The sequence below is a fragment of the Paroedura picta genome, chromosome 2 (assembly GCF_049243985.1).
Source record: "Paroedura picta isolate Pp20150507F chromosome 2, Ppicta_v3.0, whole genome shotgun sequence".
NCBI lineage: Eukaryota > Metazoa > Chordata > Lepidosauria > Squamata > Gekkonidae > Paroedura > Paroedura picta.
In genome coordinates, this window is record NC_135370.1 from 21422711 (window position 1) to 22570702 (window position 1147992).

Here is a 1147992-nt window from a genome sequence, read left to right on the forward strand (position 1 = left end):
TCGATAAGTATTAAATATATAATTTATATATATAATATATAATTTTAGTTTAACACTGCACACATCTAACTTCATTGAAGTCAATAGGCTTAAAAAGATGTAGCTTTTGTGAGATTGCACTGCATGTATATAGAGAGAGCATTCACAAGATCAAATTAATGTTAAGTTGGTTTTCATTATCTACAGGGAGACTAGTTGAAGTTTTCCCTTAAAATTCTGGCACTTTCAGCTAGAGATGACACAATTAAAATAATAATAACAAAATTGTATTTTTAACCTGCCTTTCCATTTTGCTCAGGACAAGAAACATTACTATAAAATATCATACAAAAATAAAAGCATTGTTAACTAACTAACTAACTAACTAACTAACTAACTAACTAACTAACTAACTAACTAACTAACTAACTAACTAACTAACTAACTAACGCTCCTGTGTGTCAGGAGCAGGTCTTTCCATGACACAGTGAGGCCAGGATTTAATGGTGAATGTTATTTTGAGCCCAGACAATAAGCTTGGTGGAATAGTTCCGTCTCACAGGGCCTGTGGAACTGATTAAATTCCCACAGGGCCCTGATCACCCTTTGAAGCACATTCTACCAGGCTGAGGCCAGGAGCAAAAAGGCCCTGGCCCTTTTCAAGGCCAGCTTTACCTCTCTTGGGCCAGGAATCCTGAGCAGATATTGATCAGATGATATTGATGCTCTTGGGGGAATATAAGGAAAAAGTCCCACAGATATACCAGTCCGAGACCATTTAGGGCTTTAAAAGTTAGTACCAATACCTTAAAGATGATTTGGTCTCCAATCTGGAGCCAGTGCAGCTGGGTGAGCACTGGTGTTATAGTGTCTGCCATTGAGTCCCTGTCAGGATTTAAGCTTTCGCATTCTGGACCAATTGGTGCTTCCAGAGCAGTATCAAGGGCAGCCCTGTGTAGTGTGAGTTGCAGAAGTCTAGTCTAGAAGTGACATGCCTCATCTTGGGCCCCTCCTATGTCATCTTGGGCCCCTCCTATAAGATCACTCTGGCTAAGCCCAGTTTTGAGAGATAAGATGCAAAATTCCATCCCTGGTGGAAAAATGTCAGGTGGGCTGTCCTTGTGATTTGGGCCTAGCAAGCCTCTTGCTGCGGGGGGGGGGGGGGAGGCAGGCACGGCCACCGCCAGCCCAGTACTGAGGCCTTCGCGGCCCTCGAGTTAGATGAAAACATCATGGAGTTGGTTGCAAAGTATAGTTATTTACTTTTATTAATTCAGTAAGATGATGCAGTTTTGGGTTTGTTTAATGCTTATATACTACTTTAAACTGTTGTGAGCAGATACGGGCCAGCAATGTCAGGAGTGGAAGGATAAAAATCTGAATGAATGAATGAATGAAACTAACAAAAACCATTTCCAGATGGGAAATTACTACACATTTGTGGGTGAACCCTGGAGAGGGCAGGAACCCCTGCAGGGTGTAAGGCCATAGAGCCCATCCTCTAAAGCAGGGGCAGTCAACCTGTGGCCCTCCAGATGTTCATGAACTACAATTCCCATGAGCCCCTGCCAGCGTTTGCTGGTAGGGGCTCATGAGAATTGTAGTCCATGAACATCTGGAGGGCCACAGGTTGACTACCCCTGCTCTAAAGCAGCCATTTTCTCTAGGAGAGAACTGATCTGGAGATAATTTATAATTCTGGAATACCAGGCTGCACCTTAAGAGGTTTGCAAACCTAGCAATAATTAATCAAAACCAGAAAGCCTAACAATCAGACTTGTGCTCAAAGATGGGCTATTTGTTTTTATGTGCTCTTGAAAACACATCCCCTTTGTAATGACAAAGCAGGCATAGTAGCCTTCACTCATCTCAAACTGCTATTTTTGATGTTGCTGGTGAGACACATGAGGTAAAGTGGTCCTTTTTATATAACCTAGAAGTCTGTTTTTCTTTTCCCATAGGATGACAAAAGCCTGGCTATCAGTGTGGTGGCTTACAGGGGTCTTCCTGACCATTTTTCTGGCTTCTCTGTTAATTTGCCTCCTCATTCTCAATTTTGGCATCTCAAATGAAACTGTGACAGAGCTGTACCACCAACCTATGAAGTTCATGGGCTATACCATTAGGCCATATATGCAGCTTGACTTTGACAGTGCCTTACCACTATGAATGTCTCAAAGAAGAGAGAGCTGCCATTATTATGTACCAGACAATGTGAATAAAGGCCATGTACTACCTGTTAAGGATGTCCAGTATTTAATGATTCAGTCCACAATTTGCTAGAGGCCTCACCAACATTTGAATGGTTAAAATATTGGGACAGAATGAAGGAGACTTGTGTTCAAATCCCCTGCTTCCATACTGGGCCAGGCATTCACTATCGGGCTTCAGTCAAAACTTTAAGCAAAAATGTTTTATTGAAGAAGTCAGCATTCAGAGTCCACCTCAATGAACAACGGTTACAGGTAAGTGCAACCCAGTTTTTTTATGGTCAGTCCAAACCTGGAAGGGTTCCTTGGCCCCCTCCAGCAGATGCCTCCAAGTGGTGAGGGCGATTTTTACAGCCTCTGCCTCCTTTTCCCAGATTGCCCAATTTTTCTCCGCTGGGGAGAATTTGTGTGACAAGTAAATGCAAGGCTTGAGTCACCCATTTTCCCATTAGCTTTAAGGAGGTCCGTCAGTGGAAGAGCCACCTGCAAACAGGGGGGTAAGAAGTCACAATAGAAACTGCTGAATCCTAAGAATAACTGCAGCTGGCGGCATGTGCGGGGAACCTCCCAGGCCAGCAGGTATTTTACTTTGGCAGGGTCTATTTGATTGCCCTGCTCCGAGACATGATACTCCAGATAGTCAATTTGGCTTTTTTGGAGCTCGCATTTAGACATCTTGGCAAACAGCTTATTGACACAGAGGTGCTTTAGGACCTCGCGGACAAGCGTCAAATGTTCCTTCTCATTTTAACTGTATAACAAAATGTCAACAAGTTAAACCACCACCACCACCCCAATACAACAGATCATGTAATATGTTATTAACTAGCAAGAAAGCCCATTGCAACCAGGAATGCAATGGGCGCTAGGACCCAGGGGACACCAGGAGGTGCTTTTTTTTTCCTGCTGCGTGGAGCTGTGAAAGGCTCCTACAGGGTTTTTTTTTTCTGCTGCTTGGAGCTGGGAAAGGCTCCTACAGGGTTTTGTTTTCTGCTGCTTGGATCTGCGAAAGGCTCCTACAGGGTTTTTTTTTCTGCTGCTTGGAGCTGTGAAAGGCTCCTGCAGGGTTTTTTTTTTTCTGCTAGCTCTCGTGGGCGTGCCGGCTTGGAGCTCCTACAGGGGTTTTTTTTCCTGCTGCTTGGAGCTGGGAAAGGCTCCTGCAGGGTTTTGTTTTCTGCTGCTTGGATCTGCGAAAGGCTCCTACAGGGTTTTTTTTTCTGCTGCTTGGAGCTGTGAAAGGCTCCTGCAGGGTTTTTTTTCCTGCTAGCTCTCGTGGGCGTGCCGGCTTGGAGCTCCTACAGGGGTTTTTTTTCCTGCTGCTTGGAGCTGGGAAAGGCTCCTTCAGGGTTTTGTTTTCTGCTGCTTGGATCTGCGAAAGGCTCCTACAGGGTTTTTTTTCCTGCTGCTTGGATCTGCGAAAGGCTCCTACAGGGTTTTGTTTTCTGCTGCTTGGATCTGCGAAAGGCTCCTACAGGGGTTTTTTTTTCTGCTGCTTGGATCTGCGAAAGGCTCCTACAGGGTTTTTTTTTCTGCTGCTTGGATCTGCGAAAGGCTCCTACAGGGGTTTTTTTTTCTGCTGCTTGGATCTGCGAAAGGCTCCTACAGGGTTTTTTTTTTTCTGCTGCCTCTCGTCGGCGCGGCGGCTTGGAGCTCCTACAGGGGTTTTTTTTTCTGCTGCCTCTCGTCGCGCTAGCGGCGAAAGGCTCCTCCGGGGGTGTTTCTTTTTTTTCTGCAGCTTCTCGGCGGCTGGAGTCTTGTGTTGTGTTTGCGGCGGGGGCTTCCTTGGGGCCGGCCTGACGCGGTGAGAGACGCTTCGCGCCTCTCACCACGTCAGGCCGGGAGCAACTGCGAGCCGCGCTGAGCGCGGCTCGCAGTTGCTGGGGCTGGGAATCGGAGGGACCAATCGGCAGGCGCTTCGCGCCTGCCGTTTGGTCCCTCCGGTTGTCTGTCATGAGGAAGGGTCCAATCCGGACCCTTCCTCATCCCGGACACATCCCGCCCCAGAACCCCTTACTGTTTTATTTAGTCCGTGGCGCCCGCGGCGCCACGGGCGGTGTACAGATTAGATTCATGAATATTCCCGGCGAGCCGGCCAACCCAAACAGCATAACAAGGTATTCAAATTGGCCCATCTTGAACACCATCTTCCACTATTCTTCCACCGTCTTCCACTCGTCCCCCTTCACAATTCACACCCTTTAATCAAGCTTGGTAAAAAAATTTCCCCTCTCCCAAACATCCTATCAGGTCCTTGATCAAGGGGAGAGGGTAATTGTTTACTCGGGAGACAGCGTTGATTGCTCTGTAATCAGTACAGAGCCTGAGGGTCCCATCCTTGTTCTTTGTGAAAACCACTCGGGCTGCCATTGGGGAGGTGGCCAGGCGGATGAAACCCCTCTGCAAATTCTTCTCAATGAACTGACAGAGTTCCTCTAACTCTGTGGGGCTCATGTAAGAAAGTTTTGCTGATGGCACAGTCCATGGGTCGGTATGGAGGGAGTTGATTGCACTCTTCCTCTGAAAAAGCGAGGATCAGATCCTTGTAGCAATACAGAAATTTCCCCCCTCCCCTGAGTGCAGACCCATTGCCTGCAACCACGGATTGCATACAAAAGATTTTCCCAGCCGACTACAGTTCCGGCCACTGGTTAAAGTCCAGCATCTGCTCATCTCAGTCAACTTGCGGCCTATGGGTGTCTAGCCAGTCCATGCCTAGTAGAGTAGCAGACCCTATATTCATGACTAAAAGGCTTCAGTGATCTCCTTTCCTCCCACCGGGGCTCCATCCTACTTGTGCATGAGCTTGTCCGAGGGGACTCTCTCCACCCCCAGCCCCATCACCAATTCTGACTTTATTAAGGAAGTGGAACACCCAGAGTCCACGCACACTTGTACTTTTATATGGGACCCATCCTCCTCATTCAGGAACTTTACAGGGAGGAGGATGGGCGGGAGGATCCGGCATGGAGGGGCCCGGATGCCTTTTAGTTAGACCCACTGTAGGGCACCGGGCAGGGTAGGCCGTCATTATTTCCTGTAGCTAGCCGAGACGGGCAGTTCGTCATCGTTGTCCAGTGCAGTCCCACATGGGAACTGCACAGGCACACAGGCCAGCTGCCAGAAATTTTTTTTCTAGCATAGAGACAGCCTGGAACGTCTCCTCCAATCAGCATCGAGTATACATTCCTAGCTGGGAGGAGCCAGCCCCCTCGTTCCCTCAGTTCTCTCTTTGCCACCACTTGAGAGGACCTTTTAGAGACTAGATTATTGGCTTTCTGGTGTTAAAACGAAAATAGCCGGAGACAGCATAGCTCTTTTCAAGGTGTGCTACTTGTGTGGTGAAGATGACCAAGACAGATGAACAGTTCCTTCAGGCTCCATTCCAACCATTGGCTGCAGATTGTCCACTCTCTCAGGGCTCATGGACTCAGACCATCCGTTTGGTTCCGAGGAAGAGGAAGTGGCTTCTATGGCCGGTTCTGAGGACCTGTTGGAACTTTTCTCAAACAATGCTGTGGGGGATAAGCAACCCATATCCCCCAATGAGGACTCACACCTGCTTTCTGAGCAGATGATCAGAATGGCGAAGGAATTAGAGATTCATTTTCAGTCTTGCTGTGCAGCCCCACATTGGGACTGCACAGGCACGCAGGCCAGTCATGGAAGTCTTTCCTAACTCTAGCCTACAGGGGGCACTACCATTCCGACACGGTATAGATGCGTCCCTTCTTCCCTAGGTTCCTTTTTTGCCACTGCAAAGAAGTCACTCTCTAGCTCAGGGGTCCTCAAACTATGGTCCGCGGGGCAAATCCGGCCCCCTGAGGACATTTATCTGGAATGTGAGCCACTCTCTCTGACTCACCTCCTTCTTCCTGTATCTTGACTCCTCCTCTCAGTCTCTGATGTGATTGGAGGTTTGCCTGTCTGTGCAAAGCCTGCTGCCGCCTGAGGGTCAAGGTAAGAACAAGTTAGGATTTTTTTAAAGTTAGGAGAGCCTTATTTTCTAAGTTAGGAGAGCCTTTTTTAAAGTTGGTCAGTTGGTTGGGGGTGGTTTCTAGGGGGGTTGCATCACAATGATAATGCAAATAGTAAGCGCCCAATGCTAATGCAAATTGTCTCAGAAGAAATGCAAATACTCAGTGCTCATGTTATTGTTATTGCATGGGGGCTTCAAGGCCCCCTGGAAATTAATCCGGCTCTGCAGACAGCCCAGGAGGAGGAAACCCAATTTAATTGACAAAAAAAGAAGAGTTGGTTCTTATATGCTGCTTTTCTCTACTCGAAGGAGTCTCAACGCAGCTTACAATCACCTTCCCTTTCCTCTCCCCACAATAGACACCCTGTGAGGGAGGTGAGGCTGAGAGAGCCCAGGTATTACTGAAGAAGAGTTGGTTCTTATATGCCACTTTTCTCTACGTGAAGGAGTCTCAGTGGCTTACATTGACCTTCCTCTCCCCACTACTGACAATCTGTGATTGAGGTGAGGCTGAGAGAGCCCTGAAATTACTGAAGAGTTGGTTTTTATATGCCACTTTTCTGAACCCGAAGGAGTCTCTACCCGACATTCGCCTTCCCTTTCCTCTCCCCACAATACGCACCTGTGAGGAAGGTGAGGGTCAGAGGGCCCTGAGATTACTGAAGAACAGTGGTTCATCTTCATGGGTTCTGTGCAGTCCCACATGGGTTCTGCGAAGATTACAGGCCTGCTTCTGAGAAATAACTCGCCAACTTAACGCTCAAAAACACTCCCAAGAGTGCTAGCCCCTCCCCTCACAGAGTGAATTTCCCGCCCAAAGTCACGTGATGTGGGAGGAGCCAGCAATCTCCCCTCAGTCCTTTTCTTGCCGCTGGTGGAGAAGGATGCTAGCCGACTAGTTCTAGATTTTACCTCAGGTATTTTTGTGAGGATTTCTGTCTTGTGAGAAAAAATTTCTAGTGGCTCTTTTAAAGAAGTGTGACCAGTGGTGGGGCCAAAATGGCTCAGTCTGATCTCCACACTTTGTGTCTCCTTTGTCTGGGCAAGAGGCATTCTACAAATAACTGTCCCTCATGCAGGAGACTGACGCCTAAGACCCGCGATGAAAGGGCCAGGCGTCTTAAGGCAGCCTTGTGGGAAAAATCCTTGAGGGCTCCTGAAGCTCCAGGGTCTTCAACCTCCACAGCTCCCACTCAGCAAACTGCTGCTGTGGTAGAGAAACAGCCTCAGATCAACCGAGGAGAAAGAAGAGGGCTGCCCCCCCTAACCCTAACCCGCTTTCCCTTGTCTTCAGGGGGAGCTAAAAAATCCAGGAGACTTGCGTCTCCCTCACTCCAGACTATCTTTTTTCTCTCGCGTTCAATCGTTTATAAAGTTTTTCCTACCAACAAACGATAGCTTCTAAGGCAATCTTTAAGAAGTGTAGTCAGTGTGCAGTGAAAATGACAGTTACTGATGAGCACGATTGCTGTTTGAACTGTCTCGGTGAGTCTCACGTTGTGGCTTCCCGTCCCGTTTGCCAGAAGTTCACCCCTAAGGCCAGATCGGACAGAGCCGCCAGATTGAAAGCGGCGTTTTGGGAGAGGGCGCTTTCTTCTGATCCCCCTCTGAGAACCCAGTCGGAATCAACTCCTTCCAGGTCGGTGTCCAAATTATCATCCGTCTCTGGATCTGGTCCCCCGTTGGTTGGGAATGCACCAAAACCTTCGTCCAAGCCTCCTAAGAGACCCGTCCTGGTGTCTGAGGCTGATAAAACTATGACAAAGCCTGCTCCAGTTACATCGGAGAGGAACGCTGCAATGGATCCACCGTTGAAGAAGACGAAAAAGTCCAAACACAAGGACAAGTCCGATGGCTTCTGAACCTCGCCCTACTGGAATGGTTCAACCTATAGCCACACACCCCTTCTGTGAACCTCTTACTCAGCTATATGGCCTGGACATTCCGGAGGACCCACCTTCGGTGGCCCCTCCTCGGTCTCGTTCAGCCCCCCCCCGGTAGCATGGAGGCCTCCGTGTACTGCTATGATGGGGGAGTCCCCAGCCTATGTCGGGCAATGGGACCGCCCTTTGGAGGAAGAAGAGGAAGATCCCTCACTTGATTTTCCTGACAGCACTTCTATTATGGTCTCAGCTGGACTGTCTACAGTTCCAGAACCTGTCCATGGGCAGGGAGGCTCTGATACGGCATTGGAACCTTCGCCCGATGACTTCATTTCGGACCCGACTGCAGCTTCTCCTACAGAAGATTACAAAATGTATGGAGAACAACTCCTCAGAATGGCCAAAGCTCTTGAGCTAGACGTCTCTACCTCTGATGTCAGACCCAAGGATAAAATTCTGAGTCATCTCTATTCCAGTACACCCTCAGTCATTGCCTTACCCATCATCCAGGGTTTCAAAGATCTAACGGTTTCGATCTGGGACAAACCAGCATCAGTCCAACCAGCTCCTAGATGCATTGAGTCTTTATACAGGGTCAAGCCTGACTCCTCGGAGTACCTCTCGGTTCACCCGTCTGCTTCTTCCTCCATCATTGAAGATATGCAGCTGAAGAGAAAGCTAGGTCAACATTATGCACCTGTTGACAGAGAGTAGACACTTGGATACTATAGGACACAAGGTTTACTCTTCCTCGGCCTTGAGTTTCCATATTGCCAATGCTCAGGCTATTATTGGTGCCTACCAATTGTGCCTATGGGAGAGTTTTTTGAAGTACATCGAGCTACTACCTGAAGATCAGAGAGGGCTGGCTCGTATGATCCAGAACGAGGCCATCAGGACCTCAAAACAGGGCATTAACTCTGGGAAGCATGCTGCCAATATCGCAGCCAGGTCTATGGCTTCTGCAGTAGTTCTCCGTCGTCACTCCTGGTGGAGGAATACGTCTTTACCTCTTGATGCAAGAATCAAGGTGGAGGACATGCCTTTTGAAAAATCTTTATTTGCTAATTCCACCGATGACTTCCTTTCTTCCTTGAAGAAGACTCATCAATCTGCGAGTTCCTTCCCCCCTCTGCCAGCCCAACATTTCCAATTCCAACGCCCTCAGCGACAAGTCCCATTTTCAACACCATATTACTCACAGAGGTCTGCTGCTGCTCAACCTCAGTATCCTCCCCCTCCGGGTCCTCCGTCGTTCCAAGAGAAGAAGCAGGGGCAATGACAGCGCCCTTTCAATCAGCATTTTAATCGTTACCTTCCTTCTCAGAAATTGACTATACCCTTCGGAGGTTCCGTCAGTTCCTCTTTTCAGGGACTATTTGTCCCATTTTTATGAGTCTTGGGTCCATATTACTCAGGACTCTTGGGTTTTGTCCATTGTTGTGGAAGGCTACCGCTTAGAATTCCAGTCATCTCCACCTTGCACTCCTGGTTCTCTTGCACCTGATAACCCCTTCCCTGAGCTTACGGTTCAGCTGGGTGAATTGTTAAAGAAAGGAGCTGTGGAGTTAGTTCCCACAGGTTTATCTGAGTTCGGTTTCTTTTCACGTTTTTTCTCATGGATAAGAAGGACGGAGGTGTCCGTCCCATCCTTGATCTGAGGGAATTGAAGAAATACCTGTATGTCCAAGTTTCACATGGTATCTTTGCCTCCCTTAACTGAGTCATTGAATAAGGGTTCATGGTCAGCAGTCTTGGACCTCAAGGTTGCCTATTTCCACATAGGGATTCATGAGTCCTACAGGAAGTTTCTACGGTTCCGTCAAGGTTCCAAGATCTATCAATACACAGTCCTCCCCTTTGGTCTCACCACGGCACCCCAGGTTTTTACAAAGTGTATGGCTATTGTAGTCGCCTTTTTCAGAATGAAGGGGTTAACAATTTCCCCATACTTAGATGATTGATTATTAGTTGGGACTTCAGCTACAGAGCTAGCTGGCCATATAGACTACATCCTTTTCCTATGTAACCAGCTTGATCTGGTTGTGAATAAAGAAAAATCCCGCTTAGTTCCTACACATCAGGTTGAATTTATTGGGGCTTTGCTGGATTATATCCAGGCTTGAGCCTGTTTACCGGTATCTAGGGTTTCATTTTCCGTCTTGTAGTGCAGACCCACATTGGGACTGCGCACGCGCAGGCCTGCCGCTTGGAACTTCGCTAGCAAAAAGTCTCCAAAGAGGGCGCTCCGCACCGCTACCACGCATGTGCTGGGTTTCCCGCACACCGATCACGAGGACACGGGGCGGAGCGCCCACCCTCCTCAGTTCTCTTTTCGCCGCCGCGGTTAGTGGATGTCTTTTGCTAGTCTCCTCATCTTTTTCTTACTGCGTCAGCAATTTTTCTTCAGAATGGCTTCTAAGGCTATTTTTAAGTGCAGCCAGTGTGCTGTGAAGATGCCGGTGATGAACGAGCATGACCGTTGCCTTATTTGTCTGGGTGGGGGCCACTCCGTACCTTCGTGTACAATTTGTCAGAAGTTTACTCAGAAGGCCCGCTCTGACAGAGCTGCGAGGCTCAAGGTGGCGCTTTGGGAGAAGGCCCTTTCGGCAGACCCTCCTGTACGGACCCAGTCTGAGCCGACTCCATCTCGGGCACCATCGAAGGTGCCATCCGTCCTTGGATCCAGACCTTCCTCAGTCTGTTCTGCCATGGAGCTGTCAAGAGGCTCCCCAAAACCTCCTAAGAGACCCCCAGTGGCATCTGAGGTTCCTAACCTAGCTTCGGCACCGGCTTTACTGCCTTTGGAATGGGGCACCTCGGCCGATCCCCCTGTTAAAAAGGCAAAAAAGTCTAAGCATAAGGACAAGCCTTCGGTTCCGAAACACGGATCCATGGGTTCCATTCGTCGGTCCTCTACGCCTCCGTTGCGAGAGCCTTTAACACAATCCTATTCCTTGGATGTGCAGGACGATGGATCCTCGGTTGCGTTGCCTCGATCAGTTTCTGCTCCCCTGGCTCAATGGAGACCCAGGTCCCTGTGGGGCATTCATCGGTATATGTCGGCCAATGGGACCGGCCTATGGCCGAGGAGGAGGATCCTGCTTTGGACTTCCCTGACAGTGCTTCGGCCATGATGTCGGCTGTTCCGTCGGGTTCGTTTGGGCCCCAGTCCGTTCCGATTCCCACCAGCCCAGAGTCCGCGTCGGATCCGTCCCCCGATGAAGCCTTGGCAGACCCTACCTCAGCTTCGCCTACTGAGGACTACAGAATGTATGGAGAGAAGCTCCTAAGAATGGCCAAGGCCCTTGACCTGGACGTTTCGACGTTGGATGCAAGGCCCAAGGACAAGATCCTGAGCAGACTCTATTCTAATACCCCGTCAAATATTGCCCTGCCTATTATCCAGGGTTTCGAAGATCTGACGGTCCCTATCTGGGACAAACCTGCTTCGGTACAACCGGCACCGAAGAAAATTGAATCCTTGTACAGGGTGAAGCCCAACTCTTCGGAATATCTTTCCATCCATCTGTCTGCCACGTCTTCCATTATAGACAATATGCAGTTGAAACGCAAACCTGGCCAGCATTCCTCCCCGGTAGATAAAGAGATCAGGTGCTTGGATACTTTGGGACGGAAGGTCTACTCTTCCTCGGCGCTCAGTTTTCGTATAGCCAATTACCAGGCCATCATAGGCGCCTATCAGCTTTGCCTGTGGGAGAGTTTCTCGAAGTATATCGAGCTGATTCCAGAAGACCAACGAAGCCTTGCCCGCATGATCCAAGCCGAGGCGATCAAAACTTCCAAACAGGGGAGAGGGCGGAGCCATGGCACTTGGATAGCTCGAATACTTCGAGCTCCTGTTCCACTGAGGGTCAATCACTGCTGTGATTGACAGAATCGGGTTTTGGGTACGCAAACCCACTTACCATCTTCTCAGGAATTCCTTGTGAATCTCTGGGGCCTTTCTGTTCCGCAGGGAATTTAATACTCCCTGGAACATAAGCTCAGTGTGCACAGGGTCCAGCAAGTGCCGTTCGCCATTTTAAAACTTCTGTCTTTTCTTACAACTCTGCAATCTACACAGCTTTTACTTTAATCTTCAAAGCTAATTGGATTCTTCCTTGCAAGACTTCTGACTCATCACAACTCCGGAGTGAAAACAACTGGCAGATATCGGATCGAGCCTACAAACAGTGAGTGGGGGTTTCCCCCGGCACCTTCTCCCTTTGGAACAAACTCTCGGCGTGAAGAGCTGCTCTCCTTAATTTAAGCAGCTAGAGTGACAAGGAGATAAGTGGGAGAAGGTAGAGAAAGGGGCTAAGACAGCCAGAACACCCCCTCACCATTGTTTATAAACCGGAGATTGAAAAAGCAGATATAAGGACTTTGCGAGAGTTCTGCGAGAGTTCTGCGCCAGAACGAGATTTCAGGCTTGGAAAAGCTTCAACAGGTCATCAAAGCGACGGACGACAGCTGGTGAAGAAAATAGTTTCGGTTTCCCATTGGCAACTACAGGGACTAGTGTGTGCAAAGAGACAAAATTTTATCTGGAGTGCTATTTTTGGTCTTGTCTTTCTGTGTTGCTCTACAATCGCTCCTTGTTTTTTAACTGTCTTTTGGCTGATTTCCCAGGACTCTGAGTTTTATAAGGAGGGACCTCTACTGGTTATTTGCAAAATTGCAAATATATTTTGGAAACAACATATGCATAATTGAAGTCTAACAAAACTCCAAACCTGGAACATGTTTTCGTTTAAAAAATTTGCATATCTTCTAGAGAAACAAACACAAGACCTGAAAGAATCTATAAATGGCTCACTTAAAAATATGCTCATGGAGTTTAAAGGTATTAAGGAAGAAGTCTCCAACAGGAATGATGAACCAATAGTAGTGGCTGATGATAGCTCTAAACAAGGTGGAAAATTATCAGCAGAAGAGGAATCTGAAATTATGGAGATGGAAAAAGGGATGTCAGAGTCTTGCAGCTCAGATAAGGACACCCTACCTGAGAAGATATATAGCCACTCCAAAGCAACAATACACAAGAATCAATTAAAAGACATATGGATCTGCGGTGAAAGCAATCGATTGAAAGGAGCTTCATGGAAAAACATCGGTACTGATATTGGAGTCCAGGAGTTACAACTGCTTCAAGATTTATCGATGTGTACTCTGAGGGAAAGACTACAACTGTACTTTCCCAGCGAAAGACCAATAGGACAGAACATTAGTCAACGGGAGCCACAAGACGTAATAAGCCTCGATATGAGACCCCCTTAAGAAGCTTGGGGAATGGAAATGTAACACAGTGGTTGAAATTCTTTTCCTCTTTTCCCTCCTTTATGTAGCCATATAGGCAATATAACTAGTTAGGAAGTTAATCTGGGGTCTAAGATCTTTTAAGTAAGCTGAATTTGTATTATTAAACCTAATTTCGCAGTGTCTACCAGCCCAAAATCAAAGCATAACTAAAAGAAGACACCTAATGGAATGGGCTTATATTATAGTGTGGGGTTTTAGATTTCCTATGATAGCTGAATTTGAACTATCTAACTTATCTCTGTAGTGACTTTCAGCCTAAATTTAAAGCATAACTAAAAGGAGGTTTCTAACTGAGGAGGTGTAAATATAACTAACGAAAAATCTATTCTACTAATTAATGAAGACTCCATTTTATTATTTCTGGTATTAACAATGTACACTTATATATATTTGTTTCTCTTCTTTCCGTACAACTAAGCAGGCTTATTTTTTTTTCCTTTTTCCCTTTCTCTAGTGGAACTGTGGAGGGCTCTAGGAATACGTTAAGTATAAACTGTTTATGATTGTTAAAACTATCAGAAACTATTCAAACAAATGTTGAAATGATGGTAACAAGGTAGACTTCTCTTCTTAAATGTGGTGCAAACGTGAAAGTCTATAAGCTTTGGGTAAAAGTCCATAATATTGTAGCCAGTCTTATAATCTTAAATGGAGAGAAGAGGGTTTTTAAGATTGAAACGGAGAACCAAAATGTTTTTCCACAGTGCTTCCTAACCCACATGCAGAGCTTCTTCTTCTATGCGACGACGGCAGCAAAACTAGAATTGGCCAAGAAATGGAAAACACAAGAACTACCCTCGACAGAAGACTGGCTGAATAAACTAGCTGATTTTGCCAAGATAGCCAAACTGACACTAATAGTTAACGGAAGAATAGAAGAGGCCTTTCAAGAACAATGGGGCCCTTACCTGAACTATTTACAAAAGGGATTAAAATGGGGAACCAAGTGTATCAAATGAAGAGCATAGCTCTCCTTTTCTGTATAAACAATGTATAAACAATGTAGATTGCATGTATCTCACTGTCTTCAACTTTGGAAAAATAAAATAAAAACTTTCTATATTAAAAAAAAAAAAAAACTTCCAAACAGGGTATCAACTCAGGCAAGCATGCGGCAGATATCGCGGCCCGATCCATGGCCTCTGCTATTGTCCTTCGTCGCCATTGCTGGCTCCGAAATACATCTCTTCCTCGAAAAAACCAGAATCAAGGTTGTTTGCTAAGACAACGGATGATTTTCTATTCTACTTGAGGAAGACCCGGCAGTCTGCAAGATACTTAAATTCTTTCCCTCCTCTGCCTTCTCAAAATTTTTACCAGCAGCGTTTCCAACATCAGGCCTCGTTTTCCACGCCCTACTACCCTCAACGTTCCTCAGGTCCTCCATCCCAGTATCCGCCCCGCTCCGGTCCGCCCCAGTTTCAAGCCCATAAACATCCTCAGCGTCAACGCCCTTCGAACCAATCTTTCGGTCAAAGCCATCCCCACCCCCAACAAAAGTTCTGACTATGCCAGCAGCCCGATCCCGTAGTGCGGTTTTTTGGAGATCGTTTGGCCAAATTCCGTGAGGCCTGGTTCAGTATTACCCAGGACACCAGGGTTTTATCTATCATTGTTGAGGGTTATCGCTTGGAGTTTCAGTCCTCACCAGTCTGTGTCTTGGGTTCCTCTACCCCAGACAACCTCTCGTTACCTTCCATTATTGAATCCCTACAACGTAATGCTTGGTTTGCAGTCTTGGACCTCAAGGACGCATACTTCCATATTGGTATTCATATGTCCTACAGGAAATACCTTCGGTTCCGACACGGATCCGATATCTATCAGTACACCGTTTTACCTTTTGGATTAGCTACTGCTCCGCGGGTTTTCACAAAGTGTATGGCAGTAGTAATAGCTTTTCTCAGGCTGAGAGGCATTACAGTATTTCCATACCTAGATGATTGGCTTTTAGTAGGTCCTGACACTTCGAAGCTCACGGACCAGGTCCGATTTACCTTATTGGTCTGTGCCCGACTGGGTTTGGCAGTGAACATAGAGAAGTCCCGCCTTGTTCCGCCGCAGGAGGTAGAGTTCATAGGAGCATTCCTAAATTCGTCTACTGCTACCGCCTCCTTGCCAGTCCATAGAATATGGCCCTTGTCTTCCGTTCTGGGTTCCCTTGGATGGAACCGATGGCAACCTGCATACAGATTTCAACAGGCTCTCGGCCTTATGGCCTCAGTGACAGCTGTGGTCCCCTATGCCAGATGGCACATGAGGGGTCTTCAATCCTGGTTTCTCAGGCGTTTTAACCCATTAAGACACTCACAGTTCCAACACTTTTCGGTTCCGAGGTCAGTTGTCCGATCCCTTCACTGGTGGAACTCGGAAAATAATCTGTTGAGGGGTGTACCCTTTGGCTCCTGGATGCATGACTTAGTTCTTACTACTGATGCATCTTTAGAGGATTGGGGGGCATACTGCAGCGAGTTGTCAACTCAGGGTTGTTGGTCCCCTTGGGAATGTATGTTACATATTAACTTACTGGAAATTCGAGCTGTGGTTTTGGCCTTGACTGTTTTTTCAGATTTATGCCTAGCAAGTGGATTCTCCTTTGCATGGACAATACTGCGACCCTATTCTACATCAACAAACAAGGGGGCACCGGGTCCTTAGCCCTATGTGCCGAGGCCCTGAGAGTGTGGCAGATTCTTTTCGACATTCAGGCAGACATGAGGGCAATACACATAGCAGGTTTCATGAATACCAGGGCAGACAGATTGAGCAGGGTGTTTTCTCAGGAATACGACTGGACACTAGACGACCTGGTCCTAAGCCGTTTATTTTCCCTATGGAGAATCCCCCAGATCGACCTTTTTGTCAGGGCACATTTTGCGAAGGCCCACGAGTTTTGCTCCCCAGAGGGGATAGACCCGCAGTCTCTGGGGGATGCGTTCCAGATCACATGGACAGGGGTTCTGCATTACGTGTTTTCCCTGCTGCCTCTTATCCCAAGGGTGTTGGCAAAGAAGTCGGCGGACAATACGGATGCGATATTGATTGCCCCTTTTTGACCCCGTCAGCCATAGTTTACCAAGCTGAATTTGATGGCCAACAGCATTTGGATCCGACTCCCATTGGACCCTGCCCTCCTGACTTCCAGTTCCCAACCATGCCCAGATTTATCCAGGCTTCACCTCACGGCATGGGGTGAGGTGGATTACACCACTAAGGAACCGCTCCCACCTAGCGTGAGGGAGGTGTTGTTGCAGTCCCGGAAAAGCTGTACTAGGCGTAGTTACATGAATAAGTGGGCTAGATTGGAACATTGGTGTCTATCACGACATCTTTGCCCATTTACTTGTCCCTTACCACAGGCCCTGTTGTACTTATGGGAATTAGCAAACTCTGGTCTGGCAGTTACCTCGGTCAGGACTCACTTGGCGGCGTTGGCTTCTTACCACGCCGAAGTGCAAGGCACTTTATTATTTGCCCACAAATTATCCAAACGTTTTCTCCGGGGTCTTACGAATTTGTTCCCCCCCCGTCAACCACCAATCCCGCAATGGTCTTTGGAAGTGGTCCTTCAGGCCTTGATGAGTCCTCCCTTTGAACCCATGGGGTCCATTTCATTGGCTTTGCTATCCATGAAGGTAGCTTTTTTAGTCGGGATTACCTCTGCGAGAAGAGTCAGTGAACTAACCTCGCTTAGGATAGTTTCCCCCTTCCTGAAGGTGTTCCCCTCCAGGGTTGTCCTCCATCCAGATTGGCAGTTTCTACCCAAGGTAGTCTCACAGTTTCATCTTTCACAAGAGATTTCCCTTCCGGTTTTTTTCCCGAACAGACAGAAAATGAAAATAGAGTTGCTTACCGTTTACAGTAACTGTTGTTCATTGACGTCTTGTGTGCAGGCACACATTCCCTCCCGCCTGCCCCACTGAGTCCTAGAGTTTATCGGATTCGTCCCGAAGAGCAGCGGCAGAGAACTGAGCAGGGTGGGCGCTCCGCCCTGTGTCCTCGTGATCGGTGCACGGGAAACCCGGCGCATGCGTGGTAGCGGAGCGGAGCGCCCTCTTTGGAGACTTTTAGCTAGGGAAGTTCTGAGCGGCAGGCCTGCGCGTGCGCAGTCCCAATGTGTGCTTGCACACAAGACGTCAATGAACAACAGTTATCGTAAACGGTAAGCAACTCTGTTGACTTCCTTTTTATCGGTGATAGGTTCCATAGTTCGGAACCGATGGCAGTCAGCCCGTACTTTTCAAAGGGCCCTTGGACTGATGGCTTCTGCCACGGCTGTCGTTCCCCATGCTAGATGGCACATGAGATGCCTTCAAGTCTGGTTTATACGGAGATTTAACCCCCTGAGGCACAAACCCTTCCAACACTTCACAGTCCCCAGATCAGTTGCCCGTTCCCTCGATTGATGTATGTCTACAGGGAACTTACTACGTGGAGTCCCCTTTGGTCTATGGACCCCTGAGGTAACCCTTACCACGGATGCTTCACTTGAGGGTTGGGGTGCATACTACAGGGAATTTTCAACCCAGGGACAGTGGTCTGTTGCCGAATGTGGTCTCCATATAAATTTGTTGGAAATTCGAGCAGTACATTTAGCCTTAACCTCCTTTTCAGATCTGCTACATCACAAGAAGATCCTCCTCAAAACGGACAATACATCTGCAATGTTCTATATCAACAAGCAGGGGGACACAGGCTTGCTGGCCTATGTACAGAAGCCCTTAGCGTGTGGGAAGTCCTATTAAAGATTCCTGCGGACCTGAGGGCTATTCATATAACAGGAGCTTTGGATATCAGAGCAGACAGACTCAGCAGAGTCTTTACCCAGGAGTACGATTGGTCCCTCAACTACCAAATCGCTTCCAAGCTCTTTACCCTTTGGGGGACCCCATGGATAGATCTATTTGCGAAACCTTGGTCTGCGAAGGCACGAGAGTTTTGTTCCCCGGGGGGGATTGATCCCGAGTCGCTGGGGGATGCGTTTCAAATCAACTGGGGGACTGTGCCGTTACGCTTTTCCCCCACTGCCATTAATTCCCCGAGTGCTAGCCAAGATGTGTTTGGACAAGACAGACGCGATTCTCATTGCGCCTTTTTGGCCACACCAACCTTGGTTCACCAGGCTAACGTCCATAGCAACCGGGGGGTGGATTCGACTCCCTTCGGTTTCATCCACCCTATCAGTTCCGGGATGTCGCCAGACATGGACCGGCTCCACCTAACCGCTTGGATAATTCTTCTGAGGTTGGATCCCTCCCCAATGCTGTGAGACGTGCCTTGTTGCATTCCCGTAAGGATTCCACGAGACGTAATTACCACTATAAGTGGGTTAGATTTGAGAGGTGGTGTGCATCTCGCTCCCTTTCCCCCTTCTCCTGTCCATTACCCCAGCTTTTATTATATTTATGGGAATTGGCACAGTCCGGTTTGACTGTACGGTCTGTTAAAACTCATTTGGCCACCCTAGCGTCTTACCATGTTGAGGTAGAGGGCACTTCTGTATTCACTCACAAGTTATCTAAATGTTTTTTGTGGGGCCTTAATATATTCCCTCCCCATCGCCCTCCAGTCCCTCAATGGTCTTTGGACGTTGTCCTCCAGGCCGTGATGAACTCTGTGTTCGAGCCATTGGGTTCTATACCTCTATCATTTTTGTCAATGAAGATCGTTTTCCTAGTAGGTATCACCTCCGCCAGGAGAGTCAGTGAACTGGCTTCTTTCAGGATAGATTATCCATTCCTGAAGTTTTTTCCTTCCAGGGTGGTGCTTCACCCAGATTGGCATTTTCTGCCCAAGGTGGTATCTGCGTTCCACCTTTCCCAGGAAGTGTCCCTTCCCTTGTTCTTTCCTAACCCCGAGTCCCCGGGGGAAATAAAGTTACACACGTAGATGTTAGAAGAGCCATTCTTTATTATTTAGACAGGACCAGGGAATTTAGGAGATCCCAGTCTGTTTGTTTGTTATTGGGGAGCTTAGAAGGGGACTAGGGCGTCTTCACAGTCCCTCTCTAGGTGGATGGTGTCTGCAATTCGGACTGCATATAGGTCGGCTTCCCTTCCATGCCCATTGCTCTTAAAGGCACATTCAATGAGGGCTCAGGCTTCTTCGGCTGCATTCCTGCGACATCTTCTGCTCCAAGACATCTGCAAAGCAGCGACATGGTCGAATGAGAGCACATTTATCAAACATTATGCTATCGATTTATCAGCAAGAGCTGACGCTCGTTTCAAAACAGCTGTCCTGCATTCCCTTTTTCCGTAATGGACTGTCCCCCCACCAAAGGTATTTAAGCTCGTGAATGTCCCAATGTGGGACTGCATGACAAGATGGATGATGAAAATCTTCACTATTTGAAAAACAAATGCATACCTTAGATGCCAGAAGGTCACTGATTTTTTATTTGGACAGAACAAAACAGTTCAGGAAGGATAGATCGCTTTTTGTATGTTTTCATGGTGCTAATAAGGAGAATAAAACCTTTTCTCAGACTATAAGCGCTGGATTGTTCAGGCTATTCGACACACTTATACTGTTGAAACTGTATTGTCCTTTGAAGGTCACCGCTCATTCCACCAGAGCACAAGTGACATCAGCTGCCTTCGCTGGAGTACTTCCGATGGCTGACTTCTGCAGAGCAGCCGCTTGGTCAATGCCAGGGACGTTCATAAGACATTACTCCCGGGATGTTGACGCCATGAGATGCATCTGTGGGGAAAACAGTACTGCAATCAATACTGCGCTCATAGCCCACCCCATCTTGCTAATCTCGAAAGTGATCTTGCTAATCTCGAAAGAAAGAAAGAAAGAAAGAAAGAAAGAAAGAAAGAAAGAAAGAAAGAAAGAAAGAAAGAAAGAAAGAAAGAAAGAAAGGCTTATTATGCACGGCTGCCGTAACAGCAGCCAGCGGTTGCATGGAAAATGCAGAGAAGCGAGGCAAACAGCAAATGCATGGGACGGAACACCACGGTGGCACAACCCGGAGCAGCCATCAGCTGTGGCATATGGGCTTGCGATGCGGAGCAAACAGGAAGGGAGGCGAGTGCGGTGCTCACCGATGCTTGTTCATCAAGCATGTTGCTGTGATGGAAGTGGCTGCCAGGCAGGCTGGCCATAGCGCGCAGATGCGCAGGCCCTGCTGGCAGGAACGATAGTTGTGGACGGACTGAAGATCATGGAAGGGGAGAGATCAAGCCCAAGGGAGCCCGCAATGGGCCACCGTAGCCATGGTCCATAGATCTGCAGGATGGAGAGGTGGCAACGGCACAGATAGGCGCAGCCATTGGCGTCCTAGTCAGTGGCGTCCAGGCCTTAATGGGGGACAGTTCCATGGCAGTCCGGTATATGCGGTCCCTCATGTACACTGGGCCCTGACCGCGTATGGCCTTGAAGGTAATAACCAGAACCTTTAGTCTGATCCGGAATTCAACTGGTAACCATTGCAGCTGGTGGAGAATAGGCCGGATATGAGACCTCCATGGTGTTGCTGTGAGGATCCTGGCTGCTGCATTTTGAACCAGTTGTAGTTTCCGGGTCAGGGCTGAGGGCAGGCCTGCGTAGAGCGAGTTACAAAAGTCCAGTCTAGAGGTGACCGTCGCATGGATCACTGTGGCTAGGTGTTCCGGGGCCAGGTAGGGCGCTAGTAGTTTGGCTTGGCGGAGATGGTAGAATGCCAGCCGCGCTACCTTTGTGATCTGGGCCTCCATTGTGAGGGAGGCGTCCAGAATCACGCCTAGGTTCCTGGCGGAGTGAGCCGTAGAGAGCTGCATGCCATCCAGGGTGGGCAGGCGCGCTTCCTCGCATGGGCCCTTCCTACCTAGCTACAGGACCTCCGTCTTTGAAGGATTGAGCTTCAGATGACTCTGCTTGAGCCATCTCGTCACTGCTTCCAGGCAGCTGGCTAATGCTTCTGGGGGAGAGTCAGGGCGGCCATCCATCAGGAGGAATGCAATGGCATGCATCGATAGTGATGGAAGCGATATGATATGCAGGATGTATTTTCATTGTTACAAACTCAATATAAAGCATGGTGATTAATCACAAAAACAATATGTAATTATATATTGTAAAATATTTATTTAGTTCTAATATTTCTCCAGGCTCTGGGAGCAGAAGTCCCCAAAGCTGTCTAGTGCACCCCTCTAACAGCACTTTCCCTAGCCTGTACTGTGGGCCACACCCTTGCCAAAAGCCAGTTAAAGTGGCAAACAAGGATCTGGGAAATCCAGGTTTGGATCCCCACACAGGGTTGTCTTATCAAAATTGATAACTAGGGAATTCAAATCACAGAAGGAGATAAATTTACGTAAAGAACGTTTAAGACCAATTTTTGTGACTGAGAGAACCACTGCATCATCAGCATATAATAATATAGGAACCTCAGCTGATTTTAATTTGGGGGGATGTCCATCCACTGCAGCCAAATACAGAGATAGATCGACAAGGAACAAATTGAACAGGCTTGGGGCTAGTACACAACCCTGCTTTACACCTTTTCATACAGGAATTTTATGGGATAAAGTACCTGAGCCATCTAATCTAATTTGGCAAAAATTAGAGGAGTGTAATTGTAAAAAAAAAAAGGGAGAGGAGAATGCTGTAAGCTGCTTTGGGTCACCACCCAGTGGGCAGAAAGGCAAGATATAAAGAAAGTAAGCAAAGCCAGTGCCACCTTGGCAATTAAGCCAAGATGCCAAGAGTACAGCTATTGCTCAAGGTGCTCTCCAGAAGAAGAGGGGAAATGCCTGTGTCAGGTTCAAAGTAGCCAGCAACTCATTGCTTTGAAACTTTAAACATGTGAGGACACACTCCCTTAAGCAATGTGGCGCATGTGATTCATCCACTAATGCCCCCACCCCCAGGTGACACCATGAAGTTCTGCCCTCCACTTTGGGCAGCGATAACCCCCTCTCAAGGTGCTTGCGAACTGGAAATTAACACTGGCAGGCTATTTGCACTTCAAAGGGATGTCACCAACTCACCCTTGCCTACAGCCCGAGCAGAGGCAACCAAAGAGGGAGGGGGTTGCTTGTGCAGTGGCCGACTTCAGGCTTCTCACTCTGCCATACTGGGACAAACTCCAGAAGAGAGACGGGGCGAGTGCAGAGAGAAAGGGAAAACAATGGGCAACCCAAGCTGACGTTCGGCTCACTTCCCAGAAAGCGCAATCAGGATTGCAACCTTCTGCTTGCAAAGTTCCTTGCATAGTCGGGTGCCTTTTTGTTGTTCTTTGCTGAGGATCGCAGCGGCCAACTGGGGGACAAGCCCACCCACCTGAGCATGGAGAAAGAACCTTTCCTATCTGACCGAACTGAGCAGTGACAAATATGGAACCAGACATTGACCATCTCATTAGCCAAAAGTAAGCCCATAGTTCCCATGGAAATACTGGCAAGTTTGTTGATTTAACTTTACTTGTTCTTCATTTTAAATATGGTTTTGTTCCCGTTTTGTTTTGTTTTTTTGCTTCAAAATAAGATATGTGCAGTGTGCATAGAAGTTTGTTCATAGTTGTTTTTTTTTTTAAACTATAGTCCGGCCCTCCAACGGTCTGAGGGACAGTGAACTGGCCCCCTGTTTAAAAAGTTTGAGGACCCCTGCTCTATCTGCTTCTGATTCTTACCATGGCCTCAAAGGCACTCTTCGAAAAATGTTCCCATAGTGGGTGAAAATTCTGCACTCGGATGACCATGATCTCTGCCTTGGTGAGGCACACAACGTGACAGCCTGTCAAATCTGTCAGCATTTTACTATGAAGGCAAGATTGGATCGCTCAGTCAGGCTGAAGGCAGCGCTGTGGGGAAAAGCCCTGCAGGGTCCTAATTCCCAACCGCCTTCCAAACTGGCTTCTGAGCCCTCTTCCACTCCCACCCCTGTTCCCAACTCGGCATCGATCCACTGTACCAGGTCCGTTCCGACTGTTGTTTTGACTCAAGTGGAAAAACGTAAGACGGTTCCATCCTATCCATCCCTGGCTTCTGTCGCAACTGGGGCCATTACATTACCAGCCACTGCAGCTCAGTCTTCAGAGCCTCATTCTGCAAAGGTGAGAAAGACAAAACACAAGTCCCGATCCTCCCATTCCGACTATGGGACGGCTTCGCAGTCCACAGCTCCTGCCTCCATATCGATTGATCACCTCTATAAGGTGCAAGAAGAAGGTTGCACTTATTTATTTAAGCACCCAAAGCCGACATCCGTTTTATCTGTGACTAGTTCTGGACCTGTTGTGCCATTGCACTGTTGTGCTGTTATATTGTATTGTGTGCTGTCACAACTTTATTTGTTGTATTATTTGTTACAAACACTGTTGTTAATATTATTGTTTGATTATTAATGCAGATTATTTCATGTATGGTTCATAAGTTCAATGTAAACCGCCCTGAGCCTCCAGAGAGGGCGGTATATAAATATAAATAAATAGTTTCAAAGCCCATTAAAAAAAATGGGCTTTGAAAGGGGAGTAGGGTGAAGGGAGACACTCGGACGCACCCCCCACCTCCCATCTCTCGGAGCCAGCCCCCTGAAACAGGATGCCACGGGCACGGAAAAGAAGGCGAGGCGGAACTGGCGAGCCACTCACCGGCGTCGGTGTCCTCGTCGTTGGAGACAATGCGGCCATGGGGCTGTGGGTGGCAGAAGGGCGGGAGAGGCTGGAAAAGCGGCCAAGTTGGGACTTCGTGTGTTGTCCTCTCCCCGCGCATAGGCAGGGGGGTCGGAATCGTGGAGGTAGTGTGCCTGCGGGGAAGCAGCGCGACTGTGGGGGGGGGCGGGGGGGGCGACGGGGAGGTGAAGAATGCATGTGCAGGAGGCCGTGCATGTGTGGTGGAGGGATGGGCCGGGGCAGCGCTGGAAGGGCAACCAGGGATGCACGGAGGTCTGCGCATGTCTGGTTCAGTCTAGTGCTGTAGCGTTGGCCACACAGGACGCATGGCCTAGCCGCGGCGCTAGAGGAAGGGCAGAAAAGGGCCTTGGATATGGAGGATGGGAGAAAGGTAAGGAGGCGTGAGGGGAGCATCGGTCGGGGTGGGAAGGGCAGGGATGTCGGCAGGACGGTGGGCATCATGGGGTGGCAGCAGCATGGGAAGTGGGCTGGGGGGCGAGGGGGGTTATCTTGCGCTGGGTGGGTGCATGAATGTGTGTGCATGGGTGCGTGTGTCATGGCGGCAGCGGTGAGAGGGGTCTGGAGGGTGAGGGGGGTATGTAGCGGTGGGTGGGTGCGAGAATGTGTGTGTGCGTGTGTTTTGTTGGGATCGTCGTCGTGGGAAGGGGCTTGAGGGGGAGGGGTAGTTGGCGGTGGGTGGGAGCATTGGGGGGCAGGAAAGGAGCAGGGATGCCGATCTCCTGTCCTGAGGGCGAGGGGAAGGTGCTGGGAGGACTAACGGTGTTGGAAGGCTACTTGTCCTTCTGCGCGGCGAGTCCCCTTGCAGGTGAGGCCGGGCCAAGCAGCCAATGTGGAGGTGGAGCACTCAGAGGGGCCCCCAACTTTGTGAGGATTGGAAGAGACTTTTCCTGCCTTAAAGGGACATGATGTGGGAGGGGTCAGCACTACTCCCTCAGTTCTTTTCTTTCTGCCATCAGGAAAAGTTACTAGTAAATTGTCTGTACCTCAGGTTCATCTACATGGGTTCTGTGCAGTCCCACATGGAATCCGTGAAGTCATAAGCCTGCCTCGGAGAAAAAACTACCCAGCTTAAAGCTTAAAAGTCTCCCAAGAGTCTAGCCCAGTGATTCCCAAAGTGGGCACTGCCGCCCCCTGTTGGGGGCTGCAGCGATCCAGGGGGGCGGTGATGGGCTACAGGTGCATTTGGGGGCAATGAATAACTGTAAGGGGGCGGTGAAAGCATAAAAGAAAGAAGAGAAGATTTAGAAAAATTGATTTATGTATTCCACTCATAACGCTTAATTTTTCTTTGAACAACTTACTGGACGTTAGCTCGGTTTCAGCATACTCCCTCACTTGCATTGAGATATGTGCAATCGTGCACTGCTATTGTTCATGCAGTGCCACTGAATTGCCACGTGAGTACTACGAGCATTGCTGCGGGCAGCTGCCACTCGTGCGATTGGTCAATCCCAAGACCAAAGTCCGGAACGGCAGCAGCAGTACTACCAACAGATTTTGGAGCACGCTATGAATCAGGAGATTTCCCGTAATTATTAGGGTAAAATTACAGTGTAATATAACTCTAGGTTAGATTGTTGTGATATTGTACAAGTTAAAGTTAACTAATAGTGCGACTATAATTGGTGAGTATTATTTATTTATATTGTAATAATTATATGCGCTTTACAAACCTTTTCGCTCCGAAGAACAAGACAGTATCGCTCCGCACTTTCGATTCTCTCCGTCGAAGAGCGAGACTGTCTCGCTCTGAATTTTCGAATCATTTTTTTCCGAACTCGTAAACATACCAATAAATATAAAACGTCATCCTTTATTTGTATTATGTTTTTAGTCTAAAACCAAAATTTCTTACTTATTTATCGGTAATTTATTTATAACCGTTTTCTGATCCCTACTTAAGCCTTTTTACTGGGCCTGAAAACTATCGATTCTCCAGTAAAGTATTTGCAGAGAAACAGACCGGTTCTCTGGTCCCCACCAGCTGCAGCTATAAATAGGTCAGACGTATACTTGGAATAGGTCCATTATTTGTTTTGCGAATCGCTGGTCGCCGTCTCTAGCTAGCGCCGATCGCGTGATGCCGACGCCGTTCGACGCGGCTACTCGGTAACTGGACACCAAGCAGCACATGCCGGTATCACCCTGGTGCCAAATTATAACAATCAAAACAATCGTGTTTGTTTTGATTGTTATAATTTGAGTTCTATTATAGCTAGAACTATCGGGTTTGTTTTGTTTGACTAAGAATGACCTCTATTTTCAAAATTCGTCATAAAATTTATAGGCATCACGCAAAAAAAATTATTTAAATTTAAATTATTTATTTATTAATAAATAATTAATAATTATTTAAATTATTTAATTTTTTTTAATTTCGATATAAAAAATAATTATAGTACCAGGAAAAAAATTAACACGGATGTATTAGAGAGACATATATTATACGCTAAAAATAAAAAAACAGAATTAAATTATCTATAATATTAAGCAAGATAACGCAATTTTAGTGTTTATAGAAAACAATTCTGGCCCACAGGATCGAACGGGTTAATTAAAAATATTCCGGAGCGAAAATAATATCATATTTATTTCATTAGTATTTATTTTAGTTTTTTACAAAAATATTTCAAAAAAATTACAAAAAAAATATTAATTAAAAATACCTCCATAAAAATTTTATTTTTTTCTACAGATAATAATGGCTCAACCAAAGAAAAAATGTATGCAATATCGAATATTTGAAATATGGCTTTATTGAATCGCCTGTAAACAATACATTACCAATGTGCCTGATTTGCCAGAAAGTTTTATCAAATGAAGCTATGAAGCCTTCCAGACTACAAGAACATTTGACTAAAATTCATGGTGATAAAAAAGATAAGAAATTATCTTATTTTCAAACACTAAAAGAAAAATTTATCAAACAACCAACATTGGCAAAATTCTTTTCAACTGCAACCACACAAGATTGCTTGCTTCTTACAATATTTCGTTAATGATTGCCAAATCGGGAAAACCACATACTATTGGTGAGAAACTAATTATACCGGCCATATGTGAAGTAATACGTACTGTGCTACACAAGCCAGCATCTGATATTATCAAGAAAATTTTATTGAGCAATAATACAGTGCAAAGAAGAATTGATGAAATGGCTCAAGATGTTGAAGATTCATTGTGTGGCTATTTAAAAACATCTCGGTTTTCTATTCAATTGGATGAATCAACTTTGCCGGGAAATGAAGCTTTACTTTTAGCATACAAAAATGAAGAACAAATTTGCCAAGATTTATTATTTACTAAATATTTGCAAACTTATACTAAAGGAGAATCAATATTTCATGCATTGAATGAATTTTTTAAAGAAAAATAAATACCTCTGAGTAATATCTTATCAGTAGCCACAGATCGTGCTCCAGCGATGGTAGGGCGCTACAGGGGTTTTCTTGCATATTTAAAAAAGGAGGTGCCGAATGCATTAACAGTACACTGTATTATCCATCGTCAACATCTAGTTGCCAAAAATGTAAGTGCACGCCTACATAATTCATTACACAGCTATGTATTGAAAACGATGAAGAATTTAATAGTTTGCTGCTTCATACAGAAGTTCGTTGGTTGTCAAAGGGTGCCTGTTTAAAGGGTCAAAGGGTGCCTGTGCCGGAGTTCTTGAAAGATAAAAATGATGCTTTACGATCCAATTTAATTCAATCCAAAAGTGATATTGCTTACATGACCGACTTGTTTCAAAAATTTAATGAAAGCAATCTTCAGCTTCAAGGTGATGAACTGAATTTAATAAAAACAAAATCTGTTATTTCTGCATTTGTGACAAAACGTCTACTGTACAAACGAAATTTTGGACGAGGGGAATTCAGCCAGTTCCCAAATTTATCAGGAGCAGAAAAAAAAGATGAAGATATACTTTCTTATTGTGAGCACTTGGATGCTCTCCATTCAGATTTTAATCAATGATTTGATGATATTTTGAAAATGAACATACCTGATTGGATTTTGGATCCTTTTTCAAGTACAAACACAGAAGAATCTCCACAGTTGCAAGAAGGACTGATGGAAGTAAGTACAAATGAGGAATTGAAATTGAAATTCAAAACCGGCTACCAACAATTCTGGCTGTAAAAGGAGATCCCTATGGCTTATCCTGAAATATGGGCTGTAATTCAAAAGTTCTTAATTGGATTTCCTTCATCATATTTAGTGGACCGTGGATTCAGTGCGGTAACCAATTTATTAAAAAAAAGAAACCGATTGCAAATAGTCAATCGCGGTGAACCCACACGGGAGAGCATTTGGCCCAGTGCACCTCATCTGCCCCCTATTTGTGTTCCTGCACGAGAGCTGGGGCAGTGCCCAGTGCATAAACGGGCTTTGTTAAAAAAATTGGGGGGGGGGGTAATCAATTATTTACAGATACCAAGGATCATTGTAAACGGTGATCTAACCAAACAATGTGAGATACAAAAAGGAACTAGATAAAATTATTTGTTGTCCCCTTTTTTGTTGGTCTTTGCTTCAGAAATTTTGAACAGAAGCAGAAGATGAGGATTTGGTCTTTATACCCCACTTTTCACTATCCGAAGGATTCCCAAAGACGCTTATAATCTCTTTCTTTTCCTCTCCCCACAACAGACAACCTGTGAGGTAAGTGGAGCTGAGAAACCTCTGAAAGGAATGCGGGGGGAGGATAGCACTCAGGACCCTGATGAACCCAAGGAAACCCACTGGCTGCAAGTGGAGAGGCAAGAAATAAAACCCTGCTTGCCTGATTAGAAGCCACTGCTCTTAACCACTACACCAAGCTGAGAGGATTTGAGGTATAAAACCGGAAAAGAAACTTTTAACTTGACAGCTTTTACAGATGATTTGGTTCTGACCTTGAACAACACTTTGAAAAGAATAAAGATTAAGCTGAAATGATTTGGTTTAGTTGCAGGGGTTAAAATAATAATAATAATAAAAAAAGATGTTAACTAAATCTATAAACCCACAAGACCAAACAGAACTGATGAAAATAAAAAGCACCCAGGACTTACCCGGGCTGCTATTGACACAGCAGCAAGTTGGGGAAGGGAAGATGCGGGAAGAAGAGAGCAGGTGGAAGAAGAGAGCAGGTGCATTCAGAGCACGTGCTGTGTGGCAGCGTGTGTGTGTGTGGGGGGGGGGGAGAGGGCTCTTGGGTAGATAAGCACCTGCGGCTTGAAGCCTGCTTTTCTCCCAGCAGCTGAGCAACAAGCTCCTCAGCTGCTGTGCTGCCACACAGGTGGTCGGCTGCGGAGCACGAGGGAGGCCACCTACCTCCCTTTGAGGTTTGGAGGCCATATTGCCTCAGCTCTGACTAAAGCTTGCACTGAGGAGCTCAGCGGTAGTGGGAGGAGCTTTCACTCATGAGCATCAGCGGGGTGAGCTAACAATAGCCCCAGCGAGTGAGGAATCATGCGCGAGCCCAGGGGAGAAGTGGGAGCAGCAGGACCTGCCCCAGCCCAGGAGTGGAAAGTAAGCAGAAAGTAAGCGCCCAAAAAGCAAGGGTCACTTGGGCATTGGCATTACCAGCCAGCTCCAGGCCGTGGGCAGGGCGGATGGATCTACCACCAGGCAGGTCAGGAGCAGTGAGGGGGCCTACAGGGGGCCTTAGGCCCCAGGATATTGGCAATAGCTGGACCATAGTGGGCGGAGCAAGCTCCAAGACGTAGGCAGCACACATGTGGTCGGGAGGGCGCAGTCTCCACTGGGGTCTCCACTCCACCAGTCAAGGGGTAGGCCACAAGGCAGGGCTGAGCCCAATGGCAGGTCACATAACTGGCTCACATTGGGAAGTGGGCAACACCTGATGATGCCGGTCAGCCTAGTGTGCCTAGGGGCGTTGCACAGCAGCAATGCTCCCCATCCCCACAAGTTAGCTCAGATGATGGCAGCACCAGCCACTCTGGTGGGCAAGTCTGAGGCCTTCTGGTGCAGATTCAACAGCAGTGGAGATCTAGTCAATCGGCATCACTTCAAGTCACACGGCTCATATACATCTGGAGAGTCTTCCTTAAGTGAGGATGGAGAGGAAGCGCATGACTTCAGACGACTCACACTGACTGAAGTGGACAGGATACTAGAAACAGCGAGGCCAACCACATGCCCACTAGACCCTTGAACATCCTGGCTCTTAAGAACAGCTGACATAAGGATAAAGGGCCCCCTCTGGGAGATAATCAATCTATCTCTCACAACGGGAGAATTCCCAGAGGGACTGAAAGAGGCTGTGGTACGCCCACTGCTGAAAAAAACATCCTTAGACCCGCGAGAGCCCAACAATTATCGACCCGTCTCGCATTTAGCGTTTCTGGGGAAGATGATAGTTGTCAAGCGTTGAAAGAACTCACAACTAGCTTCTTAATAATAAGAAAGCTTTATTGAGAAGTACTACAAACATCAAGACTGGCGAAGTCAAATCTGACTTGAATACAGATTTGCTTCTCTTTATCAATACGATTCTCCCGCCCAAAACTTGAAAGTTCCCAAGGGAGGGGAGAAGGAGAGAAGAGACACATGCAATTAAAAACAGTGATACATTCTCATGACCTTGACTGGTTGATAGCAAAAACCTGGCCCAGCTGAGAGGCCTCAACAAGTGATAAGAGTTACAACTTTTTTACAATATTTTTTTTACTATATTTTACTTTTACTAGTTAGCATGATTACAGGACCTGAAGCAGCCAGGCGCCAAGCAATAAAACTGTCATGGAAGAACTCAGGCTAATTTATGGCAGAGATTCTAGCAATCCTGACATCCTTCCACCCTAAAAAGGACCCTCCCCCACTAGCCCGCATCCACCGGTCGAGGGCATTCAGGGAAAGCACGGTGGAAAGCTCGAAGGAGGCGGGGGGCTTTCACATTCTCCGCCTCCACCCACTCCCTCTCCCCCGAAGGGAAATCTTTCCAATCCACCAAATATTGGAGGCGACCCTTGTGCACACGAGAGTCCAAGATCTGGTTGACCTCGTAGTGGGTGTCTTTATCAATATAGACAGGCACTGGTGTTGAAAGCGGAGGGTGCCACACATCCGGCGCCGGGGCTCGCCGCAGCAGGCTGGAATGAAAAACCGGATGCACATTCCTATAAGTTTTAGGCAAACGCAATTCCACAGTCACAGCATTGATCAGTTTCACAATGGGAAAGGGCCCCACGAATTTGGGACCCAGTTTCTTAGATTGTTGCTGACAGCGTAGGTTTTTTGTAGACAGGTAGGCAAGATCACCTACTTTCCAGGCTGGTGCAGGTGCGCGTTTTTTTGTCTGCCTGAGACTTATATGCTTGTTTAGCCTCCTCAAGGCTAGACACGATGTCAGGCCAACCTGCACTAATAGATGTCGCCCATTTGGTGACTTCAGGGGCTTCAACAGAAACTAACTCCCAGGTGGGTGCAGCAACTAGGTCTGTCCCGTAGACCAACTTAAAGGGAGACACTCCAGTGGAGGCATGCACCCCGTTGTTATAGGCAAACTCAGCAAGAGGCAAGATGGCAACCCAATCATTTTGTTGGTGATTAATAAAAAAGTGCAGGTACTGTTCAAGAATTTGGTTCACCCTTTCAGTCTGCCCGTTGGACTCAGGGTGGTAGCCCGATGTCAGGGCTTGCTCTATCCCCAGCAACTTCAAAAGCTCCCGCCAGAACTTGGCAACGAACTGAGGGCCCCGATCCGTGAGCATCCTCCTCGGAATTCCATGTAGGCGGATTATGTGAGTCACGAACATAGAAGCCAGTTTGGCTGCTGAGGGCAAGCCCGCACAAGGAATAAAATGGGCTTGCTTTGAGAAGGCATCCACCACCACCCAAACTACAGTCTTGCCCTGGCTGGGAGGCAGGTCCGTAATAAAGTCCATGGTGACATCGGACCAGGGACGGGCAGGAGTGGGCAGAGGCTGCAGTAGCCCTCGTTTCTTTCCTCCTGGGGGCTTGGAAACCAGGCAGGTAGGGCAGCCCTGCACATACTTCTCTACATCGCTCCTTAACGTTGGCCACCAATAATGTCTCCTGACCAGGTGCAGAGTCTTCACGAAACCAAAATGTCCTGTGGTTTTCGCATCGTGACAAAGTTTTAAAACGTTTCCTCGCGCCGCCGCTGGGACGTACAGGCGCTCCCCCTTAAAAAACAGGCCCCCCTTGTCGACTAGGGCAGGGCGGAGGGAAGCAAACTCAGAGTCCTGTAACACCTCCTTCTGAACCCACCCACCGGGAATTAGGTTTCCTTTCTTTGTTTGACTGCGCGTCACTGCTGCCATCCCCAATTGGGCGGGGGTGAAAACGGTATCCACCAATGGGTCGCGCTTACTGTTGTACTGGGGCAAGCGAGAAAGAGCATCCGCCAAAAAGTTCATTTTGCCTGGCAGATGCTTAAGTGTAAAGTTAAAACGAGAGAAAAACTCCGCCCACCGCATTTGCTTGGCAGAGAGTGAGCGGGGCTGCTTGAGTGCTTGGAGATTTTTATGGTCTGTCCAAACTACGAACGGGACGGCGGACCCCTCCAACCAATGCCTCCAAGTGGCAAGTGCTAATTTCACTGCTGCTGCCTCTTTTTCCCAAATCGCCCAGTTACGTTCTGTCCCGGAAAACGTCTTTGACAGATAAGCTAAGGGGTGCAACTTCCCATCCTCCCCCTCTTGCAGGATCACGGCCCCCATTGCTACATCCGAGGAATCTACTTGCACGGTAAATTGCTTAGTGGAGTCAGCATGGGCCAACACCGGTTCAGATGTAAAAAGGAGCTTCAGATTCTCAAAGGCTTTCTGACACAGGGGGGTCCACTGGAGTGGGGCGCCCGGTCGATTTGCCGCCTTTCCCCCCTCCTTTGTTTTCAACAAGTCAGTGAGCGGCAGTGCCACCTTGGCAAAGCTGGGAATGAACGTTCTATAAAAGTTCGCAAAGCCTAAGAAACTCTGGAGCTGCCTCCTCGTCCTGGGGGGTTCCCAGGCTAACAGGTCACGCACTTTGCCCGGATCCATTTCAATTCCCTCTTTGGAAACCCGGAACCCCAGAAACTCCACCGCATCCCGGTGGAATTCGCATTTTGAAAGCACGAACGGCATGACGGTGTATTCAAATTGACCCAAGGGGGTGTTAAAAGCGGTCAGGTACTCATGCCCCTTCTTTATGCGGACCCTGTAATAGGCTTCTCTCAAGTCCAGTTTTGTAAAAATCCGGGCCCTCCCCAAATGTCCCAACAAGTCCTTAATCAAAGGCAAGGGGTAAGCATTGCAGGTGGAAACAGCATTCAGCCCTCTGTAGTCCGTACAGAGGCGTAGGGACCCATCCTTCTTTTTCACAAAGAGGACTGGGGCAGCCAGGGGAGAAGTGGCCGGTCTGATAAATCCCCTGGCAAGATTCTTGTCCAAGAACTCCCTAAGCTCCTTCATTTCCCTAGGGCTCATGGAATACAGTTTGGCTTTGGGAAGAGGCTCCCCCTTCTTTAGCTCAATTGCACAGTCTGTTTTGCGGTGGGGAGGTAGTTGGTCGCATTCGGTCTCTGCAAATACATCCTCAAACTCTCGATACTCCCGTGGGAGGGCAGGCGCCCTAGCCGCCCCCACTGCGGCCACGGTTTGACAGTCCCGAGCGGGTTGGGACCGCACATGCTGCTTGCAACTAGGTGACGAAAACTTCACTGTCCCTTTCTTCCACTTCACCGTGGGATCGTGTTCACGCAACCAGTCCAGCCCCAACACACACGGAAATGCGGAGTGGGGCGCTACCAAGGGTTGGATCTGCTCCCAATGTTTTTCAATGTCCAAGTCCATCGGGAGCGTTTTCACCGTGGCCTCCCCCCCTGGGGCACATTTCCCATCCAGTTGAGTAATGGGTAGGGGCTCCCCCAGAGGCACCTTCCCCACCCCCAAAGTCTCGGCTAGCGCTGGGCTAACTAGGGTTTTGGTACACCCAGAGTCCACTATGCAACGCACCCCCAATTTTTCCCCAGAGTTGGGCTCTGTGAGAGTTGCGGGCAAGAGGATCAGGGGAGAGTCACTCACCGCGCGTTTGCCCCTGCCGGAGACCTGCTGGCAGGGCGCCTTCACAGCAGGCCATCTTCGTTTCCCGACTGCTCCTCTGATTGTATTTCTTCATCTTGGCTGCTGCCTTCTGATTCCTCCACCACAGTCGCGGCCCCAGCCGGAGCAAGCAGGGACTTGGCGGATTTCTTCGGGGCCACTTTCTTGGTTGTAGAAGCTTTGGCTGGGGTTCCCCCCGCTGGCTTGGCACTGGGCGAGGTCTTGGTTGGGCATTGGGCGAGAAAATGGCCAGCCTGGCCACAACCCAGACACAATCCCTTCTCCATGCGCCGAGAGTGCTCGCTTGGTTCCAGTTTAGCCTTGGGCTGGGCTTTCTTAGGGGTAGAGGTCTTTCTACCCGTCTTGTCAGCAATTCCTTTATATTCGGCCGCCCGCTCCAGACGGCTTTCCATCTCTCCTGCCAGCTGCACCCACCCCAACACGGTCAGTGGGTCTTCCAAAAGGAGGCACTTGCTGGACAAGTCTCCGGAGAGTCCCCCCACGAAAGCATGCACTCTCTGGGGCTCAGTCCAATCCGGCACAGCTGATGAGTTCCTTGAATTCCCTGGCATACTCCGCCACCGTCATTTTCCCTTGCTTCAGGGCCTTGAGTTTCTTCTCCGCCGTCTCCTTCTCGAAAGGCTCCACGTACATCAGGCGCATGGTTCTCAGGAAGTGATTGTAGTTACGGACGGCTCTCGGATTGTAACGATAGAGGTCCATGAACCACTTTGCTGCCTTTCCTTCTAAGCACTCCCCCACGAAACGAATACGCTCGGCATCGTCATTGAAGGTGAACCCCATGTCCATCATGTAGGCTTGAAGATGCACCAGGAACGACGGGAAAGTTGACGGGTCACCCGAGAACGTGGCTTTGAACTTGTAGGTGCTCCGCATCTCCACTCCCCTGAGATGGGGAGGCAGACGTCCCGGGCCCCAATCCATTGGAGCCTGCGCTCCACGACCGACACCTCGACCAACTCCTACCGCGGCTCTCGCCGCGGCCGCTGCTCTCGCCGCGGCCGCTGCTCTCGCCGCAGCCGCTGCTCTCGCCGCTGCACCAGCCGCTGCTGCTCCGTCCGCTGCCCCAGCTCCATCAGCAGCCGCCGCTGCAATTTGTAATCCACCGGCTCCCGCAGCCAGTTCTTGGGCCACGACTTGACCCAAACCCAGGAGTCCCGCTCCTCTCCCAGCATCGGCCCCACCAAGGCCGTCGTCTTCTTCCTCCTCCTGCAGCTGTGCTGCCGCTCTCGCCGCCGCCTCGCGCTCCCTCAGGGTGGGAAGATCCCCCAGCCTTTGGCCGCCAGGCTCACGGAAGTCTACTTGCAACTCGCGCAGCGTCTCGCCTCACGCTGCTCTTCCGGATCCAACTGTCCCGATACACCCTGCAGCCATCTGGTCACCTTGTCCAGTTTCTGCTGCAACTCCTGTACCTCGAGGGTGGACGCCATCCCTTGGCTGGGCACCCCCATGGGCAGTTGATCAGGCTACTGCTCATCACCCGTCAGGCGGTCGTACTTCGATAGACGCCTGCGTTCGGTGATGTGCTTTTCCAGGAAATCTGCGTGGCCCGGGGTCGCATCACCCAAGGCTCTGACCATGCCCGAACTAAACGAGCCCACGCCGGCCACTTTGCCCTGAGAGAAGTCCCACTCCAGGCCCTCTTCCTGCTCAGTATAGATATTGCCTTCGTCCTGCATGTTGGCAGGCGAAAGGTGTTGTGAGATTTGACTTAATGTCAAGCGTTGAAAGAACTCACAACTAGCTTCTTAATAATAAGAAAGCTTTATTGAGAAGTACTACAAACATCAAGACTGGCGAAGTCAAATCTGACTTGAATACAGATTTGCTTCTCTTTATCAATACGATTCTCCCGCCCAAAACTTGAAAGTTCCCAAGGGAGGGGAGAAGGAGAGAAGAGACACATGCAATTAAAAACAGTGATACATTCTCATGACCTTGACTGGTTGATAGCAAAAACCTGGCCCAGCCGAGAGGCCTCAACAAGTGATAAGAGTTACAACAACATATATTTTACTTTTACTAGTTAGCATGATTACAGGACCTGAAGCAGCCAGGCGCCAAGCAATAAAACTGTCATGGAAGAACTCAGGCTAATTTATGGCAGAGATTCTAGCAATCCTGACAATAGTAAGGGCTGTCGCAAACTAACTAACAGAGTACCTGGAAGAAGCTTCGGTCCCAGACCCATCCGTCAGGCCTCCGGCCTGGCCATGGGGTAGAGACAGCGCTAGTCGCCCTGACGGACGACCTCTGTCGCCAGTTGGACAGAGGCGGGTCGGCACTGATATTACTAGACCTCTCAGCAGCGTTCGACACAGTCGATCACGAGCTTCTAGCTCGCCGCCTCATCGATGCCGGAATACGAGAGACAGCCCTCCAATGGCTGATCTCCTTCCTCCGGGATCAGAGGGTTGCAATAGGAGAGAAAACATCAGACCGCCGACAACTTACTTGTGGAGTCCCACAAGGAGCAGTCCTCTCTCCTATCCTATCCAACATCTTTATGCGCCCTCTTGCACAACTGGTACGGAGGTTTGGGCTGGGTTGTCATCAATATGCCGATGACACCCAGCTCTTCCTCCTGATGGCCGCCCTGACTCCCCCCCAAAAGCATTAGCCAGCTGCCTAGAAGCAGTGACGAGAAGGCTGAAGCAGAGTCGCCTGAATCTCAATCCTTCAAAGACGGAGGTCCTGTGGCTGGGTAGGAAGGGACCATGCGAGGAAGCGCGCCTGCCTGCCCTGGATGGTGTACAGCTCCGCCAGGAACCTAGGCGTGATTCTGGATGCTTCCCTTACAATGGAAGCCCAGATCACAAAGGTAGCGCGGCTGGCTTTCTACCATCTCTGCCAAGCCAAACTACTAGCACCCTACCTGGCCCCGGAACACCTAGCCACGGTGATCCATGCGACAGTCACCTCTAGACTGGACTTCTGTAACTCACTCTACGTAGGCCTGCCCTTAGACTTGACCCAGAAACTACAGCTGGTTCGAAACACAGCGGCCAGGATCCTCACAGCAACACTGTGGAGGTCCCACATCCAGCCCATTCTCTACCAACTGCAGTGGCTGCCAGTTGAATTCCGGATTAGACTAAAGGTCCTGGTAATTACCTTCAAGGCCATTCGCGGTCAGGGCCCAGTGTACCTGAGGGACCGCCTCCCTGCCTATGCCCCCAAAAGAGCTCTGCGCTCCTCCGCCACCAACTGGCTAATGGTCCCTGGCCCTAAAGAAGTCCGCCTGGTCTCCCACCTGGGGGGAATGAGCTTCCAGAAGAGATCAGGGCCCTGACGGAGCTTAAACAGTTCTACACGGCCTGCAAAAAGGAGCTCTTCCGCCAGGCATTTGGTTGAGACCAGGCACAACCAACAACGAATGAAGGGCCCCCGCTCCCCCCTTCCTCCCAGAACTCCACCAGAGTGCTCTGGACCTGTTGTGCCATTTGCACGGTTGCATTGTTATACTGTTATATTATTATTATACTGTTCACTATACTGTTTTCTGTTACAACCACTGTAATTATTATTATTATTATGAGTATTAATGAAGACTGTTCCATGTATTGTTTATATGTTTAATGTAAACCGCCCTGAGCCTCCGGGGAGGGCGGTATAGAAATATAATAAATAAATATAAATAAAATGATAGGAGGTACTGGCTGGAGGGGGCTTTCATCTTGGGCCTGGCTGCGTAAGTGGCAGGCAGATGCCAAGTGGCTACTGGACGAAAGTGAAGTAGCTGGCACCACTCAGGCGCCACCCGCAAAATATGCAGACAATGAAGCCCCACCTGGCATTCACTTACCCAAGATATTGAGGGTTGGGCCCTCGAGGGGAACTATGTTGACCTATATTAATTCATCTGAACTGGGCCTAAGGGAGGTGACAGCGGGAAAAGAAGGGACAAAATGAAATGTGAGGTGCCCCGGTGCAAGCAGAATTTCATCAATTGGCTGCAGGGTTTTACAGAGTACCAGGCGCTCATATTGGCAGCTTACCCGGAAAGAGGCTGGCACCTGTCTAGGTATCTGTCTCATGTGTTGGTGGCAAGGGAGTATGCAGGGGAAGAGGCAGCCTTGGATTATGACCAGGACTTTAGGGAGCTGGCTTCTTACAACCCATTAGCACGTTGGGATTTAAAGAACCATGACTCATGGCTAGTCAAGGTGGGGCCCAGTGTGAGACGGCTGAGGGACAGGGAACGCAGGGCATCATTTCCAAGAAAGGGCAGGGCCTGTCATGCTGGGATTTTAACAGGAAAACGTGTAAGTGGCTACAGTGCCATTACAATCATGTTTGTGAAGTGTGTGAAGGTGGATACGCTGGGCAATCGTGCAGCAGAATGCCTGGGTCACAGCAGCCCTTTTAAGACAGTGGTCCCCAACCCGCGGGCCGCGGCTCCCTCTCCCCGCCCCCCCCCCACAGTAAAAAACTTCCCAGGCCTCAAGCTTGCAGCATGCACGGGCGGGCAGTTGCCCTGCTGGTCCCCAGCCTCAAAAAGGTTGGGGACCACTGTATTAAGACACCTGATCCTCGATCAGGAAGGAAGGGGGATCAGGTTCTGGAGGATCTTCCATTGCTGCCAAAGTTGACTGAAACACCACTAGATGAGCTGCTGGGCTTAGCCCTGATGCTGGTATAGGTGAGTGCCTTATATCCATTATTGAGAGGGTACCCTGCCAAGGCGGCTGCTGCCTACCTGTTAGCAGATTTCTCTGAATGTTTTCATATACCACACAGAGGGCAGCAGGGAGTGACTGACTGCAGTAGCCAGGGACATGCCAGACTTCACGCTAGGTAAAATCCTGAAGGAAGCAGGGGGAGTGGCTAGCCCCTTCCTGGCCCCGTCACTCAGGAAATCTCCCCTGCATGTGGTCCCTAAGAAGCCCCCTGGCCAGTTCAGGTTAATTCACCACTTGTCTTACCCAGCCGGGTCATCAGTGAATGACTCGATTCCTCCAGAGCTCTGCTCAGTATGGTAGACATCATTTGACCAAGCAGTTGCCAGGGTAAGGTCACGTGGCCTAGATGTGCTCATGGCGAAATGCTATATTCAATCAACATGCGGCCCTCTCCCAGTGCATCCCGACGACTTTTGTCGCTCGGATTTAAGTTCTAGGAACGGGGGTATGTGGATAAGGCCATGTCAATGAGCTGCACAGTAGGATGTGCGGCCTTTGAAACATTTAGCACCTTCCTGGAGTGGGCAGTGAAGAAAATGGGTAGTTTCAAGAAATCACTCATTATTTAGATGATTTCCTGTTTGCTGGGCGAAAAGGGTCACGTGACTGCACGCTCCAATTGGGGACATTCCAGATCATGTCCACAAACTTTGGGGTCCCCCTGGCACAGGAAAAGACAGAGGGTTCAGCCAGTTGGCTCATGTTTTGGGGTAACACGTTGGACACGCAACCCACCCAAACAGCAAGCACACAGGAGGAGCCATCAACATCGGCAGTGGGCAGAGGTGAGTTAGAACCAGGTCTGACTCATTCCAAGTCATTCCACCAAGCTTACGATATGGCTCGTTGGACATAGCTACGTCTATTGGGCAGGACAGTATGCGTTGCAAACTCATTGGGAATTGGATCTGGGGACTGGGGGCCCAGTGGTGATCACCTGGTTCGGATGTTGAGGCATGAGATGATCAATGTTTTTGAGCACGATCGGCCAGGCGGTTCATCGGCACAAGGCTCTGGCTGCATTGTTAATTCATGCTGGCATAAACGATCTCCCCATAATGAAGAGTGTGGAATTGAAACAAGCATGATGGCAGACTTGTCGACTTTACAGCAACAGATGCGAGGAACTTGTATAATGTGGTCCAACATGGTTGAGTGCAGAGTTTGGCAGGGGGCTAGCTTGCCAGCAATAATGAACCAGTTGATCCGAAAGCTGAATGCGGCAGCAGCTCAATGGGCCTCAGCGTTTGGGGGTTGAATTATTTCCCATAGTTCTATTAATAAGAATGAACACAAGCATTACAGGACAGATGGGGTCCACTTATCAGGCTGGGGACTGGACTTGTGGCTTCCTGGGGTGCGGGCCACTTTGGTGGATTGGTTACAAGAGTGTTGGCAGGACCATGACCAGATGGCACCGTTCTGATGGTGGAATGGGGCATGGGAAGGAACCTGCTTCAAAGGAGAAAGTCAGAACAGGGTTTCCTGACTAAAACTTACAGGAGCCTCTTTGGCTGTGGACAGGGCCAACCCTGGCTGGAGAAAGGAATGATGTTCGCAGGGCCAGGTGGCCTGGGGTGAGCTTAGGGAGGTATACACCTCCTGAAGCACCCAGGTGAGACATCTCCCTGGGTGGAGAACCCAACAGCAAGGGGACCTGTGGGCTTGGCAGGTGGGCGGAACGGGCTTCCTAGGGTGCCATTAGGGTTGGGGTTCTTGAGTGGTCAGCTGACTACGATCGGCAGGCTCTCACCCCATGCCAGGACGACACTTGTTGTGCAATACGTTAATAATTATTAACATTATTAATAATACAGCACATGCACCACACCACACACCCCTGTACTGGGCAGCCCTGAGATCCCAAAACAAGCCATCGGGGTCACCCCTCCAGATCCAAACAGACCTCACACAACAATTCACATCCTACATGCAACACAGAATTGTATAAAGTTGTAACTGGACAGCCCTGATACACCATAAACAGCGATCGGGGCTAACCTTCCACAAACACACAAAACCTCCACACACAAATTAGAAATCAAACAATCAAGAAATACAGAACCAGGGTTGGTAGATAACCCTAGCAAAAATACTGAAAATTAAGAACTAAGCCAACAGTATCCAGAGTAAACAGGTCAATAAATACACCACCAAATATGGAGCAGGAGAAAAGAACTGAGTGGGAGGAGGAAAAGGTCAAGAAGCCCAATAATAAGGGGCAGAGGCAGCAGATGGTAGAAATGCACTGGAACAAGGGGCCTGAAAAATCAACCATACTCGGGCCCCTTCTAAACTCCGCCCCATCCCTCGCGACACTAGGGTGGAGGCAAAGGTAAACGACCCGCCTCTAACACTGGTGTTGTGCAATGCCAGGTCAATAAAGAACAAAACCTCCACCCTGCAAAATTACTTTGAAGAACAAAGAGCAGATCTGGCATGTGTGATAGGGACCTGGACCAGGGAGGGCAAAACTATTACCTTTAAAGCCCTAGCCCCTGCCAGGTTCTCTGTCCTCCACCAGTCTTGGACAGCGGGGCGGGGAGGAGGGGTGGCAAGTTTGACCTGATAGGCTTTCTCCTTCAGGACCCTTCCTCTATGTCAATATCAGGCATTGAATATGTTGGCATTGGATGAGGATCAATCTAGAGCATGGCCATCTTGTTAGCCCAATTCACCGCCAGATGCCCTGCCAGCCCTGCTGGAGGCGGTGGTGACTTGGAGGCTATAGTTCCCCAGACTATTAGTCCTGGGGTGATCCAGAACTGGGCAGGAATTGATGTCAACCATGGCGACACTAGGGCTCTCGCAGTTTGTTGTTGGCCTCACCCATCAAGCAGGCCACACCCTGGATCTCATTTTTGGTGCAAATCTGAATGTGGATCTGGTCACGGCAAGTGCCGTGCCATGGTCAGACCACTGCACCCTGAAGGCTCGACTAAGTCTATCACCCCCTCCTTAGTTGGGCACGGAGCAAATTTTAGCTTGCCTATGGAGACTTATGGATCCGATTGGATTCCTGAATAGGGATGGGCGATTCAGGTTCGGAAACACCCGAATCGGGGCCGATTCGGACGTTTCCAAGCCAGAAACGGTCCGAATCAGCCCTTTAGCGGTCCAACTCGCCTAGATTCAGCAATTCGAACGGCCGGATTGATTCGGCTGAGTCGGAGGCTTCAGGCAGCCCTTGCCTGAAGCCTCTGGCTGCCCTTTTATTCTTCTTCTTGATTTTTCCCTGCCTAAAATGGCGGCAGGGGAGGGGGGAGTGAGTGGCCAACCAGAATGCCTGTAGCTTTTCAGCTCAGGCATTCTGGCCACTCACAGAAGGCTTTTTATTTTTTAAATCCCCTTGCTTTGTAGCCTGCCCAGGAGGAGGCTACTTAAAGCAAGGGGCTGCTTGCTGGAGCTCACTTTGAGCTCTGGCTGGCTGGCTGTGCTGCTCCTAAGCTCCTGCTTGGTAGAGCGGCCTGCCTGCCTGCCTCCTGGACTCCTGGTGGACCTCTCTGGACCTGGCCTGTGGACTGCGCTGGAGAAGACATCAATAGTTTGTTTTAGGTTTTTTTTCTTCTCCTTTTCTATTTTTCTCTTTTCCCCCCTCCCTCTTCTCCCTCTCTCTCCCTCCTCTTTTCAAAAGTTTAATGTGCTTTTGGGTTTCTGGGGGTGGGGGCCTGGAGGTGGGGCGTTGGGGAATTGTATTTGCTTTTTAGTGTGTTTATTTTAAAGTATTTTGGGGGTGGGGGTTTGAAGTTCTGTTTTTGGTTGTTTTTTGGGGGGTGGTTTGATTGTTTTGTTTTCTTTTTAGCAGGTTTCCTCAGTTGCCACCTTTGGGCTTTGTGCCCTGGGTGGCAGCTGGTTGTTTGATATTTGTAGGTGTTTTTTGGTGGGGGGCTAGTTTCAGTTTAGGGGGGGTTGTGTTTGTTCTTCGGTTGGTTTAGCTTAAGGCCTTGCAGGGCCAGTTTTTGCCAGCCACCTTTGGGGGAGTGCCCTGGGTGGCTGCTGCTTGTTTGTTGAGGCTGTTTTTTTGGTTAGCCTAGGTAGAGTTAGCTTGTTTGGTTAGGGCCCTGCGGGGCAAGTCTTTCTTGGTAGCCACCTTTGGGGGAGTGCCCTGGGTGGCTGCTGGTTGTTTGTTTGCAGAAGCTGTTTGGTTGGCCTAGGCTAGGTTTGATTTGGCAGTTTGGGCCTTGCAGGGCCACTTTTGCTTGGTTGCCACCTTTGGGAGAGTGCCCTGGGTGGCTGACAGCTGGTTGGTGTTTTAGAGATTGTTTGTTTCCTTCCTGGGGGGAATTGCTGCGTTCTTCTTGGGGTGCCCAATTACTGAGCCTTTAAATAGGCAGTAAAATCCATAGTGTTAGGAGAAATTATAAAGTGCAAATAATTTTTTAGAATAGTTTCTTTCCTAAGTAGCCAGATAGGATTTTTATAAGAGAACAGTGATTTGGGTTTTAGGTTAAAATAGTATTTTCTTAATAGTTAAAAAAAATTTAAACCAGCAGGGGCTGTGCCTTATTGAAGGCCAGCTTTCCTGGTAGAGACAGGAATTGATTTAGAGGCCAACAGGTTTAGGGGTTCTTCTTAGCAGATCAGGTGGGGGCTTGGTGCACAAATCTGCTCCAGCCTTCCTTCTAGCTAGTAACACTCAGGTAGTTTAAAACACTTTAAAAGTCTAAAAAGGTTTTTTTTTCTAATTTTTCCCTGCTGTAGGTTAGGTAGGGCCAGTTAAACTTAGCTAGGTAGGACCAGACAGGTTCCTTTAGTTTAACAAAAAAAGAGAGAGAGAGAACAGGAAAACTCCATAGAAATTAGGTCAGCTTAGGGTCTAAAAAAACTAAACAGGTAGCTGGTGGGAGGGTTTTATAAGTTTCAAGGTTTCCTTAGAAACAGGTGTTAGGGAAGTTAGTGATAGGGCCTCAAATTTCCCAGTCTCTTAGATTAGAAACAGTTTGTCCAAGGGAACACAGACATGAGTGGCAAGAAGGAGGATCAGGCTACGGGCCCTGGGGGAAAGGCCCAACAGAAAACTAGAGGGGTGGAGGGGAGTGAGAGGGGGAAGGAAGCGTCCTTCCCCCCACCTGAGAAGAGGCCTGTCTTGGGTCGACCTTCCACCACTCCGACGTCTGGCCGGAGTGGTGCAATAAAGAGTGTCCGCAAGGGTCTCTTTATTGAGGCGGCTGCCGGGGCGCCCCCTTCTAAGGTGCGTCAGGCAGGGGTTTTTGCTGGCACTTCTGCGGGGCCTGCTGATCAGGCAGCCCCTCGTGTCGCTCCTTTTGCTAGCGAGGCATGGGGGCGTCAGGAGGAATTGCCTCATCTCTCCCTCGGGGTGAGCCTTGGGGACATTAGTGGCTTGTCTTTCATGTCCCCAGGCATCACCTCGGGGGTGCAGAGAGCCCTGGAGGAGATGGGTGAGGGACTGGCCCGCCAGTCTACTCCCCTTTCTCCTCCAGGATCCAGCAGGCTTCAGTTGGGGGGGGGGACAGGAACAGATGGTAGAGGTGGTGCAAGAGGGAGAGATGGAGGAGGCACCCGCTGCCCCGCCATCTCGACGCCTTCCCCCTCTCTCACCTCCTTCTGTCCCCACCTCAGGACACGGTGTGTCCAGCCCGAGCTCCTCACAGGAGGCAGCTCAGAGGACTTCGGAGGCTGCAAGCCAGCCTGCGTCGTCCAAAGGCTCCAAAGTCTAGAATTACTTCCAGACAGTGGAGAGAACCCACCTAGCAGAGTGCCAGCTCTGTAGGCAGAGGGTTAGTCGTGGAAGGCAAGAGCGTCACTACACGACTAACGGCCTCATGAACCACCTGAAGAGGCACCACCAGGCTGTCCTGCTTCAGGGGGAGAGACAGGCTGGCAGTGGGGTGCCTGCGCAGGCACAACCTACCAGCACGGGGCTGGAGAGTCTACCTGGGACCTCCACCTCGAGAGCTCTCCCTAAGAGTTCTTCTCAGTGGGCGGGTGGAGTTAGAGGGAGGCAAGCGACCATGGTGGAGATGCTTGCACGGGCTGGCAGTGGCATGCCAAAAGGGGGGGTTGAGGCAGGGTGTAGGGCCGCGAACCATAACCTAGCTGCGCTCATGGCCGTGGGTGGGTACCCCTGTCGTCTGGCCAACGACATGTACTTCCACCAACTATGCCGTCGCATATCCACCTGGTACACGCCTCCAAGTCGTACCACGATTAGCAGGACAGCGTTGCCTTCTCTTTATAGGGCAGCCGGGTGCCGCATGGAGGTAGAGATGTCCCGAGCTTCAGGGACCGTACACTTCACGTCGGACATATGGACATCATGTCATGCGCAGGATGCGTACATCTCGCTGACTGCGCATTGGTGGGACGTAGGGGAGGTGCTGGGTGGGGTTGTGAGGGCTGCCGGGCAGGCTATCGCCATGCCTTGCTGCACATCGAGCCCTTCGATGTGCGGCACACGGCAGACAACATCGAGGGCACCATTAGTAGAATGGTAGATGGGTGGGTAGGCAGTGGGACGGGGGTCACCAAGGGCTTCTTGGTGACAGATGGTGCCCTCAACATGACCAAGGTGGTCAAGGGCATGGGCCTGAAGCACATCTCCAGTGCAGCCCACCTTCTCCACCTCGTGGTTAAGGATGCCCTTGGGATCGGCTCCAAGGGAACCGGTTCATCCGCCAAAGCCACTGACTTCCGGCATCTCATCGAGAAGTACCGGAAGATCGTGGCACATTTCTCTCACAGCTCGTACGACGTCTCGAGGCTGGAGAGAAAGCAGGTCCTGATGGGCGTGCCGCAGCACTGCCTTATCAGAGACGTCAGCACGCGCTGGAACTCCACCCGCGCCATGCTTGAGCGCTTGGTGGAGCAGAGGAGAGCCTTAGACGCCGTTGTCCAGGAGACGAGGATGTTTATGCCTGGGGAATGGCTCACCCGCCAAGAGTGGGAGATCATTTCTCAGACCGTGGAAGTGCTTGGGCCCTTCAAGACTTTCACAGAGATGCTCTCGTCTGACACGGCGAGTTTGGGTCTGGTCGTGCCCATGGTCCACAAGGCCCGTGTGGTGCTGGCCCCCTTCCTGGACCCAGCTCGAGGACGTGCAGACACTGTTCCAGCCGTGCGCCCGCTTGCGAGGAGGCTTCTGAGAGGGCTTGAGAGCCGCTTTGAACCCCTCTGCAAGTCTGTGACATACAGGTTCACCGCCAGAGGGAGAGGAGCCTTCCTGAATGGTGCGAGCTGCTCATTCAGAGGCTTGCTTGGTGGATGTCCAAGGAGGCTGAGGTGCCAGGCCAGGCAAGGGAGGAAGGAGCCAGCACGCCCACTGCTCCCTCCCCCAGCCTCTGCTGGCACATCAGCCACTGCGGGCCACCCCAGCGAGAAGGCTGAGCAGGGCAACTTCTTGCTGGGGTTCCTCCAGCCCACTCCTTCTCTTGAGGGCAGCGGGTGCCCGAGGGAGGACAGTGCATATGGGATGGTGAGGGCTTACCTCGGTGAGCCCCAGGAGTCCGAGAACGCCTGTCCCTTGAGATACTGGGCCAGCATGGAGGCGGTCTGGCCGGCCCTCTCCCGCCTGGCCCGTGTCTACCTTTCGTGCCCGCCAACGAGCGTCCAGAGCGAGCGGGCATTTTCTCATGTGAGCAGCACTGTCTGCGAGTATTGCTCCCGCCTGGTGCCCGAAAGCGTCCAGCAATTGGTCTTCCTCAAGGTCAACTTGCCGGCTCGTGACCATCCAGAACTATTCTTGGAGGAGGACTGAGGCGAGCACAGAATTGCTGTAACTGCATCCCCTCTGAGTCTGTTCTGGGTGGCGGGGATGAAAAACGCTCGCCCAAGGTAAAAATTCAAACGGTCCAAATCAGGGCCTCCCTGCACAACCCTAATCCTGAACGCTCTGCAGGAACCAATGCCTTCCAGCACTTCTCTCAATGGACTGGCACAACAGATTGCTGATTACCATTGATGACATACCCCCCGACGCCCTCTCCGGCCCCATCTTAAGCGGGCCCCCTGATACACCGAGGGGCTTCGCAATAAGAAACGAGAACTGAGACGGCTAGAGCGAATTTGGGGGAAGACTCACAATGAAGCCTCAAGAACATCTTATAGAAGGCAGATGAAGGCCTATTAGATGGCGGTGAAGTCAGTAAAATGCAATTTTTACTCGGCTCTCATCGCATCTGCAGACTCACGCCCGGGTCAATTATTTAGGATAGTTCGATCCCTCACTGCTCTGGAAGAAGGGCAACCAAATAATAGCCAATTGGATATCAGCTGTGAGGCATTTGCGAGTCACTTTGCAGACTCGACACTCCGCTGCGACCTCCCTCCAACCTTAGATACAGAAAATGGACTGGAGGCCATTTGGCCATCTTAGTGTTACTTAGAAAACACTAAGTAACTTCAGATGACTCATGCTGACCGAACAGCAGCGAGGCCAACCACATGCCCACTAGACCCTTGCCCATTGTGGCTTCCAAAAACAACTGACACAAGGATAAAGGGTCCCCTCCGGGAGATAATCAACTTATCTCTCATAACAGGAGAATTTCCAGAGGGATTGAAAGAGGCTGTGGTATGGCTGTGTAAAGGGTATGGTCTTCCCACCTTGTCAGGATGCCAACCCTTCTTTTCTTTTTCTCCCCACAGGTAGTCCGAGCTCCGAAGAACACGCCACTGCAAGATTCTTCTCTCGGTAAGTCAGCATTTATTCAGCTCTTCCCCAGTAACGTGCACACCACACTACTCTCAGTCAACCAACCCCCAACTCCCTTCCTTTGCCTCCTTTTATCTTCCCCTGGATCCCGCCCCCTCACTATTTATGCCCCGCCCTTAATTACATACCCTCTGTGCTTGGGGTGTTTCCCATTTCCTCCTGCTTGCCCTTGCCGTTCCCCCTTGTTCCTTCAGTGCTGCCCTTCCGTTGCCGCACCTGCGGTCTAGCCCGCCCACGTGGGGCCAGTCCCATTCCCTAGATTGTGATTCCCGACAATGTCTTGTCGCTTGCCATGCCCTCTCCCCAGCTACCCAGTTTCTGCCGCTGCTGAAGTCCAGGCGACCCAACGCTCTCGGTAACCGGCTTCTCAGGCCTGTTCCCGCGCTTGTCACTCAACTGTCTCTGTCTGTCTTCTTTCTTCCAGCAGTGACCCTCAACGCCGTTCTTGTTGCGTCCGTCCAGCGTTCCTCTCGCTGTCGCTCTCAAGACCCGCACCTTCCCCACGCTGCCCCGGAGCTGCAACTGGCCGTGCACCCGGTAATTTTTCCCCCCTTGTCTCTCTTACAGGCCTTTCATTCTCCAGCTCAAGCTCGCCCAGACAGCCCGTTGTTGAAAAAAATATCTTTAGACCCATGAGAGACTGATAACTACCAACCCTTCTCACACTTAGCATTTCTGGAAAAGATGGTTTGAAAGGGCTGTCGCAAACCAACTAACGGCATTCCTGGAAGAAGCTTCTATCCTAGACCCATCCCAGTCAGGCTTCCAGCCTGGCCATGGGATAGAGACTGTGCTACTTGCCCTGACGGACAACCTCTGTCGCTAGTTACACCAAGATGGGTCGGCGCTGCTGATACTACTAGACCTCTCAGCAGCGTTCGACACAACTCGACCATGAGCAACTAGCTTGCTGCCTCATCAATGCCGGAATACGAGGGACAGCCCTTCAATGGCTGATCTCCTTCCCCTGGGGTCATGGACAAAGGGTTGCACTAGGAGAAGACTTCAAAATGCCAACTACTTACTTGTGAAGTCCCACAAGGGACAGTCCCTCTCTCCTATCCTACTCAACATTTTCATGCACCCTCTTGTACAACTGGTGTGGAAGTTTGGGCTGGGTTGTCATCAATACACAGATGACACTCAGCTCTTCCTCCTGATGGATGGCCGCCCTGACTCTCCTCCAGAAACATTAGCCAACTGCCTGGAAGCAGTGACGAGATGGCTCAAGCAGAATCGTCTGAAGCTCAGTCCTTCAAAGATGGAGGTCTTGTGGCTAGGTAAGAAGAGTCCATGTGATGAAGCGTGCCTACCTACCCTGGATGGTGTAGAGCTTTCTATGTCCCACTCTGCCAGGAACCTGGGCGTGATCCTGGATGCTTCCCTCACAATGGAACCCCAGGTCACGAAGGTAGCGTGGCTAGCATTCTAACATCTCCGCCAAGCCAAGCTACTAGCACCCTACCTGGCCCCGGAACACCTAGCCACAGTGATCCATGCGACGGTCACCTCCAGACTGGATTTCTGTAACTCGTTCTATGCAGGCCTGCCCTTAGCCTTGATCTGGAAACTACAGCTGGTCCAAAATGCAGTGGCCAGGATCCTCATAGAAACACTGTAGCGATCCCACATCTGGCCCATCCTCTATCAACTGCAATAGTTACCAGTTGAATTCTGGATCAGGCTAAAGGTTCTGGTAATTACCTTAAAGGCCATACGCAGTCAGGGCCCAGTGTACCTGAGGGACTGCCTTTCTGCCTATGCCCCCAAAAGAACTTTATGCTCCGCCGCCACCAACAGGCTAGTGGTCCCTGGCCCTAAAGAAGTCCGCCTGGGCTCAACCGGGGATAGAGCCTTCTCTGTCCTGGCCCCAACCTGGTGGAATGAGCTCCCAGAGGAGATCAGGGCCCTGACGGACTGAAAGCAGTTCCGCAGGGCCTGCAAAAGGGAATTCTTCCGCCAGGCATGTGGCTTAGGCCAGGCACAATCAACAATATCTGTAGGGCCCCTGACCCCTCCCCCAGAAGTCCATCAAGACTCTGGACCTGTTTATATTATTATTGTTTAATGTTATATTGTTACCCTGTTATTAATGTTATATATAATACTAATGCTATAGTTATTTATATGTATGGTTTCTTGTATAGTTCTCAGTTTTATCTAAACCACCCTGAGCCTTCGGGGAGGGTGGTATCTAAATGCAATAAATGAATGAATGAATGAATGAATGAATGAATGAATGAATGAATGAATAAGCAAGCTGTGGCCTGTTTCAATGCCAAAGTAAATGTATGCATCCTTCTTGAGCCAACAATGCCCAGTCATTTGGTTTTAAGATTGAAAAGAAGGTGAAATATTTGGGATATTAATATTAACAAATATGAATTATATGTTATTTGAAAACAATTACAAACAAATTTGGAATGAAGCTTTAAAAGCCTTGTTATAATGAGATCAACTGAATTTTTATCTCTAAAATTAATATATTAGCTGGAATGTTATTTCTTCCTTAGGCAACAGCTGTACTGATTTCAGATGTATCATTTAAAATAATGGCAAAAATATATATCAAAATTTATTTTGCAAAGGAAAAGCCTTGTATTAAGTATTAGGTATTGTAAGATGCTAGAGTTGGGCTTACTCAATTTGAAAATGTACTTTGCTACATGTTGTCTTCTGTTGTTGAAAGAATGATTATTATCAAAAAAAAATAAAAGATAAGTGGCTAACTCATGGAAATATTCTGGATTTCTCCCAAGGGGATAGTAAAATAAAATCAAAAGAAATATAATAAAATAAGAATTTAATCGTTAATGGTCTTACCATGCATAATTACTAGAAAGATCTGAAGTAAATAAAAAAGGTATGGCTTTGAAGATTCTAAAACTGTATATGAAATGGAATTATGCACCATATATGGTGGACTTGTGGCAAAGTAAAGCAATTTTGGATATAAATGCATGCAAAAGAATTTGAAGATTAATCAAATTGCACTCCCCGGACCCTGGGAAGGCTTCTTCCCTGGGGACGGCTTCACCCTGGGGGGGGGGAGTTCGGGGGGACGGGCTTAATTTCTATTCTATAAATAAGACCAGAAGTTTTAATTTAGGGACTTTATTTTAATATAAATAATAGCATCAAGCCTAATATAGTCTCAGAATTGGAAAACTATGAGAATACCTACAGTTGAGGATTGGCTGTTGAAGATTTTAGAATTTGCAGAGATAGCTAAACATTCATCTTTGATAAGAAAAATACAATTTCCTTTATGACTAATTAGAAATCCCTTATAGTTTTCTTGCATGAAAGAGGAAAAAATGATTTGTTTTAAGGTCTAAAGAAATTAATTTTGAAATGATTTTAATCTTAATATATAAGTAATTTTGTTATCAATTGATAAATTTGAATTATTTGTAATTTCTTACGTCTTGGTTAACTGGAAACTCAAAAAAACATTTTGTTATCAATTTATCTTGTCTATTCTGGGGGGGTGCCATTTTTTCCTTCTCATGTGTGTTATTTGGATTTTGTATCTTTTTGTATTAAAAACTTTTAATAAAAACTTTTGTTATACTGAAAAGTTGTAGTAAGTAATATGCTTTACAATACAAATATCAGGTATGAAAAATATCAGCCATAAAGATAATTGATAAGAAATATTTAAAAGTAAATTTAAGTTCTTTATAAATGTATCATTTACTATAGTATATTTGTTTTATGTTCACATTATGTAAGTTGAAATTAAAATTAAAAAATGTAAAAAATAAAGGTGAGTTTGGTATGACCAACACAAAAATCCTGAGGCACCTGTGCTCTGGGACTATGCTTTTCACCACAGCAGCACCATGAAGCATTGGACACATGATTTTTGTGGTGCAGTCTCTGGCCATAGATACATGTGATTTGATGGCACTCTTTTATCATCCCGAACACTTTATTTGTTTCAGGTTGCTGTAATCCTAATGATGCTGCATTGCTCCTTAGAGGTAGTGTCCAATTGGCCGCATTGATTCAGTATGGTTGCCAACTCTGGGTTTGGGAGATTTTAGGGGTAAAAGCCTAGCGAAGGCAGCGTTTGGGGAAAGAAGGAACTTCAGCATGTCATTATAGTTATTTTCTCCAGGAGTAACTCATCTATGTCATCTGGAGATCAGGTGTCATTCCAGCTCTCCAGAGGTTGGCAACACTATACATAAGCCTTTAGTCTCAATTAAGAAAAGCAGGTTGTAAATAATGTTTTTTAAAAGCAAATAAAATAGAGGCATCTTATACCGGGACTGGTAAGAATTTTAAATTTCTGAATAATTTGTTTTTTATCTGTATTTTATTTTAATTATCCAAAGAGTGGATTGTCCATCAATGTTTCTGTATGCATTCCCATTGACTGAGACTATCTGTGAACATTCATTTTCTTTTTTATCTATTATGTTGATGATTGGTGAAGATTGCAAAAAATATTTGAAGAATATGAAGAAGTGTTGGTTCTTATATGCCGCTTTTCCCTACCCGAAGGAGGCTCAAAGCGGCTTACAGTCGCCTTCCCTTTCCAGATTGAACACCTGGAAGGGCTGAAAAGCACTTTTAAGAGGCACCTGCTGATCCACTTTGGATTCATTGTGTTTAAGTGCCTTTGAGCATGGTTAAAGAGCAGCGTCCTCTAACCTGGAGAACCCAGTTGGATTTCCTACTCCTCCCCATGCAGCCAACTGGGTACCCTTGGGCTAGTTAGTACTCGTAGACTTGCTCATATACAGTTCTTCCAGAACTCTCTCATCCCCACCTACTTCACAGCATGCCTGTAGGGGGGAGAGGAAGGCAAAGGTATTTGTAGGCCATTTTGGGTAGTGAAAGGTGAGCCATGAAGCACCAGCTATTCTCCTCTCTTACAAAGTGTACTCAAACTGGCCTAATCCTTTTAGACTAACCCAGCCAGGGCAGGCCCAGCTTCTTCCAGATAACTTCTGTGAAAGCTCAACTGCACACCCTGCCCAGGGCTTTCCCTAAGAATCTATCTGAGCCAAAAAGCTAATTGGAATCTGTGGCTTGGAGAATTTCTCAATTATTATTAGTCTCTCTCCAGACTCGGGGCAGGTTGCATCAAAGCACAGCATACAACAAAAAGTATAAAAAGTGCAAATATATTGTCTAGAATAAATAACTCTTAAACACTACGAGGCTAATTACTTAAATAAACAAAACAAAACAAAACAACTGCGTTTCTGGGCTTCATTTCCCGCCTCCCCTCCTCGCTGCTCAACGGAATAAATAGCAAAAGCGAGGCTGGGCCCCCAACGCGCATGCTCGAAAGCGGAGGTCTGCAAGACGCCGCCTAAAGCAGGCGGAGGGCGGGGCTTTGAGCCCGACTGACTTGAGCGCGGCCTCACTCAGGCTCGCCCCCGTCCGCAGCTCTTAAAGGGACAGCGCCTTCCCCCCAGCTTGGAAGACGTGGACGCCCCTCTTTTTAAAGTTTTGAGTCGGTTGGGCGGTGGATGCTAGGGTGCCAGCCTCCAGGTGGGGCCGGGAGTCCCAGTTCGACTCCAGGCTACAGAAATAATTTCCCCTGGAGAAGAGGGGACGCTTTGGAGGGCGAGTGCTGTGGCATTGTGCCCCACTTAGGTCCGTGTCCTCCCGAGGCCTCACCTCCAAATCTCCAGGAGTTTCCCGACCTGGATCTGGCAACTGACCCACCCCCATTTCCCACTGGTGCGGGGGGGGGCGGGATTTCCTACTAGGGGAAGAGGGCAGGCACAGGTGGAGTCTTGGCCATGTGCTGGTTGACTGAAAGGTCCAGATGCCATCCTCCAGGTGGGACTTGGGGATCCCCCAGCATTCCAGCTCATCTCCAGACAACAGAGATCAGCCCAGGAGGAAAGAGACGCTTTGGAAGGGGCTATGTGGTATTGGGCCCCACTGAGGTCCCTGTCCTCCCAGGGTCCACCCCTAAATCTCCAGGAGTTCCCCAGGGACGCCGTACAGCTCCCCCCATCCCCTGCTGGCGGCCAGGGAGGACTTGGCAACCCTACTCTAGGGTGTTCTGCAAGCATGACCAACACATTGCTTTCTCTGCCTGCCATTTTTTCTGGGTGCATGCATGTGTGTGTGTGCATGCACGTACAATCTCTTCCTCATTTCAGCACACTTCAGAATTAGATTTCCCTATTTTGCACAGGGAAACCCGGCTGCAAAAGCACATTTGCGACGTGTGAATGCTCTTCTTCCATCTCTCCTGCCTCCCTTTGCTCTCCTGGGTCTCCAGTTGGGACTAAGACACAGCAGCCACGAAGCTTCTGCACTCCCAACTCCCCCCCTTCATTCACTTGACATGCAAGAGAAACCTGCAAGTTAAAATAAAAACATTTTGTATAAAAAGAGGCCAACACTATAGTCTCTCAACAAAAATGGAGTCCAGTAGCACTTTTAAGACCAACAGATTCATTCAAGGAGTGAGCTTTCGAGTGCAGGCCCTCTTGCTCAGAAAGAACTCCCTACATGACAGTGGAATGTAGGGAGTCTGAGGAAGAGGGCTTGCACTTGAAAGCTCCCGCCTTGAAAGAATATTTGTTGATCTTAAAGGTGCTACTGGACTCCATTTTTGTTGTGCTGCTTCAGCCCAACATGGCTACCCACGTGAACAGAGTCTCTGACACTGGAGGTTCCAGAACACCCTTTGGAGAGACCACCCTCTTTTGATGCTCCAAGCTCTCTTGGGGTGTGGTGGGGTTGCCAACTTCAAGCTCGGAAATGCCTGGAGATTTGGGGGTTGGATACCTGTGAGGGACCTCTGTGAGGTACGGTGCTAGACCCAACCCTCCAAAGCAGCTGCTCCTCCATGGCAAAGGATTTTAGGCCTAACAACCTTGGCGAGCCAAATGGGACTTCTGCAGTGATTTGGACCACTCCCAGACCCTATGATTGACTAACTCGGAACCGCTGCCCCAGAGAGGCCTCTTGGCCTTCTCTGCTCCACTCCTAGGTGTCTGACTGTGGCTTTCTGAGAGCTCTGGAAGGTCCCTTTCGTCTGAGAGAGCTTAGATCAAGCAAAAACTGAGGGGCACCCTGCAATCCAGCTTGTCTGTTTTATGGATATGTTTTAATGTTTTAAAAAAATGTACAAGTTGCAAAACGGTTGTAGAAGAAGGTTGGTTTTTATATGCCGCTTTTCTCTACCTGAAGTCTCAAAGAGGCTTACAGTCGTCTTCCCTTTCCTCTCCCCACAACAGACACCCTGTGGGGTGGGTGAGGCTGAGAGAACGCAAGCCCAAGGTCACCCAGCTGGCTGCATGTGGGGGAGTGCAGAATTAGAAATCCGGCGTGTCACATTAGAACTACTACACGCCCCCACCCCCACCTCAAAGGCTGGAAATCAGTTGCCATGCCAGGTCCCACCCAGAGGTTGGCAACCCAGGCGTTTCACTGTAAGGCAGTCCTTCCCTTTAGCAGGGGTAGTCAACCAGTGGTCCTCCAGGTGTCCATGGACAACAATTCCCATGAGCCCCTGCCAGCAAACGCTGGCAGGGGCTCATGGGAACTGTAGTCCATGGACATCTGGAGGACCACAGGTTGACTACCCCTGCCCTTTAGGATCGCTTTGCAAAATGCTCCAGCAGAAGCCTGGATCACCCGCCCCCACCTCCTCCTCGAAAAAACGACTGCGCTGCGGCCGCCAGAGGTCGCCCTGTCCTTGGCCTCCCCGGCCCGGGGAAGCGGCTCCGAGCGAGGGCTCCCGCGGGCGACAGGGGGCGCCACTGTGTGCGCCCCTCTCTCCTTCCGCGTTCCCGGCACCATCGGCATGGCTGCTGGGCGGCTGCTGGCGAGACGCGCTCTCTGCGGGGCGGCCGGGCTCCGAGGCGAGAGGTAGGGCGAGACGGAGGGACGCGTGCAAAAGGCGCCCCTCGTTGCCGAAGCGGGCGGGCGACTGCAGAGCTCCCAAAGCGGCCAGGGGGACCCGGGATTGGGGGTTTCCTAGCAGACGATCGCAGAGTTTGGAGCCAGTTTGGGGCAGGGGCTGCGATCTCCTTCCGGCTGAAAGGCCGGGGGAAATGGCCGAGCCAAGGAAACTTTCCAGGCTGGCCTGGAGGCGAGTCGCGCCCGCCTTGTTGCTTCCCCGGGATCGTTGCTCACGGGCGGACCTGTCATTGTTCAGCCGGACTTCGGTCGGGGGTGGGAGCGCAAGGCGATGCCAACCTCCAGGTGGCAGGTCGGAGCCGCAAGCCAAACGCGCCGCAGGAGAAGAGAGCACTCTTGAAGTGCGCAAAAAGTGGAGACTCCTGTTCAAAACCCAGGGCGTGTATCAATGAATGTATTATCATCATCATTATTATTTATTATTAAATTTATTTATTAAATCGGTATACTGCCCTCCAAGGTCGATGAGTCCACAGGCACAAAAAAGGACTCTTATCTTTTGGAACGTTTGTCTCAGCGGACGCCGTTTGGGATGCCGCGGAAATCTCCGCCAGGCGAGAAAAGCTAACCAAGAAAGGAAGTATTTTTGTGCAGTGTGTGGAGGAATGACTTTGGGGGTTATTACTGACGGCTTTTAATGCCATGTATTCATTCGCCGTCATCCAAAACACACAGCAATGTATGAATTCATTAGTCCGTTGTCATCCTAAACACACAGCAATATATGAATTCCTTAATACAGGGGTAGTCAAACTGCGGCCCTCCAGATGTCCATGGACTACAATTCCCAGAAGCCCCTGCCAGCATTTGCTGGCAGGGGCTTCTGGGAATTGTAGTCCATGGACATCTGGAGGGCCGCAGTTTGACTACCCCTGCCTTAATACATGCTGTGTGTTTTGGACTAGGGTCTCTGCTTTTTGTATACAGTGTTTTATACCTTTCTGGAGCGTAGCCTCCAGGTGGGGACTGAAGATTTCACGGCTCTCCGGACTGCAGAGTTTGTCTGTCCTGGAGAAATTGGCTGTTGTGGGGTGTGGGGTCTGTGTAGGGCTGCTGAGTCGACACAACCATATGTGTCACCCGATATCACCCGATAAATGTTGAACAATTTTTTTAAATGTATAAAAAGTTAATCCACTCCCATTCCTTCAGGAAACCCATCTAGGGCTGTCAGGAAACGTGCAGCTTTTGGAGGTGGACTCTGGCATTATAGCCCAGTTCCAGCCCACCAAATCACCAGGTATTTCCCAACGAGAAGTTGGCTGTTTCATCACAGATGGTCAACTTTGCCCTAGTTCCAGCGTGGGCAAGCCCTTTGCTCTGACGTGACCAAACTTGTACGGAAGCCATCCTCAGCAAAACATTTATCAGGCTGAAACTGGGCAAAGGTCTTCAGAGTTACCTGGCCTTCAGGTGCAGGGCCACCTGGGATAAGGACTCCGGAAGGGCAGGTAGCCGCATGGGGTCTGCTGCTCCAAGATTCTATCGGGACCACTGGCATCGTAAAGACTAATACAAAATATTCTGGCATAATCTTTGGCGAAGCCAGAGGTCTCCCCGGAGCTTCTGACAGCGGTAAAAAAGGCAAATGTCATTTTGGGCTGTATCAACAGTGGCATCACATCAAAATCACAAGATGTCATAGTCCCATTGTATACGGCACTGGTCAGACCACACCTGGAGTGCTGTGTGCAGTTCTGGAGGCCTCACTTCAAGAAGAGCGTAGATAAAATTGAAAGGGTACAGAGGAGAGCGACGAAGATGATCTGGGGCCAAGGGACCAAGCCCTATGAAGATAGGTTGAGGGACTTGGGAATGTTCAGCCTGGAGAAAAGGAGGTTGAGAGGGGACATGATAGCCCTCTTTAAGTATTTGAAAGGTTGTCACTTGGAGGAGGGCAGGATGCTGTTTCCATTGGCTGCAGAGGAAAGGACACACAGTAATGGGTTTAAACCAGTGGTCCCCAACCTGCGGGCCGCGGCCCGGTGCCGGGCCGCAAAGGCTATGGCGCCGGGCCTCGGCTCCGTCTCCCCGCCCCCCCCCTGCAGTAAAAAACTTCCCAGGCCGCAAGCTTGCGGCCCGGGAAGCTTCTTACTGCGGGAGGGCGGGGAGAGGGAATCGGGGCCAGGCCGCGCCCATGCAGGCACAGCCCGATGCGCGGGCGCGGGTCGCGGGCACGGCCCGATGCGTGGGGGTGGGCCGCGCCCCAATGCCCTGCCGGTCCCCAACCTCAGAAAGGTTGGGGACCACTGGTTTAAACTTCAAGTACAATGATATAGGCTAGATATCAGGAAAAAATTTTTTTACAGTCAGACCAGTTCAGCAGTGGAATAGGCTGCCTAAGGAGGTGGTGAGCTCCCCCTCACTGGCAGTCTTCAAGCAATCGTTGGATACACACTTTTCCTGGATGCTTAGAGCTGATCCTGCGTAGAGCAGGGGGTTGGACTAGATGGCCTGTTTGGCCCCTTCCACCTCTATGATTCTATGATTCTATAACAAACTGAAGTCTGGCTTACTGGTTAGTTATTGTTAGTTTTTAAGGTGCTCCTAGAGTTCTGCTTATGCAGTGGTAAAATGTGGATTTACTTATTCTGCACCACTGCATCTCTACTCGGGATGCCAGTCTCCTGGTGGGACCTGGGGAGCCCCCAGAATTACAGCTCGTCTTGAGACTAAATAAATCGATTCCCCTGGGGAAAATGGGAGGGTAGACTCTGTAGCATTGAGCCCCACTGAGGTCACTGTCCTCCCCAGGCTCCATCCCCAACACTCTGGGAGTTTATCAATTAGGGATGCCATCCTCCAGGTGGGCCCTGGGGAGCCCCCGGAATTACAACTCATCTGACTACAGAGATCAGTTACTCTGGAGAAAATGGGTACATTGTAGGGTGGAACCCTACATTGCACCCCATCAAGTCTGCAGCCCCAAATATCTAGTGGCCAAACAAAAGATTCGCTTTCTAAAAACATTTGGTCCACATTGGGACCCCTCCTCTCCAGGTCCCCACCATTTTCAGCCACAGGTATGTGTCTCCTATAATGCCCATTTTACTTATGGATGTGGGAACACATCTACTAGCGCACCCCATGGGACAGAAATGGGCATAGACGTGACATCCGTTGTCCAACCTTGGGGAATGTGCCAGTAGACACGGTGGCAGAAGAAGTGGCGACAGAAGCGTCAGCATAGCAGCTGGAGCTCAGTGCCCTTTCTTGCTAGCCATCTCTGTGCCCATTTCTCCTGTGTCTGCAACTGAGGACCCCAGTCACCTCCTGGCTTCATGCCAGAACAACGGAGCCAGGGATGGGCCTGGCTTTGGAAGACAGACCATGGAGACTTCACCAGGGCAGGAATCAGGTTGTGGCATATTATGTGTTCCCACATAATCTGTGACAATCTAATTTTCAGAAATTTTATCTTTTTTTTAAGTATCCTGAGAACCTAATGGAAGCTATATGGGATCAGACCAATGGCCTGCACAGTACAACACTCTGTGATACACAGTGGCCAAAACCCAGGTGTCATCAGGCGGTCCATCAATGGGGTCAGAACTCTGGAAGCCCGCCCATTGTGGTCCACCCAGAATACCCAGCCTCACTCCCCCAGATGCAATGTTCCCTTTATTTATACCTTGTGGCTAATGGCCACTAAGGGACCTCTGCTCCATAGGTTTACCCCCCCCCTTGAAGCTGTCTGTGCTTGTAGCCACCACCTCTTCCTGTGGCTGTGAATTCCATGTGTTTAATACTTTTTCATAAAATATGTTCAAGGCAGCTAGCAATGATATAAAACAGAAATACAAGTCTCTTACCTCATTGTACAAGGGAAATCGTCATTTTATTTGCTACATCGACTATGTTTAACTGCCACCTTTCTCTCCGAGGCTTGACACAGCTTTTTAAAACTACCTCCGAAAGAACCCTATGATAAAACAAGAAGATCCCATAAAATAAAGTAAAATAAGGAGCCAATCTCTCAGAGACCTGATGCAGCTTTTGCTTTGTTGTACTGGATCTTAACGTACAGTGTGGCTAAACTAATCAGTTTAGCAATTTCATTAGCAGCAGGAGTCCACCAAACATTTCCTCCAGATCAGGGGTAGTCAACCTGTGGTCCTACAGAGGTCTGTGGACTACAATTCCCATGAGCCCCAGCCAGCATTTGCAAGGGTTCCCAAACTTTATGAGCCTGTGGGCATTTGTGGAATACTGATATGGCATGATTACAAAATGGCCACTGCAAAATGGCTTCCACAGGAGGTGGAGCCAAATACAAAATGGCTGCCACTGCTTACCACTGATCAGGAGATCACAGTAGCTTACCATCAATTGGAATCCTATCATATTTTTAAAAAAGGTATGGGGGATTTTTCCCAATGAATGCAGCATTTCCTTTTATTTCCCAAGGCACCTTCACACTGGAAACCATGAGACAGCACGCTTGGAAACCTCCTCCGCTAAAACTGTAATGGACATTGGAACTCGGAGGATCTTCTCTTCCGACCATGACATCTTCCGGCAAAGCGTCAGGAAGTTCTTCCAGGAGGCTGTGGTTCCATATCATGCAGAGTATGTGTACTTGGAGTGTCTCACTATATTGATGTTACAAAGAATATCCTGCAGGGGGCAACAAAGAGGCGTACTTAGCAAAGTTAGATTGGGAACTTCCTGATTTTTTTTCAAATAGTTTCCTTCTATGTCCTGATTGGCTCATTTGGAGGCTTCCTAGTTTTTGAGCAGACTTCCTCCCTGTTTGCCTACAGAAACAGCAGTTGAACAGAATGAATGTACAGATCAGTTAATGCTTTCTCTTGCCTTTCTTGCCTTTCTTGCCTTTCTTGCCTGTCTGTCTGTCTGTCTATCTATCTATATCTATTTCTGTGTATTTGTTAGATTTATTCCCTGCTGATCTTAGCAAGCCGGCTTGCGGAAGGTTTCATAAAAAATAACAACCCCCCCACATAAAAAGTTAAAGCCGTCCATATACAAAGTTGTTTCTTCTTAATAAAATTGTTTTATACTTTAAGCAGGCTGGTGCTGCACTCCCTCTGCATATTGAAACTCTGGCAACAATCAAAATGCTTCTTTGCTTCTGAAAAAAGTTCTGAAATGGGCAGGACATTCCTTTGAGTAGCCCCCATTGCTGCTGCAATTCAAGAGTGGAAACACAGCATCCACACAGCCGTTTATGCCCACATTTTCCTGGTCACCGTTTTCTCCTCTTCTTCCTCCTACGGCGGCTTTGTAACACCATCTAATGGAACAGTCTGTTGGTCCCATTTTCATTTTTCTTAAAGAATCTGTAGCCCTTTCCATAGGGTGGGAAATGCCAGCTGCGGAGCACTTCTGCCCATTGACCTACAGTTGCCGGCTTCCAGGTGGTGCTAGGAGATGTCCCAAAATTACAACCGATCGCCCAGACCACAACCTGAGGAAAATAGCTGCTTTGGCTGGTGCACCCCCCAAATCTTCTTCTCGGAGCTTGACAACCTTGGGCTGTGTAGTCTTGTATTTCAAACTATTAAACTTGTGTTCTTACTCAGTTATCAAACAGACTAGAAAAAAATGGCATCACCTTTTCATGCTGTGTTTTATCTGCAGATGGGAGAAGGCGGGGCAGGTCAGCAGGGAACTCTGGGAAAAAGCCGGCCAGCAGGGGCTGCTCGGAGTCAACATATCGGAAGACGCTGGTGGTATTGGAGGAGATCTCTTCTCTGCAGCTGTCGTCTGGGAAGAACAGTATGTAGCCATTGCAGCTTTGGAGAACTTTCCTTTTGTGTCCAGAAGTTTGCCCACTTCTGAGTTCCTTAAAAGACATTCAGTCAGTCAGTCACAGCTTGGAGTAGTGGTTAGGAGCAGCGACTTCTGATCTGGTGATCCGGGTTGGATTCTCTGCTCCTCTCTCCCACATGCAGCCAGCTAGGTGACCTTGGGCTTGCCATCGAACTGAGAAAGTCGTTCTGACGGAGCAGGAATATCAGGGCTCTCTCAGCCCACCTACCTCACAGGGTGTCTGTTGTGGGGAGAGGAAAGGGAAGGCGATTGTAAGCTGCTTTGAGACTCCTGGTAGAAAAAAGCGGCATATAAGAACCAACTTTTCTTCTTCAGTAATCTCAGGGCTCTCTCAGCCTCACCTCCCTTACAGGGTGTCTGTTGTGGGGAGAGGAAAGGGAAGGCAATTGTAAGCCGCTTTGAGACTCCTGGTAGAAAAAAGCGGCATATAAGAACCAACTCCTCTTTTTCTAAACATTAAGATTTTAAAACATGTTGGGGTGATGGTCCTCATAAAAAAAGAAAACATTAAAGGTGTTTTGTTTCCTCCTGGTGGGCTTGAATTGCGTAGGCACAAAATTTCATTGTTTGTACAGAGACTTGAGGTTTGTCACCCATGAGAAGGTCTTTGGTCCAATCCGCTTCTGTTTGATGTAACCTCCCTTCCAAAAGGAGGTGGATAACCTTCATATGAGCTGAGGTATAAAGGGGGCAACGAAAGAAGATGTGTTCCATAGATTTAAGAGAAAGAAAATCCCTTAAATATCTGACAATAAGAAAGATCAGGAATAAAATCGTTCAAATTCCAGTACTTTCTACATTTGTATTCCAAGTTTATTCTCATTCAAATTTAACAAAATACTGCATTCACTGTATATTTATATACCATTTTAAAATGACTTCACATTCTAAATTTATCTCCTGCTTTCATAATAAACTTCCCAGGTCTAGAAGAATGGAATAATAAATGGGCTGAGCATGCAGCAATGGCGAAATCAATGCCATATTTGAAAAGCAGATCAGTTTCCTGTGTGTCTCTTTCTGTTGGCGAGGCGATGCACAGCCCTTCCTGAACGGTCTCCCACCTCTTTTCCAGAATGTATGTGAACTGCACAGGCCCCGGATTCAGCCTGCACTCCGACATTGTCATGCCCTACATCGCCAATTATGGTTCCCGAGAGCAGATAGAAAGATTCATTCCAGAAATGGCAGCAGGGAAATGCATCGGTGCAATAGCCATGACCGAACCAGGGGCCGGAAGGTGAGCAGAGAAGGGCATGGACCAGAAACATTCTGAAGGCTGCCATCGTCTGCATAGTTTCTTGGACTCACGTTCTCATCAGTGTCTCAGTGTGCAGAGGCAACATAATCTTATAAATACCTTTGCGTGTTAGGGATGCCAACCTCCAGGAAGGACCTGGGGATTCCCCCAGAACTGCAACTCATCTCCCGTTCCCCTGGGGAAAATGGATGCTTTGGAGGGTGGACTCCATGGCATTATATCCCGCTGAGGTCCCTTGTCTGCCCAAATCCCACCATTCCCCAGGCTCTACCCCCAAATCTCCAGGAGTTTCCCAACCTGGATCTGGCAACATTGCCTCACAGGGATCATGCTTTCTGTGTGTTTGTGCATTTGTATGCATGCGTGTATGTGTAGAAGGGCTCTGTTTGTTCTGAAAGGAATGCATCTGGGTTTCATGGGGTCAGTGAAGGGAAAAGAGGAACTTTCGTGAGTCCCTGCTCACTTCTTCAGTAGGATAGAGCCAGAGCCCAGGAACACTTGAAAGACACAATTTGTGGCAGTGGAGGAGCTTGTGTAGTCACGGCTCACTTCTTCAGATGTCAGTCTGAGTAGGACTGACCCTGATCTTATCTGTTCCACTTACCACTTTTGGTGTGGCCTTGGAGGAGGAACGTGTCTCATAGCTTAAGTGCCACTCAGTGCTTAACACCTACTGAGGGCGGCTGTCCCACCCCTGAGTGCTTCCTCCTCCAACCGGCTTGCCTGTCTGTCCAGTGGCCAGCCTTCCATCCCCCAACCCTGACCACCCCCTCCTCCTTCCACGTCCCCCTGAGGCTCGGAGGCTGCAGATCCCTGCTGCGTGAGAGCTGCCCCTGCCCGTGAGTTCCCTGCCCAGGGGCCTCCAGCCTTTCCAGGTCCTGTGGGGAGGGAGAGGCCGTCTACAGAGTTCTTCCACCCACCCACCCCTATTCTAGCGCCTGTTGTATTCCTGAATGCAACAGGCTTGGCCCCCTAGTTCAATATAAGGCATCTTCATTTTTTTGTTCTCTCTCCCCTCTCCCCCTGTTTGTAAATATCTTGTGTTTTTGTTGAGCTCTCAAGTTCTGTTTTCCCTTAGCGATTTGCAGGGCGTGCGAACGTTTGCCAAAAAGGACGGGAACGATTGGATTCTGAATGGCAGTAAGGTATGGAAGCGGATCTGTGCCGAATCTGTCGTTCAGTTGTTTGGTTCAGTTGAGCTCTGCGAGTTAGCAACCGGGGCTTCGTGTGTGACAGTCCCGCAGTGATTTAGGGCCAAGCCCTTTGTTCAGGCTCCCCAAATCACCTAGCGACTCCGGCTGGCGACTTGGAATGCGGGCGGCTTAGAAGGGGGGCTTTTCCGCCCGGCTTTTGTCCGGGAAGGACCTAAAGAGCACCAGAAGGACTGGCTCCTTTCACGTCGGTAATCAAGGACTCAGCGATGGCGGGTGGGAAAAAGCAGGCAGTAGAATCGCCTGCCTGGTAGGAAATTGCCCAGTGGAGCCGGGGAGACGGACAAAGACGGTCAAGCCATCAATCCAAAACAACCCACAAAAAAGTTTAATTTCCCACTGAATGTCCTGATGGGACAAAGGGGAAAATGTCACAGGGGAATGCGAAGAGCAAAGAGTCTCGTTGCTTGGTAGTCGTTCTTGGAGGTGCTTTAATAAAACGTGCTTCTTAGGAGGGAGGGGGTGGGTGAGGCTCACTCTCGTCATGGTTGTGAGGAGAAAATTGATCTCCCCAGCTCTGCACCGGAAAAGCAGGGCACCAAAACAGTCTACCTACGTTCTGGCTTTGCGTTGCCCAGGGCGTTCCACTCCTGGAGTGCCCTGACAGAGCTGCCTTGCCAAGAGAAGGGAGGGAATGAAAACGGGCCACGCCTTCTTTCTGCCCCCATTTGCAGGTCTTCATCACCAACGGTTGGCTGAGCGACCTGGTGATCGTCGTGGCCGTGACCAATCGTGAGGCTCGCTCACCCGCTCACGGCATCAGCCTTTTCCTGGTGGAAAACGGCATGAAAGGCTTCGTCAAAGGGCGGAAGCTGGAGAAAATCGGCTTGAAGGCACAGGTGAGGTACTGGGGAGTCTCAAAGCATTCTAACCCCATAGTTAGAATGTTAGAGCAAGTTTGGTATTTCAAATTTTACATCCCGCTTTTCATTGTCAGCCTCAAAGCGGCTGACAATTGCCTTCCCTTCCTCTCCCCACAGCAGGCTCCCTGTGAGGTAGGTGGGACTGAGGGAGCTCTGAGAGAACTCCTCTGCGAGAACAGTCCTAGGAACTGTGACTAGTCCAAGGTCACCCAGCTGGCTGCATGTGGAGGAGCGAGGAATCCACTCTTAGCCACAGCACCAAGTTAGCTTATAGGCAGGGACGCTGCTTGTTTAGTTTTCCGTGGTTTTCCGCCTCTAGCCCAGCTTGCTCACCTTTCAGTTTGGGCAATCTCTCCTCAACCCCTGTAAGGTTACCCATTATTCCTGCCAAATTCCCCCTCACAGGCCTTTGATCAGGGCAGAAGTCAAACATGACCATATCTTCCCCCCACCCTACGTATTGTTGAATCTTAGGACACTGCAGAGCTCTTCTTTGAAGATGTCCGCCTTCCCGCAAGTGCGCTCCTTGGGCAGGAGAACAAAGGATTCTATTACCTCATGGCTGAACTGCCTCAGGTAGGCCGGACATGAAGCCTCACCACGCTCAGAGAGATGCCACAAAGGCGTGATTTGTCCGAGTTGAAAAGGAGGGATTTTTTGGTGGGGTGGGGGAAGTGTTCTTTGCAGTGAATGCCGCAGAGCCAAATTTTTAAAGCAAAGTACGCTGATCATTGTCGAGCATAGAAATGAGTAACACAATTCTGGCCCATATCCATCTGTGAAGGGTGTTGGGATTAATGGCAACGGTGCCCAGGTGTATCAATCACAATATTCTAGATGTAGGAAAGTTATAAGACAGAGGTTTTCTGGTTTCTTGATCAGCACAACTCAGTGTGTCTCCCCCCCCCTATCATAAGAGCATCGGAAGAGCCCCGTTGGACCAAGCCAGTGAGGGTCCATCTAGCTCAGCCTCCCACCTCACACAATGGCCAACTAATCTCTCTGGTTGGCCAACAACAGGCTACAGAGGCTGAGGCTTTCCTATGAATATGAGAAGAGCCCTGCTGGATCTAGGCCAGCATCCTGTCTCACGCAGTAGCCAAGAACAGGCCATAGAGGCTGAGGTCCTCCCCTGATGTTGTCTCCTGGCTCTGGGATGCAGAGGTTCAGTGCCTCTGAATGTGGAGGTTCCCCTCAGTCACCATGGCTCATAGCCTGATAGATGAAGAAGAAGAAGAAGAAGAAGAGTTGGTTCTTATATGCTGCTTTTCCCTACCCGAAGGAGGCTCAAAGCGGCTTTCAGTCGTCTTCCCTTTCCTCTCCCCACAACAGACACCCTGTGAGGGAGGTGAGGCTGAGAGAGCCCTGATAATACTGCTCAGTCAGAACAGCTTTCTCAGTGCTGTGGCGAGCCCAAGGTCACCCAGCTGGCTGCATGTGGGGGAGTGCAGAATCGAACCGGGCATATTCTTCATGAATCTACCGAATCCCCTTTGAAAGCTGTTTACACCTGCGGCCATTGCTACGTCCACTGTCAGCAAATTCCACAATGTAATCGGCAACAACAACACCTTCTCTGTCACATCATAAAAGAGAAAACAACTATTATAGGTAGCTTATGGGGATGAAGGATGGACCAATATTAGATTTGCTGGATGAGCTGTTACAACCTCAAGCCAAATTGTAAAAAAATTGCTACCTTCTCAATCAAGGCAGGATCCTGGTTATCCATTGAAAACAATATCTTCTTCTGGTCAGATGATCTGGCTTTCCTGGATAAAAATGAAGATATTTCCCCCACCCTGAATATCCCCATAAAATAGGCAACACATGTAAAATAGAGTCTATAAAGTTTTGCCAACAGAGGCAGATTCTGTTTAAATTCATTCATTCATTCATTCATTCATTCATTCATTCATTCACCGCCTGGCCTAAGGCTCAGGGTGGTTTACATAAAACAGAACAATACAGATAACTCAGTACTTGTAACAATAATAATACACTGGAATAGTATGTTATCTCCCAGTTAGCAATGCTGAAGGTAGAACATCTAACCTCGCTAACATAAAAGCTCTTCTCTTTTGAGGATCAATTAGATGATAAAACTATGGGGCTATGAGGTCCGAACGAGGCAAGATTCATGTACAAAGTGGACAACATGTTTTACTAGATGTGCAGATTAAATCTTGAAATTCAGTATCTAAAATTCTAGGCATAATTATTTCAAAAGGCAGATTTCAAGAATGGCAAGTCCAAAAGATTTGATTTTCTGCTCAGCAGTTCTTAACCCTTTGCATTGGTTCTCTATAAGCATTAAATATGCAAGGCCCGTTGAATCCGGACTAAAAAGGAAGCAAAGCCAGAATTTGATTGTAATCTGCCATGCTTTAGTTGCCAGTCGCTTGGGGTTAAGTTTCAGGCGTAGAGCCACAAATGGTACACCATTTAGAATTCCTAATATCTGTCGCAGAAAAACGGATTGAAAACTTTCAAGATCCTGGGTCAGTGTACTAATCTACAACGGAGTTCCATGTAACAAATGAGAACAAGGCTTGGCATTAAAAACCTGCACATACTGGTTGCCTTTTGTATTAAATTTTTTTAAAGTACTTTTATATGCAGATGGTGTTTTCTTGTTCACGAATTGGTTTGGAACATTTGCTTTCTCAGTGTTTAGAAGATCATTGTAAGGATAAGAAGCTTTTGCTGAACTCTGAGAAATCTTAGGCAGTGGTCCCCAACCTTTTTTCGGCTGGGGACCGGCAGGGCGATGGCCACGCCCGCGCATCGTGCATGCGTGGCTGCGCCCGCGCATCACGCATGAACGGCCGAAATAGGGCATGCGCGGCACTTTTGCACATGCGCGATTTCAGCAGCACGCATGTGCGCATGCCCGGCCGCGCATGCGCGATGCGCGGCGCGGCCCTTATTCCCTCTCGCACCCCTCCCGCAGTAAGAAGCTTCCCGGGCCGCAAGCTTGTGGCCTGGGAAGTTTTTTACTGCGGGGGGGGGCGGGGAGAGGGAACTGCGGCCCGGCGCCCTGGCCTTCGTGGCCCAGCATCGGGCCGCGAACTGCAGATTGGGGACCACTGATCTAAGGTATTAGTCTTCTCAGGCCTGGAGACCCCATAGTTAGAATGTTAGAGCAAGTTTGGTATTTCAAATATCTTGGGTTCTGTTTCCACATTTTAATAGCTCTTCATGTTTCTTAAGGAAAGGCTGCTGATAGCTGATATGGCAATTGCCAGCTGTGAATTCATGTTTGAAGAGACAAGGAACTACGTTAAGCAAAGGAAAGCTTTCGGAAAAACGATCGCCCATCTGCAGGTGAATATTTTCAGCATCCTTGCTTGCCCTGTCGAGTTGTGTTCTTATGTTTGTCTGTATCCCACAAACTTTTCTTCTGGGCCTGCTTCCTGTTATATGTAGGGGTCATCTGTAGGGATCGTATTTACAATCCTGGAAATCTCAGTGTTTGTTTTAGGGTTTTGTCCAGCCCTTTGATTTAGCCAAGCAGAACTTTCTTGTTTAGGGGCATGCCTTTGATGACAGTAATCGTCCTCATCCCTTGCATGAGGGGGTCCTCCTGGGGTCCTATAATACCCTAGTCAGGTGCTGGTATCAGGTTGTACCAACCCACTTGGTTTGTTCAAACAATCAAAACCAACGAAGGTAACTAGATACAAAGTCATTCACAGGCCCACGTTCAGGGTTTCCAGAGGTCAGGCGAGCACAATAGTCTGGTCTAAGAAATCAAGGTTTTCAAGCCAAGAGATGTCAGCATATAGCTTACAGTGCATCCACACACCCCCAATTACGTTTGAGAGGCTTTATAGTTAAACATCAGCTGTTTAGACTCAATCCTGCAACAATTCATCATCATTCTTAGCGGATAACTGACATCTAGCCATTTGGTGAGTACTTCTCCTTTTAGTCTGCAGCTCTGCTCTAAGCCTCTGGCTCCTCCTGTCTAATGGTGCCGGTGATCCTTGATTCTTATATTTAATCAGACTTTATCCATCATGGTCAGTATTGTCTACTCAGACTGGTAGCAGCTCTTCACAGTCTCGGGCTGAGGCCTACAGCTTGGATCTTTTTAAACTGGTGATGCTGGGAATTGAACCTGGGATCTTTTGCATGTCAAGCAGATGCTCTACCACTGAGCCATGATTCATCCCCTAGATTGGATAGCCATGTTGATTTACAGTAGAACAATTAGATTTGAGTCTACTAGCACCTTAGAGACCAAGAAGAATGAACTTTTAGAAGCTTATACTATAAAAATCTCGTTAGTCTCTAAGGCAGGAGTGGCCAAACTGTGGTTCTCCAGGTGTCCTTGGACTACAATTCCCATGATCCCCTGCCATCTGGAGAACCATAGTTTGGCTATCCCTGCTCTAAGGTGATACTGGACTCAAATTTCATTCTTCTCTTGGCTAGCCCTTTTAAATGAGCCTTCCACTTCTGAGCCCAGACATTTTGAACCCACACTATTATTTGTCACAAGATTTGGTGCTTTAGGGCAGGGGTAGTCAACCTGTGGTCCTCCAGATGTTCATGGAGTACAATTCCCATGAGCCCCCGCCAGCGTTTGCTGGCAGGGGCTCATGGGAATTGTAGTCCATGAACATCTGGAGGGCCACAGGTTGACTACCCCTGCTTTAGGGCAGTTGATGCGCTTCCTGGATGCTTGAGGCTGATTCTGTATTGAGCAGGGGGTTGGGCTAGATGGCCCACATGGCCCTTCCCAACCCTGTGAATCTGTGAGAAGTCCTTGCACATGTGCACAGTAAGAGATCTGGGTACATTTCAATAGGAATGGAAATGATTATGGAAGAGGAAACAAAACGATTTCGTGATATTATTATCCACTTCCATCTGGATGGTTATTTTATTTATCTCAAAAGCAACAGAAAAGGAGAACATGAAAGGGAAAACCTCAAACTCCAGCAACTAATTTGAAAAGAGAAAGGGAAAACAAACTATAGGTAACATAGAAGCAAAAATATAACAAGAGTCCAATGGCCAATCAAAAGCCAAACCTGGCCCCACCCACTTTCTGGAAATACTTCAGAGGTACCAGGAAGGGTGTTGGTGGGCACCCTGGTGCCCAGGGGCACCACATTGGGGATCCCTGTTACAGAGAGAGTCCCCACCCCTGTCCCCAAATGTATTAAAGTCTTTATAGAAACCTCCCTTTTTTCATTAAACCCTTCTCTTTTTTCCCCGTTTGCATATTGAAAGACGGTCCAACACAAACTGGCGGAACTGAAAACACAGATTTGCGTAGGCCGGGCATTTTTGGACAGCTGTCTCCAGCTGCATGCGGCAAAACGCCTGGACTCTGCCACTGCTTCGATGGCCAAATACTGGTACGCCGGGGGGAGGGGGGGAACAGTAGGTGGGTTTCTGGAGTTCTGGCCCCACTGGTGGACCTCCCAATGGCCCCTGGGTTTTGGCCATTGGGTGCCACAGAGTGTCGGACTGGAAGGGCCACTGGCCTGATTCAACATGGTTTCTCTTGTTTCTTAAATGTGGGGCAGTGATTCAACATGGCTTCTCTTATGTGCTTATGTCTGGGGCAGGACTGTTCTGTATTATTGGTGCTTTTATTGGAGGGGGGCACAGTGGGAGGGCTTCTGGAGTTCTGGCCCTTCTGGTAGACCTCCTGATGGCACCAGGGTTTGGGTCACTGTGTGACACGGAGTGTTGGACAGGCCTGATCCAACGTGGTTTCTCTTGTTTCTTACCTGTGGGGCAGTGGTGCTCTGTATTCTTGGTGCTTTGGGGGAGGAGGGCAACAGCGGGAGGGCTTTTGGAGTTCTGGCCCTTCTGGTAGACCTCATGATGGTTTCCTAACTGGGTCTGACTTCAGGGTGGAAATGTTCATAGAATAATAGAGTTGGAAGGGGCCTCCTGGGTCATCAAGTCCAACCCCCCCTGCACTATGCAGGACACTCACAGCCCTAGCGCTCATCCACTGTAACCTGCCACCCCCTTGAGGCTTCACAGGATCAGCCTCTCCATCAGATGGCTCTCCAGCCTCTGCTTAAAAATCTCCAAGGATGGAGAACCCACCACCTCCCGAGGTGTTGCCCATTGACTTTCTGTAGCAAGTCCTGACCGGAGCTGCTGCTTCTTATAGTTCTGTTTTTCATTAGCCAGAAAATGCCCTGGGCTGCTGTTGCTGTTACACATTAACTCACCTTTCACCAGGCAGAATTAGACAAGTAACAGCCACAAAGGTAGTACTTTGTACTGATGCCCGACTAAATTAAGCACATGGGTGAAAGAAACCAGATGGGAGATCAGGAAAAGGCAGGAAACAATTTTTTTAAACACATGTACGCATAAGAAACTTTTATAAAATGGAAGAAACTTATAAAATAGGATATACCAGTGACAGATAGTTGCCTGCAGGAATGTTTCCAGAACAAGCATATACCTTGGGTCACAGTCAGCTAAAATTCTGTAAGTCTTCCTTAAGCTTCAGTACATAAATAAATAATAATAAATATTTTTATTGATTGATTGATTGATTGTATTTCTATTCCGCCCTCTCCTGTGGCTCAGGGCAGTTTACATGGAACGGCAAGAACAGTACAGTATAATTAGGTAGCAACAATGGTAACAAGAGAACCGAGTTTAACAACATCAACATTTTTACAGTTTGAACATCAGCATTTTAACAATCCCATTTTTATACCCCACCCTTCCTTTGGAGCTCAGTGCAGGTAACAATACAGGTAGTAGAACCCTAAAAACAGTTCTCAGTTCCCCCTGAGCAGATTTATAGTGAAATGGGGATTTTTCAGAGTCTTCAGAACAGGTCTTCTATAATTCACAACAGCAGAGTCAGCATTTCTTGGTGGTCTCTTTGGGCCCCAACCGTGGAACAGCTCTGGCTTACAGGCCCTGCGGAACTGGTTATGGTCCCATGGGGTCCTGGTCTCTTTAGGCAGAGCGTTCCACCAGAATGGGGCCAAGGCCAAAAAGGCCCCGCCCCGGTTGAGGCCAGTTTCACCCCCTTTGAGCCGAGGATCCCAAGCAGATTTTGGTCTGTTGATCTTAACGCATCTGTCTAACTTTGGAATTTCAGTTGGACAAATCCATATAATTATTTCTAATATAGTTATGACGTCGTGTCCTTTTATCAGCAATAAGAAAGGGAGGGAGGGAGATTGCTTCCTTGCGTGGCTCTTCTGCAGAGTTTAGAATTTCCTTTTTGTTTTGTTCGTTTTTATTGCTCATTGAAAACCTAACTAGTCCCAAGAGAAGTGTCCTAGTATTGAAGCGCTATAGAATTATTTGCCCTGAGATTCAGAGTTCAGTCAAGAAGAATCCTTTGGATAGCACTCTGGAAATAGCTAATCTAATGTAATAATAAAATAAAAAAATAGCTAATCTAATGTAATCTAATGTAATAAAATACTTCTCACAGCATGCTGAAGGTCCCAAAAACTCCTTTTGGTGGAATCTCGCCTCCCCTGGGGCCAATTGCTTAGGCTTCCGTGCCCCCCCCCCTTTTTCAGGCCTGCTATGAAGGAACCTCTAGCGGCCCCTGACCGAGGGGAGGGAACCTCTAGCAGCCCCTGACTGAGGGGAGGGAACCTCTAGCGGCTCCTGACTGAGGGGAGGGAGGGAGAGAGCGACGCAGGGGAGTCTGAGGGCATGGGCATGCTTTCCTTTTGATGGGGGAAAGCTTTCCCCTTCTGCCTAATGGCTGGCTGACAGAGAGGCCGCAGAAAAGCCCCTTCTCATATAAAATACTGCTGTGGCCAGCCTCACTGCTCAAGGGCAGATGCAGCCAAGCCAGGCATGTCTCTTCTCCACCAGTCTCTGATGATTTGAGGCCTACTGTGCAGGGTTGTTGTTCAGTTGAAACTGGATGCTGTTGCGGAGGTTCTTTTACCTCCTCTGTCATCTGCACAACAACCCTGTGCAGTAGGCCTCAAGTGCTTCATCTCCACAACATCCTGTGCGGGAGGCCTTACATGCTACTTCTGCACAACAGCCCTGTCCACCCTCCAAAGCAGCCGCTGAAACATCCGTGGTCCCTTTTAAAAGAAAATTGCTTCCCTATAAAGAACAATTGGAAATGAAGAAGAAAAGTTTTCATACAATTGGAACTGAAGAAGAGTAGGTTTTTATATCCCAGTGGCTGACAACCCCCTTCCCTTCCTCTCCCCACCACAGGCACTCTGAAAGGCAGGTGGGGCTGAGAGAGTCCTGAAAGAATGGGGACTGGTCCAAGGTCCCCCAGCAGGTCTACTGTGTCACAAAGGGGCTTAAAATCTTCCCTTCCTCTCCCTACACTGGGCAGCTTGTGAGGCAGGTGGAGCTGAGCGACTGAGAGAACTGGGGCTTGTCCAAGGTCCCCCAGCTGGCTTCATTGGGAGGAGTGGGAAATCAAACTCGGTTCTCCAGATTAGAATCTGCCTTAACAGCTATACCAAACTGGCTCCTGGTACATAAAGACTCAGTAGCTTTTGCCGACATTCTGGACTTTTTCCTTTCTAGGGCTTCTGATCTCCAGAACAGTGTGGCTACCCAGTGTGTCCAGCTCCATGGAGGATGGGGGTATATGTGGGAATACCCAATTGCCAAGTAAGTGTGGTTGCTCTTTAGTCTGAGTTCTTTCTGCCACCTTGTTTGACAAACCGATCATCCTTACAGATAAAATATTTCCACAGGAAGAGCCTTGTGCTTCCCCAGAAGTTAAACAATTTTGCTATTCTGCTCTTCAATAGTTTACTTTATGTAATTCGAACATTTAGTAGCTGCCTTTGGGGCTTGTGGAACCCAAGGTGGTTTACAATCTAAATAAAACCACAATTATGAAACCAAACCATATCAGACCACAATTAAAATCTCCAGTTAGGACTGCCAGTAAGTAAGCAGAGGTACACCTTCCTAAATCAACTGTATTCAGTTAGTGCTAAAGGGTGTGACTCTATTGAGGACTGCCATGTAAATTAGTCTAAATAAAATTAGCTTACATAAAAATGTCTTCAACTGCCTCCTGAAAATCAAAAGTCTAAGGCTCAGATACCCTAGTCCCAAACCATTGCTTGCCACACATTTTGTGGCAGGGCATCAGCTTTTGTGGGTCAGTGCGCATTTCTGATATCTGGGGAAGAGAGCAGTGACTCATGAAAGCTCCTCCCCTGCCACTAATCGTGTTAGTCTTGCAAGTGCTCCTGGATTCTTGCCCTTTTCTACTGAAGATGTGAGCAGTGACCCATGAAAGTTGCTGCCCTGCCACAAATCTTGTTAGTCTTTCAGGTGCTCCTGAATTGTTGCCCTTTTCTAATGAAGAAGTGAGCAATGACTCATGCAAGCTCCTCCCCTGCCATGAATCTTGTTAGTCTTTCAGGTGCTCCTGAACACTTGCCCTTTTCTACTGAAGAAGTGAGCAATGACTCATGAAAGCTCCTCCCCTATCATGAATCTTGTTAGTCTTTAATGTGCTCCTGAACTCTGGCTCTTTTCTGCTGCTACAGACAGACTTACACGGCTACTCATCTTGATCCATCTCCCTAGAAATTTTGTTACACAATCTTGGGGCTCCTGCTGAAAAATCCCACTCTCCTGTGCCTACCAAGCAAGCCTCTGATTGAAGGGTCCATTGGGTTGCCTTTCCCTGTGATCTTGTTTCCTGGGCAGGAAGATAAGGGAGAAGACTGTCCTTCAGGCACCCTAGTCCCAAGCCATTGCTTGAACATGTCTCTTAAGTTCGCTTACACTAGCAGGCAGCACATTTTGATGCAATCCTGTAACATATGCAAAATATTGGCTGAAAACAAACTAAAAACCTCAGATGCTGGAGCTTTTAAAATATACAGGCTGTATCTCAGAAGTTCCAGATCCTGGGATTTGTAGATTTTCCTGGAAAAACTTTCTTTCAAGTACATTATGATCCTTCTCTTCTGCTTGGGGCAACAGAGGTGGGTCTCACAACGATCATGCGAGGTAGGCTAGAATGAAAAACTATAATGGTTTTTAGAAGTAGATTTAGATGGGTAACTGTGTTGGCCTGAAGTGGCAGAACAAAGTTTGAGTCCAATGGCACCTTTGAGAACAACAAGATTTTTTTTAAGGTACTAGGGGCCAAGCATTCAGGGCACTAGATTAGGCGGGTGGGGTGGAAGAACTCTGTGGATGGCCTCTCCCTCCCCCCAGGACCTGGAAAGGCTGCAGGCTGGAGGCCCCCAGGCAGGAAACTCACCGGCAGGGGCAGCTCTCATACAGCAGGGATCTGCAGCCTCCAAGCCTCAGAGGGAAGTGGAAGGAGGAGGGGGTGGTCTGGGGTGGGGGACAGAAGGCGATTGGCTGGCCACTGGACAGGCAGGCAAGCTGGTTGGAGAAGGAGACACTCGGGTGGGAAAGCCGCCCTGAGTGGGTGTTAAGTAGTGGTACTTAAGCCATGAGACACACTCCTTCTCCTCCAAGGTCTTACCAGAAATATATTAAGTGGAACAGATAAGCTTTTATGTGTAGGCCCACTTCTTGTTTTCAGAAGCAGTGCTTTTATGTCTTCCAGTCCACTCACTCCCTCACTTCTTTTTCCCCAGATGTTTTGTAGACTCCCGTGTTCAGCCCATCTACGGTGGTACCAATGAAATCATGAAAGAGCTTATTGCCAGAGACATTGTGAGTGATAAATAAGTCTGCAGCTCTCCTGCTTCCCAAATCCAGTTACTGTTGACCTGGGATTCAATTATACACGGCAATGACTTTGGAGGAAGGAACTCTCTTCTAGCTCAAGAAGAGGAAACGCTGTTATTAAAAAAAATACTGCAAAACTTCCAAAGCGTGCCACCTTTGTTTCTTCTTTTGATCGGCTGCCATTCTGCAGATGTGGGATTCCAAAAGACAACAACCCCCCCCCCCCATTTGATGGTATGAACAGGCAAAAACAAACTAAATTCTAGGGATTCATCTGAACTTGACGTCTTTTATTCTAATGGAACTCAGCCTTGCCCTGAGCATTCAAATTAAACACACAGTGGTGGGAAGAATTATGAGGGTTGTTGAAAGGAGGAAGCAGCTGGGGGCTGGAAAGATGCAGTCATGGAAAATCTTTGGAAATGGTGAGAGGCAGACCCGTCCCTGACACACCCTAATAAAAAATGTGTAGCTCTTCTAATGGCCTTTACATAGCCGTCTAAACAGAGAAAGCATTTGTCGGAGTTGAGAAATGAGCTGAGAAATAATTGCACGGGAGTATTAATAATAAAGTTTTCATGAAACCAAAGTAACCTTATGCCAACTTGCGTCTATGTCCTATGGAATTATAAATGAGAGTTATTATTCACAGTTTGTTTTGTATTTGGTGATCAATTGTGTATATAGACATTCTTGCTGGCCATTGACTGTTTTAATAAACTACTACTACTGCTACTTATAAAGAGATAACAGAGAGTCTTAAATTTTGATTAAGCCACTGGACAGATTCTTTTTTCCTTTGTTGTGTTTTTGGGATCGCCCACTTTCTTCTTGTGGGGCTTGAGACCTCAGCAGGTTCGAATGCAGGGCTCAAATTGTGGCTCTCCAGATGTCCATGGACTACGATTCCCATGAGCCCCTGAATTGTAGTGCATGGACATCCAAAGAGCCACAGTTTGGCCACCCCTATAATGCCATCAGGGACACTGATGTTGGTAACCCACTGATCAGCTGGTAGTAGTGGGATGTCTCCAGGTGCTACCTGGGGGTTGGCAACTTGGATGCATTAGTGTCCCAAAATACAAGTTGGACGTAAAAACCAATGCCTTCTGACCATATTTGTAGTCTGTGCATAAGTCTATAAAGTGTTCTTGGAGGAGGAGCCCTAGGTGGGCATGTATACAGCTATGCTTCCCAGCCATATTTTGCCCGATAAACTTTTGTGTGCAGCCACACTTCCTCAGATACAATGAAATAGGAATTACCAGCCCACATGTCCGAAGAAGAGTTGGTTTTTACTAACCGAAAGTCTCAAATCAGTAACCAACACCTTTCCCTTCCTCTCCTCACAGCAAACACCCTGTGAGGTAGGTGGGGCTGAGAGAGCTCTACGAGATCAGATCTATCAGGACTGTGACTAGCCCAAGGTCACCCAGCTGGCTGCATGTGGAAGAGTGGGGTATCAAACCTGGCTCTCCAGATCAGAGGCCTCCACTCTTAACCATGACACCAAGCTGGCTCTTGGCACACGGCATATTTTACAGCTAATTTACTACCTACCCTCTGCCTATGTGTGTGGACTGGTAAGTCCCATTCCACTGTTCCTGAAGAAGCGTGCCTGCACATGAAAGTTTAGGCGCTGAATAGAACTCGATTGGATGTAAAGTAGCCACTGGACTCCAACTTTGGCCTGCTGCTAAACCAACATGATCTGTCTCTTGCTTTGAAAATCCTACAGGATCACCTTAAATGGGTTGTGACTTGACAAGTATGTGTTTAGGAAATGCAGCGAGGCACAGCTGCAGATTCCTAGAAGGAAGAGTTTCCTAGCCTAGGAGTGTTTCTCAATTTAGCCCTTGAACAGAATGCTCAGGGTAGCATTCATCACGCTAGGTGGTGAAAACAAACCAAAGAAGGCCAAACGATGGGGACAGAATTAAAGCCCCCAAACTATTTGAGGCTGAAAATAATTGTTGAGTTTAATATATATATATATTTCTCAAATGGAAACCTCAGGGTTTTTTTTTAATGAGAAACAGTGTCAGAGTCAAGCTTACTAGACTTTATCAACCTTGGAGAATGCACTCCTAAAGAAAATATGTTCAAAAAGAAAATGATAAACAGTCTCAAAATTTTAATAGACTCTGGTACAGCTGGAATATGAGTCTCCCTGTCCTAATGTCTTGGAGAGTGGAATGGTTTCAGATGCCAAATGACAACAGCATGCCTGATGAGGTTAGGTGTGCTTTGCAAAGGGGTCAATTCAGGTGGCGAGCCACCTTGGTCTGAAGCAACAGAACGAAGTTTGAGTCCTGTGGCACCATTCGTAGAGGTGTTGCCAGACACCAATGCAGAGAGCTAGTGACATAAAGAAATAATCACACAGGAAGCCAAGGTCTCTGTTTAGTCCAGGAGGATGCCTTACAGGCCTGTAGCATTGTCCCACCCCAAACATGCCCTGCCCCACCTCTTGCTCTAGGAGGAGCCTAAACCCACCCTCTTTTAACATGGGGAGTTTCCTCTCTACTGCAGCGCATTGGATTGCAGGACAAGGCCTTTCCCCCACAGCGGAGTCTCCCTTGTGCAGTGCTCCAGGCTAGAAAGCTCCGCTCCCTTGGAGAAGAGTTGTTTTTTTTCTATTTGCCACTTTTCTCTACCAGGAGGAGTCTCAAAGCAGCTTCCGATCCCCTTCTCTCCCCACGACAGGCACCCTGTGAGGTAAAGTGGGACTGAGAGCTCCGCAAGAACAGCCCTATCAGGACTGTGACGGGCCCAAGGTCACCCAGCTGGCAGCCTGTGAAGGAGAGAGGGATTCAACCCAGTTTTCCAGATTCCAGCCCTGCCTTTCGCGAAGCCAGCCCTTCCGCACGGAGGCAGCTCCGCCTGGGCAGGGAAGAGGGGGGGAGATCGGACCGGCGGGCAGTCCCCACGAGGCGGCCAAAAGCCCCGCCAGAATCCTCCGCCTCATTTGCATAGCCCCGCCCCCCGCGCCGCGCGATTGGCCGAGGGAGGCCGCCGGCGGCCCCGCCCGCCCCGCTTCAGCCTTGGCAGCTGAGGTGGCTGTTTGGGCGGCCGAGCGACTGTTGACGGAGCGACGGAGGGAGCGGGGGAAGGAGCGCGACGCCGCCGGCACCGGGCAGGAGGGGGGCGACCGCAGCGGGGGCAGCAGGCGAGTGGGGCGCTTGGCGGGGCGGTTTCTCCCCTCAGAAAATGTGGGGAGTGGGGCTGGGGGGGGGGGAGGTGGGGAGCGGGGAAGCCAACTGCCTCCCCTCCCCCGCTCCGCCTTCGGGTTTCAACGGCGGCGAGAGGGCGCCGAGGGAGGCGGGGCGCCCGGAGGGGGCGTGGCCGTGGGAGGCGGGGAGGGAGAGATCGCCTGCCTCCTCCCGCGCTCCCCTGATTGGTTGGCCGGGGAGGGGCGGGGCGTGACGTGGGGGAGGAAAAAAAAAAGAAGCGGGCGGGTCGGGACAAAAAAGTTGTTTGCGGGCGGGGGCGGTTCGTGACACGTGTCGCGTGGGCACCGCTTTGGCGCGCCACTTGCGGACATCCTGGTCTCGGACTTTTCACGGTTGCTTGCTGTGGAGTGTGAACTTCCAGGAGATTTGGGAGGGGGGAGGCGAGAGATCTCAGTGGGACCGAATGCCATGGAGTCCGCCTTGCAAAAGCGCCGGTTTTCTCCTCTCATCTGGAAATCAGCAGTGATTTGGGGAGATCTCCAGGTCCCACCTGGAGGTTGGCAACTGTAGCTACCCCTCTTGTGTGACAGGGATCCAGTTTTTGTCTTCTGTCTGCAGAATGGAGGTTTTTGGCTGGCAGATGGACTCGCATTCCCAAATGGGTCGCTCTGTTGGTCTGAAGTAGTACAACAAAATGTGAGTCCTATGGCACCTTTTAGACCAAGAAGGATTTACTCGAGGCGTGAGCTTTGGAGTGCATGCACACATTTTAACTGCATCTGAGCTGCGACTTGCAGAAGCGCCTCCTCTGCCACAAATTAAGGCACTACTGAGTTCTTGCCGTTTTCTATGGAAGAAACGAGCAGCGATGTACAGAAGCTCCTCTCCTGCCATAAATTATATTAATCTTTGAGGTGTTCATGGACTCTTGCTTTTTTCTGCTACTGCAAACACACAGCTACCCATCTTGTCTGCTCTCTGAGCGTGCATGTATGAACTTGTAGGGATCAGAGTTTGTTTTGTACGCACTAGAATTGACTTTTGTGGCTCTAAATTTCTTCCCGGTTGCCTTTTGAGTGGCTTCCAAATTCCCTGAAGGGTTAGTTGTGGTTAGACCTGGAAGATACAGATTCTCCACTCTGCCATGGAAGCTAGCTGGGTGGCCTTGGGCCAGCAACACAAACTTAACCTAACCTTCCTTGCCGGTTATGAGGATAAAAAAGAAAACAGGAGAAAGAGGAATTGCTTGGATTCCCATTGGGGAGAATGAAGTCAATCAATCTTTTTAAAAAGCAAACTTTTAAAATATCAGCATGATAATAAAATAATGACAATTAGTTTCATGTGAGTCTTGTTAGGACTCTAAATATGTGTGTGTGTGTGTGAGGGGGGTTGTATAAAATCTTGGATTGCACAGCTATATGGGGAACCACTATGGAATTCACAGAGGGTCTCAGCAGATTATGTGGCAGTTCTGTTCAGGTCCTTCTTAGGGCTTTCATAGTGCAGCTAAGTACAAGGTTTACTCAGGAGTTTCTAGCTTTCAATGTGTGAGGATAACTTTATCAGTAAGTACCAGGATCTGTGCTGGTCTGTGGCTTAGCTCGACAGGCCTGCATTTGATAATACACTCCATAGAGACTAGTGCTGTGCAGTGGCTGTGTCAGACTAGTGTCTGGAAGACCTAGGCTCGAATCCCCACTAGTAGCAGAAGAAGGGTGGAGTCCAGGGGCATCTTTAAGACCAACACAGTTTGATTCAAAGTGTAAGGTTTCATGTGCATGCATGCTTCCTCAGTATTTAACAGATTCAGAGACCAAACAGGCACCCATGGGCACTTTGTCGGGGACCCCTGTCTTATACTGTCAGGACACTGGCTTCCCAGCCCAGTACTGTCTGCTAAATGGCAAGAATTGTCTAAGGCATCAGATGACACTATTTCCAATTAGTGCTTCTCACAACCCATTAAACAGACGTTCCAAAGCCCATAACTGGACATAACTCTGTATAAGCAGAGCTATCATTTTCCCACAAATTTGCAAAATGCTTGCAAAAAATTTTCCCTGATAGTGCCATACATAGAAGTTTGGAGGGAGAAGTAGCAGCTTCAGCTTAGCAGACCTCTATGCTTTGTTGACTGCTTTTCATCCTGGGGCTTAACCACATGTTAAATTTGGTGTTGTTATAATATAACTGAATTTCCATGTGTTTCTGCCATCTATAAGAGCTGATTGGGAGTCCACACCCAGCTATTATACTCTGTGTCTTTTATTTGGCATCGTTTAATATTTTAAAAAATGGGTGTTGGATTTGAGAAATATGAGCTATGGAAAAGGGTGATGGCAATTTCTTTATTTCAATCAAAAACAGCCCAAACAAGTTCCTAGGAAATTTAACTGGTTTTCGTAAACAGAAATATATACAATATATGTAGCCCCTCTAATCAAATGTTCAATAAATATCTAAATACAAAAATTATATCTGTGGATATATATTTCTCTGATATGTGGTGGTCTATTTTTCTTGTCTGCAACAATATAAAGTCATAAATCTCATGTTTTCATCCACAGAAAATTTCAATTTTATCAAAACTATTTTTCTATTATAAATTAAGGTAAAGGTAAAAGGTATCCCCTGTGCAAGCACCGAGTCATGTCTGACCCTTGGGATGACGCCCTCCAGCGTTTTCATGGCAGACTCAATACGGGGTGGTTTGCCAGGACCTTTCCCAGTCATTACCGTTTTACCCCCCAGCAAGCTGGGTACTCGTTTTACTGACCTCGGAAGGATGGAAGGCTGAGTCAACCTTGAGCCAGCTGCTGGGATTGAACTCTCATGGACAGACAGCTTCAGACAGCATTTCTGCCGCTTACCACTCTGCGCCACAAGAGGCTCATTTCACAGGGGATCCTATGTTATTGAATGTGAAAAACCTTAGGTTGAAATTGACATTATTAGTTAAGTGTAATGTACGATACGAGCCTCTTGTGGCGCAGAGTGGTAAGGCAGCCGTCTGAAAGCTTTGCCCATGAGGCTGGGAGTTCAATCCCAGCAGCCGGTCCAAGGTGGACTCAGCCTTCCATCCTTCCGAGGTCGGTAAAATGAGTACCCAGCTTGCTGGGGGGTAAACGGTAATGACTGGGGAAGGCACTGGCAAACCACCCCATATTGAGTCTGCCAAGAAAACGCTAGAGGGCGTCACCCCAAGGGTCAGACATGACTCGGTGCTTGCACAGGGGATACCTTTAATGTATGATAGAAAAATAGGATAAAATTGAAATCTTCTATGGATGGAAATATGAGATGTTTTAAAACAATACCACAGATCACGCCGGCCGAACAGCAGCCTTACATGCCCTGATGTTATCTACACTAGCGATCCCCAACCTGTGGGCTGCGGACCACATGTGGTCCATCAACTAATTGGAGGTGGGCCGTGAAGGACGCATTCTCCCCCCCCCCCCCGGCCCTTTACTTCATCAACGATCTGATCTGGCAGGCGCACATGTGCGTGCCTGCACTCACTGGCATGCCAACGGCTGTGCCTCCCTCCCCCGTCCCAGCCACCCTGCCTGCCTGAGCAGAAGCGCCGCCTCGGCTGCCCCCCCCCCCGAGTCTCAGCGCTTAGGAGCACTCACTTGATTGCAGACGGCTGAAGGAATGTTTAAACATTACCATAGTGACCTGAGTCAGAGAGCGCTAGGGCAGTGGTTGAGAGTAGAGGAGTAAACTACCCCCCCCCCAGCGGGCCTCAGTAAAATTGTCAAGCGTTGTGTGGTCCCCGGTGATAAAAAGGTTGGGGACCACTGATCTACACCAGGGGTAGTCAACCTGTGGTCCTCCAGATGTCCATGAACTACAATTCCCATGATCCCCTGCCAGTGTTTGCTGGCAGGGGCTCATGGGAATTGTAGTCCATGAACATCTGGAGGACCACAGGTTGAGTGCCCCTGATCTACACCTTAAAATGGCCTAGCTCACATTGCCCTTCTGAAATTCTAATTCCATAACTGCTCAGGCATGCAGTGGCAGTTAAAAGCTGAGGAGTTCTGTTAGATCCAGTTCTCCTGCTGGAGATCTAGATCAACCCAGAAGCAAAGGATATCTTTTCCCACTTAAAATGCCATGGAAACAGCCCACAGGCACGCTCACATGTCATACGGTAACCTCAGAACTGGACTGCTGTGTCTATGTCAGCTCCAAATGGTGTCGAATTCCGTCTGTTGGTAGGGGTTCGAATTTAAATCACCACATTGGCTGCCAATTTGAATTTTTTTGTGACCTATTCATAATTCTGACGTTAGCCTTTAAAGCTCTTCGTGGCCTGTGACTTCCGTATCTGTTGGACCACCTCCCATATGTCTCTTCAGGCTGCTAGGGATCCCTTGGAATTGCAGCTCAGCTCCAGTGTATAGAAATCAGTTCCCCTGGAGAAAATGGATGCTTTGGCGCTGGATCCCACTGAGGCCCCTGTGCTCCCCAAGCTCTGTTCCCAAATCTCCTGGAGTTTCCCAACCTGCACCTGGCCACTCAATGCCTCTGGCCCCCACTGGAGTCCTGAAAGCTCTAATGTGTCCCCAATGCAGCTTTGAGGAGAGATTGATGGTCGTTCCTCCACTCAGAACTGCCATTGCCTGGGCTTGAGCTTTCTCAGTGGGTACTAGGGATGCCAGTTTCCAGATGGGACCTGGGGACCCTCCCCTGGTGAAAATGGAGGCTTTGGATGGTAGACTCCATAGCATTTGTACCCCACTGAGGTTCTGTCCTCCCTAGGCTCCACCTGCAAATCTCCAGGAGTTTCCCAACATGGAGCTGGCAACCCTGCCAGTTGCCAGGAGGGACCTGGAAAGCCTACTTGGCTGCCCATGAGGTATGCCCAGGGGCAACATGTGAAATCCCAAGAACAGTAAGAAAGACTCAGATGTTACAATCTCTGTAAAGGGGAGCTTTATTCTGATGAGCACCTGTTGGCCTGTGAGTGGCAGTTGTGGACCGATTCCTTTTCTTGTTGACAATAGATTATTTTTGTTTCTGAATTTGATGTAAGCCGTGTTAAATGTGTAGGGTTCTCAAAGTCTGCTTGGGGGAGGAGCATATGGCTTTAACAGAGGCCAGCTGCAGAGGTAGGGCACAAACATACCCCAATGCACAGGAAGAGGAGCTTGCCCTCTGGACCGTATTGGTTAACCGAAGCCTTCTGAATAACAATGGTTTTTGCAGGGATATCTAAGGTTATATCCAACATTTATGGCACCTTAGGAATGGGATCAGAATATGACAGTCTAAGTTCCTATTTGTTTTGTTTGTTTTTCTTACAGATTTAGCGTATACCACTCAGAGCAGCTATGACACCTGCCCTCCGAGAGAAAGTAATGAAAAGTCATGGCATCTGTTTAGCCTCGTCGTTGTCTTCAAAAGTTACAGAGTCCAATGAAACGCTGGAGGTGGGAAACGCCAAAACTATCAAAGGGAAGATAAAGGAGGATTCCGTGGCACAGATCACGTACTCGGTGCTGGGGTTCCCCGCCCCGCAATCCAGTCTCCAAAGGGATCTCTTTGATTTAAAGTGCTTTGGCTCCCAGCCTTCTAAACATTATCCCCTATTAAAGAACTCCAATTCTTCTCCCAGTATATACAATAAGCATTGTATGCAGAGGAGCTTGGAAGAGCAAAACTGTTCCAGGATGAGAAATCCTTTATGTAACAGCACAAATACACACTTCAGTCAGATTATTAATCCTGAGTCTAGAGAAGGGGAAAGTTTATTAGTGGCAGCCATGCAGAACTCTTCAGAGGCGGGGAAGCTTTTGGAGCCACGCATAGCTGCGTCTGGTCACGTGGAAGAAAGGCAGGTTCCTAACTGCAAGTGGCACTGGAATCATGGCTTTTTCGGGAAGCCTTTCTCTGGAAACACCGAAATGAAAGAAGGAAAAGTCTTCCCTCACCACGAAGCCCAGGAAACCGAAATGGACAGCAGTTCCAGCAGTAAAGAGCAGGAGTTGAATTCCCGCTTGCTCCAATGCGTAAATAAGCAACAAGCTTTGCTAAGCCGGGCCAAAAGAACTCAGAAGCACTTGCAGATCCTCTTGGCAAAACATGTCGTCAAGCTCTGTGACCAGCAAATGAAATGCTTTGTGAGACATCAGCTACAGAGGATGAAAGCTTTTCATCATCCCAACAGAACGTTGGATGGCAGTAGTCACCGATATGCTGAAATTACAACAGAAGGCAATAATCTCGAGGCGATTGCGAATAAACACCTACAGCGGGATTTCACTGTCGCCCCCGGTGACATCCAGGTGTTTGCTCGCTCCACAACTGGCCTCCTGTCTCAAGTGGAAAAGAGTGTGGATTCTGATGCCACTTGTAGCAGCTCCAGCGAAGATGAGGATGATCAGGTTTCCAGAAGAGTTGTGGCAGTGTAAGTGTCAAAGAATTTCAGCATTCCTACATAGCAATCCTGCAGAAAGTTACATGTGCTCAGGTTCCCAATAAGTGGAATATGTACATCTTCAAAAAAAAGGAAGCTCTTGCTGTATAAATGAAATACAAGGCCAGAATCTGCCAGCCTTTTATTATTTAATAACTCACATTTGCTAGGCTGATAGAATCACTGAGGTCTGTTGTTTGCGAATACTTGGGCAGGATTGAAGTTGTTTGATAATATTCGGGCAGGATTTAAGGTATTTCTTGATTTATTTAGCTATTTATTTATATATTTTTGTACTTATATACCACTGCACTCGATTCGGACTTATGGCGGTTTACAATAAAACAAAAACTAGTCCAGTCCTCTAAAACGCCTTGAAAGTATACAATGAACATTGACATTAACATTAAAAGATGGTGATACGGAGTTCTAAACCCCTCCCCTCCCCCAACCTCTCCCACTGTCCAACTGGGGCCAATAACTCTCTTTCATTGGGAGCGAGGGTCTTGATCTAACTGATGTTAAGGCATCCACTGATGGTAACTCCGGGATCCTACCATGGCCTCAACCATATGCCTGGCGGAAGAGCTCCATCTTGCAGGCCTTGTGGCATGCTGAAATCTTCTGCAGGGCCCATAGCTCTTCAGGGAGCTCATTCCACTTTCTCGTTATCGCTGAATGATCGGCCGCAAAGAGAGTGTCTGATGATTTTGTGCATCTTGTAAATGTTCTGTTCTGTTAATAAGTGATCTATCAGTACAGTATTTCCAGATTGTTCGTGGACTGGAATTCACAGATTATTTGGAGGCCACAGTAAGAAGCCCAGGAGAGGGCATGTTGCAGCCTATGACGTAAAGATTCTTTTGTTTACCTATTAAACGCTCTAACCTCCCCTGTGGCCATAATTGTCTGCATATTTTTCCGATGTGTCACCTTAGCCCCCCCCCCCCCCCCGGGAGTTTGTCGAAGTTAATGGAAGCTTGCACCTTCAGGAATGTGTGAGTTAAAGTGCATTCTAGGCTAGAGACCACGCTTCTTAAATTTGAAGGAACTGTTTCCCAAGTAGATTTTTGGAGTTCTCTGCTTGAGGCCCCTGTGTTTGCTTAATGAACTGCTGTTTTATGAAGCTTTTTGTTGCTAATGTTTGTTTGCGGTCACATTGTGTTTCTCAAGATGAATTGTTTTTCCATTTATAAAAATACAGAGGTTAGTTAGAGACCCAAATGTTTCGAAAGCAATATTCATTTCCAAGTAATAATGACACATCATGGTCTTATCTTCATAGCATTTGATGTTCACATAGGAATGTTTCCATGGATATGGCATAGCTAACTGATGGATATGTAATTATTATATCCAATTCTAAACAAGGTTCTAGATTGTGAAAGTCGGGGGGAAATCCATACAGGACAGAGGGGGAAATTTTCTATAAATCCGTAGGAGGGTCAAAGTTTACAAATCTAAACACTTACATACAATGGGGTTAAACAGCTTCCCTCCCCCAGAATAGGTGCAGCCTCTGTAGCATTTAGAGATGATTACCCACTGCTGTTTCATGGGGCTACAGTTCTGAGATCTCCGTGGCCGTTTTGTAGTGTTGCTAAGCAACTGTACCAATAAATCCAAGCTGTGTAAGCATTAATTTCTGTCAGTCATAGGCTGGGAAAGGGGGAGAGACTGGAAAAGATAGAAGAGAAGGGAGGAAACAAAAGTAGGAGAGAAGCAGAAGAAGCTGAAGGGGGGGGCTGGAAAAGGAAGGTACATGGGAGGAAAAGTGAAGGGGTTCTAGAGGAAGAGAAGGAAGGAAGACTGAAGGGAAAGAGAAAGGCAAGTAAATGGGTGAGTGGAAAGAAGAGATGGAAACAAAAAGTGGCTCCCAAGAGCAGAGAAAGAGTAAATAGTGTGGGGAGTAGAAATCTTACAATGCCCCCATGAGCATCTCACAGTTCACTTGCTGGTCATTTTCTGTTTTTAAACATGCTCCAGTTTTCACTAATGCTTCTGATTTTATTTTCAGTTCTCTGAAGTAAAAAATGGAGCTGGTTATAACTGGAGGAAAGTGCTGATTATATTGGGGGTGGGTGGGGTACATGCTGCTTAGAGCTGAGGTTCTGACAAATTACCTGTCTGCCATGCTAGATTTCCTTGGATACAGGTTGGCAGCTAGGACATTGAAGTTGCCTTTGTGAAGCTGGGTGTCATCCTTTCGTTCTGTGTTCTTCCCAGTAAATATAGATCTGACTGGCAATGGCTGGTGGACAGAGCTAAAATTGGCTGCCGCTGGACATGGCTTCAAGCTCAGATTTCGGAAATAGAGTTCAAAATCCAACAACTCACTGACCTCCACAGGCAGATCCGTGCCGCCAAGGTATTGTCATCCAGTAAGGGGGGGGAAAGTTCTTCAAATAATCAATTTATTGTTTGATCAGTCCGTTTCATCCAGCCAACTTTTTCACTCAGTCTCACTTGGTTTCCATCCTCACTATAGCTCTCGTGCCATTTGACTTCCCACCTGCAACTCCTGTGGTCAGAGGGGACAGACTCCTCCTGTTTTCAACAATGGAAAGTCCAACCCCAAATTTTGCCTTTTTCCCACGGTTTCTAAACAGAATTTATTATGTAACATTTATGAAAGTGAATATGATACTAGTCCAAAATGAATTCACTTCTAAAACCCGATTATTATTATTATTATTATTATTATTATTTATTATTATTATTATTATTATTATTATTATTATTATTCCCTGCCACTCTTGGAGCTGGCTCATGGCGGGTTACAGACATCCAATAAAACCCATTAAAACCCCCATTAAAAGGACACAAAAACCCAAAACATAAAATTACAATAGAAAAAAGAACATGACAGAATATCACCCCACCCATCCTTACCTCTAAAAGGGGGAGGAAGGAGGGTTGAGATGACTTGTTGTTGCTTAACACCGGAGTGGGGGGGGGCTCGATCTTCCTCACCGCCCCCAGCCTCAACCATAGACCTGGCGGACTATCAGCAGGGCGGGAGGCTGAATTAGGAAATAAGTTCTAAAGCAGGACTCCTGAATTTGGAATTCAGACCCAAAATGGTGGGCAACAAAACAACAACAAAATGACTGCTACAGAATGGTCATAGAAGACAGAACAGGCCAAAAATGATTGCCACTGTAACTCAGTGTAGATCCATTTGCTGTGATGGCAGCTGCTGCCAAAGCAGCATTAAAAAAAAAATCCGCACAGCCGATTAAGTCTCCAGTAGTCAATCAGAAGCCTTGCTGAGCAAATACCTTACCTGGTCTCGCCCACTTCCTAAAAACAGTCAGCAGGTGGCCAAAAGGGAGTCAGCAGGCACCATGGTGCCATTTTGGGCACCCCCTTTTAAGGAATATTGCTGAACTTCTGTGCTTGCTGGGCTGTGATGGGCAGATAGTTATTTCCCCTGGAATAACTTGTGTCGCTCCTTGGGAGAAAGGTGGAACCGGTGATTTCCCAAGCAGTACTTTCTGAGAATTACAGCTGACAGTTCGTTGTTACAGACTGTCTTCAATTGCTTTCATCTAGGGAACGGTGATCTTAGAAGAACTCCCGACTCCAAGGGATGTCTTGAAGAAGCACGCACAATTGACGGACAAAGAAGCTTTGTTACACACCACAGGGAATTCTCAAGCCCATCCTGAAAAGCAGGATGCATGGCCGGAAAATGACTTTGAAATGTCGCCAAGCAGTCCGACTCTGCTGCTCCGAAACATAGAGAAACAGGTATTCAAAGGGGAATGGGATTAGAACTGGAATTTGGTAACGGTTTCCATTCGATTTTATACCAAATGTGCCAATGTATTAATTCCATAAAGATAATTTTCATTACCGGGAGCCCGATCAACCTAAACCATAGCAGAGAGAACCTGTGACGCTTTGGTTCCTTCTCAAAGCAGTAAATATTGGCATGTCTTTCCCAAGTAATTGTCATGGTGTCACTATTGTGTAGGACTTTGCCAGGGAAAACCCTGTTCAGATATGTGCTTGACGCATTCTTAAATTTGATTTCAAAATGGAATGAAAAACATTCACAGCAGGACTTTCCTGGGAAAATGGGCAGGTCAAATAATTTTTGAATAACGGGGGCAAAGTTGAATCTTTCAAAAGGGAGGGTCCAAGGCTGCAATGTATAAACCTTCCCTTTTCCTTTGAAACTGTTCCAGAGTGCTCAGCTGAGTGAAATAATCAGCAGCCTGATGGCTCCCTTCAGTCTTTCTCCCACATCCTCTCCTCTCTCGTCAAAGCCCTGTAAACCGAAAGACATGGTCAACGGTGTCTCTCTAAGGTAGGTGACACACTGGTGTACTGCAGGATAACTTAGCAGCTTTAGGATATGAAGGATGTAATTTTAAAAAACACAGTACCACTGTGCCCTTAACCTTTTCTTAAGCTTTGCTTCTCCGTGTCCGAGCTCTAATATTTTCAACATTCAAATCGTTTTAATTTTTATTTATTATTTGGCTTATCTGCTGCTCTTCTCTGCTAGTGAACTCAGGACGGATTGCAGCAGTAGAGGAAAATCTTTAACCCTCCCCCGCTCCGGAGGAGCGGGAGGAATAAAGGAGTAAGGGCAAGTGGGGAGGAGTTAGGGCGGGCCACTCGAGTCACTCGAGGGCCAAGCAGCCAATGGGGAGCCGCCCAAAGCGCGGCTCCCCATTAGCTGGTTGGCCCAGCCTCGCCTGGGCCGGCCGGGGAGTTCCCGCTCAGAGGAAGAAGCCTTCCCCAGCGGTAAGTCCTCCGGCCGGCTTCCCCTCGCCCAGGGAGCCTTCTGCCGGGCCCAGGGGCAGGCTTGCCTGCCCTTGGGCCCGCCAGAAGGCCACAAAGCCCACTCCCGAAGTCCCGAGCCTTCTGCCAGGCCCTGGAGCAGGCTCGGCTGCTCCTAGGCCTTGTAGTAGGCCGCGGAGCCCAACGCCCCCGTCCCGAGCCTTCTGCCAGGCCCTGGAGCAGGCTCGGCTGCTCCTAGGCCTTGTAGTAGGCCGCGGAGCCCAACGCCCCCGTCCCGAGCCTTCTGCCGGGCCCTGGGGCAGCCGAGACTGCTCCTCGGCCCGGCAGTAGGCCTCAAAGCCTGCCGCCGCCTTCCCGAGCCTTCTGCCGGGCCCTGGAGCAGCCGAGCCTGCCCCTGGGCCCAGCAGAAGGTCCCAAGGCCACCTACCTTCCTCTGTTCCTCCCTTCCTCCCAGCATTCCCTTTGCCCTTTCCTTCCTCCCAGCATTCCCTTTGCCCTTTCCTTCCCTTCCTCCCAGCATTCACTTTGTTTTTCCCTTTCTCCCTTCCTCCCTCTCTTCCATCTGCCTCTTTCTGGCTACCTGTTTCTCTCCCTCTTCTTCTGTCTCTATCTTCCTTTCTTTCTGTCTTTCTGTCTCTCTCCTTTTCCTCCTTCCTTCGCCCCATCCCTCCACCCACCCATCATGCTAGGGCCTGCTGTATTTTGCCCACAGCGGGCTTAATATCTAGTAATTTATAAAACAATTATATACTATAAAAACTTATAAAGCTCCCAACCCCTCAATCATCTCCAGTCTGGCTAGCAGAATTGACGGGAGCAAGGTAAAATTGAAAGGGGAGGGGAACTTGAGAGGAGAGGAGAGAGACCCACATGAGACCCCTGCAGAACTGAGATAGGCCCTGCCCTGATATCTTTCGGTGACTCATTCCACCATGCTGAAAAAGCTCGGCTCTGGCTGAGGTCAGGCAGATGACTTTGAGTCCTGGGATTATCAACCGATCGGGCCTTGAAGAACAAAATGAAGAACAAAATGTTCTTCAAGGAACATATCAGGAGAGACAATGCCTCAAGTACATAGGGCCCAGACTGCAAAGGGCCTTAAAGACTTTGAACCTGATCTGGAACTTGACCAGCAACCAGTGCTGCTGCTGGAGGGCAGGTCAAATGTGTGCCCTCCATGGAGTCCTCATGAGAACCCAAGAAGCTTCATTTTGCATCAGCTGCAGTTTCTGGGACAAGGTTAGCCCATGTAGAGCAAGGTACAGAAATCCAATCTGGAGGTGACCATTGTATGGATAACTGTAGTGAGGTCTTCCAGGAACAGGTAGGGTGCTAGTACAATCGCCTAGCGTAGATTGTAAGCTACCCTTGTGATCTGAAGCTCCATAGAAAGGGAGGCATCGAAGATTGCCCCTAAAATTCCATATAGGCAGGGGAGATGCACTTCCTCTCCTGGTCCCTTCTTTCCTAGCCACAGGACCTCCATCTTCCAAGGATTAAGCTTCAGAGCCACTCAGTCACAGCCTCCAGACACCTGGCCCATGAAACTGGGGATGTATCCATTCAGCGGCCCATTAGCAGATAGAGCTGGGTGTCATCATTGTACTCACGACACCCCAGCCCAAACTCTCAGACTAGCTGTGTAAAAGGGGCTCCCTCACAGCAAGAGTCTCATTGGGCATGCAGATTAAAATGACAGTTCTCAGCAGTAGCTACAACCGCAGCTGGATTTTAAAATTTTTATTCTCCTCTTTCCTGGTGTATTCCCCTAGAATTTCTCCTCTTGTCTACTGCAGTTAGGTTCCCTCCCTCTGCTTTCCTCCAGTGGTAGCCATTTTGTGGTTACACCCACTATCCCATGTCAGAAATCCAAAGGTGCCCACTGGGCTGATTTAGGCTTGTTATGTGCGAAGTCGTGTCCGACCCATCGCAATCCCATGGACAATGATCCTCCAGGCCTTCCTGTCCTGATTTAGGCTACAAGTCTCAATAGGCGAAGTGCTATTTTTTTCAGCGTTCTTGACTTCCTGCGATAATTTTTATTATTTGGTGCATTTCAGAGGCACAGAAATTAGTGAGGAAATTCCCTCCTCCAGCAGTTGGCTGGTTGACCAGCAGCACCTGAAGAGAAGAAGGAAAGACAAGACGAGGCTCAAAGCGTCATCTGTTTTGGTGGTGAGCACATCTGCTCGCACCAGGCCGGTTCAAAGTTTCCAAAGGAGGAAGCTGTACAAAATGAAAACCGATTTCAATTGGAATCAGCAGGTGAAAACATGTTCCTCTTATTTCTTAAAGAGACTGTAGCCACTACGCTTGCCTACTCCTGCTCTGTGTGATCCTAAATGGGGCACAGTAGTCTGAATAGAAGAGCCTCTTGTGGCGCAGAGTGGTAAGGCAGCCGTCTGAAAGCTTTGCCCATAAGGCTGGGAGTTCAATCCCAGCAGCCGGCTCAAGGTTGACTCAGCCTTCCATCCTTCCGAGGTCGGTAAAATGAGTACCCAGCTTGCTGGGGGGTAAACGGTCATGACTGGGGAAGGCACTGGCAAACCACCCCGTATTGAGTCTGCCATGAAAACGCTGGAGGGCGTGACCCCAAGGGTCAGACATGACTCGGTGCTTGCACAGGGGATACCTTTACCTTTACCTTTAGTCTGAATAAATAGGTCCTCTGTGCCAACCTGATGAGGTCTTGCTGACTATTGCTACTAGGATTGTCAGCTCTACCTAGGGGAATACCTGGAGATTTTGGGAGTGGAGCCTGAGGAGGGTGGGGTTTTGGCAGGGGAGGGAAGGACTTCAGTGGGCTATAATGTCACAGAGTCCACCTTCCAAGGCAGCCATCTTCTACAGGTGAACTGATTTCTGCCACCTGGAGATCAGTTGAAAGCCAGCCTAGCTACAACCTGAAGGTATGCAAGTCTAATTACTACCTTCAGTTTTGGAATGACTTCTCTGTGTGCCATTGTTTTTGTCTAAGACATTATTGTTTGGGTCTGCCCCTTTGACTGAGAAGAGGGAATTAGGAGAATGGGTTACTTATTACAGTCAGATCCACTAATGCATCTTTTTACGTGATCAGAAACAAAAACATCTTTTGGCCTTGTCGCAATGCTTTCCTCCATGGTTTTGTTTTGTTTTTGTTTTACCTTTTAAGGGATTTATTAGATTCATGGAAGATAAGTCTGTCAGTGGCTATTAGCCTTCGTGGCTGAGGGAAACCTACACAGTCAAAGGCACTAATCCTCTGAATCCCAGAGCCAGGAGGCCTTGACCTCTATGACTTGTTGTTGTCCATCTAGAGGACCTGGTGGGCCACTGCGTGTAACGGGGTCCTGGACTAGATGGATGACTGGTCTGATCCAGCAGGACTCTTCTGATGTTCTCAGGAAAGCCTCGGCCTCTACTCCCTGTAGGTGGCCTTCCAGAGGAACTGTGTGGGCCACTGTGTACAACAGGATGCTGGATTAGATGAACCAGTGGTCTGATCTAGCTCTTCTTATGTTCTTAAATATATGTGCCCTCTGTTGCAGGCACTTTTACCTGAATGTTGGGCTGAAATTTTGTGGCAGGCTTCATACAAGTTCTTGGAGCAAGAATATCTCATTTAACTTGAAGAGTTGGTTTTTATACCTTGCTTTTCAGTATCCGAAGGAGTCTCAGAGTAGCTTAAAATCGCCTTCCCTTCCTGTCCGCACAACAGACACCCTGTGAGGTAGGCGGGACTGAGGGTGAGAATAGCTGTAACAGGCCTGTGACTGGCCCAAGGTCACTCAGGTGACTGCATGTGGGGGAGCGGGGAATCAAGCCTGGCTCTCCAGATCAGAAGCTACTACACCAAGCAGACAACACTAGATTTTATGTGCTAGTCCTTAGATTGGGGGGAGAGGGGGAGGAGAAAAAATTAGATGAAACTTTGAAATGAATGGGTTTGTTTTGCGTTTATGAACATTTAGGCGTTTTCTATGTTGCTTTGGAATAACAGCTTAGCACCCTCAGACTAGCACAGGGATGCAGGATCCCTGAGCTCTGGGACGACACTGTAAACAAGCAAAAAGTGGAAAGGCTGGTGGAAATAAAGCACAGTTTAAGAATCAAATGATGTCACTGCTTTTGCATTCCTTCGTGAAGTCATGATATTGGCATGCTAGAGGGCCAATGAAATGGTCAGGTTTTCCTATAGTTTCTGGTCTACTGTCTGTATCAAGGTTTTAATTAGGACTCAAACCCACAGTGGAAAATGTTCCCTTACATCATCAAGGTTTTGAAACAGATTTGGATGCCGATTCCTGTCTCTTAAATTTTGTAATTAATATCCTGGTCTGGGTCCTGTCACTCCACTAAGCAAATTTGGGAACAATCCCTCCACCCTAAAGGGGCTTCCCTCCAATCCCAGAGAGAACATCACAGCTGTCTTGGAACTACAGAAGAGAAGGGAGGTATGGTGCAACCCCAAACACTGACCAGGGCTATGTGGAGCCCTGAGAAGCTTGTGCCCCCTTCGTGTCTTACATGCCAGGGATTTGCTGAATAGCTTCTATGGATTCTAGTTATTTGGAAGGTAATATTATAGACTATTAAGGGCATTCTAATTCTTCATTCTTGTCATCTTTTTAAAAAAGTAAAATTCTGATTCTCCCCCAGAGTTGGAAGGCGTCTTTGGGTGTTTTTGACTCCAAGATGCCTTCCTATACCTCTGGGGAGAAGGACCCCTCACTGGTAAGCCACTGGTCAGGGTGTGTGTGATGTTGGAAGAGAGTTTTATGGATCTTGCGGGTTGCCAAAAAGACAAATAAGTGGGTTCTGGAAGCTAAAACAGCCACACGGAGGCTATTGGACTTTGGTCACCTTACGAGAAGACCAGGCTCACTGGAAAAAGACAATAATGCTAGGAAAATTCCAAGGCAGCAGGAGAAGCGGAGGACTCAATATGAGATGGGTTCACTCTGTCAAGGGAGCCAGGGCCCCAAGACCTGAGCAAGACTGTAAAAGATAGGGTCATTAATTCATAAGAATTCATTCATAAGAATTACCGCCATGTTGGCTCCAGCATGTCCGTGGTTTTGTTGTCCTGTTTATTGGGGTTTTTATTGGGCGGTTTATCGGACACTTGTAACCCGTCACGAGCCGGTCTTGGGAGAGGTGAGAAATAAATGTGATGATGACGATGATGATGATGATGATGATGATGATGATGATGATGATGATGATGGGAGAAGGTTTGTCAGTGAGACAACAAAACCAAAAAAAACCCCGTAGGCTCATCTGTCTGCAATCCTTTCTCAACCCATCCAACAGGAATCAGAAAAATCCATCCCCTTCCCCCTCCCATGGCATCCTAACTCAGGTTCTGGGAGTGAGAAAAGGCCCAAAGATGCTGGGAATACCATTTTGTGTGTGTTTGTGTGTGTGTGTTTGTATGCAGCTTTTTCACACACATGCAGGAGTGGCCCTAGGGATTTCCTCATGACTAACACAGCTGAAGAGGACAGCTTCCATCCAGTATTTGTGCAGGAAATCAGGATGGGAGCAACATTTGACCCTTTAGCGGTGTGAGGACATCAAAGAGCAAGGCCTCCCTCCTCCAATTTTTTTCTTAAAACATCAAGATTGCTTTTTTTCTTGCTCTGGAAGAGCAACTTATTAGCACTTGTGAATATTAGCACTTATCTGCACTTGTGAATATTTGGTCTTTGAGGGAACGTCGTGTGTTTATTTCATTCATTGAATTTAACATATACAGCTCAGCTATTTCCTTTGGTGAAGAGTCAAAAACCCCAAACGTAAGTAGTGCTGAAATCTTACTTACCCAATTAACATTCTTGTTCCTTGTTTTAGCTTCAGCCTGTAGTTTAGGAAAGGAGATGGGAATGCAGAAGGTTTTTAGAACACTTGTTTCGGGGGGAACGTGGTATCACGTGGTGTCTGTTTTTTAGTCTTAATATTTGTTTAGCTGGAAGAGCTTACACAGCTGGCAATGCTTCATTTGAGAGAAATTGAAATAGTATACGGTGATCCTTTTCCTCATTTTTGCTTTTCCAGACTAGTTTAGCTTCTTTGAAGCTTCTAGCTTCTTCTTTGAAGAGTTCAATATGTCTTTGATACGTCTCAAATTAAAATTCCTCCCAAAATAAATAACTGTGTATTACCTGAACTGAATTAAATATTTATTTTTTCCCTTGCAGCTCAGGGAACGTGAATTGTGTAACGGTACAATATAAATTCAATAACTGTACATTAACAATGAAGTCTCGTCAACAAAGACAATAACTCCAAGATTTGCAACAGTAAACATTTTCCAACAGTTAACATTTTATGCCTGCAACCTTGCAGAGAGGGCCTGTCTAAAATGGGAGGAGGTTCTAGAGCCCCATAGATGTTGTTGCTGACTTCTACCAAATGCCTGGTGGATGAGCTCCATTTTACAGGCCCTGCGGAACTGTATTAGTTCTGACAGGGCCTGGATCTCTTCTGGGAGCTCATTCCACCAGATGGGGGCCAGGACAGAAAACAACCTGGCCCTGGTTGAGGCCAGACAGGCTTCCTTGGGGCCAGGGATCAGTAGACAGTTGCCATTGGCTGAGGCCTTCCCCCACCCCCAATGTTGCCTCCTGGCTCTGGGATTCTGAATATGAAGTTTCCTTTCATTCACCATGGCTAGTAGCCCTTGATAGACTTATTCTCCATGAATCTATCAAGTCTGCTTTGAAAGATGTTTATTCCTGTGGCCATCACAACATCCTCTGGCAGCGAAGTCCACATTTGAATCACTGTCTGTGGTACGTGGTGGGGACAGGAGCCTCTCCAGCCTCAGTGATTGGGCAGGATCATGTGGAATTCCCTGCTCCCCTGGAGTCTTGTGGGCCCACCTCTTGTTCTTTCCCTGAATTTCTCCCCACGCTTCTTAGAGCCAGTGGCCGTTAGTATATCACTACTGGTTTAAAATAAGCTATTGGCTAGAGATCCGTTGTATTTGAAAATTGACTAATTGGAGGACTTCCCACTGAGGAAAGTTGATTTCTATTGAAAACGGACATTACCAGTTTGGTGTAGTGTTTAGGAGCGCGGACTTCTAATCTGGCATGCCAGGTTCGATTCTGCGCTCCCCCACATGCAGCCAGCTTGGTGACCTTGGGCTCGCCACGGCACTGATAAAGCTGTTCTGACCGAGCAGCGATATCAGGGCTCTCTCAGCCTCACCCACCTCACAGGATGTCTGTTGTGGGGAGAGGAATGGGAAGGTGAATGTAAGCCGCTTTGAGCCTCCTTCGGGTAGGGAAAAGCGGCATATAAGAACCAACTCTTCTTCTTCTTCTACCAGGTTGCCATTCTGGTAGAAGTCCCGACAGAGAAAAGAAAGAACGTATTAAGGAGATACTATTCTTGTTTTTGATAGTATTAAGTTTATTGTATTGCCTTTGGATAGGCTTCTTTTTCTGAGATTGTATTCACTTTGAAGCCGTCCTATTTATCTTGTTATTTCTTTCCCTGAATTTAGCAGGGTTGGACATATGTGACAGGGAAGATCTGTCGTTTTAAGTCAAATTTCACTGCCAGCAGCCATAATACAAACGGCTTTTTTTCACCCTGAAATTGCAGTCAGATCTCCATTCTGCATATCACACCATAAAATATCAGCTAGAATTGCAAGGGAGAGATCACCAATCTGGTTTCTTTTTTTTTTTTTTCCAATGCAATGGTAACATCTCTCTAGGAACGTGGTTTAAATAAAAATGTTTGACTGGAAAAAGGGCCTCTGAATTTGGTTTGGCTGCTTTCCTGGATCTGGTACTCTTTCAGATCATGATGTCTGGCAATAAAAAAACTAAAAAACAAAACCAGTCTGTAGTTATCAGCGCGTGAGGTGAATGGAGTTCGACTGTCTGGGATTTTATGCCACAAAAACAAACAAATGGAGAGGCTGACTTTTTGTTTTTTGTTTTCTTAAACAGCAACTGGGCTTTCCTTTGTCAAATTTCGAAATAAACATTCTTTGGCAATTCAAAACCTTTACCCCTCTTTCCAACTGTTTCTACTGGTTCCAAACAATGGTTTGCATTCCTTTGTTGTTTTTCAGGAACCATGCAATTTCACAGCTTGCAAAAGCTTAAAATAATTACAGTTTCTAGAAATGGTAGAGGTGGTTTATTTGAATAGCATCCATACTTTTTCTTTCTCCTTCTGCATTTAAACTGATCTTCCCCCCCCTCCCCCCCAACTTAAAAGACCTGAGTGGAATTCTGGGTAGACCTGCTTAAGATTCCGATTCAGAGTAAGTAACAGAATCAGAATAAGATAGCCAAGGAAGGTGCCATGCAAGCATTTAAAGGTTGCTGTTTTTTTTCCCTTTCTAATGGCTTGTAAGATTTCTGGACCTGTTGTGCTGGAAATGAACTCAAAAACCATGTAGCTCCTGAGGGGCCTCTTGCTGTACAGCATGTTTTCTCAAGCTTATTTTCAAGCTATCCAGATTGTCTGCAAACATTAAAGACTAATGTCCGATTGCAATATATTTGACTTCAGAATAGAAGCGTGTCTCAGAGATGCATAAGAGTCTTGTCCCAGCTTCCTCCCCGCCCCCCTGCTGATTTCTGTTCAAGTCTGCTGTTTTTATATATCTCATTGTCACAATAGCTTTTTAGTATTCCTGGCCCCAGGGAAGCGCGCCTGGCCTCGACCAGGGCCAGGGCCTTTTCGGTCCTGGCCCCGACCTGCTGGAATGAGCTCCCGAAGGAGCTGCGGGCCCTGCAGGAGCTTTCAACATTCCGCAGGGACTGCAAAATAGAGCTCTTCCACCAGGTCTATGGTTGAGGCTGGGCAGCCAGGGAGATCAGGGCCCCTCCTATAGAAGCAGCGGTGGCGAATTCCATCTGCGCCCTCTTCCTCCCTCCACCTCTAAGATGATATTGGGGTATTGCTAGAGCTGGGACGGGTTTGCTACTGTGTCTTGTGAGTTTTATATAAATAATCTGATTTTATGTCTGTTTTTAAGGAGATCTTATTGGGGGTTTTATTAGATGACGCCACTCCCTGAAGGCTCGCGGCGGGTAATACATTGAAAATGGATGGATGGATGGATGGATGGATGGATGGATGGATGGATGGATGGATGGATGGATGGATGGATGGATGGATGGATGGATGGATGGATGGATGGATAGATGGATGGATGGATAGATAGATAGATAGATAGATAGATAGATAGATAGATAGATAGATAGATAGATAGATAGATAGATAGATAGATAGATAGATAGATAGATAGATAGATAGATAGATAGATAGATAGATAGATAGATAGATAGATAGATGTGGAAAAGCTGGGATTGTGAGGAATGCAATTGAATTTTTGCAGAATTTTTGTTTCAAACAAATGTCAATGCTGCCCATTCTGCTTTATCTCTGTGAGGAAGAGCCCCCCCCCAAAAAAAACAAGTCAATCACACTTGACTGTGATGTTCCTTGGTTACTGCTGAGGATGCTGTGGCAGAGCTCCTGCGCTGTGCGGCTGGAAGTAATCAAAAGTTGAGGCCAAATTTGAAAGCTGAAATCTTAGAACCTTCTTGACGCATCGGTCAAAGTCATGGGAGCCACTGAAGAACAGTGGTGTTGATTCCCGTGGCCTTAACTAGTTTCATTTGGAAATTACTACACATTGATGTCCATTGAGGCCAGGTAATTAAGCTTCAGGGGTAAGCGCGTAAACGCTAGATTTAGTTTCTCACGTCGGTTTGTATACATTCTCTTGATAATTTATATGCCATAAATTAAAATGTTGGGCTCTGGTTGCAGAGAAGACTCAGAGAGTTGTCAAGAACCGTAGTAAGAATGCTTGCTTTCTGTAGATGTTTCTGCAGCACATGGGTTGTGAGAGTCCTGCATAGTACAGGGGGTTGGACTAGATGACCCAGGAGGTCCCTTGCAACTCTATTATTCTGTGATTCTATGGTTCTGCATGAGGTGAGACTTCTCTACACTAAAAATTCTCTATACTATACATTAGAAAGCTAAAGAATCACCATAATCAGCTCCTTATTGTGGCCTAAGCAGCCATATTGTTTTTTTTCTTCAGATGGTTTGGTAAATGTTTCTCTCCATTCTGTGGTAAATTGTTTAAATTTTATCCCACAGAACTTTCTATAGAGAGCCTGCTTGGTGAAGTGGGTAAGAGCGGTGGCCTCTAATCTGGAGAGCTGGGTTTGCTTCCCCGCTCCTTGAAATGCTGCCAGCTGGGTGACCTTGGGCCAGTCACAGTCGTGTTCACAGAGCAGTTCTGTCCAAGCTCTCTCAGCCCCATCTACCTCACAGGAAAGGAAGGGAAATTGAAAGGCATGAAATTGGGGTCACTGGGGGTGGGCAGGTAGTTGTGAATTTCCTGCATTCTAGATGACCCTGGAGATCCTGTCCAACTCTATGATTCTATGGAAGGCGATTGTAAGCTGCTTTGAGAGTCCTTCAGGTCGTGAAAAGCGGGATATAAAAACCAACTCTTCTTCATCTTCTTCATTCTAGAACCCAAAAAAAGAGGTTGTGATGAAAGCTGAGACTTGTTCCCTTGACCCAGATCTTACCATGAAAATAAACTACATATTTTCCTCCAGTTGAGCTTCAAATAAAACCTGGCCTGGTTTTAAATGAAATCTGTGTGTCTCCTTTCAGGCTATGCCACTGAGAGATGCTTTGCTCCATTCTGCCACAGAGAAGGTGGATCCAGACGGCACTTGGCATACTTACGAGCACCGCAGCAAGCAGATGATGCTAGGACTCGACTCCTCATTCCACCCCATCTTATCGTTTCCATCAGGTAAAATGGGCCCTTGCTATATTCAGGGTCTGTTCTTAACAGGAAGTTGTGGCACTGATAACATATTGAAACAAATCATCATCATCATCATCATCTTCATTATTATTGTTGTTGTTATTATTGTTGTTGTTGTTATTGTTGTTGTTATTATTATTATTATTCCCAGCTGTGCTGGGAATAGTGGAATATAAATGCGATAATAAGATTTAAATATAAATTAAATAACATTGCTACTATTATTAATATTACTTGCTTAATGCCGCTCTCGGCCAGCTGACTCGTAGCCGTTTACAACAATAAAAATCACAATACAGTACAAACAATCTAACAACCTTCCCAGTACATCCATAACCCAAGTCAACGGGCTCCCATTCCAGAAAGCCTGATGCCTTGGGGAGTGCGCAGAGAAGGGGCCCAGTAGATCAGTGGTCCGCAACCTTTCTTAGGCTGCGGACCACTGCACCGGGGTGCAGGGATAGGGCGACCCGGGGCCCCACGCGTGCGCGGCAGCCCCGGCGCAAACGTGCATGCGCGGACTTGCCGTGCGTGCGTGTTTGCGCCCCCGGACGCAAACGTGCACACATGGCAAGTCTGTGCGTGCGCGTTTGCGCCGCCGGCATGCCGGCAGCCGCGGCTCCCTCTCCCCACCCCTCCAGGCCGCAAGGAAATCGGATGCCAAAGCGGCCGATTAGTTTGTGGCCCGGCAAGCTTCTCTTCCCACCCCCTCCCAAAGCAAGAAGCTTGCCGGGCTGCAAGCTGATCGGCCACTTCGGTGGCCGATTTGCTCGCAGCCTGGCGAGCTTCTCGTTGTGGGGGGGGGGCGGGAAGAGGGACCCGCGGCCCAGCGCGGAGGCCTTTGCGGCCCGGCACCGGGCTACGGACCGGGGGTTGGGGACCACTGCAGTAGATCTTCCCCGCCTGGTCCTCAACCAAATGCCTGGTGGAAGAGCTCCATCTTGCAGGCCCTGTAGAACTGAGACACTTCCGTCAGGTCCCTCACCTCTTCTGGAAACTCATTCCACCAGTTACGGGCCAAGACCCATTAAATCCCAGGTAGGCATCCCAGGACCCACCAAGTAGGGGCAAGGCCAACAAAATCTTTCTGTACAGTAAAAGCAATTTTGGAGAAAGCTTCAGAAGAATAGCATTTTTCTGTGCCAAAGTTTTGTGGAGTACAATCCACATTCCACTGAACTTCCATTGTTGGATATATTTTAAACACATTGAGTCTCTCTCTCTTTCTCTCTCTCAGGTCCCTCCCCAAACCCTGCCTTTCTTGGGTTCCCCCCCCCCCCCAAAAAAAATATCCAGCCCAATTCAGAGCTGACAGCCCTACCAATATGACACACTTCCTCTAAGGATTAGGTAGATTTGCTGAACTCTCTTTTGGGGTGGAGCCTAAGAAAGGCAGGACATCGTTCACAGTTGCTTGCTATAGTATGTCCTCTCCTTCAATGGCAACACAAGAACTGAGGGAAGAGTGCTTGCCCCTCCTCCATCACATGACCCTTTGGACAGGAAAAGCTTTGCTGAAGTGGGGGAGGGGAAGCACTCTTTTGCTCTAGAACTGTATAAAGTATGCTAGCTCCTCTCTGTGGCTGGCCTGAGAAAGCCCAGTCCCCATGTGGGACTGCACAAAAGACCACTCTACCACTATCACGTTACTGTTTCTTAACTCTCTGAATAGCTTCAAACACCCATGTATTCTTTCCCCAGCTAGAGTCACCAGTGTCTGTGTTTTCTCTGTTCTCTATGAGAAAACCTGTGTTAACGTGTGTATGAAATAAAATGTTATTTATTATATTTTGTTGAAAACAGTTGTATCCCACCTTATCTCCTTTGGCCTCTAGGTGGTGCATAGTGTAGTAGCCAAATTGCAAAGATATAAATTAACCACATCAGAACAGATTAACATACACAAGTTACTAATTTTAAAAGCATTCAGATTTAGCACACCAGGATTTAAAACACACAGGACCAACAAGCTCATGGGCTGGGCTGATTTTGCACTTACTTTGTTTATTCCGTTGTGGATCCTGCTTGATTTGAACTCGGGTCTTCCTCTACCCCCCCCCCCCCCATTGAAATAGAAAAGTGTTCTGCATGTGATTAGGGAAGCTCAGAAGGGCAGGGGGGGGGGGAAGCCAAGCACAGCAGGAGCTGCTTTCTTTCTTTTCTTGAATGGGGGGTGGAGGCAGGAGAGGATTGGGGACAGCAGAGGAAGGAAAATAAATCCAAGAGGAAAATCTCTGCTGAGAGAAGTTAGGGCTTCCCCTTTAAGGGAAGCCTTGCAACCTGGGAACAAGGAAGCCTTTGAACTGACACCCTGGCCAATCAGGGCTTTTCTGCAGTGTTGGAGGCTTGAGGCAGCAAGTTAGTTCGGGGAAAGCAGACTTACTCATACTGATTTTTCAAATATCGAGGGTTATATCCACTCCAGGATATTGTGGGGAAAATGTAGGGTCACTCCGGATCAATCCTGCTTATTGCAGAGGGAAAATTTAAATTGCCCAAAATCAAAATGGAAATCGTATTCAGTGTAGACAGCAGGGACTGAATCGACCTGGAATTGGAATAAAATCTCCGTGCACATTCAGCCCTGGTCTGCTGAAGAAGTTCCCCTGGCACCCAATTCTTTCTTGGAAGAGGACTGCATAGCAGCCTCCCTAAATGTAGCTGAGGTAGGATCCCCTCATGCATTCTTCTGTCAGGCCAAAATCTGATGAGATCGGGCTAGCTAGGGCCATCCAGGTCAGGACACACAGTGAATTAGTACTGGGGACGAGCCATGGAATACACAGAACACATGCAAGTTGCTATAGATATACTTTGGTATGAGGTTTTATTTCCTTTCATGTAACACAGCTCTGTCTTTTTCAGATATTCCTCTTCACGTACATTTGAAAGCATTGCTTCAGAAATGCGACATCAAAGGTGACCCTTTTGAAACTGCCACCCTTGGCTTGGAGTTTGAAATGTCTCCATCTAATGGTATGCAATACCGTCCCCTTCATTCCCTATCCCATACTGTTTTTCTCCCATGTATGTAGAAGAAGAAAAGTTGGATTCTTATATGCCGCTTTTCTCTACCCAAAGGAGGCTCAAAGTGGTTTCTATTCTCCTTCCCTTTCCTCTCCCCACAACAGACACCCTGTGAGGTGGGTGAGGCTGAGAGAGTCCTGATATTACTGAAGAAGAAGAAGAGTTGGTTCTTATATGCCACTTTTCTCTACCCGAAGGAGTCTCAGAATGGTTTCCAATCGCCTTCCCTTTCCTCTCCCCACAACAGACACCCTGTGAGGGAGGGGAGGCTGAGAGAGCCCTGATATTCCTGCTCAGTCAGAACAGCTTTATCAGTGCCGTGGTGAGCCCAAGGTCACCCAGCTGGCTGCATGTGGGGGAGTGCAGAATTGAACCCAGTCCTCCATATTAGAAGTCCACACTCCTAACCACTACACCACACTGGCTCTCCCCACTGAATATTGACAATCGATGAAAGTTCATGAGGCATAGAATTTCGGGTGCTGCGCTCTTTGCATTCTTCAAAGTAAGGGCTCTGCAGCTGAAACAAATATCTAAAGTATATTCCTCACCTCCCATCCCACTTAGTTTTGCAGAATATCAAGGTTTTCAAGGACTGACCATCTTATAGGGGGAAAGCTGTATTTTAAAAAATTAAAACATTTTAATCCCATTTCCCCCCATTTAGCCTCCTTGTGTATTTATTTTTTAAGAAGGAAGACCCAGCAATAAAAGAATGCTTATTCTCTCGTAGAATGCTGTCAGTACAAAGCTTCTCAGCAGTGGGGCTGTGGACACCAGCCCAGTTCCAACCGTCACCCGTTGTCCGAAACAACCATGCAGCTCCCTGAAGGAAGGAAGAAAAGACATTTAAGTGAGAGAGAAATTGGTGAGCATTTTCTCATTGTGGAATGAAATAGATGGAGAGGTATGTGAACACACAACATTGTTCATTTGGGGATGAGCCAACCTGCCTTTATCTGCCCCATGAGTCATAACTGCCTTGATTTGCCTTGATTTATTTATTTAGATTTCTAGACCGCCCATTTCTTTGCAGCTCTGGGCGGTTTACACTGAACATTATAACTTACATGAAACATTATGCAGACTATAACATCAAAACAACTTTCAATAAAGCATCAAATTTTGATTATGAAACCACATTTATAATATAAATAACAATTAACAGTAACATTGGGAGAGATGGGTGAGCATCTGGGGGGACCAGCGGGTGTTCTGAGTCCGTTGGCCTCAAGCGAATACCTGGCGGAAGAGCTCCCTCTTTCCTCATCCCCCTCCTTGGCAAAACCCTGCACAGCTTCCAGGCATGGCCCAGTTGCCCAGTGGGAAACCCTCAAGGACTTGTGGGAGGGTGCTTCACTTTCCCCTATATCTCACTCCTCACACGATTCCTTCTCCTGGCAGTTCCCATATCCTACTTTTTCCCTGCTTCCTTTTCTCCTTCCCACCCACCACTATCTGGAATAGTACTTAGGGGCAGGGGGGATAGAACTTTGCGCCCCTAATCTTCTAAGTTCCCAAGGAGATCCTGCTTGCTGTCCCCATCACTGACTGCAAGCCCATTACTGCCTTTGTGCCTGGCAAAGTAACTTGGAATCAGAACAGCTTTATCAGTGCTGTGAATGGCCCAAGGTCACCCAGCTGGCTGCATGTGGAGGAGGAGTGTGGAATCAAACCCGGCTTGCCAGATTAGAAGTTGGCACTCCTAACCACTACACCACGCTGGCTTTCACCAGCTTCCCATATCACCAGAGATGTCCTGGGCATTAATTTATATATTTCCATTGCAGCCCATAAAGGAATCTTACTTTTTCTTTTAGTGGTGGGAGATAGCAACTACAACCACAGATTGGAAGCATTTCCCTTCCAGCAAGAAGAGCAGGAATCCCATAATAACCATTTCACAGGAACAACCAATGGCGATATTTCTCGATCCGTTGATGGCGTATCATCACAGGTAGGCTAAGTAATAAACCAGGGGATTAACAGCTTCCTTGAGTGATGTGGCACAAAGTGTGGTCTCAAGGCCTATGGCTTAGCCAGTCTGCTAACCTTGGCACATGGGAGGGGGGTAGAACATTCTGCCCCTGGGCGAGGGCCCCTTCAACGATGCTAAGAATATTTTCTTATTGAATAGGCCAGTAGGATTCTAAGTGCAAATCTGTTTAGAACTGTGCTGCAAGGTGGGTGCCCTGAGTCTCCAACCTGCCTTTTACCAGTAGTTATTTATTTATTAAAACATTTATACCCTGCTTTTCTTAATAGTTCAAGGCGACTTACAATAATAGTTAAAACAAAAAATAGAATAGCAAACCCCAGACCTCTTCCCCCTACCCCCTTAAAGATGCCTGCAATTCAGTCCTCTCAACATTCCCAACAAACTAACAAGCCTTTCAGAGCCTCTTGAAGATCTCCAGGGATACCTCCCCACAAAGTCCATTCCACAGGGATGAAACCAAGATGGGAGAGTCCCAGGCTCTGATAGATGCCAAACTGGTCACTATAAGTGGTGAGATAGCCATCTGATGGTTCAACTGATGACCATTGTCAGAGCACAGGGACATACGAAAATTCTTCAGACATTGTGTTGTAGCGTTTTCAGTGTTGCCAGAAGTATCTAGAACATAAGAGAGACCATGTTGGATCAGGCCAACACTCAGTGTCCCACAGTGGCCAAAACCCAGGTGCCATCAGGAGGTCCACTAGTGGGGCCAGAAGCCCTCCCACTGCTGCCCTACAAGCACCAAGAATACAGCGCATCACTGCCCCAAACATAAGAGAAGCCATGTTGGATCAGGCCAGTGGCCCATCCCATCCAACACTCTGTGTCACACAGTGGCCAAAACTCAGGTGCCATCAGAAGGTCCACCAGTGGGGCCAGAATTCCAGAAGTTCTCCCAAACATACTATTTAGGAGCATAAACTTTGCCTCCTAGTAACTATAACTGACTCCTCTGTGTGCCCTACCAAGTAGTGAGGAGGGGAGAGTGTTTCTCTCTTCCTTACTTTCTCCGCCACTCCCTCCCGCTCTTTCTCTCTCCCTTCTTTTCTCCCTCCCTCCTTCCCCTTCTTCCTTCCTTTTCTCTCTCCGTCTTCCCTCGTTTCCCTTCCTCCTTTTTCTTTCTTCTTATCTCCCTTCTCTTTTCCTCTTCCTTCCTTCCTTCTTCCTCTCTCTCATTGTCTTTCCCCCTTCCTTCCTTCCTTTTTTCTCTCTCCCCCTCCCTCCCTTCCTCCCTCCCTCCCTTCCTTTTTCTTTCTTCCTCCTTCCTTCTCCCTCTTTTTGTCTTTTTCTTTTCTTCTTTCCTTCCTCCTCCTTCATTCCAGCTGTTTTCTCCCAATGAACTGGGGCATAGAGATCAGCTGTTATTCCTGAAGATCTCCAGGCCCCAACTGAAGGTTGGTAACCAAGCTGCCTGCATATTCTCTTTAACCACTTCACTGTGCTGGATCTCAAGTTGGAGCAGGGATGGGGGGGCAGCACCCAGGAAGGACACAGTGTATGCCTGCATTCTAGTGCCCGTTGCATTCCTGGGTGTAACGGGCTTTGTCCCTAGTATGTGAATAATTGCTAAAAGAGAGATGTATTGTACAATGTTTTGTTTACACAGCATACTGATCTATTCTACCTTCAGAAAGCTACTTCTTTCACTAGTTCTGTGCCATCAAAATATCCTTTTAACTCCTTTACACACTGTAAGCTCAGAAAATCTCCAATTCTTTTTAAACAGCTAAATTCAAGGCGGAGACTGAGGAGCGAGAGCTCCTACGATATTGATAACATAGTTATCCCGATGTCTCTGGTTGCACCGTCTAAACTGGAGAAGCTGCAGTATAAAGAGATTCTCACTCCAAGGTACTTTGTTGTTAAGTTTTCGCTGGAATTTCACACCCAGGATCAGTCCTCAGAGTTTGAGGGCTAATTGTCCTCTCCTACAGTTGGTTCACAGTCTGCTTTGGGGTCCCCAGGTATTGATCTCCTGAGATCTCTGGAGGGAGAGACATTCCATTATCGATTTATGGGCTCTGTAGCCTTAACCAGTCTATGGTTCTGGTTATTTATGGTCCCATTGTCTGTCCGCAGCCATTACTGCAGCCAAACCAAGTTAGGACTCGCGAGAACTGGGGTCAAATTCCGATCAAGCATGATGTTCACAGGATGACCTTGAGGAAGTCACCTGGGCTGATTCTGCACTTACTTTGTTTATTCCATTGTGGATCCTGCTGAATTGATTCTGCACATACTTTGTTTATTCCATTGTGGATCCTGCTGAATTTGATCGATTTGAACTCGGGTCTTCTCTATCCTTCCCCCCCCCATGTTGAAACAGAAAAGTGTTCTGCACGTGATTAGGGAAGCTCAGAATGGGGGGAGGGAGCCAAATGCAGCAGGAGCCTCTTTCTTTTCTTGAAGGGGAGGAGGGAGAGAGGATTGAAGACAGCAGAAAAGGGGGAATAAATCTGAGAGGAAAATCTCTGCAGAGAGAAGTTAGGTTTCCCCTTTAAGGGAAGCCTTGCAACCTGTGAACGAGGAAGCCTTTGAACTGATGCCCTGGCCAATCAGGGCTTTTCTACAGTGTTGGAGGCTTGAGGCAGCAAGTTAGTTCAGGACAAGGAGAGAGCTGTACCTTTACTCAGGCCGATTTTTAAAATATCGAGGGTTATAGCCACTTCTGGATATCGCGGGGGAAACATAGGGTCACTCCGGATAAATCCTGCTTGATGCAGAGTAAAAATTTAAATTGATCAAAATCAAAATGGAAATCGCATTCAATGTAGACGGCAGGTACTGAATCGACCCGGGATTGGAATAAAATCTGCATGCAGATTCAGCCCTTTTCTCAGCCCAGCATATTTTACAGGATTGTCGTGAGGATAAAACAAGGAAGAGCAGTTTTTCGGGGCTCTGTAGCCCAGTCCATGTTTATTTTATTCATGCATATATTTGTACCCCATCTTTCCTCCTGTTGGGGGCCCAAAGTGGTTTCATGGTTCTCCATTTTATCCTCACACAACAGCCCTGTTAGGCAAGGTGAGGGTCTGAGAGCGTGATTGGTTTAAGGTCACCCAGTGAGCTTCCATGGCACTTGTGGGGATTTGAACCTGGGTATCCCAGATACTATTTATTAATTTGTTTGTTTGATTATGTTAATAGTTTGTATACCACCCCTCCCTATGGACAGGTTCAGGGAGGTTCACAACAGAAAACCAACAGCAATAAAACATCATTATCATTCATTCAAGGCCATTCACGGTCTATCTCCTAAAGCCTCCTGCAGAGGTTCTAACAAGTTGGTGATCCCCGGCCTGTGTGAAGTTTGTCTGGCCTCAACTAGGGCCAGAGCCTTTTCAATCCTGACCCCTCCCTGGCAGAATGCGCTCCCAGAAGAGCTAAGGGTCCTATTGGAGCTGTCACGGTTGTGCAGGGGAACTCCTCCACCAAGTGTTTGGTTAAGGCCAGGGCAAGAAAAATCCCTGGGTCCCTCCTCCAGACACCTCCAGGCATCTTTTGCCAACCTTAACATCTACTTCGAGGCATGGAGTCAGGTGGGAGGGGGTTCCTTGAGTTGGGTACTGATTTTGGTGGTGGGGGGGTTAATTGTTATAGGATTTTGCCACCTTTGGTTGTAACTTAATTGTATTTTAAAGTTTAATTGTCTGTAAGCCTCCACGAGCCAGCTAGCCCGAGAGCAGCGGTTAATAAATCTAATCTAATAAATAATAAATAAAAACCATCACAAAAGCAGCAGTAATTATCCCCCTTCCACACCCCTACTCATCTCTCTCCACCATCAGGCTGGTGGTTCATTGGTGGGTTCCCAAGGAGGGGGAAAGACCACTGTATAGAAACTTAGGGGGAGGGAAAGGAAAAAGGAAAGGAGGAAGGGAAGGCTCAACTGGCTTTTAGGCTGCCATGGTCTCAAAAATATGCCCTGCAGAACTTTGTTAGCTTTGTCCGGGCCTGGGTCTTATCTGACAGCTCTAACCACTACACCCCTTAGGCTCTCTCCTATGCCGGTGTAGCAGTAGATCAGAGGCAGACCTGCCTTCTTTCCCTGCTGCCTGTATGTGCTGGCCTGAAGGAACTGTGCTTTCTCACCCCTTCCCTTTGGGACACGCACCGACATCCGTCATGCTACCAAACCATCCAACTAAATCACAGGCACGCCCCCTAGCAAAATGCTCCCTCGCTCGGGGCCAGAGACAAGTTCACGTTCCCCTGCCTCCCATGGCTCTGAATTAACACAAACCTTTGCTACTGAAGTGAGTGTAATTAATTTGTTTGCTGAATAAGGGCCTTTGTTGAGAGAAGTCATTTTTTCACAGTGTGATAAGAAAATGGGTTTAGATTTCCTGAGCTAAGGATGCTTTTCTCACCAACAGCTGGAGAACTGCTTGCCTGGTGCCTTTGACAAGTCTTCGTGAAGATCAAGAAAAGGTAGACAGTATCCCCCCCCCGCCCGCCCATCAGACAATCTGTAACTTTGCTTCTCTTCCCTAGTCAGCAATCGCAGCATGACATCAAGTCTCAACCGACTCCTGGCTATCTCAGGACCATGGGCTTTCCAAGGCTAGAGATGAGCTATGCCTTCTCCTGCAGTCCTCCTGGGACTGATAAAATATCAGGCTCCCATCCGAGGACTAACCAGGGCTGAGCTTGTTTAGCTTGCTAGCTCTGACAAAGTCAAGCTACTCAGGGCTATTCAGGCTCCTAATAAGTCCCTTTGCTTGAAAGATTTGATTCCTTAGAGCAGCGGTCCCCAAACATTTGAAGGTTGAGGACCGCCTCTGGGGGTGAGAAAGAGCCGGTGGCCTGGGTGCCACGCATGCGCATTAGCGCCCCCTGGTGGTGAATACGCGCATGCGCGGCAGCTCCACACGTGCGCGTTTGTGTCCGCCAGCGTGCCGGCGGCCACGGCTGCCTCTCACCCTCCCTCTAGCAGCAAGAAGCTGGCCGGGCCACGAGCGAAGCAAGCTGCATAAACCTCTGGCCCAGAAACTCCTTTCTCTGTGGCTTTTTTAATCCCCCCCCCCCTTAGTGCATTTGGCAGTGATTGCTTAACTCTGTACCTTGTTTCATTACTTGTATCTCTAAGCATCTCTGACCGTTTTGTTGCCTCATTTCTTTTCTTGTTTGCACTGTGAAGATTTAAGCCGCATTATGTGCCGACCTCACAGACTTAGTTTTTTTATGGGTTCGTTCCTGTTCTCCTGGCACTTCCAAGTAAAATTGGGGTCAGCAGGCAGCCAGTTCCGCTTTCATGTTATTAAAAAACAACAACAACAGATGCACGTTTCTCTTTCATGCCTCAATATACCAGGGAGCATTTAACGTGTCTCAGAAATGAATGGATTCAATCTGTGTGTCTCTCATGCATCTGTATTGCAGTGATAACCTTTCAGTGACCTTTGTTTCAGCTGCTTTTTCCACTCCTCATAACATTTGCCGCTTGGGCTCTTAATACGCAGGCCGAAGATCTGTCCGACGAAGCGTATTCTTCACGGCACGCAAACTATGAAGAGAAGGAGAGAGCCCGGTGGTCACTCTGGGAGCAATGCCAGTGGCCCAAGCGCAACAGGCAGGTGGCATTTCATGGCTGCATAACCCTTCTTGTTCACCAGGGTTAGCCTTTACTGTGCCTTGACCCAGATAGCCTGCTCTCAGCAGATCCTGGAAGCTGGTGGCGGCCAGCTGTTGTACTCTCTCATCGCCCCTGCCGGTAGTCGTTCCGTTATAGGGGAGGGCTTATTGTTACCGCCATGTTGTATTACTGTATTTTTGTATTAGTGTTAATTTTAGTTGGGCTTTTATTGGGAATTTTTATGCATGTGGGTTTTTACCACGTAACCCACCACGAGCCAGCTTGCTGGGAGTGGCAGGAAACAAGCCTGCCTATGAATGAATTAATGAACAAATTATTATTATTATTAGATTTATTACCTACCACTCCCGAGAGGCTCATGGCGGGTTACAGAATGAATGAATGAATGAATGAATGAATGAATGAATGAATGAATGAATGAATGAATGAATGAATGAATGAAAATAGAATAGAATAGAATAGAATAAAATTAAAAAGCAAGGTTGGCCTCAGTTAGTATTTGTACGAGACTACCAAGGAAGTCCAGGGTCGCTACGGAAAGGCAGGCAATGGCAAACCACCCCTGCTGATCTCTTGCCTTGAAAACCACATGAGGTGTGGTCATAAATGAGCTGTGACTTGAGAGCGGGGGGCAAAAAGGTCTTAATTATGGCTTTACAAACAGAGATATGTGGGCTCAATCCTTGGGGCTACTTCTGGTGCTCCCCTTGCTACAGAGAAGACAGCAATTCCAAACCAAAGTGCCCCATCACCTTCCCCTGCCTGCAGCTCCAGCTTGGCCTCATCTCTTACCCCCAAGCGTCCCACTGCGAAGTCCTGAAGCACAGCACTAGAGATGTGCACACATAAAACAAATCTTTTTTTTATTGGGTCAACTTGGTATATAATAGGGCCCAAATCCTATTATTTTTGCTTCTGCCTGGACAATAATAGAAGCAGAAAAATATGTCCCAAGCTGGCGATGGCAAACAGAACTGTTTATTCCAATTTACATGTCCTCCATGTTTCACTGGTTGGACAATAATAGAAGGCAGATGTTTATTCCTGAAATATTCTCAGAGAAGCCAGGAACCAGAGATCAACTCTAAGAGAATGCTCATTCAGTTTACTTTTACAGGGGGGAGACCTTTGGAATCTAACCATTATCACAGTGGGCAGTTGGTGGGGACTCCGAGCCTCTTGCTAGCAGGAGCTCCTGGGTGGCTATGGTGCAGCTGGTAGGAATGACCCTTGCCAGAAGTCCCTCCTCTTGGTAGGGTTGCCAGCCTCCAGGTGGGGTCTGCAGGTCTCCAGGGATTACATCTGATCCCCACACGACCTACATCACTTATTTATTATTTTATCTAAAATAATTCTTAAACGACTCCTGGAGAAAACGGCTGCTTGGGAAATCCTCATTTATCCACTCAAAACAGGGAAAGGATCTGACTTGCCATCATCCATCTGGTTCGAAAGAAACTGGAGCTCTGTTTTGTTTCATTCTAGAACATACAGCCGAAACTCAGAGGGATACGATCCAGCGCTGAAACCCGACAACTCTGATCTCGCCTACCAGTTTGGTGAAGCTGCTGCTGAGATTTCAGAAACGGACAGTGCTCTCTGCTCGAGCATCCCGCGGTCATTAGAAAGGAACCAAGAAGTAAGGCTCAGAAGTCTAGCTTGTGATAGTGGGCTTTAAGTGGGTGGCTGAGGGTTCCTCTTGGAATTAGCAAAATAAATATGAATTATTTAAATGCTCGTCCCGCTCTTTTCCATTGCGGCTTGGTTTGAGCTCCCCAGTTTGGGGTTGTACAAAATATTCTTAATACATTCATGTTAAGTGTTAAGCTTGACTGGTTACTGTTTATTAAGATCTGACATTTCAGCAAGGAGGGAAGCTCATCAAATACAGTGGCTGTTTTGGCCCCTGAAAAAGGTTGGAGACCACTGTTGTAAATGACTTTAAAATATCAGTGGCAGCCACGAGGATGACAACATGCCTGGTTTGGCCCTAAACTGTGAATTGTGCTTGAGAGCCAATGTGGCGTAGTGGTTAAGAGCAGTGGACTCTCATCTGGAGAACCGGGTTTGATTCTCCACATGCAGCCAGCTGGATGACCTCGGGCTAGTCACAGTCGTCTTAGAGCCCTCAGTTTCACCTACCTCACAGGGTGTCTGTTGTGGGGAGAGCGAGGGAGAGGTGTTTGTAATCCATTTTGGTACTCCTCTGGATAGAGAAAGGCAGGGCATAAAAAAAAATTCTGCCGTCCGAGTGCTACATCAATTTCCACCTATCTTCAACCTTTTCTATAACATACTTGGAATGGATGGTTTCAGAACCAGCAGTTGATGAGCTAGAGATGGTGACTGTTGAAACAGGACTGGGAGAGATCCAAGAACACAAGAGAAGCCACGTTGGGTCAGGCCAATGGTCCATCCAGTCCAACACTCTATATCAGAGGGGCTGAAAGTCAGGGGCCATCAGATGTTCCACCAGCGAGGCCTGAATTTCAGGAACCCTCCCACTTTTGCTCCCCCTCTCCCAAGTTCGAACACCCACTCTGCCTTGAACCTCAGTGGGTGACCTTTAGCTTTCTCCTTCTCTCAGCCTAACTTCACAAGGTCTTTATGAGGATACAGTAGAGAAGGGGAGAAAGAACCATGTGGCTTTTCAGAGAACGAGACTGTTAGATGATGTGCTACAGCTAAGACTGAGTGGAAAGCTTGTTCTCTGCCCAGTGACATTTGAGAACCTTTGTTTTTTTTTGTTAGGAATGGAATAACCATTTTCTGCCTTGTAAACAGATTCAGGGTCTCTCTTTTGTTCCTTTCAGTCTCTTTTGTGGGAAAATCGAACTTTTCCACTCAAGGAGAAAGAAGCCGAAGCCTTAATGGGCCAAGAGCAGGTGCCCATTCAACAAGAAAGTTCAGCTATGCCCGCCTGCAGTGACTCTGACTGTGCTTCATACGCTGCCTTCTGTTTGCCAAAACACCACGAACTGCACAAGAAAAGGTCTGCTGATGAGTTGGCAGATGGCCACCAGGTTGTCTTGGGAACCGGCGGTGCGAGAAGACAGAGGTGACGGAAGAGAAAGTGGCCGGTTAAGAAAGCCAGTCTGGGTGGAAGACGTGCAAGGTGAAATATTTTCCCCGCTCACACAAGCAGTAGCATTTGACTCACAACATGGGTACTTACCACTTTTTGTCTTTATCGTTTACAGGCAGAATGAGATCACGAGGGCAATTTCTTTTCTTCCGAATCCCAAGGGAAAATCCTTCCAATCTGGAAATCTAACACCCCATGCGTCAAAAACGGATGATACTAAGCTATGACCCTCACTTACTGCACCGTCTTAAACTGGTCTTCTCAGATGTTCAAGCGTATGTACAGCATAGAAGGATATGCTTTTTTCCTTTTTTTAAAAAAACTTAGCAAAGTAACAATTTCAACTGACCGCAGAAAAGTTACCTGGCAAATGCACCAGGGGTATTTGTCAGCTCTTGTGGCATAAAAATATTGTCCCCTTTTAAGGACAGCTTTTTACCCAGTGAGCAGGCAGCCTTTGCAAATCGGCCATGGGCTATACAATTACTGAGTTCTCTTACTAAGGAAAGCCTAAACATTTTACACAAAGAAACAGACCATCAATTTAAACCATTTATTTAGTTTTTTTGCAATGGAGAGGACGGAGAGATCCGAATCCTACTGCGGTTTGAAAATATATATTAAATTTAAAACATTTTTAACGCTCACCTCCTTCTACAAGTCGCCAAGAGCGCCGCGACTGATTTAAAATCTTTTCCCAAGCCCTCTACTAACGTAAAACCGTAGTCCTCGGTTACAGTTGAGCAGCCCAAGTGTCTCTTCCATAGCTGGCCGTGCACAATAGAGAGTAGAACCTTTAAAAGGCCAGTGAAGCAATTCTGGATACATAAGGAAACCCAAACCTATACCCAATTCCTGTATTTGGAATCTTAATTGCACCTTCTGGCGAGGCTTATAGGCGATGGGTGTCGAAAATGTCGCAGAGGCTTCCAAGTCCACATCGAGAGACGCCCACTAAAAATGGCCACCCACCACTGTGAAGGGAGTAGCTCTTCTGCGGGGCACAGTTGAAGGCATTATTTTTTTAAAGCATCGCTGCTTTTCAACAGCGTGGTGTCCAGAACGAACCTCTCTTTGGGCAGAAGGCCCAATTTTAGTGTCTCCCCACCCGGTAGGGAGAGGGAACACAATGGAAGTGTTGACGAAACGTTCTGTTGCATTTCAGCACTACAGCCTATGTTAGATTGTAGGTTACTGCAAATGTTGATTTTTAACTTTTGTAAAAAAAAAAAAAAAAAAAAAGGAAAAAAAAACCCAAAAAAGCAAAACGAACACTTAATTGTCGAGTGAATGACACTTGCATCTTGCCTATATCTAGTGCAGCAATTTTCAATGCCAAGGTTTTACAATTAAAAATTTATTACTTTATACTCGAAGCGGGTGGCGTGAGGTTTCTAACCAGGAGTCAAACCGTGTCGCATGGTGCTTGTTAGGAGCACAAACTGTGTATCTGAGTTCCAGAAATCTGGGCAACAGTCGGCTCAACACGGGTACATAATGTGCCATGGGAATGGAAATCGGTCAGTCTGCGACCGATTTAAAACAGGAAGGGAAAAGGAATGCGAAACAAGCTAAGAACCAAAAAAGGCTGAGAAATCTAAAAATTATTATTATATAAATATATTAAACATACATTTTACTGCAGAATGCTAAACAAGGTCAGTTAAAACAATACGTTAAAATGGAAAACGGGCAGAACCCCTTAGAGCAGGGGTTCTCAACCTGGGGGACGGGACCCCTTTTGGGGGTCGAACCACCCTTTCACAGGGGTCGCGGCAGGGAAAGCAGCTTGGCTGGGGGGGGCATCCACACAACAGCCCTGCGGGGTGGATCGAGATAGAGCGTTTGTCTGTCTGGAGCAGCACAAGAGAGCGAGATCAGCATGGTGGGACAAGAGGCAGAACTGAACTGAGAAACCCTGGAAAAAAACAATTTATATACAGTCATGTTTCTTCATGTCATTGGTCAGTTTTGGTTTAATTTCTGTGAAAGAACACTTGCATAATTTTATGGTTGGGAGTCACCATAACATGAGGAATTATATTAAAGGGTCGCGGCATGAGGAAGGTTGAGAACCACTGCCTTAGAGCAACACATACAGTGCCCTAAAACATGTCAGATACCAAAACATCTTGACATGTTTCAATGCAATTATCAACCCACACATACATAAATAGAATATCGATATACAAAATCCTTTTGTACAGTCAGGGAGATTCAACATAGATCTGCACTAGAATGAGGTGCCAGTAAATATCCTGGGCACACACACACTTGATATCACTTCAGTTCAAAAGTTTACACAGATTGGTGTCTTTCTGAAAAATCAACCTGGTGATCATGAATTCTTTTCATCCACACTATAGACCCAGGATATTTATTAGCACCTCATTATAATACAGACCTATGTTGAATCTCCCAGGCCGTAAAAAGGGTGTTTTTTTTAAATGTGGCTATTCTACTTCTGGTAACGGTGGCATGTTTTTTGACACTGTGTGCATTGCTCAATTTGCATATTTTTACTGCAATTTTAAGGTATTGTTTTTAAGTGACCTTGTTTAGCACTCTGCAATAAAACATGTATTTAATATATTTTTATAATAAGATATAAGAACAAGGTTGAGATTTCTCAGCCTATTTGATTCCTAGTCTGGTAGCTATTCTTGGAAGCTTTTTAAGGCCTGTCACTTCTGGCGGGACTAGGCAACCATGGCCCTTTTCCGGTTTTTCTCGCAGAACCGCATTCATCATTTGAGTGGCGCAAGAGCACAGTAGGGGACAAGAGCTCTAAACAGGTCCACCCTGTGTGGGGGGTGGGGGGGTGGAATTAAAAAATAAACAAGTGACTAATTTATCATCTGGGTTTCCTCCTACACAGTTGCTGCTTTACACAGCTCAGACAGTTTGGTGATGCCCACTGGGGAGGGGTTGTAGCACAGCCTCTGCTTGGCCTACAGACAGTTCCAGGTTCAATCCCTGGCACCTCCAGTTAAGGAAAACTAGGTAGCAGTAGATGTGAAAGACCTCACCCTGGAAGCCTGGAGAGCCACTACTGAGTACACACCTTGATGGAACACTGCTCTGATTCAGCATACAACAGCTTCACGTGGGTGTTCAAATGGTTTTGCGAGACAACGCAGAAAGTAGCTGGTGGCTTACCAGCAGTCTTTGTCCCCGCTTCATGTTTCATGTGCCTCCAGTAATCTACACCCTTTTCTTCCACAAATTGGAGTTCATTGCATTAGTTGGGGGGGGGGGGGGGTGGTTTATAAATCATTTGAAAGGCACGCTGCAGGTGGTTCACCTCTCCCAGAAGATTACTTTATACTGCACAAGGCTGAAGTTATGGCGGTGACTCACCCGTTCATGCCGTTGTGCTTATAACTGAGATGGCCACTGCTCCAGTGACTTCTGCAGTTGTTCAAGACTTTGTGTTAGGTCTTGTTTGGGCTACTTCTGTATCCGGCCTCCTAAGTCCCCCTGCAGGGCATCTCTCTCCTCACTCTCCAACCCTATGAAGTGAGGTGTTCCCCTCTTTAAAGTTGAGGTGGGGCAAAGGGGACAACAGGAGGAAGCATGGCTCTTGTCCTCGACCATCAATATCTCCTGCACCAGCGGTCCCCAACCTTTCTCAGGTCAGGGACCGCCACCAGGGTGAGGGGAGAGCCGACAGCCCGGGTGCTGCGCAAACGCACACGTGCAGTTGCCATGCATGCGAGTTTTTGCCACCAGGTGGCGCTAACACACATGCACGCAGTTGCCGTGCATGCGTGTTTCTGCCACCAGGGGGCGCTAACGCACATGTGCATTTGTGTTGCCGGCATGCCGGCGGCTGCGCCTGCCTCTTCCCTTCCTTCTTGCTGTGGGCGGTGGGAGGCAGGCGTGGCTGCCCGGTACCGTGGCCTTCGCGGCCCGGCACCAGGCCACGGACCGGGGGTTGATGACCCCCGTCCTTCACAACCCAGTTGTCAGTAAAAGTGAAGCCCTCCCATTATCAGACCCCCTAAGCATGAGGCTGTGGGCTGTATTTAGCTCTGAGTGGAAGAAGGAAGAGTTGGTTCTTGTTATGCTGCTTTTCTCTACCTGAAGGAGTCTCAAAGTGGTTCACAATCGTCTTCCTTTCCTCTCCCTGCAACAGACACCGTGGACTGTCTGTGCCATGGACTGTCCGTTTGTGAGGCTGAGAGAGCCCTAATATTACTGCTCGGTCAGAACAGCTTTATCAGGTCCGTGACTACCCAAGGTAACCCACCTGGATGCATGTGGGAGAATCAAATCCGGCTCACCAGATTAGAAGTCCACGCTCCTAACCATTACAGCAAGCTGGCTCTTGGGCTCCGTTTTCTATTCAAAAAGCACCCGATTCGTATCGCTCACTGATAATACTCCTCCAAGGACAAGCAGCATGGCAGCTGTTGTTTTGAAATAACAGATTTTATGAGGCTTCACACATTAATATGCAAGTCGTACCACGCATATCTACCTGCCCCTAAATTCTGCTGACAGATTCACACAACTGAAATAATTCTACCCAAAGGGCTTTCCGCCCTTAAGAAACTGAAGATGAATTGACTTTGATCTAAAATGTTAGGGCTTCCCAATGATCCCATGACTTTGGACCTCATTACCATCTATCATGTCCACTTTCCATTATCCATTTTCTTGACATGAAAAGCCGTCTTCACACTTCCTTCCATTTAGAGATTCAAATGAGCAGCCGTGTTGGTCTGAAGTAGCACAATAAAATCAGAGTCCAGTAGCACCTTTAAGACCAACCAAGATTTATTCGGGGCGTGAGCTTTCGAGTGCAAGCACTCTTCATCAGACGATGATCTTCTTACATGACAGGGAATATATAGAAAAAATCAATTCTGTTACTTGGTTGTGACACAGTCTACTGGTGTAACAGAATTGATTTTGCTATATATTCCCTGTCATGTAAGAAGATCTGACGAAGAGTGCTTGCACTCGAAAGCTCACGCCCCGAATAAATCTTGGTTGGTCTTAAACAGTGGTCCCCAACCCCGAGCCGCGGCTCCCTCTCCCCGCCTCCCCGCAGTAAAAAACTTCCGAGGCCGCAAGCTTGCGGCCCGGGAAGCTTCTTACTGCGGGAGAGGGGGGAGGGAATCAGGGCCGCGCCCGTGCATGCGCAGCCAAAATTGTGCATGTGCGGCACTTTTGCGCATGCACGAAAGTGCCGCAAAGGCGCGGTTTTGGCCGTGCATGCGCGAAAGTGCGCATACGCAGCACGGGCACGCATGTGCCCTGCCGGTCCCCAGCCTCAAAAAGGTTGGGGACCGCTGGTCTTAAAGATGCCTTCCCTTTATAGTTGTCAGAAGAACCAGACCTAGAAAAGTTCTCAAGTTCAATCAACGTGCTGCTCATTCAAGCATTTATTTTCACACATTAAACAAGTTGTTTTGAAAGAGAAAGGAATGCACAGAATTAATTGCTGCATATGGAACAAGTGTTTGAGGTTCCCCATAAAATGCTGGTACGTACCACGTACGTGTGACAACGTCTGCCTTTGGCAGTCAAGCGACCGTCCGGAGCCAGAGTTCTCCCTCGCTGCGAGAACAAGCTTAGTGTCCCGCAAGGGTCTTGTCTGCAGTGGATGAATGGCTCTTTAGTGCCAGGGTCTCATCCGAGTAGCACTGCGATTCGATGACAGATACCCGCACACACACGTACAGAAGATAAAGCATTTGGCCACAGTTCTGGTGCGCCGGTTTCACCGGTCAAGGGAGCGCTTCTGCGCGGCTTCACAACACACGTTCCTGAGGAGGTTAATCACAGCTCTGGGATCATCGCTCTTCATGATGGCGCTGCCGGACACGATCATATTGGCCCCCGCCTGAAAGCAGGAGAGAACTTTGTATTTCATGTCCATCCTAAATGTGGCCTCAAAGGATAACGTCAGAAGAGCACTGCTGGATCAGACCGACGGTCCCATCTAGTCCAGCCTCGTGACCCACAGTTTCTTGAGAGAGCAGGGGAGAGTAGCCAAGGCCTTCCTAAACACATCAGGAGAGCCATGCTGGGTTGAACCAGTGGCCCACCTAGTCCAGCATCCTGCCTCACACAGTGGCCAACCAGTTCCTCTGGCGGACCAACAACAGGGCAGAGAGGCCAAGGCATTTCCCTGATGTTGCCTCCTGCCTCTGGGATTCCTGGCACTGACTGCCTTTCAACAAGAACGTTCCTTTTAGTCACCCTGGCTAGTAGCTACTGCTAGACATCTCCATGAAGCAAATTCCACATTGTAATCACTCTCTGTGTAAATAAGTATTTCCTTTTGTCCATCCTGAATCTACTAAGCATGATTGCTTGCTACCAGTTTTAACCGGAAATGCACTTCTGTTTGGCCAGTAGAACAACTATTTACAGAGGAAACCAAAACTTCTCTTTTCAATGCCGAAGTAAGGATTTCAGCACTTAACAATGCACGCAGGTTGCCCTGCAATATCACTGTCTGAAAGTAAAAAGGTAAAGGTATCCCCTGTGCAAGCACCGAGTCATGTCTGACCCTTGGGGTGACGCCCTCTAGCGTTTTCTTGGCAGACTCAATACGGGGTGGTTTGCCAGTGCCTTCCCCAGTCATTACCGTTTACCCCCCAGCAAGCTGGGTACTCATTTTACCGACCTCGGAAGGATGGAAGGCTGAGTCAACCTTGAGCCGGCTGCTTTCAGACTGCATGTCTGCTGCCTTGTCACTGCGCCACAAGAGGCTTTTTGTATGAAAGTAGTCAGTGAAAAAAAAACAACTATGAATTATATAGTTCTTCTGCCCTCCTTTTCCTCCAGTTCCTCCACTCTTTCAACATCTAATTGGCTGCAAATTATTATTGTTGTTATTGTTGATGTGACAATGGGAACTGCGGTTTTACATAGTTTTCATAGGTTTTAATTACCTCAACATTGTATATAAACGGACTAGTGTTTGCTTATGAAATTATTGCGTGTAAACCGCCCCGAGACAGTTTACTGGGAGGGTTGCCAAATACAAGTTGCCAAATAAATAAAAGAAACAAGCATTTGAGCCTTTACAACCTGATCCACCAGGCCAGAGAGAGACAACTCCTAGACTCCTAAACTACAAAACTATTGTTTCAAAATTGAAAGAGAATGAACGGACTCTTGTAGTGCTGCTAAAGGCTAACACATGCAGGAAAAGGATTTGCGAATCAAAACTTCCCAGATGGAAGTGTTTCACTTCGTGAACCCTTCTGCAGAGGCATGCCAAGATGGAATCAGCAGGTGTACACAAACGGACAGCCCACGACACAGAAAACCTAGGAGTCCTGAGGATTTCACAAGATTCCAAGTCTGTTTGGGGCAACAGACTAACATGGCTATGCACCTCGAATGTCGCTTTTTACCTCTGCACATTTATGAATGGAGTCTGGCCCGACACCGCCATCCACTTCAATATCCAAGGAAGGGAACTGCGTTCTTAGCCAGTTAACCTAGTTAGCAGCACAAAAAGAAAGGACAAGGACCATTGTGGGTGTTGTCCTGCAAGGTGTGGAACAGTAGAATCGACATTCCAAAATAAAGATTCAATGACAATTCTCATTGCCTTATCAACACCCCTCCTCCTCCCCTGGCTCTATATGATCAAAAGCCATCCCACCTACCTTTGGCATCATCTCTTCCATGAACTTCTGTCCCCCAAAGCCAGGCTCCACTGTCATGACTAAAGCCATGTCTATCTGATTGGCCCACGGTGCTAAATATTCTACTGTTGTTCCCGGTTTGATAGCCAAGCCAACCTATGAGAGAGGAAGAAACAAAATGACCACCTGTCCGGAATCTGCATCTTCTTAAGCATCTTGAGGTGAACAAAAGCACATGGCCCTTCAAATGTTTTCAGCTAATTAAAACGGGTTAAAAGGGGGGGGGATTACCAACATAGCAAAGATGGCTCAATAATCTGCAAACAGGGCTGTTTCCTGGCACAAGGGCTTCTGGATAACGCTAGGTCATGATGATGATGATGTCATCCGTTGTGTCCGACCCTCAGCGATTCTATAAGAAAGTGTCACCGTGCGCCCCTCTCTCTGACCGCTTCTTTTAATTGGTTCATGGTCATCCCTGTATCGGCTTTGATCGTGTTGAGCCAGCGGATCCTTTGGCGACCATGTTTCCTTTTGCCACTGACCATGCCGAGCATTAATGATTTTTCTAGCGAGTTGGATCGCATGATGTGTCCAAAGGAAGTGAGCTTTAACTGTAATATCTTCCCTTCTGATGACACAGTTGGTTTGATCCTCTCTAAAACTATCTTGTTGGTAACTTTGGCTGTCCGTGGTATTCGCAACATTTGTCATGCTTTAACCCATATCCTCTGTGTTCTTCCCACAGGATGCCTAGTTTCCATGCACCTCCATCAGAGAGCGCAATACTTCTGGCTGACACTGCGCTCCTCTTTGCACAGCCAGAAGAATGTTTGAGCAGAAAGGCAACTGTCTTTGTGTCACATGCATTCCTACCAGTTGATCTGATCCAACTGCAATCCTCAGTCTTTCAAATGGTACACAGCAGGAATTTCTAAGTGCCCCCTCAAGGAAAACAAAACCAAAGACCCCTACAGATCTGAGCTTCTTCTCCATCTGGGCCACAACTGCTGCTCTGGCCTGCTTCCGTTGCTTTCCACTAGAAACAAACCATCACCATGGGCTAAGGTGAAGAATAAGATCTAAAAGCATTAATATTTACATGCCGGTCAGCTTTCCAGCGTGTTCACTTCCATATGGAAACACTGTCGTTCTCTTATCCCTCAGCCATACATGATTCAAATAACTTAATACATTTCTGCTACAGACACAATTGTATTTAGCCAAGTGTTCCAAGTTGTGAATTCAACCATGGCCAGATTTTCCTTTGTTTGCTGGTAACAATACCTTGGCCATGGTTAGCAATATCCAAAATATATTGGTTTGGAAAGATACCTTTCAAAACTCCCCAAAGGGATGTAATGCAAGTCTCCTTAGGTCTCCTTGGTCTCCTCTCACCAAACATTAAATACTATTCCAAGACTATATCTCCGACAAAGATCACTAATATTGGAGTATATTTCGCTTCATAGAAATAACGTAGCATCTTTAAGTGATTTCTTTTACATTGATATAATGAAAACGCCCCCCCCCCCCCGCCCCACAGCAATAATGCCTGATTTCACGTTAGTAACCCTGGATGAGCTGAATAATCCCTCCCCTTGCCCTTTGTTGGTTCCATTTACAGCCAGCAATTAAACAGTTCAGTTAAAGTTCTTGCAATCTGACTGCATTTGGAAAATAGTAGCTCCAGCCAGCAGCTGCTTAACGACAGGATCCAGAATGCTTTCCAGACATTTCTCACCTTCATTCCATTTTCCCTGATATCTTTAATCAGCGCTCCTGCGTTTTCCGTAGCTTCTATGTGGAAAGTGTATTGGTTTGCACCTGCCACAGCCATAGGCTTCACCCACTGTTCTGGCTTGGCAACCATCATGTGCATATCTGGAAAGAACCAAGCGGAAAACCAAAGCAGACATTACTTTCCCCCTCACTCCTCCAGGCAGGTATTCATGTCATGGAACATCTTAGGATCCAAACTGAAGCATCAGGCAGCCGATAGAGAGAAATTCCCTCCGAGGCCTCTGTCCAATCACAAAGCAGTGGGAGGTTCCACAAAAAGGTAGGCGGAGCCAAGTCCCCTCCAACGATGGAGATGACAGCTTCAGGCACATACTCTGCTGACTCCTCCTGGGCTCTCCTGGAGAACCTCCTACTGCAACAAAGCCAGGATTGGCTCTTTTGAGGAAGAACCAACAGGCCATCAAGAAACACAGCAATGGGCACCATGGCAAGGATCGACCTCCAAATGATTCCCTGATAGGAAATGGCTACCGCTCTGCTGTATCTTGGGATCACTTTTGACTGTACTTAAGTTCATCCCATGCCATCTGTACCACCTCAGGAGCTTCAAATAGAGCTTATGAAGGAGGGGAGGGGGGAGATCAAAAATTATTTGGTTAGGATATTTCTATGCAGTCTCTTCAGTCCTGCCCAAGGTAGCTTATCATTAAAACAGGATCACAATATCAGAACAAGCCACTGGATGTAAGCAGCATTAAATAAAAAACTATTCATATAATGGGAGCAAGAGCGTTGATAAGGTCCTTCCCCTAATGAAAAGCCTGGGTAAAATAGGTTTTGGGCCTGGTAAGGTACTAAGCAAGCCTTAAGGGGGAGGGGGATATTCCAAAGGTGAGGTGCCACCATAGAAAAAGACCTTGTCACCCATTCATAATTGGAGGGCTGGACAGTATGGGAGGACTTTCTGTTCTTCCCACATTTGTGATAGCAGCAATTTAGCTCTTGAGGAAAATATGTGTTCTTCCAGATACTGATTGCCTAGGCAGGCAAATTCACATCTTTAACAGGATACACATTCTTAATCCATTGTCAACAGCTTACCAAAAAAGGGTTCCTGCCCCAGTTGCTTACGAAGACTCTCTACCACGGGATGGCCAAAAGTGATGTTCGGGACAAAATGCCTGTATCCAGTTGGGAAGAGAAAATTATATACATTATAAGAACCCTGCTGAGAGAGACAGAGTATATATCTTTCCCGAAGGGCTGAGCAGTGTCAGAATTTAAAGTGACTTTTGGTTGTGCTCTTATCACACTGTTGATTGTCTTCCTTAAGCCTCACAGATGTGTAAAACAATAGGAGTAAAATGGCAGTCATCATGGGTGAAAAAGAGGACTAACATATTGCAAGTCAAGCTGAAGTCCAGACTATAGGCTGCTCAACAACTTAAATGGGATAAGAAGCCTACATGGCAGGATTTTGGTCTCGTCTTCAAACTCCAACAGAAGCTGCAGTTGTGTCCCGCCAGTAATTTGCTTACGTGATGCAGGAGCTGAATGAATCAGTAGACCAGCCTTTTTCAACCTTTTGATTGCAGAGGAGCCCCTGAAATAACTTTTCAGACTTCAAGGAACTGCTGGCACCATCTCAGCTGGCCACCCCAACCCCTCGAAGTGGTATGTCACTGGAAGTGACATCACCACCCATGTTAACAGACAGGCTCGAGAAGGCCCAACTGTAACTAGTTTCAGGCCGGCATCAGCCTTTCATGTCTCCTGCTAGCTGGTCCTCTTAACTGGAGATGCTGGGGACTGAGTCTTTGGCATGCCTAGCAACAGCCCTTGCGCTGGGCTTCCAGTTTGGATGAAGCCCAAGGCCACAGCAGCTGCAGTTAGCCAGGGCTAGCTAGAGCTATCTTCAGACTAGAACCCTCAAAAATAATTCACTAGAATTATAATCAAAATAGCCCCCACAGAAGATAACCAGAAACACGCAGGACAATCATTTCTGCCATCACCCTTTAAAGCAGGCGTAGTGAACCTGTGGTCCTCCAGATGTCCATGGACTACAATTCCCATTCGCTGGCAGGGGCTCATGGGAATTGTAGTCCATGGACATCGGGAGGACCACAGGTTCACTACCCCTGCTTTAAAGCACTAAGAGAAAAGCTAAACGTCCCAAATATGACTGCTAACTTCCAGGCAAGGCCTGGAGTTCTCACAGAATTGCAGCTGATCTCCAGGCAACGGAGATCAGTTTCCCTGCTGAAAATGGCAGGTTTGCAGGGACCTGGGGATCCCTCGGTTTTACAGTTCCTCTCCAAATGACCAGATTTTAACATTGGTAAAGTGGGACATCATTGACCGGGGGGCGGGGGGTCTTGATTAAAAATTTGGTCTATATGGAGCAACAGGGGCTCATGGGAATTGTAGTCCATGGGCATCTGGAGAGCCAGTTTGCCCCCCGCCTTAGAGGTTTGGGAGGTGGACACTAGGATTGCACTCTGTTAACTCCAGCCTGGAGTTGGCAACCCCCTCCCCAAATACCAACTGAACCCCTGCAAAGCAGGACGCAGGCCTCCCCCAGCCGACCACGCCTGCACGGGGTAAAAGGAGGCTCTCGCCACAAAGACGACGAGACAGAGCGGCGCCTAAAAGCCGGCCGTCGAGTCCGCCTTCAACCGGAAGCGGCTAAGGCGTGCGACGCTCCCTCCCTTCTCTCTATGGTCCTTTCCGCCGCGGGTCTCCCGGGAAGGCGGCGGCGTCTCAAACGAGTTACCCGTCCATTACATCCAGGTGCAGGTAGTCGGCCCCGCAGTCCATCATGCGGCTGCATTCCGCGCCCAGCGCCGCCAAGTCGCTGTTGAGAATGGACGGGCCTATCCGGCACCCGGACGCCATGACTGCCCGGCCAGCCCTCAGCTGCTTCCTCACGCTTAGAGCCGGAAGCGCGCGGAGCGCATGCGTATAACATACTGGAGCGGGAGAGTTGCGCTCCACGCCTTGATGGGAAATGTAGTTTTCGGGCCCGCTGCCCTCCCTGTCTCTGCAGTCTGGGAGCGCAGTGCGAACTACAAGCCCCACAATACCTAGGGTTAGGTGGCGATGTTGACAGAGCCCCTCTGCAGCCGGCCAAAGCGCCGTTACTAGGCGGAGGTGGTTCCCCCGCCTGCGAGGGGTGTGGAGACGAAGCCAGCCAATCAGCTCCGCTCTTCGGTGGCCTCAGGCAACAGGCGGAATCCGACTGGCTGGCTTCGAGGGCGGCGGAGGAAGCGGTCAGCCAATGGCGGGCGCCCTCTGGCCGTTGCTGCGCTCGTAGCCATGGGCGGGAGCCTCCGGGGGGAGGGGCTGAGGAAGCTGTCACGTGATTTAGTTAGGCCACAGTAACTTGCATGTAGAAAACGAGGGTGTCAGGGAGAGGTGAGGTTGGCGTGATTCTTTGCAGAGAGCTTCAGGCGGATAGTCAGCGTGGTCTGATGAGGCAGAGTAAAGTTTGAATCTGGTGGTGCCTTTAAAATCAAGACAGTTTTAAAACCAACGAAGTTTTCTTCTGACGCCCTTCTCCAGAGAGCTGCATATTACAGCTTCTCCCCAGAATTAAACTTTTGTTTTTTGGTTTTAAAGGCAGAGGGCATCGCCCAGGTATCTGGACAGCGACTTGCCCGCTGAGCTCTCCCCTGCACTCTGGTACAGCCCTGCCACGGGTTGGGCAGGAGCACTGGCCCTTGGCGGCCAGGAGAGTGAGAGGTTGGCAAAATTGGGAGGTTGGGAAATTGCAGGAGCTGGGGGGGGGGGGGGCTCAGCCCAGCCTAATGCTATAGAGCCCACCCTGTGAAGAAAGTAGCTGTTATCTCCAAGGGGATAGGCCAAAATGAGCTTGTCTGTCTGCAGCAGGAGGAAAGAGCCAGAGTCCAGGAGCACAAGGGAGAATCTTTTATTTGTCACTGCTAGTGTGGGCCTATTGGGGCCCCAGACACCATGATTACTCCGCTAGCCCCTCAGCAGCCTTCTCAGGATAAGACCTGGCAGCGTGCATGTGCATAACGCACATGCATGTGCATGTGCGATGGAAGAGTTGCACTCCATGCCTTGACAGGAAGTGTAGCAAGAAAGAGCCAGAGTCCAGGAGCACCCGAAAGACTAACAACATTTGTGGCCGGGGAGGAGCATTCGTGAATCACAGCTCACTTTAAATACAGCTAGAATGTGAGGGAACAAAGTTAGAGCCCAGTGGCAACTTTAAGACAAAGTTTCATGCAAAGTGTATTTGTTGGACTTAAAGTGAGGGGCCTGAAAGAAGATGCTTGAGATGCCTTGTAGAAATTGTGGAATCATTTCCTATTAGATTAGCTAGATCTATAGTTAATAAGAATACTAATTGTCAGTTTTGTATACTTGTTAAGCTGAATCATAACCAGCATGTATTCCGGCCCAGGCTGAACAAAGTTATTTATTATTATTATTTATTTGATTTATTACCCGCCACTCCCTGACGGCTCGTGGCAGGTTATATAAGTCTGAATAAAACCCCATTAAAACCCCAGACATAAAATCATAAATCAAGACCAGAAGGAAAAAAGATAAAAAAACAGAAGGAAGAAGATACGGCGGAAAAACAAAACCCTCACTATTCTCAGTCCCCCCAAATACCTCTTGGAGGTTGCAAATGGAGGTTGCAAATGTCACTTCTGAACTGTCGCTCATATCGTTGTCCTGGAAGGGGGGCCATACAGATCTCCCTGGCTGTACCGGCCTCAACCCTACACCTCTTGGAAGAGCTCTGTTTTACAGGTCCTGTGGAACACCGGAAGCTCCCGCAGGGCCCACAGATCTTCTGGGAACTCATTTCACCAGGTAGGGGCCAGGATGGAAAAGACCCTGGCCCCAGTCGGGCTTCCCTGGGGCCAGGAATAACCAACAAATTAATTCCCGCAGAGCGTAAGACCCTAAAGTTCACTGGGAAGGCTAGGAGGTGCCATTGGGAACAAGCTGAGGCAACATGTACCCTGCATGCCTCATGGAATCTGGTAGCGTAATGCAGAGAAGCCCATTCAGTTCTATGGAGCCTAATCCTTGTTCCTTCATATTGTAATTGTTACCAAATAAAGGTAAAAGACGGGCCATTCCCATGGTAAAGGGCCATTCCCATGCGAATGAATTTGGAAGTGATGTTGTGATGCCCACCCCTGACACCCAGAAGCACAGGGCCCATAGCAAGTGCTACGCAGATAAACCGGCCCTGCTGTCAAGTGTGTTCCTTAATAAACCTTTATCTACCCTTTAATCAGATGGTGCTCTGTTGCTGTCAATTACTCTAAGCAAAAGAAAAAGGAAATCTTGCGACTATACATGCTTGTTCATATTTTCCTTGAAGGACATTGTTACATCTCAAACGTAAAAACTGACCTGTGGAGAGATTCCCACCTGCAACCAATCTGATTGAGCCGCAGTGACCCTACCTTTTCCCCGCAATATCCAGGAGCGGAGAAAAAGTATAACTGATCAAACCGCTTTGAGAGCTCCTAGTATTAAAGTGTAGATCTGTGTTTTCCCAGAATAACGTCCTCCCTGCTGAGGTAGAGAAGCAGTCTGGCCCTGATTGGCTGGGCGCCAGTTCTAAGACTTCGTAGTGCCGGGTTGCAAGATTTTCCTCCCAAGATTTATTTTTTAAAGGTTTAAGGTGACTGTGCTCCAGCATCCACACAGATATTTGCCTCATTCTGTGAGAGGCAGCTGCTGACTCGGCTCCCCCTGCCTGCCCACTCCTTTAGGAAGAGCAGCCTTGTGCTCAAGTGCAGATGGGTTTCTGTTTCAGGTTGGGGGGGAAGCACAAAGACTCGGGCTCAAATTGATCTGAATTCAGCAGGCTCGACAGCAGAGAAAAAAGAGTAAGAGCAGAACCAGTCCTGGTGTGACCTAGGCTAGCCCAATCCCCGTTCTTGGAAGCTAAGCAGGGTTGCCTCTGGTTAGCTCTTCAATGGGAAACCCCCAAAGAAGTCTAGGCCCACGATGCAGTGGCAGGCAATGCCAAAGCACCACTGTACATCTCTTGCCTGGAAGAAGAAGAAGAGGAGGAGGAAGAAGAAGAAGAAAAGAGTTGGTTCTCATATGCTGCTTTTCTCTACCAGAAAGAATCTCAAAGTAGCTTACAATCCCCTTCCCTTTCCTCTCCCCACAACAGACATCCTGTGAGTTAGGTGAGGCTGAGAGAGCCCTGATATCACTGCTTGGTCAGAACAGCTTTATGAGTGCCATGGGGAGCCCAAGGTCACCCAGCTGGCTGCATGTGGGGGAGTGCAGAATAGAACCCGGGGTGCCGGATTAGAAGTCCGCACTCCTAACCACTCCACCAAACTGGCTCTGAAATAGCCCAAGTCCGAGAAGAAATCAAAGCAAGCAGAAATTCCCCCAGACTTAATGAGTTCTTTATAGGCGAGTTTTATTTATGCATCATCAAACACTAAACCGTTTGTCCTTTCGTAAACAAATCGGACATCTTGGACATTTTCGCTTCCGTCTTTGGTCGTTTGCCGCACGTCGCAGATTGGCAATCGTTTCAGATCCCCCGCCTTCCGACCTGGGGTTTGGAGCCTTCCCGGGGGAGGGGCATTCATTTCTCTATAAACATTTAACATGGAGACTTTGATATGCTTGCCTTTATCATCTATATGTGGCATTGATTTAGAAACACATATTTTCTTTAAAGCCCCTCACATTACATATCGTTGCTTTTAATACAAACATGGCAAAATAGCCCTTCCTTCTTTTCCAGTAGCTTAGCTTGGGTCGCTAAGAAGGTACATTCTACTGAACGCCCTGAGATTAGATACTAACTGTAAAATCCCATGTTATTTATTTATTTATTTATTTATTTATTATATTTGAAGTGGAGATTTCTATAGCAGGAGTAGTCAACCTGTGGTCCTCCAGATGTTCACGGACTACAATTCCCACGAGCCCCTGCCAGTGTTTGCTGGCAGGGGCTCATGGGAATTGTAGTCCATTGACATCTGGAGGACCACAGGTTGACTACCCGTGATATAGGACATACTTTCATGTTCTTGAATATCTTTAGATAACTCTTTGGCAAGGGAATTGATCACAATAAATGGCATTATTTCTTTAAAAATATTTCTATCCCGCCCCGCCTTCCTGGACTCAAGGCGGTTTGGTTTGTCCCAATTGTACAGGGAAAGGGCTAATTTGGAAATGTATTCGTGCAGAGAACCCTACTTTAGTTGAATTTGTAATGCCAATTCTTTACAACAAGATTGGTGACGTTCCACATAAAACCGGTTCCAGTCCAGGTAACCTTTCTTCAGAATCTTGGCATGAGCCTTCTTGACACCCCTTGACATTCCTATGTGCACACACGTGCAGACGATTACACAAATACATCTAGACATTCTGCACAACTAAGATCATGTATAAACAGAAGACGCGTATACACACTGGATGAGATGACTGAAGATTTCCCATAGAACAATTCTCCCTTTCTCCAAAACGAGTCAAGTTTCCGGGGACTTGTTTGAACAATTATCAGGAGGCACTGGGAAAAGGGAATTTTCAAAAAGCCCTGGGACCAGTGCCGTGAGCTCAAAACTCGATCTTTAGAAAGGGAGACCAGACAATGGCAAGTTGGTATAAAAATCTAGAACACAAAATTTTGCCAGACACAGTTAAGACTTTCTTTTAAACAACGCAGACATTTGTTGAACATTTTTGCGCACATTAAGGCCTCTAACACTAAGTAAGCAGCAGCATTTTTCTTCACAGCAGAAATATACTTGTCACTTGAATATAGCACAAATTCGGTTAAGAGTACGGTCGTTCGCCCCTTCGGTGAGCAGAGCGCAACCAGAACAAGATAAATTCTACATGAGGACAACAAGACGTGTTCGTATCTCAGTAGGAGCCCTCTTGGGGGCTGCTGGACTTAGTTCCTTAAATCCCCTAACGTTCTTTTAAAATCACAATTAAAAAAAATATCCCCCACTGGGCATATTCAGACTTATTATGGCTTGTTGAAACGGATTCAGCACTTTACAATGGGCATTGATCCAGTTACTAGATTTCCTAAGAACAAACTTGGATCTATCACAGTATTTTCTGCTCCCAAAACATGACTGATGGGGATGCTTCTTGTACAGACGAATGCTTCCTTTAGCTCAGGTCATTTTTTTGTACAGCAGTCACAATATGCACAAAATAAAAATAATTAGACCACCACCCATTTTCAAAACCTGCAGTCAGGAAACAGAAAAAAAATTATAATGCCTTCTTTTAAAAAAACAAAATGAGTGTCTTCTGACCAAAAATATTGTATTGGCAATCCAGTAAAAGGATTTCATGCATGAGGTCCTAACACAACATACCGGAGCAGGGCAAAGTATGTGGCCGGTGTGCTTCTTTTAAAAAAATTTATTTCTGCTTCCCAGAAGATCCACGCGGTTAACCTTTGGTGTTTATGTTACTGGGTTTACGCGTAAACAGCAGTTCTCAAATAGGACTCTGTCGGTGTACTGGGGAGGGGGTTGTAGAATAGGTGGCCAAAGGGAAACCCTTTGCCTCTGTGGCATTGCTGCAGTGGATAATGTTGTCAATCAGGAAATGCTCAAGAACAGAACCTGCAGCACAGCCAGATTGTGGGGGGGGGGGCAACTCGAGAACCTGCCGATCTTGCCTTGATCTTCCGGAGAGCGGTCACAGGTGGCGGCTTTAAAGCTAGCAAAGGAGGCCGAGCTTCTTTCCAAGCAAAGCCGGAACCATCGCAGGGCATGGGCTTCTTTGCAGAGCACAGTGGTTCCAACCATAACAAACCTACCTTGACAATATACACAGGCCATGGCCAAACCATCCCTGAACATCTCTTGCCTTGAACTCCTAAAAGGGTCACCAGAAGTCAGCTGCGACTGGATCGGCCCTTTGCACACACATCTCGTATGACTGATGCAATCAATCCGCTTTAGAAACCTTTAGACTTGAACGAAACAAGTTTACATCGACATCATGACTGAAATGCCTTACTAGCTACCTGAAAATTAAGAGTTACATTCATATTTCATGGAGCCTAGATTGCAAATAATCCATGACTTTCAAGTGAGGTATCATTCATAAACGTTACACTTTTCCCACGCAGAAGCACAGATGGCTGGAAAGTCACATTAAGGGTACATGAGAACGAAGAATCTTTTGCTATTACATGTCCCGTGAGCATAAATATTCTGTACAATACCAACTCCTGGTTTGGAAACATGTAGGTTTGCTTGTAAGCATAAGCATGGCCAAAGAATTGTGTGAGAAGATCCACAGGCATTTTCTTGTTTGCTTCTGTTTGTTACTGAATATTTTGGAGCAGAATATTTTGTACTATTTATCTCATGTACAGAACACTCAGTCCAAACGCCCACCTTAGTGCATAGTCTTAACATTCTTCACTGTAATCTACAGTTAATTTTAAGGGGATTGTAAATGTATGCTTCCTCGGGTACATAACTCAGAGTTTGAAATATCAAACATTGGACAGAAATTGCCGAATCTCTGATCGTTGTTTAGCATTTGGCATTCTGATGCTAAATGAACCTACAGTCATAAAGCATCTTCAGCTAGCATGATTTTTCATTAATTTACTATGTAAATATTTCTATCTATATATCTCCTTTCTGAGATTACAAAAATAAACTTTGGGGCCCTGTATTTGGATGGCTAGCCTCCCAAAAAGTACCCCAATTTTTCTGAGTTTGTTTGGGTTTTTTGACTGGAATAACCAGAGTGCCCAAAAGATTTTAGGAATTCATTCTGTGCACAGGAAGATTCCCTTCTGGAACGAGTCCTCTTCCATGGTCTGCCCTGAGTCCAACTAGATCTGTCTAAAAGCGCTGGCATGTTTACAACAGATTGGCCCACATGTCCCAGACCAATGTGGACCTCGTGGTTTATAAAGTGCTCTTTTAATTATGGATGGACGGATACGAAGACTGGCGCAGTCTCCCCTTCCCCCCGATTCAGACATGGGACTCATCTAGGCCAGTGTCAGTCTGCCCCACCTCAATATGTGTGAAGGTGAACTGGGGGTTTTCCATCCCATTATCCTCACTAATGTGCAGGATGGTGTCTCCATGCTCCAGTAAGCTGGTGGTCTCCAGGCCTGTAAAATCCTCCGTGTCGGACAGCTGCGAGGATGGGGAGCTCCCGTGGGCTTGAGCCAACCTCACCTCTGGATTGTCCTCCTTTTTTTTCTCCTCGGCAGAAAGCATCTCGCTCTGGAAGGAAGAGAGTTTAAAGTCAGGCTGGAGCTCTTGGCAAGGATCAGGAAGGCTAACATTACAGTTCCCCGATTTTGGTTCCCTTTATCTTTTTCTGGTCTGAGTAGACCATGTTCTTCTTTGTTTCTCTGTCTGCCCCACCCAGTTAGTTAAATGTATTCATAAAAATACTGACCCAGCCAGGGGACTGTGGGACAGACTACAATCCTTCTTTTGTCTTTGTCTGATGGTGATTCAAAACGAACAAACTGATTTGTTTCATTTTGGAGGGGAAATGGTCAGGTAGGAAATGGTCAGGTTTAGGACAGGAGGTGAACAGGCAACAGGAATGAGGTAAATATGTATAAACAAGCGTTTGTCATGATCAAGGAGCTGTTTTCTTATACAGACAGGTCCTTAAAACTGAGGAGAGATTTTTCTTGTCAATGTCTGCTTAAATAAACAAGCATAAGCTTCTTGCCTCAAAGGCATTTAAATTGAAGGCAGGAGCATTCACACAAGTTTCAATATCCTTTCTTAACCACTTGCTAGGGGCCATCCCTTTAGTAGAAACTGTTTCCTTCAGACTTAATAGGGATCACTCCTCTTTACTATAAGCTATTTCCCTTAGAGAAGGACTACACATCCCACTTCCCTAATTTAGGATCTGTCTTGATCCTTTCCTTTGCGTAACTCCCCTTCACACTCAACTGTCATTCATAACTGCCACACCTAACTGACACTCTCAGAATTCTGTTTGAATTCTGTTTGAATCCCGTCACTCAAGGTTCTCAGATCAGGTTAAAACATTAACCATTTACTGTTCATTACATTGACATACAGTGAAGATGCAGAAACTCTTGTTGAACACAAGAAGCTGTCTCATACTTAGCCAAACCCTTGGTCCATTAAGATCTACTCAATATTGTCCACTCAGAGGGGCAGAACCACTCCAAGATCTCAAGTGGAAGTCTTTGACATCCTCTACTACACTGTCCTATTCACTTGAAAATGCTGGGGATTAAACGTGGGACCTTCTGCACGCAAGGAAGATGTACGATCACTGGGGCTCTGTTACTAATCAACAGTGACATGATACTTCTCTTAGAGTTAAATCCTTAAAAGAACAGAATTATCCCAGTACTTCTAGAGCAGTCTTTTTTAACTTTTTCACCATGGAGGAGCCCCTGAAATACTTGTTGAGGCTTTGAGGCACCCCAGAAGTGATGTCAGTTGGCCATGTCTCTCTACTACACATTCAGAAAGTGACATGTCACTGGAAGTGAAATCACCACCCACATAAACAGGCAAGCTTAAGGAGGACTGAGGTGGGAGAGAGGCAGGAGTCAGTCTAAAGTGGGAGTCGGTGTGCAGTCTCTGTCCTCCCTCAGATACAGAAACCATGAGAGAGCACACGCTTGGGAGGGAGGAGGGGAGCAATGCAAGCAGCTGGTTCCTTAGCTTGTGGCCAAGTCCAGAGTAGGAGAGGAAATGTCACGGACCCCCTCCAAATCTCCCGTGGACCCCTAGGGGTCTGTAGACCCCTAGCTAGAAAAACCCTTTTCTAGATCAGGCGTTTTCAACCCTTTTAGTGTTGAGAAACCCTTGAAATATTCTTCAAGCTTCAAGAAACCACAGAAGTAGCGTGATTGTGCAGAATATAGTTGGGAAACTTAAATGTGTACATGCTCCACTGAAGCCCTCCCCTTCCCATCCCCTCCAGGCCCATCATGGGCCATTTGGGAGGGTGAGAGTTGACATGGTCATATATGGTCTTATCACCCAATAAATGTTTAATGCGCACACACAACTCTGGGATGGACAGTTTCAGCTGTGCTTCACTGTGGCGACGGGGTCTACTCCCACATGATTCCACAAAATCCTACTGTTGTGGAAGGTTAAAAAAAAGCCCTGTTTGGCTCTGCACTGCTGCAAAGCCAAACAGGGTGTTTTCTGTCCTTGCTGGGACACCGTAGGTGGGGGCCTGTATGCCTGGCCTGGCCGCTGATAGTGCCTGCAGCAAAAAACAGATGTTGAAAACATCAGCATCAGAGGCATCGGAGGCCCTAAAGTGGACCATGGTTGGGAGGGGGCCAGGCTGACGGCGACATCATGCATAAGTGGAGATTAACCCTGCTGCTGTGTGAGCACTGGCCCGGACTCCCCCACCCCCATTGCATAACCGGCCCAGCTGTCTTATCCCACTCTGCTGCCAGTTTTCAAGAAGAGTTGAGTGACCCATACAGCACGGGCTTGTAACACCCCGGGGGCCACTCAGCCTGGCTTCTTCCAGGGCTATCATCCCTTCCCAGTCCACTTCTGTAAGTGTGGAGGGATGGAGAGAGATGCTGGGAGGGCATCTTGCCCTTGTGGAAGTGAGGGGAAGAAACAGGAAGAGGAGGAAGCAGCTGGAAGGAAGGAAGACCCTGAGATACGCAATCTAGGTAAACAACGGGGCAGCTAAAATAGGCAAGAGGAAGGATACAGTGGGATCTGATGTCCTATGTAACCCAAGGAAAAACTTTGGATCAGAACCCCAAAATGCACCTGGGACCCCCAGTGTAGATTCCCCCAGAAAGGCAATGCATTTTATTATTTCTAAGATTGGAATAAGGGGTATTGAAGCTTAATCTTGGAGGGCAGAGGGTGTGTCCAGGCTCTGAGACTTTCTCCACTTGAAAGAAGAGGCAGGACCTCAAACCTTTGCCTGGGAACATGTTTGCCTAACGGTGCCCCCTCCAAAATGACAGTAATGGCTCCTTTAATTGGTTTCCTTATACTCTAAATGTGTATTTGGATCTGTTGGTTATTTAACAGAGACAGGTAACGTCACCTGTCTTTCAGGGTGATGCTATTATAAGGGGAGAGTGGATGTGTTTCCCTACCTGCTGCAGGTGTCAGGAGAAAGGGGGGAGCATTTATGTTTCCATGGCAGGCATCTGTTTGAGGGTGAGGGTTTTTGTTTCCCTTTTTCTTTTTGAAATACGTACTTGTGTCCACAAACACTGGAGCTCCCACACCCGGTCCCTTTGGCTGAATTTGTATCAGGAATCAAGGAAGATGTTAAACGGTGGCCATCTAGCTCTGAGTAATATCGCTTGTGGGATACTGCAGCACAAACGTTTGGGTTCGTATTCTGTGGTCCAGAACGGGCCCATTTTCCACTCCCCCCCCCAAGTTACCTGGCTGGTGGTGGCCTGGCTGTGGAGGTCAGCCACGATAACGGCCGGGGAGGAGGTCAGGACAGGCTTGCTGCTTGACTCCTGCTTCTTGCCATCTTTAGGGCTGCCCCTTTTGGTACTCTGTGGCTGGACAGCTGTTGGGGCTTGGTCAGGAGTTGAGCTGGAGGTCTCTGACTGTGCTTCAGTAAAAGTCACAGATCGCTTCTGATCCACTGCAGGGTTAGACACAAACAACAGTAGCAGCAAATTGGAAAAGAAATCCGAACATATTGCACCATTGGACTGTTGGTCTCTGTGCATGCATCAGCAGACTTTTGGGGTACTTTGGTTAGGAGCATTTTACCTTCATTCTGAAACCAGCTTACAACACTTGGCTTTCCTGTATTCTCATTTGCTTTGCTTGTAAGTTTGTTTCTTTGTCCCCTCCCCCTTTTTTCCCCCACTTGTCTTGCTCCCCCTATTGGTCAATTGGATATTACATCTGTTTTTGTCCCACATAGCTCCCTGAAAACCAATGGAATGTCAAATTGACCACTAGAGGGGGCAAAATACATGCAGAATGGAGGGGAAAAAATGGAGAAACAAGATGTTATAGTGAGGGAAATGAGAGTGTGGAAAAGACATCAACATCATTAGGCTATTTATACTTCACTTTTCTCAGTTAGACTCAAAGAGGATCACAGAGTATGAATCAAGTATAGTCAACAGGATGTGACCGCCAATGAGCAATACAACAGGGTTTAGACTACAGAAGCCGAAAACAAAAATTGAAAACAGAGCAAAATCAAAGCATGAGCTTTTAAACCTGATGCATCAAGTGGTGTAGAAATTACCTGGTCTGGAGCTTACATTTAGGTAGGTGACTAAATCTTGGTATAAGCCAGCCTTTCACAATATTTTTATTATTGAGAACCCCCTGAAACATTCTTTAGGCTTTAGGCCCATAAGTGGCACAATCATGCAGAATATGGTTGGGAAGCATAGCTGGGCTCACGCCCACCTCGGGCCCCTCCCCTTCCTACTCCCTCCAGGCCCATCCTTGGCCATTTGGGGAGGGGGAGATGGGTCACACATGATTATATCAACTAATACATGTTTAACAAATTTTAAAATAATTATAAAAAATTAATTAACTACCACCCATTGGGGAAACATTTCCAGGGCCATCAAGAAACCCCAGGGTTTCACAAAACCCTAGTTGAGAAACCCTGGTATAGGGCAAGGTACTTCTCCCTTGACTAATGCCCTTTTCTACCTGTTTCATTACAAAACAACAATGGCTTCTAATCTATCTAGCCAGGTTTGACTCCCCACGCCTCCACATGCAGCCAGCTGGGGGAACTTAGTACAAAAGAGGGACAGTCAAATCACAAATCCAAAGAGAAGAAAACTTTGTCTTGTTGGCTATCCTAATTTTCCTTTTATTTCATTATTATTGTTATTACCGAATTTTTATACCACCTCTCTCCCATAATGAGCTTGCTGTGATTTACAACATGGTTAAAATATGCAAACAGTTGAATTGATTTAAATTAAAAATAAGATATTAAACTTTAAAAAAACTAACCAGCAACTCACTAATTAATACTAAAAAACTATCTACCCCCTATCCCAGGCACCCTTTGTCACTGCCTGCCCATTGACCGTGGCAGGTTTTATCTCTACTACATCCAACCTCCTGCTGGTCCCTGGCCCCAAGGAAGCCCGCTTGACCTCAACCAGGGCCAGAGCTTTCTCCATTCTGGCCCCCACCTGGTGGAATGAGCTCCCAGAGGAGATCAGGGCCCTGACAGACCCTAAACAGCTCCACAGGGCCTACAAAAGGGAGCTCCTCCACCAGGCATTTGGTTGAGGTCGACCAAATCACCGCTTCCAGTTGGCCCACAAGCTCTCCCCTCTATGACCAACATTAATCGGTTGCCCACAGGGTCCAGTAAGAGTTGAGCTGAGGCTCTTACCATTTCTATTTTATGGTATTATTGTTATTATATCATGTTAAATTATTATTGTTATAATATTACTGCTGTTACTGTTACCTGTTACCATGCGTTAATTGTATTCTGTAAACCAGTGGTCCCCAACCTGCGGTCCGCGGCCCGGTGGCGGGCCGCGGCTCCCTCTCCCCGCCCCCCCCCCCCCCGCAGTAAAAAACTTCCCAGGCCACAAGCTTGCAGCCCGGGAAGCTTCTTACTGCGGGAGGGGGGGAGAGGGAATAAGGGCCGTGCCACGCATCGCGCATGTGCGGCCCGGTCGCGCTTGCGCACATGCGCAGGCGCGGCCACGCACGCGCGCTGCAGGGGCGTGGCCGTCGCCCTGCCGGTCCCCAACCAAAAAAAGGTTGGGGATCACTGCTGTAAACCACCCTGAGCCCTTGGGGAGGGCGGTATATAAATATAATAAATAAATAAATAAATAAAATGATCTGTCTGGGGCATGTAAAAGAGAGAGAAAGGAACCTGAGAGTGGCAGAAGGAGGCCCATATGTTTTAGATCAGCCTTAACCCTTGGCCTGTTGGAAGGGCGCCATCTGACAGGCCCTGAGGAACTGTAATAGCTCTGCTGGCACTCTGGCCTCAGCTGATAGCTTATTCCACCACGCCTCTGGTCGAGGCCAGACTACTACCAGCTGATTTGCTCCAGATGAACTAACTGCTCTCCAGTGGGCGTATTGGGAGAGGTGGTCCCTCAAAAAGAGTATAGGTTTCGGGATTAGAAAGATAAGCCTGGTTGGACAGGAGACCAGGACAGCAAAGTGACTTTCTCACTCAAGAGTCCTATTTCTCCCCAGTCCCACCTGAGTCATGACCATGATGGAAAAGAACATGCAACTAGTTACTAACTGCATGGCGAAACAGTACATTTTGCTCAGGGATGACAGTGGTACTCCTGTGACATCAGCAGACATTTCATCGATCCCCATGCTCACCTCACGCCAATCAGCATACTTGGCAACTCACAGCTTGCTCTGTCCTGCTTGGAAGCAAGATCAACTCTGGACACGCAAAGGGAATAAGGGCCGCCAGCACAACGGAGACTGGAGAAGCGGACGAGTGACAGCACAGCACTAGGAACAAGTGGCAACTGACTGGCCAAGGTTTTGAGAAACTAGAACCATCCCCTCCCCCTCCCATGGTCCACAGGGATAGGCTGTGATTGAACAAAACCTAAGGGGAAGGCAGCCAGGCTAAAGCTGCCAATTAACCATTGAACTATGAGACAGAAGCTCTATTGAAGGTGGTCATTCCCTGTCCACTCAACCTAGGGTGACACAAGGGGATCAGCATTGTTGGGCAGCTGCTGCCAAGTCTCAGGATCTCAGATGGGCCCTCCACTTCCAACCTCTGACCAACCCCAAGAGGAGGAAGAGATGCCCCTATCATGGCCTGCCTTCTCTGTGGCACTGTGGGGACCTCATCAGCAGTGACAGAATGCAGAGAAGCCTGGATTCTCACAGTCTATTCAGCATATCCGTGCTGTTGGGTTTGGGATCAGGAGTGCAGCTGCCACAGCACAGTGATGGGTCAGGAGGGACACCGGGAGCAGGAACAGCTGCTGGGCACAGTCTTAACTGAAGCCAGAGCTTCTTCCAGTCATGGAGGCCGCACTGAAAGGAACGCCCAAGGCCACAGTCATAAACAAGCCAAAAGTCAGAAGCTGGAAGGTTACCAGATCAGGGAAAGGCCAGAACACACCAAAGAGTCAAAACCAAGAAGTCAAGATGCTAACAGGAAACATCCAGAGTCAAGGTCATTGCTGACAGTCCAGGGTCTTCAGGGAGTACAGGAACAAAAGTGTGGAGTCAGGCTGCGCTAGAAACTGAGCCCATTGCATCCACACTTAAATCATGCTGAGTCGTCTGCGCAGGAGCCATCCTGCCATCACTCACTGTCCTCAGAAATCTTTGTACACTGGCGGCTCATGAAACACGCCGACCATCTCTCCTCATGCAGCACTACCCTAAGTCTCTGTCAACAGAGTCTGGCTGGTTTGGCCGAATCAGGGCTACTCGATGAAGGTGTAGTGATTCTAGGGACACAGACTGGGGCTCTGTCTCCTCGGCCTTTGTTGACAGCTATTAGCACTCCTTTGTCTGTCCGCTGAGTTCCCTGCTGTTTCAACTCTCTGAGAAACTAACTCCCCAGCATCATCTGATGAACTGTGATCACTGTGACACTATCAGTGGTTCATTCATTATAGTTTGCTAAATTCATTATCCACACACACATATCAACTGCGGGGGGGGGGGGGCAAGGGACCAGAAATGCAGTAATTTGAAAGTAATAATAAGAAGAAGACACTAGCCTTGGAGAAATGTTGCCTCACCGGTAGGTTTCGTTTTCGGCTGTATGCTTCTGCGTGTGGTGGAAAGTCGGGCTCCGTGACGGCTGCGCGGTTCAGTTTGAGTTTTCTGGCGTGACAGGAGGGGCCTCCTTAACTGGAAAAGGTGGGAAGAGCAGTTAGATGGACACGGTCGTTCTGAAAAGCCACTCGCCAGTTTTATGTATATTCACAGCCCCCGGAGATTTTATTGACGGAACACTTTGTTTTCGTTCACAAGAGCTTCTTGCTCTGTGCCATAAGTCACTTGAGTAAAATGACACTCTAGGGCAGTGGTCTTCAACCTTTTTATCACCAGGGACCGGTCAACGCTTGACAATTTATTGAGGCCTGGGGGGGGCTATTCTTTTGCTGAGGGACGTCGCCACCGCCTGAGCCCCTGCTCCACTTGCTTTCCCGCCGATGCTCCTGACTTCCCGCCGCCCACTGGGGGGCGCTGCCAGCAGCAGCTGTGCAGTGTCACGCCAAGGGGGAGCCCCACCCATGGCGGCCGCTGGAGACCACTAAATGTGAGCAGTACCGATTGTTCTACGGACCGGTCCCGGTCTCCGGACCGGGGGTTGGGGACCACTGCTCTAGAGCATGGGTGGCCAAACTGTGGCTCTCCAGGTATCCATGGACTACAGTTCCCATGAGAGGGGCTTCAGGGTCAGGAATCTGCTACTGATGCCACTGAGGAAACTTACACAGCACACATCGGTACACACACACACACACACACAATACCTTTATTGGCATAAAGCAGACTAGCAAAATGAACAGAGATAGTCAGGATACATCAATCAGTTTAGGTTTAAAAACTGAAGACAAAAATTCACCCATAATAAAGGTGACATTGGCATCCTATCACTCAACAAAAATTGGCAGATCAGGTCTTTTGAATGATTTCTCCATTTGGGTATAAGAGGTATAACATTGCCTTCACTGGACAATAAACAAGGGACAATCCAGTAAGATATGTTGCATGGCATCCGGAGTGTTTAATTCACAGGGACATAGTCTATTTTTGAAAGGAATCTTGGCAAATCTCCCTTGTAATACTTCTCGGTACACACAAATTTCCTCAACAGGGCCATTTGCTGGCAGGGGCTCATGGGAATTGTAGTCCATGGACATCTGGAGGACCACAGGTTGACTACCCCTGGTTTAAAATATATAATTATAGTCACAAATGGAATCTTTCCCACTAGATAGTTTTAGATGATGTCCAAGCACACAACCCTAGGAGATATACAGAGGACGGTAGGTGTTTCTCCAAAGTATCCCATTGTGGCCTCTTACTTAGTTTCGCATTCCAATCTGGCCTTGATCAACGCCAAGACCAGAGTCAATGCTGTCTTCTTCTATCCAGGCAGCACAGCCACCCAAGCCCAATACTGTCTGCTCACAAGGGTTTCCCTTGAGAAACCGTCTGAGAGCAAGGAAGGCAAATCTCTTGCTAACCTGCTGGCAACTGGCCTATGACTCTTATACATCACGAGCTTAATGAAGCCCTTTTGCAACGGGATTTTTCAAGTAGATAATGCAAAGGAAATGTAGTACAAGATTCAGCCCTGGGATTCGGCCCTGGGGGGAAATCGGTACATTTGGGGTTCAAGGCTTCCTGATTCGGCACAACTGGAATCAACTGAATCACTGATTCGGTAGGTCAATTCAAGTTTGGCCAGTTACAGAAACTCAAACCAGTTTTGCGGAAACAGCCTCTCTGGGGATCAGGTGTTTGGCGGGGTCTTTAAATGTCTCTCTTCAGACCCCTCTGAGGCTGCAAAGCGCAGGCTGTTTGACAAGCTCCTTCTCAATCGTCCAACTCTTGAATCAGCTGAATCAAGCCTGAATTTATTCAGGTTTCACTGATTCAGCTGATGTAAACTGATGGGATTTGGCTTGGATAAGCCTGAAAAGTACTCCCATCAGCATTAATTCGAGTATTTTCGGGCTTATCTCAGCTGAATGACTCATCCCTAGCAGGGACCTGCAAGAGCTCGCAGGGGAAGGGAAATCCTAGTCCCCCCTCCCCTTGCTGCCGCTTGCTCCCCCCTCCCCCCCCCCCCGTTCCAGCTCCATTTCCGCTCCCATCCCTCTGGTTCTGCTTTCCAGATCTTTCTCGCTTGCTCACCCAGTCTTTCCTTCCCCCTTCTCTTTGTGAACTCACCTGGGCAGCAAAGCGTGGAGAGGACAAGACAGAGAGAGAGACAAAGTAGCATTTGCCTCTGCCTTGCTGTACAGATCTGTTTCTAGTCAACATCAACACCACATTTCTGTGCTGTAATCCTGGGTTACTACAGCAACCCCAAAGTTAGCCAAACAGTTTTGGGGGTGCAGTTTATCGTGCTTTTTAAAAAAAATCAAAGCAAAACACTGTTTTGCATTTTTCTGCAAACGGTCGGCTTCCCCTGGTGTGGATTTTTTTGATCGGCACCAAAGGAGGGGAGTATACTCGCATATTAGGTACTGTATTTAGATTAAGAGAATTGCAATTATATGCATTTCTAGAGATGGCAAAGCGCTTGCTTCGGCCAGATGGGACTAAATTAATTTCTGTACAACATACACATACAAACTGGGCACTTCAAACCTAGTTACTATGTATTAAGGGGGGAAAATGGTGGATCAGAGGCATCTTTGTGTCGTGGTTAAGAGCTTCTAATCTGGCGAGCTGGATTTGATTCTCAGCTCCTCCACATGCAGCCAACTGGGTGACCTTGGGCTAGTCACAGTCCTGTGAGAGCTATTCTCACAGAGCAGGTCTGTCAGAGCTCACCTACCTAACAAGGTATGGGGAGAGGAAGGGAAGGTGATTGGAAGCCGCTTTCAGATTCCTTCAGGGAGTGAGAAGTGGGGTATAAAAACAACCCTTCTTCTTCAAAAGATGGCCATCTTCTGTTTCACATGGCATCAAATATATATATTTTAAGGCCTGGTTCTTCCTGCTTTAACCACCCAATACATTTGCACTGCAGAAAAGATAGGGAATGATCCTATCCCAAAGAAATGCTGATTCTGTGAGTATAGGCAGATTGCAGGTGGGTGGGCAGAAGGGATTGTGACGATGCTTGGCTCTGGCCCTTTCTTGCACACCCAGGGAAATGCTGATTGCCAATTTGGGGTCGGGAGGCCAATTTCCTCCAGACCAGACTGGTCATGAATTCTGTATTTGATGGGGGGATTTAACCGGGCATGGAATTAGGGTCACTGTGGGTGGACAGGTAGTTGTGAATTTCCTGCATTTTGCAGGGGGGTTGGTTGGACTAGATGACCCTGGAGGTCCCTTCCAACGCTATGATTCCATAAACACAGAACCGGTTTTGAACTTACCTGCCTCAGTCCTCTTTTCCTTCCCAGTGGCTGCTGCAGAAGAAGATTGTGATGTCCTGGTTCGCTCTGCACGCTTGCAACCCTGTTATGGATCAAGAGGATTGTCACCATTACAGGAGAACTTAAACTTGGATCGGTACTTCCTGGAAAGTACAGCTAAATACTCATGGCACAGACACTTCAAAGACTCTTCCATCTTTGAAGGATAGGGAAGAGCACTGGTGAGAATTGGATTTATGGCAGATACAGGACTCAGTGCATCCCCGATATTAGTTTTCAGCCATGCAACGGGGTATCCTGTTCCACTGTGCCCATTTTCCCCTTTCAATGACAGGAAAGCCTAGATAAGACCTACTAAGATGCTACTTTGGTGTCCTAGGAAAGTTTGGGTAAAATTTAGGGGGGAAATCAGAGCCTGCTGTGCTAGATTGAATAAGAACGCCATCGTTTTGTGTCCTTTGGCTAACATGTAGTACAAAGTGAATAATGAACACAGTTGACAAACATTTAATTCACATCATGGGCATGAGACTTAATGGAATAAAAAGGTTACCACACCGAACACGTATTTTTAGCTTCAAATCTCTTTGTGGCTAGAGAATAAAATATGCATGAATCCTAGAGAAAGCACGCCTGTATTTTTCTTTAAACTGATTTAACAGATTCTCAAACTGAAGTCAATGGAATTAAGAATTAGCATATTTTCACAATTGCACAGGTGCCAGAAGTCTGCTGTAGGACTCATTAGCAGGTAATTCTTAGATGGGCTGTCTTTAAATGAGATAAATAAATTCAGTTTGATTCCACCCTAACCATACTACTTGCCTTGCTGAGTATTTGGAATTATGATAAAGAAGAAGAGTTGGTTCTTATATGCCGCTTTTCCCTACCCGAAGGAGGCTCAAAGCGGCTTACAGTTGCCTTCTCATTCCTCTCCCCACAACAGACACCCTGTGAGGTGGGTGAGGCTGAGAGAGCCCTGATATCACTGCTCGGTCAGAACAGTTTTATCAATGCCGTGGTGAGCCCAAGGTCACCCAGCTGGCTGCATGTGGGAGAGTGCAGAATCGAACCCGGCATGCCAGATTGGAAGTCCGCACTCCTAACCACTACAAACTGGCTCTCCGAGGCTGGCAGCTTTTGAATCCAAAATTGGATTCTTTGTCTCCCCTAATTTTTGTAGATGCTCTTTGGGTTTCTCCTGCTTAACTGTAGTCTATTAGAACCAAAGCACTTTCACACACACTAAATAATGCACTTTCAATCCATTTTCAGTGCACTTTGTAACTGGATTTTACCATGTGAACCAACAAAATCCACTTGCCAACGATTGCTGAAATGGATTGAAAGTGCGTTATTCAGCATGTGCGAAAGTGCTGCATAATGCACTTTTCAGCACACTTTCAATCCGCTTCAGCTATCATTGGCAAGCGGATCTTGTCAAAACGCCTAAGGATTAAAATTAAACCACCGTGCAGTGCATCAGGATGACAACAAATGGTAAAATTTGCCTAGCAACAGGAGGGAAATTAAGGGCTTTGAAATGAGATGCTTTGATATTCCTTCCTTTGGTCTCTCTGACCCTGGCCCACCGGTTACTTCAGCAGTGGAATGCAAGTGTGACATGGCAGCTGATAACAATGCAACCAAATTTCGAAATAACAAAGTGGCTCACAGTTCCCTAATAGTGCAGCCCTAAGAAGAAATCTACACTTGATTTCTTCAACTGACTTAGCTCTATTTATTGGCTTCATTTATCTGCCCCCTTTCCCCCTCACTGGGAGACCAAGGTGGCTTCCATCATTCTGTTCTCCAACATTCGATCCTTACAACCTCCACCCTGTGAGAGAAGTTAGGCTGAGAGTATATCACTCACCCAAGATTCCATGGCATGGAGATTTGAACCCAGTTCCCCCGTATCCCTTAGCTTGACTCTCTAACCACTATCCTGGACGGGCTCTCTTAAAAGGGCAGAACTCTAATTGTAGATGGTTTCTGCTGTTGCTCAGGAAGCTTTTCTGCAGATGGGTGGGAAATCTGGGGATGCTGCTGCAATCTAGATGCTGTTTCTTTCAGGGATTTTACGTAGTCCTTGCTGGAATATTAAAGATCTCCAGCATGCATGTCAGAACAGTATATGAAGCATGTCCTAAAGGGGGCATCGGAGGAGATGTGTATTTAGCATAGAAGAGGAACTTCCTGATATTTTTCAAATTATTTCTTCCTGTGATCCGATTGGCTCTAGTGGAGACTTCCTGCTCCCTTGAAGATAGTTAACTCTCTCTTCTCTATATATAAAGTGGTTTCTCTTAATAATAATATTCTTTTATTCCTCTAGGCTTCCTGGTGCTTGACCCCTCTTTGCAAATTTAAACTCTGCCCAACAACCCTTTACGAGAAATCTAAGATAGGAGCAGCATTCTGCATTATCCTTCTGCTTCTGCAGGGGACACCCACCCAATTTGTCCAGGTGACACCTGAAAGTTCAGTCCGACTAGAGTATTCTTCCAGCTAGGGGTGCCAGACTCCCCACCCCCCACCCCGTGAAGCGGGGGTTCCCTGGTTTTGGGTGCTTCTCTCCGCCACAGTCCAGCTGTCTCATGAGGGGAATTAGCCCCCCTCTAAACAAACAAGAATCTGGAAATAAATGTGGCATGTCTATATCACCCAGAAGTTATGAAGGCATGTTGTTGACGTTGGGGGGGGGGGAGTGCTCTGGTTTTGGGGCAAAACTCTATCGTAAGAAGCTATTTCCCCCTTTTCCCCCAACATGCCTACATCATTTCTGCATGATGTAGGGATGTCACATTTATTTCCAGCTTCTTCCCTTCCTGCTCCCGGTAAGTTCACCCCCATTTTTTGCCGGCTGGTCCGGTGGACCTGGCAACCAGCTCACTAGGTGCTACTTACTCCCTGGCAACACCAGGCCTGACCCCTATTTCCCCAAGTCCTGCCTCATTCTTAAGGTCTGAACTCGGAAGAGCTGTCAGTCCTACTTGTGGCACTCTTGGAAAGTAACAACAAGGCCCACAGCCTAGCTTATTCTACCCTCCAAGCTCGACAGACCAAGGCAACCCCCTCCTCTGGCACAATTCATATGGGAATGCAGATAGAAGCATTTGTACTGTAATCCATACTACAGAGCGTATCTCATCTTTTGTACCTCAAATGTTCCACCACTATTGCTTTAGAGCAGTGGTCCCCAACCCCCGGTCTGGAGACCGGTACCGGTCCATTGAACAGTCAGTACCAGGCCGAAGCTTCTCCACATCCTCTTCCCTGGCTGCTGCCTCAGGGGCTGACGTGCCACTCTGCTGCCGGCTCACCTTTGGTGCTCTCCAGCGGCCACCATGGCTGGGGCTCCCCCTCGGCGGGGCACTGCATGGCACTGCACAGCTGCTGCTGGCAGAGCCCCCCAGTGGGCTGCAGGAAATCAGGGGCGCCGGTGGGAAAGCAAGTGGAGCAGGGGCTCATGCGGCGGTGGCGACGTCCCTCAGGAAAAGACTGCCCCCCCGGGCCTCAGTAAAATTGTCAAGTGCTGACTGGTCCCTGGTGATAAAAAGGTTGGGGACCACTGCTTTAGAGCACGGATCTCCAACCTTTTTTGGACACTTCTGGAATTCTGACACAGGGTGGTGGGTACAACCATGAAATGGCTGCCGCAGAAGGCAGAGCCAACTACAAAATGGCTGCCACAGGAGATAGCGCCAACCACAAAATGTCAGGGAGTGAGGTTATGCATAACTCCGAGGGTAACACTTCAGCTTGGGTTGCTGGCTCTGGGTTGGGAAATACCTGTAGACTTTGGGGGTGGAGAGTGGGCGGGATTTGGCACAGGAAGGGACCTCAGTGGAGCTATGGTGTTCACTCTCCACAGCAGCCATTTTCTCTAAGGGAACTGATCTCTCTAGTCTGGAGATGATCTGCAGTTCCAGGAGATCCCCAGGCCCCACCCAGGAACTGGCGTCTCTATCTTCAACACGTCAGGCAAAAAGCTCTGCTTAATGAGATGCCTTTTAAAACGAATGCACTGTTCTAAAACGTTTCCTTGCGTATACACCCAGATTAACTCCAGTCATTCAGTGAACATCCTTGTGCTGCGTTGGCAGCTGCTCCCAAAGAGACCTTTGCAAAAGCTGCTCAGCCAATCAGTGCTCCAGCAGGAGATCAGAAGCCTGCCTGAGCAGAAATGTCACTTGGGTCCACCCACTTTCTCAAAACATTTGGCAGACAGCAGGAAAGTTGACAGCAGGCCTCAGGGCACCTGCAGGAACCATGCTAGTCATCCTCCCTTGAAAGCATCCCTCCTTCACCAATAGCAGTGGACCATAGTACAGCAAGGATGTCAACTATGGCTCAGAAAATTCCCAGAGATTTGGGGGCAGAATCCAGGGGTTGCGGGGTAGGGGGTGACCCCAGCAGGGTATAATGCTATAGACCAGGGGTGGCCAAACCGTGGCTCTCTAGATGCCCATGGACTACAATTCCCACAAACCCCTGCCAGCATGCCACCCCTGCTATAGAATATTCCAGGGGAACTCATTTCTTTCAGCTGGAGATCAATTGCGATTCCAGGGTCCTGGAGGTTGGCAACACCAAGTGTGCAGGATATTCTAAAGCCAGGCAGAAGTACTGCTATTGGCCTGACACCCTATTTGTAATGCGGACAAACCTGTGCTTCCTTTGGATGTTTTATAACAATAATAGGCTTTGTTTTTGTAACCCACCCTTTTTGGATAGCTTAGGATCAGGAAACCACATGGTTTAAAACAACCAATCAAATCAAAATATAAAGAGTAAAACATTTTGATGAATTGCAGTAGCCCCAAATTTGAGGGGAGGAGGTCAAGATCCTTGGAGGGCCGCTCTTTCCTCTGTTTCAGCAGTGAGGTCTGGGTTGATGGTCTGTTTGACCCTCAACCGTAGGCCTGGTGGAACAGCTCCATCTTGCAGGCCCTGTGGAACTGGTTAAGGTCCTGCAGGGTCCTGATCTCTTTCCACTAGCCTGGGGCCAAGGCCAAAAAGCCCTGATGCTGATCAAGGCCAATTTCATCTTCACATCAGAGGCGGTCCTGCAGATATGTCATTCCCAGGCCATTGAGGGCTTTCAAGGTTAGTACCAAAACCTAGAACCTGATCTGATCTCCGATCTGGAGCCAATGCAGTTGGGTGAGCACTGGTGTCAAATGTGCCTTCTGCTGGGTCCCTGTAAGGACATCAGCTGCTGCATTCTGAACCAGTTGAAGTTTCCAGAGCAGTCTCAAGGGAATCCCTGTGTAGAGAGAGTTGCAGAAGTCTAATCTAGAAGTGACTGTTGCATGGATCACCCTGGCTGAGTCTGATGCGGAGAGATAGGGCCCAAGTCGCCGTGTCTGGTGCAGGTGGAAAAACAACAGCAGAGTAGCATTTGTGTTCTGGGCCTCCATTGAGAGGGAAGCACCAAGAATCTCAGCCACACTGTTGATGGAAGACACTGGGGTTAATTGGGTTCCATCGAGTGCTGGGAGCTCTCCGAATACCGATCCAGCCAGAGGACCTTCTTCAATACCACCTCTTCTGCTTCCTCTAAACATCAGGTTTCCTCCTGGTGGAAAATTACTACCTGCTTGACGATGTTTCCTTTCTCTGCCAACACTTCTGAAAGCCCACTGAGGCTGTCGTGCAACTGGGGAAGAGAGAGAATCAATTCCCACGCTAAGCAATGAACATCAAATCATCCCAGTAACGTATTTATCCCTTGGTTTGGATTGCTATGTTTCATTTGCCTGACAACTTTCATCTAATATTTTCTCTCCGTTTGGGAGTGTAAAGGAACTCAGCTTGTGATGCCCCCACCCCTGAAGCCCTGGACCCCATTTGAGGAATCCCAAAGAACACTCGAGGAGAGTTACCAAGCTGGTGTGTTCTGGTCATTAATACTGTAACTAGAAGCCTGAGATCCCCAGTTTCTGCTTCACCATAAGGTCACTCCAGGCCTGGTCAGGTCCATCTGTGCTACTGGCGGGGGATGGGGGGCGGCTTTCAGGGAGTTCCCAAATGTATTGACATCACCTGGAAGTGACGCTAGCATGTCAGAGACGTTGCGGGCGACAATCTGGTTTTTGGTTTTGGGGCAAAACTCTATAATCGAATTTGCTTCAACCATAGAGTTTTGCCCAAAAAACAGAATGCAAGCAAGCAAATATATAAATAAACAAACAAATAAAGGACCTAGGAAAGTCTATTCCCCCTCACATACCCCTGACCTCCACCAAAGACCCATCTGTCTGCTGAGCCAAGGAACGCAAATACAGAGAACTCCATGAATTATGAGAATGATCAAGATGGCACATCCAAGGACAGACACAATTTTCTGAGCTGAAAGATCGACAACTGAACAACACGGAGAAGTCATCTAAGAGGCGCATCCCTCTCAATGTTCCTTCTTCTTCTCTAGGTAAGAACAGCGAAGGAGGCGGCACAGGCTGGGTCAAGGAGGGGCGTGTCCCTGGAATGAAGCATGGCCTTGGGGAGGATGGCGCCATGTGCCTTTCCAACTATTGAGGACCAGTTGTGAGGCATAAACACAACAGAACAGTAAGGATGGTTCAGATGACTGAGCTGAATGTTAAAGGTGCAGTCCCCCTTTGGAACAGGAAATTGAGGGTGCATTCAACGCATGGCTATCGGGAGACCTCTCCTGCCCAAGCTCCACTCCCTTCCAAACAAAGTTCTAGGACAGATTTGTGTTGAGATCCGACAGCAGGCAAATGGAAACAACAGCTTGTTTCTTGAATAGAAGGGGAAAAAATGAAAACTGACAACACACTTAGGCAACAAAGAGGCAAACTTTTAGGATGTGGGCTAGACCCACCCTCACATAGAGGGGCAAGTTCTGATATCGCTGAGAATCTACTCCTTTTAGGACATAAAACAAATCTTTATCAAAACCCTTAGCCATTATGAGATCATGCTTGAACTGAGAGCAATAATGTGTGATGAAAGTTTCTTGCAGCCTCTCAGCTGCAAGGGGGAAATGTCACAACATGTCCTCAAGCTGGTTAGCTTTGGCATGTGTTCCCCCCCCCCCTCTAAAGTTTTTAGCCAATCAAAATCGAGGTTGCTTGCTGGGAAGAACTTGCAAACACAGCAGGATGGCTGCACCTTTGACTTGCAGGCCTGGTCATCGATGGAGAACGAGGAAAAGGAATGGCGGGAAAGAGAGCGAGAGAGACAGAGAGAGAGAGTCAATGATGAGGCAGAGGGAAAGACGGTGGAGAGAGGAAGCAGACCGTTCCCCAGGACAGACACTGAGACACACAGGTAGGGAGAAGACTGTACCTAGTAAGGTTGCCCTCAGCGGCCAGGCCCTGGGACTCCTCGAGGACATTGGGTTCACTGCAGGAGGGGCAGGGAGGCCGAGCGTTTAGGGAAGAAAATATAAAACAAGAAGCATGCAATTGTCTCTGTGTTCAGGAAAAAAAGAAGACGTATCAGACGGATAATAAAAGGAAAGGAGGACAGTCAAACGCTCGATCTTGACGTGGCCTCGCTCAAGAGTCAGTCTGAAAAGAGGACTTCCTGTTCCTCCTAAAGAAGGAAGTTAGGAGGCGTGGAAATCTCTAGCTTTATAAAACACTTCCATGGCATTCCGACCAAAGTATAAGAGCAAAATATCGGCCGGGAGGGCAGGGGGTGTTTGTGTGAACACCCAGCTTCATGGCTTTTGTTGCCCCAACCCCTCCACTGCTCTAAAATTTTGGACTCCCTCACCCACTCCCACATAGTGCCCAGACAAATGTGACAATCGAGGCCCCCAATCAGGATGTTCTGCTTCCTTTTTAAAATGAAGGCAGGGGTGGGGCACATGCCAGGGGATCTTTGTTTATTTGGATGATATTTTAATATATTCAAAGACAATAAATATGTCAACTTAAAGAGAAAGGCACAAAGAGGTTAAAGTCACCCTGCCTCACTCTGAATTGAGGGATCAGGAATCTTTTAAAAATTCATGGAGAAGGTTACCAGGTCCCTCCTGGCAACCAGTGGGGGTGGACTTACTGGGAGCAGGACGTTGCATCCGACATTTCAGCAACATGCCCATGTCAGTGCCTCTGTGACTTGGAAGTGACGTAGGCCTGACAGGGAGAACTCTGGTTTTGGGGCAAAAACTCTATGGTAGAATTAGCTTCTACCATAGAGTTTCTCCCCCCCCCTCCCCAAAAGAGCATTCCCCCAACATGCCTACATGATTTCCAGGTTATGTTGAAGTACGGAAGGCATGTTGTTAAAATGCCAGTTGGGACTTTTTCTTTTGGGGGTAAGTTCCCCCCCACACCAGCCAGCTGATCAGTGGGGGAGAGGTGGCAGCGGGGGATCTCTACTTCCACTGAGGGGGTCTGGCAACCCTAGTCATGGAATCAGTTCTCTTTTACCCAAGTACAGCTCAGGGGTAAAGCATCTGCTTGGCGTGCAGAAGGTCCCAGGTTCAAACCCAGCCACTCCATTCAAAACAATCTGGCAGGAGGTAATGCGAAAAATCTCAGCCAGAGTCCCCTGAAAACTGCTGCCCCTCAGTAGACAATGCTGACCTTTCAGGGTAACTCAGCTTCACATGTAACTAATTACTCAGAGAACCCTATGCAAAGTCATCAGCTATGGAAACTAACCTAGCATGGGAATCAGAAGAGGAACCACCAACAAAGAAACAGTGTTGGAGCCTCATTAGTGTGCCTCAGCTCCCTTCTCACGTCCGAGTGAAACAATGAGGCAGCCCTCTAAACGCATCCAGCATGGAGCATGAGAGGACTGTCAAACCTCCCAGTTCTTCAAACCACAATGTCCCAATGGCAGGATCCTCTCTTTCCTAGTAATGTTATGCCCACCTGACCATCTGCCCACCCAAGTGGTATCATGCCAGGGCCATCTTGCCTCTTCTGTGGAAGGAATGATACCTGACATTGCTTGGAGGGAGGGAGAAGCGTTGGCATGTCTCAAGATGTGAAACCCTGCCCCTCTTTACGGGGGTGAGGGATGGGGCTCAGTTCGGTAGTAAAACTGCATATCACCATCTAGATCTGCATGTCTGAAGTCCATGGCAGCATCCCAAAATGATGGGCTATCAACCAATTAGGGTCCCTTTCTGACCACTGCCTACGTGTAAAATGAAAGGAGGGACGTGGTGTGGTGGACAATCCACCCCTCAGTAATAACCCTGTATCGCTACACATTTATTTCTTCTGAACGGAGGAACAAAGGTACCCAAGCGGCCACATTACTGGTCAAGTTATCAGCACATCTGCTGGCTCTAATTTTGTCTCCCTGCAAAGGGAAATTTCCCCCAAAGGTGATCCTTTTGACCTTGCCTAAGCGTTAGGAACTAAAAGGGTTTACACTATTGGATCAAGTTAATTTTTTTAAATCATTTTGTAAATTACCAAAATATCAACAGGGTCGACCTTTTGATAACCCAAAGGTATTGTAAATTACCGGTGTCATTTTCCTAAATCAACGCTACCTTTCTTTAGAAGGAAACACCATATTTCATATTTCCTTTCCTCATCCTCTGCAACATCAAAACCATAAAAGCTTCCAAAAACAAGCAAGTTAAATCGCCAATCAAAGCTTTTGCTAGTTAAGTTGCCCATGGAAAAAAAAAGGCTTACGGATTTATGAAGCGTTCTTAAGCAGTACCTGCCAAATGTCTTCACAGCCGGCTGGTACAGCTTATAATAAAATTTCTGAATGCGTAAAATGTTAGCATGAAGAGAAACAGGGAGCCTCGCTTGTATTCCACAGCTTGCCTTTTTCTCCATGCTTCGGGGCATGTAAAGTGCTGTCAAGTTACAGTTATGGTGACTTATGGTGACCCTGTAGGATGGCCAAACTGTGGCTTTCCAGAAGCCCGTGGACTACAATTCCCATGAGCCCCTTCTAGGCATCTGGAGAGCCACAGTTTGACCACCCCTACTGTAGGGTTTTCAAAGCAAGAGGCATTCAGGCCTGGTTTGGCCATTTCCTGCCCCTCCATAGCAACCCTGGTCTTCCTCGGTGGTCTCCCAGCCAAGGTCTAACCAGAGATGACCCTGCTTAGCTTCTGGGGTCTGATGAGATCAGACGAGCCTGGTCCATCCAAGCCAGGGCAGCATCAAGGAGTATTGGAAAACACTGTCAAGTCACAACCAGTCTCCAGTGACCCAGTAGGGTTCCCAAGGCAGCTATTGGCCTTTTGCCATTGGCTGCCTCTGCACAGCAACCCTGGAGTTCTTTGGTTTTTGTCCCATCCAAGAACAAACCAGGGCCCATTCTGCACACATAGGATAATGCACTTTCAATGTGCTTTCGCAGCTGGATTTTCCTGTGCATAACAGGAAAATCTTCTAAAGTGCATTGAAAATGCATTGTGTGCAGAATGGGCCCAGGGCCAACCCTGCTTAGCTTCCAGGATCTGATGAGCTTGGGCTAGCCTGGGTCATCCACATGAGGGCCAATGACATACCAAGGTGGTTTGCCATTAGCTGCTTCTACGTAGCAACCCTAGACTTTCTCGTTGGTCTCCCCTCCAAGTGCTAACCGGAGCTGACCCTGCTTGGTTTCTGAGATCTGATGAGATTGGGCTAATCTGCATGATCCGGGGCCCATTCCGCACACATAGGATAATGCACTTTCAATGTGCTTCGGCACCTGGATTTTCCTGTACGGAACAGGAAAATCTAGGCCTATTCTGCACCCAAGGGTTAATGCACCTTCAGTGCACCTTAGAAATAGATTTTCCTGTTTTGCACAGGAATATCCAGCTGCAAAATCACATTGAAAGTGCATTATCTTCCATGTGCAGAATGAGCCCTCCTTCTAAAGTGCATTGAAAGTGCATTAACTATTGTATGCAGAATAGACCCAGGTCAAGGCTTTCATGGTTGTAAACAGAGGATGTTTTTAGGTGATTGCGACATCTGTCGGAATTTTGACCAGCGGAATGCAGTTTTCCCGATTTCCTTGCTTCTGCTACAAATCGGCAGATGGAGCGAAACTGGGACGGGAGGCTGACGGCGTCATCTGAAACCATGATTTTAAAGCGTCAGCATCTGGTAATGATTTCGTTGAAATTCCCTCGTGTGAAATGGCCCTGAATCTCACAAGTTGCTTGACACGTAACAAAAGTGGACTCAACGTAGCATGTTTCGATTCATGATCCCTTGACTACAGTGCACTTACTCTTATCAGATCCTAATTCTCAAGTAACAGAAGCTGTTGCAAAATTCCTCCATAGGATTTTCTTCAAACGAATTGGGATGTGAAATATCTTGTCTTTTAACATAAATGCTTTTGTTACGCCAATAAAGGTGCTTTGACTTTGAGTAGCATGTTTCTTCGGTTAGGATCCCTGGCACACTGGGATCACCTGACTCTATGGTGTTTCTTCTCGCCTGTCTTGCTTTTTTCACTATGCACAAGAAGTTTAGAAAAGGCCACCTCGGTCACAGGGCACGTTTATCACCATGCAAATACGGACAGCCAATCAACTTCTAAGACAACAGGATTGGGCCGGAGAAGGGAAGGAAGTTTACAGATCGATGCCTAGATAATCTTCAAAGGTTTGCTAAATTGTATTAAAAATCAAACCCAGGGATTTAAGGCAATTCAGAAAGAGAGTACAATCAAGAATTCTCATTTGCAGATAGAGGTCAGTGTGAACTCATACAGTCTTGCTTTCTAAAGTTGTGGGTACATCTCTCCTTTTTTAGAGATGTACATTTGCTCTCTGTCCTGGGCCATACACATCTGTTTGAAGATCTGTGCATATGTAGCACAAGGTCAAGAATATGAGTCCTGAAAGGCCTGGAATTTGCAGTGAGGCACCTTCAAAGCCATAGAGGGGATGCAAGGCGTAACCAACTCAGATCCTTTCTGTGTCTACTCGGCGCCCAGTCAAATCAGACCCGTGCTTAATCCTCAGGTGTGTGGAGGCCGATTTGTCAACTACCTTTGCCCCATGCTGTTTTCCTGGCCTGAAATGCCATGAAGGTGCCAATTTGTACCCAGTTGTGGAAACTTTTACACAATGATGAGCAATGCATACATTTCCACTACAGGACAAACAGCCATTCCCCGGGTCTGCCTGAAACCAGTGGGGGGAAAAGAACTGGGAAGGAAGATTACGGCCCCTAATTCTGAATCAGGCCCCCTTCTCCCTGGGAATTAAGTCTCAGTCTGATTTGAAAAGATCCAGGACAGAAATGGGGTTGGACCCAGAGTAAGATGTAGTCAAGCCCTCAGTTCTTCCTTCACATACCTTCTCAACAGTCCTAGAACCATACAGTGGGAAGGGGCCATCTATTCCAACCCCCTGCTCAAGGCAGGATCAGCCTAATTGTGCACACAGTTTTATTTCGGTGTTGCGTTTGACAAGTTCTTTAAGCGGGCCTCTGTTCTGATCACGCTGCAGAAAATGACATTTTTTGTACGAGAACAACTGACCTTTGTCTAAACCTGTTCAGGTGGTGTCGCCACCTGCATTTTGGGGAAGAAAAGAGGGAACACTCTAGCAGGTACCTTTAAAATTGCTATTACACAGTGGTAAATTGCTTGCACTGAGAAACAATTTTCTGTGTGTGTGCCTATCTTTAGTTAGACCTTGTGGCGAACGCTCCAATCTATGAAATAGACTACTTTATACCTTTGGCATTTCAGTTATTGGGAGGTATATCAGTAAATGCAAAACAACTCGTGTGTTTACCTTTGGCTGGGTAACATGCCCACCTCGGCCTGAGGTGCAGACATGCTGGAGAGATGGCTGGAGAATCGCCTCCTCCCTATGGAACCCATAAGGTATGCGCCTTGTTCACTTACCACACTGGGCATGCTCACCGAGTCATCTGCAAGGAATTCAGAGCACAGGAGAAATCAGGCAGTCGGGTGACAATCAGCCCCCCTGCTGGGGGTAGCGGTTAAGAGAGGCAGCCTCTAACCCTCCTCCATATGCAGCCAGCTGGGTGACCTTGTGCTAGTCACAGTCCTGATAGAGATGTTCTCATGGTGCCCTCTCAGAGCCCCACCTAGATAGAGATGTTTGCACAGAGTAGTCCTGTCAGAGCTCTCTCAGCCCCACTGACCTCACAGGGCATCTGTTGTGGGGAGAGGAAGGGAAGGCAATTGGAAGCCATTTTGAGACTCCTTTAGGTATAGAAACTAACTCTTCTTCCTTGGAATGTTCTGTGGGCTTTGGTACTTCTGTGTAGACATGTCACAGCAGGCTTGCTTTAAACTTTCAAAGCAAAGACCAATTATGTCTTCCAGAAGAGAAATCATTTTGTATTGTTGGAAAGTGTGTTTGTGTTTGTATCTGTCGGCCTTACTGTCAAGTTGTTACTATCAAGGCACAACTGAGTTATGGCGGCCCCGTGAGGTTTTCAAGGCAAGAGATGTTCAGGGGCGGTGGGCCCTTGCTTGCCTCTGCATCACAGCCCTGGTATTCCTTGGAGGTCTCCCATTCAACGACTATCCCATCCAAGGCTGACTCTTTTTACAGTTGCTTCTGAGATTTGGGCCCATTCCGCACACATAGGAACGAAGAAGGCAGAGAAGGGAGAAAAAAAATCCAACTGACAGAAGTTGAGAGAAATTAGGGGCTTGTCCTTTAAGGCAAGCTTGTCACATGGCCACCTTTGGCCAATCAGGGCATCTCTACCACGAAAGTGCAAAAGAGCCTGCTTTCCCTAATCTGAATCTTGAAATATTGAGCATTAAAAGCACTCTAAGATATCGCACAATGAAGGTAGGGTCACTCTGGATCAATCCTTCTTGCTGCAGGAGGAAAATTTAAATCGCCCAAAATCAAAACGGAAATCGCATTCTGTGTAGACGGCAGGGACTGAATTGACCTGGGATTGGAATAAAGCTCCATGCAGTTTACACCCTGGTCACGGTATTGTTTAAAAAAACCGATTTTTTAAAAGTGTTTAGCAAACAGTGTAGCCTTTGATCTCAATCTCCCCCATGGATGAAGGGTGAGTGAGGGCAAAACTACACATTGGTGGTTTTTAAGAGCTTGGACTGGGCTCTGGGAACAGCTCCTGGGAATGGCATCTTTTGTAAAAGTTGGGGGGGGGAACCCAAATTATGTATGTATGTATTTATTGGATTGATTGATTGATTTCTAGTCTGCCACTCCCAAAATGGCTTGTGGTGGGTTACAACATAAGTAAAAACCCCAATAAAACTACCCCTAAAACGCCAAACTACTCAAAACATACATAAAATCAGTACACAAGATGTCCAGAAGCGGCAGAAACGACATATAAACTAACCTGGCCCACTGTCAACCATGGGGGCAGAAAAAGGGGCTGCCATAAGAGTAATCCAGGGGGGTGGGAGGTCCAGCTCTTCCTTAGCGCACCAGCCTGAACCATATAAACTTGAGCCGGAAGAGCTCTGTCTTGCAGGCCCTCCGGAACACCAAAAGCTCCCACAGGGTCCGAAGTTCTTCCGGGAGCTCATTCCACCAGGTAGGGGCCAGGACCAAAAAGGCCCTGGCCCTGGTCGAGGCCAGATTTGTACCCGCAGAGTGTAGAGCCCTGCAGAGTGCATAGGGCTGTCCCTCAAGTATGTGGGTCCCAGACTGTGCAGGGCCTTAAAGGTCCAAAAATGGACTCAGAGCACCACTGGAGGGAGGGGGGAAGGTCTCTTGCCTCCTGCAGGCTATTTCCCCTACACAAAAAGAGCAGGCAGAGTTAGTTGTCAATAGCTGGGGGGCGGGGGGTGAGGCAGGAGTTTTGGCCCCATTTTTGTTCTTACAGGAGGTATTATTTGAAGCTGCCGTGAGGCTGTGGAGAACCTCACTTGGGTCCAGGAACCTGGACACGGCTCTTAAAAACTGCCTATTGTTTGACCCTAAGTTGGTGGTATATCAGAGACCTTTTCAAAGGAAAAACAAAACAAAACATGGGGCATGTAGTTGCTTGGGAGGCTCAGCAGAAGGGATGCTTTGTACAACTGGATGTTTACATGAAACATTTTATAGGATTGTTTTTACCATGGATCCCCTGACACCTTTTCCTTTTAACACTGGACCCCCCCCCCCATTCATTGCTAATACATGACTGGGAAAGATCTGGATCCTCCTCCACCTCAACTGAAGGATCAGTTATAATATGACTGCATCAATATCATAATCACTTGCAACAAAATTTGGAGGTATTCTGCATGGAGCCAAATAAAACAGTTTAAAAAACAACCAGTTTAGACCGCTTTATTATATTACAATCGTTGTTCTGCATTGAATATAGTCTGTTGAAAACCTACGTTGCAATGCTCTCTGCATGAAACAATTCATAGCCCTGCCCTCTGTAGTTTTGCCAACTCCGCTTTGTTCTCTAATGCAGTCACCAATCTGCATAACTAAAGAACTTCTCTGCATGGCTAATAGGACGTCTCAGGCAGGATTGAAATGAATCGGTGAAAAGCATCTTTCAGAAACAATGTTTAAAAGATGCTTAAAGCACCGAAGAGGCAGTTCACCATGCAGAACAAAATCAATTTTGCGGAGTAAATTAACTTTTCTGTGCAGAGATCAGAAAAACAACGATGCATTTAGTGAGTTTTCATCAGCTTATCCATCATGCAGAAGAGGCCCTGGTCAAGGCGGGGGGAGCAGTGGTTAAGACAGAAGGCCAGGGCTAGGGGTGGGCAGATAAACAAAGCTGGCGGAGTCAATGAAAAAAGAAGTTAGAAACAAATCCCAGTTGCAGAAATGATGCCCACAAGATGTTGCTGATAAAGCTGCTTTAATGTCAAAGTGGGCAACATATGTCTTCCGCAAAGCTTATGCAATCAAAGGCATCTGCGTGTGCCAAGAGTGATATATGCATATTCAAAAATGGGGTTATGCATAATCAAAGGGTATAGAAGATTGATGCCTATACAGATCAGAAGGGCTTCTGGTCCAATTGCTCGAAGTTCCCTTTATTCAAATAAAGGCCTGCCCGCCCTCAGAACCTAAACGTGTCTCCTCCTCGGGTGTGGCCAAACAGCTAACCTCATTTGAGCTACACTGCCATTTAGCTGGGCCCTCGCAGGGGGGAATACTTACTCTCTTCATCCTCCTCGTCTGTCCGGCTCAGAGTATCTTGGGAAGCCTGTTGGGAAGGCTCACTGTCTTGTTCCCAGACTGTTCCAGTGCCAGTATTGGAGCGCGACATCGTGGCCAGGCTCAGCCGGTATGCAGAGGTGGATGTGCCCACTGTGCTGATGGAGGTCTTCCCTTGATAGGCTGAACAGATTGGGGGAGAAGGCTAATGCAGTCTTGGGCTGTATCAACAGAGGCATCACATCAAAATCCCAGTTGCTTGACCAGAGTCTCAGAACTCTCTGCGGAAAAGTGCTCTCCTCATCCCCCTCCCTTTCTGCTCTCATGCTCTGTTCCCAGAAGGCCCTCTGTCATGCCTGCAGATGTTCTGGCTATTCCCTTCCCATCTAGAGGTGCTAGCTATAAACAGCACTATCCTTTGATGATGAGAACTGCCCTGGGTGAAGCTGAACAGGTGTATGTCTGTGGGGATTTGTCTCTATAATTGCCTTTTGATCTCTATTGCTTTCGTCTCTAGCACTGTAGCAGTCCTGTGATGCTGTTAGTTCTCTTCTGAAATAAACTACTGTGTTATTGCCAAAAGTTGGAGTTTGCCTATTTTGGGGAGATTCACCATAGTACATAGCAATTACTGTTTTATCTGTTTTGCTGTTATTATTATTATTATTAGATTTATAGCCCGCCACTCCCTTGAGGCTCGTGGCGGGTAACAATATCGCAAATAAGTTGTCTACTTATATTTTCTCTTGCTCTGACCTTCTGTAATAGTCTGGAATGCCAATAAAGGTTAATGAATGAATGAAGATTGTGAGTGGTTGGGCAGGAAGGGTTGTGTCATACTTGGCTTTCTTATATACTCAGGGAAATGCTGATTACTGTTTGGGGGTTGGGAGACAAATTTCCTCCAAGCTAGATTGGCCAGAGATTCTGGGTTTTTTTTTGGGGGGGATGCATCATCTGGACATAGAATTGGGGACACTGTGGGTGGGCAGGTAGTTGTGAATTTCCTGCATTCTGCAGTGGGTTGGCCTAGATGACCCTGGAGGTCCCTCCCAATTTCATGATTCTATGATTCTAATTGGAGATTTCACATCACCTCTCTTTAATTGGAGATGCCAGGGATTGAACCTGGGACCTGCTGCCTGCCAAACCCCTCAAATATACCATGCTCTCAGTTTTATCCCTTGTTTACAGTCAAAAATCTTCTTGTGATGATGAGAAGGCATCTATTTTTGGCAATGAAGGCTATATGGATCTGCCTCACCTGAGCCGCTGTGCACCGCTTCCTTGAGGATCTTCAGTTCATTGTTGAATTCCGCAATCAGGGAGCTCTTGCACAGAGGGCGGGGGATAAAGCGCCGTTCAAGCTGGTCGGCGATGTGCTGGCGAGCTGACATCTCCTCGTGATTCTCAGCAGGCTGAGCAAGCAACTGGGGAGGGGGGTAGGGAAGCAAGGAAAGGGGGTGAAAAACAGAGAGCATTGTCAGGTCACTTGCTGAATAAGGAAGGTGACATCGTTCAATGACAGAGAACCTGCTTAGCACGCCAGAAGTGCTCAGTTCAAACCTTGGACGTTCAGCGTTCTTTTGCAGCAGGTTTCTCCTGTGGGCTCCCACGGGAGAGGTGTGTGGCAGGGTTTGGGATATATGTGAAGACTTGCATCCTTGGCCCCAGTTTTGGCAATGCCTTGATGAGAGTACTTTCTTAATAAAGAAATCTTTGACTATTAGTAAAGAGTTTGCTTTTCTGAGTCACCAAAGATCCTCACACACAGAAGCCTTCTGATGCCATTTGTACTCTTCTGAATAAACTACTGAGATTCTGGCCAGAACTTTGAGTTTGCTTTTTGCAGAGGTGATTTGCGATGGAACATCAAAACCAAAAAAGGAACACAACCCAACCTTAACAGAAGTTGAGCTGTACAATAAAATAATGTAAAAATGTTGATTATTTATTATAGTGCACAATTAAAAACAGAATAAAAACTACATAAAAAACTACACAGAACTAACAGCACATAAGACCAAATGCGTTTCGACCCTACTGGGTCTTCCTCGGTGGTCAGAACGGTGACAATACACTCTATATAAAATATTTATACTAAACTCATTATAAAGTGGAGCTGAGTGGTTGAATGGGATCTGTAAATTATGGCTCCAACCAATATATGTAAATTTTAGACTTTTTGGAGACCATCTCCTATGATATGTGCCTAGGGTCACCACTCTTTGCTGTTATATAATTCTGTGCTGAGAGTGTATCTCATGTGCGTCAGGAAAAAAAGCCATGGAACATGACAAAACCAGTATTAGCCAAAGTTCTTCTCATTTTCAGGACTGTATTACACAAACTAAAACATCCACAGAAAGAGGCCCAGATTCTTGATCATGCTGATCCATCTCATACTTTCTGTACCTTGCAAAAGCATTATCTTTTGGGCTCAGGTCCTAGAGAACCAACATCTTTGTCATGATTCCTGCTCCTCTTTTAGGGCAGATGTGATGCAGGCAGTGTGATGCAGCAGTAAAAAAGGCGAATGCCATTTTGGGCTGTATCAATAGGGGCACCACATCAAAATCACAAGATGTCATAGTCCCATTGTATACGGCACTGGTCAGACCACACCTGGAGTAATGTGTGCAGTTCTGGAGGCCTCACTTCAAGAAGGGCATGGATAAAATTGAAAGGGTACAGAGGAGAGCAACAAAGATTATCTGGGGCCAAGGGACCAAGCCCTATGAAGATAGATTGAGGGACTTGGGAATGTTCAGCCTGGAGAAAAGGAGGTTGAGAGGGGACATGATAGCCCTCTTTAAGTATTTGAAAGGTTGTCACTTGGAGGAGGGCAGGATGCTGTTTCTGTTGGCTGCAGAGGAAAGGACACGCAGTAATGGGTTTAAACTTCAAGTACAACGATATAGGCTAGATATCAGGAAAAAAATGTTCACAGTCAGAGTAGTTAAGCAGTGGAATAGGCTGCCTAAGGAGGTGGTGAGCTCCCCCTCACTGGCAGTCTTCAAGCAAAGGTTGGATACACACTTTTCTTGGATGCTTTAGGATGCTTTGGGCTGATCCTGCGTTGAGCAGGGGGTTGGACTAGATGGCCTGTATGGCCCCTTCCAACTGTTTGATTCTATGATTCTATGACCTGGCCTACTCAAGGCTCCTTAAGGAATTTCCCTCCTTACGGTCAAGATTCTAGAAGGTTGTTTCCGAAAAACATGGCTATATCCTTTTCTCTTTAACAAAGGTTTAACAATGCCGTTTGACAAGGAAATGGGACATTTAAACATCTGATTTACCTTGCACTGAATGAAAGGTCGAAGAAGGACAAAGATAGGGATCCGGGTGCGGACAATAAAATCCAGGAAATCCCACAAGGCCAGGCCTCCCACTTTCCGCAAAGCCATCTCTTTGACCTGCAGGCTCAGCCAATACCACTGGCTGCCCAGCTGACGCTCAAAACAGACTAGGATCACCTTCAGAGCTATGAGGAAGACAAATAAATGGATAAATAAAACCTTATTTATATACTGCCCTGTCCTGTCCATTCAGGGTGGTTCACAACAGAGTTAAAACAATTTTTAATAAAACATTTTATATACAAAAACCACCCCTGCTTACATATCAGAAGAATTACTGTGGGGGAATGACAAGAAGAAGAATCTCTTTATATATCTATACTCCACAATATAACATATACACAATAGGGTTGTCAGGTCCTCCTGGCCGTTAGCAGGGAATGGGGGAGTAAGTTTGCTATATCAAGGGCTGAATCTGCATGGAGCTTTTATTCCAATCCCAGGTCAATTCAGTCCCAGCCGTCTATACTGAATGTGATTTCCATTTTTATTTTGAGCGATTTAAATTTTTCATCTGCAACAAGCAGAGGCTTTCCGCACTCCTTCAAAATCGCACAATGGTTGCCAATTGAAAACGCTACAGTTTTGCCATTATGCACAACATCGTTGACAATCTGCCACACATCTGAAACTGATCCGCAAAAAGCGCTTCCTTGTAGCGCTTTCAGGGAAATCCCCAAAAGTGGATTCACCCTGCGGAAAGCGCTACACTCCTGCAACCAATCTGCAACACTAGCAGGAAAGTTCTGTGCGTTACCATTGTTGCGGTTTCTACAAAGTCCCTCCCCCTGGCTCTCTCCTCTGATCTTCCGGCGAAGCGATCGCTATTTTTTTTTCTCCGAGCGAGCAGAGATCAACACACCGGCGAGCCTCCATTTAGAGGCTTCCCCGGCTTCAGTCCCTCCCCAGAGCTGTTTAGTCACTAAGCACAAACAACAGAGAAGCCCGTTTGCTGATGTATTCTCCCTTTATTTTTCACACTGTTTTCGGCCGAAAATCGCGCCTGTGAGGGGGGGGGTATTTTTTTTTCACTCGGGGGGAGCGTGGCAACGATGAAACAGCAGCTCAAACACACCTGCCAGGTGAATGGGTCTCTCCGTTGCAACGAATCAACGCATATTCGTTGCAACGGGTTTGTTGTTTTTTTTTTTTAAACCTTTCTTAAAGGGAAAGGGGCTGTTTGGGAGCATACTAATGGCCGCCCATTGGCTGCTTGACGGCCAGGGGCGGGATGAGCTTGGCAATAGCGCTTCCTTTCTAGCGATTTTTACTGAGACCGGAAGCTTGTGGGAAACGATGGAAACGCAACTGGATTCCACTACAAAGTCAGGTATGCATAACGACGAATTCCACTATTTTAAATGGCGATTTTTTGTTCAGCAAACAATTTGCTACAAGGATCCCGGTGCGGAAAGCCCCGCAGGATTGATCCAGAATGACCCTACCTTTCCCCCAAGATATCCTGGAGTGGATATAACCTAAGCCCTAAGCATGCTTTAAGATGCTTAGGGCTCATCCTACGTTGAGCAGGGGGTTGGACTAGATGGCCTGTATGGCCCCTTCCAACTCTATGATTCTATGATTAACCCTCAATATTTGAAAAATCAGCATGAGAAAGCAGGCAGCTATCTGCTTTCCCTGAAATAACTTACTGCCTTGAGCCTCCAACACTGTAGAAAAGCCCAGGGCACAAGTTCCTGATTCCCAGGTTGCAAGGCTTCCCTTAAAGGGGAATCCCTAACTTCTTTCATCAGAAGCCCTAACTTCTCTTGGCAGAGATTTTCCTCTTGGATTTATTCCCCCTCCTCTGCTGTCTCCAACCCACCCCCCCCCCCCGTTCAAGAAAAGAAAAAAAAAGAGGCTCCTGCTGTGCTTTGCTCCCCCCCCTCTGAGCTTCCCTAATCATGTGCAGAGGGAGACCCAAATTCAAATTGATCTGAATTCAGCAGGATCCACAATGGAATAACAAAGTAAGTGCAGAATCAGCCCAGGCTGGGAAACTCCTAGAGATTGGGGATGGAGCCTGGGGGAGAACAAGGTCCTCAATGGGGCAAAATGCCACAGGGTCCACCCTCCAAAGCAGCCATTTTCCCCAGGGGAACTGATCTTTGTAGTCTGGAGGTAAGCTGGAATTCCAGAGGATTCCCAGGCCCCACCTGGAGGCTGGCCACCCTACATAGAGTCCACCCTCCAAAGCATCCATTTTCTCTATGGGAACTGATCTCTGTAGTGGGACTAGATGGGGTGGGACTAGATGGCCTGGATGGCCCCTTCCAACTCTAGGATTCTCTTATTCTTATTTTGGCATCAGCTAAAACATGACCTCAAGGCCATTCAGTGTACCCACAGGCATGTGCGCAATGGCTCCCCCCCCCCTTTTCTACCTCTCTGTTTCTGTCCTTCCCCACTCACCTAAGTAGGCCGCCTGGCTGGTGGACTCCGCCAGGCCTTCTTTGCGCAAGTCCTTCCCGGCGTCGCCTGGTGTGGAGCAGTGGGCCGGGGAGCTCTCCAGCATGAAATTTTTGCTGCGGGACGTGCTAATGATGCGTGGTGGTAGCAGGATGTTGATGACTGTCTGGAGCAGCAAGAGGACTTCAGGCTGCTCCAGCCACGGGCTGTCTGAGGAGGCACAGGAAGGGAAGGACAGTGGCTGGGTCAGGCCCCAGACTCACTGAGGAGATGCCGCGCCATTTGCAGCACTGTCTGCTCACAGGCGAGAGGAGTATCCCTGACACCCCACCCGCCCCCTACCTTCTCCTCCTGGGAGCAAAAGCACAAAGCCCTTTTAGCCCTCACAGGACAACAGCAGCAATAGGAAAGTGCCCTCCCCCTATCCCGCATCCTCATTCATGGCTTTTGCCTCTTCGGAAGAGCTTGCTCTCAATGGTCTGGGCTCATTCCGCACACGTAGGATAATGCACTTCCAATGTGCTTTGGCAGATGGATTTTCCTGTGTGGAAAATCTACTTCTAAAGTGTATTGAAAGTGCATTATCTATTGTGTGCAGAATAGGCCCTGGACTGCGCTGTCACTTTCCTGCCACCCCTGCTCTTCAGTTGGGACTGCCAACTCCAAGGCCTATTCAGGGGCTCAGGACCACTCCCCCCTCAGCTGCAAGGTCTTAGGGAAAGCATCCACCTTTCAGCAGGAAAGAGAGTGTAAAAAGGATCATTGGAGCCACAGGAGTGGCATGAAATGGGGTGGATGGAAGCCACGTGGATCTCGGGCTTGCTTCCCATTTCTAAATCTGGGCTTTGCCTGGCATGCTTGGTCGCGGCTCAGGCCACAAAGACAGGAGCGGCTCTGTCAAAGGGTGAATTCGATAAGTACAACTGCAAGGAGAGAAGGAAACCACGACACCTATCCTGGTTCCTTCTGTTGACCCTAAGAAGCCAGCAGACAATACACTATGGAAAGAACATCCAGAGAGAGAGAGAGAAACACAGGTCAAAAGAAGCACAAACATTCGCTATATCAAAGAGGGAAGGAAGAGGGGGGGGGGAAACAGAGGAATCTTTCTGTTAAATGAATCAGACCTTTGCTTCCTGATCCTACTGTGAGCACAAATGGAATCAGTAGGTTTAAAAGCATTCCTTCCCTTCTTTCCTGATTGGTGAATGGGGAGATCACGTGGCTTAAGGGGAAATCTTCTTTCAAAGCCTGTGCGGTGATAACAAGAAAGAATTAAATCATTTCACTGGAAGACTGTAAGGGGGGAACGTGACTATCAAGAAAAAGGGGTCCGCAGAGTATATCTTTAACGCACCCATGAGCATCAAACGGGATAATCCTGTATAATGGCAAATTCTAGTTTCAACATAATTAAATGTCCATAATTCTTCTCTCATTTACATATCATGTGATCCTGAATTTACGGATAACTATCTACACGTTATAATGTTTTCGGTCAAAATGTTAAATGAAGAATCCGGAAAGGGGGAAAAATACTAAGGATAAAATTTTTTTTTTACTTACAAACGCTCTGCGTTCCTCCAAAATGTGAAGGTGCATTCATTTCTTGAGGACCTAGGTCTGAGTTGCCGTTCTGCATTATCTATGTGTGGAATTAACTGGACCTAAAGACAACTGCCCTATACCCTCCCAATTTGGTTAACACATCTGGAAGCTTTCTTCCACCTAAGAAGTCATCCTCCAGTTTATGCAGCTCTTGTTGGAGCAAAGAGAAACTTAAGTTGGAGGGTAGTCTGATTTTGTTAGATCTCAGAAGCTCAGCAGGTTCAGCCCTGGTTGTATTTGGATGAAAGACCACCAAGGATGGGAGACCACCAAGGAAGTCCAAAGTCTCAATGCATAGGTAGACAATGGCAAATCACCTCTGAACATCTCTTGCCTGGCCCAGGCTAGGCTGATCTGATCAGGTCCCAAAAACTAGGCAGGGTTGGTCCTGGTTAGTACCATCAAGGGAAATCCAGGGTTGCTATACAGAGGCAGCCAATAACAAAACACCTATGAATGTCTCTTGCCTTCAAAACCCTACGGGGGTTGTGATTTGACAGCACGATCCACCACCACGCTAGGTTGGAGGAAGACTTCCAACCTTGATAAACAGAATGGTAGGATACAGGCCATGATTGTCACTACTGTAAAAAGAGGGTTTTTTCCCACCTGCCTTTTTGAGACACTAAACGTTACACATGAATATATGAATTTTTAAAAAATCCAATGGCTATAACTTCTCAGTTCTCCAAAATATGTCCTGGGGCTCTGGTGCTAAAAACAAACAAATGAATATCTATCTATCTATCTATCTATCTATCTATCTATCTATCTATCTATCTATCTATCTATCTATCTATCTATCTATCTATCTATCTATCTATCTATCTATCTATCTATCTATCTATCTATCTATCTATCTATCTATCTATCATCTCCCTACCTACCTACCTATCTATCTACCTATCTATCATCTATCCACCCACCCACCCACCCACCCACCCACCCACCCACCCATCCATCCATCCATCCATCCATCCATTTTATAATCTATCATCTATCTATTTTATAATCCATCCATCCATACATCCATCCATCTATTTTATAATCTATCATCTATCTATTTTACAATCCATCCAACCATCCATCCGTCATCTCACGTCTAACTATCTATCACCTATCTATTATCTAACTTTCTATAAATTAATCTACCCATCAACTGTGTGTGTATAAACATTTGCTACTATAAAGCAACTCAGCTCTTCCTGTCGAATTTGACAATATAAGAATGCTTCTTATTTTTTAGGGTCCACCCTCGGGCCAAGCATGCAGCATCCCTAATGAGTTTGTTCAAGCAGGATCCCTGCCTTTTTTCAGGTTCCCTCCTCTGAATATTTATTTATCCTGTTTCTATGCCACCCTTCCCTGAGGATTCACAGCAGCTGATAATATTTATAACAACATAGTTATCCCAACTATGTTATTTCCACATTCAAATTTGGAATCTATGATAGAAACATTAAAAATTTAGGAGCTCGTCAAATTCAATTTAATTCCTTATGCCAACGGGGTGTGGGAATAAAATGCCGTGTATTTATCAGTAGGTGGCATCTAGGTGATGTGTAGGTGTCCGTTGGTGGTGTCGATTCTTCATACCTCCCTCCCCCCACAATCATAATCCCTCACACAGCCTTGTAAGAAACCAAGTCTGTTTCCTGTTATGTATCTTTCCCTTGTTTGTGGGAATGGAGAAGTTTCACATCATTCAATAGGCTCCTCATCCCTAAACACAATATCTTGATGCCAATTCAGGTGCCGAATTTGAAAGAAAATTGGATTTTTCAAGAACCGGGGACAGGGGGGAGAGGTCCTTTCAAATCTGACTCCTTTAAAGTGTTCACAAAAGTCTGAAGAGACACGCTTGAGTTCGTTCTACGTAGCAGCAACAGAATGCAAGAACTCACACTAGTCCTGTATTTTAATTATTCAGGACCATAAAAGACGCTATTTGATCAACAGTACACAAGCCAACAAAGCTGGTCTCTCCACCGTGGCCTCACTTGGCACCAACCTTAATCCCAGGGGCCCTCCGGCACCAAAAAAGTTATTTGATACAGCTAGATAATAATTATTTATACCAGTAGTTGGAGTTTGATTTTTTTTAATGGATTCCTTCTGTCAACTCCTAGAAATCTCGACATATAAAACTGATACAAGCGTCTCTTGGTGAACCCTCAGCCCTTTGGGTGGACAGTTTTGGAATCACACTGAACGGCCAACAGAAGGGGAAATTAACTGATCCTCCGATTTGTAGAATAGGACACTGACTCTCAATGCAGATGCATTCGGTCACTTTAGATAGGGTGAGTCCTGTGAAACTCTAAAACCTGTTTACGAGGCCCACGGATATCCTGTGGTATCACCACAGTTCTCATATCCTAGAGCGCACTGTTTGCTCTCGCCGCTAGAAAAATCAGGTCCAAGTTGTGCAATTCGGATTAAAACCCTCATGATTATGGTTCCTTTTAATCTGTGTAACTTTTTTATTACCATGCAGGAATTCAATCGACAGCTTTTAAACTCCTTGTGATTTTATCAGTTTGATGCCTTAATTTTAACTGGTTTTTGTACTGAACAGTCAATTTGTTGGAAATGGCCAATGGCTGACTAATAAACTGAATCTGAAAAATCTGAATCTAGAGCACAACAATGCTCTATGCCAGGGGTAGTCAACCTGTGGTCCTCCAGGTGTCCATGGACTATAATTCCCACGAGCCCCTGCCAGCATTTGCTGGCAGGGGCTCATGAGAGTTGTAGTCCATGAACATCCGGAGGACCACAGGTTGACTACCCCTGTTCTATACTTCTAAGCTTCCGAGGAAGAACGGATGATGGGTTTGCCTCAGCTCTTTGATGGGCTGAACCCAGCGTGGTCCCACTGTGACTCCAGGAGTCGCCCACCAGAGAGCCGGATCATTGCAAAACAAAAGACCTCCTGAACTTTTTAACCGATTCGTGGGGAAGTTTACGGTTCGTCTCACAGTTTTTGCCCAGCTTTCGCAGAAGGTAAAGGAGATCACCGGCGAGTGGGTGTCTCAAGCACATGGGAAGCAAAGCCTGAGGAGCAGGCGAGGCGGTCACACCTGAATCTGCAATGCTACAAGCCGGACAACAGCTGTGCTGAAGGGCAGAGGAGGCGAGAGATAAGGGCTGAGATGAAGAAGGGGTAATCCATCGGCCACACTGGAAGGTCCCACTACTCCCATCACCTGTAACACAAACACAGCACATCACCAAGACCGGATCTTGACGTTCCGTCCATGCCATACCCTCCAAGGGCAATGAGGGACATGTTTCAGGTAGCGCAAGACTGGGGCGGGGCTCTGGGAGCCTGATCCCCCACGAGGCCTTGCGGTAGCTGGGGCAAGGAAGGAAAAGGAGTGGTTCTAGCAGGAGGCAGGGATGGAGGAAGGGAAGGGGCGGGATTGCTACAGGGTTGACCAGAAGGATTGAACGAGGGAAGCAGTACATTGAGGAATGTACCCAGTACTAGTCGAGAGCAACTAGCACCGCATTGGTGGAAGAGGGGAGGTTGGAGGGTATGCCATGTAGCTAGTATATGCTGTAGAAACGACATCTGGAAATCACAGCGTTTCTAGTTGGCTTTAAAAGCACCCTTTTTAAATTTCTTCTTCTTTCGGTGTAATGTCCTGAGTCTGTCCTTGGCTGGGTTTCATACAATGTTCAGACTCTCCTGGAGGTTCAACTATTTTTAAGCATTCACTTTGACAAGGTATTAAATTGTTTCAGATCTGTGGTCAAAAGCAGCTTAGGCAGTGGTGACGGGGACTTAATTATGCTTCCAAAAGCATGTTATTAAATTCTCAACAGTAGTCTTCTCTTCAAGGGGCTCCAGATGATACCTGCTTCGCAGCGTTCAGTGTCCAGTAGGTGGAGTTTGAAGGTGGCACCTGGATGGCCCAGGTGAGCCCAATCTCATCAGCTCCTGGAAGCTGAGCAGGGTCAGTCCTGGTAAATCCTTGGATTAGAGACCACCAAGGAAGTTCAGAATTGCTACAGAGGGGCAGGCAATAGCCAACCAGTTCCGATTGTCTGATGCTTCTACAACCCTAAGAGGTTTCCATATCTAGGTAGTGACTTGAAGACAATTTCTATCATCACCTAAATTTAGATAGTGCAGGAAAGATTTCTGGCCGGTATAGTAAGCTTCCTACGATGTTGTGTTTTCGTCAACATTACTTGCACATTTATTTCAACCCAACAGACAATATATTAGAAAAATAGAACCAAAGGACTTTAGTGGTGTCTTCTAGGCGATTCAGATCATTTTGGATTCAGCCCAAATAGATTCTTCATCCCAGTTCTGAAGCACTTGGCTGAATTGATTTAGCCGAATCCAAAGCGATTTGGTGCTATTAAATTCAATGGCACCATTAATGTCAATGGGAAAATTTCCCTTTCTGTCTATTCTGTGGTCTGGGGAGACAGAGTTTGCGGTAGAAGTGCCAAATGTGCAGCATAGCTGTGTGAGTCTCTTCAAAAGAACCCCCAAGTTTCAAAAAGATTGGACCAGGGGGTCCCATTCTATGAGGACCCAAAGAGGGTGCCCCATCTGACCTCCATTGTTTCCAAAGACGGGGGAAAGATTCTTGTTCTTGTCTTTCCCCCTCCTTCACCTTTGGAAACAATGGAGGTTGGAAGGGGGCATCCTCTTTGGGTACCCATAAAATTGGACTGCTTGGTCCAATCATTTTGAAACTTGGGGGTTCTTTTAAGGATAGGCTCCCACGGCTATGCTAGAAACTTGATGCCTATACCTCAAACTCCTGTCTCCCTAGACCATGGAATAGACAGAAAAGGAACTTTTTCATTCCTTTAAACTTTATGCTGCCTGATCTTCACATGGTCAAATTGTGCCTGAATCGTGGATTTGTCCAAAAAGTGCCTAAATCAACATTGATTCAGGCACTTTTCGGACTATTGGAAACACATGCACATGCCTAATGCCTTTCTCTTCTCAAGGAACTACAATGTAAAAGTCTATTTTGGAACTTCTAAGGGGAGATGGAGTCAACCACAAAATGGCTTCCATGGGAGGTGGAGTCAATCACAAAATGGCTTCCATGAGGGGGGAAGGCAACCACAAAAATGTCAAGGAGTGAAGTTATGAGTAACTCTGATAGCATTTCTTCAGTGTTCTGGCAGAATCAAAATTTAACAGAATATCTTTGAGAATTAATATGCCATTTAGAAATATTTCCATGCAGTAAAAAAAAAAGTATAATTATAGACCTAGTTAAGGAACCCTCAACTGGCCCTAATCCATTTTGCAAACATCTGAAATACTGATGTCAAAGGAAAAAGGGGAAGAATTGTTCTTCTCCCAGCAATCCCCTTTACATGAGCTTTGGTTTAGAGCAGAGGTGGCCAAATTGTAGCTCTGCAGATGTCCATGGACTACTTTTACTATGAGCCCCTGCCAGCACATGCATAGTACTTGTAGTCCATAGACATCTAGAGAACCGCAGGCTGGCCACCCCTGAACGACCCTTGCCCATTGACTAGCTTTTACATTAAGCTTGCAGAAATCCAGACATCTTTGCCCTGGCTTTAAATTAATTCAACGAAACTGTTTTACCATTGCACTGTATTTCCTGAGGGTTTCCTTGAATCAGGGACTCATTGGCATGGCCAGTCTGATATGTCACACTCAGGTCTGCAGGCCGGCTCCAGCAGTTGCCAGCAATGGAAGAATTCTTACAGGACAGGAGGATCGGAACATTGTAAAGACAACCGTGAACCATATGGTAAGACTATGGACACTACTAACGGCAGAGCAAATATACTCAGCCATCACTTTAATCAATCAGTTTCCAGAGCAGCAAAAATTGTTTGAAACACCTTCCCCTGCCCCCTTCTAGGTGTGTGCGCAGAGTTGCCAACTCCGGGTAAGGAAATCGCTGGAGATTTGGAGGGTGGAGCCTGGGGAGGGTGGGCTTTGGGGAGGAGAAGGACCTCAGCAGGGTATAATGCTATAGATCCCACCCTCCCAAGCTGTTATTTTTTCCAGGGGTGCTCGTCTCTGTGGTCTGGAGGTCTGGTTGAATTCCAAGGGATCTCCAGGCTCCACCTGGAGGTTGGCAACCCTACATGTGCGGTATCCACCACCCCACTCTCCAACTTGCAGCCCTCAACTCTCGGCGTAACAGGCTGGAGTGGATTTTCAAAATGGTCCCTGGAAAGCAGTAAGAAAATTCTCTCCTCTCTCTCCTCTCTCACTCGCCTTCTCTCTCTCACTCTCTCCCTCCCTCCCTCTCTCTCTCTTTCTGTCTCACTCTCCTTCTCTCTCTCTCACTCTCTCCCTCCTTCTCATTCTCTCTCCTTCTCTGTCAGTCTCTCCCTCCCTCCTCTCTCTCTCCCTCTCTTCTCTCTCCTTCTCTCTCCCTCCTTCCCTTTTTCTCTCTCTCTTTCTGTCTCACTCTCCTTCTCTCTCTCTCTCACTCTCCCTCCTCTTTCTCTCTCCTCCTCTGTCATTCTCTCCCTCCCTCCCTCCCTCCTCTCTCTCTCCTCTCTCACTCCCCTCCTCTCTCTCTCTCCCCTTGTCTTTCTCCTTCTCTCTCCCTCTCTCCCTCCTTCCCTTTCTCTCTCTCTCTCCCTGTCTTCTCTCTCTTTCTCTCTCCCTCATTCTCTCTCTCTCTCTCTCTCACTCTCCTTCTTTCTCCTTCTCTCTCTCCTCTCTCTCTCCCCCCCTCTCTTTTTCTTTCTTTCTCTCACACTCTCCATCTCTCTCTCTCTCTCATTCTTTCTCTCATTCTCTCCCCACGCACCACTTTGAAAATAGACTCCACTGTTTTTGGGGTCGGTTGGGAGACCTATTTCTGGGGGGTCGAGAAACAAGAATTCCGGACGATGGGCAGGGTGGGAGAAGCTGAAGAGATTGCCGTTTGACTACTCACCAGGTTGACACAGACATTGATCAGGGACCTAAGGTGAGGCAGGAAGGATATGACCGGCTGCCTCTGCAGTGTCAAACAAACCCCTTCAATCAAATTGCTGGCAGGCTCCCACTCAACCTGTCTCCTGGAACACAACAGTTAGGCGGCATTAAGACACGGCCCTCTCCAGGAACCCCACAACAAGGTGACCCAGACAGAGGGATGCCGAGGGACACTTCAGACAAAGGAGGACGTCTTGCGTGGCAACATGCGTCTGACCCATGCGACTGGGGGGGGGGGGGAAGGAGCAGAGGGAGGCATCACGGCAGAGACAGGGTTTGCTGTAAAGAGGGGCTGCCACCGTGCATCATCCACAAGGCAGGCTGCTGAGACCATCAACAGATAAAGAGATAGAGAGAGGAAGGGCGGGGGCTGGTGCGTGGGAGGAGACCAGTTCATAAAGAAGAGCCCAGACACCTGGATTGGGTTGGACGACATTGCAGCCATTTTGGATTTTGGCACATTGGGTTGCTGGGGCAGGGGCTGACAGGCCAACTAACTGAGCTTTTAAAGTGTCATGGCAGTTCCACACTTATAGCACGAAGAGTTCGGAGCTTTGCGACGGGATCGGTAGATGGAATCAAGAAGTGGAAGGAAGGAAGGAAGGAAGGAAGGAAGGAAAGCCACCGTGTCTTGTGAGCCCTCTCTCGCCTGATCGAGGAAGCTATGCAGAGTCTGCCTTGGTTAGTATTTGGATGGGAGGTTGCTATGCAGAGGCTGTTAATGGCAAACCACCATGGAAGATCTCTGAAGATCAGCTCCAACTTGATGGTCTTTTCCACCACCAGAGCCTAGCCAAGGGCTGTTTCAGGAGCATGTATTCATCATCACCCTCGCCAAGGGACTTCACACGGCAACCCTGCCCCCTATTCACCAAGGGATTAATTCCCTCCTGTGTTCATGCCTAGAGAACCAGAGGCCCTCAACATTCCTGAGGGGTTTAAAGGAATCCAGACATACCAATGTCACTTCCAAATCAAGGGAAGTCATAAGAAGGGTAGGATCCCATGATCTTTCCATGAATTTACCTGGTGAGGCAGAAAGATCTGCAGGGACAAGCATTTGGGAACATTGATTCAGAGCGTCAGAGAAATCAAGGACTGGACTATATATGAAGAGAGTGGCAGTTTGATCATGCTTCTGTTACTGGGGGCTTTCAATTGCAAGCAACAATGTCACCGTACCCCTGTAGTTACTATGTGCTGGCTGTTGGCAGAGGTTTGACTAAGCACTGCTGTGTCTTCAGATGATTGAAGCTTAGCCTGCATCTGCTTTGATAACTGAATTGTTCTTAAAGTTCTCCTTGCAAATAAACTTGTATCTCTCCTATTGGTCCTTTGAGAACTTCTGCAAACCTATGGAGCCCCTAGGCCAGGTCCATCACAGAACGTTCATGAACATTCCGTTATTCTATTTCATGAAATATAGGCGGTGTTGTTGGAGGTTTATGGAGTCATTTCTAGGAGACTGGAAGCCAGAGAACTGGTTGTGCAATCCTTTAGATCAATGGTTCTCAACCTTGGGGTCGGGACCCCTTTGGGGATCGAACAACCCTTTCACAGGGGTCGCGACAGGGCAAGCAGCTTGGCTGGGGGGGGGCACCATCCACACAACAGCCTTGTGGGGTAGATAGAGATAGAACATTCAACTATCTGGAGCAGCGGAAAAGAGAGAGATCGGCATGGTGGGACAAGAGGCAGAATTGAACTGAGAAACTCCAGGGGGGGGGAACAATCTATATACAATCATGAACAATGGAGCTTCACGCCATTGGTCAGTTTCAGTTTAATTTCTGTGAAAAAACACTTACATAATTTTATGGTTGGGGGTCACCACAACAACATGAGGAACTGTAAAACGCGGCATTAGGAAGGTTGAGAACCACAGCTTTAGATGTAACGTGATCCTGTATTAATTAATATTGGGGAAGAGGGGTCAAGTCTGAAATGAAATGTTTATTGGAATAAGGCAAGGGAAGCCAACTGAGGGCAGTTCTAGAGGGCTGATTCCTATCCTGTGACAACCAGCATTTAGGCTTTTCTTAAAAGGAAAACCGGAAATGCTCAGCAGATTGTGGGAGAGAGTGTCTTGTCATGAAAGAGTTAAAAAATTAAGAGGGATGTTTTCACCATTAAATGTCCCTAAGCTCTTTAGGGATTTAGAGATGAAGAATGATGGCAGGGACCATAGGTCTGGTTTGGACAAGGACACACAAGAGAGGCAAACCCCTCCCCCTAAAATCAAGCCACTCCCATCAGTGACATCCTTTTAGTGAGAGAAAAATACAAGAAGGAAGATAACAGTATCCTCTTTAATTCACTTTATTTGATTGGGAAAGACGAAGGAAGGCGGACTTGGCCTGGTGATTGATTCACAAAGAAGATCCCTTTAGGAAACTACCAGGGCCTATTATGCATGTATCAAGCTACGAAGGACTGTTTTCTGGGGAAAATCACTCTAAATTGGCTGCCAGAGAACCACCCGAAGTTAAGGCCAAGCCCCTTCTTTCCTAAGCCACGCAGAACACCCAGGCTGTCCTCGGGCTATCACGGGCAACGGGAGACTAAATCAAATTGCATGTTCACATGATCGCTGACCGTGAGGAAGCAAAATCAGCAGCAGGAATCTCAAGCCCCCCACCCCTATGGTCACTGATCAAAGGTAGAGTTTTGTAGTTTCAGGAGCCGTAAATACCACAGGGTAATTTCTATTAATTTACATAGCAATATGGCTGGGTCGCCAGGGCGAATGGCATGTCCATGTGATTGCTGACAAAGGCAGAGTAACAGTGGCAGGCGCTCAAGCTCCCATTGGTTGATGAAGGACTGCGAGCAGAAAAGGGGAGGGGACCAAAAACACGCAGACATTTATGCATCAAAAAAAGATTGTTAGTGACGTAACACAAGAAAAGATGCCTTAAAGCTGGTTTCAGAAGCCTCGCTGATAAGACACTGCCGGAATGGTGGGCAGCATTTGCAATGCAAACCCAAAGATAACACAACGAGTTTCACAATGCGAAAACGGTGCCACGTTAAGAATGGAAAAATAAGACGTCGTTTTTGGCAGTCCTTTTACGAGTTGTCCGTGATGCATAATACACCCTGGCTGCAATTTAGCACCAACCAATATTCCGAAGAATTACTGCTGGGGAGGGGGGAGATATGAGGCTGATGTGGTGAAAACATGCCAGAACCCCGCTCCTCTGTAAACAAGGATTCATGAGGCAGGAAAACAACATTGAGTTCTGAAACACCTGAAACCAGTTATCTTGGGCCCAACCAAACAAGGTCACTAGGAGAGCTTTCTAGCCCGCAGAAGGATTACATTCCTTTGACCTTTTTGCTTTTAATATTTATTTCAAAAATAGTTGCAGGCAGGCTCCGCAGGGATCGTGCACACGGCAATGCTGGCATTCACACACCTACATCACTCGTAAATTTCCCAAGGGCAATCTCACTTGGTTTTTTTGAGACGCGAGAATGATTATCTCACTCCCGGATACGTGTGTCAAGGCACATGCTACACTTCCACCGCTTCTGGTTGTGGTCCTTCATAAAGAGATGCATTTCCTCTATTGCTGTCAGGAGACACACATGGGGACGCATGCACATTCAACAATAGGAGAAATACATTTCCTGTCTTTTGCTGTTCAAGAGTTCAGTGCAGCAAGACACTGTCAATAAAATGACATACCCCTTCCTTCAAGGCGCGCAACATCAACAACGGACCCCCGGAGGTTTCCGTCCCACCTGCTCACCTCAAAGTAGGCATCTTGTGAATTTTATTGAACATACGGTCCAGTCTCTTTAAGATGAGGATCAAGGCTGGCCGCACAGCCTCAGCTGTCCAGTCGGTGATAGGCAGCATCTCCATGATGTAGCGCCGGAGCCCCCGGCTCTCCATCGTCTGGGTGTCGTAGGGCGCCAGCTTCAGAAGGGAATGTGCAATTTCGGCCAACCTAAAATTATCGCTCGTTAAGAGGGAAATCAGGGATTCGGCACAAGCAGCTTCTCAGCAGGGGCCACAAGCGGCTGCTAAGAGGACAACATGCTGGAACATCTGGTCGAAACCACACACAAGAAAAAGCAAGCTAAACTGTGTAAACACCCCTATTAAAACGAATCATCTAAACAACGTTATATCTCATTCATTCATTAAAGTAGTGAGCATTAATATAAAAAAGACGTGATTGTCTGTATTGCTGATGTACATTATTGATTATTACACTAAGGACGTAATGATAATATTTACAATAATCAAACCCAAACTTTACTCTCCTTAATCAACTGGTGCAACATAGAATCATAGAGTTGGAAGGGGCCACACAGGCCATCTAGTCCAACCCCCTGCTCTATGCAGGATCAGCCCTAAGCATCCTAAAGCATCCAAGAAAAGGAAACATAACTTGTTTCCAGTTCAACAGGTATAAAGGTAAAGGTAAAGGTTTCCCCTGTGCAAGCACCAGGTCATGTCTGACCCTTGGGGTGACGCCCTCTAGCATTTTCATGGCAGACTCAATACGGGGTGGTTTGCCAGTGCCTTCCCCAGTCATTACCGTTTACCCCCCAGCAAGCTGGGTACTCATTTCACTGACCTCGGAAGGATTGAAGGCTGAGTCAACCTTGAGCCGGCTGCTGGGATCGAACTCCCAGCCTCATGGGCAAAGCTTTCAGATGGCTGCCTTACCACTCTGCGCCACAAGAGGCTCTCAACAGGTATAGTGCTTCTGTTTCCCATGTCCTGAATCAAACGAGTGCAGTGCAACTTGTTTTTAATACAATAGACGTGATGCAGCTGTATCCCTACGGGTTGCCTGCTACAAACGAAGCCTGTTCTGCCCTCTGTTTCAAAGACGGCTTTCTCAAGACATGGAGCAGCAGTCAAGAAACTTAGAATAAAATCCCATTATTATTTTGGATGCAAAAGCACCCGATGCTCTCCACTCTCATATTGAAAGATATCATACTACATAAAATCATGACCGTGTTTTCAACAGCATGCCAGCTGTCTGATTGGCTCTCGAGGGGAGGGCCCTCCCCCAAAGGGCCAGTCAGAGGGGGCTGGCACACTGTCCAGAAGCATGGGAGGGCCTCCAATTGGTCCTCACTGAGAGGGCCCTTCCCACTGAGGGCCACTAAGAGGCCTCTCATTGGCCCTCCATGGGAGTGGCCTCCCTCCATGAGCACCAGAGGCTGTGCCACTCTCCAATAGTATGGAGCACTCCATGCCTGCCCCACCAGTTTCCCCACCATCCACACCACCCACAACTGCTGGATAAGGCCCCCAACCCTCCAACAAACCCAACAAATCTGGGATGGGTGGCCACTTTCTTACCAGATGCCTGCCCAAATTTCCCATCCCCCGACAGTGGCCAGAAGGTGGTAGGGGTCTGTGGTGCCTCAACGAACAAGACTCCCACCCTTCTCAGTCACCAAAGCATCTTACCCAACATGTCTTCCCCACCAGCAACAGCAATACAGGCAGCCCGTCTCCCTGCTAAGGCCCCACTGCTCTTTACCACCTCAGTGGGGGGTGGGGTGCTGTGACCTTGGACTCCCGTGGCAAGAGCTTGGGAGGGGGGGGGGGATGCCACCCAGTCTGTTTTTAAAGCAGTCTTTGTGGCTTGTCATAAAAGTTTGGTTTTGACTACTGTAATGATTATAATTATGTCCTTAGTGTATTAATCAATAATATACACTAGCAATATAGATAATCACACTTATTCATTTTTATATTAATGCTAATCACTGTAATGAATGAAATATTGAGGTTTAGATTATTCATTCAATTAGGCTTGCTTATTTGGTTAGCTTGCTATTTTTTTCACTTTGTACATATACTGTGTACCCCCCTTTTTCTATATATTTGTGAACATCTGGTAAGGCAGAAGAGGCTACTTACAGCCACAGACCAAGTTGGATTGCAAATCTAGAGGACATGGATGCAAGAGACTTCAGTCCCACCGGCCTTGCTTTTGGCAAGATGCTGATGGAATAGAGCCAAAAAAAGGGCTTATGCACATGCTCAGGTGATTTCCTTGTCTATCTGTCCATCTATATCGCTAGTATCTTTTTCTCCCACTCTTCCTCTAAGGAACTCTGAGGGGCATATATACATTTCTCCCTTTCCCCCTTTTATCCTCACAATAACTCTGCAAAGAAGGGTAGGCTGAGAGAGTATGACTGGTCCAAGGTCATCCAGGCAAGCTCAATCCTATCAGATCTCAGAAGCTAAGCAAAGTTGACCTTGGCTAGTATTTGGATGGGAGATCTCCAAGGATTTGAATGGTAGTTCCTCCAAGAAACACTAGGAGTCATGGCATGCAGTTGGGTTGTAGTTCCACCAAGAAACACTAGGGGTCATTATACGTAAGCAGGAAATGGCAAAACTATCTCCAATCATCCATTACCTGGCTGCCAGAAAGTCCTCGGATCTCCTGGCTACACTCTACACATGCCACATGGTCAAGCAATCAATCATCATTTAGCTGGCTTTCATGACAGACTGGAGATCTAGGTCTCCCCTGTTCTAGTCTGAGACTCTGTTGCATGGGAAGACACAAACCGAAAGTGAACTTGTGACCACTGAGAAAGTCAACTTTAATTTGTCACCACTGAAGAGCAGAATCCCAACTAAACTAGAGGCAGCACTTTGTCTCCATGGCAGTGACATATGTCCCTCTACATGGAGACCCATTTGCTCAATAGACTTGGAATTCGTGAATGAAAAACAGCATAGTGAAGAACATAACGACACAATGAGAAACCTAACTGAAACCCAAATCCACACATCGTAAAGTCAACAAACGGGTCATCTAACCCAAAAACTTTTGCAAAACATCTACTGAGCTTTCAAATGTTTAGAAGTATATAAGGAATCAACAGGCAGAATAAATAGATTATTTTTAAAACTAATACACTGTATGCTCCCTCCTCTCCATCCTTGAGATGCAGATTGGAGAGTTTGCTTACCTGGTACATACTCCTCCTACTGGATTGCCTGACCAACTCAGCATGCCTGGACACGGAGGAGGGGATACTATATCACGCTACAACTGTATAGTTTTTATCTCCTTGAATGAGATGCCTCTCTTTGACTTAACCTATACAAGTGTATAGGTTTTATCTTCTTCATCATGCCCGCTTCTACAGACGCTCTCCCTACTTACACAGGCTGAAGCACATTCTTGCGCTAAGCAGAATACCTCATGTGCGATTTGACATCCAGCAGCTCCAAAGATGTCACTCTGGGCTCTCCAGCCAGGTTCTGCAAGATCTTCAACCTGGGGCCGCAGTGCTTGTAGAATTCCGTGCAGATATTCAGCAGGGACTCGCGCGGACGTCTGAACTCCTCGCGGGCAAGTCTCTCGTCCAGCTCCTCCCGCTGGAGGCCTTGGCCTTCTTCCAGCAAATGAAGGTTTTCCCTGGAGATTGCAGAAGGGAAAGATGTGCCATGAGAAAGTGGAGGACGACCTCCTTTTCAACAGAAGCAAGGTCCTCTGCATGTTAGCAATGGAAGAGCAAGCTGTGTGGTTTGGTGAGAGGGTAAGAAGAGAAGACTTGAGTGGGATGGCCCCATATTATCAGATCTTGGAAGCTAAGCAGGGTCAAAATGGCCTGGTTTAGTATAGCATCCATCATTTCAGTGATGGTAAGTGGAATCCCGCGAGCATGAATTCTCGAAGGACTTCATCACAAATGTTAGGGAGATACCTGATAAAGTGCAGCTTGGCTCCTTGCTCTGGGTACCTAGAGAGAAAACAGGGGGCAGAGAGGTGAGAAAGATGTCACATAGGATTTGAAACACGTTTCAGTCCAGGTTAGAATATATCCCTTATTTTTGCTCAAGGAGGGAGGAAGAACTTGACTTCCCTTCCACCTGCTGGGTTTGTACTGCTACTGGACGGCTGGACTTCAGGGATGCCGAATCTGGGTGGGAAAACACCTGGGGATTTTGGGGCGGAGCCTGGGAAGGGAAGGTCTTGGAGAAGGCAGGGTCCTGAGTGGGGTACAACGTAATACAGGCTACCCTCCAAAGCTACCACTGTCTCCAAGGGAATTTATTTCGGTAGTGTGGAGATCAACCGTAATTCCAGGGCATCTCCAGGCTCCGCCTGAAGGCAGGCTGCCCTACTGGACAGAGTTTAAGCATGCAAAGCACCCAGCAGCTTAAAAGAATAAAGTAGTCTTATTAAGTAGAGAAACAACTTTGTAAAGAAAAAGCTAACTGTCTAACTGTTGTTCTGAGTTCATGCTGTCGGTCCTGGAGGCAAGCAGGGAGGAAGTGCCCTCCAAGGAGCAGGAAGTTTTCAATTGAGCCAAGCAGGACACAGAAGGAGATTACTTGAAAAACATCAGGAAATTCCCAACCTAACTATGCTAAATACACATCTCCTCTGATGCCCCCCGCAGGATATTATTCACATGCTGTTCAATCATGCACACCGTAGAGCCTGCATATTCTAACATGGGTATCTACACAGGAGCATTAATTAAAGCAGGGTGTACCTATTTAACATCCAGCATCTGCAGAATTAGTGTATTGTGTCTGCATACAAGCAAGTGAGATGGATGGCATGGGGAGAATTCTTCTAAGGAGGATCTCAGTTATTTAGGAGGGAAAATATTCCTCTGTGTGTGAGTGTGAGATGCAGGCCAATTTTGCACTGGTGTGCTGCTCTGAGCTACCGGCAGCGTATCGTGGTGGAGCAGCATGCTCCGCCGTGTCCTGTGTCCCCATGGGGGACACATTTTGGCGGCGACCACTATCCACTCCTCACAGATGCAACTGGAGCAGAACTTTTCTGCTGCACCGGGGAGGGGGCAATGGGGGTTGTTCTTAATGCAATCCTACCTTCCTGCAAATAAAACAAATGCCCCATTCAACCCCGCAGCACCTCAAAGTGCGACAGAGCCAATTGGGGTATTTTTTATCCCTGCCGGCACGCTGTAGGTAGAGAGGAGCCAGGCTCTTCTGTGTCCTAGAATCATAGAGTTGGAAGGGACCTCCTGGGTCATCTAGTCCAACCCCCTGCACTATGCAGGACACTCACAACCCTCTCGCTCATCCACTGTCACCTGCCACCCCCTTGAACCTTCACAGAATCAGCCTCTCCGTCAGATGGCTATCTAGCCTCTGCTTAAAAATTTCCAAAGATGGAGAACCCACCACCTCCTGAGGAAGGCTAGGCCCCATTGGCCCCCAGGGCAGCTAAGGGAACGTGGAAAATATCCATGTTCCCTTAACACGGGGCAACGGAGCGCTTTGGGCCCAGGAGGGGGCTGGCCCGGTGAGGACATCATATGGAAGCAGAGATTAGCCCCGCTGTCCTATGAGCACCCACTCAGCCTTTTCTGTCTGTGCGGAATCAATCACACACATTCAAACACCTTTGACACCTTTGACTTCCCCCCTTATTGCCTAAAGATGCACGAGCTAGTTCAAATGCCACCGTCTGACGTCCCTGTATGCCTCCCCCTTACATCTCAGATGGGCTGCTGTGACTACTGAGGTAAGGAGGAGCCTCCTGTTACCTGGTATTGGCCCCCGATGACATGGCATGGTTAGCAGTCGTGGTTCCTTTATGGCCTTGATCGCACCGACTCATCTGAGGGGCTGTCATTGGCCTGTTCCATGGAGAAAGTCCGTGTCAAAACTCACAGGTGGGTGAAAAGCTTGCATCTGCCACGAGGGTGGGAATCTGAACTCAGAGCAAAGGCCAGCATTTGCCTCTGATCTCCATGTTTCTCACTTAAAACAAACGAGGAGGTGGGAAAAACACGGGCTCGAATGTTTGAGAGCCAGTGTGGTGTAGTGGCTAACAGCGAGGACCTCTAAACTGGAGAACTGGGCCTGATTCCCCACTCCTTGACATCCAGCTCGCTGGACGGCCCTGGGTTCTAGTCACAGTCAGAGTTGTTCTCACCGAGCAGTTCTCTTAGAGCTCTCTCAGCCCCACCTATCTCGCAGGGTGCCTGTTGCGGGGAGAGGAAAGGGAAAGGGGGGTTTGTAGGCCGCTTTTTCCGACTCCTTCGGGTAGTGAAAACATGCCAAGCCAAATTCTCACTGAAATCAATCAGAACCGGTCTCCGTTATCGGCGAACGCACTACGGTCATTGGTGACCACCCTCAGGAACGTGAAAGGAAGCCGCTGTTGGGATCTCTGGAGTCAGAATGAGGCACGCGGAGGGGCTTACCTGGTGAGAACTTCCACGCTGTATAAGAGGGCTTGCAGGGACGTCGCGAGCGCGGCGGTGGCGGCTATCTCTTCGCGAGCGGCGGTCACCGTCTCCACTTGAGAGGTCTGCCGCTTGAGCTTCTGCAGGTAGCAGGGCACCAAGGCTTCCAGGACCATCAGCATCTGAAGACTGAGCCCAAGGGCAGCGCATCAAAGCAGGGAAGGGGGACTGCAGATAGACTCCCAGGGGCTGCCTTCTCCGGGTCAGGAAATGCCCTGGAGATTTCAAGGAGTCAGGAGAAGGGGGAGTTTGGAGAAGGGGGGAGCTCAGTGTTGGAGGGAGCGGCTCAGCGTGCTCGATCATTGGGGGGCCGCTACTCTAAGGGTGTCTTGGTATTATCTCCTTGGTGTCGTGGTTAAGAGCGGCCACCTCTAATCGAGAGAGCCGGGTTTGATTCCATGTTTCTCCTCCACATGCAGCCAGCTGGGTGACCTTGGGCTAGTCACAATCCTGTTAGAGCTGTTCTCACAGAGCAGTTCTCTCAGAGCTCTCTCAGCCCCACCTCCCTCTCAGGGTGCCTGTTGTGGGGAGAGGAAAGGAAGGCGACTGTAAGCCGCTTTGAGACACTTTCAGGAAGTGAAAAGCGGGGTATAAAAGCCAATTCTTCTGAATGGGGCTCCTCTCTTTGTCTTAACCTGGGAACTGCTCTCTGGCCTCTCTTCTCTCTGTGTCCTCTCGATTGCTGTGCATAACCTATCAAGGAGACAAAGGTATCCCTCCAAAATTTTATATCCCTTAAACTTATGCCCCCAAAAGTTGTCCTGGAATTACTACTGAGACCACTGGGTATTGGGATATTTGTTTAATATAGAAGAGTCCTACCCAGTCACAGAAGCATGATAGTGAGTGCAGTAAATAAATCTCCAAGGGAGGATATTGCAGAAAAGGGAACATTGCAGTTATTCAAGTAGGTCCAGTTTACATTCAGGTTGTAGTTGAAATCTGCATAATCTAAGGAGGCCTTTCCCCCTCACAAATGGCCAGCTTGTCCAGCATCATGCAGGGGGGACCTGCAGAGATGTTGTCAGGAACCCCAGTTCCTGACCCGGGTCCTGCTCCTTACGGTTGTCTTGTTCTTTCATGCTCCCGGGTCTCCTGCCGTGTTGTGGCACCTTCCCAGGTTCCGCTCGAGAGCGCCCCTCCCTTTCCCCATCTCCACTCGCATTTCAAAGGCCCATCCTTTCAAAGGCCCATCTTGCTTCCCACTTGCTTATCTCAAGGCTGCTCTCACTAGCCACCCAGTCTAAATAACAGATGGCTGCTTTGGATGTTTTGGCACCCTTTGGATCAAAGAGTACCGTCTTGTCCTTTTTTATTATTATTATTATTATTATTATTATTATTATTATTATTATTATTATTATTATTATTATTATTATTAGATTTATTTCCTGCCACTCCCTATAAGCTCGTGGCGGTTAACAATAGTCTTAAAATCCCCCATTAAAAGACTATAAAAATACCCAACAGGGCCGAAAATACCACTCTCCCCTACCTGAACAAGGGCATTGGGGGATGGAGGGTGATGATGACTCCTTCAAACCCCCCAGGGGGGCAATATTCTTCCTTGCCAATCCCAGCCTCAACCTGGTGGAAGAGCTCCGTTTTAGAGGCCCTGCGGAACGTTGACAGTTCTCGCAGGGCCCGCAGCTCACCTGGGAGCTCATTCCACCAGTTGAGGCTTATGGTTGAGGCTAGGTGTGCTTCTCTGGGACCGGGAACGATCAGTAGGTTTTCTCCCACAGAGCGTAGAGCCCTGCGGGGCACATAGTGCGACAGGTGGTCCCTCAGGTATGTGGGTCCCAACCCGCGTGAAGCCTTAAAGGTTAAAACCAAAACCTTGAACTGGATTCGGACAGCAATTTGCATGTGAATTATTGTTCCTACCAAATGCTGCCTCCCCACCCCCTTACAGAGCCCAGGTATATATGCTGGGCAACCCCCTGAGTCAGTGTCTTTGTCAAGATTCCTATCCGTGAGCTTATGTGATGTGTGGATCCTGAATCTCCCAATAAACACTTTTACTTAAAGCTTCACCCTGAAGACCGAGAGTGATATCTGTGGCATGAGTCTAAGGGGTCTCAACCGCTTGGTTCCTGACAGATGTGTATCTCCATGGAAGGCCATGGGGAAGAGGTCAGAGGGCAGCTCCCATGTTAAAACAAAGAGGGGTGTCCCATTCACAGAGTTAACACCTATACCCAGAGAGACATAACACACACACACACCAATGTCCAGGCATGCAGACTCGCTCACGGCAACAAAAAAGTGGTGTATGCTGGGCCACAGACTCACAGACTAGTCGAGGAGAGCCAGAAGCTAGCAGTAAGATGGAAAAGTAGGACTGCTGAAGAAAGAAAGGCTGAGGAGAAAGTCTTAGCTAAAGACAATTAGATTTAGTCCAGTAACACCTTAGAGACTAAAAAAGATTTTTTTTGGGGGGGGGGGGCATAATTTTTCAAGAGCTGAAGCTCCCTTCATCAGAATGGAGATCCCTGAGTCCTTATCATTCCTTATCATTCGTATGTCAAAGGGAGCCTTGACTCTTGAAACCTTCTACCTCCCCAAATTTCACTGGTCTCTAAGGTGCTACTAGGATTGTTAGGTCCCCTGGTCCAGGTGGGGGCCTCCTGCTTTCTAGATGCACTTGCCCCCCCTCCCCCAATTCCCCTGAAACCACTCCCAAACTGGGAGAAGAACACAAATTATGGTGACGTGTGGACATCACTCAGAAGTGACATAAGCACGTCATGGTTGTCAGGGGTGATGCTCTGGATTGGGGGCAAAACTCTAGGGTTAGAAGCTGATTCTGCCAGGGAGTTTTGCCCCAAAGCCAGTGTGCCGTAACCCAATGTCCCTAATGTACCAACATCACTTCCAGGAGATGTCGGCATGCCGTGTCATCCCTCCCTGTTCCAGGAAAGTGCTCCACCCCCAGACCCGAGGGCAGGGCTGAAGGACCTTGCAACCCTAGAAGCTACTGGAGTCAAATCTAGTTTTTCTTTGGCCGAACAACATGGCTGCCCTCTAAAATTTAACTGAATGCCGTAGTTGAGGATCTGAGAAAAGAATATCCCAAAATATGCTGTTCTTGTGGCTGTTAGAAGGAACTGAGCAAAAACACGCAATTCCACTCATCTATGCACATGTCGTTGGCTCAAGAGAGGGAGAGTCAGCGCTAAGAAGCCTATTACGTAAGCCGCCCTGAGCCCACTTGTGGGTAGGGGTAGTACAAAAGCCAAAGAAATCAATAAATAAGCTCTGGAAGGTTCCAAGCAGTGCTCTGTGCTCATTCAGGACCCTGCAGGTATGCCACAAGAAAAAAACACACACACTAATTATGTCCCAATGTAAATGGTACCTTCGGAATGATTCTGGGGCATAGGCCACGACCGTGACGCACAACTTGATGGCCTCGCTGATGGAAAAAGTCAGGTCTTCGTTGCCGTAGCAGAAATCTGAAGAGGAAAGAGGACACATGCTCTGTGCAAACAGAAGAATTTAAATACGCAAAGGAAGTCAAGCACAGTCACTTAAAAGGACAGAATAGTTTGATAGAGAAGAAAAACACACTTTGTGAGGAAGGCTGTCCTAACAGTCTGACTAACATTCTTCTGGAGGGAAAGCAGACAGAGGCCCCCTGTACGATATTCTTCTTATGCTGTTAAATCATGCACACTGCAGATCTTGTATATAATAACAGGACCACTCTCTTCTCTCTCTCTCTCACTCAACAACACACATAACCCAGTATTAGGTAATTGGACCCAGTGGGATGCCAGCGGACTTAGCTAGACATTTGGCACCATGTCACGGGCAAAGCACTCTCTGTCCGTCTTGGTTCCTGGTTAGTTCCACAGCACTGGTAAAAGGACAGTAGCACAAATTGACAGCTCTTAATTGGTTGGACTAAATCTTTGTGGGGGGAAGGACACGAGGAAGCCGGAAGTCAAGGAGCTGGCTAATTAATTCAAACAGCTTAGTGAATTTCAGTTCTCAGCTTTTGTACTTTGCTTCAGTAAGGAGAATGAAGCAGATGGATAGGATATATTTTCTGTAAATAATCATGCAGTAAAGATTCTCTCTTTTAAATCTCAAAGTGCTGTGAGTAAAGATTCTCTCTTTTAAATCTCAAAGTGCTGTGAGCCTGGATCTGTGCCTCATCCACAAAGTTAACTAATACCTGCATACTTTCAAAATGCTGCGTTACTCTGCAGCTCTATTTCTCTGGAGGGACTCAGGACCAAGCCAAGTTCAAAAGTCCCAACCACCACTTTGTACTTAAACTCCTTATCCTGCAGCAGCCATTTTATGGTGGCACCCTCCACCCTGTGACAGAATCCCAAAGGTGCCCACAGGCTCAAAGAAGGTTAGGAACCCTCATCTAGGTTTAACTAACCTATGCCCACTTGGCTTCCTGCCTCACAGTCCCCAGGCCTGCAGACCTTACCTGTTCCTAGAGCACCCCAGAAACTTGGCCTTCAGCCTGCTTTTCCCCTGGGCCTCTCCTCTGGTTTGTTCCATGCCACAAGCATTCCTCTCTTCCCTTGTGTTCCCTTTCTCAGCCTACTGCCGACGTTGCTCCCCATTATTAAGAAAACGAAACTGAAGCATTTTCCAGAAACGATAGTCAAGACATATCATAGGGAAATGAAATGAAACTCTGTAAAATACCTAAAGATTTCAGAGGCTTTTCTGCTTTCACCAGTTCTAGAATGTCCAGATTGTCCACCGTATCTCCTTCCAAGGACTGCAGCAAGTCAAAGAGACACTGTGCTGAAACCCCTTTGCTTGGTCCATTGCTGGCTGCTTCCTGGATTAAAAAAAAAAAACAATGCATTTCTGATTTGTCAGAATCTATTTACACTCTGTTGAATATTTCCAGATGAATAGAGCTAATTTGGAGGCGTGACTGTTGAATCTGATATGTGTATGTTGGCTCTCTGTGTTGCATAGATGCACCCAAATTGAAGACTCCAAATTCCTCACTGCCGCAGGAAATGGTTGTAGCTACAAGCATAGATAACTTCAAGAGTTGATTGGATAAACATGTAGAGCAGAGGTCTATTAGCCACAAAGTATAGAGGGTGCGGAGTGGTAAGGCAGCGGAGTGGTAAGGCAGCCGTCTGAAAGCTTTGCCCATGAGGTTGGGAGTTCAATCCCAGCAGCCGGCTCAAGGTTGACTCAGCCTTCCATCCTTCCGAGGTCGATAAAATGAGTACCCAGCTTGCTGGGGGGTAAACGGTAATGACTGGGGAAGGCACTGGCAAACCACCCCGTATTGAGTCTGCCATGAAAACGCTAGAGGGCGTCACCCCAAGGGTCAGGCATGACTCGGTGCTTGCACAGGGGATACCTTTACCTTTACCTAATAGAGGGAACACTCTGTCTGGGGCAACGATCCAACATGGCGACTCTTATGTTCTTATGTACCCGAAGGTAGAAGAAACTTCTGGGGGAGAGCTATGTCTCAGCTGAGCCAGATAAGGTTAGGAAGCTGGAAGTAGCAAATGAACATAAGAAGCTGCCTTATACTGAATCAGACCTTTGGTCCATCAAGTCCAGTACTATCTACGCTGGATGGCAGTGGCTCTCCATGCCCTCAGGTCACATCAGCTGCCATCCAGTCCTTTTAACTGGAAATGATAGGGAACAAAACTGGGACTTTCTGCATACCAAGCAGATTCTCTGCCAGGGAGCCATGGCCCCTCTACTAATCGTGGGACAGCATACTTTTTGGATAAATTTTCTCAAGGTAATTCCATCCACCAATCCTATTCACCTGCATGAACCAACATTTATCATACAATAAATATAATTTTTCTGTTCTGCTTCTCTTTTGTCAACCTTCCTTTATTCGCAGTATGTAAGAGAAATAGTTATGCAGCTTAATTTCAATTTGAAGAAGCATCTCTTTAATCCTCATCCTATTTGTATCTCTTCCTGCCCTCTGCAACTATCTTCTTTCTGGGATATTCTCCTCCAAATCACAGCATTCAAATCTGCATACTAATAACAAAACCTGCATTGCCAGGATTTTTTCTCTCTCTCTCTCTCTCTTCTCTCTCTCTCCTTCCATTCAAGGGCCCATTCCGCACAAGGTTCAATGTGGCAAATTGCTTCTGCTTCATTAAACTTGTGCAGAATGGACCAAGCTGTTAATTAGTATGTGTTGATTGGTTTCCAGCAGGAGCTGAGCTTTCACCTCTGGACTTGGCATTTTGCATTTCAGTGTCTCTTGTTTTAAGTTAAGGGGATGGTTAACACTTTCTTATGAAAGCAATTGTAAGGGGGGGGGGACACTTTTCAAAAGTCTTTACTGATGAGCCACCATAGACATACTGCATTCAAACTCTCTACGCCAGGTTTTTCTGAATTTCCAAGGGGCCCACAAGCACAAAAAGATGGGGAACTCTTGGCATAATACAAAGTATGCAATGAACAATAAGGAAGCCAGGATTCAGGCACTGCAGCTGCCCCCTAATGAAGCATATAAAAGCCACAACAAGAAACCTTATTTTTACTCACAGGAAACTCCAGGAGCGGAGCCACACTGGCAAACAACTGCAGCACAAATGGCTTACGATGCAGAATGTAAAACTGGCGGCAAGCAAACTCAGTTGCTTGACGTAGCTGAGGGTTGCTCTCATAGTCAGCGTACACCTGGGAGGGGGAAAGAACACCAAAAGGAACTTCTTGAGCAAAGGGCATGTGGTCCTTTTACTAAATTGTGCTTCACAGTTTCATAGGCCTCAGCAAGCTCTCTCTTTCCTATTCTTCCCATATATTTAATTATACAATTCTAGAGTTGGAAGGGGCCATACACGCCAGTTGGTCCAGCCCCCTGCTCAGGGCAGGAGAAGGATCTGTCCAGCCGCTGCTTGAAGACTGCCAGTGAGGGGGAGCTCAACACCTCCTTAGGTAGCCCATTCCACTGCTGAACTATGAACTACTCTCTCCAACCGTGAATTTTTTCCCCTGACATCTAGCCAGTATTATTCTGCACGTAGTTTAAACCTATTACTGCACATCCTATACTCTTTTTTTTCTGTCCTGGTTGTTATTGTTGTTGTTATTATTATTATTTAGGCAGAAAGACCACTGCAATCAGGAATGCAACGGGTGCTAGTCCCCCCCCCCCATGCGCCCGGAAGCCCCCTCCCCCTCCATGGCACCGGAAGGCCGGGCGCAAGCCGGACAAGACTTGGAGCATCGCTTGCGTATGCCCTGACTCTTGGGCAGCCGGTGCCCAGCAGCCCCCTCGGCCACCCCCCCACAGCACCAAAAGGCCCCCCTCCCCCCAAACGGTAAAGGCCTACCCCGGCCCGGCAAAGCGGCCAAGGCCGCCTGTGCAGCCTCCAAGTCTTCGCTGGGCCAGGTCAGGCAGCTCCGCTCCCCCCTCTCGACACGGTGCCGACCCTGATGGACTCAAGCGTTGCCCAACCATGATATGACTGCATGCTCATGAGTCACATCTACACTGATTCCTGACTGATTGATCTTTATAGGCCACCCCTACTGAACCAGTCATCTCGGGGTGGCTTTCAACAGTGTATATAATAAAAACGTACATTAAAAACACAATAAAAGTGAGCAGCCCGATCATTCAACTAGCTCTACATAGTCGTCGTCAGGTAATCTCCTTAGGTAAGGAGAGTAGGAGGAGAACCCAAGACCGGCAGGGAAAGCCCATATGATGTTTTAGTTCTCCAGTGGCCTCACTCATATGCCTGGCAGAAGAGCTCCATCTTGTAGGTCCTGTGGAACTGTCATCTCCATCAGGGCCCTGATGTTCCCCGGGAATTTGTTCCACCAGGCAGGAGCCAGGGCCGAAAAGACCAGGGCATACCAGTCGGTTGGCTGAACATACCATTACCGACTGTTGTATAGAATGTCTATTCTGTATGTCCACTGTTTTCCCGTTTTCATGGGACCATTTTTGTATAATTGATAATTTGTGGAGTTCAGGTTTCTCATCTATATGGTACCTCTGGTTACTATGCCTGAATCTGTGCTCTCAGTATTGCTTTTGTATTGTTGTTAGCCCACCCAGAGGATGGCAATACTAGAAAGAGAAGCCAATGGAAAGGTCTAGAAGGGCCTGATTGAGGAGCAGGCACAATTGGAATGGGGAGGTCCCTCCTCCAGTGGCACAACTGAAGTTTGGCTCATCTACCCAGTGCTGCATGTTGAGAGTCACCTGGCCTGGACTCCTTCCTCTGAGCCTCACCCGTTTAACCAGCATCCTTTCTAGAGGAAGAGACCCACACTTTCCACACCCGGCAACACAGCAGACCATCCATTCTAGCAGTAGTGGCCTGCTTGACCATCTGGCCTGTTCCTTGGCCACAGACAGGTGACTCACCTGAAGCATCGTGGGAAGGATCCATTGATACCCGCTGAGAGAAAAGAGGTGGTTGAAGTGCACGGCTGTGTTGATGACTGTGGCCGCATATTGCCTCAAGAGCGCACTGTCCTCTGGGTGCAGGATCAGAGCTCCATTGAAGACATTCAAGAAGAGCATGATTTCATCCCCCCAAGGGAATTCACTGGGCATCCCCAGGAACATCTCCTCCAGGAGTTTAATCCACAAGCTTTTCTGAAGGGTGTCAAGGCCAAAGAGTTCCTTCCCAGCTAGAAAGACAAGGAGAGCAAGATCGGACACAAATAGGACACTTTCCTCTGAAGGAGACTTTTGGTCAAATCAAAAGATAACCTCCGGGACAATCAGCTACCCTTGGGGATGAATTTATAGACTGGGAGGGTGAAAGGATCTCAGTTGTCATCAATGACTGCTTTGATGACTGGCAATATTGGTTGGGCCATTGGATCCCTTGTTTCATTCTCCATCTCTCATCTGGCATTCATTTCATTTCATTCTCCATCTCTCATCTGGCATTCAATTCATTATCACTATGCCATTGTCCTGACCTGGACGCCCAGGCTAGCCAGATCTTGGAAGCTAAGCAGAATCAATCCTAGTTAGTCTTTGGGAGGGGAAACAAACAAGGAAGTCCAGTGCTGCTGCTACACAAAGAGAAGCAATGGCTAACCACCTCTGAAAATCGCTTGCCTTGAAAACCCTACAGACTTACTATAGGTTGGCTACAACTTGATGTCACTTTCTGCTGCCACCATATTGTTAAATGTTACACTTCTTTTGTCAGCTGGCATTTCATAGTATTCAAGAAACAATGACATTGGTGTAGATTCATCCATCTTCTAAGTATTCTTCCCATAGCCACTGAACTGTTGATTTCAAGTGTAGGCTGATCCTACATTGAGCAGGGGAGTTGGACAAGGTAGCCTGTATGGCCTCTTCCAAATCTATGCTTCTGTGAAGCTGCCAACGAATGGATTCTGGAAGACTGATTTAAGACCGACTGGGTCTAGACTGGGCTTCCTCAATCAGGGTTTCAAAAAAACCCTGGGGTTTCTTGACGGCCTTGGAAGGATTTCCAGAATGGGTGGGAGTTAACTAATTAATTATATAATTGTTAAACATTCATCATGTGATATCATATATAGTCATGTCAACCCACCCACCCCACCTCCCAAAATATCCAGTGATGGGCCTGTAGGGGGTGGGAAGGGGAGGGGCTCTGGGCGAGTGTGTACATAGCTATGCTTCCCAACCATATTCACAATTGGGCCACTTCTGGGGTTTCTTGAAGCCTGAAGAATGTTTCAGGTGTTTCTCAATGGTAGAAATGTTGAGAAAGGTTGACCTAGCCCAGGGGTTCTCAACCTTCCTAATGTCGCGACCCTTTAATACAGTTCCCCATGTTGTGGTGACCCCCAACTATAAAATTATGCAAGGATTCTTTCACAGAAATTAAACCGAGGCTGACCAATGGCGTGAAGATCCATTGTTCAGGATTGTATATAAATTGTTTTTTCCCCCAGGGTTTCTCAGTTCAGTTCTGCCTCTTGTCCCACCATGCCAATTTTGCTCTTTTCCACTACTCAAGACAGATGAATGCTCTATCTTGATCTACCCCACAAGGCTGTTGTGTGGATGGTCCCCCCCCCCTCCCTGGCCAATCTGCTTGCGCTGCTGCGACCCCTTTGAAAGGGTTGTTCAACCACCAAAGGGGTCCCGACCTCCAGGTTGAGAGCCACTGATCTAGACCAAAACCCAGTGCAGTCGTTACAAGAAACGAGGGATAAAGCTCAGCAAACTATGCAGAGTGAGAAAGTGAGGGGGATTGGACAGGGAATTCCTGCCAGAAAAAGAGACAGAAGGAATTCTGAACAAGTAGGAGCTATTAACTGAGCTCTTTTAATTATTATCGAAAAGAAGATAGGTTTCAAACACAGAAAGAACAGCTGAATGACTTTTTTGCACATCAGATAATACTCTCCCCAATGCACTGGTGCTATTATTTGCAGGTGGATTTTCAGTATATCACAAAGGAAAATCCAGTTGTGGAACATCACCGAAGGCCATTAAAAGAGCCTCATCCAACGTGTGTGAAATCAGCCGTGCTTTGACTCAGAATGGGAGTCTTCCTCCAACATCAGTGGCCTTTTCTCTAAGAGAAGCGCTGCTTATGCCAGAGGAAGACTCCTTAGATTGGAAGAGGACGTCAACATTTAGTCATAAGAAAATGCAGGGTATATGGGACTCAGAAATAATAAAATAATTCAATTCAGCGAAGAAGAAGAGCTGGGTTTTTAACTACCCAAAGCAGTCCCAGAGCAATTTATAAGCACCTTTCCCTTCGTTTCCCCCCTGTGAGGTAGGTGGGGCGGAGAGAGCTTTAGGAGAACTGTTTTGCAAGAACAGCCCTAAGAGAACTGCGACTGGCCCAAGTTCATCCAGCTGGCTGCACGTGGGGGAGGAGTGGGGAATCAAACCCAGCTCTCCAAACTGGAGTCTGCTGCTCTTTAACCACTACTCCATGCTAGCTCCCCAAGCTTTGCTCCGTAGTGTGGTCAGATAGGGGAAGGGGCCACCCCTTTCTCTACTGAAATGAGTCTTGGGCCTATCGGGGGGGACAGATTTCCTTCTGGTACCTTGTGGATCGTTGAAGAGGGAGAACTCAGCGTCGATGGCGCTGCGGGGGAAAGAGGGCAGGCGCAGGAGGTCCTCTTGCAGCAAAGACACATGAGACTGCTTGTGAGCCGCTGGGATCTTCTGAGTCAAGGAAATGAGGAACAGCACCCGGCCCACTTCCTCGAGCTTGCGTGTAAACACCTAGCGAGAGAGACGAAGGGATGACAGCATTATCTCCGTTACAGTCTGCCATCCCTACCCCTGGCACCACGTTTTGCACGCCTGTCTCCAGTAGGCTTGAGGGGATGCGACAGAGGGCATCTCAAGACTGTCATCCTTTGGCGTGCAGATACACACTCATGTTTTTTCAGTGCTCATGCGGCAATCCCAAACCGAAACATCTCAAAATAGCCATCAAGCCTCCAGCGTGGGACCCTGGGGATCCTTCAGAATTACAGCTCGTCTGCAGACTACAGAGATCCGTGCCCCTGGATGCTTCGGAGGGTGGACTCTATGGCACAGTACCCCACCCCAAGGCCCCTGTCCTCCCCTGGATCTGCCCCCCAAACCTCCAAACTGCGGGTGGCAACCCTACCCCCCACCCCGAGGAGCCCTGGAAACTCTAAACTAGGGGTAGTCAACCTGTGGTCCTCCAGATGTTCATGGACTACAATTCCCAGGAGTCCCTGCCAGCATTTGCTGGCAGGGGCTCCTGGGAATTGTAGTCCATGGACATCTGGAGGACCACAGGTTGACTACCCCTGCTCTAAACCATCTGTGACAGCCTGCTGGTCAGTTTTCTCATCTGAAATAGGGAAGCCAGCCTCCTGGTGGGACCTGAGGATGCCCCAGAATTACAGCTCAACTACAGACTACAGAGATCAGGAGAACATGGATGCTTCTGAGAGGGGACTCTTTGGTATTATATCCTGCTGGGGTCCCTGTCCTCCCCAGTCTCCACCCCAAAAGCTCTAGACTGGAGATGACAACCCTGTCCCTCCCATCCCCTACTAGTGGCCAGGGGAGGCCTGGAGACCCGAGCCTGAAATCACATCCTGAAGTGTGTGTCTATGTAAACAATGCCTTTGTGGTTTCATCTAACGTTCTATAAACCCCTTCCTTCAGCATCACCATTTTCCAGTCTAAATTATTCCTCCTCTTTCCATCCAATAGGTTGTTGCTTCGCACAGAGCCGTCTTTTGTGATCTCCTCCTTGGGACACAACCAGGGCAAGGGAATGCAAAGCAGTTTCCATGGGCATTCAGCCTCCAAAGAACCTCTGGCCAGGGGATACCTGTTTCTGGATGAGCTCCTGGCCCTTCTCAGGATGCATGTGGACCAGATTCAACTGGGGCGATACTGATCGACGGAACGGGTAAATGTCTCGGACATACGTCTGCAGAGGATCAACAGAAAGTGTCCATGAAAATTTGTGGTTTACAAATGAAATGAAGAAGAAGAAGAAGAAGAAGAAGAAGAAGAAGAAGAAGAAGAAGAAGAAGAAGAAGAAGAGTCGGTTATTATATGCTGCTTTTCTCTACTAGAAGGAATGTCAAAGCGGCTTCCAATCACCTTCCCTCTCCTCTCCCCACAACAGACACCCTGTGAGGGAGGTGAGGCTGAGAGAGCTCTGATATTACTGCTTGGTCAGAACAGCATTATCAGTGCTGTGGCGAGCCCAAGGTCACCCAGCTGGCTGCATGTGGAGGAGGAGCGGGGAATCCAACCTGGCTCGCCAGATTAGAAGCCACTGCTCCTAACCTCGACACCACACTGGTTGTAGTTGCAACTGAAGTAGCAGTGGTAACCATTTGAGTGCTTTAGCAAAACTGTTTGGGATCCCCCATCATTGCCTTTAAAACAAAAACAAAATCATGCCAAGCAGGATCTTCCACATATAGATGAAGACTTTTAAAATTTTTGTTTGGCATACCTTCAGTAACCGTGATGGGTTATATTCTCCCTGGCTCTGGTGTTGTTTCTTAACAGAATCATTTTAATATTTAAAATGCTGCTTTTAATAGTTCAAATCATTTTATGTGCACTCTCTTGGGGATTTGGATAAGGGGAAAAGGCAGCAAAAGTGTTTTAATTAAGTTAAATTAAATCCAGAATTTAAAATGGAAGATAATTGATCTTCTGTTTTCTCATTGAAAAATGACTCACCCTACCGATTATATGACAGATTCAAGTCCAGAAGCTCTTAAAAACCAATAATGAGATTTCCAGGGCATAAGCTGTTGAGAGTCTGATGACGGGGCTTTGACTCACGAAAGCTTACACCTTGGAGATTTTATTGTCTTCAAGGTCCTTCTGGATCCAGCTGTTCTACTGCTCATCAACAGAGCTGCCCCCTTAAACAACCAACTGTGTCGGCAGCCATTTTAGATTCAATCTGAAAGCTATAACAGTAATGATGGATTCCGGCCATCAGAACACAAAACTTTGACTCACCTTATTGTAATGAATAAGATTCCATCGCTTATCCATTAAAAAGTAGTTAGGAGACTGGGATTCGGGTATGTTGAAAAATTCCAGACATTCCTGAGGTGGGAGGGGAAAACACATGTCAACTCTTATTTAATGTTCCAGTTGTATTAGTACGAAGTCAAACCAATCATGTATTAGCCAGTTTTGCCTGGCACTGATCCAGACTATTCTGTCCACTAGCAGGCAGGTTCTTTTATAAAAGAAGTGAAGTAGGAGGTACTCCCTAGTCTAGCTGTTTTCAACCTTCTGGAGGAGATCTTGAAATAGTCTTCAGGCTCTGAGGGAACCCAGAAGTGGGCATGGAAGTATGATGCGGGAGTCAGCCCATCAATCAATCAATCAATCAATCAATCAATCAATCAATCAATCAATCAATTAACCAACCAACCAATCAATCAATCAATCAATCAATCCATCATTTCTAAGTCCATAGTGGAGAAAGACAGTAGGCCTATACAGCAGCAGGGAACATGGGCTCCAGTGACGTCTAGTGATGTCAGCAGCCATCGGAACCTCTGGGAAAGGCTGCCTAACCCCTGGAGAGCTCTCACATGACCTCACATGGAGAACCTGGGTTGGGAATCCCTGCCCTAGGCCAACCTACATGATTATTTTCTCCCATCAACAAACCTGCCTCCTAGTGGAGGGTGACCAGTAAAACGACTATTTTTTTTGCAAATGCGGTCAACAGCTCTTCTCCTTTTTAATTTATATACTTCTAAGAGAACATGCCCCACGCATTACTAATAAAATAAATGTCCACACCTTTAAAAGGGCCTCAAATTGGGTGTCTTCGTGCACAGGTAACTGGGTTGGGATATCACATTCGTTTTGCCCATGTACCACCAAGGTCTTGGTGCCTGCGAAAGAGAAAAGGCATCCAGTGCCTGTGGGACCCAGCTTCAAAAAAACAGCATTAAGACGTAATATCTGCTTAAGTGGTTCAGATATAAATAATACAGAACCCATTGGTCAGTGCTTGCCTATTAGCACGTGGATTGCTGTGACTGAAGCACAGTCCGGCTTATTCTGCATGCGTCCGTCAAGAGAATCTCATGCTAGCTCTGTGGAGTTTAACAGCACCTCAGAGGCCTACAAGAATTTTGGAATATAAGCTTTCGAGGGTCAAATCTCCCATCAGCAAATACCATTGGTCAGATATCTGAGGGAGCTTTGTCTCTCAAACGTTCATACCCTGAACATCTGGTTGGTCTCAAAAGTGGTCTTGGGTTCCCATCTCACTCTTCTACTGCAGACCCAAGTGGCTACCCTCTGAAACATTTGCTTATTTATTTATTCGATTTATATACCGCCCTCCTGGCGGTGTGAGGTTTGTTTCAGAACAGATTTATTTGCCCCTCAGTCGTTACCCTCAAGACGAAATGTGACTGGATCCCTCTACAGTTGAATGGAAGAGGTGGCCACTAAATCGACAGTTGCCTTTGATAGTTTGCTCCTTGCTGTGTTCCCTAATTCTGTGATCTTATTGCTCTGGCATTGGTCACTGGCTGTCTCGTGCTGTCTGACGACACTGCTTCATATCTTAGAAGCTGCCTTGTGTCTCGGCAATAAAGGCAGACAATTTAAAAAGTAAATAAATTAAAAGTAAAGGTATCCCCTGTGCAAGCACCGAGTCATGCCTGACCCTTGGGGTGATGCCCTCTAGCGTTTCCATGGCAGACTCAATACGGGGTGGTTTGCCAGTGCCTTCCCCAGTCATTACCGTTTTACCCCCCAGTAATCTGGATACTCATTTTACCGACCTCAGAAGGATGGAAGGCTGAGTCAACCTTGAGCCGGCTGCTGGGATCGAACTCCCAACCTCATGGACAGACAGCTTCAGACAGCATGTCACTGCTGTACCACCCTGCACCACAAGAGGCTCTTAAATTAAAAGTAAAAAATTTAAAAAGCTCCATGTCTTTTCCAGAAATCTGTCCAGATCACATCGATTTCCAGGCAGCGTCTTTCTTCCAAATCGTAGTCTGATTGTTCTAATTTTACAAAGAAGAACTTTGCAGAGCTGAATCGTCTTAGCTGCATAGTTAAGATGGCTAGTTCAAAAGGGGCGGTATGCAATTCAAATTAGAAATAAATGAAAATAAATAACTAAATCAATGGAAGAAATTCGGACAGCTGGTCCCCGATTGTTTCACCGGAGTGAGTTCCGTACCTGGCATAGAGGCAGTAACTAGAAGCTTTACTTCACATTGCTCTTTTTTCATAGTCTGCTTGAGATCCTTGAAGAAGAGTCCTTCTACGTAGCCCACCACTTCCCACAGGAAGGTCAGCGTTGCTGAAATGGCATCCATGCCCCATTCACACGGTGTGCGCACAAAATACATGATCAGTCCCACCTAGGAGTCACAAAGGAATACAAGAGTTGCCTTTTAACATATGAATCCATGTCAAAAATATTACCTAAATATTATCTTCAAACTATGAAAGTTGCCAACTCTGGATTGAGAAATTCTTGGCCCTGCTGGGGGCCTCCTGATGGGACCTGGATTCTGACCACTGTGTGACACAGGGGGTGGGACTGGATGGGCCACTGGCCTGATCCAACATGGCTTCTCTTATGTTCTTAGTAAGGGCCAAGCCCGTTGCATTCAGGAACACAACGGGTGCTATATTAGGGGGGGTGGAGTGAAAGAAGTCTGTGGATGCCCCCCTCCTCCCAGGACCCAGAAAGGGTGCAGACAGCTGTTATGGAACTCACTGGCAGGGCCAGGTCTCATATGGCAGGGATCTGCAGCCTCCGAGCCTCGGAGGGAAGTGGAAGGAGGAGGGGGTGGTAAAGCTACCTTTTCTCGCTTCCAGGTTGCTCTAGGAATCACTACAAACTCTATGGTAAAAACTTCTTGTAAGTTGAAGAGGTCTTATTTTTCCTTCTAAATTTTCTCCCAATGCTGGTTGCAGCAGCAGCCCTTGGGACCTGGGGTGGGGGATGGCCACCAGAGGCTTGGTAGGCCTAAGTAGGCCTGAGGAGGGGGGGGGGAAACAGGGGGTCAATTGCTGTGTGCTGCCAGAGCTAAGTAAGGGCAGAACCGGGTGTGGCATCAACACACTGCATGCAACACACTGCAAGGTCATTTGAAATAGAACAAGGGGGAGGATTCTGTAGAGATACCTTCCAGGACTAACAAAAAATGCCATGTTGGGAATTCAGAAGGAGACTCCGAGAAGCTCACCAAGTAGTTGAAGAGGATATGGGATGTCTGAGCAGGGAAGTCTCCAATGTTCAGCAGCAGCTTCCGCAGCATATACATCAACTCATCCTAGAAGAAGAGAGGAATTCATTTCAATTTCATCACAAAAAGTCCTGAGACACCTTAAGTTGCTTTCCTTCTCTCTGTCAAGTGGAACCTTTGCATGAATGACGGAATGTCTGTTTTCTGTCTTGGGTAGCTAGGTCCCCCCCCTGGCCACCGGCATGGGATGGGGGATAGAGTTGCCACATCCAAGTTGGAAAACTCCTGGAGATTTCAGAGTGGATCTTGAGAAGGACCAAGATCTCAGTGGGCTACAAGGCCACAAAGTCCACCCTCCAAAACATCCATTTTCTCTAGGGGAACTGATCCCTGTAGTCTGGAGAAGAATTATAATTCCAGGGGATCTCCAGATATAACCTGGAGGCTGGCATCCTTACAGCAATATGGTGGTTAAAGAGCTGGTGACTCTAATCTGGAGAACTGGGTTCAGTTCCTCACTCCTCTTCCACATGCAGCTAGCTGGGTGACTTGGGGCCCGTCCCAGTTTTCATAGGGCTGTTCTTGCAGAGCAGTTCTCTTTGAGGTCTCTGAGCCTGACCTACCTAACTGGGTGTCTGTTGTGGGAAGAGGAAGGAAAAGGTGTTTGTAAACTGCTTTGGGACTCCTTCTGGTAATGAAAAATATAAATAGTTAGATGATAGATAGATAGATAGATAGATAGATAGATAGATAGATAGATAGATAGATAGATAGATAGATAGATAGATAGATAGATAGATAGATAGATAGATAGATAGATAGATAGATAGATAGATAGATAGATAGATAGATAGATAGATAGATAGATAGATAGATAATTGGAACCCATCAAGCACTTAAACAATTGCTGTCATCTTGGCTTCAAATGAGACTTGAATTTCTTTTCTCATTCTGAGATCTAATAATGTATCAGGATCCACTTTTTAGTAAGTTCAATAAACTTGGCATACGGTTTCGTAGCATAACCCTATACTGATGTCATTTAATTTTCTAGTGCTTAAAACTGCTTCTTTTTTTAATTAAGGTTATTTGCCCTGCTCTATTCCTCTTTGGTTATCTTTTTTTCCCCATCAGAGAGAGGATAAAACCTTTGCCCCCTCTTGTCATCTGTCAAGTATAACATCCTTAATGGCTTGGCCCTGATATCCCCTTTCCCCTCCCACTTCTGTAATTTTCTGAATAAATATGATAATTTTTTTTTCATCCCACTGCATCTGAAGAAGTGATTTTGGACTCATGGAAGCTCATGCCGGGATAAACCTTAGTCTTCAAGGTGCCACTAGACTTCTGTTGTTCTTTGCTACAATAGACTAACCCAGTGACCCCGCCTTGAAGTCTTTCGACTAATGAAATTCTTCAGAGAGTGGAAAGCGGGTCGTCTACCTGCCGATTGCTGATTGTCAGTTTCTCCAGGAAATGCCGAAGAACCGTAGAAGGATCTTCGATGAGACAGTTCCACAGGACCTGCTGAGCGACGGCGCTGACTGCTCAAGACAAAAGAAGTGGGCTAGTTTGGCCATCGCTCTCAATGTCCCATCTCTTTGAAAAGCTCAAACCTGCAGGGCTGTTTCTCTCTGCTAGGCCAGGTGGTAACCAGCCTCCTTGGCCAAGGAAACAGCTTCTCTGGGCTCCTTCTCTGACCATGTCCCCAGGGCTTCCGAGAGCCCCCATGGAGCCCCTCCACAAAGACTCTGCTTGGGCCCACCCATACCATTGGTGAATTTAAAGATGCCTCCTCTGCACCACCTCGGTGAGCTCTGAGGCAGCGTGGAGAAGGCCAGAACCATGCCACTGCCGTGACCCCGAGAAAGGCCAAACGACCCCTTGGGGGGTCACGACCCCCGGGTTGAGAACCGCGGTCCTACAGGATTGTGACTGGATGGCACATTCCCCCAACCAAACAAATATCCAAGCTTGAATGACAGAGAAAGGACAAAAGTTTTTCTCTATCTGATCCCCCTGGCTGTCAAGACCAAAGTTTTAGAGAATCTGACAGTCTATTAATTACTTCAGACACGGGTCAGCCCAAACCACACCTGCTACGCCATCCTCCCGCACTTCTCCGTCTTCCATCAAGTGGACGATGGGAAGCACGGCTGCACAGATGCATGCTGGGAAGACAGCCTGAGGAGGCTGTGGGACGTGGTGGTTTGGCGTGTGCTCTGTCGTGTGCTCCTCATCTAGGGAAAAAAAACACACACAAAACGAGGCAGTGTTAAGTGATCTGTCTCCAAGGCTGACTGTAATGGCATTTTATAGTAAGAAAAGCGTTGTTGTCACTATGGAAACAGAAAACAGGGTTGCACAGTTACAGGTAACTGTTGTTCGTTGACATCTTCTGTACAGGCACACATTGGAACTGCACAGGTGTAGGCCGTCTGTGGAGGACCTTTCCACATAAGTTCCTACAGGGGGTGCTCTGAGCCTATGCCAACCATGCAGCATCACGCATTCCAAGGGTAGAACACCCCTCCCTCAGTCCTGAAACCGCCACTGTGACCCCCCCCCCCAGGATAGAGAATGAGACAGAGGTGGTTTTCTTTCTTTTTTGCAGCTCACAACGGGAATGTAGAGGAGAAATGTGTACCTGCAGACAAAACCTCAATGGACAATGGCTACAGGTAAGTTCCCCCCTGTTTTCATTATCTGTCTTGTGCTGCAGCCCCAAAGGCTGAGTAAACAAATGTAATAGAGCTTCTTATAAAGGACTTATTTTGGAGAGAGCCAGCTTGGTGCAGTGGTTAGGAGTGTGGACTTCTATTCTGGCAAGCTGGGTTTGATTCTGCGCTCCCCCACATGCAACCAGCTGGGTGACCTTGGGCTCACCACAGCACTGATAAAGATGTTCTGACCGAGCAGGAATATCAGGACTCTCTGTTTCTTATAAGAACACCAGAAAAGCTCTGCTGGACCAGACTGGTGGTCCATCGAGTCCAGCATCCTGTCTTACACAGTGGCCAACCAGTTCCTCTGGATGAACAACAACAGAGGCCTGCTGGATCAGACTAATAGTCTATCTAATTCAGCATCCTGTGCCACACAGCGGCCAAGAAGTTCTTCTAGAGGGCCAACAATAGGGCAGAAAAGCATCAGAAAAGTCCTGCTGATCATACCAGTGGTTTGTCTAGTCTAGCTTCCTGTATCACACAGCAGCCAACCAGCTCCTTTGGAGGGTCAACAACAAGGCCTAGAGGTTGAGGCTTTCTGAAGAACAAACAAAGAATGCTGTTGGATCAAACCAGTGGTCCATCTAGTCCAGTATCCTGTCTTACACAGAGACCAACCAGTTCCTCTGGATGCCCAACAATAGGACAGAGAGACTGAGGCCTTCCTAAGAACATTAGAAGAGCCCTGCTGGATCAAATCTTTGGTCCATCTACTGCAGTATCCTTTTTCATACGGGGCCATCCAGTTCCCCTGGAAGGCCAACAACAAAGCAGAGAGGCTGAGGCTTTCTGAAGAACATGAGTGCTATTGGATCAAACCAGTGGTCCATCCAAGCCAACACAGTGGCCAACCCGTTACTTTAGATGTCTAACAATAGGGCATAGAGACCGAGGTCTTCCTAAGAACATGAGACTAGGAGTCCATCTCGCACAGCCTCCTGTCTCACACAGTGGCCAACCAGCTCCTCTGGAGAACCAACAATGGAGCATAGAGCCTTCCTCAGAAGATGTCTTACCTTCTGCACTGACTGCTGAACGTACTGACCACACTGAGCCACGCCGGAAGGAGTAGTTCCTGTGTGATGTGCTTGAAGTGCAAGATGGACTCACAGAGAGACGGCGAGATGCCAGGTTGGCAACTTCTTCTACTGGCAAAACAAATTGCATGTGTGAGTTTCAGTTTACGGATCTTCAACGAGAATCCTTGTGCTGATCTCCCACCAGAGCAAAAGAAGCCATGAAGCTCGCTTCCTAAGGAAATGGTGGCTTTTGTCTGTAGGCGCTCTTCTAAATACAAAGCTTCAGCAAGTTTCTATGGTGGCAAAGTGACAGTAGTAGTGTGAGGATGCTACAGCCCACATCTCACTGCTCCCCTACGACTAGGGTTGCCAACCTCCAGGTGGGCTCTGGGGTACCAGAACTGCAATTAATCATACCCCCACCCTGGGTATGAGTAGTACATTGTCAACCTCCTTCCTCACCCCTCCTGTAGTAAGGGATGGGTGGGGGGGTTTTTTCTGCCATGTTGGATTTTTTTGTCTTTTAATTGGGGTTTTAATGGTGTTTTTATAACACTTTTTAACCGGCTATGAGCTGATTTGGAAGTGGCGGGGAATAAATTGAAATAATGATGACGATGACGATGATGATGATGATGATGATGATGGTGATAAACTTCCCCCTGGATAAAATGACTGCTTTGGAGAGTGGGCACTATGGCATTATATCCTGCTCAGGTTGCTTCCCTCTCCAACACTCGGCTACCGAAGCTCCACCCCCACATCTCCAGAAATCTCCCAACCTGGAGCTGGCAGAGGGAACTACAGAAAAACGGCAAAGGGACCTCTGGAGCTCAGAGTGGGAGAATAGCAGAAGGCGGCTTCATGAGTTGCCAGTACCAGATTATCTCCTCGCATTTCTTTCATATTTATCTATTTATCTATTTATCTATTTATCTATTTATCTATTTATCTATTTATCTATTTATCTATTTATCTATTTATCTATTTATCTATTTATCTATAAACGGGTAATTCTCTGTTATTAAGTAAAAAGAAAAGAAGGGGGAGGGGAAGGGAACCACATATGAAACAACTGTGGTGCAAAATCTACGCATCCGTTTCTGTATTAGATTTCCAAATATCTAAAAGCATGTCTTTATGCGATTGTTATCTCTGTGCCCCGCTTTCAAATGATGATGAAATCATAAAGTCCTCGAACCATTGCTTTATAGGAGGTGGGCATTTTGCTCTGGCCCATGTTCTAATACAAGTCTTTGAATGGAAGTCAGGGCACGGAGGGTCCACAAGAGACAGAGAATTTAAAAGTCGGATTTGTATGACCTGAAGAGGAACCGGACCACCAACAGTTTGATGCTTTGCTCAGTTCGTTGCTCAACATCTCAAACGGATATCCATTTGAGGATGAGCCCCACAATTTGATCCCGAAGGCTGAAACCTGAGACCAGATCAGACTGACAGCTGCCTGTGATAGGGTTGCTAGGCTTCAGGTGGTGCAAAACAAGAATACAGTAACTGATTGAGGCAAAAAGGGTAAAGTCCCTAAAAACTTAATAAATCTTTCAAATGGAAGAATCTTCTTCCATAATGAATTTCCCATACGGTTTGCATAAAGGAAACAAACAAATCAAATGTTTTCCTTTCAAAATCAAGCTCACGGTTACTCTTTGGAAACAAGGTTCTGTTATGCAATGTTAATGGGAAAAAAATTGTAAATCACTCTAGTGACCTCCGGTAAAAGTCAGTTTAGACTTGAAAAAATGTCTTCTTCAGAACTGATTTTTTAAAAAATAACTCATCTATGCTTCCTTTGTGAATCTCACAAAGCTGAAGTGGAGAAGTGCCCTCAGGTGGCAACTGGAGATCTCTTGGGATTACAATTTATCTCCAGCCAACAGAGATTGGTTCTCCTGGAGAAAAATGACCACTTTGGTTCTGTGGCAGGATACTCCATTGAAGGAGTGGTTCCTGTTGGCAGCAGAGGACAGGACCCACAGTAATGGCTTTAAGCTACATGTAGAATGGTACGGTGAGATATCAGGAAAACTATTTTTCACAGAGTAGTTCTGCCTAAGGAGGTGGTGAGCTCACTCTCACTAGCAGTCCTTAAGCAGCAGCTGAACAGAGACTTCTCCTGGATGCTTGAGGCTAATCTTGCAATGAGCAGGGGGTGGGACTGGATGGCCAGTATGGCCCCTTCCAAATCTAGGGCAGAGTCTGCACTTACTTTGTTTATTACATTGTCGATCCTGTTGAATTCAGATCGCTTTGAACTCGGGTCTTCCTCTCCCCCCCCCCTCCCCATTGAAACAGGGAAGTCTTCTGCATGTGGTTAGGGTAGTTCAGAAGGGGGGGGGAGCCAAGCTTCTTTCTTTCTTTTCTTGAAGGGTGGGGGGAGAGGAGCCAAGCAGGGAGCCTCTTTCTTTTCTTGGAGGGGATGGGGGAGAAGATCGAAAAAGGCAGAGGAGGGAGAAAAAATCCAGGACCGACAGAAGTTGAGAGAAATTAGGGACTTCTCCTTTAAGGCAAGCGTGTCACATGACCAGGTGTAGCCTATCAGAGATTCTCTACCACAGAGCTTTCTTTCCCAATCCGGATATTGAGCATTAAAAGCACTCCAAGATATCGCACAATAAAGGTAGGGTCACTCCGGGTCAATCCTTCTTGCTGCAGAAGGAAACTTTAAATCACTCCAAAATCCAAATGGAAATCGCATTCTGTGTAGAGGGCAGGGACTGAATCAATCTGGGGTTGGAATAAAAGCTCCGTGCAGTTTACACCTAGGATTCTGTGAGTCTAGTTCAACCGTGGAATGGACTGCCTAAGGAGGTGGTGAGCTCCCCCTCATTGGCAGTCTACAAGCAGTGGCTGGACAGATCCTTCTCCTGGATGCTTGAGGCTGATCCTGCATTGAGCAGGGGGTGGGACTAGAAGGTCTATATGGCCCCTTCCCACTCTAGGATTCTAGTTGGCCCTGCTTAGTACTTGTATGGGAGACGACCAAGGAAATCCTGTGTAAAAGCAGGGAATGGTAAATATCTCTTGCCTCAAAAACCCTAGGGCAGGGGTAGTCAACCTGTGGTCCTCCAGATGTTCATGGACTACAATTCCCATGAGCCCCTGGGGCTCATGGGAATTGTAGTCCATGAACATCTGGAGGACCACAGGTTGACTACCCCTGCCCTAGGGGGTTGCCGTAAATCATCTGCGACTCAGTGTCACTTTCCACCATCCCCAGCAGATCCAAGATTTTCACTCTCTTGTCTGCACCCTTAAAACAAAATCACGAATCCTCATGGGTGTTTGGGAAGAGCATTTTTATCAGCCCTTGGCAGGTCGTTCCTGCATTTCAAGCGCACCTTCTTCTTCCTGCTCTGCGTTGGGCGGACAGGTCGGTTCGTAACAAGCCTCCTGGGTGATGGGAATGGCTGTGATCAGGCTGGCTTCTCGGCCCAGGCGCTTCTTCTCCTCCTCCTGCTGCAGGTTCTTCAGGATGTGCTCCGCTCGCTGATGAGATCGAGACACCGCCCGGGCCGAGAATGATTTCTGCAAGCAAATTATGGGGGGTGGAGGGGGAGACTGGTTTGAGTTTCACCTCGCATTCAAAGGACATGCATGACGTGGCAGATACTTAGAGGTGGTCATGGTTATAGGACACAAAACCAGCCCCACATTATTGAACTCACAAGAGGCCCTAGTCCCTTTGGATCTTGCATTGCTCAGAGCCCAGCTGGAGTCCCGTGTGCAGTTCTGGAGGCCTCGCTTCAAAAAGGAGGCGGACAAAATGGAGATGGTGCAGAGCAGAGAGGTGAGGACCAAGCCCTATGAGGAAAGGCTGAAGGACTTGGGAATATTTAGCCTGGAGAAGAGGAGGCTGGGAGGGGACATGACTATTTCTCCTGGCAAAGGGGCACTGGCATGTCCTCCGTCCTCCCTTCTGCTCCCAGGCCAATCTTCTGGGGTCAGGAGCTGATGTTCTCATGGCACCTGCCGGTCCTTTTCCCATTGGCTGGGACTCCAGACGCTGTCAGTAGCAGTTTATCTGTGTAGCATTTGCAACATGTGCTTGGAGCCCCAAGATTCCAGGGGCCTCGCCTTCCCGGCAAAGCCCTAGAATTGGGTGCCAGGCAGCCTGCTGGAGACGGCATGTGCAGAGACCTCGTGTGCATGCTTCTGGTGACAAAAGGAGACCCTAGGAGGACTCGGATGCAGCAAGCAGCCTGCTCTATCCCGCCTGCTTTAACTAAAGTGAGAAGTTGCATTGCCCGCTCCAGCTGAGCAAGCTGCAGAAGAGGAGGATCCTGATTGGCTGTGCTGGAGGTGTTGGTGGCGGCAGAGTGGGAGTGAATCAGGCTGGCGGGATCCAGGGCAGGGTGTGTGTGAATCAGTGGTTGGGGGCTGCTTTGGGTTCTGCTGCCTCCCCTCTGTGCACAGGAGCAGGGGTAGTCAACCTGTGGTCCTCCAGGTGTTCATGGACTACAATTCCCCTGAGCCCCTGCCAGCGTTTGCTGGCAGGGGCTCATGGGAATTGTAGTCCATGGACATCTGGAGGACCACAGGTTAACTACCCCTGCACAGGAGTATGCACCATTGAATGCTGGCAGGCAGGTGTGCTCTCTTAGGGCCCCGCAAATCCTTAACCAGGCCCTGGGGGTACAGGCCCTGCGAATCCTTAAACCAGGCTTGCCAGCGTCTCTTCTCATCAACCTCTCGATATTTTGAGAGCTACTCCCCATTAAAAAAAACCCCAAATTCCAGGATTCCTCCTCTGAGGTTATTTGTACTTACGGACTGATCTTCGTTAATGGGGTCCTGCACACTCCCACCGCACTGCGGAACCCACGGCGGATCGAACATGGGCACTGAGGGCATCCCCAGCACGGGGGACGGCAAGGTGAAGTTAATGCTGGGAGGAGGGATCTAGGGAAGCAGACCAAGAGGAAGGGGGTTGGTTTTTGGTCTGTGGGTAAGGGTGAAAAGAATCCCGAAATTCTGGCCTCCCTGCCCAAAACGTCGGTCACACCGTCACATGTTTACATCTCCCCTCTCACTGGAGAAAGGAGGAATCAATTTTTCACCAGATCGAAAATGAATTTAGGATTCTAAAGATTATATTTACATATTATAGCTGTTCATAATGTCTTTTTTATTATTTATGGCATTGCCCAGAGCCTCTTGTGGCGCAGAGTGGTAAGGCAGCAGTCTGAAAGCTCTGCCCGTGAGGCTGGGAGTTCAATCCCAGCAGCCGGCTCAAGGTTGACTCAGCCTTCCATCCTTCCGAGGTCGGTTAAATGAGTACCCAGCTTGCTGGGGGGTAAACGGTCATGACTGGGGAAGGCACTGGCAAACCACCCCGTATTGAGTCTGCCATGAAAACGCTAGAGGGCATCACCCCAAGGGTCAGACATGACCTGGTGTTTGCACAGGGGATACCTTCACCTTTACCTTTACCTTATGGCGTTGCCCACCCTGAGCCTTCCAGGAAGGGAAGGTTATAAGTAACATTTTATGATTATTGTGTCTCAGCACATGTCCTCTGTTAGTGCTGACGATTGTCACTAAGGAAACGAAGCACAGGATTGGTGCAAGGTGCTGAATAAAAGTCCTTAAAGAAAATCCAAGACTCAGTCTTGATTAAGTGAAGTAGAGGCAAACCAAAACGGGGTTCTGGAATTTTCCCCTCCATTTTCAATCTTTCACCAGTGACCTGCTCCTCATAAAGCTTTAAACCAAGCATTCGAACAATATGAGTTCATCAATTGTAATCACTTGTATATTCTTATAAATAGGAAATGAGTACCCTTCCAGGATAGACCCTGGGAGCCTCCAAATAGCAAAAGAACATATTGTCAATTGATACGATTGATCCACAGACCCCTGGTTGGGAGCTGATTGATCCACGATTGATCCACAGACCCCTGATTGGTCACCCCTGGATTAATGATTGGACACAATATCTTATTTATTTAAACATTTATATCCTGCTTTGTCTTGTGGTTCAAAGAGGCTTATAATAACAGTTATGTGCGATGCTCCCTTATACTGAAGGGAGCACTGAAGGGCCATTCAGCATTGTCTAATCAGATTGGCAGAGGCTCTCTGTGGTCTCAGGCTGAGGCCTGTCATGTCACCTACTACTGAAGATCCTGGTGACTGAAGCTCTACTGCTGAGCCACGGCCCTTTCCCCAAACATATAAGGCAGCTTCATGTTTACAGGTGTGCAATGATACAGTTAGAGAACCTCTCTGGCCCTAGCGTGGATAGTCCAGGCAGCCCAACCTCATCAGAGGCTAAGCAGCATCAGCCCTGATTAGTATTTGGATGGGGACCACCAACCCAGTGCAGGGTTACTACATAGAGGCAGGCAATGGCAAACCACCCTACAGGGTTGCAATAAATCAGCTGTGACTTGAGGGCAGGGGGGGGGATGGTAACCATTGCAACAAGCCCTTCACAAATATCATTAGGGTTTCCTATTTTTTTTTTACAGTAAACCAGAATAATCCCAGATTTCCCACATTCTCAGATTTCCCAGTCAACCCTGAATTTTGTGGGCTAGCGTTGTCGTTTACCTTAAAGATCTGTTGAGCTCCTTCCTCCATCCGAGGCCAGACTTGATACCTGAACCTCCAGAGGGTGTGGAACTTGAGAATAGCATTCAGTCTTTGCATGGCCTCCGGGTGGTGGAACTCAGACATCAACATATCCGATACCGCCTCGGGCACTTTGACCGCACACAGAAGGAACATGGCAGCTACGAGAAGCAAATACTTTGTGAACTTATTCACAGTCTGGAGATACTATTTTACAGTCTCAAAGCAATGCTGGAGGGGGAGATGTGGAATTACACCAACTACAAGTGGATGAGGGCTACCACTTGTCCCCTGGATCCCTGTCAAATTGCTCAAATTGAGCGACCAATGGATAGGAGGCCCTTTCAGGGATATTGTCAACCTCTCCTTGTCATCTGGAGAGTTTTCTGAAGGGCTTAAAGGGGCAGTGGTTCATCCTCTTCTGAAAAAACCATCACTGGATCATTGAGACCTCGTCACATTTAGCGTTTCAGGGTAAGGTGGTTGAGGGGGCCGCTGCGGACCAGCTCTCAGCATTCTTGGAGGAATCTTCGGACCTGGACCCATACTAGTCAAACTTCTGTCCTGACCACAGGGTGGAGACTGTGCTGGTCACCTTGATGGATGATCTCCGGCGCCAGCTCGATCAGGGCAGTTCAGCGATCTGGCTTTTAGATATGTTGGCCACATTTGATGTGGTTGATGACATGTTGTTAGTTCCCCGCCTCACTGGGACAGGGATTAGGGGGATGGCTTTACAGTGGCTGGTCTCCTTTCTTCAGAACCAGACACAGAGGGTGGCAGTGGGGGAGGTGTGGGGTGTCGCAGGGGGCAATACTTTCCCCTACATTATTTAATGTCTACATGCGCCCTCTGGCACAGCTAGTCTGGAGTTTCAGGCTAGGTTGTCACCCATATGTCGATGACACCCAGCTCTATCTCCTGATGGCCAGACATACTGACTGACTCCTCCCTAAAAACATTCACCAGTGGAAGTGGTTTCTGGATAGCTCAGGCAGAGTCACCTAAAACTCAACCCTTCTAAGATCGAGGTCCTGTAGCTGGGTAGAAACGGGCAGGACTAGGAAGCATGTTTACCCACCCTGGATGGAGTATAGTTTATGGCTGTAACTACCGCCAGGAACTGAAGGGTGATCTTTGATGCCTCCCTTTCTATGGAGGCTCAGGTCACAAGAGTAGCCCAAGTGACATTTTATCATCCGTGCCAAGTCTTCCCTGCCACAAATGCTGCTAGTCTTTAAGGTGCTCCTGGTTTGTTGAACTTTTCTTCTGCTACAGACAGACTAACATTGCTGCCCATCTTGATCTATCCCCATTTATTTGGTTGGTTGTTTAATTTATAATATTTTATGCCACCTTTTCACCTCAACTCAGACCCCTGAAAGTCAGCAAACCATTAAGAACGTTTGATGGACCACTGGTCTTACGTTCTTATAAAGGCCTTGGTCTCTGTGCCCTGTTCTTGGTCCTACAGAGGATCTAGTTTGCCCCTGTGTGAGACAGAATGCTGGACTAGACGGACTGTTAGTCTGAGCCAGCAGGCTTCTTCATAGGAAGACTTTTGGTGGATACAATTTGGCAGGATCTGAAAGTTAGCAGGAGCCCTATCACAGTCCATACCAGCCAAAAGTTACTGTCTCTGGCGCCATGTGCAAAAGCATGCTCTTACCTGCTGCACCAGCCATGTGCTCATCCATGCTGAGCAGCAACTCCCAGGCTGCGGGCTGGATATCCCCGTACATCTCTTCTGTGAGGATGGGAGCAGCCTTGATCAGCAGTGATAATGGAGCTGGAGACAGGCTCATCACCTGTGGGAAACGAAATTGAGCAACACAATAGGTCAAATGAAGATGCAGCAAGGCTTTTATAGTCCTTTCAAGTCCCACCTAACTTGATTTCTTAAGGACAGGGCCAATCTCAGCATTCCCTCTCGTGGAGCAGCTGCCATGGCCCAGGGCTTCAGGTAGGGTCCACTGCTGTCAATGACCCCTCCCCACTTCTTGGTTAGTGCTCCACCATAGCTCCCAGTTACTGACCAGTGACATTGGGAAAAGGGCTGCCAGCAGTGGTGAAAATGGGCATGCAGAGGATAGGCCTTTGGGTGTGGGGAAAAGAAGGAGGGTCAGGGCGTGGGGGGGGTAGAAGAGGGGAAGGGGCCTCTGTAAATCTGGCACCAATGGCCAATAGCCAATGAAAGGCCAACGAATGAATGGCCAATGCAAGATATAATTGTGAAATGTTGATTTCTAATATTTTTTTGTGCATCTGGTACTAGAAAACTAAAGAACCTGATTTGTAGATGGTCAGAGGTCTTTTCTAAATGTTTTTTGTCATTGTATGTTTTTGTTTATTAGGTATGGTGTTTTTATTATTATTTCTCATTGGGGGGGTTATTGTGTTGGTGGTAGTGTTTCACAGGTTTTGTGTCTTTTGTTGTTGTTGTGTAAAATTTTCAATAATGATAAAAAACAAATAAATAAAAAACCCTGGCACCAGCCCTAAAGGTATCCCCTGTGCAAGCACGGAGTCATGTCTGACCCTTGGGGTGACGCCCTCTAGCGTTTTCATGGCCCTAATCCAGCCCTAATAATCCAGCCCTAATCCAGCCTAATCCAGCCCTAATAGTCACAAATAAAAATGCTGTGGATTGGTGGTCCTGCTTACGACTGAATGATAGGGACTATGGCACGCTGTGCTTTCTTTCCCACAAAAGGCCCTTTTCCCTGTTTGAAAAACTGATTGTGCTTTGCAAGATTTATTAGTTGTTCGGTGTGTCACTACATTAAAAAGGTAAAGGTAAAGGTATCCCCTGTGCAAGCACCAGGTCATGTCTGACCCTTGGGGTGACGCCCTCTAGCGTTTTCCTGGCAGACTCAATACGGGGTGGTTTGCCATTCCCTTCCCCCAGTCATTACCGTTTACCCCCCAGCAAGCTGGGTACTCATTTTACCGACCTCGGAAGGATGGAAAGCTGAGTCAACCTTGAGCCGGCTGCTGGGATTGAACTCCCAACCTCATGGGCAAAGCTTTCAGACAGCATGTCTGCTGCCTTACCACTCTGCGCCACAAGAGGCTACATTAGGAGCCTTATTTAATTCATAGACATGCTGATTTACAGTACTAGCCTGCCCCTTGAAGAAGCCCGATGGGGCGAAAGGCGCATTGGACATTAGGATTGGGTGCTTTGGCATCCGAAGCAGCAATTCACAGCCAAAGTAGCCAGCGCACCAATGCCTGCACCTCCCCTCCCCCCGCACCACAGCGCTGGCTGCTTCAGGCGTGAATGGCCACTTGGGATGCCAAAGCGCCCAATTCTAAAATGCGCCTTTCACCTCGTTGAGCTTCTTCAAGGCTTTTGGTTGTCAGGCTTTTGGATGAGCAAAGGGGAAAGGACAGAGAAACGGTGGGCTGGGCCTCCGTCTCTCCCCCCCCCCCCCCCCGCCACTTATACCCTCTCCTTACCTGATGTATTACCAGCAGACCAGAACTTAACATCATCGGTGCTGAGATGGGGGTATCTTAACTTTGCTAACATTAAAAATGATATGAATATTTATACTTTTATTGTAGCCAGCTTTATATTTGTTGTACACTGCCCCAAGACGGCTGGTCTGAGAGGGGAGAGAGGAAAATCTAAATCCCTGGCCCCAACCTGGTGGAATGATCTCCTGGAAGAGCTAAGGGCCCTGACGGAGCTCTCTAGGTTCTGCTGGGCCTGTAAGATGGAGCTCTTCCGCCAAGTGTTTGGTTGAGGCCAGGGCAGAGACCGGGGTCTCCAATCTGAGGATCTCAGCCTACCTCCTTATGAGCGGGGCTCCCCGGGTGAACATCACGCAGGGTCATCTATGTAAGAAACAAGACTGGAAACAGCAGGGGGGTGGATCCAGGAGAGAACAAGGATTTGGTTATACCACCATAATTCGTAATTGTAATGTTATGTGTTTTATTCTGTAATTTTTATGGTTTTATAATTTGTAAATCAACATGAGGCAGCTCATGCTGGGAGTGGTGATCTAAAGATTGAATAATAAATAAACAAACAAGAATAAATAAAACAATCGCCTTCCTTTCCTCTCCCCACAATAGACACCAAGTGAGGTAGGTGGGGCTAAGAGAGCTCTAACAGAGCTGCTCTGTAAGAACAGCTCTAAGAAAACTGTGATTGGCTCAAGTTCACCCAGCTGGCTGCATGTGGAGGAGTTGGACAACAAACCTGGCTCTCCAGATTAGATGATGCCACTCTTAAGCACTCCACGCCACAATAGATTGAGGAGCTGACAATTCTTTTTGCTGCTATTTCATTACCCAGGGGACCCTCTTATTGAACAGTAAAACCAAGAATAGTGAGATTTGAGTCTGGTAGCACCTTAGATCATTGGTAAAAGGAAACCAGGCTGACAAAGATTACAGTGGTTAGATACAATCAAAGGGGACACCAGCCAAAGCATTACAAAGTGGTGCAAGATTAAACATTGTGGCAACAGCTGAACCATAGGATCCCCAAGAGAAGAAGAAGAAGAAGAAGAAGAAGAAGAAGAAGAAGAGTTGGTTCTTATAGGCTGTTTTCTCTACTCAAAGGTGTCTCAAAGCAGCTTAAAAGCGGCTTCCTTTTCCTCTCCCCTCAACAGACACCCTGTGAGGTAGAAGAAGAAGAGTTGGTTTTTATATGCTGCTTTTCTCTATCAGGAGTCTCAAAGTGGTTTACAATAACCTCCCCTTTCTTCTCCTGTTCGGTCAGACCAGCTTTCTCAGTGCTGTGGTGAGCCCAAGGTCACCCAGCTGGCTGCATGTGAGGGAGGTGCAGGGAATCAAACTCGGCTCACCAGATTAGAAGTCCGCACTCCTAACCATTACACCAAGCTGACTTGACTGAACGTCTAACCTTAGGGGGTCTAAGCTTTTGAGAGTCAAAGCTTAGTCCTTTGACTTTCAAAAATTCACACCCTGAAACCTCAAAAGTGCTACTAGACTCAAATCTCACTGTTCTACTGCAGACCAACCCTCTGTGGCTACCTAAAAAACATGAAGACACCCCTTCTCACCTGGTGCCGGATGTATTTCAACATCCCAGAATCCTTCTTTCCTTCCAGATTGGAGTCTATCACTCTTTTCTTCAAGGAGGGCGTTCTTAGACATGACTTGTCCGAGCACTGGAAGAGAAACAGCTTTGACAGACCCAGCATCAGAGAAGAAGTGGAATCTCTTCTGTATCTAAGCCGGGGGTCCCCAACTGCGTGAGCCTGTGGGCACCTTTGGAATTCTGACATGGGGTGGTGGGCACAACCACAAGGATGGCTGCCCCAGAAGATGGAGCCAATCACATGCGCACAGAGGAAGCATAAGTGCACAGAGGAAGCATAAGGACAGGAAGAATAATTTTGAAAAATACACTGGGGAACAGTGAGAGAATGAAACCAGCACTGCGGTTATTGTAATCTGCATGGGTCGGTCTTTCTCACGTTTTCTACTGTTGAGAAACCCCAGAAACATCCTTCAGGCTTCAAGAAACCCCAGAAGTAGCATGATCGTGCAGAATATAGTTGGGAAGCAGAGCTGTGCAGCACATGCCCTTCCAGGGCTCCTCCCCTTCCCACCCACTCCAGGCCCATCCGACGTGGGTGGGACAACATGACCATATGCAGTCATATCACCTGATCAATGTTTAACAGATTGTTAAAATATACACAAAATTAACTGACCCCCACCCATTCAGGAGACCCTGTGTTACATCTGGCAGGACCCTGCCCTACAGACTGGCTCACTGTCTTCCACAACCAGTGGCACTTTCCAATAGTCTAGGATTGTGCCAAAGCCAGACACTGTTAAGATCTGCCAAGACCTTGCTAGAGAAAATAATGAACTGGGAGGGGCGGGTCCCAGTGAAGAGACAATTATAGAAAAATATAGGCACACTGGGAAACCAATATGGCAATAAAATGTCCAAATTGGACTTATATAGAGTCTTCTCTCTTCAGTAATTCTTTTATTCTTATTATTTCAACACAAGTCCCGACGCGTTTCACCTTACAGCTTTTTCAAGGGACAATGGTTTTGATATTTAAGGATATTCAACACATCTGAAGCGCCACAAGCTAAGTTTAATTATCGTGAGCATGACCTTATACTCTATCAAGAGATTCTTTAATAAGTTGAAGTTGGTCCTTAAATATAAAAAACATTGTCCCTTGAAAAAGATGTAAGGCGAAACGCGTCGGGACTTTGTGTGAAATAATAAGAATAAAAGAATTACTGAAGAGAGAAGACCTTGCTAGGCCAGACTCCATCTTGGCAACCCCCCCCCTCCAGCTTGTCCTTTGTTACAGGTTAGGAATTACAGACTCAGCCTCCGTCTCCCCCCCCTCCCCGTTACATTGGTGATTAAGTGACCAGCAGAACTGTGTTTGTCTCCTTAGGCAATCTCCTTTGTCTATCGCATATGACACACTCTTGGCCGATCTGCTAAGGGAAATCTCTCCCACAAATGCTAATACCTAGACCCATTAACATGATGGCTTCTTTTGTCTAAAGTCATCGAGACCCATCTCCATCCTGGAAAAGGCCATTGCCCAATTTTGCACCTATGGAAAATTCCATCCTGTGTTCACCTGGTCTCAGTCATGTACCCGTTCCCCCAAAACATATATAAACAGTGGCTTTGCCAAGCCAAATTGTGCATCTGATTCGGATTTATTCAGAACACCCTTCATGCTGCTGGTTAGTCGGGTCGCTCACTGCCTCTCCACTCTTCAAGACTGGAAAATATACTGATTGCAATCCTTTCCCCCATTTTTTCCCCCTATCCACTAGACTGTAACTGTGCCAGATATGTTTGTCTATTTCTTTTATTATTTTTCTTTCAATAAAGATTGCTACTATTTTACTATAACTACTTGTTGTTTGCCTTCAGTTCTAAAGGGTTCAATTACCTCGTAAACATTGGCAAATGATCCAAACGCTATGCTACCAAACCTCTCACAAAGTAATTCCCCACTGCTAGATCTACACGTGTCTTGGGACACATGTGTGCATTTCTGGTAACAACTTCCGGGGCCATCAAGAAACCCCAGGGTTTCACAGAACCCTGGTTGAGAAAGCCTGGCATAGCTAGTCCAATCCCCAATGGCCAACTGGATGGGAGCCCCATCTGAGCCCTCCTATTTCTAGAAATGCTTTGGACGCACCAGCAAAGGCGTTGGCAGGCACCATCACACCCATGGGCACCACATCAGGCAAGCCTGCCCTAAGCAATAATAGTAAAAACTGGGCTGGGCTTATGTGTAAATGTTGTTCATTGATGCCTTGTGTGCAGGCACACTTTGAGACTGCGCAGGTGCAGGCCAGCCATGGAAGATCTTTTTAAGCGAAGCTCCTCTAGGGGGTGCTCCAGCCTCCATGAAACATGCATATATGTGGTTTTCCACCAAACGTCCCATGTGGCTAGGGGCAGAACACCCCCACTTCCCTCAGTTCTTATCCGCCGCTGCAAGTTCCCCTAGATCTGTAACCGACTGGTCAGATCATATCAAGAAGAAAGCTCACAATGGGGATGGAGGGAGGGAATGAGTGTCTGCACAAAAGACGCCTGTGAACAACCATTGCAGGTAAGCACAACTCAGTTTTTACTATTATTGCTTAGGCAATGGCACCCACAGGTACCATATCAGGCAAGCCTGGCCTAAGCAATAATAGCAAACTGTAGGTCTTTGTTCACCAGGGCTTTCTGCCATATGATAAGGTTCTGCAGATAGAGTTAACCCGAAGAAGAACTGGAGGAGCAGCTCAACAGTAGGCTTACCTCTTTCTGTTTCTTGCCCCGAGTCACATTGTGAAGTGAATTGTTTTCACGGAGGGAATCCACGGTATCTCCATAAAGGAGCTTGATGGCCCGGACCAGACGTGCGCAGGAACGGCTGTGATGGAGGTAACAGTGCGGGTGGCAGTAGTCGACGTGGGTGCAAATGAAACTCTGCTGGTTGCAAAGCAGGATCATTACCTGGAACAGAAAAGGCCGCCCCCCCAAAAAGCATTGGCAGAGTGGCAGGCTCTGAAAATAAACACCCAAACGTTCCAGTCGGTCTGCCAGCCTCCCAGTGTGACAGCAAGACACCAACAAGGGGGATCGCACAATGTGTGTACATGACACAACAGACTGTAAAACACTGCGCAAAAATCCCCTGCATGATAAACTCAACATCAAAAATAGAAAATGTTTATTGAAAAAACAGTATTCAAATGCTTAGAAAAAATGCATGTAACTTTTAACAAAATTGTGGCTGATTTCTTACTTCAGATGTCATACGTCCACAAGAAGACTTTGCTTCGCCAAGCTCTTGCTTCTTCTGTGGACTCACAGGACCACATGGGACAAGTGTCTAGACGTGAGCCCAAATAAAGGAACCTCACAATGTACGGCTATCCAAGAAGAATTCTCCACAGTTCTAATGCCGTCTTTCCTGCTCACAGAAACAGTTCTTCTCCCAACAATTCAAGAATTACCTGGGAGAGACTGTGTTAAAACTGTGAAGAATTCTTTTAGGACAGCTGATACTGTGAGGTTCCCTCAATGGGGCACTTACCTAGACACATGTCCTATGTGGTCCTGTGAGTCAAATGAAGAAGGGAGAACTTGTCAAAATGAACTTTCATCCATGTCTTTGTAAGGACAACAGTGTGACATCCAAAGTAAGAAATTAACAGCAGTTTTGTAAAAGTTGCATGCATTTTTTGCTAAGCATTTTTGTGTGTGTGTAAAAAAAAACATTTTTGATTTTGAGTTTATCACACAGGGCTATTTTTTTTTGCACAATAACTGCCAAGTGTGTCCTGGAGATCTTCCCGAAATACAGCTGATCTCTAGGGTGTCTATATGGAATTACACCCTGCTGAAGTCCCTCCCCAAAGCCCACCTTCCCCATCTTCCACCCTTAAACCTCCAGGACTTTCCCGGACTGAATTTGCCAACCCTATCTGAAGATGGCATGGTATCGAGAGTTGTGTGCCAGCCTACAGAGTCTGAAGTCTACTGGTCTAGATGACTATTGGCCAATGCTAAGCATCTCTCCCGCACCTGGAAATTTCTAGGCGGTCCTTTACTTACGTGTAGCCAAGACATATTCCGGTGGTAGTTGTCTTCTGTGCCGGTGCTGCTCAGCACTTCTGGTTCTATGCTGGGTTCGCTTGTGCTCCATGGGCTGCCTTCTTCAAAAGCAAAAGACACACGCAAAAGTGGTTGTCTTCCGACGCTACCTGCATGCTTCTAATCTAAGGTGTATGCTTGTAGACCAGGCCAGTTGGTTTGTACTGGTATTGTGGCTCCTTCCCATGCTGGTGGGCACAGAAATTCCCTGCATTAACTACACCGGCCAGACAGCTCCGAATGGAACTTTGGCTACTTTTCTAGAATTCCCTCCTTCGATGTCCTTCCTCCCCTTCCCCCACCGCCTTGCCCCTTTTCTAGGCTGGACTGGTCATTACAAGCATAACTGCCATTCATCTGAACGACTACTCAGGGATGAGCCCTGCTCCTTTATTTTTGGAAGAGGGGAAGGTCGGTCAAGAGTGAAAAGAATTTATTGGTTTCAGTGATCTGCATTGACTGGGCTCTGTTGTTGTTTTTGTTGTTGTTGCTGCTGCTGTTTTTTTACAGTATACCCCCTGCAGCGAAATTCAATTGGCTATAGCTGCATCTGCCACAAACAAGTTAGGGCCCGCCAGAGGATGGGAGGGGGGAAATCCTGACCCATCCTACAGAACAAAGGCCAGGGAGCGCTCATTCTGACCCCAAAGATTCCCGCATTGGTTGACTGCCACTGTTTTGCCGGACCTTCAGCTGAGAATTTGCTGATCGGGGGCTGTTACGTTAAGGATGGGGAAGGTGTCTCACTGGGGGCTCTCCAGTCGGACTGGTGGTTCGTCAACCCAATTTTGAAGAGATGGCTAAGTCAACTCTGGCTTCCCTGCCAAAGAGAAAGAGCTTGGGCAATGCCACTGAGACCAGCAATGTGGAAGAGGTTCAAGTTCAGGGTTTCTGCTCCTGACTTCTTTTTTTCTATTAAAGTCATCATTTGGAGAGTCACAAGCACACATATATTGATATCTCATACAACGCAGAATATATACACACACAGTGTGTGTATATATACATATATATATAGCTCTAGGCACAATACATCACATTGCTATGAGATATGTATATACATTCCGATACCATCGATATTATATACGTCACAGATATATATAACAGATGATATTTTCTATATATACACCTTCCTAAGCGTGGCATGCATTCGGCAGGGCAAATGCCAGTATACTGAGTCCATGCACCAAAGATTTAAGGGACTTGGCATCCACGGAGTGGAACGGAAAGGGCTACCTAGTGCACCGGTGGCAGGATTCGAACCGGGTCCTTGCCGGGGGTGGGGCAGGGCATTTAAGTCATGCAAGAAAGAGTGACCTCCTGGATTCAACTGGTGCTAGAGAGAGGTATGCCTAGCCTACCAGCCCTTCTCCTGCTTTCAAGGGCTCTTTCTCTCCTAGGTGAGCTCAGGTCTCTTGCAAGCTCAAGATGCTGCTTCATCCTCCCGTTCCCTTTTTTTAAAGCCCGGCTCATCTATGTTACCTATGTCAGTGACCGTGTCCCTGCTGTGGGACAGCTGAAGGTCCTCATTCTCAGACTCTGAGTCCTGACGGGATAACTTGGTGCTCTTTAGGCTGCCGGCCCGGCGAATGCTGGACAGGGAACCCCCTTTCTTCACCCGGAAACTGCGGGTTCCTTTTATCTGGAGCAAGCGGGAGCCTCCTCCTATCCTGATCTTCCTGCTGGGAACTGCATTGAAAGAATAAAAGAGGACTTCCCCCCTTTAATTTCCCCCGGTTTAAATAGAGAGCATCAAGATAGAAAATAGTCGTCGTAGTGGTTAGACGGTCAACCCGGCCCCGCCTCCCGCCCCGGCTTTGCAGCCCCTTCCCCTCCTCTCGAGGAAGAACGGCAAGGGGCTCCCACAAAAGCCAACGCCAATGCAGCTCCTTTAACTGGCCAATCCGGGACGCCTTCTGGAAAGGCGAGAACACGTTTCGGGTGGATCCCTCGGATCTTTGTTACCCCTTGTTTCAGCCATTAGGATCCATTATGGTGCGAAGGACAGCTGAGTGCCCCATGGCTAAGCAAGGAAAACAACTCTTTGCATCCCTCAAGTTGCTCCGGAGTTATTCGGGAGCAAGCTGAAGGACCAAATCGTTGTCTTTCTGTGCCTGCCTGGGCGACTTTCTCTATTGCAATGACACCAGTGACGGATGAGGCCTCGGGGTGAGATGACCCTCCTCCTAGCCCGTGGGGTGTTTGGACCTTCTTACGGGGTCATTACACCTTCAGGCATGTAGCCACCATGACTGGGATTCCGCTGCCCGCTTCCTTCCGCTAGGAACCTAACTCTGCTGATCCAGCGCGGATATTACCTTTCCCTTTATCGCCGTCTGTGTGCCTGAAATTTCGCCAGAGTTCTACAGAGAAAGTACCAAGGCATGGGACCTGCTCCTTCGGACAGATCAGAAGCTTTCAGGCGTGAAAGGGATCTGTGGATGCTGTTGTCGCTTGATGAGCACGTAAATATGGGATGGTTAGAAGCAACGATCGGTTGTTCGCATGTCGTCCTCTAATGCGCGGCTCTTATGCCACACGTGGCGGTATGCAAGCCCAAATGTTGCAACACTCAGTCGGATGCCTACTTAATAAGCTGTGGTGCCAGACTGGGGTAGTGGCTAGCGAGTCGGACTAGGATCTGGGGGGCCCAGAGTTGAAACCCTGCCCTGCCGTGGAAGCTAGTTGGGTGACCTTGGGCCAGTCCCGGTTCTCTCTGGACTCTCTCAGCCCCACCTTCCTCACAAGGGGCCTGTTGTGGGGAGAAGCAGGGAAGGCCATTGTCAGCCACTTTGAGACACGGGGGGCCTGGTGGGGGACCTTGGGCCAGTCCCGGTTCTCTCAGGGCTCTCTCAGCCCCACCGGCCCCACGAGGGGCCTGTTGTGGGGAGAGGAAGGGAAGGCCATTGTCAGCCACTTTGAGACACAGGAGGCCTGGTGGAGGACCTTGGGCCAGTCCCAGTTCCCTCAGGGCTCTCTCAGCCCCACCTGCCTCACAAGGCCTGGCTGGGTGACCTTGGGCCATTCAAGGTTCTCTTGGGACTCTCTCAGTCCTACCTGACTCACAGGGTACCTGCTGGAGGAGAGAAAAGGTAGATGATTCCAAGCTATTTTGAGACACAGAGACCTGCTGGGTGACCCTGGGGCCACTTACTGTTCCCTCAGGATTCTCAGCCCCACCTGCCTCTCAAGGTGCCTGTTTCAGGGAATTTGTGGGGAGAGGGAGGGAATGTCATTGTAAGCTGCCTTGAGACACCTTAAGGTAGAGAAAAGTGGGGTATAAGACCCCACTCCTTTTCTAAATCAATCAATAAATATATGAACATTCAAGCTAAGGGCAATGTAGATGATACTTTTCCTATTGCAATAGATAATTAAAATATAATAAATAAATAAATAAATTATGGTTCTGTATTTTGTTTAGGGTCCAGGGGAGAAGAGTTGAGAAAAGATATATCTAAACATCATTATGGATGGATCTTGAGACTGCTACTGCGGAGCTGACATTGGCGAGCCAACAACGCAAGTGATATGGACGTGGGGGTGGGCCGTGGCTCAGTGGAAGAGCATCTGCTTGGTACCCAGCAGGCCGCAGGTTCAATCCCCAGCATCCCCAGTGAAAAGGAGTGGGCAGCGGGGGATGCGAAAGACTCAGCCTGAGACCTTGGAGAGCCCATGCCAGTCTGAGTTGGCAACACTCCGACAAGGGGTCTGCTTCAGTCTAGGGCAGCTCCATGAGTGTTTAAAACTACTCAGGATTTTTCAAAATGATCTGCGGCCTGAACTTTCTCACTGCAGATGAGAAAATCACAAAGCCTGCACAGTAACAGAAAATGCCTTGGCCAATATGTGCACTACAGGAATGGATAAATCCAGGGGAGACAAACAGGATTTGTCCAGATCGTGAGATATAGAATTCTTTTTAAAAACTGTAAGAAAGGACTTGCTTATGAAAGAGATCTTAGTAACCTTCTACCACACAGTCTGATATATGGAGGGGAAATGGCACAAGCAACATTCCAAAAATATGTCTCCTGAGAAGGGTTTCTAATTACCCTTTTAAATACTGTAAAGCAAATTGTTTTTGTTTTGTTTTGTTTTGTTTTGCTGCTGATTTGAGGGGAACGGAGATGGCTGTCCTGCGTTTTACTATCATTCCATTTGTTATTTCTTGCCTCTGTCTAATTTATTGTACCGTATCGCTGTTGGGGGTGGGAAGTGCATTCAAGTCCGCAGCTGCCTTAGAGATACCTCATAGGATTTCCAAAGCAAGAGCTATTTCAAGGCGGTTTACTATCACCTGCCTTCGTGACACAACCCTGGCATTCCTTGGAGGTCTCCCACCCAAATACTAGCCAGGGTCAATTCTCCTTAGCTTCCGAAATCTGACAAGATTGAGCTAGCTTGGCCTATCCAGGTCAGGGTGTGTAGCTGTTCCCTGTCTTTTTCCTGTATAACTGCTTGGATACTTTCAATAGGAAAAAATGGTTAATAGCCATGAATAATGATATATTTACAACCGAAACATGTAAAATACAAATAAATGACCCAGACAGAGATTGTGCAGATTTTGTCCAATCTCAGAATACATTGACGATGACCCTTCACAATATGGCCCTTCCCTCCCGTAGCCTCTGAAAACTAGTACTGTGGGTCAAGGAACACAAGGAAACAGAATGTGACGTGAGAGAAGGGCTTATGCGAAAAGAAGGAATTGACAAAAATAGCCTCCCTCCTCCACGTGCACCCATTCTTGCATGTCCTTTGGCTCTGTTTGTAGCAAAAGAACCGGCGATTCCTCACGTAATTAAGACAAACAAGCAAAGGAAATCGGAAGACTGATAAGCCCTTTAACATCCAAATTGTTCTTAGTATGATTTATGCCAACGTCATGAGTAATCAAAACGGGCTCCCGGGTAATAACCCCATTTTCCAGGAGCTTCCTCAGTGATTACTCGTATAGACAATAAAGCAAATGTATAGTTCATAGTCCTAAATACAATTTCTTAATCAAATAGCAATATTTTGATGCAAAATAAATTCATAACCTCAGTATATGGAAGGTTCAGTATCTAAAAAATTCAATACAGTAATTATCGATCTCATAATATCACATAGGCAACTGCTCAAATGTACTGGGGCTCTAATACATTTGAACAGTTGCCTATGTGATATTATGAGATTAAGAAATTGTTTGATTAAGAAATTGTTTGCATTTAGTACTATCTGGGACATGAGTTGGGAAACGGAGCTTTCCTTCGGCTTCCTAAGCCCTGGAAAAGTCATTTCTACTGGTGAAAACAGCATGGGAGGGACACTTTTTTTAACAAGGTAGTACCAATTCAAAGGTTAGTTCCATTCCCCTTCTTGGTTTCTTCTATGGTAGTTGCTGAATAGGGAACCTGGTCTCTTGGTAAGGGCAATCAGGATCAAAATACAACCATGGACCATCCTGTGACACTAAGTATGTCTTTTAAAAATGTACTGGGCAGGCAGGCAGTGGGCCAGAAAAATCTGGGAGGGTATGAGCAGAAGCTGAAGGAGACCACAAAACAGATTTAATTAGTGGGTCAGGCCCAGCAAAATGTTGGAAGCTCTGTGAACAAGTCAACAGGAAAGAGTGGCTATAGGTGGTGTAGAACAGGGGTAGTCAACCTGTGGTCCTCCAGATGTTCATGGAATACAATTCCCATGAGCCCCTGCCAGCATTTGCTGGCAGGGGCTCATGGGGGTTGTAGTCCATGAACATCTGGAGAACCACAGGTTGACTACCCCTGGTGTAGAATTTAAAAGTTGGAATGCCCCTAGAGCAAGTGTCCAGTGTCCACTTAAACTACTCCAAGGATGGAGAACCCGCATCTCTGAGCAGCTGATCCCACCACCTTATTGTTAAGAATACGATCCCACTGATACCCTCAACTTCTAATTTAAACCCATTATTATGAGTCCAGTCTTCCATTACTGGCTGAAACAGAGCTCTATCCGCCTCTCAATGACAGCCCTTAGAATACTTGAAAAGAGTAAGGATATCCCCACTCAGCGTTCACTTCTCTAAGACAAATTGTCCCCATTTCTACAGTCTTTCTTCATAAGGTTTATTATGAGAGCCAGCTTGGAGTAGTGGTTAAGTTTGGCGGCCTCTAATCTGGAGAACTGGGCTTGATTCCTCACTCCTCATCCACATGCTGGGGGACCTGGGCCAGTCCTGGCTCTCTCATAACTCCCTCAGCCCCACCTGCGTCACAGGGTGCTTGTTGTGGGAAGAGGAAGGGAAGACCATTGTCAGCCACACAGGAGGCCTGCTGGGGAACCTGGGGCCAGTCCTGGTTCTCTCAGAAGTCTCTCAGTCTTACCTACCTGGAAAGGAAAGGTAGGTGATTGTAAGCCACATTGAGACTCCTTTGAGTATTAAAGAACAGGCTGAAAAAAGCCAGCTCTACTCCTAATCATCATTGCTTTCCTCTGGGGCCATGGCAGAAGTTTTAATTCCATTTTCGCGCTGCTGTTTTGTTTATATATTGGGGGCAGGACATACAGACACTGTACAGGCAACGTAAACACTTCACCCAACATGCATGGGTCTTCCAGCCACTCTAGTATGACCCACGCTGCAATCAGATTGATGGGGTTAGATCCCATGACTTTATTTTGCTATACTGGATCCTTTGACTGTCTCCTACCAAGGCGTCACCTAACAGAGAAAGACGGCCTTCAACAAAGAGAGACTTCCCACAATTACAGGATCATTCTCCATTGCAGATAGTCTTCCTCTCTGGAAGGAAGTCTTGGTCAAAGGATCCAACCCACTGCATGTGCGTAAACCTTTCATGGTGTCGTACTCCTTGAAACCCATCGCTGCCGGATTTATACACAGCAAAATGGCTTGAAGAAGGTGGTTTTGCCATTATTCTACACTGCATCTTATAACCTGGGGTACCATTTGGATCCACAGTGGCAGTTTAAGGGACCCCTGGCTGTGTTTTGTATTGCAACACTTGGACCATGAAGAGAGAATGACCATTTGAAGTACTGCTTGCTGTTTTGCATGAGATGGCGATACGACGACAGACATTCTGCTGCCTGAGCGACCACAGTGACGTTATGTCTTGACATTGTACATCAGATTGTAGGATTAGCCATTGAGAGCCACATAGCAGATGCTCTCTTGCGCGGGTGGGAGCCAGGATACTTAGGGAGCGAGTGAATGGATTCTGTGACCTGCCGTGTCTCTTCTGGCTTTCGATCCTTCGGAAGGAAAGGCCTATCTTTTCCGCCTGCAGTATAAGACCACAGCAAATACCACGGGGAGCCTTCCCTAACTAAATTGTGTTGTAATGCAGTGCATTTGAATGCAATTTTAAGGGCTACTGGAATCACAAGCCTGTTGTACTGGTCAACATGCCCCGGTTTTCTCCGTGAGTGGAAAACATAGCATTTATCTGGATTTCTACATGCCAGATCTGAGTGGGAGAATGGAAATCAACTAACATTTCAGCTTGGGGGGCCCTTCCACCGACCTCAGTCCCGTTAAAGTGAAGGGGCCTTTGCTGCCACAGAAATGTGCTGAGGAATGAGATGCTCCCCCATACCCTTTCCTTTTGGGTTTAGTTGCAAGAGACAGTTCAGCCATGTGACTCCATGGTTACTTGCCTTATAATACAACAAGTCCAGCACCAAATAGTGCCAGGGGGGTGGGCGGGGGGGAGGGTAGAGTTGGAAGCTTTAGTAGGGTTGACCAACCTTTCTTTTCTTCACAACCCGTGTCAGATTTCAGGGTGTGGCTACTGCTGTGCAAGGAGTCCTTGGAATCTTCGTTCTCGTCCAGAACTCCTGCAAAGCTGATCTTCCTCTCATACCTGTGCCGGTCCATCTCTGGGTCCAAACGCAGTCGGCAGCTCTCCAGATCCTAGAAGCATCACGCAAACCACAGAAGGAGGTTCATCGACTACTGTTTCCTTTTGGAATGCAAAACACTTAGGGCAGAAATAAATATTATGAATCATTCCATGTCCCCACCCCCCTTCTGCTGACTTTAAAAAAAAAGAATTGTAGAATCATAGAACCACAGTAATGGAAGGGGCCATGCAGGCCATCTAGTCCAACCCCCCTGCTCAAGGTATAATCAGCCTAAAGTTACCAAGATAAATAACTGTCCAGCCACTGCTTGAACACTGCCAGTGAGGGGGTTGGGGGAGCTCACCCCCTCCTTAGGAAGCCGAATTCACTGCTGAACTGCTCTGACTGGAATCCCCACCCCACCCCGATATCTAGCTGGCACTGTTCTATATGAAGCTTAAAGCTGTTACTGTGGGTCCTCTCCTCTGCTGCCAACAGGGACCTTCCCTTGCCCTCTTCTGAGTGACAACCTTGCAAGTACTTAAACAAGCGGTAAGGGATATTTCACTGTTCCTCCTCACCCACACTTTCCGGAGTTGTTTTTATCTCCATCGGGGAAAACTGGCGAGCACCCATAAATAAAAACAGCTGGCAGGGCCATTTTGGAAGAGGAAGGGCACCTTTCCCATCCAGCTTTCCACCAAGAAGCACTGCAGGGTTGCCAACTCCCAGGTGGCACCTGGAGATCTCCCTGATCTCCAGACTCCAGAGATCAGTTCTGCAGGAGAAAATGGCTTCTTTGGACTTTAGGGCACTAGACCTCTCCCAAGGTTCTCCTTTTCTCAAACCTAGATTTCTCCTGCCTCCACCCCTCCAAATCTCCAGGGGCACGTAGGAGTAAAATTGCCTCAAGATAGAGAGCTTAAAGCCGAGAGATACGTCTTAATTGATACATTACTGTTAAATGGATTACAGACTCTGCAGTGGCAATCATTGAAGAAGTATTTGAAAACGGTGGAAAATATACCTAGGAGCCCATTCTGATTGCCCAGAAATTATATGGTTTATACACCAAACAAGAGTGGCTGTGAGATTTATCATTTTGGCGTATTGGCTTACAGCGGGATTATAAATCAAATTCACACTGTTGGCCTTGACCTTTAAGGCCTTATGCAGTTCGAGCCTAGCATATCTAATGGAGCACCCCTCCTAATAAACCCTCTGAAGAGTGTTATGCTCAGTGAACATCAACCTCCTGGTGGTCCCCAGCCCCAAGGAGGTACACCTGGTCTCAACCAGAGCCATGGCCTTTTCAGTCCTGGCATTTGCCTGGTGGGATGATCTCCCAGAGGAAGTTAGGGCCATGTTGGAGCTCAATGAGTTCTGCAGTGCCTGCAAGATGGACCTCTTGGGTCAAGTGTTTGATTGAAGCCAGAGCAACAATTAACATATCTGCCCCCCCCCCACTCTTGATGTCCCCCACTTAAACTGTGTATTCATGGAGGGCCCCTGAAGCTGGCAACATGCAGTTAGTGGCTGCTGGAATTTGCTGACCTCAAACGGTTTTGTTGTTTTAACTGTTAAATTTTGGTTAATTATGCAAGAATGTTATGTTGCTTAGTGCTCCAAGATGGCACTCACTGTGATGGGTGGTATCAAATCTAATCAAACTTTTGTCATGGCTCTGGCCCCCCCAATACCAGTCCATCTGACTTGACCAACATTGGAATCGATTTTAGTTCATTTTCAAATTTTCCTGAGAAGAAATGAGGGCATTGCTGGGGCAGGTAATCAGCTATTATATTAATCATCTCGTCTGGATTAAAACCAACAAGGTACACTTTTAAGAAGCTGAGGCTAAAAATAGGTCGGAACCAACATATAAAAGGATTTGTGATCACAGAAATTATGATTGCTACAGGTATCTCTAAAGGTATAAAGAAAGAGCTACCATTATCCCCTAAGGGTTTCCTTTGTTGTTGTTGTTGTTAAATCTTGTAGAATTCTCTTCTAAAGATGTTTGTGAATTTGCCCTTGAAACCATAACATCTGCAAGGCTAATTTTTGCTCACAACTGGAAGAGGAACCCATAATAGGCACCTTATAAAGCAGGTGAGGCTGAGAGAGTTCTGAGAGAACTGGGACTGGCCCAAGGTCCCCCAGCAGGCCTCCTGTGTCTCAAAGTGGCTGACAATGGTCTTTCCTCTCCCCACAACAGGCCCCTTATGAGGCAGGTGGGGCTGAGAGAGTCCTGAGGGAACTGGGACTGGCCCAAAGTCAACCAGCAGGCACCCTGTGGAGGAGTGAGAAATCAAACCTGGCTCTCCAGGTTAGAGGCCGGCTCAAGCTTCCCTTCTCGGATACTATCTGATACCAGATAATTGACAGAGGGAGCTCTGACTTGAAAATTCACCCCCCCCCCAAAAAAAAAGGCAGCCTCTAAGGCAGCCTTTTTCAACCTTTAACCATGAAAGAGCCCTTGAAATAATTTTTCAGGCTTCAATGTGCTCTGGAAGTGATGTCAGTAGGCCACGCCTCCCTGCCATGCTCCCAGAACTGACATGTCACTGGAAGTGACATCACCACCTGTGTTAACAGGCAGGCTTGAGCAGGATTGGTGGGAAGTGACAGGAGGCGGTCAAAGGCAGGAGTAGGAGTACAGGCTTTACCCCTTCCCAGGTGCAGAAACCACAAGAAATCTCACCCATGCTTGGGAGCAGGAACAATGGAGGGGCCAGTTCCTTAGCTTATGGCTAAGTCTATTAAGACTGGAGGGGAAAGGCTGCAGAGCCTTTCCAGACCTCCTGTGGACCCTTGGAGTTCTGCAGACCCCTGGTTAGGAATCCATGCTGTAAGGTTGCTAGACTCAAATCTAAGGTATTGCTAGACTCAAATCTTGCTAGACTCAAATCTAAGGTATTGCTAGACTCAGATCTTGCTAGACTCAAATCTAAGGTATTGCTAGACTCAAATCTTGCTAGACTCAAATCTAAGGTATTGCTAGACTCAGATCTTGCTAGACTCAAATCTAAGGTATTGCTAGACTCAGATCTAAAGTATTGCAAGACTCAAATCTAGCAGCTGTAGTGCAGACCAACATGGATGCCTTCTAAAACTGCCCTTTCAATATACTCAGAAACCCACCTTAATGATGGGCCACCATCTCTTGTCCAAAGGCAGAGTTCACATGACCTTCCAGGTATTCTAACTTTCTCTTGTGTGCCCAAGGACCAAGAAAGAAAGGGAAAAGATGGACTGTCTTTGCTGTTCAATTGAGGTGAGGGAGAGTGGGACAAACAGCAAAACCCATTCACTGTTTCAAGTTAAGTCCTTTGAATGAGAAAGGCCAAGATGCAAAAGTTGAAAAATAATGGCCTTATGAAAGTTGCTCTAATTTCACATTGGATCCAATTCCACATGTCAGAATATTAATTATATATTATTCTCTTGCTAGCTTAATGTTCAGGGAGCGTGCTTTCCACCCCGCCTGCCTCGCAAACAGCAGGATCTTACATTTGTCAGGCTTTTAATCAGCTTAATATTTAGTTGACAACAGAAGCTTTTCTTCCCACTGGCCCTAATTAGTTACAAAGTTTTTGATTCAAAATGTAATTACTGTGGCGCATCTGGTCCTATTCCATCTTTCTAAAGAAGTCCTCGACTGAATTATTCATCAGGCAAACACGGAGTTTACTTTACAAGCGCAAGTCGGAAAGTTCCATTAATGAATCCCATGCTCTAAAAACAATTTCGGAACCTTGGGAAATTACCCGTCGCAGTAAATGCCCTTTTTGTTTTATAATTGGTTGCTCGAATCCAGTCACATCTCTTAAAACTTCATCTTCGATACTCATCATCTCCTTTAGTCTTGAGGCTAATTGATACTATATTAGCCATCGAATATTAACACCTTCATCTTTAATAACTTGCCAAGACTTCATTTTCCCCTGAGTGTTTATCATCATGTGTTTACTACAGTGGATATATTAGTGCATTTACTGTGATAATATAAGGGTTTATAATTGCTAGAATTGGAAGATGAACAAGTGCAAAAATGTAGGTTTAAGTGGATGCAAGAAGCTGTGGGTGTGCTTCTGGGCCCGGGGGGAAGGCCACGACGCGGCCAGGGAGTGGAAGGAGAGTGGAAGGAGGGGAAGGCCATGACGCGGCTGGGGGGTGGAAGGGAGGGTGGAAGGAGGCCTTCCCCCCAGGCCAAGAAGCACACCGGTTGCGGGTGTGCTTCTGGGCACGAGGGTAAGGCCGTGATGCGGGCGGGGGGGAGGGGGGAAGGGCCCTTCCCCCGGGCCTAGAAGCACACCCGAAGTCACGAAGAGCCCACAGGAGTGCTTCTGGGCCTGGGGAGAAGGCCGCGATGCAGCCGGGGGGAAGGGTGAAGGATGCCTTCCCCCTGAGCCTAGAAATACACCCGCAGCCTTGTGGCCGGGATGGAGGGAGGGGAAGAAGGCCTTTCCCCTGGGCCTAGAAGCATACCCGCGGCCTCATGGCTGGGAGGAAGGGGGGAAGGAGGCCACGGCGTGGGGGGGCCTTTCAAAGCCTGCTCTGACGAACGGGCTTTGAATCTAGTATTTTAATAATCACTATGTTCCAGTTTCATGTTCATTCTGCTATACTATTCTCCTCTGTCGCCTATATCTGGTCTATCTCCTCTATTGCTGTGCCCCTAACAAACCTTCTTGCTCCACTTCTTCTTTACAAGAAGAAGAAATAAAAATGTGAAAATAAAAAAGAGACAACTCTAAATTGTACCCTGTCCCACTATGAGGACAATTAATAAAACATGCCTTGATTTTTATACTCTGTTTATTTGGCCCTCAAGGGCAACTGGTTGGCCACTGAGTGAGACAGGATGCTGGACTAGATGGACCTCTGGTCTGATCCAAAGCACTTCTTATGTTTCTGTGAAGGCCTCAGCCTCTATGCCCTGTTACTGGTCATCCAGAGTAACTGGTTGGCCACTGTGTGAAACTGGATGCTGGACTAGATGGACTAGTGGTCTGATCCTGCAGGGTTCTAATGAAGGGAAGGTCTCTGCCTCTATGCCCTGTTGCTGGCCTTCCAGAAGAACCACTCGATCACTGTATGAGGCAGGATGCTGGACTACATGGATCTGATCCAGCAGAGCTCTTCTGGTTTTCTTGTGACTTGATGGCACTTTCTACCCTCTTGCTCTAGCCACAAAAAGACTGTGTTAAGTTCTCAGTCTCTGATCCTGTGCCTGCTAATACATTCCTTCAGTTACTCCAACGATCTGTTGAACTTTACTTGCACATTCTTACTTCTTCACCCTTTCCAAACGGTCTGCATGTTACATTTTCAGTCACTTGCTTACCACAAGAGGTTCAGTTCGTGGCCTGGGCATGTAAGGAAAAGTCTCTCGGAGGAATGTGGTGATTTCCAGGAGAAGTTGACAGGCAGCCATCTTCAGGGCAAAAGGGCAGCAACATTTGGTGGGGTTCACAGTACCTGAGAAGTATTTACAGATTTGTTAAGAAAAAATATCTATTGCAAATCATCTGGATCTAAGAACGAATGGATACCACACATGGTACACAATGCAAGCTCCGCGTGAAACGCCATGCTCACTTCTATGCTATTCTTCTGTTGGCTTTTGGACAATGTCATTGGTGCTCTTCTCTGATCCCATGCTCTGTCGTGCCTTCTTCTCCCACAACAGATGGAACACAACTGTCTGAAAACCTAATAGTCTTACGAAGTGCTATATCCCCTAGAACAGGGGTAGTCAACCTGTGGTCCGCCAGATGTCCATGGAGTACAATTCCCATGAGCCCCTGCCAGCATTTGCTGGCAGGGGCTCATGGGAATTGTACTCCATGGACATCTGGAGGACCACAGGTTGACTACCCCTGCCCTAGAACCTGTTCTGCTCGGCATTCAGGTCCAAATCCTTTACTTTCCCAAGAAGGATAGAGGATTTTCCAGCCTGGGACAAGGGGCCTTCCCATCCTTTTGTTTCCATCCCTTGTGTGCCTCCATGGATTCGGGGTACGCTCTTGAGTGCCACAACTCCCAGAGATCTCTTTCATCTCCAGTCTTCAAGCTTTCCCCCCTATCCACGGAGTATCTCCTAACGTTTTCCTCCCAGACAAACGGGCTGCTTCCTCTCCTGCCGCAAAGTATTCTGTCGCTACCAGTGGGATTCCAAATGCAAAACATTTGCAAGCATATTGTGACATCCCGGCTGCTCAGCCAACCTCTGTCTAAGAAACCGTGCCAAAGCTTCGCCCTACTTTAGGTGAGTTATTCTTCTAGAACAGGAGCATAGGAAGAATAATCCCTCCCTTGGTATCCAAATCGCTCTCCCCCCCCCCCCCCCACTCCTGAGCACCAAGCAGAATTTTTATGGAGGTGCAAGTGGACAGGGATTCTAACTTCTCTGGACCTTCTCTATGAAACGAGTAAAGAGAGCCAATTTAGTGTAGCGGTTAGGAGTGTGGACTTCTAATATGGCGAGCTGGGTTTGATTCCACGCTCCACAACATACAGGCAGCCGGGTGGCCTTGGGCTCTCCACAGCACTGATAAAGCTGTTCTGACCGAGCAGGAATATCAGGGCTCTCTCAGCCTCACCCACCCCACAGGGTGTCTGTTGCGGGGAGAGGAATGGGAAGGCGACTGTAAGCCACTTTGAGACTCCTTTGGGTAGAGAAAAGCAGCATACAAGAACTAACTCTCCTTCTTCTACCTCACAGGGTGTCTGTTATGGGGAGAGGGAAGGGAAGGCAATCATAAGCTGCTTTGAGACTTCTTCGGGTAGAGAAAAGAACCCACTTTTCTTCTTCTAAATCTGGGGAAGGTATCTTCTAATCTGGCATGCCGGGTTCGATTCTGCACTCCCCCACATGCAGCCAGCTGGGTGACCTTGGGCTCGCCACGGCACTGATAAAGCTGCTCTGACTGAGCAGTGATATCAGGGCTCTCTCAGCCTCACCCACCTCACAGGGTGTCTGTTGTGGGGAGAGGAATGGGAAGGCGACTGTAAGCTGCTTTGAGCCTCCTTTGGGTAGGGAAAAGCGGCATATAAGAACCAACTCTTCTTCTATCCACAGTGTTATAATTTATCAGATTCAGCTGTGAAAATGAACTATGAAGCACTGCCTTCTCCCTTATGAACCTGCCAGACCTCTACAATCACCTTTGAATGCCCTGCTTGGGGGGGGGGGGCACTTTCTGAAACTAAGTGTCTGGCAACCCAGGAAAGGACCTTTTTGGTGGTGGCCCCGAATCGTTGGAACTCTGTCCCCAAAGAGTTTTGTCTATCCTATTTTATTGCTGTCACCTGCAAACAGGTGAAGACATTTATGTTTCATTGGGCATCCCCTCCGTAAGCCCTCCTTCCTAACCCTTGTTTTTGTGTTCTGTCCGAATTTTAACTCTGTGTTTAAATAAAATCAGAGTCCAGTAGCACCTTTAAGACCAACAAAGATTTGTTCAAGGCGTGAGCTTTCGAGTGCAAGCATACTAAGTCTGACGAAGAGTGCTTGCACTCGAAAACTCACGCCCTGAATACATCTTTTTTGGTCTTAAAGGTGTTACTGGACTCTGATTTTATTGTGCTGCTTCAGACCAACACGGCTACTCATTTGAATCTGTTTTTTTTTTAAGCAGCTTTTGTTTTAATGATGTGTATTTGGGAGGGTCGATTTTGATGGTTTCCAAATGTGAGTTTTATTGCATAGGTTTTAAATAGTTAGCTGCCTTGGTGGCTCGAGGAGTGGGAGGAAGGTGGGTTACAGATTTTGTAAATAAATAATACGAGGGAGAATGGGCATAAGAGCTAGGCTGATCGCCTCCTCCGCACATTTAGAAGACACAACACCACAGGCCCACCTCTTTCCTACCCACCCTCTCAAAATCACAGGTCTTCCAAGGGATGAGTCAGCTACATGCAATCGAATGCGGAGAAACTCCACGCATTCAATAAGACCGAGCAGCACACCATGAAGAAGTCATGATCCTAGTAGGGGTTTAAGAGACCGCCTTGAGCCTCTTCTGCTCTCATCGATGGCCTCAAAATCCCCTCGAGCCTCTGTGCATTAATTAATGTATTCAAAATATTTATATGCCCGCCTTTCTCCTGTGAAACTCAGGACTCAAGGCAAGCGACGATAGGGTAAGAATATAAAAAAAAAAACAATTGGATCAAAACAATTAAACATTAAAACGACAAATAGAAAATACATTAAAGCACACTAAAACATCCATTTGAGAACATCTTATTATGGCTAAGGTCTCTAGACACAGCAGGAAAGTTCAGCACAGGGACTTGGGGGAGGGGGAGTGTGCAACCTTGCATGTGCTGCTTCATCACCTCTGGGGGTCACCTGCTGGAAGTGACATGGGGTCATAGAATCACAGAATCATAGAGTTGGAAGGGGCCATACAGGCCATCTAGTCCAACCCCCTGCTCAATGCAGGATCAGCCCAAAGCATCCTAAAGCATCCAAGAAAAGTGTGTATCCAGCCTTTGCTTGAAGACTGCCAGTGAGGGGGAGCTCACCACCTCCTTAGGCAGCCTATTCCACTGCTGAACTACTCTGACTGTGAAAAACTTTTTCCTGATATCTAGCCTATATCGTTGTACTTGTAGTTTAAACCCATTACTACGTGTCCTCTCCTCTGAGGCCAATGGGAACAGCATCCTGCCCTCCTCCAAGTGACAACCTTTCAAAGAGGGCTATCATGTCTCCTCTCAACCTCCTTTTCTCCAGGCTGAACATTCCCGTCCCTCAACCTGTCTTCATAGGGCTTGGTCCCTTGGGTCCTCCGGGAATCACTGGGACCTAAGTTTCCAGAGATTTATAGAGATATTATGCTCCACCACTGCCAACTGGCTGGTGATCCGTGGCCCCAAAGAAGCACATCGGTCCTCAACAAGGTCCCCCCCACCTGGTGGAACAAGCTCCCAGAGGAGATCAGGCCCCTGACCGAACTTCCACAATTCCTCAGAGCCTGCAAAAGGGAGCTCCTCCACCAGGCATTTGCCTGAGACCGACCACAGGTTCTCTTCAGACATCCCCTCCATGGCCTGAACCAGTCTGACCTCTCTAGGGACCTTAGCTAAGTTCCTGTTCCTGTTATATTGTTGTTGTTTAAGATCACTGAAATTGTGTTATTTAGAACCACTGTTAGATTATTGTTGTTGTATTTGACGATGTTATATGTTAGTTCGTTTCATGTATCCCCCCGTGATGTTGTATGTAAACCGCCCTGAGCTCTATGGAAGGGCGGTATAGAAATGAAATAAATAAAATAAAAATAAATAAAATAATATCCTAGGTCACCCCCAGGTTTTCCCTGCAAGGGATGTAGAGGCTCAGATGCCCCCACTGTTTTCTGTTGTTTGTTTTAGTTTGTTTCCTCGTGCTGCCTAATTAATTCCCCACCTTTGTCCACGTTCAGGCTTCCTTGAAAGCTTTCTGGGTTAATTCTATTTTCAGCCTTGCCAGAAATCCTGGAAGGCAAAAGCCCCTTTGACCTCATCGGGGGGTATTTGTAAGTGAAGCATGGAAACTTTTGCCCAGAGAGAATGATCAGAGCTCACAGGCACTGACCTGAACAGGGGAAGAATCACACATTTGCAACAAATGAAATAAATTTAATCTAAGCAGGCCAATGGTTAGGAGGAAAAATCCAGCTAAAACAAAATTAGGAACTTAGGCAAGAAAACAATCGTTATTTGGTTTGGACTGAATTGAGAAATGTTGCCTTATCTCTGAAGCTGATGGTCAAAACCAGACCCAAAGATTTTTGCAAGGCAATGAGGAATCTAATGTTAAAATTAGCCTGTGAGTGCAAGAAAGGTCAAAGTCTTCACTGCATATTGGCTGGATCTTCCATTTTGGGGGGAATGTTCCTCCCACAAGCCAGCTGATTGGTGGCAAAGCATTGAGGACTGACAGCAGGGGGCCTCTGCCTCCACCAGGGGGTCTAAAGGTAAAGGTATCCCCTGTGCAAGCACCGGGTCATGTCTGACCCTTGGGGTGACGCCCTCTAGCGTTTTCATGGCAGACTCAATACGGGGTGGTTTGCCAGTGCCTTCCCCAGTCATTACCATTTTACCCCCCAGCAAGCTGGGTACTCATTTTACCGACCTCGGAAGGATGGAAGGCTGAGTCAATCTTGAGCCGGATGCTGGGATCAAACTCCCAGCCTCATGAGCAGAGCTTTCAGACGGCATGTCTGCTGCCTTACCACTCTGCACCACAAGAGGCTCTACCAGGGGGTCTGGCAACTCTAAATTCCAAAGTCCTAGGTTGCCAACTCCATTCAAGGTCAATTCTGGTGATTTGGAGGTGAAGCTTGAGGAGAACAGGGTTTGGGGACGGGAGAGACCTCAGAAGGATATAGCATTAAAGAGTTTGTCCTCCAAAGCTGCCGTTTTTTGAGGGAGAATTGAAATCTGTCGTCTAGAGATCAGTTGTAACCCTTGGAGATGTCCAGACCCCACCTGGAGGTTGGCAGCCCTATTACCCTTCAGAAGCAGTCAAACAGCCCGTCTTCCCCAGTTTTGCACAATGTCAAGAGGATGGGAGCAAATTTTGCAAGTCGTGGGCAGAGATGAGGACCTTTCTATGCTCCTACCTGTGAGCAACACCACCGAGCATGGTGGGACTTGTTTTTAAGTAAGCATGCGCTGGATTGCTCTGCTGAATCCTGAGTAAGGAACAGAAGGGAGCTGGTGTCTTCTGGCCTAGCTGTATACTGTGAGCACCCAGCTCCTTTCTGACAATCTCCCCACGTCCTTTCCTAGCATCCTGCTAAGCATTGTTCACAGACGTTATCACAGCAGAACGAACTCAACCAGCTGACAAGCAATTCTCACAGCCCATTACATGTTCAGTGGAAAACGGCAGCACATAAACGTCAGAACATTACGGTGGACACATGTACATACATAGATACACAGATGATATTTGGAGGGGGATACGGTACTGATTACTTGTGTAGCCTGCACTCCATATCAGGAGGGGACGTGGCTTAGTTTGTTTGCACCCTGTCAAGTTTCACACACCCAAGTAGATTTCCTTTTTAAAAACCATCTGTGAAACTGTGGTCTTCTTGTCTGGATAGATAATAGCAGCCAATTTATGGCAATCCCCAGTGGGGTTCTCAAGGTAAGGGACGTTCAGAGCTGCCTGGCCATTGCCTGTCTTTGTGGAGCAACCCTCAACTTCCTTGGTGGTCTCCCATATAAGTTCTCACTGCGGAGGATCCAGCTTAGCTTCTGACAAAAACAGGCTATCCTGGGCCATTCAGGCCAGGGCAGGACTATAGGTAACAGTCTCTACAAAACTGGTGGCTGGCAAAAGATCACGGGGAAGGGAAATACTTTGAATTCTAGGATTCTATAAATTTTTGGAAGGTGAAGCGGACAAGGGAAGGTCTTGGCCTCTGTGCCCTGTTGTTGGACCTCCTCTTTCACTTACTCTGAACTGTTCTCTTCTCTACCCCCAAAGCACATCCAAACCACTTCAGGCTTTAAAAAAAATGGTTTGTTTTGGTTAATTTGCAAGGCCACATTTTCCCACACACTGAGAGCAGGTAGAGTCCCCTGAATTCAAAATTCAGGATCTTTATCTTGTCTCTCAGTGACCTAGTTGTGCTGATTTTGATACCTGTATCTTACTTAACAGCTTTTCGAGAGGGCTATGTGGTTCATGCCCTTTAGGTTCCATTCAGGAAGACTTTGTTGTTGTTGTTGATCAGACATTGTCGGTGAAGGTGGAAAGTGACGTCATTGTCACAGTTGACTTACGGCAATCTCGTACGGTTTGAGAAGGACGAGATGAACAAGGGTGGTTTGCCATTGCCCAACGTGGCCTACCAACCCTCAACTTCTTTGGTGGTGTCCTATCGAAATACTAACCGGGCCCGACCATCCTTAGCTTTCCAAATCTGGCAAGATCTGCTAGCTAGAACTATCCAAGTAAGTTTTATTTATCCTGCTGTCAAATCACAGCTGACTTACGATGACCCCATAAGGTTTCCAAAGCAAAGATGTTCAGAGGTGGTCTGCCATGGCCTTCCTCTGCAAAATGACCCCCAATTTCCTCGGTGGTCTCCCATTCAAACACTAAGCTGAGCTTCCAAGCTCTGATAAGAACAGTCTAATTTGGGCCATTCAGGTCAGGGCAGGACTTTAAATAAGCTTCTACAAAACTGGCAGCTTGCAAGGCTCATGGAGAAGGGGAATACTTTGTTTTGCTGACATCACTGCTGATTTAAGGTGGCTACATAAGGTTTTCAGGGTGAAAGGCATTTAGAGGGGGGTTGCCATGGCCTTCTCCTCCACAGTAGGGATACATGCTTTGGCTTGGCTTGGCCACCTCGGAGATAACCGCAGCCCGAGCCGGCGGTGGGAGGCACTGCCGAAGCACGCATCCCTACTGCACAGTGACCCTGGGCTTCCTTGGTGGCTTCTCATCCAAGTAATAACCAGGGCTGCCCATTCTTTGCTTATGATGAGATCAGGCTAGCCTGGGCCAGCCAGGTCATGCCATGTTATTCATTCATTATTACATTCTCATGGCATAGTCATGAAGATAGGCCATTTTATTACAGCCACCCTTCTAACTTCTGTAGTGACAGTGATCTACTTGTGGAGGGGGGCACTGCAAAGCATAAGTCTGGTGGGCTCCTTTCTGGATCATGACCTTGGTGCGTAGCCAATACCTTTTTAACTATCTATGCACCACCATCACTTTTTAACAAGCAACACACGAGGGCCATGATTCAGAAAAGAGTCCACGACCAGAGTTTCTGAAAGGAGGAGATCCAAGACAACCTAACACGACATCTTCCAATGGCAAGGATTGATAGCTATCAGTCATAGTCCTCTTGAGCCAGTGAAGGAGTTCTACAAGGAGAAACAGGCAGACGTTTCAAGTTGCTTTAGAGTGTGGTTCTAAGCAGAGTTACAGCCACTGTACAGAGTTACAGTTCACTGAAATCTTAGGTGAGTGGAACCTGCTTATGATTGCAGTGGAGCTAGACATGGTGACTCAAAAGAACCTACACATTCAGAGGCAGTGAACCTCTGGATACCAGTGTCAGAAGGCAACATCAGGGGAAGGCCTCGGCCACTATGTGACCTGTGGACCTTCAGAGGACCTGGTTGGCCACTGTGTGAGACAGGATACTGGACTAGATGGACCACTGGTCTGATCCAGCAGGGCTCTTCTGATGGTCTTTTATTCATTGTTATTAGACCATCTAGTCTAAATGTTTTCTATTCTAATCAGCAGTATATCTTCTGTTTCCTTTACCAGCCATGTTACCAGGGACCTTCCCAGTTAATGATTCGCAGGACTGAACTTTTTAGACAATATATATCTAACTCATGTGTTTAATTTGGAGAAAATTCAGAGAGACCTCTAGATGTGTTTCTCATTCTGCTTGCAACCTTGGCATCATGGAACTCCCTGAATGTACCCTCTAGATCAGGGGTGGGCAACTGTGGCCCTCCAGATGTCCATGAGCTACAATTCCCATGAGCCCCAGCCAGCATTGGCTGGCAGCGGCTCATAGGAATTGTGGTCCATGGACATTTGGAGGGCCACAGTTGCCCACCCCAGCTTTAGATGTCAATGGGGGAAGGGTGTCCCTATCCAGAACCATGAGTCATCTCAGCAACTATTTGCAAAGGCAAGAACTACCCTGGGCCTGGTCCAAATATTTAAATGTACTGCATTTGATTGGTTAATGGATCTTATTCCTTCTATAAGAAGTTGTCAACACCTTTTAAAAAAAAGAACCAATGCACAATGCATTACATCCAGGCAACGAAAGAGAAGTAAGAGAGATAAGTGCAGAATACAGCAGGGTGGGAAGGGAATGAAAGAGAGAAAAATAATAAAAAAATTTAAGTGTTCCTAAAGCGGAGATTCTTACAAGCGGGGGTTCTTGTAGTAAAGGGAGTCTCCTTACTGTCATCTAAAAAGTCTTCTTCCTCATCCTCTTTTCTCAGCCGCCGCTTAGTCTCCTCGTCGTAAATGAGCCCCAGCAAATTGGCCGGGCTCTCGCTTTCGCAGTGGCAGAGCTCGTTGAGCCGGGCTCCGATGACCTGCCGGCAGAAACCAAAACAGAAAAATCAAGACGTGTTACAAAAGCACCCAGGGACGGCTAGGCGGACGTATACTAGGGTGCTGATGAAAGATGAAGAACTCCACCTGTCACATCAGATTCAGGTGAGGAGCCATGTTAAGAAGGGTAGATGGGCCCACCTGTCTCAGATATTGATCTATTTATTTCCTTCTCTGCGTTCCCCTCCCCCATGGGGACCATATAAACTAAGCTTGTTATTCCAGCTTGGTCCTTGCATCTGCTAAACCCTATTTATTAGGCTGTATGCTTATCTGCTACTCACCTTCTACCTATATGTGTGGACCGGTAACTTTCATTTCATTCAGAGCACTACGTTCAGCCAACTCTATCTGGCTAATGATCCCTGGCCCCAAAGAAGAACATTTGGCCTTGACTAGGGCCAGGTCATTTTCTGTCCTGGCCCCCATCGATTCAATCCCTGCCGTCTACACTGAATGCGATTTCAATTTTGATTTTGGGCAATTTCAATTTTTCCTCTGCAACAAGCAGGACTGATCCAGAGTGACCCTACTTTCCCCACACAATATCCTGGAGTCGATAAAACCCTCGATATTTGAAAAATCGCCATCAGTAAGCGTGCAGCTGTCTGCTTTCTCCGAAATAAGTTGCTGCCGAGCCTCCAACATTGTAGAAAAGCCCTGATTGGCCAGGGCGTCAGTTCAAAGGCTTCCTCATTCCCAGGGTGCAAGGCGTCCCTTAAAGGGGAAGCCCTAACTTCTCTCAGCAGAAGCTCCAGAAGCCCTATCTTCTCTTGGCAGAGATTTTCCTCTTGGATTATTTCCCACCTTCACTGTCTCCAATCCTCTTCCCCCCTCCTTCAAGAAAAGAAAGAGGGTCCTGCTGTGCTTGCCCCCCCCCCCATTCTAAGCTTCCCTGAACACAGGCAGAACACTCTTCTGGTTCAGTGGGGAGGGGGGAATAGAAGAAGACCCGAGTTCAAATTGATCTGTATTCAGCAGGATCCACAATGGAATAAACAAAGTAAGTGCAGAATCAGCCCCACTCTCCACTTCCTCTCCCATTTCTCCCTCCCCGTCACCATCACCACCTCCTCTGAGATAAGCTTGAGGCAGAGGTGGGCTCATAGCAGACATCCTGTGCTGGGCATTCTCTGCTCCAAGTCTCTTGCCACTGATGATCCATAGCACCCATTTTTTCAGGAGACCTGATCTCTGTCACCTGGAGATCAGTTGTAATTCTGGGAGACCTCTAGGGCTTCACTGGATCAGGTCAATCGTTTAACATTCTCTGTAAACTGTCCTGAGCCTCAAGGGAAAGCAGAATATGAATGAATGAATGAATGAATGAATGAATGAAATGTTACTCTCCTCTCATACAGTCTGATAGTGGTGGCACGAGAGCTGAACCATGAAGCATCTAGGACATTCAGCTCTAAGCATGTCTTCCCCTTCTGTCCTACTGAATGAGGATACTGGGATGTCACCTCCTTCTTCATCTACCAGTTCCTTCTCCCCCTCCCTTATTGTTCCTTTCTTCCTTCTTTCCTTCTTTCCTTCTTTCCTTCTTTCCTTCTTTCCTTCCTTCCTTCCTTCCTTCCTTCCTTCCTTCCTTCCTTCCTTCCTTCCTTCCTTCCTTTGCTGTATATTGGAACATTTGTGTGTGTGTGTGTGTGTGGGAATTTGCTATCCTATCCCAAAACAGAAGCTGAGAAGCTCAGCTTCAACATTAAAAAAAAATCCCATTCCCCTCTTTTTCTTTTATGAGTTTTCCTCAAACCTGGGTCTCTCCCCCTCCACCACACATGGGCCCATTGTGCTGATTTTTTGATCTACATTTTGGGCCTATGTTCAGAATTAGTTCTTTAGATGTATATGGGCAGATGTGATTTAAAGAGCTGAAATTATTTTTTCAGGCAATATGTTAAAAGTCACCATACTGGAATAGACTAGAAGCCATCATGACACCAATTAAAGACAAAATGCTCCAATAATTCTTAGATGGGGAAAGTGTTCCAGGGGGATTGGAGCATTTGCTGGCCACATCTTGGCTACAGTCCTGAAAACGAAGGATATTAAGTTCTCCACCAGCAATCCGAAGCAACAGAATTACACATAAGCTACACAGAGCTTCCCATCAGTTTTGAGCCTGCAGGCACCTTTGGAATTCTGACACAGCACAGTGAGTGCAGACACAAAATGGCTGCCACAGGAAGAAGAGCTGGTGACAAAATGGCTGCTGCAGTTTACCTTCAGTCACCCAGTGATATAGCCACTTTGTGATATAGTGGCAGCTGCTGCCAAAACAACAGTTTTAAGATTCGACACAGCCAATCAAATATCAATGGACCAATCAGAAGTCTTGTGGATTAAAAGCCCCACTTACCCCTCCTCTACTTTCTAAAAACACTTTGTGGGCTCCAAGACATTTGTTGGTGGATGCCCTGGTCCACTTGGGAGCAAATTGGGGACCCCTGAGCTACCTCATGTAATTCTTATGATCATTTAACTTAATTCTTACATCATATGATAACTAAGGGCTAACAGGTATTCAAGTCCTGCAAATGTCAAAGCCAGCACCATTATTTAATAAACAATAATAAACAAAATCAAAAGGAAACAGCCTCCAGGGTGGCGCCTGTCTGGGCCTCTCTGGCCCTGGAGTGCAGTCCAATCCAGGCAGCCGCACGCACAACACCTGCCCTCGCGGCCACACACACACTTCCCACAGAGGGCGAAGGAACTGCACCAACCTGCCCGGCTCTCTGCGTGGCTGTGGCGGTGGTGCTGGAGGATGTGGCCCCACAGCAGCGGCAGAGATAGGCAGCGGCCAAGCTGCCACCTCCAGTGGGGCTCACTGCCAGGGAGGGCACCAGAGAGTCAGAGAGTCCTGCCGAGCCACCGTGCTCCAAGAGAAAGGCACCATCTCAACAAGGAGAGGAGGAGGTGGGGCGGCAGAAGGGCAGGGAGGGGGGCCCCTCTAGCACCCGTTGCATCTGTGTATGCAACGGGCTTTATGGCTAGTATATTAATAATAAACATTATTTAATGAATGGTAATAAACAAAATGTATTCCTCCTCATCCAACAGTTTTTAAGGATGAAAAAATATGTAGCTTAATTTTTTAAAAAAACATACAAAAATGATGTGCAGCAGTAGCAACCTCTTAGTTCCTTATTTCCATCCGTCTCTTGCTTGCGCATGTCTAATGCTTTTAGTCTAAAAATGCTGCTTGCTTACTTTTAGGAGTAAGAAGGAATCCAAACTTACATCTCCCCACTGGTAAAAGAGCTTGGCTGCATTCCATTGTAACTTCTGGTTCCGTTTGTTCCCGACTATTGGGGATCGTCCACGGGAAAGGCCCTTTTTAGTGATGTTCACGTGGTGCCCCTTCATCCACTCTGGCCAATTGCCACGGTTGCAGCGGTGAACAAAACGTGCACATTCCAGGAAAAGGGCAGATCTCGCGACCACGGGCGCCTCCTGGAATACACGGCAACAGCGTTAAGAACCAGCCGCCAAGCGAGAATGCCACTTCAGTTAGCATGGCCCATTAATGTGATAGGCACTAGAATTTCTGCGCGTTATCATTTTCTTACAAGTCAATTTTAATTAAAGATCACTTTATGCAATTTTACCGACTGACAAGGCAATGCAATAGGGAGGTTTTAAGGACTATCGACCGTATCACGTTTGGCAGAATGTCTTTAAGCTACGTAGGAACAATTTTTTAAAAAGAGGTGCAGTTTAAGATGTGACAAGCTGTTAAGTCCTATTACACAGCCTGATTTTATTGTTTCAAGTAATAGAAAAGAGCCTCGGAGCACTTTAAAAAGGAGTTTTCATGAGTCATGGGAAAGTTTATCCTATAAAACATGAATGACCGAAACCATATATGTGCACATGTCCATTTATTGGACGCATGAAATTGCATGATACTGAATCAGACCCCTGGCCCATCAACATCAGTATTTTCTACTCAGACTGGCAGTGGCTCCCCAGAATCTCAAGCAGAGGTCTTCCAAATCCTCCACTGCCCGTTTTTTTTTAACTGGAGATGCCAGGGATTGAACCTGGGACCTTCAACATGCCAAGCAAGTGCTCTACCACTGAGCCACAGTCCTTTCAAACAAGGACTCCCCTTTTTTAACAAGGCTGTAATGCATAGAGAAAGATATGTTTCAGAAAGAGACCAATATTATCAAGTCATGGCCCTTTGTCTTTCTTCCACGAGGAATCCTGATCGGCTTGCCTAACTTTCTGATGGGAAGCACTGGACAGAATCTGACAAACCAAGTCTCCATGTCTGAAATGGACATTTTTCTAGGAGGATTTTGGGTCTGTTTGCATGTACTTTTGTCAGAGTCAAGAGTAGGGTTGTGCAAAGCGGTTCCGATTTGGACCGATTCGGATCCAAATTGGGCCGATTTGGATCGATTCGGAGCCTTCCGAATCGATTCGGAGCCAATGCAGATCAATGGAGCCATTGACTTGCATTGGAAATCCTTCCCCTGCCTTTCCTGGGGGCTGGGGGGTAGGTGACACCATTTCCCATAGACTTTAATGGTGGGAAAAATAATTTCAGCAGGTTACTTAACCAGGAAATTGGCAATTAACCTGCTGAAATTATTTTTTCCCACCCTTAAAGTCTATGGGAAATGGTGTCACCCTCTTTGGGAGGCCCTAGGATGGGACCCCTTGGTCCAATCTTCTTGAAACTTGCAGGGGAGCTCAGGGAGGGTCTTTCCTGAGTCTCCTGCAAGTTTCAGGAAGATTTCATGAGGGGGTCCCATCCTAGGGGCTCCCAAAGACCATTCCCCATAGAAGTCTATGGGGAATCAAGTTAAAACCAAAGAATATAACTCGCCATTATATCCAAAGGAGCGGATAGGGGACCAAGGAGTTCAATCCTAAGGGCTCCCAAAGAGGGTACTCTTTGGGAGCCCTTAGGATTGAACTCCTTGGTCCAATATTCTTGAAACCTGCAGGGGAGTCAGGGAAGACCCTCCCTGAGCTCCCCAAGACATTTCAGGGGTGCAACATAAACCCCTCCCCCCCAGCCCCCGGGAAAGATGGGGAAAAAACAAACAAACAAACAAAAAACAGAAGCAGCCACGAAGCTGCCAATGGCTTGGCGATTCAGCTGAATCTCTTCAATTCAACCATTTTAAAAGTAGTGACAGTCTGATTCGGACAGTTTTTGATTCGGAAAAGTCCAAATCGGCCCCAATTTGGCCGATTCGGCTGTTTTCGAATCCGAACCGCACATCCCTAGTCAGGAGCCATGTTAAATTAATATCCACAGTGTACACTGTTTCCTCTTCTGCCCTCAGGTAGTTCAGAGAAAACAATGCTGGTGTTAATTCAGTGTTTGGTTTACGATTGTACTTGTGTTCTTCATGTAGGAGAGGAGACCGGCAGAAAAGGTCACCACACAGGCAGTTCTACGTTCTGTTCTAAACCTTGCACATTCCCTCTAGTGAAGAACTGGTCATCTTCAGTGCTTATATAGTTAAGACTTACAGGCCATACCCCCTCCCCCAGTTCATTCCTTTGAAATTAAGCTCCATCAAACAAGCGAATAAAGTACATAATATTTAAACAATACAAACACATGAAACATCATAAAAAACCAATTTGTAATTTTTTTTCAAAGTTAAAAATGTTCTGCCTGCTGCCAGTCTATTAGGTCTTGATTAACTTGTTTAAATAACAGGGAAAAGAGGCAGGAGTAGGTGAGAAGAGGGGAGGGGGGACTTCCTGCTCTTTTGAATGCAACTCTTCCCTGTTTGCTTCTAGAATGAGAAAAAATGAATGAATGCAGAAGAACAGCAGGGCAGTTAGTTAGATCTCCCTCTCTCTCCTCTTTCTGTACCAAGTTGCTTCTCTTCACAATAACACTATTTTTAAAGCACATTTGACCCTCTTTGCACATTTAAACTCTGCCAACAACGGTGACATTGCTGTTCTGCAGCAGCGACAATCTTGGCATCCCAGTTGGGACAGCTTTCTTTCCCTGGCTGACCACCTATGGCTGGAGTTTGCCTGGAGTTTTCTCCCCATGGACAGGCCCTGGGCAAGCCTACATTAGCGAGCCGAATGCATGCCGGATGTCAAGAGTATTCAGCGAAGACCCTGCCGGGGCTTACCTGGTGCCCTGAGCAATCTCAAGCAGCAGCGAGAGAGAGATGAAGGTGCGTGACAGAAATGGATAAGGATGAACTCACACCACAGAGAAACACATCACAAATGGGAGAAATGAGTCAGCCAGGTGAGGCATAGCTGAAAAGAATCACAGATTACCACTTCCACAGTCAACAGAAAACAAAGCAAAACACAACGCGGAATTCTCACGGGATGAGCACAAAGTCTGGGTTTACCAGTAACCTTTTAAAAATGTCTATGATAAGCTAAACCATGCTTCCTAAAAATGTATATGATAAGCTAACCCATGCTTTCCCTTACAGCAGCCCACAAGGTTTCCCAGTAAGCTGACCATATTTCCTTGATGCAAAAAGGGGACATTGAGATGGCCAAAACGGGACGGCGGTTAAATATTTCTGTCTTCACAAAAGTAAGACGATTTAAAAAGGTCTAAAGACATATTGAGATTGAGCCTGCAAGTACAGTAAAAGTTTAAGTCCTGGCCTTATCTCTCTCTCTCTGCAGGCCAGATAGGGGAAAGGGTTTTTAGCCATATCTAATTACAAAAACCTTTCTTAAAGAGGCCCCTAAAGGGAAATTCTAAATTAGAATTTGGTCGATGGTTATTGGCCCCATTACATACCTGCAAATAAATTAACAGTTTAACATCCTGTCCTTCTCTCTGGCCGCTTCTGCACGAGGAATTTGGCCTGCCTCACCGCTCATTTCAGATCGAGGCTAATTCTCCCGGGGCGGCATGACTCAGGCCCTCAGTTGGCCCACGGCAAGGGAATGTGGATAAATCCACAATCCCCTTTTTGCCCTGGGCTTCAACGGGGCATGTGTTGGGCCTGGGACGTGTGACTGCGGAAAATCCGGACTATCCCATGTTGTGACATTACTCCTCCCCTCCCATGCCTGAGAGTCACTTCCGTCATTTACCCTCACAACCTTTTAAAAATTAAAAAAAGAAGTCCAATTGTGTTACAATGCAATTCCAGAGTAACAAAATAGCAACAATCCCCCAAACCACCCTCCCCCTGTTGGTTATTTTGGTTTTAGTGAGATCAGAGACAGTCCGTGTGCTTGGGGGAAAGGGGGAATGGTGCAATAAAACAGCCCTTTTACAAATCCCCTTGTGTGTATTGTAACAGATCTGTGTTACAACATAATCCTGGTAATTAAATATATATATATATTTCAGACTGGGAGGTGCTCAAATGGTGCTGGAAGGCAATTGGAGATGTATCACCACATCACAATGATTGACGACTTAAACAAATGGCGAAAAATGTCCACTTCCTGACCACCGCAGTAGCGGTGCTACTCATGCAGTAGCGAAAATCTAGCGGGAGGGGTAGGTGGAAATGGACCAAATACTACCCCATGAGGTTGTGGGAAGCATCGAGGCAATTATCTCTCTCTCTCTCTCTCTCTTTCTCTGCAGGCCAGTTGAACTGAGAGGCAGGGCTCATGCAGCTGCAAGTTTGCCAACTGCCCATGCTCCATGACCTTTTGCCCCCTAGGCCGAAATTCTAATTGTTTAACAGAAATCAAACAGAAATGAAAACGGCATGGGTTATAGTAGCATACAGGCAAATCAAAATCAAAAACGAACACTGCAGCAAGCATATACCTTTTATTAAATAGGGACAAAATTGACATTTTTCTTAAAACAACAGGATGGCCGGGAAATGTGAAAAAAGGGCACCATTCCCTTCAAAAGGGTATCTACGGTCAGCCTACTTCCCATTCAGTTATGGCAGGGGTGTGCAACGTGGTACCCACAACACCTTTTCTGGTGCCCACCAAGGTTTTTTAGAAAGTGGACCAGGCCAGGACGGGCTTATGTCCAGCAAGACTGAACACCGGAGATTTGATGGGGTGTATAGATTTTTTAAAATGTTCCTTTGGCAGCAACCGCCACCATAACACAAGGAGCTGCATTCTGTTACTAAAATGAAGTCATGGCAGCCTGTGTTATCAAAATCTGAGTGGGACATTTATTTATCAATTAAATTTCCATACCACCCGTCCCTTGTGGAGTCAGGGCGGTTTACAACGTAAGTCACAATCCTGAAAACAGTATGTTACAATTATTGAATTGATTACAATTATAACCCTATTGGGGAACCCTATGGGCATTCATTGTTCTTCCATGAGATTTTTAGTCGCTATCTGAAAGTTGGTAACTCCACATAGTTCCACTGGAAGCCCACCAGAAGTATTTTTTAAACCATCCTTAAAGCACTGAACTGCTTTGAGTATGCCAGTAAAGCATAAATACATGTGTCTACGGGCCTATGAAAACACACCATGCCTGTCATGCAGCGCAAAAAGTTTTGAATACAAATTTCAGCTTTGAATGCCAGATGCTGTTAGGCTAATGAGGAAAGGCACTCTGCAGTGGCAAATGAAATGAGAAGAAAGCAAGATGGATGCCGTTGCTCCAGCAACCCAATGGATTGAGGGAGATTGGAGTGTGTAGGGTAAGGTGACCAGATTGTCCCACTTTTGGAGGGATATCTGGGGCACGTGGCAAATTGTACTTATATTGAAATTAAAAATATATATATATTACAATACTATTTTTGTGTCCTATGCGTCCTATGAAAATTTTTGTTGCTCCATATAGACCAAATTTTAATCAAGAACCCCCCCCCCCCCTCGGTCAATGGTGTCCTGCTTTACCAATGTTAAAATCTGGTCACCTTAGTGTAGGCCTCAGATCCATAAATCACCCTTCTATGAATAAGGCCGAATCCCAATTTTATTTGAAGGGGTTTTTTTTCTTTCCCGGTTACTAGTGGCAGCTGTGGGGTTGGGTGTCATTATTTATAGCGTCAGTTGAACCTCTCCCCAGAATTATGGCCATCAGAACTCTGCGCATGTTACAGCTGCAAGGCATTTGGGGGGGGGGACAACTTAGGAAACAGCCAGCTTGCAAAATGGACAGCCTTGAAGAAATTCAAACATTACAAGAGCGACTTTCGTCAGACTTAAATCAAATGCATACACGTTTACATTCACAGAAGGATAAAACACACTTGGTTCGTATTCTTCTTAGCAATTCTGTTATACTTTCTATTCTGTTCTCCCCCCCCCACACACACACACACAAACAAAACTAGGGTTGCCAGCTCTGGGTTGGGAAATACATGGAGATTTGGGAGATGGAACCTGAAGAGGATGGGATTTGAGGGAAGGATAATGCCCTATAATCCACCTTCCAAAGGGGCCATTTTCTCCAGTTGAACTGATCCCTACAGTCTTGAAATCATTTGTAATCCCAAGAGATCTCCAGCTATTACCTGGTGGCTGACAAACCTACACACAACATTTATTAAGTGATGAACAGGATACCTCTGGGTATTCCAAATTGTGTATTATGAGCTACTGGCTGTGAGCCAGGGTAGCCAGCTCCAGATTGGAAGTTTCCTGGAGATTTTGGGGGTAGAGCCTAGGACGGTCAGGTTTTGGAGAAAGGAAGGACCTCAGGGTGGGGTATAATGCCACAGAGGTCACCCTCCAAAGCTGTTCTTTCCAACAGAACTTATATGGAGATCATGTGCGATTCTGGGAGATCTCCAGGCCCTGCCTGCAGGCTGGCAACCCAGCAAACAGTACTTGTGAGAACATGCACACTGACTTACAAGATCCAGGGCTGCTGCCAGGATAGAGGCATCAGGTATAGTTCCAGGTTCGCAGCAGTTTAGGAGGAACTGAAAGCGTTTCATCCCCTGTCGGATGGCTCCCAGGTTCACCACATTCTTGGACTTCCCTCCATCTTGGTTGGAAGCCGCGTGATCCTCATAGGTCTGGCAGCCTTGAGGCCAGTCAAAGAGAGGACAGAAAGGGAGGGTGGAGAGAAGAGAAGGGCCACACAAGAGTTGAAACATAACATGGGCTCCAGCAAAACCTTGGCACGTGTGGCTGAAATTATGGATCCTTGCAGAAGCCTAAAATGAGGACTGAGACATGACTAGGACTGTCCACAGGAAATGGTGACCATGACATTGTTTTATGGTTGTAAGGAACGTTTCAGCACAGCTCAGGTATATGGTGACTTACCAGAACTCAACAGCCATCACATCACATCCAGGTTTTCCCGGAAGTGACATCACGTTGGCCAACAGCCATTTGGATACAGTTGGATGTGCCAGGAAAAGATTTCGAATGCCTTCACCTCTGTGCAAAGATGCACTTATCCAACTGATTTGACTGAAATCTAAAGGGAATTCAGTACCCTACATATTGCTACTATCAGCCTTTCTGGAAAAGGAAAATATTGGTGCATACTTTGTATTATTGTTGTTGTTGTTGTTGTTGTTGTTGTTGGATTTCTAACCCGCTGCTCCCCTGAGGCTTGCGGCTGGTAACAACATGTAAAAACCCCATAAAACCCCCAATACATAAAACACCTAAAACAATCCCCAGCCCACCCTACCCACCCCACCTGATTGCAGTGAAACTATCTGGGAAACCAGGGGTCACTGCTGATGTAGGGGGGGGGTGATCTAAAAAGAGGAGGCGCCGGTCTCAAACATACGCCTGGCAGAAGAGCTCCATTTTGCAGGCACTGCGGAAGGATGGCAAATCCAGCAGGGCCTGCAGATCCTCCAGGAGCTCATTCCACCAGGCGGGGCCACAGACTGAAACGGCCCTGGCCCTGGTCGAGGGCAGATGTGCCTCCCAGGCGCCAGGAACCACCAATAAATTAGTCCCTGCCGAGCGTAACGAGCGTAAGTCCTTCTGTTCAGACGTTCTGCCAGGATTTAGATGGAGGGATTAATATACAGAGAGCTAAATTAGATGGAATAACTGATCCAAATGAAATTGCCTCCAATGTTTGGAAGTATTCAAGGCAATCGAAGCTCCCTCCGGGTCCTGCCACTTCACTATTACCATTTGCCCTGGGCGGAATGCGGCAAGAACCAGCTTCAGGCAGAAGAGAGAGGGGTCTGCATATGTGGCCATCATCCTGCAAAGTCCCACCTCTCTTCCATGTCTGTGAACCAATCCTTGTCATTTAGGCCTCATTGATTGTCAGCCAGTCAGTGCCCATGGAACTCCACTGAAGGGGACACTGGATTTTAGAGCTTTTCTACATTTTCATTTTGTTTGCTGTTAAATTTCCTTCCTTCCTTTCCTTCCTTCCTTCCTTCCTTCTCACATGTTTTGCTCCCTCTAGTGGTCAATTCCACATCATACAGCTTTATTACAGCTGCACGCCAGGGAGATATGCTAGAAATAACACTGCATGATATTGAATCGATCACTAGAGGGAGCAAAACATGGCCAGAACCAGAAAGAAAGCTCTCAAGAAATAGAAACTTAACAGCGAGTAAAATGAGAATGCAGGAAAGCTCTTAGTTAGGGTATGGGGTGGGCTTAAGAAAGAAAGCTTATTTTAGGGTGTACAAATAACCATCCCTACTCTGCGCTACCGTGTATAAGTTCTATGGAAAGGTGCTTTGGGAGACCTTACTGGGTTTTTTTTGTTTTGTATTCTTAAACTGGATAAAGATTTTCTAATCTGCTGAGACTACTGGTATAACAAGCCTTAATCAAAACTTTTATTTGGGCATAGTCAGCTATGCCAAACCAGCTGTCCATTTCCAAGAGGAGGGGAGCAAAAAAGGATGCTGAAATGGCTGCCGACCCTTTAAGCCTAGCAGCATGACAGCCTGTCTGGCAGCTGTTAGGTTTAAATAGCCAGGAACCATTTAACACACACCACTTTCATTTCCCGCCTTTGAAATGGAGAAAAGCAATAAGGACCACTGGAAAGGTTTGCAACCATTTCCACAATCATTTTTTGCTTGCTTTGAAAGGGAGAGGAGTGAAAAAGTCCCTGAAATGATTGGCAGTCACTTAACCCCCCCCCCTTTGCTTACCCCCTTGCAAGGCAAGCAAAAGGGACCAGCTGGAATGGCTTGTGGCCATTCCAGCCTTATGGCTACAAGCCATTTTGATTCCCTCCATTGGGGAGAAGGAGATGGAAGCAAAACGGAAGCCCAGGACTGGCCTAGGGCCCCAAGCCAGTTCTGCAGAGAGTTCAGTTTCTGCAGGACCAGCTGCTTGGTGGAGTCTCCTCAGCTGCCAGGATCACTTTTGGGGGGCTCTGCAGAGGGGGGGGGGGTGCCTAGGTCTACTTACCTCACTTCCCCTTTTGCTGTATGAGCCAAGTCTCTTTCTCTACGATAGTAACAGTAAATTATTCAAATGATTGTCAAAAGGTTGAAAAAGGCTTGTTCTGAGCCTTTCCTCGTCACCCTCTTACCCCATAGCCACCACAACACGTCAAAACATTTCCATATCTCTTGAATTCAATAAGCTTTCCTTGGTTATTTTCTAGATCAGGGGTAGTCAACCTGTGGTCCTCCAGATGTCCATGGACTACAATTCCCATGAGCCCCTGCCAGCGTTTGTAGTCCATGGACATCTAGAGGACCACAGGTTGACTACCCCTGTTCTAGATGAATGGGCAGCCTATAACCAAGGGAGGGGGCATGAAAGGCATGTCAGGTGTCCATCAACTCTGGGACTCCTTTGGTGAGGGGTGACGATGTCATGGGGGGGGGATCCCGTGATGATGGTGATCTCACATTCAATAGGTGTATAATAACAGTAGTACTTCAGTACTCCCACACGATGCTAGACATATACCATGAGATCTTTCAGAGCAATCATTAGTGACTTTGAAGGGGTGGGCTATTCAGTGGACTAGAAAACAACACCTTGCTATTAACTTTGTACTCAGGGTAAGACGTAGTTGACCTTTTAATGCCGATGATTGCCTCCCATCTCCAAGTTGCACGTGTAGGAGCACTTGACAAAGCCACATGTATGCAATATGGTATCCCATCGCCTATCCTTGGCCAAAATATATTTAAGTCCTCTCAAAGGCTTGTTTTCCTGCAGCAAGAAGTGATGGGAAATTAATTCCTAGCTGTGAGTGGATGTGCTGTAAATCAGGCCCAAAGGCCACTGTTTACCCAACTGGGGAAATTATATGTCCTATCAAGTCATCTCAATTTATCCAGTTGTCTCCCCAGAACCACTTGGGGGGGGGGGCGAAGGGAGAGAAAAGTGAGGTGGGTAGACCTACGCACCTTCTCCCAACACACTGTAGTCCTAATCCAAATCAGGACTTCATTTCCCATTGTGGAACTCCCAGAGCACGTCAGCAGAAAGTCCACCCGGGAGAGATACAATGACTTTGTAATGTGCTAATTGGTCAACGTGGGGGGATTTTGTAGCTCAGTCTTGTAACCAGGGTAGAATCTGCACTTACATTTTTTCCTACTGTAAATCTTGCCGAATTCTGGTCTATTTGAACCCATATCTACAGCATTTCTTTTTCCTGATTTTAAACATGTCGCCCTTCTGCATTTTCATTGTCCCAATTTTCTATCTCCTTCCTGCTTTTTGGGGGGGGGCGGGAGAAGCTCCAACAGGCATTGAAGGAGCACACGGCTGGAGAGTGCTTTATTTCCTCCAGCCAGTGCAAGCTGGGGGAGGGGCAAATGGAGCATGAGGCTGCTTGTTTATCTTTCTTTTCCTGCAGGAGTGGTGGGGGGGGGGGAGTGGAGGCAGCAACCTCACAGAGAACAAGGAGGAGAAAGTAAATCCAAGAGGCAAATCTCTGCTGAGAAGTGTGGGCTTTTGGAGTACAGTCACTTTAAAACAGATCCCAAAAAGAAGTGCTGAGAGGGAACGGCAACCAGGAACCAAGCAGTCTTTGAACTGATGCCCTGACCAATCACCAACAGACTGCCTTGCTATGTCAGTGTTGGAGGCATGGGGCAGGAAGTTAATCCGGCAAAACGCAGAACATCTACACTTAATACTGGGGCTCTTGGAGTGGTTTCCTCAAGTGTAGTGAGTTATAGCCACTCCTGGATATCGCGGGGAAAAGGTAGCGTTGCCGCGGATCAATCATAGATATTGCAGAGGGAAAATTTAAAGCGCTAAATATGAAAATGAAACCGAATAACATACAGATGACTTTAATTCGGGGTCACTGGGGATAAAAAGCCCACTGCAGATTCAGCCCAGGACTTGAGTTGGCTCTTCAAGTTCCACATCTGGTTTCAAACAGCAAATCTATGTCTAGCCATAGGAGGAACATCAGCCCCATCGACAAATTCCTCTGAAACTCTGTAGATGTTCAAAAGTAGTTTGTGATAGTGTAGCTGAACTTCCCCCCTACATGACGACCAGAAGGAGCTCAATCGCTTCTCCTTAAAATTGCATTTGATGTCAACAACACAGGGCCCTGTTGGGGCCCTACTGCTGTTTCTAAGGACAGCATCTTTCTTTGTACAGAAATACATTTCACGATGGAGGAAAGGTACAGGAGACTTATGCAGATGGAATGCTGCCATGCCCGTTTTCGACAACGTAATAAATAATGTCAGATCACATCGAGTGCTGTGAAAAACACAAGAAGGAGCAAGACTCATTGGTAGGCAAAGCTGCGCTCCTCTTTTGGTACAGAAATAGGAGAATGTCACGATGCAAGGTTGTTTCCTTGGTGACAAGGAACTCTGCAGCCAGATGACTATGAAGTAGCTTGAAAGCAAAACATTCCAGTCCCTTTTGTATAGGGAAGGAACTCAATCCCCCCCTCCGCCCCCATATATCAGTGCTTTAAAAAACACACACAATACAACAGTTAATTGCATATCTCAGAGAACAGTTTTAGCATTACTGGCAATTTTGCACAGGATGTAGGATAGCGTCTCTGTAACGGCATGGTGACACAAGACATGGAAACACAGAAGAAAAGAGATAATTAAATCACATCTTGTAACAGGGTTTTCCATTTCATCAGTGCTGAGGTTTACAGGAAATGGTTGATGATGGACAACAGGAAATCAAAGCTAGCGGGCTCGTCTATTTCACATTGAACAGTGAAATAGTAGTGCAATAGGCTTGGGACCCAATTTCTCCGATATAATTTCAATTTTTCTCCCCCACCGGCCAGTTGGTGCATTTCGTTTCAGGAATTTCAAGTGCAATTTGGGTTTAATTTTGTTGAGCCATATCTGCTTTATTATTATTATTGTTATTATTGTTTGGTTAAGGTTTCATTGAAATCAAAGTGGAATGGGAAGAAATGGAGAAGGGAAATGTCGGCAAAGGATGAAAAGTCAGGGAGAAACAAAACAGGGACAGGTTTCAAACGGATAGGAGTAAATTAGAAAAGAAGCCAGAAGGTTAAAGGAAAAGCCAGCATGGAAGGAGAGGAAAAGGACTGAAGAAACAGAACCCTGATTTCTAACCATCTTTTTCTTCTGCGTGATGGAACTTGGATGGATTTCTTCGGCAGGTGCGCCATTTACCAAGACGCTTGAAGAAATTCTCCTCTTCCTCCCGCCCATTCTCCAAGCCGCTCCCTGGGCCCCCTTCAGACAGCTTCACCGCGCTCGTGAATTTCACCTGAAGGAAGAGGAAGAAGCAGCTGGTCAGTTGTAGCCCCTCCCATAAGTATTTGTTTGAGCTTCAATGTGAAAAAGAACATTGACAAGGAAATCCGTAAGAATTGTAATCCTCCCACAGTAATCATCCTTCCCCATTGCCTCCGGGGCGGGCGGTATATAAATATAATAAATAAAATAATAAATAAATTGCAAAAAGAAACACCTCATTTCCAGCAATTATATTGTTGACCTGACATGGACAGCTCCAGCTAAGTTAGTTAGACTGTAGGTCTCTTTCTATACACAGTCGTTCCCCTTCTGAATAAAAAGCTGTTTTATTCTTTATGCAGCCTGGTGCTTCGCTGTCTCTACACATGCCAACTCTGCCAACCCAGGGTCGGATCTTGGTCTCCAAAATACAAAAGAGAACAATGGGAGGGGCAGGGGTGTCCCTTGCAGGGGTCGGGCCCGTCCAGTCCTGCCCCTTGGGCTGGGAAACTGACATGAGAGATGTGAACAGGAACATGACTGTCTAAGGACATATGAATTATAGAATCATAGAATCATAGTGTTGGAAGGGACCTCCTGGGTCACCTAGTCCAACCCCCTTCACTATGCAGGACACTCACAACCCTATCGCTCATCCACTGTAACCTGCCACCCCCTTGAACCTTCACAGAATCAGCCTCTCCGTCAGATGGCTCTCCAGCCTCTGTTTAAAAATTTCCAAAGATGGAGAACCCACCACCTCCCAAGGATCTCATGCTAGATGCAATAAATATTCTCACTCTTTATCTGTGAGTCTGAGGAGGACGTTTGCCTACCTTGGAACTCTGCCTAATGAAAGAGAGGCGGTCTACAGAGCTGATATCCAGAAGATCTTCCACCCCATCCGCTAGACCAGAAAGCGATGAACGTTTCAGCCAATTCCCTGCAAAGGAAAAGGCCCTGTAAGAATGAAGTGACAACGCCCATTCATTACCACCTCCCTTATTGTTACTTCAGTCTTCACCCTGTCTTGACCAGCAATTAATTCCCTTGGAGGAGTGGTTCCTTGTGATGAAAGCTAGATAGAGCAACTGCATTTTATTTTTAAAAACTTCAGTTTTCGGTAGGATGAACTGATCTCTAGAACTTAAAAGGAGGGTAATAAAATTAAGCAAAGGAGAAGATAATATTTATGTTGCCTGCGTTATCAAAATCTGAGTGGGACATTTATTTATCAATTAAATTTCCATACCACCCGTCCCTTGTGGAGTCAGGGTGGTTTACAACATAAGACACATTCCTGAAAACAGTAAGGTAAAGGTAAAGGTATCCCCTGTGCAAGCACTGAGTCATGTTTGACCCTTGGGGTGACGCCCTCTAGCGTTTTCTTGGCAGACTCAATACGGGGTGGTTTGCCAGTGCCTTCCCCAGTCATTACCGTTAACCCCCAGCAAGCTGGGTACTCATTTTACCGACCTCGGAAGGATGGAAGGCTGAGTCAACCTTGAGCTGGCTGCTGGGATCGAACTCCCAGCCTCATGGGCAGAGCTTCAGACTGCATGTCTGCTGCCTTACCACTCTGCGCCACAAGAGGCTCTATCTGAAAACAGTATGTTACAATTATTGAGATGATGACAATTCTAAAATCCTGTATTGTAGTTTGCAATTCCCGGTGCTAATTAGACTGTAGGTCTCTTTCGATACACAGTCGTTCCTCCGGGGAGGGCGGTATGGAAATGTAATAAATAAATTTGCATTCACTTAGGAGTGTATGCCTTCCGCAGGAGTATGGGGAAGGGAAAGATGGTAAAGTGCCTGTAAGATATTTTAGTGGCATACGGTATGTTTGGGCCTCAACCATAGCCCTGATGGAACAGTTACATCTTGAAGGCCCTGCGGAACTGTTTTAAGTCCCACAGGGCCTTGATCTCACTTGGGAGGTTGTTCCACCAGCCTGGAGCCAGGGCTGAAAAGGTCCTGCCTCTGGTTGAGGCCATATTTGCTCTCTGGGGCCAGAGATCTTCAGCAGATTTTGTGAGCTGGAGTGAAGGCTCCTTGAGGGATATGGAGAGAAGGCGATCCTGTAGATCAGTGGTCCCCAACCTGCGGGCCGCGGCCCGCTGCCGGGCTGCGAAGGCCATGGCGCCGGGCTGCGGCTCCCTCTCCCCGCCCCCCACCCGCAGTAAAAAACTTCCCAGGCCGCAAGCTTGCGGCCCGGGAAGCTTCTCACTGCGGGAGGGCGGGGAGAGGGAATCAGGGCCGGGCCGTGCATCGTGTGGGCGCAGCCCGGGGGCGTGGCCCGATGCGCAGGTGCGGCCCGCGGGCGCGGCCCGATGTGTGGCCGTGGCCCGCATGGGCGCGGTGCGGGCGCGGCGGGCGTAGCCCGATGCATGGGCGCGGCCCTCGGCCGCGGCCGGTCCGTGTGGGCGCGGCCTGATGCCCTGCCGGTCCCCAGCCTCGGAATGGTTGGGGACCACTGCTGTAGATACAAAGGTCCCAGACAGCTTGCTGGAAGAAAATAGCTCAGGTTCATGAAGGAATTGCGGGGTGCGGAGAAATAAACAAGTGGGAAAGAGTTTTGAACAAGCCAATTTCCTCATCTATCCCCCACGCCTTGGGCTGACTCTCAACCCCTCTTTATATTCAGAGAGCATGCTCAATCCAAATCAGGGCTGTGAGAGAAGAGTCCTGATTGGTCAGCTGAAGTGCAAGTGCTCTGAAATCGCTGGCACAGCACTGAGGAAAAGCTGCAAGAGGAGCAAATGCTGAGGTCAGCAGTTCCACGAGGGAGCTGAGCTGTAAGACGGAGCTTACTGAATACTTCCCCCACCCACGTTGGGCAGGCAGAGGGCACTTGTAAGGAACTGTAACTTTGCTTCCTGCCCATGTCCAGGATTCTGTAAATGGGATCGAGGAAGTCGATTCCTCTCCTGTCCCCCTTCTCAACTCCTCTCATCATCCCTTTCCTACTGAAGCTTGCTCATCAAGAGTCCCTTTCCCATCTTTGGGTCAGTTAAGAAGGAAAATTATTGATTTTTATAGCCTGTTCTTCTCTACCCTAAGGACCCTGAGAGAACTGGGACTGGCCCAAGCTCCCCCAGCAGGCCTCCTGTGTCTCAAAGTAGCTGAAAATCACCTCCTCTTCCTCTCCCCACAACAGGTACCATGCGAGGCAGGTGGGCTGAGAGAGCTTCATGGGGTGGATGAATGCGGAATCGAACCTAGTTGTCCAAGCTAGAGTCTGCTGCCCTTAACCACTATACCACATTCTCTTCCCCCCCCCTGCATTTCAAGAAAGTCTCCTGTCATTCAAAGCAGTGACATGGTGCCCACCAAAACCATTTTTGGTGCTCACCAACTGTTTTTGGAAAGTAGTGGGACCAGGTGGGGGCTTTTGTGAGCAGGGCTTCTGGCTATCTGTTGGAGATTTGATTGACTGTGCTGCTACCACTATTCATGCAGTGGTGCTGTATATATACAAGACAAAATTTTAAACAATCTGTTCATTTCCAAAAGGCATCCTGTTAATGAGAGATTCTGCCTCAACTACTGAAGAATTATTATCAGTGTTATGCCGGTCCTCACTTTGCATTTCGTGGCTGGCTCCACCTCTTGTGGCAGCCATTTTCTGATTAGCTCCACCTCTTGTGGCAGCCATTTTGTGGTAAGCGCCACCTCTTGTGGCAGCCATTTTGTGGTTAGCTCCCACTCTTGTGGCAGTCCTGTTGTGGTTAGCCTCACGTCTTGGAGCAACCATTTTGTGGTTAGTTCCACTTCTTTTGGCAGTCATTTTGTGTCTGTGCCCCCCCCCCCAACCTATGTCAGAATACATCTGTAGGCTAAAAGAGGGAGGGGACTCTCGCCTTACTACACAAAGTTTATGCTCTGCCTCTGGACGGCCAGGTTTTTCTTCTGACCTGGCCGGCTCAGAGGCCAGTCCCATTGTGGTGTCCCGATATCAAAACAAACTTTTACCTAGGGGAAGTTTGAGCTTCTTTCGGAGAGAGATCCGCCTTGAGCGGGAGCGCAGACGCCTCTCTGTGGTAGTCCCTGAGTGTGCAGTGGTGCACTCCGAGGTATCCTGCTCCGACTGGCTGCTGGTGTCACTTGCGGCGCTCTGAGATTTGAACATCTTCCGCCAGAAATCCTTGCGGCCGAGGGCACCTCCCTGCATCTGCTCATCGCTTTGAGGGAAATGACGCCATAGGGAACCATAGTTAGCCAAGTGCACTCAGCAAAGAAACCACACTTCAGCATCCTGCTTTTAAAAAAACTGTACTAGACGAGGGAACGTCCGATTGTTTGCTAATGTTGGTCTACCGACTTCCAAATTGAAATCCAAATTGCTCAAAATACAATTGCTGTTGAACATATGAGATAAAAAGGTAAAGGTAAAGGTATCCCCTGTGCAAGCACCGAGTCATGTCTGACCCTTGGGGTGACGCCCTCTAGCGTTTTCTTGGCAGACTCAATACGGGGTGGTTTGCCAGTGCCTTCCCCAGTCATTACCGTTTCCCCCCCAGCAAGCTGGGTACTCATTTTACCGACCTCGGAAGGATGGAAGGCTGAGTCAACCTTGAGCCAGCTGCTGGGATTGAACTTCCAGCCTCATGGGCAGAGCTTCAGACTGCATGTCTGCTGCCTTACCACTCTGCGCCACAAGAGGCTCTATATGAGATAAGTGAACCACATAAAAGGGGAGAGAAGCTAAGCAGGATTATGTAAGGTTTCTAGCCGATTGCCACAATAAGTGACCTGGCCTTGGTGCAAAGATCAGTTTATTGGAAGTTATGAGCAGATCCTACAAACTTTGCCAAGACTAAGGAAAGATGGTGAGGGGGTTACTTCTATCCCCTTCTGCCCCCACCCTGCCTATGTACCATTTGGAGCGTGAAAAAATCATAGCTGGGATCAGAGACATAACATCCCTCCGGGAAAAATGAGATAAGACCTTGCAGCAGAAATGAAAGGAAAACAAATTGCAAAGAGCACAATTCACACCTCAAAGCATCCTCTGCGGAATCTGTCCTCTGGCCCAAAGAATTCTAACACCCAACCCAGCATAAAGTAGATAACAGGTAAAGAGCAGGATCAAAGATAGAGCACCTTACATATGACAGAGAAAAGACAAATTCCTCTGTAGAATACAGAACGATTAATGGCAGAATCAGTGGTTTCAGACAGGTTGGCTCTGGTTTGTATTTGGATGGGAGACCACCATGGAAATCCAAGGTTGCTATGCAGAGGCAAGCAATGACCAACCACTTCTGAACTTCTCATGCCTTGGAAACACTTGAATCTTTAAAAAATTAATCTCGTTCCTGATTTGGGAGGGGGGACTTTAGAGAGGAATGCTTTGTATGACAACTTTGGGGGAAATTTCTTTTTGGCTTTGCCTGCACGATCGAACGCCTATTCATTGCTCCAGGCTGTTTGTTCTAAAAAAAAGAAAAGAAAAGAAAAACACATCCTTGGAAGAAGGGAGTGGGAGGCGGGTGCGAGGGCGGGACATTGGAGGCAGAGATAGCGCTTCTTCGCCTCCATACATTTCCTTAGCATGTGGCCTGCTGGTTGCTCTCCTGTAGCTCACACATTTTAGTTTGGGGAATTCACTTTATGCAATTCCCCAACTGGCCAATTTAAATGGAGGATGTTGTTTGAGGTTTGCTGGATGGACACGGGAGGATGGCGACATCGTGCAAAACGCCCAAAATACGGCGTCTTCATAAGGTAAGCATTTCACTATATTTAGCAGGTGTGGAATTGCCCTAAGAATTTGGACAGAATATCTACTTACTGCTCCGGAGTCTGCAGTGGGCGGCTTGAAACATAACTGCGGCATTCATCGGGAGCCGAAGATGGCTGAACTTTGTCAATTACGATGCTTCCTACTTCAGATCTAAGCAAACAAACCAATTACTGTAGGTTTCAGTGCCTTTGAATTCAGGATTAATCAATGCAGTATTTCTCAAAAGAGACAGAGATCCAATTTTTACCACCTGTCCATTTGCGCATACAGCTGTTGTAAATCTGCCAAGACAAGGAGTGTATTGTACATCGGAAGGGACCATTGACCCATCTAGCCGAGCACCATCTGCTCTAGGGATTTATTTATGTATTCTTTATTTATAATTATATTTGTATACCGCCATACACGCAGTAATGGGTTTAAACTACAAGTACAATGATATAGGCTAGATATCAGGAAAAACATTTTCACAGTCAGAGTAGTTCAGCAGTGGAGTAGGCTGCCTAAGGAGGTGGGGAGCTCCCCCTCACTGGCAGTCTTCAAGCAAAGGTTGGATACACACTTTTCTTGGATGCTTTAGGATGCTTTGGGCTGATCCTGCGTTGAGCAGGGGGTTGGACTAGATGGCCTGTGTGGCCCCTTCCAACTCTATGATTCTATGATTCACGAATGTCTCACAGCGGTTTACAGATGTCCATAAAAACACAATAAATCCCCTAACAGTACCCTTAAAATATATAACAGTATAAACATATAGCAATGTAAACAAGATGGCGAACAATAAAAATATATCCATCTTCCCCTCCGTTCAGCACATGGGTCAATAACTCCCTCTCACTATCTCACTGGGAGTGAGGATCCTAGCTAGTCTCAGTTGGAGATCCTCAGATGGTGACACCAGGATGCTGCCCTGGCCCGGCCCGCATGCCTGGTGGAAGTGCTCCGTATTGCAGGCCCTGCGGAAAGCTGACAACTCCAACAGGGCCTTAGCTCTTCCGGGAGCTCATTCCACCAATCTCCGAATTGGGAAATTCTTGGAGATTTGGGGCGGAGGCTGGAGAGGGTGGTATTTGGGAAGGGGGAAGGTTCCACAAAGTACAGAGCTGCAGAGCTCATTCTCCAGCTGTTTTTCCCTCGGGAAACTGATCCGTATTATCATAAACTGTCATCCCACAAGATCTCCAGTCCCTACCTGAAGGGTGGCAACCCTACCTCTGCTCTGACTGGCATTAAGCTCTCCAGAACCTCTGACCAAGACTGGTTTTTGCTGCATCTGAAATGAAATCCTTTCATTAGAGATGCCAGAGGAGATACTCCCAAACTACTTCCATGGAGATGCGATAGCAGCCTAAGCATGACTAGGGTCAACCTGTCAGTTCCAGATGGATTTCTTTTTTTTTTTTTAATGGAGAGTATCAAATACATCCCTAACCAAGTCTGGATCTTACAGATAAGAATGGTGATGTACCTTGAATTGTGTGCTTAATCCTGCCTGGCAGTTGTATCATATACTGCAGGACAGCCGTTCAGGGGATCAGCCCAGCGTGAATAATATCTTTCCGTCACACAGATTTCTGCTGGATTTAAGCACGCTGAATTCCCCGGGCTACAGGCTGCGCTCATGTCAACGACACAGTGCATAATATTAAGTTAGGAGCCAGGAGCGTCCTCTGCATGTTTGAAGGATATGAAAAATAGCATTTATCTTGCTAGGAAAGCTGGATTCACCCGGAGTGGGACTCCACGGACAAGGAAAATTGCATTTCACGTGTCCATGTGCCTTCCCTGCCCGATACAGACCTTTTACTGCTTGGTGGTTTGGGTTCCTGTTCAGTCACTTCCTCCGATTTTCTGCCTGGGACCAATTTCTCAGCACTGTCCAAAAGGGCGCTCAGAGCCACTCTTCGGAAGACATTCCCGTGAGCTTCCTTGATAAACTGAACCAGCTGTCTGATGTCACAGTACAATCCCTAAAGAATGTGGCAGGAAGGAAGGAAGGAAGGAAGGAAGGAAGGAAGGAAGGAAGGAAGGAAGGAAGGAAGGAAGGAAGGAAGGAAGGAAGGAAGGAAGGAAGGAAGGAAGTTCGGGAGGGAGGGAGGGAGGGAGGAAGGAAGGAAGGGAGAAAGTTCAGAAGGAAGGGAGGAGGGAGAGAGGGGAAAGTATTAAGGAAAACCTCTTTAGTGTTGGCGTGGCCGTAAACCACAGATTTAGAAATTCACAGATAGAGGCCAGGCCTTGCTTTAGATATATAGATTCTCGTGGGCAAAAGCATTTCCTGAGCTTGGGGCTCATGCTAGCTTTACAGTTGAGTGGGCCTGTTCTCTCAGGTTGGCATGGATATAAGAACACAAGAGAAGCCATGTTGGATTAGGCCAATGGCCCATCCAGTCAATCACTCTGTGTCATACAGTGGTCAAAACCCAGGTCTTGTGTCTGTTCAGACTCATAATCCTATGGCCTGAAAGGAATATCTCCAAGATTCAATGCTTTCCTGACAATGAGAGACAACTACAAAACTTGTCCTTACCAGATTCTCCGGACTGTGGAGCTCATGCGTAGTAGAGGCACAACGGGTGATCAGCGACTTGAACATGGCGCTGACAATGATCCCTTCCACACTTTGAGCCATGGACTTATTGTCTACCGTGCTGAAGTTATTTCCAAAACCAGCCCTGTCTGCAAAAGGCAAAGCAGGAAACAGTCAAATTACCACACCCCAGGGTTGCCAACTTTCCAGGTGATGGATGGAGAACTCCTGGGATGACGACAGATCTCCAGGTGACTAAGTTCAATTTCATCCAGATAGGATGGCTGCTTGGGACGGTGGACAGTATGGCATCATACACCACTGAAGCCCCTCCCCTCCCCAAACCTCAGGGTCCACCTTCAAAATCTCCAGGTACTTCTCAACCCAGAGTCAGCAACCTGATCCTCCCAGGTTACATACAGGTGTAAGCTCTGCATGAGTGATGCTTCCAACAGCAGTGGTCCTTATGTGCTCGAGCATTGATGCGCTCCCACCACTACCAGGAAACAAGTCTGGTGCCATTGTTGGCTGACCACACTTACTGTCAGTGACGGGCTCCATGCAGAATCCCAGCAAAGCATGTAAAAAATCCACCACGTTGTTGAGGGAATCTTTGTTCACGTAGTCCCTCATGGTTTGCCGGAACTGCATCTTATCCAGCTTGTACAATTTCGTGAGACAATTTTGCGCCTGCGGAGATAGTGTAAGAACAGAAACGTCCTGGAGAATCATAGAATCATAGAATCATAGAGTTGGAAGGGGCCACACAGGCCATCTAGTCCAACCCCCTGCTCAATGCAGGATCAGCCGTAAGCATCCTAAAGCATCCAAGAAAAGTGTGTATCCAACCTTTGCTTGAAGACTGCCAGTATGGGGGAGCTCACCACCGCCTTAGGCAGCCTATTCCACTGCTGAACTACTCTGACTGTGAAATTTTTTTCCTGATATCTAGCCTATATCGTTGTACTTGTAGTTTAAACCCACTACTGTGCGTCCTTTCCTCTGCAGCCAACGGGAAAAGCATCCTGCCCTCCTCCAAGTGACAACCTTTCAAATACTTAAAGAGGGCTATCATGTCCCCTCTCAACCTCCTTTTCTCCAGGCTGAACATTCCCAAGTCCCTCAACCTATCTTCATAGGGCTTGGTCCCTTGGCCCCAGATCATCTTCCTCGCTCTCCTCTGTACCCTTTCAATTTTATCTACGTCCTTCTTGAAGTGAGGCCTCCAGAACTGCACACAGTACTCTAGGTGTGGTCTGACCAGTGCCGTATACAATAGGACTATGACATCTTGTGATTTTGATGTGATGCCCCTGTTGATACAGCCCAAAATGGCATTTGCCTTTTTTACCGCTGCATCACACTGCCTGCTCATGTTTAGTTTACAATCCACAAGTGCCCCAAGGTCTCGTTCACACACAGTGTTACCTAGAAGCGTATCCCCCATCCAGTAGGCATGCTTTGCATTTTTCTGACCCAGATGCAGAGAAGAAGAGGTTGAGAGGGGACATCATTGATGTCTTTAAGGATCTGAAAGGTTGACACATGGAGGAGGACAGGGAAAGGTTTCTGGTGACAGCAGAGGAGAGGACCCGCATTCATGAGTTTAAATTACGTGGAGAATGGTACTGGCTAGATATCAGGGGGAACATTTTCACAGTCAGAGTAGTACAGCAGTGGAATTGGCTTCCCCTCATCGCAGCCTTCAAGCAGCGGCTTCTCCTGGATGCTTGAGGCTGATCCTGCCTTGAGCAGGGGTGGGACTAGATGGCCTGTGTGGCCCCTTCCCACTCTAGGAATCTATGAGTCTAGTTCAGCAGTGGGATGACTGCCTAAGGAGGTGGGGAGCTCCCCTTCACTGGCAGACTTCAAGCAGTGGCTGGACAGAGACTTCTCCTGGATGCTTGAGGCTGATCCTGCCTTGAGCAGGGGGTGGGACTAGATGGCCCCTTCCAACTCTATGGTTCTATTATCTGCTTAGCTCTGGAGGAAACCTCCAATTGCCAGGAGTGCCCTCAAAGAAACAGAACTGGCCTTATGCACAGTGAAATTTAGTCTTATGGAAGATGCTCCCAAGAGGAGCAGCCAACCACCAAGTGGTTGGCATCATACCCCTCTGAGTGCTGGTGAATACCCTACAGGGGGCATCAGAGATGTATAGTTCGCATATTTAGATTAGGAAGTTCCTGGAATTTTTCAAATATTCTCTTTCTGTATTTGGAATGGCTCAGTTGGAGACTTCCCTTTCCTTTGAGCACACTTCCCCTCTGGTTGCCTCCAGAATTAACAGAAGAACACAGTTAGTTAGACTGCCAGGACTATCTCTCCTCTCTTTACATAAGTGTTTCTCTTCTCAATAAAGCTAGTTAGTGAACTGTTGAAGAATATCATGGCCAAAGTTAACTGGCTCTTTTGGGGTTTTCTGGGCAGTGTGGCCACCATCTGGAAATTTTAGTTCCTGACGTTTCACCAGTGACTATGGCCAACGTTTAAAGCTATTCATTCTTTAAGCAGTTGGTGCTTGCCCTCCTTTGCATATTTAAACTCTGCCAACAAGTATTTGGATGGGAGACTACCAAAGAAGCCCAGGGTTACTTGCAATGCAGAGGAAAGCAATGGCAAACCAGCTCTGTGACTTGACACCCACCAAGAATCATAGAATCCTAGAGTTGGAAGGGAAATCCACCTAATCCAATCCCTTACAGAATGCAGGAATTTCAGAATTACCTGCCCACCCACAGTGACCCCAATTCCATGCCCAGATTATGCTTTGTTCACAAGCCAGCTGATGGACCCAGCTCTACTGTGGGCCAAAGAAGCCCTGAGCAATCCATGCCTGCACAATCCAGCAACTCTAATCAGGATCATCGTATGCCCAATGAATTCTTTTGACTGAGAAGATATGGAGGTGGCTGCGACCTTGGAGATGTGGAAACCAGGTTTTCCTGGGCCTTCTTTGTGCTTTCCAGAGCCTTTCAGGCTGATTCTGCATGGGCAGAAGAGGCAGAAAGGGCAGTCATTTGGAAGTGTGGCAAATCTCAGGTTTCAGATGATGTTGCTGCCAGGCTGCTGCCCTCTTGAGCCTGGTGCAGATCAGGCCCCAGAAGCCCTGGGCTAAGGGAACCCGGATTCTTCTGAGTTCCCTTAGCCCAGGGATAGTCAACCTGTGGTCCTCCAGGTGTTCATGGACTACAATTCCCATGAGCCCCTGCCAGCATTTGCTGGCAGGGGCTCATGGGAATTGTAGTCCATGAACATCTGGAGGACCACAGGTTGACTACCCCTGCCTTACCCTACTGCGGGGGTCAACAGGGCCTGTCCCGTGGAAAGGCAAGAGTCGACTTGCAGCATCCAAAGGAAATCCATAGTGAGGCTAAAAACACCCTAACCAAATGGGATAATATATTCTTCCTCCTTCTGAATTTTCTGAAGGAAGGTCCACCAGACCGCAGTCTTCTACAAAACTTCATAATGTCAAAAGGAAAGGTTTCACCACCTGCTTCCACTCTTTCCTCTCATACCTGGTGTCTCAGGCGGTCTCCAGATAGTCCACGATGACCTTCTCCACAGCCATAAGCACAGCCCAAGGACTTTACAATCTTGATCAACATTGTCAGAGCCAACCTGTGGGTGCTGGTGGGGGTGCTTTCATCCTTAGGGCCATGGATGTTTTGGAGGGGAGAGAAGTGAAATAGACATCAGTGTCCTGGTAAAGAGACTGCCAACATCCCATTCTCTACAAAGTACAGTAAACCCTTTAAACTAAACGTCTTTTATTAGTCATCAAGCTCACACCAAGCCTCCTGCAGGGATCTGTCTGAAACAGCAGCAAGCCCTTTTGGAATTCTGATGCCGTGCAGTGAAAGAAGCACAAAATGGCTGCTTCTAGAGTTGGAGTCAGCCACAAAATGGCCACCACTGCTTACCTTCACAAACAGAAGATTCTTGTGTTGTGATAGCCGTTGCTGACCAAGCAAAGTTTATCACAATATGCCCACCCAATCCAATCTCCAACAGTCAATCAGAACTCTTGCTGGACAATTGCCCCACCAGGACCCACCCACTTCCCAAAATTATTTCAGGGCACTGGAAAAGGTATTGGTGGATATCCATAAGCACCATTCTCCTTGAAGTATATTGAGCATTCATAACATTGTTCTAACATTCATAATTCATAACAAATTATAAAAGCAGCACTCAGTATGGGCAAACATGGCTTTTTAAGGGTTTGTAGCAGGCTTGCCAACCTCCTGGTGGGGCCTGGAGATCTCCCAGTACTGTCATTTATCTCCAGCTGACAGAGATCAGTTCCCCTGGAGGAAAGAGATGCTTTGGAGGGCGGCCTCTGTGACATTCCACCTCTCTGAGGTTCCTGTCCTCCCCAGGTTGAACCCCCAAATCTCCAGGAGTTTTCCAACCTGGATCTGGCAACTCTATTCACACCCACCCCTGCCAGTAGCCAAGAAAGACCTGAAAGTTCTACCCTAGAATCTCATAAATACAAGACACCTCTTACTAAGGTTGCCAATTTCCAGGTGGTGGCTGGAGATCTCCTTTGATATCAGCTGCTATCTGGGTGACAGAGATCAGTTCAGCTGGGGGGCGGGGCGGCGGGAATGGCTGTTTTGGAAGGTGTCATGACACCCCATTGGAAGTCCTTCCCATTCCAAGAGATTTCTCTGACTGAGAAGTCAACTGAATCATGGGTCTGGGTTCCTTGAGATTTTGGGTTCCTTTAAAGCCACTGGGAAAGGCTGCCACACCCACGAATGATGGAATGTCAAGTCAGTGGGAAAGAAATCCTGGGTCTAGAGATTCTGATGTGAATTTGGCTGGTGTTTTGAACAGGGAGGTCAGAATTTCAACACGGTTTTAAGCCTCAACCGTAGGCCTGGTGAGAGGACACCTATTAAAAATTGATCTGCACCAACAGGCAATGATTTCTGTTTGACAGCCACTGCATACCTTGTCTTCCTTTTTATCATTTTTTTCGTAAGGCCTTCCTCCTCCTCCTCCATCTCCTCCTCCGTCTCCTCCTCCGTCTCCTTCTCCGTCACCGCCGCCGCCCCCTACCCCTCCGCCCCCTCCTTCCTCTCCGCCACCATCTCCCGTTCCGCTGACTGGAGCAGCCCCGAATCCAGATGCCGAATTGCTCAAAGCCCCCTTGAGATTGAAGGACGTCTCGCTCTGCCGCTTCTCGCAGGGCTCGTTCTCTTTGTTCTCGCTTTTCCGTCTGGTCTTCTCCACGCAGGGCACCACGCCGAGCTGAAGCAGGCATTCCACGATGTTGAGGGCCACGTCGCAGATTCGGGAACTAATGTCGTGGTTGAGGACCAAGTAGACGGCCTTTAGAACCACCTTGGGGAATGGGGGGGTGGGGTGGGGGGGAGGAATGGACAAAAAGTATGATATTTTATCCTGGTAAATGGAACTGTGTTAATAGGAACTGTTTTCCTAGGGGAAGGATTCTAAGGGAACAGAGCTCCGCCTCTGGGCCTACACGGCACAGCTCAATAAAAACTTTGTAAAGACCGCAACAAGCCCTGACATGGATGGCCCCGGCAAGCCTGGTCTCATAAGAACTTCAGACCAATGGTCCATCTAGTCCAGCATCATGTCTCACACAGTGGCCAACCAGTTCCATTGGACGGCCAACAACAGGAAAGAGAGGCCAAGGCCTTCCCTTCATGAGAACATCAGAAGAGCCCTGCTGGACCAGACCAGTGGTCCCTCTAGTCCATCACCCTGTATCACACAGGGGCCAACTAGTTCCTCTGATAGCCAGCAACAGGGCACAGAGTCTGAGAGCTTCCTAAGAACATAAGAAGAGCTCTGCTGGATAAAACAGTGGTCTACCCAGTCCAGCATCTCATCTTACACAGTGGCCAACCAGTTCCTCTAGAGGCCAGAGCCAGGGCCTTCTCAGCTTTGCCTCCTGCCTGGTGAAGCCCTTTTGAAGTCCCCTGAGTTCCACAGGGCCCGTAAAACAGCGCTCTTCCATCGGGCCTCTGGTTGAGGCCAACAAAGCAATCAACATCAAGCTCTATTTGTCCTCATTTTTGTATTGCATCCCCACCCTGAGTTCTGGTTCTGCAATCACGGGTGGAATTTTTAGAATTAATTTTAAAATCGTTTTAACTATTATTTTAATGGCAGTGTTGAGCATATGTTGTTCACCACCCGAAGTCTGCTCTGATGGACAGGCCAGTCTATAATTAAAAAAAAATTAAGTAAATAAATAAATGCTGGACTTGAATCTAGCTCTTCCTTGCGGTGGTAATTTCACAGGGAGGGAGGCATCCGTTTCAAAGCCCCTCACCACACGGACCTTCGCTGGCCCAAGGAGAATATCCTTATGAGTAAGGGCTGGCTACAGAAAGGACGGGCAGGTTATGAGAGATACGAGTCCCCAAAAATGCTGTTCAGTTAACCCCCGGATATTCTATAAAACTTGTAGGGTAAGAAATGGGATGCAAATCCAGAGCTGGTTTCGGTGTAACTCTTCTGCTAGCAGAAACCATGAGGGAACTTGCTCACACTTGGAGTGGGTGAAGAGCAACAGAAGTGTCCGGTTCCCTAGCTTGGGGCCAAGTCTAAGGCAGGAGGGGAAAGGTTGAAGACCCCCCTCAGGAGCTCCCACGGACCTCAAGAGGTCCACAGACCCCTGGCTGGAAATCCCTTCCCTAGTGTTCCTTGGAGGGATTACCATGCAAACCATTGGAGGAATTACTAGGAATCCCAACCATATATGAGCCAGAGTCAGCCCAAATTAGCTTCCGAGATCTAATGGGATCAGGCCTCCCTGCTAAAGGATGGTGGACATGACTTTTCCCAGCGCTCTTTACCGAGAGGTCCAGCATGCCGTTCTTGTGGACAAAGTTGCTGGTCCCATCAATGTGATCCGTGTCCTCAAGGCAGCTGTAGTTGATGCAGGAATCGGTCAAGCTCCGAGGGAGGTTCGCGCACGCCAGAGGTTCGTGGGGCATCTCCGGGATGGGCACCTGGTTGCAGAGCTTGCGCATGTGCTCGCTGAAGAAGTCGGCGTAGCCCACGTTGAAGGAGGCCAGGGTGGTGTTGAAGGTTGCCACCGTGATGGTAGAAATCTGGGAACGCACTGGGGGAAACAAGACCAGGCGACATGAGCCTCCTCTGACAGGAGATCAAGCCACAGCTCCTCTGCAGAGTCTCATAGGCAGAATTTAGGTTTGTCCATTTAGTTTCGGGTTGGAATGCCATAGGCTTCTATGGATATTGCTGCCATTAGACCTTACGTAGGGATACTAGAGACCAGTTAGAGCAGTGGTTCTCAACCTGGGGGTCAGGAACCCTTTGGGGGGTTAAATGGCCCTTTCACAGGGGCTGCGACAGGGCTAGCAGCTTGGCTGGGGCGGGGGCACCGCCACTGTTGCCACTCCTCCTGAGGGCGTCCGCCAATTTATAGACAATATATAACCAATTTATAGACAATCATGAACAATGGATCTTCACGCCATTGGTCAGTTTCGGTTTAATTTCTGTGAAAGAACTTTTGCATAGTTTTATGGTGGGGGGGGAGGGGGTGACCACAACATGAGGAACTGGCATTAGGAAGGTAGAGAAGGAAGGTAGAGAACCACTGAGTTAGAGGGAAAGGAATTCTCACTTTTTCAGTATTGGCTGAGTTCCGATATGCAAAGACGGGTGAAAGCGCCAGAATGCTTGAAAGAATAAAACAACTGAATTATAAAGACAAACAATTTTGTATAGAAAGAAAAGGGGATCTAAGGTTATACTGTGGGGCTTTCCGCACCGGGATCCTTATAGCAAATTGTTTGCTGAACGAAAAATCGCCATTTAAAATAGTGGAATTCGTCATTATGCATACCTTTGTAGTGGAATCCAGTTGCGTTTCTATCGTTTCCCACAAGCTTCCGGTCTCAGCAAAAATCGCTAGACAGGAAGCGCTATTGCCAAGCTCGTCCCGCCCCTGGCCGTCAAGCAGCCAATGGGCAGCCGTTAGCATGCTCCCAAACAGCCCCTTTCCCTTTAAGAAAGGTTTTTTAAAAAAAACACACACCCATTGCAACGAATCTGTGTTGATTCGTTGCAACGGAGAGACCCATCCAGCTGGCAGGTGTGTTTGAGCTGTCGTTTCATCGTTGCCACGCTCCTCCCGAGTAAAAAAAATAATCCCCTCCCCTCACGGGCCCAATTTTCGGCCGAAAACAGTGTAAAAAATAAAGGGAAAATACATCAGCAAACGGGCTTCTCTGTGCTTAGTGACTAAACAGCTCTGGGGAGGGACTGAAGCCGGGGAAGCCTCTAAACAGAGGCTCGCTGGTGGGTTGAGCCCCGCTCGCTTGGAGAAAAAAAAATGGCTATCGCTTCGCCGGAAGATCAGAGGAGAGAGCCAGGGGGAGGGACTTTGTAGAAACCACAACAATGGTAACGCACAGAACTTTCCCGCTAGTGTTGCAGATTGGTTGCAGGAGTGTAGCGCTTTCCGGAGGGTGAATCCACTTTTGGGGATTTCCCTGAAAGCGCTACAAGGAAGCGCTTTTTGCGGATCGGTTTCAGGTGTGTGGCAGATTGTCAACGACGTTGTGCATAATGGCAAATCAGTAGCGTTTTCAATTGGCAACCATTGTGCGATTTTGAAGGCGTGCGAAAAGCCCCTGAGTATTTGATTTCTCTTGCTCCCAGGAACGAAATTCCAGCTTGGCTTTTTTTGGAGGTGGTGGTGGGGGGACAGAAGTGAGGTTTAGGGGGGAGGGGGGAGCAATGCCCTGACTGAGGACAGACCTGTTTGTCCGTCTCCAGGCAGCCCAGGCCCAATATAGGCCCTGATCAGGCCCATGGCCAAAAAAAGGGAACACTGATTTCTCCATGTTCCCTTGCTGTGGGTCAACTGAAGGCCTGAGTTATGCCAGGCTTGGGATTGCTCTGGCCCGGCTCTGATTTTGTCAGGAAGTGGGAATTTAATCCGCGACCAGGTGAGCATTGACGCTGGCCAAATACCTCATGCAGAAGCAGTGTTGGAAAACCCAGTAATATTTCATCCAGCCCCAAGAGAAAATAAGCACGTTAAGAGCTACTATGTTCTCCTGGGGTGACTGTGTGGTTAGAAGAGCAATCACAATTCCCCAGTCTTCATTTGCACCCCTTTAATTCAGCACTTTTAGGAGATCTCAGAAGCTTCAAATACTGCCAGATGGAATGGGGAGGAAGGCTTTTATGTATGTATCCAGACAGGACCACTGAAAGACGGAAAGGAGAAGAACAATTTCCTGGTGGGGTCTTAGTTTGGGTTAGATCTGGATAACATGAAACAGGGTCCTTCAGGAATGACTGTCTGGAACCTATGGTGACTCTCAGTGACCTGCTCCCCCAAAATATGTCTACAATGGATGGCCTGCTTCTATACAGGGCCCACAAGATAGGGTTACCAACCTCCAGGTGTGACCTGGAGATCTCCTGGAATTACGACTTATCTCCAGATGACAGAGATCAGGAGGAAATAGCTGCTTCAGAAAGTAGACGGCATGGCATGTCCAACCACCAAAGTCCTTCTCCTCATCAGACTCCACCATCTTCAGCCTCCATCGCCAAAATCTCCAGGAATTCCCCAACCCAGAGAGCCAGTCATGAACCACGTAGACTCTTGCTGCCCAGGTGGTTCCAGGGAGCAAGAGAAATCAAATACGCAGTTTAATCTTCTGTTCTAATTGTTGTTGTTCGGTGCGAAGTCATGTCCGACCCACCGCGACCCCGTGGACAATGATCCTCTAGGCCTTCCTGTCCTCTACAACTGGAGTCCATTTAAGTTTGCATCGACTGCTTCAGTGACTCCATCCAGCCTCCTCATTCTCTGTTGTCCCCTTCTTCTTTTGCCCTCAATCGCTCCCAGCATTAGACTCTTCTCCAGGGAGTCCTTCCTTTTCATGAGGTGGCCAAAGTATTTGAGTTTCATCTTCAGGATCTGGCCTTCTAAGGAGCAGTCCGGGCTGATCTCCTCTAGGACTGACCGGTTTGTTCACCTTGCAGTCCATGGGACTCGCAAGAGTCTTCTCCAGCACCAGAGTTCAAAAGCCTCAATTCTTTGACGCTCGGCCTTCCTTATGGTCCACCTTTCACAGCCATACATTGCAACTGGGAAGACCATAGCCTTGACTAGACGCACTTTTGTTAGCAGGGTGATGTCTCTGCTTTTTAGGATGCTGTCTAGATTTGCCATAGCTTTCCTCCCCAGGAGCAAGCGTCTTTTAATTTCTTATACAATTTAATTTCTGTTCTAATACAAACATGTAAATGATGGCATTTACACAGAACAACGCCTCAGGCTTAATGCGCCTTCCCAAAGAGTCTGCCCATTCCTCATGGCTGTACTTATCACCATATCGCTTAAAAAAAGGATATTTGTTTAGCGCCAGTAGAATTGAAAGGACTAAGGCAAGGGTAGTCAAACTGGCCCTCCAGATGTCCATGGACTACAATTCCCAGGAGCCCCCTGCCAGCGAATGCTGGCAGGGGCTCATGGGAATTGTAGTCCATGGACATCTGGAGGGCTGCAGTTTGACTACCCCTGGACTAAGGCATCAGATCTCCTTTAAAGTCTCCACGTGGGAATCAAATATGGCTCATTTGATTAGTCTGTATCCTCACCGTGGCTGTTGGAATGATCCGGAAGGTCAGTCACCAGGGTGTGGTGAGAATGGGAGTGTCTGGCGCTCAGACTTTCCATCTCTGTCGCTGTGTCGGAACTGCCCCGCCTGGTAAACCTTCCTAGAGCATGGGCAAAAAGTGGAAGACATGGTTATTGCACATGGCCAAGGCTGTATACAAGGGTTTTTTTGGGAGGGGAGGGTTAACCCCTGGGGCTCATGGGAATTGTAGTCCATGGACATCTGGAGAGCCCCAGTTGGGCCACCCCTGCTCTAGGGGACAAGGAAGTGACTGGTTCTGAGAGTCACCTAAAATGGTGGTCTGCCACCCTCCCCTCTCCATCCCACGTCTGTCTTCGCCAATCCCGGAGAAGCTGCCGAAGGAGAAGGTGCTCCGAGTGGGGGAGACGTCCAAGTGGTCCTCGTGGACCAGGAACGGCATGCCCATCCTCCGCTGCCGCTTCTTCCCTGTGTGGTGGAAAGGGATGGAGCCCTTGCGCTCGCGGTCCTCTCGGCGGCTCTTGAACTGCAGGGAGGCAAACAAGGGAGGAGGAGGAAGCGCCGGCACGGCAAGAAGAGAGTGAAACAAGGTCTCGGGGGAGGGGGGGGCTGCAATTCTGAACTCGTCCCTGTCCTTGGCTGCACGGTGCAAATGTATCCGGGGTCAGAAAAATCAAGTCAGGCATCCACAATATGGTGCCCACGGATACCTTTACTGGTACCAGGTTCAATCTCTGGCATCCCCAGTTAAAAGGACCAGACAGGAGGTGATGGGAAAGAAGAAGAAGAAGAAGAAGAAGAAGAAGAAGAAGAAGAGTTGGTTCTTATATGCCGCTTTTGCCTACCCGAAGGAGGCTCAAAGCGGCTTACAGTCGCCTTCCCATTCCTCTCCCCACAACAGACACCCTGTGGGGTGGGTGAGGCTGAGAGAGCCCTGATATCACTGCCCGGTCAGAACAGTTTTATCAGCGCTGTGGCGAGCCCAAGGTCACCCAGCTGGTTGCATGTGGGGGAGTGCAGAATCGAACCCGGCATGCCAGATTAGAAGTCTACACTCCTAACCCCTACACCAAACTGGCTCTTTGCCTTAGACCTTAGAGAAAGACCCCTGCCTTAGACCCTGGAAAGCCACTGCCAGTCTGAATACACAATTCTGAAGTTGATGGACCAAGGGTCTGTGATTCAAGAAAAGACAGCTTCATGTCTCCATGTGTTCACTTGGCCTTCTTGCGTGTGTCTGTGAGTGTGTGTGTGTGTGTGGGGGGGGGGGCTTAGCCTCCAATAGCAGTCATTTTGTGGTCAGAATTCCAATGGTGGCCACAGTCTCAAAAAGACTTGGGGCTCCTGCTTTAAGTCAATTGGGGGAAACAGCATACTAAAGGTCCCCGGTTGTTTGGGAACTTATAGATCTGCCCCCCCCCCATTGGCTTTGGAAGGGAAATGGTTTTCGTCCCTTTGGCTGAGAGACAGAGCAAAAGAGATGTTTTGAAGACAGGGAAAGATTTCTCAGGAGGTTTCTGACTGGGGTTGAGCCAGCGGGGTGTCGTGATTAAAGAGCAGCGGCCTCTTATCTGGAGAACTGGGTGTGATTCCCCACTCCTCCACATGCAACCAGCTGGGGGACCTTGGGCTAGTCACACTTCTCTTAGAGCTATTCTCACGGAGCAGTTCTCTCAGAGCTCTCAGCCTCACTCACAGGATATCTGTTGTTGGGAGAGGAAGGGAAAGGCATTGGCCAGTGGGGTATACAAACTAGCTGTCTCCAAAATCTTTTGTCACAAACATACACCTGCAAGATATTCCCATGACCAGTTGGGCCTGCCCCATCTCTGGCGAGCTCCAAACCAAGCCCTGTTGCAGGCCTTGAGCATATTATAGCCAGAGCTCACCAGCATACCCGCACACTACTTTGACTCACCTTCTTAAAAATGTTCATCCCCAAATCCGAGGAGAGGTCAGGAACGGCCGGCCGGCGCAAGTTTGTTAGCGACACTTTGGCAAATGCTTCTGTGCTTAGCGATTTCTCCTCTTCGTTGCATTTCATGGTGAGATCCTAAAGAAAGACAGCAAAGACACACCCAAACATGCAGGGCCTGTTCTACTCTGGTGTGGTTGTCGCTTCCCAGAGCTGTGAAAAGTTCCAGGGGCAGCAGAGCCAAGTTTTGTTTTTTTTTGGACTGAGAGTCAGCACTTCAAAGGACTTCATAATTCAATTTAAAAAAAACAACAAATATACCATAGTAGAAACAAATCCACTATAGAATGGCTGAGGTCTGCAGCAGGTTCCCAAATAATGGTTATCTATCTATCCATCTATCCATCTATCCATCTATATCCTCTATCCATCCATCCATCCATCCATCCATCCATCCATCCATCCATCCATCTATCTATCATGATTACATTTTTATACCACCACTCCCAACATAGCCGGCTCGTTGCGGTTTACAACCAATAAAATCACAGACACATCCATAAAACACCACAAATCATTGTAAAACATCCTACAAACCCAATAATTCCAAGCTGACAATAAACATTCAACGCTCCAATGACTCAGTGCCCTGGCGTTAACATATATTGCTATCGTCTGATGTAACCCAGGGGAGTAGTAACACCCAGTCCTGGACAACCCAGGGGAAAACTGTGGCTCAGGTTCAATCCCTGGCATCTCCAGGTAAACAGGCCAGGTAGCAGGTTGTGTGAAAGACCTGTGTTTTGATGAACCCAAGTCTGATTCGTATAAGGCAGCTTCCCTCTCTAAGCCAGCTAACACCACCTCCCGATGAGAGGTGCTGTAAGTCAGACATGACTTGATGGCATCTCACACGCACGCTTTTTGCTCTGTCCTATTCTTTTCTTCTTCTTCTTTTTCTCTATCGACAAACTGTTGGCAGAATTTAAATCCGCTGAGGATTGAAGCGCGGGCTGCTTAAAAGAGTAAAATGGTTTTATTAAGAAGAAAAGCAACTATATCGATGAGATAGGAGATAGTCCTAACAGTCTAACTGACCAATGTTTAGAAGGGGAAAGGAAGCAGAAAGTATACTCAACGGATTAGGAAGCCTTCAGCTGAGAGATTATTTGAAAATATCGGGAAGCTTCTAATCTAACTTTGTGTCAGAAGTGGTTGATTCTGCTGTGTATCCTTTCATCTGTCATGTATCTCTTATGCATTTGTTTATGGTTTCCTTTCCTTTGATATTTAACTAGATTTTTGGTAGTACCAGGCCAGATCAAAGGGTGACACAATGCGTCCTTGATTTTCTTCTCTCTTGGCCTTCATTTTTGTTTCACAGAGTGTCTTTCATCTTATGAAGCCTGTTTCCCACCGAAAACTCCAACTAAGTGGGTGGGCGGGGAGGGTGGAAACTGATATAAGTGCTCCATTGCTATTGTTCCTCAGTCTTGGCAACATATTGATCACGTTTACTCACATTTTCCAAACAAATCCGTCTTTGCACCAAGTCAAGGCCTGTTATTGTAGAAATCGATAGAAAACCTCATGCTATGCTAACTACATATCTCTGCCAATATCTCCCTGTAGGATATCCTTCTTACGCAGTTAAATTAAGCACACTACAGACCTTGCGGACTCTAACACAGATTATAATGTGAGCTTTCCTTCTTGCCTTGTTTCTCAATTCTGGCATGTATTCCATCACTAGGCAGAGAAAGCTTTATGGCTATTAGGAGAACATTCTCTGTCATTTGCTCCACAAGATGCCTCATACAGACCTTTATTTCATCAAGGAGCAGCTGGGTGTTGTGGTTAAGAGTGGCAGCTTCTAATCTAGCGAGCCAGGTTCAATTCCTCGCTATGCCACATGCAGCCAGCTGGGTGACCTTGGGTTCGTCGCAGTCCTGATAGTGCTGTTCTCAGAGAGCAATCTTGTCAGATCTCTTTCCACCCTACCTACCTCACAGGTGTCTGTTGTGGGGAGAGGAAGGGAAGGTGATTGTGCTGAAGCTCCAGCCCTCCTCAAACCCTGCCCTCCGCAGGCTCCACTCTCAAAGTTTTCCTCATCCTGGAGTTGGCAACCCTACCACGGGTTAATGTGGGGGATATCAAATTGGTTCCATCTCACAGGAGATCCTAATTGGGGCCTGGCTGTCTCCAGTTTTCTTCAAGGAAAAGGCATAGCCTGGGACAATTGGTTATGTGAGAAAGAGGGTGTCTGGATGGAAGGATTCCAATGGGTAGCTGTGTTGGTCTGAAGTAGCAAAATAAAAACAGAGTCAAATAGCACCTTTAAGACAAAAAAAAGATTTATTCAAGGTGCTACTGGACTCTGTTTTTATTCTGGATGGAAGGGGGAGAGTTAGAGGGATGAGGTGATCTTCTAGAACATTCTTACAGAGATGGATTCTCATTGGCTCAGTGACATCACCTGACTCAGATGTGCCAAAAACTTGATCTGGCTAACGGAACAAAGAAAGAGAGGCTTTCTTTGCAAGACGTAAAAGACATTGACAGTTAAATTTGCGCTGGATCCCAAATATGTTTTATTAAATATGCGTGCAGGCTCTGCCCCCTCCCAGACACAGAAACCATTAAAGAACCCACACACGCTTGGAGGGAGCAACGGAAGTGCCTGCTGCCATAGCTTCTGGCCGAGTCCTTTAAGGCAGTGGTCCCCAACCTGCGGGCCGCGGCCCGGTGCCGGGCCACAAAGGCCATGGCGCCGGGCCGCAGCTCCCCCCCCGCCCCCCCCCCGCAGTAAAAAACTTCCCAGGCCGCAAGCTTGCGGCCCGGGAAGCTACTTACTGCGAGAGGGCGGGGAGAAGGAATCGGGGCTGGGCTGCGCCCGTGCAGGTCGCGCCTGCGTGGCCCGTGGGTGCGGCCCGATCCGCGGGCGTGGCCTAATAAAGGTTGGGGACCACTGCTTTAAGGGCAGGAGGGGAAAGGCTGTTGGCCTCACTGGGGCTCCCGCAGACCCCTGAGAGTCCACGGACCCCTGGTTGGAAATCCCTGATGTAGGGGGAAAGCTTGAAGTATGGCCTACAACTACAAGAATGTAAGATTTTGTGAATTAATACCATTCTAAGAGAGTTAAGTAGTGTGTGTGTGTTGTTGTTTTAGAGGATTGTGCTGAAATTATTTGCTAAAATTAATATTGCCAAATTCCTTCTAATAAATTATAAAGGTAAAGGTAAAGGTATCCCCTGTGCAAGCACCGAGTCATGTCTGCCCCTTGGGGTGACGCCCTCTAGCGTTTTCATGGCAGACTCAAAACGGGGTGGTTTGCCAGTGCCTTCCCCAGTCATTACCGTTTACCCCCCAGCAAGCTGGGTACTCATTTTACCGACCTCGGAAGGATGGAAGGCTGAGTCAACCTTGAGCCGGCTGCTGGGATCGAACTCCCAGCCTCATGGGCAAAGCTTTCAGACGGCTGCCTTACCACTCTGCGCCACAAGAGGCTCATAATAAATTATACACACACACAAAATGTCTGGTTATTTGCACATCTGGTCCAGGACCTAGTCTGCACACAATAGATAATACACTTTCAATGCACTTTTGAAGTAGGTTTTCCTGTTCCGCACAGGAAAACCCAGCTGCCAAAGCACATTGAAAGAGCATTATCCTGTATGTGCAGACTAGGCCCAGGTTGGAACTCCTGGACAGCTGATCTAGATAGGTTGATTTTGTGCACTCCTTTGAAAAGATCTCAGCCTATGACTGGGTTTCTGGATAAGGCCCAAAGTCCTGAGTTGTTAGCCATAGAATCCTCCCATGCTTGAGGGACACGACATGGTCCTTACCTGGGTTTTGTGAGTATTCACCAGCGAGGGGGCCGCAGCCACCATAGAACTGCTGCGGGGTCTCGGCAGCGGTGGGACCTCTGGTTCAGGAGGTTTCTCGGGCTTCTCCTCTAGCATGTGGCGCAGCCTTTGGAGGTAATACATCAGGGACCACTGAGTGCCTTCCTCGGACCAATGAGGCTGGAGCAGGCAGCGTAACACCGCCACATCAAAGTAGGTGGCATACCGAGACTTCTGGCATGGTGGGATGACCAAAGACACCCTGTCCCAAATGATAAAGGAAAGCACCGTATGGAGGGTTTAGCCAGACACTTCCCAGCGGACTCCTCTACCTTCTTCGCCAAATTGAAACAATTCATTCTCCATTACTCTGCCTGCAATATTCAAACAATAAAAGCCAGCCAAACAGCCTACAAGAAAAACTAGCCAAACAGCTTACAAGAAAAACCAGCCAAACAGTAAAGCCAATACTAACGATTCTTAATCCCAATAGAACAACAGTTCTGATTGGGCCAGAGTTGTGGAGAGCCAGTTTGGTGTTGTGGTTAGGAGTGCGGACTTCTGATCTGGCGAGCCGGGTTTGATTCTGCACTCCTCCACGTGCAGCCAGCTGGGTGACCTTGGGTTCGCCACGGCACTGATAAAACTGTTCTGACTGAGCAGTGATATCAGGGCTCTCTCAGCCTCACCTCCCTCACAGGGGGTCTGTTGTGGGGAGAGGAAAGGGAAGGTGAATGTAAGCCGCTTTGAGACCCCTTTGGGTAGAGAAAAGCAGCATATAAGAACTCTTCTTCTTCTTCTTCTTCTTCTTCTTCTTCTTCTTCTTCTTCTTCTTCTTCTTCTTCTTCTTCCAAACTGGGCAGGGAGCACTCTGGCGGACTCGCCACCATTCAGAGCCTAAATGCCACCAGGAAAGGAGGTCATAATCTACACCTCCAAGCATAAACTCCCCAGAACACAGACATTGCCAGCAAGGGCCCCTACCGCCCTCCCAGCGCAACCCCCACCCCACAAGCTCGCCCTTTGGAAAATCCTGAGCCCAACTCACCCCTCAACAGCACAGCGAACAGAGGTACGATGCAGCTGCCACCCCCCCCCCCACAGCCCCAGCAGACAGCCCCTACCACTGCATCTACAACATCTACCACTGCTTGCTGCTACGAGATAAGTTCTTTACCCATCCTGCATTTTAGCACCCGTTGTGTTTGCAGCTGCAATGGGCTTTAATTCTCGTGAATAAAATAAAATTAAAACCACACCATACTGTATTAACCGCTAAAAGTCGTAAAACATATAAAGCTGCTAGCGCTTATTCTGTCCTTTTGATTGTACGTAGGAGAATTCCTTTAAAATATAAACAAACAAGGAACGTTCCTACGTACAATCTCAAGGATGTAATAAAATATTTTAACCTATTTTTGCACCATCAGCCTTGGCCTCACTTTCTCATACTACTCAATAATGAAATCTTTCAGCTCTGGCTGAAATCCAGAAATCCTATCTTATCTTATTTTGGGATAAATAGTTCAGAAAGGAAAAAGAAGTTAGGGAACTTGGTCATCATGTACGAAAATGGCATCATAGGCATTACATGCTCAAAAAGGAAGAGGCATGAGTGGTGAAGATGATGGAATTTGCAGAGATGGCCAAGCTGACTTCTATGAACAGAGAAAAGACAATATCAGCATTTAGGGCTGCAGGGAAACCCTTCGTAGACTTATTGCATGAAAACCTTGAATGGCCTAGTCTAAAAAAGGAGTAACAGCAATCAGAATCAAATGGCATGTTTATAAGGAGGAACTAAAATGAGATAAAATGGATAAACAGGATCTATCCAATTTGGTGATGGCAAAGGGCTATGGAAAGGAATCCAGCTACAGCTGCTGAGATCATTGAGTCTCTGTCTTCTGGAACAGGGATAGTCAACCTGTGGTCCTCCAGATGTTCATGGACTACAATTCCCATGAGCCTCTGCCAGCGTTTCCTGGCAGGGGCTCATGGGAATTGTAGTCCATGAACATCTGGAGGACCACAGGTTGACTACCCCTGTTCTAGAAGACAGCACACCTGAGCTTCATCAGTGCAAACTGATCTTCTGCTTGACCATGGTAGGGTACCCGGGTGACTGCCTGAATGAGATAGTACAGCAGTAAATACGCTGCTGTTGCGGATTAATAAATCTGGGAAGAAGATCAGGGCCGTGTCTGAACTCCTGCAATTTCACAGGGCCTGCAAAAGGGAGCTCCTTCAACAGGCATTTGCTTGAGGCTGACAAACCCAACAACATCCATTGGTCCCCCCCCCCCAGACACCCCCTTCCATGACTGAATAATCTGACCTACCTAAGGGTTCTGTCAAAGTTGCTGTTCCTGTTGAAATATTGTTAAATTATGATTGTTATATTTGTTATGATGTCCTATGGAATTACCCAATGATGTTTTATGGAAACCACCCAGAGCCATATGGAAGGGCGGTATAAAAACCTGAATGAATGAATGAATGAATGAATGAATGAATGAATGAATGAATGAATGAATGAATGAATGAATGAATGAATGAATGGAAAGCGCTCAGCAAAGGGAACATTTTTATTCCTTCCTCTCAACCAGGCCATCGGGAGAGAATTTAGGTGTGCTAATAGGAAGCAATGCCTATGATGTGAGTTAATCAGTGTAAGGAAGAATGGAGGCAGAGACCTGTATGTAGGTGGAATACCATAAGCCTGGGTCAAGCAGGATCTTCAGACTAAGACATATGAAGAAAGGTTGAGGGAGCTTGGTCTGTTTAGCCTGGAGAGGAGATGACTGAGAGGGGATCTGATAGCCATCTTCAAGTATTTAAATGGCTGCCATATAGAGGATGGAGCAGAGTTGTTCTCTTGCCCCAGAGGGACAGACCAGAACCAATGGGATGAAATTAATTCAAAAGAAATTCCGTCTAAACATCCGGAAGACGTTCCTGACAGTTAGAGTGGTTCCTCAGTGGAACAGGCTTCCTTGGGAGGTGGTGGGTTCTCCATCATTGGAAATGTTTAAACAGAGGCTGGATAGCCATCTGACGGAGAGTCTGATTCTGTGAAGGCTTAATGGGGTGGTAGGTTAGAGTGGATGAGCGATAGGGTTGGGAGTGTCCTGCATAGTGCAGGGGGTTGGACTAGATAACCCAGGAAGTCCCTTCCAACTCTATGATTCTATGATTCCTGTGGCACCGTTGTTCATTGGCTGTGACTGTCACTAACACAGAGGGGTGAATTATGAAACGTTGGAAGCTGAAACAGATCTGGCATCCAGAAGGTCCCACGTTCAAGACCCATCTTCTTCCCTTAAAAGATCTGGCCATAGGTGGATGTGAAAGACCTCTGCCTGAGACCATTTTGAGGGACTGAGGGTGTGATTCAGGATGAGGCAGTTTCATGTCTTCGTGCGTTCCGAATTCTCCCAAGGGATTTCTTTCCTGTGTACTTGCAAACTCGTGTTTCCATGGATCCCTGCCAGTTTTATCCGAGACACTCAGAAAATAGCTACGAACTGCAGAGATGGCTTCTTTTAGGTATCATGCAGAAGGTAAGCTAGATAGCTAGCAGTCTAGTAATCCATTTATCTATCTATATCCATAGGCACTGAGAATTCTCTATCGGAAAGACAACCTGAGTTTTGTTCAACTAGCTCATTTAAAAAGTATATCTCTTCTCATTTTAATTTCAGCTCCATGTTTGGGAGGTTCTTTTGCCTCCCAAACGTTGTAGGGTTTGGGACCTAATAACTGGTTTGCATTTTGCCTTCAAGGGCAAAAAGAATTCCATTGAGGCTGGGTGAGAAAGCAAAGCCAAGCAACATGTATTTGTTCCTGGACTGTTACTTGGCAACCAATGCACGCAGTTCCCACCCCTCACCCCCATTCCTGCCACCCATTCAGAGAGTGATCAATGAGTTCACCAAAGGAAGAGAAATTAATGATGCAGGATACAGAGCGTGCCTGCAGGCCCGTCACCATGACGACCGCCTGGCTCAGTTTCAGCCTCCGATTGCTTCGTTTTTGGCTGTCTAAAACCCAATTCCTCCCTCCTTGGGTGCTCGGAACTCGATCGCCAAATCATCGGCAGCCTCTCATCTGGAGAACTGGGTTGGAGTCCCCACCGCTTCTCCACAGGCAGCCAGCTGGCAGCCAGGCCCAGTTCTCTCAGAGCTCTCTCAGTTTCACCTGCCTCCCAAGGGGCCAGTTGTGGGGAGAGGAAGGGAAGGCCATTGCCAGCCACTTTGAAACACAGGAGGCCTGCTGGGGGACCTTGGGCCAGTCACAGTTCTCTCAGGATTCTCTCAGCCCTATTTGCCTCACAAAGGGCCTGTTGTGGGGAGAGGAAGGGAAGGCCATTGTCACCCGCTTTGAGACACAGGACGCCTGCTGGGTGACCTTGGGCCACTACCAGTTCTCCCAGAGCTCTCTCAGCCTGCCTCTCAAGTGACTGTTGTGGGAAAAGGCAGGGAAGGCCATTGTTAACCGCTTTGAGACCCAGGAGGCCTGCTGGGGGACCTTGGGCCAGTCTCAGTTCTCTCAGAGCTCTCTCAGCTTCATCTGCCTCCCAAGGGGCCTGTCACAGGGAGAGGAATGGTAGGTGACTCCAGAGCCCTGGAGGAGTTATGTCATTAAAAGGGAATTATTTTTATATATATTTAAGACTCTCCAACCAGGGTTAATGAATAATCCAGGGTTAACTCCGGAGCCCAGGAGGAGTTATGCCAGTTAAAAGGGAATTCTTTTAATATATATATTTAAGCACAAAACTTGTGTTTTTGCAACTGCTGTTGAAGCAACATTTCTGTTTCTACCTGGGGATGGTTTTCTCCTTATTCGGTCAGGTCAACCCCGCCCCCCACCAAATGGCTAATGATAGGCCTGGAAGAGGAGGGGACAGGGGAGGGGTCTCAGCCATCCCAATCTTTGCTCAAAATGGAGGCTGAGCTTTTAGATGTTACAGAGTCAACTTGGGACTCATCCATAAGAAAATTATTCTTAGGCCATTGCCTTAATGTATTTAATGTATACCTTGTTCAAAATCTACATGGGAAAAATAATCCCAAGGAAGGGGTCATAAAGTAGTGCCCATAGGCAATATGTCACCTGCCAAGTATTTTTGGAGATGTGATTGGTTGTGCAGATTTTAAAAAATAGTTGCTTCAACAGCAACTGCCAACATAGCACAAAACTTGTGCTGTTTTGGCAACTGCTGTTGAAGCAACATTTCTATTTCTATGCAGTCACACATGGGACTCCATTTTCTCAGGCCTACCATGAAGAACTAGCAAGCTTTAAAATGATGTTTTTAGATCCCAAGATTGCTCTCCTTTCCCTTCATAGAGGAACTAATATTCCCGCCCATAACTCATGTGATGCAGGAGGGGTGGGTACTCCTCAGTTCTCCATTCACTACCGTTGGAAGGTAAGAATCGACCAATAAATATAAGCTCACAGTGGGGAAAGGAGGGAGGGATGTGTGCCTGCACAGAAGATCATTTGATGAGCAACATTCACAAGAAAGTGCAACCTTGTGAATCTTTGTGGCTTCGGTGCAGTCCCATATGGGAAAATAGCAAGATCACTCACCATGGAGTGTTTGGATTTATGTGGTAAAAATGGATGGAAATACCACTGTACCCACAGCAACCTTTGTGTGACTGAAGGTAAGCTATGGCTGCCATTGCATGGTTGGCTCACCCTCACACAGCAGACATTTTTTGGCTACTCCCACCATGCTGTGTCAGAATTCTGAAGGTGTCCACGGACTCAAGATGTTTGTTGAATTCTGCCAGATCCTCTCTGGCCATTGGCAGGGATTAGGTGATAGGGTTACCAGATCCTGTAGATTTGGGGATGGAGCCTGGGAAGGACAGGGCCCTCAGTAGAGTATGATGCCACCGAGTCCACACTCCAAAGGATCCATTTTCTCCAGTGGATCTGATCTCTGTAGTTTGCATATAAGCTGTAATTCCAGGAGATCCCCAGGACCCACCTGAAGGCTGGCATCCCTGAACACCAACAGGGTAGATTATAAGTGTGATACATTTAATATGCAAGCCAGCAGATCTTTCCTATGCTGAATCTATTTTGAAATCCTAATTGTGTAGGATTCAGCTACACAATTGGGAGTCTTCCTTTTAATGCTATAGAGTGGGGGTCACTGATGTGATTCCTCTGGGCACCATAGTGCCCACCGACACCACTCCTGGTGCCCACCAAATGTTTTTAGTAACTGTGTGTGGCCAAATGAGGCATTTGCTTCTAAGACTTCTGATTGACCATTGGAGATTTGATGGACTGCACAGATTTTAACGATCATTGCTTTGCCAACTGTTGCCACCACCACACAAGGATCTGCACTGTGTGACCTGAAGTTAAGCTTGGGCAGTCATTTTGTGGATGACTCTGCCTCATATAGTAGCACTTTTGTGACAACCATTTTGTGGCTGGACCAACAGGTGTGTCACAATTCCACAATTTTATCCCTGTTGTCTTAAAAGGTTGGAGGCAAATGTTATAGAGCAGCCTTTTACAACCTTTTGGCCAATTCTTCAGACTTTGAGGAGCCCCAAAAATGATATCAGCTGGCCATGCCTTCCTGACATACCCCCAGAAGTGACAAGTCACCAGAAGTGACCTGCATTAACAGGCAGATCAAGGAGGACTGGGGGTGGAGAAACATGATGTGGTTTAAGGCCTACAGACTCTGCCCTCTTCCAGGCACAGAAACCATGAGACAACTCACTCACACTTGGAAGCAGTAGGGACAGCAATAGAAGTATTTGGCTCCTTAGCTTGTGACTGTCCGTTAAGTCAGGAGGGAAAAGGCCGTTGATCACCTCTAGAGCTCCTGTGGACCCCTGGGGATCTGCAGACCCCTGGTTGGGAAACTCTGCTGTAGAGAACACCAACCATTTCTTTGTCATTTTTAGTTGGTTATATCATGAACAGCGAGCAAGCGAGAAATCTGAAAGAAAGTAGCTTACTACCTGGGATGTGGAGGACCCTTCTCCTGGGATGCTTGGGACGACACACTCCCATCGATGGAGTTTCCACGATGACAGCCCGCAACAGCTGGCTTGAGAGGCAAGGAATCAGGCTGGGCTGTTTCACACACAACTTGCAATCCCTGTGGACATTTCCAGAAAGAAATGCAGTCAAATACATGCCTTTTCCTCTTCCAGCTAGCATCATTGTTCCTCACCAGAAGCAGCAAATCCTCAAAAGTCCTTCTGAAGACTTTGCTGTTGGAGCAATTGTCGGAATCTTCTTCACTGGGTTGCAGATTCCATTGGCGACCTGATGCACGCTTAAGCGCATACATGCACTCCTGAACTAGAAGGAACTTCTGAATAAATACAGCTAGGACTGAGCCATGGTGACCTATTTCGATGATATAGCTATGAAGATGGAGAGACCAGATTTGCATCCATCAAATCAGGGATTATCTTCTCATAGGTATATTTCTCTATCGCATTACTTATAAAATGCAGAGTGAGTAGCTCAGAGTACACAGCAGAAAGCTTTGATTGAAAGGGGAATAATTGACTGCATGAACTGTGGTGCTGGAATGGGCCGTCAAATTGCAACTGACTGATGGTGGCCCTGTAGGGTTTTCAAGGCAAGAGAGACTGAGAGGTAGTTTGCCATTGCTTCCTGACATATCACTGGTAGGCAAAATCACGAAACTCCATCTTACTTACTTTGGCCATATCATGCCATCCAACTCAATGGAGAAAGCAATTATGCTAGAATTGGTCGGTGGAAAAAGGAAACCAGGCTGTCAAAGAGTGCAGTGGTTAGATACAATCAAAATGGACACCAGTCAGACTGTTACACAATTTAAAAAAGTGGTGCAAGATCAGAAATTGTGGTGGCAATGTGCCATAGGATAGCCAAGAGTTGGTACTTAACTGTGACCTGACTTGGATGCCCCTGGCTAGCTCAGCTTTGACAGATCTTGGTTGGTCCTTGAATGGCTAACTCTAGACTTCCTTGGTCATCGCCCATCCAAGGACCAACCAAGATCTGTCAAAGCTGAGCTAGTCAGGGTCATCCAGGCCAGGTCACAGTTCAGTACCAACAAGTTGCAATAGACTTATGGTGACCCTAAAGAGTTTTTAAGGCAAGAGACATTCAGAGGTGGTTGGCTGTTGTCTGCCTGGACTTCCTTGGTTGTCTTGCATCCAATACCTAACCAGGGCTGATCCTGCTTTGCTTCTAAGACCTGGTAAGATCAGTCTAGCCTGGACAATCAAGTTGAGGGCCATGAACAATTGAAACTCTCCAGGCTCAATACCCTATTATTTGTGTTTGTGAAAACAGCAGAGTGAAGGAGCCATAAAGCAAAGACTTTCAAGGAGGACTCTGGCTAGCAGTCTCAGATGGTACAGCTCTCTCAGGGCTGGCCAAATGAAGCATCTACTGTGTTCTCTTGGTGGATGCTAGAGAACATGTAAAGACATGGTTATTGCCTGGTGTGCTGTACCAGAGCATTGACGTGGCATGCAGAAAGTCCCAGGTTCAATACCCAGCAGTTCAAAAGACCAGGTGGTGGATAAGGTGAAAGACTTAGCTTGAGACTCTGGAGAGCTGCCGCTAGTCTTAGTTCATACTGTCCTTGTTGGACCCAGGGTCTGATTCAGTATAAAGCAGCTTCATGCGTTCGTGTAAGATACTCTCCTTGTGAAACACAGCCAGATCCCTGTACTGATTGAGTTAATCAACCCCCCATATTGGTGCAGAATGTGGTTGCATGAGTCCTTACAGGGAAGTTGTGGGGAGCACCAACATTACCTGTGTCCCAGCTGAACTGCATCCAGATTGGAGACCGAAACAAGTTCAAGGTTTGATTTACGGCCTTTAAAACCCTAAATGGTCTGGGACCATTGTATCTGCAGGACTGCCTCTTCCCATATAACCCTCAAAGGGCATGAAGATTGAGCCAGCAGAATTAAACTAGTCTCTAACAGAGCCAGGGCCTTTTCAGCCTTGGGCCCAGCCTGGTAAAATGTGCTGGGCCCAGGGCCTGGTGGAATGTGCCGGCGTCTGCACCTCCCTCTCCTCCCCCCCTCCGGGCCTCCCTCCCCCCCCGGGTCTCCAGCCCAAAAAAGGTTGGGGACCACTGCTGAATCAGACCCCTGACCCCTCAATGACAGCATTGCCTACTCAGGCTGGCAGCGTTCTCCAGCATCTCAGGGACTGTTTCCACACTGGGAACTTCACTGCCCCAGCTCCCGTGCAGGAGCACAAATCTGGAGTGGATGAGGCACACCGGGCCAAACGCTCCCCCTTGTGGAAAAGACGGGGCAACCCACCATGACTAAAACTCCAGCCTGCAGCCGGCATGAAACCACCAGTGTGTAAACGGTCAGGGAGACGTCATTTACATCACTTCCTGCCTGGCTCTTTTCAGTGGAGCTGATGGGGACTGAACCTTCGGCATGCCAAGCAGAGGCTCTACCACTGAGCCACAGCCCCTTCCCCTTAGATCTCCAAAAATCTTATTGGTGTTACTAGATTGGAATCTAGCCCTTCTTTGAAGACTCAGTTAAAAGCACAAACTTCCTTCTCACGACTGGCCAAGGTTAAGCGGTTGTGGGCGCTTTTTAGCTTTTGATGTTTCAAATCCTGCTGATATTTCCAAGGAGTTTTTTTGTCCCAAATACTGACACTTATCCCAAGTCCCTGGGGAGGCTGGGACAGCTAAACCGTGAAGGCAGATGATGAAGACCATGCTTTCCTGGCAAGACTTTCTGCTTGAAGCAAATAGCAGCATCTCCGGTACCTGTACTCACATCTTCCCATGAGATTTGAGGGTCACAGTCCTTACCTCTGTACATCCAGCATCTAGACTAGGCGATTCGTATGTCAAAATCTGGTTTTTGATTGGAGAACTTCTCTTAGCTGGAAAACAGAAGAATGAATCGTTCAGAGTTGCAATTTCAACCTCAACCATTCTCAAAGGCACTCTAACGTGGGCTGGATCTGTTTTCTTAATTTCAGGAAGAGGGTGATGTTTTTTAGGGATTGTCTCCCCGCCCCTTCTTTAATGTGTTAATTATGGGCAGGTTTTAATCAAGCTATTCGTCCTTTTGTGTGTTTTTAAAAAAATCCTGAGCTGCTAGAAAAAAAACATGATGAAATGTTGAAATTGATTGTTGAGACCCTGTATCCAACTGTGTATCTACACACTGTGACTATTGTGACTCCATTTTGTATGACTTGCTTTTAGTCGCTTCCTTACTTTGTGGTAGCTGGGATGGGTTGACTAGGATTCAGAAAGTAGAGGGTTCTAGGTTGTCATTTGCCACCTCTGCCATTCTGTTGGTTGGGGTAGGTAGTAAATTTGTAGGTGCCTGGGCTCGGGTTATCTCTCTATCATTGGAGCCCAGGCAGGGCTGCTGCGTCTAGTGAAGATTTTCGCTTTGGGGCAGGATAAGAGAAGTATGGGAGAGGTGTCACCTGCAATTTTCATGCCTGAATTTAGACTATGGGGGAGAGGTGGGTTTGGAGATATAGGAGCACTTGAATGGGCATGTTTCAGTCTTAGCAAGAAATTGGAGAAGCCCTGTTTCATTTGTTTCCGAATAAAGAGATTTCTTCAAACAATAGTCTGCTTATTGGGAATGCTGATGGCAGCCTAATTTTGAAACATCGAAATAGATAATGGAATCAAGGAACAGAGAGGAATTATCTGAGCAAGAGGCAGGACATTCTTTCCTCATCTGTCTCCTGCCAGCCTGCCTGGCTGTTTCCCACCCACCAGGGACACAACACTTTCAAAGACATCATGAATAACAGAAGGGATTCGTGGGTGTCATCCCCACAAAGAAGTAGAAGCAGCAGCTTTAGCACCTGGTGGGTCCATCCCACAGTCTCACACACCTGTAATGATATTCCGGATGGGCTTCACCATTGAAGTAAAGGCCGACACATCCGGTTGCCTGTGCTCCCACATTGGCTGCCAGATCCCAAGACCGCTGGCCAGACGGAATGTCAGATCAGATTCCTGAAAGTACATGAAGATGATACCACCATGTTTAGAAAAGTCAGGCTGATCTGAGCTGATCAGGTCTATTCTGGACTGGAATTCTTCATTACAAAGACAATCAGTCTTTTAATTCTACAAAATGTCCTGCTGTTCTGCCCTCAGGTTCGGATTACCACCAGGTGCTCTGGAAGGGATCCTATAACTTTCCCCTCCAGCTTTAAGGGACTCGGCCACAAGCTAGAGAACCAGCTATTTCCTTTGCTCCCCTCCCCACTCCCAAGCATGAAAAGAGGCGGAGCCTGCATGTCTACCCCTGCCTTAAACCACCTCCCTCTCCCCCCTCAGTCATCCTTGAGCCTGACTGTAAATGTGGGCAGTGATGTCACTTCCAGTGACACATCACGGCAGGGGGCGTGGCAGGGGGCGTGGCCAGCTGACACAACTTCCGGGGCTCCACGAAGCCTGAAAAATTATTTCACGGGTCCTCCACAGTGAAAAGATTGAAGGAGGTTGATGGTGAGGAACTTGCTCTTCTCCCCCTACCCATGCTGGAGGCACTTACTTTAATCCTATGAACCAGAGGTGCAAACAAGAAGACAAAGAGCTCCACAGTGGCCATGGAATTCTGGAAGAACTTCCTCCGGTTATTCTCTTCCTCGTCGTTGGTGCTGTCCCGCCTGGGGTGGCCCGGAGAGCCCTGGTTTTCCATCTGGTGGAGGAAAGCGCTGCCACTCCCTCTCCAGCTGGATCCCCGGTCTCTACCCCCAAAACGGTCATTGCTGCAGTCTTGGGGAGCTTCCAGAAGCATCCAGTGGAGGGTATGGAGAAGCTTTGTTTCTGCCACCCCAAGTTTGTCCTGATGCCCTGGGAGACACAACACAACAAAGTCTCTGGTCAAGGGGAACAGGCGGAACCTGGTGGTTGAGACTCGCTGATCCTTCAAGACCTCCCACGTCCTTGCATCCCCTGCCCCCAATCTGTAGCCATGCTCTGAGTTGTCATTAAGGAAAAGCATGCAGGGAGTGCACCATGCGCTCCCAGCTGCATACACTGGCCAGTGCTGTTGTGGAAAAGTGCGGGTGGTGCCATGACTGTGCATGCAAGAGGGAGAAGGAGATGTGGATTGGTGCAGAGTGCCCCTGTATAGGGAAACATAATGCCCAGAGCCTTCTAAAACATGGAATGATTCTGCCAGGCGGGAAACCCTATGCTTATGCATGAGGGAAAAACCATTTGCACAGGCTGGTGGAAGCTGGATAAAGGGCCTACCTTGTAGCAGGGGAGTCCAAAAACATACAGAAGCTGAGAATTCCCCAAGGCAGCTGAACTTCTCATAACATTAAGCCCCCATAGAGGGGCTAATAGAGGGGTCCCCAATCTTTTTGAGTCTGCGGGCACCTTTGGAATTCAGGCAAAGGGTGGTGGGCATAGCCCCAAGATATCTGCTGCAGGGGGTGGAGCCAACCTGTCAGAAACCCTCATGTATTTCTGCCATGATTATATCTCTGCTGTAATTTAGTATGTCCAACTAGCCTGATCTCTATGCCCTGAGGTGACCCAGATCCTTTCGCTTGACACCCAAGGTCAATTCCCTGCTATTGTATTTCATGTGTACCATCCTCCCCAAACATTCCTCATTTCTTCTCCCTTATTGCCCTCTATTTCCCTCCTCGTTCGATATCCTTAGTTCCCAAGTCTTCCCATCTCTTGATGCTTGGATAGTTATCTCCATATTGTGACTTCTTTTGAACTGTACCTGGTTTGAGTTCCCTGGGGAGGGGGATCCCCCCCCCCAAGTCCCTATATATCCTACTCTATGCTTTGTGGACCCGTTCTGATTATGCCTTCAACGCAGATGTTTGCAGTTCTAATTAAAAAAAACGTTGATTCAAATAATTTGCTTATTTAGAATTCGAAGAATCTCACACAATCACAGAATGGTTGCCAGAAGAGGCGGAGTCACACTCAGGCAATTTTAAAAAATAGCCCAAGAAAGAGAAGCAGAGGAGAAGACTAACCCTGTGGCGGCAGCAGCTTCTGAAACTTTATTGCAATCTGCACAGCTGATTGGCTCTTCAGTGGCCAATCAGAAGCCCTCCTGCATGAGAACCCAGCCTGGCTCCATCCACTTTATCCAAATGCTCTATCGATACCTGGAAACAGGTCCATTGGCTACACTGATGGCCAGCAGGGAAATGAAAGCAGGGAAATGAAAGAAAGGAGAGGCTCTCACGCATCTCTGAGCAATTGCTGGGGCCACACAAGTGAGACATGCTGCCCCCCAGGAGAGCCACAGTCTCAATTTCCCGTGAAATGTTTCCATCCGCCCACCACATAGCCCTCTTCCCTTTGACATCTCATGTTCCTACTCACCTAGCTTGTTGCGATTGGAAAGCAGGGTGGCCGTGCAGTGGAGCACATGGGGTAAGGCCGCTTGGACGAGTTCCCAGCGAGAAATGCTCTGGATGGCTTCCGAGAGGGCCGGGGAAAGCCCATGCAGCTTGTTCTCGACCAAGACCCTTTCGAAGGACTGGTGGGGGAGGGAGGGAGAGAAAGGGAGAAGTTAGCTTAGCGCCTGCTCGTCATAGACTGTGCAGCCTTTTCTCCTTTTGCCAATTTCTGTCCCCCATGAAATGCGATTAAACGTTCCCTTTAACGAAGCCATGTGGTGAAGGGTTATTCTGTGCTTTACGCGGGAAGGCTGAATCGCTGCGCATTGCAGCACTCGAATGTGGGCAATGCAAACACTTCTGCACAAAACAACAACAACACAACCCTATGTCTAAGTCATTCTTTTTTGACCTCTTGACTGTGGTGGAACCCCTGGCATGCTCTTCAGGCTTTGAGGAGCCCCAGAAGTGTTGACAGGCCCCTTCGGAGAAGTGGGCACAGAAGTCAGGTGTAGGAGACAGCCAATCCATCAGTTGATCGATCAATCATTTCCCATTTCCATTGTGGAGAAAGAGACGAGGCCTTTAGAGCAACAGGGGAAGGAGGCTCTAGGGACAGCTAGGGATGTGAACAGCCATCTGGGAAAGGCTGCCTAAGCCCTGGGGAGGTCTCGTGTAACTCCAGGTTTCCCTGGAACTCAGGTTGGGAATCCCTGGTCTAAGTATTTGGTCCAGGAGCCTCAGGATCAAAATGGGTGACCTTGTAATATTGCAGCCCACCTCTGGCTGGCTAAAGGGTCTGGATCCATTGGTCCCATTCCCCCAAGCACCCACAGGACCCTCCACTCAGGTCAAGCAGTCCTTTCTTCAGATGCACAGTGTAAGAAAGCACTTCTTGCATCTCAGAAGTTTTCCAGCACACCTCTCTAGTCAGCTTTGAAATCTGGCCTCACCCAGCAGGACTGCCCCGGCCATCTCCAGGGCTTCCTGCCCTCAGGAGCCTCACCTGGGATTGGCCTCTTCTTTCCTGAGCACGCCTCCTAGAACTGCTGGTGTACTCTTTAGCTTCCAGCCATGACTCAGGTCTTTCCTCATGAGGAGCACCCCCTGGGATCGAGTCAGTGGGTTCCTTCTCTAGCCTGTTCTGGTCATAGTGTTCCATTACTCGACACCTAACACCAAGCAATGTACTGAGAGCACCTCGCTTTTGGCCACTGCGTGACTCAGAGCATTGGAATGGATGGGCCATCAGCCTGATCCCAAATGGCTTCTTTTATGTTCTTATGTCTGCGGCAGTGAAGCTCTATTTTCTAAGCACATAAGGAGCACCAGTGGGAGAGCTTCTGGGCCTGAGTGTTGCGCTGGACGGGCCTTGATCCAACATGGCTTCTCTTATGTTCTTATGGCCCTGCTTGTGGTCTTCCTGATGGCCCCTGGGTTTTGGTCACTGTGTGACTCAGAGTGTTGGGCTGGATGGGCCATTGGCCTGATCCAGCATGGCTTCTCTTATGTTCTTAGATATGGGATACTGGAGGATCTGTGCTACAGATTTCCACCCAGCTGTAAAATGAAAGCAGTCCTTGGTGCTGTCATCTCTGGGCAGGCTGCTCGTTTCAATTCCAGGGAAAGTACCCAGCAGGCCACTGTCCTGGCAGGCTGCCCAGAGCCAAGGGCAAGCTAAGCTAAGCTCTGCTTGTCTCAGGCCTGGCCTGCGAGGCCTGCAAAGGGTGGCACATGCTGGCGGAGCATGAGGAGAGGATGGGCAAATTGACGCTGCATGTGGAAGAGGAGCAGGGAATCAAACCCAGTTCACCAGATTAGAAGTCAGCGCTCCTAACCATTAGACAAAGCTGGCTCTCTAAGCTGGCTCTCTTTATGAGATCAGATTCCCACTAAAATGAAGAATTCTAACACTCTGTCGCTTTGCTCATTCTCTAGTCATTTAGCCCATTGGGACCTGTCAACGGAGACATCTGGGAGGGGGCGAACAGGAACTTGATCATGCTTTCCCATTTCAAACCTCATACTTTTGCCTCACCAAAGTGCCCATCATTCCACATCCAGGGCTATTACACAGAGGCAAGCCATGACAAACCACCTGAAAGGGGTCTCCATAGATCAACTCTGACTTGATGGCCAGGAATGGCCTCTTTTATCAGAGGAGTGAAACTGTACAAGTGACCTCCAGACAGAAGGCAATAAAGCCGCACTCACGAAAGATTCCAAAATACAAAATGGGCATCTAAAAATACTGTCCCATCAGACACTTTAATGGCTCCCGCTGACAACTCAAGTCCTAAAAATACTCTGGGACGCGGACGATTTTTATAACCTTAAATGACTAGGACGGGATGTTGGAGTGACATCTTGGGAAATGACTGCGGGGAGGGAAGAGAAGGACTGGGGCAGAGGTTCAAAGCAGCGGCAGCCCAGAAACAGATGGTGATCTGACAGTGACCAGCATGCAAAGATCCAGTTTGCACAGAGAGCTCAGTTGGGTTTTCTTAAGATGGATGGACTGGAATGAAAGGGGCACCTTCAATGCCAGGACTTGCAAGGAAAGGGCTTCTGTCTCCCACCGACACTGCATTGGCCGCAGGCCCAGCTGTCGAGAAGGAGGGCCACATCAGCTGGAGGGCCCTGAAGCCAGAAGTGTGCTGCAGTTATATAGCACCTTTGCTTCCTGCATTGCAGCCACGAGGGGCACAGGGAGAGCAGGAGGCAGTAAACAGGAGTGGCTCTGACAGCTGGTGGGGGCTTTCTGCAGCATCGTCTAGGAAGCTGAAGAAAGCCCTTGCTTCTCCGATCCTTCTAAACCCATCAGCCGGGACAACAGTGGCACAAGGCAAGACTGGCCAGGACAACCACAGCCATTGCCAGGATGTGGCCTCCTAATAAGGTTGTTCTTCTGCATCAGTCTATGGTTTTCTTCATCCTTTAGTTTAGCTCCGCTCCATAGTTTTGCCTGCATAGCCAGACCTTGCAAAAGGGGCAGCCTGGTTAGTATGTGATTGCAAAACAGATAACCAACCCCTCTTTTCATTGTTTTTCCCTTAATGTCTCTGTTTCCCACACTTTTCTCTGCCTCTTTCATAATCTGCCATTTTTCCATCCTCACTTCTTATTCTTGGTTTATCCATTTACTATGGGCAAAGCCCGTTGTACCCAGCACTAAGCAGGGCCAACCCATTCCCTATCTTTGCATAGTCATCCTGAACTTCCTTGGTGGTCTCCACCATGAACCAGAGCAGACTCTTTGTAACGACCCTGTCCTTCCTTGGTGGTCTCCCATCCCAGCATTAATCAGGGCCAGACTATTTGCTGTCTTTGCACAGTGACCCTGAACTTCGGTGGTCTCCAAGGTCTCCTTGGTGGTCTCCAAAGCATACGCCAGGGCTGACTCTGCATATTTTCTGAGATCTGATGTGACTGGGCCAGTCTGGGCTATCAAGGTCAGGAAAAAAAGGTAGGTGATCCTGTTGTGCTTTTTAAGCGGGAATGGATCTGGGATAACATCATCCACCAGTGGAGCCAGAACTCCAGAAGTCCTCTCACTCTTGCCCCCCAGCACCCAGAATACAGAGCATCACTTACTACTGCATAAGAGAAGCCATGTTGGATCAGGCCAATGACCCATCGAGTCCAATGCTGTGTTGCCCAGTGGCTAAATCTCAGGTACCATCAGGAGGTCCACCAGCTGGCCCAGAATTCCAGAAGACCTCCCACTCTTGCCCCTCAGCACCCAGAATACAGAGTATCACTGCCTACTGCATAAGAGAAGTCATGTTGGATCAGGCCAATGACCCATCAAATCCAACATAGTGGCCATATCAGGAGGTCCACCAGCAGGGCCAGAATTCCCAAAGTCCTCCCAATGTACCCCCTAAGCACCAAGGATACAGAGCATGACTGCCCCAGACGGAGTGTTCCCTCTGTATCTTGTGACTAAGAGACACTCATGGTCCTCTGTTCCATGTTTACCCAATAGCCCCATGAAGCCACAAAATGGGATTCTGCAGCCTCACCCCAAGGGATAGAACGGAACAGACAATCTGGAACATAGCACTGTTGACCAGGTTGACAGACTGTAAGAGGGGAAGAAACATTGATACGAATATCAAATTTATAATGATCTGGATACTATTAATTGATTATTGGAATGTGACATTTTTGGCTATAGTCGTATATTCTTAAATCACGCAATAATAATCAAAAATATTGCCCTGCCTCGTGAACAAACTGAATACACAATCAGGAGGAGAGCTTCATCTCCTGTCCTCTGCCATCTCCCACAGATGACTCCAGGAACTAGAAAGCCAAATTCCCTCTGTGGGTAAGAAAGGGCCCAACTGGTGGGTGAATAAAGACCCACCTTTTAGCTTAAGTTCAGCTTCAAACCAGAACTGCCCCTAACAATGCTTAGGCTTCAGAGTTGGGTAACATGAAGACTTCCCCTCTCTCCCCTGGGGATGCCAGCCTCCAGGGGGGGACCTGGGGATCTCCTGGAATTACAATTCAACTCCAGACAAGACAGATCTTTTCCCCTGGTTTTGGAGAGCAGGCCTTGTGGCATTGTGCCCCACTGAGGTCTCTGTCCTCCCCAGGCTCCATCCCCAAATCTCCAGGAGTTTCTGAACTTGGATTTGGCAACCCAACACCATACATCCCCAGTGGGCAATTCTACTCTCCCCTCATCTTTCTCTGAGTTCTCCCTTCCCCTCTCATCCTTCCAATTCCTCTCCGCACAGTTTCTCCATTGCCCAGTGCAAGGGCGACCAGCCTTCATGTGGGACTTGGAGATACCCATACTCCACCCCCAACAACTTCAGGTACTTCCTAACCCAGAGATGACAGCCCTAAGAATGGGAGAACAACATAGGTCTATGTCCAAAGTGACAAAGTGACAAATAATGGGAGATCATTATTGGATGCCAGCAAAATGACAAGGTTTTGTTGGGTGTTTTGCTGATACAGAATAATGGCCTCACTTTCTAGATGAGACATATGAAGTGACAAAAAAGGAAGAGGAAGTAGAAAAAGAGGAAAAAGAAGAGGAAAACGAAGAGGAAGAAGGAGAAGAAAAAGAAGAGGGGGAAAAAGAAGAGGAAGTAGTAGTAGTAGTAGTAGTAGTAGAAGAAGTAGAAGAGGAAGAAGAAGAGAAGAGCTTTTCTTATTCCCCCCCCTTTTCACTACCTGAAGGGAGTCCCAAAGGGCTTAAGAACAGCCTGTGACGCAGGTGGGGCTGAGAGAGCTCTGACAGAACAAGGTCACCCAGCTGTCTGTCTGTGGAGGAGCAGGGAATCAAACCTGCTCCAGATTAGAGTCTGCCTTTCTTTAACCATTACACCATGCTGGGAGAAGGGGATGTGGAGGGCTCCCTTGACCACAAGAGAATAAAGGGCCATGCCAGTCGCAGGAGAGACAGCCAAGGCTCCAAAATCAGATAAAAAGATATTTTATGTCTCCATTAGATTTCCAAATATTCCTGCTACGTTTCTCCCAGGGACAATTGGCTACTGATCTCAGCCTCCTTTTGAAGAGCGACTGCAAGACGGACCTCCCTGCCAAAGCGAAATCTCCTTTTTCCTGGTTTGGCACCCCAACCGGGGCCCTGTCCTTAATCTCCAAGGGCTCTGCTGAGCCTGGGCTTCTTCCTCTCCTCAGCAGCCCAGTTTGTCAGGCTGCTTCTAAAACCCGAGCTGAGCAGACTCCAGCAGCTCAGTGTGTCATCGCTTGGCTGAGAGGATGTTTCTCCCGAAAAATCTGGCGGTTATGTAACGCTGTTTGCGATCGAAGGCTGGAGAGCGAGAAGACAAGAAGGGCCACCCCTCCCCCCTCAAGGACTTGGAAGCACCACATGCCACAGCTATGGCTGGCTGGCCAAAGCAACACCCCTGTGTTAATTTCACAGATGTGGGGCCTGGAGATTTCTTGGAATCATCATCTCTAGGCTACCGAGACCAGCTTGCCTGGAGAAAATGGCTTATTTTTTTTGGGGGGGGGGGAGGGGAACTCTATGTCATCACCTCCCTGCTGAGCCCTCTCCCCTCCCATAACGCTGCCCTCCCCCAAATCTGCTCCACCCCCAAATCTCCAGGAATTTGTAAGCTCAACTTGGCAACCCGAGCAGGGACCTCTCACACTCCACAAATGGAAAGTGGGAGGGAGGGTGACGTTCCTTCACAGGAACAGCCTCTTATACAGGGGGCAGGCGGGCAGGGGGGCAGGCAGGCAGGCGGGCAGTTGTTCCAACTTGGCAGAGGTTTCTGGAGGATCCTGTGAGCTCTTGACCAAAGAGAGAGCAGAACTGCTTCCCCACCATGTACACTGAAGTGGAAGTTTGCCCGCAGCACCCTGGATACAACCTTGTGTGAATCTCGGCAGGCACAGCTTTGGTTACAGTAGCATCGAGCGGCACACAGTCTTTGGGGCAATGGCTCCACAATCAGGGAACAACCCCCCCCCCCGCCCTAGGAGGTGTGCCTGGCCCCCTCACTGTCCACCTTCAGGAGACACCTGAAGACAGGTGATTGAGTTTGTTATTGGCACTTCTAACTGGAGTTTTTAAAATTCTTGACTGCCATTTTTAAAAACTCAATGGATCAAGAGGGGTTCAGCGCTTTTTTTTCAGCCCCTCCGCAAACTGTGCCCTCCCCAGGTGCCCTCCCCAAATCTCTAGGAATTTCCCAAGACTATGAGCGCTCTTTATGCGAATACTGATTTCTAAACGCCTGCCAACCACAGATCCACAGGCAGATGGAATATCTCAAGCTGACAATGGCATCAATAATGTTTATTCCAAATTATTTATTTATTTTATTTATTTCTGTGATTTATTTCCCGACACCCCACTGAAGGTTCGTGGCGGGTTACAAATAAAAACCCAAAAGATCCCCATTAAAACCCCTGACATAAAGCCATAAAATACACAATATCAACTATGCAATAAAAATATGGCGGAAACATCGTCCCCATCCCTAACAATCCTCAGCAATACCTCTGGGGGGGGGGCAGGAGGATGAGGAGGGCATAGATGAGGAGGGGGGCATGATCTTCCTTGCACACCCAACCTCAACCAGAGACCTGGTGGAAGAGCTCCGTTTTGCAGGCCCTGCAGAATGCCGAAATGCTAACAATGCCCTCAATATTTCAAAAATGAAGTCCAAATTGACTCATAGGTGGGGTCACGTTTTGAAGACATATATACACATTGTGATAGTGATTGTAGTAGGTAAAGGAAAAGGTAAAGGTATCCCCTGTGCAAGCACTGAGTCATGTCTGACCCTTGGGGTGACGCCCTCCAGCGTTTTCATGGCAGACTCAATACGGGGTGGTTTGCCAGTGCCTTCCCCAGTCAATACCGTTTACCCCCCAGCAAGCTGGGTACTCATTTTACCGACCTCGGAAGGATGGAAGGCTGAGTCGACCTTGAGCCGGCTGCTGGGATTGAACTCCCAGCCTCATGGGCAAAGCTTTCAGACGGCTGCCTTACCACTCTGTGCCACAAGAGGCTCTTGCGATTGTAGTAGACCTCTGTTCTATTGGAAAAACAGAGCTGTCTGTACTTTAATACACAGGTGAAGCATGGAATCATCAGATCTCAGGGAGACGGAATACACGGAATATGTATATATGCTGGCAGGGGCCCATGGGAATTGTAGTCCATGGACATCTGGAGGACCACAGGTTGACTACCCCTGATTTAAAGGATTGAACATAAGGTCATCAGCTTGACACTTATTGCCTTGGAACAGAATTGATTCATGGGTTACAGAGAAAATGAATGAGGTGTCACTGATGAAGATAACGAAAACGTGACGATACCCAGGAGTCCACTTTGACTTTCTTTTTGAAATATCGAGGACGTTATTGTAACAATTTGGAATAAACATTAATGACATCATGGCCAGCTTGAGATATTTCTTCTGCTTGTTTCTACAGCTGGTTCAACCGGGTCTTTACTGGTTGAACCACGGATCCACAGGCAGAGAGAGAGGAGCAGTAAGCAATCTCATTTCTCCAACCCCAAATTTCCTGACTGTGTAAACAGGAGCAGTTTCCACTCAAGAAGCAATCGCCCTCATCCTGAAGGCCAACAAAGTTGTATTCAGGGCATCACCTTTCATGTGCATGAATGAAAGTTTATATCCGTAAGTGCACACAAAAAACTTATACCCAGAATATGTTGATCTTAATGGTACCCCAGACACGAGCTTAATGTATGTCTTAGAATTTGAACCCATCATGGGCTTCCAGAAGCAGAGAAGTTGCGGCGATTTTAATTGTTTGGTTGAAAACAACCATTATATTATAAAAACCCGGCAATGAGAAGAAGAACAGTGTAAAATGTATTTTGAAGCTTACAAGGGGCAGAAAACTGAAACATTTCAACGGGGCGTTAAGCGAAGAAGAAGAAGAGTTGGTTCTTATACGCCACTTTTCTCTACCCAAAGGAGTATCAAAGCGGCTTACAGTCGCCTTCCCTTTCCTCTACCCACAACAGACACCCTATGAGGGAGGTGAGGCTGAGAGAGCCCTGATATTCAGAACAGTTTTAGCAGTGCTGTGGCAAGCCCAAGGTCACCCAGCTGGCTTGCCAACTTCAAAGAGGGAGCCTGGAGATCTCCCAGAATTCCAACAGACTGGCATTTCTCTGGAGGAAAATGGCCACTTTGGAGAGAGGACTCTGTGGCATTTTACTCTGCTGAGATCCCCCCCCCAAAAAAAACAACTTTGTCCTTATGCTCCACCCTCAAATCTCCAGGAACGTCCCTCCCTGGAGGTGGCACCCTTAGGAAGGCACCATAAGACTCAAAAGGGGACCTGGGCTTCCGTCCGCGAAACAAACAATCCAAGCCAACGGGAAGCAAAGAGAGAAGACAGGCAAGGTCACCTACCACACAGGAGGCTTCATACTGTTTCCCAAGCTTGGGCCGCAAAAACGCACTGCAGAAGAACACAGAGAGGGGTTAGCAATGGAGAACGGAGAGAAACATATCTGATCTCAATGAGGTCGGCTCAGGCGGGATTGCTTAGGACCTGCCCGCCACCTGTTATAGAAGAGAGAAAGGGGGCCTGGCCAAGGGGGGAGGGGGTGTCACTTGAGGGAAGGTGTGTGGCAGGGCTGCAGCCACCCTTCAGGGGAGCTGATCCACAAACCCAAGGAGGGACAAAGCCATGTGCAGAGAGAGAAAGAACAGGCTGTGAAGTGAGTGGGGTCGAGAGAGCTCTGAGAGAATTGCTCTGCAAGAAGAGCTCTAAGAGAACTGGGGCTTGTCCAAGGTCTCCCAGCTGGCTGCATGTGGAGGAGTGGGGAAGTGAACCCAGTTCTCCAGATTAGAACCAGCCACTCTTCACCACGATTCCACTCGGGATCTCGGGGCTCTGCTCTCATCTACCCCCTCCCCAATTTTTACCACAGGAGATCTTGTTGGGGTCAACAGGTGGGCATTTTGCATCAACAATCAATGTGCCAGTTGGGAACGGGCAACGCAGCATCCCTCAGACCAATCTCCCCCCCCCCCACACACACACACACAACAATCTGAAACTCAGGACTAATTCTGGCCTGCCTAAGGAGGCTGTTCTTGAAAAGTTTAATAAGAGCATTAGAGTGAACCTTCCCTCCCCCTTTATAAACAATTCTATAAACAACATTTTTAAAGCTTACATCACAATGTTTTCTCCCCTGCAAGACCAGGTCCCCCCTGCCTCAAACATGGAACCACAAAATAAGGAAGGATACTCATATAATAATGTATCTTGGGGTCATCTTAGATTTATGTTCCGTTTGCTTGCTTATGAAGAATGCCACCTTCAAGTTGCAGCCAGCCTGAGGACTCTGAGTGGCCTGCCATTGCCATTGCCTGCCTCTGCAGAGCACCCCTGGACTTTCTTGGAGGTCTCCCATCCAAGTGCTAACCAGGACTGACCCTACTTAGCTTCCCGGAGATCCAGCTAGCCTGGTCAGGGCACATGAGGTAGCAGAACTTGAGATTCACTTCCTCAAGGTAGTGGCATTGGCCTTCACTCTGAGGAACAGCCAAGCAAGTCGTAAGGCAGGATGGTGGGCTGCCCGCTTGTCAAGTAGAGATCCTCCAAGCCGCCTTATTTTCCCGATGGAGAAGGGAGACCCAGAGATTCTGTGCCCGCCTGGATTCCCCTAAGCCAGGGGTAGTCGCAATCCTCCAGATGTTCATGGACTACAATTCCCATGAGCCCCTGCCAGCAAACGCTGGCAGGGGCTCATGGGAATTGTAGTCTATGAACATCTGGAGGACCACAGGTTGACTACCCCTGCCCTGAGCCATCAGGATTTTCTCATCACTCTCTGCCCAGCCGGGAGCTCCCAGCGGCGTGAGGCTGACCACCACTTCCCACGAATTTGGAAGCAAGAGTCTCCCGTCCAAACAGCTGCTCGCCCCCATCCTCTCTCGCACCACCTCGCTCTCGGGACCCCTCGCAAGAAGAAAGGTCCTGGCAGCACCAGACGAGACCCCCAGAGGAACCAGACAAAGGAGGGGGGGTGTTAAAGGAAGAGAAGCCTCCCCATGGAACGAGGGTCCAGTTGGCGACTTTCCGACGGGGCAAGGGTCCCAATCCCCCCCTCCCCCAGGCCCATCCGCCCAGCCTGACCTGGTTTGCCTCCAGAGGAAGGTCTGGATGGGCAGCGGGACTCCGCGGCCGCTCTCCGGCTCGGGGCCCTCGGAGCTCTTCCTTTTCACCATGGCGCCTCTGGCCCGCCGGCTCGGCCTCTAGCCCATCGCCGCCTGCCCGGTCCGGTCCGGTCCGGCCCGACCCGGCCGGCGCTCGCTCCCTCGCTCGCTCGCTCGTTCGCCTCCGGTGCAAAATGGCTGCAGAGGCAGCGGCGGAGCGGCGGCGCCTGGGCGGGGGAAGCGGGCGCGGAGACGCTTCAGCACCTCCTCCTGTGGACAGCGACCTTCAGGCTGCGGGCGAAGCGGGCGACGGAGGCGCTTCAGCACCAGGGCGACTGGACAGCGACCCCGGAGGGCCCCGATCCAGGCCGTCCCTCGCCCGTCCCCTCCTGCCCGAGGCGGGAGGTGGCGGCCCCGGGGGAAGGCCGGCGGCAATCCTGGAGACGCTTACTCCGGAGCAAGCCCCGCTGAGCTTTTTTTTTGGGGGGGGGGTGTTAGGTGGGGTTGGGTTACGTCCGGGTAAACGTGCTTCCTCTCGCGCCGGGGCAAACGGGGGCTTGGGCTGGCTTTTCTATTGCGTGGATGGGAAGGGGTGGGTGGGGGAGAGAAGGCGCCGCACATCCCGGAAGCACTTTGGCGGCTGGAACTTGAGCGGCTGGCCCAGGTGCCCTTGTAGTGGGGACCCACGTGGGGGCAGGTCTCCCCCGCACCCCTCCACCTGCAGATCCGTTCAAATCCCTCAGCAGCGCCTGCTTGTCTCCCTGCATTGGGGGAAGCTTTCCAGAGAACCTGCAGCTCCGCTTTACACAGATCCAAGGAGGAAATTTTTAAATGAAATTATTCCAGGGGCATTTTCTTCAGCTCATGATAAGGTATTTGCATTCTGATCCCGACCCGTTTGTGACGCAAAGGGTCGCCGCCTTTGCTCTGGCCGCAAGAAAGATTTGAGCTGGCCTTGTGGCAAATGCTGTGGGCTAATGAGCAGAAGGCATGGGTCAAGTGGAATTGTTATTCTGCGTTTGTTTTTAACAATTTTATTGTTATTTGATCTTGTGATGGCCTATGGCCCAGTGCAATAAAGTTTGACTTTGACAAAACTGCAACAAATCAAGCCTCCAGGGGGAGGCGGGATATAAATTAAATAATAATAATAATAATAATAATAATAATAATAATAATAATAATAATAATAATAATAATAATAATAATATAATGCATGCTTCAGAGGCAATGGATAGGCTCCCATTGGACCACAGAAAACTGCCCCAAGCATCTTGCCTCAGGGGAAGACACCACATTTGGCAGGAGTGTTCTGCAGCACCCAGCTCACTGTTTCCTCGCCTTCTTTAATATCTCCAGTAAGAGACTTTGGAACCCTTCTCTACCCATAGTGGCCCCGACCTACAGATCTTTGGGCTCTCCGAAAGCATGTTGGCAGAATTTAAATATGCCAAGAGGTGTCAAGCACCAGGAGGCTTAATAAAAGAATAAAATAGTTTTATTGTGAAATCACTTTGTGTAGAAAGAGAGGAGGGAGAGAGAGAGGTCTAACTGTCTAACTGTTCTATTCATTCTGCCTGTTGTCCTGGAGGGAGGAAGTACACTCCAAGGAGCAGGAAGTCTTCAAAGAACCAACCATGACACTAGAGGAGAGGACTGGAAAAATTCCAGGACGTCCCTATTCTAACGATGCTAATGACACATCTCCCCCAATGCCCCCTGCAGGGTATTCTTGGCTAGGTTCTTGGTGTTTTAAAGTCAAAACCATAAGTCTTTGGGTCCCATCTGGAGAGTTGGCAACCACCTAGCTTTCTCTGGTTTTCCTTCCTTGGGCCCTCCCGTTGCACTAGGATTACCTGAGTGGGGGAGACTAGGTGGTCCGAAGCACCAGTCACTGGGGTATGTCCAAAACTCAGGTTTATTAAACCAATTAACAATTAGGTTGGTAATTGGTTAGCACACCACATGGAATCAAGCCACAGCACTTATAAGGTAAAAAAGGTAAAGGTATCCCCTGTGCAAGCACCGAGTCATGTCTGACCCTTGGGGTGACGCCCTCTAGCGTTTTCTTGGCAGACTCAATACGGGGTTGGTTTGCCAGTGCCTTCCCCATTCATTACCATTTACCCCCCAGCAAGCTGGGTCCTCATTTTACCGACCTCGGAAGGATGGAAGGCTGAGTCGACCTTGAGCCGGCTGCTGGGATTGAACTCCCAGCCTTATGGGCAAAGCTGTCAGACGGCTGCCTTACCACTCTGCGCCACAAGAGGCTCAGCACTTATACATGAATTTAAAGGGATGCCTAATGCCCTCCTCCTTCCCTACATTCCCTGCTGAAGAGTAGGAGAGGATCCTATGGACACTTGCTAGCCAGTCTCACCAGACACCTCCTGGGTGGCTGCTTCTCAAGCCTCCCACCCTCTCTCTTGTGGCCAAGGCCAGGCCTTGTCCCTCAGCCTCGCGCATTCATTCCTGGCCCCAGGAAGCACACCTGGCCTCGACCCGGGCCAGGACCTTTTCAATCCTGGCCCCGACCTTGTGGAATGAGCTCCCGGAGGAGCTGCAGGCTCTTCAGAAGCTTTCAGTATTCCGCAGGCCCTGCAAAACAGAGCTCTTCCGCCAGGTCAGCGGGTGAGGTTGGGCGGCCAGGTAGATCGGTGCCCCCCCCATAAAGCGGTGGTAGCGTTTTCCATCAGTGCCCTCTCCCTTCCTCCTCTTTTTCTTTTCTCTCCCCTCTAGTGATGGTATTAGGTGGGCTAAATTGGGATGAGTTTTTTTCCGCCGGATCCTCTTATTGATTGTTGGCTTTATGTGAGATTGTTTTATTGTTACGGGATTTTATTGGGGTTTTAATGAATTGTAAACCGCCACGAGCCCTTGCAGAGTGGCGGGATATAAATAAAATAAAATAAAATAAAATGAATAAGCAGGGCCTTCTCTTTGGAGAGGTGATCTGCCACTTTCTCCCTTACAGTTTCCTGGAGAGACTGAACCCTCCCAGAGGGTCTGGAGCCTAAATACCCACAAGCTCCTTCCCCTGGTGGAGCCTGACTCCTCCCTCCTTATTTGGGACTCCTCCCTCCTTATTTGAGACCCTTCCCTGAGTCTCCTGGGAAGCATAGGCCATTACAGCCTTTTCACCCCCTAGCAGCCATTTTAAAATGCAGGCTCAGGGCACCCATTTCAGAACTCTCCTCCCTTGGAGGTTTTTAAGCAGAGGCTAGGTAGCCACCCTACAAAAATTCCTATTCTGTGAATTTAGGAAGCTTGTAAGTGGGTGGGCAGAAGGGAGTGTGTCGGTGCTCGTGTCCTGTGGCCGTTTCCTGCATTCTGCAGGGGGTCGGACCAGATGATCTTGGAGGTACCTTTTAACTCTATGATTCTAGAATTCTAGGTGAAGTATATAACTTGACACAGCCTGGAGGGAGAGCCGTGCACCGATGGCAACAACGATCTGACGCAGTTTTTTCTGTTTACAGGACCGGTGCATAAAACCTTGTCTTTTGATGACCTCAGTAGCCATGTTCGAGCTTGGAGCTTGGGGACGGGGTGAAACAACCACCTCCTTGAGCCAAAGCGGGAAGTGTCAGGTCTCCCCAGCACCTTGACTTGCAAAGCCCCTAAGCCAGGTCCAGGTGCGGCCAGCACTAGAATTGTCCATTTTCAGACTGGCAGAACGTAAGAGCAGAACACGCTTAGGTTGTCAGAGTCAGTTTTTACACACGCAACATTCTGCCTTATAGACCCCTGGGCCACACCTCTACAAAGCATTACAGGGACATCCCTCATTAGGGCGTGCTCAGGTGTTTCTCAACACTAGCAAAAGCATTCTACCGTGAACGTAAATGCCTTGATTCTCGCCAGATGCACAGTCTGTAGTTTTGTTATTCCATAAAGGCAAGGCCAAAGAAGCTTGAGTCTAGACGGCATCCTTCCCAAATGAAGACGGCGTGTTTCAAAAAGAAAACGTGCTGATCTTTGCGGGTGGCTCTGAGCATAAACCCGGCTTCTGGACAAAAGCCGGACATGTAATCCTTTAGCAACGAACAATAACTTTTACAACTTACTCAAGAATATAGTTACTAGTCTAGTGGTTCTCAACCTTCCTAATGCCGTGGCCCTTTAATACAGTTCCCCATGTGGTGGTGACCCTCAACCATAAAATGATGCCAGTGTTCTTTCGCAGAAATTAAACTGGAACTGGCCAATGGAGTGAAGATCTGTTGTTCAGGATTGTATATAAATTGTTCCCCCCCCCCCGGGATTTCTCAGTTCAGTTCTGCCTCTTTTCCCATGATGATCTCGCTCTTTTCCGCTGCTTCAGACAGATGAACGCTCTATCGCGATCTACCTTGCAAGGCTGTTGTGTGGATGAGCTTGCCTTGCAAGGCTGTTGTGTGGATGAGCTTGCCCTGCTGCGACCCTTGTGCAAGGATCGTTTGGCCCCCAAAGGGGTCCCGGCCCCCAGGCTGAGAACCACTGGGCTAGACCCTTAGCCAAGGGCCATAATCTACCTCCCCTCCAGCGTCTAACCATGGGCTGCTCTCCTATTAGTTCCACCAACTAATCTGGGCGCACAGGTTACCCAGATAGCTTGGTTGGACAAGTGGGGAGGGTTAGGGTGGGAGGGGGAGGAGATTTTTACGATTGTTTTAAATTGTATGCTGTGACTAAGCTGCCACTAAGTGGCATATAAGTTCATTTATTGAATAAATCCAAAAAAATAAATAATAATTAGACATTCAGATTTCTCCAGGAATGTCCAGCCTGGAATCTCCAGTTTTGCCCTGGAAATTTAGGCTCAATTCATTTCTTAAGTGTCAGAATCTCAATGAGGCTTCACGGAGAGGTATACAATGGTATGAGAACTTAAGGCTGTTTTCTCAGTATTTTTTTTACCCAAGCCTTTGAGAGTGCTGAGATGGCAAGAGCATTTAGCCTGTGCTTGTGTAAAATAACATGTGCATGATGAGGACACTTTTCTCAGTACAGGACTCCAACCGTGGTTGGCTGTCAATAGTACTTGGCCTGGAGACCACCATGGAAGTCCAGGTTTGAGATACAGAGACGGGCAGTGGCGTTTGCCTCTCTCCTGTTTGCCTCTTTCCTTAAACACCATTTTCATCAGTCAGCGGTGACTTGATGATCCTTGATGCATGAAGCCCTGCCGGGCGTGGAAGGGGGAAAAAAAAAAGCAGGCAGGACACAAGACGATCAATGACAAGCGATTTTATTTGCAAAACAACCACTATACAGCAACAAATACATCTGCAAATTGGATTGAAAAACATGAACTACCTACCACCAGCCATTCAAGAAATGCCTCTTATATGATAACAGGAGCTAGAATTATTGGGGGGGGGGGAGAAGAGAGAATAAACCCACAGGCTTGTAACCGTCTACTGTATTTCTTTTTCCAAAACCCCAGCGTGTTCCTATTTTCCTTTGCTAAAGTTGAAAAGATGGTTAGGCCCGATACGACCAGATCTGCATGGCAATTCTTCTACTCATTAGGGAACGGCTCAGCTACCCGGGAGGCAGCGATCGACGCCAGGTTTTGGCTTGGCTTGCACAAAACGGGACCAAGCAGCCTGCCTGGAAGCCGCCAGCAAAGCACGCTGGCCCTATACTGGGACTCACAGCATTCCCCACCTCTGCAGTCCCACCAAAGCTAGGAGAATTCTTGAACCTCTGACGGCCGCTGTACATGGCCGGCAGCTGTTTCCAGCCTGGTGGGGCACAGGGAGTGCCGATTTGTGGCTGCATTTCGGTCTGCTGCTAGGGGTCGGTTGCTCTTCACGGTGGCCGTCGGGAGGGACTCTGGGCCCAAGGGCTACAGAAAAGTCCTTGATAGGTTCAGTGTGATCTGGTAGTTCGTATTTTGGGATCCATGCGTACTAGGCAGGCACACAGATTTGCACGCAGCCAGGATGGAAAGTTGCAGCTGTATACATCTCTCTTAGGTTTCCAAAGGCATCTATTCTATGTCTAGCGCCCCAGAACACAGGGGAAATAAAAACTAGCAGCTTGGACTACTGTTGCTGGACAAAGGCCAGTTCCTTCCCGCTTTCCCCCCACCCCCCTACCCCCGGTTCCTTCAGGCCTTACATAGAAGCGGGTCATCTGCAGCTAAAGATTAACACCCAGCATCTGCCTACCCAGTGGACAGGTTTGTTTTCTATCGGACAGTTGAAAGCTTAGTTCGAATTTATTTTTTTTGGGGAAAAAAAATCTTGCTTACTTGTGAACTGTTAAATGTGCCTTTAAAAAATGTATTTTAGCTCAGCTTATAACTTATGGGGGTCGCTATCAGAGCAACAGAACCAGCCGGGATCCGTGTTCCAAGAACCGCAACGGGGTCCGATCCCGTCGGGGAGCTCCGCCGGATGCATCCCGCTGCAAAGCGAGAGCAGGAAAGCTCGTGGTTAGCTTTTTGTTTGTGCAACGGGGGCTCAAAGGAAAAGAACTTCCCGCTGCACTGAGCCACTGCTTTTGGCCAGGGGCTGAGCTCAGATGAGAGCGAAATTAAGGAACACCCGCCTCTTCCCCGAGCAACGAAAATCTAGCCCTGCAACGCAGCACCGGCATTTCCCTTCCCCAGGTTCTCCTCGCTGCCGTTCCCCTCGCTGGATGCCCGCAAGGTCCTGTAACTCTTTCTAGAATGATGACCAACTGCGAGGACCACTCGACAAGGGAGAAAGGTAGAGATCTGCGGCGTGAAACTGAGCGGCAGCTTTGGACACGCCCGCGGAATAATTTAACTTCACCAGCTAGAACGTTTTTACATCCCCCCCCAAAAAAAGCGACAAAATAGTCACAGATTCAACGCGGTTGTGACCGGCTAGCGGTCAGCAGGGGCCACCTCTGAGAAGTTCAGCTGTATCCTAGGTGCTCTCTCTGTCTCTCTTTCTTGCTTGCTCCCAGATTTGGGGAAAAAGACATCGAAACACAGCAAGGCAAACGTGCGAGAACCAAAGGCACAGAGCCGGAGTGATATTTCCTTCAATTTTGCCTTCTGAGTTTTGTTTCTGGAGCCGCAGCCAAGAGTCCCAAAGGATTCTGGGCTCTCTCGCCCTTCCGCCTGGCCCAGCCGGGGTCTGCTTACACTCTTTGAGTACCTTGTATGGTTATTCTAAGCGACATCACAGCAATTATAGGTTAGAACAGGCCTTCTGGTGCACTTCAGATTCTAAACCAACTTTCTTCCTTAATGAAACGCTAGATCTTGGTAGGCGTCTTATTACACGAACGATCTTTAACATTTCTTGGCAAAGACCATAACTCCTGGATCTCAGATCTCCAAAGCTAAGTAGGGTCGGCCCTGGGTAGTACCTGGCCGGGGACCAGTGAGGAAATTTGGGGCTGCCAAGGCAGGCAATGGCGAATCCCTCTTGTTAGTTTTTTGCTTTGGACAACTTTACAGGGTCGCCAAAAGTTGACAGTACTTCGCACCGCCAAGGATCCTAGGTCATCCTTGCATAATGCGGCCAGTTTGGTGTCCTGAAGATCTGCCTATTCCCACCTCTTTATAAACAAAGCCTCTGTTGGCTAGGATGCCATTTTATACATGCAGAGCCTGACCTTCATTCGATCCATCTCCCTACTGACTGTAATAAAGTTTGAACTCAACAGAGCACTAGGGAACGAAACCCGAATGCGGCTGAGAAGTTTGTCAGCCTCTAAGGTGCCACAGGATTATTGGTTTGTTCATACCACTGATACTTTACTCAAACAACAACCACAACAACCACCACAACCCATGGGTGTGTTAGCAGCAGCCCTAGATACAGGATACACACTGCAGGAATGGCCCTTGATCCAACAGCTTCCAACACCTAAAGCCTTCCGGGTGCATGGTTCGTGTGGAGCTCAGCTTGAGAACATGCAAATGTGACAGACATGGTTTTGTCAAGAGCAGAGCAATCCACCTGTAGGTTGAAATGGGTCATTTAATGATCAGCCAATCAATGCCAGCAACCGTGACATGGCTGGACCTGCATCCGCCAATGGGTCAGTCACAGGGCTGTGCCACGTCCACTTTCCTCCCCGTGGCAGTGTAGGACATCTTATAGATAGAATCATAGAGTTGGAAGTGGCCATACAGGCCATCTAGTCCAACCCCCTGCTCTACGCAGGATCAGCCCTAAGCATCCTAAAGCATCCATGAAAAGTGTGTATCCAACCTGCCACCTGCTTTAATATTTAAGTGTCCCTGCATTACTTCCTCTTATATACACTTGTCTTATACTTTTTATACTCCATATATATTTTTTGCTGCAGATTAATTTACCATCTCCATGCCATCTTACTGAGGTGGCTGAGAATTCTCATGCAGAAAAATCCATCTCACTCTGAAGCCTTGCTTTCCCATCCCTATGCAAAGACATTGTTGAGAACATGGAAGAACGCCTGCCGAAAAGAACTTTCTCTTGGAATTTCAACTTTAGCAAAAGAAAAACAACAACTTTGGGCTTCACTTTTACCCTGGGTGTTCTTTTTTTTAAAAAAACAGCTGGAATGAAACTATTTTTAAATGATCGTTTTCTCTTCCAAAAAAAAAATAATCTAGACTCCCAAACCGCCTTTTTTGGAGACGTCTTAAAATAATTACCCAGACTCCGATAAAATCAGTCGTAGCGAAGGGGGGGGGGGGAGAAAAAAAATAAGGAAAGGAAGAAAGAGAAGGGAGAATAACGTTTCTAATATCACAGAAGAGACTCGCATCTGGCACTAAAACAGGGTCACAGATTTGAGATGTTACAGAAAGCAATTTCATGCGGAATGGTTTGTCCTTTTTTTGTTTGTTTGTTTTAAATCTGAAAACCCTGCTAACATCTACTTTTACATACCTAAAATTGCAACACCAAAGGGTGCAAGAGACACAGATACTGTGAATAAGGAAGGAGAATATTCAAGTATGAGAGGGGAGATCACAAATGGCCACAGAGAAAGATATACCTAGAGTAATACTTTATCAAACAGATGGAAAGGATCTGAAATCAGTAGTGTAGACACAAAAGCAAGCTGCTTAGTCAGTATTCTAATCAGACACATTTCCACGGCTTAGTTTCAGTAGCTTTAGAAAAAAAGGGAGAAAGGAAAAAAAAAAACACACCTGCCACTTCCCCAGTACAGTTCATACAATTTTTCTTCCCCAACTGCTTTCTTTAATTATCAGTTAAATAATTTATCAGAATCAGCTATACACTGACATCGTTATCCCGGTTCCGCAATATTAATAACTTAATCGACTCTTTCTTTCCGCCCGTTTGTATAAAATAACCCCCACCCGACCCAGCCCCTTTTTGACGTTATTTTTGAGCCCTTCTGCCCGGTACTGAAAACTCTCCAGTTTAATTTAACCGTGATAAAATTGCAGCAGGAGATGTTCCTTCGTGCTCTCTGCCAACCCTACGGGATGACGAGCAACTCAACATACGGAACAAGGTTCTTCAGAAAGCGGTGGAGGGGCTGTCAGGCACAGGAAAGGTCAAAATGCATGGTGTCATAGCACAGATAGTCCATGCGAGACAGTGCTGAGCAATGAGGACCATCCAATGGAATATACGGCAATTGTACCCACATAAAAAGCCAGCGTCTTCCTGCTCGAAATGGAACTCAGGCCAATTTCTGCAACTCTGCGTATCTTTTTCTCCCCGTTTTTTATTTTTTATGGTTACTACAGTCTTGGGGGGGTGGGGGGTGGGTGACTTAATTTTAGACATGGTAAAAGATGAATGGGAACACCTGCTCAGAGCCCGTTCCTGGCAAGAGCTCATGCCTAAATAGTATTACTTCAAACACTGCTAAACGAAGCCGATTCATAAGCCCTGCTTGGCCAGGGCTGCGGTGACGTCTTCGGCGAGGGTGGCGAGCTGGGGAGATTCGAGCAGGTTGATGCTGCCGGAGGAGGAGACGTTGCTGAGCCTCCGTGGAGAAGCCACGCTGGAGCGGCCGGGCGACTGCATGATGATCTCGGCCCCGTGGTCCACTCGGGCCTTGGCGTGCTCTCGGAAGTTGAGCTTCTGGCTGTCGATCTGCAAAAGGGACGCGACAGCTGGTGAGGTGGGACAGGACCGTTTCCAGCCCTCTGTTGGGGGGCAAAGAGGCCCCCGCCCTCTGCCACCAACCATCCGGCTGGTGGGGGAAGTTGCCGGCAGCAAGGAGGCGCCTAGGTCTGAGTGGCTGGCAACCTAGTGATGTCACTTCCTGCGTACAATGGAAGTGACATCATAGAATCATAGAATCATAGAGTTGGACAGGGCCATACAGGCCATCTAGTCCAACCCCCTGCTCAACGGAGGATCAGCCCTAAGTATCCTAAAGCATCTAAGAAAAGTGTGTATCCAACCTTTGCTTGAAGATTGCCAGTGAGGGGGAGCTCACCACCTCCTTAGGCAGCCTATTCCACTGCTGAACTACTCTGACTGTGAAAATTTTTTTCCTGATATCTAGCCTATATCGTTGTACTTGAGGTTTAAACCCATTACTGCGTGCCCTCTCCTCTGCAGCCAATGGGAACAGCATCCTGCCCTCCTCCAAGTGACAACCTTTCAAATACTTAATCACTGACGATGCAGAACACTGGGGCACTGAGCAAAAACTCTGGTAAAAACAGCTTCTGCCATAGAGCTTTTGTCCAAATACCAGAACATCCTGCATTGCTGGAGACATGATGACATCACTGGAGTGCACTGGAACAGATGTTGCTACAACACTGGTGATGCTGGCCTAGGCCTCCCATCATTCTTTGGTAAGTCCTGCCACTTGCAAGAGAGGGTCTGTAAACCATGTGTTGAATGCATCAGGCAAAATCAAAAAAGGGAACTGAGACCCAACCTGAACAAAAGTCAGGAACCCAAAACTTGAGCTGCAGAAGCAATATTAAAAAATCATTACAAATATATACATTAAAATATATCTAATTATCTTATCTAATTGCACATTGCAGCAGCTGGCAGGGGCTCCTGGGAATTGTAGTCCATGGACATCTGGAGGACCACAGGTTGACTACCCCTGGCTTAGAATATCTTCACAAACCGGGGCAAGGCATTTAAAGGGCTCTCCAAGTATCTGATGATGACTGCTTCAGGCACTGCCTTAGAAAAGTGTGGGGGGAGCATTTAAAGGGCACATCAAGCAGCTGATGTGTGATGATCAGCTGCTTGGGAGGCCCTTTAGATGTCTCCCTCCAGCCTTATCTGGAAGCAAAGAACCTCTTCACTGCCAGAGAGGCTAAGGGAGGCATTTAAAGGGCCCAACAAGCAGCCGATCATCACACATCAGCTGCTTGTTGTGCCCTCTCTGCCCCCGAGATCCTCCTTTAAACTGGCTGAATCATGAAAGAATCACTAAAGCACAATTTAGCCACCGCTGATTTGGCCTTTTAAAAGTGACGAGATGGGTGATTCGGCTCAGACAGATAATTTCTGGCTTATCTGAAGTAAATCACCCACCCCAAGCTGGCACTGTAGACAAGGGATGGGATATCCCCTGAGCCTTCGGGGAGGGCGGTATATAAATCTAAATAAATAAAATAAAATAAAAATATGAGGAGCAGGAATTGAAGGCTAGGCAGGGAAGCTGGCCCTCGGTCCTCATGGACCAGCTGACCCATCAAGGAAGCTTTCCCAAGCCTCGGCCCCAACAGGCTGGGAAGCTGTCAGGCTCAGCTGCCCCTTGGCTGGCCCGGAGCCCACGCAGCCGCACCATGCTTGGATCAGGATCCTGAAAAGAATTCTCATTCTCTGGGATGGGGTTGCACTCAGCCAGTTGAGCCCTTTGCCTTCTTTGGGCTGCTGCAGCCCAGGCCACTCCTGCAGAGTAAGAGTATCCCTTGGGGAGACTGCATCCCCAGGTTTGGGCTCTGCCTGGTGGAAGCTTGGTGGCTGTTTCAGAAGTGTCAAGGTCTTCCTTGGTAGCTCGGGCCAGGAGTTCTCTAGTACTGCTGGAACCTCTGCAATGCTGGGTCTTTCCTGATAGCTCTGGTTGTCCTCGGTCTCTTCTCCTGAGTCGGAGGCTCTGGGCTGGCCAAAGCAGGTCATGGCAACGTGACCAGAGACAAAAAACAGAACCTACCCGTTATTCTTCTCACGGCACTCAGCAATAGCTATGCAGCAGAGAAAAGCGTCCTGCAATTGGGCACACAAAGGATACACCAATACAGCATGGATCGGGGGGAAGGGGGAGCCTTTACCTTGATGTTTCCTCCTCCAGGTACGTGGTGAGCGTTTTCCAGTGAGCCGACCTTTGCCTGCGCCTTTTCCTTAAAGTCCAGTTTCACACTTTCGATTTTCACGCGTCCTCCACCTGCTCATTAAGGAAAAAAACCAAACCAAACTTATGGTTGACACCTCAGTGTCAATTTTATTCTCCCTCTCCTTCCTCTTTCCCAGTGTTTTTTTTTTAATTATGCTTTCCTTTGCACTTGGGCGTCCTCCATGTGTGTGTGACTCTGCCTTCTAGGGCTGCCATTTTGTTTTTTGGGCCCCCCACTTACCTTGTCAGAATTCCAAAGGTGATCAAAAAAGGTTGGGGCCTTCTGCTATAACCTGAAGGGATTTTTCAAAAGAGAGGCTGAGACTGGGGTTTAGGGAAGCTGATTGTCAGCTGCTTTGAGGTACATGAAGCTTGCTGGGTATCGTGTATTTAAGATACATGAGGACTTTCAGGACTCTCTTAGCCCCGCCTGCATCACAGAGTGTCTGTTGTGGGGAGAAGGAAGGTTAGGTCAGGGGTAGTAGTCAACCTGTGGTCCTCCAGATGTCCATGGACTACAATTCCCATGAGCCCCTGCCAGCGTTTGCTGGCAGGGGCTCATGGGAATTGTAGTCCATGGACATCTGGAGGGCCACAGGTGGACTACCCCTGGGTTAGGTGATTGTAAGCCCCTTTGAAACACAGCTGGGTGACCTTGGGCCAGTCAGTTCTCTCAGAGCTCTCTCAGGCCCCACCTGCCTCACAAAACACCTGTTGTGGGGAGAAGGAAGGGAAGGAGGTTGTAAACCACTTTGAGGCTTCTTAAAGGAGAGAAAAACGGGGAATAAAAACCTCTCCTTCTTGGGGTATGTTTCATACATGCATAAATAACGAATTCACTTTTCTCACGCAGGCTGCAGTTCCCAAAACACACCAGAACGTTATCTTTGAAAGGTTTCTGGGACTAAATTGCTTGTGGACCCAAAAACATGGACAGGGTGGTCATTCAAGTGGCAGGCTGGCCCACATCCTGTCCCCCCCCCCCAGCCAGTTCCCATATTACCTGGCCTGTGACGAATATTCTTCAGCGAGCCACACTTGGAAGTCACGTGACTCAGGTCTATCTTCTTAGTCACAATTTGGATCTGTGAAAAGTAGCACAACTTAGGAACAAGGAAAATGCAGGCTACAAAAGTGGGTATGATGCCCCCCAAAATAAAAAAACACTGGAAAGGAAGAGATGCTTAGCAGAATACAGAACGTGCCACAAAGCAGGGGGGACACCCGGATTAACACAGCAAGCTTCCCGTTTCTACCAGAGAACTACGTTAGACCCGTTTCGTTAGTGCAGCGAAGATTCTAAATCAGGACGGAAAAAAAGGGGGTTATTTTTCTTACACATTTCACATGCAAGGAAGTGTCTCAGTGGTGTGTTTGTGTGTGTCCAAGTCTTCCGTAGATTTTCCAAATGTTTTGTCCCGGTTTCTGCTTAATACATCGTCCTACAGGCCAGTAATCTGCAGTACAAGTTGCGGGGGATGTTCCCCCAAGGGTAAACATGCATAGGACTGCAACCCCTGTGAATGCCAATTTACAGTGCGATCCTATGACGTATTGCTCCCTTCTAGACCCATCGATTTGAATGGGCTTAGACTTCACAGGACTGAATTAAGCTTGTTATCAGCAGGTTTCTCCTCCCCTCTCCAAAAACCCCACCCCGAAACCACTTGTGTCTTTAAAAAAATGACATCCTAATGGCATGCAGAAGAGAATTCAATTAGGATCAGAGAGATGGGGGAAACTGTAAGATACCCACGTTCCAGTCTCTAAGTTCTTGTGTCTATAGGATTTAGGAGATAGCGCTTCCTTGGTCTGTGACGTTTAGTATGGAGCAGAGAGGGAAAAAAACTCAAAAGGGCCGCTCTGGCCACAGAAGATAACAAATAAGGCCCAGACCCATGGTGCAAAATCAGGCTCATGCACATATTATTATTCCGTTAACATTTCCAAAAAACGCCCTACACATTTCTTCTTACTGACCTTATACTCCTTTTGAAGATATACTGCAAGGCAAACAGAATTCCCTGACAAAGCCTGTTGGGGAAGTCTTAACTAATAAGAAATATATACATTTTCCTGATTTTGCACCATTGGCCTGGCTTGATTTTTAATCTCCTAGGACAAATAAAAGAAAATGACCTGTTAGGCTCAGAAAGTCATTTTCTTACAGACCGACCCTGACTTTCTAGGGATGGACTATGTCTACTGTCTTATGACTGAGATAGTTACTGGGCATCTTAACATTCACACCCACCATGAGGCACTTGTATTAGTCAGTTGAGAATGAGATCACCCGGGGGGGGAGCCAGAATGGTCTAGGACAGGGGTCATCAACCTGTGGTCCTCCAGATGTCAATGGACTACAATTCCCATGAGCCCCACAGACAACTTCTGTTTCCGTTCCCGCAGACCAGACTCCTCCAATGACCTGGGCCTAGAGTAGCTAGTCAGTATCAGTGGTAGTTGTCCCTCCTCCTCACTGTATCACTTCTTGTTGTAGTCCACCATGTAACGAGGAAGACCGCACCATCTTGAGTGACCTTTAGCTGGTCCTCACCTCCTTTGTCACTGGAAAACTATGTGGCAGCTTAGACAAGCATGTCTAACATTGACATCCTCAATATCTCTTGTGCTTCAGGACATTCCTGAAGCCTGGAGGGTTTTCTGATTGACGGCAGGATCACACCTGAGGCACAGATGCTGCACCCTATAGCCCCCTTCCTCGACAGCCTGCAGACAAAGCCAGAGGGGAAGAAGGGAGTTCTATCTTGTCCCGGCCACTCCCTCCTCTCCTCTTTCAAGTTACAGGTCCCTCTCTTCTCTGCTTCCTACCTTTTAAAACAGGGGTAGTCAACCTGTGGTCCTCCAGATGTTCATGGACTACAATTCCCATGAGCCCCTGCCAGTGTTTTCTGGCAGGGGCTCATGGGAATTGTAGTCCATGGACATATGGAGGACCACAGGTTGACTACCCCTGCTTTAAAGGATTTCCTGAGGGTGGGGCAACCGTGTGTTCCTTTAAAGCCCCATGAAAAAGGGTGTCCCACTGGGTGTGACTAACCGAGGGGGATTGGATTCTCGGCCTAGGCCTTCTCTTCTTGCACCTCTCCTTCCTCTGCTATCTTAGAGGCCCATGGTGTCCTGAGAGGGGTAGTGATACCTCAAGCCTCATGGGAAGGATGGCCTGTGGGAGTGGCTCAGTGGCAGAGGCCTTCCTCCTCTCAGTGCTGGTCTTCGGAGGGGCTTGCTGCAGTTTCTCCAGCAGCCAATGGGGGTTGTGCTGATCGCCCAGGACCCCCTAGGGGCCCAGGTTAGTTTGGAGGCGGGGCTCTCGCCCCAACACAGGGAGTTCTATGTTCCCTCAGCATTTTATGGATGAGAGTGCTACGACTGTGAACGAGCTCGGAGGTTTGCTGTGGTCTGGGAGGAAGGATGCTGGTGGACCACCACTCAACACACAAAGCTGTCACATCACTAGACCAAGGTGACATGTGGAGCATGAGCAAGAAGGGAAAGAGTGCTTGGAAAGGAAACAAGGAGCCAAGAGGTGGTGCAGAGGTGGAGGGTCATCACCAGTGCCCGTTTGGGTACCTGGTCGGGCACCGTCTCTACTTACGTTTCCTCCCCCCGCCGAATGTCTGATGTTATCCTTGGAACCACATCTGGATTCAATATCGCTAAAATCAATCTTCTTGTTTAAAATTCTAACCTAAAAGGAATCGGAAATCAACGCACTCGAACGGCATTTCTCCTCGGGGGGACACAGCGCCTCCTAGCTGTGGGGGAAGAGTGGTTGCAAAGGAAAGCACCGGGGAGCTCAACAGCTTTGCAAAACTGCCTCCAAGATTAAGGATATCTCCATGCTCCCTTGTGGTTCCTTGCCAATGACCAGCTTGGGGATTGTTGAGAGTGGGGGATGTCATCCCAAGGTCCCATGCGATGGTCACCTCTAGACGTCTGTAACTCGCTCTACATGGGCCTACCCTTATCCTTGACCCGGAAACTACAACTAGTCCAGAATGAAGCTGCCCAGGTCCTCACAGGAACTCCATGGAGGGCCCATTTTCATCCCATCCTTTGGCAGCTGCAGAGGCTTCCGGTTGAATTCCAGATCAAATTTAAGGTTCTTACTTTTAAGGCCATCTGCGGTCTTGGCCTGGCGTGCCTAAGGGACCGCCTCTCTGCTGATGTTTCCCAAGGGGCACTGCGCTTTGCGAATTCCAACAGGTTGGTGGTCCCTGGCCCCAAGGACGTGTGTCTGCCCTCGACCAGATCACAGCCCGGTTAGGGTTTGGGTTTTATTGTTGTTAACAAACTGCCATTGTTCACTGCCCTCAGCGGTCCGCTACCTTTTTGTGGTCGAGGACCACCTCCGGGGGTGGGGGAGAGCTGGCGGCCCAGGTGCCGTGGATGCGCGGCAGTTTCGTGCAAACGCACATGGGCAGTTGCCGCACATGCACATTTGCACCAGCAGGGGGCGCTAACGCACACGCACAGAGTTGCCGTGCATGCATTTTTGCCAGCAGGGGGCACAAACGCGCATGCGTGGCAGCTCCGCGCCTGTACATTTCTGTTGCTGGCATGCCGGCGGCCGTGCCTGTCTCTTCCCCCCCTCACAGCGAGAAGCTCGCCAGGCTGCAAGCGAAGCGGCTGCTTTGCTCGCGGCCTGGCAAACTTCTCGCTGCGGGGGGGGGGGGAGGTAGGTGCGGATGCCGGCGGCCCGGTACTGTGGCCTTTGCGGCCCAGTATCTGGCCGCAGACCGGGGGTTGACAACCCCCGACTGCCCTGAGCTGCTAGGGAGGGAGGTATAGAAATAAAATAAATAAGAAGCCGCAAATCCACTTATTATAACCGTACCTCAGGTTAGCATGACCCACAGAAGAAATGAAGTGAGGATTGGAATGGAAAGTGGTTGCTGGAGACGATGGTGCAGCTGCAATAGCTCGTGTCCATTTTCCTTCTTCATAACATCATGCTCCACAGGCAAGGAAGCATGATGGTACGAAGAAGGGAAATGGACACGACTTATATCGTTTTGAAAACATTTATGAGAATTGTACAAGAAGAGCGAGGGCCCTTTGGGCTCTTATCCAAGTGACTTGGCCTGCATAGTCTTCCAACTCTGGGCTGCACTGTGCATTTTAAGAACATTCTGGAACTCGAGGATCTAATCAGAGAGTCCATGAATGTCAATGCGAGGCACCCAATGCGCTAAGAAGCCTACAGGCCCGAAATGGTGTGCCAAAGAGAGCCGTTCTGATTGTTGGTGCTGTGTGCTTGTTTTTGTTTGCTTGGCATTTTTTCGACACCGTTCCACTGTATTTCAGTTTATGCATGTTCCCCCCGCCCAGCACCTGGCTTACAAATATTGCCGTGTACAAGATGAGCGTTACCATGCAAAAGTGATATAAGGCACCCTCCACATGGAGCTGTAAGATGGACCGAGGCCTCTTCTTGCTTCCTACATTCTGCCTGCACTTGTGAGCTACTTCCTGAACACGGCTTATGCCCTCTCTTTCTAACACTGACAACCCTGAATTTAGAAGGGCATTTACATTTTTGCGCTATAATGCTCTAATAAGCTTCCACCCCAGGAACGTCCCTGCATATGCCAGGAGGGCAACATCGAGAACACCGAACATGCTGCATTGACAACCAATTGCGTCAGGAATTGCTGTATCCCATCCTTACTGACTTAAGGGCTACTTCAAGACAAGCCAAATTAAAGGAACTCCTTTCGGATAGAAATAAGAATTTATCCTATGTTATTGCCAGATGTGCAAGATGAGTTTTGTATTTTGTACTGGTCACTGACCGAAATAAATGTTATCTATCTACTTCCTGAACAAGATCCCGTGTTCTGATTCCTGTCTGCTCTGAAGTCTGAAGCAGAGAAGGAACCAGGAATGAAAAGACCTAGAGAAAGAACCAGAAAGAAACGAGAAAACTGTGGAACTACGGCAGTCAGGTCCCTCTGAGCAACTGGTGGACACTGAGCAGTGAGGAATGTCCCGCATTTTAACCATGTGCTTACATCACTTGGAACAAAACTCTGTGGTAGAATTAGTTTCCACCATAGAAATTCCTCCCCAATCCTCGATGGCCCTCGATCTGCCTACAGCATTTCCAAGTCATATAAACACTTTAATTTCAAGTGTTCATCTATCTATCTATCTATCTATCTATCTATCTATCTATCTATCTATCTATCTATCTATCTATCTATCTATCTATCTATCTATCTATCTATCTATCTATCTATCTATCTATCTATCTATCTATCTATCTATCTATCTATCCATCTATCCATCTATCCATCCATCTATCCATCTATCCATCTATCCATCCATCCATCTATTTTTACTTATATACTGCTGCTCTCAAAGAGTCGCGGCAGTTTACAATAAAAGAATAAAATAGAAGAATAAAACTACCAAATCCAAAAAAAATCCACAATACATTAAAAGATGGCTGTTCTATGGAGTTAATACCCTATCTCTCCTCCCTTCCCCAGCAGCAGTCAAGAGTTCTTTCCTTAGGAGCGAGGGTCTTGTTCTAATTCTAGGGGATCCCCTGATGACAACTCCAGGACCTCAGCCCGTCCTCAACCATATGCCTGGTGGAAGAGGTCCATCTTGCAGGCCCTGAGGAAAGCTGGTAACTCCAGCAGAGTCTTCAGCTCCTCTAGGGGGGAGTAATTCCCCCCTGCTGGCCAGTTGGCTGGTGGCAGAGAAAAGGGGCCTGGAGGTAGGAGACCCCTGTCCCCACCAAGAAGGGTCTAGAATCCTTATGTGGGACTGAGATATGATCTGATCATTACAAGCATGCCTGGAGATGCCTTCTCTGTCTTTGCAGATCTAGGACATGCTGAACCTCAAGCACATGACAGGAAGTCTAAAGAAACCGCAGGAACTGGACAGGAAGTCACGTGGCACCAGTGACATGACAGGAAGAGTAGGGGTCAGATTTACAGCTTATCCAGACCAGGACGGTAGGCAGCAGGCCAAGAGAGTTGAACAGAGGGGGCAGTTTGTTCTTAATTCCTCCACATTTCACATCAGAGACTTTCTTTTGAAGACTGCATTTTATTTGCCACATGGTAGGTTGATTGCTCCTACCATCATGTGTCCAAGACTGATGAGAATTACCTGATTTTATATGCACACACGATGACTGCTGTTTACAAGAAAACCTCTACAGTGTATTTAGATTTGTAAATTCTCCCCCCCCCCCCCCCCGCTTTTTATTTTCAGGGGAATCCAGAGAAATTAAAAACCTTGTGAAGAAAATTAAAAACTGGAGCATTAAATGACAGGGGGTGGGGATGGGTGGGGAGGGTGAGACATCAGCCCCATCCAGGATAATTTGGCCTATAACAGTATTAGAGGGGGGGGGAGGGACAAAGGTGGCACAGCTTCCCCTTTCAAGATGCCCAGGCTTCTCCAATCTTCATGGGGTGGGGTGGGGTGGAGTGGGGGGATTTGTGGCCTCTCCCCTTGTGCCCCACTCCCACCCCATCTTAGCAGTGCTTCCCCAAGGAATCCTTGGTGTTAACCCTTCCCGTCCAAGGTGTCCATAATAGACCATAATAGACCATAGATGATGTCAGATCATCCCCAGAGTCTGTGGTCCATCTGTTCTTCCTTCACATATTCTGGGGTAAAGCCCTGGCTTTGACAGAACATGCCAGGAGGACAGAGCTTTGTTGACTCCTGGCACGAATTAGCCAGGTGCTCAAGGGAGAACAGTTTGGCTACGAAAAAGCTTACAGATAGGTATGACTTCAACCCGCTCACCTGTAGAGCCCCAAGAGATGAAACCCTTCCTGGTTTCCTTGCCCTGTGACATCTCCCCCCCCCCCTTCCCACATCTTGTTACAAGATGGAATGGCCTCCTTTCGCAGTTGACCGGGTTGAAGGAAGAATGGCCGGCCGCTCACCCAAACTGAGAGCGTCTGAGATGCAAACCAGCCATGCTCAAAGAAAGATGTTCCATGAATGTATCGAGACATGATTGAGCATGGACTCAGCTATGCTCGGGTATGAGAATCCTCCTATAAGCAAACCTAAACCTTTCCATCGATCAGTGACCTCTGATGCACACGAGCCATGCTGTGCGCTGAAAGCATCTTTACTCCTGTTCAAAAAAACACACTGCTGAAGAGTGACTCCCTCTCCATCCATCTCTTCCAAAGGGCTCCTTGTGCAAACTTTGGAACGGCGGTGGCATCTTATGCAACGGGAGTTATGAATTTCACATCGGCCATCTACTGCAAGGCTTATGAAAATTCATTGACTCTTCAGGGGCTGTTTTCCTCTGCATATGTGCGCGTAACGTTTGACGGTAATACCTTCCTTAGGGGACCAATTCTGCCATCCTTGTTGACTTCCAGTTCCCGCTGAAATATACAGGATGTGACACGGGCAATTGGACCGGACAGCAGGGGATGACCTCGACGACTTCTGCTTTGGGAAGTGGAGCATTGGGGGCGGGGGCAGGGAGAGGAACATTGGGACGGTCCCTTGGCCTGAGCGCTGTGAGCTGTCAGACTGATCCATGGCCTTTGCCAAGTCATCTGGAAAGGTTTAGGTGCTAGCACTGGATTTAGCTCTCGGAGGCTGTGGATGAAAGAGGTTCTGATTTCAGCTGGCCTTAGTGCGGCAGCTGAGAGGTGCCACATGGGGAATTCCTAGGTCACAGCTCGGCTCAGTAACAAATCCACAGCTTGGACTTTAGCCCCTTTTGCAAGCTACAGCCTCCCCATCAAGGTTAAGGATAACTGAGACAACTCATGTGAAGGACTGAGAACAGTTGCTAGATGTTCTTGTCCAAGGGTCCTCTCTTACCATGTGTCCCAGTGTGTCAACTATGGTCATGGGGAAGCCCTCTGTGTGGTCTCCCCAATATTTTGGGTGGCCCACGGGGCATTGGCCCCAGTCCCATGGAATGGGCTCCCTGAAGAGGAGAGAGGGCCCCCCCTGGAGATCTTTGGGAGTCACTGCAAGCACAGTTGGCCAGGGCTTCAGAGATATGTTTGAATGGTAACCACCATTTAATGCGGGGGAGAGATGCTGGGCATGTTATTATCGGGTCTAAATTGAGAATGTTTTCAACTATCATCGTAAGCCGCCTTGAGCCACAAGGAAAGGAGGGATAGAAATGTTTTAATAAATAAATGCACAAATTAATTAATAAAAACTTACTTGTTAGTCTAGATGGGAGGCCCACTTCCAGCCCACTCTATCTAAATCGAAACAATTCCATTGACTGAAAGCAGTGTTTCTCAGGCATTGAATGCCTGAGAGGACCTTCTGTGGGTGCAAACCTAGAATGACTCTGTGTAAACAAAAAGTCAGCAGGGGCAGGAGAAATCTTCTCCCTTCCTCTCCTTTGCTTGCTGTGATGCTCTATTATTAAGCATAGAGGTGGCCAAACCCAGGTGTCATCAGGAGGTGCCCCCATTGGTGGACCTCCTGATGTCTCCTGGGTTTTGGCCCTGTGTGACATGAACTGATCCAGCAGGGCTTCTCTTATGTTCTCATGTCCTACGAGTCCGTTGTAAGAGTAGAGGGCAGTCATTTCTTATGCCGTCTGGCCCATGTGGAGATGGAGCTCTCTCCATTTTCTCAGAATGAGGGCAGGAGAAGGGGATGGAATGGGGCTTCCCCTCTTCCAAGGGATGGGAGTTCACTGAGTGGCCACACCCACAGTTACCTTGGTTCAAGTCCATCTCAGAGCACTAGCCAGAAAATGTGTTGATTGGTTGCTGGGAGCTGACAGCCCAGACCTGGACTCTGTCATGATGAGGAGTCACCAAGGCAGTAGGATCCTAATAGGGTCTTCACAGTTCCTTCCAGTAGGAAACTGAACGGTTTTTCATTCTATTTTCTAAGACAGGCAATTTCAGCATAGAGAAGAGAGTCACCTCCCTTTCAACCCACAGACAATAAGAGTCAATAGTCATCTTCAGCTGAACATCATAAGTTCAGATTGTGGGTAATCATGACCTTCCCCCCTTTTATATCAGTTGTTTTGAATACTTTCCAGAACCCTTCTCATAGCTGGTCAGCTGGTCTCTCTCTAAAAGGTCCTGATTGATAAGTCTTTTGCTGTGGAGTAGTTCGCCCACAGGAATATGAGGTGGCTGATCATTGAGCCCTAACCTTGCATATTGATGTTGGTGGATTCCAGATCTCAATGATCCTTTGTGCAAATAAAAAACAAGCATGGGTGGGATAAAATGTCTCCCTCCCTCTTATTTGCTTGTTGTGATGTTCTGTTATTTAGTATACGGTGGTCAAAGCCCAGGTGCCATCAGGAGGCAGCCCCTGCTGATGAATCTCCTGATGCCTATTGGTTTTTGGCCATGGTGTGACACAGACTGGACGGGCCATTGGCCAGATCCAACATGGCTTCTCTGTTGTTCTTATGTTTGGGGCAGTCATGCTCTGTATTCTTGGTGGCTGGAAGTCAACAGTGGGAGGGCTTCTGGAGTTCTGACTCAGTTGGTGGACCTCAAGATGGCACTGTGTAATCTGGACTGATTGGGCCATTGGCCTGATCCTATATGGCTTCTCTTATGTTCTTATATCTGGGGCAGTGATGCTCGGTATTCTTGGTGTTTGGAGGTCATCAGTGGGAGGGGTTATGGAGTTCTGGTCCTGCTGGTGGACCTCCTGATGGCACATGGGCTTTTGCCACAGGGTGACATGGACTGGATGGGCCAATCACCTGATCCAACATGGCTTTTCTTATGTAGAAGTGCTCCACCAGGGGATGCCTCTCCCTGTGCTATGGAGTGCTGCATTCCATTCTCCTACCTCAAGTCTCTTTCCCCTTATTCTCCTCATATGTAAACCAGGCTCAAGAGTGTATGAAGAAGTGGAGCATTTGACAGCTACCAATCCACACTGAATCCTATTTCCTAGACATGCCACAATGGCTGTGCGTACCAGAATGATCCATCTTGGAATCTATGAAAGTGAAATTATTTATGCATCCAGGTTTTGCAGGTCCTCATTCTGGGAGACTCCTAAACCTTTAAGAGTTGTGCAGTAGAGGAATCTTCTACAGGACCAGTGTGAAAGGAGAAGCTGCTGATGCTACCCCTGATGTGACGTATCTATTATTGTAAGAATGAAAAACCTTACCTGTCCTCCTTTAGGTTGGTACTTGATGTTGTCTGTTGACCCGATTTTGGATCTGACATTCTTGAGATCGGGCAGAGGCTGGTTTATGAGCCGCAGTTGCTTGGGGGTGGCCGGAGATTTCGGAGGTGTGCGTATAATAGCCACTTTCTTCTCGGTAGGCACCAGAATGGCAGATTTGGGCGTGCCTGGTGTGTGAGGGGTTCTGGAGTAGCTGGGGGTCCCAGGGGTGCCGGGAGTACGAGATGAATAGCTAGGTGGGGTCCCAGGAGTGATGGCGGTGGATCCTGGAGTAGTTGGGGTCGATGTGCCACTCTTCCCTGTTCGGCTACGAATAGGCTCTGACCCTGTATTGAAAACGGGAAAGGTTTATAACGCTGACATTTAAACATGAATACACTGATCTTATACAAGAGCCTCTTGTGGCGCAGAGTGGTAAGGCAGCGGCATACTGTCTGAAGCTCTGCCCATGAGGCTGGGAGTTCGATCCCAGCACCTGGCTCAAGGTTGACTCAGCCTTCCATCCTTCTGAGGTCGGTAAAATGAGTACCCAGCTTGCTGGGGGGTAAACGGTAATGACTGGGGAAGGCACTGGCAAATCACCTCGTATTGAGTTTGCCATGAAAACATTAGAGGGCGTCAGCCCAAGGGTCAGACATGACCCGGTGCTTGCACAGGGGATACCTTTACCTTTACACTGATATTATCCAATGACATGCGTGAAGTACAGCCTGGAGACGCTATAGGTATGTCTGGCCAGCACTAAGAGATGCAGCAAGAGGCATAGTTGGCTACTGTCTGCTTCCAGGCATTGACCCCTAGCATTCCTTGGAGGTCTCCCATCCCAATACTACCCAGAGTCCACCCTGCTTAGCTTCCGAGATCTGACAAGATCGGGCTAGCCTGGATAGAAGGTCATAAAGTCCACCTTCCATTTTCTCCAGGGGGGAACTGATCTCTTGTCAGGGTCCGCAGGGTCTGGCTGCCACTTCTTATCCGCCACGATGACCAGAGCTGGAGGACTACCGTGGGAAAGGTACATCTCTCTGGAGGCAGTGTCTCAGATTGGTTAGGATTTCTTCGTCTTTTCCAGCTCCCGGGTACATGGTAGTTCCTTCACTACTCATGAACCCCACTTCTTCACTGACGCTGACCTTCTCAGTTAAGTAACATTTCCTTCCCACGTCTCCACCCCCGAGCTTTTAAAGCAGGGGTAGTCAAACTGTGGCCCTCCATATGTCCATGGACCACAATTCCCATGAGTCCCTGCCAGAAAACGCTGGAAGGGGCTTCTGGGAATTGTAGTCCATGGACATCTGGAGGGCCGCAGTTTGACTACTCCTGCTTTAAAGAATGAACCCACCCTTCCATTTAATTACTGTGCCTGTGAAAAGATATCCTGTTGAACAGTAGAGAGGCTGAGGCCTTCCCCTGATGTGTAGAGAGGCTGAGGCCTTCCCCTGATGTGGCCTTCTGGGTCTGGGGATTCCGAGGTTTCATGCCTCCGAATATGGAGGTTCCCCTCAGCCACCATGGCTGGCAGCCATCAAGAGACTCCTCCATGAATCTATCCAATCCCCTTCTAGAGCACTTCATTCCTGAGGCCATCTCTTTCATTTAAACACAGTCTACTTTTAAGATCCAGAATTCCCATAAAGACCAGCCCAAAGCTGAAGGAAATGTGGAAGAGCAACGATATGGGAGAGAGCAGGTACAAAGAAAACATACTTGTGGTCCGTCGTACTGACGAGGAGATGGTGCTGTTCAGGGTGAAGGAATTCTCATCTCGCTCTCTATCCCCCGAGAGGCCCCTCCGGGTCGGTAGGATAGAAGAAGGCCTCGGTAACGAGGAACGCTTCTCTGGACTCTTGGCTACTCCATCCTAGCAAGAACAAAAGGCAGCCAGAATTCAGTCAAAGAAATAGTCCAACATCGCCTGCCGCTCGACCCCCAATCTCCCCCCCCCAACGGCGGCTTCAAAACCAGCCCGCAGCAAAAAAGATAGACTCGAGCATGGACAGTTTAATTTTCAATAACCCAGCACCGAGAGACGTTTCTTTCCTCCCCGAACAAAGGCAACATCGACTTAAATTTGCTCGCAGCTGAGGGCCGACGAAAAGCCGTAAGGATTGTGGCCGCCGTGAGGATAACCACGAGAATTCAAAGACGACTTAAAATGCCGTCAGGGGGCTGGAGTTGTTTCGGCACTCGAAAATGCACGATGGGGGTGGGGAGGCGCGGGGAGGAGAGTGTGCCATGCCACCGGCCCCGTCAGGAACAAGTTTGCAGGGCGTGCTAAAATGGTGATCTCGTGGCGGCCACGAGACGGTTGTCGGGTTTAGTTTGGCCTGGAGACATTCATGGACATCAACAGCTTTTTGCCGACATGTTGGAGGCAAAAGAAATTACTTTGCAGGGAAGGGCAGACGGAGGTTTGAGGTTAGTTTGCCTGTGGCTGAACCAGTATCAGACGCAGGTTTTTTTTTTTGGGGGGGGGGCTCTAAGCGAAAAAGGCCAAATGACATTTGCATGCTGAAGCGTCTTCTTCTTTTTTGAATATGAAGAAGGGGAGCTGTGTTTTATACCCTGCTTTTTATTACCCAAAGGTGACTTACTAACAGCTTCCCTTTCCTCTCCCCCACAACAGACACCCTGAAAGGGAGGTGGTGCTGAGAGAGCTCTAAGAGGATCTCTCTGTGAGAACAACCCTCAGAGGACTGTGACTAGCCCAAGTTCACCCATCTGGCTGCAAGTGGAGGAGTGGGAAATCAAACCCGGTGAGATTACAGTCCACCGCTCATTAACCAGTATACCAGGTTGGCTCTCACAGCATAAAAGGAGAGAAATTCTTGTGGCACTGATACTTCTCCTAGATGCTTGTGGCTGATCTTGCACTGAGCACGGGGCGGGACTAGATGGCCTGCATAGCCCCTTCCCACTCTAGGATTCTATGAGTCTAGTTCAGCAATGGAATGGGCTTTCTAGGGAGGTGGTGGCTCCCCTTCCCTGACGGTCTTCAAGCAGCAGCTGGACAGAGACTTCTCCTGGATGCTTGAGGCTGATCCTGCATTGAGCAGGGGGTGGGACTAGATGGCCTATGTGGCCCCTTCCCACTCTAGGATTCTATGAGTCCAGTTCAACAGTGAAATGGGCTGCCTAAGGAAGTGGGGAGCTCCCCCTCACTGGCAGTCTTCAAGCAGTGGCTGGACAGATCCTTCTCCTGGATGCTTGAGGCTGATCCTGCATTGAGCAGGGGGTGGGACTAGATGGCCTGCATGGCATCTTCCATCTCTATGGTTCTATATGTCAGAATTATAGAATCTACACAGGAGTACTTGTATGATGAGGGGATGCAGCATGGCAAATCTGATCTTGTCAGATCCCAAAAGCTGAGCAGGGTTGATACTTAGAAGGGAGACCACCAAGGAAGGCTCTGGTGATGCAGGGAATGACCAACCCTCTCTGCTTCTCACTGGCCTTGAAAGCCCCTTGTTGAGGTCACCATTAAGTTTCCTGCGATTTTACACACGCACAATTAAACAATGGCCCTCAAACCAGCTGATCCATCTGACGACCTTCAAAGGAAGTGGAGTGAGACAATTGTTTTACTTCTGTGGTGGACCCAAGCACTGTGGTGGACAGCAGGGAGGACCCCCCTCCCCCTGCTGTCCACTCACCACATCCACAGCACATGTGGGCATGTGGGGCTTTTAAGATACCTTCTCTTGGCCAACTGGTAGGTGGTAACAGGCCCTTTAACAGCCCACTGCCTGACAACTGACTGAGAGGCAGCTGATGTCCAGGGTTGCGGAAACCAGTTGAAAGACAGCTGAGATGAAAAGCAGTGACCACTTCAAACGGGAACTGCTCCGACCTCCTGGGAGTGCCAGAGGGATGGGGACCCTGAAGGGACTGTCTCTAGCATGGGCGAGGCCAACGATGGCCAAACCGTGGCTCTCCAGATGTCCACGAACTACAATTCCCACGAGCCCCTGCCAGCGCATGCTGGTAGGGCCTCATGGCAATTGTAGTCCATGGACATCTGGAGAACCACGGTTTGGCCAATTTGGCCAGACCATAAGGGTGAAAGACACCTGCTTCTTTCTCAGTCTGAGGCTTGTGGGAGATTACAAAACATCCCATTTGGGCAGGGATCCCCCAAAACGGGGCAGGTCTTTGGTGCTGCTAGAAAAATAACCCTGCTTTTCACTCCCAAAGTGGCTTCCAAATGCCTCTCCCTTCCTTTCCCCACAACAGACAGCCTGGGTGAGGGGTGGGGCTGAGAGAGCTCTAAGAAAACTGCTCTGCAAGATCAGCCCCCAGAGAACTGTGACTAGTCCAAGGTCACCCAGCTGGCTGCATGTGGAGAAACAGGAAATCAAATCCATTCTCCAGATTAGGAATCTGCCTCTCTTTAACCACTATTCCATACTGGCTCTCAGTATTATTAGAGACATGCATCCCTTGGGCTTCTGAGGCTCTTTTCTTTTTTTTGGGGGGGGGACTACAGATGACTAAACACACCACTAGCCTCCTTCATACTGCACCGAGCCCTCTGGAGAAAAAAAGATCATTTGTTTCCAGGCCAAACTTATATATATACTAGGGGCCAAGCCTGTTGTATTCAGGAATACCATGGGGGCTAGATTGGGGGGGGGGGGGAAGAGGAAGAACTCTGCAGACGGCCTCCCCCTCTCTCCAGGACGTGGAAAGGCTGCAGGCAGCTGTTAGGGACCTCACTGGCAGGGGCACCTCTCAGGCAGCAGGGATCTGCAGCCTCCGAGCCTCAGAGGGAAGTGGAAGGAGGAGGGGCGGTCAGGGGTGGGGGACGGAAGGTGATTAGCTGGCCACTGGACAGACAAGCAAGCTGGTTGGAGGAGGAGGCACTCAGGGGCGGGACATCCATCCTGAGTGGTGTTAAGCGCTGAGTGGCACTTTAGCCATGAGACCAGCTCCTCCTCCAAGCCCTTACCCAGGTAAGCAAAGAGGCAACGGGGCACACTGCATCTCAGCGAGATGGGCTGCTATTGTGATAAGCAAGATGTAACAAGCAAGGCACTGTTTTTCTCCCTCTTTAATGCAACTTCCAGAGGAACTGCAGGGTTTGGTACATTATGCTTCATATGGTAAATTCCGCGATGCTTGAATGGCTGGTTATTCAGGCGTTAAAGTTGTACAGTAATTTTAAACACAGCTAAAGGGCTAGAATGAAAGGTTCCAACAGTCCCTCTGCTGACGGTTTTAATAGTTCCCATCTGTTTTCTAGCCTACAGTTTTACTGGCTATGATAATTAAGCCCAGCTTTGGCTTTAAGTGGATCAAAAGTGGCACGATCCCAATAAACAAACGGGGGTGAGGGGTGAGATGAAGGTGCCTCTTTAGCCTAATTATTCTAGGGCTCTCTTTTGATTGTCAATGCTCGCCAGGTTCTGTCCATAAATTCGCTTTCTTGAAAAGGGAGGGAAAAACACATTATTTTTGCAACTTCCATCCTTGTGGACTGGATGTGTAAGGAAGATGGCTGGAAAGTCCAATTCGAAATAACTACAGCCAATTAGTTGCCAGCTTGCCTGGAAAACCCCCTTGCTGGAGTTGCCATAAGTTGGTTGTGCCTTGATGGTACTTAAATATTGCTAGCACAGAAGAAGAAGAAGAAGAAGAAGAAGAAGAAGAAGAAGAAGAAGAAGAAGAAGAAGAAGAAGAAGAAGAAGAAGAAGAAGAAGGCTGAGAGAGCCCTGATATTACTGAAAAAGAAGAGTTGGTTCTTATATGCCGCTTTTCTCTACCCAAAGGAGTCTCAAAGTGGCTTATAGTCACCTTCCCTTTCCTCTCCCCACAACAGACACCCTGTGAGGTAGGTGAGGCTGAGAGAGCCCTGAGATTACTGAAGGAGAAGAAGAGTTGGTTCTTGTATGCCACTTTACTCTACCCAAAGGAGTCTCAAAGTGGTTTATATTCACCTTCCCTTTCCTCTCCCCACCATAAACACCCTGTGAAGCAGAAGAAGAAGAGTTGGTTCTTATACACCGTGTTTCTCTCCCCAAAGGAATCTCAAAGCGGCTTACATTTGCCTTCGCTTTCCTCTCCCCACAACTGATGCCTTGTGAGGCAGATGAGGCTGAATTAATTTCATCCCATTGGATCTGGTCCATCCCTCCGGGGTAAGACAGAACAACTTTGTTCCATCCTCTATATGGCAGCCTTTTAAATACTTGAAGATGGCTATCACATCCCCTCTCACTCATCTCCTCTCCAGGCTAAACAGACCAAGCTCCCCCAACCTTTCCTCATATGTCTTGGTCTCCAAACCCCTCACTATCTTGGTTGCCCTCCTTTGGACATGCCCCAGTCTGTCAACATCCCTCTTCAACTGCGGTGCCCAAAACTGAACAAAGTACTCCAAGTGAGGCCGAACCAGAGCACAGTAAGACTGGTCAAGGCCAGTTTTAGCTCTTTGGGTCCAGGGACCCTGAGCAAATTTTGGTTGGGTGAATTAAATGCTTTTCTTTGGGGGGGAAGGGGGAGGTGGTCTCACAGATATACTGGTCCCAGACCATTTAGGGTTTTTAAGGTCAGCACCAAAACCCTGATTTGGAGCCAATGCAGTTGGCCAAGCGCTGGCTGGGCCAGCCACTGGAATTCATCTCTCTCTGTACTGAGCATCTACTCTCATAGCTCTGCTGCCTTACCTGGACGTCTGAGTTTGAGTATGGGGAGCAGTCTGCTGGGCCCGCTGAAGAGGGCCGTGAACAAGAACTGTCTGAATCGAGCAAAGTAACTCTTTTAGCAGCAGTTAGTGAGCAAGCTGAACTGGGTCTTGGAGGAAGCAATGACTCTGATCTAACTTTTGAGGCAGGAATCTTTGACAAAGAAGAGGTCTGGTCATGAGAAAACAAACAAAAGAAACACAACATGAAGGCAGATGAGGAGGCAAATGGAAGGAAAACCATGGAAAACAAGACCACAACCCAAAACAACGCACGTGCAAGCAGTGTCTTAAGGCACCATGTGGAGGTGAGGGGGTTCTTGCTTAGACAAGCAAGGCAAATAATCATGTAGGGCAGGGGTAGCCAACCTGTGGTCCTCCAGATGTCCATGGACTACAATTCCCATGAGCCCCTGCCAGCATTTGCTGGCAGGGGCTCATGGGAATTGTAGTCCATGGGCATCTGGAGGACCACAGGTTGACTTACCCCTGATCTAGGGGACGGGCTGCTAACTGTAAGTTGGGAAATTCCTGGATATTTTGGGGGTGGAGCATGGGGAGGGTGGAGTTTGGGGTGGGATTTCAGCAGGGCACAATGCCATGGGGTCTATGCTCCAAAGCAGCCATTTGCACCAGCAAAGAGTCCAGGAACACCTGAAAGACTAACAACATTTGGGGCAGGGGAGGAGCTTTTGTGAGTCATGGCTCACCTCTTCAGTAGGCAAAATCAAGAGTCCAGGAGCACGTTAAAATACATTTGTGGTAGGGGAGGAGCTTTCGGGAGTCACTCCTCACTTTTTCAATAGGAAAGAGCAGGAGTCAAGGAGCACCTGAAAGACTAACAACTTTGGGGTCAGGGGAGGAGCTTCTGTAAGTCACAGTTCACTTCTTCAGATAGTCAGCAGTGACTCACGAAAGGTTCTCCCTGCCACAAATTTTATTTTCTTTGCTGCTCCTGCGCACTTGTGCTTTCTTACTGCTACAGCCAGACTCACGGCCCCCATCTTGATTTTCTCCAGGGGGACTGATCTTTGAGTTTGGAAATCAGTTTCATTTCCAGGAGGTTTCCAGGCCCCACTTAAGAGGCTGGCAGGCCTGCCAGCCATTTCCCATTCTTTCAAGATGGCCTTTCTTCATCGATTCAGGGAATTGCCTTGTGCTAAATCATACAACGTCGGATGTTTCTGACTCTGACTGGCAGCAGCATTCCAGTTTGCAGGCTGTTGTCCTTCTGACCTCTACACCAGGCACTGAAGTAGGGCTTTTCTGCACACAAGTAAGCTCACAAAAGCAGGCACCCTTCCAGGCCCAAACTACTGAAAGGTGGGTTACCTTGGCTTCTTCCTTGTGTATACTCCACACTAAAGGCTCGGAATGCGAAAGAACGCACCACTAACCAAGTCAAGCATTTCAGAGTTACCGTATAAAGACTGACAACCTGATATATGAATTAGTTTATGGGGAGGACAGTTTCCATAAATATGTATATTTTAAATTCTGAGCTTCAAGACTAACTGACTCCCAAAGACTTTGGCTTACCTACTTTGCAGTTCGGGGATAGGTCTGCATTTTAAAAACAAAAAGGAGGTTGGGATTTTAATGAAATGTCTGTAAAAGAATCCTCGAAAGAAGGGCTCGTGTTTCTTTATCACTGACAAGACTGTGTTAAAGTGTTGCTTCTTTTGCACTGGAAATTAAGCACTGCTGTTGAGAGATATCTGTCTGGAGATATTTTATTAGAATATATATTAGAATATATCCCCCGCAGGGCTTTACGCTCAGCGGGGGAGAATCTCCTGATCGTTCCTGGCCCTAGAGAAGCGCGCCTGGCCTTTTCGGTCCTGGCCCCTACCTGCTGGAATGAGCTCCCGGGTGAGCTGCAGGCCCTGCAGGATTTACCAGCTTTCCGCAGGGCCTGCAAGATGGAGCTCTTCCGCCAGGTTTTTGGTTGAGGCCGGGGTCAGCGAATGAGTGCCAACATTCCCCCCCCCCCGGACCTAATAAGTTAGATCTCCTCCCCACCCTCCCTGCCGCTCTGATAGCAGGGGTGGGAATAATAAGAACTTCCGCCATGTTGGGATTGTCTTTTAATGGGTATTTTAATGGGTATAGGATTGTTGTGACCCGCCACGAGCCTATGGGGAGTGGCGGGAAATAAATCTAAATCTAAATAATAATAATAATAATAATAATAATAATAATAATAATAATAATAATAGAATAAAGCTATTTCCAGGCGCTTTGTGGGGCCCAGAGATAAAGCTATTTCAGCAACACAGGTTGGGAAAAGGCTACACTGCTTGTGGAGTCCTGCAGGGGGCGGTGTTCTCCCCCACGCTTTCCCACATCTTCATGTGCCCTCTGGGCCAGCTGGTGTGGAGTTTCGGGCTGGGTTGTCATCAATATGGCGATGACACCCAGTTCTATCTCCTCATGGACTGATCTCCCCCCCCCCCCCGGAACCATTTGCCAGATGTTTGGAAGCAGTGGCTTGATGGCTTGAGCAGAGTTGTCTGAAACTCAACCCTTCCAAGATGGAGGTCCTATGACTGGGGAGGAGGGGGGCAGAACAGGAAGCACGATTACCCGTACTGGCTGGAACGCAATTTACGTGCCCCAGGCCAGGAATCTGGGAATGACAATAGATGCCTCACTAATCCTGGAGGCACAGGTCAAGAAGGTAGCCTGCCAGGCATTTTCCCACCTTTGCCAGGCTTGGCTACTAGCGCCCTACCTGTCCACGGTGATCCATGCAATGGTCACCTCCAGAATAAATTTCTGTAACTCACTCTACGCAGGCCTGCCCTTTTCCTTGACCTGGAAATTGCAGCTGGTGCAAAATGCAGCTGCTGGGGTCCTCACAGGAACACCTTGGTGGGCCCATATGCACCCTGTGCTGAGGCAGCTGTGCTGGTTGCCAGTCGCAGCTCGGATCTGGTTCAAGGTTTTGACCTTTAAGGCCCTTCATGGTCTGGGACCCACATATCTGAGGAAATGTCTATCGCCCTATGCTCCCCACAGGGCTTTGCACCTTGTGGGTATTAACTTGCTGGTTGTTCCCGGCCCCAGAGAAGCTCACTTGGCCTCAACCAGAGCCAGGGCCTTTTCAATCCTGGACCCGCCTGGTGGAATGAGCTCCCGGAAGATCTGCAGACCCTGCAGACCCTGCGGGAGCTTTCTGCCTTTCGTAACACCTGCAAGACGGAGCTCTTCCACCAGGTTTATGGTTGAGGCCAGGGACTGAGAGGAAGATCTGATTGTCCTGCCCCCGATGTTAATGCAGCGGTACGCCAAGGTTGGGTTATGGCTCCCTCTGGCCACTTCCCCTGCTGGATGTTGTTATGGGGGGATGGGCATACTGCCATGTTTCTTACTCATATGTTGTAATTTTTATGTCCAGCTTTTGATATTTTAATAGGGTTTTATTAGGGTTTTTATCCATGGGCTATTTGCAGCCCGCCAGGGGCTGGTTCCTGGAGTAGCGGGAAATAAAAGTCTAAAAGATGATGATGATAATACATTCACACACGAAAAATGAGGAACACCAAACCCTGAATTTCTGTTTTTACAGTCTCAGCAGAACTGTTATTTGCCACAGACAATCTGGCAAGTTTTCTGTTTGAGCTACATGGAGGGGGGCAGTTGCATCTGACTTCTTCTCTTCACCACGGCACTCTGCAGGAGTTTAGTGTCTAGGACAGGGGTAGTCAAACTACGGCCCTCCAGATATCCATGGACTACAATTCCCAGGAGCCCCTGCCAGCAAATGCTGGCAGGGGCTCCTGGGAATTGTAGTCCATGGACATCTGGAGGGCCGCAGTTTGACTACCCCTGGTCTAGGAAGACCCTGACCTCCAGTATTAAGCTTTCAGAGGTTGACTGGAAAGGGAACGGCAGGGAACAGTCTACCTCCAAAACCAGAAAGTTCACAAACTGGCAGTCTTCAAGCAGTGACTGCGACTTAATTGTCCTAGATGCTTGAGGCTGATCCTGCACTGAGCAGGGGGTTGGGCTAGATGGCCTGTGTGGCTCCTTCCAACTTCACAATTTTATAACTTACAGATCAAAATCTCATCAAATACTTTCAAAAATCTCTTTCAGCCACTTTAAACATACCTGTTCCTCCCCCCCCCCTTCCAGTGTAAAACTTGGACCTGAACCAGTCTCCTAAAAGTGCCACCACCCACAGGTGAAGTAAACAGCTCCCCCTCATATGTAAAGACAACTCTGTATGCTTGGACATTAGGGTTGGACATGCTTGGACACCGTTCTTTGTATTAAAGGTATCCGTGTATGGATTCTTAATACATGAGGGACTTCTCTGCTCCTCCTTCCCTTCCTGTGTCCTTTGTGTTCTTTCTCCCTCCCCACGAACCTGCAAACAGTAGGACGCATCTACAGTTCTCTCCTGAAGAGCCATGCCACCACATCTGCATGCATGTGCAGTGAGATGAGCTGGCTGTTTGACACAGGGAATCGTGTCCTTTAGGTTAGGCCTCTCTCCACAGCAATGTGGACGCAAATGGAGTCCAGAAGAGGAAGAAGAAGAGTTGGTTCTTATATGTCGCTTTTCTCTACCCGAAGGAGTCTCAAAGCGGCTTACAGTCACCTTCCCTTTCCTCTCCCCACAACAGACACCCTGTGAGGGAGGGGAGGCTGAGAGAGCCCTGATATTCCTGCTCAGTCAGAAGAGCTTTATCAGTACTGTGGTTAGCACAAGGTCACCCAACTAGTTGCATACGGGGGAGTGGGGAATCAAACCCGGCTCGCCAGATTAGAAGTCCGCACTCCTAATCACTACACCAAGATGGCTCCACATTTCCACATCAGAAAATGTAAATTCTACCCTTTTTGCTGCTGTGTACTAGCTTGGATTGTGTTTACTGTGTGTGCTGCTATACTTTCCTGACTGTGCAGTTTTGCATTACTGTTGGGTGGAAGGCTTCCTGCTGGCAGACTTAATCGCCCACTGCCGTGCCAAGCGGAGCTGCTCAAAAAACTAAATTAATTGTGTCACTATATTTATATGTATTATACAGCCACAAACATATATTTTCTACAACCACTATGCAACGTCACATCTGAATTTTTCCTGGAAGTAACTTAGGGGAGCTCTAGGAACTACAAGACACGATTCCTACGGCTACCGTACATCAGTGGTCCCCAACCACTGGGCCACGGCCCGGCACTGGGCCACGGATCCCTCTCCTCATCCCCCCCTTGCAATGAGAAACTTCCCAGGCCGCAAGCAAATCGGCCCCCAAAGCAATCGCCCGGCAAGCTTCTTTTTGCACGAGGGGGGGGGAGAGGGAAGTGCCGCACATGCGTGTTTGCGGCCGCACATGGTGCACATGTGCATGTGCGGACCTGCGCATGCGCGGCCGCCGGATCACCCTCCCCCACCCACCGGTCCGCAGCCTAAAAAAGGTTGCGGACCACTGCTGTACATCACATCTGAGTTCCTCTTGAAGTGGCCTCATGGCACATGTGAATATCAGGTAGCCACTAGCTCAAGCCATGAATTGGCTGACCGGAGTCCCAGAACTCCCAGTGGGGATTTGTCCTGAGGTTGCTCTGCTCATCCCCTGCTATTCTGTGCCCATGCTCCGGGCCACATGGCCCTCTATCACACCTTCGGGTGTTTGGGCTGTTTCCTTCCCACCTAGAAGTGATAGATAGCTGTAACCTGCATTATCCTTTGATGATGATAAGGACTGTCCTATGTGAAACTAAATGGTGTACAATTGGGGGAGGGGGATTTGCCTCTATGACTTTTTTATTCCTATTGCTTTTGTGTTTAGCATCACAGGAGTCTTGTAATGATGTCTGTACTCCTTGGAATAAACTGCTGAGTTTTTTAGAAGAATAAGAGTTGGTTCTTATATGCTGCTTCTCTCTACCCGAAGGTGTCTCAAAGTGGCTTACAGTCGCCTTCCCTTTCGTCTCCCCACAACAGACACCCTGTGAGGGAGGTGAGGCTGAGAAAGCCCTGATATTATTGAAGAAGAAGAGTTGGCTCTTATATGCCGCTTTTTGTTCCAAAAGCAGTCTCAAAGTGGCTTACATTCACCTTCCCTTTCCTCTCCCCACACCAGACACCCTGTGAGGGAGGTGAGGCTGAGAGAGCCCTGATATCACTGCTTGGACAGAACAGCTTTATCAGTGCCATGGTCAGCCCAAGGTCACCCAGCTGGCTGCATGTGGGGGAACAGGGAACCAAACCCGGCTTGCAAGATTAGAAGTCCGCACTCCTAACCACGACGCCAAGCTGGCTCGCTTGAATTTGCCTTTTTTGGGGACTTTTGCCATGGAACATGACAGTGACACTGTGCTCCAATATGACGTATATTATATGGCTGTTCTTTTACGATGAATCTTATGCATCAGACACTCCCTTTGGAGATGGGTCTCTTCAACAGTATCTCCGCTGAAAGCATCAGAAACCTGAAACTACCTCAAATGGTCCAAGGAGTGTGTTCACGGCTGCTGATGAAAAAAAAAAATCCTCTCCATAGCCCCCCCTCCTCTCTCCCCATCTGTCTTTCTCCCCAATGAGGACCCAAGTACCTTTTTATGAATTACTTTTCCAAAGAACTTATATATTTTTTTCCAGTCTAAAACAGGATCACTGCATAACAACCAAAAAGAAGTGTAGGCAAAATAGTATGAGGCAGTAGTGAGGTAGACCTAACGCCAGGAAAGAGGTCAGTCTGGTGTAGTGGTTAGGAGTGCAGACTTCTAATCTGGCATGCCAGGTTCGATTCTGCACTTCCCCGCATGCAACCAGCTGGGTGACCTTGGGCTTGCCACGGCACTGATAAAACTGTTCTGACCGAGCAGGAATATCAGGGCTCTCTCAGCCTCACCTACCCCACAGGGTGTCTGTTGTGGGGAGAGGAATGGGAAGGCGACTGTAAGCCGCTTTGAGCCTCCTTCGGGTAGGGAAAAGCGGCATATAAGAACCAACTCTTCTTCTTCTTCATATGTGTGTATGGGGGGGGGGGGGTGGAGCACTAAGGATGTGGCCTGGGAGCCAAGGAGGCAGCAGATCAAAAAGGTTTGGGAACCGCTGCCATACATGATCCATACATGGTTCACGTTACCCGATCTTGTAAGCTAAGCAGAGTTGGCTGTCGTTAGTATTTGGATGGGACACTACCAAGCAACTCCAAGGCTGCTACGAGGAAGGCAATAACAAAACAACTCTGTTAATCTCCTGCCCAGTCCTGGCGACCCACACTAGCCCATGTCTCATCAGATCTCAGAAGCTAAGCAGGGTCGGCTCTAGTTAGTACTCGGACAGGGGGCTACCAAGAGAAAGGCAGTGACAATCCACCCCCAACATCTCTGGTGATGAAAACCCTATGTGAAGGATTCCCAACCATGGATCCACAGGAGCTCTGGAGGGGATTTGCAGCTTTCCCTCTCCTGACTTAATGGACTCAGGCACAAGCTAGGGAACTCGTTATGTCCACTGCTCCTCCCTCCAAGTATGAGTGAGCGTGCTTGTGGTTTCTGTGCCTGAGAGCCTGCACTCCTACTCTTGGCGTAATCCGCCTTCTGTCTCTCCCCCACCCTGTCCGTCTTGGGCCTGCCTGTTAACACAGGTGGTGATGTCACCAAGCCAGCTTGGTGTAGTGGTCAGGAGCGTGGAGTTCTAATCTGACGAGGTGGGTTTAATTCCCTGCTCCTCCACATGCATCCAGCTGGGTGACCTTGGGCTCGCCACAGCACTGAGAAAGCTGTGCTGACCGAGCAGGAATATCAGGGCTCTCTCAGCCTCACCCACCCCACAGGGTGTCTGTTGTGGGGAGAGGAAAGGGAAGGCGACTGTAAGCCACTTTGAGATGCCTTCGGGTAGAGAAAAGTGACATATAAGAACCAACTTTTCTTCTTCTGTTCTGATTGAGGAGTAATATCAGGACTCTCTCACGCTGCCCGGCACAGTTTGTGTGATGAGGACTTCTCCAAGGATGGTGGTGGAATGGGGTGGGTGAGAGGTATGTTGGTTGGGTTTTGCAAGTATTTTGTTGGGTTTGGCAAGTATTCTCCCTTCAGTCATGCAAGGGTTAAGTCGAGGTTTCTGCAAGCGAATAGTAGCAAGTTTCGCACAGAGCCCAAGAGGCATAGAGGAGATTCTGCACACGAAAAATGGGGAGGCTTTATTCTCCATGAGATGACCTTAAGATTGCCTTTGGGCTAATCAATATATTGGAGAGAGTTTGTGCTGTTCCGTAGGAACTCGAAGGGCAGGGCTTGGAGGAAACTTCCATTCCTTCCTTCTTAGAGTCAGGGGGGAACAAAGGGACAAGATGGAGCAGACAGAACTAGCAAGATGAGTTCGACTCTTGTTGTTTTCTACCCATGTAATCCTTTCCCTAATTTTGAAGTCAACTTTCCCTTAGAAGTTAAACACACATGTGTCTCGTGCTGCATTATTCAACTGCGCTTCATTTACTCTGTTAAATATCTAACTCTTTTACATGGACCTCTCTCATGCTGGGGAGAACGGGAAACAGGGGAGAAGGAGAATCCCACTGAATCAAAGGTTTTTGAAATAAAGATGACTTTTTGGGGTGGGTGGGAGGGGGGGTGGGATCCTTCTTGCAGCACAAAATGAGCCACCCCATTCTTTCATAGCTGTGGACTGGGATGATGGATGGCATGCCATGCTGAGGAGAGAGTGGGGGACCACAATCAGGATTCTCACCCCATCCCATCCCTCCTGCCAGCTGGTTCCATCCACTTGTCCTCATCCCACCTACGAACCTCTTGCTCACCCTTGATTTGAACCCAGCAGCATCTCAGAGGTCTTTGGTGGGTTATAAGCTTCTGAGAAAGACTCTTGGAAACTTATACCCCCCCCCAAATCTCATTGGTCTTGGTGGAGCTAGTGGACTCAAGTCTAGCCTTTTCTGCTACAGACCGACATGACTGCCCTCTGAAACTTTCTCACCTGTGTCTCTTTCCTGGGAAGCAGAAGAGAGCAGAGCAAGGGAAAGGCTAGAAAATGGGTCAAGATTCTCACTAGCTGAGAATCATCATTTGTTCTAAAGGAAAACAGTTTTGGCAAGAAAAGGAAGGCAGATAGGCAGGAAGGAAGGAAAGGAGAGAGGGAGAAAGGGAGAAATAGGGAGGGAGAAAGAAAAAGAAAGGAATGAATGAATGAATGAATGAATGGGTGGATGGATGAAGAAAGGAAGGAAGGAAGGAAAGAAGGGAGGAAGGGAGGGAGGGAGGGAGGGAGGAAGAGGAGAGTGAGAAAGGGAAGGAGAAAGAAAAAGAAAGGAAGGCAGGTGGAATGAATGATTTAAGGGAGGGAGAAAGGGGGAGGGAGAAAGAGGGGAGGGAGAAAGAAAAAGAAAGGATGGAAGGAAGGAGCTCCACCTGTCTTTCAGATAATTTTTTCTTCCAAGCTTGGATGTTTCGAGCAACTGAGACTTAAAGTTGAAATAGCTGGGAGATGCGTATTTCTCACCAATATAGTAATACCTAGCTTTGCTACCTGAAGCAATTAGGAGACAGAGAAGACAGTCAGTGGTGGAAGTCCAGGTGGTTTCACTCTGGTACCTGGGAATGGACAACTAGCTGCTTGTTTCTGGGCAAGTTTGTGCAAGGGGTTTTTGCCCCATCCCTGCTTCCAGTGCTGGGGCCTTGCCATTCACCTGCATAATTCAGTATGTCTGCCCATCCGTCCATCCCTGTCTGCTGACACAGCAGCTGCATTCAGTGGCACTTGGAAGTCCATATCAACAGCAAACTGCATGTTCAATGGTGAAATTGGGTGGAGTGGTTTCGGGGATACAGACTGAAATCTAAGTACTTCCATTAAAGGCAGGACATTTTGGAGGGCATCCGTAGGCCTACCATATGTCAGAAGAAACTTGACAGATCTTCACACACCCACACTTTCATTGAAGGGAAATGCGAACCCTTCCACAAAGCGGGAACAAATCAATTGGTTGTGCAACAGGTTAATGGGGGTTAGAACATAAGAGAAGCAATGCTGGATCAGGCCTATGACTCTTCCAGTCCGGCACTCTGTGATACACAGTGGCTAAAACCCAGGTGCCATCAGGAGGTCCACCAGTAAGACCAGAAATCCAGAAGCACTCCCATTGCTTTTTCTCAAAGCACCAAGAATACAGAGCATCACTGCCCCAGACATAAGAACATAAGAGAAGCCATGTTGGACGAAGATGATGGCCCATCCAGTCCAACATTCTGTGTCACACAGTGGCCCAACCCAGGTGCCATCATAGAATCATAGAGCTGGAAGGGACTTCATGGGTCATCTAGTCGAACCCCCTGCACTGTGCAGGACACTCACAACCCTATCTCTCATCCACTGTAACCTGCCCACCCCCTTGAACCTTCACAGAATCAGCCTCTCCATCAGATGGCTATCCAGCCTCTGTTTAAAAATCTCCAAAGATGGAAAACCCACCACCTCCCGAGGAAGCCTGTTCCGCTGAGAGACCGCTCTCACTGTCAGGAACTTCTTCTGGATGTTTAGATGGAATTTCTTTTGGTCTGTCCCTCTGGGGCAAGAGAGAACAATTCTGCTCCATCAAGAGGTCTATCAGCAGGGTCAGAACTCCAGAAACCCTCCCACTGCTATGCCACAAGCAGCAAGAGTACAGAGTATTGCTGCCCCAGGCACAGCCCTCTATACCTTGTGACTAATAGCCATTGAAGGACCTCTGCTCCAGATGTTTACCCAATCCCCTCTTGAAGCTGTCTATGCTTTTCGTTACCACCAGTCCCTGTGGCAGTGAATCCCACGTGTTAATTCCTCTTTGGGTGATGAACGGCTTCCTTTTATTGTGAATCTTCCAAATCAAACAACTTGAAAATTACAGCCAGAATGTAGAAGTCTTTAAATAATTTGCCTATACGTCAGCTTGGCATTGCAGAATAGCGCTAAAGTTTTAATCCTCTACAACAGTGGTTCTCAACCTTCCTAATGCCACGACCCTGTAGTTCCTCATGTTGTGGCGACCCCCAACCATAAATGTATGCAAGGGTTCTTTCACAGAAATTAAACTGAAATTGACCAATGGCGTGATGATCCATTGTTCGTGATTGTATATAAATTGTTTTTTCCCCCCGGGATGCTGCTGGAGTGATTGGTGGCCAAGCATGGACACCTGCAAGAATGGTGCCCCCCCCCAAGTTGCTCGCCCTGCTGCAACCCCTACGGAAGGGTTGTTCGACCCCCAGGCTGAGAACCATTGCTCTACAACTAAAGCAAAACAGGGAGAAAATGTTTTTTAAAATGGCGGATGGATTCTATGAATTTCAAAAATATGACCGTAAAGGTTTCTAAAACACAAACACAAAAATAAAGGACTGGAATAGCATGAATTATACAATTCTCTATTACTTACTGAAAGTTTTTCCTTTGCTTGCTTAAACACCCCAGGAGTTTGATTCGTTTCACCTCCAGCAGCTGTTAAGTAGACATGAAAACAAGAAAAACAAAACAGGCTTTTACTGGTTGACAATGGCAATTTCAGAGTCACCCCTTCAGTCCAAAGTACCATGCAACATTAAGACACTAATACACTAATTATTAGCAAAAGCTGGTGCAAAATAAAACACACACACCCTGAAAATCGGAAAACCGTTCTCTGATCTTTCCTCCCTCCCACACTGGGCAACCATGTAAAAAAAAAACAATGGCGGCTTTTCAGAGTCACTTATGATTTTGGAATGAATCTGGAAATTGGAAGCCTTTTCAGGAAACTACAAGACCAGGCCTTTTGGTTAGGACGGGGATGTAACATACGGGCCAGGTGGGGTAGCCAGAGATGACGGAACATTAAATGTGCATTTTACACAGGTTTTGCGAAGGGCAGAGCAGAGGCATTTCAAATCAGTAATAGTGACTACATCACTGAAAAGTGTGTTTGGGATAGGGTGTGGTATGAATTGAAGTAATCCTCACACACATGAGCAGTAGGGATGCCCACCTCCAGGTGGGCCCTGATGGCCCCCTTCAATCCCAGCTCGTTTCCAGATTGCAGAGATCAGTTCCCCTGGAGACAATGGATGCTTCGGAGGATGGACTCTGCGGTCCCTGTCCTCCATCCCCAAACCTCCAGGAGTTTCTTCTCGCAACCCTAACCTAGAGACATGTGTTAGCATCAAAGGCACGTTTGGCTGTCCCCTCTGTGAAGGACTGCAAAGGACACAATCCCCAAAATCTTACGACCCTGAGTTGGTTTCTACCCACTAAGAGAGTCTGACCGCCATGAACAAAATTCCCGTCTCTCTGTGAATTAAATGTATAGTCTTATTCTGATGCTCAGCTGATGTATCGTCTGGAAAACAAAGGAGCCCGATAATTACGGTGGATGGGTCTAAAAAGATGAGCGTTTGCCAGGGCGGGCAGCAAGGGTCCTTGGTGTCTTCAGTCTACCACCCTATCTCAAATTTGTGCTGACAGCAGCTATGGTGAGATTCCCCTTGGCCAGGGACAGTTTAAGAGACCCTGGCAGAAAGTGCTTAAGGCCCTCTCTTCTTTTCTGGCCCCCATCAAGAGCCTCCCCTGCTGATGTCTTCCTTCCAGCCCACCCCCATATGTCCGTCCTCCCGGCACCCATTTGTAAGCCTTCAAACTGATTGTATGAAAGCCAGTTTGGTGTAGTGGTTAGGAGTGTGGACCTCTAATCTGGCAAGCCAGGTTCTCTTCTTCACTCCCCCACATGCAGCCAGCTGGGTGACTTTGGGCTCGCCACGGCACTGATAAAACTGTTCTGACCGAGCAGTGATATCAGGGCTCCCTCAGCCTCACCTCCCTCACAGGGTGTCTGTTGTGGGGAGAGGAAAGGGAAGGCAACTGTAAGCTGCTTTGAGACTCCTTTGGGTAGAGAAAAGTGGCATATAAGACCCAACTCTTCTTCTTCTACTCTATAAATACAGCACCTCCACCACCACACTGGTGGACCTCCTAATGGCACCTGGATTTTGGCCACTGTGTGTCACCAAGTGTTGGAGTGGATGGGCCAATGGCTTCATCTAACATGGCTCTCTTATGTTATTATTCATCCCTACACATCCTTTTCTGGTAGCATATAGTTGAGGGCCCCTGCAGCAAGAGGCCCTGTGGAAACCTCTGGGCCTCAGAAGCTGCCCCAGATGGTGACACTGACGCAGCCCTTGGCCCAAATAAATGAATTGCCAAAAACTAATGTCTCATTGTTTTTCTAATACCAACATGAACATAAGTAGAGACCTGCTGGATCAGGCCAGTGGTCCATCTAGTCCAGCATTCCATCTCACACAGTGGTCAATCAGTTCCTCTGGAGAGCCAACAGGACAAAGAGGCAGAGGCCTTCCTAAGAACATAAGAGTCCTGCTGAATCAGACCAAGAGCCCATCTAATCCAGCCTCCTGTCTCACACAGTGGCCACCCAGTTCCTCTGGAGGGCCAACAATGGAGCATAGAGGCTGAGGCCTTCCTAAGAATATAAGAAGAGCTCGCCTGGATCAGACCAGTGGTCCATCTAGTCACAAAGGGACCAACCAGTTATTCTGGAGGGTCAACAACAGGGCATAAAGGCCGAGGCCTTTCCCTGATGTTGCCTCCTGGCTCTGGGATTCAGAGGATTAGTGAGGTTCTCCTCAGTCTTCATGATTAGTAGCCATTGGTGTTTATTCCTGTGGCCTTCACCACATCCTTTGGCTGTGAATTCCACATTTTAACCACTCTCTGTGTCAAGTAATACTTCCTTTATCCTGAACCTACTGCCCATCAGCTTCACTGGATGTCCTCGAGTTCTAATATTTTTGGGGAGGGTTCTCTTTGTCAACTCTCTCCAGCCCATGCATGATTTGATAAACCTTTATCATGTCCTCCTCAGTTGTCTCTTTTCTAAACTGAAGAGTCCCAGACCCTTCAGTCTTTCCTCCTAGGAAAGGTGCTCCAACTTATTCAACATCTGGTTTGCCTTCCTTTGATGGGGAGCCCCGGACTGGTGTCTGCCTTCTATTGTCTTTGATATAGTCTTTGATAACCATCAGTGGCAGGAAGTACAGAAAGAGACAAAAGAACACTTGCAATTCCAGTTGCACATATCCAGTGGGATCTATTTATCATGAACTGCCTGCTGGATGTTTTGTTACTTCTGCTTTCATTGGTTACTCCCCCATGGCGTCCTCCCCCTCGACTCCCACAGAAATCCACTGAGGCGAAACAAATAGCGCTCTCGTTCCTGCCTCACCTGAAAGCCTCTCAATCACTCCATCTAGACAGTAAGGCTGGATCATGGCTCCACCTTGTCCCTTGCAAGTCAGCTACCAGTTCACTCATTCAAAGAACATGTTTCAACCCTGGGGCCGTCACCCGGACATTGAGGAAGAGGACAACCCTAACGCATGTTTGTCCCACTTCAAAAGCCTCAGCTGGTGTTCCTGTTGGCCCTGTGAGATCAATGCTGTGATGTCACAAAGGAAGCAAGAGACTGACGCTGTGGACCAATCAAAGAGCAAGGATGGAGGAAGGCGACGTTCAAATGACAATGGCGATCTACAAGACTTCCTTCCAACAATTTGGCCTCCACTGCCTTCTTGTCTTTTTTGTGTATTGTTGAGGAGGGACAGCAATCCAAAATCAACATCTGGGATACTAGGTGTACTTGATTATGTGAAGAAGCTCTTACAAGCTTGGGTCCCCCCCCCAAAAAAAAGAACTCTTATATTACAGGGTTATTCTTTTATATAACCTATGAATGTTTACTTGGAATCAAGTCCCATTGGGATTTTCTTCCAGGTAAATATGTTGGATTGCAGCTGTAGAAATGCAACAGCATACTTTTGGTGGGCTCTTGGCATGTCGGTTAGTAACTCAAAAGGCTGCTCTTTTAGACATAACCATAATGAAGGATGTGTATTATGTCGGGTTGCCAACTCTGGGTTGGAAAATTCCTGGAGATTTGGGAGTGGATATTGGGGAGAATGGGGTTGGGATAGGAACCTCAGCTAAGTATTCTGCCTGGGAACACTCGGCTGTAGTCTGAAGATAAACTGTAATTCCAAATTTCCAGCCTCAGCCTGAAACTTGGCGACTCCAGTGAAATGAAACCTGGAATACTCTGAAAACAAATATTCTAGAAGACACAACGGCTTGTTCCTTCTTCAAAGCTCACAACTGGAAAAGAGGAAACAAAGGAAGACCGTCTCTCAGTTCTAGCCTTGAGACACCCATGGATCACACACCCGTGACTCCCGGAATGCCAAAAGAGCAAGTACTCTGGCGAGAGCCCTCATGACCAAATTCAAAGAGTTAACAAAACCAAATAAAGGTTTAATTTCACCATGCTCCCCCTGAGTCTGAGAGGAGGGTATTGACAGCTACATCTCCAAGAGCTATCCTAGTGGAAATGGGTTTTTACCTGCCTCATATCCATATACAGGAGAATTGTCCGAATGAGGAAGACTGTAGGCATGTTCCCTGTATTTAAATGTTCAGCTTTATTTTTTCCCCAAGTACCCAATCGTTTTATTGTTATACAGAAAAAAAATGTGCAAGCAGCAACTTGGATCCAGTGAAGGATTTCAGCAAGTAGAAGGGGAAAGTGATTATTGCCAAATCCTTTCTCTCACTACAGACCTCCCTTCACGTTTCTGGGGCACAGTCCTGGCCTCCCCCAACTAGAGGGAGACTTTTGACAAATTCTTAAATTTTAAAAGATTTCTACCCTGTCAATGGATTCTCCCTTAGCGATCCAAGTTTACCGATCTACATGCATTTTTGATAGGCTGATTATGCACTAGTCCTTTTCCTTCACTTCTGCCCTGCATTCCTGTTGGGTGCATTTGTCCTTTCTGCATGCCAGCTTTCTGCATGCATCCGAACTGCATGCCACTGTCACTGTGCAGGGGTTTTGGGATTTCATCTGTGAAGGATATAGAGTCCTCCCTTGTCACCAAGATAAAACCTAGATGTCATAAGCAAAGGACTCTGGGAATGCCTCAAGAAAATTAGATCTTTAAGTTTGGCTTTAGCGCTGAGTTTGTTTTAGGAACGAAGAATTTTAAAGCCATGGAAGCTTAGATTGTTGTGCACCACAGCTCAGATAATAATGTCTCCGAATGCTCCAATTCCAACCGGGGACATATGGTGCATATTATGCAATTATTATGAGACCTGGTGGAATGAGCTCCCAGCTGAGCTGCGGGCCCTGCAGGAACTTTCGGCATTTTACAGGGCCTGCAAAATGGAGCTCTTCCGCCAGGTCTATGGTTGAGGCTGGGGTTGGCAAGGAAGATCAATACCACACCCCCCCCCCCCGGGTGTGAGTAGTGGACTGAGTCATCTTGATCTCCTTCCTCGCCCCTCTGGTAGTGGGGATGGGTGGTAGTGGGGTTCCACCACGTTCTGGGATTTTATGTCTTTTAATGGGGATTTTAATGGTTTTTTTTGACAGACACTGTAACCCGCCATAAGCCGGTTTTGGAAGTGGTGGGAAATAAATTGAATAATAATAAATTGAATAATAATAATAATAATAATAATAATAATAATAATAATAATAATAATAATAATAATCTCTTCAATACTTGGTAAGGCACACATAGTAGATCGCATAATCTATGTTTTTCTCAGTTTTGTGGGGTCAAGCATCGGCAGACAAAATCTTTCCAGCTATATTTTATATGAAATTATATTTAGTTGCTATAAAATGCACCTTTCCTGTCAATAACTATAAGTCAAATAGAATTCAGGTAAAATTTTCAAAAGGGCTTTAGGTCTCTAGTGAAACTTCATGGATATTTTTTAAAAATCCCTTTCTTTGTGGAAATCTAGTGCAAAAATATAATTTGGTACGAAAAAAGCCGACAAAGTTTTGGTTAGTGTTGTTAGAACTAGTGTGTGTGTGTGTGGGGGGGGGAGGTTTTTCCAGAGGTTAGCAGAATCTATCCCTGACCTGGACAGCCCTGGCTAGCCCAATCTCATCAGATCTCGGAAGCTAAGCAGGGTCAGCCCTGGTTGGTAACTGGATGGGAGACGAGTTGTAGGCGGTAGCAAACCACCTCTGGACATGACTTAACAGCACTTTTCAACGCCAGTTCTGCCAAGATATAAACCAGCATTTCCCAAACTTGCTCAGCCTATAAAACTATAAGAAAAGGGAAGTCAATGGTTCCTACAGGAGAACACATCCAACACCCTGGGATGATTAGAGTCAAAAGCTCCACCTGAGATGGGAGCTGCAATTTCAGAACGGGTTCTTCCTCCAGATCCAAAGATGGTATCTCTTGGAGTGAACTGGCCCTTTTCTTTAGGGATGTGATGCTTTAAAGAAGAAGCAAGGAAGCTCCAGGGACACAGGGGCAGGCATCAGGTGGCCTATAGCGATCACTGCTCTGAATGGTATCATACATGTGTGAATTTCCCAATTCCCACTCCTAGGTTTTCCGGTGTCCTCTGTAAAATGTAAATTCGAGCAAGCTACTGAGGTTTGATATATGGTCTGCCGGCCCGTCCGCAGATTCCTCCTCTTCGAGCTTCATGAGGGTCTGCCTGAAGAGCCTGCTGTTTTTATGCACCAAACCTTTTAACACGTAAACCACAGTCATTAGATTTGAAAGAGCCAACGAGGACAACGTCAATACAAGCGCAGACAATGCAGAGATGCCGCTTGTTCTTATGCATGAGAGCAAAAAAGAGGGAGGCGATGGGGAGAGAAAAAAATGCAAACCACGGTTTAAAGCCAGTAGCACTTTCCCACCAGAACAGCAAAAATAAAAATAAATTTTTTAAAAAAGGATTAATGTAAACGACCCCAAATGGAACAAAGAGATATCTACCACACCACTGTCAAGAACACAATGCTGAGAAACAACCACGGAAATTCAGTAGTCCGAGAATAACAAGCAGGCATGGACATGGCTTCTGTGAAATCAAAAAGAAGAAGAGCATGAAAAAAAGAAAAGGAAAACCACACACACACACACACACGCCAAATAAGCCATATCATTCGCGACAGCCGGAAAAAAGTCTCGGAGGAAAGAAAAATCAAAACTGAGCAGCCAGTAGAGCGATGGAGTTCCAAATAATAATAAGAAAGATGTCTATGTTTGCCAGCCACGTTGCATAGATTCAAGACAGTACAGTCACCTGTCTGCTTCCGCTTAACACAGGATTGATGAGTTGATCTAGTATGTTTGATAGCAGGTTTTAAAATGATTTTCCTGGAGGGAGAGTGAGCCTGAACGTCAGCTTTTTTAGCAAGTTCAGCTTTCTTATACACAGCTATAGACGAGAGAACAAGAGCACAGATCAGAAATAAGGTAGAGAGAGTTATATTAGAAACAGAAAGATATTGCAATACGACAGTAAACCGGTGGGCGGGGCCAAGGGAGCTGGTCAATGAGAGTTTGAACCTAGCAAGGCCCGGAGGGTATCGTAGGGAGACGCTGGTCCTTCCTATTTCGGGGAGACAGGGATCACACTGCCCACCACCACTGCCCTTAAATTGGACTCTGAGCACATAAGATCGGGACCCAGTGGGATGTTGGGACCCAAACATTCCGTGCCTGTCAGGTGACAATCTGAGCAGCCAAGTCTCTTTCGTTGTGGGGGCCTGCAATGAAGGTCTCAATGGGGAACGCCCCCCGTGGTTGTAGCATGCAACTCGGAATTCTTACTGCTCAATGACTGAGCAGCAGTGTCTTGGCTGATCTTTGGCTTTGCTGGCACGGTCAAGCTCAGAGTGCTGGGTACTAACCAGTCTGTACATAACCACAGACTGGCTTGGCCAATCGCTTTTCCTCATTTCTAGTCCTCCCTCTTGCAACATGCCAGCGGTAGCGAGACAGCTCTCTGGCTTGGCGGGTCCAGAACTTGGAAGCTAAGCAGGGTTGGCCAAGATAATATCTGGATGGGAGACCACCTAGAAATACCATGGTCCCTACAAAATGCGGGCGATGGCCAACCACCTCTGGACGTCTCCTGCCTTGAAAACGACACCAGGGGTTGCCAGAAGTCAGCTTCGACTGGACGGCCCTTTCCATGAGATGGCTCATGGCCTATGATCCCGTGGATGGCCAGACCATGACATATTTCAATTAAATCACACCTGTCATCCTTCTTGGGGATGAAAGTAGACAAGTAGGCAGCGATCACAGGCCATGCACGGTGCTGAGTTGGTCCGTAACAGGATATTGCCGATTTGGGGATCAAGCAGATGGCATATCTTACAATTAAGCTAAACAAATATCTTTCTATTAAATCGGGGTGGGACGGGAGACCAGTACTTCTAAAATACGCTTCTCGGAGAACAGATGAACAACTCATAGTACGGCATGAAAGGAATAGAGAGTATTACATGAACCTTTTTTCCTTCTCACTTCATCTCTGGAGATGGTGCTAGGTTCCTTTTTAGCTAGTTTCCTTTCTGGAGTGGAAATCCTGCCTTTCCCCATTTTTAAAGGTTTCTCTTTTTTATGCTTATCGAGAGACGGTCTCCGCAATTCTGTCTCTGCCTTCTCCTCTTTAGGAACAGCCTCTAACTGTTCCGTCATGATGCTCCTATCATCATCTGCAGGATCAGAGTAAATTACAACAATTAAAAACAGAGTTAGCGTGTGTGTAGGGAAGACGTTAATAGTGTTCTGGAGGGGTTTCAATTAAAAAAAAACAGGTTGCTTTATATTGGCTTTTTTAAAAAAACAATAATCCTGAATGTATTAAGATTAATAATTAATATTTAATAGAAAAGTATCTGGAGAGGGGAAAAATAAAAAAGGATAAGGCACACCTTGATTATCCACCCATATGCTGTCTGTATCCAGGATGGAGTCATCAATGGTGGTTTCATCTTTGTAATCATCATACGTCTCCGTCTTGTAATCAGTGAATGGGATGCCTTCCCTCTCAGGTGAACCGGGTGCCTCCAGAGAGCTTTCCTTTGTCTCAGTCTCAACATCGGCCACCATCTCTACATCTGCCTCCTCTTCAGGTTGGAGTCCTTCTTCTCCTGTTTCAGACGATTGTGATTCAGCAAAGCGCACGCTATGGGAACCACTTTCTCCCTCATCTACCGTTGTCTGTACTATCGTAATGAAGTCATCCTCAATTGTAACCACAGACTCTATTACTCCTTTCAGCTCAGATGATTCCTCAGGGGTAACCTTCTCCTCTGCGCCCAGTTTCTCCACGTCTCCTTCTTGACTTGTTGGCTCAACCTCTTCTTCTTGCTTACTCTCTTCTTCTTGCTGTTCTACTTGCTTCTCCTCCTCCTCCTCTTCTCCTACATCCTGCTTCCTCTCTGCTTCTTGTTCTACTTTCTGTTCTTTCTCTTCTTCTGGTTCTTCTTCTTTATCCTTTGCTTCTTGTTCTTTTTGCTGGCTTTCCTCCCCCTCTTCTACTCGCTCGCTCACTTCCATTTGTTTTGCTTGCTCTGTAATTTCTTCCTCACGCTCTATTTCTTCCTTACTCTTTTCTACTTGTTTGACATCTTCTTTCCTCTCTTGCTGTTGTTCTTCTCCTTCTTCACCTCCTATGATTTTCGTGGATGTTAAATCACATGGTAGAGGTTCTTCAGGTTCTTTAGGCTGTGGTATACTCTCCATTTGAATCTCAGGTGTTTCTTCTTGTGCTGTTTTAGATACATCTGTTTCTGGAGGTGGCTGTTCTGCTACCAGCTGTGATGCAATTGCCTCTTGTGGTAGAGATGGTCTTTTTATTTTGCCATCAGATGGTTTTGAAGCTTCTCCAGGCAAGGTCTCTTGGAGCTGATCATTATCTCCACTTGACTCATATGATTCTTCTTTATCTACTGCTTCTTGATGCACCAGGTCAGGTTTGGGTCCCTTTTCCTTAACTTCACTCTCTGTAAGCTTGGCGGCATCTTTTATATGACTAGGTTCAGCTTTTGCACAGGTTGTAGGTTCTTGGGGCAAGGGGGTGAGGGTCTGTTCTTGATGCTCCGTGCCCTGCTCAGAAACAAGCTCACTGGCAGGAACTTCTACCTTACTTTGGTATTCCTGCTCAACTTTTCGAGCAGCAGAATCCATATCATGCTTTATAGAATCATAGTTTGGTTTGCAGGGGATTTCTGTCTTGCCTGTCTCTGCGGCAACATGAATGTCCTTTTCATCCCCCACAGTCAACAAAGAAGCGTTCTCATCCACTCCACCTAGACTTTTATCTGCACTTTCTGAAGTCAAAGTAAGCGCTGTTGTTTCATGCTCAGTGTCCTCAGAAGAACAGACTTCTTTAGAATCTATGTGTTCTTCACTTTTTTCTAGCACGGTGTCGAGTTTATCTATTGCCTTTCGTTCGTGCTCAAATTCCTTGCCCAGAAGTGCTAAGTCACCAGAGGCATCTTGTTGTTCTTTAGCTCTTTCCGCTGCTGCCAACTTCACTTCTATCAAAGATAAGTCAGCGGCCATGCCTCTTCTCATGTTCTCGTCAAAGGGGCAGGCTTCCCCTCCTAAATTCTCACTGTCTTGGACTGGAGAAGGCATTGGCACTGTATACTTATTGAAAACACAGTAACCCAGGTCTTCTAGTTGGCTGTCGGCTTTGAGAGTCATGTGGTTTTCATCAGCAATGAGGTGCTGGGTTGCCCCGATGTCCTCTCCTACGGCCTCTGAAGAAGCAGGCTTCCTTTGAGCTACCTCAGCCTCTGCACTCACAGATGCTAGTCTGGACCTTGTGCCAGCTAAGTCTAACATTTCAGGCAAGTCCGGGGCCATTACAGACCCGTTTTTGTAATAATCTTTCGCCAAGAAGGGCGACTCACACAAGGGCTCAACCTGAATATCTCCTCGCCCTGTAACTTTTGGCTCCTCAATTTTCTCCTCTTCTTCCCTGCTCTCTTCTGGGAAGGAGGGGATTTTTTCTACTGCCGGAGTGGTGGCTGGCAAATAGTCATCGCCCTCATCCCCACTGCCGTTATCTAGAATATCTGAACCTAGAGGCGACAGGTCATGTGTGCGTCCAAAGTTAAACCCCAGGGCTATAGAGTCCAAGCAGGACATTGGCAAGTTAATGGACATACTCCTCTGCTCTATGGCAGACCGACCGCCAAGTCCCAAGCTCCGACTTAGGGTCAAGTCATCTTTATTTTTGCTATGGAGTTCTCTCTTATCCCCATACACATTTGGGTCAATTGTGAACAGCCGTTCTGTAGGAGAGCTAGGTGCCTCAGATTTCTCTTCAGGGAACCCCTGAGCAAGAGTACTGTACCCTACCTCATGAGGAGAGCCACCTAGGTGTGGTGCTGACTCTAGCTCAAATTCCTCAGGGTCTTTTTTAGATACTAAGAAGTCTTTATGATAAGGATCATAGGCCTCCTCTTTAGTATCACTCAGTTCATAGTAATCAGTGCCTTGCTCCAGGACGTCACCCTTAATGGCTTCATCTTTAAGGGTTGAGGTCTCAAAATACTTAGACATTCCTGATTTATCTTCTTCGGTCTGCAGTCTGTGCATTGCTGAATCCGCAACGGAAAACATTTTCCCGTCTTTTCCAGCATCTTTTCCTTGCAGAAATTCTTCAGGCATTTTGCCTGTTGACGTGGACGTTACATCTTTGTCCGAAGGCTCCGGAAATAATCCTTGGTTGAACCTGTCTCTGGCAGTCTCGTGTTTTCCCGCTTTTTTAAGGTCAAGCATTCCAGAATCTGCAATTGTCTCGAGCCCTCCTTCTCCTTTGTGAACCTCAAGTGATTTCTTCAGGTCAGCTTCTCTCCCCATGATTTCTTCATCCAAAGCTGTTGCCCGTTGGTCACGTGCTGCATAAATTTGATCATCTAACGTTTCGAATTTTTCCCGGTGTGGGGCAGAGTACCTTTCTTCATCACTTTCATCCTCTGTCATGTCTTTCTCTTCTTCCCAAAGAGGAACATTCTTGGTCGGCGTGTGCTCCGGAACGGTTTTTGAGGCACGACTAGCTGCCGCTGCCAATTCTCCTTCCAGTTTTTTTGCGGAGTCTTTGTCCGTTTTTCTATCTCTTGGAAGTTCTTTGGCGATTACTGTCACCGTGGACAATGGCGTCACCTTTTTACTATCTTCTGGCGGAGATATATGTAGACCAGCTGGCAATGTTTCAGAAGAAAAGGCACTTTTAACTGTGCCTATACTGTCCGTTGCAGGTCCTGAAGGGGCGAAGGGGGCTATGCTTTCAGCAGAGGTAAAGTCGCCTTTTTTAACATCTACAAGATCATCTGTCGGCTTGAAGGACGTCGCCCCAGCGACAGCTTTCTCAGCCTCTGTGGCTGCTTTCCTTTCCTTCTGCAATTCCGCTGACATATCCCGTTCTTGCTGTAGATGGAACTCTCCAGTTAAACCGACATCTGGTTTCAAAAAACTCCTGCCCTCCGTCTGTAGTGAGCTTCCATCCAAAGTCTGTTCCAACAGAGCTGGAAGTGTCTCCTCCTCTTCGCTTTCCTCTGTTTTCTCTAGAGTCTCTGTTTTTGCTGGCTGGGGAACTAAGGCATCGTGTATAGGTTGCCCACAAGTCTTGCTTTCTTTCTGCGCCTCCTTTGTGTCTAATGGCTCAGCTGCAAAAAGGGCCGCACCTTCTTGGTCGCGGATTTCCATCTTCGAGGCTGCAAGTAAATCTGCAGTTGTTTGACTGGATTTCACAACATGTTATTTAAAGCATTTACAAGCAGAGGCATCATTCGGCACGGCAGAGGGGTGACAACGTGGCCGCATGCAGTCAAAGAAGCCTGTTTAGAGAGCCATGTTAAACAGATGCTTTTTTGGGGGGAAGGGAGAACCTCTTTGAGAAGAACCGAAGTTCCGATTAATGCAGGCCACGCACATAAACCCAAACAGAACCGAACTTATAATATCTGTCGCAGGCCAGTTTCTTCACAATCATTAGACTGGAGACAAAGTCGACCTCGCATTTGTTTGCTGTCTTGCCCATTGAGGTTGAAGCAACAAAAGAGGGAACAAAGTAACCCAACCTGTATGCACAAGCTAGGAGCCTAAAAGGTTGAGCAGCAGCAGAAACGTATTCAATATTAAAATGCAAATATTGATTTCAGTTCACGTGTGCATATACAATGTTAGAACCATTTTAGATCCATCACACACTATTACACAAATCCACGCACATGGATAAATGAACCCTCCCCCTCAAAGAAACAAAACAAAACAAAACAATAAAACAGATAACCAAACTTGTTTCAACCCCTTGGGGACTTCTTCAGTGGTCTGATATTTAAATGCATTACTGCGATGTAATAATGGGGACTATAAGGTGGTAAAATATGAAGAGGCCCCCACACTTATAAAATGGGCCCAAATGTATCTCTTGAAGCCCCTCCCCACCCCATTAAAATATTTATTCTTCAAAGTGCCACCCTTATTGAAACCCTCTCTCAAAGTGAGTGTAGACACACTCAGGCCGAGAGACGGCTTCAAGAAGGGTGGATAGTTGAAGAATAAATATTTTAATGGGGGGAGGGGCTTCAAGAGATACATTTGGGCACATTTTATAAGTGTGGGATCCTCTTCCTTCATATTGTTGACCACCACTGAAAAAGACCCCAGGAGGGGTTGAAATGCCTTTGGTTTTCTGTTTTTTTGGGTCATTTATCCATGTGTCAACATGTTTTGGATTTGTACAATGGTGCGCGATACATGCCAATGTTCCAAAATTCCATACGTGCGCATGAACTGAAATCAATATTTGCATTTGCATGTTTAATACACTCTGCTACTGCTCAACCTTGTGGGTTCCTAGCTTGCCCAATGAGGTTGACATAAATTCTAGATGGTGGTCTACAGTCTTCATTGTATATTTTACAACAGGCAACGGAAGAATGGTAACGTAATCATATTAAGGACATAATTCCTTAAGTCTTACCAGTAGCAAAGCAATATATATACGGGTTCCCACTTGTTACCAGAGCTGCTGGTGGTGTGCATTGCTTTTGCCGTATTTTAATCATTTCAAACCCTTGCTCTGAATTACTGTGAGGAAACTGCTCTTATACAAGACGGGCTGAGCACAGCACGCCTCATTCTTTGAGAAGCAAAGAGGTCAACAAGCAAACGACATGCAAGCGCCTTAATCTCTACTCAGTGCTAAGATCCGGGTCTTTGGTTTTCTGACCTGGAAAGTGTGGAAATGATTTTTTTTTTAATGTTACTTTCCTAAATATTTTGTCGGCAAGTTGATAAATTTCTGATTCCTCTGCTCAGCTTTGGAGAGCTAGCCACGATGCAATCGACTGCAACACATTACATGAAGCTAAAGGCACCTTTCATTTCTTTGGAAGGAACCCCAAGTGATAAATGGCCAATCTGCCAATCTGTGTACGCTTATTTGGGAGGTGACTCCTGTGTGGTCAGTGGGGCTAACTTTTGAGCAAACTTGCATAGCCTTGGGCTGCAAAATATGCACATGTTATCGTTAGTACCCTTCCATAGAGAGAGAGAAAAGAACCCAATGGTGTCAGATATTCTCATCTTCCTTGTACAGTGCTTTCCATGTTGGCTTTCTTCCTCAAACTTTGCAATAGCATTTGAGAATTGCCTCAGGAATCCACAAATGGAAGCAGGATGAAATCCAGATAACAAATGGCACTGTGTGAACATGGAAACCCACAGTGTGGACTGTGATCCAGAGGATTTCTTTGGAACGCAATAGCAGGGGTTCTCTTGTGCGGAGAAGCATTTTTTCCTTGCACAAGTGCTGCCAACGTGGGAACGCAACAGCAGAAAAGGCTGTGTCACTTTGCTATTCTCTATAACAGAGGGGGCCAAACTGTGGCTCTCCAGATGTCAGTGAACTACAATTCCCAGGAGCCCCTGCCAGCTGCTGCTGGTAGGGTCTCATGGGAATTGTAGTCCATGGACATCTGGAGAACTAAAGGTTGACCAACCTTGCACTATAAATTGCACAATGAACAATGTAAGAACTGAGTTACTGAATCAATCAGAAAACCTTTCTCATCCAGGATTCCAAGAGAGAGTGAGATGCCTCTGGTAGTTTACCAAGTGGGATCTATTTTTTTTAAGTGTCATTTAATTATCTTGGAAACTAAGCAGGAGTCAGCTGCTTAGGTGGGAGACCATCAAGGAAGTCCAGGGTTGCTATGCAGAAGAAGGCAATGGCAAACCACTCCAGTTCGTCTCCTGCCTTGAAAGCCCTATGGGGTCATCATAAATTGGCTGCAACTTGATGGCACTTGGCACACAGACACTATTATTTAGCTGCATGGTGTTGCTTATAACAGGGGTAGTCAACCTGTGGTCCTCCAGATGTTCATGGATTACAATTCCCATGAGCCCTTGGCAGCAAACGCTTGTAGTCCATGAACATCTGGAGGACCACAGGTTGACTACCCCTGGCTTATAAGGTGCAGGCCAATGAAGAGAGCCACATTCAGGGCCCTGGGCAACACTACAGCTTTCAATTCTGTAGCAGTGGACACACACATGCACAGACATGAATACATGTAGCAGATTTACACGGCATCCGACCACTGGATTATCAAGTTCAGTAAGGTCTTCTGAGTCTGCCGGTAGTTTTCCAAGGCCTCTAGCTGATGTCTCCTACAACCTGATCCTTTCAACTGGAGATAGTGGGGATTGAACCTGGGCCTTTCTGCCTGCCAAACTCTCTGCCACTTAGCTACCTTTGTGCCTGCCTCCATCCAGATGGGTTGCCATGTTAATCCATCTCAGTAGAACAGAACAGGGACTCCACTAGCAATCTAAAGGTTAAACAACATTTATTCCAGCACAGCCTTCTGTGAAGTCAGAGTTCACTTCATTTTAATTCGCTTCTGATGTAGACATGAATGAGTCTGAGCAGCCTAATGGATGCCAATCAGCTGAAATCTGTGAACTCTGACAAACAACTGCTGGGAAGGGCCCATGGGAATTGCACTCCATGAACATCTGAAGAGCCGCCGTTTGGTTGGTCCAACCAAAAACTGGCTGCCTAACTGCAACCAGCCAACAAGACATGAGCAATATTACTGAGTGTTGGAGCATCCCTATTTACCGCTATTGAAACCAAAGAAGAATGAAGGTAAACTCATCTTGGCGGAATTTCTCAGTACCCTTGATAGCTCAAACCTTTACCCACTCTCACTAGTGACAATAGCCTAACAACCAACAATCTAAAGTTTCCAATCTGTGGTATTTTCCTCATGATTCTTCTTTTGCTTCCACTGCCAATTGTCCTAGTGTGTTCAGTGCCATCACGTTGCTTCTGATTCATGGTGACCCTGCGAATGAACAACTTATCTTTAACAGCCTTGCATGCTGAGGGTCCATGGCTTCCTTGAGCAAGTCAACCCACCACATGCTGGGCTCCCCCTCTTTTCCTGCTGCCTTCAACTTTTCCTGGCATGACTGTCATTTCCAGTAAGCCTTGGCTTCTTCAAAAGGCTACCCAAGCATGATAGCGTTAGTCAATTTAGCTTCTAAAGAATCCTCCTGCATTACAGTGGGCCAATGGAAAGAATACTGATTCAGAGGCTCAGTGTCTGTCTCTCAGGGACCGTTTCTGCACTGGGAACTGTGCTGTCCTGGCTCCCATTTGGGAGCACAAATCCAGGGCGGACGAGGTGCATTGTGCCAAATGCTCCCCTGTGCGGGAGCAGGAAGAAGCAGGCCAACTTGGCCTTGCTCAAGCTCCAGCCAGCACCATGGCGCGGAGCCTCCAATGTGAAAATGATTATCGCTAACCACCACAATAAAAAAAGCCGTTTAATTTAATAGCCATCACAACATCGTACATAGTGGATTTTGCAAGGTAAATCGTGTATTCTAGGAGAAAGATGTGGTAACTGAATGTAGCCACCTTGTGCAACAAGGAAAGGTAGGATACAATCATCTTAGCTTTGGAGAACGACTTCAAGTTTTTAGCACGTCAAGAGGGAGAGGATCCCTCTCTTCATTCTCGTCATGTCATTCATAATTCCCTCTCTCTTTCTCGTATCCTCTTTTAGTTTATAGGGACTTTTTTCCCCAAATGAAAACCCTCAACTCCGGAAATCTTTTTTCCCCCCATGGAACATAACCACATTTCAGTCATCCCACATTTCATGGCCACAACGGGCGGAGTTGACGTTCTGAGCATGCTTTTCTGCTGTGAAAACCCTATTCATTGCATCATGAACTCTCTCGCATGGAAGTGAAGGCCACTTTGGATCCCCACCAATGAATAGGGTAAGTTGGGATTCCCCCCCCCTCCTAACGCACCTGATTTCCTCATCTGCCATTTAATCATCGTGCTTTTCATAAAACAGAACTTTAGATGAATTCCCACACCGTTAGTTGTGCAATGGGTCGTGCGCCCCTTGGCAGAAACACGAGTCGTGCATTGATCGGCCTCTGGATCACAGCCCAGTGGGCTAAAGAGGGATTAAAATATCACGAAAAGGGTCAGATCGAGAACCTTGTACGTAAGTGTTGCCCAAGCAGAAATTTTCGTATGATTCCTTTGATTTAGTAACATATGAGTGTACTCTCCATGCCTAACTGTACTCTTCTTGATGATCTTCAGGAGACCAAGGGGATCCATGTGATTTTTCTCCCCACTTTTGGGATTTCCAATTGAGCCACCCACTTGTAAAGAAGAGTCAAGTAGATGTACGCTTGGTATTTGGGGCCACGGCTAAAGAGGGACATGGCGGGCTGCAATGAACGGCAAGGATACAACAGAAGCAGCTACAGCCTGGGGGAACGGGAGCCAGAATGCACGGGAAGCATAAGCAATTTACATTGCACACTGCCAATGAAACACATTCAAACAGTTTTGCCCCTTTCTTGACATAGTCGTCAAGGTTAATCCCTTGGTTCCTCGCGATGAAAAGCAGATGAACCTCTTCCCCGAGAAAGAAAGCAAAAGAACGAAACAACAACAAAAAATAAAAAACAAGAACACTGATTCGCAATGTGACTGGCAAACACTTCGGCAATGGGAAGGGAAGGGAAGCTTGGCAGGACATCCGCTTGGCTGCACAGCATACTGCATCATGGGTAGAAAATAAAAACTTCCCAAAAGGAGTCGGGAATCAGCTGTGGTGGTGGGAAACTGCGTCAGCAGACGGCCTTTGCACAACCGGCTTGCCTCTTAGGCACTCGTCAAGCATAACAACAAAAGCATCGATAATGAGCGTAATCAATGGGAAGCCAGAGCGTCGAAAGCTGGAGAGCCGCTTGGATGCAGTTGACGCATGCAGGTCCCTACAGAGGACACACCTTCCTCAACATGGGGAGGCTTTAGGTCTTTCGGGGGTTCCTCCTCGGCTAGGGGTACAGTGCCCCCGTTGTGTGCCACGGGTTCCTCAGGCACGGGACCCGGCTGGGCCTCACTATGGCCCTCAGGCCACTGTGCAGGCTCCTGAGGCCCGCCCGTTGTCTCACATTCCTCACCCAGGGGAGCAAGCTGCTGAGGCTCAGCCTCCACTGGACCTTTAACCATTTCTTCTTCTTCTTCCTCTTCTTCTTGGGCAGAGCAGGAGGAAGGGGGGAAAGGATGGAGAAATGAGGCAACATCAAGTCTAGCAGACAATAGGAGCAGCGCGCGCGCACACAAACACACACATGTGAATAACCAGAATACCCACACGGAACATTTTCAGCTCAACATGGAAACTGCACATTTTTCTACAAGTGATATAGGCATTCGTGACCCCGAGATAATGGCTTTTTTTCTGTTTGAAGGCCCTGGCTTGATGCAAACTTCGCACTATCCAATTACTAAACCACAGTGGGTATTATGGAACACCCCATGCGCTCAGCTGCTCTGCTCTCTCCTTTCTCTGTTCCACAAGACGTCTGAATTGCTGACGCGGCAGCTAATCCTGGTTTCGCTCTCTGGTTTGGAAGCGAGTAACAACAAACAGTAACTAAGTACTTGTCATTTTAGGCCTAGTGCAGCGGCATACCTTGGTTTAAACAGAGCAGGGCTGGGGAAGGGCTGCGGGAGTCTCAGTTGGAAGGAGGAGGAGGAAGAAGAAGAGGAGAAGGAGGGGGACAAGGAACGGTAAGGAGAGCAGAAGCCCTTGGGGCTGTCCCAGTGCCCAAGCCAGTACTGGGTGACTGGGCAATCCCAGGCCATGTTTCTGGTGCAAGTTGGACATCTTTTTAATGTTTTTTTAAAAGGAGGGAGGTGATAATGTTTTGATCGTTCTCCAAAGAGGAATGACGGCAGATCATATTTAAGTGAAATAAGTGATAGTTGGTGGTGGTGGTTTCTAAGAAGATGGGTCAACTTGCCGACCATATTCATTGCACTTGTCTTTCCATAATGTCCTTTGTAAAAATAGAGGAGCCGTGACCAGTAAAGAAGCAAACCATAAACACATCCCTTGGTACTTGGCCAAATAAGGCAGATGTATGAACAGTCCCGGCTGTTTGCCTGCTCAGAGAGACTGTGCCTTTAGAATCCACTTAGCATGCTCCAGGCTGCTCCTCAGCAAACGTACCTTCCCCTTCTACTCAGCAACGCACAGTAAAGCTATAGCAAACTCCACAGTTTTCCTATAAGGGATTCAGTAATGTAAAAGAAAGATATTTTGCAGTGGTTACTTGGTAATGGTAAAAAGAAATTGAATTTGGTCTGTTTAGGCCTACAAAAATAAAACACACATTATTTCAATCTTTGCACTGTGATTAATAAAATGCTTTCGCACTATTTTCTGAATGGGTAGATGCACCCTATCGTGAATCTTCCGATTTCTGCAAACGAGAGGTTTACTTCAATAAAGGTGCAGCTCTCAATTGTGAAAAGGAAGGAGGCTGCAAAACTGGCCCTCTCTGGTGGCGTGTATGGTCTCGGCCTTGCAGGGAGTGGCATTTTCCACGCGCCCGGATCCACCTGCACAGCCAATCCCTGCATCAGGCATACATGCACTGTGCTGAAACAGGAGCACAATATGGAAGTATTTCATTGAAGTGGACATGACAAAAACGAAGATGACAGGTACACGCATCTTAGTGATCACCAACTCAGAAACACACCCAATGAACAAGACAAGAATTATCATATGTACAGATCAATAAATAAAACCCTGCATCTTTTTCATGGAGGAGGAGGAGGAGGAGGAGGAGGGTTGACACATAAATCTTAGAGAGAAACAAATCCGTGGGTATGATTGAGATCTCACTTGCTGGGCTCATCAGAAGCCATAGTCAATGGTCAACCTTCTCTGCTTCTCACTTGCCTTGAAAGCTGGGGTCACCATGAGTGGGCTGTGTCTTGATGACACTTTATACACAGACACACCTTGCACATAATAGTTTCATGGATTACCATACTTGGAGAAAGAGGCAAAACAGGATCTAGGCCAGAGGATCTGGGCAAGCAGACTGTCCTAGAGATGTTTTTGTGCATGTATCTTCCTAAAGAACATCTAGCTGATTGTATGCATGGGTGTATGTTGGAAAGAAATACATGATGATTCTAACAGAGACTCATGTGCCCTTTTGGTCAAAGGGGAAAGAAGTCTTATAGAACATCTGGTATGCTCTTAGGCTATGGTGGCTAAAAGCATGGCTTCAAGAGGACTGGATAAATATATGGAGCAGATGTCCATCAGTGGCTGTTGGCCACACACTCTGTCTGGGGCAGTGATGCTATGTATTCTTGGTGTTTTGGGGGCAACAGTGGGAGGGATTTTGAATTCCTGGCCCCACTGGAACAAAGGGAACAGACTGACGACGGAGCAAATTACTGCATGCCCCATTTCCACCATGATTGATAAACATTCTCTGCGTAACATCTACTGACATGTTGAGGCACATGAGGTTGAGTCTAGCTATGGGGGGGAAAAACAGAACTGCAGAATCCTCAATCTGCTCTGCCTTTGAGCTCCAGATACTCAGATATGGTGGAGGCATAGTGTTGTTCAGCTGGAAATTGGTCTGCTATAACCACTGGATGTACCCTGAGCTCATAACACCCAGAATGCCTAGGTGCAGACTAAGTCTGGCATGGCCACCATGAGCGCCTGTTGTCCCGCTCCCCTTCCCCTGCACTGAAGCATCCGGGCTCTGGTACAGGTGATGATGTCCTGACCTATATTCTGGTTGGAAAGGTATGATGAGTGGGGAGCTGAAGAGGATCCAAGTGTGCCTGAACCACGCTGGGGGTTGAGGGGCCCTTTTTCACGAGTTCTCTGGAGTCTCCTTCTCCGGGGAGACCTTTTTGCCCTTCTTTTGGGTGCATGAAAAAGACCACCTCAGTATCTCTTCATAAGCCCTTTTGTTCACACCAGGACCATCAAGAAGAAAATATTATTTCTCAAGAGTCCCATTTCTTGAATCCTGCAAAGGCCTTTATGGGTTCCCAGCCAGCAAAACGGACGATTTCTCAAAATTCTATTTTTCCTTTGTAATTTATTCCTGAAAATTACGTTTCTGAAAGTGACACCTATCTGGGTTGTATCTGCTGACTGAGTGGCAATGTCGTCGTTCAATATCTTAAATGAATTTTAATCTATTTTATTCAGTTTTATTCATTGTAGCGTTATACTCATTGGCACACCGCCCTGAGCCGGCCCAGCCGGAAGGGCGGTATAAAAATCAAATAAATAAATAAGAAGAAGAAATGGCAAAATGAGTGTCACATGCCAGGGTGGAGGAGGGGAGGAGGAGAGAGGGACCATGCTTTGTTCACCTTCGCCATGGCCTAACCAGGCTCCTGCACTCTGGTCTGCGGCCCCGGGGAGGGTACCGGCATCAGTCCACTCGGAGCTGGACCGCAGGTGCTCAAAATATTCCTCGTCCGAATTGTACGGCTCCTCATCAGGCACGGAGACCGAAATGGAGGGGGTAAGGAACTGACGCCCCGTACCCGGAGCAGCGGGCCCACGCCTCACGCTGCTCTGGAGCGGTCCCAATTCATCCCCGGCTCCTTCATCTACAGGTAGACACACAGGGAGAAACGACAGGAAGAACTTGGACAGACAGACAGACAGACACACAACAAACAGACAGACAGACAGACAGACAGGACATAAGGCAAGTCAGGAGGGACGCATGCATAGATACGCAGAGACCAATGCATCGTCATGGGATGGACACCAGACGTACTGAGCTCCGTGCAAAGACACAAAGGGAATGCAATCAATGCATTGTCAGGTTAATGCATCAGTTCTCTCTCCGCCGGAGGGGTGGAGGTGGGGGAATAAAGAAGGATAAAGGAAATTCGCTATCCAAGTGACGCAAATGAATTTGACGGCTTATAAGAAGTACATAGCACAAAAAAGGTGTAATTCAATAAAGATGTAAAGGGGAGGGGGGGAAGTATGTACACAAATCAAAGGCAAATTTGCCATAATGTGCTCCCGCAACCATTCTGTGCAGGAAAATCAAATTAATTAGAATAGGCGAGACCTTTGGCTACGGCAGAAAAGGAGAACAAAAGAGAGATTTTCCCATTTCTTCAAGACAAAATTAATTGAGTGCATTTCATAAGAAGCTTTTTACACGTTTTGTTATTAAAAAAAACCCTCTGAAACCTTTAGGTATCTCTCTATCACCCTATGGCAGGGTGGCTCTCCAGATGTCTATGGACTACAATTCCCATGAGCCCCCAGGGCATCTGTACATCTGGAGAGCCACAGTTTGGCCGCCCCTGCCCTATGGTACGTAACATCCAGTTGAATCTCCAACAATTTATGAAAGGGACGGAAAGATTCCGAGATTTGACCGCATGTAATTATTTGCATTTTTAAAGAGATATTTACAGAATATTTCACAGAGCAACTGACCCTTCTCTTGGCACAAGAGACCAAATGCCATTACTCAAAACCCAACTAGATGTGACAGGATTTGTTTGTGATCCTTGTTTGCCTATGTGACTGCCCATTTAATTGGGTGTATGGACAGTGGGTAGATTTTTTGTGCCCCAAAATATCTTCCCTGGTCCCATCTCCCTTCCCTTCATCCCGTCGCTTTCAGGATGTCTTCTTCTCAGCCCAGCCCTGAACTCAGCCATTGCCCACCCCCCTCTGGGAAGGTACCCTGTTCAATTCCATCCATGGGGACTAGCAGCCTCACCAACTGCGAATACCCTGATTGTGAGGGTCCCATTCATTTCCCCAGTGGGTGACGGCTTCTGTCCCTATCAGCCAGAACTTAGCTTCTAGTTTACATGAATGGGAGATGTACCTGCAGAAGAAATCCATGCAACGCCCAGTGTACCTAAGACGATGACTGCATGAGTGGGGACATCGCACTTCTATGTGCAACCCGACAGCTCCAGGTTGACATAAACTGTACTGTCTTCCTGACTCTGCTGATCAAAAGGGGGCAATGTGTAAATGTAGGGAGGGGGGGCAAGCCCCTGCTGTTTGCAAAGGGGGCAAACATGGCGACCGCTCATTACTGATTCGCTTCCCTCCTCCAGCTTGCTGTGACAGAGCGTTCCCCATCGATGCAAAAGCCATCCAGAATTGGATGATGGCTTTTTGTGTGCTCCAAAAGGGCTCTTGAAGGCTTGTTTCCCCCACATTGGTTACTCCTGCTGCCCAAGAGGACACTTCTGTTGTCTCCTGGAGGTACGAGAGGTTGCCTCAGGAAAGGAGGAGACCAGCGCTAACCCCTAGCGGACCCTCATGCTGCAACCTGCTTGTTACTGGCTCAAAGTGGGCTTTGCCTTCTTCTTCTTCGTGCTCCCTGAGACTCTTGTCACTTTGTATAACCCCTCCCACGTGGCCCTCCTTTCACTTATCACTGCTGCTCTCTATCCTAGTACTCCCTTCTTCCATTCCCGCCCTGTAGCCTGCAGCATTTATTTTCCGTTGGTGGTGATCGGGGCAGTGGTGAGATGGAGGAGCATGCCCCGCTTTGGATAAAGCACATCTGAGCTCCTCCCCTGTGGAACAGGGGTGTGTGTGAGTCGACCCCTATCAACCAAATCCCCAGTGAGCCAGAGACACAGCGGCGAAAGGATGCAAACATTTATTGAACCTCAGCGGAACAGATGGATGCAAGCTACACAGGTAACCATCTTCATTTTGCCTTTGGGAAAAAAATGCCCCACCAGACAGCAGGATCCCCAGAAGAGCTGCCCCAATCACAGCCGGCCTGTGATCAATACAGCTGAACCGGTCAAGTGGCTGCCTGCCACGGTGCAGGAGCCGGGTGAGAATAACAAGTCAGCAACCCCACCGCAGAGCACCTAGGTGCACACTGGCCACTGCAGCTGTGGGTCATGTTGTAGGCTCAGCAAATGGCTGGTGCTGCTCGGTGAATGGGGTCCTTTCTGCTCTCCTGCTAGAGAGCCCCTAGAAAGAGCCAACAGGAAGGTCAGCAATGAGCAATATTCAGCAAGTCGGAACAAGGAACAACTGGATCGAGCGCTCTGCACATGATCTGAGCTACACATTGACACAGTGGCCCAAACTAGCTTCTCTTCCAAATTCCCTTCCCCCCCCCACTCACCAATGGTTTCTGCACTTTGGGATCCACCTGTTGGGGGGAGGCGCAGTGTACTTACCTACCCGTTGTAAGGAGCTGCCCTGGAAATCTGTCTGCAGCTTCGACGGGGGCGTCTCCATGGGGGTCTGACCTTGTAAGACAAGAGGCATCCCAAATGTTGGCTAACAGTAGCAAGGGCAAAAGCAAAATCCTAAGCTGGGCAACTTGGTGTTCCCCTAGTCAGGCGACTGTGTGTCATTCCCCCCACTTGCCTTCAGGATGACCCTGTTGACTTCCTTCTGCTGACTTCCTTCTCCACTGGGCATACTTACCCATTCCCCCTGTCTGGGAGACACAACAAGTCACATGAGCCGTTGAGCCAATCCCTAGTGGGCACTTTGTCAGTGGAAGGGAGGATTACGGGCAAGAATCAAGAGTTTGAAGCACAGGGTCCCCTTTCCTTGCTTACCTGCACATCCACGTGGTGTCTCTGCATTCCAGGTGAGCGGAGGGGAGGATCTCGGTCAGCATCCATAGGCAGAGCACCTGGAAGGATTCTGAGCATAGCATTGTCAACAATGGGCTGTGCTATTTATTCTCACCCTTGGCTATTTGCGGTGGGGCTCCATTTGTGCAAACCCCGCTCTCTCTAAATTTCCTGCTGCAGATTCCATGCACACAAGACTCAGAAGGATAGTTACTGGAGCCATGTGGCCCTGGGCAGGGCTAGAGCTGGGATCCAGCTGTTGAAGTTCCGCAGGGCCCGTAAAACTGCACTCTTCCGCCTGGCCTACAGTTGAGGCCAGGGCTGTTTGAAGCTTTACACGCCTTCCTCCATCTCCTCTCCCTTGGCTCCCCACTACCTGTTCATGACATCATCTTCAGTCCGGGGTAGCCAGTGAAAGGAGTTAAGACGGTAGGGGAGGAGGCGGGTAGGGGGTTTTAAACTGTGTTTTAGTACTGTATTTTATTATCATCTGCTATTTTACTGTATATGTGATTTTATTGCCCCGTACCCACATGGGGAGAGGAAGTACAGAAACCACAACAACCACAACAACAACTTCAGGCTTACTGGGTAGCCTAACTGAATTCGAGTCTCGTTGCATCTCTGAGATCAATGAATTGTTCTGAGTATAAACTCCCTTCCTTGGATACAAGCAGGAACAGAAATTCTTAACCTCGTTTCCTCAGAGAGCAGGAATAGATAGATACCTTTAAGCACATATATCCCAGATGGAAGGTGGGAAGGATGTTGCAAAGAAAGGAGTCGGGACGCACTAAGGAACAAGGCGAAATGCAGTCAGTTTCATCAGAGCAGGGTAAGAAATGCTTAGGAGCAGAAAATTAATATATGTTAGGGAGAGAAGGCTCCAGTGTTCATATCCATTCAGGGATGTGTGTGTGTGGGGGGTGGCCATTGTTGTAACTCTGTGAATGAACTCCAGTTCAGCTATCTCGCATGGAAATCTCCCTTTGAAGCTTCTCTGTCTGAGGACTGCTACTCTTAGGGTAGCCTTCACCATTATGTGGCCACGGAGGCGTGGAGGAGGAAATGATGTTTGCTCTCAAGGAAGGACATAATTCAATGAGCTTTACACCCAAGGCCAGGTTTAGAACTACCCCCAATCTTAAGCCATCCCGTCAGGGAATCTTGACTGAGTAATTCAATTGCTGTACAAGCTTCAAGTGGGTAACTTCAAGAGGGAAGAAAAATATTGTGCAGCTCTTTGGCTCTCTACAGCGGGTGCTCTTCAATAGCCATTTGGTATTTCAAAGAAGTGGAAATGCTAGCAAACACAAGATGCCTTTGGTGGACTGCTTTTAAACGGGGATTTAGGGAGACCCCTTGACGTGAATTGGGTTTGATTGGACAACCATCCCGAGGAGGGTATGCCCAATGGATTAAAACAAAAGAAAAACATTTCTCACACAAAGGATGAGATAATTCCTGCTGGGGGGGGGGGTATCCACTGAAGAACGATAAGGATTGCAAAATGTCTCTGGATTTGTTCACCACCTTTCGTTCTTGCTCGTGCCAAGATCCTTCCCCAAACTCCTAATTGATCTGGCACACCCTGGGCTGTCTTCTCCCCCGCCCTCCCAGCATGGTTAGTCTTTGCATTTCTACCGAAAGCAGGTTCCTCTGTGAGTTTCATGGAGTGTCTCGTAGACAAAAGGGGAAGGTGAAATGTCTTTCCGAAGCATGGTGAGCTCCCCCAACGCCCCCCCCCCTCCCCGATTAAAGACAGCCGTCACATTGGTCCATCAGCAATGAGATCTGGCCACGGTCATTCTCCTCCCCACCCCTCCATATCTAACACAGCTCTAATGAAATCAAATTTGGTCTCTTACCTCCTGCGGTGGTGAAAACAGGGCCACTCATTTTGATTTCTCTGTGTGTGTGTGGAGGGGAAGCCGGTTATCAAGATGGAACAAGGCACCCACCGACACCGGCACCTTCTCGCTGCTGAAAATAGGTCTGTGAGTCAAACCTCTCTCTCTCTCTCTCTCTCTCTCTGGTTCTCACTCTAATTTGTGTTTGCTGCATGGCTGGCCACATCTACCTTCGTCATGTCTACCGCACAGTGATTTCCGCCACGGGATGACTGAAGGAGATCCCCCTCCTGTTCGGGGTGACACAACCTGCTGATGAGGGGAAGACTGTCAAAGCGCTGCAGGAGAAGGAACGCAATCAGAGAGGCAGGTGGGAGTCCCTTCGGAGCCGGTCGAGAGGCATCCGTGCTTCGAGCCAAGTGGGACGTTCCGCACCAGCCAGGAAGGATCGTTCGATTCTCCTCTCCGATTGCATAAATCTACCCCTGCCCAGTTTTGCACACGTTCTGACAGTACACTCATGAGCATGTGAAGCCTTCTACTGAGTGAGAACTTGGGTCCATCATAAGAACGTAAGAAGAGCCTTGCTGGATCAGACTTATAGGCCATCTAGTCTTGTATCCTTTCTCCCACAGTGGTCAACCAGTTCTTCTAGATGGCCAGCTACAGGGCACAGGGTACGAGGCCTTCCTAAGAACATAAGAAGTGCCCTGCTAGTCTAGTCCAGCACCCTGTCTCACACAGTGGCCAACCAGTTCCTTAGGATGGCCAAAGACTGGGCATTGAGGCTGAAGCCTTCCTAAGAACATAAGAAGAGATCTGCTGCATCAGAACAATGGTCCATCCAGTCCAGCTTTCTGTCTCATACAGTCGCCAATCAGTTCCTCTGGACAGACAGCAAAAGGGCATAGAGCCCTTCCCATAATGTTGCCTCCTGGCTCTGGGATTCAGAGGATTAGTGCCTCTGAATGTAGAGGTTCCCCTTGATCACCATGGTTAGTAAATACTAGACAAAAAGGTAAACACTGTAAACAATGACAGACCTCTCCTCCATAAATCTATCTAATTCCTATTTAAAGTTGTCTATTCCTGTGGCCATCACTACATCCTCTAGCAGCAAATTCCCCATTTTAATCATTCTCTGTCCATCTTAAACCTACTACCCATCAGCTTCACTGGATGCCCTCCAATTCTAGTATTTTGGGAGAGGGAGAACATTTTCTCCTGGTCAACTCTCTCACCAGTGGAAGATCATGTATTTAACTTTATTTTTATTTTATTTATGGGCTTTAATATACTGCCTCTCCCCGCACACAGTCTTGGGGTGGTTCACAATTCTTTTGAGAATTGTTCAATAAATTATGGTAATTTGTTAAACTTATATTACTGTTAGAATTGTTATTGATATGTTATGCTGCAACTGTTATTATGTGATGTTCCATGAATCCTCTCTTTTATATTATGTTCATTGGATTGTGATGTTTTATGTCTGGGGTTTTAATAGGGTTTTTAATGGGATTTTGTTCATGAGCCACTGGGAATGGCGGGCAATAAATCAAAGTATAACAACAACAACAACACAATAACAACAACAACATTTCAATACTCAGCCATGTAAAACCATAGAACCCCTAATTCCGAAGGAATTTGCGTAGAAACTCCTTGAATATTTGTAGATACACACAATACTTTCCTTCTTTGTCACTACCTGAGATTGCTACGGGCTTGAACTTTGTGTTAGATGACGTACAGAGGCTAAACATGGAAATTGAGTGTGAAGAGACCATGGGGGCTTTTCTCAGATGGTTTTGGGCCAGCTGCCATATTGAAAAGCCACTGAGAAGAACCCTTGGAAGGGGCGCTCTATGAGTGACAACACTTTTTACTGGCAGGGCTCCTCCCACTGTTTTAGTGCAGCCAACACACGCATGAACACTCCGATTAGCAGCAGCTCTGCAGGGTCTCAAGTGAAGGTCTTTCCCATCACCCGATCCTTGAACTGGAGGTGCCGGGGATCGAACCTGGGATCTTCTGCACCTCAAATAGATGCTCCACCACTTTGATAGGTACTGTCCCTGCTTGGTGTAAGGAAGTTCTCCCATTAACCAAGCATCTTGTCAGTGGAGGTAATATCAGTCTAAAACAGGGGTAGTCAAACTGCGGCCCTCCAGATGTCCATGGAGTACAATTCCCAGGAGCCCCTGCCAGCGAACGCTGGCAGGGGCTCCTGGGAATTGTAGTCCATGGACATCTGGAGGGCCGCAGTTTGACTACCCCTGGTCTAAAATGATAACAAGAACCAACAAGACGTACCCCGCCTTTGAGTGACTGCTGCCATATCATCCCTGCCCACGCTTGGCTTGTCCCTGGGGATAAGTCAAGCATGGGACCCATTGGGTGTTTGTGTAATTGGAGATTTTCATAAACAGCTCTTTATTTGTGCTCATATTCCAATGGCTTGATGACCCAGGGTATTGTGGAACGCTAGGATTGGGGCCTACCGGACCCACTGAGTTTCATGACGAGAACTGACCACGGCTCTATGTAAGGGTTGTGAAGCCATGCCATGGGTCCATTGTGCCTTGCATCCCAGCACTTCACGTTGTAAAACAGTAACCAGTTGCCGATCCAGAAGACTGCTGCTTTCCGAAGAGATCGCAATGCAAAACTGTTAGATTATCAATTTGTATTATTAGTTAGAAGATCTGCCACTGTTTCTTTTTTCCTGCGAGGGTCTTGCGCTTTTACAGCCGCATGCCGCTAGAATTTAATTAGTATGTGAAATAGGACAGTCACGGATATTCACTATTTGGCAGCGCATGGGCAGCCCTTTACCACTCGCTGCGGCTGAAAACAGAATTGCTTTACGTGCTTCCTTATCAACGTCTTCCCTGCTCTTGCTTTGGATGAGCTTGTCCATTTTGTAGAGTTACGTTTCATGTATACTGTTCGTTGGGCTTAATTCATGCAGACAGAAAACCTTTGCTGCTCAGGTATTAGGGGCTGCCGGAGCCCAAGTCGGCATTCCTTTTTGCAAAGACGCAAAATCCATTGATGTTTCTTAATACATAACATACCGCACTAAGTGTCAAACAACTTTTTCCTTCCCACAGACCCACCCTGTTCCTTAGCCCTAAACAGGAGAGGGGGGAGGGGAGTAGGGTTGCCAGTCTCCCGGTGGGTACCCCAAAAGATACAAAACCAAGAGCAAAATTATGAGTTATCAGTTATACATGTTTTACAGACTGTTTTATGTATTGTTCTCTGTTATAATGTAAACCGCCCTGAGCCTCCGGGGAGGGCGGTATAGAAGTATGATTGATAAATAAATAAATAAATAAATAAATAAATAAATAAATAAATAAATAAATAAATAAATAAATAAATAAATAAAACCTGGAACTAATGCTGCCACAAAGACTTCAGGTTTTTCCCAATCTCTTCTTTATTTCCAGAAAGATGACTTGTCAAAGAACCCCCGTTTCTGCTGGGAATTTGACAGGTCATCTTTCTGGAAATAAAGAAGAGATGTTTTTATATGTATATATATAAAAAGACTTTGTGACAGCATTTGTCCCAGTGTTCCGGTGGGGCCTGGAGATCTCCTGAAATTACAACTGATCTCTAGAAAACAGAGATCAGTTCCCCTGGGGGGAAATAGTTGCTTTGGTACCCTCTTGAGGACCATCCCCTCCAAATCCTGCTCCATTCCGCAAAATCCCAATCCAGGTTGGCAACCCTAAGGGAAAGGGAGGGGCAGCAAATGGAAAACAAAGCAAGAAACAAAACACAAAAGATGTAGAAGGGATAATTTGGAATCCTCTCCAGTCAGGTGATATCAGGCAGCAATTAGGAGCACCAGGCCTCAGTCCTGAAAGGATCTGACATTTTAAAAGAGACACAGAAGAGAGAATCAAACCCACCCACCCACCCGCAATCACATACTGGGTGCCCCTTTCCCCATCACAGAACTTCAACAGGAATGGTCGCGCTGGACAATGTTTCCCTTTCACAGCAACCCTCCAGAAGCACAGAAGCCCTACAACTGTAGCATTGGTCATGCTAACGTACCCTTTCAAATGTCACCAAGCTCACCTACGTGCTCATGCACCTGTTAACTCACAGTGAAGAGGTTGGCTCAGTCCTTGGAAGCGAGGTGGACAGAAACACCCGCCTGCCTCTCTTTTACTCGGGCATGTAGCTCTGTCTCCGGAAAGATCCATCCTCCCAAAGCCGAAGGAAACGCTTACCTTCTTCCAGGGCTCCGGTCTTCTCTGAGGCGGGCGACGGGGGCGGGGAAGGAGGGAGGTTGGCCGTCTCTTCGACTGCTAAAGAAGGAACAGTGGAAAGGAGACACAAGCGACCGGTTATTTGGACTCACGGGTATGCCAACGGGACAATGTCCCCCTCACAGTGGCCTAGCAGCATCTGATAATATTTTGGCAGGGAGCCAGGATCGGGAGAAGAGCTATTCATTTCAGAGGTGGCCGCACGATGCTTGGGAGTCTCCTCCAACATGTTACCAGTCTTCTCTCATGACTTACAGATGGCTGTAGGAACGACTGACCTCATTAGTCTTGCATGCTTCGAAGAAAAACTCACTTTGCAAGCAGAAGCGGGGAAAGGGGAGGGGGGCTATTCAAGCGATTCTTCAAACAGCAACAGCACGACGAACAACAATGGCGTGAACAAACAGACAAGCCAATCACATCCAAGTCAGGTGCCAAACCACATGTTCAGCCCACTTACAGGTATACGAAGAGATCGCATTTCATTACTGCACAAATGAGTCAAAACGGAGGTTCGAGAACCGGCTTTACCCCACGTATGCAGACAGTTCTTGTCGAACCGTGAAAAGTGACTCAGGTGAGACTCAGACCCAACTGATGGACATAAAAGAGGTCAACGGAACAGGGACAAAAGAAGAGTTGCAACGGGAGGAGCGCTTTTAAGCCCCGTTGATTTCAGCTGGAAGGACTCTGTTTTCTTTTGGTTGCAGATATAATAAAAATATTTCCACGCAGTTCCGCAGTCTACTTGTGTGCATTTCTGTGCGTACCTGTGTATAATATAATATTGCTTTCCCCACAAAGAACGAATGCTCACATTAGCTTTCGTCCTGCAATAGAGACACACAGCGTGGGCCCATCTGCAGATACTTAAATCCACAGGTTGGGCCCATTTACACAGAGGGAAGGTTTTTCTCCAAACTCGGAGGACCTCTCAGATCTGTAGAAAAATCGGAAAACCTGGGGTGTGTGTGTGAAAGGGGAGCATCAATTCCCCCCAACAGAGGACTGTTGTCTGTGCATTTGCAGGTGCTTCTGAGCTGGAACCTTAGATGGGGTTGAGTGAATTGGAGGGAGTTGCTACCATTGTTGAAGCAGTGAAGCTGGGGTCAGGTGGGATGAGAGAGCCTCTTCCCTTACTGCTATAGCCAGGATCGGTCGAGCTGAGGAGTGTGTGCGTGTGAGCCACTGTAGCAAAGTGCGGCTCCAGCAAGTTAGGGAGGAGGGCTGCCCCTCCACAATATTAGTGGGTCCCTGCGTATACATACATATTTTGCTGTATATTGATTCTTGTTAGTCATGAAACGCAAACTGAATTATTTCTGGGTGCAGTTAAGCATATTTCAGTGAGCACTTAAGTTCCATTTGCTCTCCTCAACCACAGTAATGGTCTACCTCTTCCACTCAGCCCTCTCTTCTGCCTAAACGGCCTCTTTCTATTCCAGTAAAGGGAAAAAGAATCTGTCCAGCGGCTTAATCAAAGTTTAAGAGTCTGTGTTATCTCTTTAATAATTTCCACCTGGACTCCACCAGAGATAATAATAAAGAGATAACACAGACTCTTTGATTTAGCCGTTGGACAGATTCTTTTTTCCTTTGTTGTCTTTTTGGGATCGTCCACTCTCTTCTTGTAGCTCTTTCTATCCCAGTGCCAGTGGAGTCACATCTTGCTCTTCTACTGCACACCAGAACAGCTACCCTCCTGCGAGTCTCTCCAGGTTAGGTTAGTCTCTCTCTCTCCCTTCCTCCAGCACGGCCACTTCTCCTGGAAGGAGGCTTCTGGGACCGGGAAAAAGATTTATTTGCAGAGTGGAGCTGCAAAACTTGCACGATTGCCTGGCTCTGCAACACGCAGAACTGACAACATTGTGGAAGATAAATGGAAATAAAGAAATCAAACAAGTTAAACCTAGCTCTTTACCACTTGATTCTGCTCAAGAGCAAACGGTATGCGCCTTGAGAGCTTGGTTGTCTTATACCAACGTTCTTCCTGAAATGCCTTGATCTGTACTATAAAATTCTTGTTTTAGCATGCAAAGCTAAAACAAATTTATCGTTTCCAACTCGTGGAGAAGAAGAAGGCGATTCAAAAGTCAGGCATGAGATTCGGAAAGAAAGGTTTGAGTGGATCTCTTGCCCGCAAGAGCCAAGGATCCTGCCAATAGGCTGGCTTTCCTCAAATGCTACGGAGAGATGAGCGGTTGGCAGTCCTTATGACTTGCCCAAGAGAAGCACAACGGCAGTAAGTGATCATGTGGCTAGGACTCCTGCTCATGGCCAATGGGAAGGCGGCAGCACCTCAGCTCTCCATTCTTAAAATAAATAGCTGAATGAATGGATTACGGAAAAAAAAATCTGGGCCGCAGCTGCAGCGCAAAACTGGACGCTTCTAGCACAACATACAGCTGAGATGGCAGACTTTACCTAAAGGCAATGGCACAGGCTGATCTTTGTGTTGGGCTTCTTGTTCCTGTTCCCCTTTCAGGACTGCCACAGCCTCAGCTGTCACTACTTGGACTATCCTGGCGGATACTTCTTCTAGGCCGGTCGCAGGATTCACAACAACGAGACAAACAAAGACACGTTAACGAAAGAGAGCGGGGGGACGGATATTCGACAGAGTCTTGTGCGGACAAGGAAGCGCGCAAACCAGAGCTTCAGACTAAGGCTGCCATTCTGAAGCCACTTCCCCAAGACCTGCTCTAGGTGTTTTACAGGGGCAGGGTGGCCAACTCTGGGTGGGAAATTCCTGAAGATCCAGAGCAGGGGTAGTCAAACTGCGGCCCTCCAGAAGTCCATGGACTACAATTCCCAGGAGCCCCTGCCAGCGTTTGCTGGCAGGGGCTCCTGGGAATTGTAGTCCATGGACATCTGGAGGGCCGCAGTTTGACCACCCCTGATCCAGAGGAGGGCAAGGTTTGGGCAGGGAAAGGACCTCAGTGGAGTATAATGCCATTGAGGCCACCCTCCAACGCAGCCAGGAGAAATGACCACTCTTACTTCCTCTATGCACAACAGAGAATTATCTCTGCCAAGCCCGTCTGCCAATTTATTAAAATGTTATATATTTGTCCCTCCAGAATCTATAACTAAGAGAGTGAGGTAAAACAATATAAATATAAAACCAGAAGTATTTATTCTGAACTTTGCCATCAGTTATCCTCAGACTTGCTGGGTTCTGCCCCTTGTTCCACCCCTTCACTCAAAGGCCATGTGTTCCCCTCCCCCCAATTTGGGCCAGAGTTCAAGAGCTGGCAGCCCCATCTAGGGGACGAGCTCAGCACAAAAGATGTGACGCCAGCAGGGAAGTATAGTAATGCTTTCTTTTTCCAACTGATTATTAAAAGCAAGAAAAGCAAACATACAAACCCTCTTCCTCATCAATAACCCCTAATACCACCTGGGGCATCCCATGACACCCTTTTTCGCTCACCCTGCTGTCCTCCACGCCTGCTGTCACAGAAGTTCAGGATTACTGGCAGGCCAGGCAGTCACCGTTCACCACCCAGCTTTACTCTTGTAAATTATATACAGAGAGAGCCATGACTATTTCACATTCCAGGTCCTGTCTTTCTCCTTCAGAGACATCACCAGAGGGTGTGGCCATTTCCATAGTCATATTTCACACAGATACTGCACATATCTATTGCAGTTCAGAATTCAAAGACTGGTTCATTCAAACCTGCCATCACTGAATCATATCTTGATGATCTTAGCTTACGTGTGAGTGTATGTGCTTCTTTCCTTAAGACCATACACATCTATTTCACAGGGTTAAACGAATAATAAGCAAACTGTTTAATTTATGGTTTGAACGTAACAGCAGGCTGAGGTTACAACATTTCTTTCCAGTTGAACTTTGGAACTATTTCCCTATTCAAGCATTTGGGATTCTTTGTTAGAAGTCGGCCTACATGAACATATCAAGCTGCCTTGGACTGAACTACACCCTTGGTCTATGTCACAATCCCAGTTGACTTCCCAAATAAACAGGCTTGGCATCTTTAGTAAAAGCGATTTATTGAAAAGAAACGAACTAAGCTCATGAAACTTTTGGTTAAGATTAAACTGCAATACCTATACAGATGGATGTATTCCCCACTGGCTCCACCATGTCACATAACACCACCTCACTTAGGAAGGTAACTTCCTCACTTTCCCAGGCACATTTGTTACACCCAGGTGTGAACCCCAACTGCCAGACTCTGACTCCAAGGACAACGCTATGAAGATAACACTGAAGCTTCCTATTCTCCCAACACCCACCGCCTATACAGAGATCAAAGTGAAACTGTAAACAAACCCATACTCCCAATCATCTCCAAGCTCACCAAATGGTCACTCTATCCCCCCTTCCACAGAGAACATAATAATAAAAAGAATGCATAAAGTATGGCAGGATGCTAATGCCAATAGTCTATCAAGATCAGTATTTTTTACTCAGAGTGGCAGAGGATCTCCAGGGTCTCAGAGAGAGAGAGAGATGTTTTACATCGCCTACCACACAATCATTTTATCTGGAGATGCTGGGGATTGAACCTGGGACCTTATGTATGACAACCAGATACTCTACTGCTGAGCCACATCACCTTCCCATCCTTTTTCCAGTCAGTATTTAGTTGCTATACTACCACAGCTTCACTCAGGCAGCTACACTCCAACTGACCTAACAGATGTTTTTAACTGTCTCTCACCAATGTCCTGTCAGCTCCCACTGGATGTTTTCAGGGAGCGGCAGAACCTAACCTGTCCAACATATCTTCCTTCCAGGTGAACTCAGTACTTCACCTGAGTTTTTCTGACCTGGGAAAAAGGCCTTCACAATTTCTGCTATCTGAGTTGTTTTTGGAATTTACTGGGCCAGAGCTCCCTGAGCAATCTCTCATCCAACAGACACATTATGAACATGCCTCTAACACTTAAGGGCCAAGGAGGAGGGCCTCCCTCAAACAACAGAGACCTATGGAGAAGGCAGGACAACAGGTTCCTGCCTCTGTATGAACATACCCAAATGGAGGATGTGGAGAATGGCCTCCTTCCTTCCATGGCCTCACCATCCAAACCTTGCCTTGTTCTTTGATTCAGCAAGATCTTGGCCTTCAACATCCAACCATGCCCAGACAGAGTTGCCAATCTCCAGATGGGGCCTGAAGTCCTCTTGAAATTATTACTAATCTCCAAACTACAAAAGATCAGTTCCTCTGGATTCCCCTGCTTGAGGTGGACTCTATGGTTTTATCCCTGCAGAGGTCTGTCCTCCCACCAGCCCTTCCCAGGCTCTGCCCCCAAATCTCCATAGAATTCCAACCTGGACTTGCCAATCGTGTGCAGAGATTTTCAAGGATCCAACCCAGAAATGAACCAAAGTGAACAAAGAAAGGGAGAGGAGACACTTTGCTGAGTAACAGAAGGTTTAATTTAGATTCAGGTGGGTCGCTGTGTTGGCTTGAATCAACAGAACAAAGTGTGAGACAAGTGGCAGCTTCAAAACTTACCAAGTTTTATTTTTGGTACATGAAAGCTTAGAACTGGAATAAAACTCTGTTGGCCTTAAAGGTGCCACAGAACTCAAACGTTGTTCGGGGGATTTAATGCAGGGAATCCAAGAAAGAATGAAAAACAAATTGCCTTGGGGGCTTTTATCAAGCAAGGTCTAGTTCACAGCACTTTTGATGGATATTTTTAGCGGCACACGAGTAGCCGCCAGTGTGGCAGAGACAACCCTTCTATCGTTAATGACGGCTACGAAAACAACCCAGACGTTGGGTCCTAATGGATCCTATAAATAGCAGAGCCAATGGCTCTATTCAGTTCCTCGGAGAGCAGTTATGGCACCTCTGCACCGCTGCCTCACAGTTCAGTTAGCGGTCAAGAAATTGCAGTGGTTGGGCATGATTAGTTTCTTGAAAAAGAAAAGAAAAAGCGACTCACTCCTATGTGGGATCACGTGAAGGCTGATATTTTGGCAGCACTTCACTTTGGCTGTTGGCTTTTTTACCACTAGGATGCTGTGAAATGATGCCAAATTCCAGCATCTCTCAAGCGTTCAGAGGGTAATTGTTGGGGACATTGGTCTTTGGAATGGGTCTTTAAGACTTGTGCTCAACAGGATCCAGGAATACGTAACTCCCCACCCCTGGTCTGGCTACCCAACACTGTCTCATTGGTTGCTGAAAGAACACCTGTTGATCAGATTGTGATGCAGAACTTTCTTTTGCTAAATGTGTGGACCGCAGGGTGACCTACAGTATGAGACAGCTAGAGAGGAATATTATTATTGGGTGTGTGTATCATTTGGCTTGGAAGCACGTCTTGCAGGATCCGTGTTCTTCCACCTTTCCTGAAACTAGGAAACAAACCCAATCACGCTTCCTGGCAGAGTGCACAACAGTTTCCCAGGCAACCAACATAACTAGCTGGCAAGGTGGAATCGAAGCGACCGTAAAAGGAACAGGCAATCTCCAGCTCTTGGTTAAGTGCAAACACTGAAATTTACTCTTCAAGCCCATAAAAAACAAATCAAATTTACTACCGATCGCATCTAAGCTACAGGAAAACAACGTAGCCCTCTGCAAACCGACATGGTATCACAACGACGGTTGGAATGAAGTTGGGCTGCCAACCAATGGGTGGGAAGAACGAGGAATAGCTCCGATGTAGTGGATGTACAATAAAAGTCTCAAATCCAAAGTCTCTATCTTTCTTTATTGTACGCATTACTGCTCAAATAACAGAAGCAAAATGCCAGAATGAGGAAGCTGGGGCTCCCTGCCCTTCCTAAACCCTGACCCTCCTAGCATCCCCCCCCCCTGATTTCTCAGAAGAAGAAGAAGCAGAGTTGGTTCTTATATGCCTCTTTTCTCTACCCAAAGGAGTCTCAAAGCTTGCCTTCCCTTTCTTCTCCTCCCAACAGACACCCTATGAGGGAGGTGAGGCTGAGAGAGCCCTGATATTACTGAAGAAGAAGAGTTGGTTCTTATATATATCACTTTTCTTTACCAGAAGGATTCCCTTTCTTCCCCCCACAACAGACACCCTGTGAGGGAGGTGAGGCTGAGAGAGCCCTGATATTACTGAAGAAGAAGAAGAAGAGTTGGTTCTTATATACCACTTTTCTTTACCAGAAGGATTCCCTTTCCTCTTCCCACAACAGACACCCCATGAGGGAGGTGAGGCTGAAAGAGCCCTGATATCACTGCTTGAACAGCTTTATCAGTGCCGTGGCGAACCCAAGATCACCCTGATGGTTGCACGTGGGGTAGTGCAGAATTCTGCACAGTTCTAGTCACTATATCTCTAGAAGAAGAAGAAGAAGAGTTGGTTCTTATATGCCACCAGATTAGACGATGCTGCTCCTAACCCAATTAGCCCTTGGCTCTTGTGGCCCTTCTTGCATGCCCAGGGAAATGCTGATCACCACTTTGGGGTTGGGAGGTGAATTTCTTCCAGGCAAGACTCACCAGGGATTCTGGCTTTCCTGGGGATGGGGCATCATCTGGGCAAGAAATTGGGGTCACTGTGGGTGGGCAGATAGATGTGAGTTTCCTGCATTGTGCAAGGGGTTGAACTAGATGACTCTGGAGTACCTTCCGACTCCACGATTCTATGGTCTTAAGAGCTTATTTCTGTACCCTGCTTTTCATTACCCAAAGGAGTCTCAGACAGGCTTACAATCACCTGCCTCTCCTTCCCCTACAACAGACACCCTGTGAGATAAATGTCCAATGAGTAAGTTCAATCAGCAGATCCAGAGCAAACCATAACTGCTGACTAGGTTTTCATTTTCCATGCATCTGACACCAGTATTATTATGGGGAGAGGGGAAATCCTTTGTTCAAAAGTTACTTAAAAAAAGATACAGCCATTGATTGATTCATCTTTTCTTTTCGAAAAGGATTTCTCTTTTTGCAACTTCAGCCTTTGCACCACTAGGTGGTGCTGTAGCAGGAAGAGAAGGTTGGTCTGCTTCTGTGCACTGAGACCTTTTCCGCACTAGAGATTTCCTATTTTTTATCTTCATTTTTGATTTCCATTTCATGCCCTGCATTTGTGCCTGACATTCCTCAATACAGCTTCCTCCTCAACTCTGCCCAGAAAGGAACCCTCCAGATGTCTTCCACATTTGAATCACAACTAGGCTACCTCCCACCACACCCCTTTCCTTGTTCTTTCCCTTTTTCTTTGGCTTTGTGCTCAGATAAATTCCCCCCACCCCATAGTTTTGTTTTCCATGGAGCCTTCTGCTGCTATTCACTTCGGTTTTTTAAATCTTGCCTACCAACTTCCTTTCCCCACATGTTATAAAGTGACCATGAATTTCTCGCAAAGCACTCCTACAAAGATATAAACAAATAAAAACTCCCCGGTGTTTCATGTTGGGATACGGTTTGTAATAATTAGCGAAAACAACATCTGTGCCTAGAAAGTACGAGGAGGGATACCCTAAGGGGAAAGGAGAAATTGCAACATCTGAATTATTTGGGAAAGGTGGGTGGTAATCTGTCATCGGCATTTAATCTTTTAGGCAATAACTGCTTACTGTGACTGTTGCCACACTAGGGATATCATTCGGATTTGCATTTTCAAAAGGCCGAGGTTTTCTTCCATTTGCTCACTGAAATTAATCTTTTCAGTTGCAGACCCAAACTGCCCCCACACTTGCCCTGCCAAAAAGGAGTCCACAGAAATCCGGTCTTCACTTTTTGTAGAAGGGACTATCAGGGACTAAATCAGGGCTGCCCAATGCGGAAATGCATGCAATCGGGTTTTTCCCCTTGCCCATTTTGAGTCGTTTGGGAATGCCCCTTTTCTTGCAGCTATCCACTTCCCTCCCACTCTTCCTCCCTCTCCCCAGGGAAAGGTGCCCTAGCGCTGCCCTCTTCCATCAGCTGTGCATCTGGGGAACGGAGACTGCCCCAAACTAACGGTGCCTGCTTGCGCCTTTCTTTTAATTGCACCCCTTCATTTTACCATTCCCTGCCTTCCGTTGCCCCCCATTCCCCCCAGGCGTTTTCAAAACAGGTTATTGAGTTACAACATTGCTACGTTGTAACACAAAAGACTACTTTGTAAAAATGTCAGGAACACTGGAAACTGGGGGAACCGCTGCTGCTGGGGGCAGTGTGCTCCCCAGAAGCCAAGCTGTGATCAGCGAGGTGCCTGAGGCCAAGGTGGGTGCCACTTGCCTGCACTGTCACCCCCCCCCCCAGCCTCTGTTCCATGAGGACAGCCATGGCATGGGAGAAAAGGCATGGCAGGGCTGGCAGGGGGAGTGGAGGAGGAGGCTGGACTGATTGACTGTCCACCCTTCTCCAAGCGTGCGCAGGTCCTGCGGCCTCCAAGCCTGTTGAAGCAAAGCCTTGGCAGCTTGCCGCTCAGGCTTGCCTGCATAACTTGTCCTCTTTAGTGCCCTGAAGTTACAGGCAGTGAAGAGGAGCAAGCTTCTATTGGGGCAGGGACACCCCCAGCAGAAGGGATCCCACTCGGGTCTGCAAGGATATTTTTTCCAGCTGATTACAGAGCCAGCAGCCAGCTTCTGCTGGGGGAGGAAACACCGTCCCCAGCAGAAGAGCCCCCATTTGGGTCTGTAAGGGGCTGGGAGATTCCCCCCCCCCCCCATTCCCTTATAAAGCTGGCAATCAGCTGGGAGGGAGCTTTCTCCAGAAATTGCATCAGTCTGATGAAGTCTTTAATTTGGGCTTTACTTTCAGTAACACTTAACTGCACCGGCAGTCAGATGTTGTTTCATTATACGAAAGCTTTTAAATTAATAGACGTGTTGTGAGTCATCTTGAGTCACCTTTTGAGGAAAAGGCGTGATGATAAATTTTAATATCCAAACAAAAGGGATCGGATGAGAGATTAACCACAGTTCATCCACAAGCGATACAATCCTAAAGAGAGTCACACCTTTTTAAGCTCAGCTCAATACACACGGGGGGCAGTTTCACACGCACTAAATAATGCACTTCCAGCGCATTTTGCAACTGGATTTTATTGTACGAAATGGGCAAAATGCACTTGCGAACAGTTGCCGAAGAAGACTGAACCAATGCTTTTCAGCATGCGTGAAAGCATCCTTAGAACGGATTCAAATGAGCAGCCGTGTTGGTCTGAAGTAGCACAATCAAATCAGTGCAAGCACTCGAAAGCTCACGCCTTGAATAAATCTTTGTTGGCCTTAAAGGTCCTACTGGACTCTGACTTGATTGAGCATCCTTAGAAGCCACTGCTGGGACTGTACAGTAAGAGACGTTAATTGTGTGTGCAAAAGGCCATCACGTCACGGCTGATTGATGGTGACCTCTCGAGGGGTTTGTCAAGGCAAGGGAGAAGCAGAGGTGGTCTGCCACTGCCTTCCACTGTGGAGTCTTCCTTGGAGGTCTCCTTTCTAGGTCCTGACCTAGATCAGCTGGTGAGATCTGATGAGATTGCGCCATGCCATGCTGCTTTCTCTCCCACGAGTCACTAACTTACAGCACGGCTAAACGGAGGGTTGGGGGGGGGGGTCGGTAGGAGTTTGAACACAGGAAGGGTTTACTCATTTGAAAACTAGCACAGTATTTTTTGAAGTCGAAGGATCCTTTCGCTGCACTGGAAGCTGCCAGGGGGAACAACACAAAACCACCAGAGAAGCTCAGGTTGCCAAGTGCAAATGCAGGGTGTTGTTCTTCCTTTGGCTGAAAAACTGACAATCGTTTCCCATTGATGCAGCACAGTTCTGACACATCCCATTAGGAAGACGGTGACATGACGACGGGGTGGCACAGTGCCCTCTCCCCCCAAGGCTCTCCGTGGCAGACGGGCGCCGCAAAGCTTGCTGGTCTTGTAGTGCGGCACCAGCCGCATAGCTAATCTGCTCGGTGCACTAATTCCCATCCGGCTTTTCAGTTTCGAAAAGAGATGATTGCGGGGGGGGGGGGGGGGGAGACATGATAGAAGCTTATAAAAATCATGGCCGAGGTTGGAGAGAGTTGGCAACGAGAAATTCCCCTCCCTTTCCCAAAAGACTAGAACTGGAGGGCATCCAGTGGAGCCGTTGGGCAGTAGGTTCAGAACAGACCAAGGGAAATACTGCTTGACCCAGAGAGTGATCAAAAGGGGGGATTCACTGCTTGAGGATGGAGTGATGGATGCAGGCGTAGACTGCTTTCAAAGGGGATTAGATAGATTTGTGAAGTCTACTAATGGCTACTAGCCATGGTGACTGAGAAGAATATCCACATTTGGAGAAACTGATCCTCTAAATCCCACAGCCAAGAGCCCTTGAATGCCCTGTTGGCTCTCCAGCGGAACTGGTTGGCCACTAAGTGAGACAGAATGCTAGACCAGGCAGACCACTGGTGTGATCCTGCAGGGTTCACCTGATGTGCTTAGGAGGGCTTGGGCCTCTCTGTCCTGTTGCTGGCCCTCCAGAGGGACTGGTTGGCCACTGTGTGAAGCAGGAGACTGGACTACATGGGCCACTGGTCTGATCTTGCAGGGCTCATCTGATGCTCTTAGGAGGGCTTGGGCCTCTCTGTCCTGTTGCTGGCCCTCCAGAGGGGCTGGTTGGCCACTGTGTGAAGCAGGAGACTGGACTACATGGGCCACTGGTCTGATCCTGTAGGGCTCATCTGATGTTCTTAGGAGGGCTTGGGCCTCTCTGCTGTGTTGTTTGCCCTCCATAGAAACTGACTGGCTCTCTGCAATGAAAAGCAAATTCTGGGTGGAAAAGTGAATTTGCCCATCTTAAAGGCCATCACTACATCCCCAGCCACTGAATTCCAGATTATGGGTGTTACCTTTTTGATTGTCACTGCACAATGTTGACATTTTCAATGATCTAACCCTACAACCCCAAGGACTTGCTCTTGGTCTTGGTCACTGCGAACACAGAACCCATCAAGATTTTCATGAACTTAAGGTTTTGTGCATGCATCATGGTGCCCTTACCTACACAAAATTTCACCTGCTGTTTCACCACACCTTCGCTCAGCTTGGAGAGACAAACTCAAGGGTTTCCAAACTTTAAAAAAAATCTCAAGGCTGCATTCAGAGTCTCATATCTCCTGTAGACTTCCTTCCCCTTGCCATAAATTAATTTGGGGGATTAAATCCACCACAGCATATGCAAAATAATGTCCCCTTCCTAATAGGTATCATTAGATTTTTGGCTTTTGGAAATTTCAGTATATCAAAGTAATTGCAGCTTGCTCAGCAAAAGCAAGAGATGTATTTTATGAAAAGGAAGCAAACCTAAAAAAACCCTATTAAGTCAACACACAACTGTTTGTTTCAATTACTCACAAGCTACATTAGAACAGAACCAATTAATAATCAGGACATCACAGCTAGCAAAAGGTAGCACTGCTGACTGTCGGAATTTCATTTTGGCTTAGTCATGAGAATGAAAGCTTTATAACCCAATCCTGTGCAGGATTACTCAAAAGTCCTATTAATGGAACTTACCGAGAGTAAATGCATCCAGGACTGCAACCTCAGCTTGAGCTTTAATCATCTTGGGCCATTTTTAATTAATGAGACTAACTGATATGAACAAGTGTATCCATTTCTGAGGCTACCTTATGCAATAATGTGAAATGGAAAAGAGACCAAGGAGTATTTCATTCTCACAAGGAAGATTTTTGCTCATTAAGTATAAATCACCTCACTTCTCCCTGACTTATAAAGACAACTTAAATGATATTTGGGTGAGTCCAATTAATTTAGATTAAGACATTCAATAAGTTATCAGTTATATCCATACAATTAATCTAGTAGTAGTAGTAGTAGTAGTAGTAGTAGTAGTAGTAGTAGTAGTAGAAATTTTATTATGGTTTGCACCATTCATATAACAGGGGAAATTATGCAATACGTCCCAAATAACACATAATACTAAAATACAAATATATAAATATATTACTAAAAGTTACATTAAAACTTTGTCAATTAATCTAGTAAAATTCCTTTATTAGTAGACCAAGCTAGCGTTTCTGCTTGCTGACAGCTGTTCAGCACCATGGACAGCACCCAGGCAGACGAAACGTGGATTCAGGTGGGTAGCCATGTTGGTCTGAAACAAAAGGGCAAAGTTTGGGTCCGAGGGGACCTTTGAATCCAACACAATTTAATTCTGGGTATAAGCTTTTGTGTGAAAGCACAGTTCTTTAGATACACTTAAACAGCCATCCTCAAGTGTTACTTATAGGTAGACAGAAAGTGGGAGGAGGGTTAGTTACCAGAAAGGGATAGTTAATTAAAGTCAAGATGCATAGAAAAATAAGAGTTGGTTCTTATATGCTGTTTTTCTCTACCTGAAGGAGTCTCGAAGTGGCTTACAATTGCCTTCCCTTTCCTCTCCCCACAACAGACAGCCTGTGAGGGAGGTGAGGCTGAGAGAGGCCTGAAATTACTGAAGAAGAAGAGTTGGTTCTTATATGCCACTTTTCTCTACCTGAAGGAGTCTCAAAGAGGATTACAATTGCCTTCCCTTTCTTTTCCCCACAACAGAAACCATGTAAGGGAGGTGAGGCTGAGAGAACCCTGATATTACTGAAGAAGAGGTGGTTCTTATATGCCGCTTTTCTCTACCTGAAGGAGTCTCAAAGCGGCTTACAGTTGCCTTCCCTTTCCTCTCCCCACAACAGACACCCTGTGAGGGAGGTGAGGCTCAGAGAGCCCTGAAATTACTGAAGAAGAAGAGTTGGTTCTTATACACCGCTTTTCTTCTACCTGAAGGAGTCTCAAAGTGGCTTACAATCGCCTTCCCTTCCTCTCTCCACAACAGACACCCTGTGAGGGAGGTGAGGCTGAGAGAGCCCTGATATTCCTGCTTGGTCAGGACAGCTTTATCAGTGCTGTAGCGAGCCCAAGGTCACCCAACTGGTTGCATGTGGGGGAGTGCTAAACTCACCCAGTTACTTATGCATCTTGATTCAAACTAGCCCTTCCTGGCAACTACCCATTCTTATATGGAATGGTTGACCAAGTCTCTTTCAACATACCTGAAGAAGTATGCATGGACACGAAAGCTTATACCCAGAATTAAACTTTGTTAGTCTTCAAAATTAAACATAGGGCTGAATATCTTTCCCTGATTTCTGCTTCATCACCATTTCTTGGTTTCCCGCTCCTCTGGTTTCCTGCTCTGGTTATCCTCCAGCCTGAACAGAGAGGTTCCGAATGTTGTTAGTTGAGCTGGTGCAGGCACCCTCCCACTTTGATTCCAATGCCTTCTCTTCACCAGATTTATTTGTATCTTGTCTTTCAATCTCAATGCAACAGGCACTTTTAAAGAAATAAAATGTAACAAGCCAAGGATGAGCATATTCCTCCTCTGTGTCCCCAATAGGATCTTTTCCATCTCTGATCCACGTGACTCTTTCCAACAGTCTTACATCAAATGTAATGGAGACAGATCAAGGTTTTGGTGCTGACTTCTAAAAGCTCTAAATGATTTGGATAATGGCAGAAAGTGAAGAAGTGAAGAGGAACTAAAGAGCCTCTTGATGTGGGTGAAGGAGAAGAGTGCAAAAGTTGGCTTGAAACTCAACATCAAGAAAACAAAGATCATGGCATCCGGCCCTCTCAATTCCTGGCAAATAGATGGGGAAGAAATGGAGGTAGTGACAGATTTTCCTGGGCTCCAGGATCACTGCAAATGGGAACTGCAGCAAGGAAATTAAAAGACGCTTGCTCCTGGGGAGGAAAGCTATGGCAAATCTAGACAGCATCCTAAAAAGCAGAGACATCACCCTGCCAACAAAAGTGCTTCTAGTCAAGGCTATGATCTTCCAGTTGCAATGTATGGCTGCGAAAGTTGGACCATAAGGAAGGCCGAGCGTCAAAGAACTGAGGCTTTTGAACTCTGGTGCTGGAGAAGACTCTTGCGAGTCCCTTGGACTGCAAGGTGAGCAAACGGGTCAGACCTGGAGGAGATCAGCCCTGACTGCTCCTTAGAAGGCCAGATCCTGAAGATGAAACTCAAATACTTTGGCCACCTCATGAGAAGGAAGGACTCCCTGGAGAAGAGCCTAATGCTGGGAGCGATCGAGGGCAAAAGAAGAAGGGGACGACAGAGAATGAGGTGGCTGGATGGAGTCATTGAAGCAGTCAGTGTGAGATTAAATGGACTCCGGGGAATGGTAGAGGACAGGAAGGCCTGGAGGATCATTGTCCATGGGGTCGTGATGGGTTGGACACGACTTTACACCTAACAACAACAACAGAAATGATTTGGAACTGGCGTATCTACAGGACCACACTCAAAGAGTGTTAAGCTCAGGGTCCCTGGCCCAAAGGAGGTGAGACTGGCCTTGAAAAGGGACAGAGCTTTTTTGGCCCTGGCCCAAGCCTGGTGGAATACGCAGCCTAAAGAGATAAGAGTCCTGTGGGACCTCAGTCAGTTCTGCAGGGCCTGTAAGACGAAGCTGTTCTGCCAGACTTATGGTGAGGGCCTGAAATCACCATTAAGAAATGCTGGCCTCACCGTGGGAGATGGGGAAGATCTGCTCCGTAAACTCCGCTCATCTGTCTTGTGATTAGTTGGGGATAATCAGATCACGTTACGTTTTAACCTAAGTATTGTTTTTAATGAGGCTGCCGCTTGCCCTAAGCTGTATTGGAAGGGGGGGGGGGCTAGAAAAAATAAAGATTGATTGAGTGATTGATCAGGATACGGAGATGTGTTAGTCAGTCTGTAGCTGTAGGTGAGAGGAAGAGTCCAATAGCACCTTAAAGACTAACAAAAACTGTGGCAGAGTACACACTTTCCTGAGTCACTGCTCACATTTTCAGATAGAAGAAATCAGCAGTGATTCATGAAAGCTCATACTCTGCCACGAATCAAATGGGGGGGGGGAATTCAAGAATCAGAACCGAAACATTAGAGAAAGGGCACTTTGACCTATTCTGCTTATGTCCATTCACTGCCTATTCCTTATCCTACAGCAAATGGTCATCTTTTGAGACCTTGTTTCGAATGTCCCCACTTTAGGAGATTAGCCATGTGATAACTGGGGGAGGGTCTTCTCTGTCACCGTTCCCAAAATCTGCAGCTGTTTGCTGAGGGAGACTAGCCTTTCCCCTTCTACAGCCACCTTATACCAGCAGGTGAAGACTTTTCCCCTTGTGTTCCCTCAGTGATCCTTCCTTCCTGCTCAGTTTTTTCATGGTGGTTTGGATTCTTTTATCCTATTGCATGAAAATTTTAACTTGGCTTTAATATTTTCAACAATGTGCTTTGGGTAGGTTTTAATGGTTTTGAAGATGTGTTTTTATCATGTACGCTTTTTTATCTGTTAGCTGCCTCGGTGACCCCACAGAAAGGCAGAATATAATTCCTGTCAATAAATGAAATCAACAGACTCAATGGACAAAGGGAAAACCTTTTAAAGGTCCACTGGTGTGCACTTCCATTTCTCCTGTGAAGAAGGATTCTGGGACAAATACAACTCACCTGTTAGAAAGAGCAAGAGTCCAGTAGATTAACAAAATCTGTGGCCTGGTATGGGCTTTTATGAGTCACTTCTCACTGCTTCAGGTACCTGAAGACTCATGAAAGCTTCTGCCCTGCCACAAGTTGCGTTAGCCTTCAAGTTGCTATTGGGCTCTCATTCTTTTCCTCTGCTACAGACACACATGGCTATTCATCTTGATCTAACCCATATGTGGCAATCCAAAATTACCAACCACAGTGGTAGAGAAGAAATCACTTCAAAGTGATTTGAAGAAGCACGTTGAGCCTCAACAAGGGCCCCAGAGAAGCACATCAGGCCTCAACCAGGGCCAGAGCCTTCTCAGTCCTGGCCCCCACCTGGTGGAACGAGCTCCATGAGGAGATCATAGCCCTGCCCGAACTTCCACAGTTCTGCAGGGCCTGCAAGAGGGAGCTCTCCCACCAGGCATTCGCTTGAGGCCAACCGACTCAGAACACCTGCTGGTCCCCCTAGATGCCCCCTAGATGAAATAATTAACCTCCCAATGTTACTGTTAATTGTTATTTATATTATAAATGTGTTATTGTAATCCTTTGATGCTTTACTGAAAGTTGTTTAATGTTACAGTCTGTATATCGTTCCATGTATGTTACAGAATGTTTCAATGTAAACTGCCCAGGGCTGCAAAGAAATGGGTGGTACAGAAATCTAAATGAATGAATGAATGAATGAATGAATGAATGAATGAATGAATGAATGAATGAAGTAGGCCCTTGGGTTTGTCCAACTCTTTCAAAACTAGAAACAACCCCTCCCCCCAGCCGCCTTTTGGCACGCACATTTTGAAGAGGTTCTTGTAGTACTGAAGGTCACACACGCAATCTTTTGCAACACAGCCAGGCAAAAAAACAAAATACAACACAAAAAAATCCCCAGCAAAATCAAAACAGCGCCACCACCAACAAAACACAAACAAACCTCCCTTTGCATCTACCCCTTTTGATGCTAAAAGATTTTAAAAGGTCAAAAACAAAATCAAATCTTCATGCATTTCAAGCCACAAAGCACTTCCAATGGGAATGACCAAGATTCCACCCCAAAATCTGCCCTAACTGGATACAATAACCAAGTATTTCTTTAGTTTTCATTTCCTTCATCAACACACTACCACAAATTATTTTTATCTATCTATCTATCTATCTATCTATCTATCTATCTATCTATCTATCTATCTGTCTGTCTGTCTGTCTGTCTGTCTGTCTGTCTGTCTGTCTGTCTGTCTGTCTGTCTGTCTGTCTGTCTGTCTGTCTGTCCGTCCGTCCGTCCGTCCGTCCATGGTTCTCAACCTTCCTAATGCTGCGACCCTTTCAGTTCCACCCATAAGATCATGCAAGTGTTCTTTCACAGAAATAAAACTGAAACTGACCAATGGAGTGAAGATCCATTGTTCATGATTGTATACACATTGGTTTTTTCCTGGGTTTTCTCAGTTCAGTTCTGCCTCTTGTCCCACCATGCCGAACTTGCTCGTTTCCTCTGCTCCAGACAAATGTTCTATCTCAATCTACCAAAATGTTCTATCTCAATCTAGCCAAGCTGCTTGCCCTGCCATGCCCCTTTCTGCCCACTTTCAGGACTCTGCTTCACACGATAGTCTTCCTCCTCCTTGAAGTCCATTCATTCTCACTTTCATTGCAGATAAAGAACTGCACATTTCAACAACGCCATTAAAAGGGCTGTGACTCAAAATCTCCAAATTGCAGGGATTAAATTCAGGAAGAGAATGTTTTGTAGGCATCCCTAAGTCTCCGTTCAGCTCATGTAAGGAGGCAGGCAAGTTTTTCATGTCTGTCTTTGGATTTTGCTCAGAGAATGGGCTTTGATTCTGTTTTGAATGAAAACGATTCTTTTTGTTTTCCTGGCCAACAAATGATTTATCGTGCACCCCTTCTATTGATTTTTCCATAGAAGAAAACAAATTAACTTTCTGGCTAAGTGTCATTTTGGCTAGGAAACCAAATGGTAATGCCGAGTTGACCCGCAAGTTCTGCAGCCTATATGTAAGACGAGCAAGAAGTTTTTTGAAATTTCTTAATATTTCCGGAACACCTCGATAAATCATCAAAGCACGCTTTCTAAAGGCTGAGCAATCCAAAGGAAAATAATTCTATCAATACTTGTACACACACTCCTGCATGGACAGACACATACCTCTCTAGTTGCTTTGTAAGCATGACTACAGGGCTAAACATTATCTGGAAGAGAAAATTGCTGGTTTCTCTTAAACTTCCATTTTTATGGGTAGAAGACAAGCAATGTTGATCTCTTAGTTTTCAAATCTTTACTTCCCATAGATTGACACACATAGAAAACAGGCAAGGTGAACAAAAGGAATACCATGCCCCCAACGGAGAAGATTAGCCATCAAACCCTCCAGTTATATCTTGTAGTAAAGAAAGGCTACTTCTGTATTTTGACAAAATCCGATTCCGGAACTGAAGAATAAGCTCCTGAAGTTGTATTTTGGTCACATTCATGACTTGAGGGGAGGGGGGAAGTACCATTAAACAGGGGTGCCAGTCTCCAGGCAGTGGCTGGAGATCTGCTGGAATTACATATCTCTACCCCCCCCATTGTTGGGATTTTTGCTGGGAGATTGACAGGGGTTACTTGGAAGTAACAAAGTCATCATGCACACTGAAAAGAGGAGGGACATGTCCACACGTGCACCAAATGGAGTATTATGTATTCCAAAACTCACTTACATCATTCTCACATCCCAATAATCCACAGTTTTAGTTGCAAAACCAAGTGGGTTGTTAATCTGGATAAAAATATTGTAGAGGAAACTGCTTATTTGCTGGAAGCTCAGTGAAGGAGCTCTGGAAATGGATCTATCAAATGAACACAGTACTAAATGGTGATATAATTACTTGGTCGAGAGCTGTCCCTCTTATTAAACATTTCAAGAGAATTCACTGCAGATCCTGATATCTGGAGAGTCTGCCATCCTTAATACTCAGGATGGCATTTACTTGTTTAAGGTTCCAATCCTTACCCATAGCGGTGCGTAGTGGTTGGTTCTCCCATCTCCCCCTATCTGAATACATCTATAAATGTGACAGGGGAGTGATTGAGGACCTCACACACTATGTCAGGGGTGGTCAAACTGCGGCGCTTCAGGTGTCCATGGACTACAATTCCCATGAACCACTGCCAGCTCATGGGAATTGTAGTCCATGGACATCTGGAGGGCCACAGTTTGACTACCCCTGCACTATGTAACAGACTGCCCCTCTCTATGATGAATCAAGAGGCAAGTTTATTAAAAGAATACCCCCTACCACCTTAGGCCTCTAAAAACTGAGTATACAATCTTTTTATTGTCTGATATTGACACCTACGTTACCAACAGAGTTGCACTGTTTGCTCTCACCGCTAGGAAAATCAGGTCCAAATCAGGATTAAAACCCTAATCATTATGGTTCCTTTTTTTCTGCGTAACTTTATTACCACGTAGGAACTCAATCGACAGCTTTTAAACTCCTTGTGAGCTTATCGGTTTGATGTCTTAATTTTAACTGATTTTTGTACTGAACAGTCCATTTGTTGGAAATGGCCAATGGCTGACTAATAAACTGAATCTGAATCTGATATTATTGTGCTCAACCACTCAGCAGTGTCACTTCCAGGCTTTGGGAGGCCCTGGGCAGACAGTGCCCAGCCCCTGCATCGCCTATGATGTATCCCTTTCCACCCATGCACCTGTGTGCATCTCCACTCGGCTGTGAATCTTTCCCCTTCTCGCAAGCCTTTCCACCTTGCCTGTGTTCACAGCCTTCTGCACCTCATTCATGCCCCCTTCCCTACAGCGCTGGTTGGTGGGTATTGCAGCTGTGGCCACCAGAAGTGTCACCCAGTTCCCCCAGCAGAGTGTGGAAGGGGCAAAGTTATCAACTCCAGGTTGGGAACTTCCTGAAGCTTTTGGGGGTGAAGCATTGGGGGGCATAGGGACCTCCGTGGGGTACAATGCCACAAAGCACCCTTTGTCTTCAGGTGAACTGAAATGCAGATGAGATGTAATCCTGGGAGGGAGGATCTCCAGATTAAGGTGACCAGATTGTCCCACTTTTGGAGGGACATCTGGGGGCACCTGGCAAATTATTGAAATTTAAAAAATATATATTACAATATTATTTTTGCGTTCTATGCATTCTATATTGCTCCATATAGACCAAATTTTTAATCAAGAACCCCCCCCCCCCGGTCAATGGTGTCCCGCTTTACCAATGTTAAAATCTGGTCACCTTACTCCAGGTGCCACCTGGAGGTTGGCATCCCTACCATGAGCCCCGGGGGGGTAGCAGCTGCTCCACCTCCACGAATGCTGACCCCTGCCCTGCTACTCCGAATGGTTCACAGCACAGCTTCTTTCTTTCTAATTGCCTTCAGTATTCGGGTTCGGTTCGATTTGGTTCAAATCGAGTTTTGCGCAAACTCTATCACAGGCCCGAGGAACCTACTCAATTATCTAGCTCTCTTCTCATAGCCGTGCCCAGTTATTGGAGAGGTAGCAGAATTGCCCGGTATCCTGGTATCCTTTGTCTGACAGGCTGAATCTTCCTCCGACGAGTCATCGAGAGGTTGTTCAGTCGGCTACGGGTCTGCTCCTGAATGCTAAGCAGGCCCCCTACGTTGCCGGCTTTCTCTCAGCGGGGCCTAATCAGAAACCTCGGGCCCTGCGCTCGGGTGTTGGCATGGCAACGGCGAAAGGAAAGCGGCAACCGCTGGCATGCTAATGGGGGGGGGGGACGGTCGCTGCTTGTTTACGTCGCTTGCCGTTGTGCGGGGCTTTCAGGGGGTATCTGTCCGGTGCGTCTGAAAACGCATTCTGTGTGAATGACGCCCTATTCCATAGAGGGGGTATGTTCAAGCTGTGAGCCACGGGGAGACGTAGTGCCTCTCGAGTGGAGGATGGGGCCAAAGGATGGCTTCTCTGACTGAACTGGAAACTGTCAATGCCCTTCGAGGAATCGTATTCTTCCTGAGAGATTCTTCACAGGAAATGGCTGGCAAAGTCAGGCTGGGAGACTATGCTGAGATCCTTGGGGAACGTGAGCCACAGGACAGCCTAAGGCAGTTGGCAGAGGACAAAGTAACACTTCGGAGAGACGCGGGAAAACACACACAAAAATCTCTCGAGTCAAATTCGTTAAAGGGGAGGCAGCGGAGTAATGCAGGGAAGGAGTTCGTCCTCTTTAAACAAAGGCATGAAGGAAAGTCAGCAGCTATTTCTCCGAGATCGACATTTTCCTGACTTGCACACTGAAAAGCAACGTCCCAGTCTGTCGTGTGACCTTCATGGGACGCCAGCCACCTTCAGCAGAAAGACTCTTATCTGACATTATATTTCCAAATCGAGTTCCAGTAATGGTTTTGTAACAAAAGCTGCTAAATCTCCTTGCATTTTCCTTTTGCCAAACAGGTGTGCTACCTCTAAATGTGGAAGACAAAAGAAAATGCAAAATGGTGAGGCTGGGGAAATAGTTCTTTTTTGCTGTTTGTATGCTTTCTAATGAGCCTCTTGTGGCACAGAGTGGTAAGGCAGCAGAAATGCTGTCTGAAGCTGTCTGCCCATGAGGCTGGGAGTTCAATCCCAGCAGCCGGCTCAAGGTTGACTCAGCCTTCGATCCTTCCAAGGTCGGTAAAATGAGTACCCAACTTGCTGGGGGGTAAACGGTAATGACTGGGGAAGGCACTGGCAAACCACCCCGTATTGAGTCTGCCATGAAAACGCTAGAGGGCATCACCCCAAGGGTCAGACATGACTCGGTGCTTGCACCTTTACCTTTACCTTTACACTTTGTAAACTTTATGAGCCTCACCTTCACCATGGCTGTTGAGAAGGGACATGGTAATGGAGCCAGTCTAAGCTTGGCGTACAGAAAGATTATATATATTTCAGAAAATGAAAAGAAAGCTGGATTAAAAAATTGAATACACATTGTTCTCTCTTGCCCTGGAGGGATGGACCAGAACCAATGGGATGAAATTAATGCAAAAGAAATTCAGTCTAAACACCTGGAAGAAGTTCCTGACAGAGCGGTACCTCAGTGGAACAGGCTTCCTTGGGAGGTGGTGGGTTCTCCCTCTTTGGTAATTTTTAAACAGAGGATGGATAGCCATCAGACGGAGAGGCTGATTCTGTGAAGGCTCAAGGGGGTGGCAGGTTACAGTGGATGAGCCATAGGGTTGTGAGTGTCCTGCATAGTGCAGGGGGTTGGACTAGATGACCCAGGAGGTACCTTCCTACTCTATTATTCTATGATTCTACGTGAAACTGCTGCCCACTGAATCAGACCCTTGGTCCTTCATGAACATTACTGTCTACTCCTTTTTAACTGGAGATGCTGAGGATTGACCCAGGGCCTTCGTGTACCAAGCAGATGCTCTGCCACTGAGCCATAGCCCCTCTCCTAGACAAAAGACCTGAACCCAGGAAGCTGCCTTCTGTTGAATCAGACCATTGATCCATCAAAGTCAGTACTGCCTACTCAGACTGGCAACAGCTCTCTGCGGTCTCAGGGAGAGATCTCGCACATCACTTACTGCCAGATGTTTCCACTGGAGATGCTGGAGGTAAAACCCAAGATCCTCCACAAGTCAAGCAGATGATCTACCACCGAGCCACAACCCTTCCTCAGATCTGCAAAGTGTATGCAGTAATCAGTCACCGAATGCACTATTCAAATGCCCAAAGGAGCTTGGTCTTTGGCAGATGGTGGGTGAGAAACTTCACACAAGAAGAAGAATAAGAGTTGGTTCTTATATGCCTCTTTTCCCTACCCGAAGGAGGCTCAAAGCAGCTTACAGTCACCTTCCCTTTCCTCTCCCCACAACAGACACCTTCTGAGGTAGGTGAGGCTGAGAGAGCCCTGATATTCCTGCTCGGTCAGAACAGTTTTATCAGTGCTGTGGCAAGCCCAAGGTCACCCAGCTGGTTGCATGTGGGGGAGCGCAGAATCGAACCCGGCATGCCAGATTAGAAGTCCGCACTCCTAACCACTACACCAAACTGACTCTTTAGCGCTTTATTACCCAGGACTTTGAATTACCCCGTCCTAGATGGAAGCTGCCAACGAGTATGCCATCAAGAATGGTCTTTCCAAGACCCATCCGGCACACATTGGATAATACACTTTCAATGCCCTTTAGAAGATTTTCCGGTTCTACACAGGAAAATCCAGCTGCAAAAACACATTGAAAGTGCATTATCCAAATGTGTAGAATTGGCCCAAGTCCAAGAGGTGATTTATACTAAGGTTTGTTCTCTGTGTTTCAGCTTGTGGACTGATCTGGGATACATTTGGATTCCACCTAGAAACACGAACGGCTGCCAAATTTCCACTGGTCTGAAGCCAATTCACAGCTGATTGGAAGGGTCTGCTCCAAGTTGGGTCCTCATCCATTCTCCCTGAGCAAAGCAGATTAACCATGATATTGCACAAGGGAGAGGAGAAAGAGCTCATGTCTTTCCCTTATTCCTCCTCCTAGTTGGGCAGGGAGAAGAGAAGCAATGCTTCTGAGGTTCCCATTACAAAAGGGAAAGGAGAAAGAGCTTGGAGTGGAGAGAAAAGAAGGGAGATCCGTTGGGGATCTGATCACCCCCCCCCCCCCCATAATTGCTACCTTTCAGCAAGTCTGAGAGGCAATAAAGTTTCCATGATGGTAGATCAAAAGAACCTTTCCAGGATGGTAGATCAAAAGAACCAGATGATCAACTGAGAGCTAATGCCTGATCTCATGCTTTCTGGGTAACAGCATAAGAGACGCCATGTTGGATCAGGCCGATGACCCATCTAACCCAGTACTCTGTGTCATACAATGGTCAAAATCCAGTTGCCATCAGGAGGTCCACCTGAGAGGCCAGAGCTCAGAAAGCTCTCCCACAGTGAGCCCCAAGCACAAAGAATACAGAGCATCACTGCCCCAGACATAAGAACATCAGAGAAGCCATGCTGAATCAGGCCAATGGGCCATCCAGATCAGAACTCAGTGTCACACAGTGCTCAAAACCCAAGTGACATCAGGAGATCCACCAGCAGGGCCAGAACTTCAGAAGCTCTCCCTCTGTGGCTCCCCAAGCACCAAAGATACAGAACATCAGCATTACTGCCTCCGAATGAGAGTTCCATGTATAACTTGTGGCTAATAGGTACTCAAGGATCTCTAATCCAGATGCTTTTCCAACCGCTTTTGAAGCTGTCTACGCTTGTAGCCTTCACCACTTCCTGTGACACTGAATTCCACATGTTAAGTCCACTTTGGGTGAAGAAGGGCTTCCTTCTCTGTGTTCCAGACCTCCTGTTCGTTAATTTCATGGAGGGCCCATGAGTTCTTCTATTATAAGAAAAGGAGAAAAGTGAATTTTCCCCAGCAAGACATCAGAAGCCAAGTCTCAGGTGAACCAGCTTGTGATGGCTGCAAATAGCTTGTTCCTGCAAATGTACACAAACAGGTTGTGAACAGATGATGATTAATTACTTTCCTGATCACCACTGGTGAACGGAGCTGTTTGAGCAACCCTAGGGACCCAATATAATGTTTAAGCACTTATTTATTTATTGTATGGCATGTGTGCAGTGTAGCCAGAAGATCTGAGGATTCTCTGGAAGCCACGCAAATGGTCTGCCATTGCCTAACTCCGCATCATGGCCCCTCGTGTCCCTTGGAGGAGCCACCACACAAATCCTTGGAGGTCTCCCAACTATATACTAGCCAGGGTTGGCCTTGCTTAGCTTCCCAGAGCTGATGGGATGGGGCTTGATTGGGCAATCCAGGTCAGGGACTAATGTTGCAATTAAGCTCAGGGACTCAGGCAGACCCAAATACCCTCTGTGCTACAGAAATGTGTCGGGCAACCTTAAGCAGTCGTATAGTCTTAACCTAACCTGCTTCACACATTAGTCATGAAGACGAAATGGGGGAGTGATGTTACACAATGTCGAAGGCGGATTCTTGCAGCGTAGACATTCTCCACTTTGATGCCCAAGATAGCAGGCATCGCTGGAGGGATTTAAGAAAATGCCCAGATTGTATTTCTAAGCACGGCATAAACCACATTCAGGGTTTTAGGTCTGGCAATCCTCCACTCTGTCCAATGCATCCACCCTAGATAACTCCCCTCGTATTGTTTATGCCAGTGGTCCCCAACCTTTTTATCACCGGGGACTGGTCAACGCTTGACAATTTTACTGAGGCCCGGGGGGGGGGGTAGTCTTTTGCCGAGGGACGTCGCTGCCCGGCCTGAGCCTCTGCTCCACTTCCTACTGCCCACTGGGGGGCACTGCCAGCAGCAGCGCAGTGCCATGCCAAGGGGGAGCCCCAGCCATGGCGGCCACCGGAGAGCACCAAAGGTGAGCTGGCGGCAGAGTAGTAGGGCAGCCCCCCAGGGCGTAGCCGGGGAGGAGGACAAGAAGGAGCCGCGGCCTGGTACCGGCTGATCCACAGACCGGTACCAGTCCCCGGACCACTGGTTTATGCAGGGGTTGGGGACCACTGGTTTATGCGGTCACATCTCGAGGTGAAAGTCATGCGGATCGAGAGCCTTCAGCCATTATGAAACCGGTTCTGAGCCTAAAACAGAGTTAAAAGCATAGGAAAAGGAGCCCTGCTCATGTGACTTTAAAGTTAAAAACCGCAACATATTCTCAGCAGGTTTCCATGGCGACAGAACGAACCATATCCCACTCGTATTTCTGAATTTTCATCACCTTCTTGTTCTTTTGTTCGGTATAAGAACAAAGAAAGGAAGGTAGAAATCCAGTAAATTCACTGATTTGGAAATGGGTAGGATTAAGTAAGTGCAACGTCATGCATGCCCGCTGCCGTCATTTGACGACTGCCGCATCAAGTGACGGTTTTACCTTAGGAACCGGCCACACACCTGCTGACATATCTGAAATGCAGGACCCTTGATTCCCACATGAAAGATGACTGGCTGAATGCTATTTGCTCCTCCACCACCACACTTCTTCTGTGGAATTAAAATCAAAGCCCAAAATAGAATTATTAATCTCACAATGGATGTCATGGAAGTTTCTGTGGAATAGTTGCGTCACATTCATTTCTCTTCTGTTCTCTGAACCCTGAACTGGGTGGGCATTTTTCTCTCCTTCTCCCTCCCTCCCCCGGAAAACCTCAACAAGAATGCCAATTCAAGCACATGTCCATGCCATTGTTTAAATAGAGGCATTCCGCAGAATTTCTTCTCAAGGCTAAATGAGGGCCAAAGAAGAGGGATCAATACAGGGCAGGAAACAGAGATCACAACTGGTTACAAGGATGGAAAATTGGCCACTCACATATGTGGCCTTCGAATTTCCCCTCTTCTGTGCATCACCTCCCTTCCATTGAGTTTGATCCTATATTGGTATTCATAATTGTCTAGGGAAAAAATCTTAATAAACTGGTTGGATCCCTTATCATTACCCAAGCCAACCAACCAACCAACCAACCAACCAGCCAGCCAGCCAATCAACCAGCCAGCCAGCCAATCAACCAGCCAGCCAGCCAATCAACCAACCAGGCAGGCAGCCAGCCAGCCAGCCAATCAACCAGCCAGCCAGCCAGCCAATCAACCAGCCAGCCAGCCAGCCAGCCATCCAATCAACCAACCAGCCAGCCAGCCAGCCAGCCAGCCAATCAACCAGCCAGCGAATGCTGGCAGGGGCTTCTGGGAATTGCAGTCCATGGACATCTGGAGGGCCGCAGTTTGACTACCCCTGATATAATGCTTCGGAATTCACTTTCCAAGCAGCCGTTTTCTACAGGAGAACCAATTTCTGTCATAAAGGGCTCATTTATAATTCCAGGATACCCCCAGGCTCCAAATGGAAGTTGGCAATCCATCATCGGTGGGGCTTCCTTGGCCCTTTGTCCAGGGAATTGTGCCTCCCGTCTTCAGTCTTGAAGATGAGTGAGGTCCAGCATCCAAAAGAAAGACAAGTGCAGCTCATCCCTCCTATCTGCTTGCAAAATTTATAACCCAGTTACCTAAGGTAACACCATGGGGGAAGAGCTTCTTGTATTGTGTGTGGGTTACTTTCTCTATGTGGCGTGTATGTGTGTGTGTGGGAAGGGGAACACAGAAGAGACAGGCTCACACAGTTGCTATGACGACTCCACCTCGAGTATAAATCCAGAGCTCCTTCCCAGGCCAAACGGCCCAGGGACTCGGGAGAAAGCCAAAGTATTTGCATGCTGGTGAAAATACTGAGAAAGGTTTTGCACATCTCTAGGTTAACACGCTGGAAGAATGTCCTGAACGCAATGGAAGGGCAAGTCGGGGGCTGAACGTTGCTCTCCCTGAGCGGGCTCCTCAAGGACAGCTCTTTGGTGGGACTGCAAGGGCGAAAGTGGAGAGAAGTGGTCCAGAAATCCCGTCCAGTTGAGGCTTTCAGGATTTACAACACCTCATGATGTTAATGTGTTCGGAAGGATTAAAATACTTGCAGGCTGCACCTTTAAAGCCAACAAAGTTTAATTCTGGGCTTAAGCTTTTGTGTGCATGGATGATTCTCAGACACATGCATGTGAAAGCTTAGACCAAGAAGGAAGCTTTGTTCGTCTTAAAGGTGGCCTTGGACTCAAAGGTTGTTCGATGCTTCTGACCAACACAGCTACCCACTTGAAGAAGTGTGCATATACCCAAAAGCTTACACCCAGAAATAAACTGTGTTCTTCTTCAAGGTGGCCTTGGACTCAAACCTTATCCTACTGCTTCAGTCCAAGATGGTAAGTCCCATTTCGCTTTTGCAGCTGGGTTTTCCTGTGCGGAACAGGAAAAATCTACTTCTAAAGTGCATCGGAAGTGCATTATCCAACGGATGCAGAATTATGATTGAGAGTTTCCCCCCACTTTACTGAGAAATCATACCTTGATATCTCTGAAGGTATGTACAGCCATCTGTTGTGTGCTGAGGGTCTTGGATGACAATTTAGGATTGCCAATTCTGGGGCTGAGAAATTCCTGGAGACTTTTGGGGTGGAGCCTGTGAAGGGCAGAGTTTGAAGTGGGCAGGGACCTCACAGGGGTGTAACAACATGGAGTCAACCCACCAAAGCTGCCATTTTCACATGGAGAACTAATCTCTGTTGTCTGCATCCCAGTTGTAATTCTGGGAGATCTCCAGGCTCCACCTGGAGGTTAGCAACCCTATTGCTGGAACAACCAATCATGGTGCACCCCTGGCCTTTTGGGAAGAAGGTGAGGAGAAAAAAAAGATGGCCACCAATTGTAAATATAAAAGCCAGTCTATCACCAAACAGAAAACAACTCAGTCCTCTTTGACGGCTGGCAGTCAAGGAAAATGGAAGTTGTCATAGTATTAATATGCAATTATGCAGTAGGTAGCAGGGCAGCTGAACTTAATAATATAGTCTAGTACAAGTGTCCTGTGTGTGCCATGGTCCTTCCAACGCTTTCCCTGGCTTCCCCCACGTGTTTTTAGAAAGTGGGCATGCCCAGGTAGTGCTTTGGCCCATGCTGAATTTTTTTAAAGTTGCTTTGGCAGCCACTGTCACCACAGCAGAAGGAAAGCACCATGCGACTGAATGTAAGCAATGGCAGCCATTTCATGGCTGGCTCTGCCACCCAATGCAGCTATTTGGCAAGCGTGTCCACTGTGCTGTGTTAGGATTCCAAAGGTGACCAGGGGCTCAAAAGGGTTGGAGACTCATGTTCTTGTGTGATGTGCGAGATCTCTCCCTGAGACCGCAGAGAGAGAGAGAGAGAGAGAGAGAGAGAGAGAGAGAGAGAGAGAGAGAGAGAGAGAGAGAGAGAGAGATCTCAGAAGCACAGGTCAATCGTGTTACATTCCACTGCAAAAAAGAAGAAGTTATTTTATGTTATTCTCAACACACAAGTCGTGTATCCAGCACACACCGTCTGGCGTGCTAGCGTCTAAATCAGGATTGCACATCATGTGCAGTAAACAGTGTAATTATTATCAACATCTCCTGGTGGGGGTGGGGCACGACAAAAATGGAGTCGTTAATTAACAGCTTCTCCCCCAAAGGAGTAATCAGTGACAAGATCCGAATCATAACTTGAGCTTAGATAGGATAATTACTGAGCAGAAATAAACACAGGGGCCGTACGGATGATTTTCAACTGGTATCCCTGTCTATATGTTCCCCGCACGATATGTTTTATGTTTGACAGTAACAAAGGTAGGTTCTGTTCTCTGGTTACCTGCCTAGCAGCAAGGGACATAGGTGTTCAGGAAAGAAGGAGGAGAAATGATGCAGTGAGGATAGAAAACTGAAAATTAGCAGCACTTACTCCATGTGAATAAATCTGGAAATGGGCTGAAATGCTTAAAAAAAAGAACACTGTTTTGCATTCAAAGAAGTTTTGCATTCAAAGATGTCGGAGTGAGCAGTTCAGCATGCCTGGATACAAGGGTGTGTCTGCGCGTGCTGCATTACTCTAAGGGTGTGTAGGTGTTATCTCCTTGAATGGGTGTTATCTCCTTTGTCTTAATCTGGAAGCTGCCCTATGGCCCCTCTTCTTCTGACTTTGTCCTCTCCCTCTTTCCCCATGGCCTTCCATACAAAAGTCTCCTGGATCCATGCTTCTGAATTCATAACTATGTTTCTTCTTCTCAGCCCTCTCTACAAATAAAACTTGACCATGGATTGCTCACGTTTTCAGAGATCAAAAGCCCAAGAATGAGGAAGTGCATTTCGAAGACAAGCTTTGCCTTTCGGCTTCACCGCAAACTGCCAGAAAGCAGTTTGGCTGCCAACAGAATTCGGCAAGGCTAAAAACCAGGAGCCCCTGAAACCGATGCAGGCATCTCTGAATCAGCTGCCTGCTGCAGAGTCAGCATTATGTGCTCACGGCTATCATTTTGCCAGGCTGAGAAATATGTTCTCCTGCGCAGTGGCACCATTTTGTAACACGGCCTACAGGGAGATCAAATGGTTTGCAAGGCCAAAGACCTGGAGCCGATTCCACACACATAGGATAATGCACTTTCAATGTGCTTTGGCAGCTGGACTTTGCTGTGCGGAACAGGAAAATCTACTTCTAAAGTGCATTGAAAGTGCATTATCCTATGTGTGCAGAATAGGCCCAGGATCTTAAATACACACACACATCTGCATTGGATCTGAAGCAGTGATACATGCAAGTTGGATCTGAAGCAGTGACACATGCAGTGACACATGCAAAAATGGGCAAATGAGAACAAGATGCAATTTAATAAAGATAAGTGTAAAGTTCTGCATCTGGGTCAGAAAAATGAAAAGCATGTCCCCTTGTATACGGCACTGGTCAGACCACACCTGGAGTACTGTGTGCAGTTCTGGAGGCCTCACTTCAAGAAGGACGTAGATAAAATTGAAAGGGTACAGAGGAGAGCGACGAAGATGATCTGGGGCCAAGGGACCAAGCCCTATGAAGATAGGTTGAGGGACTTGGGAATGTTCAGCCTGGAGAAAAGGAGGTTGAGAGGGGACATGATAGCCCTCTTTAAGTATATGAAAGGTTGTCATTTAGAGGAGGGCAGGATGCTGTTCCCATTGGCTGTAGAGGAAAGGACACGCAGTAATGGGTTTAACCTACAAGTACAACGATATAGGCTAGATATCAGGAAAAAAATTTCACAGTCAGAGTAGTTCAGCAGTGGAATAGGATGCCTAAGGAGGTGGTGAGCTCCCCCTCACTGGCAATCTTCAAGCAAAGGTTGGATACACACTTTCCTTGGATGCTTTAGGATGCTTAGGACTGATCCTGCGTTGAGCAGGGGGTTGGACTAGATGGCCTGTGTGGTCCCTTCCAACTCTATGATTCTATAATTCTAAGTTCCTTCCCTGCCCCAAATGTCATTAGTCTTACAGGTGCTCCTGGAATCCTGCTCTTTCCTACTGAAGTTAGTAGGGATACGTGTAACTCCTACTCCTATGTAACAAATTTTGTCTGTTTTTAAGGTGCCCTTGGTCTGTTCAATGGGGTTTGTGTAATTCCCCTCCAGACAAAAAGAAAAAAGGGGCATTAAGAGAAAGAGCCCTTACAGGTGATTTATAAAATGCAAAACAAAACCATGCTTCTTGCTATACACGGGCTACTGTAGATCCAACACCAACTGCGCTGCATCCTTTCTCCCTATAGTTCAAGGCACTGCTAGAACATAACATGAAACTGCTGTAATATGCCTATAATAAAGAATGTAGTAGAATTTTTAAAAAATACAGAAAGAGAACGAATAAAGCAGGATAGACATCAACGGAATAGCATAGAAACCGGAGTAAGCGTAATGTCAACCACTTTTATTAAAACAATGCTTAAAACCTGTCTTCAAAGACTAAAAACAGGTCAATCAGCTGGAAATGCTCTCCGATACTGAAAGATCCCAAATTATGAAAAAAGGAATTAGAGTATCTGCTGTCAACAACAGAGCGGAAATATATTTATCTCCCACCTTATTTAAACGTGGAGCAAATCTGCAACGAGGATTTTTAACTGCTTTCTAAATTGGATCCTAAAGTGGGTTTTTTGAATGATACCCAGGGAAATTATTGTGGCTATTTCTCAAGTGCCACAAATGCCAGTCTCCAGTGCAATACTAAAAAGAGATTCCCTGCCTGAAATGGGCTTCAGAACTTTGTCAGGAGGTAGACAAAGAAAAGGGGAGCTCATTAGAAATATTCCAGAGGGGCTGGACATCGCTATGGAAAACTCTGAATGGAAACAAGAAATCCGAAGCCAGTTCTAAGAGGAGAAAGGGAACGAGAGAAGGTGAGCAATTGTTAGGCGGGGGTAGGGTCCCAGCATACAGGGAGCACAGGCACCAACATAGTTCTTTTGGGTATGAGTTTGGCCACAGCTTTATTATCATGTAAATGAGCACTGGCATGAAGGGGATGAATCCAAAATCACCAACCCCATTCAGTGGCCTGCAGACTGAAGAATCACCAGGGGAGGGGAACCCACCAGCAGGCCTGCCCATGAGGTCCGAGCAACACACCTGTCAAGCTCCCCCTACCCATCAGGTCTGCTGGTCTCAGGGAAGGTGCTGCCAAGATGAAGCTCCATGGGCTTCAGCCTCTATTGGCGCCTCCCTGCAATGCCAGGTAGCAGTCTCCCAGGCAGGAAGACGCTGCTGCCTGGCCTCATAAGGAGGCCCCCCCCCCAGACCTGGCGTATCCTGGCATGCAGGCACAGGCACACCCCCAAAGGATCCACCCCCAACCCAAACCACCAGCTGTAATGAAATTACAATACAGAAACAATACAATGCAGAAACAAAAGTCAAAGAAAAACAAAGTCAAACCAATACATAACAAGAAACCAAAGCAAAAAGTGAAGGGAGGGAAGCAGAAGAGCAGCCACTGAGAATGGCAACAGAGAATATGGGCGCCTGAACATAATACTTCTTACATAATAAATTCAAGACAGACCGCCTGGCCCAACTCACACTGCTCATGAGATGGGCCCAATGCCCGCACTATCTTGCAAGAGCGGGCCTCTCTCCTTCTGCCAGGCTCCCCCACCGGGGACAATGGTGGCCACCTGCCGACAGCCACGGCTGCTCTTGTGACTTAGGATGGGCCAGGAGTAGGGCGGTCAACCTTTGGGCAGTGCCTGGACATCTCCCACAATTATACCTGATCTCCAGACAACAAAGATCAGTCCCCGTGGAGAAAACGGCAGCTTTAGAGACTACAGTCTGTAGCATTTCATCTGAGTTTATCTATTTGTTGGATTTCTCCAAGAAGGTTCTCGGGGTGGCTTACAACACATACAGAATGATATACCTATGCACTATGATATTTAAAAATCCTAAAAACTAAACTGTTAAAATGTATACTGGCCACTTGCTCCATGAAGAAGAAGAAGAAGAGTTGGTTCTTATATGCCGCTTTTCCCTACCTGAAGGAGGCTCAAAGCGGCTTACAGTCGCCTTCCCATTTCTCTCCCCACCACAGACACCCTGTGAGGTGGGTGAGGCTGAGAGAGCCCTGATATCACGGCTCGGTCAGAACAGCTTTGTCAGTGCTGTGGCGAGCCCAAGGTCACCCAGATGGTTGCATGTGGGGGAGTGCTGAATCGAACCCGGCGTGCCAGATTAGAAGTCTGCACTCCTAACCACTACACCAAACTGTCGCCCATCATATAATCATCCCCCGCAGGCCCAAATTCATGGCCCGACACACATGGGGGACAGAGGCCTAGGCAGTAAATTACCATAGAATCCGCCTTCCCAAGCAGCCATTTTGTCCAAGCTGATAGACCAGCTGGGCCTTTTGAGATCCATTTTAGCTTAGAGACGTTTAGATAGCTGCATGCAGCTTAAGCAAACTAAATTTAGCCCACACGCAGAGCAGAATGTACCAGTCGGTATGTGGAAGACTAAAGCCATTGTTCTGTGTAAGACACGACACACTCAAGGCCGCAGCAACGTTTGCCAGACGACAGACAAGACTGTAGCCATCTTAGAAAGCAACGTGCAGCTTGAGTAGACTGAATTTGGCAAACGTGCAAGATAGAGTGTACCAGAACACAACTGATAATGGGGTAGAGGAGGAATGTGAACAACGCATTGTGTAGCAATAGGCAGGCTGACCTTGCATTATTATCTGTTCATATAGCAGTCAAATACTTCTTACTAGAGCTATAGCATGATGGGTTCATGCACCGAAGCATTCTACATAAGGCCGACATGTAAACCCAAACTTACATTGTAAACCCTCGAACGTTCTCCATCATAGATGATCAAAGCTAATGCCGTACTGTTTTGGGTGCATCCCTTGGCTCTAACTGCTGGAATCACCTCTATTGCAATAAAGTTTCACTCTGCTTGGGGGGTATTTCTCCTGTTGTGCTTCCATCGAAGTGAGGCACACCAGGAAACAGCTCGATTTGGGCTGCAAGGGGAACTGATCTCTGTAGTCTGGAGATCAATGGCAATTCCAGGAAATCTCCAGGATCTGTTTGGCTGTGTATAGGGGGGAAAGCAGACAAGGATGAAGAAAAAGGCACAACAGGAAATGAAGAGAGGGGGAGTAGAGCGGAATCAACACTATGGAGCAAGCCGAAGTCAGGAGCCAGGAACGAAGTCAAGCAAGCCAAGCCAAGCCAAAGTCAGGAATCAGGAACGAAGCCAAGCCCAAGTGAGGAACTAGGAACAACGTCAAGCCAAGTCAAAGTCAGGAACCAGGAGTCATCTGAGCAGAGCTTTGCTGTAGCCAACCAGAACACAGAACGTCTAGGCAAATGGACAGGGAATGCCTGCATTGCACCCACAGAGAGGCTCGCCTCAAGCCTCTACTTAAGTACACCTTGGCTGGGTAAAGTAGCCTTCAGTTGGAGGGCTTGCAGCTGGGACTAGTCCTCATCTGAGGAAGGACCTTCAGCTAGACCCCATAGCTCTGTGCCTGGCTGCCTCTGTTTGTTTGCAACAGGGCATTTTCCCCTGCATCTTCCTGAGTCCATATGAAAGAGCATTTTCCCAACAGGACCCCGTCTGCCCTAGATTAGTGCCTCCACATGAGCCACCCAGGGAAGAGAGGTTCTGCTGTGTTTCATGTATCGTTGACTAGTTTTAATGTAAACCGCCCTGAGCCTTCGGGGAGGGCGGTATATAAATCTAAATAAATAAATAAATAAATAAATAAATAAATAAATAAATAAATAAATAGGGGCTAAGAGCGTGCTGACAGCCAAGCTGATCTTCTGTCAGCTGCCAGATTTGCACACCACCACCGTCACTGTTGCTACAGCGAGTACCGTGGGCTAGGTTGGCCCTTCCCTCCAGGTCTTGAGGGTGCTGGCAAGTTAGACTGGGTAGGAGCCTACCAGGCTGGTCATCCTCTAGATTAGCGATCCCAAACCTGTGGGCTACGGACCACATGTGGTCCATCGACTAATTGGAGGTGGGCCATGAAGGATGCCTCCCCCCCACAGCCCTTTACTTCATCCCCCCTGGCCCTTTACATTACAACACACTTCGGGTGTCATTGTCTCCCATCACTCCCAGATGGGACTATCTCGTTGCAGAGAAACAAACTCAGGGTTCCCATTGATTTGTCATTGTCATGAGTTAAAATTTCCATGAAAATAAAATGTTCCTTATGTTCATTGTTGTGGCATGTCTGTATCTTATTTTGAAGGGCTGTTTAAACATTACCATAGCAATCAGAGAGCGTTAGGGCAGTGGTTGAGAGTAGAGGAGAAAACTACCCCCCCACCCGGCCTCAGTAAAATTGTCAAGTGTTGAGTGGTCCCCGGTGATAAAAAGGTTGGGGACCGCTGCTCTAGATGATTGGGCTGGCCCCGATCCTTGATGTGATCCTCAATGTCAGGATCTGCAGGTGGTGCAGGGGGTGGTTGGCTGTGGCCTCTGGAGTGCTCTCTGGTGACTCACCAGGACCTTTTCCACATCAGTTGCTCTGTGCCTGGCTGCTTCTGTTTGTTTGCAACAGGGCATTTTCCCCTGCATCTTCCTGAGTCCATATGAAAGAGCATTTTCCCAACAGGACCCCGTCTGCCCTAGATTAGTGCCTCCACATGAGCCACCCAGGGAAGAGAGGTTCTGCTGTGCTTCATGGTAGCAAGAGGCATTGGGTTTCATTTCTAAGAAGGTCAGATTGTGTTGTAATACAATCTCACCTTCTTAAGAAATGGACAAAAAATGCCCTAAGCTCCACAGAGCAGCACAACACTGCGAAGTCTACTGGGGCATTTTTTGTCCTTTCTGGGATGCCATAGTCAGGGGAGGAGCCAGGCCTGGACAGCCCAACTCTTCCCCTTACACACAGTCCTGCCCCAACCTAGGCCCCATTGGCGCCTGGGGCAAAAAAGGGAATGCAGGGATATCTGTGTTCACTTGCCACAATGCAACAGAGGGCCTGAATCGGGCCAGGCTTGGGCCAGCACTGATGTTATCTGGAAGCGGGGATTAGCCCCGTAACCAGATGAGCGCCAGCCGGGCTGAATTCCCTGTGTGGAATCGGTCTGGGAGGTGCAGCAGGTGCAAGCATGACAGCTCACCTTCCAAAGCAGCCATTTTCTCCAGGGGAACTGCTCTTTGTAGTCTGTAAATCCAGGTGAACCACAAGCCCCACCTGGAGTTTGCCATCTCTACCCAAAATCAACCATACTCATCAACTGCTATCCAAAATAAAGCTCTTCAAAATGTAGGAAGACAAGACCACCCTTGTTAACCTCGAGAAGGAGATATTCCTAATGCCTAACAAAGTGATGTTCTGAGTTCATACAGTGAAGTTATCTAGGGCAAGGATATCTCCCAAACATAGGTGGGAGAAAAGAAGGAACAGGCCACATGAGATATGGGTTGTAGGTTATGATGGCCCAGGAAGTCAAAGCTAGCAGTTTGAATTGCACCTGAAGTAGATAAGCTGATTGATGAAACACTAGTAGAAAATATCCTAGCCTCCTGAGAATGATTAGGAATCAACAAATTATATTCTGTATCAACAACCCCAATAAAACTAAGTAGTAGTCCACTTTATATAAATATGGCTTTTTAAGGAACAGGCAGAGTAGGCATGGCTCAGTGGCAGAGTATCAGTTTAGTATGTAGAAGATCTCAAGTTCAATCTCTGGCATCTACAGAAGGGATGAAGAAGTGAGCGATGATTCAGAAAAGCTCCCGCAAATGTTGTTAGTCTTAAAATGCTCCTGACCTCTGGCTCTTTCCTCCTGAAGAAGTGAGCAGTGACTCACGGAAGCTCCTCCCCTGCCACAAATGTTGTAAGTCTTTCAGGTGCTCCAGGACTCTCGCTCTTTCCTACTTCTACAGACATAGACCATTTCCCCACTGGGAAATTGGCTGCCCTGGCTCCTGTGTGGGAGCACAAATCCAGGATGGATGAGGTATATAGGGCCAAATGCTGCCCTGTGTGGGAGCAGGAACAGGTGGGGAAACCTGCCCCGGCTCAGTCTCCAGCCTGCAGCCCAGCATGAAGCTTCCAGGGCAGAAACGGTCTAACAGGGCTACCTGTCTTGATCTTGGCATCTCCAGTTAAAAGAATCTCGCAGTAGGTGATGAGAAAGACCTCCATCTGAGAACTGAGCTGCTGCCAATTTGAGAAGATAGTAATGACTATGAGGAACCAAGAGTCTGAAGCAGTCTAAGGCAACTTTCTGTGTGTTCAGATACTATTTACTTATAACAAATAGCAGACAACACAGAAGTGGGTGCTAGTCTTGAGCTGCAAAGCCCTAAATAGTTTGGGGCCAATGTATTTAAAAAATTAAAACCTTATGAACTCAGCCAATAGGAGTAAGGCACTGTACCCTTCTGAGGTACAGTAGACTAACTCCCTACAAACTAACTCCCTGGTATTGGGATGAGATAATTGCCAGCAATTCCCTTACAGGAATGTTTCACCCTTGCATGGTGACAGATGGGACAAACAGCAAATGGTAGGGTGGCAGCCTTTGATTACTGACAGAATTTTATTTCTCCTAAGTTTTTGTGAACCACAACTGAATTCCAGGGGATTGATTGGCTGTTTTGGCAAATAATTATCATATGGCTGTATTTGGATGTGTGACACAGTTTACTAATTTAACAGAATTAATTTTTGCTATATATTCCCACTGTCATAGGGAGTTCTTAGTCTGAGGAAGAGTTCTTCTACTCGAAAGCTCACGCCTTGAATAAATCTTTATTGGTATGAAAGGTGCTACTGGACTCTGATTTTATTGTTTCCCTACAAACTGTGTACCAGCTCCTAGTATTCTTGAAGGAAACTTCAGCGCTCAACGCAGAAGTGTGGGGCTTCCATCTTGGCCCTGGGGTGGAGTTGGTGCTGGTCGCCTTGATGGATGACCTCCAGTGCCAGCTGGACAGAGGCCATTCTTGTGATGTTAGATCTGTCAGCCACATTTGATGTGGCTGACCATGAGCTATTGGCCCATCACCTTGCGAGGACTGAGATTCATGGGACTGCCCATCAGTGGTTGTACTCCTCCTTACAGAACTAGACACAAAGGATCACAGTGGGGGAAGAATTGTCACCCTTTCAACTCCTATGTGGGGTTCCTCAGGAGGTGGTCCTCTCCCCCATGCTTTTTAACATCGTTATGTGCCCTCTGGCCCAGCTGGTCTGGAGTTTTGGGCTGGGTTGTCATCAGTATGCTGATGACACCCAGCTCTATCTCCTCATGATCAGCCACCTGGACTCCCTGCCCCCGGATACATTTGCCAGTTGTTTGGAAGCCATAGCTGGATGGCTAGAGCAGAGTCACCTGAAACTCAACCCCTCCAAGACTGAGGTCCTGTGGCTGGGAAGGAATGGGGCAGGGAAGCCCCATTCATAAAAATCCAACTCAACCTGGCCAGGGTTGCAACTTAACATCGCACCGTGTGCCAGGAATTTTGGAGCAATCTTCAATGACTCCCTTACTATGGAGGCGCAGGTCATGAAAATAGCATGCTCCTTGTTTTTCCATCTTTGCTAGGCAATGCCCTACCTGTCCCCAGAACACCTGGCCATGGTGATCACAGTCACCTCTAGGATTGACTTCTGTAACTTGCTCCACATGGGCCTTCCCTTGTCCTTAACCTGGAAATTGCAGCTGGTACAAAATGCAGCTGCTAGGGTCCTCACAGGGCCACCGTAAAAGGCCAGTGCTGAGCCAGCTCCATTGGTTGCCAGTTGAGGCCTGGATCCAGTTCAAGATATGGTGTTATTCTTCAAGGCCCTTTCTGATCTGGGACTCACATATCTGAGGGACTGCCTTGTGCTCTGCGGGTACTAATTTGTTGATGGTTCTTAGCCCGTGGGAGGTTTGCCAGGCCTTGACCAGGACCAGGACTTTTTCAGTCCTGGCCCTGACCTTGTTGAATGAGCTCCCAGAGGAACTGAGGGCCCTGCAGGAGCTTTCACGGTTCCACAGGGCCTGTAAGATGGAGCTCTCCTGCCAGGTCTTTAGTTGAGGCCAGGGTGCAGTAGACCTAGGAGCCCCTTAAGGGCAATCAGAGTAAGGACAATTTATATCTGGATTAATCGGCACCCCTTCCCTGAGGCACGGGGTGGGGAGGTAAGGGAGGAGGTTGAGTTGGATTTTTAACTTTTTCCTCATCACCAGAATATGGAATTCATTGTTTTTTATCTTAACCCACTGCAAAATGACTCTTGGGAGCAGCACGTAAGAAACCAAACAAATGTGTGTGTGTGTCTCTCTGCGTATTGTGATGTTCTTGTGACAAGATGATGCAGCGCTCGCTCGATGACGCACAAATACGTTACTTCCTTGATTTAGCTACCATCATCCTTAGATTACCAATCCGGAGCTGAGGTTCATCTCTCAAGAATAATAAAAAAAAACACCCACTATAAAAGCTATTTCTCAGCTTGCACCAAGCAAATGGGTTCTAGTTTCCATACTTCCAAGGAGCTACACTTTGTAAGAACCGGTCGTACTAGGAACGTTTCAGCCTTCAGAAGTTATGTAGATTTATGCTTTTACAGAGTTCCTCAATGCTTACATTTACATTCTGCTTAAAGCGGCAGTTCCACTCTGTAAATTTAGGAAAAAGCATTAGAGCCTGAAGATTTATAGCTGTCCAACTGCAGAAATATTATGAATATACCCTCCCCCCCCCAAAAAAACACACACATAGTCAGAGGCTAGTAAAGGATGCTAAGATGGTTTGCTTAGCATGCACGGTTGCATTCACTAGTCCAGGGGTAGTCAAACTGCGGCCCTGCAGATGTCCATGGACTACAATTCCCAGGAGCCCCTGCCAGCGAACGTCCATGGACGAACGTCCATAAACGTCCATGTAGTCCATGGACATCTGCAGGGCCGCAGTTTGACTACCCCTGCACTAGTCAGTTGTTCGTGTGAGGGGGAAAAACAGTCCCTTCCATTGGTAAGCTCGGGTCTTAAGATTCATGTTCTGCTCCAGAAACAGAATAAACCATATATCTACCAAAGACAAGCTGCTTTCTTGGATGCCAGACACATTTCAGTGCAATCATACAATGTCATATCGAGATCAATCCTGCAGGCTTCACTCAAGCCGGCAGGCCACTTCGGTTATGCTGTTGCTAAGGCCGCACCTCCCACCAGCGCTCAGCTGGCCAGTGGTGATAATGGCCTTCCTAAAATGGAGGCTCAGCTGGGAAGCACATAGTTGCCCAGCAGAGAGCACTGGCTGCCAGACGCTGGTGATCATTGTCAATAAAGCAAAAGCGGCATCACGACACATCACAATGGTAGCTAAACAGACCCTCCTCGCCTCTTTTTCAGCCGTCACTTTCCTTCCCTGAGCCATCACTCTTTGCTGTCGCTCTCACTCGGCACAAGCCAGAGCCTGCCTTGCCCACGAGTACAGCTGTGTAACAGCTCATAACAAAGGGTGGGAGGCAGTGCTGCAACAAAGGAGGCTGGGTGTCTTTTGAGTCAAGGGCAACACCAGTAACTTCCACACAATCTTTTTGTCCTCACTTGCCACTCGGACTAGTAACTTACACTCAGTTATTTTTTTCACTTGCTACTTGGTCTAGTAACTTCCACACAGACTTATTTTCCTCACTTGCCACTTGGACTAGTAACTTCCACAAAGACTTATTTTCCTCACTTGCCACTTAGACTAGTAACTTACACTCAGTTATTTTTCTCACTTGCTACTTGGTCTAGTAACTTCCACACAGACTTATTTTCCTCACTTGCCACTCGGACTAGTAACTTACACTCAGTTATTTTTCTCACTTGCTACTTGGTCTAGTAACTTCCACACAGACTTATTTTCCTCACTTGCCACTTGGACTAGTAACTTCCACAAAGACTTATTTTCCTCACTTGCCACTTGGACTAGTAACTTACACTCAGTTATTTTTCTCACTTGCTACTTGGTCTAGTAACTTCCACACAGACTTATTTTCCTCACTTGCCACTTGGCCTAGTAACTTCCACTCAGTCTTATTTTTCTCACTTGCTACTTGGTCTAGTAACTTCCACACAGACTTATTTTCCTCACTTGCCACTTGGACTAGTAATTTGTATACAGGCTTATTTTCCCCATTTGTCAGACGAATAATTTCTGCACATAACACAGATTTCTCCACATTCTACAGCACCTCACTCCAACTTTTCCCTCCCCATACCCTCCACGCATCACCCCACTCTCTCTCACACACAAAGCCTCTCCAAACAACACAGTTGACTCCACACCCGCAGGGACGGCTACCACCTGATCATAACACACATCACTCTTCTACCCACCTGCCCTTTCCCTTGCTCACCAGGCCTGCATTTTAAACCACAGTAACATACATGTCAAACAGGCTCTGCAGGTTCTGTTCCCCCCACACACACCTGTTAGAATCCAGTTCTGGCCCAGGCAGCACCCCCGTTCACCCCAGACCAAAAAGTTGTCCCATTTCCAGCCCCACATGCCCTTTTATGAGCAAGGACTTGGAAGCCAAAATGACAACGGGATGGACTTTGTGTCTTTTACCTGCTGTTTCCTTCTCTCCTGTTGCTAGCTCTCCATTGATCCCGTTCTCTTTGGTTCTGGAATACGAGCTCTGCTGTCCGCAGGCTCCGTAGCCACCTTCTTCCTCCTCCCTGTAAGGGAATCCATTGGCACTTCTGACCAGTCCGTCCCCTGCGCCGCTCGGCTCCTTAATCTCCGGGGAATGCGAGTGGGAAGAAGCCTCTGCAATCTGACTCGAGGTCCAGTGTGGGGTCTTCGCCTCATCCTTCCGGTCATCCGCCATCCCTCGTCTCCTTTACAATTTGTCCTGCCACGAGAACCAAAGCAGAAACTAACAACGATCCAAAAGGGAGTTTCGCGACGGCGCTACTAAAATCCACAGAGCACAAGGACAGAAACGTCAATACCAGGATTTTCTTTGTGGTTGCAGAGGCAGAAGCAGAAGTAATGCATTTAGAAAAATCTACAGCCCAATGCTTGATGATGAAACTGCTAAGAGTTCTACGGTGGACCGGGGAAGGGCAGAAAATGCCCCACTTGGTTCTGCAGAGCTCTGTGGTGCTGCAGGACCAAATGGGGCATTTTAAAAAATTTGCATGACGGTGGGATTGTGTTGCCATGCGATCCCATCGTTGGGCAAATAAACAACACCTGCTGACCCCTCTGGGCAGCAGAACCGTTCAGCCCTGACTGCCTCCATGTGGGGGCAGTAATTTGGGGCCGACCTGGTGCACCACCCAAAAACAGCCCCCGTGTGGTTGCAGGAAGTGTCAGGGCACATTGCCCCGCTGTAAACTCCCAGCGGTGGCCCACTGTGGCTGCTGTCATGCAGAATCGATGAAACCAATTAGGTCTCTGACAAGGACCGCAAAAACTTTCATGAAATTCTGTTCCATTGGTATGAACCCTGCTTTACGAACCTTGCATAAAGCAACACAAACGAATGCCATTCCTCGTTTTTATTTCACCTTTTTAAATTAAAATGAGCACCATGCTGTGCCGCCATTCACCAGTACCTGGCAGCAGACATTGGATCAGTTCATATAATACAGGGTTGCTATGAGATACATGGGTGAATTCATTGCTGTGTCTGCTCAACAGAAAATGCTTCTGTTTTTAAAAATGTTTTAGGAAAAAACTCGTCTCTCTCTCTGCAGTGTTTGAGGAACTGCCTAAAAGAATCACTCAAATTGAAAAACACAAGAATTCACAGAATCAACCCACTGCTCAGTGCAGGATCAGCCTAAAGTATCCATGATAGGCATCTGTCCAGCCGCTATTGAGGGCAAGTTCACCACCTTCATAGGCAGCCCATTTCACTGCTGAATTTCTCCAACTGTGAAATTTCCCCCCTGATATCTGGTACTGTTCTACACAGTCATTACTGCAGGTTCTATCTTCTGCTGCCAACAGGAACTTTCCCTGCCCTCCTCCAAGTGATAACCGTTCAAGTATTTAAAGAAAGCCATCGTGTCCCCTCTCAATCTCTTCTCCACGGGGAACATTCCCAAGTCCCTCAGGCTTTCCTCACAGGGCTTGGTCCCCAGGCCCTGGGTCATCCTCGTGGCTCTCCTCTGCATCCTCCCAAATTTTGTCCACGTCCTTTTTGAAGTCCAACCATTTCTAAAGGCTTCGTTGAACATTACTGATGAATCATTTCACTAAATGGAAGTTTTTTTAAAGCTGTTTAAAAAAATCCAGGAGAGATGGTCAGAGGGCAAGGAATTTGGCATGGGCGGTATAAAAATGCAATGAATGAATGAATGAATGAATGAATGAATGAATGAATGAATGAATGAATGAATGAATGAATGAGCATACAAAACAAGAGACCTCCAAGAAAGACAGCCAAGGAAGGTAATGGCCAACCACCTCTGCTTCTCACTTTTGAAATTCCCTTGCTGGGGGTCACTGGTTGGCTATGACTTGACAATACTTCACACACATACAACAGCCATACATCCTCAGAGGTTCCTGACAGAACAGTTTCTCAGTGGAACAGGCTTCCTCGGGAGGTGGTGGGTTCTCCATCTTTGGAGATTTTTAAACAGAGGCTGGATAGCCATCTGACGGAGAGGCTGATTCTGTGAAGGCTCAAGGGGGTGGCAGGTGACGGGATGAGCGATAGGGTTGGGAGTGTCCTGCATAGTGCAGGGGGTTGGATTAGATGACCTAGGAGATCCCTTCCAACTCTATGATTTTATGATTCTATGATTCAGCCTAACCTAACTCATAAGCTTGTGCAATATATATATTGGAGGAGAGAACTATGTAAGCCTTCTTACAAATATATACTTTCAAATTTTCAGTATCTTTTTGACAGCACATGTTAAGCAGTCTGTAATCCCATCATTGATGAGATTTCATACTGCATGCTGAAAAGGAAGAATATAAGAGAAGCCATGTTGGATCAAGATGATGGCCCATCCAGTCCAACACTCTTTGTCACAGAGTGGCCAATATCCAGGTGCCATCAGGAGGTTCGCTAGCAGGACCAGAACTCCAGAAGCCCCCCCCCCACTCTTGTCCCACTAGCACCAAGAATGCAGAGCATTGCTATCCCAGTCATAAGAACATCAGAGAAGCCATGATGGATCAGGCCAATGACCCATCAAGTCCAATACTGAGTCACAGAGTGGCCAGATCAGGAGGTCCACCAGCAGGGCCAGAACTCCAGAAGCCCTCTTATTGTTGCCCCCCCCCCCCCCAAGCACCAAGGATCCAGAACATCACTACTGAATAGACTTAGGGCAATAGATTGTGGGAAAGAAGAATAAAAGCAGTATTTATGAATGAGTCATATATAAGGCAACCAGTTGCAAATTAAAGGACAAATCCAAAAGCACAGGCTGCAGTGGTTTGGCCATGTCTGCAGAAGGAACACCATCAGACTGCCTCATCAACTCCTCTGGTGAGAACGAACCAACTGAATGGAAGATCCAACGACTGGCGCCAAAGAAAGCATGGCTCAAACAGATCGAGGAAGACCTTAGAAACCAGCAATTGACTCTCCACATGGCCCAAACTACTGCCACCAATCGGCAAGAGTGGAAACATATTATAAACAAGGCAAAAAAAATCCAGCGGCACCTACAGCAGCGTATTGGCTGAGAGGACAACCTGCTTCACCAATGGCCAGCTCAAGGATAAAAATAAGAAGAAGATATATAAGGCTGCCAACTCTAGCCTGGGAAATTGTTCCAAGATTTGGAGGTGGTGCTTGTGAAGGAGGAATCTGAGGAGGGGTTTCACCTAGATTAGGGTTTTGGGTTGCCAGTCCCCAGGTGGGGCCTGGAGATCACTTGCTTTTACAAAAGATCAGCACCTGTGGAGCAAATGACTGCTTTGAAGGGTGGCCTCTATGGCATTGTACCATGCTGAGGCTCCTGCCCTTCCCAAATTCTGCCCTCTCCAGAGCCCCCCCCCCTCCAAATATCCCAGGATTTTCCAACCAAGAGCTGGCAACTCTTTGGAAAGTCTTCCCTAATAAGATTTCCATGGGGGTCTAATGCCATAGAGTCCACCCTCCAAAGCAGCCATATTTTCAAGGTGAACTGATCCCCGTGGCCCAGAGATCACCTGTAATAGCAAGAGATCTCCAAGCAACACCTGGAGGCAAGCAGACCTACTCTATGAAGCAGTCACTTTCTCTACGGCAGGGGTAGTCAACCTGTGGTCCTCCAGATGTCCATGCACTACAATTCCCATGAGCCCCTGCCAGCAAATGCTGGCAGGGGCTCATGGGAATTGGAGTCCATGGACATCTGGAGGACCACAGGTTGACTACCCCTGCTCTAGAGGAACTGATCTCTGGAAATCAGTAGTTATCTTGGGAGATCTCCAGGCCCCACCCCAAGCCAGATACGAAAACTGAATTGTTACCATGGGTATTACACAGCACAGGAAGGGGTAGATCATATCACCTGAAGGCTACTGATGTCCAAGCATCACACCTGCTTAAACAGAACACTGCTGAGAGTTAAAATAAAAACTAGTTCTAATTAGAAATCGTCCCCAGGGAACCTAGGCAACCTGTTGCCCCTTCGCTTGGATTATGCTGAAATAATTTAAGGATCATTAAATCTTTCAATGCATTATTTTTGTTCCCAGTGGGTTAGGAACAAAAGGAGATTCTTCTGTCCTACATGAAAGCCTTACTTAATGTTTTGATGACTGGGTCCTTATTTGCATTCTGTCATCGGATTATAAATGCAATTACATCCCCCCCCCCCGCCACTGCTGCAGTTCCCACAGATAGGGAAAACAAGAGAAAAACCCTGTATTTAGTCAAAGGATTTATCATTTTCTTAAAGAAAGCATCAATTATCTTGGCATGGATAAACATGACTTGTGCTGGAGTTACTCCATGGGCATTTTCCGTTAAATCACGGTGGGGTCTTGAACTTTCGGGCCTTTCCAAACTTCTAAAAAATGTTATTTTCTACAAAACAGAAGTTACAGAAGTAAATACTTCATTGTTATCACAGAGCATTAAATAGTATTCAGGGTCTAATCCCATCTTTAGCAGCCAGCCAAGATAGATTCAGGTGGGTCACCAGGTTGGTCTGGAGTAGCAGAACACAGGTTGAGTCCGGTGGCACCTTTAAGACCAACAGAGTTTAATTCAACGTGTGAGCTTTCGTGTGCAGGCACACTTCCCCAGATACAATGAAATAGAAATCACATGACTATACATATACATTAGCAGAAAATCAGTAAACAGCAGTTTACACCAGCTTGGTGCAGTAGTAAGAGTGGCAGGTTGGCAGCCTCTGATCTGGAGAGCCAGGTTCAATTCCCCACTCCTCCACATGCAGCCAGCAGGATGACCTTGGGGCAGTCACAGTTTTCTCAGAGCTCTCTCAGCCCCACCTAACTCACAGGGTGTCTGTTGTGGGGAGAGGAAGGGAAGCCGTAAGCTGCTTTGAGATTCCTTCAGGCAGTGAAAAGTGGGATTTCATTATGCTGTTTATTAGTTTACGGCTAATTTATTCTTGCCTTATATATGTAGATGAGCCTCTTGTGGCGCAGAGTGGTAAGGCAGCCGTCTGAAAGCTTTGCCCATGAGGCTGGGAGTTCAATCCCAGCAGCCGGCTCAAGGTTGACTCAGCCTTCCATCCTTCCGAGGTCGGTAAAATGAGGACCCAGCTTGCTGGGGGGTAAACGGTAATGACTGGGGAAGGCACTGGTATTGAGTCTGCTATGAAAACGCTAGAGGGCGTCACCCCAAGGGTCAGACATGACTCGGTGCTTGCACAGGGGATACCTTTACCTTTACCTTTATATATGTAGTCTAGTGATTTCCATTTCATTGTCTGAAGAAGTATGCCTGCATGAATACAAGTTGATTGGTCTTAAAAGTTCCCCTGGACACAACGTTTGAATTCCCATCTCTAACATTTCATGACCAAGTTTGAGTTGGGAACCTTTAAGAGCAACAACGTTTTATCCTGGGTTGAAGTTTTCATGTGCAGCATCTGTCCTTCATTTAGTGCAGGGGTAGTCAAACTGCGGCCCTCCAGATGTCCATGGACTACAATTCCCAGGACCCCCCTGCCAGCGAATGCTGGCAGGGGGCTCCTGGGAATTGTAGTCCATGGACATCTGGAGGGCCGCAGTTTGACTACCCCTGTGTGACTGCAGATCAAATCAAATACATTTAGTGTGACTGCAGATCAAATCAAACACAATATAAGATTGGTTAAAAGTTCCAAAATACTTCAACAGATTCATCCTAACCTTTGGACATCTTCAGCCAGGCACGTCTACATTTAATTGTTAATCTTACATATTTGGCAATAATATAGGATAAATTCTTCTTTTTATCGAAAAGGAGTTCCTTTAATTTGGCTTGTCTTGAAGTAGCCCTTAAGTCAGTGAAGATGGGATACAGTAATTCCTGATGCAATTGGTTGTAAATACAGCAATCCGAAATCACATGTTCGGTGTTGTCGGTGTGACTGCACATGAAAGCTTATACCCAGAATAAAAAGCTGTTGCTCGTAAAAATGCCACTGGACCTAAATTCTATTGTGCTTCTTCAGACCAACACAACTCCCCACCTGAAACTATAATTTCATGCTGTTACAAACACTGGCCATTTCTTGAGAAAACGGGCTGATTTTACATTAACATACTCATGAAATTCTAGGCTGGTATGATAGTTTAAGAGCCTCTTGTGGTGCAGAATGGTAAGGCAGCAGAAATGCTGTCTGAAGCTGTCTGCCCATGAGGCTGGGAGTTCAATCCCAGCAGCTGGCTCAAGATTGACTCCGCCTTCCATCCTTCCGAGGTCGGTAAAATGAGTACCCAGCTTGCTGGGGGGTAAACGGTAATGACTGGGGAAGGCACTGGCAAACCACCCCGTATTGAGTCTGACATGAACACGCTGGAGGGCATCACCCAAGGGTCAGACATGACTCAGTGCTTGCACAGGGGATACCTTTACCTTTACCTTATGTTAGTTTAATTTAGTCATTCATACTATTTTCCACATTTCCTAAATCCATCCATCCATCCATCCACCCACCCACCCACCCACCCACCCATCCATCCATCCATCCATCCATCCATCCATCCATCCATCCATCCAACCAACCTTTATTGGCATATCAGTCAAAAGGTACACTTTAACAGGGCTATGGCCAGCAGCTATTAGTAAGCACAGTAAACACAACAAAATTAGCCAGAAAAAGAATAAGACAATCACAGTAGGATTAGTATATAAAATATGTAGATTGGATCTTGAACATTTCTGCAAGGAATTTTGAAACGTGATCCGAAGACCTGTCAGCGGACAAAAAAGGTAGAAGAGAAAAAAGCAAGTTGATGATGGCAAAGCAACAAGGGTAGTTTCAGGGACACTGTCCCCTCAGTTGACACTGAATCATTGACTCCTTGCTCACATTGTTTCTTGGCTGTGTAAGGTCTAGTAAAAATTTACAAGAGAGATCTTCAGAGAAAGCATACTCAAGGATTATGTGGTGAACTGGGGACAAAGTCTATTACATTCAGGAATACAACGGGAGCTAGATTGGGGGTGAGGGGGTGGAAGAACTCTGCAGATGGCTTCTCCCTCCCTCCCCAGGACCTGGAAAGGCTGCAGGCTGGAGGCCCCCAGGAAAGGAACTCACCGGCAGGGGCAGCTCTCACGCAGCAGGGATCTGCAGCCTCTGAGCCTCTGAGGGAAGTGGAAGGAGGAGGGGTGGTCAGGGGTGGGGGACGGAAGGCGACTGGCTGGCAGCTGGACAGACAGGCAAGCCGGTTGGAGAAGGAGGAGGCACTCAGGGACGGGACAGCCACCCTGAGTGAGTGTTAAGCACTGAGTGTCACTTAAGCTGTGAGACCAGCTCCTCCTCCTAGCTGTTACCAGAAATAGAAGAAGAGTTAGTTCTTATATGCTGCTTTTCTCTACCCGAAGGAGTCTCAAAGGGGCTTACAGTCGCCTTCCCTTTCCTCTCCCCACAACAGACACCCTGTGGGGTGGGTGAGGCTGAGAGAGCCCTGATATTCCTGCTCGGTCAGAACAGTTTTATCAGTGCCGTGGCAAGCCCAAGGTCACCCAGCTGGCTGCATGTGGGGGAGCGCAGAATCGAACCTGGCACACCAGATTAGAAGTCTGCATTCCTAACCACTACACCAAACTAGTGGAACAGATAGTATCAGGGGTGTTCAAACCACAGATTCTTTCCTGAAAGGGAATATGTTGGAATCTTCCAGAGACTATACTAAATGGGGAGGCATTTAAACAAGTCAACATGAAAGAGCTGCACTGGAGGGGGGTGTCAAGATTATAAAAATAGGAGGTACTTTGGAGTTCCACCAAAAAGTGATATGTTGTCATGCTGCTGTGAAAAAAATAACTACAAAAAATCTTAGCCCTATCTGTGTCCAAAATGGATTCTTTTTGAAAACAGAGCTATTCCAGGAGACCTCAAGACAATCCCAAATCCAATGAAAGAATAGCCTGGTTTCTTATACCAAATCTGGAATCAGGGATACCATTCCAGATACCTTTACAGAGAAAGGAGACAAAAAATGAAATATTTTCATGTGCATCCAGACCACTGTTGGGGGGGGGGGGGGGGAGGAACGTGCAATTTTGCAGCTCATCTGTTGTGGGGGACACAAGTGTGCTTCCTCAAGGTGACACGTACATTACAGTAGGGCTGCCACGCTTCCTTAGTATGTAAAACACAATGTGTTATAGGTGGGGAAAACTATTTTGCTTTTCCCCAAAGTCAACGCATCAAGCGTCTCAGTGCCGTGAGGAGTACGTCTGATCCACCATCAGCGAGTGAGAAGTGTCAGTTTCTCCTGCGCGTGAGATTCAGATACTCATTTTTGTAACTGAAAGGCCTAGATGGTGGTTGTAAATGTCAACCAGTTGTAGTGGACTTATGGTGACTCCATGGGATTGTCAAAGCAAGAGATGTTCAGACAGGGTTGGCCATTGCCTGCCTCTCTGCGGTGACTCTGGATTTTCTTGGTGGTCTCCCATCCACATATTAACCAGCTACAACCCTGCTTAATTTCCCAAAAATGATAAGACTAGGCTCCCCTGCCAGGATACTCACAGGCTTAGTATAGCTTTAACTACAAGTACAAGGAAGAACATCTCTTTCCTCGACCTTACAATCCCATAAGGTAAAGGTATCCCCTGTGCAAGCACTGGGTCATGTCTGACCCTTGGGGTGATGCCCTCCAGCGTTTTCATGGCAGACTCAATACGTTTACCCCCCAGCAAACTGGGTACTCCTTTTACCGACCTCGGAAGGATGGAAGGCTGAGTCAACCTTGAGCTGTCAGCTGGGATTGAACTCCCAGCCTCATGGGCAGAGCTTTCAGATTGCATGTCTGCTGCCTTACCACTCTGCGCCACAAGAGGCTCTAACAATCCCATAACTCTTATTTTTCCACCTAATTTTTGTCTTCCTTCTTTGAAGAATGCAACATCATGTTCTTTATTGCCTTTGAGGAACATGATGTGCTTGGGATGTGGTTCAATGCCCACCAGGAGAAGCTCCATGATACATCACTCAATGGCTGTTGGGATGTTGGCCTGAGCAGCCACATTGTATCCAGTAGCTGCACTAAGATTTAATTGAAGTAAAGACCTAGTAAGCATCTATGAACTATTATTTTATTTATTCAAGAAAGAAGAAGAACCTTCTTATGGGACCTACGTACCTGAGGGACAGACTCTCTGAAAATGTCCCATGAAGAGCACTGTGGTCAGCAACTTCCAATCTGCTGACAATACCAAACCCCGAAAAAGAAGAAGAGTTGGTTTTTATATGCCGCTTTTCTCTACCCGAAGGAGTCTCAAAGCAGCTTACAGTTGGCTTCCCTTTCTCTTCCCACAACAGACACCCTATGAGGTGGGTGAGGCTGAGAAAACCCTAATATTACTGAAGAAGAAGAAGGGTTGGTTCTTATATGCTGCTTTTCTCTACCCAAAGGAGTCTCAAAGTGGCTTACAATCGCCTTCCCTTTCCTCTCCCCTCACAGACACCTTCTGAGGTAGGTGAGGCTGAGAGAGCCCTGATATTACTGCTGGGTCAGAACAGCTTTATCAGTGCTATGGTGAGCCCAAGGTCACCCAGCTGGCTGCATTTGGAGGGGAAGCGGGGAATCGAACCTGGCACGCCAGATTAGAAGTCCGTGCTCCTAACCATTACACCAAGCTGGCTCTTGAGGTACACCTAACCTTGACCAAAGCCAGGGACTTCTTGGCCCTGGCCCCAACCTGGTGGAATGAGCTACCATCAGAAATGTGGGCCCTTACAGAACTCTCAAAGTTCTGAAATGGCACTCTTCCACCAGGCATTCAGTTGAGGCCTGGGCTGCACCTCAATTATCCACCTGGGCCCTCTGTCTAACCCCCCTCTGGGGGTTTCTGCTGGATGGTTACCCCCATTCTGAGACAGACCTTTCGGGAATACATCTTAGCTTGTTCACCTGGCTTGTTGGGGTGTTATGCTTAAAACAAAGTGGGATAATAGGATTCACTGGTATTCAGCAGGGGCCTATAACATTTTGCGGGACTATGACGGGAGAAGAGCCCTGCTGGATCAGACCAATGGTCTATCTAGTTTTCATGCCAATAAAGGTATTCTGACTCTGATTCTAGTCCAGCATTCTGTCCCACACAGTGGCCAACCACTTTTTTCTGGAGATCCTTCTGGGATCAGCTAATGTTATTTGTTCAGGAACTGCTTGACATTGGAAAGCATATGACCATTTCGTTCCACCATCTGCATTTCCAAAGCCCTGAGCACCCCACCATTTAATATATCTGAACACACAATTTAGCTCTTACAGAAGGTAAGACAGAGGGTACTGGAGAAAGGAACAAAGGGGTGACATCCTGTGTTAATGAGACATACACACAGTCCACTAATTTCGACTTCTTCTATAGACAGAATCCCAGCTTCTGAATGCAACGTTCTCTGATGAACCTTTCTCAGCAGGAGAGGATATTCATCAGCACGGCATTGTCCACTAGCCATGCTGATGTAGCATGGTGCTTTGTTCATAAAATGCATTTCCTAAAATGCGGGGAGGGGGAATCATTAACAATGGCATGGGGGATATATGTCTGCCCAATCAAACATTGTTTGAAGGCACGGATCCAATACTTTGATGAGGGGACAAGGTGAGGGAGAGGCTGTTCTCTGACGTTTGAAGAAGCAAACTTTTGCAAAGACGTACAAAGACAACCAGCATGGTGTAGTGCTGAGAGTGTCAGACATGGTCCTGGGAGACCCAAGTTCAAATCCATGCTCTGCCATGGACACTTCCTGGCCGACCTTGGGATTTTAAATGTGAAATGAACTTAGAGCCAGTTTGGTGTAGAGGTTAGGAGTGCGGACTTCTAATCTGGCATGCCGGGTTCGATTCTGCACTCCCCCACATGCAACCAGCTGGGTGACCTTGGGCTCGCCATGACACTGATAAAACTGTTCTGACCGAGCAGTGATATCAGGGCTCTCTCAGCCTCACCCACCTCACAGGGTATCTGTTGTGGGGAGAGGAAAGGGAAGGCGACTATAAGCCGCTTTGAGCCTCCTTCGGGTAGAGAAAGGCGGCATATAAGAACCAGCTTTGGAGGAAGTAACCAGCTGTACCAGTGCAATGCTATCACTTCCGGCCTGATCTGGAAGTAATGTCTTCATGCTGAGAAGAGACACTCTAGCATTTGCCCCAAACTTTATGGTTTAAGTACAGAGATGAGGGGCGGAAGGCTCAAATGTCGCACATTGTGGTGATGTTGCTTCAAGGGGACTCATCCTACTAAGGATGCCAACCACGCTCCATTTCATTGGTGAAATTCCTCGCATGGCCCAGCTGAGCAGCAGCAGGCAAGAGTGGGGCCATACTGGGGTCACTGCTATAGAGGAATTACATGTCGCGAAGTTAATATTAGTAGACCCCTACAAATTTGAGCCTCTTGTGGCGCAGAGTGGTAAGGCAGCCGTCTGAAAGCTTTGCCCATAAGGCTGGGAGTTCAATCCCAGCAGCCGGCTCAAGGTTGACTCAGCCTTCCATCCTTCCGAGGTCGGTAAAATGAGTACCCAGCTTGCTTGCTGGGGGGTAAACGGTAATGACTGGGGAAGGCACTGGCAAACCACCCCGTATTGAGTCTGCCATGAAAACGCTAGAGGGCGTCACCCCAAGGGTCAGACATGACTCGGTGCTTGCACAGGGGATACCTTTACCTTTACCTTTTACAAATTTGAATTTATGAGACCAGTTTGGGATTGAATTACACTCCCAAGATATTATAGAGACTAAGTTATGTTCAACAATCAAAAAACGTTATTAGAGGATTGAGTTATTACAATATTTAGATTTAGAATCCACTGACGAAGAAATCGAAAACGGACATATGCCTGGGAATCCGTTTTGAAATTGTTTTGAATATTGTGAATTTGGTTTGAACATTAAATCAGTTTGCCGTCGCCAGCTTGAGACTTTTTTCTTCTACTTTATCACGGCTGACGGGTCTTCACCTGTTGCATTACATACTGGGAAGCCCGGCAACCATACTGTTTGTACTGTTTTTCCCATCAAGCCACAGCCAACTCATGGCGACCCCGGAGGGTTTTCAAGGCAAGAGACATTCAGGGGTGGTTTGAAGTTGCCTGACTCTGCTAGCTACCTTGGACTTCCTTGGTGGTCTCCCGTCCTAGGACTAAGCAAGGCCAAGCCTGCCCAGTTTCCAAAATTTGACGAGATCCAGCTAACCTGGGTTACAGCATTCCCAATAGACACCTCTAATATTTACTACCTAATACCCTATATCATCCCAGTTTTTATGAACAGACAGGATCTGTTCCATTCATTTTATTGAAAAAAATGCAAGGTGATAAACAGCCCTGATCGTCCCACATGTGCAATAGAACAAGTGAACATTCTTGTGGCTCCAGTAAGCCAAGGACTATCTATGTGCGACTTCCAATGGCCAGGAAATGAGTCAGTGTGATATAGGGATTAGAGGGGAGGGTGAGAACCTGGGCTAGAGTTACCAGGTCCCCCTTTGCCACTGGGGCAGGGGGATGGTGAGTTAGGGCTGCCAGATCCAGGTTGGGAAACTCCTGGGGATTTGCAGGTAGAGGCCGGGGAGGACAAAGACCTCAGTGGGGTACAAGGGCACACAGTCCACCTTCCAATGCATGCAGAGCTAATCTCCAGTCTGGAGAAGAGCTGCAATTCCGGATATCTCACCTAGAGGCTGGCATCCCTAACTGGGGCTCAAGTTCTCACTTGGACCGTTTATGCACTGGGAACTTCACTGCCCCACCCCCCTGTCAGGAGCACAGATCGGGGGCTGATGAGGTGCACCAGGCCAAATGCTCCCCCATCTGGGTGCAGGAAGAGGTGGGGCAACCTGCCATGACTAAAACTCCAGCCTGAAAGCCTGGAATAAAACCACCAGTGCATAAACGGTCTTGGTGTAAAACTCACTGGGCGACCACGGGTCGGACAGCACCTCCACCTAATCTCACAGGAGGTAGGGCAGATAAAATCGCCAGACCTATAAGAGTAGATACTCAAGTCCTGCTATATCTGAGGCATGTAGAGCAGGGGTAGTCAATCCGTGGTCCTCCAGATGTCCATGGACTGCAATTCCCATGAGCCTCTGCCAGCAAACGCTGGCAGGGGCACATGGGAATTGTAGTCCATGGACATCTGGAGGACCATGGGTTGACTACCCCTGATGTAGAGCACTGTTCTCCTGCTGAAGATTTCAATGGGTAATTATCTCCCATCCCACATAGCCTTGGGCAGGGGGAACAAACCAGGATGAGTGGCCAGGAAATATGATTTTGGCCTAATCTAAGGACACCGAAGCATATAAGAGGATTTCAGCTCAATAGAGGTGAGGTGATGCATATTTTGAATTGCCAAACAGATGGTCCTTCCACAAATAGATTATACTGCGGAGCACTTGATTACTGTATTATATGCAAAGTCCTTGCTCCCCCTCCCTACAAAGGAGCTTTTTCAAGAGCTGCCCTAATATCCTAGGCACACATTTCATTTACTTGGGAAAGAAGAACCGACTACCTTACACTCGAACAGAACACGTAAATATTACTGTCGGGTTGCCAACCACCTGTCTTCCCTGAGATCTCTTGAAATTACATCTGATTTGCAACTACAGAGGCCCACTGAGGTCCCCGTCTTCCCAATTTCTGCCCCTGAGAATTTAACCTTGTTAATTTCTGTCCCTGAGAAATTAACCATGTCTTCTGCAGGAGTCGAATACAGACGTGGCTTGTTAACCTCGCTGCTCCGGCAGGCAGGAGAAATAGCCAGGAGTGTCTTACTAAGGCCGAAGAAGTTTGACCCATTCAACACAAGGGCAGGGATTTACTTGACTGTAGCCAGAATTCTGATCGCTGAGGAACCAGTGCTTGATTTGAACTTTGGACGTGCTCTAGAAAATGTTTGCCAAAATGCCTTGCACACTGGCTCTATGTGCACTGAAACACAAAACATTGCAGCACATCTCGAAATTGGATTTTGTCTACCAAAGGTTTTTCAAGACATATCCTGTCAGAAAGTCCTGAAAGCTTGTTTAAAATAGGAAAAAAAGTCTCATGCTGCAACTCACCGTAGAGGGGGCAATGGGAAACAAAACCGTGCTCCCTGGTCTCCATTTCTCCAGGGGGACATGAGAAAATTCTATCATACCTTTAATGCACAGGGGTTGCAATGTGCTGCAGCCTGTTTTTTTGGCTTCGGGCAGGATGCCCCGCCTTTTCCTAGATCTGCATAGAGCAGTATTTGGCTGCTGCACCCCATCTGTCCCAGATGTGTGCTCCTGTACAGCACCGGGGGGGGGCATGGCTCTGCTGCACTGCAGGGTGGTGAGAGCTTTTACATTTTTTAAAAAGAACATGCTATTGTATCCACATTCTTTTAAAAAAATGTCCCAGGCGGATCTGCCATGCAGCTGAGCCACCTGGAGCATTTCTATTTTCCTTCTGGGACACCATACTTAGGCATGGCTGGTGGTGGGGGAGCTGGGCCAGGATGGCCAAATTCTTTTGCAGATGCATTGTCCAGGCCTGACATAGGGCCCGATGAGACCTGTGGCAAAGAAGGGGATGCAGATTTATCCACGTCCCCTTGCTGTGAGCCAACTGAGGGCCTGAGTCACACCAGAGCCGGGACCACACCGGACTGGTAGTGACATTGTGTGACCCAATCCACAATGAGTGGTGAGTCAGGCTGAATTCCTGGTGCGGAAATGGTGTCAGAGAGGGAAATCCTATCATATTTGTCATTCACGGTGGCTGAGGGCATGGATGCAAGTCTAGGCAGAATGAATGCCCTTCTAAACTTATTTAATTCTAGAAAAGTGAGGTAGGAAGCTGGAACCAAAGAGTATTTGCACTCTGGTGGAGACAAAACAATATCTCGCAAGGTCATATCTCTCTTAGTCCTCCAGTCTCTGTTTGGGCTTTTATTTAAAAACTGCATTCTATCCAAATAATTGCTTCCTATTCGTTATAAGAATGTCCCTTCTCCCATTTCAGGGATCTAAGTGGACAGTTGCTGACCTTGACAATGCTTTTCATTCTGGCCTCACTTCTGCATTCAACTATCATTCAATTTCCTGTGGAAACACTCATGTCACAGAAGCATAGTTGGTTCCGGGCAACTCTGAGCTTCCAAGCTAGTTTCCAACCAAAGCTCTGATGGTATATGGCACAACTGAATCATGTGTTTCCATTCAAACAAGCATATGGGGGGAATATGTTGGGGAGGTGTGCATTTTGCGACAAGCAGTGCCCCCTAAGCATATATATTCCAAGTAAATTCCATGGGATTGGCTCCCTTGTAAGGGTGTTTTTTAGAACTGCAGCCAAAGGGGATTCTACATATAGACAAAGGCAAGAGAGAGGGAGGCTCAGACTGGTGGTGGTGGGAAGCTGAGTCAAGTTGCAGCTGACTTATGTCAACTCCTGAATCACAGAGGTGGCTTAAGAACATACGAGAAGTCATGTTAGATAAGGCCAGTGGCCCATTCAGACAACACTCTGTGTCGCACTGTAGCCAAAACCCAGGTGCTGTCAAGGAGTTCCATCAGCAGGGCCAGAACTCCAGAAGCCCTCCCACTATTGCCCCCAAGCACCAAGAATTCACAGCATCAATACCCTAGACATAAGAACATAAGAGAAGCCACACCAGTGACCCATCCAGCCCAACATTCTGTCACATAGTGGCCAAAACCCCAGGGGCCATCAGGAAGTCCCTCAGTGGGTCAAAACTCCAGAAGCCATCTCACAGTTGCCCTCCCACAAGCACCAAGAATATAGAGCGTCACTGCCCCAGACATCGTTTGCCATTGCTTGCCTCTATATAGCTACCGGGGACCTCCTTGGTGGTCTCCTATCCAAATACTAACACAGCTTAGCTTTCTGGATCTGAATTGTCCAGGCCAGGGCTAGGGCCTTGATAGCTGGCAGCAAGAAATCAGGGGGAAAGTCTGTGTTTTCCTTGAGCAAGAGACAATAAAAAGGGGTCAGCCAACAGACAGAAGGATGGTAGGCAAGAGGGAATTCATTAATTAATCCCATAGAAAGGCTGGTGAACAGGTAGGCAGTCATTGTATCCAGAGAAGTAATTTCAGGAAGCTTCAGCTACAGATCTGGGGCACCTAATGGAACAGTGTACTCTAACAAGGGCCAGTGTGCATAGAGATGCTGCAGGGCTCAGACTGAAGCATGGGCATTTCCTTATTTCCTCAGAGTAAGTAGTCTGCCCTCTCCATGACCTCCGTTTCGACCCGAAGGGACTGTCTCTGCGTGAGAGATGATTCATGCACTCTGCAAGCTGAGCTGAATGAAAAGGCTATAGGGAAACGCCAAGGCACCTTTCAGCTGGGATTCCATCACATTTCAGGCTGACTTGACCGGGGCAGGAGCCACGCGCTCACTTTCCTCTCTCTTTAGAAGACACTTTTTCTGGTTCCCCCTGAAATTGGACTAATTCTTTTTGTTTTCAGCTTGCCGCACACAGAGGAGGCATGGGGGATCAGACCCGGCCCTTGAGATTAGAGTGTGCTTCTCTTCAACCACTTCACTGTACTGGATCTCACGTTTTGAGCAGGGGCAGGGGGGCCAGCACCCAGGGAGGACATAGCACAAGCCTGTGCCCTAGTGCCCTAGTGCCCACTGCATTCCTGGGAGTAACGGGCTTTGCCTCTAGTCTTCTATAATCGGGATTAGTGATGCAAAGGTATGGCATCATGATGTTTTTATTAAGTAGATCCTTTCCAAATTGGGAACCCTTGATTGTGTTAAGGCCTTTCAGCATCAGTTGTTTAAACTGATTAGCTGATTACATACAGGTCAATATATTTCCCAGTCACCCCAACCTTCTCTATTCAGGTTAGGTTGGGTTTCAGTTTCCGTTTTTCGTTTTGCACCCCACCTTCCCACAACATGCCTTAATTTTAAAAAAGGTGGGCCTACTACTTTCCCTAGAGAACCATGGTTACTCTTGCAACCGAGGTCCAATAACTGCTATTTCCCTTCTTCTGGCGCCATCCTGTTGATATAACTCTACCTATTAGCCTACACAGCAGTTCAAAGGCACAGCAGAGGTGACAGAGAGAGTGTATCTGGTCCTAGAGCAGAGGAACATGGCTCCCTCCCCACTGAGATCATGGCAGGATGTTGCAGAAGCAGACCCTGACTGTTGCAGAGGGCAGCAATGTTGGAGTGCAGAAGAAGTTAGATCAGAGTTCAGTTTATACCATGAAGATGCTGTTGGTCTCTGTGGTTGCCTGGCTGTTAATTTTCCTTATGCTCCTCACTACTTGTTCCTGATTAGATGCATACATCTTACTTCTGGGCATCACCTATGATGTGCAGCAACCTAGTCCCTTAACACAGATAATCACATCCGAAAGATGTAGGATGGGATTCCTAGCAACCTTCTCTCCTTCTCAACTCCTCCAAGCTTGTCCTCCTCCAGTCGTTTTCCTTATCAAAATCTGCAAAATGATTTCCTGACTCATGAAAGCAAATGCTCTCATTGGAACAAAATCTCAAAAGTGCTGCTGGGCTTTTGTCTCGTTTTGGATCTTTCAACCTCTGAAATTCTGTCTTTTTGGAAGGCATCTGTTTTCGACTGCAGTTCCTTTTTGTTAACTCATTGGCTGTTACAGTTGAGGGGGTGTTCTTTTGGCTTCCCTTTTGGTCCCTTGCTAGCTGGTCGCTTGTAGATGGGCCTTACTGAGCAGTACCCAGGAATTTTACTCTTGTACTAATAAAACACGGCAAAGATGAGAACATGGCTTTCTCTGGACCTCAGGCCATTAAGTAGGCCTGGATTGAAGAATGAAGCAGTTTCTAGCAGCTTAGTGCAATAGAATATGAATTACCGTTCCGATAATGTGCCACCTCAGTGTTATCTTCTGAGTCCCACTCAGCGTACCAGCCAGTCTCCCAGATGGCAATCCCCATTTCTAAGAATACAAGCAGTGCAAAAACTGCAAAGATGTTAGGCCAGAATGGAGCCATGATCTACCCAGCTCAATGCTGTCCACATGCCTGTTATGTTGACTGAACTAAACATCTATGTGCTACAACTTAATATTTTGCTTCTATTCCAGGGTTTTAATACTGAAGGCAAAAGTTAGTTAGCTACCAAATTGGACAAGCAGCGCCTTACCAGAAAATACCTCTTGAACGGCATCTCCCCAAGTTGGAGTTGGAGTTTTAGCCACACTGCACTCAGAAAGACTTCCCTTATGTGGGATAAAGTCTGAGTCCAAAGGAACCTTTAAGATCTGCAAGGGCCAGCTTGGTGTTGGAGTGAAGAGCAGCGGCCTTTAATCTGGCCAGCCAGGTTTGATTTCCTGCTCCTCCCCATGCAGCCAGCTGGGTGACCTTGAGCTAGTCACAGCCCTGTCAGAGCTGTTCTCACAGAGCAGTACTGTCAGAGCATTCCCAGCCCCACCTATTTCAAAGGTGTCTGCTGTGGAGAGAGCAAGGGAAGGTGATTGTAAGCTGCTTTGAGATTCCTTCTGATAGAGAAAAGCGGGGTATAAAAACCAACTCTTGTTCCTCAAGGGGTAATTTTTCTTGTGCATGTACATTTTGTAAAATACAGAATATCCTCAACCATTACATGTAAGTAGAGAGAGTGTGGGTCAGGAGGGTCAGGAGGGTTATTTGCCAGGAAGGCCTGGCTAGAGAAAAAAATGCATAAGAAACTGGGCAGTAATAGCTGAGAAAGGCAGAAATCTAGATCTGTGTATTGGCACAAATAAGCATACAAACACAAGAGTTAAGGAACAGACCAGAGAGACTTCTTGAGACCAGTGGCAGCCTCAAGGTCTGTTCTGACTGAGCAGTAATTTCAGGGCTCTCTCAGCCTCACCTCCCTCACAGGGTGCCTGTTGTTGGGAGAGGAAAGGGGAAGGCGACTGTAAGTTGCTTTGAGACTCCATCAGGTAGAGAAAAGCGGCATATAAGAACCAACTCTTCTCCTTCTTCTGCATCTAGACTCCTGCTAGACACTCCACACTCAGAGCAAGATGACTGGACTGCTTAACTGTGCATTTTTCTAAGAGGGTTTTCACAATCACTAAAAACTTTGTGGCAGCCCTCATAAAGCTCTGTGGAATTTCACTATTTTCATCCTAAAGTCTCGCAATTTACGTGCAACATCGAATGTGCTCCCTGTTTGCTGCATGTTCTGTGAATCCCCTGAGAGGGAATTCACAGTAACCCAAAGTGGAAACTCAAAAGTCGCATTGGCTTCCTCCACTGTTCCCTGCCTCAAAATGATGGTATTTGAGATTTGACCAACGCTGTGTCTATGCCCGTCCTCTTCCACTCTCCCTGTCTTTAAATTTGTTTTGAACATGAATACATTACAAAGTAGTTCCAAAGTAGCACAAGCACAACACACACACTACCTCCCTGTCTTCCCTTATAGCAAGACTGAACATTCAACAGAACACTCCTTGTAAATTTCATGAAGGGAAAGGTAGCGCTGGTCAATTTCAGGCAAGGAGGCTGCAAATGTGTCAATTTCATCCAGCAGCCTCCTTCAGCTTTCCCCAAGTAAAAAAAAAAAGTGCTTCTTTCTTTTACAATAAGGAACAACCTAAAGTAATAACTAAGTTAAAAAACAAACAAACACAAACCAAATAATAACATGCACTATAGGGGGTGGGGGAAGGGGGAAATTGATAACACAGGATGTTTCCCTGAAGTACAAATAGGCACCATTTCTCCCAAGCTATCTTTTAATTTGCATTGCTCCCAAGAAGGCTGGGGGGGGGGGGGTGCAGAATGAGCTGCACAGAATATGGAAAAAGGGAGCACTTAGGCACCTTTCCCACAGGAGGGGGAGGGAGGATGGTGATGAGAGTACAATGCGAGAACAAGTGGGGGGTGATGCCATTAAGTTATTGTACGTGCCTGGATTTTTTTTCCAGAGAAGTGAGGCAAGGCAGGAAGCAGGAATGCCTACTCTCCCGATGGAAGCGTAAAATGCATGCCACAAATGGAATCCTGGACGGCACCGGAGAGACCCACAAATATAAATGCCAGGTGCAAAATCAACGTTGGCATCCAGAAGTCAATGCAGCAAGAATGCACTGGCAAATAACAACCATGGAAATGGTCTACCTGTGTGTGATTGAATCTGAGCGTTTGGAATGTGGGGGGCCAGGGGTTGGAGGCCTCCCCCAACCGGACTCAGTGTGAATGGGCAAGCCAAGTGCATGGAGGGGGGGAGGTTCAGATTCATCCCTTCAAGAGGAGTGAGCAAGAGCTGAGAAAGTGCCAGGAGGACTGCTCCATGTCCGTGGAAAAGAGTCCAGCCGTGGGGTTGTTGGAATGAAAGATCTGGCATGTCTGGACAATGTGGGGAGGGGGGATGGGGGACCGACGCCTACATTACTCAAAGTGTGGGTAGGTGTTATCTACGTGAATGGGATTCTTTGCTTTGTCTTCAGCTGAGAGCTCTTATTATTTTCATTATTTTCATCATCATCATCATCATCATCATCATCATTTAATTTGTTACCCGCAACTCCCAAGCAGGCTCGTGGTGGGTTACAGATGTCCAGTTAAATCCCCCCCATTAAAACCCAATTAAAATGGACAGAAAAACATGGTGGAGAAACCACCCCATCCCCAACCCCTACCCCAACCTCTAGAGCGGGGAGGAAGGAGATTTCCCCCCACTGCCCCAGCCTCAACAGTAGACCTAGTGGAAGAGCTCCATTTTGCAGGCCCTGCAAACCTTAACCTCTGACCCCCTCCTCTGTCTTGCTTTGTCCTATCCCACTCTCTTGATGGCCTTCCTTGGAGACACGTGTCCCTGAAGGCCTCTCTTGTAGAAACAATGTCCTCATACTCATGCCCACACAAAAGATGCTGGGCATGCTGGCCATTTGTCATAGGGAAAGTACTCATTAGATTCAGCTTCTCTTTATCCTTTCAAGTGCAAACTGAATAAGAATTAAAAACCCTTTCTTGCAATATATTTCTTGGGAGATTTATTTCCTGTACTCAGTCTCATGCCTCTAAAACTGGTTAAAACTCTGCTTTATTAGCCAAATATCTCAATGGGGGAAAGGGGCTCATCGCAGTCAGAAATTCAAAAGACCCCCTGCTCACAATCTGTTCTAATTCCCCCCCCCCCAAAAAAACAAAGAAGAGCCAGAAAAACAGTAGTTTGGTGCCTTTGTTTTATTAAACTCACCTACATTCCATATGATGTTTTATCCCTTTCTGGCATCATCCTTGCACTGGCGTGCCAGCAAGAATGAAAATCACTGCAGTTGTATTGATTTAACCCCCCTCGGCTCAAGCCCATAAAAAGGCCCCCTTTTTCTGTTGCTTCCTGCTTTAAAAAAAATATTGCCATGTTTGTTACCATGAGAACTTGATTAAAATACTGTCCACATGCTGGGAAAGGGGGAGGGCAAAGTCTTCTTTTAACCTTTAAGGGGGGACCACTTCTAGCACACCCTTGCTGCATTGCAGTGTTTTCACCAGAACGTTCCAGAGGACGAGGCAGCCAGAAACTGATTTTATTTTCTTGGATACTTTCTCCTGGGAAACATTTTGCTGCCGAAAAAGCTGCAGCTAGTGCTGTCAGAGAAAGCTTTCTACGGATTCACACGTGCCTGGATCCTGATAGCCCCATTAGTATTGCAGGGGTAGAGTCGGAAAATCATGCTGGATTTCCAGCCGGAGCGTCTAGAAATATGACACCCTGTGGGATAATTCACCTGTGGGATAATTTGGGGGTGTTTCCTTTTAGCGAGTTGATTCACAGGACTGTGGAGAACAAGAGAACATGACGACTTCAGAAACAGATTTGCCCTTTCGCCGGAATGATCATTTATGTAAAGTGCTTTGCTGATTGGTTATGTCTGGAGGAATGTTATTTTTAGATGGCCATGGGTAAGGATGAAACCACCATCACTTGATGTGAAGGTGCTAAATTGGTGGTAAAGAATAAGCACAATTTTGAGAAATGCACACTGTAATGCAGGGATTCCCAGTCAGGGTTCCAGGGAAACCTAGGTATAAGTCTGCACAGGGCTTTTTACCCACTCCCAGCTCAAATAAATCCCTCCCGTCTACACCAAGTTCGAATTCCATTTTGATTTTGGGCCCTTTAAATTTTCGCTCTGCAACATGCATGATTGAACTGCTGTGACTCTACCTTTCCTCCGCGATATCCAGGAGTGGATATAAGCCTCAATATTTGAAAAACTGCAACCAGTATAAGTGTAGATTTCTCCTTTTTGCGAATTAACTTCCTGCTCTATGCCTTCCTGCTCTATGCCTTGTAAAGGTAATGACTGGGGAAGGCACCCCGCATTGAGTCTGCCATGAAAACGCTAGAGGGTGTCACCCCAAGGGTCAGACATGACTCGGTGCTTGCACAGGGGATACCTTTACCTTTTACCTATGCCTTGTAGCAAAGCAGTCTTCTCTGATTGGCATGGGTGTCAGTTCAGAGACTTCCTAGTTCCTGGTTGCAAGGCTTCCCTTAAAGTGACTGCGCTCCAGAAGCCCTAACTTCTCTCAGCATAGATTTGCCTCTTGGATTTATTTTCCTCTCCTCTGCTGTCTCCAATCCTCTCCCCCACCCCTAATTCAATAAAAGAAACTTCTTTTATGCTTCCCCAATCAAGTGCAGAATACTTTCTGTTTCAATTGGGGGGGAGGGATAGAGAAAGACCTGAATTCAAATTGATCTGAATTCATCAGGATCCACAATGTAAAAAAAAAAAAAATGTTCAGAGCTCTCCAAGGGTAACATATCCTTTTCCATACATTCAGATGGCCACTGACATTATTAGATATCACTGAAGCCCACTTCCTGTGCTTTTCCACAGGCCTAGGCTCTTTCTCCACAACAGAAATGGTAAACAGTTAATTAATTGATCATCTGGCTCCCGCATCTTACTTCCACATCTCTGAATTGACATGTCACCACTTCCAGGGTTACTCGAAGCCTGAAAAATATTTCAGGGGTTTCTCCACAGTCACTAAGTTGAAAAAGACTGGCATAATCAATGAGCATGTGGCTCAAATCACACCCTGACACACTCATTGGATGACTTATAGAAAGCTGGAACAACTGCTTCCAAAACTATAGGAACGCCCTTGAATTGGCAAGTGGGAAGCCTCTCATAACCAGAACCTACAGCATCATTGCTATTCTTATTCATGACCATCAAGCTGGCGAAGAAACAGGTCTTTCAGTGGCATCTTGCGGGCAAGCTGGCTTCTTAGAGAGCCAGAGTGGTGCAGTGGTTAAAGCGTGGAGGTCTCTAACCAGGTTGGATTCCTCACTCTTCCACATGTAGCCAGCTGGGTGACCTTGGGCCAGTCACCGGGTTCTTGCAGAGCAGTTTTCTTAGAGCTCTTCCACCTGCCTCACAGGGCGTCTTTTGTGGGGAAAGGAAGACACCCTGTTGTAGGGAAAGGACTCCTTTGGGTAGCGAAAAACGGGGTATTAAAAAACAATTCTTTACTCTTATAAATAAATAAACAAACAAATGAATGAATGAATACGCCATAGCCTTCAGACTAGACTACTGTAATGTGCTCCTCATGGGGCTGCCTTTAAAGATGGCTCAGGGTACAAACTGTAGAGAAAAGACTCCTTTATTTCAGGGCTCAGTCACCTGGAACATTATCCTTCCAGTTCAGCATTAACCCAGGACACCAAACTCCAGGGTGAGGCTGGAGTTCTCCCAGAACTACACCTCATCTTGAGACTACACAAATTTGTTCTCCTGGAGAAAATAGCAGCTTCTGAAAGTGGACAAGACATTATACCATGCTGAGGTCTCCCCAAACTCCACCCTCCCCAGCCTCTGCCCACCAATCTCCAAGAACTTCCCAACCTGGAGGTGGCAATCTACTAGTGACCTGTTTGCTCCCAGGCCCAATTTAGGGCTCTGGGCCTTGCCTTAAAATCTCTCCATGGCCTGGGTCCTGCCTGGGTCTTCCCATTGTGGTGCTCACTCCTAGGGTTGTCCATACAGTTAAGTCATGGGCTTCCTCCAGTCCTTTGGAACGTAAGGTTGCCAGGCCATTGTTGGGGGTTAGACATCCTCCAGTTTGGAGCCTCTCTACCTGTTTCAAGGGTCTTGAAAACTCAGGGAAATTAACCCCCTCTAAGAAGCCAAAAGCTGGATATAAATGTAATGTTGCCACTCTTCCTGGAAATTATATAGGCATGTCAGTGTCATCGGGCAATGCTCTGGTGAGAGCATTTGGGGCAAGACTCTATGGTAAGAAGCTAATTCTGCCATAGAGTTTTGCTCCCAAACCAGAGTGTCTCCCCCCCCCTTATGATGCCCCTGATAGATTTGGATGGGAGACCTGCAAGGAATTCCAGGGTTGCTACAAACTACCTCTGTTTATCTCTTGCTCTGCAAACCCTACGGGGTGGGTCACTGTAAGCTGGCTGGAACTTGATGGCGCATTACAGACACATACATTCTGATACGTAAATGGAAGCCTATGGTTCATGTTATCACAGCAGGGGGGGTTGCATTGTTTTTGCAAGGAGCCCAAAGAAACGGGGCCGGATACAAATATTTAAAATGTAACAAATTAAATAAAAGCATGTAATAGACCATTTATGCACTGGAGGTTTCATGCCTGGCTGCAGGCTGGAGTTTTAGTCATAGCAGGTTGCCCCAACTCTTCCTGCACCCACATGGGGAAGCACTTGGCCTGGTGCACCTTATCCGCCCCCAGTTTGTGCTCCTGCATGAGAGTTGGGGCACTGAAGTTCCCAGTGCATAAATGGTCATACTGTCAACTCTAAATTGGGACCAAGACAGTCATATGCCTACAGTCACACAAAATGTGTCCCAGGCTTCGTTTTCTTGTTTATTTGTGTGTCTGCCCCTTGAGAGCGAGTTTGGTGTAGTGGTTAGGAGTGTGGACTTCTAATCTGGCATGCAGAGTTCGATTCTGCACTCCCCCACATGCAGCCAGCTGGGTGACCTTGGGCTCGCCACGGCACTGAGAAAGCTGTTCTAGCCAAGCAAGAATATCAGGGCTCTCTCAGCCTCCCCTCCCTCACAGGGTGTCTGTTGTGGGGAGAGGAAAGGGAAGGCGAATGTAAGCCACTTTGAGACTCCTTCGGGTAGGGAAAAGCGGCATATAAGAACCAAGAAGTGAAGACAGTGATGGAGAAAAGCGAGGCACGGGGAGGAAAAATAAACAATCTGCTCCTTTCACCCCCCCCCCCCCAAGCAACGCGAGAAGGAAAAGTTAGACACCCCCTCTCCGTTCCTACGTGAATGAGGCAGAGATGTGAACAACTGGCAACATTTCCCTCCCTCTCCACATTGTGCCTGCAATATATAAAAAATCTACTGAGGGAAAACAACAACAAAAAGCCATCCTCCTAACTATGCCAGGGAAAACGCCCTCTTCCTCCTCCAGTTCTTTGGCACTTCCATGCTGTCTGAAGTGCTGGCGGCAGCTGGTGCCACCTCTGACTGTACGTTCACAGTCTGTGCCCCACTTGGAGAGGTGTCTGCAGAGACGGAACGATGAGTCAGTCCATCAGTTCGCGTTTCTCCCACCACAATCGTTCACTGCATGGAAGCCCACCCCTGGCAAACCCCAGGAACAAAAAACAACAACCCGTGGAGTTAAAGGAGCTCCTCAACAAATCATTAACAAACCCAGCAAATGGCTTCTGGTTGGGAAACGCCTGGAGATTTTGGGGGTGGAGACTAAGGAGAATGGGGTTCGGGGAGGGACTTCAACATGGCATAGCCTCAGAGTCCACCTTTCAAAGCTACCATTTCCCCCTGGGGAACTGCAGTCTGAAGATCGGCTGTAATCTCGGGGAGTGCTAACCACGACCTGGAGGCTGCAGCAGCAGGAAAAGCTATCTGTGGCAAAAAAGGATCTGAAAAGATAGAAGATATTTTTAAGGAGTCCTTCAAAAAAGAATGTTTTTCCTTCCAAAACAGATCCCCCCCCCCCAAAAAAAAGTTATTCATTTTACTTAGCAATTTAAAACGAAACGGCTTCCGGTAAAGTATATTTCGATGATTTTTTGTTGTTACCTCAAACGGTTTTTTTTCCACTGCTTCCACTGGTCCTGTTGGGGCACTTTCTTTTTGTTAATACCTGGAGCAGGGGTAGTCAAACTGCGGCCCTCTAGATGTCCATGGACTACAATTCCCAGGAGCCCCTGCCAGCAAATGCTGGCAGGGGCTCCTGGGAATTGTAGTCCATGGACATCTGGAGGGCCGCAGTTTGACTACCCCTGGCCTGGAGGCTGGCAACTCTAGCTAGGCAGCTTTTTCAGCTGGACTCCCCAGTAGGCTTGCACCGACGCGGCTGGCACCATAATGTGGGGGGGAGGGGAGGCGGCACAGTGGCCTGCACCTACACGCAGGCGCTGAGCTCTGTACCTGGGTGCGGGTGCCAGCTTGCACACCTCTACTGCCTCTCTCCTCCATGCTGCGGCCCTGCCCTACTCCCCAGTGCTCATATGGTGGCATCGCAGAACAGCCTAGAATGGTGATTGATAGAACGAACTCTGATCTGATGAGCTGGAGGACTCCCCTGGATTCGTTTCGAATTCGTAGCCTGCTAAGGTCTTGGCGGAATGGTGGGAAACGTCGTCAAGTTGTAGCCTATTTAAGGTGATCCTGTAGAATCCCCAAGTCGAGAGGTGAACTGCCTGCCTCTGCAGAGCGACCCTGGACTTCCCTGGATTTAGCCCATCCAACCAGGGCCGGCCTTGCTTAGCTTCCGAGATCTGACCACATCTGAGACAGCTTGAGCCATCCTACACATGTCCAGCTGGCTGCATGTGGAGGAGCGGGAACTCAAAGCTCCCATGCCTTCTGCCCCAACTCCCAACAAAGTGACATGGCCTCAAGGCTCAGCGCAAAATTTAGAAGAAGAAGGGCAAGGGAATGAATGCAGAGCATGAAACTCCTCACAGAACATTCTGGTTGATTTGTTATCTTTTAAAACATTGATTGGCTATCTGTGTTCCTTACGGAATGCAAGGTGGCTTACAACACAGACAAAAATGCATCGAACAGAACATATTAGAAACATAACAACCAAAATGTACAATCACGACTCAGGACAGCTAGCCAACTTAAACAAACGAAGCCTAAATGAACCCATCTTCCACTGCTTCCTAAAGAACGAAAGGGTTAAGGCCAGGCGCACCCAGGTGGCGAAGTTTTCCCATAAGTGTGGGGCTGCCGCTGGAAGGGACCTCGCCCTTGCACCCGCCATACTTTGGGTGATGAGGCAGTCAGGAGGGCCTCTCCTTGTGATCTGAACCTATGGGGACACACTGGTTTCCTGACTGATAAGGGAAGCCTATCCATCTTTCCCTTTTTCGCAGAAGCAAAAAGAAAAGAGGGAGGGGCACCATGATGGGTTTGGCTGCTAGAGACTGGTAAATGCTGCAGACCGGATTACCCAAGGAAAGTTGCCATGTACTTCCTCTGCTACCACCATTGGATCCCTTATCTTTCAGCAACTCGTCATCCTGTCCAACAATATGTATGCAGGCGTTTCTTAGACACAAGCAATGATGGCTCAAACCCGATTTCCTTCCTCTTCCTGAGTCATTTTCACACTGTGTTGGTGATTTTAAGGGTTCTGTGTTTTTTACTATTTTATTGTAAACCGCCTCGAGTTTGAGAGTGGCGGTCTATAAATGAATGAATGAATGAATGAATGAATGAATGAATGAATGAATGAATGAATGAATGAATGAATGCTGATGATGCCTTTGGTTGACCAGGACAAAGAAACATAATATTTAGGCCAATGCCCCACGTCAGGCTTTGACACCAAACCGGATCAACAGATTTCATCCTTATGAAACAGGTTTGGCTTCCCAAGGGTGTGATTACTTATAGCCTGCAAGATCTACATTTCCATGGAAACATCTCGATGTGCTTGAAGAATTTAGCCTTGGCAAAGGCTCGGAACAGGAACAAACCATTTAGCTAAATGAATGCTCTGTCACTTCGCTCTCCCTGCAAAACCCAATGTGATGTGATGGGGTAGCGAAAATGACTGATTTACCACTGGGCTTGAATCCCGCCCCCCCTTTCTCCGGAATCAATTGCTTTGCCTTGGCGGATTTAGAAGCGCTTGGCTGCTTCCGCCAACGTCTCAATCCAATTCATTTAATGTCAACTGGACAACATATTTTAGAATTCTGGATGATTAGTATGGAAAGACCCCTTTGTCAGTTACCAATGGGACATGGCTACCTTGTGGGATATGGCCTCCTGGTCTGGATTTGGGAGAATGAGGTATGTTGGCTCAACGAGAGGTTGCATGGGCATTGTACCAATCTTGCATGATCATGCCCTTTGACTACCATGTCTACACCGTCAAGCAGAACTGCCCCCCCAGAACAGTTGGGTTTGTGGCTGAGAGAAGGTCCCCCAGCTGATTGCATGTGGAGGAGGAGTAGGGAATCAAACCCAGGCCTCCAGATTACAGGCTGTCACTCTTAACCATGACACCACAGTGGTTCTCAGGGACCGCTCAACCCAGATTAGTTGGAGACTGATGCATATGCCAAAGTCCCCTATATACTTGTATATAAGCCTAGTTTTCCAGCACCTTTTTCACACTGAAATAGCGCTCCTTGGGGGTATATATGGTAATATAGGTGGGTATATATGGGAATTGAAATAAAAACCTGCTCCAGCCTGCCAATCATTGCTCAGGCAGCTTGTAGGACATCAACGTTTTGATTGAGGGACTCTAATCATTTTTGCCTTTACTTCTTCCTCTTCTTAATCACTTCTTCCAAACTATTATTTTGGTTTCTGTGGGTGAAAAGTGAGGTACAAAAACCAGCAGCTATTCATCCTCTTCCCCTTCTGGGGAACAACCCTTCTGGAGAAAACACGTCTCTTTAGGAAAGGTGATGGTTAAAGCATAGAATTTCCAGTGATTCCTAGAGAGGTATGGTATCCCTTCACAGTTTTCCCTGGAAGTGATGTCATACTATCAGCATGATAGCCATTAAAAATAATTCTTCTAGACCCATTATGTACGGGCCTGAATACCCAAAATGGTGGCGACGGGGCGTCAGGGAAAATCCCCGATTATGCCCAACGTCGCCGCCATCCAGGGCCCGGCCTGACTCAGGCCCTCGGAAGACCCGTTTTAACGAGGGCGCAGGTGAGGGCTAGCCTGACTGAGCCCTGTTCATAACTGGAGGTGCTGGGCTTTCGGCCTGGCGCCTCCCCCAACCTACAGCGTCCCTGCAGGGATGACTCTCGGCCCTGCCGGCTCTGTAGCGCCAACAGGGGCGACCCACGCCCCTGCCATGGTGCATACACGGGGTACGGCGGGGCTTTTGGCCCCACCACAATGGCACGTCGCAGCGCGGTGGAGTTGCTGCCGTGCATAATGGGTCCTAATGGTGGCCAACTAGAGGCAGGGCAGGGGATCTACAGTTGAAATCCAAGGGGTTCAGGTTGCTATTTCAGTGCCGGACACCCCCTCCCCCAATCTGCTTCTAGATTTTGCTTTGAGCTTCACAATTAGTCATGGCCGAGAGCAGCCTAGTAAGTAGGCATTGAGATGGGCATATCTGCTAAAGAATTGCACGGCCTACTTTTCTGATTTCTTTCTCAGCCAGAGTGTGCTGGACGACTTCCCGATTTGAGCAGTCACCCCGATGCCCATGTGGGTTTTTTTTGACAGGTTAGGTCAGTAGTTAGTATTTCATAATAACAAAATCAGAGTCCATTAGCACCTTTAAGACCAACAAATAAATAAATCTTGTTTTTGTTTTGATCTCTGTTTCCTTAGCACAGTGTTCCCGCAGCTTAAGTAATACAGCAAGCAAGAGGCATTTCTGACCAAGCCTAAAGACATGCTGTGAGAAAAGATAACCTGAGCAGCATAAATGTTTATCTCAGTCAGCAATGCGACTCTCCAGCGAACGAGAGAAAATAGCGCTAAGTTGGAGAGGGGCCGTGGCTCAGTGTCAGAGCATCTGCTTCGCATGCCAAAGGTCCCAGGTTCAACCCCCGGCATCTCCAATCAAAATATTCACATGGTAGGTGGTGCAAAAGAGCTCTGCCTAACAGCCTGGATTTTCATGGAACAGGCAGAGGAGGCATGGGTCAGTGGCAGAGCACCTGTTTCATATGCAAAAGGTCCCAGGTTCAGTCCTCTGCATCTCCAGGTAGTAGATGATGTGAAAGACCTTCACCTGAGACTGTGGAGAGTCACTGTCAGTCTGAGCAGACAATGGACCAAGGTCTGATCAGTCTGAGCAGACAATGGACCAAGGTCTGATCCAGGAAACAGCAGCTTCAGCTTTGGCTTAGACATGAAAGTCTGGTGAGCCTAGCATCTCGCAGCCCTTGGATTACAGGGTTGTCATGCCAGCGAATGCAAACCTTCTCCAGGCACAGAAGGACATTTGTATGAAACCAACCCCCAGGGATTAATCAGCATGGTCCTCTCTTCTATAAAGGGGAATGGCTGGTCTAGAGAAGGCAGCAAATGCCACTGTTCTCAGAAAAGCTGGACTCAAGTCCGGTAGTACCTTTGAGGCCAAGAGATTAAGGCTCCCTTTGCCAGATACAAGCATCCTACATTCCTAGTTGTATCTGATGACTCTAAAAAGCTTAAACCCTGAATATGGCACGGTTTGTCTCTGTGGCACGACTGGACTTGCATCCAGCTCTTCTACTGCAGACCCATTAATTCTGCACTCACAGGATAAGGCACTTTCAGTGTGCTTTTGCAGCTGGGGCTTCCTGTGTGAAACTGGAACATCTAAAGTGTATCGAAAGTGCGTTATCCAGCACGAGCAGAAAACATGGCTGACCTGAAACTGTTCTCAGGAAGAAAAGAGATTCATTTAAACTTGTTTTTTAACTTACAAGCGTGCACGCAAATTAATTCAATTTGCCGTTCAGCTCAGGCTACAAAATGGCACAGGGGCTCTCTTTCCAACCGCATTAGATGCCGTGTTAGGCAAGATACTAAACTGGCCCAATGAAAATGGTGTCATTTGATGTTTATTCATGTAACTATATGCTGATTCTGCGAACCGTCCAGAGCTAAAGAACATGTGAGTGACAAAACAGCTCATGCCAGAAGTCATAGCTCTCCCCATAAAAATTAGCTCAATTCTCCTTGTTATATCCACTGGCTTGCTTTGAAAACACATTCGGCAGCGGTAGCTGTGGGTCCCCCTGAGCCATATTCAAGGCCGGATGAATGCTCCTCATTCAACTCCATTACATCTCAGAGGTGATGAAAAGAGCCAACTTATGACAACCCCATAGGGTTTTTTTCCAAGGCAAGAGAGAAACAGAGGTGGTTTGCGACTGCCCGTCTCTGAGCAAGAACCCTGGGCTTCTTTGATGGTCTTCTATCCCAATACTTGCCAGTTTGGTGTAGTGGTTAGGAGTGCGGATTTCTAATCTGGTGAGCCCGGTTCGATTCTGCACTTCCCCACATGCAGCCAGCTGGGTGACCTTGGGCTCGCCACGGCACTGATAAAGCTGTTCTGACCGGGCAGTGATATCAGGGCTCTCTCAGCCTCACCCACCCCACAGGGTGTCTGTTGTGGGGAGAGGAAAGGGAAGGTGATTGTAAGCTGCTCTGAGACTCCTTCGGGTAGAGAAAAATGTCATATAAGAACCAACTCTCCTTCTTCTTCAATAATATCAGGGCTCTCAGCCTCACCCACCTAACAGGGTGTCTTTGATGGGGAGAGGAAAGGAAAGGCCACTTTGAGACTCCTTCGGGTAGAGAAAAGCAGCATATAAGAACCAACTCTTCTTCGTCTTCTAACCCGGGGTGAACAGGGTAGGCAAGAGATATCCTGGCAAGAGATCTGCAGAAGTGGTTTGCATGCTTGGGAGGGATATGGGTACGACAGTGGAGATGGAACACACACCAGTTTTATGGTGAGAACACAGCTAATTTTACTGTGTACAGACCACAAGGAGCACTGGAGCAGCGGGTGGATGGATCCCGCCATCAAGCGGCCCATCTGCTGTTCGGTGATACTTGTTCCAGCCCATCTGATGGAACCCGCCACAGAGCAGTAGGCTGGCAGGACACATGTGGTAGGCTGGCAGGACTGCATGGTCCCCTCGCCACCGGGTGATGCAGGCCTGTTGGCCCCCACGCCTGAGCAGGGCACTGTGGCTCAGAACTCCTGAGGCCCCTTAGGGGGACCCTCTGGTGGGGCCTTCTGGCATGCAGGCTCAGCCTCACCCCCAATGGCTCCGTCCCAATGTCCACAACCGCCAGCTGTGTCAGAAAATTATATGTCCAACGTGTACAGTACGCAACACGGCACCAACAAAAACAATGTACCTACAACGACAAAAAAAGAGGGTGACCCTTTGGTGACCAACCAACCATCAAATTATGCAAGTGTTCTTTCGCAGAAATTAAAATGAAACCGACCAATGCCGTGAAGATCCATTGTTCGTGATTGTATATAAATTGTGTTTTTTTCCCCGGGGTTTCTCAGTTCAGTTTCGCCTCTTGTCCCGCCATGCCGATCTCACTCTTTTCCGCTGCTTCAGACAGACAAATGCTCTATCTCGGTCTACCCCACAAGGCTGTTGTTTGGATGGCGCCTCCCCCCCTCCCCCGGCCAAGCTGCTTCACCCCTGTGAAAGGGCTGTGCAACCCCCAAAGGGATCCCGACCTCCAGATTGAGAACCACTGCTCTAGAGTCAAAAGCTCCCTCCACAAAAAGGCCTTTTATTTTTCAAAGTATTAAAAGGGCAAAGTATCTGTCTCCAGTCAAGCAAATGCGTCACTCATTATGAAGTCAGACATATCGGGGCCCGTAGCTGCTTCTCCACCGCTTTTTCTCTTTTTTTCAGCCAAATACCCTTCTTCCATCAATTATCATGCTCTGCTTTTTTTTAAATCCCTCACCTCAATAGATGTGCAAGTTAAGCAAGGAATAAATAAACCTAAAATACCCTTTGGAAGGTATTAACTGTGTCAAACTGCCACGCCTGAAAAGATCTTGTAATTCATCTCGTTATCCACAAAAAGATTTACCTGGAACTAGATACTTGTCCTGGATTTCGTGTAATCTGTTGCCATGTCAACCTGCCCTGATCTTGTTGGGAATGGCTCATCTTTATTCAGAATTTCCCATAATATTTCAAAGATGGTTTTGCAAGGTAAAAGGCTTTAGAATCATAGAATCACAGAATCATCGAGTTGGAAGGGGCCACACAGGCCATCTAGTCCAACCCCCTGCTCAACGCAGGATCAGCCCTAAGCATCCAAGAAAAGTGTGTATCCAGCCTTTGCTTGAAGACTGCCAGTGAGGGGGAGCTCACCACCTCCTTAGGCAGCCTATTCCACTGCTGAACTACTCTGACTGTGAAAACTTTTTCCCTGATATCTAGCCTATATCGTTGTACTTGTAGTTTAAACCCGTTACTGCGTGTCCTCTCCTCTGCAGCCAACGGGAACAGCATCCTGCCCTCCTCTAAGCTTTGGTTCTCCAGAAAATGTCATTGTTGGGTCTTAATCAAACATGGTTCTCAAGCACAGGAAAATTACTTGAGAATGGCAAGTAATTATCTTCTCCAATCTTTTAGGCAGTTGGCGGGATCCAGCGGGATTTTCAGCTGACACCATGGATTCCTCTGTCCTAAAGCAGATCTCCAGCTGATGCTCTCCTTGAAGCTCCCCAGGTCCCGGCAGGTCTATCACATCATGGTGTGGATCCTGTCAGAATCCGTCATATTCTGCCATATTAGTTTGTAATTGATTTCTGTGATTGATGTCTGGAGATGTCTGTCCTGCCTGGCCTGTGATGTTTCCCAGTTCCTGCCCCAGTTCACACATCAAGGCCGAATTCTTTAGCTTGCAGTTTATGGCCTGAGCTTCCCACAACAAGACTCTGGTGAGATACCGTCCTTCCTTTGACTTCCTTACCTGCCTGTATCTAGCACCCTGAATATAGAGAAGTTTGATCTTCTTTGAAACACGAGTTGTCACCTTCCCATGGGAGGGAGGGGGATGAGCCTGTGTTTTATATATGTGAATCCTTGCATGTAGCCTTAGTTCTGCCTATGATTCTGCTGGATGTCTTTGCATGAGTATAAAGAAACTATCTAAATTAGACGTTTTCTTGCCTACAAGTCTAGAACTCTGAAAGATCCATCCTGTAACCCCCTAGCCATGTATTTAGATCTCTTCATTAAACCATTTGTCCCCACTATAAAACGTATTTGAGGGACACAATGGACTTCCTTAACCATATTAATAATGGAAAACTGCAGAGTGAGGATCTGTTGTTTGTCAAATTGGATGTAATATCACTGTACACAAAATGAAGCACCTACAACATTTCTACATCACATTGCAGAGGTATGTCTCACCACACCCCCCCCCCATCTAATTTGGCAGTGAATACTATTTGGCAAACCCCTGCGACAGCAATGGGATTCAAATTCACTCCCAAACTTGCCAATTTATATATGGAAAATTGGAGAATAGCAAAATTTTTCACAGTGGAAATCCCTATGAGAAAGATATTGGATGACATATTTATCCTTTGGACAGGCTCAGGAAAAAAAACATTCAAAAGAATATAGAGAATGTATCAATTCTATTCATAAAGCTATTAATTTTGAAATGCAATCTGACAAACCCAAAATTAATTTTCTAGATGTTTTAGTAAGCAAGAATGAGAACAGTATGACGATTGAGAAAGGGATTATATGGACCCCGCTCCTGTAAGCAACAAGGGGTGGGGAGTCACTGGCCATGGGGGGAAGCCTAGGCTGGTATTGCAACGTTTCCACTTTCGGCATGTAGTGGACGTCACTGGAGAAGTGTGATGCCCTGATATTTCTACAAAAAGTCTATGGTAGAAGCCAGACACATAATGATGTCACTTCCAGTGTGTGCTGGAAATGATGTCACTGGCAACATTGTTATGATGGTAGCCTAGGTCTTTCCCCATTGCTGGTAAATCAGCCCCTGCCAGACAGCTGGTGCGAATCAAGACTCCGACCCAGGATAAGGATTTCCTCACCCCAGTAGAGGCCTGCAAGCCCTAGTACCCTCTCCTTCGGGAGCAGCATTTCGGGGGAAATTTTGTGCTGAAGCCAAGCGGAGAGGAGCATGTTGGTCCTGCTCCGGGGACAGAAGGCCATTTCACTGAGAACAGATTTTTCGCAGGATCTGGCGCTGTATCTGTTATTGCAGTGGTCCCCAACCCCCGGTCTGGGGACCGGTCCATGGATCAGTCAGTACCGGGCCATGGCTCCTCCTCGTCCTCCTCCCTGGCTGCTGCCTCAGGGGCTGCCCTGCCACTCTGCCACCGACTCACCTTTGGTGTTCTCCAGCAGCCGCCATGGCTGGGGCTCCCCCTTGGCATGGCACTGCGCAGCTGCTGCTGGCAGTGCCCCCCAGCGGGCGGTGGGAAGTCAGGGGTGCCAGTGAGAAAGCAAGCAGAGCAGGGGCTCAGGCGGCGGTAACATCCCTCGGCAAAAGACTACCCCCCCCCCAGGCCTCAGTAAAATTGTCAAGCATTGACCGGCCCCCGGTGATAAAAAGGTTGGGGACCACTGTTCTATAGGATTAAAGTTCTCTGAAAGCATTTTTAAAAACAAAAACCTATAGCCATAAGAATTATGAATTTTTTAAAAATGGCTGTATCTCATTTTCAACGGCAGCGTTTGTTTCACAAAGTGTGCTGAAATAGTATGTCTAGCAGCTCTGTTAAAATAAATTTAAATAATTTCAGTGGGATTCCATAGGTAGCCAGAACACAATACCCGAGTTCTAACCCAGTCTCAGAAAAGAAACCTATCCAAAGGCAATACAATAAGCTTAATACTATCAAAAACAAGAAAAGTCTCTCCTTATGTTCTTTCTTTTCTTATTCCTTTATTTTTTACTACTACGTAGTAATTTATACGTTTCTCCCCATGCTTCTTAGAGCCGGTGGCCGATTGTATATTATTACTGGTTTAAAATATGCTATTGGCTAGAGATCCATTGAATTTGAAAATTGACTAATTGGAGGACTTCCCACTGGGGAAAGTTGTTTTCCATTGAAAACGGACATTACCAGAATGCCGTTCTGGTAGAAGTCCCGGCAAATAGAGGAATGAGAAAAGAAAGAACATATTAAGGAGAGACTATTCTTGTTTGTGATAGTATTAAGTTTATTGTATTGCCTTTGGATAGGCTTCTTTTTCTGAGACTGTATTCACTTTGAAGCCGTCCTATTTATCTCGTTATAACTTTTTCTTACCCAGCAAATATCTATGCAAAGACGGGCATACATTATTCGTCAGACATATAATACCTCTTGATTGTCCAGAGGAGTCATTAATGTCAATGTACCTTACATTTAGAGCCTATTGTGGCGCAGGGTGGTAAGGCAGCAGCCATGCAGTCTGAAAGCTCTGCCCATGAGGCTGAGAGTTCAATCCCAGCAGCCGGCTCAAGGTTGACTCAGCCTTCCATCCTTCCGAAGATGGTAAAATGAGTACCCAGCTTGCTACTACGCAATTTAATAGCAGCAGCCCAGAACTTAGCCTTGCAGAGACTTGTTTGACTGTTTTCATCATTAAGTTTCTTGACTTTATCCACTGAGGAAAGACTTTGGTGTCTGTCTACCATTGGCCGTATTAAACTGCCTCTGATGGCGCTATTAATACGATGTGTAATAATACATGCTCTTGACTTCCGGCTAAGATGGTGGTGGACTGACATCGCCTTTGAAGAGCTCTCAGATACATGCTCTGTCGTGTCTATCTAGAGCCTCTTGTGGCGCAGAGTGGTAAGGCAGCAGACATGAGTTCAATCCCAGCAGCCGGCTCAAGGTTGACTCAGCCTTCCGTCCTTCCGAGGTCGGTAAAATGAGTACCCAGCTTGCTGGGGGGTAAACGGTCATGACTGGGGAAGGCACTGGCAGACCACCCCGTATTGAGTCTGCCATGAAAACGCTAGAGGGCGTCACCCCAAGGGTCAGACATGACCGGGTGCTTGCACAGGGGATACCTTTACCTTTACTTTTTACCTTACATTTTACATGACTGAAGATGATGTAATGGTCTTCTGAACTTCTACTCTAGGAACGAGGCTATTATTACACATGCAATGTGATTTTTTTGTCAGCAATGAAAATGGACATTCAAAAGTGGCATCACTGAGTCCAAAGAAGGTCACCTTATGAAGGTCACAAAATAAGTTTTTGAAACTGAGGAGCTCCTAAGAAACTTTGTCATGGATCGTTATGGCTTGTGTGTTTGACAGACAATATTTATAGAATTAATACCCCACCTTTCTGGTTCACCAAGTTGACTAACAGATCAAAAACGCACATCAATTAAAAATCTAGGCAAAAACACATTGTTCTAATAATTAGAAACAGGCTAAAAGGCCTACAATAAAATATGTATGCACAAAAACTGCCATGTAAAATAGGGCATGAAAGAGGAATCACCAAAGGGTATCACTCCCTCTGTTTACCTGCAACCTACCTATTCAGCCACCCACAGGGGGGGAAAAAACCAAATGATCCCCCCAACCAACCCCAAGAGGACTCACCCAGCTGGAGAGTGGGGCCTGTTCCACCTGTTGCTGGAACCAAAATGCCAGGCTGAAGGAGTGGGTGGGAGCTAGACCACTCTACTCATCCCCAACCTCCAAAGTGGCTCAGCTGCCTGCTCCACTGGGCCAAGCCTGAAGCCAACCTAGAGTTAAGAAAACCCCAAAACAACCCCACCACCTACCCAACCCTAAGAGGACTCACAGTGCTGGACTCTAGCAGCCACTAACAGGTTGACCATAATAGAGGAGTCTCAATTGGCAAAGGTTTGTATGTGTGGGGCACTTCCCCTTCCCACCCCCTCTAAAGCCACTGTTGACCACTTTGGGAGGGAATGGGTCAACCTTTCTATAATAAGGTGAAAACCCAGATCCTTTTTAAAATGTTTTAAACATATATATTTTTGTTCTTAAGGTGGTATATTGCCCCTCAAGATGTTACAAGAATTAATAAGAGTTGCAATGATAAATGTTGGAAATGTCAAAATATAAAAGCATAATTTTATCATATGTGGTGGACCTGTCAAAAAGCCGGGAAATATTGAGTTACAATTCATTATGGCCCATTATGCACGGAGTGGAAGGTCCGCATTCGGGGTGGAATGGCGGCAGCTAAAATCACCAATTATGCACGCTGCAGGCAGCAACCGGGCGCAGAGTCAACGTATGCCGCCGAAAAAGCCGCATTGGCGAGATGCGGAAGAAAGTGGAGCTTCCCGGGACCAGGCCAAAAGTGGCTCTGGAGTAGCCGCGTGCATAATCAGATACTCTGGGTTTTGCCGCCGTTGCGTTCCATCCCATGCGTAAGCGGTTTGCTTCGCTTCTTCCTCCTCCGCGTTCTCCATGCCGCCGTTTCAGCGGCTGTGCATAATAGGCCTATGAGATGTAAATGATATTGAGAGTTAAATCTGTGTTGGATTCAAAATGTATTTTGTTAAATATGGTACCAGATAATGTTAAAATGTATAAAGAACTTGTAAAATATATGGTTAAAGCTGCCAGGATCCTTTACGCATCAAGATAGAATAAAGATTAATCACGAGATATTATGGACTGGTTAAATAAATTGATGGAATAGGCCATTATTAGGCTAGATAGAACAACAGAACCAAAAATAAATTGATGGAATATGGGGCAATAGTGAAACTTTCCTATTTGATACTCAACAAATCATGAAATTTAGGCCAATATTAGGCTAGATAGAACAACAGAACCAAAGATGAAGTGGGGGAAGGGACCTTTGAATCATAGAATAACAGACTTGGAAGGGACCTCCTGTCCTATGCAGGACACTCACAACCCTATTGCTCATCCACTGTAATCTGCCACCCCCTTGAATCTTCACAGAATCAGCCTCTCCGTCAGATGGCTATCCAGCCTCTGTTTAAAAATTTCCAAAGATGCAGAACCCACTACCTCCCGAGGAAGCCTGTTCCATTGAGAAACCGCTCTGTCAGGAACTTCTTCCAGATGTTTAGACAGAATTTCTTTTGAATTAATTTCATCCCATTGGTTCTGGTCTGTTCCACTGGGGCAAGAGAGAACAACTCTACTCCATCTTCTATATGGCAGCCTTTTAAATACTTGAAGATGGTTATCAGATCCCCTCTTAGTCATCTCCTCTCCAGGCTAAACAGACCAAGCTCCCCCAACCTTTCCTCACGTGTCTTGGTTTCCAAACCCCTCACCATCTTTGTAGCCCTCGTTTAGACACGCTCCAGTTTGTCTACATCCCTCTTCAACTGTACTCCGAGGCCGAACCAGAGGAGAGTAAAGTGGTACTATCACCGGCACGATACTCCATTTGATACAGCCCCAAATCCCATTTGCCTTTTTTGGTACTGAGTCACACTGCTGACTCATGTTCAATGTGTGGTCTATTAAGACTCCTAGATCCTTTTGGCACATGCTACTGCTAAGACAAGTCTTCCCCATCCTATGTTGGTGTAGATGGTTTTTCCTACCTAAATGCAGAACTTTATATTTGACCCTACTGAAATTCATTTTATTCAGTTTAGACCAGTTCTCGAGCCTATCAAGATCATCCTGTATTCTGATTCTGTCTTCTGTTGTGTTTGCTACTCCTCCCAGTTTAACATCACCTGCCGCCTCCGCTGTCAAGCCGCCGCCTCGCCCGCCGCTCAAGCAGCCGCCTCCGCCGTCAAGCCGCCGCCGCCTCCGCCGTCAAGCCGCCGCCTCCGCCGTCAAGCCGCCGCCTCCGCCGTCAAGCCGCCGCCTCCAAAGCGCGGCTGCAGGGGGCTCCCTGCCCGGCAGCTTGACGCAGCGAGAGGCGCTTCTATCCACGCCGCCTCTATCCAGAAAATGGCCGCCAGCCAGAAGACACAGCGACCGGTAAGCCACCTTTTACTCTGCCCCAGCCTCCTAGTGCCCATTGTATTTAGGATACAATGGGCTTTTTTACTAGTCATTTATAAATATGTTGAACAACCCAGGCCCCAGGACAGATCCCTGGGACACTCCACTTGTCACTCTTCTCCAAGAGGATGCTGAACCATTTACAAGTACCCTTTATTAACCAGTTACCGATCCAGACAGAATTAGGATCCATACCAAATTTTATAAGCTTGCCAACAAGAATATCATGTGGAACCTTATCAAAAGCTCTACTGAACTCCAGATAAACTATGTCTGCAGCTTTTCCCTGATGCACAAGCTAGTTACTTTCTTGAAAAAAGAGATGAGGTTAGCCTGACATTACTTGTTCTTGTGAAACCCGTGCTGAGTCTTAGAAATCACAGCTCTCTGTTCCAGCTGTTCAAGGACCGAGGTTATGGATTGTATATCATTGGATTGTATATCTTAACTACAAGATTAATCTAAAATCTGGTATTTAACTTCTAAATGATGTAAAATTACAGGATATGTATTCTTAATTTGCTATGCTCTATGAAATTTTGGGTTTTTAAAAAAATAGTAATTGTAGCGTATAATTATAAGTAAGCCCCCCCTCTTTTTTTGTATTTCCTATTATATACATAAATATATAAAATTAAATCTCCACCAACCCGCATAACCCATGTAATCCTGGTTGGGAAAAGCTGAGCCAGTTGGAAAAAATAATAAATATGGGAAACTTATCCCGCATTAAAAAAACTATTTCAAAATACAATATACAATATTCAAAACATAGAGATCCAGTGACTGCACTTAGGGCATATTCAACTCCCCAAATATTATTCACTAATTTATTATTATTATTAATTAATGCATTATTAATTAATATATCATTCTGACCTATTCAATATTAATATGTCAAATCCAGGCTAATAGTTCAGAGATTCAGTTTGGTCTGAAAGACCGTGAATGAAATTATTTGTTTGTTTCTTCAGATTTCACCAATTCTGCAGAATAATTCCTCTTCCCATTCCTCAACGGGGACCATTGGTGTTTGAAGATTTTCTTTGCTAAATAGCTGTTTTCCGCATTTTATTAACACATAGCTCATTCATCCATTAGCTGTATATCCCATAGCCTCCAATATCAGTGATCCAGACTTGGTTAAAATGGGAACTTTTAAAACAATAACACCAGAAAAACCAACATGGAGTTGATAGCAATCCCTAATGGCTGTCAGGAAATGACTCCAACAGGTAGCTTACCTGATTCTTGACAATATCACCGCTTTTCAAGAGACTCCCTGTCTGTTCAAGAAGTCTCTTTGAAAACAGGCAAGTCTCCCAGTCCTGCTCTGCTAGAAGAAGAAACCCTCTTACCTTTTTAATATGCAAGTAGTGAAGGTGGGAGGTTCCTCTCTTCTGTTCTCCAGAAAGCAAGAAGCTCCTGTGAAAAAGAGACAAGTCCTCCATTACAGTTCAGAAATAACTGAAGTCGCAACAATCATCCGAGCAAATGCAACAACCCAGGACTGTGATGGAAACTCTCCAGATTCTCCTCCAGGTCATTTTGGTTGCAAGCTCCCATTTGGTGCATTTGTCTAGCTTCTGCAGCCTACATCTTTTTCATTGGACATCTGAGTTTCTGACAGGCATCTAGTCAGTGCCCATTAATAGCTTCTGTCCTCTGCTTGTCTGTAGCGGTCTGAAATCTAAAGGGACTGATTTGTGTAGTTGTTGCATTAGGATCCATTTCCCTTTCATGAGCCTGGACTGTATTTTCCAGACATAATTTATATGGATCTACAAAGGAAGGGATCTTACTTGAATGGCCTAGGTTAGTCTGATCTTGTCAGATCTCAGAAACTAAGCAGGGTCATCCAAAGAAGGATTACGGCTGAACATTAAGAAGACAAAAGGAATGACAACTGAGAAATTACACCACTTGAAGGCTGATGATGAAGAAATTGAAATTGTTTATGATATTCTATTCCTTGGCTCCATCATTAACCAAAAGGAATGGCAGGGGCTCATGGGAATTGTAGTCCATGAACATCTGGAGGACCACAGATTGACTACCCCTGATCTAGGACACGTTAGATGGACATACAGAATATTTATGTGCATGCCAAAAAGTTTTAAGGATGCCGGGAACAGACATATGTTTCAGAAGCATATTTTGCATAAATATACTGGAAGAGCAAGAATTAGCCGCGGCCCCTGATAGAGTGTGTCCTTGGCAACAAGCCTTGGTTTACAGCCAGGGAATGGGTGAAATTATGTCACAAAGCACAGCTGCTTTCGCTTGTAAACGTTTCCAGCCTAGTCCTCCATGTTACCAGCAGTCCACACTGCGTTACGGTCTCTAAAAATGAGCACAAACCCTAATGGATTGGGTAAAGGAGAAAAGAGAGGCCTATTTCTACTGAGAAAAGACACCAATTCTTCCAAGCAGGGCTGGTATCAGCATATCCCGAGGAGCTCCCTACTTGCTTCTTTAGAGATCAACAGAGAGGTGCCTTTTTATAGGCTAGATCTTCATCAGCTCTGCCCTCGGAAGGGTGGAAGGCTGCGTCAACCTTGAGCCGGCTGCTGGGATCGAACTCCCAGCCTCATAGGCAGAGCTTTCAGACTGCATGTCTGCTGCCTGACCACTCTGCACCACAAGAGGCTCTAGATCAGGGGTAGTCAAACTGCGGCCCTCCAGATGTCCTCCAGCATTCCCAGATGCCCTCCAGCATTCGCTGGCAGGGGCTTCTGGGAATTGTAGTCCATGGACATCTGGAGGGCCGCAGTTTGACTACCCCTGCTCTAGATAGACACAACAGAGCATGTATTATTACACATCCTATTAATAACGCCATCAGAGTCAGTTTAATATGGCCAGTGCTAGACAGACACCAAAGTCTTTCCTCAATGGATAAAGTCAAGAAAATTAATGATGAAAACAGTCCAACAAGTCTCTGCAAGGCTAAGTTCTGGGCTGCGGCTATTAAACTGCATAGTAGAGACACAGGACAGACAGCGTCTCCTCCGGTCTAACTGATTCACTTCTTTGCACCAATGAGAACAATGAGAACAGGGTGTCTGTTGTGGGGAAAGCAAGGGAAGACCAACTGGAACTCCCTTGGGTCTTGAAAAGTGCGGTATAAAAATAAACTCATCTTCTGCAGTCAGTGTTAGGGCACCCAATGATACGGAGAGAGAGATGGGATGTTGGCAGGTAGGGATGCGAGTTGACTGAAAGGCAGGCATCAGCGGAGGGTCCTGGTGGGGGTCCAAGGAGGAGAGGGGCTCCTGCATGCATGGGGCTCTCTTGAGCCTGGAACCAGACCTGCTTCCAGGTAATAAAGGCCGGCACAAATGAACACCCAAAGCTGCCTTACACTGGATCTGACCCTTGGTCCATCATGTTCAGCCTTGTCTACTCAGACCGGCAGTAGATCTGCAGTGTCTCATGCAGCGGCCTTTCCCATCACCCACTGCCTGGTCCTTTTAACTGGAGATGCCAGGGATTGCACCTGGAGCTTGCTGCATGCTGAGTCACAAAACTGGTAACTGGAAATGAGGCTCTCGCCCACACTCATTTTTGCAAACTTCCCACCCCGGCGTGCAGAGGAATCTGAAAACAAATTAATTGTGCTCTGGCCCAGCGGGACGATCGATACTATGGAGTCACGGGACAGCCTTCAGCAGGGCCAGCCTTGCTGGGCCTCCCAATGTGCTGCTGCGGCAAAAAATAATAACAACGCAAAATGGATTCCCTCGGGGGATGAGCAGAGAGAAGAGCATGAAATGTGATTTGCTGTAGAGACAGCTTTTGGGCACTGGCGTGATCTGAATATGGCAAATCCCACGGTCTCTAAATGATTCAGATAATGGGAGTTGGAGTTTGCTCTCTGCAATTATTGCAGGAGAAACAAAGGAAACGAATTAGCATTTGGTAACTTTCTCCTAGATCTGGAGAGCCCAGGCTAGCCCAGCCTCATCAGATCTCAGAAGCAGGGTCAGGCCTTTGGAGAGGGTATTATTATTATTATTATTATTATTATTATTATTATTATTATTATTATTATTATTATTATATTTCCCACCTCTCCGGACAGGCTCGAGGCAGGTCACAGCAAACTAACCCCACTAAAATTCCTATTAAAAACATCAAACTACCAACAGTATACAAATAGAATGAATGAATGAATGAATGAATGAATGAATGAATGAATGAATGAATGAACGAACGAGTAGTATTTGGATGGGAGACCTCCAAGGGTTTCTAGTTTAGTTTGTTAGATAGACCGCCCTCCCAGTGAGGTGGTATACAACGAAATATAAAATACGAATTACTAAAGATTAAAATTGCATTTAAAATTAATTTAAGTAAAGAGTGACAGATTAAAACAGCAACGATACATTTGTAGAATGTCTACTGTGGGCACTGAGTTCTCCCAAAAATTCAGGATGATTCAGGGTGGATCGATGCATAGGCAGATGGACAGATGAGGCAGGACAATCCATCTCAAGGTCTCTTGCCTCGGAAATGCCAAAGATTGGCAGGGACTTGATAGCATTTTCCACAAAAGAATCATAGAATCACAGAATCATAGAGTTGGAAGGGGCCATACAGGCCATCTAGTCCAACCCCCTGCTCAACGCAGGATCAGCCCTAAGCATCCTAAAGCAGAATTTCTTCTAAGGTCAGGCCTGATTGGAAAATGGCCTTAAGACAATGCAAAGAACACAAGTTACATATCAGTCACAGGGCTCTCCAAGAAACCAAGCTGGGCTTTCAAGGAAGGCTGAGGCAAACACCCATTCATTTCCCCTTTCTAGGGAGGTTTTTTCCTATACCCCATTTTTCTCCCCGGTGGGCACCCAAAGTGGCTTATGCTGTTCTTGCCTTCGTTTGGTCCTCACAACAACCTTGTGAAGGAGGTCGGGTGGAGAGCATGTTGCTGACTCAACGTCACCAAAAGAGAAAACAAATCTATCCCAAGGCTACTAACTATATTATGTTGGTTTATTGTAGCATCCAACCATAACAGGTTCCAGATATCTCCCGTTTTCAAAGGGAATTTTCCTCAGAGGTTGTTCCTCTCACTTGTGAGAAAATTGGTACTTCAATACCTCTATTCAAGCTCAAAATGTGAAGAGTCTATATATACCCCGGCCTTTGGCTCTGTCCTGTAGGGATGCTAGTAATCCAACTGTCTGTATTTGCTTGACTCAACGTCACCTGCAGGGTATTGCAGGAGGCTCATATTACATGACCCCCTGATCCTTGCAGTCATCTCCCCAACCCACTGCTCAGCGGGAGAAAATCCTCCCATGGAATTGTGGGAGAGAGGGATAGGCATGCTGGGCACAATGATGCTAGTTCCAGTGCAGGCTGCCCCCAGAATCCCCCCGCATGTACTCACCGAGTAATGGCAACCACCTGTTTGCGGGAGTTGTCAAACCTCAGTGGGATATTAAGCCAAAGCTTCCAATTTTCCCCAAGAGAATTGATCTCTATGGTTTAGGGATCAGCTGTGATTCTGAGGAATTGCCGGATGCCAGCTAGAGGTTGGAAACCCTAGTTTTATTGCTGTACCAATGCTTTAAATTCTGTGAAGGCTGAAAATGTGACACTGGCCCAAGGACACCCCACAACAGTCCACGGCACAATGCAGATTCCAACCTCCTTAATCCTAATCCAACTGGTTCAAAATGCAGTCACTTGAGTCCTTAAGGCAGTGGTTCTCAACCTGGGGGTCGGAACCCTTTTGGGGGGGTTGAACGACCCTTTCACAGGGATCACGGCAGGGCAAGCAGCTTGGCTGGGGGGGGGGGGCGTCATCCACACAACAGCCTCGCGGGGTAGATGGAGATAGAGCATTCGTCTGTCTGGAGCAGTGGAAAAGAGTGAGATCGGCATGGTGGGACAAGAGGCAGAGCTGAACTGAGAAACCCCAGGGAAAAAACAATTTATATGCAATCATGAACAATGGATCTCCATGCCATCAGTCAGTCTCGGTTTAATTTCTGTGAAAGAACCCTTGCATAGTTTTATGGTCGGGGGTCCCTACAACATGAGGAACTGTATTAAAGGGTCGTGGCAGTAGGAAGGTTGAGAACCACTGCCTTAAGGGCATCCAGTGGAGGGCACATATAACTCCAGTGCTCACCCAGCTGCATTGGCTCCAGATTGGAGATAAGAACAGATTCAAGGTTTTGGCATTATCCTTTACAGTCATAAATGGTCTGGGACTGACATATCTACAGGATATATCCACAACATCCCCCCTCCCCCGAGCATTAAGGCCATCTTACCAAAACCTGCTTAGGATCCCTGTCCCAAAGGGGGCGAGATGGGCTTCGACCAGGGCCTTTTCAGTCTTGGCCCCGGCCTGGTAGAACACTGTCTTGAAAGAGATCAGGGTCCTGCAGGACATTAACCAGGACACTAGGCTTGTAGGACAGGGCTGTTTTGCCAGGCCTATGGCTGAGGACCGAATCGACCATTAAAAAGTGCCAGCCTCACTGCTAAAAGGGAGACCAGACCTGCCCTTCAAAGATCTTGACCCCTTCCGAGATGAAATTAGTTGGGGGTTACTGCAAATTACAAATATGTTTTATGTTTTACTATGCCAATGTTTTTAAAACGTGTTTTTACCTGCCCTGAGCTACCTAGGAAGGATAGGCTACAAAAAAAGCTGATGATAACATTAACATTAACATTAACATTAACATTAACATTAACATTAACATTATTTTAATATTATTTTAATATTAATATTAATATTAATATTAATATTAATATTATTTTAATATTAATATTAATATTGATATTGATATCATTTTTAATATTATTTTATTATTAATATTGATATTGATATTGATATTGATATTGATATTAATATTAATATTATTTTTAATATTAATATTGATATTGATATTATTTTTAATATTAATATTGATATTAATATTAATATTATTTTTAATATTAATATTGATATTGATATTGACATTGACAGTAACAGTAACATTAATATTAATAGTAACAGTAATAGTAATAAATCCAACAACTTGCCACTATACCATACCGTATCCCTTCAGTCTTCTTTCCTGCATGCTCCATTGCTTGCTTCAAACATGCAACACCCGTACATCATGTGTGCGCTGTGTGTGTGTGTGTGTGAATTCTCCTGCTAGTCACCAGCTACAGACATTATTCCCACAAAGGACAATGTGAACATCTCTCAGGTACGTGCCCAATCGTTTGGAAAACCACCAAGGATACAAATGGCAGACTGTGCTCCAAAGATATAGATTAAATACCGCCTCATCTTGGGCAACGAATGGGAAATAACAAAAACCACTCTTAGGGGATCGCAGCGATTCAGCAGATTTGGCTGTGAGAGAAAAGGCAGCGTTTGGCAGGGACACAACCTTTCAATTCATGTTGTGCCGTACTGAACGGAAATTCAGTTCATCGCGATTGCATGCACAGTGCTGAGTAACAGTGTCAGGGATTCCCAACCACGGGTTCACAGACCCTTGGGGATCTCCAGAGGGGGTCCGGGGCCTTTCCCCGCCTGCCTTAATGAACTCAGTCACAAGCTGGGGAACTGGTCACTTCCACTGCTCCCTCCTGAGAGTGAGTTCTCTTATAGCTTCTCTGCCTGGGAGGGGGATGGAGTTTGCATGCTTACTCCTGGTTTAAACCATCGCCTGTCTCTCTCTTCCCCCCTCCTACTCCAGCCAGCCGGTAACATGTCACTTCCAGGGGCATGGCCAGCTGACATCACTTCTGGGGCTCCTCGAAACCCGAAAAGTTATTTCGGGGTCAAAAAGGTTGAAAAAGGCTGAACAGTGTTGGATGGCCCATGGTTCAAGAATTACAACCCTCGCCAAATCCTTACATGAGAGGCATGAGCCCCGTGCATTGTGGGTATGTGGCCAGTGCTAGTACAGGAGTAGCCAACCAAACGCCCCCTTCAAACTGGGCACAGTGCCAAGGCACTGACTCTGCTTCCGTAAATGCCAGACGAAACAAAGACCTGTCCAGTCCAATGCTGTGTTTCCTGCAATGCAAAACGAACAACTAGGGAAGGGAGGCAGAAGCCCCTCTCTGTCAGTCATCCTCCATCAACTGATGTTAAATTGGATACACCATGAAGCAAAGATATGCCCAACCATTTTGGACCTCATGAATCAAGCACAGATCCAATTCTTTTCATCGCATGCTGTCAAAGATCCAAGAGAGAGAGAGAGAGAGAGCTGTGCATTTTGAAGCAAAATAAAAAAGGTAAAATTCTGTACATCCCACAATGTATACTGATGACTAAACTAACCTGTATGTTGCATGATAAAGAGAAGAAGAGCCCTGCTGGATCGGGCCAAAGAAGAGCCCTGCTGGATCGGGCCGGTGGTCCATCTAGTCCACCGCTCTGTCTCACAGAGTGGCCAACCAATTCCTCTGGCCGAACAACAGGGCATAGAGGCTAAGGCCTTCCAAAGAACATGAGTCCTGCTAGGTCAGACCAATGTCCAACATCCTGCCTCACACAATGGCCAACCAACAAGAGGGCACATGAATCTATCTAGAGCCCTTTCAAAGTTGTTCATGTGAACTGCCCTGCGCCTCAGGGGAGGGCGGTATACAAATGTGAGATAGATAGATGGATGGATGGATGGATGGATGGATGGATGGATGGATGGATGGATGGATGGACGGACGGATGGATGGAAGGACGGAGGGAGGGAGGGAGGGATGGATGGATGGAGGGAGGGAGGGATCGGTAAATCTGCATATCCATCTTTGCTTTTACAGAATATTTTTTAATTAAAAATTATTAAAATTCAGAAGTGGAGCAGATGGCATCCATTTGCTGCAATTCTTATGTTAGTCCAGGTTTATTTAGGTGGGTTCCTCCCCCCCCACAGATTTTGATATTCATGGGAATGATGAATCATTCAGGGGGTTTAAAAGGTGTATTTTTAGAGCAAATGACACCAAATTTGCAGGGAAGCAAGACTCCTCCTCTGTACTGGGTTCCCCAGGCGGCCTGTTTTCCATTGTTTCCTATAAGGAGAAATGCCATCCTTCTTCTAAGCGGCAACAGGAATACTTACTTCCTCCACTGAAAAAAAAACAAAGATCAATCCCTACAGAACAGAGCAATTCCCTAAAAGCACCGGACCTGGCCAGAACAAAATTCCCTCATCAATCTGCAAAGCCTTGGAGATGTTTGAGAGAAAAAGCACCCTTGGCAAGGCTAAAGCCCGCCATTTTCCTGAGTTCTTATTTATTTGTATTTATTGATTATTGACATCTATATCCAAACTTTTGGCCTTCACAAAGGACCACCGAGGTTGCTCATATATTAAAACATCTTTAAACCGCTCCTGCGGAGTGGATTAAATAATCGGTTAAGGGCACCTAAGGAGGGCCCTGTCTGTGATGAGGAAGGGTGCCGATAGGCCCCTTCCTCATGACTGACAATCTGAGGGCCCAATCGGCAGGTGCTTTGCGCTTGCCGATTGGCCCCTCCAACTGTCAGTCCAGCGGCAAGGGACCAATTGGGAGCGATTGATCCCTGGCCGCTGGACAGAGAACTCGGGAGGCGCAAAGCGCCTCCCGCCCTGCCCCCCCCCACTCGCCTGCATCTGGCCAACCAACGCCATTTTCTTCCCACCTGCCCACCCGCACACAACGCTTGCTGCCTCGCCACCCACAGACGAGGAGCCGCCGCCACCCCAACACGCGACTGGCCCGCCTTGCGAACGCCCCACGCGTCTCCCTACCTACTGCGGCCATGCCTCAGCCTCCTGCCACAGCCGCGACAGTGCCCGACCCGGCGCCACCTTCCCCCGTGGCACTGGCCCCTCTGAAGCCGCGTCAGCGCTGCACCCGCCTTCGCCCGGAGAGAGAACCTCCACGTCACCCCAGGAAGCCTCCAGGTGCTGCCGGCCACCGCCGCACCTCCAACAGCGGGCCCGCCACCAATGGTGCCAGCCGCGGCAACGGGGCGGGCCACCGTCTCTGCCGCGAGCGGCTGGCGCCGGCACAGGCCACAGCCGCAATGCCGGAGCCGCCGCCACAAGGACATCCACCCGTTCGCCTCTCTGCCGCTGACGAGCGAGCTCCACAGCCACGGACGCCTCAGGTACGGCCTGCCCCAGCAAGACATCCACAGAAGCCGCCAGCCAATGTGGGACGGCCTCGCCCTGGCCCATCCAAAGCCTACACTCCGCGCTCGCCCGCCCCCTGGCTACACAGCCGCCCCCCACCCCCATTGCTGCCGTAGCGCCCGCTGTATTTAAACTACAGTGGGCTTAATTACTAGTACATAATAAAACCACATTTTAAAACCACCCTCCCACAGAAAGCAATAAATAAAAAAATCAATAAAATGATTAAAAATAAAGCTAACATACATTCAAAGACAAAAAACAATTAAACAGGCTCCACCCCCAAATTCCAGGAGTTTCCCCAAGGAGTGGGCAGTAGAAGAAAACCGATTTATCTCCCTGAAGGCTCAAATTTTCCTTGCTGCTAATGCAAATAGTGAAACATTATAACTAATTAGGGGGTTGGTATTCAATAATAAAAAGACTATTTTGTCCAAATTCGCAGGGAGGTTCTGGCCACTCAAACATCTCTCAATATATTTGGTTCTTGGCTCCAAGTATAGTGGGCAATCCAAAACATAATGATAAAGGTCTTCAACAGCAGGTTCTCCACAAATGCATAGGCGAAGGGCAAAAGGTACAATGGAAAAAGGGCCTGAGAGTAGGGCTGATGGCATAACTTGAAAGCGTAAATGAGCAAACGCCATTCGAAGTTTTTGTACAGAAATGGTTACTAAATAGTCTGATCTGAGATGGACTGTTTTGAATAGTTTAAACAAAGGAGAAAAGTTAGATTTTATTATTGTTTGTCTATCCAGTATGGCATCAGTATTAAAGATCCAATCTCTCAGATTAGACCCATCAACTTGCAGAGAGAATTCCAGAGCTTTGGTGCCATGACAGAGAAGGCCCTCTCCTGTGATGCCAATAACCAAATTTCAGAAGGAAGGGGCATCCTAAGCTGGGCCTCCAAAGATGATGGTAGTGATTGGGCTGGTCCATAAGAGAATAAGTTTTCTTTCTGTATACGTCTTTCTTGGTCAGCAACTTGAACTGGGCCTGGAAGCGAAGTGGGAGCCAGTGTAGATGGGCCATGAATGAAGCGATAAGGTCCCTATGGCCCACCCCAGTCAACATCCTGGATGCCCTGTTTTGTATTAAATGGATTTTCCTAAGACTTTTCAAGGGCAGCCCCACATAGAGTGCACTGCAGTAACCAGGACATACGCCACGGTGGCCAGATATTTATTTAATTCATTTATCATACATAGGACCCCATTCCCAACCTGCTGGCTCACAGCAGCTAACAACAGATAAAATACGCTACAATAAAATAAACCCTTACAATGCCCAATCCTACAACATACTAAAAACACATACCCTGCCTCCCGCTGATCTGCCAAGTCTCCAGGGATGATATTAGCAGTGGGAGACACTAGAGCCAGTTTGGTGTAGTGGTTAGGAGTGCAGAGTTCTAATCTGGAAAGCTGGGTTTGATTCTGCGCTCCCCCACATGCAGCCAGCTGGGTGACCTTGGGCTGACCACAGCCCTGACAAAGCTGTTCTGACCGAGCAGTTATCTCAGAGCTCTCTCAGCCTCACCCACCTCACAGGGTGTCTGTTGCCATCTTGCAGGCACTGTGGAAATTAGTTAGTTCCAACAGGGTCCTTAACCCTTCTGGGAGCCCATTCTACCAGGTAAGGCCAGGCAAACTTCATGGGGGCTAGAGATCACCAGGTGATTTCTGCCTGCCTAAGACCACAGCTGGCTAACCTGTAAAAGCTGGTAAAAAGCACCCCTGCTCACAGCTGCAGCCTGGTCACCATTAGGGGATGGAGAGATGGGGTTGCCACATCCAGGCTGGGAAACTCCAGGAGATTTGGAGGTGGAGACTAGGGAGGACAGGGACCCCAAGCCTCCTTTCCTGCCCAAGTTGGGACCCAAATTGCAGCCTCTCCATCTGCATTTTAAAATAGACCACATGCTGGTATATGGGGGGGGGCACAATTCAGCCTCTGGTACCACTTAGACCCCACCCAACCCCATCTTCTGCTCACTGGTAAAACGTTACCATATAACTGTCAGCTTCCAGTCGATTCTCCCCAATAAGCAGACTCTTGGTGGAAGAAATCTCTTTATTGTAGGATTAACGAAGCAGGGTACATGACCTCCTTTGCCAAAACGAAAGCACAGAACTAAAGTTAGCACAAACGTCAGCTCCAAAGCCTACCCCCATGCATCCTTTGGCATAAAAACCACAGATGCTACAGTTCAATGCTCCCATGCCACAAACCTGCCAAAACAAAGCGATGAAACGAACTTTCCAAACCATACCACAAACACAACCCCTGCCGCCAAAGGTCAAGTGATAGCAGAGAGGCGCCAAGGAAGAAATTCACCGCAGGCCTCTCTGGGACTGAAAAGTTAAAATAACAAGGTTCACAAAACATTTCCCAGCTGCCCCTTCTTTGGTCAATACCAGCAAATACTTGACATAAGAATGTACAGGATAAACGCCCCACAAATACAAGCAAAGTTAACACTGATCATGAAAACATCCTGGCAAGAACATGTGACAAGAGGACATGTTCCTTGTGTAATCCAGATAACTGGGCAACTTGGTGGGTCCCCTGACTAACAGATTGTTGGGTGTCTAACTGTGGCCTCCTGCAGTACCATCCTGGCCCTCTAGACCCAACAGCCGTTGTATGGCTAATGCAAGGGTAGTCAAACTGCGGCCCTCCAGATGTCCATGGACTACAATTCCCAGGAGCCCTTGCCAGCATTCGCTGGCGAATGCTGGCAAGGGCTCCTGGGAATTGTAGTCCATGGACATCTGGAGGGCCGCAGTTTGACTACCCCTGGGCTAATGCATGCTCTTTGTAATTACTGCCCACATCATACCGATGAAGAGCCAAAGAAGACGTTACACTTGTAATTAGTGCTGCGGCACTTACAAATGCTTTGGCAAGACAACAGCACAGCAGAGTTGTCATTAAAATTACATCTCGTTGACACCACAACTTGCTTTGCAGCCATCCGGGCAGGGTTGAGTCGGAGGGTTGCTTTGCCGAGCCTGACAAGAGGGATAATTTTAATACACGGCTGAACCATGTGGCCACCTGCGATTTTATGAGCTGATATTTACAATGCAACAAGGGCTCGCAACGCCTTATAGCGGTTTTCCAAGACCAATAAAATTGTGTTTACTGGATTTCGCTCCCCTTAATGCATGTGCTTGGGTGCACAAACACACACACACACACACACACACACAGAGCCACAGGCCACCAAAACAAAATATTCTCTGTTGCTCATTTGGAATCTCTAGTCTACCGCGTTTTGGAATCGTCTGCAGAATTTCTGTTGGGCAGGATAGCGTGTAGCTAGAAGTCCTGATATGGAGCTTGGATGTCTTGTCAAAATTATAACACTTACTCATTTTAAAAAAACCCGCCACTGATGCATTTTTTTTCACTGGTTAGCATGTTGGTCTGCAGTAGAAGAGATAGCCTTGAGTTCAGTACCACTTTAGAGACCCACAAAATTTGGGCCGGGGGGGGGGGGTATAAGCTTTCGAGAGTTAAAGCTAAGCTCCCTTTGATGGTCTCAAATATAGTTGTTCAGTGATACGAAGGCTCAGTTCAGACATGACATGAAACCACGGTTTGCACTCTCCATAATCTATGCCAGGGGTAGTCAAACTGCGGCCCTCCAGATGTCCATGGACTACAATTCCCAGGAGCCCCTGCCAGCAAATGCTGGCAGGGGCTCCTGGGAATTGTAGTCCATGGACATCTGGAGGGCCGCAGTTTGACTACCCCTGATCTATGCCCTAAATCAGGTCCTAGGTAGGGGAACAAACCTAGGTTCAGAGCTCTCGATTCATTCCCCATCTTCCGACCACTCCGCTCTTTCCAGGCACGGTGGCCTCTGGAGACTGAAAAACGGGTTGGATCCAGCCAGCTTTTCCAGTCGATTCCATCCCTAACCTTTTCGCTCCTCACCACAACCCCCCTCCTTTTGTCCATGCAGGTCCACTGATCCCCAGAAGAATCCTCACAGCTGGTCCTTTCCCCTCATAAGAAAAGCTGGTTGGCTGCAGCCCAATTTGGGTCCCTAACTATGGGTTGCCAGCCTGATGGTCATACAACATCACAGCAAGATGTTTGGGGCTTGATTCCACAGCATGAATTGCAGCTTCCACAAAACTACTAAAGCAAAACTCACCGTCACTTCCAGCTGGAAGCAGCAGCAAGCTCCACATATTGCAGTGGTTCTCAACCTTCCTAATGCCGCGGCCCCATTTGGATCGCCGAGGCCGAGGTGGAGTGATCGTTCAGAAACGCCACAGTGATTGGACCCAGGAGGGCGGGCTGGGAGGCAAGCTCTGCCAAGTCCCTATAGGGCCAACAGAGTGTGAGGGCTACACAAGGGGCTTGGTAGGGGAGTGTTGCGGGTGTTCGATGGGGAGGCTGAGCAGCCGCCGCCACAAGCCACACACCTGGGAAAGAATCTCCCGGCGATGACCTCGGCAACCCCTGGGAAAAGGGTCGATCGATCCCCCCAGAGGTCGCGGCCCCCAGGTTGAGAACTGCTGACAGATGGACTCGTGGAGCACGAAACTCAGAGCATGGCTAAACTAACCAACTTTGTTAATCCTAGACCACCTGAAGCCTTTCAAAAACACTGGGTGAAATTGTCTTTCCGCCATTTTTTCCCCTTTTTCGATAATTTACAATGCTTGAAATAAAAATCAAGGTAAAAAAAGAAAGATGCCAACCCCTCTGCAGTTTTTAAGAGGAATCCTGAGTGCATGGCTAGCAGGCTATGGTCACAGATGTTGCTCCAAAGATGGGGAATGGTTCCACAGGTCGGCGGTCCCCCCCCCATACCAGGCCTTCCAGTGCGGGGATGCACTGCCAGCTGACACGGCTGCTCAGCAGCTGTGTTTTGGCTTGCGGAGCACTTAGAAGAGAACCCTATCATTTCCCGGCAACGTCTGTCTGCAAAAGGGTGACTGTGTGTTCCCAGCAAGCAGGCTTTCAAAGCCGCGCAGCAGGCAGTGAGGGAGCATGAGGAGCCGGGAAAGAAACCTACTGACCCGAATTCACTGCCAGAGGCTGGCTCGAAGGGGAAATAACAGTCGGAAGGAAAACGTTTTTATTTGGCTGACTTCTGGCTTACGTCACCTCTACGAGATTTATTTATTTATTTAACTCTCGTCTTGACTTCCAGGTCCCCAAAAGCAGTTCAGATCATAGTTAAAGGTAAAGGTATCCCCTGTGCAAGCACTGAGTCATGTCTGACCCTTGGGTGACACCCTCCAGCATTTTCATGGCAGACTCAATACGGGGTGGTTTCCCAGTGCCTTCCCCAGTCATTACCGTTTACCCCCCAGCAAGCTGGGTACTCATTTTACGGACCTCGGAAGGATGGAAGGCTGAGTCAACCTTGAGCCGGCTGCTGGGATCGAACTCGCAGCCTCATGGGCAGAGCTTTCAGATGGCTGCCTTACCACTCTGCGCCACAAGAGGCTTCAGATCATAGAGTGGCATTAATAATTAGCATAACTATCAAATCGTCAAAAGAAATCACTTAAAAGCAAGGGGGCGCCGTGAGTTCTGACCCTGACCGAAAGCGTAAATGGGTCAAAAGAGCAGATTTCAAGGGCCCAGTTCTCACCAGCCAGGCTCCGGGTAGAGCTGGCAGGCACATGACTGAGGGTGCTTGGGGGAACTGAACCAGATGGGGTTCAGTGATCGCCTCCATGTTTGGTCAACTTCACGGATATAGTGAATAAGGTTCTCTTCTAGTAAAACCTTGTCTCTAAAATGCTAACATTTCATAAACTGGCAACCATCTTTTAAAAAAACATTAGCGCTATGTTGGTAATCCAGAATACTATGGCAGTTAAGTCAAGATAGTCCACCAATCCTCCTGTCTTCATCAAAATAGCTTTGCTCCAGGACAGTTGCCTACCATGTCCTCTGTTCTCATACTGTGCATCAGGTGTTTTGTTTAATACTTCAAGGCACACCAGATCAACCACTGGGAAACAATAACCTAGCCCGGGGGTGTCAGACATATGGTCTGGCCCATCCATAGCTCTCATCCAGCCAGTGAGCAACTGGCCAATACCTTTACTGATGTGGGAAATCTACTGGTGCGCTCCCTCCAACGGAAGTCTATGGGCATGATATCCATAGACCTGCCCCTAGGGACCACGGCAGTAGAAGGGGAGCAGCGCCAGAGCACTGAGGCATGCTCAGTGCTTTGGCGTCGCCACTGCCAGTCTTCCGAGGCTGCCCCCGTTCTCCAAAGGGCGGGGGCAGCCTCGGGAGACTGGCGGAGGTGGGACCAGCTCAGTGACACACAGCACTGTGCATCGCTGAGCTGGCCCCGCCCCCCTGCTATGCCTCTGAGGCCGCTCCCCCCCTATGGAGAGTGGGGCCAGCTTCGGGAGACTGGCGGGGGCAAGGCCAGCATAGCTGGTGTAAGCATGAAAAGCTCCCTCTTTTGCCCACATGCACGCTTTAATGTATGCACCAGAACAAAAAGGACAAAATGAGCAGACTTCAGGTAGATAGATAACGAGAGAGAGAGAGAGAGAGAGAGATTTGGAATGGGGGTCAGCCTTTACATTTTGTGTGTGTGTGTTGGTGGGGGGGAGGAAGAATGAAGGAGTGCAAAGCTGTGAAAATTAGTGCTAAGTAATTAATGCTAAGTTTAGTTTCGAACCAATTCAGGGAACATTACTGCTGTTTTAGGTTCTAGGGTAGCCTTTCCCACCTAGGACCCCTCCCCTTACCACCCCCTCCAGGCCCGTTATTGGCCATTTTGGGAGGTGTGGCTGGTCGACTTGACCATATATGGTCATATAAATGTTTAAGAATTTTTTTAAAAATTAATTAACCAGTTCTAGGGTTCTTACCTAGCTCCATTCCCTGAAATGCTGCAGCAACTGCAGGGAACACCCAACAGATGAACAAACAGGATTTAAATACAAAATGTATCCAGTGGAAAAAGGCAATTTTGAACAGTGCTCAAAATGGTACAGGCTAGATGATGGGAAGGACTTATTATGCAGATGATCACTAGCAACATCACACTGAACGTCAAATGGGTTCTGTAAATACTTCCCAGCCCTGACCCAGGTGGACTAGGTAGCCCGATCTCATCAGATCTCAGAAGCTAAGCAGTGTCAGCCCTGGGCCCATGGTACACAAACTGGATAATGCACTTTCAATGCACTTTAGAAGTAGATTTTCCTGTTCTACACAGAAAAATCCAGCTGCAATAGCACACTGAAAGCGCATTATCCAATGCATACATAATGAGCCCAGGTTACTATTTGGATGGGAGACCACCAAGAAAGTCTAGGGTCACCATGCAGAAGCCACAGCATAATGGTTTGCCTTGAAAGCCCTACGGGGCCACGAGAAGAAGAAGAAGAAGAAGAAGAAGGAAAAGGAGAAGGAGAAGGAGAAGAGTTAGTTCTTATATGCTGCTTTTCTCTACCTGAAGGAGGCTCAAAGCAGCTTACAATCGCCTTCCCTTTCCTCTCCCCACAACAGACACCCTGTGAGGTGGGTGAGGCCGAGAGAGCCCTGATATCACTGCTCGGTCAGAACAATTTTATCAGTGCTGTGGCGAGCCCAAGGTCACCCAACTGGCTGCATGTGCAGAATCGAACCTGGCTTGCCAGATTAGAAGTCCGCACTCCTAACCACTGCTCCAAACTGGCTCTACTACCACCAAATATTTTTGGTATCACAATGACTAACCAAAAAATATTGTATCTGAGGAAAGGATTACATTTTTCTGCGCCTTGAAAATATTGCAGCGTTTGTCGCTTGAGCAAAGGCAAAATATGATATCGCTGCATAACTGCAAGGGAAAGATGTATGAACTGAGTACCAAAAATAAGAAACAGCGGCACATTTATCGGCCAGAAAGCCCTGATTCTGTAAAAAGGCCAAACAGCGGGTGTTTTTCATTCTGACAATTTAACAAAATACTATTCTGGACTCTGCTGCTGTTTTTTTTCCCCCCAACATGGGAGAAATAGTAAATGGAACCTTGATAATAAGAAACTGTCGTCCATTTACAACAGCTTAACATCCTTTTTGCTACAGGGCTTTATTTTAACCTTTTCTCATCAGAGAATCTTACGCATATATCATATATATCAGAGAATCTTACATATAAATATAACAGAATCTTGTATAAAGGTAAAGGTATCCCCTGTGCAAGCATGGAGTCATGTCTGACCCTTGGGGTGACGCCCTCTAGCGTTTTCATGGCAGACTCAATACGGGGTGGTTTGCTAGTGCCTTCCCCAGTCATTACCGTTTACCCCCCAGCAAGCTGGGTACTCATTTTACGGACCTCGGAAGAATGGAAGGCTGAGTCAATCTTGAGCCGGCTGCTGGGATCAAACTCCCAGCCTCATGGGCAAAGCTTTCAGACTGCATGTCTGCTGCCTTACCACTCTGCACCACAAGAGGCTCAGAATCTTGTATACATATACTCTATATCAGTGGTAGTCAACCTGTGGTCCTCCAGATGTCCATGGACTACAATTGTAGTCCATGAATATCTGGAGGACCACAGGTTGACTACTCCTGCTCTATATGTATGAACAGTTCCGCAGCGTCTCCAAAGGGAGCTCCTCCATCAGGCATTTGGTTGAGGTCAGCCTGAACCACCACTTCCCACGGGCCCTCCCCCTGAGCCTCCCTCCTATGGCACCCACTACAGTTCCGGCCAACCCACTGGGCTATCAGTATGTGTTAATTTAATGTTTCCTTATTTTTCTATTCTATGTTGCATGTTTTCACTTTATTATTGTTAAACTAAGTTATCTGTATTGTTTTTGTTTTATGTGAAACAGCCTGAGCCTTCGGGGAGGGCAGTATATAAATATAATAAATACATAAATACATAACTTTTGCATCTTCTGAATAACAGACATATGTAATCTGGTACCGTTCCCATGACATAAAATTATTTACGCATTAAAAAAAAACAACTAAGCAAATACAGTTTTCTGATGTCTATCCGATTGAGTATGTCATGAGTTTACACGCAGAGATGACCCGTCAGCCGAAGATGAATAAACAGAAAGAAATTTCCAAGGTGGCGATGACAAAAAGCTTTATTCAGAACAAGTTCTTAGGTATAAAATCTCATTTTCCTATTTTACTTCCTCAGTAAACTTATTTATGAATTGGTTTTTTTTCCAGGGATACAAACAAACTCTTCCACCCATTACCTAATTCTTATATTTTATATACCTTATATTTTATATTTTAAAAATTTTATATATATATACCTTTATATTTATATCTCTCGTTATAGATTTGGGTCTATTAGTATCAAAGGTCCATAAAGGTAACTATCTTATAAATGAGTTTACACGGGCTGACTATCAAATTACATTGATACATTGTTGTATTGTTATATTGTACTGTTACATTGTTATCTGGTTACAACTATTAGTTATTATTATAAGGTTATTCACATGTTTTTATAGACCGTTTTATGTATTGTTCCTTGTTCTTATGTAAACCGCCCTGAGCCTCCAGGGAGGGCGGTATATAAGAATGATAAACAAACAAACAAACAAACAAATCTGAGTCAAACTTAGATCGATTAGACCATCCTTTAAAACCTTTGGACCATGTAGGATCCCCTGAAATAATTTTTAGGCTTCGTGGAACCCCAAAAGTGGTGACATGCTCCTTCAGACAAGTGGGCCCGGAAGTAAGATGCGGAAGCCAATTAATTGATCGATCATTTACTGTTTCCACTGTGGAGAAAGAGACTAGGCCTATACAGCAACAAGGGACGTGGGCTCCAGTGACATCTAGTGACGTCAGCAGCCGTCCCAATTTCCGGGAAAGGCCACGTAACCCCTGGGGAGCTCTTGCATAACTCCAGGGTTCCCCGGACCCCTGGTTAGGAATCCCTGAAGTAGGCAAACAGCAATATTTAATAGTCACTAGTTACACACAGATGGCCAATTTGGACTGGTAAAATAACTTACAAACACGGGTGGAAAAAACACCTTTCAGTGAATATACTGGAATTGTAGTAGATTATATAAAGCAACTGCAAAAATTTCAGGAAAACTGAGCATATGGAAAAATATGCATATGCCATGGATAGATATTATCTTACTCCAGATATGATACCCTAAGGTGGTTCGCTGGGTAGGGCAGTAGATAAATTTAAAGAAACAAATAAACAAGTAAATAAATAAACATTAAAAATAGCTACTAGAATTTAATGTCTGTGCTAGAAACTCAAGAAGTGAGTAAGGCCCTTCCTACACATTTGATGGCCATGTCCAATGGTTCATAAATATTGGTCTGAAATATTGAAGGTAATAAATGAAATTTTATAAGATTACCCAGTGAAATGAATGTCTCTCTCTTAAACATCCTCTCCAAATGATAAACGGAAACATGTATTTGAATTTTTTTCAACAGCGGCAAGATTGCTATTAGTTCAAGCCTGGAAACAGGAAACAGTACTTGAGCTGGAGATATGAATCCATAAAATAAGGTTTGTGATGTGAAAGGGGGAAAAAATCTGTATAGAACTGCAGGATGGTAAAATTTATTGGCGTCTGGCTGGCATTCATTATCATACATTGGAACAGAATTAGACATGATGAGAATGGTAAAGAGGCAATTTTGAATTATACTTGAATTATTTATTACCTGTTTATAATATTTCTATGCCTTCTTTCCACTCAATTCATAGATATACCCCCAAAATCTTTTTGGTCCCTAAGGTAATACTTGACTGATATCTAGCTAATGGTCTCCTAGATGCACTGGCATACAATCTGCAAATGCATGAGAAGAAGTTCTCCTGAATTATATCTAGATTAGCAAAATAGATTTTGGAATTCATGAAAGCAATAGAAAATTACTTTAAAAACATACAAACATAATAGAAGCCATAATGTTGTTGTTGTTAGGTACGAAGTCATGTCTGACCCATCGCGACCCCATGGACAATGATCCTCCAGGCCTTCCTGTCCTCTACCATCAGTAGATCAGTAGAAGCCATGTTGGATCAGGCTAATGGCCCATTCAGTCCAACACTGTGTGTCATACAGTCACCAAAACCATCAGGAGGTCCACCAGCAGGGCCAGAACTCCAGAAACCCTCCCCACTGTTGCCCCCCAAGCCCCGGACAGAAAAACATAAGACAAGTCATGTTAGATCAGTCCAGCAGTCTGTGTCACAGAGGGGTCAAAACCTAGGTATCATCTGGAGGTCCAAAACCAGGGCCAGATTAACTTCAGAAGCCTTCCCATTGTTACCCTCCCCACAAGCTCCAAGAATAGAGAGCATCACCTCCTCAGGCATAACAGAACCCATGCTGGATGAGGTCAACAGCCCATCCAGTCCAACACTCTGTGTCACACAGTGGCCAAAACCCAGGTGCCATCAGGAAGTCCAGCAGTGGTGCCAGAATGGCTTCTATCATTATGCTGTGTCGGATCCAGGAACTGGAGGATACAAATATCCTGGATCTTTCCCTTCCTCCTTTTCATCCAGAAGTCCTTTCTGATCATGAACAGGAGTTGTGGGGCTGAAATTGTGGGGCAACCCTTTTTATCTGCTCAGAGGAAGCAAAAGGGTGATTGATTCTTTCCCCTCCTGAATCCTGCTCCCACCTATCAGACCACACCAGTCCCCCAAACCTACACCTATTCTGCACACAATAGATAATGTACTGTCAATGCACTTTAGAAGTAGATTTCCCTGTTCCATACAGGAAAATCCAGCTGGCAAAGCACATTGAAAGTGCATTATCCTGTGTGTGCGGAATAGGCCCTAGAACAAGGTGAGCAGATTGTCCCACTTTTGGAGGGACATCTGGGGGTACCTGGCAAATTGTACTTATGTTGAAATTAAAAAATATATATTACAATACTATTTTTGCATTCTATGCGTTCTATGAAAATTTTTGTTGCTCCATATAGACCATATTTTAATCAATAACCGCCCCCCCCCCAGGTCAATGGTGTCCTGCTTTACCAATGTTAAAATCTGGTCACCTTACCGTAGAATCAACATTCCCAAGATCAAGAGGTTTATTTCTACAGCCCTGATTCCACCTGCCATCTCTCTCTCTCTAAAAAAAAAATCATTCTTGTTAAGGACATGACTCATCAGAAGCCGGGGAGGGGGGGGGGGCTCTTTGAAATACTTAGTCACTGCCATGATCTCAGAGTCAGTAAGTTGCTAATGTATACAGTGCACTGGGGAGGGGGGAGTGTTGCTCTCCCTTTGCACCATCTACAAAAATTTCAGGGGGAGCGATCCACAGTCACTGTATGCAACTGAGCCTGCCTTAAATGCGCCCATTCAGCAGCAGGCTTTTTTGAGAGAAACTTAGGCAAATCATTAGCTCTCTGTCTCAGCTGCAGCTGTCTACGCTCTTTTAGGCAAAAGGCACTGGACCTTAAACACTGCATAACCTGCAGGAATAAGCAGCTGCCTGCCTCCCCCTTCCCCACAACTGCATGTGCCTTGACAGGGACGTTTCACTGGCTGATGTATGCTGATTACGGAGACATTGTGGGCACAGGACATCTGTTCATAAATGACGTAGTAACCTGAGCTACAGCTGTTCCCTTCCCACCATCCATTGAACAGTGTTTCGTGATTTGTCAGCCTCAGGGCCAAACTAGGTGTTTTGCATTTTTAAAGACCTGGGTCTGCACTTGGTTCGAAATCAGGTTCCCGGCAGGGAATGGCTAGTAAAAAATAACACAAACCGCATTTGGACTTGGAACAATGGTATCTAGGGCAGATTAGCAGATTCACATAGCAAGTGTCAGGTTAGGACCCCCCCTCTTCTATGTGCAGCCGGTTGGGTTGCCACCTTCCAAGTGGGGGCCTGAAGATCTTCAGGAATTACACCGTACCTCCAGGAAGGAAGGAAGGAAGGAAGGAAGGAAGGAAGGAAGGAAGGAAGGAAGGAAGGAAGGAAGGAAGGAGAGGGAGGGAGGGAGGGAGGGAGGGAGGAAGGAGGGAAGGAGGGAAGGAAGAAAGAAAGAAAGAAAGAAAGAAAGAAAGAAAGAAAGAAAGAAAGAAAGAAAGAAAGAAAGAAAAGGGAGGGTGGAAGGAAGGGAGGGTGGAAGGAAGGAAGGAAGGAAGGAAGGAAGGAAGGAAGGAAGGAGAGGGAAAGAAAGAAAAGGGAGGGTGGAAGGAAGGAAGGAGGGAAGGAGGGAAGGAAGGAAGGAAAAAGAAATTAGAAAGGCAGGCAGGAAGACAGAAAGACAAAAGGAGGGAGGGAGGGAGAGAGAGAAAGAGAGAAAAAAGGAGACTCTCCTGTCCCCACACTTGTTAGAGCTAGCAGAGGAGTGGCCCAAGGCCTAGGAGAGGCCTGTGCCAGCTGAAACAGATCCGTCTGGGCCTGCACGTGGCATTTTTGGGGACTTCGGCAGCCACTCCAGTGCATGGTGGGCTCTGGAGAGGCCTCTGAAGGCTACTGTGAGCTTGATAGGGCTGGTGGGCCACCTCTCCTCATTGTCCACTCCCACCCCAAGGATCTCAGGCAGCTGTAGAGCCCACAAGGAACTTCCTGGGCTTGAGCCCTTCCCTCCCTGCCAGCCTCCACCTCTGGCTGGCTTACGTTTTGGAAGTGGGCCAGGAGAGCTCTTCTTCTGATTGGAAGGAGGAGGACGGGGAGGCACCTGGGGGTGAGGCAGACTCGCTATTGGATGTCCGCTGAGGAGTGGAGGCTTGCTATTGGTTGCCTCCTCCCACAGATGGCCAATCTGGTAGCGAGTGCGTTGTGAGCGTAGGTTTGGGTTTTATTCTTGTGAAGAGATTAGAGCAGTGGTTCTCAACCTTCCTAAAGCCATGACCCTTGGATACAGTTCCTCATGTTGTGGTGACCTCCAACCAAAAAATGATGCGAGTGTTCTTTCACAGAAATTAAACCGAAACTGACCAATGGTGTGAAGATCCATTGTTCATAATTGTATATATATTGATTTTTGTTTCTTGGGGTTTCTCAGGTCAGCTCTGCCTCTTGTCCCACCATGCCGACAGATGAACGCTCTATGTTGATCTACCCCGCAAAGCTGTTGTGTGCATGGCATCCCCCCCCCGGCCAAGCTGCTTGCCCTGCCGCGACTCCTGTGAATGGGTCATTCGACCTCCAAAGGGGTCCCGACCCCCAGGTTATAGGCATTTTATCTATGTTGTAAAGTCTGTATGGGAGCGCCATCAGAAAGAAGAGAGAATGTTTTATAATAAATTAAAAAATACTAAGCAAACAGTAGCTTGGTGAAGACCGTGGGATCTCAGCTTTGGGTGAGACCTCTGTAAAATGGTATATTGGTAAGACCATGCAAAATGGAACTTTATTGTGCAACTAGGTATTCCAGGTTGGAGCAAGCGACTCCACACGCCTGGATACGGGGTGGGGGTGCTACACCACTCTAAGGGTGTGTAGGTGGATCTCTTTTTGTCTTCATCTGGGAACTGCCCTCTGACGCCTCGTGTCTCTTTCCCTTTGTCCTCTACTTTTCTTTCCAAACTATTTCCATGGACAAACATGTCTCTGCAAGTCTCTTTTATAGACACAATACTCTAATTCTCTCCGACATATGATGCCAGTCAAGTTGGCCATTTGTGACAGAAAAAGCACTCTTTAGATTAGGCCTGTTTTCCTTTCTATTTTTGACTGCAACCTAAATGCAAATTGAATCTACTTAAATTATTGTAAGTCTCCCCCCCCCCTTTATTTTTGCAATATACTTTTTGGGTGATTTATTAGCTGCACTCAGCATCTATGACTGGGGAAAACTCTGCTAGATAAACAAATATCCCTTTCATATTTTCAACATTTTAGTATCAACTAAATCTTTTTCATCTTGATCAAAAAATAGCAAAGCTGGGCACCCTGGCTAATTTTTAAAATTATTTTTTAAAGGGAGCAAAGCTATCTATTCACTGTCTTTGATGGGGCTTTCCTAACAGTTTCAAAAAGCATCGTGCCCCCCACCCCCTTTTAATAGGACTACCCTAGCACTGAAAAAACATAGAGCCTCTTGTAGCGCAGAGTGGTAGAGCAACAGACATGCAGTCTGAAAGCTCTGCCCATGAGGCTGGGAGTTCAATCCCAGCAGTCGGCTCAAGGTTGACTCAGCCTTCCATCCTTCCGAGGTCGGTAAAATGAGTACCCAGCTTGCTGGGGGGTAAAATGGTAATGACTGGGGAAGGCACTGGCAAACCACCCCGTATTGAGTCTGCCATGAAAACGCTAGAGGGTGTCACCCCAAGGGTCAGACATGACCCGGTGCTTGCACAGGGGATACCTTTACCTTTACCACTGAAAAAACAAAACCCTGCAGTTGATAGAAATGCCCCTCTTACTACCCAGTTGTCAATCAGAGTTCTCCCAGAGGTTTCAAGTACAGAATAACAAATAAGGCTAACAGCTTTTTTTTATTCTCAAACTCAGCAAATTCATTGTAAGGCTGCATGCCCAATCATATCGGGTTGAAAATGCAAAGCGCTTTTTATGTCCAGTGGCACCTTTAAGACCAACAGAGCTTTATTCAAGGTTGGAAGCTTTGTTGTGAAAACACAATTCTTCAGATATCTAGAGAAGGGTGCATGATCATGAAAGCTCATCTGTTCCACTTAATATTTCTGGTAAGGCCTTGGAGGAGGAGCTGGTCTCATGGCTTAAGTGCCACTCAGCGCTTAACACCCACTCAGGGTGGCTGTCCCGCCCCTGAGTGCCACCTCCTCCAACCGGCTTGCCTGTGTGTCCAACGGCCAGCCAATCACCTTCTGTCCCCCACTCCTGACCACTCCTTCCTCCTCCCCTCCAAATTTCAGAGGCTGCAGATCCCTTCCCCATGAGAGCTGCCCCTGCCAGTGACTTCCCTACCTGGGGCCTGGAGGGAGAGGCTATCCACAAAGTTCTTCTACCCCAATCTAGCGCCTATTGTATTCCTGAATGCAAGGGGCTTTGTCTCTAGTATCTTGAATAAAAATATGTTAGTCTTCAAGGTGCCACTGGACTCAGACTTTATTCTGCTGCCTCACACCAACCCAGCTGCTCACCTAAAAGCGGTTTTTTTAATGCGTGTATAATTCTTTTGTTGACAGTCAGTGCTTTAAGACTGAGGTTCCGCACTTTCAGAGGGTAGCCATATGCTGATTATCTGTCCCAAAGACGAAACAAATGATACAAAAGGAACACTTAAGTACTGGTACGGGAACAAAACCAAAAAGAATCTGAAAGTAAATTCCCCCCCGAGGAAACTACTTGCAAAACACATAGGGGATGTTCAATTATTAAAGACTAGGGGCAAAGCCCGTTGTATCCAGGAATACAACGGGCGCTAGAACTTGGCGGTGGGAAGAGGAAGGGGAGCAGTTGTCCAGTCTGTAAGGGCATGGGGTTGAATGTGTGTGTTGTGTGGGAGGTTGTGGTGGCGTGGTGGCAAATGAGGGTATGGGTGTGGAGATATGGGTGTCAAGAACCTGTGATTTGGAATGTCCGTTGAATATGGGAAAGGACTGACCTTTAGGAATTGTGGCATAGTGGTTACAGATGAGCTTTCCAGAGCCATGACTTCAGATATGTGAAGGGAAAATCAGACAGGAAACTCTTCTTAGGGGGAGATTACATGACAACCAATTCCTCCCAGTTCTGCATTCAACATCATTTCCCTTCTTGTTCCGCTGCCCTAATACACATGGGGTAGTCACAGTACACAGGTGTCTACCCTGCTTCTTCTGTCTCCATTTTTTTACTGTTGATAAAATGTTATGTGCCCAGATGCTTCTTTCATGGTTGCTCCTTAGAAGAAGAAGAACTGGATTTTGATACCCTGCTGTTTTACTACTCAAAAGAGTCTCAAAGTGGTTTACAAACACCTTTTCCCTTCGTCTACCCACAACAGACAACCTGTGAGGGATGTGGGGCTGTGAGAGATCTGAGAGAACTGGGAATGGGCCGCAGTCACCCAGCAGGCCTCGGGTGTCACAAAGCAGTTTCGAGTCACCTTCCCTTCCTCTCCCCATAGCAGACTCCCCATGAGGGAGGTGGGGTAGAGAGCCTTACGTGGAAGATGGCAACCTGAAGAGGAGGTCTCTATCTGTGCACAGCAGTCTTGACCTTAGTCAGGTTTGTGCACACCTAGGTAGTGAAGAGTTCCAGAAGATGAACCTACACCAATCTGGCAACCTTACCTCCTTTCTGAAATGTTTTCTTGACCTGAAATAGGTCAGGGGGTGCAAGGTAGCTGCGGGGGCCTTACACACTTTTGAGGTCCCACTTTCAGACTTCAAGGAATATGTTCAGACCAAGGACAGCCAACCACCAGGCAGGGCCTGGAATAGCTGCTCATCTCCAGACTATACAGACCAGCTCCGCAGGCAAAAATGGCTACTTCTGAGGTGCCTTACGATTAGGTTCTTTCCTGACTGACTAGAACTCTGATCTGTCTGGGGCTGATTCTGCACTTACTTTGTTTTTTTCGGTGTGGATCCTGCTGAATTCAGATCAATTTGAACTCGGGTCTTCCTCTTTCCCTCCCTCCCCATTGAAACAGAAAAGTGTTCTGCACTTGATTGGGAAAACTCAGAAGGGGAGGGGGGAGCCAAGCCCAGACAGAGCCTGGACCGGCTCCACCCACTTTCCACCCACTTAGCCCTTAGCCAATTATGTATTCCACTCCCCAAGAGGTTACAGATTATAAAATTCTAGAGTTGGAAGGGAACTCCAAGGTCATCTAATCCAACCCCCTGCAGAATACAGGAAATTCACAACTACATGCTGACCCACAGTGACCCCAGGTGATGCACCCCCTCAAATAAAACCAGAATCCCTGGCCCATCTGGCCTGGATGAAATTTGCCTCCTGATCCCAAAGTGGCGATTAGCAATTCCCTGGCATGCAAGAAAGGGCCACAAGAGCCAAGCATGGACACAGTCCCTTCTGCCCAGCCACTCACAATCTGCCTAAATTCATATAATCAGCATTTCTGTCAGATGACAATTTAGCCTCTGCTTAAAAACTTCCAGGGAAGGAAAAGCCAGCACCTCCCAAGGAAGCCTGTTTCACAGAGGAACTGCTCTAACTATCAGGAACTTCTTCTAGATGTTGAGACGGAATTTCTTTTGAATTAATTTCATCCCTTTGGTTCAGAGGAGATTTGATAACCATCTTCAAGTATTTAAAAGGCTGCCATGTAGAGGATGGATAAGAGTTGTTCTCTCTTGCCCCAGAGGGACAGACCAGAACCAATGGGATGAAATTAATTCAAAAGAAATTCCATCTAAACATCAGGAAGAAGTTCCTGACCGTTAGAGCCGTTTCTCAGTGGAAAAGCCTTCCTCGGGAAGTGGTGGGTTCTCCATCTTTGGAAATTTTTAAACGGAGGCTAGACAGCCATCTGATAGAGAAGCTGATTCTGTGAGGGCTCAAGGGGGTGGCAGGTTACTGTGGATGAGCCATAGGGATGTGAGTGTCCTGCATAGTGCAGGGGGTTGGACTAGATCAGGGGTAGTCAACCTGTGGTCCTCCAGATGTCCATGGACTACAATTCCCATGAGCCCCTGCTGGCAAATGCTGGCAGGGGCTCATTGGAATTGTAGTCCATGAACATCTGGAGGACCACAGGTTGACTACCCCTGGACTAGATGACCCAGGAGGTCCCTTACAATTCTATTATTCTATGATTCTGGTCTGACACTCCTGGGCAACAGAAAACAACTGGGTCAACAGAAAACAAGTGGAGCAGGGGCTCAGGCGGTGGGATTCCTTGGCAAAAGACTACACCCCCTCCCCCGGGCTTAAAATTGTCAAGCATTGACCAGTCCCCAGTGATAAAAAGGTTGGGGACCTAAGCAATCTAGCCAACCACCATGCCTGGTACAATGCAAGCAGGATTTTCAAGGGTTTGTTGCAACCTGATCGTTTCATTGATCAATGTACTGCAAAAGAAAGACTGGCCAAAGCGCAACAGACAACTTGTATCATTTTGGGTAAACTGATTATTACACACCCTAAGCTGATTACTACATACAGAAATACTTAACATGAACCTAGATCTAATTTTCTAAACTGCTCCCTTTATTATATTATGCTACAATGGAAATCGAGTAATGCTTTACCGTGCCAGTGGCCCAAATCCCTCATGGGGGATACACTTCCATTAAGATTTATGGATTTATTTAAAGAATCAATTCTAACCCGTCCAACCATTTTATAAAACTTTTAATTTATCGTTACACATGTTGTTAGCCTGCACAGCCATAACCAATTACAGCCAGGTGGGATTTAAGAATTCCCTAACTTCTTGCATATCTTGACCTGGATCTTATCTGCACTGGGCTTTTAAAGCTTTTTGGGCTCGGTTAATAATAAGCCATCTGCACCTGACTCTGATCTCCATTTTGATGCTGTTCAGGTTTTCCTTCCAATCTGCAGTGCTCAGGATTGACTCTAGAGTCACGCTACTTATTCACCAGCATATGCAAGACTGGATTTCCTCATCTTCATCAAGTAAATAGGAGCCCACAGCTGTCTCTTACAGGTGCAGATGCCCTGCCCCCTTTGGGTTTTATTCCCCCTCCCCACCACAGCCATGCCTCCAGCACAGACATTGTGCAGAGATATTTGCTGATTGATTGGTACCTGGCAGCAGTAGACCCTTTTCACTTCTGGTGCTGCCTAAAATCTGTCTGAACTTTCATGCTGCAAAGTTGTTTCCCCTAATTTACTAGCCCCCTTTAAGTAATGGTCAGACCACACCTGGAGTACTGTGTGAAGTTCTGGAGGCCTCACTTCAAGAAGGACGTAGATAAAATTAAAAGGGTGCAGAGGAGAGCGACGAAAATGATCTGGGGCCAAGGGACCAAGCCCTATGAAGATAGGTTGAGGGACTTGGGAATGTTCAGCCTAGAGAAAAGGAGGTTGAGAGGGGACATGATAGCCCTCTTTAAGCATTTGAAAGGTTGTCACTTGGAGGAGGGCAGGATGCTGTTTCCGTTGGCTGCAGAGGAGAGGACACGCAGTAATGGGTTTAAACTACAAGTACAATGATATAGGCTAAATATCAGGAAAAAGATTTTCACAGTCAGAGTAGTTCAGCAGTGGAATAGGCTGCCTAAGGAGGTGGTGAGCTCCCCCTCACTGGCAGTCTTCAAGCAAAGGCTGGATACACACTTTTCTTGGATGCTTTAGGATGCTTTGGGCTGATCCTGCGTTGAGCAGGGGGTTGGACTAGATGGCCTGTATGGCCCCTTCCAACTCTATGATTCTATGATTCTAATGCCGGAAGCACTCATACCAGGAGTTAAAGACCAGCTGGTCGTTGTGTCCAGCTGCCTTCATTGGGGGTGGGTGGGAGAAAATGGGTTGTTCTCTCTTTCCAAGCTTGGCAATTTATTTTTTAAAGTGAGGATACTGCATTCCTTTTTATTAAAAGCAATATAAGGAGCCACTGCCTGTCTTCCTTTGAAGAAAAAAAGTGAGAGAAAACACCAGAAAACGTGACATAGAGGCTTTGAATGCAGCATGCCTATGGCTTTTTTGCTTTTGAAAAACATTTTCCCGTCCCCCTCCCTTACAGCCATCTTTTTGAAATAAAGTGTTAACCATCCCCTGAACATTAAAACAAGAGGCGCTGAAATGCAGAATGCAAAGCCTGCTCCTGCCGCAAACCAATCAACAGCTCAAATTAACAGCTCAAACAATTAACAGTCCATACAAACGCAAGGAGGGGGAGAAATACATCTTGGCAACCCTTTTATTTAGGCACGCAGATTTAAATGCTGCAATTTGGAGGGGAAAAATCAGAGGAAAAGGATAGGTGCAGAGGGCAGGAATAGATGCAGACAGGATGAGGACCCAAGAGATACTGCTGCAACTCAAAATTAAACTGTGAGTGCAGAGAGGACTCCGGGTGGCCCAGGCTAGCCTCACCTCATTCAGTCTCAGGAGCTAAGCAGATTCAGCCTTGGTTAATATTAGGTGGGGGACCATACAGAAAGTCTAGAGGCAAGCGACAGCAAACCACCCCAGAACACCTTGAGAACTCTACGGAGTCACCATAAGTTGGATGCAACTTGGAGGCAATTTTCACCCCCATAAGCTTCTGCCCTGACCTGGATGGCTCAGACAGACAAATTTCATCAGGTCTTGCAAGCTAAGAAGGGTAAATATTTGGATGGGAGACCACCAAGGAAGTACAGAGTGATGCAGAGTCAGGCAATGACAGATCACTTCTGTTAGTCTCTTGCCTTGAAAACCTCACGGCGTTACCATAATTCAACAGCGACTTGACTGATGACCTTCTATTGAGGATGACAGATCACTCGCTCTGTGCCTATCAGATCAAGAGGTTTCACTGGAAACCTGAGAATATATTAAGAATATGTTATTAAGTATACCACCGCAGTGCCTCCCAACGCAAACTAGAAGCCTATTCTTCTACGCCAGTGGTCCCCAACCTTTTTATCACCCGGGACCGGTCAACGCTTGACAATTTTACTGAGGCCCGGGGGGGTATATTTTTGCCGAGCGACATTGCCGCTGCCAGAGCCCCTGCTCCGCTTTTCTGGCGACGGCCCTGACTTCCCACCACCCACTGGAGGGCACTGTCAGCAGCAGCTGTGCAGTGCCACGCGGAGGGGGAGCCCCAGCCATGGCGGCCACTGGAGAGCACCAAAGGTGAGTCAGTGGTAGAGTGGCAGGGCAGCCCCCGAGGCAGCAGCTGGGGAGGAGAACGAGGAGGATCTGCGGCCCGGTACCGACAGATCCACGGACCAGGGATTGGGGACCACTGTTCTATGCGACGCCAGCAGCAAAACTAGTCCTGGCCAGAAAATGGAAGATGTGAGCTCTACCTTCAATAGAGAACTGGCTGAGCAAACTGGCAGATCTGGCCAAAATGGCCAAATTGACATTGATAGTTAATGGAAAAACAGATGAAGATTTCCAAGAACAATGGGGTCCTTATCTAAACTGTCTGAGAAGATAAACAATACGGGGATAGAAGGGCTTTTCTTGTACTAAAATGCTATTGGAGTATATAATCTTTATAATGCTTATCATTGTATTATTTATATATACACTCTGTTCTTTTTACAAATGAAAAATAAAAATTCATATATATATATATATAAAGAGGTTTTGCTGGAGCCTTTCCTCTCTCGAACCGGCAGCGTCCATGAAACGAATGGGAACCACACAGCTAATTCTGCTTGGCTCAGGATTCCAACAGTTGCCAGACAGAAAAAAGACAGGGTTCTGCAAGATATGACCTCATCCTCACTTTGTCTTTTTTGGAAAAGCCTACAGGAAATGAGACCGCCTCCCTCTGCCAGGGCTGCAGCAAAAACCCGAATGATGTCATCAAGACCAGCCAGCTCCGAAGTCCAAAAAACCGGAAGCCTCTTAATCAATCTGTGCGGAAACTGCTGCTTCAGCACGCTGCTGAATTAAAATGGGGAAGATCAATCTTGTTGTCCAGCCTTGAACAAACAGACTTTGAGCAGGTTCCTAATCCATGCCTTTCTGAGTTAATGCTTCCTAGTATCCAAATCACCAAGAAAATACTCAATTTTTTTTTTCAATGGGGAAAAAATGACCACTGAATGCTTTTGGAGATTTTTTTACTGTATCGATGAGCATTAGCAAAACTCCTGAGGTGTGTTGTCAAGTCACAACTAACTGATGGAGATTCCATGAAGGTCAAAGGTGAGAAGAAGAATCATAGAATCATAGAGTTGGAAGGGGCCATACAGGCCATCTAGTCCAACCCCCTGCTCAACGCAGGATCAGCCCAAAGCATCCTAATGCATCCAAGAAAAGTGTGTTTCCAACCTTTGCTTGAAGACTTCCAGTGAGGGGGAGCTCACCAGTGAGGGGGAGGTTGAGTATGGCCCCTTCCAACTCTATGATTCTACGATTCTAAAGATTACCAAACAAAATATGTATTTTTATTATACAGTCCACAGACTTTTAAGTGACACAGACTTTAAAGTGAAATATAGCAGCTGTACATGTTTGGATAAAAGAGTGTTCTTTCAGCACAGGAGGGAGAGCTGAAAGACCCAGTCCCCACCCCCAGAACCCCTGCCCATTCCCCCTTCATACCCCCACCCACATACCTGCCCGTGGCCCCTTCCCCTGCTTGCTCATGCCTGCTGCCTTGGTAGAGGCAGCAAGATATTCCTGGCAACCTTTTCCCGTGATCACGACAGCCCGTTTCCAAGTCGCTACCTTCACAGCAGCTACCTGCGAAAACCAGCCTTCCACAGGACACTTGTCATGCAGTGTGAGGAAGGACAGTCTGACTGTGCCAACTAACTGACTTCTGTGCAAGTACAGCTAAGGTTAGGATGCTTGGCTTTAACCCCCGAGGTTATTTCTCTTTTTTTATATACCTAGCAGTCCAGGCGAGCTAATGTGTATTTTCTGCAAATTGCAAAACACCCTGTCTCTGACTTCCCACATGTCCTAAATCTTTTTGAAGAACTCTCAGGCCCCCATGTAGATTTGCAACAGAGAAAAGATCTTTCAGGTTAAGCGTTTGCAAGCTTTGTCACTATGCGCACTGAATAGTGCGGGGCGGAACAATATTTTAAGTATCATGGGCCACGTCAATCCCGGTGTTAACCCCCCTGGGCTGGAGTTGTACTTCGGGCAATTCCCACTCCCAACTGGCATCTTTGTTCTTAGCCTCTGATGTAGAGAGCCTGGGTTTGTTATGGGAATGTCTTATCACTTCAAAGCATCATAGAGTTGGAAGGGACCTCTAGTCATCTAGTCCAGCCCCCTGCAGAATGCCCACCCACAGCAACCCCAATTCCATGTCCTTGTTCTGACTCAGGATGTAAACATGCTCTGTAGTGGCTGTGTAGCTTTTTTTGAAAACTGGGTACTACACCAGACAAACTGTCTCTGCTTTCGACATCTCTTGGATCAAACGTTTTACTTTGGGAACGGGAGTCTGAGTGTATAGCTGCCTTGGCCCTTTTGGGGCATCTGTGAATTTGACAATTATTTTGCCTTTATTTTGACTTCCTTCTGATGCTCGCTGGCTTTTCCTCAATAAAGACTAACAGTATTGTTCCAATGCTTGGGACTCCTATCTGTTAGTTCTGAGGGGATCTGTAGTTCGCACTCCTTGGGTCGTGACAGCTCTGGTTCCTCATGGGAAAGAAAAGCCCGAAGAGCCAGCTTGGTGCAGTGGTTAAGAGTGGCAGTTTCTAATCTGGTGAACTGGGTTTTGATTCCATGCTCCTCCACATGCAGCCAGCTAGGTGACCTTGGGCTAGTCACAGTCTTATTAAAAGCTATTTTCAGAGCAGGTTTCTCAGAGCTCTCTCAGCCCCACCTGTCTCACACGGTGTCTGTTGTGCGGAGAGGAAGGGAAGGCCATTGTAAGACACTTTGAGACTCTTTAGGTTAGTGAAAATCAGGATATAAAAACCAACTCTTCTTCTTCATAAATGTCTAAATAATTAAAAAAAAACTTCTTTAAATACAGAACTCCGGGTGCACTTTCTTAAGACGAAAAAGGTAGTTTTTGGAAAGGGGTTCATGAGCCACTGCTTCTCCCTTCCTCCGTACGGTCCCTTCCATGCTGTCGGAAAAGCTGATCCTGAAATCTCAATTACAAAACCTTACTATGCAAAGAACATTTGCGGCCGGTACTCGGCCATTTTTGGATTCCATAAACAACACCGCAATTTCTCAAAAGTGGCCAAAAACATTTCCCTGTTTTTAATGGATTGGACATAATAACTAAGCCCATTTCATTGAATATGGAGAAGGAGCAATTTGGCCAAGTTACATGTGACTCTGAGGAACTGCCACAGAATCTGAAATGGAGAGGGGGGATATGGTCGACACCCACCTTTTTGAAATCGCACTTCAAATGACCAAAGGTTACCTAGTGTCTCACTCCGCAGTGGAGAAAATAGCACCCCCGACGCCCACCTCCAACCTACTGAAGTTGACCAACTAACTTGCCTTCCGACCTTCTGAAGTTGACCAGCTAACTTGCCTTCCGACCTTCTGAAGTTGACCAGCTAACTTGCCTTCCAACTTTCTGAAGTTGACCAACTAACTTGCCTTCCAACCTTCTGAAGTTGACCAACTAACTTGCCTTCTGACCTTCTGAAGCTGACCTTGCCAACCAAATTTCTGAACTGATCTGCGTTTATATACTGAAGATGATAAAGTCTTCTGCTGGTCTTATGCTGCTCTCGATCTGCTTGGCCACAACAGCTTTGTGTGTCGGAGCAGAGCCATCTGCAGGTACCACCCTGCCATTGGGCCAGAGCGACAACACTCTGGCTGTGTGCTTTCTCTGCTGGGGCCCAGTTCTTATGGAATGGCTTGCCTGAGGAGGTCGGGAAGGCTCTCATTCCCCTGGTGTTGTGCAAACAAAGCAAAGATGAATTTATTCCGGAGGACTCAGGTAGTAAGGCTCAGGCTAGCCTGATCTGGGAAGTGAAACAGGACCAGCCCTGGTTGACACTGGGACAGGAGACCGCCAAGTAAGTCCGAGGTTGCTATGTGGAGGCAGGCAATGGCAAATCAGCTCTGAATGTCTCTTGCCTTGAAAATCCAATGGTGTTACCATTGGGCATCTGGGACCTGACAGCCAACAAACAAGCCAGCAACAGAACAAAATGCCTCCCAAAGGTGTTTTGATAAAGGAGCAGGGACAGTGGTCTGTCTGCTGACGCAAGTCTGCTCCTCAAATATCATTTCTGCATTGTTTAACACAGCAGTTCTCAACCTGGGGGTCGGGACCCCTTTGGGGGTCGAACAACCCTTTCACAGGGATCGCGGCAGGGCAAGCAACTTGGCCAAGGGGGTGCCATCCACACAACAGCCTTGCGGGGTAGGTCGAGATAGAGCGTTCGTCTGTCTGGAGCAGCGGAAAAGAGCGAAATGGCATGGTGGGACAAGAGGCAGAACTGAACTGAGAATCCCCGGGGGGGAAACCAATTTATATACAATCAAGAACAATGGATCTACACAACATTGGTCAGTTTGGGTTTAATTATGTGAAAGAACCCTTGCATCATTTTACGGCTGGCGATCACCACAACATGAGGAACTGGATTAAAAGGTTGTGGCATTAGGAAGGTTGAGAACCACTGGTTTAACACATCCTGTTTGAATGCTTATGCTTTGTTTGTGCTCCGTTTCTGACTTTTACGATCCAAACCCTAATGCATTTTTTAACTGGACGTCCCGCCCTGCTGATCTTATCATCTTTCTCTGCGGGGGTTTGCCTTAGGCCTCAGTGAGAAAGGCAAACTATAAATTACATAAATGATAAATCAACAAAAAATATTCACATTTATCCAGCTAGGCTTTAGGCACTTCACTCACACTGGCCGGCCTCTGGTTCCTGGAGGTAAGGAAAGGAGGCAGACGGTGCTTATACTTCTCCTAATGAAATCAATTGCCTGAGATGACTTGCCTCAAAAGTCAAAGTCAGCATGCTTTAGAGCAGTGGTCTCCAACCCCTGATCCGGGGACCGGTACCGGTCCGTGGATCAGTCGGTACCGGGCTGTGGCTCCTCCTCGTTCTCCTCCCCAGCTGCTGCCTCGGGGGCTGCCCTGCCACTCTGCCACCGGCTCACCTTTGTTGCTCTCCGGTAGCCGCCATGGCTGGGTCTCCCCCTTGGCATGGCACTGCGCGGCTACTGCTTGCAGCACCTCCCAGTGGGCGGCGGGAAGTCAGGGGCACCGGCAGGAAAGCAATTGGAGCAGGGGCTCAAGTGGCAGCGACGTCCCTCGGCAAAAGACTACCCCCCCCCCGGACATGAGTGAATTTGTCAAGCGTTGACCAGACCCCGGTGATAAAAAGGTTGGGGACCACTGCTTTAGAGCAGGGGTAGTCAACCTGTGGTCCTCCAGATGTCCATGGACTACAATTCCCATGAGCCCCTGCCAGCAAACGCTTGTAGTCCACGAACATCTGGAGGACCACAGGTTGACTACCCCTGCTTTAGAGACCCAGATACACTCCCTTATGCTTGGAACGGGGTAGACAACCTCCAGGTGGTACGTGAAGTTCTCCCACGATTACAATCAATCTCCGGACGACCAAGATCATTCTCCCCATGAGGAAAATGGCTGCTTTGGAGGACGGATTCTATGGCACTGCACCCTGCTGAGGCCTCTCCCTCCCCAAACTCTGCTCTTCCCAGGCTCCGCCCCCCTTCCAGAGCTGGTAACCCTAATTCGGAAAGCCATGACTCAATAGCAGACAGACAACACTGGACAAAACGAAGCAATGGCTGTTGGGAACTACGTCGCCAGAGATCAAAGTTCAAATTCGGAAAAGGACAGAGAGAAACCAACAGAGGGAACCAAACCCTCAAGCCTGGTTAAAACAGGACAATGTGAAGCACAGGATGCCTCCTTTCCAGACACGCCCATTTTGTACACCACAGAGCCAAAATCCCGCATTTGCCATGGGGGGGGGGGAGGACATCTGACAGAGCGCGTCTGCTGACCATTTTGGTCCTACTAGCGTCCTGGTGTGGTCCATGGTTGCACAAACTCATGCTTGACCGCATACCCACTGGGCACGAGAACAGATATATGCACCCATGAAGGTGCATTGGACACCACGGACGGTATTCTCTTTAACATGCTGTGTGTAGTCACTCTAGGTAAAAAGCTGTTGCTTTTTTAATTGCTCTATTCCAGGGGTAGTCAAACTGCGGCCCTCCAGATGTCCATGGACTACAATTCCCAGGAGCCCCTGCCAGCGAATGCTGGCAGGGGCTTCTGGGAATTGTAGTCCATGGACATCTGGAGGGCCGCAGTTTGACTACCCCTGCTCTATACGGCCTTCAAAAGTTAGGCATATCTTCTGCTCAAAGTGTGTGTGTGTGTGTGTGTGTGTGGGCGGTGGGGGGGGGGGGAGCTGCAAGCCCTTAGGAGACTAAGCCCTTTTCAAAATCTGAGCCAAAGCAAACAGTTCGGGTCTTTGTTGCCTAGCTCTGCAGTCTGCGCACGCAGGAAAGATTTCTTAAAAAAAAAAAAAAAAACGAAACCACCCCAAATGATTATTCTACGCCTTCCCTGCTCTCTCACGCATATGGCTGCAAAGTGAGAGGAGGGTCCCCAGAAAGGAACGAGCGGAGGGCAGGATAATATTTGTATGCACCTTGGCCATCCCAGTTTCTGCAGCCGTAGTAGCAACATGTAGGCACAGCAGGTGCTCGGAAACTGAATGACTTGACCGGGGGGGGGGGGGGAGGAGGGAGACGAAAGGGAGACCCGGACTCTGCTGTTTCCTCACATGCCTGGTCTGTATAGGCAGGAAAATCAATGCTATGGATACATGTATCTCCTAGCACTCAGAACAGGTGGTAGGTTGGTGGTGGTGGGGGGGAGCTTACAGAACAGATCCCCCCCCCCGGGGTGAAAAATCAAAGCTCTGCATTCTGTCACAGACCTTACGCGCCATCCTGCGTATTGAACCCGAGACAGATCCCTTTAACGGGCTTACAAAAATCAGTCACTGCCTCATAGCTTTGTGGACCTAAGGGCAGAGGGTGATTTTAAGCACCGTTTCGTTCTTCCGTCACTCTGACAGGTGTTCCAAATAAACCCTGGTTTTCTCGTCCAGACGCTCCTGGGTCTGAGCTTGGCTGAGAGAGTCCCCATGCAGTTGCTAGTTTTTAAGAACAAAGCCGTCGCACTTCCACAGCGGCAAAACAGCAGCGCGGCAAGCCGTAGGTACAAACACCGCCAGACTCTGAAAAAACCCGTTCCCCTTTGTGTATGCCAGCAGGCTACAAAAAGAAAAGAAAAAAACGAAGAAGATATGCCTTACCTTTATTTTCTGAAAACAAGTCCAATCCAAGGCGTGGGTCACATCAGAAAGAGCAGGCTGGAGAATCTGCAAAACGAGACACCCCCCCACACAGAGAGAAAAAGAATAAAATTAGCACCCTGGAGACAGCAAGGTCTTTCCTTCCACTCTTTTCTGCAGGTCGAAAAATCTCTATTTCGTTGCCACAAACTGCACACGAACCCCGCGAACGCGTGGCAAGAATCGACGTTTAAAAAAGGACCAGGCGCACGGGAATCCCATGCGGTGCAACCACATGTACAGCCGATGGCTCGCAAACGCACACTCCCCCCCCCCCATTTGAACGCAACCCTTAACTAATTCAGCCCATAATCTATAGCAAAAAGGGTGTCCGGCGGCTTGATGGGTTAAAAAAGGACGCTCGCATAAAGGCGGAGGTTTAAAACAAAGGCGGGGAAGGGGGGGGGACCATTACCTGCTCCCGCGCTGCGGCACCACAAAAGCTGATCCTGAAATAACTGCGGCAGAACCATCCTCTCCCAGCTTTTACACCTGCCAGCCGCCTGCCTATCTCCAGACAGACACAGTCTGCCAGCCGCCGGCTCGTAGTTCCCGCATGTGTGCCGAGGGAAGAGGAAAACTGCAAATTAGATAAAGTCCCCGCAGTGGTGGAAAGGGAAAGAGGCCGAACGGGAGCCACAGAGGGAGCTCGCCGGCCGCGGAATTTTCCAGAAGGACGGCAAGGCAGCCAGCTCCGCCATCACTCACTGACAAACCTGAGGCTGTGCTCCCCTCAGCCGGAGCCAGCTGTCAAAATGGTTCCTGGTTCCGAACGCCTGACAGGCGTCTCAACGGCAACCAACCCGAAGGCTAGCCCTCGGGATCCGGGCCTCGAGTCCCGGCAAACACCGCCTGCTGGTTTGGTTTTTGTGACACTGCCAATGCGACGTCCAGACAATGCTGTTGAATGAATACAGCGCTAGGAGCCCCCATCCTAAAGGTTACGTGTGTTATTAGGCACGGTTGGAAACCGTCCCTAAGGATTGTAGGGCCAACGGCAGGGCGGTTTGTGCTTTTCTCCCCCCCCCCGCCCCCGATACTCTCCCCCTTTATTTTCTCCTCATAGATGCCTTTTGTTTGTCAGGGGACTGCTGAAAAGGAAATATATGCGGGAGGGAGGGGGAAACGTCCCAAGCTGGCAATGGCAAAACGATTTATTCCAATGAAAACCACGTTGAAAACAATTTCAAAACGGATGCCTAGGTATGGTCCGTTTTCGACATCTTTATCAGTGATAGTCTGAATATAAATACGGAACATGTGAAGTTTATGCTTTTCTCTCCCTTTGTTTTCTCCTTTTGTTTGTCAAGGGACTGCTAAAAAGCAAATATACGCCGTGAAAGAACTTTTTTTTTTCCGGCATTCTTTTTTGGCATGTTTTTAACAGGATTTCTGTCATATACCAGCTTTTCGCTGAAAACAGGTTAAGATTAACCGTAACCCGTCTAGTGTGAAGCGGTTTCCCACAATCCCATATTTCACCAGTTTCAAAATGGCCCCTGCTGAGCTACTGGGGATGATGCAACATATATAAAGCTTGGGCTCATCAAATATTTTGGCATTTTGTAGAAGGGAAGGCTGATGGTAGAAGAAGAAGAGTTGGGTGTTATACCCTGCTTTTTACTACCGGAAGGCATCTCTAAGCGGCTTACAATTGCTTTCACTTCCTCTCCCCACAACAGACACCAAGTGAGACAGGCGAGGCTATGAGATTCAGTGAGAACAGTTCTAACAAGACCCAATTGGCTGCATGGGGAGGAGCAGGGGATCAAATCCATCTCCCCAGACTAGAGGCTGCCGCTCTTAACCACTACACCAGGGGTAGTCAAACTGCGTCCCTCCAGATGTTCATGGACTATAATTCCCATGAGCCCCTGCCAGCGTTTGGAATTGTAGTCCATGAACATCTGGATGACCACAGGTTAACTACCCCTGCACTACACTATGCTGGCTCTCAGGTACATGAAGACAAAGTGAGTTTCTTGCTACTCCCTTTCTTCTTGAATTTCAGCCCAACTGATAAGCATACAGTGGAGCAATGCATTTTACGTGGGAAGGTTCAGAATAGAGTTGTGCGCTCCGGCGTGGTTCGGACGCTTTGGCCAGTGCCACGGCATGGAGGGGTGCTGGCTGGCATGCGCTCCCCTCCATGCTGCTGGCCACCTCGGGCTTCGGTGATTGCCAAAGTGGCCAATACGTGCCGGAGCGCACAGTCCTAGTTCACACTGCACAAAACCTACACCCTGAGTTGTCAAACCCCCTTGGGTCCAGGTGAGAAACGCAGACTATAAACAGTGTAAATAAAAATAAAAAATAAATGTTAAAGTCTTTCTCCCTCTCTGTTAGCAGACAACAGGCGGGAGGGGAGGAGCCCAGCCTCACACAGTCCAAAGCTTTAGGAATGCAAAGGGTTCCATGGCGAAGAAGAAGAAGAAGAAGAAGAAGCAGCAGCAGCAGCAGCAGCAGCAGCAGCAGAGTTGGTTCTTACATGCCGCTTTTCTCTACCTGAAGGAGGCTCAAAGCAGCATTCGCCTTCCCTTTCCTCTCCCTACAACAGACACCCTGTGGGATGGGTGAGGCTGAGAGAGCCCTGATATTACTGCTCCGTCAGAACAGCTTTACCAATGCCATGGAGAGCCCAAGGTTACCCAGCTGGCTGCATGTGGGGGAGTGCAGAATCGAACCTGGCTCACCTGATTAGAAGTCCGCACGCCTAACCACTACCCCAAACTGGCACCAAAGAGATGGTCAAGTCTCACCTCTGGCTTGTAGGCAGTGGCATCCAGCAAGAAAAAGGCATTGTTGATGTTTAAAATGCTAGAAAGTATTTTCCTTGAAATTTCTGGAAAGACCTCTTTGACTTACTGAGGGGGGGGGGCAAGCAGAAATAATAAAGCCCTGCTAGATCAAACCAGTGGTCCAACTAATGCAGCATCCTGTCTCACACCATGGACAACCAGTTCCGCTGGAGAGCCAACAATAGGGCAGAGAGGCCTCGGCCTCGGCCTTGCTCAGAACATCAGAAGAGCATTGCTGGATCAGAGCAGTGGTCCATATAGTACCATCCTGTCTCTCACAGGGGCCAACCAGTTCCTCTGGAAGTCCAACAACAGGGCACAGAGGTCGAGCCTTCCTAAGAACATCAGAAGAGCCCTACTGGATTAGACCAGTAGTCCATATAGTATAGCATCCCATCTCTCACAGGGCCAACCAGTTCCTCTGGAGGGCTACCAACAGAGCATAGAGGTTGAGACCTTCCTAAGAACATCAGAAGAGCCCTGCTGGATCAGACCAGTGATCCAACTTGTCCAGAAACCTGCCTCACACAGTGGCAAACCACTTCCTCCAGACAGCCGACTATGGGTCATGGGGCACAGAGCCCGAGGCCTTCCAAAGATCACAAGAAGAGCTCTGCTGGATCAGTTCAGTGGTCCATCTAATCGAGCACCCTATCTCACACAGTAGCCAACCACTTCCCCCAGATAGCCAACTATGGGCCTCCTGGCTCTGGGAGTCTTCTCTCTGGAACTGGCAGTTATGTCCCAGAAAGTCCATGCCCTCCCCAGGATTTTGCATGAGAAATGAGGAAAACAGTAACTTTTATTGTGGAATATGGGATGTTCAGGAAAAAGGCTTGAAACTATTTACAAGCGTAACACACAGCAATTGCAGGGCTCATTCATTTATGACATCTCAGTTGACCATTAGTGGAATGTGAATGTTTTTAATAGGGCACAGGTAGTGAAACAGAGCTGTTTTAAATTAAAGGGAAACTGTAGACCCTTAGTTCATAGACTTGGCAATTGTTAAAATAGCCTTAATATTGATGGATAGATTGAACTCTGCCTACTGATATTATAACTTCAGGACTGATTCATAGATTGAACCCTGCCTACCGATACAATAACTTCAGGTTTCCCAACAAGGTGATTTCAGGTAAATAACTAGGTTGGACCACAGTAGAAGAGTAAGACTCAGGTCTAGGAGCACCTTAAAGATCAAAAAGATTTCTGCGGGACAAGCTTTTGAGAGTCAAAGCTACCCTATATCTAAGGGAGCTTTGCCTCTTCAAACTGTATCCTCTGGAAATCTTGTTGCCTGCATTCATGGACTTGAATCTTAGTCTACTGTAAGGTGAGAGGTCCATCAGGTGTGCCTTCTCTGCCTTATTTCCAACTCTCACCACTGCATCACACTGGCTCTCAAGCAGAATTAAGATGTGCCTCCGTTAGCAAGAAAAGTCTAGCCATGAAAAACTGGCAAGGTCTCGCTGTTGAGATCTATGCAAAACCTCAATTAAATGCCCAGTTTCTTCTAAGTGTTAAAGCATTCCGTTCCAAGAAGACCTTATTGCACCCTCCTTCAGCATGAGAATTTGACTGCGATTTTGAGTAACGTACTGAGGACGTGAGTTTCCAAGAGAAACGGGCTTACCCAAGCCAATAAAGCTTTCAGAGCAATGCTTGAAAATGGACCCCGCCTAGTCCAGTTTAGGATTCGATATCATCTTTCCCATTTTAAATAAGTCCAGGTACGGCAGGCTTTCCCAACCATGGTTTCAAGACAGCCTAGAAGGGTTTTGCCGATAGGGTGGAATTTAATAACATTTTAATATATTTTGAATTTTTTTTTTAATTGGGTGATATAACTCTTCCCCAATGGCCAATGGCGGGCCTGAAGGGGGTGGGAAAGGGAGGGGCCCTGGCCATACAAACCATGCTGGCCGAGGCTCTTTGCACGTGGTAGCAACTGGAGTCCAGAGAGGTAAATGCGCGCATATTTACCAGGGGGGGGGAGGCGATGGAGCAGCATAGGCCTGCCCCAGCCCAGTTCCTGGCACAGCAGAGTGGCCCAGTGATGTCACATCCAGTGGGGGTCCCTCGACACGGCTGGTTTATCCATGTATCACATGTAGCTCATTCTACGTGCCCCACACTTCCAGGGGCCCTGCAAAATGCCTTCCTCCCATGGATCAGGGACATAACCTCTCTCCTTCCCACTTTCCCCTCCTTAAGGACACTTGGAGTGACATCCCTTTCTGCCCACCCCTGAAACAGGCTAACATATCCTGGAGTTGAAGATATACAGCAGGGGTAGTCAAACTGCGGCCCTCCAGATGCCCATGGACTACAATTCCCAGGAGCCCCTGCCAGCGAATGCTGGCAGGGGCTCCTGGGAATTGTAGTCCATGGACATCTGGAGGGCCGCAGTGACTACCCCTGCTGGGAATTGTAGTCCACGGACATCTGGAGGGCCATAGTTTGACTACCCCTGATATACAGAAATGGAGTGATATGCAGATTTCTTTGTATTTCTAAATCTCCCCTCTCCCTAATATCATAAAAACATCATCTCTCAGGGGATTCCAGTGCAACATGCAAATCTGAATGACTGTTGTCATTGGACAATGTTTGAGTTACTCTCTTCTTGTGCTAAGATCTGGGATGGCCCAATGGACAGAAAATTAGGGGGGGGGACTCAGACAAAATGATGGTGTCTGTAATGATATGCAAGACCAATGGTCTCTCCTACCCAGCCAGGAAACTCAGTGGCTAGCCCCTGGATAGTGCCCAGCTCTCAGCAGAACCTACCCCATAGGGCTGACATGAGGAGAAAAGGTGGCAGGGAACCCTGCATGCCCACCAGAGCATAGCTCTACAATAAATAGTTAACTAAGAGTCTTTCTTGACTGACAGAGAGTCACTGATCAATGTTACTGCCCAATGCTTAAATGTCTACTGGATTCATGCCAAAGTTATGAGAAGAAAGCTTGAATATGTTCTTTTTTGTACCCTGTGATGGTAACGCACTGAAACAAAACTGTATCATGAATATTTTTTTTTTAATCAGCTCTTAAACTCACAGATCCAAATGTTAAAATTGCCTTTCTTAATCAAAACTGGCCCTTGTTCACTTGGCCAATTCATCTCACAGCCTGTTCATTTATTAGGTGATCGTATATAAGTAACTAACACTCACAATGGGCAATAAACACATATATTATATCTATAGAGAGAGACAAATACACTAAGCTGACCATTTGTCTCGCCTTTGCCGGGCCTTGCATTTGGGGCATTTGCCCCGTGTTACACGGCATTTTCAATATATCCCGTGGCGTTCACATATATTTTTTTAAAAATTTAAATTTAAAATTAAAAAAAATTTTTTTGCCCGTGTGGCAGGCAGCCCACTAGACAGCCGGAGCTCAGGAGGCCCCCGCGCTGGCGCCTAGCCTCAGGAGGCCCCCGCACAGGTGCTCGGGCTCCACCCCCTTTGTACAAACAATATAAGAGCATGATTCATATAGTTAATTTCAGCATACAAGAAGAAAAAAAGCAGGAAGGGTCATAGAATCATAGAGTTGGAAGGGGCCCTACAGTCCCAACCCCTGCTCAATGCAGGATCAGCTTAAAACATCCAGGATAAATCTCTTTCCAGCTGCTGCTTGAAGACTGCCAGGGAGGGGGAGCTCCCCACCTCCTTAGGCAGCCCGTTCCACAGCTGAACTAGACTCACAGATTCCTAGAGTGGGAAGGGTCCATGCAGGCCATCTAGTCCCACCCTCTACTCAGTGCAGGATCAGCCTAAAGCAGGGGTAGTCAACCTGTGGTCCTGTGGTCAACCTGCGAATGCTGGCAGGGGCTCATGGGAATTGTAGTCCATGAACATCTGGAGGACCACAGGTTGACTACCCCTGGCCTAAAGCATCCATGATAAATCTCTCTCCAGCTGCTGCTTGAAGACCACCAGTAAGGGGGAGCTCACCACCTCCTTAGCCAGTCCATTCCACTGTTGAGCTACTCTGACCGTAACCCCACCCCCATATCCAACTGCAACTTTTCCACCCATAATTTAGATATGCCCCAAATTTGCATTTCTCTCTAAACGAACACATGAACCCCAACAGACTTTTCTTCAGAGGTGGAGGAGCAAGATTACAGTTTAACAACCTAGTTTTATTGTTAAAGTTGAATAAATAGAGAGGTGGTATTTACAGATCAAAACACATTGCTGCAGACACAATCCGTTAAAAAGAAATGGCATTCCAGAAAGCCTAGTCAGAAATTAAACCAGCAACAATCCCAATTTAACAGCTAAGTTCTTCATGTAATGCAGTGGCCCCAAACCTTTTTATCACCGGGGACTGGTGAACGCTTGACAATTTTACTGAGAGCTGGGTAGTCTTTTGCCGAGGGACATCGCTGCCACCTGAGCCTCTGCTCCACTTGCTTTCCCGCCAGCGCCCCTGACTTCCCGCCACCCACTGGGGGGCGCTGCCAGCAGCAGCAGCACTGTGCCACGCCAAGGGGGAGCCCCAGCCATGGCGGCCGCCGGAGAGCACCAAAGGTGAGCCAGCGGCAGAGTGGCAGCGCAGCCCCCGAAGCAGCAGCCGGGGAGGAGGACGAGGAGGAGCCATGGCCTGGTACCGACTGATCCATGGACCGGTACCAGTCTCCAGCCCAGGGGTTGGGTACCACTGATGTAACGTACAATTAGGCCACCTCAGTTCTGCCTATAAAGCAGCAATAAGAGGATAATACTGTCATAGCCATCCTGAGGAACGTGATCTTGCTCTCATGTGTGATCCCAGGCAGGAAGACATGCCACTAGTATGAGGTTGCTCTTTTGGGGGTAAGTCATCACATATGGGTTGTGCTGATGGTTAATATGGTTGCAAAGCATGGGTTGGGAAATTCCTGGAGATCAGAGGAGGCTGGGGTTTGGTGGGGGAAGGACTCCATTGAAGTTTAATGCTATAGAGTCCACTTTCCAAAGCAGTCATGGAAGTCCACCTTCCAAAGCAGCTTGGTGTAGTGGTTAGGAGGGTGGACTTCTAAGCTGGTGAGCCGGGTTTGATTCTCTGCTCCCCCACATGCAGCCAGCTGGGTGACCTTGGGCTTGCCACAGCACTGATAAAGCTGTTCTGACTGAGCAGGAATATCAGGGCTCTCTCAGGCTCACCCACCTCACAGGGTGTCTGTTATGGGGAGAGGAGAGGGAAGGTGATTGGAAGCCACTTTGAGACACCTTCTGGTAGAGAAAAGCGGCATATAAGTATCAACACTTCTTCTTCAGTAATATCAGGGCTCTCTCAGACTCACCTCTCTCACAGGGTGTCTATTGTGGGGAGAGGAAAGTGAAAGTGAATGTAAGCCGCTTTGAGACTCCTTTGGGTAGAGAAAAGTGGCATATAAGAACCAGCTCTTCTTCTTCTTCCTTGGAGAACTGTGCTCTGCCATCTGGAGTTCAGCTGTAATTCCCAGACATCTCCAGGCTTCACCTTCTCTTCAAAGCTAAAAATGTTTCTTAATGATTGTGCATCCCTGTCTAAGAATGCCCCATTTCTTCCCAAGAGGGTATAAAGGAGATATTTCTCCACATCTAGAAGCTCAACTGAATTCTGGACAGCCTTAAATATATTTGAATAGATTCATGGAGCTGCCCTCTGAAACGAGGATTATTAGTGGCTGCAAGCCATAGAGTGACTGTGGGGAACCTCCACTCTTCAAGGCAGTCAACCTCTGAATCCCAGTGCCAAAAGACAACATGAAGGGATGCCTTGGCCTCGATGCCCTATTTTTGGCTCTCCAGAGGTGCTGGTTGGCCTCTGTGTGAGACGGGATGCTGGACTAGATGGATCACTGGTCTGATCCAGCAGGGCTCTTCTGATGTTCTTAGGAAGGCCTCGGCCTCTCTGCCCTGTTGTTGGCCCTCCAGAGGAATTGGCTGGCCCCTGTGTGAGACAGGATGCTGGACTAGATGGACCACTGGTCTGATCCAGCAGGGCTCTTCTGATGTTCTTAATGCCAGTTGTACATTCGATTTCCTCCGCGAAGATCTCTGGCAACTGCTGTCTCTTGGAGGCCAGGAAACCACAACATGCATGTATTGATTTATTGCATTAAGAGGCGTAGGGAGTGACTGGGCTGTGTTGATGGGGAAAGCAGAAGCCGTTGCTATTCACCATCTCTATGGTTACTGGGATAGAAAAAGATTGCACATTTTGAAGCAGCAGCGATGGGGGAGGGACCACGAGGAGGGGTTGCGGAGAGTGGAATCAGCCCAACCAAACAAAACAGAGCTTAAGGAATTACTGTGGACGATTTCAGGAGCCTCAAAGCTCTGTTTTGCTTCTCTTGTCTCAATACAGGGAGGCAAGTCTCTTGTCTGTCGAATTCCGTTGGACTCGTCTGAAGTTTCCAGATTGTGTTGTCATTTCGGCACATTTTATCATTTGCTCCAAATGATGCGTTCTCTCTGTCCTCCTTGCTGGCCAGGGATGCAGCAAAGGACATCTGCCTTTCTGCTCCCTCTTGAGTGTGACTATCAGGCACACACAGTGCTTTATTGGTGCGGTCAAGTCACAACCAATTGACCATGGCCCCTTGGGGTTTCCAAGGCAGGAGATATTCAGAAGTAGTTGGCCATCACCTGCCTTGCATAACAACCCTTGGGGGATCTCCTGTCCAAGGAGCCAACCCTGCTTAACATCTGAGGTCAGACAAGAACAGGCTTGCCTGGACCAACCAGGGCTGAATCTGCACGGAGCTTTTATTCAAGTCCCAGAAAACGACTGACAATGGCCTTCCCTTCCTCTCCCCACAACAGGCCCTTTCTGAGACAGGTGAGGCTGAGAGAGTTATGAAGGAACTGGGACTGGCCCAAGGTCCCCCAGCAGGCCTCCTGTGTCTCCAAGTGGCTGACAATGGCCTTCCCTTCCTCTCCCTATAACAGGCCCCTTTTGAGGCAGGTGGGGCTGAGAGAGTCCTGAGAGAACCAGGACTGACCCAAGATCCCCCAGCAGACCTCCTGTGTCTCAATGCTGCTGACAATGGCCTTCCCTTCCTCTCCCCACAACAGGCAACTTGTGAGGCGGGTGGGGCTGGGAGAGTCCTAAGAGAACTAAGACTGGCCCAAGGTCCCCCAGCAGGCCTCCTGCATCTCAAAGTGGCTGACAATGGCTGACTGACCCAAGATCCCCCAGCAGGCCTCCTGTGTCTCAATGCTGCTGGTAATAGCCTTCCCTTCCTCTCCCCACAACAGGCCCCTTGTGAGGCAGGTGGGGCAGAGAGAGTCCTGAGAGAACCAGGCTCAAGGTCCCCCCAGGCTTCATGTGTCTCAAAGTGGTTGACTATCAAAATCCGTTCCGCTCCCCACAAAGGGCTCCTTGTGAGGCAGGTGGGCCAGAGAGAAAAGTGACTGGCCTGAGATCACCCAGCAGGCCTCCCGTGGAAGCACAGGGAATCAACCTCAGCCATCCAGATTAGAGGCCACCCCTCTTAACCACTCCACCATGCTGTCTCCCTGCAGGAATGCAAGGAAGGCCCCTTGAGGAGAGAGAGAAGGAGGCTGCCTCAAAGGGGTTTACCTCCAGCCCCCTTTCCCTGAGGGAGGCAGCCAGCAAGCGATAATATTCCAGGTGCAGGAGCCAAAAGATAAAATGCAGAGTGCAGAGAAGTTGCGGTTCAAGCAGAACAGCCAAAGTGCACACACTTTTTAGACGGAGAACAATAGTGGCATTCTCTGAGCTTGGAACGGACAGCCGAATGAAAAGAATACAAATCGACGTTGACGGAGGTAAATGCAAATTCCACCTAGCGGCCTCCTACCTGAGAGTTATCTGAGGACAGCTGATCTATAGATATTGTCTGGTCATTTTTTTGGTGATGGTATTCACCAATTTTTTTGTGTGCCTGTGCCAATTCCCCCAGTTCCTGAGGGAGAAAATGGCAAGACCTGATGCATGCGTGTAGGGTAAGGCTGTCGTCCAAGGTTGGGAAATTCCTAGAGATTTAGGGGGCAAACACTGGGGGGGGGGACAGAAGAAGGAGAAAGAGAAGGAGAAGAAGGGGAAGAAGAAGAAGACGACAACTTGGTTCTTATATGCTGCTTTTCTCTACCTGAAGGAGTCTCAAATCGGCTTACAGTCGTCTCCCCTTTCCTCTCCCCACAACAGACACCCTGTGAGGGGGGTGAGGCTGAGAGAGCCCTGAGATTACTGCTCAGTCAGAACAGCTTTATCCGTGCTGTGGCGAGCCCAAGGTCACCCAGCCGGCTGCATGTGGGGGAGTGCAGAATTGAACCTGGTGTGCCAGATTAGAAGTCCGCACTCCTAACCCTTACACCAAACTGGCTCTCAGTTGTCATTCTCAGAAATCTCTAGGCCCCACTTGGAAGTTCGCAACCCAAGCATTTGGCACTTTTGTGTTGTTTTATCCCCCCCCCCCCCGCAAAAGCACTTGTTGTTGTATACTGCAACAGGTATTGGGAGTACCCCGATGCATATGGAATGGCCTCCTACGACTAGAGACAGGCCCGGTTTCCTTAGAAACCCATGCCTGGCTTCAAGCGATATCTTCAGTTGAAAAGTAAGTTATACTCTCTCTGCAGTAACAGCGTTCATCTCTGAAGATATTCAACCTGGGCTGATTCTGCATTTACTTTGTTTATTCCATTGTGGGTCCTGTTGAATACAGATCGATTTGAACTCGGGTCTTCCTCTATCCCCCAATTCCTCCATTCCAATTGAAATGGAAATGTGTTCTGCACTTCCTTGGGAAATCTCAGAAGGAGCCTCTTTCTTTCTTTTCTTGAAGGAGAGGGGAGAGGATTGGAGACAGCAGGGGAGGGGGAATACATCCAAGAGACAAATCTCTGCCTAGAGAAGGCAGGGCTTCTAGAGCTTCTGCCAAGAGAAGTTAGGGCTTCCCCTTTAAGGGAAGCCTTGCAATCGGGCTTCCCTGACACCCTGGCCAATCAGGGCTTTCCTACAGCTTTGGAAACTCGGCAGCGTTATTTGGGGAAAGCAGACAGCTGCATGCCTACTCCTGCTGATTTTTCAAATATCGAGGGTTATATCCACTCCAGGATATTGCGGGGGAAAGGTAGGGTCACTCTGGATCAATCCTGATTGTTGCAGAGGGAAATTTTAAATCACCCAAAATCAAAATGGAAATCGCATTCAGTGTAGATGACAGGGATTGAATTGACCTGGAATTGGAATATAAACTCTGTGCAGATTCATCCAAGATCGAGAAAAGTAGAGGAGAAATGGCTTCACATTGGTCTAGCCACTGATCTTCTACTGAAACTCAGACTCCAACAGGCCCAAACCTTAATTAAACCAAGATTATGGGATGCCTCTCTACAAATGGACAGAGCCCGATTGCATCCTTCTATTGTAGCAGGAAACTTACTCAAAGCAGGAAACTTACCCCAGCAAGATACCTGCACTTTTTGGATTATCCAAACCATCAAAGAGCATTCACTCTTGCTCGACTCAACACCCTTCCCTTGGCTGTTGCAGAAGGAAGATATGCCTGAACCCCCTAAGCTCTACGCCTGCATCCGTGCCAGGCAGGAGTGGTAGAAACTAAAGAGCACGTGCTCCTACTATGTAGCTTTTAACAAGACATTCGAACCCAATACATCATACCAATGTTGGCCAGACATCAAGGCAAAACAAACAGCCATTATTTATCTATGCTCCTTGCTGATATACTGCAATGGTAAAAAGAAACTCTAAAGCCTATTTTGGAGCTCTTATCTTACAAGTCCCAGGAGGACACAATAGTGCTAAATTAATAAAGATGTAAAATGAAGCAACTCATAAACAACTCATTTTGGCAATAAGGACATCTGTCCTCTGGGAACAAAGCAAAGAGGAACATTTCCTTTACAGGAGGTCACTATCACAGCAGTCCTTACACTGTTTTCTGTGTTCCTTACATTGTTGCTACGTTATTTTCTGGCAAATACTCACTGGCAAATACTCACTGGCAGTCTTCAAGCAAAGGCTGGATACACACTTTTCTTGGATGCTTTAGGATCCTGCGTTGAGCAGGGGGTCGGCCTAGATGGCCTGTGTGGCCCCTTCCAACTCTATGATTCTATGATTCTAAATGAGTTTATCTGCATCTTATTCTTCTGCAGCTTATTCTGCATCTTTTTAACTGGAAACTGAAGTGTGGGACATACACATGTCCCAGAGATTTCAAGGGAAGGCTGGACTGCAGCGGCAGATCATCTGTTTGGCATGCAAAAGGTCCCAAGTTCTATCTCCAGCATCTCCCATTTAAAAGCACCAGGTGGTGGGTGATGGGAAAGACCTCAGCCCTGGACAACCACTGCCATTCTGAGAAGACAATTCTGACTTTGATGGCTCAAGGGGTCGATTCACCATAAGGAAGTTTCATGTTCTTTGTGTGCTATTCTGAGGAAATGTGCTTGAGGGCTGCAACCACAGACACCAGATGCTCAGACTGCAAAAACATTTACAGGCAAACCCGGAGAAATCATGACATCATCAAAACATCCTAAGAAATGCCTGGTTTTAAAGACAATCCTAGACACCTGCATACCACTGCCCAAAATCCACACTGATGCATCTGCACATGGTGGGCTGATAAAAGACTTACCTCCACATCAAGAACTGCGTGCCAGTACTGGGGTGTGCGTGCCCTGTCCCAAGCCCCTTGGGTGCTTGTAGTGGTGTTTCCTGCTAGGGCATTTAATGCACTGCAAGGAATCATAGAATCATAGCATGAATGCACCCAAGACCTACAAGTCACATGGCAATGGAAGCTTCTTTGCCTTCTCATGCATGGCTTTCGTTGCTGACACACAAACTTGGCAGTTTGTGAAGGAACACCTTTAGTTTCCTTATGGGGCAAGTCCTTAGAGTCAGGCAACCATGGATCACTAAAAAGACCAAGAGGTGGCTTCTAAATCATAGAGTCCTAGAGCTGGAAAGGGCCATACAAGCCATCTAGTTCCACCCTCTTTGCACAAACAATATCAAAGCGTGTTTCATATAGTTAATTTCAGCATACAAGAAAAAACACAGCAGACAGGGTCATAGAATCATAGAGTTGGAAGGGGCCCTAGAGGCTGTCTAGTCCCCCCCCCTGCTCAATGCAGGATCAGCCTAAAACATCCAGGATAAATCTTTGTCTAGCTGCTGCTTGAAGACCATCAGGGAGGGGAGCTCCCCACCTCCAGCCCCTTCCACTAGTGAACTAGACTCATAGAATCCTAGAATGGGAAGGGGGCCTACAGGCCATCTAGTCCCACCCTCTGCTCAATGCAGGACCAGCCTCAAGCATCCAGGATAAATCTCTGTCCAGCTGCTGCTTGAAGATTGCCACTGAGGGGGAGCTCAACATCTCCTTAGGCAGCCCATTCCACTGCTGAACCAGACTCACAGAAGCAGCAGAATAAATCCAGTGTCCAGAGGCACCTTTAAGACCAACACATTTTTATGCGAGGCATGAGCTTTCGTGGGCATGCACACTTCCTCAGATACAATGTCATGGAATGGAAGTAATCAGTTCATACTTATAGGGAAGTGTGAGGGTAAATTAACAGACAGCATAATGAAAAAGCCTAACAGATTCCAGAGATAAGCAGGGAAAACAGCAATTTGCATTTGTTTGCGTTTACTTGAGATTGAATTGGTGAACGCTGTTATCTGAGAGCTTAACCATTTTCAGGGACTGACCAACCCGAGACTGACCAACCTACCAGAAGAAGAAGAAGAGTTGGTTCTTATATGCCACTTTTCCCTACCCGAAGGAGGCTCAAAGCGGCTTACAGTCGTCCTCCCATTCCTCTCCCCACAACTGACACCCTGTGAGGTGGGTGAGGCTGAGAGAGCCCTGATATCACTGCCCGGTCAGAACAGTTTTATCAGTGCCATGGCGAGCCCAAGGTCACCCAGCTGGCTGCATGTGGGAGAGTGCAGAATCGAACCCGGCATGCCAGATTAGAAGTCCACACTCCTAACCACTACACCAAACTGGCTCAGTGCCTAGGGCTCCCTTGCTAACCCAATACAACATCCATAAATATATCCTTTCTCAACTAAACTCATATTTGTCCATTCTTTTTTTCTGCTGGTGCGAACTGAGATCCAGTTTGGCTGAGCTGCCGGCATTTCACATCAAAGGATACAGCAAGACACCCTTCTTGTGTGTCGGCCCCATTTGTACTACATTTTGCTCAAAAACGTAATTATGTTTTATTAATCCCCTTGTCATGTTCTCCTCCGGAACACTCTAGCTGCTGCTTATAAGATAGGAGATTTCTAAATAACGTTATTGATTTGACAATTGGAAAGAGGCAACCTGGTTTATTCAAATCCATTCCAGCTGAGTGTGAAACGCAGGCTCGGAAGTGTACTAATCCTAAATGTCGTTTATGGCCCTTCTGCATTATTTGTCTAGCTCTCCTTTGATAACCTCCCCTCCTTTTGCAAAAACCTCAATCGGGCTCTCTGAGCCATCTCTAATGCAGAACTCCGTGTGCCCACAAACACAGCAACTCACAAAGTTCCTTAAATAGCTCAGGCAATAGCTATCTGTTGATAACCCTCTCGGAGGGCGCATGCCAGACCTTAGTGGTTTCACGGTGCTGCCCCAACCTGTGGAGCCTGTGTGGGCAGCGCCCTGGCCCCCACCAACTTTGCAGTTGATGTCCCAGCCTGCGTCAGCATCACCCCAGCCTCTAGTGGCCTTGACCTCATCTTACAACAACCTCCCTGCCTCTTCTGCCACGCTCCCTGGGGAACGTAGTCACATCCATTTCAGGGGTGCACCAGAAGATGTGTTCCACATCAAAAAATCACATGCTGTAAAGTTTACAGTAAATAATGCAGTGGGAAAAAGCAAAGAAAAAATCATGTGTATCCTCATAGGACTCCATAGTTATCCTAAGACATGTTTGGTCTCAGAAGGGTAGCTATATTAGTCTACCAGCAGATGAGCAAGATCCATATCAAATGGAAGGGCTTCTGGAGTTCTGCCATGCTGGTGGACCTTCTTATGGCCCATGAGTATTGGCCACTTTGTGACACAGAGTATTGAACTGGATGGGCCATTGGCTTGATCCAACATGGCTTCTCTTATGTCCGTATGTGTGGGGCAGTGATGTTCTGTATTCTTAGTGCTTGGAGGAGGGCAACAGTGGGGGGATGTCTAGATTTCCAGCCTTGCTGGTAGACCTCCTTATGGTACCTGGGTTTGGGTCACTCACTGTTGGACTGGATCTGATCCAGTGTGGCTTCTCTTTTGCTAGAAACCCACAATATTTGAAGGGTATAATAATCTTTTGAAAGTCAAAGGTCCCGTCATCAGAAAACTGTAGGGATGGAAGTTCCTAAATCTGGAATATAAGGATCCCCATTCCTACTTGTATCTGACTTCTTAACAGGAAGAGAGGGGTCATTTGACTCTTGGAAATCTCACACCCTGCAATTGGAGTCAGTCAATGATCCAGCTCATGTTCATTCTATTCTCCTCCTTTTATCCAGTCCTTTCCCCCCTTCTGCCTGTTGCCTTTGGCTCCTTGCCACTTTAAGGAATTTTATGTGCTTAACTAGAGGGGGAAAAGAATCTCAGAACTTTACCTGCTGAGTTTATGAAATTATTGTGATGCCAATCTTTTGAGGGACCCCCGAGGTTTGGAAGTGGCACGGCACTAAGAACCTTTCACCGACACTGTGGTCTTAACAAGGTGAAAGTGGGGAGGGGGCTATAATAGAAACCTGCCAAAACACAACATAATTATTTTATATTAGGGGAAAAAAAGGAGTTGTGGTCGGGGTGCTGTAAGGAAATGTGAGCTTACCGCTCTTGTGGAAGGCTGTCTTCTTATCAAAGGACAATGTTGCTCCTGAACTTTAAAGTGGGGCACAGTGCTACTGGCTTCATTTTAAAGAACCAGGTTTATTTGTTAAAGGAGAGCCCATGTCGTCAACGGCAGGTTTCTGAAAGGCCTTGTTTAGCTCCCGGTATGACTGCATACCCTGCTGGCTCACCATTAATAGTTCCAAACAAAGGGCCCCGTTGTAACGGAATCTAAAATGTTATTTGCTTTTTAAAATGAGTTTATAAATGATCCAAGACATTGTTTTCTTTTCTTTTAAATGGGCAACATATGCTACAGCTTTCAGAAAACACATCCAGGCCCATTCTGCCCATCCAGGCCCATTCTGCACGGCGGCAAACACACAGCATTCTATTTGTCTCCATGGGGGCACATTTCAGAGGGACACCTGGTGGTCCCCTAAATGTGTCCCCCTGGTAAACACAGAAGAGGCAGAATAGTTCCACCACTCTGGAGGTGGGGGTGACCGTGGGGTTTAAAAATGTTTGCAGGAAGTAGAGAGCAGCCAGGAGCCCACCAGCCAAAGAAAAGTAAGGTAAAGGTATCCCCTGTGCAAGCACCGAGTCATGTCTGACCCTTGGGGTGACGCCCTCTAGCTTTTTCATGGCAGACTCAATACGGGGTGGTTTGCCAGTGCCTTCCCCAGTCATTACCGTTTACCCCCCAGCAAGCTGGGTACTCATTTCACCGACCTCGGAAGGATGGAAGGCTGAGTTGACCTTGAGCCGGCTGCTGGGATCGAACTCCCAGCCTCATGGGCAGAACTTCAGACTGCATGTCTGCTGCCTTACCACTCTGCGCCACAAGAGGCTCTGAAAAGAAAGGTACGGAGGCTCAAATGCGTAAGGTGCCAACCTCGTCCCACCCCTGACCCGCCCCCCTCTTCCGGTGGAAAAGCGTGCAGGTGATGGCAGGAAAATAATTTTTCCCAAACATCGCACAAAGCATGCCTCTATAAAGCTCCTGCTCTCTCCCCCCTTCACCCTCGCAGAGAAAGTTCTCATATTACTGTAAACCTGTCAATGCCGATACTTCATTTATCTGCTTTTCACACATCCATTTTAGGCTACTCATATTAATGTATTTTACTGTTTTATCTCTGTAGCTAATGTTTCAGATCCATGTTGTACACCGCCCTGAGAAGGGCTATTCTGAGAGGGTCAGTATATATATCCCAAACAAGTAAATAATTAAGTTGGGCCCTTCGGATTGAGTGCTCAATAAATGTCACTAGGACAATTGCTTTGAACTCCCAAACCTGATTTTGTGGGCTCAGAGCTGCAATGATTATGACTCTGCAAAATACCCATGATTTCAGCAAGTACTACCTGTGTGCAGGAACCACAAAAGGTTCAGGAAGTTTCGTAGCAACAGCCGATGTGTGGGACCGCTGAGGCCAGCACGCTTGTGGCCCCTCTCTCTGACTGCACATACCATCGAGATGTGGACAGGCTGTGCGCCTAGGACTAGCACTTTGACCGAACATCTGTCAATTGCCCTCCTGAGTCAACCGATCTCTGGGTTGTCCCTTGCATCTGTTCTGCCCAAGAAGTGGCATGTTCTGCTAAGCCAGGTGTAGGGGTCGAGCCAGCAGGTGTTCAGAGTGACAGGAGGTGCAAAGAAAGTTTCCTGCCCGATGCTCAGATGGCTGCGGTGTGACTTTGGGCTAAAAGTGAGTCCTCGGCACCACATATGCAAGCTGTTTTAAACAGATTTTTTTTTTAACATAAATGAAATCTCGAATGGGTTCAGAGATTGCCACTGGCTCCTAGCTTTTTTATTTTTATTTGCACCATCAGCACTGGGGGGAGGTATTTCTTCATTTTGGCTGGTTAACCAGGGAGTATTCTGGGCACAAGAAGCAACAAAAAAGAGGACATACTCCTCCATAGCACTGTTTCTGAATAAGAAAACAGCTTGGGGAGGGGCCTCTGCCACTGCCTCCCCTCCAAGCCCATTTGGACTCTCCTTTATTTTTTAAAAAAGCATTCCTTGCAAATGATGCAGGGCTACGGGGAACCCGGGCTGGGTCCTGGGAACTCTGGCTAAAGTATAAAAACCTGAACGTATAGCTTGGCCCTATACAGATTCTCACTCTATCCCTGCATGGTTTTACACCTGTCACTTTCAGGTCAATTTATCTCACAGGATTGGTATTACAAAGAAAAAGAAGTGGGTTTTTTAAATACCCTGTTTTTCACTACCCAAAGGAGTCTCAAAATGGTTTACAATCGCCTTCCCTTTCCTCTCCCCACAACAGACCACCTGTAAGGTAGGTGAGGCTGAGATCTCAGAGAGGCCTGTGAGAACAGCTTTGTGACTAGCCCAAGGGCATCGAGCTACCTGCACGTGGAGGAGCAGGGAATCAGACCCAGCTCTCCAGATTAGAGGCCTCCACTCTCAATCACTGCCCCACACTGCTAAAGCCATAAAGCTAAAGCAGAGTTTTTTTGGGAAAAGGGGAGGACACAAAAGCATTTTTAAAAAAGTAGGTCAACAGGCCATATTAAAAGGGTGCCATATGGAGGATGGAGCAGAATTGTTCTCTCTTGCCCTAGAGGGACAGACCAGAATGAATGGGATGAAAATTAATTCACAAGAAATTCAGTCTAAACATCCGGAAGAAGTTCCTGACAGTTAGAGCGGTTCCTCAGTGGAACAGGCTTCCTCGGGAGGTGGTGGGTTCTCCATCTTTGGACATTTTTAAACAGAGGCTAGATAGCCATCTGTGCAATGTATGGCTGCGAGGCGAATGTATGACTGCAAGGCGAACAAACTGGTCAGTCCTAGAGGAGATCAGCCCTGACTGCTCTTTAGAAGGCCAGATCCTGAAGATGAAACTCAAATACTTTGGCCACCACATGGGAAGGAAGGACTCCCTGGAGAAGAGCCTAATGCTGGGAGCGATTGAGGGCAAAAGAAGAAGGGGACGACAGAGAATGAGGTGGCTGGATGGAGTCACTGAAGCAGTAGGTGCAAGCTTAAATGGACTCCGGGGAATGGTAGAGGACAGGAAGGCCTGGAGGATCATTGTCCATGGGGTCGCGATGGGTCGGACATGACTTCGCACATAACAACAAGATAGCCATCTGACAGAGAGGCTGATTCTGTGAAGGCTCAAGGGGGTGGCAGGTTACAGTAGATGAGCGATAGGGTTGTGAGTGTCCTGCATAGTGTAGGGGGTTGGACTAGACCCATGAGTTCCCTTCCATTTCCATGATTCTATGATTCAAAGCCTAAAACTGAAATGGAAGGTTTCCATCTCAGTTACAGCGCTTTGGATCAGATTTCCTCGCCAGTCTCTTCCTCATGCATACTTCTGAACACAAACTGTGCATTGAGGCTCAAAGGCAGCCAAGCTGACTCAGAATGGCTTCTCATGCTACTGCTGAGTCACACGTGTGCTATTTACAGCCTCACCACGATGTGTGAAGTTGAGGTTCTCCTCCCCAACCCCCTCCTTTCCCCCCCTCCCAGAAGAGAGAGCCCAATAACACACCTGGTACCTGAGCATCTCCCAGCACTGAGTCACTTGTGCATCTCTTCATGTTGCAGCAGCGGAGGCAGGAGTCACCTGCAGGTCTGTGGCCGCCTTTGGCTTGTGCTATTCAAAGTCCTATTTGTGCTATTCAAAGTTAAGAGCCTCTTTTGGCGCAGAGTGGTAAGGCAGCGGTCTGAAAGCTTTGCCCATGAGGCTGGGAGTTCAATCCCAGCAGCCGGCTCAAGGTTGACTCAGCCTTCCATCCTTCCGAGGTCGGTAAAATGAGGACCCAGTTTGCTGGGGGGTAAACGGTAATGACTGGGGAAGGCACTGGCAAACCACCCCGTATTGAGTCTGCCATGAAAACGCTAGAGGGCGTCACCCCAAGGGTCAGACATGACTCGGTGCTTGCACAGGGGATACCTTTACCTTTACCTATTCAAAGTCCTTTTAGGAGGACAAAATCATGCTCTGAATCTTCAGGTCAGGGACTATACAGGGAGCCTGCCTGCATATCCAAGGGAACATTCCTGACCCTCTTGACATGTGAAAGTCTCTCCCCAAGACACCTCCTGGGATTTTAACAGAGAGTGAGGGGTGAGATTGAGACTACCACCAGGAGAAGTGTCCCTAAATTAGCCTCTCCCTTTGCCTGGACCCAGATTTAATGGCTGTGCTTCTCACTTAGCCACAGCTGATATTTTAGCACTTGACTGTCTCTAAAGGTGTGAGGAGACTTCATTAACTCGTGCTGCGTGGGGAAGAAATAAAGGCAAAATGAGCTCTTCGCAAGAAAAGTACAATACGGGGAGGCTACGTTGTAGGCCTGCTGCACTGGCCTTCGTTTTTCAATGTCCTGGGAATGGGACCAGCCATGGGGGGGGGGGGGAGAAACTCCTTTTGAGTGGCCGGAGAAAGAGGTTTTTGTTGTGGGTTAAAAAGCTCCTTGCAGTTCTAACAGCCACACTCTTTTTTCACCTTTCCATTTCCCCCCCTCCTCTCCTTATCAACTCTGACTGTAAATGTTTAATTTTTAAAAGCCCTTCGGGAGTCAGGATCAAATCCAAGAGACGGGGGGGGGGGGGAGTAATGAGAGAGGCTGCTTATATGTTGCTCAGTCGCTCATGACCCGGATGGTATCTCTCCCTCCCTTGGAGTGAGGCAGCGATATCAGCAGAAGGAAGGTGCCCCCCCGCCGCCACCCCCCCACTAGCTCTCTTGACAGCAAGTCCCAGGCGCCAAGCAGGTATGCAGTGAGGGGGGGGGGGGGCAATTCAGGACTAGCTTTGGCAAATTGTAGTTGCATGAAGAATGCAGGCAGGCAGTTCTTATATGCCGCTTTTCTCCACCCGAAGGAGTCTCAAGGCGGCTTACATTCGCCTTCCCTTTCCTCTCCCCACAACAGGCACCCTGTGAGGCAGAAGAAGAACAGTTGTTTCTTATATGCCGCTTTTCTCTACCAGAAGGAATCTCAAAGCAGCTTACATTCACCTTCCCTTTCCTCTCCCCACAACAGGCGCCCTGTGAAGAAGGTGGGGCTGAGAGAGCCCGGATATCTATTGCTGCTCGGTCAGAACAGCTTTATCAGTGCCGTGGCAAGCCCAAGGTCACCCAGCTGGTTGCATGTGGGGGAGTGCAGAATCGAACCACATTAGAAGTCCACGCACCTAACCACTGCACCAATCTGGCTCTCCAGAATTCACTAGTTCTCCTTATGTCAACTATGGTTTTATGGGGCAAGTCTGTTGAGGGGGGACAGCATTTCTTTTTTTTGGGGGGGGGGTGGAATCCTGAATTGCGTTTGCAGTAATCCGAGATGATACTAAAACCTCAGCTTTGGCGACTTTGCTCAGCACCCCAATTACAATTCACAGCGGCCGCCTGAAAAGAGGGTCTGAAAAGCGTCACGTCCTTTAGCATCCCGTGGACCAAGCGTGGAAAACTCCACGGGCAACTGTCCGATTTGCTCTTCCTGCCGGCCTCGCAAGAATATTGATGACCGCTTAAGCTCTTCATCCCTGCTTTAATAAACACCTATTTGGAATGCAAATGTCATGGCATTTTTTTTTTTTACAAGCTCTGCACCAACTCATTTCTCAGCGACTTCAACCCAATTGGGAGAGGCCTGATGACATCACACCTGCTTCTGGCAGCTTCTCCCCAAGCCAAGTTGTTTCTCTTGAACCCCAAGAACCAACATGGGCCCCTTACTCTGGCCCCAGGGGTCAGCTGCTAGGCAGAAGCCAAGGGAAGGAATGGGAGGAAGGGGGACTAAGCAACCCAATATTACAAACTGACACTGTATTGATCCAAGTCGATCACCATCCTTCTAGGATTCTGCAAGCATTTAGGGGAATTCTGATAGGGGCGCAACCAGCCAATGCCTGCTGCAGGAAGAGGAGCCTCACACAGGGGAAGCTCAAGTGCAGGATAAAAGGACCCATTTTGAAACTATGCTGAGAAAAAAGGAGGGCGAGAGAAAATAAAACCAGCACGGTGGTGCCAGCTGCCATGGCGACAATGTTATTTTGATCGGCACAGTCCATCATATCTCCAGTGGCCAATCAGAAACCCTGCAGGACAGGAGACCCACCTGGTTTCTATAAACACTTGGTCAGAGCCTTGATGCTCACAGACACCATATGGGGGGCCTCTGGTATAAGCAGCTGACTGATCATTCCTTCCCTATAATCGGGAAAAGAAGCTACTTCAGACATTTGGATTTGGAGTGGGGGATGCCACATGATAATCCTCTGTGAGTTTCCACAGGAGGGCACCACACAATCCTGCACAACTTGTGGATCAGCCCAAGGAAACGTAAATTTGGCCTGGCCCAGTGCTTGTCTGATCATGGGGCTAATTTCTGTTTCCAGTTGACGTCGGCACCGGTCTGGGGCAATCACAGGCCCTCGGCTGGTCCGTGGCAAGGGAACCAACATCGTCCAGAAGTGGGAATTAGCCCATGTTGCCTAGAAGTGGGAATTAGCCAACATCGCCCGGAAGCAGGAATTAGCCCCCCAACCAGACGAGTGCCGGGCCAGACTGAATTCTGTGTGCGGAAAAGGTCAATGACTTAAAAACGCTCCTCCCCTGCCATGCCATTTGCTAGTCTTTAAGGTGCTAGTGGACTTACCCTCTTTTCCACCACTATAAACAGACAAACATGACTACTCCTCTTGACCCATCCCCATGAAAGACACCCCATTTAGCTGTACCACAAGGAAATCAATCGACCAAAGGGACAGAGAATTTTAAAATCCACTTGTCTACAAGCTATGGTGAGAGTTTGTGTCATGCATCTCCCAAGAAGCTACTGATAGGTATGGCTAGCATCTTATTATTATTATTATTATTATTATTATTATTATTATTATTATTATTATTATTATTATTATTATTATTATTATTATTTCGATTTATTTCCCGCCACTCCCAAATGGCTCGCGGCGGGTTACAATGTCTTAAAAAACCCATTAAAACTCCCATTAAAAGACTTTAAAATGTCACAACATGGCAGCACAATAATAAGATCCCCTTCCTACCCCCATTCCTAAAAAAAGGGGGGGGGTGGAGGAGAAGGAGGTCAATGATGTTCAAGAAGCCCGGGGGAGAGCAGTCGATGTACCCCGGCAGCCCCAGCCTCAACCATAGACCTGGCGGAAGAGCTCCATCTTGCAGGCCCTGCGGAACGTTAAAGGGTCCCGCAGGGCCCGCAGCTCACCCGGGAGCTCATTCCACCAGGTGGGGGCCAGGACCGAAAAGGCCCTGGCCCTGGTCGAGGCTAGGCGTGCTTCCCTAGGGCCGGGAACGATCTTGGCAAGCAAGGGAAAAAAACATTTGTTCAGTTCCTGGTTGATGCAGCCTTTCTAAAGTGGATGATGAGATTCCATAAGGGGCTAAATGTGGAATTCACTGCTGCAGGAAACGGTGACAGCTACAAGCACAGGAAGCTTCAAGAGGGGATGGGAGAAACATGAGGAGCAGAGGTCCACCAGGTGCAACGCTATGTCTGCAGCAGTGGCACTCTGTCTTCTTGATGCTTCGGGGGCAACGTTGGGAGGGCTAGTTCTGGCCTTGCTGATGGACCTCCTGATGGCGCCTAGGTTTTGGCCACTGTGGGACACAGTGTGTTAAACTGGATGGGCCATCAGCCTGATCCAGCATGGCTTCTTTCATGCTCCTAAATTTTGTCTTACGCGCAATGTTACAATATTGCTAAAAAGCATTCACACATCAAACAGGGTATCTGGGTGCAAAGGACAGGGCTCCTCTACATGTAAAAGGATACAGAACAGGGGAGTTGATCATGGGTAGTTTGTTGTTTGCCGCTGTGCCAGCCAAATTTCAACACTTTTCATAAGGGCAACAATGGAAAACTAGTGCCAATGGATATGCAGAATCCAGAAGCAGTATGGCACGTAATGCAAGTTGACCAGATTTTAACATTGGTTAAGCAGGACACCATTGACTGGGGGGGGGGGGTCTTGATTAAAATTTGGTCTATATGGAGCAACAATTTTTTTCATAGAACACAAAAATAGTATTGTAACATATATATTTTTAATTTCAACATAACTACAATTTGCCAGGTGCCCCCAGATGTCCTTCCAAAAGTGGGACAATCTGGTCACGTTAACATAATGGGTGACAGGGAAGTTTGCCAGTTCCCACTTGGGAAACACCTGGAGATTCGGGGGCAGAGTCTGGGAAGGGTGGGATTTAGGGTGGGGAGGAACCTCAGAGTGTCATGCCATTCAAGCCACCCTTCTCCAGGGGAACGGGAAAACAGCTGCAATTTGGGAGGGTCTTCAGGCTCCATCTGGAGGTAGTTGTGAGAAGTGCAGGGATGCAAGCCACCCTGCCTTACTCTGATGCCACAGGAATGCATGCACAGCCAGTGAAGGATGAGCCATCCTCGCAGGGCAGGCTGGCTGAAGTGAACAGTAACTCTTGCTCAGCAACATCCTGCTGCTGCTTCTCTTCTTGCCATGGCTGCCTCATGAAGGACCTGCAGCGAGGCAGAAGAGGATCTTGCCTTCCTCAGCACTTCTTGCATGCCATGGCTGCTTTCCCCCACTGGCTTTGGCTGCAGGCCAGGGCAACTGGGCTAAGAGCCAGACTCCTGGATGGCAATAGTGGAGGAAACAGCTGATGCTTGGCCAGGGCTAGAAGGAGGAAGGGGAAAAAAGATGGTGGAGGCTTCCCTTTGGCCTCTAGGAAAACGCCATACAGGAAAGAAAGGGTTCCTTTCACCTTTTTGTGGCCCCCAAACTCTGGCGTTCCAGGCCAGGTGTGTGTGTGGGCACCACGATGCCTGCCAACACCTTATTTGGCACCTGCCGGGTGCTTTTTGGAAGTGGGTGGGCCCAGCAGGGCTCCTGATTGGCTAACTGGAGAGCTGACTAGACTGCGGATTAAAATAACATTGTTTCAGCAGCAGCTTAACCAACCAATGTTGGTTTAATTCTCTTACCCCTCTTTCTCAATGCATTTTTTAAATCACCCCTATTCTCCATTGTACTTAGGCTTCTACAGAGTGGTTGGTTCCACTTCCTGTGGCAGCCATTTTATGCTTGCCCCCATCACTCTGTGTCAGAATTCCAAAAACACACAAAACCTCAAAAAGATTGCGGACTCCTGCCTTAGACAATTGCCTGGTTTTGTCTACTGGGCCAGTTAACTCTACTTTCAGTGGATCATGGGGCAAATAATGCAGAGAATGGAGGATGTAGAGACACTGAGATCAACATCAAACAGCATGTGCTCCCCTTGATAATGGGGGAATCCTCCCCATGTATAGATCTTTCCCTGCACATTTGGGAACACTAGATGACAGTTCTCAAAGAAGAGCCTTTCTTTTAGCATGGCTAAATATCCTCCCCTCCAGTGTATCCAGAGGCTGTCTTTTGGATACTCCTTTTACTGAAAGGTTATGTCTTCATGGATGTGGCGTTCCTGATACTCTATATCACCTATTCATGGAGTGCCCCAGATTCCTCCACTTGCAGAAACCACTAGTCAAGTACTGGAAAAAACTGAAATTTACTAGTGCTGAATAAACCAAATAATACATAGCATTTTAGATGAAAGGCATCTGGAGATCGTTCAACAGGAGGCTAAGGTATTATTAACAATACTAAGGGTAAATCATTCATATTTGAACTTCATATATTGGTGAAATAATAAATTTCTGTGACCCCTACTGCAAACTGCACATCACAATATGACCACCTTGCAACTTAACACCTACTGCTTTATATACTACTGAAGACTTGTATATATTATTTTATCGTACTATTCTTCTACTGTTTTGTTGTTTATTATGCCAATAAAGGTATTCTGTATTCTCTATATTCTATTCTACTTTCGGTGAAAGGGATGTTGGAAAGCAGGCAACCTTCCCACCTCTAAAAAGACCTGCTCCCTATCCACATCTTTCATGCCTTTGTGTGGGCAAACTAGTGATCATCTGATGTGCCTCAGGTGGTTTGATCTTGCTCTGAGTCCTCCAGTGGCTGATACCTTTAATGTACATAAATGATTCTCAAAGCTGAATCATGAAATGGCTTCCACGGTGCGTGCTTTTAGGAGCTTTGCCATGGAAACAACAAAACTAGGCAGAATCTGAAATCTAAAAGTGTTTCCCATGATCACCTGTGGGTGTAAATGCATAAACAAGATTCCAGTGCTTTAAGAGTTCAACAAGTGGCAAAATGTAACTGGTGGGCCAAAATTCAAAATGAATTACTGCAGTAAGACTATTATTTTAAAAGTCTGCTGTATTTCACTGTACCTTTGCTAACTCTCTATTTCTGTTCCTTACAAAAATACTTAAGAAGAATTGATTTTTATACTTTCCTTTTCACTACCCAAAGGAATCTCAAAGGAGCTTACTGTAGCCTTTCCATCCACTCACCAGAAGATAGGTATGAGTGTGGCTGAGAGAGCTCTGACCAAACTGCTCTGTGAGAACAGTTTTAACATGACTGTCACTAGCCCAAGGTCACCCAGCTGGCTACATGTGGAGGAGTGGAGAATCAAACCCAGCCCTCTAGATTAGAGGCCGCCGCTTTTAACTACTACACCATGTTGGTTTTGATAGTATTCTATAACCTAAGTGCAACAACCACCGTTTTGTCAGGTGGACAGCCTGGTTGCCTGGGACTCAATCAGTCCATCAAGGTCAGTATTGTCTACTTCAGGGGTCCCCAAGAGACAGCCCATGAGTACTATGAAGTCCGTCAACACCTTTCTGGTGCTTGTCAAGTCCTTTAGAAATCCCCCCGGTTTTCAGTTGGGTTTTGCCCAGAGGTGCAGGAGTAAAATCTTTGAGGAGTAAAATCTTCCTGTCACGAGGGAGGAGGGAGGCCCATCTTGATCTCACGTTTGCTTATTTGGGCCTCAAACATAAACATGGCGGAAGAGCACCGTTTTGCAAGCCGCTTTGAGCTTTGAAAGTTTCGATAAGGCCCGGATCTCTGCTAGCAGTTCATTCCACCAGGTGGGTGCCAGGGCCGAATAAGACCTGGCTCTGGCTCAGGCCAACCACATGTTTTGGGGCCAAAGATCACCAAGTAGCTGGAATATAGGTGGCATCTCTTTAAATGGCATGCCTCTCTTTGAATTAACCTGGCAGCTGCCCCCTGAACCCCGTCCCTCATTTTGTCCTCTCCCTTTCTGCACAAGGCCTTTCATGATGTCTCCGGGAATCTCTGCTAGAGTCACGATCCCTTCATACTCCCACATACATGACATCAGACAAGCAGGCCATTTGTGATAAGGAAAATATTCTTTAGATTAGGCTTCTTCCTCTTCCTTGGACTGCAGCTTTGGGAGATTTATTTCCTGCACTCAGTATCATGCTTCTAGGACTGGGCAAAATATTAGCATCGTGTAGTGATTAATATTAGCATCATGTAGTGATTAAGACTCAAATACTTGGGCCACCTCATGAGAAGGAAGGACTCCCTGGAGAAAAGCCTAATGCTGGGAGCAATTGAGGGCAAAAGAAGAAGGGGACGACAGAGAATGAGGTGGCTGGATGGAGCCATTGAAGCAGTTGGTGCAAGCTTAAATGGACTCTGGGGAATGGTAGAGGACAGGAAGGCCTGGAGGATCGTTGTCCATGGGGCCGCGATGGGTCGGACACGACTTCGCACCTAACAGCAATAACAAGTGATTAAGAGAGCTGGCTTCTAATGTGGCAAACTAGGCTTGATTCTCTGCTCCTCCCCATGATGCTAATATGCAGGGTGCAAAACCAACTCTTCTTCTTCTTCTAATGCTATATACACATAGACATTATCGTGTCTACTAATGCCAGAGTCGGGCAAGGGAGAGGTGAGCAGGCCGCAGAGGCTGCGGGATGCGCACTCCCCCCCCCTTCACCCCTGCCGCATGCTCAGCGGAGCATCCAGAGGATTCCCCAGCACCCCCCACGTCTGGAGGGGAGGGGGAGGGAGCCCGGAGGCAGCAGCCGCAGAGGGAGGGGGAGAGAGACAGGCTGGCAAGGTAATATGGGAGGGAGGCAGCAAAATTAACATAGAGATTGGGAAGGGGGGAACTTGGAAGGGAAAGCTCTTGTCGCCCGACCCCAGACATGACCAGCTCTTTCATCCCGGCCCGAGATGGGGGAGAGCTCTGGGGTGCTTACTTCCGGGGAAACGTGCTGAGGGCATCCATCCCAGGAGGGGTGGGAGGAAGTGGCCAGCCTTGTCCCTGCAGAGGGAGGGGGAGGGGAAGCTGAGCACACCCCCCCCCGTGCGCATCAGGAAGGGAGGAAGGGAGTCCACCCCTCCTGTCAATGTTGTCCCGCTTTACCTTTGTGAAAATCTGGTCACCTTAGATTTGACTCAGGTACTCACTGCTTCCTTCGAGTCATATGACAGGCTTCATTCTACTTCCAAAGGAGGGGGGGGGGAGGGAGCGAACAGTCACTGATTTAGTAATTCCAACGTGTCTATTACATTACACCAATCCATGGATTACTCAGTAACTTTTCAAAACAACATAAGGATTTGTTTTTATCTGATCCACTGCTGGTTTTGATATTTTCACTGGGAGGCTGCCATTCTTTCTTCTTCCCAGAAAGCTGGCGGGTTGAACTTAGTACCAGCTTTTTCCGGCACCATGAAATCCATGCAAAAACTCCAGGCAATTGTAGCCCTTGTCTACAGATGCTTAGCTGATGGGGGACAAAGGGAAGGGGTACAATCTTCCCAGGGAGAAACATTTAAAAGACAAAAAATAATGCCATGGGTACTTATGGGAATTTTTTGACCATAGAGTTCTTTGGGGTTCCTAGAGATACCTGGAAATGACAAAGGTATTTCTGGCAATTATCAGAAACTCTTATGCCAATTTGCTTGTTGCAAGCCGCCACAAGCCAGCTGACACTCGGAGTGGTGGCATACAAGTTTGAGTAATAAATAAAATACATTTCACCATAGAGTTTCTGGTGATTGCCAGGGCTACTTTTGTCACTTGGGGAGAGCTCTAGGAATGGTCAGGAACTCTATGGCCAGAACTTCCTGTAAGTCTCTGAAGCCTTATTTTGCTTTTTAAATTTTCTCCCAGGATGCTGCCCCCCATTCACAACCCTATTCCCATACCATCAGTGTCCGGAGACAATTGGCAAATGGCATGAAATTAAGGGGCAGCCTGAGGGGGTGGGACGCAGCCACTTTGATGTAGAGCCAGCTTGGTGTAGTGGTTAGGAGTGCAGACTTCTAATCTGGCATGTCAGGTTCGATTCTGCATTCCCCGGGTTCGATTCTGCACTCCCCCACATGCATCCATCTGGGTGAACTTGGGCTCGCCACCGCACTGATAAAACTGTTCTGACCGAGCAGTGATATAAGGGCTCTCTCAGCCTCACCCACCCCACAGATTGTCAGTTGTGGGGAGAGGAATGGGAAGGTGACTGTAAGCTGCTTTGAGCCTCCTTCGGGTAGAGAAAAGCGGCATATAAGAACCAACTCTTCTTCTTCAGTAATCTCAGGTCTCTCTCACCTCATGTCCCTCACAGGGTATCTGTTGTGGGAAGAGGAAAGGGAAGGCAACTTTGAGACTCCTTCGGGTAGAGAAAAGCGGCATATAAGAACCAACTCTTCTTCTTCTTCAAGGAATGAAATGCCTTCATATAAGGCAGTGAATTAAATGCCTTAATTTTTGCAAAGCCCCTTACCCCAACACATGTTTTAAAAATTCAGGTAGAAGGTCTACATTTAATGATGGCCCATGAGGTTGTCCATTGCAGGGATGGCTTCCCCCCACCACAAGGAAGCATTTCGGGACCTGATTTCCTACCTGGAGCTTGAAGTGATACTGTCTGCCTAAGCAGTGAGTCAGCTCCACCATGAGTCATTTTATGACAGTCATTCCGAATTTTTGTCGTGAACATGATACAAAGGGGGAATATTGTCTTTTCAGGCTATTCTGCCGGTGACAATTTTGGCTTAGGGTGGCCAACTCTGGCGTGGGGAAGTCCTGGAGATTTGGGGGCTAGAATGTTGAGTTGGAATGTTCAGAATGTTCTCGTCATGCATCACTCCAAATTCAAGCCTGCAAGGATGTAAATGCTTGTAGGCCACGATGCAATGAATGCATCTGTAAGTAATTGTGACCAAAAAGAAGTGTGTTTTACCCAACTGTGCCTCAGTCACAAGCAATATTGAAACTGTTGTTGTTACACCTTAACCAGGTGACGAGAAATGGTAATTCTTCACCATGGGTCACCCGCCCTTGTTTTTAGAACCTCCGGTATGAGTAGTAGTAGTAGTAGTAGTAGTAGTAGAAGAAGAAGAAGAAGAAGAAGAAGAAGAGTTGGTTCTTATATGCCGCTTTTCTCTACCCAAAGGCGTCTCAAAGCGGTTTACAATAGCCTTCCCTTTCCTCTCCTCACAACAGACACCCTGTGAGATAGGTGGGGCTGAGAGAGCCCTGATATTCCTGCTCGGTCAGAACAGCTTTATCAATGCCCAAGGTCACCCAGCTGGCCGTATGTGGGGGAGCGCGGAATCAAACCTGGCTTGGCAGATTAGAAGTCCGCACTCCTAACCGCTGCACCAAGCTTGGCTAGGAGTACCTAGTGAGTAGGGGGAGGGGAATCGGTTTTATCGGTATCTATTATTTTTATTGTGAGCCACTTCAAGCCCGCCTTGCAGGGAGGAGCAGTACATAAATAATAAATAAATAAACCTGTCAGCTGCACATAGGTTTTGCTAAGCGTAACTATAAGTAAGTAAACAAGTTTATTAATGATTACTACAAGAAGACTGAATCATTATTTCTACAGAAGGTAAAACTGCCCTAGGGAAACAAGCTGTATCCTAACAGTGAGAACTACATAGTCTCATCTTCCCTGCTTCCTCTGCCTGGGATTTCAGTGAAAGCCTAACGGGTTTTGCTATTAGCCTCCAAGGCTATACACGGCCTGGGTCCTACCTATCTGAGGGACCGCTTGTCTACTTATGTTCCCCGCAGGGCTCTCCGTTTTGTGGGTAGGAATCTGTTGGCTCTCTCGGCCCCTGGGAAATCCACCTGGCCAGGGCCTTTTCAGCCTTGCCCCTGCCTGGTGGAACAAGCTCCCAGAAGAGCTAAGGGCCCTGACGGAGCTGTCTAAATTCTCCAGGGCCTGCAAGATGGAGCATTTGGTTGATGCTGGGGGGGGGGGGGGGATGGGGGTGGTTGAGCAGAATGCAATCAGGGGTCCCTGTAATATAATAACAACTACTGCTAACTTGTTTGGCTTGACTTAGCAGATTGCATTGTGGTAGTTTGTTTCCGCCATCTTGTGGGTCACTATATATATTGTTACAGTTTTAATGGAGTTTTAATGGGATAATTATTTATGGGTTTAATTGTTAGCCACATTGAGGCAACAAAAGTCTTGAGAGGCGGGATAGAAACCCAAATCTAAATAAACAGATAATTGTTACACAGATTTGACACAGATTTTTCTCATATCTGACAAGGATGTTGATCAAAATCAAGAACCCAGCCCGAAACTCAATTTTCACAATATAAACTTGGGGGAATTTGGGATGGGGAAAGACCTAGGAATGGATGGGATGCGCTTCAGTATATTCTCTAAAGCAGTCACAGGTGCATTAGTACCAATGCTTATAGAATGCCCTCACGACCTGAGAAAGCATCGCCTGCAAATATTGCTATCAGATACAGATAATTTGTTAACTAGCAAAGTAGTAAAATTTGGCTAGCTTTAAGAATTAAGAAAGAATGGGTCACTCATGTATAGCCATAACAGGTCCACAGAACTTCTTGTGTTTTTTGGTTAGTAGATGTATCGCACGCCTCTTAATCTTGTCTTTTGTTTTATATATTTTAACAGTTTTATTAGTTTTATAGCTTTTATGGCTCATTTTATCCATGTAAAATAGTCAACGGCTTCTAAATGTTGGCTTTTATGGTGAAGAAGTTTTAAGTTTTATTGTTGATGCATTTTTAACCTTTTAATGTATTACCTTCCCTTTACAAACTGCTATTGTATAGTAGTGCTTCAAAAATTTTGGTCTAAATGACCGTAAATAAATAAAGACAGATTGAACTCTAAAGCAGCCATTTTCTCCAGGGGAACTACTGGAGTATTCCAGGAGAACTCCAGGCCTTGCCTGGAGGCTGGCAACCCTCCTTCGGCCCAACAGTGAAAACTCTTACACCACTTTCTGGCAGAGGGCAATCCATCTAGGCTGTTCTTACCACTTGGTTGGAACAAATGTTCAAATCTTTGGGTCATTTAGGAACAATTGGAAATAAAACATTAACTCCTAAAGGTCTTTGTTTTGGTACTCTTACAAGGCAGAGAAAAAAACGGGGATAATAGATTAAGCTGCTATTGTGTTGACGAGCCTACAAATTAATTTGCAAGCTGCCATACTTTGTCTGGCTTTTGCTCGACATAATGCGGATTAGCTCATCCTTGGCTGCATTGTTTCGTGCCCCAGGTGATGGGAACCTGGGTTTTAACGCTTATCAAATGGTCCTTGCATATTAGGGAGAGGATTAAGCTCAAATCCTTTCTCTGGCACCTAGTTTTATGTGCAAAGGGAAAGAGGAACATCCAGGCATGCAGTCCTCCACCCGCGGTCTGAAGTGGTACAGTCCAGAAATATTCTGCTGCATTTAGACAGGCTGCAATTCCTGGTGGGAAACGTAGGTGAAAGTTGAGATTCGTGGTTATTTAATTCATGAATTAAACACTTTTATCCCAACAGGGAGACAAGATGGCTTACAAAAGGAGAGAGGGAGGCTAAATCAGAACATGATAGGGTTGTGGAGGTGAGATGGGGAAGGGGAAGGGGAAGGGGAAAGCGAGGCTGCGGCAATTATGACCAAAATTTGTGGCAGGAGAGGAGCTTTTGTGAGTCTCTGCTCATTTCTTCAGGAGGAAAGAGCAAGAGTCCAGGAGCACCTGAAAGACTAACAGCATTTGGGACAGGGGAGGAGCTTGTGTGAGTCACGGCTCACCTCTTCAGTAGGAAAAAGCAAGAGTCCAGGACCACCTGTGAGACTAATAACATTTGGGACAGGGGAGGAGCTTTCCTGAGTCATGACTCCTTCAGTAGGAAAGAGCCAGAGTCCAGGAGCACCTGAAATTCTAACAACATTTGGGGCAAGGGAGGAGTTTTCGTGAATCACTGCTGACTTCTTCAATAGAAAAGAGTCTGAATCCAGGAGCACTTGTGGCAGGGGCGGAGTTTTCATGGGTCCCTACTCATTTCTGGCCCATGTGGAATGAATGCAGCAGCACTTCCCCATCCCAGCATGGGCCCTAGTGCATGAGGTCCCCGCCTATAGGGCCCAGATTTTCTTTCAAGAAGCTATACGATAGGAAAGAAAGAAGTTGTACTGTAGGACAGACTGGCCCAAATCTCCATGAATTCTCCAGCCAGAGCTGGAAAGCCCGATCTCATGACATCTTGGAAGCTAAGCAGGGTCAGCCCTAGCTGGTACTTGGATGAAAGGAGCTCCGGGTCACCATATAGACTCAGTCAATGTAAAACCCCATATGTTAATCTCATGTATTGAAAAACCTATGGGGATGCTTTAAGTCAGCTGCAAATTGACACCACCTTAAACATGCATGAACTAAGGGTAGCCAGATCTGCTCTCCCCCCCCCCGTTGGGGGTGGGGTTCCCCTAGTGCCAGTCCCCACTGCCGATCAGCTTGCTGATGGAGAGAACTTACTCTGGAAGAGATGTGCCCATCTGATGCAGCAATGTGCTTACATCACTGTCTATGTGACCCAAAATCAATGTCACATGGGCAATGACATAGGCACATCACTGCGGCTTGCGTGGGCGCCTCCCTCCAGCTCCCAGGAAGCCCCCTACCTCCTACACAGTTTCACGGAGGGACCTGGCAACCTTAGCACAATCCCATAGGGTGCCATGGATTTAGAACGGCACAACCCTGTTTAGGATTGCACGGACAGATTAGTTAAGAAATTTTAATCCATTTCCGCCCCCCTCTTTGGGGACCTCTTAGCTTCAAATTGATATACTGCTGAAATAAATGTGATATATTATTCTTTGGTTTCTAAACCACAAAGGAATCCCAGAGTTAGATCTAAAAAGAAAGGCCTTCAGGCAGGCGGGTGGGCAAATACAGCAAGAGAACAGATTCTCCCCCTACAGAAAGCCTTACGTCACAGTCTTGTGAAAGAACATGTAACATTCCACTGAGCTAGCACAAGAGGTTTGTAAGATGCTTGTAAGATTCAGATCCTGACTGCAGAAGCTTTCTATTTACTATCTGATTAACAGACCAAAGATGATGCAGAATTTCTGCAACTCCCAATCCTTGAAAGAAGAACTTGACAGGGACCAAAAAAAATGTCTATGAAATGGACTTACGAAGGACCTTCTTCAAGTGTTCAAGTCTCATATTCTGCTAAGAGAACAGAAGAGAATCCATGTTGGACCATACCAATGTCCCATCCAGCCCAACACTCTGGGTCATACAGTGGCGAAAACCCAGATGCCATCAAGAGGCCCACCAGCAGGGCCAGAACTCCAGAATCCCCTCTCACTGTTGCCCTCACCCCTGCCCCAAGCACCATGAATACAGAGCATCATTTCCCCAGATTTAGGGTTCCATCTACGACTTGTGACTAATAACCAGTGATTCGTCTCTGCTTCCGATGTTCATCCAAACCTATGCTTGTAGCTGCCACCACTTCTTGCGCCAGTGAATATCTCGTGTTGAGTGCTCTTCAGGTGAAAAGGCACTTCCTTTTCCATGGGCTGGCTTTACCTGCTGTTTGGCTTCGAGAGAAAACCCCTGCAATTAATTTCAGGAGCGATGACTGCATATTTTGCCACGGTATGCCTCAGTCTGCATGGCGGGATTCCATCAGGATGTTCCTCTGTGCTGTCAATTAGCCAGCATGTGTTTCTTTGCTCCGGCATATTAACAACTTCTAAGGAAAAAGAAGACAGGGCCTTCCTATGGCAGACGACTGGGAGCGTAGGGCTGCTGGCGCCAGATTGGGAAATTTCTGGGAGTTTGAAGGTGGAGCTTGAAGAGTGGATGGGAAAGACCTCAGTGGGGCACAATGCCACAAAGTCCACCCTCCCAAGCATCCATTTTCTCCAGGGGAACTGATCTCTGTGATCTGGAGATGAGTTGTAATTCCAGGGGATCCCCAGGCCACAGTGGTACCGGGTGCTACTTGATGGGGAGCCATGCCCACTTCCAAGGACTTTCCTGATGTCACCTCCGTCCATCCGTCCACCCATCCATCTAGGGATTTATACCCTCCCAGCAAGCTGCCTTAGGGCGGCTTACATTTTTTTAAATCACATCACAACTATGCATAGCTTTATCCATAAATAGTTAAACCTTAAAACTTTAAAATCCTTTAAAACCCTAAAAAGGAACATACCAGCTGATTTGCCATCAGACATCATAGCCTTTAATGTCCCATTTTTTTCAGGGGGGGGGTACAGCCATATAGAGGAAGCCCATCAGTGTTTTAATTCAAGTCGTTCATTGGCCCCAACCGAAGGCCTGGTGGAAGAATCCTGTCTTACAGGGCTTCCGGGACTGAGCCAGCTCTTGGAGAGCACCCAGCTCTTCCAGGAGCTTGTTCCAACAGGTCTGGGCCAGGACTGAAAAGGTCCTGGCCCTTGGCTGAGGCCAGACGTGCTTCTATAGGGCCAGGGATTGCCAGTTTGTTGGAACTGGATGATCATAATGCCCTTTGGGGGTATAGTAAGCTAAGAGGTCCCTCAGATATGATGGGCCCAGATTGCGTATGGCCTTAAAGATTAACGCCAATACCTTAAAGTGAATCCTGGCCAGTGCAGCTTCCTCAAAACATGTCATATGTGAGACCTCCATGGTGTTCAAGTGAGGGCCTGGACATCCTGGACCAGCTGCAATTTCCAGATCAGTGTGATGGGAAGACTAGCATACAGCGCATTACAGAAATCTAATCTGGAAGTGACTGTCACATGGATCACTGAGGCCAGGTGTCCCAGGGCCAGGTAGGGTGAAGATGGTAAAATGGCCGTTGACCTACCACAGTGACCTGCGCCTCCACTGACAGGGAGACGTCAAAGATCACGTCCAGATTCCTAGCTGATTGTGCAGCAGTAAGTTGCACACTACCTAGGCAGGGCAGTCGCACTGCCTCGCGCTTCCTTGGTGCCTCTGAAGGTGGTGGTTCCCACCTTCCCACGGTGGTTCCCAAAAGGGTACCCAAACATCTCCAGTTCTCAGCCTAGGTTTACACTGGCACAGACCACTACAAATTCTCTGCCCACGGCAGCAGCACACAGTAACAAGTACATGCAATGCGTATTTTCGTGAACACGCAAAGCAGCCAAAACACCTTTTCCCTCCCACGGCAAAATGAATGTGTAAATCCGGGTTTTTTCAAAAGAAAAAAGCCCACTCTAAAATCGTACGGTCGCCAGGGTAGCTATTTGGTTGTTCTGCAAGCGATGGGCTGATACTCTTTAGTTTCTCCACTGCACAAACCCAAGCAACAACCGGTCTCATATGAGCATTGCCAGCGCATGCCAAGGTGTCAAGAGTTCTGTCCATCTATATGCCAGAAATCCAGTCCTGACTTGAATGCGATACAGAAATGCCACCCGTAGGATTAATTTTTTCTGCGCTTATAGAACAGAAACGGCTCAAACGGCTCTTTCTTTCCAGCGCTCGGCTGCCAAGGAAATAAAATCAAAATGGCCCCTGAGAGATCCTGGGGTTCCCCAACATGGCGCCCATGGGTGGGGCCATGTGAGGGTCTTGCCCAGCACAACTTCTCATTGGACACTAGAGATCTGATTGGCTGTGCAGATTAAAATATTGTGGAGTCAGCTGCAGGTTTAGCTTTATTCTCTCTCACCCTTAGGGCTGGTAGCTCTGGGTTGGGGAATACCTGGAGACTTAGGGGTAGATCCTGAAGGGGATGGGAAGTGAAACGACCTCAGCAGAGTATACCAGGGGCAGTCAACCTGTGGTCCTCCAGATGTTCGTGGACCTCCAGATGTTCATGGACCTCCAGTAGAGTATACCAGGGGCAGTCAACCTGTGATCCTCCAGATGTTCATGGTCCTCCAGATGTTCAATTCCCATGATTATTGTAGTCTATGGACATCTGGAGGACCACAGGTTGACATCTGGAGGAGCACAGGTTGACTACCCCTGGAGTATACTATCATAAATTCCCATCCTCCTAAGCAGCCCTTTTCTCCAGGGGAATTGAGCTCTGTTGCCCGGATATCAGGTCGATACGCTAAAATCCGATATGCCGACAGACTCTGCCCATGTCCTGCAAAGAAACCCGAGTTGGTGGACCACGTTCTGCTCGTTTGTGAGCAACATAACCATCTCAGAGAACGGTACATATTCCCTCTCATGGGGGCGAGCAAGATTCACAATCCTGTGACAGTAGTCCACTTTCTTTTATCGGATCAGAACCCTCAAGTAACCGAAGGCATTGCAAAATTCCTCCACGGGATTTTCTCCAAGTGATCTGGGATCTGAATCGCCTTGTCTTTTATACAGATGTTTTGTTATGATTGTGCCAATAAAGGCATATGAATTGAATTGATTTGAATTGAATTGAATTGAATTGGAGTGAGTTCCGAGAAGGCCCTGATGTTTTCTGGGAGCTCATTCCACCAGGCAGGAGCCAAGGATGGGAAGGCCCTGGCTCTGTTCAAGGCCAGACGGACTTCTTTGGAGCCAAGGACCACTAACCTGCTTATACCAGCTGAGTGCAAAGCTCTTCTGGGGGCGTATTTGGAGAGGCGGTCCTGTAAGTACGCCAGGCCCAGGACACGTAAAACCAGCATGGTGTGGTGGTTAAGAGCAGTAGCTTGTAATCTGGTGAGCTGAGGGCTTGATTCCCTGCTCCTCCATATACAACAGGCTCCACAGTCCTGTTAGAGCTGTTCTGAGCGAGCAGTAATATCAGGGCTCTCTCAGCCTCACCTCTGTGGGGAGAGGAAAGGGAAGGAGATTGTAAGCCGCTTTGAGACTCCTTCTGGTAGAGAAAAGTGGCATATAAGAGCCAACTCTTCTTCTTCAGTAATATCAGGGCTCTCTCAGCCTCACCTCCATCACAGGGTGTCTGTTGTGGGGAGAGGAAAGGGAAGGCGAATATACACTGCTTTGAGACTCCTTCAGATAGAGAAAAGTGGCATATAAGAGTCAACTCTTCTTCAGTAATCTCAGGGCTCTCCCAGCCTCACCCACCTCACAGGGTGTCTGTTGTGGAAAGGAGAAAGGGAGGGTGATTGTAAGCCGCTTTGAGACTCCTGGTAGAGGAAAGCAGCAAATAAACACCAACTCTTCTTCTTAGGGTTAAAACCAACACCTTAAACTTGATCTAGAATCCAACTGGTGGCTAGTGTAGCTGCCAGAGTACAGGGTGGAAATGGGTCATCCAAGGGGTCCTAGTCAGAACCTGGGCTGCCACATTTTACACCAATTGCAGTTTCTGGATAAGGGAAGACCCACGTAGAGCAAGATACAGAAGTCCAGTCCGGAGGTTACCATCCCATGGATTACATCTCCAAACCTTGTGACCCATCAATCCGAACAGTCCACTAAACTGGGCACAGGGGGCCACCAGGGAGCCCAATTCACCTTCACACTTTCTGTTGCCAGGTGGGACTTGCCAAGCATTACTCAGCATATAGCAAACTGCCTCGGGCTTTGTGGGATGATCCTGGGTCTACCCCCCCCCCACCCTTGATTTGGTTGAAGCTAAAACCAGAAGATCCTGCCCCCTTCTCTCTAGACTTGGTTGAAACTAGAATTGGAAGATCCTGGGTCCACCCCACCCTCCCATCTCCCCCACTTAAGGGGTGGTTATTATGTCTATCATCAACTGCCGACCACAGGTGATAGGCTGGTTGAGCAGGGCTTCATGGAGGGCAAGAACTTGGGGGGGGGGGTCAGGTCACCACTGTTAATATGGTTAGCTATTAGTAGGTGTTTTAATTGTATTTTCGGACTTTATTCTTTTGGGGTTTCCAACTTGTAACCCGCTGCAAGCCGGTATTCCCAAGAACGGTAGGGAGAGGGGGAAATCCAATGAATGAATGAATGAATGAATGAATGAATGAATGAATGAATGAATGAATGAATGAATGAATGAATGAATGAATGACAAATACATGTCTGGATGAAAACTGGTTCTGAGGATAGCCACGTTGGACTGTAGTGGCAGAAAAAAAATTTCAGCCCAGTGGTGCCTTGAGGCCAGCAAGATTGTTGGGGGGGTGAGTTCTCCAGAATCCAAGGACCAACTCGTAACCTTAAAATCCTGCTGCTCTCTAAGGTACCACTGGTCTCGGACCAAGCTGTTCCAAATGAATGTTAGATTTTCTCTAGAGCAGAAGGAACCATGGAGACCAGAAGAAACAATGCCGCTATTGTGTTTTGGGCATGAAAGGGCCAGGAAGAACAGGGGTACACGGTGCCTCTTGAAACAGGAAGAACAGCCTAGTTCTGAGGGAAAATGCCTAGAGCAGGAGTAGTCAAACTGCGGCCCTCCAGATGTCCATGGACTGCAATTCCCATGAGCCCCTGCCAGCGTTTGCTGGCAGGGGATCATGGGAATTGCAGTCCATGGACATCTGGAGGGCCGCAGTTTGACTACCCTGCGGGTGAGAGCAGAAAACCGGTTGGAGGGCCACACAGCAAGTGCTCGCCGTGAGGCCCATGGGCTGCAGGTTGGGAACCCCCTGCTCTAGGGCACAGAGGGAATGCAGTTTTGATACAATGCCCCCCCTCTTATTTGAAAAGGTTCTTTATTCCTCTACCCCTCTGCCAAAATAAATTGCCGCTGAAGAGTGAGGATTTCGCTATATTATTTGTTATCATTGTTGGGCAGCTTTCCTCTCAAAAGACAAAATCTACTGAGCTCAACGCAAGGCTGTTTGCGTTTTCTGGAAAAACCGAGCCCCTTAAATTAAAATCTGGCTGAAGCTTTGAGTCGGTGTCCGTCTCCAGTCGGCAGAGGGCACGGCCAGAGGCTAAAGGCTGACATGGCAGAACAAAACGAGGAAAGGAAGAGGGGGGAAAAAAAAGACTTTAGCCAGAACAATCCATCTCTGAAGACCCAAAGCCTCAACATTACCCAGTGCAATTGGGTTTAATTACTTTTCACAGGCGTTTCAGCAATCTAGGGCAGTGCTGCCATGTACAACCCTGCCAGCTTCCCAAAGAAAGAAACGGCCTATTTCACAGCCCCCCCCCCCCCATCAAGATGCCAGGGCTAATGCACTGGACCTCAGAGCTGACCAGGCCTTGAACAAAGCAAGAGCCTGGGAGATCCTTCAGCAATGCTTAAAGGGCAATTTTAGCCGCACAGCACCCTTATTCTGGTCAGGGCTGCAGAACAGTTTATTAGTCTTATAAAGCAGTGGTCCCCAACCCCCGGTCCGGGGACCAGAAGCGGTCCATGGATCAGTTGGTACTGGGCCGCGGCTCCTCCTCATCCTCCTCCCAAGCTGCTGCCTCGGGGGCTGCCCTGCCACTCTGCTGCCAGCTCACCTTTGGTGCTCTCCAGTGGCCGCCATGGCTGGGGCTCCCCCTCGGTGTGGCACTGCACAGCTGCTGCTGGCAGCATCCCCCAGTGGGCGGTGGGAAGTCAGGGGCACGGGCAGGAAAGCAAGCAGAGCAGGGGCTCAGGCGGCAGTGGCAATGTCCCTCGGCAAAAGACTACCCCCATCGGGCCTCAGTAAAATTGTCAAGTGTTGACCGGTCCCCGGTGATAAAAAGGTTGGGGACCACTGTTATAAAGTGAAAAAGATGGGCAAAATCAAGATCCCTGTCCTTTTCTCAACATAACAGGCTTAGAAGAAGAAGAAGAAGAAGAAGAAGAAGAAGAAGAAGAAGAAGAAGAAGAAGAAGAAGAAGAAGAAGAAGAAGAAGAAGAAGAAGAAGAAGAAGAAGAAGAGTTGGCAAGCCAGGTTTGATTCCCTGCTCCTCCCCCATATGCAGCCAGCTGGGTGACCTTAGGCTTGCCTCCCTCACGGGGTTTCTGTGGTGGGGGGAGGAAAGGGAAGGCAAATGTAAGCTGCTTTGAGACTCCTTTGGGTAAAGTGCTACATAAGAACCAACTCTTCTTCTTTTTCTTCCTCTGGAAGGCCGACAACAGGGCACAGAGGCTGGGGCCTTGTGAAGAACATAAAAACAGCCCTAATAGATCAGACCAATAGTCCAGCATCCTGTCTCACTTAGTGGCCACCCAACAACAGGACAGAGAGACCGAGAACTACCCAATAACATCTGGTGGGTCCTGCTGGATCAGACCAGTGGTCCATCTAGTCGAGCATCCTGTCTCACAAAGACGTCTACTGCATGACTTTATGATGCACTGCCTCCTGATTTTTGGCCTGGGGATAATAGGCTTGATTTTTCCCACTACCGCACAGGGAGGCTTTGCCCTATTCTCCCTCTGTTTGCCCCAGGATTTGTGTACGCACAATATAGCCGAGGGACAGGGTCAAAACTTCCCACCATTTGCTTTACTCGTTAATCATCATCATGTCCCCAATCAACTTTCAGCACCTTTTGAGTGCCTCCCCCAGTCCGAAATATTATTTTTGAACTACCATGATTGCATTACAATGTGAAATTGTTACAAGATAAACGAGAGGATTTTAAAAATTGGGCGTACGATTCTTTCATCGTACGATTCTCCCCCACACACCACACAAACACACACACGAAGGCTTCCCCCAATCTCAGTAGAATGAAGAAAAAGTAGAAAGAAGGAACAGTGCCGACTGAACTTGGCAGTGTGTGGGGTGGGGGGGGTTGCGATTCTGTTACTTCGGAATTGTATTGTAACGCGATCAGACATGGGTGTTTTTTTAATTAAATAAGGATGTGACGGTAGATGACGGAAGTGACGCTCGGTGGGGAGGGTGGGAGCAATGCTCGACTCAGGACTGCCAGGTTTTCCCCCTTACGCACGGCCCAGGCCCAACTTACACACTGATGGATCCCAGGGCAAAGCATGAGGCCAGGGATTGCCCCAGAGCAGTCCCGATTCCATTAGGAAATGGGAATTAATCCCGCATGTAAACAGACGGTGATCGCAGCCAAATCCCTCATGCAGAAGAGGTCACAGAGGCCAACCAGCTTCTCTGGAGAGCCAGCAACCGGGCACAGATCTGAGGCCTTCCCCAACGTCATCTTCTAGCTCTCAGATTCAGAGCTTGAAACCCAGAGCTGAGTTTTTAAAAAGAATGTTCCCTGATCCTTCACATTCCTGGTTCCCCCCACTCTGAAAAAGTCTGAACTGGAGCTATGATTTGCAAGCGTTGAAAAGGGAATTTATTGCTATCTTCCCCCTGTAGCACTCGGTACACGCCCACATTATACAACTCTTTTGAGAATTTTGCACAGAGAAGCCATTGAACATGCCGATATTCTTTCCCCCCCCAAAAGTCAGTTTAATGAGGCACGTTTTCCAGCCTAGTGAGAGGGGAACAAGAGCTTCTTTTATCTGTGTGAACCCATAAAGAAGATTAATAGGATGGGGTGGGGTCAGTTTGTTTCCAGTTTAGGCATACTGTGCTGGGCAGAAGAATCAATTAAGCAGTCACTCACAGGAAGGGTAACACAAAGCCTCCGGGGAGGGCGGTATAGAAATATAATAAATAATTAAATAAAGGAGGGGATTTTGATTCAAAATAAGTGCACAGACGAACATAACCTCCATTGCTCAGCATAATTTCCCTCTATATTTTGTTATACACACACGCGGGGCCAAACCCATTGCATTCAGGAATAGATTGGGGGGGGGGAAGGGGTGGAAAAACTCTGTGCCACCTTGCCTATGCCCCTCAAGTAGTACCACGCTCAGACAATACCAACGGGCTGGTGATCCCTGGCCCCAAGTAAGCACGTTTGGCCTCAACCAGGCCCCGTCATTCTCTGTCCTGGCCCCCACCTGTTGGAATGATCTCCCAGAAGAGATCCGGGCCATGTTGAAGCTAGCGCAGATTCGCTGGGCCTGAAAAATAGAGCTCTTCTGCCAGGCATGTGGTTGAGGTCAATTGAACCGGCAACATCTACTGGGCCTCCAAACCCCATACAGGTATGCCCATTAAACACATCAAGGGGCAGTTGACCAATCTATGGGGTTACAGTTACAGCTGATACGTTAATGCTTTTATAATTACTGCTGTTATAGTTACTAATAATGGTTGTCACTGTTGCGGTATATAAATAGATAGACAGGGGAGGGCGGTATATAAATAGACAGACAGATAGACAGGCAGATAGAAACGATGCTATGAACAAATATAATGTGTCTTTTAGCACGTATTTCCTATGCTTTTCGTTTATGTCCATGTAAGTCGGATTTGGTAGAATCCATTAAAGATGTGCTTTTTATATTGCCAATTTACCAAGATATTCTTACGCAATATATTTTGCCAATCTTGCCTAAATTCTCAGGCAGAAGACCACTTTTATACTTGTCTTCTCCGAGCTAATAACTTTACTGAAATTTGTTTATCCCTTTATAAAAAGGTATCCCTTGTGCAAGCACTGAGTCATGTCTGACCCTTGGGGTGACGCCCTCTAGCGTTTTCATGGCAGACTCAATACGGGGTGGTTTGCCAGTGCCTTTCCCAGTCATTACCGTTTACCCCCCAGCAAGCTGGGTACTCAGTTTACCGACCTCGGAAGGATGGAAGGCTGAGTCAACCTTGAGCTGGCTGCTGGGATCGAACTCCCAACCTCATGGGCAGACAGCTTCAGACAGCATATCGCTGCCTTACCACTCTGCGCCACAAGAGGCTCTTATCCCTTTATATATATCCCTTTATATAAGCTTATAAATAAAAAGCGGTAAGGCGTCCTGTTAAGGGTTATGGGCCAATCAGGTCTATAATTGGCGCCTTTACAGCTATGATTGGCCGTCCACCCATTGGCTGCCCAATCAGATTGGAACTCCCGCCCCTAATGGTCTTCTCACAATTCTGCTGCTTCTTCACAGTCTCTGGCCCGTCAGACATCTCTCCTAAGGTGAATTTACTGCCAGGGGTGCATGGGGGCCCTTCAGCTTTGCCATTCTGAGGCAATGGCTCCTGCCTACAGAGCTTAGGAAAGCAAGCTTGTGTCTTCTGTGAGGAGGAGCGCCTGCCCCAATACCACCCCAACCACCGCCTTCCCCCTCTTACAGACCCTGGGGCACACTGGCCACTAGGCCATCCCACCCACTTGACATGGAGGCCGCCAGCACCTGCCTCTACGCCACCTCCCACCAACTCTAAGGCATGCCTGCAGGCCGAGAAAAGCCCAACGGCCCTGGCCTAAACCACAAACAGAAGGGAGGGACAGGGGGGAATGCCAGGGAGAGGGGAAGCCCCCCTAGAATTACAGCTGCAGACTAAAGAGATCAGTTCCCCTAGAGAAAAAGGATCCTTTGAAGAGAGAACTCCCTGGTACTGTAATTGAGAATGCCATTCTCCAGGTGGGACCTGGAGATCCCCTAGAATTACAGACCCCGGCCTAAACTGGTACTGTAATTGGGAATGCCAGTTTCCAGGTTGTACCTGGGGATCCCCTAGAATTACAGTTCCAGACTAAATAGATCAGTTCCCCTAGAGATGTTTTAAGGGAGAACTCCCTGGTACTATAATTGGCAATCCCAACTGGACTGGGTCTAGGAATGCTGACATTTGGTCTACAGCAGCTCGTTCCACCACCTTTCCTAGAAACACTAAATGCAAGACAGGACAGTAGTTGGTGGGTTCCCACGGTTCCAGAGAGAGTTTCTTCAATAAAGGACGTAGCTGGGAATTCTCTGGTTGAGACAGAAAGGTTGATTATCTCCCAGAGAGGGGATAATTTTGTGCAGCAGCATGCTCAATACGGGAGAAGAAACTGACTGACTCCCGGTAATCTTATTGGGTTTTTTTTAAAATTATGTACAGATTTATACAATATTAATGCGTTTTTTAAAAATTATGTACAGATTTATACAATATTAATAGTTTTTATCATCTGTTGTGTGAATGACAGCTGTGTATTTTGTTATGGCTGTTTCTGTATCTGTATCTTGGATTGTAATAAAGCCAATGATTGAGCATAATTGAAAGCAAAAAAAAAAATGGGTGAAATAAATTTAATTCAAAACAAATTGAACTAAATACCTTAAGGTTAAGAAAACAAACATGTAGGATAAATAAGACAGTTTAACAATAAAGAAATATTAGAAAATATACAAAAAAATACATGGGTTTATTATCCAATAATTAAAACAGATTAAATTTTTAAAAAATAGATTAAAAACGCCTTTACCTACAATAACATCCAAAAGTGACAAATACTGTCCCTGACCACATATGTTTTCACCCAACTGCAATATGGCTCCTGATATCATAATAATATAAGGTTAATTTATCTTAAACTGTTGTTGTTGTTGTTTTAACAGGGTGCTCAGATCTTCAAGAACTTTCCTAGAGTGGCGCAGAGTTACTGAGGAGTCAGCGATATGCTAGCTTTCTTCATTGTACTCCCCACAGCCACATAGCAAACATGAAAACAGTAACACTAAACAGCACCCAAAAGGGCTTGGAAAAATGCTATGGAGGGGGAGGAGGTCTAAGGCATCCCCTCCCCATGTACTTTTTGCATTTGAAAATTGTGGTGAGGGGATATAAAGGTAAAGGTATCCCCTGTGCAAGCACCGGGTCATGTCTGACGCTTGGGGTGACGCCCTCTGGCGTTTTCATGGCAGACTCAATACGGGGTGGTTTGCCAGTGCCTTCCCCAGTCATTACCGTTTACCCCCCAGCAAGCTGGGTACTCATTTTACCGACCTCGGAAGGATGGAAGGCTGAATTGATCTTGAGCTGGCTGCTGGGATCGAACTCCCAGCCTCATGGGCAGAGCTTCAGACTGCATGTCTGCTGCCTTACCACTCTGCACCACAAGAGGCTCTTAAGGGGGCATATAGTTCACTAATTTTGTTTCTCTGTGGAGTGCAGATTCCCCATGTGGAGCTGCAAATCTGGCAAAACGAGTTCCAACCCAGAGAGATATTCAAGCAAGGCATGTCACTGACCCCTCAGTTTTTGTTTCATCGCTTTCCTCACTGAAATTCTGTCAGCCCTTGCCTAGGTTTGGGGAGCAGGTTTCCTACAGGTTCTGTCCTCATCTCAATTTGACTGTATAGCTGTGACTGTTATACGGATCAGTCACTTGCCGAAACGTGGGAGAACAGAGCGTATTTGCACTGGGCAGAGCTTTTTGATAGCTTCCCAAGGGCTTTAAATGTTGGCACAAAATTTCTGCACAGTCCCACACGGAGGGAAGCTTGACAGTATACCATAGTGCTCATTTAACTCTCTGAATTGTCACTGGGGAGTGATAAAAAAGAAAATTTTCATAAGGAAAACTCTGGTGTACTTGAATAGCTGTCTCTAGTATTTGTGGCATGATCCTCTGCAGAGACAAATTCAGCACTGTATGGAATCCAGGGATCTTAGAGCAGGGGTAGTCAAACTGCAGCCTTCCAGATGTCCATGGACTACAATTCCCATGAGCCCCTGGAAGTGTTCACTGGCAGGGGCTCATGGGAATTGTAGTCCATTGACATCTGGAGGGCCGCAGTTTGACTACCCCTGTCTTAGAGGGTCCTGCTTAGTTTGTTTTGATCAAAGCTATTAGGGATGGCCGCGAAATCCTACCTGATCAGATTACATAAATTAGGGGTAGTCAACTTGTGGTCCTCCAGATGTCCATGGACTACAATTCCCATGAGCCCCTGCCAGCAAATGCTGGACTACAAGTCCCATGAGCCCCTGCCAGCATTTGCTGGCAGGGGCTCATGGGAATTGTAGTCCATGGACATCTGGAGGACCACAGGTTGACTACCCCTGACATAAATGATTCACTCCCAACTCTTAATCTAGGAGTTCTGGTCTGGACCTTTACCTCACAATTGTCTTCTGGCTGCAAGTGAGAAAAGTACACAGTTCAACCATTCCTATAAGGAAGTGTAGCTGACAGTGGCAGCAAACTATCAAGAATGAGGTTTCTGAATAATATCGCAAAATGCCATAGTCCTCCTGGATACCATACTGGTCAGACCCCACCTGGAGTACTGTGTGCAGTTCTGAAGGCCTCACTTCAAAATTGAGAGGGGTTAGAGGAGAGCGACGAGGATGATCCAGACCCTTGGACCACGTTCTGTGAGGAAAGGCTGTTCAATCTGGAGATGAGGAAGTTGAGAGGGGACATGATTGGTCTCTAGAAGTATTTGAAAGGTTGTCACTTGGAAGAGGACAGGGAAAGGTTCCTGTTGCAAGCAGAAATGGGTGTAAATTACATGTAGAACAGTACTGGCTACATATCTGGGAAAATATCACAGTCAGAGTAGTTCAGCAGTGGAATAGGCTGCCTAAGGAGGTGGCGAACTCCCCCTCACTGGCGGTCTTCAAGCAGTGGCTGAACACATACTTCTCCTGGATGCTTTAAGTCCTGCATTGAGCAGGGGGTGGGACTAGAGGGCCCAGATGTCCCTTTCCAGCACTATGTTTCTATGATTCTTTGTCTTCGGTCAGAGATGATAATCATTAAAAATTCATATGGGTCAATTTATAAGAAATGATTATGGCATCATGATGCCAGGAGCCATTCCATAAAATCTTTCATCACTGAGGAAGACCAATGGTCAGCATCAATTTTTTGGTTGTTACTGTACAATTTTATTCTCAACCGAGGCTAATTTTATTTAAGGTAAAGGTAAAGGTATCCCCTGTGCAAGCACCGAGTCATGTCTGACCCTTGGGGTGACGCCCTCTAGCGTTTTCATGGCAGACTCAATACGGGGTGGTCTTTAGGAAAGCTGTGAGGTTTTCTATATCGTGGGGCTGCAGACTCTGGATGCATTGGATGCAAAGTATAGTCAATCAAACCCATGGAATACAAAAATGGAGCATCCTCTTCAATCCATCGGTTCAGTGCGAAGTCATGTCCAACCCATCGCACTCCTATGGATCATGATCCTCTAGGCCTTCTTGTCCTCTACCATTCCCCGGAGTCCATTTAAGCTCACACCGACTGCTTCAGTGACTCCATCCATCCACCTCATTCTCTGTCGTCCCCTTCTTCTTTTGCCCTCGATCGCTCCCAGCATTAGGCTCTTCTCCAGGGAGTCCTTCCTTCTCATGAGGTGGCCAAAGTATTTGAGTTTCATCTTCAGGATCTGGCCTTCTAAGGAGCAGTCAGGGTTGATCTCCTCTAGGACTGACCAGTTTGTTCGCCTTGCAGTCCAAGGGACTCGCAAGAGTCTTCTCCAGCACCAGAGTTCAAAAGCCTCAATTCTTTGACGCTCAGCCTTCCTTATGGTGCAACTTTCACAGCCATACATTGCAACTGGGAAGACCATAGCCTTGACTAAACGCACTTTTGTTGGCAGGGTGATGTCTCTGCTTTTTAGGATGCTGTCTAGATTTGCCATAGCTTTCCTCCCCAGGAGCAAGCGTCTTTTAATTTCTTTGCTGCAGTCCCCATCTGCAGTGATCTTGGAGCCCAGGAAAATAAAATCTGTCACTAACTCCATTTCTTCCCTATCTGAAAATCGGAGACCCTTAAACCAGTGGTTCTCATCCTGGAGGTGGGGCCCCTTTTGGGGTCGAACAACCCGTTCGCAGGGGTCGCGGCAGGGCAAGCAGCTTGGCTGGGGGGGGGGGATGCCATTGTTGCCGCTCCTCCTGCAGGCAGAAAAGAGTGAGACTGACATGGTGGGACAAGAGGCAGAACTGAACTGAGAAACTCCGGGGGGGGGGGGGGGGAACCAATTTATATACAATCATGAACAATGGATCTTCACGCCATTGGTCAGTTTCGGTATAATTTCTGTGAAGGAACCCTTGTATAATTTTATGGTTGGGGGTCACCACAACATGAGGAACTATATTAAAGGGTCGCGGCATTCGGAAGGTTGAGAACCACTGCCTTAAACCAAATCCCCAAGACTACACAGAGAGAAAAAGCAGACCCCCCCCCCACACACACACACCCAATGAGGACGAAAATAGGAAAATCCAATTATCTTTCCTTATTTTACAGGCCACCGGAAGAAAAATCTGATCAGATCAAGGGAGCCAGCAGTCACCTACAACAAGAGAAGCATCTCAGACTCCAAGCCGATGGCACAGCCAAAATCCATGCTCCCTCTTGCCTTAGCCCAAAAATGGCACCAAGGTTTGCTGCCTGCATCACTTGAGTCTGAGCACCTGTTCTTTGCGGAAGCTCTGCTCCATCGCAAGGTTCATTGCGGATTACCTTTTAAAACGAACGAACCCTCAAATAACACGCAGTGCCGAGCTATCAGAACAATTTTCTCTCAAGTCTACAATGGCTCGAATGGCGACAAGCCAGCGGTAGTCCCAGAGCCAATGAATCGGCGCAAGAGAAATATTCCCCTGCAGTTCTCATTGACTGGAAAAAAACCCACACTGAACATTCAGAAATCGGCAGCAAACAAAGACGCTGCCTACTGCAGAGGGACTTGCACATTTATTAGCCATAGCAGGAGGTTACTATGCTGCATAGTAGCGCCTACCAGCGTACCACGACCTACATTGCTACAGATGCCGCCAATACTAGCAGCATTGTAATGCCCAACGCTTGCCAAATAACAAATAGTGACTGATTGATAGGTCCGTTCTTTCTTCCGAGATTAGTCTGCCAAATGAATAATGCATTGCCCTCTTCTCTCTGCCCTCCAGACAGACTAAACTGCATTTGGTTTCTGCAAAATGTTCATCGTCGGTGATAGATGGGTTGAGTGACAAAGTTTTATAAGAGGCGCCAATTCGGTTTTGGCGTGCACTGCATGGAAGGGGGAAAGAACCGTGGTCATGTTCCCCACATGTGTTTTTCAACCATACCAGATGTTCCACTCTTATCGCTTCACTTTACAGATGGGCACGGAACTGTTTTTCCGGCTCAGTTTGCTGTGCCGGTTACAATTCTTGTGTCCTTGTTAAGAGCATTATGTTGTGTGTTTAGGCTTGTTGCTGAAATGCATTCCCACCTGCTGCTTCTTTGTCTCCTCTGGAAACTTCACCACCCCATGATTCACCCCTAGCTCCAGATTATTTATGAACAAGCTGAAAAACACCAGTCCCAATACAGATCTGTGCAAGAACCTGCTGCTCACATCCTTCCATTGCGAGAGCAGACCATTTATTCCAACTCTATGCTTCCTATTTTTCAGCTATTTCCCAATCCATAAGAGTACTTGTCATCTTATCCCATGACTTTGAGGTTTGCCCAGCAATCTTTGCCAAAAGCCTTCTGAAAATCCAAATAAACTATGTCTACTGGCTTATTCCTGTCCACATGTTGATCAACACTTTCAAAGAACTCTAAAAGGTTGGTGAGACAAGATTTACCTTTACAGAAGCCATGTTGTTTTTTATTCAGCAGGGCTTGTCCCTCTATATGCTTGACAATTTTATTAATTATGTTTTCAATCAGTTCACCTGGAACAAATGTTAAGCTGACTGGCCTGTAATGCCCCTGGATCCTTTTTTTTTTAAATGAGTTATATTGGTCACTTTCCAGTCCTCTGGTTCAAAGAGTTCAAGCCCTGTGTCCTCCTCCCCAACAACAGCCAACTTTTAAATAAGTCTAACTGCATTTTCCACCATGAATTTGTCTGCTTTCCCCTACTGTTCCCCCTCCTCACTTCATTTCCTAGGAAACTTTGTATGACAGCATTTACATTGATAAGGCTGCATGTATAAAACACAAAACAAACTTTGAACTCTGCCAGGACCTTGGGCGTGATCCTGGATGCTTCCCTCTCAATGGAAGCTCATGTCATGAAGGTAGCACGGCTGGCATTCTACCACCTTCACCAAGCCAGACTACTAGTGCCCTACTTGACCCCAGAACACCTAGCCACATTGATCTGTGCAACGGTCACCTCTAGACTGGACTTCTGCAACTCGCTCTATGAAAGCCTGCCCTTGGCTTTGATCCAGAAACTACAGCTGGTCCAAAATGCAGTGGCCAGGGTCTTCACACCATGGAGGTCCCACATCCGGCCCACCTTCCATCAACTGCAGTGGTTACCAGTTGAATTCTGGATCAGTCTAAAGGTTTTGATAATTATCTTCAAGCCAATATGCTGTCAGGGGCCAGTATACATGAAGGACCACCTTTCTGCCTACACCCCTCAAAGAGCCTTGCACTTTGCCACCACCAGCCGGCTAATGATCCCTACCCCAAAAGAAACCCGCTTGGCCTCAACCAGGGCCAGAGCCTTCTCTGTCCTGGCTCCCACCTGGTGGATTGAGCTCCTAGAGGAGATCTGGGCCCTGATGGAACTAAAACAGTTCCGCAGGTCCTGCAAAAGTGAGCTCTTCCGCCAGGCATCTTGTTGAGGCCAACCAAAATCTGCAACACCACTGGGCCCCGGAATCCACCCCCCCCCCCAGCATTCCATGTACCAGAACTCAATCATGGACCTGTTGAATGTTACTTTGATAAATGGTTATCTGCTAGTGTTGTTATTATTACTGTTGTACTGTATTATATTTGTTTGATGTAGAACAAGTTCAATCTATGGTTTAGGTTCTACGTGAACCTCCCTGAGCCTCAGGGGAGGGCAGTACATAAATATAATAAACAAACAATACGGGTGGGGGGGATTCAAACGCCACACAATCTAACCCCCTGGCTCCATTATATCTGTAATGCTCAATGTGGTATTATGCCAGAACAATAGTCCTGGCACTTATTAAGATTCTTCATCGGTCCTTTGGGCTCCCCCTCTGTCCACTAAAATAAAACAGGAATTGGTGGAACCTCAGAGATTAACACGATTCGTTCCAGCATCCATTAGACTAAATGCATTTAGACAAGGACTGTACACAACACAAATATGGATGAGAGAGATTAAAAAAGAAAAGGCTACCTTAAAATAAAATCAGAGAGAGTCCATTTCCAAGGACTGATAGGTCAGCAAAGTGGGATGAGCATAATTCCAATCAAGGAAAGTGTGGGATGAAACATGACAAGCAGATCCAATTAGAAAATTACAAAGAAGCAGCTGAATTAGTCAAAGTCCGTGTTCAAACAGCAGGGAGATGGAGAAGGTTGAACTGCTTGATGACCTCTAATTCATCAATCTCTTTTCACCTCTTGCCCTGTCTGGATTAACAGAAGGAAACATTTTTCTATCATATAGCCCAACTGACATATTACTATCCTATGGCCTATTATTTTCCTGTAGGATTTTTCACCCTTTCTGTGCCAATACCCAAAACGTTCATGGAAACATCCCATTAAGAGCATCTTGAATGCAGCAAGAAAAAGTCACGTACATTTCTCAGAAAAATGCAACCTGAAAATGGGCTTTAGTTAGGTTTGGAGATCATTCCTAGCCCAATGACACAAGATTGGTTTCATGGGTATCATTGTTTGATGGGTATCATTTCAATGAAATCATCCGACTCACTCAGAGTTTTGTCCCTCAACAACGTTTTCATTTTCTCTTGACCCTGTCATCACAAAGCCATGTAAGTTGCAGCATGGCAAAGAGGGGATTTTGATCCAGCTGTCTCTGGTCTTAGGCCATCGCTCTAACTGCTAGGCCATCTGGGGTTCTCACCCTGGCTTGATGGACATGAAGCTGAAGACATGAAGCTGCCTCATACTGAATCAGATCCTTGGTCCATCGAGGTTAGTATTGTCTGCTCAGACTAGAATCATAGAGTTGGAAGGGACCTCCTGGGTCATCTAGTCTAACCCCCTACGCCATGCAGGATACTCACAACCCTATCGCTCATCCACTGTAACCTGCGACCCTCCTGAACCTTCACAGAATCAGCCTCTCCGTCAGATGGCTATCGAGCCTCTGTTTAAAAACTTCCAAAGATGGAGAACCCACCACCTCCTGAGGAAGCCTCTTCCACTGAGAAACCTCTCTAACTGTCAGGAACTTCTTCCAGATATTTAGACAGAATTTCTTTGGAATTAATTTCATCCCATGGGTTCTGGTCTGTCCTTCCAGGGCAAGAGAGAACAACTCTGTTCCATCCTCTATGGCAGCCTTTTAAATACTTGAAGATGGTTATCAGAATGGCAGCAGCTTTCCAGGCATCCATCACCTACTACCTGACTTTCTTATCTGAAGATGTCGAGGATTGAACCTGGGACCTTCTGCATGCCAAGTGGATGCTCTACCACTAAGCCACAACCCCACCCCCAGACTCTTGGGGTCTCAGGCAAAGATCTTTGACATCATCTGCTACTAGATTCTTTTAATCAGAGATGCCAGGGATTGAACCTTGGACCTTCTGCATGCAGAGTAGATGTTCAACCACTGAGCCACGGATCTTCCCTAAACCACCGGTCTGGTTGAAACGGGTTTTCCATAGAATCATAGAATAATAGAGTTGGGACCTCATGGGTCATCTAGTCCAGCCCCCTGCACTATGCAGGACACTCACATCCCAATCACTCATCTACTGTAACCTGCCACCCCTTGAACCTTCACAGAATCAGGCTCTCCGTCAGATGGCTATCTAGCCTCTGTTTAAAAATTTCCAAAGATGGAGAACCCACCACCTCCCAAGGAAGCCTGTTCCATGTTAAAGAAATATTGGTAATTACAGATGTCAAGTTTCTAGATACCCCACAATCTTGGACTTCTCCAGTTCTGCCCCTCAGGCATTAGATAATTTAACAAATAGTCATAAAACCCTAAAAATAATCCAAAGAGGGGGGAAAGGAAGTAATTTGTTCAAATCAAGAGAATGAGAAACGGGAGGAGAGTTTATATAACAGCTGCTGTAGCCTTTCTTTAAACAACGAATCAAAAATACCTTTTAAAATATTTTCTCCCACTAGGGAATGATTCATAGCAAACCTCTATTTAGTCTGTTTTTCTTCCCCTGAGAAATGAAGTGGCTATTTAAAAGGTTAAGATCAAGAATACCATTTTTTTTCAGTGAGTAAACAAAATGCAAGCCAGCTGACAGAACTAAATTCAATAGTGCCACAAAACCACAACCTTGTACCCTGGTAAGAAACATAAAAATATTAAGCTATTGTCCTTACCCTTCTCCACTTTTCTCTCCTTCCTACTCCTCCTAGTGTCCTCCCCCTCCTCCACTTCTTCTCCTCTTCCTTCTCCTCCTCGTGTCCTCCCCCTCCTCCTTCTCTCCTTCCTACTCTCCTAGTGTCCTCCCCCTCCTCCACTTCTTCTCCCCTTCCTTCTCCTCCTAGTGTCCTCCCCCTCCTCCACTTCTTCGCTCCTTCCTACTCTCCTAGTGTCCTCCCCCTCCTCCACTTCTTCTCCCCTTCCTGCTCCTCCTAATGTCCTCCCCCTCTTCAGCTTCTTCTTCTTCTCCCCTTCCTACTCCCCCTAGTCAGAATGCCTACCAAGATTCTCATATTTCTAACACAAAATACATGCTTTGAGCAAGGGTTAACTGAAAGCAATGATGCTTCTCATATTCTTACAAAGAAACATATGCAAAGAACAACCTTTTGCTGAACAGTTAAGTTAATCAGACAGAAATTAAAAACCACTACTATTATTACTACTTAATAACCTAAAATGTATAATATAGAACTCAGCATATTTATGAAGTATTATGAAAAATACGTAAAACTGTGAACATCCCTAAAACTAGAGTGACAAGGACCATTTCTGCACTGGGAACTTCACTGCCCCGGCTCCCGTGCGGGAGTACAAATCTGAGACACAAGAAGTACACCAGGCCAAATGTTCCCTCGTGTGAGAGCAGGAAGAGGCAGCGCAGCCTGAAGCCTCGTGTGAAGCCTCCGGTGTGGAGACGGTGCAAGCTCTCTTAGCACACATCATCAGAGAGGTGGAGGGGCATAGAATTTTATTGCAAACCTAAGGTATGATGGGATAGGAACTGAACAAGGTTTGCGTGGCCTAAAAAGGACTAGCAGCATACCCATAAGTCATGCTAAACATTACATCAAGATCTTATCGAGCAGCGAATGTAAAGGGATTTGCAGTAGAAAGGACAGCAAGAAGTATGGAGAGTTCAGGAAGAGTATAATGTTGGAAGAACAGGGGAAGCTGTTGGACAAACATATAAGGGAAAATACAAATGGCTTTTAAATGAAGCAGAAATCACTAATCAACAGAAAGATTCAAGTGGCCCCTTTGCAGAGGGGAATTTCACTCCCCTCCCCTCATTGCAGCCCTGAACACCTCACCCAAATGCCTCTTTTGAGGGACCCTCTACTGCATCGAAGATACATGTGCCTGAAATACAGCTGAAAAAAATACTCCTTCAAGATAGAAAAGGAAGGATAGAAGAAGATAAGGCAATCTGCTAGCTGTGTTAGATTGGAGTCTCACCTTCAAGACCTACTTTTGGGGTTTACAGTACACTTTCAAGAGTCAAGGCCCCCTTTGTGCTATAAAACCTTGTCAGGTACCTGAGGAAGGAACCTGACAGAAGGAGCAATGGGTTGCAAAAGCTTATAATCTGAATATCTTATTTGGTCACAACAGTACAATTGGACTGGAATCTGATGTCCTACTGCTGACCAACATGGGTACCCTTGGATGCTAGGTCTGGTGAACCTCAGAGAAGAGAGTTCCTAACACTGATGCTGGAAAAGAGCAGAATGGGTTGGCGTGGCTTGGCCCAGGTAAGCAAGCATGCCACCAACACCCTCGTGGGTTAGGGCTAGTGGAGATGGCACTGACAATGTTAGATCCAGAAGACTCCTGAGGTGCCTTGTACAAGCACAGCCAACACAATGCTGAAAAAGGTATTATGTTACTGGTGGTTTGGGCTTCTCCCTTCCCAGGGATCAACAAGAGCTAACTATAATTTTATCAGAAGGAAATACAACTCGACTACATCATCACACTCAGAAATTTCATCCATATATTAGATTAATGAAGGGATGCCAGCCTTCAGGTGGGACCTGGGAATCCCCTGGAATGACAACTCATCTCCAGACTACAGAGATCAGTTCCCCTGGAGAAAATGGCTGCTTTGTAGGGGCATTGTACCACACTAAGGCCCCTGTCCTCCCTGGATCCGCCCCCAAATCTGGATCTGGCAATTCTACACCCCCCCCCCCCAATCATTTGATGTTGGTCAGGGGGACCGGGCAGCCCTATGCTATGTAGAATGCTGGTTTTCTAAGTAAAAGAAGCAGTGACACAAGTCCTGGCTGACATTTAGCTATCTGTAAATTTATCTATGTGAAAATAGACATATATCTGCCTGGAAATGAAATTCACACAACTGTAGGAAATGAATCTGATCTCTGTTGCACAGGCTCTAGTCTAATACATCCTTCCATGAGTTTGTCCCCGAAGGTGATATGCTACAGGGGGCCCAAGCATGTGGGATTAAATAATTCTTTGTGTGTCACACTGAAGGGAAGAATTGTCCATCTGAGGCTGTACTGTCAGTGAAAACATTCCATCCCCAGATTTTCCAACTTATTCCATAACTAGGGGCCAAGCCTGTTGCATTCAGGAATACAACGGGCACCAGATTGGGGGAGAAGGATGGAGTGGAAGAACTCTGCAGATGGCCTCCTCCTAGGACCTGGAAAGGCTGCAGGCAGCTGTTATGGAACTCACCAGCAGGGGCAGCTCTCATATGGCAGGGATCTGAAGCCTCCAAGCCTCAGAGGGAAGTGGAGGAAGGCAGGGGTAGTCAACGGTGGGAGATAGAAGGCAATTGGCTGGCCACTGGACAGACAGGCAAGCCAGTTGGAGGAGGCACTCAGGGGTGGGACAGCTGCCCTGAGTGGGTGTTAAGAGCTGAGTGGCCCTTAAGCCATGAGACACGCTCCTCCTCTAAGCCCTTACCAGAAATATATAGTGGAACAGATAGATCTTTTGAAATTGAGTCAAAAGCACTTTTTAGATCAATAAATGCAACATAAAGTTGTCTCTTACCCAAATTCAAGTAGTTGTCCGCTAAAAAGGACAGGGTGAAACAATGGTCTAAAACAGATTTCCCTTTGGAAAATTCAATGTTTTCTGAGCCAATAACGTGATTTGGACGCATTCAATCAAGGAGGCGATGTTCAAGATGTTTGGTATATAACCTGCCTACGATGGACAAAAATCTAATTGGGAACTACTTGACGAGACATTATATATTATTAGATACATATTTTAGATTAATAGATGTTCTTTGTCTGTAGCTCTGCCATACAATAAGTGAATAAAAGTCCTTGGTGGCCTTTCATCCCAAATACTAGCCAGGACCAACCCTACTTAGCTTCTGAGATCCGATGAGTCAGGGCTAGCCAGAGCCATCTAAGTGAGTGCCCAGAAGAGATGCACTTGCTAAATCAGCCAAAGCTGAAAGAACACAATGTGCTATACAGCTCTGAATCTGTAGTATATGCGTGTGTGAGTTTAATGCAATACGGACACATGCCAAAAAAATCCAATCCCCATAGAACATCTTCCTGCCCCCCAAAATCCATTCATTTAACTTGAATATGGTAGTCTGATCATTTGTGTCACCTTGGCTTTTAGTCTTCATTCCCTAATTCCAACTTTGGCCAGGGCAGGTGACATGATTTAGCCCAGTCTTGTCATACCTTAGAATCTAAGCAGGGTCGGTGGCTGAATGTAGGACCACCAAGGATGACTCTGCAGAGGAAAGCAATGGCTAAACACCTCTGCTTCTCATTTGCCTTGACAGCCCTCCACCGGGGTCACCTTAAGTCTAGGATGGGAGACCTCCAAGGAAGACTCTGCAGATGAAGGCAATAGCCAACAAGCTCTCACTGGCCTCTGCAGTCCCTCACCAGGGTCACCTTAAATCTTGCAAGGGACTTACTTTGACACATTCTATGGTTCAAGGACGATTCTGCAGAGGAAAGCAGTGGCAAAAAAACCCTCTGCTTCTCACTTGCCTTGAAAACCCTTCGTTGGGGTGACATAAGATGGCTGCTACTTGACAATACATCCCTATGTAATCCTTGATTTTGCTTTTAGTATTAAACACAGATATACAGTTATAGGAAACGTTTTGTGTTTTGGTGCCACTCTATTTTGCCCCCAAAACCTCACTCATTCTGCTCCTTGCCAACACGGACAGGCCACTAATACCCCGTTAGTGTCGAGCATTTCTGAATCAGAGAGTGTTTTAAAATAATTCTGTGTTAATCGTCTTTTATTCTGACTGAAGACATTCAAACACACTGACCTGGTTGTAGGATTGGAGCCCGTTGTCCTCCGGATTAGCCAACAATGCCAAACTTCAGCCTGGCTCTGAAATAGATACAGAAAAGCAGAAACAAATGAAGTTGAAGGAATACTTTGTGGAGCGTGTCATTCTAAAAACGTAGTCTGAAAATGGCCTCCGAATCACAGGAGGAAAAGAAAGTCGTGTTAATCTGCTTAACTAATAGCCAAGAATCCATTTACCAGCCAGCTCTGCTCAAGAAAGGAATTACAGTAACGGGAAACAAGCTCAGAATTTTAACTCGTCGGTAGGCTGATTCCTTTTTTTTTTTTTAATACTAATTTTTATTAGCAGTTGCACTACAGAGAGCCAGTTTGGTGTAGTGGTTAGGAGTGCAAAGGAGTGCATGCCAGGTTCGATTCTGCACTCCCCCACGTGCAGCCAGCTGGGTGACCTTGGGTTCGCCACAGCACTGATAAGGCTGTTCTGACCGAGCAGGAATATCAGGGCTCTCTCAGCCTCACCCACCTCACAGGGTGTCTGTTGTGGGGAGAGGAAAGGGAAGGTGAATGTAAGCCACTTTTAGACTCCTTCAGATAGAAAAAAACAGCATATAAGAACCAACTCTTCTTTTTCTTCATTAATATCAGGGCTCTCTCAGCCTCACCCACCTCACAGGGTGTCTGTTGTGGGGAGAGGAAAGGGAAGGCGAATGTAAGCCACTTTTAGACTCCTTCAGATAGAGAAAAACAGCATATAAGAACCAACTCTTCTTTTTCTTCATTAATATCAGGGCTCTCTCAGCCTCACCCACATCACAGGGTGTCTGTTGTGGGGAGAAGACAGGGAAGGCGACTGTAAGCCACTTTGAGACTCCTTCAGGTAGAGAAAAAGCGGCATATAAGAACCAACTCTTCTTCTTCAAAAGAGAGAAATAAAATAAAATAAAATAAAATAAAATAAAATAAAATAAAATAAAATAAAATAAAATAAAATAAAATAAAATAAAATAAAATAAATAAATAAATAAATAAATAAATAAATAAATAAATAAATAAATAAGGAAGGAAGGAAGGAAGGAAGGAAGGAAGGAAGGAAGGAAGGAAGGAAGGAAGGAAGGAAGGAAGGAAGGAAGGAAGAGCGCTAAGAAAATAAAAAGTTTCCAGTTGGTCATACTCTAAATTAGGCTTTCTCAAGCAGGGCTTTGTGAAACCCTGGGGTTTCTTGAGGGCCCCTGGAAGGGTTTCCTGTATGTGTGGGAGTTAATAATTTTTTCTATATATTTTAAATTTGTTTAACATTTATGAGGTGATAGGACCACCTATGGTCATGTCAACCCACTCACCCCTACCAAAATGGCCAGTGATGGGCCTGGAGGGCATGGGAAGGGGAGGGCCTACGTTTCCCAACCATATTCCACACAATCGCACCACTTCTGGTGTTTCTCGATGGCTGAAGAATGTTTCAGGGGTTTCTCAAGAGTAAGAAAGTTGAGAAAGGCTGCTCTAAATCATCAATTCTTGATACAAGCTTATCATTTATATCCATGTTCCTTTGAAATTTTTCCAACAATTAACTTTAATCTCTAAAGCCACAAGCCATCAAATATTTTTTATTTCTCTGCTGCAAGAAGTTTATAAGAGGTTTCCAGTTAGTCATAAAAGAAGCTGTCGATATTACGTAAGTTTAACCATTTCTGCAAATCCTCTCGTTTTCGTCAACTAGTCTTTTATAGCAGGTAGATTTGTGATTTTCCAATTCCGGTCGTACAGTAATACAGTGGCTCCAATTGTACAACATAGGATTTTAATAAAATACATTATTTCAGAGTCTTCTGGTCAGCTTGCATTCGCTTTTTGAGTTTTACTGTAAAAACCTATTAGAAGAGAGAACTTCGACCTGCATTAGCGTTCCCTCTTCACTGCTCAGCACAAAACATCAACAACACAGGACTTCTGCCATGTATGAAATTTGACAGCTCGCTTCAGATCCAAGGGGAGACCTGAGGAATTGGGTTGGGAGAAACCAAAGGTCATAAGGTACAAAGCCAGCTATGTTGCAGACCACAAAGTGGGACGAATATTCAGGCCTTTTCCTGCATTGCTGTTGATATTTTAATTTGAAAAATAAAAGTTCTGCCCCAGTCATGATGTTAGCAATGTTAAAGCATACAAACACAAATTGGATCCTAGCAACATCCACCCCTGACCTCAATAGTCCCAAGTTAGCCAAATCTCCTCAGCTCTTGGAAGCTAAGGAGGGTCGACCCTGCATGGATGGAAGTCCAGAAATGTGACACAAAGACAGGCTACAGCAAACCACTTCTGATTGTCTCTTACTTTGAAAACCCTATAGAGGTCACCATTAGGGTTGTGTGGGACGGCAGCCAAATCTGCCGTTACAGGCTGACACAGCCAGCGCCGTGTCGCGGGGAGGGGGGGGGAGATGCGGGCACCTGTGCGTGCACAGGCAGGTGCAGCTAATTCTTGATACCATTTCCCACCACAAATTCCATCAACAACGTCCAGCTACTCAGATTCTACAAAGCAATTTTCATAAGCTACAAAAACCACCTGTGATCAATGAACTTATAATTTTCATTACTGAAGGGCTTCCGTTTCTTTTGTTATTATTTATTACATTCGTTTATTATTGCAGGTTATTACCCGCCACTCCCAAGTGGCTCATGGTGGGTTACAACAGTCTGAATGAAATCCCCAATAAAACTTCCCTTAAAACCCCAGACATAAAACACAGAGATCCAAATCACCATCAAGAAAAGATACGGCGGAAAAATACTAATTCCAACAATCAATCCTCCCCCCCCCCCAGTACCCAATGCTCTGTCCATCTTCTACCCAGCATATCAAGCCATACTTCTGCTGATAACCACCACCTTCTCCCTATGTCTCCTACATCCTTTCTTCTTTCATGGTGACAGACTCCATTATGTGAATGACCATATTGGTGGGCAGAATGGATACAGATGGTGGGAAAGGAGGATTGTATGGGATTTTCTTAGGTTTCCATGTGCTTATTGAACTTTTTACATTGTCATGTTTTATCATTTCCTGTTGTAAACCGCCTCGAGCCCTCTAGCAATGAGGAGCAGCATAAAAGTTAAATCTAAATATAGAAATACATTTCAGTTCAGTGTCTGGAAGTGATGTCACAGTGTCCGAATTGCTATAGAAATCCCACCAATTTCAATGGGAAATACAATAGAGAGATGAAATTCCTAGACTATTGTTGATATAGAGGTGCCATTTCCAGGTACTCGACCTTAAGTGTCCCCAGTATTTTCTTCCTGCTGTTCTGTCAAGCAACAGTGGCAGCTGAAGCAGAAGGCTAGGAGGCTGCCAGCTACAGGGGCCAACCTGGTGAACCAATATTAAAGGCACCACCAGTTCAAGGCCATAAGCAGTCATGGTCCTGCATACCTCAAGGACTGTCGGTTAGCGTATACTCCCCAAAGACATATCTATTGGTGCATACTCCCAACTTGGTGGAACGAGCTCCCCAAGGAAGTCAAGGTGCTATTGGAACGTAGAATCATAGAATCATAGAGTTGGAAGGGATCTCCTGGGTCATCTGGTCCAACCCCCTACACTATGCAAGACACTCACATCCCTGTCGCTCATCCACTGTAACCTGCCACCCCCTTAAGCCTTCACAGCCTCTCCGTCAGATGGCCATCCAGCCTCTGTTTAAAAATGTTCAAAGATGGAGAACCCACCAGGTCCCGAGGAAGCCTGTTCCACTGAGAAACTGCTCTAACTGTCAGGAACTTCTTCCTGATGTTTAGACGAAATTTCTTTTGCATTAATTTCATCCAATTGGTTGTGGTCTGTCCCTCCAGGGCAAGCGAGACCAACTCCATATGGCAGCCTTTTAAATACTTGAAGAATTTCTTCCTAATATGAACTTCTTCCTAAAATGAATGGTCTGAATCCTTTTCAATAAAGGTGCTAAATACCGTCACTTGTCCAAAACATCCATCCTAAGATAAATAAGCTTTACATTGCAGATGTGATGTTAATGGGCTCTCTAGGGATAACGCAGTGCCTGAGCTTGGATCCAAGAGAGTTGGGTTCAAATTCTGGTCAGCTATGAATTAACTGTACCTTTGGCCAATTATGCTCTCTCAGCCCAACATGGTTGCTCAGAGAGCAAATCTCTAGCCAAAGGAGCTGTCAATTCCTTCCCTTCCTCTCATCACAACAGGCCCCTTGTGAGGCAGGTAGGGCTGAGATAGCACTGAGAGCACTGGGACTGGTCCAAGGTCACCCAGATGGCTTCATATGGAGGAGGAATGGGGAACTGAACCCAATTCTCCAGATTAGTTTGTCACTCGTAACCAATATGCCACACTGGCTCTCAGTAAAGCATCTTATGTATAGTGCATAAGTATCAATACATAAGTACCTTACACATAGTGATACATAAGTATCTTGGTCAAAACCAGCAACAACCACCTTGCCTTACATGTGCAGATGAGACCCCATTAAGGGAATGGCAAACCTTTCTTTTAACTTTCTGTGGAAATCAGGGACAACTCAATGGGTCACACTACCATTTTCTAGAGGTAATTGATAAGTTAACACACCATCATCTTCATTTACCTTTGTAGAGCTGCTATGCCATCTGTCTCGATCATGTAGTTATCCCATCAAGGAGCTTATTCAGAAGCTTAAGCCAAGGAACTAAGGGTGTAGTTCATAGTTTCTATTCTTCTCCAGGGTGGTGTGGTCGTTAACAGATGCAGACTCCAATCGGGAGAACTGGGCTGGGTTCCCCTCTCATACGCCGCATGAGGCCTGCTGGGTGACCTCGGGCCACTCACAGTTCTCTCAGGACTCCCTCAATCTCACCTGGCCCTCTGACATCAATACTGGACCTATTCCAGTCTGGTTGCCAGCCTGGTCATGGGATGGAAACAACTCTGGTTGCTCTTACAGAAGACTTTCGGATGCAGCTAGACCAAGGCGGATCAGCACTGCCGGTGTTGTTAAATCTCACCGCAGCGTCTGACATAGTAGATCATGAACTATCGGCTCGCCAATGTGGGGATATGGAGATCAGCTTTATAGGGCTGGTTTCTTTCCTCGAAAGTCAGGGAGAGAGGGTAGCTATTGGGGTAGCTTTCCTCCAAGGTCAGGGAGAGGGTAGTATTGCTGTTCACTCCCATGTGGGGTGCCAATGTTATTTAACATTTCCATGCGCCATCTTGCACAGCTGGACAGGAGATACGGGCTGGGGTGCCATCAGTATGCTGTTGATGGGTGGTCAGCTGGATACATCTCCAGATATATAAGAACCAACTCTTCTTCTTCAGTAAAATCAGGGCTCTCTCAGCCTCCCCTCCCTCACAGGGGGTCTGTTGTGGGGAGAGGAAGGGAAGGCAAATGTAAGCCACTTTGAGACTCCTTCGGGTAGAGAAAAGAGGCATATATGTACCAACTCTTCTTCTTCAAAGAGCCAGCTTGGTGTAGTGGTTAAGAGTGGTGGCTTCTCATCTGGCAAGTCAGGTTTGATTCCCCGCTCCTCAAGTCAGTGAACTGCATCCTGCAAAAAGGCAAAGAACTTTGGAACACCTGCATATGACTTGGAAGGGGAGACGTCTCCAGGTATAATGTGTCAATAAATAACTTTTCTAGGTCATTCAGATTCTCACCTTTACAAATACACCAAGGTGACCCTACCTTGGAGAAGATTTGGAAGAGATAATTACATGCTGCGTAGTATCTGCAAGATGTCTTTGTAGACCTATTCGATGGTTTTACTATGAACGTCTGCCTTTCAGTCTGCAAGGTTTATAAAATTTTCATAAAAGCAAAGTGTGACAAAATTCAGTGGAAACAAAGACATTCTCTCTTCAGAGACACTGGCTTCTTTCGTGACTTATGTGTCATGTGTAATTTGGGAAAATAGGTTGCACCGGGATTCGGAAGATCCTTGAAAATTATCCTAATCATCTGATCATTGTTCAGGATTTAGCAGAGTTCTCAGAAAGAGGGCAATGGTAAGAACTGAGGTCAGAGGGCTTAGCTGTCAGCCTAGACCCAAGAAGCAGATGGCTTTACGTCCGTTCGCATCTCAATAAGACTATTGGGGTGGGGGGGGGGAGGAGTGCTAATGCACGAAGAATCCCCCTCCCTCTGCAGAAGACGCTGCCAAGAACAACTTATGACCTCTCTAAGAGGTTCTGGCTAGTATTTGGATGTGAGACCTCCGAGGAACACCAAGGTCGTGACCTGGAGGCAGGCAATGGGAAATCACCCCTGAACATCTCTTCCCTTGAAAACCCTGTGGGGTCGCCATAAGGCAGCCGTGACTAGAAGGCCAAAATAAAAAAGAGGCACAAACAAAATAGCTAATGCTATTGAAATGCAAAAACTATCCAGTCCTGTGGATGTCGGAAAAGAACAAACAGTAGAAGGCATCAACCACCAATCAATACATCTTATTCTCAATATGGCCAAACTTGTGGATACTAAAATCTGGAGACCAGAGCAAGGAACAGACAACTAAGGTGACCAGGTTTTGGAGGGACATCTGGGGGCACCAGGCAAATTGTACTTATGTTGAAATTAATATATATATATATATATATTACAATACTATTTTTGCATTCTATGCATTCTATGAACATTTTTGTTGCTCCATATAGACCAGATTTTTAATCAAGATTCCACCCCCCCCCCCCGGGTCAATGGTGTCCCGCTTTACCAATGTTAACATCTGGTCACCTTAGACAAAACAGATCTTTCTACAAACCGGCAAAATGCCCTAGGTTTCCAGAAAAAAATTGAAATCTGAAAAGAAAAGAAACATTAGGCCCACAAGCAAAAAAGAAACCTTTTTCCTTCTCTTGTGTCAACCACAGTGCCCCCTAGAGAAAGAGACACATCTTTGCCTTGCATTTGAAAATTATATCCTCATCACTATTTTCGGTATTCAAATTATATTCCAGCATTTGCTTATCCTCAGTGTTCAGGAATTGCAATGATTGGTACTTTACACAGAATGATTGATACTTTACGCAGTCTAACATAAAAGTCTTTTATGTAACGTGGATTTTAGAAATCATATTGAAAGGATTTGACATAAATATGTTATTTATCACTGAAGAAAAAACTATTCCATAATCCCCTTCTTCTTTTGCCCTCAATCGCTCCCAGCATTAGGCTCTTCTCCAGGGAGTCCTTCCTTCTCATGAGGTGGCCAAAGCATTTGAGCTTCATCTTCAGGATCTGCTGATTGTGGTTCAGATCATTAGCTTCCTGTTGCAAAATTTAGGCTTAAATCGAAGAAAGTAGGGAAAAGCACTAGGCCACTCAGCCACCTATAAGGCGCCCTTTTCCAACCTTTTGACCATGGAGGAGCCCTTGAAACAATTTTTCAGGCTTCGAGGAGCCCTAGAAGCGATATCAGCTGGAAGTGATGTCAGAAGTGACCTATCCCCAGAAGTGATATCACCACCCATGTTGACAGACAGACTTGAGGAGGACACGGGGGGGGGGGGAGAGAGAGACACACAGGAGGCAGTTTAAGCCAGGAGTAACCACGCAGTCTCCGTCCCCTCCCAGGAGCAGAAACGCTCAGGAGGAGAGGAAGGCAGGGAGGAATGGAAGCAGCCAGTTTCCTTGTTTGTGGGTGAGTCCATTAAGGCAGAATGGAAAAAGCCAAAGGCTTGCTCCGAACCCTGGGGGTCTGCAGACCCCTGGTTGGGCACCTCTGCTCTAAGGGGTCACAGTTAATTCTCCCCCAATGGATTTTACTTCCTACAAAACTAAGAGGGAAGAAAACGAGGCAAATTATGGGAATTAACATGCTGCGTTAATAACACACCGGTCTCTACCGCAAGAGGCACGTGGGAATCCAGCATGCTGGAAGGAGCTCGATTAGCGGTCCTCCCACAGCAGTTCAGGAACCACATGTGGCTCTGTGTGGCACCTGTCCCACGTTTCCGGAAGGAGGGCTATGCCCTTCTCCAGTGGGATTTGTGGTTGGCAGATGATGCCAGCCGTAAAGCAGCTCCTGTTAGACCAGGGGTAGTCAACCTGTGGTCCTCCAGATGTCCATGGACTACAATTCCCATGGGCCCCTGCCAGCGTTTGCTGGCAGGGGCCCATGGGAATTGTAGTCCATGGACATCTGGAGGACCACAGGTTGACTACCCCTGTGTTAGACAACGGGAGAAACTGCAAACCTCCCTGAGATGCGGGCTTCCTGCCGGGAAAGATCAGTGGTGCTGTGTTCTCCAACAATGCACAGGATTGAGGCGGGATATTATCCCGTCCCGCAGCGCCAAATCTGCAGCAATGTCTATTAGAAAGAAGCAATTTTCTGCAGCTGCCAGAGATTGTTCAATGAGAAACGCCCCACCCCCCATCCACAAAACCACTTGTTTTTTTTTGTTTGTTTAAATCTCATCGCTAAAGGAAGTGGGATCCCCGGTATCCGCTCAGACACCAAGATTAAAGATTCAGACTGAGACAGAAGTCTGCATTTTGTGGAATTTCACATTGACACATAATTTTCTTTTCAGTTTCTGGGCAATGACACTGTCTACAGCTGTGACTGCTCTGCAAACATCTGTCCCCCAGTGGGCAGGCCGCCCTCTCTTTGAAGACTGATTCTAGGACATGCCTTGAAAGCAAAACCTACAGAGCTCCCAGGTTCAGAGGCAGAAGCATTTCTCAGCTTCCCTGGTGGCGGAAACAAAATGTTTTGGCCTTCAGCTGGTCACCTTCCTAAAGTTGTTCTTTCAATTTTGAAAGTGATGGCAGGTTGGGGGAGCTTGATCTGTTCAGCCCAGAGAGGAGATGACTGAGAGGGGATCTGATAACCATCTTCAAGTATTTAAATGGCTGCCATATGGAGGATGGAGCAGAGTTGTTCTCTTTTGCCCTAGAGGGTCAGACCAGAACCAATGGGATGAAATTAATTCAAAAGGAATTCCGTCTAAACATCCGGAAGAAGTTCCTGACAGAGTGATTTCTCAGTGGAACAGGCTTCCTCTGGAGGTGGTGGGTTCTCCATCTTTGACATTTTTAAACAGAGGCTGGATAGCCACCTGACGGAGAGGCTGATTCTGTGAAGGCAAAGGGGTGGCAGGATACAGTGGATGAGCGATAGGGATGTGAGTGTCCTGCATGGTGCAGGGGGTTGGGCTAGATGACCCAAGAGGTCCCTTCCATTATTCTATTATTCTATGATCCTACAAAATTAACCAATTCTTTCCCTCTTTCTTAACAATCTACCATTTTATTGTTTCCCCTTGTTTGTCCACTGTGTCCTCACAAGTCAAATTGTCTATTTTCTTTCTTGAACTTAAATCCAGACAAACATATATTAAAGAAGTTAATTGCGGATGTGAAGGACTTAATCTATCTCTTATATTTAAACAATATCCTTAGCAGGCTGTCTCTTATGAGATGTTTGCCATATCAGTTTGGTCCCCAAACTTTTTGAGGCCGGGGACCGGGGAGGAGGGGAAGAGAGAGGCCTGGGGACCAGGGAAGGGGAGAGGGAGAGCTGGCAGGCACAGCACTGTGGGGGAATGTGCGGGCGCAAACACGGCAGCTCCGTGCCTGCACGGGGAGCACTGCTCTCTCTCTTCCCCCATCCCTAGTCCCTGGGCCTCCCTCTCCCCTAGGCTTGAGCAATTTGGCTGCCGAAGTGACCGATTGCTCCCGGTGCAGTGAGCACCACACCACGTGGGGGAGGGAGGCGCGCCCAGTGGCACGCCAACACCTCCCCCCCCCCCGCCACGGCCCGGTACAGAGGGCTGCATGGCCTGGTACTGGGCCGCAGCCCGGGGGTTGGGGAACACTGCATAGATCATTCTTAATTATTTCTTTCCCCATAAATAGTTATGGATCCCTTCTTCGGTATCTATTGCCTCTAATGTAGAGTTATGAAAAATTGATAATTGGTGATATAAAACATCTTCTAGGTAAAATGTACACATTGTGATTGCAGTCCGACTCTGAAACAGAACAAATTAAAGACTGTATAATAAAAATGGGCTTGAAATACTGGCAAGAATATTAGTTTACATCAATGGGAGGGACTGAGGGTCAATGAACTGAAATTTACTGATTGTCAAATGTTAACAGGAAATTGTTACAAAATGTTTTAGACTCTCAAGGTATTGCTAAAATTAATAAGAGCTATTTGGATAAATGTTGGAAATGTCAAAATAGAAATGCATTGTTTTTACCATATCTGGTGGACCTGCTAGAAAGCCAAGTAATACTTGGTTCTGATACACAATGAGATGGAAAAGATATAGAATATGAAATCTGTGTTGGATCCAAAGTGTATGCCATTAAATATGATACCAAATGATATTAAAATGTAGAATGAGCTTCTAAAATATATAGTAACAACTGCCAGAATCCTTTATGCATCAGGATGGAAAAAAGAATTAGCACCAGATATTACGGATTGGTTAAATAAACTGACAGAATATGGAACAGTGAAAAAACTTATGTACTTGAGACATCACAAATCAACATCAGAATTCAGAAGAAAATGGAGGCCCATATTAGACTCTATAGAATTAAAGAATCATAGAATAACAGAGTTGGAAGGGACCTCCTGGGTCATCTAGTTCAACACCTGTACAATGCAGGACACTCACAACCCTGTTGTTCATCCACTGTAACTTGCCACCCCTTTGAGCCTTCACAGAATCAGCCTCTCCGTCAGATGGCAATCCAGCCTCTGCTTAAAAATTCCCAAAGACAGAGAACCCACCACCTCCTGAGGAAGCCTGTTCCACTGAGAAACCACTCTGTCAGGTACTTCTTCTGGAGGTTGAGACGGAATTTCTTTTGAATTAATTTCATCCCATTGGTCCCTGCGGGACAAGAGAGAACAATTCTGCCCCATCCTCTATATGGCACCCTTTTAAATACTTGAAGATGGTTATCACATACCCTCTCAGTCGTCTCCTGCCCAGGCTAAACAGACCAAGCTCCACCAACCTTTCCTCATACGTCTGGCCTCAACCAGAGACAGGACTTTTTCAGTCCTGGCCCCCACTTGATAGAACCAACTTCCAGAAGAGATCAGGGCCCTGCCAGAGCGGAAGCAATTCCACAGGTCCTATAAAACGGAGCTCTTCCACCAAGCCTGGGACTCCTTTCGGGTATTAATCATGGGGTACAAAAAACCAAATCGTCTTCTACTACTACTGCAGAGCAGCACAGCTACCCTCTGAAACTCTTTTCTTCAGAGTAACCCATCTCTGTAATTCTGGAAAACTAATTTTGAGAGATCTTCTGGAGATGCCATCCAGAAAATACTGGAAAACTAATTTTGAGAGATCTTTCGGAGATGCCATCCGGAAAATTCTGGAAAACTAATTTTGAGAGATCTTCCGGAGATGCCATCCGGAAAATTCTGGAAAACTAATTTTGAGAGATCTTCCAGAGATGCCATCCGGAGGTTGGAGGCCCTTTAGCCCATCAGTTCCTCCCCTGGACACACACACACATATACAATGTGACCATTAGCCAATCTGCCCCAAATCTCTGAGCCTTTCATCTCAAAAAGTGCTTCACTGGAGCCTGCCCAAAGTGTCACGAAGCAGCCTGAATTGTTCAATCAGTCATCTGCCCTTATCGCCATCCACCTCGCTAGAAAAAGGATTTATTCATCGTGCAGCTGGTAAGCAGGTGCCGCTTCCCTACAGAAACTTGACTCATGTGACGGTGGGAAGGGACTGAACGCCACCCTTGATAATACCCATCTCCTCAGAGCCATTAGCAACCGGTGTCCAGTCAAGTGAGGGCACCCTTCTGTCACCCACGTGAAGCTCTCATGATTGATGACTGCTCTGCAGGCCCCTCAGACTGCAATTTGCCATGGAGCAAATCTCCTCCTGGAATGGCATGCTAGGGGTCCAAAAAGGATGTGTACAATTGGGACACTCAAAGGCAAAACACGTTGGCAGAGTTTCAATACGCAGAGAGAGCAGAGCACAAGGCTGCTTAAAGAACAAAACCGTTTTTATTCAGAAGAGAAACAGCTATGTATGGACAGAGGAGAGACCTAACTGTTAGCTGTTGTCTGCATTCGTTCTTCTGCTCAACAACTGTTCTGGAGGCAAGCAGGGAGGAAGTGTGCTCAAAAAGTCGTAAGTCTCCTGTTGAGCCCATGAGGGCACTGGAGGAGATAATTTGAAAATCATCAAGAAGTTCCTATTCTATATAGACTAAATATATGTCTCTTCTGATGCCTTCTTCAGGATGCCCTTTATATTCTACTCAATTATGGATACTGGGAACTTTCATATTCCAACAAAACGAAACACAGACACAGCTAGTCTTGCCAATCCTCAGATGGTAGCTGGAGATCTGGTATTTCAACTGGTCTCCAGGTGACAGACCAGACATCCATTCACCTGGAGAAAACGACTACGTTGGAAGATGGGTCCTGTGCATTATAGTCCACTGAAGCCCCTCCCCTCCACATTCCCTGTCCTCAGGCTCCACCAACAAAATCTTCAGGTATTTCCCAACCAGGACCTACCAACCTTATATACCACCCATATATATATATATATAATGAAAACATGGAATATTCTTTCTTTAATCATCTTCCACCTTTCACCCCAATAGGGACTCAAAATGGTTTACACCAGTGGTCCCCAACCCCCGGGCCGGGAACTGGGAACAGTACCGGTCCATTGATCAGTTGGTACCAGGCCGCAGCTCCTCCTCGTCCTCCTCCCCAGCTGCTGCCTCGGGGGCTGCCCTGCCACTCTGCCGCTGGCTCACCTTTGGTGCTCTCCAGCAGCCGCCATGGCGTGGCACTGCGCAGCTGCTCCTGGCAGCACCCACCAGTAAAGGGATTCCCAACCAAGTTTCCAGGGAACCCTGGGGTTATGCGAGAGCTCCCCAGCAGTTATGCAGCCTTTCCCAGAAATTCCAGTGGCCACTGATATCACCAGATGTCACTGGAGCCCACTTCTCTTGTTGCTCTACAGGCCTGGTCTCTTTCTCCACAGTAGAATCGAGGAGGAGGAGGAGGAGGAGGAGGAGGAGAAGAAGAAGAAGAAGAAGAAGAAGAAGACTTCTACCAGGAGAAGTCTCAAAGTGGCTTACATTCGCTTTTCCTCTCCCCACAACAGACACCCTGTGAGGTAGTGAGGCTCAGAGAGCCCTAATATTCCTGCTCGGTCAGAACAGCTTAATCAGTGCTGTGGGGAGCCCAAGGTCACCCAATTGGTTGCATATGGGGGGAGTAGCAGGGACTCAAACCTGGCTTGCCAGATTAGAAGTCTGCACTCCTAACCACTACACCACACTGGCTTGATTGATTGATTGATTGATTAGCTGGCTCCCACATATTACTTCCATGGACACTTCTCTGGAAGGGCATGAAGTAGTAAAAATGTAGTATAAGAAACCCAGCTCTTCTTTTGTTTGGTGAAAAGACAGCCACTCTAGAAAAACCACAATTTCCCCACGTTCTCACCCACTGGGTACCATGGGGAGAATAGCAGCGATGGCATCCAATTCAAGGTGCAGAAAATCGGACTCCGCTGTCTAATTTGTTTGTAAGTTAAGCGATCTTTAATCAAGAAGGAGGCCTCAGTTTGCCAGAATTTTGAATCTGTATAAAGAATCAGCTGCTTATAAACAAAGAAACCACCACTCCTCCCCACTGTAAAAATAAATAATAGGCCCACATCCCCTTGACTATTCAACATAAGTGGAAATTTCCCCTGACTTGATTTTCCAGTACAATACACTCCAAACATTTAACGAAATCAATACTGCCCTTTCTGAAATGACGAACCAGAATGAAAACAAAAACAAGAAGAAGAGTTGGTTCTTATACGTCACTTTTCTCTACCCGAAGGAGTCTCAAAGCGGCTTACATTTGCCTTCCCTTTCCTATCCCCACAACACACACCCTGTGAGGCAGAACAAAAACAGTTGGTTCTTATATGCCGCTTTTCTCTACCAGAAGGAATCTCAAAGCAGCTTGCAGTCGCCTTCCCTTTCATTTCCCTACAACAGATACCCTGTGAGGTGGGTGAGGCTGAGACAGCCTTGATATTACTGAAGAAGGCGAAGATTTGGTTCTTATATGCCGCTTTTCTGTACCTGAAGGAGTCTCAAAGCGGTGTCCAATCGCCTTCCCTTTCCTCTCCCCACAACAGACATCCTGTGAGGTGGGTGACGCTGAGACAGCCCTGATATTACTGAAGAAGAAGAGTCGGTGCTTACATGCCGCTTATCTCAACTCAAAGGAGCCTTAAAGCGGCTTACATTCACCTTCCCTTTCCTCTACCCACAACAGGCACCCTGTGAGGTAGGTGAGTCCTGATATTCCTGCTCTGTCAGAACAGCTCTACCAGTGCTGTGGTGAGCCCAAAGTCATCCAGCTGGCTGCGTGTGGAAGGAGAGCGTGGAATCAAACCCGGCTCGCCAGATTAGAAGTCCGCACTCCTAACCACACCACAAATACAAAACCCCACCTTCCCGTGGATTCATCAGCCAGGGGGATACCTCAGCTCGGAAGAAGGAGAACCACCCTTCTGTTAATGATGATGGAAGGTGTTGCTCTCGTTTCTTTCTGCCAGTATTGGCTTACTTTCACTACTCTCTGAAGCCCTTTGAGAAAAGCGTGCTGAGCATGTGTTGATATCGTCTTGGATTTCCAGTAGCTCAGGAGAAAAAGAGAGAGCGAAAGAGAGGAGACTTCGGACCTGTCTGTTACTACTGTAACATCTCTGCAACTTTTTTTAAAAAATGCACGGGGAAAGAGGACAGAGAGAGAACATGACCAACACTGCTGTCTGAGTCTGTCCAGTCTATTGGATTCTTCAGTAGCCAATCAGAATCCGTGCTGGTAAAGGACCCCATGTAGCCCCACCCACTTTTTAAAAATATCTTATGATAAAGTGTCCACCTTGGCTACTGAAAGTAATTTACAACCCAATTCCATGACACTAGGAGGGCTAACAAGAGCCTCTTGTGGCGCAGAGTGGTAAGGCAGCCGTCTGAAAACTTTGCCCATGAGGCTGGGAGTTCAATCCCAGCAGCCGGCTCAAGGTTGACTCAGCCTTCCATCCTTCCGAGGTCGATAAAATGAGTACCCAGCTTGCTGGGGGGTAAACGGTAATGACTGGGGAAGGCACTGGCAAACCACCCCGGATTGAGTCTGCCATGAAAACGCTAGAGGGCATCAGCCCAAGGGTCAGACATGACTCGGTGCTTGCACAGGGGATACCCTTACCTTTAGGAGGGCTAACATGCCATTTTAGAAGGGACAGGACCCCAAATCGCCTTCTTTGTGCGGTCCAGCTTTCCTTTACCAGCTTCCACTAAGAGACCCAGCTCAATGAAACAGCAGAGGCACATGGGAAATGGAGCTGCAGGGGGTCCAGGAGTGCTAATTCTTTTTCATTTTGATGTTCTTTTAAAATTAAAAAAACTCTTTAGAAAAAGAAAAACATTTTGGCCTTCTACATTTTTTTGCCCGTGCATCTCCTTTTTCCTTCTCCGACATGACAATGACTGTTCATGTGGGATGCCAGAAAAGTTCTTCACCACCTACGAAACAATGTACGATTAGGAGCTCAGATAAAGAGAAGGGAAACTTGTCATGGCAGTGGAGGCTTCAAGAGTCACGGACCGTTTCCGCACCATGAATTCAGCCTGACTCAACGCTCGTCTAGGATCAGGCCGAATTCCCACTTTGTGATGATGTCCAGAAGGGGGGAAATCGGACCGTTCTGGCCTGACTTCTCCCCACTCCCACCCTCAAGAAGAAGAAGAAGAAGAAGAAGAAGAAGAAGAAGAAGAAGAAGAAGAAGAAGAAGAAGAAGAAGAAGAAGAAGAAGAAGAAATTACTGATATTACTGAAGAAGAAGAGTTGGTTCTTATATGCCGCTTTTCCCTACCCGAAGGAGGCTCAAAGCGGCTTACAGTCGCCTACCCATTCCTCTCCCCACAACAGACACCCTGTGGGGTGGGTGAGGCTGAGAGAGCCCTGATATCACTGCTCAGTCAGAACAGCTTTATCAGTGCCATGGCGAGCCCAAGGTCACCCAGCTGGCGCAGAATCAAACCTGGCATGCCAGATTAGAAGTCCATACTCCTAACCACTACACCAAACAACAAGGTGGAACCGCGCCACCCCAAATCCGGGAGGACGGGGGAGGGGAGAGTGGGCAAAATGCTCTCTTGTGTGCCTAGGAAGAATCAGGGCAACTTGCCCTGAGCCGGAAACCAAGAGGCAGCGTGGTAAACACTACCCGTGCGGTAAGGGTCGCTGTGTCAGAGGGACAGGGCTTTATGTCTCCTGGCAGAAGTTCTGACATTCTTAGTGACCAGGGGTGGCCAACACTGTGGCTCTACAATTACCATGAGCTCCTGCCAGCATGGCCAATTGCCAAGGGCTCATGGGAATCGTAGTCCAGGAACATCCGGAGAGCCAGGTTGGCCACCCCTGGTGTAGGTCATAAAAGAATCTATTTCTTCCAGTGCTTTTTAAAACCACATATGCAACTAAGTAAATTAGTAAGATATGTACCAGCTATAGCAGGGGTAGTCAACGTGTGGTCCTCCAGCTGTCCATGGACTACAATTCCCATGAGCCCCTGCCCGCAAACACGGGCAGGGGCTCACGGGAATTGTAGTCCATGGACATCTGGAGGACCACAAGTTGATTACCCCTGAGCTATACGTTTACCCGGTCCCCACTGGCCACCAGCATGGGGGTAAGAGGGTAGGGTTGCCATATCCAGGTCAGGAAACTCCTGGAGATTAGGGGATGGAGCCCGGAAGGACAAGGACCTTGGTGGGCTACAGTATTAGAGTCCGCCCTCTGAGGCAGCCATTTTGTTCCAGGGTAACTGATGTTTGTAGTCTGGGGAAATCCTGTAACTCGTGGGGGACGAAGAAGATCCACAGATCGCACCTGGGGACTCGCAGTCCTAACCAGCTCCCCAACAGACCTGTGAAATCTACGGCTGTCGCACACGCCCACCAAGACCATTTTCTGTTACTGAGTCACTCGTATTGCTCAAGCCCCACATATCCCCCCCCCTAATAAACGCAGACAAAGAGGACTGTTTTTCAAACAGTGAAAACTGTTGACATATTCATCCTAATTAGTTCCAAAATGTCAGTGCTTTTACATGATAATTGCATGAAGCTGTACCCAAGAAGCACTCTGGATCTTTCCCCCATCCAGATGCTGACTAATCTTCACGGGAGGGGAGGAGAACATGATACGTTCTGAAGAGGCCCAAGGCCAGAGGTAGACATGTCCATCAAACCATTTGGGCAATAGCAGAAAACTGCAGAATGAAGCAATACAACTGAACCTCAGGTCTACCACCTCACCTGTCCTAGGGGAGAAGAGCTGCTGCCAACCATGGTATGAGGCATCAGGTTGCCAGTCACAGGGGGTGGCGGGAGAGCTCCCACTTTTCAGGAGGCTTGTGGGAGCGACCACTGGAAAAGGACAAGCCCTCCTCAATGCCGGGTGGAGCAAAGTTTGAGTCCAGGGTCACCTAGAAGACCACTGAAGTCTTATTCCTGGTATAAGCTTTTGTTTGCATGCACACTTCCTCAGATAAAGCCAATTTCCTTCTATTAATTTTTTTGTAATTATGTATTTTGTACCTAATCGGCCTCCCCAAGGTAGCACTCATAAAATATCACAATATTAGAAGAGCATTAAAATCATAACATAGTTCAATAAAAACACCGTAACATCAGAACCAGGGCCAGTAACAGAATAAAAAAGGTCTGCACTCACTAGCACAGGGGTAATTAACCTGTGGTCCTCCAGATGTTCATGGGCTACAATTCCCATGAGCCCCTGCCAGCAAACGCTGGCAGGGGCTCATGGGAATTGTAGTCCATGAACATCTGGAGGACCACAGGTTGACTACCCCTGCGCTAGCTGCTTACAAACACCTCTCCCTTCCTCCGCCCACTACAGACGCCCTGTGAGATAGGTGAGGATGAGAAGGCTCTGAGAGAACTGCTCTGCAAGAACAGTTCTAAGACAAGGGTGACGGGCCCAAGATCACCCAGCCGGCTGCACACAGAGGAGTGGGGAATCAAACCTAGTTCTCCAGATTAGCGTCTTGTTGCTCTTTTAACCACTACGCCAACCTGGCCCCCCCTACAGGAGCTGAAGCATACGGAATGAAGAGTCTGGAAAATGGCCATTTTGATTTAGGAACAATTTCTCCCCAATGGGAAACTCCCAGGTCTGGTGCCGATCTTTGCCCGGCAACATGTCTGGTTTTTATGAGCCCTGTTAAAAACAGCAAATCTTCATGCGGGTGCACACCCAACAATACATCACCCTGGCCAGAATGGTACAGATCGTGGACCTCCCAAGGAGCTAGAAGATTATTATGCTCACTTGGGCAAGATCGGATTTCGCCTGCATGCACCGAAAACTGCCTAAGCATTTGCACTAGACAGAGCTTTACAAGTAAGTCCGGTGCCAAGGATACTTCCCACCCCAAATATTGACTATACCAGTTCTGGCAGTCTTGGAACAGACTGGGTATTCACTGTAACTATGGCCAGACGTTTCCCAATCCTCACCAGTGGGGATCTTTCCTTAAGCCAGGGATCCCCAAACTTTTTCAGCCCGCGAGCTCCTTTGGAAGGCCGACACAGTGTGGTGAGAACAGCCATAAGATTACTGCCAGATGGAGAAGGTGGGACCAGCCACAAAATGGCTGCCACAGCTTCCCTTCCATCACACCGTGAACTTCCTGTGTTGTTGAGGTAGAGGCTGCCAACGCCACATTTTTAATAAAAGTAGTGAACGAAGAACAAGTCATGGGTACAAGTCAGAGAAGTTCAGCCATGGAATCGGCCACCTAAGGAGATGGGGAGATTCCCCTCACTGGCAGTCTTCAAGCAGCAGATGGACAAATCCTTCTCCTGGATGCTTGAGGCTGATCCTGCATTGAGCAGGGGGTGGGACTGTATGGCCTGCAAGGCCCTTCCCAAACTAGGATTCTATGAGTCTAGTTCAGCAGGGGAATGGGCTGCCTAAGGAGGTGGGGAGCTCCCCCTCACTGGCAGTCTTCAAGCAGTGGTTGGACAGATACTTTTCACGGATGCAATAGGCTGATCCTGCATTGAGCAGGGGGTGGGACTAGATGGCCTTTGTGGTCTCTTCCCACTCTAGGATTCTAAGAATCTAATTCAGAAGTGGAATGGGCTGCCTAAGGAGTTGGTGAGCTCCCCCTCACGGGCCTTCTTCAGGCAGCAGCTTGAGAGATGCTAATTCTGTATGCTTTAGGTGTATCTTCTATTGAGCGGGGAGTTGGACTAGATGGCCTGTGTGGCCCCTTCCAACTCTATGATTCTATAAGTCTATCACTGTTCTAAGCAATACACTTATTTAGGTGCCAGAAGAAAACATTTCTTTCCTCCAAGGGTTTTCAGTGAGAGGCTCCGTCTTTTAAAGCCATTCTAATAATCTGGTTTTAGCCTGAGGGCTGTTCTGCGCGTATCATTTTATAATGTACATTCCACGCTCTTTATATATAATTTTATAATGCTGTTTCCACTTTTATGAAGTGATGGTGCACAGATCTATGGAGAGGCACTCATGCCTAAAATCAATACATGTGATGTGGCTACAGCGGTGAACTGCAAGTTGGGAAATTCCTGCAGTTTAGAAATCACAAGCACAATTCCAGGTGCTACCTGGGGACTGGCAACTCCAAATCGACACATTATAAACAGGGATAAACTGTCACACTGCCAAAGAAGGAGCATCCCTCTATATTAGGCTTTTAAAACCTTTGGACTATGGGGGAGCCCCTGAAATAACTGTTTAGACTTCATGGAGCCCCAGAAATAGCAGCTGGCAAAACCCCTGGAAGAGACATCACTACCTACACCCTTAGCCTTCCTTTTGCTTCCACCACCTTTACTACTACTATGGAGGTTCTGCTTCATATAGGGTGGAAAGATGAGTAGGAGCTGAGAAGACAGCCCAGACGCCCCATTAATATACCACTTCAGAGATTCCTGTGGACCCCCAGGGGTCCATAGACCCCTGGCTGGGAATCCCTGCTCTACAGGAATGGTCCAGTTAAGGTTTTTTGTTTGTTTGTTTGTTTGTTTTGCTCCTTGATGTCATGTTCCATCCCAATTCTCCCCAAGAAGGCAAACTCAGTCTTAGGCACAACTACGGTAGTTTATTTGAAAAGACTACTAATGGCTACATTGGACGCTTCACTGCTGAACCTAACAAGCAGAAGTTTAAAGCAAACATAAGTCTCACCCCCCCTCCCCATTCCATTTGTTCCCACAGTCTTACACAATGTACCCCCTTATCTTCAAAAGTATGCATGAAAACAGTGTGGGGGTGAAGAGGGGGGCAGCGTGGCCAGACACATATCCAAACGAAGAATCATCTCAAACCCTTTGTATTTGGCTGACACCTGAGCGATACAACTTTAGACTGAGAAGCAGAACACAGAGCAAGAAAAGCCAGTGCACAAAGGGTGCTGCCTTCGCTTTTCAGCACCTTCCCTGCCGGAGGTGCCTCAGAGTCTAAGGCTCACAGCGTTGACTCACTCCGCTCAAAGCACTTGTGCGCCACAAAACTCACGGCAGTCAATACTGCCAATGCCCGTACCTCTGACTCACTGCCAAACAATTGCAGCCTCTTCAAGTATGCTGGCATTTTGTTTTACAGATCTGCCTGCGCTAATTGCATTGCAGGTGGTTTTGAAAGGCACGCCCCTCCGACTCTCTCTCCAGCACTTGACCTGCCTTGCACTAAATGATAATCAGCCCAATCCCCAATGCATTTTGGGAGGGAAGGAAGGAAGGAAGGAAGGAAGGAAGGAAGGAAGGAAGGAAGGAAGGAAGGAAGGAAGGAAGGAAGGAAGAGGCAGGGAGGGAGGGAGGGAGGGAGGGAGGGAGAAATAAAAAGAGAAAAAGAAAAGTGGAAGAGGACGAAAAATGGTTTGTTAGCCACTTTGGGAATCCTTTAGGGAGTGAAAAGTGGAGTATAAAAACCAGTTCTTCCTTTTCCTTACCTGAAGGAGTTCCAAAGCAGCCTACAAACACTTTTCCCTTCCTCTTCCCATAGCAGATACCCTGTGAGGTAGGTGTGGGTGAAAGAACCCTAAGAGAACTCTGAGTTTCAGGGGTTTCTCAATGGAAGAAAAGCTGAGAAAGGCTGACCTACATGGTACTGAGCAGAATTACGAGGGGTGGGGAGTACTCTATAACGGTGGTCCCCAAACACCAGGCTGCAAAGGCCCCGGCACCGGGCCGCAGCTCCCTCTGCCCGCCCCCCCCCCCCCCCGCAGTAAGAAACTTCCCAGGCTGCAAGCTTGCGGCCTGGCAAGCTTCTTACTGTGGCAGGGGGGGAGAGGGAAGCAGGGCCGCGCATGTATGCATGCGCATTGCGTGTTTTTGGCTGCGCATGCACAGCATGCGGGGCCCGGGCAATTGCCCTCCCTGCTGCCGCCAATCCCCAGCCTGAAAAAGGTTGGGGACCACTGCTCTATAAAATATATATACATTTCGGAGACAAAGCAGGGGACAACATCTTATCAACCTTGGCCCTAAGACATCGATCAAATAAAAGCAAAGATTTCCCCCTAAGGAGAAATAAAAATCCGGCATTTTTCTTCTTAAGTAACACTCTGAAATTTGATCTTATTTATGCAGAACATGGCACCTCAGTCCTGTCATCTAAAAAGAGAGGCTTACTTTGATTTTACACTTACGCAATTTAAATCAGCAGCTGCACAGTATACGGTTTCATTCACATTCACAGTTATTCTGTTTTCCAGAATACGTGTGCATCAAGTTTCTGATGTGTTCTAAATCTGATTCCAGTCACAGATAACATTTGCCTTCTTCTAATGAGCCCCTTCTGATGGTTTCGGTGTTCAAATTAAAATTCAATAGGAGCGGGGCGCTAGCAACAATACATGCCACTGTACACATGGAAACAGGACTCATAAATGTTTTATTGCCCGACAAGAGCCAACATGAGCGAAAGCACTTAATGATGAGTTATGTAGCTCTCCAAACACAGTTTCCCTCTAACTAAATTAATTCCCAGGGGCCAGACTTCTCTTGGTTGAATTCACTAGATTATGCAGTAGGGTTTACAGGTCCTTCGAAGAAGCTTGGGGGGGGGGGAGAATGTCTTACTGAGACTAGAGAGTTTCATCACACATTTCAGAGATGTGCCCACATGACTTCCAATGGCACCTGGAAGTGACACAGGCTTGTCAGGGATATCGAGGTGACACTCTGGCTTGGTGGCAAAAACTCTATGGTAGAATTGGCTTCTACCACAGAGTTTTGCCCAAAAATCAGAGCGTCGCCCCGTTATCTCCAATGCACCTGCATCACTTCTGGGTTTCACTGAAGTCACAAAGGCATGTTGCCAAAATGTCAGATGTCCCTCCCTTTTTAAAGAGGGGGTAATTCCCCCCTCCCAACAGCCAGCTGATCAGCTGTGGGGAGGTGCTGGCCAGCAAGAGGTCTCTGTAATTTGGAGAGTTCAAATTCCAGGAGATTTCCAGGCCCCAGATAGAAGTTGGCCAGCCGACCAGGTAAGATGAAATAAATGTAACATACAACTTAGGATGTCAACATCCAGGTGGGACCAGGGGATCCCCCAGAATGACAGTTCATCTCCAGGCTAAAGAAATCAGCTCCCCCGGAAAAAACAGATCATTTGAAGGGTGGACTCTGTCATTCTATCCCACGGAGGTCCCCAGATTCCATCCTCAAATCCCCAAGAGTTTCCCAACCTAGATCTGACCAAGCTACCCTCCCACATCCACAACTAGGGGCTGGGGGGGAAATGACGATGCTCAGGAATACTGAAGTAAATGTACGTGAAATTCATTGTTACGTGTAATATACCCTTGTTATGGAACCAGCTCCCAACTTCTCTGGCCTTGAAAACCCTGCAGGGTCTCCATAAGTCAGCTGGGACTTGACGGTACTTTCCACCACAACTGGAGTTCAATAAAAGGTTAAGTAATTTCAATTTTTTCCACAGTACAATAATATGTAAAAGGCTTAATTTTTAATTACAGGATTTAATAAGAAAAATACAGTTTAACAGGAAGAAGCCGTGCGGTGATCCATGATTGCTAAAAGAGTCTTATAAATCCACACACAAAAAAAAAGGACGATGAAGAAATTGACCTCCAGTGACCAGATTTCTTTGCCTTTCCATCCAGGCCAACATATATATGTTATAGGGGCATTGAGTACTAATAAAATACCCGATTAAGAAATTACTGTACAACTAATTTATTTTGAAGATATTAAAATAAATTCGCTTCTCAGTAATTTCTTGAGGCATTTATTTTCATGGTCACAAAAGACTAAAAAGAATATCAAAGATACAGAATAAGGCCGTATTAACTCAGGAATTCAAATACAGAGCTTCGCTTATCAAATTAATTACTCGACATTACACATGATTTGCACCTTCCTCTCCTTATCTGAATACTTTCACTCAGCACTGGATACTTTAAAGGGGGGGGGGAGTTCTGCATTGGGGAATATCAGAATTTCTGTCAGCCATGAAGAGATAAGAGGCGTTGGTTTTTATTCCCCAGTTTTCACTACTTGAAAGAGCTTCAAAGCAGCTTACAGTCGCCTTTCCTTCCTCTCCCCACAACAGATACCCTGTGAGGTAGGTGGGGTTAAGAGAGCTCATACAGAACTGCCCTTGGAGAACAGTTCCAAGAGATCTGTGACTAGCCCAGGGTCACCCAGTCGGCTGAATGTGGAGGAGGAGTGGGCAATCAAACCCAGCTCTCCAGATGAGAGGTCACTGCTCTTAATCACTATACCAGTGGTCCCCAACCTTTTTATCACCGGACTGGTCAACACTTGACAATTTTACTGAGGCCCGGGGGGGGGGTAGTCTTTTGCCGAGGGACGTCGCCACCACCTGACCCCCTGCTCCACTTGCTTTCCCGCCGGTGCCCCTGACTTCCCACCGCCCACTGAGGGGTGCTGCCAGCAGCAGCTGTGCAGTGCCACGCCGAGGGGGAGCCCTAGCCATGGTGGCCACCGGAGAGCACCAAAGGTGAGCCGGTGGCAGAGTGGCAGGGCAGCCCCCGAGGCAGCAGCTGGGGAGGAAGATGATGAGGAGGAGCCGCGGCCCGGTACTGACTGATCCACGGACCGGTCCCGGTCCCCAAACCGGGGTTTGGGGACCACTGCACTACACCAAGCTGGCTCTCAGATAGGACCAATACTTCATTTCTCTTTGCCTTCTTATTTGGAACATAATTTCCCACTTTACCCAACTAAAAATTTGACCACTGTACATAAATAAAATCCTGCTTTTCTGGGGTGAAGCAAATTTTGTCTACATCAACCCATAAACGATCTCACTCTCTGGATTACACACTTTTAATACATCCAAATATATCGACAAACAATGGAAATTGAAAATTTAGCAAAAAAAAAAGAAGCAAAAAAATAAGAAAAAAGAGATGAGAAAGGAAAAACGAAAAGAGAAAAGAGTATTCATTTTGTTTTACTGTATACCAGTGGGTGCCATTGGACCAGCTGAGCCTAAAAGCTGATCCTCTAAAGAGGTTGAAGAGTACAGAACTAGATCTCAGGATGATTATGAGAGGAAAGGAAGAATTAGGCTTGGTTGAAAGACAACTTTCATTTCAGCCCAGAACATCTTTCATTTATAGCACTGCCAACTCCTGGATCGAAAATTCATGTTGATTTGTGGATGGAACCTGGGTTTGCAGAGCCGAGGGACTTCAGCGGGGTATAATGCCATGGAGTTTCAACAGGGTATAATACTAGGCATGGCAAACTTTCCATGATAAGTATGTTGTGTCTCCATAGACCTTTTGAAGAGGACATTTTCATCAAGAGACATGATCAATGCAGTCTGGGAATGTCTTGTAATTCCAGATCTCCATGCCCCACCTGGAGGCTGGCAACCCTACCCAAGACTGCCGACACCAGCTCAAGTACTCCAGGAGAAGGAACAGCTAGCAGTGAGAATTCACTTTTGAATCAACACATTTATCCTTCCACCCCAGCAAAATTCCAATGCATCTCAGGTGAGCAGAGTCCCTGTATTCCGAAGCCCCCCCCCCCAAGGTATATTAGATCTGCCCCCACTTGGCTGCTGGCTGAACAAGGTGGGATAGGATTGGGTTAAGAGGATGTGACCACTGCTGCCTTTGCTGTTGTAATTTGGGAGGATTTTATTGGGGTTTTATTGTATTTGGGTGAACTGCAAGTGGGCAAAACCAGGGCCTATTCTGCACACAATAGATAATGCACTTTCAATGCATTTTCAAAGTAGATTTTCCTGTTCCGCACAGGAAAATCCTGTGTGCCAAAGTACACTGAAAGTGCATTATCTTGTGTGTGCGGATTGGGCCATATAATTTTTAAACCATTGACCAACTGAGTTTTAATAGTTTTAACTATTTTAATAATATTGTTTTATGTATGAATGATGAACACCGCCCTGAGCCGGTTCCGCTGGGAGGACGGCATTAAAAAAAAATTAAATAATTAAAATAAACAAAGCATACAACTGCAAATTGTTACAAGCATATGTACATATGCAGAGCACACAGGCTTGGCAGCTCCTGAACCCAGAAGTGCATCTGGTGCGCTGACGTTGCCCAAAAACGACGACAGCGTGTCGGAGATGTCGGGGGTGGTGCTGTGGGTTTGGGAGAAAATCTATGGTAAAAAGTTCAGCCTCACACCACAAAGCTTTGCCCAAAATCCAGAGCATCACCCCCCCAATGACCCTCGCATGCCAATGTAACTTCTGGGTACATCAGCACGCCATGTTCTTCCTGGTCCTGGTGAATGCAAGGGGAGGGCCAAGGGGCAAAGATCACTGTGAAAGCAGTTGTTTGGGGGAGGATTTCCTCCAGCAAGGCAGAGGGAACAACACCAAAGCAGAGGTTCTCCCAGCCCCAGCAGGGATCTGGCATCCTTATGCCACTGAATCAGCCTTCCAAAGTGGCCATCTTCTCCAGGTGATCTTTACCAAGAAGCCAAAAGAGGTTAAAGAAGTATCAAGGTGCAGCCTGATGTTATAAATGTAGAGAAAAATAAAAAATATTTAATATACAAAAATACAAGTAATTATTTACAGTGCAAGTTAAAAACCCTACAGGGCCTCAATGATAGCCTTGCTATAAAATATATTTTAAAAATCACAAGCACTGATCAAATGGCCTAGACCAAATGCATTTCAGCACAGCTGCCTTCTTCAGGGGTTCTGTTATCATATATGAATTTGTAAAATGCATCAGCTTCAGACATCTCACCAGGGCCTACCATGATAGATATTGAGGCCTCTTCAATTCCAATCTAGCCCTGTGTCACGGCATATAGTACTACAATTTCTACCGTGTCCTTTTCTTTATTGAAGAATACGTTATATAGAGAGGAAGATAGACCTTGATACTTTTAAAACCATTGTTGGTTTCTTGATTCCAATTTTTCAGATTAAGTATTTTCTCCTCTTCATCACCTGGACATCAGTTGCAATCCCAGGAGATTAAGTACTCTGATCTCGATTTCTCATTTATCTATGGCAAGAGGCATGCAGCATCGGTGCGGTGGCTGGAAGGCTGAAAGCTCTCCCCTGCTTTCTCTCCCTATATCTGAAGTGCTTGTGCTTGTCACACTCTGGAAAAATGTCGACAGTAGATACTAAGTGTTACAGAAACTACATTCCCCAGAGGGCTCCATCAGAAGAGGGAGAGAGACTGGAAGATTTGACTGCTAAATTCCATCCCAGAAACATCACGTCATTTGAGGAGGAGGGAAGGAGGTGTTCTAATCCAACCTTGATCCAACCCAGAAGAGATTGGTTGAGTTATGGGGACAACCTGTCCTTGTTAGCCTTAAAAGTTGCATCAACTCATCCTCCAAGTAGAGTTGTCAATCACCAAGTGGTACCTGGAGATTGCCCACTATTGCAATCAATCTCCAGATGACCAAGGTCAATTCCCCTGAAGAAACAGGCTTCTTTGGAAGATGGACAATGGCTGAGATCTCTCCTCTCCATGAACCCCACCTTCTTAGGTCTCACCCACCCACCACCAATCTCCAGTTGTTTCTCAGCTCACAGATGGCAAGTCAAAAGTGTGTGAACGTTGGCAGCGTTGTTTTAGCAACTGCTCCCCCCCACCCCACCCCTCAGAATTCAATCAACAAGCCCTGGACCTGTTTGTATTACGACTACTTACTGTTATACTGTGTTGTGTTTGGTTGCAATTGTTGGTTATCGATGTACATGTTCTACAGACTGTTCTATGTATGGTTCTCTGTTGTAATGTAAACCGCCCTGAGCCTCCGGGGAGGGCGGTATAGAAGTATGATAAATAAATGAATGAATGAATGAATGAATGAATGAATGAACGAACGAACGAACGAACGAACGAACGAACGAACGAACGAACGAACGAACGAACGAACGAACAAACAAACAAACAAACAAACAAACAAACAAACAAACAAACAGCCCTCCGAAACACTGGAAACTCTACACAACAACTCCTTCACCTTCAGACTTCCGAGCATATCTCGGCAATCACCAAGGGCGAGGAACCTGCTGTCATGAAATGATGGCGTACACACCCATTCCAGATATACACACCCTACCCAAACACACGCTGCACCACATCGGCAATGCTGCTTTCAAGACCTGGGGGGGTGGGGAAGGAAGGCTTCATCTCAGGTGTCGTCCTCTGTGTACTTGCTCGATCATGAGGAGTCAGATACCCACGTAGAACAGAGTAGCAGAACCTGCCCTCTTCAGAACTTTGGTCCCCCTATGTTCTATGTTATCAACACCAGCAAAGCAACAATGCACTGCCCTTGTTGTTGTTGTTGTTGTTATTGCCTTGGTTGTGAAAGTCTGAGGGGAAAATTCAAAAGGCTGAGGTAACCCTGTTTCGTCTTTTCACAGCCATCACACCCTGTCATTTCAGCAATTAACAAATTGCTGTAATTTATCCCCAGGGAATGAGGCGTAAGACTCACCGGGTTCCCTTCCAGCAAAGTTCAGGTGCAGTTTCTTTTAGAAGACCAGAGACCCACTGCTTTCAGAAGCTGTAGCTGGTTTCCCGTGTAAAGCCCTCTGCCACCACCCAATTGGATAATTCCAGTTTATCTTTTTTATTCCTAATTTCAGTTTTTTTTTCTTATTCAATAGGCTATTTTATTCTCATCTGCCATTACCCTGTTTTTTGAGAGGTGGAGTGCATGGCATTATGGCCTCCTCCCCTTCCTTCAACCCCTGCTCTTGTAGTCTCCTGCCTAGAGTCTCCAGAGATTTCCGAGCCCAGAGTTGGCAACCGTAGGCCCACTTTCCACATCCACCGTGCCCTAAATCGCCAGCAGTCCCAACCTGATGGATGGTGAAGCCTCATTCACAGCCGCTAACTATGGTTTTTCAAGCATCAACAAAGAATCTATTATAGTTGTATCTCCCTCTTTCTCCATGGACTGTAGTGTAGTCTTATCTGGAATACATCATTTTGCGTGTAAAGCGAAGGTTTAATATGCAGAAAGGGAGAGGTATGTATTATATGCAAGGGTTTGAGGAGTGTCTGCTAGGCCATATTTACAATAGTCAAATTCATGGATAATTGATTGACTTTCCCTGGCCTTTGGTCTACAGCCAATCAGAGGAGGGCCTGACCATACTGCTCTCTGATTGGTTCAAGGGTAGGGCAGGAGGGCATAAAAGACCAGCCTCAGTCTGGTAAAGGACAAATGACAGCTCCCACGGGCACATTAAGGTTTGTGAAATTTTGGCACTGAGGCCACAATCCATATCGGATCTGACTTGTGGAAGGCCCAGGACCTCTTGTTCCCCTCCCTCACGGCTCACATTTTCAACTGCCAAAATGGCTGCTCCTGCGCCAGAAAGAGGCCTCTGGGGATTTTCCACTGGATGCCCAATAGAGATCGGAGCCTTGCAGCAAATTTTAGTGGTTGAGGCATAGTTGCTGTTGGAGTGAAAAAGAAGAGGGAGAGGAGAGGTCTGAAGGAAGAAGACTGCTGCGATCTAGCTGGCTAGAGAACTGAGTGATTGCCATCTTGCTTAGTTATGGTAACACTAAGCCAACAAGAAAGCAAACCCTGCATAACAAATAGCCATTTAAATGTTCCTATCAACCTTTTAAATATTTAATCCAAAGATGCATATCCAAAGCTCCTAAATTTATATTTGGAGCAGAAGAAACAGGAAAAAGGTGAAAAGTCACACGAAAGCTCAGTGTCAAATAAGGACCAGGAACAGGGCAACCCTTCCTTTCAGTGTGGGCAAGATCTAATCTTCACTATTTAATCTAATTAAGAAAATACAACACGAGAACACATTAAGCAGATTCAACAGGGCAGTACAGGCATGAAATAAAGATATGGCTGAATTAATTATCAGATGTAAAAGATGGGTCATGCTGAGACATGAATGAGAAAACCCAAGATCCTTATCCAAGCTGTGGGAAGGGGATTCATCACTTTGTGATGAATTCTAATTCAACAATTTCACATTGGATTCTCCATTTGAAGTTCTTTTGAAGAACAAAATCATGACGATCAGTAACAGTGTTTCCTGGATATTTAAGGTCTTTATTTGCTTTATTAATATCCCACTCTCTCCCCAGGAAAAACTGATTTCATAGAGGCTCTTTCCTCAGCCAAAACACTTGATCTTCACTGTCTGCATAATTTAACCTTGTGAGGTTAGTTAGGTTGAGAGTTCCCTGACAGGCCAAATATCACCCAGCAAGCTCTCATGTCGAAGTGGGGATTCGAACCTGGGTCTTCCAGATCTTGGTCAGAACAACATTTTCCCACACTGGTTTCTGAATAATACAGCTGTTAACATTATTTGTCAGACCACACCTGGAGTACTGTGTACAGTTCTGGGAACCTTACTTCAAAAAGGCTGTCGAAAAAATTGAGAGAGTGCAGAGGAGAGCAACGAGGGTGGATCCAGGGCCTGGGGACCAAGCCCTATGGGAAAAGGCTGAGGGACTTGGGAATGTTCAGTCTGGAAAAGAGGCGCTTGAGAGGGGACATGGTTGAAAGGTTGTCACTTAAGAGGAGGGCAGGGAAAAGTTCCTTTTGGCAACAAAGGATAGGACCCACAGTAATGGATTTAAACTACCTGTGGAGTGATACCGGTTTCAGTCAGAATAGTTCAGCAATGGGATCAGCTGCCTAAAGAGGTGGTGAGCTCCCCTTCACTGGCAATCGCCAAGCAGCTAGTGGACAGATCCTTCTCCTGGATGCTTGAGGCTGATCCCGCATTGAACAGGGGGTTGGACTAGATGACCTGTGTGGCCCCTTCCCACTCTAGGATTCTATTGAGTCTAGTTCAGCAGTAGAATGGGCTGCCTAAGGAGGTGGGGAGCTCCCCCTCCCTGGTGGTCTTCAAGCAGTGGCTGGACAGATCCTTCTCCTGGATGCTTGAGGCTGATCCCGCATTGAGCAGGGGTTGGACTAGATGACCTGTGTGGCCCCTTCCCACTCTAGGATTCTATGCGTCTAGTTCAACAGTGAAATGGGCCGCCTAAGGAGGTGGTGGGCTCCCCCTCACTGGCGGTCTTCAAGCAGCAGCTGGACAGAGATTTATCCTGGATGCTTGAGGCTGATCCTGCATTGAGCAGAGGGTTGGACTAGATGGCCTGGATGGCCCCTTTAGGCTTCTATGAGTCTAAAACTCTGTTCATTGACATAGGTGCAATACAGCTTATGCGCATCTATAATGTTCACGAATGTGTATACAGTTCCTCAAACAAGTTTCCTCACTTGCTACACCTTGAAGTTCAGCGTGACCCGTGCTTTACTGATATTTATTTGCTCTTATTTCAGACTTCACCTTCCTTGTTTAGATTTCACACTGATCCTACTCAGATCCTCTTCTACAATTTGGAACTGTTCTCACCCACACCGAATGGACTGATTTCACTTTGATTGGTCATTGTTTCAAAATGGCCTTGCTGCTTAACATCTTCCCACTGACTGATGTCTGAGTTCCAAGTATACATTTCAGTTCTTCTGGAGGATCACCCAATGTCTCTCAGGAACTAAGCTCTGACTCACAAAAGCCTGGACTGGAATACATTTTATTTGTCTGCAAAGTGCCACTGGACTCCAGCTTAATTAAAAGTCCTCAATAAACTTTTTAAAAATTAGCTTTACTCATCCCTTGATTTCAATACCTCCTTCTCCTACGCCTAGAACCAGGGTATGAATTTATCATTTATTTAGTACATTTTTCCCCCAGTCTCTCTCCAAGGATTTGAGGGAGGTTTCAGTTATTCTCCCCCCGCACAGAACTTAAATAATATCTAAAGTTTCAATATTTAAATACTTAAACTATTTTAATATTTAAATACATGTCATATTCAAATAAAGTTTCAACTTGAATGAAATGTTTGTGGGTAGGGCAGAAGGCTCATTTTCTGCTCACAATAACCCTGTGAGGTAGGTGAGGCAGATCAAGTGACAGTAACTAGCCCAGTGACCTTCAGGGCAGAGGACAGACTTGAACCTGGGTCTCCCAGATGCTAGAATTATGCACTTAGCACTGCTCCATGCTGTGGAGGCTCAGGTCACGAGAGTAGCTCAGCTGGTATTCGATCACCTTTGCCAGGGTATGTTCCTAGCGCTCTACAACAGTTTTAAAGGGAAACAAGATGTTCTGTATTTCCGTAGGGGTCCAGATACCAGTAGCAAAAAATAGAAGAGGAATTTTAATTGTTAGTCCTCTAACCCTGGGGTAGTCAAACCTGTGGTCCTCCAGATGTCCATGGACTACAATTCCCAGGAGCCCCCTGCCAGCATTCGCTGGCAGGGGGCTCCTGGGAACTGTAGTCCATGGACATCTGGAGGGCCGCAGTTTGACTACCCCTGTCTAACCTAAAAATATTACAAGCAACCTGACACTTCCATGACTCGACACCAAATGAACCATCTCCCAACCGCAGAGGGAGGAGCCGGAATGTTTAATGGGCAACTTCCAAGGCAAACTGTATTTAACGATCACATTCAGAGGTGATAACCATCTTCAAATACTTGAAGGGCTGTCACATAGAAGATGGAGCAGAGTTGTTTTCTGCTGCCCCAGAGTTGTTTTCTATTGCCCCAGAGGGGCGGAACAGAACCAATGGATTGAAATTAATTCCAAAGAAATTTTGGCGAAAGAAGTTCCACTCACAAGAAGTCTTCCGCCTCAGGGGGGGAAAGAGCCCTGACACAAGGAGTTCCAGCTGCTCATGTCTCCAGAAGCGAATTGTTGAACTAAAATACCCTGAAAATCTTGTTGGTTCCTAAGATGCTACGGGACACAAATCTAACTCAGCTACTGCATACCAACATGGCTACCCCCTGATAATGTTTGCTTCTGGGGACTGTTCTCCGTAGTCTTGAGGCCAGCTGTAATTCCACTGGTCATTCTCCAATCCTCACCCAGAGGTTGGCCATTCCTACACCAGGGATTCTCAACCAGGTATCCACAGACCCTCAGGGGTCTTCAGCATTTCCCCTCCTGCCTTAACAGGCTTGGCCACAAGCTAGGAAACCAGCCACGTCTATTGCTTCCTGCCCCCCGCCCCCCCAAGCATGAATTCTCTCATATTTTCTGCACCTGGGAGGAGGTGGAGTCTGCATGCCTACTCCTGCCTTAAACCAGGCCCTGTCTCTCTGCCCCTTAGTCCTCCATAAGCCTGCCTCCGAACACAGGTGGTGACATCACTTCCTGTGATGCATAACTTCTGGGAGGGGCGCCACATGGAGGTGTGGCCAGCTGACATCACTTCCGGGACTCCTCGAAGCCTGAAAAATAATTTCAGGGGCTCCTCCATGGTCAAAAGGTTGGGAAAGGCTGTCTTACACTTGAAGTATGTAGGGAACTGCAGTTTCCATCCTACAGCTGTTGACTACCAAGACGTTCTGTTCACTGTCAACCAAGGCTGCATTTCTGAAACCCATGGGTAAGATATGCACAAAGCTCTAACAAGCCGAAAGCTTCAGGATTTGGGAGAAAAACAAGGAGCTCTCGTATGACGTTTTGTACTAAGCAAGAAAGAGAGACAGGCTTTTGGACTGTCCAGAGCAGCTTGGAGCCAGGCGGCAGGACAGAGCTCACTGCCAGATCTCTCCCCGGCCTGCTTCGCTGGGCTCTTGGCAGCACTGAGAACTCTGTTCTCGGATAGCGCGGCATGAATAAATAATCACCAAAACAGACGAGAAAGACCGTTCTTTCTTGGCACGATCAGATAGGGAGGTATTTTCAGTCCGCCTGCCCTCGCCTAATCTGCATCAAGAGCACAAACAGAACAGAAGGGTACAGAAATGCCCAGCCTCAATGTGCGTGATAAGTATTTCCTTCATATACAGAGCACCTTCCTAACCCCAAAGGGGCTTACGACATTGTCCTCTCTTCCCTTCCACTTTATCCTCACAAAAACACAGTGTGGCAGGTCAGCCAGACAGCTTTCATGGCTGGGTTGGGATTCGCACCTGGGTCCCCAAGATCCTAACCCAGGGATTCCCAACCAGGGTTCCGGGGATCTCTGGGGTGATGTGAACGCTCTGTAAGGATTATACGGCCATTCCCAGAAGTTCAGATGGCTGCTGAAATCCCTAGACATCACTGGAACCCCCTTCCCTTGCTGCTCTACAAACACAGTCTCTTTCTGTACAAGGGCATTGGTGATTGGTTGGTTGGTTGGTTGGTTGGTTGATCTGGCTCCTGCATCTTACTTCCTCACCCACTTGTTTGAAGGGGCATGTCACTACTTCCAGGGTTCCTCAAAACCTGGAAAATATTTCAGGCGTTCCTCCACAGGCAGAAGGTTGAAAACGGCTGTCCTGATCTGGCAATCTGACCACACCATTATTTTGGGTCCGCTATGCGGAAATATACTCGTGTGTAAAATGCCATCAAGTCACAGCTGACTTATGGAGACCTCACACAGCTTTTAAGGCAAGGGATGAACAGAGGTGGTTCACCACTGCCTCTCTCTCAGTAGCAACTCCAGATTTCCTTGGAGGTCTCCCATCCAAATACTATCTAGGGCCAAACCTAGAATTATAGAGTTGGGAGGGACCTCCAGGACATCTAGGACAGGGGTAGTCAACCTGTAGTCCTCCAGATGTTCATGGACTACAATTCCCATGAACCCCTGCAGGCAAACGCATGAACATCTGGAGGACCACGGGTTGACTACCCCTGATCTAGGAGATCAGTCTAGCCTAAGTCATTCAGGCCAGAGTATATGAACTACATGAAAATTAGGTTGCCTAGATATGGGCAGGGGGTGGGACTAGAATATAAGAGTAAGTCAAAAAGTATTGCCACAAACTTAAAAAAAAAACTTTATTATATAAAAGCATCAAAAACATGAAGTTTTTGAGCAACTGCGGCAGCCAGGCCGCTGGCTCTTCCCCACCCCCAGAGGCGGTCCCCGACCAGATGAAGGTTGGGGACCGCTGATCTAGTCCAACCCCCTGCATTATGCAGGACACTCACAACCATATTATTGTTGTTGAGGTCTCGTTCTCTCTCTCTCTCTCTCTCTCTCTCTCTCTCTCTCTCTCTCTCTCTCTCTCTCATGCCAATTTGTTGTTGGAAACTCCTCACCTTAGATGTCCAAGATAACATTCAAAACTTATATATTTTACAGAATTTTTAAGAGCAGCTTCAACAGCAAATCTGAAACTTCAGAATTTGGACAAGAAGAGTATGAGTAGATCACATACTATCAAAATGACCCTATTTAGGCATTCACCTTACTACATGAGAAGACAAGAAGAGCCTTGTTGGATCAGACCAATGGTTCATCTAGCCCAGCATCCTGTCTCACTCAATGGCCAGCCAGTTCCTCTGAATGGTCAGCAACAGAGCTGAGAGGGTGAGACATTCCTAAGAACATAACAACCCTGCTGGAGCAGAGCAGTGGCCTATCCAGTCCAACATCCTGTCTCAAATAGTGGCCAACTAGTTTTTCTGGAGGGCCAACAACAGGGCAAAGAGACCAAGGCCTTTGCAAGAGCATCAGAAGAGCCCTGCTGGATCAGACCAATAGTCCAGTTAATCTGACATCATGTCTCAAATGGCTAATGGCCAACCAGCTCCACTGGATGGCCAACAGATGGGAAAAGAGGCCAAGACCCTCACAAGAAGAGCCCTGATGGATCAGACCAGTAGTCCTTCTATAGTCCAGCATGCTGTCTCACACAATGGCCAAGCAGTTCCTCTAGAGGGCCAAACAACAGAGCTTAGAGGCTATCACCTCCTAGCTCTGGGATTCAGAGTTTTTAGTGCCCCTAAATATGGAGGTTCTCCTCAATCACCATAGCTAGCAGCCACGGAGAGACCCATCCTCCATGAATCTATCAAATGCCATTTGAAAGCTGCTGTTTCCTGTGGCCATCACTCCATTCAAGAAAGACGTAGATAAAATTGAAAGGGTACAGAGAAGAGCGACGAAGATGATCTGGGGCCAAGGGACCAAGCCCTATGAAGATAGGTTGAGGGACTTGGGAATGTTCAGCCTGGAGAAAAGGAGGTTGAGAGGGGACATGATAGCCCTCTTTAAGTATTTGAAAGGTTGTCATTTGGAGGAGGGCAGGATGCTGTTTCTGTTGGCCGCAGAGGAAAGGATGCGCAGTAATGGGTTTAAACTACAAGTACAATGATATAGGCTAGATATCAGGAAAAAAATTTTCACAGTCAGACTAGTTCAGCAGTGGAATAGGCTGCCTAAGGAGGTGGTGAGCTCCCCCTCACTGGCAATCTTCAAGCAAAGGTTGGATACACACTTTTCTTGGATGCTTTGGGCTGATCCTGAGCAGGGAGTTGGACTAGATGGCCTGTATGGCCCCTTCCAACTCTATGATTCTATGATTCTCTTGCAACGAATTCCACATTTTAAACTGGGATTTTTGTCTCAATGTGCATCCCCTTACCAGCACTGACCTAAATCGGTTCTTTTCTACTATGTACACCCGCTCAGACTTCACCACACGTGCCCCAAAATGGATTTCACGTTAACTCATGCATCCCATAATAACGGAGTACCGCCTGCTGCTGGACCAGTTTGCCTGCTCAGCCTCACAGTCATACACGGTCCCTGCAGTGACATTTCAAGGGCCTGATGCAGCAGCTTCTGCCTACCTCAGCACACTTTGCAAGTCCTTAATGTGCTGCAAATCACATTGCTCTGGGATACTCGGTCTCAGCTGAATGCCAGTTCAGGTCCCAGACGGGGGGTGGGGGGGTGGACGGATTCGGGGGCACGAACTCCAGTTCGGCAGGGGGCCCGTATCCGAAGATCTTGGCGAATCAGAGTTTGATGCCAGACTTCTCGAAATTTCTGTCCTTCAATCCAAAGTGTGTCAGGAGAGCAAGAGATTTTAGAGTCAGCAGTTTGGGGTATGGAAGCTTGAGGAGGGAAAAGCCCCACATTTCAGAAATGTCTGCTCTTTTTCAGAAAAGCACAGCCAACAGGCGGTAGAGGAAAGTTCTCTTTTAGAATAGCGGTCCCCAACCTTCTTGTAGTCAGGGACTGCCTCCGAGGGTGGGAGAGAGCCGGCGGCCCGCAGCTGCACGTAAACGCACATGCGCAGTTGCCGCACATGTGCGTTTTCGCCACTAGGTGGCACCAATACGCATGCGCAGATCTGCCGTGCATGCACCTTTTTGCCAGCAGGGGGCACAAACATGCATGTGCGGCAGCTCCATGCGTGCGCGTTTGTGTCGCTGGCGTGCCGGCGGCCGCGCCTGCCTCTTCCCCCCCTCTCGCTGCGGGGGGGGGAGAGGCAGGCGCGGCTGCTGGCGGCCCGGTACCATGGCCTTGGCGGCCCGGTACCATGGCCTTGGCGGCCCGGTACCATGGCCTTGGCGGCCCGGTACCATGGCCTTGGCGGCCCGGTACCATGGCCTTGGCGGCCCGGTACCGGGCCGCAGACCGGGGCTTGAGGACCCCTGTTTTAGAAAATGGTTCTTGTTATGATGTGCGACTTTTCTGAGATATTTGGAGGTACCATGAGGAAATCTAACTGGCTTTCTTTTGTCTATCTCTTGGGCCTTTTTTTGAGGAGGTGTGCTCAACTGGAATTTGCCATAGGATGGTGGGCGCAGCCACAAATGGCTCATCTGAGAGGCAGACGGACCCAAGAAGCCCAAGGGAAGGACTCAAGAGGAGTGATTATAAAAAGTACAATGGGAGGGGAGTGTGAGAATCAATCAATACCACGGTGGCAGCTGCTGCAGAAGTCACTTTAATTTGCAGAAACAATCAGGAAGCACAGAAACAGGCCAACAGGAAGCACAGAAACACTTCAAAGGAAGAAAGTAGTCTCTAACCCTTTTCTTTATGGAGATAGAAGAGAAAATGTACAAGTACTTTTTCATGCCAGATGGCTTTGGAATGGACAGAATCCTCTGTGTGTGTGTGAGAGAGAGAGAGAGAGAGAGAGAGAGTGAGAGAGAGTGTAAGAAAGCTCCTTCTGCAGGTCCTGCCCTGCTCCAAAACCACCCTTCCCCTTTCCTCTTTCGGGTATGCTTCCTTTCCCCTAGGGAAGCTCAACAGTTACTGTATGTTGCCTCCACAGTTTGCAGAAGGGAATCTCAGAAGCCAGTGAGGCAAAAGGGGGGGGGGATGAGAACAACAAGCATTTGGTGCCAATCAGTATCATGCCTGATATTTAATCAGCCTTTGCAAATAACCTTCCCAGAGACTTTCAGAACCTTGCAGTGCCTGAAAAGCGGGAAATACAAATGGCACAACCAGTCTAGCCTTTCTCAATTTTTTAACCATTGAGAACTCGCTGAAACATTCTTCAGGCTTTGAGAAACCCCAGAAACGGCGCAATCGTACACAATATGGTTGGGAAGCACAGCTGTGTACACACCCACCCAGAGCCTCTCCCCTTAATAAACCCTACAGGCCCATCATTGGACATTTTGGGAGGGGGGAGCAGGTTGACATGACCATATATCACCAGATAAAATGTTTAACAAATTTAAAAAATAGATTAAAAATATTTAATTCCCAACCATTCTGGAAACCCTTTCAGGGCCGTGAAGAAGCCCCAGGTTTTCATGAAACCCTGGTTGAGAAAGCCTGAATCAGTCTAGGACTATTCATCCTTTTGATAGATTGGTTCCATAACTGATGTGTGTGGGGGGGGGGTTGAGGGGGGGAGAAAAGCTGCATAACTCAATGGTTTGCTAGAACAAAGTTTGAGCACAGTGGTCCCTTTAAGATCAACGAAGTTTCATTCTAAGCTTTCATGTGGATGCATCTTTCTTCAAGTGGGTAGCTGTGTTGGTCTGAAACAACAGAATAAAGTTAAGACTCAAGGGGCACCTTTAAGACCAACCAGTTTTAATTCTGGGTATAAGCATGCACACCTCCTCAGATACATTGGAACAGACTTCCTTGTGCTTGGGAGGGTGAGAGGGCTGTATATGAAGACGTTTCCATGCACATGAAAGTTTACACCCCAAATAAAACTTTGTTGGTCCTAAAGGTGCCCCTAGACTCAAACTCTGTTCTCTTGCGTCAGACTAACACGACTGTCCGCGAGCAAGATCAAGGGGTGGGTTGCAGGCGAAGAAGTAAAGATCCAGAGAAGTGAAATCCAAAAAGTACTCAATTTATTCAAAGCAAGAACGAGCCAAAACCTGGGTTCCGGATATTTACCCTGTTTCCCATTGACCTCTTCAGTGGCTAGTTACTTTTGAAATGATATGGTGTCAATTTCAATCGTACTTGAATCCAGTAACGTCTTTTCCTTGCAATATACCTAGTCCGATGGTTCATCTGGTAACGGGAGGTAACTCTCCCATCCACTGGGATGTGACACGTGAATCTTCACCTGCAACCCACCCCTTGATCTCAGTCACCATTAGTTTAGGACCTGTTTGCCCATCCTGTTCTACAGTTCAACATGACTGCCCACCAGAATCTATGGTTTGATGTAGTATTCAATCGCAGCATTGGAGTAATTGTAAATACCGGAAGAGGGTTTCACTTACAAAAGAGAAGAACCAGAACTTGGCTCTGCAGACAGGAGCCAAAGAGGCACGAAAGTGCCTTGTACTGAACTCTCATTCTTAATAACTCCGCAAGCAGCAACATTTGGGGGTTTCCTCTTCTTTGTCAGAACACCGGCCAAGTTTTCAGAAGATCTAAGAGTGCCACTTGCCTTGTTCCTCTCCACCCAGATTCTTAGGGCATTGACTCTCTCCATTATGTAAGGGCTGGGTTGAAAAACCTGTACCACACTAGCTTTGGGGCTGTGAGAAACGCCTAAGCAGCCTGAATACTCTCTCTTCCAGAAACTGCCTCTCCTCCCATGGGAACAAATGACCTCACTGGAAGAGAAGTCCCAGTTCAGGGTCTGGAAAGCAATGCAGTATAATAACAGCAGATGAACATAAGGAGTAGCCTGCTGGATCAAACCAGGGGTCCATTTAATCCTGTCTCACGGGGTGGCCAATCAGTTCCCCCTGAGGGCCAACAACAGGCCGTAGAGCAGTGGTTCTCAACCTAGGGGGGTGGGACCCCTTTGGAGGTTGAAAGGCCCTTTCACAGGGGTTGCAGCTGGGCCGGCTGCTTGTCCAGGGTGGAGGGCGCCATCCACACAACAGCCTTGCGGGGTAGATCAATATAGAGCGTTCTTCTATCTGGAGTAGCGGAAAAGTGCGAGATCGGCATGGTGGGACAAGAGGCAGAACTGAACTGAGAAACCCCGGGAAAAAAACAATTTATATACAATCGTGAACTATGGATCTTCACGCCATTGGTCAGTTTTGGTTTAATTTCTGTGAAAGAACACTTGCATAATTTTATGGTTCAGGGGCACCACAACATGAGGAACTGTATTAAAGGGTCACAGCATTAGGAAGGTTGAGAACCACTGGCGTAGAGACTGAGGCCTTCCCCCTGATGTTGCCTCCTGGGACTGGGATTCAGAGGATGACTGCCTCTAAACATGGAGGTTCCCTTTAGTCACCATGGCTAGTAGCTACTGAGTGATAGGCCTCCTTCGTAAATCTATCTAGTCCTCTTTTAAAGCTGCCTAGGCCTGTGGCCATCATTACATTAAGCTCATAAATCTAAACTCCACTGAAGGGGAAAGTGCACTTAAAATTATAACAAAAGAGGTGTTACTGGTGGCCAAGAAGGCCTCACCCAAGAACTGAGGTGAGTCCCGTTCTGGCTGGGATCGTACTCCCCCTCAAGGAGGTTTGTAGCCTGAGAGTCATGCTTAACCAACAACAACAACAAAATCCCATACCTGAATGCCATACTGATATTGAAATCTGGGATTTTTCAGAAATGCTAAAGTTTCTTCAGGTCCAATAGACTCAAACTGAAAAATATCCCACCCTCCCCAGAGGCTCAAGCCGGTTCACATAAAACGTAGAAATGATACACAGAACTTAGTTTTCATAACGATTTTCATACAACATGAATAACATGAACATGAACTGTAACACAGGTACAAACTATAACAATGCAAACAGGTCCGGAGCAGAATGCGTTAGTGGATGTCTGGGAGGGAGGGAGGGAGGGAGGGAGGGAGGAGGAACCCTGTAGATGTTGCTGGTTGCTTGGTCTCAACTAAACACCTGGTGGAAAAGCTCCCTTTTGCGGACCCTGCGGAACTGTTTTGGGGCCCTGATCTCCTCTAGGAGCTCATTCCACCAGGTCAGGGCCAGGACAGAGAAGGTTCTGGCCCTGGTTGAGGCCAGGCAGACTTCTTTAGGGCCAGGGATCATTAGCTGGTTGGTGTTAACAGAGCATAAAGCTCTTTGAGGGGCATTGGCAGGGAGGCGGTGCCTCAGGTACCCTCAGGAATACAGCTGTTCCACTGCAGACTAAGTCAGATACCCACTGAAACTAACTTGTAAGGAAGCGTCACAATAAAGGGGATTAAGCTTAATTATTGTCTCTGTTTAGAATCATAGAGTTGAAAGGGCCATACAGGCCATCTAGTCCAACTCTTCTTCTTCTAGTGAAAAGCGGGGTATAAAAACCAACTTTTCTTTCTACATAATACTTGGAAGGAGGGTTAGTCCCCCCCCCCATCTCGAAACCGGCATGTCAATCATGATAGTACCTTTAGTGGCATACAGCAAGTATGTCTTTGGCTTGCCTGGTGCATTTGGGAAGGGAGGAAAAAAAGAAAGAAACGAAATCTATTGTCTTTTTGCATGTTGACTTTCCCGTCCCCGGAAGTCAGGAAAAGATACCATCATTCGGTAAAAAAACAACAACAACCCTACAGTACAAGAAGTAATCAAAGGCTACATAACCTGCAGCCATTGGAGCTCATTTCTGCTCAAATTGATCTCTAGGCCACATAAATCAGGCAGCTGTTAGAGAACAGCAGACGGGTATGCAAGATACGTATAACATTCGTCAGCTGTCAACACCTTCCCTCTTTCTAAAGCAGGGCCATCTGCTCAGAAAACACGTATTAATTCAAAGACTACCAGAATACGAAATGCAGGCGAATAAGAGGAAATGGAAAGGCACCATCCCGGCTAGGACGGAAGACTTCCGAAAAGCATCAATCCTGGGCCACAGTCTGCCCATTCACAGCTAGGGCCAGGGCCAGGGCCAGTCATGCCGAGATGCAGAACCCGTATATTCAAGAGCCAAAGGGGTAAAAAATAGAGCAGGCAGTGGCCATTCATCCAGGGTGTGCAGTGATTCCATCTGGGGCATACTAATCTCATTAAACAATACACTCGGATCTTGCAGCTGTCTACTGACAGCCAGAACACACAGTGCTAAACTAGGCAGACCCCCTAAGGAGCGTCACGTCTTTTAGATAGCAGTCTTTGGCTTTCCGGGGAGTAAAGGTAAAGGTATCCCCTGTGTAAGCACTGGGTCATGTCTGACCCTTGGGGTGAAAGCACCATCAAACCCCTGGAGACTTCTGCGTAACGATACACATGGCCAGCCCAAACATCACTGAAACCCCTTGACCAGTTGATTTCGAAAAGCTTTGCAGTCGGTCAGAATAGTTTTCCGCCTCTTCCAAAGCACAATTTTCAGTTTGTACCTGCTAGACAGCACAAAAACAGAGGCTGGGGGAAGGGGTATTCTCCCCCCTCCCAACCCCTGAAGTCAAGTCAACCCCCTCCCAACCCCTTGGCTGAACCCCATGGAGTTTGTGTGCAAATAACCAGACACTTTTGTGTGGGTGCGCACGCATGCACACACATGCTCAAGGATGCACCACCTGATCTGAATTTCTGAGTCTCAGGAAGCAAGCTAGCTTCATAGTTTTGTGTAGCTTGTCTAAGACTGATGTGGCCTCTTTAATGAATTTGAACTAACCAGTTATTCCACATTCTTTCTAATTTGGACACCCTTGCGTTCTTGCAAACGCAGGCCGCTGTTCAATTGTCCATACTACGTTGCTGCAGCAGAAGTATCAAGCATAGAGAAATCCAAGCTCACTGCCTTCCTTCAAACACCAGGCCAGGTACAGGTTTAGGCTCACCAGAGTCCAGTGACCGCTTTGGGCCAAGGAGGACCCTTCCTTGTTGGAACCTGTCTAGACCCTCTAGAAACTGTGGATCTCCAGATGTCCGGTGACCCCTTTGGGCCAAGTAGGACCCTTCCTTGTTGGAACCTGTCTAGACCCTCTAGAAACTGTGGCTTTCCAGATGCCCATTGACTACAGTTCCAATGAGCCCATGGTCACCTGGCCAATTGGCAGGGGCTCATGGAAACCATAGTCCATGGACACCTGGAGAGCCACAGTTTGGCCTCCCCTGATCTATTCATCTTATTCCTTCAACTCACTCCCTCCCATCCAGAACTGCCCGCCTTCCCACCCGACCAATTATCACCAGCAAGATGCTGTCCTTGAGAGTGTCTAGGAAGACAGAGCCAGTCACCAATTAGGAACACTTGCAAGACGGAACGACTCTAAAATTACACGGACCAGCCCTACAGAGGATGGGATGGGGCGGCTTTGCCTGACCTCACCCCGACACACACACACGTCTTTCTGGTTGAGATGACATCACGACGGAAGTGAGGGCAGAAAAGGCAGCTAGGAATGGCTGAAACACTGAGACCGTTTACGCACTGGAGGTTTCATGCCGGTCTGGAGGCTGGAGTTTTAGTCATGGCAGGTTGCCCTACCTCTTCCTGCACACACATGGGGGAGCATTTGGCTTGGTGCACCTCATCCGCCCCTGATTTGTGCTCCTGTATGGGAGCTGGGGCAGTGAAGTTCCCAGTGCATAAACGGTCTGAAAGAAGCATCTTCGGAGGGTTAAGAAAAGCCTTGGAGAAAACCCGAGGCAAGAAGGTGGTGAAAAATATCTGGAACAGAAGTGGCCAAAGTAGGACCTCCCATCGTCCAATGTGAGCCCTCCCAAGGGAGGCAGGAGCACTTAGGGAAATTACTGGGAAGTTACTTTGACCAGGTAGCTACAATCCATGTGTTGCAAAGGCCTTTGCAGGCTTAAATTTGGTTTATTCCTCAATTATACAATATGACCTTTATCTGGCAAGTGGCCAGGAACTAGGGTTTTGCACTTTGGTGCACTTTGGCTGCCTCGGTGATCACCGAAGCCTGAAGCAGCCCATAGGGGGGCAGTGCTGCGGCGCGGAGAGGAGGGGTGGCGATTGTAAGCCACCTTGAGACTCCTTCTGGGAGAGAAAAGCAACATATAAGAACCAACTCTTCTTCTTCTACCTGACTGGGTGTCTGTTGTGGGGAGAGGAAAGGGAAGGCGACTGTAAGCCACTTTGAGACTCCTTTGGGTAGAGAAAAGCAGACTGGCCATGGCTCTCCAGGGTCTCAAACAGAGGTCTTTTGCATAACCATCTGCTGGGTGTGTTAAGTGGAGATGCCGGGGACTGAACCTTCTGCATGTCAAACAAAGGCTCAACCTTACCACCTTGTAATTCCATTCCTCCCAAATGTCAATCCTGCCCTTGTTGTGAAGGAGACCATGGAACGGGGTTTCTCACTGGAGTCTCCAAGCAGCACTGTGAGACGAGAGGTCATGACTGATCAATCACTGAAGAATGAATAAACCATCTATGTCGTTTGTCATCAGCTGTCACTCTGGGAGATCTCCTTCCCCCACCTGGAGAGCTGGCAACCTGCACACTGGTGCACCTGCCGCTAAGCTGATCTGCACAGCAACTGGGGCTCTATTTGTGCTGCACGCATAGAATACACCGATCAATAATGCTCTCCACAAACATAATCTCTGAGCCAAAGAGTTTCAAGTAGATCTGGGGAGACTGAAGCTCCGATTTATTCATCACACCTTTCTCCTCTGAAATGAACTCTAGTTTAATTGCAACTAGCTGCAGTTTTCTAATTCTTTTTGACACACACACACACAAAGACACCACCCCAACCTTCTAAATCGATTATCCGGAGACGGCCCGAGTAAATCCGAAACAAAAGGTACGGGTCAGAAACTGCCGACCATCTGCCTGCCAGGTGCTCTGGGGCTTAGCTCTGCGGTTGCCCCTCCGAGGAGAGCGTTTTCACATGACAAACTGTTCTCCTTTTCAAACGACACATTCATCGCTCTTTGCTGGTGGTGGTGGTCTTTTTCATATGTGGCTGCCACTAGCTCAGGAAGAGATCTGGCCTGAAAAAGGAAGCTGCCCATCGCTTTTCCAAAATGGTGTTTGCCCAACACTTTGTAACTGTGCCATAAAACTATTCTTTCCATCCTTGCAAAGAATAATCCGGTCACCCATTGCAAAAAGGACGGAGGCAACTGTCATTTTAAGGTACTTCTCAGAGCGGAGAAAAATAAGCAACTGTGTTAATCAATCAGGGCCACAGAATAGCTTCTATAATAATAATAATAATAATAATAATAATAATAATAATAATAATAATAATAATAATTTTGCTTATGGCACCTCGCCAGCGGATTACTCGAGGCAGTTCTAGTATTGTCACCTCTGGGTTGGGAAATTCCTTGAAATTTGGAGATATGTGGTCCATATCTCATGACTAAACCACCAGTGGATTTGGGTAGGGATACAAGTACTCCCGTCATATTAATTCCTGAGAAAAGCTAGCGCATGTGAGCAAAGTTGTCTAAACTGATTCGCTTTCTGAAGCACTAGATTTCACCCCCCCCCCAAAAAAAGAACCATGTTAATTTACCAGGGTGGGGGGAGAGAATAGGACTCTTCCTGAACTGCATTCTGAAGGGACGGAATCTCATGTGGACTATACCAGGGGCAGTCAACCTGTGGTCCTCCTGATGTCCATAGACTACAATTCCCATGAGCCCCTGCCAGCAAATGGTGGCAGGGGCTCATGGAAATCGTAGTCCATGTACATCTGAAGGACCACAGGTTGACTACCCCTGGACTATACCACACATTGGGTTCCTAACCACGTTTTTTGTAAAGCTCCCCCCCATTTTTGCAGATTCCCCCTGCCTTTGCAAGCACTTTAACATCACAGCTTCTGATTGAGCCAAAACCTAAACACTGGAGTCCAAAGCACAAGCCGGTAAGAGTGTCAGAAGTCACAGGAAAAAGAAATTCAAGATGGTGCACCAACAAAAACGACATGAAATGTTTCTAAGATTCATTTCTGGATCATTTATTGTAAATCACCGTGAGCCTCTAAAATGAGGAGGGTGTGAGTTCTAAAGGCTTAAAAATTTGCTGGGCATGTTACCGATATTCTTTCTTTCTGGTTAAAGTGATCTGTGATGACCTCTTTAAAGCAGCAATGGAGATCCATCAGATAATAAACAACAATTCCACATGTCGAGAACGCTCTTGAAAGCTGATGGAGTCTGTTGTGGTTCAAATGCAATAGCCAGCTTGATGTAGTGCTTATGAGTGCCGACTTCTAATCCGGCAAGACGGGTTTGATTCCCTGTTGGCCTTCACATGCAGCCAGCTGGGTGACCTTGGACTTGCCACGGGGCTGATGGAGCTGTTCTGACAGAGCAGTAATCTCAGGGCTCTCTCAGCCTCACCTACCCCATAGGTTGTCTGTTGCGGGGAGAGGAAAGGGAAGGCAACTGTAAGCCACTTTGAGACTACTTTGGGTAGAGAAAAGGGGCATATAAGAACCAACTCTTCTTCTTCTAGAACATCTCCAAACACATATAAAATAAGGGAAACAAGTTCTTGCAGACCAAATAGTTACCCACAATTCTTTCTAGACTCCCATTAAGATGGATTAACATTGATGACATGCTTATTTGCTGAATAGAAAAATTGTTGTATTATTATGATGTTGCCCAATCGGTTATCGTCTCATCGAATGACTGGTTATTGTCCATCTAAATGTCTGCCTGAGGAAGTGATGAAGGACAATGATCATCGCTATGATGAAAAATTGTGGTGGCCAGCTCCTTTCACTCTTAAGACACATTGAATCCACTGACTCCTTCTCCTGAGCATAGTTTAACTCATTGGTCAGCTGTATGATGGGAAACAGTGGGGTCAATTTTATCAACCTGGCATTCCTGCTAGGTTGACCCTTCAAAATGTCTGTCAACAGACAAGAGAACTGCATTCTCTCAACGTAGAAGGCTTGTCTTCTCAGTCTCTCTTTTGTTTTGGGTTTTGCCAGTCATTGAATCAGCTGATAAAGTGTTATGCTTGGGAGATCCAACGAGAACTTAAGAGCTGATATTAACAAGCAAGAAACCCATAAGGGCCTCCAGGAGCATCTCATTTCCTCCTCCCACACTATTTCCTTTTCCCATTCCATAAAAGTGTCCATTGCCTCTTCCTTTTTCCTTCTTCTCTCCTTATCACCCATCAGACAACCTTTCTTTATCTGTCCCCTATTTTAACATAGCCCGCGGCACCACAAGCGCCGCGGACTAAATAAAGCCGTAAGGGCTGTGTGGGAGGAGTTAGGGCGGGCTCTGTCCGGGATGAGGAAGGGTGCTGATTGGCCCCTTCCTCTGGACAGACCATCGGCCGGGCCAATCGCCAGGCGTGAAGTGCCTGCCGATTGGCCCGGCCGATTCCCACCCTACTGACAAGGAAGCAACTGCGCGGCTCGCAGTTGCTTCCTTGCCGGCGGCGTGACGCGACGGAGGCGCGAAGTGCCTCCGACACGTCAGGCCGCCACTCAAGGGAGCCCCCGGCAGCCGCGCAGAGCGCGGCTTGATGCGGCAAGAGGCGCAAAGCGCCTCTCGCCGTGTCAAGCCGTGCCACGACGGAGCCTCCGGCCTCTAGGAAGAAGATGGCCGCCGCCAAGAAGATGCCGCGAAGAAGCCCTCTCGACGGTAAGCCACCTTTCCTCACTCTGCCCTTGCCAGTCCCTCGCTCTCCACCCCCTGCTAGCATCCATTGTATTTGGGATACAATGGGCTTTTTTACTAGTTATTACATATTACATATTTATCGAATGACAAGCTTGTAATATAGCCAGGAGATCCAAAGGTCGTCTGGCTGCCAGGCAAGAGACATTTGGAGCTGGTATTCCATGGCCTGCCTCTGCGTCACAGCCCTGGTATTCCTTAGAGGTCCCCCTTCCAAGGGCTAACCAGGGCCAACCCTGCTTAGCTTCCGAGATCTGATCAGTTAGAGCCTGTCTGGGCTATCCATTAAAGTCCCTCCTCCCTCCTCCGTTGGCCTCTGCCCAAGAAAACTATGGCCCATTTGTGCAGTGCCAGTTGCCAGGAGAGGCCTATTTACACATTGTGGCATTTTTCAGATTTGTAGAAATATCAGCCCTATTTGTACACGGCTCCAGTCTCTGGATTTAATCATCCACAAATCTGGCCATGTTGAGAATTAGACAAACTGACGTTCCTTCCAAAACGATCTTAACACTGAAAAAAACCAAAAAACCCTACCACACAATTGCAGCTCCATCACTACTGGAGGAATGGAAGACGGCTCACCGCTTCTCAGGGTAAAAGAGATAAAGAAATATTATTACCGTCAAACATTAGGAATACATACATCTGATCTCATCTTCTAAATAAATAATAAATTGTTTCTGAGAGGAATCCGAAAGATGTTTCTCCACATCCCACGGGACACACAGGCTTAGAAAGACTTGAAAGGCAGCAGAAGCATCTCAAATGCAGGAGATTTTTCCCCCTCTCCATCTGAGAAACGGGCGGTCGGTGTGCCTGTTTGATCATCCGCTGATGTTTATTTTCAGTGTTGGCTCAACAGCGGGAGCCGAATTTGCATCTCCAGAATTCCCAGGGAATGGAGTCGGCTGGAGATCAAGGAGCAGATGTCCTCCCGCTTCCTTCTTTCCCTCTCTAAGCCGACTGCAGCGTGCACTATGGCAGGGGTAGTCAACCCCTGGCAGGGGCTCATGGGAATTGTAGTCCATGGACATTTGGAGGACCACAGGTTGACTACACCTGCACTACGGATCTTTTCGGGTGTTCCCCATCAACTCTCTACGCTCGCTCGGTCATATGCTCTGGCACAGCAGCTTTTGCACTGAGTTACACTCAGCCTGTTGATGCGGGTGAAGGAGGAGAGTGCAAAAGTTGGCTTGAAACTCAACATCAAGAAAACGAAGATCATGGCATCCGGCCCTCTCAATTCCTGGCAAATAGATGGGGAAGAAACGGAGATAGTGACAGATTTTATTTGCCTGGGCTCCAAGATCACTGCAGATGGGGACTGCAGCAAAGAAATTAAAAGACGCTTGCTCCTGGGGAGGAAAGCTATGGCAAATCACCCTGCCAACAAAAGTGCGTCTAGTCAAGGCTATGGGCTTCCCAGTTGCAATGCCTGGCTGTGAAAGTTGGACCATAAGGAAGGCCGAGCGGCAAAGAATTGAGGCTTTTGAACTGTGGTGCTGGAGAAGACTCTTGCGAGTCCCTTGGACTGCAAGGCGAACAAACCGGTCAGTCCTAGAGGAGATCAGCCCAGACTGCTCCTTAGAAGGCCAGATCCTGGAGATGAAACTCAAATACTTTGGCCACCTCATGAGAAGGAAGGACTCCCTGGAGAAGAGCCTAATGCTGGGAGCGATCGAGGGCAAAAGAAGAAGGGGACGACAGAGAATGAGGTGGCTGGATGGAGTCACTGAAGCAGTTGGTGCAAACCTAAATGGACTCCAGGGAATGGTAGAGGACAGGAAGGCCTGGAGGATCATTGTCCATGGGGTCGCGATGGGTCAGACATGACTTCGCACCTAACAACAACAACAACACTCAGCCTTTCTTAATAAACATACCCTGCCCCACGCTAAAGGTCCCTTTGCAAATGGGTAGCTTTTTCCCCAGCAGTTCCCAAGGTGGCACATTCAGACAGGAACTTCCCATGCTTAGAACACAATCCAGGAACCGACAGTGTTGGGTTCAGGCAACCATTTTCCTAACCATGGAATGGCCATCTGCTATCCCCTTATGGTAGATGTCCAAGAAGAAGAAGAGTTGGTTTTATATCCCCGCTTTTCAGTACCAGAAAGAGTCTCAAGGCAGCTTACCATCGCCTTCTCTGTGAGGTAGGTGGGGCTGAAAGAGCTCGGACAGAACTGCTCTGGGAGAACAGCTCTATCAGGACTGGGCCGAGCCCAAACTCACCCAGCTGGCTGCACATGGAGGGGTGGGGAATCAAACCTGGCTCACCCAATTAGAAGCCACCGCTCTTAACCACTACAACCAAGCTGGCTCTCGTTTAGAAGAAGAGCTGGTTTTTGCACGGTGCTCTTTTATTACCTGAAGGAGTCTCAAAGTGGCTTACAGTTAGCCTGTGAGGTAGGCGAGGCTGAGAGAGCTCAGAGAACTGTGACCGGCCCGAAATCACCCAGCAGGGCTTCAGGGATCTCCAGATTCAAGGCTGCCACTCTTAACCACTACACCAAGCTGGTAAGAAGGTACCAATGGAACTCCGCCTTGTGGTTTGGGGCATCTTCAGCTTGATCTCTGAACACAAACTGGGGATTTAACTTCCACCGAGGACAGAATGGTGGTTCTTAGCTAAAATATTTGACGACTGTCAGTCGGCTCCTTGGCTTACATCCATTTTGGAGGGCTTCCCTTTTGTGACTCATATGCAACCTGCCTGACTTTAAGAGGGCACTTTATGCCAAGATAGTTGTGGTTTGTGTGTGTTTATATCATTGTGACCACCGAAGAAGACCTTCAGAGTCACAATGTGTTGTGTCTCTTCATGCATCATACATAACCATTAATGTGATTCCTTGAAACTGGATGTGCAAGTACTTCTTGGTTGCTGTAAACGTGGCTTTGAGTTTTTCATGATATCTTTGAATGTTGTTTTTAATCCTAATCACGTGCAGGATGTAATAAACAGTTGTACTTTATTCTGTTCTCCCCCCTCCCCCCCCTTTATTCAACCTTTGAGTTCCTGGCAACTTCAGTTTGCGTTCAGGCCTCACAGGAGCTTCCAACCAGATACTGACAAAAGAAGAACTCCCGAAGGCAAGAATAAACCCACAAATACACTTCCCAGGATCATTTCTGATTAGATTGTACCCCAACTGGGCATCCCAGTTGAAGAGGGATGTAGACAAACTGGGGTATGTCCAGAGGAGGGCAACAAAGATGGTGAGGGATTTGGAGACCATGACGTATGAGGAAAGGTTGGAGGAGCTTGGTCTGTTTATCCTAGAAAGGAGACCACTGAGAGGGGATCTGATAACCATCTTCAAGTATTTAAAAGGCTGCCATATAGAGGATGGAACAGAGTTGTTCTCTCTTGCCCCGGAGGGACAGACCAGAACCAATGGGAAGAAATTAATTCAAAAGAAATTCCGTCTAAACATCCGGAAGAAGTTCCTGACAGAGCGGTTTCTTAGTGGAACAGGCTTCTTCAGGAGGTGGTGGGTTCTCCAACTTTGGAAATTTTTAAGCAGAGGCTGGAGAGCCATCTGACAGAGAGGCTGATTCTGTGAAGGCTCAAGGGGGTGGGCAGGTTACAGTGGATGAGCGAGAGGGTTGTGAGTATCCTGCATAGTGCAGGGGGTTGGACTAGATGACCCATGAGGTCCCTTCCAACTCTATGATTCTATGATTACTCTGACGGCTTCCATTGTGCACAAAGCAGCATCCAAAGGGGAGCATCTCTTTTGGCCAACAAGGCCCAAGCCATATGGTAAATCTTTTTAAAAATATATCAATTAGGAGTCATCAACCTCCCTACTCACTTTCCCAGAAGTTACAGAATGGCCGCAGAGAAATTGACTTCCCTGAGCACCTCAGTGCCTAATTTGGACTGGGACCACACCTGGGGGGCAGTGTTTCTGCCTCCCGCCAGTACTGTTTTCCCAAGCTGAGAAAGTCTCCCAGAGAGGTGCTTTTCCCCCACCCATTTCATGATTGCAAATGCACCAGATTCAGCATGTGAGCCTCAACCCCTGTGCAACCCAGCGGATTTAAAAACCTATTGTGTCGTTTGACCCTTCCGCTTTGAGGTTTGCAGATTCCTCTGAAGTTTTTGAGCCAGTCAACAGCCGTCAGCCGTCTCTCACTCAATCAAACAAGCCCCCTTTAATGGCATAAACAGATTACAAATTAAAAGGAATATTAAATCCAAAGGGGAAAAGAGCAGTTAGTCATTAATAAAACACTACCTCAGATCAAAGGATAACACAGAAGTTAGTTAATAGACCCACGATATTAAACAGCATAAAACAACAATTCAGAATTAGTATTAATCTTACCATCAACGACTAGAAATCAGGACGCTTCTAATGTAATATCAGGATTAGTATCATCTAGATCAGGGGTAGTCAAACTGCGGCCCTCCAGATGTCCATAGACTACAATTCCCAGAACCCCCTGCCAGCATTCGCTGGCAGGGGCTTCTGGGAATTGTAGTCCATGGACATCTGGAGGTCCGCAGTTTGACTACCCCTGATCTAGAACAGGGGTGGCCAAACTTTGGCTCCCCAGATGTCCATAGACTGGAACTGCCATGAGCCCCTGTCAACTGGCCATGCTGGCAGGGACTCATGGTAATTGTAGTTCCTGGGCAGCTGGAGACCCACAGTTTGGACACCCCTGAACTAGTAGAAACCAGCACATACACTTGCTCTATGGCAGGGATCCCCAACAGAGTCAGGGATTTCCTAAAAGTATACCGGAACAGGTGGGGGTTTTACTCAACAAGGCTTCTGACTGGCCATAAGAAATCTGATTGGCTGCACAGAGTTTTTAAAAACACTGCTTTTGCAACAGTTGCCATTGTGGCACAAGGTTCGTCACGGAAGGTAAGCTGCAGCGGCCATTTTGTGGCTGGCCTCACCTCCTGTGGCAGCCATTTTGAGGTTGCGCCCACCACGCTGCATCGGAATTCCAAAGGTGCCTTGCAGGCTCAAAACACTTGGGGACCCCTGATATACGTGACCATGACGTTGTTTACAAGCTTCTGCTCACTACAAAAGTTTGAGGCAACATAAAAGAATCCCCCCCTGAGAAAAAGACTTCCACTATTGACAGAAACCTTGGGAAAGAGGTTATTCTGCCACACGACTGGAAAAGAGCTGTCCAAAAGGCTATCATTAGTCTCCAAGCACAGGGCTAAAAAGCTGCTGTGTTTAGAGATACAGGAATGCAGAAGTATATCTATTTTGATATTCACTCAATTAGATTCAATTAGCTGCATTAGATTCAGGTGGGCTGCCACGTTGTTCAAGTTTGAGTCCAGTGACACCTTTAAGACCAACAAAACGGTGTCTGAGGAAGAGTGCAGGGCACACAAAAGTTTATGGTTTAAATCAAATGTTGTTGTTTTGAAAGGTGCCAATGGACTCAAACTTCGTTAAGTAGTTGTGTGTTATTTAGACCAGTGGTCCCCAACCCCCGGTCCGGGGACTGGTCCCGGTCCGTGGATCAGTTGGTACCGGGCCACGGCTCCTCCTCGTCCTCCTCCCCAGCTGCTGCCTCGGAGGCTGCCCTGCCACTCTGCCCTCGGCTCACCTTTGGTGCTCTCCAGCGGCCACCATGGCTGGGGCTCCCCCTCGGCGTGGCATTGCACATCTGCTGCTGGCAGCGCTCCGCAGTGGGTGGAGGGAAGTCAGAGGCGCCAGCGGGAAAGCAAGTGGAGCAGGGAATCAGGCAGCAGCGACATCCCTCAGCAAAAGACTACCCCCCCCCCCCGGGCCTCAGTAAAATTCTCAAGCATTGACCGGTCCCCGGTGATAGAAAGGTTGGGGACCACTGATTTAGATGCTCGAAATTGTGGAAAAATAGGCTAAAAATTTGCCTGGAAGAGTAGTTGTTACCAGCTTTCCAGCAGAATACTTATTTACCACTAAAGTCCAGAAGTTGCAAAAGCAATACAAAGATACACATTTCACAGGAAACGGGATTTCTCTCTAACCAAATCACAGAGCTTAAAAAAACAACCAGCACGCTACAGTTCTGCTAAATACATTAACCATCAGCAATTCTGTGCACAAACAACAATTCCCCCTGGTTAGACAAGGCTGATTCTGAGCAACCTGCAGGTGCTGGGAATGGAGCCCTTAGGAGAGAGCAGATAAGCAAAGCTGCAGCAGCGGATATGATAACCAGGAGGATCCATTTCAGGCAGACGGTTGGCCAAAGTTGTGGAGTGTTTAAAAAGCTGCACAAGGGAATTCAAATCCCCACATCACCGTAAACTCACTGCATAATCTTGAAGAATCCACTGGAGACATCTTACACTTGAAAGATTTATGATGGGTATCAAGTTTCTACTTCTCTGAGACCAATTACTTGTAACCCTTGTAACACCTCCCTGCAGAGTCCTAAGTTGACATGTGCATGGCTGTCTCCCTGCCTTTCTTTGCTTTTGTAGTGGTTAAGAGCACCGGGTTTGATTTCCCACTCCTCCTTGACATGCAGCCAGCTGGGTGACCTTGGGCTCGCCACAGCACTGATAAAGCTGTTCTGACCGAGCAGGAATATCAGAGCTCTCTCAGCCTCACCCACCTCATGAGGTGTCTGTTGTGGGGAGAGGAAAAGGAAGGTGACTGTAAGCCACCTTGAGCCTCCTTTGGGTAGAGAAAAGTGGCATATAAGAACCAACTCCGCCTCCTCCTCCGCCTCCTCCTCCTGTAATATCAGGGCTCTCTCAGCCTTACCTCCCTCACAGGGTGTGGGGAGAGGAAAGGGAAAGGGATTGTAAGCCGCTTTGAGACTCCATCTGGTAGAGAAAAGCGGCATATAAGGAACACTCTTCTTCTTTGCTACTTTTTTTCATTGCCACCAATAGCTCTTGCCTTGGACTTGTCTGTTACTTGTGTTACGCCACAATATTATCCTCCAATGTAGTTTGCAAATCGATTATAATTCCAGGAGATCTTGAGGTCCCCCCTGGAGCTGGCAACCCCAGGGAGTGGGGAATGTTCTTAGAAATATGGCTCCAATCTGGTTAAGCTGACCAGCCCAACACAGTCTGACAAATTCCGTCACCGCACAAATATCCCCTCCGGCTAATCCTGCTTGGCAGTTCTCTATTCGGGAGAAAGTCAAGCTTTCTCCATCAGCCTCACAAAACTAAATAGCAGCGTAGCTCAAGAAGCATTTGTTCTGGTTCCCAGCTAAGGGACACGGTGGGCCTTGGAACATGAGAACTCAGGGCCTTTACAATGCGGGCTTTTACTGAGTTTTCCTGCGGACCACAAAAGAATCTTGTACAGAAGTTCCAGGGTTGAGTGTTTTTAAAAAACAAATGTATAATAAGCTAAGCGCTGGTACAGAGGGCAGCAATTCAAAGTCCCCAATCTGAATGCCGTCTCTACAAGAAAAAGAAGCAGAAGAAGTAGTAGTAAGGTTGGTTCTTATATGCCGCTTTTCTGTACCCAAAGGAGTCTCAGAGCAGCTTACAATCGCCCTCCCTTTCCTCTCCCCACAACAGACACTCTGTGAAGTGAGTGAGGTTGAGAGAGCCCTGAGAGCCCTGAGAACCGGGTTTGATTCCGTACACCCCCTCCACATGCAGCCAGCTGGGGAGAACTGGGGAGAATCACAGTAAACTCAGGGCTGTTCTTAAAAAGCAGTTCTCTTGGAGCTCTCTCAGCCCCACCTCCTTCAAAGTGTGTCTGTTGTGGGGAGAGGAAGGGAAATATGTTTGTAAGCTACTTTGGAACTCCCTCTGAGTAGTGAAAAGGGGGTGTATAAAAAAAACAGCTCTTCTTCTAATAGACAGAACATCCCTGGAATCTTAGGGCAGGGTCTTTCATCCCCCAACTACCCAAGATGCCTTTCACTTGAGATGTCTTGGATTAAAGACCTGCATTCAAAGCACAGAGCTACAAGCCCTCCTCTCCAAAATCGCTACAAAATGAGGAGGAGGTCTGCTGGATGAACTTGGGCCAGTCCCAGTTGCTTCAGGACTCTCTCAGCCCCACCTGCCTCACAAGGAGTCTGTTCTGGAGAGAGGAAGGTCGCCATGTCTGTCCTGCGATGCAGTAGGGCGGGGTAGGGTGGTCTGGCTGGTTGTCGCCAATCTTTAGGGTTGCCAAAGACTGGCGACAACCAGCCAGACCCCCCACCCCCTACCTCACAAGACAGACATGGCAGCTTCCATGCAGCAAAGCTGCCAACTCCACCCCCGCCCCCCACAATGACTTTTCCCAAAGGGAGAACCCCACCGTGACACCCATGTTGGCAGGTGCCCGATTCCCTTAAGAGCTGCTCCCATTTGAGGGGCTGGAACGGCCTCAAGGGCACAGTGTCCTCTGCACAGCAGAGAGAGGAAGGCGCACCTGTCTGCCTCCACGGGAGAAGCGCCACAAGCAGTCTGCAGGAGCCCAGTTGTGGGCACTTTACGTTTGCCAGCCGCTCTGGGTAATGTCCCCAGACTGGCGAAAGGCAAGGCCTGCTGTCAAATCTCTTAGAAAGCAGAAGGTGGTTTGGGTATTAGCTCAGTGAAAGCCGCTAAGAACTAATTGCATTATTGCCAACAGATGTGACCCGGCGAAGCCCGCCGGTCAGCTTCCCTGCAGGCAAAACGCTGGGAAAAGTTTCCTCGGGGGGAGGAGCCAATTTCCAACCTGCTGATGCTTCAAAAGGAAAGAGATTTGGGCATCGCGCAGGTGTGCGCTCAACGACTGCGACTTATGAGCCGTGAGTTCAGGAACAATGTACATCTGGGGCTTCTTTTATGCTTGAAGTGAATTGAGCACGCAGCTGAATTTAGGGCCGCACGCCAGCGTGACCAGGGAATCTGGAGTCTAGACAAGGCTAGGAAACTAGCTTAGAAAATTCCAGATTTGGGGGTGCAACCTGGGGAGGGCAAGGGGAGGGACCTCAAAAAGAGACATTCCTACAGGATCAGCCCTCCAAAGGTGCCACTTTCTCCAGGGGAAGTGATCTCTGTCGTCTGGAGGTCAGTTGTAATTCTGGGAAACCTCCAGTCCCCACATGGAGGTTGGTAACTATAGAGCTAGGGGGTCTCTTTCAGCACCAGGCAGGTCCCATATGGGTTTCGCCTTACTGGGGCGCAGGCATTATACCACCACTGCAAGGAAGCCGCGCTACATTCGATCTGGTTTGGTGACAGATCTCTGAACCATGCTGCTCCCCTTCTCTGTGTCGAGATTCATGTGGCGGTGGCTCACCGTGCCTTGGGACCTTTTATCTGGAGACCCTGCCTTCTTTCCTTTGAGTGGTTTTTGTTTCATTTTGCAGTGCGGTGCTTAGAGCATAAGAGAAGCCATGTTGGATTAGGCCCATGGCCCATTCTGCTTGACCCTTTGACACATACAGTGGCCAAAACCCAGGGGCCACCAGGTCCACCAGCAGGGCCAGAGGCCTCCAAACATAAAGAATACAGAGCATCATTGACCCAGACATAGTGTGCCCTCTATACCTTGTGGCTAAGACCCAATGATTGATCTCTGAAGGTGATGAGAGAAGCCATGCCAGATCAGGCCAATGGCCCATCCAGTCCAACACTTTGAGTCATGGAGTGGCCAAAACCCAGGATCCATCAGGAGGTTCACTAGCAGGACCAGAACTCCAGAAGCCCCCCCTACTCTTGCCCCCCTACCACCAAGAATACAGCGCATCACTGCCACAGACTGGGTGTTCCCTGTATACCTTATGGCTAATAGCTCAGAAGTTTATCCAATCTCCTCTTGAAGCTATGTTCGAAGCTGCCACAACTTTCTGTGGCAGTGAAATCCATGTGTTCATCACTCTTGGAGTGAAGAAGTTCTTCTAGTCGGACTCATTTTCCCTGCACATGAATGTTTGGGACTGGGCTTTGAGCAGGTGAGTTGGCCTATCAATAGGAAAGCCAACAGCCTGGAGAAAAACAACCCCTGGCCTTTTAACAGAGGGTTAGCTGTTTTTTAAATGGTGCGTTATTTGCCTCCATTCCATGAAAAGCTTTATCTGATTCCATCCAATCAGCCTCTTTGGAATAGTCCTAACCTGGGGTGGTCCAGGCTGCCCCAATGTCATCAGATCTCGGAAGCTAAGCAAGTACTTGGATGGGAGACCAATATGGATGTCCAGGGTCACTCAGCAGAGGCAGGTCATGGCAAACGTTTCCTGCCTTGAAAACCCTACAGGTTCATTATAAGTCAGCAGTGATTTCACCATGCTTTCCACAACCACCAAGGGGATAAGACATGCCCGTCCCTGTTGGCCCCTTCCAGAATTCAAGCAACCCACATCACAAAGTCCTGCGTAGTTTGAACATGTGAGACTGATACGAACTGGTAGGAGAACTGATTTTTTTAAGTGTCCTTGCATGTTTCCTCCTGGAAGGTAGAAGACTACCCCTCTTAGTGAGAAGACAATGAAGAACCCTGCTTCCTGGTGTGTGCTAAACTTCTACATGGTTTCTGGGTTTGCTTGAGAAGAACTTGCAGCAGTGCAAAACGCAGCACACTCTTCAAACTGTAGGTAGGGCCAACTTGTGAGCCCACTGTTTACCCTGCAACACTGCTGACAAAGGTAATACGCATACCAAACTCACTGTAAATACAGCAAAGCAAGGGCCTGTTCGATTTTTAATATGGTGCACCAGACATCTGAAACATGTACAGATCTTGTAAGAGAACTTCTTACAATGTGCTGAAGATCGTAATTTTGCATGCAAGAGAGCCTGGGAGGGAAAGGGTTAAGAGAATTTTCTCACTGGGATACAGGCTCCACCCTCTCATGGTTTAGCTGCTGAGCCTCTTCTCCCTTGCTTGCCTTCTGTTTTATCTTATATATATATATATATATATATATAGGAGAGGATAGTTCTTCTGCTCTCTCTTACCTGGGCTTGGAGCTGTAGCCAGTTAACCTTTTTGAGGTTAATCTGTTCACAAGAAGTTAAATGTACCTAACATGAATATGTCACGTAAGATGTGCTTTTATTTTTGTCAGTAAAATTTCTTTCTCTTGTTACCGAGGAGTCAAACCATCACTGTAATTTGTTTGAACAGCAGTTTCCCATAACCGGAAAGTGTGGAGGATCCAGAATACTATGTAAAGCTTCCGTGCTTCCAAGTCAAATGATTCTTTCCCCACCACATTTTAACCAATACTCTGAACATATCTTGCCTTGAAAAGCCTATGAAGGATCCCTTAAGTCAGTTGCAACTTGATAGCAGAAGAAATGGGAGAGGAGAAAGAAAGAAAAAGTCCAAGGCTGTTTCACATTAATTGTACACCTACATGGATCTATCATGTAAGATGTGCTTCTATTTCTGCGGGTAAAATTTCTTTCTCTTGTTACCACTGGCGTCAGATCATCATTGTCATTTGTTTGAACAGCAGTTTCCCATCACCGGGAAACGTGGAAGATCGAGGACACTGTGTAAAAGCTTCTGTGCTTCCAAGGCAAATGATTTTTTAAAAAACCTTTTAACCTAACATTAAATAGATCTACTTAGAATCCTACCCAGGTCTACTCAATGGAGTTTACTCCCAGGAAAGAGTTCTTAGGAGTGTATTGTGCATCAAGCAGAGCAAACTGGTGACAATCCATAGAAGACAGTGGACAAAACGTCTGCCTATTGTAAAAAAGTGCGGCATCCTTGAAAACCGAACCTGCCCTGATTTAGAAGCTGCAAATTGAGTGCTCTTCATTGAGTCATTTACTAAAACAGGTGGAGCATCATTAATAACAACACTTGGCTTTGCGGGTAAAAAGATAATAAGCTTTAAAGGAACGTCCGTGGGATCCGGTAACTTCAGACAGCCTGAAAAGAGATCAAAACAAGCTTAACGCAATTAATATGGCAATTCTCCTTCCCAACTTGGCACACTGCAGATGCTAATTTGCACATATTTCCCTACCAAGAGGCCAAACAAAAGAACGGAGCTGCCTGTCCTTTGCAGACAAAAGCGCTAGAACACCAGCACCGGGAAACCCTGCCTTAATGTCAAATCTTCTCCTTCCTCCAGAAAGGGGATATTCCACGATCCCGTAATCTTGATGGTGCCAGAGAGGGTTGCTCTTCCTTTGGCAGGATGCCTCATGCTGGTATACGCTGATATGCCAGGATCCCAGCCGGCTGGATCCATTCCAGTTGGGTTTCCGCTCTGGCCACGGGTCAAGAGGGCTCTGGTTGCCCGGATCGATGATTTCCGGTGACAGCTGGATCGAGGCGGGTCAGCACGGCTGGTGTTGCTGGATCTCACAGTAACGTTTAACGTGGTAGACCACGAGCTTCTTGCTCACTGACAGTGGGCAACCTCCTTTCTCCAGGACCAAAGTCAGAGGCAGGTGTGTGATTCTCTCCACCAGGATTATAGATGAGGCCAACTAGGAATGACATCAATAACAACAAACTGGGTCTCTTTGTCTTCTGGATCTTCGGCTGCTTCGGGATTTTCTGCTTGAACCTTCCCCAGGAGTCGTTTTCAGTCTTCGCTATTTTCTGTCAGTAATGTGTGGTCACTGGCCTTATCTCAGGTTAGTAAACTGTTCAAGGCTTTCATGGCTGAAGTCAACTGGCTGTTGTGGGTTTTCCAGCCTTAGCGGCCATGATCCTGAAATTTTAGTCCCCGGTGTTTCCCCAGGAACTCCATTTCCATGGAGAGATGCCCATTTTGCTGTGTCCTATCTCTGAAGAAGAGCCTCTTGTGGCGCAGAGTGGTAAGGCAGCAGACATGCAGTCTGAAGCTCTGCCCATGAGGCTGGGAGTTCAATCCCAGCAGCTGGCTCAAGGTTGACTCAGCCTTCCATCCTTCCGAGGTCGGTAAAATGAGTACCCAGCTGGGGGGTAAACGGTAATGACTGGGAAAGGCACTGGCAAACCACCCCGTATTGAGTCTGCCATGAAAACACTAGAGGGCGTCACCCCAAGGGTCAGACATGGCTTGGTGCTTGCACAGGGGATACCTTTACCTTATCTCTGAAGATGCCAGCCACAGTTACTGGCAAAACACCAGGGGCTAAAATGACCAAACCATGGCCACAAAATCCGGAAAACCCTACAGCGAGTTATCTCAAACTATTACTGTTCCTTCCACCTCTTTTCACTCCACCTTCCTCTAAATCCTATCCATCTTTCCTTCGGATGTGTTCTGTATACAGACTGAATAGAAAGGGATACAAAATATATCTTTGTCTGACACCTTTGCCAATTGGAAACCATTATGTTGGCGCAGATTCTATCTTAATCATAGCCTCTTGTCCATTCAATGTCTCTACCCAAATCAAAATACTGCATCGATAGCAGAAGGTGAATTGGTTGTGACTCATTCAAATGCACCAACACACACACACCCTCTCTTTCCTCCTTGGATTGCCACTTTAAATCTACGGCATGTTCCCCCTCTTCCTCCATCCCTCCCTCCCTTAAAACCGTCATACCCCCAAATAGATCTACTTTGAACAAACATACCTATGGGAAAACAGCTGACCTTCACCAGATCTTCGGCCTGCAATTTTAATGGCTGAGGGCTCTTTTGGACCTCCGAGATGGTATTGTCCACATCAGGACACACAAGGTCCTTTCTAACTGGGAATTCCTGTGCAAACCGCATGCTCGGCCACTGAATGGCACGCATTCGGCAATGTCACAGAGCACTACGCTGTCTCTGCAGGGCCTGATGGCCTTGGATGCCAAACACCCTTGTGTGACCAGCAGGAATACTAGAGAGCACACAGCCACATGAAACAGCCTCAGTCTTGGAGTGAGCAACTCTGCATGCCTAGACATTGGATGGCACTATAGCACTCGAAATATGTGCATGTTATCTCCTGGAATTGAATGGCTCTCTTTGTCTTCACCTGGGAGCTGTCCTCTTCTCCTTCTCTCTCTGTCTTCTCACTCTCTTCCATGGCCTTCCCTGGAGATACATGTTTCTGCAGGTCTCTCCTGTAGAGGACAATGGCCTCATACTCCCCCACGCTGGATGATGGACAAGCTGGATGTGGGTGATAGGGATAGGGCAATCTGTGATAGGTTAGACTTCTCTCTCTCCTTTCGACTACAACCTGAATGTGAACTGGAAAGACTAGAATAAATGTACCTTTTTTCGCAATATACTTATTGGGAGACTGATTGACTGCACTCAGGTATCAGGCTTCTAGGACTGCATAAAACGCTGCTCTATTAATTAAATATTCCACTTACGTCAGACCTTTTTCAGCCAGGGTTTCTTTGTTGTTGTTTTTTTGTTTTTGAGAGAGAAATTTTATTAATTTTATTCAGAATTCAGAATAGGTGAACCAAAAAAACCCATACAAAAAAGATGGAAAAACAACATACATCAGATAGTGAACACTGGCCAATTCTACCTTTTACATTTGTTTTTTTTTTTACATTAAGTTTTACATCTTAATTGGGGAGCATTGTTGATGTCTTAGTAACACAATCTGCACAGAAATGTCAGTGTTTTCTACATTCTTCAACTGGCCTTCACTTGACTAAACTAAAACCCTGGGGTTTCTTGACAGCCCTGGGCCTATTCTGCACACGATAGATAATGCACTTTCAATGCACTTTAGAAGTAGATTTTCCTGTTCTGCACAGGAAAATCCAGCTGCCAAAGCACATTGAAAGTGCATTATCCTATGTGTGTGGAATGGGCCCTGGATGGGTTTCCTGAATGGATGGGAGTTAATTTTCATATATTTTCAAAATGTGTCAAATATAGGGTCATGTTGATTCACCCACCCCTCCCAAAACGGCCAAGGATGGGGAGGGGCCCCAGGTGGGTGTGTCCACAGCTCTGCTTCCCAACCATATTCTGCACAATTTCTGGCGTTTTTCAAAGCCCGAGGAATGTTCCAGGCTTTTCTCGACAGTAAAAATTTTGAGAAAGGCTGACCTACGTCCATCAAGTTCAGTGTAGTCCAGAGTCTCAGGTAAGGATGGGTGAATCAATTTAGATAAACTGAAAAGTTCTCTCTCTCTCTCTCTCTCTCTCTCTCTCAAGATGTCTGGAACTGAACCCAGGACTTTCTGAAGGCAAGGAGACAGCACGGACAACAGAAACTCACTGAGTGACCCTGGGCAAATCACATTCTCCCTGCCTATCCTACCACACAGGGGGGTTGTGAAGGTAAAATGGAAGAAAAGAGAATGGCATCTGCCACTTTGGGCCCCCATTGGGGAGAAATGCAGAGTATAAACAAACAAATGAGCCGCCCTTCCCAACAGCACCACACCTCCTAGTTAAACCTTCCCAAGAAACAAAGATCCAGAGTGGAGAAAACGGATCAAGAAGAGTTCCGCTCTGGCTCACACAGGGGCATTTCCAACTTAGGATCATCCCCCCCCCCCCCAAAGCACAACTTGGGACTTTTTCTTTCTTTCCCATATCCGAAACACAAATTATAGCCGCCCTGGCTTCACAGGCTGAACCCTCGATCTAACAGCAGCTGGCAATTAAGCCTCCCCTCTCCTCCTCGACAGAAAAGCCCCTTTGCTCTGGAGAGGCAGATGGCTTGGGTCCCTATTCACAAGCCTGGCATTCAGGCAGCTTTACCCAATGCAAATCGAGCTGGTCTTTGTGCTTGTGTGTGTGTGTGTGTGCGCTCGGGTGTGCGTGTGCGCACGCTAATTCTCAGCTGATCTGTGACAGGCTGCGTGGCGTCGAAGCATAACCGCAGAACAGAGGAGCAAAAGGGAAACAAAAGGAAGACGACAGAAGAGAGGCATCCCCTTCTGCATACAGAAACAGGATGGGCACTCGGGGCCCCTGGGGATGTGCACCATGCGCCCAAGGGCTACGGCTGAGATGCGTATTCAAAGGGCATTTCGACTGGGTCACGACCCGTACAGCCTTAATTTCGCTGCACGCTGACTGATGCAAACTTTACGCTCCCTGTTAGAAACGCCACCCGTCCTCACCAAGAGGCGCCAAGGAAAATGAGCGAGCTGTAGAGAGCATACTTGCTTCTCTGAAATCAGTGGCTCATTATCCTGGAGAGGTCATGCGCCGCAGCAGTTGGTGCATCAGGCTACGAACTTGGGGAACCGGGTTCAAATCCCTACTCTGCCCCAGAAGCTTGCTGCGGGGCTTGGGACCTCACAAGGTTGTGGTGAGGATAATCTTTTGTTTATTTATTTGTTTGTTTGTTTGATATTTATACCGCTGCTCCTGTGACTGGCTCGTGGCGGTTAACACAGTAGAAACATCCATACAATTAAAAAATCCCCCCAAAAAACAATTAAAACAGTTTACACATGCGGCAAATGGCGGCGACCTAATATAACCACCACTCCCTATTCTCACTATAGATGAAATCATAACTGAAACGTAACATAAGATGGAATAAAACTGGCTAGAGCAGGGGTAGTCAACCTGTGGTCCTCCAGATGTCCATGGACTACAATTCCCAGGAGCCCCTGCCAGCAAACGCTGGCAGGGGCTCCTGGGAATTGTAGTCCATGGACATCTGGAGGACCACAGGTTGACTACCCCTGGGCTAGAGGATGGAATTAGGCCCCTCAGCAGTCTAGCACTGCAGTTCAATAGGGCCTTGGGGGGGGTAATGTAAGAGGGGGGGGGTTAATATAAGCTGTCTTGGGTCCCCATTAAAAAGATAGCTTTTCCAACTGCCTTCATTTTATCAGGGCATCAATTCAATCAATGAAAACAAAGAAACAAACAAAAATAAATGACTAAAGGTTAATTTCCAAGCACAGAGGAAAAACACGCCAAACAGAACCGTAAGAGGTACCTTAAAAACGCCTCCACGCAAATGATTCCCACATGGTCAAGCAAGGCTAGGAGCCAACAGTTTTAAATAAGACAGACAACTGGGACAGGCGGAATATAAAATGCACCTGTACACATGCCAGGCGACATGCCAGAGCATCTCACCGAAATGCCAGTCAAAAGACTCCCACGGCACCTGCTTCTTCTAGGGCAGGCTTTCTCCACTAGGGGTCCGTGAAACCTTGAAGGGTTTCCCAAATGGGTGGGAGTTAATCAATTTTTAATATATTTTTCAAATGTGTTAAACATTTATCGGGTGATATGACCATGTACGGTCATGCTGACTCACCCGCCCCTCCCAAAATGGCCAATGATGGGCCTGCAGGGGGGGAAGGGGAGGGACCTGAGTGGGCGTGTCCACAGCTCTGCTTCCCAACCATATTCTGCCCCATCTTGTCGCTTCAGGGGTTTCTCGAAGCCTGAAGGATGTTTCAGGGGTTTCTCAGTGGTTAAAAAATTCAGAAAGGCTGCTCTCGGGAGATGAAGAAGAAAAGAACAGTTGATTTGTTATACCCCATGTTTCACTGCCCGAAGGAGCCTCAAAGCGGCTTACAAACCCCTTTCCCTTCCTTGCCCCACAACAGACACCCTGTGAGGGAGGTGGGGCTGAGACAGCGCTAAGAAAATGGCCCTAAGAGAACTGCAATTAGCCCAAGATCACCCCGATGGCTGCATGTGGAGGAATCAAACCAGGATCTCTAGATTAGATGCTTCTGCTCTTTGCCACAACATGGCACTAACCGAATGGAGCTCTTATGCCCTCAGCACTGAAAGCGTGGACTTCCGTGGGACCACCAGTAGGAGCAGGCCACCAAGAACACCTGCTCGCCGAATAACCCACGGCCCACCGGCGGCTACCAAAAACCACACACTGTCTCAGCATCGGTCCTCTGCTGTGTCCCACACAAAAGCAAAGACGCTGAGAAGAGCCACGTCTTTGGCGAGTGAGCGTGGCTACGGAAAGCCAACCAGCCCCGTAGGTGAGGCTCGGCCACGTGGGCTACCCCACCAAGCATGCACAACTGTGTGGGCTGCCACCAGGGACCCAGGGCAGCAGGGAGGTTCATGCAGCTGGAAGAGAGAGCGTTGGAAGCCAGGCATGGGTGTGTGCCTGTGTGTGTATTACAGATGCTCGGTTCCCTTTCAATTGTTTCAGACCTGCCAGAATCCGATGACCCCCCCCCCTCTCATGCAATTTATAAACCTGCCCATGGGAGATGTAGGCTTGCCAACCTCCAGGCAGGGCCTGGAGATCTACCAGAATCACGACCGATCTCCAGACTATGGAGGCCAGACTGTGATTTAGGGAAACCAGAGGAATTGGCCATTTTAGACAGGGGACTATGGCACGGCACCAGCCCATCCCCCTCCCCGCCCCAAACCCTGTTCTCCCCCACTGGTCTACCTGCCAGATCACCAGGCATTTCCAGACCCGGAGTTGGCACCCCTAGGGGGATGGGCGCATACAGCATTTCAATGACTAACGCTTTTGCTGGAACACAGGGCTTCTCCCATTGGCAATCGAGCGCCTTTGCAGGCAACAAAGTGGGAATTATTGACAGACAACCGAGAGACACTGACTCTACAAATAATAATAATAAAAAAAAACCATAACTGAAAGCACCAGCAAATGGTCCTTTTTGTTAGAGGCTGCCTGCCTCCTCTCGAGGAGCACACACCCACCCTCCTGCCTCCCCCTGTCTCCTTAGAGCACCAGCCGGCCCAGCGCTTTGGGCGTGCGCATGACTCGGCGAGTCCATCATCCCCCCCCCCCCCGGCTGGGTCGCAGAGGGGCAGCCCCAGACAAGGGGAGCCTCCTCAAAGGGGGCCTCTCCGTTCCCCTGCCACAGCGGAATCACGGACACCATCGGGTGCGCTTCCATCGGGCGGCTTTGTTCCGCCTGCCTCTCTGCAGTTGCAAGCCCCCGCCCCCCTGCTCTTCCCAAGCTGTTTATTGCAATACCAGAATATATTGATCCAGCTCCACTGACTCCCGTTATTATGACACTCCCCCTCCCCAAATAACCCAATGCTGCCCCCAGGATGCAATTACCTGAGTTACAAGCTTAAGGGCTTTTTTTTTTTGGGGGGGGGGGTGTACACCTGATACACTCAAAGGGAGGGCGACTCATATGGGATTGAGAGGCGCACCTTCCTCTCTGCCGACCTCTGGAGGCGACGCTTTGCATTTTCCTCGCATTAATCGCCTAAATAATGCTTCGCCGCCAGCCCATTGTGGGCCGGGCGTCAGGAGGGCACCTGTCCGGGGCTCTGCTCACCAGCCCAGGATTCCGCAGCCCCCCCCCCCCCCCAAACGAGCCCTGGGAGGAGCCCGGTCCCCTCGGGAGTCGGCCCCCTGCTAGTCAAGGCGGGCTTGCCCCCAGGAAAGCGTCTCTCGGAGCGCAGCCCAGCCGGAACGGGGGTGGCACGGGGGGGGGTTGTCGGCTGAGATTCCGCTCTGCGGTCCCCTCCCTGCGCCCATTTTCGGGAAATTCCCCCCCCCCCTTGCACCAAAGGGGCTGCAACCCCGGGAAAGGGTGCCCCCTCCAGGCGCCACTCCCCTTTGTCTGGCGCTGCGCGGCCAGACAGACGCCCTCGCTCCATCCCTTGGGGCTCTGCGCGCCGGTGCCACCCGGCCGGGAGAAGAGGCGCGTCCGCCGTCGAGCTCACCCAGCCGCCCTCTGCCTACCTTGGTCGCCCGGGAGCGCTTGGCGGAGGAACCGGGAGCCAGAGAGCCGGAGAAGGCTGGACGGCCGCTTCGCCTGCTGCTCCGACGCCCGGCCCCGAGAGCGACTGTCTGCCGCCCGCTCTGCCTGCCTGCCTGCCTGCGCGCCGCCGCCGCCGCCGCCGCGCCCGGGACACGCCTCCGTCGCCGCCGCCGCGGAGGCGCTGCCCCGAGGAGCGCCCAGGGAGGCTGGCGGGCAGCGGGGGGGGGGAGGGCTGCCAACTCCAGGCCGGGGGGACGGGTGCCTGGAGGGCTCGGGGTGAAGCCAAGGCAGCAGGATGACTGGGGGGTCGGGGCACTTTTGCCTCCCCCATTGAATAGTTTCAAGATTATAAATTGTGGGGGAGGGGAGGGGTTTATATCAGTTTCAAGGCGTCCACATTTTAGTTTTCCGTTTTAGGGTACATTGAAACAGTCCCGATTGGATGTTTTAAAGCAGCTTATGACTGGTGAGGTGTTTTAGGGCAGGGGTAGTCAACCTGTGGTCCTCCAGATGTCCATGGACTACAATTCCCATGAGCCCCTGCCAGCGTTCGCTGGCAGGGGCTCATGGGAATTGTAGTCCATGGACATCTGGAGGACCACAGGTTGACTACCACTGTTTTAGGGTTCCAATCTGACCGGGAAGGTCAGCAAAAAAAAAAGGGGGGGTTATTATTAACTACAACAGCAGCAGCAACAACAACAATAGTAACTGTGAGAAAAAGATCAAAACATTTTCTTCGACGTTATGGCTGTCGTTGGAAGCAAGACGTTTCTGCCCTCGTGGACTCCTCCCCGCCATAACAATATTAATCGTATAAATTATTTTTGATACAAGTTTAAATGCGCCCAGTTTTTTTTTTTTATTTTATTTTGCTTTAGATTACATTGAATAGATTTCCGTGGGCCCTATACATTTTCTTCTCTGCTGGGAGAAAAAGATTAAAGCCTTTTCTTTGACCCTAAAAGTTCATCCCCCCTTCCCCCCTCCCAGTTTTAAAAAGAAATTGACACTTTAATGGGCCCTTGAAAGAATCCTGGGCCCTAGAAAATGGGCCCCTTGGAGGTGCCTGAAGAAGGGAAAGAGGACCCCATAGACGCCTCCCTCTGAAACAGCTCTTTTCACCAGGGTATCAGATCTCTGTGAGCTGGATACCAGCTGGGATTCCGGGAATTCTCCAGCCCCTACCTGGAGGATGGGACAGGGGGGCTTCCGGATCTTGACATGGGACCAGGTAATGGCACACTGCCTCCAATGGCACATTGCCCGGCTGCCAGACAATCTTAGGAGCTCCCGGCTACATTATGCACATCCAGTCAAACCAGGGTTCCGGATTCTATTCCCACTTTCCATAAGCCATTTTCCTCGGTGTGTCTTTCCCCCATGTAAATATGCAATATGTAATACTCGGGTATTCCACAATCACGCCAAATTCAAGAACGCCTCCAGAAAGAAATCAATACAAAACGGTATTCCAAATCAGAGCATCCCACCTTCCAAATGTTGTTGTTATTTATGTTGTGTTGTGAATTGTTACTGGATTGTTGTGATGTTGTATTGTAAATTGTGTAATGTTATAGAATGTTATAATGCTCCATGTAAAGTTACATAATGTTCCATGTAAACCGCCCAGAGCTGTAAAGAATGGGTGGTATAAAAATCAAAACAAACAAACAAGCAAGCATAAATACATACATACTAAAAAACAAATAAATAAATACAATGTCCAAGCCTATGTTCAAGAAGCTATTCAAATCAAAGAATCTTTTGTACTGTCTATAAAGATTTTAAAAACTGCTCACATTATTATAGTAAACGCTCACCGTCTTAAGCTGAATGAATGAAATGCAAACATCACAAATACCTGAATACCTTATAATATCAAAGGGCCATTGGTCCCTGCTATTTGACCTACAGATCGAAACAGCCTGCTCCGGTATTCTAGTTTCCATCCATTACACTTGAAGGGAAATCTCCCTATTGATCAATTTCTTGGATGCAGACAAAACAATGCTTTGTAAGAATGGTTTTCATGGGGCTTGTGAGCAATTAACAGCATCTTTAAAAACCTGGGGGCACCCTAATCGAACCGTTGCTAGAGCCAGGGACAGGGCATCATTTGCAAATCGCAAGGATCTTTTAAAATACAGAGAAAAAAATGCCACTCTCCCTGCCTATAACCCCCAAAGAGCCTTACACTCCACCACCTCCAACTGGCTGGTGTTCCCTGGCCCCAGAGAAACGCGTCAGACCTCAACAAGGGCCAGAGCCTTCTCGGTCCTGGCCCCCACCTGGTGGAACGAGCTCCCTGAAGAGATCAGGGCCCTGCCCGAACTTCCACAATTCCGCAGGGCCTGCAAAAGGGAGCTCCTCTACCAGGCATTTGCTTGAGGCCGTCTAGCCCAAAAACACCCACTGCCCCCCCCCAGACCCTCCCTCCCATGATTGAAGAATCTGACCCTCTCAAAGCTATGTCAGTGTTCCGGTTTCTGTTAAATATTGTTCTGGTTGACATGTTATGATTGTTATATTTGTTATATAAATATTTGTTATATCGCTTGCAATGTTCTATGTAATTCTATGTTATATGATGTTATATGTAAACCGCCCAGAGTTGTATGGAAGGGTGATATAAAAATCTTGAATGTATGTATGTATGTATGTATGTATGTATGTATGTATGTATGTATGTATGTATGTATGTATGAATGAATGAATGAATGAATGAATGAATGAATGAATGAATGAAATGGTCTCTTCTTTTGAATGTTCAGCTTTTGCTAATGTAGTCTGGAAAACAGTTGTTCATTTATTTAAATCACTTATTCTACTACTTTCGGAGAAAATCGTAGCCTTGGAGGGCATCACCCAAGTCCCTCCCCAAACCTCACTCTTCCTGGGAAATACCTGGAAATTGAGTGGGGCAAAGCCTGCAAGGGTAGGATTTGAGGAGGGAAAGGAAGGGGCTTTGGTGGAGTCCAATGCTGCAGAATCCACCCTTCAAGGCAGCCATTTTCTCTGGCGGAGCCGATGGCCAATTCTGGGAGATCGCCATGCCTGTCTAGAGGGTGGCAAGCAGGACCCACAGATGACTTGGGGTTGTCCTTGGCCCAGTCAGCATTGACCTGGATAATGTAGGCAAGCCCGATCCTGTCGGATTCTGGGAAGCTAAGCAGGGCCAACCCTGGCAGGGCCTCTCCCCTTGCATGGGAGAGCTCCAAGGTTTTGGGTGGCAGTTCCTCCAAGGAACACTAGGGGGCATGACATGGAGGCAGGCAATGGCAAACCACCTCTGAGCATGTTTTTCCTAGCCACCAGACAGTCCTCAGATCTCTTGGCTAGACTGCATCTATGCCACATGATAAAATAATCATCTCCTCTGCTTTACTGAGGCCCACGTGAACAACCTGTTGTTTTCTGTTGCTTGGAGGGCGATCAAAACAAGGAAGAGCTGGGTGGATTCGGAGCAACTTAGGTAGAGATTGTCTCAATTGCTTGAGAACGCTTGTGAGTTTTAAAATTATAATGTTGATTCTTATAGCCGGAATGTCTCAAATTTTATAGTATTTTAATTATCAATGATGCTTTTATGCATTTTGTAATTTGATTACTGGTCTACTACTGTAATAAAGAGGAAAGAGGCCCCAGAGGGTCAGACCGGAACCAACAGGATGAAATTAATTCAACAGAATTTTCAGCTAAACATCCGGAAGAAGCTCCTGGCAGTTAGAGCAGTTCCTCAGTGGAACAGGCTTCCTCAGGAGGTGGTGGGTTCTCCTTTGGAGGTTTTTAAGCAAAGGCCAGATAGCCATCTGACAGAAATGCTGATTCTGTGAACTTAAGGCAGGTGACTGGGCCAGAAGGCTGAGTCAGTGCTTGGCTCTTGTGGCCTGTTTTTGCATGCCCATGGGAATACTAATCGCCAATTTAGGGTCGGGAGGCAAAATTCCTCCAGGCCGGACTGGCCAGAGATTCTGGTGTGGTTTTTTTTGGGGGGGGGGAGCATCATCTGGGCATGAAATTGGGGTCACTATGGGTAGGCAAGTAGTTGTGAATTTCCTGCATTCTGCAGAGGATTGGACTATATGACTCTGGAGGTCCCCTCCAACTCTATGATTCTATGAAAGGTGCCTTAGTGCAGCAATCCCCCAACCTTTTTCCGGTTGAGGACCGCCTCCGTGGGTGGGGGAGAGCTGTCGGCCCGGGCACCGCGCATGCGCGTTTTTGCCACCAGGTGGCGATAACACATGCACAGAGTAGTTACGCATCCCCGGTTTCACCAGCAGGGGGCGCTAACGCGCATGCATGGCAGCTCCGCGCATGCACGTTTGCGTCCGCTGGCCACGCCTGCCTCTTCCTCCCCCTATCACAGCAAGAAGCTAGCCGGGCCGTGAGCAAAGCGGCCGCTTCACTCGGGGCCTGGCATGCTTCTCGCTGCAGGGGGGGGAGAGGCAAGCGCGGCTACCGGCGATCCAGTACCGAGGCCTTTGCGGACCGGTACCGGGCCGTAGACCGAGGGTTGACGACCCCTGCCTTAGTGGGACAATGCTCTTCATGTAGCTTTGCAGACAAGGAGTCTGACAAGAGCATCTTGGAGGCTGTACTCTGAAAGCTCCCCACTGCTTTCTGCACTGACTTTCTCAAGGTGTGATTTCAGTGTGTCAAAACTGTGATCTTGGGCTCCGTCACACTTTCACAAAAGGTGTTGTTTTGGGAAAGAGCAACACAGAGTAAGCAGTGTTATAAAAAGCACCTCCAGAACTGCTGAGCATCTAAAATCCCACTTAGGTGAGGCCATCCGACCCTGCAATCTAACCATGAAATCCTAAACAGAGTGGCACTTTTCTCAAGCCACCAGAGACAATGGGCTTCCAGGGAGCATGACTGTGGGTAGGATTGCTTCTGGGGCTAGAAGTGCTCTCTGGTTTGGGTTTTCAAGCACCTTAAAGTATTTTGTAGGGTGGAGATACAACAGAGGACAGAAAAGGCAATCATCAACTTACAAAAATAAAAGAGAACCATACATCCTGCCTCTGGTTGCTTGGAGAACATAAGGAAGAGAATCTAAGGGAGTTGTGACTCTCAGAGGCTGCAACCCCAAAATCTTACTGGTCTGTCAGGTGATGCTGGACTTGAATCTAGGTGTCCTACTGCAGAAAGACATGGCTCTCCTCTGAAATTCACCTCCATAGGAACATAAGAAGAACTTGCTTTATCAGACCAGAGGTCCATCTAGTCCAGCATCCCATCCCAGATAGAGGCCAACCAGCTCCTCTGGACAGCCAACAACTGAGCATAGAGACTGAGGCCTTCCTAAGAGCATAAGAAGAGCCCTGCTGGAGCAGACCAGAGGTCCATCTAGTCCAACATCCCATCCTACACAGTGGCCAACCAACTCCTCTGTACAGCCAACCACAGAACATACAGGCTTAAGAGCATCAGAAGAGCCTTGCTGGATCAGACCATTTAGCCCAGCATCCTGTCTCGCACAGTGGACAACTAGTTCTTCGGGACGGCCAACAATAGGACAGAGAGACCTAGGCTGTCCCTGATGTTGCCTCCTCTCTCTGGGGTTCAGAGGATTAGTGCCTCTGAGTGGCGATATTCCCCTCAGTTGCAATGGCTAGTAGCCACTGATAGATTTTTCCTCCATGAATCCAATCCCCTTTGAAAACAGTTTATTCCTATGGCTTCTGGCAGTAAATCTTAAGTGTCAAATAGCATTTCCTTTTGTCCGTCCTGAACCTACTGCCCATCAGCTTCATTGGATGCCCTCAAGCTCTAGTATTTTGGGAGGGGGGGGGGAAGTTCTCCTTGTCAACTCTCTGCACCCCATGCACAATTTGATAAGCTTCTATCAGGCCACCCGAACTCCACTTTGTCATCTCTTTTCTAAACTGAGAAGTCCCTGATTCTTCAGCCTTTCCTTTGAGGGAAGCTGCTCCAACCCCCTCACCCTCCTGGACTTTTCCCAGCTCTACCATGTCCTTTTGGGGATATAGTGACCAAAATGGCCATGCTATTCCAAATGCGGCCAAACCACAGATCTCTATTGAGGCATTATCAAAACAGCCATTTTATTATCTCTAAAATAGAGTTTCCCCTTTTCCCTGAAAGAAAAGGATGAGTTGCAAGCATCTCTACGCACCATTCACTGAATCAGAGCATGAAAACCTCTCCTTTCCTCCATCCTAAGCTCAAAAGACCAAATCAATCCATTTGTTGCCTTCTGTCTTCTTCTCCTCTCTCATGAACCAGCTAAATCAGTAACTGCAATCTGCCCTAACCAGAATAGCAACAATGTGCTGTGAAATATAATTTAATTTGTAAAACCAGCTTGAGAGCCAGTTTGGTGTAGTGGTTCAGAGGGGCGGCTTCTAATCTGGCGAGCTGGGTTTGATTCCCCGATCCTCCATATGCAACCAGAGCAGTTCTCTCAGAGCTCTCTCAACCCCACCTACCTCACAGGGTGCCTGTGGTGGGGAGAGGAAGCGAAGGTGCTTGCAAGCCACTTTGAAACTACTTCTTGTAGAGAAAAGTGGGGTATAAAAACCAACTCTTCTGCTTCTGCTTCTGCTTCTGCTTCTTCAGCATTAGCTGTCCTTTCCTCACACTAGCCCAGCTCTTATGTCTTCCAATGAATAAAGCTCTGGAATATGTGCCCTCTTTCAGAAGCTGGGTTATCACTTGTGGGTTAGGAAGTTTCTGGAGATTTGGAGGTGGGGCAAGGCTTTGGAAGGGGAAGAACTGCTGCAGTATTTATTTATTTATTAGATTTTTATACCACCCCTTCCATATGGCTCAGGGCGGTTTACATATAACATCACAGGGGGATACATGGAACGACCTAACATACAACATAGTCAAGTAGAACACCAATAATTTAACAGTGGTTCTGAATAACACAATTTCAGTGATCTTAAACAATTATGCCATAGAGTCTACCCTCCCAAAAACTGAGGGCAACTGGTTTTTGACTTCTGGAAATGAATCATAATTCCAAGAGATCTCCAGGTCCTGCTAGGAGGTGGGCAATCCTAAGGAAAATTCCTGGAGATCTGGAGATGGAGCCTGGGGGGGGGCAGGTTTTGGAAAGGGACAGGACTTCACGGTAGAAGGCCATAGAGTCCACCTGTTTTCTTCAGGGGAACTGACCTCTGTGCCCAGCAGAGAGAGGAATCCTTAACTCAAAAAGTACTGAGTCCAAGAACTAAAAAAGGCTGAATAAATAGAAATGCATAGCCAGATATTAAAAGCATTTTGCATGGAGGAATTTGAGATATCATAATACATGAAGATACATGTATTGATTATTAAAGAAAGTTAAAAAAAACAACAACAAAAGGCCTCAATATTACCTGAGTTTGTTTATGGTTGTATTGATCTGAATGGGTTTTTGTGGCTTGCAGATCAGCTGTAATTCCAGGTGTTCTCCAGGGGCCCTCTGGAGGTTGGTAACCCTATCCAAAAGAAAGAGTTGGTTTGTTTTGTTGGATTTTAGAGATTAATTCTAGCCTCAGTGCCTTATCTTTGGTCTACTGAAAACTATCAAAAGCTCTGCTAATCCAGCACCTTGCAAGAACACACATACTTTAGCCAGGCCTTGACAAATTTTTTCCAGCTGGAGAGGCCAGACTGTTTCAGCTTTCAGGGTTACATAATTCTAACAACCCCATTTGCAAATCATGTCTCTCACCACAGCTAATCCTATAGTCTTCACAGGTTTACACAAAGGCAGAAGGGCTATAATCATCACTATCACTAAACGTTACAAAGTTGAAGTTGCATGCAGACAACTTGCTCCTTACCTGATTAGCCCTCCCTGGGGATGTGCTGCCAATAGGGAGAGTGCACCCTACCAATGAGGGACTATCAGTTCAAACTGCATGCAGACAACTCACTCCTTATATAATTGGCCCTAGGGAGAGAACACTCTGCCAATGAGAGTCAATCAGTTTAAATTGGCTGCAGCCAACTCAACACCTTACCTGATTGGCCCTCCCAAAGGGTGTGCCACCAACAGAGAGAGAGAGAGAGAGCACTCTGTCAATGAAGGCCAATCAGTTCAAACTGCACTCTGCAAGTGAGGACCAATTAGTTCATATTGCTTATCTGTCCTCTTCTTCCTCTTCCTGTTGCTTGCCTGATGGAAGAGCTACTGACCTTTCTGAAATGCCCTGTTGCTGGTAAATTGCCCCATCCTCAACCTGTTCCCATTCTCCATCTCCCCCAGGAAAGGGGGGAGGCAGCTACTTCCTTTCACTCCTGTGTTGGTCTCAGGCTTCAGCTCTCTGCTGGAAAGAAGCACAGATGAGCTGCCAGGAATGCAGAGAGATTCAGTATTTCAAACACAGAATGCCAGTGGACAGACAGAATCCAATGAATATCTTAACTCAGGCCTGCGAGCCAAGGGTTTGTTCAGGCAGTCCAAGGGTATCAGCAGAAGGAGCAGTTCTACCACCCAGCTTCAAGTTAATATAGGCTGTCAGCAGTCTCTCTGTCCTCACTGTGTGATGACTGACAGTCTTGTTGAGCTCCCTTCCAGCACATAGATGGCATTGCTTAATTGGCGGTGGGAAAGAGGCAGCCCCTCCACAATGTTCCCTGCCTGGCCTTTGGGAGACGTGTCTGTGAAAAGGAGGCAGCTCCCCCATGGCCTTCCTTGCCTGGCCCAGCCTTTGGGAGATGGGGGTGGGTGGGAAGGCACCAACCCATCCCCTACAGTCTTCCCTGAGCAGCCTACTCTTTGGAGATGTGTGGGTAAGTAGGAAAGAGGCAGCCTCCCCCCTCCCCTTGTGGCCTTCTCCATCCAGCCTGGCTTTTGTGAAATGTGGAGGAAGCCACCTTTCCTGCCTTTGAGAAATGGTGGGGGGGGGAGCAGAAGGTGGCAGCCCACCTCCCTGAGGCCTTCCCAGCCTGGCCTTTAGAAGATGTGTGGGACGGGAACATGGCAGCCCATCTCTCCGTGGCCTGCTCAGCCCGGCCTTTGGAAGATTTAGGATTTGATGGGAAGGTGGGAACTGGGGGGACATGTGCAGACACTGTTATATGGGGGTGGGGGTAGGAGGGCCAGTGCCCCTCCAGAGCAGCTGTTTTCTCTAGGAGAACTGATCCTTCCCTTCCTCTGTATTTTTCTCTCTTGTTCATCTTGTATTTCTCTCTTTCATCATCCTGAAGCCTGATATATCACTGGTAAGTAAAATCATAAAACTCCGGCTCCTAAGGTTACCAGATTTTAACATTGGTAAAGCGGGACACCATTGACCGGGGTGGTTCTTGATTTAAAAATTGGTCTATATGGAGCAACAAAAATAGTATTGTAATATATATATATATTTTTAATTTCAACCTAAGTACAATTTGCCAGGTGCCCCCAGATGTCTCTCCAAAAGTGGGACAATCTGGTCACCTTACTTTGGCCATATCATGCAATCCGACTCAGTGGAGAAAGCAATTATGCTACGATTGGTCGGTGGTAAAAGGGAACCAGACTGACAAAGAACGTGGTGGTTAGAAATCTTGCAGTTTCTGTCATGATATTGATACAGCTCATGTCTGCATTTGCCTTCTTTCCTGCCGCATCATACTGTCAATATTTACCTTACAGTCTACAAATGTCCCAAGTTCACATTCCTATATACTGTTCCTCTGAAGTGTATCTCCCCTCCAGTGGGCATGCTTCTCATTTGTGTGACCCAGATGTAGAACCCTGTACTTCTTACTGAACTGCATCATGTTCTCATTGGCCCACTTTTCCAGCATGTTCAGATCTTCTTGAACTCTATCTCTGTCTTCCAGGGTGTTTGCTACTCCTCCCAATTTGGTGTCATCTGCAAATTTAATTAGTCCCTCCGTCCCCTCATCCGGATCATTGATAAAAATGTTGTAAAATACCAGACCCAGTACCGAGCCCTATGTCTCCCCACGGCTGACCTCCCTGCAATCCAATGAACCACCATTGAGAAATGCTTTTTGGATGCAGTTTTCTAATCATCTCCGTACCCACCTATCCATCTGAAAATCCAATTTACCCAACAGACCATCATGGGGAACCGACTGAGTTTCCAATGATCTACTAAGCCCAACACTCAGTGGCGTGTCTGTATCTTATTTTGAAGGGATGTTTAAACATTACCATAGCGATCAGAGAGCGTTAGGGCAGTGGTTGAGAGTAGTGGAATAAACTACCCCCCCCCCACCGGGCCTCAGTAAAAGGCGTTGAGTGGTCCCCGGTGAGTGGTCCCCAGCGTTGAGTGGTCCCCGGTGATAAAAAGGTTGGGGACCACTGCTTCAGAGGATAGCAGATCATCCCCTTTAAAACCTGCTCCATTATCTTCCCTGCAGCTGCGGTCAGACTCACTGGTCTGTAGTTTCCCAGGTCATCTCTCCTCCCTTTTTTGAAGACTTGGATAACATTCATTCTCCCCCAGTGTTTTTGCCACCTCACTAGTCCTCCAAGAGGTGCTAAAGATGATGGACAAAAGTTCCGCAAACACTCCAGAAAGTTCTTTGAGCACTGTTGAGTGCACACCATCCAGCCCAGGGGATTCCAACTCATCCAGTGCAGTTAGGTGCATCTCAACCACCTCTCTGTCCATGCCAACCTGCCCCCCAGACACTGATGATATTAGCCATTCAGTCAAGTCAAACCCTTGATGATCCTATGGCTTAACGGTCACCACAATTTTCTTTTTGTTGTGTAATGGTCTGACCGGTGTCTATTTTGATCATATCTAACTGCTGCATTCTCTGTTGGCCTGGGCCCATTCTGCACACATAGGATAATGCACTTCCAATGTACTTTGGCAGCTGGATTTTCCTGTGCGGAACAGGAAAATCTACTTTTAAAGTGCATTATCTATTGTGTGCAGACTAGGCCCAGGTTTCCTTTTTCCACTGACTAATCCTAGCAGAATCGCTTTCTCCATTCAGTTGGATTGCATGATATGGCCAAAGTAAGGGAGCCAGAGTTTTGTGCCTTCTTCAGAACCGGAATTCAAACAAATCGATTCTCCTCTTGTCTCACCCAGGTACCATACCTTGCCCACTACCATCCCATATTCTTCTCAGAAAACACAGAGGCAAAATAGGTACAGAGCCTTTCTCTCTGTCTTCTGTCAGAGTCTCTCCATCTTCTCCCAACAGCGGTTCTATTGCCCTGTTTATCTCACATTTGCTCCTCAGATATATTTAAAAGCTTTTCTTGTTCTAGTGGGCTTCCTTGACCAGTCTCAGCTCACCCCCAGCTTTGGCCTCTCTGATAGCTTACTACGGTGCCTAGTAACCTGAAGAGACTCTCCTTTAGGGGTCTGTCCTTCCCTCCATTTCTTGACCATTCCTTCCTTTGCTCCTCCTGAAGTTCTCTGTTCATCCAAATAGGCCCCTTGGATCCCCTACCACCTTTCCGTCTTGCTGGAAATGAATTTATTTCCCTACATTTCACAACGTATTTCTTATATATGTATTGAGGTACAGCACTATGGATGGGCCCTTAAATTTGTATTTCCTCACTGGTATCTGGATACATCTCCACACAGTATCTTTATCGACAGACTATGAGGGGCATGCCCAGTTTTGAGAGAATTTTGCACAGCGCTGTTTGCGTGTCGAAAAACTGGTTTGGAAGGATCCGTTTCTTAAGTGTTAGAAAGGCCCTTCTGCCATCTCCTGGACAGTCCCTATAATTCCTCCTCCCGAATAATAGTTTTCACTGCTATTTTGATGCCTTGGATGGATTTTAACTATGTTTTTAAATGGTTTAAAGCAGTGGTCCCCAACCTTTTTATCACCGGGGACCACTCAACACCTTTTACTGAGGCCCGGTGGGGGGGGGGTAGTTTACTCCTCTGCTCTCAACCACTGCCCTAACACTCTCTGATCGCTATGGTAATGTTTAAACATCCCTTCAAAATAAGATACAGACACGCCACAACAATGAACATAAGGAACATTTTATTTTCATGGAAATCTTAACTCATGACAATGACAAATCAATGGGAACCCTGAGCTTGTTTCTCTGCAACGAGATAGTCCCATCTGGGAGTGATGGGAGACAATGACACCCAAAGTGTGTTGTAAAGGGCCGGGGGGGGGGGGGAGAGAAGGCGTCCTTCGCGGCCTACTTCCAATTAGTCGACGGACCACATGTCCGCGGCCCACAGGTTGGGGATCGCAAGTTTTAAGGATGTGTCTTTTTGGAGCGATGATTTCGATGGTTTCCAAAAGCAATTTTGGCATGGGTGTTTCGAATCTTTAGCCTCTTTGGTGGCCCTTGTGAGGGTGGATAGGTGGGAGATAAATTTTGTAAGCAAAATAAATAATGCGTCCAGTTTCTGAAACAGCTGGTAACCTTGCTGGGCAAAAAGGCTGAGTCCCTTGACTGATACCACCTGACTGACGCCTAGATGCTATTTAATTTTATTTCATTATTCATTTATGCATGTAAAACAGGAGATGCAGTCCAAACACAAAAGGAGGAGGGGAGGGAGAGAAAAAATTGCCACAGTAATGAATTCTCATGAGACAGTAGCCAGTGGCATCTAGTTCTGCTGCTGTGGTCCATTGGAATCATACGTGGGATAATCCCTGTTGTATCAATGATAACTTGATACATCCTCTAACCCCCCACAGACTTCTTGTTCTTATTTTCTGTTGGGATATACAAGTTTTGCAGTGTGCATGACTGAACAGAATACAGAGAATGTCCTGCAGGGGGCACTGGAGGAGATGTATATTTAGCATAGTTGAGCTGGGATTCCTGATATTTTCAAATAATCTCCTTCAGCATCCTGATTGGCTCATTGAGGAATGTCGGTTCCTTTGAGCACACCTCCTCCCTGCTTGCCTCCTCGGTAGGCTCAGAGAAGAAAACAGACTGTCTCCTCTCTTTACGGACAAAGCTATTTGTCTTCTATTTTGTTCTTTTCAGTAGCTTGGTGCTCAGCCCCTCTTTGCAAAATCCTGCCAGCATTTTGTTGGGCGTTCATAAGTAATCAACAGATCATGAGCTCAAAGGCAAGGCACAGGAAATTTGCTACATGTGCTTCCTGCATAAGCTGTATTCCACATGGAACAAAGTTTGAGTCCAGAGCCAGTTTACTGGGCTTGAACTGGGCTTGATTCCCCACTCCTCCACATGAAACCAGTTTGGCCCAGAAATGTTTCTCTCAGGACACTCTCACCCCTACCCACAGCACCTGTTTTGGGGAGAGGAGAAGGATTGCCAGCCACTTTGAGAAACCTTGGCCCAGTCCCAGTACTTGCAAGACTCTCTCAGCCCCACGCACGTCACAAGGCGTGTTGGGGAACCTTGGGCCAGTTCCAGATCTCTCACGACTCTCAGCCCCACATGCCTCACAAGGGGCCTGTTGTAAGGAGAGGAAGGGAAGGCCATTGTCAGCTACTTAGAGAGACAGGAGGACGCTAGCAGCCACATTTTGTACCAGCTGCAATTTCTAGGTCAAGGACAAGGACAGTCCCATATAAAACGAATTGCAGAAGTCCAGCCTGGCGGTGACCATTTCATGGATAACATTCCATCGTTTGTGGCTGATCTCTGAGTTAAGAGATTTTTCCTTAGATCTCAGGCCTCAGTCATGGCTCTTCTCTCCATGGCTCTGATTGGTCATTTCATTGCTCCAGACCAACCAGGGTGCAATGCGGGATTGATGGGTACTGAAAAGGGGGGGGGGACAGATTTGGCTGCATCTCTCACAAGAGGGAAGAAATCTACGATGGGCGTAGAGAAAGTGGAGAAATGTGTGGAACGAAAGTGAGTAGGAAATAGCTGGAAGGAAAGTGAAGGAAAAAGCTAGAAGCGAGAGGAGAGTGTCATATAAAAAAGGGGGAGGAAGGTTCAGGAAGAGAGAAAGAGTCGGAAACTGGAGGAGGGACACAGAAATCACCAACATTACTGAGAAGAGACGGAGAAAAAGGGGGAGAAAACCCTGGAAAAAGAGAATGTCGAAAATGGGGGAGGGAAATGGGGGAGGGGGAACAGCTAGGATGAGAGAGAATGTAGTAATTGGGGTGTCGAGAAAGTGTAGACCAGGCTGCAAAGAGAGCCTGGAGGAGAAACTGGTGGGGGACAAACTGGGGAAAAGAGGAAGAGAGGCAGTGGTAAACAGTGAAGATGGGGAATCAAGCACTGAGGAAGGAAGAGACTGTGGTGTATAGGGTCATACAATAAAGTAAGGGAAAGAGGAGGGGGAGAGAGAGAAACAGAGGATGGAACATGGGGGAGAAAGGGTGGCAAAGAGAGGGAGAGTCAAAAATGATGAAAAAATCAATAAAGCTGCAAAAAGAGAGAGTAGGGAAAAATCATAGAATCCTAGAGTGGGAAGGGGCCATGCAGGCCATCTAGGCCCACCCCCTGCTCTATTAAGGATCACCCTTAAGCATCCAGGAGAAATATCTGTCCAGCCACTGCTTGAAGACCACCAGTGAGGGGGAGCTCATGACCGCCTTAAGCAGCCCATTCCACAGCTGAACTATTCGGACTGTGAAAATCCCCTCTCCCCCCAATATCTAGCCAGTACTGTTCTAAAGGTAAAGGTATGCCTTGTGCAAGCACCGAGTCATGTCTGACCCTTGGGGTTATGCCCTCTAGAGTTTTCATGGCAGACTTAATATGGGGTGGTTTGCCAGTGCCTTCCCCAGTCATTACCGTTTACCCCCCAGCAAGCTGGGTCCTCATTTTACCGACCTCGGAAGGATGGAAGGCTGAGTCAACCTTGAGCCGGCTGCTGGGATTGAACTCCCAGCCTCACGGGCAAAGCTTTCAGACGGCTGTCTTACCACTCTGCGCCACAAGAGGCTCTTAATACTGTTCTACATGTAGTTTAAAGCTATTACTGCAGGTGCTTTCCTCTGTTGACAACAAGAACTGCTCTCTGCCCTCCTCTGACAACCTTTCAAATATTTAAAGAGAGCAATCCTGTGCCCCCTCAAACTCCTGTTCTCCATGCTGAACATTCCCAAACCTGAGAGGTCTTGGTCCCCAGGCCCCGTGTCATCCTCAATGATCTCCTTTGCATCCTCTCAATTTTGTCCATGTCCTTTATGAAGTGAGGCCACCAGAACTGCACACAGGACTCCAGGTGGGGTCTGACCAATGTGGTATGTAGCAGGACTATGACATCTTGTGATTCTGAAGTGATGCCTCTGTTGATACAGGACATTCAATAAGGGACCTGAAAGAAGCTGTTTTATTGCAAAGGAATTTCAAGGACAGGCTAGAAAGGGCGATTGCAGAAATGCAAGTTATTACAACCCTCAAAACTATGACATACCGAGGACTCAACAAGGACATAGGTTTTTTATCTCACTATTCATGCTAACCTTGTTCAACTCATGCATCCATATTCCCCACAATTTATTTTATTTGTGATAATGTGACTGTAAGGTAATGGCAACGTAATGGAATTTTTAGATTCGTTCCGCACGACTTAAATATAGCAGAAGTCTTACTTTTGGTAAACGCTACAGATTCAAGGCTCCGCATGACGTCGCACACAATCTGCAACACTCCCGCAAAAATCGCTTCATTGTAGCGCTTTACGGGAAATCGGGAAAAGTGGATTCCCCCTGAAAAAATCGCTACACTTCTGAGCACAAGCTGCAGCACATCAGCGAAAGACATGTGTGTTCTCAATGTAGCGGTAGAAAGTCCCTCCCCCACTCTCACCCCCGAACTTCCGGAGAAGCAATTGCCATTTTTCCCCCTTAGACTGGGGAAAGCAACAAACGAGCGAGGCTTCTCAGAGGCTCCTCCGGCTAAAGTCCCTCCACAGAAGTGAAGTGAACGTCCGGAGAAGTGAGCATCCGAGAGTCAGCACTTATGCCTCAGCAGCAGAAAGACCCGTGGTCAGAACGGCTCTGGCTGAGCTCATGTGGAGCGGTGCTGCCTGGCAGGCAAGGCGACAGGCAAGAAGGAGCCCTAGAGCGGAGCTGGGCCGCAGCGGGGGCAGCGGGGGCAGCGAGGGGGCCCCCTGAAGACAGCAGCAGCTCCCGAGGAAGAAGACGGGTCCCCCACCCCCTTCGCAGCCCCCCCCCAACTACTGGAGTGTCAATCGCCCTACAGCAAGTCCAGAAACCTCCCCCCCCTTGTTTTTCAGCACGCCAGCAGGCCACAGTTTGCAAGGGGATCTTTCCCAGTCAGCGTGCTTGTTGTCACTCTCACCATTTTTTCCCCCTTAGACCGGCGGAAGGAACAAATGAGGCTTCTCCGGCTAAAGTCCCTCCACAGAAGGGATTAACACAGTAAAACAAAGCTCCCTACTGCAAGTGTCTTTAAAGTTCCCAAGCACAACACAGCCCCCATTTCAGCACTGCCTGTAATTTCGGCCACAAATCGCGCCCGTGGGGGGGGGGGGTCCTACTTGAGGAGCGTGTAAATGATTAATCGCCAGCTCCTACGCCAGCAAAAAAGGCCTTTCCAAAACGATTGAGCACAGATTCGTTGCAACGAGTGTGTTTGGTTTTAAAAAAAAAACAGTTCTTAAAGGGAAAGGGGCTTTTCTGGAGCATGAACACAACAGCCCATTGGCTGTTCCATCTGATTAACGGCCAGGGGCGGGAAGAAGCACAGAAAAAAATTGCTTCCTTTGTTGCGATTCCAGCGAGACCGGAAACCTGTGGGGAATGAATTAAACGCTACTGGGACTTCTATATTCCATTAAAAAAAAGGTATGTGGAATGACAAAATTCCACTTTTTAATATAGCGATTCTGCATTCTGTGAACAATTGACAACATTGGTCCTGGTGCGGAATGGCCCTTAGTTTGACTCCATGGCCTTGGGATAAAATAGTTACCAGCAATTCCCTTGCAGGGATGTTTCACAGTTGTATGGAGGCAGATGGGGCAAGCAGCATATGGTGAGGTGACAATGTCAGTTTTGTTTCTCCTTGAGTTTTTGTAAACTACACTGAATTCCAGGGGATTGATTGGCTGTATTGACAAAGAATTATCATTGGCTGTATTTGGTTGTGTGACACAGTCTGCTGATGTAACAGAATTGATTGTTTGCTATATATTCCCTGTCATGTAAAGAGTTCATAGTCTGATGAAGAGTGCTTGCACTCAATAGCTCACGTCCCGAATAAATCTTTGTTGGTCTTAAAGGTGCTACTGGACTCTGATTTTATTGAGCCTAAGACTGCATTCGCCTTCTTTCCTGCTGCATCACACTGTCTGCTCATATTTAGCTTAGTCCACAAGTACCCCAAGATCTCATTCACGCACACTGCTGCTCCCATCCATTATTCATGCTTCTCATTTGTGTGACCCAGATGTAGAACTCTGCACTTGTCTTTACTGAATTCCATCTTGTTCTGATTTGCTCACTTTTCTAACATGTTCAGATCTTGTTGAACATCTCTATCTTCTGGGCTGATCGCTACTCCTCCCAGTGTGGTGTAATTCACAAATTTAATGAGGAGACCCCATACCCCTTTTCTCCAGATCCTTGATAAAAATGTTGAAAAGTACCAGACCCAGTACTGAGCCCTGTGGCACCCCCCTGCTCACCTCCCTCCACTCTGATAAAATACCACTGACAACCACTCTTTGGAGGGTGGTTGTCTGGCCATTTCCCTACCCACCTATCTATCCGAAAATCCATTTTACAATCCTCCAGTTTGCCCATTAGAACATCATGGAGAACCTTGTCAAAATGAGTGGAAAGGCCCAGGAAAGAAACAAAAGTTGACATATAAGGTGGGAGAGAGAATGGAGAAAAGGTGGGTAAGAGAGAGAGGCAGGATAGAGAAAGTGAGAGGAAGAGGTATCTGAATAAGTACACCGTGACTCATGAAAGCACCTCCCCTGTCACAAATTCTGTTAGTCTTCAAGGTTCTCCTAGACTCTGGTTCTTTTCTACAGAAAGGTTTTGAGTTCTTCATAATAAATGCAGAAGGTGCAGTGCAAATATTCAACATTAGGTGTCAGTGTATATTCAAATAACTCTTTGCAATGGAACATTCCCATCCTGATGGTTGTGGAAAAGCCTCATGCACCTGGTGGGATGTGGCAACTCAAGTTCTTCTTCTTTAGGTGGGTGCTTTTGAATCCATTTCTCTGAAAATCCAAAACCTGTGCTTGTTAACTCCATGCAGGGGTAGAGTCACCTGTATTTTCTTGTCTTTTTTCTTCTTGCCCAAAATGGTGCTCCATTTCCTTTTCTTTGCTTTGATAGGTGCTATGGCCCTGGCCCTGCGTTGAAAGTTAGATAGTTAACCAAATGGGGCTTTGGCTAAAGTGACTTAATGAAGTTCGTGTTCTCTTTCTTTCCTATTCTGAGCGGAAACCAAAAGGGCCATGAACATGGGGCTGGTGATTGAGAGAAGATTTAGAAGTCACAGGAGTTTGAGAGATTTATACTTATATGTTTATTTGTTTGTTTGTTTACCACCCTCCCATACGACTCAGATCTTAGAAGTCACGGGTCCCAGAGAATTTTCCACCTTTAGAAACTCAAGAGGATAGATACCTCTATTCTTGCCTTCCTTTCTCTTCAAAATGAAGAAAGCAACCCTCCTTGGACATTTCTTGTTCTGGACGTTTGGGGAGGGGTTTACAAGAAAATGTCCAGTTTTCCAAGGCTCCTGCCTTACTTGAAATTTTTATCTCTGATCTTCATCTAGCCTGGGTTCTAGATCCAGAAGTGCCGTTATAGTCTCCCCCCCCCCCAACCCCGGATGCAGGTCATATACCTTTCGGGTACTTGCGGGCTCATTTCCCTTCACTTTCCCATTATTCATGTCTTATCCCTTTCTTTGATTGGTTCAGTTTTTGTATCTTTTTCCAGTGTCTTCTGTTGGAATATACAAGATCTGTAGTATGCACGTGTAGCAGACAGTGCTTAGGAATGAGGCTCAAAGCACTGAAACAACATCAGCAGTGAGTGAAGAGTTAAAAATCCTCACTAGGCAGACAGGGCTACAGGCAGCTCTGAGCCCTGTGGCTGGCCAGCCACAACGAGGTAGGGGTTAATACACTGGCTGTAGGCTGGAGGGAGTTCAATCTGAAAAGGGTCAGAGAGAAGTCTGATTCTTAGCTAAAGAACTCCTCTGGGCAGAACCTCTATTGAGAGTGAGAAGGAGAGAGAGAGCACAGTTTTCTATTGAGAGCTAATTCACACAGTGTCTGGATGACTTGGGCAGTTATTTGGCTGTGAGAATATGGGCAGTCAGATGGTGACTTGCAAATTAGGCCAAAGAGTAAGACGAATTCTTCTAAGAGAAGAAGGAAACCTTCGTAGTTAGACAGAAGAAATCAGGAGTATATTTCCTAAAATATGTATGTGGCCTAAGAAAGCTGTGAGAGGCTGATTCATCTAGAAAAGGGGGAACGTGGTGGTACAGTTTAACCTGGGAATGGGGGTGGGGGCATGCAGGAGAATCCCAGAAGACAAAGATTAAAGAGAAATAGACATTTTGGGGGATAAACACAGTAAAGAAGCATCTCGGTGTAAAAGAATTCTTTACCGCCTGAAAGAAAAACAAACAAAGAACATCTGAAAAAGCCTGCCACTAATAAGAACAAGAAGTTGCGAAATAACTGATTTGTATAAAGATGCCTTTTTGTAAATAATATCTTCTCCCTCTTTGTAAATAATATCTTCTATTAATTTGTTGGTAAAAGCGGCTCAGTGCCATTCTGGCAAAGGGCTTTTAAAGAAAAGACGGTGCTACTCCTTCTCAAAAGAATCCAGGGCTAAATAAAAGCCACGGAGCTCTAACGGTGATAGAGTTGGCTAGAGTTTCTTCAATTCCTAACAAGGAAAACCATGCTACAAAGGCTAGCTCAGTCTCTGAGGGGAAATTTTGAGGGGAAATTTACCTCACAGTGGAGAAGTGTGTAGAGGCAGGCCTCATAGCATGATTTAATAGCATGTGTACTGGGGGCCTTAAGGGGAGATGTGTGGTTAGCATATTTAGATCAGTAACTTCCTGATATTTTGCAGGAAGTTTAGGAACTTTTCGTAATCTCCTGTGTCCTGATAGGCTCAGTTGGGGATTTCCTGTTCCTATGAGCACACTTCCTTCCTGTTTCCATCAAGAACAGTTAGTCAGTTAGACTGTTAGGACTCTGTCTCTCCTCTCTTCCTTTACAAAGTTGTTTCTCTTCTCCTCAACAAAGTGCTTCATTCCTCCTTTGCATATTTATTTCTTTGTTCGTTCATTCATTCATTCAATTTCTACGCTGTCCTCCCCTAAGGCTCCGGGTGGTTTACGTAAAACATAGGAGTATACATTGTAACCCTAATAGTAATAATAATCATAACACAACAGTAACAAAACCCATAGGGGGTCAGTTGGGTTCAGGATGTGGAAGGATATCTGCTATGTCTGGGGGTCAGCTGAATGGTGTTAAGTCTGTCTGACTCAACTGAATGCCTGGCTCCCTTTTACAGGCCCTGTGGAATTGTGGGAGTTCAGGTAGGGCCCTGATCTCATCATGGAGCTCGTTCCACCAGGTGGGAGCCAGGATGGAGAAAGCTGTGGCCCTGGTTGAGGCCTGATGTGCTTCCTTGGAGCCCGGGATCACCAGCCAGTTGGCGGTGGCCTTGAACGTAATGCTCTTTGGGGGGATGTAGGCAGGGAGGCGGTCTCTCAGATACACTGGGCCCAGACTGCGTATGGCCTTGAAGGTGCTTACCAGAACCTTAAGCTTAAAGTGCTTCATCCCTCCTTTGCATCTTTGAACTCGGCTGAGATCTTCCTATGCTTTTCTGAAGCCTCTCATCTGCTGTGCCTCTTCCTTCATTCCACGATGAACATCCACGAAAGAGCTGGGGCCAATTGCACTCCTGCGTACATTTACCTGGGCTAGGGCTGCAGATGAGGCCTGGAGATGACCCAGAATGACAGCTGAGCTCTACCAGTTCCTCTAGAGAAAATGGCTGCTTTGGGGAGTGGACTCTACAGCATTATTTTATTATTAATTAATTTAATATATATGCCACCCTCCCAGCATACTGGCTCAGGGTGGTGCACATTATGGGGCCCCCTGCCCGCAAACTCCACCATCTCCAGGTCCTCCCCTCCAAGTCTCCAGGAATCTCCCAACCCAGAGTTGGCAACGCTAGCTGTAGACCTACTGAACACAGCGGAACTTGAGTCACGCAAAATCATGGACTGCCCTTTTAGTGCCTCTGTTTATTTAATGGTTTTAAAATATATGACTCACTCCAATGATTTGACCTATTTACACAGATATATTTATCCGTTCTTGTTTGCAGTATATTTAAACAGAGATGTTTATCTGTTCTTGTTTACTGTGCTTGAGAACGGCCAGAAAAGTAAGGTGGGACCTCAGAAGCCAGAATTCATTTGAAGCTTTGTATCTGTTCTGAAAAGAGGAGTTCGGGTATGCTTACGAATATTGATACTACTTGTTTATTGAGATATTTTTATCTCACTTTTCGCCCTCGGGTGGGAGGTAGTGATTCAAAGCAGCTTAAATGTAATTTATTTACCACAGTTATCATTCTCCCCAATGGAGACCCAAGGTGGCTTAAAACATTTTCCTCTCTTCCACAATGACCTTGTGAGGGAGGCTAGGCTGAGAGCATGTGACTGGCCTAAAGTCATCCTAAACTTCTCTGGCAGAGTTGGGATTTGAACTGGTTCTCCCAGATGCAAGCCGATGATTGTAACTTCTACACCAGGAGTAGTCAAACTGTGGCCCTCCAGATGTCCATGGACTACAATTCCCAGGAGCCCCTGCCAGCGAACGCTGGCAGGGGCTCCTGGGAATTGTAGTCCATGGACATCTGGAGGGCCGCAATTTGACTACCCCTGTTCTACACCATACTGGTTCTCGCAAGGGTTGTTCTAGCATTCTGCAAGGGAACAACTGCAAGGGTTGTTCTAGCATAAGAAATGGAGATAGTGACAGATTTTATTTTCCTGGGCTCCAAGATCACTGCAGATGGGGACTGCAGCAAAGAAATTAAAAGACGCTTGCTCCTGGGGAGGAAAGCTATGGCAAATCTAGACAGCATCCTAAAAAGCAGAGACATCACCCTGCCAACAAAAGTGCGTTTAGTCAAGGCTATGGTCTTCCCAGTTGCAATGTATGGCTGCGAAAGTTGGACCATAAGGAAGGCCGAGCGTCAAATAATTGAGGCTTTTGAACTCTGGTGCTGGAGAAGACTCTTGCGAGTCCCTTGGACTGCAAGGAGAACAAACCGGTCAGTCCTAGAGGAGATCAGCCCTGACTGCTCTTTAGAAGGCCAGATCCTGAAGATGAAACTCAAATACTTTGGCCACCTCATGAGAAGGAAGGACTCCCTGGAGAAGAGCCTAATGCTGGGAGCGATCGAGGGCAAAAGAAGAAGGGGACGACAGAGAATGAGGTGGCTGGATGGAGTCACTGAAGCAGTCGGTGCAAACTTAAATGGACTCCAGGGAATGGTAGAGGACAGGAAGGCCTGGAGGATCATTGTCCATGGGGTCGCGATGGGTCGGACACGACTTCGCACATAACAACAACAACTGTCTAAAAGGCAAACTGAGGACCTCCCGATCCAGAACAAACTGCGCCTGGAGATAGAACAGAAGTTTCTAGAAGACTCTAGAAGAGACAGGAAACAAGCCATGTGTGGACATCATGGGGCCGTTTTAGAAAAGGTATTCATGGTAATATCTGAGGCAGACCAGTAGATGGCAGAAGAGAATTTGTTTTAGACCAGATTCAAATGGGTAGCCCTGTTGTTCTGAATTAACGCCTTTAAGACCAACAAAGATTGATTCAGGGCATGAGCTTTTGAGTGCAAGCTCGCTGAGGAAGGTCTGATGAAGAGTGCTTGCACTCGAAAGCTCACGCCCTGAATCAATCTTTGTTGGTGTTAAAGGTGCTACTACACTCTGATTTTGTTTTATTTAGACCACTGGTTCTCAACCTTCCTAATAAAAGGTAAAAGGTAAAGGTATCCCCTGTGCAAGCACCGAGTCATGTCTGACCCTTGGGGTGACGCCCTCCAGCGTTTTCATGGCAGACTCAATACGGGGTGGTTTGCCAGTGCCTTCCCCAGTCATGACCGTTTACCCCCCAGCAAGCTGGGTACTCATTTTACCGACCTCGGAAGGATGGAAGGCTGAGTCAACCTTGAGCCGGCTGCTGGGATTGAACTCCCAGCCTTATGGGCAAAGCTTTCAGACGGCTGCCTTACCACTCTGCACCACAAGAGGACCTCAACCTTCCTAATGCCGCAACCCTTTAATACAGTTCCTCAGGTTGTGGTGACCCCCAACCATAAAATTATGCAAGGGTTCTTTCACAGAAATTAAACCAAAACTGGCCAATGGCGTGAAGACCCATTGTTCGTGATTGTATCTAAATTGGTTTTCTCCCGGGGTTTCTCAGTTCAGTTCTGCCTCTTATCCCACCATGCCGATCTTGCCCTTTTCCGTGACTCCAGACAGACAGGCACTCTGTCTCGATCCACCCCAGCCAAGCTGCTTGCCCTGCTGTGCCCCTATGAAAGGATCGTTCGACCCTAAAGGGGTCCCAACGCCCAGGTTGAGAACCGTTGTTTTAGAATAAACCGAGGCCGTTGACTTATGCATGGGTGGCCAAAGGATGGGTCAACAGATGTCCATGGACTACAAGTCCCATGAGCCCCTGCCGGCATGAGTTCTGCGCCTATGTATGGGTGTTGGCTGGCACGCCAGCACCGCCTCCCCCCTCCATGCTGTGGCGCTGGCCACCTCAGGCTTCTGCGATTGCCAAAGCTCCCAATCCTACCCCAAACTGTCTATTTGTTCAGCGCAATCTCTGTCTAGTGGCACCTCTCCTGCTGTGAGGATCTTCGATTACTTAGAAAAGCACACTCTTGGCAGGTAGTCAAAGATTTCTTCATTAAGCGAGAAAGGACTCTCATCAAGGCATTGTCGAAACTGGGGATAAAGGATAAAGGTCTCCCTCCCGTGAGAATCCAGTGAAAACGGGGTGTGGGGGACGGGGCATCAAACAGTCTTAACACTGATGGGAAACTCGGCTTCAAGGGAGATGGGGAAAGGACCAGAGCTTAGAGGTGAGGAAGAGAGGAGGGAAACAGAAATGCAGGAAGGAACAACAGGGTCATAACACAAAGCAAAGGTGCTAAGCTGCCCCCATCTCCTACACAGGGGTGAATACTCTACATTAAGGGTAGTCAACCTGTGGTCCTCCAGATGTCCATGGACTACAATGCCAATTCCCAAATAAATTACATTCATGGGAATTGTAGTCCATGGACATCTGGAGGACCACAGGTTGACTACCCCTGCTCTACATAACCTAGTTACAGAAATATCCTATGGCAAAAGCTACAGTATTCTTACACCTTCTTAATGTCTCCTATTGCTGTCCCCTTGGACTCCTTCCCGACTGAACATTACAGGGCCATTAAAACACATTCTTAAGATTGCTCAGCTTGATAGGCTCAGATGACACAACCCCAAACCTCCCAGTCGAGAGACATCCTTTGCCAGCCACCAGGTGTGTCTACAACCTATAGCCAATCACACCGTATCACCTCACAGGCCAAGCTGCAGGATGGCCCCAGAATTTCAAACTATACCAGTTTGGTGTAGTGGTTTGGAGTGCGGACTTCTAATCTGGCATGCCAGGTTCGATTCTGCACTCCCCCACATGCAGCCAGCTGGGTGACCTTGGGCTTGCCACGGCACTGATAAAGCTGTTCTGACCTAGCAGGAATATCAGGGCTCTCTCAGCCTCACCCACCCCACAGGGTCTGTTGTGGGAAGAGGAAAGGGAAGGTGAATGTAAGCTGCTTTGAGCCTCCTTCGGGTAGGGAAAAGTGGCATAGAAGAACCAACTCTTCTTCTTCTTTATATTGGTCAAAACCTGAGCTCTGCTCAGTGTGTGTGTCTCAGTGTGTGTGTGTGTATCGACTTCTTCACGCCCAGCATTGCTTTCCACACCTAATGTCACCAACCGCCATCGCGCTGCATCCTTGGATACAGTATATGTTCTTTCCCTGTTTATCTAATCTTCCCCATGTAGAAATTAGTGTGTGTACGTTTTTTCTCTGTAGGTTACTTAATAAAATAATTTTTTAAAATCCTTTTGGGAACCCAATTAGGCCTGCTTATTTCAGGGTTTCTCCCAGGAGGAGGGCCCCGTAAAAACTGGCAGAAAGATCTTGGGCTACTCAGCCTCTTGCAATATTCATAATCCCCCAAATTCCCTCTGAGGGATCCATTTTGGGTAACAGCGCGTCTGTGGGAGCTCAGGTGGGGTGGGGGTCTGTGGACTTTCCCCTCCTGCTTTAATGGACTTGGCCACAAGCTAGGGAACTGGCCATCTCCACCCAGAGGGCCCAGTGGGTAAGCTGTGGGTGTAAAAATCAAAGTGGGGAAATCGGTTCTGTTGTGTTATGGGGGAGGGTCTGGGGTGTCTTCTCAGCTCCTGCTTTTCTTTCTGGCCTACATGAGGCAGAGCTGTCGTACAAGTAGTAAAGGCAGGAGGAGGGAGGACCAGAAGGACGAAGGTTGAGGGTGGTACTGTCTCTTCCAGTGACATGTCACTTCCAGGGTGTGTGGGAGGAAGGCATGGCCAACTGACATCACTTCTGGGGGCTCTTTGAAGCCTGTATTTCTGGGGCTCATCCACAGTCAAAAGGTTGGAAAAGGCTGGTCTACTTGGAACAACAGCAGCTCTCCAAGGTCCTAGGGTGAGGTCTTTCACGTCATCTACTAACTGGTCATTTAAAGTGGAGATGTTGGGGATTGAACTTGAGACCACCACAGAGCTATAGAACCTTGGTCTCCCCCCTCCCCAAAGTTTATTTATTTATGAAGAAGAGTTGATTCTTATATTCCGCTTTTCACTCCTGAAGGAGTCTCAAAGCAGCTTCCATTCACCTTCCCTTTCTTCTCCCCACAACAGACACCCTGCGAGGGAGGTGAGGCTGAGAGAGCCCTGATATTACTGCTCTGTCAGGACAGCTTTATCAGTGCTGTGGCAAGCCCAAAGTCACCCAGCTGGCTGCATGTGGAGGAGGAGCGAGGAATCAAACCAGATGTAAAGGTTCAGGAAGTGTGTCTCCACACCAAAGCTTATACCCAGAATTAAACTTTGCTGGTCTAAAAGATGCCCCTGCACTCAAACGTTGTTTTACTCCTGCTGACTGACATGGCTACCCTCCTGAAGAAGTGTGCATGCACACGAAAGCTTAAACCCAGAATAAAATTTGGTTGGTCTCAAAGGTGCCTCTCAAAGAAAGGTGCCCCTTTGTTCACCATTTCTGCACTGGGAACTTCACTGCCCCAGCTCCCGTGCAGGAGCAAAAATCAAGGGCGGATGAGGTGCACCGGGCCAAATGCTCCCCCATGTGGGTGCAGGAAGAGGTGGGCCAACCTGCCACGACTAAAACTCCAGCCTGCAGTCCAGCATGAAACCTGCAGTGCGGAAACGGCCATTCTGCTGCTTCAGACCAATACACTAGCCGGCTGAAGATGGGTGCATGCAGATGAAAGCTCTTACCCAGAATAAATCTTTGTTGGTCTTAAAGGTGCCCCCTGGACTCAAACTTTGGTCTATGGCTTCAGACTAGCACGGTACCCCATCCGAAGACGTATGCATGTGCACAAAAGCTTATTGCCAGAATTAAACAGTGTAGGTCTTAAAGGTGCTGCTGCACTCCAACTTTGTGCCGTTATAAGGATAGTGACAAACTGGGATGAATGCGGCAAAGCTGTTGTTAATTTGCTCCTGCGATGAGTCCAGCATGCCAAACCAAATAGAAGACTCAGGTTCATTTCAGTCAGACCCTCTGAGCTGTTTTCATCCCTTGACACCTCGATGGATTTCTCAGGATTTGGGAGTTGAAGCATGAAAATAATTCTTTTGTCCACGGACGTCTGGGTAGCTTTAACAACCACCGGATTGCTTTGGGGGGCTTTATACAATTAAGTGCGCCCTCCAGAATCCAACCCTGCCCTTTCTCGCCACGCATGGCTTTGCTTGGTGATGCTAGGAATAACAGGCTTCCTGGAGGTTGCGTGAAGAGCCACATGTCCCATGAAGCAATGAATATCTCACAGGTTTCAGTCTGCGCAGGAAATAAATGCAACTGGCTGCCGGTCTCTGACTTGGCCACCGGTAAGTCCAGCTCCTTTCTGTTTTGTCTTTTCATTGAGTGACCAGAGTGTAGAGTTTTTTGTTTCCAGCAGGAGCTTCGTGGTCCTCAAAGTTGCCAGGAGAAATTTCTTGGAGGGACATTTCCCTGCAGGGCCATGGATGGCCAAGAGTCGGATGGGCTGATAGGCCCTGTCGGTAGGATTGCCAGCTGTGGGTTGACGAATTCATGGCAATCTGGAGCAGAGCCTACAGAGGTTAGAGTTTGGGGAAGGGAAGGTGCTCAGTGGAGATGTGACTAGGGAAGTGCCAGAATCCTCTTGAACGTCCAACAAGTAGACTCTTTTGGTACAAAAGAAATCTCTTTATTGAGGAAATATGCATATACTTGCTAGGAAGTTCCTTGCTGAAACTGAATTACAGTTAAGATGGCATACCTATATGGACATTCACAATCCCTCCCTTAATTCAAAACTTAGTGCACAAGTGACAGGTGCATAATGTCCAGTTGCGCTCCGACACATGCGAAGCTGTTTACTTCATCTCTACAAGGCCGGGGCAAGGAAGATAATGTGGGAGAGTGTTCCGTTAATTTACTAATTGGAGGTCAACTAAATAAATGAGAACAAACCTATCACATTACAGAACCAAAGGCATAGGATGTAGAAACAGCTCAATGCAAAATATAAGGTGTATTTCATAATCTCATATGTTAATGTCTGCCTAGTGCAGCGGTTCTCAACCACCCCCGCCCTGCGACCCGTACAGCAGGGGTGGGGTGGCGGCGTGTGTGCTCACGTGTGTGCTCATGCAATGCACTCATGCATGTGCAGATGTGGCGGCGTGCATAAGTACATGCGGCAACGCCCATGTGCAGACGCCGTCGCTTTTGCTGCAGGAAGCGTGGAGCGGTGGCGGAGGTGGCCAGAGCGGCAGCAGCATGGCGCTGGCCTCCTCTGCGCAGCCTTGGAGCTTACAGAGGTGGCGCCAAAGAGGCCAGTGTCAGAGGAGAGGTGGCGGCAGTGGCAGCGGCAGCATGGCACTGGCCTCCTCCACGCTGCCTCGATGAGCTCCGAGGCAGCACGGAGGAGGCCAGTGCCATGGTGCTGCTGCCGCTGCAACACCCCAGGAAAGGCCAAATGACCCCTCGGGGGGTTGCGACCCTCGGGTTGAGAACCGCTGGCTTAGTGCCTATCCAAAGCGGTCATGGTGGAGACGGTTGTCAGGATTGTAGAATCTCTGTCATAAATTAGCCTGAGTTCCTCCAGGTCAGTTATATTGCTTGATTGGGCCTGGCGCCTGCTTGCCCTGTCTTTGTAGTTTGTAAGCTATAAAGTAGAGTAGTGATGTTATGTTAACCTTTATCTTGTTGTGGGCTCACAGGGTTGTTGTCACCTCTCTCAAGGCTGGGAGAATGGAATCCTGTTGTTTTAACACACATGTCTTTTCTCTCCTACCCCCCTCCTTGGGAACTGTCAAGTTTTGGGCGGGAGAAATGTATTGATAAGCTGGGGCAAATCTGGCCTCTGGTCAGATTTGACTTTCAGTCCAATGCGTATAGTGCTAATCAATAAAACTCTTTTCTTTTGAATAAGTTTTGTTGTGAGTTTCCTGTGCGTCTGACATCAAGTCAAATCTCACAACTCCTTTCACCTGCGAAAATGCAGGGCGAGGGACATACTTTTTCTGAGCAGGGAGAGGGCCTGGATTGGGACCTTTCCCAGGGCGACGGCGCTAGTGCAGGGCCGTACAGCTCGGGCATGCTGAGGGCAATCTCGGGGACAACCCCGGGGCCCGAGGAATTTTTGGAACGACACGTCACCCAGCGCCGGCGATTGTCGAGGTACGACCGCCCTACTGGGGACGAAGTGTGGCCGGAGCACCTGGCACTGCCTAGCTACGGACTGGAGCCTGTGGGTGAGACGCAGGACTTGCAGTACAAGCTGGACAGGGTGACCAACTGGCTGCAGGACCTTTCGGGTCGGTTGGATCCAGAGGAGAAACGACGGACACAACGCCTGTTGAAGGAAGTGCTCGGTGGTGGTGCACACGATACCAGCGGGCGCAGAGCGAGTGGTGGGCTTGCCCTGCGGGAGCACGGCATGGCGGACACACAAGCAGCAGCGGATGATGAAGCGGTGGCCAGAGCCAGAGCGCAGCTGGAGATCGAGGCGGAGGCTGCGGCGCGGGCGAGAGCGCAGCGGGAAAGGGAAAACGAAGACGAGGAGCGAGAGGACGTGGGTGGCGCTGGCGGCGACGGAGCCGGTGGCGACGGAGCCGGAGGCGACGGCGCGGACGGAGACGCTGAGGCAGCGGCGGCGGCAGCAGCGGCGGCGGCGGCGGCGGACGTTGCGGGAGCTGAGGCGGCAGCAGCTGCAGCGGCGCGAGAAGCAGCGGCGGCGGCCGCGCGGGCAGCAGAGGCGGCGAGGGTGGCAGATCGAGCGAGAGTGGCGGCGGGACGAGGACGGGGCATCGGCCGGGGTGCAAGGCCCCTGGTCCCAGCTCCGGCGCCAGCGGGATGGGGCCCAGGGCGCCTACCCCCCCACCTCCGTGGAGTGGAGATGCGGAGCACCTATAAATTCAAGGCTAAGTTTTCGGGGAACCCCGCAGAATTCCCTACGTTCCTGGTGCATCTCCAGGCCTACATGATGGACATGGGTTTTACGTTCCATGACGACGCCGAGCGGGTGCGTTTTGTGGGGCAGGCCCTAGAAGGCAAGGCTGCCAAATGGTTCCTGGACTTGTACCGTTATCATCCCCAAGCCATCCGTAATTACAACCACTTCCTGCGAGCCATGCGCCAGATGTATGTGGAGCCGTTCGAACGGGAGACGGCAGAGAAGAAACTCAGGGCTCACCGGCAAGGAAAATTGTCAGTGGTGGAGTATGCCAGGGAATTTAAGGAGCTGGCGTCTTCGGTGCCTGACTGGACCGAACCCCAACGCGTACTGGCGTTTGTGGGGGGCCTCGATCCTACTCTGGCTGACAAATGCCTCCTTTTGGAAGACCCGCTTACCGTCGACGGGTGGGTCCAATTGGCTGGAGAGATGGAAAATCGATTGGAGCGGGCCTCGATGATTCAGGTCTTAGCGGGTAAAACTGTGGCGAAGACTTCCACCCCGGCGAAAGTCAAGCCCCGTGCGAAGCTGGAGCCGACGGAGCGCACCCAGCGCATGGCGAAAGGGCTGTGCTTGGGTTGCGGCCAAGCGGGGCATTTTCTCGCACAATGCCCGTCAAAAGCGGGATCGACACCGAGAGCCGTGAATAGCCCCCCAACGAAAGCTCAGCCCACCAAGAAAGCCGCTCCGAAGAAAAGTGCCAAGTCCCTGCTGGTGCCGGTGGCTGCCGTACCGGCAGTGGACGACTCGGAGGAAAGTAGCGAGCCGGAGGAGGAGGACCAAGCCGAGGCGCAGTCGGGAAACGAGGACGGTCTGCTGTAAAGGCGCCCCGCCAGCAGGCCGCCAACAGGGGCAAACGCGCGGTGAGTGATTCCCCCTTGCTGCTCTTACCTGCCAATCTCTCCAACCCCAAGTCGGGGAAAACAGTGGGTGTCCGATGTATCGTGGACTCGGGGTGCACCCAATCCTTAGTGAGCCCGGCGCTGGCCGAGACTTTGGGGGTGGGAAAGGTGCCGCTGAGAGAACCCTTGCCAATCACCCAATTAGATGGGAAATGTGCCCCCGGAGGGGAAGCCACGGCAAAAACGCGCCCAATGGACTTGGACATAAAAAAACATTGGGAGCAAATCCAGCCTTTGGTAGCCCCTCACTCTGCCTTCCCTTGCGTGTTGGGATTGGATTGGCTGAAGGAACATGACCCCCTAGTGAAATGGAAAGAAGGGACTGTGGAATTCACCTCTCCCGCTTGCGAGCAGCACGCTCGGCCGCGGAGCCCCCCGAGCTCGGGGGTTGTGGCCGCTTTGGGGTCCGGGGGGGCAGCGCTTCCTCCCGAGTATCGGGACTTTGCTGATGTGTTCGCGGAGGTGGAGTGCAACCAACTTCCCCCCCATCGTAAAACTGACTGTGCAATTGAATTGAAGAAGGGGGAACCCCTCCCCAAAGCCAAGCTTTACTCCATGAGCCCGCGGGAAATGGCGGAGCTCAGGGAATTTTTGGATAAAAACTTGGCGAGGGGCTTTATTAGACCGGCCACATCGTCCTTGGCGGCCCCGGTCCTCTTTGTGAAAAAGAAAGACGGTTCACTGCGTTTGTGCACCGACTACCGGGGTTTGAACGCAGTCTCCACATGCAACGCCTACCCGCTCCCCCTGATAAAGGACTTATTGGGCCACTTGGGGAAGGCGCGAATCTTCACGAAACTGGATTTAAGGGAGGCCTATTACCGGGTCCGAATAAAGAAGGGACACGAATATTTGACAGCCTTTAACACTCCCCTGGGGCAGTTTGAGTACACAGTAATGCCGTTCGGCCTTGCCGGCGCTCCGGGCGTGTTCATGAATATGATTAATGAAATTATGCATGATTTATTGTACCAGGGGGTGTTGGTTTATATTGATGATATTCTTGTGTATTCAGAAAATGTTGAGAGTCATGCTAAACTGGTCCGTGAGGTGCTCCGCCGCTTGCGGGAGCACCAGTTGTTTGCCAAACTGTCAAAATGCGAGTTCCACCAAGATGCGGTGGAGTTTCTGGGCTTCAGGGTCTCCCAGGCTGGGATTGAAATGGACCCGGGCAAAGTGCGGGACCTGTTGGCGTGGGAACCCCCCCGTACTAGGAGGCAATTACAAAGTTTCTTGGGGTTCGCTAATTTTTATAGAACCTTTATCCCCAATTTTGCCAAAGTGGCGTTGCCTCTCACTGATTTGTTGAAAACCAAACAAGGGGGAAAGGCAGCTAACCGTCCGGGGGCGCCTCTCCATTGGACTCCCCCATGCCAGGACGCGTTTGACAGACTGAAATTGTTGTTTACGTCCGAACCGGTGCTGGCCCATGCTGACCCAACTAGGCAATTCACCGTGCAAGTAGATTCCTCGGACGTGGCAATGGGGGCCGTGATCCTCCAAGAGGGGGAGGATGGGAAATTGCACCCGCTGGCCTATCTTTCAAAGAAATTTTCTGGGGCGGAACGGAACTGGGCCATTTGGGAGAAGGAAGCGGCTGCAGTCAAATTGGCTCTTTCCACTTGGAGGCATTGGTTAGAGGGGTCCGCAGTGCCATTTGTGGTCTGGACGGATCATAAAAACCTCCAGGCGCTCAAGCAGCCCCGCTCGCTTTCGGCAAAGCAGATGAGATGGGCGGAGTTTTTCGCTCGTTTTAACTTCTCCCTTAAACATCTACCCGGCAAAATGAACTTTCTGGCAGACGCCCTGTCGCACCTGCCCCAGTACAACAGCAAACGAGACCCATTGGTGGATACAGTTTTTACCCCCGCCCAACTGGGGATGGCCGCGGTGACGCGCAGCCACACGAAGTCTGTAACGCCCATTCCAGGGGGTTGGGTCCAGAAGGAGTTGTCACAGGACTCGGAATTCTACTCCCTCCGCCCCGATCTGACTGAGAAGGGGGGGCTCTTTTTCAAGGGCGAGAGACTTTTTGTCCCGGCTGCGGCCAGGGGAGAGGTTTTAAAACTTTGTCACGATGCGAAAACAGCTGGACATTTTGGGTTTGTGAAAACTCTGCACCTGGTCAGGAGACAGTATTGGTGGCCCTCTCTGCGCAAGGATGTGGAAAAGTATGTGCAGGGGTGCCCCATTTGTGTCGCCTCAAAACCTGCTGGGGGAAAGAAAAAAGGGCTGTTGCAGCCCCAGCCCACCCCCTCTCGGCCTTGGACGGATGTCACTATGGATTTTATTACGGACTTACCTCCCAGTCAAGGGAAAACCGTCATTTGGGTGGTAGTGGACGCTTTTTCAAAGCAGGCTCATTTTATCCCGTGCACGGCCTTGCCTACTGCAGCCAAATTGGCTTCAATGTTTATTAACCACGTGGTACGTCTGCACGGGATCCCGACACGTGTTCTGACGGATCGGGGCCCCCAGTTTGTTGCCAAGTTCTGGCGGGAGCTCCTGAAGTTGTTAGGCATAGAACAAGCCCTCACCTCAGGCTATCACCCCGAGTCTAATGGCCAGACCGAGAGAGTCAACCAGATCTTGGAGCAATACTTACGCTGCTTTATCAATCATCAGCAAGATGACTGGGTTTCTTTACTGCCACTCGCTGAATTTGCCTATAACAATGGGGCCCACGCCTCAACGGGGGTATCCCCCTTCAAGGTGGTGTATGGGACTGATTTAGTGGCAGCACCCACTTGGGAACTTAGCTCCACCGAAGCCCCTGACATAAATAAGTGGGCTGCAACCATCAGTGCAGGGTGGCCGGAGATAGTTGCCAGCCTCAAAGGAGCGAAACAGGCCTATAAAGCCCAGGCGGATAAAAAACGGGTACCTGCACCAGAATGGAAAGTGGGAGATCTGGCCTATTTGTCCACAAAGAATTTGCGGTGTCAACAAAAATCCAAGAAGCTTGGCCCAAAATATGTGGGCCCATTTAAAGTGGTTAAACTAATAAATGCTGTAACTGTGGAACTTGCTTTACCAAAGACTTATAGGAATGTGCATCCGGTTTTTCATTCCAGCCTGCTGCGGAGAGCTCCCGTCCCGGATGAATGGCACCCTCCTCCAGCTACGCCTGTGCCGATATACATCGACAAAGACACCCACTATGAAGTTAACCAAATTTTAGACTCTCGTATGCATAAGGGTCGCCTCCAGTATTTGGTCGATTGGAAAGATTTTCCCTCTGGGGACAAGGAGTGGGTTGAGGCTGGGAATGTGAAGGCGCCCCGCCTTCTCCGGGCTTTCCATCGAGCATTCCCTGATTGTCCTCACCCGGTGGATGCCGGCTAGGTGGGGGAGTGAGTTAGTTTTAATGCGGAGGGATGTCAGGATTGTAGAATCTCTGTCATAAATTAGCCTGAGTTCCTCCAGGTCAGTTATATTGCTTGATTGGGCCTGGCGCCTGCTTGCCCTGTCTTTGTAGTTTGTAAGCTATAAAGTAGAGTAGTGATGTTATGTTAACCTTTATCTTGTTGTGGGCTCACAGGGTTGTTGTCACCTCTCTCAAGGCTGGGAGAATGGAATCCTGTTGTTTTAACACACATGTCTTTTCTCTCCTACCCCCCTCCTTGGGAACTGTCAAGTTTTGGGCGGGAGAAATGTATTGATAAGCTGGGGCAAATCTGGCCTCTGGTCAGATTTGACTTTCAGTCCAATGCGTATAGTGCTAATCAATAAAACTCTTTTCTTTTGAATAAGTTTTGTTGTGAGTTTCCTGTGCGTCTGACAACGGTGGAATTTACACTGAGAAAGTTTAAATATGCAAAGGAGGAGTATTTCACTAGCTACTTAAAGAATAAGAGAATCAATTTGTAAAGAAGAGAGGAGAGAGTCCTAACAGTCTAATTGACTAACTCTTGTTCTGTGGGGGTATTCCGGGAGAGTGTGCACTTAAAGGAGCAGGAAGGCTCCAACTGAGCCAATCAGGGACCATTCTGTGTACGCTGGGTAATGCATTTTCAATGTGGTTTAGAAGCAGATTTTCCAATTCTGCACAGGAACATCCAGCTGCAAAAGGACGTTGAAAGCACATTATCCAATGCATGTGGAATGAGCCCAGAACAAAGGAGGAGAGTATTTGAAAAATACCAGGAAATTCCCAATCTAAATATGCTAATTTTGTATCTCCCTGAGTGTCCCCCCCCCCCCGTAGGATATTCTTCACATGCTTTTCCATCATGTACTCTGCAGATCTTCCTAAAACTGAAAATCCAAGATCCCTCCATTCTATGGGACGCATCAAAGAAATGATCTTATATGCAGAAATAAGACAATACAATGGATGCTAGCCACCTGCCTCTCGCCCCCCCCCCCCCCCCACAGGAAGGCCAGCTGAAGCCTGGAGATGCCGCTGTGGGCCTTCTCGAGGTGGGGAGGGGAAACAAGGGCAGGGACCTGGAGCCTCCCGCTTCCTTGCACAAAAGGGCTGCCGAATCCCCCAGAGGGCTCAGCATGTGTTTTGTGGTGAGGGGTGGGAAGGGCCAGTGGGGACATGGCTCCTCCCCCTCACCATGCACAAAAGGGCTGCCAAAGCCCCCAGAAGGCTTGGTGGGCATTTTGAGGGGCAGGTGGAAGCACCGATTGGGACCCGGCTTCTCCTGCAGCTGGCTGCTAAAGGCCCACCGAAGAACGGGCTTTGAAAGGCCCGCTCCGGCAGCGAAAACACCCAGCAGCCCAGGGAGGCCACAGGTGTGCTCTGGGTCTGTGGGGAAGCCGTTCCTGGCCCCCTCCCTCCCCAACGATGCTGCGGCTTCCCCAAGGCCTGTGGAGCATACCCGCTGCCTCTGCAAGATGGCAGGTGCGCTCGTTTGGCCAGGGAACACATCCCCGGCCCCCTCCCTCCCCGGGAAAGTTGCTTCTTCCTGCAGGCCTATGGGGAAGCCACTGCCTCCCACGGGCCCTCCCTTCCCCCCACCTCAGGGCACATGTATCCTGGGGAGCATCTGGGGCAAACTGCCACCATGGTGGCTGAGAGCCCCTGGCCGGCTGGGTGGGCGGGAGTGGGCGTGGCCAGTCCAGGTGAGGGTCCAATCGGGATGCGCAAAGCGTCCCGATTGGGGCCTCACCCGGACTGGTCACACCCACTCTCCGCCGACTTACCCCTTATCCAAATATGTATACCGCTCCCTGAGCGGTTTAAAGATAGAGATAGAGATTGGTTCCTGTCATGGTATAGCACACTGCAGCCATGTGATTGATTGATTAAAACATTTACACCCACCTTTCCTTGTCCACATATCAACAGAGCGCTCCCCTTCCTTCTCCTTCTGATCTCTACTAATATTTTCCGAATGTGAGATGAAGAACAATCTCATCATGAACAAGGAACAGCCGGCACCATGCAGAGAGATGAGTCCAAATTATACTGCTAGAGAATACTGAGATGGCATGAGGCCAGGACATCTTACTCGATGGAAAGATATGTTTTTCTTCTTCTGCCACGGAATTCGGCGTACAGAAGTTCTCAACCTTGCCCAAAGCAGTCTAAACGCTGGCGCTCATTTTCAGCTAATTGGGAAGGCAAGCAAATTGCTTTCCTAGGGCAGGATCCTCTAATAAAGCCAATACAAGCAATTTGTCAAGGCTTTTATTTAAGCGGCGGTGACAGCAAAGAAGCTGGTCAAAACGACGACGGGTCAATTCTTAGCTCCTAAGGAAAAAGGCAGGATCATTAGTGGTTCTTAGCTTTCCACTGAGTACGGGGAGGGGAGGGGTGCCAACTCTTAACTGGGAAATTTCTGGAGATTCGGGGGGTGGAATCCGGAGGGGGTAGAATTTGGGAAAAGGCCCCAGCAGGGTATAATGCCATATAATCTGTCCTCTAAATCTTCTCCAGGGAATGCAGATTCGTTGCAATGTGTTGTTTTTTTTTAACTTCCTTAAAGGGAAAGGGGCTTTTTGGGATCATGATAACGGCCACCCATTGGCTGCTTGACAGCCAGGGGCGGGACGAGCTCAGCAATATTGCTTCCTGGCTAGCGATTTTTGCAGAGACCGGAAACCTGTGGGATAGAAACTCAATGATAGAAACGCAACTGGATTCCACTACAAAGGCAGGTATGCATAATGACGAATTCCACTATTTAAAATGGTGTTTTTTCGTCCCGCAACCAATTTGCCACATAGATCCTGGTGCAGAATGGCCTTAGCAATTCCATGGGGATCTCCAGGTCCCACCTGGAGGCTGGTGACCCTAGGGGAGGGGGCTGGGATTCTGTGGTAGAGAATATGCTTGGCAGGTGATGGGAAAGGCCTCAGCCTGAGACCTTCGAGAACAGTAGACAATATTGACCTTGATGGACCAAGAGTCTGATTCAGGATGAGGAAACATCGTCTGTTCCGTGTGTTCACATGCATCATTTTTTTTCTGCCTGGGTTGCTCTTTGCAGGCTCAGGGCACAGGAGAGGTCTTGCAGAGAGCAACGGATTATGTGGCACCAGCTGTGAAATGAAACTGCTTATTGTGGGTTACAGACCACGGAGGCTTGGTTGCAGCATCGGGGCAGATACGAAAATTGAGCGGCTCGCCTGCCACCCCATAACATCGTGCAGCCTGCCTGTTGGGAAAGACTTGGGAACAAAATATGTACGGGTACCGCAAGGAACGGTAATGACTGGGGAAGGCACTGGCAAACCATCCCGTATTGAGTCTGCCATGAAAACGCTGGAGGGCGTCACACCAAGGGTCAGATGTGATCCAGTGCTTGCACAGGGGATACCTCTATCTTTACCACAAGGAAGGCAGGTTGAGCACAGCCCCCTCCCTGGGCCTACCGCAGTCGGGCAAACCCCAAAAATGCTATCCAGGAGGCCCCAGACATGGGAAGTGGGCTCACAGTTCATCTCCCCAAAAGGATTTGCCCAGATGACCAAAACAACCAAGGTAAGGAGATGGGGGAGGCTGGGAGGGGGGAGAGTTGGAAATAAACATGCTGCTGGATCCACCAGGTGGGGGACCACTCTATGCCATATATACTTGAGCATAATTCATACAGAGCCCACCAAAACCTTTGCCCTGAAATGCCACATGGCCACGTGGTTTCCTGCCATGTTGGCAGAGAGTGGTAACAACTTCCTCTAGATCAGTGGTTCTCAACCTGGGGGTCAGGACCCCTTTGGGGGTTGAACGACCCTTTCACAGGGGTTGCGGCAGGGTCCTTCTCTCCAAGGGGGTCCCAAACTGGCCAACATCACTCCTCTTCCATTTCATCCACAGAACAGCCTTGCGGCGTAGATTGAGATAGAGCGTTCGTCTGTCTGGAGCAGCGGAAAAGAGCAAGATTGGCATGGTGGGACAAGAGGCAGAACTGAACTGAGAAACCCCCGGGGGGAGGGGGGAAACAATTTATATCCAATCATGAACATGGGATCTTCACGCCATTGGTCGGTTTCGGTTTAATTTCTGTGAAAGAACACTTGCATAATTTTAGGGTTGGGGTTCAACGCAAGATGAGGAATTGGATTAAAGGGTCGCAGCATTAGGAAGGTGGAGAAGTACTGCTCTAGATGGATCTGGAGCTCCTGGCCCCAATCTGGCCATTTTAGGAGAGTTGAGCTACGTTTCTGCCCAACATCATACTGTGATTCCATCAGGCATCCCAATTGTACAGAAAACAAGAGACCATAAGGGACTCTACAACAGGGGTAGTCAACCTGTGGTCCTCCAGATGTCCATATATCAGAGGTTGTCTGCAACAGGAAGAGAGATGGAGGGTGTTTGGAAGTCTCTGGTAGTTTTGGAATCTTGATTCCTAGCCAACAGAGTCAATCCTTGCTCCAAAACACCCAACTGCAAACACTGAACAACACTGAACACTGTATTGATACACCCAGGAAATACTTGGGAACTCAACCTATGCAGAATAAGACTTTAGGAATTTATACAAGCTTAGCAGAGCAGGCGATGGCAACTTCTGCATCTTATTGACTAGTTTCTCCTGCCTCTTCTCCCTCTGGTTTTTAGTAAACAGAGCTGGTGATTGACAGCTCAGAGAGAAGTTCAACGGACTGTCAACACAAAGGATCCCTGCTGAATACTCTTTCCCTGGCTGGATGCTTGTTTGTGTGCAGAGAGAGAAAGAGGGAACAAATTTCAAACAGTAACCAATGCGATGTCGTGAACTTGTCATAATGTCACACTGGGATCCAGGTTCAAATCCCAACTTATGCCAAGGAAGCTCACTGGGTGAGCTCGGGCCTTGGACGCCTTCTCACACAGACCTACTTCGCAGGGTTGTTGTGTGGATAAAATGGAGGAGAAGTGAACAACGTAAGCCACTTTTGCATCTTCACTGGGAAGAAAAGCATGGTACAAAGCAAGTGTATACATCAATCCATCAATAAACATAAAGGAGACTGCAAAGCCCAAGAAGTATAAAAATCTCTAAATCTTCATCTTTATATATGGCCATAATAAGGTTCTAGTTGCATGAGGAAAACTCACACCCTACCAAGTGGGCTTATGTCCATGTGATGCAGGATCAACAGTTTTTCTGCCTGTTTTTTTCCTTGCTTCCAATAAACGCTGCTTGTGTAGTTGTACATAAATACTGTAATGGCACCACGTGCTTCCAATTCTTTGCAGTGATGTCACTTCCTATTTTGAGTGAGCCGCTTCTGGTGGAACAAAGCTCCAGCTGAGGGACGCCTTTAAGACCAACAGAATATAATTCTTATGCCCAGAATAAAACTCAATTGTTCTGAAAGGTGCCACAGGATGCAAATTTTGCTCCATTGCTTCAGGGCAGTATGGATTCCCACCCGAAGAAGCCTGCAGGCACCCAAAAGCTTGGTTGGTCTTCAAGATGCCACTGGACTCAAACTTTGGACGATTGCTTCTGACCCACACAGAGACCCACTGAGCACACTCCTGGTGGAGTGGCTGAACCCACAATGAACTCAGGATCGACCATGCCAATCTCTACATCACAAACACTTTCGACAAGATGGAATTAATTAATTCAAAAGAAATTCCGTCTAAACCTCTGGAAGAAGTTCCTGATAGTTAGAGCGATTTCTCAGTGGAACAGGCTTCCTCGGGAGGTGGTGGGTTCTCCCTCCTTGGAAATTATTCAACAGAGGCTGGATAGCCATCTGACAGAGAGGCTGATTCTGTGAAGGTTCAAGGGGGTGGCAGGTTACAGTGGATGAGCGATAGGGTTGTGAGTGTCCTGCATAGTGCAGGGGGTTGGACTAGATGACCCAGGAGGTCCCTATTATTCAGTGATTCTATGATTCTAAGAACCTGCTGTCATTTTAACACAAGCAACGTCCTTATATGCAGGACGTGCCGCAGTTTCAGGAAATAATTTTTGAGAATGATTTTGACAATCTGGATTCCTAATTAAGATCCTTTTTTCTCTGGCTGTCATTGCTGCAATGTTTTAAAATTGTCAGGCTAGACAGCTATTGATTATCTCAGGCCCCGACACCCCCTACCCCCGTCCGCACGCACGCACTTGGCTGGCTCGAGTGTCAGGTTTTGCCTTCTGCCCCGATCACTGGGATGAACTCATAACAGGAAATGATCCCACGTCCTCAACGGCATGCCAATAAGTATCTCGCAAGTGATGAGGCTCTCGTTCCGGTTGCAACCTATTCCTGGCTCATCTCGCCTCTTGATTGCACTCAAGACTTTGATTAAGTGCGAAAAAAATCAGACGCGCTCCTTCAAGATCTGACTTCAAGAGAAGCCCAGTGGAGGAGAACTGAGCCGACTCCTCCAGGGTAGCCTTTTCAAACTTTTGACCAGGGAGGAGCCCCTGAAATGTTCAGCTGTCCATGCCTTTCTGCCAGGCCCCCAAAAGTGACATCACCACCTGTGTTGACAGGCAGGAGGGCTGAGGGGAGGGAGAGACAGGAGGTGGTGAAAGGCATGAAAGCTCCGCCCCCTTCCCAGTGCAGGAACGACACAAATTCCGGGAAAGGGGGAAGGGGAGCAATTAAGCTGGCTGCTTCCATAGCTTGTGGCTGAGTCCATTAAAGCAGAAGGGGTAAGGCTGTGGACCTCCTCTGGAGCTCCTGCAGACCCCTGGTTGGGAATCCCTGCTCTAAGGCTAGAATTGCCTTCTTTGATTGTTGGTAAGTCCCCTGACAGCTGGGGGAAGACGTCCTGGGATGGGGGGATCCTCTGCCCCTGGTGGGGACCGTGCAACCAGAAGTCCAGTTGGGTCAACTGACTATAAGAAGCTTTGTGGACTATTGGTCATCTCTCCTTAGGTATAAAGCCTTGTTTGGTCTATAGTGCTCTGTTATAGAGGAAGAAGAGAGAAGAGCTGGGCATTTTTTTTGTACTACCTGAAAGAGTCTCAGAGTGCCTGACAATCACCTTTCCTTCCTCTTCCCATTACAATCACTCTGTGGAGTAGGTGGGGCTGAGAGAGTTCTGAGAGAGCTGTGGATGGCTGCATGTGGAGAAGTGGGGAATCATACCTGGTCCTCCAGTTTAAAGGCTGCTGCTCTTAACCACTACACCAAGAGCCAACTGGGTATAGTGTTCAAGACCGGCGGCCTCTAATCTGGTGAGCCGGGTTCGATTCCCTATTCCTCCACATGCAACCAACTGGGTGGCCTTGGGTTAGTCACAGTCCTGGTAGTGCTGTTCTCACAGAGCAGTCCTGTCAGAGCACTCTCAGCTCCACTTACCTCACAGGGCGGCTGTTGTGGGGAGAGGAAGGGAAGGAGATTGTCAGCCACTTTGAGATTACTTCAGGTGGACACGGCCAATCCTGTGTAACCTCTAAACCAGAGGTAGTCAACCTGTGGTCCTCCAGATGTCCTCCAAATTAAATAATAAAATAAATAATTTTTAAAAATATCTACGTTGGTTGTCAGGTTATATCTGAGTTCAATACAAGGTGCTGTTTTTCATTTTCAAAGCTCTTTGCAGCCACGTACAGGCTAGGCCTCTCTATGGTCACCACAACAGGCCTGCTTCCAGTCCCACAACCAAGGAAAAGGAGGTTCTCAGAATGGATGGTTTTTTTTTTTCAATGGCAGCCCCAGGCCTTGGGAATGCGTTGCCTACGGAAATGTGCAAAGTGGCATCTCTAGCATTCGTCGGGGGGAAACCATAGAAGGTCATGATATTTTTAAAGGTCTTTGGTCATTGAGTTCATATTCTGCTTACTGTCTCAGGGACCAAATTAAATACCACTTTCTACAGAGGGCTTCAGATGTGGAATTTGCTGCTAGAGAATACCTTGATGGCCACAGGCACAGACAGCTTTAAAAGAGGGTGAAGATAGATTCATGGAGGATAATTCTATCGATGCCTGATAGCCATGGTGAACTAGAGAACTTCCAGAATTAGAGGCACTAAACCTCTGAGTCCTGGAGCATCAGGGCAGGGCCTCTGTCCCCTGTTGTTGGCCCTCTGGAGGGGCTGGTTGACCACTGTGTGAGGCAGGATGCTGGACTAGATAGACCATCAGTCTGATCCAGCAGGGCTCTTCTGATGTTCTTAGGAAGGCCTCGGCCTCTCTGCTCTGCTGTTGGCCCTCTGGAGGGGATGGTGGACCACAGTGTGGGACAGGATGCTGGACTAGGTAGACCACCAGTCTGATCCAGCAGGGCTCTTCTGATGTTCTTAGGAAGGCCTCGGCCTCTCTGCTCTGCTGTTGGCCCTCTGGAGGGGATGGTGGACCACTGTGTGGGACAGGATGCTGGACTAGATGGACCACCAGTCTGATCCAGCAGGGCTCTTCTGATGTTCTTAGGAAGGCTTCGGCCTCTCTGCTCTGCTGTTGGCCCTCTGGAGGGGCTGCTTGACCACTGTGTGAGGCAGGATGCTGGACTAGATAGACCACCAGTCTGATCCAGCAGGGCTCTTCTGATGTTCTTAGGAAGGCCTCGACCTCTCTCCCCTGTTGTTGACCCTCTGGAGGAGTTGGTTGACCACTGTGTGGGACAGAATGCTGGACTAGATGGACCACCGATCTTATCCAGCGGGGCTCTTCTTATGTTCTTAATCTGGTTTTTAATATTTTGAGGTCTTTCTGATTTTTGGCTGTATAGCCAGAAACTGCATTGAGTATACTTCAGAAAAGCAACAAACAAATATTGTTAACCAGCACATAAGTTTCTGCTGGAAACTTTAAATCTTTCCTTCATTGTTGCTGATCCCTTAGGCACTTCTGGAGTGTTATGTATAACTGATATAGATTATCTTATTTCTTGTATGCTTTAGCAGGTCTTTTGCTCACTTCTAGAGAACTCAAGTCTCTTGTGGCGCAGAGTGGTAAGGCAGCAGACATGCAGTCTGAAAGCTCTGCCCATGAGGCTGGGAGTTCAATCCCAGCAGCCGGCTCAAGGGTGACTCAGCCTTCCATCCTTCCGAGGTCGGTAAAATGAGTACCCAGCTTGCTGGGGGGTAAACGGTAATGACTGGGGAAGGCACTGGCAAACCACCCTGTATTGAGTCTGCCATGAAAACGCTAGAGGGCATCACCCCAAGGGTCAGACATGACCAAGTGCTTGCACAGGGGATACCTTTACCTTTACCTTTAGAGAACTCAATGTTTTTTTTTAAATATATTTGTACGCTGGAAACTTGTTGGTCTGTGACCGTATTAAATACATTGAACTGAAGAATTCTTCACTGGATACGATCCAAATGGACACTGCCTAGGACATTGCAGAACTAAAAAAAGTGGTGCAAGATTAGAAATCATGGTTGACAGCCATTGGATCGCCAAGAGGCAGACTCAACTGAATGACTAGCATCATCATCACCTCTGTAAACTTGATCTATCTGATGTTAAATATAGTTCAATTTAGAAGGTTATAGATTACAGAGTTTCCATTACTTTGCAGCTTCCTTCAGCTATCTGTATTGGCAACTGACTCCAGACCTCAGTTAAGAGTTTTGCCTGCTCTGAGGCAAAGAGACCATCCTCCTCGCTGCCGCAATTTTTATCACCTCTCTTTTCCTCACCCACTGTTAAGGTCAGGTCAATGAGTTGCTTCCTGAAGTCTCTCTAGTCTTCAATTCTTCCAGACCTCTATTCCCTTCTTGGGGAGGAGGGGGGAGAGTGGACACCCCCCCTCCACTTTGTCTTTAGCTAGACCTATTAACATTTCTTAAGAAGTAGCTGAGGTGAGCCTGAAAAGCCAATGAATTGATTTCCTCCTCCCAGCTTGTTCTCTGTCCTGAGGGAAACGCTTTTAAAACCTCCTCGTAAATGTTTTATTCAGGTCACACTTCCGCCCCAAAAATGCATTTCTTCACACAAATGACTGATCAACTACATGGTCATCTCTACACAAAGGAATTTCTGGACTGCCTTGAAACACCAGAACTGTACTAAATAGATTCTAAGTATTTTTATTCCAGCCATTCACATCAGCACTTCTCTTTGAACACATTCACACTTCCACTGCGCAATGTGATTTATAACTGCATTCCCTATATATTTCTGTATAGGAATTGTCCAGGCTATTTCAAATCATTAATGGATCTTTTTATTTCTTCATTTTATAATAATTTAAAACTTTGGTCTAGCTAATTAAGACTTAAAAGCATGATGAGCGGAGAGCCCATGGGATAATTAATATGGAGCAGTGAAAACATTAAGAAAATACGATCACAATCACTGAGGAAGTTTGGGAAAACGGGATATTATTTACCTAGGAACGCATTTTGGTTGTGATTTATGATTTTGGATGATTTACAAAGTTTTGAATTACTATAAAATGAAGAAATAAAAAGATCCATTAATGATTTGAAATAGCCTGGACAATTCCTATACATTTTGTTTGGACTGGAGTTACCAAAAGGAATTGACGGTTCGTTTGTAGCCTATATATTTCTGGTCTGATCCTGCAGCACTAGGAGCTTTTGTTGGAGAGATGTGTATATACTAGACCAGGGGTAGGCAAACTGTGGCCCTCCAGATGTCCATGGACTACAACTCCCATGATGCTGGCAGGGCCTCACTTGAATTGTAGTCCATGGACATCTGGAGGGCCACAGTTTGCCTACCCCTGTACTAGACTGTCAGAACATTGGTCTCAGTCTATAAAACATGGAGTTATTTCCTTATTTCTGAACCACTACAGGGATTTTTCCTTCACAGCAATGAGTGGCAGCTCAATTCTAGGAAGGCCCGCTGGCACTGGCAGTGCGAAAGACAGTGGAATAATGAATTATGTCAACTCTGTACGTACAAGAAACTTATACAAACCCAGATGTCAAAATCTGTACTGAAAAGTAAGCAACATGCTCTGATTTCTCATCCTGATAACGGCTTGGCTTGATCAAATTGCTCAGCTACACTGGAAGATGGCTCACGGGGGGATTGTTTGCGAGAGGTTTTAAAAATGTATATCGGATGTGATTCGTGAAGACCAAACAGGACCTAATAGAATTATTCCAGAACAGCCACATGAAGGGGTAACACAAGATTCAAGAAGACTGCCAAAGATGGTTTAAATTAAACGTGTCTCGGTCAGCAAGAATGCAGTAGTTAAAGTGAATGTATTACCCAGTTTGAGCCTTTTGTTTCAAGTGTTGCCAAATTGGTCTAAAAGACAGAAGTTTACAGGACTGGCAAAGACAGCTGAATAAATTCATTTGGAATTATAAGAGGCCCAGGGTAACTTTTAAGGTCCTTCAAGATGATAAAAGAAGAGGCAGATTAGGAATACCAAATTTAAAGCTGTATTACTATGTTGCAGAGCTGGGGTGGATCTCAGATTGGATAAAGATTCTGTTAAGAAGAGATTGAATCCTTGAGAAAATGGGATCAAAGCTTTCATAAAATAATGTGGTCCAGCATGAAAAAACAGATGACAAAAGATACTCAGCAGTTTCACCATTGAAGTCTTCAGTGGAAACTTATTTGAATAAATCACAACAAAAAAAGAACGTTTAAAATATCAAGATTTGGTTGCGTCTGATGGTCAGATAAAACACTGGAATCAGTTAAAGCGAGAAGGTAAATCCAATCGATTGGTTCAGACAAATGTAAGTGGTCTCAAGATGGAGAGAAGAGTTAAAGACCACTGGGAATGTCCTCAGGAACCTGGGCAGAGTCTGCACTTACTTTGTTTATTCCATTGTCAATCCTGTTGAATCCAGATCGCTTTGAACTCGGGTCTTCGTCTCCTCTCCCCCAATTGAAACAGGAAAGTGTTCTGCATGTGGTTAGGGTAGTTCAGAAGGGGGGGGGGGGAGCCAAGCCTCTTTCTTTCTTTTCTTGAAGGTGGGGGAGAGGAGCCAAGCAGGGAGCCCCTTTCTTTTCTTGGAGGGCGGCAGGCGGAGAGGATCGAAGAAGGCAGAGAAGGGAGAAAAAATCCAGGACGGACAGAAGTTGAGAGACATTAGGGGCTTCTCCTTTAAGGCAAGCTTGTCACATGACCAGGTGTAGCCTATCAGAGGTTCTCTACCACGGAGCTTTCTTTCCCAATCCGGATTTGAAAAATATTGAGCATTAAAGCATCTAAGATATCGCACAATAAAGGTAGGGTCACTCCAGATCAATTCTTCTTGCTGCAGAAGGAAAATTTAAATCCACCGAAATCCAAACGGAAATCACATTCTGTGTAGATGGCAGGGACTGAATCGACCTGGGGTTGGAATAAAAGTTCCGTGCAGTTTACACCCTGGTTTGAGCCTGAAATAATTCAGAGTAAATCACATCTATTAGGACAAACTTATAAGAATCTGTTGAAAATGGGGAATGAGGATGAGCAAGTTAAAAACTATGGTAAAATGGATGCAGAATTTAGATCAAAACATATCGCTCGTTGAATAGGAGCAGTTATGATATAAGAATGTTAAATTAACGAAATGTCAGTCATTGAGAGAAAACTGGTAAAAATAATTTTTATGTGCCTCCTAAAGGTTTAAGTTGAATGTCAAGTCAATTTGCAGGAAATTTTGGAGATGCTATAATGCTGTTGGCTCCTTTTTTGCACATGTGGTGGTCCTGTGAGCATATCAAAAATTTTTGGATAAAAAGCATGGTGTGATGGGAAAAAAATCTTTAAAATTGTTCCCTTTAGACTTAAACTTCCCTATACATGCCAGAGTATTTGGCTCACAGCTGCATCAAGATACATCTGGCAAGAACTACCTGGTATGTACAAGATTAGAGAGTTTGCCACTGGCAAAGTTGACAAACCTAGTAAACAGAAGGCTATCGGAAGAATTTAAGGACTCCTGCGGCGTTTTTTAGAATTCGTGGATAAATAAACCTACTCCTTTTAGATTTTCTTTTGTTACATAATAACAAACAATTAGTTATCAGGAGTATCTGAAGTGGAGTTTACAATGAAGAAAACGTTGGGTAGAGATGTTCCATATAGTTGTCTGATATAACTTGAAAAGTTTTTTTTTTCTGAGTGTAATATGATTTGTTATACATAGTATTTGTTACATTTACACTATTTACAATATTTCTTTTCTGTATTCTTTATATTCTGTTTTGCCTTAGGGGAAAAAATGTTTATAAAAGGCAGAAAGTCATGGGAGCACAAACCAGACGAGATCACGGGGAATGATGAAACAACGGTTCTTTGGAACTGCTGATTGCAAACGGAGAAACACTTGGAACTTATCACTACTGAGAGCCAGTTTGGTGTAGTGGTTAGGAGTGCGGACTTCTAATCTGGCATGCCAGGTTCGATTCTGCACTCCCCCACATGCAGCCAGCTGGCATATAAGAACCAACTCTTCTTCTCTTCTTCTTCTTCTACTAATATCGCAGTGTAGAAGAAAACGAAAAATAAGGCTTGGATCATTGACACTGCAATCCCAAGAGACAGCAGAATAGAAAAGGAAGAACAGGAGAAGATCACCAAATACCAAGACCTATGAATAGAGTTAGACCACCCCTGGGAGAAGAAGGTTACCATAATAATAGTTGCCAGTGGGGCCCTTGGAGGAGTGCCTAGAAGTCTCAAAGGACACCTAGATATTTTGGGCACTGAGCAAATACCACCATCTCAGCTCCCAAAGACAGCTTGCCCAGAACAGCAAGAACCCTGCGAAGATACCTCTGCGATTCCCAAGAACTCAGCTAGCTACTGAATTGCAGAACACCCTCAACCAGTCAAACTGTGACAATTAATAACAACAAAGATGATAATCCACATCTGCCACCCAAAATTCAGTGAGAAAAAGCTGGAATGCCGTAGTGAAACTGCATTTGTTAAATGCCTGTAAAGGTACACTGAGAGAAACCAACAGAGTTTCTCTGAGAAAATAGGATCTGTGTTGACAGCAGAGTTTCTTTAAAAAAACAAACCAAAAGACGATTTATCTGCCTTTTCTATTCTTCCACCCTCCCCTCCTCTGAAGTGATTATTTTGAGAACGGAGATTGTGCCTGAACATCTAATCTCTTACATGTTGTTTTCCTACTGATCATTAGAGGGCGGGGAGTAGAAATCAGCGCATGTTGGACTGCTGGATCATTATCCTCCTTTGCATAAACATAGAACATCATTAATTGGGGAGCAGAAAAAGGGAGCTTTTTTGTGTTTCTTTTGGAAAAAGAAAGAGGGATATAGTGGTGGAGAAAGAAACCGGTAAAGAGATGTTCAGCTGTGAGTGACAGCAGCATTTCCTGACTCAGAGGAGAAAATATATTCTTAAAAGAAGCCTCTTATTTACTGGTTTTTTTCCTCCCATTTTTTCCCCCCTAACAGGGTCACCTCACCGTCTTCCCAAACTTGTTTCTCGTTCAGCAAGCCTGTTAATGAGGCTTCCTAGCTAGGGTAGGCCAGTTAATTTGGGCTCTTTTTTATCCCCTTGGGTGAAGACGGCAACGAGTACGAAGACGTATTTAACTAGTACATATTAAACGGCCCTTTGAGGCACTGCCGCTAATGTATTACAAAAGCCCGGCTGGTTAAAAGCATAATATAGGGTCAGATAGTAGAAAGTGAGAGAACAGGTATGCAAAAGCACACACGGGGAAGGGAGGAATAAAGAATGCATTTATCTATCGTTATGCCAGCCCTTGGTGGAAGGTCAAATAGGTGATGGGGAACAAACTGGATTGCAGTGATATTCACGGAAAGTTAGAAGAGGAGTTGTTTTTTTTCTACCCTGCTTTTCAAAGCAACTTGCAAGCCTTCCGTTTCTCTCCCCACGACAGACATTGTGTGAGGTGGGTGGTGCTGAGAGAGCTCTGAGAGAACTGTGACTGGCCCAAGGTCACCCAGCAGGCCTCCTGTGTCTCAAAGTAGCTTACAATCATCTCCCCCTCCCCACAACACACACTCAGTGATGTAGGTGCTGCGGAGAGAGTTCTGAGAGAACTGAGATTTACCCAAGGTCACCAAGCTGGTGTTTAGCTGATTTAAGACCGACAGTACGGGATAGTTGTTCACTGCCCAATCTGTGCAACAGAGAACCCTCAAGGGACAAAATCCCTCCCTGGGGGGGGGGGCTCAGTCTTCTGTACATGGTCAAATGTGGAGACCGGGGAGGATTAAAAATAAGCCTCCATGGATAGTATTGCTCACTGCCAAGTTGGAAAGAGGGTGCAGATAATTGAGCCTAGCTCTGCCCAAGAAAATCTTCCCTCAGTTTTTGCCTCTGTTTTGCCTTTTCCACACTGGAAATCTGGGCCAACCCAGCACTCGTCCGGTCACAGGACTAATTTCTGCTTCCAGACGACATCGGTGCCGGTCTGGGACATTTGACACTTTAGTTGCTGTGGGGCGAATGTGGGCCTGCATCACACCAGGCCTGGGACTGCCCCGGACCTGCGCCAATGTTGTCTGGAAGCAGAAATTAGCCCTGTGGTCAGACGAGCACTGGGCTGGGCCAGATTCTTGGTGCGGAAAAGGTCTCTGTCTTCTTACTGCAGGAATGAATCAGCGGGCTGAAATGGGCTACAGCAGGGTCAGTGTCAACATGGTGGGGCAGCTGCCAGGTGCTCAGGGTTCATGTCTCCCCTTATATGTTGGTTAATGACCCAACGTTTCTCCAGCACCGCGATTAGCATTCACTGCCACAGGCGGTTCCTCGAGAGGGCAAGATATACATCTTGTAAATAAGTAAACAGGAAGATATACTGCAGTGCAAACTCTCTGCCATAGATCTCCTTGTATGTCGGCGGCTGACTTCCCTGGCCTTTGTACTGCACAGGAGGTGCATTACTTTTTAATCTGTGTTGACTACATACAATGCCGAGTCTATCTTTCACAAAAGAAGCCGCTGCTTCGTTATCGCAGCAGGAGAAGAGCACCTGCTTTGCCTGCTAGATGTTCTTGGTTCAATGGTTGCTGGCCAATCCCCCCTTCCCAGAAGTGGGTGGGGACCCCCTGGAATTATAAACACACTTCAGTTGACTGAGATCAGTTGCCCTAGAGCAGGGGTGGCCAAACTGTGGCTCTCCAGATGACCATGGACTACAATTCCCATGAGCCTCTGCCAGGATGAGGGAACAGCTGCTTTGGAGGGTGGAATTCATCATAGCGTTGCCAGCCTCCTGGTGGGAACTGGGGATCTCCCCAAATTACAGCTGAGGTCCAGACTCCGGAGATCAGCTCCCCTGGAGAAAATGGCTGCTTTGGAAGGGGGATTCTATGGCAATGGACTCTGCTGAAGTCCCTGCCCATCTCCAGGCTTCATCTCCAACCTAGATTGGGCATCCCAACTTCTCCATCCCCTGCCAGTGGCCAGGGGGGACCGGGCAACCATAACTCTATGGCAGCTCTTTTCATCCTGTTGACCAAGGAGGAGCCCCAGAAATAATTTTTCAGGCTTCGAGGAGACCCGGAAGTGTTGTCAGCTGGCCATGCCTCCCTGCCACGCCCTCGAAAGTGACATCACTACCCAAGTTAACAGGCAGGCCCAAGGAGGTCTGAGAGGGGAGAGATAGGGCATGGTTGAAGGTGGAAGTAGGCATGCAGGCTCCACCCCATCCCAGGCTCAAAAACCGTGAGAGAATTCACACTCAGGAGGGGACTGGGGGAACAACGGAAGTAGCCAGTTCCCTAGCCTGTGGCCAAGACTGTTAGGATAGGAGTAATTCCCTTTGGGGACCCCTGCTCTGAGGCATTATACTGGTCTGAGAGTCCTGCCTTCTCCAGGCTCCGCCCCCCAACCAGCCAGAAATTTCCACACCTGGAACTGATATAACCTTGATGGGGAAACTGCTCTCTCTAGGTGGGAGCTGGCAACACTGATCTCCAAAAACAGATTGTCAGAAAGATCCAGGCTCAAGACCTTGTAGAGTTAATCCTAGCTAAGGGGAGCTATCTCTGAGCCAGAGGGAACTCGGGTCTCGTTCTGTTTAAGGCAGGCTCAGAGGCACCACACTTGAGATGCAAAGCTTAAGCCAAACTAGATCGGAAGCACATGAAGACAGGAGTGCGTGAATGCAGTCATTATGCCGGAATACGAGAGACAGCCCTCCAATGGCTGATCTCCTTCCTCCGGGATCGTAGACAGAGGGTTGCAATTGGAGACAAAACATCAGACCGTCGTCAACTTACTTGTGGAGTCCCACAAGGAGCGGTCCTCTCTCCTATCCTATTCAATATCTTTATGCGCCCTCTCGCACAACTGGTACGGAGGTTTGGGCTGGGTTGTCATCAATATGCCGATGACACCCAGCTCTTCCTCCTGATGGATGGCCGCCCTGACTCCCCCCCAGAAGCATTAGCCAGCTGCCTGGAAGCAGTGACGAGATGGCTGAAGCAGAGTCGTCTGAAGCTCAATCCTTCAAAGACGGAGGTCCTGTGGCTGGGTAGGAAGGGCCCATGCGAGGAAGCGTGCCTGCCTGCCCTGGATGGAGTACAGCTCTCTACGGCTCACTCCGCCAGGAACCTAGGCGTGATTCTGGATACTTCCCTTACAATGGAAGCCCAGATCACAAAGGTAGCGCGGCTGGCATTTTACCATCTCCGCCAAGCCAAACTACTAGCGCCCTACCTGGCCCCGGAACACCTAGCCACAGTGATCCATGCGACGGTCACCTCTAGACTGGACTTCTGTAACTCGCTCTACGCAGGCCTGCCCTTAGCCTTGACCCGGAAACTACAGCTGGTCCAAAACGCAGCGGCCAGGATCCTCACAGCAACACCGTGGAGGTCCCACATCCGGCCCATTCTCCACCAACTGCAGTGGTTGCCAGTTGAATTCCGGATCAGACTAAAGGTTCTGGTAATTACCTTCAAGGCCATTCACGGTCAGGGCCCAGTGTACCTGAGGGACCGCCTCCCTGCCTATGCCCCTAAAAGAGCTCTGCGCTCCACCGCCACCAACCGGCTAATGGTCCCTGGCCCTAAAGAAGTCCGCCTGGTCTCGACCAGGGCCAGAGCATTCTCTGTACTGGCCCCCACCTGGTGGAATGAGCTCCCGGAGGAGATCAGGGCCCTGACGGAGCTTAAACAGTTCCGCAGGGCCTGCAAAAAGGAGCTCCTCCACCAGGCATTTGGTTGAGACCAGGCACAACCAACAGCGAATGAAGGGCCCCCGCTCCCCCCCTCCCCCCATCTCCCCCCTTCCTCCCAGAACTCCACCAGAGCGCTCTGGACCTGTTGTGGTATTGCACCGTTCCATCGTTATATTATTTTATTATACTGTTATACTGTTACATTATTCTGTTATATGGTTACAACCACTGTTATTATTTACTGTATGTTTTAACAAAGACTGTTTCATGTATCGTTGATTAGTTTTAATGTAAACCGCCCTGAGCCTTCGGGGAGGGCGGTATATAAATCTAAATAAATAAATAAATAAATAAATAAATAAATAAATTAACTGGAATCTGTTGGGGGTAATTTAAGGATCAGAGCCCTGAAAGAGCGGAAGGCTCTTTGATTTGTATTTGTTTGTGTCGTCAAGCGTCAGCCTTTCTCCCTGACCCTTAAAAGTCGCTGACACCGATCAAACCCAATGCAGTTGGAGCAGGATAAACAGGAACAACCAACAATATCGTGGAACAAGGTTACAAAGAGTGCGGCACAAAGAGTACCAACCATAAAACAGGGGTGAGGAGAACCTTTCTTAGCCTGTGGTTTGCCCATCCGACAAAGGGTCGCAAGCTGTGACTGCAAAATGCTTGCCACTGAAGGAGGAGCCAGACACAAGATGGCTGCCCCAAGAGGTGGAGCCAGCTGCAAACTTTCATAGAGTGAAGTGTTCAAGTGAAATCGGCAAGTTATTTGGTCCAGGGCTTACCCTGAAGGGTTGGCCTTTCTACACTGCAAGGTCCGGGTCACACGCTCAGGAGAGCTGCCTGGCTGCAGCTCAGGAATTGCAGACTCTACCAAGAAACCAGATTAGACCGATTATGCGTCTGAGAAGCTCAGGGTCACGTTGCTTTTTTTGCCTTGTTGTTTCCATTGCAGTTTGCTTTGCATTGCAATGGCTGTCTTTTAGCAGCATGTAAGAACTGAACTGAACAAACTGGTCAGGCCTAGAGATCAGCCCTAGAGACTGCTTCTTAGAAGGCCAGATCCTGAAGATGAAACTGAAATACTTCTCACCTTCTCACCTCATGAGAAGGAAGGACTCCCTGGAGAAGAGCCTAATGCTGGGAGCGATTGAGGGCAAAAGAAGAAGGGGACAACAGAGAAGGAGGTGGCTGGATGGAGTCACTGAAGCAGTCGGTGCAAACTTAAATGGACTCCGGGGAATGGTAGAGGACAGGAAGGCCTGGAGGATCATTGTCCATGGGGTTGTGATGGGTCGGACACGACTTCGCACCTAACAACAACAAAGAACTGAACTGCTCTGTAACGTTTTAAGTTTTGTGGCCCTGATCTGGTGACAGCCCAGATCAGTGAGCATTATATATGTTTATGTAAATATAAACAAGTAAACTTATTTTTAGCCTCTATCCAGTGTTCCTGTGTCTCCGTGAAGCTACCTTCTGGATCTTAAGGCCAAAGCTTATACTGCATTCTCTCACGGTGTGCTAAAGGTGGAATCTTACGCAGTGGGGCAGGGCAATTCCCTCTTTTCTCTCTCTTATTCTGTTTTGTTCCTCCACTACAATAAGTGCAAAAGAGCTCAACAAAACTGATAGCAGAGATTCCAACAAGTAGTAAGCAAAGAACGGTCCTCTCCCAAGATGACATAATGCATAAGGTACATAGTAATGTTTCAAGCTTTCAAGCAAAAGCTTTGCTTAACAGGATGCTTTTAAGTGCACACAAATTCATAAACCTTTCTCTTATGGGGACGCTGCTTTCCATCAACTGCAAAGGCTGTTATTGCATGAGAGGTGTGCAGTGCTGCTTCCTAGTTTTTGGTCTGGGGCTAGTTGCCTCGATGCTTCCCATGATTGCATAGGGTACCATTTGGCCCACCTCCACCTGTCCGCTCTGGATTTTTGCTGCCGCACGAAGCAGCTGACAGACAGATAGTGGAAACTCCCCACTGTTTGCTTAAGTCGTCAAGCATTGTGACATGGTGAGAACCCCCCAATTACCTTCCACTTAAGCTGCTCCCTCAAGTCTGAAATAATGTTTTTTAAAAAATTACCTGGATTGCGTTGTCACGCAAAACCATTACAACACGCAAAAAGGGATTTTAAGAAATGGGCTGCTTTATCTTGCCATTCTTCTCCCCACATACAGACTGTCCCCGATCTCAAGAAAAACAAGATAACCAAATGTGTACATGGGGGGGGGTGGCTTTTTACTCCTTTGTTACTCTGGAATTGCATTGTAACGGGGTTGGCCCTGTTTAGCTTCTGAGATCTGTGGGGATCAGGCTTACCACAAGGATACCCAGGGTTGCTACGTCGAGGCAGGTGATGGTAAAGCCCCACTGGATGTCTCTTACTATTTAAACTCTGCAGGGCACCATAACTCACCTGCAACTTGAGAGCACCTGAGACACACCCAAACAAAGCTGTGACCACATTCCTATCACAAGGAGTCCTTTCGGGCTACTGTTGTTTTACACATTCTGTAGAAAGACAGGATTGTTGGGCGTGTTCCTGACCTCCACAGGCTGGCCATTACGGCAGGTCTTCAAACCAATCTCAATCTTTGCTACCTAGAAATACCTTCAGCCAGCTCACCGAGATTTCGCTTTCTTCCTTTTTGTTGCCCTGTTTAACTGGAATATAAATTAGTTTTCACTGTATTTCTGAAGAAATACCAGCCCTGTCAAACTTCCTTGCACTGCTTTTTGGTTTGTCAAGTAGGTAGCAATTTAAGAATTAATTCTTTGCCAGTGGTTTTATATTTTAACATTCTTTTCTGATATGGCCAGGCCAACTAATAAGATCCGGTTGAACAATGACATTTTACCCCTTTGTCTGAGTTTTAGATAGAAATGTCTCACAGTTCTGGTTTCCTGAAACATCTTGTTTGTAACATTTTGCCTAAACTGTCCATCAAAAAAGATGGTCTTCTAATTAGTTGGAAGAATTAGCTTTAAGGATACAGAGTGAGAGGGGTCACTTGGGATTCCCCGCCACTGTAGATGGTGGTTTTTCCCTTAAGAGGACTCTCATACGATCCAGGAACATGTTCAACTTTAAGAGCCTTGATTAGGAAAAAGATAAAGAATAAAACAAAATGCATGCAAGAAACACTCATACACAAGAGCTAACTAAGAGAAACTCAGGGAAGAGAGGAGGGAAGTGATTTCAGGGAAGGGTGACAATTACCATTCATGGAGAGGTCCACAGAAGCAGCAAAACAACCACTGTTTCAAGAGAGAAGAGAGCCCTGCAAAGTGGGGGTGCATGGGGAGGATTCAAGGCAGATGCACACAATGCTGAGAAAACGGGAGGGTGGAAATATAGAGAAAATATAGAGAGAAATATAGAGAAAAACATACCCTCATGTGGAGATGATGTTTAGTGGGCTTTCCTGAGGTGGACAATAGTAGGGGAGAGGTTTGGTGACCCTGCAAGTACTGGCCAGGAAGGGCTAATGGGTTAGGTGAATAGGCTGTTGATTAACTGCCACTTAATTAAGGGAAGTGGGTGCTGGAGGAGTAAGGTTGGGTGTTGATGGCATTAGATCGAATCAATAGATTCTGAGAGAAGCTCGGGAAAAGCAGAGTGGGAAGGAACAGCGCCAAGGTTAGAGGCAGTCTCTGCTTCTATCCCTATCTGTGTTTCCCTTTAAATTTTCCCTTTAAATTTTAAACACCTCTGAAGCAGCCCGAGGTACTCCCAAGCAACCCGAAGTGCACTTCAGACTCCCCACTTTGGATTTGTTTGCCATTGGGATTGTCCACTTTTGGACCACTTCAAAACTATATGTCTCTGAAGCAGACCTGCTTTGGAGGTTTTCTTTTAATTATTTACTAGTCTGATTATTAATTATTTACTAGTCCAGGAATGCAACTGGCACTAGCAGTGGGCACCCCCTGAGGATGCCGCCACCACCCTACCTGGTGTTCCTGCTGGCAGCCAGGATGACAGCTCTGCAGCCTGTTGGGCTGGCATGTGGCGGGCAAGCTAGAAGTCCTGCAGCCAGCTGGCGCGACAGCTCCACAGCCAAAAAATATAGCGTCTTCAAGAGGTACATGTTATGCTACATTAATGGCATGCGTAATGTCTCTGTGTAATGTCTCTGCAATCACTTAGCCAATCCCCTGACCTATTTCAGGCCAAGAAAACATTCTAGAGAGGAGGTAAGGTTGCCAGATTGCTCTAGGTTCATGTTCTGGAATTTCACACTACCTAGGTGTGCATAAACATGACTAGGGTCAAGACTGCTGTGCACAGAGAGTCCTCTTCTTAGGGTGGCCAGCTTCCAAGTGAGGCACTAAACCCACACCAAACCATGAGCTAGCGCCCGTTGTATTACAGAACACAACGGGCTTTACTACTAGTATACAATACATTAAAACATTAAACTATTAATTAAATTATTGAAATTGGTTAAAACCTGAAGAGCAGCCACCCTCTGTCCAGTGTGTGCGCCTGTGGTGGTGGTGGGGGGAGTACTGTGCTAGTATAAGAATCTGGGATCTGGTGTTGTTTCCTACATGATTGCTGTGTGGAGATTGACTGTGGAGTGTATCTCCTCTATCCCCAGATGAGAGAAACACACGCCTTATCAGTTTGGGGAACGCATGCATTAGTTCCGCTCTGTTCACTATTTCGACAGTAGTGGCAAAGTTTGTAAAGTTCTGCAACTCCCCTTTCCTGGAGCGATTTGCATGTAGAATTAATGACCAAATCGGTGTGGCTTCTCTCCGAATGCAGCCCTTGGCCTGGGCTGCCTGGGGCAGGCTGCTCTTTTATCTTCCAAGGTGGCAGAGATGAGAGGCTCCCAGATCAGTGTCTTCCTTCAGGGAAAAGAAAGCTGGGCAAATCCTCCGCGCACAGGAGCACACACGTGCATCCACGTCCTGACACCACAGCCTGTTGTGCCTGCCAAATTGCCTGTGCGCGCAGCAGCAGGAGACGGAAATGAGCGGAGGAACAGAGAGAGCTGCTGGAGGGGCAATAGCGTCTTGATGTTATTGCTTGGGAAATTTTATATGCTTCCTGGGTAGAGGCCGATTGCAGGCCGCTCACCGCGCAAGACCGGAGAACACCGCAAAAACATGCAACTGACCGACTTAAGCATTGAAAAATCCAGCCAGTGACCAGCTAGAGCAAAAAGATCCGCAGAGCTCGTCAGAGAAGGACAGGGAAGGGTGGTAGCTCAGTGGCAGAGCTTCTGCTTGACATACAGAAGGTACCAGGTTCAATCCCCGGCATTTCCAGTTTCAAGGACGAGGCCAGAGGTGATGCAAAAGACCTCTTTCGGAGACCCTGGAGAGCTGTAGACAGTCAGAGACTAATGAACTAAGAGCCTAATTCAGAATAACTCATATATGCCCATGGCCTTGCGAAGAGAATCCTCATTAAAAACTCCCTGCAGACAGTGAATGAGTTCAAGATGAATTCAAATGACCTTGTAGTCAGTCAGTAACCTTTTATTGGCGTAAAAAGTATAAGACATATAAAAATACGGTTTAAAATTTCAACAAAATAATAAAATGGGGTTACATGACCAAACAGATCTTAAAATGATTAAATAAACTATAAGAGATAAAATACAAGGTAGGCAGCATATTATAAAAGCATCTTAGTTAAAACTCTGGCAACTAAAATGGTTATCTCTGGGTCTTTGTCAGAGAGCAGAAATTGCAAGGTCATAGATTTACTTACAGAAGGCTTGTTTCCCAGCAAGGCAACAAAGCTGTCATCCCGACACTGCTCATATAAGGGGCAGTCTAACAAAATGTGTGAGACAGAGTCAGGGCAACCAGAACCACACGGACAGAGTCTCGCATGGTATGGGATATGGTGGAATCTTCCCTCTAAGACCTTTGAGGGGAAAGCATTCATTCGTGCGAGGAGAAAAGCTCTTCTCAGGGGTGGGACATCAAGGAGATGCAAATATGAAGGCATAATATTTCTCTGCATAATGATGCCAAAGAATGCTGGTGAGCAGACTCGAGGCTGGGTAGGTATGAGTTCCTGCTGCTCATGGTCTAAAATTCTCTGTTTAATAATCCGGAAGATACATTTTTCTTCCAGAGGTAGTAGGGAGTTCAGATCGATGCCAATGGAGACTAATTTTTGTTCAATAGCCTGGAACCATTGAAATTTAAGAGGGTCACTTTTTAGACAAGTTAAAAGGCTGCCAGTTTCTATTCTAAAAAACAGTCTGACCCAAAATTTAAAAGTAGCTATCCAGGCCCTTGTCTCTACCCTAATTTGGCCAAATTCTGCGCAAATGGCATGGTAGGAGACACAGTTGGGAACCCCTGCAATTTGCCTATAGAAAGCAGATTGAACACCCTCAATAGATTTATTAAAGGCAGGAACCCATAAGGGGCATCCAAACAGGAGCTGGGACATTACTTTGGCATTAAAAATTTTAATTGCTGCAGGGATAAATTGGTTACCTTTCACAGAGAAAAAGAACTGTTTTATCAAAGAAGATGAGGATTTGGCCAGATTGATAGCTCGTTGGCAGTGGGAGCTCCATTTCTGGTTATACTGGAAGGTAACACCTAGATACTTAAATGTTTTGACTTGTTCTATTGAAGTGCCTCCAATAGACCAAGTCATTGCATGCCAGCTCTTAGAGAAAACCAAAACTTTTGTTTTACCATAGTTAATTACTAACTTATTATCTTGGCAATATTGGTAAAAGGTGGATAAGTATCGTTGTAAGCCAACCCTTGTATATGAGAGTATTGTAGTATCGTCGGCATACAACAACAAAGGAATATGCTGGGAACCAAGTTTTGGGGGATGACCATTAGTTGGTTCCAGTTTTAACGCTAAATCGTTAATGAATAAATTGAACAACAAGGGGGCCAGAGTACAGCCTTGCTTAACTCCAATGGTCATTGGAATCTTGGAGGTTAAGTCTCCCTTTGAAGAATACCGGACTTGGCAGGAGGTGGACACATAAAGTTTTTGGATGAGAAACACAAGTCTCGGTTCCATACCCATTGATCGCAATTTATTCCAGAGCATATCCCTATCTATCTTATCAAAGGCACTTTTAAGATCTATAAAAGCTGTGTATAGCCTCTTACCATTTTGGGACGTATATTTCTCGGCCAGGCATGAAAGAGTTAAACAATGATCTATAGTAGAGTTACCCTGCAAGAAACCAATCTGTTCAGGACCTATAATTCTTTGAGAGCGAGCCCAATCAGTTAGGCGCCGTTCGAGATGTTTTGCATAAATCTTACCTATAATTGATAATAAACTAATAGGTCTAAAATTATTAGGGTCATTATGGTCACCCTTTTTAAACATGGGAATAATGATTGAATTCAACCAAGAACTTGGGACAATCCCATGTAAGTCAATTAAGGTAAATAAGTTGGCCAAGGGAGGAGCCCACCATTTTGGGTTGTTTTTTAGAAGTTCAGCTGAAAGGGCATCCTGGCCTGGGGCTTTGCCTATCTTAAGGCTCAGAATTAGTTCCTCTACTTCGTCAGGCAAAACTGGGGACCATCTAGGGACATTAGTTGGGATGGAGTCATTCAGCAGATTTTCTGGAGCTGTAACTGTTTCCATGCGGAGGGTCTTTTTTAAATGCAGGGGAGCATGCAAAACTTGAATGTACTCGTCTTCTGAACAATATAATAATATAATATAACAAGGTTGGAGACTCAAGTCGCATCTTGGAGAGCCCGTATCCAGCCAGGGCTGAGGCAGCTGCATTGGTTGCCAGTTGCAGCCTGGATCCAGTTCAAGGTTTTGGTTCTGACCTTTAAGGCCCTTCATGATCTGGGGCCCAGGTATCTGAGGAACTGCCTGTTGCCCTATGCCCCCCTGTAGGGCTTTGCGCTCTGCAGGTACCAACTTGCTGGCCGTTCCTGGCCCTAGAGAGCATTCCACAGGGCCTGTAAGACGCCAAGTCTATGGATGAGGCCAGGGTGGAGAGAAAAGATCAGTTGGTGGCCACCCTAAATATGAAGATGTGTCCATGCTGGGAACATCAGTGGTGGTGCCTAATCATGGTACTCTATCGCAACCCCTTCTAGTAGTTACATCTGGTGGGGAGGGTTTTATTTATACTGCCATGTTGTATCCTTGGAATTTTTGTACGAGGGTTTTAACTGGGTTTTATTGGGGATTTTAACGTATATGGGGTTTTATCGTGTAACCCACCATGAGCCCTAGTGGGGCTTTCAAGGTCTTTAGAACTGTATTTCCAAGTTATTCTAGGGTTTATGTCAATCTCTAATCTCTAGGTATTATGACACTTCAGAGCCACTGGGGAAGGCTGTGTTGAAAACAAGCTTATTTTCTCGGGGGCTTGTTTTGGCTCTGTTGCCTGCGTACCTGATGCTACAATAAAGAAGACGAAGTTGCATTTTTCCATCGTCATCTTGACTGCTTCTCTTTTGTAGAGTCCGAGATCAGCACCCTGCAGGACCTTGATTGGTTCCAGAGCTATTCCCCCAAGCCTATGATCGAGACCGGGAACATAAAGTTCCATCCACCTAAGGAACAAAACTACCTCAGAGACTTACATTCAATCAGGCAGATGCATGTAAAAAGTGTAGCATTTAACTGTTTGAAGTCATTTAATTTAATATGAGCTTTTAATCTTATTTATGGCTGAATTTTATTGCTTGATGTTACCTTCCCTGAACCTCACAGGAAGGGCAAGTTACAAAAATAAAGTTATATTATTATTATTAGAAGAGTTGGTTCTTCTAATAATGGTTCTCTACCCAAAGGAGTCTCAAAGCAGCTTACATTCGCCTTCCCTTTCCTCTCCCCACAACAGACACCCTGTGAGGGAGGTAAGGCTGAGTGAACTGCTCTTCAAATACAGAAGAAGAAGAAGAGTTGGTTCTTATGTGCCATTTTTCTCTACCCAAAGGGGTCTCAAAGCAGCTTACATTTGCCTTCCCTTTCCTTTCCCCACAACAGACACCCTGGGAGGAGGGTGGGTTGTTGTTGTTGTTAAAATTGTGGTGGGAATAAAATGGAGAAGAGGAGAATGCTGTGAGCTGTTTGAGTCCCTGGTAGGGAGAAAGGGGGTATAATTTAATTTACGACATAAATGACAAAGGATTTCCAGCCTACAGGTCTCCGATCCCCTTGACGGAAGAGCAACTTCCAAAGGTGGACTTGAACGTCATCTGAGCTCTCTCCCCTGTCCAAACAATGCGAGCTCCCAATATCATCCCCAAATCTCTAGGAATTTCCCATCCCGGAGCTGACAGCCTTATCAACACAGGATTTTTCTCTCCTGCAATGGAGCCGTGGCTAGTTCACAGATTCACAAACAATTCCAGGAAATAAACAGCCCTAACAGTAGCTGGGAACAGCTAAAACCATCCTATACCTTGTCAAGAGCAACCTGCTTAATGCTTTGATTAAAAATCATAATGAAGCCAGGTTTCTCCACGGCTGTCAAACCGCCTTTGGCGAAACGCATCTGAACACATGTGCGGTTCACTCCCCCTTGCCGACGAGACTCAGGCTAACAAGTGACCTCCTCTCCTTCCCATTATCTTCCATTATCCGTCATAATCCAAAAAACAACAATGGCATCAATCACATCCAGTGAACTTTGCTCGCATTCTTTTGATTAAATTAAACAAGGACAACCACCCGCCCTCCTTTTTTTAAAAGATTGGTTCTATTTTCGTGCAGGAACATTCGGTAGTCACGTTTGTTTCGATCCTCACTCGATAGGGCACCGAACCTAGCTCTGGCTCCATTACGGAAGCTTAAGCACCAGAAGGATTCACAGCCGTCCCGGCATCGGAAGCCGAAAGGCAAATTGTGGCTGAAAGTATATTTTAGCCACCGGATTTGTACAAATGGTGACGGCCCACATTGTCCTGGCGGTTTACATTGCACTGACTCCCAGCGTGTAAGAGAGTTCTGGGGAGCTGAGTATATAATGCTCGCCAAAGACACGGCAGCGATCTAATCCAGATATTTGCTCCCACAGCATGAAGCGTCAGGAAGAAGAAGAAGAAGAAGAAGAAGAAGAAGAAGAAGAAGAAGAAGAAGAAGAAGAAGAAGAAGAAGAAGAAGAAGAGTTGGTTCTTATATGCCGCTTTTCCCTACCCGAAGGAGGCTCAAAGCGGCTTACAGTCGCCTTCCCATTCCTCTCCCGACAACAGACACCCTGTGGGGTAGGTGAGGCTGAGAGAGCCCTGATATTACTGCTCGGTCAGAACAGCTTTATCAGTGCCGTGGCGAGCCCAAGGTCACCCAGCTGGTTGCATGTGGGGGAGCGCAGAATCGAACCTGGCATGCCAGATTAGAAGTCCGCACTCCTAACCACTACACCAAACTGGAGCTGAGGAAATAATGTGGCAGGACTCAGAGTAAGATCCTGGTCTGTGGGCCTCAACCAGGGCAGGTGGGCAAGGCTTCTCCTCAGAGCTATGAGGGAGTTATGTTGGGATGGATGTATTTTCTGTGCATTGTGTGTGTGTGTGTGTGTGTGTGTTCATTAAATGCCATCAAGTTGTTTCTAAGTTCTGGCGACTGTGTGCATGAATGACATCCAAAACAGCTTGATATCAACAGCCTGTAGAATGTTTCAGGGGCTTCTCGATGGTAAAAAAGTTGAGAAAGGGTGTTCTAGGGGGAAAGCTCAAGTTTGATTCGGTTTCGAACCCCCTGGTTTGTCTTTTTGGCTGTCCCCAGTATCTGTCAAACTCTCCTTCAGCACCACACTTCAAAGGAATCGCTTTCCTTCCCGTCAGCTTTCTTCATTGTCCAACTTTAGAATCATGGAATCGTAGAATCATAGAGTTGAAAGGGACATCCAGGGACATCTAGTCCAACCCCCTGCACGATGCAGGATCTCACAGCTACCTTCCCGCCCACAGTGACCCTAATTTCATGCCCAAATGATCTCCCTACCAAAAATCTCCAGGATCCAGCCTGGCCTGGAGGAAATTCACCTACCATCTCACAGCGGCGATCAGCAATTCCTTGGATATGAAAGGAAGGGCCACAAGAGACAAACGCTGACACATCCCTTCCTGCCCCTCCTCCCACTCCCAATCTGCCTAAATTCAAAAAATCAACACTTCCAAGTCATTGTACTGGAAAGTCCGATGACTTGAGTTATCTTGATCTTGGTTGTCAGAAACATGTCCTTACATGGGCAGATCTTTCTCGCTCCTGATCTTTTGGTAGCAAATGTTCAGAGGTTGGCCTTGCTTTTGCCTGCTTCTGCGTAGCAAACCTTGATGTCCTTGGTGGTCTCCCATCCAAGTCCTAACCAGGCCCAACCCTGCTTAGCTTCTGAGACCTGACAAGAACAGGCTTGCCTGGGCCATGCAGTACAGGGAAGCCTTACTGATAATCGGTGGAACCTAATGTTTTAATGGTCACTAGTAAAACACATATTTTCCAAAGATGCTTTAATCTTAAAAGACATGTTGGTGCATTGTTACTCCTAAAAGACTGCATATTTTTCCCCTTCTTGTGTGTTTTATTCCAGTGGCTTTGAGATATTAAGAAGAATTTGTTCCCAGTATGCAGTACAGGAAAACCAACCTCATGGGAAATAGGAAATTTCAAGTATCCTTTGAGATGCTGTCTTATTCTTTGCATGCGAAATTTCAGTATGCAATTTGCTGCATTTCCATATCAAGTGGAAACACTCATAACTGTTGGATTTACTTTCTGCCTCCCCTGAGGATCTTACAGACAGAGTGTTGTGTATGGCAGGGCCCTGCTCCATAGGCTGGTATACTGTCCCCAACAACCAATGGCTCTCCCCAGTAGTCTAGGCTTATGCCAAAGCCAGAAACAATTAAAGTCTGCCAAGACCCTGCTGGGCCAGCCTCCATCTTTTCCTTCCCCTCTTCAGATTGTTCTCAGCCACAGGCTCGACATGACAGCTGCAGCCTGAACACATTCTGCTCTTCTCATCCCCCCCACCCCAATTGTATTGATGATCAAGTGACTGGCAGAGTTCTGTTTCCCTAGGGGCTCACACCTATAACGCACCTGGCCAATCTGCCAGGAAAGATTGTTCTCCATCTCCATAGCTAGACCCATTGAGACAGGAGGGTTCTCTTTGTTTAAACCCATTAATGCCCATCTCCTACCTCGGAAAAGCCATTCCCCAACTTATCCTTTCTTTGCTTACCTGGTTCCCAGAACGTACACCCTCTCCCGAAAGCATATTTAAATATTCCCAAGCCAAATTGTGCCTCTTATTCGGATCCAGTCAGAACACCCTTCACCCCGCTAGTTGGTCGTGTCACTCTCTGCCTCGACGCTCTTAAGGACTGGTAAATATACTGATTGTAAACCTTTTCCCCTTTTTATTTTCCTATCCGCTTGTCTGTTAGTGTTCCAGATATATGTTTGTCTATTTCTTTTTAGAGCCTCTTGTGGCGCAGAGTGGTAAGGCAGCAGACATGCAGTCTGAAAGCTCTGCCCATGAGGCTGGGAGTTCAATCCCAGCAGCCGGCTCAAGGTCGACTCAGCCTTCCATCCTTCTGAGGTCGGTAAAATGAGTACCCTGCTTGCTGGGGGGTAAACGGTAATGACTGGGGAAGGCACTGGCAAACCACCCCATATTGAGTCTGCCATGAAAACGCTGGCGGGTGTCACCCCAAGGGTCAGACAAGACTCGGTGCTTGCACAGGGGATACCTTTACCTTATTTCTTTTTATTATTTTCCTTCCAATAAAGATTACTATGATTTTACCATAATTACTTGTTGTTTGCCCTGAGTTCTTAAGGGTTCAGTCACCTTGTAAACATTGGCAACTGATTCATTTGCTATGTTACCAAACCTCTCACAAAGCAATTCCCCACTGCTAAATATACACCTATCTTGGACACGTGTGTGCTTCTGTTAGCAGGAGTTATTTTCTTCCAGTCCTCATACTGTCATTAGTAATTCAAAATCATTATAATAATTCTGCTACCAGGGCAGAAATGCCAGCGATGCTGTCAAGCTTAAGTCAGAGGGAAGACTTCATTTTCCTCTGCCGCTTTGCTTGCATTTGCATTATTATCAGAGCCCTGCTCAGAGAGCTGATGAACAGAGACAATTCTTAAGAAGATGTTTTCGCACATTGTCAATGGCAGCAAGTAAGGGAAACGGAGAAGTGTAGGAGATACTTGTCCTGAACATGAAGGCCCAGGCTAGCTCAATCTCATCAGATCTCTGGTGAGTTGTTGGATGGGAAACCACAAGGAAGGTCAGGGTGGTTGTGAAGCAGCAGGCTATGGGAAGCCACCTCTGTTCATCTCTTGCCTTCAAAAACCTATGGGGTTTACAAGAGACATCCTCCACTTGATGGCACTTCCTACTAACCAGGAGATACTTAATCGAAGGAGAGCTCATAGCTGGTGTGATGCGCTGAGCTTGGGGCCCAATGAACATGAATTCATGGGTACTCCTGCACTTTAGCACAACAAGGAAGTCACAAATTTCTTAGTTCTTGTGGTCAATGATAAACATAGTCAAGAGCTGCATGCGCCTTAAACATTACTGGTTTGATGTCATTGGTTATTAAGGGCAATGACTCCAATAGCACTGAAACCCAAAACACATGCTCAGTTACTTTTGATGTGTACGGGGAACGTTTTAGTATGCCCTCAAGCCACAGCTGACTTATGGCAACCCTGTAGGGGAGGCAAAAGGGGAGGACCAATTGCACAATTGACCTTAGTAATACGTTATTAATATATCGCTAGACCTGAATGGTTCCAACCAGCCCTATCTCATTGGGTCTCAAAAACGAAGCAGGGGTTTCCCTGGTTATTAGTTGGATGGAAGATCACCAAGGACATCCAGGGTTGCTATGCAATAACAAATCACCTTGGTTCATGTGATCTTGGAAACTAAGCAGGGCTGTCCTTGGTTCATAGAAGAAGATGAAGAGTTGGTTTTATATCCTACTTTTCACTGCCTGAAGGAGTCTCAAAGCGACTTAACAATCGTCTCCCCAAGGGGCCTTCCTTTGTCACCTCGCAACAGATACCCTGTGAGGTAGGTGAGGCTAAAAGAGCTGTAATCACAGAATCATAGAGTTGAAAGGGGCCATACAGGCCATCTAGTCCAACCCCTGCTCAACGCAGGATCAGCCCAAAGCATCCTAAAGCATCCAAGAAAAGTGTGTATCCAACCTTTGCTTGAAGACTGCCAGTGAGGGGGAGCTCACCACCTCCTGAGGCAGCCTCCTATTCCACTGCTGAATGTCTCTGTGAGAACAGTTTTAGCAAGGACTGTGATGAACCCAAGGTCATCCAGCTGGCTGCATGTCTAGGAGCGGGGAATCAACCCTGGCTCTCCAGATTAGAAGCCACTGTCTTTAACCACGACACCACGCTGCACTTGGATGAGAGATCACCAAGGAAATCCAGGGTTGCTTTTGCAGAGGCAGGAAATGGCAACCCAAGGCAAGAGACATTCAGAGGTGTTTTGCCTAGGGTCGAGCACTTTGGCATGGTTCGGCTGCCTTGATGATCACTGAACCCTGAGGTGGCCAGCACCACAGAGCTGAGGGATGCTTCAGTGAGCCAGTATGGTGTAGTGGTTAGGAGTGCGGACTTCTAATCTGGCACACCGGGTTTGATTCTGCACTCCCCCACATGCAGGCAGCTTGGTGACCTTGGGCTCCCCACGGCACTGATAAAGTTGTTCTGACCGAGCAGGAATATCAGGGCTCTCTCAGCCTCACCCACCTCACAGGGTGTCTGTTGTGGGGAGAAGAAAGGGAAGGCGGCTGTAAGCCGTTTAGGGTAGAGAAAAGCGGCATATAAGAACCAACTCCTCCTCTTCTTCTTCTTCTTCAAAGTGCTCAATCCTAGTTTTTCCATGACGTGCCTCTGCATAACATCCCTAGATTCCCTTTGATCTCCCATTCAAATGGTATTGAGGTCTGACCCTGCTTAGCTTCTAAGATCTGATGAGATCAGGTCAGCTAGGTCTATCTAGGTCAGGGCATTGGAATCTTATGGTCCAGTGATGAAGCCTCTTCTTCCCTAGCAGCAAAGCCAAAGGTGCCATTACAGGTCCCTCATTAACATCTCATTGTTCCCTGAGCATGGAATGGACCAATCAGCACACAGAAGCTTCAGGAGGACTGCATCAATGTCACTGAGGCTAGAATGGCAGAGCAGAGAGGCATCGTCAATGGCTTGCCTCAGTGCATAGGGAACATAGAAGCATGGTCTCCCGTCTCATCTGGTTGGAAAAAAGTTTGATTCCACACACATCCCAGCTCCAGGAACTGGGTCAGGACAGTCAAGCGCCACGGTTCCTCTCTCCTAGCACAGATATCATTGCTTTGTACAAGTACAGATACCAGTCCCCAGGTGGGAGCTGGGGATGCCCTGGAATTATAGCTCATCTCCAGGCTAAAGAGATCAGTTCCCCTGGAGAAAATGGCTTCCTTGGAGGGGGGACTCCATGGTATCTGACTCCACTGAGATCCCGCCCCACAGCAAATCCCACCTACTCCTGGCTCCACCCCCAAAGTCTCCAGGTATTTCGCAACCTAGAGCTGGCATCCCTGTTTACAAAGGGATGCATAAAGTTGTAGATCTGTGATTGTGAAGTATATTTTATGTTCTTGGCAGCATTTGGTCTTTCTTCAAAAATCCCCCATTTTTCTAGGTTACGTTCTTCAGTTTTTAACAATGAATCTCTGCCGGCTGTCACTCCTAATTTGCAAACATTCAGTCGGTGCTGGCTTGCATGGTGGATGCTTTCAGCTTCCAGCCTCCAGGAATCTCAGCTTGTTACTTAGGGTGGGCTGGAATATTGAAAAGGGAGGAGGAAGAGGAGGTGTTGGGCTGTTTTCCTGCTGAGCGACGGAAGACAAAGAAAGGGGGAAGAATGAACTTAACCCAAATATTGAACTAATTCACAGTTTAGGTAACATTGTACCACACACACCGCTACACTAATATAATAATAATAATAATAATAATAATAATAATAATAATAATAATAATAATAATAATAATAATAATAATAATAGATAATAGATAAAATTGGAAGCCTTGTGTAATTTTAATCTCTCTTCTCTCTGTTTCTTTCTCTAGTAATCTTTTATGTTTAAAAATCTTTAATAAAGGGTTTTAAAAAATAATAAAGAAAAGGGCAACTCCCCTCTATGCGGAAGCTGTGTCCAGTTTGGTGCTTTCAGCTGACTGAGAGGGGACCAACCAGCCGGATCCAGGAAGCAATTTGTGCTCCCCAAAGCTCCATTCTGTTCCACTTGAGACCCTCCGAATGTCAAATTCAATCATTAATGAGGCTTCGGGAGACTCAATCTCCACATCAAGAGACAACTGGAACAGCACTGAATGCTAAGAAAGAGGTGTCAAACAATGGCCTACAATTTAGCCGAACACAGAGAAGTGAGTAAGAAGTACTGCTACTCCAACATTAGCGAGCTGCCCGAACTCCAAACTGACAGTTGTGTGTCCTTTCTCCAGTTTCATTGTCCAGAACAAAGAGAACATCTCATCCTTATTGTTTTCTGGTTTTGAAAAAGTGGGAATGGTCTCATCAGCTGTTCCCAGGAGAACACCAGTTTCCATAGCAATGAACAAGCGAGAAATGAAATAATTGTGACAGAACCTGATTGCCAGTGTGGTGTAGTGATTAAATATACTACCGATCAGTTCTCCACCATCCTCCAGCGTCTGTCTGTCTGTCTGTCTGTCTGTCTGTCTCTTCCTTCCTTCCTTCCTTCCTTCCTTCCTTCCTTCCTTCCTTCCTTCCTTCCTTCCTTCCTTCCTTCCTTCCTTCCTTCCTTCCTTCCTTCCTTCCTTCCTTCCTTCCGAAGTCACGACATCTATTCTGTTCCCAAAGACCTTGGACTCTGTTCGACTTTTTCAGTTGCATGCAATTATTATTAGTCCCCTTCCGACCTCCTCAAGGCCCAGCACTGGCCATTTTATGAGAGAGGAGAGGTCAAACATCTGTCTAATTGTGATAATTTGTAATTGTTTTTATGGGATGTTTATGGGTTTTATTGTATTTACTGATCTTGGAAACTGCCACAAGACCATTGGAGAACAGTGGTATAAAAATCTAAAAATAAATAAATGTGTCCATATATGGTCATATCACCCAATAAATATTTATTAAATATATAAATGAATTAACTCCCACCCATTCGGGAAACTCCTCCATCAAGAAACCCCAGGGTTTCACAAAATCCTGATTGAGAAAGTAGCTTTCTACCCCTGCTTGTATACTTCCTCCCCTGTGTGTTTCATAGATTCATAGTGCTTTTTGGAATGCCACCCATTATGGAATTACGAGTCTTGAGACTTAAGAAAATAATCTTGTTCCTCATTTTTTTTTTGTGGGGGACTTTAGAGAGGCAAGCTTTGTGTGACAACTTAGGAAAAAAATATTTTTGGCTTTGCCTGCATGCTTGTTGCTCCAGACAGTTTGCTTAAAAAAAAAAACTCCCATTCCCGGGAGAAGGGAGAGTGAGGCAGGTGCGAGGGTGGGACATTGGAGGCGGAGAAAGCACTTCTTCACCTTCATATATTTCTTTGGCTGGTGGCCTGCTGGTTTCTCTCCTGTAGCTCGTACTACATAGGTCGGGGAATCCACTTTATGTGATTCCCCAACTAGCATTATAAAATGGCAGATGTAGTAAGATGTTTGCTGCCACGATCCAGGATGCAAGTGATGTGCGAAACACCCAAAATATAGCGTCTTCAAAAGATAAGCATTACACTACATTAATGGCGTACGGAATGGCTCTTAGCATTATGTTGCTGTTGGGTTATTTTATGGGTGGTTTTAATATATTTTAACTCTATCGTATACTTGGATGTTGTGAGCCACCACAAGCTGGTGACCCCGGAGTGGCAGCATAAAAGTCTAAAGAATGAATAAAAAATAGAAGATTAAAAAACAGCCATTTGAAAGGGGCTTGTGCTGCTGCTTCTCCCTACCCCTTCCCCAACCCAAAATTATTCTTCTCAATCTGTGGGGGAAAGTGAAGAGAAAGACTCTCTTTTAAAATCCTTCAATTCCGTCCCTTTAAATCAGGGGTAGTCAAACTGCGGCCCTCCAGATGTCCATGGACTACAATTCCCAGGAGCCCCTGCCAGCATTCGCCTTTTCTCGGAAGCCCCTGCCTAGCCCGGCTGATTGCATTCGCTGGCAGGGGCTCCTGGGAATTGTAGTCCATGGACATCTGGAGGGCCGCAGTTTGACTACCCCTGCTTTAAATTCTGTGAAACTCAAAAGAAGTTTGTGGGACCCAAAAGGGGACAAATTATAACTGGAATGCACCGGGAGAAGTCTGGTTTGCTCTTGAGTCAGGATAGCTGCCCTGCCTGTCCTGGAGGGGAAGGCCAATGAAGGCCAATGAAAAGGCACCCAGCCCAGGGAGTTATGCCATCCGCTCCCCAGCAGAACATTCGTGGAGGGCTGCCAGATTGCCTACTGTGGAAATGAAGAATGAGGTGCGTTTGGGGAAAAAAAACCCAACCAACCTGGTACTTTTGTTATAAGAGGAAAGATTCTGCAATTACAGTACAAAAGAGGAAATATACCTTTTTACTAGAGGATGGCCATCATATTTTGAAAAGAACATATGATGTGACAATGCCGATTAATACTGATTTGGGGAAGGAAGGACTTTCAGGCAACTTTGAGTCAAAATGTAGATTCCCCATTAGCAGTTAAAGGTAACAATTGTGAGCCGCTGCTGCTTCCTCTCCTCCTCCTTCTCCTCCTCTTCCCCCATCTCTGAACATATAGTTATATTTCCTTCTGCTGAACGCTTTATTTAAAAACCATGTTCAAAAAAGAGAAGAGAAAATTCATTCCAAGTGAATTCCAAATTCCATAGTGCTTTTCAACTCGCTTCTGGCACAGAGACGTGTTGCTAAAAAGCTTATCTGCTAAGGGTCCCTCAGTCAGCAGTAGAGAAGGAGAAGAAGAGCTTGTACCCTGCTTCTTACTTCCTGAAGGAGTCTCAAAGCGGATTTTAATCGCCTTCCCTTCTTCTCCCACACCAGGCACCTTGGGAGGCAGGTGGGGCTGAGAGAGCTCTGAGAAAACTGGGACTGGCCCAAGGTCACCCAGCTGGCTGCACGGGGAGGAGGAATGGGCAATCAAACCCGGGTCTCAGATTAGAGGCCGCCATTCCTAACTGTGAAGCTGCACTGGCTCTCAAGAGAGCTTCTCCTTTGTATGTATGTATGTAGAAGTTCCCCTGAGTGAGCTGGCAGCATCTCCGTCCCAGAGATCTTTGAGTACCAGGCTGTGGAACAGATTCTTCCCGACACATTTGATAGCTGGCGCTGGAATCACAGAGGAAGGAGCAGTGCTCGCTAAGCTAGTGGGCTGATAACAGTGTCAGGCAGCATCATGGAAACGGATATGGACTGGGGGATGAAGATTTCTCTGCTTTGAAGCAACGTGTTGCTGCCCGGTCAAGAGATCCCCGCACCCGCCGCATCAGAGGCCCAGCCAGTTTGGTGTAGTGGTTAGGAGTGTGGACTTCTAATCTCGCATGCTGGATTAAAATCTGCACTCCCCCACATGCAGCCAGCTGGGTGACCTTGGGCTCGCCACAGCACTGATAAAGCTGTTCTGAGCAGGAATATCAGGGCTCTCTCAGCCTCACCCACCTCACAGGATGTCTGTTGTGGGGAGAGGAAAGGGAAGGCGATTGCAAGCCGCTTTGAGCCTCCTTCGGGTAGGGAAAAGCGGCATATAAGAACCAACTCTTCTTCTTCTTCTTCTTCTTGTTAAAGCACTTCCTCCGCTTCTGCCCGGCTGCATTCCTCCTCTTCCTCCAGGGGGCCCATGTGAGAATCATGGAGCCTCAGGGTCTCCTTGAGAGAAATGCCATCCACCCGCTTCTCTTCGCCGTCGTCAGCGGGATCGTGGGCCCAGTGGGGCAAGGCGTCCTGTTCGGAGTTGCTGCTGACGTATCCGGGCAAATTCACGGGGGCGTCCTGCGGCTGGGGGAAAGTTTTGCCGGCCCTGTTGGGTATCAAGGCCATGCGGGAGCTGGCCACCATGTGCGTCTGGCTGCTGGTGCTGTGGGTCATGTTGGTGAGGACGGAGCCGCAGTGGTAACGCCCACAGGGGGCCGTCCTTTTCCAGTCGCTGGGCGGGTTCCATCGGGCCCAGATCTTCTTGATCTCAGTCTGTACCTGGGGAGAGGGAAACAAAGGCAATGGCCGGACTGCAGTGCTCGGGAGGAGGCTTGTGCCAGGGCAAACAGGGAATACCGAGTGGCAAAAGAAGCAATTCCTTGTGTGTTAAACATGGAGTTGTGTCATCTTTCGGTGCAAATGAAGGACAAGAAAACATAAGAGAAGCCTTGTTGGATCAGGCCAATGGCCCATCGAGCCTCACACTCTTGTTGTTGTTGTTGTTGTTATTTGAATTTATTGCCCGCCATTCTCAGCAGAGCTGGCATGTGGTGGGTTACAAGATAAATAAATAAATACAATCCCCTACCCCCCCCCCCCCAACACAGTTAATAAAATACAATCTGGCAAAAGACGATGGCAACCAATCCTCCAGTTACCCCCGCTAGGACCAGATGGGATAGCTGGCCACGAGAGGCTTGCAACAAAGGTTCCAAGTTATTTTCGTAGTAGTAAGAAATGAACCGGGTGCTCTTGGGCCAGGACAGTGCCGGGTGTGTGCTCGGTTGCTTACCTCTCCATTGCAGTAGCAGTAGATGACAGAAACAAAGAAGCCCTGCAGAAGGATGAAAAGAAAAAGGAGTGGGTGGCATGTCAAAATCTCATCTCGAAACATGAACTTCATATAGTATTTTAGTGTCCTCGAAACAAAACAGGCAGCCCTTGACCCATCGATACAGAAGACAGGATGAGGAATTTACAATAATTAAAATATAAATAATATTTTTTACCCCATCCTTCCGTATCGTTCAGGGTGGGTAACAACACTAAAACACAATACAGGTTAAAATTTAAAACATTTGCAGTATTACTAATGCCCCCTACCGGGTGGAGGGTTGGGGGGTTGGCAGGAGCCGATCTTCAAACTATTCCAACCTTCCTTCCCAGCAGTGAGGCCGGACTTTCTTGGTGTATGTTATTTTAGGCCTCAGCCATAAGCTTGGTGGAATAAATCCATTTTACAGGCCCTGTGGAACTGATTTAAGACCCGCAGAACCCTGATCTCTTACGGGGCAAAATCCACCACGCTGGGGCCAGGGCCAATTTCACCTCCTTCAGGCCAGGGACCTTGATCAGATGTTGATCCAAAGATCTTAGTGCTCTTGGGGGATTATAAGGGAAAAGGCGATCCTGCAGATCCTATTCTCTAGTTCACACGTCCTTGCCATGCTGTCAGTATCCGGAGTCACTTATTCAAGTGGGTAGCTGTGTTGGTGTATTGTCTGGTGATCAGCTGTAATTCCAGGGGATCCCCAGGGTTCCCTGGAGGCTGGCCTCCCTAGGTAGCTATCTGGAGGTTCCTGTTTTCCGCTTGTTGGGTTTGCTTCTGTGGACAGACAGGGGGCATTGAATGCAAAGGTTCTACATTTGTTCAAGTGAGCAGATTATATAACTGTCACCAGAGCGACTGGAGTTCAGCCCATCAAAACTGAGCGCTGCTCTTTATCATACCAAAACGACATCTGCTTCTTGCCAAACTGCTTCTTGCCAATGGAATGCCGGAGCTACGGCTCTCCTTCTGGCCAGACAAACCTTTCTACGCAACGTCTAGCTCCGTGCAAAACCGCTTTGCAAGATGGTGGCAGAAGCCAGCAGCTGAACACCTGTGGGAGGTTGTAAACGACCTCCCCCAGCCCTGGGGATCAGATTTGCACCTGCACCTAATTAAAAATGAGACGACAGAGAGAGACAATTCCCAGGGGCTCATGGGAAATGTAGTCCACGAACACTTGGAGAGCCACCGTCCGGCCACCACTACTAAAGACAGAGAGATTTAAAAACTTCAATATAAAACTGAAATATATACATGCTTGAGGGTTTGCTGGTGCCGAATGGACATTGAAATTGCTGGTAAATCATAGGGGCTTTTCGCACACCTTCAAAATCTCACAATGGTTGCCAATTGAAAACGCTACTGATTTGCCATTATGCACAACGTCGTTGACAATCTGCCACACACCTGAAACCGATCCGCAAAAAGCGCTTCCTTGTAGCGCTTTCAGGGAAATCCCCAAAAGTGGATTCACCCTCCGGAAAGCGCTACACTCCTGCAACCAATCTGCAACACTAGTGGGAAAGTTCTGTGCGTTACCATTGTTGTGGTTTCTACAAAGTCCCTCCCCCTGGCTCTCTCCTCTGATCTTCCGGCGAAGCGATCGCCATTTTTTTTCTCCGAGCGAGCAGAGATCAACGCACCGGCGAGCCTGTTTAGAGGCTTCCCCGGCTTCAGTTCCTCCCCAGAGCTGCTTAGTCACTAAGCACAAACAACAGAGAAGCCCGTTTGCTGATGTATTTTCCCTTTATTTTTTACACTGTTTTCGGCCAAAAATCGGGCCCGTGAGGGGGGGGGGGTTCACTTGGGGGGAGCGTGGCAACGATGAAACGACAGTTCAAACACACCTGCCAGCTGATGGGTCTCTCCGTTGCAACGAATCAACACATATTCGTTGCAATGGGTGTGTTTTTTTTTAAAAAAAACCCTTTCTTAAAGGGAAAGGGGCTGTTTGGGAGCATGCTAACGGCTGCCCATTGGCTGCTTGACGGCCAGGGGCGGGACGAGCTCGGCAATAGCGCTTCCTTTCTAGCGATTTTTGCTGAGACCGGAAGCTTGTGGGAAACGATAGAAACGCAACTGGATTCCACTACAAAGTCAGGTATGCATAATGACGAATTGCACTATTTTAAATGGCGATTTTTCGTTCAGCAAACAATTTGCTGCAAGGATCCCGGTGCGGAAAGCCCCATACTATTGTAAGAACCTACTAGGAATCCAGCTGGATTGGTCTGGTAGTTCATCTAGTCCAGCAACCTGTCTTACGCAACCCGTTCCTCCTTAGGGCTGACAACAGGGCAGGGGCCAAGGAGTTCCATGACCTTGCTTCCCGACTTTGGGATTCAAAAGCTTAGTCACTTTGGTGTAGCCAGTGTGGTGTAGTGGTTAGGAGTGCGGACTTCTAATCTGGCATGCTGGGTCCGATTTTGCACTCCCCCACATGCAGCCAGCTGGGTGACCTTGGGCTCGCCACGGCACTGATAAAGCTGTTCTGAACTGTAATCTCAGGACTCTCTCAGCCTCACCCAACTCACAGGGTGTCTGTTGTGGGGAGAGGAATGGGAAGGCAACTGTAAGCCGCTTTGAGCCTCCTTCTCTTCTTCTTCTATTGGCTAGTAGCCCGAGAGACTAGTCCTCCATGAATCTATCTAATCCTCTTTGAAAGCTCTTTATTCTTGTGACCATGCCACTAGCCCAGTGGTTCTCAACGTGGGGGGTTGGGACCCCTTTGGGGGGTCGAACGACCCTTTCACAGGGATCGCAGCAGGGCAAGCATCTTGGCCAGGGGGGTGCCATCCACACAACAGCCTTGCGGGGTAGATCAAGATAGAGCATTCGTCTGTCTGGAGCAGTGGAAAAGAGCGAGATCGACATGGTGGGACAAGAGGCAGAACTGAACTGAGAAACCCCGGAAGAAAACCAATGTATATACCATCATGAACCATGGATCTTCATGCCATTGGTCAGTTTTGGTTCAATTTCTGTGAAAGAACCCTTGCATAATTTTAGGGTTGGGGGTCACCACAACAGGAGGAACTGGATTAAAGGGTCGCGGCATTAGGAAGGTTGAGAGCTACTGATCTAGCCTCTATCAGCAAATCCTATTTGTTAATCTTTCTCCATGTCGAGTGGTCTTTCCTTTTGTCCGTCCTGAACCTACTGCCCCTCAGTTTCACTGGAGAATTTTGGGAGAGGAAGGAAATATTCTCTTGCTCAACTCTCAACACCGCATGCATGCTTGTATAAATGTCTGACCTGCCCCCACCCCCCAACTGGAAACAAATCCCAGACCCACCAGACTTTCCTGTCTTGTACACGGCAAAGAAACCTCTCGGCTATGCACCTCTCTCACCTTGGGTTGCCAGCTCTAGGCTGGGAAATACCTGGAGATTTTTGAGGAGGGTGGAGTCTGGAAAGCGGGAGGGACTGTAGTCTGGCCATAGAGTCCTCCTTCTAAAATGGCTATTTTCTCCAGGTCAACCCATTTCTGTTGTCTGTGGATCAGTTGTAATAGAGGGAGATCGCTGGGCATCACCTAGAGGCTGGTCACCCTGCTCTCAGCAGCTTCCCAGAGTGGATTACCACCACACAGCCCTTGGATTCCTCAGATCCCCTTGGACACTGCAGTGCAGATCCTTGGAACATGAGCTTTCTTGGTGCGGTTGGTTGCCAATTAGTGTCTGTGAGTCCTTTCACGACATAAAAGCTTTTGAAAGGCATCCCAAGACGGCTATTGTTTCGGGTGCTGTTCACTGACCATGCCTACCCCCTCTGACATGACTGCCTGTCCAGCCCAATCAATTACATGGCTCAGGGGCTATTGCTAGTGTTGCCAACCTCCAGAGGAGAACCAAAGCGAAGTCCTTTCATTCAAATAGTGTTTTTTACAAGGAACTTGCCAGAACAAGGTCCGGAATTTCCTCTCGTTTTCACAACCAGAGCTTCTGTCAGTGGCAAAAAGAATGACCCTGCAACGCAAAGTCATCCACTGCATACGAGCCAGATCTAACATGTTGAGTCAATATGAAGAAATAGCTTGCGGTACAATACAATGTAACATGTATGTCGGAATATCAGAGACTCCCGTATGCAGATGTAATGTAAAGACTGTTACAAAGAGGAAGTTTGTATATATTATCTATGGGCAGAAGTTTGACTACATGAATACATTTTGGGATCTTTCCTGTTTCTTATATAAAATTATAAAATTGGGTCGTGGTGCCCTTTAAGCGCCTCTTGATTACTTGCACCTGCGATGCACCTGTTATTCAGGGCGATGTAAGAATTCTTTTAATTTTGCATATAAGAATAAACAGAAAAAGCAGAATGGATAATGAATTGTTGTACGGTACTCCCCATGCCCCCCCCCACGAGATCCTACTTTACTCCTAATCTTGTTTTTATTTTGCAAGGTAATCCATGTAGAAATGCCATTGTTCTTGATAAACGTTCTGTGGCTTTCTGTTGACTACGCAGGTAAGATTTGTCATTTTTGAGAGTTCAGCCATTTTGTCAAACCAAAGGGTGATGTAATTTTATACTGACATGCACCATAGATATTTGGAGATCCTATTCTGGGGACAGTACATACATACTGGATTCTCCATAAAAGACTGCTTTTGAGGCCTTGGCCAAATGGATATTCTGAGGTATGTTTTACATTTTTGATTAATTGCATTGTAAAACATTTCGTTGCATTGGCTGATCTTATTAGATATGGCTGATATGCGATTGATAACTCTGCATTGTGGGATCATTCTCCTAATGGTGAAATCGTGTGAAAATACTATTGCCACTGAGTTAAGGCATGCTTGGAGGGGCTGCTTTTGATTAAGGCAGGACTACCCCAGCAGCCGAGCCTCTTGTGGCGCAGAGTGTTAAGGCAGCCGTCTGAAAGCTCTGCCCATGAGGCTGGGAGTTCAATCCCAGCAGCCGGCTCAAGGTTGACTCAGCCTTCCATCCTTCCGAGGTCGGTAAAATGAGTACCCAGCTTGCTGGGGGGTAAACGGTAATGACTGGGGAAGGCACTGGCAAACCACCCCGTATTGAGTCTGCCATGAAAACGCTAGAGGGCGTCACCCCAAGGGTCAGACATGACTCGGTGCTTGCCCAGGGGATACTTTCACCTTTACCTTTACTGGCTATACTATTCTTTTAATAGTGTCAAATTCATGGTTAGGAATTAGCCACTAACGAAAGCTCTACTTGTAAAAACCTCGTTCTGGCAAGCGCCTTGTATTGTACTAACATACAAGAGAAAAACCACTATTTGAATAAAAGGACTTTCTTGTACAGCCACGTTGTTGATTCTGTGCTTCGTCTTCAACCTCCAGGTGAGGGCTGGGGACCTCCCGGGATTATCACTGATTTCCTGACAACAGAGATCAGTTCTCTGGGAGAAAATGGGTCTGTGGCATTCTCCTCTCCTGAGGTCCTTCCCCAGGCTAAACCCTGCCCTCCCAAAATCTCAAGGTCTTTCCCAAATGAAAATTCAGGATGGGGGTGGGACATGATGTTGGCAGAGTTTAAAATATGCAAAGGGGTGTAGCATCTGCCTGCTTCAATGGGCTGAAATGGAGAGAAAAGTGTCCTGACTAGCAGCTCCCTTCTGCAGTCAGTCTGTTGAGGGCAAACAGGAAGTCTTCCATTGAGCCAAACAGAACACTGGAGCAATCATAGAATGATAGAATTAATTAGAAAAAATTGAAAAAAATATCAGGAAGTTCCTGATCTAACTATGCCAAATACACATCTTCTCTGATGCCCCCTGCAGGTCACTCTGTATATTCCACTCAATCATGCGCACTGTAGATATTGAATATTCCAACACATCCTAGAGTGGCCAGGACTCCTGCTTTCATGGGAGACTTCCCACCAGGAAGCCCCTCTTCCTGGTGCCATGATTTGGGTTACTGAATTTATAAAATGCTGGTATCACATGGAATTGACATCATTTGACATCATGTGGAATTGACATCATGTGGACATCATGTGGAATTGACATCATGTGGACATCATGTGGAATTGACATCATGTGGAACCTGGAAGTGATGTCTGGTTGCTGTAAACTTTCACCGGAAACTTTTCCTAGGTTTGCCCCAGGAGTGATGTTATGTAGCACGTGACAGGCTGTGACCCCGCCTCCACCCCTCCGTCTCTTGGAGGGGGTGGCCATTTGACGCAGGCCACATGGGAAAAAGCAGACTCAGATCTATACATGGGTTAATTATCCAAGTTCTGTTTTCGCCTTTGTGGGGGTCTTGTTCTCTTATTTTTATCATGGTTAGGAAACTCAAAAGCCACATTGGATCTCTAAGAGGGCCAGAATATATCTGCTGAAATCCAGGACCAAATGTCCCCTTTGGATCCCCAAATAGTGTGGCTCAATAGGATGTGCATCACGATCCACTCACCTGGAAGGAGTTGAAGAAGAGTTCACAATGCATTCGAATCTCCCAGCCTAACCCGGTGAAGTTGTGAGGGAGGCACACAAAGATGATGTAATGGACTCCAAAGACGAGGACCAGGACCAAAGTAGATTTCGCTAGTTTTCTAGAAAATCACCATCATTGTTAGCATTAGCACTTTGCAATGGCTTTTTACCTGAACCAGGTATTTTACAGCAGGCAGAAGTGACTTTCATGGCCATCCTACTCTTGGGATGCGTACAGCTTGAAGCATCCTTAGACTGAATTAGAGCATCAGCCCATCGAGGTCAATATTTAATTTTCATTTAGTTACTATTTATAGTTGGCCTTTCTTACAAGGACTCAATTCTGGTTTTGCAGAGTTAGAATGAATAAGCAAGATGGGGCATTAAGAACATAAGAAGAACCCTGTAGGATCAAACCAGTGGTCCATCTACTCCAGTATCCTGTCTCACATAGTGGCCAACCACTTCCTTTGGAGGGCCACTAACAGGGCAGAGAGGCCAAGGCCTTTCTAAGAACATCAGAAGAGCCCTGCTGAATCAGACCAGTGGTCAATCTAATCCAGCATCCTGTCTCACACAGGGGTCAACCAGCTCCTCTGGAGGGCCAACAAGGCAGAGAGGCCGAGGCCTTCCTAAGAACATCAGAAAAGCCCTGCTTGATCAGATCAGTGGTCCATCTAGTCCAGCATCCTGTCTCACATAGGAGCCAACCAGTTCCCCTGGAGAGCCAACAACAGGGCAGAGAGGCTGAGGCTTTCCTAAGAATATCAGAAGAGACCTGCTGGATCAGACCAGTGGTCCATCTAGTCCAGCATCCTGTCTCACAGTGGCCATCCTCTCTCCAAATGACATCCTCCCAATCCTCCAGGTCCTTCTCAACCCAGAGCTGGCAACCCTAGGTGATCATCATCAAGGCTGAAGAGGGAAGCCACTAATAGGGAGGCCTCATCATGTAAGGCAGGGGTAGTCAACCTGTGGTCCTCCAGATGTCCATGGACTACAATTCCCATGAGCCCCTGCCAGCAAACACTGGCAGGGGCTCATGGGAATTGTAATTCATGGACATCTGGAGGACCGCAGGTTGACTACCCTTGATGTAAGGTGTTTTGCAGTCTTTGACCAGAGAGGCCATATTGACAATCATCGGTCCTCTGGTTGCTAATCCTTCCCAATAGTTTCTCAGCAAATACACCATGGCAAGGAAGCACCGGTGAAACAAGAGCTAATTGCATGACAGCTGGGGCTTTCTCAGCAGTTATTACAGGCTTAACAGGCCGTGTTTCTTCTCACCAGAGCCCATGGAGGTGTTCCCAGAGTTGCCGTTAATGAGAACACATCCACAACGCAAGAGAGGTAGCACCAGCTGCAGACGTTGAACAGGCAAGGCTGGAAGCGCATTCCTCCAGCGAATATGTCAGTGACTCCACAGGAGGAGCCCTAAAACAGTTCCGCTTTTCGGCAAGTGTGAGTGACGGCTGATTCCAGTCATGTTGAAGCCTGATTTCTAAGCAGTTGGCATGCTGAGAAACATTGCCCCCACCTCATAGCTCAGCCCTTTCGGTCTCATAGAATCATAGCATCATAGAATCATAGACTTGGAAGGAACCTCCTGGATCATCTAGTCCAACCCCCTGCACTACGCAGGACACTCACAACCCTATCGCTCATCCACTGTAACCTGCCACCCCCTTGAGCCTTCACAGAATCAGCCTCTCCGTCAGATGGCTATCCAGCCTCTGTTTAAAAATCTCCAAAGATGGAGAACCCACCATCTCCTGATGAAGCCTGTTCCACTGAGAAACTGCACTGACTGTCAGGAACTTTTTCCGGATGTTTAGACGGAATTTCTTTTGAATTAATTGCATCCCATTCGTTCTGGTCCATCCCTTAGGGGCAAGAGAGAACAATTGCTCCATCCTCCATATGGCAGCCTTTTAAATACTTGAAGATGTCTCCTTCACAGGTCGTTTCACCCGTGGCCCTGTTATCTGCTCCCTCCTTTGCTTGTTGTGCCAAGCAGGGCATGGGGTTGTAGGTTCAGGTTACCAGACACCCCCACCCTGATGGAGATAGGAGTTCTGTCAGGATCCTGTATTCTCATGTCTCATCATGAGGCATTCATCATTCTGTTGTGGGATCCTCTGTAATAATCTGTAATAATTTTATCTGTAATATTAATCTGTAATAATATTTGGGATTCTCTGTTGCTGCTGCTGCTGCTGCTGCTGCTGCTGCTGCTGCTGCTGCTGCTGCTGCTGCTGCTGCTGCTGCTGCTGCTACTACTACTACTACTACTACTATTATTATTATTAAATTTGTCATATGGGATTTAGAAACCATCCCTTGGTGGCTGGGAAACCACATCCCTGCTTTGTCTGCAGGCATATTTGATAACTTCCATTTTGAATCTCATAGCATAGGAAGAGGGCAATCAGGCATCTGACTAAGATGCTCTCATGGGGGGGGGGGAGATCCAAGGGGTATTCATACAGAGGGTGTAGTACTCACTGAACTTCAGTTTCAGCAGGGAAACTTGGTTTGCTTCTTCCTTTATAAAGAGACTTCTTATCCAAAGAGTCTGCTTCTTGTGGGAGTTCGACTGGAGGCACAACAGGTCCCGCACTAAAGGCCCCACTTCCCCACCTCTAATCTGGAGAACCATGTTTGATTCCCCATTCCTTCTCCACAGGTAGCCAGTTGCAGTTCTCTCAGAGCTTTCTCACATATGCCATGGGGTGTCTGTTGTGGGAAGAGGAAAGGTGGCAATTCTAAGCCACTCAGAGATACCTTTGTGTAGCAAAAAACGGAATACAAAAAACCCCCAGTTCTTCTTAAGCGAACATTCAAAATGACACTCCCTTCTCCTTCTGACTGGAACTCTTTTGGCTTTTGCACAGCACTGGGAAATTTGCTAATGGAGGTGAGGGGTCTTTCTCCTCCCTCCTACCCCTAATATCCTGATGGAAATAATTCACGCGAAGGCCAACCTTTATCATTGTTCTTTTGCACGAAGAACCTCCATTTATTCGGATGTAAAGAACCTGATTCTTTTTTTTTAATAAAAAATGTGTTCCTTATCTTGACGTAGACTGAAGTGGTTGTAAACGTACAAAGAAGTCTGAATGTCAAATGCCTCAACACAACTGTCTTCCATTATTCTACAGACTCAGGCAGCCTGAGATGAAAAAAGAGGGAATCAAAGCCAATTTCCCTCCCTGCCAGCTTGCTGCAGCTTTCGATTAACCCACTTCTACTCCGAATTTGCTCACACACTCAAAGGGCTTGGAAGGGCTTAGAAATTCACCATCTGCGCTAATGGGATCAAGCCCTTCTAGGATTGCCAGGTCCCATGGTTCAGGGAGGGGTCCCCTGCTCCCTGGACAGGGGTCCTCCCAACTGCCCCCCAAACCGGAAGAACACTGCAAATGAATGTGACATGCTGACAAAACCCTGCATTGATGTCAGCACATCAGGGTTGTTGGGGAGGGAGGTGACACTCCGGGCAAAACTCTATGGTTAGAAGCAAGTTCTACCACAGAGTTTTGCCCCAAAGCTAGAGTGTTGCTCCTTGATGTCTCCAGTGTGCTGACATCACTTCTGGTTGATGTCACCATCATGAACGGATGCCAGCTTTGGGTTGGGGAATACCTGAAGATTTTGTGGGTGCAGCCAGGGTATAAAACCATAGAGTTCACCCTCCAAAGCGGCCAAACAGATTTAGTTTTTTGAGACCTTTAGGGGAGAGGGAAGGAAAAAACACAATGTATTCTGAGGACTTACCTATATTGCTTCCTTGTGTCGTAGTAGCCCACAGCATTGGTCTCCCAGATTTTTGTAGCCAGGACCCGGACGGTGTTCAAGAATAAAACAAAGTTTAACTGGAAAAGAGGTTGCAGATGATCATCTCATAATGCTTTAGAAATACTGGTTGCAATCTTAAGAATTCTTTCCTGGGAGTAAGTCCCTTTGAATTGTTGGAATATGCAGAGCACTAGATTGAGCATAAAGAGTGTCCTGCAAGGGGCACAGGCAGACATGTATATTTAGCATAATTAGGATAGGAACTCCCTGCTCATTTTCAAATTACCCCCTCCAGTGTCCTGATTAGCTCCACAGGGGACTTCCTATTTGTTTGAAGACACTTCCTCTCTGCTTGCCTCCAGAACAGTTGTTGAATAAAGAATTACCACAGGCTACAGTTAACTGTTAATTAGATCTCTTATCTCTTCTTTCTACACATAGTTGTTTCACTTCTCAATAAAAACATTTTATTCTTTAAACAGCCTGATACTCCACTCTGTATGCAAACAAACTCACACACACTCTGCCAATGTGAATAACACAGGACTTCTGTGCAGAACAGAGGCCCGGTCTCCCGTTATAGCAGGAAATCTCGGCAATTCCTCTAGGCCCCCAGCATGTTCACCACCTCACACCTATGTCAAGTATAATGTCAGAATGACTCAACACACATATAAAGAGGAATCCAGTGTACTCTGAGCGTGGATTGTATGTGCATACACTGCAACATGTGAACATTGAGAGACTTGTTTTGGTTGAACACAATAGTTTTAAACTTTTTAAATCATTCACATAGTTTTACTTTTTTATTTTCACCACCTCGAGGACCCCGAGCTAAACTCCAGACTACAGAGATCTGTTCCCCTGAAGAAAATGGATGCTTTGGAGGGTGGATTCCACATAGGGAGGCCAGCCTCCAGGTGGGACCTCGAGATCCCCTGGAATAACAGCTAAACTCCAGACTACAGAGATCAGTTCCCTATAAGGACATTCCCCTTACACTGAGACAATTCTTTTGTGGGAGTGGCGAAATTGATACAAGAGAGCACATATTGTTCCACTGCCCTGCTTATGTAGACATTCGTAGCCACTTGGTTGAAGCACTCCTTAAAAAGTTGCCAGAACATCATGATGTAGATCGAGCAAAGAGGCTGCTAAGTGATGAGTCCCCCCAGGTGACAACTCAGCTGGCTAAGTTTTGTGCCGCCGCCATAAAAATCCGATGCTCTAAACCAGTGGTCCCCAACCTTTTTATCACCAGGGACCGGTCAATGCTTGACCATTTTACTGAGGCCCGGGGGGGTAGTCTTTTGCCGAGGGACGTTGCCGCTGCCTGAACCCCTGCTCCACTTGCTTTCCCGCCAGTGCCCCTGACTTCCCACTGCCCACTGGGGGGCGCTGCCAGCAGCAGCTGCACACTGCCACGCTGAGGGGGAGCCCCAGCCATGGCGGCCACTGGAGAGCACCAAAGGTGAGCCGGCGGCAGAGTGGCAGGGCAGCCCCCGAGGCAGCAGCCGGGGAGGAGGATGAGGAGGAGCTGCGGCCCGGTACCGGCTGATCCATGGACCGGTCCCGGTCCCCGGGCCGGGGGTTGGGGACCACTGCTCTAAAGTAGCATAATTTTAAGTTCTATTTTATGATGTTTTAAATTGTATTATATTAAATGACCATATTATTTTGGTCTTTTATGTATTAACTTAATATAACTTGGTCTGAACGACTGTAATAAAGTTTAAGTTCCCCTGGAGAAAATGGATGCTTTAGAGGGAGGACTCTATGGCATTGTACCCCACTGAAGGTCCTATCTTCCCCAGGCTCCATCCCCAAATTTCTAGGGTTTTCCCAACTGGCTCTAGAATCTTAGAATCATAGAGTTGGAAGGGACCTCCAGGGTCATCTAGTCCAACCCCCTGCAAAATGCAGGGTCTAGCAACCCCTCCGCACCCACATCCCAATCCCCTGCCGAGTACCCAGCTAAAGTTAAGAAAACGTTCTAATGCACAACTCTCTCCACCCCATGCTTTATAACTTTTTAAGCCTCTGTCGCGTTCCCACTTAGTCATGTCTTTTCAGTTTTTAAATTAAAAAAAATATATTTTAATAGACATAGAAAGTAAAAAAATAACGGTGACATCAAAGGTACTGTGTAGAAAAAAGAAAAACGAAAAGCCAATTTACAACCACAAAACAAACACAATATGATTAACTAAATACACAAACTAACATATTTACATAATTAACTCCCAAACATTGCTTTTTAAAGATTTTTTTGTATGCTATAACATTTTTCCAAACTAAATCAAATTCATTCCTTTGACAGACTCCTTGTATTGTTCTTATATTGTAAGTTATTTTTTCTAGTATCAGAAGTTGCTTGAGTTTATTACACCACTTAGTCGTGTCTTTTCTAAATTGAAAATTCCTGGAAACTTCAGCCTTTCCTTACAGGGAGGTTCTCTGATATATATTTTGCATAAAACTCTCGTCATTAAACTCCTACCATGTGCAGACTTCAAAGCAAGCAGCATTTATCAAAGGTTCTAATTGCTATTATCCACCTACATTTTTTATTTTTTTGCTCCTTACATTATAGTTGGTCTGCTTAATTATTTCCTCCATCTTGGTAGCGGCAGCCCTCCTCAAACAATCTTTTAATTCCAGGTTCTTTTCCCTCCAAGGGAAGTAATTAATCTTTTTTTTAAAAAAAAAATATTTTGCAACCAATTGGGGGGGGGGGAGTGCTTCATGGCTGTCATTTGCCAAATTCTAAACAATGATCATCAAATTAAAAGTGAGGAATTAATGAGCAATCGCTTTGGATCCAGTAATTAATCCTTCTCCTCCCAGTAAGAGAATGAAAACAAATCGTTACAGATCAACTGGGGAAGGCTGTGCCCGCCCTGAATTAAAACGAGGTAACCAATTAATTAGAGCAGGCTGCAAACATATAGACTGAAAAGCACAGCAGTCCTGAAATAACCCAGTCGTATTTTTATCTACCCCTATCAGATAGCTGGAACGGGCCCGGTAGGATATTTCGCCTTTTGGATTCTTTGCACATGCCGAAGAATTAACAGTGTCTGTTCTAGACAAAAAGTCTAGCATGGAATAAGGGCTCCTGCTCCCAGTTGGGAAATACCTGCAGATTTTGGTGAAGGAGCTGAGAGGACAAGTTTTGGAGAAAGGAGGAAGACCCCAAAGCAGTGGCTCTCCAGATACCCAGGGACTACAATTACCATGAGCCCTCCTGGCAGGGGCTCATGGTAATTGTAGTCCATGGAAATCTGGAGAACAACACTGTGGCACCCTACTCCAGTGGAGGAGCTCAGGGTGGCCTAAGCACTTAATCCATGCTCCATCATCACCAAGGGCAGAGCCCGGGGAAAGAAGAGAATGGGGGCAGGGGGTGACCTCAGTGGGTATGTGCTGCCTGCAGAAATTGTCATTTTCTTAAGCGGAACTGACCTCTGTAGTCTGGAGATCAGTTGTAGTTCTGGGGAAATGCCAGGCCCCACCTGGAGGTTACAATGGAGAAAATGACCAGCCAACCATTGAGAATTGCAGATGCAGAGAAGAAGTTCTGACAAACACGCTATGAAGTACGAAGAAAGAGTAACAGTAAGGGCATTTCCGCACCTCGGGAAAAATAGCGTTATGCCGGTTGAATGGCATAGCGCTAAAGATTATCACACTTCTCAACCCCTGCTCATCTTTTTGCTGTCTTACTCTTGTCTGCTGCCTTTTCGCACTTCCCACCCTCCAAAAGTGCTGCTTGTGGCGGAAGAGAGCGGCACACTTTATACACGATTCTCTTCCACATGTCAATCAATCCAGGCAGCCAATCCCCTTTCTCCATTTTTTTAAAGATTCCGCAATGCCTGCTCATTTTTTTTAAACTAATACTTCTCCGTTTAAACGCATATGCATGTAATCATAGATGCTTAGCGCTTTCTGAACACTACCCCTTATGGAATTACAAGTCTTGATACTTTTAAAAATTAGTCTTGTTCCTGATTTTTTTGGGGGGGGGGATTTTAGAGAAGCATGCTATGTCTCACAACTTTTTTGGGGGGGGGGGATTTCTGGCATTGCCTCCACGCTTGTCCGCATATTCATTGCTCCAGGCCATTTTCTTTTTTTTTTTTTTAATTCCCGTCCCTGGGAACAAGGAAGAGGGAGGTGGGTACGAGGGCGGGACATTGGAGGAGAAGATAGCGTTTCTTCGCCTCCATACCTTTCTTAGGCTGTAAAGTTTAGCAGTCACATTGTTGATTATATATTGAAACCAGACCTTTTCTCTTTTTTGTTTGTTATTGAAAATTCAAGACATTTACGTACACAGTTTGCAAAATACCTTTAAATGTGAGTAAGTTACTTTAAATTACACAAATGAATTTATGAATGTAATACCTTGTGAGATACACAATCTTTTTTTTATTTTGAACTATATGTTTTCAATTTCTAGTTCTATCACTGAGGAAATGTATGAAAACTTGCCCAGAACCGGTCCATGTTCCAGCATAACATCGGTTTCGATGAACAGTTACTGTTTCATCGTACTTCGTAGCCTGTCAGCCTTCTTCTCTGCCCCCACCTGGAGGTTGGCAACCCTAGAAAACTGACTGCAGAAGCAGAGGAGAACGGTAGAGCCACCCAGACACAGTAACATCCCAAAATATTCTAAAGGATGCAATTGTATTTCCTCCCCATTCCCTGTTCATGCCTCGGGCCTCCTTGCAGTTGCTTGGGTCCATACAGACTGCCCCCCCCCCTGCAATAAAACCAGGCTGTTTTGATCCACGTTCAGCCTACCCCGATAGCTGCTAAAATTGGAGCTTGGTAAATCCATTTGATGTCTCCAGCGCTGAGTTCCCAGCACCTGTGAAATCAAGAATTCTGCATTAGCAACACGAAGCAGTAATAGTCTCCTGGAGCACATCGGTTGTGCAGCTGGGAAGAGTTACCCTTCCTCTCGGAGTGTGTACAGAATGAAATGTCTCCGGTTTCAGGCTTTAAATAAGATTTCATAGGTCCTTAGGCATGAATAAACCAATTCGGATTTTGGGAAGGAGCTGGAAATGGGTATTATGCCAGGTGTAACCAGGGCTAGTTTATCCATCTAGCACACGTCGCACGGGTTATGGGCCCCGCACTTCCAGGGCCCCCACAGAGTACCTTCACCCCCATGGATCAGGGTCATAACCTCTCTCCTCCCTTCTTTTCTCTCTTAAAGGACACTTAGAGTGACACCCCTTTCCACTGTGGGGGGGGGGGCGTCCCTCTGCCTGCAGTCTGGCTGCTCCCACCAAAATTGTACTCTTCTAAAGGTAAAGGTAACCCCTGTGCAAGCACCAAGTCATGTCTGACCCTTGGGGTGATGCCCTCTAGCGTTTTCTTGGCAGACTCAATAAGGGGTGGTTTGCCAGTGCCTTCCCCAGTCATTACCATTTTACCTCCCAGCAAGCTGGGTACTCATTTTACCGACCTCGGAAGGACCTCGGAAGGCTGAGTCAACCTTGAGCCCGCTGCTGGGATCGAACTCCCAGCCTCATGGTCAGAGCTTCAGACAGTATGTCAGCTGCCTTACCACCCTGCACCACAAGAGGCTCTTTGTACTCTTCTACGGCCCCACAAATCTTTAAGCTGGCTCTGTGGGCCCTGCAAAACCTCAAACCGCTCCTCAGTTAAGGGTTTCCAGTTCTGGCTTGGAAACTACATAGAGATTTGGGGGGTGGAGCCACAGGAGGGCAGGTTTTGGGGAGGGGTGGGATTACATGGATACATGTAAAAGCAGCCATTTTCTCCAGGGGAACTGAGCTCTGTCACATGGAGATCAGTTTGAATCTCAGGAGATATCCAGCTACCATCTGGAAATTGGCAACCTGACACAATGCACCCCTTTCATTGTAATTTCATGCAAATCTGTTGTAGTCTGTAGATTAGTCATCTTTAAGGTCCAGTTCCCACTAACAGCAAAGGAAGAAGAAAGCCTTTTCTAGATTGGACCATTATGCACGAAGGGAAGGTGGTGTGGTTCTAAGAACATCAGCAGAGCCCTGCTGAATCAGACTAGTGGTCCACCCAGTCCAGCATTCTGTCTCAAACAGTGGCCAACAAGCTCCTTTGGACTGCCAATAACAGGGCATAGAGGTCATGACCTTCCTAAGAACATCAGAAGAGCCCTGCAGGATCAGACCAGAGGTCCATCCAGTCCTGCACCCTGTCTCACACATTGGCCAACCATTTCCTCTGGAGAGCCAGCAACTGGGCAGAGAGGCCATGACCTTCCTAAGAATATCAAAAGAGCCTTGCTAATGTGAACTCCTGGTTCTGGTATTGAGAGGATTAATACCTCTGAATGTGGGTTCTTTCTATCATATGTGGAGGAAATGTGAAAAAAGTACTGGGCTAAGGTTCATGCTATAATGCAGAAAATGTTGGATTTGAAATTTCCTTTGAAGCCTGAAAATATGTTATTAAGCCTATCACTGTAGTGCCTCCCAACACAAACAAGAAGTCTATTCTTCTATGCGATGACGGCAGCAAGACTAGTTCTGGCTTAGAAAACGGAAAACGCAGGAGCTACCGTCAATAGAAGATTGGCTGAGTAAATTGATGGATCTCGCCAAGATGGCTAAATTTACATTAACCGTTAATGTAAAAACCGAAGATGCTTTTCAAGAACAACGGGGCCCTTATTTGAACTATTGAAGAAAGTAAAATATACGGGGAAAGGAGTGGGTTTTATTATTATAACTAGCAAGAAAGCCCATTGCAAGCAAGAATGCAATGGGCGCTAGGACCCAGGGGACACCGGGAGGTGCAGATCTCTCCGGCTGCACCCTGATTGGCCCTATTCCAACTTGGACAGCCGGACACTTCCACCCCCGAGGCTGATTCACAGATATATAGAGGAACCATGGATAAGGATATGTTTAGAGTCTAAATAATAGCTTTACTAATGTTTATTATATGTATCTATTTTGTTTCTATCCTTTTGGAAAATAAAAAAAAAAGCTTTAAAAATACCTCTGAATGTGGAGGTTCCTTTCAGTCACCATGGCTAGTAGCCACTGATAGACTAATTCTCCTTACTTTTGGGGAGGATAGAGATGCCATCTCTGGGTTGGTTGGGAAATACCTGGAGACTCTGGAGGGTGGGATCTGGGGTGAGGAATATAATACTATGGAGTCCAACCCACCCTCCAAGTCAGCCATTTATTCCAGGGGAGCTGATCTCTGTTGCCTAAAGATGAGCTGTAAAACCAGGGGATTCCCAGGCCCCACCTGGGGATTGGAATCTTTAGGGGAGAATAATAAGATGCTAATTCTGAAATATCAGTCAGTCAGTCAGTAACCTTTTATTGGCATAAAGAATTCTGAAATATGTTGGTGTCCAGATTTTGCATTTTTACTGTTCTCCTGAATTACATCTGTCAAACAATTATCACAGAAATTGACCATCCCCACTAATAATCAGTCTCTGCAACAAAGCTGTTTGTCCTCAGTCTGAAAAGCAATGATTTTATGATCTTATTTTTATTGTTCTGAGGACCAGTGTGGTGTATTATTTATTAGATTTACAAAACACCTTTCCCTAAATGGGCTCGGGGCAGTGTCAAAATTTTAAAATCCCTATAAATATAAAATTCTAATAAGACAATAAAACCATAAAATCATAACCTGGAATACCCTGTTATATCACCTATAAGCCTTGGTTGTGCTACTATCAGTTATGGTTGCAGACTAGAGCCCATTCCGCACACATTAGATAATGCACTTTTAATGCGTTATCCTTCAGGTAGAGAAAAGCAGCATATAAGAACCATATAAGAACCAGCTCTTCTTCTACCTCACAGGGTGTCTGTTGTGGGGAGAGGAAAGGGAAGGCGAATGTAAGCTGCTTTGAGACTCATTCGGGTAGAGAAAAGCGGCATATAAGGACTATCCTTGGCAGTTCATGACTCATTAGACCCTATGTCTAACCTGGAGGTAGCGGGGGGGGGGGGGTCACTTTTATTGTTGCAGTACATCTTGGGTTTGTAGATTGTGATTTTAAACATTTTAGGGGTATTTTTATTGGGGTTCTATGTATTTATACTCTGTAACCCGCCACGAGCCTTCGGGAAATGGCGGGATGAAAATTCAATCAATCAATCAATCAATAAATAAATAAACAAACTCTTCTTCTAATTTACCTCACAGGGTTGTTGTGAGGATAAAATGGAAGGGGAATGAACAAGGTATGCCACAGTAGGCTCACAGTGGGGTGAATGTAAACTGAATGCCAATAATACATAATGGAGTAAATACTAATAAATAATACATAATATATAATAAATAATACATAATATTATTCTGTTGCTTAAGGTCTAGTTTTTAAAAATAATAAAATGTTTGCACCTTAAGCAGATCCCTGGAGAAACTGCATAGAAATCCACTGGATGAACGAACGAACGAACGAACCTACCTACCTACCTACCTACCTGGCCATCCCTTTTAGGCAATTCACAAATGCACAACCAGCACCCTTGAGTCCTCAGGAACAAATTTTGTGGCTAACGATTTGCAACGAAAGAAAGTTTCAAAAGAATCTGAGAGACTGCAACATTTTTGAACAGGTGAAGTCCAATTTAACTCTCTGGCAATTAATGAACAGATGAAAGGAAGGCTCTGTGAGGAGATGTCCCCATTCCCTCACATAATAAAGCAGGAAGCAGAGACCTGTCACTTCCACTCGTAAATAATCTTTGGAGCAATTAATGAGGAGACAGGGATTGTGCTCCTCAGACCTGGTTGCCTCGTTAATAGCTGTTGGTATAAGGCTGCGTTTCTCCAGTGACATTTCTTGCAGATGTACCTTCGGGGCACAATAACTGAGGGGGAGAGATTGCTCTTGCCAGTAACTGAACACCCTCTTCATCATCTGTGTCTTGCTCATTTTTGTGGCCTGTGACTCACAGAGACATCAGCAGAGCAGAAGAAAGGAGATGTGTCAAGCAGGAGGGGACAAGAATTTCACTAATAATTTTCAGAAAACCAGTCAGGGGAATTTGTGTTGCCCATTGACTAAGGTACCTAAGGTGCCTAATGTCCATCATCCAGGAGCTCTTCTGCATAAATCCTTGGCCATACTTATCTCACTGTCAGAGAAGAACAGGTGGCTTACCTGTCGGCCTTCTAGAATGAAGTCATCCAAAGTGCTTCATAGCTAGCATAATTCTCCTCAAGGCAGGGGAGCACTATAGTGCATGGCTCAAGGAACGGATGTGCTCCTTCCTGCAATCATTCCTCCCTAGAGCAACGTGGCAGGCAAAATCGAGACTAAAATGTTGCAGAGAAGGAAGACACGTAGTTGTCACTGTGCAAGGATGGCTCAGAGGGTCTTATTAAGAGGTAAACTTGTCGGTCGTTGCAGGAATACACCTGAGGAAGATTAGCAGGGCGACCTGCTCAAAGCGGGAACTACTTCCCAGATGTTCATTACATTAAAAAAAATTCATTACGTTAAAAAAAAATTAAGCACTAGCTAGAGCATAAAACCAAACCAAAACAGCCTGCCCTGCCCTGGATAACCCATTCTAGCCTGATCTCATCAGATCTTGGAAGCTGAGCAGGGTGGGCCCTGGATGGGAGACCAACCTTGCTTTGAAAACCCTGCAGGATAGCATAAATTAGTGGCACCTTGATAGGGTGGGGAGAGGGACAGCAGGCTATAAAAAAGGATCAAGTCCCTGGGTAAGTAGAAATATTTTTGCCTGGAGCCCCCAAAAAACAGTAGTGTAGCAACCAGTTAGGCCTCAAGGGAAAGGGCCTGTTTTTTTAAACAAGCTACGCTGCCAAAGAGATGGGCTGTCTACATTTCTCTGTGTGGACACTGTGAGAGAATGACGTAGGCTTGGACTCCGTGGAATATTAACAAAAAGGTGAGAGGGGACAATTCTCTCCTCTCACTGCACTATTCTGTTCCCAAGGGTCTATCCCTTGGAAGCAGTACCTCAGGAATCATTTGGAGGGCGTGGATGCCAGAGGAGGAAGGAGACAAATAATTCTCATTCTGTTGACAGAATCCATTCTGTGATTTACCAAACTATCATTATTAGAAATTGCAGTTGAAAATGCTTTCAAAGCATGTCACTCATCATTCAAAGAGCGATCGTATTTTATAGGAGATATTGATTAAGAATCCCTGGCAAGAATTTCCTTAGGGGGAAATATATACACAAATATATACAAGGACCTTTTCAATGTTTTCGGTTTTTCTGGGCTTAAAGAGATCAGTCCTTTATGTTAGCGATCCCCAACCTGTGGGCTGCGGACCACACGTGGTCCTTCGACTAATTGGAGGTGGGCCCCGAAGGACGCCTTCTCCTCCCCCCCCCCGGCCCTTTACAACACACTTTGGGTGTCCTTGTCTCCCATCACTCCCAGATGGGACTATCTCGTTGCAGAGAAACAAGCTCAGGGTTCCCATTGATTTGTCATTGTCATGAGTTAAAATGTCCATGAAAATAAAATGTTCCTTATGTTCATTGTTGTGGCGTGTCTGTATCTTATTTTGAAGGGATGTTTAAACATTACCATAGCGATCAGAGAGCGCTAGGGCAGTGGTTGAGAGTAGAGGAGTAAACTACTCCCCCCCCCCCCCGGCCTCAGTAAAATTGTCAAGCGTTGAGTGGTCCCCGGTGATAAAAAGGTTGGGGACCACTGCTTTATGTCATAAGAATTGTGATATAAGTGCCTGCAGTGCCCTATTCTCAAACAAATATCTGGGCCATTTTCCCCATGGGCCTCATATTTGACTGAGGGAACTGTGTGAGAAATTCCATTTTTCTGAATTCCTCCTGAAGAGATCTTGTGCTTGTTTTTCTTCGCCACCGACTCGGCCTACTGCTTTGAGAAAGAGTAGTCTGTTTTCTCGGCATTTGTATAAAACGTTTTGTCACAAACATCTCCAACCCACGCTTTCTGTGGAGCTAGTGTGGGCCAAGGATTAGAAAAAAAGAAGCTCTTTTCCTCGCATGAATCAACATCCTTGTATCTTTTGTGAAGCAGGCTTTCTCAAACAGGGGGTTTGTGATGGCCCTGGAAGGGTTTCCTGAATGGATGGGATTTAATTAATCTTTTAAGAGCCAGTTTGGTGTAGTGGTTAGGAGTGCGGACTTCTAATCTTGCATGCCGGGTTCGATTCTGCACTCCCCCACATGCAACCAGCTGGGTGACCTTGGGCTCGCCACGGCACTGATAAAACTGTTCTGACCGGGCAGTGATATCAGGGCTCTCTCAGCCTCACCCACCTCACAGGGTGTCTGTTGTGGGGAGAGGAATGGGAAGGCGACTGTAAGCCGCTTTGAGCCTCCTTCGGGTAGGGAAAAGCGGCATATAAGAACCAACTCTTCTTCTTCTTCTTTTATATCTTTTTAAAGTTTGTTAAACATTTATCAGGTGATAGGGCCGTATATTATGTCAACCCTCCTCAAATGGCCGATGATTGGCCTGGAGGGGGTGGGAAGGGTAGGGGCCCGGGGTGGGCCTGTGCACAGCTATGCTTCCCAACCATATTCTGCACCATCGCACCACTTCTGTGGTTTCTCGAGGTATACTGGGCCCAGACCGCATATGGCTTTGAAGGTGATTACGAAAAGCCTTAAGCCTGATCCAGTATTCAACTGGGAGACAGTGGGGTTGTTGAAGTGCAGGCCAGATGTATGACCTCCAGACAAACTTCCTGTGGGCCTGATGAACTTCCTGTGGGCACACTGGCCATGGGCCAAGAAAAGGAACCAAGGAGGGAGTTTTGATCGATCCAGTGACTAGCCATCTGGTGACTCTTTCTCATCTGAAGATGAAACAGATGTTGGCTTAGGCTACATATGGGCTAACGGGTGTTTTTGTTCTTGGCATTCCTGATTGGCTTGCTAAACACAGGCATGTTGCTAAGGAATGTTTTCAGTGGGAGGAGGGGTCTCGTGATACAACTGAATAAGAATCATCAGAAACAACCGAGACTAATATCCTAGGTAATAGCTAGTTTCATTGTTGGATTTCCTCAGTTGTGTAATAATAAGGGCCATTCCGCACAACTTAAATGTAGCCAGTCTTACCTTTTGTAAACGCTATTAATTTAACGTTCCACATGACGTCGTAAACAAACCGCAAAACTCCCGCCAAACTCCAGCAACAATCGGAATTTTATAGTGCTTAGGGGGAAATCCAGAAAAGTGGATTCCCCATGAAACAACTGCTACACTTCTGAGCAAGAGCCACAACACATCAGTGAAAAAAATGTGCATTCTCAAAATAGTGGTAGAAAAAATGTTCCTCCTTAGCTCTCGCGCCCGAGCTTCCGGAGACTTGATCGCCATTTCCCCCCCCTTAAACCAGCGAAAGCAACAAATAAGCGAGGCTTCTTTGGCTGAAATCTCTCCACAGAAGTGCTTAACAGTAAAACAAAGCTCCTTTCTGCTATTGTCTTTAAAGTTTCTGAGCACAATACAGCCCCCTGTTTGACACTGCCCGTAATTTCAGCCAGAAATTGTACCCATCGGGGGGCAATTTTTTTTTATTTGAAAAGCGTGTCAACGATTAAGCGCCAGCTCCTATGAAAAAGATCTTTCTGAGACATTGAATGAACAAATATTCGCTGCTACTGGTGTTTTGGGGGTTTTAAAAAACAGTTTTTAAAGGGAAAGTGGCTTTTCAGGAGCACAAACACAATAGTTCATTGGCTGTTCTGTTTGATTGACGGCCAGGGGTGGAAAGAAGCACAGAAAAATATCCCCACCCTTGTTGCAATTCCAGCGAGATTGGAAACCTGTGGGGAATGAATAGACTGCTACTGGGACTTCAATATTCCACAAGAATTGAAGGTGTGCGGAATGACAAAATTCCACTATTAAATATAGCGTGTCTGCATACTGCAAACATTTAGCAACACTGGTCCTTGTGCGGAATGGCCCTTATTGTCTGTGATCAAAAAATTCAGGCAGAGCTCAAAGTCTCTTGTGTAACAGAACAGAAGTTATGAGAGAAGAGCCAAGCATCTTGTCCTCAGGCTTGTTTCTTAACCTCTTGTAGATAAGAATGGGAATGTTCTTTCCCTTCCCTGGGAAAGCTGAGCCGGCAAGCAGTTTGAAGCTTGAAATATAAGGCTTTGTGCATTTCTTTCCTCACAGGATGCGGCCTAACCATTATCAATTCATTCGAACAACTTCCAGCACATCATACTGTCTTGTCAGTTCCTCAGGCGCTTTCTGTTGCTTCGTCCCAATGACTGATCACCTGGATGCAAACGCACCTTCTACAGCAGATGAATTCATAATATCACCTTGTTAACCTCGAGAGGGTCGGCTATGCTGTCCTTTTAAGAGACATGAGTTTGTCTTCATACAGGCTTGGCCACGAGGGACCAAACGGGCCTGACCAAGTAGCCTGACTTGATGAGATTGATCTGCTGGGTCCTCCATGGTGCACAAAAGCTCTGAACATTATCAAGAGTGAGGTGAAATATCAATTCAGCTATGTGGAGTTGGGGGATGGGGCAGGACAGAAGGTATGAAGAGGCTGTGATTGTCTTATCTCCCCACAGGGTTAAAACCCAAACGTAAACAGATGATGCATTGGCTACCTGATTGGCCCTCTGTGGCATGGGCCTCTAAATAGGGAGCAGCCTCTGGGTGACAGAGGGTGACTAGCGGGTCTACTCCACCCCCAGGTACTTCCCCCAACTCCTTCTTCCTCCTGGAAGAAGAGCCGGCTGGCTCTGCCAGCCCCCTTTGCAAAAGTAAGCTGGAAAGAGAGTGGCAGGGCTGGGAGGGATGGAGGGAGAGCCTGCCAGCCCTGGGGCACCCATTACAGACTCTGCACCTGCCCACCTGCCCAGAATCCTGGGGGCTGAAGTTCCTTCTATTTGGAACCTGAGGGAGTCAATTTGGACGACGTATTATTTGGAAAAGGGATGTTCTCCTTTTCTCAATGGGCTCAACAATGAGGGCCATTCCGCACCAGGATCTATGTAGCAAATTGGTTGCGGAACGAAAAAACGCCATTTTAAATAGTGGAATTCGTTGTTATGCATACCTGCCTTTGTAGTGGAATCCAGTTGCGTTTCTATCGTTTTTCACAGGTTCCCACAGGTATGGGCATCAGCCAAACAGATTGTAGAGGTTCTGCCCAATTGTGGAGCCAAAGACCCGGCAGAGGATGCAATAGCCCCAGAGGAGAAGAAGAAGAGTTGGTTTTATATGCTGCTTAACTGAAAAAGTCTCAAAGCAACTTACATTTGCCTTCCATTTCCTCTCCCTGTAACAGACACCCTGTGAGGTGGGTGAGAGCCCTGATATTACTGAAGAAGAAGAATTGATTCTTATATGCCGCTTTTCTCAACCAGTAGGAGTCTCAAAGAAGCTTACAGTCACCTTCCCTTTCCTCTCCCGACAACAGACATCCTGACCATTTCCACACTGAGAATTTGTACCGCCTTACCACTCATCTGGTGGCAGGGAAAATTAACGGTTCTGCTCAATGTCGGCACCAAACCAGGGCCATCCCAGGTGCGGCCCGACTCAGGCCCTCCGTTGACCTGTAGCAAGCGAATGTAGATAGATCTGTGGTCCCTTTTATGCCCCAGACGGCACTGGGCCTATGTTGGGGCAGGCCCATGCAGCAGGGGAAGAGTCAGGCCATTCTGGCCCAGCTCCTCCCCAACCCTCGCCCAACTATGGCATCCCAGAAGGAACAGAAAATGCCCCATTGCACTGCACAGTGAGGCAGAGCTGCTTGGGGTATTACATTATTTTTTTAAAAACGTGGTATTGTTTGGGAATGCAATACCACATTCTTTATAATGAAAACAAGCCCAGGCCAGAGCTGCCCCACTGCATGGCAGAACCTTGCCGCTCTGGTTCCTAGGCAGGAGTACAAATTTGGGGTGGATGAGGTATGCCATGCCAAATGCTCCCCTGGGCAGGAGCAGGAATAGGCAGGGCAACCTGCCCCGAGGCAAACGCCTGGCAGTAAACATCTCTGTGAGTTGGGTGAAGCAGAGAGCCCTGATATTACTGCTCGGTTAAAGGTAAAAGTACCCCCTGTGCAAGCACCGGTTCATGTCTGACCCTTGGGGTGACGCCCTCTAGCGTTTTCATGGCAGACTCAATACGGGGTGGTTTGCCAGGGCCTTCCCCAGTCATTACCATTTTACCCCCCAGCAAGCTGGGTACTCATTTTACCGACCTCGGAAGGATGGAAGGCTGAGTCAACCTTGAGCCGGCTGCTGGGATTGAACTCCCAGCCTCATGGGCAGAGCTTCAGACTGCATGTCTGCTGCCTTACCACTTTGCACCACAAGAGGCTCATACTGCTCGGTTAGAACATCTCTGTTAGTGCTGTGATGAGTCCAAGGTCACCCAGCTGGCTGCATGTGGAGGAGGAGCAGGGAATCAAACCTGGCTCACCAGATTAGAAGCTGCCGCTCTTAACCACTACACCACACTGGCTCTCAGAGAGAATATCATGGTGTTAATTAGTACCTCTGCCATAAATTTCTTACACTGCTCCAAATCAAGGGGGGTGACAAGGACATGGATCAAAGGAGTGCAAATTAGAACAGCAGTATTCATAGGGAATGAATGGAAGCTTCTAGTTTGCCCAGAGCAAAATCTAACAGAGGCTGAGACAGCCCACTTTTCCTATACCTTCTCTTCAAAGATCTCAGGCAATACAAATAAGCGTGACATGGTTTTAAACCAGCAAAACATGCCTATAATACCCAGCAATTTTTCTACCTATGCCTTCCATACGCATGTATTCATTAGGCATCTTGAGTTTTTCTAGTGCGGGTGCTTGTGGGAGGGAGGGGGAAGAGAAGAGCTGTTTTTTCTACCCCGCTTTATATTGCCTGAAGGAGTCTCAAAGCAGCTTATGAACACCTTCCCTCCCCCTCCCCCACAAAAGGCACCCTGTGAGAAAGGTGAGGCTTAGAGAGTCTTGAGAAAGCTGGGACTGGCCCAAGGTCACCCAGCAGGCCTCACGTGTCTCAAAGCAGCTTATAATCACCTTCCCTGCCTCTCTCCACAACTGACACCCTGTGAGGGAGGTGAGGCTGAGAGAGCTCTGAGAGAACTGGGACTGGGCCAAGGTCACCCAGCTGGCTGCATGTGGAGGAGTGGAGAATCAAATACGGTTCTCCAGATTAGAGGCTACTGCTCTTAACCACTACATCAAGTTGGCCCTCCAGAATGCAAATTATCTCGGGGTTGGGGATCCTTCCATTTTTGGTTTCCTTGCTGAGGTGATATATTTTTAGAGAATTTTCTCCTCAGTGTTTTCCTCAGCACCAGAGAAGGTGCTGACCTATATGTGGAACCATGGGGAGAAGGTGCTGTTGAGGAAGTGTTTCGTTTCTGCACTGCCTAAGTTGGTCATGAGGAATCCAGTGGCAACGTGACAGAGGTTGGATTGGGCTGAAAGATGATATATTAATAATGAAATCATTAAATTATACACCTTAATGGGCCTCTTCCAACACCGTCCCCGGCCTTCCCTCACAGCACTAGAAAGCGCTCCATGAACCATCCGGGTGAATTTATATCTGCGGTTAGATTTGGTTGTGCATTCTTTTAACTGGATGTCTTTTACTATTTTAAGATATTTATATTGAATTTTGATGTAATCCTGTGTTGTATTTTAATTATGTTGTTAGCCGTCCCGAGACGCTGGTGAGGGAAAATTTAAAGCGCCCAAAATCAAGATGGAAATTGACTACACTGCAGAGGGGAGGGTTTATTTGGGCTGGGATTGAATAAAAAGCAAAGTGCAGACTTGACCTAGGCTTCTTGAACCAAACAGAGATCTAAAAACAAAACTGAAGCAAAGCAGAAGTACTGACATGATACATTAAAAGCTTCAAAAATATAAAGAGTAGGATCCTAGTTTCAGCTAGAAGAAGAAGTTGGTTCTTATATGCCGCTTTTCCCTACCCGAAGGAGGCTCAAAGTGACTTACAATAGCCTTCCCATTCCTCTCCCTGCTAGTGAAACACAGCAGTTCCTAATAATTTATCCAGGTAGTTTTGTGAAGAAGGAGAAGGAGAAGGAGGAAGAGGAGGAGGAGTTGGTTCTTATATGCTGCTTTTCTCTACCAGGATGAGTCTCAAGGTGGCTTATAGTCGCCTTCCCTTTCCCCTCCCCATAACAGACACCCTCTGAGGTAGAAGAAGAAGAGCTGGTTCTTATATGCCGCTTTTCTCTACCTGAAGGAGTCTCAAAGCAGCTTACAATCACTTTCCTCTCCCCACAACAGAAACCCTGTGAGGGAGGTGGGGCTGAATGAACTCTGAGAGAACTGCTCTGCAAGTAAAGAAGAAGACGAAGACGAAGACGAAGACGAAGACGAAGACGAAGACGAAGACGAAGACGAAGACGAAGACGAAGAAGAAGAAGAAGAAGAAGAAGAAGAAGAAGAAGAAGAAGAAGCCACTACACAACACCACCTCTTGACTCCATTTTCCTGCCCTTTGTACTGACCTGGAGTCTGCCGCCATTGCTCGAACCACTGCCCAGGCCACGACGAAGGCAGCTGGAAATCCTACAAATGTAAAAAAACAGAAAAATCCGGTTAGATCAGATTTGTGTGACAAGCAGAAGAGTGACTAAAAATCCCTTTTTTCACCCCTTTTGCAAGTAGCAAAAGCCTGTGGGGAATGGGCAGCTTTCCTACTTTCATCCTTTTCTAAGCATGGCTGGTTTCAGGTTCAGGTTGAAAGGAAAGGGTGCTGGAAGAGAAAGGAGGGGGCTTTTCTCAGAGGGTGTACCTTGGCTTTGTTTTCTGTGCCTTTAGGTCTTCAAAGACTGGCACAGGATGCTTACCAATTGAAGCTGATCGCCCTATGCCCCCCGCAGGGCCTTATGTTCTGTGGGTGAAAATCTGTTGGTCGTTCCCGGCCCTAGGGAAGCACGCCTTGCCTCGACCAGGGCCACGGCCAGGGCCTTTTCGGTCCTGGCCCCTGCCTGGTGGAATGAGCTCCCGGGAGAGCTGCGGGCCCTGCGGGATCTTCCATCGTTCTGCAGGGCCTGCAAGACAGAGCTCTTCCGCCAGGTTTATGGTTGAGGCCAAGGCTAACACTTATGCCCCCCCCCCCGGGATCTGGGATTGGGATCTGGGACTAGGAACCATCAGGATCCCCTCTCCACCCGCCAGTAGTGGGAGGGGGGAAGTTGATTAGCCGATCTTGCCATGCTAGTTAGTTAACTAACAATGTTAAAACTGTACTTGTTGTTTTAATGGATTTTAATGGGGTTTTAAGATGTTGTAACCCGCCACGAGCCGCAAGGGAGTGGCAGGGAATAAATCTAATAATAATAATAATAATAATAATAATAATAATAATAATAATGGCCATTGTATTTCTAGGTTAATCAGCCTTCACACCACAATGCCAACGGCTGTTCTTGTCCCCCATTCCCCCCCATGTGACAGAATCAACATCCCCTCCTTAAAGAAGCAAAACTTCAGCTTCTGACTGGGTATCTATGCTTCCTGCTCAAAGTAACAGAGAAGCTCATAGTCTTATATCTCAGTTGACAGGGGTGGATAGGAACCAGTGGATAGGGATTAAAGGGGGACAGGGGTCCTATTTGCCCATTTTTGGTGGAAGACCTCCAGTCGATCATAGTGCATGTCTGCTGGTGCTTAGCCGATCAACTAGAGAAAATTAGAGCCAAAGGGAAGACAAATTAAAAAAGAGAAATAAAGCATCGGCCAGTTACCATAGAGTGATTGCTAGAGCTACCTTTATTCTTTCTGTGTAGCTCTAGGAATCATCAAGAACTCTATGGTCATAAGGACCACCGAGTGGTTGATGCCTAATTTTCTTTTTTTAATTTCCTGGAACAGCCTTTCCCCACAACCCTTCCGCTGGTTGCCACACACTGCTTGAACATCCTAGATGCAGGTCTGATCCGTTGCAGGCTGCCTTTTGCCCAGCAGCATCGATCACAACCCAGCCCACTAATGGAGTGTTTTGCCACAAGCATCCCATTAGGCAGACAGTGCCTAAAACGCAACCGACAACCGCTACACCGATAAAACGAGCAAAGCAGGACGCGAGCAAAACAAACAGCCCTTTTCTAACAAGGGTCCCAGGAATTCTTTCATTTGCTGCAAGCCAGAGTTTCACTGAAGATTAAAAGCAGCCCCAACTAGCCGTCTGAGGCCTCGGAAACCGGCTGCTCCTGGACGCTCTCATATCGGAACAATCCCCGCCCCTGGAAGAAAACCTCTTCACTTTGGAAAAGGAGCAGACAGAGGGAAGAGTCCTAGCTCGGTGTTCTTCTGCTTGATAGGATCGTTTTCCGTGTGCAAGGATTTCTTTCCTGGGGGAACGTTCCACCACGGCAGCCTCTAGCAACGGCATCATGCGGGCCCATCGAAAGTCAGGGGCCTAAAAGTGGAAGCTTCTAGAAGGGAACCTTCCCTAATTAGGAATTAGGAATCAGCTGCAGCAGTGACTATTTCCTGGCGCTTCCTCTCCAAACGTTCAAGCCAGGCGAGCGGGCAGTTAATTGGCAGCAATTATCCTTGCCGCAGATCGGCTCTCTCTTGTCAGGCGTAGAGCGGAAAGGGTTCTGTAGCCACTGCCAAGTCCCTTGCCAATTTCTCCAGTTCCTCCCTGGAGGGCGGTTAGCCATGCCAGTAACTCCGCTCTCCTTTCCGCTGGTTGCTGGGTTCTGTCAATGTCCCTCAGCTTCCCTCTAGCCAATGTTATATTAGTATTCTCTCTCGCCTTGAGAGCTATAAAACCTCCCAGTTGCCAGGGACGCCACAGCTGGGCCGGAATCTGGGAGCAGAGGTAGGCAGCCAGCAACTAGTCTCTTTTAATGATTTCTTTTTCACAGCCGGGAAAGGGTCTGCCATTAATTACTGACACGGACAGTTTTATTTCTCCAGTGTTTTTGTGAACTACAACTGAACTCAAAAGGTCCGGTGAGCTGTTTTAACAAAGAATGATCACATGGCATCATATGGCTTAATTTGGAGACTACGACACAGTTTACTAATTTGTCACAATTTACCATTGCCTTACATCTGTACACTGGAGATGGTGGTTCATTTAGTCTGAGGAAAAATTTAATCTACAGGGATATCTTTAGACTCCTTGTATCTGATATCTGAAAAGACTGCATTTAATTCAATTAAACGCAGACTGTTAGACATAGAACTGCAGGAACTTAGCAGTAAAGCTAGAAACGTTTGCTCGCCATTGAGCTTGGGGATCTCACCAAGCTCTCAGGCCCTAGCTGCGTACTTCTACCATCTAATCATCCCACAACAGCGTAGAGCATTCAGGTTAGCTAGAACTAATGCTCTACCTTCTGCTGTTCTATATGGGAGATTTCAACAGATCCCGTATTCAGCTAGGTTGTGCCCCTGTGGACAATGCTGTATAGCAGGGGTAGCCAACCTGTGGTCCTTCAGATGTCCATGGACTACAAATCCCATGAGCCCCTGCCAGCCTTTGCTGGCAGGGGCTCATGGGAATTGTAGTCCATGGACATCTGGAGGACCACAGGTTGACTACCCCTGCTGTATAGAATCAATTACACACTTTTTCTTCCATTGTCCATTTTATTCTTCGATCCGAGCCAAATTTCTTAACTCACTGCTGTGTAAAAGAGAACTGCATTAGGATGAACGAAAGACTCCGTTTCTTTTGACATCCCAGAACCCTGATATAATTGAACCAGCTGCAAAGTTTTTATATCTTGCCATGAGAAATCGTGAATGTATTATGTCTTACTCTAAAGCATGATCTATGCCTTTGTTTTCAGTAGCAGTGGATCCTTTTGCACTTTCCCTTCTTATATTGTATTTTATATGCTATTTTATATGCTATTAAAGGTTTGTTGTTATTGTTGTTAGTCTGAGGAAGAGTGCCTGCACTCGAAAGGTATTAATTTAGAAATATTGATGCAGCTCCTTCTAACTTTAGCTTGAATGACAAAGTCATGCTAACTTAGGGTTTCTAGATCCAGGTTGGGAAACTCCGGGAGATTAGGGCAGGGGTAGTCAAACTGCGGCCTTCCAGATGTCCATGGACTACAATTCCCAGGAGCCCCCTGCCAGCAAATGCTGGCAGGGGGCTCCTGGGAATTGTAGTCCATGGACATCTGGAGGGCCGCAGTTTGACTACCCCTGGATTAGGGGGTGGTGCCTAGGGAGGACAGGAAACTCACAGGGACTAGTGGACTCACAGGCAATAAAGTCCACCCTCCAAAGCATCCATTTTCTCCAGAGAAAGCAAATTACTCTAGTATAGAGGTCAGTTGTAATCCTGGGGGATTCCCAACCTAGAGGCTATCATCTCTAGGGTTGGGGGACAAATTACCAAACTGTAAAGAAAGTAATTTTTGAATGGGGAAAAAAAAGCATTTACTGGATAAAAGCCAATGTACTTTACCCCAGCCGATCAAGGTAAACCCCCACAGATACTTGGTGTCTGAAAAGAATGCCACAAAGATCAAGCTGTGCAGATAAAGGCCTTCCACCAGGATCCAGTAGTAGTTGGTCGCCAGGAAGTAAATAAACATCACCACGGTAACCTTGCATCCCACCTGTCAAAACAATCCAAAACTAAGCAAGTCTTTGCCATCGTTTGGGATGTCAAAGCTATGTGATGCTATCCTTGCAGGCTGGAATGAATCTTTTGCTTTCTAGGGTCTTGGAGTTAGTGTGATGTCAAAGCCAAGGATGGACAGTCTTTCACATTAAGGACTGAGGAGGCTGTGGGTCCAATTGATCATGGAGCCTGTTCCAGATGACTTTGCTTTCCCCCCCAATCTTTGGAGACTGCGGGCATCTTTGGAATTCTGACACAGCACCGGGGGCGATGCCACAAACTGGCTGCCACAGGAGGCGGAGCAAGCCACAAAATGGTGGTGCAACTTCACTTCAGGCTCTTGCGCTGTGGCATCGGCTGATATCAAGGCCACTTTTTAAAGTAATCTGCTGTTCTGACTGAGCAGTAATATCAGGACTCTCTTAGCCTCACCAGCTCACAGGGTGTCTGTTGTGGGGAGAGGAAAGGGAAGGTGATTGAGTGTCATTCGGGTAGAGAAAAGTGGCATAAAAGAACCAACTCTTCTTCTTCAAAGTGCTCATCAAAGTACTTTGATGGTGTCCATTTTATTTCTCGGTGTCACTCAAACTTTGGCCCGAGTTATATGAAAAATATCAATCTGTTTGAATGGTCACTCCCAGTGGCGAGCAGAGAAGCCAGAATAAGCAAAGGCAGAAGTGATTTAAGGATTCAGGAGTCCATAGCACCAGATCCGGTTTAAAGATTCACAAGGCCCTAGCAGAATACAAATGTGGTGGGAGCAGCCAGACTGGGGGCAGAGGGGTCCCCCATTATGGAAAGGGGTGTCACTCAGAGTAGCCTTAAAGAGAGAAAATGGGGGAGGAGAGAGGCTATGGCCCTGATCCATGGGGGGGAGGGCCTGGAAGTGCGGGGCACCATGTGGGGCCCCTGGAAGTGCGGGGCCCGTAGCACGTGCTACGTGTGCTACAAGGCATGAGAGAAGATGGGAAATACTTACGTACTGGGACTTGTCTAAGATGGGAGCCACTATAACGCTCTGCAGGTCTCCCATGAGCAGAGAGTCAAGCTCCTTCACCCCAACCTGAGCGTGGACTACTTTATCTTTGATGAAGATGCTGGTCGCCCGGAGCATGAAAGAGATAAACAGGTGCAGGTGGATGTAATTCCGGGTGCAGTGAAGCCTCCTGCAGGGGGTAAGAAGAGAGTAAGAAAGAACCCTTTCTCCTTGCCCAGCCTTTGTAAGCCTTTTCAATGTAGAGGAACCCCTGAAATATCTTTCAGGCTTTGAGACATCCTGGAAATGGTGGCCTGCCCCTTGAGAGAAGTGGGTACAGAAGTAAGATGTGGGAGCCAACCAATCAATTGATCGATCGTTTACCATAGGCCTGTAAAGCAACAGGGGACGTGGGCTCCAGGGACATCTAGTAAGGCCAGCTTCTACGTGAAAGGCCGTGTAACCCGTGGAAAGCTCTTGTGTAAGACAATTCCAAGGAAAGTGGATACATACGTTTCAGACAAAAATGACCCAAAAGACTTCACTGCCTGACACACATTTCACCCAACTGGGGTTTCCTCCGGGGATAGTCCACCGCTATACTCTCAATGAGTCAGAAATCGGAGGTTTTGACCCATTGAAAGGCCAATATACTGTTCAGCAACACTCCTCTTCCTTTATGAGAATATTTTATTTATTTATTTTATTTCCATATATATATGCATATATGTATGTACTAGTAATAAAGCCCGCTGTATGCCGAATACAGCGGGCGCTAGAAACTGACCTTGTCGGGCGGCGGCTCTCTCGGGCGGCTCTCTCGGGCGGCTCTCTTTTGGCGCAGGCAGTGGCTCTCTCGGGCAGGGAGCCCCTGGCAGCCACGCTCTGCGCGGCTGCCGGGGGCTCCCTCGGGCGGCAGCCTGACGCGGCGAGAGGCGCTTTGCGCCTCTCACCGCGTCAGGCCGGGAGCAACTGCGAGCCGCGCTGTGCGCGGCTTGCATTTGCTGGGAATCAGAGGGACCAATCCGGACCCTTCCTCATCCCGGACACATCCCGCCCCAGAACGCCTTACTCTTTTATTTAGTCCGTGGCGCCCACGGCGCCACGGGCGGTGTTCAGATGTATGTATGTATGCGTATGCTTATGCGTATGCATATATGTATATGTATATTTTCCCCTGGGAATAACCTTAATGAGGGTGGATTAAACTAGACTACTTTTGGAACACTTTTGTATTCTATATATCCATTTGTTTCCACACATCTCATCTAAATTATATTTGGTTTCAAACAGTGGGGAACTATCCCCTGAAGAAAACCCAATTGGGGTGAATTGCCCATCGGGCAGAGAAGTCTTCTGGATCAGGGGTAGTCAACGTGTGGTCCTCCAGATGTCCATGGACTACAATTCCCATGAGCCCCTGCCAGCGTTTGTTGGCAGGGGTTCATGGGAATTGTAGTCCATGGACATCTGGAGGAACACAGGTTGACTAGCCCTGTTCTGGATCACTTCTGTCTGATATATCTCCAATTTCTTGGGATTGTCTTCATTATCATCGTTATAATAAATGTTGCTGGATTATTGCGTTTTTATGAACAGGTTAGTTCATGTATTCTTAATATGATTTAGTGTATTAAATATCTATACTCTGTTTGGCAAGTAGTTGTACACAGACTCTTCCTACTTCAGTTTGGATTCTTTCCCTAGTCTGTTGTCCCTTTGTTTAGATCTGTAGTTTTATCCCAAGTCACCCGGCAGGTAACTAATCATTTGTCACAAATATGTTTACAATCCTTGTTGGCACCCCTAACTCCAAGTGGGATCTGAAGATCTCTAAGAATTACAACCCATCTCCAGATTATATAGTTTGCTTATCAAGCCCTGAACTGGGCTCAATCTTGCAGGGAGCTTTTATTCCAAACCCAGGTCGATTCAATCCCTGCCATCTACACTGAATGTGATTTCCATTTTATTTTGGGAGATTTAAAATTTTCATCAGCATTGATCCGGAGTGACCCTATCTTTCCCCCGCGATATCCTGGAGTGGATATAACCCTCGATATTTGAAATATCGGCCTCAGTAAACGTGCAGCTGTCTGCTTTCACTGAAATAACTTGCTGCTGAGCTTCCAACACTGTAGAAAAGCCCTGATTGGCCAGGACATCAGTTCCTGGTTCCCAGGTTGCAAGGCTTCCCTTAAAGGGGAAGCCTTAACTTTTTCAGCAGAAGCTCCAGAAGCCCTAACTTCTCTTGGCAGAGATTTTCCTCTTGGATTTATTCCCCCTCCTCTGCTGTCTCCAGTCCTCTCCCCATCCCTGTTCAAAAAGAAAGAAAGAAAGAAAGAAAGAAAGAAAGAAAGAAAGAAAGAAAGAAAGAAAGAAAGAAAGAAAGAAAGAAAGAAAGAGGCTCCTGCTGTGCTTGGCTCCCCACCTCCCCTTCTGAGCTTCTCTAATCCTGTGCAGAAGACTTTCCTGTTTCAATGGGCAGGGTGGGGGATAGAGGAAGACCCAAGTTCAAATCAATCTGAATTCAGAAGATCCACAGTGGAATAAACAAAGTAAGTGCAGCATCAGCCCTGGATAGTCCAGGCAATTTTGATCCCCTCAGATCTCAGAAGTTAAGCGGGGCATTCCCCAGCTAGTATTTGGATGGGAGACCTCCAAGGATTTGGGTAGTAGTTCCTCCAAGAAACATCAGGGTTCACAACACAGAGGCAGGCAATGGCAAACCACCTCCCAACGTCTCTTGTCTGGCTGCCACACAGTCCTAAGAGCTCCCACCCATATACTTTACCCCGAAACAAAAAGTAGAAAATACCATGACCCACATCAAAGTCAAGAACCTAAATAGGTCAAACTAAATGAGATGAATTTAAGCCTCTGTAGAGCAGAACACAATTTTAAAATTGTTATATACAGTTAGCTCCTTTTCATTATCTGCTCAGGACAATATGGAATTGACTAAGGGCCTTCTGGTCCATTGACTTGACTAAGATCCATAGTGTCCTGAGTATCATTTTTTGTTAAGGATCTCACTGTGTATAACAAGAAAGGCAATTCTTGTATCCCTTGTTTTTCATGGATGCTGTTTTTATTTGATGTCTGACCATTGATAAAGGCAGGAACGCTGAAATGGGTCTGGTCAGTGGAGACATTAGTATGCATTTATGCACTGATCTTACTGAGGCTATGTGATAAGCCTCGGGTTTTTAATTTAAATAAGTCTTGGTACTAAATGTTAATATTGTATTCTGCCCTACAGAAGCTTAAATTCATTTCCCTTATTTTGACTTTTTAAGGCTCTTGCCATATATTACACACATCAGATGATGAATCAATGCATAATAGTTTGCTTATTTTTTTCATTTCAATTGAAAACATTTATTCCAATATTGCTTGAGAAAATGGCTGCTTTGGAAAGGTGGATTGTATGACTTTATACCCTACCAACGTCCTGCCCCTCCCTACATTCTGAAGCTCTACCCTCAAATCTCCAGGTATTTCCAAACCTGGAATCGGCAGCCCTCTGTGTGTGTGCGTGTGTGTGCATGTATGCCATCAAGACATACCAAATTTATAGCACCATGAAGACACACCCAAGTTATAGTGCTAGGAAGGAATACCCAACTTATAGCACCATCAAGTTATTCCCAACGTATTGCACCATCAAATCATTCCCAATTTATAGCACCCTGGAGTCACGCCCAACTTATAGCACCATGAAGTCACACTCAACTTATAGTGCAATGAAGTCATTCCCAATGTATAGTGCCTTGGAGTCACAGCCAACCTATAGTGCCATGAAGTCACTCCCAATGTATAGCGCTCTAGAGTCACACCCAACATATCGTGCCATGAAGTCACACTCAAAATACAGTGCCCTGGTGTCGCACCCAACTTATAGTGCCATCAAGTCAAACCCAAATTATAGCACCATGAAGTCATAAAGGGTAAAGGTAAAGGTATCCCCTGTGCAAGAACCTGTGCAAGAGCTTTCGTTAGTGGCTAACTCCTAACCATGAATTTGACACTATTAAAAGAATAGTATAGCCAGTAAAGGTAAAGGTGAAGGTATCCCCTGTGCAAGCACCAAGTCATGTCTGACCCTTGGGATGACGCCCTCTAGTGTTTTCATGGCAGACTCAATACGGGGTGGTTTGCCAGTGCCTTCCCCAGTCATTACCGTTTACCCCCCCAGCAAGCTGGGTACTCATTTCACCGACCTCGGAAGGATGGAAGGCTGAGTCAACCTTGAGCCGGCTGCTGGGATCGAACTCCCAGCCTCATGGGCAGAACTTTCAGACAACATTTCTGCTGCCTTACCACTCTGCGCCACGAGAGGCTCTAATGAAGTCATACTCAATTTCTAATGCCACGAAGTCACACCCAACTTATAGCAACCCAGCAAGGGTCTTTCAGGGCAAGTGAGCATCAGAGGTGTTTTGCTATCACCTTCTTTGGCAGAGTCCTCCTTGGTGGCGTCCCTTGCCAGTAGTTTCCATGATCTGATGAGATCAGGCTGTAACCCGCAATGGGCCTCCTTCTGAACCCTAATCCCTGTTAGACATGGTGTCATTTAAAGAAGCAGGAGGCAATTCTGAGTTCAAGAAAATCTCAGATCAATAAGATTCTGGAGTGAGGGATCACTCACCTGAAGTAGCCGATAATGAAAATAGCCACCGCCAGGGAGGTGAAGGAGACTGAATAGCCGACAGTGTACATGATATAGAGACGTTCGAAAAATTCTCTCTGGAGATATAAACAGAGATACGTATTACCTTTAAGGGCATAACATTCAGATAACGACAACACAGATGGACATGGGTGATATACACTGAAACCCTAGGCCAGCATTTCTGCAAACACAAAAGGCTGACTGTTAACATAGAACAAAACACATTTAGCCGACAGAGCATGATTCTTCTTGTTAAGCAGAGCTTTAAGAATTTGCCGTTCATTCCTGCAATTCAACCCCAATTTGGCTATATAGTCTTGAATCAAGATGTGTTGGCTGCAAAATGCTGGGCAGGCCAAGACGATGTGGGGGAGGGTGACAGGGACACCACAACCATAGAAGAAAACAACAGCGAAATGTCTAGGACACCGTTTCACTCAGGAGCGCAACTGGGAGCTTTGGGAAACATCTGCAGGTTGTTTCAAATGATGCTTGAAACATTTGCTTTTCAAAGATGGCTGGTTGGAGGCTGGAGCCATCTCAGACTGGTGCATTTCGCGTTAAAGAGCTGCCAACGTGAAATCTGACAGGTCAACCGTACCAAAAGCTACTGGGTCGAGCTTTGTTCACCCCGCTGTGCAAGCAGCTCTGCATTAGGCTGTTAAACAAATGCCAGTTTAGTTCCTTGATGCTCCCACTGCCCCCAAGTACCATGCTTAATGTAGCTTTTTATCCCCTCTCCTTCACTGGAGTAAGAGACGTACCTTTCCTGAATGGATTTCTGCATGTAGGAAGCTCAGGCATTCGGAGTAATTAGACCAGGTTCGATTTAAATTCTGCATGAAGACCCATGTTCCATTTGAAGTGCAGTGTCTGAACGCCATGCCTGCAAGACAGAACAAGTCCAGTTACATCTAGCTTTCACTGAAGGTAGGGTTTTGCAAATTTCCAGGTAGCACCTGGAGAGCTCCTACCATAGCAAGTTTATCTCCAGATGGTCACGATTGGTTCCTCTGGAGAATCATAGAATAACAGAGTTGGAAGGGACCTCCTGAGTCATCTAGTCAAACTCCCTGCACTATGCAGGACACTCACAACCCTATCGCTCATCCACACTAACCTGCCACCCCATCAAGCCTTCAGAGAATCAGAATCTTGCTTTAGAAGGTGGACTGTATAGCATCATCCCTTCCTGAGGTCCCTGTGCTCCCCAAAACCTGCCCACCCCAGGTTCCCAGTTTGGTGTAGGGGTGAGGAGTGCGGACTCCTAATCTGGCATGCCAGGTTCGATTCTGCGCTCCCCCACATGCAACCAGCTGGGTGACCTTGGGCTCGCCACAGCACTGATAAAACTGTTCTGACCAAGCAGTGATATCAGCGCTCTCTCAGCCTCACCCACCTCACAGGGTGTCTGTGGTGGGGAGAGGAAGGGAAGGCAATTGTAAGCCACTTTGAGCCTCCTTCGGGTAGAGAAAAGCGGCATATAAGAACCAACTCTTCTTCTTCTTCAGTAATATCAGGGCTCTCTCAGCCTCACCTCCCTCACAGGGTGTCTGTTGTGGGGAGAGGGAAGGGAAGGCGACTGTAAGCTGCTTTGAGCTTCCTTCGGGTAGGGAAAAGCGGCATATAAGAGCCAACTCTTCTTCTTCTTCTTCCACCTCCCCCCCAAAATCTCCTGGTAGTTCCAATCCAGAGCTGGGAACCCTAGATAATACACTTGTGTCTATACCACTAAAATGTGGGAATTTGCGTGGTGGAACTCTCGCGATCAAAAATTGTTTTCAGCCATTAGAAAACCACAAAGAGGAGGAAGCTAGGACAGGATCTTTCCTGCCGGTGTCCTGTGAGAAAGAAAATGTAGAGAAGAACGTTCCGCCACTAGAGACCCATCCATAGCATGAACGTTTCCATGCCCAGGTGGACTACCCCAATGTGGATCGACCCACACGCAACAATACGTTGCCGACATTTGAACCCTGAGCTTGTCTTTTGGCTCTAACACCAACCTATTCCAGTGTGGATGGAGGGAGTCAGTGAGATGGTATTGGAGGGGGAGGGGCATGATTCTTCTCTGAGTATTTTCACTAGCCTAACTGATTAAAAATGCCCATGGGCTGCCTTCATAAGTGAGAAAGATGGTACATACATTTCTGCTTGACTTTTCCCACATCCTGGCACTAATAGCAGCCTATGGAGATATCTTTTGATTGAGGGAAAGAGGAATGAGGTGAGTTAACTCTCCTTTTCCTGAATGCTGATGCCCTGATCTACATTAAGTTTTTTTCCAGCCATTCTAATCAATAGATTTCATGGTGTCTTCTACTGAAAGCCCCAGGTTTATACTCCCTCCAGGAACCCTCAGCCATGTTAGACTGACCTGTGGCGACTCCAGTGGGCTCCATTGGGTGGCTGGACCCAGAGTGGCTTCTTGTAGTGGTCACTAGGGAAGGGTACAAAATTTAAAAGGGTGGTCTGTTTGGGGCTCAGGGCAGCCCACAGAATGAACCTTGAACTGAACTGACTCAAATGGGCCCCACCTGAACCTAACAGGTGGAGCAAATTAGTTTCCCTCGTCTTCCTAGCTACAACTGGGATAAAAGGGGGAGAGAACCATCGTGGAAGGAGTTTCCCTTCCATGTTTCTCCCAGTCACAGCTTGTTGAAGCCAGGAGAAAGGGGGGGGGGATCGTCTAGGAAAGGACATCCTTTTCCCCTTTCTCCCAGCCATAGTGAATCACTGCTGGGAGAACGAGGCTTGGGATTGCCTGGGAAGGGTTAAACAACAAGCCATTTAACTATTTGGGTTTTCTCCCCACTGCTTCAATGGGAGGGGAAGGAAAATTGAAGAGTTAAATGTCTAACAGCCATTAAACTCAACAGCTGAGTGATGGATGTGAGGGGCTCTTATGTTTAAATGGCGGTGAGCCTTTTGACCCTTTAGTTTTGCTCCCCCCCTTTGAAGGGAGTGGAGCAAAGCCAAAGGGTGAAATAGATCACAGCCATTTAAACCTTAACAGCTCAGCAGGGCTGCTTCTGTTAGGTTTACACGGATGACTGCAAATATCTGAACCAAACTGGCCAAAAGTCCAGTAAATGTTTGGGGAGGCTCCCAAGCTCTGAGCCAGCATAAGTTGGGCCCTAATTTTGGTTGATGAGCCAGTTCGGGCCCATCTCTCAAGGGTCGTCACCAGCTATTCAGGTAAGTGCCTTTCCTGAGTGTGTGTGGACAACCTGTTTTAAATTAGGGCAGGATTTAACCCCCAATGTTTTAAAACTGTTCAGATTTTCCTGCAAATCTGCGTAGTCGTCCAAGTTTGCAGAAAAGTCCGCTTAGCATCAATGTGGCCCTATTCCACAGATTTAAGTATCTGCATATTGGTGCCGAATGATGCTATCAGATCTACAGACCACAGAAATGAAAGGTGTGTGTTTAATACCTTTGTGGTTGAAGTCATAAATGTAAGGAGGACAAGGCACTGCCAGTGTTTCCCCTGCAGATCCCCTGGGCCAGCAAATTAGGCCATCCCATTCTGGAAGGCAGTGGTCTTCTGCAGAGACACAAAACAGGAAGAAGCTGCAGGTAAAGATGGTGAAAGAAACTCACATGTTCAGTATTCTGACCCTTGAGTATTCTGGGTTTCAATACTTTTACTATCTAGTTACAAGGTATTACGAGATGGGGACGGAGTACCAATATTGCTTACAGATTCTCCTCCATTTTACACAAATTTTCCCCTTGGAGCTATCTGAGCTACTTCAGAAGTTTTAAGAATTTACCAGTTTAGCCTGTCAATACTACTGTTCTATGTAGGTTCTTCTGTATTTGTTTATTTTTGCCTGCCAAGAAGAACCCTGTCAACTATATCTTTGAGAGGTGGTGTAGAACAGTGGTCTGCAACCTTTCTAAGGCTGCGGACCGGTGGGGGAGGTGGAGGGCAATCTGGTGGCTGTGCATGCCATGCATGCGCGGCCATGCATGCGCAAATGCACATGCGTGGCGATTTCGTGCATGCTCAGCAGGTCCACGCATGCGCATTTGCACTATGCGCTGCCGCAAACACGCATGCGCGGACCTGCTGTGTATGCATGCTTACGCCGGCGGCCCTGCCTCCCTCTCCCCCCCCCTTCCACAAAAAGAAGCTTGCCAGGCCACAAGCTAATTGGCCGCTTTGGCGGCCAAGTTGCTTGCGGCCTGGGAAGTTTCTCACTGCGGGGGGGAGGGGAGGGGTGAAGGAGCTGCAGCCCGGTGCCGGGGCCTTCACGGCCCAGCACCGGGCTGAGGCCCGGTGGTTGGGGACCACTGGTGTAGAAGTCTGAAGACTGCTTTCTCATAGCTAAGAAAACCCGTTTCCAGGGTTTTGGAATTGCAAGTCTTACTTAAGTCTTGATTTTGATAATAGCTTTCTCTTACCTTGAGTGGTGAACTGTATTGAATCAAAGTAGTAAAGTTTCTAATTAGATACAAATAATTTGCTACCAGTAGTTAACGACAGAGAACCACTTTTCTGTTAGAGCCCTGAGGAAAAGAGATTAAGAGTTTGGGAACCAGAGCCTCTCTTTAATTGGACTGTGGGTCTGGCGTCCTTGTTTTTATCTTGTGTTTATTTTCTACTGGTTTTCTGCCCCGAAATTGGTGAAGAGTCTTGTAATGTTAAACATTATGAGAGCCCATTTGGTGTAGTAGTTAGGAACACCAACTTTTAATCTGGTGAGCCCAGTTTGATTCCCCGCTCCCCCACATGCAGCCAGCTGGGTGACCTTGGGCTCCCCACAACACTGATAAAGCTGTTCTGACCGAGCAGGAATATCAGGGCTCTCTCAGCCTCACTCACCTCACAGGGTGTCAGTTGTGGGGAGATTATAAACTGCTTTGAGACAACTTTGAGTAGAGAAAAGCGGCATATAAGAACCAACTCTTTTTCTTAATTTCAGTAAAGTCTCTTAACAATTCAAATCAGGTGCCAAGAATTATGCTTTTGTTTGCTCCTCCTAGGATCCCTACCGTTTTATTGTACCAGAACCCCGTATTGAGTACAAAAGGGATTTTTCCAGTTCAGGTATTTGAGAATTCAATTTTCATCCCATTGCTGCCAAAGTCCCCACAACTTAAAACGTCGATGGTTGACAAAAGCTACTCAGGAGACCAAAAGGACATTTTTCACCAAGTTCCAAACAACCAATCAGAAATCTGAACACTTTCCCCCTGAACTATTGAAGAGGACTGAATTAATTCCTTCTCAGCTCTTCCATCTGCTGAACAAACTGAGATCTCCAATCGACTGGATCATTTAAGACGCAAACTTTTGAGTGCCAAAAATGATTGGTCATCAAAAGTGTCCTTCCAAAGGGGACAGCAGCAGCCCCGATGAGAGCTGTATCTGGTCTCCTTTCTATCAGGGCTCACGTACACTTTGTTGTTGTTGTCAGCCATTCATTTGCGTCCGACTCTTGGTGATCCCATAGCACAGCCACGGCCACAATCTCCAGCCCCGCACCGCCTGCTTCAGCTCTGCAATGTTCTGGCCGGTGTCCATCCCTATCGCGTCCAACCACCGTGTCCTCTGTCAGCCTGGTTCCCTTTTCCCACTGAGCAATCCTAGCTGAATTGCTTTCTCCATTGAGTTGGATGGCATGATATGACCAAATTAAATGAGCCGGAGTTTCGTGATTTTGCCTACCAGTGATAGATCAGGCTTTATGTAAAATCAAATCAAACCAAACAGTCTTTATTACGGTAGTAGACTAGTAATCAAATTACAAAATACATAAAAGAATCACTGATAATTAAAACAGTAAAAAATTTATATCATTCCAGCTCTAAGAATCAACATTATAATTTTAAAACTCACAAGCATTCTCAAGCAATTGAGACTATCTCTACCTAAGTTGCTCTGAATCCACCCAGCTCTTCCTTGTTTTGATCGCCCTCCAAGCAAATCTGGCCACAACAGAAGTTATTTCTGTGTGTTTATCTGACAACATAGAATCATAGAGTTGGAAGGGACCTCATGGGTCATCTAGTCCAACCCCCTGCACTATGCAGGACACTCACATCCTTATTGTTCATCTAGTGTTACCTGCCACCCCCTTGCCTTCATGTGTCTTTGATCATCTCTGAATTGGACTTATTCTGTGGGTATGGCATAAGTTCTCTCCTGAATTGAATGTATAGCCTACATTGGAATAATAATTCAGAAATTCAGACTTTATGTAGTATTTCCTTGTTTGTGACTTTTGCTGTCCATGGAACCCTCAGAAACCCTTGGCTATTTTAAAATCATGGGAGAGATATAAAATAACAAGTTTAAATTCAATCAGCGAACAATCGTAGAGGCTTTTGACGTCCAAAGATCCAATTCGCTCTAGATTTCTAAATAAGATTCTACCGCATTATTCCATCCCAGATGACCTCTTTGATAACTCAGTAGACAACCATCCACTCCGGGACTGGCTGTACATCTCTAATACTATGATTGACAGATCATTAATCCTGCATTGTAAAAGCTCCACTTAGATCATTTGAGAGTCTCCTATTTCCCTCAACCTTTAGCCCATAGTCTCAAAGCAGCTTATACTTACTTCCCTGCACTTCCAAACAATGCTGCCAGTTTTATTGGCCGGCCGCTTCCAGGAAACTCCAAAAGATCAATGCCTCTGTAGTGGTGGAGGACCTCCCACACTACGTTTTAACCCGTCCAAGGGAGAAATGTCTTGCTAATTTACTAAATGGTTTAAACCAGGGGTAGTCAAACTGCGGCCCTCCAGATGTCCATGGACTACAAATGCTGGCAGGGCCTTCTGCGAATTGTAGTCCATGGACATCTGGAGGGCCGCAGTTTGACTACCCCTGGTTTAAATGGTCAATCTGATAAGGAAAAAACAACTTTCTTGCTGTTGGATACGAATCCTTTGGTTACCAACAGAATGTCACTGTTTGCCCTTGCAGCTAAGAAAATACAGGACAAAGAGGGGCTAAAGAGAGCAGATAATCTAGAATCTTTAGCTTGTCATATACAATCTGAAGATATTTTTAATTGATTAGTAAAAAAGGTAAAGGTATCCCCTGTGCAAGCACCGGGTCATGTCTGACCCTTGGGGTGACGCCCTCTGGCATTTTCATGGCAGACTCAATACGGGGTGGTTTGCCAGTGCCTTCCCCAGTCATTACCGTTTACCCCCCAGCAAGCTGGGTACTCATTTTACCGACCTCGGAAGGATGGAAGGCTGAGTCGACCTTGAGCCAGCTGCTGGGATCAAACTCCCAGCCTCATGGGCAGAGCTTCAGACTGCATGTCTGCTGCCTTACCACTCTGCGCCACAAGAGGCTCTAATTGATTAGTAGGTATATTTCAATTTGTATTGTTTGTTTTGTATTATGCTTTGCAATGTTTTAATTTAATTCATTTTGTGATGGCAAATAAACTGACTTTCACTTTCTCTGACATGGAAACCAAATACTCATATTCTACCTGCTCCTATGGTTGCCAATTCCTGGAGTTTTTGGGAGTGGAGCCTGCAGGGGGCAGAATTTGGGGAGAGAGAATAATTTTTTTTGTTCCTTTGAGCTTTGGGATTCAGAGCAAGCCAGTTTAGTGTAGAGGTTAAGAGCGTCAACCTCTAATCTGGAGAACTGAGTTTGATTCCCTGCTGCTTCACATTCAGCCAGCCAGGTGAGCTTGGGCCAGCCACAGTTCTCTCAGAGCTCTCCCAGCCTCACCTACCTTACAGGGTGTCTGTTGTGGGAATAGGAAGGGAAGGCGATTATAAGCTGTTTTGAGAATCCTTTGGATAGTGAGAAGTGGGGTAGAAAAAACACTCTTCTTAAAATACAATTAAAATATTTAAAAAAAACAGCAAAGGGTAGAGCTGTTGTTTTGTACCTTGCTATTCACTACCTGAAGGCATCTCAAAGCAGTCTTCTCTTCCTCTCCCCACAACAGACACCCTGTGAGGTAGATGGGATTGAGAGAGCTCTAACAGGACTGCTCTGTGAGAACAGCCCTAAGAGAACTGTGACCAGCCCAAGGACACCCAGCTGGCTATATGGAGAGGAGTGGGCAATCAAACCCAGTTCTCCAGAGTAGAGGCTGCTGCTCTTAACCACGACAGCAAGCTGCCTCTCAGATCTCTGTTTCAAAGTCTTCAAGATCTCTATTTCCTGGCTTGGAGGAAGGGGGAGAGAAAGGGGAGAATTTGACCATTCCCTTGTCTTTAGGTAGACGCATGTGCATTTGTATGATGAGGAGCAATTGGGCCCTACCTGCCTGGTCTGCCTAGAGGAGAAAAGGGGGCGGGGAAAAGCTGTTAAAATGCTCAGCTAAGACTTTCACGGAGAAAATGCATTTCTTCACAATAAGTCACAATCGAGGGATGGTTTATTCAGTTTGGGGGCCTGGGACCCTTGTTCATTGGTGATGAAAAGAAGCGTATGCATAGATGATTTCCTTGGTGGCTTGCTATTGAAGCGGAATATGCTTCGGGAACATATCCATAAATCATAAGAAATGTAAAATTGCCTGTGAAGCCCATCACCTACTAGGGCGTCAGGGTCTCTTGCAAAGATGCCGGCCATGCAAGCATCGTTCTGTATGGAGCACTGGTTATGCGAAGCACTGTGCTTACGCTTCGTACCAGTTAAAGAGCTAAAGCAGGGGTAGTCAAACTGCGGCCCTCCAGATGTCCATGGACTACAATTCCCATGAGCCCCTGCCGGCAATTGCTTTTATGGGAAGCGATTGCTGGCAGGGGCTCATGGGAACTGCAGTCCATGGACATCTGGAGGGCTGCAGTTTGACTACCCCTGGGCTAAAGGATGGGTGTACTGCCAGAGGCTGAACACCCTAGGGTTGCCAGTTGGTCGCTGGAGATCTCTGGAGATCAGCTTGGGATCCCCAAGTTCCACCTGGAGGCTGGCACATGTAGATATAGGTCAAGAAAGTCCCCACTTTCCGGCTTCCTACAACCTACGGTAACTAAAAAAAAAATTGTGCTTATAGGGAAAGAATTTTTAAAACTTGTGACATCCCAAAGGAATATATAACTTCAGATTCTCAGTAGAATGTCACTTTCCCTTTGGTAAATATCCAAGTGACTGGCAAATATTAAAGATTATTTCCCTACGAACACCAATTGTTTTTCTTTCTATTTTCTTGCTTGGTCTTGGTATGGCTCTTTTTTCCTTCTTTCTGCAAAATATGCAACTCCGAATGATTTCAAGGGGCTTTCCTGTGCAGACAACAGAGTCAGACGTAGCAAAGCAGTTTTCCCTGATTGGCCAGGGTGTCAGTTCAAAGACTTCCTGGTTCCCAGTTGCAAGACTTCTCTCCTAAGACTTATTATTTTTGCCCTGTTTTAAAGTGACTGTGCTCCAGAAGCCCACACTTCTCTCAGCAGAGATTTGCTTCTTGGGTTTATTTGTCCCTCCTCTTTTGTCTCCAATCCTCTCCCACCCCCACCCCACCCCCACCCCGTTCAGGAAAGAAAGAGCCTCCTGCTGCACTTGACTCCCCTGCCTGCTCTGAGCTTCCCAATCAAGTGCAGAATACTTCCTGTTTCAATTCAGAGGGAGGAAGACCTGGGTTCAAATCAATCTGAATTCAGCAGGTTCGACAATGGAAAAAACAAAGTAAGTGCAGAATCAGCCCTCTGGCATTGTTTGCTGAATGTCCCCTCCATTCATTCTGTATAATCTGCCTGGAGTTCAAGTGAAAAAGGTAGACTATGAATTAATGTAAATAGTTCTGCTGGGACTTTCAGACTCAGTCCTAGGTTCCTCCAGAGAAATACAGCAGAGAGCATTTTGGAAGTATGCTGTTATTAGTTACCTTTGTGTATGAGGCACAGATCCAGACTCACAGCACTGTGAGGTTTAAAAGAGAGATAATCTTTAATATCAGGGCTCTCTGAGCCTCACCTCCCTCACAGGGTCTCTGTTGTGGGGGGAGGAAAGGGAAGGCGATTGTAAGCCGCTTTGAGACTCCTTCGGGTAGAGAAAAGCGGCATATAAGAACCAACTCTTTTTCACTAATATCAGGACTCTCTCAGCCTCACCCACCTCTCAGGGCGTCTGTTATGGGGCGAGTAATGGGAAGGCGACTGTAAGCCGCTTTGAGACTCCTCCTTGTAGAGAAAAGTGGCATCTAACAACCAACTCTTCTTCTTCTACTGGAAAGATTATTTACAGAAGCATACAATATTAATCTGGTGGTTTCTAACATCAGTTAATACAATAAAACCCATAAAACATCCCATAAAAACAATTACAAATTATCACAATTAGACAGATGCCATATCAATCTTGTAGAAGCTCTAACCCTCACTCCCCCCCCCCATTCAGCCCAAGGGTCAGTTCTCTTATATTAGGAGCGAGGGCCAAATCTAATCAACATGGAGGGGGGAATCCTCCGATGAAAACACCCAGATGCCGCCCTGGCCTCAACCATAAGCCTGGCAGAAGAGTTCTGTCTTGCAGGCCCTGCGGAAAGCTGAAAGCTCTGGCAGGGCCCTCAGCTCTTCCAGGAGCTCATTCCACCAGGCTTAATTTATATATTAATTCTGCTCCTTTATACACAAAATATCCAATATTGCACACAGGTACAGCTCAGCTGTTTAAGCTGCTTAGCAACAGCCCTTCAAGGCTGACTTCACCAAATTACTTGCCGACTGCAATTCCAACACTTTATAATGCATCAACAGTCTTTGGGCAGGGTTGCACAATTCCTCTGGAGATTTTAGGGGTGTTTCTTGGAAAGGATGTGATGCCACTCTGTGATGTCATGTCCTGTTATGTCACTTCCCCGTCAAATGATGGCATAGGGCAGGGATAGTCAAACTGCGGCCCTCCAGATATCCATGGACTACAATTCCCATGAGCCCTTGCCAGTGTTTGCTGGTAGGGGCTCATGGGAATTGTAGTCCAGGGACATATGGAGGGCCACAGTTTGACTATCCCTGGCATATGCCCCTTCTGGGTTGTGCTCAAGCCACACCCATTCCTGTGAAGTCACTTCCTCCTTCAGAAATGCAAGTTTTAATTCCCAGCTTGACATCAGTTCCTCATCCCTCTAACCAGTATTTTAGCAGATTGCCTGGAAGAAATCTTGGACTAATTGTGCTAGCTTTCCCAAAGCACTGAACAGATCATTGTATTTTCATGTCATATATTTCCAGTGTCATGCATTGTCCTCTCCCCCTCTCTACATGGCCTTCCCCTCTCTACATGGAGACACACGTCTCTGCAGGTCTCTCCTGTAGAAAGAATGCCTTCATACTGCTGCTGGCCATTTGTGACAAGGGAAGTGCTATCTGGATTAGGCTAGCCTTTCTCTTCTTTCGACGGCAACCTGAATGTGAACTTGAGCCCCTTGAATAAATGCAAGTTCACCTCTTTTTGCAATATACTTCTTGGGAGATTAATTCGCTACGCTCAGCATTACGGTTCTCTTAATAGGCGAGCTTCTGCTATATTAACCCAAGAGTGTGAACCTGACTAGCGGGGTGTCTGTCTTCCATTGCTCAACTATTCCCAGGAGCACATTTCATTCAAATCCACTAAAGCAGGAATTCTTTACAAGACAACTTGTTGGATTTTGATGTCATCAAAACCCTGACCCACAGCCACTTCCCTAGTGCAATGGAATCTCCTTAGCGTCTATTGCAGGGGTAGTCAAACTGCGGCTCTCCAGATGTCTGTGGACTACAATTCCCAGGAGCCCCTGCCAGCGAATGCTGGCAGGGGCTCCTGGGAATTGTAGTCCACGGACATCTGGAGGGCCGCAGTTTGACTACCCCTGGTCTATTGAGCAATGGACTTAAATCAGCTCAACTCTGGGTGTTGAATTGGGATTACAATTAATATTAATATTTTTAGCCACCCTTTCTCTACGAACTAGGGGCAGGTGGCATCAAACAACATACGCTAAGTCTCCTTTTATGGCAAGGGAATAGCACCGTATGTAAGCAGACAGCTAAGTTTTGTTCAACAGGCTACGGAAAGGAGACACGGAAGCAAATTAACACTACCTTCTGTACCGATTCCTCACCTCTGCTTCATCGGTCAGAAGATCAGGAATTTGAATATTATTTTTAAATGTTTTATATGCCATAGTTTGTATTCGTTTTATCTAAGAACTAGCTTAAAAACCCGTTCATAAGAATGGGCTTTGAAAGACCCCCCCCCCCACTGTGGCCGCTTCTCCCTGGTGCGCCAGGTGCGCTTGAAGCAATCCCTGGCCCCCTCCACCCTGGCAAGGACACGGCCTCCCCGCGGCCCACCAAGTACACTCGGCACCTCTTTGAGGCGGCAGGTGTTCCTGGCAGGCCACGGGAAAGCCATCCCCAGCTCCCTCCCTCCCCAGCGAGCCCGGGGCTTCCCCGCGTCCCGCCCGGGTGGCAGGGAAACCATCCCCACCCCCCAGAACCATAAAATTATGCAGGGGTTCTTTCCCAGAAATTAAGCTGAAACTGACCAATGGCGTGAAGATCCATTGTTCAGGATTGTATCTCAGTTCAGTTCTGCCTTTTGTTCCTCCGTGCCGATCTCGCTCTTTTCCGCTGCTCCAGACAGACGAACGCTCTATCTCGATCTACCCCGCAAGGCTGTTGTGTAGATGGCGTCCCCTCAGCCAAGCTGCTCTCCCTACCCCAACCCCTGTGAAAGGGTCGTTCGACCCCCAAAGGGGTCCCGATGCCCAGGTTGAGAACCTCTGCTCTATCAAGTCCCCCCTTAGTTGTTTCTTTTCTAAACCGAAAAGCCTTCACTCTCCGGACTTATCTCAAAGGGAACTCCCTCCCCAAACCCAGCTCCCTTAAGGCTTCACCCCCAACCTGAAACTAGGGACCCCAATTCTCAGGGCTTCTTGTTCTACCGGAGAAAAACTCCAGATTCTATGCCGACTCCCGAAGGGATATAGTGCTGTTAAAATAAACCTGTCTTGTACAAACAGCAGATTGCAGAAAGATCCCCAAGGAATCAACCACGAGATGTTCTCGCCTCCTGCATATTGTTGGTCTAACCGGGAAGTAAAGCAGAAAATATCTGACATGGTGTGGAAATGGAATGTGTAGGAGGCACTAGATCAATGAGTCAGAAGTGGTTCTTCTCAACGTTTCTGAAATGCTGCCTGGAGCTTTTATTTTGCCTCTCTCGTTCTTGCCATTCTTAGCTGGTTTTCTGGGAATCTGAGCTCTCATGATCCTCCCAAAGGTGATTTCTATTCACCATTAATCTACTGCCTTTGTGTGCACGTGCTTTATTAAACTGGCATTCCGCAGTTTATGAAGCTCTTGTTTCCATAATTTGTTTTATTTCCCTCTATAAAGAAATGCCTTTGTGCTAGGAAAATTTCAGAGGAGGAAATTTTGCTCTAGAAGGGGGGGGGGCATTAGCCCAAATCCTCACCTGCTTTCAGATTCAAATGACTATCTAGGAGACAAAAGGATGGGTCACCTCCTAGCTGTTATCAGAGATGGGGAGGCATAACAGGGTAGGCAGGCGACAGTCAGGACTTCCCTGTGTGCTCCTGTGGAAGTGATTATTTGATTCTGCTGACCTGCTTAGTATGGCTGGGGAAAAGGGGAGATGATATAATCCCCTCGGTACAGGCAGTAGATCTTTTTTGCGTGGGATATGGGGGAACAAATAAAACTATGATCTTCCAGGACTAGAGATGGAGGCTATTGAACATATGCTTCCATGTGGAGCTACAACAGGCCTTTGAGCTAATCGATATACAATAGAACCTTAAAATTAAAACGGCCATGTGGGTGGCTCCATCTGGGCCCGGACACCACCCTGTCTGGGTGGTGTCTAGGTCAGCAGGCCAATCTGGATGCACCAGCAAAGCTGGGCACGTCCAGATTGGGCCGGCCCCTGGAGCGTCCGCCTCCAGGAGCCGGCCTCATCACCCGCACCACCATAAGGGCCCTCTGGTGAGGAGGCCACGTGCCCAGGTATGCCTCAGCCTTGCTGGGGGGGGCTGGGATGGCTTCCCCGTGGGCCACAGAGCACACCGCCGCCTCGCAGAAGCCCTGGGTGTGCTCTGCGGGCCACAGGGAAGCTGCAGGCTCGCCGGAGGGGAGGGGGCCGGGGATGGCTTCCCTGCGGCCCACAGAACTTCCCTTGCCATGTTCTCGCTGGCGGCCTTGCCGGCGCCCGGGAGGGGAAGCAGCCACGGCGGGGGCGGAGGCCTTTCGGGCTTTAAATCTAGTAATCTTATAGAAACCTGCCTTGCATCGAACATCTAGTGAGGTATGTTTAGCAGAGGGAAAGAGGGTTTGAAGGTTTTCCCCAAATTTCTTTTGGACTCCCTTGCTTTGAATCTGTGAAGAGCTAAAAGAAGGCTTGTAAACATTTTCTTTGTAATAGATCATATTTAAATTTGAATTCTGGTAGTGGTTCTTTGTCCCACATCAACCCTCACTATCCCAGAAAAGTTATCCAAAAGAGGAACCCAGGGAAGGTGGACAAGCAGCTGTCTCTCAGCCTCACCCACCAGGGTGCACCCAGCAGGTATTTGTCCCCACAGAGTCCATGTGCTGAGTCCACAGTGGCACAGGGGATTTGTTTTCATTTTTAAGAAGGTGGGATTGAATCACAACGCAATTCCACGTAGCACCACTGAGCCAAATGGGGCATTTTTTGCCTCTTCCAGAGCCTATTCTGCATCTCTTGATTTTCCTGCTTTTATTCTTGCCGATCTCCGCCCGATTCGGGCTCGGGCATTATGAGTGATCTGCAACAAACATTATATCCGAAACGAAACAGCTTTAACATACTTGTATCATCTGCATCACGTTAGTTTAAATCTATTCCTGACGTTCTGACGTACTTCCCACCAGAGTGCGCCTGGATATGTTTTTTTTATTACCGTATTTGTACACTTTTCCATTTCTGTGCTGTCTCAAACAATCTAAGCTCTCAAAACAGAGCTGAACAGTGTATTTACCCGTGAAACAATTATTCCCCCTTTCTTTCAACTCCGCGAGTCGACCAATCAGCAGGAGATAAACACGTTCAGTCAGCATTGGAAACGCGGGGGTTGGTTCACCAATCAGCAAAAGACAGTTCCGTAACGTCACCATTGGGGAGGAGCGGGGGGAGGAATACCGATTAATCCAAGTGCCGAGGACATCTACACGTTGATCCTTTGGTGCATCCGGCGCAAATTGGTGGATATTCTGGAAAATAAGCGCTCCCTGATATTCCGAGGCAAAGGTACGGTGAATGTGGGTCGAGGCATGACGGTTGCAGATGGAAAATTTCCATCGATGGAAATCAAACTGGAAATCGATTTCAGTGCAGACGGGAGGGACTAAATCGACCTGGGAGTGGGATAAAAGCTCCGTGCAGTTTACACCCAGGACTCTGTAGTCAGGGGAGGAACTGGGCCTGGATGTCCTGATTCTTCCCCACCAGATGGGTCTAGTCCAGCACACGCCCCAATGGTGCCTGTGGCACGGAAGGGAGCAAATCAGGGCCTGAGTTGGGACAGTCCCAGGCCGAGGCTAATCCTTGCCCAGGCTTCCACTGACATCACCTGGGCAGGGATTAGCCCTGCAAACAGACGAGCACCAGCCAGGCCTAATTCTCCATGTGGAAAAGGTCACACAGATCTTCCTGAAGAAGCAGGAAGTGGGCGGGAGCCTACCTTAAACAAAAGACTCCCCAGAGCCCATGGCTCAGAATTCCCTGCAGCCTCACCAGTGACCACTCCAAGCCACTAGTACTTAAACAGCCTAACAACAGCCCTTCAAGGCTGACCTCACCAAATTCCTTGTCGATTGCAATCCCAACATCTCCAAAGCAGCCATTTTCTTCAGGGGAACGGATCCTGCTCATCTGGAGATCAGTTCAAATAGGGGGAGATCTCCAGATGATACATGGAATTTGGATACCTGATCTATCTCACCTTCATAGCATGTAACTCAAAACCGTTCAGAAACACTGGGTGAAAAAAAGTATAATAGGCACTGAACTCACCCTCTTCCTTAATTCTGCTCAGATGATTAACCTAAGAAAGGATATTACTAAAACTGGCTCCCCTTCTGGGATTTTAAGTACATTTAACCAAATTGCCTTGGCCTGCAGATTTAAGGCCCTACCCCTAAGATCCTCTCCAACTTGACCTTCCTCTTGGTTTGATAACGATTGCCTCAGAGAAAAGGTTGCTCATCTGTCCAAAGAGCTCACTTTGTTAGAAAACTACACACTCCAAAAAAGACATTACGAATCTTTAACAAACACTAATAAGCACTCTTATTATCAGCCGAAATGGGACCATCTTTTAGCGGCATTTAAATCCAATAACAGCGGCTCTTTTGGGGAAACGATTGTAAACTACTTAGGTGAAAGCAACAGATCATTTAAATCTTTTATCTCTTCCCAAACATGGTGCAATTATTTTTCTACACTCTTTGCTGCCTCCCCAATCCAAAATAATCACCTTAGTCTCCCCTCTGCTGATTCTCTTCCTAGCTGGCCACCTGTTAGTTTGGATGAAATTGAAAACCTTATCTAAGAACTAAAACTAGGCAAATCTCCAGGCCCCGATGGACTATCAGCTGAGCTATTTAAACTAAACTCTAACTGGTGGAAACAACTTCTGGCAGACCTTTTTACAGCTATCGACCAATCGGGAATATTCCCTGAATCCTGGCTTAACTCAGTCATTGTGCCTATTTACAAAAAAGGTGGTTCTAGCTCTCCAGAAAATTACCGTCCTATTAGCCTTCTAACTATCGCCAGTAAAATGTATGCCAAACATCTAGAACAGGGGTAGTCAAACTGCGGCCCTCCAGATGTCCATGGACTACAATTCCCAGAAGCCCCTGCCAGCATTCGCTGGCAGGGGCTTCTGGGAATTGTAGTCCATGGACATCTGGAGGGCCGCAGTTTGACTACCCCTGATCTAGAACTTAAGATACTAGATTGGGTGACTTCAAATGACCTAATAGGTCCCGAACAAATTGGCTTTACTAAAAATTGTTCTATTTTAGACCACTGCTTAATCCTCTTGCAGACAAATATGCTCATACAAGTAGGAAGAAACTCTACGCAGCTTTTGTTGACCTCAAGGGAGCATTTGATTCTATTCCCAGGTGTTTACTATGGAGAAAATTGCAAGACCTTAATATTGATTTGCGCCTATTACTACTCCTAATGAACCTCCATTCCAACAATACCTGTCAGGTCAAATTTACTAAAAAGGTTCATTTAACTAACTCCTGAGAGGAGTTAAACAAGGCTGCCTCCTTGTTCCTCATTTATTTAACCTTTTTTTACACAATCTTCCAAAAACCCAAAGACTCATAAATGGTCATCCCCCCAAACTAGATAAACTGCCAATCCCACTTATTCTATATGCTGATGACACCGTATTGATTTCCTATTCCAGAATTGGTCTGAACAGATCTGAATGCTTTTTATTAATATTGCCAACTCAATGACCTATCGATTAACTTCGAAAAAACCAAAGTGGTCTTTTGCACAGAAGTGGTACCCCTTAAGCTGGTGTATTGGTGGTCATCAAATGGAGCAGGTCAAATGGTTAAAAAAATTAGGAATCACCTTCCAACATAATTTGCACTGGACCAAACATAGAAATAGGATTATTTTGCAGGCTAACTGTGCCACTACCCATTTAAACTGTTTTTTCTTCCTTAAAGGTAATCAGTTTGTCCCAGCTGCCTGTCGTGTGTTTGACTCAAAAATTCTTCCCCCAATTATATACAGTATCCCTCTGTGGATCTCAGCTTTTAACAAAAACTTGGAAAGGTTACAGTCTGCCTTTTTCCGGCAGATTTTGGGAAGTCCAAATTATGTCCCTTACTCCTCTTTATGTCTCTAAATTGGCCATAATCTTCTCAAAACTAAGGCCTGGATTTCTACCTTCAAATACTGGCTAAAACTGCTTTTTAGAGTTCGATCAGATAGTCTATTGGCCTGTTTATTGAGAGACTCTTCTAAATTTAAATGGTTCTCTACCATCCTGACTATACTCCAACAAATTGGCATTGACTACGATTACATCTTATCTCTGAATGAATCTTCCATTATGTGCCAAATTAAACAAAGGCTCCTTGATCAGGAATTCCAAAAAATCCATCCTACTGTTCCGGCAACATGCCCTCCACGTGCTCTTGGTCTCCAAGTGAAGCATGGGACAATGCCTGCTTATTTCTATAATTTGGCAAATCCCCTTTATGGCAGAGCGTTTTTGCTTGCTCGGCTCAACGCCTTTCCATCCAAAGTATTACAAGGGAGATTTGCCAAGATTCCTTTCAAAAATAGACTATGTCCCTGTGAATTAAACACTCCTGACACCATGCAACATATCTTACTGGATTGTCCCTTGTTTATTGTCCAGCGAAGGCATATTATACCTTTTATATCGAAATGGAGAAACCATGCGAAAGACCTGATCTGCTATTTTTTATTGAGTGATAAGGATGCCAATGTCACTTTTATTATGGCTGAATTTTTGTCTTCAGTTTTTAAACTTAAACTGATTGATGTATCCTGATTATCTCTGTTTATTTTGCTAATCTGCTTTGTGCCAAAAAAGGTATTGTGTGTGTGTCTGTGTGCATATAATAGGAGAGGCCCCTCAGATACCTCACCTCCTTCTTCTTGGGGCTGGGCTGTGATGTTCTGCTCACACTGAATTCTGGCCTCCAGGAGAAGGTAAATTTGATCCTCCGTTGTAACGGTGTAATCCAAATCGACCTGGCAAAGAGAAAGCCCAAACAGAAACAGAGCTGGTGAAGAAGAGCTGGGCAGAGAGTTCCCAATCATAAGGCTGCATTTCACAGCAGTCACATTTTTGTTTGGAATAACAGAACTAATTTCTAAGCATCTAAAGCTTTGGACACAGTGGAACTGGCAGGGCTCTCTTCTTAACTCTTGCCTAACGAAATCAGTTTTTGCTGGTGCCGCGTCACTCTTGGACTTGAGAAAATTAGATTTGTTCCCCTAAGAGCTAGTGTGGTGCAGTCTTTACAAACAGCAGACTGTATTGTAGAGAACCAGGTTTAGTTCCCCGTTTCTCCACACTGAGCCAACTGGGTGACCTTGGGCTACTCTCACTTCTCTCAGAGCTCTCTCTGCCCATGTACCTCACAGGGGGCCTGTTGTGGAAAGAGAATGGGAAGGCAATTGCAGAGGAAGGGGAGGTGATTGTCAGCCACTTTGAGACACAGGAGGCCAACTGGGGGACCTTGGGCTAGTCCCACTTCTCTCAGAACTCTCTCAGCCCCACCTGCCTCACAAGGGCCCTGTTGTGGGGAGAGGAAGGGAAGGAGAAATGGAGGGAATGGGGGGATTTGGCTGTGATTACTAGTTGTAATCACAATTTAAAAAACGATTCAATAGAAGTGCTACACTCAGTATGCCAGCAAATTTGGAAAACTCAACAGTGGCCACAGGATTAGAGAAGGTCAGTTTACATTCCAATCCCAAAGAAGGGCAATGCCAAAGAATGTTCAAACTACCGCACCAATGCACGCATTTCTCATGCTAGCAAAGTTATGCTCCAAATCCTACAAGCTAGGCTCCAGCAATATGTGGACCAGGAACTTCCAGAAGTACAGGCAGGATTTTGAAGAGGCAGAGGAACTAGAGATCAAATTGTCAACATACGCTGGATCATGGAGAAAGCTAGGGAGTTCCAGAAAAGCATCTACTTCTGCTTCATTGACTATGCTAAAGCCTTTGATTGTGCGGAGCACAACAAATTGTGGCAAGTTCTTAAAGAGATGGGAATACCAGAGCATCTTATCTGTCTCTTGAGAAACTTATATGCAGGTCAAGAAGCAACAGAGAGAACTGAACATGGAATCACTGATTGGTTCAAAATTGAGAAAGGAGTTCGGCAAGGCTGTTTACTGTCGCCTTACGTATTTAACTTGTATGCGGAGCACATCATGAAAAAGGTGGTGTTAGATGAGTCACAAATTGGGATCAAGATTGCAGGGAGAAATATCAACAACCTCAGATATGCAGATGATACGATTCTAATGGCAGAAAGTGAAGAGAAACTAAAGAGCCTGTTGATGCGGGTGAAGGAGAAGAGTGCAAAAGTTGGCTTGAAACTCAGCATCAAGAAAACAAAGATCATGGCATCCAGCCCTCTCAATTCCTGGCAAATAGATGGGGAAGAAATGGAGGTTGTGACAGATTTTATTTTCCTGGGCTCCAAGATGCAAGATGCAGGTGGGGACTGCAGCAAAGAAATTAAAAGACGCTTGCTCCTGGGGAGGAAAGCTATGGCAAATCTAGACAGCATCCTAAAAAGCAGAGACATCACCCTGCCAACAAAAGTTCGTCTAGTCAAGACTATGGTCTTCCCAGTTGCAATGTATGGCTGCGAAAGTTGGACCATAAGGAAGGCTGAGCGTCAAAGAATTGAGGCTTTTGAACTCTGGTGCCGGAGAAGACTCTTGCAAGTCCCTTGGACTGCAAGGCGAACAAACTGGTCAGTCCTAGAGGAGATCAGCCCTGCCTGCTCTTTAGAAGGCCAGATCCTGAAGATGAAACTCTAATACTTTGGCCACCTCATGAAAAGGAAGGACTCCCTGCAGAAGAGCCTAATGCTGGGAGCGATTCAGGGCAAAAGAAGAAGGGGACGACAGAGAATGAGGTGGCTGGATGGAGTCACTGAAGCTGTTGGTGTGAGCTTAAATGGACTCCGGAGAATGGTAGAGGACAGGAAGGCCTGGAGGATCATTGTCCATGGGGTCGCGATGGGTCGGACACGAGTTCGCACCTAACAACAACAACTAGTTGTGGGTTTGTGGGGCTTTTGTTTTTATCTATCAAATGTTAAAACCAGAAGAGGCTGGACAATGAGACAGAAAACATCGGATACACGTGGGAACTAGCTGCTGGCACGGGGACATCTTCAGCTGCTGGTTTTAATGGTCTGGGGTTATTATTTCTGAAATGCTTTCAAAGCTACCCAAGGGAGCTCCTTTTCCTGCAGCACTGCAGAAGCCTGCAGGCCGAGTGAAAAAAACATACCCTTTGCTTGACCTGCAGCTTTTGTGTCACCAAGCAGCTTGCTGGAAGGCACAAAGAACGAGACAGATCTCTCCCAGCCACCCCTGACCCCGAGGATGGGGAAATCAATCTGGCCAGGCAAGGTGGGGAAGACTCTGACACTGCTTTGCAATTCCCTTCCCAAAGCAAGTCATAGCTAGGGCCAAAAAACCAAACTGCGCAGACTGCTCTAGGTTCTGAAGCTACGAAAACCCTTTCCTTAAAAATAACGCAGACGTCGGCATTCTGCACTAGCCTTAAAGAAAGGAATTAACAGCTTTGAGTTCATTCTCATTGTCATTAACTGGGATTAGAGACTCGTCTTTGCTTATCAAGAATCCTATGAAAGAGTGGAGAAACCCTCTGTTTCTCTCTATCCAGCCACCTTATTCCAAAGAGAAGGGTGTTATTAAGAATTTCTTTAAGGCAAGAAAGTGATACCCCTTTCCAGTGTGGGGGGTACCCACTGAAATTGCACGCTGCTAGGGCCCTGCAAATCCTGAAATTGGCTCTGGTGCTATGGGCCCCACAAATCCTTCAACCACTCCTGCAGGGAGGACATGACCACCCAGGGATGGTTCTTTGATTGGCATGGCGTTTGAGGGAAATGGGTCCTCTCTTGGTGCTGGTTCATCGGATGGGGAAAGAAGAGCTTAGAGAAGCTACAGAGAAGCTATGACTAGAAGGGAAATGATCACTTGAAGCAATGAAAAATGTGTTAATTAGGTAATTCTAGGCCACAACTCCTAGCCAAGCTAGCCTGTGGCTAGCCACTTAACACATTGGTTGGTTTGTTTAATCATTTGTTCCTGTATTTATTCCAACACACATAAAAACACATAATAAAATACAATTTATTGCTAATTTAACTTAATATAATATAATTTATTATATGTTAAGAAGAAGAAGAAGCGTTGGTTCTTATATGCTGCTTTTCTGTACCTGAAGGAGTCTCAAATCAGTTTACAGTCGCCTTCCCTTTCCTCTCCCCACAACAGACACCCTGTGAGGGAGATGAGGCTGAGAGCCCTGATATTACTGAAGAAGAGGAGGAGTTGGTTCTTATATGCCACTGTTCTCTACCCAAAGAGTCTCAAAGCGGCTTACAGGCGCCTTCCCTTTCCTCTCCCCACAGCAGACACCCTGTGAGGGAGGTGAGGCCAAGAAAGCCCTGAGGCTGAGAGAGCTCGGTCAGAGCAATTTTCTCAGTGCTGTGGGGACCCCAAGGTCACCCAGCTGGCTGCATGTGGGGGAGCTCAGAATCGAACCTGGCTCACCAGATTTGAAGTCCGCACTTCTAACCGCTACACCAAGCTGCCTTGGTGTAGAAGAGTTTGGGAGCTCCTCCATAGAACTCTCATAATCTCGTCTCATTTGGCCCCGAGGCCTTAAGCGGCAGTTGCCTCTAATCACGGCTAACAATGAAGATCGGTTTTATTGAGAGGCAGTTTAGCTCGGAGTCAGCAGTAGCTCAGAGTGTTGTGCGTAGAGAAAGGAGGCTTTAATGTGGTGGTCATGCGGTACAATAGAATAAACAAATCGATGACCGCTTTGACTTATAATGAACTCTGGCGAGAACCAGAGAGCTGAAGAAAGAAGCTCAAGCCAAGAGAGCTGGGGAAGGGGGGGGGGGTTTGCCCCACATTTTACTACCAGAAGGAGCCCCAAAGTGGCTGACTATCGCCTTCCCTTCCTCTCCCCACAGCAGAGGCCCTGTGAGGTAGGTGGGGTTGAGAGCGCTCTGACAGAACTGGTCTATGGGAACAGCTCTGACAGGACTGTGACTGGCCCAGGGCCATCCATCTGGCTGCATGTAGAGGAGTGGGAGTTCAAACCCGGCTCTCCAGATTAGAGGCTGCCAGTCTTCACAATTACACCTTGCTAATAATCAATGCTGCACCAACCACTAGACCAAGAGAAGGAATGAAAGAAGGAGACCACTGGGATAACTTCAAACTGATTTCAGGAGGGATGTCAAAAGGCTGGAGCTAGACTGAGGTGACCAGGGAGGAGACCTTGCACCTGATGGACAAATTAAAAACTGACAAATCACCTGGTCCAGGTGGCATCTATCCAAGTGTTCGCAAAGAACTCAGTTGTGAACTAGGGGTTCACCACCCTAAAAAGAGCTAGCGACTGAAGAGCAACCAGCAGGCAACCAAGAGAAGGAAGGTATGGAGGCTCAAACGTGCTAAAGTCATCTGCAGCATTCCACCTTCACTCTCATCTCCCTCTCCCTTGTTCCCAGGGACAAGAATGGGGGTGGGGTTTTAGGTACAGCCTTCAAACGTTCAGGGTAGCTCCGGGAGGCTCTTCCCTGATTCCCCTCCAAATTTCAAAATGATTGGTCCAAGGGGTCCACATCGAGGGGCTCCCGAAGAAGGTGCCCCCACCCCTCCCGTATATCCAGTGGAGAGTCGTCATTCCCATTATAGTCTATGGCACCATTGAATTCCATGGATGCCGAAGCCAAATTGGGCCCTTCGTGCACAAGTCTACTCGTGATCCCATAAGTGGCATTCAAAAGCACTATGCATCTATGATTCTGTGCATAGGCATTGCAACAGAGAATTATGTTTTTTAGATATAAAAATTAGTGTGTATCGCAGTACCTTTACACTGCGGCAGAATATGAAGGAGATTGGTTGGCGTGATATAATGTCATGCTTTGCCATTCCGCGGCTTTACACTATTTTTACTAATGTGCGGAAATGCCCTTAACCTAACCCAGGTGTTGGAAATCAGGGCAAGTTTCAAGGTTTAGAGCCTGCTTTTTTAAAGCCCCCCTCCCCTCACACACCTTGGCCAAGTAAGTATTTAATACAACAGGGAAAATACCCCCCCAGCCCCAAACTCCTTTCCCTTCCCAAACCAAAGGTCCTGTATTCAGAGTCTCAGAAGCGATGTTCCCGGGTAAAGCTGATCCAGTCACAGTCCCTCAGTGAGAAGGAAAGTTCTCCTTTCCCAGGATGCAAATTAAGTAGCTTCACCCAACAACATATATTCCCTAAACATAGAATTAGTAGCCACACTAATGAACAAAAGCTATTGAGGAAGAATCAGCATGGATTCTGTAAGGCAGGGATGGCCAAACTGCCAGCAGAGGGGCTCATGGGAATTGTAGTCAGGAGACAACAGTTTGGCCACCCCTGTTGTAAGGGAAACTCACAAACTTTTTAGAGTTTTTTGAGGGAGTGAAGAAACGGGTGGACAAGGGTGACCCGATAGATGTTGCTTCCCTAGACATCCAGAAATCTTTTGATAAAGTTCCTCGGCAAAGGCTTCTGAGTAAACTCAGCAGTCATCGGATGAGAGGGCAAGTCCTCTTGTGGATTAAAAACTGGTTAATTAACAAGAAACAGAGCGGGAGTATAAATGGACAGTTCTCAAAAGGTGGTAATCTGCTCTTGTGGGGGTCCATTGGGAGGGCTTCTGGAGTTCTGACGTGCTGGTGGACCTCCTGATGGCCTCTGGGTTTGGGCCACTGTGTGACATAGAGTGGTAGATTGGATGGGCCATTGGCTTGATCCAACATGGCTTCTTTTATGGTTTTAAACCTTGCCTGCCATGTAGTCCTACATCTCTGGCTCCAGTAGCTCTGGCAGTATGTTAGCTGGTTTAGCACAGATCTATCTCCTTGTGCCAATCGGCTTTCCTTGGGATGTATCTAGTTGTCCAACATGTTTTCTGCAAGATTGCCCACCCTGATGTTTCTAGGAATCCCATGACAGGGCTGAAGGATTCAGCACCCCATTTCCCACCTTGAACTTCTATTATGGGCAGGAATGAATGATTTGTGGAGCCTGTAGCACCAGAGCCAGTTGTTGTTGTTGTTGTTGTTGTTGTTGTTGTTGTTGTTGTTGTACTTTGATTTATTACCCACCATTCCCAATGGCTCATACAGGTTACGTCAGTTTGACTAAAGCCCCAATACAATACAATACAAAACCTTTAATGGTATTCACAATATAAAACAAGATTCAAATCAGTTCTGTAATAAAAGTCTAAAAAACTGTGAGGGAAGTTACAAAAGGCAAGGGAGTGACAAATACAAAAAGATGAAGCCAGTGACATTTACTTCTTTACCCTGTGGGACATTACTATAGATAAAAACTTGGCCACCCATTCAGCGGTCTCGGAGCAATTATCGATAAGCAGCAATTCAAGAGCCCTGCCATCTGAGACATTAGGGGAGGGTAGAAGTGGGGAGATCAAGTCAGAACGTTTGTTGTTATACAACTCACATCGCAGAATGATACGGCAAACTGAGTCTGGTTCTGTATGGCAATACCTGCAAATTCTTTCATTGTGCGGAATTCTCCTATACCTGCCTTCAACCATTGCAGAAGGAAATACGTTTAGTCTGGCTAACATAAACGCTCTGCGGTTTGAAGGTATTATAAAGTTGGAAAAATAGTGTGCCATAGTGTTTGGGGTATAGGATAGACCAAAAGCTCATGGGGAGCACGGTCCCCCTGCACCAGCATAAATTATCTGGAGATCAATATCCTGGATTCTTCTTTGGATAGTTTGGATAAAACCCCATTAAAACCCAAGACATAAAAACATCACAATCCGATGATCATAATATAAAAGAGAAGAACGGCAGAAAAAAAGTATAAAAACCTTTTCCCAATACTTAACTCATAAGGGATGTGTGAAGTTGGGGCAGATGAAACTATAGCCACCATACACATAGTATCCTGGAAGGGGGGCTAAACAGACCTTTCTTGTTGAGCCAGCCTCAATCATAGACATGGTAGAAGAGCTCTGTTTTGCAGGCCGAAAGCTCCTGCAGGACCCGCAGCTCCTTTGGGAGCTCATTCCACCAGGTAGGGGCCAGGACCGAAAAGGCCCTGGCCCTAGTTGAGGCCAGGCGCGCTTCCCTTGTTTAAGGTTTTGTGGGGTTCCAGCAGAGTACAATGGTGGTAAATTATCAAATTTAGAAATCATGCTCCGAGATCAACTTGTCTGGGGCCTACGGGATGAGCATCCTCAACGCTGCCTATTTTCTCAACGCAAGCTGTCATTCAAGCAAGCCCTTGATGAGGCCGTCATGGTGGAAGCTGCTGCCACCAACCCCAAGGTGATGCGACAAGCCAGAGCCACCAGGGCAACCAGATCCAAGCCAGGACCTGTCTTCTCAGAAGATGTTGTGAATGAGGATAGCAAGACAGCAGAAGTCAAAAAGCCTCAATCCTTGCACCCCGACCATCGCAACCCAAGCAAGCCATCTGCCAGCCACTGTGCCAGCTGCAATTGGCTGCTTCCACGGATGACTTGTTGTTTCTGGGATGCCCAGTGCCAGCTTTGTGGCAAGCAAGGCCACATAGTTCAGGTGTGTAGGTCTATGTCCCAGCTTCACAAAGCTCGGGGAACGATCGTCAACAAGAACAACAACAAACAATTATAACAATGCAAGTCCCCACAACACTTCCACATACAGCAGTGGTTCTCAACCTTCCTAATGCCACGACCCTTTAATATAATTTCTCATGTTGTGGTGACCCCCAACCATAAAACGATGCAAGTATTCTTTCACAGAAATCAAACCGAAACTGACCAATGGCGTGAAGATCCATGGTTCACGATTGTATATAAATTGTTTTTTCCCCGGAGTTTCTCAGTTCAGTTCTGCCTCTTGTCCCACCATGCCTATCTCGCTCTTTTTTGCCTGCAGAAGGAGTGGCAACAATAGCGCCTCCCCACCAAGCTGCTCACCCTGCTGCGACCCCTTTGAAAGGGTCATTCGACTCCCAAAGTGGTCCTGACCCCCAGGTCGAGAACCGCTGACATAGAGGAACTCGACATGATAGCATGAGGGTCGCTGCACCAGCCTGCTCAACCTCGAATGGTTCACCCCACTCGGTATTGCCATTTCTGAGGTCAACTGCCTGCAAATGTCACGTATGAAAAGGGTTTTATGAAGTCTTCGATGGCAAGTGCGGGTGCAATGCTTGGGTTAACCTGGGCTGAATCTGCACGGAGCTTTTATTCCAATCCCAGGTCAATTCAATCCCTGTCATCTACACTGAATGCAATTTCCATTTTGATTTTGGCCGATTTAAATTTTCCCTCTTCAACAAGCATGATTGATCCAGAGTGACCCTACCTTCCCCCCGCAATATCCTGGAGTGGATATAACCCTCGATATTTGAAAAATCGGCATGAGTAAGCGTGCAGCTGTCTGCTTTCCCCGAAATAACTTGCTGCCGAGCCTCCAATGCTGTAGAAAAGCCCTGATTGGCCAGGGTATCAGTTCAAAGGCTTCCTCGTTCGCAGGCTGCAAGGCTTCCCTTAAAGGGGAAGCCCTAATTTGTCTTGGCAGAAACTCCAGTAGCCCTAACTTCTCTCAGCAGAGATTTGCCTCTTAGATTTATTCCCCCTCCTGTGCTGTCTCCAATCGTCTCCCCCCATCTTCAAGAAAAGAAAGAGGCTCCTGCTGTGTTTGGCTCCCCCCCCCTTCTGAGCTTCCCTAATCACATGCAGAACACTTTTCTGTTTCAATGGGGGAGGAAGGAATAGAGGAGGACCCGAGTTCAAATTGATCTGAATTCAGCAGGATTCACAATGGAATAAACTAAGTAAGTGCAGAATCAGCCCTGGTCAGGACAAGGGAACCAAAAACATAATTCATCCACATATATAGTTCAAAATACTGCTTTGAGATTCATTGCTACGAAATGCGGAATTTCAGGTTTATTGCTGCATTTTTTCACATCCTAGCCTGAAGACATAGACTGATACTCTCATATCTATTTATTTTGCAAAGCAGGATTTTTTTTTTAAATGGACACCCCTGAAATTTAGATAGATAGCTTATTGAAATTAAGGGGAAACAGGGCTCCCTTGAAAACTGATTTCCATTTAGAAGATGGCCCAGACTAGAGAGATTGTTTGGAACGGAGCTTGACGAATTCAGTTAACATGCCACCCAAACGATGCAAAGAAATATTTTGCAATGTGCAAATACATCTGGGGAACAGTGACTAACCTCTGTCATGCACAAGACTCCCAAACATTTCAGAGATCAAACATACCTTTGGTCTGCTTTTGAAAGGAAGGAACAAATGCCCTTCTTCTGTTTTACGCGCGAAGGCATGATGCGACACAATCTCGGCAATTAAAAATGCCAACATTGTGGGGGGTTTCCCCCCTTTCTTCCCCCTAGATAGGCAAGGAGATTTCCCGCAAGCAAACCTTTGGAGATTGGATGGAGCAGAGGAATCCCTACCTGTGCCATAGCCAGGAAACAAGTGCTCACTCCGAGGAATTCCAACGCATGGAGCACTCGGTTTGCCATCGGAGATCGCTGAGTCGGGAAACCCTTTCAGTGCCTTAAGCCAGCTGCAAACGAGAAAGCTGGGCAGAGATGTCAGAGAATCCAGCCGGTGGGTCTGTGCTTCACGGCAACTCTGTGCAGTGAACTTCTCCAGGAAGAAGACTGGAGCTCGGCACAGAGAGAGAGAGACAGAGAGACAGAGAGAGAGAGAGAGAGAGAGATCCTCCCTTGATGTGATCTCGATGTTGGAGGAACACAGAGTGGCTGCAGCAGGAGCTCCTCTCTTTCATGCCATTTGTGCAGGAGTGAGGTTGGAGCCAGGGCTTGGCACTTGCAGGGTGCATTTCTAGAGGGGCTCAGAGGGGCTCGGTACTCTTCATGAGCCCTCCGGAATCGTCAAAAGCGCCTGCCCTCCTTTTCTGGTCCGAGGAGGGCTCCTCGGAGGGCAGGACTGGTGTCAGCGTTCTCTGAGCTGCAGCAGCACCTGAAACCCAAGTATTAAGATCAGACGAGCCCTGCTGGATCAGACCGGTGGTCCATGTAGTCCAGTCACCTGTCTCTCACAGGGGCCAACCAGTTCCTCTGGAGGGCCAACAACAGGGCAGAGAGGCTGAGGCCTTCCTGAGAACATCAGAAGATCCCCTGGAATTACAGCTCATCTCCAGAGATCAGTTCCCGTAGAGCAGTGGTCCGCAACCTTTTTTAGGCTGCGGACCGGTGGGGCGGGAGGGCGATCCGGCTGCCGCACGAGCACGGCAGCCCATGAACAAACGCACATGTGCGGCAGGTCCGCGCATGCGCATTTGCATCTGCGCATGCGCGAAAGTGCCGCACATTTGCAAAAGTGCCACGCATGCGCGTTTGTGCTGCCGGCCGCACTTCCCTCCCCCCTCCCCGCAAAAAGAAGCTTGCCGGGCCGCAAACTAATCGGCCACTTTGGCGGCCAATTTGCTTGCAGCCTGGGAAGTTTCTCGCTGGGGGGGGGGCGGGGAGAGGTAGCCGCGGCCCGGTGGTTGGGGACCACTGCCCTAGAGGAAATGGAGACAGCTGTCTTCTAGGGATGCCAAACTCCAGGTGGGACCTGGGATCCCCTGGAATTACAGCTGCAGACTACAGAGATTTCGTTCCCCTGGAGAAAACTGAGGCAGCTCTCTTCTTCTAGGGATGCCAACCTCCAGGTGGGACCTGCGATCCCCTGGAATTGCAGCTCATTTCCAAACTTCAGAGATTTAGGTCCCCTGGAGAAAATGGAGACAACTATCTTCTAGGCATGCCAACCCCCAGGTGGGACCTGGGGATCCCCTGGAATTACAGCTCATTTCCAGATTACAGAGATCAGTTCCACCTGGATAATTATGAGAAAATGGAGACAGTTGTCTTCTAGGGATGCCAAACTCCAGGTGCAATCTGGAGATCCCCTGGAATTGCAGCTCATTTCCAGACTGCAGAGATCAGTTCCCCTGGAGAAAATGGCTGCTTTGGAGGGGGGACTCCACAGCTGTAGGGGGAAGTGGGGCTGTAGCAAGGTTTAGACTCTCCTTTATACTCTGTCACACTGTTTCTGATTTCCTACTTGGTTGCAATGTAGGCTTAAAATATTCCACTGAGGTCCTTCCCCATCCCAAATCTCACCCGTGCCCCAAAGTCTCCAGTTATTTCCCAACCCAGAACTGGCAACCCTCTTGTCTTCTGAGTCCCTAAAGGTAGAGGAGGCCCATTCTGCACACGCTGGATAATGTACTTTCCACGTGCATCTTAGAAAATCCAGCCGCAAAAGCACATGGAAAGTGCCTTATCCACTGTGTGCAGAATGAATCTCCAGGGCCCATGAATTCAGAGGCGAGACGTCTGTTCCTGCTCAGAACAGGAAAGGAGGAGAGTAAGAAGCTCGTCAAATCACTTCAGTGAAAGTGCCGTCACTTAAGAATCTAAATTTCAATGCCGGGGAAATGAGTAAGGTAGAGGAAGATCACAGGGAAGGAAAGGAGGTGGAATAGCATTTGCGACCAGAAAAAGTAAGGAGGGGATTCGGAGGCATATTGACCCAGGCCCTGAAGCAACAAGCAGAAGCCACGGGATTCAAAATCGCACAACTGGAGAGGTGGCATAACTTGCCCTGCCCTGCCCCAACTCCTAAGCATGAAAAAGAGCATTAACAACCACGTGAAACTAATTGTGCATCTTTGGTTGATGGTTATGGAAAGATGCACTGACATCTAGGGTCAAGTCTTTGCACTGCAGCTTTTGTTTTCCTTCTGGGAGTCGATTAAGAGCTTGAAAGCAGATGTCGCTTTTGTTTTTGGAATCAAGGAGCTGCTGGCAACCTCTTAAAGGCGCTTCTTAACACTCCGATAGCTTCATATTTTTCTATTTTTATCCCCATCTGTCCTCTGAGTTGTTACTCTGGGAAGAGCAGAGGAGAGAAGAGGGAAGAGAGGGAGGGCGTTGAGGGGTTGTGGGAAATGGGAATGAGAAACGGAAGAAACTAGATAGCATTCTGCCTACCTTGAAGAGCATGCACGGTCTTGTACGGGTGCCCCAGGAACACGGTTTGACCTTAATGATGGCATAGTTTAAATATGCAAAGGAGGGTCACAGCACTGGCTGTTTAAAGGATCAATCAAGTCAACCAGAGAGAAAACCACTTTGTAAAGAAGAGAGGAGGGAGATAGTCCTAACAGTCTAACCGACTAATTGTTCTGGAGGGAGTCCAGAGAGAAAGTGCACTGAAAAGAGCAGGGAGTCTGCAAATGATCCACTCAGGGCACAGGAAAAGATTAATACCAGGAGGTTCGTAATCTAAATATGGTCTGTAGTGAAATAATGGCTTCAAATCATGTCTCATGAAAATCTGGTTCAGGCTGTTGCCCTGTGAATGCTTTAGTGGACCACATGAGAAAGTTTGTGCTTCCTTTAGTGCAAGTTTGTATTGCCAGTTTAGCTGCACCTGTGCCCTTGAGAAGGCTAACATTGTCTGCATACGCTGATAGGCAACTAGCTTCAGTTGTTCCCAATTAAACTTGTTTTGAGAACAGGCCTTGAGTCTGGTGAATCAGCAGTCCATCTCCTGGCCTCGGATTGGCTCGTCTCCCCTGACAATAGTAACCCAACTGGCTTACTGACAAATTGCCATTTTCTTTAGATTGTTTGATGTGCTCCAAAACCCCACATAGGAATAAGCCATAAAGGACTTCAATTGTAATATCATGTTGTTCAGATCTTTCTGTTCAGACTTTTGGTTCACATTTGGGGGAAACCCTTGTCTGTACCCTTTGTGCACCTGCAACCCGCATTATGGACTTTGCACTTTGAAACTCTGTCTTACAACTTTGCCATTCTTGTGTTAATTAGGAGCTTTGTGTCATCTGTGCTCCTTCTTCCCACTCCCTTTTCAGATGTTCTTGGGGGAGTCAGGAGGTAGAATTTACTGCTGTGTTCTTGGGATATCCCTCATCAGTTCATTGTACACCAACCAGGAGGCCACAGTAGGAACAATATATGGAGATACCGATTGGTTCAAGGTCAGCCAAGGAGTGAGACAAGGGTGTTTCTTATCACTGTTTCTTTTTAACCTTTATGCAGAGGTAATTATGCGGAAGCTTAATCTGGAAGAATCTACTGAGACCCAGGGGTTGGGCGGATTCGTAAAACAGTCATGGTGGGGGGGAGGGCTTGGGGGGCCAATTGGGAGTGATGGGTTAGGTTGTCACCAACCAAATGCCTGGTGGAGGAGCTCCCTTTTGCAGGCCCTATGGAACTGCTTTAGTACTGTCAGGGCCCTGATCTCCTCTGGGAGCTCGTTCCACCAGGTAGGGGGCAGAATGGAGAAAGCTCTGGCCTTGGTTGAGGTCAAGTGGGCTTCCTTGGGGCCAGAGACCACCAGGAGGTTCAAGGAGGTAGAGCGCAAGGCTCTTTGATCTCAGGATGCTCTGACCATGTTTATCTGCACATTTAATGTGGGTATCATATCTCCAATGGCCAATCAGAAGCCTTGCTGGAACAAAGACCTACCGGGCTCAAATATATTTCTCCATTTATCCTTTGTTACTTCCTGATTCAGGTCTCTCTGCCATTTTCGCCTGCATGTCAGTTCTCTGAAATCCAACACTCCAATAACCCATAGAATTTTGCTAACAATCCTTTAGGGCAGGGGTAGTCAACCTGTGGTCCTCCAGATGTTCATGGACTACAATTCTCATGAGCCCCTGCCAGCAAATGCTGGCAGGGGCTCATGGGAATTGTAGTCCATGAACATCTGAAGGCCCACAGGTTGACTACCCCTGCTTTAGGGGATTCCGAAGGCAGCAATAACTGCTCAGATATGCTCAAGGATCAAAATGGGTCTTCTAGCTATTTGACCAATGAACTTTCTAATCTGCTGATATTGGTACTTCGTAAAGGTTTGTTCTCCACTGTTTCACTTACATTACCGAAGATAAACTTTTCCATTTGACAGGAAAATAAGCTGACCTAATTCCATCTCAGAAATAAAATATAATAATCCCACAGGTCTAGCACGTTATAAGTATTTATCACATATGACTGGCATTAAGAGCAAATATTCCCCAAGGAATATTGTTTTATAATTTTTATATATGCCTGACCGGAATGGCCCGGGCTAACACAATCTTGTCAGATATTGGAAACTAAGCAGAATCATAGAGTCATAGAGTTGTAAGGGATCTCTGGGATCATCTAGTCCAACCCCCTGCACAAGCAGCTCCAGTTAGTACTTGGATGGGAGACAACCAAGGTGTGCCAGGGTCACAAGGCAGAAGCAGGCAATGACCAAACCACCTCTGAAGGTCTCTTGCCTTGAAAATGCTATGGGGTTCTCATAAATGGGCTGCAACTTTATGACACTTTATGACAGTGCGGGCTGATGGGTGATGTCACATCTCTCATTACCTGAGTGGCTCCATTTGCTTAGAGCACAGAAATATATCAACCATGCATCCCTTTCCCATTCTGTCTGCCATTTTGATTCTCTCTCTATCTTTTTTTTAACTTTTCCTTGTGTGACTAGGAAGGATAGATGTACCACTGGCTACCAGCCATAATAACTCAGGGGAACCTATGAATCCCAGAGTGAGGAGTCAATTTTAGGGGAAGGCCTTGGCCTCTATTCATTCATTCATTCATTCATTCATTCATTCATTCATTCATAATTTAATTTATGTCCTGTTGTTGGCCTTCCAGAGGAACTGGTTGGCCGCTCTGTGAGACAAGATACTGGACTAGATGGACCACTGGTCTGATCCAGCAGAGCTCTTATGTTCTTAGTGTACAGCATGTTAAGTGGAAAGTAGACTAAGTTTAAACTTAACTTTTCATTGGTATTCTTGCAAAAAGTTAATGAAACTTCACACAACAAAACCCCCATTGTCTGGTCTTCTAAGCAGTTTATAATATTCAGAGAATGTGATTCTTGTATAGATTTGTTCATTGTCTACTTGATCGTGGGGTGAAAGTTACTGAATGCTTGGTGGAATCTGCTCAGGGTTTCTTTACCATGTATTCTGACAACAAGATGTCATCAATGTATTTCAGGTATAAAAGAGGTGTGAATGGATAGGAGTTTAAGAAGCATTGCTCGAAGTCAATCATAAAGGTCCATCCTGTGGGACCAGGCAGGTGCCCATGGTTGTACCATTGGTGGTAAAGTCAACTGAGGTGTTGTCAGAAATCATGTGCCTTATGGCTTGTAATCCATCTTCGTGTGGTATGTTGCTATACAGAGAATCCATAGCCATGGTGGTGAAAATCTCATTCTCTGCCAAGCTGTTCAAGGGTGTTATTTTTTTCAGAAAATCTCTGGTGTCGTGCACATAGCTAGGAGCACATAACCTAGCACATAGCTAGGAGACCCATCGTCGTGCCTCTGCCATCAACATTCCTACTTGCTTAGCTCAGTTATTTATTTATTTATTTATTGCATTTTATGTCACCCTCCCATATGGCTCAATGTAGATTACAACATCCATTTGGTAACTCTTAATAATTGTGAAACAGCCTTGGGGGATGAACAGTCTGGGCTCTTCAGGGCCAATCAGGGTGCAGCCAGCTGCACCCTGATTGGCCCTGCCCCTACATCTGATTGGCCCAGCCCCTACATCTGAAGTGTGCATGCACACAAAAGTCTATCCACAGAATAAAACTTTGTCGGTTTTAAAGTTGCCCCTGGACCCAAGCTTTGTTTTGAATGTCAAATCGTTTTGGATGTTCGAATCTTGACGTAAGAAGAAAGGCTAAAGCAAAGATGAACCAAATAGTCAAGTATCCAGACAGATTTCAAACAGGAGACCAAATGTGCCTTGAAACCAAAGTCTTCAGCAGGACTCTACTAAATATTGATAAGTGCTTTGTAACACAAAATTCAAACCTGCTCTGTCAGCACCAAATCCTTATGAATTGTTTGAAGTACTCTTCAAAGCTTGAGGAATACAGCACACCCTTCGACAGCCACAGAACAAAAATGAGCCTCTACCAACTATGGACAAATAATTAAAATCATGACTCTCTTGTATTCTGTCAGAAGCTCCTTTTCAGTAAGAATAATGATGCAAATTACGCAGGAATATTACCTCTAATTATTAGAGCATCCACCTTTTAACTTCTCAACATGGCCCTTGTGTTGGCATACCTGTGTAATTTTAAAAGCAGCCGAGTTAAATTTAAATGATGACACCAGGCATGGCAAAGTTAAAGTACAATAAAGTAATTTACTAGAACTATCAAGGTTGGGGGATACAAAAAAAGAAAATGCATAGAATCCTATAGCTCATGGCAGAGGGGTAGTCAAACTGCGGCCCTCCAGATGTCCATGGACTACAATTCCCATGTGCCCCTGCCAGTGAACGCTGGCAGGGGCTCATGGGAGTTGCAGTCCATGGACATCTGGAGGGCCGCAGTTTGACTACCCCCGCTCTAAACCTTAGCTGCTACACGGTTAAACTTCAATATGGATCTCTCCATCTTGAAGTTTAACAATTCCGGATGAGACCACAGCGAAGGGGCATACGTGAGAACCAAATATGTCGGCAATGCCCATAAACACTTCACATAGCAATAAATATATCACATAACCCACTTTGCTTGCTCCCACCCAACAAACAACTAACCCTTTTTCTGACAGCCAGTGGCTGACTCTTGCTAAAAAGCTAACTCCTCAAGAGTTAGCTGCTGACTTCAAGCAGTCCTAGCTCATCTCTAAGATTCACAAATCTGTTTCTGGCTAATGATGGATTGGCCAGTACATCAGCAAGCATGTTATCAGTAAGCCAATACACAACATCGAGGAGTCCTTCTTTGAACTTCTCTCTAGCAATTGCAATCTTGATCGGGACGTGCCTCGTGCCATCCTTCGTATTCTCGCCTTTGATCGTTGTGGTACAGGCTGCATTATCCTCATACATTGTGACTGGCTTAGGATCATCCTTTTGCTGCCAAGCGTGCCTTGTATCTGTATTTGTCCACACTTCCATCAGGTGATCTCTTTATCTCGAATGCCCATTTGCATCCAACTGTATTCTTCCCAGCTGGTAATTTAGTGAATGGCCATGTTTGGTTGCTGCATCCACTTCTTCCACTGCATCCAGCCATTTGACCTTTTCACTCATTGGGATGTTGGAACAGGCAATGTCTGGTGTACAAAGAGAAGAAGACCCTGAAGGGGGCAGCAAGGAGACTGTTAGATAGGTCAGTGAGTTCAGGACCTTTCCCTCCTGTTAAGTGTTGCTTCTTGTCTGTCTCTAGATTGCTACTCTTAGAGCAATTTCCTGCTTCTACTTGGAAGCTTCTCCATCTCTCTCCTAGGCAGCCATGTAGACAGATGCTATCTCTATCCCTCCCCTGCACTCTCCAGTAATGGTCGTTCTTTAAATAAATCCTTTCCTCCTTAATCCTAAATACAGCATGTGCCTGTCTGTGGCTTATTTACCCTGCTAACATGGAAGACTCACCATCTCTTCCCAGCTTGAGGGTTTGCATTGATCTGGTGTTTTGACATGACAGGTATAACGTTTAGCAAGTATTCTTTTGTTCTGTCTTTTTGACCTCCTGACAGTACGTGGTGCTGGCTCATCTTTTTCTTGGGTTGCCCCTTCTGGCTGGGCATTGTTATGAAGCTCTGACTTTTCTCCAGCAGATGGCGCTGCCCCTTCAGATTGATTAAGGTAACATTGTTTGGTAGTTGTTCCACTGGGTGGCGCTCCCCCTTCTCTTGAGCTTGTCCTTTGTTATTGAGCATTGGCTCTGATAGGTGGCATCATGACCCATTGGGTGAAGCCTTATTGTTCCTACATTCCTCTCTTCCTGTAGAGAAATCCTGTGAACAAAACTGTTGGGTACAGTTTTCATCTACAAATACAACATGCTTTATATCCACTTCACATGTCTTGTGATTCATAACTCTAAACTCATACCTCTAACTCCCAGTTCAGATCTGAGATTTAATCTCCCATGCTTTTGCTTTGGCACATAAGCATAGACATTTGCTCCAAAAGTTCTCAAGTGTCCCTGGCTAGTCTTTCTGGCAGTTCTAGCCTCACAGGGCATTGTGCCAATTACCTTTGAATATACTATATTGTGGAAATAAACTGGTGTTAACTGCCATAGCCCGGCAGTTCTCAGGCAAATATGACCCTAACAGCAGGCATTTAGCACTTTCTATTATGTTGAATCTTTCTGCTGTCTCATTTAAGTCTAGGGTGTATAGGATTATATTTCCATGGGAAATACCTCCGGGTTCAAGATAATTCTCAAATGCAGTATTGCAAAATTCTGATCCAGTCAGTTATTAAACATTCAGGAACTTTAGAAAATTAATTCCTCACACAGACCGATTATGCTCGGGGCGGAACGCCCGAGATGGCAGCAACAGGGCTTCAGGGAAAATCCCCGATTATGCCTGACATCGCAGCCATCCCGGGCGCCACCAAGCTCTGGCCCTACCCAGGCCCTAGGAAGGCATTAAGGGAACACCGAATCTTCTGCATTAAGGTAATGCAGAGTCTTCCATGTTCCTGGGGCTACTGTGGGCACCGATGAGGGCTAGGTCAGACTAGCCTAGTGCATAATTGGAGGAGATTTTTCTGCCTCTCGCCCCTGCCAGCACTGCGGCTCTGTGGAGCTGACAGGGGCATCCCCCCATCCCCACTATGCTCTCTGCCATCATGTAGTGGGGGCCCCATGCCCCGCTCCTGCCCACCACCACTCCTGTGAAACACTCCCAGTGGCCCGCATGCCAAAATCATAACTAAGTCCCTGCAACTGCGTTTTTTTTTCACTCTTTCTCTCCTGTGTCCCCCCCACCCAGTTCCTACGATCTTTTACCAGGGCCCATTCTGCACACATAATATAATGCACTTTCAATGTGCTTTGGCAGCTGGATTTTCCTGTGTGGAACAGGAAAATCTACTTCGAAAGTGCATTGAAAGTGCATTATCTATTGTGTGCAGAATAGGTCCAGGTCTTTCTGCACTTTTCTTTCTCCTTTGTAGACTTTCCTCTGCTTTCTCGAGACTGTCACATTCTTCCCCATTTCCATTTCTTCCCCATTTCCATTTCTCCCCCATTTCCCTCCCCACCACTTTACCCCACCTCATTTCCCACTGTTTGCTACCAGATTCTCTCCACTTTCTCTCTCTATTTGTCAATTTGTCATCTGATCTTCCTGCTTTTCCCCCCATTTCTCCCTATATTTCTTCCCAGGTCACTCTCCACTTTATTGCCTATTTCTCACTCGGTCTCTTTTATTTTGTCTCTCCACCACTTTTGGATTTTCTTCCTAGCCCCCTTTCCCCCTTCCCTCCAATTTCCAAATGCTTTCTCCCCCTTTCTCCCTTTAATAATAGTGATGATGACTAGATTTTAAGCCCATTTTATATTAGAATAAAATGGGCGCTAGCTACTGTCCCTGGGGACAGCGCTTGGTGGCTGCCAAGGGTGGGAGAAGATGGCAAAGGCTCCTGCGCGCCCGGGAAGGGCGCAGGGCGGCTCGGCCGCCCTGCGCCCTCCCCGGGCGCGCAGAAGCCATTCTCCCCTCCCAGCCCCCCAACTGCAAAGGCTCCTGCGCGCCCGGGAAGGGCGCAGGGCGGCTCGGCCGCCCTGCGCCCTCCCCGGGCGCGCAGAAGCCATTCTCCCCTCCCAGCCCCCCAACTGCAAAGGCTCCTGCGCCCCCGGGAAGGGCGCAGGGCGGCTCGGCCGCCCTGCGCCCTCCCCGGGCGCGCAGAAGCCATTCTCCCCTCCCAGCCCCCCAACTGCAAAGGCTCCTGCGCGCCCAGGAAGGGCGCAGGGCGGCTCGGCCGCCCTGCGCCCTCCCCGGGCGCGCAGAAGCCATTCTCCCCTCCCAGCCCCCCAACTGCAAAGGCTCCTGCGCGCCCGGGAAGGGCGCAGGGCGGCTCGGCCGCCCTGCGCCCTCCCCGGGCGCGCAGAAGCCATTCTCCCCTCCCAGCCCCCCAACTGCAAAGGCTCCTGCGCCCCCGGGAAGGGCGCAGGGCGGCTCGGCCGCCCTGCGCCCTCCCCGGGCGCGCAGAAGCCATTCTCCCCCTCCCAGCCCCCCAACTGCAAAGGCTCCTGCGCGCCCGGAAGGGCGCAGGGCGGCTCGGCCGCCCTGCGCCCTCCCCGGGCGCGCAGAAGCCATTCTCCCCTCCCACCCCCCCCAACTGCAAAGGCTTCTGAGCGCCCGGGAACGGCGCAGGGCGGCTCAGCAAGCCACCCTGCGCCGTCCCCGGGCCCGCAGAATCCTTTGTACTCCCGCAGTTGGGGGAAGGCACAGGGAGCCGCAGGCCTACCTTCCCTTTCGGCGGCCAGCAGAGTAATGGCCGCCGTGCAGGGAAGGGTAGCCCTCGTCGGGGATGGGGCGGGTTGGGAGGCTCTTTGCGCCTCCCTATTGGCTGTAGTCCAGGCAAACAGCCAATCAGCAGCCGCGTTGTGCGCGGCTGCTGATTGACAGTTTGGGGCTGGACTGACAAGCGGAGGGCCCAATCGGGAGGCGCTTCGCGCCTCCCGATTAGGCCCTCCGCTTGTCAGTCCAGGGGAAGGGGCCTATTGGCACCTTTCCTCATCCCGGACAGGGCCCGCCCTCGGGGCCCTTACTGTTTTCTTATTTCTCTTCCGCTCCGCTAGGAGCGGTTAAAGATGATGATGTGCCTCAAGTCCAATGGGAGAGTAGCAGTCTAGACATTTCATAATAATAATAATTTTATTTTTTATAGCCGCCCCCTTCCCTAGGCAGCTCAGGGTGGCTAACATCAAAATTAAAAAAAAAAATCCCGTTTCAATCATAATCCACAATAAAATTATTAGTATTAGGTTTTAATATTAAGTTGAATTAATTTAAAAGCCACCTTCTCATTATGATTAGTATCTTACTGGGGAGGGAGGGGGTCTTGGTTCAGAGATTAGGCTGATTTTTTTCATATAGATGTTTTCAGATAGGAAGGCCAGCATATTGTTAGCATATTTCCTGGCCTCAACCAAGGGCCTAGTGGAACAGTCCTGCCTTACAGGCCTCCTGGGATTGTTTAAATTCCCGAAGGGCCCTCAGCAGAGAATTCTTCCAAGCCAGGGCCAAGGCTGAAAAGGCCCTGGCCAAAGTAATTCTACTTCTTTGGGGGATAGAGTTCTGTAGCAAATTTTAATAATTTGATCTTAGTGTTCCTTGTCTGTTTCCTGTGATTTCTATACATTTATTCCTCCTCCAGATGTCCATTCTCTCTCTCTCTCTCTCTCTCTCTCTCTCTTTCTGGACCTTTTCCGCTTTCTTCTGTGTTCCACTCTGTCTCTCTTCTAGCCTTTTTCTCCACCTTCTTTCCCGCTTTCCCATTCACTTTCTCGCCATATCTTCTCCACTTTCTCTACACTCACCCTAGATTTCTTCTCCCTTGTGACAGACATAGCCAAGTCTAGCCCCCTTTTCAGTATCAGCCACTCCCCCCACTTTGTATTCTGTTGGTCTGGAATAAAACCGAAACTGAACCAGAGAAAAAGGGAACCTCAGTGCAGAATCAAGCCAAAGAAGAGAGGTACCTACTGAAAAGAGCTGATGTTACCTAACATATTGAAATTATATGTAAAGAAATATAAAGATGTCATTGAAACTCATATAAAGATAATAAACAAATTGAGGAAACATGAAAAATTGAACTTTTATAATTGATTGACTAGGTGGTAGCCCACCTAGTGGTAATCCATTCCCGGGGGGAATGGATTGTCTGTTGGCGTGGATTTGTTCTGCCTGCCTATTGGAGCCACCCAACCCCTGGGTCTCAGTACGAGTTGAGCTAAGGCGCTTGCAGTTGCAGTTTCACCTTCCTTTAATGTTATTGTTGTTATTGTTATTATGTAAATGTTGTTATCGTTGTTGTTACCCCCTTACTGTTACTTGAATGATGTTACCTGTACTATTTTGTTGTTTCCTGTAAACCGCCCTGAGCTTTCGGGAAGAAAGAGAGAGAGAGAGAGAGAGAGAGAGAGAGAGAGAGAGAGAGAGAGAGAGAGAGAGAGAGAGAGAGAAAGAAAGAAAGAAAGAAAGAAAGAAAGAAAGAAAGAAAGAAAGAAAGAAAGAAAGAAAGAAAGAAAGAAAGAAAGAAAGAAATAATGTCATGTGGAAGTGGGGATTAGCTCCACATTCATATGGGCTCCCTCCTGGCCTTTTCCATCTGTGTGGAATTGGCCTTGGAAAGGAAAGACAAAATACAAACATTTAATAAATAACATGGATGTAAATGGGAAAACAATTAAATGATACTCAACGTTTCCCAATGGGGTGTGTCCAGAAAATTTTTTATTATTTCTGTGAAAAGAGAAGACAGATAAATTATATCCTTTCGATGACAATCTCCTCCTCCTCTGTCAGCTTCGCCGGGTGCTTTTTTCGTTTCCGACGGACTTTCATGGTACCTTGCTGTCCCCGCTTTATTTTAAGGAACCCTGCAGAAAACCACAAAGGGGAGGGACCTTCAACAAAACAAGGCCAGCAACGATATAGTTGGTAGCGCACACTATCTCCAGGTGAAAGCCAGAATTAGAAGGGGTATCGGCAGAGGAGCCATTTTGCCTGTAAGCTACGTACTTGTTTCTCTTTCCCAAATCTGCAAAATCTGTTTGGCAAAAAGTGGCAGTGGGGAAAAGACTATTTTGAAAGAAACTCTTGCCAATGTTGTCCCCGAGAGGACAGAACTGGATTATATGCCTTGATGCCACTTACATATATTTTTCTACCATTATCAGAAATGAAATGGTCTACCACTCTCCCTCCCTGAATCACTCCAGTATACACACACACACACACACACTAGGGACAAAGCCCGCTGAATTCATGAATACAATGGGTGCTAGATAGGGGTGGAAGAACTCTGCGGATGGCATCCCCCTACCTCCAGGATCTGGAAAGGCTGCAGGCAGCTGTTATGGAACTCACTGGCAGGGGCAGCTCTCATTTGGCAGGGATCTGCAGCCTCCAAGCCTCAGAGGGAAGTGGAAGGAGGAGGGGGTGGTCAGGGGCGGAAGGTGATTGGCTGGTCACTGGACAGACAGGCAAGCCGGTTGGAGGAGGAGGCACTCAGGGGTGGGACAGCCACCCTGAGTGGGTGTTAAGCACTGAGTGGCACTTAAGCTATGAGACCAGCTCCTCCTCCTACGCCTTACCAGAAATATTAAGTGGAAAATATATTTTGAATAATAGCTTTGTCATTCTCTTCTCATTCGGTAATAATTGTTTAAAAACTTTTAGAAGTATTGTAGACGGCACTTGAACGTTAAGTGTTTTTTTGTATATGCTTGGTTCTGTCTTTCTAAACACATTTTTATCATTGTTTTGAGATTTCTAAACAAAGATTCAGAAGAACAGTTAAAAAATAATGGTTAACCTTTTCTTTTTTTCTTTTTGGGACAAATACATGGAGAAAGCTCAGAGCAAAATGTGCAGGGGCTATTACTATATTGGAATAAAGAAGATTATGAGCCATTGCGACAGGAATGTTAGGATCCACCTCCTCCTAAGGGCAACCAATGAGAGCTGATGGAATCTTAGAGAGACAGTTGGAGAGCAGCCGTTACGTTGGCCGTTAGGGGTTTTCAACTGGGAGGAGAGCGAATCCTAGGATCATAGCATTGGAGGGGGCCAACCAGGCCATCTAGTTCAAACCCCTGCTTAATGCAGGATCAGCCTGAAGCATCTATGAAGGACTGGAGAGGAGCTTGAAACAGGGAAGTGGAACTGGTCGTGTGGGGGGGGGGGCGTGTCAAGTGTTAGAGGAGGAAAATTGGAGCCTCTGTGTGTATTCTGGCCTCCACAGAAGTTAGCAGATTTATATCGAATAAGCTTGTGCCTGTTTATCAAATGGTCTCTCTCAACAGCTACAGATTCCCATTAGTAGAACAAAACAGCTACACTTGTCCCTCAAACCCATCTACACTAAGAGCATTGTGAGACCCGTGACCCAGCTACAGATTTCTGACCTTCCATTTTCAGCTGAGGAGAACGTGCATGGCTGGTTCCGACGTGACCGTACCTTTCTTGCACATCCGAAGGCAAGACTTTCTGGAAGTGAAGTTATTGACATTCCCGCCGCAGCCGCTGTAACTGAACGGGTGGCATTTTCCAGTCGCGTGACTATAGAAGAACCTTTTCTCATTGGCTCTGCAGAGACCTCGGTCCATTGGGGTCCTGCAGAAAGACGGCACTGGAGCCGAGCCTAGACAGACCAAGGAAATTTTGTTAGATACAATACAAGATTATCTAATGCTGCCGTAGACGTGCAGTCAGCTAAAAAATATTCACGTGAAACCATATGCTTAAGTTCCTGCAGTATCAGACCACCTGTGTGGAGGCTGGAGATCCAGTTCCTACTTAATGCACTCCGTTCTGTAAGTGCCTCTCCTCTCATTCCAAAGAAAGCTGCTCCACTTGTACAAAGAATTGCTCTTTCCGCGGATGAATTCAGAGGCATGTGCTTAGATTTCGGGATTAGATTCTATGGATTTTCACGAACGATGGCACAAAGGGGTGAAACACTGTTCTTCTATAAATAATAACGGGTTGGATCCAGCCAGCTGTCACAAAGCAAGGTTACCCTTTCATAGAAGACAACCGAAACATTCTTCCCTCCCCAAAATGAAGAGTTCGGAGCTGTTGACTGTGTCCGAGAGGGTACATCATGAAACGTCATGACAGAAAATCTATTGCTAAGAACGACTGGCTGGACTAGTCTTATGATACATATAAGACAACCAACCCCCCACCCTGCATCTCTTTCCTGCTGTTCCCAGGGCAGAAGGGCTTTTATCTTCAAAGGACAGTCAGAACAAAGCAAAATCTACATTTTTACTCCTAGTGGCCAAAAGGGGTCCCGAACTGCTTGCTGGAGCCATAACAAGCAGAATAAGAGACAGCACTGTGAAGGACAGTCTCTGCCTCCTGGGTACAGACTTCGGTATGTGCTGAGAGACATTCGAGGAGAAGGGGGGAGAGGGAAAACAGGAAAACAAGAAAATCAGAGTCCAATAGCACCTTTAAAAGCTAGCTTTTGCCTTATATTTCCACTGTTATGATGGTAGTTCATTAGTCTGAGGAAGGGTGCCTGCACTCGAAAGCTCACGCCTGGAATAAATCTCTGTTGGTCTTAAAGGTGCCATTGGATTCTATTTTTGTTGTGCTACTTCAGACCGACACGGCTACCCACTTGAATTTATTCTTAAGGAAAAAAAGAGTTGAGCTTGATGGTTCCTAGCGCCTTGGTTCACTTTTTACCTGGATCCTTGGCATGTACTAAGCCCAACCTTTTTATCACCGGGGACCACTCAGCGCCTTTTACTGAGGCCCGGTGGGGGGGGTAGTTTACTCCTCTACTCTCAACCACTGCCCTAACGCTCTCTGATCGCTATGGTAATCTTTAAACATCCCTTCAAAATAATATACAGACACGCCACAACAATGAAGTGTGTTGTAAAGGGCTGGGGGGGATGAAGTAAAGGGCCGGGGGGGGGGGGAGAAGGAGTCCTTCGGGGCCCACCTCCAGTTAGTCGAAGGACCACATGTGCTCCGTGGCCCACAAGTTGGGGATCGCTATACTAAGGGAAGACATGACATCCCTTTATTACTCAACCTCATTGAATTCAACTTATGACAGTTCCCCTTTAAGTGTGGTTTAAGGATTCACGGGGCCCTAGCAGCGTATGGTAGGAGCAGCCAGCCTGGGGGTGAAGGAGCCTTCCATGGTGGAAAGGAGTGTCACTCAGAGTGGGGGGGGAGTAGAGAGGCTATGGCCCTGGTCCATAGGCGAGAAGACACTGTGCATGCTTCGCTCTCCTCTCACATGGTTTTTGTCCATGCACGTCCTGTGATCCTCAGCACCAGCTTTCCAATTCATTCATTCATTCATTCATTCATTCATTCACTTGCTCACTCGCTCGCTCACTCACTCACTCACTCACTCACTCATTCAGTTTATATTCCACCCCAACCCTTTACATATTCTCACCATTGCATTGTATCCTGGCAACTTTATTCCTTAACTCAGTGGTCCCCAACCTGCGGGTCGCGGCCCGGTGCCGGGCCGCGAAGGCCATGGTGCCGGGCCGCGGCTCCCTCTCCCCGCCCCCCCCGCAGTAAAAAACTTCCCAGGCCGCAAGCTTGCGGCCCGGGAAGCTTCTTACTGCGGGAGCGCGGGGAGAGGGAATCAAGGCCGGGCCACGCCCGTGCAGCCCGTGCCCGCGCATTGTGCATGCGCATGGCGCATTCACGCATGTGCAATGCGTGGGTGCGGCCCGCGGGCGCGGCCAGATGCCCTGCCGGTCCCCAGCCTCAGAAAGGTTGGGGACCACTGCCTTAACTCACCCAATTTCCTTCTCTTCCTACCAACAATCCCTGGCATAGTTTTCTCAGTGGCCCTTTCTGCTACTTTTGGTGGATTACTAATAAATCTTATATCAGTTATGAAGGTAAGCTGATGGTCCCCAAGCAGGAAGCCACACAAAAACTCGGCATAGCCCTTCCTCAGCAAGCAGAGGCATGACCTAACCAGCCTGGATGACTTTCCCCACGGAAGTAGGATGGAAAATTGCACAGTCACTAACAGACTGTGGGAATAATAATCCATCTAAGCCAAAAGCAAAATCGGTCACCATTCAGTTGAGAAGCTTTTTAGGAACTGTATTGATACAAAGGTTATGACACAGATCTGCCCTCTAGTTGCATTTCTGAAAGGAAATTCTAGGGTTATTAAGAATTGCTATTCGGAAGGCAGTTTTGCTGGTCTCATGATGAACTTTGTTGTTGCCCCAATGGCTGTATTGCATCCAACTGTCCCCAGGAATGAACAGATTTTTGAGGCCCAAGAAAATTGTGTGATCCAAAAGCTAACACTTGACAGAAGACGAGCAATTGCTGCAAGATGAATGGTGCGTATTCTGGAAGACCCAGCGAAGCTACAAGTCCAATGGATTTATTAAGCCTGCGGGTTCAGTGAACATAGACACCGATTCTTCAGAACAGCTCTTTTTATTTAGCAACTCCAGCAACAAACTCCAAATACTTAACAGAGAAAAACAGGCAAACTCATGCACTTTTATACTTTTCAAGCAGGCCGCTGCTGCCTCTGATTGGCCCTAAGCAGAGCAATTTGATTGGCTCTAAGCAGAGCAATCGGATTGGCTCTAAGCAGAGCAATCTGGTTGGACCGTAACAGGTTCCTTTGATTGGTTAGTTCCCTGGCTGGCAGAAGCCTTCATTTGCATCAGCGGCCAAATGCCCACAGACATAACAGTATGTTAAACTATTTGGGAAAGAATGACGGCAGCTTCTGGTGCATTTGAAAAGCGGAGGGCAAGAGCCACAGTCAAATGCTGGACCTGAAGTTTTTGAGTGTACCGTGGTTGGGAGGAATAATGTTGTTAAGTCCTTTAGTGCAGTGGTCCCCAACCCCCGGTCCGGAGACCGGTACCGTTCCGTAGATCAGTCGGTAACAGGCCGCGGCTCCTCCTTGTCCTCCTCATTCTCCTCCCAAGCTGCTGCCTCAGGAGCTGCCCTGCCACTCTGCCGTCGGTTCACCTTTGGTGTTCTCCGACGGCCACCATGGCTGGCAGTGCCCCCCAGCGGGCAGCAGGAAGTCAGGGGTGCAGGCGGGAAAGCAAGCGGAGCAGGGGCTCAGGCGGTGGCAACGTCCCTCAGCAAAAGACTACCCCCCCCAGGCCTCAGTAAAATTGTTAAGCGTTGACCGGTCCCTAGGGATATAAAAGTTGGGGACCACTGCTCTACTGTAAAGAAAACATCTATCCAGGAGAACCTGCTGTAAGAAAAAGAAACGAGAAAGGGAGAGATGTGCTATATTGATATCTGCATCTCCAAATTATGAAAAAAAATGCACGCGAAATTTGAACTCAACGATCAAACACGTCTGAGCCAATTGTTTGGAATATGTGTCCTTGCTAAGCTGCTGGAAGTGAATGCTCACGGCAACAGGTTTTAATGCGCTTTCGGATTTGATTCAAAGAACACCAAGCTAAATTAAACACTGAGAAGTGGATTTTAATGCCGTGGAACTGCTTTGTCAATGCACTTTGTGACCAAGCTTAATACCAAAGCAGCGTGGGTTCAGCGGCCTATTCAAACAGGAGCAGATGTCAGATTCCTAACCCACTCGGGGTGAGCGATTTATCGGGTTCGGTGCTCTGCAGCGATCTTCAACAAAGCCTTCACATGACAAAGCTCCTCTTGGTTTAAGCTGGTGGTGGCATTTTGCCTCGGAAAGGGAACACGGCTCTGGCAAATGAGACATTAGGTGCGACTTGGACATTTTGAACCTGAAAGCAGTGGAGAAAATGCCCCCCCAAGGATTATACGTCAATGTTACGTACATACTTCACAAAGTTCTTCTATAAATAATAACGGGCAGTTACCTAGCTGTGACGGCCTCTTTCCTGAAACAATCATCCATGACTGCTTTTTCTAGTGAGATGGAAGGATGGGGAAAATTCAGGATGACTCTCCATTGGATATAATGGAGGGATGGGGGCACCCTCTTTGGGAGACCCAAGACGTGGACCCCTTCGACCAATCATTTTGAAATTTGGAGGGGAGTCAGGGAAGAGCTTCCTGGAGCTACCCTGAAACTTTAGAGGATGTATCTCAAACCCTCACCCCCCCAGGCATCGGGAAAGACAGGAATGCCAACATTCCCATTATAGTCTATGGCGCCATTGACTTCCATGGGTGCCAAAAGCCAAAGCGGATGAGTCCTTTGATTACTAAGTAAATTAATATCATTCCTGATTTGTGTGTGTGTGTGTGGGGGGGGGAACTTTTGAGAGGCACGCTTTGTTGAATTAAATATTCTTTTATTTCTGGCATTGCCTACATGTGTGTCCACCTATTCGTTGCTCCAGGAAACTTGTCATTGTTAAAAAAGTAATTCTTGACGCTGGGAACAAGGGAGAGGGAGGCGGGAGTGAGAGGGAGGCAGGATGCTGCAGATGACTTTGGCGCATTTGAGACTCCATACCTTCCTTCTGCTGGTTGCTCTTCGGTTGCTAAGAGTTTTTTAGGGTGGTGAATCCCCTTTTAGGGATTCCCAGAGAAGCGCTTTAAAATGGGAGGATGTAGTGAGCTCTCAGCAGGCCAGATGCTGGATGTGGGCAACATCATGTGAAGGTGCCGGAATATTCAGCTTGCATTTGACTGGCATGACACTACATTTAAAGGGTGCAGAAATCCCCTCATTATATCCCAAGAAATCTAGCAGACCAACAGACTCTGGAAACAGACTACAGCTACACAATTAAATAAATTACTCTAGGTTCTTGAAAAGATCCAGCCTGGATAGCCCAGGGAAGCCCGATCTCCTCAGATCTTGGAAGCTAACTTGATTAGCATTCAGATGGGAGACCACCAAGGAAGTCCAGGGTTGCTATGCAAAGGCAGGCAATGGCAAACCACTTCTGAATGTCTCTTGCCCAGCTGCCAGGATCTCACCTCCCCATATTTGATTGTACAGGATCAGCTCTTTCAATTCACTATATTCTCCCCCCCCCCCCCCAAAAAAAGAAAGACTTCGGTAAGCTTAGCTTAAAAATTATTTAGTTCATTTGAGCTGTAATCTGCATGTGCTCAAGCCAACAGTGGACATTTAGGAGCTAGAGGCTCTTTACGGACAAATGCCAATCCATGATCACTTTGCCATATATTGGTCAGGGTTCACACTGCGTGCCCGCGGTTGTCTCATTCCATTCACACATGTCTGAAGTCCAGCTTTACGTATGTTGTCCGTGGAAGGAAAAAGGATGATTATCCCCTGCAGTGAGATTGTTTTGTGGATCATGTCCAAGAATGTGATGCGTTGAAAATGGAATATTGAACGTAACTGTGAAGATTGATTAGAAGAAGAGATTATTTTTATACCCCACTTTTCAATACCTAAAGGAATCTCAAAGTGACTTACAATTGCCTTCCTTTCCTGGTGTGCTACTTTAGTCACCTGCGCCTCCATAGTAAGAGATGTGGCAAAGTTCACTTCCAAGTTCCTGATTGTGCAGTCTGAAGCTGCACTCTGTCAAGACAAAGGAGGTGCGCTTGTATTTCCTTCCCAGCTGCAGGACCTCCATTTTCAGCGGATTAAGCCTCAGGTGGCCTTGCTGGAGCCACTATGTCATGGCCCGCAGAAACTTGGCCAAAGAATCAGGGGAGTATTCAGCAGGCCACTCATGAGCAGATTGAGCTGGATGTCATCCACATACTGGTGACAACATGCCCCAGACAAGCTTGTCTACAGTGCAAATAAAGATGTTGAATAAGATCATGGAATGGACTGCACCATGTGGAAGCCTGCAGTGGAGTTTGTAGCAGTGCAACTGGTCTTCTCTGATTACGACCCTCTGACCCAACCTTGGAGGAAGAAGACCAGCAATTGAAGGGCTGACCCCTGTGCCCCTGCGTCAGTGAGCAAGAAGCTCATGATCTACTAAGCTGAATGCTGTGGTAAGATCTAGCAAACAGCAGTGCCAATCCACCTTGATCCAGCTATCTTCGGAGGTCATCTGTCAGAGCCACTAGTGCTATTTCCACCCTGTAGCCGGGCCAGAAGCCAGACTGGAATGGGTCCAGTACCAACACTGCCTCTAGGTACTCCTTTAGCTGGTCTGCAGCTACTCATTCTACCACCTTACACAGAAATGCTAGGCACATAATGGGGTGGTAGTTTGTGGGTTCCTGCAGATTCATGTCTGGTTTCTTCAACAGAGGTTGCACCACAGCCTCCTTTAACCCGCTCAGGAATGTCCCTGTTAGTAGGAACCGACTGACAATTTCCAGAAGTGGCCTCCCTATCCTCTCATTACCCGTACTGAGGAGCCACAAGGGACAGGGGCCAAGTGGCCAGCCTCATCGAAGCAAGGAGCCTATCCACTTTGGTCTGTGAAAAACATCCTGAAGTATTCAACTTGGTCCCCTGAAGGCGGCCAAGGGGCCTCTGGTTCAGAAAAGCTCACAATAGCTTCACAGCTATGTGCTGATTGTGTACAATCTGAATATCGCTCCTCAAGGACGATTGAAGATCAAATCACCCTATGTAACTGCACTGGGAGTGACCTGGGGATGCAATGGATGTTGCATAGAGGTCCCTCTTCACTACCTTCACTGCCATCTTGTAGGCTTTCGTAAGCATCCTATAAGATGGTCTTGACCCTTTGTTACGAGTCTTCCTCCAAACTCGCCCTAGCCATCTCAGCAATTGCTTCTTTCCTTGTAGCTCCTATGTGTTTGTCTTGCAACGTGGTAAAAGAGGGTGTCAGGGCGCAATTAAATCGATGGCCGTCACAAGCTGGTTATTCAAGTTATCAACTCGAACATCAAATGAATCGCTGGAGGACATTGGCTCCCACAGTACATTCAGGAATCCATTTGGACCGATAGGTCTCCACCAGCAGGTGTAAATTGGCTCTCCACCTACAGAGGGAGGGGACAGGGTACAGATCTGGGCCTTCATGGCTCAGTAGTCTGGCCATGGGACACAGTTAACTGTCATCAGATCCCTAGCAAAACTCCTCCGTTCATCTCCTGCCTTGAGAACCCTGCACCATCATGAGTCAGTTTCATCTGGATGACACTTTGTACCCTCAGAAGGTTTTTTGGTATAGCCATCTCAGGGCATGCCACTCTACTGGATTATTTTCAAGAGATGGCTATATTCCATGCTGTGCTGTGTTTTAGGTATCGTGTGGGGAAGGTATCATGATTCAGGAAACAAAATGACACTTCCCAAGTAAGATACAAACACAAGCTTTATTAAGGAAATCTTGCTAAGATTGTCCCCACATACGCTCCTTGTTTGTGAATTAGCCTCCGCAAGCTATCCGCCAACTCCCAGAAGCACACCTGAGGACAGAGGCAGATAGCCACCAGAAAGGCATGGTGAAAGTCATTTGTCTTTTCCCAGCGGTTTCTCTCTCTCTCCTGTACAACTGTGGAGTATAAAAATGACAAAGCTTGAAGTGGCCAGATAGACAGTGCACAGATCTGGATAAAAACAACAACCCAGTTTTGTCCAGGTACTTTACCTAATCTACCTGTCAATGTGCGATGTGCATTTATTTCACTAACGGGTGGGCAGCAAGGATCCATCAGTTCAAGCTGAGTATTAATAAACCACCAACCTAAGAAGTTGTCTTAGGAAGGGTCATGGCTCAGTAGCCTGCAGAAGGTCCCAGGTTCAATCCCAGGCATCTCTAGTTGAAAGGACCAGATAGTTGGTGATACGAAGTCTTCCACCTAAGACCATGGAGAGCCGCTGCCAATCTGAGTGGACAATAATGTCCTTGATGGACCAATGGATTGATCCAGCAGAAGGCAGCTTCCTGTGTTCCTCAGGACCATGCAAATTGTCCTGTAACGTGTGTCCATCCACCTGGGAGGTGCTGGGAGGAACTGCAGTTGTGGTGCAGTGCAGAAGGCCACAGGTTCAAGCCCTGGCAGATCCAGCTAAAAGGGATATCATGTGTCTGGCTTGTGAAAGCCATTCATGGATGCCATGCAGTCTACTAACCTGTACACAAGGCAAAGCTTCCTATGGCACAGTTTGCTCCCAGGCTAGCACTGCCTCTCCCAGAAGGTGAGGAAAGGATACTCTCTATGATACCATGTTTGGCTAGAGACGTGCGTGCAGGCCACATGTGATAGCGGTTCTCACCCCACTACGGGAAGTCAAAATGGGTCCTCAGGAAACACGCCACTCTATGCAATTTTAGATAATTTCATCTAGAATGGTCAACCTATGTTAGGGATTGTTTCTGATGAGCAACCATGTTGTTCTGCTGATAAAGAAAGAGAGAGCCAGCAAGATGAACAAGATTATATATGTGTGTGTGTGTGTGTGTGTGTGTGTATGTGTATCAGAGATATTCAGACATATATATATATATAATTAAAAATGTTGACTCAAGAGATAAAAGTTTAGGAAGAAGGTCAATAGTATAATAAGCATATTGAAATTCCCGAGTTTCTCAGTGATAAAGACATATACAACTGTAAACTGGATACAGGGAAATCATTATAAAATTATGGCAAAAGATCTTATTTCTTTTCTGTTATCTAAAAAGAAAAACTCTCAGTTCAAGTAGTCCTGAAGGCCCAGGGACCTCCGTTCCTTCTAGTCTCTGAATAGGGGAGTTTTCACTCTTGAAAGACTGTATCCTCTCTCTCTCTCTCTCTCTCTCTCTCTCTCTCTCTCTCTCTCTCTCTCTCACTCACTCTCTCTCTTGGACCACCACTTCTTGATAAGGATCTTCTCATGCAGACAATCAAAATGCAACTCAACTGTAACAAATCTAAACCTTATGGAGAAGCTGAAGGGTTCCCATCCCCTCAAAAAATCTCCATTATGAAAAGCCGATGGTTAGGATTTTCTATGGCCTCTCCATGTTTGCACCCCACACTTCAATTATTGTAAGCTAAATAACTGCTGCCCCCTGAATGGGTCATTTCCACCACCGCCCCTTTTGTTTACCTGATCTCACCTGCCATTAATGTTCAGTGGGTGTGCTATGCCGATTCATACCCACTGAATTAAATGCAGGAAAAGGAAACCTCTTAATACAAAACATGCTTTCTAAAAAAAAAAAAAAAAAGTCTTGCTATTCATATTTTTGCAGCCCTCCTTTTCATCCAACAGCTTTAAAATCATTTGCCATCCTCATTACAATTAACCTGGACGGAGAAAGCCCATGCTGACTTAACAAAAGGCTTTTGATACATACCTTGCTTTACAGCCAGGGAGCTTTTGTTGACCATACTTGGAAGGACCTTCTCTTCATTTTCCACGTGCACTGAATTAGCTGAAGGGCAAAAGGGAAAGAGGAAATGATAAAAGGGATGGGAAAAGCAGACAAAGAAAACGCTGACATTTACAAAGCAGCATTTCATTACTGCATCAGTTGTACCATGATATTTCAAAATAATAGGCACTCTGTTCAGCAATATGGTACTTTGTTTCTCCTCTGTTCATAAAACCTTTCCCATGGAGGTTTGGTGGTGCTTTTTTACTGTCCTCACGGTCACAGAATAGAGCGACTATACAATCTTCATCTGGAAAGGAACAATTCTGGACGGAAGTCGTGGGCATGTCTATCTGAATACTACTTCTTATTTATACACACATACAATGCAGTGTAGTGGTTAAAGGGTTGGATTAGATCTGGGAGACCCGGGTTTGAATCTCTACTCTGCTATGGAAACTTGCTGAGTGACTCATCTTTTAGGGAAAAGAGACAGAGAGAGCTGCAAGCATCCACTGCAAATGAAGATGACTTTTTTTCTGCACACTTGACCGAATGAGCCAAGAGCCCAGAGATACAAGAAGATGGTTAATGCTACAAGGACAGACTACTTACGGATGTTCTGGCAGATATCCTGGCATTCGTTCAAAGATTCAAAGTTGTTTTGGTTTCCCAGGCACCCACCATACATGAATTTTTCACACTGCTGAGATTCTGGGTTGTAGAAATACCTGGAAATCAATCCTCTGCAGATTCCAGGATCATTCTCCAAAAGGCAGAAAGAAGGCTTTTCTGTGAACGAAGATGGTTTCAGGAAAAAGGTGTTTAAAAAGAAAATTACACCTCCGTGAATGAGATTCAGGGTAGCTTTACTGGCATGAAGCAGCAGAACAAAGATTGAGTCCAGGGGCACGTTTCAGACTAACCAAGTTTTATTCTGGGCATAAGCTTTTGTGAGCATGCATACTTCAAAAGCTACAAGAGTACCTACACACAAAAACCTCATACCTTGAATCAAATTGTGTCGGTCAGAAAGGCGCCCCTGGACTCCAACTTTGCAAACCTTCCTGAGATCTTTTTGTTCTCTACTCATAGTTGGACAAGATCACCCCATTTACTAATGGCTCATCAGAACTGGAACTCAATGAGGAACCTTCTGGGCTCAAGACTGGCTGTTCAGATTTCTTTTAAAAACAGAGGTTTGGATCCATCAGTTCCATGATAGCTGTCAACTCATCAACACGTAGGTTGATCACCCAAAAATCACCTTGGAAATCCATAAAGGAGAAACAAAGATGATATGCAAAGCTATTCTGCAGCACGACATTGCCTGGCCTCGAGCTAGAACACTGCCATGCTCTTACAGCTATTGGGTCTACAAAAGGCTTTGTGAACCTTTCTGGGCTCCTCAACCCCTTGCTGAAACTCGACTCCCTTTGAGTAGCTCCCTGCTGCCGGATAGTTGCCTCGAAGCCCAATCTGAACACGGAAGCACTTGCAAAGCCCCACCTCCCATGCCCAAACCTCTGATCTGATCCAGTTCTCATTCAAATCGGCATTAAAGCTGACACAGTACTTGAATGGCCCTGACCTGGGCAGCCCAGGCCAGCCTGATCCCATCAGAAGCTAAACCCAGCTGACCTTCGCTAGTATTTGGAAGGAAGGTCTCCAAGGAACGCAAGGCAGCCAATGGGAAACCACCTTCGAGCGCCCCTTGCCTGCCTGCCAGGCAATCCTCGGAGCTGTTGGCTGCGTTGGATTAAATGAATACTTTAACAATCATGGTGAATATATGAGGAAGGAGAGCTATGCAAGACCAGAGGGAAAGGGGGGGGGGGGAGGAGTTATGTTTAAGGCAATACACCATCCAGAAGCCAGCATGACAATTTTATCTTGAAACCAGCTGCCTCGGTTTCAAGACAGGTGAGGCACACCGGTAGGTGCATGCAATCTAATCAGGAGGAAGGGAAGAGATAAGGAGTTGTACAGTTCCTTCAGGGTTTCACATCTGCTGGAGCTATAGATACGAGCAGCCATTTCTTCCCTATAGACTCAATCGTTCTAAAAAAACTAGTATAGCATGGCATCCCCCCAGAGGACAATGTGCAACAACTGAGTTTATAGGACTGGTGTTTGTTCTTGTCAAGGAAACCAAGGAAGAGCTGAAAATGAACATTTGTCTGTTTAATGTACCGTGACTTTTTCTCCCCCTTAACTGAAAACGAAGACACCTAGAAACACAGGTTCTTCCTAGATCTCAGCGGTAAAAGAAGCCTTTCGTTCTAGTGGGAGGCAAATACTCACCCCTTAGCGTTATAATAACATTTGCTGCAGCAACCTTTCTCACTTTATCCGCACTGTTTAACCCGTCTACTTTAATTTCGTATCTTCCGTGGAATCATCTAGAGCTACTTTTGTTTTTAACAGAAGTCAGTCGACACAAGGAGGTTTTAATCTGAGAATTGATTCTGCCGCCTGCAGTCTGATCATGGCAACTGCCCCAGAAATTGTTGGATAAACCCGTTCTAGTCACCGAGCAGCACAGCTGCACCAGTCCTGGAAAATGAATTTTTCGGATTGGTGACAAATCATATGCAGCAGAACATCCTTCGATAGACAAGTTACCTTTCTTAAATCTCGCTCTCTTTTTCTTTTCGGGAAGATCTGCAATTGAAGCAAAAGGTTACAAGAAAAAGGGATGGAGATATATTCCTAGCACAGAGTAATTATTAGATTCTATTTCCAGATCACAATCCTAGAGACTCCCACACATTCGGGAAACCCTTCCAGGGCCCTCAAGAAACCCTAGGGTTTCACAAACCCTGGTTGGAGAAGCCGGCCTTAAGTCTTCAACAGAGGACCAGCATGGAAAACTCTGCAGAGGAAAGCAATAGTCAATAGGAAGATCTAGGACCCCCCCCCCCCCGGGTTACTCTATCGGCAGATTGAGATCAGTAACCCCCGTCCACCCCCGGGGGGTGATATTTGGGGAGGGGGTAGATTTGGTTGTGATTTTCCACTGTTATATCTTGGACTCTTTTGTATGGATTGCTATGCATTTTATAGATTAGTTTTGGACTGTTTTAGGGGGTAATTTTACTGGGGATTTTGTGCACATTCTGTAACCCACCATGAGCCTTTTTGGGAGTGGCGGGCTAGAAATTTAATAAATAATTAAATAACAACAACAACTACCACCACCACCACCTCTGCTTCTCTCACTTGCCTTGGAAGCCCCTAGGTAGGGTTCCCTTAAATCTTTGATAGGAGCCCACCCAGGAATCCTCTGCAGAGGAAGGCAATGGCCAACCATCTCTGCTTCTCACTCGGAAGCCCCTTGTTGGGATCTCCTGAAGTCTTGGATGGAAGGTATTATCCAGTCATGAAAGCTGTCTCAGCTCTAATTTCAGTGCCCAACTGAGAAAATGTGAAAGCTTGTGCACAGTTATTCGCTAAATTACTGAATTCAAGAACAGGAAGGGGGGGGGGAATCATACCAGTAAAACTTAGCAGAGGAAAGTAGAAAAAGCCAGTTCTTCACCTTGTCATTTACCCATCTAATTCACCTTGTCATTTACCCCCCCAAAATCTCCAGGTATTTTCCAACCTGAACCTGGTGACCCTAGTGCTATCTTAGCATCTCCAAGAGAATCTTTTTCAGCTGAGTCATCAAGTGATGAAATATTAAGCGGTTATCAGTATGTGTGAATCAGCCCTTGGGGACGCAACCTGATGCGTACCGCCTAGAAAAATAGTCCCACTGACTTACTAATGTATAAGAAACAAGTCTTAGGACAAGACTTTCAGCCCAGTTTCTGGCTTTTCCCCAAAGGAACTTCTTAAACTCAAAATAGGAATGCATCTCTGTAGACTCTTTAATTAGAGACGGCATGCCTCAGACTCCAAGCTCATCTTGAAACACTTTCCTGTATTTATATATGTGGAGTTTTGTGATACACATATTTTGTGCGTGGTTTATTTCTCTGTTTTCATGTGGGGTTTCAGATGTGTGTTGTTGTAGATATAAACACAGGCCTGTAGAGTAAGAAAAATGGGGCTTGGACAGGTGACTGAAGTGGTTTTTTGAGTGGATGGAGCTGAGTTGACTGATTTGGGAAGAGACTATGGGTCCAGGATTTTTTTTTAAAAAAGCCAAGTGGTTAAAGCAGCCTTTTCCAACCTTTTGACTGGTGTGTGTGTGTGTGAAATTATTTTTCAGACTTCACAGAGCCCCAGAGGTGATATCAGCTGGCCACGCCCCCTGCCACGCCCCCAGAAGTGATATTGCTACCCACACCCTTAGCCCTCCTTTTGCTCCCTACCCTTACCTTTACTACTACTATGGCAGCTCTGCCTCATGTAGGCTGGAAATTAAGAGTAGGAGCTGAGAAGACAGCCCAGACCCCCCACCCCAAACCATGCCACGTCCCAGCTGCTGTGGACCCCCTTCCAAACTCCTGTGGACCCTTAGGGGTCCACGGACCCCTGGTTGGGAATCCCTGGGTTAGAGAGTGAGGTGCCATGAGAGAAATCAGTAATTAATCTGTGCAGCATGTGAGCAAATAAATCTTTGGAGTTAGGTCTGTTTAGGGAACTGTAAGAGCAAGAAGGAGAACTGTACCTATCTGAAACCATTACGCTTATGAACTTTACTGAAACCATTCGTGCTCTTATACTTCTAAATAAACCTTATTTATGTTTAAGAGAAAGCAACTGTTTTATTGAGAGTAAAGGATCCCTTTTTACCTCAGAGTCTCCCTCCTCCTTCCCCACCCCCGCAGACACACGCACTGTGACTAACAAATATAATTACAAATTACAAATAATTACAAATAGCCATCTTGTTCTTTAGTTCCAACTGAAACTCCTAAGGTGAGCACCTTTGGAGGTTGTGAAGTTAAGTAAAAGGTAAAGGTATCCCCTGTGCAAGCACCGGGTCATGTCTGACCCTTGGGGTCAGACTCAATACGGGGTGGTTGCCAGTGACTTCCCCAGTCATTACCGTTACTCCCCCAGCAAGCTGGGTACTCATTTTATCGACCTCGGAAGGCTGAGTCAACCTTGAGCCGGCTGTTGAGATTGAACTTCATGGACAGAGCTTCAGACTGCATGTCTGCTGCCTTACCACCCTGCGCCCCAAGAGGCTCTTGTGAAGTTAAGTAGGGGGTGCTAATGAGGCCAAGGAAACAGCACAGAGAAGTGCCCTTACAAGTGTCACTAGTAAAGGGCCTCAGAAAGAAGCCCGATCTTGCAATATGCATCAAGATCAAATTAAGACAAAGCTGCAATTCCCTTTTTTCCCTACTCGATGGAAATGAGTTCAGTGAAGCACTGAGTAGTTCCACTGGACATTTAAGTCTTCTTCAAGTTATCATCAAGACAGGACGTCCCATCCTTCTGCATTGGTTATAATTTGAAACATGGACCAATATACTAATCAGAAGGAAGGAACGTACTTACCTGGAACTATACACATCGCATGGCATTCTTCTAGAGTTAGGAAGTTGTTCTTGTTGCCTTCACAGCCACCGTAGTCAAAGAGTTCGCACTGGCGGGACTGAATGTTGAAGTGATACCGGGTATGTATGGCTTTGCAGGGTCCAGCATCAGCTTTCATTCCGCAGATGGACAGGCCGAGGTTCAGTGAAGGCAAAGCAGGCCCTAGAAGAAGGTATGTACGAGCAAAATGTGGCATTGTCAGGCAATGCGGGGGGACCTCCTGATGGCACCTAGGATTTGGCCACTGTTTGACACAGAGTGTTGAACTAGATGGGCCACTGACCTGATCCACCACGGCTTATGTTCTTATGTCTGGAACAGTGATACTATATATGCTTGGAGGGGGCACAATGGGAGGACTTCTGGAGTTCTGGCCCTGCTGGTGGACCTCCTGATGGCACCTGGGTTTTGGCCACTGTGTGACTCAAAGTGTTGGACTGGATGGGCCACTGGCCTGATCCAACATGGCTTCTCTTATGTTCTCATGTCTCAGGCAGTGATGTTCTGCATTCCTTGTGCTTGGGGGGAGGCAACAGTGGGAGGGCTTCTGGAGTTCTGGCCCCACTGGTGGACCTTCTGATGGCACCTTCTCAACTGGCCACAAAGCACAAAGAGAAGGTGAAAGAGACATGCTGAGTTACCCAATATATTGTCTGTAGACAGAGAGGCCTGAAAAATCTTTCAGACTATCTTAAAACTACTGGGAAAAGATGCTTCTTCACAATCCTGGACTAAGGTCCCAAAGGTCCTTAAGGGTGAGTGTCACCATCTTGTGTTCAGCTATGAAGCATGTTAGTAACCAGTAGAGCTGATATAGGACTGGTGTGATGTGATCTCTGCAGCTCCAACTAAATTGCCCAAATTTTGGTCAAACTGTAGCATCCAAATACCTTCAAGGGCAATCCCACATAAAGCTCATTATGGTGACCAAGTAGGGTGGCATGCATGACATAAATGGAGCAGATGCCTTCCCCGTAATTAGGCATTCCATCCCGAATTTTCGTAACTTGCTAGGGTATAATAAATCAGTCAAATGGGCATGCGGCAGCCTAGAATGTGGGGAATAAATATATTCCAGGAGGCAGCACCGCCCTAACCAATTAGGGAGTTGTTGACGTTCAAGTATTACTTCAGCTCTCTTGTGGATCAAACTTTTAAAACATGGCAGGTCATCAATGTTCTTTATTAAGTATATTACCTAGCCAATATTTTCTGTACTTCAATCAGTTCTCTTGGAAAGAGCCATGAAGCTGCAGCCCACATAACAGACCCATATGGTTTTCATGGCAAGAGACCAACAGAGGTGACCTCTGCCACTTCGTAACCACTTAGGCAGCCATTGCCAGCCTAAGAACATCAGGAGTCCCGTCCTTTAAGACTCCTTCAGGTAGAGAAAAGCGGGATGTAAAAACCAACTCTTTTCCACCTTCCTCTCTTGTTGCTCTAAGCATTAAACACAAGCACAGTGTTGGAACGATACACAAGCAGAAACAAAACAATGTGCAAGTCTCCATGAAATCGCTGGAAATGCACAGAGGCGTCACAAAATAAGGGCCAACAATTTTACGCTCTAGAAGGGATCTGCTGTACGCAGGTCTTAGGACTGTTTGGAAGGCCCCAGAACTGTCTTCATACGCCACCCACAGCATTCAGTACACAAGCCGAGAGGCATGAAACAAGCTGTAGCATTTGCCTCCGCATCCTGAGTTCATGTTCCCCGTGCCAAGGAATACACCAGCTGTTCTTTGTGGATTCCGCAGAACTGCAGATGTTTTCTTTACTCAGTTCAGTTGCACAATCCTTCCCAGGTTTCCCCCTAAGGCATCTGCAACAGCCCCATCCAATTCCCTCTCTCAGAGGCCAGATCTTCCCACTGTTCTCCTTTCCTTTCTATCTATCTATCTATCTATCTATCTATCTATCTATCTATCTATCTATCTATCTATCTATCTATCTATCTATCTATCTATCTATCTATCTATCTATCTATCTATCTATCTATCCATCTATCCATCTATCCATCCATCCATCCATCCATCCATCCATCCATCCATCCATCCATCCATCCATCCATCCATCCATCCATCCATCCATCCATTATTATCATCCGTCAGTAGAGCAAATTACAAAAGTCTAGTCTGGATGGTGCCAGGTCCCTGCCAGCCCTTTCTGCCCCGTGCCACAAAACTCCCGCAAAGTCCTCTGGGGGCTTTGGTGGCCCTTTTACGTGCGGGAGGAGCTGCGTTCCTGCAGGCCCTTCCCGCCCTGTGCCACAAAATGCCTGCTGACCTTTCTGGACACTTCAGTGGCCTTTTTGTGTATGGCGGCCGGAGGAGCTGTGTCCCTGCCGGCCTTTCCTGTCCTGCACCAAAAATGCCTGCATTGGCGGGCCTTTTGCGTGCGGTGGTGGGAGGAGCCAGGTCTCTACCAGCGCTCCACCTCCCCACCCCGAGAATGCCCACCGAGGCCGGTTGTGGGAGGGTGGGGGCAGTTGGCTAGTTTTGTCAGATGTAGCGGGCTTTGCTGCTAGTCTATACATAATAAATAATACATAATACACACAATAAATTAATAATTAAAATTAATTTCTTAATGTGTCATGTGAAGACTTATGTTATGCTTCTGGTGGTTCCAGACTTTTATTCTCCTAATGAAGAAGAGCTAATTTTTGTCCCCTGCTTTTTACTACCCCAAGGGTTATCAAAACAGCTTACCATCGCCTCCCCTTCCTCTCCCCACGACAGGCATCCTATGATATAGGTGAGGCTGAGAGAGTTTTAAAAGAACTGTGACTTGTCCAAGGTCACAGAGCAGGGCTCCTGTGTCTCAAACCAGCTTACAATCACCTACCCTTCCTTTCCCCATAACATATACCTCGTGAGGTAGGTGAGTCTGAGAGAACTTTGAGAGAACTGTAATACGTCCACGGTCACTCAGCAGGCCTCATGCATCTCAAAGTGGCTATCGGCATCCCTTCCTCTCCCTACAATAGACACCCTGTAAGGCAGGAGGGGGGCTGAGAGAGCCCTGAAAGGTTTGTGACTGGCCCAAGGTCACCCAGCAGGCCTCCTGTATCTCAAAGCAGCTGACAATCACTCAATCCCCCTCCTCTCCCCACAGCAGACACCCTATGAGGAAGTTGAGGCTGAGAGAGCTCTGAGAGAACTGTGACTGGCTCAAGGTCTCTCATCTGGCTGCAGGTGGAGGACGTGGGGATCCAAACCCAGTTCCCCAGATTAGAGGCGGCCACTCCAAACTGCTAAGACAAGCTGACTCTCCGTTCCTTACTGAATCTTCCATGTTCTCCTGGCTCACTCTGTGCAATTCGCCCTGAGTCCACATGAGACAGGCAGACCTCAGTGAAGTAAAACAGATAAACAATCCCAAGCAGACGTCGGATTACATAAATTACCAAACGTGTTCATCACACGTCGTTCCCAAAAAGGATTGCTAGTGAACCATGAAAAATCTAAAACCATGACCTTTTCAAAACATTCTGCCGTCCGACAGAAGCGAAGGGTGCTTAATGGGGGTGGGGGGGTGGAATTAGAACATACAGCCCACTTTGAATACTTGGGTATAACCATTAGTAGACACCTTCCCTGGGAAGCTCATATTTATTCAACTATAAAAATCGACAGGGGGTAAATATGAACAGTGTTTAGCAGAACATAAACACTGCACATTTCTGTACCCAGCCGCCTCCTTCCTTGGTAGGGCAGCAATTTCATCCTGCGCTTCAATTAAGGCCCTTCAATTAAAATGACATTTCTGCACTTTAATGGATGTGACATGCAAATTTGCACAAGCACGAACGGCCCAGGACCACTTCCTCTGGAGTACTTCCGCAGCTAACTTCCCTTTAAAAATCTTTTTTTTAAATTTACATGGTGCTTTCCCTGGTTTCCCAGACGGTGAACAGCCAGAGTACATGAGTGTTTTCAAAAGCTCCCCTCCCCCTTTTATTATTTTTTTTCCTGGCAAATATTATCAAGGCAAAACAGCTTCTTTTGAAGGAGGGGGTAAAAAACACCCAGCTTTTTTCCTTCTTGGTCCCCTGACTCAGTTGGCTGTGACAGCTCCCCAACCTTCACCCAGTTCAAAGCTCTTCCTGCTGGGCTATCTAATCTTCAGCTGTGCTCAGTCTTCATGGCCTTTCCCATTTACAAACAGAGGAATGTTAAGCGCTGTGACTCAGGGCTTGCCGGAAATTTGGATGGCAGGATAACAGCCAAGGCAGATACCTGCTCCTTGGAGATTCCGTCAGCAACCACCCGAATAATGTGTGCAAGAGAAGAGGTTTGGCTTCGTGGAGATTACTGATCTAGTCATTACACAAAACCTCAGTGAAGCTGCATAGAAATTCTCCTCTTTCTTCTCCCCTCCCCTCTCCTCTTTCCTTCTTCTCTTTCTTCCCTTCTCCTTCCCTCGCCTCTTCCCTTCCTTTCTCTCCCCTCCCCTCTTCTCTCCTTTATTTCCCTTCCCTTCCTCTTTTTTTTTGCCAACATTTCTCTTCCCCACACTGGCAACTTTCTGCATTTGTATTTGCATTTTTTCGTATTACAAACTGGCTAGCTGTAATAAATGAGCTTGCCCTCACTTGGCAACCTTCTGGGATTTAGTGTTACGAATTATCTGCACGATTACTGAACATCAGAGGGAGACCAAACGGAAAGCGACAAGGCCGAAACAAACAGAGGGGGAAGAAGAGTGTCAGCCAGCTCACGGACAATTTAGGGATGCCAGCCTCCAGGTGGGGATCCCCCAGAATTACAGCTTGTTTCTAGACAGCAGAGGTCAGTTCCCCTGGAGAAAAGAGATTTTTGGAGGGTGGACTCTGTGGCATTGTTCCCACTGAGGTCCCTGTCCGCCCCAGGCTCCACTCCCAAATCTCTAGATTTTTCCAGCCTACACTTGGAAAGGCTACCTCCTCTTCCCCCAACAGTGATCAGGGGGGCCCTGGCAACTCTAGGACACCCGCAACAATAGTCTTTTTCAAACTTTGACCATGGAGGAGCCCCTGAAAGATTTCGAGGAACCCCAGAAGCAATATCAGCTGTCCATGCCTTCTTGCCACCCCCCCCCCCATAAGTTACGTGTCACTGGAAGTGACATCATCACCCCTGTTAACAGGCAGACCTGGGGAGGACAGGAAGTGGTTTAAGGTGGGAGTAGCGTGCAGGCTCCGCCCCCTCCCAGGTGCAGAAAGTACAAGAGAACACCCTCATGCTTGGGAGGGGGAGCAACGGAAGTGGGTGGTGTTCTAGCATGTGGCCAAGTCCATTATGGCAGGAGGGGAAATGCTGTGGACCCCCTCCAGAACTCTCACGGACCCCTGGTTGGGAATCCCTGGTCTGTATAATAGGGATGGTGCTGAATTTCTTGCCTGTTGTATTTTGACTCTTTTGATTTCACTTCTCCAGCGTATGAATGAAACCCACGGGTATTTTTCTTGTTTTGATGCCATTTTCAGTTCCTTTACATCCTTCCCCACAACATTCACGCTTTCAACTTCTCCTGATCTCAAACTATGACATGAGTGCACCGAGCAGAGCATATGGATCCCACACACATTGCATGTAGCAGCCTGAAGAGTCCAAACAAGCCCAAACTTGTCAGAGCTCTGAAGCAAAGCAGGGCTGAGCATGGTGAGTGTTTGGAAGTAACACCTCCAAGGAAGACCTACCCTTGAGATAGGAAATCCGCAAGGAAGACCTTCCTTGAGATGGGAAACCCCCAAGGAAGACCTGCCTTGAGATGGGGAGCCCCCGAGGAAGACCTGGCTTGAGATTGGACACCCCCAAAGAAGACCCACCTTGAGATGGGGAGCCCCCAAAGAAGACCCGCCTTGAGATGGGGAACCCCCAAGGAAGACCTTCCTTGAGATTGGACACCCCCAAAGAAGACCTGCCTTGAGATAGGGAGCCCCCAAGGAAGACCTGCCTTGAGATGGGGAACCTCCAAGGGAGACCTGCCTTGAAATTGAACACCCGCGGGGCTGTCCAGCGTCACAAGGGCAGAGGGGGGAAGGGGTAGCCCCGTGGCTACCTCTGCAGCACTCTGTGGGGCTCTCCAGCATCAATGGAACAGCAGGGGGAGTGGTTGCCACCTCCCCCCATCCCAGAGCCCCATGCTTGGCTTTGTACCATCATGCGCCCTCTGCAGAGGGCCGGAGACGGAGTAGGGAATGGCCACTGCCTTCCCCCATCCCCCCAATGTCCCGCGCCCACCTGCGAGCTCTTTGCGCTGCCACCGCTGCAAGGGGGGGGGGCTAGAGCCCATTGTATTTGGCATTAAACGGGCTTATCTGCTAGTCAAATGAATAAAACATGAAAACCCAAATTGGTGTCTACAAATGAACCCACAAAACCAACCATGAAAAGCAGAGAAACGCTGGGATAAATATACACAAAGATAAAAGGAAATAAAATTAAGGACACCTGCTCATCTCTGTTTTATGCTATTAGTAATGATGTGGGTGATGAATGCCATAGCAACCTGAGATGTTACCCATTGGCAGTGCTGCCGTATAAACAAAGACACCGCTTTAAAATTAGCAGCTGTTTTTAGAAGCACAGCTGATCTTCTAGCCGGCCTGCAGCATGCATACAAGTCTGTCAGCCCAAGGAGGCACAGCGGGTGCTCTGCTGGGTTCCCCCTACTCCACCTATGACCAGCTTGTGGACTGGAATCAGGACATCAGGATTCTATAGGGCCGCCATCTTCAGGTAGAGAAATACCTGGAGATTTGGGGAGAGCCAGTTTAGGAAAGGGAAAGGCCCTCAGTGGAGTAATGCCATACAGTCTGCCCTCCATTTCCCCCAGGAGAACTGTTCTCTGTAGTCAGAGACTCAAAGAATCACAGAACTGGAAGGAGTCCTGCAGACCATCTCATCCAACTCCCTGTTCAATGCAGGACCAACCTCAAGCATCCCTGGAAAGTATTCGTCCAACCACTGCTTGAAGACTTCCAGTGAGGAGGAGCTCACCCACTCCCTAGCCAGCTGATACCACTGCAGAACCATTTTCCTAATATCTTTCCACCCAAAATGTAAGCCCCTTACTGCGGGTGCTTCCCACAGAAACTGCTCCCTGCCCTCCTCTAAGTGGCAGCCTTTCCAATACCAAAAGAGAGTCCTCATGTCTCCTCTCAGCCTCCTCTTCTCTATACTGATGAATTATAATTCTGGGAGGCCATCAAGCCCCACCTGGAAATTAGTATTCTGTAGGGGCTTCCACCCCCAGGGAGTGGTCTTGGGGTGCAGAAGGAGCCGGTGACTGACTGCCTCCGTCCTTTGGCCTTTATTGCTATTTATTTTATTTAGCATATTTTATCTCATGCAAAGTTCTTTGCTCCTATCCTCACAAGCCAACCTGTGAGGTAGGTGAGGTTCAGAGGGAATGACTAGTGCAAGGTAACCCAGGAAGCTTCACGGCAAAGGGCTTCCACTCTGGGTTTCTCAGATCGACTAGGGCCAGGGCCTTCTCAGTCCTGGCCCCTACCTGGTGGAATGAGCTCCCGGAAGAGCTACGGGCCCTGCGGGAGCTTTCGACATTCCACAGGGCCTGTAAGACGGAGCTCTTCCACCAGGTCTATGGTTGAGGCCGGCGTGCTAGGGAAGAGCTGAACCCCACCACTCTGGGTTACTTTTAGGCAGGTTAATGGTCAACGACCCCTGCCCCCCTTGGTGGATAGTGGGCGAGTTTAGTTATATTTAGTCCGCCGCTTCTGGACATCTCTGCAGCTTCTGAACATCTTGGAAACTGTTTGTAATTATGGAATAGTCCTGGTTTTAGGGGAATTTTATTGGGATATTTTACTGGGGTTTTATATATGTTGTAACTCGCCACAAGCCATTGGGAGTGGCAGGCTGGAAATTCAAATATCATCATCATCATCATCATCATCATCATCATCATGTAACACTGTGACTACCCACACCATGCTGTCTCTCAGGAGAACATAAGAGAAGTCATGTTGGATTGGGCCAATGGCTCCTCCAGTCCAACACTCATGGCGCAAACCCAGAAGCCATCAGGAGGTCCTCCAGCAGGGCCAGAAGTCCAGAAGCCACAAATACCTGGAGCTCATATATACTGAATCAGACCCTTGATCCATCCAGGTCAGTACTGTTCACTCAGATTGGCAGTGGCTCTCCAGGGTCTCAGGTGGAGGTCTTTCACATCACCTACTGTCAGGTCCTTTAACTGGAGATGGCGGTGATTGAACCTGGGACCTTCTACATGCCAAATAGATGCTCCGTCACTGAGCCACTGCCCCTCACACAGTTATCCTCCCCACACACACACATGAACCAGAAATACAGAGTATCACCGCCCCAGATAGTGTGCTCCATCTATACCTTGAGGCTAAGAGCCACTGATGGACCTCTGCTCCAGATGTTTCTCCAATCCCCTCTTGAAGCTGTCTAAGCTTGTAGCTGTCACCACTTCCCATTTATCAGGTGATATGACCATATGTGGTCAGGTTGCTCCCCCCTCCTTCCCAAATGGTCAGTGATGGGCCTGGAGGGGGTGGGAACGGGAAGGGTCCTAGATGGGTTTGCACCATTTCTTGAATCTTGAGGAACATTTCGGGGGGTTCTCAACAGGAAAAAAGCTGAGAAAGGCTGGGGTAGACAGCAAAAACAGTTCATGAAGATTTCAAGCCCTCGTTTCTTTTGCCCTCCATCTTCATAGAATCATAGAATCATAGAGTTGGAAGGGGCCATACAGGCCATCTAGTCCAACCCCCTGCTCAACGCAGGATCAGCCCTAAGCATCCTAAAGCAAGGGGTCCACCCATGTGAGAAGTATTTTGTGCACCTTATGAGGACTTAAAGCAATACAGATATGTCAGAAGCTGCTCCGTAAGGCTTCTCCATGTTGGGACACCAGCTGAATGTCATAGTTCTCATGTGAATGATGCGTTCACGTGAGGAATAATACGGTTGCGATAAGCCCCAAAAGGTTAATGCGTGAACTGACCTTGTCTTCTCTTATATGAAAACTCTGTACTCTGAAAACATGAGGGCTTTCTATTCAAGACGTTGAAATCTCTTACCGGCCGTGGCATCGTGATATTCATCCCTGGCCTCTGAATGGGCAGTTGCATGGCAAGCTATCAAGCTGAAGAGGAGGAAGAGGGCCATCTCTGGGAGCAAGGCCACTTTCATTGTGCTTATGTCTCCTGTGAAAGCCAAGCAAAAATCAAGAAGATGCACTTTAATATAAAATTGTTTCAAAATGCCCATCCTCGTTTGAGTGGCCTCAGCCAAAAGTAGGGATGTCAGCCCCCTGGAGAAAGTAGTCTGGAGACCAGTTGTAATTTCAGGATACACACAAACACACACACACACACACACACACACACATGGGGACTGGCAACCCCAGATATCAAAGATACCAAGAACTTCGCCCATTGAAAAAAAATGCTCCCTGATTTTGCCTTTGGATTGCTGTATTTTACAGAACGATTTCACAGAAGCGTGTGCTATTTGCATAAGAAAAGCAAAATGGGATAATAAATGCCTCCACTGTAATCTTGTCACCCAGTTTAAGAAAATAAACCTTTGCCCTACAGCAGGTGCCAAGGGAGATCCCAGGTGAGGGGTGCCAGCTTTGGGTTGGGAATGGGGTTGCCAGCCTCCAGGCGGGACCTGGAGATCTCCCATAAATTAGAACAGGTGACAGAGATCTGCTAGAGAAAAAGGCAGATTTGTAGGGTGGACTCTATGGTATTGTAGCCCACAGTGGTTCCTCCCTCCACCTCTCTCCATCCTCAGAATCTCAGGTATATCCCCATGCAGAGTTGGCAACTCAAGTTGGGAAACACCTGGGAATTTCTGGAGTGGATTTGGGTGGAAAGATATCAGTAGGATAAAGGTAAAGGTAAAGGTATCCCCTGTGCAAGCACCGAGTCATGTCTGACCCTTGGGGTGACACCCTCTAGGGTTTTCATGGCAGACGCAATACGGGGTGGTTTGCCAGTGCCTTCCCCAGTCATTACCGTTTACCCCCCAGCAAGCTGGGTACTCATTTTACCGACCTCGGAAGGATGGAAGGCTGAGTCAACCTTGAGCCGGCTGCTGGGATCGAACTCCCAGCCTCATGGTCAGAGCTTCAGACTGCATATCTGCTGCCTTACCACTCTGCGCCACAAGAGGCTCATCAGTAGGATATTAGGGTATAAATACCATAGTATAAGGAATGGTAGAGGACAGGAAGGCCTGGAGGATCATCGTCCATGGGGTCACGATGGGTCGGACACGAACTTCGCACCTCACAACAACCATAGTATAAAGGCGCTTGCTCCTGGGGAGGAAAGCTATGGCAAATCTAGACAGCATCCTAAAAAGCAGAGACATCACCCTGCCAACGAAAGTGCCTCTAGGGAAGGCTATGGTCTTCCCAATTGCAATGTATGGCTGCGAAAGTTGGACCATAAGGAAGGCCGAGCGTCAAAGAATTGAGGCTTTTGAACTCTGGTGCTGGAGAAGACTCTTGCGAGTCCCTTGGACTGCAAGGCGAACAAACCGGTCAGTCCTAGAGGAGATCAGCCTTGACTGCTCTTTAGAAGGCCAGATCCTGAAGGTGAAACTCAAATACTTTGGCCACCTCATGAGAAGAAAGGACTTCTGGAGAAGAGCCTAATGCTGGGAGTGATTGAGGGCAAAAGAAGAAGGGGACGACAGAGAATGAGGTAGCTGGATGGAGTCCCTGAAGCAGTCCATGTGACTCCAGGGAATGGTAGAAGGTCTGGAGGATCATTGTCCATGGGGTCGCGATGGGTCAAACATGACTTCGCAATTAATAACAACCACCATAGTTTTAGAGTTCCCAGATTCCCCCTGGCCACAGGTGGGAGCCGGTGACTCCAGCCCTGGGCAGTTCTTGGATGAGAGACCACTTAGGAAGTCCAGGGTCTCTACACAGAAGCAGGCAATGGCAAACCACTTCTATTTTGTCTCTTGCCTTAGAAATCCTTTGGGGCCCCTGTAAGTCAAGAACACGCAAAGCCATCTTATTCAGAATCAGATTCTTGGTCCATCACAGTCCGTAATGTCTACTCAGATTGGCAGCAGCTCTCCAGGGTCTCAGGTAGAGGTCTTCCCCATCACCTCCTGTCTGATCCTTTCATCTGGAGATGCTGGGGATTGAACCTGAGACCTTCTACTCGCCGAGAGGAGGCTCTGCCACTGAGTCAGGGTCTCGGGTCAAGGTTCTTCCCATCCCCTCCAGCTTGGTCCTTTTAGCTGGAGATGCTGGGGATTGAACCTGGGACCTTCTGCATGACGAGCAGATGCTGTCCCACTATGGCCCTCTCCCTCCAAATGTTGACTGAGATTCTATGGCAAACAGGGAAAAAAAGAAAGAAAAGGAACAAATACAACAGAAATCGCCAGCGAAATAAATTTCTGGGAGAGCCTGTCTCATTCTCCAAGGGAACAAGATTAGCATCGTGAATATTGCACAATGTTTTTATTTCTTTAAAGGCACGTTTTGTTGGACAAGATCGGGGAGGAACAGGAGAGAGAAGACATTCCTCGAAAGTGGAATCATTTGTTATACACTTGCCCCATGGCACAAGTTGGTACAGGAAGGCCTTTTAATCATTTTTAGTTTCACCTGCCTGATCTCAAATTCCCACTTTGTTGCACCGCTTGGAAAAGGGCAGGCAGAGAATGCTACGGAGGTCAGTGCAGATAAGGTCCCGCTGGATCTCCCTTCCGGCCTTACGCCACACATCACTATTTCAATCGAAATCGGCATTCAGCCAACGATGCTAAAACTGGGAATTAACAGCCTTCTACTTTGGCGAAGTCAAGTAGCTGGGTAGAAGGAGAACACATCACATGGTTTCATGTTCAACTGCTCTGTTTACTCAGCTACAGCTAGGCTGGCAAAAGGGTTAGAGCAGGGATTCCCAATCGGGGTTCTGGGGAAAAGCCCAATAAATTCTTGACTTGTCTTGCTGACAACTTCATTTTCCAGAAAGCGGAAGAGGCAACCAGGGGATCTGCTGGTTTAGACTTGATTCTCACCAATAGGGAAGAACTGGTTGATGACGTAAAAGTAGTGATCATGTGGTTTTGAACTTTATTATCTTGGGGAAGAGAAAAGATGTACATACAGGCTGGACTTCAGGAAAGCAAACTTTAGCAAAATTAAAGTTGGGTAGAATTCCATGGTCAGAAAAACCTAAGGAGATGGAAGTCCCAGAAGGTCGGAAGTTCCTCAAAAGTGAAATAGTGAAGGCACAATCACAGATAATTCCCCTGAGAAGGAAAACTGGGAGGAAACTAAAGAAACCAGGGTGGCTCCATAAACAGACTTCAAAAGATTTTAGTAATAAGAAAGATTCATTTAGGAAATGGAAGGAGGACCTTATAACCAAGAACGTATATAAGCAAATAACCAAAGCTTCTTGGGAGAGTGTTAGAAACGCTAAAGCTCAGTATGAGCTTAGGCTAGGAAGAAAAGCTAAAGACAATAAAAACAAGTTTTTTAGTTATATTCAAAGTAAGAAAAAATACAGGGACATGGTAGGACCATTGCGGGGACCAGAAACCGACATTGCAACAGTGATAAAGAGAAGGCTGAACTGCTCAATTCCTACTTCTCCTCGGTCTTCTCTTGTGAGGGGAATCACACTCAATGTGGCAAAATCATTTCATGTGATGAGGGATGGGAGTTGTGCCCAAGGATCACTGTAGGGGTAGTCTATCAACACGTAGTATCTTTTTAAAAAGCCAGATTCTCTTGGCCAGATGAATTGCATTCAAAGAACTTATAGTTGTAATTTCTGAGCCTCTGTCCATTATTTTTGACAATTCTTGGAGAACAGATGAAGTGCCAGAAGATTGGATGTGGGCAAATGTTGTCTCCATCTTCAAGAAGGGGAAAAAGGAGGATCTGGGTAACTACTGACCCGTCAGCTTGATGTCTATAGCTGGCAAAAATTTAGAACAATCATCAGTCGCTCCTTGAGCAGCTAGAGCAGCTAGAATTACTCAAGAGTCAGCATGGCTTTCTCAAGAACAAGTCATGTAAGACTAACCTTATCTTTTTTTTTTTGAGAAAGTTACTCCCTTGCTGGATCAGGGGAATGCTGTGGACACTGTTTGTCTTGATTTCAGTAAGGCTTTTGATACGTTTCCACATGATATTCTTATTCAAAGGGGTTAAAATGTGGTATCGGTCCTATTACTGTTAGGTGGATCGAGAACTGGATGACATCTCAAACCCAAAGGATGCTTGTAAATAGTTAATCATCTTTTTTAGGTGGAGTTATGAGTAGAATGCCTCAGGGATCTGTCCTGGGCCCTGTGTTGTTCAACATATTTATAAATGATTTTGATGAAGGAATAGAGGGGGTAATTATTAAATTTGCAGACGACACTAAACTGGGAGAGGCAGCAAACACACCAGAAGACAGAATCAGAATACAAGATGATCTTGGCAGGCTAGAAAACTGGGCTAAAATGAATAAAATTAATTTCAATAGTGATAAATGTAAAGTTCTTCATTTAGGTAAGAAAAATCATATGCATCACTATAGGATGTGTGAGAGTTGTCCTGGCAGTAGTACGTGTGAAAAGGATCTATGATGCTACTCTATGATTCTATGAATCCTGGTGTTATGTGAGAGCTCCCCAGGGGTTACATGACCTTTTCCAGAAATTTGGACGGCCATTGACATTGACAATAGGGTAAAATAAGCTCATATTATAAACTAAAACTGAGTAAAATTGGCTGACTGAAACGTCTTAATTCTGGCTTGATAAACAACCATTACAAATTCAGCTTCACACAATGTTGTCTCTGCAGAGAGATAATTGAGCAGGCACTGAAGTGAACTTGGTTGGTCTTAAAGGTACCCTGGGACTCACAGTTTAGTGGTTTGTTGTTTTGCTTCTCAAGATGGGTAGAAGGGAAAGCAAAAGAAAAGCCAGCAAACTGGTCATGACCCAGCTCTGGACATGTCTGGCAAATGTCACTGCTCCCAGTCCACTTCCTGTGCTGTAGCTTTGATAAGTCACTCTTGTGGCTACTGTGTGAAGGAAAAGGAGGCAGCAGAAGGAGAAACAGCGAAAGATGATGGATGAGAATACAAGACCACAATCCGGCGTGGCCATGAATGCCATTTAAGTTATAGATTTTTTTAAAGTTCAGTGTAATTAGCCAATGTGATGCCAGTTCCCTAATGAAAAGAAACATCACATCTCTGGTTACGGTTAGAATATATTAGCAGGCTCTTGTAAACTCTCTTCCTGCTCACTTCAAGAGTTCCCGACCGAGAAAAATTCCTGGCGGGCTGTGTCCTGGCTTGCCAATCTCCAGGTAGAACCAGGAGACTTATTGGAATTGGAACTGATCTCCAGGGATCAGCTCCCTGGGAGGAAATGGCAGCTTCGGAGGGTGGACTCTATGGAGATCCCTCCCCTCCCAAAACCACAGCTTCTCAGACTCCACTACCAAATCTCCAGGAATCTGCCAAGCCAGAGCTGGCAACCGTCTTGCGTCCATGGTCATTTATTTGCTTGTCCATTGGAAGAAGAAGAAGAGTTAGTTTTTATACTCCACTTTTCTCTACTCTAAGGACTCTCAAAGCAGGTAACAATGGGCTTCAATCCTCTCTCCACAACAAGCCCCCTGAGAGGCAGGTAGAGCTGAGAGAGCTCTGAGAGAACTGAGACAGGCTCAAGGTCACCCACCAGGCCTCCTGTGTCTCAAGGCAGCAGCCAATGGCCTTTCCGTCCTCTCCCCCTTGTGAGGCAGGTGGGGCTGAACGTGCTCTGAGAGAACTGAGACTGGCCCAAGGTCCCCTAGCAGGTCTTCTGTGTCTCAAAGCAGTGCCTTCTCTCCCCACAACAGGCCCCTTGTGAGACAGATGGGGCTGAGAGAGTTCTGAGAGAACTGGGCCTGCCCTAAGGTCCCCCAGCAGACCTCCTGTGTCTCAAAGAGGCTGACAATGGCCTTCCCTTCCTCTCCCCACAACAGGCACCCTGTGAGGCAGGTGAGACTGAGAGAGCTCTGAGAGAACTGAGACTGGCCCAAAGTCCCCCCCGCAGGCCTAAGGGGAATAAGGAGTGGGGAACCAAACCTGGTTCTCCAGATTAGAGTCAATGGCTCATAACTCCCGCACTGGTTCTCTCCTGGGAAGGGAGGTTGCTAATTTTCAGCTGGCTCGTGTTCTTTTGCCATCGGCAGCAGCCTCATCTGTGCACCATCGTGGGTGATAATGTTTTTCTCCCTGCTCAGTCACCAGAGTCTCTTCGCTATATAACACAGAGCCTTGCTGATTCTCCTTGCCAGTCAGAACGGACACAAAGGGTTCTTTTCATATGTGGATCCTAAGGAAAACACAAGCCACAGGGTCCCCTTCACGTTTCAAGACTCTTGCTGCCGCTTTAGCTGTCTATTACTTGTACCATACGGAAGGAGTGGATTGTACCTGGTTTCCTCTGTGGTAATGGGTCATATTTTGGTTCCCCTAAACTAGGGGCTGGTGCTGGAGAAGACTCTTGCGAGTCCCTTGGACTGCAAGGCGAACAAACCGGTCAGTCCTAGAGGAGATCAGCCCTGACTGCTCCTTAGAAGGCCAGATCCTGGAGATGAAACTCAAATACTTTGGCCACCTCATGAGAAGGAAGGACTCCCTGGAGAAGAGCCTAATGCTGGGAGCGATCGAGGGCAAAAGAAGAAGGGGACGACAGAGAATGAGGTGGATGGATGGAGTCACTGAAGCAGTTGCTGCAAACTTAAATGGACTCCGGGGAATGGTAGAGGACAGGAAGGCCTGGAGGATCATTGTCCATGGGGTCGTGATGAGTCGGAAACGACTTCGCACCTAACAACAACAACAAAACTAGGGGCATCCAGCCCTTTTAGAACATTTAGATTTATGGCACAGTGTGCTGGATGCAGCCACAAAATGGCTGCCACAGGAAGCAGGAGCAGTCACCAAAATGGCCGCCACAGCTTAACTTCAGTCACACAGCGAAAATGCTTGTGCCGTGGTGGCGACAGCCCCACTGCAACATTTTAAAGAATCTGCACAGCCAATCACATCTCCATTGGCCAATCACAGGTCTTGCAGAGCAAAAAAACCCACCTGGCCCTGCCCTAAAGATTTCACTCCCAGACTGAAAAGACCTTTCTTCGTAGCCTGCTGCCATTAGCTCCCCAAGTCTCACTGGAAGGAGGCGGGATAGGGTTGCCATCTCCAGGTTAGAAATTCCTGGATATTTAGGGGGTGGAGACTGGGGTGGAGACTGGGTTGGGGAGGGGAGGAATTTTAGTGGTGCATAATGCCCTAGAGCCCACCTTCCCAAAAGAGCCTATTTTTCTCCAGAGGAAATGATCTCTGACACATGGTGATCAGCTGAAATGAGGATTTCCAAATTCCAAGTGAGAGAGAGCCAGTTTGGTGTAGTGGTTAGGAGTGTGGACTTCTAATCTGGCATGCCGGGCTTGATTCTGCGCTCCCCCACATGCAACCAGCTGGGTGACCTTGGGCTCATTACAGCACTGATAAAACTGATCTGACCAGGCAGGAATATCAGGGCTCTCTCAGCCTCACCCACCCCACAGGGTGTCTGTTGTGGGGAGAGGAATGGGAAGGTGACTGTAAGCCGCTTTGAGCCTCCTTCGGGTAGGGAAAAGCGGCATATAAGAACCAACTCTTCTTCTTCTTCTTCTTCTTAAAGCCCATGAGAGGCAAATGTATAATAAAAGCTCCACGTTTATTTTGTAGTAGTAAGAGCTTCAGTAATGGCGTCCTTATCCTAACTTGCTTATCGAGAACTCCCTTACGGTTAGACTATCGAGAATTTTTCGGTAACATTGCTTTCGAATCATAAATCTTCATCAGAATCCCAATTATATCTGCCTCGAAACACACAAAGGGAAATAGTCACAGAAAGAAACTCATTGACACAGCGCATTCTGCATAAAAGCTAACATCAGGCCAAATCACAAAGGAATGGGGTTCGGCGATCATGATTCTTAGGCAGCTCAATACTATTTGTAAATTATACACAAAACATCTCTGGGTTAAGCTCTGCAAGTGGTTGGAACAAAAGCAACGTCTTGGATATAGAGCAATGAAAAAAAGGGACACAATCTTTGTATTGCTGGCTATGCACAGAGGTGTACAGGCGTCATGAAGAAAAGTTCTTCATCCAGTCGTCAGCTTGAATATGTGTTATTCCATTTATTATTATTATTATTATTAGATTTATATCCCGCCACTCCCTTGCAGCTCGTGGCGGGTAACAATATCACAAATCCCCATTAAAACCCCATAAAAACAATAATAACATTGCCAATATTACCGGCATGGCAAGAATGGCAGCTCAACTTCCCCTCCCCTCCCACCCACTACTAGTGGGTGGAGAGGAGGTCCTGATGATGTTTTGCTTCGGATCCAGAACCCGAGTCCCCAGGGGGGGGGCATAGATCTATTACCAGCCCCGGCCTCAACCATAAACCTGGTGGAAGAGCTCCGTCTTGCAGGCCCTGCGGAACGTTGAAAGATCCTGCAGGTCCCGCAGCTCTCCCGGGAGCTCATTCCACCAGGTCGGGGCCAGGACCGAAAAGGCCCTGACCCTGGTCGAGGCCAGGCGTGCTTCCCTAGGGCTTCCCTTCACTTCAGTTGCAGTCTCCAGTTGGAGGGTAGCGACAGGCAGCTAGTTCAGCTTGTTTCGATAATTCTGCTTCTGACACCACAACAAACCAAAACTCTGCTCAACATATATACTTACGATAGGCTGACATAATTAGCAACAACACAGTCCTAAGAGACTCACCAGATCTATATACAAAGGCACTGCCCTTCATTTGATCTGGTGAATGTTTTAGTTATGTATTGTTTCTAACTAGGTCAGTGTATCGTAGAAATGTATTTCAAGCAAATTTATGATTTGTTGTAGCGTCTAAAGAAGTATCTGCGAAACAAGCTGACCTAGCTTGTCGCCACGGTACAATTGGAGACTGCTATCGAATAAGTTAATAAAGCATATTCAAGCAGACAACTAGATGAAGAGCTTTTCTTCAAAACGCCTGTACACTTTTGTGCATTGCCGGCAAGTTTGTGTGGCTTTTTTCATTGCATGATTACACCTTTTTTGTATATTACTGGATATAGAGCAAGCTGGGTTTGCCCAAGGCCATTCAACAATTGACTATTGCTTAATGCTGAGCCACTTAATATACAAGGACCATTTCCACTCACCACTCGTCCAGTGACAGGGTAAATTTTGGGTTCTGCATGACGTCGGTACTGTCCCAGGCCTGGCCCGACTCAGGCCCTCATTTGCTCTGCAGCAAGAGAACATGATCCGTGTTCTGTTCTTTTCCCGGGGCATCAATGGGGCCTATGTTGGGCCAGGGCCTTCCTGAAGGGAAGAGTCGGACCGTCTTGGACCAGCTCCTCCCCACCCTCACCCGGGGGGAGACGCCTGGGGCATCTTTTAAATTTTGCGTTAATATGCAATGCCACGTTCTTAAACCAGCAAACAGAAAAGGCCCCTCAGTGCTGCCCCTCAGGGCACCAAAACCCAGGAGTGTGAACCGTGGGTGGATGAGGTGCAGTGGGCCAAAGGCTCCCCCATGCAGGAGTGGGAAGAGGCATGGCAACCTGCCCCAGCTCAAAAACCAGTTGGCAGCCGAGTATGGAGCCTCCCATGCAGTAAAGCTCAAGCAGATCTATGTAAATAACAGTACTCTATACCAGTGGTCCCCAACCTGCGGTCCACGTCCCGCTGCCAGGCCGCGAAGGCCAGGGCGCCGGGCCGCGGTTCCCTCTCCCCGCCCCCGCCCCGCAGTAAAAAACTTCCCAGGCCGCAAGCTTGCGGCCCGGGAAGCTTCTTACTGCGGGAGGGGGGGAGAGGGAATAAGGGCTGCGCCGCGCATCACGCATGCGCGGCCCGACTGCGCACGTGCACATGCGCGCTGCACGGCCAAAATCGTGCACGCACAGCCGAAATCGCGCATGTGCTGCACTTTTGCGCATGCGTGAATGCGTGAAAGTGCCGCACATGCGCGATTTTGGCCACGCAGCGTGCATGCGCACCATGTGGCCGCGGCCGCACATGCGCACTGCGCGGGCGGGGCAGTTGCCCTGCCGGTCCCCAGCCGAAAAAAGGTCTATACGCCACTTTTGTGGATTTAAAGGGGGCTTTTGATACAGTGGTGCACAGGAAGCTTTGGGCCAAATGGGGAGCATCATCCATCAATGAAAGGTTATTACATCTGATTATTAGATTTGGTGAGAACACTAAGCTATAGATAAGATTTACACCTGATGGCCAATCATCTAAGCCAATAGCTTCATAAAAAGGAGTAAGACTGTGGCAGAGATCAGTTCGCTTGGAGAAAATAGATGCTTCGGAAGGTGAACTCTGTGGCATTTTACTCCACCGAGGTCCCTTTTCTCCCCAAATTCACCCCCCAAATCTCCAGGTATTTCCCACATCAGAGATGACATCTCTAGCTGAAACACCAGGAGATCTCTAGCTGCCACCTGCAGACTGGCAACCTTAAACTGGGAGTTTCACTCGAAAGCCACTGTGGCCCACCAACATCTCTTTCTTGGGATGGTGGCAGTCAATAAATGGTGCAATCTGAGGTAGCAACCCTTCGAAGATTACTGCATGGTTTCGGTGGAAGTAAGGAGCAGAATGTAAGCCGCTGGTTTTCATCCCCAAACAATGACAGGCTGGTCAAAATACTTTTGTGACAATGTGAAACTCCCCCTCCCTCTTTCTCTTTTGTTGCTGCCAAGTCACAGCTGCCTTATGGTGACCCTGAGGGGTTTTCAAGGCAAGAGATGAGCAGAGGTGATTTCCCTGCCTCTGTGAAGCAAACCCTAGACTTCCATGGGGGTTCCCCAGCCAAGGCTTAACCAACCGTGCTTAGCTTCAAGACAACAAACAAGGTTGGGCTAGCCTGGGCAAGCCAGATCAGGGCAACGTTCTCTTAGCAAGGGTTGTTCCTATGAAGTGTTTTTCTTTTCTTTTTTTTTTTGGTGATGCAATAATAACAACCCACAGTCAAAAAACTTGTTTACTTTATCATCGATGTATAAAGAATGCCCTTTTCATCCACAAAGCAGCCTCACCTCTTATTTGATTCTGGGAAATCAACTTTGTGCTGGGTAAAAACATTTTGCGTTTCATTATTTTTTTAAAACTGTGCCTCTGCCTTTTCAGTTCCAGTTCATCCCCACCTGGAGTTGCCAATCTCCAGGTGGTGCCAGGAAATTTCTCCAGACAAAACATCCCCACCCCGAAGAATCTGGCTGCTTGGTGGGGGGGGGGCACTATGTCATCATAATCTATTGAGACCCCTCTCCTCTAACAGGACTGTGACCAACCCAAAGTCACCCAGCTGGCTGTATGTGGAGGAGCAGGGAATCAAACCCAGCTTGCCAGATTAGAGGCCACCACTCTTAACCATGACACCTACTAAGGAATATTGACTACAACACTGGAATCCAAACAGTTCCGCAGGGCCTGCAAAAGGGAGCTCCTCCCCCAGGCATTTGGTTGAGGCTGACCTGGACCATCGCTTCCAATTGGCCCTCAGGCCCCCCCCGCCTCCTCTTATGACCGCCACCAATCTGCCTAACGCACCGGGTCCCAGTAAGAGTTGAGCTGAGGCTCCTTTGCAGTTCTATCTTATTATTACTGCTATTATCATGTTGGAGTTATTATTGCTGTATTGTTATTGCTGTTGTCACATGTGTTTCCTTATGTTATCTGTACCCGTTTCCTGTTCCCTGTAAACCGCCCTGAGCCTTCGGGGGAGGGCAGTATATAAATATAAATAAATATAAATAAAATAAATTACTACGTATTTAATAGAACATCTTTTCACCACTTCTGCACATCCATTTGAACCTTTCATGGATCAGTGGAATATTGAGGGTAGAAGAAAGTCTAGACTTGACGGAATTTCCCTCCACCAGCTGCTTGTACATAATTAGCGTCTCCTGCCAGTAGCTCATTCCCTTCCTTTCTATACATGCTGACAGTTGAACTTCTACTACTGTACATAAAAAAAAAACTTAAGGGGAAAACCTAACGGGCAAGATAGCAGGGAGGCCCCACACAACATGAGTCACAGCCTTAGGAAGGGGTCAGGATGGAACTCACTTGAAAACAACTGCTTTCCCTGAATTTCTGTCTCTGCATTTCTTTTCCAGTCACTGAATGACCCCTTTCCAGAGCCCAGACAAATGATGTGTGGGCTCTCCCTCCTATCTTGCTTCCTTTGCTAATGTCATCATGTTCCGGGGACACCAGAGCCCTGCAAATGACAAGGGCTCTGGTCACGAATGATTTCCTGCACATGTTGAATCATAGAATCTTAGAGTTGGAAGGGACCTCCGGGGTCATCTAGACCAACCCCCTGCAGAATGCAGGGAATTCACAACTACCTGCCCACCCACAGTGACCCGAATTCCATGCCCAGATGATATTCTCCCCCCCCCCCAAAAAAAACCCCCAAGAATCCCTGGTCAGTTTGACCTAGAGGAAATTCGCCTCCCGACCCCGAAGTGGTGATTGGCATTTCCCTGGGCATGCAAGAAAGAGCCAAGAGCCAAGGATGGACACAATCCCTTGTGCCCACCCACTCACAATCTGCCTAAATTCACAGAATCAGCATTTTTTGAGGTGGATATCTAGCCTCTGCTTAAAAACGTCCATGGAAGGAGAACCCACCACCTCCCAAGGGTCATCTAGCCCAACCCTCTGAGCGATTACAGAAATCAACACACCGCCCTCTCCCAGTGACCCCTGCTTTATGCCCAGAGGGAGGCAAAAGCCCTTTGGGATCCCTGGGCCATTCTAACCTAGAGGAAAATCCCTTCCTGACCCCTAAGTGAACTAGTCATATGAAGGTTGGGATTTTATCAAGAACAAGTTGATTCTGGAATTTGACTCCTATGACTAGTTACAATGGTGAAACCCAACTTTGGGTGGTGGTAGCTACAACAGGTCAGTGAAATAGCAGAAGACCCTGCCAAACAGCTGAGCCTCTAGATCCATGTCCAGTGTCTGGTCTACTAAGACCCCCAGATCCTTTTCACACATACTAATGCCAAGAAAAGTCTCTACTATCCTCCAGTGATGCATTTGATTTTTCCCACCTAAGTGAAATTCATTTATTCATTTTAGCTCATTTTTCCAGTCCTATTAGATAGTTCATTTGATGCCTTCTAGTGTTTGACTTCACACATAACACTGTTTACTCTCTTTACTTTACCCTCTTTAGTTTCGAGAGCCAACATGATGTAGTGGATAAGACCGGTGGTCTCTAATCCAGAGAACTGGGATTGATTCTCCGCTCCTCCACATGTTGCCAGCTGGGTGACCATGGGGTCGTGATTCTGTCGGTGCTCTCTGACCCTCTCCCAACTCACAGGGTGTCTGTTGTGGGGAGAGGGAAGGGAAGGTAATTGTAGGTCACTTTGGGGCCTTCAGGTAGTAAAAAGCAGGGGAAGAAGAAGAAGAAGAAGAAGAAGAAGAAGAAGAAGAAGAAGAAGAAGAAGAAGAAGAAGAAGAAGAAGAAACTGGTTCTCATATGCTGCTTTTTCTCTACCTGAAGGAGTCTCAAAGCAGCTTACAATCACTTTCCCCTTCCTCTCCCCACAATAGACACCCTGTGAGGTAGGTGAGACTGGGAGAGCCCTGATATTACTGAAGAAGAGTATATACCGCTTTTCTCTACCCGAAGGAGTCTCAAAGAGGCTTACATTCACCTTCCCTTTCCTCTCCCCACAACTGACACCCTGTGAGGTGGGTGCGGCAGAGAGAGCCCTGATCTTCCTGCTCGGTCAGAACAGTTTTATCAGTGCTGTGGCGAGCCCAAGGTCACCCAGCTGGCTGCACGTGGGAGAGCGCAGAATCGAACCTGGCATGCCAGATTAGAAGTTGGCACTCCTAACCACTACACGACGCTGGCTACTCCAAACCAGCTCTTCTTTTTCTTTCTGTTGCCTGTGGAGTCAGTGAGAAATTGAAGCATTCCCTTTTATTTATTCCCTTTTAGACAAGCAATCCCTGTTATTTCTTCAGCTCATTTCTTTCATTCCGCCCCATCTTTTCCAACACTACAGACCCAAAGCGGAAGACATCCTTCATCCACATTACTTTCCCCGCGACCCTGCAAAGTCCAGTGTGTGAGGCTCCTTGGCCGAGCAAAGATTTGAACCCAGGGCCGCCATCCCTTCCTCTGGCATTCCAGCCAAAATTCAGGATCTTTGTTTCGAAACTATACAAGGCCCACCCAAAGCCCACAGGCAAAGGGTCACCCATTTCTTTTCAGCTCTCACCGACAAGTTCTCCAAATGGCTAGCTTTAAAGCTGCCAACGCTAGGTTGGGGAATTCCGGGAGTCTGACAGATGGAGCTTACGTAGAGTGCAGGAGTGCCAAACGGTGGCTCTCCAGATGCCCACGGACTACAATCCCCATGAGCCCCTGCCAGCAGGGGCTCATGGGAATTGTAGTCCGTGGGCATCTGGAGAGCCACCGTTTGGCCACCCCTGGCATAGGGCATTCAAAGGGAGAGTGATCGCCTGGCTCTCTGTGCACCACCCTGGACTTTCTCAGAGGTCTCCCACCCGAACGCCAGCTGGGGCTAACAGCTCCTGAGATCGGATGGCATCGGGCTAGCGCAGCTTCTCTGATGCGGAGCCTCCACAGCACAGAAACCGAGCCCAGCTCAACTCGGGTGACCCCGCTTAGCTCCCCAAAGGAGTCCACAGCAAGCTCCCTTGGGCTCCCCAAATCCCAGCCACCCTCCGGAACAGCCCTTTCCTCCGGGGAACAGATCCCCATAGCCTGGCAGTCAGCCCTGATTCCGGGTCTCCAGGCCGCTCCTGGAGGCTGGCAACCCCAGCCAGCATCGCTAAGCCCAGGGAGCCCTGATCTTTGCCTAGAGAGCTCTCTAGGGATGCCAGTCCCCAGCGGTCAGAGATCAGTTCCTCTGGAGAACATGGATGCTTTGCAGGGCGGACTCAGTGGCAATGGGCACCCCAAGGAGGTCCCCGTCCTCCCCAAATCCCGCCCATTCCAGGCTCCACCCCCAAAGTCTCCAGGTATTTTCCCAACCCAGAGCTGGCAACCCTCGAGCTCTCTCTTCACCCCTCCTTCTCTCCCTGGAAGCTTAAACCCTTCCTATGGCTCTTTTCCCCACCCCATCAGCGGGTAGGGTTTCCAGATCCAGGTCAGGAAACTCCTGGAGATTTGGGGGCCGGGAAGTAGGGTTGCCAGATCCGGGTCGGGAAACTCCTGGAGCTTATTGGATGGGAGACAAGGGACCTCAGTGGGACACAAAGCCACAGAGTCTACCCCCCCCCACCTCCCCACCCAAGCGCCTCTTTTCTCCAGGGAGAGAGCTGTAAGTCCGGGGGATCCCAAAGTACCGCCTGGAGACTGGCCTCCCGTCCCCTCCGTCCGGCTCCAAAACCGCCTCCTCCGTCCAGGCGCCGCTAGTCGTTGTCGTCTGTCACCCCCGCCTCCGCCCCCAGGAAGGCAGCGCCAGAGCCCCCCATTCCCGCATCCCGTCCGCCGCCGCTCCGCACTCACCGCGCCGCTTTCCCCGGGCGCAGAAGCCTCCCGGGCGGGAGGTGAGCAGCGCCGGCCTTCCCGTCTGGAGTCGCTCGCGGACTGCGGTTCTTTCCCTCCCGTGGGAAGCGGGAGGAGCCACGGCCCGCCGCCGGACGCAACTCTGGCCGACCCCCGCGCAGGAAGAAGAGGGCTCGGCGGGAGAGAGCCGCCCCCTTCCCTTTCCCCTCCCGCCCTCTTCCCCGGGGCTTCCCCCGAGACAGCCATCCGGCGCCCGATCCTGTGCACGGCTTCGCCCTGCGGGGCAAAGCCCAAAATCCGAAATTCTGGTCTAGGCGAAAGGGTGTGTGTGTGTGTGTGTGTGTCTGAGCGGGCTGGGACAGAAGGGAAAAGTCCTTGGGATGTTGGATAACACGCTTTCAATGAAGTTTTGAGGCACGATTTCCCATGGCCAGAACAGGAACATAACTTCTAAAGTGCACTGAAAGCACATTATGTGGAATGAGACTGTTCGAGCCATAGGTTCAGAGAGGGGCACCGACATCCGTCGTAATTTGAGCTCTTTATTAAGACCCCAGCATAGGTCAAGCACAACAGAGATCTGAGCTGAATAACCCCCAAAACGTCTGACTTCTATACACAAGCCAAACTATAGATCCTCCTGTCAGTGCAGGGTAAAGGTAAAGGTATCCCCTGTGCAAGCACCGGATCATGTCTGACCCATGGGGTGATGCCCTCTAGCCTTTTCATGGCAGACTCAATACGGGGTGGTTTGCCAGTGCCTTCCCCAGTCATTACCGTTTACCCCCCAAGCGTGCTGGGTCCTCGTTTTACCGACCTCGGAAGGATGGAAGGCTGAGTCAACCTTGAGCCGGCTGCTGGGATCGAACTCCCAGCCTCATGGTCAGAGCTTTCAGGCTGCATGTCTGCTGCCTTACCACTCTGCACCACAAGAGGCTCTCATTGCAGGTTATTGGTCAGTTTAACTTTAAGTTGACGGGATCAGGCAGAGTGGATCTGGCAGCACACTGGTCACTTTCATGCTGGCTAGGATCCTGTCTTAAGACTTCAGGCCCAGTCCTCTGCAGTGCTACAGACACAACAAAGGATCTCTCTCCACAGCTTCTTCTCTCCTATTCCTCATATGTTGGGGAATGTGCTTTCAGTGTGCTTTTGCAGTGGGATCTCCCTGTGCGGAACAGCAAAAGCGGCTTCTAAAGGGTCGTTGGAGTGAAATTTAGTTATTTTGCTTCAGACCAACAGGGCTATGCATTTGAAGCTACTGTGTTTAGGTTGCAGAAACCGGGATCCTACTATATAAGTTTCACAATTGTTTGTTGTTTTATTAGATTTATATGCCCCTCCTCCTGGCAAGCCGACTCGGGGCGGATAAGAACAAAATAATTACATGGGGTTAGAACACTTAACACAATTTTGACAGCAATTAAAATCAAAACCAATTAAAACATTCCTGTAAAAAAGGAGGGCTTGGAGCCACGGGGAGGTGGGGGGCGCTCCCTCACATTGTGCAACCAGCTGTTCTTGGCAGGCCCCTGCAGGTGGCCTTTAGGGCCCTTCCATTCTTCAGAACTGCCAAAACATACCTAAAAATGAAAACGGTAGGCAAAAGGAACCCATTTTTGACATTTTCATTGCATACCTCATACGGACACCCCTGCCCCTGCCTCTCCCATGTCAAAAGATTGAGGAGCTTTCTGGATGGAATTTAAGTCAATGCATCGATTTCTTTCAAAGTTTGGAAGGAAAACAACTGTGGAAGCTTTCTGGGTGTTCAGTCTCTCAAAGCTCTCTCAGCCTCACCTCTCTGACCGGGCGTCTGTTGTGGGGAGAGGAAAGGGAAAGCGAATGTAAGCCGCTTTGAAACACCTTCGGGTAGAAAAAAGTGGCATATAAGAACAAACTCTTCTTCTTCTTCAGTAATATCTGGGCTCTCTCAGCCTCACCCACCTCACAGGGTGTCTGTTATGGGGAGAGGAAAGGGAAAACAATTGGAAACCACTTTGAGACTCCTTCTGGTGGAGAAAAGCAGCATATAAGAACCAACTCTAGTAGGTGCCGTTGAGTGAGCTCTGAGAGAACTAGAACTAGCTGAAGGTCACCCAGCTGGCTGCATTTGGAGGCAGAGTCGGGGTTCTCCAGATTAGAGTCCACCACCATTCACCCCTACTGTTAACCACTATCTCAGGTGAACCCATCTCTGTTGCCTGGAAATCAGTTACAATTCCAGGAGCTTTCCAGCCACCAACAGTACAAGAGGGTGGCAACCTGAAATCTAGAAGCAAAAGAAAAATCAAACCATTCCATAACGTGATTGGCTATTTGGAACACCATTTGTCTCTGAAGAATTATGATTACCTAAGAGACATGGCCTTGATCACCTAGGGGGGAAATGGTTACGGGAATGCGTCATGAGGCAGAAAGCTTTGGATAAATATTGTAAAATATAAATCAGGCTCACCACAAATTGTTTAAGTGGTTTTCTGGCTCTCAGCATTTTAGTCCGACATTGGGAGATAATACAGACTCATTTTCTTGCAGGAGGGAGCCAGACTCTGGGAGAACCTTAAAGACTAAAATAAATAAATGAATGAATAAATAAAAATGTGGCAGGGAGGTGCTTTTGTAAGTCTTTGCTCATTCCTTCAGATATCTGGTATCTGAAGTGGTACCTGAAGAAGTGAGCAGCGACTCTTTTCTACTGAAGAATTGAGAAGTGACTCACGAAAGCTCCTCCCCTGCCACAAATGCTGTTAGTCTATAAATGCTCCTGGACTCCTGCTCTTTTCTACTGAAGAAGTGAGCAGTGACTCACGAAAGCTCCTCCCCTGCCACAAATGCTGTTAGTCTTTAAAGAGCTCCTGGACTCTTGCTCTTTCCTACTGAAGAAGTGAGAAGTGACTCACGAAAGCTCCTCCCCTGCCACAAATGCTGTTAGTCTTTAAAGTGCTCCTGGACTCTTGCTCTTTCCTACTGAAGAAGTGAGAAGTGACTCACGAAAGCTCCTCCCCTGCCACAAATGCTGTTAGTCTTTAAAGAGCTCCTGGACTCTTGCTCTTTCCTACTGAAGAAGTGAGCAGTGACTCACGAAAGCTCCTCCCCTGCCACAAATGCTGTTAGTCTTTAAAGAGCTCCTGGACTCTTGCTCTTTCCTACTGAAGAAGTGAGCAGTGACTCAGGAAAGCTCCTCCCCTGCCACAAATGCTGTTAGTCTTTAAAGAGCTCCTGGACTCCTGCTCTTTTCTACTGAAGAAGTGAGCAGTGACTCACGAAAGCTCCTCCCCTGCCACAAATGCTGTTAGTCTTTAAAGAGCTCCTGGACTCTTGCTCTTTCCTACTGAAGAAGTGAGCAGTGACTCACGAAAGCTCCTCCCCTGCCACAAATGCTGTTAGTCTTTAAAGTGCTCCTGGACTCTTGCTCTTTCCTACTGAAGAAGTGAGAAGTGACTCACGAAAGCTCCTCCCCTGCCACAAATGCTGTTAGTCTTTAAAGTGCTCCTGGACTCTTGCTCTTTCCTACTGAAGAAGTGAGAAGTGACTCCCGAAAGCTCCTCCCCTGCCACAAATGCTGTTAGTCTTTAAAGTGCTTCTGGACTCTTGCTCTTTTCTACTGAAGAATTGAGAAGTGACTCACAAAAGCTCCTCCCCTGCCACAAATGCTGTTAGTCTTTAAAGTGCTCCTGGACTCTTGCTCTTTTCTACTGAAGAAGTGAGCAGCGACTCATGAAAGCTCCTCCCCCGCCACAAATGCTGTTAGTCTTTAAAGTGCTCCTAGACTTTTGCTCTTTTCCACTGAAGAATTGAGAAGTGACTCATTTATTTATTATTTATTTATCATACTTCTATATCGCCCTCCCCGGAGGCTCAGGGCGGTTTACATTATAACAGAGAACCATACATAAAACATGAAAGCTCCTCCCCTGCCACAACTGCTGCTAGTCTTTAAAGTGCTCATGGACTCTTGCTCTTTCCTACTGAAGAAGTGAGCAGTGACTCACGAAAGCTCCTCCCCTGCTACCATGTTGTTCATCTTTAAAGTGCTCTTTTCTGCTGCTACAGACAATCAAGGCAACCCATCTTGAGCTAACAGTGCCTTGTTAAGACACTTGTTATCCTCTGTGGCCCTCTTCTGGCAATATTTATCATCACAAGGCTGGATCTAAGTGGCTTCTCTGGGAAGGGGAGACTGGAGAAGGAAATTGTCTGTCTTGACTGCTAAAAAGGGCCTTCCAGGGATCATGGGACTTGGTGGCATGGGATCTGTAGTGAGGGAGGGGATTCAGCAAAGCAAAGAGAGTCACTTATCTTGCTGTGACTTGGATAAGCTGAATCTGGCTTCCATTTTAATGCTGTATGCAGCCAAACAATCTGACTTCAGTGGTGAGAATTCTCCTCAGGATAGTTTGGTTGTTTGTCCGCGTCCATAGAGAAGAAAGCCCATCTGGAAATAAAAAGAACTGCATTTTTACATGCAGGAGTGGTTTAAGGATTTGCGGGGCCCATAGCCCCGGAGCCAGTTTAAGGATTCACGGGGCTCTAGCCGAATATTATTGCAATGGGAGCCGTCAGACTGGGGGCAGAGCCCCCCCCCGCCCAGTGGAAAGGGGTGTCACTCCAAGTATCCTTTAAAAAAATAGATAGATAGATAGATAGATAGATAGATAGATAGATAGATAGATAGATAGATAGATAGATAGATAGATAGATAGATAGATAGATAGATAGATAGATAGATAGATAGATAGATAGATAGATAGATAGATAGATAGATAGATAGATAGATAGATTACGGTACTAGACCAGTAGTCAAATTACAAAATACATAAAAACAACTGGCATTAACCCGATAAAAGAATAATTGATAACTAAAATATTATAAAATTTAAAAACATTCCAGCTATAAGAATCATTCTGATTTTAAAACTCACAAGCATTATCTCAAGCAATTGAGACTATCTCTACCTCCGAATCCTACCAGCTCTTCCTTGTTTTGATAGCTCTCCAAGCAAATCTGGCCACAACAGAAGTTATTTCTGTGCTTTTGTCTGACAACATGTCTGTGATTGCCTCTGAGTTGGGCTCATTCTGTAGGGAAGGTATAATTTCTCCCCTGAATTGATCGTATATTTTATTTGATTTTTCTGATTGGTTACAGAACAGAGGTAGAAAAGAAAAAGAGCAATAGAAAGTTTGTTTTTACAAACATTATAAAAAATAAATTGTCCCAGTGCCTTTGAAATTCCTCAGCTGGTCTGTGGTTTACAACAGCTGTTAGCTTAGTCATCACCGCTAAAGTGTCTTTGAAGGTGCTTGTTGATGTTTCATTTCAAGCTTTTATTGCTGTTCCAAAATATTCGCCATTTTCTTCTCTTGCCTTTCTTTTCAGTGTGGCCAACTAACTCATTGATTTGCCTCTAGTATATGGTTTACTTGTTTCGCATATAGTTGTTCTTGTCACATCAGCAGTATTATTGATCTGGAAGAATTCTCTTGACAATGTTTCAGCAATTCAGGAACCTCCAGCATCATTTCATTAATCCTCCACCATCTTATTCCCACTCTTAGTTGAGTCATGTTCAATTCCAGAGGAGAATGATCAGCAAATGTGGGAAGGCAAAATCTCTATTGATTTGCTAACAGGTAATATATCATTTTGGTAATCCAACATTGGTCAATCTGGGAATTGGACTGATGTCATGCCGAATAAAAAGTATTATTGTCGCTTGTTTTTGCTTTGGGTTCACCAAAAGTCAAAGAATGATAATCTCTGAAAATATTCTAGAGCAGTCTTTGGCAATTTAGATACCTGCTTTCCCACCTGACTAGTCCAGGAGAGGGTCTGGAATAGTGTTGAAATCACCAATTAAAACTACATCACCTTCTACAAGCTCCATGTACTTCTGAAAAAATTCCTCCAAAAATTTCTCCTTTGTGTTATTTGGGGCATAAATATTTATTAAACCATTCTTTACTGTTCAGTACTCTGATTTTCAAAATCTCAAGTTCTGGTCCCTACAGGCAACCTCCAGTAACTCCACTTCCTCCTGGGTTGATTCCAGTTTTTTATCTGTATCTTCCTGCACCCATTTCCCCTCCGGATCAATCACTTATCCATGCGTAGTTCACATTGGCATTCCTTTTTGCCACTCTAGGAGTTCGCTCTCTGACTCTTTATACTCTCAGAGTAGATAGAAAGTTTCTCATCTCCACACCTCACTTCACTATCCAAGTCCAAGATCTCCAAGGCAAGAAAACAATCGATAAGCCACATCCTTATCCATGGTTCTTCTATATATTTGTGAAACAGCCTGGGGGGTGGACTGTGTCCAGCTGTCTGAGTTGGAATAGGGCCAATCAGGGTGCAGCCCGCAAAGCTGCCTGCACCCTGATTGGCCCCGCCCCTGCATGCGGCTGACCGCTGCTATTTCCTCCCTCGCTGCGCTCAGGCCAGGTCACCGCCTGGCCGTGCGCCCCACAGGACCCGACGGCGCCAGCGGCTGGCCCTGCGGCCACTAACATACCGCCGCGCCACCGCCCCTCTCGGAACATGTGTGAGTGGCAGCCACGCCACCCGCAACAAGAGCAGGTTGCCCACCAGAGACAGCAGCGGGAATGGCCACGCCCGCAGCCGCCAGCCCCAGTCCCGACCCATGCCTGGCCTCGAATATGCAGCCAGCGGCCAGGAAGCTGGAGACGCGCCCAGCCGCGATCACCAGGCCCGCTAGCACCCACTGTATTCGGGATGCAGCGGGCTTAGTTTCTAGTTTAAAATAATTGTTAAAAATCAGCCTCTATTTTTTTGTTAGCGTTTTGCTGGTTTTTGTTAGTTGCAGCTATCGCTCGTTATTTTTAGTAATTCAAAAGCCAAGCTGAGAGGGTGGGAGTTTGGTAAAATCAATCCTGCAGCTTTTTCTTGGTCACTTATCCCCCACAATTCTATAGAAGTATCTTTCATAGTCTTTTATAAATCCTTTGTGATGGAAAAGATCCTTGCAAAAAAAGAAAGAAGATCAGACACCATAAACCTTTTGCAGGTGGGTGTTGCCTTGGCTGGAATGTCAGGGGACCGAAAATGATCTGAGGCTGTTGTAGCCTCCACAGATCAGTATTTTGGACTTTGATGTCCCCAGGGGGACTGTCAAAGTAGGGTTTGGAATTTCCTGTGCAGAATTCCTGATATTGCCATTCAAAATTATTGAGCGTCCCACACCTGGCTTCTGAGGATGCTGTGGAGTGATCCTACTGAATCGCCATCTTACGCTACCTTTCACTCTGAGTATCTTTAAAGAGGGAAAGGGAGGGAGGAGAGAGGCTTTGGCCCTGATCCATGGGGGGAAGGCACCATGTGGGGCCCCTGGATGTGCAGAGCCTGTAGCATGATGTGATGATGTTGATGATGATGTTAGCCACTCAGCTGAGTCCAACTCTTGGTGATCCCATCACACAACTGCCACCATATTTTTTTTAATATAATTTTTTTATTTTTCCAAAAAGAGAGAAATAACATAGATACATATAATCAACATTAGTGAAGCAATTGTTTAGAATCTAAGCATATTGGAACCCACTCCTTTCCCTTCTGATTTATTTTTTTAGATAGTTCAGATAAGGACCCCATTGTTCCTGGAAAGCTTCTTCTGATTTTCCATTAACCATTAATGTCAATTTAGCCATCTTGGCGAGATCTGCCAATTTGCTCAGCCAGTCTTCTATTGACGGTAGCTCATGCGCTTTCCATTTTCTAGCCAGCACCTGCCAACTTAATTTTTGACCTTGCACCACTTCTTTTAGTTGTGTAATGTTCTGGCCAGTGTCCATTTTGATGGTCTCTAACCACCACACTCTTTGTTGGCCTGGTTTCCTTTTACCGCCGACCAATCCTAGCATAATTGCTTTCTCCATTGAGTTGGATTGCATGATATGGCCAAAGTAAGAGAGCTGGAGGTTCATGATTTTGCCTACCAGTGATACATCAGGTTTGATGCGCTGTAGTATTTCCTTTTTGGTAATAGGATGGACACAGATGATTTCCACTCCTCAGGTGTCATGAACCCCGATTCATGCTATCTAAGTTTCGTTTCTCACTCTGCTTTCGTTTCTCACCAGCCTAGTGGATTCGAGGCCATACAACTGTAAATCTGTCTGTAGGCTCCATGCCTCCCTTCCCTTTCCCATCAGGAGTTTTCTGTTGTTGATGTATTACGTTGTTGATGTATCAATCTCACTATAAGTGTCCTTGTGGAGACAGCCCAGTCTCAACAACCTGGTAACAACTTAGATTAGATTCCTGACCATCTGGTACCCTGTGAATCGACTCACCTTTGCTGACCTTTCGCTCTCCCGCCAAAATGCCTGTGTACCCCTCCCTTATGAACAGGGCCCTATATCTGCCCTGGGTGTCCCATTGCTTTTTGTTATTATCAAGATCTTTGCTTAGGATGATCTTGGCTTGCTTTAGTGTTCTGTGGACTCTGTCTAATAAAGCTCTCTTTGGATTTACAACTACATGTTGGATCTCGGATGTGTCTTTATCGCGGACTCTGCAGGCTAGGCTCAGCCTGGTTCCTGACATCAGGCCAGTTATTAGTTTCCCAGATTTTCCGGCACAAAGCTGTAATGGTTTTGATTGGTACACATGTCAGCAGTTCCATGGGTATGATCTCAATGCCTGGGGTGTTGTTGTTTGACCGTTGACTCAAGGCCCATACAACTTCCTCCTCAAGAGTGGCTGGTTCAAATTCTATTTCCGCTTCTTTTTCATTTTGAAGAGAGCGAACTTCTGCTCTGCATGCATATCATTCTTCTGTGTATTCCCGCCACCTGTTCTTGATGCTCTGTTTGTCAGTCACTTCCTTCCCTTGTTTGTCTTTGATAATGCTTTTGCAAGCAGCAAATGGCTTTCAAGGCCTCTTTACTTATACAAAAGCATTTCGAGTGTGTCCCTTTTTGTAATCTTCCTCTAACTGCTTACATTTCTGATTCCAGTAAGCTTTGCTGTCTAGTCTTGCTGCCCTTTGAAAATCCACATTTAATTTTCTGGCTTCCTCCCTTTGGCCTACAGTTTTTGCTGCTCTCCTACATGGAGGAACCAGCCCTGTTTACACACATGGATTTCCTTGCGTTGCATTCAGTGTGGTTAGCAGATGGGGCCAACTAGATTAGAGGCCAGTAACACCATGGAAAGACTCGGGGAAATGAGCTTTCAAGAGTCAAAGCTCTCTTAGGTTTGCCAACCCTGGGTTGGGAAATTCTTGGGCATTTGGAGGTAGAATCTGGGGTTGCGGGGTTTGGGGTGGGAAGAGACCTTGATGGGGTATAAAATAATATTGTCAACCCTCCAAAACAGCCACTTTCCCAAGGGGAACATCCCTGTAGTTCAGAGGCCAGTGGCAATTCCAGGAGGTCTCCAGGCCACACCTAGGGATGCCATTACTTTGTCAATACTGCACCTCTGTTTGATGGCTTCAGAAAGTGTGGAGAAATCCCCACCCAACAGCTCCTTTCATGGTGATCCTCCCCAGTCCTGGATCTCCTCCCCCAGCAATTCCCCCCTGCATTCACCAGGACAAGGAAGAATGTACCAGCATGCTGATGTCACCCAGAAGTGATGTCAGCACACCGGGCTCGTTAGGAGGCGACACTCTGGGTTTGGGGCAAAGCTCTGTGGTTAAGGCCGATTTTTTCCATCAAGTTTTCTCAAAAGCCCCTGACATCTCCTATATGCCAACGTCACTTTGGGGCGATGTCAGGAGGATGTCAGATTCTCTTCTGGGTTTAGGTGTGGGGGGAGTGCCCAGAAAGTGTCTCCCCTCCTCCATGCCTGGGAAGCCTAAACGTAACCTTCATTGGATACAGAGAGCTTTGATCCTTAAAAGTTCATACCTTGAATATCTTGTTTATTTCTGAAAATGCTGCTGGACTCCAATCTGGATGTTCTATTGGGAATGACCTCCAGCGATATTGGTGGCCTTTCATGAGGATTCCCATGAATTTTTTTGGAAAATTCCTGGAGGTCTGGGGGTTGAGCCTTGGGGAAGGTAGGGTTTGTGAAGAAGAGGGATGTGGGTTGCCAGCTCCAGATTGGGAAATACCTGGAGATTTGGAGTGTGGAGTGTGAAGAAGGCATGGCAGGAGGAGGAAAGGTCCATATTCTCCATGTGAACTGATCTCTTTCGCCAGGAAATGAATTGGAATCCTGGGAGATTGCTAACTTTCCCCTGGAGGCTGGCAGCCCCGAGAAAGATCTCAGGAGGTACATTGCCATAGACTCCAACTCCAAAATCAGCCACTTTGTCCAGGCCCCACAGGCAAGTTGAGAACCTTGCAGGTGTTCATGGACTACAATTTCCATGAGTCACTGCCAATTGGCTATGCTGGCAGGGACTCATGGGAATTGTAGTCCATGAGCTTCTGGAGAGCGATAGCTTGGCCACTTCTGCAACAGAGGTTCTAAATCTCAAGGCTCACCCGTTCATTGTGGAATCCAATAGAGGTTCCAAATCTCAAGGTGGCCCTGGTGCATCCATTCATTGCAGAATCCAATAGAGGTTTCAATATTGATACCCTCTGTAGAGCAACTCATCATACACAACCTTATCTGACAAAGACCTCAGAACGGAGCCTCAGTCTGGAAACCCTGTTTCCCCTGGGTTTTGACAATGTCTAACTAGAATAAAAGAGGAGACTTCTCCACAAGTTTCCTAGCATGAACTTTATTTCATGTTCAAAGTCTTGAGCCAACATGGATTCTTGTTTCTATTGCTTCCTGCACTGTTTTCCAGGTTTTTAGAATAGCTAACCTCTAGGCGGTGCCTGGAGATCTCCTGGGATTACAACATCTCCAGGTGACAGAGATCTGTTCTCCTGGAGAACATGGCCACTTTGGAAAGTGGGTTTCAGAGCATTATATCCCACTGAACCCCTCCCCAAATTCTCCTCAACTCAGGCTCCAATCCCCAAATCTCCATTTATGCAGCAGGATATAATGCCATAGAATTCATCGCCATTTTCTCCTCAGGAACTGATCTTATTATTTATTTATTTTTATATACCGCTGCTCATCTGATGGTCTTGCGGCGGTTCACAGAATTTAAAACAATAAAACCCCATAAAAACACCCCTTACAACAATACAATATAGAAAAAAATAGATCTTTGTAGCCTGGAGTTCAGATGTAATTCCAGGAACTCTCCAGGCCTCAACTGGAAATTGGGAGCCCTTTTTGAAGAGCCGTTATTGGCTAGGAAAGGTACTTTTCAGAATTTGCAAACGATTCTTTCATCAGTCCCTAGATGTCAGTGTTGGTTCACTGCCAATGTGGATTTGCTGAAATTGGGAAAAGAAAGCAGATAGCAGAAATGTCTTTTGTTGCTTCAACTCTCATGGAATTTTACTGTTGACTAGAGAAAAGAAATGTCTGATCAATACACAGAAGAGTCCTTCCTTGAAGCAGCAGCCAAGTAGCACAAGATGGCTGAAATCCATTACCTGACAGAGTCATAAGGATTACAAGTCTAAACATTAAAGGAAATGCCCTTTCCTACTTAAGAACCCATGGGATTGGTCTACGAATGTATTTCTCATGCATCAAAATCAATTCAGTTCTTCTGTTTATTAGTTTAGCTCAGCCTTTCTCAACCTATTTACTGTTGAGAAACCGCAGGCTTCAAGAAACCCCAAAAGTAGTGTGATCACATAGAACATGGTTGGGAAGCATCACTGTGTGTACACCCACCTGGGGTACATGCAATCTGTACACAGTTATTGATCCACCTGACAGAATTAGAATTAGAATATTAAAATATTAGAATCCAGGTTCATCATTGGCCATTTGAGGGGAAGCTGGTTGACATGACCATATATGGTCATATCACCTGATAAATGTTTAACAAATTGAATGTGTATATAAATTAATTAACTTCCACCCATTCAGGAAATGCTTCCAGGGCCATCAAAAAACCCCCGGGTTTCACAAAGCCTTGGTTGAGAAAGCCTGGTTTAGCACAGGGGAGCTGTTTCTCCTCAGAAGGTTAGCCGTAGTAGAAGGTGTCATCAAGTCGCAACTGACATATGGCAACCCTGTGGGGTTCTCAAGGCAGGAGTCCTCTAGAAATGGTTTGCTGTGGCCCACTTCTACATAGCAACCCTGGACTTCCTTTGTGGTCTCCCATCCGAGTGCTAACCAAGGCCACCCCTGCTTAGCTTCTGAAATCTGAGGGGAACAGAATACTCTGGGCCACACAGAACTGGGCACTCAGAAGGCTAGGGACACCTTTAACCCATTGGACGCCTACCATGGAAAGCTGCATCTTCATTTTTATAATAGGGCTTGCATTCAACCTTGACTTCATTGTCAAACTCACCATGAGACTGAAGAAGAAAAAATATAAAGTCGATTGAGAGTTGCCAGACCCCCTGGTGGAGGCACGGGGTCCCTGCTGCAAGGCCCCACCTCCCCACTGCTGATCAGTTTTGCCCAAATACCAGAGCGTTGCATCGACATCCCGGACATGATGATGTCACTTCCAGTCCTTCAAACCACCTTCCTCCTCCTTGCACATTCTGTCCGGAACGTCAGCATTAAGATACCTCCTCTCTGGTTTCCTTCAAATTCCTCCTAGAGCCCACCTTTCCCACAAACCTGCTTCCTTAATGAAATGGAACACGTGTAACTGGAACAAACACCTTTCCGTTCCCTGATCATGCTCGCCCCCATCTCCCTCCCTTCCCTGTGATGTATCTCGGAGGCCAGCTTTTGGATTGTGAACTCCTACTCAGGGTCAGGCCTTCCTCTGTGCTGTAGGCCAGTGGTCCCCAACCTTTTAACTCAGGACAATGACAAATCAATGGGAACTCTGAGCTTGTTTCTCTGCAACAAGATAGTCCCATCTGGGAGTGATGGGAGACAATGACACCCGAAGTGTGTTGTAAAGGGCTGGGGGGATGAAGTAAAGGGCCGGGGCGGGGAGAGAAGGCATCCTTCGTGGCCCACCTCCAATTAGTCGACAGACCACATGTTTCTTGTACCTGCTTCTTGTACCCAAAAGGTGAGGTGGTTATGAGAAGTAACACACACGAAAACAATGCTGCAGATACCTGGAATCTCTCCACAAGATGGCAGCCAAGGTGAAGATATTAATACAACATGCTTGAAGGCTGAAAGAGAGAAAATTTGCAGACTTATTAGACTTCAAGGCAGGGTACCGTGTAGAAAGAGAGCAGTGGACCTGGGGCATAATTTATTGACTGACAGGAAAGATATTTCAGCTGGACAGGGAATTATACAAACATAATTTACCTGAGATATGGACTTTGCAACAGACCCAGAATGCAACAGTGCAAGTCCTCACAAGAACATCTTGGAGGGTTCACGTTCGGCCAGCCTTGAGGCAACTGCACTGGCACCCAGATGAATTCCAGATCTGGTTTAAGATGTTGGCATTAACCTACAAGGACATATGTGGTCTGGTCCCAGCACTATGCTCTGCCAATTCCAACAGGCTGGTGATCCCTGGCTCAAGAGAAGTACGCCTGGCCTCAACCAGGACCACCTGTTGGATACTCCGCCCTGAAACTTGGTTTCATTATTTTAATAGATTTTAATACTATATTTAATGCTCAAGTTGTTGTACCATTTAGGAATTAGCTGTTGTTTATATTCTATTAATTCTAATTATGTCAGGTGGATTGATAACTGGTTGTCAGATCATACCCAAAGGGTATTTGTTAATGGTTCAGCATCCTCTTGGAGAAGAGTGACAAGTGGAGTTCCCCAGGGATATGTCCTGGGGCCTGTGTTGTCCAACATATTTATAAATGATTTGGAAGAGGGATTAGAGGGGATACTTATTAAATTTGCAAATGATACTAAACTGGGAGGGGTAGCAAACACAACCAAAGACAGAATCAGAATACAGGATGATCTTGATAGGCTCGAGAAGTGAGCTAAACTGAATAAAATGAAATTCAACAGATTTTGAATGTTCTGCAACTGTAAAGTTCTGCATTTAGGTAGGAAAAACCATAGACACCAATATAGTATAGGGGAGACTTGTCTTGGCAGTAGATCTAGGACTTTTAGTAGACTATACAGTGAACATGAGTCAGCAGAGAGACTTGGTGGCTAAAAAGGCAAATGGGATTTGGGGCTGTATCAAAAGGAGTATCGTGTCCAGATCACGGGAGGTGATGGTACCACTTTGCTCTGGTTCGGCCTCACTTGGAGGTCTGTGTTCAGTTTTGGGCACCCCAGTTGAAGAGGGATATAGACAAACTGGAGCGTGTCTAGAGGAGGGCAACAAAGATGGTGAGGGGTTTGGAGACCAAGACGTATGAAGAAAGGTTGGGGGAGCTTGGTTTGTTTATCCTGGAGAGGAGACGACTGAGAGGGGACCTGATAACCATTTTCAAGTATTTAAAAGAGGATGGAGCAGAATTGTTCTCTCTTGCCCCAGAGGGATGTACCAGAACAAGTGGGATGAAATTAATTCAGAAGAAAATCCATCTAAACATTCGGAAGAAGTTCCTGACAGTTAGAGCGGTTTCTCAGTGGAACAGGCTTCCTCGGGAGGTGGTGGGTGCTCCATCTTTGGACATTTTTAAACAGAAACTGGATAGCCATCTGACAGAGAGGCTGATTCTGTGAAGGTTCAAGGGGGTGGCAGGTTACAGTGGATGAGCGATAGGGTTGTGAGTGTCCTGCATAGTACAGGGGGTTGGGCTAGATGACCCAGAAAGTCTATGATTCTATGATATTGGAATGTTGGAAACCAGCCTCATCCGGCCATGCTGGGAGGGTGGTAGATAAACCACACAAATAAGTAAATAAAACAGTTCTACATTATTGGAAATGTTTACTTTCTTTCCCGCTCATTTATATCTTTAGATTCCCATCTTTGAAGCTGGGATTCCAATTGCCTGGAGAAGATGAGCGACAGTAGAGTCAGTTTCCTAACTCTCACCTTGATGGAAAATATACCTGAACACTATTAAAGGTAAAGTTAAAGGTATCCCCGGTGCAAGCAACAAGTCATGTCTGACCCTTGGGGTGACGCCCTCCAGTGTTTTCATGGCAGACTCAATATGGGGTGGTTTGCCAGTGCCTTCCCCAGTCATTACCGTTTACCCCCCAGCAATCTGGGTACTCATTTTACCGACCTCAGAAGGATGGAAGGCTGAGTCAACCTTGAGCCGGCTGCTAGGATCGAACTCCCAGCCTCATGGGCAGAGCTTCAGACTGCATGTCTGCTGCCTTACCACTCTGCGCCACAAGAGGGGCACTATTAGGGGCAGGCATTTCACTAATACAGTTGTGAGACTCCAGCCGGTCTCTCTCAGGCCGTTCACACCCTCCTGTGCCTTTCCCAACTGCTGCCATAATTCAAATCCAAAATGCGGAGGGAGAACTCGCCTGCAGAAATGCCAGAGGGCTCGCTGAACCGCAAGGATAACTCAGCATCTGTTGCGAAAGGCAACCTTTCCGCTGATTCAGCCGTTCGGCTTTTCGAAATGGGAGGGGGGATGTTGCTTGGCTTTTTGACTGAGTGGAAATTTAACCTTGCAGCCAATATATTTCCCACTGTCCTGGGAATGTAAGAACTTTGTTCAGTATAAAGAGTAAGGAATTAAGGCAACGATTTACTGCGACTTGTATTTATTTAATTCATTTACACCCTGCCTTTCCCCCAAAGTGGTTTATATCATTCTTGTCTCCTCCCTTTGTGCCCTCCTAACCCTTAGAAGTTGTGCCCTGCAGGAGGAGAAGATTCCTTACCATAGAGTCTGTGAGACAGACAGGAACACTGACTACTCACCTTTCTGATCTCTCTGATGTTGTCCTTTACAGCAGGGGTAGTCAACCTGTGGTCCTCCAGATGTCCGTGGACTACAATTCCCAGGAGCCCCTGCCAGCATTTGCTGGCAGGGGCTCCTGGGAATTGTAGTCCACAGACATCTGGAGGACCACAGGTTGACTACCCCTGCTTTAAAGGCTAGACTCAATCTCTTAGGGGCAACTTCTTGTTTCCTTCTTCTTCTTCAAAAACCTCTTCCTTCTCTCTTCATCTTGCCTGCCTGCAGCTTGGTGGGTGAAGAATTATCTCTTGCATCTCTCCCCATCCAATTTAGCTAGATTAGATTAAGAACTTGCATATTACTTTTCATATCTAGAGTAGAGTGCTCTGTTAGAGAACAGTTGTTGCATTAGGCCAGGATTTCTCAACCAGGGTTTTGTGAAACCCTGGGATTTCTTGATGGCCCTGGAAGGGTTTCCCAAATGGATGAGTCTTAATAAATTTTTAATATATATTTTTAAATCCTTAAACATTTATTGGGTGATAGGACCATATGGTCATGCTGACCCCTCCCCTTCTAAAATGCCCAATGATGGGCCTGGACAGGGTGGGAAGAAGAGGAGCCCCAGGGTGGCATGGACACAGCAAAGCTTCCCAACCATATTCTGTACTATTTTGCCACTTCTGGGGTTCCCTGAAGCCTGAAGGAAGTGTCAGGGGTCTCTCAACGGTTACAAAAAATAGTTGTGAAAGGCTGCATTAGTTGAACAGCACAACCGGAGTAAGTAGCCGGCAATGCTGTGCAATGCATACCAGATTAAATAAGCACTCTGCTAACTTTTCTGTATATTACAGACCCATATAATAGAGAATCATAGAATAATAGAGTTGGAAGGGACCTCCTGGGTCATCTAGTCCAACCCCCTGCACTATGCAGGACACTCACATCCCTATTGCTCATCCACTGTTACCTGCCACCCCCTTGAGACTTCACAGAATCAGTCTCTCCGTCAGATGGCTATCCAGCCTCTGTTTAAAAATCTCCAAAGATGGGTCCCACCACTCAGTATCCATCACCGACAACCCTGTGAGGTTAGTCTGGAAAAGTGCGACGGGCCCCAGCTTCCACGGAATGAGTGGGGATTTGAACCTGGGTCTTCCAGACACTATTCCAACACTCTTAACCACACGACACCATGCCGGCCTTTAGTTTCACAGAAACCGGCATTCAGATCTGCCGCAACAGATTCTGGCGATTCTATTTGCTCAGCTGGAGTGGGTCATAAGGCTCTGTGGTTTTATTTCCCAATGAAATAAAAGAAGGGAAGGTACACATGGGTAAGTTCAGGACACACCAGTGGCAATAGAAAAAGCCAGTGAAAATGGAGTGTGCCTATCTGATTACACTCGAAATAACATGCTTGCAGTATTTGCAGGGATCAAAGCGATAGGGGGAAGATAAATGTCCAAAGCTGATGTTTGTCAAAGTTCTAACAGAAATTTAAAATAAAGTCTGCGTCAATATACTCACAGTGATCAGGTATTTTCTTTTCCCAGCAAATCTGGAAGGAACAGTTCAGTCCTGGGCCCATTCTGCACACATAGGATAATGCACTTTCAATGTGCTTTGGCAGCTGGATTGTCCTGCGCGGAACAAGAAAATCTACTTCTAAAGTGCATTGAAAGTGCATTATCTATTGTGTGCAGAATAGGCTCTGGAGGGGATGCCTAAGCTGTCCTATGTCACAAAATTCTGCAAAAAAAAAAGACACTTTTGATTCTGCGTGCGGCAGTGGTTTCGCCGCGGAAAACCCATCGGGGCATTTTGGCAGAAGAGCTCCATCTTTCTGGCCCTGCAGAACTGTGGTAGCTCTATTTGGGCCCCCAGCTCTTCCAGGAGCTGGTTGAGGCCAGGCGTGTCTCCCAGAGACCAGGGACCACCAGCAGATTCATACCCTCAGAATTCATGGCCCTGAGATGGCCAGTCCAAGAGGCCAGTATAGAAATCTAACTATAAATAAGTAAATATCCTTTCCATTCACTGTCAGCTTGGTGTTCCATTTACTCGTGGCCGTTTTGAGAAATGTTCTTAGAGTTTTGCTGTTGCCTGCCATGTCTAAGAGTCTCTTGTGGCACAGAGTGGTAAGGCAGCTGTCTGAAAGCTTTGCCCATGAGGCTGGGAGTTCAATCCCAGCAGCCGGCTCAAGGTTGACTCAGCCTTCCATCCTTCCGAGGTCGGTAAAATGAGTACCCAGCTTGCTGGGGGGTAAACGGTCATGACTGGGGAAGGCACTGGCAAACCACCCCGTATTGAGTCTGCCATGAAAACGCTAGAGGGTGTCACCCCAAGGGTCAGACATGACTCGGTGCTTGCACAGGGGATACCTTTACCTTTACCTTACCATGTCTAGTTGCCTATACATATCCATGTATGAGGGAGTGGATCAAATGCCTTCTTGTAATCAATCCAAGCAACATTCAGGTTGGATTTCCACCTTTTACAATTGGGCTAAGGCCATTTCCTCGATCAGTGACTGATCTTTGGTGCCTTAGCATTTCTGTAAAAATTTATTTTGTTTATATACCCTTTTTGATCGTGTGGGGATACATTTTGCGACACATTATATTATTGCAGTAATTGCTTTGCAGAATAATCAGTAGGGATGGGTGGTTCAGTTTGGGGTTTGGGGCGGTCCATGGACCAAACCCCGAACCCAACTGAGCTAGCCCTGCACAAACAGCACCGGCCCAGCAAGTTCAGTTCCCCTTTTCTAGGGGGTGGGGATTGCCTTGGAAGGGGCTTCATTCAACCCTATGGGTTTGCTCCCCTTTCAAAGCAGAAGGGAGCAAAACTCAAGGGTTAAGTGGCTGTTAGTCATTTAAACCTAACAGCTGAGCTGTGGACCCCGCTGCTCAACTGTTCGAGTTAAATGCCTGCCAGCCATTTAACTCTTTGGGTTTTGCTACTTCAGAGTGTGTGTGGGGGGGAAACAAATGCAGAGGGTTAAATACGGGGGTGACGTGTCTCCCAGGGGACATTTCATCACTCCTTTCTGCTGGTCCAACCATCTTGAGCTCCCTCACCCATCGCATTTAAAGGGGCAGTGCAAAGGAGTCCCAAACAGCCGAGCAAGCGGAAATAGACTGCAACCCCGAACAGACAATCTGAACAAGAGCAAGTCTGGTAAATATTTGAGGAATGCGTCTTCCCCGCTGTGAACCAGCTCAAGTTGGGCCCGAATTTTGTATTGTGAGCGTTTTCATGCCCATCCTTAATAATAGTGTTTAGAGTTGCTAAACTAGTACGTTTCATGTCTGTTGTTACTTTTCCTTCCTTTTGATAAATCCTATGTTCTCTTGAGATGCGGGGAAAAGGGTAAGTACTCCCAAATGACCTTCTCTCTGTTATTGGTTGCTGCGTATCCCTCTGTCAGGTTATCTCTTATTCATCTCTTTTCTGGGCTAAACAGTCCTATCTTTTTCATCTCCCCTCAGTCTGAAGGCTTTTCACGTCGCTCATTGTAGCTGCCTGCTCTTGTCTGTTTTATCTGGCCTGCGTCCTCCTCCCTGTCAAGTCAACGTGGCAGCTGCAGTCAAGGTGAAAACACGCCGCTGAGTTGTACACTGTCTCTATGCCCCTCCTAAATCCTTGCGGCAGCCAAAGCCTTCCTTCCTTCCTTTTGACACATTATTTATTTAACAGATTCTGGGTCACACATCACTGCAAGGATCTCCATGGCAGAGCCGTACAAAAACCGCGCTTCAAAAGCCGTCGCTGGCAGGATTTGTCTTATTCTGTTTAAAATATTTATTAGCTGCCTTTCTTCCTCGCGGAGCTCGAGGCAGCTTAAAATCGTGAAACGCACAAAAAAGCGATTGCAAAAAACCAAAACTGAGAAGAGCAATTTAGGGTCACTTTAATCAACTGCGGTTTAAAATAAAATGGTCTTCAAGCTGCCTCAAAAAGCTCGAAGAGCACATCCCTGGGAGATTGATCCATAATTGTGGGGCTTCCACTGAAAAGGCCCTGCCTACTCTGCAAACAAAGGTTCTTTGATTGATGGGACAATCAGGATGGGCTCTCCCTGTGGTCTTAAATCTTGGGTAGGAATGTCTGACGATTCTTCAGACACTCTTGTCTCAAGCCATGACCTTGGTTTGCGCTAAGGCAGTGGATCTCAATCTGGGGGTCAGGATCCCTTTGGGGGTTGAATGACCCTTTCACAGGGGTCGCAGCAGAGCAGGCAGCTTGGCTGAGGGGGTGCCATCTACACAACAGCCTTGCAGGGTAGATCAAGATAGAGCGTTCGTCTGTCTGGAGCAGCGGAAAAGAGTAAGATCGGCATGGTGGGGCAAGAGGCAGAACTGAACTGAGAACCCCCCCCCCCCAAAAAAAACAAATTTATATACAATTATGAACAATGGATCTTCACGCCATTCGTCAGTTTTGGAATAATTTCTGTGAAAGAACATTTGCATAATTGTATGGCTGGGGGTCACCACAACATGAGGAACTGTATTAAAGGGTCGCGGAATTAGGAAGGTTGAGAACCTCTGCAGTAAGGAGTATATCGGTAGCTAGTGTAATTGCTATAATATTGTGGTCACATGCTCCCAAGAGCTGGTCCTGGCTAGCAGCCTAGCCGCAGCATTTTACACTAGCTTCAGCTTCTGAATGCTCTTCAAGGGCAACCCCAAGCAGAGTGCATTGCAGTAGTCTAGTCCAAATGTATATAATGCGCGGATCACTGTGACTGGGTCTATCTGTTCTTGGAAAGAACACAGTTGATGCACCAGCTCAAGCTGGGCAAAAGCACTCCAGACCTTCACAACTACCTGATCTTCCAAAGTGACCACTGTGTTATGGAGCACTCCCACATCTAAATTAAAAGCACAATTATGCACATGGGTGTGTTTTGTAAACACACATTCCTGGTGTTTCCAGCACTACAACCTGTTCTGGCAAATCAATTGCCCCCCCCCCCTTTAATCCTTCGCTTAAACTTCACAACCTGAATTTCATTCTCGAGAGCTCGAAAGGGCAGGTAAAATGTTAATCGGAAGTCAATTACAGCCGTCCGTGATGAAGAAGTGAGTGGGCAGAACTGTGTTTCACTCAGCCGAAAATGACATTAGGAATCTGCAACGTGCACAGAATGAGGAAGAGCAGATTTCATTTGTTAACCTAGAAGGAGAAGCAGCAAGTTACAAAAGCTTGTTGCATCAACAACGTTGGTCGTAATTAAATTTCCCTAAGCTGCTGTCATCCTTCTGCGGGGTCACACTGAGCATTTCGAAAACCTGCATGGAAGAGCCAATGAAAATGGCTGCAGGCGCAGCTCTTTGTCACAACTGAGAGCAAAGAGGAGAGGCACATGCTGTGGGGAAGATGCTTGGAGCATCTAACACTTATACCTCACTGGACACGTCCCCCCTCCCCCGGTCATGAGTTGCTTGCGTACCACCTAGTTGAATTTGACATTGTCTACAAAGGATAGACTGCTCCGTGGACTATTAAAAATGAAACCAAGACTGTTCGTAGTTGATCAGGGTGCACATCTCCGATTGTGCAAAAGATCCATTAGCTTAGCGGTCCCCAACCTTTCTCAGGTCAGGGACCGTCTCTGGGGTGAGGGGAGAGCCGATGGCCCGGGTACTGCGCAAACGCGCACACGCAGTTGCCGTGCATGCGCATTTTCGCCACCAGGGGCACTAACGCGCATGTGCATCAACTGCGCGCATGTGCATTTGCATCACCGGCGTGCTGGCGGCTGCGCCTGCCTCTTCTCTTCCTTCTTGCTGTGGACGGGGGGAGGCAGGTGTGGCTGCCGGCAGCCCTGTACTGTGGCCTTCGCGGCCCAGCACCGGGCCGCTGACCGGGGGTTGATGACCCCCGCATTAGCTTATAAGAATCCTCACACTGCGTTGTGTTCCTCCCCTCACCCCCATTTGGACTGCCAATCTCCAGTGGGTGGGTGGAGAAAATGGCTGCCTTGGAAGGTGGACTGTATGGTAGTATATTCCACTAAAATCTCTCCCCTCTTCAGACCTCACCCACAAAAATCTCCAGCTGTTTCCCAGCCCAACCTGCTCCCCATGGCAGCACCTCTCCTCAATGAAGCTGAACCGTCGATTCCTCCAATAACAAAAACTGAACTCAAAGGAAATCTGAAGGCTCCGTCTGGACATAATTTTTCAAATATTCAAATTTTTCAAATCAAGGGTATCAACTCGGCATATGCTCTTGTATAGTGGGGTTGTTCCCTAATGTTAGGCAGGCTCCTCCCCGTTGCTCTGCTGTCCCCCCCCCCGGCTTTCTGCAACTCCCTTTTTAAGAGGACTAAAGTTGCTTTCATCAGGATTAGTAGGGCCACGAACCATGAACTGAAGCTCCCAGTTAGGTTTACGTTTTGGTTCATGGTTCGGCCGCAAGCCTCGAACCAGCATGAACCATATTTTACAGCTTGTGCCCATCTCTGGAGTCCACCCACCAAGGCAGCCATTTTGTCTAGGGGAATGGATCTCTATAGTGCAGAGGTCAGTTGTAATTCTGGGAGATCTCCTGGCTCTCCCTGGTGGTTGGCAACAAGAGAATAATTGTTGGGGACAACTCCCCTCCCTCTGATTTCTCCTCCACACGAATACAGAAGAAGCTGAACTCCTATTACACTATTTTAACTATATGCTGTTGCATCTTTGATTTCCTCCTTCCCCCACTACTGTATATTTTTATGGCTTTGATAAATGGATCCCTGACAAAGCATAATGCCTTTCTGGAGTAATTCACGTTAGATAGGAATAAAAATAAAACACATTCCGTGTAAGTTTGGCGTTCTACAGTTGACAGCTCTTCTGCGCCAAGCAAGCCCATCCCAGCTCATTTTCTCTGCACTGGGCTGAAGTACTCTGAAACATTAAAAATAGGTGAGAACAATTTCAATAATTCATGTTGAGGGAACAGGACAGACTGCTAATGACAAATAATGAACCTCCCGCTTCATCTTACGATACTGTTGCTGAGGCCCAGGAAAGAGGAAGATGAGAGTCAGCTCTCTTCTACTAGGCTAAGATAAGGCTCCCTTCGACTGTGAGGTAAATCGTCCATCCCACAACTAGCTCCTAAACAGCTTCTGCTATTACAATCATTCTCCAGGTAAACAAGATCAGATCTTTGGGAGAAAATGGGGGTGCATAGCATTGTACCCTGCTGAGGTCCCTCCCCTTCCCCACCCCCACCCTCTCCAGGCTCCACCCCTAACATCTCCAGGTATTTCCCAATCAACACCCCACAAAAAAAGCCAAGGCTAACCTGTGTAACAGGGACAAATCAAAAATATACTTTGGGTAGACCAAAGTATAGTAGACAACTAAGGGCCAAGCCCGTTGCATTCCAGAATACAATGGGTGCTAAATTAGGGGAGGCTGAATGGAAGAACTCTGTGGATAGCCTCCCCCTCCTGGTAGGACCTGGAAAGGCTGCAGGCAGCTCTTAGGGAGCTCACTGACAGAGACCGCTCTCATGAAGCAGGGAACTGCAGCCTCCGAGCCTCAGGAGGAAGTGGAAGGAGAAGGGGGTGGTCAGGGGTGAGGGATGGAAGCCAACTGGCTGGTTGCTGGCCAGACAGGCAAACTTTCCAGCTGTTTGTGGCAGTTTATGAATGGAGACGTCTCCAGACAGACTGTCTCCACTCAGTCTAAATGTTTACAGAACTTCAAAGCAAAAGGGGAGAGGGTGGCACTTGGAGGGCATGTAGAAGTGCCTCTAGGAATATCTCCTATGACAGTGGTCCCCAACCTTTTTATCACCGGGGACCACTCAACGCCGGTTGGAGGAGGAGGAGGCACTCAGGGGCGGGACAGCCACCCCGAGTGGGTGTTAATCGCCAAATGGCACTTAAGCCATGAGACCATGCTCTTCCTCCTAGGCCTTACCAGAAATATTAAGTGGAACAGATCTTGATCAATGTGCATTGGTTGCTACCAATTTCAGCTCTTCCTCTTCTCTTGTGATATTTCCATCCACTTGCCATGATAAACTGCCGGGAAAATGGAAAATGACATCCAGAAGTCATTGTACAGTTGTATCGAGATTAGTTTTGCAGGGTGTTTTACCACACATGTTTTGCTCCCTCTAGTGGCTGATTCGAGAGTACACTGGTTTATGTTCAGCATATCTCCCTGCAGCATGGTTTTATGATGTAATATCAAATCAAACACTAGAGGGAGCAAAACACAGGCAGAAGACAATCCCCGACTCCTGAAGCAACAGGAACACGGGAGTGAGGAAAACAAGAGTGTAGGAAAGCCTCCAGTTGTTTCATGGAAATCAACTGTTTGAGATTTGATGTTGCTTTGTTCCAGGAGTGCTTTTCAACATGTGCATCTGTACAGCATTATCAAGAAGTGCTGAACTAAGAAAGCTCCACGAAAAGAGGACGGTTCAAATGAGTATGATAACAGAAGAAAGAACCTATCCTAGGCTATAATAAACATTTAAACAAATTAACAATAAAATAATATTAAACAAATTAACAATAAAAGTCCAAAGAATTGCATATCTTCTGGTTTGTGTTCTTTTTTCAGTGAAGTGAGTCACCATCGGAGCATCCATTACCCAGTGTCTAAGTCTGGACTGGTGTTCCAGGATCTGGACCCTAATTGGACGGCTACTGATACCAATGTACAGTTGTGCACATGGACATTTGATGCAGTATATTAAGTTTTTAGTTGAACAATGAATAAACTGATTAATCCTGACACACAAAAAACATTACTTTTTTCTCTGTATTCCTTGATGGGTAACAAATACTTACAAACCCCACATGTACCACATTGTAATTGCCTTTAGGAAAATTACTTGCAAGTGCTTCAGTATTCAATTGTTTTTTATTAATTCACCTATGTTGTGGTTGCGCCTCCATGTTAATCTTAAACCATTTTCACATCCAGGTAAGTCACTGTTCAGATGCCAATGTTTAAATAATATTTTTCTAATGTTCATAGCAAAATATGAATAATCAAAAGCACAGGTCAATTTCTGATCTCTTACTCTCTTATTGTACTGCAGTAAACCACGTCTCTCCTTGGCGTCTACCCTAATTTTTGCCTGCCAGATGATGGATGATGGGTAGCCCCAATGTGTATTTATTATAGCCTAGGATAGGTTCTTTCTTCTGCTATCGAACTAAGAAAGCTCAACATTCAGCTGGATCCACAACGGAATAAACAAAGTAAGTGCAGAATCAGCCCAGTGCTCAAAATTTGGGAGCCAGGGTCTGGGATTCTAGCTGAAAAGCAAAGACGGTACAAGGCAGCAAGTGAGGCAATATTCTGTTTGAATCCCCTCACAGAGTAATGTCGAGCAAAGTTGCCTCCACAATGAGCTCTGCCCGACGTGTTCCTTTTTACAGCTTAATTAGCTGACTTGCCCCCAAAGCATGGGTGTCAGTTCTCCAAGCTTGTGATTCCTGCTCCTAAAATGACTCTGCTTCAGCAATCAGTACTGATCATCATGGTGCAATCAAACAGACACTTCTCCGTCTTTCCTGAGCTGTCAAATGCTCTCAGTGTCTCCCGTGCTCAGCTAGGACAGGTGACGTTGGCAGGAGACCGACATGCTGTTCTCTGTTTTATCTTTTTGGTCTCTTGCTAGAATGAGGAACCCTCATTTCCCGTCTCTTCTTTCCTTGGCTCTGCTTCGAAAGCCAGCTGCTCAGGTGGGCATTCCACTGGTGCCGGGCCTAACTCTTCCATTTCCTCATCCTTGGAAGAAGAGGAAGTTGGCTGGCTTGGTTGTCACCAGGAGAGCCTGAGGCAACATGGGCCATTAACCATCCTGGCTGGAATATCTTCAATGGCCCAGGGGGCAGCTGAAGATCAGAGCAGACCATATGGCAGTTGCTGTGCGAAAACAAATTCCGAGACCAGCAGGTTTTAATATATTTTTACAACACAATATAAACATGTCAACATGCAAACAAATGACTTGTAATATCCCTACGCACGGTGACCACACCATCCTGGCAGTAGCTTCGAGGACTGAATTTAGGAGCCGTGTTGGTGGAGCATATGGAATATGAAATATGTATACCCAGAAGAGCTTGGTAAGCAAAGCGGGGCTACAAACAAAAATATAATTGTTAGTTACTTGCTTGTTTAGCTCCACAAAGGCACGATTTTGCCCTTTGAAAAGATGTGATTACATATATTTATAGTATTAAAGATCTGTAGTGGGTTTAATGTGGTAAGCAGATGACTGGGAGTGGAAATCTCCCTCTTCCCCAACTGGCAGCTGCTCTGGGGGTGTACCACAATGACAACTCAGGGATCAGCTGCGTGGTGGCACTGGAATGACTCTGGCCAGTTTGTGAGAATAATTGTGAAATTTATCTACCTGTGGCAAGTACACCCCTCAGCCCCAATTTCTGCATATTCTCTGACTCCCTAAATTCTTGTAGTGAGTTCCACTAGAGGTTGTAACCTGCTGGGAGCTTCTAGGGAGTGGCAGGCAATTAATTCAACAACAACAACAACAACAAAATCTTGCAGTGAGTTCCACCTCATATAGCAGCCATTTTGTGGTGGACCTCTCCAGTTTCTGTCAAAATCCCAAAGGCTGGGAATCCAAGAGTTGGAGACCCCCTGCTCCATGGAATAGCATAGAGTCTAGGGGAATTCCCTCCCAAAATCTCCATCCTCCATAGGCACAGCCCCTGAATCTCCAAGAGTTTCCCAGGCTGCCATTAGCAACCCTAGTGGCCTCTCCTCCAGCCTCCTGCTCTGCGGTCTGGCTGTTCCCCCGGCATTCCTTGCCAGAAGGCTTCAAGACCCTCATAGCTGGATAGCTTCTTGCTGCAGTGGATGGTAAACTCTGTTAAAGTCCCTTATCCTCCTGTTGGTTCTGGGTAAACAACACTCCATTCAGGTGGGTTGGGACACCGCATTCATTACCATGGGTAATCACTGTATGTTGGATGAATGTTCATCACCTGGTCCTTTTCTCCCTTTATCAGGAGGTGGTTGGCTCCACCTCTTGTAGCAGCCATTTTGTGGCTGACTCCACCATTTTGTGGTTGGCTCCACCTCTTGTAGCAGCCATTTTGTGGTTGGCTCCACCTCCTGCAGCAGCCATTTTGTGCTTGTGCTCCCCACTCTGTGTCAGTATTCCAGATATGCCTAAGGCCCTCTGAAGCTGCCTGATGGAGAGAGATTGATCTCCCCAAAGGGGGAGTTCTAAAGTTTTGGTCCCATGTCTGAGAAAGCCCATTTTTGGGTTGCCACCTGTCCATCCTCAGTGGGTGGAGGCACCCAAGGAAAGGTCCTCAGCTCTGAAGCCACACTTTGAAACGTTGACCATTCTTGAGGAGCATTCATATCCATCAAGAGACTATTTTTTTAAAAAAAGAAAAACATTTGAGTTAATCAAGCCTACATTCTCATCAAAACTGATTCACGCTCCCATTCATCAGGCCTTTAAAAAATAAATGTCACACCTCCTAACATTTTGCAGATGAAACCTTTCCCCCCTGTTTAGAGCAACGCTATTTTTTATGGCACAGCTGCCTGCCGGCCCTTTTCCACTATCACACATTTCCATAAGCTATATTCACTTAATTGACAAAGGAAAAGACATTGACTGCTGAAGATAGCATGTTATTTGTTTAAGACATTTCTATGCCGCCTTTCTACCCATTGCAGGTTCTGAAGGGATCTAATACCAGACCTCTAAAAGCATCTCAGACATGAAAAACATCTTGGCATATTAAAAACAGCATTTTAAATACAAATATTTAGATCTCCCCTTCAAAATTAATGTTACCTGTATCGTTTTCTTGTTCCGTGTAAACTGCCCTGAGTCTTCGGGGAGGGCAGCATACAAAGAAAGAAAGAAAGAAAGAAAGAAAGAAAGAAAGAAAGAAAGAAAGAAAGAAAGAAAGAAAGAAAGAAAGAAAGAAAGATGGCGAGGGGTTTGGAGACCAAGGTAAAGGTAAAGGTAAATGTAAAGGTATCCCCTGTGCAAGCACCGAGTCATGTCTGACCCTTGGGGTGACGCCCTCTACCGTTTTCATGGCAGACTCAATACGGGGTGGTTTGCCAGTGCCTTCCCCAGTCATTACCGTTTACCCCCCAGCAAGCTGGGAACTCATTTGACCGACCTCAGAAGGATGGAAGGCTGAGTCAACCTTGAGCCGGCTGCTGGGATTGAACTCCCAGCCTCATGGGCAGAGCTTTCAGATGGCTGCCTTACCACTCTGCGCCACAAGAGGCAAAGGTAGGGGGAGTTTGGTCTGTTTAGCCTGGAGAGGAGACAACTGAGAGGGGATCCAATAACTATCTTCAAATATTTTAAAAGATGCCATATAGAGGATGGAGCAGAGTTGTTCTCCCTTGCCCCAAAGGGATGGACCAGAACCAACGGGATGAAATTAATGCAAAAGAAATTCTGTCTAAACATCCTGAAGAAGTTAGAGCGGTTTCTCGGTGGAACAGGCTTCCAACTCTGTTATTCTATGATAGTATGTGTTATGTCTGTGGGCATTTGGCCACTGATGCAAATGAGGGCTCCAACCAGCCAAGAAACTGACCAATCAAGGGAACCTGATCTCTCCGCTAGAGCCAATCTGATTGCTCTGCTTAGGGCCGATCAGATTGCTCTGCTTAGGGGCCAATTGTATTGCTCCACTAGGGCTAATTGGATTGCTCTGCTTAAGGGCCAATCGGATTGTTCAGATTGCTTCGCTAGGACCAATCGGATTGCTCTGCTTAGAGCTGGCTGCCTGAAAGGTATAAAAGTGCATGTTTGCCTGTTTTTCTCTGTTCAGTAGTTGTAGTCTGTTGCTAAATGAAAAGAGCTGTTCTGAAGACTTGGAGGCTGTGATCACTGAACCCGCAGACTTATGATTGTACTAGTAATCAAGCCCGCTGCAACTAATACAGCGGGCACTAGGTTAGGGAGCCCCCGGCAGTCGGGAGGCGTGCGGCTGCCGGGGGCTCCCTTGGCCGTCGGCCTAACACGGCGAGAGGCGCCTCTTGCCGCGTCAGGCTGCTGGGCAGGGAGCCCCCGGCAGCCGCGCTCCGCGCGGCTGCCGAACACTCCCTGGGTCGGCGGCCTGACGTGTCGGGAGGCGCTTTGCGCCTCCCAACGCGTCAGGCCACAATCAAGGAAGCAACTGCGAGCTGCGCTCTGCGCAGCTCGCAGTTGCTTCCTTGTCAGAAGGTCGAGAATCGGCCGGGTCAATCGGCAGGCGCTTTGCGCCTGCCGATTGGCCCGGCCGATGGTCTGTCCAGAGGAAGGGGCCAATTAGGCCCCTTCCTCATCATGGACTAATCCTGCCCTAACTCCTCCCACAGAGCGCTTAGCGGGCATATTAAGGATGATTCATCTAACATCTCATCTGTTTTATTATGGGCTCCTTCCATACTGGCCAAGGCCCTCCCTTCTCTGAGCCGTCTCTCTCTCCCTTTACTCCTTCCTTGCCTTGCCTCATACCAGACGGGTTTGCCAGAGGCTAGGATCTTGAACGTCACCTTTTCTTTTCCCTGTTTTCTACCATAGTTTTTCAGTTGCTGTTGCTTCCCTCTTCCTAAATGAGTCGTGTGACTGATTCCACTCAGTCAGGAATGACAAAGTGAATATGCTTATGTCAATCACTATGTAGCCAATCAGATTTCTGTATATGATGATGTCATTAGGGCAAGTAATGACAAAGGAGAACAAGGGCAAGTAAGGGCAAGCAAGTGAACATTTTTTTGCGAGTGTTTCACCTGAATAGTTCGGGATTACCTTTAACCTGAATACATTTATTAAATTTAAAATGAGATGGTCAGACAAAAGAATTAAAATGGAGGCCAAAGGGCTCTAGAAAATGGCTTCCATGCCTCAGTCATGTCAATCCCTCAGGCCCAGAAGAAAAATGTCTCACTTGTGCCTTTTGAATAAATAGATTCAAGTCACATGTATGTCTTACAGCACCAAGGTTCCTTTACGTAGCTTTCCTCCTTCGGGATTTGAAATTACAAGTTTCCAAAGAAGCCTTTTTTCCTAATGTGTGCAGGTCTTGAACGGACGTGTTGCCTTCTCTTACAGCGTGCGTACTGAAAAGGGAGAAGCAATGCTTATGCTATTATATCTTCTGACATACGTTTTACTCCCATCATGTGAAAATGGAAAATGCCGATTTGAATGCAAGTTTCCCTGCTGAAAAGATCCTTTTGGCATCTATCACTGAGCCAACCAGAGCCTTTGACTGGAATCATCCAGATTTTAGCTGGGTAGTAAGTATTGGCATGAAGAAAGCAGCATGCCTGGACATTGGGGGACCTACATCACTCTAACGGTGTATAGGTATTATCACCTTGAATGGGATGCCTCTCTTTGTCTTAACCAGGGACCTACCCTCTCTCCCTTTGTCCTCTTACTTGCCACACATGGCCTTCCTTGGAGACACATGTCCCTGCAGGGCTCTCCTGTAGGCACAATGCCCTCATATTCCTGCACACATGCTGCCAAACAAGCTGGCCATTTCTGATAGGGAAAGTGTTCTTCTGATGAGATTTCATTCTGTTCTTTTGACTGCAACCTGAATATGAAGTGGGTTTACTTAAATCAATATAAGCTTCCCTTTTTTGCTTCTTGGGAGATTTGTTTAGTCACTATCACAATATATTGACCAAAAGGTTGGCAATATATGATATTTCTTTAATGTGTGCTCCTTGGGTCCTTACAGTTGAATAAGAAACCCAGAAGTTGGAGAAATCAACCCAACCCAAGACAACCACGAAACCATAACTCATTAGCGGTTATTGGTAAGAAAACATTGATTTAGTGGCCGTTATACACACACTTGACTCTTAAATCGCTAGAGGATCATTGTCCATGGGGTCGCGATGGGTTGGACATGACTTCGCACCTAACAACAACAACAAAGGGCCTGAAATAACCATTAAGAAGTGCCGGGTTCACCACTGGAAATGGGGAAGATCAGCTCTGTAGACCGGAGAGCCCCCCTTGTTTGCAATGTATTAATTAATAGATGTCTATGTTTTTAAATGCAGTGTATGGTTTTGAATAATGTTGTCACCCGCCCTGGGCTGCATTGGAAAGATGGGCTAGAAACAGAAAGATTGATTGATTTTATTTGTCTCGCGGAATGTTTCCTTCTCCTCCGCTGACATCAGCTGATCTTTCAGAACTTTTCCAAAACAAGGTATGTTTCTCGAGGCATTAGCTAAGCCCTGTGCAGATAAACAAAAATGACAAGGTCACAGACGTCGTGGGGAGAAACTATTTGAAAGGAAATGAAGTCCGGATCATATTCGACCGGGTCTCATTCTCTGCTTCTCGGCTCCTAAGTGATCCTGATTTATTTCTACAAAGCAGAGGGAGACAGTGAACGGTTTGCACGTCACCCATTTCCAGAGGGGAGTGTGAACTTAAAGCACCTGGTGGGTGAGGAGGGGGCCTCAGAGAGCCTGCTGTCTTGGTGGCTTTGATTGCAACTGACTTCCTGTCAAAACGCCTCTTCCGCAGTGCTATTCTGGGCTGCGGTGCATAAAGGCAGGAAAATAAAACACAGCAATGGAATCCCCATTTCTTCGCCATAGGCAGCCAATAGCTAGAGCAGGGGTAGTCAAACTGCGGCCCTCCAGATGTCCATAGACTACAATTACCATGAGCCCCTGCCAGCAAATGCTGGCAGGGGCTCATGGGAATTGTAGTCCACGGTCAACTGGAGGGCCGCAGTTTGATTACCCCCGAGCTAGAGAATGTCCGGCCAGTTCCCTAGTCAACATGACTTCCGACTAGGGTTGCCTGCCCCTTCCTGGAAACCAGTAGGGTAGACTTACTAGGAGTGGGAAGGGCAGTCTCATTGCTGGCTGCACAGCAGCTTCACATCTGGCACAAGAGAGCAACAGAGCGGTGCCTAACCCTGTGCATCCAGAGGGGAGAAAAAGAAACGGCTGAAGAGAGTGAAGAGGGAAGGTCTGAGCCACGAAGCTGAGATCGACAAGAAGAAAAGGTCTGAGAAAAGCAGTGGCAGAAGCAAAGTCAGTGCCCCGGAAACGAAACTGTACAGTTACAAGGTCTGAAAGGGAAGCCAGCGAACAGCCTGTCCCACCGGCCGGTTCCAGATCATCTCGCCGAGCAAAAACAGCAGCTCTAGAGAAAACTTGCATGAACCTCTCAAAGCTTCGGTACCAAGAATCAGCTGAACGACAAGTAGTCAGTATGGTTGCTGCAGATCTGCTCGTTAATGGCTGTGTCAAACAATATCCCCCCCTTCCCCCAAACTCCGCTCTCCTCAGGCTCTACTGCCAAGTACTGGTATTTCCCAGCTCAGAGCTGTTGACCCTAATTTATGAGGTTACTTCATTTGTTTGGGACACTCACCCAGCACCATGACCTGGGGAAAGCCTCTTCCCACGTCAGCACCCTGACTAGCATGGAAAACAGAAACACTCATCAGTTAGGGGGAGCGGAAGGGAGGGGAACAGAAGCTATCAGTTAGGGGGAGCAGAAGCCATCCTAGCCATGATCTGCGAGCTACAGAAAGAGATCCTGGGGGCAGTTTCTCCTGCAGCGTGTTTTAAATTGCACTGCATGAGAGGCTATCCCAGCCAGGATCTGCATACCGTGGGGAGACCTCCCCACGGTATGTAGAACCTGGGCCTAGTTTCTTCTGCAGCCTGGTTATAACTATGCTGCAGGAGAAGCCAAGACCATCCCTGGATCAAGCTAGCTTTTTTTTAATCTATATTTTTCTTCTTGAGTCTACTGGACTCGAAAAATTCAGGATTTCCCAAAACATCCTGGATCTGAAAACTGTTATTGGGATCTGGGATTTTTCCAGAAATATTGAAATTTTATGGGGTCCAATAGACCAAAACAACAAAAAAAAAGCGGTTAAAAGAAATTGGACCCCCCTATTTACAACCTGCAACAGCATTATACATAGAATTATTTTTTAAGTGCTCGAATTAATAAGACTTGCTTAGAACTTCAAGATTGTGGCAAATTTTAGCTATCCTACACTTCTGCTTTTGCATATATAAGGAGAACGCTCCGACAGTCACATTTCTCCCTCCCACTGAGGATAGGTACACTAAAAAAACCAGGAATGGTGTACTGGAGTTGCATCCTGCATATTGACAGTGAGATCCAATTCCTCATTGAGCCAGTTGGGTGTAGTGGTTAGGAGTGCAGACTTCTAATCTGGCGAGCCGGGTTTGATTCCCTGCTTCTCCCCCACATGCAGCCAGCTGGGTGACCTTGGGCTCACCACAGCACTGATAAAACTGTTCTGACTAAGCAAATATCAGGGCTCTCTCAGCCTCACCCACCTCACAGGGTGTCTGTTGTGGGGAGAGGAAAGGGAAGGCAATTGGAAGCCGCTTTGAGACTCTTTCGGGTAGAGAAAAGCTGCATCTAAGAACCAACTCTTCTTCAGTAATCTCAGGGCTCTCTCAGCCTCACCTCCCTCACAGGGTGTCTATTGTGGGGAGAGGAAAGGGAATGCGAATGTAAGCCATTTTGAGACTCCTTCGAGTAGAGAAAAGCGGCATATTAGAACCAACTCTTCTTCTTCTTCTTCTTCTTCTTCTTCTTCTTCTTCTTCTTCTTCTTCTTCTTCTTCTTCTTCATTTCAAGTTTCCCTTTTCAATCTGGCATACCCCTTTCCTAATGCATAAAACTAACAGTTTTGTCCACATCATTATCTAAGGGTGACAACCACCTGGCAAAACCATTAATACTTTTCCTACATGATTGTTTTCATCATGTCAGACACTGACTTGTATCCTGCAGGCCCTTTAGCACTCATCAGCATCCAGAAGAGTCCCCTGAGAGCTGAAATCTGATAGGTTTTCCTGTCTGGGCCTGTAAGACACTTTAGAGCAGGGGTAGTCAACCTGTGGTCCTCCAGATGTCCATGGACTACAATTCCCATGAGCCCCTGCCAACATTTCTGGCAGGGGCTCATGGGAATTGTAGCCCATGAACATCTGGAGGACCACAGGTTGACTACCTCTGCTTTAGATGTAGTGAAGGGTGAATGCTAATCCTGGAGCAGTGCTGAAGAGTGGAGAATTGGGTTTGATTCCCCACTCATCCTCCACATGCAGCTAGCTGGGGGACCTTGGGCCAGTCCCAGTTCTCTCAGGACTCTCTCAGCCCCACCTGCCTCACAAGGGGCCTGTTGTGGGGAGAGGAAGGGAAGGCCACTGTCAACCACTTTGAGACATAGGAGGCCTGCTGGGGGACCTTGGTACAGTCCTGGTTCACTCAGAGCTCTCTCTGCCCCATCTGCCTTCCAAAGTGCCCGCTGTGGGGAGAGGAAGGGAAGGACATTGTGAGCCACTTTGAGACAACTTAAGATAGAGAAAAGTGAGGTATGAAAGCTGACTCTTCTTCTTTTCCTCATGTCCATTTGTGTGGATCGGTCACTCCCCCATTTGGATTCCCTCAGTCAGAATGGCAGCGACAATTTCAGTCCTAATGTGGACAACAAAAGGAACTCCCACAGTAGCAGCATGCAAATGTCAAGGAAAATGACCTGTCAGGACTTTCTGAGATCTGCGTAGCATCCTGTTTACTCAGGGAACAAAATCCCTAGCTTATTTGTTGTCAACAAGAGGCTTAAAGGAATGATGTCAGGCAATTAGTTTGCTTACTGTTGTATAAATGAGAAAGGATTTGAACGGCATGAGAACTCTGCCCCCATTGGATACACAGTCTTTGACATTTTTTTTATACGAGCAGGCAGGTTGTACGCACAGGCGCATGTAAAATGAATGAGGCTGATTGAAGGAATGCTACAGCCCATGTGACTGCAAGTCGGGCTCATCAAGACAAAGGCATAATTGAACTGAACTAGCCCAATATCATGCGGATGGGTTAGGCTCATTAAAAGGACTCTGTGCCATGTCGTTGCACTGCAATTGTCAGATCATAGAAAGATGCAAAAAGCTACAGAGGGAAGAAAAAGCAAGTCGAACAGAGAGCAGAAACAAACTCCGGAAAGAAATGGGGGGGAAAGTCCAAAAGCAAACAATGGTTTTATCTCCATGGTGTCTTTCGTAATGTTTTTGTAATGCTTGAATGGGGTCTTAATGGATTTTTTAAATTGATGTGGGGTTTTATGTTGTATCCCGCTCACCTTAGAAAGCCCTTGATTAAGTCGCATCATGCCACGTTCCAGCTGAATTCCTCAATAAATAGACTCTCCAGTGAAATCTCTTTATTAAAGGGTTAATGAACTAGCAGATGAAAACTCTTTGCTCAAACTGAAGGCTACATACAAATACCCAGATTTACGACGCTTCCAACCCCCAAACATGAATGAATGAATGAATGAATGAATGAATGAATGAATGAATGAATGAATAAGAATAAGAATACAGTTGTAAGGAGATAATAAATTAGTAGTAAATTACTAAACAGCATCATGAAAACAAATATGCAGCATGATGATGAAGATCAGATAATTCCTTGTTAGAATAACAAATCAGTCTTTTGGGTTCAATTGTCATTCACAAAAACATAGGGGGAATAAAAGTGTTAAGGTTACCGATTAGTACTGGCAGATGCTTTCCCAGCTATGGAAAGAAGTAATTAACAGAGACCTGTTGCTAGGCCCATCCATCTCCACCCAAGCATGGAAGCACCCCTGCAAGTGACAAGCCCTGCTGTGTTTGTTCTCCTGTCATCTACAATCCCCAGCCAGCCCTGGAACTCTGACCAAGCTAAGCGAGCAGAAGCCATTTCAAAACAGAACAACATCACCACAAGCAAAAATAGACAGATCATCAGTACGGCATAGAAATAGCACAAAATCAGAACACCACATCATCATGGCATGAACATAGGACAACATTCAGGACGCATAGAATCATAGAGTTGGAAGGGGCCATACAGGCCATCTAGTCCAACCCCCTGCTCAACGCAGGATCAGCCCAAAGCATCCTAAAGCATCCAAGAAAAGTGTGTATCCAACCTTTGCTTGAAGACTGCCAGTGATGATGCATGGAGTCTTCCGAAGCCAAAGGAGCTTTCCGTCCCGCCCCCCGAGCTGTCTCCAGTGGAAAGAGCAGTGAGGGACATTTTGTGGAATTTCTCTGGCTATGCGTCTCCTTCCAACAGTTCCCCTCCTTCTCCTTTTGATGCCTGCTACCTTAGAAGTGCTGACCAAGCACACAAAGGCCTCCAGGGTAGACTTATTTCTCCATTATGTGTATAAACTATAGCTAAGGCTGAAAGATGAGCCAGGCTTGCTTTGCATGAGAATGTGGGCTACAACCTCATAAATTTTGTTGGCTTGAAATCTGGAGATGATTTTATTTCAGAGGTTGTTTGGACTCGGGCCCGTTTCATGAATAGCTGATGTTTGGTGATGCATTACTTCAGCACACGGGTGTTTTAATGTTGCTTTCTTGCTCACGCTGTTGTGAGATTTTAATATTGAAAGGGTTATGATTTTCTTCTTCGATTGCCATTGAGTTCCGTAGTGTCGTATATCATTTGTTGGTCGTTCCTGCACATAAGTTGTTAGGTGCCTTATGTGTCATTTATTAAATAAATCTTAAATAAATCATGTAGGCTCTCTGAAGGTGCGTGGAAGAGACCACGGCCACCGCGATATTAAAAGTTATTAATCCGCATGGCTTTTATGAACCCATCTGAAAGACTTCTGGGGAGAGCACCAATTGTTGTTCAAGTGCCATAGCTTTAGACGAGGCTGTTTTAGAAAGAGAATTTGGGGGATACTCAAATTTTGGTAGAGCCCCTCAAAATCTCATCTAGTAAGTAGCATCCGTGTAAAGCTCCGTGGTGGTTTCATAAAGAGAGTATTTTGGGGTTAACTTCCCAAATAGCCTCTCAGAATGAGAATTTTATCAGTAAAAACAGGGATTGTTTTAACTCAGGAGTAGTCAACCTGTGGTCCTCCAGATGTCCATGGACTACAATTCCCATGAGCCCCTGCCAGCAAATGCTGGAAGGGGCTCATGGGAATTGTAGTCCATGGACATCTGGAGGACCACAGGTTGACTGCCCCTGTTTTAACTGACCCGACATAGGTGGTATTATTATAATTATTTGTTGTTGGATTTATTCCCCACCGCTTTTGACAAAACCATTGTGTGGCTAGTTACATGAATAAAAGATTAAAATCAAATTTAAATACATTTCCAACCCTCCCGCTCTCCTTTACTGAACAAAACATGGCAGTGAAATAATAAAACCCAAACCTCCTCCCCTGTTTTCAGCAATCCCCCCACCCAGTACCTCAGTGGAAGGTCCACGGTGGCATTCATAGACGTTGACAATAGATGTCTAACCTGGAGGGTCCCCTCAGGTCTTCTGTCCCCTTCCCTCAACTAAAGACCTGGCAGAAGGGCTCTGTCTTACATGCCCTGCAGAACTGCAAGAGCTCCTTCAGGGACCTCAGCTCTTCCGGGAGCTCATTCCATCCGGTCAGGGCCAGGACTGAAAAGGCCCTGGCCCTAGTTAAGGCCAGGCGGACCTCGCAAAGGACAGGAACCATCAGATTAGTGGGGGGCATAAGGCAACAGGTGGTCCCTTACATATGTGAGTCCCAGACGGGCAGTCCCTCAGGTATTGTGATGATGAGTTAGAGACAACATAGCAAAATAAAAAAAAATTGGTTGCATTTAAGGATTGCAACAAACAATGACAGGATGTGAACACAATTTACAAACTTCCCTCTTCTTTTTTTGGTAAAGGCTGTGTCTCAAAGGTAGAGCATCTGCTTGGCAGGCAGAAGGTCCCAGGTTCAATCTCTAGCTGAGAAGTCCAGGTGACAGCTGAAGGGTGGGCTTGAGGTGGGTGGGGTTTGGGGAGGAGAGGGGCCTCAATGAGTTATACCACCATATAGCCCACCCTCCAGAGGAGCCATTTCCTCCAGCAGAACTGGTCTCTTATTGTCTGGAGAGCAACTGAAATGCCAAAATATCTCTAAACCTTACCTGGTGGTTGGTAAATCAGTAGACAACTGGCCCATGTTTCTCCATCTTCTCACAGCATACAATTCGAAGGAACCATGCTGTTCATCTTGTGACTGATGTTTGCGTGGAGCTCCTTCCTTCTTGCTCAACCTGCCAGAGGGGTTCCAGTGTCAGACTAAGTGCTGGGAGATCTGGATTCGAATCCTAGCTCACTAGGGGACCATCACATTCTCCCAGCCTATCCACCATTTGGATTGGTTGTGAGGGCAAATAGAGGAGAAGAAAATGACATATGCTCCACTGCCATCCCTGGAGGAAGGCTGGGATTACAATGTACAAAATAAATAAAAGTTGGGTGTGAACTGTCTGTTCCCCAGATGCAAGGGCATTTCAGTGCTCTTTGGAGAACACCTCCATGTGCAGAATTGTGACAAGTGCCTTTTAAAAACCCCAGTCTCAGAAGCTGGCCATTTTAAAATTCAGCTGAAGGTTCTGCGGTGATAATCTATGTTTGTGAGCCACTGGGTTTTTATAGGAGGTTACCAAATGGGGATTATTAAAGCCATAAAACTGTCTCCCCTCCTGAATGATTCATTTCAGCGCCTTACAAAGCATTCCGACAGGCCTGTCATTCTTTTAAGTATTCGCATAAACCAGCGCCTCCATCTCAAACCTCCTACCTCTGTTTTATTGTCATCTGAGAAAAAAAAAAGCAATGAAATGATAAATGATCCCTAGACATTTCCCTGAGCCACCTGTGCATCTTACCAGCCAGCATCCAGTAATTGTGGAACATAAAAGTACGGCGTAAACACTGATCTTTCATTGTAGTGTTTGTGTGCAAACTCTTCCACATTTGCATGGCTCCAAAAGGTAGGCAGTATCTCCCAAGGGCGCATGGAGGCACACGCTGGTTTCAATGGCTCTTTGGCCTTTGAGTTTCATGTGTAGCTTTCCCCAGAATCCTGTAGTGTTCACGAGCCACCAGTTACATTGCTAGGGTGGCCCGAAGTAGATTGGTCACCACAGATAACAGGAATTGCAAAAACTCACATGGCCATTCATTTCCATGTTGACGGCGTGCACATTAGTTAATAAAGTCCCGAGGCATTTGCACAGAGTTGAGGACAGTCTCTGTGTCCATCTCTGTGTCATCTGTGGGTTTATCTTATTTACAGTCTTGTCAGCCAAGCAATGGAAAGGCTGAGGGGCACCCTTGTTGGGCTGTTTTTATCTTAGTTAAAGACAAAAGGGAAGCAGGAAAAGCAATAGAGCCACCAATTCTAAGTCAATATACCCAATAAACCTCACAAAGGTAAAGAGTCCAATGAATAAATTGCTGGCAATTGTATAATGAAATTTAAACGCTTTCTTGTTGAAGTCAAAATAATGGCTGGATATTGGGGGGCATTACATCACTCTATGTGTGTCTAGGAGTTATCTCCTTGAACGGGATGCCTCTCATTGTCTTAACCTGGGCACTGTCTGCACTCACAATTTTTTTCCCACTGTCAATCCTGCCAAATTTTGATCAATCTGAACCTGGACCTTGCAACACATCTGCAATGTTACTTTTTTCTCACTCGAAACAGCTTTCAGTCAGATGTGGTCTTCTGCATTTGAATTGTTCTAATTGTCAGTCTCCTCTCTTCTTCATGCTTGCTTGAAGGGGGCAGTGGCAACGTGTCAGTGCCCATAGGCAACTTTTAGATACAGTGTGCTTGTGTGTGGTGGGGAGAAGCGGGAGTTGTTTGAAGCTCCAGCCAACCTTGTTTGAGCTGTTAATTGGTCTGTTGGTGGGTTTCTGGCAGAAGCAGGGATTTCAATTCCAGATGTTGCCTTTTGCGCTTCAGTATAACGTTAAGGGGATGCTTAACACTATATTTTAAAAAATTATTGTAAGGGGTGGTGGAGGGAAATATATTGCTCCAAGAGGGCGGCCAGAGCAGTCATGAAATCAGACTGCTCCCACAACTAAACAGGACTAAACAGGCCTAAACAGGCCTAGCCCAAGAACAACCATCAAAAAGCAACCAAATTGATCAAAAATAACAATAATAATTTTAAAAAATTAATTAAAAAAGAATCCCACCACTCAGCCACAGAAACCTCAAAGGAACGGAACCGAAACAAGGAACGACTGAAACTTTAAAAGAACGTAATGAGACCTCAAGCTCCACCAACAAAAGCCGAAAACAAACAAGAAGAACATCAAAATACAAAAGACAAACACGGTAAGGAACTCAACTAGGAATTAACCAGAAAATCGGAGGGAAGCGACAGCGACTCTGAGCCCGACTGGGGGAGCGTAGAGCCCATGGAGGCGACCGAAGGAGTCGACCACCTGGTGCAGCCTACCAACATCAAGAAACGGAGGCTGCCGTTGCAAGAGTCCCTCTGCAGACCCCCAAGACAGAGCTGGACAGCAAACGTCACTATCTGGTCCTGCGTGCACCATCCGAACAGAGCTGGACAACTGGCCAGCGCTGCGGGACCGCCACCGACCCATCCTACGACAACAGGCCGGTCGGCTGCGACCGCTACATCCACTGAGCCGACTCCTGCCAGGGCCACCCCACTGCCGCTGCGCAGAGCCCACCACCCGTGCTCCGACCGCTCCACCATTGCCGCGCTGACCACCGCTGCGCCGAGCCCACCACCCGTGCGCTGTTCGATCCACCACCACCACGCTGAACCGCCGCCCACGGCCCCAGCCGCCATCCACCTGCGCGCCTAGCCGCGGCCAAGAAAAACCGGCCTTCGTCCAAAGCCTCCCCACCTTCGCAGAACCTTGCTGCAGCCCGCTGGGAGCACAGCGCCGTGGGGCCCCGCTGCTACCGGCCGGTATATTGAAGTAAGGAGAGGGGAAAGGGAAAGAAGAAAAGGAACACCCGCATAGCCAGAACAAAGAAGGAAAGAGAGGTGCCGAACCTTGGGAGGGCGGGGGGGGGGGGGGTTCGTGAAGTGGAAAGAAAAAGACTCAAACGGACAACAACTTAATTAATTCAACTGATTAACTATTTAATTATAAATGATTTAAATTGATTTGTGCCCAGAGGAGGGGGCAGACTGCCCACGAACGACTGGGGGTCTTGGGAAGGAATAGCGTCTCAATTACGTGGGGGAGGGAGAGGGATACAGATGGACGCTACTCACACCAGAGGGGGGAAGGGATACCAAACAGCGGGAATAATTGAGCGGGAAGCAAATTAGGTGGGGGAGGGAGAGGATCTTAAACAGCGAAAACCCCACCCAAGAAGGGGGAAGGTGCATTAAACAATCTGTCAGAAATTGAGCGGGAACAAGTAGGGCGGGAAGATAATCAAGCGGGGGGGAAAAAGAAAAGAAAAGAAACTGCAAACAGAAAACGGAGGGGGGGGGAAGGAAGGGGAGAGGACAGAGAGAGCGAAAAAGAAGACACCGGCCAAACTACCAGCAACGGCAAAGAATTAGACGGGAACACTGTGTTATGCACAGGAAAGAGGGGAGGGGGGGAAGAAAGAGAAAAAAGGGGGGAGAGGGGAGGGGAAGAAGGAAAAAGGAAGGGAAGAGGGGAAAGAAGGACCAAAAAAGAGGGGAGGGGGGGAAAGAAGGAGAAAACAAGGAGAGAGGGGGAGAAAGAAAAGAAAAACAAGGGGGAAGGGAAAAAAGGAAAAAGAGGGAAGAGAGAGATAGGAGAGAAATAAGAAGAGTTCCCTTCACAAACTACCAACCCACACTGAACAGACTCCAAATTAAATTAACTTCTCCTCCCACCCCACCCATCTACCCAACCAAACCAAATTAACCAACACCCCCACCCAGCCAAAACAACAAATTGACACCAACAGATTTACCCAAACCAATACAATCAACTAATCCTGATTGATTTCACACTAAATTAACACCTGCCCACCCACCCACCATATACAATCAACTACTATCAATTAATCTATTCTAACCCAATACCGAACCCCCCAAAAAACCAACCCCCACCCCAACAATCTAAACTCTACCCCAACCTACCCAAAACAATTAAATTCAAAAAAATACTTGAACCCAGCCAAAGCAATTAATCCAACCAACCTATCAACTACCCTCCACTCACCAAACAACCCTAACTGCCAACTAGCCACCACCCAATCCACAACTTCCAACCACAATCCAACATGAAATAACACTCAGGCCACTCATACATCATACACCCCTGGACTGGGCAACCCTGAGGTGCCACAACAGGCGATCGGGACCACCCCTCCAGGCACCCACAACGACACACACCCTACACCCAGCACATAACTGCACACAAGTGGAACCGGAAAGCCCTGAGAGGCTGTAATTAGCGATCAGGGCCAACCTCCCACAGATACACAACTCACACACACAAAGACAGAACCGGGGTTCAACAATCAACCCCAGCCAAACCATAGAACTAAGAATTGAACCAACAGTGTCCATAGAGCTCATAATGCCTAGCAAAACTGAGGAAGGAGAAAAAGCAGGGGCCTTGATAGGGTCAGGGATCCCAATAATAAGGGGCAAAGGCAGGGACAGCAGATGGCGGAGATACATCAAACCAAGGGGGCCGAAAATCAACCATACTCGAGCCCCCTCCAGACTCCGCCCCATCCCTCGTGACACTAGGGTGGAGGCAAAGGTAAACAACCCGCCTCTGACACTGGTGCTGTGCAACGCCAGGTCAATAAACAACAAAACCTCTACGCTGCAAAACCACTTTGTAGAGCAAAGAGCGGACCTGGCGTGCGTGACAGAAACCTGGACCAGGGACGGGGAAACGGTTGCCCTCAAAGATCTAGCCCCTGCTGGGTTTTCTGTCCTCCACCAGTCCCGGACAGCGGGGCGGGGAGGAGGGGTGGCAATCCTAACCCGAGAGGCTTTCTCCTTTAGAACCCTTCCTGCGCCGTCAATACCAGGCATTGAATGTATTGGCCTCGGATGGGGATCAACCGAGAGCGTGGCCATCTGGCTAGTGTACCGCGCGCCCAATGCACCACCAGATGCCCTGCCTGCCCTGCTAGAGGCGGTGGCGGCCTGGACGCTACAGTTCTCCAGTCTACTAGTCCTGGGGGACTTTAACGTCCATGCTGAGCTACTGTCCCCTAGAACTGGACAGGACCTAGTGTCATCCATGGTAACACTAGGGCTCTCGCAATTTGTTGTTGGCCCCACCCATCAAGCAGGTCACACCCTGGATCTTATTTTCGGTGCAGGTTTGGATGTGGATCTGGTCACAACAACAGCCGTGCCATGGTCAGACCACTATGCTCTAAAGGCTCGGCTAAGGCTCCCACCACCTCCTCAGTTGGGCGCCGAGCAAATTTTAGCTCGCCCACGGAGACTTATGGATCCAATAGGATTCCGGAATGCTCTGCGGGAACCAATGCCTCCTGGCACTTCTCTCAATGGCCTGGTCAGTGACTGGCATAACAGACTGCTGACTGCCATTGATGAGATAGCTCCCCGACGCCCTCTCCGGCCCCGTCTCAAGCGAGCTCCCTGGTACACCGAGGAGCTTCGCGACAAGAAACGGGAACTGAGACGGCTAGAGCGAGTTTGGAGGAAGACTCATGACGAAGCCTCGAGAACATCTTATAGAATGCAGATGAAAGCCTATGAGATGGCGGTGAAGTCAGTAAAACGCAATTTTTACTCGGCTACTATCGCATCTGCAGACTCACGCCCAGCTCAATTGTTTAAGGTAGTTCGATCCCTCACTGCCCTGATTGAAGGGCAACAAAACAGTAGCCAATTGGACATCAGCTGCGAGGCATTTGCGAGTCATTTTGCGGACAAAATCTCGACACTCCGCCACGACCTCCCTCCAACCTTAGATACAAAAAGTGAACTAGAGGCCCCTTGGCCATCTTTGGAGAAAACTATGAGTAACGAAGTGGACAGGATTCTAGCGACAACAAGACCAACTACATGCCCACTAGATCCTTGCCCATCCTGGCTCTTGAAAACAGCTGGCATAAAGATAATGGGCCCCCTCCAGGAGATAATAAACCTATCTCTAACAACAGGAGAATTCCCGGAGGGTTTGAAAGAGGCTGTGGTACGTCCACTGTTGAAAAAAACATCTCTAAACCCACAAGAGCCTAACAACTACAGGCCCGTGTCTCACTTAGCGTTTCTGGGCAAGATGATAGAAAGGGCAGTCGCAAACCAACTGACAGAATACCTGGAAGAAGCTTCGGTCCTAGACCCATCCCAGTCTGGCTTCCGGCCTGGCCATGGGGTAGAGACAGCGCTAGTCGCCCTGACGGACGACCTCCGTCGCCAGTTGGATCGAGGCGGGTCGGCACTGCTGATATTATTAGACCTCTCAGCAGCGTTCGACACAGTCGATCACGAGCTTCTAGCTCGCCGCCTCATCGACGCTGGAATACAAGGGACAGCCCTTCAATGGCTGATCTCCTTCCTCCAGGATCGTGGACAGAGGGTTGCAATAGGAGAGAAAACATCAGGCCGCCGGCAACTTACTTGTGGAGTCCCACAAGGAGCGGTCCTCTCTCCTATCCTATTCAACATCTTCATGCGCCCTCTCGCACAGCTGGTACGGATGTTTGGGCTGGGTTGCCATCAATATGCAGATTATACCCAGCTCTTCCTCCTGATGGATGGCCGCCCTGACTCTCCCCCAGAAGCATTAGCCAGCTGCCTGGAAGCAGTGACGAGATGGCTCAAGCAGAGTCGTCTGAAGCTCAATCCTTCAAAGACGGAGGTCCTGTGGATAGGTAGGAAGGGCCCATGCGAGGAAGCGCGCCTGCCTACCCTGGATGGCGTGCAGCTCTCTACAGCTCACTCTGCCAGGAACCTAGGCGTGATTCTGGACGCCTCCCTGACAATGGAGGCCCAGATCACAAAGGTAGCGCGGCTGGCATTCTACCATCTCCGCCAAGCCAAACTACTAGCGCCCTACCTGGCCCCGGAACACCTAGCCACAGTGATCCATGCGACGGTCACCTCTAGACTGGACTTTTGTAACTCGCTCTACGCAGGCCTGCCCTTAGCCCTGACCCGGAAACTACAACTAGTTCAAAATGCAGCAGCCAGGATCCTCACGGCAACACCGTGGAGGTCCCATATCCGGCCTATTCTCCATCAGCTGGAATGGTTACCAGTTGAATTCCGGATCAGACTAAAGGTTCTGGTAATTACCTTCAAGGCTATACGCGGTCAGGGCCCAGTGTACCTGAGGGACCGCCTCCCCGCCTATGCCCCCAAAAGAGCTCTACGCTCTACTGCCTCCAATCAGCTAAGGATCCCTGGCCCTAAAGAAGTCCGTCTGGTCTCGACCAGGGCCAGAGCATTCTCTGTTCTGGCCCCTACCTGGTGGAACAAGCTCCCAGAAGAGATCAGGGCCCTGACGGAGCTTAAACAGTTCCGCAGGGCCTGCAAAAAGGAGCTCCTCCACCAGGCATTTGGCCGAGACCAGATGTAATCTACAGTGACCAAGGGCCCCTGCTCCCCCCACCCCCCTTCAGAATTCAATCAATAAGCCACCCCCCTCAGAATCCCATCAACAAGCCCTGGACCTGTTTGTGTTATGATTGTTTATTGTTATACTGTGTTGTGTTTGGTTGCAATTGTTGGTTATTGGTGTACATGTTCTACAGACTGTTTTATGTATGGTTCTCTGTTATAATGTAAACCGCCCTGAGCCTCCGGGGAGGGCGGTATAAAAGTATGATAAATAAATAAATAAATAAATAAATAAATAAATAAATAAATAAATAAATAAATAAACAAACACTTTTCAAAAGTCTTTACTGGTGTTTTCTCTCACTCCCCCCTCATGTCTCCTCACTTTAAGAAACAAATTGCAAAGCAACCCAATTATCCCCCCCTTTGAAGGACATCTTTAACTCTTTCTTTTATAAGTGCTTCCTACATTACTTAAGGAGGACTTGTACCTTTTAGGTAGCACTGGAAAGGAAAGGGTCTGCTGCTGCTGGGAACCAACCAATCAGCACAATGTCTGTGCTGGAGGCATGGGGGGGGGGGTTAGGGAAAGTAAATCCAAAATACATAAAGAGAATACCATGAGCTGTGCAGATGGGAGGAAAAACCTGACCAGGAGTCAAGTGCAGATCACTTTTTTTTAAAGACAGCCCAATAAGCATTAAAAACCTAGTGCAGATAAGAGAGCCAGCTTGGTGTAGTGGTTAGGAGTGCGGACTTTAAATCTGGCGAGCCAGGTTTGAATCTGCGCTCCCCCACATGCAGCCAGCTGGGTGACCTTGGGCTCACCACAGCATTTATAAAGCTGTTATGATTGAGCAGGAATATCAGGGCTGTCTCAGACTCACCAACCTCACAGGATGTCTGTTGTGGGGAGAGGAAAGGGAAGGCAACTGTAAGCCGCTTTGAGCCTTCTTTGGGTAGAGAAAAGCAGCATATAAGAACCAAGTCTTCTTCTTCTTCTTCTTCTTCTTCTTCTTCTTCTTCTTCAGATAAGCCCCGCAAAGCTGTTCTCCAGCCCGTCCTCTCTTACTGTGTCCTTTGGGCTATCCCCAGCCCTGGTTTAACCATTAAGGAAAATAAGCGCATGCTTAGTGTTAGAAAATTACATCTCTTACTTCTAACTTTGAAGTAAAGTCACCAGACAATCAGGTAGGTAGAAAAGATGTGATAATTCATTACGCAACAAAGGGAGCAAACACCTCTCAGATGTGCTTAATTTTCTGCCTGTCACACCTGGCTTATTGCCCCTTTCTCCTGGCTGCATCATCTCCCGTCTTGTCTTATCTCTCCCCCAAATGGAAGTCACAGACTTCACTTGCCAGACCAATGTATTATATTGTCATTATATGTTTTTCTTCCCAGTGTTCCAGGAATTCTGCCCGATTGTTTATTCTTCTGTTTTTCTGTTTAATGGTATTTTCTGTTTAACACCCTGCTTGGGGGCTAATCTCTTATCTCCTTGCCTAATAGCGTTTTATGGCCCACCCTGCACAGAGGCTAATTTCTTGTTCAGCTCACATCCAGTATTTTCCTATCACTGAAGGTACTGAGGGAAGGAGGCCACCACATTCTTGCGTATATTGCTTTATGTTATTTCATATTAAATATATATTTTATTTATTTAGATTTATATTTAGATTTATATACCGCCCTCCCCGAAGGCACATTTTAAAAGGTTTATATTTAATATAGTTGTGGGGGATGGTCTGGAAGAAAACTTTTTAAAAAAAATCTCTTATTTCATCCTTAGGATTTATTGAATTTTAATGTCTAGTCAGTTACGTGTTAGCAGGACCGAGGGGCACCCTTGTTGGGCTGTGTTTAGGGCATCAGCTGGCCTTAATCTGGCCCTGTTTTCTCCATTTCTCTTCATGGCTCTGTATGAGGACACATGTCTCTGCAGGTCTCTCCTGTAGATACATCACCCTCATACTCCCACACACAATGCCAGATTAGCTGGCCAATGGTGATCGGGAAAATACTCTTTACATTAAGCTTATCTCACCTTTTCCACACAGGGAATTCTGCCTGGGCTGGTGCTCATCTGGCTGTGGGGCTAATTTTTGCTTCCAAGTAACATCAGTGGCGGCTCAAACCCAGCCCAGGGTTGGCCTGACTCAGGCCCTTGTTTGCCCTGTGGCAAGGGAATGTTCCATGTTCCCTTCCTTGCCGTGGGTGCCATCGGGGCCTATGTCAGGCCAAGCCTGTCTGGCATAGAAGAATTGGGTCAGGCTCAGCTCCTTCCCTGACCTACACCATCCCAGAAGAGACAAAAAATGTCCCAGTCAGCTACACGGTACTGTGTTATAACACAATCCCACCTTCTTAAAAATGAACAAACATGCCCTGTGCCACCACAGAGCATGGTGGAACCTCACTGGCCTGGCTGCCTTGTCCAGAGGCAGAAATCTGGGGTGGATGGGGTGCGTCAATCAAAACGGTCCCCCATGAGGATGCAGGAAGTGAGAGGGCAAACTGCCCCATTTTAAACACCTGGTGGCAGTCAGGCACAGCGTTGCTGGTGCAGAAAGGGTGTCTCTCTCCTTTGGATTGCAACCTAAGTGTGAGCTGTAGCTCCTTAAATAAATTACTTTTGCAATCTTCCTCTTTGGAGATTTATATGCAATATACTTGCACTATAGTTTTAGGGAGATCAATATACTTGTATGAAGTTTTACTTTTGCAATATACTAGTTGGGAGATTTATATTACTGCATGCACCGCAATATCAAACTTCTAGGACTGGGAAAACTCTGCTATATGGACCAAGTTCATGCAAAGAAAAAAAAAGGGGAGGGTGGCATTTCCACGGCTCCAGGAAGACCACCGATCCAAGGTTAATGCGAAGGGCAGGAACCGAAGCCTATCTGTGGAATTTGCCTTTGGAGGCAACTAGAGTGGGTGGCCAGATGCAAAAGCGATTTGCCTCCGGAGAATACAGAGAAGTGCAGAAACGGCCAGGGTGAAATGTGTTCCCCCATGCATAGAGATGTGCACATCCCTTCTTCGGGGCTCCTTTTGCATCCCTTGGTGCTGCTTCTAATAATCTACCAAAGACCATAAAACTATCAACATTTGACAGCAGGGCCCTCAGCATTTAGAAGAGGATGTTCAATGAGGGTGTGTGTGTATTTTGCTGTAATTCAAGAGCTTTGTACATTCTCCATTTATCTCTCTCCCCATTTCCACGCACCTCAGACTGTCCGCTTCTGACAGAGAGCTTGATCAATAATCTCCTCTTCCCCAGAAGCAGGAGAAATATTCTGACAGACAAACACATATAAAGCAACTAGAATTTTTTTACAATCACACTCCGGAGCTATAAGTAAAATCTACGGCCCTACGCCTTCCACAGTACTCATGCGCATCAAGCTACGCATGCCGTTTTCGGAAATATTGCTTCCATAATTCAGGAGTCTTCAATGGTGGGCAGGATCGCTGAGGGAAATTTGTCACGCCTTAAGAGCAATCCCCATCTTAAACATCATGCCAAAATATAAATAAAAGCCGGGAGCGGTTACACTCGTCGTGGCCAAGGCTGTAGACCAGCATCAAGAATTCCAGTTCAACATTTCTTCTCAGCTTTTATTATTCAGTGTGTGGTATCTCTCTCTCTCTCTCTTTTTCCTCCTTTTTGCTTGGCACCGCTTGAAAGACCTTGAGGCTTCAGTGACATTGCCAGGGAGAGACATATAAACGGAAACCAGAGCAGTAGTTCAATTAGCTACTGGCAAAAAATAAAACAGGACTCTCCCCCGCTCCCTAATTGGCCAGCCGTTTCCCAAAAGCAATGTGTCCCAACGTGCTTCTCACAGCCAGTCACAGAATCTTTGTCCCTGTGAGTGAAATTATCCCATGGTTTTACTAAAACCCCTGTATGTTAACCCCAGAGATTTCACAGCAGCCAAGATGGGCCAATTTTCTCTGAAAGAATAGCTGAGTATAACTGCACAATACTAAAAATATCATCCCACTGAATAGATGGAATGAGGATTCTAAGTAGACCGGCTTTGGGGCACATGGTAACATGTTCAGCTCCTTTATAAACTGCCAGGTATTTTGCTTCCAATTGGCTGAGTGTTTGAGACAGGAGAACTGGAACCACACTTCTTGCATGTTGTGGGAAATATTGTACTCTGTAGCTTTTCTGTGGGTTGAAAGAGGTGTTCCACTTTCACTAGCAAAGCAAGATGTCTAGTTCCGGTATACCAGTTTTTCTTAATGACTAAAATCTGAGGACCTCAGCCTGGGCTGATTCTGCACTTACTTTGTTTATTCCGTTGTGGATCCTGCTGAATTCAGATTGATTTGAACTCGGGTCTTCCTCTATCCCACCCCTCCCCCCATTGAAATAGAAAAGTGTTCTGCACATGATTAGGGAAGCCTCACAAGGGGCCTGTTATAGGGAGAGGAATGGAAGGTGATAGTCATCCATTTTGAGATTCCTTCTGGTAGTAAAAAGTATGGTACAAAAAACAGGTATTTTTCTTTCAGAGTGAGAAGTGGGGGCAGACACCTGAAGGGGGAGAAACCCACCTTACACCAAAATTGAGGCATCTGAATTTTTTCCAGATACGTATGAAGTGATCCCCAAATCACCAGCTCCCTCCTTGCAGTTGGTGAGCAATGAGCAGGATATGGTCCCAGCTTGCAGCTATTTGAACATGCCTGCCTCATAATTAGGCCAGGTTTTCCACCGAAAGTTTAATTTAGAAGCTCTTAAATGACTACTCCACACGATAGGAGGACACACGCTTTTGTGGGAAAGCTCTCCTCTCTTTGGCAGAGTGTTGATTCCAGATAGAATTGTCACAAAATACATTAAAGAATATATGCTAGAGACTGTTTTAAAACCAGTTGCCTCATGGTTGAGCATTAACGTCTTGCCCTCATCGTGGCTGGAGAAAATGGATGAATTTTGGATGCTGTGTGGCATTGTACCTGCACTGAGGTCCCTGTACTCTTCAGGCTACACCCCCAAAATCTCCAAAACGTTCTTTACCTGAAGCTGGCAACCCCCACCCCCAACATGCGGTGTTCAGAGAAGATCAGGCAGGCTTTAGTTGTGACGATCTGCAAAATGAAAGCAGAAGAATACCAGCCGAAAGTTGCCTTTCAGGAATATCAATGAACAAAGTTCGAGTTTTATGTAAAACTACCTGTTTTTTAAAAAATACCCTCCTTTTTACTACTTGAAGGAGTCCCAAAGCGGCTGAAAAATACCTTTCCCTTCCTCCCCCCCACAACAGGGGCAGGTGAGGCAGAGAGAGCTCTGAGAGAACGGGGACTGGCCCAAGGTCATCCAGCTGGCTGAATGTGGAGGAGGACTAGGGAACCAAGCCTGGTTCTCCAGATTAGAGTCCACTGCTATTTAACCACTCGCCACATTGCAAAGCAGGGGTAGTCAAACTGCGGCCCTCCAGATGTCCATGGACTACAATTCCCAGGAGCCCCTGCCAGCATTCGCTGGCAGGGGCTCATGGGAAATGTAGTCCATAGACATCTAGAGGGCCGCAGTTTAACTACCGCTGTTGTAAAGTATAAGGGCTTTTTTGTGTATGCATTCTTCTAGAGTAAAACTAGATTAAAACCCACTTCTAGATTAAAAAAAAAACACTTTTAAGCGGAGCTGTGGCCTGTCCTTGTTTGCATTCCCAAGTTTACCAACGCAACCGTGCTACTTAACAACCTTGTTATTGCAGTGCAGTGACTACAAAGCACTCACCAAAGTGACTAGAAATTGCTGGGCATTTTGACTTCACTGATGCGGGGGGGGGGGGGAGGCTCCAGAGTAAGCTTGTGAAAGCAATTATTAGTAGCGGAGAGATTTCGAAAGCCAGCCTGTGCAGTAATTCCTTTTATCACCCAGACAAATCTACAATGGATAAAGTAAACGGAGCCCCGTTTCAAAGCATATAGTAATAATAGTATTCCTCCCCCCCCCCCTCCTTCATCAAGAGTCCCACTCCTTGGTAGAAAAATCCAGCTGCAAAGCATATGCCATTTCTGCAAAAATCTTGGGCCGCAGAGAGACAGGATCATTTTTTAAGAGAGGAAAGGGTGGTGTTCTTAAGATCTTTCCTTTCCCTAACGGTTCCAGGAACGGAAGCCCTGGTGGCAATGGAGAATCTATCACGCTCCTTTTAATTAAAACGACAAAAAACAAAAACCTGTCTCGTTTTTGTTTGCTAGGCAGAAATCAAACCTGTCAGACTTTTCCAGCCTTGGAACAGGCCTCTGCGCTCTTTCCAGGCAATGAAAACGACAAGCCAACGACAGTGGCGGAACAGAACCAGTCCTTGCCCTCGCTTCTCAGAGCTTGTTTACTGGGGCAATGCAAAGAATGACAATTGTCTTCGGCTCTGGCCATCTATACACGCTCCGACGTTTTACACACAGAAATAGGGACATTTGTCCGGAGTCCCTGGCAGGACTGCAAAAGCGCAGGCCAGTAGGTGACTCATTCTGCCCAAATAGGCTTTCCAATTAATCACATGACATTTTTTCCATTTGCAAAATGAAATGGGGGTTTTCTTTCTTTTCTTGCTTTCTTTTTAGAAGAAGAAGAAGAAGAGTTGGTTCTTATATGCCGCTTTTCCCTACCCGAAGGAGGCTCAAAACGGCTTACAGTCGCCTTCCCATTCCTCTCCCCACAACAGACACCCTGTGGGGTGGGTGAGGCTGAGAGAGCGCTGATATCACTGCTTGGTCAGAACAGCTTTATGAGTGCCGTGGGGAGCCCAAGGTCACCCAGCTGGTTGCATGTGGGGAAGCGCAGAATCGAACCCGGCATGCCAGATTAGAAATCCGCACTCCTAACCACTACACCAAACTGGCTCTTAAAGAAAAGGATCCGTGGAAGGTAGTGCCCCTCTCTTCAATAACAGTTCTCTGGACTTCTCCCACTTCTTCAACATCTATTGCTTCCTTGACATCAATTTATTTATTTATTAAAACATTGGATCCTTCCCTTTCCTCGTGGCTCAAGGCGGCTTACAATCCTAGTTCAGTCTGTCACGAATTTTACCCCTTATAGCAGGGGTAGTCAAACTGCGGCCCTCCAGATGTCCATGGACTACAATTCCCAGGAGCCCCCTGCCAGCATTTGCTGGCAGGGGACTCCTGGGAATTGTAGTCCATGGACATCTGGAGGGCCGCAGTTTGACTACCCCTGCCTTATAGCCTTGGACGCTGCAAAATGTTACAAAGCGAATAAAAATTCCAGCACAGTCGTGAGGCTTTAAAATAATAGTTTAAAATGTTTTCAGTTAATGTCCAAAATAAAATAAATAAATAAATAACAAGCCACAAATGATTCCTCTCCCCTTAAAAGATGCCCATGTGCGGTTTCTGCAGATTGTCACAATAACGACCATTGACTTGGTGCAAAGATCCATGTAATGGTTCAATGCAAGCAAACCAGTTACAATACTTTGCCAAGACTGAGACACAAAAGCTAAAGCAGGCTTATATCAGTTCCCCTGCCCTTGCCCCTACCCCCTTTAGTTCCAAATTCTGGCAGGAAAGTAGTCCTGTAACATGAAAGACATAATTTGAAGGATTCCTTCAGAGGAATCGAATCAAAGACTCAGTGCGGGCGGTTAACCAACAATATAAATGAGGGCCGGGACCAACGGGCAACCAAATGATGGAGTTTACATAAGGAAATAACGGTAATAAACAACAAAGAGATAACCATCGAGACATTGAGGGGGGGGGGATATAACTCTAGGAGCTCCAGGATGCATTCCAGGATAACTTTCTACACGATACATGGCAGAAAAAAACAGGCATTTCTGACAGCCTACTAATTAAACCCCCTCGAAAGCCCTGGCAAATAAGCTGGCCTCACAGTGCTTCCTCAACTCTTCAAGGAGCCCAATCTATGGAGTAAGAGCCACAGGGGAGAAGACCAGGGCTCTGGCCAATACCTTAAGTCAGGGGTAGTCAACCTGTGGTCCTCCAGATGTCCATGGACTACAATTCCCATGAGCCCCTGCCAGCATTTGCTTGCAGGGGCTCATGGGAATTGTAATTCATGGACATCTGGAGGACCACAGGTTGACCACTCCTGCCTTAAGTGGTGGGGAAGCCAACAGATGGCTGCCTGATTACCATAGTGAGAGCAAAAGGACATATGAAAGGAGACAGTCCTGCAGACATGTATGTTACAGATTGTGAATGGCTTTCATGGATATACCAGAACTTTGAATTCAGAAACAGATTGGCAGCCCAAGTAGCTCTTCTAAAAATGGGTAACATATGTTCCCAACAACTGTTCCTAGCCTTAGCTGGGCTGCTGCCACACTGTGTAGTTTCTGGGTTATCTTCAAGGCAGCCCCATGTAGGGCACATGGGAGTAATCTAATTGTTACGTGACTCCAAGATACTTCTAACCCCCCTTGACAGGTCAGCTTCTAGAAACGTGGAGAAGGGGACTGATATCCAATAAAGCCAGCTAGAATGGACAGCAGAGTGACCACAAAAATTTCCATAACATTTTGGGAAATGACTTACTGGGTTCAGAAACTAGAAAATACAGGTAAACAGGGACATCTGGAAGGTATATGTCTGTTTAATAGGCCTAGTGCTTTGTGTTAAAATCTTCACATTGCCTTGAAATTTGCTAATGGCCTTGTATGTGGGATGCCCCTTCCTGTCAGTCACCAGTCCCCTGTATAACTCTTGTATGAGCACAGAACAGCCAGGGCCCTTAGAATCCTGGAGGGGCCAGACAGAAAGGGGAAACGAAAAGCGGCACAACCATCAGTGTGACCCATTATGCTGCTGCCGGGGATTGTGTCGGGGCAGCATGTTCTGGTGCTTCCCGCGTATGCACAGGGGAGGGAATTCCCCAGCGTACCCGAACTGCCCCGGCATAGCGTGCATGCGTGCAAAACGCTGGGGCTGGAAAGCCCGGAACGCTGCCCTGAGGTGGCAGCAGCAGGGGGGGGGGGAGTGGGGTGCCACCTTAATTCAAATATTGTTTAAAACCGTAGCCTTCCAGTGTTGTGAGGGATAAAATGCGGGAAAGGTAAACCGGGGCCCATTCCGCACACAGAGGATAATGCACTTTCAATGTGCTTTGGCAGCTGGATTTTCCTGTGCGGAACAGGAAAATCCGCTTCTAAAGTGCATTGAAAGCGCATGATCCAATCATTCAGGCAAATGCAGGCAAACTGGTTGAAAATGAATGCAGCCTGCCTCTGCTAACTCAAGCATCGTCATGCAAGCAGCAAAGCTGTGGGAAGAGATGCAGTCAGATAGAACACTTCCTGGAAATCAGTGAAGTGCTAAAACCTAAGCTGCTTTGGCTTACATTGACTTACATCCAAAGCCACAGTGATGCCAGGTCTTACCCTGTAACCTCCTGTGCCAGTTGAAGGAAATGAGAGGGAGTTCACACCGATGAAGTTCCAGGGCACATCACTTCCAGGAAATAACAGAAGTGGACACTCCAGCCTTTTATAAAACCACTCTAAAAGCTGAGCAGGTAGATTTGACTGAATTCACACTACTGAACTGTCAACAGCAATACGATACGATAAAATTTATTGTATATAGCCAATGGCCATTACAAAACATAATTTAAAACAATATGGTACAAATACGAATAAAACAATATTTCTCCAATATTGCGGACATAAAATTGTAAACGAGGGCTACTGAATTACAATAAGAAAAACATGGTGTATCAAGATGGGGACTCCTATAAGAAAGCTTTGGCTTGGATCTTCCTGGTAGCCAGAGCAAAAAGTGCCACCCTATATGAGATATATAAGAGCCTCTTGTGGCGCAGAGTGGTAAGGCAGCCGTCTGAAAGCTTTGCCCATGAGGCTGGGAGTTCAATCCCAGCAGTCGGCTCAAGGTTGACTCAGCCTTCCATCCTTCCGAGGTCGGTAAAATGAGTACCCAGCTTGCTGGGGGGTAAACGGTAATGACTGGGGAAGGCACTGGCAAACCACCCCATATTGAGTCTGCCATGAAAACGCTGGAGGGCGTCACCCCAAGGGTCAGACATGACTCGGTGCTTGCACAGGGGATACCTTTACCTTTACCTTTACCTTATATGAGATATAGGGGTCGACATCTGATAACAGATAGGTGACTTTGTCAAAATCAGAAGTGAGGTACGAGTTTGGTAGTAACCTGGCAAGGAATTTGCCCCTGGGTTCGGAGTACAGGGGACAAGCCAAAACATAGTGGGGCAGGTCCTCCACAGACGGATTTCCACATATACACAGGCGTTGGGCTGTGGTTATTTGGAGATATCGCCCAGAGAGCATGGCTGATGGCATCATTTCAAACCGCAAAGATGCCATTCTAAGATTGCGTGTAGTTATGTTTACTAAATATGATGCTCTAGAGTGGTCTTTTTAAAATTGTTTTATACCATGGGGCTGATTGTGATAGCAGAATTGAAGAGTGATCCATCAACGAATCAGCTTGGAGCACCTCAACAGCAATATAATTTCTCGCTCCTTAAATATACTGTTTAAATAATTATACCCTTTTCCCAGTGGGAAGCTTGCTCTTTTATATCAAGAGCCGATGAATCAAAAGGCAGAGGCAAGGAAAGAAATCACACCGGAACGCAGCGCTCTGGGAAAGAGAATCATTTCTCAGGATGTATCTATGCAATATTTGCAGTCTTTGTTCTTCATGCCGCCTGTGGGACGTCATAACTGCTTCCTGCTGTGTTATTAGCTGTGTTTTGGGGGTTTTTTAAATTTTTTACTCCATCTGGATCACTAGAAATCAAAGATGCCAAGCAAAGTTAGTTTGTTTGGCAACCGACCCTCAGATCGTGCTATCGGGCTGCTATGGGCCGCTGACTCTTTGATGGAGCGTTATTCCTAATTAAAGGGGTTTAGCGTTGCTAGTGAAGTTTATTGCTTTCATAAGCACAAGAGACACAGCAAGGTGAAAACGGTCCCCTTAATGAAAAGGAAAACAGAATAAAGCAGCCTTACAGTGGCTCTACGTGGGCCTAAAATGGCCTCACGCTGGTGGATCTCCTTCCTTCAGGGTCGAAGGCAGAGGATTGCAGTTGGGGAGAATTTATCACACCGCTGACAGTTCCCTTGTGGAATGCCACAGGGTGTGGTCCTTTCCCCAACTCTGTTTAACATCTTCATAGAATCATAGAATCATAGAATCATAGAATCATAGAATCATAGAGTTGGAAGGGGCCACACAGGCCATCTAGTCCAACCCCCTGCTCTACGCAGGATCAGACCTAAGCATCCTAAAGCATCTAAGAAAAGTGGGCATCCAACCTTTGTTTGAAGACTGCCAGTGAGGGGGAGCTCACCACCTGCTTAGGCAGCCTATTCCTATCTTCATGCGCCTTCTTGCCCGGCTTGTCCAAGAATTCGATTTAGGGTGTCATCAATGTGATGACACTCAGCTCCATCTCCTGATGAGTGGCCACCCAGACTCACCCCCAGAGTCATTTACCAGCTGCCTGGAAGAAGGGGCCAGGCAGATCAAGCAAAGTCATCTGAAACTCAGCCCTTCGAAGACAGAGGCCATGTGGCTGGGTAGGAAAGGGCCAAGTGAGGAAGCATGCCAAACCCACCTGGATGGTGTTCAGCTTACAGCTGTCCATGAAGCCTAGAATTTGGGTGTGCTTCTGCTGCCTGCCTAGCTTACTGTGGGCTGGCACTTCTTCCACATGGAAGAAGTTGGAGGGGGATGTGGCCAGCGGTGGGACATCCTACCTGATTGGCCTTGTGTTGGACAGACAGCCAATCAGGGACAGGACAGCCTACCAGCTATTTTTTTTTGCTAGGATAAATTGAATGCATACTCCTAACAGGGAGGTGAGCATACCAGAAACACATCAATCTCCTTTCTAACCTACCACAAGAGGGTAGGGTTATGAGAAAACTGAAGATGACATGGCTTTGGAAGGGCTTTGGTCATAGTTGATGGAGGATTTCCAATACAGTGACCATTTAATTATCCTTTCTAATTCTTTGCCACAAGGGTCAGGAGTTTAAGAAGCCAGTCATAAATGCCAGTAAATGATGGGCAGCAAATATTTAGTGCTCTTGGCTAATAGTCAAATGTCATCCTGATTTCCATAATTTGCCTGTGAATGACATTTAAACGACAACAGACTGTTCTGCATCTGAAATAAGACCTACTGTGCGATCATTTCTGAGCCTGTACTGAAGATCAAGGAAGTCATTTCAACAAACAGTTTAGCATCTTCCCCTTAGGGTTGCTACCCTCCAGATAGGACCTGGATTACCTTTCATCACCAGGGGAGGTGAAACTGATATTTTAAAGTTTTTATTATGTTATAACACTTTACTGTGCAGTTAACCCACCCTGAGCAATATGGAAGGGCAGGTTCAAAATAAATCGTCATTGTCATTGTCATTGTTATTGTGGGAAAATGGCTGCTTTGAAGGGCATTATACCTTGCTGAGGTCCTAAATCTCCAGCTGCTTCCCAACTCAGAGCTGGCAACCCTGATTTTCCCATCTTTCTCCCATTTACCAGGTAAAGAGCAGCATTTTAATGAGTAGAAGAGGACCCTAGGAAACTCATGATGTTGTTGGTTAAGACATAGGTTGCTTAAGACTTATACCTTTATTGAAATGTGGTGTGTGGAAGGATATAGTCTACCCTGGGTCATTCCTATGCATTTCAGAGATGTTCTTTTGAGCTGAAAGTGAGTATGTCTCCTTTATATATATACTAGGGACAAAGCCCGTTGCATTCAGGAATATAACGGGTGCTAGATTGGGGGGTGGGGTGGAAGAACTCTGCAGATGGCCTCCCCCTTCCCCCAGGACCTGGAAAGGCTGCCGGGAACTCACCGGAAGGAGCAGCTCTCATGCAAAAAGGGATCTGCAGCCTCTGAGCCTAGGAAGGAAGTGGAAGGAGGAGGGGTGGGTCAAGGGTCAGGGACGGAAGGCAATTGGCTGGCTGCTGGACAGACAGGCAAGCTGGTTGGGGGAGGAGGCACTCAGGGGCGGGACAGCCGCCCTGAGTGGGTGTTAAGCGCTGAGTAGCACTTAAGCCATGAGACACACTCCTCCTCCAAGGCCTTACCAGAAATATATTATGTGGAACAGATATTTGCTTAGAAAGAAACTATGTTAAAAAAAACTTTTTAACAAACTCTCACTCCATGTATTTTTACCTTAGTAGTGACTGTTTGAATTTTGTGAAGAGTTCTTGTAGGACTTTTGTAATTGTGAGGCCCTTTCCTTTGGGCATCTATTTAGACATTGTCTTATGTGAGCAGGATCAACTAAAGTACTTTCAGCACAGTCTTTGTAACAAAGATAGTATTTATTAAAATTAAAATGCCATTGCATTGTTCACTGTAGTAGTTTCTTGGGTGCACTGAAGAAGCAGGAGTCTGGTGAAACGGAGATTAACCTCAGAAACAAAATATTTACAGCAATTTTGTATCTTTATGTGTATTGCCACCAAAGATTCTAATAACTGAATATAATATTACTGCAGTGTGACCAGTTGAATTCTGGATCAGGCTTAAGGTCTAGGTAATCACCTTTTAACTGGAAAGTTCCCAGAGGGAGTGATGGTCCGGCCTCTGCTGAAGAAATCATCTCTGGATCTGCAGGAGCCTGTCAGCTACCACCCTGTCTCGCACTTAGCATTTCTAGGGAAGGTGGTGGAAAGAGCTGTTGTGGACCACTGACAGCATTCATGGAAGAAGCTTCGGTCCTAGACCTGCTCAGTCAGGCTTCCAGCCTGGCCTTGAGGTTGAGACAGCACTGGTTTCATATTGAATGTTCATTGTACTTTGCCACATATGAGAGTTGTAATGTAATGCCCTGAGCCGAAAGGGTGGGTTGTATATCAATATAAATGGATGGACGGACGGACGGATGGAAGAATGGATGGATGGGATGGGATGGGATGGGAAAGAAAGAAAGAAAGAAAGAAAGAAAGAAAGAAAGAAAGAAAGAAAGAAAGAAAGAAAGAAAGAAAGAAAGATGTTACAGTCCAAATAGTTCTAGTAGTGGAATTGGCTGCCATAAGGAGGTGGTGATCTTCCCCTCACTGGTGGTCTTCAAGCAGAAGTTGGACAGATCCTTATCCTGGATGCTTTAGGCCAGGGGTAATCAAACCGTGGCCCTCCAGATGTCCATGGATTACAATTCCCATAAGCCCCTGCCAGTGTTTCCTGGCAGGGGCTCATGGGAATGACCATGTAGGGTCATAGAGAGCCAGTTTGGTGTAGTGGTTTGGAGTGCGGACTTCTAATCTGGGAATCCGGGTTTGATTCCCTGCTCCTCCTGCAGATGCAGCCAGCTGGGTGACCTTGGGCTCGCCACAGCCCTGATGAAGCTGTTCTGGCTGAGCAGGAATATCAGGGCTCTCTCAGCCTCACCCACCTCACAGGGTGTCTGTTGTGGGGAGAGGAAAGGGAAGGTGAATTTGAGCCTTTTCTCTCCTTCAGGTAGAGAAAAGCGGCATATAAGAACCAACTCTTCTTCTTCTTCTTCCACCCACCCCCCTCACAAAATGGCCAGTAATGGACATGGAGGTGGTGGGAAAGGCAGGGCCCCCGGGTTGGCGTGGACACAGCTATGCTTCCCAGCCATATTCTGCACTATCATGCCACTTCTGGGGCTTCTCGAGGCCTGAAAAATATTTCAGGGGATTCTCAATGGTAAAAAAGTTGAGAAAGGCTGATTCAGGCTCGTCTTGCATGGAGCAGGGGGTTGGACTAGATAGCCCCTATGGACCCATCCAGCTCAATGATTCTATGAGGGTGGAGTCTATGGCATTCTGACCTGCTGAGCTCCCTCTGCTGCCCATACCCTGTTCCACCTCCCTCTAAATCCCCAGCAATTATCCAAGGCGTAGTCGGCATCCTTCCGTGGCTGAGATTCTGAGACCTTTGCAGGAAGTCGGAAGGAAAATTGAATCAGACCCTTCTGAGGTTTCAGGTTTTAAAAAGCAATTCTGGGAGGAGACGGTCAGCAGCAGACCAAGGGGGAAGTGTCAGAGCCAGCCCTTGGGCCATTCCTGGAATCCCATCAAAAACACACCCAGGACATGTGCTAGCGCCTGAAATACTCTGAGCAGCAGACTGTGAGAGCCAGGCAATTTAATTCGGAGCACCCTTGGGTCGCTTTTGATACCCAAGTTTGCTTCTGCTGCCAATTTTTCCCCCCTTGTCAGATAAATTCTGAACTCTGTAACATATTATTGTTATCATCATCAAAATCACCATTATGTATTTTGCACACACCAGAAGATCCACTTACAAACATGAAAACAGGATTATAAAAACCCAACACAGGACACAGTAGAAGGGAGAGGATCGGGGTGCAGAGGTATTGCACATTCTAAAGGTGAGCTCGTCAGCTGCCTTGAATCTTGGGGAGAGGTAGGGTGTAAGTATTTTAATAAACGTGGATTAAAGCAGTGGTCCCCAACCTTTATGAGGTTGGGGACCGGCAGGGCATCGGGCCGCACCCGCGGGGACCGCAGCCGCACGGGCCACGCCCACGCGACGGGCCACGCCCGCGGGACCGCGCCCGCGAGCCACGCCCGCGGATCGGGCCGCGCCCGTGAGCCGCACCTGCGGATCGGGCCGCGCCCGGGGATCGGGCCGCGCCCGTGAGCCACGCCCGCGGACCGGGCCGCACCCGCGGGCCGCGCCCGTGGATCGGGCCGCACCCGCGGGCGCGGCCCGCACGGACGCGGCCCGGCCCTGATTCTCTCTCCCCGCCCTCTCGCAGTAAGAAGCTTCCCAGGCCGCAAGCTTGCGGCCTGGGAAGTTTTTTACTGTGGGGGGGGCGGGGAGAGGGAGCCGCGGCCCGGCGCCATGGCCTTTGCGGCCCGGCACCGGGCCGCAGCCCGCAGGTTGGGGACCACTGGATTAAAGAACACCTTTAAAACAGCAGCTTTCAAATGGGGTTTAGACAGATCAAGGAGGGCTGCTAGCCACAGTGACAAATAGAACCTCCACATTCAGAGGCAGTGCATCTTACAATAAAGGTAAAGGTATCCCCTGTGCAAGCACCGAATCATGTCTGACGCTTGGGGTGACGCCCTCTAGCGTTTTCATGGCAGACTCAATACAGGGTGGTTTTGCCATACTGTTTTTACCCCCCATCAAGCTGGGTACTCATTTTACCGACCTTGGAAGGATGGAAGGCTGAGTCGACCTTGAGCCGGCTGCGGGGATTGAACTCCCAGCCTCACGGTCAGAGCTTCAGACAGCACGCCAGCTGCTTTACCGCCCTGCACCACAAGAAGCTCGCATCTTACAATACCAGTGGCAAGAAGTGACGTCGGGGGATGGCCTCGCTCTCTGTGCCCTGTCTGCTAGCCTTCCAGGGTAACTCCAGTCTAAATATCTTTTTATATAAACCCTTGCTGAAGATTCATTAAGAAACAGGGATTTGTTGTGTAACGTTCCATGTAAGCCGCCCTGAGCCTCAGGGGAGGGCGGCATATAAACAAACACACAAACAAATAGAATTTAGTTGCTTTCTACCACAAGGTGTCACAGACCTGTCCCCAGAGGAAGGAATTATTCATAGTACGTTTAGGGCTGGCTCAGCATACTGTTTTGTACTCCTGAGGCTGCAAGCAAATGAAGCACATATTTTTCATGATATGCCACAAATGTATTCAAATGTCAGACAAAGGGAGTGTCCCTAAGGAGCCTTTCATTAGAGATTCTCAGATGTTTTATCGATCGCCTCCATTATGCGCATCCAGAGGAATAAAGTACCTGCTGCCTAGCATCGGAAATCGATTGAGCTTTAGCGTAAGCCGGAACTGGGAGCTCGGCTCCTTGCTTTGCTCCACAAAGCATATAAATCTAACAATTGTTTGTGAATCATACTTACACTATCCATTAGGTGCTTACTCAGGTGGGGCCGGGACTTCGTGAACGGACGCAATAATGCGGTGATGGATGTCCGTCCCCCCCCCCCATCCTCTCAGGATGTCTCTGTACGGCTGTACTTCAACCCAAAAACTCTCCCCATCAAAAAGATGGGGCAGAACACAGTGCTCCAGTCCAGATGATTGTCAAACTTTGTCCACTCCCCCCCAAACAAATTTTGAATGCAATCAAAGATTGGAACAAGGCAGAAACAGATGGCCATTTCACCAAACTGCAGTAGAAGTTTGGTTATCTGGCAGTCAGGGAATGGGGGTTGCTGGTTGATCAAGCATGCTGGATACTCAGGCGGGTGAGGACATGGCAGCAACCACACCTCTCCCCTTGGGAACACTGTGGTGGGACGTTTCTCCTTAGTTCCAAGCCTTGGAACCATCTGACGCAGTAGGCCAACAGGTGTACCATAGAGTCCACCTTGTGGCATTTGCTCCTGGGGAACTGATCTCTATAGTCTGGAGATTGGCTAGAATTCCTCCCATCTGAAGGTTTGCCAGCCTAATTGCTGCATTGTCTGAATCAACCAATTTATTGCTGGATTTTGCAGCGTCTCTGAGGTGGTTTCATGTCACAGGATATCACAGGATGTGAACAAAACTGAGGAGAGTGACAAGAATGATCTGGGGACTAAGAGGTATTTTGCTCGGAGCCAAATAAAACAGTTTTAAAAACAACCAGTTTAGACCGCTTGATTATACTACAATCGTCGTTCTGCATTGAATATACTCTGTTGAAAAACTACGCTGCAATGATTTCTGCGTGGAACAATTCATAGCCCTGCCCACTGTAGTTTTGCCAACTCCACTTGCTAGACTCTATTAGAAACTCAGTGACATGCTTTGTTCTCTAATGCAGTCACTAATCTGCAAAGCCAAGGACCTTCTCTGCATGACTAATAGAGTGCCAGAATAGGCAGGAGAGAAATGAATTGGTGAAAAGCTTCTTTCAGAAACAACACTTAAAAGATGCTTAAAGCACCAAAGACGTAGTTCACCATGCAGAACAAAATCAGTTTTGCAGAGTAAATTCACTCTCCTGTGCAGAGATCAGAAAAACCACAATATAGTTAGTGAGTTTTCATCAGCTTTTCCATCATGCAGACGTTATATGAGGAAAGGCTGAAGGACATGGGAATGTTCAGCCTGGAGAAGAGGAGGTTGAGAGGGGACATGAATGGGAAGCTACTCTTGGCCTAATTGGCTGGTCCTCCTAAAGACCTCCCTTGAAGAAAGCATCAGAACAGCAGGGGGAAACCCATTTTCCCGAAAAGGAGTACCCTCCCTAATATTTAACTAGTTGGCAGATGAGTTCAATCCGGAAATGTTTTTACATGAGATGTGGTTTGAAAACACCTGTATTTTATGCACTGATGGTACCTATCCAGAGCCCCACAGGAAGGGCGGCGTAGTAAAAGATTTGCTTATTTATTTATTTATTTGATATATACTTGCTTCTTTGCCACGGCCACTAGGCAGACGAAAGCTCGTGGAGACATGATTTTGACATTTGGATTTCGTTAATTTATAGGTCAGAAGCCAGCATACAGGACCTAAACTTAGATCAATCAATTGAACCTTGACTTTGTACAGTGCCCCAAATGCAAAAAACACGACAGGTGCATTTTCCAGGTGCTTGCTCCGTGTTTTTATACAATAAATACCACTGAAGATGGTCAGAAGCTCAGCATTGGGAAAAACAACAACATAGGTCATCTCTGGCTTAGGGATTCAATTGGTTGAGTGGGTATAATGAAGAGGAGTTTTTGTTTTGACTCATCCATCAGCAGCACTGTAAACCAAACAATGTCCATCTTATGTACCCAGCTATGCTTCCCAACCATACTCTGCACCAGGGGTAATCAAACTGCGGCCCTCCAGATGTCCATGGACTACAATTCCCAGGAGCCCTGGGAATTGTAGTCCATGGACATCTGGAGGGCCGCAGTTTGACTACCCCTGCTCTGCACCATCGCGCCACTTCTGGGGTTTCTTGAAGAATGTTAAAGAGTGGTAAAAAAGTTGAGAAATGCTGGTTTATATGGGAAGCTGCCTTGACCACCATAAGGAAGGAAGGCAGCTAATAAATTATATCAATTACTTTATTACGGTAATTAATGACTCAAAAACATTTCAGCATTTTTAAAAGGTGGGTGAATTTTGCCATTTTTTCTTGTCCCAAACTTTAGTAAGTGCAAATCTGCCTTGACACATGCCAACTTCTCTTGTGGGGTTCCTTCCAGCTTCTCATGGGCCCAGGAAGAAGAAGAAGAAGAAGAAGAAGAAGAAGAAGAAGAAGAAGAAGAAGAAGAAGAAGAAGAAGAAGAAGAAGAAGAAGAAGAAGAAGAATTGGTTCTTATATGCTGCTTTTCCCTACCCAAAGGAGGCTCAAAACGGCTTACATTCGCCTTCCCTTTCCTCTCCCCACAACAGACAGCCTGAGAGGTTGGTAAGGCTGAGAGAGCCCTGAGATTCTTGCTCGGTCAGAACAGCTTTATCAGTGCCAAGGCAAGCCCAAGGTCACCCAGCTGGCTGCATGTGGTGGAGTGAAGAATCGAACCTGGCATGCCAGATTAGAAGTCCGCACTCCTAACCACTACACCAAACTGGCTGTCTGAAAGAGCAAGCCCCAGCCTTGGGCACCTCCTCTCACCTGGTGCCAGATGACAGTTTTGAGATAGGTTTGGCAGATGGATCGCCCCTGCGAAAGCTCTCCGCTGCACCGTGCAGCAAGTCGGCAACTTCCAGCTGGAAATTTACTTCAGCAAATATCAATCCGCGCCTGTTGATGACTGGGGAAGAGTCTAGAGGGGCGCAAATGGAACAGCATGCTTAGAATTAGACACGCCAACAATACCTAGAAGCAATGAGCGTTTCCCACACAAAAGACTCATAAAGTTGCCAAAGTGACAGCGGCTGAGAATTGCAATTAAGGTTGTAAACACCCTCTGCTGGAGCAGATGTGCATTTGATCTCACGTTCTTCGGGCCCCGCTACTGTCTTACTACACAAATGTACATGAGCACGCAGCAGCCCTGGCTAATGGCACATCCATTTCGCCTAAAAGCCAGAGATTGGCTGCCGTTTCAAGCGAGGCCTGACAGATTTATCAACCGCGCTATAAAAAGAGCACTTTTTATTCTCCGGCGTTTGACCCAGGACACCCTTTTTTCATTTATAGGAATAACTAGGCCCTGAGCCATTGAGCCGGGGTAATAAAACCCCAATAAATAATCCAAAGCTATCTGGCTAACAGGAGAACTTCCCCCAGTCAGTGATCATGGCTTGATTGCAAAAGGCACTCCTTTCTTTCCACCTGAGCAAACTGTGTATGAGTAATTGTCCGAGCTCAGAATGTCCTGGAAATTCTTAGGAATCCATAGGCCTATTGCAGCCATCTCATTCAGAGCCACCTGTGGGGTTACGGTTGCCAGCTCTAGGCTGGAAAATAACTGGAGATTTGAGGGGTGGATCCTGAGGTGGGTGGGGCTTGGGGAGGGGAGGGACTTTGGCAGGTTATGATGTCATGGAGTCCGCCCTCAAAAGCAGCCATTTTCCCCCCAGTAAACAAAAATGTGCCTAATATCTCACACCATTGCTTCTGTTCTGGGGGGGCAGGGTGGTGGGATCTGTATTAAAGTGACAGCACCAGCTCCTACCTGTTTGAGAAACTATCAAAATCTCTCAATAAAAGTGGGAGTCAAGTTGAACAAGGAAGAAGAGGAAGTAAAGGAGACAGAGATGCTTCATTTAGAAAAGGGAGATGGCTAGGATTTATTTTCGAAGGTGTTTGCCAGGGGGGATTTCCCTAAGCTCTCCAAGTTCTAGCAAAATGGCTTATAGCTGAATTTACCTCAGACCATAAAGGTGACTCTCAAACACTTTATCTGCTTGTGGTGCCATTTCCTAGCCTGGAGCCTGATGAATAACCCCCTCTTAGATATATATATATATATAGTTTTTTTCCACGGGGCCTACTTCATGCTTTCAAAGTTGCCACGTGGAAAGATTATGATTAATCTACAAAAAGCTTCAGAATGTCAAGCCAATGTCCTCGAATGAAAGGAAGGCTAGACTCAAAAGAAACCACTGCCCTTATTTCTCATTTTGCAGAAAGGGTTTTCCCATACAACCTGGCACATAACTATAAATCAGGAAGAGTTGGGGGAAGGTTGCTCGGTTTTTTAAAAAAAGAAAGTTTGGTAAAAGGGCAGTTTGATCAGTGGGGATCTTTTAACACAGCCTGCTTTTGCAAAGGCCCGTTTGAGGCCTGCACTGTCCAAGGGTGATGCTAGTTTAGGGATGTCGACCTCTGGGTGGCACCTGGTATTAGAACTCATCTAAAAGGTAAAGGTAAAGGTATCCCCTGTGCAAGTACCAAGTCATGTCTGACCCTTGGGGTGACGCCCTCTAGCGTTTTCATGGCAGACTCAATACGGGGTGGTTTGCCAGGGCCTTCCCCAGTCATTACCGTTTACCCCCCAGCAAGCTGGGTACTCATTTTACCGACCTCGGAAGGATGGAAGGCTGAGTCAACCTTGAGCCGGCTGCTGGGATCAAACTCCCAGCTTCATGGTGAGAGATTCAGACAGCATGTTGCTGCCTTACCACTCTGCACCACAAGAGGCTCTTAGAACTCATCTACTGCGGAACAAAATCAAAGAAAACAGTTGCTTTGGATGGGGGACGCTAGGGCATAGTATAAGGTGACCAGATTTTAACATTGGTAAAGTGGGACACCATTAACTGGGGGGTGGGGGTGGTTCTTGATTAAAAATTTGGTCTATATGGAGCAACAAAAAAAGTTTCATAGAAAGCATAGAATGCAAAAATAGTGTTGTAATATATATATATTTTAATTCAAACATAAGTACAATTTGCCAGGTGCCCCCAGATGTCCCTCCAAAAGTGGGACAATCCGGTCACCTTAGCATAAAAGGTAAAGGTATCCCCTGTGCAAGCACAGAGTCATGACTGACCCTTGGGGTGATGCCCTCCAGCGTTTTCATGGCAGACTCAATACGGGGTGGTTTGCCAGTGCCTTCCCCAGTCATTACCGTTTACCCCCCAGCAATCTGGGTACTCATTTTACCGACCTCGGGAGGATGGAAGGCTGAGTCAACCTTGAGCCGGCTGCTGGGATTGAACTCCCAGCCTCATGGGCAAAGCTTTCAGACGGCTGCCTTACCACTCTGTGCCACAAGAGGCTCCACCTTAGCACAGGACCCTGCTGAAGTCCTTTCCCTGCCCAAATCCTGTCTTCCCTAGATTCCACCCCCCAAATCGCTCAATATTCCCCAACCCAGAGCTGACACCTTTGTGTGGGAATTTGGACATTGCGAGCAGATTGACCAAAGCACTCACACAAAGCGTCATGAAATCTGCTATGTGAGTAATCATATTGACATGAGCCATGGAGTTGGAAGGGGCCATACAGGTCATCTAGTCCCATCCCCTGCTCAAGGCAGGATCAGTCTAAAGCAGCCTTTTTCAGCCTTGGGACCATGGCCTGGCACTGATGTCAGCTGGCCTCTCTGTCACACTCCCTGGAAGGGACATGTCACCAGAAGTTACATCAACACCCGCATTAACAGGCAGACTCATGGTGGACTGAAGATGGGTTGATCCAGTAGTCAACTGGTAGCCAGTGCGGCTGTTGGAGTGTGGAATGGATGTGGACCCTCCAAGGTGTTCTCTGGCTGATAGAAATGTAGAACTGGAAGGCACCTCAAGGGTCATCTAGTCCAACCGCCTGCACAACAAAGGAAATTCCCAGTTACTTCCACCCTTCTTCCCCGGGGACCCCTTGTTCTATGCCCAGAGGAAGTCAATAAATCCTCAGGACCCCTGCCTAACCTGGCCTGGAAGCAGACATGATGCAAAAGAATACGGTAAGATCTACTCTGTGCCTTCTGGTGACCTCAGAATAAGCCACCCACAAAATTGAAGGCCACCAAAGCTCAGGAAACACTTTCTACAGCAGAGTAGCTGGTAGGACAGTAAATCTGCATTAGCAGCCAGTAGAGATTCCTGCCTCCAAATAGGAACTGGAAATTCCCTAGAATCACAGTACAGCTCCAGACTAGAGAGATCAATTCCCATGAAGAAAATGGATCCTTTGGAGGGTAGACTTTATGGGATTGTACCCCTGGCCTCCCCAGGCACCATCCCCAAATCTCCAGGAGTTTCCCAACCTGGCTCTGACCTCCCTAGCAAGCACCCCTCCTCACCCTGAGGTATCTTCATATCACACATATGATCCTCATCCACAGAATGGATGGACCAGTTTTGTCATATGTCCCGCATTGCAAACGGAGTCCTTTCAACAGCCACATGCCAGGAGAGAAGCTGAATGGGATGCACTGGTCCTTGAATGCTTGCTGAACAAACTGGGCATGGGAAGCCACCATCATCTCGTTCGTTAGGTGGAAAATAGCCTGCTCCAGCAAGACCTTTGGGGTTGCATGCTCTGTATACTTTGGCTGCACGAGAAAAGTGGACGATTCCAAAATTGTAACAAAGGAGAGACAGAATCTGTCCAGTGGCTTAATCAAGTATAAGAGGATTAAAAGTCTCTTATCTCATTTATTTAGACTTTGACTCTGCCAAAACGGTCTCTAGATTCATTTGTTTTCCGTTTTCGTCAGTGGCAATGAGTCCGTCCTTGTTAATGTTTGAATATAATGAGGCAAATGCTCCTGTATAATGGAGAGTCAAGGCTGTGGGCTCTTGATCTCTTATACTTGATTAAACCACTGGACAGATTCTGTCTCTCCTCCGTATACTTTGGCAGCAACTCCCTTTGGCCATATAAAGCAGAGGTACAAAAGCCTGCTTGTTGGGAAGGGGATCCACTTGACAAGCTAGTCCTTGAAGCATAAAGGGTGTTGGCTGTGAATCTGCCGCTATTCAGACGCTTCTGTCCGTCTATTTGCCATCTCTCTCGGCTCTTATCTGGTTGTTTCAGGAGAGTGGGATGGAGCCCAGGTTGCAAACACATCCTCTTTGTGCTCTTGTCCTGTTTGGAAGCAAAGTGGTTGGCAAAAACTTACAAAAATAGAATTCCAGAACTCTAGAGCATCCAGTGAAACTGATGGGCAGGAAATTTAGGACTTGGAAACCTCCAGAAGGGGCTGCCATGTGTCGTAACTAAAGGATACAAAAGGCTTATGATTGTTTTTAACAAAAAGGGAATATTCTAGGTTTATGATGATTCTAACCTTTATTTCCTTCATTTTATTGACAATGACCAGTTTCATTTTGGCTCCTTTCCCTTTCTCTTTGTCCTGCTTTTTGATTTGAAAGTATCTATCCCCACCTGTTGGATATGGTGGGTGCTCCATCAGCATGGAAGAACAGGGTGGGGAAGAACAGCAAGGATCAGAGAGAGGCCCTTTCAAGAGGTTGCCCTGGCCTCAACCACAGGCCTGGTGGGAAAGTGCTACCTCTGTGGAGTGGTAATAGTTCTGTCAGGGTCTCAGGTGGCATCTCATCCCACTGCCCTGTTCTGAAAGCTTCTTCTTTGCATGCAGGCCAGTCACTGTTACTTGGTTCTCGGTGAATCTGTCAAGACCTAAGATGCCCTTCTGCATCTAGATAGGTTGGCTACAGCTGAATCTCCTGGCAGGAGGGGTATCACAGCAATGTTATTGGTTTGTCTTTTTTGCGGATTCATCATTTATATGGGTCAATTGACCGAATAAACATGCTGGCTTACTGGCTGATTGGTTTGTCTTGAGTGTAGTACATGAGTAAAAATATTGCCAGAGAATCTTGCTTCCATTTTATTAATATACTAACAAGAAAGCTCATTGCAACCAGGAATGCAATGGGCACTAAGACCCAGGGGACACCGGCAGGCGCAGATCTCTCTCTCTCTCTCTCTCTCTCTCTCTCTCTCTCTCAGCAGGAGCCATAGGAGGTAATCAGGGCTCCTTCAGGAAGCAAGGGTCATTTGCAGTTTGTGGCTCGTTTGCAGTTTGTCTCTATCTCTCTCTCTCACTCTCTCCCCCTTGCATCAGGAGCTATAGCAGGTAATCAGGGCTCCTTTGCAGTTTGGAAGGGCTCTTTGTGTCTCTGTGTGTGTCTCTCAGGCATCTAAGAGCAAAGTGGCTAGTGTCCAGGGAATAAGGGTGGGAGCTGGAGAGGGAGGGCCAATCAGGGTACAAAAACAGCTCTTCTCTTCTGTAGAAAATATCCAAAGTTCACCGGGCTCATTCGTTTAAAGCATTAATATGTCCTATCCACAAAGACATGCTATTGATGAAATCCCCTTTTCTCAAGAAGGATAACAATTCAATTTTCTCTAAAAAGCAACATAAACTTCAGATGGAAAGAAAATAATAAACTTTACATTCAGGACACTACGACTGGCAGTAACAGGTATTAAGCTAGCAAACCTAAAGGTCATTTTTGTGTTCCCATTCACATTGACCTTTAATAGGATCAGTTGGCTCCAGTTAATAGAGTCAGAAGTATAAGGCCAAACACTGTTATCTATCAGAATCGATAGCACTGCTGCTCATTTGTACAGGCTAAAGGTCTTGGGATTCTGCTCAGATAAACTTTTGTTTTGTTTTTTAAAGGCCAACAGAATAATAAGGTACATGAACACATTTCCCACAATATAGAAACTCAGGTGATTTCCACAGCCATAACCCTCCTTGCATTTGGAAGTCCATCACTGGTTCCTAGCCTGTTTGGACATAAATCCAAAGAGATGTGTGACAGGCTCTTTCTTGGAACTGAGAAGATCCATGCTTCAGGCTGATCCTGCTTTTAGCAGGGGTTGGACTAGATCAGGGGTAGTCAAACTGCGGCCCTCCAGATGTCCATGGACTACAATTCCCAGGAGCCCCTGCCAGCATTTGCCAGCATGGACATCTGGAGCCCCTGCCAGCATTTGCCAGCATGGACATCTGGAGGGCCACAGTTTGACTGCCCCTGGACTAGATGATCTGATTGCCCCCTTTCCAATGCTAGGATTCTATGCTTCTCCTATGATTCTGGGGAATTAGGTTTATTTTGAACTATAACCTTCAGTGACAAGATATTTTTAGGCTTTGAGTTTGGTGCCCTGCGGTAAAATTGGAGATCACAGGAGTTGTATGTAAAGAGCAAAGTGATTTATTTACGGGTTGGTATTAAAGAACAGATCAGCAACCCAAGTCTTCAGATAATCAAAGAAGAAACCCGGCTAAGGCACATAAATTTAGCCTCGTTATGGCTTCAGACTGTGGCTTGCATACTCAAATGTTTGTGGATTTGAAAAACAAACAAACATGAGAATCGCCCTGCTGGATCAGACCAATGGTCCATCTAGTCCCACATCATGTCTCTTACAGTGGACAACCAGTTCTTCTGGATGGCCAACAACAGAACATAGAGGTTCTCCTTATGTTTCCTCCTGGCTCTGGGATTCAGAGGCTTAGTGCTTCTGAATGTGAAGGTTCTCCTTAGCCCTCTTTTGTATTGATTGGCCTGGGTGGTATCCTAGCTCACCTTCTCATGGTACACCCTGGATAATGCTAAAGAGGTAGAACTTCTGGCTGCCAGACAATTGAAGGTTCTTTTGGCTACACTACACACATCGAAACAATCAACCAATCCAGCATTCCTTCTCAGGACTAATTGACAAGGGGCATAGAAGTGCATCCAAATCTGACAAATGAATATTGAGGGTGTCATGGCCAAACTGGCTGCACCACTTGTGCTGGCACCAGGGACTGCTGAGCTGGAAGTGCCACTTGAGTCCACAGGTGAATGAACAACATGGGCCCAACCAGACTGATACTCTGCCCTATTATGTGAAGTCCCTGGATAAGGCAACCACCAGTCTGGAAGACTTGTCAGAGCACCAGTGACCACAGGCCAAGGCCCCAGCAAGCCCCAAATGGCAGCTTCGAAGGAGGTAATCTACCCTGACAAGTGACAGAAGTTCAGCACACCTGTTAGCTCACTGTCAGGGTAGATGGTGCTCAGCTGTTCTGGCTTCCCCCCCCCCATGAGGAATTGGACCAGTTGAAAATCCTCTGGCTAAGGGCTGCCTCACCTGGTTCGGCTGTATTTCAGAAGGACCTTGAGGCAAGGTCCCTTGTGAGGGCAACATGTGCTTTCCAAATGACTCCTGGTTTGACACGCTAAAGCTCTGCTCTCCTGACTCCTGGTTCCAGACCCTCGGCTTAGCTTTGACTATGGTCCTAGCTTTAGACTTTTGGCTCGGCTTTGACTATGCTCCCAGTTCCAGACCTTCGATTTGGCTCTTGACCATGTCCTGGCTCCTGACTCTTGGCTTGACTCCTGACTCTGCTCCTGAATCCAGTTTGGCTTTTGACTCTCTCCCTGGCTTTTAACCCTGGCTCAGCTTGAGTCTGCTCCCTGCCCCAATTGCTGCAAATTCTGTCTCCCTTGACTCCTGACCTCCTGCACGGGACTCTGGCTAGCCCTCTGTCTCGGCACAACCACCTGGCCTAGTGGAGCTCTTGTTCAAGTAGCTACACATGTATTCTGTATACATGTAGCTCTTGCTCGCGTAACTCATCTTGACAATGAAAACCAAGCCCATAGTGACTTACACCTGATGCAAGGCTGAAAATGTGAAACTGGTATTAACCAATGTCCACAATGATATCCACACAATCATAGTAAAAACTGGGGAAGTACACGTTCTCAGAGTTTACAAGCCTGCAGTTTTGTGGCCAGCACATGTCCTATTAAACTATCCTTGTGCACATGCTGGTGACTTCAAGCAGCAGCTGGACAGGATGTTCTAGGCTGATCCTGGGGGTGAGACTAGATGGCCTGTATGGCCCCTCACATCTCTTTGATTCTATGACATTCTTCTATAACAGCCACTGCATAAATTGGAGATACACAGTATGTTATAGATGTGGCCCCCAACCTTGTTATCACCGGGGACCAGTCAACGCTTGACAATTTTACTGAGGCCTGGGGGGGGGGGGTAGTCTTTTGCCAAGGGATGTCGCCGCTGCAACCTGAGCCCCTGCTCCACTTGCTTTCCCACTGGCACCCCTGACTTTCCGCCTCCCACTGGGGGTGCTGCCAGCAGCAGCTGCGCAGTTCCATGCCAAGGGGGAGCCCCAGCCATGGCAGCTGCTGGAGAGCACCAAAGGTGAGCTGGTGGCAGATTCGCAGGGCAGCCCCCTAGGCAGCAGCCAGGGAGGACGAGGAGGAGGAGCTGCAGCTTGGTACCGAATGGTCCACGGACCGATCCCGGTTCCCGGACCGGGGGTTGGGGACCATTGCATTATAGGAATGGTGAGCCAATTGTCAACTGGACTGAAGAACAAGATTAGCATCCCATTTTTGATGCCAAGGACAGAGGCACCTTCATGGAACAGAAAGCCCAACCCTGATTTAACATTTGTTTCATCTGACCAGAGATGTCAGCCCTTGCCTACATGCAGACATGTTCTTGAAGCTTTTCTGCACAGCCAGCATTGACCTATAATCCTCAAGCTAGGAATCTAAATACAAGTTATCAGGTCTTTTCCAAGATCAAGATGGAATTTTAAGAGAGTGAATTGGAAAGGTTCCAGTGAAGACCTGGATGGGTTCCTCCAGCACATAATAACTACCGGTGATTCATTGGAGCTGTTATATCTATGGCTAAAAGGTACATTCCTCAAGGATATCAGGAGAAAACACATTCCAGGGTGGAGCGATCAGAGCAAGAGGCTGTATCAAAATTTCCACAACAGCAAAGACTCGGAAATAGCAGACAAATTACTCTGCGAACTACATGTAGATAAAAAATGACTGAAGCAACTGCAAATTTGGGCTTCAGTCTTTCCAGTAGGAAGGTCTGGAGCCTATTTGCAAGCCCACTTATACTCCAGGAAAATCCAGAGGTAACATCAAACCAGCTACCCAGCAGGTGTTCTTATCCAGAGCTCTAAAACCAGGGGTAGTCAAACTGCGGCCCTCCAGACGTCCATGGACTACAATTCCCAGGAGCCCCCTGCCAGCAAATGCTGGCAGGGGGCTCCTGGGAATTGTAGTTCATGGACATCTGGAGGGCCGCAGTTTGACTACCCCTGTCTAAAGCAGTGGTCCCCAACCCCCGGTCCAAGGACCGGTACCGGTCAGGAAGTCAGGGGCGCTGGCGGGAAAGCAAGTGGAGCAGGGGCTCAGGCGGCGGTGGCGACGTCCCTCGGCAAAAGACTACCCCCCCGGGCCTCAGTAACACTGTCAAGCGTTGACCGGTCCCCGGTGATAAAAAGTTTGGGGACCACTGCTCTAAAGGATCAAGATTTTACATTCAGGATCATAAAGAACTCCAGATATTGTAACACACCTGTCCTTAAGACTGATGAGATTTCAAAGTCAATGAAGGATAGCAAGAGTGGAAAAGGGCACCAGAGTTTGATGGCATCGAAAATCTGCACCACCAATCAAAAATATCCTAAGGTCTCTTTAATGATAACGGCCCCTCCTAAATCCTCCAATGAAAATGACTGTTCTGTTAGGTTATGCTCCGAAATGGATATTTTCATTTCGCCTTCTGATATTTGAGCACCAGAGTTCATTGATCTTGCTTGGAAAACTAACTCTTACTTTCTTTCCCCCCCACCCACCCACCCACCACCCCACACCCTCCCATTCTGTCCCGTTTCCTTGGAGGCATCTCTCTTATTGCACAAAGGGAGTCTCAATATTCTGTTTTCCAGGGAGCCTCCACCAGATGTCAATCAAGCGGCCTTTCAGAGTGAGGTCCTGTTCTTGGCAAAGCCACCTTTCTAGAGGTTCAGAACAAAGGGGGAAAGATCGTTATTTTTCTGCTAATCAAGCCATGTTCCTTTACATCCTGTTCTTCATCGCTGCCTCCATGTCGGAACATCTTGGCGTTGGCGAGCTCACGCCCCTGAGGCTGCGAACGAGAAAATAATTGCCGCTTACAGCAGAGCACTCCAGTTTTAACATGTTAGGAGAGATCACAGGAGGCTAGATTTCTTTATTTAAGGAGAGGTTGAAAGGTTACCCTTGCAGCCGCCAGCTTCAGGATTACACCCAGTATTAAGCACAACCATTGTTAGAATCAAAGTGGCAAACGGACATGGCAGCTCTCCACAGAGGTGTAACCTTCTAAGCCCGTTGATGTCAAGGGGTTTAGAAAGCTCTGTTGAGGATTGCGTTGGTAGAAGTCTTATCTTCAGAGGCCTTCTTGTTCAGGTCAGTGGGAGTCATCTCAAAAGGAATGGCACCTCCTGAAGGAAAGCTCCACAATATTTACATTGTGGCCAAAACATTGAAAATACTGCCTTGGTCAGACCCCACCTGGAGTCCTGTGTGCAGTTCTGAAGGCCTCACTTCAAAAAGGACGTGGACAAAATTGAGAGGGTGCAGAGGAGAGCGATGAGGATGGTCTGGGGCCTGGGGACCAAGCTCTGTGAGGACAGGCTGAGGACTTGGGAGTGTTCAGCCTGGAGAAAAGGATGTTGAGAGAGGGCATGATGGATCTTTTCAAGTATTTGAAAGATTGTCTCTTGGAGGAGGGAGGGCAGGGGGCAGTTCTTGTTGGCCGCAGAGACAATACCCATAGTAATGGGTTTAAATAACATGGTTCAGTTTTGAGTTCAGTTCAGTCCTTCTTGTAGCAAGCTGGGGTCCTAATAAAGAGCTCACATCACTTCCAGGGTCCATGTCCATCTCTTGATCCATAGATTTGATAGTAATCCTGCCTGCAGCTTAGCCATAGAAGAAGAGTTGGTTCTTATATGCCGCTCTTCTCTACCTGAAGGAGTCTCAAAAGCGGCTTACAGTCACCTTCCCTTTCCTCTCCCCACAACAGACACCCTGTGAAGGAGGTGAGGTTGAGAGAGCCCTGATATTACCACTTGGTCAGTGCTGTGGCGAGCCCAAGGTCACCCGGCTGGCTGCATGCGGAGGAGGGGCGGGGAATCAAACCCGGCTTGCCAGGTTAGGTCCCCGCTCATAACCACTACACTAAGCTGGTTCTTGCAATGAGCTCCTTTTGCAACTACTCTTGAAGATTTTATACTCTGCCCCAGTAAGGAGACTGAAGCAGATGAATATCAAAAGATTACTCTCATTTTAGACCTCCGAGCACTGTGAGTCTGGATCTGTGCCTCATCCACAACGGGAACTAATAACTTTCAAAATATTCCTCTTTCTCTGCATCTCTAATTTTTCTGGAGGGCCCTAGAACCAACTCAATTCCAAATGTCCCAAAGCAGCTGCTGCAGGAGATGGAATCAGCCCCCAAATCCTTGTGCTGTGATAGCAGCTGCTGCCAAAGCAACATTAAAAAAAAAATTCTGCACAGCTATTCAAATCTCCAGTGGCCAATCAGAACCGTTTCTGGGCAAAAGGCCCACCTCATCCCGCCCACTTCCTAAATTCACTTGTCAGGCACCGGAAAAGCTGCTGGTGGGGAGCACGGTGCCCACGGGCCCTGCATTGAGGAACCCTTGCTTCACAGGCTCACCTGAAATCGACCGTGACTAGGCAGCGCTGTCTGCTGCCACCACCGAATGCAAGAAGGCAGCTTAAAATTATTCAGTGCCCTTTGCATGCGAATCCGATACTTTCGCTTTGGACGAATCCCAAAATGGACTTGCCTGAAGGCTGGATGCAGCGACGGAGGCATCATGTTTAGAAGTTGGAAGGAACGTTTGGTCTTGGGAGATTACTGGCTGGCTAATCAGGAACAGACCGAGTATTAAACCGTGAGGCTCTGCTGGAGCTTTCCTGCAGACCTGCTTGCTCATTATCCAAGCATCATTCAAATGAGCTGTGAGCCCTGCGGGAGCTTCCAGTGTTCCACAGGGCCTGCAAAATGGAGCTCTTCCGCCGGGTCTGTGGTTGAGGCCAGCATGGCAAGGAAGATCTGTATGCCCCCCCCTTTCGGGAGAGAGCAGTGTGTATGGCGGCTACGGGTACCATCTGCCCCCCTCTTCCGCCCTCCCTTTATGAGTTTGCTAGTGGGGGGGATGGGATTGATTGTTGGAACTGGTTTGTTTTTCCGCCGTATCTTTTCTTGATTTGTGATTATGGATCTCTGTGTTTTATGTGTTTTACGCCTGGGGTTTTAAGGGGAGTTTTATTGGGGATTTTATTCAGACTGCTGCAACTTGCCAAGAGCCACTTGGGAGCGGCGGGGAATAAGTTGAATAATAATAATAATAATAATAATAATAATAATAATAATAATAATAATAATAATAATAATAATAATAATAATAATAAATATTGCATATGGGTGTTGCTAATGCAACCAAAGGAAGATGGATTAACTATTCCCATTATTGCATTCACCTTTTAAAGCAGGGGTAGTCAACCTGTGGTCCTCCAGATGTCCATGGACTACAATTCCCATGAGCCCCTGCCAGCATTTGCTGGCAGGGGCTCATGGGAATTGTAGTCCATGGACATCTGGAGGACCACAGGTTACTACCCCTGTTTTAAAGGATTTTGACCTTCACTTGCTCTGCTAAGCTGGTGGGATCCATGCACAGAACAGGAATGTCACAAAAAAAACCATTGTAACTAAGGTTTGATTTACAGGAAACATGCCTTAGATACTTTTCTAACTTTTAGGAAGTCGAGGCAGCTTACAAAGTAAATAATAATAAGAGAATACAATCATTATGCAAAAACACAAAGAAAACCCTTCTTGAGTTTGAACCTATGATTTTAAAAGTGCTGGTAGGCAGAAGACTGAATCAAATGCTATCACTATTCAAACTGCCTTCAGCTACCTCCCCAAAACAGAGCAGGGGGGGCAGGTGCACCTCCCTGGGGAGGAAGTTCCAAAACCATGGGGGCTGCCTCTACAAAAGCCCTCTTAGACAGAACCAGCAGATGAGCATTTCTGGTTGATGGGGCAGTGCAGAGGGTGTCTCCCTATGTCCTTAGTGGTGGGAGAAAATGGTCCTTCAGATACCTGGAATAGGATTTAGGGAATCAGGACTTTGATGTCCATCAATGAATCCTGGGAACTGCTGGATCCTGGAATCCTGGTGAAATGCTGACCCCCTCCTCCCCACAAGAAACTACCAGTATCTTTTGACTGTTTAAGCCCATACTGTGGTTATGGCATAGGACTCCCAACCAGGAGTGGTTTAAGAAGAAGCACCAGAGTCAGTTTGAGGATTTGTGAGGTCCTAGCAGAGTACAGTTGCAACAGCTATATGGGGGGCAGAGCTCCCCCCCCCCCCGGGGAAGGGTTCTTCCTCTGTGTGTCCTTAAAGAAGAAAAAGACGGGAGGAGAGAGGCCATGGCCCTGATTCATGGGAGGGAGGCACCATGCGGCACCCCTGCATCCATCCTTTTGATGGTGGTGGAAAAATCTTGTAGAGATTCCTGGAGCAGGATTCCTGGAGCTGGATGGGAACCTGGCTCAAGGTCACGCCCCCCTGCAGAAATTTACACTATCACCTCTCTGTCTTCATCATCATCATCATCATCATCATCATCATCATCATCATCATCTTATTTGTGTTTATTTATCCAGTTTATATCCCGCTCCATCTCCCCTGAACAGGATCCCGAGCAGCTCAGAGGGTATAAAATACACTAGATACACCAGATAAAATACACTAGAAAAAAACTGTATGAAAGATACAATAAATCTACTTAAAAATATTAAAAATCTCTCAGTCTATAAATGGCTTGTAGATCAAACCAAACTTGAACTGCCTCTAAAAGCTAAATGGACTGAACTGAGGCTACCAAACTTTGGTTGCATCTTGAGAATGACAAGACTCTCTGGGAGAGATAATATTGGTAGGAAAAGTTGAGGGCATCAGGAAGAGGGAGTCCCAGCAGGAGATGGATTGACGTAGTCAAGGAAACCATGGCCCTCAGTTGGCAAGGCTGCTAAGGAGAGGGTGTTTTGGAGAACACTAATTCAAAAAATGTGTTGTTGTTGTTGTTAGGTGCAAAGTCGTGTCTGACCCATTGCGACCCCATGGACAATGATCCTCCAGGCCCTTCCTGTCCTCTACCATTCTCCGAGTCCATTTAAGTTTGCACCGACTGCTTCAGTGACTCCATCCAGCCACCTCATTCTCTGTCGTCCCCTTCTTCTTTTGCCCTCAATCGCTCCCAGCATTAGGCTCTTCTCCAGGGAGTCCTTCCTTCTCATGAGGTGGCCAAAGTATTTGAGTTTCATCTTCAGGATCTGGCCTTCTAAGGAGCAGGCAGGGCTGATCTCCTCTAGGACTGACCGGTTTGTTCGCCTTGCAGTCCAAGGGACTCGCGAGGGTCTTCTCCAACATCAGAGTTAAGAAAATGTGCCATCAGTCAAAGAGATATGGTGGCATGTAAAACACGCACCTCTCTCAGCCTAAGCACCGTCAAGTCCTTTCCAATCTCTGGGTGGCCCTATGAATAACCCTCTCAAGCATCCGATCATTAACTGACTTCTTCAGGTCTCACAAGCTGAAGGCCGTAGCTTCCTTCCTTCTTGAAAAAAAGATTTATACTCCATTGTTCCGACCTTGGGGGGAACGAAGCACCTACTTTCCAAGCTCACTGCGAAGATGAATGCTGAACTCTTCGAAAAATGCAAAGTGCTCTTACTTTGGATACATTTCGGGACCCATTTCCATCATTCGTTCAGAAAGGTTCGTTGCTATGAGATCTGCCTTCTGGCAGAAAGCAATGCAAGAGCCAAATTGAAAATGTGGGTAAGTGTTGGAAATCTGCTCCTTTTTTTCTCCTTGACAAGGCTAATGGAAACAAATGAATTAGGCAGGAAGGGGGGGGGGGCTTCTTATGCAACTGATGCAGTGAGCTCAGGAAGGGTTCCGTGTTTAGCCAGGCTCTAGCAACGCTTCCTGGCCCATTTGCTGACCTTCCGCTCCTCTCCTTCTGCCACTGCATTCAGTAGCACCTGTTCGTCCTGCTGCCACCGCTGACCCACTCCTGGACATCACCAAGGAGACAAGAGGGCGTTTTGTCAAGGGGGCAAACGTCATCCTTGGCTTGGTCACGCCCTGCGAGATTAATGAGAGGAAGCCAACGTCCTTGAGAGCGGAGATTAAACCAGACGCCCTCTTCACGGGAGGGCCCACCCCAAACAAGATTGAACATTTTAAAAGGGGGACGTAACAGGCAACATCCGGGTGAATCAATTAATTCTGGCCGAATGGGCGAAGGGGGGAATGTCTAGGAGTGTTGCCACATAGTCTCGTCCGCTACTTTCCAATAGCTGGTATTTTCCGTGATCTCTTCAAGGGGATGTGATGGGAAGGAGAAATTCAAATGGGTAGCCGTGTTGGTCTGAAGCAGTACAATAAAATCAGAGCCCAGGAGCACCCTTAAGACCAACAAAGATTTATAAGGAGTTCATAGTCTGACGAAGAGTGCTTGCCCTCGAAAGCTCACGCCCTGAATAAATCTTCGTTGGGCTTAAAGGTGCTACTGGACTCTGATTTTATTGTGCTGGAAAGGAAGACATGGGACTTGGGAAAGACATGGAAATGCAGCAGAAGCAGCTTCTGTCTCCTGTGTGTGCTGAGTGCCGTCCAGTCCCTTCCTGCTTTTGGTGAGCCGATGAATTGATGCCCTCCAACGAATTCCATCTAAGGGGCTGCCTCTCCCAATATACCCCCAGACGAAACCTAAGATTTATAAATGTGAATATGCTGGTGGCCCCTGGCCCTAAAGAAATGTGACTGGCCTCAATCAGAGCCGGGGTCTTTTTGGCCTGGTGGAATATGCCTGCCGGCAGGGATACAAGCCCAGACTGAACTATCAAAGTTTTGTGGAGCCTGCAAAGTGGCTCTATTCCACCAGGATGAGATCAGGACACACAAACAAACTGCACAACCCCACCCCCCCGAACACAACATGCCACCCAGTTATCTCAAGATGGAGCACTGGGGTAGCGTTTTTACTATTATTTCTTATGACAGTTTTAACACTGTTGCGGAATTCTGTGTTGTACACCGCCCCGAATCTGGAGGCAGAGAATGGTGGCTAATAAATTGAGCAAATAACTAAAAATAATTTTTTTTTAATTTAGATTTTTATACCGCCCTTCCCTACGGCTCTGGGCGGTTTACATAAAACATTTTGGAACATTTACACAGAACACTATCAAACCGAATATAACAATATAACAATAACATGCCAACTAGAACAACTAGAACTGTATTTCGACAATAACTTTGACACTCCCTCAGTAGGTTCGATCCCTCAGTCAGGTCTCGCAAACTGCGGCTCATGGCTGCCTTGATAGAAACAACCCATCTCATCCTTTTTTCCTGCTGTTTTCACATTTTCCTCACGTTATTGTCTTTTCCGATGAGCCTTGAGTCAGAGGCTGAGACGTTTAAAAATCGGCCTTTAGTTAACGCTGTTGGTAATGAGTTTAAGCGGGCCAGCTTGAAACATCTCCTCATCAAGGCAAGGTCAGTGATGAAAAATAATTCAATGTTCCTCCCGCAGAAGGGAAGATATCAGAGGTTATCGGGGAGCAAGTCTGACCCACTCCTACTAGGATAGTTTGATAGCTGATGCCACAGATCCGCTGCTTAATGATATAAGTATGATCGTTGATATTAGCTTGCAGTTCTAGAGAGAGGCCAGGCTCAACTGAATCTCTCAGCTACGGCCTTCCCAAGGGACAGTCTAGTTCAGTGGTTCTCAGCCTGGGGGTCAGGACCCCTTTGGGGGTAGAATGACCCTTTCACAGGGGTTGCGGCAGGGCAAGCAGGTTGGCCGGGGGGGGGCGCTGTCCACTCAACAGCCTTGCGGGGTAGATCGAGATAGAGTTTTCGTCTGTCTGGAGCAGCGGAAAAGAGCGAGATCGGCATGGTGGGACAAGAGGCAGAGCTGAACTGAGAAACCCCAGGAAAAAAAAAAACCAATTTATATACAATCCTGAACAATGGATCTTCACGCCATTGGTCAGTTTCGGTTTAATTTCTGTGAACGAACACTTGCATAATTTATGGTTGGGGGTCACCACAACATGAGGAACTGTATCAAAGGATCGCGACATTAGGAAGGTTGAGAACCACTGGTCTAGGCCTAATTATGCTACTTCAATTAGTGTTGCAAATGTCAGGTTTGGAAATTCCTGGAGTTTTAGGGCTAGGGCCCTGGGAGGGTGGAGTTGGATGAGGGAAGGGACTTCAGCAGGATAGAATGTCGTCGACTTTCCAAAGCAGCCATTTTCTTCAGAAGAACTGACCTCTTAACTCTGGGGATGAGTTAAAATTCGGGGAGAACCCAGCCAGCATCTGGAGGTTGGAAACTGTAACCTAAATGCAAGCCCTTTCCCCAGAGCCTTAGTTTGGGGGGAGGGGGTGTATGACAGTGTAGACACAGATATCATGTGCTATAGCAGTGGTCCCCAACCTTTTTATCACCGGGGACCACTCAAAGCTTGTCAATTTTACTGAGGCCCACTGCCCTAACACTCTCTGACTCTGGTCACTATGGTAATGTTTAAACATCCCTTCAAAATAAGATACAGACACGCCACAACAATGAACATAAGGAGCATTTTATTTTCATGGAAATTTTAACTCATGACAATGACAAATCAATGGGAACCCTGAGCTTGTTTCTCTGCAACGAGATAGTCCCATCTGGGAGTGATGGGAGACAAGGACACCCGAAGTGTGTTGTAAAGGGCCGGGGGGGGGGGGGGAGAAGGCGTCCTTCGCGGCCCACCTCCAATTAGTCGACGGACCACATGTGGTCCGTAGCCCACAGGTTGGGGATCGCTATGCTATAGTACCTAGTGACATGTGGAAGAATGATGACTAACACTACTGTTCAAAGGGTAGCAATAGGAGAGAGATCATCAAGCCGCCACCAGCTTGCACATAGAGTCCCGTAGGGAGTAGTCCTCTCTCCAGTCCTATTTAACAACTTCATGCCCCTTCTTCATGCTTAATTGGGGCGGAAGTAAGGGCTGGGATGTCACCAATATGCAGATGACACCCAGCTCTTCCTCCTGATGGACTGCTGCCCTGATTCTCCCCCTGGAAGCAGTGACAAGGTGGCTCAAGCAGAGTTGCCTGAAGCTCAACCTTTCAAAGATGGAGGTCCTGTGGCTAGGCAGCAAGGGTCCAAGTGAGGAAACACATCTGCCCAACCTGGACAGGTTGCAGCTGTCAATGGCTCACTCCGCCAGGAACCTAGGCGTGATCCTCAATGCCTCCCTTTTGATGTAGGCTCAGGTCACGAGTGTAACGTGGCTGGTCTTTTACCACCTTTGCCAAGCCAAACTACTAGCGCCCTAGCTCCAGTGATCCATGTAACGGTCACCTCTAGACTGGACTTCTGCAACTTGCTCTGTGCAAGCCTGCCCTTAACCTGGGCCAGAATCAGCGCCAGTATCCTCACAGCAACACCAGGGAGGCCCCACATTTGGCACAATTCTCAACAACTGTGCTGGTTACCAGTTGAATTCCAGATCAGACTGGTAATCACCTTTAAGGCCATACACGGTCTGTCCCAGTATACCCGAGGGACTGCCTATTTGCCTACAACTCTCAAAGAGCCCTATGCTTTGCCACCATCAACTGGCTGGTGGTCCCTGGACCCAAGGAAGCTTGCTTTACCTCAACTAGGCCCAGAGCTTTCTCCATCGTGGCCCCTACCTGGTGGAACTAGCTCCCAGACGAGATCAGGGGACTAATGGAACTGGAACAATTCTGCAGGGCGTGCAAAAGAGAGCTCTTCCACCAGGCATTTTGTTGAGGTTCACCAAAACTAACATCTTCTACTGGGCCCCTGAGCCTCCCTCCCATGAATTTCAGGCATCCTGAACAGACCAATTATGGGTCTGTCAGTACACTGCAGTTATGAATTTACTGTTCTCACTGTTCATTACTGTTCTATAGCTATTTATGGTTACTGACTTTTTCTTCTATTGTTCCTATTCCTCCGTGTTTCATTTGAAGTGACATCCACAGATTCCACCCATGACATCATTAGATCTTCCCGAGTGAGCCTCTCAGTTCGGGCATTGTGGAAACCCGGCAAGATTATCCCCCTCCATTGAGTGTACCCACGGACCTCCCATTTCTAAATTATTCCATTTTGAGTTGGTGGGGAGCAGTTGTAAGAGATGACCCATGTGCAATGAGTCATGGGCACATCTCTACTCAAAACTCATGTTTGCTGAGCTGCTCTCAGTTTAATCATTTAGTTATCTAATGGAGGACTGAACAAAATAAAGTCATGGTGTTCCTCTGGGACATCATGAGAACACAAGAGAAGCCAATGCCCCCAGCCCAACACTCTGTGTGACACACTATCCAAAACCCAGGTGCTGTCAGGAGGTCCATCAGCAGGGCCAGAAATCCAGAAGACTTCCCTCTGTTGTACTCCAAGCACCAAGAATACAGAACATCACCGACCCAGAAAAAGGTTCCATCTCTACCTTGTGGCTAAGAGCCAATCAAGGGCCTCTGCTCCAAATATACAGTATTTGCTGGCGTATAAGACTACTTTTCCCCACTGAAAAACATGCCTCCAAGTGGAGGGTCGTCCTATACGCCGGGTGCACTGCAGTTGGGATAGACATAGCTGCCCATAGTGGCCCATAGTACTGTAATGTAAAGTAACAAACTCTATATTCTGAGTGAAAATGTTGGGAGGTCGTCTTATACGCCCAGTCGTCTTATACGCCGGCAAATACGGTATCTCCCATCCCCTCTTAATGCTGGCATCTGCCCCCACTTCTCATGGCAGCAAATTCCACTTTTTCATCACTATTTGGGGAATAAGCTCTTTGTGTGAAGAACATGGTATGAATTTAAATATGAAATGATGGATAAACAACATCAAAGTCAGTTTGCCTGAGAGATTGCAGGGGGGGAGGCTTTTTGTTTGCAGCTGGGAACTCCCCCCCCCTTTGAAAGCAGAAACTAGGGATGGCTTTTGACATATATCCTTGTTTTTCACTATTGTGTATTTTGATACATCTTCAGTGCTTTTGTAATCTTTGTTCACTTTAGTAATACGGTCATTATCTAGCACAACAAAACGGAATACAAGAGCACGACTATAGTCAGAGAACAAGATGGAAGGAGAAACTGGGAAAGGAGTATTGTATTATGGAACAAAACATAATTAACTGTAAAACTGGAATGCTGTAATACAGCCAAACGTAATTGCAGAAATGCTATTAATACAAGCAGGACTTAATATTGCCTTCCAAATTCAGTGGAAAGAATTATTCAACACAGACATTACACAACTGTGAAAAGCTTGTGATTTTTTATTTAACTTCACATCTCCTAAACATTAAAAAAAAACATCAAAACACATTTCCAGGACTGCAAACATCCTATATGTATGCATTATAATTATAATATCTAACTGATTAAAAGAACCCGATTCAAGTTAAATCAAGGACTTCTCTCTGTAGGTAAATAGGTAAGTTTTAAATTAACAACAAAAAAGCCCTTAATTTTCTTAATCTGGGTATTTGAAGCTAAATTCTAGTTCCAGAGTCTAGTAAAAACAATCTTGGCTGTCAAGATTAAAGATAGTGAACTTATATGCCATTTACTTGTATAGTAAATTTATATGCCATTCTTATATGCCGTTTTTCTCTATTTGAAGGAGTCTCAAAGTGGCTTACAATCTTCTTCCCTTTCCTCTCCCCACAACAGACACCCTGTGAGGGAGGTGAGGCTGAGAGAGCCCTGATATCTCTGCTCGGTCAGAACAGCTTCATCAGTGCTCGCCAGATTCCTTCTTTTCTGCTAAGTAAAGAGTGAAAAGTCTGGAAACCCACTCAAATGACTCCCCCAGCCCTTTCTAATGGCATCTCCTCTGAACAATCTGAACGTTTATGCTAATAGCCTTAGTTATCTTAACTTTGTGCCCAGCCAATAACCCCAGGGAAAAGATCATCGCCCTCCTAATTTTCCTAAACTCATCTTTGTTTGGAATTAATTCTGTGGCATTCATTCTCCAGATCTTCTGTCTTTCTTTGAGCTCTAAAATCATATCATTGTTTTAATGTATAACAGGCCATATTATTAGTGCTGTTAAGATCTAAGATTTCAAACTTGGATGTCCATTGATCAACGGATGCTTGTCAGTCTTTAAAACTGTGAGTACTTATCAACTTTCTTCAGTTTTTTCTTTCATTTATTGCTGTTGTTAGTTGTGAAGTCATGTCCAACCCATCGCGACCCCATGGACAATGATCCTCCAGGCCTTCCTGTCCTCTACCATTCCCCAGAGTCCATTTAAGCTTGCACCGACTGCTTCAGTGACTCCATCCAGCCACCTCATTCTCTGTCGTCCACTTCTTCTTTTGCCCTCGATCGCTCCCAGCATTAGGCTCTTCTCCAGGGAGTCCTTCCTTCTCATGAGGTGACCAAAGTGTTTGAGTTTCATCTTCATCTTTCATTTATAGCTAATATTATATCCAAAGAGCCCATCTTTTCTTAGAAGGCCAGAAAGAAGTGCTGAGGAGTCCAGGGACAATCTAAGCTATACCCTGAGGCTCTTTCATGGGCATTTTATTCAATCCACTTTTGGAGCTGTTAGTAGAGTGACTAAGCTACAAATTTACTACTGTATATAACTTAAAATCACCTACACTATACCATACAACTTAATCTATGCTAAAGCCTGTCTTATCCTTATAATTTAAACATCTAACTAATTCTGTTATGTTCCTGTTAGTAAGTCTACTATTTTAACAGTCAGGGAGAAAAGCTGGAAGAACTGTAAACTAAATAATCAGTAAGCAATTGCAGTAAAAGGAAACTGTAGGCTGTGTGAATCTCCTTACAGCCGCTGCTGCTGTTGCAGCAGTAAAAAAGAAGGGAGGAGACAGATTACCTCACCAATAGATCTGGGTATTATTTTCTTAAACAGTATAACAAGTCAGTTCCAGGCTAACAAAGCTGGCATTAGAATCACGGTCAGTCCCGGTTCAGGGGGTCAGTTGCACAGGATGCTAACGGGCACTTAAAGATAAGGAGTCAGAAGTGTGGGTCAACAATTGTTCTAGGCATGGCTGTGGTAGGGTGATGTCCCTTTTCAGCTTGTCCAGAAAGGGAAATTAGAAGGCATGATGCATATCAATGTGAAGTCAGGACAATTATACCTTTGGACCCCAATTGTGCAGGGAAAGTCTGTTCCCATAGGTGACTTGTTTGATCCAGGAAAGCGTGAAAAGTCAGCTAGCCTGGCTCAACAGCAGGTGTGAAAACGTATTCACAGAGAAAATACAACTTGTAAACATTCTGAGCTGGAACACTGAGGGCCATTCCGCACAATGACCAATGTTGCTAAATGTTTGCAGTATGCAGAAATGCTATATTTAATAGTGGAATTTCATCATTCCGCACACCTTCAATTCTAGTGGAATACTGAAGACCCAGTAGCAGTCTATTCATTCCTCACAGGTTTCCGATCTTGCCGGAATCGCAACAAAGGAGGCGATATTTTTCCGTGCTTGTTCCTGCCCCTGGCCGTCAATCAAACAGAACAGCCAATGAACTGTTGTGTTCGTGCCCCCGAAAACCCCCTTTCCCTTTAAAAACTGTTTAAAAAACACCAGTAGCAACGAGTATTTGTTCATTCGATGTCTCAAGACCTTTTTTGCTGGCGTAGGAGCTGGCGCTTAATTGTTTACACGCTCTTCAAGTAAAAAAAAAATCCCCCCATGGGTGCAATTTCTGGCTGAAATTACGGACAGTGTTGAACAGGGGGCTGTATTGTGCTCGGGAACTTTAAAGAGAGCTTTGTTTTACTGTTAAGCACTTCTGAATTGCTTGTGGAGGGACTTCAGCCGGAGAAGCCTTGCTTATTCATTGCTTTCGCTGGTCTAAGGAAAACAAAATGGCGATCACGTCTCTAGCAGCTCAGGGGTGGGAGCGAGGGAGGGACATTCTTTCTACTGCTATTGTGAGAACGCACATGTTTTTCGCTGATGTGTTGCGGCTTGTGCTCAGAAGTGTAGCGTTTTTTTCTGGGGAATCCACTTTTCTGGATTTCCCCCTAAGCGCTATAAAACTCCGATTGTTGCTGGAGTCTGGCCGGAGTTTTGCGGTTTGTTTATGACATCATGCGGAATGTTAAATTAATAGCATTTACAAAAAGTAAGACTTTGGCTACATTTAAATTGTGCGGAATGGCCCTGAGATTAGCCAACTGCATAACACAAGCCAGAGTTTCTGCACTGGAAGACCAGGCTGAGACCAAAGGAACTCGAAAAGGAGGTGTAGTGAGGAGGACTGCATCTTAAGACCAAGAGTTACCTCCAAGACTGACATGGCACATAACAGCGATAAGATGTTCTCAAAGCCTCATTGCAAGTTTTCCTCCAGACTTGTTTCAGCTGTCTCACTTCCCACTTTCTCTCCTAAAGCTCCCTAGTATACCAAAGAGCGTGCTTAAGGTGAGGACGAAGAGAGCATCAGGGAGTGATCTAGGTGTAAACTTCATGGAGCTTTTATTCCAACCCCAGATTGATTCAGTCCCTGCCCTCTACACAGAATGCGATTTCCATTTGGATTTGGGGCGATTTAAATTTTCCTTCTGCAGCAAGAAGGATTGATCCGGAGTGACCCTACCTTTATTGTGGGATATCTCAAACTGCTGCTAATCCTGAATATATTCAGAAAATCACATTGTTTTGAATCTGGGCTCTCCTCCGTGATAGAGGACCCGTGATTGGCTACAAGTGGTCATGTGACAAGCCTGCCTCAAAGGAGAAGCCCCTAATTTCTCTCAACTTCTGTCGGCCTTGGATTTTTTTGTGTGCCTTCTTTGTTCCCCCCCCCCTTCAAGAAAAGAAAGGATTTTTTTCCTCCCTCCTCTGACTTCTTGGATCCTCTCCCCCCCCTTCAAGAAAACAAAGAAAGAGTCTCCATTTGCCTCCCCCCCCCTCACCTTCTGAGCCTCCCTAACCACGTGCAGAAGACTTTCCTGTTTCAATGGGGAGGGGGGGGGAAGAGGAAGACCCGAGTTCAAAGTGATCTGAATTCAACACGATTGACAATGGAATGAAAAAAGGAAGTGCAGACTCAATGGCAGCTGCTAGCTGGGACTGCCAGTTCTTCATCAAGGCTGCCAACGGGTCGCCAGGAAGCATCATGTCCTGTAGAGCCGAAGGTCATTTCAAACAGGGCAGCTTTTTCCCCTCACCCTTTTTTGCCATGCAATCTATCTTGGATGTTTCCCCCCCCCCCCATCCTAGGTTGAGTGCTATATTGCTAACAGAGCACTGTAGTGCTATAGCAGCACAGCTAAGATGCCTTGGCTCCATTGATACAGCAGAGAAGAAAACATATTGGTGCAACAGGAAAAAGTAGATCTCTACTCATTCTACATGCAGCTTTATCGAGATCTGTAAAGCAAGCATCTCACAGAACATGTTCCCACCAAAATGGGCTATGTTATAGTGGGATCTTGGAATGAAACATGAGAAATTCTTTGATATGACTATAACATCTTCCCCCTCCCCTATCCTTCAAATCTCTAGAACTAGAAGGAGATTTTTTAATACCTCACTTTATAGAATCATAGAATCATAGAGTTGGAAGGGGCCATACAGGCCATCTAGTCCAACCCCCTGCTCAACACAGGATCAGCCCAAAGCATCCTAAAGCATCCAAGAAAAGTGTGTATCCAGCCTTTGCTTGAAGACTGCCAGTGAGGGGGAGCTCACCACCTCCTTAGGCAGCCTATTCCACTGCTGAACTACTCTGACTGTGACAATTATTTCCCTGATATCTAGCCTATATCGTTGTACTTTTCACTATCTGAGTCCCAAAGTGGTTGACAATCGCCTTCCCTTCCTCTTCCCACAACAGACACCCTGTGAGGGAGGTGGGGCTGAGAGAGTCCTAAGAGAACTGGGACTGGTTATAAGGTCCCAGACAGTTGCCACAATAAGAAAACTCGGTCTGAAGAACAGTTTACTTTACTGGAGATTAATGAGATTAATGAGGAAAAAATGGCTTATTTATAACCCCCATGCCTACAACCCCCCCCCCCATACCAGTTTGGGCACGAAATGTCCAGGCTATAGATCAGAGACATAACATTCCCTGAAAACAGAGGTGATATGACAGTTTCAAGGAGTATTCAAAACCATAGGTGGCAATCATCACACAAATAAAGTGGAAAGCTTTTTTAAAAATATTGCTAATTACCACTATCATTTAGGAGTTTATAATGTCACAGAATGTCAGGTAAAATAGTAACTTTGCTGTTTTGATGGATAGGCTATATCTCCCCCCCCCCCCCCTGTTCATTGCTATAGAAATAAACATCGTTCTCAAAGAACAATGTGCTTAAAAATCAGGAGACAAGTTTTATAGATTTGCCCTTTGAAGATGCTGTTCTTAACTTCCGCGGGTCAATAAAGTGCGGCCCTTTCACTTCTTAAATACCCTCGACGAATTCTCAGTCAGTCAAAGGGAAGTACTGAAGGGAATCTCTCTCTGTAAATTCCTACACAAGAGGGGAAGGTTTGCTAATCTGCGTGGCGCTTTTAATTTTCACAGGCTGTGGTTAAGTACTAACCAAGGAAGGCAGCGAAATCCAGACGTTTCATGTGAGATCAATGTGAGGCTTCATCCCGCCACTGTTTTCAAACCTCTCGGGAACATAGAGAGAGCTACAAAGCCTTGAGAACAGGAGTTTTGCTTCACTTCAAGTCAATACAGATTAAGGGGATGGATAGAGAATTGTGAATCACAGGGAAGGCAGATTTCTAAACTGGTTTTTGGTTCTATGCAAAAGCCAACAGAGGTTAGGACACGCTGCATGTCCTGATGGGGTGCTCAAGTGGGATGCTAATTTCAGGAGTTACTGGAAGACACAAGCAAGTAGAGACCAAAGGCCCCTGATGATATAAGTTCACCAAAACTGTTGCTATCCTGGGCTGATTCTGCACTTACTTGGTTTATTCCGTTGTGGATGCTGCTGAATTCAGATCAATTTGAACTCTAGTCTTCCTCTATCTCCCCCCTCCTTTGAAAGTGTTCTGCACTCAACTGGGGAAGCTCAGAAGGGGGGGTGGTTTGGGGACAGCAGAGGAGGGGGGGAACCAAGAGGCAAATCTCTGCTGAGAGAAGTTAGGGCTTCTGGAGCGCAGTCACTTTAAGACAAGCCTTGCAACGGGGAACCAGGAAGACTTTGAACTGACTCCCTGGCCAATCAGGGAAGACACATTTGCCGGATGTTTGGAAGCAGTGTCTGGATAGCTCAGGTAGAGTCTCCTGAAACTCAACCCCACCAAGACAGAGTTCCTTTGGCTTGGTAAAAGGGGACAGGAGCAGGAAGCGCATCTCCCCTACCTGGATGGAGTGCAGCTCACAGCTGTATCCTCCTCCAGGTATTTGGGAGTGATCTTTGATGCCTCCCTATCTATGGAGACACAGGTCATGAAGGAAGCTCAAGTGGCATTTTCCTGTCTCCTTATAATATAAGTGAATTATAATGGAGGCTAGAAGCTGTTCCTTTTAAAATTCTTATAAACCTCATTTCAGGAATGCTTCCAAGCCATGTGGACACCAGTCCAGAGCCACCTATGATATTTTGGGGGATGTGGAATTTAAAAATGGTCCTTGTCTCACCGCCCCACTGCCTCGTCTGATGGTGGAAAGTGGACAGTTTGGTGTAGTGGTTAGGAGTGCGGACTTCTAACCTGGCATGCCAGGTTCGATTCTGCGCTCCCCCACATGCAGTCAGCAGGGTGACCTTGGGCTCACCACGGCACTGATAAAACTGTTCTGACTGGGCAGTGGTATCAAGGCTCTCTCAGCCTCACCCACCTCACACGATGTCTGTTGTGGGGAGAGGAAAGGGAAGGTGACTGTAAGCCGCTTTGAGACTCATTCGGGTAGAGAAAAGCACTGTATAAGAACCAACTCTTTGTCTTCGTCTTTTTCTTCTTCGTCTTCTTCAATGCTCCCCCCATGCGGTACTGGGAAGACTGGGGGCAACCAAAAATCAGGCAGCAGTGTAGCACAATGCCTCCCGTGTGGCATAGGGCTCTCACGTTCAAATATGAGTAGAGGTGGTTGGCCATGGCCTTCCTCTTCATAGCAATTCCAGTCATCCATGGATGACCTTGATTAGCTTCCAAGCTCTGATGAGACCAGGTTATTACACTGCTCATAATTCAATGACATCCCTGCACACAGTTCCTTGGAAGTACACAAACAAAATGGATGCTTGAATGCTTTAGGATGCTTTAGGAGGCTTTGGGCTGATCCTGCGTTGAGCAGGGGGTTGGACTAGATGGCCTGTATGGCCCCTTCCAACTCTATGATTCTATGATTCTATGAAAATTCTGCAGGATTTGCTAGGAAGTAAGTATAATCAAGGTGTATGGGGATTGAACATTATTCTTTTGCAAAGCGAAACAAATGCCTAATCACCTTCTGAATGGTCCTTCAAACGAAACAACAGGAAAACAAAATGAATTTGATTCCTGTTTTCATCATACGGCAGGCTGACCCTAGCATTATTACAGGAGGGAAACAATGAGCAGCGAAGAGATTCAAACATGTGTCTAATGTCACTGGAGCGTAATGGCTTCTCCTCTCCTTCCCCTTAAGTCTGTTGAAAGTCAAGTTGGACCCAGAGTCATTGGGAACGCAAGGTGCTCCAGGCGAGCACAGTTGCGCTGATTACACAGTGGAGTGTGTTTAGACCTTGTATTGATACAGAAAGCAAGGCAGCTACCGTTGTGTTAGGTGTGCAACCCGAATCAGGCAATACAAGAAGCTTTCAAATGGATATTTCTGCTCTGCGGAAGAACTCACGAAGAGGACAGCTGTTCCTACAAAAGGACTGATTTACTTTTATTCAGCCGCAGCACTATTGTCTGTGTAATTGAAGGCCCCCAAAGGTAGGCTAGCGTGACTACAGTACATGCAGTAAGAAATATACACCTGTCTAACTCAGCAGTTACTCAAAAATAGAAAAGTTCTATAAACTACTGGCAGAGGATCCCTTTTCTCGGCAAAAAAACGATGCGTTCTTGAAGGTTTCTGGCTTTGGTTGCTAGTATTGGTTGGGAAATTCCTGGTGATTTGGAAGTGGGGCCTGAGGAGGGTGAGGTTCGGGAGGGGAGGGACTTCTGTGAGGTATAATGTCATAGTGTTCACCTGCCCAAGCAGCCATTTTCCCCAGTGGAACAGAGCTCTGTGGCCTGGAGATGTTGGGATCCCAGGGGATCTCCAAATACCACCTGGAGGTTGGCAGCCATGATCTGGAAATACTCACACATGGCTCTTCTCAAGAAGGCTCTTCTCAGGGCAACTGGCTGGCTCTGTGGGGGACAGGATTTTGGACTAGATGGACCTGTGGTCTGATCCAGCAGAATTCTTCTGATGTTCTTAGGAAGGCCTTGGCCTCTTTGCCCTGTTGTTGGCCCTCCAGAGGAACTGGTTGGCCCTTGTGTGAGACAGGATGCTGGGCTAGTTGGACCACTTGATGCTATGTTGCTACATCTATATTGCTACATCCTAAGAATCCTTGGAGCCTCTTGTGGTGCAGGGTGGTAAGGCAGCCAACATGCTGTCTGAAGCTGTCTGTCCATGAGGTTGGGACGGAGTTCGATCCCAGCAGCCGGCTCAAGGTTGACTCAGCCTTCCATCCTTCTGAGGTAGGTAAAATGAGTACTCAGCTTGCTGGGGGAGGGGGGGTAAAACGGTAATGACTGGGGCAGGGAATGGCAAACCAGATATCCAATGGTCCATCAGCAGCCTTGCTGGACAAATGCCCCACCTATCACGAGCCTCTTTCTACAAACACTTGGCAGATACTGTAGAGCCCTTGGACACAATGTTGGGAACCCCCTGAACTAAAGTCAGTGGCTGAAAGCTCAGCTCACCCACAATGGTCTCCTCCTGGCTGGCTTTCTCAGCTTTGTTCTTCTATCCTTTCATGACTGGCTTGAGTTGCGATTTGCACATTATGGTGGCAGTGATGTGGATGATATGGTCACAAGGAGTTTAGTGACCAATCTTGTCTTTCCTCATATTATGTATGTTTTGCTCTAATTATTTTGCTGATTCATGGTGATATACAGTCTCTTAAGGGGAAAACATGTTCACCAAATTCCTTGCAATTGGGTAGGATTTACAAATGTAGAACATTAAGAAGGGGCCAGAGTTCAATTGGACTCACCTGCTCTTATTTTGGCTAATGGCACATGGCTCAGGTGTCATGCGTCCTTGGCGTGAAGAACTGGGAGCCAGGTGTAATCCATCAACTCTGTTTACCACCTAGGATTAGGGATATAAAGCAGATTGATGGCTCAGCAATCTGAACATCAGTGCTGGCTGGGCCACGTGCTGTGGCCCTCCTTGGCCGGGGGTCACCATCTCTGCTTTCGTAACGGGGCTCCCAATAGCTGGAGATAGACTTGCTTGGTACATATTGATGCTATATTGCTACGTCTATGTCATGCTGTTAATTTCAACTGCCTGCTGTTATCAAGAAAATATAGGATTTCTCTTATCGATTGGTGTGCTTATTGCCTCCAGATCTGAAAAAGAACCATTGCCAGGACTTTTGGCAAACGTGCGCCTAAAGGGCTGTCAAGTTGCAGCCGACTTCTGGCAGTGCTCAGTGGGCGGGGAAGGTACTGAGTGCTGCCAACCTCCAGGTGTGGTGTGGAGAGTTTCTGGAATTGGACCTGTGGTCTATAGCAGTGGTCCCCAACCCCTGGTTCAGGGACCGGTCTGTAGATCAGTCGGTACCGGGCTGCAGCTCCTCCTCGTCCTCCTTCCTGGCTGCTGCCTCAGGGGCTGCCCTGCCACTCTGCCGGCTCACCTTTGGTGCTCTCCAGCAGCCACCATGGCTGGGGCTCCCCCTCAGTGTGGCACTGCACAGCTGCTGCTGGCAGCACCCCCCAGCGGGCGGCAGGAAGTCAGGGGCACCGGCAAGAAAGCAAGCGGAGCAGGGTTCAGGTGGCGGCGGTGATATCCCTCGGCAAAAGACTACCCCCACCCCCCCGGGCCTCAGTAAAATTCCCAAGTATTGAACGGTCCCCGGTGATAAAAAGGTTGGGGACCACTGGTCTATAGGACACAGAGATCAGTTCTCCTCTGGGCAGAAAATGGCTGCTTTTGAGACTAGATTTCAAGGCATTGTAGAAGGTCCCTCCCCTCCCCTCTCCAGAGTCCACTGCCAAAATCTCCAGGGATTTCCCCCAACGCAGAGTTGGCAAGCGCCTTCTGAAACGATGTCTGTGAATTGCAGGTGAGCACTTTCAACAGTTGGAAGCCTGACACCAAGGCCTTGATCCCAATCAGGCTTTCTAATAAGAAATAGGAATGGCTGATTCTGTTAGGGGAAGCCAAATGGCCCATCCCTGTACTTTAAACCACCTGAATCTGCACAATAAAATCAGAGTCCAGTAGCACCTTTAAGACCAACAAAGATTTATTCAAGGCGTGAGCTTTCGAGTGCAAGCACCCTTCGTCAGACACCCTTCTGCATCCATTTTCTCCAGGGGAACTGATCTCTGTAATCTGGAGATGAGTTGTAATTCCAGGGGATCCTGCGGTCCCAACTGGAGGCTGGCATCCCCACACCACTCCCAAGTCTCCTGGAATTTCCCATCCTGGAGTTGACAACCTCAGATGAAGGAGAACTGGGTTTTTGGAAAGCTTTCCACACACACACACACACACACACACCTTCCCTAGGCATGCCAACCTCCAGGAGGCACCTGAAGACTTCCAGCTATCACAGTTGCTCTGCAGATGGCCAAGATCAATCCTCCTGGAGGAAATGGCCACTTTGGAGGATGTCTTCTCTGACATTATACCCTGCAGAGGTCCCTCCCACCCTCCTGAGGCTCCACCCCCAAATCGCCAGCCTTTTCCCAACCCAGAGCTGGCAACCCTTTCCTTTCCCTTGTTGACATCTCTACCGAAGCCGGTTTTTCAGACATGACAGCAGCGCCTGCTGTTGATTTTGGGTCCATCAGACAGGAAATGGATTTACTACTCCAGCCTTTGGGGAAAGGGGGGGGTTCATTTCTTTGTTCCCAGTTGTTCTGCGAAGTTGTTTCCTTTTGCATGTTCCGGTTCACTTTGAGTTGATCCATTTCCCTTGATGACCCAGCTGTTCCATGGCTCTTGCCATGTGTTGCTGCTAAGAGCAGCGTTGCTTTTTCCAGGAGAAGTTCAGGGGTTTTTATTTCCTCTCCCAAAAGCGAGAGCCGTGTTAATATGGCTTCCGAGTACGGCAGATGCATATTTCAGACCGATAAAATTTTATTGACAAGCTCTGTTTTGTTTTTTGCCTTCCATTAGCAAGACACCTGCCTTCCATTAGAAAGAGGCTGCCAGGAAGGAAAATCAAAAGCGCAACCTGCAGGAGTGCAAGGAAGGGGCTGCAGCAGGGATGCCAACTGAGGGTTAGGGAATTCCTGGGTGTAAACTGCACGGAGCTTTTATTCCACTCCCAGGTCGATTCAGGCCCTCCCGTCTGCACTGAAATCGATTTCCAGTTTGATTTCCATCGATGGAAATTTTCCATCTGCAACCGTCATGCCTCGACCCGCATTCACCGTACCTTTGCCTCGGAATATCAGGGAGCGCTTATTTTCCGGAATATCCACCAATTCGCGCCGGATGCACCAAAGGATCCACGTGTAGATGTCCTCGGCACTTGGATTAACCGGCATTCCTCCCCTCGCTCCTCCCCAATGGTGACGTTACGGAACTGTCTTTTGCTGATTGGTCAACCAACCCCCGCGTTTCCAATGCTGACACTGCGTGGTCCTCTCTTGCTGATTGGTCGACAACCCCCCCTCCCCTTTCCAATGCTGACTGAACGTATTTATCTCCTGCTGATTGGTCGACTCGCGGAGTCGAAAGAAAGGGGGAATAATTGTTTCACGGGTAAATATGCTGTTCAGCTCTGTTTTGAGAGCTTAGATTGTTCGAGACAGCACAGAAATGGAAAAGTGTACAGATATGGTAATAAAAAAAACATATCCAGGCGCACTCTGGTGGGAAGTACGTCAGAACGTCAGGAATCGATTTAAACTAACGCGATGCAGATGACGATGTTAAAGCTGTTTCGTTTCGGAAATAATGTTTGTTGCAGATCACTCATAATGCCCGAGCCCGAATCGGGCGGAGATCGGCAAGAATAAAAGCGGGAAAATCAAGAGATGCAGAATAGGCCCTGGAGACTTCGGGATAGTGTTGCAAAGTCCAAAGGAACAGCTGGCAGGGGATGGGGCTGAACTTACCCAAAACGGGAAGGGAAGAAGCCAGAAATGAACATGAGGTGCCCAGGTCATGACTGTTGGAATGTCACCATTTGCCATGACCAGCATTTCAGGTTTCCCAGTTCTGGGTTGGGAAATAGCTGATGATTTTGGGGATGGAGCCTGGGGAGGATGTAGTTTGGGGAGGAGAAGGACCTCAGTGGGCTAGAATGCCTCAGACTCCACCCTCTAACACAGCCATTTTCTACGGGGGAAATAAATCTTGATCAAATGGAGATTCAATGTAAGAGCAGGAGCTCCCCAGGCGCCACCTGGAGGTTGGCATCTCTAGCATAGCTAGCACTTGGCACTGCCAAGACATTACCTGGTTCAGAGGTATGAAAAAGTCCCACCTGCTTCCAGTCAGGGCCACCATTTTGAATCTCACTTGACCAACAGCCTAGCTGAGGTAGAGTGAAAAGATTCACCAGAGAATTTTCCAAGAGGGCATACCCAGGCTGAATCTGCACTTACTTTGTTTATTCCATTGGCAATCCTGTTGAATTCAGATTGATTTGAACTCAGGTCTTCCTCTTTCCCCTCCCCTCCCCATTGAAACAGAAAAGTGTTCTGCGCGTGCTTAGGGAGGCTCAGAAGGGGAGGTGGGAGGCAAGCACAGCCTCTTTCTTTGTTTCTCCCCCCCTTCAAGAAAACAAAAAAGGGGCTGTGCTTGCCTCCCACCTCCCCTTCTGAGCCTCCCTAGGCACGTGCTTAGGGAGCCAAGCACAGCCAAGCCTCTTTCTTTTCTTGAATGGGGGGGGGGGTTGCAGACAGCAGAGAAAGGAGGAAAAAAATCCAAGACACAAATCTCTACGACAGAAGTTAGGCTTCTGCTGAGAAATTAGGGGCTTCCCCTTTAAAGCAAGCTTGTCACCTGGGCAGCATTGGTCAATCAGGGCTTCTCTACCACAGAGTCAGCCCTGGGCAAACAGGGCTTCTCTACCACGGAGCTCATGCTTTCTCAATTCGATTCTGAAAATATTGAGGGTTATTTCCACTCCTAAATCTTCCAGGATAAAGGTAGGGTCACTCCGGACCAATCATGCTTGTTGCAGGGGGAAATTTTAAATCGGACAAAATCAAAATGGAAATCACATTCAGTGGAGATGGAAGGGACTGAATTGACCTGGGATTGGAATAAAAGCTCCGTGCCGCTTACACCCCAGTTAAAGCACAACATAAATGTATTAATGTATCACCTCAGAGGTCATGCCCCAGATTTCATTTGGTGGTGGTCATGGTGGAATGTCCTCTTAAATCACAGCCAATTTAATCTGAACCCAAAGGTTTTTCAAGACAAGAGACGTCCAGCAGTGGTTTATTATTGCCTACTCCATCTTCTATATGAAAGCCCTTCAAATATTTGAAGATGGTTATCATATCACCTCTTTGTCGTCTTCTCTCCAGGCTAAATAAGCCAAGCTCCCTCAACCTTTCCTCATATGACTTGGTCCCCAAACACCTCACCGTCTTCATAGCCCTCCTCTAGACATGCTCCAGTTTGTCTACATCCTTTTCCAATTGTGGGGCCCAAAACTGAACACAGTACTCCAAGTGAGGTCTAACCAGAGCGGAGTAAAGTGGTAACATCACCTCCCGTGATCTAGACACTATACTTCTTTTAATGCAGCCCAAAATCCCATTTGCCTTTTTAGCCATCAAGTCACACTGCTGACTCATGATCAGTGTCTGGTCTACTTCCAACCTGTCAAGATCATCCTGTATCCTGATTCTGTCTTCTAGTGTGTTTGCTACCCCTCCTGGTTTAGTATCATCTGCAAATTTAATAAGCACCAAATCATCCAAATCATTTATGAATATGTTGAATAACACAAGGCCCAGGACAGATCCCAGAGACACTCCACCTTCCAAAGCAGCCATCTTTTCCCCCAGGGAGCCTAATCTCTGTCACCTGGAGATCTAATAGGAGACTTCCAGTCTCCACCTAGACGTTGGCAAGCTCTGCTACTGAAACATGGGTAAGGTATAACTAGGTCATGATGAATGAACAAAATAAACACTTCCTACCGGACTTATTTTTATTTATTATTTATTCTTTTATTTTTATACCACTGCTCTTCCAGTAGTCTCACGGCAGTTCACAACAGGACAAAAGCAATAAAATACAATAAATCCCCATAAAACATCCTTACAACATAAATAGATCGTGCTCCCTTACGCGGATGTTTCTAAACCACCATCCCCCTCGTTCAGCCGGTGGCCCAAGTCTTCTTCCACTGGGAGTGAGGGCCAGATCTAATTCAGCGTCAAATTAGTTTTAACGCCTTTCTTATTTCTTCCATCTACCTTCATTCCATCCATTGGTCCATCCATTGGTTCAAATGAAACTATGACCCTGGACATGTCAAGACAACCCCCCCCCCTTCAACAGTGTCTCCCCCACAAGCGTCCCTCAAAATTCAGACTAGATATTAGATAGACTCTCAAGTCCACCGCACCCTTCACCGAGACAGTGGGCCGAACGTCCTGCCGGTTAAGACATCATATAAATCTTTTCTAAAATGGGACTGAATTAACCATTTTGAAATGACCAGGGATGCTTGGCTGACTGATCGATACCAAGAAAAATGAGATTTGGGAGCTGAAGGAATGGTTTTCTTAATGCTTTCCTGATGTCCTCTGTGGTCCCTTAAGGTTAGCCTGACAAACTGAACTAAGGAACATACTTGTTTTATTGAACAATCTCTCACAAGAGAATTGAAAGAAGCCGGCCTTCAGCTAGCTTTGAGCAGGTGTTGGCAGAAGCAGTTTATCCTAGGAGTGTGTGTAGTATTTGTTACGGGGCCCACAGCTCCAGGGGCCCCACAGTGTAGCAATTAAGGGCCATCGCACTTTGATTCTTGGGGGAGGGGGGTCCTTCATGCTTATGCAGTTTGCAAAAAAAAGTTTGCAAAAAAAATGATAAAAGGGTGATACGTGTTGACTGCTAGTAACTGAAAAGTTGAGCTGAACAATAAAAATAATGTAAAACTTGTTAGTTGTTTATTATGGTGCACAATTAAAAACAGAATAAAAACTTCTTAAAAACTATACCGAACTAACAGCACATAGAACCAAGGACCAAACGTGTTTCGACCCTTCCAGGTCTTCTTCAGTGGTCAAGATTATGATAATACACTCTATATAGAAATATACCTATATAGAAGTCTCTATGATGTATAGCTCAATGGTTGAGTGGGATCCCTGAAAGATAAATAAATATTGGAAAATATCAGAATGAACATAATTAAAAGAAGAGTCTAATATGTAAATCATTCAAAAATGTGTAAATTTTATCCTTTTTGGAGACAAATTCCTATGATATGTCTGGAGAGCAATTGTAATTCATGGATGTCTCCAGGCTCCACCTGGAGGTTGGCAGCCCTAGCTTTTTCTCTCTCAACCAGTGTTTGCTGTAATTTGGTCCTTTCTACCATATTTTTAAAAGCATTACCAATGTCTAAATAAATCCAATAAAATTTAAATGAGTTTTTGTTCTGCCTAATGTGCAAAATGGCCAAGTCATCAAGTCAGATTTTATTGCATGTAGCCATAAGCCATTGCAATATAAAAGGAAAATATAAAAGGATTTTAAACATTTCAAATTAGTAATAAAAAAGTAAATAAGCGAATGTGCAATCTCAGATAATAATTAAAGGTAAGGGTAAAGGTATCCCTCGTGCAAGTACCGGGTCATGTCTGACCCTTGAGGTGACGCCCTCTAGCGTTTTCATGGCAGACTCAATACGGGGTGGTTTGCCAGTGCCTTCCCCAGTCATTACCGTTTACTCCCCAGCAAGCTGGGTACTCATTTCACCGACCTCAGAAGGATGTAAGGCTGAGTCAACCTTGAGCCGGCTGTGTGGATTGAACTCTCAGCCTCATGGGCAGAGCTTTCAGACTGTATGTCTGCTGCCTTACCACTCTGCGCCACAAGAGGCTCTTAGATAATAATTACTTAACATTATAAAGACATTTCCAGATTACATACGTCCATGCAATATGAACTGTAACTCAGTAATGCTGTGCAGTTAAGAAACACTAAACAGGAAAGAACAAGAGTCTGGATGATCCCAATAACTAGGCTTCATTTAGAAATGAAAGCACTTAATTGAAGAGAAAGCAAACAGATCTTCACGAGCATCTTTGCTTTGTTTTGCAGGTGAGACACAAAATGACTACCAGAGGAGATTGGAGTAAACGGCAAGAGCCCAATAGCACCTTATGAATCCGGCAAAGTGGGCAGTGACTCCCAAAATCTCATCCCATACCACCAGTTCTGTTAGTCTTTAAGGAACTCCTGGACTCTGTCTCTTTTCTGTTGCTATGAACAGACCAACACGGTTGCCCATCTTGAGCTAAATGACTAGATTTTCTCTGCAAAGAAAAGCCTCATGGCTAATGTCCAATTGAGAAGTCTGGGATGATACTTTAGATAAGAAGGTCAACAATCAAATGGGTTTGAAGCATTGAGTCAGACATGAGCCAGCACAGGCAATGGATGTCGCTCAGAGTTCCTCTACAGCAACCTTCATTGCCATCTCATAAACATTCATAAGCTTCTTATAAGATGTTCTTCACATAATGTCACGACTCCTGCTTCCTCTTGTGAAGCTCCAGTGTCTACCATGGAGTTTGCTTTGAACAGGAGAAGAGAGGGCGTCAGGGAGGGATTTCATCAATGGCTTCAGACAGCCAGACATGCCACTCCTCCACTAGGGCATCAACTGAGTTGGGGTGTGTGTGGGGGTATCAGATCCCACAGAGCATTGCAGAATCCAACTGCATCCATAGGTACCCTTGGGCGAGTATAAATATGCTCTCCACATACACGGGGCAGGGATGGCATATCGATCTGAGCCGTTAGAGCAAAGCGGTCCAACCACGGTACCCTAGTTTAACGATGCCCAACCTGTGGGCCACAGACCACATGTGGTCCGTCGACTAATTGGAGGTGGGCCGTGAAGGACCCCTTCTCCCCCCCCCCCGGCCCTTTACTTCATCCCCCCCTGGCTCTTTACAACACACTTCGGGTGTTATTGTCTCCCATCACTCCCAGATGGGACTATCTCGTTGCAGAGAAACAAGCTCAGGATTCCCATTGATTTGTCATTGTCATGAGTTAAAATTTCCATGAAAATAAAATGTTCTTTATGTTCATTGTTGTGGTGTGTCTGTATCTTATTTTGAAGGGATGTTTAAACATTACCATAGCGATCAGAGAGCGTTAGGGCAGTGGTTGAGAGTAGAGGAGTAAACTACCCCCCCACCGGGCCTCAGTAAAATTGTCAAGCTTTGAGTGGTCCCCGGTGATAAAAAGGTTGGGGACCACTGCCCTAGTTGTTTAGATTGGGCTAACGTTTATCCCAGTTCCAAAGATCAAATCCAGGGTGTGGTCTGCTAAGTGTGTAGGACCACAACACAGAAAAAAGAAGGTTCACAATAGAATATCAACAGAAAAACAAGGAACCTATCCAAGGCGATATTCTTGTTCTAACAATATATATATTCGATTTTAATACAATTTTTTATATACACAAACAATCAACCATAACGGTTTCTCGATAATTTTCGTTTTCAATATCTTCTTCAGTGGTTGAATACTCCCATATAAGATAGTCTTTGACAAACATTCCCTGAGTCGATGGCCTATGGATATTATTTAAACACTAATATAAGGAAATACTGTAGGATTTTCCCACACTAATCTTTCACTATTGTTCCAACAATCTTATGTTGGAGGACTCAACCACTGAAGAAGTTATTGAAAATGAAATTATCTAGAAACCGTTATGGTTGATTCTTCATGTATGTAAGAACTTGTATTAAAATTGAATATATATATAGTTAGAACAAGAATATTGCCTTGAATAGGTTCCTTGTTTTTCTGTGGGTGTGTAGAACCAGCAGGATCTTCATTCCAGGCAGCGGGCTCCCCAGAGGATAATAATTTCTCATATTGAAAACAATATCTCAAACAAATGGAACTCTGATATCATTCATGGAATGAACGGCTGAATATTCTCCACACACATCCCACCATTTACTTGCCAAGGACTGGAATTATTTCATCTCCTTTGGATCCACTGTTGTATGACAAATGCTGAACGGTTGGGCTTTGAAGGGTATTTGGTTCCATGCATCAACAAAACTGGTTTGTACACTGTATGTTAGCTGAACTTTATGTTTCTTAAGCAAGCCTCCTCGAGCTATTTGAAGAGACAGAATACGATGGTCATTGAGCGTTGCCTGCAAACTCAAGGTGTGCCAACCATCTCATGGTTTGTCACCATCTCAATGCAAGAAACCCAGAGCTGCCTTTGTGAGAGAGGATGCTGGACTAGATGGACCACTGGTCTGATCCAGCAGGGCTCTTCTGATGTCCTTAGGAAGACCTGTGCCCTCCAGAGGAACTGGTTGGCTACTTGAGTGTGAAAGGATGCTGGCATAGGTGGACCACTGGTCTGATCCTGCAGGGCTCTCCCTCTTACAACAGATATCCAAACAACAGGGATCAGTTCACTTGGAGTATGAGAGCAGAATGGAAGGAAGGAAGGAAGGAAGGAAGGAAGGAAGGAAGGAAGGAAGGAAGGAAGGAAGGAAGGAAGGAAGGAAGAGGAAGAGATAAAAGCACACAAGGGAAGGAAGAGAGAAAAGGATAAAAAGAGAAGGAAGGAAGGAAGGAAGGAAGGAAGGAAGGAAGGAAGGAAGGAAGGAAGGAAGGAAGGAAGGAAGGAAGGAAGGAAGGAAGGAAGAGGAAGAGATAAAAGCACACAAGGGAAGGAAGAGAGAAAAGGATAAAAAGAGAAGGAAGGAAGGAAGGAAGGAAGGAAGGAAGGAAGGAAGGAAGGAAGGAAGGAAGAGGAAGAGATAAAAGCACACAAGGGAAGGAAGAGAGAAAAGGATAAAAAGAGAAGGAAGGAAGGAAGGAAGGAAGGAAGGAAGGAAGGAAGGAAGGAAGGAAGGAAGGAAGGAAGGAAGGAAGGAAGGAAGGAGGAAGAAGGAAGGAAGGAAGAGGAAGAGATAAAAGCACACAAGGGAAGGAAGAGAGAAAAGGATAAAAAGAGAAGGAAGGAAGGAAGGAAGGAAGGAAGGAAGGAAGGAAGGAAGGAAGGAAGGAAGGAAGGAAGGAAGGAAGGAAGGAAGGAAGGAAGGAAGGAAGAGGAAGAGATAAAAGCACACAAGGGAAGGAAGAGAGAAAAGGATAAAAAGACAAGGAAGGAAGGAAGGAAGGAAGGAAGGAAGGAAGGAAGGAAGGAAGGAAGGAAGGAAGAGGAAGAGATAAAAGCACACAAGGGAAGGAAGAGAGAAAAGGATAAAAAGAGAAGGAAGGAAGGAAGGAAGGAAGGAAGGAAGGAAGGAAGGAAGGAAGGAAGGAAGGAATAAAAGCACACAAGAGAAGGAAGGAAGGAAGAAGGAAGAAGGAAGAAGGAAGAAGGAAGAAGGAAGAAGGAAGAAGGAAGAAGGAAGAAGGAAGAAGGAAGAAGGAAGAAGGAAGGAAGAGGAAGAGATAAAAGCACACAAGGGAAGGAAGAGAGAAAAGGATAAAAAGAGAAGGAAGGAAGGAAGGAAGGAAGGAAGGAAGGAAGGAAGGAAGGAAGGAAGGAAGGAAGGAAGGAAGGAAGGAAGGAAACATAAGAAAGGGAAGGATAAAAACACACCATAGAAGAAAGGGAGAGAAAGGGATAAAAATAGAAGTGTAGATGGGAGGGATTTATTTGAGCTGGAAGTGGGTAAAAAACCCAGACTACACCCTGGTGTGCCATGGTCCAGCACAAACGGCCCCCTCATTCTCTGCGCTGCCTTGTCTGTTTGGAAAGAAAAGGAATGAATCCATTGAAATTTAATAAGCTTTATAAATTATAATGGAGCAGTCGCCAGATCTGAGCCGTTTGGCTGCTGTGAAGCTATTATACAAATGACACATGAGCGACGTTGATAAAAACGGCAGGACAGCTTCAGAGAAAATGTTTGCACTTTTCATTCTAAATGACCCGGGGAGAAAATTGCTAGTTTCAGCGTCAAAGGCACTGGCTCATTAATCTTTGGGGTGGGGTGTGAACTTTTGGGTAGTTAATTTCCTTCATCTTTGTCTCTTAAAGTCATTCCTGACGAATGGGCCTCCTCCGAGAAGCTACTCTTTCCAGTAGGAGCCCCTGTGGAACTTGTGCTTGTTTCTTCTTTTTGTTTAACATCACAGAGCAAATCTCCAAACATTGACACTTCAAGAGCTTGCGTCTTAGCAGAGGGATTCACTCCCATTCTCCCCATCCCCAGCACCAAGAATACAGAGCATCCCAGCCCCAGAGAGACAGTTTCACCTGTACTTGAGATGTACAAGAGGGCTCTTGAGAGGGCACACCCACTTCCTGCGGCAGGGATTCCAGCGTGGTCATTACTCTTTGGGTGAGGAAGTACTTCCTTTGAACTCTTCTACGCCTACTGCAAATTTCAGCAAGCATAGAGCCAGTTTGGTGTAGTGGTTAGGAGTGTGGACTTCTAATCTGGCATGCTGGGTTCGATTCTGCACCCCCCCACATGCAACCAGCTGGGTGACCTTGGGCTCTCCACGGCACTGATAAAACTGTTCTGACCGAGCAGTGATATCAGGGCTCTCTCAGCCTCGCCCACCCCACAGGGTGTCTGTTGTGGGGAGAGGTGACTGTAAACCACTTTGAGACTCCTTCGGGTAGAGAAAAGCGGCATATATGAACCAACTCTTCTTTTTCTTCTGAGGTAAGCAATATGGGGTATTTTTTACTCCAAAATTATGTTGATGATGAACGCCTTGCATGTCATTACTAGACTTTAAAGGTTATTCTGCATTTTATTCCTTAGAAACCAATTGTAGGTTCTCGGCCAACCACCACATGAATGTTTTGAGTATAACATACAACTCTTTTTGGTAAGTTTATAGTGTTTTTGAAGAGCTTTTGCTCCACTTTGCATTTTTATTAACATGTAGCTATTTTCATAGTAATAACCTAAATGTTTTCATATCTATAATTTGGTAGATGTTATCAATTACTGTATTTTTGTAATATTGTTTAAATTCAATAGAGGTTTTTTTTTTGCTTAACTTCCTATAATCGTGTAAAATTTCCCCTTCTGTTGGGTTGTTGGTTTATTGTATTTGTATCTGTTGTATCTTCTGTCCATTTTAATAGGGTTTTAATGGGGGTTTTAACTGGACATCTGTAACCTGTCACAAGCTTCATTGAGAGTGGCGGGTAATAAATTCAAGAAGAAGAAGAAGAAGAAGAAGAAGAAGAAGAAGAAGAAGAAGCTAATTTGTTGGAATTGTTCATTAATAGATTCTTTTTTTTTCTTCAGGCAAATTCAGCTATTAAATATTTTCACTGACGGAAGAAACTGTGACAAGTTTGTTATTTGATGTTTATTGTAATTAGCCATTTCTGCCACGCAGTATATCTCTTTGTTTCATATTAAGATCACAGCAGAATTCGACTCAGAATCAAAAGAGGCCACCAAAGGCCTTCTCAGGGACTTTAAAACTGCACACTCCCGACAGGAAGGGGAAAACATTAGAGGGAACCTTGTCTTCTTTGGAAACGCCTTGCCCAGTCAGCAGCAGCAGGTGATCTGTGCATCTCCAGTTCTCTCTCTCCCACCCCCACCCCCCACTAGCAATATTTACTGGCTGAATGGTCTTGGCAATCAAGGAGTCAGGAAAAAAAACCCTGCATCACAGCTTCTCTGCTTGACCTGCTGCCCCCGCAAGAACGTTACCTACCTTAAGGACTGTTTTGCCAGAACGCTTAATTAGTCCACACTGATAAGGTCACATCAGTGAACACCATCCCACTATCCAATCGCCATGTGGCACCCTCCCTGTGCCCATCATCAGAGAAAGTGGAATCAGGCCACCCACACAGCAAGGGGCTCTACAGATGAGGAAGCTCCTCCCCCAGCCCTCCCCTCCCTGATTATGCAGAGAAATGTGATTTCATGGATTAATCCAAAGGAAAAGAATCTCTAAAATGGCCTAATGCACTCCAGGATTAGGGTTGCTAAGCAATGCCTGGCAACAGTTGGGAAGGGGGGAAAGGGGACGCATCCTGGCAGGCATAAAAATCAAAGAAATATAAGGCCTTGTCTACTTACATCAAGTTCTTTCCATAGATTTGTAGGCAATTCCTAGAGCTACATGGATATGGCAAATGACAGCTCTAGGGATCGCAGGAAACTCTATGGTAAAACAGGAAGTTCTGAACCTAGAGTTCCTAGCGATTCGTGTAACTACTCTATGTCACTTTCAAGTAGCTCTAGGAATTGTCAGAAGCTCTATGGAAAGAAGTTTCTTTAAGTAGCTGAGGCCTTATTTTGGTTTTGAATCCCCAACCCCCACCCCGCGGGCAGGAAGGGCTTCCACAGACAGGGAGAGCAGCTAAGAGTTAGGTGAAGCCAGGAGGGGTAGACATATGATTGCCAATTCTGGACTGGGAAATTTTAGAGTGGAACCCAGCGAGGGCAGGCTTTGGGGAGGGCACAGACCTCAGCATTGGTTAAAGCCATGCCGTCCACCTTCCAAAATGGTCATTTCTGTTGGAAGTGAAGGACTGAGCAATCGCTTAACCTCAGACTCCAGAACTGGACTACTTAGAGTCAGAGAGAGAGATTGGCCAGGACCCTAAACATCCTTCCCTCCTTCTGCTCTGATGCTGTCCCTTTGTTGTGTAGATTGCCAGTCTGAGGGAAACTTCATTCTGGCTTCACACCTGCTCTTCATACTGGGACACTCATCACCATCTGGTACCATGAATGAAGGATGTGCCTCCTGCATCTCTATCTATCCTCACTAGCTAGACTAGATTATAATTCTCTCTCTACTCTACCCTGTCTAGAACGGAGATCCTAACAACAAAGGACTCATATAAGAGAGCCAGCTTGGTGTAGTGGCTATGAGCGGTGGCTTCTAACCTGGCAAGCTGGAGTTTGATTCCCCACTCCCCCACATGCAACCAGCCACAGTTGGGAAGTGAAAAGCAGGGGGATAAAAACCCCAACTCCTTCATCTCTAGTTTGCAAAATTAAAGAGGCTCTGTATGTTACTTTATTTCTTGTCAACACGCACAAACTCTGCTGCATTATGTGCCTTGAGCAATGCGCTGACCCAATAACCCTTCAGTTTCCCCCAGCGGAATGGATCTCTGTCATCCAGGGAACCATTGTAATTTCGGGAGACCCCTGGGCCTCACCCAGAGGTTGGCAACCCAAGGGAGAGATTAGCTTTCTCAAGACCTAGAGAATGCTGGAATGGAGGGGAACAGATATGTGACAGAGAGGAAATGTCCAAATGGCTCCCCAACTTGCTTCAGCAGCTGCCAAAGTGTTAATTACCTCTAACAGTTATCAGGCGTCGCTGTCTGGTTTGTGCTCAGAGAGATGTCCCTTCTCTCTTCCACTCTTTGCCATTTTGCTAGGCAAGGTTCCTTCTGGTATTTCAGTTCATCTTACCATTTAGTGTTGTGGTTAAGAGCAGCAGCAGCTTCCCCATGCCTCCTCCACAGGCAACCATCTGGGGGACCTTGGGCAAGTTACAGTTCTCTCAGAGTTCTCTCAGCCTCACCTACCTCAGAGGGTGTCTGTTGTGGGGACAGAAGGAGGAGAAGAAAAAGAGCTGGTTCTTATATGCCGCTTTCCTCTACCAGGAGTCTCCAAGTGGCTTCCAATCGCCTTCCCTTTCCTCTCCCCATAACAGACACCCTGTGAGGTAGAAGAAGCAGAGTTGGTTCTTATATGCCACTTTCCTCTACCAGAAGGAACCTCAAAGCAGCTTACAGTCGCCTTCCCTTTCCTCTCCCCACAACAGACACTCTATGAGAGAGGTGAGGCCCTCATATTACTGCTCGGTCAGAACAGCTTTATCAGTGCCGTGGTGAGCCCAAGGTCACCCAGCTGGTTGCATGTGGGGGAGCACGGAATCAAACCCGGCTCACCAGATTAGAAGTCTGCACTCCTAACCACTGCACCAGGAAGTGCAGGTGATTGTAAGCCATTTTGAGACTCATTGGGGTAGTGAAAAGCCTGCTACAAAAAAAAAAATCTACTTGCAAATATGGTCTTCCTACAGCAGGTCTAGTCTAGGAACAATCGACTTCTTGGTTCAAATAGCCTACATTTTCTGATCTATGGCTGAATATGGCAAAAGTTAGAAGATCAGCTGAAATCATTAATCAGACCACAACCAAAGGGCTAATGAAGCTGCCTCCTGTACTGTATAAAGGAAGAAAGATGCATACATAGACATGGAGTTGCCAGCCTCGTGGAGGGACCTGGAGATCTCCAGTAATTACAAATGATCTCCAGACTACAGAGATTAGTCCCCATGGAGAAAATGGCTCCTTTGGGAGGTGGATTCTTTGGCCTTGTCCCAGCCCACCTCTTTTGCCTTTATGTGCAACTTATGGATAGATCAACACGCCATAAGAAAATAACATCATTATTATTATTATTATTATTATTATTATTATTATTATTATTATTATTATTATTATTATTATTATTATTATTATTATTATTATTATTATTATCTTTCGATTTATTGCCCGCCACTCCCTTATGGCTCGTGGCGGGTTACAACATTTTAAAACCCCCAATGAAATCCATTAAAATCCCTCAACAACAATTACAATATAACATTATCGGTTAGCAAGCTAACCTGGCAAGATAGGCTAATCAACCTCCCCCTCCTACTACAAGCAGGTGGAGAGGGGATACTGATGGTACTAATCCCCAATCTCAATCCCAGGTCCCGGGTCCCTGGGGGGGGGGCATAGATGTTAGCCTCGGCCTCAACCGTAAACCTGGCGGAAGAGCTCCGTCTTGCAGGCCCTGCGGAATGATGGAAGATCTTGCAGGGCCCGCAGCTCTCCCGGGAGCTCATTCCACCAGGTAGGGGCCAGGACCGAAAAGGCCCTGGCCCTGGTTGAGGCCAGGCATGCTTCCCTGGGGCCGGGAACGACCAGCAGATTTTCTCCCGCAGGACGTAAGGCTCTGCGGGGGGCATAGGGCGATAGGCGGTCCCTCAGGTATGTGGATCCCAACTCGCGTAAAGCCTTGAAGGTTAAAACCAAAACCTTGAACCGGATCCGGGCAGCAATTGGCAACCAGTCTGAATGTGGGCCCTCCAAGGTGTACCAGTGAGGACCCTGGCAGCTGCGTTTTGCACTAGCTGGAGTTTCCGGACCAAGGACAAGGGAAGGCCCGCGTAGAGCGAGTTACAGAAATCTATTCTGGAGGTGACCGTTGCATGGATCACTGTGGCTAGGTGTTTGGGGGACAGGTAGGGCGCTAGTAGTCGGGCCTGGCGAAGCTGGAAAAATGCCTGGCCCGCTACTCTTTTGACCTGCGCCTCCAAGGTCAGGGAGGCGTCAATGATCACATCCAAATTCCTGGCCTGGGACGCGATGGTAAGGTGCGTCCCTCCCAGGGTGGGTAAACGCGCTTCCTGTTCCCGCCTCCTACGTCCCAACCACAGGACCTCCGTCTTGGAGGGGTTGAGTTTCAGGCGACTCTGCTCGAACCATTCTGTCACCGCTTCCAAACATCTGGCAAATGGTTCCGGGGGAGAGTCCGGGCGGCCGTCCATGAGGAGATAGAGCTGGGTGTCATCAGCGTACTGGTGGCAACCCAGCCCAAAACTCTGCACCAGCTGGGCCAGAGGGCGCATAAAGATGTTGAACAATGTGGGAGAGAGGACCGCGCCCTGTGGGACTCCACAAGGAAGTCTGTAGGGGCGCGAGAGCTCATCTCCCACTGCTACCCTCTGGGTCCGGTCCTGGAGAAAGGAGCGTATCCAGAGTAAAGCTGTGCCCCGTATCCCCGTTTCGGCGAGGCGGTGGACCAGTAGTTCGTGGTCCACGGTGTCAAAAGCGGCCGACAGGTCCAGAAGAACCAGCACTGCCGACCTGCCTCTATCCAGCTGGCGACGGAGGTCATCCAACAGGGCGACCAACACCGTCTCCACCCCGTGGCCAGGTCAGAAGCCAAACTGATATGGATCGAGTGCCGAAGTTTCTTCCAAGAATACCAGGAGCTGGTCTGCCACGGCCCTTTCAACTACCTTGCCCAGGAATGCCAAATGCGACACCGGGTGGTAGCTGTCTGGGTCCAGCGGGTCCAGCGTGGATCTTTTCAGGAGAGGGTGAACCACTGCCCCCTTCAGCTACCCAGGGAACTCCCCGGAATCCAGGGAGAGATTGATGATATCCCTGAGCTGGCCTCCTATCCTCTGGCCACCTCCCTTGAGGAGCCAGGATGGACAGGGATCAAGGGGGCAAGTGGTCGCCCTAACCGAACCTAGCAACTTGTCCACTTCGGGTAAAGAGAGCCGTCTGAAGCCATCGAACGTCACCTCCAAAGGCGGCCAACGGGTCTCCAGTTCATTTACTGTATTAACTGTGGCGGGAAGAGCGCGGCGGAGTAACGAGACTTTGTCCACAAAATGGCTTGCTAAAGCCTCGCAGCCTAGTTCCAATTTACTACTATTTTGGCACCCCTCAAGGGCGGTAAGAGATCTAACTGTCCTAAATAGTTGGGCCGGGCGAGAGCTTGCGGACGCGATTTCCGCGGCAAAATACTCCCGTTTTGCCACTTTCACCGCCATCTCATATGCCCTCATAAGCGTGCGATGAGATGTTCTCGTAGCTTCGTCGCAAGTCTTCCGCCACACTCACTTCCCTTTTCCTCTCCTGGAGCTCCCTGGTATAGGGCAGAGGGCAGAGAGGACGTTTAGGGGCGATCTCATCTATAGCAGCCGATAGGCGTGACTGCCAGTCCACCACCAAGGCCGCTAGTGAGTCGCCAGGAGACATCGGGTCCCGCAGAGCATTCCGGAATCCAATTGGATCCATGAGTCTCCGCGGGCGGGCTAAAATACGCCCGCCACCCAACTGTGGAGGGGGTGGCATCTTGAGCCGGGAAGGGAAGACATAAGGGAAGACATATTGGATCAGGCCAATGGCTTATCCAGTCCAGCACTGTGTCACACAGGGGCCATCAAGAGGTCCAGAACGACAGTGTTGATCCCCAACTTCCAAGAATACAGAGCATCACTGCCCCAGAAATAGAAAGACAGAATGTAAGAGAAGCCATGTTGGATCAGGCCAGTCGCCCATCCAGTCCAACACTCTGTGTCATAGTGGACAAAAACTAGGTGTCATCCGGAGGTCTATCAGCAAAGTCAGAACTCCAGAAACCTTCCTATGAGGTGGACAAAGCAGTCTGAGCTGACGAGAAGTTGGAGAGGAAGATCTGAGACGTTAAGAATGTGCCCATTTCTTCCATTGTTTCTTGTCTCAAATTCTCCGTGGCCTCGAGGCCGAAAGTAAATAGAACCATTTTTCCAATGCAGCTCAGATCGTTTGAACTATGACCTTTACACAAAACGCCCTGTCCCAAGATAAATATTTATGTCACTGAGCTTTAGAAAGGGCAAGTGAATGTGACATTTGTGTTTGAATGAAGGGGAAAGGCAAGGAGGCTGATATTTTCTGATGATTCCAGCCGCATGTGGCCTAGTCATTAGTGTTTTTTCTGATCCCTTTCCGTGAGTTCCCCCTTTTCTTATTGCCAACTATCATTCTCCTCCGCCCACCCAGAGGGACACTTCTCACAAACTGTGATTCATTCTTTCATAACATTGGCAGAGTTTAACTTTGCAAAGAGGGGCAAAGCACCAGGCTGCTTAAAAGAATAAAATGGTTTTATTGTGAAGAGAAAAGGAGAGAACTAACTAAGTGTCTAATGGTGATCTGCAGTCATTGTTCCGTTTTTTGCCTCGTTGTATGCCACAACACGAAAGGGGAAGTGGATTTATCCGCTTTCCCTTATTGCTGGGCAACAGGGATGAAAAGTTACGCCAACCCCTGGAGAGCACGGGTTACGAGGATGCAGCATTAAAACCCACTAACAATGAGAGGCTAGACAGGGGCAAATTCCTTATGTGGAAAGAGTCATAGAGTCCACCTTCCAAAGCAGCCATTGTCTGCCTATGAATTAATCTCTGTAGCCAGGAGATTAGTGGTAGAAAAGACCAAGAGTCCAGGAGCACCTTAAAGACTCACAATGTTTGTAGCAGGGGAGGAGCTTTTGTGAGTCCCTGCTCACTTCTTCAGTAGGAAAGAGCCAGGGTATGGGGGCAAAATACATGGCCGGGGAGGAGGTTTTGTGAGTCATGGCTCACTTCTTCAGTAGGAAAGAGCCAGAGTCCAGAAGCATCTTGAAGACTGTTAAATCCATGGGTGCAAAGAAGCCAGGACACTGGGAGTTCAATAAGCTCTTTATTGTGATCTCAGCACCATGTTAGAAAAGGCAAAACTGAACCCCAACTTATATACACGTGCAGAACAAAAGGATCTCTCTGCCCAGTAACCTCATTGGTCCTAAGCAGAGACCTCTCATTGGCCATCAACTCTGTCATTTCATTCTCTATGTTGTTCCCCATTGGCTGTTCTTACGATCCACAGCTGAGATGTCAAGCTCCTGATTGGGTGTTTTACAATCCCAGCTCAAATCTCAAGTTCTGGTCCTCTGGTGAACATTCGTGGCAGGGAAGGAGCTTTCGGGAGTCATGGCTCACATCACTGGAAGTGACATGGCTGCATTGCTAGCAACTTTGGCCTAATCCTCCATTTTCGGCCAGGGGTCCCCTAGCAACTCTAGGATGATCCTATCTTCTGCATATCAAGCCACGCTCATCTGCCCACATCAAGAACTTTTCTCCCAACACTACGCCCCCCCCAAAAAATGTTCTGTTTTTTAAAAAAATTCAACCAGTATGTCCACAGTTATTTCCCCTCTCCTCAGGCTAGCATCCAAGCTAAATCAATTATGCTAATACGCTTCTGCAAAATGATCTCATTAAGTCTAATTAGCAGGTTCCTTTCTTCCTCACTCCTCATCCTTCTGAGATTGTATCTCTGGGGAGCCTGAAATGGAGGGAGGGGAGCCCAGCTCAAGTCATCCGACAGTTGCCCAGTAGCCGTTGAATTTCTACTATTCAAAATCACCAGGAGAGGGCGGCTTCTTTTGCCAGTCCTGTTTCCTTGACCTTGCGAGCATCCAGGCTGTCTCCTTCCGGAAAGGGGGGACAGATGGAAACTGTCACACTAAAAAAACGTAAAGCTCTAACAATGTTCCAGTTAGGCCCTGCAAAATGGGCTGCAGGTCCTAACAAGCTTTGTAAGAATCCTTGCTTAAATGGCCTGCGGCTACACCAGGGCAGAGTCTGCATTTACTTTCTTTATTCCATTGTCAATCCTGTTGAATTCAGATCGCTTTGAACTCGGGTCTTCCTCTTCCCCCCCCCCCCCATTGAAACAGGAAAGTCTTCTGCACGTGGTTAGGGTAGTTCAGAAAGGGGGGGGCAAGCCTCTTTCTTTCTTTTCTTGAAGGGGGGGGGAGAGGAGCCAGGCAGGGGAGCTTCTTTCTTTTCTTGGAGGGGGTGGGGTAGAATATCGAAAAAGGCAGAGGAGGGAAGAAAAATCCAGGACCGACAGAAGTTGAGAGAAATTAGGGGCTTCTCCTTTAAGGCAAGCTTGTCACATGACCAGGTGTGATTTAAAATATATTCAGGATTAAAAGCACTCCAAGATATTGCACAATAAAGGTAGGGTCACTCCGAATCAATCCTTCTTGCTGCAGAAGGAAAATTTAAATGCCCCAAAATCCAAACGGAAATCATATTCTGAGTAGAGGGCAGGGACTGAATCAAACTGGGATTGGAATAAAAGCTCCGTGCAGTTTACACCCAGGATAGTAACCAGAAAGCAGTTCAGACAGAGTTGGCAACTGCCAGGTGGTGGCTGGAGATCTCCTACCATCAAAACTGAACTCCAGGCAACAGAGATGAGGTCCCCTGGAGAAAATGATTGCTTTGGATGGGGTACAATATGGCCTAATGCCCCATGGAAGTCCCACCCCTCCCCAAACCCACCTTTCTCAGCCTCTACCTCCCAAATCTTCAGGTGTTTCCCAACCCGGAGGGTGCAATGCTAACATAGATGCAATGGCATTTTTTCAGTCATTTGAGATCAACTGTTCTAGTTTTGCTTACAAGGGTATCAGTTAGGTAGCTGCAGAATGCAAACTTGGACACCAAGCTTTAGCTGGCCTTGCCAACCTCCAGGTGGAGCCTAGAGACCTCCTGGAATTACAGGTGACCTCCATAAGAAAGATTGATCTCCCTGAGAAATGGCTACTCTGAGGAGGGGACTGCATGGCATTTTACCCTGCCAAAAGGCTTCCATTCCTCCACCCCCTAAAGGCTCCACACCTAAATCTACAGGACTTTCTCAACAAAGAGTTGGCAGCCCTATCCTGACTGCCAAGTATTCTTCCAGAAATACCTTTGGCTCATGTGAAGGAAGATTGCCATCAAGTTGCAGCCAAGAGGATATCAAGACAAGTGAGAAGCAGAGGAGGTTGGTTGTTGCCTTCCTCTGCAGAGTCTTCCTTGGTGGTCTCCCATTCAAGACTTAAGAGGACCCCAGTGAGGGATTTCCAAGCAAGGGAGAAGCAGGGGTAGTTGGTCATTTTTCTCTACTGAGTCTTCCTTGATGGCTTCCCATCCAAGACTTAAGGGGACCCCAGTGAGGGGCTTTTAAGGCAAGTAAGAAGCAGAGGTGGTTGGTCATTGCCTTCCTCTACAGAATCTTTCTTGGTGGTTTCTCATTCAAGGCTTAAGGGGATGCCAGTGAGGAGCTTCCAAAGCAAGTGAGAAGCAGAGGTGGTCACCCATTGCCTTCCTCTGCAGAATCTTCCTTGGTGGTCTCCCATCCAAGACTTATGGGGACCCAAGTGAGGGGCTTCCAAGGCAAGTGAGAATCAGAGGACACTGCAGCTTATTCCTTGAATAAAACTTTGTTGGTCTTAAAGGTTGCCACCTGGACTCAGACTAAATTCTTCTGGAGAAAATGGCTGCTTTGGAGGGTTCTACCCCCAAATTTTCCATTAATTGCTCAACCAGTGTTGGCAAAGCTGTCTTATAAAATACCTTCTCATTAATACTACTGTGCATTCACATTTCCACCTTTAAACCATAACCCCTCTGTGGCGATTGTAAGGATAGCCAGCTGGTTATGCCAACCGTTTGCACGGCTAGCTATATACGTGGCTTCACATCCTTTGTGTTTCGGGAGAAAGCTGCTAACAAATTTCAGCCACAAGGGACTCCTTTTGTTAATGGAGACATCTCCTTGGAAGGTAGCCAGCTATTTGCTCGAGACATAAGCTCTGGTTTATGGCAATGGTCCTGGATTTGCTCTAAACGTAGATAATTGTAATTGTCACTTGCACATCCCCACCTGCTTACCTTCTTTTGATGATGAATGTGGAACAAGGACGTTGATGCATTGGCCACGTTCAGTTAATTTCAGCCTCTGCGGCCTCCTGGATTATAAATGGCGTAATTGAAAAGTGATGCAAAACAGTGTGATGATCCTGGGAGATTGCACCTTAGACTCAGAGGGATCCAATCCCATCATTCTTGGTTAGAACATTATGTTTAATGCAAAACTACCTTCCCCAAATGCCCAGCCCCTTGGCTGATGGGGAAAGGTGATGAATGAGAGTCATTTTAATTTGTCCCTTCTCCCCACCATGAAATAAAGGTGCCAGATATGTAATTTAGGTTCAATTGTATGTATTTATTAACTTCTGGGTGTAGTCTGCACAGGGCTTTGTACCCACTCCCAGTATGAATAAATCCCTCCCGTCTACACTGAATTGGATTTCCATTTTGATTTTGGCTGCTTTAAATTTTCCCTCTGCAACATGCATGATTGATCTGGAGGGACCCTACCTTTCCCCCGCGATATCCAGAAGTGGATATAACCCTCAATATTTAAAAAATCGCCATCAGTAAGTGTGCAGATTCCTGCTTTTTGCAAATTAACTCCCTTCTATGTGTTTTATAGCAAAGGAGTCTTCCCTAATTGGATAGGGTGTCAGTTCAAAGATTTCCTGGTTTCCGGTTGCAAGGCTTGTCTTAAAGTGACTGCGCTCCAGAAGCCCTAATCAAAGAGACTCCTGATGCACTTGGCATCCCTCCACACTCTGAGCTTTCCCAATCAAGTGCAGAACACTCTCTGTTTCAATCTCTGTTTCAAACGGGGAGAGGAAGACCTGAGTTCAAATCAATCTGACTTCAGCAGGATCCACAATGGAAAAAACAAAATAAGTGCAGAATCAGCCCTGGTCTGCCTTCAAATTAACTCTCACCTACCCCCTTCTAGTGTAGGTTCTCTTACTTATTAGGCTAACCATGTAGGGCTGCCAACTCTCTAAGATTGCCTGCCATTGAGATCCCTCCCCAAACTCTGTCCTACTCCAAGTTCTACCCTTAAATCTCCAGGTATTTCCAGGTTCCCATAGGGTTGGCAACCCTATGTCTTGCTCATTGTGGGCCAGCTGTTCAAAATCAGCTCATCCTCTCTTTATCCTTTTCTGAGTTGTCTTCGACTCTTTGGTAGTTCTGTAAAACAAGAACAGAATGTCCCAGAAACGACCACGTGAAAGCCTTCTCCTGCAGACCATCCGTCAGTGGTTAATTCACCATTAAACTTTGCTAACTATGGTGATGATTAAGTTCAACAGGACAGAAGACTGATTCATTATTCCGTTTCCAGTCCCTGGAGCTAACACCTGCTCCCTTCTATGTGCCATAATCATTTACTCTTGTACGATGCATTTCAAAAAAGCCATACATCCTTTTTTTTTAAAGTAGATTGGGAAGGAAACTTGCCCATTGATGCTTTTTGTACAACGCGTTTGGCCATTAAGTCGGTATTATAAATAAACTAAATAGTCTTTGGGAACGGCGAATTGTGCATGCGTTTTTCCTGTTGACACCTTGATTATCACCCACGAACTCAATCACCTTCCAATTGTACCTCAGCATTCCTGTGCTAATTACCTCGCCTCATTACATTCCTTCCATTAATGGACTTTGCTAATGTAGCGTCATTGAATGCGATCCATGCGTTCCTTTTTCTTTTCTAAAATGAAAGGAATGCTACCCTACTGTACCTGGGATTTTTAATTTTAGAATAGTTCAAGACTTGTTTTTGGGAACATTCCCATTTTCAGTTGGGTGACACAGAATATGGTATTAGCTTCAGGGGCAAGAAATTGGTGCCCTCTAGATATTTGGCCAATCTACTAATTTTTTTAAATTTAGAAATGCCCTCATTTTGATCTCCGCTCTGCAAGTATGAATTTACAGATGGTCCTGGTCCCCTGAGAGGTATACCTGGCCTCAGGGTCAGGGCACTTTGGTCCTGGCCCCTACCTGGTGGAACGAACTCCCGGACAAGCTGCAGGGCCTGTCAAGACTTTCTGAGTTCCACAGCAACTGCAAAACGTAGCTCTTCCACCAGGCGTTTGTTTGAGGCCGGGCAGAGGATCCTGGGGTATAAGACCGGTTCCCCCCCTCTGGCCCCCAAGGTTCTTTGCGCAGTATTAGACAGTGTCTAGACAGTATTAGACAGGGGTCATTGGAGTATGGCCCCCTGTTATGCATTTATTTTATTACCATCTCTGGAGTTAGTTGGACTGACTCCAATGGTTCATTGCATGGAGAGGGTTTTTTTAATTATGTACTGCCATTTTATTTTGTTTGGGGGATTGTTTAGCTTTTATTAAAGGGGTTTTAGAGTTTTATATTGTGTATTGTTTTATGAATTTGTTGTGAACTGTGCAAGCCAGCTTGCTGGGAGTGGCAGTCTATAAATTCCACAATAGATAAATAAATAGATAGATAAATAGATAAATACGGTTGACAATGGCCTTCCCTTCCTCTCCCCACAACAGGCCCCTTGTGAAGCAGATGGGGTGGAGAGAGCCCTGAGAAAACTGGGATTGGCCTAGCAGGCTTCACACAGAAGAGCGGGGAATCCAACCCAGTTCTCCAGATTACCATCTTCCTCTCTTAACTACTGCACTAAGCAAGCTCTACTTGGCTCTGCTTATCCTTGTATGTTGGTAACCCCTTTCAGATGCCCAGCGTAGCAAAGCAGGTGGTAGAAAATGCCAGAAAAGTGCAAGAGAGAAAATCTAGCAGCCACAGGGAACAAAGAGCATAAAGTTGAAAGAAGTCCTGACGGAATTCCTGGGCACGAGGCTATTCATCTAGTGTATCGAGGCTCTTGGCATTTGGCAGATGTATTTACCCTTCAATCACATTAGGGATGGGAATTCATCTCCAGGTGGGGAGCACCTGGTGACCCTCTTGCCTTTCCGTGGCTTTTCCTTGATGCATCAGGCAATTGTCAGAATGTGTAGCTCCTTCTCATCCAGCCCCAACTCTCTAAGGGCATAAATATGGATATATTTTTTGCTGTGTCTGTAAACCATACCCTGCTGGGGGACAAAGGGCAGAAATAAACTATGAGAGGTTCGGAGCTGGCAAGAAAACGACAGGCCCACCCATTGCGTTGCAGCCGGCCCTGTAATGTGAATTGTGTGTGATGGTGGAATTGGCTTTGGAGGAGGGAATGAAGCCTGGCTGGGAGTCAATCGCAGAGTGAAGAAAGGGTGGTATCAGTAGCCAGGGGTGTAGACATCTCCATTTCAGGGGAGGGGGGGCAGGGCTGAATCAAGTCCACGCCAGCACGAAGAAGAAGAAGAAGAAGAAGAAGAAGAAGAAGAAGAAGAAGAAGAAGAAGAAGAAGAAGAAGAAGAAGAAGAAGAAGAAGAAGAAGAGTTGGTTCTTATATGCCGCTTTTCTCTACCCGAAGGAGTCTCAAACCGGCTTACAGTAGGCTTCCCTTTCCTCTCCCCAACACAGACACCCTGTGAGGTGGGTGAGGCTGAGAGAGGCCTGATACTATTGAAGAAGAAGAAGAGATGGTTCTTAGATGCTGCTTTTCTCTATCCGAAGGAGTCTCAAAGCAGTTTACAGTCGCCTTCCCATTCCTCTCCCCACAACAGACACCCTGTGGGGTGGGTGAGGCTGAGAGAGCCCTGATATTCTTGCTTGGTCAGAAGAGCTTTCTCAGTGCCATGGCGAGCCCAAGGTCACCCAGCTGGCTGTATGTGGGGGAGTGCAGAATCGAACCCGGCATGCCAGATCAGAAGTCCACACTCCTAACCACTACACCAAACTGGCACTTAGTAATCTATATTAAATTATTTCAAACACATATGCCATTGACAATTAACCACATGGTCATAAAACTTGACAGTCAGTTATTTATGCTATTTTCAAGTAGAATACCTTATGTAATTAATTTGGTTATTGAATATATTTCACATATTTCATATGTTATTCATTTAATACAGATATTGGCTGCTGAGGAAGTTAACCGGAAAAAAAACAATTCAACCAGTGTGGTTTTCAGCCATTGTTTTGAATAAACAGTCACATTGATCACAGTTTGTTTGGGAGCTTCAATTCGGTGTTTTGCTCTTTTGATTATTCTCCAATAGTAATTCATGGAATTACTATTGATCTCCATACCTCAGAGATCAGTTCCCCTGGATAAAATGGCTGCTATGGAGAGTAGATGACACAATATCCTCCTGAGGCCCCTCCCCTCCTCAATTCCCACCCTCCTCAGACTCCGCCCCCTCGTAGCAGGCTCATTCCCTAGCAAGCATGCTTAAGGTTGCTACGCTGTATATCGACAAAAAGAGGAACTGTTTTTAGTATAGGTTATTACTCGAATTCAACAACATAAAATAGACCACTAATGCATATCTAATGTCAGTTCAATTGGATATTTGCTAAATCCAAAGAAAATGAGCTAATTTAACAGGGTTTCTTAAATGAGAAGTGTTACAATGGAAAGAAGGCCAGTACTGGTCCAATATCTTTAACCGCTCCAGCAGAGCGGATAAAATAAAGCAGTAAGGGCCCCGAGGGCGGGCCCTGTCTGGGATGACGAAAGATGCCGATTGGCTCCTTCCCCCGGACTGACAATCGGAGGGCCCAGTCGGCAGACACCAAGTGACCAATTGCGAGCCGTGCGCAGCGCCTGCGCACCAACCCCGGAGCCTTGGCCCACAGCGCGGCAGGCCCCGGGAAGCCTTTGGCCTGCGAAGGCTTCCCCGGGGAGACGGCACTAGCACCCATTTTATTCTAAAATAAAATGGGCTTTAAATCTAGTCTATTTTATATACCGGTTTGTTATTGTACATGCAGCTTCAATTTCCTTCCGTCCAGCTGAATACGAATGCGGACTCATTCAATAAAGGCAGTGAGCCATTTTGGTGTGTCAAGCATAAAATGCCATTTAATTACTGAGCATGCTTCCATTTAATCTTTGGAAATGACTGCATTTATGGCTGGTGTTTCTTGCCTCGGTATTTGCGTCCATCTACCTTGTTTTTTATTCCAAGGATGAATTAAAGCTTGGTAGGAAGTAAACAACAGAATGGAAGTAACATTTTAGGCTCCTGTGCAGCTCTATTAAAAAAACATACTGAGAAGGTGTGGGGTCTTAGAGGTGTAAGTACAAGAAGACATATCATGGCCTGTTATGGAGAAGCCAAATCCAGGGGATCCAAGTGTCAGCAGGTGAAAGACAAAGAATTGGTGCAAGCAGATCTTTTAATTTTGGGATTGGGGCTGATCTCATTCTATGAGTAGGACAATAGTAGGATAATATAACTGCATGCAAGAGCATCAGAGAGGGAAGGGTTAAGAGAAGTCTCTCAGTGGGGTCCATCAGGCAGTTGGCCCCTCCTTCTTATTGATCAGATGTTTAGCCTTGTTGGCCCTTGCTTGCATTCTGTTTCATCTTATATATAGGACCTGTCTTCTTCATCTCTCTCTTACTTGGGCTTGGAATTGTAGCAAGTTAACCCTTTTGAAGCTAATCTGTTCACAAGAAATTCAATGTCCCTGCATGAATATTTTATGTTTTTATATGTAAAATTTCTTTTTCTTGTTACCACTGGAGTCAGATCATCTTTGTAATTTGTTGGAGCAACATTTCCCCTTAAGCAGGAAATGTGGAAGATCAGGATACCATGTAAAGCTTCTGTGCTTCCAAGGCAAATGATCAGGATGCAGTGGTGTAAACTAGGGTGGGGCAACCATGGTACATGCCCTAGGTACCACTTGATGGGAGGCGTACTGATTGCAGCCCTCTAATCTATCAGGATATGCTGCTGCTGCCATGGGCCCCTGCTGCTGTTTTCTGTCTGGGGGAGGGAAGGAAGGCTCCTTTGGATCTGCCGCAGCACATGTGAAAGGTTCAAGGGCTTTCCTCCTCCAGTGCCCTGCCATCATCCTAACCCCTCCCCTTCACCCCTCTGACCAATCAGGCGCTGATTCCTCCATCCAGTCCCAAGCACTCTGTGATGCCTCACTGCAGACTCAGAGTCTGCCAGTTGAGGAGGCCAAGTCTGAGTCTTCTGCTGGCCTTCCAAGCCACACCTGGGCAGGAGAAGGCAGAGCAACTTGGGGTACGCATGTGCCAGTTGCAGAGGCCTGCAGGTACAGTAAGCTGGCACTGCCTCCCTGCCATACGCCTGCCCGGGGGCTTGTCTGGATCCGGCTCCGCATGGGGGCTTAAGCCTGCTTGCCCTTCCCATCCCCGGCTGCACTGCACCTATTTCCCTTTGGGCATGTGCCTGGCTCCAGCCAGCCAGCCAGCCAGCCAGGCAGCTGGGCTCCTTCCTCAAGCGAGGCAAGGGGAGGCACGATGGGTGGCCGGAGAGCTCAGCCCCACTGCAGGCAGCCAGCAATGCAGGTTTGCCATGTGTGTGTGTGGATGTCCCTCGGGGGCTGGGGCCCCACGTCTTCTGGAGGAAAAGATGGGGTGGGGATATCTTGCTGGGCTGCCAGTTCTGTCCTCAGTCACACAATGAGTCTGGTTCGAAGACACCCCACATGCTCCCCACACTGGAATGAGCCTCCCATGTATCACCAAGCTCCACCCACCCTGCATTTGCATCATCAAGCCCCACCCACCCAGGGCACCCAATAGGCTCGGTGCATCACTGTTGGGAAGGTGTAGATTCTTGGAGGCTGCTCTATGAATGCTGCAGGGAAGCCAAATCCAGCGAGAAAACACCTCTGTAGGGAGAAGGATTCAAGTGCCGAAAGTTGAAGTGCAAAGAACTGGTGAAAACTGGCCTTCTGGCTTTGGGATAAGGGTTGATCTCCTTGTATCAGGAGGACAATATGGGAGCCCTGATGTCTCGCGTCATCTGGGATTACAAGTTATGTGTTGAGTTCTGCTATTTCTATTCTGCCTTTCTCACTGAGACTGCTAATCCCTAGACTAGAGAGATCAGTTCTTTTGGGGGAATTGGCTTCCACATGCTCCACTTTCAAATCTCCAGGAATTTCCCAACCCAAATTTGGCAACCCTAGTCATCTCAGACATCACCCCCTGAATTTTTTTTTTTGAGCCATTGATGCTGGATGGTGGGAAATGGTGTCCCTGATACAGAAGCTCCAGTCTTGAGCACCACACTGACTATATGAGGTTTGCCAACTCTGTGGTGAGAAATTCCTGAAGATTTGGAGGTGGAGCTTGAGGAGGGGACGGCTTGGGAAGGGGAGGGACCTCAGTGGGTTATAATGCCATAGACTCCACATGCCAAAGCCACCATTTTCTCCGGGGAACAGATCTCTGTCGCCTAGAGATCAGGGCTGAATCTGCATGGAGCTTTTATTCCAGTCCCAAGTCGATTCAATCCCTGCCGTCTACACTGAATGCGATTTCCATTTTGATTTAAATTTTTCATCTGCAACAAGCATGTTTGATCCGGAGTGATCCTACCTTTCCCCCAAAATATCCTGGAGTGGATATACCCCCCACCCCCTGATATTTGGAAAATCGGCATGAGTAAAGGTGCAGCTCTCTGCTTGTCTCTGCTGCCTGGAGTCTGCTGTAGAAAAGCCCTGATTGGCCAGGGCATCAGTTCAAAGTCTTCCTTGTTCACAGGCTGCAAGGCTTCCCTTAAAGGGGAAGCCCTAACTTCTCTCAGCAGAAGCTCCAGAAGCCCTAACCTCCCCCCCCCCCCGTTCTGAGCTTCCCCAATCAAGTGCAGAATACTTTCTGTTTCAGTTGGGGGGTGGGGATAGAGGAAGACCCAAGTTCAAATCGATCAGGATCCATAACAGAATAAACAAAGTAAGTGCAGAATCAGCCCAGGATAACTACTCCAGGATAATTCCAGACTCCTTCTGGAGGCTAGCTTCCTTATTTGCCACTTGCTTTGGTAAGATTTATGCCCAAAATATAAAACATTCCGTTTCCATGAGAAGCATCCTAATTCAGCAAGACTTGCCTACAATCCTGGCTCATCCCACATTTTACAATAGAAATATTTACAGTAAACATTTATTCCTTCTGCCACACGCTGTTTGTCACCTGCCGCCCACCCTTGTGTTGCTGGGTGCCATCCATCATTGTACTAAAAAATGCCTGCATCAGGGAAAACAAAATGTAATGCACGCGCTGACTCACTCTTCGTTTTTCCTGAAATGTCAGAACCTCGTAACGGCCATATGGGCCTTGCTTTGGCTTCCACAAAACAAAATTCAGCTCCTTGCAATGAAGACATCCCATTTGTGCCTTTCCGATTACGTTGAGAATGTTTCCTTTTTTTGTTAAATACCTTCCCTGCAGAACGACGCAGCCTAATAAATCCTTTTAATTCCAAAATCTGCATAACTGAACGTAAGCAAAAGGACATGCCAATGTAACCGAGACGGGAAATTTGATGAAGGCCAGCAGGTCGTAACTTATTTTCGGTGTTGTAAAGGTTGCATTTAGGGAGATTAATGAGGGAAAGGCAATTTCATAATTGCGCTGGAAAGAACGAGGTAAAGAAAATAAAGAGTCTTTTTGTGCCGGTTGCTCTCTCTGGTTTTGTGGATAATGATCTTTGAAAGAAGTGAAATCTGATCAGAAATCGAGCGACTCAAAATAATGCGGAAATGTGGTTTGGACAGAAGTTTTTTCCAGACTCGTCTGAAAGTTGGGGTGCCCGCCTCCCAGCGGGGCCTGGAGATTATAGAATACCCACAATTACTGCCTTGAAGGATGGACTCCATGACTTTATACACTACTGAAGTCCCTTTCCTTCCCAAACCCCACTAGCCTGTACCCCAAGATCTCCAGGAATTTATTAAACCTGGAGCTGGCAGCCTTAGTTGAAAGGCTGCTTGGGATGCAGAAAGGTAGGACCTGAGAGCCAGCTTGGTGAGGTTGTTAAGAGGGCTGGCTTCTAATCTGGTGAGCTGGGTTTGATTCCCCTCTCCCCCACATGCAACCGGCTGGGTGACCTTGGGCTCATCACAGTCCTGATAGTGCTGTTCTGACTGAGCAGTGATATCAGGGCTCTCTCAGCCTCACCTCCATCACAGGGGGTCTGTTGTGAGGAGAGGAAAGGGAAGGTGATTGTAAGCTGCTTTGAGACTCCTTCTGTTAGAGAAAAGCAGAGTATAAAAAAACCCAACTCCTCTTCTTCTTCTTCTTCTTCTTCTTCTTCTTCTTCTTCTTCTTCTTCTTCTTCTTCTTCTTCTTCTTCTTCTTCTTCTTCTTCTTCTTCTTCTTCTTCTTCTTCTTCTTCTTCTTCTTCTTCTATGTATGCGTGAGTTTCTACATTACATCAGCTCATTTCTGATTGGCCCTTGATCTTGCATGTTCCCCCTCTCCATGTTATTTTACTTGGGCTGAGAAGATAACCATCCTGGGTACATTCCCCCTCCTCCCACACAGGGAAGTTTACAGCTTCATCCAAGGTAACATGTTCTTATATTTTCCATCCTATAGTGCCTGGCATACTGCAAAAGCCTTTTAACGGAGAGGTGGAATCTTCCTAAATTACCACTCCTTGGCCTTCCCCCATTGGCTGTGTCTCAGAAGGTGTTCTGCACTAGAGAAAGGAGGTCTTCCTGAGACTATAGCTCCAGAGTTAAAATCCTGTTATGCTGAAAGCTGTCAAAGTTGTGAGGAGGCCCACCCCCAGAGGATTCTGGGTGCAAGAAAGTGAGGCACTCCTTGCTCCCCTAACTAACTGCCTGGAAGATGCAGGTAACCATGTTAGTCACAGCAACAATCACCTAACGGTCTAGTTAACACCAAGGGGCTTTTTGCACGCCTTCAAAATAGCACAATGGTTGCCAATTGAAAACGCTACTGATTTGCTGTTTTGCACAACGTCGTCGACAATCTGCAAAAAGCGCTTCCTTGTAGCGCTTTCAGGGAAATCCCCAAAAGTGGATTCACCCTCCGGAAAGCGATACAGTCCTGCAACCAATCTGCAACACTAGCGAAAAAGACCTGTGCGTTAACATTGTTGTGGTTTCTACAAAGTCCCTCCCCCTGGCTCTCTTCTCTGATCTTCCGGCGAAGCGATCGCCATTTTTTTTTTCTCCGAGCGAGCAGGGATAAACGCACCAGCGAGCCTCTTTCAGTTTAGAGGCTTCCCCGGCTTCAGTCCCTCCCCAGAGTCACTAAAGCACAAACACAGAGAAGCCCGTTTGCTGATGTATTTTCCCTTTATTTTTTACACATTCATTCAGCCGAAAATCGGGCCCGTGAGAGGGGGGGGGATTTTTTTTTTCACTCGGAGGGAGCGTGGCAACGATCAAACGACAGCTCAAACACACTAGGCAGCTGGATGGGTCTCTCCGTTGCAACGAATTAACACAGATTCGTTGCAATGGGTCTGTTTTTTTTTAAAAAAAACCTTTCTTAAAGGGAAAGGGGCTGTTTGGGAGTATGCTAACGGCTGCCCATTGGCTGCTTGACGGCCAGGGGCGGGACGAGCTTGGCAATAGTGCTTCCTTTCTAGCGATTTCTGCCGAGACCGGAAGCCTATGGGAAACGCTACAAAACGCAACTGGATTCCACTACAAAGGCAGGTATGCATAACGACGAATTCCACTATTTTAAATGGCGATTTTTCATTCACTGACCAATTTGCTACAAAGATCCTGGTGCGTAAAGCCCCCAAGTAATCCACTGTGAAATGTTTTTTTAATCTTTCGAAAGCTATCGGTGTGGATGGGAATAAGGTACTCACCGAACAAGATTTTATTTTTTCCTTTCATCGTGACTGGGTTGTTAAAAAGGCACCCAAATTCACCCCGAACTCACAAAGACTCAAACTCTGCTTAAATTAAGCCGACAAAACATGCAACATGCAGAATTGTGTTGTGTTCATCTGCTAAGCTTTCCAGGAACCTACTGGTCAGTCTGTCTCTCTGTCCATCCATCTACCTTTTCCTGTGTGTGTGTGTGTTTTAAACAACCACCATAATAGTTATCTGAAAATAAATCTAGTTTTGGTTGACCATTCTAATTTTAGAAGCATTATGGTTGTTGGATTTTCTGTGTCCCTGCAGTGTGTCCCCCAAACTAAAAAGATGACTCTACAAAATCAGAGTCCAGTAGCACCTTTAAGACCAACAAAGATTTATTCAAGGTGTGAGCTTTTGACTGCAGGCACTCTTCCTCAGCTTGAACTTGAAAGCTCACACCTTGAATAAATCTTTGTTGGTCTTAAAGTTGCTACTGGACTCTGATTTTGTTGTGCTACTTCAGACCAACACGCCTACCCACTTGAATCTAAAAAGATGACTGTTGTTCTTAAAGCTCGACAGAGATCTCAGCATAGTGTAGTGGTGAAGAGCCTGTGACTCTAATCTCTGATTCCCCCACTCCTCCATGTGAAGACTGCAGGGTGGCCTTTGGCTAGTCACATGCACAGATTACTGCAGATTTTCAGAGTAGAAAGCCTTAATCTTGAATTAAGGTTCAGGGCCCTCCTTGCGCACCATTCTTTTTTCTCTGGTATATTTATTCTGCAGCTACAGTTTTAAAAATCACACTTTTCTAAATTGGGGTGGAATGTCACTTGTAACATATGGTGGTGGCATCCAAAGGGTTTTTTTTTAATTGCACGATTGCCCTGTCACAGCTGTGCAATAGCACCCCGCAAGTGCCTTCCACTTAAATCCTCATGGTTCAGGTTTTGCGTTAGTTCATTGAATGAAAGGGAACACAAAGGAACACAGACAAAGAGGGGAAACTGAAGGTTGAAACAGATAAGACTTTTTAAAAAGAAACTGACAGTCAGTTGTCTCGGTTTGTGTATCATTAGGGGATTCTCTGCTGATTTATCAATCACAGTGAAAAATGGGGAAGAGTCACATGATCTCATAATATGGGGAAACATGTTGAGTGCGCAGAATGCATGATAGAACCCACTGACACTCAGTGCAACCTGTGAGCATTGTCAATGTATGTCTGTGCATGCACACCTGTGCAAAGTTGGCTGCAACTCTACCATACCTTGCAAAGGGGAGCAGTTTATATAGGGGAGTACTCATCTGAGAGAAACTCTGGAGAGCTTTTTAAAGGAAACATTTTTTTCACAGTCAGAGTAGTTCTGCAGTGAAATAGGCTGCCTAAGCAGGTGGTGAGCTCCCCCTCACTGGCAGTCTTCAAGCAAAGGTTGGATACACACTTTTCTTGGATGCTTTAGGATGCTTTGGGCTGATCCTGCGTTGAGCAGGGGGTTGGACTAGATGGCCTGTATGGCCCCTTCCAACTCTATGATTCTATGATTCTAAATCTTGTGCCACTCAATTGAATAAAAAATGGGAGGGGGTATTTTCACCATGCCATAGCATAGCAGGTTAGTGATTTCCTGACATTCCTTGAAAAAAATTGTAGTTTTCCCTTTGAAGGAGAGAAGAGAGAAGAGCTGGTTTTTACACTCTCATTTTCACTATTCAAAGAAGTCCCAAAGTGTCTTGAAAATACCTTTCACTTCCTTTCCCCACAACAGACACCCTATGAGGTAGGCAGGACTGAGTGAGCTCTGAGAGAACTGTGACTAGTCCAAGGTCATTTAGCTGGCTGTATCTGCTTCTCCAGATTAAAAGTCTATCACTCTTAACTACTACACCACGCTTTCTCTCTAATTTGATCCGGCACACTGGTCATGATCTTGGCAGTTTTTTAGAGTGCTTAAATCATTTGTTGCTGTTTTTTGCACTAGAGGTTTTGCCATTTATTTCATCTTCAGTCCCCCTTTCAAGTCAATACCACCAGGGAACTAAACCTTAAACAGCTCTTTCCCCCTGTTGTATTATTATTTCCGTAATTCAGCAATCTGAGACTAACAATAGCTTAATGTTGTTAGACTAATGCTCCTTGTGAAAAAAACAGTACAAATTTATAAACCAGAGGTAAATGGTGTACACCACTGAAGTGAGTAGGGTAGCAGAAGGTGCAGGTCCCCTGGCCTAAGGAAGGTGAAATTGGCCTTGACCAGGGGCAGGGCCTTCTCAGCCCCTGGCCCCAGCCTGGTGGAACTCCTGAGGGAAATCAGAGCCCTGGTGAACCTTAATCTGCTCCAGATGACCTGCAAGACGAGGCTTTCCCACTGGGCTTATGGCAAGGCCTGGAATAACATCCACCAAACAGCTGACCTCACCACCAGGAGGAGAAAGAGGAAAAAAAAATCATCTCCTTCCTGGAGAACACACCTATCTGGGTATTTTTAGCTGGCTGGTTGTGTCAGGGTGCTTGTTCTTCTTTCCTTCCTCCTCTTTTATTTATTTTATTCCTTTGTTGTTTCTTCTTCCTTCCAACTGGTGCCCAGAGATCAGTTGTTGCTTCTGAAGATCTCGAGGCCCTCATCTGGAGGTTGGCAACCAAGCTGCCCAAAAACACAACCTCCCACCATGATTTTTCCACAGAGCGTGTAAGCGAGAATCAGATCCTCACATGCTTTTTTATATCCCGCTTTTCACTTCCCGAAGGAGTCTCAAAGCAGCTAACAGTCACCTCCCCTTCCTCTCCCCACAACAGGAACCTTGTGATGTAGGTGAGGCTGATAGAGCTCTGACAGGACAGCTCGGTGAAAACAGCACTATCAGGACTGTGATGAGCCCAAGATCATCTCCCGACTTGCATGTGGAGGAGCAGGGTTAATTGCAGCCATTCTTAGATTTAATGCTTATTAGCAGTGTAATGGAATATGACTATTATGGCAGAGCATTAAATCTAATAATATTTTAGTTATGTATGGTCCTAAAAAGAAAGAGCCTCTTGTGGCGCAGAGTGGTAAGGCAGCAGACATGCAATCTGAAAGCTCTGCCCATGAGGCTGGGAGTTTGATCCCAGCAGCTGGCTCAAGGTTGACTCAGCCTTCCATCCTTCCGAGGTCGGTAAAATGAGTACCCAGCTTGCTGGGGGGTAAACGGTAATGACTGGGGAAGGCACTGGCAAACCACCCCGTATTGAGTCTGCTATGAAAACGCTAGAGGGCGTCACCCCAAGGGTCAGACATGACTCGGTGCTTGCACAGGGGATACCTTTTTATGGTCCTCAAAAATGCATGCTCAGTTGTTCTGGCACTAGGGCTGCAACCATAGGACTAACTCTTACAATTAAGCCATTGCATGTTATCTCCCCTACCCCTCCATGCATGCGGCTGCTTCCAGGCGATAGAAATTGACACGGAAAATGTATTTCTTTCAAATGATTGCTTGCAAAGAGAAGGCTAAATTGTCCTAATAAATTTAATTATATGGATGGCACAGCATTTAACCGGCGTTGTGATCAGTATGATTTCTGTCTGATTGCTGAGGGTGGCGCAACTTGCTGGTCTGTCGCTTTTATTTAGAGAAGAATAGCGTCTGAGAAATGCAGCTACTGTAGAACGTTACAGCTAGATTGCGGGTTGGGCCAGCTACTGGGAATAGATGACCCTTGGGACATTTGGTTAATGTAGCAAAGTTTTGTCCTGCCATAGGACTGTAGTACAGGGTGCAGTAAATACATCTCCCAAGAAGTTTATTGCAAAAAAGGGAAACTTAACTTTATTCTAGAAGGCCCAGCTCACAATTAGGTGGCAGTTGAAAGGAGAAGAAACTTAATCTAAAGAGGTTTTTTTTTCTATCACAAATGGTCAGCCTGTGTAGCATTATGTATGTGGGAGAACCTGCGGATATGTGAGTCGCAATGGAAGGCCATGTGAAAAAGTGGGAGAACAAAGAGATGTGGAGTCAGAGGGCAGCTCCCGGACTAAGACAAAGAGAGGCATCTCATTCAAGGAGATAACACCTATGCACACTTCGAGTGATGTCCTCTGTGTCTCCCCCACTCCCCCATGTCCAGGCATGCTGAGTCAATCACTCAACCTGTGACCCTGATATTATTGGAAGCGAAGCGCGGAACGGATGGTTTAAAGGCTCACAGCCATTTGAACTAGGCATATGCAAGGGGGCCTCAATTTGGACCATTTAGGATCCGAATCGGGCCGATTCTAACTGTTTTGGATCCAAATTGGGCCGATTCGGATCAATCCGAATCGATCCGAATCGATTCGGAGCCGTCCAAATCAATTCGGAGCCAATGCAAGTCAATGGGGCCATTGACTTGCATTGGAAATCCTTCCCCTGCCTTTCCCGGGGGCTGGGGGGAGGGGTGTAAATTACACCCCTAAAACGTCTTGGGGAGCTGGGAGGGTCTTCCCTGACTCCCCTGCAAGTTTCAAGAAGATTGGACCACGGGGCCCCATCCTAGGGGCTCCCAAAGAGGGTACCCCTATCCGCTCCATTGGATAGAATGGAGGTTCGGAAATCTCTGGTTTTAACTTGATTTCCCATAGACTTCTATGGGAAAAGGTCTTTGGGAGCCTCTAGAATGGGACCCCCTGGTGCACTCTTCCTGAAACTTGCAGGGTACTCAGGTGCAACCCTTCCTGGGCTCCCTTGCAAGTTTCAAGAAGATTGAACCAAGGGGTCCCATCCTTAGGGCTCCCAAAGAGGCTGACACCATTCCCCATAGACTTTAAAGGTGGGAAAAATTAGTTTCAGCAGGAAATTAACCTGGAAATTGGCAATTAACCTGCTGAAATTAATTTTCCCCACCTTTAAAGTCTATGGGGAATGGTGTCAGCCTCTTTGGGAGCCATCCCCTTGGTTCCTCATGTTGTGGTGACCCCTGACCATAAAATTATTGAAGGGTTCTTTCACAGAAATTAAACTGAAACTGATCAGTGTCGTGAAGATCCATTGTTCATGATCGCATATAAATTGTTTTTTTCCAGGGTTTCTCAGTTCAGCTCTGCCTCTTGTCCCACCATGCCCATCTCACTCTTTCCCACTGCTCCAGACGGACGAATGCTCTATCTTGATCTACCCTGCAAAGCTGTTGTGTGGATGGTGCCCCCCAGCCAAGCTGCTTGTCCCAAAGGGGTCCCAACCCCCAGGTTGAGAACCACTGCCCTTTCTTATTATTTATTGCTTATTTGGAGTCGGGCCATTGCGACTACAATGTCCCAGAAGGAACAAGAAATGCCCCAGATGGCTTGCCGAACTGCACAGCATGGTGGAGCCACCTGGGGCATTTTAAAATATTTTAACACAATACCCCATTTTTAAAAATCAAAAACTGGCCCCATTGCCCTGCAGTGGGGTAGAACCTTGCCACCCTGTACCTTGTCCAGAGGGGGAAATGACGCCCCCCATCTGGACTCAGGAATAGCTGAAGACACTTGCCCTGACCCCACCAGTGCTGAATAGGTCAAGGAAACGAAACTTCACCAATGCATCTACTATGCCTCCACAAGTCTGTTTTAATCAGATGGCCATGAGATGAAGGTATCTGAGTTCAGCTGATGGATGATCTCAGCCTCTGAACACGCCAAACACGATTGCTCTGAAGTTTGTCGCATCCCAGGTTAAAGCCACATCCGCACATAAAAGGGATCTTGGGTCACAACTTCATTATAACAATGAGTTGTAACTGGATTATCTCATCCGCACAAGAAAATCGAGTTGCAAATGTGTGAAGAAAGCTGAGTCCAATGGTTTGCAGCCCGGATCACATGGGTTGGTTGCCAAGGTGATGAAAAGATCAAATGGCTTACTGTAATCTTGAACACTGTTTACTGACAGAACAGAGATCTTGATCCAGAGTGAAACTAGAAATGTATATTCATACAGTCTTATGTAGTTGTTCCAGAAATAAAGTCTGGATTCTTTTTCCATGGGGTGCTGAGGAAAACGTTAATGTTTCATTCCAGAGAAGTGAATAGTGTTCCCACAATAGTAATTCCACAATTGTATAAGTCACTTATACTGCTCATTGTCAGAGGGAATTAGAGAGGATAATAATTGCGTCATTTTGCATTAGGCTGCAAATGGGTTGCCGGGGAGGGGGGGGGGAGAGAGAGAGAGAAAGAAAATTTAATTAAATTTAATAAAGCAGTAAAAAAAAATACCAGTTGAATGGCATTATTCATCCCAGACAGGTGATTTATGATCCCCAGGGCATGTATAGAGAGTGGAAACAACCTCTTTAAAAAGGAATCAAGGGGGTTTAAGGGGGTGGCATGCAGAGTAGATGAGCATAGCGCAGGGGGTTGGGACTAGGTGGGGGCCTATATTATACCATTCTAATTACCAGCCATTTTAACCAACTATACCAGGCTTGATGCTCCAAGTCGTTGGATGGCTTCTATTTTAACCAGTTAGATATTGCCATCATTTGTGGTCGGGGGCGTGTTTTTAAGAGGTTTTTACTATATGTTTTACTGGTTGTTATGTGACTTCTTTCTTTCTTTTTGGAACCTGTCACGAGCCAGTTTTCACTGAGAGCTTACACGGCTTACATTCGCCTCCCCTTTCCTCTCCCCACAACAGGCAACCTGTGAGGGAGGTGAGGCAGAGAGAGCCCTGATATTCCTGCTTAGTCAGAACAGCTTTCTCAGTGCTGTGGCGAGCCCAAGGTCACCCATCTGGCTGCAGGTGGGGGAGCAGGGAATCAAACCTGGTTCACCAGATTAGAAGTCCACACTCCTAACCACTACACCAAGCTGGCTCTCACGATTTTAGCATATCGTAAACCGCACCGAAGCCTGTCCACAGAGAGGGACAGTACATAAATTTAATGATAAATAAATAAACAAACAGGAGAGCACCTGAATTCAGCTACATTGCTTTTGATAATCCTAAAGGCAAAATATATGATATATATTTGATATTTACGACACTGAAGGACTTCTTTTATCCATGCGTTCACAAACCAGTAGAAGTAAGATGGTAACGAAATGCATTCAGGCACTTTAGAATTAAACACATTTGTTATCTGCTCCATTTAATCACAAAGACGCAGGCTTTGTGCTTGGACAGAGTTATCAACTGGACGACTCCGCCATGGAACATAGGTTAATTTCTTGCAGCTAAAGACTGGGTGATACTTCTCCTCCCCACCCCACCCAGCATACATCAGCAGGAGCTTCCTCACTCCGACTTTTATTACCTTGCAAAGTGATCAGTGTGAGGATAAGATAAAGTATGAACCGGGAAATCACATCAGCATCTCACAAGGAGAAACATTCCCTCTTTGTCAAGTAGAAGACCAGGGAGATGAGAAGCATGCTTGTAACTATCTCCTCGCAACTGAATGAGCTCATCTCATTATGATCCAAGGGAATTTCAATGAGGAATCTTTAACATTTCATACCAGCCAATTAGATTGGTGTGCCGTTCGATCACCTACTAGACTTTGACATGTTACATCGGCGCCTGCTGTTGTCAGCAGATTAAAACGGAGATAATAGGATGGAAGAAAAGAGATTACATTTTCGGAGAGATTTTAACTGTAGATAACATGGAGCATATCTATCAATAATGAACGAATATTACAGTCTTCTACACAAATGTTCATTAAAGAGGAGGTTCGGGGTAACTGAAATATATTGTGACGGTAATAAGCAAGGTTTCTTCGACATGGACGTGAAACTTGGAAAGGACAGCCTGGGACCAGATGACAAATTAATGAAATTTTATGAATTATCTCTCTGTGTGTGAACACAACGACCAATTCCGCATGAGGAATTTGCCCTGGGCCGGCGTTCATCGAGTTGCGGAGCTAATGCCCACTTTCAGATGATGTTGACACCGGGTCAGGGCCATCCTGGGCCTGGACCGAATCAGGCCCTCATTTACCTTGTGGCAAAGAAATGCGGTAATATCAGTCTTACCTTCCTTGCCATGGATGCCATCGAGGACTATGTTGGGCCCGGACCATCTGGCAGGAAAGATTGAAGCCACCCAGGCCCAGCTCCTCCCCTGACTATGGCATCCCAGAAAGAACAAAAATTGTCCAGCTAGCTCCACAGTGCTGGACAATGCCGTGCAGCTGTCTGGGGCATTGTTGCTGTTGTTTAGGAATTGCTACTGTGTCCCTAAACAAAACAAAACAAAAAAAACAGCCCCCCCCCACCTGTGCGGGCAAACCTCACTGCCTCTTCTGGAGGCAAAATCTGGGGCAGACGAGGTGCAGCGGCCTAAACATTCCTCCATGTGTGAGTGGGAAGAGCCAGCTGCCACATCACCAAGAGTTTTGGTGTAGATGATGATGATGTCATCTGTTTAGTCGTGTCTGACCCTTGGCAATTCTATCGGAAAGTTTTTGCAAAATTTCTGTGTCAATGACCGCTTCTTTCATGTTCATCCCTGTATCGGCTTTGATTGTGTCAAGCTAGCAGATCCTTTGGTGACCACATTTCCTTTTGCCGCTGACCACACCAAGCATTAATGATCTTTCTAGCGAGTTTGATCGCATGATGTGTCCAAAGTAAGTGAGCTTTAGCCGCAATAACTTCCCTTCTAATTACATAGTTGGTTTGCTCCTCTCTAAGAGCCTCTTGTGGCGCAGAGTGACAAGGCAGCAGTCATGCAGTCTGAAGCTGTCTGCCCATGAGGCTGGGAGTTCAATCCCAGCAGCCGGCTCAAGGTTGACTCAGCCTTCCATCCTTCTGAGGTCGGTAAAATGAGTACCCAGCTTTGCTGGGGGGTAAACGGTAATGACTGAGGAAGGGAATGGCAAAACCACCCTGTATTGAGTCTGCCATGAAAACGCTGGAGGGCGTCACCCCAAGCGTCAGACATGACTCAGTGCTTGCACAGGGGATACCTTTACCTTTACCTTAAAACTGTCTTGTTGGTAACTTTGGCTGTCCATGGTATTGCATTCGTCTCCAACACCATAATTCAAAAGCATCTATTCTCCTCCTGTCTTCTTTCTTCAGGGTCCAGCTTTTGCATCCATAACCTGTTATGGGGAAGACAATGGTGTTGACCAGCCGGCATTTCATATTTAGGCTGATATCTTTACTTTTCAATATTCAGTTCAAGCTTAACATTGCGTTCCGGCCCAGTGTTATTCGTTTGATTTCACAGCTGCACCCACCACTTTGAGTGATCATAGAGCCAAGAAAGATGAAATCATCAGTACATTCAATGTTCTCATTGCCAATCATGACTTTGGTGCTACTGCCAGTAGTTGTCATTATCTTGGTCTTTCTGCTATTTAGGTATAGTCTCATGTTTTCACTTTCTTCTTTTAGTCTCTTTATCAGGGTCTTTGATTCCGCAAGGAGTGTTCTATCATCTGCATAGTGGAGATTATTGATGTTATGACCTCCAATTTTGACTCCGATGGTGCAGATACCGCAAGCTAAAAAGCAGTTTCACATTCTACACCACAGTGCTGCTATAGGAACATTATGGCAGTCCATCTTGTTAAACTGTGGAACTCTACGTTATTGAGGGAAGAGAAGGAATCTCTCTCACACAGGCATAAATATGGGCAATCTTCTGTGTCACAGTCGTAGATCTGAATCTGATTTCAGAGGGCTGCACTCTGTCTAGCTCTATGACATTATGCTCAGATCCCACTTCACAGCCTGCTAGGCAATAGAAGGGCAACAAAGAGAGACATTAGGAGGGCAGACAGACTGGGCCCGGAAGAAATACCAGTCAGTGGAAGCAATTTCCTTCCCGGGATGAATGTTAGAGCTGTTCTTCCCCCTCCAAACAGGAAATAAGATATGACTTCAGCCTTGGGATTGAATAGCTAGCATGCACGGCAATACTTTCGGAGACGAGAATTGATGGGCCACGATCGCAGGCTGGGTTAAGGAGGCAGACGCTGGCAGAAGGGCAGCGCCAATAATGGTGAGACGCTCAGTGAAGCTGCAGGCTGAAAAAAATCGGAGCAGACAACAAAATATCTCATCTGCAGAATATGACCGGTCAGATGATGGATAGCAAAGGATGCAGCAGAGATTATTGCCCTTATCCGGCTAAGTGGAAGTGACAGTCTCACCCACGGAAGCTATGATCTCAGGATCACCAAGACTCCCTCCCTCATCAGTTTGGAGACCATTTTTGAAGTTTGACATCTTCCTGTTGATCCTGGCTGGCTTGAGACTCTGTGACATGTAATGCAGAGGGGTTCACTGGTAGAGCATCTGCTTGGCATGCAGAAGGTCCCAGGTCCAATCCCGGGCATCTCAAGGAGCAGGTAGTACATGATGTGGAAGACCTTGGGCAGAGAGCCACTGCTCCTTCAAGTAAATCAGTGGTTCTCAACCTGGGGGTTGGGACCCCTTTGGGGGTTGAGTGACCCTTTGTCAGGAATCAGGTAGGGGGTCAGCGAGTAAAGTCCGTGATAAAGGAACTTTTGAGATCTCAAACAGAGCGAAGATCCAAAAGAAAGTCTTTATTGAACAGAACAGTACGACAACTGAAATGCGCCAAGACTCATTGATCAAATGTCTTGGCAGAGACAAAGATACAATAGACATTAGGATGTACTTATAGCATGGGAGGGGGCACGAGAGATCAGGACAGCGGGAAGGGTACATTTGCAAAAAGTTACAAAGTTCTCAGCTGAGCCAGATCTAAACTGACATTTCTGTTGAGTCTCCGGTGAGACTAGCAAGGTCACTAAAAAACGGGAGGGATAAGAATGCCCCAGTGAGGGCAGCTTTGGTATACATAGGCGGCCAGGGACCAACACAGGGATTTATGGTTTTATGACACCCAGCCTGGAGGAGACCAGGAGAATGCAGCAGGAGGAGGGGGCATGAAACAGGGTTCATGACACCCTTTCACAGGGGTCTCAGCAGGGCAAGCAGCTCAGCTGGGGGCGGCACCATCCTCACAACAGCCTTGTGGGGTAAATTGAGATAGAACGTTTGTCTGTCTGGAGCAGTGGAAAAGAGTGAGATCGGCATGGTGGGACAAGAGGCAGAACTGAACTGAGAAACCCTGGAAAAAAACAATTTATATACAATTATGAACAGTGGATCTTCATACCATTGGTCAGTCTTGGTTTAATTTCTGTGAAAGAATACTTGCGTCATTTTATGGTTGGGGGTCACCACAACATGATGAACTGTATTAAAGGGTTGTGGCATTAGGAAGGATGAGAACCTCTGAAGTAGATGGACCGAGAATCTGATTCAGTACAAGGTAGTGTCATGTTTTCTTGTGTCTTTTTGCTGGGTTTGATTAGGGGCATTCACTCGCCATAATTTCTCACTTTTCACGGCTTTGGGCTCAGAAGCCCTGATCCAGAAACGAGTTTGCCAAGCTGCAACTAGAGTAGGGATAATTGTTGAATTTCTCGTGTCTGTCGATTCAACTAGGGATGCCAGTCTCTGGAGGGATGACTGGGATCCCCTGGGATTATAACTCCCCTCCAGGTGACAAAGATAGTTCCCCTGGGGAAAATGGCTGCCTTGGAGGGAAAGACTCCATAGCATTATATGCCACTGAGGTCCCTCCCCACCTCACCCCAAATCCCGCCCACTCCTGGCTCCACCTCAATGTCTCCAGGTGTTTCCCAGTTGGCACCCCCAAACACATCTCCCAGTTTCCTTTCTGCATCTCTCCCCAAGCCTCTTTTCCTTCTTTACCTTTCAAACCACTGACTTTCTCATCGCACTGAATCTTTCACATAAAGGAGTCCTGTTTCTTAATGCATCGCAAAGCAGCTTCAAACATTGGGTGCATTGACAGGAAGAAGGGGAAAAAGTGAGCTGCACCCAGCAAAATGTCACAAAAGAGAATGGGGGTGGGGGTGGGGATGCCAGCAGATTAGAGATGGATTTATTTTACGAAGACCCTACATGTTTCACCGTGTAGGCTTCGTCAGAGGAAATCCATAAAAACACAAAGTTATGTTTAATTCACAAAATAGAAAGGCCCCAGAGTAAAATTATTCCCAAATTATTTTTAAGGTATTTAAAAGACTGGATCAAAATGGAATACAAAAAATCGATACGTACCATGGGAGATGAATAAAGTAGACATCGGACATGAAGTGGCCATAAAGAATACATATGAAATGGACATGCCTCAGCAGGTGCATGTTTTCTTGGTCTGTATTTTACTTCATATACATTCTATATTCTAAGGTTTTGGTGTTAACCTTTGAGGCTATACATGGTCATGGTCTAGCATATCTGAGGGACTGCTTGGCTGGCTATACCTCCCCAAAGGACACTTAGATCATAAAACTCCAACAAATTGGTGATCCCTGGCCCCAAACAAATACATCTGGTCTCAACCAGAGCCAGGGCTTTTTCTGTCCTGGTCCCAGTCTGGGGAAATGAGCTCCCAGAGGAGCTAAGGGCCCTGATAGAACTGAGTCAGTTCCTCAGGGCCTGTAAGATGGAGCTATTTCACCAGGCATTTGATTGGGGCCAATGAACATTGAAATGACTCTGGTCAAACATCGACTGGGCTTCCTCAGGAGTAGCCAAACTGTGGCTCTCCAGATGTCCATGGACTACAATTCCCAATGACTCACTGCCAGCATGTGGCAGCAGGGGGCTCATGGGAACTGTAGTCCTTGGACATCTGGAGAGCCACAGGCTGGCCACCCGCGATCCCTCCCTGAAACCAAGATGAGATTTAAACACTCTGGAACAAATTAACTGAAAAAAACCCTGAGATTATTGAGTTTTGCAATTTTATGATTGTATTATTATATGAACTTAAATTATAGATAATTTGTGATTTCACCACCTATGTTTATGATTATGATGATCGCCAAGACTTGGATTCAACTGAATGGCTTAGATTACCATCATCTTTATGATTTTAAATGTTGGAAATTGCCCCAGGCTGGCTTGCTGAGACAGGCAGGGTATAAATTGAAATATAAATAAATATCCAGGGTTGGAAACTCCTGAAGATTTGAGAGTACAGCCTAGGAAGGACAGGGACCTCTCTGTGGAGTAAAACACAATAACATCCACTCTCTCCAGCATCCATTTTGTCCAGGGGAGCTGGGTGTAAACTGCACGGAGCTTTTATTCCAACCCCAGATCGATTCAATCCCTGTGATTTCTGTTTGGATTTGGGGTGATTTAAATTTTCCTTCTGCAGCAAGAAGGATTGATCCAGAGTGACCCTACCTTTATTGTGCGATATCTTAGAGTGCTTTTAATCCCCAATATCCGGATTGGGAAAGAAAGCTCCGTGGTAGAGAACCTCTGATAGGCTACACCTGGTCATGTGACAAGCTTGCCTTAAAGAAGAAGCCCCTAATTTCTCTCAACTTCTGTCGTCCTGGATTTTTCCTCCCTCCTCTGCCTTTTTTGATCCTCTCCCCCCCCCCTCCAAGAAAAGAAAGAGGCTCCCTGCCTGGCTCCTCTCCCCCCCTTGCAAGAAAAGAAAGAAAGAGGCTTGGCTCCCCCCCCCTTCTGAACTACCTTAACCACATGCAGAACACTTTCCTGTTTCAATAGGGGGGGGGAAGGGAGAGGAAGATCCGTGTTCAAAGCGATCTGAATTCAACAGGATTGACAATGGAATAAACAAAGTAAGTGCAGACTCTGCCCAGGTCTCTGAAGTCGGAAGATGAGCTGGACTTCCAGGGGATCCCCAGGTCCCTCCTGAAAGCTGGCATCACCGTTCTCCAGATCCTACCCTGCGTGTGTATTAGTTCTGTTTTTATGGGGTACCTGCTGTTTATAAGGCAATTATTGTGGCAATATTGAAGGGGGGGGTGGGGAGAAAGCAAAGATAACAGTCTAAAAATGCAATACATCCCCTCAATTATCTTGTCTAGTTATCTGTTTGAAAAGCACGAACCAGTGTTTACACATGGTGTGCGTTAATGGCGAGCTAATGAACAATCCAAAACGATTATTGAATGAAAACGTTTTCCGCCCTGAACATATGTTCAAAGTATGCATAATTTACTCCACAATGCCTTTCCCTCTCATTTGCATGTTAGACAAGATTATTCCATTAGCACTTTGTGTTCTGCTGGGCTTTTATCTGAAGGGCGGGAGACGTGTTAATGCATCAGCATGGTTTCACGGATGTAATTCGAAACTGTGGAATGAGATTGGGAAGCGTGGAAGGGGAAGGCCTGCCAGCAGGGCCAGATTCACCAACAGGCTAAGTAGGCTGAAGCCCAAAGCCTCAAAATGTGGGGGCCTCCAAGCAAGGTGTATAATATTTTTGACACCGTTAAAGGCCTTTTCTTACACATGCACTGCTGTAAACCACCCTTCAGTAATTTATTCCATGCACCTGTCACTCTAAAGCAGGGGTAGTCAAACTGCGGCCCTCCAGATGTCCATGAACTACAATTCCCAGAAGCCCCTGCCAGCATTCGCTCCTGGGAATTGTAGTCCATGGACATCTGGAAGGCCGCAGTTTGACTACCCCTGCTCTAAAGCCATTCAGAATTGGGGGGTAAGAAATTGAATCGAATAAATAATAATAATTTAAAAATGTGGTGGTCTAGTTGGCTGTTGAATGCTGCCTTAATGCAGTGACCTGTTTTGGTAATATCAATGAAATCTTAACCTTCTTTTCATCCTCCACAAAGAGATGGGCAATTCTGCAATCATTTTGCAACCTCAGTCAAAAGTGCCTAGATATTTGTCAAACGCTTAGTGGGAGCCACATGGAAGAGCCACAGAAGCTATTTTGGAAACTTACAGCGCTATCAGTGATGCCCTCAGTCACGTGTACTCTGATGTGAATGGGAAGAGTGATATCAGACTTCAAGCTAACAATCTTTTGTGGAAAATGGAAGAACCGGGATTTGTGTTTATGCCTCATTTTGGACCCATATTTTCACAAGGTCAGCAAAGCCATTCCGAAATCAGAACTGTTATTGAGTACTTGGGCAAGTTGGCACAGTTTGCTTCAGGATTTTTAAAGCCAAATCTGTTTCACTATATATTTCTGGTAAGGCCTTGGAGGAGGAGCTGGTCTCATGGCTTAAGTGCCACTCAGTGCTTAACACCCACTCGGGGTGGCTGTCCCGCCCCTGAGTGCCTCCTCCTCCAAACGGCTTGCCTGTCTGTCCAGCGGCCAGCCAATCACCTTCTGTCCCCCACCCCTGACCACCCCCTCCTCCTTCCACTTCCCTCTGAGGCTCGGAGGCTGCAGATCCCTGACGCATGAGAGCTGCCCCTGCCAGTGAGTTCCCTAACAGCTGCCTGCAGCCTTTCCAGGTCTTGTGGGGAGGGGTGGTCGTTCGCAGACTTAGGATCGATGTTACACTGCCAGTGTCAGGAAGTCAGGATCAGCTCGCCAACAATACCCAGAATATAAAATCTGTAAGCTCAAGGTTGGTTTGTTATTCAAAAAAGAAAGAAAACAGCAGTAAATGTACATTTTCCTAAACATTCCTGCTTATTCCGCAACATGTTCACATAAATTCGGTTATTACAAAAGTTTAATTTTAACATTTATGCTTCCCCCCCCGATCACTATGGTGTTTAACTACAAAATCTTATGTTTTTAGAGGAGGAGGAGTAATCATGAATAGCAGAATTTTACACACCCACCATCGTCAAGACTGAACTTTTATAAAGATCGGCCACGTTTGGACTGGGCGGCAGATTGACGAAGGTGTGGCCCTGTCTGAGTGCACCAGGCTTGGCATGCTTAGCCGCTGGTGCAGGGGGCAGGCTCGCAGGCTCCTATATAAGGCACCATGTGCATGGAGCCCGTCCTCTCCATCTGGTCCGCCATCTGGACAGCTTCTCTCCCACCCGTCTGAGTTTTGTTGCATTATTAAGAGTTTGAACGTTTATTTTATTGTCACTACTGCAGTGTGAGGCATGGGGAGGAGCCTGTTGGGAGGGAGCCCAGTTTGCACACTGGGTGCCCTGAGGTTGGGGGTCTCAAAAGAGGCTGGCTGGGCCAAGCATGGCCTTCCCGGCTGGGAGGCCAGGGGCTCACAGCCGGGTGACTCAGGAAGCTGATGGAGACTAGCGCCCGTTGGTCCCTATTTCTAGGTTGCTTCTCTGATAAGGGGTTCCAGGTGGCAAGTGACCCACTTTCCTGACTGGAAAGAAATGGGGTGGAGGGTACCTGGGGGTACCTTGGTATGGAGCAGCCGAACAGCTGTGGGTTCTGGCTCTCTCCCTTTGTGTGCCAGGCCAACCCTTTGGCTGGGGGGGTACAATAATGTTAAACTCGTGGCCATATTTATTGCCAAACTGGAGTGCTGCGTCTGGTTGGGGTAGAATGCCAGCCTGCCAGTCAATTGACCTGCAACAAAAATTATCTTGCAAAAAATGGCAGGAGGAGTGTGGCAATTGAGATTACATTCAAACTGGGGATAAATTTAACAATGAAACAAGTGACAACAAGGGATTGTCTTGCAGGCCTGATGACCAGGGCAGAGTCTGCACTTACTTTCTTTATTCCATTGTCAATCCTGTTGAATTCAGATCGCTTTGAACTTGGGTCTTCCTCTCCCCCTCCTCCCCATTGAAACAGGAAAGTCTTCAGCACGTGGTTAGGGAGGCTCAGAAGGTGTGGGGGGGGAGCCTCTTTCTTTCTTTTCTTGAAGGGGCGGGGGGGAGAAGCCAAGCAGGGAGCCTCTTTCTTTTCTTGGAGGGGAGGGGGAGAGGATCGAAAAAGGCAGAGGAGAGAGGAAAAATCCAGGACCGACAGAAGTTGAGAGAAGTTAGGGGCTTCTCCTTTAAGGCAAGCGTGTCACATGACCAGGTGTAGCCTATCAGAGGTTCTCTACCACAGAGCTTTCTTTATTCAGGATTAACAGCAGTCTCAGATATCGCACAATAAAGGTAGGGTCACTCCGGATCAATCCTTCTTGCTGCAGAAGGAAAATTAAAATCGCCCAAAATCCAAACTGAAATCAAATTCTGTGTAGAGGGCAGGGACTGAATCGATCTGGGGCTGGAATAAAAGCTCCATGCAGTTTACACCCAGGGCAACCAACTAGCAGCCGGCTTGGAATTCACCAGTTTTGCTAGGTGCTTTTTCAAGGTGCCGGAGTCTTCAAACATTATCTAATGGGGCAGAACCATTTTACTATTAGACTCAATGGAGTAATAAAGCCTTCAGAGCCCACAAATTAAGGGAATATTTATCCACCCATGCCTGGGGAATTCAAGCAGGAAAACCTCCAGGAAAACGTTCCTAACCCAAAACCATGTTCACAGTTTGAATTATTTAGGCAATCTTTATATTTCTTTAGATCTTATTTGAGAGTGTCTCTTCTGAGATCACCCTTCATCGACTTCAGGACTACCCATTAATTGGCAGCCACGTCAAAACCCACCACACTGACACCTGCCTCGCTAAAGGAAACCCCGCAGTACATGAACGCAGGCTGTGCTCCTCTACCCTGCCCAAATTAAAGCCCTAAAGATTAATGAAACCGATTGGCTGTCGGACGTTTTAGGCTGTGTTGTGTTCCGAATTTAGACAACCAGAACAGCCCCTGCATGCTGACGAACCCAGGATTCTCGGCCCATTGCTCTCTTTTGACATTCTCGCGGCATATGGCCCTGCCCTAACCCTCTTGCCCTAAATGCCCTTCTCCAAGGGGGCAGGCAATTAAGAAATGTCACCAAAGCTCAGAAGAAATGTCAATTTTGCAAATGCAAAGAGGATGTGCTCCAAGATGGCTGCGAAGTGCCCATGAATGAGCAGTGTGTTAAAATCTACCATGGACAGAGGTACAGGCAGGAAGGGTTCATGTTGCCATGGAAGAAGGGGATGAGAACGCTGGGCATCATGGCAGTGCCAACCAGACACTGGAGTGAATAGGACTAAGCAACAGGTGCTTGATAGGATGCACAAGCAGGGTCCTGGTTAGGTACAACTATGGCCTAGGGGTGGTTCTCCAAGCTATGTTCCTCGCTTGGTAAGAAGATGGTTTTGCTTAGGAACACATTTGGTTAAGTTTGCTCGCAGACCCAAATTATGATTTTAAAATTCTGGAGGCATGGATTTTAGTAATCTATTTTATGTATTATATTTATATTGTAAGCTGACTTGAGCTCTGTAAGGAAGAGAGCTGGCTAATAAATGCTTTGAGCTCTACGCTCTGCGGGTAATAATTTGTTGGTTATTCCCGGCCCCAGGGAGGCGTGCCTGGCCTCAACCAGGGCCAGGGCCTTTCCAGTCCTGGTCCCTACGTGGTAGAATGAGCTCCCAGAGGAGCTGTGGGCCCTGCGGGAGCTTTTGGTGTTCCACAGGGTCTGCAACACAGAGCTCTTCCACCAGGTTTATGGTTGAGGCCGGTGCAGCGAGGAAGAGCTGCCAGGCTCCCCAGCGTTCAGAGCGTGGCACTCACTATACGATCTGTGAGCCCTCCTCCCACTCCTACATTAGATCTTTGAGGGGTTAGCCGGGTAATGGCCGCCGTGGTTCTTTTAATTGTTTTGGAGTCTGTTTTAGCTTTTAATGGGGGTTTTAATGGGGTTTTAACGGACTGTGTAACCCGCCATGAGTCTACTACGAGAGTGGTGGGTAATAAATCAAATCAATCAATCAATAATAAATAAAAGCCACATGAAAGCATGCCTGATCAAGCAGGGTTTTTTCATAACCTGGAGCATATGCAGACATATAGAATATAAACAAATTGTATTGACGGTTTGGTGTTAACTGCAAGGTGAGTGGACAGCTTGTAAACCAAGCCATTTGAGGGAACATGGGATTGGTAGCTATGGGAATTTTGTGGATGCAGATTTTGGCGATGAAGCCTGAGGAGGGCATGGTTTGTGGAGGGGAGGGTCCTCACTGGGGTGTAATGACTGAAGGCCCACCTTCCAAAGAAGCAATTTTCTCCAGGTGAAGTGTTCTCTGTCACCTGGAGATCAGTTGAAATCCCAAGAAATCTCCAGCTAGCACCTGGAGGTTGGCAATCCTGGGGATCCAGCCTCTCTGAACAGAACATTGTTCTGTTTCCTACCTCTTATCCAAAGAACCTCTGTGTTTGAGGTGAAGATGTCTGGCCAGCCCTCTGGTTTATTTTAGTTACAATCTGTGTCACATTCTCTCTCTAAGCTACTTTGGGAGGGCTTTCTTGAGGTAATCCTACCTCAACTGGCTGCTTAGACATTCAGTGCAACCTTCTGCTTTTTTAAATACGTGAGAAGAACAACTCCTTTCAACTCTTTCTGTCTTCATAACACTGGAGCCGTCTTTGTACCATAAGCATGGTCCCAGCTGACAATTTTTTTTGTCAAGTGTTTTGTCAAGTGTTTTGAGGCAGCGGGGCTTTTGCCCAGAAAAGCTTCTGATTGGCCATCAGAGATTTGGTTGTGCAGATTTTTCAATGTTGACTTGGTGGCAATTGCCACCATAACATCTTCACTGGGTGACTGAAGGTAAGCTGTGGCAGCCATTTTGTGGCTGCACCCACTATGCCAGGGGTAGTCAAACTGCGGCCCTCCAGATGTCCATGGACTACAATTCCCAGAAGCCCCTGCCAGCATTCGCTGGCAGGGTCTTGTGGGAATTGTAGTCCATGGACATCTGGAGGGCCGCAGTTTGACTACCCCTGCACTATGCTGTGTCAGAATTCCAAAAGTGTCCCCTGGCACAAAAGGCCAGGGGATCCTGTGGTAAGAAGCTGGCATCAAGCTGTGAATGGGCATTGTTCGATATGACCCAGAAACTGGGCATTGATCCTTTCCAACAACTTACTTTGCAGGGAGAGGTATTAACGCTCTTCTTATCAGTCATGGCCAAATGTCAGTGACATATTTTTAATTTATAGTAGTCAAAAGTCTCAGTCAGAATAAATGCATTTCAACATGATCCAGCTGGCAATCTAGGAATGGCTAAAAAATTAATCCTTTTTTTACTTTTAAGCACAAATAAGAAATTGCTAAGCTTGTGGGTATCCTAGGATCAACAATAAAGGGAGGCAGAAATCTTGTAGACAAGGGACAGCCAGCTTCTGTGTTGCCGAATGGCACTTTAATCCTCCAGGAAGTGGTCCAGAAATGTTTTTTTTAAATCAACCACTTGATAAGCGTTCTTGCACAGAAGTACAAGTGAATGGGCTTCGTAATAAGATTAATGTCATTTTAGGAATAAGGGCTTCCCAGCTCTGGAGTCCCAGTGGTGACGGCCTGGGCACTGCAGTACCCAGGACTTATCAAGAGGGATGTAGACAAACTGGAGTGTGTCCAGAGGAGGGCAACAAAGATGGTGAGGGGTTTGGAGACCAAGACGTATGAAGAAAGGTTGGGGGAGCTTGGTCTGTTTATCCTGGAGAAGAGACGACTGAGAGGGGATCTGATAACCACCTTCAAGTATTTAAAAGGCTGCCATATAGAGGATGGAGCATAGTTGTTCTGTCTTGCCCCGGAGGGACAGATCAGAACCTATGGGATGAAATTATTTCAAAAGAAATTTCGTCTAAACATCCGGAAGAAGTTCCTGACTGTTAGAGTGATTTCTCAGTGGAACAGGCTTCCTCGGGAGGTGGTGGGTTCTCCATCTTTGGAAATTTTTAAGCAGAGGCTGGATAGCCATCTGACGGAGAGGCTGATTCTGTGAAGGCTCAAGGGGTGGCAGGTTACAGTGGATGAGCGATAGGGTTGTGAGTGTCCTGCATAGTCCAGGGGGTTGGACTAGATGACCCATGAGGTACCATCCAACTCTATTATTCTATGATTCTATGATCTTGGTGAACTTCAACATCCATGCTGACTCACCATCTTCTGGGTCTCCAGTGGAGGTGGGGGATTCCCAATGCCAATTAGCTGGCCAGCAGGATAATAAACAGGAGAAGGTAGGAGGCCCAGGTTACATCAATGGTGGCATGCACTGTAAGTGAAGTCATCACACTGGTAAGGTAACAGCAATGTTCTGGAATATGGGCAAAAACTCTGTGGTAGAAGTCATTTTACCATAGAGTTCTTGCCCAAATATCAGAGCATTGCCACAACATGCCAGTATGATGACCTCGCATCTGGCACATGCCTGGATCTCTCTCCCGCTCCTGGTACGTTCTCCCCCAACGGCAATTCAGCTTGAATAAATATGAAAATGCTTGAATCAATGTTGATTTGAGTAGTTTTCAGGCTTATCTGAGCCAGATCAAACATTCCATCAGTTTAAATAAGCTGGATGGGAATAACCCGAATCGAGTTGGGCTTGATTTGGCCCAATTTGAGATTCGACTGATTGAAAAAGAGCCCGCCAAACACCTAATATTGAGGACCAGCTTTTGGCAGGGTCTGGAAGGATTGAAAAGGACCCAGGCTTCTCTTCACAGCAGTATCAACTGCCCGGAAGCTGTTCTGCTGAATCGGTTTGAGTTTCCCGAATCAGCCAGACATTAATTGATAAACAAATCAGCGATTTGGTGGGTGCAAGCTGTACTGAATCGCGAAACCTTGAATCCAAAAAATACCAATATTTTTCCTCAGTGCACATCCCTAATGGCAACCCTAACTAACGTAGCAGCACAGATGGTGTTGTGATCCTTGTTGGATCAGGCCAATGGCCCATCGTGTCCAACACTCTTTGTTGCACAGTGGCCAAAACCAATGGGCCACCAGGGCCAGAAGTCTAGAAGCCCTCTCACTGTTGCCCCTCCAGGAACCAAGAATACAGAGCATTGCGGCTCCAGACAGAATATTCCATCTTGTCCTGTGACTACAAGCCACTCATTGAGCTCTTCTTCACACATTTATCCAACCCCTTGAAGCTCTCTCTGCTTGTAGCCACCAGGGCTTCCAGCAGCAGTCCCCTCATGAAACTGTCTAGGCTTGCCACCACCACCACAACAGTGAATTCCACGCGTTACTTACTCTTGGAGTGAAGCTGGACTTCCTTCCTTCGATCTGTTCTAAGCCTCCTGCTCATTCATTGCATTGAGTGCCCAATCCGGTTAACGTAGTGAGATTTACATCTAAGTGAACATGCTGAGGATTGAGCTGCAGAAGTAATACATGACTTAATCTGCCATGCTTCTTTTTTTGTTCTTGTTTAAATCTCTCCTGTAATTAGTTGAAACCTTTTTCTTTAACTTTCACACACAGAATTTTTGCTGGCGTTCCATTTTGGCACCCCTCTGGTGAACCCCGCGTAGCCATGCAGCTCTCAAGTTGTTAACACACAGAATTCATTCTTTTTTCTTGTTCTTGTTTAAATCTCTCCTGTAATTATTTGAAATTGTGAACAATTATTTGAAACCTTTTCTTCAACTTTCACACACGGAATGTTTGCTGACGTTCCATTTTGGCACCCCTCTTGTGATCCCCACGCAGCCTTGCAGCTCTCAAGTTGCTAACACACAGAATTCATTCCCCATTCTCAACCACGGGCCCAAGGACGAACCGAATGCCTGCTGTGCTGTTGGCTCAAGTGTACATCTTGCACGTTGCCTAATTTCTTGTTGCGACGTATCAACGAAAACAATTTGCAAACCTGTTACCTGTCGGGCACACCAATCGGGAGCAGCAAATACATAATTTTCACTCTGGGAATGGGAAATCACAGATTGCTGTAGTGTGGCTAATAGAGTTGGCTGCAATTTCCGCGTTTGAAAAGTAGTATTCCAAAATATTTCCTAGTTATGTTCCACGAGAGCTGCACAGAGCAATTGTCGGTAAATTGGTTCCATATATATGCAAAGGAAGAGCACGTGTAAGAGATAGCCTTGCTATTGTTATGATATCACATAAATCTAGAATCATAGAGTTGGAAGGGACCTCCTGGGTCATCTAGTCCAACCCCCTGCACTATGCAGGGACACTCAGAACCCTATTGCTCATCCACTGTAACCTGCCACCCCTTGAGCCTTCACAGAATCAGCCTCTCCATCAGATGGCAATTCAGCCTCCATTTAAAAATTTCCAAAGATGGAGAACCCACCACTTCCCATGAACCGACCACGTCTGGGGGTTAAGATCTCCCCTTCCTTATCCTACCTTTCCTGGTTTGCTGTTGGTGATTCTTAACATGTGGAAATATTTATTTTATTCTTCCTTTGTGAGTTCTTCTGTCGTAATCCAGCCTATCTGCTGACCAGCCTGTGTTTTCCACTTCTCTGTTCTGTTGCTTGTCAAATTCGAAAGTATATTATGCTGTCTTTTATTAGCTTCTCCTGTAGTTCCAGTGGACTTGGAGCACCTTAAAGTAGGCAGGAAACTTACACGTACTTCAATGAAGTGATGGGCATTGGGGCAAAAAATCCCAACTTGCTGAGACTGAGACTGGGAAAGATCTTGGAGTCATAGAGGATAACCCAGGCAAAGTGTCCACCCAGTATGCAGCATCAGTGAAAAATGCAAACTCTGGGTTGGGGAGGGACCACATCAAAATCACAAGATGTCACAAGATGTTACACCCCTTTGGTCAGACCCCACCTGGAGTCCTGTGTGCAGTTCTGGAGGCCTCCCTTCAAAGAGGACACGGACAAAACTGAGAGGGTTCAGAGGAGAGTGGTGAGGATGATACGGGGCCTGGGGACCAAACCCTGTGAGGAAAGGCTGAGGGACTTGGGAATGTTCATCCTGGAGAAGAGGAGGTTGAGAGGGGACAGGATGGCTCACTCCAAGTATATGAAAGGTTGTCATTTAGAGGAGGGCAGGGAAAGATTCCTCTTGGCAGCACAGGATAGAGCCTGCAGTAATGGGTTTAATTACATTGCAATATCGGCTAGATATCGGGGGGGGGGATTCACAGAGTAGTTCAGCAGTGGAATTGACTACCTAAGGAGATCCCTCTCACTGGCAGTCTTCAAGCAGCAGCTGGACAAAGACTTATCCTGGATGCTTGAGGCTGATCCTGCATTAAGCAGGGGGTTGGACTAGATGGCCTCTATGGATACTTTCTTGCATGCCCAGACCCTTGTGGCCCTTCCTTGCATGCCCAGGGTAATCCTGATCACCACTTTGGGGTTGGGAGATAAATTTTCTCCAACTCAGACTGGCCAGGGATTCTGGGGGTTTTCTTGGGGGGGGGGACACACATCACTTGGGCATAGAATTGGGGTCATTGTGGGTGGTCAGGTAGTTGTGAGTTTCCTGCATGCTGCAGGGGGTTTGATTAGATGATCCTGGAGATCTTTTCTATGATTCTAAGAAAGCTTAGACCACAAAAATCTTATATTTCAATGTATATAACCAGGGAGGTGTACAAAAGCATTTAACAATTCACAATTAGTCCCTTCCAATTCTATGGTTCTGTGATTCTACCCCTATTTCAAGACCTGTTTTTGGCTGCTGTCAAAAGAAAATGGCACAAAAGCATGGAGTGGCATGTACAGGGACTCCTTGCTGTAGCTAACTTTTGCATACCCCAAGAAAACCATTCAAAGCATCTAAAACACCAATATTGGGGATCCCCTTACCTAAATGACACCCTGGCATCTTGAGCACATCAGTAGACCCTAGAACATCCAAACTGACAACTCACTCCCTACCTGATTGGCGCTCCCTGGGCGTGTGCCACCAATGGAAACAGAGTACTCTGCCAACAAGGGCCAGTCAGTTAAAAATGCACTCAGCTAATGAGGGCCAATCAGCTCAAATTGCACTCAGCCAATGAGGGCCAATCAGCTCAAATTGCACTCAACCAACGAGGGCCAATCAGCTCAAATTGCAATCAGCCAACGAGGGCCAATCAGCTCAAATTGCACTCTGCCAATGAGGGCCAATCAGTTCAAATTGCATGCAATTGACTCACTCTCTATCTGATTGCCCCTCCCCTGGAAATATGCCCCCATTAGGATATGGCCTTCAGCGAAGAATAACCTGTCCTGGTAGTTTAGCCCCAATCAGGCAGAAGCTCACAGCCAGAAAAGACTAATATGTGGTCTGCTCTCCTCCAACTTCCTGCCAGTTTCAAAAGTTTGTGGGTGGAAGAGGAGCCAGCCTCAGAGCATGCTCTGCTGCCAGTAAGTTGCCCTGGACTCTTTCAACTCGAAGGACATGGGGGGAGGGGGCGAGAGTGTGCTGCCTCCTGGCACACCCTCTGCACATCTTCTGGAGGGGAAGATGTAGGGATACCATCTTGGTCTTGCTGCAATCTTTCCATAACAAGGCAAATTTGAGACCAATGGCATGGAAGATGAGGCAACTGTAGATGGGGTACAGAAGCACCATGAGGCCATGGGGACATGTGGAGGGGGGACAAACTGTTTCCAAGTTGCACCTTCCCAGTAGAATAAGAACTGGATTTTATACCCTGCTTTTCCCTGCCCAAATGAATTTCAGAGTGGCTTATATTAATTTTCCCTTCCTCTCCCCAAAACAGAGGTAGGTGAGGCTGAGAGAGCTCTGAGAGAAACTGCTCTGCGAGAGCAATGTGGGGCTTTCCGCACCGGGATCCATGTTGCAAATTGTTTGCTGAACGAAAAATCGCCATTTAAAATAGTGGAATTCATCGTTATGCATACCTGCCTTTGTAGTGGAATCCAGTTGCGTTTCTATCGTTTCCCACAGGCTTCCAGTCTCGGCAAAAATCACTAGAAAGGAAGCGCTATTGCCAAGCTCATCCCACCCCTGGCCATCAAGTAGCCAATGGGCGGCCGTTAGCATGCTCCCAAACAGCCCATTTCCCTTTAAGAAAGGTTTTTTTTTTAAAACACACCTGTTGCAACGAATCTGCGTTGATTCGTTGCATTGGATAGACCCAGCTAGTGAGTGTGTTTGAGCTGCCATTTCATCGTTGCCACGCTCCCCCCGAGTGGAAAAAAAAATCCCCCCCCTCACGGGCGCGATTTTTGTCCGAAAACAGTGTGAAAAATAAAGGGAAAATACATCAGCAAATGGGCTTCTGTGTTGATTGTGCTTAGTGACTGTAAACAGAGGGACTGCAGACGGGGAAGCCTCACTGGCTAAATGGAGGCTCGCCGGTGCGTTGATCTCTGCTCGCTCGGAGAAAAAAAAATGGTGATCGCTTTGCCGGAAGATTAGAGGAGAGAGCCAGGGGGAGGGACTTTGCAGAAACCACAACAATGGTAGCGCACAGAACTTTCCTGCTAGTGTTGCAGATTGGTTGCAGGAGTGTAGCACTTTCCGGAAGGTGAATCCACTTTTTGGGGTTTCCCTGAAAGCGCTACAACGAAGCGCTTTTTGCGGATCGGTTTCAGGTGTGTTGCAGATTGTCAACGACGTTGTGCATAACGGCAAAACTGTAGCGTTTTCAATTAGTAACCATTGTGCAATTTTGAAGGAGTGCGGAAAGCCCCTGTGACTAACCTGAGGTCAGCCAGCATGTGAAGGAGCAGGGAATCAAATTCAGGTTGCCACATTCAGAGCTGCTACTTTTAGCCACTACACCAAGCTGTACAAATTGTCATTGCCTTGAAGAGGTGAAGCCAGAGCACAGGGAGAAGCAGCTGTTGCAGGAGGATGGTGTAAGTCTTTTTTTGACTTGCTCAGTGGCTGTTATGGGACCTTCTGGCCAATGGCTTCTCAGAGCAATCTAAGGAGAGAAACACTCAGGTATTTCCTACATGGAGAAGTAGTTGTGTGCTTCATTTAGGTTTGCAGTTGGAGAAGGGAGGAATGCTTTTGGCTTCTGTGTTCTCTTTCTGTGTGTGTGAGTGTGTGTAGAGGGGAGTGCTACACAGTCCCCCATCCCTGTCCCAAGCACCTCTTTCCTCCAGGTGAACTGATCTCTGCAGTCTGGAGAGGAGCTTTCATTCTGGGAATTCTCCAGTTTCCACCTGGAGGCTGGCATCCCCAAACAGTAGCAAGGATGCTAGCCTCCAGCTGGGACCTGGAGATCCCACTTCTAGGCTTTTTCAGTGGTAAAAAAGTTGAGAAAAGCTGACATAGAGGCAGTAATTGAGAAACTCTCTATAAGTTCTTTATCATCCAATGTTTTCATGTTTGCTTGTAACATGCAACTGTTTTTGTTTTACTTTGATATTGAACTGAATTGAAGAACATACAGACTGAAAGGTTTTTTCAGTTCTTCAAGCAAATTTTGCTATCAATTAAATATTTTCATTGAAGGAAAAAACTGTGACAAGTTTATGAATTATTTGATGTTTCTTTTTATTAGCCATTACCCTCACCCCGCTGGGCCTGCCGAAACCTCTGCCAGCACCTGTGCGGGGACAAGGGAGGCTGGGAAGCCCCCATGAATGCCCATCACCTACCCCACTGGGCTCATTGATGCCTCTGCCAGCTTTGGCAGTGCCTGTCTGGGTCTGAGGGTACCAGGAAGCCTGCCTGCAGTGTGCCAGGGATCAGAGCCACGGCGCTGGCCCAGAAATGCCCCCTGTCGGCTCTGTGGGGTGCAGTGCAGCTAGGAGAAGCCTTCACGTGCTCCTCCCTGGATCAGGACTGGTTGCGCACTGAATTGAGACCAGGGAGGTACACATGCTGAATCAGGGACGGGCTGCTGTGCACATGTGCTGGACTGGGGCCGTGGCAGCGCGCCCTCTGGATTGGCTCTCTGTCCAGGAACAACTTCCTGCCATTCCCATGGGATGCAGGACACCCAGGAGAAGCTTCGCCCCTGCCTCCCTTCTTCCCCTTCCTTCCCCCATGTCTCTTTATCTCCATTCCTTTCTCCAGTCCTCTTCCTCTTTTCCTTTCTTTCTGCCTTCCACTGGTTTCCATGCTACCAAAATCTCTCTCCGTCCCCCATTCCTTCCTCCATGGCCAGAACATTTTTGGGGGGGGTGGGGTTGCAAGCTCTGGGTTGGAAAATACCTGGAGGCTTTGCCTTTGAGGCTGGAAGTGGATATGATTTTTGGTGGGCAGGAACCTCACTGGCGTCTGCTTCTCTGCAGTTCCCCCTTCAGAGCAGCCAATTTCATCACTTGAGGCTCCTCAGGCCCCTTCTGGATGCTGGCACTTCCAATTCTATGCCACACTGTCCTTCTTCGGGATGACTGCCTTTTGCAGGCAAGAGCTGTTGTAATTCTGGGAGAGCCCTACATCTCACCTGTAGTCCCCTCTCCAAAGCAGCCATGTTCTCCAGGGGGACCCAACTCTGTGGTCTGGAGAAGAGCTATGGTTCCAGGGGGTCCCCAGGTCCCACCTGGAGAGTGGCATCCCTGAACCTCAGTGGGGTACAAGGCCACAAAGTCCCCCCCTTCCCAACTGCCCTTTTTGCCAGTGGAGCTGATCTAATTCCCAGAGATCTCCAGGCCCCACCTGGAGGTTAGCAACCCCTGGGGTGGGAATATTCCTGGAGGTTTGGAGCTGGGACCTCAAGATGTCTTAGAGCAGGGGTAGTCAAACTGCGGCCCTCCAGATGTCCATGGACTACAATTCCCAGAAGCCCCTGCTGGCAAATGCTGGCAGGGGCTTCTGGGAATTGTAGTCCATGGACATCTGGAGGGTCGCAGTTTGACTACCCCTGTCTTAGAGTCTCCCCTCCACAGCAGCACTTTTCCCATGCAGAGCTGATCTTTATACCACCACGTGAGTTCAAGATGGTTAGATGCATTTCTAGAGCTGGGTTTACATACAAAGTACACTAACCTCAAATCATCAGGTGTCGCTATTTTATTTTTTAAAAAATTGATGTGACTTATAGCCTTTGTGTCTAAATGCCCTGGCTCCAGCCTAAAGCACTTTTCTCCAGCCCAGAGAGCCGGCCTTCAAATAAACAAGGTTTAACTTCTTCTTCCCCCCCCCCCCCATTTTATATGGTTCTTTTCCAATGGAAAAGTCATCTAAGATGAAAAAAAGAAAGATGTTAAACCAATACCAAGGAGATGGACACTTTGAGATGGCAGGAATGTTTGTGTGTGTGAAATTCCCCTGGCAGGACCTACACTAGGCCACAGGTTAGCAACTGCTGGCTGAGTGCTTTTCCCTGCCCTCTCTGCATCCAGTGTGTGAGTGTGTGTGTGTGGGGGGGGGATGCTCACACCCAAGTGCACCTGCATTCTCCATGGGGACTGCTGCCTGGATACCAGTTGTCATTCCTGAAGATCTCCAGGCTTCCCCATGAAGTTCAAAAACAAAAACCCGTCAATCCCACAAAGTAGAAGCCGAGAAATAAATTGACAACTGGCTGTGCAATAAAATCTATTCATTCAAAACAGACTTTATTGCACAGATGCCTTTTCTCTGCTCCACTGGTGGTTGGCAACCCAGTTGACTGCACATGACGGAGGCATCAAATCCAGCTTTTGAGATTAGAGTCTGCCATTCTTTAACCACGACACACACATCTTAAGATCAAGTGGGAAGCAGGGGCAGGAGAACGTCAAAACCATGACTTGTGCTTTTGCCATGGGGCCAGCCCCCATGAAGGCCACAATCCAGATGTGTGTCCTAGCGCCCAGTGCATTCCTGGTTGCACCGGTCTTTGCCTGTAGTTTCAAAATAAAATGAAGGAGAAGGGAAGGAAGCAATTTTCTTTAAGGAGTTTATAATGGGAAAAAGATGAGGCAGCGGACTGCATGTAAATGCGGAGAACATTCTAAGTGCCTGGTGCAGCTGAAGAAAAAGGGACCGAGTTGAGAGACAAAGCAAGAAATCTGAGCAGAGAGAGGAAAGAGCAAAGGAAAGAGCAAAGCAAAAGAGAGAGGAAAGAGCAAAAGTGGGATGAAGGGAGAGATCAGACGCAACCACTACTAAGGAGCCAGAGAGTTTAGAAAGAACAGTTTAAACAGGTTGCAAAAGATAATTGGGAATTTGTGGGATAGTGGAAGATCAGAAACCCTGACCAGCAGGGGCAGCAGAGTTCAGAGAGAAGCATCAGGTGGAAGATGGAAGAAAGGACACTGGAAAACAGGACATTATGGCAACCTAAAAAATAGAAGGTTGAAACAATCCTCCAGAACAGAAAGATGAAGGTTTTTTTCCAGGGTCAAAAAGGAAGAACATGGCCCAGGGCAGGTGGGGAGGGGGGATGCTCAAGCACAATCCGGCAATGTGGTTTATGGCAGTGGTCCCCAACCTTTCTGAGGTTGGGGACCGGCAGGGCATTGGGGCGCGGCTCGCGGCCCGCACGCGGGCCACGGCCACATCGGGCCGCGCCCGCACATCGGGCCGCGCCTGCGGGCCGCACCCCGCATCGGGCCGCGCCTGCAAGCCGCACCCACACGGGCGTGGCCCCAATTCCTTCTCCCCGCCCTCCCCGCAGTAAGAAGCTTTTTTACTGCGGGGGGGGGCGGGGAGAGGGAGCCGCGGCCCGGCACCGGGCCGCAGCCCGCAGGCTGGGGACCACTGGTTTATGGGCAAAAACTCTATGGTAAAATTAGCTTCTTACCACAGAGTTCTGCCCAAAGAAGGGTAAAAAGAGAGAAAGCACTAAGGATGACCAGAGGAATAGAAGAAAACCGATAATGGGAAGAAGGGCCCTGGAATTCGGAAGTGCCTTTGTTATTCTTAGTGATTTCAGGTGATGATAACTTTAGAGCCACAGAGTGAATGCTCGAGAAGGTACAGATTTCGCATTTGTTAAGAGGAGGTGAGGGAATGGTAGCCATCCTCCAGGAAGAAGCTGGAGACTCCACTAGAATTACAACTGATCTTCAGATTACAGAGAAGTGTTTCTTTGGGGGGAAATGGCTGTTTTAGAGGGTGGACTCAAAGGCATTATATCCCTTCCCCCCCAAAAAAAAGACTTCCCAAATCCCCAGGATCTGAGAATAAACTGGCCACCCTAGGTAAGGGGAATGTGGCCAAGATGCCTTCTGAGTTCAGCATGTTCAGCAAAGGGATGGGTTGGTGGGGTATGGTCCCACTAGGGATTGGCAGTTAAAAAGAAGCTTTTATAGACAAGATTTAGGTTTCATCATGGTGCTGGTTTATGCCCATCTCAATTTTAAAGAAGGCATAAGAGCACAATTGATTTTTGGAAGCTCTTTCCAGTTACCTGGTCTAGGAATGCCAGCCTTCAGGGGGCACCTGGGAACTCCCTCGGAATTACAGCTCATCTCCAAAACTGCTACAGGATTTTGGCGTCATAGATGTCTAAAAAGTTCTTTGCCGAATGGCATGAAAAGTTATTGTTGGAGCCTCCTGAAATTCTCAACTCTTTGACATCAAGTAAAAGAGCAGGTGGGGTCACAGGTTTACTTAATTTATTATCCTTATCCATGGTTCCTCTATATATTTGTGAAACAGCCTGGGGGGTGGGATGTGTCCAGCTGTCCAAGTTGGAATAGGGCCAATCAGGGTGCACCCTGCAATGCTGGCTGCACCGTGATTGGCTCTGCCCCTACAGCTCCCGCCTTTCTTCCCTGGATACTAGCCACGTTCCTCTCAGACACACCAGAGACAGAGAGACACACACAGAGCCCTGCCAGACTGAACACGAGCCATCATTACCTCCTATCGCTCCTGCTGCAAGGGAGGCAGAGAGACACACAAAGAGAGCTGCCCCAAGCTGCTGACAGAGACACAGAGAGAGCTGCCCCTGCTGCAACAGAAGGAGAGACAGACAGAGAGAGCTGCCCCAAACTGCACACCAGCCCTACTTCCCTCCTACAAACCAGCCATGATTACCTGCTAGGCCTCCTGCTGCGATGCATACCAAGAGACATGCAACGAGAGGGAAACAGAGAGAGATTTGCACCTCCTGGTTTCCCTAGGTCCTAGCGCCCATTGCATTCCTGCTTGCAATGGGCTTTCTTGCTAGTTTAATTTATAATTTGATTTATATCCTGCCTCTCTTGACTGAGTCGTCTCAAGGTGGTTTATGACAATAAAACAGCATATCCCATAAAATTCCATAAAACATTAAAACCTACAATTCCATACAACATTTATCAAAAAACCATAAATCTACAGATGGCAGAAAAGCCAGTGGTTACTCTCCATTCCATTCAGTTGTTACAATTTTCCAATGCATCTACATAAGTTGAACTCACTCAGGCACAGATCTATCATGCCAGATGTACAGTGCTAAATGTTGGGTGGGACCACAGCTTGTGTCTCCGGGCATTCCTCCAGCCTCAACCAAATGCCTGGTGGGAGAGCCCCATCTTACAGTCCCTGCGGGACCCTGATAGCTCCGTCAGGGCCCTTAGCTCTTTGCTGGGGATGTGACCAGTGCTGGGTGACACAGAGCCCCACCCTGCCCAAGCAGAGGACTTACCCCAGGTGGTCAATTCAAAGCAAAGCATCCCCCAGGTTGTTTGTAGAATGAGGCCATCAGGCTCGAAGCAGTAGCAAAGGCCACTGGACCCCTCCAGGCCTGATGAGCTACCAGGAGAGAGAAGGGAGGTGGGGCCAGGTGGGGCCTATTGATATCTAGAACAGACCTACTTCTGCTTGGGACCTAAATCAACCAGTGGCTTGATTCATTAGCAAATGGCTGCAGTGTTCCTTTTCCTCCTTTGTTATCCCCTCCCGTAAAAAGAAATGAAAACAAACCTATAAGAAGTGCTAGGAAAGAAATCCTGGGTCTCATTTCCTAACTAGAGGTCCTTCTTCTAACTTTTAGAGAGCTGGGTTTCTTCCTGGCCGGACAGATGAGGTTGGTGCATATAGATCTGCCTTGTTTGCTAGGGCAGCGGTAAAACTGAAGCCAGGGTCACCTTGATGGCCATACCGATTTGTACATCAAGGACTTTGTATTCCACGCCTGCCGTTGGTACAGTGGATATTCTGTTATGGCCTTAGGCAAAAAATTAAGGCACGTTAGTTAATTGACTGTGCATTGTGGCAAAGAGAGGGTTTAGAAAAGGAGGCAGAATGTATTATTTATTATTTGCGCTTTTGAAGTCCTCGGCAGCAGCAACAGGGACGGGATCTGCCTCCCACGTTCTAAGTTATTTAAGACGGGAGCGTGGCAAGTGGTAGACCGGAAAGCCATTCAAAAGTTCATCCTGCCACTATGATCAGTTGTATTCCGTGTCTGAAACAGGGTCGAATTCAGGTCAATGGATTTCCGGAAAACAGCTCGACAAGCGTCTTCCATCGCTTGCCTGTCACCGCACTCAATAAGTCCTAAAGGTGGAATAAGAGATGAACATTTCAGTTTTATTCCAGGCCGTCCCCCGCAATTATTAAATACAGAGAGATGTCAAGAGCAGTAGTAGTCAAGAGCAGGAGTAAAAGAGTTCCTTTGAGGCCAGGTGGGAGCCCTGGGGTATTCAATCGCCCCCCCCCTTTAATGGTTGACTTGTTTGACCTAAGGTCAGGCCACAATAAATTATTTTTATTTATTCATATTATTATTGGGTACGTATTTTGACTTTATTTTTCTATCATAGAGTTTTTACTCAAAAACCAGAGCGTCGCTCCAATATCTCTACATCACTTCATAGTTCATATTGAGGCCATGTAAGCCCATTGCTGAAATGTCGGCTTTTCCTACCTTTCAGGGGTAAATTACTGTCACTGGACAGATAATCAGTGGCAGAGAGGTGGGGCCTGGCAGTGGGGGACCCTCGCCCCCACTAGGGGTTCTGGCAACCCTAGAACGTTCATCCTCATATTTGTAGCTTGGAGCCAGGCATGTATTTCCAGTGATCTCAGCACAAGCTCTTCCCTCAGAGCAGAGAGTTGAGAGCCAACGCTCCATTTGTCAGAGCTGATGCATAATTCTAATCTATTTGCCAAAAAAGCATTTTCAAAATAATAGCCTCTTAAAATGAGAAGAAAAAGAATCCATTGAAAAAACAGGTTGGTGCTGGAAGTAAAGGCACAACACTGGAACTGGCAATGAAGTAGAAACCCAAGGAATGATAAGGACTGATAAATAGGTCGAGTGTTTAGGAAAATTAAACAGCAAGCACAAAGGAGAAAATATAAAAGGAAAAGATATAGGCTCAGTGGCTGAGCATTTGCTTGGCAGGCAGGAGGTCCCAGGTTCAATCCCTGTTATCTCCAGTTTAAAAGGACCAGGTAAGAGGGGATGGGAAAGACCTTTGCCTGAGAACCTTAGAGAACATGGAGAGGGATGGTGGCTCAGTGGCTGAGCATCTGCTTGGCATGCAGAAGGTCCCAAGTTCAATCCCTGATATCTCCAGCTAAAAGAACCAAGGCTGAAGGTGATGTGGAAGACCTTTGCCAGAGAGCCTGAAGAGGTTATTCCAGTCTGAGTAGGCATTGCTGGCTTTGCTGGATGAAGGGCCTCATTCAATACCAGGCAGCTTCATGTGTTTATGTGACAACAATGAATGGTAGAATACAAATGTCAATAAATTCAATTTTATCAGTGAAATTGGAAGAAAAATCCTGAAGGAAAAAAAAAACCCAGAACATCAGGAAGAACAAGTAAAAGAGCCTTAATAGTGTGATCTCAAGCACAAGTACAAACTGTATTGCACTAGGCCATAGGCCATCACAAGATTAAATTCACAGTGGCATTGTACAGAACAGCAGAAAAATTCAAGACAATCACAATGATCAGCTACACTAAATAAAACTTATGTTAAACCCTCTACTCTACAGACCAGTTGCGCAAGAAGTTGAGAGTGTTTGCCACAACGTTGGCTTGAATCTTTCTTGCAGCCAATGCAGAGGTGGTGGTCCTTTGTGTCACAAATGGATCCATGTCTGAAAGCAGATACTTTAATTGGCCATGACCTGAAGAAAATGCCCCTGGAATAAGTGCCCCTGGAGGGGATCTGATAACCATCTTCAAGTATTTAAAAGGCTGCCATGTAGAGGATGGAGCAGAATTGTTCTCTCTTGCCCCGGAGGGACAGACCAGAACCAATGGGATGAAATTAATTCAAAAGAAATTCCGTCTAAACATCTGGAAGAAGTTCCTGACAGAGCGGTTCCTCAGTGGAACAGGCTTCCTCGGGAGGTGGTGGGTTATCCATCTTTGGCAATTTTTAAACAGAGGCTGAATAGCCATCTGATGGAGGGGCTGTTTCTGTGAAGGCTTAAGGGGGTGGCAGGTTACAGTGGATGAGCGATAAGGTTGTAAATGTCCTGCACAGTGCAGGAGGTTGGAATAGGTGGCCCAGGAGTTCCCTTCCAACTATGATTATATGATTCTAATAATTCTATTTAGAAATTTAATCCTTGGATCTGTGTATTGTGCACAGTCCAATAGATCTTCGGAAGATCTTCAGCTATTAGGCTCCCACAGATACAAAACAGTTGTGAATACAAAACAGATTTTAGCAAATCTCCAGGTCAGGACAGAAGAAGAAAATTTATGTTTTTCTTGATCCATTGACTTCAAAGACGAGTGTAGCTCTGGCTAGTCCTAATGACAGGCCTGTTGATCGGAGAACACGATTAAGTAATGGTTGCAATGACAGAACGGTGTAATTTATGAAACTAGTATTTACGATCAATGCACAGTATATATTTAGAGATAATCCATTGGTCAAACAAAATATGGTCCCTCTGAGAAAGGAATTTAGGGGTAGTAGCGAGTCAGTAGCCTGATCAGGTGGGAGGACATTGGTGTAAAATTATCTGGGATGGACAGGAAAGCAGCAGAAAATAAAGAAAACAACAGACAGGGCTGAAGAACATAGTCCACAAAATGAACGACCCCAAAATAGTACACCAGAAGAGAGTGGAGAGACAGAAGAAGGCCCTTTGCAGGTGATGAGATAATTGGAAAGAAGAACAAAAAATAATTAGAAAGTGAGCAATTAACAAAATCTATAATTGGATGGGCAGAACAAGTTGAGCAAAGAGCAAACTCAAATTATCTGACAAGAGAGAAAACATGAAATGGCTGGACCGAATGCAGAATCAATATGAATACGAAGGGAAAAGGGCACCTTGAGTCCAAACAGATAAGCAGGACAGAAAAGATTTAAATGAATTAAATAAGAAGAAAGGGAAGAATGAGGAAATAGGGAACTGATTAGACACAGCCAAAAAAAAAAGCTGGGGAAAAAACCAGCATGAAATTCAAAGAAGAACATGTCAAAGTTGGCCAAGAGAATGGGCGTTTCTGCATTTTAATTTTCCTTGCTTATGTGTTCCTTTTGCTACCGGGGAGTTTTTTCTGTTCTGCATGGAGTTTGCTACCTCTAATGGTTAATTTGATATTACATCAGTTTACATCTGCCTTCTTGCAATTTAAACTGCAGGTTTTTATGCTGGACATAACACAATGTAATATTGGATTTGCCACTAGAGGGAGCAAAAGATCTGTGGAGCAGGAAAAAAACTCTCAACGCAAAAGGAATTCACGAGCAAAAAAAATAAAAATGCAAAAAAGTCCAGTGATTAAGAAAGGGCAAAAGAATAAAAACATAAAAGCCAGCTCTTCTGTGGGAGATTTTGTTTTTAGGGATGTGCACTTTGGTTTAGCCGAACCCACAAAAACCTGAATCAGTTTCTCTGTATTTTAAAGCCAAACCATGATTCTCCTGCTTGATTTGAGAGCCAAATAGCTGAACACAAATCAATCCGCCATTTTATTTGGGTTGATTTGGGCCTCCCAAATTGCTGTTGGAGAGGTGTTTAAAGACCCTCCCCAACAGCTGATCTTGTCTGGTTGGGGTCCTTCAATGTCACTCCAGCAAGACCCCCTTTGATGCTGTGGAGAGCAGGCTCAAACCACCATAATACACTGTCGTTTTGTCCTCCGTAGGTTACTCTTATCAATAGCATTGAAAGTCACTGAGAAATCCAGCAGCACTAATTTTCCACCAGATGTTACTGGTACATTATCCGGACATGCATCCATACTGGCATCTAACCCAGAGCGGATTTATTGTAACGTACATATGCGCTGAACTCCTGCAGCTGTAGCTAAAACCCCCTGCTTAAATTATGCCCAAATGCAAATTGATAATCTACTATTTGGCATTAATGTTTTAAGAAGATACTCCCACAGGCTAGATGTATAGTCTTTTCACATTGAACAGGATCTCCTGCCTGTTTCTGGAGCTGATTATAGAAAGACCAGCCACACACAACTTTACCCTAGAAATGCATTGTATTTTGCATGCAGATGTGGCATAAAGAGAGCCGATACCTTCACAGAGGTAATAAAAAGGGGAAAGGTTTATTTATTTAAATCTATCAAAGGGGATTTGTGGGACGCACAGGCTCAAACCTAGTTGCAGTGTGGGGCATTGGTAGGATGTTCAAGAATTGGGATTCCTTTTGTCTGTTCATCCCTGAATTTATAGGTGAGGCTACTCTGGTTCCGAGCCTCTAGCCATCACATGAGAACAGCTCATGTTTCTCCTTGCCGAGCCTTTGAGATGTTTGAGCGAGGTGTGCCACTTCCTGTCTTCATAGCTGCAGGGCCTATGGGCCTTGAATGGATTATGACATATCTCAAGGACTTCCTGTCCCAGGCTCTGGCCTGGTCTAACCCTTCACCATCCAAATGATGCTCCAAGGTACCTAACCTGTACTGCGTTCCATTCAGGCAACTTGTCCTGAACTGCTGCTTCCATCTTGAAAAACCAATGCCTAGGCAATACTGAAAACCAGTGGGTTGCCTGAATGCTACTATTTCCAGAGTAGAGTGAATGAAAAATCCCAATCCAGACTAGTGCTGATTTGCTGGATTGTCACATTCCAGTCAAGTTCCTCAACAAGCAGACTCTTAGTCAAAGAAATCTCTTTATTGAACGGTTAACAAAGCAGGTTTGTGAAACTCTTTGCTGAAACTGAAGGTAGCAGAAGCCCACCTAGATTTCAGACTCTTACCAGCTGCCCTCCCCAGACACTCTTTGCCACCAAAACTCATGTGCAATAACCCACTTTTCCATGCCACAAGCCTGGCAAAGCAAAGGGAAGAAAAACGCCTAAAGCGCTGTCTCTGATGCCCAAGGTCAGGAGACAACAGAGAGGCATCAAGGAGCATCGTGGAAATTTACTGCCAGCTTCCACAGGGTTACAAAGTTCAAATAACATATTTCCCACTGTTCTTTGAACAAGCACAGCCAAAACATGGCAACAATTTCACATCACTAAAATACACAGGATAAATGAAACAAGGACAGCAAACGTACAATACCGGTCATGGAAGCAACATGTCAAGAGCATGTGACAACAGGATCTTGACATATGTGGGAGAAATCCCTACTCAACCCCCAAATGAGTGACCTGTTTGTTCCAAGTCTGAAAAAGAGGAAGGGAGAAAGGGAGGCTTCCTCATTGGATGGTCAAAAGAGAGAGAAGTTGGGCCTTTTGTCTGTTCTAGGGCCTTCCTTTCCTTGCCACCAATTCCATCACAAAAAAATCAGTGTTGTGACACTTGGCTTTCCCCTTGACATACTGAAGCAAGTCCCCCCCCCCTCCTGAGACATGGGTTCAGGTTCTGACTCCGCCTTGAGTAGCACATAAGTTCTTCTGACAGCAGTGCTGCCATATCTTCATATGCATCTTCCCTGCTTTCCTAAATCAGCTCCAGCTTTGATCTTTCAAAAGAGGAGCATCGGAAGGATGGATCTGCACGGGCCACTCAGAAAGATGAAAAGTGGAGAATAAAGAAGGCAATTAATATGCCGCTCAACATTAATTAGAATTCTTGATGATGTTTAACCAGATAGAAGCTTGTTTTTGTGTTGAGCTCTTTTGTGCTTCATTAGCTGCACAGGAAACAAATAAGAGAGAATGCTCCTTTGTAAATCGATTTTTCATGTGAAAAGACCCAAGTAGACTCATCAAAGTCTACATAAATGGCTCGAATAAAAGGAGGAGGGGGTAGCTGTGGTTTTATCTTAATTGCCTGCAAAGGCATTGGGGGGGGAGTTTCAAGATAACATGACATGAAGTTAAAGAACTTCTAGCTGGCATTCTAGCACCATCATTGTAATTGAACCTCTTAGACTCAGGTTGGGTTTAAGGATTTGTGAGGTCTGTAGAATCATAGAATTATAGAGTTGGATGGGGCCACACAGGCCATCTAGTCCAACCCCCTGCTCAATGCAGGATTAGCCCTAAGCATCCTAAAGCATCCAAGAAAAGTGTGTATCCAACCTTTGCTTGAAGACTGCCAGTGAGGGGGAGCTCACCACCTCCTTAGGCAGCCTATTCCACCGCTGAACTACTCTGACTGTGATAACTTTTTTCCTGACACCTAGCCTATATCGTTGTACTTGAGGTTTAAACCCATTACTGCGTGTCCTCTCCTCTGCAGCCAACAGAAACAGCATCCTGCCCTCCTCCAAGTGACAACCTTTCAAATACTTAAAGAGGGCTATCATGTCCCCTCTCAACCTCCTTTTCTCCAGACTGTAGCACCAGAGACCGTTTAAAGATCCGTGGGGTCTTACCCGAACACAAATAGTGCTGTTACTTGTGCTGCACAATTAACAAAAGGTCACCCTTCCCAGGGATGTTGATACTTGGGGAGCAACTGAGAGCGTCACTTTGCTGAAAATGCTTTTAGAAGCTTGGCAATATCTGAGGGGACCGTCATACTTACGTTTCTTGTGGTCCACACTAGGGATGGGCACATCCCAAAAAATCCAGATGATTTCAGATCTGGCCCTAACCAATTTGATCAAAAGCACCTCAAGCACCCTTTACTTTTTTGGATTTGGTCGAATCGATTCAGTTGATTCTGAAAAGTGTTGGTTGGTTCACATGGTCCCCTTCCTAGGCAGCAGGGAGTGTCTCTACTGCCTGAGAAAGTGTGTGTGGGGGGGGGGGAGTGGCACACCAAACAGTGGACCTGTCATTGTCAGCAGCTTGGTATGGTGCTTTTTAAAAATGCCTCCTTGATGGCTTTGCAAGCAGTGCTTCCTACAAAAGCATAAGGAGTCATTTAAAGCAGTGGTCTCCAACCTTTCTATCACCGGGGACCACTCAACGCCTTTTACTGAGGCCCGGTGTGGGGGGGGGGGTAGTTTACTCCTCTACTCTCAACCACTGCCCTAACGCTCTCTGATCGCTATGGTAATGTTTAAACATCCCTTCAAAATAAGAGACAGACACGCCACAACAAGGAACATAAGGAACGTTTTCTTTTCATGGAGATTTTAACTCATGACAATGACAAATCAATGGGAACCCTGAGCTTGTTTCTCTGCAACGAGATGATCCCATCTGGGAGTGATGGGAGACAAGGACACCCAAAGTGTGCTGTAAAGGGCCGGGGGGGGGGAGCCCACCTTGTTGGGGCCCACCTCCAATTAGTCGAAGGACCACCTGTGTTCCGCAGCCCACAGGTTGGGGATCGCTAATTTAAACAATGCCCCACCAAACAGCTGATATTGACAGGTGTGGCACTCTTTAAATGCCTTCCAAGGACTTTCAAAGAATCGGAAGGTACCTCCAGGGTCATGTAGTCCAGCCCCCTTCTGAATGCAGGACATTCACAACTAGCCTTGCCTGCATACTCTTTGGAAGGCATATATAGAGCACTGCACCTGTCAGTATCAGGTGTTAGGCGAGGAGCCATTTAAATGGCTTCTCTATGCCTTTGCAGGAGTGTTTGTTAAATGCGTTCTAGGAATGAAAGGCTCTCTTTAAATAAAAGTGGGGAGGAGCATTTAAAGGGAGCAGCCAGCCACCTAACAGCTGATAATTCTCCCCCTACCTTCACAGGGAAAGCTTCCAGCAAAAGGGGGGGGAGCATTTAAAGGGAGCAAGCTGCTGCTGAACATTTGATAATGACAGGCATGCCATTTAACCTACCCAGCCTTTAAATATAGCAGGTGCATGCCTGACATTATCTTTTACAACTGTTTAACATGACACTCTCTTCCTCCCCCCCCCTTCTCAGTTGCTGCATGAGGAAAGGGGGGATGCATTTAAATGGCTGACTCATGACCAACTTTCCCAATTGCAATTTGGCAACTTCTGATTTAGACTGTTTAAATGCAGGGAATGGGCAGTTCAACTGGCTCATGGTGGTTCACAATAAGACATAACATAAAATATCATGACCCCCACATGATAAAAACATAAAAAACATCATCACTAACAAACCCCAAAATACATAATCAATGGCAGTCAAAAATTCATAACTCCTCCCCCCACACCTCAAAGCATTGGAACTAGAATATGTGCTACAAGGATCAAGCGCTTCTGCTCACACTCTTGGCGCATGTCTTCCATTTCCTCTGATCTACTGGCACTCTCCCGTAGATTGCACAACCTCTAATATGAAGAAGATGAAGAGCTGGTTCTTATATGCCACTTTTCTCTACCAGAAGGAGTCTCATAGCGGCTTACATTCGTCTTCCCTTTCCTCTCCCCGCAACAGACACCCTGTGAGGTAGAAGAAGAAGAGTTGGTCCTTATATGCTGCTTTTCTCTACCTGAAGGAGTCTCAAAGCGGCTTACAGTCGCCTTCCCTTTCCTCTCCCCACAACAGACACCCTGTGGGTGGGTGAGGCTGAGAGAGCGCTGATATCACTGCTCGGTCAAAACAGCTTTATCAGTGCTGTGGCGAGCCCAAGGTCACCCAGCTGGCTGCATGTGGGGGAGTGCAGAATCAAACCCGGCTCGCCAGATTAGAAGTCTGCACCCCTAACCACTACACCAAGCTGGCTGTGATAGCTTTGAGGGGAAAGATTCCTTGACAGCAATGAAGAACTCTTTCCCAGTGGCTGGTTGCTTGTATGGAAATGTGTACCCTTTTTGCCTTACATTTCTTTTCAACATGTCATTCTGATCTGTGATGTTTTACATGTATATATCTAAATTCTAGATACTGTCAACTATTGTGAGGGGAATGTAAACACATCTCACCTGCATTCACGAAATGATGAGGATTTTGGAAGAAAACTACTGAATACCGTCAAGGACCAGGTTGAGTGATCTGTCAGAGATTGTCAGATTTCACATGGAATTTTTCAGACCTTCCCCAGCTACGCTAGCAATTTTCAGCTGTCAATCTTCTTGACATCCCAGTGGTCACCATTTTCTTCAGGGAAAACACTCCCCACAGGAAACCTGACTGGCACTTTGATGTCGTGTTAAGTCCTCAGATATCACCACACGGCACTGTCAATGCCTGTTGGACCGGGAAGGTTCTGAGTAAGGCTAATCATAGATATCAATTCTAAGGAGAAATGAAAAACAGCTAATAAAGATGAGCAGCTAATTTAGGCAACGGTCACAATTTCCAGTTTGCTGCAGAGGCAGCCTGGTTTCTCATTAGGAAGCTCGAAATCAGCCTTTCTCAACTTTTTTACCATTAAGAAACCCCGGAAACATTCTTCAGGCTTTGAGAAACTCCATGATTGGTGTGGCTGTGCAGAATATGGTTGGGAAGCGTCCGCCAGGTCAACGAATGCTACATATAATGATTTTGTTGGGCCATTTGGTAGTGATTAACTGTACTAAGACCTTGTTGGGGATGTATAACCCGATGTAAGTAATCTGTAAATGTTCTTATGATGTTAATTATTATCTGCGATTGCACATTCTCTTATTTACTTAAAAAATGTTTTAAATCCTTTTATATTTGCCTTTTGTATTGTAATGGCCTATGGATAAAGGTAAAGGTATCCCCTGTGCAAGCACCGGGTCATGTCTGACCCTTGGGGTGACGCCCTCTAGCGTTTTCATGGCAGACTCAATACGGGGTGGTTTGCCAGTGCCTTCCCCAGTCATTACCGTTTACCCCCCAGCAAGCTGGGTACTCATTTTACCAACCTTGGAAGGATAGAAGGCTGAGTCAACCTTGAGCCGGCTGCTGGGATCAAACTCCCAGCCTCATGGGCAGAGCTTTCAGACTGCATGTCTGCTGCCTTACCACTCTGTGCCACAAGAGGCTCTTGGCCTATGGATACATGCAATGAGATCTGACTTGACTTGACTTGGTTGGGAAGCATATCTGTGCATATGCCCACCCGGGGTCCTTCCCCTTCCCACCCCCTCCAGGCCATCATTGGCCATGCGGGGGAGTTGGCATGACCGTATATGGTCATATCATCCGATCAGTTTTTAACACATTTTAAAACTCTCTAGAAACGAATTCACTCCCACCCATTCAGAAAACCCTTCCAGGGTCATCAGGAAACTCCAGGGTTTAATGAAACCCTGGTTGAGAAAGACTGGTCTAAGTGAAGGACCATCCGTGTCATAGAATCATAGAGCTGGAAGGGACCTGCAGGGTCATCTAGTCCACCCCCATGTGTACATATTTTTACACATGTCTTTCAGGTGTAAAAAGACCCTAATTCATTTCTGCCCATTGCATTTTCCTGTGAACATTTTTGAACAGGTTTAACATTTCTTTCCCTAGCTGGTAAAACAAATCCATTTTATTAAGGGTGGTCAAGGCCAGGGGAGTACATGTCTTGAGATAGACTGAGAACAGAAGGACACCAAGTCTGAAAACAAAAGCCAAGAAAGACATCATCTTTTAAACAGGTTTTCTTTTTTAATTGTGCAAATAGGAAGCCAAACAAAAGAAAAATGAAAGTGAGGTGGAAAACATTATCAAAGCCATGGGATGCGTGGAAGATGAAATTTACAGTAAGCACCTTTATATTTAGAATAAATTGTTTTGGATGCCAAGGAAACGGGAATGGGGAATTTGTTCTACGTTATTCTTCTCTGGCTGTTCTTACAATAATCCGTTTACTGGAAATGTTCTCTGTTTCAGTGCCTGTTTCCAAAACCCGGACAGGATTTTCTTGCAGAAAAAAAAAGGAGCGTCACAGAAGAAAATGTAATTCCAGAATCGAAGCTCCATGTGCAGAGTGCAGTAAAGGAGAATAAGGTGGCATCCTTCAGAAATGGAAAGCAGTAGCAGGCAAAAAGCTGAATGATAGTCTGGACTCAGGTACTGAGAAGAAGGTGGTGAGTTCAAATCAATAATTTTGTGGATGTACTATATCAACCAGATCTGAAAATGTCCTTCCACTTATGAAGTAGATGCAACAGGGACATAGAAGTAGGTTTGCTAGCTCTGGGATGGGATGTTTCTGGAGATTTGAAGGAATGGAGCCTGGGGAGGGGAGAGTTTGAAGAAGACAGGGAGGTTATAATACTACAGAACCCATCATCTAAAGCAGGGGTAGTCAACCTGTGGTCCTCCAGATGTTCATGGACTACAATTCCCATGCTCATGGGAATGCTAGTCCATGAACATCTGGAAGACCGCAGGTTGACTACCCCTGATCTAAAGCAGCCATTGTCTCTAGGGTAGTAGCTCTTGTTGTGGTGTTCCTCATGTTGTGGTGACTCCCAACCATAAAATTACGCAAGTGTTCTTTCACAGAAATTTAACTGAAATTGACCAACGGTGTGAAGATCCATTGTTCAGGATTGTATATAATTGGGGGGGGGTCTCAGTTCAGTTCTGCCCCTTTTCCCACCATGCCGATCTCGCTCTTTTCCCCTGTTCCAGATAGACCAATGCTCTGTCTTGATCTACCCTGTAAGGCTGTTGTGTAGATGGCACCTCTCCCAGCCAAGCTGCTTGCCCTGCTGCAACCCATGTGAAAGGGTCGTTCGATCCCCAGGTTGAGAACCACTGCTCTAGGGAAACTGAATAGTGTATTCTGGAGTTGTAATTCTGTGAGATCTCCAGACACTACGTGGAGGGTGGTGCTGGCAATGGAATGGAGAACCAGTTGCTTCAAAGAGTAAAACAAGTTAACCAAGAAGAGAAACAAGCTTTGTGAGTAAGAGAGGAGAGAGATAGTCCTAACTGTCTAACTGACTAATGTTCTCTGGAGGGAAACAAGTGTACTCAAAGGAGGAGGAAGTTTCCGATTGAGCCAATCAGTACACGGGAGAAGATTATTTGAAAAAAATCAGGAAGTTCCTATTCTAACTATAATAACTACACATCTCTTCCTATGTCCCCTGTAGCAGCGGTAGTCAACCTTTTTATCACCGGGGACCACTCAACGCCTTTTACTGAGGCCCGGTGTGGGGGGGGTAGTTTACTCCTCTACTCTCAATCACTGCCCTAACGCTCTCTGATCGCTATGGTAATGTTTAAACATCTCTTCAAAATAAGATACAGACACACCACAACAATGAAGTATGTTGTAAAGGGCTGGAGGGGATGAAGTAAAGGGCCAGGGGGGGAGAAGGCGTCCTTCACGGCCCACCTCCAATTAGTCGAAGGACCATGTGGTCCGCAGCCCACAGGTTGGGGATCGCTACCCTGTAGGACAGTCTTCTTATGCTGTTAAATCGTGCACGCTACAGATTTTGCATAGTCCAACAGTTGGCACCCCTAGACAGGGACATAGTCTCACTCTGGACTTCCCCTTCAGATGCCTTAAAATCATTTTGATGGACTCACAACCTTGGCAGCTGATTATACGTTTCATCTGCAGAGCTATAATCTTGAGTTGGCTGTGCATTTCCCCCCTATTGCTTTAAGCAGAGAAAATGCCTGACGCTGAGCCAGCTGAAGCTGTCAGATTGCTGAGTCACTTGCGGGAAACCTTAGTCCGGGTGTCAGCTGACAGCTGCCCACCTCCAAGGTCACTTGAAAATGGTACGGGAATCTCTGCAGAAAACAGGGAGGGAGGTGAGGATGAGAAAGCCCTGATCTTACTGAAGAAGAAGAAGAGTTGGTTCTTATATGCCACTTTTCTCTACCCGAAGGAGTCTCAAAGCAGTTTCCAGTCGCCTTCCCTTTCCTCTCCCCACAACAGACACCCTGTGGAGTGGGTGAGGCTGAGGGAGCCCTGAGATTACTGAAGAAGAAGAATTGATTATTATATGCCACTTTTCTCCACCTGAAGGAGTCTCAAAGTGGCTTCCATTTGCCTTTCCTCTCCCCAAAACAGACACCATGTGAGGGAGGTGAGGCTGAGAGAGCCCTGCTGTTACTGAAGAAGAAGAAGAGTTGGTTCTTTGATGCTGCTTTTCTCTACCCAAAGGAGTCTCAAAGCGGCTTACATTCACCTTCCCTTTCCTCTCCCCACAACAGACACCCTGTGAGGGAGGTGAGGCTGAGAGAGCCCTGATGTTACTGCCAACCTCATAGCATTTTGACTTTTTGGTACACGGGGACCTGTTCCTATTCTAGTTCCTGATTATTAGTTTACCTTCTCCTCCCTCCCTTGCATTATTTCTGCTGCTAGATCTCCTGCTGCTACAACTGATCTCCAGACAACCACCATCAATTCTCCCGGAAAAAACAGCTGCTTTGGAGTGAGGTTTTTTATGACATTATATCCTGCGGAGGTCCCTTCCTTCCCCAAAACATGCCCTACTGAGACTCCACCCCAAAAATCTCCATGGATTTCCCAACCCAGAGTTGGTAACCCTAACCTGAAGAGCTCCCCAAGCCCTGCAGACAACAGAGATCAGTTCCCCTAGAGAAAATGGCCAATTTGGAGAGGTCTGTATGGCATTGTGCCCTACTGAGATCCCACCCCTTCCCATATTTTAGCCCTCCCCCCTGGCTCCATCCCCCAAATTTCTAGGAATTTCCAATCTGGAGTTGGCATCCATATGGAGATAGGAGAAAGTATTCTTCTCTCCTCAAGCTAAACTGCAACTATGGCCATCAGAATCATAGATCTATCTATCTATCTATCTATCTATCTATCTATCTATCTATCTATCTGGATCTTTATACCGCCCATTCTTTACGGCGGTTTACATGGAACATTGCATAAATTTACGTGGAACGTTAGAATCACAGAATTGGAAGGGACCTCCTGGGTCATCTAGTCCAACCCCCTGCACTATGCAGGACACTCACCACCCTATCGCTCATCCACTGTCACCTGCCACCCCCTGGAACCTTCACAGTCAGAAATTATTCTGCAAGTTCTTTGGATTATTTGTGTCTTGCTGATTGCACTGTAAAGTACCTTAAAACAGGGGTCCCCAACCCCCGGTCCACAGCCCGGTACCGGGCCGCAAAGGCCATCATACCGGGCCGCCAGCGGCCACACCTGCCTCCCTCCCTGCAGCGAGAGGGGGGGAAAGAGGCCAGTGCGCCAGCGATGCTTACGCACAAGCGTGGAACTGCCGCGCATGCGCGTTTGCGCCCCCTGGTGGCCAAAACGCGCAAGCGCGGCAACTCTGCGCATTCGTGTTAGCACCACCTTGTGGCCAAAACATGCATGCACAGCAATTGAGCATGCGCATTTATGAGCAACTGCGGCAGCCGGGCCGCTGGCTCTCCCCCACCCCCGGAGGCGGTCCCCGACCAGATGAAAGTTGGCGACCGCTGCCTTAAAAGGTACGCTGGCTAGAAAGTGGGGCGCAACCAGGAAAGAGAAGATGCACATGGTGCCCTCGAGGTATCAAAGCAGGGGGGGGGGAGGGAGAGACTGTGGCTGACGCACCAAAAGGCTGTTTCCGAGATCTACAACCCACCACTTTCTGGGGGCTCGGAGCAAGTCGCTGCATTTTATCCAGAGTCTCCTATTTGTGTCCCGAGTAGCTTCTAATGTAGGTAATTTAACAACAACAGCCACAAAGAGTTGGGAGATCAGAGAGATCAGATACAGTTTGTGTGAAGGAAGAATTAAAAAGAGGGGAAAAAGAAGCTCACAATGCTCTGTATACTAAGGCTGTAAACCCCACTGAATACAGAGAGATTTGCTGGCGAGCAAATGTGCATCTGCTCTGGCTGTAAGCAGCTTAATTCTGTTCCCTTTCTTTGTGTGGTGGAGGATTATTCAGTTGTTCTCCGCGTACTTCTTTTCTGTGAGCTTCCCCCTCTCTGTTGCTCGGAGATGAGAAGTTTCATCGCCTTTGGCCAGATATCCGATCTGCCCCTATCAAGGGAGTTCTGAAGGCCTCAGCATGTATACTAGCGGCAGGGAAAAGCCCATTCTGGAAGCTAGATTTAGTCTTCTGGCAGGATGGCAGTTTTTCCCCAATCAGAGGTGACACCAGATTTTTGGCATTAGATGTGGCTACAGCTTCCAGCTGGAGGGTTGGCCTGGTACACATGTGAGGGAGCCTGAACCCCGCAGCCATCCAGCTGCTCCATACCCAGGGTCCATTGGTGCTCCCTCCTTCCCAGCTGGGACCGGGTCCCTTTCCACCTGGATTCCTTTACCAGGGGAGTGACCTGAACGGGGCCCAACAGGCACTCACCTCAATTGGCTACCAGGTTGCCCGGCTGTGAGCCCCTGGACTCCCAGTCAGGTAGGCTGCGCTTGTCCCCAGCCAGCCTCTTATTGAGACCCCCAAACTCAGAGAGCCCAGCGCACTAACTGGGCTCCTCCCCATGCCTCGTACCGCCACTGAAAGGGCCCCACAAGCCCCATTCCCACCAACCCTCTGCATGAAATCCAAGAGGGCTGGGCAGATATCGTGCAGCCCAAGGTCACAGAGAGATGTACCCCATCCCTCCGAAATAACAGGGCCAGGCAAAATGAAATCTCTGGGTGACTAATAACTCTGCCACCTAGCTTCCACACAAACTTTGAAACGGCCTTGGTCACTTTTTGCTCGGCCCAATTAACTCCCTCAGGGTGTGTAACCACCCTGCTGGCTGCATGTGGAGGAGTGGGGAATCAAACCCAGCTCTTAACTGCTGCACCAAAACCTCTTCCAGCCCATGGGACTGAGATTGGTGTGTTGGGGCCTGCCATTCCAGTCCCCGGGGAAATGAAAGGGTCCCAGGGAATGACATTCCACTCTGGGAGCTGTCGTTCCATAGATGCTAGACCTAGAGGCCATCTTTCCCCTCTGGGGGGGGGGTGTAACTCCAGGCCAAGAACATTAAGTCGACCCCCGGGGGCTGGCATTCCAAAAAGGGGCTGCAATTATATTCACCGGGGCTTTAAAGTTCCTTATTCACGATCAAAGACCAGCTGATCACACAGGTTAACATAGAATAAAATAAATTTTGAAATTATTCGAAATAACGAATCAACCTAAAATTAAACTAAGATATTATCGATATTTAAAACAAATCCTATTAGAACAAGATTCAAGCAGGTAGCCACGTTGGTCTGAAGCAGCACAAGAAAAATAGAGCCCAATAGCACCTTTAAGACCAACAAAGATTTATTCAGGGCGTGAGCTTTCGAGTGCACGTGTGTTGTCTGAGGCAGAGAGCCTGCCCTCGAAAGCTCACGCCTTGAATAAATCTTTGTTGGTCTTAAAGGTGCCTTTGGCCCCAAATGTTGTTTTGCCCTATTAGGGCGAGTTGCTCTGTCTAATTTGGCAGGCAATGGCACAGAATCTTGATACTTTGCAGGTGACATCTTTATGTAGATTAGTGAGGAGCATAGATAAATAATGGCTGTTTGTTTTGCCTTGATGTCTGGCCAAAATTGATACGATATATTTGGGGTTGACTGTCTTGTTAAAAGCTACATCGTAGGAGCACATGCTCTATAGCAGGGGTAGTCAACCTGTGGTCCTCGAGATGTTCATGGACTACAATTCCCATGAGCCCCTGCCAGCAAACGCTGGCAGGGGCTCATGGGAATTGTAGTCCATGAACATCTCGAGGACTACAGGTTGACTACCCCTGCCTATAGTTTCTACTGCTCCTGCCTGGCATGGCTGAGGCTGGGGGTAGGGACTGAACCCACAACTACCCAATCCTAATCCAATCAAAGTTCAACTTTCTTTGCTTTCTTTGGGATGTAAGTTCTTCAAGGACAGGGATCCTCCACTTTTACAGCTCATCTCCAGAGGACAGAGATCAGTTCCTCAGGAGAAATTGGCTGCAATGGAGGGTGGTCTTATATTCCACTGAGGTCCTACCCCATGCCAAAGCCTGCTCACTCCCAGGTCCATCCATCAAAGTCTCTAGATATTTCCAAATCCAGAGCTGGCGACCCAGCATTTTATAAGGCAGAGAATTATTATTTGCTTTGACGATCACCATTTCACCAGACTGTAAACAAACTGGTTTGTATTTAGAAAGTCAAGCAGGGCAGAGAGAGGAATTGCTTTCCCTCTGTTCTTTAAGCCCCCTGTTCTCAACACCCACCATTCTTTTCCTAACCTTCGCTGACAGTGTCATGTTAAATTATTAACTTGAGCAGCGTTAACAAGAAAAATAATTAAGTCACTGTCCTGCTCAGCACAGCAATGAGAAAGCAGTCTGGGGCTCAGACAAGGCATGGGCCCCAGAAAAACAATCCAGACCTTTATGGATTCGGCTCGAGTTGATCCAGGCGTCTGTGATTCGGCTGATTTAAACAGTTGGGATTTTTGATTCGGCTCAGATAAGCCACAGAGCGCTCAAATCGATACTGGCTTGGGTTCTTTTTGGACTTATCTGAGCCAAATCTTCCATGCCTAGCTCAGACGCGTTGAGGGGCTTTTGGATTGTGCACAATTTAAAATATGGCCCCCGATGAAAATTATACCACCCAGGGACAGTGAATCACCAGAAATCTTCCCATTGACTTAAAGTTTGGTTTTTCTCTTTTTCTCTGCTTCCTTGCTTCGTAAGGCAGATACTTCGGCTGATACTTTGAGACTTCCAAGATGTTTCCCCAACATTTTGAGGCCTTCCTCTGTTTCTTTTTCTTCTTTATTCCAGCCCAATGCCATTTGAGTTCCCAGGTCCAACAGACACGGCCTTCTAATATCCATGGCGAAAAAAGTGCTTTGTTGCTGGAGCCTTCCGCTGATTTTGGTCTTGTCTGCAGAAGCTGAGGAAGGCCAGCTCCAGGTACTAAGAAGAATCAAGAAGAGAGGCATCCCCTGAATTCGATCCCCCCAAGCAGCAATTTAATGATGCATAAAACTACCAATTGTGTTCTGCTAAAAATCTTTGGGGCAGTATGAATGAAGATATATTCAGTGCAAGCTGTCAAATGATTATGGATTCAGGTGGGGAACCGTGTTGGTCTGAAGCAAGAGAACAAAGTTCGACCCCAGGGGCAGCTTTAAGGCCAACAAGGTTTTTATTCAAGGTATGAGCAGCTTTCATGTGCAAATACCTTGAATCAAGCATTGGGGGTCTCAAAGGGGACACAGGCCTCAGACTTTGTCCAGTCACATGATCCCTGAAGGCCAATGGAAGCAATAAATGTCTGAACTCAGAAGCCAGATCCTGCCACGGCCCAGGGCATTCTAATCTAGGGAAGAGGGTGGTAGTATCCTAGGTGGAGAGAATCCGGAAGAGTCTTAAGGCGCTGCGGCTAAAAGGGGAGGAGGGACCCAGAAAAAGTGCTGTAAGTAGTAGTAGGGCTGCCACCACCCCTTGACTGTAATGTGATGTTGTTGTTTTTGTTGTTAAGTGCGAAGTCGTGTCTGACCCATCGCGACCCCATGGACAATGATCCTGCAGGCCTTCCTGTCCTCTACCATTCCCCGGAGTCCATTTAAGTTTGCACCGACTGCTTCAGTGACTCCATCCAGCCACCTCATTCTCTGTCGTCCCCTTCTTCTTTTGCCCTCGATCGCTCCCAGCATTAGGCTCTTCTCCAGGGAGTCCTTCCTTCTCATGAGGTGGCCAAAGTATTTGAGTTCCATCTTCAGGATCTGGCCTTCAAAGGAGCAGTCCGGGCTGATCTCCTCTAGGACTGACCGGTTTGTTCACCTTGCAGTCCAAGAGTTCAAAAGCCTCAATGTAATGTTAGTAATATGTAATGTAATATTGAATTTAACTCTCTGGTCTCAGGACAAGGGAATTGCCAGCACAGCTTGTCACTTTCAGGGATGTGCCCTTCTCCTCCTCGTCCTCCTTTGTTCTGCTTTCGGGCACTTGGCAGTGTGGAGGAAGAGCCAACAATGTTCCACAGCTCCGCTTCATGGCAGAACAGTAATCTGGGGAGCAGGTGGAGGAGGAGGACCAGCTGCCCTCAGAGGCACCGTCACTAGAGCACCGGCCTCGGTGGCCCTGCTCACCGGCATGGCCACTTTGTGGTCTTCCTGCCCTCTGGAGAGCAGGGGGAGGAGGGCCAGCTGCCCTTGCAGGTGCTGCCAGCAGATCTCCGGCCCTGGCAACCCTGCTTATTGGTACGGCTATCCACCGATCTACCAGGGAGCATGAGGAGGAGGGCCAATACCTGGGAAGGTCTCCATACAGGCATGCATGTTGTCACCTGTTGCCGTCCTTGGTCCAAAGGGCCTCTAGTCAGATGGTTAAAAAAAACCTGGCCGATCTAGAACACTAAGTGATTTAAGGGTGTTATTAAGATTCCACAAGTTAGAATTTTGGAGTGCCTTAGGTGACTCTCCTCCATGGTTTTTAATACCTGTAAGGGCAGACATTTAGCTTTGGTCATATTAGCAGCAGAAGATTAAGAGCAATTGATAACCACTTTGGAATTGCTTTCATCCGGCTTTGATAAGGGGAAGGGAGTGTCTCCTAAACTTTATCAGATGTCCCTTGATAAAGATGAATTGGGGCACTGTAGAAAAAAGGAAATGGAGTAAAATGTTAAGTGAGGACATTTCTGACTCAGCACGGAAAAGAGCCGTCGGAGGCCAGCGCGTTCTCCCTGCCTGCAAGGACTTGAAAGAGCACTTTCACAAATGACTGTGCTTGAAGCTGACTCCTAATGGAATCCCCACAAATTAGAATACTCTGAATGCTCCGTGGTGAAAATCACGGTGGCAATTTTGGCCCTAGCCGCTTGTTATCGGAAAGAAGAACCTGCTGGAACCTGCGGATTGTCGGCAGAGTTCGAACATGCAGAGAAGGTGCAACACCAGGCTGCTTAAAGAATCAAAGTAGTTTTTTTTATTCAGAAAAGAAACAACTATGGACAGAAAGAAAGACACAGAGACCTATCTAACTATTCTAATAGTCGTCTGGAGTCATTCTTCTGCTGTTCAATTGCTGTTCGGGAGGCAAGCAGGGAGGAAGTGTGCTCAGAAAGCAGGAAGTCTCCCGTTGAGCCAATCAGGAGGAATGATGGATGGATGGAACAACAGACAAACAGGCAGGCAGACAGACAGACCTCCCCCTGATTGGAGTAATCCCTCCGGACCTCTGGAGTAACCCTTGGGTTGCTAGTAACCCTGGTTGAGAATGACTGTCCAACTCATAAATTATCTACAAAGATATGTGTTGTATAAAATGGTTCATGAAAACACAGATCATCAATGTTCTTCTGAGATCAGTGAGGGACACATGGACACTGCATCATATTATTGATCCACCTGACTATTCAGGTCTGACTATTCAGACTGTCATTGGCTTTCCAGGAATCTCAAGGAGAGGGGTTTCCCATCCCCTGCTCCCTGATCTTTTTCACTGGAGAAGCCAGGGATTGAACCTGGGACCTGTTTAAACATACATAAACTGCTTGAGCAAAACGGAGAATTAGCCGTGAACAAGCCGCTTCATTTATCAGAGAGCTTGCATGAGTCAGCTAACAAAGGAATTTAGGAAAGGAGACAGTGATCTGATTTAAGCCCAGCAAGCAGCTTGGTGACCCTTCCATGAACCCAACTCATTATTCACAGAGCCCTCCACCCAATAATCATATTTTGTTCCTAAATTGTTGACCTGAGGAATATGACTGTGCCTCATTTCTTCTGAGGCTTGGCTTCACGTAAAGTCAGGGTGGCCAGTTCATCCGGATGCTGGTGAGGGTGGGGGGCAGAAGAGTTCCCAGCTCCAGGTTGGGGAATACCTGGAGATTTCGGGGTGTAACCTGGAGATGACAGGAACTTCAGTGAGTCACGATGCCACAGAGTCCACTCTCCATAATTTCCTGCCCGCCCACAGTGACCCCACTTTCATGCCCAAGTGATCCCCACCACCACCAAAAATCTCCAGAATCCAGCCTGGCCTGGAGGAAATTCACTTACCATCCAACAGCAGCAATTAGCAAGTCCCTGCGTATGCAAGGAAGGGCCACAACAGACAAACACTGGCCCTTCTTGTCCACCCACTCACAATCTGCCTAAATTCCTAGAATCAGTGTTTCTGTGAGGTGGCTATCTAGCCTCTGCTTAAAAACTTCCAAAGAACGAGAACCCACCACCTCCTGAGGAAGCCTGTTCCACTGAGGAACTGCTCTAACTGTCAGGAACTTCTTCCGGAGGTTTAGCTGAAAATTCTTTTGAATTAATTTCATCCCATTGGTTCTGGTCCGACCATCTGGAGCAACAGAAAACAACTCTGCCCCATCTGGAGATTTATTATTGATCCTATGGCATATGTAGTATAGCCAGGAGACCTGTAGATGGCCTAGCAGCCATGCCAGAAATATTCAGAGGTGGTTTGCTATGTCCTGCTTCTGTGTCATGCCCTTTGATGTTCCCTGGCGGAACCCCACTCCCAATTCTTTGAAGATCTCCCATCTAAATACTAGCCAGGGTCAGCCCTGCTTAGCTTCTGAGATCTCATGGGTTCTGCCTTGCCTGGACAATCCAGGGCCCATTCTGCACACATGGGATAATGCACTTTCAATGTGCTTTGGCAGCTGGATTTTCCAGTGCAGAACAGGAAAATCTGCTTCTAAAGTCCATTGAAAGCGCATTATCTCTTGTGTGCAGAATGGGTCCTGGTCAGGGTCCTCCAGAGAAAATGGCCACTTTGGAAGGCAGACTCTATGGCTTTACACCCCATTGAAGCCCCTCCCCTCCCCAGTCCCCAGCCTCCTCAAGCTCCACCCCCAACATTTCCAAGAACTTCCCAACCCAGAGTAAAAGTAATTTTTCTGCCAGCAAAGCATGTAGGTTTGAATTTAAGAAAGAAAATTCTGCAACTCTCTGCTCATTTTTAATGAATCATTCTAATAGCTTGGAAAGCAAAAGGATAATAACAGCTGCAGGGCGTCAGGATTGGACAGTTTGCCACTGAGAGATCCCAGCCAAAAGTTATAGCCAAAGCAGAGCTAGAAATAGTTTTTGCTTAGTTCTTTTTCCTTTTACCATTTCAGGTCTCTGGTCAAGCTCATTCCTTTTCTGAGAGACTCATTAATAACCAGCTCTCCTTGATTAAACCCATAACTTGTATAGTATTATTATTCTTTATTAGATTTATATCCTGCTGCTTTCTGAAGACTCGTGGCGGCTTACCCATAGCCCCTCCCCATAAAAGCCCCACGTGTATCCCGTTATACCCAGGGCTCTTGCCCCCCTACAAACATAAAAGATTGGTGGCTTAAATATCCCTTCCTTGAGCTGGCCTCCCTAGAGCCAGTTTGGTGTAGTGGTTAGAAGTGCGGACTTCTAATCTGGCATGCCGGGTTCGATTCTGCACTCCCCCACATGCAACCAGCTGGGTGACCTTGGGCTCGCCACAGCACTGATAAAACTGCTCTGACCGAGCTGTGATATCAGGGCTCTCTCAGCCTCACCCACCTCACAGGGTGTCTGTTGTGGGGAGAGGAAGGGAAGGCGAATGTAAGCTGCTTTGAGCCTCCTTCGGGTAGGGAAAAGTGGCATATAAGAACCAACTCTTCTTCTTCATCAGTAATATCAGGGCTTTCTCAGCCTCACCTCCCTCACAGGGTATCTGTTGTGGGGAGAGGAAAGGGAAGGGAATTGTAAGCCGCTTTGAGACTCCTTTGGGTAGAGAAAACCAGCATATAAGAACCAATTCTTCTTCTTCTTCTTCAGTAATATCAGGGCTCTCTCAGCCTCACCTCCCTCACAGGGTGTCTGTTGTGGGGAGAGGAAAGGGAAGGCGATTGGAAGCCACTTTGAGATTCTTGGTACAGAAAAGTAGCATATAAGAACCAACTCATCTTCTTCTTCAGTAATATCAGGGCTCTCTCAACCTACCCTCCTTCACAGGGTGTCGGTTGTGGGGAGAGGAAAGGGAAGGCGACTGTAAGCCGCTTTGAGCCTCCTTCAGGTAGAGAAAAGCAGCATAGGTAGCAGCTTCAGGTAGAGAAAAGCAGCCAACTCTTCTTCTAATACAACTAAGCTTGAGCAGGGGCCATGATATCCCTAGCATTAGCACTGACCTTAACCAAAGACCTGGCGAAAGAGCTCCTGCCATGCCTGCATCCTCCAATCTGGTGCCAGCGGGTTCCCCCAGAGGTGCCAGGAGACCAGGCAGACACAGACCTGGAACTGCCTGATAGGCCAGGGAATGAATAGCCAGGGACCAGCCAGGATGAAACCCAGCCTCTCTACATCAAGCCTATGGGAAAGGCAGTGACCAGCCCAGAGGATTCATTGGCAGCGGCAGAGGAGACGATCTACCCTGATAGCTGTGAGAAGCTAAGCAGGCTTGTTAGTTCGCTGTCAGGGTAGATACAGCACAGCTGCAACTTCTTCCTCTGAGGAGGAGCAGCTCCAGCTGTAGCTCATCTGGCTGGGAGCTGTCCTACCTGGTCCTGGCTATTTGAGAAGGGCCTTGAGACAAGACCCTTTCGTGGGCTCAGCAGTTGCATTACCCTGCCTGTCTTGCTGATGATTCTGGTTCCTGTTCGCCACGAGGAAGCTCTGCTCATTAACTCTCCAGCTCTTTTGACTTCGGCTTGACTTCTGTACCTCCCACGTCTCTACGACCTTCGGACTGTCTCTTGACCTTGTTGCTGGATCATGGTTTGTTTCATATTCTCTCCCTCTGGCATCTGACTTGGCCTGGTATAGAATCATAGAGTTGGAAGGGACCTCCTGAGTCATCTAGTCCAACCCCTGCACTATGCAGGACACTCACAACCCTGTTGCTCATCCCCTGTAACCTGCCACCCTCTTGAGCCTTCACAGAATCAGCCTCTCCAGCAGATGACTATCCAACCTCTGTTTAAAAATCTCCAAAAAAGAAGAAGCGTTGGTTCTTATATGCCGCTTTTCTCTACCCGAAAGAAGCTCAAAGTGGCTTCCAGTCACCTTCCCTTTCCTCTCCCCACAACAGACACCCTGTGACGTGGGTGAGGCTGAGAGAGCCCTGATATTCCTGCTCAGTCAGAACAGTTTTATCAGTGCAGTAGCGAGCCCAAGGTCACCTAGCTGGCTGCATGTGGGGGAGTGCAGAATCGGACCCAGCATGCCAGATTAGAAGTCCGCACTCCCAACCACTACACCAAACTGGCCAAGATGGAGAACCCACCACCTCCCAAGGAAGCCTCAAGGAGTGACCTTGCCTCCCCCCTCCCTGCTTGCTGTGAATGGTGTTTGCTTTGGCATTGGCAGGAAAGGCATTGAGGGCCGGTCCGATGGCCGTCTCTAAAGCTGAAGAACTCGGACCTCATGCAGAGAGCACAAATTTCTCCTGAAGTTTCTGGAGAGAGGCTCCAAGGAAGGGCACGTGGGACAAGAACATCACACCCCTATGTCTAAACAGCAGAGTTAGGAAGGCAATCAAAACGACTGGATGTAAGCAATGAACGTTATCTGAAACCCAACTAATATTTGATTTTTAAAAAGGGAGACAGCTGTAGGGAGAAGTTCCTATTATGAGAAAAATCAACAATGAAAATAAATTGCTTTCATGCCTTATCTTTTCACTTCAGTCCATTGAAATTATTTACTGCCTGACCTCAAACGCCTTGACAATATCGGGGGAAGATACACATGCGATATTGTGCGTTTAAAGCAGGGGTAGTCAAACTGCGGCCCTCCAGATGTCCATGGACTACAATTCCCAGGAGCCCCTGCCAGCATTCGACTTATGGTGACTCTGGCAAGGGGCTTACAAGGCAAGGTGGTTGGCCACGGACTTCCTCTGTAGAGACTTCTATGGTGGTCTCCTATCCTAGACTTATGGTGACCCAGCAAGGGGCTTTCAAGGCAAGGGAGAAGCAAATTAGTTGGCCATTGCCTTCCTCTGCAGAGTCCTCCATGGTCAACTCCCATCCATGACTTAAGGTGATCCCAGTGAGGGGGTCCCAAGGCAAGTGAGAAGCAGAGGGGGTTGGCGATTGCCTTTCTCTGCAGAGTCTACTTTGGTGATCTTCCATTCAAGACTTAAAGGGACCCAAGTGAGGGGCTTTCAAGGCAAATGAGAAGCAAAGGTGGTTGGCCGTTGCCTTCCTCTGCAGAGTCATCCTTGGTGGTCTCCCATCCAAGACTTCAGGGGACCCCATTGAGGGGCTTCCAAGGTAAGTGAGAAGCAGAGGTGGTTGGCTATTACCTTCCTCTACAGCAGGGGTAGTCAAACTGCGGCCCTCCAGATGTCCATGGACTACAATTCCCAGGAGCCCCTGCCAACATTCACTGGCAGGGGCTCCTGGGAATTGTAGTCCATGGACATCTGGAGGGCCGCAGTTTGACTACCCCTGCTCTACAGAGTTGGCTTTGGTGATCTCCAGTCCAAAACTTAAAGGGACTCCAGTGAGAGACTTGCAAGGCAAGGGAGAAGCAGAAGTGGTTGGTCCTTGCCTTACTCTGTCCAGTCTGCCTTACTGGTTTCCCTTCCAAGTACTAACCCTGCTTAGCTTCTGAGATCTGAGGAGATCAGGCTACACCTTCCCTCCCCAAATATATTACATCATATAAAAAGCTATCAAGCAATGTTATAAGAGTTAAAATACCGGAACCCTGCTCAAACACTTCACACTTTTCCATTCAAGCAGCTTTTGAGCACACTCGGATTTTATTCACCCGGCCCCTGTCACTGTAATGCAGTATAATGAGATTTGCTAGCATCAAGATAAGGCCATGAGGAACATATTAAAGCCATGTCCCTGTAAGATGACTCAGCGAAGGCACAGGAAACTGTGGAATGGCTGAATATGAGATTTTCCCCTTAACTCTGGTTGGGTGAGACCTGCATACATAATAGAATTTTGATTATTTTCAAACTATTGCTGAAAGACCCTACTTTTGATGATAACTGCCCTTTGAGCCCTCCTTTATCTCTCCATCCATCTCTGTCCCCTCCATCTCTGCACATGGCCTTCCAGGGAGACATAAGTCTCTGCAGGTCTCTCCAATTGCCCTGCAAACCATACAAGGTTGCCATAAGTCAGCTGTGCCTTACTGAGAAGCTCCACACTCAGATACTTCAATGTCAAAACAACATTCCCTTTCCCCCCCCCCTCCCCTAGTAGCTAACAATGTGGCTGATGACCCAAGCTATCTTGATCTTGTCACATCTTGGAAGCTAAGTAGGGTCAGCCCTGGTTAAGCCTTGGATGGGAGACAATCTAAGAAGTCCAGGGTTGAGACAAGCAATGGCAAACCACCTTTCTAATTGGGATATTTGGTGAATGTAGAAGAAGAAGAGTTGGTTCTTATATGCCGCTTTTCTCAACCCAAAGGAGTCTCAAAGCAGCTTACATTCCCTTTCCCTTTCCCCACAACAGACACCCTGTGAGGGAGGGGAGGCTGAGAGAGCCCTGATATCACTGCTTGGTCAGAACAGCTTTATCAGTGCCATGACAAGCCCAAGGTCACCCAGCTGGTTGCATGTGGGAGAGTGCAGAATTGAGCCAGGCTTGCCAGATTAGAAGTCCGCACTCCTAACCACTACACCAAACTGACAGAGGTTTGCCTGGTCATAGAAGTGTGATACTGAGTGCAGACAAGAAATCTCCCAAGAAGTATATTTAAAAAAAAAAGGAAAGTTAGATTTTTTCAAGGAATTCTTGTTCACATTCAGAGTTCAGCCAACAGAAGAAGCCTAATAGAAAGAGCACTTTCTCTATCACAAGTGGCCAGCTGGTCTAGCATCCTGTGTGTGGGAGTATGAATCATAGAATCATAGAATCATAGAGTTGGAAGGGGCCATGCAGGCCATCTAATCCAACCCCCTGCTCAACACAGGATCAGCCCGAAGCATCCTAAAGTATGAAGGCATTGTTTGTACAGGAGAGAACTGCAGAGACCTGTGTCTCCATAGAAGGCCATGTGCAGAGAGGGTGAGGACAAAGGGAGAGAAAAGAGGGATCAGAGGGCAGCTCCCAGGTTAAGGCAAAGAGGCATCCCACTAGAAAGGGATAACCCTGACACACACTTAGTGTGAGGTAGGGCCCCTGCCCACTCAATGCCCAGGCACTCTTGGTTGCTCTCTCCAACAGTTTCCTCCGATCATCTGTTGCCCTGGAAGTCCTACAGGGTTGCCATGTCGGCTTTGACTTAACAGCAAAATCAAAACAAGCAGTGAAATGTTAGGATTACTTTTACAGTCACGAAAAAGCAGAATTTGGCGTCAGATCTCGCTGAATGGGTAGACCTGTTTCATATCCACCCTTCCAGACTACCACTCTTGGTTTCCATATTACACAGCGAGTGAACAAATATGAGTGATGTGAGGATTTCATTGAGCATTTTTACCTTCAGCGGCCCCAACTTGTCATGAAAGATTTGGTCTGTCTTTCACGGAACCTTTCTGGCACTTCACTAAGCTGTTTCTACCACTCAAGACCACCGGGGTTGTCCTTGTCCTGCCCTGGTTCTGTAGATTTTTAGTAGGCCTTGCCCTCCTGCCAGCTGCTAGCAGGGAGACTGAGAAAAGAAGCACTGAGTCCCCCAGTGGCATATAATGCTATGGAGTCCATCCAAGTAATAACCAGCACTGACCCTCCTTAACCTAATGTGGTTGGTCTAGCCTGGGCTGTCCACACCAGAGCACACCCACCACACTAATTTTGTATTAAAATCATATCTTGACCCTGTCCTCAACCAAAGTAACATCATTTACTCGTCTTTTGGCCCACTTTTTTGTTTAATTGTTATATTAATAATATTGTGCAAGCCCTGGATTCCAACTACTTTGATCCACCATCTTTAGCTGGCCAGAAAATCCCAGTACTGCTTTATGCAGATGACATGATCATCCTGTCCCTTAGCGGAGTTGGACTGAGGAATATGCTATCTAGCCTGGCTACTTATTGTAGTGAAGAACACTTGATCATTAATTATAATAAAACAAAAATAGTCTCTTTTTTAGTGATCAGGGGTCTAAATTTCGCTGGTTTAACAACTCCAGCAAAATTGAGCAATGCTCTTCATTTAAATATCTGTCAGGAATCAGGCTGAGCCCAGCCTGCAGAGTCCGTGATAAAGACACATCCGAAATCCAACAGGCAGTTGAAATCCAAAGAGAGCTTTATTGAACAGAGTCTACAGAAATGCTAAAAGCGAGCCAAGATCTTCCTAAGCAAAGATCTTGACAGTAACGGGAAACAATAGTTAAGTCAGAACGGATATAGGGTTCTCTCAATAGGGGAGGGGTACAAAGGCATTTCGGCGGGAGAGCAAGAGGGCACCTAAGGTGCTAAAGTTCCCAGGATTGCCCGATGGCCGGAATCTAATCGCTGCAGTTATTGCCTTGTTGAGACTAGCCTGTCTATGCAAGGTCGCTAGAGTAGATTGATAAAGCAACAGAAGAAAACTCCCGCTGGGAAAGCAGGGGAGTCTTGGAGCCTGAGGACAGATTTACAGGTTTAAAACCCACGACCTTGCCAGGCTTTGGGAAACGAAACTAAACAGGCATGAATCAAGGTTCATGACAATGTCTTGGCAATCTTCTTTGTCATGACAGGCACATTTAAATGCCAACGTCTCACAGGCACACTGTTCAATGGGAGCCTTTATAAAATAAGTTTATGACAATGGTGACCAATTGGTATCTCCCACACTCAAAATCTTTCAAGAGAAGATTATATCATAGCTTCAGTATGGTACAGAAATTTGGGCCTGGCAGAGAAAGGTTTCAGATAAAACTGAAGTTGTCCAGAAAACTTTTATAAGGAAAATTTTGTGTCTTCCTCAAGCTATACCAGTTGACTTCCTCAGAACTGAGATTGGGCTTCCAACTATTACCTCCACCTGAAACTCCTGAAATTCTATTTAAGGCTTGTTAATAAACCCAAGACCCACCTTGTCAAAGTCAGCTTTCAGTTTTATCTAGAAAGGAACTACTGGACAACTATGCTTTCCCCTATCTTGAATTTATATGGATTACCCTCCCTTGATTCGACCAAATCCAGGGAATTTTGTAAAATTCAACATAGGGTTCGTGGGAAAGATACCTTATGTGATAGGGACCTGATCCAAAATTTTCCAGGTGATATCTGAGGCTTAAATATGCCAGACCTTTCTCCAGATACTGAAATGATCTAACAAACACCCATCTTAGAAAAGCCTTGACTTGTGTAAGGCTTCCCTTCTGCATACTTGCATGGCAGATTCAATCGGGTCCCACCAGATTGTTGGTCATGCCCTTGTGGGTTTAACCAAGTGGTAGACCTTAACCACCAGGTCCTGTATTGCCCTCCATATAATGATGTTCGAATCAGGCTGAACGCAGGACTGTCCACCGTCTATGGAACTGATGATGATAAAATAATATTTCTCTTGACAGATGTTTTCCCTCATGTCACTTTAACAGTGGCTAATTTCATTTCCTCATCCATTATTATTAGAAAAAAGGTTTGTTTCTACTATGGTTGAGGAATCCTTATTTTAGTTGATTGTTTTATTCCACTTAATTTATTTTATTCTGCACTTGCAGGTGTTTTTTTTTTTACAATTTTCTTATTGTGATCAATTGTTTCTACTTTGACATACATATGTATGCATATTTTTATTTTACTGTTCTAGTGCTTTGTTTGTTTTTATGGTTGTCATTCATTCATTCATTATCTGGCGCTCCCAGCAAGCTGGCTTGTGGCAAGTTAAAACATTAAAAACTCCACAATAAAATATAACCATCCCCAGCTTAAAACCATTCTATACCTGATGACAGCCTAAAACCTTCCCTTCATCCTTGATCTGTTTGACAAATCCCCACCCATTGTCTCAGGGGAGAAGATGAAATAGAAGGAGAGCCTGATGTCCCAGCCAAACTGAGGACAGGCCCTCGATCTTATAGCTACCTGGCTTCAACCAAATGCCCAGTGGAAGAGTTCCATCTTGCAGGCCCTGCAGAATTGTGCAAGCTCAATCAGGGCCCTCAGCTCTTCTGGGAGCTCATTCTACCAGGTCAGGGCCAGGACTGAAAAGGCCCTGGCCATGGTTGTACTTCTCATGGGCCCGAGACCACCAGCAGATTCATACCTGCTAAGTGCAAGGCCCTGTGGGGGGCATAAGGTGGTCCCTCAAAGATGTGGGACCCAAACCGCAGATGGCCTTGAAGGTAAACACCAAAACCTTGAACCTGATCTGGAACACAACTAGTATCCAGTGTAGCTGCCCCAGAACCAGCTGGATGTGGGCCAGCTGTAATTTCTGGATCAAGGACAAGGGTAGGCCAGCATAGAGCGAGTTATAGAAGTCATGGCTGTTGTATGGATCACTGTGGCCAGGTACTCAGAAGACAGGTAGGGCGCAAGTAGCCTTACTTGGCATAGATGGAAAAATACCTGTTGGGCTATTCTCGTAACCTGGGCCTCCATCGATAGGGAGGCATCCAAGATCACACCCAAATTCCAGGCAGATGATGTGATGTTAAGTTACACCTCAGCCATGCTGAGTAGGCACACTTCCTGGTCTCCCTTCTGCCCAACCACAGGACTTTCGTCTTGGAGGGGTTGAAGTTCAGGCAGCTCAACTCTAACCATGGCTTTGGCTTCACCAATACATTCAAATGAAATTCAAAAATTAACTCTTACTATCCTTCATAAATTCAGATGGGTAGGAAGCAGCAGAACAAAATTTGAATCCATCTTTTAAGATTAACAGAGTTTCCCCCTAATGTTTAAGCTTATCTGTAGCCATAATAATGTTCAATGTGTGTGTGTGGATGACACACACACTACTAGATTGGCCTTCAGTGGGGGATATACCCCCAATAGGGAGATGCCATTTCCCCACTGAGAGCCAATCATGGTTATTCCCTGTCCCCATCCTCCTCCTCCTATTCCTCCGTGCTGCTTCTGGGCAATTCGGAGAAAGAAGAGCCAGCAGATGGTAAGATGGGGAGAGGTAGAGGTGGCCCACCATGCTCTGAAACCTCCTGACCCCTGGCAAGCAGGGGAGGCCACAGCAGTGGCTGTGGCAGTCCAGCTCTCACGGCTGGGCAGCTACACTTCCAGGCCTCCTGCCTGTCACAGGGTGAGGGAGGCTGGCTGGCTACGTTCTGTGCGCCATGCACGCTCTGCAGATTCTGCCTGCCACCCCTTTCAAATCCTATTTTTAAAATGAGCTTTGATCCTAGTACCTTGAATAAAATTCTGTCAAACCTAAAGGTTCCACTGAACTCAAAGTGTGTTCCATCTTTTGTAAAGTATTTCAATGTCATCTTGGAATCTTTGCAAATTATTGTTATTATTTGATTATTTGATTTATTAACTGCCCCTCTCTGAATCTAGGCTTGGATCCAAGGCCATCAGAGATAACATCCGAATAAGTGTAAAATATAATAGTTGACTCATCCACCAGGAAAAAATGCTCCCTCAAGCAAATTTCTACAGACTGTGTATAAAAGCAGCTATTCAGCAAAGGAATAATCTCTGGCAGTGGTTCTCAGCCTGGGGATCAGGACTCCTTTGAGGGTCGAACGACCTTTTAACAGGGGCCATGGCAGGGCAAGCAGCTTGGCCAGGGGGCGCCATCCACACAACAGCCTTGCGGGGTAGATCGAGATAGAGTGTTTGTCTGTCTGGAGCAGCCGAAAAGAGTGAGATGGGCATGGTGGGACAAGAGGCAGAACTGAACTGAGAAATCCCAGGAAAAAAAACAATTTATATCCAATCATGAACGTTGGATCTTCACACCATTGGTCAGTTTCGGTTTAAGTTATGTGAAAGAACACTTGCAGAATTTTATGGCTGGGGGTCACCCCAACATGAGGAACTGTATTAAAGGTTCGCGGCATTAGGAAAGTTGAGAACCAGTGGTCTCTGGACAATCACACAGCAGGCAATATGTTCAGCTCCCTTCGTGTGGAGCCCTATTAATCAGAAATTATTCCCGTGTGCAGCCAGGAGCCCACTAAAACATCCAGCGTGGAGTCCTTGAGTGACATTATCAGGGCCAATCGAACCTGCATTGAAACTTCTGCCATTCAAAGTTGGTCTTAAAACTACTGAGCTCGCGGATTTCGCTCTCCGTCTCTTTAGGGTCGAACCGAACGAAAGCGATAAAGGAGCCAGGCAGAAAGACGGTTTCATTTACCTGTTTGCACCGCTGCCAAGTCTTTGGCCCCGGCTGCCAAGTCAAGGTGCCAAGGATTAACCAGGCATTATGGTTTTTTTTTTAACTCTCTGGATGGTTGTCGTTTCCAGGCAATACGGCCTTATGAACTTCGCACATGAGTCAATATCTTGCACTGTCCTTTCCCCTGAGCGACTGGGGACTTCATTTGTTTACTTTGCTTTTTCTCTTTTTTGGAAACATAGAGTAGAATCATGTCTTGGAAAGCAAACCCAGGACTTCAAATCCCTGTTTTCCTTGCAAAGCAAATTAGAGTAGGGACCAGGGGCACTTGGCAGGGATAACAGACTGGTAGGAGCCAGTGTGTGACCATTTCCGAAACAGTGTGTTGTCTTCTGTAAATTCCGTGGCCATTTTTTGTTTAAATCCTTACTTTTTCCTCCAATAACAAAAACAAGCCAGACAAAACCCGGCGGCTGCTTCCCTTCAATCACATGGCACAGATCTTTGTGCTTGGGGGGTCGCTGCCGGCAAAGCCACATTTTAAAAACGAGGCAGAGACAATCCAACCTTTAAAGTCCATTCAGAAGCCCCAAAGTGACAATGCTTCCTTGGCAATGGCAGAAAAATACGTAGATAGTAGGTGCCAAGCCTTTCAGGAACACAACGGGTGCTAGATTGGGGTGTGAGTGTGTGTGGAAGAACTTTACAGATGGCCTCCCCCTCCCCCCAGGACCTAACAGGAGCTGTTAGGGAACTCACCAACAGGGACAGCTCTCATGCATCAGGGATCTACAGCCTCCGAGCCTCAGAAGGAAGTGGAAGAAGGAGGGAGTGGTCAAGGGTGGGGGATGGAAGGAGATTGGCTGGCCGCTGGACAGACAAGCAAGCTAGTTGGAGGAGGAGGCACTCAGGGGTGGGATAGCCACCCTGAGTGGGTATTAAGCGCTGAGTGGTTCTGGATGATCTCAACCAAATGCCTGGCAGAAGAGTTCCCTTTTGCAGGCCCTGTGGAATTATTTTAGCTCCGTCAGGGCCCTGATGTCCTCTGGGAGCTCGTTCCACCAGGTGGGGACCAGGACAAAGAAGGCTCTAGCCCTGGTTGAGGCCAAGCGGGCTTCTTCTGGGCCAGGGATCAATAGCCAGTTGAAGGCGGTAGAGTACAAAGCTCTTTAAGGGGTGTAGGCAAAGAGGCGGTCCCTCAGGTACACTGGGCCCTGACCACATATGGCTTTGAAGGAGATTACCAGAACCTTAAGCCTGATCCAAAATTTGACTGGTAGCCACTGTAGTTGATGGAGGATGGGCCAGAGGGGGGACCTCCATGGTATTGCTGTGAGGACCCTCAACCCTGCATTCTGGACCTGCTTAATTTCCAGATCAAGGTTAAGGGTAGGCCTCCATAGAGCAAGTTGCAGAAGTCCAGTGTAGAGATGACCATCGCCTGGATCACTGTGGCTAGGTGTTCCGGGGCAAAGTAGGGCACTATTAATTTGACTTGGCGAAGGTGGTAAAATGCCAACCATGCTACTTTTGTGAACTGAGTTTCCATTGAGGGGGAAGCATCCAAGATCATGCCAAGATTCGAGGTGGAGTAAGTCATTGAGAACTGCACACCATCCAAGGTGGGCAGACACACTTCCTTGCATTGTCCTTTCCTGCCTAGCCATAGGACTTCCATCTTTGAAGGACTGAGCTTCAGCCAACTCTGCTGGAGCCACTGCTTCCAGGCAGCTTTCCATTGTTTTCTCCATAGCGGAGCCTTTAAGTGTCCAGAGGAGCCATATGAAGAAAGGTTGGGGGAGCTTGGTCTGTTTAGCCTGGAGAGGAGACGACTGAGAGGGGATCTGATAACCATCTTCCAGTATTTAAAAGGGTGCCATATTAGAGCAGGGGTAGTCAACCTGTGGTCCTCCAGATGTTCATGGACTACAATTCCCATTAGCCCCTGCCAGCGTTTGTTGGTAGGGGCTCATGGGAATTGTAGTCCATGAACATCTGGAGGACCACAGGTTGACTACCCCTGATATAGAGAATGGAGCAGAGTTGTTCTCTCTTGCCCCAGGGGGACAGACCAGAACCAATGGGATGAAATCAATTCAAGAGAAGTTCCGTCTAAACATCTGGAAGGAGTTCCTAACAGTCAGAGCAGTTTCTCAGTGGAACATTCTTCCTCATGAGGTGATGGGTTCTCCATCTTTGGAGATTTTTAAACAGAGGCTGATGGAGAGGCTGATTCTGTGAAGGCTCAAGGGGGTGGCAGGTTACAGTGGAGGAGCGATAGGGATCTGAGTGTCCTGCATAGTGCAGGGGGTTGGACTAGATGACCCATGAGGTACCTTCCAACTCTATGATTCTATGAATCAATAAACGGGGCTTCCTGATATAGGATGGAAGCACCTTGTCAAACCATTCCTTCTCCGCTTCCCCCTCTCCACCCCCTCCCCCTTTTTGACTGAGTGATAAGGAGATCTTGGAACAATATCAAAGGCAGGGGGAAGGATTATGCTCATAAAGTGACTCATGCTTTGTGATGTGTTGGAGGGAGAAACCAGAAACTGAAAATGAGTTTATTTATTATTTGATTCTCCCCTAAAGGGAGACAGGCGGGCTCTGCTTCCTGTGTTGGAATCAAACTCCAGCATCACCAGAGAATTAAGAAAGTCTGTTTCCTGGTTGCAAATGCACAGAGATCTTTATTATGCTGGATTAAAAAAAAAAATCTTGTGATGCCACTTTCAAGTGCACTGCTCCTGTAACATCTAATAGGCAAACTTTGGGAAAGGAAGGAGTAAACTTAACTGATCCTGACCAGCTCTGCTGGAAGACTGCGGGGTGACCTCCGGGGACAGCTTATCTCCAAATAACCAAGATCACTTCCTCTGGAGAAAATGAATGCTGTGGACCGTGTACTCTAGGGCATTACATCACACTGAGGTCTCCTTCCTCCTCATACTCCATCCCCAAATCTCCAGGTGTTTCCCAAGCTTGTTCTGGCAATCCTTCCCCCACTGATGGCAGAAAGGTGGACCAGGGAACCCTTTATCAGATCTCAGAAGTTAGGTAGGGCCTGCTCTTAGCTGAGACACAACCAAGGAAGACTGGAACTGCTATGCCACATTGCATCTGCTCTTCTCTTGCCTTGAAAAGCCCATGAAGTGGCATGTGGTGGGGTCGCCATGGGTCAACTGTGACTCAACAGCATATTGGACCTTTATTCCAAGAAAGTGAATTTACTGTCCAATACTGTTTGATTATGAGCCTCTTGTGGTGCAGGGTGGTAAGGCAGCCGGCATGCTGTCTGAAGCTGACAGGTCAAGGAGGAAGGTCAAGTCTGTATCGCTGACAACATGGCTAAATTGCCTCCAACTTGTACCGGAAGTGATGTCATCACATGGGTGATGTCCCAGCAATGCTCTGGTATTTGGGCAAAACTCTATGGTAGAAGCCATTTTTACCATAGAATTTTTGCCCAATCCCAAGAGCATCGCTGTAATGTTACAATGTGATAACATGACTTCCGGTACATGCCAGAACTGACATAGCCAGGTTGCCGACAATTATTTTATTATTATTATTTATTTGATTTGTATGACCGCCGCTCTCGGAAACCGGCTCGCGGCGGTTCACAACATTTTAATACAAATACAATATATTAACCATTAAAATTCCCCATTAAAACCCCATTAAAACCCCATTAAAACAATGACTAAGTAACAATGATGGCGATTAAAACTATTCCCGTACAGGCCCACTGGATGAGCAGAAGGGAACGGAGGATAATTGGGCATAGGATGGAACACTCTGGGGAACCAGGTCAGTTTAGTACTGGCCTCCCCCCTCCGGGGAGAGGGGTCCGATCTTAGCCCCGGGCCATCACCCGGCCTTAGACAAACGCCTGGCGGAAGAGCTCCGTTTTGCAGGCTCTGCGGAACTCAGAGAGCTCCGACAGGGCCCGCAGCTCTTCAGGGAGCTCATTCCACCAGGTAGGGGCCAGGACCGAAAAGGCCCTGGCCCTTGTCGAGGCCAGGCGTGCCTCCCGGGGTCCTGGGATCATCAGCAGATTCTTACCCGCAGAGCGAAGTGCCCTGCGGGGGGCATAAGGAGATAGGCGGTCCCTCAAGTATGCAGGACCCAAGCCGCGTATAGTCTTAAAGGTTAGTACCAAAACCTTGAACCTGATCCGGAAACAAACTGGCAACCAGTGCAGCTGCTTCAGCAGAGGCTGAACATGGGACCTCCAAGATGATTTAGTGAGGACCCGTGCAGCTGCATTCTGTACCAGCTGTAACTTCCGGGTTAGAGACAAGGGTAGGCCCGCGTAGAGCGAGTTACAGAAGTCTAATCTAGAAGTAACCGTTGCATGGATCACAGTGGCCAGGTGTTCCGGGGGCAGGTAGGGCGCTAGTAGCCGAGCTTGGCGTAGATGGAGAAACGCCGTCCGGGCTACCTTAGTGACCTGGGCCTCCATGGAAAGTGAGGCATCCAGAATCACTCCCAAATTCCTGGCTTGGGGCACAGATGACAATTGTACCCCGTCCAGGCAGGGAAGACGCGCTTCCTGTTCCTGCTCCCGTCGGCCTAGCCAAAGGACCTCCGTCTTAGAGGGGTTGAGTCTCAGGCGGCTCTTCCTGATCCATCCAGCCACTGCTTCCAAACAACTGGCGAATTTTTCTGGGGGGAGATCTGGCCGGCCATCCATCAAGAGATAGAGCTGGGTATCATCAGCGTACTGGTGACACCCAAGCCCATAACTCCGTACCAGCTGAGCCAGGGGACGCATATAGATGTTAAATAACGTGGGGGAGAGCACCGCTCCCTGTGGCACCCCACATGGGAGTGCAAAGGAGTCGGATAACTCCTCCCCCACAGCGACCCTCTGTGATCTGTTCTCTAGAAAGGAGGATAGCCATTTAAGAGCCACCCTTCCAATCCCAGTATCAGCGAGGCGGTGAACCAAGAGCTCGTGGTCAACCACATCAAATGCGGCTGACAGGTCTAATAGCACGAGAATGGCCGACCCGCCCCGGTCCAGCTGGCGCCGGAGATCATCTGTCAGGGCGACCAGCACAGTCTCCACCCCATGGCCAGGACGGAAGCCAGACTGGTATGGATCAAGGGCCGAAGTTTCCTCCAAAAATGCTAGGAGCTGGTCCGCGGCAGCCCTCTCAACCACCTTGCCCAGGAATGCAAGATGCGATACCGGGCGGTAGCTGGCGGGGTCCCGCGGATTCAGCGATGGTTTTTTCAGAAGAGGGCGAACCACTGCCTCCTTGAGCCGCTGAGGGAATTCTCCCGATGTAAGGGAGAGGTTTATAATCTCCCCCAGGGGAACACCTATCCGTGGGTCGCTGATCTTAAGCAACCACGACGGACAGGGATCAAGGGGGCAAGTGGTCGCCCTCACGGACCCTAGCAATTTGTCCACTTCGGATAAAGAGAGCCGCCTGAAGCCTGGGCCTGGGCCTGCCTCCTAATCACGGTAAATCCACCCACCTTCTGCCAGTTGCCAGGAGGGACCTCGCATATCTACACATTATTGTTGTTGTTATAAATAGTAGTATTTGCATTGCTATTATTAAAACGCCAGACCATTTGGTATATCATGTGGCTTCCAGAAGCCCTTGGTGAACTTGCTAAACGGACCCCGGATTCTTTCTGAGCACCTTGGAAGAAATGCTGATTACAACATTCCCAGGTGCTTCAAGGGGAAACTTGCACAAGACTTTACCTGCTCTTTGAAGAGGAATTTATAATTCATTCATCATCTCTATTAGCTCATCTATCATTTCGGGTAGAATCCAAAAAGCCTCATCAGAAACCTGCCTTCTCAACTGAGCTGCTTCCAGATACAAAACAGCAGACAGGGGATGGATGAGGAGTTAGTTCCAGGGCGAACTCATGTTCTTGGGACCCAAGACTTCCATTTAGTTATATTGTTAGTTCTGAGCAATTTATCAAAATTCCACTGGAAGCTGTAGCTATAGTGTGCCTAATTTCAAGTGGTTATATGCTCATTTGCCTACCTCTTTCCAAGACGCTTTCACAAATCAATCATTTCTCTGCTAAACTCCGTGCTGACTGAGCCAGCCGTTATAGTTGGATGACATTGCCATCACTGGAAGTCTATGGCACCCAATTTTTATGAACAGATAAGTTTTCTATTGTAAAAGAGAAGGCAGCTGAAATTTTGGCCACAGATCAAGACAAAACTCTCAGTCAGCTTGGTGTAGTGATTAGGAGTGCCAACGTCTGGGTTTGATTCCCCGCTGCACTTCCACATGCAGCCAGCTGGGTGACCTTGGGCTCACCTCAACACTGACAAAGCTGTTCTGACCGAGCAGGAATATCAGCGCTCTCTCAGCCTCACCCACCTCACAGGGTGTCTGTTGTAGGGAGAGGAAGGGGAAGGCGGCTGTAAGCCACGTTGAAATTCCTTCTGGTAGAGAAAAAGCCACATATAAGAACCAGATCCTGAAGTTTGCAACCTAGTATGCTTTTATACCACTCACATGCAGCTCCAAGATTCTATCAATAAATGCCAAACAATACATCTGCCCCCCTTTTCCTCAATGACCTCCTTCTCCTTCACACACACCCCTTTTTTTAGGAAGGGGGGTACGAAGGGGATTTTATTATTGTGCCGCCATGCATTTTAAGTCTTTTAATGGGAGTTTTAATGGGGTTTTAAGACACTGTAACCTGCCACGAGCCATTTGGGAGTGGCGGGAAATAATAATAATAATAATAATAATAATAATAATAATAATAATAATAATAATAATAATAAATAATAATAATACTCTTTGCCTCTTGAAATTTGAGCAGGGATGAGATCCAGCCAGCTAAATACACTTCCAGGCACCTGCTTTTCCCTTTTCCTTGTGAGGTCAATCGGACTAACCTGCAGAAGAAATACCTTATTATAGAAGACACTCTCTCTTCATGCAAAAGAACACCCTGATATATGAACTCTGAGCCTGACAAAGTCGCAATGAACAGGAACTTGGGGGAAAATGCAAACATCCCACTAGGATCCCTTTATCATCTTTATGCCAGTTTGCTGCCATTTACATTACACCAAAATGTGCTATTCCGATCATAGCTGTATTCATTGCTGTGACTTATGCATCTTTACTCTAATTAGCCCCCTCATATGTATCATTTCAGGAAATCTGTTTCAATGCAACTTAAGGAGCACGGGTCTGCATATACTAAACTTCTCTGTTCCTGTTTGTACCCAGAGTGGAACTTTGTTCATCTTGGAGCTGCCACTGGGTTCAAACTGCATTCATTCTCGCTTCTGTTCATTAGTTCTGGTATCTGTCTGCTGATTTACTGCCATTCACAGATCTTGACAACTGCAGAAATCCAATCTCCACCCAGTTACTCATGCATCTTGACTCTAGCTAGCTTAAGGTGACCAGATTGTCCCACCTTTGGAGGGATATCTGGGGGTACCTGGCAAATTGTACTTATGTTGAAATTAAAAATATATATATTGCAATGCGTTCTATGCATTCTATCGAACTTTTTGTTGCTCCGTATAGACCAGGGGTAGTCAAACTGCGGCCCTCCAGATGTCCATGGACTACAATTCCCAGGAGCCCCTGCCAGCGAATGCATTCGCTGGCAGGGGCTCCTGGGAATTGTAGTCCATGGACATCTGGAGGGCCGCAGTTTGACTACCCCTGGTATAGACCATATTTTTGATCAAGAAGCCCCCCCCCTCCCGGTTAATGGTGTCCCACTTTACCAATGTTAAAATCTGGTCACCTTAGCCCTTCCTGGCAATCAAACCACCCTTCCTCTCTACCTATGTGTAATAGTTGAGGAAATTCTGTTTCACAGTCTCTGAGGAAGTGTGCATGCACACAAAAGCTTACACCTAAAATTTGGTTGGTCATAGGCGCGACACCGGACTCAAACTTTGTTAAACAGCTTCCTGTTAATCTCCTGGGAACCAGCAGGGCAACAAATGAGCTGCAATCGTCCCTTCATTTGTCATCCAGCAAATAATAATTACATGTCTTAACCTGGCTAATCAGCAAAGCGATGTCATGCAACTCGGTGAAAGAGCTTCCAACCTCCCTGTATCGGATGCTGTATCGCTCTCTCATTCCTCACAGAGCTCTTAATGGACTTTATCCCGTATAGAAACATTACCCAGCAGGCCTGATCATTCCGCGTGACAAATGAAAACGGGAGATTACCAGAAAGTATTAATTTAATTTCAATCAATTCTCATAGGTCTATAATCACAAACAGCCAGAGCTTTCAGTTGTATAATAAAGCATGCGCTAAGAGCTGGGCCACATGGAGAGGAGTGCCTTCCACTTTGGGGAAAAGTTCCAAACTATCCAGCGGCTTGGGTGTCCTTCCCTTGCACCATTTGGGACCACCAATTGTTGTTGTTTGGTGCAAAGTCATGTCCGATCCATCGTGACCCCATGGACAATGATCTTCCAGGCCTTCCTGTCCTCTACCATTCCCTGGAGTCCATTTAGGTTTGCACCAACTGGTTCAGTGACTCCATCCAGCCACCTCATTCTCTGTCATCCCCTTCTTCTTTTGCCCTCAATCGCTCCCAGCATTAGGCTCTTCTCCAGGGTGTCCTTCCTTCTCATGAGGTGACCAAAGTATTTAAGTTTCATCTTCAGGATCTGGCCTTCTAAGGAGCAGTCAGGGCTGATCTCCTCTAGGACTGACCGGTTTGTTCGCCTTGCAGTCCAAGGGACTCGCAAGAGTCTTCTCCAGCACCAGAGGTCAAATGCCTCAATTCTTTAACGCTCGGCCTTCCTTATGGTCCAACTTAAGGACCGTCTAAAAGTGAAAAGGGAGAAATGGTTGCCCAGCCAAGAAAGCTTCTATCATCCTTATGTTCTAACCCCAGGAAACTGCAACACCTGTGGTATGCATGATTCAGCCACATAAGAGGAGTATCCTGCAAGGAGCATCGGAGGAGAGGTATGGTTAGCACAGTTAGAATAGAAACTTCCTGGGATTCTTCAAATTCTCTCCTTCACTGTCCTGATAGGCTCTTTGGAGCCTTCCTGCTCCTTTGAGCCAACTTTCTCCCTGCTGGCCTCCTGAACAGACAGAATGTTAGTCAGAGACAGTCAGACTGCAGGACTCTGATCGCTTTCTTTTGATACAAAGCTTTTCCTCTTCATAATAGAACTATTTCATTCTTTGAAGCAGCCCTTCTTTGCAAATTGAAACTCTGCCAACAGGTCAAGCCTATGTGGATGATAGGATTGGGGTTTAGTTTGGTGCATGATGAGTGGGGCAGACCAAGCTCAGGGGAAGCTTTAGAGACATGATCAATTTTTTTTTTAAGAACCCCTTTCTTCAACAAATGCAGTGGGATGTCTAGATCCCATTTTCTAGGTTTGTAAAGGTAAAGGTATCCCCTGTGCAAGCACCGAGTCATGTCTGACCCTTGGGGTGACACCCTCCAGCGTTTTCATGGCAGACGGGGTGGTTTGCCAGTGCCTTCCCCAGTCATTACCGTTTACCCCCCAGCAAGCTGGGTACTCATTTTACCGACCTCGGAAGGCTTTTCTAGGCTTAAAGGGGTTAAAAAAAGGAGAGTGAAGAAATTGCTAAAAGATGCAAGGATTTGCATGTTGGCAGTGTACCTGCTGGTGGAGACTTGGGGGCTTTTTGCACGCCTTCAAAATCGCACAATGGTTACTAATTGAAAACGCTACTGATTTGCCATAACGCACGACGTCGCCGACAATCTGCCACACCTGAAACCAATCTGCAAAAAGCGCTTCCTTGTAGCGCTTTCAGGGAAATCCCCAAAAGTGGATTCACCCTCCGGAAAGCGATACACTCCTGCAACCAATCTGCAACAGTAGCGAAAAAGACCTGTGCGTTAACATTGTTGCGGTTTCTACAAAGTCCCTCCCCCTGGCTGTCTTCTTTGATCTTCCGGCGAAGCGATCGCCATTTTTTTTTCTCCGAGCGAGCGGGGATAAACGCACCAGCGAGCCTCTTCTGTTTAGAGGCTTCCCTGGCTTCAGTCCTTCCCCTTTAGTCACTAAGCACAAACCACAGAAAAGCCCGCTTGCTGAAATAAAGTCCCTTTATTTTTTACACATTAATTCAGCCGAAAATCGGGCCCGCGAGAGGGGGGGGGTTTCACTCGGAGGAAGCGTGGCAACGATCAAACGATCAAACGACAGCTCAAACACACCAGGCAGCTGGATGGGTCTCTCCGTTGCAACGAATCTACCCAGATTCGTTGCTATGGGTGTGTTTTTTATTTAAAAAAACCTTTCTTAAAGGGAAAGGGGCTGTTTGGGAGCATGCTAACGGCTGCCCATTGGCTGCTTGACGGCCAGGGGCGGGACGAGCTTGGCAATAGCGCTTCCTTTCTAGCGATTTCTGCCGAGACCGGAAGCTTGTGGGAAACGCTACAAAATGCAACTGGATTCCACTACAAAGGCAGGTATGCATAACGACGAATTCCACTACTTTAAATGGCGATTTTTCATTCAGTGACCAATTTGCAACAAAGATCCCGGTGCGTAAAGCCCCTTGGACTACATCTTCTCTGAGGAATGACCTCCAATATCGCACAGCTAGCTGTGATAGTTGAGAAATCCTCCTATGCCCAGAGTTTTGGAGTAATAACAAAGAGGGGACTTGCAGGGGGACACGTTCTCTCCCCCCCTCCCCGCCTTGTCCTCCCTCCTGTCCAGGCACAACTCCATGCTATTATCACTCATCACCTGTGTGGCTCCAGGCCTCCACCACAGTATATAGGAAAGTGCAGGATCTGTGCATGAACAGGCAACATTGTTTATTAAGAACATGCACAAAACAAAAACAAAGGATTTTTTCATGTTTGGGAGTACGGCAACTGGAAAATATTGGTATTTTCTAATATTCTTGAATCCTGGTAACAGTCTGGTGTTCAGGTTCTGGGTATATGGGGAATCCTGGATTTCCTTGGCTTCATTATACCCAACTAGAGGGGAAGACCATTATACTCAAGAATACAACTGTCAAGTGCAGCAGGAACTCACAACAAGCTTCTATGAAAAGAAAGCGTTTTATTGAGAAGTTACTTCAGACACCTAAACTAGAAAAGTCAATTCTGCCCACCGTTACATTTGCAGACCCTTTTCAATAGGATTCTCCCGCCCAAAACTTGAAGGTTTCCAAGGGAGGGGGGAGAGGAGCACCAGGTGCAATAACCAGGGAGTGTTACTTCTCGCACGTCCTTGGGCTGCCCGGCGCCCACAGACAAAATAACTACTTTTGTTACACAGAGCAGGCCTTGCTGGCCGGTTCAAAAGACAAATAGTTCACAGCAAATCATGATAGCAGGTACAGCAGACAGGTTTCGATTTCAGGCAGGCAGCTAAAAATATAGAGGGTCGAGGTTACATAGAGACCCAAAAGCGAAAGGTAAAATACAGGCTAAGCAAACATGGAGAAACCCAGGCCAATCTAATAATTCATGGCAGCGAGCAGGCACTGATCCTGACAACAACGGGTGCTAGAATGTACCTCTGCACGGTGACCTTCCTGGGTTCTGTCCCTCCCTCCTCCCTCCTCCCTCCTCCCTTGAGCTCCAGTGTGGTGAAGTGGTTAAAGAGTAGCAGCCGCTAATCTCAAGAGCTGGGTTTGATTCCTGACACCGCCTCCACATGCAGCCAGCTGGGTTGCCAAATTCCAGGTGGGGGGCTGGAAACCTTCAGGAAGATGAAAGAGAGAAAGACAGGATGAAAGAGAGAGAGAGAGAACATTGGTCAGCAAAGAACTTATAGAGGGTGTCTCAACTGCTACCTCTGTGTCAGCTTTTCTCAATATTTTTACCATTGAGACCCCCCAGAAATATGCTTCAGGCTTTGAGAAAGCCCAGAATTGGGATCTCCACATCCCAGTTGGAGGCTAGCATCCCTGCCACTGTTCAGGGGTGCCACCCTCCAGGTGGGACCAGGAGACCCCCCCAGAATGAAAGCTCCTCCTGACTGCAGAGATCAGTTCCCCTGGAGGAAAGAGGTGCTTGGGACAGGGATTGGGGGGGTGTAGCACTCCCCTCCTTCTCCCCCCCTGCACACACACACAGAGTGAGAGAGAGAGAGTGCACAGAAGACAAAAAGCATTCTTCCCTTCTCGAACTGCAAACCTTACGAACCACCCAATCATCTTTCCATGTAGGAAATACCTGAGTGTCTCCCTCCTTGGATCGCTCAGAGAAGACCCTGACCAGAAGGTCCAAATTTTAAGGGAAAAGAATCCCATCACAGTCAATGAGCAAGTCAAAAAAGACTCACACTGTCCTCCTGCAACAGCTTCTTCTGCCTGTGTTCCCGCTACATCTCTTTGAGGCAATGGCAATTTGTACAGCTTGGTGCCGTGGTTGAGAGCAGTGGCTTCGAATGTGGCGAGCTGGATTTGATCCCCTGCTCTTTCACATGCTGGGTGACCTTGGGCTAGTCACAGTCCTGTTAGCAACTGTTCTCACAGAGCAGTTTCTCTCAGAGCTCTCTCAGCCTCACCTACCTCACAGGTTGTTAGTTGTGGGGAGAGGCAGGGAAGGCTAATAGAAGCCACTGTGAGACTCCTTTGGGCAGTGATGAGCAGAGTAGAAAAAACAACTACTGGGAAGGTGCTACTTGGATACAATGACTCCCCACGCCCCCACCCACGCCCCACGCCTTTCCACGTGTCCCCAGGACCTCATGGTGCTTCTGTACCCTATCTACAGTTTCCCTTGTCTTCCAAGTTTGGTTTGCTGTGACCGTCTTGACAGACTGCAGGAAGACCAACTCTAAGGCACCACATTCCAGACACAAGAGGAGACGGATGGGGAGAAGGTGAGAAAGCAGAAGAAAACAGCATCGGCAGTAAGACTGGCCTTGGGCCCTACAACTACTAACAAATGCTAACTATCATGGCAGAAGCATGGAATGTCTGACAATTACCTTGAGGGAGTTCAAGTTCTTCAGTCTGCGTCAAGGTTGGTTCTTCTTTTTTTTTTTAAGCGCTTAATAAATTATGAGAGACTTTTCAGTGCGATGACAAGAGGCATCCGAGTATTAAAAACGCTTTAACTATCCTGCTGCTGCTGCTGCAGCAAAAGTCGCTCGCAAAATAAGATAAGGAAAAACAGGGAACTTGTGAACAGAGAAATGTGGTGTGACGGCTTGCTCAAATTGGATCTCGGCGATTTCGCACAGACGAATTGAAAAGGCTTTAAGGACGCATCTTCTCTTCCCAATTACCATTCATCACAGGCTGTGCATGAATGACGCGTTCGGTGCATGAGGACGTCCTGAAAGCAAAAGTGGCAGCATTTGCTTTAATTTCAGATCCCATCTTATTTTTGACCACCTCCCAATGCATTTTTATAGATTACCATTGCGTTACTGCTTTTCGCTGGAACTGGGTTATAAGTGAAATTGTTCCTGAGAATAACACGTTGAATGACAGCTCCAACGCATTTAGGGTTTTTTTTTAATAAATGTAATTTTTTTTTAATTGAATGTAATTTTAAAAAAAATTTAAACCCTGCAGAGACATCACTGCCAATGAAAGTGTGTTTAGTCAAGGCTATGGTCTTCCCAGTTGCAATGTATGGCTGTGAAAGTTGGACCATAAGGAAGGCCGAGCGTCAAAAAATTGAGGCTTTTGAACTCTGGTGCTGGAGAAGACTCTTGCGAGTCCCTTGGACTGCAAGGCGAACAAATCGGTCAGTCCTAGAGGAGATCAGCCCTGACTGCTCCTTAGAAGGCCAGATCCTGAAGATGAAACTCAAATACTTTGGCCACCTCATGAGAAGGAAGGACTCCCTGGAGAAGAGCCTAATGCTGGGTGCGATTGAGGGCAAAAGAAGAAGGGGACGACAGAGAATGAGGTGGCTGGATGGAGTGACTGAAGAAGTAGGTGAAAACTTAAATGGACTCCAGGGAATGGTAGAGGACAGGAAGGCCTGGAGGATCATTGTCCATGGGGTCGGGATGGGTCAGACATGACTTCGCACCTAACAACAACAACAATTTTTTTTAAAGAACTTAATTCATTTGCTATGTCTTTGTGTCAACAAATGACATCAGTTCTTTTCTTTATTGAACACCAGATGAAGGATAAGGAAAACCATTTTTGATCATCTTGATGGCGATTGATGGGACGTTTATCCTTCATTTCAGCCCTTAAATATCTGGTCAAGGAGCTATGGCTATTAAACAACAATACACATACAAATGATAGATTTATAATTTTTAAAAGGGTTTTTTTGGGGGGGAGGAATGTTAGCAGCAGGGGAGGTCTAGGTCGATGTCTCCAGAAATGGGGCTACATCACTTCTGGCATGCACCAGAAGGAACATCATCATGTTGCTGGTGACACAGGACACTCTGGTATTGGGGCAAAACTCTGTGGTAGAAGCCATTTGTTGACACCCCTGGAAAGGTTTGCCGAATGGGTGGGAATTAATATAGATCGATCGATCGATCTATCTATCTATCTATCTATCTCTTTTAATGTGTTTATTGGGTGATAGGAGCATAAATGGTTATGGAAATCCACTCCTCCCAAGTTGGCCAGTGATGGGCCTGGAGGGGGTGGGAAGGAGAAGGTCCCTGGGTGGTGCATGCACAAACATATTCCACATTATCCTGCCAGTTCCGGGGTTTCTCAAGGCCTGAAGAAGGTTTCAGGGGATTTCTCAGCAGTAGAAAAGTCGAGAAAGGCTTCTGCAGAGGTTTTGTCCTGCATCACTGGGGACATGATGGCTTCACTTCCAGTACCTGCTGGAAGTGACATGGCTGCTCTGCTGTTGACCTGGCCCTCTCCCAACGGCAGTATGTCCCCCTATCAGCAAGTTAATCAGCAAAGAAGAAGAAGAGGTGGATATATTGATGGTTACAACTCAAACATCTTTAATAGAATACTTGATAGGAATGGTTTCCTTCCCGTTAAGATCATTAAGAGAAAAATTAGAATTTGTGAAGCAATTAAACAGTATAGCTACTTAAACATTCAGCTAACAGCACATAGGTATCCAGGTAAATTCTTGCTTGGGTCTTTCTTATGTGTCTAGGGGGAGAGATGTTCTTTCAAACTGAAAGTGAGTATGGCTCTTATATATGCTTTATGCTTGTAATGGATATGCTGGGCCAGAATAAGAAACTTATTCTAAGACTTTCCTCAGTGGGAAGTCCTCCGATTGGTCAATTTTCTTAATGCAGTGGGTCACTATCCAACAGCGTGTTTTAAACCTTCTTAGTAATCTTATACAAATGGCCAACGGCTCTTGACAGTACAGGGAGAACGTGTAAATTATTAGTAGTAATAATTTCCCACTGAAAAAAGTTGTTTTCCATTGAAAATGGACATAACCAGGATGCTGTTCTGTTAGAAATCCTGGCAAATAAAAAACAAGCAAAGTATGCTGCCCTAGCTGGCCACACCCAGTGGCAGGAGATGCCTGGGCTGCAGAGCCTAGCCGTAGTCCACACCAAAGCAAAGTCAAAGGGGTTAGGAATCAAAGCAAACAGAGTTAAGGGCAAGGCAAAGAGTAGTCAAGGGAAAGCCAAGGTCAGAGTCCAGATAAGATATATTCAACAAAGCCAGTTCAATTACCAGGTGCGTAGTCAAAAGCCATTTGCCAGGAGTCAGAGAAGCCGATAGTAGTCACAGGAGTTCACAGGGACAAGGAATCCAAACCGGACAGGAAGGCCTCTGCATGGATTGTACCCACTCTGAAGAGCTGCTGCTGTCTCTTCTAAAAGTAGCCCAGCTAACTGGCTGCACTTGGGGAGGACTCTCTCATCCTCCCCAGGAGGTATCCCAGCTGTGCCCCATCTACTTTGACAGCATGCCTGCAGTCTCTGGCTCCTTTCAGCAAACACCACCCTTCTGCCATGTCTACATTGCTCAGGTGAGCTGTTGGGGCTGGAATGCATCTGCAGCTGCACCAAAGATGCCTCTTGGGAAGAGCCTGGCTGACTTGTGCTGCTTTCCCCTGCTGCACTTTCAGAGGTCCCTCTCTCTTCTGCCAGAGCTGGCTCAGCTGCAGGCTCTTGCTGTGGCAACTCCTGGGAGATGGGAGGTACAAGTGGGGGCATGACACCATCCCCCCCTCCAGGGCCCCCTTCTGGAGGGTCGGGACCAGGTTTGGCCGGAAACCGGGTGTGGAAGTCCTGAACCAGATTGGGAGCACGTACCCCACTGGCGCAGAGCCTCTTGTGGCGCAGGGTGGTAAGGCAGCAGACATGCAGTCTGAAAGCTCTGCCCATGAGGCTGGGAGTTCAATCCCAGTAGCCGGCTCAAGGTCGACTCAGCCTTCTATCCTTCTGAGGTCGGTAAAATGAGTACCCAGCTTGCTGGGGGGTAAACAGTAATGACTGGGGAAGGCACTGGCAAACCACCCCGTATTGAGTCTGCCATGAAAACACTAGAGGGCGTCACCCCAAGGGTCAGACATGACCCAGTGCTTGCACAGGGGATACCTTTACCTTTACCTTACCCCACTGGCGGGTTCCCAGGTCCGTTCCTTGGGTCCGTAGACTTCCCAGTCGATCAGGTACTGTAGCATTCCCCGACGGACCCCCTAAGGTAGAGCTTTTAACAAGAAACAGAGAGCCATAGCACTCGCAAAGTACTCCAAAGATCAAGAATGAGTGGCATTATTCCAAACAGAAGAAGAGAGCACCGAGTTAGTACCAAGTCACAGAATTATGGCCCAATAAGACTGAATATTTAAGGCATGTGGCGAAGAGGAGGAGATGCAATTGGCGATCTAATGTTATGAAGGCCATTTGCAGCAAGATTAATAATCAGCTGCGAAGATTTGCTGTCTGCTGTTGTAAGAGGATTGCTTGGACTAGATAGAATTAAATGACTTTTTTTAGAACCGAGGCACTTAATGGACTCCCGGCAGGTCGTAATGAGCTTCCCCACAGAACGGGGAGTGAGAGTTTTGTCTCGCAGAGATGACAAACTGTTCAAAGAGGACACCCAAGCCACCATCTGCTTGATGACAGCGAGCCATCTAAAAGGAAGGGGGCTCTAAGTAAGGAGGGGCTGAGCTTGATTCATATTCCGCATGGGTTGAGCATCAGAATCATGGGATGTGGGGTCATAAAAGGAGGGATGAATGATTAGCTCCAGTGCTGAAAATGCTTTACGGCAGGATTTCTCAGCCAGGGTTTCGTGATTCCCTGGGGTTTCTTGATAGCCCTGCAAGGGTTTCCTGAATGGGTGGGAGTGAATTAATGTTTAATATACTTTTTAAAAAATTGCTGAACATTTATTGGGTGATAAGAGCCTCTAGTGGCGCAGGGTGGTAAGGCAGCCGACATGCTGTCTGAAGCTCTGACCATGAGGCTGGGAGTTCAATCCCAGCAGCTGGCTCAAGGTTGACTCAGCCTTCCATCCTTCTGAGGTCGGTAAAATGAATACCCAGCTTGCTGGGGGGTAAATGGTAATGACTGGGGAAGGGAATGGCAAACCACCCTGTATTGAGTCTGCCAAGAAAACGCTAGAGGGCGTCACCCCAAGGGTCAGACATGACTCGGTGCTTGCACAGGGGATGCCTTTACATTTATGATGATATATGTTCATGTCAACCTGCCCCCCCCCCAGTGGCCATTGAGGGGCATGGAGAGGGATTGGCCCAAGATCCCCCAGCAGGCCTCCTGGGTCTCAAAGCGGCTGATAATGGCCTTCTCTTCCTTTCCCCACAACAGGTACCCTGTGAGGCAGGAGGGGCTGAGGAAGTCCTGAGAGAACCGGGACTGGCCGAAGGTCCCCAGCAAGCCTCCTGTGTCTTAAAGTGGCTGATAATGGCCTTCCTCTCTCCACAACAGGCCCCTTGTGAGGCAGGTAGAGCCGAGAGAGTCCTGAAGGAACTGGGAAGGCCCCCCAACAGGCCTCCTGTGCCTCGAAGTGACTGACAATGGCCTTCCTTTACTCTCCCCACAACAAGCCCCTTGTGAAAGAGTCTGAAAGAGTCCTGAGAGAGTAGCTAGATATCAGCCAGTAGGCTTCATATGGAAGAGAGGAGAACCAAATCAAGTTCTCTGCTTAGAGATTATAGATCTTAATGGCTTTAAAATTAATGTGCAGCTGGCTCAGAACAGAAAAAAGAAGTTCTTTTTCCCCCAAAGATGAATTATCACATGGAATTCACTGCTGTTGGAAGTAAGGTAAAGGTATCCCCTGTGCAAGCACCGGGTCATGTCTGACCCTTGGGGTGATGCCTTCTAGCGTTTTCATGGCAGACTCAATACGGGGTGGTTTGCCAGTGCCTTCCCCAGTCATTACCGTTTACCCCCCAGCAGCAAACTGGGTACTAATTTTACCAACCTCGGAAGGATGGAAGGCTGAGTCAACCTTGAGCCGGCTGCTGGGATTGAACTCCCAGCCTCATGGGCAAAGCTTTCAGACGGCTGCCTTACCACTCTGCACCACTTAACGTTTATCAAAAATGAAAATGAAGCGGAGACAAATAGTTCAGTGATCTTCTCCATTCATTTAGGACTGGTAACTGGCTTATTACTCTATGATGTGAAACGAAACGAAAACGCATATCAAGGTAGATTTTTTTTTTTTTTTACAGCTACTGTAATCGAGTTCAAGACTATTAAACAAGGAAATGAACCAGCAGAAAAGTCACCGTGCAAGAGATTTTGTCAGTTTAATAACATGCACATTGGAATGATTGTTCACTTCCCACGTATTTCAAGGTTCCTTGGGAGAGCGCCTTTAATGGGAACCTGTTGAAATCAGTCTGAAAACAAGCTCTATTAGGAAGAAGTTAAGCATTCAGGCTATGAAAGGTAACCAAAGTTGGAAATTAACTATTGATCCCTACTGAGATGTACATGAGCCCATAGACCAGGGGTCCCCAGCCTTCTTGAGCCTGTGATAGGCTTCTCAGGTCTTCCCTGAAGAAGACAGAGACCTCCCTGGGATAAAATGCCAGACATTCCATCCTCCAAAGCAGGGGTAGTCAAATTGCGGCCCTCCAGATGTCCATGGACTACAATTCCCAGGAGCCCCTGCCAGCGAATGCTGGCAGGGGCTCCTGGGAATTGTAGTCCATGGACATCTGGAGGGCTGCAGTTTGACTACCCCTGCTCCAAAGCATCCATTTTCTGCAGGGGAATTTACATAGGGACCCCCACTGAGGACCCTATGTAAGAAAGATCTTTGAAGTATGGATACCTCACTGAGATCTTTTCTGTGCAACGCACATGTTCCACTCCTGTGTTACAGTCACTATGGTAACTCTCTTGCCAGGAGTAATTTCTCAAAATAAATGGAAATCAGGGTGGGGTGGGGAGCACTCACTCTAAGCAGGCTTAACTCGGCCTCAGAAATCTCATCTTTTAAAGAGATCCAGATAGCCCAGGCTAGCTGGATCTCTTCAGATCTCGGAAGCTAACTAGGACTGGCTGTGGTGAGAATTTGGAAGGAAAACCACAAGGAATGGGGAGGATCAAGGAGGTTGCGGGACACAAAAGTATCAAAATATATTAAATAATGTATTTAACAGAACTCAAGATAAGTAAGCATATTTGAAAACCAAAAAAAGGGAAAACTGCTTTTCCCTATAGGTTCAAACATGTACACCATAAGTACACAAAACCTTGACCTAACACATTTTGATCTATGAGATCTTCATCAGTACAATAACACCTGGGTGTAAACTGCACAGAGCTTTTATTCCAACCGCAGATCGATTCAGTCCCTGCCCTCTACACAGAATGCGATTTCCGTTTGGATTTGGGGCGATTTAAATTTTCCCTTCTGCAGCAAGAAGGATTGATCCGGAGTGACCCTACCTTTATTGTGCGATATCTTGGAGTGCATTTAATGCTCAATATATTTTAAAATCCGGATTGGGAAACCAACTTGGAGATCTCCTAGTATTACAACTCCAGACTAAAGAGATCAGTTCCCCTAGAGAAAAGACCACTGGATCATCTTGGAGGACCCATGTCCAGCCATTGCTGAAACAGCTGCATTGGTTCCTAGTCTGCTTTCGGATCAAGTTCAAGGTATTGGTTTTGACGTTTAAGGCTATACGCGGCTTGGGTCCTACCGACTTGTGGGACCACACATCCCATTGTAACCATCCATCCCATAAAACATTTTAGAAGGGAAGGGTGAACAGAGGGCGTTGTTGGAATTCACTACCGCCACTCCTGTAGGAGGGCCATGATCTTCCTCACCGACCAGCCTCAACCATAGACCATAGTAGGCAAAATGACTTCCAAAGCAAAAAGGTACCTTCCGAAAATATCTAATCTCTTTCTGTATAAGTATTAGGCATAAGAAATGAAATTGAGCTCTTTTATGGAGAGTATCACTTGCAAGATCTTGAAATATTTTTACTTCTTAGCCTTTGATTTTAAGTGGGGCAGTACAATTGTTCTCCAAAACAGCATCTCTCACCAACTTACTATCATAGCTTACCAAAACATCTCTTGGTTGGAAGTCCCCAAACAGGACACGAGAGCAGATTATTTGAAAATACCAGGAAGGTCCTAATCTTATGGTAACTACCCATATCCTCCAATTTTCCCTATAGGAACTTTATATGCTGCTGAGGTCCCTCCCTAAACCCAACTGTTCCAGCTCCACCCCATGTATTTCCAAATCCAGAGCTGACAATCCTACATTCATTGGCTGCGGTGGAGAACAGGCAAATAAAACTCCAGTGTGATCAAACTCTGTCACAGGCAAATGAAAAGTACAAAAGAAAAAAAAAAAGGGAACTCCTCCACCAGGCATTTGGTTGAGGTTGACCTAAACCACTGCTTCCCATTGGCCCCCAAGCCTCCCTCCTACAATGACCACTACAAATTTGCCCAACCCACTGGGCCTCAGTATGAGTTGAGCTGATGCTCTTTGCAGTTTCCACTGTTCTTTAATGTTATGGTTGTTATGTTCATGTTATTGTTATCACCTCGTATCGTTTCTTGTTTCATGTAAATCGCCCTGAGCCTTTGGGGAGGGCGGCATATGAATGAATGAATGAATGAATGAATGAATGAATGAATGAATGAATGAATGAATGGGACTACTCCACTGTAAGCAGCAGTTGAACAACCATCTTCTCCTTCCACCCTTGCGCCTTGATATCGTTTGAATTTCAATTCATTTTTCAAATCGACATCATCATGAGTGGCAAGGCAATAAATCAAATTTCAAACACCTCCAAATTATGTGCTTCTGACATCTCAATTTTGCTTTAAGAGGCGCGTTAGACTGTAAACAGCTTTTGATTAGATTTGGGGGACTGAAATAGCCCACAGAAAGGAGAGTTTAATCATTTTGTTGATTAAATAGTGTGAGGCAAATCTTCTATTAGATGGAATAAGTTGCTAGCATTTTTAAGTAACTTTCACAGAACCTTTCATGTCTTTTGTTTTACTTCTTGTGGGATTGTTGTTGTCATTAGGTGTGAAGTCGTGTCCGACCCATCGCGACCCCATGGACAATGATCCTCCAGGCCGTCCTGTCCTCTACCATTCCCCGGAGTCCATTTAAGTTTGCACCAACTGCTTCAGTGACTCCATCCAGCCACCTCATTCTCTGTCGCACCCTTCTTCTTTTGCCCTCAATCGCTCCCAGCATTAGGCTCTTCTCCAGGAAGTCCTTCCTTCTCATGAGGTGGCCAAAGAATTTGAGTTTCATCTTCAGGATCTGGCCTTCTAAGGAGCAGTCCGGGCTGATCTCTAGGACTGACCGGTTTGTTCGCCTTGCAGTCCAAGGGACTTGCAAGAGTCTTCTCCAGCACCAGAGTTCAAAAGCCTCAATTCTTTGACGCTCGGCCTTCCTTATGGTCCAACTTTTGCAGCCATACATTGCAAGTGGGAAGACCATAGCCTTGACTAAACGCACTTTTGTTGGCAGGGTGATGTCTCTGCTTTTTAGGATGCTGTCTAGATTTGCCATAGCTTTCCTCCCCAGGAGCAAGCGTCTTTTAATTTCTTTGCTGCAGTCCCCATCTGCAGTGATCTTGGAGCCCAGGAAAATAAAATCTGTCACTATCTCCATTTCTTCCCCATCTATTTGCCAGGAATTCAGAGGGCCGAATGCCATGATCTTTGTTTTCTTGATGTTGAGTTTCAAGCCAACTTTTGCACTCTCCTTCACCTGCATCAACAGGCTCTTTAATTCCTCTTGTGGGATACCGATGGCCATTTAGCTAACTAGAAAACAAAAAACGCCTCAGTTACTTCTCGACTTCTCAGAGTCTTCATTAAAAAAAAAGATCTCTACTGAATCTTCTCACTTCAATGGTATAATGGTATGAGGGCACTGTCTCCACAGAGAGACCTGCAGAGGCCTGTTTCTCCATGAAAGGCCATGGGGAGAGAGGGAGATGACCAAAATACGAGAGCAGGAATCAGAGGGCAGCTCCCTGATTAAGACACAGAGAGGCATCCCATTCATGGAGATTAATCCATAGTTGGATTTATTTATAGTTTGATTTATATACCACCCCTTTCAGACTGGCCGTCTTAGAATGATGTAGTGCCCCCTCCCCCATGTCCAGTTGCTCACTCCAGCACTGTGAAGTGGGGACCATATCCCTCCATCTGTTTTAAGATGTATCTTCTGTGACACCCTCCCAAGAAAACCTCATGGTGGCTTCCAGAGGAACCCTAGGGACCGGCACTGTTCCCTGCTGGAAGAGCAGATCCCCTTGCCTACTGGAATCCACTGCTAAGGGAAGCAAACTGTACGGGGGAGCCCATTGGGCACAAACCTCAGTTGGTTGTCCCCCAGGCCATCTGGCAACAAGCCCCTGGCCACCCCACCAGGTCAGCCGCACTCACATGCCACCTCATATGGAGGCCCCGAGTCCCAAGGGAATCCGATCGCACACTGGACGCCCTGCCAATAGGCTCCATCCCATGCAAAGAGCCAGTTTGGTGTGGTGGTTAGGAGTGCGGACTTCCAATCTGGCATGCCAGGTTCGATTCTGCGCTCCCCCACATGCAAACAGCTGAGTGACCTTGGGCTCGCCACGGCACTGATAAAACTGTTCTGACCGGGCAGTGATATCAGGGCTCTCTCAGCCTCACCCACCTCACAGGGTGTCTGTTGTGGGGAGAGGAATGGGAAGGCGACTGTAAGCCGCTTTGAGCCTCCTTCGGGTAGGGAAAAGCGGCATATAAGAACCAACTCTTCTTCTTCTTCTTCAAACCTGCATCTGTTACGAATCATTCACCATGAACCTCAGACACTATAACAAGGCTGTCTTTCTATTAACACAGGGTGGGAGGGAGGAAAGCTGCTCTCCATGGCATCCTGGGCAAGGGGCCGGGACCCATGCATGTAGAACTTTTATAGGCAACACAGGTCTTGCCCTGCCAGCTGGTGCACACATACTGCTTTATGCAACACATGCCATGAATGGGCCACTGAGCGGCCACGTCCCCTTCCAGCCGCATCCACAGTTGGCCAACGTGAAAATATTGCTATTTACGTATCTCAGATCTCAACAGGGAATGTTCAGCCTAGAGAAGAGGGAGTGAGAGGGTTCAGGATAGTTTTCTTTAAGAATTTGAAAGGTTGTCACTTAGAGGAGGGCAGGGAAAGTTTCCTATAGGCAGCAGAGGGTGGGACCCGCAGTCATGAGTTTAAATTATGTGTAGAACAGTATCAGATAGCTACCAGAAAGAAAGAATTTCACAGTCAGAGCATTTTAGTGGTGGAATCGGCTTCCTAAAGAGGTGGCGAGCTCCCCCTCGCTGGTGGTCTTCAAGCAGCAGCTGGACAGAGACTTCTCCTGGATGCTTTAGGCTGATCCTGCCTTGAGCAGGGGGTTGGACTAGATGGCCTGTGTGGCCCCTTCCCACTCTATGATTCTATGATTCTGGGACCATTATAGCACTATGGTATATGTTTGAAGAAAACAGCAAGTAAAAGGGTAAAAGGGCAGCAAGCCACTACAGCAGCCACAATGGTCACACCCCAAGAGCCATTGCAACAATTGTCCTAGAACATATATGGAAACAGCCTGAGAAGAACAGCTGGCAACTAACTGCTGTACTACTAGCATCTAGAGCATCATTCTGCGCCAGAATGCAGGGGACTAGGGTGGCTTCATCCCTTAATCTGGTGCTGTCCTTCATTCTTCTACGTGGGGTTATAAAATGCATGGAGATTTTGAGGGTGGAGCTTGGGGAGGCCAAGGCTGGACCTCAGGAGGGTACAGTTCTGTGTAGCCCACCTTCCACTGCAGTCCTTTTCTCCAGGGGAACTGATCTCTAGTCTGGAGGTCAGTTGTAAGAGCAGGACATCTCCAGGTCCCACCAGGAGGCTGACAAGCCTCGTTCTGCCTCCCCAAACAAACCCTTGCATGATGGCCATCGATGCCAAAAAGAGGAAAGGTTTTTCTAAAGCAGATGCCAAATGTCTCACTTCTGAATTAATTGGTCGGTCACAGATCAATAAAGCAAGCATTTTGTGTAATTACAATGGACAAGAGCACCAAAGCAACTTAATGAGAAAATGCAGGATCCACCACAGAGACAAAAAAGAATATCATTCTGTGGGCCAGCCTGACTTTTTCCCTGACACTCCCTTAGATGAAGAATATAAACTAGCCAATGAAGGCAAGCTCCCCATCCATGACCACCTTGCTCCTCTCCGATTATGTATCCACCAGACCAAACAGAAGGGTAGAGGGAAAGTTTGGTGAGCTTTTTTCTGTCAATGAAATGGGATGGGATGGGATGGGATGGGATGGGATGGGATGGGATGGGATGGGATGGGATGGGATGGGATGGGATGGGATGGGATGGGATGGGATGGGATTGGATGGATGGATGGATGGGAAGCAGGGTGTTACAGGCAATGAACATGTCCTGGGCAACTTCTCTTCATATGTTCTCGCCTCTCCAAGCACCCTCTGCATCTACCACTAATGCAAGAATCCTTGACCAAGATGGTGATAAGCTCTTGTCAACCTCTCATGCTCAGATGCATAATGAACTGCCATAATACTATTTCAGAGCCATGCCTTTTTGACTTGAAAAGCTCTGCTTTGATCCAGCTCCTCTCATTTTCAAATCAAACCCATTTTATTTTATTGCCATAAGAACATAAGAGATCCCATGTTGGGTCTGGCCAGAAGCCCTCTCCTTGTTGCTCCTCCAAGCACCAAGAATACCATCCCAGACAGAGGGCCATTCTGCAAGAAGTCGCACACAATCTGCCACCGTCCTGAAACAGTCCCGCAAAAAGCGATTCGTTGTAGCGCTTAAAGGGAAATCGGGAAAAGTGGATTCACCCTCCGAAAAGCGCTACACTCTTGCAAACAATCTGCAACACTAGCGAAAAAGACCTGTGCATTCCCATTGTTGCGGTTCCAACAAAGTCCCTCCCCGTGGCTCTCTCCTCCAAACTTCCGGCGATACAATCGCCATTTTTTTTTCTCGGAGTGAGCAGAAAGCAATGAACCGGCGAGCCTTCATTCACCCAGCGAGGCTTCTCCAGCTACAGTCCATCCACAGAAGTGCTTTAAAGCTCCCCTAAGTCCCCAAGCACAACACAGCCCTGTTTGCAAGTTCCCTTTATTTTCGTTCGGGGGGGGGGGTTCTTTTCACTAGGGGATGGTAATGATGAATCACCAGCTCACACGCCAGCTGCCAGCTTGATGGGTCTCTCCATTGCAACGAATCAAGGCATATTCGTTGCAACGTGTTTTTTTTTAAACTGTTCTTAAAGGGAAAGGGGCTTTTCTGGAGCATGATAACAGCTGCCCATTGGCTGTACGTTTGATTGATGGCCAGGGGTGGGACAAAGCACAGAAAAAATTCCTTCCTGTCTAGCGATTTCTGCGAGACCAGAAACCTGTGGGAAACGAATGAAACGCTACTGGATTCCACTAAAAAAGCAGGTATGCGTAACGCCGAGATTGGACTTTTAAAAATAGCGTTTCCGCTTTGTGGGACCAACTGGCAACATTGGTCCTTGTGCGGAAAGGCCCAGAGTGTTCCCTCTAGACCTTATGGCTAATAGTGAACTCTTGAACTGTATATCGTCTCCCTGCAGCAGCGAATTTCACATGCCCATAACTCTTTGGGAGAAGAAATCCTTCCTGTTCTCTGTTCCAAGCCCACTGCTGATTAATGTCATTACTGACATTAGTGTTATTTTTGGTTTGCTTGTTTTGAACTTTTTCCATAAAGACTGATGTTACTTTTTGTTTTATTTTGGTGCATAAGAGGTATAAAATATGCCAATGATTTTTAAAAAAAGATCAGAAACATCAGCAACACAAGGCAGACAACTGCAGTAAGAAAGAAAGAAAGAAAGAAAGAAAGAAAGAAAGAAAGAAAGAAAGAAAGAATATAAATCAATCAATCAATCAATAAATAAGGGATAGAGAGGAAGGGAGGAGGGATGAAGAATTGAAGAAGTGACCCCTTTACTGAAGAGCTATTGCCAATGTGATATGCTTTATCTTTAGAATTGAAATTAATACTGGTGAGGTTAAATCTTTATATTAAGACTACAATTACAACGACTGAAGAAGTAACAGAAAGTGGGGTTGAATACCTGGGACCCTGTTCTGGTTGCAAAATTATTTAAATAACCTAGCATTTAATAATTCTCAAGGAAACACCACTTTTTTCCTGTTGGTTTTGTTTCCTTTTGGGTGTATTTTTACGAGAAACCAATAGTGTTTCTTTATATGGAACCCTTTGAAAGCAGCAACCCTAACAAATAGAGCTGAATCACAGATCTATGATAACTGATTAGGACTGTCAACATTGTCTTGGGAAATTCCTGGAGATCTGGGGATAGGGCCAGGGAGAGAGACTTCTGGTTCTCCTGGACTCTGTGGTATACCATAGAGACTACACTCCAAACTGCCATTTTCTCCAGGGGAACAAATCACAGTAGTCTAGAGATGAATCGTAATTCTGGGAGAACTCTACCAACAGCTTGGTGACCCAAAATGTCAAACACCTTTATTCACAGCCATATTGGAGATTTGGCTATAAACCGATGCTGTAATTATTTCTCTAAAACTCATTAACCAGGACTATATATATATAAAAAAACTACATTATCAGTACGATGGGCAGCACTCCCTTGACGGACGCGTATTAAAATTCTTCTCTGATTTTCGAGTCAGAAGGGATTAAAGTAACAAGTAATGAAGCATTTCTCATGGTACGAAGCCACGGCTTCCCTCGCTGTAAGGGAACGAGGCGGCGGCTTATGGAGCAAGATGCAAATACAGATTGATTTCCCATTTACTCTCCCATCTCGCGGCAGAGGAGCAAAAGAGCTTTCTTATTAAAGCGGCTTCATTTCTCATGGCTGCCGGCAACCAGAAGCACTTAACGCAGGCAACAAAACGTTTCCTCATCTGAAATTGCTGTGAAACCGTAAGCAAGAGAAACCACAGGATGGAACTTCGCTTCAGCCCGTCCCTCATCGCTTGAGTATTCAAAATCAGTCACTAGTTTGGCTCTCCATATTATGGCTGCCAACCTCCAGACGGGGCCCAGAGTTCTCCTGGGATTACACTTCCAGGCTGCAGAGGTGAGTTTCCCTGGATAAAATGGCAGCTGTGGAGCATGGATTCCGTGGTATTTTACCTTGCTGGGGTCCCTTCCCTCCCCAAACCCCCCCTTCCCCAGGCTCCACCCCCAAATCTCCTGGAATTTCACAACCCAGTGTTGACAATCCCAGAGCCTAATATTCCAACCTTGACCTCATGCACAAAAGGAAAGATGCTTCCTTAGTAGATCAAGATGGGTAGCTGGGTTAGTCTAGTTGTAGCGGTAGAAAAGAGACAGGCATGGATTCCCTTAAACAGCGGTCCCCAACCTTCTTGTAGTCGGGGACCGCTTCTGAGGGTGGGAGAGAGCCGGCGGCCCGGCCACAGCAGCTGCACGCACAGTTGCCGCGCATGTGCGTTTTTGCCACTAGGTGGCGCTAACGTGCATGCGCAGAACAGCCGCACTTGCGCGTTTTCGCCAGCAGGGGGCGCAAACACGCATGCGTGGCGGCTCCGCGCATGTGTGTTTGCGTCGCTGGCGTGCCTCTTCCCCCCTCTCGCTGTGGGGGGAGGGGAAGGCAGGCGTGGCCGCTGGCGGCCCGATACCATGGCCTTAACGGCCCGGTACCGGGCCGCGGACCGAGGGTTAGAGACCTCTGCCCTTAAAGACCCAACAGAATTTGTGACAGGGGGTGAGTGTTCGTCAGTCATGAGGAATCTGAAAATGACCAGTGACTCATAAAAGATCAATCCCTGCCCAAACTTTTGCTGGTCTTTAAGGTGCTCCTGGACTCTCCTCCTAGTAGTAATAGTGGCAGAAGTATGGAGCAGAACAAATTTAGAGTCCAGGGGCACCCTTGAGACCAACGCATTTTTATTCAAGGTATGAGCTTTCGTGGGCATGGATGCTTCTGCAGATACAATGTCCGGAATGCACAGAAGCAGTTAACACTGACAAGCAAAGTGTGAGAGTAAATTAACATACAGCAGCATGAAAATGGTTAACAGATTCTAGAGATAAATAGGGGGGAAAACAGAAATGTGGATTTGTTTGCGTCCACTTGAGATTGAATTATTCGGATTAAGCGATAAATTAAATAAAGAGGACATCTGGCCTTTCCAAGGAATTGTTAAGAAAGTTGATTAGAAATAATTGAATAATTGATTTAAACAAGCAGATTGGAATGTAACTATGACTAGTATAAGGCAAAGTAGGTTTGGAATGGTAACTATTTATTGTATACAAAAGGTTTCCCATGCGATTCAATCTCAAGTGAACACAAACAAATCCAAATTGCTGGGGTTTTTTTTAACCTATTTATCTCTGGAATATGTTAACCATTTTCATTATGCTGTATGTTAACTTACCCTCACACTTGCCTATAAGTCTGAGCTGATTATTTTCATTCTATAACCCACTGGATCTGAGGAAGTGTGCATGCCCACAAAAGTTCATACCATGAATAAAAATGTGTGAGTCTTAATGGTGTCCCTGGACTCTAAATTTGTTCTGCTGCTTCAGACCAACATGGCTACCCATTAGAAGTCTGGAGTGTCACAGAAGGTTGAGCTAAAAAATCAACTTCAGCTACAGCTGTCATTCAAAAACAGCTCTAAGGCTATGAAATGGAGACCCAGGGCAGAGTCTGCACTTACTTTCTTTATTCCATTGTCAATCCTGTTGAATTCAGATTGCTTTGAACTCCGGTCTTCCTCTCCCCCCCCTCCCCATTGAAACAGGAAAGTCTTCTGCACGTGGTTAGGGTAGTTCAGAAGGGGGGGGGGGAAACCAAGCCTCTTTCTTTCTTTTCTTGAAGGGGGGGGAGAGGAGCCAAGCAGGGAGCCTCTTTCTTTTCTTGGAGGGGTGGGGGAGAAGATCGAAAAAGGCAGAGGAAGGAGGAAAAATCCAGGACCGACAGAAGTTGAGAGAAATTAGGGGCTTCTCCTTTAAGGCAAGCTTGTCACATGACCAGGTGTGACCTATCAGAGGTCTACCACGGAGCTTTCTTTCCCAATCCGGATTTGAAAAATATTGAGTGTTAAAAGCACTCTAAGATATCGCACAATAAAGGTAGGTCACTCCGGATCAATCCTTCTTGCTGCAGAAGGAAAATTTAAATTGCCCCAAATCCAAATGGAAATCGCATTCTGTGTAGAGGGCAGGGACTGAATCGATCTGGGATTGGAAAAAAAGCTCCGTGCAGTTTACACCCAGGGCTACCAACCAAATGAAACTTTTCTAAACTGGCCTATGAGGTGTCAACCCTACTTTTATCTTCAGGGAACCTCTAGGCAGATGCACAGGAAAAACAGTCAGACCATTTCCGATTCAGCCTGAATTGATTTGGTCTGAAACTGAATCACCTGAATCACTCTTCACTGGTTCACATTCAGTTAGATCTAAAATGGTCTGAATGGTTTCTCTGTGCACATGCCTCCCCCACTCTCTCCGCTACCTGAGAAGGCTGGGGAGAGGCATTTAAAGGGCAAGCATTTAAAGGGCAAGCTCTCTCCTCTCCCCTTTAAACTATTCAAATCATAGTGAAATCACTGAATCACAATTCGGATACTGATTATTTGCCCAGTTTACATTACAGGGGCATGTACATAGCTATGCTTCCGAACCATATTCTGCTATAACCTGCCACTTCTGGGGTATCTCCAAGCCTGAAGAATGTTTCAGGAAGTTCTAAACAGTAAAAAGTTGAGAAACGGTGGCCTAGACAGAACATGCTACAGCATGCAAAGAATATTCAAGGATGGCCAAGTCTACCCAACTCCTGCTGCTTCTTGGTCGGCTGGAGAGAGTGGGAGATAAGGCGAAAGTTGCTCTTGCTTTGATGTTGTGGCCCTGTTTCTGGGGCAAACCCAGAAGTGACATCATACCACTCTAGAATTGAGTGGAAACTCTATGGAAAAGAGTAGGTTACTTAATTATAACCCCTGTAACAGTTTCTAAACATCTGGCATCAGGTCGCTTTAGGATCAGGCAGAAATAAAGCAGGCTTTACCATACTTTCCTCTGAATTCTAGAGTGGTGTGATGTCACATCTGGGACTGGGCCAGAAATGACTTCCCAGAATCACAGTTCTGTTAGAGTTGTTCTTATAGAGCAGTTCTCTCAGAGCTCTCTCAACCCCACCTACCTCACATGGTATCTATTGTGGGGAGAGGAAGGAAAGCTGATGGCTCTTCCCCCCATGACCCCACCCACCTACCAGTCTTCTGCTGGGTGCCAGACATTTAGAAACTGTGTAAGGGGAACTCCCATTAGCCTGCATGATAGTACGGCCATAATACAATGCTTGAACTTTAAGATTCTAGTCTCGTTAAGGTGAAGCTACTCACCTTGCCCTAGAATTTTGGGGACAGGTGTGATGGCTCCCAATGGTTTCTCTCCAGCCCTCATGGACTCTCAAATAGTTTAATTGGCATTTTGCATGAAGTTCAAGAGAAGACGCTCCATTCCCCCCCCCCTTCCTCTTTGTCAAACCTAGATTGCCAAAACAGAAAGTGTTTGGGTGGGCGGGTGGGCGGGAGTGGGGGGGGGATTGTCCTTGCTGCTTTCATTTCCACTCCTAGAGAAATGTGCCTGCTAAAATCCAGCCATGCGGAAAGTTTGTCCTGACCTTTTTTACAGAAACCTCATCATTATGCCTTGTCTGTATTTGGAATGACAAATTGGGCACGTTTCTCACAGGTGTTTTGAGATAATTACCTAGACAGTGTACATCGCTGGCATTCAGAAGAAATAAGACCACCTAGGGCGACCAGGTGTGAAGGAGGATTGGGCTCTTGCGCTTTCAGTGCTGGGCAGAAGTTATGTGGCAGGGAGGGATTTGGAAAGGTGCCAGTTGCCATTTGCTCCAACCTGGATGGCCCAGGATAGCCCAGTCTCGCCAGATCTAAGCCAGGTCAGCCCTGGTTGGTCTGCATTTGGATGGCAGACCACCAAGAAATGGAAGAGAACAGCTGATTTGTTATACCCCCACTTTTCACTATCTCAAGCAGTCCCAGAGCGGCTTACGAACACCTTTTCCTTCCTCTCCCCACAACAGACACCCTGGGAGTTGGGGGGGGGGCTGAGAGAGCTCTGAGAGAACTGCTCAGCAAGCATAGATCTAAGAGAACTGTGACTAGGCCAAGGTTCCCCATGTGGAGAAGTGGGGAATCAAACCTTCCTGGTCTCTGTAAAAGACGATCAGCTTGGGCAGAAAATGCAGATATGATTAAGGTCACTAGCCTCTAGGTGGTAGGCAGAGATCTCATGGGGTTACAATTGGTCTTCCAGTGACAGATATCAGTTTACCTGGAGAAAATAGCCACATCGAAAGGTGGACTCTATGACATTATATTATATTGAAGTCCCTGCCCTCCACAAATCCCACTCTCCTTGGACTCCACCCCCAACATTTCCAAGATAGAGCTGGAAACCCTAGATGTGATTTCTCTCTCCCTTTCTGTGGCCATCCTCCAGTCCTTTAACCTCCCTTCACCCTGAGTAGAATTGCCACTGTTTATTTCATCGATACCCATCTTTCTCCTCAATGGAGACCCAAAAGTAGCTTTCCGTATTCTTCTCTCTGCCATTTTGTCCTCACAATAATCCAGCCAGGTAAGGGAGGTTCCGACTATGTGACTGGTCCAGGGTCCCCTAGCCAGCTTCCATGGCAAGTGGGGATTCAAAGCTCGCTTTCCCAATTCTTAGGCTAACCACTGAAGAAGAGGAAGAGGAAGAGGAAGAGGAAGAGGAAGAGGAAGAGGAAGAGGAAGAGGAAGAGGAAGAGGAAGAGGAAGAGGAAGAGGAAGAAGAGTTGGTTCTTATATGCCGCTTTTCCCTACCCGAAGGAGGCTCAAAGCGGCTTACAATCGTCTTCCCATTCCTCTCCCTACAACAGAAACCCTGTGGGGTGGGTGAGGCTGAGAGAGCCCTGATATTAATGCTCAGTCAGAACAGTTTTATCAGTGCCGTGGCGAGCCCAAGGTCACCCAGCTGGCTGCATGTGGGGGAGCACAGAATCGAACCCGGCTTGCCAGATTAGAAGTCCGCACTCCTAACCACTACACCAAACTGGCTCTTACTGCACCAGAGTGCCTTGTATCCAGCAAAGATGGCGCTGCCAGGTCCCTCCTGACCACCAGCAGGGGAAATAGGATTGCCAGATCCAGGCTGGGAAACTCCTGGAGGTTTGGGGATGGAGTCTGAGGGTGGGTGAGACCTCAGTGGGGTGCAATGCCATTGAGATCACCTTTCTTTAGGGGAATGGATTTCTGCAGTCTGGAGATGAGCTGTAATTCTGGAGCATCCCCAGGTCCCACCTGGAGGCTAGCACCCCTAGGCAAAGATATAGGGCAAGGTGACAGGATACAGGGAACAATGTGGTGGAATGAGTTCTTTGCAGCCACAAGAAGTTTCTCCTCACTGCAGTCTGTAAAACAAGGTCTAATTATTCCCACCAGAACACCTTCCACCTTTAGATGAAAAATAAATATAAACGTTTTAATGAAAATCTGTTCGGATAATGGCCTCAGCGGAGAGGGTAATTGAGCTAAGAATCATAAAGCTAATATTATATGTTAAATTACGAAACAAGCTGTATGACTCGGTATATCAGAAAAAGCTACTGAATAAAATGAGACATTAAAAACAAGTCCAGTAAAATAAGAAGTGTTGTGGCTAAGAATGAGAGCCGTGAGCCAGGGGATCTCCCATTCGGATCTTGCCTTGATCACAAATTGTTGGGATTTTTGGACTTGGTTTGGTCCTGAGTCCCTTCAGAGAATTAGAGCTGCCAGGTAACAGAGTGTTTTGAAAGTTTGAAGTCAGTTACCCTTGTGAAAAGAGGTGCTTTGAGGTGTAAAAGAGAGCAATATTTACCAGAAAGATTATACATAAAAAAATATCATATTCATCTGCTTCAGTGCACCAAAGCTTAAAAGAAACACATTGCAAGCCCCTATGGTTGGGCTGCAAGCAGACTACATGCCCACACATCGAGAGAGCAGAAATCCTAAATTGAGTCTGCTTGCTTCTGCAAAGCACACCGAGATGCAGTTTCCTGAAGAAGTGAGCAGGAGCCCACCTGTGATAAACCAGACCTGGGGTGGAGGAAGCTCAGTGTGGCTGGTCCAAAGTCACCCAACAAGCTTCCCTGGCAGTGTGACAGTTTAAGTTGGGGTCTCCTAGATCCCAGTCCCACACTCCAACCTCTATAGAACCCTTCAATAAACTATTTATTTTCTTCAAAAACTGATTCCAATGGCACCTTGAAGACCAACAAAGATTTATTGAAGGCGTGAGCTTTCATGTGCAGGCACACTTCCTCAGATAATGGAACAGGGATCATAAGAGTATAGATATAAGGAGAAAGTAAATTAGTAGCAAATTAGTAAACAGCATCACAGCATGCTAAATCTGAGGTAGGATAATCCCTTGCTAGAACAGTACAATAAAGGTGTTATAAAGGGGCGTTATAGAGATAAAAAGTAAAATAGAGGTGCTACCTTGATCAAAGCTACCTTGATCTCCTTATATGAGGGTTGAATTTTAAAAACGGGGGAAATAATGTAATGAAACTCTCTGCTCCTGCCAAGCATGTCAAAAGACTCAAGTGATTCTATGCTAGCATTGCATTCATGTGGATTTTTAATATGTAGCTCCAGTACAGACTATTCAATTAATTTTGTTATCGGATGGATCTCCGTTGCGAGCCTTTTATAAATAACTTCTCCCTGGAGATGCAATTCAAATATGGGCCGGCATTTATTATACCTCTTCTGGGGGAAGTGCTGTCTTCCTAAAGCATTAGAATAATTTCCATGGCTGCTATTAATCCACTCTGCCATTAAGATGCAAGCTTTGATATAATTATCTTTAGATCTGAAGCGTTGCTTAATTTGATTATCAAATGCTCAGACACTAAGCAAAGGTTTATGTCGATGGCGAGAGCCGTCAGAGCTAGGAGATGAGCTGTAAATTTGTGTTGCGCGGAATATTATCCCATTTCAGCGCTGGCATAGAAGCCGGCCATGTTGGAAAGGAACTGCTTTTCCCACCCAAGCGCTTGATTTAGTTTACTCCAATCACAGCAGGATGGTTCACAAAATGTGTGGAAACTTCTTGGTCTATTATGCTGATTGAGAGCCAGTTTGGGTAGTGGTTAGGAGTGCGGACTTCTAATCTGGCACGCTGGGTTCGATTCTGCACTCCTCCACATGCAGCCAGCTGGATGACTTTGGGCTCACCATGGCACTGATAAAATTGTTCTGACCGAGCAGGAATATCAGGGCTCTCTCAGCCTCACCCATCCCACAGGGTGTCTGTTGTGGGGAGAGGAAAGGGAAGGTGACTGTAAGCCGCTTTGAGCCTCCTTCGGGTAGAGAAAAGCAGCATATAAGAACCAACTCTTCTTCTTCTTCTGATTGCTTTAAAAAAAAGTAATGATGCATCTCAAAAGACCTGCCAGCCCCATTCCTGGTGCCCACAAAGAGTTTTCAGAAAGCGGGTGGGGCTTTTGCCCAACAAGGCTTCTGACTGGCTGGAGATTTGATTGGCTGTTCAGATTTCGCAACCTGCAAAAGTAATCTTGTGGTTGCACCACTTCCATCTGGCCCCAAAGAAGCACATCTGTCTTCAACCAGGGCCAGAGCTTTCTCTATCCTGGCCCCCCACCTGGTAGAATGAGATCCCTGAAGAGATCAGGGCCCGGCCTGAGCTACTGCAGTTCCACAGGGCCTGCAAAATGAGCTTGTCTGCCAGATATTATGTTGAGGTCGACCAAACCAACAATATCTGCTGGGTCCCCCAGAAACCCCTCTCAGGAACTGATCCCCGAATTGGCCAACCTTTGGGGCCATAGTTGACAATGTTATCACCATTGGTGTTGGAATTGTTGTATGGAATTGTTGTCACTGGTCACTTAAACTACTGTTACTATTGTGTTGGTTGAAGTTGTTGGACTGTACTTAACCCTACATTCAATATAAACCATCATGAGCCGCAAGGGCAGTGAGTGAGTGAGTGAGTGAATGAGTGAGTGAGTGAGTGAGTGAGTGAGTGAATGAATGAATGAATGAATGAATGAATGAATGAATGAATGTGGACAAAACTGAGAGGGTTCAGAGGAGAGCAATGAGAATGACCAAACCCTATGAGAAAAGGCAGAAGGATTTGGGAATGTTCAGCCTGAAGAAGATGAGGGAGATAGGGTTCCAGATTGCTCTCTTTAAGTATCTGAAAGATGGTCACTTAGAGGAGGGCAGGGAAAGTTTCTTGGTGGTAGCAGTAATGACTTTAAACTACATGTAGAACAGCACTGATTAGATAATGGGGGGAATTTTCATGCTCAGAGTAGTTCATCAATGGAATGGACTGCCTAAGGAGGTGGGGAACTCCCCCTCACTGGCAGTCTTCAAGCAGTGGCTGGGCAGATTCTTCTCCTGGATGCTTTAGGCTAATTCTGCATTGAGTAGGAGGCTGGACTAGATGGCCTGTATGGACCATTCCAACTCTAGGATTCTATGGTTCTAAGAGCGGCAGCCAGAGTACTGGGTTTGATTTCCCACTCCTCCACAAGCAGCTTGCTGGGTGACCTTGGGCAAATCACAGTTCTCTCAGAGCTCTCTCAGGTTCACCTACCTTACAGGGTGCCTGTTGTGGGGAGCAGAAAGCTAGGCAATTGAAAGCTATTTTGAGATTCCTTTGGGTTATAGAAAGCAGGGTATCGGGGGGGGAAATCTCTTCTTCGATGTTTTCCATAACTTCTAGAATTTCCAGCACTGCAACTAGTATTAATCCAGTAGATAAGCTTTCCTTCCTTGTGAGCACGGACACACACAGTGAAAGGGTCTTTTCTCCTTCTGTCTGGTGCCATAGACATAGCACCCACAAACCCCTGCAATGTAAGAGGGTTTGTGGGAGCTAGGGGGAAGAGGATACAAGGGAGGGAGGAAAGAGTCTGGCATGTTGGACCATAATGCTTGACTTGGCTTGGATGGATTAAGTACTAGTATCTTACCAGATTTCAGAAGCTAAGCAGGGTTGGCCCTGGTTGGTACTTGGTTGAGAGCCCGCCAAAGAACTTGCTACACAGAGCCTGAAAATGGTCAACCACCTCTGAACATCTTTTGCCTTCTAAAGACTGCAGGGTCACCATAAGTCCAGCGGTTTCACTGCAATGTAGAGTAGTGTAGAAAAGATTCAAGCATGTGAATCTTATTTCAGTTTATATCCAGTCCAATAAAGCCATTTCCTTGATATAAGATCCCAAGAATCATGGTTCATGACTGTCCAGTGAATCCTTGCTTTCCCCAACCTTCTGACCAGAATTCTGCAGGGACACTTTGGGCAGTTCCACACGCAAAAAATGTAGCCATACAGCCTCCAAATGCATATTCTGGCCCCTCCACATGACGTTGCCTATGTCCAGAGGCTGCCCAGCAGCTGGCTCACAGTTTCACCTTTTTCAACGTGTGATTTTGGGAATTGAGAAAAGTGGATTCACCACTGTATCTGTATCTTTTCCCGTTCCCTGTAAACTGCCCTGAGCCTTCAGGGAGGGCGGTATACAAATATAATAAACAAACAAACAAACAACCAGATAACCAGATACCCAGATAACCAAATAACCAAATAAACAAATAAACAAACAAATAAATAAACAAATAAACAAATAATAAACAGAAGAAGAAGAAGAAGAAGAAGAAGAAGAAGAAGAAGAAGAAGAAGAAGAAGAAGGAGTTGGTTCTTATATGCCACTTTTCCCTACCCGAAGGAGGCTCAAAGCGCCTTACAGTCACCTTCCTTTTCCTCTCCCACAACAGACACCCTGTGGGGTGGGTGAGGCTGAGAGAGCCCTGATATCACTGCCCGGTCAGAACAGATTTATCAGTGCCGTGGTGAGCCCACGGTCACCCAGCTGGCTGCATGTGGGGGAGCACAGAATCGAACCTGGTATGCCAGATTAGAAGTCCGCACTCCTAACCACCACACCAAAACGCGTGAGCTACCGGCAAACAACAACAGGCAATCAGCTAAAGGAACATATGGAAACTGAAACGCACGGCAGTTTGCTCAGCTTTGTCCTGCGCTCCCTTCCGCCTTCCTCTCTCCATTTCTGCCCAGCGAGGGTGGTAGACCTCCCCCCCATCAGTTCAAGCACCATTAAGTCTTTCTTTAGTGGTTTTTAACTAAGTGCATCCTTCCCTTCCTTCTCCTCTTTCCCCACTTCACTGATCTGCCCGTGTACGGCTCAGCCATTCCATGCCATGCCACAATCGCCCAGGACTCCTTCCCTCCCTCTCCCTCCCCAAGCACTTCTTAAGCTGCCCACGCAGCCTCGATGCCGGCTGCACTGCTTGTACACCGACCACGCCGCATCCATGCAGGAGAGGCTTTAACTAACGTGGCAATGCATTAACATAGTTCTGAATACGCATTGCCACATGTAAGTTTCAATTTTAAAAAAGAAAAGGGCTTGACCAACAAACCTCCGATTGGTTGGCCCCATTGATTGACAGGCCATGTAGCAGAGAGTGAAAGAGTGTGTTGCTGTCTCGTTTGCTTTTTGCACAGCATGTGAGAAGGGGAAAATGCGAGATGATGCATCAGGAAGGCTTTAAAGTATGGAGGGGAGAAATACTGTGATTTAATATCATGCTCTTGCAGGTAGGAGACATCTCGCTATTTTGACCTCTGTGCGGAAATGTCCTTTGAGTTGGCAGAAGAGCCTCTGACATTGATCCCATCTTTCTCGGTTAAAGAAAAGCAGCCAAGTGACGGTGCTGCATATTTTAAAAAGGCCAAAATATGGTCTGTCTTTCGAACCTTGCTTTTTTTTCCTGCCTTTCTAACCTTCCTTAACTCTTATTTAGGTTTTATATAGTTAAGTAACTCGTTTCAACTCTGTTACAGTACTGCTGATAGATAAGAGCTCTGGCTCCTTTCCCCAATATTAACCAGGGTAGCTTCCAAAATCTGAGGAGGTTGGGCTAGTCTCAGCCATCCATAAAACTGTATACTTCCAAGTAACATACACAAAGAGGGCGTGAGAAGCCTTTTAATCGAAACCTGAATCAGCATCGCTAAGTTATTTGAAGCATTTCATGGATTTTTGTTTGTGCGGAATAAGCTCAATCAATCGGCATTGCTTCTGGGTGAGGCTGATGCTGGTGGATTTCAGAGCCGGACAAGAAAATCTTTGCTCCCTGGATAAGGATTAGAAGACTCTATAGGGGTCAAACACCCTGTAGGCATTATTGAAACCTCAGCTGTGCTAGACTGTCAAACGCAATTGCAAAAGCAAAAACTCTGAATGCCAGAGTCTTGTTTGGCAAAAGACATTTATGCCCACTTTTCAGCTGCTGATTCTGGGCAGTAATTTACAATATGGGGCATTAATTAGCTATTAATCGGTGTTCATCCTTAGCGGGAATCATCCTTAAATGTCTGGATTGATTTGGATCATTAAATGACTTATTCTTGCGTGCCGAGGGTTGCAGCGTTATGAAAATTATTCTTTATGGTTTCTAAGGGTTGCGCATTAAAAAGTGAACTCGCTGGAAGGGATTGACGGGCCCGCACAGCTTAACGCAACCGTTCATTAATGTCAATACAAACACCATCATTAACGTTAATGGGCTTTGCATCAAGCCACAAATGAGGCCGGATCAGTTTTTTAAACATGAGACTGCTTTCATGTGAGCTTTTTTCCTCTTTTTTTATGAGCAAGAAGACTGAGTAAAAGCAGGCATGCCATGGGTTGCCAGCTCTGGGATGGGAAATACTTGGAGAATTGGGGAGTGGAGCCTAGGGAGGATTTGGGGAGAAGGAAGGTGGTCATCAGGGTACAGTGCCATGGAGACCACCCTTTAATGCAACCATTTTCTCAACCATTTTCTCTCTCCCTAACCTTGGTCTTCTGGAGATCGATTGTAAGAGCAGAAGATCTCATTGTACCACCCGGAGCCTGGCAGCCCATATACTGCCAGCCAACACCAGGGTGCCTGATGGAAGGTAAAAAGCAAGAGGAACTTTTGGGATAATTCTGCACCCGATAAATATAGTGAAATGCGTACCTTAGGTATTCGTTATATTCCAGATGCTGCACATGACGTTGCCCACATCCAGCGTTCAAGCAGCAAACTGCTTGCTACATCAGCCATTTTAAAGCTGTAGTTTGAGAATCGCATAAAGTGGATTCCTCAACCTATGGAGCGTGAGCTACAGGACAGCAGCCAGCAGGCCACCAGCCAAAGAAATGTATGGAGGGGAAGAAGCACTATCTCCGCCTCCAGTGTTCCATCCTTATACCCGCCTCCCTCTCCCTTCTCTCAGGGATGGGATTTTTTTTTAAGGGAACTGCCTGGAGCAATGAATAGGCCTAAAAGTGTGCAGGCAAAGCCCAAAATTATTATCACAAATTATCACATAAAGCATGCCCCCCACAAAAGAGATCAGGAACAAGATTTTTCTTCTTCAGTTTCAAGACTAATGATTCCATAAGGGGTGGCATTCAAAAACCACAGGTTTTTCAATGGAGAATGTTTGAATTTTTTTTTTAATTAGTGGGCATCGCAGGCCCTTTAAAACGTTGAGAAGGGGATTGGCTGCCTGGCTTGATTGACAGGTAGAAGAGAGTTCCGTGTAAAGTGTGTTGCTTTCTTCTGCCATTTCAAGTAGGCATGTGGAGTGTAAGAAGTGCAAAAAGGCAACAGACAAAAGCGAGATAGGAAGAAAGTGAAGAATGGCCAGAGGCATGATTATTTTTAACGCTATGCCAATATGCTATTTTTTTAGATGTGCGGAAATGCCCTTGGAATTCAGGGTAGGAGTGCCAGATCCATCAGACCAGTCGGCAGAGACAGAGGAGAACTTACCGGGAACAGGGAGGGAAGGAGCCAAAAGAAATAAACAAAATGGGTCTACATCACCCAGAAATTATATAGGGCTATTGGGATGATGTTTGGGTTAGTAGGCAAAACCTCTACGGCAGAATTAGCTTCTTACCATAGAGTTTTGCCCCCAAACCAAAGCATCGCCCTTCCTCAATATCATTAACATGCCTATATGTATTCTGGGTAACAGTCATGTCATGTTTATTACCAACTTCTTGCCTGATGGGGAGGGGGTAATCCTCCCAATTCCTAATAGCCCTGAAACAGGGGAAGGTGCTCCAGATTGGGAGATCCCCTGCCCTCACCTGGGAACTGGCAACCCTAATTAAGGGGGGAGAAAGTATTAAACAAAATTTGCATGAATTTCATTCAAGTTGCTTCTGACTGGCAGCCCAAACTGAGCACTGTGGCATCCTCGATTCCATCAATCCATCTCTTGTTTGGGTCGTCCTTTTTTCCTGCTGCCTCCATCTTTTCCTAGCATTTTTGTCTTTTCCGGCGACTCTTGTCATTATTAACTTATTAAAATAATTTGTAGATTGAATGCGAGAGGAAATTGAAAAGGTGGGGAGGTTTGAAACGAAGGGGGCGTTGTGGCAGATTAGGATAAAGAATATAAATCCAAAATTACAAAATTAAAAAAGTGACAAACATTTATCTTAAGATAAAGTCTGAATTCAACTGGGATGGGCAATTCGGTTTGGATAAGCTGAAAAGTATCCGAATCAATGTTGATTCAGGTACTTTTTGGACCCATCAAAGCCCAATCTCCAATCCCTGTGCTTTAAACTGCCCGAATCAGTGGTATCAGTGGCAGTTGAAAGGAAGGATCTTGGGACAGTGGAGACCTCGCTAAACAGCTGATCTGTCATGATCAGGTGCTTGGTGAACCCTTTAAATACCAGCATCCCTGTCCTTCTCAAGCAGTGGAGTGTGTCTCCATTCCGTGAGAAGGCGGTGGTAGGGGGAGACATATGCACACACAAAAAAAATAAAAAAAGAATTGGATTTGGCTTAATCTGAACCAGCAAAAAGTGATTTGGGCAACAGATAGAATATATTGGGCCAAATCTGAATCAGTCCAATTTTTTCCCATTGCACATGCCTAGAATTGAATTCATATAAAGGTTAAAAGAGATATCCGGCTTGGATATTAGTTTCCACTTAGCCTCTATTGGTCCATTCTGGAGACTGATCTTCTGTTGTGGCTCATATTCTATTAGCAATAGCCACTATTTGGCTCAAGGAAAGATGCTGGCCTTCCTTCTAATGTCCAAGAATATGCTCCATATCAGAAAGCTACCTCCACATTGGAAAAGGCATTGGGTAATAGATGATAAGGATAGGACCTGAGCATCCATTTTTCTTTTTCTTCTTTCTTACTGCCCTTCCCTCAGGATTGGAGCCTGCCACAAAATGGCTGCCCCGGTTCATGTCAGCACGTCAGTCACACAGTAAAGATCCTTGTGTTGTGCTGGCAACTGCTGCCAAAGTAACATTATTAACAAATCTGCAGAGTCAATCAGTAGACAGGTTTCCCCAAGGGAGTAGGGAGGGTTGTCAACTCCAGGTTGAGAAATTTCTGGAGATTTGGGGGTGAAACCTTCCAGAGCTTCAATTTTCTCCAGGGAAATGGATCTCTAAATGAGCTGTAATTCCAGAGGAAATTCATTCAAGTCCATGGAATTAGAAGGGAGTAACTTTATGTAGGATTGTGCTGTAAATAATTTGGATGGAGGGATGAATGGAGGGATGGGTGGAGGGATGGATGGACGGACGGATGGATGGACGGATGGACGGATAGACGGATAGACGAATGGACAATGGATGGATGGACGGATGGACAAAGGATGGATGGATGGATAGACGAATGGACAATGGATGGACAGATGGACGATGGATGGATGGACAATGGATGGATGGACAGATTGACAAAGGATGGATGGATGGATGGATGGATGGATGGATGGATGGGCAGATGGACGGGCAGACAGACAGACAGACAGATAGAAATTGTCAGTTATCAACTGTCATTCCTTTACTGACTCTCTCAACAGCATTCTGTTTGAATGGAATCACTCAAAGGTTCTCTGATTCTGTAAGGCATTAACTCTTGGCAGTCTATCACACATACCTCCCGTTGGTCTTTTGACCTGATATGATGGACCTTTTTATCTCTCCCTCAAACCACTGTGACACATTTTCCCATTAACTGGGTAACAAGTAGCTTATTTGCAGAGCAGAGACAGAAAGAAATCAAGAGGTAAGACAAAAATTGCATCAAAACCACAGAGAAAAACTAAACCTTTTATTGAGAACTTAACTCTTTGACCAGATAGCAAAAAATCAAGATATATATGCTAAAATAGCTTAGGGTGCATCAGCTTGCAGTTTTCTCTAGAGCACTGGGCATATTTACAGTTTTGCTTGTTCAGAATGAAGGTATTTATAACTTTTAAATTCCATAAATCTGTCAAATATTGCAATGTTATATGTTAAGTTGTAACTAATGCACTAATTATACTGTTAAAGCTGTAAAATTAGGTTTCATAGGTTAAGTAAGTATTGCATATATTTAAAATTTTCATGACGTTTCCATGTCCCCCCCCCCCAAAAAAAAGAAACTGGGGGAAATGGATCTCCCCCCCCCCCCCTTTGTGGCTTCAAAATATAAGGAAATGCTACATCTTTATATACTCCATCAGTTCTGCAGGTAGGTGATGGAGGGGGAAGTATTTACCCTGGATAAAACTTTTAACCTTGGGTGAAACGTTTCACATGGAGTACTGAACAAAAAACACATTGCTGTATGCACGTTTATCAAGGTGATAAAATGTATTGCCCATTAAGTATGGACTGCATGCTAACATCATATTGCAGTTATACACACTAGCTGTTCACGCACCCGTTTGTGTCCTCTCTTAATTAAAATAAGTGTTTGCCATCTTGATCTCTTTTTTCCCCATGAACCCAGCATTGTAGGCAAAATAATCAAGGCCAGGGAGCCATGTCACGTTTGTTCAGCAGCATGAAAAATGTATGGGCAAGTCAGATGAAATTAGGATGCTCGTATACAATCGAGTTCTTAATCTTCCCTGATTGAAACTGTATGAGGAATGGCCGCCATTTTCCCTAGCAGTCTGAATTAAATTTCGAACTGACAGAGAATAAATTATCCCGATGACTCGCTCTTTCAGTCAATTGACGTATGGATAGAAAACAGATCCATCTTGATATTAGAAAGTTATTTAAACAAATATCCATTATGTTTTTGCTTGTCAAACAAGACTGATGAACTTTGTACTTCATTTAATCTTGTTGAAAAGATTTGAAATCATCAGTGTACTTCAGGGGTAGTCAACCTGTGGTCCTCCAGATGTCCATGGCATTTGCTGACAGGGATCATGGGAATTGTAGTCCATGGACATCTGGAGGACCACAGGTTGACTACCCCTGGTGTACTTGAATCACAAGGTGAAAAGCAACTGTTTGGGATTTTAGACGGGTTGTCCAGGCACATACTGGTCTAGGATAGGGATGGGTGCAAACTGTATTTTTGTGGTTCATGGCCTAACAACAAACGGAACCAAAAACTGATATGAACTAGGAGGGTAGTTTGCAAATTGAACCAGTTTATATCAGTTTGTGACCCCTGCTTTCTGCTCCTCGGTGCCTTTAATGGGGAACAGAAAATAAGAGTTTCCCTGAGAAAAGTGAGCAAAGCAGAAAGCAGGGATTTTCCCTTCCTGCCACTTTTCTCAGGGAAACTGTTGTTTTCTGCTCCCGGTGAAAAGATTTGAGACATAGCCCCCCCTGCTTTCTGCTCTTCATGAATTACCAGGAACTGCCTTAAAATTCATCGATGTTCATGGTGATTCTTCAATTGTCCAAAATTCATCATGAAGGAAAGTTCATGAGTTGGTTCATGCCTGTCTGTAATCTAGGAATCCCTTATCAATATGGTTGCCAACCTCCAGGATGTGGTGGGTAATTTCCTGGGTAACAGATCTCCAGGTAACACAGATCAGTTCACCTGCAGAAAATAGAAGTCCCTTCCTCTCCCCAAACCTGCCCTCCTTAGGTTCCACCTCCAAAATCTCCAGGTATTTCCCAACCATGGGCAAGATTGGCTAAAATGGCAGATAAAATCATAAGTGGTTGCATTCTATGTAAGTGTCCTCATTCCTATAATTATTGATGTTTTCATCAGGCCATGTCACCAAGATTAGAGCTCTTCCTTTCTTTGCTGTTCTTTGGTGCCCTTTGCAAGGTTCAGATTTTCGGGAAGAGGGCCAGATCGGTGGTTCACAAACTTTTGATCCACAGTGTCCTCCTCCTCCAAAAATGTACACTCCAGATGACCCAACTTTGTTGTTTTTGTCTTAACTAGAAATGTTTCTACCTATAACCGTAAACTGCCTTGAACCACCACATTTAAACAAATAAATAAAAACCTGAGAGTTCTTTGGTTTCAGTTCCATAGTAATGGGTAGAGTCCTTGTTGCCTTGTGGCTTACCATGGAACCTTCCAGAATTACAAACAATCTCCAGGCTATAAGGATCAGTCCCCCTGCTGAAAATGGCTATTTTGGAAGGTGGACTCTATCTCACTGAAGTCCCTCATTTCCCCACACTTTGACCTCTCCAGGCTCTACCCCAAAAATCGCCAGGAACTGGTGATGATGTTAGTGGTGGAATAATGACAAATATCAGTTGCATCACTTGTTAAGCAATTCTGTATATCAGGAGTTCCCGGTGTAGTGCCTGTGGGGAACATGGTGGCAACTGACAACTTTCCTGGTGCCCATCAAGTATTTTTAGGGAAGTAGGAGGGGCCAGGTGGGCCTTTTGACCAGCAGGGCTGCTGATTGGCTACTGAAGACTTGATTGGCTGTACAGATTTTGATAAATGTTGCTCTTGCAGGATCTTGAGTGCGTGGCTGAAGGAAAGCTGTGGCAGCCATTCTGTGACTGTCTTTGCCTCCTGTGGCAGGCATTTGTGGCTGTGCCCATCCCACTCTGACCTCTACCACACAGGAGGCTGCACACTGGGCTGCTTCCTTGTCCTTGAGCTGGGGCACTTTGCCCCACCCCATCCTGCTCCCCCATAGGGGAGCATTTTGGCTGCCACACCTCATTCAGCCTGGATTTGTGCTCCCACATAGGAGCTAAGGTGGCAAGTTTCAGCCGTGCTGTGGGACGGAGGGGGCCTGTATTTTTTCTTTCCGAATTTGATATTGTGTTGGGACGCAATACCATGTTTCTAAACAAAACAAAACAAAATGCTCCAGGAGGCTCTACCGCACTGCACAGTGAGGAGGAGGTGCCTGGGGCATTTTTTGTACCTCCAGGACAGCGCAGTCCCAGCCACAGGTGGGGGGAGCAGGGCCTGGACAGATTGACTCTTCTTTGCCGCATGGCCCAGGCCTGTCATAAGATCCACTGCCATCTGAGGTGAAAAAGGCCCCGGCAGTCCCAACGTCGAGTGGAACGAGGAATTTGTCCTGCCACCGGACGAGCGGTGAGTTGGAGCAAATTTCTGGTGCAGAAAAAGTCTATGTCAGAATATGAAAGTTACCTCAACGAGTTCAGGATAAGCTTTAGATGAACTAAAGCCTTTCAGTTCTGCAGATGAGAGCACGATGAAAACCAATGAAATAAGCCTTAAAGAGATTTTGAGGATATTTAAAGACGGTAGTTCAACAGCTCAGTTGCCCCTGCTTCTTTCCCTTCCCTTTAAAAAAAAAACACAAAAGAGAGTGTTCATATGGGAAGGATGAAGGATCAACTAAATTAAAAAAGTTGAAACTGGGCAAGGAATTGACAAGGAATGTTATTGTGCCTGGTGAAGGTGCCAAGTGAATGGATAATGAAATGCAAATGTCATACTGGACTGAATGAAAAAGGAAGTTTAATTTATAAGCTCTCTCAAAAGCTTATATGCCAAGAATCTTACATGCCAAGACTCCTTAAGGTAGAGAAAACCAGGGCCCACATCTCACAGGGTGCCTGTTGGGTGGGGAGAAAGGGAAGAAGATTGTAAGCCTCCTAGAGACACATGAAGCCTGCTGGGTGACCTTGGACTAGTCACCTTTCAGGACTCTCAGTTCCACCTGCCTCACAAGGTGCCTGTTGTGGGGAGAGGAAGGGGAGAAGATGGTAAGCTGCTTTGAATCATATGAGGCCTGTTGGGTGACCTTGGACCACTCACATTTCTTTCAGGACTCTCTCAGCCCTACCTGCCTCACAAGATGCCTGTTGTGGGGAGAGGAAGGGAAGACCACTTCAAGAATCATTGACCATTTTTGCACAGAGAGATAAAACGTGCATGGCCTCCAGCTCATAATCATGGAATTGTAAGCCTCACGTTTGTGGCCCTTCAAACAGTACACCGGTCCTGTGTTTCTCAGCCACCGCATTGTGCCTCCCCTGCCCCCGCACAAGGCAGTGGAGAAAACAGAAAAGAGAGCAACACAAATTTTACTTACTGCTCCTCGGTCTGTCAATCATCGGTGGCAACCAATACCATCTCAGTGAAGGTTTGTGGGTCACAACAGTGTCCCCGAGGTGCAATTTTTTTTAATGGACACTTACACATTGCAGTGCATTAACACCACAACATTGAACCATTGCCTTGTCCTTCATTAGGAATTAACTTTTTTGTTTAATTTCTCCGCCTGCTGCTTGGGGGAGCACACATCCCCACCCAGAGCACACCCCACATGTTACCTGTATAAACCCAACCAGCAGCACACCTTTCCACCATTTTCCTTTGTTTCTTGAGAGCGGCCATTACCGGAGTCTATTGAGAATGGAGAATCTCTTGATGGCCATGCTGGCTCAGGTGCCATCCATCATCCAGTTCATCTCTTCTACCCTCACTCGGATCAGGGGGAACACAGATTTATATGGGAAGATGACCCATCTAAGGCGCATGTAGACCCTGCACAGACCTCTCTCTCCAGGTGTGCCCAGCACTGCCAGTACATTAGGGTCTCCCTAAGGTCCAGGAGAGTGGCAAGGCTCAGATGGGTGGACAGGAGAACCACCAACTGGTGGGAGAACTTCATCCTGTTAACCTGGAGTGATGACGAATGGATCCTGAACTTCAGGATGACCAGAGGCATCTTCAGGAAGATTGTTTCCATGCTCAGAGGGAGGCTGCAGTGTCAGGCAACCAACACGCTCCTGCCCATCATGGTGAAGAAGAGGATGGCTGTGGTTCCTGGCAAACAGCATCCCATTCAGACTTGTCTCCCAGCAGTTTGGCCTGGGTATGTCCACTGTTGGAGAAATTGTGCTGGAAGTCTGCTTCACAATGGAGGCCAAGGTCTACAGCAAGGTGGTGCGCCTGGGAGAAGACATTGGAAAGGTAGGTAGGCTGGGGTCCTGGCATGCTTGTAAATTTCCTTTTTTTGGCACAAAGATATGCAGCAATACAGATGTACTGCTATGCCCCACGGGGCATCTGCATGAAATACCAGCGAGGTTTGGGGCGCAAGGTTACTTTTGTCTCCAGGGTATGCTTTGATTGTGTTTCTCCTGTAGAACATGGGCAGGTTTGGCTGCCTGGGATTCCCCCACTGCATTGAAGCTGTGGATGGTTGCCACATGTGGGAGTATGGCAACAGAAAGAACTTCTGCTCTGTGCTCCAGCAAGGGACAGTGGACCACACTGGATGGTTCATAGATATGGAGATGAGCTGGAGTAGTTGGAGACAGGATGCATTTGTCTTTCAGGAGTCCCACCAGTGCACTGCCATGGACATTGGAGTCTTTGTCCCTGGGAATTCAATGGTCATGATAGAGGGAGTTCAGGTGCCAGCCCTGATCTTGGCTGATGGGACATACCCCCTGAAGAAGTGGCTCATGACCCCATACAAGTGGCCATGTGACGACCAGCAGAGTTATTACAACATGAAGCGTTCCTGAGCAAGGAATGTGATGGAGCGTGCCTTTGGTAGCCTCAAGGGATGCTGGAGGTGCCTTCTCTCTAGACTTCATGTTCTACCAGACAATGTAAGCCCTGTGGTCATTGCATGCGTGATCAGAAGCAGTTCAAGACATGCAATGATGAGCAAATCCTCAAATTCCTCCTGGTTCTGATGAGAGGCATTGAGAGCCTCCTGGACCTTCTCATCAGAAAAGATGGCCAGGAAGTCTCTTTCCTCATTGTCCCTCCATGAGTTCAGATGCTCAAGCAGGTAACAGGCAAAGACTATTGTATGTTCTGGGGGAGGGATTGGCCCATTCCAATGAAGTACAGATGGTCAAAACATCCTAAGAAAAGGAAGTGTTTTTGGATTAAGAACTGTGAACCACATTCAATAGGACCTAGTCAAACATAAACGGTTTCAGTAGGGAGTGCCGTAGTAGTGACAACATTGTTATAGGCCCAAGCTGGTTTGGTTTCTTTAAAAAGAGTCAAGAAATACTTGAACCTAATTTATGTTCGATTGACTAGGTCAAGGAAGCCATGGACCTCAGTTTCCAAGACCTGTGAATAGACATTAATTCATAGGCTAGCCATAAGCTGGAAAACGATTTGGTGGCACATCACACACATCGGTGGTTCTGCTGAAATGGTTGTTCTGTTTGTCAGAACTCTCATCTGTTCCACATAATATATTTCTGGTAAGTCTTTGGAGGAGAAGTGTGTCTCATGGCTTAAGGGCGACTCATCACCCACTCAATGTTGAGTTCCGCCCCTGAGTGCTTCCTCCTCCAACCGGCTTGCCTGTCTGTCCAGCCACCTTCCATCCCCTACCCCTGACCACCTCTTCTTCCTTCCACTTCCCTCTGAGGCTCAGAGGCTGCAGATCCCTACTGCATGAGAGCTGCCCCTGCCAGTGTATTCCCTTCCCAGGGCCCTCCAGCCTGCAGACTTTCCAGGTCCTGGGGGGAAGGGGGAGAGGCCAGCCACAGAGTTCTTCCACCCCACCACCCCAATCTAGTGCCCATTGTATTCCTGAATGCAACGGGCTTGGCTCCTAGTTGGAGTACAAATTGCTGCATTTTATCATATTGAGGATGAATTGAGGAGGAATTTATTGTTAAGTATTGTAAGTCCTCTTGAGCTATAAGAGAAGGCAGAGTACAAATGTTTTAATAAACAGGATTATGGTCTCATCCTAGCTTGGAGTTGTGGTTAGGAGTATGGATTTCTAATCTGGCGAGGCGGGTTTGATTCCCCGCTCCCCCACATGCAGCCAGCTGGGGTGACCTTGGGCTCACCAGGGCACTGATAAAGCTGTTCTGACCGAGCAGGAATATCAGGGCTCTCTCAGCCTCACCCACCTCACAGGGTGTCTGTTGTGGGGAGAGGAAAGGGAAGGTGACTGTAAGCCGCTTTGAGACTTCTTCGGGTAGAGAAAAGCGGCATATAAGCACCAACTCTTCTTCATAAACACAGCAGAGAATCTGGCCTGGAGTAAGTGATTTCCTGTGCTCACAGCATTTTTTTCCCACTAGAAGTGTATCGGGATAGAAAACACTTCAGGTGAAAATTATTATTTACCAACTTTCAAGTTTAATGGCTGGTTATATTCTTGACACGTTATTTAATCCTTTCACAGTGCAAAGCCTCAGTGCTTCGGAGAAACATTGCAAAGGGCTGGAAGTGTGACCGAAATCAGTTCCGTTAGCGCAAGAGCTACTGTAAGATCAAAGGCGACTTTCCCATCTCCCATTCCTGTCCCTGTGTACAAACATCAAAGGGTAAAAGGCTACTTGATGTACTCATTAGGTATTCAGTTTGGGGATGCAGTATGATTTGATGAAAGAAAGTTATTAAAGGGGTGGTGTGCTGAAATGTCCTTTGCACAATGGCTTGCACAAGTGAAAATGCAACACAGGGTACAGCCAAGGGTTGCAAAGCCGGGTCAAGCAGCCAGGAAAGTAGCAAGAGCAGAGACATGGGAGGGCAGCTATTAGTGACAGCATGATATCCCTTCTGGGGAAATCTGGAAGTAACATCATGCCTCTCTAGGAATCTCTGGGAAAACTCTGGTCTAAAACCATTGAGTTTCCAGAGCTTCCTAGAGCGAGCTGACATCACTTCCAGGTTTTCATTGAGCATGATGTCATGGTGTTGCCTGATGGACTTCTTTTTTTTTTTAATTTCCACTACCGCTTTTTACATTTCTATACCACCCTCCCTAACGGCTCAGAGCAGTTTACAGTAAAGTTTATGGCTCATAGCTTATAGTATATAGAATGAAATAATGGCTTAAACTCGTAACATTTTGAATAGAATACAGAATACATCAGTAGAACAGGCTTCCTCGGGAGGTGGTGGGTTCTCCATCTTTGGAAATTAAAAATTTCTGGATCGCCATCTGGATCGCCATCTGGCAGAGAGGCTAATTCTGTGAAGGTTCAAGGGTGTGGTAGGTTAGAGTGGATGAGCAATAGGGTTCTGAGTGTCCTGCATAGTGCAGGGGGTTGGACTAGATGACCCAGGAGGTCCCTTCCAACTCTATTATTCTATGATTCTATTCTATGATTCTATCAGCATTTTTACTTACAACATTTTAAACTTGAATAATATTTAACGGTCATGACTGTGTGAACTATCAATCGTATTTGATATAACGTATGACCAAGTTAGGTGTTGCCCCATGATTGTTCGGCATAACTGGTTATTTGGGGTGGGGGGGAGAGATTCTGGTTGGTGTTGCTTTGCTGGCCTCAACCAAAGACTTGGTAGAACAGCTCCATTATGCAGGCCCTACCGGAACTGATTTAGTTCCGGCGGGGCCCTGATTACTTCTGGGAGCTCATCTCACCAGGTGGGGGCCCGGACAAAGAAGGCCCTGGTTCTGGTTGAGGCCAGGTGCACCTTCTGGGGGCCAGGGACCACCAGCTTGTCAGCTCTCGGGGAGTACAGAGCCCTTTGGGGAGGGGCGTAAGCAGACAGGCAGTCCCTCAACTATTCAGAGCCTAGACCGCATATGGCCTTGAAGGTGATCACCAGAACCTTAAGCCTGATCTGGAATTCAACCAGTAGCCACTATGGTGTCATCCGGTCTACCTTACAAAGCTGCCATTTCAGCTGAGGGAAGGGATCTCTGTAGATTGAGGGCTGGTCTTCATCTAGTCTACAGTCTATGGTTAAGGCCGGCGCACAGAAGAAGATCTGGACCCCCCCCCCTTGCCATCCTATGGGTGCTATTAAGATCGGCCCCTCTGTCCACCCTGAGGGTTTTTTAAATAATGATTAGTATGAGTTTTTGGCCGCCGAATGAATAGATGTTTTTTAGTTGATTGGCTAGTTTGATTGAAATTGACATTTATTTTATTGGGGTTTTTATGTATTGGGGTTTCATCTTGTTAGCCGCCACGAGCCCTTGTGGGAGTGGTGGGATATAAATGTAATAAATAAATAAATAAATAAATAAATAAATAAATAAATAAATAAATAAATAAAATACAATACAAAACCTTTAATTGTTTTCACGATATAAAACAATATACAAATCGGTTCCGTAATACAAGTCTAAAAACCTGTGAGGAAAGTTACAAAAGGGAAGGGAGCAGCAAATACAAAAAGATGAAACCAGTGACATTTACTTCTTAACCCTGTGGGACATTACTATAGATAAAAACTTGGCTACCCGTTCATTGGTCTCCGAGCAAGTATCGATAAGCAGCGATTCAAGAGCCCTGCCATCTGAGACATTAGGAGAGGGTCGAAGTGGGGAGATCAAGTCAGAACGTTTGTTGTTATACAGCTCACATCGCTGAATGATATGGCAAACTGAGTCCGGTTCTGTATGGCAATACCTGCAAAGTCTTTCATTGTGCGGAATTCTCCTATACCTGCCTTTAACCATTGCAGAAGGGAATACGTTTAGTCTGGCTAACATAAGCGCTCTGCGGTTTGAAGGTATTATAAGGTTGGAAAAATAGTGTGCCATAGTGTTTGGGGTATAGGATAGAAAAATAAATAAGTAAATCAATAAATACATAGCCTCCACCTAGAGCTTGGCAATCTTTTTGGAATGACAGCCTGGGACACTTTTTCAGAGCAGTAAGAAACGTGTTTTTGTTGTTTGCTTCTTAACTGGTTGCTGTCTGGGAAAGGAACGCAAATTCCATAAAGGCCAGAAGGGTGCAGCGCATAATTAGTGTAACGCAATTAGGGTTTCCAGCTCTACCAATGCAATCTCAATTCCCGTATGTTCAGAGAGGCACTGTTCTTTGGTACCCTTCCTAATTTTGCTTCAGAAATAAAACACCATCATCAGCTTCATTGGCTTGGACTGGAGTCAACCTTTGATCGACCTTTCTAAACATCAAGAAACCCCAGAAACATTCCTCAGGCTCAGAGAAATCCCAGAAGTGGCGCGACTGTGTAGAATATGATTGGGAAGCAGAGCTGTGGACATGCATTGCAACTGACCCCTAGACCAGGGGTAGTCAACCTGTGGTCCTCCAGATGTTCACGAACTACAATTCCCATGAGCCCCTGCCAGCGAACGCTGGCAGGGGCTCATGGGAATTGTAGTCCATGAACATCTGGAGGACCACAGGTTGACTACCCTGGTCTAGACTACAGAGATCAGTTCCCTTGGAGAAAATGGATGATTCAGAAGGCGGATTCTGTTACACCACAGACTACACCCCACTGTGGTCCATCCCGTACTCAACCCCTGTCCTCCCCAGCCACTCCCCCCACCCCAATCTCCAGTAATTTCCCAACCCAGTTTTGGTAATCCTATTTATACGTGCTGTATCATCTAGCCAAAGGATGGAATACTAAATTGGAATTCACACTGAGCAACACCTGGGGGGAAACTCATAATAACCACTGCTTAATTAAATCATCTCCATTTTCAAGATGTAAACACTGCATGGGCAAAGGATAATAAAGTCGAGACACAAAGCCCTGGGATTAATCCATCTATAGCAGGGGTGGCCAACCGGTGGCTCTCCAGATGTCCATGGACTGCAATTGCTATGAGCCCCTGGTTGGCAACAGAACACATTTAATAATAGTCTAGCAGACAGCCTTTGTTAATATAAGCAGAAGAGAAAGTTAATCTTTCCCCATCTGAGTCGTAAAAGGAGGTTTCTCTCCACCCCTTTATATGCATGATAACAGAATGTTAATCTGCCTTAACGGTGCCTTATTGGTAACAAATGAGGAACAGAAGTGAGTATTGGAATATGTCTGATCTGTAGTGTGCATGATTCAAGGGCACAAGAAGAATATCCTGCAGGGGGCATCAGAGGAGATATGCGGTTAGCACATTTAGATTAGGAACTGCCTGATATTTTTCAAATAATCTCCTCCTGTGTCCTGATTGGTTGGACTGGAGACTTCCTGCTCCTTTGAGTACACTTCCTCTCTGATTGCTGCCAGAAGAATGTTAATCAGTTAGGATCCTCTCCCTCTCTCCTTATATTGTTTTTTTTTCTTTTCTCAATAAAGCAAATAGAATAGGGGGGTGGGAGTCTGGGGGTAACTTGGGCCAGGATATTCCTTCTACTGTGGGGAGAGGAAGGAAAGGCCATTGTCAACCGCTTTGAGGCACAGCAAGCCTTCTGGGTGACCTTGGGCAAGTCCCAGTTCTATTAGGATTCTCTCAGCCCATCTGCCTCACAAGGTGCCTGTTTTGGGAAGAGGAACAGAAGGCGACTGAGACTCCTCATGGTAGAGAAAAATCGGGGTAGAAAAACAAACATCTTTCTTCTTCAACTCTTGGAGCAAGAAAGCCAAAGCCTTCCTCACTCTGCCACAGACGCTTGCTGGCGATCTTGAGCCCAGGGAGTCTCTCTTCCTATCATAACTCAGAGGGTTGTTACTGTGATAAAGTCGAGGAGGAGTAAATGATGCCACAAGACTTTTTGGGTCCCCGTTGGGGAGAAAAGCAGGGTATAAATACCTGAGTCAATATCCACTACATCTGACTCCCTGCCCAGCTCAATCAGGAACATGCCGAGTCTTGCAGAATATATATATATATATATTAGTACTTTTTCTCAGGAAAGAAAAACACGTCTGTTTGGTTGCCGTAAATCTGCTTTCATGGGCTTATAACAAGCATCAACACCTGTTCTGCTACTGATAAACTGGACAAAAGAAGGAATGCGGACGATCCATCATTTGCACTGTGGCGCTAAGAGGAGAGCCCTCTCCCGCCCTCCCCAATCTGTTCGGGCGGCGATCAATGGAGTGGATTCTTGCACAGCATCAAACGGACTTATCGCTGAGCCTCCACCTGAGGTGCAATTAATAAAGAGCTCTGTGTTTGCCGTCGATAGCCTTCATGCTGCGTTGGCTTGCCCAAACGAAGTCCTAAAACGATTGAATGTCGAGATGGAGGGGCTAGCAGAAAATATTTGTGCAGTATGGTTTTTGGCAGTCGGTAGGGGGAGGGGGAGGAAGATATACTTACTGGCCTGCGATCCTGCATGAATCTACAGTGCTCAGAGATAAGACCCCTCTGCGTTTTCCAGAGTCCTTTCCACCCTGCTACGAGCGTCACTCCATGTTTTGACCTGGTTAGCACTTTCTGGCTCCCGTTTTCCTATCTTGGGGGAGGATTCTTCATTCACAGAACTAGTTCTGTGCTCGGCCCCTCCTTGCAGTTATGTGCTGAAAGCATGAATGCACATTATTGCTGTGCTGCTGTAGGCTGAATGTTTTGGCGTTGCACATATGTTGCGTGGATGTGGAGTCAGGTGTGTGTGTGGGACGTTGGGGGATGTAGATTTATATTACTCAGGAGACACCTCCCCCCCCCCACACACACACACAAATGCACACACACTTTCTCATTTCAATTTTTTTTAATTGGAAATTTTTCTCATTTCCTGCTACATAATATGGTAGCGGTGCCTTGTGCCAAGGGACATAAAAGCCTTGCTCTCCGCTGTTAAATTCTGCTCAAAATCTTGCTGAGCTTAAGGTCTTCTGGGAGACTTATGGGGATCAGTTGCCCTGGAGCTGCCTTCATCCCACTTTCATTTGACGGGAGAAAACGGCGCCTGATGCCTTTCCAGTCCCACTGATTCCATGGGCTGAGATGGAGGTCATTGTGCTAAGGAGAGGGAGGTCAATTTCAAGTGGCAGCTGAAAATATCCCAGAATCACAACTGATTCTAGGTGAAAAGTAGCAGCTGAGGAGAGCAGACTCCAGGGCATTCTAACCCTTTGAGCTCTCTCCCCTCTACAAGAAGGAGAAGGAGAAGGAGGAGGAGGAGGAGGAGGAGGAGGAGGAGGAGGAGGAGGAGGAGGGGAAGGGGAAGGAGGAGGAGGAGGAGAAGGAGGAGGAGAAGGAGAAGGAGAAGGAGAAGGAGAAGGAGAAGGAGAAGGAGAAGGAGAAGGAGAAGGAGAAGGAGAGTTGGTTCTTATATGCTGCTTTTCCCTACCCGAAGGAGGCTCAAAGCGGCTTACAGTCATCTTCCCATCCCTCTCCCCACAACAGACACCCTGTGAGGTGGGTGAGGCTGAGAGAGCCCCGATATCACTGCTCGGTCAGAACAGTTTTATTGGTGCTGTGGCGAGCCCAAGGTCACCCAGCTGGTTGCATGTGGGGGAGTGCAGAATCGAACCTGGCATGCCAGATTAGAAGTCCGCACTCCTAACCACTACACCAAACTGGCTCACCAAACAACCCCACCTTCCCCAGGTTCTAAACCATCAAATCTCCAGAAATTTCCCAACTGAGATTGGGTAACCCTAGCTGGGGGACGATTTATGTCATTATTCTATTTAAAATATGTTTGGGCTGCCTTTCCACCCAAATAGGGTCCCCGAGGGTCAAATTACTTAAGACAATCTGTACGAGTCAGGTCCAGGTTGGAAATCCCCCAGAATGCCAGCTCATCTCCAGGCAACAGAGATCAGTTTGTGTGGGGCTGCTTAGAACTGGCTTTCTCAACCGGGGTTTCTTGATGGCCCTGGAAGGTTTTCCTGAATGGGTGGGAGTTCATTATCATTATAATTATCATTATCATTATTAAATTTATTCCCCACCACTCCTGGAGCCGGCTCATGGCGTGTTACAGATGTCTGATAAAAACCCATTAAAACCCCCATTAAAAGGACACAAAAACTCAAGACATAAAATCACAATAGAAATGAGAACATGGCAGGATATTACCCTACCCAACCCAATCTCTAGATGGGAGAGGAAAGTTAAGATGACTCAAGTTGTTACTTAATGCCGGAGGGGGGGGGGGGCTCGATCTTCCTCACCGACCCCAGCCTCAACCATAGACCTGGTGGAAGAGCTCCGTTTTGCAGGCCCTGTCAACCATTTATCAGGTGGTATGACCATATATGGTAATGTCAACTCCCCCCCTGCACCAAAATGGCCACTGATGGGCCGGGAGGGGGTGGGAAGGGGAGGGCCACTGGAAGGGCATGTACACAGCTGTTTCCCAGCTATATTCTGCACAACTGCACCACCGCTGGGGGTTCTCAAAGCCTGACAAATATTTCAGGAGTTTCTCAGGTGTAAAAAATATCCCAGAATTTCCCAACCTGAAGCTGGCAACCCTAAATTGTAATCCTAGCTGTGGTCGTTACACAGCCAAAGTAATTGTCTGGAAGATCAATGGCTGGCAGAATCCTGACTTGATTTGTTTAACCTTGAAAGGGCCAACATAAAGGTTTCATGGGGCCTCCTCTCTTCGGACTTCCACGGGGACACAACGGTTTCTGCTTCCTCCTGGATATACACACTAAAAGAGCAAAAATGTGTCAAGATGATCTATTCCTCCACCGCTTGCAGGGATGTGGAAAAACAGATGAGAGGTATTAGAAGGTGTCGCACGTCCTCCAACTCAACGTGGCAAAGATCCAAGAGGAGAACAGCCTTTGGGGTGAGATGCTCAGATGAAAATTTATAACTTTTGCACAGATTTAAAAGGCTGTGGAACTGAACAAAAAGGGGGGGCTACATTTCAGTTTCTGGATTTTTTGATAAGCAAGTACATAGAAAAAAATACACCTAGCGAAGCATTGGGATACTTCTGTTAGAGTGAGGGCAACATCGATTCTTCTGAGCCCCCCAAACGAAGTTAAACAACAGAGGTTAATTTGTGTTGCAAAGCTGAAATGCGAGCAACACACAAAAAGGGGCAAAAACCCAACCCTCCAATGGAAAAAGGCACCTAAATGGTTGAGGGTACAAACTGCTGGAAGAAGACAAGAGTTGGTATTTTATACCCCTCTTTTCACTCTTCGAAGGAGTTGCAAAGCTGACCTCTTCTGCATGATGGATAAGCTGATGAAAACTCACTAAATACACCGCTGTTTTTCTGATTTTTGCACAGAAGAGTGAATTTACTCTGCAAAACTGATTTTGCTCTGCATGGAGAACTGCCTCTTTGGTGCTTTAAGCGTCTTTTAAGTGTTGTTTCTGAAAGAGGCTTTTCACCAATTCATTTCTCTCCTTCCTGCCTGAGATGGTCTATTAGCCATGCAGAGAAGATCTTTAGTTATGCAGATTAGTGACTGCATTCGAGAACAAAGCAGAGTTGGCAAAACTACAGGGGGCAGGGCTATGAATTGTTTCATGCAGAGAGCATTGCAATGTAGTTTTTCAACTGATTATATTCAATGCAGAACAACGATTGTAATATAATAAACTGGGGGCCATTTCCCACGGCTTAAAAATAGCACAATGGTTGCTAATTGAAAACGCTACTAATTTGGCATTACCCACGACGTCGTAGACAATCTGCAACACTCCTGAAACCGATCAGCAATAAGCGCTTCGTTTTAGCGCTTTCAGGGAAATCCAGAAAAGTGGATTCACCCTCCGGATAGCGATACACTCCTGCAACCAATCTGCAACACTAGCGCTAAAGACCTGTGCGTTACCATTGTTGCTGGTTCTTCAAAGCCCCTCCCCCTGGCTCTCTCCTCCAAACTTCCGGCGAAGCGATCGCCATTTTTTTTTCTCGGAGCGAGCGGGGATAAACGCACCGGCGAGCCTCTTTCTGTTTAGAGGCTTCCCTGGCTTCATTCCTTCACCTTTAGTCACTAAGCACAAACCACTTAAAAGCCCGTTTGCTGGAATAAAGTCCCTTTATTTTTTACACATAAATTCAGCCGAAAATCGAGCCCGTGAGAAGGGGGGGGGGAATTTTTTTTTATCACTCGAGCCAGCGTGCAAACGATCATACAATCAAACGACAGCTCACATTAGGCAGCTGGATGGGTCTCTCCATAGCAAAGAATCTACACAGATTCGTTGCTATGGGTCTGTTTTTTTTTTAAAAAACCTTTCTTAAAGGGAAAGGGGCTGTTTGGGAGCATGCTAACGGCTGCCCATTGGCTGCTTGACGGCCAGGGGCGGGACGAGCTTGGCAATAGCGCTTCCTTTCTAGCGATTTCTGCCGAGACCGGAAGCCTGTGGGAAACGCTAAAAAACGCAACTGATTCCACTACAAAGCCAGGTGTGCAAAACGACGAATTCCACTATTTTAAATGGCGATTTTTCCTTCCGCAAACAATTTGCAACAAAGATCCCCGTGCGAAAAGGCCCTGGTTGTTTTTTAAACTGTTTTATTTGGCTCCATGCAGAATACCTCCAGCTTACAAACACCTTTCCCTTCCTCTCCCCACAAAAGACATACTGGGAGGTAGCTGGAGCAGAGAGAGCTCTAAGAGAACTGTTCTTATACGTTTACATTAATTTATGTTTCTATTTTCAACACATCCCTCATGAGTCCGTCATCACTGTAACAACAGCCCTAAGATAACAATGAGTGGCCCAAGGTCACCCAGGTGGCTGCATGTGGAGGAGGAGTGGGGGTTCAAACCCATTTCTCCAGATTACAGTCACAGAATCATAGAATCATAGAGTTGGAAGGGGGCATACAGGCCATCTAGTCCAACCCCCTGCACGATGCAGGATCAGCTCACCACTCTTAATATCTAAATCACACTGGTTTTCAAGAGAGCGATCAATTTACCATTCCTGGACATTGGAGTCTGGGGGAGGACTATATCACTGTGTATAGGACCGTTTCCACACTAGGGTTTTGTCTCAGATTGCCATTTGCATAGGGCCAAGTTTTTCACCCCTTTCCCCTTTTCTGGCAAAGACCCAATTTGCCCCTTCAGTTGTCCCACAAGGGAATCCTCAGAAATCCAGTTCTCACTTTTTGAACGAGGAACATGGCTTTCCATGGAGAAGCATGTCTCTGCAGATTTCTCTTTTTCACTCGTGATGCTTGGCCAGCTGGCTATTTGTGATAGGGAAAGTACACTTTGGTACTGTCTCTCTGCTTTCAGCTGCAATCTGAATGTAAACTGGATTTACTTGAATAAATGCAAATGTAGCATATTTTGCCATATACATCTTGGGAGATTAGGATGCTCTCATCTACTTTCCTCCCTCAGAGGCAAGATTTCCCCTCTGTTTTTCTTTCCCTGTCTGACTGAGCTGCCCTGGTGATGTGTTTTCCTCTTTCCTGAAAGACTCCGGCTGTCTCACCCTGTCGAAGTATAATATTTTGGCTGCTGGCTCAGCCCCAGAACCTGAGGGAAAGATTATACTTGAGCCATTTTTAGATTCCAAATTAAGAAAATATTTTATTCAGCACAGAGGGGAAAGGTCAGGTGAAATCAGGGGTTGAAATTTCTGAGGTATAACCACAGACTTAGTTCTTATGTTTCAGGCTAATGAGAGTTTCTTAAGCTTTTCACAGGGACTTAAATCTTTGTATGGAGTGGCTTTTATTCCAGGGTTTCTCCCCAAACACATCGGCACATTTTCTTTTGACAATTCGTTGACTCCTTTGATTTGCAGAAGTCTTGTGCACTCTTTCTAGTACCCAAACCCCTTCTCTTGACTTTTTAACTGACTCTATATAGCTACAGAGATTGTCCCACATTTGGAGGGACATCTGGGGGTACCTGGCAAATTGTACTTATGTTGAAATGAAAATATATATATTACAATACTATTTTTGCATTCTATGCGTTCTATGAAACTTTTTGTTGCTCCATAAAGACCAAATTTTTAACACCCCCCCCCCCCCGGTCAATGGTGTCCCGCTTTACCAATGTTAAAATCTGGTCACCTTATAGCCACACCAAACAGAAGGTGAGATGATACTCACACTGTTTAAAAAAAAACTGGAGGGGGGATCACTGACCTGTGTTCCTTCACTCACTGCGTGCCTATCTGTACTGCAATGATAAATAAAGAAAAGACACAATTACAAGAAACTAAGATGTCTTTTAGATTGCTATAAATCCATTTGCATTACCCAATGATAATGCTTCTTTCTTTCTTTCTTTCTTTCTTTCTTTCTTTCTCTCTCTCTCTCTCTCTCTCTCTCTCTCTCTTTCTTTCTTTCTTTCTTTTTGTGTTCAGACAGCTTGGTCAACATCCCACTGCTGTCTCATAAAATACAAAATAAAACTGATTTCTCCTGAACTTCTCTTTCAAAGCGAAATGCATTCGCAACAAAGCCTCTGCTTGTCATCTGAACTGAGGTTTCTGTATTGGTGACTTTCGGCCACCTGCCAGAAAGGGTGGATGGTTTTTAAAAAAAATAATAATTTGCATCCCAGCGAAGAAATATTCCAATGATGGATGGTTCCAGCAATGAAATAAACAATCATTCCCATTATTTTGTGGGCATGTGTGCCCATGCAGACTTTTGTATCTGGTCTAGTCTCTTCTCTCTGGGGGAGCTTGGTCTGTTTAGCCTGGAGAGGAGACAACTGACAGGGGATTTGATAAACATCTTCAAGTATTTAAAAGGCTGCCATATAGAAGATGGAGCAGTGTTGTTCTCTCTTGCCCCGGAGGGACGGACCAGAAACAATGGGATGAAATTAATTCAAAAGAAATTCAGTCTAAACATCTGGGAGAAGTTCCTGACAGTTAGAATGGTTTCTCAGTGGAACAGGCTTCCTCGGGAGGTGGTGGGTTCTCCATCTTTGGAGATTTTTAAACAGAGGCTGGATAGCCATCTGACGGGGAGGTTGATTCTGTGAAGGCTCAAGGGGGTGGCAGGTTACAGTGGATGAGCGATAGGGTTGTGTCCTGCATAGTGCAGGGGGTTGGACTAGATGGCCCAGGAGATCCCTTCCAACTCTATGATTCTATGATTCTTTGATTTTCCGCACCAGGAATTTGCCCCAATGCGCAAATGGAGCAAATTCCTGATTACAGATGTTGTTGCCCCCGGCCAGGGCCATCCCAGGCTTGGCCAGACTCAGGCACTCATTTGCCCAAGGACAAGGGAGCACAGATATATATATATTTAAGAATGTATAACAACACAATATCAAACATATGAAGGATGGAAAGCACAGTGAAGTCATAGGCAACTTATGGCAACCACTCATGAGGTTTTCAAGGCAAGAATCATAAGTGATTTCCATTGCCTACCACAACAGAAAAAGCATTAGGCTGAGATAAGCTGTACTTGTCGAGTTACTGCCTGTCGTGGCTGATGCAGTAATCTCATTTCCCAAGCAAAGGGCATGATCCAATATGTGTTTGTTGAGAAGAAGTCAATTGCACATGACCCAACGGGAATTTGTACCTCACAACAGTCTTTTAGGTATATCTGGATGTGTTATCACTGGACCGACAATGGTATTTTTTTATTATTTCAATTTATTTCGCACCCCTCCCCCACAAAGTGGTGTGGCTCACAAATCTAAAAAACAATCATAAAAAGTATAGTTAAAATAGTATAAAATACAAAATATACAAGGCAATTTCACAATTTGTTCCACAGGGCCTGTTAAACAGAGCCCTTCCGCTAGGCACTAGGTAGAGGTCAGGAGGATCGGCTCCCCCCACCCCCACAGGGGCCTTTGGAGAAGCTGTTGGCCTGGATACTCTCAGAAGCTACCACCTGGAAGGCCGACGGTTGTGCATGGGGGGGCGGGGGGGGGAAAGGTGTTTCCTGTAAATAGTGTTTTTCTGCCACCTGGGACTTTTTAAAACTTGGCCATGTATTGTTTTATGTGGGGGTTTGGATGGATGGATGGATGGATGGATGCATGCATGCATGGATGCATGGATGCATGGATGCATGGATGGATGGGTGGGTGGGTGGGTGGGTGGGTGGGTGGAGGGAGGGATGGAGGGATGGAGGGATGGAGGGATGGATGGATGGATGGAAGGATGGATGGGTGGGTGGGTGGGTCGATGGACGGACGGACGGGCGGGCGGGCGGGCGGGCAGGCAGGCAGGCAGGCAGGCAGATAACGGTTGATCCAGTATTAAACCCCAGAACTAAGCTCAGCTGGAAAAAGCCTGATAAAAAAATTCAACCTTAAATCAAGTTTAGGTTTAAAACTGAGATAGACTGACTCCCAATCCAAGAGAGTAGTGAAAGTCATATATATATGTGGGACTTTCAAGAATCATAGGGGGAATCCCCCAACCTGCCCAATTCTAGCTTTGTCACAGTGGTGGCTCCCCCCATCTCCAATGGGGGCAGTGCCCCCCCAATTCCCCCTCCCCCCCAGCTTCCCCACTCCAAGCTTCAAGCCCTCAATCACAGTCGATGAACAGGGACTCTTTGTATTTGGGGAAATTTAAACTCACCCACTTTTTAAAAAAAAGTTTTAAGATTTTTCTTCCAACCTGGGGGTGGGCTGATTGGTGGGGTAGGTCCCCTGAAACCTGACTTCTGCATAAATGGCCCTGATCTGCAGGTTTAAGTATCCACAGATGGAGCCGATACGTTGCTATTAGAATGTATGGCACTTGGAGCAAATGAGCTTGCCGATTACATTAAAATGGTAATGTAGAACTAGAAGTTACGATACATTTCAGCAGGCACTGCCTTTTCTACAGCCCCGGTAATATACATCTCAAAGCAATGAAAAGGCTCTGAGAATATTGCCCATCACCGTTTCTTTCCCATGTGCCTTCAATGCCTGGTGCAGTTAAGAAGGGGGCACCTGGCTCCTTCTGCTGCCTATGGTTGAATCTGGGCCCTGCAAAATGCCGCCGCTCGTAGTAAAAGCCCAGCCAATAAAAAGGCACCAGATTGCACATTAGAAACAGGTAATTAAGTCAGAATCTAAATCACAGGATGCTGCAACCCCCGTTTTATTCTGCTAATCAATCCAGCGCTGAGATACTGATAGAAAGTTCATTCCAGGCAGAGGAGATACAAGGATGCAAAAAGGAGCTTGTGGATTTAGAAGGGCGAGGGAAAAGCTGGAGAAACAAAATACTCCTGCGGAAGAGAACGGCTTTTTTTCACAGATATTCTCTCTGGAGTAGCTTTGCCTAAGCAATTACCCCTCCCCTGCCTTTAGCAGCAGACTGTCTTTCACAAATGAATTTTCCATATTGCATCTTGAGCTACCGGCACTCTATCTTGCTGAGAGCTTTTAAGGACAAAATGGATGGGAGGAGGGAATCCTATTTCCATGGTCGTGATTTTTTGGGTGGGGGAGGGAAAAGAAGGTAGGATATTTATTTCTTTAATTTATAGCCCACTCCTCACTCAGCGTCTCGGGGCAGCTAAAAGGGTAAACGAACGAGGAGTGGGGAATGGGAAACAACATGGAGTGCTAAGAATCATTTCTGGATGGATATGCCAGAGGTTCTCAACAAGGCACCTGCTAGCACCTTTCTTGGTACCCAGCAAGTGTTTTTAAGAAGTGGGTGGGGCCAGGCGGGGACCTTGCCTAGCAGGGCTTCTGACAGGACACTGAAGATCTGATTGGCTGTGCAGATGAAAATAACTTTGTTTCAATGGCAGCTGCCATCACAGTGTTTCCTTCATACTCTTCCATATCTCCTTTCCCAGTGTATTTTTAATGTCCCCTCTTTCCCCTGAAACTGTGTGTGTGTGTGTGTGTGTGTGTGTGTGTGTGTGTAGCTCCACCTCCTGCAGCAGTCATTTTGTGGCTGGTTCCACCTCTTGTGGCGGCCATTTTATGACTGCGCCGACCACCCCATGTCAAAATTGCAATGGTTGCCCATTGTTTTTAAAAGTCCTGGACCCCTGCTATACGTGCCAACAAGAAGTCGTGTGATTTGGTTTCATGTCGTCTGGGTGACCCAAAGGATGACCCCGAGGGAATCCTGGTTGAGAGTCCATGAGGGCTACTGGAAATGCTGAAGTTCTCCACTATTACTGAAGATGTTTTATGGAAAATGTGATGACAAATGCTAATCAGTTTAGACAAGGATTGCTAGCTGTGGGTTGGGAAATACCTGGAGATCTGTATGTGTGGGGGAGTGCAGTTTGAGAAAGGTGAGGTTCAGCAGAGGAGAGGACTCAGAAAGTTTGGTGTAGTGGTTAGGAATGCGGACTTCTAATCTGGCACGCCGGGTTCGATTCTGCAGTCCCCCACATGCAGCCAGCTAGGTGACCTTGGGCTCACCACAGCACTGATAAAGCTGTTCTGACCGAGCAGGAATATCAGGGCTCTCTCAGCCTCACCCACCTCACAGGGTATCTGTTGTGGGGAGAGGGAAGGGAAGGCGACTGTAAGCCACTTTGAGACTCCTTCGGGTTGAGAAAAGCGGCATATAAGAACCAACTCTTCTTCTTCTATAATGCCACACAGTTTCCCAAGGAACAAACAAATCACTGTGCAAGAGAATCTTCTTCAACCTTTTGACCATGGAAGAGCCTCCGAAATCATTTTGCAGGCTTCAAGGAGCCCCAGAAGTGAAGTCAGCTGGTCATTGCGTCTCTGTCCTGACTCCAGGAAGTTACTTGTCGCCATCCACACAACAGCCTTGCAGGGTAGATTGAGATTGAGTGTTCGTCTGTCTGGAGCAGCGGGAAAGAGCGAGATTGGCATAGCAGGACAAGAGGCAGAACTGAACTGAGAAACCCCAGAAGAAAACCAATTTATATACAATCATGAACAATGGATCTTCACACCATTGGTCAGTTTCGGTTTAATTTCTGTGAAAGAACCCTTGCATCATTTTATGGTTGGGGGTCACCACGACATGAGGAACTGTATGAAAGGGTTGAAAACTACTGGTCTAGGACATTGGTAAATTGTGGCATTCCTTCATTCAGGCACTCAACTAGACATTCCCTGTGTGGTCCTGTGAGCCCAGGGAACAATGCAATTTTCCAAAGCAGCCATTTTCTACAGGGGACCTGATCTTGATAGCAGGAGATCTGCCCGAACCACCTTTGGAGGTTGGCAAACCTACACTAGATCAGCACAACTGAGTTCTCTGCATTAAGCCCACCATCCCTTATCAGTGGCATAATCAAAACAAATCCCCTTTCTCGTGTGGGGATAATGTTATCTAGCAGCACAGCTGAGTTCTCGGTGGGTGCGCCTCTCAGCTCTGTGCCCTCCCTTTCCTGCTGCTGATTTCAAGCAAGGCTTCAAATCCAAATGGGTCATTATCTCTTTGCCTTTACAGCTGAGGAGCTCGGCCTCCCGCGTGAGGCCCAATTTATGAGTTTAATCCGCGCTAATAAGACACAAGAATGTTAAATGCTAATAGCGGGGTCGTGCAACCGAGCTAACGGCAGCATTTTAACTGCACGAGCGCATTGTTTCCAATCGCTGGTAATAGAAACCTGTTTTTTTCTCCGAGAGTTTTGGGAAACACGCAGCCGGCTGACTCGTTCCAAACAGCAATAAATCTTGAGAATTACTGTGCACTGCCTTTACCAGCTGAGCACCCAATGCGTAGAGATTTAACTTTAGTTTAAATGCTAAACAGGCCCTTACTAGAGCTGTTGGGGCAGCGGGAGGAGGAGCGGACTGCCCACCAGTGCCTCTCTCACCGCCCTGAAAACGCCCGCTATGGCTTCTGCAGGCTTCGGTGGGCCTCTTGGGGGCAGCAGGGAGGGGATGGACTACCTGCCAGTGCCTCCCTACCCACCTCAAAAAGGTTCACTGAGACCTCCACAGGCATCACTCGGCCTTTTGGGGTGGCAGGGGGAATGGAGTCCCCCCCCCCCAATGCCTTCCCCCCACCCCCAAAAGGCCCACCGAATCCTCTCCAGACCTTGGCTGGCCTGCCCAGGGGAGGGGGGCTTGGCCTAGTGCCCGTTGTTTTCAGAGATACAACGGGTTTTTCTGCTAGTTAAATAAATATTAAAATGTTTCGTGGACATTCTCCCAAAAGGCAAACTCCAAATCCTGGATGAAAGCTCAGTTGTTTTTTGAGAAGACGACAAACAGCTACATAAAACACTGGACCATTCCGCACAGGGAAAAAAAGCCTTACGCCAGCGCTAAAAAACCCGCAACTCCCGGAATTCCTCACCTGCTGGCTCCTCTGCTGCCATGTCGCGCTTGCTGGCATTTTGCACAGCTGCTTGAAATGGCGGAAGAGGGGAACATGCTATACACGCGCCTGTCATTCCCCTGTAAATCAATACAGGCAGCCAGTCACCTTTCTCCCTCTTTTAAAGGGACTGCAAGCTAATTTTTTTTAAATAAAAAAACTTCTGCGTTTAAACACATATGCATCTATTCATAGATGCAGAGAATCTATTCATAGATGCATAGGGCTCCTTTTACTGCAAGCCCTGTTGAAATCCGGAGCCTTGAAGCTTTAAAAAAAAATGGGGGGGGGGGTTGTTTTGGGTTTTGTTTCTTGTTTTTTTGGTGGGGAAGAGGCATGCTTTATGGGCAAACTGGTGGGGAAAAGTTTATTTTGTGCTCTGCCTGAGCGATTGTGTGTCTATTCGTTGCTTCAGGCAGTTCTTTTTAAAAGAAAGCCCCATTCCGGGTCAAGAGAGAGGGAAGCGGGCTCAAGGGCACTGGAGCTGGAAATCTTGCTACTTCAGCCGCTTTGATAACGCACGTATCTTGTGCGCGTGTCTTGCTGGCTGCCCTCATCCTGCAAGCGCTGCATAGCAGAGGGAATCCAGTTTCGTGGATTCCCCTGCAAGTGCTTCAAAATGGAGGATGTAGCAGCCGGTTTGCAGATGTAAGGCTGGATGTTTACGATGTCGTGCAAAACACTAAAAATATGGCGTTTGCAAAAGGTAAGACTCTCACTTCTTTAATCAGGTGCGGAATGGCCCTCTTTGTTGTTAAAGCTAAAGACAAAAGTTTGGAACAGGTATAGAGCCATCCCCCCACCCCTAAGCTATTTGTTCCCACAGCTTGTGATCTTACAGGATGGATCACCTTCTCATCAAAGATATGCACAGATTACAACTTGACAACAAGAGACAGGAAAGGGCAGCCAATAACATTCAGAGTATGATAGGAGGCCAGATGACCCTGACAGCCTGAGAAACAGGAAGTGGGGAATGTGAGAGAGGAAGCCCCCCCCCCGGCTACTCTGGGGTATCAGGGGGCTGTGCTCAAGATGACCCTAACCTTTTTTTTGCAGCAAACGTGAAAAGGAAGGACATCAACGACTGGTGAAAGAATATTCTGGACGCTCCTTTTTTAAACTACCAAACAAGGAAGGTACACAGTGCGAAAACGTCAAATACAAAAGCAGAATGCAGTATTGTTTAGTAGACAGATACAAAATCATTTATGTTAGGAGCTGGAACATGCCACAAAATATAGAGGAGAGGAGAGGAGAGATGGGTAACATTCCCCAAACTGCACCATATATAGTTAATATAATAGGAAATCTGAGGAGTCAATTGTGCTCCTAACATAAATGATTTTGTATCTGCCTACACAGCGTTGTATTCTCCTTTTTAAAAATCCTGCAGATCATTTCATGTCTTCCAAGCCATCATGTGACCTTCACCATCAGAACTAAGTAACTAAAGAGCCAGCTTGGAGTAGTGGCTAAGAGCTAGAAAATGGAGAGCTCAGTTTGATTCCACGTACAGACAGCTGGGTGACCTTGAGCCCGTCGCAGTTCTCTCAGAGCTCTCTTTGCCTCCAAGGGTGTCTGTTGTGGGGAGAAGAAGGGTAGGTGATTGTGAGCTGCTTTGAGACTCCTTCGGGTAGCAAGATACAAAACACCCGGCACTTCTCGAAAAGGATGGAGCATTCAAACTAAAACTAAATAAAGGAAGTGGACCATTAATTCATCGTATCATCAGGTGCCATTCTGGAAAAGATTTAGGGAGGCAAGACAAACGAGGCGCCCTTCCTCATTGCAGATAGAAGATAGATTGTGGCTTTGCTTCTCACATTCTTCACCACAGTTTTCCTATCTCACCTCTGCTTAGGGGGCTCATCCGTTATAACCAAAGTTCCATTGGCATTTGGCTTGGTTTAAATCATAAAAGAGATGCCCATCAGTGGGCAATTGCTGGAATCCAGTCGTTGATGTCCTTCCTTTTCACGTTTGCTGCAAAAAAAAGTCTTTATTTATAATTAGGACTCCTTAATGAGCAACGTCTTGTCATTAGATCTTTGTGTGAATTTTGCTTTATTGCTGATCATTCATCTCTTTTGCTCTCGTTTGTACAGCTGATTAATTAAAACCGAGCGCTGATGAAAATTCTCATTGCTACATGCTTAATTTTGCGGGGCGAAAGAAGCCTAGGCATTTGCAAACATGACTGGAAGGATGACATTTATGAAACTTCCCCAAGACAGCTAAATATTACAAAGACAGTAGTAATTACTGACATGGCGAAAAACAAGCATGCCTGTTCAGCATCTAGGGAAATTATGAACAGAGGAGAAACAGGGCAAAATAATTCCGAATTTATTTCTCGTTTAAATATATGAACACAAGGCTGTTTTGTACTGGATCAGACCTCCAGTCTGTCTAGCTCAATAGTGCCCATGAGACTGGCATAAGATTGCCAAACTCCAGAGGGGGCATGAAGATATCCCAGAATTACACCTCATCTTCAGTCAAGGGCTGATTCTGCACTTACTCCCCCCCCCCCACTATGGATCCTGCTGAATTCAAATTGATTTGAACCTGGGTCTTCCTCCTTCCCCCCCCCCCCCGAATTGAAACAGAAAGCTTTCTGCCCTTGATTGGGGAAGCTCAGAGGGGGGAAGGGAGCACTGGTCATGAAGCTGAACTACCTTTCCTGAACTGGCGAGGGGGGAAGGATTGAGTGAAGTCCAGCCGGCACTAGTTCTTTAATGCTTCTCTCTTGACTGCTGAGCCAGCAGTAGCCTTTCAGAGAATGAGGCAAATCTCTGCTGAGCGAAGTATGTGCTTCTGGAGCGCAGTCACTTTAAAACAAGGAGGGAAGCCTTGCAACCAGGAAGTCTTTGAACTGACGCCCTGGCCAATCAGGGAGCTTTGGAGCAGGAAGTTAATTCGCAAAAAGGAGAAATCTAATCACTTACTGATGGCAGTTTTCCAGATATCAAAGCTTATATCCACTCCTGAATATCATGGGGGAAAGGTAGGGTCACTGTGAATCAATCATGCATGTTGCAGAGGGAAAATTTAAAGTGCCCCAAATCAAAATGGAAATCAAATTCAGTGTAGATGGGAGGGATTTATTCAGGGAGTGGATAAAAAGCCCAATGCAGACTCAACCTAGGATCAGTTCCGCAGGAGAAAATGGCTGCTTTGGAGGGCAGACTCTGGATTTATACCCTGCTGAGATCTGGTCCCTTCCCTTCCCTTCTCATATTCCATTCCCTCAAATATCCATGAGTTTCCCAACTATGAATTAGCAATCCTTAGGGTTGCCGACACTGGTTGGAAAATACTTAGAGATTTGGGGGGGGGGGGTATAACCTGAAAAGGGCAGGGTCTGGAGAGGGGAGAGACCCCAGTGGAGTATAATGCTATGGAGTCCACCCTCCAAAGCAGCCATTTTCTCCAGGCGAATTGACCTTGTTCATCAGGAGAGCAACTGTAATAACAGGAGCTGCCATTTAAACAATGTATTTTAGTCTGCAGATCTGATGAGATCTTCAGTGGTCAACCAAAAATCCTACTTGGCTAGAGCCCCACCTTGTCCTTACCTACTTTCTAATAACCTTTGATGATCATCAAGAAAGTGGTTGGTGGGCAACAGGGCACCATGTTGGGACCAAATGCAGCTATGGCTTTATGCCACTTGTCTCTCCTGGTTCAAAATATGACTTGTTTCTTTCTCGTTTATGGCCTTCCAAAATATTCACTTTGGTCTAGCATTCCCACCAACCCCCATTGCTGGAATATGCAAGCTCTTCAGTATGCATAATTGAGCAGAATTTAAAGGGTGTCCTGCAGGGGGCACCAGAAAAGTATATTTAGTGTAGATAGGATAGGAACTTCCTGCTGGTTTTCAAATTATCTCCTCCAGTGTCCTGATTGGCTAAAAAGGACATTTCCTTTTTGAACCCACTTTCTCCCTGCTTTCCTTTAGAACAGTAGAACAGTGGCTCACCACAGCACTGATAAAGTTGTTCTGATCCAGCACTAACATCAGGGCTCTCTCGGCCTCACCTACCTCATAGGGTGTTTGTTGTGGGGAGAGGAAAGGGAAGGCAACTGTAAGCCGCTTTGAGATTCCTTCAGGTAGAAGAAAAGCGGTATATAAGAACCAGCTCTTCTTCTTCTTCAGTAATATCAGGGTTCTCTTAGCCTCACCTCCCTCACAGGGTGTCTGTTCTAGGGAGAGGAAAGGGAAGGGGAATGTAAGCCACTTTGAGCCTCCTATGGGTAGAGAAAAGTGGCATATAAGAACCAACTCTTCTTCTTCTTCTTCTTCTTCTTCTTCTTCTTCTTCTTCTTCTTCTTCTTCTTCTTCTTCTATACATTGTTGTTCCTCTTCTGAATAAAAACTGTTTTATTCTTTAAGCAGCCTGGTGCTTCCCCCTCTCTGCACTTTCTGCCAACACCCATGACATGCAAGATTCTATCTGTAGTCATGTAAACAGAGACTATTATGTATCACAAGGCATGTCATATTTTCCACATAATGCTAAAACGCATGATGTAAGTCTGGAATTAAAATGCTCTCTGTCTTGGCTGCAGTTAGTAAATACAGTCAACGCAGGAAACAGAGAAGAGAAACAGAGCTGCTTGGTCAAATCACTATTTATATATGATTTATATATATGATTTATATGTATTTACCTATATGTATTTATTTATTGCATATTTATTGCATATTTGTTATATATTTTTTATATTTATATCATTTATATAACCCTTGGCCTGCGTCATGTAGTCAGGAGATTGGAGAATTGCCAGGCAGCCAGATAAGGGAAAATGATTTGGAGATGAGTTACCATTGCCTGCCTCCATGTCTAAGGCAACCAGATTTTAAGATCAGTAAAGCAGGACCGTGTGCTATGCCTCGCTCGGCCAGCTGGCCACCAGCTCCAGTGTGCATGGAGGAGGTGAGAGAGAGAGCTCCCGAAGGGCCAGCCAGGTGAGCGAGCAGCGTGGGGCGAGGAGGAGGATACTGGCAGTGCAGGGCCAGCTCTGCTGGCCGGCTCCTGTCCGGGCAGGGCTGGAGAGGCCAGGGGAGAGCCCAGGAGCCAGCCCAACCGAGAGGCTGAAACTCACCATGGACACCCGAAGCCCCGACCCCATGCCGCAGACGCCACATCCCACCTGGCTCAAGACCACACCTGCCCCGTCCTGTCCTGTCCTGTCAGGTTGCCGCCAGCTCCCTTTGGCTACTCACTCGGCCTCCTCCATCTTCTCCCTCCCCGGCCAGTCCCCGCCTCTCACGCATTAGCTGCTGCCTCCTGGATTTCCCGAGGTGTCCACCTGATGCAGGAAGAGCGCTTCTGCCCGGCCACAGAAACTGCGGGGAAGTCTGGGGCAGTCGGAGGGGGAGATCTGCAAGCTGCCTGCCTCTTCCATGCCGCCTTCTCTTGGTCTTAGATGGGCTGTTCGCACTCCCAGAGGGCTTCCCTCACACAGACACACACACACAACCCTTTCCAAAAAACCAGGATGGGGGGAGTCGCCTGCCATATGTAAATAATTACATATGGTCACCTTACACTGGCTTCTAGCTGGCTAGTGGGACTTTTGAAGACCCGGGCAGGACGCAGGACTATTTCCTCAAAGGCGGGAGTGTCCCGCAGAAGTCGGAACAGATGGTCAGCTTATCCATATCATCCCCCCCTTCCCTCCAAATACTAGCCAGGGTTGATCCTGCTTAGTTTCTGAGATATGACGGGATCGGGCTTGTCATAATTTGTCAAAAACTCCGTTGCTACTGATCGCTGGCTTTATTTACCTGCAAGCAGTGAGACTTGTACATAATCTGAGCAATCATGAGTTATTGCTTCAGTTTCAACAAATAGATCTGCCAATAGACATACTGCAAGGCCACCGCAACCCGGGCCTTTGAAATGGCCTGCTGCTTTTGTGATTGAATCCTGAATGCCTTGACAGTAGACACACTTCTAGTAAGTATGGATAGCTTTCCGTTGTTTTAAATATCCAAATTAATTTGGCTAGGCCTCTTGCTATGATATGGGAGCTGCAGTGTAGAGGTATGCATTCGGCTTGGCAAAACTTAAAAAGAATCCAAATCAATGCTGATTCTGGTTTCCTACCCCCCCCCCACAAGTTTTTAGACAAGCCCTGAAACCCTAGCTTGATTTGTTACCTGAATTGCAAAAAGTCCAACGGATTTGGCATTGCTGCCTGACAGTTTGATCCCTGGAGAGACCTTCAAGGTGACTCTAGGGCATTGTGTGTATGTATGTATGTATGTATGTATGTATGTATGTATTTGTATGTTGCCTTCCCTTGTGGCTCAGGGTGGTTCACATGGAACATAAAAGAACAATACATTGAACTTAGTTTTGTGTCAAGTAAAATATAGCAATAATAATAATAACAACAACAGAAAATAACTATTGAACAGAACAACAATCAAACAGTCCATGGTTCAGTTCAGATACATGGATTCCTAGGAGGGAGGTTCAGGGGACCAGCGGCTGTTGCTGATTCTAGTCGACCTCAACCAAACGCCTGGTGGAAGAGCTCCCTTTGGCAGGCCCTACAGAACTGTTTTAACTCAGTTAGGGCTCTGATCCCTCCCAAGATCTCATTCCACCAGGTGGGGGCTAGGGCAGAGAAGGCTCTGGCCCTGGTTGAGGCCAAGCGGGCTTCTTTGGGGCCAGGGATCATTAGCCGGTTGGTGGTGGCAGAGCGCAAAGCTCTTTGAGGGGCATAGGTCAGGAGGCAATCCCTCACGTACACTGGGCCCTGACCGCATATGGCCTTGAAGGTAATTACCAGAACCTTTAGCTTGATCCGGAATTCAATTGGTAGCTACTGTAGTTGATAGAGGATGGGACCTCCATGGTGTTACTGTGAGGATCCTGGCCACTGTGTTTTGGACCAGCTGTAGTTTCCGAATCAAGGCTAAGGGCAGGCCTGCATAGAGCGAGTTGCAGAAGTCCAGTCTAGAAGTGACCAAAAAATTGGGCTTTCCAAAATCAAGTTGAACCTGAATCCTAGTACCAAAACTGGGATTTGGGCCATTTGGGATATACCATATTGGGTTCAATTTGATCTGTTCACAAGTTAAATGTCCTTACATGAACATGTCATGTAAGATGTGCTTCTATCTTTGTCAGTAAAATTTCTTTCGCTTTTTACCATGGGAGTCAGATAATCTTTGTCATTTGTTTGAACAGCTTCTCCCATTTCACCAGGAAACATGGAGAATTCTTAACACTGTGAAAAGCTTCTGTGTTCCCTAGGCAAATTATTATATTTTTTAACATTTAACCTAATACATTTTTGGCCCTGCAACTCTCGTGATCATCCTGAAGATGGTGGCCAGTTTTGAGGGTTCTTTTATTTTCTGATGAGTCCTGCCAGCCGTGCAGCCTTTTGTTATTATAGATGACCACTGGCTGTCAACATAGCTCTCAGATAGCTGGTGGCAGCAGCTCTGCTGAGTTGCAGGCAGTTTCAATGTGCCAGGTATTCATCTGGAAGTTAATAGGCTTTGGCTTCAGAGCAGTGATTGATAGCGAAGCATCGTGCCACTCTTACTAGGAGGCATTTAGACACCATGCCACATGGCTGCCTAGCAACTGGCAGCTCCTAACATGTCAACAAGCCATGATATCAGCCTCCCCGTCTGTTCTATTATCGCTCCATGGCAGATGCCTGCTAACCTCCTATGAACAGTTTCTGAAGCTGTTCTGGTTACCATCAAGGGTCAACCCTGCCAATCATTAGCAGCACAAAGGATGATTGTAACAATATATGGCACATTATGTCTAGGAGCAGTAATGCTCTGTATTCTTGGTCCTAGAAGGGCAACAGGGCTTCTGGAGTTGTGGCTCTGCTGGTGGACCTCCTGATGGCTCCTGGATTTTGGCCACTGTGTGACACAGAGTGTTGAATGGGATGGGACACTGGCCTGATCCAACATGGCTTCTCTTATGTTCTTATGTCTGGGGCTGTGATGCTCTGTATTCTTGGTGCTTGGGGGCAGCAACAGGAGGGCTTCTGGAGTTCTGGCCCTGCTGGTGGACCTCTTGATGGCTCCTGGATTTTGGCCACTGTGTGACACAGAGTGTTGGACAGGATGGGCCATTGGCCTGATCCAACATGGCTTCTCTTATGTTCTTGTCTTGGGCAGGGATGCTCTGTATTCCTGGTGCTAGGAGAACAACAGTGGGAGAGCTTCTGTAGATGTGGCCCTGCTGGTGGACCTCCTGATGGCAACTGGGATTTGGCCAATGTATGACACAGAGAGTTGGACTGAATGGACCATGAGCTGGGCCAAGAGAGACAGTATATAAATCCAAGCACAAAATAAATACATAAATGCAATATAGCCTCTCATATGTTCTTCTGTCTGGGGGAGGGACGCTGTGTATTCCTAGTGCTTAGGAGAGCAACAGTGGGAGGGCTTCTAGAGTTCTATTCCCACTAGTGGACCTACTAATGGTATCTGGGTTTTGGCCAGTGTGTGATACCAAGTGTTGGACTGGATGGGGCTAATCCAACATGGCTTCTCTTATGCTCTTAACATGTTAACATTATTGTCCTTATATGCTCAAATAGCCCTGTCCTTGATGCCAAAGGCTAGCCCCATCCAGTTAGATACTGGAAGCTAAGTAGGGTCAGCCAGAGTAGTATTTGGATGGGAAATCACCAAGTAAGTCCAGATACACTACACAGAGGCAGGCAATGGTAAACCTCTTCTGCATGTCTCTTGCCTTGCAAAGCTTATGGCATCTCCATAAATTGGCTAAGACTGGGCAGCACTTCCCGCCACAAAAACTGAACTGGCCCTAACCTGGATAGCTCAGGCTACTGCGATTTCATTAGATCTCAGCTAAGCAAAGTTGGCCCCAGATAGTACTCGGATGGGAGACCACCAAAGAAGTCCAGGATTGCTACACAGAGGGAGGCCACGGTGTACAATTTGTGGGACAGGAGGCCTCCAAGTCTGAGCATCCCCTAGTCTGTTATACACCATCTATCTATCTATCTATCTATCTATCTATCTATCTATCTATCTATCTATCTATCTGTCTGTCTGTCTGTCTGTCTGTCTGTCTGTCTGTCTGTCTGTCTGTCTGTCTGTCTGTCTGTCTGTCTGTCTCTCTTTCCCCCCCCCCTTGAAAAGTTGCAGGCTCATCCCGCCTAATTCTTCTCCAGCTACTTTGGTTTTGAGCTTCTCCTGTAACATCTGCAGCCACTTTGCCATCCAGCCGAAAATTAGATAAATACCCTCTCTAAGCAAAATGACTCTGTAATGCATTGTAAACTTCCTTTGAAAGTGGTCTACTCTCTCAGCATTAGAATATATTATATGCCCATGAGTTCTCACAACTCAGGCACATTCTTTAAATCTCTCTCTCTTTACAAATTACCCCCCCCATTTTCCCCCTATTTCTGCTCCTTTATTAGATTTCCTTATGTTTTGAATGTTCTAAGCATGAACCCTGTGAACACGCAAAACTATTTGGTACCAAAAAAACTCAGGCTAGTCTGGTTGCATCAGATCTCAGAAGCTGAACAGAGTTGACTCTGGCTAGTACTTGCATGGGAGCCCACCAAGGAACCGAGGTTGCTACCCAGAGGCAAGCCATGGCAAACCACTGGTGAATGTCTCTTTCCTTGAAAACTCTATGGTAAGTCGATTGGGCCATGACAGCCCTTTGAACCACCCCCAGGGTTGTTCGCCCTAATCTGGATGGCCCAGGCTGGACTGAACTCATCAGATCTCGTCAGATCTCAGAGGTTAAGCAAGGTCGGCACCAAGGATGTCCATGCTTGCTACACAGAAGTGGGCACTAGCAAACACCCTCTGAACATCTCTTGCCTTGAAAATCCCGCAGACCTGCCCCATTGGCTGCTACTTGAAGATGCATCCCACCACCACCACCTAAAGCAGGGGTGGCCGATCTGCGGCTCTCCAGATGTCCATGGACTACGATGACCATGAGCCCCAGGGGTTCATGATCATCGTAGTCCATGAACACCTGGAGAGCCGCATTTTGACCACTCCTGAACTAAAGAGTAGTCAAGGGGGAGGGCAGAGGACAAGCTCCACCGTCCCCCAAGCACAATCGCTTGGACGTGTGATAGATCATCCTTGTGCTCCCTTGTAAGAGAGAAGCAGGGGATGCCACAACTAGGCAAAGCTCCTAAATAGTAACACGCACACACACAGAATGCTCAATGGGCAAACTCATCTAATAGGAGATACTCTCAGATTTTTTTTCCCCAGTGGCAGTTGTTTACTACCCAGTTTGATTATTATAACCACCCCCACCACCAGGGGCAACTGGCACCAAAGCAGTTATTTTAATCTGCATTGCCCATCGTCTCTCCAGTGGCCAGTCAGAAAATACTTGCCAAGCTGATCCTGCATCAAATGGAACTGAACTGGCCAAGCAGAAGCCATACTAAGCTTGAGCCCCACCAGGCCACTCCCATTTTCTGAAAACAGTTTGTGAGCACCGAAGTGCTCCCTCTCCCCCCAGGAACTGGAAAGTCTGCAGGGAACTCACCAGCAGGGGCAGCTCTCATGCAGCAGAGATCTGCAGCCTCCAAGACTATGAGGGAAGTGGAAGGAGGAGGGGGTGGTCAGGGGTGGGGGATAGATGGCGATTGGCTGTCCACTGGGCAGACAGGCAAGCCTGTTGTAGGAGGAGGCACTCAGCCGCCCTGATTGGGTGTTAAGTGCTGAGTGGCGCTTAAGACATGAGACCAGCTCCTCCTTCAAGCCCTTACCAGAAATATTAAGTGGAACAGATCATTTATGGTAAGGATGAGTGGATTTCCCCTGTACTATTGTTTTATTGCTTCAGAATTTGCCCCTGTGCATTCATTCATTCATGTTCAGTTCCCCTTTTCTAGAAGGCTGCATTGTTTCCTACAGAATTTTGGAGGAGGAGAAATTCGGAATGCTCCCAAAATACTGGTATACTGCCGAGCAGGAGAAACTACGCTTGATAACGATACATGTAATTCCTGATTTGATCTTAGTAAGCCTCAAGTGACTGCAAAAATGTCATTCATCAGGCTGTTCTTGGTTTTTGGTTTTTTCCCCTCCCCCATTCGTGTTCTTGTTCTCTTCTGCTTTTATGAAGAACTTACAAAATCCATGTAATCATCGTGATGTTTCCGGGAAATGCTTTGGGCAATACATCCTGCTGGGTTATTCTTATGGGTCGGGGAGAAGACAGAGCAAATTTAAAACACTGGATTTGAAATAGGCATTTCAAAAGGAACGGGGAGAGCAAGAGAATAATTGCTTGGAAAAAATGAACCATCGGTATGGCCTGGATTGAAAAGCCTAAAAGGCAGGAGTATTCTATGGCCATGTTTGCTGAAAACAGAGCTTAGGAACACTGAAACAGTTCATGATACAGGTGTGCTCAGGTGAAGAAAAGTTGTTCAAGCCATTCAGTGTCTTCATTTATGCTGACTCTACCCAATGAAAACCCAAAATGGCTCACAACTTCATTGAGCCCTTCTCCGTTTCAGACTCGCATGTGAGTCTGAATCTCGGACCTTTGCGTTGTTGGGAACCATCCTCTGGTTGCCACTGTGGGAGTGGGAAGAGCTTGATGGATCCACTGCTGTTGTACTCTCAGAGGCACCACGTGTTGTGTGATGGAGGGACAAAATATAGAGAGAGTTACCCTTCCCCAGCTGCAAAGATCCCATTCTTTGGCACACTTTGAGGGAGAGCAAAATAAGCTTTTCCCTTAGACTCCTAAAAGAAGCTTCAATGAGACGCAGGAACATCGGATAAAGGCTAGAATATAGTTTACTTGCTTATATTTACATCAGAGTCAGAGTATCTTTATTGGCAAAAAATAGCAAAGCATAAAACTAAAACTTAACAATTGCAGTTACAGAATACATAACGGAGAGATTTTCTTTTAACATTGCCAATAAAGACTTAGCTACTTTTACAATTATTGCAGTCACACTTAGGACAGTTTTAATCCACTGTTTCTCATCAACACAGATAGATCTCAGTTTTTTCAAATATTCAGCTAAAGGGAAGCGATGTAGTGAGGACATTCCAAAAGTATGTGGTATAACGTGTCAGCGATGTTACACCTGTGTAAACAATATCTCTCCTGAGAGGAAATCTGAAAAATTCTACCTCAGGTCAAATTTGAGGGAAAGATGTTTAGGTGAGGTAATCGAAATGCTTCTTTAACAGATATGTCTCCAGAATTTGGAGATTCCTTTCCTTTCAACTGTATCAGCTGGGAGTTGCCCTCTGACACACTCCCCCCCCCCCATGTATCTTTGTCCTCTCGCTCGCTGTGCATGGTCTTCCATGGAGACACATGTCTCTGCAGGCCTCTCCTGTAGAGACAGAGCCCTCATACGCCCACATACATGACACTGGACAAGCTGTCCATTTGTGATGGGGAAAGTACATGTTAGATTAGGCTTCTCTCTCCCCTTTGCAACCTGAATGTTACTTTCATGCAGAATCGGTCTGATGAAACCAATTAGTCTCCGACAAGGGCCTGTTCTGCACACATAGGATAATGCACTTTCAAAGTGCTTTTGCAGCTGGATTTCCCCATGCAGAACAGGATAATCTACTTCTAATGTGCATTGAAAGTGCATTATCCAATGTGTGCAGAATGGCCCAAGGACTGCAAAAACTTTAATGAAATTCTTTTCTGTTGGTATGAACCCTGCTTTATGACCTTGCATAATGTAACACAAACTGGATCAACTTGGGGGGGAAATGCAAGTTTACTGTTCTTTGCAATATACTTCTTGGGACATTTATTTACCATACCCAGTATCAGGCTTCTATGACTGGGCAAAACTCTCCCATGTTAGCCAAATATCCCAATAGGTAACCCCACTCCCATTATTCAATGGCTGAATTCTCTGAAATATTGCCACTGCTGTAGCCATCCCCATCTCTCTGGATAGCGGAGGCATGCACCGCATGTTCCCTTCAGCACAGGCAAGGTAAATTATGTGGGGAAAACAAATGTTGATTTTGGTCACAGTTCACTCCCACATCCGAGAGCTGATTTGTCAGCCTCGTTACACGGAGGGAGAATGATTGTTTTCCCCCTTGAGCCTCATGTATTTGTGGACAAACCATCTTCCTTAAAAGCAATTTTTAATAGATGAGCTGCCGGCCTGTTGGCCGTGTCATTGGGCTCAAAGGAGAAGGGGAAATAGGGAGTTCGGCCAAGCTAAAGGCCACCCTTGCCAAAGTCGTCCACGGACAGCTTTCTGTTTATCGATTTTAATCCTGTCCAGTTTGGCTGCAATCCCTAAGAGCAGTTTCCTGGAAAGAAGCCCCAGCTAATGAAATGGATCAACTTGGGGTAGGCTTCTTAGAGTGGCCCCCCTTGCCTCTGTACGTAGCAGTGGTGGCCTCCAGGTGGGACCTGGAATTACAGCTCACCTCCCATGCCAAAACCACGCAATTTACACAATTACAGCCCTACCCTCTGCAGGGGAACTGTCAACCCTATTTATAAAAGGTCTGTGAATTCCAATTGCTACATCATCCTTTGATGTTCAGGGAATTCCTGGATTGTGTGTCTTCTGTTGACACGCTCAGGAAAAGATGAACTAAATATCAGCATGCGCTCTAAGGTTGCCAGCTCCAGGCTGGGAAATGGCTGGAGATTTGGGGATGTGGTCTGAGTAGGGTGGAGCTTGGGGAGGGGAGGGACTTCAGTAGGGTATAATGCTACCTCCCAAAGTGGCCCTTTGCTCCTAGTGAACTGATGTGTGGCACTAGGAGATCAGTTCTGATCCCAGGAGATCTCCAGGCATCACCTGGAGGTTGGCAAACCCATGCAGACATTTCAGAAACTTCATAAAAGCGGCACAATCCTCTTCCAAATATATTGCCCTCTGCTTCTGAATCCTGTTCCCTAGACTTTATTTGTCTCATATTAATCTTATGAAGTGAGTTAGGCCTCGAGCCTTACCGGACCTGTGACCCTGTTCTATTTCTACAGGTTCAGAGGGTAACCACTGAAGGATATTAAATTCTGATAGACTTGTGGTAAAGTCTTAATATCCCGAAAGCTAGCAGAGTACCTAGTATGGCTGATAAGCGCAGCATGTTGGGTGCAAGCAGTCAGAAAACAACAAACAAAGAAAAGCACATTCTCCAAGGTTGTACTTAACTAATCTTGGAACTACTCATTAGTTAACGTAATTCTACACACTTGGTGGTAAAGAGCTGATACCTATTCTAATCTAAATAGCTGGATGGTGAGAGATGCTGGAGGCATCTCTGCATCAATCATGTTGCAGGCTTGAAGAAAAGGAGGAGAAGAAAGAAGACTCAGGAAACAGGAAATTACCCTCTAGGGACAGGACAGAGAGATTGTAAGGTGAGTGGTCAGTGTTCTTATCTATCTCACTAACTCTATGGTGAGGAAAGTTCCTGTTAGAGACTCAAGTCAGGAGACATTGCACAGAGAGTAATTTCCAACAACCATGCTGGTCTACAGTGGAACACCTGGATTCATAGGCATGCAAGATCTAGGTTGGGAAATACCTGCTGATTGCGGGTTGGGGTACAGCTTGAGGAGAGTGAGGCTTGGGGAGAAAGGTACTTCAATGGGGCATAATGGCATAGTAATAGGGATGCCTTCCAAAGTAATAGGGATGCCAGTCTCCAAGTAGGACCTGGGAATACCGAGGAATGATAGTTCATCTCCAGACTAGACATTGATCCCCCTGGAGAAGTGGATACTTTGGAGGGTGGACTCTATGGCATTGTACCCAACTGCGATCCTGTCCGGTCCAATCTCCACCCCCAAATCGTCAATCTAGATCTTTGTATAATGAATTGCATTTCCAGCTGGATCTAACTTTCTCCCCTCTTTTCACTGTGTGCAATGATGTACATAAGCCTATTTTTCCCAGTGGAAATTCAAGGAAAAGGAATCCAATGGAAAATAGGTAACAGGGGTAGGGCTTCGAGAGGCCTGGCCCTGCTGGAGAACCTTCTGATGGCATCGCTATTATCATCCAGAGTAACAATTCCGCAAAAATGTAGTATGAAAAAGGAAACACTGATGATGGTATAAATTGTTATGAATATACAGGGATTTAACTATATACAGAATTTAACTACTGTTCTCATAGTACACTCTCAATTTTCTCCTCACACTTTGAAGTTTGTTTATCTGTTTGGAACACAATTACACCACTACTTAGTGTTGCCGATTCTATGTTGCAATGTACTTGGAAATTTGGGGGATGGAACCTGGGCTGATTCTGCACTTACTTTGTTTATTCTGTTGTGGATCCATGTCAATTCGGATCGATTTGAACTTGGGTCTTTCTCTATCCCCCCCCCCGCACGTGATTAGGGAAGCTCAGAAGGGAGGGGTTACCCAAAAACAGCAGAAGCACCTTTCTTGATTTTCTTGAAAGGGGGAGGGGGAAGAGGATTGGAGACAACAGAGATGGGGGAATAAATCCAAGAGGCAAATCCTTGCTGAGAGACGTTAGGGCTTCTGAAGCTTCTGCCAAGAGAAATTAGGGCTTCCCCTTTAAGCGAAGCCCTGCAACCTGGGAACGAGGAAGCTTTTGAACTGATGCCCTGGCCAATTTTCTACAGCATTGGTGGCTCGAGGCAGCTAGTTAGTTTGAGACAAGCAGAGAGCTGCACCTTTACTCATGACAATTTTTCAAATATTGAGGGTTATATCCACTCCAGGATATCGCAGGGGAAAGGTAGGGTCACTCTGGATCAATCATGCTGGTTGCAGAGGGAAAATTTAAATCACCCAAAATCAAAATGGAAATCGCATTCAGTATAGACAGCAGAGACTGAATCAACCTGGGATTGGAATAAAAGCTTGGTGCAGATTCAGCCTTGGGCAGGGAGGGACCTCTACATGGTATTACGCCATAAAGTTCACCCTCCAGGTTCATTCCTTCAAGTCTAAATAATGAAATTGAATTATCTTTTTATCTAGAAAAGCGATTAAAAATTAAACATTGATTTTAGAAAAACACCCAGCAGTACTGCTTTACCACCATTAACAAATGTCTCCAGCTGTTAAATTAGCGTTTAATGTGGCTGCACAGTAAGAAGTTAGCCCCTAGAGCAGTGGTACTCAACCTTGGTGTCCTGGCCCCAATTGGAGTCGCCTGGCCCCTTCCGCGGGGTTGCCAGGTTGATCTGATTTTTTGTCACTCATACAGATGAAATGTTTCTGAAGAAAGGAATATTTCCTGAAACTAGCTTTAATCGATATCTATTTGCAGCATTATTTTCGAAGGATTCATTCATCTGAACATACTCGAAGCATTTCTGTAAAGACTCTTAGGACAGAATAAACTAATTTACTTTTTTTCTCATTCTAATCTCATGGGTTTTTCTCAAGTCCCACTGGGAGGTTGGCATTCTGCAGGGGTGGCCAAACTGTGGTTCTCCAGATATCCCTGGCCTATTGATCATCTCAGTTGTAGTCCATGGACATCTGGAGAGCCAGTTTGGCCACCTCTGGCATACAGATTCAAGTGATCCCTAGAAAGGCATGAAGTCACTTTTGTTTGGCTTTTTTAAAAAACCCAGAATGAAATCATGCCATCATTCTGACTGTCCACCCTACTGAGCATTGGTATGGCTTTAGAGTTCAGCTTGTGTCATGAAAATCTCCCAGATGTCTTGAATGCCTCATGGCTGAGCAATTAACATTTGTGCTGCTTAGTAACAAACCTCTTTCCTCTGTGTTGTAATTTATTTTTCATCTCCAAACACAAAGATTGGCACATTACTTCAAAGGCAATTTTTAACTGAATCAAAGCCCAAGACAGTTTTTTGGTTAGCATTGACTAAACCCCTGTGTGTGGTGAGTAATCATTTTGAATGCATCTTCAACCAGGTTTCCTCGGTATTCTTAATAATGCCATTGTTCATCATAGTTTCCACCAATTTACTCCATACAGGAATTAGGCAAATTGGCCTGTCATTTCCTGAATCCTCTCGCCCCTCCCTTTAAAAAAAAGTTATTATTTTGGCTGTTTTTCCATTCAGGGAAAGACGGCCAATTTTAATAAGGAACATATTTTTGTTAGAAGATCAACAATATCCAGTGTGGAACTCCTGGGTGAATATGCTTGGCAGTTTTCAGAGCTTCCTTGACTCTATTCTATAACTAAATAGGAATTCACTTGGCTTAAAAAAAACAAAAACAAAACATTTCCTATGGTGTGGTGAACTTTGATGATGCCTGCCTGAAATAATTCAATATTCTCCTGAAGAGTTTCTGCCCTCCCGACTATCATTTTCAATTGTCTTTAACCTCTTCATTAAAAAAAAAAAAGAATTGAAAATATCAGGAAGTTCCCAGTCTAACTACAGTATTTGCTGGCATATAAGACTACTTTTTTCTCCTGAAAAACATGCCTCCAAGTGGAGGGGGTCGTCTTATACACCGGGTGCACTTCAGTTGGGATAATAGCTGCCCATAGTGGCCCATAGTACTGTATTTTGAGTGGAAATGTTGGGGGGTCGTCTTATACGCCCAGTCGACTTATACGCTGGCAAATACGGTATGTTAAATACACATCTCCTCCAATGCCCCCTGCAGGACATTCACCATATCTGCACACTGCAGTTCTTGCATATTCCAACAAACGTGTAATATGAAAGCTAGCATGGTGTACTGGGGGTCAGTCCCAAGTACCTCTTGTGCAGGTGGCTTTTAAAGTGCCCCTCCATGTTGCTGCCATGGGAAAGTCCCATGCTTTGACCCCTCCCTTCCTGTAAATCAGCCCTCTTGCAATAAGCAATAATCATTCTCAACAGAGCAATGAGAGTTCACAACAGAGGACAGACACCTCTTCAAACTTCAAACTGCACACGCAGACGGACACTATATAAAACTCCTTCTGACAATGTTTTTTTCCACAAGGGATCCAGGAGGTATTCTGCACGGAGCCAAATAAAACAGTTTAAAAAACAACCAGTTTAGACCACTTTATTATACTACAATCGTTGTTCTGCATTGAATATAGTCTGTAGAAAAACTACGTTGCAATGCTCTCTGCATGGAACAATCCATAGCCCTGTAGCCCCCTGTGGTTTTGCCAACTCGGCTTTGTTCTCGAATGCAGTCACTAATCTGCATAACTAAGGAGCTTCTCTGAATGACTAATAGAGAGTCTCAGGCAGGCAGGAGAGAAATGAATCGGTGAAAAGCCTCTTTCAGAAACACCGCTTAAAAGACGCTTAAAGCACTGAAGAGGCAGTTCTCCATGCAAAGCAAAATCAGTTTTGCGGAGTAAATTCACTCTTCTGTGCAGAGATCAGAAAAACAACGATGTATTTAGTGAGTTTTCATCAGCTTAGCCATCCTGCGGAAGAGACCCAGGTTTTGCAAGGCACCCAGGTATCGCCAGACATATTCCATTTCTTGGGGGGAAAGGAAATTGACAAGATGGGAGAAGTAAGCAATCAAACAAGCTTTCTCAATAGGGGTTTTGGGAAACTCTGGGGTTTCTTGAAGGTCCCAGAAGGGTTTCCCAGGTTCAGTAGGGTCATGTTGACCTGCTCCCCCCTTCCCAAAAGGAACAATGATGGGACTGAAGCGGTGGAAAAAGGAGGGTCCCTGGTCATAAAAATCCTTTGTAGCTGAGGCTCACTGCATGTGATAGCAAGTGGAATGCTGAGGCACAAGTACCATACTCTCATGTTAAGTTAACTGTGTTTGTGTGTGTGTGTGTGTGTGGGGGGGTGCCACGGGGCAACAGAGTGGCAGATGCCTGCCCCAGCCTTGTCCCCAACCTAGCAGAGTAGGTCCTGGGCTATTTCTTGCATTGGGATGCAGTGGATGATGGACCATGATGTCACATATGGTGGGAGTGTCTAGGTGAGGTCACTTCTGGTGACATGTGATTTCTGGGGGTGTGGGAGAGAGGTGTGGCCTGCTGACATCACTTCTGGGGTTTCTCAAAGCCTGAAAAATGTTTTGGTATTTTCTCAATGGTAAAAACGTTTAGAAAGGCTATGAAAGCAGTAGGAGGAGTTGGGTTTTATACCCTGTTTTTCACTGCCCAAAGGAGTCTCAAAGGGGATTACCTTCCCTTCCTCTCCACACAACAGACAGCCTGTGAGGGAGGTGGAGCTGAGAGAACTCTGACAAGACTGCTCTGTGTGAACAGCTCTAACAGGGCTGTGACTATCCCAAGGTCACCCAGCTGGCTGCATTTGGAGGAGCGGGGAATCAAACCTGGTTCTCTAGATTAGAAGCCGCTGATCTTAACCACTACACCACGCTGGTTCTCCAGTACTGGAGGTTGTATACCAATGAAGGGGTGAGAACCTTCTGATAAGATGGCTACTGAACAGTAAATGCAACCTGATGTGGTGGTGTGGAGGTTAAAGAATGGCAAACTCTTGCCTAGAAAACCAGGTTTGATGCCTCACTCCTCCACATGCAGGCAGCTGGGTGACCTTGGGCCAGTCACTAACTTGAAACCCAGTGATATCCTTTCTAGAATCATATATTACTGAATTTACAACCTCAGTCTTTAAATTAAAGACGAAAGGTAATTAAATCAGATCAGAAAGAGGACTACATAATTAGTTTAGACTTGGGAAGAGAAGTTTCTGTCTGAAAATCTTTATCAGTATCTTTTAACTTATACCATTGACAAGGACTTTGAACGGAGTCAGAAGTCCTTACTTTTGTTATTAGATGGAATGTTTGGGTGTGACGGACTCATTCATTCATTCATTCATTCATTCATTCATTCATTCATTCATTCATTCATTCATTATTAGATTTTTATACAACCCTCCCATATGGCTCAAGGCAGTTTACATGCAACATTGTGGATATCACATGGAACGACCTAAGCATAGAACATAGTCAAAATAAAATCAACAATAATCCAGCAGTGGTTTAAATTAACATAATATCAATGAATTAAGTCAACAATAATATAACACGAACAACAACTTAGATAAACCCCCAGAGAGGTCAGATGAGTGCAGGCCATGGAGGGGGTGTCGGGGGGGGGCAGTGTAATTTGTGAACAATGTAATGTGGTTTTTCTACTCCTAAGATTCATGTATTCCTTAATAAAAGTTGTATTTGACATTTTTTTTAAAAAAAAGGAAAGCTCATTCCTTTGCCACAAATTTTGTTAGTCTTCAAGGTGCTTTTAAACTCTTGCTTTTTTCTATTCCCACTATCTGGTGGTTTCCATCATTATCTCTTTGACCATTTACACATTGGAAACTTCACTGCCCCAGCTCCCATGCATGAGCACAAATAGGGGGCGGATCAGATGCACCGGGCCAAATGCTCCCCTGTGTGGGTGCAGGAAGAGGTGGGGCAACCTGCCACAACTAAAACTCCAGCCTACAGCCCGGCATGAAACCACCAGTGCATAAACGGTCTTTTAGATTTTCTGCCACCCGAACACCCAGGATCTTTTTAACATTCCCGTATGAAGTTAAATTGTGTGCAGCTCTACCTAAGCTGACAATGTTGCATAAATTAATAACTATAATTACAGGTTAACCGTGCCCCTTTATATCCTGTACTCTTGATTTCTCTTTTCTGTTTTATTTTCCCCCCTGTGTTACTTTATTCACGGCAACGACATTTGCTCCTGTTTCCCAAGAAAAGGCTTCCTTTGTTCCTATATTGAGGGGGTTTCCGCTCCTGAGCATATTACTAAAACCCGCACTCTGTTGTTTGTACAGTGACAGCGGCTTGCTGGGGCACATTTTTAGTGAAAATCGGAAAGAAAATAAATTAAACTTTCCTCTATTGGCAAGCGTTTCTGGAGCTTGAAGTATCGTGCTTTTAAAATTTAATAAAGTAACTCTATACCTTGTTTGGTCTTTTGACTCGCTGCAAATAATTGCTGTTGTGCTTTCTGACATTCCCCTTTCTTGGAATTATTTCTGCTATTAACTCCAATGAATGAAACCAATTAATGCCATCTCTCAAACCCATGCTGCATATAGAGAACTACATGCTTGAAAGGGGCGTTTAGCTGATAAAAGGTAAAGGTAAAGGTATCCCCTGTGCAAGCACCGAGTCATATCTGACCCTTGGGGTGACGCCCTCCAGCGTTTTCATGGCAGACTCAATACGGGGTGGTTTCCCAGTGCTTTCCCCAGTCATTACCGTTTACCCCCCAGCAAGCTGGGTACTCATTTTACTGACCTCGGAAGGATGGAAGGCTGAGTCAACCTTGAGCCGGCTGCTGGGATTGAATTCCCAGCCTCATGGGCAGAGCTTTCAGACAACATGTCTGCTGCCTTACCACTCTGTGCCACAAGAGGCTCGTTTAGCTGATACTGATGCCATAGATTTCCTTTTTTTCCCCCCATCCAGTATTTTCATTTGGTCAAGTGAATTAACTTGGTCAACAAGACACCATTTCACAAATAAAAGAATAAACTGGGGGGAGGGTTTCCTACAAAGCTAACAACCACAGGGTTGCCAACCTCTAGGTAGAGACTGGAGTTGCTGACCTGTTTAGTTTCTGGTCACGGTGACTTCTGAATCTCTGAAGTGTTAGCTTTGATGTCATGTTCTCAAATATGAGGGGTACTCAAGGCACCAAATACAGTGTGCCAGATGCTCTCAGCAGCTTAAACATGCTCAGCATCTCCTGAAATTTCATGCTAATCAGCAAGGGGCACTTAGCAGCTGCCGTTTTTGTCTTTTACATTCTTTTTAGCCATGAGCTTTTACTTTTTGCTAAAACATGGCATTTGTGAACATAACAAGAATGTTCTGGAGGATGGATAAAAGGAAGCATCTTTAACCGCTCCTAGCGGAGTGGATAAAATAAAGCAGTAAGGGCCCCAAGGGCGGGCCCTATCCAGGATGAGGAAGGGTGCCGATCAGAGAGAGTATCAGAGAGAGAATGAGAGAGTGAGAGTACGAGAGAGGGAGTGAGAATGAGAGGAAGAGAGAGGGAGAGGGAGTGAAAATGAGAGAAATACTGTGTGTGCATGTGTGTAAGAGAGAAAGAGTGAGTGAGCGACAGTGTGTGAGAGAGAATAAAAGAAAAAGAAAGAGAGAGAGAGTGAGAGTGTGAGAAAGAGAATGATAGAAAGTGAGAGGCAGAGAGAAAGAGTGAGAGGGAGAGAGAGAAAGAGAAAAAGAGTGTCAGAGAGAGAGAGTGAATGAGTGAGAGAGCAAAAGAGATTATCAGAGAGAGAGTGAGGGCCGTTCCGCATTCGTCCAAAATAGCACAATGGTTACTAATTGAAATTGCTACAGTTTTGCCATTATGCACAACGTCGTTGACAATCTGCAACACTCCTGAAACCGATCCGCAAACAGCACTTCATTGTAGCGCTTTCAGGGAAATCCCAAAAAGTGGATTCACCCTCCGGAAAGCGCTACACTCCTGCAACCAATCTGCAACACTAGCGGGAAAGTTCTGTGTGTTACCATTGTTGCGGTTTCTGCAAAGTCCCTCCCCCTGGCTCTCTCCTCTGATCTTCCGGCGAAGCGATCGCCATTTTTTTTTCTCCGAGCGAACGGAGATCAACGCACCGGCAAGCCTTCGTTTACCCAGTGAGGCTTCCCCGGCTGCAGTCCCTCTGTTTAAAGTCACCAAGCACAAGCATCATAGAGGCCCGTTTGCTGGTTTATTTTCACTTTATTTTTCACACTGTTTTCGGCCAAAAATCGGGTCCGTGAGGGGGGGGGATTTTTTTTTCACTCGGGGGGAGCGTGGCAACGATGAAACGGCAGCTCAAACATCACCTGCTAGCTGAATGGGTCTCTCCGTTGCAACGAATCAACGCATATTCGTTGCAACATGTTTTTTTTTTTTTTAAACCTTCCTTAAAGGGAAAGGGGCTGTTTGGGAGCATGCTAACGGCCGCCATTGGCTGCTTGACGGCCAGGGGCAGGACACAGCTCAGCAATAGCGCTTCCTTTCTAGCGATTTTTGCCAAGACCGGAACCCTGTAGGAAACGATAGAAATGCAACTGGATTCCACTACAAAGGCAGGTATGCATAACAACGAATTCCACTATTTAAAATGGCGATTTTTCGTTCAGCAAACAATTTGCTACATGGATCCCGGTGCGGAATGGCCCTGAGAATGAGTGAGAGAAAGAGCGAGTGCGAGAGAGTGAGTCAGAGTGAGAATGAGAAAGAGAGAGGGAGAGAGAAAGTGTATGTGTGAGAAAGAGTGAATGAGAGAGAGAATGCGAGAGAGAGAGTGAAAAAGTGAGAAAGAGAAAAGAGGAAGAGATAGTGAGAGAGTGAGAAAGAGAATGAAGGAGAAAGTGAGTGAGAGAGAGAAAGACAGTGAGAGAAAGAGAGGGGGAGAGGGAGAGATATGAGCAGGTTGTACTACTTCTTGGCCCGACATGTCTAATCCCCCATTCCAAATATATATGTCCCCTCGGAAACCACTCATCATTATGACAAATTCAGTGGTGCTTCTGGGACTTCTGGCTATTTATGTACAACTGCGGAGGACTGTTTTGCATTCAGCCTGCAGCGTAATCCAGCTGCAAGACCAGTTCAGACCAGGCAGAAGGAACATACAGTGTTCTCAGCACAGAAAATTACTGACTTTTTACCATGCTGCTAAATTACAAGAAGAGTCAATCTCCACTCTTGTGCCGCTGGATATTGCATTCTTAGTACCCTCCTCACACAGTTTTGTGACACACACACAAGCATGGGACTAACAGAACCTGGTGGGCAAAATATCACCAACTTGGGCAAATGTTGTGAATAGGGCCCATTCTGCACACGCTAGATAATATGCTTTCAATGCACTTTCAAAATAGATTTTCCTGTTCTGCACAGGAATATCCAGCTGCAAAAGCACACTGAAAGTGCATTATCCAGTGTGTGCGGAATCGGCCTAGCTCTCATTAAAAAGAAGAGAAAGGCAGCCGATATCATGTTGAAAGCATGCTAGGTTAATAGTCCAAAGACCGCACACTGCAAGAAATCGGTCTTCTCTTCTAAACAAATGGAGGGAAATTACAGGAATACCTGACCTGGATAGCCCAGGTTAGCCCACTCTTGTCATATCTTGGACGCTAAGCAGGGTCAGCCCTCATCTGTATCTGGCTGAGAGACCACCAAGGAATTCTCTGAATAGTTGCTGTGAATTCATTTGTGTTGTGTTGTATTTGTACTGTTACATGCCTGATTCTCTTTGAGAACAAATATGGTATTTATTGGCTGAAAACTGATATAGTATTTATGTGTACAATGTGAGTCAAAGAAAGTGTGATGCTGGTTTAGTGGTACCGTTGAAAAATTGATATGTTATATTAGAGAGGAAAGCAAGCTGCAAATAGAAAGGCCACAGTTGAAGGGACTATGGGTTGGCATCCTGTAATGTGCATAATTCAACAACATATCAAAAATATCCTACAGAAGGCATCAGGGGAGATGTATAGTTGGTATATTCAGATTAGGAACTTCCTGGTATTTTCCAAATACTCTTCTCCTGTGTCCCAATTGATTTATTTGAAGACTTCCTGCTCTTTTAAGCACCCTTCCTCCCTGATAGCCTCTAGAATAGCGATCCCCAACCTGTGGGTGGCGGACCACATTTGGTCCTTCAACTAATTGGGGGTGGGCCCCGAAGGACGCCTTCTAGGGCAGTGGTTGAGAGTAGAGTAGTAAACTACCCCCCCACACACACACACACACACCGGGCCTCAGTAAAAGGCGTTGAGTGGTCCCCGGTGAGTGGTCCCCGGTGATAAAAAGGTTGGGGACCACTGCTCTAGAACAGCAGTTAGAAAATGAAGAAGAGTTTACTTTTATTCCCCACTTTTCACGGCCCAAAGGACTGTCAAAGCGGCTTACAGTCTCCTTCCTCTCCCCACAACAGGCGCCCTATGAAGTAGGTGAGGCTAAAATAACCCTGACATTACTGCTCTGTAAGAACAGCACTATCAGGGCTGTGATGAGCCCAAGGTTACCCAGCTGGCTACATGTGGAGGAACGAGAGAATTAACCTTGGCTCGCCAGATTAGAAGTTGCCACTCTTAACCACAACACCATGGTATTTTCTGGAGGAGGAATGGAGTTAGAGGAGAACTGAGGTAGTTCATGATCCAGGATCAAGCACTGGCCTAGGGTGAAACATCTCTCTCCGAATCCACCATGTCCCATATATTCTCCCCCGCCAGAAAATAGACTACAGGAGCTGAGGCCTTTATCCCAGGCGACCCTCTCATCTTCAGAGGGCCATTCCAAATCAGTTTGCTCACTTGGTGGAAACTCCTGAGAGCATCCAAGGGGAAATTGTGGGGGTGAAAGATAATTGTATCCCGAAAAGACCTGTAGAAAATTCTGGCCTGAAAGATCTGTTCTCAGATCCCCGTAGCCAATCTTCCCAGACCTGAGCACCATGGACACCTTCACGGGCTCACTCAGATTCCGGAAGACTGAAGGAGTCTCCTCCGGATTCCTCAACCAGGGAATGAGAGTGGGACAGAACGGGGGTTCTGCTGGAGGTTTTGCTCAGGCAACCCTCTCTCCACCCCACCCCCCGAACATTTTCCTTGTTGGGACTTGTGCTGAGGCTGAAGTTCCTTCCAGGGGTGCCCCAAAAGATTGAGTTCCTGGGACTGACTCCAAAACATCCTTTCTAGGCTTCCCTTGGTGGCTGGCTTCTCAGGGAGGAGGAGAGGGAGGAGCTGTTTCCTGACCTGTGAGATGTGTCTAGAGACCTTGAAGGGACCCTAAGCAAGGAATTAACTGAGATGGAGCCCTTGGCTGGTCTTACATGAATTGTAAATGTGGTCTTAGCCTCCCATTAAACTCCAGAGGTCATCCTGGTTAGACTCAAAATAAGCTTTGAGGATTTTGATTCATGAATTGTGTCACTCCTGGAATACAACTTTGTTCGGCCTCAACGTTTGCTCTGCTACTGCAGACCCACAGGGCTCCCTTGTTTTCTTGCTTCTATTTGCAAATCTTTCGACCTGTACTCACTGTTTGTCTGTATGACAGGCATCTTCTCCAGATCTCTGGTGCAAATGCCCCCACCGGAGCTGGGAGGCAGGATGTCCCACCAGAGAGATTGTGATGCGAGGCTGGTTCTGCCCATCCCCATGGCAACCCTGCAGCCAATGAGGCAGAGGCAGGAAGGAGCCTTGGAGTGTCCGGTGCTGAGTACAGCAGAGGGCATCGGGGCAGCCAGAAGCAGTGACCAACCAGGAGCTGTTGGCCTGAGACAGAGGAGAGGGAGAGAGAGGAGTCAGGGGTGAGTTAGGGGAATTCAGCAGGGATTTCTTCCCTCTGCCTGGGAGACACTAATTGGTTGCCAGCCTCCCAGAATCACAACTGCTCTCAGACAGCAGAGATCAGTGTCCCTGGAAAATCAGGCTGCTTTGGAGGGCAGGCCCTGTAGCATGGTGTCGTCCATCTCCTCCCCACTAAACCCCAGGTGTAGCCCACATTACCTACGCTTGTGTGATTTCCTACAATCCATTCCATCCCCCTGTTTCTGATTGGTCCTTGATTTCGCATGTTGCCTCTCTCTCTGCCCCAGCCGCACCACAGTGTCCAACCAGAATGGGTTCCAGATATCTCCTGTTTTCAAAGGGAGTTTTCCTCAGTGGTTGTTCCTCTCACTTGTGAGAAAATTGGAACTTCAATATCGCTATTCAATCTCAAAATGTTGAGAATATGCCCCGGCCTTTGGCTCTGTACTGTAGGAATTTTCTGTGGTGTTCAGGGGCAGACTGGCAGCAATGTTGTCAGATTGCCCCTGCCAGGCTGGAGGTGGGGTGGGCTGAGTCACCTCCCTATTGGTCCCAAATTGGAGGGTGGGGCCAGTCCAATCTTTGGATTGGCCCCACCCACTCTCCACCCACCTAGGCCTTAGCGTTTTATATTATACAGCAAAGCGAAGCTGTTCCAGATATGATCTTTCATGTGCACGCACACCTCAGATGTAATATCTGAGCCCATATCTTGAATAAAACTTTGTTCTTGTTTTACAATATTTTCTGCTGCAGAAACCTACCACGAATCTCCCCCTTTGTCTGATCTTGAAAACTTGTTCCCCTGGCCTCCAGTTTCAGTCATAGAAAACAAAATACTTATTGCCCAGTTGAGGTGGGGAAGGCTCCAGGGAGTGCTTTGGTACCACCAGAAGTAATCAGAGAGGATACAGAATGGCGGGACCAAGTCCTTGCTGCTCTCTTTACTTTCATGGATCAGACTGAGAAGATCCTCAAAGATTTGGGCCTGGCTGTTATCATTGTTAGCAGAGTAAATAAGGCAGTGAGGTTTCATAACCGGATTTGAGCAGGTTGCTGTGCATCGTTTTTCTCTCTTGATGTAGATTTCTACGTTGGTGTCTGCCTTCTTCAGAGGCTTTCCGGCCCTCATTTCTTTCCACCATTCCCTGGCCAACAAAATATTTCCATTTTATTGTATGCTGGTGACAGGCCTTAATTTCTCCTCCTGAAATTGGACTAAGAAGGCAGCTGCAAGCACTAGATGAATATAGCACATAGGAGTCATTCAACATTAATTAGAAGAAGGCAAAAGTGATGGTATTTCAAAAAAGATGGTATTTCAAAAATCATCCTGGAGTATATATGGGCACCCTATCATACAAAGTAGTTCTTTCAAATATCTGGGAGTAACATTGAAAGAGACCTTGAATTGGAATGCACACCTGAGATTATGCCTGAGATTAGTTGGGTCTATTTTGAGATTCTACTACACAAGAGGTGGACATCGTATAAATCCAATCCCGAAACTATTTACTAGCAAGGTTGTCCCTCACCTCTTATACATTGCAGCATGTGGAGCCGGTTGGCGGAGGCGGCGGCCAGCGGCCGGCAGAGATGGACGGAGGTGGCAGAGCCATGGCAATGTCTGCCTCCACGCCGCCTCGATTGTTGTGTGCATGTGTGCACACACCACCCGTGCACACACGTTTCCAGTGCCCCACTGGCTCCTGCAGCTACCCAGCCTACTTGGAGGGTCGCACCAGCTCCTGCGAAGGAATGCGCTGAAAACACTTCGCTCAGCTCTTTCAGAGGAGGCAGGAAAGTGACCCCATCCGCCCGTGGGTCCAAAGTCGCCCCATCCTGCCTGACTCCGTCCAGCAAGCCCCTCATGCTCTGCAGCGGGGCCTCCGCAGAAATCCCCGTGGTTAAAAGAAGGGAGAAAGGAGAGAAGCGGCGAGCCAAGGGAGCAAGAGGTGTGCCCAAGCCCGGCCTGCAGCGGGACAGCAAGCAATGTGGATGCGGCAGCAGCCCCCTGCCCCGGGCAGGGCCCTCGCCCCCCTCCAGTCACCTCATGTGGGGGTTGCCTATGGACACGTCTGGGGGCCCAGCAAAAGCACCTCTGCAGTGCTAAACCGGCAGCTCCTCCAGCTGGGTCCCCGTTGGTTTTCAGCGCCGAAGTTGGGGTTGCGGCAAAGAAAGGTTGAGAACCCCTGAGCTGGACTATTAGGACTATTTCTCTCTCCTTTCTTCTTTACAAAGTTGTTGCTCTTCTCAGTAAAGCTATTTATTCTTTAAGCAGCCAGTGCTCCACTCAAAGCTTGTTTAGTATTTAAACTCGGGCAACATGGTAAAGGCACTTAAAGCAAGTCAAACACAGCAGCATGCCAGAGAGTAGACTCTAAACCAGGGGTAGTCAAACTGCGGCCCTCCAGATGTCCACGGACTACAATTCCCACAAGCCCCTGCCAGCATTCGCTGGCAGGGGCTCGTGGGAATTGTAGTCCGTGGACATCTGGAGGGCCGCAGTTTGACTACCCCTGCTCTAAACCACCAAGCGCTTAAAACTTGAGAACTAAGCAACATTTATTTATAGCCAACTTTTCTCCTCAGTGAAGGACCCAGAATAGCTTACAACATTATTCTCTGCTCTCTCAATGTTATCCTGTAACAAGAACCCTGTGAGGTAGGCTTCGCTGAGAGACATAGGGACGAGCCCAAGGTGATCCAGACCATTTCCACATTGGGAATTTGCCCCACTTGCTCATCTGGTGGTGGGGCAAATTCCTGGTTCTGCTCCACATCGGCCTTGGGCCAGGCAGGCACAACTCAGGCCCTCCGATGCCATGCAGCTTTGGTTGGCAACAGGGCCTATGTCAGGGAAGGCACGTGCACCAGGGGAAGATTTGGCTGTCCATCCCGGAAGAGACAAAAAATGCCCTAGCAGGAGACAGTGATCAGTTCCCACCGAGAAAATGGCTACTTTGGAGGGTGGACTACACAGCATTATATCCTCCCTGCCCCAAATCCTGCCCACTTCCACCTCTCCCCCAAAGCCTCCAGGTATTTCTCAACCAAGAGCGGAGAACCCTGGTGCTTTTTAGCCATTTCTTCAGGCATCACCTGACAGCTGGCAGCCCTAAGCGACCAGCGAAGATTTGAACACGTTTTCCCTGCCCAAACTCAACTCTCTGGTCTCATTCACCCTGCTACCTTCATCCTGAGTTTGAAAACAGATCTCTTTCTTTCTTAGTGGTCTGACTCAGACTCAGAAAACCTTTATTGGCATACACGAACACCATCCAATAGATTAAACAATATTACGTTCCCGCTCTTGCAAACATGAGTTATTTATTTGGAGCGTGCTTCCAAGGGTATCGGCTACCCTGGCAAGTTTAATGGGATCCTTTTCTGAAAGCATTAATTGGATGATGAGGGATTTAGAATTGGCTTTGGAATTTAAATCCCTCAAATATGACTGGATTGAGGCTATTTGGGGAGAGAAGAATGGACACTCCAAAATAATATGTGGTCGTGTGTCTGGGACTTTACAGCCATGTAGACAAAGTCTTTTGGGGGCGGGAATCTGATGGAATCTTCCCTAGGACACACTTGAGGGAAAGGAGTTGATTCTGGCAAGGAGGAAGGCCCTCCTTGCCCAATTGAGTCCAATTGAGAGAGAGAAGCTGGTGGGAGTTTATAGTTGGATGAGATGCCCCAGAATTGGGGGGAACAGGTATTACATGGGATGGAAAGTAAAGTCTGCATTTCGATATCCTCAAGTCTACGGGAAATTGCCTCCTCTCTTTCTTAGTGGCATAACCAGGGAGTATCTGAGATGTGCATGCAGGCCCAAATCACACCCACCCACTGGATATGCCTTTGAAGTTCCCAACAACAATATGTAGTTATTTATATAGCAACGTGGGGCTCAAGAGGACGGGGAGGGGAAGAAATCACACAAGCCCAGTCTCCATGCAGACGGCTTCTGTGAGGAGAGCCGGCCTCGTGACTTCTGTTGTGCATGCAGGGAAAGGAAGGGGGTCTCTGGTGGATCCCCCGCCACGCAAATTAAAATGCCAGGCCAGCACGGAAGGAAACCAAGCCTGACGTCCATAAATTAAGTTTTAAACTGGCAGATGGAAGTCATTATATTTTCTTAGAGATACATTTTTCATGCAAACAATACCGTCCCTGCATTCTTAAGCGGGCAGGAGTTGGAGAAAAGTTCCCTCCCTGAGAGAAGTAATGACTTAAAACGCGAGGGAGAAGCGTAACCTCTCCTCTTTCGTTTCCTGTCACGTTAAAAAAACAAAACAAAACAAAAAACCCCAAAATGGTATTGGCTTACTTTCAAAATGAATTTTTCAGTCATTGCTTCTTTCCCCCATGTTATTTTCCGGAGCGGTCAGGGCCGGGAAGGCCTCTGAATCCATTGGCATATTCAATGGATTCAGGCAGGATTTGGTCGAAAGTGGGAAAAAATGATACTTCCAGGAAGAAAAGTAACATGGCTAAAATATCCAGAAGGAGAATCACACAGAAGCTGGAAGAGACCTCTGAGGACCATCCAGTCCAGCGTCCGACCTTCTTAGGGACTTAAAAATCACACACCCCTGACAGGTGCTCATCCAATCTCCTCCTAAAAAACTACACCCTTCCACCTACAAACAGCCCTCACCTTCAGAAAATGTTTCCTCATCTTTAAGTGGAACCTCCTTTCCTTTAATTTATACCCGTTGCTCCCAGTCCTTCCCTCTAAAGCTGCAGGAAACAAATTCGCCCCCTCTTCTACATGTCTAACTTTTAAGGAAGTTAAACACAGCTATCCCATTCCCCCCTGGCCCTCCTCTTCTCCGAGCTACACATACCCAACTCTCTCAACCTCTCTGCCTAAGGCATGGATTCCAACCGCTTGACCACCCTAGTCACCCTTCTCTGAACATGTTCTACTTCCAGTTTCATAGGTTGCCAGTTCCCTCCTGGCCACTATCAGGGGAAGGTAGGTAGTCCTGACTGATCCAGGCTGAAAACTCCTGGAGATTTGGAGGTGGGGCCTGGGAAGGACCGGGACCTCAATGGGGTACAATGTCATGGAGTCCACAGGGGAGCTGGTCTCTGTAGTCTGTAGATGATCTGTAATCCAGGGCAGTGGTCTGCAACCTTTGTCAGGCTGCGGACCGCTGTGCTGGGGTGCGAGGAGAGGGCGACCCGGGCCCCCGCGCATGCGCGGCAGCCCCGGCGCAAACACACATGCGTGGACTTGCCATGCGTGCGTGTTTGCGCCCCCGCCGGACACAAACGCGCACGCGCGGCAAGTCTGCGCGTGTGCGTTTGCACCGCCGGCATGCCGGTGGCCACGGCTCCCTCTCCCCGCCCCTCCAGACTGCAAGGAAATCGGCCGCCGAAGCAGCCGATTAGCTTGCGGCCCGGCAAGCTTCTCTTCCCGCCCCCTCCCAAAGCAAGAAGCTTGCCGGGCCGCAAGCTGATCGGCCGCTTTGGCGGCCGATTTGCTCGCAGCCTGGAGAGCTTCTCGCTGTGGGGGGGCAGGAAGAGGAAGCCGCGGCCCAGCGCCGAGGCCTTTGTGGCCCGGCACCGGGCCGCAGCCCGGGGGTTGGGGACCACTGATCCAGGGGATCCCCAGGTCCCACCTGGAGGCTGGCATCTCTACGGGCTATAAATCACATCAAACAGTCAATCAGAGGAGGCCCTACTGCAGAGATGGGTTCACATGGTAGTATTTTTCCATCCATGTGATGGCATTATTTTGGAAGGGAATGAAGAATCAGTAGCCTTCAGCTCATTGCATCCAAATTACTTTTGACGGGAAATGAAAGCAGATGTCATTCACAAGAGAGAGGGGAAAATGCACTCTCTTTCCTCACTTGGGGAAGATCATCTTCTGCTCTGCATTTCATTTCCCAGTGTATTCTCTTATTCATATCTAAGATACTGTTCAAGCTGATGTTCCCAGACAAACCCTATTAGACAGCTGTCGGTTTTGGATCCCCTGTGAAAGCCGAAACCTGGAAGCGGCTGCAACCCACCCACAGAATTCAGAATCGGATATTTATTCTCCCTCCCTTGCACACTAGAAGAGGAAGAAGCGTTGTTTTTATTTTCAAAGTGGCTGACTGACACCTTTCCCTTCCTCTCCCCACAACAGACACCCTGTGAGGGAGGTGAGTCCAACACAATATTGCATTCTTAAAAATAAAAAATATGCCCTAGGCAGCTCTGTTGTACTAATTGAGGGGGGGGGGGGGAGCCAGGCCTGGACAGTCTGACTTTTCCCTTCCAGACGGCCGAGGCCCAACATAAGCCCTGTTGCCACCTGGGCCCCGTTATTTTGGGACAACTGAGGGCCTGAGTCCGGCCAAGCCTGGGATGGCCCCGGCTTGGTGTTGGCGTTGAACAGAATCAGGAATTTGCCCCTCCCCTGGATGAGCGGTGACTCAGGGCAAATTCCCAGTGTGGAAACAGTCCTGGCCCCCCTTTTGGCAAAGGAAGGTTTTAAAAAAAAAAACACGTTGCAACGAATCAGCGTTGATTCGTTGCAACGGAGAGACCCATCTAGCTAGCAGGTGGTGTTTGAGCTGCCGTTTCATCATTGCCACGCTCCCCCCGAGTGAAAAAAAATACCCCCCCCTGCATGGGCGCGATTTTCTGCCGAAAATAGAGTGAAAAATAAAGGGAAAATAAACCAGCAAATGGGGCTGTGTGTTGCTTGGTGACTTAAAACAGTTCTGGGGAGGAACTGTAGCCAGGGAAGCCTCTCTGGGTAAACGAAGGCTCGCCAGTGCATTGATCTCCGCTCGCTTCGTGAAAAAAAAATGGCGATCGCTTCGTCAGAAGATCAGAGGAGAGAGCCAGGGGGAGGGACTTTGCAGAAACCACAACAATAGTAATGCACAGAACTTTCCTGCTAGTGTTGCAGATTGGTTGAAAGAGTGTAGCGCTTTCCGGAGAGTGAATCCACTTTTTGGGATTTCCCTGAAAGCGCTACAACGAAGCGCTTTTTGTGGATCGGTTTCAGGAGTGTTGCAGATTGTCAACGACGTTGTGCATAACAGCAAATCAGTAGCGATTTCAATTTGCAACCATTGTGCAATTTTGAACAAGTGCAGAATGCCCCTATATTTTGAATAGAAATGTTGGGGGGTCGTCTTATACGCCCAGTCGTCTTATATGCCGGCAAATACAGTACCCTTTTTTTGGAGGGGGGGCATTGTCCTAGTTTATTATGTTTAATCTGCCCTGATTTCCTGTGAGAATGGTGGACGATAAATACCATAAATAAATGTATAAACAGCACCCCTTTAAGAGCAACACTGTTGAACGGAAGCCACTCAATTCTTGTCTGTGTTCTCAGTTCCCCAAGTGGTTATCATTATGTTCACTCAGTTATGAAAGCCCCACTCACCTTTACCTGGAAGGGATTTGATTGTTCTTTTGATTCTGAGTGATTGATAATGGCAAAGAAGAGGCGGAGGCTTAAATTATTAACTCCAATGACCTTCACAGGTCAGCTTGAAAGCCTCAGACAACTGACGGTGAACAAAGGTGAAGGGCTTGACAGTTTTGGATCAATGTTTAACTCACAGGATACCTGCTGCTTTTCAAATGGATCATCTGCAATTACGTCTCCTTTGGAATCTATTTACGGCTGGACAGTCAATCAATACAGCAGATGGACAAGTTACCATCTATTGAAAGCAACTGTCTATCTGGTTATTTGCTGCATCACTGTTAAATGCGTTCAGCGGCCAATCTTCAAATCTGCACAAATACTGTCACAGCATGTGAATTAACCAGCATGTGAATACGTCTGAGCATGGTTTCATTCAACGAGATGTTGAAGACAGATGGGCATCAGACGTTGGTTGAGCTGATCAGAGAATGAAACGTCTGGGAAACTCTTGCAATTCATAATACAAAAGAAAGGTGTGTCCTCAAATTGCAATGGGCTCCTGGAAACCCCAGGACTATGGGGTTTTCAAGAGATTAGCAGAGGTGGTTGGCCATTGTCTACCTCTGCACAGCAACCCTGAACTTTCTTGGCGATCCCTGTTAGGACTTTTGGATTTGGCTTGGTCCTGAGTTCCTCCAGATAAATAGCACTGCAGAGTAACAGAGCATTTTGAACATATGCAGTTATTAGTTACCTTTGTGGATGAGGCACAGATCCAGACTCACAGCACTTTGAGGTTTAAAAAGAGAGAATCTTTACTGGAAAGATTATTTACAAATATATATCATATTCATCTGCTTCAGGCTCCTTACCGAGGCAGAGGATAAAAACTTAAAGAGTAGTAAGCAACTCATCGCAAGCCCTTATGGCTAGGCTGCAGGCAGGACTATGTCTAACACATCAGCAGATGGAGACATCTGAGCCTAATGGGGGCTGCTCAGTGCTTCAGTAAAGCACACAGAGTTTCTCTCTCTCCCTGAAGAAAGAGGAAATGAGTGAGACCTCACCTTAAACAAAAGAATCCCCAGAGCATGTGCTCAGGGTTTTTCTGCTGCAACCTCATCTGTAACCACTTGATGCCCCTAGTGAACGCACAGGTATAGTTTAGCTGCTTTAACAGCTAACTTCACCAAGTTACTTGCAGACTGCAATTCCAACAGTCTCCCATCCAAATATGAACTGTGGCTAGCCATGCTTAGCTTCAGACTCTGGTGAGATCAGGCTGTGCAACCACTTGTACCTTTGTGGAGCACGCAACTAGGAAAGTTTAAACCTTTCAACGCACAGCCCTAAAGGGTAGGCCTTTTCCAAATTACATGACAATTGCATTCCAACACCTTTGAACTCCAGCGCCCAAATGCTGGTTATGGATTTTGGCAGTGGGCAATATTGTTGACAACATCGCCTGGATGCTGGCCAAAGCCTCCACTCCCCCCTCTGCAGGTAAGTCCCCTCGCCAGCCAGCTGATTACTGGGGGGGGGGTAAGATCTGAGGTTGGGGGACCCCTGACCTCTATGGTGGGCGGGGCCTTGCAGTCCTAACAGAATGGTCCACTGAGCTTGACTCCATATAGAGGTCATAGAGTGTTCTCCTGGACTGCAAAATGCCTCTCTGTGCCTTTGTTCTCCCATCATGATTCAGCAGAATGCAGAGAACTTTCCTCTGACTGGGCCATTTATCATTCCTGCCTGGGGTTGTGTCTGCTCTCCCAGCAGGTATCTGGCTGGGGACTGTGGGAAGCAGAACACTAGCAACACGGACCTTTGATCTGAGCCAGCGTGGCAGATCTTCTGTTCAGTCGCATCCCTAGGAAATAAAATGCCGGGGAGGGGAGGGGATAGGGAGGTCCGTCTGCATGTCTGTCATGCAAGATACTGAGTAAGAAGGACCAGACTCCACATTGGATGACTCATCTTCCCTTCTCCATCTTCAGTTGCAGCTGGAGTCTTTTAGAAACAACTGCTGGGATTTTTAATTTTTCTGGATTTTTCATATTTATTTATATAACACACTTTAAAAAAAAGAATTACACACACATGAAGCCCAGATTTAAATTCCATTCAGCCATAAACACTTAGGCAAGGCAATGCTAAGCAAACATCAGTGGGTTTTGAATTTGTTCAGATTGCATTCTGGAGTGTTTTGACCAGGGTTATCGGCTCTCAGTTGGGAGGTGGAGCCTCTCAGTTGGGAGGTGGAGCCTGAGGAGGCCAGGATTGTAGGGGCACTAGGGAAACTACTTCCCAAAGTGGCCATTTTCTCCAGGTGAACCGATTTCAGTTGTCTGGAGATCAGTTGTAATCCTAGAAGATCACCAGCCATTACCTGGAGGTTGGCAACAATAGCATTTGATCAGTCGTGACCTCTCAGTACAATTTGCTTTATAGAGTCGTTGCGATGCAGGAGAGGTCTGCACACAGCTCTGAAATCCTTAGAGGTTTTAAGAAAATATAAATAAATAGTAACACAATTATACAGGCCTTACTTACTTACTGTAAATTCTGACCATAGAGTTCCTGTTGATTCCTAGAGCTACCTAGATGTCACAAGGGCATTTCTAGACATCCTCAGAAATTCTATGGTAATCCCAGCATCTTCTTCCTCTCCTAGGTTGCTAGCAATCACCAAGAACTCTATGGTCAGAATTTCTAAGGCCTTATTCTTTTCTTTTTAATCTTTCTCTTGGGACTCTGCCCACCTGTGACCCTACCACAGATTGCCCAGCACAGCAACCCTGCTTCTCAGGGACCCGCCTCCTATTAAGCATTTTGACTGGGTACACTTTAGCACAGGCTCAGCCTGGTAAGGCAGTGGTTTCTTCCTTTATCATCATTAGACGCCTACAAAACAGATCTGTTTTTTGGTTTACTATGAGGAAGGCAACTTAATAGGTCAATTTGCTATCATCATGCAGAAGAATTAACAACAATTCCTTATCAAGCATCCCTTTTAGGATAAGACATGGAAAGCTGATAAGTGTTCTTATCTACCTAAGACTTCCTCTTGTAACAAAATCAATCTTTTGTCTCATCTACAGATTAGGGGTACTGAAGAAAAAAGACATCTCCCCCTTACCTTTCCCTGTTTATTCAAGTACAAAATGTAAGGGCCTTTTCGCACGGGGATCTTTGTTGCAAATTGTTTGCGGAATGAAAAATCGCCATTTAAAATAGTGGAATTCGTCGTTATGCATACCTGCCTTTGTAGTGGAATCAGTTGCGTTTTTTAGCGTTTCCCACAGGCTTCCGGTCTCGGCAGAAATCGCTAGAAAGGAAGCGCTATTGCCAAGCTCGTCCCGCCCCTGGCCGTCAAGCAGCCAATGGGCAGCCGTTAGCATGCTCCCAAACAGCCCCTTTCCCTTTAAGAAAGGTTTAAAAAAAAAAAAACAGACCCATAGCAACGAATCTAGGTAGATTCGTTGCTACGGAGAGACCCATCCAGCTGCCTAATGTGAGCTGTCGTTTGATTGTATGATCGTTGGCACGCTGCCTCGAGTGATAAAAAAAAATCCCCCCCCCTCTCACGGGCCCGATTTTCGGCTGAATTTATGTGTAAAAAATAAAGGGACTTTATTTCAGCAAACGGGCTTTTATGTGGTTTGTGCTTAGTGACTAAAGGTGAAGGACTGAAGCCAGGGAAGCCTCTAAACAGAAAGAGGCTCGCTGGTGCGTTTATCCCCGCTCGCTCGGAGAAAAAAAAATGGTGATCGCTTTGCCGGAAGTTTGGAGGAGAGAGCCAGGGGGAGGGACTTTGAAGAACCAGCAACAATGGTAACGCACAGGTCTTTAGCGCTACTGTTGCAGATTGGTTGCAGGAGTGTATCGCTATCCGGAGGGTGAATCCACTTTTCTGGATTCCCTTGAAAGCGCTACAACGAAGCGCTTTTTGCGGGTCGGTTTCAGGATTGTTGCAGATTGTCTACGACGTCGTGGGTTATGGCAAATTAGTAGCGTTTCCAATTAGCAACCATTGTGCTATTTTGAAGCCGTGCGAAATGGCCCTAAGTATTTACAAATAAATATACATAGTCTCAGTTTGTGAGAAAGCGTTCATACCACATGACTCTTAAGAGACTGAACAGCATTCCTTGACTCTGAGAGCCAATTTTTCACAAGGCAGAAAATGCAACATGTCAACATCTTGCCTTTTGGAACTGTCCATAGAGTTTTCCTGGCAAATAGATGGGGAAGAAATGGAGGTAATGACAGATTTTATTTTCCTGGGCTCCAAGATCGCTGCAGATGGGGACTGCAGCAAAGAAATTAAAAGACGCTTGCTCCTGGGGAGGAAAGCTGTGGCAAATCTAGACAGCATCCTAAAAAGCAGAGACATCACCCTGCCAACAAAAGTGCATCTAGTCAAGGCTACGGTCTTCCCAGTTGCAATGTATGGCTGCGAAAGTTGGACCATAAGGAAGGCCGAGCATCAAAGAATTGAGGCTTTTGAACTCTGGTGCTGGAGAAGACTCTTGTGAGTCCCTTGGACTGCAAGGCGAACAAACCGGTCAGTCCTAGAGGAGATCAGCCCTGACTGCTCCTTAGAAGGCCAGATCTTGAAGATGAAACTCAAATACTTTGGCCACCTCATGAGAAGGAAGGACTCCCTGGAGAAGAGCCTAATGCTGGGAGCGATCGAGGGCAAAAGAAGAAGGGGACGACAGAGAATGAGGTGGCTGGATGGAGTCCCTGAAGCAGTCGGTGCGAGCTTAAATGGAGGATCATTGTCCATCGGGTCGTGATGGGTCAGACACGACTTCGCAACTAATAACAGCAACAACAACAATATCATCTTGGTGTTCAGCACGTACTCCACGTAGAGAAGGCAGAGAAAGACGTACTTTTCTCCCCTACAAGAACTCCTGGGCACTCTGTGAAATTAATGAACCATAGGTTTAGAACCAGGTATAGATGGAACACTCTGTGGCAGGGACGTTGTATATTTTTGGTGTTTGAGGGGCAAGAGTGGGAGGGATTTTGGAGTTCTGGCCCTCCTGATGGACTTCCTGAGGGCACCATGGTTTTGGCCACTGTGTGACAGGGTCTTGGTCTAGATGGGCCATTGGCCTGACCCAACATGGCTTTTCTTATTTTCTTATTTCCCCCATTGCCCCCAGTTGCCAAGACAAGAAGTTTTGGGGAGGCCCTGGATTATCCACCCATTAAATTGGATTACGGACCTTGAACCAAGAATGGTTGGGGAAAGAGGAAACCTGCACTTTCCACAGATGTTGATAGAAAAGCCTTCTCGGGAGCTGCCCCCTAATCGTCAATTCCTCAGTTCCTAAAATATTGTTCTCAAGTGTCTGTAATGCATCTCACTGTTTTTTGCAATATGCTTGTTTGTTTAATGCCTGTTCTGGGCCATTCCAACTTTTACTTTGTCCCACTTTGGCAGCAGATGGCACAAAGCTCCTCTCGGGGTGAGTAGAGGTAAAATGTGGCAGCCAATTTGAGGCAGCTATTCTGTGCCAACACCCACTGCACTATCAGTATACCAAAGGAATCCACTGATTTTAAAAAATTGAAGACCTCTGTCCTTAATGGTTTCTACATAATTGGAGCTGCCTATATCCTGTCATTCCTAGAAGGAATGGCTTGGTATTCAGCCCCTTTAGATGTGATTCATTCCAGGTTTGGGATGCTTTTGTCCATGATACACTGGATCAAGACCTGTATACCCTATTGCAACAAGTGAGGTTAACCCTTTTGATGGGAATTTTGGTCTTTTCCCAATAAACCTTTCTACTGGCCTCAGACGTTGAGGTTCCACTGGCCACAGATCTGAGCCAGTTTGGTGTAGTGGTTAAGAGTGGCAGCTTCTAACCTGGCAAGCCAGGTTTGATTCCCCGCTCCTCCACATGCAGCCAGCTGGGTGACCTTGGGCTCATCACAGAGCAGTCCTGTCAGAGCTCTCTCAAGCCTTGCCTCCCTCATAGGGTGTCTGTTGCAGGGAGAAGAAGGGAAGGTGATTGTAAGCTACATTGAGACTCCTTTGGGCAGTGAAAAGCAGGGCATAAAAACCAACTCTTCTTCTTCTTCTTCTTCTTCTTCTTCTTCTTCTTCTTCTTCTTCTTCTTCTTCTTCTTCTTCTTCTTCTTCTTCTTCTTCTTCTTCTTCTTGTTCTTGTTCTTCTTCTTCTTCTTGAAGGCTCTGGGAAAAAGTCAGCCAACAAGAAAAATTATAGCTTTTCCCAATGCTGAAAGGTTCCACTCTGGTTGCACACTCAAAGAGATTGTCGTGAAGGCGTGTGCCTGGATCCAGGAGGCAGAGCTCCAATGAGGCACAAGAGCACGGGAAAAGTTTACTGGTAAAAACATATATTCAGATACATCATTGTCTGATTAGCTTTCTTGTCAGTCAGGGCTACACAGAAGCTTCAGCAAGTCAGAAGACAAAAACCTGGATCTCACATTTTGAGCCGCAGGAGGCAAAACACAAAGACTAACGAGGACCTTTTCCGCACCAAGAATTCAGCCAGGCCCAGCGTTTGTCTGGTTGGAGGGCTAATTCCCGCTTCCGGATGACATCAGCACCAGCCAAATTCCTCGTGCGGAAAAGGTCAGGGAGAGAACAAGAGCCACTGTCCAGGAGCCAGTGGGCATTGCCTCCCTGAAACATGCCCAGGCATGCCTTTGGAACTGGCCGCAGCTCTTCCTCCTGCAACCACTTGTGCCTCTGTGGATCACACCACCAGGAACATTTACCTTTCAACACACAGCCCTACAAGGTAGGCCTTTCCCAAATGACATGCTGATTGCATTCCCACACCTTTGAACTCTGAATCTCATGGGCATCAAGGATTGCAGATATTCCCCACCAAGGCATTTTTGGTGCATGTGGGACATAAGTTTGTATTGATTCAAGCTCCTGGAATTTTGTGTAAAGTTTACTCTGTTGAAAGAAAGCAAAAGAGCAAGACACCTTTAAGTTTGTTTTAAAATTCTTTTCCTTTATATCATCCTTACATAAGTCCGTGTTCTTGGAAGAGGACAGGAGATCAATCATCCATGGCAGAAGAAGAGAAGGTCGTTTTTTGTGTACTGATTACTTCTCTCTTTTTTTGATACTTGCTGAAAATAACTTCCTGTCCTTCCATTTTCATTCGCCTCTCCAAAAACACTGCTAGTATCGGAAATGCATTTGGAAATTACGGATGGGATGAAAACGAGTTTTTGAATGCACAGATTTCAGCAGACAAATTAAGGTGGGTTTATTTTCTTTTCTTTTTTTTAAAGAAAACTGCTTAACAAATTAGTCTGGACATTTGCATTGTTAGATACTGGTTCTTTTCATGGGTTACTGCAAGGTAAGTGTACCCTTGTTCCACCTTGGGACTAACTGAAGCATTAGAAGGTCCAGTTAGGCTAAGCAGAAAATATAGCTAGCTTGGGAATTGTTGGTGTTTAGTTCTTCCAAGGTCCACCATTGAATATGCTAATTAGGAATTATTTTTGAAAACCAGGTACAGCTATGGTCAAAGATGGTGGGGGAGGAGAGAAGGAGCAGGTATATCTTCTGGAAGATTCCTAAGGTGGGGGAAAAGATTTCGTTGTTGATTTCATCTGATTCTGTAGCCCAAAACTCATAATTGGGTATAAGGGATTTGGGCAGTCTTTCTCAACTTTTTTCCTGTTGAGAAACCCCATAAGTGGCGCAATCTTGTAGAAGCACAGCAGGGGATATGCCCACCCGAGCCACTCCCCTTCCCACCCACTCCAGGCCCATTATTAGCCATTTGGGGGGTCAACGTGATTATATACGGTCATATCACCCACTAAATATATAAACTGAAAAAATATATACAAAATTAAATACCTTCCACCCATTTGGGAAATCCTTCCAGGGCCATCAAGAAACCCCAGGGTTTCACCCTGCTTGAGAAAGCCTGGTTTAGGATGACACCTATCTCTCCTATTTGTTGGCAGAGTTTGGATTTGCAGAGAGTGTGGGCCAGGCTGCTTAAAGAATAAAATAGTTTTTATTCAGGAGAGAAACATCTGTACTGTTTTTATTCCAATTCCATGTAAACCGCCCTGAGCCTCAGGGGAGGGTGGTATATAAATATAATAAATAAATAAATAAATAAATAAATAAATAAACAAACAAATAAATAAATAAATAAATAAATAAATATCGAAAGAAGGGAAGAGAGACCTAATTGTCTGCAGTCATTCTTCTGTTTAATTGCTGTTCTGGAGTCAAGCGGAGAGGAAGTCCGCTTGAATAGCAGGAAGTCTCCTGTTGACACTGTTAATCAGGACACTAGAGGAGATAATTTGCAAATTATATCCCATCTGTGCTAAATATACATCTCCTCCGATGCCCCCTACAGGACACCTTTGATATTTTGCTCAGTTATGCACACTGCAGATCTTGCATGTTCCAATGATATCTGTATCTGATGCTCAAGCTAGTGTGCTGGATTATATTGTAGTTTGGATTATTCTTCTGTTCACTGTTATCAGATTATTATTCCAGAAGTCTTACCATCTTCACTGGGATCACGTGTTATGCTTTGTTATCAAAGAGTTGACCAAGTAGTGGCTCTCAAAACCCTCACATCCCCAGACTAGGAAGCCAAGAGACATGGATGGAAGGAGGGGGAGATAGGAGGGAGGCGATGCACTTGGGAGAGGGACAAGCCTCGGACTCCTCAGAGCCCTCCTGGAAAGGGGAAAGAGGATGGAGTGCAGAGGAGAGGGAAAAGAGAAGGCTGAAAGGAGGGGGGTCAAGACGCACCAGAAGGAGGCGGAGAGCTGCAGGAAGAGCCATGATGCCATGTTCCCAGCAGCCGCATCCCTGGCAACAACGAAGATTGCTATGCACACCTGGCTGTGGGGAGTAGAAAAGGAAGAGTTCTGAAGCAGTACCCCACACCTAATCCATCCATGAGGGGCAGGCCAGCAGCAGAAGGACCAGAGAGACAAACGGCAAGCAGGACCTGTGAAGAGAAGAAAGAAGACCTACTTGTGAGAACAGCCAACCCGGAAGTCGGCAATGCTCAGAGTTGAGTGGAACAGGCATCGGGGGCAGGAATGCATGTCTAAGAGGATGGTGTGAAGTTGAAAGGGGATATATGAGGAGGAACTGGGAATGTAAGAGAGGAGCACAAGAATGCCACAGCACGATCAAGCACCAATTGCTGCCTCCGTGGTTCTGACAAGGGAACAGCATGAAGATAGTCAAGATGGCAGAGGGGTGGCAAAGGAAAGGGGGTGTGACATCTGATGCCACAAGAGTCTGTGTCCAAAACTGAAGAGGCGTGCTCTGGACTCCTCATGAGCAAGGGCAATGTCCTGCCCAGTGAACCAGAGTGGCCACTCTCAGAAAGTACAGCATTTCCCAAAAAAGGGGTTGGGTGGTTGGTTGAACACTCTGTAGCCCTGCTATAAATAAATGATATTGCTGTGAATTATTGCTGGGCAATTTAAAAACTGAATGCCTGGCTTGTTTGGGACAGGTCCATCAGGAAACGCTGAGGTCTCAGGATGTCTCAGGAGAGCCGGTGGTTCCAATAAACAGACCATAGAATTGCACACAACCATCTGGGAGCGAGGAGAGAAGAGAAAAGTTAAGGTGATGGTGTCCTGATCATTTAGGACACAGAGGACCGAAGTTGGCAGGAGCCTCCTGCAAAATATTCCTGCTTTCTTTTTTTCCCCCCCACAAAAAAACGCTAGTTTTCCATCAACTGTATTTTAAAAATCACATCACATTGATTAATGAGATTTCTACCTGTTTTTCTATCCCCATAAAGGCACTCAAGCCAGCTAACAAATTAAAACATGCAAAGGAAAATCCCATCTTAATTAAAAGTTATTTTTTAAAAAAGCATATGAATACATCATTAAAACAAGTTAAAACCAAAGCTTAAAATAAATACTGACACACACACACAGAAAGCTCCCACAATAAAAACATTGGTCGGGAAGGAATAACAAATGAGGGAAATAACAAATGAATCAAAACTGGGACCGATTCTGCACGGAGGTGCAAATCTCGCGCTGTCTCCTGCTTGCAAACATGTGGTTGTAAGTTACGCATTTGCAAGCTTCCTGATGGGAGACCCCTCCCATATTTTCCCACCACCTTGTCGCAGCTCTTTGCCTCCCAATGAGGCAGCAAGGGAAAATAAGTTGAACTTATCCCCCCCCCCTGCTCCTCAGCTTGTCAATCACAGCAAGCCACCAATCACAGCACAGCAGTTGTCTTGGAGACTTCCGTTCCCCCAAGCCCCTAAATAATTTTTTTAAAGTGCCTTTCCACATTGCTATGCAGTAACATGACAACATTAAAGCATTTTTAATAGAAAAGTAACACTTCTGTGTTGCTATGGAGAAACTCCACAACGATAAAGCATTCATCCCGCCCCCGCCCCCTTTTGGGATTCATGTTCATGACACCATGCTTCTATGGCTGTGCACTTTTGCTATGTTAGCATAACTCCAGTATGCACTCTGTGTGCAACCAAACTCCAGACACACCGTTTTCAAGAGCTGTTGTTGGCCACCACTTGCTAGAGGATGCTGGACTAGATGGACCAATGGTCTGATCCAGCAGGGTTCTTCTTAGTTTCTTCTCAGGGGAAGGCCTCTGTGTCCTGTTGTTGGCCACCATGTGATAGTGGATGCTGGACTAGATGGACCACTGGTCTGATCCAGCATGGTTCTTCTTAGTTTCTTCTCAGGGGAAGGCCTCTGTGTCCTGTTGTTGGCCACCATGTGATAGTGGATGCTGGACTAGATGGACCACTGGTCTGATGCAGTCGGGTTCTTCTTATGTTATTATGTTCATCGCCTGGAAGTAACATCATATCCTCCCCAGGCACTGACCTCAACATCTCATAGCATTTGCCAAGGCCTGTAGGCAACCCTATTAAGAATTTATTATTCTATGTTATATTGCAGTTTAAATGGCAGGTTTTCTCAGCAGAGTTAGCCACATCTCTTTTATGGGTGGTAGGAAGCAGAAAGACACCAAGGGGGAATTATTCCTTTGGTAGAAGGCATTCCGTTGTGGGTCCCGTATTTCTTGGGAACTTGGTGGCTTCTTGCTTTCTCCCGTTGTGGGTGTCTCTTGCTTTTTTGGCTTTCTGAAGCGTCACTCCACTTAGCACGTCATGCTCATACTTCAGAGTGGTTCGAAATTAATCTTCAAGTGCCCCTAATTGACATCTGGCAAATTCTCAAGAATGGGAGAGGGCAGACCTTGTTCTGCCATATGATTTTGAGAGAGAGGCATAATTATTAAAACAGGCGGGCCATTCATCAGAGGGAAGGTACCACTTCCCCGCTGCCATGCCTGGTGTTGTTTTATGGAAAGCTGGGGACATATGCTCGCTTGGTTATAGCTGGTTGCGCTCCAAAGGTAATTTGGAAGTTGCTTTATACCTTCCCATAAAATATACTGCCGTGCTATCACAGGACGGCAGTGATGCAGCCGTGACCGCCAAAGTCGGTCACATAAACTGCCCATCAAATCACAGCAGACAGGTTGCTTACTCAGAAGAAACCCAATACTTTACCTGATGAAATGTTCCAAAAGAGAGGCACCATTGTGATTTTCCACAGAGGTCTTCTGTCTCCATTTTTATGGAGGCAAAAGAAAGATACTACATACAAAAGATATAGAGGATGGAGCAGAGTTGTTCTCTCTTGCCCTGGAGGGACGGACCAGAACCAATGGGATGAAATGCATGCAAAAGAAATTTTGTCTAAACATCCGGAAGAAGTTCCTGACAGTCAGAGCAGTTTCTCAGTGGAACAGGCTTCCTCAGGAGGTGGTGGGTTCTCCATCTTTGGAAATTTTTAAACAGAGGCTACTGCGGGTCCTACCCTCGGCTGCCAACAGGAACCTTTCCCTGCCTGTTCGCATCGTGTCCCGTCTCAACCACCTCTTCTCCAGGTTGAACATTCCTAAGTCCCCCAGACTTTCCTCATAGGACTTGATTTCTGAGAAGTTGGAGACAGCACTCTGGTATTTGGGCAAAAACTCTATGGTAAATTTAGCTTGTATCATAGAGTTTTTGCCCAAATACTAGAGCATAACCCCAACAACCCAGACAGTTAAGCATCCCTGCTTAGCTTTTGAGATCAAATGAGATCAGGCTAGTGTGGTTTACCCAGGTCAGGGCATCACTGCAGATGCCTTGCTAAATTTAAGCATGCATGTGATCAGGATAATGCCTACTTTTTCAGGGGCAGCCCTGTGGTAACAGAACATCCTTCCTGGAGAGAAATACCCAGCTCCCTTTCTCTCAATTTTACTACCTATTGCAGGGTTTAAAAAAAAAACTAATGCCTTTTATACATTTTTATGTTATTTTATGCTCTATCCTGGATGGCCCAGTCTAGCCAAATGTCATCAGTTCTCAGGTGCAAAGCAGGGTCTGCCATGGTTAGAAATTGGATGGGAGACCACCTAAGAAGACCAGAGCAGCCAGGCAGAGTCAGGGAATGGAGAACCACCTCTGAACATCTCTTGCCTTGAGATCCCCTCTTGGGGTCTCCAAAACTTGCCTGTGACTTGATTTCACTTTCCACCACCACCACCATATTAATTTGTTTGCATTGTGAGCTGCCTTGAGCTTCTAGAAGGTAGATCAGTGTCATAAAATTGACAGCTCATGGATAGGTAATTCCTGTGGATTTTGGGAATGAAGACTGAGGAGGGTTTGGGGGCAGAAGGCAGCTAACAGATGGTTGAAGTAAATAAATAAATTCAGTCCCTTTCCCCAATTCAGATTTCAGATACCTTTATTGGCATATGCTTTGGTATATATATAGCAGCAAGTAATATAATTCCAGGCAAAGACATATGAATAGAAATGAATGTCAAGCAGCCAATCTGCATCAGAGGTAAATTGGTCCTTAAGATAATCGACAGAATTTTTGCAGTGACCACTATCTGTGAAGGCTCCTTCCCACTCAACATCATCTTCACCTGATGTTTCTCATCAGCACACATATACTTGAGTTTTCCCATAAAGTCCCCCAGATAATGATGGCACATCTGAAATTTGGGGCAGTTGAATAACAGGTGTGGAAGCGTATCTGGTACTGTACATCCATGCAGGCCACTTCTCTCTCACTTCATTTCAGGGAATTTGTAAAAAATGACCTCTTGATAGGTTTGAAGGAAAAATATTTAGACATGCCAGGAGAAAATCCCTTTTTAGGGAGTAATCATCTAACACTTGTATTGATTTGTAGGACCAAGGGATGTCCCAATGACCAGGTGAACAGCTTCCCCAATTCTAGTGGGATGATGGGTTGATATAGCAGAACTTTGCCCAGTTATACAAGCATGATATTGAGCATAGCAAATAAATCTTCCAAAAAGTATATTGTGGAAAAAGGTAAACTTACCTGGTCAAAAGAAGAGAAAGAGAAGCCTGGTCAGAAGAATACTTTCCCCGCCACAGATGGCCAGCTTGTCTGGCATCACATGGATGAAAGTATTGTATCTACAGGAGAAAACTGTGAAAGCATCTGTCTCCAAGGAAGGCCTTGTGAAGAGAAAGGAGGGACAGAAAGAGGAGGGGCCAGAGGCAGCTCCCAGGTGAAGACAAAGGGAGGCATGCCATTCAAGGAAGTAACACCTACACACCTTTAAAGTGATGCAGTGCCATTCAAGGAAGTAACACCTACACACCTTTAAAGTGATGCAGTGCCCCACCCCCCAATGTCCAGGCATGCTGAGTTGCTCACTCTAACAAATTCTTGGGGTGCTGAAAAGTTCATCCACACTGTTCTACATATCAGGGTTGCTGATTCTCTGGGCTGATGCGTAGCCGGTTGGTCTCCATGAAATAGAAGCTCCTCAAAAGCACAGCCTTAGACACGCCAGATCTGGCTTCTCTTGACTGCACATGTGTTTGCATTAGTTCCAGATGGGAGGCTGATCGGTTTGGAAGCAGGATACTCCCTTCGGCCATGTTTCACTCATGGGTAATCCCAGCTCCTCTCTGGCACCTGCTCTCTTTGGCTCAGCTGTGCCTTTCGCTTGATCTTCAGTTGTAACCAGGAAGTTTCCGATTTGGCTCAGAGCTTATGGTGCCACCACCTGCATCAGAATAAAAGCTTTCCACCTCTACAAAGCTACGTGTTGCTCCCTTGAGTAGTTTTATTTGCAGAGTGCAGGATGATCCTGTTTTAAATAATGAATTAAAATACTGTTTTTCCTTAAGAGGCACAGTAAACACATTCTTGATCGATGTTCTGACACCAGAGAATTTAAAACGGTTTGATTAAGACATCTCATGTCCATGGTATAGGAAAGCTAGCGAGAACTGGGTCAAGCTACTTATGTACCAGCAAAGCTAAACTTCCTTAGATATGTTAGTTACCCGAATTTTAATTGATCCTTGTTACCCCAGATGCTCTTGATTTGTGGAGGGGAATTACACAAAGGAGGGTAATCTAGCAAGACCTTTTGCCAATGTTTTACGAGGTAAGTATTTCCTTTTAGGAATCCAAGGCAGACAGCAAATATTATTTGTTTGTTTGTTTGTTTATTTATATTTATCTACCACCCTCCCTGGAAGCTCAGGCTTTATTTTATTTTATTAAAATAATTTAAAAAAAGACAGTAGGAGATTAGGATCTTGATTCTTGACACAACCAGTGAGTTTATGAGCTGCAGTAAACAATCAGACCGATACACTTTTTTGTAATATTTTCATCTCTGAAATCACCAGAAGGCGCTTCATAAAATTGTTCAAGTGAAGTCCTTGAGAAGCCCCAAACTGTTTTTAAAAAAAGGAATCTAGATTAAAAGAATAATTTCTGCACACCAATTTACGACATGGTCAGACCTTTCCTTTCCCACTGGAAAGGTTACTGATCAGAGAGTCCTTTGTTTCATTTTATAAGGTGCAGCCAATGGTCCATCTGAAAATGTGAATGTTTAGTTTATCGCAGTGTATGCATTTGCCACATGCTGGCGGAATAACAAGGAGGGAGCCTTGGGCAATGTATTTCCAAGTATTAATTTATGTCTCCCGAAATCATTTTGGAATGCGAGGTTGGGGTAATGAAAATTTACAAAGCGCGATAGAGAAAAATGTTGCCGATGGAAAATGAAGCAAGCAAACTCAGTTTGTCCAGGGAACCAAGGGCATTTCTGCACACGATAAATATAGTGAAATGTTTGCTGAATGGAGGCAGCATATTCTGGCTGCTCTGCATGACATCGCCTACATCCAACATCTGACAAGTCAGCCATAATACAAACAAATGAGATGATTTTCAAGCTGTCGATGGCATATAACAGTTTATTCCACTATAAACAATTCCTCAAACTTCCAAAACATCAAAACAAACTCCTAAGTATTTTTTTTTCATTTTCAGTATCTTCATCAGTGATGTAAGATACTCTAAATACAAAATATATATTATGTAAACAAATGTCCACATGCTTGGTGTAAGTAAACAGTACTAGTAAATTAAAATAAAATACCTTTAACTTTTAATCATAAGTTCTCTTTAAATGAATTCTTATCATATATCAGAAGGGTATGACCCTTAAAAATTAATCATAAATAATATAATGTTAATCACAGTTTTATACAATTATGTAATAAACATATATTAAATCGCACCAATCCTATGGATTGAGGAATTGTTTGTAGTGGAATAAACTGATTTTTGCCATTGTAAGCTTGAAAATCATTTCATTTGCTTGCTTACATCCAGCATCTAGGCAGCAGCTGGCTTGCTATATCCTTCATTTTAAAATTCAGGAATTCCCAAAAGTGGATTCACCAACCTAAAAAGCGCAATCCACCGGTAGACAACCAGCAAAAGGAATGTATGGAGGGTAAAATGCACGACAGTCAGCTCTGCAAAGTCCCACCCTCGCTCCTGCCCTCCTTCTTCCATTTCCTGCTCAGTGAAGGAGGCAGGGCAGGGGTGATGGGTTGATGGTGTTTGTGCGTGAACCACCCACGATTAATTTGCCCGGATTGATGGGGGGTGGCTGGGAGCTCACCGGGAGCCTTTCAGCTGTTTTAAATTATAGGTAGGGGGATCTGCCTCCCTCACCATATACTCTGCTTGCTGGCCGTGTTATTTTTTTTGGGGGGGGGTGCTTTGAATAACATAGCAATGTGTTTTCATAGAAGAGATTACGCATTGCTATGTGTAAGTCTGTAGTAAAAAGGGGGGGGCGAGACCAACAAACCGATCGGTTGGCCCCGTTGATTGACCGGCCAAGGAGCGGTAAGTGAAATAATGCATTGCATCTCATGTGCTGTTTGCGCAGCATGTGTGAAGGGGAAGACGCAGCAGGAAGGCATTGAAGTGTGGAGGGGATGAATAGCATGATTTAATATTACGCTATTGCAGGTCACGGGCGTCTCGCCATTTTGACCACCGTGCGGAAATGCTGCAAAAATCCAGAAAGCCTATAGTAGGATGCTAGGATCATGGTGATAGACAGTACCACCAAGGTGAGGCCAATTTGGAGCAATCCCATAGAGCAGAGGTGTCCAAATTGTGGTTCTCGAGATATCCATGGACTACAATTCCCATGAGCCCCTGCTAGAATGGTTTTGGCAGGGGCTCATGGAAATTGTAGTGCATGGGCATCTGGAGAGCCACAATCTGGCCACCACTGCATATTTTCAAAACAAGAGATGTTCAGAGGTGGCTTGCAATTGGCTGACTCCACATAACCACCCTGGACTACTTTAGAGGTCTCCCATCCAAATACTAACCAGGACCCACCTTGATTAGCTTCTGAAATCTGATGAGATTAGATGGGGCAGCGACCAAGTCTGGCTGGGAAGGATTGTTCTGGAGTGATTCCCTTTCTCCCACAGCCCTGAAAAGGTGATTCTGGGAGAGCCAGGCAGGGATGGCAAGCCAACAGAGTCATCTTATTACCTTGAGCAATTTGACTTCCTTCCTCTTGTAACTGGTCTTCCTTTCCAGGCCACAGTTTGTTTATTGATTTGTATTCAGATTTACATGACACCCTTACCCAAATGCTCAGGGCAGCTCACAACATACAATAAAATGCTTTAGGATGCTTTGGGCTGATCCTGCGTTGAGCAGGGGGTTGGACTAGATGGCCTGTATGGCCCATTCCAACTCTATGATTCTACGATTCTATGAAAATCCATATAAAATCCATTAAAACATTTTAAAATCAGTCCGCTTATTTTAATTTGGAAGCCATATCTAGTCACCACCTTCTCTCTTATGGGAGAGGGGAAAACATAAAGTGCATTCTTGGTGTTAATTTTGGCAAACGTTTTGAATAGTCAAAGTTATTCAGTGTTTTCTGTAGATTTTTTCAATAGAGATGCCAGATGTTGTCAAGAATGGTCCTTGGCTTCAACCATAGCCTTGATAGAATAGCTGTTTTGCAGGCCCTACAGAATTGTTTAATGTCCTACAGGGCCCTGATTTTGCATAGAAGAGAACTCCACTAGGGATATGAGGGACCGCCTTTTGCCCTATATCCCCCGCAGGGCTTTACGCTCTGCGGGGGCTAACCTACTGGTCGTTCCCAGCCCCAAGGAAGCCCGCCTGCCCTCGACTAGGGCCTGGGCCTTTTCGGTCCTGGCCCCAACCTGGTGGAATGAGCTCCCGGGTGAGCTGCAGGCCCTGCGGGAATTACCAGCATTCCGCAGGGCCTGTAAGACGGAGCTCTTCCGCCAGGCTTATACCTGAGGCCGGGCGGAAAGAAGATCAGCCCCCCCTCACAAACTGGCGGTAGAGAGCGTCACCCCCCTCCGTAGTTGAGGATGCGGAGAGCAAATGAGTAGATTATGCCATCGCTGTTGCCATTACTGTAAATTATCAGGTTTTATTGTAATTTTATGGTTTTAGGGGACGGGGTTATGTAAGCCGCCTCGAGCCTTCGGGGGGAGGCGGGGTATAAATATAAATATAATAATAATAATAGGCTGCGGTCAGGGCCAAAAAAGCTCTGGCTCTGGTTGAGGCCACCTTGATCTCTCTGGGGCTGAGGACCCTGAGCAAATTTTGTATGTTAGATGCTAAGTTTCTTGGAGGGGTGTAATAGAGGAGGCAGCCTTGCAAGTATGAAGACCCCAGACCGTTTAGGGCAGGGGTAGTCAAACTGCGGCCCTCCAGATGTCCATGGACTACAATTCCCATGGTAATTGTAGTCCATGGACATCTGGAGGGCTGCAGTTTGACTACCCCTGGTTTAGGGCTTTAAAGGTGAGAACCAAGACCTTGATTTCATCTTCAGTCTGCATTGCATGAGACACATAGGCCTCATGAGGCAGAGCACATAGTCTACATCTGTTGCCCATCCCTACTGGTTTATAGTACTTGGATGGGAGACCTCCAAGGAAGTTCAGGGTTGCTAGTTAGTCTTTTGCCCTGACCTGGATAGCCTAGGCCAACCTGATCTCATCAAATCTTGGAACCCAAGTTGGGTCACATCTGGTTGGCACTTGGATGGGAAAACACCAAAGAAGTCTGGGGTGGCTAGACAGGGACAGACAATGCCCAAAGTCCACCTCTGTTCATCTCTTGCCTTGAAAACTCTATTCGGTAGCCATAGGTTGTGACGACGGCATTTTCTACACACGTGTGCACACACACACAAAAACACACTGTTTGCTGAAGCATTTGTACAATTCTAAGGGAAACAACAAAGATCCAAATGACATTGCTCGTGGGGTGTTTACGGGCCTTGTCAAATATCACCAGCCCCAGAACACAAAGATGTCTTTAAAATTCAACAGTTTGCCTACCGTGGGATGTACCACTTCCCTTGAAAGACTGAGCAGTCCGGCCACCTAGGACATATATAATTGATGGAAATGAGTCAGAAAGAAGCAAGCTCTATTTAAAGCTAGAGGCTTCTGAGCCACTCCGGACCATTAGCTATTCAGAACGCTGGTAAGAAGAACTTGTCCCTATGAGCACTCTCAATGGCAAGGAGCACAGCTGGGGACTCTCATTAGAAAGATGGGCACTGAGCACAAGGTGCCAGCGTCCGGGAGCAATAAACTCAGTCACCATGATGGCAGAGTTTGAATATGCAGAGAGAGAGGAGCACCAGTGTGCTTAAAGACTAAAACGTGTTTTAATCAGAAGAGAAATCACTGTGTGCAGAATGAGAGAGGGAGAGGGAGACATACAATCTAACTATTTGTTCTAACATTTTGTTCAACTGTTTTGGAGGCAAGCAGGGGGAAGTATACTCAAAAGACAGGAAGTCTCTTGTTGAGCCAATCAGGATCCTGGAATGATATCCAACCATGCTAAAAACACCTCTCGTCTTATGCCCCCTGCAGGACACTCCTTATATTCTCCTCCATCTTGCACGCTGCAGAGTTTGCGTAATTCAACAACCATGATGTGCAAATGGTGTTCTCCCCATGAACTAAACCACTACGGTACATTATATCAGAGGTCAAGTACAAAACCACAAGGAACACAGCTTAGTTTGTTTTGGAGCACCATGTTTCTTTCTCAAGAGCCTCTTGTGGTGCAGAGTGGTCAGGCAGCAGACATGCAGTCTGAAAGCTCTTCCCATGAGGCTGGGAGTTCAATCCCAGCAGCTGGCTCAAGGTTGACTCAGCCTTCCATCCTTCCGAGGTTGGTAAAATGAGTACCCAGCTTGCTGGGGGGTAAACGGTAATGACTGGGGAAGGCACTGGGAAACCACCCCAGCCTCACGTGGGGTAGTGGGGAATCCAACCCAGTTCTCCAGATTAGATGCCAGCATAGCTCTTAACCACTACACTATGCTGGCTCTTGTCCCTGCATGTAGATTTGCCAACTTCCAGGTAACATCTAGCGATCTTCTGGAACTACAGCTGGTCTCCAGACAACAGAGAGCAGTTCCCCTGGAGGAAATGACTATTCTAGAAGGTGCTGCTCAATCTTTTATGTTCCTAACTTGTGCACACAGGGTGGGTTACTTTGTTCCCTCTTTTGTTGTTTCATTGCATTAATTGGGAATTGCGTAGATTACAGGGGTAGTCAACCTGTGGTCCTCCAGATGTTCATGGACTACAATTCCCATGAGCCCCTGCCAGCATTTGCTGGCAGTGGCTCATGAGAATTGTAGTCCATGAACATCTGGAGGACCACAGGTTGACTAGCCCCTGGCATAGAAGACTTACAAGCATGGCTTGGAACACTTTGAATGTCTTTGGCTATACTGATGGACATCTAGCCTCATTGTTGAATCTGCCATCCACCAGAACATGCAGAACAAGAGGCCAGGATGAAGTGTATCAGCCAGAGGTTGGATGTTTCTGAAATTGCATAGTCTTCCCAGAAGATATATGACCTGAATAGCCCAGGCTTGCCTGATCGGGTCACATCTTGGATACCAACCTGAATTGGCCCTAGTTACTATTTGGATGGGACCCAACCAAGGGGTACTATGGCCATGATGTGAAAATGGATAATGGAAAATCACCTCTGAGGGGCTTTTTGCACGCCTTCAAAATCGCACAATGGTTGCCAATTGAAAACGCTATTGATTTGCCATAACGCACGACGTCGTCGACAATCTGCCACACACCTGAAACCAATCTGCAAAAAGCACTTCCTTGTAGCGCTTTCAGGGAAATCCCCAAAAGTGGATTCACCCTCCGGAAAGCAATACACTCCTGCAACCAATCTGCAACACTAGCAAAAAAGACCTGTGCGTTAACATTGTTGCGGTTTCTACAAAGTCCCTCCCCCTGGCTCTCTTCTCTGATCTTCCGGCGAAGCGATCGCCATTTTTTTTTCTCCAAGCGAGCGGGGATAAACGTACTAGCGAGCCTCTTTCTGTTTAGAGGCTTCCCTGGCTTCAGTCCTTCCCCTTTAGTCACTAAGCACAAACCACAGAAAAGCACGTTTGCTGAAGTATTTTCCCTTTATTTTTTTACACATTCATTCAGCCGAAAATCGGGCCCGTGAGAGGGGGGGGGGATTTTTTTTTTTTCACTCAGAGGCAGCGTGGCAACGATCAAACGATCAAACGACAGCTCAAACACATTAGGCAGCTGGATGGGTCTCTCCGTTGCAACGAATCTACACAGATTCGTTACAATGGGTCTGTTTTTTTTTAAAAAAAACCTTTCTTAAAGGGAAAGGGTCTGTTTGGGAGCATGCTAACGGCTGCCCATTGGCTGCTTGATGGCCAGGGGCGAGACGAGCCTGGCAATAGCGCTTCCTTTCTAGCGATTTCTGCCGAGACCGGAAGCCTGTGGGAAACGCTACAAAACGCAACTGGATTCCACTACAAAGGCAGGTATGCATAACGACGAATTCCACTATTTTAAATGGCGATTTTTCATTCAGTGACCAATTTGCTACAAAGATCCCGGTGCGTAAAGCCCCTGAGTATCTCTGGCCTTGAAAACTACATGAGGGTGGTCATGAGTCAGTGGTGACTTGACAGCATGATGTGCACACACTAGGAGATGTTATTTTGCTGAGTGGCCCTCATTCACATTTTCCCATTCATTCTTTTTTATTATTGCTTTCAGGTTTCAGGTTCTCCTGAACAGTGCCATGTATGAGGCCTCCATGAAGTCATTTCAAGGGATTGTTTATGGAAAACAAGCTAGGGGGGAAACGGTCACCCTTTTCCCATGTTTCAGATCACAAGGTTTCATTTCTCTGGGGCATTTGCAGCATTAACCTGCTCCCTGCTCTGTCACACCGACTGTGATGTAATTCACATTTCAGGTCATTGTTCATTCTGGTTTCTTTTAGCTGTGAGAGAAGAACCGGGGGTGGGGTGGGGCGGGGATAGCTATTATGGATCACCGCAAAATGGCCAAACAGCAAAACATCAAGATGTCAAATATTTTCACCCTTAGCTGGATGGGTGGGTGGATGGGGGGAGACAGATGGACACATATTTTAAACATGAATGCACAAGGAAGCAGTATGTAAATTAGTAGGCTTAAAACAGGGACCATAAATGATATAAACACTTTCGCTACCCGATTGCTGAAAAAGGGGGAAAACACAAACTACAGATCGGACATTAATAAGCCCTACTATAATATTAATTCTAAATGTATCATTACAACAAATTGACCTTTACTTAAGGTATATAGCTAGTTAACTGGGCCTACTACTCACCAGAGACTATTTCTAGCAAATAACAGGAAAATGCACATACTTACTAATACACAGGGTCAAGAAAGCCAAGTAGTTAAGCACAGAAGATAATGGCTCCTATCTGTTCCACTTAATACTTCTGGTACGGGCTTAGAGGAGGAGGAGCTGGTCTCATGGCTTAAGTGCTACTCAGTGCTTAACACTCACTCAGGGTGGCTGTCCCACCCCTGAGTGCCTCCTCCTCCAACTGGATTGCCTGGCTGTCCAATGGCCAGCCAATCGCCTTCTGTCCCCCACTCCTGACCACTCCCTCCTTCTTCCACTTCGCTCCAAGGCTCGGAGGCTGCAGATCCCTGCCATGTGAGAGCTGCTTCTGCTGGTGAGTTCCCTGCAGCCTGCAGCCTTTCCAAGTCCTGGGGGGAGAGAGAGGCCATCTGCTTCCATTTCCACTCCCCTAATCTAGCGCCCTTTCTATTCCTGAATGCAATGGGCTTTGCCCCTAGTTTAGAATAAAAAAATGATTATATCTTCCTGTTAAGCCATCTATTTGTCAAATACCCTAAACTGCTTTTTTTGCTGCCTCTCACAGGAGCTGAAGCTCTGATCCCTTCAAATAAAATCCTTCATCAAGCAAAGAAAAAAAAGGGGGGGGAAGAGGCCACCTGATTAGTCCACAGATAAAGCAATCCACATATATATGCAGTGAGTTAAAATGTATCTGAAAGGTATGAATACAGATAATTTCATCTGCTTCATATGTTTCCACTTTGTTTTAAATTAAAACTTTTTTGAAATAAGTAGTTTAAGCATAGTTCATAGTTAAATAAGACATAGTAGTTAAATTAGGCATTGTTCAATAGTTTATCTCTGCACTGTCATAAATCTCTTGTTTGTTCTCTGTACTTTGTAGCCCATGAATTTTTATTAATTCTCTTATTGATGAAGAATCTACTAGGCTTCCAAGATAAATTATAATTTCAACACAGGTCTTTAGAAATTAGCCAAAAATTAGAGATTTATTTTAAAAGAAAAGGAAACATAAAATATAAACAGGTGTTTGGGGGAGGCAAATTTTTGTCAGCAAAAGCCTTATTCAATGCTAGCAATAATATATGCTCCAAATAATGCTAAAGATAATTTTTAATTTTTTTTCCAAATTATTTATGAAGATAACAACAACAATGTTATTCTTGTAGCCCGCTCTTCCCTACAAGCTCCGGACAGGTAACAGCAAAATCAAACAAAAACAACAACCAATAAGATTATTAAAAGAAATAAAAATATAATAAGGAATAAAAATATTCATTGTATAGTTAATTAGGTTTTTAAAAGGAATGAATTAGGATTAAAAGCCATCTCTTCATAGTTAAAAAACTTTGTTGATGGGGGCTGGTCATACTTGGGTGGATATGATTTCCAGGTAGGGAGGCCAGAGTTTCCTGGCCTGAATATTTGTTAAACTATTTTTGTCAAGCTATTTCAACATGAGGATATAATGGTTTTTGGAGATATGGTTGGAATTTTATATCCAAAAAAAGACAGATCTAGAAATCCTAAACATGAGAAATGACCAAAAATTGTACTCCAATATTTGGAAATACTGGACTTAAGGGACTCCTGGAGGATCGAACATTCAAAAGATGAAGATTTCACGTTTTTTTCTGATACACATAAAATGTACTAAAAATAGACATGTGTTCAATATCAAAAAGTCTAACAATTAATTTAGATAAAGCAGAGATTTAACTGAAAACATCTGCAGAGCACAACCCTATAGAGGTAGCTTGTCAATTGGATGGAAAAACAAAAAGCAGATGCTCTTTTACTACAAGATGATGTAATAAAGAAGTGTAAAAAGATCTGGAAGAATTTTTTAAAATAAATAATACAGAAGGAATGTCCTCTACTACAGGGGTAGTCAACCTGTGGTCCTCCAGATGGGGCTCATGGGAATTGTAGTCCATGGACATCTGGAGGACCACAGGTTGACTACCCCTGCTCTACTACACTTTGGGAAACAAGTAAGTCTTTCATTAGAGGAATCTTATTAGCAGTGGTTGCCAAGAAGAAGAGAAAAATCAGAACAAACCAAGAAATTTGTAGGAAAAAAAATCCAGAGACTGGAACAAGAGCACACACACACATACACATACAAATTCAACAACAGAGAGTACTATAGGATGCAGGGCATGATCTCCCTGATACACTTTGACATCTTGATATTTCCTCTTGACCAGCTGGTCTGGACTTGGGTGTTACCAATATATGGATGACACCCAACTCTACCTGCTACTGAGCAGGTAGCCAAATACAATTCTTTGGACAGGTGTCCGGAGGCTGCGATGGAATAGCTCCAGCAAAGCCGCCTGAAGCTTAATTCTTTGAAGATGGAGGTCCTATGGCTTGGAAGGAAGGGACCAGAGTAGAAAGCATGCCACCCCTGTCTTGATGGTGCAACTATAAGTTGCACAGACCTTTGACACCTCTCTTATCATGGAGGCACAGGTCACAGAAGTAACTTGACAGGAATTTTTTCACCTTCCCCAAGCAAAGCTACTAGCGACTATCTGGACCCAGAACCCCTAGCTAGTGATCCACATGATGCTCACCTCCAAGCTAGATTTGTGTAACTCACTTTATGTGGGCGGAGGTCCCCTGCTCCCAGGCTCCTCCATCACTGATCACCTGACCAGAGGGGTGAACTTATCCTGAAACAGTAGGAGGACCAGCCAACATGCAGGGATGTATCTATATTACTGCCATTACACAGAAGTTCTGTCATCACACTGGGATGACGCTCTGATATTTGGGCAAAAAACTCTATGGTAGAAGCCAAATTTACCATAGAGTTTTCCCCAAAATACCAAAGCATTGCCGTGATGTCCCCAGGTCACATGGGCAGTAATGCAGATATGTTACTGTGTGTCATATGGGCCTCTCTGCTGCTCCGTGTAAATTTCCCCACTCCCCCGTCAGTTACTTGGAGGGACCAGGCAACACGAGAAGGCTTACATGGATAAAGTTAAAAATACAAATGAAGAATTGTCCGCAGAACCCCCATACCTCATCTGGCTGTGAGACCATTAATTACTTTCACCTTTAATGTTGCCATTTACTCAGCTTTTTCTTCTCCCAGAACAAATTTCCCCTCAAACCCAATTGAATTACTTGAACAGAATTTGAAGACAGATATTTAGACAACTTGAACAATAATTTGTAGACAATGGCTGCAATCTTGAGCATAATGAGGCTGCCAAGGGGATTTCAAGAGGCATTTTATAAGGATGCGACCAAAACTTGGAGAAATGCTCTAATGCACTTAGGTAAATTGTTTGTACAGTGAAACTTCTCAGTTTACAACTGCCAAATTACATCGGAGAGGTCCTAGAGCAGGGGTAGTCAACCTGTGGTCCTCCAGATGTTCATGGACTACAATTCCCACGAGCCCCTGCCAGCAAAGGCTGGCAGGGGCTCATGGGAATTGTAGTCCATGAACATCTGGAGGACCACAGGTTGACTACCCCTGTCCTAGAGGACCAAGCTTCGCTTTACACAACCACCTGGGAGATGGGATAGGATTAGACACCAGCTGCAAGTTCCCCATGGGAGGCCTCTGCAGGGCTGGGTAATAAATTCACCTTCTGGTGGCCTCATCTCATAGAAGACCATTTGCAGCACCTTCGCTCAACAACCAGCCATGGATCGTTGGAGGACCCTCCCTTTGTGCCGCTAGCACATGCCATCCATACTCTGCCTTGCTCCCTCACATGTTCCCGAAGTGGCTTCCATTGTTCACCTCTCCTCCATTTGGCCAGGCCGAAAGCCAGCAACTGGTCTACGGTTGTCCAGCAAGATTCCACGCCCGAGTGGGAAGTGCAATGTGGGCAAGGGGTCCCAACCTGGGCAGAGTCTGCACTTACTTTGTTTGTTCCATTGTGAATCCTGTTGAATTCAGATCGATTTGAACTCGGGTCCTCCTCTTCCCTCCCCCCCTCCCCATTGAAACAGAAAAGTGTTCTGCACGTGGTTAGGGTAGTTCAGAAGGGGGTTGGAGGAGAAAATTATCTCCTCGCTCCGATTTTCCCCTCCCGTCCTGTGGCTCACCTTTCCTGTACAGCCAGTCCACAGTTTGAGCCTGAAGATTATAAGAGGACCGTGGCCTGCACGGGTCCAGTTAGGAACACCTGCAAGATGGAACCAATTAGTCATGATTCACATAAGGCCTTGAGAGGAGGAATTTAAAAAGAAGCCCTGATGCCAGCTCTGTCTCTGTATTCACTCTGACAACACAATCACTGGCCCTAAAAACACCAAACTTTTCATCTCAGGTCTGTTCACTTGTTCATCATCCAATGTTATATATGTGATCAGATGTCAGCAATGCCCTTCCAGCCTCTACATGAGACATACAGCTCAATCCCTCTGCAAAAGAAAGAATGGACACAAATTAATGTTGTAAAAATTGGATTTTGAGCTGGGTCGATGATTTCAACCAATATCTTTGTTGAATATGAAAATAAATCTGTGTGAGAGCCTTTCGACTTCAAGGTATCCCAGGCAGAGTAAGTGGGGAAGTTTTGCTTTGAGACACGGTTGCTGCATAGGTTACGATCAGGTTGTTTTTCACTTGGGCAGTTATTCTTTTTCTTGAAATTATCAATTATCAAAATAATCGTTCACTTTTCTTGGATTAACTGTTAAACATGTTTATTTATATTGACAGTTCACAAACCAAAAGCATATTTCTTGAACGGCTGACAGGTTTTTCTCTTCTCAATTTGTAAAATTGTAATAACAAGCATAGATTCCATCTCAGATGTTATTACTGAGGTAAACTTTCAACAAAATCAGTGTCCAGTAGCACATTTAAGACCAACAAAGATTTATTCAAGGCGTGAGCTTTCGAGTGCAAGCACTCTTCCTCAGACTTTCTCAAAAGCTCACTCCTTGAACAAATCTTTGTTGGTCTTAAATGTGCTACTGGTCTCCGATTTTGTTGTGATACTTCAGACCAACACGGCTAGTCATTTGAGGTAAACTTTGTTCACAATACACCCTTTTTTGTTACAGTAACTTACTGAGACACTGACTCTGTCTCCAGCACACTACATAAAAGCAGAGTCATTGCCTGACTGACCCACCGAGATTTTTAAAATTGACTCTGATTGACACTAACGGATAAAACACAACAGTTAGAATTCTCTCATCATGCACGATTGCTTCTTCCAGTATGTAGCATGCCTGTATGCAAGGATGCAAAAACACAAACAAACACCCAACAATTAAAAAAATGTGAAACTCATAAAGCAGTAGGGGAACGTTTTAATTTTCTAGGTCATTCCACCACTGACCTCACAGTGGCAGACCTCAAACAAAGAAAACTTTAAGGGGAGAGTACAATGCAAAATTGCTGAACTTGAGTTCATTCTAGGGTTCTCAGATCCCCCAGTGGAAGCAGAGGTCCTCCACTGCCAGGTCCTGCTCCCCAGGCACAATCAGTTGTTTTGGGGCAGGATTTACAAGGAAAAAGACCTGGTTGCCACCGTTGCACACAAAATTACTTCATCACACCAGCAATGTCTGGCCAATGCTCTGGTATTTGGAGAAGAACTCTATGATATAAGTTGTTTTTACCATAGAGTTTTTGCCCAAATACCAGAGTGTCACCAATATGTTGCAGTGTGATGATGTCACTTCCTATGTGAGAATATTGATGTGGTCGAGGCCTTTCTCTTTCTCCTGGTAAGTCCTCTCCATCCTTCACCAGTTGCTAGAAGGGATCTGGTAATCTTCATTGATTTACATGTTCAGAACAATGGACTCCCCCCCCGTTGAATTCTTATCACACCACAGATACTAATTTTCTGCCCCTCAAGCTTTCCCACTCTGTTCTAATCAAGCTAATTGCTGTGTGCACTGTATCTCTGCATCCTGAGTCCCTTCTTTGCAACACCTCTCCCATTTCAGAAAGGGATATAAGGACTTGGGAATCTCCATTCCAACTCATATCTGATGAAGGGAGCTTTAGACCTTTGAAAGGTCATGCTCTGAAGAGCTATTTGGTCTCTGAGGTGCTACTGGATTCAAATCTGACTCTTTTTCTGCAGACAACATGGGTTTCTGAAAAAAATGGACTGTGTTCTGCAGGGGGGACCAAACATCTACAAAATACGTTCCCTTCTTGTCGTGACTCACCTGATTCAAAACTGAAATTAGGATGCTATTTTTATAAACAGATTTTAAACTGCTAACTAAGTATGTAGACAGCGAAGAAATTATTATAAAAAAATAATGCTGGGGCAAGGATATTTGTTTCCAAAAGAACTTTTAACAATCCCGCACTGTTCGTGCAAAAACAGCAGCAAAGCGCACGCAAAGCCACAGGTTTACACAGCTGTGTTCAGGAAGGCGGGAAGCAGGCGTGCTCCACTTCGAAAATATTTGTGTTTTAAAAATAAAAAATTCCAGAAGAGAAGTGACCCACAGCTTCAAGTCGACAGTTTAGATTTCTGCTTCTTGAATCCTCTAGGTTTGGAAAATTTATTTGAACATTGCCACCCCCGAACCTCTGAGTGAATAAACATGTACATGTGGTTTCAACAGGAATAAAATGATCCGCGTAGGCAGTCCGAATGGAAAGCTACTCATGAGGAAGGGGGGAGCTCATCTTGGCAAGATTAAGCCTTTGGACAAGCAAAGTATTTGGGGTGCCTGTTAGGGATGTCAGCTTCCAGGTGGGACCTAGGGATACCTTGGAATTACATCTCTAGACGACAGAGATCACTTAGGGCTGCTTTGTAGGGGTGACTCCATGGCATTGTACCCCATTGAGGTCCCTGGCCTTCCCAGGCTCAGTTCCCAAATCTTCAAGAGCTTCCCAACCTGGCTGTGACAACCGTAACCCCCCCCCCCCATCCCCTGCTTGATGGCTAGGGGGAGGATCTGGCAACCCTAGCACCTGTTGATCTTGAAATAGCCTTTGTTTTAGTTCTTCTCCCAACTGAGAGAACATTTATGATCCATCTGTTTGCTTTCAGCCTATATTGTTTGCTTTACTCATAATAACTTTGGTACATTCGTCCATTTCCGGCAATTTCTGAAAATATACCCGCTTCCCAAAATCTCTGTTTGGTGCCCTTGGTGTTTTCTTAAGCAACCTCAATATGTAGATCTATGTCCTTTGAGATTTGGGGCATCAGGCTCACACCTGAATGTGAGAGGTCCTGTTTTTCTGTGAGTTGTCCCCCTGCCCCATCCCTTCCCCCAAAGTTTCTTCCTAACTGGTTGCTGAAAGTATCTCTCTGCCTTGTATCACGGGTAATGTTTATAGGTGAGGGATCTAAAGATGTAACTTTAGAACACGTGTTTAATATTCATGACCATGTACCAATGCGATTAACTAATTCTTTATTAACATCACTTCCTCCTGCCTTCTCCTTCATAGCAATTTTAACTTGGTCCTAGTTTCAAGAATTATTGCCTTATTATATTACTAGATATTAAGCCCGCTGTGGCCAAAAAACAGCGGGCCCTAGCATGATGGGTGGGTGGAGGGATGGGGCGAAGGAAGGAGGAAAAGGAGAAAGAGAGATAGAAAGACAAAAAGAAAGGGAGGAAGATAGAGACAGAAGAAGAGGGAGAAAAACAGGTAGCCAGAAAGAGGCAGATGGATGAGAGGGAGGAAGGGAGAAAGAGAAAAATAAAGGGAATGCTGGGAGGAACGGAAGGATAAAGGGAATGCTGGGAGGAAGAGAAGGATAAAGGGAATGCTGGGAGGAAGGGAGGAACAGAGTAAGGTAGGTGGCCTTGGGGCCTTCTACTGGGCCCAGGAGCAGTCTCGGCTGCCCCAGGGCCCGGCAGAAGGCTCTGGACGGGGGCAGTGGGCTCGGCGGCCTACTGCCAGGCCCAGGAGCAGTCTCGGCTGCCCCAGGGCCCGGCAGAAGGCTCTGTGGGTGAGGGGAAGCCAGCCGGAGGACTTACTGCTGGGGAAGGCTTCTTCCTCTGAGCGGCGACTCTCCGGCCGGGCCAGGCGAGGCTGGGCCAACCAGCCAATGGGGAGCCGTGCTTTGCGTGGCTCCTCATTAGCTGCTTGGCCCCCGAGTGACACTTGGAGGGCCCAATCAGGAGCCGCTTCGCGGCTCCTGATTGGGCCCTCCAAGTTTTTATCACGGACAGGGCCCACCCTAACTCCTCCCCACTTGCCCTTACTCCTTTATTCCTCCCGCTCCTCTGGAGCGGGGGGGGGGGGAGGTTTAAAGACTAGCAAGAAAGCCCATTGCAACCAGGAATGCAATGGGCGCAAGGACCCAGGGGACACAGGGAGGTACAGATCTCTCTCTTTGTCTCTTTCTCTAGCCAGTAATTAGGGCTTAGGGAGGGAAGCAGGGCTGGTCAGCAGCTTGGGGCAGCTCTCTGTGTGTCTCTCTCTGCCTCCCTTGCAGCAGGAGCGATAGGAGGGATTGAGGGCTCATGTTCAGTCTGGCAGGGCTCTGTGTGTCTCTCTCTGTCTCTGGCGTGTCTGAGAGGAGCGTGGCTAGTGTCCAGGGAGGGAGGGCGGGAGCTGTATGGGCAGGGCCAATCAGGGTGCAGCTAGCAACCCTGATTGGCCCTATTCCAACTCGGACACCTGGACATGTTCCACCCCCCAGGCTGTTTCACAAATATATAGAGGAACCATGGATAAGGATGCAGTGTCTGGAGCCATTGCATACCCACGATGCTTGGCCACTGAAGAAGGCCGTTTGGCCAAAATGCATACAGTCATAGTTGCATTAGACTAATATCTGACATAATTGCACGTTTTTATTTTGTTTTGAGGCTATTATATTGGGCCTATGTGTTTTTAATTCAGTCACATTAAATACGTCTATTTTCCTGTAGCACGTTTGTTATAGATTAACATGTAATATATTACATATTGTTTTGTATAACACCCACACATGACTGGGCCCTTAGATTTGAATTTTCTTTCACCTTTTGGTTCTTCATTCAATTTTCGGCCTATCCCAGTATGTTTCCTTCTGAAGGAAAGGCTTCTGGAATTCCAGACTGATCATTCTGTCATTGTGTGGCGGTATCAAAGACGGCTCGATTTTGGATCTATGTAAGCAGGTCTTGTCACCCACAGGCTGACTACTGGTTATGAAAGACAAAATCACAGCTTAATAAAAGAAAGGGAAGAGAGAAGTTTACATTCTTGAGCAGATGCTTTTTTCACAGGAATGATTGTGATGAAGTCTTCTGTTTCTCATCTTGTGTAACGGATATATCGACATAAAGTGACAGAACCTAGATGTCTTTTGATCACTGCTTTGCAGATGGCCACAGGGGAATGTACTGAAACAAGGCCTGCTGCTGTGTGAATCCTAAATGAATCCTGCTACCGAAACTCATGTTTTCCAGCACTAAATTGAAAGACCAAGCTGGTCCCGTTTATCTAGCTGGAAGACTGAGATTGCCTTAGAAGACCACACAGAGGGCCTTCCTGAGGTAACTTATTTTCCTCTCTGTGTGGCAGGAGGAAGGATTTTGGTTTCACAAGCAAACACTCCTGTGAGGTAACGCAAGTGACACAGTGAAGAGGCCGATGAGGTGAAGGGTCCACCCCCACATCCGTTGTGTATTCCTCCTGACCTTGACACCAGAACCATCAGGCAGGGAGGTAAAGGAAGACGGAATGGTTATGTTCATAGTGGAATATGATTTCACAGGATGAATGAAGCAGACATTTTGCAGACTTCCTGCACAAACGCATAAGAACATAAGAGAAGCCATCTTAGATCAGGTCAGCGGCCCATCCAATCCAATACTCTGTGTCACGCTGCAGCCAAAACCCAGAATAGCACGGCTGGCGTTTTACCATCTGCGCCAAGCCAATCTACTAGCACCCTACCTGGCCCCAGAACACCTAGCTACAGTGATCCATGTGATGGTCAACTCTAGACTGGATTTCTGCAACATGCTGAACGCAGGCCTACCCTTATCCCTGACTCATAAATTACAACTGGTCTAGAATACAGTGGCAAGGCTTCTCATGGGAACATCTTGGAGGGCCCACATCTGGCCTGTGTTCCAACAACTGCACAGGTTACCAGTTGAAGCTGGAGCAAGCTTAAAGTTTTGGTAATCACCTTGAAGGCCTTATGCAGTCTGGGCCCAGTATACCTGAGGAACCGCCTCTCTGCCTATGCCCCTCAAAGAGTGCTATGCTCTGCCAACGCCAACTGGCTGGTGATCCCTGGCCCCAAAGAGGGATGTCTGACCTCAATCAGGACCTAGTCATTTTCTGTTCTGGCCCGCAGCTGGTGGGACAAACTCCCAGAGGAGACCTGAGCCCTGCCAGAGCTAGCACAGTTTTTGCAAGGCCTGCAAAACGGAACTCTTCCGCCGGGCATTTGGTTGAGCCCAGTGATCTGACATCTTCTGGGCCCTCTAGGACCCCCTCCCACTCAGATATGCCCACTAGACACATTATGGGGCAATCCTGAACTGACCAACATGCAGGGTTGTGGTCGAAAAGTTAACAGTTAAGATAAGCATTGGATATCTAAATGTCCAATGCTGTTAATGCTGTTGCTACTGATTTGATGCAGTTACTGAGTTCACGTTGTATCTCATGAGGTTTTCATGTTCCCTGTGAACCACCCTGAACTGCAAGGGAGGGCAGCATATAAATGTAATAAATAAAGAAACATACTCCTGTTGTTCACTGCCCTGAGCTGCTAGGGAGGGCGGTATATTAATTAAATAAATCTGTTCTACATAATATGTTTCTGGTAAAGCCTTGGAGGAGGAGCTGGTCTCATGGCTTAAGTGCCACTCAGTGCTTAACACCCACTCAGGATGGCTGTCCCGCCACTGAGGGCCTCCTCCTACAACCAGCTTGCCTGTCTGTCCAGCATCCAGCCAATCGCCTTCCCTACCCCTGACCACCCCCTCCTCCTTCCACTTCCCTCTGAGGCTCGGAGGCTGCAGATCCCTGTCATGTGAGAGCTGCCCCTTCCGGTGAGTTCCCTAACAGCTGCCTGCAGCCTTTCCAGGTCCTGGGGGGAGGGGCAGGCCATCCACAGAGTTCTTCCACTCCACCCCCCCTAATCTAGCGCCCTAATCTAGTATTCCTGAATGCAACAGGCTTGACCCCTAGTAAAATGATAATGTTGAGGTAATGGCACCAACACCTGGGACCTTCTGCATACGAAGCAGAGGCTCTCCCATTAAGCCACAGTCCTTCCCATATCTTCATATCGGTAAAATCTTCAAGGGCAGGAAGCCAACCCTTGTTTCCTCACAGTGGATTTGTCCTTTGGAAGCTTATTAAATATCTTTACAAAGTAGCCCTTAACTACCACATCAAGCAAATGCCAGTGATTATGCCGTAGAGACTCACCCTATCAGGATTTGGGCTTTGTATCTGCACCAACGGCAGCGAATGCTTCAGAAACAATAAGTGTCGGGAAGCAAAACATCCAGCCGTCTTGGAGAGGATTCCTTTATAGATTTAACCGTGTTTGTCTTGAATGGGCTTTGTAAGATTTGCCCGAGCGAAAGGAAACAACAAAGCTGCACTCTGGGACTTGAAGAAGCAAGCGTTTGGACTTTGAGAAACGCTGAGACACATTTCAGAATGGAAGCAAAAACATTATTAGAAACAATCCAGATCGTTGCGGATTATGTATTAAGCAAGAGGGTCTAATCGCGCTCTGGACAAAAGAATAAGGTCTGTTCAAAGTCCATTGTGCCGTTGAAGAGTGGTGTTTAAAAATGACCCACAGAAGATGGCCAATTTCACAGAGGAAATCATCACTCCCCAGGGGTATTTTTCGAAACAGATAATTAAAGGTTATCCTAATTTTTAAAACACGTGGCATTTAATATATACATGAACTTTATAGAGAAAGAGGGAGTCTTAAATTTGGTTGGTGGAAAAATCCAGATTTTTCAAACAGGAAGGGGCTCTCCAGGGTTGCAGGTTGAGGTCTTTCCCTTCACCTGCCACCTGGCCCTCTCAACTGGAGATGTTGGGGATTGAACTTGGGACTTCCTGCATGCAAAGCAGATGCTCTACCACTGGGCCACAGGCCCTTCGTTAATACATGCATCTGCCTTACAGTGAATGAAACGTTCGCTCAATTGAGGTCAGAATTGCCGACTCCCCAGGGTCTCAGGAAGAGACTGCTGCTCCCTAGGGTCTCAGGAAGAGTTCTTTCCCATCACCCACTTCCTGGTCCTTTAAACATCCCTTGTAAGTTCCAACTGTTCCAATTGGCCTTTGAAAGTGAACCATGTGCTCTGAGCTGGTTTGACAGTACTATGGTTCTCTGAGTCATGAGTTTTCATGTGTAGTGGTTGGGAGTGGGGACTTCTAATCTGGAGGGTTTGATTCCGTGCTCCTCCCCCACATGCAGCCAGCTGGGTGACCTTGGGCTCACCACAGCACGGATAAAGCTGTTCTGACCGAGCAGGAATATCAGGGCTCTCTCAGCCTCACCCACCCCACAGGGTGTCCGTTGTGGGGAGAGGGAAGGGAAGGCGACTGTAAACCGCCTTGAGACTCCTTCGGGTAGAGAAAAGTGGCATAGAAGAACCAACTCTTCTTCTTTTTCAGTAATATCAGAGCTCTCTCAGCCTCACCCACCTCTCAGGGTGTCTGTTGTGGGGAGATAAAAGGGAAGGTGACTGTAAGCTGCTTTGAGACTTGTTTGAGTAGGGGAAAGCAGCATATAAGAACCAACTCTTCTTCTTCTTCAGTAATATCAGGGCTCTCTCAGCCTCACCTCCCTCACAAGGTGTCTGTCATGGGGAGAGGAAAGGGAAGGCAATTGGAAGCCGCTGAGAGACTCTTTTGGATAGAGAAAAGCAGCATATAAGAACCAACTCTTCTTCTTCACCAGGGTAGCTGATGGCATTGTGAGGGATTCTCCACCAATGTCACCTTCCACTACTGCTGTTGCCCAGAAGCTGCTCCCTTTCAAGGATCCCTCTGTCCCGGTCACCAGAGGAAATGTCATCTCCCTTCTGCTGATGTGGCTGTTGGTCCCAGAATGGGATAGATACATCCCTAAAGCTAAAATGACTAAACTAATTCAGGTGGTACCTGTTTTGGTCTAAAGCCATAGAACCCATTTAAGTCCAAGGGCATCATTAAGACCGGCAAAGTTTTATTCTGCGCATAAACGTTTGTGTGCACGCACACTTTTTCAGGCAAAGTTTGAGTCCAAAGGCACCTTTGAGACCAACCAAGTTTTATTCTGCTGCAAATAAGCTTTCATGTGCAGGCATATTTCTTCAGGTGGTTAGCTGTGTTGGTCTGAAATGACAGCACATTTGGGTCCAGGGGCACCTTTGAGACCAAATAAAAACAGTGACAGTCTTATTCCCTCCCTCCCTCTCACACACACATACTTACATGCACACAAGCACAGATTCTTCCCCCCCCCCACACACACTTCCCCCCTCCCTCTCCCTCCTTCCTGGAGAGTCACAGTTCGGCCACAAAGGGGCCCCAGGGCTCAGCTTTTGTTCTGCTGCTTCAGACCCACCAGAATCAATACATCCGAGGAAGCATGCCTGCACATGAAAGCTGATGCCCAAAATTCACCTCTGTGGGTCTCCGAGGTGTCCCCGGGCTCAGCCTTCAGTCCAACCTGGGAAGCTGCCTGGACTGACTCTGACTCTGGCATTACAGAGGGCCAATGTTGTGCCACAGCCTGGCCGAGTTTCAAGCTAGGCTCTTGGGTGCCTGGCTGAACATCAGCTTGGCTTGGGTGCTTTGGGGCGCCTCGTGGGTTCAAATCCCACCCACCTCATCTGCCAATCACTCTTGGTCTGCCCTCTGCCCTAACTGGCAGGGCCTCCATGAGCCATACACCTGCCACAGCTGCAGGGTGGCACAGAGGGTGCTGAGCGTGACAGCACACACTAGGGAGGTGCCCTAGGGGCATCTGGGGCTATGGAGGGAGGCCTGGTGTGTTTTGTGCCATCCACACACCCACCAGAATAGTGCCTCCAGCTGCAGGTTCATCGCCTCCATCTCAATCTTGGCCTCACAGGTCCCCTTTGCTGCTTCCTCCTGCACCAGCACCACAACTGGTGTGGCACCAGCTGCCCCTGAAGATCCTGTACTAGGACTCACAGACCACGCCCATGCCCCACTGAGGCTACCACACCCAGCCAGTACCACCACCATAGCCGGGTGCCTGCTGTATGAGCCTCCACCCACCGCATCCCCTTCCCACCCTTCAATGCTGCCACCAGGGCTGACTCTCCAAAGAGGTCCAGCAGTGCCAGCTGCGGAGCCTCCCCTGTTCAGTTCAAACTTTATTACAGTCGTTCAGACCATGTCGTATGAAGTTAATACATAAAAGACTCAAAAAATATGGTCATTTGATATAATGTAATTTAAAACAGATCATAAAATAGAACTTAGAATTATGCTACTTTAGAGC

The 1147992-nt window shown here is 47.1% G+C and overlaps 7 protein-coding genes across 39 annotated transcripts; 2 read left to right on the top strand and 5 right to left on the bottom strand.

Annotated features, from left to right (window-relative positions):
- The first annotated feature begins 55119 nt into the window (after nucleotides 1–55119).
- Nucleotides 55120–75717, top strand: LOC143829088 (long-chain specific acyl-CoA dehydrogenase, mitochondrial-like). The gene is made up of 11 exons (XM_077319395.1): nucleotides 55120–55277; nucleotides 59736–59897; nucleotides 60930–61067; nucleotides 62197–62361; nucleotides 63461–63527; nucleotides 64268–64432; nucleotides 64931–65032; nucleotides 67670–67783; nucleotides 69701–69828; nucleotides 72977–73063; nucleotides 75031–75717. Exons 1-11 carry the CDS (start codon nucleotides 55213–55215, stop codon nucleotides 75122–75124), a joined length of 1287 nt encoding a protein of 428 aa, XP_077175510.1. The 5' UTR covers nucleotides 55120–55212; the 3' UTR covers nucleotides 75125–75717.
- A 2468-nt stretch (nucleotides 75718–78185) lies between these two features.
- On the top strand, nucleotides 78186–115678 carry LOC143829089 (KAT8 regulatory NSL complex subunit 1-like protein). Its single transcript, XM_077319397.1, has 16 exons — nucleotides 78186–78293; nucleotides 83616–84718; nucleotides 86954–87095; nucleotides 88283–88480; nucleotides 88921–89042; nucleotides 91543–91747; nucleotides 100139–100283; nucleotides 103164–103274; nucleotides 104059–104193; nucleotides 105146–105282; nucleotides 107054–107178; nucleotides 109707–109761; nucleotides 110793–110902; nucleotides 112412–112565; nucleotides 113740–114041; nucleotides 114127–115678. The coding sequence occupies exons 2-15, from the start codon at nucleotides 83643–83645 to the stop codon at nucleotides 113986–113988; spliced, it is 2964 nt and encodes a 987-aa protein (XP_077175512.1). The 5' UTR covers nucleotides 78186–78293; nucleotides 83616–83642; the 3' UTR covers nucleotides 113989–114041; nucleotides 114127–115678.
- A 3689-nt stretch (nucleotides 115679–119367) lies between these two features.
- LOC143829090 (ribulose-phosphate 3-epimerase) lies at nucleotides 119368–126492 on the bottom strand. Of its 4 annotated transcripts, none has more exons than XM_077319400.1 (6): nucleotides 126461–126492; nucleotides 124472–124551; nucleotides 123372–123511; nucleotides 121649–121783; nucleotides 121391–121477; nucleotides 119368–119865 (listed from the first exon to the last, which is right to left on the bottom strand). In XM_077319400.1, the coding sequence occupies exons 3-6, from the start codon at nucleotides 123507–123509 to the stop codon at nucleotides 119743–119745; spliced, it is 483 nt and encodes a 160-aa protein (XP_077175515.1). In that variant the 5' UTR covers nucleotides 123510–123511; nucleotides 124472–124551; nucleotides 126461–126492; the 3' UTR covers nucleotides 119368–119742. The 4 variants fall into 4 exon arrangements, with proteins under 4 accessions (XP_077175515.1, XP_077175516.1, XP_077175513.1 ...); XM_077319401.1 differs by having other exon boundaries at nucleotides 126457–126478; XM_077319398.1 differs by lacking the exon at nucleotides 126461–126492 and adding an exon at nucleotides 126147–126328.
- A 3297-nt stretch (nucleotides 126493–129789) lies between these two features.
- Nucleotides 129790–307758, bottom strand: LOC143829091 (protein unc-80 homolog). Of its 12 annotated transcripts, XR_013227999.1 has the most exons (66): nucleotides 307450–307756; nucleotides 305712–305760; nucleotides 296798–296954; nucleotides 294987–295288; nucleotides 294319–294442; nucleotides 293264–293337; nucleotides 290421–290560; nucleotides 283417–283678; nucleotides 279569–279703; nucleotides 277960–278176; nucleotides 277652–277771; nucleotides 273856–274124; nucleotides 271976–272368; nucleotides 270532–270663; nucleotides 267553–267700; nucleotides 267011–267159; nucleotides 266284–266453; nucleotides 264532–264633; nucleotides 262710–262918; nucleotides 259571–259677; nucleotides 258669–258765; nucleotides 252972–253144; nucleotides 246445–246657; nucleotides 243005–243176; nucleotides 234424–234557; nucleotides 228978–229143; nucleotides 222720–222926; nucleotides 221199–221299; nucleotides 219897–220094; nucleotides 217144–217251; nucleotides 213771–213909; nucleotides 212081–212262; nucleotides 210296–210427; nucleotides 208867–209053; nucleotides 205505–205636; nucleotides 203859–204002; nucleotides 203206–203306; nucleotides 201763–201849; nucleotides 200745–200928; nucleotides 199337–199431; nucleotides 198536–198625; nucleotides 197376–197477; nucleotides 196102–196282; nucleotides 193448–193716; nucleotides 191611–191745; nucleotides 189757–189895; nucleotides 188444–188540; nucleotides 185041–185211; nucleotides 184378–184470; nucleotides 182557–182592; nucleotides 182049–182267; nucleotides 178602–178802; nucleotides 174806–174929; nucleotides 170972–171097; nucleotides 167408–167531; nucleotides 166284–166490; nucleotides 163812–163996; nucleotides 161774–161939; nucleotides 160513–160692; nucleotides 157162–157300; nucleotides 151767–151823; nucleotides 144447–144528; nucleotides 141096–141228; nucleotides 136794–137005; nucleotides 130401–133629; nucleotides 129790–130283 (listed from the first exon to the last, which is right to left on the bottom strand). XR_013227999.1 is itself a non-coding variant. In XM_077319409.1 (65 exons), exons 1-65 carry the CDS (start codon nucleotides 307539–307541, stop codon nucleotides 133372–133374), a joined length of 9969 nt encoding a protein of 3322 aa, XP_077175524.1. In that variant the 5' UTR covers nucleotides 307542–307757; the 3' UTR covers nucleotides 129790–133371. The 12 variants fall into 12 exon arrangements, 11 of the variants coding, with proteins under 11 accessions (XP_077175524.1, XP_077175522.1, XP_077175519.1 ...); XM_077319409.1 differs by having other exon boundaries at nucleotides 129790–133629; nucleotides 141117–141228; nucleotides 205505–205633; nucleotides 243041–243176; nucleotides 307450–307757; XM_077319407.1 differs by having other exon boundaries at nucleotides 129790–133629; nucleotides 141117–141228; nucleotides 243041–243176; nucleotides 307450–307757.
- Nucleotides 307759–312682: 4924 nt separating this feature from the next.
- Nucleotides 312683–626335, bottom strand: LOC143829092 (microtubule-associated protein 2-like). Of its 18 annotated transcripts, XM_077319415.1 has the most exons (20): nucleotides 626176–626335; nucleotides 559347–559411; nucleotides 500901–501385; nucleotides 500447–500512; nucleotides 462827–462893; nucleotides 421492–421777; nucleotides 381993–382106; nucleotides 379530–379607; nucleotides 366775–367017; nucleotides 357351–361148; nucleotides 356925–357131; nucleotides 355709–355843; nucleotides 348972–349033; nucleotides 337565–337753; nucleotides 332604–332757; nucleotides 330879–331222; nucleotides 323344–323436; nucleotides 320731–320812; nucleotides 319666–319781; nucleotides 312683–317506 (listed from the first exon to the last, which is right to left on the bottom strand). In XM_077319415.1, the coding sequence occupies exons 6-20, from the start codon at nucleotides 421751–421753 to the stop codon at nucleotides 317291–317293; spliced, it is 6093 nt and encodes a 2030-aa protein (XP_077175530.1). In that variant the 5' UTR covers nucleotides 421754–421777; nucleotides 462827–462893; nucleotides 500447–500512; nucleotides 500901–501385; nucleotides 559347–559411; nucleotides 626176–626335; the 3' UTR covers nucleotides 312683–317290. The 18 variants fall into 18 exon arrangements, with proteins under 18 accessions (XP_077175530.1, XP_077175532.1, XP_077175531.1 ...); XM_077319417.1 differs by lacking the exon at nucleotides 500901–501385 and having other exon boundaries at nucleotides 381993–382103; XM_077319416.1 differs by lacking the exon at nucleotides 500901–501385 and having other exon boundaries at nucleotides 319666–319778.
- A 70955-nt stretch (nucleotides 626336–697290) lies between these two features.
- Nucleotides 697291–764804, bottom strand: PTH2R (parathyroid hormone 2 receptor). 2 transcript variants are annotated; one of them, XM_077318904.1, is made up of 13 exons: nucleotides 764739–764804; nucleotides 755089–755194; nucleotides 739908–740018; nucleotides 737236–737357; nucleotides 736448–736545; nucleotides 731800–731986; nucleotides 730662–730815; nucleotides 726730–726790; nucleotides 714020–714086; nucleotides 709187–709284; nucleotides 705387–705525; nucleotides 698935–698976; nucleotides 697291–698420 (listed from the first exon to the last, which is right to left on the bottom strand). In XM_077318904.1, the coding sequence occupies exons 1-13, from the start codon at nucleotides 764745–764747 to the stop codon at nucleotides 698010–698012; spliced, it is 1605 nt and encodes a 534-aa protein (XP_077175019.1). In that variant the 5' UTR covers nucleotides 764748–764804; the 3' UTR covers nucleotides 697291–698009. The 2 variants fall into 2 exon arrangements, with proteins under 2 accessions (XP_077175019.1, XP_077175020.1); XM_077318905.1 differs by lacking the exon at nucleotides 739908–740018.
- A 12752-nt stretch (nucleotides 764805–777556) lies between these two features.
- Nucleotides 777557–819334, bottom strand: TFPI (tissue factor pathway inhibitor). The gene is made up of 8 exons (XM_077319434.1): nucleotides 819150–819334; nucleotides 803614–803739; nucleotides 794511–794711; nucleotides 791676–791714; nucleotides 789666–789842; nucleotides 789033–789110; nucleotides 779303–779485; nucleotides 777557–777719 (listed from the first exon to the last, which is right to left on the bottom strand). Exons 2-8 carry the CDS (start codon nucleotides 803723–803725, stop codon nucleotides 777607–777609), a joined length of 903 nt encoding a protein of 300 aa, XP_077175549.1. The 5' UTR covers nucleotides 803726–803739; nucleotides 819150–819334; the 3' UTR covers nucleotides 777557–777606.
- Between the last annotated feature and the right edge of the window lie 328658 nt (nucleotides 819335–1147992).

What these genes read in the sequence shown, in the direction of transcription:
- LOC143829088 (XM_077319395.1), top strand. Translation starts at nt 55,213, where the DNA reads ATGGCTGCTGGGCGGCTGCTGGCGAGACGCGCTCTCTGCGGGGCGGCC. An exon ending in ACCGAACCAGGGGCCGGAAG is followed by an intron (nt 62,362 to 63,460) that starts GTGAGCAGAGAA and finishes GTTTTCCCTTAG; the next exon opens with CGATTTGCAGGGCGTGCGAA. An exon ending in GCTTCGATGGCCAAATACTG is followed by an intron (nt 69,829 to 72,976) that starts GTACGCCGGGGG and finishes TTTCCTTTCTAG; the next exon opens with GGCTTCTGATCTCCAGAACA.
- LOC143829089 (XM_077319397.1), top strand. Translation starts at nt 83,643, where the DNA reads ATGACACCTGCCCTCCGAGAGAAAGTAATGAAAAGTCATGGCATCTGT. An exon ending in TCCGAAACATAGAGAAACAG is followed by an intron (nt 88,481 to 88,920) that starts GTATTCAAAGGG and finishes AAACTGTTCCAG; the next exon opens with AGTGCTCAGCTGAGTGAAAT. An exon ending in CATCTTATCGTTTCCATCAG is followed by an intron (nt 100,284 to 103,163) that starts GTAAAATGGGCC and finishes TGTCTTTTTCAG; the next exon opens with ATATTCCTCTTCACGTACAT.
- LOC143829090 (XM_077319398.1), bottom strand. Translation starts at nt 126,268, where the DNA reads ATGGCGTCCGGGTGCCGGATAGGCCCGTCCATTCTCAACAGCGACTTG. An exon ending in GGGGCAGGAACCCTTTTTTG is followed by an intron (nt 123,512 to 124,471) that starts GTAAGCTGTTGA and finishes GGTTCTTTCCAG; the next exon opens with ATATGCACATGATGGTTGCC. An exon ending in CCATTCATAAATGTGCAGAG is followed by an intron (nt 119,866 to 121,390) that starts GTAAAAAGCGAC and finishes TCCTGCTTTCAG; the next exon opens with GCGGGGGCCAATATGATCGT.
- LOC143829091 (XM_077319402.1), bottom strand. Translation starts at nt 307,541, where the DNA reads ATGGTGAAAAGGAAGAGCTCCGAGGGCCCCGAGCCGGAGAGCGGCCGC. An exon ending in CATCCGGAATATCATTACAG is followed by an intron (nt 293,338 to 294,318) that starts GTGTGTGAGACT and finishes TCTGTTTTCCAG; the next exon opens with CTAAGAGAAGTTCTCCAATC. An exon ending in TGAGGCAACATTTCTCCAAG is followed by an intron (nt 137,006 to 141,095) that starts GCTAGTGTCTTC and finishes CTAACCCTGCAG; the next exon opens with TGGATCAGAAGCGATCTGTG.
- LOC143829092 (XM_077319414.1), bottom strand. Translation starts at nt 421,753, where the DNA reads ATGGCGGATGACCGGAAGGATGAGGCGAAGACCCCACACTGGACCTCG. An exon ending in AGGAGAGAAGGAAACAGCAG is followed by an intron (nt 382,107 to 421,491) that starts GTAAAAGACACA and finishes CGACCGGCCTAG; the next exon opens with AAGAAGTATCCGCCAGGATA. An exon ending in GTCAGTACGACGGACCACAA is followed by an intron (nt 331,223 to 332,603) that starts GTATGTTTTCTT and finishes TTTTCAATACAG; the next exon opens with GGTCAGAGCCTATTCGTAGC.
- PTH2R (XM_077318904.1), bottom strand. An exon ending in TTCATTATCGGCTACTTCAG is followed by an intron (nt 731,987 to 736,447) that starts GTGAGTGATCCC and finishes TACCCCCTGCAG; the next exon opens with GAGGCTTCACTGCACCCGGA. An exon ending in GTTTACCTTGATCGGCTGGG is followed by an intron (nt 726,791 to 730,661) that starts GTAAAGTACATT and finishes TTACATTTGTAG; the next exon opens with GATTTCCAGCTGCCTTCGTC.
- TFPI (XM_077319434.1), bottom strand. Translation starts at nt 803,725, where the DNA reads ATGAAAGTGGCCTTGCTCCCAGAGATGGCCCTCTTCCTCCTCTTCAGC. An exon ending in GGATATCTGCCAGAACATCC is followed by an intron (nt 789,111 to 789,665) that starts GTAAGTAGTCTG and finishes TTTGCCCTTCAG; the next exon opens with CTAATTCAGTGCACGTGGAA. An exon ending in CCTTCGGATGTGCAAGAAAG is followed by an intron (nt 777,720 to 779,302) that starts GTACGGTCACGT and finishes GGTTTTCTGCAG; the next exon opens with GGTTCCTTAAAATAAAGCGG.